Here is a 1,153,433-nt window from a genome sequence, read left to right on the forward strand (position 1 = left end):
TCTGTGAGGAAAGCTCAAGAACAAATTAACAGAGATGATGTGTTTTTCTTTGTGTTCCACGTGAAATTGGTTTTTCCTCTGTGATAATTGCAGAATGTCTTAATTGTAACTGGAGAGTACAGACTGGCCCAATGTATCTTGCTTTGTTGCTGATAATGTAAGTTTGAAGGACACTTAGAGAAGCTATGTTGTAAAGAATCCTGTAAAACTAATGAGATCAAGATTGTATCTTTTTACTTTAACCTCATTGAGGGGCATATTACCAAGCAATAGCGATAATTATCGCTATTGCTTGGTTAGAGACAAAAATTTACCGCTAAGCTGCGGCTATTTTTATCGGAAATATACCAAGGTTTATCGCAAATGCGATAAAAATCGGCCGCAATGCATGAATATCGCTGAAAAGTCAGCGATATTCATGCATTAACGAGCTAATGCTCTTAGCCATGTTATCCACCTCCCATTGGATAACATGGCTAAGAACTGCTCAGAGCAGGTGTTAGCTTTTGGAGATATTCATGCTTAGCGCAAATATCTCCAAAAGTTGGTAATAGGAGATAGCGATGTTAGCAACTGTTTCCAGTCGCTAACATCTTGGCACGCCCACTTTGCATGTCATTAGTGATAAATATCACTGACATGCAAAGTGGGGCCCAAGATGGTCGCTATCTCCTACTAGCTGTCGGTAACTGGTGTTAGCGACAGCTACGTAATAGGGAGATATTTTTATCTCCGCTTTTTTGGCTTTTAAAGCCAAAAAAGCGGAGATAAACCCCCTTGATAATATGCCCCTGAATTTTCTTATTGGGACTATCTATGTGTCTGTATAGTAAATGTTAGAATTGTGTCATTTAAGCTAGTGCCTTGCAAGGGAGGGCCCAGAACCTTTTCCAGACATGCTTTGTACACTTTCTAGCCAGCTTAGAGTAGAGAAGATGGGAGATCTGATATCACCCAAACTGTTCCTTTCAGGCACTTCTATGCTAGTTCGCTGTTAGAAATAGGGGTCTCTAGTTGACAGAGTTAGGTACCTTTGTCCAAGTAGGGGCCCTTCTTCCAAGTTAGGGTAAGGGGGATACAATTCTAAAATAATCCATGCACACCTCCTTGGTAGCTTGGCACGAGCAGACAGGCTTATCTCAGAGGCAGTATGTAAAGCATTTGAGAACACATATAGTAATACAGTGAAAACACTACAAATGAACACCACACCGGTTTAGAAAAATAAGTAATGTTTATCTGAACCAGACAAGACCAAAACTACAAGAATTCACAATACAGCTATCAATATACTCTTACAAATAGGTTATTCATTCAAATAAAGTTTGTAGCAACAAAAAACTCAAATTGGAGTTATTAAGATGTCGTGACAGATACAACCTCAGCTGGTTGTATGACGATCCGTCGATGTCAATGTCATCGCGGCACTTCAAATCGCGGGCATTACATCGCATAGGCCGTCTCACCGGCCATTATGTCATCGCAAGTAGTTGCGCCGCAAATGCAGCAATTTAATTGGATCGCGTGTCACATCGCCGATTTAGCATCGCGCGACATGACAACGAGACGTTTGAGGCCGCACAGTAAAAAACTGTATCAAGTGCGCTCATTGGTAATTCCATAATAAGAAGGGAAAAGGGGGACTTACATTTATTGTCCGATGTAAGTTATGTAGGAGCCTGTTAGCCGTTATCGGAGGAAATGTAATTCTCTGAAGCGTGGCAGCACTGGATCGTTAATTGGTCATGCTAAAAATGATGCAATGTTAAAACCCGATTTTGTAAAGGGAAACAGAGTGCCTCATGGTCTGCTGGGTTTCGTTTCAAAACAAACAGACTTACTTGAATCTGGAGATCATGGACGCTTGTGGCGGGGCTTTGTCTCGCTTCAACAAGACAGTTCACTTCCGAACTGAAAATGACACAATATTACATGCAGTTTTAATGAAGGGAAACAAAGGGCCCGTTAAATGGCAATGCCTAGTTAGATAACTAAACACCCTTACTTGAATCGGGTACTCGTGAACGAATGTGGCGGCCTTGTTCTCACTTCAATAACGCAGTTAAATTATGGGTATCAGGTGTTTAAGTACCGGTAACCCAACTTGTTGCATTCTGGGAGACAGAGTCCTCAAGGGAAGCAGCTTGTTGTGGATTAGGTCTGTGTTAGAAAAACATCTTACTTTCTCCCCGTTTCTGACATTTACTTTAACCTGTTGGTGACACTATTGAATCTTGCAAGCATGTAAGCTTTTGGGTGTTGTTTAATGACAGATAGACGGTCCATTTGAATTCTCGTTCATCATGCAGATCAGAATCGTTTATAAAAAAAAGATGTAAACAAAAGTAGCTGGATGCTCGGCCCATCAAGGATCGATAAGGGCCAGAATATGTTTCCCTTGTTTTCCGTGCACTTGTGCCCTATCTTTCACTTGTTTTTCGTGTCCCTCTGCCCTATGTTTCCCTCGTTTTTGTGTGCCCTTCTGCCCAATGTTTCCCTCGTTCTTCGTGCACTTTTGCCCTATGTTTCCCTCATTGTTAGTGCACTTTTTCCCTATGTTTCCCTCCTTTTTCGTGCCCCTCTGCCCTACGTTTCCCTCGGTTTTCGTTTCCCTCGTTCCCAATTATCTTTCTAAAAAGTCCCCAAGTGCACTCCGTATATGGGCAACCCAAATTAATAGTGTTCTTGTGTATGTGTCTTAATTTTTGCATGGGTCAAGGGTAATTTTCACAATCCATCCACCCATACACCATCCATCCCGGCATCCATACACCCATCCATCCGCCAGCACCCATTCATGCATACATCCATCCAACCGATACACCCATCCACTCCTCCCTGCATCTATACACCCATACATCTATCCACCCATCCATCCATCCGCCAGCACCCATTCATGCATACATCCATCCAACCCATACACCCATCCACCCCTCCCTGCATCCATACACCCATACATCCATCCACCCATCCGGGGGGGCGTGGCTTGGATGCCGAGGAGGTAGGCAGCGTGAGCTCGGAGCTCCGTGCCCGATCCCGGAAAATATCCTGAAAATCCATTCGAACCCCAAGATAAAGGACATAATCCGATACTGGACGGTACTGCGGAGGGTCCGGGACCCGCGGAAGACGACACCGAGCATTCCCGCAGCAGTATCGTCACTTCGAAAGCTGAACTCGGCCGAGAAGTCGCGGACCCCAAAATGGCGGCGATGGCATGAGATCGCTGGTGACGGAGACATCTGCCCGGAGACCCACTGAGGATCGCTCCCGGACACGCTAGAGGGGCTGGCGGCCGCGTCGCGCCTCTCCCCCGGCACTGGCAGAACTTTGGGCACGCCCTTGGGCGGTGGCTGAGGACCGTCTCCTGACTGGGGCGACAACGGAGCGACAGTGACTTGGAGACGAGAACCCCGGATCTCAGACGACACTGGCGCTGGCCGAGCCACGACCGCACGGTACTGCTTGCCTCTTGGTGACACTTCTGGCCCTGAGGACCCGGCCGGAGGAGGGTGCCCGGCGCCGCTTGGAGGGCGACCAGGAACATATTCTGAGGACCACCGCCCATCCCGGCCCAGATGGGGAAACCGAAGGGGAAGGGAGATGGCGCGACCGACACTGAGGCGGCGGAAGGAGCGGAGAGAGACCAGGCGGCGTTGCAACGGATGCAGGATCGCATCCTGGAAGCCATCGCCACCACAAAGGATGCCCTGCAGCAAGATATAGCTCAGGTGGCGACGGGCTTGGGCCTCCTGAAGGCCGACCACGACAAACTGAAGGACAGGGTGAAATCCGTGGAGACCACGGTTAAGGATTTAGCCCCGGCCCAGGCAACGATGAAGGCCCAGATGGCCGATGTGATGGACCGCCTGAAGGTACTGGAAAGGAGGGCCGAGGATGCAGAAAATAGGAACAGGCGCAACAACGTACGCCTAGTAGGCCTGCCGGAGAAAATTGAAGGCGACGACATGGTGGGCTACTTGGATAACTGGCTGCGGACGGAGGTGGCACCTGAAGGACTGTCCCCCTTCTTCTCCCTGGAGCGGGCGCATAGAGTTCCGGCGCGTCCGCCAGCCCTGGGCCTTCCTCCTCGCCCGGTGGTGTTCAAATTGCTCCATTACCGGGACAGAGACTGGCTTTTGCAAAGGGCGAGAGAGGCAGGGCCCTTTCAGGTGGAAAACAACAGAGTCACCATGTTCCCGGACTACACGTTTGAGACTCAGCGACTTCGGGCTAACTTCTTGTCCCTCAAGAGAGAGCTCCGCCAGGAAGGCATCAAATACTCCCTGTTGTTTCCTGCTAAACTACGAGTGGTGGTAGACGAAAAGTCTTTATTCTTCACGTCTTCCGCGGATGCATGGGACTGGTGGGACACTTATAAGGCAGGAACGGACGGTGCCAAGGTCAGGGAGGAAGAGGCCAAGGCGGATAGGCCGATCAGGCAGTCCCAACGGATCAGGAAGAATCGCAAGAGGACCGGGAAACCCTCGATGTCACAGACGGAGGCGGAGAGGCAGGCGGCCCTGCAGGCGGTGGTGGACTTATCTAGAGCCGCCAGGACTCAATCTGGAAAGGGCACGGATTCGGAGGCCCCGGGAACGGGCTCAGAGACAGGACAATCGGAGTTTGGAGGAGCCCGGGGCCCTATTGTGACGCCGCAGACCTCGGGAGAGATACTGGAGGCGTGCTGAACTGGTTTGGCGGAATGGACTCGCTGGTTGGACACCGGGGCGATGGACCCACAGCAGTGGAAAGACAATGATTGAGGTTTTGGGGAACTGTAATGTGGGGATTGTGGGGTGGAGCACGCGGGGCTGATTTGTTGGAGGTCTTATAGCATTGAGCCGCGCCTTACTGGCCCATAAGGTCATCGCAGTGGGGACTGCGAGTATTACCACCTTTCCTTGAGGGGTGGTCGGGAGTGTTGGTTTGGATGGGGGTACTTCCAGTTGCGGGGGGGCCTGTCCTGGGGGGGTGGGAGTTACGGGCCGTTGGGGTTGCTCGAGGGGTTGTAGCTGTTGGAGGGGTTTGGCTTCCTGTTTGGAGAGGGTGGGGGGGAGGGCCCGTGGTCGCGGGACTTAGGCGAACACTGTTCTTTGTTGTATGGTCAGGTTGTGTAGGGGGGAATGGCTAGTACTGGAGCATTGAAATGTGTTACCTGGAATGTGCGGGGCATGCAGTCCATGACGCGCAGACATAAGGTTCAGGCATACCTCAAGCGTAGGGGGGTACACATAGCGTTCCTGCAGGAGACGCACCTGAATAAGCAGGAAGGGGCGGCTCTACAAAGGCGCTGGAGGGGGCAGTTATTCTACACGACATTTTCAGCATTTGCGAGGGGGACATTGATTTGGATACGGGCGGGGGTCCCCTTCCAAGTCTCGAAGTCGTCGATAGACCCAGAGGGCAGATATGTGGCTGTGGAAGGAAGGCTGAGAGGCAGGATGATATCACTATGCAACGTGTATGCTCCTAATGTAGACCTGCCCGCTTTCTTATCTAACGTTTCGGGCAAACTGGCGGGTTACTTGGCAGGGCCGGTCCTCTTGGGGGGGGACTTCAACTCGGTTGAAGATGTACTGCTAGATAGGTCCCATCCCCCCCTTCGCGCATCCCCAGCACATAGGATCGCCAAGCGTAGATTAGACTGGCAGGAGAGCTGGGCCCTCACGGACGCATGGAGGGCGTTGCACCCCACCACTAGGGATTACTCCTTTCACTCCCGCCTGCATGATTTACATGTGAGGCTGGATGCGTTTCTTTGTTCGGAATGTGTGCTCCCTGCGGTGGGTGGGGCGGAATACTTGGCAAGGACGATATCGGACCACAACCCCTTGTTGATGTCTCTGGAATGGATGGTGACTGTTAACAGCGTACCAACATGGCGCCTGCAACCTGACACCCTGGACGACTTGTTGTTCAGGGAGGCCCTGAGTGACTGTATTGAGAGCTATTTTGAGAGGAACAGTGGCTCGGCTTCCACGAGGGCGGTTGAATGGGATGCTTTCAAGGTGGTGGTGCGGGGACACTGTATTGGGCACACGGCAGGGGCACGGAAGACTTTGTTGGATGACTTAGATAAGGCTGAGACACGGCTGAGGGATCTTGAGAAGAGGCGCCCAAATCACCCAGACTTGCAGGAGGGGCTTAGCGGGGCGCGGGAGGGGCTGGCGGTAGAGCTAGAGCGGCTGCGTAGTTTCGACCACAAGGCGTACGTGACGAGGGCGCATGCGGAAGGTGATAAGGCGGGGGCGATGTTGGCTTGGCTTGCTAACCCTATCCGGGGGGGAGGGCCGATCATGAGGATCCAGGTGCCAGGGGAGGAGCCTTGCCACTCCCAACCCGGGATCCTGAACAAGTTCCGAGCCTATTATGAAGGGCTCTATCTGAGTGGTGATACTGGAGGGACAGAGGAGCTTGAGGAGTTCTTGGATGGGCTGGAGTTGCCGCGAGTGGAGGACTCGGAGGCAGAGGAGTTAGGGCGGCCCATCTCCCTCGGTGAAATAGGTTGCGCAGTAAAACAGATGGCTAGAAACAAGACCCCGGGCCTTGACGGTCTACCGATCGAATTCTATGGCAAATACCTGGAGCATCTTGCTCCACGGCTGCGCGAGGTATACAATGAGGCGCAGGAGAAGGGCCGACTCCCGGGCTCCATGTGCGAGGCCCTAATGATCCCACTCTTGAAGCCGGGCAGGGAGGGTACGGCGCTGTCCTCGTACCGCCCGTTGTCTATGTTGACGACGGATTACAAAATCCTTAGTAAGATTCTAGCCAACAGATTGCTAGTGCATATGACGAGCCTGGTTCACGGTGACCAGTGCGGTTTCATACCGACACGCAACACCACTCATAATATCCGCAGACTCACGAGACTGTTGGGTGTGGACTGGCCAGGCACCATCTCCCCATTTGTCCTGTCCATCGACATTGAAAAGGCGTTTGACAGCCTCGAATGGGGTTACCTGTATGAGGTGATGCGTCGCTTTGGACTGGGAGACGGATATATACAGTGGACCAAGGTCCTCTATAATGAGGCGGTAGCTAGGGTCCGGGTAGGTGCGCTGATCTCGAAACAATACCCGATCAGGCGTGGCACTAGACAGGGTTGTTCCCTATCCCCGTTACTGTTTGCGTTAGCAATGGAACCCTTCGCTGCGGTAGCCAGACTGGGCCGCCACTACGCAGGTTTGCCTTTTAGGGGGAGACCACACCTCATCTCCCTTTATGCGGATGACTTGTTAATGTTTTTGGCTGATGCCGGCGCTGAACTCCAGGGGGCACGGAGGCTACTGGAGCAGTTCGGTAGATTATCGGGCCTGAAGGTCAACTGGCCAAAATCCTGTCTGTTCCCCCTGAGGCCGGGAGAGCCGTGCCCACTCACTGCTCAGGAACTCCGATGGGAGCCGCGCTGCCTACATTATCTAGGGGTTTATGTCTACCACACCCCATCCGACCTGCTAGATGGCAACGTAACTCGCTGTGTTAACGCCCTGCGTGGATCTATGGACTTCTGGGCGACTCTACCGCTCTCTCTGGCTGGTAGAATTTCCCTGCTGAAAATGATAGCCCTGCCCAGGCTTTTGTACTATTTCAGGACACTGCCGGTATGGATCCCGAGTACGCTTTTCAAACGCCTGAGGTCACTGATCATAATGTTCCTGTGGGGCACGGGCAGGAGACGCATAGCGCTCGACACGCTGTTGCGCCCCAAAGATGAGGGAGGTATGGCAGTGCCGGACTTCGAGGGATATTACCTCGCTGCCCAACTGCAGACTTTTACTCAGGAGGTGGCGAGAGTATATAGAGGTCCCGAGGAAGCGAGAGTCGAAGGCACCCCGCGACACGTTCTGGCGTATATCACGCTGCACCAGAAACTCCGAGTGGGAGACCTGACGGTTGAGGAGCAGACTTTCCGTCTGTGTTGGGACCGGGCCCGTAAGCGGGCGGGTGTCCGCCTTATGTACGCCCCCGAAATACCGTTGGGAATGATCACCGCCCTCCCACATGGAGGTGACTGGTCGCGCTTGCTCGGGTGGGAAGAGGCGGGAGTACACGTGCTGGGTGACCTCTACGAGGATGGGGTGTTGCTGCCGTTTCGGGACCTACGAGAGAGATTTGACTTACCGAGGGGTGACTATCTGCTGCACGCGGCAGTCACAGGCGCCATGCGAGCCCATTGGGGGGAAGGGCAGCAGGAACCAGGTACCTCAATGGCATGCCAGTACGCCATGATGGCGGCGGGAACCTTTAAGGCCGTCACGTGCTTGTACTCGAGAATGCAGCGGGAGGCCTTGCAACCTTTGGCAGCCCTGAAGGCCAAGTGGGAGTTGGACCTCCAGGTGGAGATACCAGACACGACCTGGGGCCAACTGCTGAGGAGGGCGCGGAAGAGCTCGAGGAATGCCAGGTTCCAATTGATCCACTTTTATATTGTCCACAGGGCATACCTCACGCCCGAGAAAATCCAACAATACTTCGGGGCGACCGACGCTGCTTGCCCCAGATGTAGTACAGCGGGGGCGGATCTATGTCATATGCTGTGGGATTGTCCCTCTCTGGGCGACTATTGGCAGGAAGTTGGGCGGGCCCTTAACGAGGCGACGGATAGGGACATTCAGTATACTAAGGCAGTTGGCATCCTTCACTGGTTCCCACATACGCCTAGAAATACGATGTCAAGTAAATTTATAGATTTGGGGCTTATCTTGGCCAAGCGGGAGATCACACGAAATTGGAAGTCCAGAGTGGGGCCCACGTATAAAAGATGGTATGGGGAGTGTCTGAGATGGGCTGCGTGTGATAGCACCCTGCGATACCAGATGGCCTGGAGGTCGAATGATGAGAAAGCACTGGAAAGGGCGACTGCATGGGAGATGATGGTGCAGGCGCTCAGAGATGTGGGCGGTGAGGAACAGGAAGGCGAGAGCGACCTAGCAGGAGCAGATCCCAACACTAAACAGGAGAACACACCTTAGCGATTGTTTGCTTCCTCCTGCATCACCGGGCACTGACACATGGCTACTCAAGCGCAGCGCGACCACGGGGGAGGGTGGGTAGGAAGCTGATTTGGAGGGATGTTGGGGCACCAAAATTTGGGGAGGGGGAGGGGCGTAAACTACAAAAGCATTCCAGGGTTATATGCACAAAGAAGCGGTCAGACAATGTAAGCAGTACGAGACCAAGACGGAAGATGAAGCTGCCCGCACCACAAGCGGGGAGAGCCCCCCGGAAGGAAGGCACAAATTCCTCAATTGAATTGGTTCATGTACATACTGATGTTGATGAATATATTGTCTGTACTTTTATATTGGTGATGCAATAAAAATGATGTTAAAAAAAAAAAAAAATCCATCCACCCATCCATCCATCCGCCAGCACCCATTCATGCATACATCCATCCAACCCATATACCCATCCACCCCTCCCTGCATCCATACACCATACACCCATACATCCATCCACCCATCCACCCATACATCCATCCGCCAGCACCCATCCATGCATACATCCACCTGCCAGCACCCATCCATGCATACATCCATCCTTAATATTGGCATTTTAACACAAGTATCCTGTCCTGTATTTTTCCTGTGAATCCATAAAAAAGTTTCCTTGATAGGAGACTCGAACCCTGCTTGACAGCACCAAAGTCGGCAGAGTTATATGCAATGCCACAATGCAAGATACAGCCCACATATCCGTAGTGGTTGAAACCCACATATCCGTTGGCTTTTCTCTATGCATTTAACGAGCTACAACACAACTGCATTTATGCATTTTACCTAACACAACTGTTTGTTAATTTGCATTTTGAATCCCACATATCCGTAATGTGTGAATCCCACAACGAACACATGCATTTATGCATTTTGCCGAGCTACATACAACTGTTTGTTGTTAATTTTTCGTGAATCCCACATATCCTTAAGATGCATTTTACCGAGGTACAACACAAGCATTTTATCCGTAATATGCATCCGTAATATGGATTTTCTCATCCTTGAAACAACACAACTTGCGAGCTACAACGCAACTGTTTGCATGCAGCATGCGATGAGAACGCACCTTAACATCGCATGCGTTGCAATTACATGCGATGTTAATGGCCTCGGGTCGTTGTCGCATGCGCACTAAAATCATGCGATGTAAACGCTCATGCGATGTCAAAGTCGCGGTGCGATAGCAACGCGATGTTTTGACACCGATGTGTTTGGTGTTTCCCGTATCAGCTCTGCATTTATGAAGCGACGGCGTCAGTGAAGTCGGGACTGCGATGCGAGTTGGGACAGTGCGTCGTGGGCTTCACAAGAGGTGTCCTCGGCTCCAGTGCAGGGAGCGGCCTCGGTGACTGGCTTCGGAGTCGATGCGGCATGACATCAGCAGGCGACGGGCCTACGGTGCAAGTTGGGCGGTGTATCGTGCTCTTCACAAGCAAGCCCAGGGCTTTGGTGCAGGTTGCGGCGTTGCTCGCCAGCGTCAGTGTTGCAATTGCCTTCTGTAGCAGCTGAAACGGCAGTTCCAGATGCAGAAAGACAGAAGAAATAAAGTATTTCTGTCCCTGACACTTCAGAACAGGAGGCAAGCTCTATTTCAATCCCTTGGAAATTTTCCTCAAGCAGGGGACACAGCAAACAGCAAAATCCTTCTACTTTCCTTGGCAGCAAGTAGCCACTGCAGGCCAACCCGACAGCAAAACAGCACAGGGACCGTGCTCCTCCACAGCTTCTCATGCTCTCCTCTATGGCAAAGGTTCCTCTTGATTCCCAGAAGTGATCTAAAGTTCTGGGGCCAGGGCCCCAATATTTTTACTACAAAATCCTTTGTTCTCTGGTGGCAGAGAAGCCCTGTGCTCAGTGAAAACCAGTTCTGTCTTCTCTGGTGCAGCGTCCTGACAGAAGGTGGAGACAGCGTCGTGGAAGGCAGACCAGGCCCATTCAGGTGAAAGGAAATCTCCTCCTCCTACTCTAAATTCAGCCCAGGTCAATTCAGCCCAGCCCAGCCCTGACTCATCACATTCTCTGGAGCCACTGCACCTCCCTAGCCCCCGATACTCCAAACCCAGACAGTCAATCCCAATCCCAGCAGAGGCACGCTGGATGGCTAAACAAGAAAATGCCTACCTTCCAAAAGTGGTATTTTCAAACACAGAATGTAAAAATCCCCCTCACTAAAATATGCATTTTAACTTTCTGAGTTCAGGCATACTAAACTTTATTTTCCTACATTATCCCCAGGGGGAGTTAGGCTTATAAAATGTTATAAGCAAATTCCCCATTCAATCCTATGGGAACAGGTAGCCTTGAAAAACGAAATTGGCAGTATTTCAGTACACATACACCAGGTCATGTACTAACTTTCACATATGCTGCACCGTGCCCACAGGGGTACCTTAAGCATACCTTAGAGGTGACTAACATGTAAGAAAAGGCAAGGTTATGGCCTGGCAAGTGGATGCACTTGCCAAGTTGACAAGGCAGTACTAGACTGCTCACAGATACTGCAGTGGCAGATCTGAGACACATTTACAGGCTGCTTATGTGGGTGGTACAATCAGTGCTGCAGGTCCACTAGTAGCATTTAATTTACAGGCCATTGGCACACACAGTGCACTGTACTAGAGACTGACTAGTAAATCAAATATGCCAATCATGGAAACACAAACCTATTACAATAATTTATAAAGGGAGCACTTGCACTTTGGAACTGAACAGAATTGGCAAAGTGCCCAAAGCATTTAGACCAGCAAAGCAGAGTTCAACACACATCAAAAGCACAGGAGGTTAAGGCACAAATGCAGGCAAAACCTACACCAATGATGCCAGGTCTAACATTCGCCCTCTTATATTTATACACCTTCAATTGCTTTGAGCTTTATATTAACAAATGCAGTCATATATTGATTATTGCTACACATTTGATTATGTTGTCTTTTGAAACCAATTAAGTTTTAATAAACCTTTATCCTTTGAACCCTTAACCTCTCTCATAGCAATCCCAGAGTCCAAAAACCAGCAGCATCAGTCCACAACTTTGGGGGTGATCAAAAGAGGCATTTCCTTACTCTCACCTAGTGTGATCAACAGAAAAAAGAGCTTTAAGTACTTCTACTAAGAGAGAGGAATAAGGTTCTGCCCAAATGCATACATGCCAACATTTTAGAACAAGAAAGTGGAAGATTTAGGAACATAATTGGGGGAATGTGTTTTCCCCATTGACTAACATTGAAGCAGATGGCATTTTAGGCAGCAACCAGCTAAAATAAAGTCACTTTTGGCTTAAAAAAATTGAATGTCCTGCCTAGATTGGGTGTGATGTCATGTATGCAAATGCTGATATTATTGAGTACAAACTTTTGCCGAGAATATTAAGTTGTGTGCTTGTGCTGAAAAAAAGTGCCATTATTACACTTTTTTTTACTCTGCAGTAAGGCTATGGGCCTTTCTTGTTTACTATAAAAAAGTTACTGATTAAAGGCCAAAGTTACTTATTTTGAGATGCTTTTATTAAAGCAAATCGGTATTAAAGGGTGTGTTATTACACTATGTTAAAGATTGTAGTGTGGTCAGTTATTAAATTGAATCTGAGTTACATAGTAAGCAAACGTTATGGTGAAGGTTAACTCCTCATATAACCACTGAACACAGAAAATATGCACTGTATTGGATAGATAGATTTGGCAATAATGATGTTTAATTTATTTGCAATTTTGCTGTTTGTTTGAGTGCTGCCTTGTGAGAAAGCTTATGCTCAATTTAGGATACCTGAGTTGAATATAATGACTAGCCAAAGATAGAGGTTATCGGCCTGGTAGACGACATAAGATTGATCTCATTATTATGAAAAGGTATGATAAAGTCAGTTGTCCTGACATATTTATAGTGAAAAGCATGTGTTAGTTAGTAGTCTTCTAAGGGTTGAGTATCATTGCACAAAGTTAATCACTGTGGACAGGTACTTTGTTACATGGAATTTCAAAGATTATTGAAGTGGCCATTGCTGTTTGTTACACCCTTTTATAAACCATGTGAACAGACTTGAGCTTTTATGATCCTTGTTACGTCCTTTTACAAGGTGTAAAATCTTGTTTTGCCAGGTGTAATTTTGTACATATCACAGAATAAAAATGATTGCTTTATTGTAAATCTTGTGCTCTATACAGTAGGCTTGAGTTTCTTATGGTGACAGTCCACTGGAAAGGCTATATACTGTAGTGCCTGGGCTGGTAGCCAGATCTTTAGCTTTCCATTATTCACTTTTTTAGGCCACATTTTATTATTTCTCTTCGTGTCCTTCTTTTTCTTTTATAGAGTCGCAGAGCCCTCAGACAGTCTTACCGGGATGCTCACTCATTTCCTTTTCAAGAGTGCTTCATTCTATTTTGTCCATAGTGTATCACTGTTCTACCATTCAAAGATATCCATTGTTAGAAATTGGGTTACTGGTTGACTGGGGTATGAGCCCTGGTCAAGCAGTAACCACAATCCTCGTCAGTGTGAGACACAAGCAAACCCCCAAATTAACCTATGATCAACCCCCTTGGCAGCTTGGCACAAAGTAGTCTTAGCTTGGAGGCAAAGTGTGAAGTATTTGTACACCACTTGAAACAGTAAAACAGTGAAAACACTATAGAAAAGATCCCACACCAGGTTAGAAATATAGAACTTAACTTAATTTAATAAATAAAACATGACTAAAACGACAAAAATTCAACTATGAGAACTGGAGATATTTACTTTCAAACGTTTATGTAAAAATAGCACCAAAAAGCACAAAGAGAAAACTGCTTATCTGGTTGCGTCAGACCGGGACAAGGTGACAAGTTCAGGCCAACTGCGATGGAGCGCGGGCCGCCAACAGAGACCCCAGTTTGGCCTGCTGAACAAAGTACTTTTTTTTTAAATGATGTTTATTGGTTTTAATAAGGTAACATCATTAACATCTACATGACGATTCAATCTGGAATTGACATTATAAAATAGAAGTAAATTTGAATGGCATAGGCGAGTTATAGGGAAACACTCATCTTGGAAACATTGAAGCCCACTTTGTTGGCTGGTCTTGCTGATTCACTCTGCGGCGCAGCACAGCTGTAAATAGTCAAATTAAAGCAGGAGTACCAAAGGAAGAACCAACCATTGTTCCTCTAAACCATTTCTCCATTGACTCACATAGATTTGCAAAATGTATTTAAATTGAACAAGAGGAACAAAGGAAACAAGCATTTACAATGCAATGGTCTCGGCAATATTAAAGGTAGAGCTATTGGCATTGCTCATTATTTTTTTTTAAATCATAAATAAATGGCATTGTTATTTACAAAGCCAATAGCTTAATCGTTAAATAAATGGCATTGTCATTTAAAATGCCAATAGCTTAATCGCTCGCAAATGCATGACCTATTGCATTTACACCCACACAGAGCCACTTATACAAAGCCACCCACACACACATAGAGCCACTCACACAGAACCACCTACACAGAGCCACCCTCACTCAGACAGAGCCACCTACACAGAGCCACCCTCACACATACAGAGCCACCTACACAGAGCCAACCTCACACAGACAGAGCCACCTATACAGAGCCACCCACACACAGACAGAGCCACCCACACATAGAGCCACCTACAAAAAAAGCTATCCACACAGAGCCACACACACACAGAGCCACACACACACAGAGCCACACACACACAGCGCCACACACACACACAGAGCGCCACACACACACAGAGCGCCACACACACACAGAGTGCCACACACACAGAGCGCCACACACACACACAGAGCGCCACATACACACACACAGAGCGCCACACACACACACAGAGCACCACACACACACACACAGAGCCACACACAGACAGAGCCACACACAGAGAGAGCCACTAATGATCCAAGCTTCTGCTAACTAAAGCCATAATGCCATCACTGATAGATATATGTAATGACCATATGGCTAGGCCCTCCTCATTAAGCCTCAAGTCTCACCCATCAAGTATGAAATCAAGGCAGTGTTCCTGAGTTAAAGTATAGCCCATCTCCCCCTTGGAAATACATACACATGGTAGCCGCTCAGGCAAGAGACATTATACCCGACACAATTCATCAAAGACTAGAAAATGCAGGCATCAAGTAAAACAAAGCAACATGTTCCCTAAGTAGGCTTACCGGTATAAGACTGCCAGCAGGTCTGCAAGAGCCAAGACATCACGGCAGGAAGGATGGGGGACGAATAGCTTCACCGGGCCAGTTTAAATACTCCCGGCTGATGACAGCCAGGGGGCAGGGGAGCAAGCACAGCCAGGGGGCAGGGGAGCAAGCATGGGCAGGGGGCAGGGGAGCAAGCACAGCCAGGGGGCAGGGAAGCAAGCACAGCCAGGGGGCAGGGGAGCAAGCACAGCCTGGGGGAAGGGGAGCAAGCACAGCCAGGGGGCAGTGGAGCAAGCACAGCCAGGGGGCAGGAGAGCAAGCACGTCCAGGGGGCAGGGGAGCAAGCACAGCCAGGGGGCAGGGGAGCAAGCACAGCCAGGGGGCAAGGGAGCAAGCTCAGCCAGGGGGCAGGAGAGCAAGCACAGCCAGGGGGCAGGGGAGCAAGCACAGCCAGGCAGGAGAGCAAGCACAGCCAGGGGGCAGGAGAGCAAGCACAGCCAGGGTGGTGCAAGCTCAGGGGAGCAAGCACAGCCAGGGGGCAGGGGAGCAAGCACAGCCAGGGTAAGGGGAGCAAGCACAGCCAGGGGGTAGGAGAGCAAGCACAGCCAGGGGGCAGGAGAGCAAGCACAGCCAGGGTGGTGCACGCTGTAGTGGCCTCCTGAGGAGAGCCCTAGCACTCATTATTTTACAAACTAAGCACTGCTCCCAGTTCCAGCTGCTTTTGGTCCAGTGCCAAGCTGAATTAAGAGTATGGCTTGACGTTTATTCAGGAGCTATGAAAGGTATTGTAGAACCAGGAAGAGTTCACGGCAGAGGACCTATTCACATAAACTGCATGGTACCCTAAGCCTTCGTCCGTGACCAGGTGAGTCGGCTGTGGTGTGAACAGTGTGTTTTACATTCTCACAGTCACTCCTAAACTCGACCGTGGTTCTTCATTGTTGGAAACCGGATCGGGAGTCAATGGAAAGTTAAGGAGAACATTAACTTTTCAAGGGAATAAAAGTAAAAATGTAGCTGCTGTGGGTGTAATTCCAACTTTTTCTCCCTACTGCGAGTTACTACTTTTGTAAAACTTGCATCAGGGCATATATTTACAAGAGGTGGAATTTATCACACTGTCACCTTGTCAAACGTTCAAATTGACGGTGGAAATTAATATTATGCCCAGAATTTGCAACTTTCAAACCCAGCCTGACTGCTGGAATTTGTGTTCACAATTTTCAATGCGGTCCAAATATTTGTCGAGTTGCGTGGCAAGCAGTGTCTCGCAGCGTGGAGGCACAGTTGTGTACTGCTAGCTATTTATTCTGGGATTTGGAAGAAAATAACAACCCCCGCCGAGACATAGAAACAGCGCTTGAACTACGACAAACAATGTGCTTTCTTTCACATCACTTATCAAAGTCCACAGAATCTGGTGTGATGTGCACCCAAAAGCTACAACACACCTCTGTTGGACAACACACAAAGTTGGCCCACTGGTTGGTCGGTGAGCCTGCATTTCGCTTTTCGCTTTTCCTGCCTTCCATGAACTTTAACCTGAACTTTGCCCAGTACTGCCCAAAGCTCCTTATCTTCCCATCAGTGGACCTCTCCCCCTCTATGAACATTTCAGAGTCAGTCACATAGCGCCGAGAAGAAACAGAGGAGCGCACATACAAAAGCTGGCCCATTCTGGACATACCAGAAATAAATAAACAAGCACTCCTTCTGTTGTGGGTGGGGGAGGGGGAGGGGGGGAGCAGCATCTCTCCACACAGAAAATGACGGACATTCCTTCATGGAGAGTGAGAGCGGGCAGTGTTCGGAGGGGGGGTCTCTCTGCTCCTCACCGACAGCGCGATGAGTCCACCCGGTCCATGCACAGACCCCTCACGCGGGGCCCGGCACCCACCGTGGTCTCCTGACAGGGGCAGATACCGCCTCAGAGAGGCACACACAGCTCCCCGCCTCCAAGACAGCTAACAGACCCGGCCCTCCCCGAGGAGTGGCACCCGGTACGTGAAGGGCACCGGACTGCCCCTCCAGGAGATCTCCCACACTGGACCCCCAGTGCCCCTGACTGAGGCAGGCTCCTCGGGCGGTGGGACGCCTGCGGCCCCCACCTCGAGGCAAACAACGCTTCAAAGAGAGCGAGTGCAGCCGCTCCCCCGCGAGGACACAAATACCCGTCAGACTAGGCAAGGGCCTGGGGCAGTTGCGTGGCACCAACCGCCCCTGAGAAATACAAACACCCGGGGGGAGGGGGGGCGGGCAGCTGGACTTCTCCGAGGAGCATGGCACCAAGAGACTCTCGACGGACGGACAGACTGACAACACTGACTGTCACCGAGAGCACACGCAGCTCCCTACACGAGAAGACCCCTCACAGACAGCAGGAGGATGAGGGAGGAGAGACAGTCCCTCGCTGAGAGGATAGTCTGAGGAGGGAGGGGGCAGAGTCAACTCCTCACCAGGGAAAGACAAACAACCCTTCAGAGCGCAGGACCTGGCCCTCTCCAGGCAAGGGGCGCACAGTGAGTCCCTCACCCAGTCCAAAGCGCCTCAGAGGCAGCATGGCACCAATGGCCCCTCAGCAGTCAGGGGTGTCCTTGACTGAGATACAGCACTCTCAAAGACAGGGGGAGGGGGGAAGCCCCCAGCAATTACCGGCAATGTTCAACCCTGAGAGCAAGAGTGGGCCCTCACTGAAGAGACAGCCTCGGATGCAGCAACAAACACATGCCGGCTCGCCGGGGATACCATGCATCCCTCCTCACACACACACACACATGCATCCCTTCCTACACACACGCACACACAACCCTTCACGTCACTCCCTGCAGCCTACGCTCCCCCGGTCAAGTGCCCTGGTCAACATCACTGACAGATGCCACCCCGTACCCCCCAACGAACTCTTACCTCAGGGCCGTGGGCAGCTCCAGGGCCGGAGACACCAGCAGGGGGAAAGCGAGACATTAGAGGGTGCGGAGTGAGAGGGACCGAAGCCCCTCAGGATAGAAGGAGAGTGGAACGAGAAGGGGTCTTAAGTAGAGATGACAGGGGTGGAAACGCTTGAAAGAAGAGGGGGCCCCGTTAGCAGTTAGTTTCCTCGAACATCAGCCGGGGAGGATGGGTGCAGGGGCTGATGGGCACCGCTCGTGTCTGATGAGGGGGCGCGCAGATGGGGGGTGCACAGAGCCCCTCATGAGCTCGGTCACCGGAGGAAGAGCGGGGGTGGGGCAGAGTGCAGATTGACGGTGCTCCTCAGGGTGAGTTGCAGAGTTTGGATGCACCACTCTTCCCGGTGTGGAGCTGACGGAGGTCTTCTGCGCAGCCCGGTCCGTCACGCGCCAGGTAAGCTGCAGGCGGGGACCCCGCTGGTGCTGATCTCTGGCCTGGTCCGCTCCTGAGACCGGAGCTGCGCAGCGCTGCCCGTGAGCTGGAGAACAGCTTCCTCCCGCCTGGGGGAAGCGGAAATGGAGCCCACGAGGCTCTTCTTTGTCCCAGCCGGCCCCACCCACCGTTAGGCACGGGCGCCGGCTCCTCTCTCCCTCTCTTCTTGCGCTGCAAGGCGGGGTGGCACGAGAATTGGCAAAAGTGCGGCGTGGGCAGCCGCGATGAACGGAAAGCACTCCTCAGCGCTTTGAGGCAATTAAAAGCGCTCCCAAGTACTAGTGAAGCCACCAGTAGAGCAAACAAGACGAGAACAAACAAGACCCTGACTATCCTCACCGGCAGACGAGAAATGACGATCCTCACTGGCAGACGAGAAAAAAAAAATGGCAGCCCAAAGCTCCGAAAAATTTCGGCTTCGGGGGCGTGTTTTGCTGTCCTGAGTGACGGACGACGTCACTGTCTAAAGAACAGCAAAACTTACGCCCCCGAATCCGAAAAAGACGGGGCTAAATTGGAGTGACGCATCTCTCCTCCAATGGCTGGCCTCCATTTAGGAAGCCAGCCAATGGAGGAGAGACGAAAAGAGAGGTGAGATAAAGCAGCCACTCTAAGTAACAATAATTCTCCGGACTTCCGGTCTTGGCCTACGGCCAAGCCTACAGTCCCTCGACCTAAAAAGGAAAAAAAGAGGATTGAAAAGAATAAAAGGAAAATATGAACCGATCTCTTTGTGAAATTGCCATTGTGAGTGTGTCTCCCAGTGTGATGCGTCAGTGGGTAGCATGTATGTAGTTGCAAGGGCTTGATGGGCCATGTACTAGTAGATGGGTCGGGGCTGGGGGTGTGTGTGGGGAGGGTAAAGAAAAGGAGAGCGACGCGATGAGAGACGGGAAGGATGCAAAAAGTGAGAGGCAGGGAACAGGAGGCCAGAGTATTCGGTAGGCGCGGGCATTTGTACTCGTATATCACCGTAGGTCTCAGGGATCCCAGGAGACCAAGGGTCCCACGCCAATGAGCGAATCTAAGAGGGAGGGGGTGCTGCGGACAGTTTAGTCTCGATCACGGACAAATATTCCTGCCATTGTGTAGGGGTCTGTTGCGGAGGCGCTGATGCTCGTGTTGCGGCCTCTTGATGATTTGTGCGCTCCGACATCAGTGCCCTACGGAGGTCGAGCAGCCATGCATTTACATTAGGGTCCAGTAATGCCTTCCACGCCATGGCAATCTTACGTTTGGCCAGGCCCAGGGCAAGGTCCAGGAATCTATTCAGTCCCTTATGGGACGAACTGTGTCTTGTGACACCCAGTAGAAAGTGAAGGGGTTCCGCCTCCACCTGCATGCCTGCCGGTTCTGCGAATGCAGTGGCCACCACGGTCCAGAATATTTGAATAACAGTGCAGTTCCACACCATGTCTGTGAGTGTAGCTCCCTGGTTTTAGTATCTAGGGCATATGTCCATGGTGGCGGTGTTCATGCGTGCTCAACCCGTGGGGAGTGAGATGATACGTATGGTGTAGATAATTAAATTGGGTGTACTTTATCCTAGCGTTAGTCAAGATAATTTTTGGATGATTAAGGCATTGCAGCCCTACTTGTCAGTAAGGGTAATGGACAGTTCGCCATCCCAATACTCACGCAATGCTGCCAGTGCGGGCGGGTCGTCCAGTCTGATGGAAGTATAAATGGCTGTTACGGCATGCTGGCCACGGCCGTGCATGAGCAGTGTGTGCAGCAGGTGTGATGTAGTGGGCTCGGCTCGGTCAGTGTCCCATGCATGCAGGGATTGGCGCATCAGCAAGGCATGTAATAGAAAGGAACCCTGTGGCACCCCGTATGTGTCTACCAAATCCTCAAATGTTTGCAGTTGCAAGTCTGCATACATGTCCCTCCACGTCTCTAACCCCCTCTCCCTCCACAGTCTGAACTCTGGGCATCCATGACAGGAGAACGTGCTAGGAAGGAGCTCCGGTGGTAAGCTAAGGGCGTAAGGCGCAGTTCGGTTCCTGGGTATCACATATTTGGACCAGCGCCGTCTGGCTGCTGCCATTAAAATGTTGCCTCACTGTTTCTGTACAGGGGTAGTCGTTCCCAACATCCATTCCAGTAATGTTCTGAGATCCCAGGGCAATGCTCCTGTAGCCATCTCAGTGAGGTTGCTTTTGGCGAACCATCACATTGGCCAATGCAGTTGAGTTCCTGCTTAGTATCGCTCATTGTTTGGGGCACCCAGGCTGCCATCTGCTAATGGCAGATATAGTTTATGGGGAGCCACCCTGGCTCTCGAGTTTACACATATGAGGGAGACCACTAGAGATACAGTTCCCTGAAGATTCTACGAGGTAGGTGGTAGGGGAGTGTATAGAAGAAATACAGGAGGCGGGGAAGAACTAGCATCTTTGAGATGTCTACCCAGCCCATGGAGACAAGGGGAGGCTCAGACAAAATGGGAGAGTTGATCGGGCCAAGTTATGGCCCGACTGAGGTTTCCATCCACAGTATCTGTCCCCGTATGATAGATCTGGACCCCCAAATATTTAAAACTGTTGAACGTCCATGTTAATGGGGTGACTGGCGCCATTCGTCTCTGAGCTGGTGTCATTGGCGTCACTGGGAACACCACTGACTTAGTCCAGTTGACTTGAAGCCGGGAGACACTCGCATGTGTATTTAAGAGGTCCAGAATTGACTGCAGTATCTCAGCCCTGCTGCGCAGGTATATAAACGGTTCGTCCACATACAGTGATACTATGTGCCACCATCGATCGACCTGTAGATCCCAATCATTGACCCTTTGCCGCAATCTGCACGCCAATGGCTCCATGGCCAAGGTGAAAAGAATCGGTGACAGAGGACAACTCTGACGTGTGCCCCTCGCTATTGAGAAAAGCGGAGAAAAGGTGCAACCCGTCTTCACTCTGGCCTGTGGTCTGAAGTACAGCAACCGTATTCATTGTATGAATTTGGGGCCAATGCCGAACCCTGCCAGTACCGCCTTAAGATAAGCCCAACTTAAAGTATCAAATGCCTTCTCAATATCTAAGGAGGTGACCTAAGCCTTCTTCACCACACCCTGCGTCCAGTCCAGCAGTGCAAACAGCTGGTGCAAATTCAAACCTGTGTTGCGGCCAGGTATAAAGCCATTTTGGTCTTTGTGGACCAACAGGGGAACAGCAGTAATTAACCTATTCGCTAGTACCTTTCTTAGGACCTTATAGTCGAAATTCAGCATCGACAGGGGGCGATAGGAGGCCATTTGGAGAGGGTCACGGCTAGTTTCGGCAGGACCACTAGGATTGCTTCCCTCAAGGTGGGCGGCAGCTCGCCTGTCTAGAAGGCCTCAGTGTACTCCCTGGCCAGCCTAGGCGCTAGTTGCACAGAGAAGGTGGAATAAAATTCCGAAGGCCACCCACCTGTCCCCGGTGTCTTGCCCGTTGCCAGCTTCCCAATTGCGTCTGTAATCTCATCAAGCGCAGTGGGGTCTTCTAGGGCATCATAGTGGGCTGGCGTAACCTGTGGGAGTTGTAGTCCCATGAGAAATTCCTGAATAGAGGTGGGATCCTGTGTGGCCGCGGCCGCATACAACGCTGTAAAGTATTCATAGAATGATTGGTTAATTGTGTCCTGCGTGTTAACTAGGGTCCTGCCAGATGTGTATATGGCAGTGATTGGTGGTTTTAGCGGTGTCGGATTGCAACAGCCATGCGAGTAGTCAACCCGCCTTGTCGCCCTCCCTGTGTCTGCGTGCCAGTTATGTTTTGTAATCTAACGTGCATAAGTAATCCATCGTGGTTTTATATGCCAAGCGAGCCTGGGCTAGCGAGAGGCCAATATGGGGGTCGGTAGGGATGCGCTGCTTACAGCTCTGTATCGCTAACTCGTGTGTGCAAAGCGCAGTGGTCAGCGTTTTCTGGCCGCCGTATGTAGTCTTGATGGCATGCCCTCAGAGAACAGACTTGAAGTTGTCCCACTCCACTTCTGTCGACGAGGCAGTTCCGTCATTCACTGTAAAATAGAATTCAGTGGAGTCTAGGATGGTGGCCCGGAAAGACAAGTCGGCGATGCAAGGTGCTTGGTAAGCGCCCAGTAGAAATCTCGGGCCTCAGGCCAAGTTCAATTGTAGCGGGTGTGATTGGGAAGCGCATGCAATTCGCTGTGGAGGGTGTTATCTGAACAGAATAGTGTGTCTATCCATGTATACAAGTCGTGTAGTGCTGAGTAGTATGAGTAAGTATGTATGCCTGGGGATGCAGCCTACGCCATACATCGTGGACCTGGATATTGGACACCCATTCCGACATGTGCTGTGCTAGTTTAATAGATTTGCCCCCAGAAGAGGGGGCAGGAACAATCTAGGTCGAGATCCTGCACACCATTAAAATCACCACCGCAGTACATGGGGGCCATAGGATCTGTAAGCAAGGATGGTGTGAGTGTTTGTAAGAAGATGGACTGACCCGAGTTCGGGCATAGAGAGAAACCTGTGCCAAGGGGGACCCATTCAGGAGGCCCTCCATGGTAACCAAGCGGCCCTGTGTGTTCACTCTGGAGTGTGTGATTTGCAGTGGGGTCCCCGGTGCAAACCATATAAGCGCTCCTCGGGATTTTCCGGAATACGCAGTACCCAGAATTGTACCCCTCCAGCATTTGTAGAGCAAAGCATGTATTTGTGTGGTGAGATGTGTCTCTTGTAGCAGCGCAAACATGATCCAGTGGCTGCGCAAGTATTGATATACTTTGTGTCACTTAGTGCATCCCGCCAACCCCCTCACATTCCAGGTCAAAAGAGAGTAATCCCCAGCGCCATCTACATAGTCGTAGGGTAAAGACGTTGTGTGTAGCAGGCTACTAACTGATAGTCTACACCCCACCCGTGTGCCGCCACCCCCACGTAATATGAACTAGGTGTAGCCAATCCTCAGACCCCATTGTTAGCAGACATACAAAGAGATCAACATAATAATCAAAGGTTCCCAACTTCCCAACCCAGGCCTGTTTGCCAGTGGGCATTGGGCCATTTGCACTAAAATGCAGATCAAATAAAACACCAAATATAACATAGATCAAATAAGAACAAATGGTTTACTATACCAGCCACTTTTTCATCATAGGGGAGGGTATTGCAGAGTTGGCGTACAGTGTCCTTGCCACCTCCCATGATTCAGCCTGGCACTCAGCAGGCATGTGCAGGCCGTCCGACCACTGCAGTTGAAAAAATCTCAGAATTCAGAAAAGTCAACCCAGTGCATTTGCAGTTTGTGAAGTGTAGGCCGGGCCGCCCCTTATAACGCCTCAAGCTGCGAGGCCGTGATGTGCAATGTCTGGTCCATAATCATATCAGAGTCCGTGTCCAATCTAGGAGAATAATTGGGGGATCCCATTTGTTCCGCCGTCTTAATGGCTTGTGCCCGTTTCTGGGCCGCTTGAGCTTTCATTGGGCGGCGCAGCCGACCTTAGCCTCAGACCCTGCGTGATTCGACTAATGTCCATGATTGAAGGGGATCCATCGATAGTACGGGGGGCCCATGTTTCAGGCCCTGTTGGTCGATCCAGGTCCATGCCTCTTCGGAGGTATTGCAGAAGACTGTGCCCTCCTTGTGACAGATGCGAAGATGCTCCGGGTATTGGAGGGAGTACTAAACATCGCGGTCCCTCGAGCATTTCTTATCCTCCAGGTATGAGGAGCAGTGGTGTTGCACAGCTAGAGTCTAGTGTGGGTAGATATGAACTGTGGCGTTGTAGATTTGCCAAGGGCCCTTTTTATGGGAGACTTGCAGTTCGTGATTCATGTCACGATAGTTGATAAATCTACCAACACCAGTCTAGGAAAAGTGCCCGGGCAGGGGGCCCCCGGTACGCTGTGGGCCTGCTCAATAGAGAAAAACTTCGACATCTTACCCAGCAGGATGTCTCGTGAGAACCAGTCTTTAAGGAAGAGCTCCATATTGGGGTCCTCCGCTCATTCAGGAAGATCCACGATGGGTACATTATTCCAGCGGGAGGGCCCTTCCTGGTCGTCCACTCTTGCCTTCAGGAAGTCCACCTCTTTTTTGAGGGACTGAAGTTGGGTGGTCCTCGCGTTTACCGTGGGTCACAGCGATGCCAGCGTAGACTCGGTTTCTTCCACTCGACCCTTTAGTTTCTTGTGATCTTCCTGCAGGTGCCTCATATCAATGCCGATGGAGTCAATCTTTGTTCCCAGAGTGGTTTTAATGTCAAGTATTGCCACCAGCAGCTCATCAAAGCGTTGCAAGTGGTCACTGAAGTCTCCCTCAGCAGGGGGCCTGAAAGGTCCGCACTCTTAGTTCCCGGGGATGCTGATTCCACTTCTAGAGGTTGTGTCTGGGGCTTCTCTGCTCTTGGTTTGCCCATTGAGCCGTCTGCAGGAGGCGACCGGCAGGGTGTTGGATTATGCGTCTCGCAATGGGTCGGGATTGCCAGGGGTCCAGGAGCGGTGCCCCAGTGGGGCGCAAAGATGGGCTGCAAGGATGAGCAGCCATGATGTTGCAGGTGGCTGGATTAAGGATATGTGCCTTATCGGATTTAGGGTGTCTCACAATGTGGACCGCCACATGGGCAACCATTGTATCAGAAGGACTTCTGAGGTACCCTTTACCCTCCAATGTCAGCGGTGGGCCCAGACTACAAAGTTTATGCACCTGGGAGCGTGCTGGCCATTCCCCCGGGCTTCCCTGTCTCACCTCCCTCGGCACGCGGTCCCAGCACAGGGTATCTTCTTGTTAGCACCCCGTGGTCCCAGGCACAATGTGGATGGCTAGTGGTATGCTGGGGGGCACGCGCTGCCCTCACATTTGCCCTCATGTGCAACGAGGTGTGCGGGGGGGCCCGATTCGCCTCTCTCGGTCCAAGTTCAAGGGGGGACTCAGGAGTACCCCCCTGTAGGCCCTCCCCTTCCAGGGGGTGGCCTACAGTAGGTCGAAAGGCTCTCGTTGGCCCTGGAGCTCCTGTTGTCTCGGGGCGGGCCGTCGCAGGCGCAGGGCACAAAATCAGGCGGACTGCGTCACTGCCACACACTCCAAATGGTGTCCCCGGCTTCACTGCCCACCTCGGGTCGGGGATCACAGGTGCCCCGACTTGGGCCCCGGTATCCTGGCGGTGGTAACAGGAAAAGCCAGGAGTCTGACCCTCCCCACAGTCAGCCAGCAGGGCCCGCGCACTGGCCAATCGAGCAGCAGCCCGTGCCGAGTAGCCCCGTCCACGCCCAGGATCTCGAGGCCTCAATGGCACCCCGCCTGCGCGATCAGGAATCATAGCCTACAGCGGACCCGTGCAGCTGCCGACAGCTCCGAAATCAGCGGAAAGCGGTGCAGGGAGCTTTCCGTTGCCGCTTCCGTGCAGGATATTGGGCCAGGCAAAAAGGAATCAGGATACTTCCGACTGGTGCAGAGCGGAGCTCAGAGTTCTGCAACCGCTCTGGTCGCCATCTTGGCCTTCCCCCAACAAAGAGATTTAAACTCTGGTCTGTGGACCATTGATGAGGATCCGCGTTGAAGATGCGCCACGCAGCAAAAGTGATGTGTCAGTTATGAAATGTGGCAAGGATGCAATACAAAGGCCTGAACCATTGTTGAGAATCCCTTCAATGGGGCTTGCGATGTGAAGTCTAGTGTCGAGGATGCGACACGCAGTCAGGGAGATGCGTTAGTTCTGTAGACCTGTGAGGCTGCAATGTGGATTCCAAAATTGTCATCAGGGCTGCCGGCGAGGGATGTGACGATCTGCGCCAAGGATGCATCGCACTGTGGTGGTTCTGAATGTGTTGCAGGACACCGCAACGGTGCAGGTCTTTGCGATGGATCAAATCCACACAACACCGGAGATGCGTTATTTCAGGTCGGGCTGTGCCCCACGCAAGAGTAGATGCAACCAGTCTGCTAGCTTCACAGAGCTTGGTGAAGCACCTTTAGCAGCCCACTTTCAAGGGACCAGGACTGGGATGGCACCACATGGCAGGGTACACTCGCAGATGGCAGAGTCCAGGTGCAGATACAGGGTTGTTGGAAGCCTGTTGTGTCCCTGAGGCTTCAGATTAGGAGGCAAGCCAACTAGCCCTTGCAGTCATTCTGGGTTCTGGGTTAAAGAGATTCAGGACCAGCCCTTCTGACCCAGGCAAGAGGGCAGCAGGTCAGCACATCATAGCAGGAGTCCATCAGCGTGCATTCCAGCACAGGGGCAGTCCTTCAGCAGCACAGCAGTAGTTCTTCCTGGCAGAGTATCCAGAGGTCCAGAAGTATACTGAGGTGGTGTTGTCTGAGGTCCAGTATTTAGACCCAGCTGAGCCTTTGGAGTGGAGAGAAGCTTTTAGAGGCATGCCTTTGAAGTGCACAGGTGTCATGCCGTCTGGCTTTGGCTTCCGTGACTAAATACAGGAGGTATGCAGCCCTTTGTTTGGAGACAGGACACAACCGATTCAGTTTAAGTGAGGCTGGACTCAGCTTCTCCCTCCCATCCTGCCAGTGATTGCCCATCAAGTGATACCTAAGCTTCCATCATGGTGGCTGCGCAGGAGGAATGCACAAGGTCCAGCTGCCAACTACACTCAGTTGCGTGACCAGAGACAGGCTGCAGGCACCAAATGACTAAGGGCCTTATTATGAGTCTGGCAGTCCATCGGCTGTCAGACTGATGGGGGCACAGCAGTGGCAGTCTTCCATCCGCCCTATTAAGACCTGGGCACTCGAGCCTCCGTGGGACCACTGCAACTCCTAAGGATTAGAGATCCCTGGTGGTGGCACAGTGGTCTTGAGGTCACAATATGCTTGGCTGGGCCGCTGTGACCCCGCCAAGCATATTCTGAGTTTAGTCACCACCACACTTTTCATGGCTGTGCGACTACCAATAAAAGCATAGTGGTAAGGAAACAAAGGGGGCCGCACAGGGCCCCATTTTGCCTCTGCACCATGGGGTACCATGCAGGGAGCCACATGTTGTACTACCATGTGTACATGCACCCCATTACATGCACGGATTGGACTGCAGCAGTCCAAGCCGTGGAGGTATTGATTTTGATGTTCCCATTGCGGAGCATATTTCATAGCCAACTCCGTGGGAACACCAAAGACCAGCCCGCCAGTCAGGAGAAAATTCCTAATTTGGTGGGATGCTCAAACATGGGTTTGGTGGTACGGGAGTAGGGCGGTCCCGCTCCTGCAACACTAAACTCATGAAAAACAAATGTAAGTGTTTTTCACTACCAGGACATATACAGGCCCTACTTTTTCAATACACTGAAATGTGCCCTCTAGCTTCTGCTGTGCCTATTTGAGGGATGTTTCATATTTATTAAAAAGAAAGGTTTGGGCCTAGCAAAAAGTTTATTTTGCCAGATCGACAAGGCAGGTTAAAATTTCACACACAGTCTTTGCAACAGCAGGCCTGAGCCATGGTTGATGGACTACTTAAGTGGATGGCACAATCAGGGCTGCAGGTCCACTAGTAGTATTTAATTTACAGGCCCTGGGCACAGGTAGTGCACATTACTAGGGACTTATAAAAGTAAATTACATTTTCTATTGGGGTATAAGCCAATGTTACCATGTTTTGAGCAGAGAGCATAAGCACTTTAGCACTGGTTAGCAGTGCTGAAGTGTGCAGAATCCTAAAGCCAACAAAGCAAATTCTGCAAAAAGTAGGAGGAGGAAGGCAAAAAGTTTGGGCGTGGCCCTGCAAAAAAGGCAAGGTCCAACATCCACCATGTTTAGAAGCATTATATTAGCCACGTGGCTCAGCACAGCAGTGATATACTATACACCTTCTCATTGATGGATGGCTGCCAGGTGCAATGTTTACTACACATCCTTTGAACTGTCTGTGCATAGATCATCATTGGTTTTCGCTCTAAAATGGTCAACATATTGCTTAGAAATGTGAAAGCTATCTTGGAACTTGAAAGAATGATGCAGTATGTACAATATCATTACAAGTAGGGTCCTGGCATGTTTAATTTTAATTTTGGTTTTACGCGTTCCCCTGCCAATTTTAGGTGGTGACTGGGGCATGGAGCCACATTTACGAGTGCAATTTACTACAGCCAAAAAGGAGCAGTAGGAATCACCACCACACATGGTAAACTACTGAAACTGCAAGATTCTCACATAGAAAAGAATGAACTCCCATAGCAAAATAGAACCCAATAGGAAATAATGTTATATTACAATGATTTATTGCCACTTAAAAATGTATATATATATATATATATATAAATTAACCTGAATGTCAAAATGAATACATAAAATTATATATATATATATATATATATATATATATATATATATATATATATATATATATATATATATATATATATATATATATATATATATATATATATATATATATATATATATATATATAGTAGTCTTTCATCCGTAACTCCACTCACCAGCAGGATAGATGAATGCAGACCAAAAGTTCTTCGTGCGAGGTATTTTCTTTATTTAATCCCTCAGCATCACTGCCACATCGCGTTTCAGCCCCACCTGGGCCTTGATCACATGACGCGTTGCGTATGCTTAACCAGATATTTAAAGTGCTAGTGCAAATGATAAATTACAAGCAGCTGTTTCCACAATAAATAGTGAAGAAGTACTTTCTGAACCACGAGCATGGTATACAACAAATTGTTATCAATACATCTGTATCTATATAAATAAGACAGTTTAAAATTCCTCTCATATCTTACTGCTTAAATGCAAGTAGGGGACACGTGTATATAAAATTCTGTACAAAAGGATAAAAAAATATTGTAAATGGCAATTAAAATCTATTAAAACATAAAAAATGTAAAAAAGCTAAAACTGCCAAAATGAATACCTTAATAGTATAAATATTTTACTTGATCCGAAATGTCAAAAAATTCTTATTGACTGAAGAAATGCTGTCAATATTGCTAGATATGCATATTATATCAGTCAAAAAAGAAATCAGTTGTGTATATGCATAACCATGCTCATAAAAAATACAGCCCAAGTGGGCATATGATTACTACCTGCCTGCGGTACACAGCTGAAAGTGTATATATATATATTCACTGAAAAAAACATAGGTTTTACAGTCGGTATAGTTAGGAATTAGCATTTAAAAAACCTTAGAAATTCACTGAAAAAAACATAGGTTTCAGGGACGTTATAGTTAGTTGGACATTTGACTCATACAAAACCAGTGAAATTCTTTGAGCTAATTATAACTCGCGCGCCCGCAATGCACTGCTGATGACGTCACATATTACATCACTCATGACAAAGTCAGCGACATCAGTGATGACATCTCAAATGACATCACTGATGACATCACTCATGACATCATCCAGTGAATGTGTGTTTCTGAAAAGGTTAAATATGTTTTATATATATATATGCCAAGGTGTATTAAAGAATGAATGCATGACTGACTGTAGAAGTGAGTGATTGAACGTGTCTTACTGAATACATGGGTTAGTGACTAAACTGTGTGAAAGTCTGTATCAGTCTTTCCGTTGGTGTGTAAGCAACTGCATGGGTTGCTCAACAGCTACATGAGTGTCTATATAGGTTTTTGATTTGTTGCATGAGTATCTGTATGGGTCCCTGAGTGTCTGTGTGGGTGGGTGCGTGGGGGGTGTATGAGTCCGTGCATAGATGTCAGAGTGGGTAATTCAGTGGTTGTATGGATTAAAAAGTACATCTGGGAAGGACTGTATGGGTGAGTTAGTGTGTGTATGGGTGTATTGGCGAGTGAATGAATGTCTCAGTGGTATATCTGTTACTAACTACATGTTTTAAAGCACTATATGTGAGTGTTGGAGTATATAAATGAGTATACGTGAGACTAAGTTATTCGAAGAGTGCATGTATGAATAAGTGTCTGCTTATATCAGTGATTGTATAAGACAATAAGTATGTGTTAGTTTCTGTATGAATAAGTGATGTGGTATGCCTAAAAATAACGAAGTTGGTGTGTATAACTGTATACATGAGTAAATGGGTATGTGATTGATTCTTTGCTTTACTGACTAGGTGTGTGAGTGACTCTATGGATGAGTGGCAGAGTGTGACTACATGTATAGATGTATGAGTGCATATTATAGTCCTCTGTTGATGAGTAACTACAAGTATAAGTGACTGGATGTGTGTGTAGACCTACGAAATAATGAGTGGTATGTAGTATATGACATTCTTGCCTGTATGGTTTCAGAAATAGTAGTCTGCATTTTAGAATGGGTGTATCAAAGTTTATATTAGAGCATCAGTATATGCATCAGATTATCATGTGGATGATGTCATGAGTGATGATATGAGTGATGTCGTTTGAGATGTCATGAGTGATGTCATCAGTGATGTCACTGACCATGTCATGAGTGATGTAATATGTGACGGCTGATGAGAGGTGTTACCTCGAAACCGGTCCGGTCCTCGGATGCTTGATTCCGGTCTGGGAAAGATATGGCTGTTGTAGTTCGGACTGGACTGTTCCCATGGGGCACAGGGTCAGAGCTGATTTGCATAAAGTCATTATCTGACCCAGGGTGGTGTGGAGTGCAAAAAACGATGGATTTAGGCCCAGATCCTTGTACTGGGGTGAATGTAAGACATTGATCTACATTCTGTCCATCAAATTATTTTTTGTAATTTTCTCCGTAATATGTGACGTCATCAGCAGTGCATTGGGGGCGCGTGAGTTATAGTTAGCTCACCTAACTATACCAGGCGAATTACTCTGGTTTTATATGAGTCAAATGCCCAACTAACTATAACGTCCCTGACACCTACGTTTTTTTCAGTGAATTTCTAAGGTTTTTTAAATGCTAACTCCTAACTATAACGTCGGTAAATCCTATGGCTTTTTCAGTGAATTTCAAAGGTTTTTCAAATGCTAATTGCAAATTATAATGTTCATTAAGCGTATCTTTTTTTTCTGTCTTTTTAAATTATCATCCCATTCTCCACCTGGTAAAAACTGCAAATATCACCACTCTTCCATTGATACCTTCCGCCAACAAAATTGCCACAAACCAGAGCCACAACTAACGCTAATGATATACAAACTAGGCGTTCCCGTGCAAAAAAAACACAAAACACCACTTCCCCATATTTTCAACAACCAGCCAAATCTGTAATGCTATCTAAAAACAGGCGATAGCCCCACTTACCAGTAACAAATTAACATCAACCTTTAACTGGTGTTAGAAGGTCGACTATCCACTGCATGAATTAGACCCAACTCACACCCACATCTAAAGACCAACACATGATAGAGTTACTAATCATATAGCTCTGACACCCAACAAAGCCACAACACCCAGCGCCACTACCACCAGAACCTCACCCCAGACTACTCTCCCCCTACTACTATCAAGGCAGCGCAAAACAGAACAACAGACCTTCCCAAAATACCATATCCCCTCAACCGCACAATAGCTGAATGTTAAGAGATGTGGCAACCAACTATGTGTGAAGGAGGCAACTCGCCCATCAACAATAATTCACACAATCTTAAGTGTACCGGTGATGTGCTGCAGAGAACTCACTATACAAACCACAAACCTCTCCATGTGGAGATATAGTATTGATACGTGTAGTTTACTGCACAGTGGATGCAACCATATTACCTCAGACACTGGGGAAGATCATGGTCATGTAGCTGTGTTGTCCCCCCTTTGAAGCGGAAGAGGAGTGGGCTGGTCCAATGTACGCAACTCCAGTTTAAGAGTATAAATACATAGGCCACGCCCCGGGCGTGGTTCTCTTGTGCGAAGACAAAAGAGTCTGCCAGAGTGGCGGCTTCATCCTGGCACGTGGCTGCCGCCATGACCGTGGGCCTCCTCCACACAAGCCCCCTGCAAACCCAGCGCCACAACACCGCAGACTTATATCTGTACCGACTGCTGCGTTCAATCTACACTGTGGACAGCAGGGTTCATAACTTGAATTCAGCCTTGATTTATTAATTGCACAGAGTGTCACTTCGACCATCCAACAGAGCCCAATACTGCAGAGGCGATGCTGATCCCTATGCCCTACCCTCGCCCTGGCAGAGTGCACTGATATAATATACAGGGCACTAACTACCAGAACGCTGGAAGAGGGAGGGGGGAAGAAAAAACAAGGGAGCCTTTGGACTCTCGGAGAGGCTGATCCCGTCAGACTGTTGAGCGCACCTGTAGCAGGGGACAAAAAAGAGAACAGCTCAATAGGGATACATCAAGGGGAGTATAACCCAACAAGTGATCAATCTATGGCCAAGTACAGTAATAGATACCCCTAGGCAAAAAGCCCCTCTTACCAAAGAACCGTCTCCGTATGCAGTACTGCAGTAGGTGTGGTTGGCTTCCCCACACGCCACAAGACCAAATCCAGGCAAACAATGTAGGACTTGAACAAAGGGGAAAAAGTCAACGGACATAAAAACCCCCTTGTGAAGTTCAGCAAATGTTCATGAAATAGACACGAAGTCCAGAAAAGTAGCCCCCCCCCACCGAGACTAACTAACTAAGGAGAAACGCTACTTCCGTGACCGGATTCCCAAAGTGTTCGTAAAAAGAACCAAAAAAAGGACAAAACGAAAGAAAGTGGCTGCAACAAACCCCGGAAGACGCTGCACAGTGGTCTGCACGCAGCCGCGTACAGAAACGAAATCCGGGTAGAAATGCTGAAGGAGTCCCAGGGGCTAGCAAAACCACAGAAGTCGGAGGAAAGTCACAGGTAACATTCGCTAGAGGAGCAAAAATAGAACGCGGGTTCCTGAAAAGGCGGGGACTAAAATACAGACCGGCAGCCGCCGGTCAGCGAGGCAAAGCTTCTCAATATCCCCACGGAAGGCAGAGCTTGATCCGAAGAGCCGATCAAATCCAAGCGGAGCTGGTCCAAAACGACAGGAACACAAAACCAAGCAATGAGACATGAGTAGGAAGTCCTTATATACAGAAGCCCCTCTCGCTCAGTGTCAGGTGATCTACCTGTACATGACCAAAGAAAGAGGACTGGATCCTAACAGTACCCCCCTCCCAAGGGTCTTCCTACTGGACAGGGCTTTGTAGGGTGTCGCACATGGAATTGGCGCACCAATCGAGGGGCATGAACGTTACTTGCCGATACCCAAGTTCTTTCCTCAGCTGTATACCCCTTCCAATCTACTAGATAATACCGCCTACCCCTTCTGCAACGTGCATCCAGAATAGACTGTACCGCAAACTCTTCATGGCCATGGATAACCACAGGTGGAGGAGGAGGTAGTGTTTGTGTAGTTGGCACATAGGGCTTAATAAGGGATGTGTGGAAAACAGGATGAACCCCATACTCGTCCGGTAGTTCTAGCTTCATAGCCACCGGATTGATCACTTTACAGATGGTAAAAGGGCCCACATAACGGGGCAACAGTTTCCGTGGTCCTCTAATGCGCAGAATTTTTGTAGCTAACCACACCTTATCCCCTACTGCATACAAGGGGGCTGGATTCCTGTGTTTGTCAGCCTGCTCTTTCATTGTCTCCTTAGCTTTATGTAAATGGATTTGTGCCTCCCCCCATATATGCCGCAAGGTTCGGCCCAGTTCGGTTACAGCAGGCACAGAACCGGAAGGCTGCATCGGCAATGTTCTGGGATGATATCCCATAGAACAAAAAAAGGGGGACATACCTGAGGCAGAATGCACACTGTTGTTATAAGCGAATTCCGCCAAAGGGATGGCCTCCACCCAATAACAGGACAAAGAAGACATCAAACATCGAAGGTATTGTTCCATAGTTTGATTAGTGCGTTCCGTCTGTCCATCCGTCTGTGGATGATATGCAGAGGACAGACGTATCTCCATGCGTAAAAGAGAACACACCTCTGTCCAGAAATGTGAAACAAACTGAGCCCCTCTCTCTGAGACTATGGCTGTTGGCAACCCATGAAGTCTCACTACAGTAGTCATAGAGGATTTAGCCATTTCCCTTGCTGTTGGTATCTTGGGCAAGGGGACAAAGTGTGCCATTTTAGTGAACAAGTCCACTACCACCATAATGGCAGTACACCCTGAAATTAAAGGGAGGTCTGTCACAAAGTCCATGCTGATGGTATGCCAAGGTGTAGGGGGTACTGGCAAAGGCAATAACTTTCCTGAGGGACTTGAATGCGAAGACTTGCTAATGGCACAAACAGGACAAGAAGCCACAAACACCTGCACGTCATGAGCCAATGTATCCCACCAAAACCACCGTGAACACAATTCCTTGGTATTAGGAACACCTGGATGGGCAACCAAGGCAGTGGAATGACACCAATGTAACACGGAGTCTCTCAGCTCAGGAGGGATAAACAATCGCTTCTCATGATACAGTAGCCCATCACACACCTTATACGATGATTGCGACAACCATGGAACAAGATCTACATGCTTCATCTTTTCTCTCACGGAATCCATAAAGTCCTCCACTGAGACGCTCCCTATGATTCTATCTTCAGCAATCATGGGTCTCACTTCTCTCTCTGGATCAGCGTTCCCTTGACCCACATGAATGCGAGACACGGCATCAAATTTTATTTGTTGGGCTGCAGGACGATATGTAATAACAAAGTCATATTCGTTGAAAAACAACACCCAACACATCTGTCGGGGTGTCAATGCCCTAGCGGATCTAGAAATCTCCAAATTCTTATGATCTGTGTATATAGTGACTGGATGACGTGCACCCCATAAGTAATGCCTCCATTCCTCAAATGACAGTTTTATGGCGAGTAATTCTCTCTCAGCCACTGTATAATTACGTTCTGCTGGCAACAGGGTTTTGGAAGAGAAGGCAATTGGATGCATACCTCCTGTATCAGGATCTCTTTGCGATAGCACACCACCAACCGCACATAAAGAGGCATCAGTCTCTACATAAAAGGGCAAAGAGAGATCAGGATGCACAAGCACCGGAGCAGACGTAAAGCTGTCAATCAACTTGCTAAAAGCAGCCTGTGTCTCCGAAGACCATGCAAACAACACCCTTTTTTCAATAAAGCCGTCAAGGGTTCTACCAAGTCAGAAAAATGCGATATAAAATGCCGATAGAAATTGGCGAACCCCAACAGTATTTGCACTTCCTTTACACAGGTTGGCCTAGGCCAGGTGACAATGGCCTCGATCTTTCGTGGATCCATATGAATACCATCCCCTGAGATAATAAATCCCAGGAATTCCACACTAGACCTATGAAACTGACACTTCTCCAGTTTTACGCACAGCTGATGCTCCATCAACTTCTGTAACACCTTGCTCACATGTCCCACGTGCTCAGTCATAGACGCAGAAAAAATCTAAATGTCATCGATATACACGAAAACACTCAAATCCAAATACTCTCTCAACACTTCATTAATGAAAAACTGAAAGTCTGCCGGAGCATTACATAAACCAAAAGGAATAACTAAATAGTCAAACAAACCAAACTTAGTCCTAAAAGCAGTTTTCCATTCGTCGCCCGGCCGGATGCGAATGAGGTGATAGGCTCCCCTTAAATCCAATTTAGTGAACACAACAGCATGTTTCAATTGGTCCAGCAGTACCGAAATAAAGGGGAGAGGATATTTATTCTTCACTGTAACCTTGTTCAGGGCTCTATAATCTACACAAGCGCGCATACTGCCTTCCTTCTTCGGGATGAAAAAGATGGCCGATGACGCCGGAGATGTGGACGGCCGTATAAAACCCTTTGCCAACATGTCATCAATGTATTCCTTAAGATGTTGTTCCTCAGGTTCAGACAGAGCATATATGCGGCTACACGGCAACACAGCCCCAGGTACCAGATCGATACAACGGTCAAAAGACCGATGAGGATGGAGACTGTCTGCCTGGCCTTTATCAAACAATTCCCGAAACTGATGATAAGGTGGTGGTATAGAAACAGTCTCCAGCACCTGACCCACAGTCGCACATACCAACGGTGATACCCTTTCAGTGGCCACTTGATAACAACTCCGCAAGCAGTGATCCGAATCCAAAGGTACTGTGCGTCTTACCCAATCTATCCGAGGGTTATGTAGTTGCAGCCATAGCACTCCATGAACCAAACCAAACGAAGGAGCGTCTATCAGATCAAAACAAACATACTCGGAGTGCCCATTGTCGCATATCAAACACAAAGGCTCGGTTTGTCGTGTGATAGATCCCGACGACAATGCAGTCCCGTCAATGGCCCTTACTGGCTCGGGTTGTTCCTTGTATACACATGGAACCCTTAACTTTTCTGCCAACCTTATATCCATAAATTTGCCAGTCGCTCCTGAATCAATTAAAACTGAAACCACTGCACGATTATCCTCTGCAACCACCAAACAAGCCGAAATGGTGAAGTGCCATGGTGCCCTCTGTACTGCTCCTGCTACCTCATATGACCTACTATACTCTTCCTACACTGCCACACATGCCACTGTCTTTTTAGGCGTTACAGTAGAATTTTTAATTGGGCATTCACGTGCATAATGACCAGCACGGCCGCAGTATAAGCACAAATTCAAATCTCGCCTTCTCTCTTTCTCATCAAAGGTGAGCGGGCCTCTGATACCCCCTATTTCCACAGGTTCAACCCCAGTCAAGTGGCGGTTTACTCTCGCTCTTCACCCCTACCGCACGGGATGACTGAAAACGACTCCGCTCCCCACGTCGTTCCAGCATTCTATGATTCAGCTTCACGACTAGATCAATAAAAGCTGCACATTCTAATGGAGGATCTACCACCTGGGACACAATGTCTTTCACATCTTCCGCCAGTCCCTGATAGAACAAAAAGGTTCTTTTCTCAGCTGGCCAATGGGTTTCAGACACCAACCGGTTGAATGTGGTGATGTAAGTCATTAAATCCTGTTTGCCTTGGCGTAACTTTATCAACTCCACATCGCTCGCCTGCATAAAGGCATGTTTAGCGAACAAGCTTCTTATTAGCTCCCTAAAGGCCAGATAATCATACAACACCTTGTCATCACTGTCTACCAAAGGTACAGCCCATTGAGCTGCTGTTCCAACCAAATATGAAACGAAAAAATGCCACCTTAGCAGAATTGTCCGGAAAGGCGTTAGGCCGACACATAAAATGCAGATGGCATTGGTTCATAAACGTGCTGTATTTGCTAGAGTCCTCTGAGAATCGTTCGGGAGCTGCTAACGGAACTGGTACGGGAGTAGTAACTGAAACAGCCAAGGGGGGCCCTCCCGCTGCTCCCAGCTCCGCACCCTTATCAAAATGGAAGGTTGCAGGTTGTAATACTGGATGTTGGCCCCTAGTTTGATCCCTGCTTCTTATTGCACCAAGTTCCTGTCGGAACCCCAGGTTATCTTGCCTTAAATCATGCATCTGAGACTGCAGGGTAGTAATTGCCCCCATAAGGTCCTGCAGAGTTATACCACCCTCTTCAGCCATCTCCCGACTGGTCCCATACAACATCGCCTGGGCAGTATTTCAATTCTTGGGCTTGGTTTTCTGTCACTTCGACCATCCAACAGAGCCCAATACTGCAGAGGCGATGCTGATCCCTATCCCCTACCCTCGCCCTAGCAGAGTGCACTGATATAATATACAGGGCACTAACTACCAGAACGCTGGAAGAGGGAGGGGGGAAGAAAAAACAAGGGAGCCTTTGGACTTTCGGAGAGGCTGATCCCGTCAGACTGATGAGCGCACCTGTAGCAGGGGACAAAAAAGAGCACAGCTAAATAGGGACACATCAAGGGGAGTATAACCCAACAAGTTATCAATCTATGGCCAAGTACAGTAATAGATACCCCTAGGCAAAAATCCCCTCTTACCAAAGAACCGTCTCTGGATGCAGTACAGCAGTAGGTATGGTTGGCTTCCCCACACGCCACAAGACCAAATCCAGGCAAACAATGTAGGACTTGAACAAAGGGGAAAAAGTCAACGGACATAAAAAACCCCTTGTGAAGTTCAGCAAATGTTCATGAAATAGACACGAAGTCTACAAAAGTAGCCCCCCCCCCACCTAGACTAACTAACTAAGGAGAAACTCTACTTCCGTGACCGGATTCCCAAAGTGTTCGTAAAAAAAAACAAAAAAAAGGACAAAACGAAGGAAAGTGGCTGCAACAAACCCCGGAAGACGCTGCACAATGGTCTGCACGCAGCCGCGTACAGAAACGAAATCCGGGCAGAAATGCTGAAGGAGTCCCAGGGGCTAGCGAAACCACAGAAGTCGGAGGAAAGTCACAGGTAATATTCGCTAGAGGAGCAAAAATAGAACGTGGGTTCCTGAAAGGGCGGGGACTAAAAACACAGACCGGCAGCCGCCGGTCAGCGAGCTAAAGCTTCTCAATATCCCCACAGAAGGCAGAGCTTGATCCGAAGAGCCGATCAAATCCAAGCAGAGCTGGTCCAAAACTACAGGAACACAAAACCAAGCAATGAGACATTAGTAGGAAGTCCTTACATACAGAAGCCCCTCCCGCTCAGTGTCAGGTGATCTACCTGTACATGGCCAAAGAAATAGGACTGGATCGTAACACAGAGAACTGTACTCTATGTCGTCGAATTTTGTGAAGAAGAAGTGACAAAAAGCATTCCTCGATGCGTATGCTAACTACTGCCTTCGATCTGCACTAAGGACAGCAGGGTTCACAACTTGAATTCAGCTTTGGATCTACACTACGAACAGCAGAGAGAATTGTACTCTATATCCTCAGATTTTGTCAAGAAGAAGTACCAAAAAGCATTGCTCGATGTCTATGCTAACTACTGCCCTCGATCTACATTATGGACAACAGGGCTCACAATTCAGACAGTGGCGATTGCTGATGACGCAGTCCAGTTCCCAAGACACATTGCTCCCAGTGCAGCCCGCCGGGACCACGCATCATTGGAGGATGCACACACGCTGTGTGCTTCAGCTGCTGCTAACTCACTGCACCATAAATCATCACCACGTGGCCTTATCAAGTCAAGACATTGCTCCCACTGTGGGCCACCGAGACCACATATCATCGCAGTGTGTGCACACGCAGAGTACTCCAGGTGCCACTAACTTGGCAGCTCAACTCAACACCACATGGCTGTGCGCCCATCCTGACCACTGCATGCGCCCTACACTGTGGTTACAGGGTTCACAATTCAAGAATAATAGCGACCTAAATGTGTAAGAGACTATAATGGGTTAAGAAGACCAAATGATCCCAATCTGTGCCTGGTTCACTTGTGGGTAGACCAACAACTCTGCCAGAGCGGCAGCCCTCACCCTGCCATGTGCCTGCCTCCATGACCGCGGGCCTCCTCGACACATGCCCACTGCAAATCCAGCGGCACAGCACCGCAGACTTATGTCTGTATCGACTACTGTCTTTGATCTACACTGCAAACAGCAGGGCTCACAATTCAGATGAAGTGGCGATTGCAGAGGACGCAGTCCAGTTCGCAAGACACGTTGCTCCCAGTGTGGCCAGCCCATACCACGCATCATCTCAGGGTGCGCACATGCTGTGTGCTTCAGGTGCTACTAACTCGCTGCACCATAAGTCATCGCCACGTGGCCTTATCAAGACAGAGTTCATTAGACAAAAGACGTTGCTCCCAGTGCGACCTGTCTGGACCACGCAACATAGCAGTCTGCACACACGCTGTGTGCTTCAGGTGCTAATAACTCACTGCACCATAAGTCATCACCACGTACCCTTATTAAGGCAGAATTCATTAGACAAAAGACATTGCTCCCACTGCGGCCCGCCGGGACCATGCATCAGCGCAGTGTGCGCACACATTGAGTGCTCCAGGTGTCACTAACTGTACAGCTCAGCTCAACGCCTCATGACTGTGCGCCCATCCTGACCGCTGCCTGCGCCCTACACTGGGGTTACATGGTTCACAATTCAAGATTAGTAGCAACGCAAATTGTGTAAGAGACTATAATGGGTTAAGAAGACCAAATGCTCCCAATCTGTGCAGCTCAAATCAGTATCACCTGCCGGTGGACCTTTGCTGACCGCTGCCTCTGGCTTGCATTGTGGAAGACCGGCGACACATGGTGCCAACTAACCCTGTTCAAAGCAAGCCGATCCCACATGTGTAACTGACCCCAACTTTGTGGCAGCGAACACAGCACCAGACTCCCTTCAATCAATAAAGGATATTTGCATGTGGAAGGCCAGCGACACGTTGTGCCACTGAACCTCTACAACACAGGATGGTGGGGCCACCGACGTATGCTCATGGCTATGACTCTTGCTCACCGCTACCTGTGACCTACACTGTGAAAGACCGTCAACACATGGTGCCACTAACCGTCTTCAACACAAGACGATCCCACGTGTGTAAAAAGGTGACAAGGCCGAGCCCAACAACTACCGATTAGTTGCGCTAATCGACAACGAAGGGAAGTATTTTGCAGGGATTATTTTAGAGGAGCTCAATCTCTGGGCATAGACGAATCATATGATACCACTGAATCAGACCGGTTTCCGTAAAGTGACCAGCACAGCTACAAATATCCTCGCAATTTCTATAATAATTGATGCAGCAAAAACTTCCAAATTACCATTATACCTATGTTATATTGATGTTAGTGCTGCTTTTGATAACATCGAGAGAGGCAGACTATGGGAGAAATTGGCACAATGGGGTATTCCCCAGTCTATTTTAAACATGCTGATGCTCCTACATACGGACACCTGGGTACAGGTGAAACTAGGCAGGGGGACTTATCTCTCCTAGAAAGTACCAACCACAAAAGGATTGAAGCAAGGTTGTGTGCTTCCCCCAACCCTGTTTAATTTATTTATGGCTGACCTTCCTAATCTGTTGGATGCCTGCAACTCCCATGCTCCCAGGTTGGGAGGGAAAACTATAACCAATCTCATGTATGCCGATGACGTAGTTCTGCTAAGTCATACCTATGTTGGCCTGCAACACCTACTTATTGAAATGCAAACCTACGCAAAAGAAAATAACTTAAAAATAAACTTGTCCAAAACAAAGACAATGTCAATCAACAGCAAAAAGAGCATACAGAAACATTGGTTCCTTGGCAGCATTAAAATCAACCATGCCAGGGAGTATACGTATCTAGGGGTTGTGTTTGATAAGGAAGGCTCCTTCTGGCGGCAAAAAGAGGAAATAAAAAGGAAAGGCATGTTAACTGCCTTAACAATGAAAAATCTTGCAAACAAACTGATGGGACCGACATTGATTCCCCTATTGAAGGTAGTTCAGGCTAAACTTTTCCCCTCGATAACTTATGGCAGCGAGGCAATGCGGGGAAGAGATGCTAAAGAGCTGGACAGGACGTTGGTGAAAGCCTACAGAACTATGTTTTGTCTTCCGTCTTACACGTCAGCAGCACAAATAAGGCTGGAGTTTGGCCTTCAACAACAAGTCTTGGCTAGATATGGTGCTTATATCATATGTTGGTATAAGATAAGTAAGGCCAATTCAGACACGCTTAACTATCTGTTGTGGCAAGACATACAACATAGGGAGTTTTCCCAAGCGAGAAACTACCTCAAACTAGCCTTAGATTCCACCAAATTGTCTGGACTATGGGAGGCGCAACTCGGCCAACTTAATTTTAAAAAACTGGTCTGGAAAAACATAAAACTATCCTCCCTATTGGCGGACAAGGCAGCCTTCTCGAAAAGATCACACACCTGGATGACCCTCAGCTCTTATAAATCGCTCACCCCACAACCATATTTCAATCAGGCCTACCCTAGGGTGATAAAAATGAATTTCCTAAGGTATAGACTGGGGATCCTCCCATGTACCCAACATCTACCACCATGGTTGAGGACCAAAGGCCAAGATGCTTGCTGGCTGTGTAACAACAAGAATGGTGATATTCTGCACTTAATTTGCCAATGTGAAGAACTGCACCAAGCACGGACACAACTTCTAAATGATTAATTTAAACAGAAAGGTATCCGCACCAGAAGGCAAGCAGTGCTGGCCTGCTTAAACCCGGCAAACATTCAATTAAACTGTAGACTGGGAAAATTTCTGTGGACGGTCGAACAAACAAATGCTGCTAAAGATTGCTCTCAAAGCCCAACTGTGTGAAACAGCTATTGGAAGTGGATAAGGAGCAGCGGCGGGAACTTAATTGTAACAAGCAGAGACAATCTCGCTAGGATATCCGAGCATGCATGGCCGCTGCTAAGATTTCCGAATCAAACAAAAGTCACAGTATCCTGTGATCCATTGACTGTTACAAATACCGTAATCCAATCGTGTTTTATTACAATGTATTTTCTATTTTAACTTTTAAAAACATTTTAACCATGTTATACGAATTTTGTAGTGCTATTTTTGAAGTGGTTTTAATTAACTATGCTAATAAACTTAAACTTAAACGTGTGTAACTGTGCCCTGAGTCCTAAATAGCAGTGACCCCAAACTCTGTGAGACAACTACAGCAGCAGACTCCCTTCAATTAGTGGGGCATATTGCCATATGGAAGGCTGGCAACACATGCTGCCACTAACTCTGTTCAACACACACCAATCCCACAGGTGTAACTGGTTCCTGAATCCTAAATGGCAGCAACTCCAACTTCGTGGCACCAACCACACCACCAAACTCCCTTCAATCAGTGAATGATATTTGCATATGGAAAGCCAGCGAAACGTGGTACCACTAAACCTCTACTACGCAGGCCGGAGGGGCCACCAACGTATGCACGTGGCTATGGGCCCTTCTTCACCGGCTACCTCTAACCTACACTGTGGAAGACCGTCGACACATAGACCACTAACCGTCTTCAACACAAGCATACATGTCCAACTGTGTCCTGAGTATTAAATAGCACTGACCACAATTCCGTAAGTCAACTACAGCACCAGACTCCCTTCAATCACTGAGACATATTGCCATATGGAAGGCTGGAGACACGTGCTGCCACTAACTCTATTCAACACAAGACGATCCCACATGTGTAACTGTGTCCTGTGTTCTGAATGACAACAACCACAACTTCTTTGCAGCGAGCACAGCACCAGACTCCCTTCAATCACAACCAAATTTCCATATGCAAGGCCGGCGATACTTAGTCCCACTAACCCTCTGTAACACCAGTCGATCCCACATGTGTAACTGAGTCCTAAATAGCAGCGACCCCAAACTTCGTCACAGCAACTTCCCTTTGATTAGTGAGGAGTATTTAAAGATTGAAATCTGCCGACAAGTGGTGCAACTGAATCTGCACTACGCAGGCCGGTGACCCCACTAATGTATGCACAAGGCTGTAGGCCCTTGCTCATTGCTACGTCTGACCTACACTACGGTCAGCAGTCCTCACAATTCAGATACAGTTCCGATTCCACATGACGTTGTACAGTACGCAGGATACATTGCTCCCAGTGTGACCCATCCACATCAAACATCATCACAGGCTCCTTCACTCTCAAAGCTTCTGGTACCACTAACCCTATTTAACACAAACAAATCCCACATGTCTAACTGTGTCCTGAGTCCTGAACAGCAGTGACTGTGTTACAGGGATTATGCTCAGACACAGAACTGTGCATGCAGACTTAGGACCTCAGTGAATTAGGGTGTGTCAAAACTCACCTTGGTACCCAAAATCCCCTACCAGACTACCAATCAGTGTCACATTAGCTATTCGTCCTATAGCAACAAAACCAATAATTTGACAACCTAGAACATGTGACTTAGGACCATCTCAGGAATGGTGGGAAGTGAGAACACTCTTTTGTTATACGTTCTTACCAGTCCACAACAGGAGTAAAATAGAGACACTGTAAGGTTAAAATGTTTATTTTAACGACGTGATCTCAAGCACAGTATTTTAATCAACATAGGCATACATATGATTAAGAATAATACAGTCAACATGGTTACAATTCCATAAAATACAAAAGGAGGAATCATATTACAATGATAATGCAAACAGGTGATAAAAGCGCCTATTTGAAGCACCCTCCCTATCGAGGAACTATGTATTATAAAACTAAGGAAGGCCTCTTGAACTTTCCTAGGGGGACCCCATTTACCTGTCCGCTCAGTAAGTGTAAATTACATCAGGATCAGTTAGTCTCTCTGCATGCCTGGAATCTTCCAAGTGTGTTCAGTTCTGGCAAGTGTACTATGATAAAGGCGCCAGAATCTTACTCGGCTTGCAGCTGCCAAATTGTTGTGTCTAGAATGTGTTACACGGACACGCCGATAAACAGGCTCGCACGTTATGATAACCTTGGCGGCTCAGCACTCACTGTACAGACTGGGGGCACGATGTATGTCTAGAGATGTCGAAAAACAAACCTTTTCTCATGTAGAGATCTTCGTGAAAGCTAACTCTGCAAAAACAGCTCAGCAGTGTCGTGTGCAAAAAAACAGCAAAAGGGAAAATGGCGTTTAAACTCCTAATAAGCCATGCTAACTTAACATGCACGCAGAAAGAGGCCCATAAACCACACTAAAACCCCATCTTCATGTCAGCGACCACAGAACCTCACTCCCTACGATTTGTGAGGAGTATTTACAGATTGAAGTCTGCCGACAAGTGGTGCCACTGAACACGCACAACGCAGGCCGGTGACCCCACTAATGTATGCACAAGGCTATAGGCCCTTCCACATTGCTACCTCTGACCTACACTACGGTCAGCAGTCCTCAAAATTCAGATACAGTCCTGATTCCACATAACACAGTACAGTACGCAAGACACATTGCTCCCAGTGCGACCAGTCCACATAAAACATCAATACAGGCTCCTACACTCTCACTGCTTCTGGTACCGCTAACCCTATTTAACACAAACAAATCCCACATGTCTAACTGTGTCCTGAATCCTGAACAGCAGTGACCCCAACTTCGTGTCAACGACCACAGCACCTCACTCCCTTCGATTAGTGAGGAGTATTTTCAGATTCAAGTCTGCCGACAAGTGGTGCCACTGAACCTGCACTATGCAGGCCGGTCAGTCCACCAACGTATGCACAAGGCTATAGATACTTCCTCATCGCAACCTCTGACCTACACTGAGGTCAGCAGTCCTCACAATTCAAATACAGTCCCGATTCCACATTACGCAGGTCAGTACGCAAGACACATTGCTCCCAGTGTGACCCATCCACATCATCACAAGCTCCTACTCTCTCAATGCTTCTGGTACCACTAACCCTATTTAACACAAACAAATCCCACATATCTAACTGTGTCCTGAGTCCTGAACAGCAGTGACTCTAACTTCGTGGAAGCGACCAAAGCATCAGACTCCCTTCAGTCTTATTTGTTCTTCTTTTCTTTAAATACATTTTTTTATATGCCAATCTATACATGACTAAGATTCTTCTTTGTTTAACCGCACAGGGATACTTCTGGGCCCAAGAAGGTTGTTGGGGGTATGTTGATAATGTGAAAAAAGGGTATGTTACCTCCTAATGTGGGAGAGGGAACGTCCAAAGGAGTATCACTCACAGAATGAACACCAATATGTTTTCACAAATGCCATGGACAGATGTCAGCTGACGGACTGAATCACAAAATAGTTTTTCAATACTTATGTAGTGTGAGCTATGATCAGTTCGGACCCAGGCTTGCACACCGACAGATGCGGCCCGTCCGCTTGACTCACAGACGCAGTAGTACTAATCGTCCGTGTCATTGTGTCTATCCCTGCCCTGTTCCATCGTAAGCCACGCCACGCCACTCCAATTACGTTCCGACGTTGGCCCACATAGCTACCTGTTGCATGTGTACTCGCTGTTGGTGTGCAGGTCAGTGGTCTAGTTCTCATCATCTCATGGCCACTCCCTGAGGACAGGTTTGCACACACACCACACTCATCCAGCACATGTAGCACAGGCCATGAGACCACGCAAATATAATAGATCGACAATGTCACATCCTTTATTGCCGGTGCTCACCAGCTGGCAAACAGTCCACGGTTCTCAACCATAAAGTTTCCACGAAAACTTGCACATAACGTTAGTCGCACCCTCAACTATATGGCCATCAGCAGCCTACCATCCCCTTGGCGCGGACTTCATATACTTAAAGTTACTGCCACCACAAACTCATGTGGCCATCAGGATCCTACCACCACATGCCACTAACATGAGTTCCACAAGCTAAGTGGCACCAAACCCTAAGATGCTCTCCGCCATTGACGACTCGCGACTCAGCGACATCTGTGAGATATGCCAGGCCACGCAGAAGTTTAAGTGGTCTCCACCATACACGACTCAACAACATCTATCAGATCCGCGAAGAAGCTAATGTGGTCTCCGCCATTCAAGACTCAACAACATCTTTAAGATGCCAGCACAATGTGATGTGGTGTCTGCCATTCAGAACTCAGGACTCTGCAACACATCTGAGATCGGCGTGGTTTTGACAGGCACGTGCGGTTCTCCCACTGCTGCACACTCCGATAGCACCAAATAATTATTTGCTAATCATTATCAAATATCCAATCAGATTTTCCACCTTGTCAACTGTTAGCATTCCTTTGGTTGACCTTCTTGTGCTAAGACTGGAATCTCCATTGACCCCTCTTACTTGTGTTCTAGCATACCGTCCCCCTCAGCCGATGCCTGATTTCCCAACGCTGTTTGCCGACATGCTCTCCCAATTAGTGATTAATCACTCCAAAATCCTAGTTTTGGGAGATTTTAATTACTGGCTCACTCACGAGAAGGAGAGCACTTGCTCTATTACATTCTCTGATCTTCTATCTGGAATGAACTGTAGTCAACATGTTAATGCAGCAACTCATATCAAAGGCCACTTCCTAGACCAGGTCAGGACCCTGAATTTAGATATCTCTGCCCCTCTTATCTATCCCTGTTTATGGTCTGACCATTCTATTATTTCTTTTTTCCTCACGGTCACTTCTTATCCCAGTAGGGTCTTAGAGGGCAACCTCTCGGCCCGAAACTGGAACAGAGTGGACATGAGTGAATTTGTCAACTTTTTTAGAACCTCGATTCCTTCTGCCTCGGGCTCTGACCTTATCGATACCCAAGCCTCCGCCCTCACGGGCTGGCTCGAATCAGCTAGCGATGTCGTGGCACCTCTTAAGCAGATTAAGCTTTAGCGTTTACACGATGCCCAAAGATGGTTCACTGAAGATCTTAAAGGCTTAAAGCTCGGTCTCAGGCAAGCAGAGCGCTGCTGGCGGCGAGGCTACGCTGCTGATACGAGACTACGTTTTACGTCTCTGCTTAAAGAGTATAAAGCGGCGATTTTACTTGCAAAGACCTCTTATTTCTCCAACAAGATTGTGGAGTCGGCGTCCAAAACTAAGGATATTTTTTCCATTGTGGAGGAGCTGTCACATCCGGATAGGGTCACCATTAAACCTTCCCCCTCTTGTGCGCTTTGTGACTCCCTCAATCAATTTTTTGTGGAGAAAATTGCCAACATTAAAAACAGCATTCCCCTCGCGGGCCCCCCTCCTTCTATGTTTAATTCCTTATCCATTCCTGATTCTCAGTTATTGACTCAGTTCCCTCCTATCCCAGAGGAGGAATTGCTAGCTCTTTTAAATAAGGTGTCTTCTGGGTCCCCCAAGGATTGCTGTCCTCCCTGAATCCTTCGCGAGGTCTTTACAGCCTGTCCGTCCCCCACTTTGGGGCTCCTGAATAAGTCTCTATCCTCTGGCTTAGTCCCCAGCCTATTTAAAGTTGCAGAGGCCGTGCCTATCCTAAAATAAACAACTGCAGACCCACAGGTCATGAGCAATTACCGCCCCATCTCCCTCCTCCCCTACCTGGGCAAGATTCTTGAGTCTTATGTGACCAGCTTCGTGAGCTCTTTCATTGAACACTCTCAATATCTTGACCCCCAACAGGCTGGTTTCAGACCCGCTCACTCTACAGAGTCTGTTAACCTGTCCGTCATGGAGGAACTGTGAAGAGGAGCGGACTCTAATATCAGCCAGGTCCTGGTGCTCCTGGACTTGTCGGCCGCCTTTGACACGGTCGACCATGATATTTTGGTCGATCGTGTCAGGGAGGCTGGCGTTCGGGGCACGGCCCTTGACTGGATCCGCTCCTTTTTGAGCAATCGCCACCAGGCGGTCCGACTCTCGCAGTTTACTGCAGATAAGGTCGAACTGACCTGTGGCGTTCCGCAGGGTTCCTCCCTATCCCCCCTTCTTTTTAATTTATATTTGGTTCCCCTTATTCGTTCCTTGCGAGGCAGTCATATTTCTGCGTTTAATAACGCGGATGACATCCAGCTGGTTTTTAATATCGACTCCTCGGCCCAGTCCATTGCCAACTTCCAGTCAACTTTATGTCACATCAATGACTGGATGGGCGCCAACCACCTCAAACTTAACCCCGACAAGACCGAGTTGGCTCTCGTCGGGGGCATTGCCAACCCATGGAAATCCACCTTTTGGCCTGCGAGGTTGGGTCCTCCTCCGAGTCCAGTCGACTCAGCCAAAAGTCTGGGGGTAATCATTAATAAAGATCTTACTCTAAAGCCCCAGATCAACGCTGTGGTCTCTTCTAGCTTTTTCCAGCTGCGGAAAATCCATTAGATTGCTAGTTTTTTGACCATTGAGGCTCTTACTATAGTTCTGTTAGCCTTAGTCATCTCAAGGTTGGATTACGCCAATTCTTTGTATGTTGGCATACTTAATGAAGAGGCTACAGCTTGTCCAGAACTAGGCTGCGCGCCTCATTTATCATTAACCCAGACAGCAAGACGTCCACCCTTTGTTAAAATCCCTTCACTGGCTCCCCGTGTCCGAGCGTTGCAAATTCAAACTGGGCTGCACTATTTTTAAGTCCCTTGCCGGCACGGGTCTGTCCTTCATCTCTTCACTAATACATCCCTACGTTCCCATGCAAAAAGACACGAGGTGCACCTTTGCGATTTATTCTAAATACTAAAATCCTATATTGAATTGAACTGAGGTAGTCCCTACACTTACAGTGTACACAGAAAATCAATGAAGAAATCTTATTGTATTTATATTGATTCCAAATAGTGCATCAGATGCTGTATCTTAATGGGATACACTACCCAGTCCGTATATTGTTCTGCACACGAACAAATGACATCACAACTTTCACAACTACAAGGCAAAATTAATTCCGGCGATAACCCACGTTACCACTAAGAATTTCACACATGCTTTATACTAGTGTTAAACAGGACGACTACCTGCAGCATGAAAAGTAACATAGCAAAGAGACACACCAGAACACCCACAGGTGCCATAGAGTCAATGAGCACAATACAGGGATACCCATGAGGGCCACAAGACTCATCGCAACAACCCCAGGAGAACCAACACCCACCAAACCTGCATCTGAGCAAGTGTGTCCGTGTGCTTATTGTGTTTGCATGATAAGCAAATGCCCTACAGCATCACAGTGTGCAGTCTTCAGCTTACGTTCCCATGTCACCTCACCGTTAGCAGTGACCCTGGACATGTAGCTACACACGCATCCTCCTGCAAGCACAACACACGTGTGCTGGTCTGGCCTACACAAGTCAGCGCAGGGGTGTGCCTATCCGGCAAGGGAAACGGGGTGTCTCCCACATGTCCGTGTGCAGGAAGTGCGGTAAGTGTGTCTCTGTGTTCTGATGTAGCCTGCCACAAGGGCCGCAGCTGGCAATGTTGTAAAGTGGCATGCACCACCTCCAAACGGCGGTGTCACGGTGTGGTTGGAATACTGCACGACATGCTGAAATACGCATTTCAATGCTGTGCTGTACGAGTGCACGGGATATAACAGCGCACCTTAAAAAAGTATGGAGGCTCAAAGGAAGGAGGAGCAGCTGTTTGGCAACATAACACACAATGAACCCGCCCATGTGCCACGTGCTAGACATCTCATCCATGATGACCACACTCACACACATCCAACAAAACCCACGACCAGCCTTTGTACACATCATAGATTCTATATCTATGCTAGTTCAGTGCGGTGATGTTGCTGAGTTCTGTGACTTGTGCTCCTTGTTGGTGTGTTTCATTCTGGCCATTATTTTTCTATACTTGTGCTGTACTTCACTGTACATGTATGCCATTTTGCATATTTCCCTCCGTCCCCGCACTCCCTGCTTCTTCCTCTTCCTGCTGCTCTTCGTTCTATAATTTTGCTCCTCCACACATAAATATACATAAAGAACAAATTAGAACAGTTCCTTGATTCTTTTAGGTTTCAAAACTTCTCTCTATTACGGTCTTTCTAATTTTCCATATGAACAGTTTTTTTAATGTTCAAGTACACATAGAACTCAGAAATGCAAAGTATTCTATCAACACACTTTCTATGACATTCTACAACACATGGAGGTTAAAAGTTCATCAATATTTTAAACCTAACAATATATTTTTGCAACATTTTCTAGAACATTTAACAGCACGTGCAGGTTAAAAGTCCTCGATTGTTCTAAGTTCGAACAGTGCCTTCCAAATGCAAGTAGCAGGTGTGGTTGAGTTGAGAAAATTTTATCCTATAATATGTACTCCACGTTCAAACTGCTTTTTCTTAACCAATCACAACGATGCTTTTCCACAAAATGAATGTGCACCCTACTTTTAAAAAACAATCCTTTTCATTTCCCAATCAAGTACCATTTTGTATGCGAAAAGAAACTAGTTCCCCATCTTTAAACATATCTCTTATTCTACGAAGGAACTGCATGACCTACAAACATCTTTCCATACCTTCCAGCCATACCTTCAAAATGCTAGTGTGCATTGTAGGAGATACCTATGTTTTCTGGTGCAAGAGGTATGCAGAACAGAGACGTATCGACTTAGACCTATATTTAAAAAATGTGAACATTAAATGGTTTGCACAGAGAGGATTGAAGTTGAACCAATTGTTGCCTTTCGTTAAAACCCGTTTGCATCTACAACACCCTGACCTCGTCATTGTGCACTGTGGTGGAAACGACCTAGGCACATTGACTGGGATAGGTTTGGAAATGCTTATAAAGGACACCTTTGGACAATTGATGTAACTTTTGCATCAAACCTTCTTTGTATATTCCATTAAATCCCAAAGACAAAAGTGGAAATGGTCCAAACAATTTTGTCCTCAGATTGAAAAATCTCGGAAGAAAGTGAACAAAGCTCTGTCTGCATACCTCAGAGACCACAAAACTGGGTCCATCTACAACAACAACATACGTTTTGATATGACTGATATCTACAGAAGTGATGGAGTACAGAGACCACAAAACGGGGTCCATCTACAACAACAACATACGTTTTGATATGACTGATATCTACAGAAGTGATGGAGTACACTTCACAGATCAGGGAAATCGAGTTTTCCTGAATAACTTGAAGCTGTGCATTCGCACTTATATGTAACTCCAACTAATGAACACAAGGTCTCTTTTTAGAGCCACCCTATAACTTACAACTAAGGCCCCTTATTTTAGGACCACATAACGGCAACTCCTGGACCCTCCCCAAATGTTTTTCTCCACACAGCTGTGGTGCAGCAGCCAGACCATCTCACTTTCCAGCTCAGAGCTCTCGCTTTGAACCCCGGCTCTACTCATCCATAGGGGTTTGTACTTTGCGCTTTACAAATATAGTATTGATTTACCTTCGCACTCCCTATACAACACCACCTAAGCACCATATTCAAGTTGGACAGGTGTGACACAGCTCCCAGAGCACATGACTTCCCAGTATAGCACACAGAGTTAGGCTCATGGTTTCATCTCCGACTCCAGCAGCAGCTCAATTGAACAGCATCACACTCTACGCAATACCTCACTTGATTTCCGTACCCCGCACTTTCAGACCAGTAGGGGTCAGTAGTTCAACAGCTTTACCCAGAGTCCATCAGCAACTCAGTTTACTCCCCCAGCACCATCAGACCCGTAGGAGTAAGTACTTAGCACTTCACAAATACCTAATTGATTTGATACACGCAAATTTACCTTCGCACTCCCTCTATAACACCCCCAAAACACCATACACAAGCTACAATATACGAAACAAAAGTTCCTCAGAGTAGCTATAACTACAGGCTGACACTTCTTGGACAGATGTGCACAGCGTCCAGAGCACATAACTTCACAGCATATGACACACAGTCTGGGCTCACGCTTTCATCCCCGAGTCCGGCAGCAGCTCAGCTTAGTACCATGAGACTCTACACAATACCTCACATATTTTCCGTACCCCAGGACTTTCAGACCAGTACGGGTCAGTTGTTCATCCTAGTAGGTATAAACACATGCTGACACTACCTCCATAGGTATAGTGCAGCAGCCACGGCACATGACTTCACAGCATAAGACACACAATTTGGGCTCACGATTTAATCCCCGAGACCCGCACCACCTCACCTTAGCAGCATCAGACTTTACACACTACCTCACTTAATTTCCGTAGCCCAGCACTTTCAGACCAGTAGATATGAGTAGTTTGCTTCACACCCCATGTATACCACACCCTAAACACCCCTCAGAGGTTACAGTGCTCCTACCCTCCTCTTTCCTAAGTATTTCTCCCTTTTGTCCCCTTACTCGCTTCAACAAAATCACAAAATATGCGGCCAACACTTCCTAGTTCTATGAGACTCTAGACAATACCTCACATATTTTCCGTACCAACAGTCTTTCACACCAGTACGGGTCAGTAGTTCATCCAACTAGGAATAAACACATGCTGACACTACTTCCACAACTGTACTGCAGCAGCCAGGGAACATTACTTCACAGCATAAGACACACAGTTTGGGCTCACACTTTAATCCCCGAGTCGCGCACCAGCTCACCTTAGCAACATCACACACTACCAATACCTCACTTAATTTCCGTAGCCCAGCACTTTCACACCGATAGGGGTGAATACTTCGCTTCGCACACCCTCTATAGCACACCCTAAACACCCCACAGAGGTTACAGTGCTCTTACCCTCCGCGTTTCCACTTTTTCCACTCTTTTTCCACTTACTCACTTCAACGGAATCACAAAATGGCGGCCAACACTTCCTGGTTGCAACCGCTCGCAGCGCTCTCAGCCAATCAGCAACAAGCTAATGCTCGTAACGCCTCAACCAATCAAATGTCAGAATTCCCAAATATCAATATCTGTAAATTTCGATATTTCTCAAAAACATCTGAACGGATTTACACCAAATAAACAAAAGCGTGCTTTCTAGACCAAGACCCTTCTCCCTGCCAAATTTGGTGTAATTCCGTTCACCCGTTCGACCTGTAGCCTTGTCTAAAGTTTCCTATGGAAATTAACATTGAAAAAACACGTTTTGGGACCCCCCTATTTTCTCAGATCCCTTGATGAATCACCCCCAAACTTTCAAAATAGAAGCTGATCCCAACAAATAATTAGTTTTGAAAATTTCGCAAAGATTCCTCAATCGGCTCCAAAGTTATTGGGAATAGAATGTTGCCATTTTCCTATGGTAACTAGGTCCTAACTATAACTACCGCCAGTAGGTAATATATATATATATTTGAAAATAAATATTATTTAATGATACAATATTTTAATAATCTTTTCAAAATTTATAAATAAATGTAACTTTTTTTTTAAAACAAAATGTCAATGAATTTTAATTAATTCTATGCATAACTTTTTTTAATGTTTAATACATAAGTAAATGTAAACATTTTACTTTAGGTGGGATTTTAAATATATATTTTAAAAAGTATTATATTAAAGTTAATTTAATAGTTAAGCAACTATTCATGTGTAGGTGGGTTCTCCACCACTAGGGAGATCACCATATGGAGGAGTATATGGTAAATTCAGCACCTCTGGAATTATGCGGCAGGAGAGGGACAAATTATGTATCAGGGTTGAGTAAATTATGCAGCAAGAAAAGCCAAATTATGTGGCATAATGCGGCACAAATTGTAAAAGTATTACTTCATTATTTCATCATTTTTATACTTGGAAACTCTGTCTGGGCATAAATGACACCTCATTAGTATCTGATAAATGCCCAACTATGGCAATAAGCAACAGAAAGGTGACCAGCCCAGCTTTGCAAAGAGCCTTCCATTGTGCTGCAACACGTGTCACTGCATTTTTACTGTTAGGAATTGAGCGCCTTCACTTCCTCTTTTCCGCTCAAGGACATGCATGTTTGAGCAATGCACGCGCACTTTGGATTTCGCGCATTTTTTGTTGTTGTATAACGCCGTCCTTCTTACCTTGTGAAGCCGCATGGTTTCACTTCCCGGTCCTGGTTACCAGGAAGCACTTGGCCTTTGGTTCCGGTTCCTTCCTTCCTGTGGGATTATCGTCTGGATTTCCCTTGTCTTCGTGCTGCACCTTGGACTCTGCCAGTTCGCCTGCAGGCTTGCAGGTGCTTCGTGTTCTACAAGGAAGTCTGTAATCCTGTGGGTTTTTCCCCAGCATTTCTCTTCTGTTCTTCGGTGGTCTAATTTTTTTGATCAATCAGGTACGCGGCTGCGTTCCTAATTGCTTTGGGACATTGCACTTCCTGGAACTTTTGTAGGCTGTCTCCATCATTGTTAGAATCCTGCTTGACACTGGGGTGTTTTTCATAAGGCATTCTGTTTAGTTCGTTAGTGGGGTTATTTTTTTGTTTGGTCTTAGAGCCACTATTTTGGAGGTTTTTTTTATACTTTTATAGTATTTTTATCCCTTTATTGTCCACATACACCAGCAATTGCCTCTGCTTGGATGGTTTTTGGAAATACGTGCATTTGGTGGAGACTGCTACACTACATGATTGAGTCCCCAACCTTGGTAAGTGGAATCATTATTGTGCATTGTTGCTCTGATTCATGCATGTTCAGGGGCTTTCTACTCGGGGAGGGTTTTTCTCACTTTCTTTGTTTTTTATGTTTTATTCACGGATCGGAAGCTAAGGCAGCAGACCCCCAAGAAGAACAAATAATGCAGGTCTAGATGTGGAGTCATCTTTTGTTTTCCCACCCTCTCCCTTTGTTTCTGGTGGCTGTTCGCTGTATATTTAAGTTAACAACAACAAGGGGACCCAAATTAGTCAGCAGGGACCTCAGGGAACATACTTTGTACATGCAACAATGGTCCCATGCATACAAGAAATATGAAAGGAATAAATATAGACAGAGTCAATCTATATTAAGAGTGACATGTCCAGCCGGACAGTGGTCTTCAAAGTTTACTCAATATACACTTCGTTATAACACAAGGAGTACCTTCCACAATTCAACCAGTGTGGAACACAAGCCTGTGCCCAGCACTAACAGAACGGGTACAGAAGGTGAATATAGAGAGCGAAGAAGGGCTTTTTAAAGCAAAGCACGTTTTCTGTCATTAATACAGTTGTACAGAATTTTTAAAACAAAGCATCATTACATCACATAGTAATCACGTTTAGTTTTAGGTGCTAAATAGGTCGACGGCGTTTCGGACCCCCTAGTAAATCACGGGGACCATCATCAGGAAATTTCAATGAAAGCCTTAACAATAATTAGCCTCTAATTGCCTAGAAAGGGAAAAGAAGGAAATATACAGATTTAGATACACAAACTAAAAAAGTTACCAAAGCAAGTGACTTGTAGTGACAAGTGAGGCACTCGACTCAAGGGCGGGTGGAATTCAAAGCAGTTGCAGTGACGGGGTAGCGCGAATGAGCATGCTAGTGTCTAATGCCCAGTTTATAGAACCGCCAGAGTACATGCACAGTCGGTAAAAGTTATGACTCAAGGCGCTACAATCCCGGTCGGGTGGATATATGACTAGTACATATGCGAGATGGCTTGAGCGGGCATGCTAATGAGAATTGCCGAGTTTCTAGAACCGCCAGATAAAATAAGCATACGGTAAGCGTTGTGGGTAACCGATGGGCGAGATTGTGCGGGTGTTGGTCGGGACACATGCACGGTCGTGGGCTCAGCAAGGGCCGGTGGTACGTGGTGGTATAGACTGGTCGAGTATGCATTTAATTATGTGCGCAGAGGGCAAAACACGAGTGGTTTTAGTGGCGAAAGCCGGAAGGATCCAGCTTACCGATGAGACCCAATCGGGAACGGCAGTTGGAAAGTCTCGGATGTGCGCACCCTAAACGGAGGAAAAATACGTTTAAGGGCGTGCTTGCGGGGGAATTAAACAGAACTAAGGAGCGAAGGCTCTGGTTCTTACCACAATCAAGCGCATAAGTCCGCGGAACAAAATGGTATCCGTCGGAGCCTAGGGAAACCTGAAAGGAAACCCAATGCGTCAGGGAATTACTGATGCCGTGAAAGGGGCCAGGAGATATAACAGTAACAAGGATTGCGATCTTACCGGGTGAGTCGGTGGGCAGTTGTGCTCCCTGGCGTGCTCGTAGAAGGAAAGTGAATGCTGAATATAGAGAGTGCTGATTGGGCAGAGAACATGTGATGATCAAGGGCATAAAAATAAAAGATGGACCAAGCTCGGCGGCCATCTTGGGAGAGTGGTTATAGTTGGAGTGGAGTGCCAAGGTGGGGTGCAAGTGACAATTTAAAAATAACCACAAAATTACATGTAAAGCAACAAAGAATTACAATAAGCAACAGAACTGACGCAGGGCCCAAACTAGATTAAAGCAGTCCATTTATCCTGCAGATTCAGTCCCGAATTCAGACTATCCGTTTCAATAGAAGAAACACAGTGGTGGGCTTCACCGACTCAAGTTTCAAGTTTATTTTATTATGATAAAGGAACTCTTTATGAGATCCACATAAAAACAAGGATATACATACAAAACAAGAAGCACATAGGATATCATTTAACAACAATGAAAGAGAACATCTTAATACAGGTCCAAGAAACATTTAAAAAAATTGTACAGTTTAAAACAAAACATTTCATTAGGTGGGTTAATCATGGCCGCCTTAAATGAAGAAGCTGATAAAATGTTGAGTTGTAGGCAAATTGGTCTTAACCATCTACGCCTGAAAGGCATCAGGGCAGGGCAAACAAAAATAACATGATCTAAGTCCTGGTCGTACAATTGACAAAGATCACAGAGTGCCGAATGGCCATACCATCTGGCACAAAGAACTTTCAACGGAAGCAAATTTTGTCTTATTAAGTACACTAAGCGTCTAACGCCATGAGAGATGTTCCAGTACATATAAGGCTGAGCTTTCCGCAAAATACAAGACTCAATAACTGGAGTACAACCTTTTTTCAACATTCGGGAATCTCTATCCTGACTAAACCCCAGTTCCCATGTGGCAGACTTCAAGATGGTTTTTAATTGATAAGAGGATAAAGAAAATAAAATTTCTTCATCCAATTTCAATTGTGCCACGGCAAATCTAAAATTTTTTACAATCAAGGAAAAGTCATTAAAGGTTCCCAGTAATTCATTTTTTATAAGATGTCTTAAGGAATTAGACTCACTTTTAGATAAACCTACTACCCAACGTATAATACTGGCCAAACCTTGAACCCAGCTACTGCGTATACCAAGTTCCTGTCTCAGGGAAGCAGTCGAATTTGCTGTACCAACCGACATTAAACTACGCAAAATTTTCCCTTCCGCTGAGTTTAAAAAACTCCACTTTTTTAGATCAATTAACTCTATTCCGTATAACAGGGAGGCAGGAACTTTCGCTCTAAAAACATCTAAAAGAATAGAAAAATGCCTTCTACCTGTGGCTTTATACAAGGAAACTAGGCTCTTTCCCTGCAGAATCATCTGATAGCTCTGATCCTGGGGAGGGTGCTAGCGGGCAGGCACGTAATCAAACCCATTTTTTAGGCAGAGGCAACTCCGAACCCCAAAAGAGAGGAAGGGTAAAACAACAGCAGAGATGGCACAATCCCCCGGGAGAACGGCAGACCAGACACAAATTCTACCAATGGTAAGCCTTGACTCTGCCTCTGACCCTATTCCAGTCTTCAATATTTCAGGGCATACTCTCTCAACTCATGAATCATCCCTTCTACGGAGAGGATTATCTTTTGTCCCGGCTACCTATCCTAATTTCTTGGACCTACAGTCTGAGTTAATGGCCTTTTTTCGTAAACTGAGATTACGCTCCTACTTCGAACTTAATCCTTCTGAGCCAAAAACTGTAGTTACACCCTTCAGACCACCTTCCACCTTTGCACCCACCGCTAACATGATCCCGAGGGAGATTATTACCTTTGAGAAGGTTATTCTTAGAGATATTTCGGCCCTTGATAAAACACATCTCTTCATACCATTTAATATTTCACTCGAAGAGAAAACTGCCATTACTACCCTGAAAAACAATAATGAGCTGATTATCGAGCCAGCTGATAAGGGAGGTGGCATTGTTCTACAGGACGTTTGTAACTATAAAGAGGAGTTGCAACGTCAAGTCTCTAACACGGATCATTATTGTAAACTTCCCTGTAACCCTACCAAAGAAATACAGACTCTGATCAGGCTACTTACAACCGAGGCCTTGTCTAATGGCATTATTAGCAAACAAGAATATAACTTCCTGAATATCACCAACCCCAGAACCCCGGTCATCTATACATTGCCCAAAATCCACAAAAGACTCGAAAACCCACCGGGTAGACCGATAGTGTCCGGTTGCGGGTCGGTGTTGGAACCACTGGGTCATTACGTCCATTATTTTCTGAAGGACTTTGTGCCAGTAACTCAATGCTACATTAGAGACAGCATGCATATGATCAATTTCATCGAAGACCATCCGTACGATCCCGATAATGAGACTCTATGTACACTAGACATGGAGTCTCTTTATACCAACATACCCCAGAGAGACTCCCTGTTTGTCATGGAAAGCATACTTAACACCCGGCCCAGCCCCCACAGGGTCCATACTCTGTTAATTGTACAACTTCTAGAGATTTGCGTCACCCAGAACTTTTTCATGTATGACTCGCAATACTATCAGCAGGTGCGGGGCACATCTATGGGAGCTATTTTTGCTCCAACCCTGGCGATCCTTTATATGGACTGGCTAGAGACCAATACCATCTTGTCCCCCAGCAACCCATTCCATCAAGGGTTGCATACCTGGAAGCGATACATAGACGATATTTTTCTTATCTGGGATGGCTCAATACATGAGCTTCATGGACTCCTGCATTGGGTCAACAATAATTGCAACAGCCTTACATTTACTCTATCCCACAATAGGCAGAATATTTCGTTTCTAGACCTAAATGTCCAACATCAAGATGGTACTTTATATACCTCACTGTTCTGTAAACCCACGGAAAGGAATACCCTACTGAGCTATGACAGCTGTCACTCCAGGGCCCTGAGGGATAGCTTGCCATATTCACAATTCCTCAGACTTAGGAGAAATTGCTTCAAAAAGGAGGATTACTTCTGTGAGGCTAACACTCTGTTTGAGAAACTTAGAGAGAGAGGCTATCCCAGGCGTCTGATCAAAAACTCCATGAAAAGAGCTTGGTACTGCCCCCGTGAAACACTCCTCGAGCCAAAACCAAAACAACCTTCTGACAAATTGGTATGTGTAACCACTTACTCACCCATCTCAAATCGTGTCAAGCAGTGTATAAAAAAGAACTGGCACATGCTGAACTCAGGCCCACTGAATTGGGATACTCCGCTCTTTGCGTTTAAGAAAAATTAAAACCTTAAAGATCAGCTAGAAAGGGCTGCATTGCCAATAGTAAGAAATACCACACTCCATGATCATTGGTAACTACCACCCCTCCGTGGCCATTCTAAATGTGGTACTTGTGTTGTATGCGATTATTCATTAGATGGTAAGGAATTTGTTTATAAAAATGTGAGAAATGTATTGAAAACGTTCACCAATTGCAATAGTTGCAATATCATTTATGCCATTTTTTGTCCATGCAACTTGATATATGTGGGCCAAACAAAGCAAAAAATCAAGCTGAGGATATCCCAACATCGGAGCCGTGTCCGCTGTAAAACGCCCAATGCTCCGCTGGTTGAACATTTTCTGGACAAGGGACACACGTAAAATGACATTCGCTGGACCGTGATTACTCAGGTCATCGTTCCACCCAGGGGTGGTGATCTAACTCGCCTATTGAACAGAGAAGAGCTCAAATGGATTTTGAAGAGTGATAGTCTGAATTCGGGACTGAATCTGCAGGATGAATGGACTGCTTTAATCTAGTTTGGGCCCTGAGTCAGTTCTGTTGCTTATTGTAATTCTTTGTTGCTTTACATGTAATTTTGTGGTTATTTTTAAATTGTCACTTGCACCCCACCTTGGCACTCCACTCCGACTATAACCACTCTCCCAAGATGGACGCCGAGCTTGGTCCATCTTTAATTTTTATGCCCTTGATCATCACATGTTCTCTGCCCAATCAGCACTCTCTATATTCAGCATTCACTTTCCTTCTACGAGCACGCCAGGGAGCACAACTGCCCACCGACTCACCCGGTAAGATCGCAATCCTTGTTACTGTTATATCTCATGGCCCTTTTCACGGCATCAGTAATTCCCTGACGCATTGGGTTTCCTTTCAGGTTTCCCTAGGCTCCGACGGATACCATTTTGTTCCGCGGACTTATGCACTCGATTGTGGTAAGAACCAGAGCCTTCGCTCCTTAGTTCTGTTTAATTCCCCCGCAAGCATGCCCTTAAACTTATTTTTCCTCCGTTTAGGGTGCGCACATCCGAGACCTTCCAACTGCCGTTCCCGATTGGGTCTCATCGGTAAGCTGGATCCTTCCGGCTTTCGCCACTAAAACCATTCGTGTTTTGCCCTCTGCGCACATAATTAAATGCATACTCGACCAGTCTATACCACCACGTACCACCGGCCCTTGCTGAGCCCACGACAGTGCATGTGTCACGACCAACACCCGCACAATCTCGCCCATCGGTTACCCACAACGCTTACCGTATGCTTATTTTATCTGGCGGTTCTAGAAACTCGGCAACTCACATTAGCATGCCCGCTCAAACCATCTCGCTTATGTACTAGTCATATATCCACCCGACCGGGATTGTAGCGCCTCGAGTCACAACTTTTACCGACTGTGCATGTACTCTGGCGGTTCTAAACACTGGGCATTAGACACTAGCATGCTCGTTCGCGACACCCCGACACTGTTTTGAATTCCACCCGCCCTTGAGTCGAGTGCCTCACTTGTCACTACAAGTCACTTGCTTTGGTAACTTTTTTAGTTTGTGTATCTAAATGTGTATATTTCCTTCTTTTCCCTTTCTAGGCAATTAGAGGCTAATTATTGTTAAGGCTTTCATTAAAATGTCTTGATGATGGTCCCCGTGATTTACTAGGGGGTCCGAAATGCGGTTGACCTATTTAGCACCTAAAACTAAACGTGATTACTATGTGATGTAATGGTGCTTTGTTTTAAAAATTTTGTACAACTGTATTAATGACAGAAAACGTGCTTTGCCTTAAAAAGCCCTTCTTCGCTCTCTATATTCACCTTCTGTACCCGTTCTGTTAGTGCTGGGCACAGGCTTGTGTTCCACACTGGTTGAATTGTGGAAGGTACTCCTTGTGTTATAACGAAGTGTATATTGAGTAAACTTTGAAGACCACTGTCCGGCTGGACATGTCACTCGTAATATAGATCGACTCTGTCCATATTTATTCCTTTCATATTTCTTGTATGCATGGGACCATTGTTGCATGTACAACGTTCGCTGTATATATCTCCTTTGGTGATAGCCGCCAGGGCAGAGATAGGGGACTGGGCTTCTCTTCACTCCTGCAGTGTGGGTTGATACTTGGTGGATTCAGGACAGACAACCAAGCCCACAAATTATCACACTGCCCGAGTGAGGATGGACGCAGATGGAAATAGAATAAAGGAATATGGGGTTCCTTCCCTGCAGGAATTATTGAGTGCCATAACGTCCTTGCAAACTGAAGTACAGGGTTTACGGCATGTAAGTCATGGGTTACGGCATGAATTAAATTCTCTTAAGGTTCGAGAGCAGACGTGGGGTGGGAGTAAGGCTTCCTCTTTAAAGGGTCCAATTGTCCAACCTGCCACATTCCAGTTTGATAGATCGTCAGGACAGGGGGCTAGTGGGGGGACTCCCATAGCAGTCACTGTCACTACTCCCACCCCTGTTCCTTTGGCTGTACCAGAACGATTTACTGGAGACTGTAATAAGCACAGTATTTTTATGAACCAGTGTCATTTACATTTCATGTGCCGTCCTACTGCTTTTCCTGATGATTCGGCTACGGTGGCATTCATTATTTTGTATTTGGCAGGAACAGCAGCATTATGGGCTGTCCCATTAGTGGATAATGACGATCCGGTTTTGTATAATTATATGGCATTTAAAGAACAAATGCGTTGTCTGTTTGCCAAGCATGCTTTTATTCAGGCTAGTGATGCCGAATTGTTGAAGTTAAGGCAGGGTAAGCAAGATTTACTGTCTTATGTCTCCTCTTTCAACCGGTTCGTGTCAGAGGACTCGGTGGCCTATGGCATAAATAACCTCTTTGTTCTATCAAGGTTTGAGTGAGGATTTAAAGGATGTGGTGTCCCAGGTGGTGGATCCTCCAGAGGAATGTGCAGCCTTCATTGACTTGGTTTTTAAATTGAACCATCGGTTAATGGAGAGGCGGGGGGAGAGGAATCAGTTTCAGGCTTCTCGTGTCATAAACATAAAGACCTAGAGTAGGGGGCCTGTAGAGGTAAAACAAGGACCTGAGCCTATGGAGATAGGAGGAGTTAGGGGTCCTTTGTCAAGTGAAGAAAAAGGGAGACGTCGAGCCCAGAATTTGTGTCTTTATTGTGGAAGGGGTGGTCATTTTGCACCTGAGTGTCCCGTGAAACCCTCCACTGTACCCGCAAGAAAGGATGTAGCTTGTGTAAGAAGACAAGAAAGTGTACCGTCCAAGAAGAGTGAAGTGCTTTATGGTGAGTCCGATGAGATACCTGGCTCTGTGCAGAGATGTCCCCGTCATTTCACTATCATGGTCTGTTTGGTGATATCTAACAGTGGGCGTTCTACTTTGTCTGTGCTATTAGATTCTGGTGCCACTGGGAACTTTATGGACATTGCACTTGGAGAAAAGTTATGTGTTCCTTGTGTGTATAAGGAGCAACTAGAGCCTGTCAGAGCTATTGATGGGACTGAATTGTAGTCGGGTTCCATCACACGTCAGACAGAGCCTTTGTGTCTTTTGTGTGATAACGGTCGTTCTGAAACTATATGATTTGATCTTATAGATGCTCCCTCTTTTGGTGTGGTACTTGGTGTGCCGTGGTTGCAGACACATAATCCCAAGATAGACTGGGTACGACGGACAGTGACTCTGGACTCAGCTCACTGTCTACAGTGTTGTTACCAGATGGCAATGGATTGGGTTATGCCACTGACGTGTAAAAGTTGGGGACAGTGGTATGGTGTGTGAGGTTCCAGCACGTATGTGGAGTTTAGTGGGGTGTTTGATGAAATCCAGGCACAGGTTCTTCCGCCTCACCGCTCATTTGCTTGTCGGATCGATCTGGTGCCAGGTGACACATTACCTTGTAGCCGCATTTATGCATTGTCAGAGCCTGAGGAGCGGCATCTTAGGGAGTATTTGGATAGGATGTTGGAATATGGTTATATACGTCCTTCTTCTTCTCCTGTTTCCTCAGCTATCTTTTTCATACCAAAGAAGGAGGGCAGTCTTCGCGCCTGTGTGGACTACAGGTCTCTAAACAAGGTTACAATTAAAAACAAATATTACTTGCCATTGATACCTGTGTTGCTTGACCAATTGAAGCATGTAACGGTTTTAACTAAGCTGGATTTGAGAGGCGAAATTTTGTACAACACAATTTGGACAGTGGACCACTCTTATACACTCAAAGCACCAACCCACATATCACCAATACGTATGTATGATTTCCATTAGAAGTGCGTGCAAATTTTCAAATACTCCCTGTCCTGAGAGTATATCCCAAAGCCTTGGGAAAAAGTCAATATTTATGTCAAGCTTGAAAAAGCACCGCTTAAGAGTTTTAAATCTCCACTGAACGTGGGTGACAAGATTCGCAGTCAAAGACTGTCCCAAATGAAAAAACGCTGAATCGTAATTGCAAAAAGAAGTTCAAAGTTCTTTTATTAGTCTGTTTAAGAGACCAGCCAACGCGTTTCGTTCCGTCAAGCGGAACTTCTTCAGGGCTGTAATTCATAAGGTAGAAGAAAAGACATACAAAAAACCAGTGTAAGTTACTTCAAAACAAAAAATGTGTACATAAATGAATAAATACATAAAAATACCAAAACAAACCCATATTAAAAACACGATACAATCTAAAAATTGCAGCATATCATCACATAAGTGCATTGTTGAACCATTTCTTTAAACATCATGCTGCATATTCAATCTTTTTAGGTCGCTTTATATATCTTAGGTACGAACTCCAAAGTGAAGTAGTGTTGTTGGATCAAGATTCAACTAATCGCATATTACTTAGAGGTGAATCTTCCTACATGTATAAGTTCAAAATGCATTTACAAAAAACAGCGTCATCATTGTTATTGACATCTGAGCATTTAGACTGTGGTAGTCTTTCCGCACCAAACATTTTCCATACCTAACGATTCATATCTCAACTGGTATATGGTCACAGGCACTTATTTAGCCAAAAAGTCAATATTATTACAGACAGTATTTACAAAAGATATATGTCTAAAAGAGGAGACTTGTGTTTAAACAAGTGGTCAATGTAATACGGCACCAATGATTATAAAAGCCAGTTCAAGATTTACCTTATACCACATTATGCAAGAAACACCCCATTGAGATAACTTGTTAGTTGTAGGCACTTGTATTCAAATCATTCTTTCTTTATTTACCACCGCCATCAGGAAAACCAGTTCGATATACATGAAAATATTGATTCTCTCTCTATTAGATTCTCTGACTATAAAATGGAGAAATATTGATAAAATGAAATTCACTCGAAAATATGTTAAATTCCTACCATAATAGGTGCCGTCACACGTGTATATGTAACCAGGCAGAACGTCCAGTTAAAGTATATCTGTTCCCTCTATGCAGGTGGTCATGGATAAGGTAGATCCAAGTAAGAGAGGATATTTTTCTAATGATATCTCTCATATATATTTTTTGGAAGATGTGAGAATATGGTAACCGCCTAAAAATGCAAAAAACGAGATATAAGGGAAATATTGGTCCCCAAGTCTTACATGTACTTATCATTGGGTGCCTATGTCAGTGATTCCCACGTTTGGTAAAGGTATAGCGATTGCGTACCTTGCTATTTAGACAAGCGTACTTCTCACAATTCGAATGGTCCTACTTCTTCTGCCTAGCTTCGTATTTGCTGTATAAGTCGCTTTGAGGTAGTAGCCTGAAATAATATATACAATGTAACCAATATGTTGCCAATTATAAATATAACTCACATTAGTGCCTTTATAAGTCGAGAGAAGGCGAGAATATAACAAAAACGCCATGTTATTTGGAGAGTACTTTAGTCATAATTGAAACAAATAGCGACCAATCCCCATATGTAATTTGCAACGAAAGTCCCATGTGTCCATACAGCGCATTTGGAACCGTGGAAGATACCAAGTAACCAAATATAAGGTGATATAGGTCTCCTATTCTACCCGAGTGTATGTTCTATTCTCACATTATATTAAAGCTATAGTATAACATACCCTAATAGTATGACGTGCAAATTTTGCACCGTTAAGTGGTCCTACTCCTAATTCTCCGGTAGATGCAAAATTTCAAGGTCACTCTGAGGTAGTCACCTAAAAACGATATATAAACGTACATGAACTGTATTGCGCATATTACAAAAATTAGGCAAAACGCTGTTAAGTCAAGACCTGCCGTTAAAGAAAAGCGTTGGACAGACTTACGAGAAACACACCCATGGTATAGGAAAATTATTATTTCATGTCGCACATACGTCAATATAAGAGGCATGACCGAACTAATAAGTTCGATAGTAAGTCACCACGCTATTCTTCCTTCAAACGGGATAGTTTCCTATGGATCGTACCTGTCAGGCTGGGTCCCGGTACCCCCAGTTGGCATCTTTGAGAGGCGTGTACCATCTCATTCGTGTCCGTGAAGGGGATGAATGGAAAACCGCCTTTCGTACTAATTTTGGTTTATTTGAATATTTAGTTATGCCCTTTGGTTTATGTAACGCCACCGCTGCCTTTCAGTTTTTCATCAATGAGGTGTTGAGTGAGTTTTTGGATGTGAGTGTGATCGTGTATATTGATGATATACTTATATTTTTGAAATCCTCTGTCGATCACGAAATGCATGTGGCACAGGTTTTGAGGAAACTGAAGGAATTCCATCTCTTTGTGAAGTTGGAGAAATGTAAATTTAACACCTCTTGTGTGGAATTCTTGGGGTTTGTCATTTCCGCCAATGGTATTAGAATGGATCCCCGGAAGATAGAGGCTATAGTCACCTTGACTCCCCTACTTGTGTGAAGGATGTGCAGGTCCTTCTGGGATTCGCCAATTTCTATTGGTGGTTTACTTCACACTTTTCAGACATTGTACACCCTATGACTGCGTTACTAAAGAAAGGAGTGTCCTTTGTTTGGTCTCCTAGTGAACAGATGGCTTTGGAGTCCTTGATTAGCCAGTTTACCTCAGCCCCTGTTCTTATCCATCCTGATCCTGCTCTGCCTTTTTATATACAGGCTAATGCCTCTTTATGTGCGGTGGGTGGGGTACTCTCACAGAGGGATGTGGAAACAGGTTTTATGTATCATATTGCGTTCTTTTCTAAGACTCTGTTACCAGCGGAATGCAATGACACAGTGGCAGAGAGAGAGTTGTTGGCCATCAAGATGTCATTTGAGGAATGGAGACATTATTTATGGGGGGCACGACACCCTATTATGATCTATACGGATCACAAGAATCTGGAATTCTTCCGTTCAGCAAGGACTCTTACTCCAAGACAGATGCGGTGGGTGCTTGTCTTTAACGAATATGATTGTATTATCACGTACAGGCCCGCTGCCCAACAGGTTAAGTCTGATGCATTGTCTCGTATACATGTGACCCAGATGGATGACATGCGGAATGGTTTGGAGGTAAAGGCAGTGATTGCAGGTGAAAGAATAGTAGGGTGTGTGTCCATAGAGGCCTTTATTGCCAAAGTAAAGAAACAGATGGTGAATGTAGACCTCACCCCATGGTTGACGAACGCTCTTTTCTCTATGGATGGAGGATTATTGTATCATGATGATAAACTATTTATCCCACCAGAGTTGAGGACGCAGGTGCTTACCTGGTCTCATTCTTCATCATTAGTTTGGCATCCAGGAATAAATAAGACCAAGGAGTTTTGTTTACGTTGGTTTTGGTGGGAAACAGTTGGGCATGAAGTCCAGGTGTTTGTGGCCTCGTGCCCTGTTTGCACCATTAGTTAACCTACGCACTCACGACCATCAGGGTTGTTGCATCCTTTACCTGTTCCTGCAGTCCCATGGCATACGATCAGCATGGATTTTGTCACCGACCTTCCTGTGGAATCTGGATATACAGCGATTCTGGTAGTTGTGAATTTGTTTACCAAGGTTGCACATTTCATTCCATTGCCCAAGGTGCCCACAGATCAGGAATTGGCACTAGTATTTGTGAACAATGTGGTGCGGTTGCATGGTTTACCTACCGCTATTGTGACAGATCGAGAAGCTTAATTCGTGTCGCATTTTTGGACGGAATTGTGTTCTCCCCTAAAAATGGAATTGCGTCTGTCATCCGCTTATCATCCTCAGACGGATGGGCAGACGGAACGAACAAATCAGACCATGGAACACTTTCTCCGTTGCTTGCTGGCCACTTTGACAGGTAGTTGGGTAAGGGCTCTCCCATTGGCGGAATTCGCCTATAACAACAGTGTTCACACCTCTTTGGGGATGACCCCCTCCTTTTGTTCTATGGGGTTTCATCCCAAAGCCATTCCAATTCAACCCACAGGGCGGGTGCCTGCATTGGATACCTTAAGTTCATCATTGGTTCAGATATGGGAGAAAGCACAAGAGCAGTTACTGGTTACCAAACTCAGCATGAAAAAACAGGCTGATAGGCATAGAGCCGTCGCTCCTTCTTATGCTGTGGGGGATCAGGTGTGGTTGGCAACTAAGAACTTGCGCTTGGGTGGCTCACGGAAATTACAACCATGATATGTGGGTCCCTTTCGCATCCTTAGTGTAGTGAATCCTGTTGCCATAAAGTTGGAGTTGCCAGGGGATTATCGTATTCACTTCACAAATGGGAGTCTAGAGGGAAAGACAAACAGAACTAGGACGCCCTCCACTCTGAAAGCTAATACACAAAACAGTCCTAATTCTCATGGCAATATTCATTTGTTAGACTGTAAAACATTCATGGTCAAAATTCGTTATCCATGGGATCCCTTTAGTCTAAAGAAAATCCTCAGATGTTCCAATCTATTGCCTCTCTTATCGTATTCAGCCTGTTTTTCATACATCCCTTTTCAAGCCTTATACCCAGACTACTCAGGACATGCCACCTCCTCCTCCACTGTTAGTGGATGGGTTTGAGGAGTTTGAGGTTCATGCTATTTTGGATTCTAGGCAGAGGAGAGGGAGGTTGTATTATCTTGTAGCTTGGAAGGGATACCACCCTGAGGATCGCACCTGGGAACCGGCGGGTGATGTTCATGCTCCTCGTCTGGTGCGACAGTTCCACATAAGACATCCTACCAAACCCCGTTCTGTAGGGAGGCCTTTGAGGGGGGATACTGTTAGGAATTGAGCGCCTTCACTTCCTCTTTTTCGCTCATGGACATGCATGATTGAGCAATGCACGCACGCTTTAGATTTCTTAGTATAAAACAAGCCGTCTTACATTATGAAGACGCTTGGCTTCACTTCCCGGTCCTGGTTACCCGGAAGCGCTTGGCCTTTGGTTCCGGTTCCTTCCTTCCTGTGGGATTATCACCCGGATTTCCCTTGTCTTCGTGCTGCTCATTGGACTCTGCCAGTTCGCCTGCAGGCTTGCAGGCACTTCATGTTCTTCAAGGAAGTCCGTTATCCTGTGGTTTTTCCCCGGCATTTCTCTTCTATTCTTCGGTGGTCTCATTTTTTGGAACATTCAGGTACGCGGCTGCATTCCAGATTGCTTTGGGACATTGCACTTCCTGGAACTTTTGTAAGCTGTCCCCATTGTTGTTAGAATCCTGCTTGACACTGGGGTGTTTTTCATAAGGCATTCTGTTTAGTTCGTTAGTGGGGTTATTTTTTTGTTTGGTCTTAGAGCCACTATTTTGGAGTTATTTTTTATACTTCTATAGTAGTTTTAGCCCTTTATTGTCCACATACACCAGCAATTGCCTCTGCTTGGATGGTTTTTGGAAATACGTGCAATTGGTGGAGACTGCTACACTACTTGAGTTCCCAACCTTGGTAAGAGGAATCATTATTGTGCATTGTTGCTCTGATTCATGCATGTTATGGGGCTTTCCACTCGGGGAGGGTTTTTCTCACTTTCTTTGTTTTTTATGTTTTATTCAGGGATCGGAAGCCCCGCTCAGGTAGCAGCCCCCAAGAAGAACAAGTAGCGCTGGTCTAGATGTGGAGTCATCTTCTGTTTTCCCACCCTCTTCCTTTGTTTCTGGTGGCTGTTCGCTGTATATATCTCCTTTGGTGATATCCGCCAGGGCAGAGATAGGGGATTGGGCTTCTCTTCACTCCTGCAGTGTGGGTTGATACTTGGTGGAATCAGGACAGAAAACCAAGCCCACGAATTATCACACTGCCCGAGTGAAGATGGACGAAGATGGAATTTGAATAGAGGAAGAGGGGGTTCCTTCCCTGCAGGAATTAATGGGTGCCATTACGTCCTTGCAAACTGAATTACAGGGTTTACGGCAAGAAAATCATGGGTTACGGCAGGAATTCAGTTTTCTTAAGGTTTGAGAGCAGACGTGGGGTGGGAGTAAGGCTTACTCTTCAAAGGGTCCAATAGTCCAACCTGCCACATTCCAGTTTGATAGATCGTCAGGACAGGGGGCTAGTGGGGGGGACTCCCATAGCAGTCACGGTCACTGCTCCCACCCCTGTTCCTTTGGCTGTACCAGAACAATTTACTGGAGACTGTAATAAGTACAGTATTTTTATGAACCAGTGTCCTTTACATTTCATGTGCCGTCCTACTTCTTTTCCTGAAGATTCAGCTAAGGTGGCATTCATTATTTTGTATTTGGCAGGAATAGCAGCATTATGGGCTATCCTATTAGTGGATAACGACGATCCAGTTTTATATGATTATATGGCATTTAAAGAACAAATGCGTTGTCTGTTTGCCAAGCCTGCATTTATGCAGGCTAGTGAAGCCGAATTGTTGAAGTTAAGGCAGGGTAAGCAAGATCTACTGTCTTATGTCTCCTCTTTTAACCGGTTAGTGCCAGAGACTCAGTGGCCTATGGCAAAAAGAATCTCTCCCTTTGTTTCTGGTGGCTGTTCGCTGTATATATCTCCTTTGGTGATAGTTGCCAGGGCAGAGATAGGGGACTGGGCTTCTCTTCACTCCTGCAGTGTGAGTTGATACTTGGTGGAATCAGGACATTTACCAACTTTTGAACAGTTTGGGCAGAAATAGTTTTTGGGGGTTGAAATCTGAGGATTATGTGGCAGATGATGGATTATGTGGCAAATGCGGCACATCTATAATTATATGAGAATTAAAATAGCTGCACAATCAAATAATTCCCGTGGTTTTGGGTATAGTATGAAGTTTATTACACTTTGAGAAAAATATGAAAATGTTTCTATTTAAAATATTAAAGTTAAATGCTGTTGTGTATTTACTTAATTACAGCATGACTAACTTCATTTAACTTTGAGACTTCATTATTTTGAATATATTAAATGAAATTAAAATTATTTTTCTAAAGTTTAAATGATAAAAACCCCCACCTAAAGTAAAAAAAAATACATGTTTTTATTTTGTATTGATTGTTAAAACTGGTGTATCAAGTTAACTAAAAGTAATAATATTGTTATAAAAAGTAACCTTCCGTTTATAATTTTTAAATTCATAAATATAAAAAAGGTTATTAAACATTTCCTAAAAAGGTCTTTTTATATAATTTTGTAACATTAAATAAAGTGTATTTACATTTTTAAAATATATTTTTTATTTTTTACTAGTTTAAATCATTTACTTCATTTAATGGGAGGATTTTGCAGTACCAGTGGCTGACCATGTCTAGTGCTGGACTTACTCCAGCATTTAGCTAGAGTACATTTATGACTGTTTTGGTTACTCATTTAGTGGGTGGGTGCACGTCCCTCCCTACACCCCTCTTTACTCCTTTGTTAACCCCTTTCCATTTTGTAGTAATTATTTCCTATTTTCCAGCTATTTCCACATTTACTACCACATCATATACCTATGTTTGCAAAGACGCATGAGTTCGGTGTTTTGGGATATATATATAACTTTGAAGCTAGGGCCTTTTTTTTGTCTGGGATGGAGGCCAACCCCCACAAGTTGGCTTCTTTGTTTATTGGGAGCAATGTGGGAATGCAGGAGGGCAGGACTTTTCTATTAGTTATTGCATGTCTCAATATTTTGGACTTCCTACTGTCAGTCACTTTTCACAAAAACACTTTTGAAAAAACTGCTTCATAATGCCCTAACATTGTGAAAAATCCCACATAGTCGTGCAGGTGACCCATATCACTTCAGTGCATTAAAAAAATGTATGTCTATCATTCATACTCAATTTTTATACATTAGAATTTTTCATTATCAAGTGATGAATCATTGTTAGCCACATCTTGGTGGTTGGCTTTATGTATCTGTGTTTTTTTAAAAATAAACTACAAGAACTATGGGTGTCTTTGTGACTGGAAAATGATTGCAGAGATTATTATCATTATTATTATTATTATTATTATTACTTCCGAAGAGTGTGATCACCAATAAATGGTGTCTGGTGCTAGGATGGCGTAAGTGGTAACATTATTGAAAATTAGTAAACTGAGTACAATGTATTTATGACTGCAAAGAAATGAGTATGCGTCTATTGGCTATATGAAAGGTCTTAAGCAGTTTCCTGAAAGTCATTTGATGATGATTTGTTGTCACCACAGAGATGGCTAGTGAACTTAGAGATTATACAGGAGAAGGAGCACCCACCTTGCCTGAGTTTATGAACTCTCCTTAGGCATGCGTAAGAAGAGCATAGCTTGTGGGTTAGTTCATTGCCTAGGATCATGTTCTTTATGAAACTAGAACAAAGCTCATATATGGCATTGTAACAAATGGTAAGTGCTTTGAATGTTATTGTCTTATGTACTGGACACCAATGAAGAGTATTAACTTGATGTGCCACTTAGGATGTTTTGCAGAAATTTATTATAACTCTTATTGCCATAATTTCAATCAGTTGCAGCTTGTTTAAAGCATATTATGGTAACATTAGATATCATGAGTTACACCACTCCAACCTTGAACCTACGATTGACTTGATCACTAGAAATGTGTATTAGAAGGCAAGGAAAATAATATATTCCTTCATTGATGTAGTCAGAAAAGGCATCTATTGGTGAGTTTGGTAATTTAGGACGAACAATGCCGATTAGAATCAAAAACAAACTCTAGGTTACTGACAGTGTTAGGAGATACCAGGTGGTCACCAAGAGAGGGAAGCTGCAGCACACAGGTGGGGAACTGACCTCTCCTCAGCACTACCAGGCTCTGACAAATTGTCTGGACCTGTTTCCCCTTAGTATTTACGTGTATTTCTATTACGTGGACCTAGCCAAAAGACAATGAAGTGCTGTACAGGGGCAAACAAAAGCATAAAGTCAACAAGTTATAGAGAGGTTGCTGATTCGTGTTCTGTTGATGCATTATGATGTAGGATTAGATGTATATATTTATTTTTTTATTCATTAGGAGCTTTATATAGCGCTGGCCAGACCCGAGGTATCGGAGCTCTTCACAACAGATTTAAAGCAGAAATCACATAAAAAAAAGGCAAAGGTAAACGTAAAAGTTCGATGGACTCATTGAGTTTTGCGTCCTTGAGGTAGGGAGGTCCTGAGATAGCATCGATGTGTGCACAATGTCCTGGGTTAAACCTCTTTCCAGTGGGAGGAAACAAGGAGGAGGTAGGGGAGCGGGATGAGGTACATAGAGGCGGAACAATGTCAAGGGGATGTAAAGTGCAGGAAGAGGTAGGTTGTGGTGGAACATCGTCAAGTGGCAGCGGACTTCAGGTTTGTGTGTTTCATTGGCGATTCTCGTTTCGGGAAAGCACGGTTGAGGTAGAGGTCTTTTAGGAGACTTTTGAATTTTATAAAGGAAGAGAATACCTGATATTGACTGGGATGGAGTTCCAGATTTTGGGTGCGTTTCCAGTTAAGGATCGTGCAGCAGATTTTTGTTTGCCTGTTTTCATCGGGATGAGTAAGAGGGGGTATTGCACCGTTACAACGCAACTTTTACAACGCACTACCATTACATCACAACTTTTACAACGCAAATACCATTACAATGCATGCCATTACAACGCATGTCATTACATAGCAGATACTATTACAACGCATGCCATTACATCGTAAGTATAGGTAAGTATATAATTTTTATTTTATTTTATTTTACACTATTTTATTAATTTAATTAATATTAAAAATAAAATAAAATATTAATATATTAATTTAAGTAATTTTTTTTTTTTTTTAGGTTTTAGGGCTGGGTTTGGTTTTTGGGGTACAGGGGTATTTTTAGGTTTTAGGGCTGGGTTTGGTTTTTGGGGTACAGGGGTATTTTTAGGTTTTAGGACTAGGTTTGGTTTTTGGGGTACAAGGGTATTTAGATCCGTAAGAGGGTGTTGGAGCTCCTGAGGTTTCTTGTCTGGCGATCTTTCTTGAGTTTGAAGGCTAGGTATTCCGGTTACCCCGTGTGAAGCGTTTTGTGCGTGAGGCAGGCAGTTCGGAAGCTGTGAACATGAGCTTCTATTGGAATTCTCAAGGGCATATTATCAAGCCCATTATCGCCGTTCTTGATAATATGCCCCCTAATTCCTAAAGAATCTAATTCCTAAAGCATCTTTAAGAATTTAACTTAGTTACAAAAGCAGGTCTGTTGGATGTTGATCAGAATCATATTTTACTTCAAAGAGGTTGAAAATATTGCACATTAATTGCTCTGCAAAGGCTGCAACTGTAAGTATCAATAAACAAAAGAAGAGAGGTTAATGTCTCTTATAAGCCACTTGGATGGAGCCACCAGATTTAAGATAATCGCACCCTATTTGGGTTTGAAGGAAAGCCCTCACACACCGACCTAGTCAGTGTCATGCTTCATCATCGGGCCCCACCGAAGAGACCTAGTGCCTCTTCGGTGTGCTGCGACGCCAGAAGACTGCGGAGCTGGTATTGTGTAAAGGGTGTGTTGTGCGTCGGGGTCCGGTAGAGGCAGTACTAGGTGTACAAGCGGGCTGAGAGTGCTGAGGGCGATGTGCCAGGGACACTCCAACCCCCCTCCTGAGACCCATGGTGCAGATAGCGCCAATCTTTAAAGTGCCGAGACACTCCAAATCTAGGAGTGATTTTTGGAATGAGCATTTGCTCTTCCTATTTTTATGCACTTTAAACACTTTTTATTTTTTCACTTTCACGTCCCCAGGTTAGGGTGGACGATTAGAGAGTCCATACCGCCGGGGTTTATCATTGTCCTGACGAATGCCTAGGTAAAATAAAACCAATACTAAGGCTGAAACATGTTGACATACTAATGATATATTAATTCTGAATTAAACCAACCATTACCTTGGCTTTACAATTCAGACACATAGAACTCTTGTATTCGTGTCCTAGGGATCACTAATAAAAAATTTTTAGATACCCTTTAGACACTTTTAAGTTTAAGTTTATTTATCCTCACAACACACCCTTTACACAATACCAGCTCCGCAGTCTTCTGGCGTCGCAGCACACCGAAGAGGCACTAGGTCTCTTCGGTGGGGCCCGATGATGAAGCATGACACTGACTAGGTCGGTGTGTGAGGGCTTTCCTTCAAACCCAAATAGGGTGCGATTATCTTAAATCTGGTGGCTCCATCCAAGTGGCTTATAAGAGACATTAACCTCTCTTCTTTTGTTTATTGATATATTACTGGGGATCAAGAGAGTGTTCCTGCACTTCCCTATCTCTCCCATTGTTTTTCAGTGCAACTGTAAGTACACATCTCTTCACAGTTTTTTCCGAATTAGGCTTTACTTCCGTCAAATTCTGGTGTTTCTTTGCCCCTCCAATTAAAGGGCAGGGCTCTGTCCTTAAATGTAGAATTGCAGCTGTTCTGGGACTATTCGCATTCGTGGGTTCTAATTTACAAAGGTTAACTTACACTTTTGTGTGAGTTTACAATTGTTTACTATTCATAAAGGTATTTAGCAAGTAGTATCTTTACAACTGTGGAGTCTCCACAAATAAAGCTAGGACAATCCTATCTTTTTATGTGCGAACACTCCAAATTGGTAAAGATACTACTCTTAAAACACTGTAGTGAATAGCAAATTGTTGCAAAGTTACACAAAAGTGTAAATATATCTTTGTGAATCAGGCCCCATAATTTAGCCTATCAGAAGTGCTTCTCATGGGGATCCCAATTTATACAAGCAAATCAGAGTTTTTGTGTGTAAGAAAATAATATTCTAACCCAACGTGGTAATAATCTGTGCTACTGCATCATTTCCATCTAAAGAATGAGTTTATATTTCTGTGAAAGCTGCTTTTTACTTTCACTTTATCCAGTAACTAAGCAAAGTTATTTCAAGGCATCTACAGTTTTTTACCACACTTTAGGCCTGATGGCTTCTTGCATGAATGTAGATCAGTCATTTCAGACGTCAACTATTCAATGTGTGGTGCTAACAACAACTATTTTTCATTTAGGATAGCACAGACTATTGGCAGAGTAATTAATAGGCTGTAATATTGCCTACTAATTGGCACTCACTTATTCAATCTCAGGATGAATAAAAAATGCAGCAGGATTCAGACATGTGACTTGACAGTCAAACATGCTCAAATCAGGTGTGTTAACCCACTTGGCTCAATATTGTGAGACGCCTATGAGCAGACTGAAAACCTACCTTCAGTCATTTTGCGAAAACTGGTTCTAAAGTGCTTCAAATCTTTAGAAGCTGCTTTTAGTTGCTAATTCATTAATTCTTCTTTTTAAGAGCATCCTTCTGTAGCATATAAACATTAAATCCACTAAAACATGTTTGTTGTGATTATGTCGTACTTCCCTGTATGATAAAAATGTACAATTCATCTCTCTATTTTCTTGTATTGGTTTTAAGGGTAGCTTCTACCCATTCTTTAATCTGTTCATGCCTAGTGCGCCTGATGTGATCGCCCTGGCTTATTATACACAAGCAATTATTTAAAACGGGAGCTACTATCTGGTACTAAGTACCTTCACTTCTTTAATTTGAAAGGGAGAGTGTCTGCACTTCTCTGCAATACATTTAAAGGGAGAGTACCGTCACTTCACAGGAGTATACATGTACTACTCTGAATAGTGATTACCAACAGACGTTTTAAGGCATGGTCAAAGTGGGATCTGGCCCAGGTCCCCAGCCTTTCGGGGGGTGGGGGGGTCTGATAGAAGCAGCTCTGTTCTGCAGAGTCTTTCTTGCCCTGAAGGCATTGATTAATTGTTTTAAATACGACTTTCCTTTGCTTTAATTTAATTGTGGGTGATATCAATCAATCAATCAATCAGACCACTTGTATAGCGCGCTACTCACCCGGAAGGGTCTCCAGGTGCTTGGGGGAGGGGGGCCGCTACTGCTCGAACAGCCAGGTCTTGAGTTGTCTCCTGAAGGCGAGGTGGTCCTGGCTCAGCCGAAAGTGGATGGGGAGGGAGTTCCATGTCTTGGCTGCCAGGTAGGAGAAGGATCTGCCTCCGGCGGTGGCTCTTCGGATGCGTGGTACGGCGGCGAGGGGGAGGCTAGCGGATCGTAGCTGGCGGGTGGGCGTGTGGAAGGTCAGGCGGTCGTTGAGGTACTTGGGGCCCAGGTCGGGGAGAGACTTGTGTGCGTGGGTGATGAGTCTGAACGTGATCCTCTTGTTGACGGGGAGCCAGTGCAGGTTCCTCAGGTGGCTGGAGATGTGGCTGCGTTGAGGGATGTCCAGGATGAGTCGGGCGGAGGCGTTCTAAATTCGTTGCAGTCTTTTCTGTAGCTTGGCTGTGGTTCCGGCGTAGAGGGTGTTTCCGTAGTCCAGCCGGCTGGTGACGAGGGCCTGGGTGACCATCTTCCTGGTTTCGATCGGGATCCATCGGAAGATCTTGCGGAGCATGCGGAGGCTGTGAAAGCATGAAGAGGAGACGGCGTTGACTTGTCTGGTCATCGAGAGGGAGGAGTCCAGGATGAAGCCCAGGTTGCGTGTGTGGTTTGTCGCCTTGGGGGCGATGCCCAGGGCTGGGGGCCACCAGGAGTCGGGATCACTGAAAAAATAACGAGGGACAAAATATCGACTTGCAAAAATATCGTGGACAAAATATCGACAGTCAAAATATCGAGTTTGTATCTACAAACAGGTAAGTACAAAAATATCGAGTACAAAATATCGTTTACAATAATATAGTTGTAAAAAATATCGACTTTATTAAAAACAGTGTTAAATTAAATTAATATTCAAATTTAATTACTAAAATATACTAAAAATACTTAAACTAACTTATAATAATTAAATATTAAATGAAATTAACAAAAATATTTTTTTACAATCTTATTTGTTAAAACATATATATATAGTAACATACTATAATTAAATAAGATACTATTATATTACCATAGAATACCAGAAGTGTAAAAAATACTATTCCCACTCCAAAGAGTGCAAGCGTAGGGAAAGCATTGGATAGCGTAGGGGTTAAAATTACTATTCCAACTCCAGTGAGTAAAACAGTAGGGAAAGCGTTGGATAGCGTAGGGGTTAAAATTATTATTCCCACTCCAGTGGGTGCAACAGTAGGGAAAGTGTTGGATAGCGTAGGGGTTAAAATTACTATTCCCACTCCAGAGGGTGCAACAGTAGGGAAAGCGTTGGATAGCGTAGGGGTTAAAATTACTATTCCAACTCCAGTGGGTGCTACAGTAGAGCGTTGGATAGCGTAGGGGTTAAAATTACTATTCCCACTCCATTGGGTGCAACAGTAGGGAAAGCGTTGGATAGCGTAGGGGTTAAAATTACTATTCCAACTCCAGTGGGTGCAACAGTAGGGAAAGCGTTGGATAGCGTAGGGGTTAAAATTACTATTCCCGCTCCAGTGGGTGCAACAGTAGGGAAAGTGTTGGATAGCGTAGGGGTTAAAATTACTATTCCAACTCCAGTGGGTGCAACAGTAGGGAAAGCGTTGGATAGCGCAGGGGTTAAAATTACTATTCCAACTCCAGTGGGTGCAACAGTAGGGAAAGCGTTGGATAGCGTCGGGGTTAAAATTACTATTCCCACTCCAGTGGGTGCAACAGTAGGGAAAGCGTTGGATAGCGTAGGGGTTAAAATTACTATTCCCACTCCAGTGGGTGCAACAGTAGGGACAGCGTTGGAAAGCATAGTTGTAATAATTACATTTGTAAAAATCACATATTAACTAATTAATCAATTAATATAAAATTCTTAACAATTACTATTTAATTAATTTACACATATAAATTTATTATCAATTATTTACTAATTACTATCAATAAATATATTAACATATTTAATTATTATTAATTAAATTACTTCCCACCCTATTCCCCTATAATCCAACAACCCGCTACTGCATTAAATTAGTAAATTTTACATATTTACCAATTAATCAATTATTATTAATTAATTTGCAATTACTATTAAATTAATTAACACATATAAATTAATTTACAATTAATTTTACATTAATATCAATTAATTAATTTACATATTTAATTAATTATAATTAAATTACTTCCCACCCTATTCCCCTATAAACCCACAACCCGCTACAGAATTACATTACGCAATTATTATTAAAACAAAATTATTTTAATAAAATTATTTATAACATTAATACACACTTTTCACACATATTATTACATAAAAATACACTATAAAATATTATATATTATTAAAAATTCGATATTTTTGCTATCTATATTTTACACAGTCGATATTACTTCACTTACCTTAAAAACAATATTTTTGTAGTCGATATTCTGTCCAGTCGATATTTTGTCCAGTCTATATTTAAAAGTCGATATTATGTCCAGTCGATATTTTGGAGTCGATATTTTGTCTGTGCACCCAGGAGTCGTCCTAGGCGGAGGGTGATGGTCCAAGGATGAGGACTTCCGTCTTGTCTGAGTTCAGTTCCAAGCGGCTGTTCTTCATCCACTCGGCGACGTCTTTCATCCCTTCGTGGAGGCTGGTTCTGGCGGTGTCGGGGTCTCTGGTGAGGGAGAGGAACAGCTGGGTGTCGTCGGCGTAGGAGATGATGTTGAGGTTGTGTTGACGTGCGATGGCTGCGAGAGGTCTCATGTAGACGTTGAAGAGGGTGGGGTTGAGTGATGATCCTTGCGGGACGCCGCAGATGACTTCGGTGGCTTTGGAACGAAACTGGGGCATGCTGGGTTCTCTGTGTTCTTCCAGCGAGGAACGAGATGATCCACTTCAATGCCTTCTCTTGGATGCCGGTGTTGATGAGGCGTTGGACTAGGGTGCGGTGGCAGACAGTGTCGAACGCGGCGGAAAGGTCCAGGAGGATGAGTGCCGCTGTTTCCCCGTTGTCGAGATGGGGTCGGATGTCGTCGGTGGCTGCGATGAGGGCGGTCTCGGTGCTGTGGTTGGCTCTGAAACCGGACTGCAAGGGGTCGAGGGATCCATTCGTCTCGAGGAAGGCGGCAAGCTGTCTGTTGGTGATCTTCTCGATTACTTTGGCAGGAAAAGGGAGGAGCGAGATGGGGCAGAAGTTTTTGAGGTTGGTGGGGTCCGCTGTTGGTTTCTTTAGTAGTGCGCTGAGCTCGGCATGCTTCCAGCTCTCCGGGAAGGTGGCGGTGTCGAAGGAGGTGTTGATGATGTCTCGGAGTTGGGGTGCGATGGTGGAGTCAGCCTTGTTGTAGACCTGGTGGGGGCAGGGGTCAGTCGGAGAACCAGAGTGGATGGTGTTCATCGTGCGGGCGGTGTCTTCGGTGGTCACTGCGGTCCAGGTGCAGAGGGTTGTAGTGGGGTGCATTGGTTCGACGGTTGGGTGCGAGGATGGTGTGCCGAAGCTGTTGTGGATGTCGGCAATTTTGCGGTGGAAGAACGTGGCGAGGGAGTCGCAGAGGTCTTGTGAGCGGGTGATGTCGTAGTTGCCCGTGCTGGGGTTGGAGAACTCCTTGACGATGCTGAAGAGTTCCTTGCTGTCGTGGGCGTTGTTGTCCAGTCGCTCCTTCAGTGATTTCTTCTTGGTGGTGCGGATGAGCTGGTGGTGCTTGCGGGTCGCGTGTTTGAGGGCGGTCATGTTGTCAGTGGTCCGGTCGAGCAGCCAGGCTTTCTCGAGGGTGCGGCAGGTCTTTTTGGAGTCCTTGAGTTCGTCGGTGAACCAGGGGGCCTTCTTGCCTCTGGGTTTGCTGGGAGGGGTTCTTCAGTGGTGCAAGGTCGTCGGCGCAGGTTGTCAATCAATGCGTGAAGTTGCGGGCAGCTTCGTTGGGGTCCGGTGTGCTGGCAGGTGGGTTCTGGCTGAGGGAGGTGGTGAGCTGGTCGGCGGTGATCTTGCTCCAGCTTCTTTGGGGTACCTGTTGTGGGTGGTGGTGGGTAGTGGTTTTCCTGAAGCTGAAGTGGACGCAGCTGTGGTCGGTCCAGTGAAGTCCGGTGGAGTGGTTGAAGGCGATATGCTTGCTGGATGAGAAGACGGTGTCAAGTGTGTGGCCGGCGTAGTGGGTGGGGGTGTTGACCAGTTGCTTGAGTCAGAGGTTGGCGAGGTTGGCCAGCAGGGCGACGGTGTTGCGGTCCTTGTTGTTCTCCAGGTGGAAGTTGAGGTCCCCTAGGAGGATGTAGTCGGCGGAGGGGAGGGCATGTGGGCTGATGAAGTCTGTGATGTCTTCCCTGAATTGTGTGCGTGGTCCCGGGGGTCTGTAGATGAGGGTGCCTCTGAGGGTCGTCTTTGGGTCGGTGTGGATCTGGAAGTGGAGGTGTTCGGCGACGGTGAAGGTGTCGTCGGCGTCGGTCGTGATGCGGATGGTGTTCTTGTGGACGATGGCGATGCCTCCTCCGGTCTGGTTGACGCGGTCCCTCCTGATGATCTTGTATCCATCCGCAGCGGCCGCCATTTATGGGGTAGCTGGGGGAGGAGGGGTCAGCTGGGAGGTGGGCGGCGGGCGGGTAGGCGGGGAGAGGGCCGATTTGCGGGCGAAAACGGCGGGAAGGGGGTGGCGGGAGTGGGGGAGCGGAGGGGGATCTGAGGGGGAGAGAAGAGAGTTTTGGAGAGTTTTTAGTGGATTGTGAGGATGGCAAACAACGAAGGGGAATCTGTGGAGGGAAAAACGGAGGCACAAAACGAGGTCAAGCTACGAAGGGGAATCTGTGGAGGGAAAAACAGAGGCACAAAAAGAGGTCAAGCAACAAAGGGGAATCTGTGGAGGGAAAACAGAGGCACAAAAAGAGGTCAAGCAACGAAGGGGAATCTGTGGAGGGAAAAACAGAGGCACAGAAAAGAGGTCACACAACGAAGGGGAATCTGTGGAGAGAATAAAAGAGAGAGAGACCGGCAGATGGCAGAGAGCACTGGTGGCGCTGCACGAGGCAGGGGGAGCGACCTACCCTTGGGTCAAGGGTCGATATGTGTGTCTATTACATTTTGTAGAAAAATGCTCTGTTTGTTTCATGCAACATCCATAAAATAGTTTCTTTTGGAACACATATGGACCTCACATGTGAGAAATGGGAGTGTGTCACATAGATTATTTGCAGTAATATTAGCGAGCAGCTGCTGTGTTACCATTTTGAAAACACATCCCTATCTCTGATTATTACATGTAAACACATGTAGAATTTGGACAAGTGTGTCTATGCATTGTCAGTGACCTGGCCAAAAGGGGCATGAAAGAGCGGAAATAGAATAATAAATTAAAAGCTCCTCCTTACGTGTGGCCCCCCAAAATATGCTTCGCTCAGGGCCTCCAAAATCGGTACGATGCCCCTGAGTACCAGCGCTTTTCTATGTCCATTTAAAGCACTGCATTGCAAAGCATTTGCACTACAGTCTCGCCTTTCTAATCGTGATTTCGGTCATTTCTTTTAAAACGCAGCGAGAGAGCAAACCCTGTTTGTTCTCCTCCTCTGCCGCGCGCCTCTTCACTGTTGTTCAGTGACGGGGATGCTCCAGCTGAGGCAGACGCTACCTGGACGGCAAATTAAATGAAGCATGTAATTATGCCTAACAGTTTTTTACAGCTGTAACTTCTTGCTCGGTCTGCCAGACGCTGAGCGCGTGCCAGGTTTCCAGCACGGTTGTTGCACCCTGCATGAAACGGGGATATTGTGCCTTCGCCCTGCGCGCGGCTCCTCGAAGGCTGGCGCGCAGTCAAAGAGGATTTGATGCTGAGAAGGTCCTGAAAGACAGGCTCGGAGGGGGGAAGGGGCGATGGGGCGGCTCGGGACGATTCCTGTTTGAGATGCTGCCATGCCACCTGCAGACTTTTATTTCCCCAGGGCTGGCAGAGTATATTTTGTTTCTGCAGCGTTTTGATGTAGAAGATATTGCACACCCGTGAATGTGTTTTGCCGATTACTTTTTCCATTTCCAGAAGCCCAGACTGACTTCCTTTGATCAACGGAGTGGGCAAAAAATAAGGTTACCAAAGGCCGTCAATAACCGATCATGTATAAAACATTGATAAATATGTTTTGCTCCTCCATGTAAAAAACAGGGTCTGCTGATGGTATGGCAGCAGGATGGGTTACTGCACCTGGAGTTCTCTTTCAGAAGTTAGTAAACAGTATATATGATTCCCTTTGCCTCGTGAGAGGAAATTATAAACATCAGATGCAGAATCGACTTATAGTATCAAACTGTGCAACTTTCCAAAGAAAAAAGTACTTGGCCTTTGGTCCTTTAATACTGAGTGCTGTGCTGTACCAAAAAGAAATTTTCTAGGTTTTCGAAAATGATTCAATTAAAAAAAAAAAAAAAAAAAAAAAAAAAAAAATATATATATATATATATATATATATAAGAAGAGAAGACATTCTTGGGAGTACAACAACGGAGGCATCTGATGAGGCTACCGCCGAAACGCGTCATGCCGTACACCAATAAAAGAATCCTGTGAAACCCTGCAGCGTCCCCTCATCTTTTTCTTACTGGGAAAGGAAGCCTTGGACATATATATATATATATATATATATATATACACATATATATATATATATATATATCTATATATATATATATATATATATATCTATATATATATATATATATATATATATAGATATATATATATATATATATATATATATATATATATATATATATATATATATCTAACTTCAGGCGTCCAAAGATGTTGATCCTACTGCAAACACTGCCGCTTGCTGTGGCTGCCAAATACCAGTCTTGATTCCACCTCATGCCTAATTTTAGTCCATCGTACAGATCCAGTCTCCTTTTCTCAGACTTCCAGGTTCTCTTCATCGCTGTTATTCCCCTTTGTGGTAACTTGAGATCCCCTACTCTGTATTTCTAAGCACCACTTTTGCCACAATTTTACTTTCTCTTCCTTATGCGTTCTCCTTTTTCTCTCCCTTGAGCTTGGTCAAAGTTTGATGATAAAAATAAGTCTTGGTCCTCAAAATTGAATGCCTCTGTCCGCCACCCTCAACCGCAGGTACAAATTAAGTACTCCACGCATATTTCGTATGAAGAATTATATGGCCCTGGAGCTCCCAATCTATGGCTTGTGACAAGGAATTACATACTTTCAATCAGGAATGAGGACTTTAAAGTCTTCGTGGACTTATGTGATATGATATGCTTGATATGGATGGTACCTGGCTTAGTCGTTTGGCACTTTAACAAAATCAGATACTAGTTCCAGCCCAGAACCTTCTTCCTCCCTCCAGAAGGCTATGGCATTCCTGCCCACTGCACGTTATGCTCCTGCATGGACAATAATCAAGCAAATATTAAGACCTTCATTTCAGGTGGCCCAGTCACATTGATAAATTCTGAAATCGAGTTGCGTTGAATTTATCAGATGCATTAATTATCACCTATCATGTGTGTTTGCCCAGGAAATTGGGCATAACATACAGATTACGGTGCTTATTGTACTGAAATTCACATTCTGGTAATTACCCATCATTTCCCCCTTTTCTAGTACCGCAGGGTTGAGCTGCCGAAATTCAACAAGAGATGCATAATTTAGGAAGGGATGCAGCGATTGTGATAAAAAAGGGAAACTCATTATTGCAGTTTATGCAGTATTATGAGTTACCATATATATGGGTAATTATCATTCCACTTTTATTGCTGGCCTAAGTTGAACTACAAATCACCCAAAAACATTTTGCCATTGTGCATGTCTGGCTACCAGCTTCCTTCCGTACTTTAAAAAAAGTCTCAGTACCGTCATACTTCCCTCCAAAATGTTACAATAAGGGAAGAGACACCTCTGGATCTGCTCACCCTGACTTTCAGGCATATCCTACACCTGACTTTTGCATTCTACGTATAACTACTGATGCACACTTGAATATCCTGGATTTTTTTATTTGCTACTTCTTCTGTTTAAACTCCCAATACTAGTGGCACAGTGCCTGACTTCCACATTGATCTCAGGACTGCTACTAGATATGCCTTAGACACTGTGACTCTGGGGCTCCCTCTTCAACTTCTACATAGCACTTATGTAGGGCTTGCCTCTCATTAGTATGGTAGCATTCGCTCTGATTAATCTAAAGTTACGCTATCTGAAGTAAATGAAAGAGAACACAGAAGGGTCAATGCAGGACAAAATAAATAAATAAATCAATATACACTTCCACACCATGGTAAGATTGCTGCATTCCACTTGCAAAGCCCTAAGTATTCTGGTATCTCAGCTGTATCTGATCTGTTGAATGTATTCATTTCAGTGTAGATTGCCAATCTGGATTTTGGTATTGTCCCGCGTTTTTCCTTTACTCCATGGGCCCAAATGAAGTTTATATGTCCAAGGCATGCAGCAGGAAGTAGCAGTAGGTCTGTCTTCAAGACGGCTTCGAAATCTCACTAGAACTGCAGAACCTTCCAACTAAAAACCATAGGCTCTTATGTGAAGAAGTAATCTACTCTTCAGATGAGCAGCTGCTAGCAATTCCAGTCATCACATGACCTTTCATCACATAATATGTCAATTGTCTGTGTATAGAAATCGTGCAAAATTTCATTATAGGGATGATGCATGAAGTTAACCTCATCATATCATCAATTATATAAACAGCTATAATATCTATGGTATCTGCTGGGTCAATTACATTTTTTGATATGCATGTCTATATTGACTACACAAATGTACTGGACCAAAATACCATCTTTAATTAGGTAAACATAAAAAATGTAAAACATGTAACATTTTATTAACTTTAAAAATTATATTAACTTTAAAAATATGAATTTTAAAATATGACATTAAAAAATATAAATTGGGGAGCATGGTTTTGGCGCCAACCAAAATGACGGCACCTCTCTGAGCTCCAAAGAATATGGGTGGTCCGGGCGGGCCACACTATTCGCAATGTCTGTTGCCTACTGGACTGCATTATCTGTAATCGCGACTCGATCTGAATTGTGAGCCCTGCTGTCCGCAATGTACATCGAAGGCAGTAGTCATCACAGACATCGAGGAATGCTTTTTGTCACTTCCTCTTGACAAAATCCGAGGACATAAAGTACAATTCCCTCTGCAATTAATAATTCAAGACTGCATTTGAATTGTGAGCCCTTCTGACCGCAGTGTAGGCGTATGGAACAAAAGATGAAATATGAATACATTGTTGAAATATGTAGGTTCCAGGAACGTTACAGTTAGTTGCCTACTGGACTCTGAAATTAATGAATCAAGACTGAATTTGAATTGTGAGCCCTGCTGACCGCAGTGTAGGCTGGAGGCAGGTGTCAGCAAGGGCCCACAGGCACGTGGCATTGAGTTTAGCTGCACTGTTAGTGGCACCTGAAGCACTCATCTTGTGCACAGCCAGCGATGATGCGTGGTCCGGCCGGGCCGCACTGGTAGCAATGTCTGTTGCCTACTGGACTCTGCAATGAATGAATCAAAACTCAATTTTAATCGTGAGCTCTGATGACCTCAGTGTAGGCCGGAGGCAGCAGTCAGGAAGGGGGCACAGCCACGTGGTGTTGACTTGAGATGCACAGAGTTAGTGGCACCTGAAGCACTCAGCGTGTGTGCAGCCAGCGATGATGCATCATCTGGGCAGGCCACGCTGAATGCAATGTCTGTTGCCTCCTGGACTGTGCAATAAATTAATCAAGACTGAATTTGAATTGTGAGCCCTGCTGAACGCAGTGTAGACCGGAAGCAGTGGTCAGCAAGGGCCCACAGCCATGTGGCATTGACTTGAGCTGCATAGATTGGGAGCATTTGGTCTTCTTAACAGATTATACTCTCTTACACAATTTGCATCAGCACTAATCTTGAATTGTAAGCACTGCTGACCACAGTGTAGACCAGAGGCAGCAGTCAGCAAGGGCCCACGGCCACGTGGCATTGACTTGAGCTGCACAGAGTTAGTGGTATCTGAAGCACTCATCGTGTGTGCAGCCAGCGATGATTTGTGGTCCGGGCAGGCCGGACTGGTAGCAATGTCCGTTGCCTACTGGACTACGTCATCTGTAATCGCAATACAATCTGAAATTTCAGCCCTGCTGACCACAGTGTAGACCAGAGGCAGCGGTCAGCAAGGGCCAACAGCCACGTGGCGTTCACTTGAGCTGCACTGAGCTAGTGGCACCTGAAACACTCAGCGTGTGCACAGCCAGCAATGATACGTTGTCCGTGAGGGCCGCACTGGTAGCAATGTCTGTTGCCTACTGGACTGCGTCATCTGCAATCGCGACTCAATCTGAATTTTGAGCCCTGCTGTCCGCAATATAGGCCGGAGACAGCTGTCAGCAAGGGCCCGCAGTCACGTGGCATTGAGTTGAGCTGCACACATAGCGGCACCAGAAGCATTCAGCGTGTGCACAGCCTGCGATTATGCGTGCTCCGGGCAGGCTGCACTGGTAGCAATGTCTGTTGCCTACTGGACTGCGTCATCTGCAATCACGACCCGATCTGAATTGTGAGACCTGCTGTCTGCAGTATACATCAAAGGCAGTAGTCTGTACTGACATAACTCTGCGGTGCTGTGCCGCTGGGTTCGCAGGGGCCCTGTGTCGAGGAGGCCAGCGGTCATGGCGCCAGCCTTATGGCAGGGTGAGGGCCGCCGCTCTGGCAGATGTGTTGGCCTTCCCAGGAAGTCAACCACGCCTAGAGCCCCAGCCTATTTATTCACACTCCTATGCTGGAGTGGCGTACGTTGGACCAGCTCACTCTGCTTCCGCTTCTGCTTACAGGAGGGGACGACACAGCTACATGACCAAGAACTTCCTCACTGCCTGAGGTAAAATGGTTGTGTCTACTGTCCACAACACTACAAGCACCAGCAGTATATGTCCACATGGAGAGGTCTGTGCTCTTCATAGTGTTGTCGGTCCAGCACATCACTGTAACACTTGGCATTGTGTGCATTGTTATTGATGGGTGACTTGCCTCCTTCTCACATACTTGGTTCCCACCTCCCCTAACATTCAGCTATTGTGTGGCTGAGGGGCCATGCCATTTTGGGATGGTCCGCTGTCCTGTTCTGGGCTGTCTCAGTGGTAGTAGGTGGGGTGGTCCAGGGGGCGGAGGTCCTGGGGTGGTGGCAGTGGCTGTTGTGGCCTTCTTGGGAGTTGGAGCTGCATCATCAGTAGCTCTATGACATGTGTTGGTCTACAGATGTGGCTCTGGGCTGGGCTCCCTTTCATACTGTAGGTAGCCGTCCTGTTTTACACCAGTAAAAGTCATATGTTAAATTCTTACTGCTAACGCAATTTATTGCCTGTTTTTGGATCGTATCGCAGATTTGGCTGGTTGTTTAAAATATCGGGAATTGTTGTTTTCGTGTTTTTTTTTGCACAGTAAAGCCTACTCTGCATGTCATTAGTGTTAGTTGTGGCTCTCATTTGTGGCGATATCTTTTGAGGAAGCTATAGCTGGAAAACTGGCGATATCGGCAGTTTGCACCAGGTTGAGAATGGGATGATAATTCATTCAGCACTTTTACTGCGCTAAAGTGCCGATAACTCGACGATAAGTCCTTGAGAATACGCCCTATTGGTTTTTTTATTTTTCTCGCCTGGATCCGCGCACCCAGCCACTTTAAAAAAAGAATAATTTTTGGGCCCTTGGGGTTTTTGTGAGATCCCCTGAGCAGGCCTAGGGGGTCAGGGTGTTTGTACCCCGCCTACTTTTCTTGTTTTTTCATTTTTTTCTTGTGATTCGCATGTGTCTACAACAAAGTCCTAATACACATATGGGCTCGTTTTAGAGTCACCGTATAACCCAACAATGGGGACTTATCACAGAGATATCGGCACTTTAGCACAGCAAAAGTGGCAAAAGAACTATCGCCCCATTCTCAAGTTGGTTCACACTGCCACATTGCCCACATGCTGACAGTACCAACACAGCGGACAATCAACATCCTTCCGCAGACAAAGCTGATGGCTGTGCTGCACCTGCTGGCCTCTGGTACCTTCCAACTAACAACTGCCAGAGTCGGAGGAGTCTCACAGCCAGCCCTACTAAACTTCCTTACATGTCTTGGATGCATGTCCCCAAAAGCAACGTAGGGCCCCTGTATCCGCGCCACCTGCTTGTCCCAATTTGTAGTATTCCTGCACAATCAACCCCAAACCCAGCCGTTGCTTGACGCCTTTGTGCTCCAGATCCAAGACTGTAGTCACTTAAATGGGGGTGCGCCAGGTCATGAAGTCTAGTAGTCAACAGTGGTGGAAAACAGTACTTTATTAGAAAAACATAAATTAACAACACATAAAACATCAAACAGCAAGGGACATTCCCAACGGGGAACATCATCAGGGCAATCGAAATTGTGGATCGAAATAACTGTAGATGGTCCTGGAAATCCCAATACTCTGTATTCGGAAACCTGTCGGATAAAGGAAGACAAGCGTTAGTATGGTCACAAACGTAATATGGTACAATGTATTGCACTTGGACAAACCGGAATGCTTACAGGTATGATCAATCCTGCACAAAATGGCAGTAACAGAAGTTTGTGTGGTCGTAACCTTCATAGGGAAGAAAAGGAACGTTACAACCACACAAACTTCTGTTACGGTCTCATTATGCAGGATTTATCATACCTGTAAGCATCACAGTTCGTTTCAGCTTGATACACCTGCATGTTCACTTCACCCACACTGCGCAGGAACAGCTGTAGACCAAGCAAGGTAACCACACCATAGCAGGCTTCCTGCACATGTTGGGGGCAATTGACTGCACACATGTACTACTTGTGTCCCCTGCCAACACTGCACACAATCACCGCAACAGAAACCACACGCATTCCAACAATGTGCATGCAAAACTGGACCACTTGGGCATGTACACTAATATCGTCGCAAACTTCTCAGGTAGTGTGCATGATTCCTACATCTTTCACAAGCATCCCAGCCCTGGTCCCCAGACCAGTCTGCCGCCCAGCGATGACTGCTCGACCCTGCGCACCCAGTACTCAATGTTTACCTGCCGCCACCGGCGTGTCTCCAAGAGGGCCCACCACGTGCCGGAGTAACCTCCTCAGCCGTTACTGGATTCCGCGGCACAGGCCCCCAGCGCATCCTGCTGCACCGCGCTGAGGAGTCATGTCTGTACAGCCAGCTGCCTTTGGCATACACGCGGTCCAGCAGAGCTCACAACTCAAATCGAGGCCTACGCATCATCGCAGGCTGTACACCCGCTCAGCTCTGGTGGCACTAACTCAGTGCAGCTTAAGTCATCGCCACGTGGTGGGAGGACTGTGTCGGCCAAAATGCCTTGGCTGCAACCAACTCTGTGCACATCAAGTCATCGCCATGTGGCAGGAGGCCAGTGTATGGCAAAGTGCTTTGACTGCCACCAACTCTGTGCACCTCAAGTCATCACCACGTTGCGGAAGGCCCGTGTCGGCTAAAGTGCCTCGGCTGCCACCAACTCTGTGCACCTCAAGTCATGGGGCCTTTATGATTGAATATCGTGGTGCGGACGTCATCATGTCACCTCCGGCATTGGGGAATGTGATGCGGTATGTCCCTACGCCCTCATGCATTCATGTTAACCACACAGACACACCCAGATAGAGAATGGAAATGTCCTCGAGCACGTGCGCGAGGCCCTTTTTATTGGCAGGGTCACATGTCCTGTGAGGCCTGTGCTGCATGGGTGTGGTGTGGATGTAAACCAGCCGTGAGGGAGTGGCTGTGGCATGCTGACAACTAGACCTGTGATCAGCTGATTACTACAGGGAAGATATGGGACATATAGCGTTGTAGTTCCCTCCCTGTAAGCGTAAGCGGAGTGGACTGGCTGAAACGCGCATCCTTCACAACTTTACCAATATGGCGGTTTGAATCCGCACACCCACCGAGATAGGTACACGATGGGTGCGCGACTCCACTTAAAAAAAAAAAAATTAAAAAATAAAAATAAATATATATATATATATATATATATATATATATGAACACACACTCGATTAGCGTAACTCTCGCCTCTTTCCTCAGCAGGCTCCCGGCGGGATCGCCACCTCCCAAAGTATTAAACGGACTCCTGGCAGTACAAACGCTCATAAATCAGCAAGACACCAGAGCCGGGGCCCAAATGTTCGTTCAAGGTGCAGATATTTTATTGGCACACAGAAAACCCAACGCGTTTCAAAGCTTTCGCCTCTTGCTCACGGGTAAAGTGCAACAGTGGCCATTCCATATTTAAAGTGATACAAACATTTAGAAATGTGCACGTGCTCTAAACAAATTTTGATCATGGAAATAAGCATATTATTATGTGCTGAAAAATTAATTGAACGTCTATTAAGAAAATATTTCACCGCTGCTATACCATCATGATGTCGAATTGATGTATATAAAGATGAAACATCTAACGTCATTAATATGCACCCTGACTTCCATGACACATCATTAAGTTTCCTTATAAAATCTGAAGAGTCCTGCACATAGGAGTTTAAAGTTTTTACATTGTCCTGCAAAAAGTAGTCTAAATAGGATGACATGTTTTCAGTTGAACTGTTTATTGCAGAAATTATTGGACGCCCTGGTGGATTTTCAATTTGTTTATGTATTTTAGGAAGTAAGTAAAACGTTGGAATAACCGGAAATTCTTTTTTCAAAAATCCAAATTCCTCTTTGGTAATCAAGTTAGAACTCCTCCATGTAGTCAATTTGGCATTTTGATCCTGCCATGCCAATTTTATTGCTCCCAAGTTGCTCTTTTTGTAACAGGATTGATCATTAAGTTGTGATTCAGCTTCCTCTATATACATTTGCCTCGGCCAGAGAACTACATTTCCGCCTTTATCCGCTTGGCGGACTAGAATGTTACTGTCTGATTCCAGTTTTTTTATTAACGTGTAGTAGCTCTGGTTCATTTTATTTATCACCATATGTTTTTTATTCGTGGTTGTATATAGTTTTTTTAGTTCTTTTGTGACCAAATCCTGATAGACATTTATGTTGTCATGAGTTGCTATGGGAAGAAATACTGATTTGGGTTTGAAGGGAGTCACACATGTCGCGATATATATTCTTGAAGTAACCAGAGGGATTTGTCTTGATGTCCCCACGTCCTCCTGTAGAGCCCATATTTCTTCGAAATCGGTACGATCATCAACATTAAGGAGGGTTGGACTATTTGGAACAATAGGATTTATCTTCCTTGCAGGTTTTTGTTGGAAGAATTTCTTAAGTTTCAACTTCCTAATAAATCTAAAAGCATCCATTCTAGTATCTGCATAATTGAAATTGCACGGAGGGCAATATGTTAAACCGAGGCCCAAGATCTTTTTATTGTTTTCGGAAAGTTCAAATGGGGTTAAGTTCACTACTGCGTTGGTACTGATCCCTGCTTCTTCGTGGTCTTTTTGTTCCAACGCTTTTTCTGTTGTTGTTGTGGCTGATTTTTGTTGTCGGATTTTCTAGGCCCTGTACTTGCGCCTTTCATTACGCTTCCTGTTGTTCCTTGTGCGTTTGGCCCGCCAGCTGGAAATCGGGGTCTCAAAGTTTCTCGACGATCCTGCCACATTACACTGACTTCTTGTGCCAGGGTCAGCTTGGTAAACCCCAAATCTGTGTTTCTCATTCCCTCATTTTCCGATTCACTGCCCAGTGAGCTCGCATCTGATGATGAGGATATATATATATATATATATATATATATATATATATATATATATATATATATATATATATATATATTAAGAAAACAGAAGACATATTATTTTAATAACAACCAAAAAAATTTCAAAAACTATTTTTAGGATATTAAAGTTACAAAATATCACCATTTTTGTTTCAAAATTACTGGCAAAACCATAGGTTAAATGAACATTATAATTCGAAATTAGCATTTAAAAAACCTTTGAAATTCACTGAAAAAAGCATAGGTTTCAGGCACGTTATAGTTAGAAATTAGCATTTAAAAAACCTTAGAATTTCACTGAAAAAACCATAGGTTTCAGGGACTTTATAGTTAGTTGGACATTTCTCTCGTACAAAACCATAGAAATTCCCCTGTTATAGTTAGTTCAGCTAACTATAACTCGCGCACCCGCAATGCACTGCTGATGATGTCACATATTACATCATTCATGACATGGTCAGTGACATCACTGATGACATCTCAAATGACATCACTGATGACATCACTGATGACATCATCCACGTGGAAATCTGATCCACCTCCTCACACTCTAATACAGAGGTCTTCAATCTGTGGGGCGCGACCCCCAGGGGGGTCGTGGAGTCCTGGGAAGGGGGTCCCACATTCTGTTAGAGCGTGCAGTTCCTTTGCCTTAGTGGCGTCGGGCTAATTGAGGGTGCTCACGCGGAGGCCTAATTCACACCGAGGTGTGAAAAAACATCCAAGCCTCATTAACAAGTAATGTGAAGTACTCAGGCGTGGGCTTTGGTGTGTCTCTGTTTCAGCCAGCCTCACATACACAAGGGGGAGGGGGGGGCGAGGTTGGATGGCTGGGGGAGTCACACAATTCGCATATTGGCCCCAGATAGACAGAATGATGCAGGGCGGCATCTTTGTTTTTCTTTTCAGCGCCGCCATATGCAGACTTTCTGTGCCGTCTGACCCGACCCTTAGAGTGTTGAAGGGGGGAGGGGGTCATGGTCGAGGGTGTTGGTATGCCTTCCTAAACCCCCACAGATTACATACCTCCGATTGCTGTAAAAAAAAAACGCTTCGCAGCTCTTGCCCTCGGATCCCATAAGTTTCAGGAACAGGGGCACAATGTCCATTCTACCGATCCCGGGCTTTTTACGGTCAGCAGAACGCATCTTGTGACGTTTACTGTGGAACCTGGGAGACGACCCAACCCTGCGACAGGATGTTACCAGCCAGCAGCAACAATTTGGTAGGGAGGAGTGATAAATGTGCAGCTGGCAGATCACAGCTAAGTTTTTCAGAGATCGAAAAACTCCTGTCATTAATTTAGGTAATGCATATTCATTGCAAAACTGAAATACCAAACTTGTGTAACATTTTTTTTTTACAACAAAATTCATTTCTAATTTACAGAACAAAAGGGTATATACAGGCTGACACTGAGATAAGACAGCTGTTTTTTGGTATAGATGACCATCTGAACTGTATTAAATATGAAAGGAGTGGATGGATGAAGGGTGGATGGATGAAGGATGGATGTATGGATGAAAGAGTGGACGGATGAAGGATGGATGGAAGGAAGGATGAAAGGGTGGATGGATGTATGGATGGATAAAAGGTTGCATGAATGATGCATGGATGGATTTGTGAAAAGGTGGGGAGATGCATGATAGGTGGGTGGATGGATGAGAGGGTGGGTGGATGAAGGGTGGATGTATGGATGAAAGGGTGGATGGATGCATGGATGGAAGGATGAAAGGGTAGATGGATGAAGGATGGATGTATGGATGGAAGGATGAAAGGGTGGGTGGATGAAGTATGGATGTATGGATGAAAGGGTGGATGGATGAAGTATGGATGGAAGGATGAAAGGGTAGATGGATGAAGGATAGATGGATGGATGTGTGAAAGTGTGGGTGGATGAATGATGATGGATGGATGTGATGGGGTCTAACAGGTGCATTTATGGTTGTCAAAAGTTGATGATGAGGAGTACCAGTTTCTAGAAACTTTTTTCGGAAAGGGGTCCATACGCCTATAAAGGTTTTACAAGGGGGTCTCTGCATCAAAAAGTTTGAAGACCTCTGCTCTAATATAACCTTTGATACACCCACTGTAAAATACAGACTACCGTTTTCGAAACCATCGACACACCAATATCAGTTACTACTTACACACTCACTGATTCCTAGGTCTACCCACACATCCACTCATTTACCCATACAATCACTCATACATGCAGTCACTCATCAATATAACACTATCATAAGCACTCATACACCTATACAGACACTCACATACCACTACTCATCCAGAGTTACTCACACACCTAGTCAGTCATGCAAAGAATCAATCACACTTCAGTTTACTGACCTATACAGTTATGCACACACCACATCACTTATTTAAACAGAAACAAATGCATACTTACTCTCTTATTTATTTATTTATTTATTTAATGACATTTATAGAGCGCATACAATTACCCCTGGGCGTCTCGGCTACAATCACTGATACAAGTACACACTCATCAATACAGCCACTCTCACAATCACTGACTCTCACGTATAGACATTTATATACTTCAACTTTCACATACACTGCCTTCTACATATGTAGTTACTTGGGCATGTACCATTGAGACATCCATTCACTCATCAACACACCGATACACCACTCACCCACCCACCCATACAGCTCTTTCCACATGCACTCTTGACATCTATGCACAGAGTCACACACCTCCCACTCACCCACACACACACTCAGGCACCCATTCGGAACTTCCCTACTCTCTTCACTCCCTCCCTTCCATCACACAGGCTAATATGAAACTTCTGGCTGTTAAAGTCAAGTCTGGGTCGCCGGAAGACCCCGTTAAACCTGAAATGTTCAAACTGTTCCAGGATTCCATCTTGGCAGAGGGTCGGGAGCTGATTAATAGATCTTTATAGTCTTCCACCGTCCCTAAATCATGGAAACACGCCAAGGTTGTCCCTTTACTAAAAAAGCCCACCTTGGATTCTTCCAGGCCTGAAAGTTTTAGACCGATTTCCCTGCTACCTTATTTGGCCAAGGTGGCAGAAACGCATGTTAATGACATCTTGACCAATTACTTGGAGAGGAATGGGATTCTAGATGACTCACAAAACGGATTCCGGCCTAACCACAGCACGGAATCCGCCCTGCTGGCCGTCACTGAACAACTAAGGGCAACACAAGATCTGGGTGGCACGTCGGCTCTAATCCTGCTGGATTTGAGTGCGGCGTTCGACACGGTCTCCCATGGGATTCTACTTAGAAGACTATGGGAGATCGGAGTCCGAGATGGTGCCCTGGACTGGTGTCTTTTCTATCTGACCGTTCCTTCCAGGTCCATGCTCCACCGTACTCATCCAGCAGGCTTCCGCTGAGTTGCGGTGTCCCGCAGGAGTCGGCGCTCAGCCCTACGTTGTTCAACGTGTACGTCCGCCCTCTGGCAGTGTTGGCCAGAGAACGTAAGATCCAATTAATATCATACGCGGACGACACGCAGCTTATCTTCTCCTTTTCGAAGGACACGGATACAGACCAAGCCAAATTTCAAGACGATATTCTGGCCATCTCTAGATGGATGACTAAGAATTGCCTGCAGTTAAATTCATCAAAAACTGAGGTACTCCTGATTGGCAAGGAAACAAACAAGTGGGATGATCACTGGTGGCCCTCTACGTTAGGTCCACCTCCCATCCCTAAGAAGGAAGTAAAAAACTTGGGCGTGCTTATGGACGACTCTCTTTCCCTGGAATCTCATGCAAAAAGAGTGGCGGGCATGTGTTTTGGTCGCCTACGGTCGCTCAAACCAATTTTGGGCTTCTTTGAACCACCTGTACGCCAGACAATTGTCCAAGCCCTTGTTTTATCGCATATAGACTATTGCAATGTCTTAATGCTGGGCTTTAATCGAACAGCCATCAACAGACTCCAAAGAGCCCAAAATGCAGCTGCCCGCATTTTGTTTGCCCTACCAAAATACTGTCACACGTCCCATATTCTACGGCGTCTACACTGGCTTCCAGTCACACAACGTATTCAATTTAAGTCCCTCTGCCTAATGCATAAAATCCTTCACGGCTCTGGCCCCCGAGTTTTAGAAGGTCTGTGTTCGTCCTATGTTCCCTCACGTGCCCTCCGCTCGGCGGACCTTCATCTTGCCTGTACCATCAAAATCCAAAGGAGCAGAGCTGGTGGGCGCTCCTTCAGGTATTTGGCTCCGAAACTGTGGAACTCGATCCCCGCGGAGGCACGTGCTACAAATAACTACCTGTCATTTAGAAAACTCATTAAAACCTGGTTGTTCCCTTCTATCTAGAGCTCCTAGTGACGTTACACGTCTCTCCCTGGTTCAAAGTCCGTCTTACTTTCAAGTTGTCTGCAAGCGCTGGGACGCCCCGTCACTGGGGTAGCCATGCGCTTTATAAGCATTTTTAAATAGCATAACATAATAATACTCAGGCAACCAATCGATAACCCATATAGACACTCATATAGCTACTGACCAACCCATGCAGCAGCTTATACAACAACAGACAGACTGATAAATACATTCATACAGTTTAGTCACTAACCCATGCATTCAGTAAGACATTTGTAATCACTCACATAAACAGTCAGTAAAGCACCTACTAAATCCTCCATTCAGACACTTATACACCCTCTCTTTCTTCAATACACCTTGGCATATATAGAATACATATTTAAACTGATACAAAAACAGAAAGTGGAAGGTGCACACAATTAGAGTCCAAAGGAAGAATAGTATATTGTATATCTTCTTCTTTATTTAGCAATTTTTGTCAAATACAGGCACAGCCAACGCGTTTCGTTCCATTAGCCTTGTGGAACTTCGTCAGGGCAAATTGGTTCAATTTAAAGTTGTCAACCTATTTGGTCCCACCGTGTGGATCGAACAGCAAATGGCAATAGCTCTTCAAAGGTATATAGCCTTCGTATATTAAGAAATGGTGTTCACATCAGATACGAATAAGTCAGCCCAGTGGATATCCCAGTGTTAAATTCAGCATGGAATGGAACGAAACGCGTTGGCTGTGCCTGTATTTGACAAAAATTGCTAAATAAAGAAGAAGATATACAATATACTATTCTTCCTTTGGACTCTAATTGTGTGCACCTTCCACTTTCTGTTTTTGTATCTCTGACTCATACACCTATTGGTAGCAGGTGTAGGAAGAAGTTTGCACCACCCAGAATTTAGAACGACAGAACTAGTAGTGCTTGACCTGGTCTGCTGCCTTGACCTTTTGGAACTTTGATACATATTTAAACTTTCAAGAAAAACACAGACACTGGATGATGTCATCAGTGATGTCATTTGAGATGTCATCAGTGATGTCACTGACCATGTCATGAATGATGCAATATGTGACGTCATCAGCAGTGCATTGAAGGTGCACTAGTTATAGTTAGCTAAACTAACTATAACAGGGGAATTTCTATGGTTTTGTACGAGAGAAATGTCCAACTAACTATAATGTCCCTGAAACCTATGTTTTTCCGTTTTTTCAGTATATATATATATATATATATATATATATATATATATATATATATATATATATATATATATATATATATATATATATATATATATATATATATATATATGTATTGCTGCAACACATTCGTATTTTTGCGAAAGTAGACGGGCCTCAAAGTTGGTTTTCCAAAGTGATTTATTGGCAGACCCCCTGCCCCCTCGACAAAAAAAAAAAAAAATATATATATATATATATATATATATATATATATATCCATCGTAGAAGGTTGCCCCCAGAGGAAACGCCACATCACAAGAGGTTAACACCATTTATTTGAGGCAAACACAGTTCGGTAAGCGTGCAAGCTCCCCCTCAGCAAATTCACAGCCCAGCGCGTTTCAAACACTACTGTTCAAAGGAGTTGATTTAAACATTTTGAGCCCCGCCCCATTGGGCGTGTGCATAGCAGCATGTTGGTACTCGTAGTTTCCTTGATGTCGCGTTTATTCAAAAATTATTTTAAAAAATTATTGAAAAAAAAGTATTTCCCAAGAGAGTTGTGCGGGAGTTGCAATTCATGCCAAGCTGTTTAATAATGGTCAATCAACTTGGCCCTCCTGTGCCTCGGTGTCAGCTTGTGTCAGACACCCGGTCCGCTTTAGTTGCAGCAGGGCGCCTCTGCGACCTAGGCATGGCCGCATTGTATCCATCGTAGAAGGTTGCCCCCAGAGGAAACGCCACATCACAGGAGGTTAACACAATTTATTTGAGGCAAACACAGTTCGGTAAGCGTGCAAGCTCCCCCTAAGCAAATTCACAGCCCAACGCGTTTCAAACACTCCTGAGTCCTTGGTCACGAGCAGAACAAGCGGCAGTTGAAAGGAGTTGATTTAAACATTTTGAGCCCCGCCCCAGTGGGCGTGTGCATAGCAGCATCTTGGTACTCGTAGTTTTCTTGATGTCGCATTTATTAAAAAATTATTTGTAAAAATAAGTATATATATATATATATATATATATTAGCCCTCCCATTGCACCAAATCTGAAATTACTCGTGAACGGGTGCTCTCGTGTGGCGGTGCGTTCCACAAAAAATTACTGCTCTCATTCCAAAAGGTCTTAGGAAAGTAAGCACTCACAGGCGACGTTTCACAGGATCTTTATTCAGACCAACAAATGCGTTTCGGTGTTCTGCCTTCTTCTGTGTTACCGGCACACCGGAAAGCCACCATCTTTTAATCATTGTATGCGTGTTTCACAACAAACAAGGGACTTAGTCATTATCGTCATTTCCAGCGCCATTTTGTAGTATGCAATGTCAACTTTAAATAACATGCTACACCTATTATATTGTGAAACGCCATCAGAGGAAACAATAATTTCATATTGAAATAGCAGTTGGAACTCATTACAGAGTGCTCTAAATTGCACAAGTTAAAAACGTGCGGTTTTCATATTACAATTCACTGTCCATTCCCGATGTATATCGTTTTTAAAACATTTTTTTAATTTGCAGAAAACCCGAATTTAACTTTATTTACTAAGCACACTCTTCGACCCCATACATGGGTTTCCAGCATTAGTTACATCATGATACATCGAAACTGACTAGTAACCTCTGAACTGATTCATCACGCCGTGGATCACCTATGGTCCCTATTCGTTACAGTGAATACACAATTAAAAATTTGCAAACATTCGTGACAAGAATTTTCAATTCTATTAAGGACACGGAGGCGAGGATTATGCTTTCTCCATTTCTTTACTACTAACAGCAGCCAATAGAAACACAGTAAAGAAACGAAAAACTACAACTCCCATGAACCCTTAGGCCAACCATAGAGAGTGCATGCTATATAAGGAACCATAGAGGACAACACTTCCTCTTTCTTTGTCCATGAACCATAAAAGTCTAAAGTCATTTGAAGAAAAGTACCGCCAACCATCCAGAAAGGAAAATCCGAAGGCTGAACTGTAAGAAATCCAACAGGAAAGACAGGCAACCAATCCACAAGCGCCGAAGGTGCATCAGGGAAACACAGCAACTCCAGGATCCAAGGCGTGGAAAACGGTGCCGGAAAGACCAAGATGACAAATCACTTCTGGTCCGAACCTGAAATCAAAAACAGAGTCGTAATATACATCCCCAAAACCTTTGAAGGTCGCATCACATAGGGTGGGGGAAAAAGATCAATGCAAAACAACGCATATCAGAGTAAAGCCAAAATGCACATGAACAATGCAGTAGAATACCAATGGGTGGGATAATCCTCGCCTCCGTGTCCTTAATAGAATTGAAAATTCTTGTCACGAATGTTTGCAAATTTTTAATTCTATGGCAGGACAGGAGGCTTCAGATTATGCTTGTTCAAAGCTGTTCCACCACAACAGATGCAATATCGACAATGGGTTTGAAATAAAAGGTTTTAAACACTGTATCAGAAGACCAATCAGCTGTTTTCACAATGTCATGTAAACTTACACCAACATGAAAAGCCTTGGAGGCCATGGCACCCCTCGCGGAATGAGCTCCAAAGATGGAGGTATCAATGCCTGCCTCAGACATAAGCCAGCGTACCCAACGAGCAAGAGTAGCTGACGCCACAGGCTTAAAAGGCTTTAACAAAGCAATCAATAACTGTCCAGACATATCTTGACGAAAAGGAGCAGTACTCACCTCATAATCCTTTATGCAACGAACCACACACAATTGTGGGTGATGAGGAAACGCAGGATAAGTGACAGTAGACAGATTAGTCGTGGTACGCCTGGAGACCGTAAAAGTAACCCCTTCCGGAGAAAAGGAACGACCAGCGAGGTCCAACGCCCGGACATCTGAAACACGCTTACAAGACACTAAGCACAAAAGCATTGTCAATTTTGCAGACAATTGCTTACGGGACAGAGAAGCGTTGGGAGGCCACGCCTCCAGAAAACGCAGCACAACAGAGACGTCCCAAAGAGCCACATATTTCGGACATGGCGGTTTAGCCATTCGCACACCACGCAACAATGCAGAGATGAGAGGATGTTCCCCAACAGGCTTACCGTCGACCAAAGCATGGCCCGCAGAGAGAGCGGAACGGAAAGAATTGACGGTCCTGTAAGCAGAACCAGCAGAAGCGATAGAAGCAAGAAAATTAACCACTAGAGAGATATCTGCAGAAGTGGGATCCAGGTTCCGTTCAGAACACCAATCACACCACCTACGCCAAGCTGACGCATAACGTTTGCGCGTGTTGGGGGCCCAAGCTTCACTGATAAATCTCTCAGCGTCTCCAGATAAGCCAGGGGCTTTCCAGCGTTCCCCGAGAGGCGCCACGCTACAAGACGGAGCTGGCCCGACAAGACTAGGGGATGCGGGTGGAGCAGAGGATCCAACAGCAAGTTCCACCTCGCTGGAAGCAGAAATGGCGTCGAGCAACTCATTTCCAGAAGGTCCGGAAACCAAGCTTGAGCTCTCCAAAGAGGAGTGATCAGAACAATCTCCGACAGAAACTGTTTCGTCCTGGCCAAGACTCGCGGAATCATTGCGAACGGGGGAAAGGCATAGCAAAGCTGTGGAGGCCAAACCTGGAGAAAGGCATCCGTGGCCATGGCCTCCGGATCCGGACGCCAGCTGTAAAACCTGGGTATCTGAGCATTGAGGCGAGAGGCGAAGAGATCGATCCAGGGATGGCCCCACAGGCGAGACAGGGAGTGAAAGACCCGAGGGTGAAGACGCCAGTCGCTGAAGTCCAGGAGATGGCGAGAATTCCAGTCGGCCACCTGATTTTGACGACCCGGAAGATACTCTGCAATAAGAGTGATCTTTCTCTGTAGGCAGAAATGCCAGAAGTCCTTCGCAATCTCCGCTAACAGCTTCGACCGAGTCCCCCCCAATTTGTTCACATATCGCACCGCTGAGATGTTGTCCATGCGAAGCAAAATGCAACAGCTGGTGGCTTGTGGAGCCAAACTGCGGATCGCAAATGACCCCGCCAGAAGCTCCAGGCAGTTGATATGAAGGGCTAGTTCGTCCTGAGACCAGCGGCCGCCCGTCGTCAAGTCTCCGCAACGGGCTCCCCAGCCCCAAAGACTCGCATCCGATTCCAAAACCAGATCCGGAGTCGAGCCGAAGAGAGCCTTCCCGTTCCAAGCCTCCATGTGTTGGAGCCACCACAACAGTTCCGACTTCGCATCCTGGGACAGAGGAACCAGGTCGGAATACCGAAGACCCTTCTGCAGATGTCTGATTTTGAGGCGCTGCAAGGCCCGATAATGCAGAGGACCCGGAAATATCGCCTGGATGGATGAAGCCAACAGCCCGACTATCCGAGCGATCGACCGCAACGATACGTTCGGTGCAGACAACAGTGACTTCAACTCCCTCTTGATAGACCTGATCTTCAGAGCAGGTAAAAGAAGTTGGCAAGAGACCGAATCCACAAGGAAACCCAGAAACTCTATCGATTGAGTGGGAAGTAAATGAGATTTCTGCGGATTCACTAGAAATCCGAGAGACTGAAGTAGATCGACTGTCCAAGACAAATGGGAGCGCAGTTGTAGAGGACACTGAGCCATCAAAAGAATGTCATCCAGATACACTATAAGTCTCACCCCCCGCGCACGCAGGAATTCCATGACCGGCCGCAGGAGCTTCGTGAAGCACCATGGGGCGGATGAGAGACCGAACGGGAGTACCCTGTATTCAAACCAGTTCCCCAGCCATTGGAACTGCAGAAAACGGCGATGAGGCGGATAGATGGGAATGGACAAGTAGGCGTCCTTCAAATCCAGGCGAACCATCCAGTCGCCTTTGCGTAGAAGATCCCTGAGAAGATGGATGCCCTCCATCTTGAAATGACGATAAATCACCCCGTTGTTGAATTCTTTGAGGTTGAGTACAAGGCGAGACCCGCCCCCCTTCTTCTCCACCAGAAACACATTGCTGACGAACCCCTGTGGATGGCGGTTCGTTCGCACTATGGCCCCTTTGAGAAGAAGGGAATCGATTTCTTTGGAGATCACCTCGCGATCTCGTTGGGAAAAAACAAGGGGAGAAGGGACGGGACCCTGAAGAGGAGAATGGTAAAACTCGATGTGGTACCCCTGCACTGTTTGCAATATCCATGCATCGCTGGAGATCGAGCGCCAATTCTCTAGAAAACACTGAATCCTGCCCCCCAAAACAACACTGTCGAACGGAATCAGGCTCACCTGCAGAGGAGTAATCCTGTCGTCCTCCCTGGTTACCTCCGTAGCCTCCCTTGTTGCCTTGGCCTCGACCTTTCCGGGAGGGATAGAAGGTGGACTTGGATCCGGAATAGGACTGCTGCTGCTGCTGGCGCTGTCCGCCTCCACCCTGTTGGGACTGCTGGCCACGTTGTTGACCAGAACCTCGGCCGAACGAACGTCCCCCTGAACGTCCGGCCTTGGCAAAAACCGGGCGAAATGCCCTACGCAAAGAAGATTGCGCCTTGTCCAGGCCACTAAAAGTCGCTACAAACTTAGTCAGTTCTTTCAAAAACGGCTGACCAAACAATAGACCCTGAGCCAGAGCACCGGATTCGGAAGTAGCCAGCTCTGACAAACGCGGATCCATCTTGATTAAGATGGAACGGCGACGTTCCGTTGAAAGGGCACAGTTTGCGTTCCCTAAAAGACAGATAGCCCTTTGGGCCCAGCCAAGGAGGACATCGGGATCAATGCCAGACGCCTCCCCTTGGGCCTGGTATGCCAGATCTAGGATTTTTGTCAAAGGACCAAGGACATCCAGTAACTTGTCCAGGCACAGTCGCCAAGAGCGGTCGATACCCTTCTTGGGATCCTTATTAAATTTCTTTAGATAGGTCAAGATCGTGGGATCGACCTCCGGAGTATCCGCTAATTTGTCCGCCAACTCCGGACGAGGGCACTCAGAACGCAACCGAGCACGCACCTCCTGATCAAAAGAGTCGCGGATATGTTCTTGAATATAGTCTGCGACTTCTGGGGCTGGGCACCAAACCTTGGAGTTAGGGTGGACGATATCAGAGGGCTCAAAGGTCAAAATTGGTGGATGCGGAGAAGCGTCCACAAAATGTTCCTTTCGGGATTTCTTCGCCGGAGAGGGACCAGAAGGACCAGAAGATGATGAGGAAGAGGTATCCTCGGTATCCGGAGCAGGAGCAGACAAGGACCTGGCCAAACGAACAAAATCAGACCTATGAGGATTACCAGGAGACGTAGAAGAATGCGCAGAGGCAGAGGATGGAATCCAACCCTGCTGCTGAGCATAATCAGCTAAATGACGCTTCAGAGGTCCAATGGCACGGACCAACGCAGTATTCACAGACTGCTGAACGCCCTGGTCAAGGGCCTCGACTAAATCAAATTCAAAGGAGTCCTCCTGTTCCTCCTCATAAAAATATTCCTCAGCATCAACATAGTCTGCCATGACGCTGGAATGCACTGATGAAAACCAGAAAATAACAAAAACTAGAAATACCAAGGTATAACTAGAGGCCCACAGCAAATGTAAGTACAATGCAAAAGGTCACAATCAAGTGACTCCGACAGGGGGGGTGACAGCCCCACGCAAGCTATACAGGCAGAGTCACAACTCGACCCAGGAAACAGAATAAAGCGTGGAGGGACCAGCTTGCGCAAAGAATGACACCCTAGGCACTGCCTCTAAAAATTATGCAGCCCAAAACCTTCTGAGAGGTAGAGGGCGTCAGAGGAGCTCTCCGGCAGGCAAAGTGGGCCGAGGCAAAGTTTAAACGCGCCGCCTCACAGCGTTCCGAAGCTCCTGTCAACGGAGCGTCACAAATGCCACCAATGCGCATGCGCGGTGACTCGCCTTGTTGCCGGAAGAGGAGCGGCGCGCGACACGCGCGCGCGACTCCCCGAGCCCCGGTCCCGCTCCACAAAGGCAGCAACGCGGGCACAATGCGCCCGCAAATACAAGAGAGGCGAACACGCGCTCTCAAAGGAACAAAAGCGGCGAAAGCCTAACCGATGAAAAAACCAGAAAATTAAACGGCGGTGGCAGCGTCACAACGCGACTGCGCAACAAACGCTAGAGCGAAACCGGCATGCAAGTAAACATCAATTAAACAATGCCATGCAATATACAATGTAACAATGAAAGTCAAAAACACTTAACTGGCTGCGAAGCAGCAAAGAAAGAGGAAGTGTTGTCCTCTATGGTTCCTTATATAGCATGCACTCTCTATGGTTGGCCTAAGGGTTCATGGGAGTTGTAGTTTTTCGTTTCTTTACTGTGTTTCTATTGGCTGCTGTTAGTAGTAAAGAAATGGAGAAAGCATAATCTGAAGCCTCCTGTCCTGCCATAGAATTTTACACTACGGCATGCTAAAATTTCGGACCCAATTCATTAGCTCCGATATTGTTAGAGACTCATGTCAGCTATACTTTTGCATAATTCAAAATAAAATCTAAATTGTAATAGAAAAATCATATGTAATGCATGTTAAAATTACAGTTCAATTCATTCTCTTTTTTCTGTAGCATGCATGTATCACAACAAACAAGGGACTTAGTCATTATTGTCATTTCCAGCGCCATTTTCTAGTATGCAATGTCAACATTAAATAACATGCTACAGCTATTATAATCTGAAAGGCCATCAGAGGAAACAATAATTTCATAATGAAATAACAGTTGGAACTCATTACAGCAATATCGCTGCGAGTACTACAGTGCTCTAAATTGCACAAGTTAAAAATGTACAAGTTTCACATTCCAATTCACTGTCTGTTCCCGCCGTGCATCACCACATTATTTGATTTTTAAAAAACCCGAATGTAACTTTATGTACTAAGCACACTCTAAGATCCCATGCATGGGTTTCCAACATCAGTTACATCATGATACATCGAGACTGACTAGTAACCTCTGAACCGATTCATCACGCCGTGGATCAGTTATGGCCCCTATTTGTTACAGTGAATACACATTTCTACACTATGGCATGCTCAAATATCGAACCCAATTAATTTAAATCCGATATTAAAATCCTATTCATCAAAGACTCATATCAGCTATACTTTCGCAAATTCAAAATAAAGTCAAAATTGCAAAAGAAAAATCCTATGTAATGCAAGTTAAAATTACAATTTGATTCATTCTCTTTTCTCTTTTTTCATTGATATTTGTTCATAATTAGCCTGTATTACAAATTCAATTGATACAGGACTACTCGAAGGTAACCTTACACTAGCAAATTTCGGATCAGATACCCAAATGTGATGCTAATGCCTCTCCACTATTAAGGCCCTTAGGTGCCTTGGTTTGTAAGTCCACAATGTAGCGTGACTCTAATCTGCACAATCTCTTCAGTCTATCTCCCTCGAATACAGACAATGGATTCCTATGGAAGGAAATACAAGTTACTGGTAAGTACGGTTAGAATTACTTTTCAGGGTCAGTGCTGGGCTAAAAGATGCAGCACTGGGTTCCCTCCTGATAACAGGTGAGTAAATGGGAATTCGCTGTTCGGATGATTTTAGGTAAATATTTTAAAGTTCCAAAACTCCACACTTAGAAGAATTTCCAAGTGAAACCAGTCAATGTTAGCCTAAGGAAGGAAATTCAAGTTACTAGTAAGTATGGTTAGAATTACTTTTCAGAATCTGTACTGGGCTCAAAGATGCAGCATTGAGGTCTCTCCTGATAACAGGTGAGTAAATAGAATTTGTAGTTTGGCTGATTTTAGTGGAATACATGTAAGTTCCAAAACTCCACACTTAGAAGAATTTCCAAGTGAAACCAGTCAATGTTAGCCTATGGAAGAAAATTCAAGTTACTGGTAAGTACGGTTAGAATTACTTTTCAGGATCAGTACTGGGCTCAAAGATGCAGCACTGAGGTCTCTCCTGATAACAGTTGTGTAAATCGGAATTCGTAGTTCAACTGATTTTTTTTTTTTTCAAAACCAATTTTATTGAGCAGAAGAGTATCAAAAATGTGGTATCTTCACATACCAAGATCCCCACAACAGTATCAATGCACAGTGATATACTCGTTAATCCATGAATCAAATGATGAAGCTCAGCTTTAAAGACGTCCTAACTACCCACCCCAACCCCAACTACTCCCCCACCCCTACCCAACACCCCCCCCCCACCACACATGTACAGAGGCAACATAAAGACGGTATACATAAAAGAATCAGGTATGATGCAACCAGGGCTTTGCCATTCGGGCCAGGAATGTCACTGCGATCAAATGTCCTCCTCCTGTTCCGCTGGGGGTTCCAAGGACAGGCCGCGGTAGTCGGCCCACCGCTTCCAAATTTTGAAATGTTTGCGCGGGCAACCTCGCGCCTCAAAGACTGGTTTCTCAAGGCCCATGAAGTAGTCCAGCCCAGCCTTCCATGCAGACAGGGGGGGAGCCCTTACAGATTTCCAAGCCCTAGCCAGGTCACGCTTGGCCACGACCAGGCCCAGGAGCAACAGGTGGCGCTTATAGACGTTACCCCCTACCCCTTCCATAACGTGCAGCAGGCCTAATCGGTGGGTACGAGGAAGATCCCATCCCAGGACCTCAGCCAGGCAACTCCATACTCCCCTCCAGAATCCAGCCAGGCGACCACACGACCACACTGTATGCAGCAAAGAGCCAGGCACCTCCCCACAACGCAGGCACTCCGAGGACGCAATCAAACCAGCCTTCCACAGGCGTTCACGCGTGTAATAGGCACGATGCAAGTATTTGAATTGTATCAGGCGGAGCCGAACCGCAACAGCGGTGCCACGTGGGGACTCCAGTGCCTCCCTCCAATCATCCTCGTCCAGGGCGCCCACATCCACCTCCCACGCCTCCCGAAGGGAGCTGAGAGTGGAGGAGCAGTGTGTAACGAGGGACTGATAGATCTTAGAAACCTTCTTGTCTCCCAAGTCACCCATAAACACTTTCGCCTCAATGGGGCTGAACTCGGGCAGGGAGTCGAGGCCGGCGATACTCGGGGCCAGGGCGTGCCTCAGCTGGAGGTAGCGGAAGAACTGGGAGTGAGACATCTGGAACTCCGCATGGAGGTCCTCAAAGGACTTGAGGGCGGTGCCCGACATGACCTGGCCCAGTTGTGTAATTCCAATAGCCTCCCAGCCCTCAAACCCGGCCAAAGCCGCCAATTCCGGGAGCATGCCATTGTGCCACAGCGGCGTTTCGGCTGTCAGTTTGCCCCACCAACCCATACGGCGCAGAGACTGCCGCCACACGGCAAAGACCACTTTAGTGACCGACGGCAACCCACGGCGTATACGAGCTGAATAGAGAATGGTGTGAAGCGTACGATCTCCCATTAGGTGTCTCTCTAGGGCATAGGCCGGATCACTCCTGTCACCATACCACCAGTCGTTGAGGACAAGGAGGTGTGACGCCTAATAGTAGGAGAGAAGGTCGGACGTGGCCAAGCCCCCACAGTACGTGGACAGAAAGCACGTTCTCAGGGCCACCCTGGCAGCTCCGCCATCCCACAGGAAGCGGCCCAGCACAGAGTTCACCTGACGGAACCACTCCATGCCAATAGGGTGTGGGAAGCTCTGGAGTTGGTACAGCAGCCTTGGCAGCGCCACCATCTTAAAGATGGCCGACCTCCCATAGATTGTAAGGGGCATCCTGGACCATGTTTTGACATCGGTTCGGACTCGGTCCCATACCGGTAAGACACTGCGTGTCCAGGCCACGGCCCGCGAGGTCGAGAGGAAGACACCCAGATATTTCAGGCCGTCCGTCGCCACGCGCAAGTCGGCGGCCCAAGGATCGGCAACCACTCCGCCACGCAGAACCCACAGGGTTGATTTAGACAAGTTAAGATGAAGCCCCGAGACCTCGCCAAACCCACGCATGATCTCCAAGACTCGGGGACCCGAGCGCCGCAAATCAGTAAGGAACAGGAGGACGTCGTCTGCATAGAGTGCAATCCTATCAGTTAGGTGGTCGTTCCAGACAAAGCCACGTAGATGGACATCCATTCGGACCCGCGCCGCCAGGGGCTCCATGGCCAGGGCAAACAAGTAGGGGGAAAGTGGACAACCCTGTCGGGTACCACGGCCGATCCGGAAGCGCCCAGAGACCGCACCGGCGACACGGACCGAGGCTGTGACATTGGTGTACAGGAGGCGAATGTAGGACAGGAAGACCGGCCCTAGATTGAGGCGGGCCAGCAAGGTGAACAAATATGTCCAACTCACCGAGTCGAAGGCCCGGTCCATGTCCGCAAGAAGGAGTGCAGCCTGTTCATCCCTGTCTCCCATAGCGTCGATCGCTGCCTGTGCCCGCCGGATATTATGCCGGGTAGCCCTGCGCGGCATGAACCCGGCCTGATCAGGGTGGACCAGGTCGGCAATGTGGGGCAGCAATCGGTTCGCAAGGGCTTTCGCCAGAACCTTGGCCTCAATGTTGAGGAGGGAGATCGGCCTGTAAGAGTCGTGCCGATCCGGCGCCCTGCCCGGCTTCAAAAAGACCACAATCTCGGCGTGGCGCCAGTCAGGTGGCAGCTCGCCCCGAGACCTCGCCGCCTCCAGAGCGTTGCGGAAATGGGGTCCCAGTTGAACGTGGAACTTCTTGTAGAATTCGGCAGGATAGCCGCTCGGGCCGGGCACCTTCCCCGTGTTCAGCTGGCCAAGGGCCTCTCCCAGTTCTTCGGAGGTGAGTGGGGCCTCCAGGGCCGTTCTAGTCTCATCCGGGACCGCCCGTGGGAGTAGGTCATCCAAATACGAGGCTATGTCGCTCTCCACCACTGGGTCTCGGGGAGCATATTGTGCCGCGTAATAGCGGGCAAAGCTCGCCGCTAGTAAACCCGGGTCGGACATGACCGACCCGTCATCCGCCGCAAGGCCGGGCAGTTCTAGGGGTTGGAAGGTCGCCTGGCAAAGCCTATGCAACATTGTGCAGGACTTGTCGCCCCACTGGTACACCCTGCTACGCGTGGCGAGCCACGCCTGTCGGGCCTCCTCGTAGAGAACCGAGGCATACATCTGTTGGGCCTGCAGGAGCCGTCGCACGACACCCTCGTCGCCCCCGAGTCGGCTACGCTGCTCCAGGTCCTCCACTCGGGCCGCGGCGGTCACAATGGCCTCCCGATGCTCCCGCCGAGCGGCCGCACACCAGGCTATATCGATGCCCCGTATCGTAGGCTTTAGCGCTTCCCACACAACAATGGCATCGACACCCCCCACCAGGTTCTCGCGCCAAAAATGATCGATCGCTTGGCGTATATGCGTCACGTATTCCGGCCGCTGTAGCTGCCAGGCGGACATGCGCCATCGAAATGGCTGCCGTTTAGAGGGGAGGGTCACGGTGGCCAGGACAGGGGAATGATCCGAGAGGCCCCTGGGGAGTATCGCTGCGACCCTGACACGGCTCAGGCAGGCACCCGGTACAAACAAATAGTCGAGCCTAGAGAAGGACCCATGCACCGCCGATACATACGTGTAGGCCCGCTCCGCGGGGTGGAAATGCCGCCACACATCGATCCAGCCCAGACTACGCACTGTCGTACACAACCGGGTGGGAGCAGCCGCGGGAGGGGGGTCAGGCACCACATGCACTCGTCGCCGGCGGTCCAGGCTCACATCCATGACTTCATTCCAGTCACCCCCCACCATGGTCAGGACCTCGGGGATTTCGTCCCACAGCGCAAACAACCGCTCAGACAATGCCCACTGCAGGGGGGGAGGGGCGTAAACACTTCCAAAAACCACCGGCTCGGAGCCCAGCAGGCCTTGAATAAAGACAAATCTACCCTGAGGATCAATCCACTGTTTCTCATGAACATAGGCCACCCTACGATGCACCAATATGGCCACCCCCCGTGAACCCCTCGCAAAGCCAGCATGGTAAACCTGTTGATAGCCGAACCTTTGGAGGCTGAGGGCCTTGGAGCCCAGCATATGAGTCTCCTGGAGCATGAGTACATCCACCATCTCCCTCTTCCCCCATCGCAGCACAGCCCCACGCTTGATCTTGTCCAGGATACCCCGCACATTCCATGTCACCACCCGCAGGGTTTTCGAAGGAGACATAAGCGCAGTATCAGCCATTGTCGATACACAGTCCAAAACCTGGCCCTCCCTCCCACCCTGGTGCAACCCACAAACCGACAAAAATCAAAGCCTCAGACATGTGTGGACCCCCCCCCCAACCCACAAACACAGCGCTCCCTTCCCGACCCCGAACCCCCCCAACAAGTACAACTCCAACACTCCCCCCCACGCCCCACACCCACCACCCCAATACCCCAGAAAACATTGAAGTATCTGTCACGGCATGGAGAGACCCGGGTCCCAAACAGAGGACCCAGGACCCACCATACCAATGGATCCCAACAACCCCGCAAAGACACACACACACCCCCCCCAACAACACTCACATCTGTGAGGGTCTGAGGCCCACAAGTGGTACCCCCCAAGCCCCACTGCATCCCCATGACAACAACTGAAGTCTTCACAAGGGAATTAACCGGCACATCAAGGACAGTATGAAACAGTCTCACCGGCCAAAGCAGGGCAGTTCAGGATGGAACCTACAAAGTGCGTGCAGATCCCGCAATGTTCAGCTGCCTGCGTCGGAGTGCTCCGAGTCCCGGGCATCACCCGGCCGCGTCGCGCTGGCAGAGGCTGATCTCTTCTTGGAGCGGGACCTCCGATGGCGGCCCTTCCTGTTCGGGCGATCCGTGCGCTCCGGCGACGAACCCTGGGACCTGCCTGGATCCAGCCCCGGCTGGGCATGGGGCCTGAGCCGCACCGATTCATCTGTCCAGCGGAACACCTCCTCCGGCGAATCGAAGAAATGGGTCCGAGACTGATATATGACTCGCAGGCGAGCTGGATACAGGAGCGAGTATTGAATCTTGAGGCCCCTAAGTTTAGCCTTAGCGTCCATGAAGGATTGCCGCTGTTGCTGAACCATCTTCGTGTAGTCCGGGAAAATCATGATGGTGTGATTCTCAAAGGCGAGGGAGCCCTTGTTCCTTGCCTCCCGGAGGATAACATCTCGGTCATGGTAGTTCAGCAGCCGAGCAATAACAGGCCGTGGGCGCTCGCCTTCCGGTGGTCGCTGGGTCAGAGCCCTGTGTGCCCTCTCGACCACGAAGCACGTAGACAGTGCCCCTTCGGGGAGCCAGCTCTCCAACCACCCGGTCAGGAACCGCTCCATGTTGTCCTTCTCGCATCGTTCAGGAAAACCAATGAAGCGGAGGTTGTTGCGCCGCGCACGCCCTTCTGCATCTTCCACACGGGCCGCCAACGTCTTTTGAACGCTCTCCACCTCCGCCAGTCGCTTCTTGAGGCCACTAATGTCCACTTCGGTCTCTGCTATACGGGTCTCAGCCCCAGCGATCCGCTCCACAGCGTTGCGGAGGTCTTGGCGCAGGAGCGTGACATCCGCCCCAACCGCCCCAATCTTGGCATCGAGCGTGTCTCGGGACTGGGTGATGGCCGCCAGTAGAGCTGCATTGTCCGGCCCAGGGCCACCGCTGCCACCGGCCGCCCCGGCGCCACCACTCGGCCCAGTGAATTTGTCGATAGGGCCATGTTTAGGCGGGCCACCTCCCCTGTCCCTGGTCATGGCACACGCCAGGCAGGGCGGACACCACCTCCGTGTCTTCGGTCACCGTCACAAGTCTCTAGCGGAACGGCCCAGACGAGGCCCCAGAGAGAAATGCGGGCCGGCCACAGTAATCGGGCATCTCGAAAATCGAGGTCCCGGCGTCACCCGGGCGGGACAGGCCGCTCGTCCCCACGGGCAGCTGTCCAAAGTACCTATTGAAGAAGCTGCGGGTCCGTGATCGGTGGACCGCCGCAGCAATGGGCCAGGCCAGGATGGGCAGATCCGATGCCACTGCCGTCTGCCGGGTCGTCACCGGCCTCCTCGGGGCCCAGGGACCTCTGCCTCCAGGCTGTCGCGGGGCCACGCCTCGCCGCCTCCGCTCGTCGGCCACACAGGGAAAGAACCGATGGGTAGGATCCGATGGCACCGTCTCGATCCTTCAGGCGAGTGCAGCCAATGAGACGAGCCAAGGCCGGCGCGGCGGATGCCACCCGCACACGCTAGATCGCTACCACCGCCAGGCGTCGCGAAACTCGAGGACCCCGGCCTCCGGCCGGCCACCAGGCCGCACTTCGTCGCCGCCTCCCTCCGATCACAGGAAGGGTAGAAATGCAGGATCGGCACTCCAAAGTAGGCAGGAGACCCCACCCGATCAAAAGCAAGCACTGGGTACCAGTAGCGGGCTCGGGGGTCAGGATAAATGATCGGATTAAGTCCGGGCCGGCGGGAGCTCTACAAGGCTGCGACCGCCATCTTCGCCCGCCAAGCCACGCCCCCCGTAGTTCAACTGATTTTACTTCAGTCCAGTATATATAGAGCCACTTTCCTACACCATCTCCTCCCTTCACCACTGTGCAAACATGCCCTGTGGCCATTTTAAGTTGGGGAAATAATTCCCCTTTAATCCTGAGGATCCCTAGAGTCCAACTAGCCCACTAGGTACATTCAGTAGGCGCCCCAGAGCTGCTTAGCAGAGAGATGTAAAAAGGGGCACGGCCTGCACCACCTCTCTGCAACGCAGCGCAGTGGCGCTTCCTGGAAGCACCTGGTGGGCTACTTGGCCCCCATGATCCCTCAGGATTGAAGGGGAATTTTTTCCCCAACTTAAAACGCACCACATGGCGTGTTTGTACACATCACCTCAGGCCCCGTCCCCTCTCTTCACCACGGTGTAAACGCACCCTGTGGCCCTTCTAAGTGGGGAGATTAAGTCCCCTTCAATCCTAACGGTCTCTAGGGTCAAACTAGCCCACTAGGTACCTCCAATAGGCGCCACAGAGCTGCGTTGCAGAGGGGTGTAAAAAGGGGCGTGGCGTCTGAAAACCTGTCTGGAACGCAGCTCCCTGGCGCATACTGGAGATACCTGTTGGGCTATTTGGCCCTCAGGGACCCTCAGTATTGAAAGAGAATTAATTCCCCAACTTAACACGTGCTCCGGGGCACCTTTGCACGGTGGTGAATGAAGGAGGCGTGGCCAGAGGTGACATGTCTGCAAACACGCCCTGTGGCGCGTTTTAAGTTAAATAATTAATTTCTCCTCAATCCTGTGGATCCCTGGGGGCCAAATAGCCCACCAGGTATCTCCAGTATGCGCTAGGGGGCTGCGTTGGAGAGAGGTGTTCAGAGGCCATGCCCCTTTTTACAACACTCTGCAACGCAGCTCCGTGGTGCTTACTGGAGGTACCTGGTGGGCTAGTTAGCCCCCAGGGATCCCCAGTATTCAAGGTGAATTTGTTCCCCCTCTGCAAACGTTTGCAGAGTGATGAAAGGAGGGGTGTGGCCTCCGGCACAATGCCGGTCTTTTTTTATTTTAAGAAGGGGGCCTGTGTAGCCCCCCTTCTTTTTCAATTTTTTGGGCCCTGGGAACCCCATCCCACACGGCCTGCCCCCTATTTTTTTTTATTATTATTTTTTAATTTGGAAGGGGGCAGTGTGGCCCTTCTCCCGAGGTCTTAATTGGCCCCGGGGATCCCACCCCCCGGGGCATGGCCTTTTTTATTAAACATTTTTTTTAAACTATTGGGGAGGGGGGCCACCTGGCCCCCCTCCCGGGCCACTTATGGCCCCAGGGACCCCAACTACCGGGGCCGGCCATTCTATCTTTTTTTTATTTATTTTTTTAACTTTTGGGGAGGGACCGCGTGGCTCCCCTCCCGGGCCACTTGTACCCCCGGGGACCCCTCTCTCTGTTGGGGACCATGGGGGGTCCCCAATCCCCGCACGGTCCTAGCCGGCTCTCCGTGTCCTGCGGGAGCCAGCATTGCTTTTCCACATGGGAAGCAGCTAACATGCTGCTCCCCATGTCGAAAAGCAATCTGCTTTGCTTCATTGAAGCAAGGGCAGGTTTCCCTGCTCTCGCTTCAATGAAGCAAAGCAGTTTGCAATGACAGGGTGGGAGCCGCGAGGCTCCTGCCCTGTCATTTCAAACTACAGTGTCCTGGGGGTAGGCAACCCGGGACACTGCAAGAGCAGGCCCTGGGGGGTGGCCGTCCCCAGGGCCCTCGAGGGCTCCAGGAGGGGGGCCGCGCAGCCCCCCTCCCCACAATTTACAAAGCCCCTGGGGTTGGTGGTCCCCGGGGCTGGGGGCTCTGTCATGGACCCCCCAATCTAAATATTTAGAGTCCCGGGAGGTGGCGGTCTCTGGGGCGTGTGGGGGGGCTTGAGCCCCTCACACAGGGTATTTTCTTTTAAAAAAAGCCCCAGGGTGGCTGTCCCCGGGGCTGCAGGGGCAGTGTGCCCCCCCATTTAAAAAAAGATCGAGTCCCGGGGGTTGGCGGTCCCCGGGGTGGGGGGGGTCCTTAGCTTAGCTAAAGAATGGTGATGGATTAAACCTAGATCAATTGACTGGGGGTTAATGTTTGATGTGCTAAAACGCTCCGTCTATCATCCTCTTTTGTAAGGCCTTAGAGCCCCCCCAACTAATGTAAAGAAGCCCCGGGGGCGGCGATCCCCGGGGCTGAGGGGCCTGAGAGCCCCCCACCTAATGTGGAGAAGCCCTGTGAGTGGCGATCCCCGGGGCTGGGGGGGGCCGAGAACTCCCCACCTAATGTAAAGAAGCCCCTGGGGTGGTGGTCCCGGGGGCTGGGGGGCCTGAGAGCCCCCCACCTAATGTAAATAAGCCCCGCGGGTGGCGGTCCCTGGGCTGGGGGGGCCTGAGAGCCCCCCCACCTAATTAAAAGAAGCCCCGGGGTGGCGGTCCCCGGGGCTGGGGGGGCCCTCTAGGCCCCCCCTTTACACAATAAGTACTGCCCCCGGGATTTGGCCCCCCCGGGGGCTAATTAACAACGAAGTGCCAGAGCCCATGCTTCATTTAAAAAAAAATGTGGCTGAAATTCATGCTGTGTGCGCGAATCTCGCCGATTTCTTTTTAAAGAAAATAAAGCTTTTTTTGGCCCTGGGGGTCCTTGTGGGACCACTTCGAGCAGGCCTAGGAGGCTAGGGTGTTTCTATCCTGTCCCCTTTTTGCGTTCTGCATGTTTGTTTTTCTGCTTTCTTGTGCCTCGGTTCTACGGAGGCACAAGATGGCTGCCAACATTTCCTGGTTTGGAGTGTTGGCAGCCAATTAGCATACAGCTTGTGTTCGGCAGGGTGCGTGGATCCTGCGCGGCCATAGATATATCTATGATTTTACTTTTAATTTTCTCAGGAACTACTGAACGGATTTACACCATTCTTGCTGTGAAGAACAGGTTGAGAATGTTGTCATTTAGACGATTGATATACTCCTCAGCCGAGGAGCGATCTCCTCGCCAAATGACAAAAAGATCGTTGATGTATCTTGCCCACAAAACTATCCTGTCCACCCATGGTTCGTTGTCACCCGCCCAGGCCACGTGCTTCTCCCACCAGCCAACGAATAAATTAGCAAAATACAAGTGATGCCAATGGTATCAATTTAGACATACTTATTTAGGGAGAACGATACCATCAATTATCTATCTCCACCATACACATTTATAAATGACTACATCAACTGTTCTATTTTGATGTTCATCTTATGGCTAATTATCTGAAAAAAACACAAAACACATAAGTGATATCTAGTACTCTTTTAGTAGTCTTTTCAAAATTTTGTAAACATCTGCAATATTGTAATCCTACACATCAAGGAATTACAAAATGTCTATTCTCTCGTGTCGAACAAATTTCAAAAAAACATATAATAGAAAAAACAAATGACAAATAAAGTTATACAAACGTTGACCCTTAATCCATGGGTTATGTCTGAAGCCCACTAGCTTGCACAAAAGGAAAATTGGTAATGTCTCTTATGACCTTAATTCCTTCTTCGAACACCACAATTGTATCTAGGAGTAGGTGAAGCACAACTCAATGTTTCTTATGGCTTTTCAAGTCAGTTCAACTCCTAGGGAATATATCCCGTACTGCTTCCAAATCAAACAAAGTGTGTCGAAATCAATAATAAACTGTCGACGCGTTTCGGCCTGCCAAGCAGTTTCAGGCCTCATCAGGACAATGGGCAAACAAAACAAGCAGTACTTTACCTAGGACAAAAATCAAAATATACAATAAATATTCATCTAAAATAATCTCATTATCATGACATTTACACTCACGGACACAGGTACCCTAGGGTGCCACTACCATTCTAGAGGGAAGAGTTCTTCTCTGAGGTTGGGGTCTCTTATTCAGTATCACACCGAAAAGAAATGTGATTGTAGTCCAAGAACCACCACCACCAAGTAAGTACATTCATGAGTACAAAAGACCAAATCTCTAATCTCACTTTTCCTTATAACCTAAAAACACCACCATATTGCCATACATGCACCACTATTCCAGAAATCTAACCAACACACCCTCCGTGGAACTTAATATATTAGCTACCACATTCAGAGCCGGTATATTATCCCAGCCTATTTTCCAGAATTGTATTCGCTATTGTATATCATTTGGCAATTCTCCATATCAGCGAAACACCTGAAATACCAATATTCACAAAAAGAAACTAAATCTAACTAAAACACAAGCACAAAACGAAATCACCCCTTGTTGGTCCCCTGTGGCCATTTAGTTAAGTATCTTGACAAAAGGTGTTCATATTTATATCCCCTTTAACGGGGTTCCGACATGTCCACGATGGCAGGGTCGTTTATTCAAATCAGGATGTAACCTGGTACATAGCTCATATTAGTAAGTTACTCTCCCTTAATACCAAAAATTAAAGAGCAGAATGAAACCCCATTAACTTGTGTGCTGACCTATGACCCGAGAGCTAACAAAGTTAAAAAGATAATTCAAAACAACTGGAAACTGCTAGGGGACATTGAAATACTTAAACCTCTTTTTGCCTTTAAAAAGGGCTCAAATGTGCGCAATCAATTGGTAAGAGCCAGAAGTAATCCCACGAAACCGGCATCTACTACGACTAGGGATTTACTCAAATTACCTCCGATAATTGGCCATTTCAGATGCCATAATTGCGTGGCGTGTGAGATGACTAAAGACTCTAAAGAGGTTAAGATTAATGGACACTCACACATTCAAAAACATTTTTCTAACTGCAATACAAAAAACCTGATTTATTGCATTATGTGTCCATGTAATCACTTTTACATTGGACAGACGACCCAAGCTGTTAAGGCGAGAGTCTTACAGCACAAATCCAGAATTAAATGTTTGACCCTAGGGGCTCCTCTGGTCAACCATTACCAGAGATTTAACCACTCATTGAATGACATATACTGGTCAGTACTATGTGTGGTTACAAACAGAAACAAATCAGAGACCGAAACTAAATTTAACCAACTGGAGGAAAGACTTATTGAGAAGTATCAAACTTCCAAAACTGGCTTGAACGACAGAGACGAAATGTGGTCCCTAATTAGTTGATAGTCTTTAAAGGGAAGTTACGTTGAAGTACAGCTATGTAGGTGGATAAGTACCGTGAGGTGTTATTGTGTACTTTCTGAATGAGACAATGAATTTTGATAACTATCATGCTAATCGAATGTATATATAGTATGTTATAGGTATGTATAATGAAATGTTACAGTGAATATCCAATGTTCCCACTATTGAGGCTACAGATTGTAAGAGGGGCACGGTCTCACACGGGTGATCATGCATAGAACTAATTCTGTGTGGCACAATTTGTATATATGGTTGAACTCACGGTTATTATAATTGGTTTATCATTCCTTTTTGTTTTTTTGCATGTCTTGATTTATTAATTAGGCAGAATGAAGCCCCACTTGTTGTCAAATTGATTGTCAGATAGTTTCTGTATGGTAGGATCTGTTCGCCTGATGTTCACTGTGTTGATGGCGAGAGTCTCGTGCTGGATGGTGGCCATCTTAGTTGGGGCTTGTGGGTTGGCTCGTTAGTCCCTCCTCGCTTTCGTCCCTTTTAATTTGGCGCGGTAATATGCGCTAGGCGGCCCAAGCGGTACGTCATTCCCTGAGAGACGATCGAGTGTATAGAAATTTTCTGGCGTGATTTGGAGATGCTGATGGTCGCCAGACGTTTTGTTTGGGATTGATATCGTCGTCCGGACCGGGAAACGCAATTAAGCCACCTAATGTGGATATAAGGTACAACTTACAGGTTGAGTTTAGTATGATTCTGTAGTTTTAATAGTTTCCACCTGGGTTGTTATGAGGCTACCTCACCACGCCAATAGTGGTGGCGAGGTCTTAGACACATTGATTTAGCAGAGGTTTATATAGAAACAATTGCAGATTAAGGGAGAGTAACTTACTAATATGAGCCATGTACCAGGTTACATCCTGATTTGAATGAACGACCGTGCCATCGTGGACATGTCGGAACCCCGTTAAAGGGGATATAAATATGAACACCTTTTGTCACGATACTTAACTAAATGGCCACAGGGGACCAACAAGGGGTGATTTCGTTTTGTGCTTGTGTTTTAGTTAGATTTAGTTTCTTTTTGTGAATATTGGTATTTCAGGTGTTTCGCTGATATGGAGAATTGCCAAATGATATACAATAGCGAATACAATTCTGGAAAATAGGCTGGGATTAAATACCGGCTCTGAATGTGGTAGGTAATATATTAAGTTCCACGGAGGGTGTTTTGGTTAGATTTCTGAAATAGTGGTGCATGTATGGCAATATGGTGGTGTTTTTAGGTTATAAGGAAAAGTGAGATTAGAGATTTGGTCTTTTGTACTCATGAATGTACTTACTTGGTGGTGGTTCTTGGACTACAATCACATTTCTTTTCGGTGTGATACTGAATAAAAGACCCCAACCTCAGAGAAGAACTCTTCCCTCTAGAATGGTAGTGGCACCCTAGGGTACCTGTGTCCGTGAGTGTAAATGTCATGTTAATGAGATTATTTTAGATGAATATTTATTGTATATTTTGATTTTTGTCCTAGGTAAAGTACTGCTTGTTTTGTTTGCCCATTGTCCTGATGAGGCCTGAAACTGCTTGACAGGCCGAAACGCGTCGACAGTTTATTATTGATTTCGACACACTTTGTTTGATTTGGAAGCAATACGGGATATATTCCCTAGGAGTTGAACTGACTTGAGAAGCCATAAGAAACATTGAGTTGTGCTTCACCTACTCCTAGATACAATTGTGGTGTTCGAAGAAGGAATTAAGGTCATAAGAGACATTACCAATTTTCCTTTTGTGCAAGCTAGTGGGCTTCAGACATAACCCATGGATTAAGGGTCAATGTTTGTATAACTTTATTTGTCATTTGTTTTTTCTGTTTATATGTCTTGTTGAAATTTGTTCGACACGAGAGAATAGACATTTTGTAATTCCTTGATGTGTAGGATTACAATATTGCAGATGTTTACAAATTTTTGAAAAGACTACTAAAAGAGTACTAGATATCACTTATGTGTTTTGTGTTTTTTTCAGATAATTAGCCATAAGATGAACATCAAAATAGAACAGTTGATTTAGTCATTTATAAATGTGTATGGTGGAGATAGATAATTGATGGTATCGTTCTCCGTAAATAAGTATGTCTAAATTGATACCATTGGCATCACTTGTATTTTGCTAGTTTATATTCACCCAGATGCCTAGTGGTTGATTGGGTATCCCCTGTTGTTATTATAATAAATTAGAGCGCAATATACTACTGTATTTCTCAGTTTATGACGTTTTTATTTGATATGCTCTTTCTAAGATGGCCGCCACGGATCTCTGTGTGTAATCACCTTTTTTATTTTCAGAACTTTGTGGCAATGCAAGGTCACATGCACCAATAACATGTATTTAAGTTTACTTTTAACTTTAGTTCCGCCTGTACTTACTCAGCGCTGGGACGCTCACGGGCAGCCATGCGCTCTAGAAATCTCTTAACGAGGGAGGAGCTTCGCGGGCAACCAAGATGGCTGTGTGAGCTCGGAGCTCCGAAGACCCTCCGATCCTCCGAATTAATCCTGTCGTTTATCCTGTCCCACGGAAGTGGGATCATGCTGTTGAACTGCTGCTGATGCGGGATTCATTTTCCGATTGAGGATCCGAGTTCCCTAGGTGGAGTTACACCGTGTTGAAGATTGGGGACGACAACGCCATCAGAGCCCGGATTTACATGGGCGACTGCAGCGCTGCTATACGGTGGCGGTCCTAGGAGTAAACAGCTGCCTCACCTCAAGGAATCAACCAGGCTACTCTGTGGACTGAAGTGCAGTACGAGCGGTGGGGGCGGATGCTATCGCCTGCCGACTTGGGGCCCTGACGAAGACCAGGGAGTCTTCCCGGTTGAGTGACCGTCTTGCCCAACATGGCTGGCAGAGGCGACCCAGATAAAGGGAAACCCCGGGTCAGTAGGAAAACGTCTTTGTCTCAGTCCACCATCCCCGATCGCTACGCCCTCCCTAAGGGATCGCCCGGAGCCACTGTGCGGACTAAGGACATGCAGCGGGAGGTGTCACCGGATGATTCGGCTCCAACTCTCCGGGACATAATGGGCGCCATTGCGGGCATCAAGGCGGAGATGCATAAGCAACATGAGGTGCTATCGCACAAGGTAGATGCGTTAGCCATCGAGATCAATTTGATCAGAGCCGATCTCGGCAAGACTAATGACCGAGTCAAGTCACTCGACATAAAATTGTCGAGTCTGACCTCGGACGTAACGGACCTACAGTCGGAGATCCGAGACCTAAAAGCTGCGAACACGATGTTTGCCCTCAGGCTTGATGATTTTGAAGGACGGGCCAGGCACCAGAACGTCAGCAAGTTCTTCTCGGTGGAGCGGGCTCATAGACTGCCTGGAGGCCGCCCGAAGCTGGGGGCCCCTCTGCGCCCTATCATTGCCAGGGTGTTCAACTTTAGGGACAGGGACGCTATCCTGCAGGCCTCGAGGAGAGGTGGGCCGCTAAGGTTCCAGAATGCTGACATTAATTTTTTCCCGGACTTCACCCAAGCGGTGCAGAAGCGAAGGCAAAGTTTCACGGGCGTGAAACGTAGACTGAGAGAGCTGGGGATGAAGTACTCTATGCTGTTCCCGGCAAAATTGCGCATCGAGAATGATGGCCGGGCATTGTTCTTTGACATGCCAGAAGCGGCTGGGGACTGGCTGGACACTCTGCCCCAGCGCCGGGGCGCGCCCGAGGAACAGTCGGAGGGGGCGTCGGGCGACCCCGATCTTCAGGAGTGAAAGGACCCTTTGGGCCATTTTCGGATGATGGGTCTGCTCATGCAGTCAGTCGCAAATTACTGTATTTTGCTGCTATTCTTTCTCAGTGAACGGGGGATACGGGGGGATAGGCTGCCTCCTTTCTCCTCTAGGGGCTTTTCATAGAGTAGTTTTTGGGGAGACAGGCACACTGCTAGTTGGGGGGGCTCTTTAGTCTAATGCAGGGGTGCAGGGTGGGGGGTGGTTGGGTTGATTGTTTCTTGTGTGTTCTCTTTCTCTTTTCTTTACCTATTTCATGGCAAGGTGACTATTCTGTTGTTGACTGTGCTGTAGCGGCTGTTCCCGGCGGGGGTGGCATGGGCCTTTACATTGACGATTGGGGGTAAGAAGTTACAAGTTCTGAGTTGGAATGTTAATGGGCTGGGTGATCGCATTAAGCGAGGGGTGGTGTTGCAAATGTTTAAAAGATGCATGCCTGATGTCATCCTGTTGCAAGAAACGCATCTCATTGGGAATACGTGCCACGCACTCAACAGAAAAGGCTTCAAAATGGTGGCACACTCTGGGTTCTCCTCGGGGTCCCGTGGGGTGGGGATAATGGTGCGCATGTCTCTCCCGTTTGAGGTGGAATCTAGCGTGATTGATGAGAGGGGACGCTACATTGCCGTCACGGGTAGGTGGGAGGGGCGTACCCTGGTATTGGTTTCGGTTTACGTCCCCCCTGGTTTGCAAACGACAACTTTCCAAGATCTTGGGGGCGCCATTTTGGGCCTGCCCGAAGGTCTGCTCATAGTTGGTGGGGACTTTAATGCAGTTGGGTCTGGGACCCTGGACCGTCACCCATCCAGAGATCTTCGAAATGCGCAGTCCTGGCTTCCCGATTTCCTGGACACTATGGGGCTTGTTGATTGCTGGAGACTACTTCACCCCGCTCAGCGGCAATACTCATTTCACTCGGGGGCGCACGGTAGCCTCTCCAGGATTGACTATGTTCTGGCACTGGCTGCCCACGCGTCGGCCATCTCCGAGGCCCGTTTGATGGCCAGAGGCATCTCGGACCATTCCCCGGTTTGGGTGTCCTTTGATTTTGACATTGTAGTGGCCTTGAGAGTGGTGCCGGTTAATCCGTGGTACTTTCGTAACCCTAAGACTCGTGACCTCCTGGCTAAGGCCATTGAGCTCTATTTTTCCGAAAACACGGGCTCGGTGACGTCGGCCATGTCCCTATGGGAGGTCTTTAAAACTGTCCTGAGAGGAGAAGCCTTCTCCTTAATAGCTGAGGCCCGCAGACGCAGAGATGAGGAAGTGGTGCGACTGGAATCAGAGATTGGGGATCTCGATTCTCAATTGGAGACTGGTCCAACGCCTGCTCTGCTACATGCTCTCTCACTCAAGCAGTCGGAGTACCGGGCTGCTGCTACTGACGCCGCCAAGGTAATGGGCAGAGAACAGCAAGGGAGGATCTACGATGTCGGGGACAAGGCAGGCAAGCTTATTGCGTGGCTTGATAAGAAAGAGATGGCTTCCCGGGTGGTTCCCGAGGTGTTGGGGGAGGACGGACTGGCTGTCACCGACCCCAGCGCTCTAGTTACAGTCTTCGCCGATTACTTTGAGTCCGTATACACCTCGGCTTCTGATATGACTGAGGCGGACTCTACCTCTCCCCTTGCAGGGATTGAACTTCCGTGTTTGTCGGATACTGAACGCGACGACATGGACAGAGGTATAACGGCGGACGAGGTGGCGCTTGCGATACGCTCTTTAAGGTCTGGCAAGGCTCCCGGTCCCAATGGCCTCCCAGTGGAGCTTTATAAAATAAAGGCTGACGCCATTGCTTTGCCCTTGCGGAACATGTTCCTTGAGGCGCGTGAGGTGGGTGAACTCCCTTCGGATCAACGATTGGCCACAAGGATGGTAAGCCCAGAGACCTTTGCCGGTCATATCGCCCAATCTCCTTGTTGAACGCCGAACCTAAGATCCTGGCTAAATTGTTGGCCAATCGGTTGGTGGGTGCGATTTCCGATTTGGTCCACCCAGACCAATCGGGCTTCATTCCTCATCGCAACACTGCCCTTAATCTTAGGAGACTCCATGCGGTCATGGCACGGGTCAGTACGCTCCGGGAGCCGTCCGTCTTGGCATCTCTGGACGCGACGATGGCTTTTGATTCCCTTGAATGGAATTACCTGTGGGCAGTGCTGACGAAGTTTGGGTTTGGCCCTGAATTTATCGGATGGGTCAGACTTCTTTACGCTAACCCATTGGCCAACGTCACGGTCAACGGCCGAGTGTCAGCATCTTTCGCCTTGCGAAGAGGTACTAGGCAGGGCTGCCCTCTGTCGCCTCTGCTATTTGCATTGGCGCTTGAGCCCCTTGCCGCTTGGTTACGGACCCACCCTGACATTAATGGGATGAAGTGGTCGCCAGGTTTTGAGGATCGCGTGTCTCTATACGCGGACAACATTTTGCTCTACCCCACCTCCCCTTGTAAATCCTTGATTGTGGCTTGTGATGTGCTGAATACCTTCAGTAGATACTCGGGCCTGGTTATTAACTGGTCCAAATCTCACCTTTATGTACTGAACGGCGAGACTCCGCGTCTTCCCAGGGGCTGCGCTATACAGATCGCGTGTCAGGGGTTCAAATACCTGGGCATTTATATTTCAACCGATGCCCGGACACGATACTCGAATAACTTGCTTCCCCCTCTTGTGCGCCTTTAGCACGACGTAGGGGGGTGGCGCAAGCTGCCGCTTTCCCTACTCGGACGTACTGTTCAAGATGATGTCTCTGCCCAGATTCTTATACTCGCTCCAGAATACACAGGACCCTGTCCCCTTTGGGTATTTTAGGGAGGTTGAAGGTTTGCAGCGGACCCTCCTCTGGGAGGGTAGGCCACGTATAGCTGTCACTAAATTGACGCTCCCGTGGTACGACGGCGGCATCGCTCTGCCGGATATCCGTCGGTATTACTGGGCCTCCCAGTTGGCCGCCCTTAACCACGGTTTCTACGGACCGGCTGATAGTCCAGGGTACGCCATGGATCGGTGGCTCCTCGACGATGGGAAGTACTACAGAGCGCTATATTCGAGATCTCTGGATGGGGGAATGACAGGTCCCACTAAGACAGCTGTACACATTTGGAGAGCCATCACGAAGGCGCAGGGGTGGCAGGGGAGGCTTACGTTGGCTACTCCGCTTTATGATTCAGATCTACTGGGCAAACTGTGGCACACAAAAGGGTTTGATCGGTGGGATCTTATTGGCATTTCTAAAGTGGATGATATGATGGCCAGGGGCGAGATAAAGTCTTTCGCCGCTCTACAAACGGAGTTTCAGTTGGGAGCGACGGAATTCTTTAAATATGCCCAACTGCGGCACGCTCTTATGGCGGTGTTGCCGGTGGGTGAGAAGATCCCTGAATCGTCCCCGTTGGAAGATAGGGTCCTGGATGGACATATGCCGGACAGTGCCATCTCACTGGTCTACAAAAAACTGATCAATGTCCACACGGACCTTCTGTTGAGTGTGAGGGACCAGTGGGTGCATGATGGAGTCGAATTAGACGATGAGGATTGGCAGTGTGCGGTATCTTCTCCCAAGGAAGTGGCAATCCCAGCTAGATTACGCCTGGTCCAACTGAAAATTCTCCATAGAGTGTATGTAACCGGCCCCCGGCTAATTCATATGGGATTCTTAGTGGATGGTGTTTGTAAGCGCGGATGTGGAGAACTGGCCACATTTATGCACATCATTTGGGAGTGCCATGCCATAGCCTCTTACTGGAGGCGTGTCCATGCGGTGATGCGTGAGGTGACTGGTGTGGATTTGCCGGCGGAGGCCCGGCGCTGTCTGCTGAATGTGTGGGGCCTCATGGATTACAATAACGCTCAAACCCAATGGGTCACCCTGGGGAACATGGTGGCGAAACGTGACATCGCCCAGAAGTGGGGGGCCTCGTCGCCCCCCTCTGTGGAACTGTGGAAGATCAATATGGATTGGTGTATGGTTCGCGAGAAGACGGTGTATGTGGCCAGGGGTAAGCCCAAGAGGTGGAGTACGGTCTGGGGAGCCTGGAATGAATATAGGGGTGATATCTGTTTACCTCCCGACACTGCCCCATTGGAAGTACGACTCTCCCCCTAGCCCTTATTTCCAACTTAATCATTATTTCGTTGCTATCCTGATTCTTCTCCCCCCGTTGTCGTCCAATTGGTACTGCTTAGTTGCACCTTGTGGGCGCCCGGCCCTGCCATCCCCTGACTTGGGTATTGTCACATTTACGTATTTTCCTTGCCTATTCACACCGGTTTTGGTGTTTCCTTAGTTTGTTATCTTATAGGTTCGATGTTACTATATCATAAAATTAAACCTGATTCGAATTATAACATGTACTGTGTACACTACATATCCTTTTTCCAAGAATGCTGCCTAGCCTCCGGGATATAAGGCTAAATAGCTGTGTGCCTTGATTTTTCAAATAAAGGTTTTCCCAAAAAAAAGAAATCTCTTAACATTTAACATTTAACATTTGAACTGACATTGAGAAAGGCGTTTTAGGCCGAACCGCGTCTGTCAGCACGAGGGGGGGAAACTTTGAAAATAAACATTGAATGAAAACGATCTACAAGTGAGCCTGTTTTGATGGTGTGATCGCGCCGCTGTGGGAAAATATATCCCGGCTCACCACCACGAGGCTTGCACCCAGGATGAGTGGTGCGGCGGCAGTGACTTTTGTGGCTCAAAAATGAACAAATATATATATATACATAACACGTCTCGAAAAAACAAACGTATGAGGTATATGGAAAAACAATATAACAAACTCATGAAGAAATTGAGGAGTGATTCCAATCTCATCATAAATAAAGCGGACAAAGGAGGCAATACTGTCATCTGGCCTCGGGTCCAGTATATGGCTGAAGCAGAAAGACATTTGAGCAATGAAACTTGCTACAGGAAAGGTAACTTTGTTGACATTTTGCGCCTCAAGGAGAAAGTACATAAAGATCTCAGTGAATGGAGGCGTGAAGGTCTGTTAAGTAAACAAGAACTAGCATTCCTGAAAAATGACTTTCCGATAACCCCTTTCTTTTACTTAATACCAAAGATTCACAAGCAAACAATTCCAGTGCCCGGCCGGCCCATCATCTCGGCCCAGGGCAGCTTGTTAGAATCTGTCTCACGTTATGTGGATCATTTCCTGCATGAGTTTGTGGAGTCATTACCCTCTTTCATCAAGGACACGGGGCATTTTCTATCCAAAATCAATGACATTGTATGGGACAATGAGTCAATTTTGATAGCGCTAGATATAGATTCTCTATATACTAGTATAGCACATCATGATGGACTTAATGCTGTCAAATACTTTCTGAACAAACGTGATATTGCTTTTAGTCAACATAGCAACATGCTTCTGAAAATGTTGGAGCTTTGTTAAACAACAATTATTTCCTATACAATAAGGAAGTTTACCAACAGTTAAGAGGAGTGGCCATGGGGGCATGTTTTTCCCCCACCTACGCATGTCTTCATGTTGGGTGGTGGGAGGAGCATGTCCTCATGGGGTCACTCGCTACTAGTGGGTAGATGCATCAAAATTGTCATTTGCGATTCCTTATTTGCGAAAAATAAGGAATCGCAAATAAGGAATCGCAAATGGCAATGCATCATTAATTTCGCAATTTTATTGAGATTCGGTAAAAATCGCAATTTTTACCGAATCCCAATAAAATTGCGAGTTTCAAATAGCGAATTCGCAATTCCCATTTATTCCTATGGGCTGAAATGCCCATACGAATGGGAATTGCGAATTCGCAATTTGAAATCGGAATGCAACAAAGCCTTTCAAGGGTGGAGAGGGGGTCCAAAGGACCCCCCCCTGCACCCATGAAATGCACTTTTACATGTGAGTTACATACACACATGTCCTAAGGACATGTGTGTCTGTAACGCAGACGTTTAAAAAATGCATTTTTATGCGTTTTTACACATTTTTGCAAATTACCACGAAGTTCAACTTCGTGGTAATTTGCATTTGCAATTTGTAAAATCGTAAATGTTGTGAGGATGATGCATTGCATTTAAGGAATCGCAAATTTGCGATTCCTTAAAAGCAATCGCATTTTTGGAACTCGCAAAAAATAGCGAATTTCCAAAAATGCTTGATGCATCCCAGAAACCAATTTAGGAAGTGCAAAAGGCCGATTTTTGCGAATCGCACCGTTTGCACTTCCTAAAAAGGTTGATGCATCTAGGCACAAATTCCCAAACAAAATAGCACACTTCTGGCGTTTTATAGATGATATCTGTATGGTTTGGAGAGGATCTGAGGAGTCAGCTACTGAATTTGTGAGAGCTATTAATGATAATCATCTTAATCTCAAATTCACGTCACAGATCAGTAAAGTGATGATCCAATTCTTGGACGTTGAGATCTATGTCCAGAATGGTAACTTCACACTAGACTTCATAGAAAGCCCACAGCGGGCAATTCTATATTGCACGCCGGAAGTGCGCACCCAGGTCACCTCGTGAAGAGTATCCCCTATGGGGAATTCCTACGTATCCGTAGGATATGCAGTTCGGAGGTCGACTTGGAGAAATGCCAAACGGAGGCGTTTAAGAGATTTGTTACTAGAGGCTACCACACCATTGCTCTCAGAGAGGCTTTGAATAAAGCAAATGAGTTGAACTGAGATGAATATCTAAACTCCACTAAAGCCATCAGGATAAGACAAGAATCTAAGTCTGAAGTCCCTGAGAGAATAAGCATGATCACTACCTTCAACAGTGAGGAGAGGAAAATGAGAGGCATTCTTAAAAAACACTGGCCCCTGTTAAAAACAGATATTAGTGTAGCCCCTTTACTACCTGAGGAACCGACTATAACTTTTAGAAGGGCACCCTCTATGCGGGATGCCCTGGTTAGATCTAGCCCTGAGGTTATTCCCAAAAAAGAGGGGTTATTTGAGAAGTCAGGTTTTTACAAGTGCATCTCGTGTAGAGCTTGTAAATTTGGTGTTTCCACCAAAGAGTACAAATCTGCATTTGATCCATCTCTAGTTGCGATAAAGGGGCATTACACTTGCCGGTCAGATTTTGTGGTTTATGTGCTCCAATGAACTTGTGGGCTCAAGTACGTTGGTAGCACTAAGCTACAAGCCTTTAATCGCATACTCCAGCACCTCAGGGCCATTGTCAATTCCGATGAAAAATACCCGGTCGCTCGCCATTTTGGCTTGGTCCATCAGAGGAATGTGAATCATTTAAGCTATTTCATCATTGACGGAGTCCCTAAAAGTATCAGAGGTGGCAATAGAGAAAAATCTCTCAGGCAGTTGGAGAGCAAGTATATCTTGCTACTAGATACGAGGATTCCTAATGGGTTAAATACGGGAGAGGACCTTCATTGTTTCTTATAATATCTATTCATTGAACCTGGCCAGACAACTCCATGGGCCAGCTTTCCAGCTGTATATTATGTATAAGCCTCCCTGAACCCAGCCACTAGTCTGGTATGACTCTTGTCGGACTATTTAGCAATTCTTAAATTAGATTGGTGGATTACTTTCCTTGTATCTATCTTGTGTGCAGTAACTACTTTGCACAACCGCTGTCTGTGATTCATTTCCCCTGTCTCAAGATGATCTGCAGTTTTACACTGTTGGATATATAATATTGTTAATAGAGGGTGAGATTGATCCGCTCGGGGTTGAATCTTTCAGTTTACATGCAGTATCCTTATGAGGTGATTATCAAGGCACTTTGTCCTAATATGGGTTCCCTCAAATACACTTTATGTGTAATATGATTTTAGGATACTTGTTTGTTAACCGTTGCAGTCACGTTGTTTATATAGGGTTATGGGTAGTCTTGAATATTAGTGCCATACATGTAAACCTCCTAAATGGTGTAACATGGTTAGGCCTGAGCTTTCGCTTACACTTTCCTGATTTTCTTCCTTTTAATATTTCGGCCAGCCGCATATGAGGTACTTAAGGGTCAGGGACCTGACTCTTACTCTGGCTGAAATTGCACTTGGCACTTTATATTTTGCACTAGGGTTTTTGCACTTTAGGGATCAAATCAATTAACACTAGCACTTTAGAGGGCAACATTGATGGTAAAAACTAATTTGCACTATCATCCTGTGGACCGGGGATTCTAATATCGAATCACAAATGTAAATATGCTGTATATAAATGGTTATGAATTTAGCAGATTTGCAGCCTGTAAAAATGGTACAAAATGGTTAATGAAAACATTGAGAAATTGTATATAATTTTGGTAATGTATTGCATTTATGCTTAGGCTATTTTCTAATTGTATATAATAACTTTTAACCGTTGTAAATATGGGTCTGTTTTCCACCTTGGATGAACTACATTTTAAGTGTTTTTTCAGTTTCCATTAATGTGCACACCCTGCTATTTTGTTAATTAGTCACCGTTTAAATGCACTTTCATTGGTTCTGTCTGGCATGTGATCAAGGTCACCGTGTAGTGACCGAAACGCGTCATGCTGTCGATTGCGTGTGAATAAACCGCTTTGAATTTACTTTCTGCGCTGTGGAGTGGTCTGTACCTGTGGGTTCCGTTGGTGCGGATTGGATTTCTGTCCATTTTCTGAAATAGCGGAGCAGGACTGTGAACCGTATATATATATATATATATATATATATATATATATATATATATATATATATATATATATATATATTGGCTATTGACGAATTTTCGTGCATTTGTGTTACCGTAGAGGCTTCCGCGGTACGAACAGAACCCCTCCTTGTTGGTTTGGGATAAGCGGCAGGAAGCATTCCCTCGGCTGGTAACCCGGAAGAGGATTTACGAACTCCGGGAGGAGTAAGCCGCGTTGCCCCCGGGCGCCTTGGATTACCGGACTGTTTGGAGCTGACACCTGAAGGAAGGGAGCGCCGGCCGGCGCTTGCAGCGGTAAGCCAGCGAGGACAGCCTTTTTAAGGATGATCCGGTAAGGAGTGTGCATGTGTGACGGTGCTTGCTCACTGGATTAGCACCGAACAGCGAATCGAGGTGGAGCGATTGAAGCTCCCAGCCCAAAGTGCCGTAATGTCCGCAAACAAGTTGCGTGAGCGGGAGGAGGCGGCGGAGACGATGTTCTTGGATTCCCCGGCTGGGGGGTCTGACCAAGTCCCACAGGCAGCGCAGGCAATCACAGGGAATCCCACCATTCGAGACTTATTCAAAAAACTGGAGAAGTTAATGAGATCAGAACAATCAAAATGGTGGGAGCACAGGTCTCTTTCAAGGTATTTGCAGGTTAACAGAGTACCGAGGGGGCTCAGAATAACATTAGCCCCCAGTTACGAGAATCCTGACCCGTTAATGCTTAAGGAATGGGCTGAAGCCAATTTAGAGTCATCTGCAAAATTGTTGAAAATTCTGGTGAAATATGCCTCAAGTGACCGTGAAAAGTTGCAGATTGAGATTGATAAATTGGAGGAGGAAATAACTGGATTGGGTACAAATGATCAGATTAAGAAATTGCGTGAGGAAATGATGGTCCGTTTAAACAAGGAAGAGGAAATCATCAAAAAGAGGAAGGCCTACAAGTTTGAAAGAGATCGCTTAGACTATGCAAATGGCCAAATCTTTACTTTTGCCAGACGGTACGATGGGGTGAAAGCCAGAGTCAAGGGGGCGCAGAGTAGAGTGCCTGCCACACGTGACAACTCCATTTCAAGTTCGGAATTAAGTTCCAACATTGAGAGTGAACCGGAAGGCAAGGGCAGAACGGACCAGGCGTTGGGGTTTACCAGGCTTACCATAGCGGAGGAAGTAGATTGCTTATGCCTGGATCGCAGGGACACGCTGCGATCGAGAACAAAACAAGCACCAGGCGCAACTACCGGCGGAACCAACGCCGCAAAAAATGCAGGAGCCGCAAAGGTAAAAGCAAAGGGACCCCCGAAGGGAAGATGGAACCGATCCCAGAAACGCAATCAAGCGCAATCGGAAACACCAACTCAGTGATCAATCTCACAAAAACGAAATTGACCAAGCAGGAGGAAGCAGTTCTTGCTTTGGGTTTGTCATATTGCCCGCCGAGCAATTTTAATTATGCAGATGCGCGAATGGATGCTTACAGATTTATCCGTAAGCTCAAATTGAGCAAATTTCACTGTCTCCAATCCAAGAAACTAAATCCTGTAGAAACTAACAGCCCCACTTTGTTGACTGTGGGAGACCAGGAGGATGTTAATGCGATATGGTCTCTCCAGAATGAATCTTCTGGAAATGAAGGGGGCAATTGTATCATGGAGCGAGTAAATGCAGCAGCAGGTTTGACATCCTTCAAACCTAAATCAACTTTTCAGCCCACCATGCTCCATGACAACATAGACGTTTACCATGATCTAGTGACCAAAGAGCTAAAACAATTATATGTTGCCACTAACAGTAAGCGCAATGTCATGAAAAACGCAATTAGAGCTACATGCAACTGGTGGACAAACTTACTGCGGACAATAACATTCTGGTGCGCCAAGCAGATAAGGGGGGTAACGTTGTTTTGTGGCCTCGGGACTTATACTTGCAGGAGGCGGAAAAACAGCTTAATGACTCTGCATGTTATAGAAAGAGTAATTGGCCCACATTGAAGGCAACATGGGGAGATCAAGCAGCCAAACTCCAGGCGTGGAGAAGTGGAGGCATTATCACGGAGGATGAGTTCCGCTTTATGAGAAAAGAACATCCAGTGGTTCCTTCGTTTTACTTAATCCCCAAAGTCCACAAGAACTGTACTACACCCCCAGGACGCCCAATAATTTCCGCAATAGACAGCTCCTTAGAAAATGTATCAAAGTACATAGACTTTTTTCTTCAGGATTGGGTGAAGGGTTTGGACTCATATGTGCAAGATTCAACGGATTTCATTCGTAAAACAGAGCATTTGGTTTGGGGCCCAGATCTTGTTCTAATGACTTTGGATGTATCCTCGCTATACACCTCAATTTCCCATCGAGATGGGCTCAAGGCAATAGAACATTTCCTCAACAAACGTCCCATATATTATGGGGTTCACAACAGGATGCTGTTATCCATGGTCCAAATGTGTTTGGAGCAGAATTTCTTTCTGTTCAATGATCAGATTTATCATCAAATCAGAGGTGTTGCCATGGGGGCCTGTTTCTCCCCTAGCTACGCATGTTTGCACATGGGGCTATGGGAGGAACAGGTCCTGGCGGGGGATCTGCGAGCCACCATGGAACAGCATGTGGTCACCTATCTACGTTACATCGATGACCTATTTTTTGTTTGGAGAGGGACGGAGGAGGCAGCAAGGCAATTTGTTGAAAGGCTGAGTGTAAATAGTTTAAACCTGCATTTTACATCTTGCATCGATGCTAAAAGGGTCTGTTTTCTGGATATGGAAATATATATCAGTGAAAACTGTATGCAAACTAGACTATACAGAAAGCCGACGGCAGGCAACACCATCCTGCATGCAGCCAGCCATCACCCTGGCCACTTGATACGCAGCATTCCGTATGGAGAAATGTTGCGTATCAAGCGTATTTGTAGCAGTGAGGAGGAATGCATCTTAGCTCAGGAAGCTTGTAAAAATAGATTCCTAGCAAGGGGATATTCTAGATCCTTGGTTGAGTCCGCGCAGAGGAGGACCCAACAGATACCCCGTGAATCTGCCCTGATCCCCAGAAACAGGGAGGCAGAAACAACCCCGGTGGGGGGGGTTAGCAGTCCTCGCATGATTGTTACATACAGCCGGCAGCACTCAGCCCTAAGAAAGATATTTTGTGATAACTGGAACCTCATATTGGGGGATCCGGTTATTGGCAACAAGGTATCGAAAAAACCACTCCTGACCTTTAGGAAATCTAAGTCTATGGCTAATGCCTTGATCCAAAATGCCCTGGAACCACAGATGTCATCAACGTGGAAGGCATTGGGAGGAGGATTTAAGAAATGCATACAATGTAAGGCATGCAAACATGGGACCAACAAATCTAGCTATGTTGTCCCATTCTCCAGTACCCCTAGGAGCATTACTAAACGCCTTACATGCAAGACAGATTACGCGGTCTATGTGCTGGAGTGCACATGTGGTCTCAGGTATGTGGGGAGCACCCGCCTGCCAGTCCACAAACGTGTGCTTCAGCACATTAGAGCTATCTCTAACAAAGACCAGGCCTATCCTGTTGCTAGGCATTTTGAACAGCAGCATAGTTCCAACCCCGTATATCTTTCTTATTTTGTCATCGACGCAGTATGGCCCATGAAAAGAGGGGGTGATCGGGAGGCAAAATTACATCTCCTTGAGACGAGATACATCCTAGAATTAGACAGCAAGCAGCCACAGGGTTTAAATGAGATGGAGGATTTATACACTTGTTTATAGTTTGATGGGAGCATTTGTATATTGATATTCCTTCGCCACAGTTTTTTCGGGATGAATTCATTAATTATTATGATTTGCATGTGCTGCCATATGGGTACTTGGTTTTTAAGTAGTAACAATGTTGTTGTTATATTGGACCATCTGACGCCTCCTCACAATCTGTGTTAAGAGCTTCGTTCAAATAGGAGGAGGATAAGCCCATGGTGTATGACCATGGGTTGAACACAACATGTTTTCTTGATCTACTATTGATTTCTTTTCTTTTAAGTTGTATTTTGAGCACTAAGCACGAGCACTTTAAGAAATCGTATTTACTTAACACTCAATTTTTGCCAATGTCAGAATGAAATGTGTAGTATTGTAGTGCAATTTGACAAGGTTCTGTGCCCACTGTGGGCTTTATTTCTTCTGCTCAGTGCCTTGTACATTTGGGGAGAGAGTAATTATGTGAACAACTTAACCCTGTGAATTTAAGAACAATTCTTGCTGGTTCACATTCACCTTTAAAATAACTTGTATTCATACAGTTATTCAAATTTTTGTGGTTTTTAATGTGTAAGTATATATTTATATATTTTATAAATTAAGCCACTTGTACTTTTAACATGGTATGTTTATAACTTTGCATACAAATGTTAGCACATGAGGAAGAAGTATTTTTTCTATGTTGTTGAATACTTTGTGAAAATTGCGCGCGCACTAGCACTTTAAATGTATGGCATTGGCTCTCAGCAACTGGCCATGTGATCAAGCTGTGAAAGGCGAAACGCGTTATGGCGGCGGCAGGCTTGCTGGAAATAAACCACCTCGATTAAAGCACCTAAAACTGGGTCTGTTCCTTCGTCAGTGTTGGAGTGTTGGGCTGAGGCGGCTGCTTTGGCTATTGACGAATTTTCGTGTATATATATATATATATATATATATATATATATATATATATATATATATATATGTATGTATATATATATATATATATATATATATATATATATATATATATATATATATATATATATATATATATATATATATCTATCAACAACACTCAGATTGCCTGATGTAGAAAAGGACTTCGCCACAGGTGAACTTCAGCCAAACATCGTTTATTCAAGTTAGGAGCAGCAAAGCAGCATTTCAGTCCACTGAATCTTTAGTCCGTCCCGACGCGTTTCGTTGCTCACTTCCTCAGGGGCAATGGACTAGGAAGAAACAACAGGCAGAAAATATTTGCAAGCTCGATGAACTCTGGGACTGGTAGTCCTTAATACAGATTTGAGCTGAAGCAATTTTCTTCAGGTGAGCCCGCCACCAATGGGAAGGAGGTGCTTAAATGGAGTTAATGTGAGAGGGTTTACACTTTCGAAGGACTGAGGCGTTTGACGAAGGCACAAGACGAAACCGGTTATGCCAAAGGTTCCTGATTAAACTTACTGCAAAGAGCCCCTGTTGTCCCTTGTAATTTTCCGTATGAAAGAAGGAGAGAACGAATTGACATTAAACGCGGCTCCAGGAACGCGTTCAAGGGACCCTTTGTCAGACTCCACGCTGCGGGATCCGGTTGATGCACATAAAACTCCACCTCCCGACCTCACCTACACACTGCTGTTCAAAACACAGTGTGTTCGAGGGATAGGGCGAGGGAAAATAAACAGAACAAGGAGGGGACGGAAGGGGACTGCAGGGAAGGGATAGCTGAAAGACAAGAAAATTGAATACACGGTTATAAATGAACACAGCTTAACCCTACACTCATTTCATTCTCGCTATACAGAACACATGATTCACCTTAATGAAGAAAGTGTGCTCCACCTCTTCCCTGATGATTTATGTATTGAATAACAGAATCTCTGGTCCCTAGAAAATACAAGAAGAGGTTAAACTCCTATACCATACAAGTCACCATACGAATTCCTTAGTTCAGCTGGTAACGTACCCCGCCTTGTGTTAGTTCATATCCAAGATATAAATGTGCTTCATTCCCACAACTCCAAGTGAATTCAATCCAAACAATAGGTGACGTGAAAACTGAAAGTTATTCCATAAAATGTACAAGAAAAAGGTTTCTTAATAGACACAGCAAGACGTAGCCTCCTACTACTGTCCTCCGCTCTATAATATATATCCACTGGATCCTCAATAAATCCTTGCTCCAAACACGGCAAGGTGTAGAACCCCACAACCTTCCGCTTTGGCACTTGAACCAAGAAACACTAGTGCTTTTCTTCGTAGCGGTAGTGAGTAGATAAAGACTCTCCACTACACTCCGCTCTCTCTCGGTATGCAAAATACCCAAGTACTGAACACCGCCGTGTCAGTTTCCAGATCAGCAGACTGTCTCTATATGAGATACAAGAATACGTTTCCTACGTACTGGTAGCGCATTAAACCTCGCACTGCCGGTTACTCACAGGACGAGGATCGTTGTCAGGGGTCCGCTCTCCCTCTAGATCTCTGCTCCGCAGTTCACAGTCTCCAGCGTCGTCCAAAGAGTTTAGACGCCAGACGCCTATTCACTTTCCCGCTACTCGGTAAACCCCCGAGACAGCAAGAACCAGTATACCAGCGGCTCCTCCGCTCGCCAGTAAACAAACTACGGAACATCAAGAGTTTCCCTCGCAGGAACCAGGGAAAGAGGCTTGCCAGCAAACAAACTACTGGAAAACTAAATCACTGTTTGTTACAAAATCACGAACAGTGTTGACTGGTCCCACCCAGCCTTATATAGGACCACGCCCACCTCCAAGACTTCTGGGAGATGTAGTTTTTACCTATTAGGCAGGTGCCTCGGCCATTCCTGACAGTATGTCCCCGTCCCTAGCGCCTCCTAGGGCCAGGCTTAGCAGGGAATCTCCTATGGAAAGATCGTACCGCACCAGGAGCATGTACATCAGAACAAAGCTCCCAAGAATCGTCTTCTGCGGTGTAGCCCTTCCAAGACACCAGGTACTTAAGAACACCCCTGCACCACTTGGAGTCACGGATGCTCTTCACCTCGTATTCCATTCCCCCATCACACAACACTGGCGGAGGGGCCGCCCTGCGAGGTGTAAGAGCGGGCTTCAGCAACTGCACATGAAACACCGGGTGTATCCGCAGCGAACCTGGCAGTCTCAGTTTGTATGTTACGGGGTTCACCTGTTTCACAATGGGGTAAGGGCCGATGTATCTTGGGTGGAACACACTGCGCAACTTAAACTTAATGTTCTTGGTTGACAGCCATACCTTATCGCCCACCACACACTGACGGCTCTCTATCCTGCGGCGATCCTCCCACTTCTTGTACACCTCCTTGGCCTTGTTCAAATGCACCTGCACCCCCTTGTGTACCTTCCTCAACAATAAGACCTTTTCCTTAACAGAAGGCTGATCGTGGAGATCAGCGGGTATGTCAATAGGCAATGTGTTTGCATCAAATCCGAAATTAGCTTTGAAGGGAGACGTCCCCGTAGAACTATGCCAAGCATTATTATAGGCCAGCTCCGCCATCCACAACAGATCTACCCATGACTCGTGAGCTTCTTTAGAGAAACATCTCAAGTACTTCTTCAAAGTCTGGTTCAGACGTTCCGTTTGCCCGTCTGTTTGAGGGTGGAAGCTGGTAGACAAATTGGACTCGATATTCAGGGCGCGACACCACATGCGCCAGAACCGGGCAATGAATTGAGGCCCCCTATCTGACACAATCACTCTTGGTATCCCATGCAGACGGACAACGTTGCTAGCTAACAGCTGTGCAGTTTGACTTGCAGTTGGAAGATTTTTACAAGGGATGAAGTGTCCCATTTTGGTGAGGCTATCTACTACTACCAAAACGGCTGAGAAACCCTGATCCAACGGAAGACCTGACACGAAATCCAGACTAATGTTCTGCCAAGGTTGATTGGGTGTAGGCATGGGAATGAGTTTCCCCGCTTTCTTTGTGGTTACTCCCTTGGCTTTGGCACAGATATCACAACGAGCCACCCACATAGTAACATCCTTGATCAGGGTAGCCCACCAGAAATGCCTTTGGATGGTATCGATGGTCTTACAAATACCAGGATGTCCCACTAGCTCTCCCTCATGACACCAGCTGAAAGCCTTTTTCTGCAAAGGAACAGAGGGCAAGAACAACTTATCCTGAAAGAAAGGCAGCCCGTCTCTCACCTTCCTATCCACTATGCCATGAGCCCATGACATCCAGCCTCCAGGATAATGATGACTTCTTACGTCATCCAAAAATGTCTCAGCTCTCACTACACATAAGACTTTCCCAGTAGGAATGATGGCCTGTTTCTCTTCCTCACTCTCTGCTGGCATTGTCTGTCGGGATAAGGCATCAGCCTTTCTGTTTTCAGACCCAGGGCGGAAAGTGACCACAAAATTGTATTCAGCAAAAAAGAGCATCCATCTCATTTGCCTTTGTGTTAAATGTCTGGCAGATGACATGTATTTCAAGTTTCTGTGGTCAGTGTATACTGTGATGGTATGAAGAGCCCCCCAAAGATATTGCCTCCACTCTTGAAAAGCCCTCTTTATAGACAACAATTCCTTTTCCGCTATTGTATAGTTGAGTTCAGCCGAACTCAACTTCTTTGACAGAAAGGCCACAGGGTGCAACTGCCCTGTACCTACATCCCTCTGAGACAACACCGCCCCTATGGCTTCATCCGAAGCATCAGCCTCTACCACAAAGGGATGTTCTAGATTGGGATGGGACAGTACCGGAGCGGTAGTGAACGAAGTCTTAAGGGTTTGGAAAGCCTCACCTGCCTCAGGGGTCCACTCAAAAGGTATACCCTTCCTCAAGAGCCTTGTAATGGGCACTGCCAGTAGCGAAAAATGCAAGATAAAGCGACGATAGTAATTCGTGAAGCCCAAAAAACTCTGGACCTCTCTCACATTCCTCGGACCTGGCCAGTCTCGCACTGCCTTCACCTTGCGCTCAGACATTTGCAAACCCAAAGGACTGATCATCACTCCCAGAAATTCCACACTGTGCACTCCAAACTCACATTTACTGAGTTTCACAAATAGGCTATGTTCTCTCAACTTTGCCAGTACCTTGCATACTTGCTCCACATGATTGTCTTCCTCCATAGAGTACACCAAGATGTCATCAATGTAGACAACTATGAACAAATCGATATATTCCTTCAGGACATCGTTGTTCAGGAACTGAAAAGCCGCAGGGGCATTACATAGCCCAAACGGCATGACCAGATATTCGTATAGGCCATACCGCGTCTTGAATGCCGTCTTCCACTCATCCCCCTCACGAACCCTGACCAAGTGATAGGTACCTTGCAAGTCCAAGCGAGTATAGATCACAGCCTCCCTCAATTGGTCAATTAATACAGTAATGAGGGGGAGAGGGTATCGGTTGCGAATGGTATTCTTATTCAAGACGCGGTAGTCTACACAGGCCCTCAAATCACCATTAGCTTTTGCAATAAAAAAAAGGGGAGAGGCTGCAGGGGAACATGAAGGTCTTATAAACCCTATGCTCTCATAATGATCGATGTACTCCTTTAAATGGGTGGTTTCAGGGACAGACAAGGCGTACACTCGACATGTAGGAATCACTGCCCCATCAATCAAATCAATCCGACAGTCATATGCCCTATGAGGTGGTAATATCTCAGCTCTGCTTTCACTAAACACATCCTGAAAAGCTTCATATTGTTTCGGAAGAACCACCTCCTTCTCTGCGGCTGTAGCCACCATAAACTGTAATGCTAGCACTGCTACAGGGGAAGACACATAAGGCACCAGATGTTCCTTACAAAACCCAGATGAGAAATGCGCTGTGCGTGTTTTCCAGTCAATAGAAGGGTTATGGAATGTGAACCAAGGCATCCCCAAAATGATCTTGTATTGAGGAGCATCGATTAGATTCAACTCCACCTTTTCCACATGTCTCCCTTCTGACACTTCTATAGACAATTCTACTTCTGCTGTTTTCTCAGTTATGAGACCTGATTTGATGGGCTGCCCATCGACTGCCAAAACCTCCTCTGGATTGTCTCTGGGTACCCTAGGTATCGACAAACGAGACACCAACCCATTGTCTATAAAATTACCCGTGGCACCTGAGTCCAGCATAACCATTACTTGATGGGTTTTCTGCTCACACTCCAAGGTCATAGCTAGCACCAGGTGTGACTCAGTTTCCCCTATCCCAGAGGAAGATAATGAGGTGAGTTTCCAGTCGGGGGTCCCTTCCGCCCTAGGCGAAGGTTCCAACACATCGTCAGACTCTCTAGCTGTAGTGGAAACAGCCACCCTTTTGTTTTTGTTCCAATTGGTGGGAGTCTTGGGTTTAGAAGGGCACTCTCGTACATAGTGTCCCTTCTTCCCACAATACATACAAAGGCCTTGGACTCTTCTACTTTCTCTTTCCGCTTTGGACAAAGGGAGTCTAATAGCTCCTATTTCCATTGGTTCTATACCAGCCTCAGCGGTACCCATAGCCCTAGGAGGGAAGCTCACAGTACGGGCATAACCCTTGTCCCATTTCCTCCTGTCCCCACTCCGCTCAGTTAGCCTACCATCCAACCTTAGTACCAAATTCACCATGTCTACACATGTAGTGGGCTGAGGGTCTATCTGCGCCTCCACATCCTTCAATTCATCCCTCAACCCTTGATAAAACAAACACATTCTCTTTCCTTCTGGCCATTCCGTTTCAGCCACCAAACGATTGAACGTGGTTAGATACGTTATCAAATCACTTCTGCCCTGACGCAAGGTTAACAACTCTTTATCCGCACTGAAATTAGTGGCCCTTCTGTCAAACACTTTCTCAAATTCTTCCCTGAAAGCCGTCCAGTTTGACAATATGGCATTGTCTCTCTTTATCAGGGGTACTGCCCAATTGGCCGTATCCCCCACCAAATAAGAGATAGCAAACGCAACCCTGGAGTGGTTTGTAGGAAAAGAGGCTGGTTTACATGAGAAGTGGAGCATTACCTGTGTCAAAAACACTTGCATTTTGCGTGGATCACCCCCATATCTTTCTGGGGTAGCTAAGGGAATAGGGGGAGGAACAGTAACCTGTATCTGGGAAGGGCTAGCGGAAAAAGGATTCTTAGATAACTGCTCAACCCTGTCCTTAGGAGCAACTGCCTCGGCCTTGGACGATGCCAATTCTTGTTGGACCAAAACCAAAGCCCGTAATACATCCTCCAAGGTGGCCATATGTACCTCAACCGGACCAGGCAGAATGAAATTCGTGGGTTCGTGATTCTGTCAGACTCCACGCTGCGGGATCTGGTTGATGCACATAAAACTCCACCTCCTGACCTCACCAACACACTGCTGTTCAAAACACAGTGTGTTCGAGGGATAGGGCGAGGGAAAATAAACAGAACAAGGAGGGGACGGAAGGGGACTGCAGGGAAGGGATAGCTGAAAGACAAGAAAATTGAATACACGGTTATAAATGAACACAGCTTAACCCTACACTCATTTCATTCTCGCTATACAGAACACATGATTCACCTTAATGAACAAAGTGTGCTCCACCTCTTCCCTGATGATTTATGCATTGAATAACAGAATCTCTGGTCCCTAGAAAATACAAGAAGAGGTTAAACTCCTATACCATACAAGTCACCATACGAATTCCTTAGTTCAGCTGATAACGTACCCCGCCTTGTGTTAGTTCATATCCAAGATATAAATGTGCTTCATTCCCACAACTCCAAGTGAATTCAATCCAAACAATAGGTGACGTGAAAACTGAAAGTTATTCCATAAAATGTACAAGAAAAAGGTTTCTTAATAGACACGGCAAGACGTAGCCTCCTACTACTGTCCTCCGCTCTATAATATATATCCACTGGATCCTCAATAAATCCTTGCTCCAAACACGGCAAGGTGTAGAACCCCACAACCTTCCGCTTTGGCACTTGAACCAAGAAACACTAGTGCTTTTCTTCGTAGCGGTAGTGAGTTGATAAAGACTCTCCACTTTACTCCGCTCTCTCTCGGTATGCAAAATACCCAAGTACTGAACACCGCCGTGTCAGTTTCCAGATCAGCAGACTGTCTCTATATGAGATACAAGAATACGTTTCCTACGTACTGGTAGCGCATTAAACCTCGCGCTGCTGGTTACTCACAGGACGAGGATCGTTGTCAGGGGTCCGCTCTCCCTCTAGATCTCTGCTCCGCAGTTCACAGTCTCCAGCGTCGTCCAAAGAGTTTAGACGCCAGACGCCTATTCACTTTCGGTAAACCCCCGAGACAGCAAGAATCAGTATACCAGCGGCTCCTCCGCTCGCCAGTAAACAAACTACGGAACATTAAGAGTTTCCCTCGCAGGAACCAGGGAAAGAGGCTTGCCAGTAAACAAACTACTGGGAAACTAAATCACTGTTTGTTACAAAATCACGAACAGTGTTGACTGGTCCCACCCAGCCTTATATAGGACCACGCCCACCTCCAGGACTTCTGGGAGATGTAGTTTTTACCTATTAGGCAGGCGCCTCGGCCATTCCTGACACCCTTTCAGCAAGTGGCCGTGCAACTATTGGAAATGGATTGAATTTTTGCCGAGGGATCGGAGGATTGCACGGCCCGCCATTGCCTCGGAGGAACAGCAAGCAGCTGAGAATATCGGGCGAATATAGTGCAGAGTGACGCTGACACTGAATTGAGCCGCCAGCCGTGATACCTCGGGGGAAATGGCAGAGAGTAATGGGACTTGAGCAGCCACAAGTAGCATGATTTTGGTGAAACTTGATCACCCTGAAAATAATTGCAAGCTCGATGAACTCTGGGACTGGTAGTCCGTAATACAGATTTGAGCTGAAGCAATTTTCTTCAGGTGAGCCCGCCACCACTGGGAAGGAGGTGCTTAAATGGAGTTAATGTGAGAGGGTTTACACTTTCGAAGGACTGAGGCGTTTGACGAAGGCACAAGCCGAAACCGGTTATGCCAAAGGTTCCTGATTAAACTTACTGCAAAGAGCCCCTGTTGCCCCTTGTAATCTTCTGTATGAAAGAAGGAGAGAACGAATTGATATATATATATATATATATATATATATATATATATATATATATATATATATATATATATATATATATATATATATATATATATATATATATATATATATATTACAAGCATATGTATGTATTTATGTAGTAATAAATATTAGTAGGATTTATTTATTTCACAAAATATTAAATATTTATTAAAATATTTAACTTTCACTACACTAAATTCTATTAATATTAGAAAATATATATTTTTGTCTATTTTGCACGATATTAAAGTAAACAATAGTTTTTCCCCAACATTTTTGTACTTAACATTATAATTTAGGAGCACGATATAGTGGTAAATTATATTTTTACATAATATTTTTGTCAATGATATTGTTAACCACGATATTGTGTCAGTGATCCATGCCCACGCTATCTCTCGAGTCTGTGGCTCTTGGCTGCGATGGTCTCAAATGATTGCGTAATGCAGCCCTGCCTGGACCGAGGACAGTCACAGGCCAAGGCAGGCCAGCGGTGATCATGGCAGTTGCAGTCCAAAATGGACCGGCGGTAACCCTGAACAGGCAATTTCAGTTCTATCACAAGAACTGGAGTGAGAGACTAGTGTGGGCCCTACTAATTTACTCTCAGGAAATCAGCTCTTTCTGAATGGCTCTCATCTGTCTGGCTGTAAGACATGCACCAGCCCTGATTGCACAGCAGCGCACACTGTGGAGAACTTCGAAAAACAGGTTGTGTAGGGAGGTCCCATTTTTGTACGCAAAGTTCGGGCTGGAGATGTAGATTCATAGTCTGAACTGTAGTACCATTTTAGGGTGGTTCTTCTATCAAGTGCCCTTTCCAGGCTGGTTGTGCCGAATGATATTTCTTACAGCAGGGTAATCTCCAACTAGTGGAGCACCCACAACAGAGACACAAAGAGATGTGAGATTTCTGTACCTGGATGTCAACAACTAAACTATCAATCAATCAATCAATCAAGGTTTCCTTTATTTGCTTTTTATAAAAAAAATTAAATTAAACCACAACATATGTATACAAATCAACAGATCCTTAAAATACTGAATATGGAAGTAAAAATAAAAAACAATGCCATTAGAATAAGACTACAGTACATGCTGGTTATACAACCTCATCCTCCAACAGAAACCTCAAAGGATCCGTTATGTTACAGAGTGTGATGATGTACCTTATGCAAATAGTCAATGATAAAACAATATAATAACAAATTTGCAAGGCTAAAAAGTGCTGCTTCCCCTTTAACCTAGGTTTAGGGGCCCCTCATTAATCATTGTCCAAAAGATCAGTATATAAAATCAACATCCAATATTGACACACTAATATAAAAAAAACTATTTCAAAATAGGTCACAAACAGAAGTGCACAATATCATGGAGCACATATAGAGCATAGACGTACCCCTCTGTATGAAAACTACAATCGAATAGCATAGTCTCAGAGTAGACAACTTCTGCAGAAAGCCCATAGCAGCCCTGCACTGCCTTAAATTTGCCTGCCTCAAAAGTGGTCAAATAAGGGCAGACCTCAGTGTGTAAAAAAATGTACAACAGAGAATAAAGTTCAAGGTGCTTTGTGCAGACAGTCCACCACAAAGACAGACAGGGAGGTTTGCAGAAAAAGGGGCTCATTTATGAGCCCTTGTGCCACTTTTGCGCCGCCGGTACATCACTTTTTGTGACGCACCAGCGGCGCAAAAGATGCACGATGTTGCGTCATATTTACAAAGTGACGCAGCTAGATAGATGCGTCACTTTGTAAACCCATCGCCACATTATACCTTCACCAGGTATAATGTATGCAGGGTGGGCGTTCTGACACAAGTAAGCCTCGTAGAAGTGACGTAGTGAAATCTATGAGATCTCACAGGGCCACTTTTCGGACGCAAATGCGTCAATATCTTACGCCTGCCTCACAGCAGGTGTAAGACTGACGCAGGCACATTGAAATGGGACTTGCCCTTGTTAAATGACCCATTGCTGAAGTTGCGTCAATTTTGTGACGCACTCCAGCATTGTGTCATTTTTGCGCCTATAGATACGTCAGAAATACTGACATATCTGTAACTCCTTGCGACATGATGCGTCATATTGTAAATATGATGCATCCAGCATGCGGCAAAGAGGGCAAAATGAATAGTGACGCATTGTTATTTTCACGCAGCGATGCGTCACTTTTAATAAATGAGGCCCAAAGTATCTTGACTCAAGTAAGCAACAAGGAAGTGAACGTTGTCCAGGAGTAGTCTTATAAGCATAAACCTATGGTGTAAATTGTTAACCCATAGAAGATATGGTTTAGGGCCAAGACACGGTTTGCTACAAGGGTATGCCCCAACTGCAGATATTCTAGAACTTTCTCTCATCCTTTCGCCTGTGCCTTTTTCTAAAAAAAGTTTCTTTTGAGTTTTATAAAGGGGATCTGAAACAGTTTGTTTCGGTCCAGCCAATTACAGGTTTTGAGTATGTCTGACGACCAGGATAATTTGGAGCTCCTATCTAATTTTAGACAGTCTGTAACAATTGGATGGTTTAGTCTGGTCTCCTCCTTCGTCCATATTCTCAGCAATAGCAGTAGGGGCTGAAGTTTCACAAGGTCACCTAAATTCCCCATTCCTGTCTCCGAATGACAAAGAAAATTACCGGTGGACTTTGGTACGGCAAGTACCTTTTTATAAACCAGTTTTCTAACTTTTCTAACCCTGGTTGGTCTCAGAGACCCCAAACACCGGCACCATGTATTGCACCTGAATGGCACTTGGCCTTGTAGATTTCTATCAGCTCTTTAATTGGTCTACTGCTTGATCTAGTTACAAAATATAGGATTGCTTCTGTACTTCTGTGTTTTGGACTCACCGACCAGCAGGTTCAGGCTAGACAAAAGTACAGAATCGGTCTACTAGTTTCTGCAGTCCATTGGCGGTCCTCACCATTAGGACAATATAATCGGCGTAAACCAGGGCCGGAACGCTACCTTGCCTACAATGGGGCAATAAGTTTTGTATTTCAGTAGGTACTTCTCTAAGTCATTGACATACAAGGAAAAAAGAAAGAGGGCCAATATGCACCCCTGGCGCACATAGTTCTCCAGTCTGAAGCTTTCAGTAGTTTCCCACCCGGGCCATATCTTACGCTGGTGTGACCTCCGAGTGGAGTTCCCTCAAAAAAACTATAATACTGGGCTCAATTTCCAGCTCAGCCACTATTGCCCAGAGCTTTGACCTACTGATTAAGTCGAATGCCGAGCTACATCCATGTAAGCAACGTAAATGTTGCCCTCCTTAGCCCCTATTCACTTACTTATTAACAAATACACGTTTAAGCATTGTACTACAGTCCCCAGGCCGGCAATCAAACTAAAGCAGTGATCAGGAAAAGAGAAAAGGCCAGACCAGATCTCAATTCAAAGTTTTCTAATCTTTAGTCTTTCCCTTCACCCGGACCAGCCACCTTGTGGCAGGGTTCAGAAAGACTAATCAGCCACTCATTGGCAAGCAAAAGGCCTAATAGAATAATTAAGAGTCCTGTCTTCACTCCTCTTCCATTAGTTTAGGTCTCCTTCCTCTAATTCTGGAATGGAACGCGAGCAAGACACTTCCACCGTCCGGAATCATAGCCTCAACTACATCTTGTGTAAATCCAGGACACGGGTATTCAAAATGGATCCCACTAGCCTCCAGTACTCAGGCTCACTTACACATTATGCACATATCATGCAGTATAAACACATCAACATGCAAAACACTGAGAAAGTAAATGTACCTATCTATATGACATAATGTAAATGTTTACTATGAAAATGCTAACACTTCTGTGTGCCTTAATGTGCACTTTTGCATTTGATTAATCATTTGCGATGCCGTTTTTATATCACCTTGAAGACTTCTAACATCTTAGTGTTGTTGAACATTCACACAAATTTTTAAACGTCCTTTAGCTCTGTGACTCCATGTTGTGCAATGCACATTTTAGAAAGGAGAACAGGCAGCTATTGTTAGTTTTACTTGTATTGCCCTCTCAAGGACTTCTTACATTCCTTCCCACCAGATGATCCTAGCACCTGTTCATTTGTTCTGAGGTTTAAGTTTCTATTTTATCACATTGTCTCACTCCTATTCACTTGCATTGAGAGAAAAAATGTATAAACATTTTGAAAATAGTATGATTTTTTCATTACATGCTCCAACTGTCAAGGGCGAACCTCTGGTCTATTGAAATGGGAATTGCCTTGCATTGTTTTTTATTTCTTGCTATTTTGCATTAAATGCATGTTGTACTTTATAGGCTATCCCGAGTGATGTTAGCACATGTAACTGGATAAGTGCGGAGAAGCAGTGCTTTAACAAAGTAGGGAAGTAGGTCTCCTCACCAGTGACTCAGTTAAAATTGGTCTCACCGCACTATAGATTAGAATTGCCACCAAAGCCGCTCTATATTTTAAACCCTAGAAAGTGACAGTAGTATATTGGCAGCATATGAGGACGTAATTGGTAGGACATGATCAGGCCTAAACCTCTGCTCACATGCAAAATTAGCATGATGCAGGGCCAAAACTCAAATGTCAGGACACTAGATACATGTAGTCAAGCATTCAGGGCTATTGAAGTCACTTATACACCGTACATGGGACATCCACGTCTTAACACAACCTTTGAGCCCGTCCAGATTTGGCAAAAGGAATTTCGGATGAACCACTTTTATTTATAAACCAGATATTCCAATTCTCCTAAAATAGAGGTTCTTCTGAGCTGTGGTGAAGGCGTCTGCAAAATCCTGGTCGAGATCAGTCGATTTGCTTTCCCTTTGGCATAAAGTGCAGGGACTACAAAATCTTGGAGTCCCAACATTTCAGCGGCGTTTCTGGCTTTCCAGCCTCATTTTCCAACGCTGTCCTTCCATTACAAATGCCCTAAAATAAATTCAGTACATTGTTACCCCTGAAGCCGCTGACGCTTACACCTACCTGGACTGCGGATCGAATTGCATCATTTAAGCACTGAAGTGAAGTGTTTAAGTGATCTATTACGTCCCATGATGTAACGCCATTGTGTGGTTAATTGTACACCCGAGAGTACACGTCTCGATTGATAAGTAATACAATATAATAACTGTAATTTAACATTGTAGCACGGACATTCCCTGGGCGCCACTGCCTTGGGGCCTTTTGGGATGCATCAGAGCCTGAGCATGTCCAGCTCTTGATTCAAAGGCGGACTGACATCTCCATGTGGTGAGACACGGGAGACTTCCCGGAAGAATGTCAGGAATGCCGTCCTCTCTGACACAGAGGCTTCCAGAGTCTGTCACTGAAGCCAGTGCACGCCCGCGGTCCTAGACGCTAATTGAGCCGAATCTAATTGTCAAAACAAGCCACACGTGCGGGCCCCGGGGCCTTGCTTGTGACATTCCGAAACCGCTAGCAAGAGGCCCGAATAGATGGGGCAGGCAGGGTTCGCCTCCTCGCTGGCACTGAAGCACACGGCGCGTGCTGTATGGTTTGAGGCACGTGCTACTGGTGAGTGATGGCGCCTGGCGCAAAGAAACCTGTCAGGATACAGGCCGTGGTCAAACAGCTCTCCCACTGACCCAGTTGAGAGTTGCAGAGCATGGTCAAAGTCGAAAACTGTTTATATAAGTTGATGCGCATCTTTTGAAGTAACGATATCCTCGGTTTTTAGTGCACACAGCAAGGTAAAACTCTTCTGGTATATAAAAGTAGTTAGTTGTTTCTTCCCGCATCATGCGATATTCGCATTTTCACACTTGGAAGGATGAATGGCTGATAAAGCAGCCCTTGGCATGGAACCTGTGACATACAGGTGAGACACGCATGTGCAGACGCACACTCTGTCTTTCTCTCCCTCTCTTTATCCGGCGAGAAGAGTAGCGCAGGAGAGAGACCGTTCTCAGAAGACTTGTTTTGAAACAGTGACCAGCATCTTTATATCAAAAACAAAAAGGGTGATCAATGGGATAAACTCCCTATACTCTCCAGAAACTGTTGCTAACCCTGAATACTCCAAAGTCCCCCAGCCATAGGGTGACCAGATTTTGAGAAGCAAAAACCGGGACAGGGTTGACCTAAAAGTGGGACTAAGCCTTTAGTCTTACTTCTATGTATGGCCTGGTCCACTTTTTGTATATTCTTATAAATATGTGCACATACATACAGAAGCACACGCACAAGCACTAGTCTTGTAAATGTATGTGTGTTTGTAAATGCGTTTATATATATATATATATATATATATATATATATATATATATATATATATATATATACATATGCACATACACACACACATGCGCGCCAGGCTTGTAACTGTGCGTGTGTATATATATATATATATATATATATTTATTTATTTCAAAACCATCCCCCTCAGGAGATAAACGAGCCGCACACGAACTTGACCTTTACATCTTTTTAATTGCATGCAGAGCGAGAAAACACGGCATTTTACACCAACATGTTTCGTTTCTACAGGAAACTTCTTCCGAGGTGTGCCTGCTCCCAATCAATAGTCAGTTTGCCACAGGTGGATTTACGATGATTTTAAAATACCTTCTTCTGAAGGCTCCGCCCAGTATGCAAACACTTCCTTTTCAAAAGCCTTCTGGAACCTGTGGTTCACTCGTTAAATGTTCCGGTGCTATCACGCTGTTTGAATGCTTTAAAAATGGCGCCATGCATCGCGTTCCCTTATGACACTGAGGAAGGGACGCTTCCCGAAGCGCGTTTGTCTTAAATAAAGAATGTTGAAAACTGCCAGAACCCGTGAGTGCTGCCGCTTTTCTTCTACCTGGATGAAATGTGAGGAGAGCTGTGGAGCAGAAATATACGTTGTCCAGGGATGAAATAGAATGTCTGCAATGGTCGGAATAGACAAGGCAAATTTATTTCAAAACTTGCCTGTGCGTCCGCTCAGAAGCCCGCGTTCGGTACTGCTGAAGGTGAGCGTGTGCTCTTGTGTTTGTTGTCCTTGCCGCAATATGCGAACATATGTGTCCGCTCCAGCCGGTGCCCTGATCGCCGCAAAATGCACGCACCCCCCAAACACGGCGTGGTACACTTAGATGCCCCACATCACGTCAACAGCAAAAGCCACAACTCCTTCTTCTGAATGCTTCCGGCGTCTCCGACGGCACACACCCACATCAATGCCGAAGGGCACGCCCACTCGTGTTAGAACGCTAGTCCCACACAGAACGCTTATCGCAAGCTGTATAATACAGCCGGCTTTTGCCAAATGCACACGCCCATCGCTATATGCACACGCCCCAGCACAACGCACACGCCCACGATGGACTTCTTTGCCCCTAATGTTCTTTCCCCTTCTAATGTATATGGTGGGCTGCTGTATAGCCTATGTCCATCTGCAGAATTTGTCCTTTCCAATGCTGTATTGGGTGGTCTGATTGGCGCTGTGGTTCCTGAGCTTACCCGCCTCAAAGGTTTGGGCTCTCTCTTTATTATATTACTAGCAGCCCGTCCCGACCTTGTCCGGGTATGAATTGCTGCCGGCCAGTAGTATATTGTTTTGTAGGATTTCGTTTTTATAGTATTTCTTACCTGTGACAGGCCTGTGAAACGCTCCGATTCACAGTGCACTGCTGATGCACTTAAGAGTGCGCGTTCAGTAGTGTGTGAACTCGAGTTTCCCTACTTTATTTTTCCTTGCAATATTATATAGCGCGAACTCGACAACATGGCATGAGCATAATTTACATTACAGAAGAACACATTCATTTGTGGTAGGCACGGGGAGACATAGCGATTTTCCTGCAATCACAAGATGTTGAGCTGATGCCGAGATTAGAACGTAGCTCCCCAGCTCTAAAGTTCACAATTCTAGAACTTGTGGCGGGAGGTGTGTCTAAAAGTGTATTTCGGTGCTGGCCAACAATGAGAGAGACCTGTGCAGTTTTGAAATCAGTGGTGAAAAAATTATCAGTATGTTGCTGGAGATGTGGGCCGCCGTGCCACCAATGTACTTACCGGGGGAGGGTAAACACGCATTACTCCGCAACTTTCTTTCCTCAGCGCCGAGACACCTTCGGGTATTTGTCGCGCTATAAAAGTTGCGTAAATAAAAATAAATAAAATACCATCACTCCGTATACTTTCATTACGAAAGTACCATGACTCCGCAATGCCATTATAACGCATGGCATTACATTTTAAATGCTTTTACCATGCATACATTTACAACGCAATTCGTTGTAAATGCATGAATGGTAAAAGCATGTTTTTTTATGTTTGGATAAGGTAAGTATGGGTATAGGGGTATATGTTTTGGGGTACTGGGGTATATGTTTTGGGGTGTTTGGGTATTTTAAGGGCTCAGATATAGTTTTGGGTTATGGGGTGCAGGGGTAGTTTTAGGGTTTAGGGATAGGTATGGGTTTTGGGGTACAGGGGTATTTTTAAGGTTCAGGGCTAGGTTTGGGTTTTGGGGTATAGGGGTATTTGTAGGGTTCAGGGGTAGGTTTGGGTTTTGGGGTACAGGGGTTTTGTAAGGGTTCAGGGCTAGGTTTGGGTTTTGGGGTACAGGGGTATTTTTAGGGTTCAGGGCTAGGTTTGGGTTTTGGGGCACAGGGGTATTTTATGGTTCAGGGGTAGGTTTGGGTTTTGGGGTACAGGGTTATTTTTTATAGTTCAGGTCTAGGTTTGGGTTTTGGGGTACAGTGGTATTTTAGGGTCCAGGGGTAGGTTTGGGTTTTGGGAGTACATGGTTATTTTTATGGTTCAGGGCTAGGTTTGGGGGTACAGGGGTATTTTTAGGGTGCAGGGGTAGGTTGAGGGGTACAGGGGTATTTTAAGGGTTCAGGGCTAGGTTTGGGTTTTGGGGTACAGGGGTATTTTAAGGTTCAGGGGTAGGTTTGGGTTTTGGGGTACAGGGGTATTTTTTGGGTTCAGGGCTAGGTTTAGGTTTTGGGGTACAGGGGTATTTTGTAGGGTTCAGGGGTAGGGTTGGGTTTTGAAGTGCAGGGGTATTTATAGGGTTCAGGGCTAGGTTTGGGTTTTGGGTACAGGGGTATTTTTGGGGTTTAGGGATAGGTTTGGGTTTTGGTGAACAGAGTATATTTATAGGGTTAAGATGGGTTAGTGTTTAAGGGTGTTGGGGTATTTTAAGGAGTAAGGGTGGGTTATGATTATGGGGTGCAGGGGTATTTAAAGGGAGCAGGGTGGACACACCCGAGCTGGAATGTACAGAACCTGGGACGAAAAAAACAATGAAATATTGAGCACAGCGCTCGCTTTTTTTCCGTAATCCCGCGCCCCGCACTCGCCCACGCCCCCAGCACACGCCCACAGCACACGATATGAGACATGGCATGAAGGGCGGAACGCACCACATGCCCCCAGCGTTTGTCACGCCTCCAGCACAATGCAGACACGCCCACAAGGAACCTACTTTGTTGGCACGGTTCTTTTACCTTTTAAATGTATATGGTCGGCGTCTGCATAGCCTATGTCCTTCTGCTGTAACTACCCTTTCCAACGCTGTATTGGGTGTTGTGATTGGTGCTGTGGTTCCTGAGATTATCCGCCTCAAAGGTTTGGCCTCTCTCTTTATTATATTAGAATAGATATTAGCAGCCCGTCCCGACGTTGTCCGGGTATGAATTGCTGCCGGCCAGTAGTATATTGTTTTGTAGGATTTCGTTTTGATAGCATTTCTTATCTGTGACAGGCCTGTGAAACGGTCCGATTCACAGTGCACTGCTGATGCACTTAAGAGTGTGCGTTCAGTAGTGTGTGAACTCGAGTTTCCCTACTTTATTTTTCCTTGCAATATTATATAGCGAGAATTCGACAACATGGCATGAGCACGATTTACATTACAGAAGAACACATTCATTTGTGGTAGGCATGGGGAGAAAAAGCGATTTGCCTGGAAGCACAGGATGTTGAGCTGATGCCAAGATTCGAACGTAGCTCCCCAGCTCAAAAGTTCGCAACTCTAGAACTTGTGGCGGGAGGTATGTCTAAAAGTGTATTTCGGTGCTGGCCATCAATGAGAGAGACCTGGGCATTTTTCAATTGGGTGGTGAAAAAAAATGAGTATGTTGCTGGAGATGTGGGCCTCCGTGCCACCAATGTACTTACTGGGGGAGGGTAAACACCCATTATTCCGCAACCTTCTTTCCGCATACCATCACTCCGTATACTTTCCTTACGAAAGTACCATGACTCCGCAATGCCATTATAACGCATGGCATTATATTTTATATGCTTTTACCCCACATACATTTACAACAAAATTCGTTGTAAATGCCTGAATGGTAAAAACATGTTTTTTTTATGTTTGGATAAGGTAAGTAGGGTATAGGGGTATATGTTTTGGGGTACTGAGGAATATATTTTGGGGTGTTTGGGTATTTTAAAGGTTCAAATATAGTTTTGGGTTATGGGGAAAAGGGGTAGTTTTACGGTTTAGGGATAGGTATGGGTTTTGGGGTACAGGGGTATTTTTAGGGTTCAGGGCTAGGTTAGGGTTTTTGGGGTAGAGGGGTATTTTTAGGGTTCAGGGGTAGGTTTGGGTTTTGGGGTACAGGGGTATTTTAAGGGTTCAGGGCTAGGTTTGGGTTATTGGGTACATGGGTATTTTTAGTGTTCAGGGCTAGGTTTAGGTTTTGGGGTACAGGGATATTTTAGGGTTCAGGGGTAGGTTTGGGTTTAAGGGTACAGGGTTATTTTTAGGGTTCAGGGCTAGGTTTGGGTTTTGGGGTACAGTGGTATTTTTAGGGTTCAGGGCTAGGTTTGAGTTTTGGGGTACAGGGGTATTTTTAGGGTTCAGGGGTAGGTTTGGGAATTGAGTTACAGGGGTATTTATAGGGTTCAGGGCTAGGTTTGGGTTTTGGGGTACAGGGGAATTTTTAGGGTTTAGGGATAGGTTTGGGATTTGGGGTACAGGGTATATTTATAGGGTTAAGATGGGTTAGTGTTTAAGGGTGTTGGGGTATTTTAAGGAGTAAGAGTGGGTTATGATTATGGGGTGCAGGGGTATTTAAAGGGAGCAGGGTGGGATTAGTGCACAATGTGAGACATGGCAAGAAGGGTGGAACGTACCACACGCCCCCAGCATTTGTCGCGCCCCAGCACACGCCCACGACACAACGCAGACATACCCACAAGGGACTACTTTGCTGGCACGGTTCTTTTACCTTTTAAATGTATATGGTGGGCGTCTGCATAGCCTGTGTCCTTCTGCTGTAGTGCGGTTCTGAAATTCTGGACCCTGCTGTAACATGGTACCGAGGCCCAACCCTCGTGTCACAAAATATCGTCGTACCATGACGAATTTGGTATCAGCAGACCGGTAATGATTAGGACATTATCCCTATGCATTTGCGTCTTGATTGAGTGATGCTATCACCCCTAAATAGTGGTTTCCGTCCTGAACCCTCGGACTCCATTTTGTGAACGGCATCCATCTTATGGCTTGCCCTCATATAGTCAATTGATTGAGGCCGAGCTTGATCTGAAAGGACACGTCCACCTTAGCTGACTTCCCCATGACCTGGCCAAACTGACTCCACTGCCTCCAGCCAAACCTGTTTGGGCAACTCCTCGCCCAGTGGCCGAGAAAGATAGCATCAAAGCACAACATGCCATACACCATTCACTACATACAGACCATGTTTTCTACACACATACACCTGTCCATGTTCCTTGTTTATGGCCAGTTTTACGACAAGGAGGTGCCCGGTTTTATTGGGGTTTCATCAATATCTGATGGTAGTTCTGGGCCGGGCTGGGCCATCTATCACAAACTGGACATCCAAAATATGGGTTGGCCGACATGACTGTGCTTTTTTGCTCTATTGTGGAAATATGTCTATGACCGTATTGTAAACTGAAGAATTCTTGCCTGCAGCTGTTATTTTTGTATAAAAGGAGAAGGCTGGTTCTGTAAAAACGAACAGTCTCCTGAGAACTTACGACCCGTGCTGTTGTAATTCTAGGACGCTTGTTACTTGGTTGCAGCCAATAAAACTCGATCTCTGACTTCACCTAGAAGACTATTGGTTTCTGTGGTCCGGAACAGGGAGAACTCAGAGGTCTTCGGGTGTTATCCCCTGGCACCACCGGGTTCCTAAAAACCCGGCACCTCAGTTGGCGTCCAACGTGGGGCGGTATCAAGCGGTGACGGTCCAAGCCAGATGTTCGTGAGGAGCTTCGTGTGAAAATTCCAGAGGACGGCCAGCCACTTCAGCGACCCCTGTATGTCGACGTGGTTCCGAAGGTCTTTGCTGCGAGGTTCCCCGCGTCCCGACGGCTACGAAGGACTGCTGCCCTGACTATCGCCCTGTTTTGGACCCAGTGATCCTTGGTAGAGCGAAACGATAGACGAGTCTTCTGGTGACGTCATCAATCTTCAATACTTTAGTTAAGTATAAGTGGAGCGTCTCCCAGTCCTTAGTTTTGTTTTTAGTTTTGGTATCCTTGAGATACACCTTGTTTGGAACTTGCAAGCGCCAAAACCGAGGGATTCGTTTATTCACGAGAATATCATAAGTAGATAATCCCTTGAAGTTTGAAGCTAGACTAGTGAGCAAAGATGCCTGGTCTTAGCAGACTTGGAAACTTGTTTTGTCTTGGTTGTAGTAAGGACTCCCGATTAGAGGGTTCGTGTCCGGTTCCTCCGATTGGAACTCCAACGTATGAACTTTATATAAAGCACGGAGTAGGCCCTATCACATATAATGAGGTATGGATAAAATACACCAGAAAAGATGGTGTTTTAAAATGGCCCCAATATGGTAGCTTTGACGCAGAAATTTTAGATAACCTCGAGGTCAAACTGTTTAAGAAAAAAGCCCGGCCGGCGATGTTTGACTCTTTTCGCTTATGGCGCAAAGAAGCCAAACAGAAAGAAATGAAATTAGCTAAGAAAAATAAAAGAGGTATGTCAATGGTGCAAGCTGCCATTGCATACAGGGATAATGAGGAAGAGCAGGAAAGTGAACAAATGCTCAGAAGCAAGAAGTTAGCAGTAGATAAATGCTACCCAATGTTGCCACATGAAGGACAAGATTCAAAGAGAACATCCGAGGAAGATCCATTAATGTCCCATTTACTGAATTCACCACCCCCATACACATCGAGTATTACTGGACCCCCGAAGCGTTTTGTTATACCGCGCCCCGGTGCGCGAAATGCAGCTCTTGCACAAGCGCCAGCTCCTCTTCAGCTAGTTCCTACTTCTCCGGCGCAGCCTTCTCAAGGGCCGCCGCCTTTGCTACATACTACCTCTACTGTTCCTACAACTCTGCCTACTGCTCAAACTGTTTTTCATGATGCTACTTCTGCCACTGCCTCGACTTCCTCTGCTGTTGCCTCGACTTCCTCTTTGCATCTGCCTGTCTTTTCTGGCGCATCTGCCTCTCCGCAAGCTTCTCCTTCTGTTCGACAGAGAGTGGCAAGTACTGTCACTGGTCTATTCTCACCTTTCTTTGGGTCGCCAAAAACGACCCCTAAAACAGGATGTAGACAGTTGCGTAGTCAACTGCCTGATTATGAGGAAAGAGAAGTGCTGAATGAGTTAGCACGCAAATGGGTTACTGACACTGTTAGATACGATGTTCAGTCTGTTATGGAAGTCTTCCGACAACGGGATGCACCCACTCAGAGATATGTATTTGAAGAGATGTGTGTATATCTTTGCGAAGAATTGGAGACAAATGATCCAAAACGCAAAATGAAGGAATTATTCCGTATGCGCTTTAAGTTCTATGAAGGCATGATTGTAGGTGCCGATGTTGAAAAAGCAATAGATTTGTTGTTATCTTATAGGATTAAGGGAAACGTCTCTAGATCATTGTATGAAGATGACGTGTCAGGTAGGAAAAAGCCGCGACAGTACCCCATGAGAGAGGTTCCTCCAGTTTGGAGGGAAGGTGATGCGAATGCAAATCCACCCGTTCTGCCGCATTTCCAGCGTGTATGGGTACATGTCCCCTGGAAAAGATCTGAAGTTTTAACACTCAAGCAGACATTACCTGATCCTCGTAAAAATCCTGCAGGGTATTATAAGGAGTTATCACAGACTGCCAGCTCATATATAATGAATTTAGCGGATGTAGACATGTTGTTTGGGAATGTTGTTCCACAGCCCTTGTGGAGTAAGATTCGTCATGCAGATCATGATCAAGAACTAGGTGACACGTGGCCTAATATTACCGCTGCAGATGCTAGACAAGTTGGTGGTTCTAAACCTGAGCCTTTAGTAGCTGAACTTCCTGGTAGAATTATCACGTACATGAAGACGTTAATGCCTGAACTGCATGTAAATTGGGACAAGTTGTCTGCGTGCAAGCAGAAGAAAGATGAGAATGTGTCTGACTTTTTCACGAGATTTGAAGAGACTTTCGTCGATCATAGTGGTCAGGATATGGCTACCGAGGGTGGCCAAAGATTGTTTGTAGACAAATTCGTACATAATCTGCTTCCTGAACTGTGTAATAAATTGAAAGATTCAGAGAGTGCTTGGGCTGTTTCCACGTCAGCGCAGATTTTAGCCACAGCCCAGTACTACGAAAATAGGCGCAAAGATGAGCTAGATAAGGCAGACAAAAAGACTAAAGATTTAAAAACTAAAGTTCTTCTCCAGCAAGCCTATCCGCCTCGCACTCCTAGTCAGCCCAATTATCAGCAACCACAGCAGTATTCGAGAAATCCGCAAGAAAACGTGTTTTCTCATCAGCGTTTACCGTATGGTCCGAATCAGTGTGCCTATTGCAAAGAAGAGGGTCATTTCAAGAATAATTGTCCAGCTCTGGCGCGACGTCTAAATGGTGTTTCCGGTGCAAGGGGTAGAGGTTTTCAACAGGCTCCTAGGGGTAGGGGCCGCGGAAATTTCCCCCAGAATACTACTTCTTTTCCGCCTCAGAATTCTATGAATAGTTTTGATCAACAGAATAATGCGTCTTCTAGGTCAGCTCAGTACTATGCTGATGACTACTACGCAGAGAACGAGAATGAGGGTAATAATTGCTAGGACAGCCATGGACAAAGAGAGGGAGTTGTTTCAGTTCCAGTAGATCAGAATGGACCTTATGTTGAGGTGATTACATCAGGAGTGTCAGAACCTTTTCTGCTGGATACTGGTGCTACAAAAAGTTCGATTATGCACTCAAACTTCCTGGCGCACCTTTGTCTGGTGAAATGAATGTTTCAGTAGGTTTTTCTGGCGCCCCGGTTAGAAACCCGATCTCTAGTCCTATGCCCCTTTCTGTTGGCCCATGCGGATTAGAAGCACCCCTCATTCTTACAACAAGTTGTGGCGAAAATGTGTTAGGTTTGGATTTGTTAAAGAGATTATATGCTACTTTGTACTGTTCTCCTTCGGGAGTACAACTTACCCTAGGTAAGAAAGTGATTTCCCCAATGTATTTGTCAAAGGAAAATATTCCAACTGAATTGTCATCTCTTCCAGATATACTTTGGGCTACTGGTTCTAATGATGTAGGTCTTTTGGAGATAGCACCGTATGTCATAACATTGAAAGCCAATGTTAGGTTGCCACGTATTCCCCAATACAAGATCTCTAGCGAATGTGAAAAGGCGTTGTTAGCGATCATTTACGATCTGATCGAGAAAGATGTCATTGAAGAGACAACAGGAAACATTTGTAACAGTCCTGTTTTGCCAGTCTTAAAGCGTACTGATCCTTCACAGCCCCCTGTGTACAGATTTGTGATTGATCTCAGAGAAGTGAATAAGATTGTTGTGCCGCAGTTTCCAGCTGTCCCTGACATTACTGCACTATTGACTATGGTTCCAGCTTCAGCCACTTGGTTCTCGGTGATTGACCTGAAGAACGCTTTCTTCAGCACCCCGATTGCTGAGGAGAGCAGGGATATTTTTGGCTTCAATTTAGGAGGACGAAGCTTCCGCTTCAAATGCGCTCCTCAGGGCTACTGTGAAAGTCCATCTATATTCAGTCAGGCTCTGAAAACACAACTTGACACGATTGTTCTACCTGATGGCGCGACTTTGATTCAGTATGTAGACGTTCTGCTGATCGCTGCAGTTACTGAAGAGATTTGCAAGCAAGCCACATTGTCGTTGTTGCGTCATTTATGTGACATGAAGCACAAAGTCTCTCTTTCAAAACTGCAATTTTGTCGACAAGAAGTGACCTACTTAGGCCACATCTTATCGAAGGAGGGAAGGAGACTGACCCCAGAAAGAATACAGGCAATTGCAAGATTGAGTGCCCCAAGGACACAAAGAGAAGTGCGTGCCTTCTTGGGCATTACATCATACTGTAGACAATGGATACCGAATTTTTCACTATTGGCTAAACCTTTGCTGGCACTAATCTGTAAAGACACACCCGATCCCATGCCTTGGTCTGAAGATTGTCAGACAAGTTTCCACGAGTTGCGTGATGCATTGTGTTCGGCTCCTGTGTTGGGCAACCCCGACTACAGTAAGCCTTTTACATTATATGTCCATGAGAAGGAAGGTTGCGCATTATCAGTCCTGACACAATACTTTGGGGACAAACAGCGCCCATGCGCGTATTTCTCAGCGACTCTAGATCCTGTAGCTAAGGCATTACCAAGTTGCTTGAGGGCCACTGCTGCAGCAGCTGTCTGTATTCGACAGTCTGCTGGGTTAGTGATGAACAACACACTGATCGTAATGGTCCCACATGCAGTAGACATTTTACTAAACAGAACGAAGACACAGCACTTAACTAGTGCTCGACTGTCCAGTTATGAGCTAACACTATTAGCAAGTCACATACACATAAAGAGGTGTGATACACTCAACCCCGCTACGTTATTGCCTATTCCGGCAGAGACAGGTGAGGTTGAAAGACATGATTGCTGCTTTAGGACAGAAGAAGAGACAAAAGGGAGAGTAGACTTGCAGGACACTCCCCTTCCTGAATGCAATGATACTTTATGGGTTGATGGTTCATGCTTCAAGTTGCCAAATGGTGATACGACTGCAGCATATGCTGTAACAACATTGCACACGATTGTAGAGGCCGCGCGCATTCCCCACAATTCTGCACAAGCGGCAGAGTTGATTGTACTTACAAGAGCGTGTGTGTTGGCAAAAGGAAAGCGAGTGAATGTGTATACTGATAGCCAATACGCCTTTGGCGTGGCTCACAGTTTTGGAAGATTGCGGCGTGAACGTGGGTTCCTGACGTCACATGGTGCAAGAATCCAACATGGTCAGCTAGTTAGCGAGCTTCTTGAGTCACTGACCTTGCCACTACAAGTTGCAATTGTAAAATGCAGTGCACACAGAAAGATTCAAGATGATGTTGGTCGTGGGAATGCATTTGCAGACGAAGTTGCGTGCCGATGTGGGTATGTGTGAGGACACTATTGAAAGTGTGAAGTCTATACAATCTGATGCCACTGAAAAAGAGGTGAATGAATGGAGAGAAAGCAAGGGTAGATTGGATGCGAATGGTTGTTGGATCGAATTGTCAGAGCATCAACGATGGCTGTTACCCGATGCATATGTGCTTGCAGTGGTGACAATGGCCCATGGAATGGCTCACATTAGTGCGAAAGGAATCTGTAAGTTGTTGGCCCCCGTATGGCAGAATAGTGGTATCCCGAAATGCGCAGAGAATTTGGTCAGGAACTGTATGGTGTGTTTGAAGTACAATCCCGGTAGGGGAACCCCAACTCCAGCTGGTTATTTTGCGCCTCCAACGTATCCGTTCGAGGTTTTGCAGCTCGATTTCATCCCCATGGAAAGATGCAACAATCTGAAATACGTGCTTGTCATTGTCTGCACCTTCTCCAGGTGGGTGGAAGCGTATCCCCTTAAAGACAACACTGCCTTGTCGACTGCCAAAGCCCTTGTCAAAGAATTCTTCCCTAGATTCGGTATGCCTAGAATGGTCTGGAGTGATAATGGAAGTGAATTCGTGGGACGAGTGATGAAGAGAGTGTGCGAATGTCTAGGCATACACCAGAAATTCCACGCTGCAAACCACCCCCAATCAGCGGGATTAGTAGAGTGCTACAACGGCACGTTAAAGTTGAAGTTGGCCAAGATCCAAGCAAGCACAGGTCTTAAATGGCCTGACGCCCTGCCTTTAGCACTCCTGTCTACCAGAATGACTGTCCACTCTAGACTGGGACTTAGCCCCCACGAAATCGTGTTCGGGCGCCCAGCAAACATATGGGGAGTGCCGAGGCCCAAGAAACTAAGCGAGATAGATCACCCTGTACTGCTTGACTATTTGTGTGAATTGACAACTAAATTGCGTGTTTTACACCAACAGGTACACGGTTCCTCTCCGCCAGCATCTGATGATCCAGGTCACGCAATTAAACCCGGCACCTGGGTATTGGTGAAAAACTTTCAGAGAACGACAAACGAACAGCCCAGGTGGGCCGGCCCGTACCTCGTCCTTCTTTCCACAAGATCAGCCATTCGGGTAGAAGGGAAGAAGAACTGGATCCACGGGATCCATTGTAAACGGATCCCTTTGCCTCTTCCATATGACCGGTGGGTCCAGGAGGGAATTGCTGACTCTGAGACCGAGTCCGTACCACGCTTTGCACTCTTCAGCGATGCACGATTGAAAGGAACTGGTACCGAAAAGGAGAGCGATCGTATTCTGCAAAGATTTGTGCCACCGTCAATGCAGTTGGACACTACGGAACCTGAAACGTTGTTTGAAGACCACACCGCACCTGGGAACCAACGGTATAATCTAAGGTCAAGAAACACAAACTAATAAAAGCAAGCTTATAAGGTTCCCCCCCCCCAAGAACTATTTTTGATTTTACAGCTCTCTCGCCCGGGGAGCTTGCTCATTTTTGATTTTCGAACCGCCATCCGGTTCTGCTGCTAGGGTCGTGGTTGATAGTCTGGGGAGTGCAGCTGGAGACGTTTAGGTCAACGGTTCTGGTTGGCCTGAGGGAATTACCCCGGACTGAACAGAAAGCACTCCTTGGCAGAATCAATCTCCCACCGCGGGCAGCAACTAGAGGATGGAGTTTCCAAGGGTAGAGAAACCTTCTAGACCCACGAACTTTAAAAAGAAAATACGCACTGTGATGGCCAGAAAAAGATTCTTGATAATATGTATTTTAATGTTGTGTAGCATAATGGTGTTCTTGATTGGCTATACTTTATTCACATTTCAAGTTACCTTTGTAAATAACACTTAGCCCACACCTCCTCCTACCGTTCCTCCACACTCCTTTCACCCTCTACCTGAACACGAGTCTGCCAGAAGACTAGAATTTGTAAATAACTCATTCATCCAGCTCCTACACCAGCACCAGTCTATAATGAACACCTCCAACTGTTGGATCTGTGGACTTATGCCACACACAACAGATAAGGGCATCCCTTACTTCGTCCTGCCATTCAGTTACTATGGTTCTCTGTGGGCTTTCCAGACAATGTTCCTGTTTGCTATAGAACCATATCCCCCACGTCCCACAGGGAGCAATTCCAGCAACAAGGCACTAGTGGCAGGAATAAGGAATATGAGCAGGGATATCGACACGTACCAAACGATTCCCAAAGATGAGTTTACCCCGTACAGTAGATAGAACATCACTCAGTATGGGATTTCCTTGAGTAAGAGCCAGAAAACAAAGAAATCCTCCCCGGTTTGGATAGTACCCCACCGAGGTCACCTATGTCTGCAAGGTATTGGCAGGGATCCCAAGGCACAGTTGGGGAAGAGCGTATGCACGGAAACGTATGTGTTTGCCTCCCGAACTTCCCCTCCATTCTTAGCGGCTAAGGGTACATTCTTCATCTGCCATGACAAAACATACACATGGTTGCCCCCTGACTTCTCGGGCACATGTTTTATCTCGTTTCTGCTGCCACCCACCTACACGGCCGAGGCAGATTACCATCGGACAAGGACAGTTAGGGGTGTCGTGAGTCAAGACGACACTGCGGGTCAAGAGTTTGGGGACTTCGCAAAAGGTTTTCTGCCGTTTTGGGGGCGAATGGTGAACAGCAGGAATATTCGCCAGTTAACGAGGGTAGTCGAATCCGCCGTGACTGAAACGGCCGGTGCCCTTAGTAACTTGACAGCTGAGCTCCAGTCGGACCGACTTATGACTCTTCAGAACCGGGTTGCCCTAGATGTCATACTTGCAGACCGTGGTGGTGTATGTAGGGTGATCCAATCCAGTTGCTGCATTTTCATCCCTGATAATGCTCCGACAGTGTACCATGCCATCTCCAAACTGCACAAAATCTCTGATTCCCTTCACGTGGATAAAGGGGATTGGTCCCTGCTAGGGTGGTTCTGGGAACTGATCTCTGCCTGGGGATGGAAAACTCTGATCTTCATTGGGATGATCTTAGCCATTCTGTTTACGTTCTGCCTGTTTGTGCAGTGCGCTCCTGCAATATGTGGCCTCTGTGATTCTTCATGGGTAAGGAAGCCTGTGTCAAGGGACGAATTGAGCAACAGAATGATGCTACAGCAGCATCTCCATGACTTCATGAATACAGATTTGGACTCAGACTAGCGTGAGTTATTGCCTAATATGAGGGCAAAAGGAGGATCTGCGGTTCTGAAATTCTGGACCCTGCTGTAACATGGTACCGAGGCCCAACCCTCGTGTCATAAAATATCGTCGTACCATGACGAATTTGGTATCGGCAGACCGGTAATGATTAGGATATTATCCCTATGCATTTGCGTCTTGATTGAGTGATGCTATCACCCCTAAATAGTGGTTTCCGTCCTGAACCCTCAGACTCCATTTTGTGAACGGCATCCATCTTATGGCTTGCCCTCATATAGTCAATTGATTGAGGCTGAGCTTGATCTGAAAGGACAAGTCCACCTTTGCTGACTTCCCCATGACCTGGCCAAACTGACTCCACTGCCTCCAGCCAAACCTGTTTGGGCAACTCCTCGCCCAGTGGCCGAGAAAGATAGCATCAAAGCACAACATGCCATAAACCATTCACTACATACAGACCATGTTTTCTACACACATACACCTGTCCATGTTCCTTGTTTATGGCCAGTTTTAAGACAAGGAGGTGCCCGGTTTTATTGGGGTTTCATCGATATCTGATGGTAGTTCTGGGCCATCTATCACAAACTGGACATCCAAAATATGGGTTGGCCGACATGACTGTGCTTTTTTGCTCTATTGTGGAAATATGTCTATGACCGTATTGTAAACTGAAGAATTCTTGCCTGCAGCTGTTATTTTTGTATAATGTTTGTTAACCGTGACCAGGGCCAGTATATGTCCGAAACGCGTAGGTGGGGAAAACCTACAGGAAATAAATAACTGAAGCTAATCATTGAAGTGGTGTGCGGCGTCTTCTTAACTGAAGGAATTTGCTCGAGTATATTTTGAGAGGCTGTCCCGAACCTCGCCGCCAGCACCAGCAAAAAGTTGCTCCCCCGCTTGGGACATTTGCTTGTGATATATGTATATTTGCCCATCCAGAGCTTAATAACTGTTTGTGCAAACTGCTAACGAAATGGTCATTACTAAATTGAATTGAAAATGCATTTATTTAAACTCATTACAAGTTGGCCACCGCAATGGAACTATGAATTAGTCCTTCCTTCTTGTTGATTACTAAGAGGAAGTCACATTGTTTTTGATTGTATGTGTAACTTTATTTAAGAATGTCACAGACATTAGAAACTTAACAGTTGACAAAGGCGCGAAGCCGAAACGTGTCCTGTTTCTTGATTTTTGATTTCTGAATCACGATAATAAAACATTGAATGAACTTTAAGCCTGGGAGTGCGATCCATTCTTTCACGGCTGTGAGAGAAAAACCGAGCGTTTATATATATATATATATATATAATTATATATATATATATACATATATATATATATATATGGATATATAGCAGCACCCCTCCACCATAAGCTCCCCCTGCCCTCCTCTCCACTCAGTCTCTGCTGGGAGCAGGCAGCCACCTCCCTCCTGTGATGCCTGACAGAAACAGAAAAATCACTTAAAACATTTCAGTCTTCAAAGGCGTCTGTGAATAGAGCTTATATCTGCTTTACAAAATTACCTGACCTTTGTCACAAAAATGAGGAAATTTATGTAAAATTAAGAAAAGTGTAGGGACAGTCCTCTTAAAACCGGGAAGGACTGGGAAAACCCGGGATGTCTGTTCACCCTACCCAGCCAATGGGACTTTGAGCTGCAGCAGCCTTAGTCTCTGAACCAGTCTTGAAAGGTTATATTGTTGCCCTAGCGTTCAGCCCATGTCTCACCATGGCTTGGACTGATTGGTTGGGGCTGCTTAGTGGGCTGAAGCTCTTGCTGCTACAGGGAAAGAGTCTAATTTAGCACTGACTGGGGTAGTTAACAAGCATTTACAATGCAACAAGTCTCGCATTTGCGAAATTTAAAGCTAATGGTATTGTAAATGGCAATGTCTTTTATGTATTTGTTTTTAAAACCAACACATACATAAAAGCTTTGGTATTTATAATGTCAGTGGCTGGAAGTTTGGCAAATATGAGACCTATTGCATTGAAAATTTGCAATGCAATAGGTGTTGAATTTATGAGAGTTGAAGCTATTGGTATTGTAAATGATAATACATTTAATGTATGTGTTTTAGAAAATATGTAATGTTATTGCTATGTTTTGCTTAATACATTTTGAAGCTGTAGTAGGGTCCTGTCTTAAATATTTGTTGCAGGGTGGGGTATGTTTTTTGTGTGGTTGGAGGGAGGAATGTATTGTTTTGGTTGTAGTTCTGGATTTCTATAGTGCCCCTGTTATTATAAGTAAGTAAGAGGCACTGAGGGAGTGGTGGTGGTGGTATTGGGTGTTGCTTTTTGTGGTGGTGGTACTGGTAGTAGTGGAGGTGGTATTGGTGGTAATGGTGGTGTTGGTACTGGTGGCAGTGGTACTATTGGTGGTGTTATTGGTGGAGTGGTATTGCTGGTGGTAGTATTGGTATTGGTGGTTGTACTAGTGTTATTGTTGGTGGTTTTGGTGTTATTGGTGGTGGTACTGCTGGTATTGGTTGTGGTAATGGTACTTGTTATTGGTGGGTGGTTGTGGTATGGGTGGTGGTGGTATGTGTGGTGGTAGTACTGGTAATGTTAGTGCTGGTGTTGGTAGTATTGGTGGTGGTGATGGTATTGGTAGTGGTGGTACTGGTATTGGTGGTGGTACTGATGTTAGTACTGGTGATAGTACTGGTGGTGGTAGTGGTGGTGTTTGTACTGGTGTTGGTGGTATTGGTGGGTGTTGTACTGGTGGTGGGACTGGTGGTGGTACTGTTGGGGCCTGCTTACCTGTTTCTCTGGCTCTACAACAGCTCTACTGATCTGGTTCTCTGGCTCTACAGTAGCTCTGCTGACCTGGTTCTCTGGCTCTACAGCAGCTCTGCTAATCTGGTTCACTGGCTCTACAGCAGCTCTGCTGACCTGGTTCTCTGGGTCTAGAGTGCATCCACTGACCTGGTTCTCTAGCTCTACAGCAGCTCTGCTGACCTGGTTCTCTGTGGTTCTCCTTCTCTAAAGCAGCTCTGCTGACCTGGTTCACTGGCTCTAAAGTAGCTCTGCTGACCTGGGTCTATGGCTCTAAAGCAGCTCTGCTGACCTGGTTCTCTGGCTCTAGAGCAGCTCTGCTGATCTGGTTCTTCGCCTCTAAAGCAGCTCTGCTGACCTGGTTTTGTGGCTCTAGAGTATATCTCCTGACCTGGTTCCATCCCTTTAAAGCAGCTCTGCTGACCTGGTTCTCTGCCTCTAGAGCAGCTCTGCTAACCTGGTTCTCTGCCTTTAGAGCAGCTCTACTGGCCTGGTTCTATGGCTCTAAAGCAGCCCTGCTGAACTGGATCACTGGCTCTACAGCAGCTCTACTGACCTGGTTTCTCTGGTTCTAGTGCAGCTCTGCGGACCTGGTTCTATGGCTCTAAAGCAGCTCTGCTGACCTGGTTCTCTGGCTCTAAAGCTGCTCTTCTGACCTGATAATTTGGCTCTAGTGCAGCTCTACTGACCTGGATCTCTGGCTCTAGAGCAGTTCTGCTGACCTGGTTCTCTGGCTCTACCACATATCTGCTGACCTGGTTTCTGGCTCTAAAGCAGCTCTGCTGACCTGGTTCCCTGGCTCTACAGCAGCTCTGCTGACCTTGTTCAGAGGCTCTACAGCAGCTCTGCTGACCTGGTTCTCTGTCTCTACAGCAGCTCTGGTGACCTAGTTCTCTCCCTCTAAAGCAGCTCTGCTGACCTGCTTCTTTGGTTCTAGAGCAGCACTGCTCACCTGGTTCTCTGGCTCTAGAAAAGCTCTGCTGAACTGGTTCTATGGCTCTAAAGCAGCTCTGCTGACCTGGTTCTATGGCTCTAGAGCAGCTCTGCTGACCTGGTTCTCTGCCTTTAGAGCAGCTCTACTGGCCTGGTTCTATGGCTCTAAAGCAGCCCTGCTGAACTGGATCTCTGGCTCTACAGCAGCTCTACTGACCTGGTTTCTCTGGTTCTAGTGCAGCTCTGCGGACCTGGTTCTATGGCTCTAAAGCAGCTCTGCTGACCTGGTTCTCTGGCTCTAAAGCTGCTCTTCTGACCTGATATTTTGGCTCTAGTGCAGCTCTACTGACCTGGATCTCTGGCTCTAGAGCAGCTCTACTGACCTGGTTCTCTGGCTCTACAAAATATCTGCTGACCTGATTTCTGGCTCTAAAGCAGCTCTGCTGACCTGGTTCCCTGGCTCTACAGCAGCTCTGCTGACCTTGTTCTTAGGCTCTACAGCAGCTCTGCTGACCTGGTTCTCTGTCTCTACAGCAGCTCTGGTGACCTAGTTCTCTCCCTCTAAAGCAGCTCTGCTGACCTGCTTCTTTGGTTCTAGAGCAGCACTGCTCACCTGGTTCTCTGGCTCTAGAAAAGCTCTGCTGACCTGGTTCTATTGCTCTAAAGCAGCTCTGCTGACCTGGTTCTATGACTCTAGAGCAGATCTGCTGACCTGGTTCTCTCCCTCTAAAGCAGCTCTGCTGACCTGGTTCTCTGGATCTAGAGCAGATCTGCTGATCTGGTACTCTCCCTCTAAAGCAGCTTTGCTGACCTGGTTCTCTGCCTCTAGAGCGGCTCCGCTGACATGGTTCTCTGCCTCTAGAGCAGCCCTACTGACCTGGTACTATGGCTCTAAAGCAGCTTCGCTGACCTTGCTCTTTGGCTTTAGAGCAGCTCTGCTGACCTGGTTCTCTGCATCTATAGCAGATCTGCTGACCTAGTTCTATGGCTCTAAAGCAGCTCTGCTGACCTGGTACTCTGGCTCTAAAGCAGCTCTGCTGACCTGGTTCTCTGGCTCTACAGCAGCTCTTCTGACCTGGTTTCTCTGGCTCTAGAGCAGCTCTGTCGACCTGGTTCTCTAGCTCTACAGCAGCTCTGCTGACCTGGTTCTCTGCCTCTAGAGCAGCTTTGTTTACCTGGTTCCCTGGCTCTTGAGCAGTTCTGCTGACCTGGTTCTCTGGCTCTACAGCAGCTCTGCTGACCTGGTTCTCTGGCTCTACAGCAGCTCTGCTGACCTGGTACTCTGGCTCTAAAGCAGCTCTGCTGACCTGGTTCTCTGGCTCCACAGCAGCTCTGCTGACCTGGGTCTTAGGCTCTACAGTAGCTCTGCTGACCTGGTTCTCTGTCTCTACAGCAACTCTGCTGACCTGGTTCTCTGGCTTTACAGCAGTTCTGCTGACCTGGTTCTTAGGCTCTACAGCATCTCTGCTGACCTGGTTCTCTCCCTCTAAAGCAGCTCTGCTGACCTGGTTCTCAGGCTCTAGAGAAGCTCTGTTGACCTGGTTCTCTGCCTCTAGAGCAGCTTTGTTTACCTGGTTCCCTGGCTCTTGAGCAGTTCTGCTGACCTGGTTCTCTGGCTCTACAGCAGCTCTGCTGACCTGGTTCTCTGGCTCTACAGCAGCTCTGCTGACCTGGTACTCTGGCTCTAAAGCAGCTCTGCTGACCTGGTTCTCTGGCTCCACAGCAGCTCTGCTGACCTGGGTCTTAGGCTCTACAGTAGCTCTGCTGACCTGGTTCTCTGTCTCTACAGCAACTCTGCTGACCTGGTTCTCTGGCTTTACAGCAGTTCTGCTGACCTGGTTCTTAGGCTCTACAGCATCTCTGCTGACCTGGTTCTCTCCCTCTAAAGCAGCTCTGCTGACCTGGTTCTCAGGCTCTAGAGAAGCTCTGTTGACCTGGTTCTATGGCTCTAAAGCAGATCTGCTGACCTGGTTCTCTGGCTCTAGAGGAGCTCTACTGACTTGGTTCTCTCCCTCTAAAGCAGCTCTGCTGACCTGGTTCTCTGCCTCTAGAGCAGCTTTGCTGACCGGGTTCTCTGGCTCTAGAGCAGCTCTGCTGACCTGGTTCTCTGGCTATGGAATGGCTCCGCTGACCTGGTTCTCGATGAATGCGAGTGTTTTAATCTTAATGCACTTCATGGGATTGCGTCTTCATCGCATCACTACTGCGGATGACGCCAGCCTTCTACGACTACGTCAGAACCGCTGCATGCCCCCGGTCGAATGGCTGTGCTGGTATTAAACAAATGATTGTTTTTCTGCCGTAACTTACACTGGATTACATACGTGAACAATCAGTTATCTAAAACTCCCAGAATGCCATAGGCGCTTAAATAAAAACCCTGGGGCACAGCGCTGTTGCTAGCATGGTGTTATTGCTAACAGGATGAAGAATTGTTAACTTTCTTTCATTAGGCGGACATGGAGCAGAATCGCCTCAAGGAGCTTGCCAGAATCAGTACGTGCTTTTTGGTGTTGAGGAAAGGATTGCCAACTGCTCACACTGCCCCCGGGGCCACATTCGTCACAGAGCACACAACAGGCAAAGAGATAAACTCCAGCACTCTGAAGGCCCATTCAAACCCTGGCCTCTCTGCAAATGCTGTCACCACTCATCATGGAGGTGGGGGAGGTGGCGGTCGGAAATTATAAGGACCTTGGTGACTATTAAAAGGTCTGCAGGAGAAAAGAGAATAGAACGGACGAACAGACGGACTCTACATGAAAAGGGGCGCATAGGAGCGAACAGCAATGGAAGAAGCCATGCAGGATGCCGGAGAGTGGGGTGGAGGTAGAGTAGTGAAGAGAGGGAGGGAATCCCCCGTTATCCCCGTGAACCCCTGCACCTGTGAGCTCCGTGCCTGTCCGGAGTAGTAAACAAAGTAATAAAACACGCCTCCACTTATAAGAAAGTTAGTTACGACAGCCGTAAATAGGGCCATATTGTCCGTAGGGGCTGTCTGTAAAGCGGACAGGGTGGTAACTAGAAACCCTGGCTAACAATCGGAAGCCAGGGTTTTACTTAATTTATGACGCTACCCAGTGAAAACCATGGGCGAGCCTTAAAGACCTTTTGAGAAATTTCATCTGTCCCAATATCTCTAGCAGGCGAGGAGCATATGCGAGCTCCAACGCCCACAAGACCTAACAAGAATTAGGAATGCATTAGGGGTCGGGTTTGTTTGAGTTAGAGATAATGGCTGTTGGACCCGGCCTCGTGGCGTGGCCCTCGCTGACCCCCATAACCCAAAACGACGGACAGAACTAATTTCCGTCCACCCAGAACTATACACGAGACTCCTACATCGGACCTGAAACGACCTCCAGACCGCGTGCCTGCACCCATGCACGTGACCGGCAGACTCCATGTTTGGCCACCCCAGCCAGCCGGCCGCCTACTTCCCTTTCGGCAGCCTCTGGCCGCTCCTGGCTGCAGCCAGGCATGCGCGTCCGGCGCGCCCCGACTCGCCCAGGGGGGTGAACGACTCACCAAGTACCCGAAACCAAGGCTTCAATCACACCTCCGGCCCCCTCCCGAGGAGCTGGTTGTCCTCACACCTCCGAGCCAACCCTGGGGGCTGGTTTCAATCGCACTTTTTGGCTTCCGAGTGAGCTGGCTCCAGGCCTTGATGGGCGTCTGGGATTCCCTGGACGCATGGTCCAAAAGCATCAAAGACACAGCCGCCCAGACAATCAGGCGCCCGGCCATCGGACCTCCGGCCTCCTGCCTCTGAGGGTCCGGACATCAAAGAGCTCCTGGACTATAAGACAGCCTGCCTTCCATCTAGCCGGCAGTTGTATTTTGGACAAGAAAGCCCTGCTGATCTGATCGCGGCTGACCTTGAGGAAGAACAGACTCTGACCCACCGAGCCCTGCTGACGTTGTCGCGGCTCATCCTCGAACCAACGGAACTGAACCACCGGAGCCCTGCTGACGCAGTCGCGGCTCCCTCTTGAGAATAAGATCTGAACCACCGGAGCCCTGCTGACCTCGCTGCGGCCCACTCTTGAGAGTAAGAGACACTTGTTACCATCCCGAGCCCTGCGGACTCTGTCGCAGCTCCACCTGCCTACGAGTACGACAAAGTACTCCTGACCAAGCCCTGCTGACCTCGTCGCGGCTTGAAGAACTCTCTGGTCCGGCTGGACCAGCAATGCTACCCTCATGACCACCTGAAACTGAAGTGAGTAGGACAGCAAGTCCCATCGCCAGTCCCCGTACCCCCCCAGTTCGAGGATTGAGAACTGTGCGCAGGGTATGTGGCGTGCCAGCTGGCCCTCTAAGACTGTCCCGCTTCCCCGTTCCCCTTGCTTCAAGACTTTCACGATCCCTTGATCGCTTTGTATTGCTCCTTACTTTTATCTTGATAAAGTTCATACTTGATAAAGAATCATGGTGTGGTGTTCGTTCGTAAGTGTGGTGTGTCGTCCGTGTGTACGATCAGTCCTCCCCGGCGGGGACTCCCCCTCGATAAGACTCGGCAGTAATTGTGGGAGAGGAGGTCCTGGGTGGTTAGGAGAGTCCTCTTGACCCCTGGGGTCACCGCCTTCCAACATTGGTAGCAGCGACGCGATACGAACCTACGTCTAAAGATCGTACCACTGACACACTACCTGAACCCACACGCAGCAAACGCACGGGAAAGAAAGAGCAATAATGACGACCACAGAATCTGGTGTGAAGACCACATTCGACAAAGACCTCTTGGAAGACTACACCCATAGAGAGCTAAAGCAGTTCTGCAGAGAACTGAGTATCCCGAGTACCGGACTAAGTACTAAGGAAGATTTCCAGAAAGAGCTAACCGCTTGGGTAGAGTCCGGGGCACCTCTCCCCCCGACCGAAGACGAGGGAGGGAGGCCACAGACTGAACACGGTACACCGGCCGGAGCCCAGCAACCAGGGGAGATCGGTCATCGGAAGAGATGGCCGACCGAGAACGTGACCGAAGCCATGAGCTCGAACTGGCACGCCTCAAATTGAAGGGCGAACTAAAACTTGCAGAGAAGAAGTTGGCGGTTGAGCAGTTGCGGCTCCAGGGAGAGCTAGAGGAGAAGAAGCTCCAGAGGGAGCATGAAGGTCGGAAACTTCAGCTCGAGCAGGAGCACGAGCGCAGCCTCAAAGAACTAGAGTTGAAAGCCAGATCAGAAGCAACCGGATCACCGGGACTTGGAGAGCAGGTGGTCCCCAAAGAAACGAAGGTGCACATCCCCAAAGACATCGTGAAGGAGTTTTACAAAGGGGACGACATCCAGCAGTGGTTCAATGCCTACAAGGTTGCTATGTCCGCCCACCGGGTCCCCGAGTAGGATTGGGGGGCCAGCCTGTGGAGCCGCTTCCTCAGCGAGGCAAGAGACACCCTGCTGGACCTACCGACCACACACATGAACGCCTATCCCCACATGAAAGACGCTCTCCTATTCCGCTACGGCCTAACGCCAGAAATGCATCGCCAGCGGTTTAGGAAGTGCAAGAAGATTCCTGGCACCACCTAGGTGGACTATGTGAACTACTACACCCGGGCCCTAGATGGGTGGATTAAGGGCAGCAATATGACCACCTTCGAAGGCCTAGTCGACCTAGTCGCTTACCAGCACCTGTCCGCCAATTGCTTTGTGGAACTAAGACAGCATCTCCTGGACAGCAAGCTCGCCAACCCCCGGAAACTGGCTGTCGAAGCCGATCGCTGGGTGGCCACCTGAGTCCAGAAGGGGCCCGGGGGAGACGCCCCACGGAACGACCAAGGATCTTCCCGCCAGCGAGGTGGGGGAGGTCGAGGCAAGCAGCAAGGATCCCAGTCCGGGCCCCAGCGTAGTCCCCCCAGAAACTAGGCTCCACGCTCTCCTCCCGCGACGAGAGCCGCCCCGAGTGCAGGACCCCGGGGCTCCACATGCTACAAGTGTCAGCAACCCGGACACTATGCCGGTGATCCCTGATGCCCCATGACCCCGAAATCCACTCCCACTGGCCCCTCCACCAGACAGATATCCTCAGTGGCCCTAGAAGAGGAAGAGATCGAAGAACAGGGGGAATGGGAGCCCGCAGCCATGGTCTTAGCCTCCCTGGGGAATAACGAGATGATCCTAGGAGATTACCTGCCCGACAACACAGAAAAGTATCGCCAGACAGTTAAGGTTAACGGGCGCAGCGTAGGGGCCCTTAGGGACACCGGAGCCAGCATCACGTCTGTTAGATACACGCTAGTCCCCGAGTCCATGATCATCCACCTCACCTCCTGTAGAGTGATAGCAGCTGATAATTCCGTCCGCACCTGCAGGATAGCACAGGTCCCGTTTGAGTGGGAGGGAGTCGTGGGCGATCTACGGGTAGCGGTCCGCACGGACATGCCTGTAGATTGCCTCCTGGGGAATGACTTAGAGAGTTCCCAGTGGAAAGAGGTAGAAAGAAGGACACATTTAGAAATGTTGGGTCTGCCCCAATGGGCCTGTGTGAGCACCCGAGCCATGACCGCCAGAACGTCCAACCCCGGGACCGAAGAGCCCGAGTTCCCCAGTGCAGTCCCTGATGTCCCCGAGGAAAGCGAGCACCCCACGGTCCTCGACCAGCCCTCCATCGAAGGAAGCGAATCAGACGAAGATCCCTTCGGACCCGCCGTCGAGCCAGTCCCCACCCTAGCAGATATCCCCGAGTGTGCCCAGTGGCGCCAAGAAGGAGGACCGTCCTGAGAGGAGTTCTGCCAGGAGCAGACCTCCTGCCCTGCCCTTGAGGGGCTCCGGCAACAGGCCACAGCCCAGGCCACTGGAGACCAGTCCGGCTCCCATTACCTTTACTGGGAGAACGGCCTACTTTATAGTGAACAGAAGGCCGCCGAACTAGGGTCAGCCCGCGTCCTGGTGGTGCCCCTATGTTTCCGCGGCCTCCTCCTCAACCTGGCCCACGATGTGCCCCTGGCGGGACACCTGGGCCAAGATAAAACCTTCCAATGGTTAGTAACACATTTCTACTGGCCCCGCATGCGGGCCGATGTGGAACACCACTGTAAGTCCTGCCCCACATGTCAGGCTAGCGGCAAAAGCGGAGGCAAGCGCAAGGCTCCCCTCCACCCCTTTCCAGTTGTCAGTACCCCCTTTGAGAGGGTGGGGATCGACATCGTCGGACCCCTGGACCCCCGGACCTCCTTAGGTCACCGGTTCATTTTGGTTCTGGTCGATCATGCCACCCGATACCCCGAAGCCATCCCCCTCCGGACCGTGATGGCCCCGGTCGTGGGCCGGGCCCTCATTGGGATCTTCTCCCGGGTGGGATTTCCACGGGAAGTGGTGAGCGACCGAGGCACCAACTTTATCTCCCGGTACATGAAATCCCTTTGGCAACAGTGTGGGGTGTCGTACAGGTTCACCACCCCATACCATCCCCAGGGTAACGGCTTAGTTGAGCGGTTCAACCGCACCCTGAAAGGAATTATCATGGGTCTCGAGGAGCCCTTGCGATGCAAGTGGGACGTCCTCCTGCCCTGCCTCCTGTTCGCATACCGAGAGGTTCCCCAGAAATCCTTGGGGTTCAGCCCTTTCGAGCTGCTCTATGGGCACCTCGTCCGGGGTCCCCTCAGCCTGGTCAAGGAAGGCTGGGAGACATCCCCCCCGAGCACACCCCCGATGTGTTCTCCTACGTCCTGGCCCTCCGGAACCAGACGCGGAAGTTTCGCGACCTGGCCGAGGCCAACCTGGAGGCCAGCCAAGAGGAGATGAAACGCTGGTATGACCAGAATGCCACTCTGGTCGAGTTTCAACCAGGTCAACAGGTTTGGGTCATGTCCCCAGTGGAACCTTGTGCCTTGCAGGACAAGTGGACTGGACCCTTTAAGGTGATAGAGCGCAAGAGCCAGGTCACCTACCTCGTTGATACCAAATCAGCCAGGAACGCCCTGAAAGTCTTACACGTGAACTTGCTCAAACCCCACTTTGTGCGTTCTGAGTTGGGATTACTCCTTGCCACCGACGACGGAGAGGAAGAGGAAACGGACCCTCTACCAGACCTCCTGTGTGCAAAGGAACAAGATGGCTCCGTAGAGGGAGTGAGCCTCTCCTCCTCCCTCACCCCCTTGCATTGTGAAGAATGTCGCCACTTGTTGGGACAATTCTCAGACCTCTTCTCCTTCACCCCCGGCGTCACCAGTTGGTGCGTCCACGATGTGGACACTGGGGACAGACCTCCGGTACGGCACAGAGCCTACCGAGTCCCTGACCGAGTTCGAGCCTGCATCAAGGCCGAAGTCAACAAAATGTTGGACCTAAGAGTGGTAGAAGCATCCGACAGCCCATGGGCCAGCCCTGTGGTCCTGGTTCCGAAGGCAGCCGCCCCCAGCACCGTTCCTGACCTGAGGTTCTGCCTAGACTACCGCGGACTTAACGCAGTCACCCGAACTGACGCTCACCCCACCCCCCGAGCCGATGAACTCATTGACCGCCTAGGGTCGGCTCAGTACCTCAGTACCTTCAATCTCACCAGTGGCTACTGGCAGATCGGCCTTACGGAGAGGGCCCAAGAAAGGTCTGCTTTCTCCAGTCCGGATGGCCATTTCCACTTCAGAGTGATGCCCTTCGGCATGAAAAACGCCCCGCCACCTTCCAGCGACTGGTCAATCAGGTCCTGGCCGGATTGGAAAGTTTCAGCGCAGCCTATCTCGACTATATTGCGGTGTTCAGTGCCCACTGGTCCGAGCACCTGCACCACCTCTGGGAGGTGTTGGACGCCCTGCGTCGAGCCGGGCTCCCCATTAAAGCTAGCAAGTGCCAAACAGGACAAAGCTCCGTGGTATACCTCGGGCACCAGGTCGGAAGCGGCCTCGTAGCCCCCCTCCAACCCAAGATAGACGCTATCAATGCCTGGGAGACCCCCATGACCCAGACCGAGGTGCGGGCCTTCCTGGGACTCACAGGGTACCACCGTAGATTCATCACGGGGTACGGGAGTATTGTAGGCCCCCTCACCGAGTTGACAGCCAAGGCCAACCCCAAGAAGGTTAGTTGGACCCCCGCCTGTCAGAAGGCATTTGAGGAATTGAAACAGGCCATGTGCACCGCTCCAGTACTACAGGCCCTGACTACTCCAGAGAGTTCGTGGTCCAGACTGACGCCTCCGAACATGGCATCGGAGCCGTGCTCTCCCGGGTGGACGACCGGGGGATTGATCATCCAGTAGCCTTTATCAGCCGGAGGCTACTACCCCGGGAGCAGAGATGGAGCACCATCGAGCGAGAGGCCTTCGCCGTAGTATGGGCCTTAAAGAAGCTGAGGCCCTACCTGTTCGGTACCCACTTCCGGGTCCAGACCGACCACCGTCCTCTCTGGTGGCTCATGCAGATGAGAGGAGAGAACCCTAAACTGCTACGCTGGTCCATCTCCCTCCAAGGGATGGATTTTACTGTGGAACACAGGCCTGGTGCCGACCACGCCAACGCCGATGGCCTGTCCCGCTTCTTCCGCCTCAGCGAAGAGAACCCCCAAGAAGATGGGTAGTTTTCCTCGTCTTTCAGCTGGAGGGGACACATGTTGGACCCGGCCTCGTGGCGTGGCCCTCGCTGACCCCCATAACTCAGAACGACGAACAGAACTAATTTCCATCCACCCAGAACTATACACGAGACTCCTACATCGGACCTGAAACGACCTCCAGACCGCGTGCCTGCACCCATGCACGTGACCGGCAGACTCCATGTTTGGCCACCCCGGCCAGCCGGCCGCCTTCTTCCCTTTCGGCAGCCTCTGGCCGCTCCCGGCTGCAGCCAGGCGTGTGCGTCCAGCGCGCCCCGACTCGCCCAGGGGGGTGAACGACTCACCAAGTACCCGAAACCAAGGCTTCCATCATACCTCCGGCCCCCTCCCGAGGAGCTGGTTGTCCTCACACCTCCGAGCCATCCCTGGGGGCTGGTTTCGATCGCACCTTTTGGCTTACTAGTGAGCAGGCTCCAGGCCTTGATGGGCGCTGGGATTCCCTGGACGCATGGTCCAAAAGCATCAAAGACACAGCCGCCCAGACAATCAGGCGCCTGGCCCTCGGACCTCCGGCCTCCTGCCTCTGAGCGTCTGGACATCAAAGAGCTCCTGGACTATAAGACAGCCTGCCTTCCATCTAGCTGGCAGTTGTATCTTGGACAAGAAAGCCCTGCTGATCTGATCGCGGCTGACCTTGAGGAAGAACAGACTCTGACCCACCGAGCCCTGCTGACGGCGTCGTGGCTCATCCTCGAACCAACAGAACGGAACCACCGGAGCCCTGCTGACGCTGTCGCGACTCCCTCTCGAGAATAAGATCTGAACCACCGGAGCCCTGCTGACCTCGTTGCGGCCCACTCTTGAGAGTAAGAGACACTTGTTACCATCCCGAGTCCTGCGGACGCTGTCGCGGCTCCACCTGCCTACGAGTACGACGAAGTACTCCTGACCAAGCCCTGCTGACCTCGTCGCGGCTTAAAGAACTCTCTGGTCCGGCTGGACCAGCAACGCTACCCTCACGACCACCTGAAACTGAAGTGAGTAGGACAGCAAGTCCCATCGCCAGTCCCCGTACGCCCCCAGTTCGAAGATTGAGAACTGTGCGCAGGGTACGTGGCTTTCCAGCTGGCCCTCTAAGACTGTCCCGCTTCCCCGTTCCCCTTGCTACAAGACTTTCGCAATCCCTAGATCGCTTTGTATTGCTCTTTACTTTTATCTTGATAAAGTTCATACTTGATAAAGAATCACGGTGTGGTGTTCGTTCGTAAGTGTAGTGTGTCGTCCGTGCGTACGATCAGTCCTCCCCGGCGGGGACTCCCCCTCGATAAGACTCGGCAGTAATTGTGGGAGAGGAGGTCCCGGGTGGTTAGGAGAGTCCTCTTGACCCCTGGGGTCACCGCCTTCCAACAATGGCATTGTAAATGGCAATGTGTTTTAGGCATGTGTTTTGGAGTGGAAACATGTGGTGTGTGTTGGAGATATGTGTGTTAGATTGGAATGTTATCAATGGTGGCATGCTGCACTTTAACGCAATATCTTTAGACGGTAAAGTGCAGCATAGTGCGATAGGTACAATATTATTTGGTGGATGCGTTATCAATTGGTCTGTGCATTGATGTGTGGTGGATGTGTGTGCCTGTAGGAATTGTGCAGTGATTGATGTTGGTGTGTGTGTTTGGTGGAAGCGTGTAGTGGTGGCTTGAGGTGTGTATGACTGGTGGTAGCGTGCAGTAAGAGCTGTTAGTGAGAGTGGCTGTTAAGCGTACAGAGCTGGATGGTAATGCATGTGGTTGGTGAAAGGGTGCACTGACAGCTGTTGATGATTGTGCCAATTAAAAGAGTGGCTGGTGCACTGTTAGCTGTTGGTGTGTGTGTGTGTTTAGTGAAAGTTTTGTTTGTTGTGTGCGTGAGTGTTTAACGGCACTGATGAATGGTTGTGTTTGTTTTTGGTGAAAGCGTACATTGATGGTTGTTGGTGTTTGTGCCTGGTGAAAGCATTCATTGACGGCTGGGGGTGTGTTGTTGTGTGTGTTGTTTTCTGTGTAGTGGTGAGTGTGTGGTGGTGAGTCTGTGGGGGTGAGCCTCGGGGGGTGAGTGTGTGGTGGTGAGTGTGTTGTGGTGGGTGGTGACGAGTGTGTGGTGTTGAGAGAGTGAGGTGTGTGGTTTGTGTGTATGTTATGTGTGTGTGGTGTATGTGTGTATGGTGTGTGTGTGTGGTATGTGTGTGTGGTGTATGTGGTGTTTTCTGCACACTCACACACTGCCCCTACACATTCACCTACTGCTCACCCGCACACTCCCAATGTCACCCTGCATAGTCACACACTGTTTATCCTGCACACTCATTCTGCACACTAACACAATGTGCACCCTGCACACTTACACACTGTCTCTGCAGTCACCCTGCACTCACTGTCACTTTACACTCACTCTGCACTTAGTCACTCTGAATCTGCACTCTGAATCTGTACCCTGCACTCTGAACTCTGCACTCACAATGTGCACTCAGAATCTGCACTCTGCACTCACAAATGCACTCTTCACTCACACTCTGCACTCTGAATCTGCACTCTGCACTCACAAATGCACTCTTCACTCACACTCTGCATTCTGAATCTGCACTCTGCACTCACACTCTGCACTCTGAATCTGCACTCTGCACTCACACTCCGCACACTGATTATGCACTCTGATTCTGCTCTCTGATTCTGCACTCTGATTCTGCACTCTCAATCTGCAATCTGCACTCTGCACTCTCAATCTGCACTTTGCACTCTCAATCTGCACTCTGCATCTGCACTCTGCACTCACAATCTGCACTCTGCACTCTCAATCTGCACTCACAATCCGCACACTGCACTCTGAATCTGCACTCTGAAACTGCACTCTGAATCTGCACTCTGAATCTGCACTCTGAAACTGCACTCTGAATCTGCACTCTGAATCTGCACTCTGAATCTGCACTCTGCACTCTCAATCTGCACTCTGCACTCGCAATCTTTACTCTGCACTCTCAATCTGCACTTTGCACTCTCAATCTGCACTCTGCACTCACAATCTGCACTCTGCTTTCTGATTCTGCACTCTGAAACTGCACTCTGATTCTGCGCTCTGAAACTGCACTCTGAATCTGCACTCTGAATCTGCACTCTGGATCTGCACTCTGAAACTGCACTCTGAATCTACACTCTGAATCTGCACTCTGAAACTGCACTCTGAATCTGCACTCTGAATCTGCAGTCTGCACTCTCAATCTGCACTCTGCTCTCTCAATCTGCACTCTGCACTCTCAATCTGCACTCTGCACTCTCAATCTGCACTCTGCACTCTCAATTAGCACTCTGCACTCACAATCTGCACTCTGCACTCACAATCTGCATCCAAAAAAGCATCCATTTTTACTTCAACACTGCATCCTCTTTGTATTTGTGATTTTTTTAAATAATCTCTGGCCTGACTCTGTATGCATTTTCCATGAAATCATGTAAGTAAATTCTTATATGCTGAAAAATAACTATAAACTTCTCACGATGTCCCTCCAAATCTAGTGTGTTCACGACCACAGAATGGGGAAGGAAGATTCGCACACGTAAGCAAACAAAAAAAGTTTGGGGATTGGTCCCTGAATTTCCAGTTTGATGTGTATGAAATTCTCTTTGAACGCATTCCAAAAATCCATGCTGTCCCCTTCAACTGAAATCAGCATATCTGCTGCATTAATAATATCTCTATCTCTATGGGGAGAATGGCGGCAGCAGTGGGGGTGTTCGTCAATTATACGCTGAGGAACCGAGGCTGTCTCCCCTTCTTTTGAACTTGGTATTGTGAGGCGAGCGATTCTTTACAAGTGACAGCGCCGACAAAGAGGAGACCATGGGAAAGCAGGTCGAAAGGAAGTAGCCTTATGACTTTTCAAAAAGAGCACTTTCTGAGCAAAATAATGGAGGAGCGGCGCACGTTTTTAACCCCAGTGAGACTGCGTGCAATGCACGGCAACTTGAGAACCCGAGTTGCTGTTTATGTACAAACATGTCCATTGTTCCCGCCCTTTTGCATAAAGTTCAGCCATAGCATATTTTCTATACTTGAGATGTCATCATGGCTGAAAAAAAACCTGTAACACAAAGCGGGCGCTGTGCATTACAAAGCGGCCAGACAATTCACTTGCCTGTGTATTAGCATCATGTAATATCATGTATCCGACGTGGAGAGAAAAAGACCGTGCACTTTATTGCATATCATGTTGCAGGAAAAGTTCAAAATGCTTTCACGCAATAGGTGACTGATTATTGGTTTGTGCTATTCCGAGACTGCATTAGAAAGCATGTGGGAACGGAGATGAGAGCAACTTCCTTGCAAACTAGTGTAATATAAAACATATGCAAATAGTCTGTGTGAAGATGCAGACGAACGCGCGCCCGACAAACGCACTGCAGAATGGTGAACGCGCCCAGGCCATCTGGATTCCATTACAGAGGCTCCCTGACAGCTCCTAATTGAAATTAATGGACTGCTGTGCGCATACCTGCACAGAAAATGCAGGAACTGGCGAACGAGAATTATATATGGCCTATTGCGTTAAGGCTACTAGAAAGACGGCACCGCGAGGACCAATTACCATGCAGATGACAAAAATAACTACAGACAATCTCGCTCACTGAAGAATTTTTGCTACACTATTCTGAGCCCCGTAACAATACGGCTCGAAGCTCCGCCCCACTTCTGACGAAGTGGTGACGTAGGCCGAGCCCAAAAAAGGTTGGGGGACTCTGGCTCTAAAGCAGCTCTGCTGACCTGGTTCTCTGGCTATGGAATGGCTCTGCTGCCCTGGTTCTCGATGAGTGCGAGTGTTTTAATCTCAATGCACTTTATGGGATTGCGTCTTCATCGCGTCACTACTGCGGATGACACCAGTTATCTACGACTACGTCAGCACCACTGCATGCCCCCGGTCGAAAGGCTGTGCTGTTATTAAACAAATGATTGGTTTTCTGCCGTAACTTACACTGGATTACACACGTGAACAATCAGTTATCTACAACTCCCAGAATGCCATAGGCGCCTAAATAAAAACAATGGGGCACAGCGCTGTTGCTAGTATGATGTTATTGCTAACAGGATAAATAATTGTTACTTTTCTTTAATTAGGCGGACATGGAGCAGAATCACCTCGAGGAGCTTGCCAGAATCAGTATGTGCTTTTTGGTGTTGGTAAAAGGATTGCCAACTACTCACACTGCCCCGGGCCATACTCGTCACAGAGCAAACAACAGGCAAAGAGATCAAATTCAGCACTCTGAAGGCCCATTCAAACCTTGGCCTCACGGAAAATGCTGTCACCACTCATCATGGGGGTTGGGGAGGTGGCGGTTGGAAATTATAAGGACCTTGGTGACTTTTAAAAGGTCTGCAGGAGAAAAGAGAATAGAACGGACATACAGACTGGCTCTGCATGAAAAGGGGCGCATAGGAGCGAACAGCAATGAAAGAAGCCATGCAGGATGCCGGAGAGTGGGGTGGAGGTAGAGTAGTGAGGGGAGGGAGGGAATCCCCTGTCCTCCCCGTGAACCCCTGCACCTGTGAGCTCAGTGCCTGGCCGGAGTAGTTAACAAAGTAATAAAACATGCCTCCACTGATAAGAAAGTTAGTTACGACAGCCGTAAACCAGGCCATATTGTCCGTAGGGGCTGTCTGAAAAGCGGACAGGGTGGTAACCAAAAACCCTGGCTAACAATCGGAAGTCAGGGTTTTACTTAATTTATGACGCTACCCAGTGAAAACCATTGGCGAGCCTTAAAGTCCTTTTGAGAAATTTCATCTATCCCAATATCTGTAGCAGGCGAGGAGCGCATGCGCTCTCCAACGCCCACAAGATTTAAAAAGGGTGGGGGACATGGACGTCAATTCACCGAAATGCCTGGGGTAGCAGAAGGGACATCATATGCCCTTTCAATTTCCCTTTCACTTTCACTCACACACACATATTCATACATACACATGCTCTGCTTTTTATTCACACACATTCACAAATACATGTACTCCCGCAAGAGTGCACACAACATACATCTAAAATCATTTTTTTGATCTTACCACATCTGTCAGGAAAAGTAATTTCCAAGCAATTTTTACCTAATTGTATACCCCTAATAGTGAATAATGTAACATTATTCACTTCTAGTATAAAAAGATTGACAGAAAATAAGGAGAGCTGGGCAGCAACCGATGTCATTAAGGGCAAGCTGCCAATGTGTTTCTGACACTGATTTCACCACCTCTGAAGCTAGGTGTTGCAAAGGCAGTGCCAGGGGTCACATGGGCAAGACAGCGGTTGCAGGAGTGACTCCTGTTGAACACTACATGATTTCCATAGGTCTTTCACAGTGCCCCACACATTTGTGAATGGAAATCGCGACTTGGTGACCCTGAGCTTTGATGAGCCTCCGTTGATGCATAGGGGCAACCAGTGACTGCCCACAGGCTTGTATTTCTTACTTGGTTGGTCACAGCTGCAATTATTTATTGCTCGGTTGATCTTGGTCTTAACAGTCCTATATCTGAACGCCTGCCAGTCACGGTTTAAACATTTCAGTGAGCTGGTAGTCTCTGAGTTGTTGTAGCTTAGTAAGAACTGGTGTAGCCCACCAGAAAGCTCAAAGTACAACATCCCATAGTCACTGTTGAACAATTCTTTCATCAGTGACACCTATGGGCTTATCCAGTAACCTTTTTTCTCAAAACAGCAATGCCCAAGGACAAAGAAAGAGAGAGTCACCTAATGAACCAAGACGTCTTGATATCTTTGTGAACAAGGGACCCTCAAGTTGTCTCTACAGACCTGCACAGCCACCTGGCCATGAAGCTGCAATGATACTGGATGTGTGAAGGGAAAAAGGCCTCAATTTAGGGCAAAGTTCTAAGTCTTGTTTGTTGGTGCAGTATATGGCAATCCCGTGATGCCAAATTAAGGGCAATTTCTATCACACCTGTGGTGGGTATTCCCTGTGCTGTTTTGTTGTGCTAGTGCCATCTCTAGCGATGGGCTGTTTATGGCTTACAGTCAGTCTTCTTGGCCAAAAAGGTACAACAATTCAATCGTCCTTCAGGATAACTTTGAAAGTTGATCCAAGCTTCTGTAGAAACAGTAGGTGAGCAACAACATTCTGGTCCTTGAATACATTTTTTTTCCGCTAGCTTGTTTAGTTTCTTCAGAGTGATTGAAAATGCTAGCATATCACTTCTCTCTTGAGAAGGAATTCAGAGAATGAATAGTAGGAGGAATATCATCCCACTTAATTGTAGGCAAATCCGTGATAGGAAATGTTTGTAAAAGTATCAAGGAGATGAACAAGGATCCCAGGGGCGTAGCTAGGCCAGTAAGATTGGGGGTGTGTGAGCTTCAGATTACCCAACAATCACGCTGGCACATAATGTTAAAATACATTAGACAACAAGCAGGGTGCATGGGAGAGGCTTAAGAGACAGGGGTGTAGCGTCCTCTCCTGCCTGGGTACCTGCCAATGACTACCACAAACACAGAGCTTAATATATATATATATTTTTTTGTCCTCATCTTGCGAATACTGTATGATTACGGAGTATCAGGTGTCTGCCTCTTTGCTCTTTTCCGACACTGCCCCTTGATCTCTCTTGGCTGGGGAGTTTTGACCTCTTGTTGGTTTGAGGAGTTTCCTTTACTCGTTACATATCAATGCTTCTGGCTTGGATAGAGGGGAGCTAGCCAACTTGGCTACTCAGCAAGTACCATGCTTGCCTGCCAGAAGATGTATCGCTTTAATCATAGGACTTAAGTTTGATACTTATTTGGGGTTTAAAAAGGTTTCAAAACTATCCCAAAACTTAAATCTTTTGCTTACATTTCTTAGCTTATCGAGTTTGTTGATTCTTATTGCCGAGTTCAGCCATTCTGCATGAGTTGGGCAAGAGGATCCTATCCATTTGATACAAATCTCTCTCCTTGCAAGAACTATTAACACAAAGAGGAGATTCTCCTGTTCCTTAGTAAGCCCCCCTTCATTACCTGAGTCTAATATCCCAAAAAGAATAAGAGTAATACTCACAGTTAGTTGTTTGGACAGGATAGTGCTCAGGGTCTTACCGACTTGATCCCAAAACTCTTTCAATAGAGGGCAGTTTTTAAACATGTGGATGTCATCTGATTTTTCCTCTCCACATTTGGGGCATTTCTTTATTCCAGCATTTTTAAATTTGGAGAGTTTTTTTGGTGTCCAGTATGCCCTATGGATTGTATACTAATGGTTTCTCTTCAGAGCCGCGGATTTCAGGTTGGACCAGCATTTATCTACTGATTTTTCCCAAATTAAGTCCAAATCCATGATTACAATGTCTTTCCCCCATATTTGGGTTTCCATATTGACGTTGATATAATTAGCCATTATCAGAGCCCAGTACCACTTTGCTATTTCTTTTGGTAATCGCGTTGTTTTGATCATGTCATCTTCCAGTTTTTCACTACCGTTTATACTGGGCAAAGTTCTAGACCAGCTTAACATTTGATAATATTTAAATTTAGATAGAGTATTGTTTGTCATTTCTTGCAGTTCTAACCATGTTTTTAAGTTTGGACCATTTAGTATTTGTCCCCAATATTTGATGTCGGCTCTTTTTAATGCCAGTGCGAGAGTGTCTTTTAAGCATTCCGGGGTTCCCGGAGATTCCCAGATAGGGGCCCATTTGCTATAGTACGATATTTTTAGAATGCCTCTAATTTGTGTCCACAACTTTGCTGCATCCCTTAATATCTTGAGCTTTATTTTTTTGAAGTATTTGGGGTGTCCGAACTTAAACAACGCATGATCTTCTGATTTTGTGATTACTTTAAAGTAGGCAGGGTAGTGTTCGTGGTTATTTAGTAATACTTTAATATTTTTAAATTGAAAAGCTCTGCAATACTCCACCAAGTCTGGACTGGCCAACCCACCATCTTTCTTGCTCCTCCTGATCTTTTTCCATGCAATCCTCGATCCTTTTGCTGCCCATATGAAGCTTGTTATGTTTCTCTGTGCTCGAGCTAATTCCGTCTTTCCAAATTCCATTGGTATTGCGTTAAATAAGAAGGTAAACTTCGGCAAGACGGTCATCTTGATTATATTCGATCTCCCAATCAAGCTCAATGGTAGAGAGGTCCATGTTTCAAGCAATTTTCTTACCTCTCCGGCAACTTTGTTTAGGTTTCTGTTTGCAATCTTTGCTATATCATGATTTATTAGAATTCCTAAGTACCTTATTTCGTTTTTTATGAAATTGCTTTGAAAGGTCGTATTCCATGTCATGACCTCCGTCTTCGTTTGATTCACTAGGTATCCTGAAATTTTTCCGAATGTCTTTAAAGTTTTCTCGATACTTGCCATGGCTTTTGGATAATCCTCAGTAAAGATCATTAAGTCGTACGCATAAAGAGCGATTTTTTTCTCCCATATGCCATATTTGAATGGAGTGATTTTATTGTTGTTTCTTAGCTTATTTGCCAGTGGTTCGATATATAAATTGAAAAGTAAAGGGGAGAGTGGACAACCCTGTCTCGTTCCTCTGGTTATCTTTATATTTTCTGTTAAGCTACCATTAATTAGGACCTTTGATCTTGGATCTTTATAGATCTGGTTTACCATACTGATAAAGTGAGGTCCGAAAATGTTCTTGACCATAACCTTCTCGAGAAAGGCCCAGTTGACCCTGTCAAAAGCCTTTGCGGCGTCAACAGCAAGTATGGTGAGTGGAATTTTCTCACTTGTTGCGATATCTATTGCGGTTAGGAGCTCTTGTGTTACTTCATGTAGATATCTTCCTTTAATGAAACCTTTTTGATCTTGATGTAGTAATTTTGATAATACTCTCCCTAGTCGAGCTGCCATTATTTTAGTAAATATTTTATAGTCCGTGTTTAATAGTGATATTGGACGGTAAGACTCGCATTTAAGGGGGTTCTTGCCGGGTTTCAAAATGATTGTGATTATGGCATTGTTCCAGGAGTCTGGTATGGTTTTCTGTTGTGTTAAAATTCGGTTAATTAGTTTGGTTATATGAGGGAGTATAGAGTTTTTCAGTTTCATGTATAATTCGTTTGGTAAGGCATCCGGCCCTGCGGCTTTTCCCTTTTTCAGACTTTTAATGGCATCTGCCACTTCTTCTTCTTGAACTTCTTTATCAAGAGCTTCTCTTTCATTCTCTTCAAGTTTTAGAAGTGCTGCATCTTGCAAGTAAGAATTAATCATTTGATCCGAGGGATTTATATCTTCCGTATATAAATCTTTGAAAAATTTCCAGAATTCATGCTTGATAGTATTTTCATCAGAGGTAGGACTTGTTTGATCATCCTGGATAATACTTTCCACTTTGTTTTTAGCTAGATCTGATTTTAGCTTCCATGCCAGCCATTTTCCGTAACCTTCACCAAACTCATGTTTCGCCAGTTTGCTTGAATCCCATTTTTTCTGTAGCCTCTCTTCCAAAATTTGATCAATTTTATCTTTTTGTGTCTGTCTTTTACTTAGAAGATCTTGTTTCTTTTCCTCCTCTTGTTCTGTGAGTATAGCGATGTCTAAAGAGCTGATCTCTGATTCCAAGTCTAAGATCTCTTGTTTTACTTGTTTGTTTTTATGAGCCCCTCAACTTAAGAGTTTTCCCCTTATGACAGCTTTATAAGTATCCCAGGTTATTTGTTCTGTGGTACCTGACGCATTTAACTCAAAAAAGATATTTGTCTCGGTTTCCAGCTCCTTTATAATTTCTTCGTCTTCCAGCAAAGCTCTTTCAACTGTGAATCTCCTTTCAGTTATGTTTTCTGTGATTTGTAATTCTAGTTGTACTGCTGAGTGGTCTGAGAGGTGAGCTGGTAGGTGAGATACTTTTTTCACTTTCTTTGATATTTCATTACTAAGCAGAAAGAAGTCGATCCTTGATTTGTGTCCCAGTTTTTTGTTGTGTAGAGTAAACGGGTATGATTTTTCTCCTTTGTTTTTCCAAATGTCTACCAGATTAAGATCCCTTTTATACGTCATAATCCATTGTCTCATTTTCTTTAAGTTGGTATGTCTACCCGGTGGCGATCTGTCTAGTTTTAGGTCCATTACTGGATTAAAATCACCTCCCAATATTATGGGAGAGGAAGCTAGTAGTAGTTGTGAGTACAATTTTCGCAGCGGATCAGGATCGTCCAAATTCGGACCATAGTACCCTGCGATGGTAATGGGGGAATTTCCTATTCTGACATTAGCTATGGCCCATCTTCCTTTACTATCTACTTCTGAACTGGTTATGGTAGCTTTTAAGGACTTTTTAAAGATTATGACTATTCCCTTAATATTACATAGTTGTGTTGTGCATATTAAGGTGTCTACCCACCATAGTTTCTTGATTATTTGATCCCATTCTTCTTTTAACAAGTGAGTTTCTTGTAATATTATTATCTCGCTTTTCCCAGTTCTGATATACTCTAAGATTTTATTCCTTCTGCTTTTTGTTCTCAGACCATTCACATTCCAGGATAGGATTTTACCTCCCTACATGCAATCCCCATTTATTCTGTTCAATTGTTGAGAATTATGTTTCACTCCTAGTTGTTTTAGTTTTCTGAATGTTCGCAGATGAGGAATTTTTTGTTTTTTTTTCCCTATTTAGCTCCCCACCCTTTTTCGTGTAGTTTTATACTTTCTAAATCGTGCTTTAAAGTTGCCCTCCCCGGGAAGCCTCCATCTTCTTCTCCTTCGGTTATCTTTATAACCCTTTTGGCTTCCCGATCCCATCCCCGTGATTTTGTCTATGTACAGTTTAAAGAATGAAATTAGTTGGTTGGTTTATAGCTCCTTCATATTTATTCTATGTTTTTGTCCTTAAGTGTAGTTAAGATCTATTTCTCCTTATACTCTTGTTATATATATATATATACTTTTTTCCTGTATTTCGGAAATTTATACAGGATTATATAGGTTACATGTTATCAAGTAGTCAATATGTTTTGTTTATGAACATTTAACTCAGAGGTTCTTCTGCGCGCATTTGATCTCTGATTAACTCTATCAGATTGTTCACCTCTTCAGGCTCTCTTAAATTACGCATTTTGTTTCTCCACATGATCCGTAGTGAAGGTGGAAATTTCATTTGCACCGTGGCACCTAGTTGTTGGAGTTCAGACATTAGATTTCCCAGTTCCCATTGCCTAGTCTGAGAGGCCTTTGACATATCTGATCTTATTTTAAAATTCCAACTGTCTTTGTTGTATGTCCCTTTTTTCAATGCCTCTCCCAAGATCCTATCCTTCAGCATATACGTTTTAAAATTGACTAGAATCTTTCTAGGGGTTTTCCTTTCTTTGCTTTTTCCATAAGGATCCCTGTGTACTCTCTGTATGTCCTCATCTAGAGTTTCTTTGTCTGCCCATGGGAAATGTTCCATCAAAAGTGCCACTACAAACGCTTTTACATCCTTACCTTCTTGATTCTCCGGCACATTTAGGATTCTTATGTTATTTTTCCTCGCTTGGTTTTCTAGGGATTCCAGTTTCTCATTCACGGTTTTATTTTCCAATCTCAAAGAGTTTATTTCCTTTCTGTTTTTCTCCACCCTTTTGTCCAAACTGGAGACTTCATTTTCTACTGCTGTTACTCTGTCACCTAGTGCGTTCAGCTTGCTGTCCAATTTCTCGCAAACCTCCTGTATTTTGTTTTGTTTTGATTCTGAGATAGAGAATTTCTCTTTCATTTCTACCCATATTTTTTCAAGAAGTTCATCTCTATGGGTTTTTGTTATGTCCTTGTTAAACTCTACAGACCTAGGGTCATCGTCTTCCTTGTCTTCAACGTCTTCAGTTGTGTTTGCAGTTATATTTGCTGCTGCTGCCGCAGAGAGGTCTGCGCCCCCCTCCGCCATATGAGTTGCCACTCTCCCTTCTGAACTGCCTTCTTTAATTTTCCATATTTCTTCCAAACTTATGTTCTCTACCAAGTTCTTTTTCTTAGATCTAGGTTTTCTCCCTTTCTTTACGCTACCTGTACTCGATTTTCCAGCTAGAATAGGAGCTGCTCGCTGTTTCTCTTTTCTTAAGGAGTGAGTATCCGGTAGTTTGATTGTAAGTTTGGTTGTTATATCCTCTTTCTCACTTTGCAAAACTTCCGATGTTCTTTGTGCTTCTAAGGAGCTAAAAGATTCCGAGCTCTGTTCTTGCTGCTGGATTTTAAAATAAGATCTAAGAGAGGGAGTAACTTTTATTTTTACTTTAGATTTCTGAATAGACTCCAAGTTGTTTTCTCCCTTCTCTGAATTATTCTTTAGGTAGCCCTTAAGTGAGGTTTTTTGTTTTTTTCTGCTCACTCTTGGGGTGATGCCTTTCGGAAACTGCTCCTGACTTAAGAACTTTCTATTCCGCAAACTGTAGAAGGATTTCGCTGTGTTAGGCTGAGTTTCTGGTTGCAGTGGTTGCAGTGGTTCTGCTTCAAATTTGGGTTTGGCTTGATTTTTTGAAAGATTTTTTGAATCTTGAGGCGTTTTCTCCTCTGTTTCCTCCTGTATTGATTCTGTTATTCTACTCATGTGCTGATTATTTGTTGAGTTTTTCTTTCTTATATTTATATTTATATTTGTAACTTGGCAGGGTTGTGAATGTTTATATGTCTGACAGAGCAGGAGATATTGGTAAAGCTGACTATTAACACCGCTAAAGTTATAGTTGTAGTCTGTATTGTAACATAAGTTTGTTTGTTTAATTTTGCAGTGAAGGTTTCCCAGTACCCAAACACTCTCTGTCTTGAAAAGGTTATTTGTTTCTTTTGCCTCGCATTTGCACTTTAAAGTTTCCAATCCTGCTTTTTTACAGTCTTTTGCAGGTCTTATCGTTTTCCTGTAGTCACTCTTTTGACCCGTCAATTCTCCCACTGTGACTTTTACTCCACCCGCTGTTGAGACAGTGGCAAAGCTTTCCTCGCGGCTTTCCTTGCAGCTTTCCTCAACCTGCCGCCTCTGCACTGCTTCTGCTCTCCGCCTCTGCTCTCTGACTCTGTCGCTCGTGCCCCGGAACTGAAACCTCAGTCTTCCGGAGGCACGGCGGCAGTGCAACTTCGCCCTCCTCGCAGCGCTCCACTGCTCCGTATCTGTCCCTGCTGTGAAGCGAGCTCCGAGATTCCTCACCGCCTTGCTCGCTCCGCCGTTCACTTTGAAGGTCCCGTCTGCTCTGGCGTCTGCTCTGGCAACAACTCCCACGGGAGCTGGGTACGGATACGGAACGAAATCATGAAGTATGTCTTCCGCCTCCGAAGCACCGCAAGTGGAACACCACGCTTCACCCTTCTCACCGCCGCTCAGAGGGAGAGGGAGAGGGGAGAGTCCAAAAAGTCCAAAGAGAATCACCATGCCACGCACAGTTTGCAGGTAGGAAGCACCGTTTTAAACTTGCTCGTTTGTTGTTTGCTATTGTCTCGTTTTAAGTAGATCTCAGTTAAGCACCGTGCATCTCATTTCATTGCTGCGTGCTTGAGCTTATTTTCCCCAACCACTGCTGTGGTAAATCACGGGTGCACCGGGAGCTCTCCGACCGAGCCTCCTACTCGGCCGCCATCTTCCCCCCTGGTAAATCACGGGTGCACCGGGAGCTCTCCGACCGAGCGAGTGACTGGAATATCGAGTCCTGAGAGGAGATACCAGACCTCCAACATTCTAATCCAGAGGCACAGTGCTGACTAAACCCTTAGAGAGAATTCTTGAAGCAAACCCTTGGCAAAACCAACTTAACTTAAACTGCTACTTACTTACTCCCTCCCACGTATTAGGCTTAGGTCAGGTACATTGGGGTAGGCGTAGTTAGAAGCACCAGTTGAGGAAGTTAGCCAAATGTATATATGAATGTATATATTTTATTCATTTTAACTATCGTATGGCTAAGAAACCATATCAATGCTTTTACAGTATTATTTCATAATACTCCTTTTACTGTACGCACTTTTTATAATAACAAGTCTTGCAATTGTGGCAATTCATTTCTCTTGCATGAGAAGGAAGACTGCTCAATAAATAATATCTTTTATTGAAAACTCCCGTCTCTCTATTCTCTGCATACTGGTGAAAGTAATTCTGCACAACTGACTGAGTGAAATAGCTGTCTATTGTTTCACACGACTCTAGAGATTGACTCTTATTCTGAGGAGCAATGTTGTCATGTTAATGCGGTTGTTGGAAAACTGAATCCCTTCTTGTCTGAGCCAGGGAAGCTGATCACTTCCTATTCGGTCAAGAAAGTTTCTAGTGACCTCTGAGCTAGCTGGTACAAACCCAATTAAGTCTAACATAGTCAGTAGAGACGTAGAAGACCGCAGTCCTACGTCTACACTGCTGTTTATGTTATTCCAATGCGCAGGGCCTAGAGGGAAAATGGGAACTAGACTACATGGCGCCCAACGTTTGGTAAGGCGATAAAACTAACGCAAGATGTTAGAGTAACTCAGTCGTGCTTTTTCACACAGACCCTTTCTCCCGTAAATACTCCAATAGACGTCTGGAGTGGGTGAAAGGTTAAAATCCGCCTGAACTTAGTAGGAAGAGATTCCTATGTAGAGCTTCTGGTTTATTCAACGTTGAAAGATACAGTGTTCCAAAATATTGTGCACCTAATCTTTGTTTCCTTGGAAACCTGCTCTGCAAACCTTCATTAATACAATGTCAGAAAATGGCGATAACAACGGAACCAATGAAGTCCCAGTAGACGCGAATCAACAGGGTCCCGATGTTACAGGGATTAATGAACCGGGTGCGATTATCATTCCGGTCAACATAAGAAAAACCATAACGTTAAAACTTATAGAAAACGGACTGACATCAGGAGGTGGTACAGTCGTTTTCGTGATAGAGGCACACGAATATCGGCAGACAGAGGTATTCTATTCTTGGATAAACTTTCCAGCGGCAAACGCTACAACACACAAATTCCACTATTACAAAATAGAGGATCCACAGGAAGAGTACGCTCCTTTTGAGGAGATTGAAATACCATTAAAATACCAAGAGCACCTGCTCTGGTTTAAAGGCGTACTAAAGCATAATGATCACATTACCAGGCTCGGTCCACTAGGTAGACCAGGAGCAACGTGGCCGGTTCTAGCCAGCTACACACCACATCCGGACATTGAAAAAATGTCTTGCGAAGAGCTGTTAGCACAGCTAAAATTACTGATTAAAATACATAAGACAATTAGTCCAATATGTAATGCGGACTGCAACAGTCCAAACAGCTGTTAATATTCCACAGCTGACCCCTCATCAGGGGAACACAAATAAAATTACACCACAGAACATACAATCATGTCTTGGTAAAACACCCATTAAACGGGAACAAATCCCTTTCTGGTTAGCACAGAAAATTACTCAAATAGAGGCAGTATTCCCGAATACTACCCCTATTGAGAAACACAGAATTCTGACCATCTGCCTTCCAATGGGGGTCACACCACACATGGAGGACTGTGACACTTGGGGTACAGTCTTTGCTTCCATTTACACAAAAACACATGGTGTTCCGTCCATGGTGGTAATACCAGATGTGCTAAAACAAATTCAGAATGAATACGGTCCAGAACCTGCTTTAACTCTTGGTATGAAATTACTGAAAGACTTCAAGCAGGTCTCGGCTATAATACTAGCCAACATAAAAGGAGAAGCAGCATCTGTGGCGATCCGCCAGAAATTGAAAGAAACAGATATAACAGATCAACCAATTGAGCTTGCCAGAATTATAGAAAAATGCTATGAAGAATTAGGAAGAGATAGTTTGGGTGGGAAACCAGTAAAACCCCAACTACTCGAAAATCCTGAATTTTTTTTATTAAACATAATCTAAATAGTCCTAAAAAGAGCTGGGATGGAAATAAACAATCCACTCCCAAAGAAAAAGTTTTCCAGTCCAGAGGAAGGTCTCCTCGACGGAGGGAAAGAACTCCGAGTCGATAACACCAGTCTCCCCAGAGGGAGCACTCTGAGAAAAGATATAACCTTAGAAATAGGGATAACTTGAAAAAGCCTGATAGATATCAAAGTATTGATACACGTCCCTCTTGATCTTTTTTGCAGAAATCAGAAGGAAGAGAATGGTCAGACACAGGAGAGCACACCAAGTCCAAAGACAAGGAACCTGCTCAAAGTAAAAAACTATAATTTCCAAGAAAGAAGGTAGCCAGTATTAGAGTAATCGAACATGCCGAGAACACTGAGAACACAGCTGAAAAACGGAGAGTAGGCACAGACAATGCTAGACAGTGCAGCAGAAATCACCATAGCTCGCAAGATCCTGATGAGTCATCTGGAGACAGTGGACACGAATGAATACATTCAAGTAGAAACTGCAGACAGCAGGGTTAGCGAACCCCATAAGATATACGAAATAACACAAGCGTATAGAGGGAGATAAGACTAGGAAAATAAGGGGTCTATTTTGGGATAACCTCTCAAAAGACTATGACATCCTGTTAGCTGAGAAAGATTGGCCCCAGAGTTTGTCAGGGAGTGCCCTCATGGCGAAGAAATGATTATGCCTGCCTTCTCAAATCACATTCCAATTCACACTAAATATATATATATATATATGCAAGGAAATGGCAGTAGCCCAGGCACCAGCATTATATAAGAATCATGTAGGATGGGATGAGGACTCTCCTCCTCACAAAATCCAGTAAAAAAGTCAACCGACTGCACAAAGGCAGTACCCAATTAAGCAAGAAGCTAAAAAACAGGTCAGGGAGATTTTAGATCAACTTGAATACCAAGGGGTGATTGAAACATGCACCTCCCAAATGAACAATCCTTTGTTTCCTGTCTCCAAACCGGACGATTCGTATCGTCTAGTCTTGGACTACAGACACCTTAACTCATGTTGCAAAACATTTGCAGTACAAAATTCGCATAGTGCTGCACTAATGAATAACATAGTTCGCAAAAAATACAAAACAACATTAGACATATCTAATGGTTTCTTTTGCCAAAATATTGCACTAGAAAGTAGGTACTTAACCGCTTTCTCAATAATGGGGTCACAGAAAAATTTCTGTAGGCTCCCACAGGGATTCAAGAACAGCCCAGGACTATTCTCAGCCAGAGTAACAGAGTTACTACAAATCTATGATGATGAGGCATTATCTTATGTCGATGACATCTATCTCACAGACGACGACTTTGATACTCACTTGAAAAGGGTGAACACCATAATACTTGGGTTCGCAGCAGGGGGTTACAAATTCAACTTTAAAAAGTCAAGAATTGCCCATCTGACAGTCTTATTTTTAGGATATGAATTATCAAGTGAAGGAAAAAGCCTAGCGGATAACTTCTTAGAGAAGTGCTCTGTACTCCAAGCACCGAAAACGCTGAAGAACTTACAATCGATTCTAGGCTTCCTGAATTTCGGAAGAACATACATATTAAACTATGCAGAAAGGATTAAACCTCTCAACGAATTAATTAAACCTGATTTTAAACCAATCAACTGGACTCAAAAACACACAGAAATTTTGAGATCACTGCAAACAGAGATGTTAGCAAAAACAAAATTAGAAACACGTGACAACACAGGAAACCTTGTAATCCGAGTCATCCCAGGAAGATGCGGATTCACGTACCTGACCTCTAATGAGGGAGAAACTGCACCAATAGCTTACAAATCTCATTTGGACACACAAGCAGAAAAAACATTCAGTCTCACAGAAAATACTGTGAAAGCAGTGCAAACTGCTATAGCGAAAGAACGAGAACTGAAACAAGGCAAAAGGATCACTGTTCTCACAGCAGAATCCACCTTCGAGGCACTATTCAGCCCAGTAAACCTGCCTACAGTGTCACTGGATCCGAAATGGATACAGTGGGAAAATTCTCTTGCTGCAGAAGACGTGAAATACTATTTCGCCCGCACATGAAAAAACGGAATGATTTAAATTATGAAAAAGAATATCCTCTGCCAATCAAAATTCTCCCTCTAGAACAGTACTCCTGTATAATCTATACAGACAGATTTGTACAGCATTACAATGTAGGAAATAAATCCTACGATGCAGCCTGCGCGATTGTTAAAGGTCGCTGGCTCTGCAGTAAATTCAGACCGAAAATAACAAAAACTGAATCACTGTGAAAATGTTCGGCTCAGCGAGCTGAAATCAGATCCTTAAAGATGGCGTTTGAAAATGCCGAACGTGAATTCCCGACACTAATCGTGCGCGATTCGCATTTTTGCGTCAATTCTTACAATGATGATTTGCAGAGCTGGGTTCAAAATGATTACAAAGATGACACAGGTGCCACAATCAAGCATAAAATGCTTTGGAAACAAGTAGTTCTTTTACAGAAGGAACTACAAAAGACTCACGTGTTACACACTCTGAGTCATCAACGTGATGGCGTTCATGTTGCAGGGAAATCATTGGCTTATACAGCCATAGCGGAAGCAACTAAACCGGCTTCAGTAGCCACAAAAAAGCGTTCAGAAAAATATATAGACAGTGAAACCATGCTGGCAGTAAAAACGTCTTCAAAAGGCAACTGTGCAGCACTACCCGTGAAATATCCACTCAATTATACATACGTAATTGATGCAAACTCCGTTCCTTTTGCTCGAATCCCTGGAGTGGGGGATAGGGTAATTCCAAACATGAACCGGAGAAAGTTATTAATAGCAGACGCACACATGGGTGAAGGTCCAAGGCACAAACAGATGAAGGAATCTCTGACTGAATTACAAGCAGTATACTGGTGGCCGGGGATGAGCGGGCAACATCAAATATTAGCAAAAAACTGCCAAGACTGCAGCAGAGATCGCAGTTGTGAACCGGTCCCGCCTGTAGCCCAGATACCCTTTATGGACAGGGTAATGCTATCTATACGCAAGAAAGCGTCCTATTAATTGTTTAAGACTACATTCACTATAAAAATGTGGCCCCAGCACTCGGCTGACGCGAAAACTGTTATAAAAGATCTGCGAGTATTTGACGACACATACGCAATTGCCATGCTTCATTCTGACCAGGGTCCTGCTTTTAGCTCTTGAGCTTATAAGGAGGCCATGACCAGTATGGGCATTGGATTGCGATTCTCTTGTCCATTTCATCCTGAGGGAAACAGTGTAGTGGAAAGAAAAAAACGAGACATAAAGCAATCTATAACAGCGAAGGTATTAGGTTCGGGTGATGGGTGGGTCAAACATTTAATAAGTGTCCAACGTAGTCTTAATAACTTACCAAGAAATTATCTAAAAGGTTTCAGCCCATACAAACTATTGTTCGGAACTAGAATGTATGTTCAGGACCTTGATAGTCAGGCTTCAGTGGTAAAAGATAAAAATAAAGACTTTGACATCAAAGATCGTTTGGCTGTTTTACAGGACTTGAATGAAACAAGAAAATCCTTAAGCAACATAAAAGTAAAGCAACAGCCATCTACCACTGAAGACATACCACCTGTCCCAGCAAGACCTGTCTGGATTCCAAAAATTGGGGATCTGGTCAGAGAGAAAATAGCGGTGAAGAAGGAATTTGGGCCTTCTTACAGAAAAGCAGTACCTGTCTTAGCAATCAACGGAAACAAGATCAGTAGTACTACCACCCCTTGCTGGTAAAAAGGAGAACCGAGTTGTATCCATAGACCTGGTGAAACCACAAGCATGTGGCCTATAATCAACAGTAGGCCAAGTGGACTCCGAAGAAATAACAGAATACCCAAATTTGCAACAATCCAAGAGGTTCAAACTGAAAGACTAATCACATTTGATAAACCTGCAGTGCACAGAGAAGGACTATGCAATAATGCCATGGAACTTGAGCCTCTTGAAATACAGATTGAAACAGTTCGTCATGAAACTCCAGTCTACAATGATGTGGCATCAGAATGTGCTAATGAAAGGCAAATTGAGAAAACAATTCCAGCAATCGACAGAACTGCCTCTGGCTACTTCATCAATTTCGATAACTTTTCTGAAGATCAAAGCGACCCTGAAGTGACGCCAGAAACAAAGACTTTTAAAGAAAAGGCAACAGAAATCTTTCATCAACTCAAGGAAACTTATCCTTTTTCTCCATGGTTAGAGTTTTGGTTTGGGCTAGGTGTGCTTTTCCTCCTGCTTTGGCTCATCATGGTACTTTGTTTGGGAAAATTCATTGAGGGAAAATACAGTTCAATGGACACAGCAAGTCAGAACATCAACTTAGTTCTGAAACCTCACAAATCATCTCACGTCAAGAAAAGAGAACTATCATCAGTAAATGTCACAGCCATTCCAATACCCGGTGGGCTAGTGTGGGACAAGACTGACTATGAAATATATGGCCCGGTCGAGATCTTGAAATATCCTCTCCAGTTCAAGGGTTCATTAAGTGACTTTGTAAAACCAAGTACATTCTCTGATGATTGGGATTTTGAAAGTATAAATAATATGATGTCGGATTTAGTGTTGTCAGCAAAATTTACAGAACATGATTATTTACAAGGTTCATCTAATTATGAACAGATGTACTGTTTTTCACATTACGCAGAAAACTATTTACATAAATCTGCTCAACCTAGAAATGTTTTTAAATATAACCAATGGAAACATTGTGCTACTCCACGTAAAAGTAGTTCAAAAACGTTTTTTGAGAAATTCCAATACTTCTCAGGGTTTAACACAAGTAATGCAGAAACATTTTATTATAAACTGTTGGATAAAACAGGGACGAAAACCATGTTGACAAATACTAAATTGATATATTCAGAAGCATTTTATGAAAAAATGATTACATTTGGTTTTGATTTCTGGAAAAACAACATTGAAACAAAAACAATCTGGGGTACAAAAGATTGGCAGGTACAAGGCCTAGAAGCATTATTTCGAGCCTGCATGATACCAGAACAAATATTGTTCTTAAATGACATAATTCAACAAACAACCTGTCTTGGCCTAGCTAAGATTAAAGACCTTAACAAACCGTCTATTCCAAAGCCAATACCTGATAATGCTACCACAGATATTGAAATATACGTATACCAAATTTTACATCAAAACAGAACACATCCTGATTGGAAAAAGTGCTTAATCTGGCAAGAAGACACTGATAACTTTCAAGATAGATCCCTGAACAAAACACAGGGGTTAAAAATGACCAGACCCTAGATACTCCCAGAGACAACATCTAGGGATAGTAACAACATACAGTGTAGGGAAACTGTGCCTTGAATGGCTAGAAACATCCACACTGGAAGAAATTAAGCAACACTTATCTTTACTTAATGATGGTGCTGATTTGCGCGATTTCATAATGGGACCACGCAAACAGCGTCAAAAACGTTTCATAGCGGCAAGTGTATATGCGGCAAACAACGAGGCATGGAAAGTAATGCAAATTGAAACAGCAGAAAAAATACGAGAAATTGGTCGTATTCATTTGGAAAAATCACTTACTGTTGTGGACAATGGGTTAATGACTCTGTCCTCCAGAATATATTCACTGGACAGTATTGTATCATCTGCCATTGATATAATAGATAAAGACTTGCTAATGTTACAAAATGGCCAGTCCCAATTACGTTCTATTGTACTGCGAGGCTGGACGTTGCAAAATCTTCGTTCAGGCTATGTGCCATGGCGTCTAATCAACACAACGTCATTGTTTTCTATCTTTAACCTCACTGATAAACAAATCAGTTTGGCACAGAAAGGAGCAGACTACACAATCCTGAGCATCGAAAAACTTGAGAGATTACCATTGACAATGTCAGAAAGACCTATCATTGAATGGATAATACACTGGATTATCACAATTCCGATAACAACTTTCAGATTTAAAAATTGCCTTGAGTATATACCGACAGGCCAGTATGAAAGGTTGGGTAAAGGGTACATTAAGTCATCATGATAATTACCATATACACACACATGCTACAGTGAATACGACAAAAATATATTTCTTAGTGGTGAAAATTGCAAACATTCACTAAGCGGTATACTTTTGTGCCAGGGTATTAATTTACATGGGGCCTGTGAAGGGACTTCAAACAACCTTTCATGCCACCAGCACGTCACACCTGCAACGTAGATAGAGCCTTTCTTTAGGCAACTTTCTAACGGGAGTTACATTCTATTAACGGACCACAGCTGTTGTGGCTTGGTGCCAGGGAAAGCATATCTCGTAAGCGTGACTTCCATGGTCACTTGCTGTATGCAAGCATTGTTTCCAAACGGCCCTGGAGATTCCGAAACTCCGATTTGGCCTCCTTTGAATATCTCTTCTATACAAATTGATACTTTAAGCAGAATGAAGTCTGTGCTTTTGCAGACAACAGTGCCCATCACGTCACCAAAAGAAACGTATGATCTACAAGTTGCAAGGACAACATCGGAGATACATGAACTTTTATCAACAAATTGCCCCGTGCATTTTACAGAAATGCTCAGCCAAATCCTAAATATGTCGGATGCCATTGGTATCTCAAACGTATTTAAGACAATTTTTTCGGTTCTGTTAACACCATTCAAAGCAGTTCTGGGCATTATTCCCAATTTTGTCCATTCAGTCTTTGGCGGCCTACCACTACTTTTGGGACTCGTAGCAGGCATTTTATTTTTGACCCTTCTGCTCCGATATGTCAAGCCAAAACACAGACATGACTCCGGCAAGGATGGAAGAAACAATCCTAGCAATGCGCTACCGAGACCACATAACTAAGGTCCTTGGATTGGCCCGGCTGAGAGATCTGAACATGACCTGGTTTCTTTCATTCAGACCTATATGGCAGACCTGCATCTTACCTGTGCTTCGATGTATGCTATGCGGAGAAGAATGCGTGTTAGACACCTGTCTTGCACTACCATCAGCAGTACCAATGGATATCGATACTTTGCTAAGTCCTGTAACGGCTCATGCGTCATGTTGTCCCCAGCGGCTACTAATCCTGATGATGGCATTCGTTGAAACTCCTGCGCTACGACTAGGTGGTGGAAGTGAAGCAAAAAGTGAAAGCAGCATCACCCAGGTACGACCTTCTGTGAGCATTGCTGATCCAGACATCGATGATAACAATCATTCGCACAACTGCCAGGTTGCTGCACTATCGAACCTGGTCGAACTGTCACCTGAATATGTAGACCTATTCTTTGAGAGCCTGTCTGAAATGATGTTCTCCCCTGAACAGAAACAATAACCGTTTGGAAAAACATTCCGGCGCACAGCGTTCCCATGAACTCTGAATTCGGCCTTCAGTTTTGATAAACAAAAGCTACTGAAAAGCGTTTGGAACTCTATTTCCACGTTCCCCATTGAAATATTTTTTTGAATCAGACATTTTTCAAAATATTTACCTTTTTTCTGGCACAAATACTTTTGCTTAAAGTAGAACTATTCATAAAGAACAGAGCTTCTATTTTTAGTAGATCTAGAGACAAAAACTTTACCTCGGCTTCTAGCACATTTTACAGCAATTGTATTTATATGTGATGAAATAGTCTCGCCCTTCTTTTCTGTATTAGGAGACATTTCATGTGTAATTTTTCGCAAAATCGTTCAACTGATTACATATGCAATAATTTTTGAATGATTACTATACTTAAAAATGTACAGTACCTATATTCTCATGTATTTCATATACGCAATTTCAAATGCAATATGTATTTTGGGGTGGGTAGGAATACACGCGCATCTTATTGCTTTAGATTTTAGTAATTTGATGGACATAAATTCGTGGAGTGGGTGTTGTGTTCTATCTAGGACCCCGATCAATATTGTGACCTTATGCCCCCATATGGCTATAATCAATACATATCCCTATAATGGCATAAACAATCAGAGCCATATTTCAGTAACTCGTCTCTGCAGCTCATTACAGTACATGACACAGCGGAAGCCACTTCCTTAGATTCCTAGATAACACACCGAGTTCTTTCGACAGCTCAAATCCCCAGCAACCTGGGAAAGCCCCGCTTGCTTTGTTTTGATTACTAATAGAACTCCTGCGAGCACTGTAAGAACAACCAGTTCTTAGTGACATCTTTATTGACGTCTTATGTCCAAAAACTAACGTCAAACTCGGCACCTTTCAGGTATAAATAATACCGACGTTGCCTTAAGCAAACACGACGGTGGTGGTAAATACTGGAGCAGAACAGCTGTCCCTTGCAGTGAGCCCAGCAGATGCGAGAAGCCCACTGACGCTGCCCCTCCTCCTTGACGCGCTGAGAAAGACGCTGTCTTTTCTCCTGCCCAGAAAACCCAGCTCCGGCGTTTCCAGCCTACCCTTGTGGGTGACTGGAATATCGAGTCCTGAGAGGAGATACCAGACCTCCAACATTCTAATCCAGAGGTACGGTGCTGACTAAACCCTTAGAGAGAATTCTTGAAGCAAACCCTTGGCAAAACCAACTTAACTTACACTGCTACTTACTTACTCCCTCCCACGTATTAGGCTTAGGTCAGGTACATTGGGGTCGGCGTAGTTAGAAGCACCAGTTGAGGACGTTAGCCAAATGTATATATGAATGTATATATTTTATTCATTTTAACTATCGTATGGCTAAGAAACCATATCAATGCTTTTACAGTATTATTTCATAACACTCCTTTTACTGTACGCACTTTTTATAATAACAAGTCTTGCAATTGTGGCAATTCATTTCTCTTGCATGAGAAGGAAGACTGCTCAATAAATAATATCTTTTATTGAAAACGCCCGTCTCTCTATTCTCTGCATACTGGTGAAAGTAATTCTGCACAACTGACTGAGTGAAATAGCTGTCTATTGTTTCACACGACTCTAGAGATTGACTCTTATTCTTAGGAGCAAAGTTGTCATGTTAATGCGGTTGTTGGAAAACTGAATCCCTTCTTGTCTGAGCCAGGGAAGCTGATCACTTCCTATTCAGTCAAGAAAGTTTCCAGTGACCTCTGAGCTAGCTGGTACAAACCCAATTAAGTCTAACATAGTCAGTAGAGACGTAGAAGACCGCAGTCCTACGTCTACACTGCTGTTTATGTTATTCCAATGCGCAGGGCCTATAGGGAAAATAGGAACTACACTACAAACGAAGAGCACAAAAAACACATTTTCCTTGGTGATTTCAACATGTACTGGAACAATTCCAATGGTCCTCTTGTGAACAGTATCACATCTTTCCTCCAGGACCCCAACCTTATCCAAGCCTGCAACAGCTCAATCTATAACAAAGGAGCCACCCTAGACTTAATCATTGCAAAAGACAAGACCATGCAAACAGAATCTATTCACCCCTGAGACTGGACTGACCACCACTGCATCACCTTCTTCCTAAAAAAAAATCCAATCACATCAAAGGGCCAACCAACGAAAGCCAAACTCTAGGTCCGAGACACCTGTAACATTCACTCACATACCATATCGACTCTTAGCATCAATATCCTGCTCCTGCCCTCCTCCATGAACAATATCCATGACCTCACTGATCACAACTTCAATTCCATGTCCAAAATATGGACACTCTGGACCTCAAACAACTTAAAAGAATCCTGTCTAAAAGGTCCAAACCCTGGTTCAACTCCACCCTTAACGAAGAACTTCAACACCTCAGACTTGAGAGCATGGAGACATACCCTCTCCCAGACCAACCTCAAACTGCTACATCAAAGACAAGGCACCCACAATAGGCACATTAGGTACTCAAAAGCTGCGTTCTTCCAAACTCCTAAATGAGTCCATTCACCTCCTACTCCCATTATGACTATGATAATTATTGATTTACTCACCCAAAGCTCCTTACCTGACTTCCTCAAAAGTGACCAAGTTACCCATATCCTAAAAAAAAAACAAAAAAAAAAACACTCCAACCAAGCTGACTCCAACAAATACTGTTCTATCTCAAACGTCCCTACTTTGGCCAAACTCTTAGAAAATGTGTGTATCTACAGCTTCACAGTCAACTTTGTCAATCTGGTTTCCGATCGGGGCATAGCACCACAACTGCCATGGTCCACATTATTGACAATGCCCTGCACTCACTCGACCAGAACGAATCGTGCCTCCTAATCCTTCTGGACTTGTCATCCATCTTTGACACTATCAACAATTTTATCCTTCTAAACCTTGTTGAACACAGGATGGGTGTATACTGCGCTGTGCTAAAATGGTTTTCCACCTATCTTATCTACATAACACATCTCAGCGCATCCTAATCAATCACACTCTTTCTAACCAATCCCCACTGTCGCTGGGTGTACCCAGGTTCTATTCTCACCCAAACATTGTTTAACCTACATATGGAGCTCCTCACTGAAATCCTCAAACTCTCCCACATCTCCTACCACATGTATGCTGACGACACCCAACTCAGCATGAAAATAACCTCTGCAAGGACATCTATTTCCTCAATAACTCTTTGACTAAAACAGAACATTGACTGACCCATAACCACCTCAAACTCAATTTCTTTAAAACTGAATTCTTACTGATCGCACCACCCTCAACCCCCCCTTATGTCAAAGATTGGCTCCCTTTTCTCACAGCCTTAAATTGTACTCCACACATCATTGACTTGGCCAAATACTTAGGTATAACCTTAAACAAGGACCTCTCCATGTAAAAACACATCAGCGCCATTACTAGAGGAGCTAACCATCAGATGCATGTTCGTAGGAAACTAAAATCTTTCCTCCCTATAGCAGACCTCACTACAGCAGAAGTTAGACCATGGCAGTACTACCTGGTGGGACTCCCAAAAACCTCACTCACACCGTTGAAGGCTACTCTGAATGCAGGAGCTAGGCTCATCACTGGATTAAAAAAGAGTGATCATATCACCCTGATCTTCAGTCACTGAAATGGTGACCATTCGAGGCAAGGATTCATTTAAAAATTGCTTTCGACACAATGCCCCTCCTACTTGACCACGAAACTGACCCTATTGGGTGGAAATAGATCTTCTAGAAGTACTAGCTCCTTACTTACTCAAGAAAAAGAAGACATACAACTGATTATTCTCTGGAATTGCCCCAAAATCTGGAACTCTCTCCATAACGAGAGCAGATACAACCCATCCACGTCCAGATTCAAATTCCTCTCACATTAACGTTCTCCTCCATCTCCCCTTGATCGATTCCTCACACATATCTGTTCGCTGCCTCTCAGTACGTCAGAATATGCTTGGGCCAGGTCTTTTGCCAGACTATGCACTCCACTCCAATCTCTCTCTTTATCATATGTGCAAGTGTACTTCTGTCCATTCTTATACACCTATTTTTGTATATAGTATGTGCTTATAGATTGCATTTATATTTCTTCCTGTTCTATCCCATATTTCTGTACTCTTCTGCAAAACACTCTGTCACCCAAAAGGGTCTTGTTTGCTCTATATAAAAGTTCAAATAAATAAATAAACATTCTAAAACACCTTTCATTGCATTTCACTCTGACACATATGTCACATATGTCCGTTAGAAGCCAAAAGGGTTCCATCAGAAATTTTGCAAGACACTACATCTCCCCATCTGTTAAATATATATAGTAGTTTTGGCTTCCGAAACGCGTAACAGCAAATAAAGCGACACTGTGTACCACTTTACCTCTGAGTGCGCGTCTAACTTGGAAGTTTATGGGAAATAATTGACTGGCGGGGCTCTGCCAGCCGTGAACGCGCCACCGGACTGTGGGAGGTTCCACCGCGAAAGAGCCGTGAGAAGTAAGCATATATATACAAATATATATATATATATATATACAAATATATAAATAGAGTGTTGGGATAACATTTGGGAAGTTTGCCAAGAGCTGCATTGGAGTAAAATGGGAAGTTGGTGTACCGACAAGAGGCATTGTGGGACTTGCAGTCCGATGATGAAATTAATCTGCTGAACGGCAGAAAGTTAAGGTGAACAATGTGACATTATCGAAACCTGTGTACTTAACGTGTTAAAAGAATTCTGAAAGTACTTTTAAACCTTAACTGAACACATTTACTTGCCGAAATATACAGAATAATGGACTGCCTCTTTAAAAATAACGGACGTTAGTCCTTCTTCAATGCCCAAGCCACGTTTAAAATAAGCTAATGAACCCACCATTGACTTGAAGCATATGATTAAGAGGGTCTGTACCTCGAAACGCGTCATGCTGTTTTTGCCAAGAATAAAGCCTTTGAAAAGTGCAATGGTGTGGCTGGTCTCACGTTGCTGGTAGCTGCGCGTGTATCCTGATATATATATATATATATATATTATATAATATATATATATATATATATATATATATATATATATATATATATATATATATATATAGTAAATTCGCCACATTAGCTGAAGCAGCCGCCTCAGCCCTCAAATCCAAATGACGAAAGAACAGACCCAAATTTCGTGCTTAATTGAGGTGTTTATTCTTGTCCAGCAAGCCTGCCGCCGCCATTACGTGTTTCGCCTCTTACAAAGCTTGATCACATGGCGAGTTGCTGAGAGCCAATGCCGAGATTTAAAGTGCAAATGCGCGCGCCATTTTTTCAAATTGGGTATCAACAACAAGGAAGAAATACTATGTTCACATGTGTTACATCAAGGTGCAAATTCGCAATACAAAGCTAATGCACATTCGACCAATTTATAAAATATATAAATAAATACGTATTTAAATATTCTTAAAAAATGCATTTTTTCTGAAATTATACTTGTAGGAATACAGTAGGACCACTGAGTGGGAATAATATATATAAATCTCCACTTAATTCATATATTCTTTTGGTCTCCTTGCTTATTTCACAATTACGAATGTACAATAAACATTGTATAAAATTAAGCCCAAGTGGGCTGAAACCCAACGAAAAATGCTGTCATTCTCGTTGTTTTCGTATTCTCGGCACACAAAACAATAAGTGCATAAATTCTTTTTTTCATTTTTACATTAGTGCTAGTGCAAGTGCTTGTCTAAAAACAATATCAATATCTCATAATAGAGCCGATGGTAAATCCCCCAGATAACCTTCCAGGGTTGCCCTCTTTGAATAGTGAAGCTCTCTAAATACACATGTTAAGAGAAAAGAACGGCGCAAAAATATTGATCAGTTAATTTATCCAATAAATATACCACAGTGAAAGTACAAAATAGCAAAAGAGAATCCCTATTCCCTGCTAACAGAAGTTTCTCATAGCTTACCGCTGAAAGGAATTCACTAGTGGATTATTACTGCCTGTATACATCAAGGTTATTAATATATCCTTGCAAAGTTGTAACTATTACAGAAAAATCCAACTAAGTTTCATCTTGAACGGGGACCAATGAATACTAAATTAACCAAAGCTATTACAAAGAGGTGTATAGATCCTCCGTTGCATTCAGCCCTTGAGGTTGCTTACTGTTTAATTCCAAGATGTATCTTGTTTCGAGAAGGCGAAGCCTCGCATCTCGATTACTCCCTCTTTTCATAGGCCAGACTGAATCTATTACATAATAGGATAAATGAACAGGATTGGAACCATGCTCATGCTCAAAATGCCTAGCCACAGGGTAGGTCTGATCTTTATTATTTATGGCTCTAATGTGCTGGAGCACACGTTTGTGGACCGGCAGGCAGGCAGGTACCCACATACCGGAGTCCACAAGTGCACTCCAGTACATAGACTGCATAATCTGTTTTGCAGTTTAGGCGTTTGGTGATTTCTCTAGGTGTTTCTGAGAATGGGACAGTGTATTTAGTCCTGTTTATCCCATGTTTGCACGCCTTACATTGCGAGCATTTCTTGAAACCCCTACCTAAGGCCTTCCAAGTATTTGACATTTGCGGTTCCAAAGTATTTGTGACCAGAGATCTGGCCATAGATACCGATTTCCTGAATGTGAGGAGTGGTTTATTCAACACTTTATTGCCAATAACTGGATCACCTAATATAAGGTTCCAATTCTGACTGAATATTTTTCTGATGGCAGAATGTTGTCGGCTATATGTTACAATCATGCGGGGTTTGATTACCTCCCCAGCCGGGGTTGTATCTACCTCCTTAACCTTAGGTATCAGCGCACTTTCTCGGGATATAAGTTGTGTTCTTCTCTGAGCAGCCTCAACTACGCTCCTAGAGTACCCCCTAGTCAGAAATCTACTTTTGCTTGCTTCTTGTGCCAACTCGCATTCTTCATCACTGCTGCAAATCCGCCTGATACGCAGCATCTCCCCATAAGGGATACTCCGTATCAGGTGGCGTGGATGATGGCTTGCTGCATGCAGGATGGTATTGCCCGCAGTGGGCTTTCTGAATAATTTTGTTTGCATGCGGTTGTTCTCAATATAGACTTCCATATCTAGAAAACGAACAGTTCTTGCGCTGATGCATGATGTAAATTGCAAATTTAAGTTGTTAACATTCAAGCTGTTGATAAACTGTATAGCTGCCTCCTCCGTCCCCCTCCAAACGAAAAATAAATCATCTATATATCTGAGGTAGGTGACCACATGCTGCTCCATGAATGTACGCAGATGCCCCGCCAGGACCTGTTCCTCCCACAGCCCCATGTGTAAACATGCGTAGCTGGGAGAGAAACAGGCCCCCATGGCGACACCCCTTACTTGTTGGTAGATTTGATAATTGAACAAGAAGAAATTCTGCTCTAAACACATTTGAATCATGGATAACAACATCCTGTTATGCACCCCATAATATATAGGACGTTTGTTTAGGAAATGTTTAATCGCCTTAAGACCATCTCGGTGTCCAATGGAGGTATATAATGACGATACACCGAGGGTCATTAGCAAAAAATCAGGGCCCCAATCCAACTTCTCTGTTTTACGAATGAAATCCGTTGAGTCTTTTACATAAGACCCCAGTCCTTTAACCCAGTCCTGTAGAAAGAAGTCTATATACTTAGAAACACTTTGAAGGGAACTGACAATAGCAGAAATTATGGGGCGACCAGGCGGTGTGTTACAGTCCTTGTGGACCTTGGGGATCAAATAAAAGGTTGGCACCACTGGATGTTCTTTTCTCATAAATCGAAATTCATCCTCCGTGATAATTCCCCCACTTCTCCAAGCCTGGAGTTTTGCTGTTTGATCTCCCCATGTTGCTCTTAAGGTGGGCCAATTGCTCTTTCTGTAACACGACATGTCATTCAATTATTTTTCTGCCTCTTCCAAATATAACTTACGGGGCCAGAGCACAACATTTCCCCCTTTATCCGCCTGTCGGACCAAAATATTGTCATCCGCGTTCAATTTTTTAACCAGTTGAATATAGATCCAATTCTGTTTTGTCATCTTATGACGTCGACTATTAGTTGCAATGTATAGTTGTTTCAATTCTTTTACAACCAAGTCATGATATACGTCAATATTATCATGGAGCATTATCGGTTGGAACGTGGACTTAGGTTTGAAAGGTGTTAAACCAGCAGCTGCATTGACGTTACTCAAATTGGAGTCCCCCTCCTGGCTGCCAATAGTTTCTTTTTGCAGGGACCATATTTCATTCATTTCTTCTTGGTCCCCCACAGTCAGCAAAGTGGGACTTCTACTTTCAACAGGATGTTGCTTTTTGGACTGTAGGCTGTGGAATTTGTTCAGTTTGAATTTTCGAACAAATCTATAGGTATCCATTCGTACGTCTGCATAATTAAAATCACATGGCGGGCAATACGACAAACCCAGGGACAGTACGGCTTCTTCCTGCTGAGTCAAAACCGTTTCTGTTCGATTTAAGACTGAGTTGGGGTTTCCGCTCGTGTTGTATTGCGCTTTTGAAACCGATTCCATTTCCCCCTTGGGGCTCCCCTTGTTTTGCCTCTGGCGGCTCCAGTGTCTTTTCCGGCGTTGACTCCGCCTGTAGTTGGACCTGGTGCTGGTTTTACTCGTGAGCGCAATGTGTCTCTCTGGTCCAGGCAGAGACAATCGACCTCCTCCGCCATGGAAAGTTTGGTAAACCCCAAGGTCGACTCCGTTGTATTTTCACCCTCTACTTCACTTTCGATGTTGGAGCTAAGGTCAGATCCTGAAATCGAGTTTTCACGTCTCCCAGAATTTTTATTTTGTGCACCCTTGACCCTTGCTTTCACACCATAGTATTTTCGAGCAAAGGTGAAAATTTGGCCGTTAAGGTAGTCAAGTCTATCTCTTTCAAATTTGTAAATCTTTCTTTTTTTGATTACCTCCTCCTCCTTGTTTAAACGGACCAACATATTATCACACAATTTTTTGATTTGTTCTTTCATACCCAACGCATTAATTTCTTCCTCCAGTTTGTCAATTTCGCCCTGTAACTTCATGCGGTCACTTGATGCATATTTTACCAAGATTTTAATCAATTTTGTAGACGACTCCAAGTTAGATTCTGCCCATTCCTTGAGCATAGCAGGGTCGGGATTCTCATAGCTTGGGGCTTGGGGCTAAAGTTATTCTGAGCCCTCTCGGTACTCTGTTGACTTCTAAGTACCGGGTAAGGGATCGATGCTCCCACCACTTTGATTGCTCGGAACGCATTAGCTTTTTAATTTTTTGAAAAGGTCCCGAGTGGTGGGATTCCCTGTTGCTGTTTGTGCAGTCTGTGGTATCGAACCAGACCCCCCCGCCGGGGAGTCTAGAAACATAGTTTCTGCCGCTTCCTCACGTATATATATTCAGTGAAAAAACCAGAGGTTTCACAATCGTTATAATTAGGAATTAGCATTTAAAAAACCATTGAAATTCACTGAAAAACCCATAGGTTTCACACCAGTTATAGTTAGCTGAACAGTTTACTCATACAAAACCATTTAAATTCCCACGTTATAGTTAGTTGGACTCAGTATAACTCGCGCGCCCGCAATCCACTGCTGATGATGTCACATATTACATCATTTATGACATGGTCGGTGACATCACTGATGACATCACTGATGACATAGAATTGAAGGGTTAGACACGCACCAACAAAAGTTGAAGATATTGCAAAGTTGTCGCGTGCTGCTGGGGCTTCGCTCTCTGAACCTTGGAGAGTGTGGGAGAAGTATCAAAATTGCAAATCCAGAGTTGGAATTGTCCCCCTACGCACAGCGTTCACAATACCCCACCAAGGGTATAATAAATTGAATCCAAATCAAAAGGTTAGTACATTATTTATTTAATCTCATTAATGGTTTCAAAAGTTAATTCATGGATAGTAGATTAAATGTAACAAAAAATGTCCAAAATGCTTGCATTGTAAATCCCTATGCATTTCGGGCTGTCCAGTGAGCCCTTCATCAGGGGGAATTTTCTTTTTTTGAAGGTCACAGTAGTTTTAAAAATCTGGACCTACGATGGAAATCTTGCTTACACTCCTGCCACCGGCAACTGATTGCGACAACTGATTTCTGGACCCAACTGATTGTGACAACTGATTTCTGGACCCAACTGATTGCGACAACCGATCTCTGGCCTGGGACCTCCCCCTTCAGTTATGATTAATTCCAAGTCAAGTCCGGGGGGAGTCGCCTTCGCATACTTGGAACGGCTCAATCGCCTATGAAAGGGGAGGCAAGTAAGTGCATTGCCTACATGGAAAGGAGCATACTCGGGGTAAGCGGTGCTGCCGCTTACAGTTTCTGTGAAGGGAAGTTGCTGAATAGCAGGGTTCATCCGGGTGATGACATCTCAAATGACATCACTGATGACATCACTGATGACATCATCCACTGCCTGTGTGTTTCTGTAAAGTTAAAATACAATTAAGTTAAAGTTAATAATTTACATATTGAAGAATGAGTGGATGTATGAGTGTCTGGATAAAGGATTTAGTAGGTGCGTGACTGACTGTATAAGTGAGTGATTAAATGTGTCTTACTGAATGCATTGGTTAGTGACTAAACTGTTTGAATATGTGCTTCAGTATGTCTGTTGCTGTGTAAGCTGCTGCATGTTTTGATCAGTAGCTATATGAGTGGCTATATGGGTTATTGATTTGTTGTTCAAGTGTTTGTATGTGAGGGTGAGTGTGTGTGGGGGTGGCTGGGAGGTGTGTGACTCTGTCCATATACTCAACTCCAGCAATGCATCCTTTCACATGGGGCCAGCCTCATGTGAAAGGGCTTGCGTCAGTCTTACGCCTGCTGTGAGGCAGGCGCAAGGAGTTACAGATACGTCAGTATTTCTGACATATCTGTAAGCGCAAAAGTGATGCATTGCTGGAGTGTGTCACAAAAGTGACGCAACTCCAGCAATGCATCCTTTCACATGGGGCTAGCCTTATGTGAAAGAGCTTGCATCAGTCTTGATAACTTAATTGTATTTTAACTTTACAGAAACACACAGACACTGGATGATGTCATCAGTGATGTCATTTGAGATGTCATCAGTGATGTCATCAGTGATGTCACTGACCATGTCATGAATGATGTAATATGTGACATCATCAGCAGTAGATTGCGGGTGCGCAAGTTATAGTGAGTCCAACTAACTATAACGTGGGAATTTCAATGGTTTTGTATGAGTAAACTGTTCAGCTAACTATAACTGGTGTGAAACCTATGGTTTTTTCAGTGAATTGCAATGGTTTTTTAAATGCTAATTCCTAAACTTAACGATTGTGAAACCTCTGTTTTTTTCACTGAATTTCAAAGGTTTTTTAAAAGCTAATTCCTTTCTATATCAAGTTTGTAACCTACGATTTTTTTTATTAGCTGTTTTGTCTAAGTAATAAATATTACTTTTTTTTTTAATAATAACATTTTTTAAATGTTTTTTTTTTAATCATTTTTTCCTGGGGCGCTCTGGGTGCTCGCACCGGTAAGCTCTTCGGAGAGCGCACCCAGAGCGCTACTTCTGCGTTTGTGTAAAAAAATATGAATGAAAAGTAAATAATAACGCAAGACATTTAGTACCATACATATAAAAGCAGTATTTTTGATTTACGAAATGAAAATAATTTAGCATTTCCGTGAAACTATCGAAACGTCACTTAGGCACACCGCGGAAGCGCCCCCGGAAGAGCCTACGTTTGCGCCGCATATGCGCCCCCGGAAGCGCCTACGTTCGCGCAGCGTAAGCGCCCAGGAAGCGCTTCGGTGCGCGCAGCGTAAGCGCGTCAAGTCATGTGACCTTAAAATAACACTTTTCATTGGTTGCTAACATTTTTTTTTACAAAGAATGAAATCCCCACCGATTTCCTTCACTTCTTCTTTCACTTTTGTGACTGCAAGACCTGCCTTTTTGCTCTCAGTTCTTTGTTGGATATCTTGGATTATCATGGCTGCCAGACCATCCAGCAGTGAAGATGACTCCAATGAATTCCTTGATGAAGCGCCTCCTCAGCCGAAGGTGAAAGAACATTTCATCTGGAAGTTTTTTTCAATTCCTGAGGACCAGAAGAAAGTAAATGCTCCAAAAGTGGAGTGCAGGATCTGTCACACAGTCCTGTCATGGGGCGACCCCACTAAAAAATATTCTTTTGGGAACTCCACAATGATTCGTCATGTGGAGAGGAGGCACCCCCAGAATTTTGCCCGGGAAAGTGTCAGGGCTCTGGCACAAGAGGTTCCCAGTGATGGGGCCTCTACATCAACCGGAGGACCAACAACATCGGTGAGGGGGAGATCGCAAGAGCTGATTCCGAACATTCAGCCTGCATTTAACAAAGGCGTCCTTAAATGCAGAGACTGTGGTCAGCTACTTTGCTATGAGGAGCAAAGTGTTCTGCTCATGGTTCGAGCATTGGAGAACCATCGCTGCCGTTCCCATTCCTAATTTTCTTTTGTTGTTGTTCCTGTTGAGCAGTTTCCATTCCCTGTTTTTGTTTTTGTTCTTTTCAGAACTATCTCCAATTCTCATCAAAGAGCTATATTCTTAAAAAAATGAAAAAGAGTAAGTGAAGTGGAGTGCATTGATAAAGGAGAGGAAAATGAGTAAGAAAGAACAGAAAGCTATGAGAGGAGAAAGGAAGTGAAGTAGGGGGACTGAAAGAAGGTGAGTGTGGGGAAGGAAAGTAAGGAGAAGGAGAGTGAACATGGGGAATGTGAATATTCAAAGAAAATGTACAAAAGGAACGGGGGTGTGGAAGGGTAAGAAAAGATGCATTGCTGGAGTTGTATCATTTTTGTGACATACTTTTGCGCTTACAGATACGTCTGAAATACTGATGTATCTGTAAGTACTTGCGACATAATGCGTCATATATTTAATATGATGCATGAGTAGAAGACTGAAGGCCTCATTTATGAGGCCATGCGTCACTTTTACGCCACCGGTACGTCACTTTTTGTGACGCACCAGTGCTGTTAAAAATGCACCTTATTGAGTCATATTTACAAAGTGACGCATCTAGGTAGATGCATCACTTTGTAAACCCCTGCCCCACATTATACCTACGTCAGGTGTAATGTATGCAAAAGGGATGTATTGACGCAAGAAAGGGTCGTAGAGGTGACGCAGTGAAATCTATGAGATATCACTGCGTCACTTTTATGACGCTGTTGCGTCCAAATCTTGCGCCTGTTTCACAGCAGGCGTAAGACTGATGCAGGCCCTTTCACATGGGCCTGGCCCCATGTGAAAGGATGCATTGCTGGAGTTGCATCATTTTTGTGACACACTCCAGCAATGCATCACTTTTGCGCTTACAGATACGTCTGAAATACTGACGTATCTGTAAGTACTTGCAACATAATACGTCATATATTTAATATGACTCATGAGTAGAAGACTGAAGGCCTAATTTATGAGGCCATGCGTCACTTTTACGCCACCGGTACGTCACTTTTTGTGACGCACCAGTGCTGTTAAAAATGCACCTTATTGAGTCATATTTACAAAGTGGCGCATCTAGGTAGATGCATCACTTTGTAAACCCCTGCGCCACATTACACCTACGTCAGGTGTAATGTATGCAAAAGGAACATATTGACACAAGAAAGGGTCGTAGAGGTGACGCAGTGAAATCTATGAGATATCACTGCGTCACTTTTATGACGCTGTTGCGTCCAAATCTTGCACCTGTTTCACAGCAGGCGTAAGACTGATGCAGGCCCTTTCACATGGGCCTGGCCCCATGTGAAAGGATGCATTGCTGGAGTTGCATCATTTTTGTGACACACTCCAGCAATGCATCACTTTTGCGCTTACAGATACGTCTGAAATACTGACGTATCTGTAAGTACTTGCGACATAATGCGTCATATATTTAATATGACGCATGAGTAGAAGACTGAAGGCCTCATTTATGAGGCCATGCATCACTTTTACGCCACCGGTACGTCACTTTTGTGACGCACCAGTGCTGTTAAAAATGCACCTTATTGAGTCATATTTACAAAGTGAAGCATCTAGGTAGATGCATCACTTTGTAAACCCCTGCGCCACATTACACCTATGTCAGGTGTAATGTATACAAAAGGAACATATTGACGCAAGAAAAGGTCGTAGAGGTGACGCAGTGAAATCTATGAGATATCACTGCGTCACTTTTATGACGCTGTTGCGCCACAATCTTGCGCCTGTTTCACAGCAGGCGTAAGACTGATGCAGGCCCTTTCACATGGGCCTGGCCCCATGTGAAAGGATGCATTGCTGGAGTTGCATCATTTTTGTGACACACTCCAGCAATGCATCACTTTTGCGCTCACAGATACGTCTGAAATACTGACGTATCTGTAAGTACTTGCGACATAATGCGTCATATATTTAATATGACGCATGAGTAGAAGACTGAAGGCCTCATTTATGAGGCCATGCGTAATTTTTACACCACCGGTACTTCACTTTTTGTGACGCACCAGTGCTGTTAAAAATGCACCTTATTGAGTCATATTTACAAAGTGACGCATCCAGGTCGATGCGTCACTTTGTAAACCCCTGCGCCACATTATACCTGCGTCAGGTGTAATGTATGCAAAGGGGGTGTAATGATGCAAGAAAGGGTCGTAGAGGTAACGCAGTGAAATCTAAGACATATCACTGCGTCACTTTTATGACGCTGTTGCGTCCAAATCTTGTGCCTGTTTCACAGCAGGCGTAAGACTGATGCAGGCCCTTTCACATAGGCCCGGCCCCATTTGAAAGGATTCATTGCTGGAGTTGCATCATTTTTTTGTCAGACTCCAGCAATGCATCACTTTCCTCTAAACACTCAACATTTTTTTTTCTCTATTTTTTTCACACTCTTTTTCCCCCTGGTACACTCAGGGTCCACGTACCGGGGAGCGCCGCCAGCGCTCACCCCGCGAAAATTAAAAAAAAAAAAAAGGTTTTTAGCCCTTCATGGTCCTTCTAGGCCCCCCTCAGAAAATCTAGGGGGTCAGGGGGTGTCTACTCTGCCCCCTTTTAATTATATCCCACTTTCTTTTTTCACCTCTTGTGTCTCGATTCTACCGAGACACAAGATGGCGGACTCTCCGGACTGTTTACAATGTTAACAGACACCCGACAGCCAATCCGCTTTCGTTCGCGCACACCCGTAGCGCGCCGGGTGCGCTCCCCGGTACGCGCACCGGAGAGCGCCGGCAGCGCGCCTATAGATATATATGTGTTTTTGAACTTAATTTTCATAAAAACCACTGGAGCAATTTTCACCAAACATAGCAAAGGCACATCTGTGTACCAGTCCCGACAATTTTGCCAAGTTTGGCGTAATTCTGTTCAGCGGTTCGGGCTGTAGACTTGTCAGACCGTCCTATGGAAATTAACATGGAGAAAACACGTTTTGGGACCCCCTTTTTTCTCAGCTCCCACTTCACGACTCCCCCCGAAACTTTCAGGGAAGGAGCGGAGCGCAGTGAGACCATTTTAAGGAAAATTACAGGCATATCCCTCAATCAGCGCCAAAGTTATTCCCAATAGAATGTTCGGAATTTCCTATGGTAGCCAATCCTAACTATAACTACCTACTATATATATATATATATATATATATATATTACCTACTGGCGGTCGCCAGTAGGTGTATATATAGTTAGGATTTTTTCTCTATGGGACTTTTGAAAATTCTATGTCTAATAACTTTGGCGTTTGTGGACGGAATCGGCTGAAATTTTCAGGAAAATGGCACATTTTGTTTCTGAGCAGCCCCTGAAAATTTGGGGGGGTTTCGTCAAGGGGGGGCCGAGAAAAAAGGGGGGTCCCAAAACGCGTTTTTAACATTGAGTTTTCCATAGGGCGTTTGGCCTCACTTTTAGCTCGAACGGCTGAATGGATTTGCACGAAACTTGGCAAAATTGTAGGGACTGTTAGCCCGATGTGCCTTTGCTGGGTCTCAATATATGTGCTCCAGTGGATTTTGAGAAATTAACATTTTAAAAAACAGATGTATCTGTGACAGCGTCCCGGGTAGCGCTCCGGTTCGCGAACTTGTCGCGTAACGGAGCTTTGTGAAGCGAAGCTGATTGGCTCTCCGGTGTCTGTCAACATTCTAAACAGTCCGGAGCGGCCGCCATCTTGTCTCTCGGTAGGATCGAGAGAAAAGAGGAGGAGAAAAACGAAGGGGGAATTTAATGAAAGGGGGCAAGGTAGACCCCTCTTGACCCACTAGGAATGCTGTTGGGGTTAATAAAGGGTCCCGTGGGAAAAAAAATAAAATGATTTTTCACGGTAGAAGCGCTTCCCGGTTCGCGAACAGGTAGCGAAACGGGAATTCGCCATTTTGTATTTCATTTTAATTAAATTACAGGGTATAAGGGGGTACGGGAGACGTATCCTGACCCTTTATGTTTTCTGAGGGTGGCTGAGGAGGCTCATATATGTTGATACATGTCTTCCAGCGGCTGCACGTAAGCGTTTTTTTTTTTTTTTGCTGCGTGACGTTTGTTAACGTTCGAATCGAAGGAAATCAGGAAGTGTTGACCGCCATTTTGACACTGCGAGTAAATATATTGTTAAAAATAATTGTTATAAATTAATCCGTATTGATAAACATTGTCTGCGCCATCTTGCTTTTTTTCCAACGCCATTTTAGATGCCTTGACCAGACCCACTCTCTGCACGCCGCCGATCCTCAGCATGGCTCCCCACCCTCGCAAGCATCTCCCCCACGCACTGGTCACCCCCGCTCTCTGTCTTATGCATGGGCCATAAACCTCCCCCCATCTGCGCTGCTCTTCCCTGAGAATCACACCCTGTGCCCGCCCGACACCACCCTTTCACCCTATTCACTACCGCACCCTCTGACATTCCTCTTCCTTTGTGTGTGATTGTCCAGGCCTGTCCCAGGCTATCACGTAGCCCTGCGGATGTAGTTTAAGGCCTCAACTGTAAAGAATCACCCCTCTTCAAAGGAGTAACAGTAGATCAAGGCCTCCACCCGATGAGATCCGTCACACCACATGCGTTCCTACTATCTGATAACCATCCTGTATTGTGATTGGGGAGGGGATTCTCACTGTGAGGGTGTGTGGGACCGAGCATGAAGCGGAAGATTCCAGGGATGCCTTTTTGTACATAAAAGTCTTCACAATTATGTGTCACATTAAAAATATATAGCACTCCAACAAAGTAGTAGGATTATAACACTTTAATAACTTATAAATATATACATCGCAAAAAAAACAGTAAACACCTTAAAACATTTTTTATTAAAACAGAAGCAACAATGGTCAGTAGCGGTCTGTTGTGCGAATAGTCCCAAGGCAGCACAACGTGCTGAGTTCTGGACGGCACCCAGGTGATGTCACCTGGGTGCCGCACTGGTTTTGGTACCCTACAATGCTGCTCCGAAAAACGGCGTGGGGCGCCCCGGGGCGGGGGTGGGGGGGGGGAGGCGGCGTGAACGGGCCTCCCCAGTTGGAGGCTCGTCTGTTGTAGTGGGGCGCCCCTTTAGCGTTTCACTTGCCATTCAGCGGTTTTCCGCCCGCTTTTGCTGCACTGTGCCTCGTCAGTAGCGGTCTGTTGTGCGAATAGTCCCAAGGCAGCAGAACGCGCTGAGATCTGGACGGCACCCAGGTGATGTCCAGTAAGTTGCCGCACTGGTTTTGGTATCCTACAATGCTGCTCCGAAAAATGGCGTGGGGTGCCCCGGGGAAGGGGGGGGGGAGGCGGCGTGAATGGGCCTCCCAGGTGGAGGCTCGTCTGTTGTAGTGGGGCGCCCCTTTACCGTTTTAGTTGCCATTCCGACCGCTTTTGCTACACTGTGCCTCATCCGCCATTCAGCTGTTTACCGCCCGCTCTTGCTGCTACAGCGTCTCGCTCACCATGTCTTGCGGTGCAGCGATAGGCGGCTGCCACAGGACTCTTAAAATGGCGGCCGGCTCTTCGGATTTGGGCCTGGTCCACTAAAATGGCCCTGGGACACCTTGGAACTCGGACGCTTGTCTGCTAGGGCTTGGACTCCATTCTCGAAAGCGTCCCCTCAGCTTTGAAGATTCTACAAAAGTCTTGGGGGCCCCCGACTCCCGCAGGCTTCCGGTGGGGAGCGGCTGCCATGATTGCTTGCGGAATGGCCACGACGGAGCTACGAGATGGTGGTGCTCTCATGCTGATGCCAGCTTCAGTCAAAACATCCAGAAACACTGTAGACTATCAATTCGATGAGTTCCGGTGGAGCCCCAACGTGACCCGGTAGGGAAGAACTTGCCCTCCCCTTTTTTGAGTGATGGTTCTTGTTGCCTGTCCCCTCTGTTGTCATCTAACGGAACCTTTTTTGATTGCCGAGTGAGAAAAAAAAAGGTGGGTCTTTCATCGTTTTGGAAAAAAAAATGTTTTAATCCAATGAAAAGTGTTATTTTTAGGTCATATGATCAAGCCTTCCATCATTAGGAAACCAAAAGTAAAATGAACCAATGAATAGTTTTATAAACAAGTCACATGACCTGTTATGCGGCTTTGGGTTATAAAAAGCATACAAAACCCGTTGGCCCATGAGGCGGCGTCAGTAGCAGACCGATGTGCGAATAGGCCGAAGGCAGCACAACGCGCCGAGATCCGGATGGCACCGAGGTGGTGTCCAGCAAGTTGCCGCACTGGTGTGGCCATCCTACAATGCTGCGTCGAAAGACGGTGTGGGGTGCCCGGGGGGAGGTGGCGCGAACGGCCTTCTTCCGCCTCCCCAGGTGGAGGCACCTCATGTGCAGTGCGGCGCCCCTTAGCGTTTCACTCGCCGTCCTGCCGAGTTGCGCCCGCACTTGCTGCTACAGTAGGCCGAAGGCAGCACAACGCGCCGAGATCCGGATGGCACCGAGGTGGTGTCCAGCAAGTTGCCGCACTGGTGTGGCCATCCTACAATGCTGCGCCGAAAGACGGCGTGTCCAGCTGAGTTGCGTTCACTCTTGCTGCTACAGTACGCCGAAGGCAGCACAACGCGACGAGATCCGGATGGCACCGAGGTGGTGTCCAGCAAGTTGCCGCACTGGTGTGGCCATCCTACAATGCTGCGCCGAAAGACGGCGTGTCCAGCTGAGTTTCTCCCACTCTTGCGGTACAGTGACTCGAACGCGACGAGATCCGGATGGCACCGAGGTGGTGTCCAGCAAGTTGCCGCACTGGTGTGGCCATCCTACAATGCTGCGCCGAAAGACGGCGTGTCCAGCTGAGTTTCTCCCACTCTTGCGGTACAGTGACTCGAACGCGCTGAGATCCGGATGGCACAGTGCACCGAGGTGGTGTCCAGCAAGTTTCACTGGTGTGGCCATCCTACAATGTTGCGCCGAAAGACGGCGTGTCCAGCTGAGTTTCTCCCACTCTTGCGGTACAGTGACTCGAACGCAGTGAGATCCGGATGGCACCGAGGTGGTGTCCAGCAAGTTTCACTGGTGTGGCCATCCTACAATGCTGCACCGAAAGACAGCATGGGGTGCCCGGGGGGGGGGAGGTGGCGTAAACGGACCTTTTTCCGCCTCTCCAGGTGAAGGCATCTCATCTGCAGTTTGATTTGGTGGATAATGCCCGACCTGCCAGTACATCCACCATTGAAGTGGCAGTGTCAGAATCAGAGGCAAGGGAAACGGTTCTAAATCTTCGGAAGAACTTTGGACAAATGAAAATGACATGTTTAACTTGCGGCAAATTAATTTCATGTGGAGAGAAGAGTGTTAATCTAATTAATAGAGCTTATGAACATCATCATAGTCGCTGGTTGGTGGAGACATTTTGACTATATCCTGGACCTGCCCGGCCTCGCCCAAAATGGCGCCGGTATAAATGAGACTCGTAACTCCTTGTTGTGTACTGGTTGCCCAACCTTGATATCACGAGATACGTATGCAGTTTTGAAGCACATGGCGGGCGGGGACGAGTACTGATTGAACATTTGGACATTCCTATTGATATTAAGTTCTGATGTGTTATTGATTACTGTACTATTGAAAGTTCGATTTAACGTCACCCATGATACTTGCCCGCAAATGTATATCTAGATAATTTTATTGTAACTGGCCCTGTCGTACTTTAATTATAAAATGTACGTCCACCGATTCCGCAAATGTTAGACACCTTAGTTCTTGCAACCTAATGGGTTGCCCGTTACGTTGTTCTACAGTGTAAATATCCCCATATCATATACGATTCCAGTTTGCTCCGTGGCCGGCCCACGTGCTTATAGGCCCGTATTTGTATACTGACATTTTCACAATAAAGGTTTTTAAAACAAAACATGGTAGTAGTACTTACATTGGAAAAGTTTGAATAATAGCCACTGTTTTTGAATCAGTAAAAGGCAAGTGAAATAAAGCAGTCCAATTACATGACGGTTAAAAGGTATAATACGCAGGAACGCAGTAAAGATAAATGGTCAAGGGCTGTTGTGTTGTCTACTCCTGCAACATAAAGTGATCGATAAGAATCTGATATTTAGGCCTATCGGCGACTAAGACAGCAGGCCGAGCCTCTTTTGCTCAACGGCTCCCTCATGGGACAAAGAAACGCCCTTTTTCTCGAAATAGGAATATTTTACTTGCAGGACAGTTGTAAATTTCCCGGGAAAATACATTAGCCTGGAACATTATAACATATATGTTTAAGAAAAAAAAATGTTCGAAAGCAATAAAAAGCGTTATTATGACCAAGCCTTTCATCATTAGAATAACAAAAGTAAAATGAACCAATGAAAAGTTTTATTAACAAGTAACATGACCTGTTATGCTTATGTTACGCGCTGCGCGCCGCGCTCTGGATCGCTTCCGGGAAGCTGCGCCTTGCGCACCGGAGTACTTCCGGGTGCGCTAACGCGGCGCGTCATATGACGCATTACGCGACAACGCAGGTCCAGAGTATAGTCAAAATGTCTCCACCAACCAGCGGTCGGAACACAACCCCTTTCAGTAGTCCAAAAAGTTCTGTTAAATGACAACAGAAGGGACAGGCTACAAGAACCTTCAGTCAAAGAGGGGAGGGCAAGTTCTTCTCTACCTGTTCACGTTGGGGCTCCATCGGAACTTATAGAATTTGGGCGGGGTGGGTGGCGGAGCCGAGCTGTCTTGCAGTCATCATGGCGTCGAGCTCAGTTCATCTCACTAGTTTCGTATTTCTCATGAGGGGTTGTTCCTAATGTTTCTATTTTAGCGAGGTCAAAAAGAGATCCCATTAGTGGCCTACTGATTTTGCTCGATTCCTTTTGTTTTTTAAAACGATTTTTCACTATCTGCAAAGACTAAACAGAGTATTGCGACTCTGTGCTTGTTTGTTATTAGAGAATGAAGCAAAAAGATCCAATTTTAAAACAGTAAATGCTTGCATAACAATCAATCAAATGGAGAGAAAAGCAGGCACGACGGGTTACAACGGGGGCAAAGGCTTACGTTACCTACCCTTCACTATCTGCAAAGTGAGAATACTCCTAAAAGAAAAGAGGAGGGGGGGGGCAGCGTTCAAAGCACATCAGCGTGCATAGACACGAAAATGTTTTTATCTACCACGTACTTGACATTTTAAAGCTTTTCATATTTGCTATTAAAAAACCATTGAAATTCACTGAAAAAACCATAGGTTATAGACCATATATAGTTAGGGATTAGCATTTACAAAACCTTAATTTACTCGCACAAAACCATAGAAATTCGCATATATAGTTAGTTGCAATAACTATATATCGCGCACCCGCAATCCACTGCTGATGATGTCACATATTACATCATTCATGACATGGTCAGTGACATCACTGATGACATCACTGATGACAACTCAAATGACATCACTGATGACATCACTGATGACATCTCAAATGACATCACTGATGACATCACTGATAATATCATTCATGTGATAATATGATGAACCTCTTCAGACTCTAATATAACCTTAGATACAATCAGTGTAAACAGACACTCACAGATTGTCACTCATCCATGGAGTTACTCACACATCTAGTCAGTCATGAGAAGAATCAATCACTCCTCCATTTCCTCAACTATACAGTTATACACACCTTACTAATTCAAACATATTCTAACACATATTTACTCTCTTATACAATCTCTGATACAAGTTCACAATGATTCATACAGCCACTCTCACATTCACTGGCTCTTATGCTCAGTTATTTATATATGTCAACTGTCACATGTACTGTGTTTTACATATGTACTTACTTTGACATGTAGCACTGAGATATCCATTCACTCACCAATACACTCATGCACACAGTCAACTGCCCATACAGCTGTTTCCACATGCACGTTTGAACCCATACATCTAGTGAATCAACTGCTCACACATCTATGCACAGAGTCATACACCTCCCAGCCACCCACACACATACTCAGTCTCCCATACAAATACTTGGGCAACCAATCAATAACACATATAGTTACTCATATAGCTACTGATTAACACATGCAGCAGTTTACAGAACAACAGACATAATGATGCACAAATTAAGACAGTTTAGTCACTAACCCATGCACTCAGTGAAACACATTTAATCACTCTCTCATACAGTCAGTCATGCACCTACTAAATCCTTCATCCAGACACTTATACATCCACTCATTCTTCAATATGTAAGACATATTTTAACTTTACAGAAACATACAAACACTGGATGATGTCATCAATGATGTCATCAGTGATGTCACTGACCATGTCATGAATGATGTAATATGTGACATCATCAGCAGTGGATTGTGGGTGCGCGATATATATAGTTATTGCAACTAACTATATATGCGAATTTCTATGGTTTTGTGCGAGTAAATTAAGGTTTTGTAAATGCTAATCCCTAACTATATATGGTCTATAACCTATGGTTTTTTCAGTGAATATATATATATTTATATATATTAATATATATAAGTTTCCAGGTTTACCGTAGTAAGTATCACACGCACTCAGAGTGGTACAGCTGGTGAAGGTTTATTTTCCAAAGTCACGCTACGCGTTTCAGCACCGAGGTGCCTTGTTCACACGTTTAACCAAACCAGAGTGAGAAGCAGTTTTAAAGTGCAAACAAACTGATCACATTGTGCCATAAACATAAAGAAAGTACATGATACAAGTGGAAATCATGGCGGCCATTATTAAGTGTACTCAAAATCAAGGTTCATTATAGACATGATGGCTCATAATCATGGAACGGAATCCCCATATGTACTCAAATTGTCCGAGCTATTACTTTTCATAAAACCATATTCACATTCATAAGGTTTTTTACGGTTTTTTTTTAAAAAAAGGAGGAGAGACGGGGTTGTAATTGACATATATTGCTGTCAAAATTGCCCACTATGGGCGCCATTTTGCACCGGGAAGATAATCACTGTTTTGAGGTCACCCGACCGTAAATTGTACTTGACCAGTTACCAAGTCTGTTACAATTCCATGTTCAAGTACTCACAAGAGAATTCTAGAGACACGAATTTGCCCTCGGTCTAGTGCCCGATTGAAACAATGTATGATAAACATTCACGATTATCGCGGTCTAGTGCCCATACGCATCGTGAACATTTTAAGGAAAACGATATTTAAACAAAACATTTGTATTATTAACACATTCATGATCCATTCACTGATATACTGTGGAGTCCATACGATATTTTTAAGAACACAGAAGTGGTCAGGCCAGTCTATTCAAAGGAACCCAGTCTATGCACTTGGTGAGAAGTCGTTAAACACTCTTTTTGTTCCCACACACTGGAACGAAGTGCAAAAGGGGAATAACACAACAAAGAAAAGTGAGGGGGAATGTCTTAGCTTTAACGTTTGTGAGGTGAGAGTCTTCCATTTCACGGATGCCATGTGGGATTCAGTGCAGTGCTAAAAAAGTGGTAGAGTTCCCCACATGCTCCTAGAAGAGAGAATTACACACACATGGTTAAAATTGGTTAAAATTCAAAGATTCAAAGACTTCATCATATATAGTTACATAAATACCAACATTGCTAATTTTCGGATACCATCTCTCATATTTAACAATTCAAGACAGATACAGTGTACATTTGAAAGGAACTTGAAACATTAGTCCATAAGGAGATGGGTTGCCAGCTCCTCGTCCTGGTTGTGCCCCCCAGGATATTTGGTTTCCAACTCCAATATCCATTTCGATTCTTTCTTTCTTAGGGCAAGTTCTCGATTGCCACCTCTTTTCGAAATGTTGACCTGTTCAATTGCAAAGTACCTGAGCAGATCATTGTTGGATTGATGCATTTCTTGGAAATGTCTGGCAATTGGGTATTTGGGGTCTTTGTTGGTGATTGCCCTCAGGTGTTCTTGTACCCTTTTCTTTGCCATGCACGAAGTGCTGCCCACATATCTTTTTTGACATGGACACTCTAGGATATAGAAATGTGGATAGCAAGGACCCCCTGGGTAGTAGCAATCTATAGACTCCTAGGGCAGGGTAGCAACATGTGTACAAAATTCTAGGACGTCTATACTAATAAGTGTACAGATACGACAAGGCAGTTATCAAGAAGGAACAATAGGGAAGAGTTAAAGTAGGTATTATAAAAAGTATATTTTTATTTTATATATTTAAAAAATCATATTAGAAGTGACAGAGGGTCAGACCAATATGACAGATCTAAAAATGACTTTTTCAAAATTACATACAATAATCGTAACACATTAACATAAAATTCATAAAGCATAAGATACAAAAAATATTGGTAAAAGCATACAGCTAATCACATCGATAATAAAACAAACATAAGAACTCGACGCGCGTTTCGGCGAGGGAACGCCTTCTTCAGGAGACACAATTTCTATTCCTGAAAAACAATTTAAAAAAATATTCATGTTATCTAAACATCTATGTATACAATTATTATTACGAAATACATTTGTTTTAAAACCTACATTCCTAACATGAAAGCTGACCTTGACTATTGTTATGTACACTTAAAGCCTTTGATGAGCACAATGTTATTACAATTGTACAGTATCTGACTCATTCGTGATTGTGAAGGGCTATCCCTTTTCTCCATAGAGCTAATCGTGGGTCTCTATCTGGGACATTAAAAATAGAATCACTTATAGGCTATTTCAAGGGGAATCTTTATGATTCATTACATATGATTAATTCAAGACATATCGTTCCAAATAGCTAATTTTTAAGAGGATACAGCAACATTACAAAACTGAATCAACAGTGCTCAATTCGTTGAGTGTACTCACAAAGGTAGATTTCTATCCATACAGCAAAAACACCCAGGTGGAGTCTTCATAAGACGTACGATGTATATATAAAAGATTTTTTGATGGGGGGATTCCTAATGATGAAAGTTGCATAGTTAAGGACTGGTTATATAACTTATGCTTCTTATTGGCCAAAACAGATAGCATAACACATTGCTCATGACATGTGGAAGGAACTACACAATTTATCTATTTCAAAAATGATGGAACAAGGTGTTTAGTTTGTTAATTTATATACCGACCACTCGGTGACTCTGTCTTAAAGTGCTAATTGTATTGCATGTATGAGATAATATCTTTGCTGGTTGCCATAAAATTACTGATACATTATATTATCTCCTCTGTAAGTTGGAGCGATTGCTGTATGGATAGAAATCTACCTTTGTGAGTACACTCAACGAATTGAGCACTGTTGATTCAGTTTTGTAATGTTGCTGTATCCTCTTAAAAATTAGCTATTTGGAACGATATGTCTTGAATTAATCATATGTAATGAATCATAAAGATTCCCCTTGAAATAGCCTATAAGTGATTCTATTTTTAATGTCCCAGATAGAGACCCACGATTAGCTCTATGGAGGAAAGGGATAGCCCTTCACAATCACGAATGAGTCAGATACTGTACAATTGTAATAACATTGTGCTCATCAAAGGCTTTAAGTGTACATAACAATAGTCAAGGTCAGCTTTCATGTTAGGAATGTAGGTTTTAAAACAAATGTATTTCGTAATAATAATTGTATACATAGATGTTTAGATAACATGAATATTTTTTTTAATTGTTTTTCAGGAATAGAAATTGTGTCTCCTGAAGAAGGCGTTCCCTCGCCGAAACGCGCGTCGAGTTCTTATGTTTGTTTTATTATCGATGTGATTAGCTGTATGCTTTTACCAATATTTTTTGTATCTTATGCTTTATGAATTTTATGTTAATGTGTTACGATTATTGTATGTAATTTTGAAAAAGTCATTTTTAGATCTGTCATATTGGTCTGACCCTCTGTCACTTCTAATATGATTTTTTAAATATATAAAATAAAAATATACTTTTTATAATACCTACTTTAACTCTTCCCTATTGTTCCTTCTTGATAACTGCCTTGTCGTATCTGTACACTTATTAGTATAGACGTCCTAGAATTTTGTACACATGTCACTCTAGGATATAGATCACATAGGTGGAGCTGCAGGTCAAGAATTGTTTGAGGGCAGTGAAATGGAAGCAGCTAACTTTATTGCCAAACTCAATCAGAACAGCTATAACATCCAACTCACATATAATATCAGCAGGAGTCGGATTGAATTTCTAGATACCAGCATTGAGGTCCATGAAGGTAAACTCATATCCAAACTGCACAGAAAAGATACCGCTGGCAACAGTCTACTCCATGCCTTAAGGGCCCATCCTGACCCCCTTAAATGGAGTATCCCTTATGGAGAACTCCTGAGGGCAAAAAGAAATTGTACAAGAGAAGAGGATTACATACAGGAAATGAACACCGTTCTAAAAAGGTTTAGAGAAAGAGGATACCCAGAATGGGTACTTACCAAAGCTGTAACCAAAACCTCTACAGTGCCCAGATCTGATACTCTAATCCCCAAACCTAGAACCCTTGAACCTTCAGAATCCCCTAGAATTATAACCACTTATAACAAAAAGTCCTATCAGGTCCAAAAAATCATGGCTGACAATTGGAAAATCCTTAAAGCTGACTCCATCATAGGCTCCAAACTTACTACAAGACCACTTATAACTTATAGACGAGGCTGCAATCTTAGAGACATGTTGGTCAAAAGTGACATAACGAACACCACTGGCCAACATATACAAGGACTAAAAGGCTTCTATCCTTGTGGTCACTGCCGGGCCTGCCGCAACAGTGTCATGGTTAAGGACTTTGATGTGCCAGGTACTCAAAACAAAAGACAAATCAAACAATTCTTGACCTGCAGCTCCACCTATGTGATCTATATCCTAGAGTGTCCATGTCAAAAAAGATATGTGGGCAGCACTTTGTGCATGGCAAAGAAAAGGGTACAAGAACACCTGAGGGCAATCACCAACAAAGACCCCAAATACCCAATTGCCAGACATTTCCAAGAAATGCATCAATCCAACAATGATCTGCTAAGGTACTTTGCAATTGAACAGGTCAACATTTCGAAAAGAGGTGGCAATCGAGAACTTGCCCTAAGAAAGAAAGAATCGAAATGGATATTGGAGTTGGAAACCAAATATCCTGGGGGGCACAACCAGGACGAGGAGCTGGCAACCCATCTCCTTATGGACTAATGTTTCAAGTTCCTTTCAAATGTACACTGTATCTGTCTTGAATTGTTAAATATGAGAGATGGTATCCGAAAATTAGCAATGTTGGTATTTCTGTAACTATATATGATGAAGTCTTTGAATCTTTGAATTTTAACCAATTTTAACCATGTGTGTGTAATTCTCTCTTCTAGGAGCATGTGGGGAACTCTACCACTTTTTTAGCACTGCACTGAATCCCACATGGCATCCGTGAAATGGAAGACTCTCACCTCACAAACGTTAAAGCTAAGATATTCACCCTCACTTTTCTTTGTTGTGTTATTCCCCTTTTGCACTTCGTTCCAGTGTGTGGGAACAAAAAGAGTGTTTAACGACTTCTCACCAAGTGCATAGACTGGGTTCCTTTGAATAGACTGGCCTGACCATTTCTGTGTTCTTAAAAATATCGTATGGACTCCACAGTATATCAGTGAATGGATCATGAATGTGTTAATAATACAAATGTTTTGTTTAAATATCGTTTTCCTTAAAATTTTCACGATGCGTATGGGCACTAGACCGCGAGTATCGTGAATGTTTATCATACATTGTTTCAATCGGGCACTAGACCGAGGGCAAATTCGTGTCTCTAGAATTCTCTTGTGAGTTCTTGAACATGGAATTGTAACGGACTTGGTAACTGGTCAAGTACAATTTACGGTCGGGTGACCTCAAAACAGTGATTATCTTCCCGGTGCAAAATGGCGCCCATAGTGGGCAATTTTGACAGCAATATATGTCAATTACAACCCCGTCTCTCCCCCTTTTTTTTAAAAAAACGTAAAAAACCTTATGAATGTGAATATGGTTTTATGAAAAGTAATAGCTCGGACAATTCGAGTACATATAGGGATTCGGTTCCATGATTATGAGCTATCATGTCTATAATGAACCTTGATTTTGAGTACACTTAATAATGGCCGCCATGATTTCCACTTGTATCATGTACTCTCTTTATGTTTATGGCACAATGTGATCAGTTTGTTTGCACTTTAAAACTGCTTCTCACTCTGGTTTGGTTAAACGTGTGAACAAGGCACCTCGGTGCTGAAACGCGTAGCGTGACTTTGGAAAATAAATCTTCACCAGCTGTACCACTCTGAGTGCGTGTGATACTTACTACGGTAAACCTGCAAACTTATTGAACTTTTCTCGGCGGTTGGGGGCCGCCGGGTTTTGACACGCCACCTGACAACGGGACCGGGATCCCAGAAACTAACCCTCGTGCAGTACTTGGATATATTCGTGACGTTGTCATGTGATCAAGGCTATCTCTAGCCGAAACGCGTCATGGCGGACTGGTGCTGGGCTAAAAACTAAAATAAAAATATTTGCACCAATATATGGGTCTTGCTGGTTCCTGTGTTTGCTGATCAGCTGAACTGCTGTGTTGGTTTATCTGCGGGAGCGCCACGTACCTCATATATATATATATATATATATTTCAGACCAAAGTTTTCCTGCGCGATTACGGCTCGCCTCAGCGTGCGCTAGAAACACAGTGCACGGACCAGGTTTTTGCGGTGCTCAATTTTCTTTATTCGCTTGTCGGCTTCATAACGTTTCGGCACTCAGGTGCCTTGCTCACATATATATATATTCTAACCACAACCAATTTCTCTTCCAAGAACCGGACACCGACACAGGAGCAGATTAGATCATCAGCCTTTATATATATATATATATTCAGAACTCCTGGTCCAGCCTTCATTCAAAAGAAACCAGCGTCGAGGCCACAATGTTGTACAGTGCTAGGGTTTATTGGCCCATAAGAAAAAACACCCTACGCGTTTTGAGGTCAGCATACCTCTTGCTTACGGGTGGAGTTTCAATACACGGCCATTCTTTTTAAAGTGAAAGTTGCATGTTGTGTAAATGTAAATGTATGTATACTTGTAATGCGCACTATCACCTGACAGGCATCTTGGCACTGTATACCTCTGTGGAACCCGTCCTGGCTTTCCCTGTAGATGCTCCCTACTGGGCACCCCCAAGGTAAAACCAGGCATCCCAACGCTTTAGGGCCGTTGTGGAGATTAAGCAAGCTATTGCCCAGAGTTGCAGAGTGGGGACCCATGATTAGAGTAGGCACCGAGGCGAGAATTATCGAGTCCGTGGACATTGAGCCCAAGACCCTGCCGTGTCGGGAATTGAACCCTGGTCCCGGCCAGACCTCTGCATCAGGGTCTGCCACTCTAACCATTGAGCCACACTTCTCCACATGTTCTGCAAAGACACGTGATCAGTAAACATAAACAAAATACTCCTCAGCGTTACATTGTTGCATGCAAAGACTTTCTGGGAACAATAAAGTTTACAATTTTGTAACTTTGTAAATCAAGCAAGACTGCCACTTGTGCAGAGTAAATACTTGAATAGTCAGATCCGGGTATAGTCCAGGTTTAAAGAAAAATTGTCAGTGTTGCCCCAGTGGGCAAATGTCCAATCTCTTGGCATAGAGACATATAATAGTATTGGCCCGGTTCTGCGATGATCCAATTCATGCATGCAACAATGTAACGCTGAGGAGTATTTTGTTTATGTTTACTGATGTAAATGTAAATTTAAATGGTTAGAGGAGGCAGACCTGGAAGCAGAGGTCAGCCCGGGACCAGGGTTCAATCCCCGGCTCGGCGGGGTTTGAGTCCTAAAATGTCCATGGACTCGACAATTCTCGCTCCGGTGCCTACTCGATTCACGGGTTCACACTCTGCGACTCTGGGCAATAGCTTGCTTAATCTCCACATCGGCCCCTCGCGGCGGGATGCCTGGCTTTCACCCTGCGGATACCCTGCTGGGGTTATCTCACAGGGGAATACCAGGACGGGTTCCCTAAGCAAGCGCTTAGAAACCGCTCGGTGATTTGCGCTATATAAATTCCTGTACATTTACATTTACATTTACATGCAACAATGTAACGCTGAGGAGTATTTTGTTTATGTTTACTGATCACGTGTCTTTGCAGAAAATGTAACTTTCACTTTAAAAAGAATGGCCGTGTATTGAAACTCCACCCGTGAGCAAGAGGTCAGCTGACCTCGAAACTCGTAGGGTGTTTTTTCTTATGAGCCAATAAACCCTAGCACTGTACAACATTGGGGCCTCGATGCTGGTTTCTTTTGAATAAAGGCTGGACCAGGAGTTCTGAATATTTAGGAGTTGGCGACCCCGTCGAGTGCCCGCCGTGACAAGAGGCAGAAGCACGCCGTCTTTGGTTGTGTTATATATATATATATATATATATATATATATATATATATATATATATATATATATATATATATATATATATATATATGAATTCAAGAAGGGGTTCTTCCGGGATCCACTTCCTAGTCAGGTGGTGCGTTTACCGACAAATGCCAAGTCGGTCAAAATGTCCATAAATGTAAATCCTTATGATATAACTCATACTCAGGCAACATAGATGCTCCCGTCACTAAGTTTTTTCTTTTATTATGTTTGTTCCTGTTGAGCAGTTTTTGGCTACCTGTTTATTTTTTTTCTTCAAAAAATCCCCCAAAAATATAAAAATTTTCAAAAAAGACATTTTTTTTTTAAAACAAGCATGACTGCCACTTGTGCAGAGTAAATACTTGAATCATCAGATCCGGGTATAGTCCAGGTTTAAAGAAAAATCGTCAGTGTTGCCCCAGTGGGCAAATGTCCAATGTCTTGGCATAGAGACATAGAATAGTATAGGCCCGGTTCTGCGATGATCCAATTCATGCATGCAACAATGTAACGCTGAGGAGTATTTTGTTTATGTTTACTGATCACGTGTCTTTGCAGAACATGTAACTTTCACTTTAAAAAGAATGGCCGTGTATTGAAACTCCACCCGTGAGCAAGAGGTCGGCTGACCTCGAAACGCCTAGGGTGTTTTTTCTTATGTGCCAATAAACCCTAGCACTGTACAACATTGGGACCTCGACGCTGGTTTCTTTTGAATGGAGGCTGGACCAGGAGTTCTGAATATTTAGGAGTTGGCGACCCTGTCGAGTGCCCGAGGCAGAAGCACGCCGTCTCAGGTTGTGTTTATATATGTGTATATATATATATATATATATATATATATATATATATATATATATATATATATATATATATATATATATGAATACAAGAAGGGGTTCTTCCGGGATCCGCTCCCTAGTCAGGTGGTGCGTTTACCGACAAAACCCAAGTCCTTCAAAATGTCCATAAATATAAATCCTTATGATGTAACTCACACTCAGAAGTCACGGGCTGCTGCAAAACAAGTTTATTTTCTTAGAACCGCTACGCGTTTCGAGACAAGCCTGTCTCTTGATCACACGATTTTGCCAGCTCCACAATGATGTGCTTAAATAACATAGACATAGAAGAGGTCCCATTAAGCAGCCCCGATCTCTGTTACACATAGCTGACATCTTAGAACGGTGTGTATTGCATATTCATACACATAAAAAGTATAATGCTACATCACAGAAACAATATTAATCATCATGATGCAAAATATAATAAATAGGAATGCAAATCGATTACAGTTCATCATTTCTATCATTTCCAAAATGTCCTGTATTTAGACACCTATGCGGGTCTTTAACCTGTTCCCCGGCAAAAAGTGAAAAGAACACGGTTATATGCTTGTGGTCTAGTGCGGCTACGCAAGCTCATACAAGTTTAAATATTAAATTGTGCTGTGTCCTAAAGCACGTAACGCATCATAATTTATCAATGCAAATGAAAGTTAAAACATAATTCATCATTTGTTGTCTTTCAAGAAAAAACTGAATGTCAGCTAAAAGACACCAAATTGGGAGTCTATGTCTATACAGGACAAAAGGGAAAAAATGGGATCAATACATACGGTCTAGTGCTGTTATCCAAATTCAAGAGTATACTACTACCTCATACATACCTACAGCGCTATCCTACACTAATGCATTCTGTCTAGCTCTCTAGGGTTATTAGCGTTGTAAAACCAAATTCCCGGAAGGACGAAAGTTCAGACTGTAAGTGACTAATTCAAGCCCAGTGACTTTGGAAGATCGGATCCTCTCTCCATGTTCCCTCCTATTAGTGCAAAGATCCACAAAACCATATTTAAGTGAAAAATTATAAGTTAAATAGTGTTTAAATATATCTAACAAGTCTCTTATCTCCAGTGTACGTGTAGAGCCCATCCATACGAAGAAAAGGGTAGGGACCTGGTGCCACGCTTATAAACACTCCTGCATGGTGTTCGCACGCATGCGCGAACGCTGCATGCATTCCGCGAAAATGTGTTCATTCCAAAAAGTCATTTCTGTAAATGTAATGTACATAATAATCCAAGACATTCTGTGACATAACTATAAAAATAGTATTTTTGACTTTTAAGAACCGTATATTAGCTTTAAAAGCATTTACGAAAATCTGGTAAAACGTCATTCATACGCGACTCGTACGCGCCCCGGTCGCGCTGCGTGCGATCTCCGTCTTCGCTCCGTGCGTGCGTAAAGTCATGTGACTTGAAAACAACACTTTTGATTGGTTCATAGTAGTTTTTTTTCCAAATCTTCAAACACCCCACCCACTTCCCTCACAAGCTGTTTCACTTTCCAGGGAGAAACATCTACAAGGAATTGTGTGTGCTTTTCACCTTCTGAAAATGGCAGAACAGCAGCAGCCGCAGCACTCTTCCTCTGATTCAGTTGTGGAGTTTGTTCCTGAACAGCCACCTACAAAGAAAACCAAGGAATCTTTCATTTGGAAGTTTTTCACATATCCAGAGGGGCAGAAGAAGGTTAATGCCTCTAAGATAACTTGCAAAAGATGTGATACCACCATGTTTAGAGGTGATGGAAGCAAACATTATTCCTTTGGAATAGCGAGCATGACTCACCACGTGCAAAAACTTCATCCTAATAATTATGCAAGAGCATCTACCCAACATATGAGGGACAACCCTGCAGCTGCTGTCTCCAGCACCTCTTCATCTGGATCAGGCGCAACACCATCATCAGTTGGCCCAGACATCCAGCCAGAATTTGGAGACCTGAAGATACATTGGTCTTCTAGGTGGTGTGGGCGGAGCCGAGACGGGACGGACATGGACCGTCTCGGCTCCCGGCCCGCGCGCTGCTCCGGCCTGGAGCCCAGCGTCCTTAGGAGGCCCCCCGCGACGCACACGCTTCCTAATTGTAGCGGAAGGTGTGGGGCACCTGCAGGGCTACCCCGATCGCTGCTGGTGCCTGTGGAGCGGCGATTGCTGAATGCTCCCGATCCCCGCCGAGGACCCAACATGGCGGCCGCCCGTTACCAGCTCGGGCTTTAGAACAACAAGGAAGAGGAGCGGAGACCGGGGGCGAGTCGGACAGGCGCTGTTCACCCGAGCCGTATGTAGGGCTCCTACCGCGTCCCCCGCTGCCACCTCGTTACTGGTGTCTGTGGAGCGGCGCTGGCTAACTGCTATCGATCCCTGCCGGGGACCCAACATGGCGGACGCCCGCTACCAGCCCGGGCTAAAGAACAACAAGGAAGAGGAGCGGAGACCGGGGGCAAGTCGGACAGGCGCTGATCACCTGAGCGGTATGTAGGGCTCCCACTGCGTCCCCCGCTGCCACCCGCTGTCACCCGCCGAGACTCTGAGGGCATTCCAGGGGCACACCAGTAAAGGGCCGGTGATTGACGGCGGCGCCCCTGCTGATGACGGCGCCGCCTTGAAACCTTCCCACCTACCTGCTCCGGGGGCCATACACCCCTCTCTCCGCCACAGACGGGCCTGGGCCCGAGGGCAGAGATGTGCCCCCCCCTTCCCCCTTGCTGACTACGCTGTTTAGCGCCAACGGTGCCTGACTTCAAGATGGCGCCCTTGGGGACACGCTTTCTATGACCAGCAGACACAGGCTCCGGGAACACGAACGCAGAGGATAGTGCTCTGGTGGACTCTGGAGGACTTTTTCGTTGGACTAGTCCCTCCCTCCATACCCTGCATCCTACCCACCCTTCCTCTATGCTGTGAATGCTGCTGTTTTTTTTGGACAGTTTTCGCTGGACTCTAGCCCTTCCCTCCAGACCTTTGCATCCCACCCACCCCTCCTCTATGCTGGTACTCGTGTAGTGTTTGCAGCGGTCCTTTGTACTCTCTACCACCCCTATATTACCCATAGAGTGTTTCCAGTCACATCCCTCCTGTCAAGATAGAAGTTAACTCTAACGACTAGTATCCTATTTGATTTTTAGATTGTATCCATGTGTATCCCCTCCCGGTGTTTAGAATTATAGCTTTAACGACTAATCGCCTGTGGAACTGTTGGAATATAGCCAGGTGTATCCCTTCCCCCGTGTGAAGAGATAACCCTATTCACTAGAGCAAAAAGAAATGTGTTCCTGAAATGTGTAACGTAACTGATTCTATGTAAAGTGCCTTGTAAAGGGGCAGCTGAAATTCCAGGAGCCTAGTCCCGACAGCTCGACGACTTCGGAGGGCTGGAAGAGGTCCCCCGCTACACGGCGGAGGAGGGCACTGGACATCGAATGCTGTCTTATGTAAAGCGCTCTGATAACCTAATCGGTTCAAGATCCTGAAATGTGCAACGTAACTGATTCTATGTAAACTGCTGTGATAACATGTAACGGAACTGGTGCTATGATGTAAAGCGCTCTGATAACCTAATCGGTTCAAGTTCGCGCTATAGAAAACTCTAAAAATAAATAAATAAATAAATTGTAAATATTGCAATGAACTATTGTGCTATGGGGAACAAACCATCGATTTGATTGTCAAAAAGCAGAGGCAACATAGATGCTCCCGTCACTAATTTTTTTCTTTTATTATGTTTGTTCCTGTTGAGCAGTGTTTGGCTACCTGTTTATATTTTTTCTTCAAAAAATCCCCCAAAAATATAAAATTGTTAAAAAAAGACAAAAAAAATTTAAAACAAAAAAAGACAAAAAAAACTGTTCTTGTAACTAACTTCACTTCTCCAAGAAGAGCTATATTTCTTAAATACTATGTCATACTTTATTTGAATGAATGTGTAGTGTATAAATGAATGACTGAAATGAGTGAGTGAAGGTGGAGGCAGGGACTGAGTGAAGGAGTGAGGAAAGGGGAGTATGGTGAGTGAGAGAAGGGGAGTCAAAGAATGACTGAAAGAAGGGGACTATGGGTAGGGGAGTGAGGTAAGGGGAGTGAAAGAGTAAGGTAAGGGCATTAAAGAAAATAGAGTGAGGGAGGGGGAGTGAGAGACGGGGAGAGGGGGAGGAAGACAGAGAAGGGAAGTTAGGGACGGAGAGGGAAGGGGTATGAGGATGAGAAAAAGGGGGTAAGGAAAAGTGAGGGACTGGGAGTCAATCAATCAATCAATCAATCAATCAATCAATCAATTAATCAATCAATCAATCAATCACGGCATTTGTAAAGCGCGCTACTCACCCGGGAGGGTCTCAAGGCGCTGGGGGAGAAGGGTATGTTACTGCTCGAACAGCCAGGTCTTGAGCTGCTTCCTGAAGGAGAGATGGTCTTGGGTTCGCCAAAAGTGGGTGGGGAGGGAGTTCCAAGTCTTGGCTGCCAGGTAGGAGAAGGATCTTCCTCCGGCGGTGGCTCTGCGGATGCGTGGTACGGTGGCGAGAGCGTGGCTGGTCGATCGTAGCTGGCGGGTGGGCGTGTAGAAGGTCAGGCGGTCATTGAGGTACTTGGGGCCCAAGTCGTCGAGAGCCTTGTGTGCGTGGGTGAGGAGTCTGAACGTGATTCTCTTGCTGACGGGGAGCCAGTGCAGGTCTCTCAGGTGTCCGGTGATGTGGCTGTGTCGGGGGATGTCCAGGATGAGTCGTGCAGAGGCGTTCTGGATGCGTTGGAGTCTTTTTTGAAGTTTGGCTGTGGTTCCGGCGTAGAGGGTGTTCCCGTAGTCCAGTCGGCTGGTGACGAGTGCCTGGGCGATGGTCTTCCTGGTTTCAGTGGGGATCCATCTGCAGATCTTGCCGAGCATGCGCAGGGTGTTGAAGCATGAAGATGAGACGGCGTTGACTTGTCTGGTCATCGACAGGGAGGAGTCCAGGATGAAGCCCAGGTTGCGTGCGTGGTCCGTTGGTTTGGGAGCGGTGCCCAGGGCCAGGGGCCACCAGGAGTCGTCCCAGGTGGAGGGTGATGATCCCAGGATGAGGACTTCCGTCTTGTCTGAGTTCAGTTTAAGGCGGCTGTTTCTCATCCAGTCGGCGATGTCTTTTATCCCTTCGTGTAGGTTGGCTCTGGCGGTGGTGGGGTCGTTGATGAGGGAGAGGATCAGCTGGGTGTCGTCGGCGTAGGAGATGATGTTGAGGTTGTGTTGGCGTGCGATGGCTGCGAGGGGGCTCATGTAGACGTTGAAGAGGGTTGGACTGAGTGAAGAGGGTTAGAGAAGGGGAGTGAGGGGAAGGAGGGAGTTAGGGAAGGGGAGTAAGTGATGGAGAGGGGGAGGTAGAGCAGGGTAAGGGGAGTGAAGGTAAGGGAAGTGGAGCGATGGTGAGGGTAGGGGTATGAGTATGAGAAAAAGGGAGTAAAGGAAAGTGAGGGAATGGAAGTGAGGGTGAGAGAAGGGGAGTGAGGGGAAGGAGGGAGTTCGGAAAAGGGAGTAAGGGAAGGGGAGTAAGGGATGGAGTGAGGAAAGGAGAGCGAGGGGTAGTGAGGGAAAGGGAGTGAGAAAGGGAAAGGGAGTGAGACACACACAGGAGGAAGTGGAGTGGGGAAAAAGGAGTGAGGATGAGTAAAGGGCAGTGACAGTTTGCGAAGGAGTATGAGGGTGAGGGAAAGGGAATGAGGGAGAAGGAAGAAAATTGAAAGAGAGGGAAGGTGAGTGAGGGAGAGAGGAGGAGTGGTAGAAAGAGAGAGGAAAAGAGATTAAGGGTAAGAGAGAGAGAGGGAGAGAGTGAAAGAGAGGAAGAGGGAGGGACTGAGAGAGAGTGAGCCAGTTAGAGTGAGACAGAGGGAGACAGGGAGAGAGAGGAAAGGGGACTAAGGGATGAAGGAGGGGTGATGGAAACAGAAAGGGAAAGACAAGAAGGGTGAGGGAGATAGAGGAAAAGACTGAGAGAGAAAAAGAGAGGGAGAGCGAGGAACTGAGAGGGAATGAGGTGGTTAGACTGAGTGAGACAGAGGGAGAGAGGGAGAGAGAAATGGAGTGAAAGGGAGTGAGGGAGTACAGGAAGGGGAGTAAGCAAAAGGGAGTGAGGAAAGGGGAGTGGGGGAAGGGGGCTGACGGATGGAGTGAGGGAAAGAGAGTGAGGGGCAGTAAGGGAATGGTAGCAGGAGAAAGGGAATGGAAGTGAGGCACAGAGAGGAGAACATGAAATGGGGGAAGAGGAGTGAGATTGAGTGAAGGGCAATGACAGTGAGCAAGGGATATGAGGGTGAGGGAAGGGGAGTGAGAAAAAGAAGCATATTAAGAGAGAGGAAAAAGGAGTGAGTGAGAGAGAAGGATTTATGGAAAGAGAGAGGAAAGAAAAGGAAGAGTGGTGGAGAGAGAGGGAGACAGTGAGAGAGAGAAAGAGAGGGAGAGTGAGGGACTGTGAGGGAGTGAGGCAATTATAGTGACTGAGACAGAGGAAGAGACTTAGAGACCGATGGTGGAAAGGGGAGTGAGGGAGGGAATAAAGGAAGGGGGGTGAGCAAAAGGGAGTGAGGGAGTGAGAGAAGAGGAGTGAGTGAAGGTGAGTGAGGGGTGGTGTAAAGGAAAGAGAGTGAGGGGGAGTGAGAAGAGAGTGAGGTATAGAGCAAGACAAGGGTAGTGATGGAGGAAGAAAGGAAAGATAAGTGAGGGACAGAGAGGGGAAAGAGGGAGCAGGAGAAGGTGAGTGAGGGTAAGGGAAGGGTACTGATGGTGAGAGAAGGAGTGTAAAGGTGAATGAAGGGGAGTAAGGAGAGTGAGGGAAGGGGAGTAAGATGAGTAAAGGAAGGGGAGTAAGGGAGAGAGTGTTCAAACATATGCTAACAACATTTACCCGAAATAGTAATTTTTTGTTTCAGATACTTTTCCTCATAGCCAAATAGTATGCGTGAAATCCTTAGTTTGGAAGTTACTTAATAGTACTCTTAAGCGTCCGTTTCCCAACCTTACGAATCAAAAGCACCAACATCTTTTGTACCATCTAACAATGGTTATACCTGCACCCGATGCTATTTATCATGTACATAGAACCTTAAACAACTAGCATGCTATCAGAATCTCAACATCATCTGGTATGCCGATGACACTCTGCTCAGCCTTTATCTTAGCAAGGAGCTGTATACCATTAAAAGAAACCTCTACAAGGGAATAAAAAATGTCTATTGTTCGTTTCGCCCTCTTTTAGACCTATTTTTATTGCTTTTAATATATATGTCATTTTTAAAAAAATGCTTTTTAAATATTGTATGTATTCTCATGTTCTTTAATGGTACCTTTTTAAGTACCGAATAAAGATATTTGATTTGATTTGAATAAAAAATGTCACCAACATCTACAACAACTACAACAAATCTAAAACACCTCTGCCTCACTGATGATCAACATCTACTGCGATAGCCACATCACCCACTATCTGATACACTTACACTACCTCTACGTCAACTACAAGAATTTTTTGAAGCTGATCACCCTCACTCACAAAGTACTTTTCAACACCAGACTACCCTTTCTTAACAGCAGTAATTTTCCCAGACCAATTATTTTCCCATAAATCTGGGTTGTAAACAACTAGGTAAGAATTTAGTAAGTCATAAGGCAAACGTTGTTTAAAAATCAATTGAGAATCATTACAATGTGTCAAGCCTTTTGTACATTTTAAATAAGCTGAGTAATGTCCTGATGTTGTAGAAGGACCATCATGGAAAATAATTGCTACAGTTACAAACGTTCTTCCTGATATTGATAGTTGAGAAGCCACAAAATATATTATGAAAGTTGTCAGTTTTCTTCCATCAGGTCTGCATCGTTGCAGCATTAAAATTACATACTGTCCATATCTTTGTATAAATAATGTTGATAACATTTGTGAGTTACATTGGGTACAGACCATGTTTTGATTTGCTTCTCTAACTAGATTATTAAAAGACACTGATTTGCAGTCAGGTAAGGTCAAATATATCAATCTTTTAGTGTCTATTTTAGTACTACTTGAAAACGAACAATTGTCACAGTCATGTTGCCATTTATAACAAAGGCCAAAAAGATTTTCAATATCTATACCTTCATCTTGCAATACAACAAGCATATACATTAGAAATTCCTGACAATCTTGCTGAATATTCTGGGAAAATTTATTTAAACCAGAACATATGTCTAAAACATTTTGAATATAAAAAAACACTTTCTATTTTAGTTTTATCACTACTACATTTCTCAAACACAGAATTTAACAAACAACAAAATCTTTTGTCCCGATTTTCAACAATTTGTTGTTGTAAAGTTTCAAGAAAAAAAACAACATTAACCACTACATTAGCATAGCAGTTGACACCAGAACTGTTTTCAAACTGAAAACCAACAACCTCTTCAATAGTATCCTTTTTCTTTTTGCTCACTATCACTGGTTCATCTAGTTTTTTTCTTTTCTCTACAACCTCGCTACAATTTTTCTCATATCTTCTTTTTCGACCTACCACACGCTTTTCAAATAAAGGATATTGAGGTAAATTGAGAGCATGTTCTCTTCTTAACCTATTATACTCTTTTACACAATTTACATCTACACTAATCTTTGTCTCATCAAAATCAATCAAGTACAATCCAGATACAGTTCTGACTCAAGATAAAGCAACATATGCCTTACCCTCTTTAAACACAGTACTTCCAATATTCACCAAAGCACTATCCTTACTTAAACCTTGACATTTATGAATAGTCACCGCATATGCCAAACAAACAGGAAACTGTTTTCGGCGGACTTATAAATCTTTTACAAGCAAAAATCGAGCTGAACAACGACTCAATTGTTGTACTTCTTCAATTTCATCAAATTTGATTTTCAAAAATTCAATGTCATCTCTATTTGGGTAATTAACAAAATCAACAACATTACCCATTGCTCCATTTACTAAACCTCTTTCCACATGTAAAATACGTCGTAAAATTATCCGACAATATATACATGCATATAGATTCTTTTCTAAACCAGTAGTTTTAGATATTGATTTCTCTAAAGAATTCAATTTTGACTTCAACTTTTCTGACAAAATAATAGTAGCTCCTTCATGCTCTATTCTATCAATAGCTTCCAGTTTTATAATTTCTTGATTTTCTAACTTCAAAAATTTTTCATTGAATATTGAACATTCTTGCAGAGTTGGCATCAAGCATATAACTGATTTCTTTTCTGCAATTTTTCTATATATATTCTCTGGAACAATATTTTCGTTTGGAAACAAATTTGAAAGTAATCGTGCCTGTAAAGCTTCTTTGCCATGTTCACTCACTTTTACAATTCTTATATCTTTAAGAATACTTTTATAATCAGCATCCTTTGCCTGTCGCATATTTGTAATGATTTCTGTATATTCGAAATATGACCAAATATTAACATTTCCAATGCTTCCCAGGCACTTTCTGGTGTCTTCATGTGTAACTGTTTTAAATACTGGTTGTCCTTTCACAGGAGGTAGTTGTAGTAGATCTCCAAAAACTATGGCGTGTTTGCCTCCAAATAACACATCATACTCTGTTTTAAGGATTTGTTGCATTCTTAAATGCACAAAGGCCAACATTAAATTTGATACCATGCTTACCTCATCAATAATGAGAAGTTTCATTTTTTTCAAGACTCTAGAAACTTCACAACAAGCTTCTCCAGACAGCTTGTGGTATTCTAATTTATTTTCATGCGCTACTGGCAGCATCAATAAACGATGTAAAGTAATCCCTTTAATGTTATGTGCTACCAACCCATTTGGAGCAGTTACAACACAAGAGAGTGACAACTCTTTTCTGTATATAAGTTGCAATTCCTTTAATTAGAAAACTTTTTCCAGTTCCTGCTTGTCCACTCAGGTACAGTCGGACAGGTTTAAATGACGTACATGAGCACTCTTTTTTCTCATGATATAAACCATGCTCAATCTGTTCTGTCACTTGATCATATATTTGTTTTTGCTCAACATTTAGTTGTTTTTCCAATTCTAAGTTTATTGCATCCTCTTGAGCTTGTTGCATTGCTCTTTCTACCTCATCCATGGCATTTGCTGCTTCATTTTAGATAATTGGTTCTCCTAGTGGATCCTGACTCAACAAAGCAGAACTTTGACTGTCTTGAGAACTGTCTCTAGCAATCTCTGCTGCAATTGTAGCTTCTTGCTGTATTTCGACGTTTAACATTTTCAGATAATTAGTCAAAACAGGACATTCTATAGTATTTTTAGTTGTGTTTTATGAATCTTCATAACTGTGAAAATCTCCAAGTAGTTCCAGTTCTGTACGCCATGACTTAAAGAGTTGCAAAAGAGCTAAATAGTAAAATTCCCTTTTGTCAGGAGTTTCGCAACTCAGTTTTCGGTGATTAATGAAATGCCATTTTCTTTGTTTCACTAAACATCCTTCAGATCCAATCACAGCATATACTCCTTTATTGATATCTTCTGTAATATTCCTCTTAAAAGTATAGCTTTGCAGTACTTCATAGAGACAATCGTTCTCAAGATGATTACTTCTATTTGGATAGTATGTATTCAACATATTTGTCTTCAAAATATCTGCACTGTCTGGTTCTTTCTCTGCTAAATACTAAATTTCTTGTACAGATTTCAAAACTTGGTTTTGTGTTCTTGAAAGACCTAAACTCACCCAAATGGTTGTTCTAGATTTGGAGTGTAGACTTGCAGATGATAAGCTATCTGAACATTCATATGCTCCGATTTCTCGATGAGACAACATCTTCAAACTGTAGCTGTACAATTTCTTACTTAGGCTCTTTTCATGAGAAATTTCTTCCCACATTCCCTTTAGTTCCGTCTTTTCAGATTTAGTAATGGAAGACGTTACATATCGAGCCACAGAAATGGAGTTGTTTGCAACATATTGAATATCCATGTTAGCAATCCACATGGACAAAATGACTGGGTTATAGTCATTTATGTATTTTGACTCTTCATTTCATCTTAAGTTGTAGGTATTTCTCGGTGATTTTCTTGTGACAGTATGTCGCAAAGATGACATAAAATTGTTCACTCTTCCTTTTGATATTAGCGGATGTGGAAATCCAAAACGACATTTTGTGTAGAACGTATCCTTAGATTTGTATTTTCGACAACAGTATTTTCCACAACGATGGGTTTGAAACCGTAAGACTTGATGTCTTAAATTCTTTTGTTCTGTACTTTTTGGTACAGCACATGTAGAATATTGTTCAATAAAACTCATCACTGCATCATCTGAATCTGTTCCAAATTTGGGGGCATCTTTGATCCATAGCAGCATATGTATGTGAGGAGCACCTCTTGCTTGATACTCCTTTCTCCAAAAGAAATCTAGAACCTCTCCATGAGGAGGATTTTTTTTGTTTGTGATAAAAGACATCATAGCTTCAAATCTATGATTGAAATACCTGCATACATTAACTGGATCAAAAGAGCACAGTTCTCCAGATGTCTTGTATTCTATATTTTCTATGTTTGCATTTGCCTCTCGAAGAAATTGAAGTAAATCTTCCCAAGCATACTCAGCACAGCTTAGAGTAAGGAACCATGTAGGAGTTCCTAAGTTTCTTAGCATACATTTCAATTCCCCATTACAACGGTACCAATACTCATTAGTACCACGCTGACATGCCATGAGATTCATTAGCTGAGTTCCAAAACAGTATATTTCTGTTGGACTTTATCCATAAAGTCCTTTGCCAAAACATTTTGCAGATGTACTCCACTTTTTAGTATATGGTTCACTGCATAAGAAAGTCCAAAAAGTCACTCTCAAACAGAAGATGAAACAAATATGGAATACATTGGCGAAAACTTGGATCTTCTGCATATAATCTTGATGTCCGGTATTCAGATGCAAGAATCTGCACAGGTCGTTCATCATATCGTCCACCTTTGCCTGTTGGAAATAACTGAGGGAAACAACGAGCTTCCAAGCTTTCTTCCCATACACTAATGGGACTTCCTTTCGCTTCTTTCATTTTGAATAATTCAATAGTATTCCCTATCACTTCTTTAGAGTGAAGTGGATGCACACTATAATGTTCATAAATTTCTTCAGTTCTAGACACATCCACTTTTTCAATTTGTCCAGTTGACAAATCACTGCCCTCTTCTACAGTTGTTTCCTCTTCTCCTACATATACATTTTTATAGTATTGATTATTTTTTACCAAATACAACGTTGCCTTTTTCACTTTCCTAACATCCACTAATTCTTGCCAGATTTTCTTACTCTTCGTAGGAACGCCATTAACTATAAGGGGGCGTGGCTTGGACGCCGATCGGGATGGCGGCGTGAGCTTGCAGCTCCGCGCAGGGTCCCGCTATTTCTCCTGAAAACCGCACCTGGGGCGACCCCTGGTCGGCGCAACTGGCCTACGAAGAGTTGGGGAACCACTGGAGAGCGGCGGAGAGCACTTTGGGGTTTGCTGGCCCCGCGGAGACCTAGTAAGACGACGGCCGAGGTGTTGCCCAGAGTGTGAAGAAAATGGCGACGGCACGGGTCGATGGCCTCTGAAACCGAAACTGAGTGGAATTGGCATCGGCTAGCGGGGTGGCCCGCCTATGCGAGATCGGAGAAGTAGGAACTGTAGGTGCGGACCTGAGGAGCGGGGAGTTTGGTGACCAACGTTGGATCGAGGTACTGGGGGCGAGCACTCGTCTCTACTTCTTCTCCCCCCCTCCCCCTCCCCCAGGATCTGGCGACAGTGGGGTGGACGGCGCTGGACCTTCTGATCCTTAGAGTTGCGGACATTGCGGAGGCACTCTGTCGCGATCATTGCTGATGCGTACGTCCCCCTGGGCGGAGGTTATCGGGACTTGGTGAGGTCCGGGTATGCCCGTGTAGAGGCAACGGAGACACCTAAGATGGCGGCTGCGGGTGGAGCGACCATAACGGAGCAGGGCCGGGAGAACCCGGCCGCACTATCCCAGGTTGGCGAGGCCTCCCCGCCGATGATGGACCAAGAGCAGAGACTGCATCGGCGCCTGGATGCTATTCTGGATGCCATCACCTCGACCTAGGAGGCATTGCAGCAGGACATTGCGCAGGTCGCTACGGGGCTGGGGCTCCTGAGAGCGGATCATGCCAAGTTGGCGGATAAGGTAAAGGACCATGAGCAGCTCTTATTGGACCTGAAACCGGCGGTGGTGACCGCGGAACATAAGATAACGGACATCCTGACCCGGCTGGACATGCTGGAGCGACGAGCGGAGGATGCTGAAAGCCGCAACAGACGGAACAACGTGCGGGTCGTAGGCCTGCCGGAACGAATTGAAGGGGAGGATGCGGTGGCCTACATGGAGGAATGGTTCTGGACTGTGGTGGCACCGGAGGGACTCACTTCCTTCTTTACATTGGAGCGAGCACACAGGGTGCCGGCTCGCCCACCAGCGCTTGGCCGCCCCCCCAGACCGATGGTGGTGAAGCTCCTTCATTATAAGGACCGGGACCTCCTAATCCAGAAAGCTCGGGCCTCGGGCCCATATGAGGTGGAAAACAGCAGAGTCACGATCTTCCCGGACTACACTCAGGCGGTCCAGAAGAATAGGGCATCCTTTCTGGCGGTGAAAAAGGAGCTGAGGGAGGAGGGCATCTAGTACTCCTTGCTCTTCCCGGCCAAGCTGCGGATAATCCTGGATGGGACCACGCACTTTTTTCAAACTCCGGATGAAGCATGGATGTGGTTGGAATCATATCGAGCTGGCATGGACAGGAATAGCAAAAGTCGGCGAGAGAAGCCTAAACCGCCTCAGGTCCGGAAGTCTCAAAGGATACGCTCCCGCACTAGGCTTCAGCGAGAGAAACGGGAGGCCCAAATAGCTGCAGACAAAAGAGAGGCGCTAGCAGCGACGGCGGCCATCACGAGATCGCAGCCGGAGAGTGAACTGGCGGCGAGGGACTCTGGCGAAGACGGTGGCAGGACTGTAGAGGAACTTTCGGAAGTGGAGAGCTTGAAGGGGCCGGTGGTCACCCCCCAGACGTCTGATGAGATTTTTCATGGCTGATTCTTCAATGGGACTTGGACACTGTTTTTGGTAGGGTGGTATCCTGTTGGCACTAGATGGGTCGCCAGGTAGGGTGCCGCATCGGCATTGCGGGATGGAAGGCGCGGGGCGCGGGCTCCACTTGCCGGGGTCGGCCATAACTCACCCCCCCAGGGCCCTTAAGGCCTTCTGTGGTGGCGACCACAGGTTAGTCGGATGTGTGTTTGGTTAAAGGTTTGGATCGGGGCTGACACCGGGTTTGTGGGCTCAGTCCTGGGGAGTGGGGTTTGGGGAGTTTCTTTTTCTATAGTTTGTTTCGGGGGGCAACTGCTATGGTGTGGGTATTAACTGGCTGCACTTGAACTGGATCGCTCTATGCTGGTATGGGGACGTTACCTAACTTGAAATGCCTAATGTGGAATGTCCGAGGACTGCGAACTATGGTCAAACGCCACAAAGTGCATGCTTATTTGGTGAGGCGGGGGGTTCAGGTTGCCATGTTGCAGGAGACTCATTTAACGAAACAGGAATGCACCGCACTACAGAAGAGATGGCGGGGTCAGGTCTTTGGCACCACTTACTCAGCGTTTGCTAGAGGGGTACTGATATGGGTGAGAGCAGGGATACCATTTCAGGTGTTGAATCAATTGGTGGATCCTGAGGGCAGATATGTGGCGGTAGATGGGAGGTTGGATGGTCGGGATGTGGTTCTCAGCTGTGTATATGCTCCGAATGTTGATCAGGCCCGCTTCTTTGATGGTTTATCCGGATCCTTGGCTTCTTTCCTAGCGGGTCCTGTGATACTGGGGGGGACTTCAATTCGATCACGGATGTGGCCTTAGACAGATCTCACCCTCCCCTCGTTGATTCCCCTGTACGTAAGCTAGCCATGCATAGGAAGGATTGGCAAGAAAGATGGGGGCTGTTGGATGTGTGGCGGAAACAACACAGGGATGGTAGGGACTACTCCTTTTTCTCAGCACTCCACGCTCTACATGTTAGAATTGACTCGGTACTGTGCAGCGGGTCCCTGGCCCCATTGGTCTCCCACACGGAGTATTTGGCCAGAACCATCTCGGATCATAATCCTCTGCTGGTGCAAGTCCAATGGCAGCGGGCACGTTCCGCGATTCCAACATGGCGGCTCCGGCCCGACACCCTGGAGGACTCGGTGTTCAGTGAAGCAGTCCAACGAGGCATTGATCAGTATTTTAGTGAGAATGAGGGTACAGCTACGTATAGGTCCACTGAATGGGATGCGATGCAAGTGGTGGTGAGAGGAGTATGCTTGGGTAGGTTTTTGAATGCTCGATTGTCGGTGTTGAATGCGCTTGCCAGTGCGGAGGAGAAACTGAGGGATCTGGAGCGGCGTAGGCCGGACCAACCGGAATTGCAGGCCCGGTTACTGGAGGCCAAGGAGGTGGTGGCCACCGAAACGGAACGGTTACGGAGCTATGATTACAGCCAATACGCCATTAGAGCGCATGCTGAAAGGGATAAGGTGGGTACGCTTCTGGCTAGGCTCGCTAATCCTGAACTCAGAGGCTGCCCGGTCTTGAGCATCAAAAATGAACTAGGGGAGATGGTATATTCCCAAACGGCGGTGCTGGAGTGCTTTCGGGCCTACTATGCGGAGTTGTACGAGAGTCAGTTAGGAGTGGAGGCGTGCGAAATCGCGGCATATCTGGAGTCAATGCAGCTTCCGGTACTTGATGATGACGATGCAAAAGACTTAGGTGGTCCTATCACGCTGGCCGAGATCAGGGCGGCCATTAAGCATATGGCGAGGAATAAAACGCCCGGGGTGGATGGCCTACCGATAGAATTCTACCAGAAGTACGTTGATAGTTTAGCACCCAGACTACTGGTGGTATATACGGAGGCACACAGGTTGGGGGGCCTGCCCGGATCAATGAGGGAAGCACTGATAGTGCCGTTGCTAAAACCCGGCAGGGAAGCGACTGATGTGAGGTCTTACAGGCCATTGTCCATGCTGACGGTGGACTACAAGATATTAAGCCAGATCTTGGCCACCAGGTTGGCCCCACATATGACCGGCCTGGTGCACAGGGACCAGGCGGGGTTTATCCCCATGAGGAGCACGGCGTTAAATATTCGTCGCCTGGTTGGGATACTGGATGGTGCAGTGGATACGGACGATACCCAGGCGGTGTTATCTGTAGACATTGAGAAAGCTTTTGATAGTTTGGAATGGGTCTATCTGGATGAAGTACTAGTGAGGTTCGGCATTGGTGAAGGGTTTCGCAGATGGACGAAGGTGCTGTATTCCTCGGCAACGGCGCGAGTACCTCTGGGCAACCTGGTGTCTGCGGCTTATCCAGTTGGTAGGGGGACGAGACAAGGGTGCTCCCTTTCCCCTCTTCTGTTCGCACTGGGGATGGAACCCTTGGCGGTGCGTGCCAGGTCGGGAGACATGTATGCAGGGATTGCAAGAGGAGGGCAGCTGCACTACATATCACTGTATGCGGACGATCTGCTACTGTATATGGAGGACACGGAACGGGCTCTGGAAGGGGCGATGGAAATGCTGTCTGAGTTTGGCCGGTTGTCGGGCCTCAGGGTTAACTGGGCGAAGACCTGTGTCTTTCCGCTTAGAGCGGACACGCCCTGCCCCGCCCATGATGTAGGGGTGGTCTGGGAGCCATCTTGCTTTACTTATCTGGGAGTCCATATCTACCACGAGGCCGCGGACCTATTAGAGGGCAATGTTGGACGGTGCGTACGGGCGCTGAGAGGTTGTATGTCTTTCTGGGCATCACTCCCCCTGATGGTGTTAGGTAGGATTGCTCTGCTGAAGATGGTGGCGCTTCCACGGCTCTTGTACTATTTTCGAACGCTGCCCATTTGGATTCCTCAGAGGATATTTAGGGACTTGCGGACGATGATTATTGACTTCCTTTGGGGGCACGGCCGCCGTAGAGTGGCACTGAGTACGTTGCTTCGCCCCAAGCTTGAGGGGGGGATGGCCGTCCCTGACTTTGAGTTGTATTATTTGGCAGCGCAACTTCAGGTTCTTACACAGCATGTGGCTAGGGTGTTCAGAGGGCCGGAGCGTGACCGAGAGCAGGGGATACAATGCCATGTCCTAGCCTATATCATTATGCTGCAGAAACTGGAGTTGCGAGGCCTCACCATGGAGGAGCGGACGCTCAGGTTATGCTGGCAGAGGAGTCTGAGGAGGGCGAAGGCGACCCGACCGTATGCCCCGGAGATACCGATAGGCATGCTGACGGTGCTGCCGCATGGGGGCGACTGGTCCCCATTATTAGAGTGGGAGGAGCTGGGACTGCAAGTGGTAGGGGACCTGTATATTGATGGCACCTTGGTGCCCTTCAGGGCGCTACAGGAACAGTTTGGGCTGCCGGAGGGGAGCTTCCTCTTGCATGCGGCCCTAGTGGCGGCCATTCAAAAGCATTGGAGAGGGGGGCTCATCGAACCGGAAACGACTATGGCTTGCCAGTATGTAGTGATGGCCGCCGGCACCTTTAAAGCGGTGACCTGCCTCCACAATAGGATGTTGCATGAGGGGCTGGAACCGCTGCTGGGTCTGAAAGCGAAATGGGAGGTGAGCATAGGCAGGCCCATTCTGGACACGGTGTGGGGCCATATCCTTAAGCGCACGTGGAAGGGCACGAGGAATGCGCGCTTCCAGCAGGTGCATTTTTTTGTGTTACATAGGGCCTACTTGACTCCAGAGAAGATCAAACGGTACTTCCAGGTACAGGAGGCACGGTGTCCGAGCTGCTTGGCGTTGGAGGCGAATATGGATCACCTGTTCTGGGGCTGCCCGAAACTAGAGGCTTACTGGGCGGAGGTGGGGGAACTCCTCAATGCAGTGACCGACAGGGAGGTGGAGTTTGATATGGCGGCGTGCTTGTTGCTCTGGTTCCCACACACAAAAAACTCTAAGGTGACAAGTACATTTATTGACCTAGGGCTGATACTGGTGCAGAGAGAGATTACCTGGCATTGGAAGTCCAGGGAGGGACCGTCTGTGAGGAGGTGGACGAATGACTTGCTGAGGTGGTCTGAATGCGAGAGTGTGCTAAGTATGAGGCAGGCTATCAAGCTTGACAACGAAAAGAGCCTGGAATCAGCGCGTGCATGGGAATTGATAGTACAGGCTTTGCGTGACTCCTTGGTGGACGATGAGGACTGAATGGATAGGACATGAGGACACTGCGAGGCTTACGAGTACGGAGGTATAAGCGGATCTGTAGCGGGACCCATACAAGAGTCAGGAACATGGCACACACCATTAGCGGTTGCTGGGGGGGAGGGATCAGGGGTTGTTCTAGGGCTGTTGAGGGGTGGGTTGGGAGCCGGGATATAGATCGGGAACAGGGATGTTTGACTATGATGGATGGTGTTGGGGACGGGTTAGGGGTTGGGGGGGTAAAATGCAGATACATAAAGAGATTTCGACCATTGTCCCTCAGGGACGCTCACCATGATGTCTTGCTAACAACTGGAACACTGTGCCGCCCGGCCTCCGGGATGCGGGCTGAATGGCTGTGTATGACCTAAGCTCCTCCGATTGATGCGGGGGGACACCATGAGTGTGCTGGTTGAGCTATTGTATGCAATGGTTTCTAATTCTGCAATAAAAAAAAAAAAAGAACGCCATTAACTAGAATAACTAGAGGTTCCTCTTCCACATTTTCTACACCAATTGTTTCAAAATTTTTCTTTAAATCTAGAGGCAAATATACAACTCTTCCCTTTAATCCTCTCTATAAATCTGAAGGAGGCAATTTCCCTGTCTTAGGCTCCATACGAACAATAGCCTGAAATGGATGCACACATTGATTATCCCAAGTGCCGCATCTCTGATACCCAAAGCAGAGCTGAAAATCAAATTCCTAGCTTTCAGAACAAGGAAGCGGGCATTAGCTAACGGATATATGTCCACTGTCATGTTTTACAGTTGATATAACATTACTGAAGGTTTCCCCTTTTATCTAGTTATGGTGACCAGGCCATCCCATAAGTTTGTACCAACCAGACTGAGATTTGGAGTAGTACATCATCTAGTGGCTCTACCGAATCTTAAAAGACATCCGACAGGGCCATGTTTGTGTGATGGCGTATCCAAACAGAGCACTTTGCACTTTTTACTATTTTGTAAACTGTACACAAATTTCCGTATTGCCTATCTGCAACCTATGTTTGTTAAATATGATATACATACAGTTAACCAGGCAATAAGTTTAATATTTATTCTGGAATCTACCGATATCTGTTTTTATACTGCTACGTTTTTAAAGTATGCTATTTTAAGAATCATGTCTGTACTTTTTATTTTATTTTATGGTTTTATCTTCATCTGAATTTTGTAAATATCTATTATTTAATGTGTTTTATCCTTTTGCTTTTATGGTCATTTTATAGTACCGAATAAAGCTTCATGAATTGAATTAAATTGAATTGTATGCACACATTGAATAAGAATAGACTCAGAAGTATTTAAATCCATCAGTTCAGAAGGAATATTTACCAACTCAAGATTGTTATGTACAGCTCTAGCAGGCATTTTGTTTTCATTTAATTTATTATAACAATATTTACAAATACGTTGATCAGAACCCAAATCAAAACAATTCTCTACCAATAAATAAGTTGCAAATTCCTTCCACTGATTATTATTCTCCTTTTCACTTTTTAAATATAGATCAACTAACCTGGTCTGATTTTTATAATGAATTCGTCTACAACAAATACAAGAAAAGTTTGGCCTTTCACCTGAAATGACCTAAAACCTTATAATGTCCTGCTCAAAATTTTCTGTACTAAAATTCTGTCCATTTTCTTCCACATTTCCTTATATTAATGTATCAGTTTCTGCACTGTCTTCTTCAGGACCAAAGTAACTAACCTCAATTACTTCACAAATGTTGATTACATCTAATACAGATCCATGCAAAAGAGCACTGTTTAACTTTTTTTTAACATTAGTGCTGGCCTTTTTGCATAAAACAACCTTCTCACTAATTTCCTCATTTCAGTATGATGTACTGCTAACATCCTGAAATGGTGAAAAACACTCTGACATACTTTTTTAGAAAGACAAGCCAGAGAATGACCTTGCAAACCCGTTTTTTCTGTCACTCTGCAAGGGTCTATTTCTTGCAACATCTCAATTTTTTGTTTAACACTATTCTTAGTATACTTACGTAAGAAATTGTGAAAAAAATCAATTGAATACTGTCGTACACTACAAATACTACTGCAATTCCAAGTGTACACTGGAGCCTTAGGACGTCTCCCTAAAACTTCATCAGCTAACACCTCTTCTGCCTTTCTAGGGACAATTTTCTCTTTTTCAATTGGACAACCATTCTTAACCTCATAAGCTCGACCACTGGTGTCAACTGCATGCAACAAATCATTACTCTGAAGGTAACTCTCTTCATTAAAAACGGCTCACAACTGTAACTATGTTTCCATTCTCCAGAAAAAACATTACAAACATTAGTTGTATTAATTAGTCTTTTCCACTTACTTTTGGCCTTCATAACATTGATTGGCTTATCTAGTGTTCAAATTCTATTGATTACTAAAATAAACAACTTCTTTTTTAATTCAAAAGCCTTCTCAACAATACTTTGAATATGTTTCTTTTTCTTATAAAAAGCTGTTTTTCTTTTACAATTCTTTATATTTTTTAATAAATTTAAAACAACTCTGTTATAAAACATTCGCTTGCGAATTTCAACAAACTGATTTTTTTCGTCTTTTACTATACACAATTTCTTTACCACATAGTTTTCCATCATTTTTCTTTTTTGTCTGGTTTACCTTTGTAGTTACAGATATTTTCGTTTTTTTCCAGATTCTCCACACTTTTTTTAGTTTGTGTTATTTTCCTTATAAAATCCTTTGTTGTCTTACCAGGAGCTTTCTTCTGTTTTTCCACACATTGTTTTTTAGATAAATCTTGTACTTGTTTTTTCTTGGAAAAGTAAGCCTGTTTATATGTTTTTCTTTTCTCACTCTTGAAGGCATGATGGTTTTTCTTTCTGTGGATAATTAAAATCTGCTTTGAAGAAAATAAACATGTTACAATTTTTTTTACAATTATAGACCACTACTAGCATACTACATAGCAATTAGAAGCAATATATGTTGTAAAGTGTGGTTCACTCCATGAGTAAGCTTAAGGCACAGCAGCAGTGGTTGGGCAGTGTAGGAGATCATGCAGGGAGTGCTGTTTCAGGGTTCAGTGCAGTGGTGTTTCAACATTATAGGGGCATTTGTAGATGATTGTGTTTCAGTGTTTAGAGCAGTGCAGTAGTGTTCAAGCAGTTTAGCAGGATTTGCTACAGATGGTATTTTAGAGTTTAGGACAGTGCAGAGGTGTTAGGGCAGTGTAGGGGGTCATGGTGGGACTGGTATTTCTGAGTTTAGAGCAGTGTAGTTATGTTTGGGCAGTGTATGGTATCATGCAGGGGCTAGGAATATAAAGCACTGCATGTCCTAAAGCCTAACTCACTCCATGAGTACATGTCTGCAAACACATGCACCGAGAAGTGATTCTGTCACAATATTCCCAAAACACACTGACTTGCGTTGTGATTCTAGACAAATAAAAATATCCCTTGCAATTCACTGAAATGATTACTACATCCTACAGAGAGAGTTCAGAGTCAGAGTCAAACACACTTTATTTGATTATTTTAAAATCATAAAAGTATGCTATACAGTCACATTAAATCATCAAAAACACAAGTTATTAAAAAGCAGTTTTAAAAATTATTAAAAACAAGGGTTCAATGTATACACATCTTCAGTGGTGATCAGGGTAACTATACATCCAATTAATCACAATTTACAGAATTTTAAGACCATAGAGAAATGTGCAAACCTTACAAAATATATAAATTGAGATTTACTACAGTTCTATTTACAAAATTTTTTTACAACCATAGAGAAATGTGCAAACCTTGCAAAATTCATAAATTGATATTAACTGCAGTTCAGTTGTTACAAAACTATTAACCTAAAATTATTTTGGTCATTCATCAGAGAGAGTTGCTATGGCATTTCTACAGCACACCCAGGATCTTTATTACACAGCATGGAGACTATTTGGGAATTATGAGGCCTGACACACATACTGCATAGGACTTTCTAGCACTACATGTCCTAAAGCCTGACTCACTTCATAAGTACATGTATTCCCATATTTTTAAACCTATCAACTAAGCAAATTATTCTGCCACAATTTTCTGAAATGAATACTGACTCACACTGTGAATTTAGACAAATGACAGTATCCCTTGCAATTCAGTAAAATGATTACTACAGTGAAAGAGGGTCTTGCTGAGAGTGCTGTTTCAGGGTTTTGAAAACTACAGTAGAATTCACCCAGTGCAGGGGGTATAGCAAGGGGTGTTTTTTCAGAGTTTAAGGCACAGCAGCAGTGTTCGGGAATTGTAGGAGATCATGCAGGGAGTACTGTTTCAGGGTTTAGAGCAGTGCAGTGGTTTTTCAACATTATAGGGGCATTCACTGAGAATGGTGTTTCAGGGTTTAGAGCAGTGCAGTAGTGTTGAAAGAGTTTAGCAGGTTTTGCTAGGGATGGTGTTTCTGGGTTTAGGATAGTGCATTGGTGTTCAGGCAGTGTAGGGGATCATGGTGGGATTGATATTTCTGAGTTTAGAGCAATACAGTTGTGTTTGGGCAGTGTACGGTATCATGCAAGGGCTAGGAGTATAAAGCACTGCATGTCCTAAAGCCTAACTCACTCCATGAGTACATGTATTCCCATGTCTGCAAACACATGCACCGAGCAAGTGATTCTGTCACAATATTCCCAGAAACACACTGACTCACATAGTGATTCTAGACAAATAAAAATATCCCTTGCAATTCACTGAAATGATTATTACATGCTACCGAGAGAGTTGCTACGGCATTTCTACAGCACACTCATGATCTTTACTACACAGCATGGAGACTATCTGGGAATTAAGAGGCTTGACAAACATACTGCATAGTAAGTATGAGCGAAGTTTGCGAATCCGCGGTTTACGAATTTGCGCAAAAGCGAATGCGATCCGCAAAATCCGCGAATTCGTACGAATTTGCGGATTTTTTCTTGCGTGTTCACAGGGTTTTTTGTGTTTTTGCGTACCGCTTGCAGCGCATCGACCGCAAAGTTACCCATGCGGTAATACATGGGCGGGGCCATCTTTTTCACGTTGCCTATTTCCATTTCCGGTCGCTATTTGCATGCTCGCGTTGTGCGCGGAGCGCAATTACATGTTCACACGCGTTTTTGCGTGCTTGCCGGGGAAATATTGCGCCAACTTACCCACGCGGTCCTCAATGGGCGCGGCCATCTTCATTGCTATGGTTCTGGGCATGCTTTTCCAATCCTCTGCTAATCTTTGCAATCCTTTCTTTCTTTTAACTTTTTTTTTTTATATTTTATTTTCATTGGTTCACAGCATAAATACACAGCATAAATACAACATCAATAATAAATGAGGTAATACCACAATACCAAGGAAGAGAAGAAAAAAATACAAAAAAAAGATAAATCAACTAATACATCTAGAGAATGGCTTAATTCATCCAAAACAACGAAACCATAAGCTCGGTTATACATGTGCACAAAAAAATTACAATAAATATAATTACAATTCAGATTTCATAGCATGCTCAATCTTCATAATAATCTTAGAAGGCCCCCCAGATTTTCAAACCCATTTTTTTTCTTTCTCCTAGACCCAGAAGCTGAAAAAAGACCTCCACTCCAATTTATATAAGCTATACATTCGTGCTCGCCATTGTTGAAATAACTATGGCTTTTCCTGTAGCCACTCTGTAGCAATGCACATCCGTGCAACAGTCATAGTAAAGAAAATAAAATGGCGAAAACCATATAATCTATCAGCAGGATTATCATTAGGAATTTTCCCCAACACCAACATCGAAGGGGTAATCGTCAGGCGAAAATTAAGTACTAAAGACATACATTTTTCAATATCTTCTATGAATCCGGCCAATCTAGGACAAGAAAAAAAAATGTGTATACTGTCTGCATGATCAGTTTTGCACCGGAAACATTTTCCATAAAAACTCTCCCCCCATTTGGACATACGTTCAGGTGTATAATATAAGTCAAACAGGGTTTTGAAGAATTGTGCTTTTAGATTAGCCTACATTAAAGCTTCTTTAGACAACAAGATAAGCTCTACCACAACTACTTCTGTGTCCCCTAGACTATGGACCCATTTTACCCTAAATTTCTCAAGATCGTCCACCTTCTCTTCTACAAGCATTCTATACAAAGTACCAATTTTCACCTGTCCACTAACCCCCCCGATAACTTGGTGCTTATGTAAAATTAAATTTTGTCTGTTGAAAAAATCCCGAATTTGTAAAAATTTAAAAAAATAGCTTCTGGGTAAATCAAACTGATCAGTTAATTCCACTAACGATTTACACTTGCCATCCATCATGCATATGTCACCCAACCTTTTTACCCCTTTTTTTGCCACTTTAAAGCCATTCCATCCAAAAATATGCTAGGCAGTAACCTTGATGCGCAGAAGGGAGTATAATACGAAAGCTTCCCAATTGCAATTGTTCGCATCAGCCATCTCCAAGTCTTATAAGCTCCCATTAATACCTTAAATTGGGTTAGCTTATAATAACTGCCATCAATTTCAATAAAGAAACTCTGCTTCCCCTAACCCTCCCCTTTCAGTTGGTAGCATCATATGTTTCATAGACCGTCTTGGTTTCCCGGGTCTCCAAATGAATTTCCCACATAGAGATTGCAAAGCCTGTATCTTAGATTTTGGGAATTCCAAAGGTATTGACCTAAACAGATATAACACTTTAGGTAAAACATTCATCTTTATAATGTTAGTGCGTACAATAATAGTCAAATAAAATCGTTCCCATCTAATCAAGTGAAATCTTAATTTTATCATATACAGTGTTCCAGTTAGAGTCAATCAGTTCTGTCATATTGGTCTTAATCAATATCCCGAGATAAGTAACCTCCTTCACCACTCTCTCGTCTTCCCAAATTAAGGCTTCCGAACATAGAATCTGGGTTTTTGATTCATTAAGCTTACAGCCTGTTATAATTCCAAAATCTATTGCAAGCCTCTCAATCTCTAAAATGGCAGTATCTGGATTGACAGTAACCACCGCAATATCATCCGCGTAAGCGAAGACAGATAAGCGAAATCAGATATTATAAAGGAGGGTATTAGAGGATTTTGGTTTAATTGTTCTACAAAATGATTAATATACAAAGCAAATAATAACGGGGAGCAGGGGCAACCTTGGCGAGTCCCTCTAGTGATGTTTAAAGACTTGGAGAGAGCTCCTAAAACAGAAATGTTGGCAGTTGGTTTAGAATATAAAGATTTGATTGCCTTAATATATTTCTGACCGAATCCCATTTTGGCCATTAATCTCAATAAATAATCCCAGCACACATGATCAAACGCTTTTTCTGCATCTAACAGAAAAAGCGCTAATTACTGATTATTTACTGCCGTGATGTCAAACAGCGTAATAACTTTATTTATGTGATCCACCGTTCCTCTTTTCGGTATAAAACCATGCTGTTATCGAGAAACTAAAGATGTTACAACCTTAGATAATAAATTGGCCAAAATCTTTGAATAAATCTTATTATCAACGTTCAATAAAGATATTGGTCGATAGGATCCCACATTATCCGCAGGTTTACCTTTTTTGCAAAAAAACGCAATAGTCGCATCAGACCACGTGCTAGGTGGGTTTCCCTGATGTGCTTCTAGCATTACATGCAGCAATTCATCCTTTAAAGTATTAAAAAATTGTTTGTACGACTTTGCCACTGGTCTGGGGGACCGGCTTGATGGGACTTTTTCAGCTGGCCATGATGATTCTCCAGTGTGGCATGTTAAGCCACATCTTCAGCCGGCTGTCGGTGGATCACCCGAGTTGAGGTATGTGGCAGTGACGGGGGGACGTGTCCCAGTGCCCGCTGCGGTACTCTTCGGTTCTGCCCTGGAGGAGTCTGACAATACTGCTCCCTTGGTGCGGCCGGAGCTCGTGCCTCAGTTGCCGTTTTGCCCATCTCCTTTGTCCTTTGGTGCCACGTTTTTGAGCGTCCTCCTGGACTTGCTTCCTGCACATCGGCCGGCCGCTACTTTGGAATTTGTGCATCGTCCTGCTCCCTGTTGCTCTAGCCGTGGCATGGCAGCGGCGCATTCCTTGGTCCCTTACTATCGAGCTTCACTCCAGTTTGACTTGTCTCTTACACCTCGACTTCTGCAACGGACTCCATGGTGGTCCATCCCGTCCAGGCTGGCTGTATTGCACTTGACTTCTGTTGGACTGTGGATTCGAAGGGGCCAAGGCTGAGGAAGGGGATTTTCTTGTTGCACATTGGAACGTATAAGGCTGGGACTGGGACTTGTGACTGTTGGAGGTACATGTAGCCTGGGTGTTAGGTTGGGGCCTGGGGTTGGGTGACCGCGGGTACCGATTTTGCTTGCTTTGACTAGATCCTTGGCCCTCCTCCGATCAACCGTGACACTCTATTTCTTTTTCTTCTCTTTTTCTTCTTCTACATTTCGGGCACTCTTCTGGGGCGACAGACACACTGCTAGGGGGGGGTAGGCCGTAGCCTCTGCATGCGTGTAGGGTGGGGGGTATATTTCCTTGTTGGTTTTTTTCATTTCTATGAGCCTCCTTTTTCTTTCTTTCTCATCTCTTTTTCTCTTCTCCCTTTCTACTCTTTACCTTTCTAGCTTGTTCCTTCCTTTCTTATTTCTTGGGTCTATGGGAGGAGTGGGTACTTTTGGGTAGTGCTTGGAGATCGTCATGTGATGTGTTTTTTTTTATCTATCCTGATTTCATTGAGTGCGATTGATTACCTTATGGATAATGCTTGCTGACCCTTCTTAAGATCGCTGCCCACTATAGTCCTAACTGCATTGCTCTGATTCGGATCCTTCCAGACCTGTTGCTATGGACTTATTTCAAAACTTTATAAAATTAAACCTCATCATCCTGGCGCTTGGCGGCAAAATTGTGTATAATGTAACCTGATCTATTCGTGATTGTACTGATATGCTGCCGAGTTGCAGAATTGCTTGCTGGTGTGCCCTTTATTGTCGAGGCCGGCCTGAGGGTTGTAGGCCCGTATTTGTCTGCACATACTGTTAAATAAAGGTTTTCCAAAAAAAAACAAAAAACAAAAAAAATATTTGTTTGTATACTTCCGCAGGTATTCTATCTGGGCCAGCGGCCTTACCAACTGCTAAGCTCTTCACTGCCATTTCTAGCTCTACCATCGTTATTGGTAGATCCAATTCATCTGCAATTAAAGGATTTAAAACTTTCAGCCCTATATCCAATCTAGCACTCCATTGAGTAGTTACATCTGAGCTTTCATCCTTCAAATAAAGTTCAGCATAAAAACTTTGAAATATATTAAGAATGTGTTCCGGCTCTGAGCGAGATACGCTCTGAGAATCTTTCATTGAATTGATGTTCCGAGTCGACTGCTTCATTCACAATCTTACCGCTAATCTTTTACCAATTTTTTCCCCAAATTCGTAACTTTGCATTTTAGAGGTTAAAAATCTCCTTGCAATTTCTGTATCCCAAAAGCCAAGAATATTAGCTCTAGCCTTTGCAACCCCGTTTTCAACCGCCCAAAGCTCCTTTCTACCTTGGACAACTTCCCTCGTTAAAAGGATCTCTGCGTTTGCCAACAGTTCATATAGTTTATCAAGTTCTTTTTTAAATTTCTTTTGCTGCCAAGATGAGAAACTAATGCACTCTCCCCGGAACCCCACTTTAAAAGTGTCCCACACTATACCAATATTAGCCGTACCCTGATTGTTAATAAAGAGAGATCGAATCCAACTTTTCACATGTGTATTAAATTCTTTATTCAATCCCAATTTCCGATCATAAGAGAAAATAGAGGGTGTTAACCTCTTCGCTCGCCTCGGTATTTCAATCATTATCGGAGAATGATCAGAAGTGATTCTGGGGTAAGTTCTGATTTTAGCACCTTCCAACAAGTTTTCTGGGGCGAAAAAATAATCTAATCTAACTAATTTTTTATGGGGATGTGAATAAAAAGTAAACCCATTATCCCCCCCACGGAGCTTTCCCCATACATCAACTAGGCCTTGATCTTGTAGTAAATTAGCAAGGGCTTTATACACTCTTGGTTTTCGACCTTTATAATTTCCATACACATCCTGTGTTGCATTATTCGACAAATTTATATTCATATCCCCACAAATCACTATCGGTTGTGAAAAATTAACTAGCTCCAAATTCATTTCATCCAAAGGAGCGGGGTCGTCCAAATTTGCTCCATAGACAGTAGCTAAAGTTAACAGCCTGCCCCCACTCCTACACTCTGCAATGGCCCAACGCCCATTTTTATCCACAACTTTCCGACCAATATTTGTAGTGTTATCTTTAATTAATATAGCTACCACCATTATCATACTGGTCTGTCCAAAGGCAGCAACTAATGTAAAACCCAGATCTTTTAACAGCCCTCTTTTTGACCATGGGTTGTTTGTTTCCTGTATACACACTATGTCAGGTTGGATATATTTCAATTCTGCGGCTATTTTTTGTCTTTTTATCGGATTATTCAGCCCAGACACATTCATTGAGCAAATTCTTAACCCTTTATTCGCCATTGTAATTGTAGTTATACTTGTAAACCCATAGCTACCACAATCTGTCTACCACCCTCCCATCCAAAATCACAAAAAAACCTATAATAAATGCTGCACAACCATTCTTTTCTTTTAAGCTTTTATCCACATATTCACCATGTATTTTGCTGTGAACTCATTCCCCCCCCCTGTGACCCCTTTCCCCACCCAACCCCCCTCTTCAGACTCACCCACCCTCTCCCACCCTGCCCTTCTCCCTTAGCAGAGGCTTTAGGACTTATGGTCCTGTGATGCGAGTTTGCCCCCAAACCCCCTGCCGTCCCCCCACAGAGTTTTACCTACTTAGTTCTCACCGCACTTAATCCCCCTGTTCTGATGAAACCTCCTGAGCAACCTTATAAATGTGCAAATACTATCAACTTCTTTGCTCTCTTTATGCAAATATCAAATAAGCTTACAACAAGTCATACTCAATATCTCTCTACATTTACAATGTCATCAAAAATTGTTTAGCTGCAATGTCAGTCATAAAAAATCTTGTGCGTTCCTTGTAAATGACCTTAAGCTTAGCAGGAAACATTAAATATGCCTGCGCTCCTTTTTCTTGAAATTTAGATATAAGCTGTCTTAACTGCCATTGCACTTCTACAGATTGTTTGCAGAGATCTGGTCTTACAAAAAATTCGCACCCGAGAGCCTTACATTTTTTATCAGGGCGAGCTCTCATAAATAATTCCTCGCGCACTTGGAAACTATTAAAGGCCACCAATATAGCTCTGGGTTTCTGATCCGTGAATTAACTCTAAAAGGAAATCTATGGGCCCTTTCCACCTCCCGGTCCCAATCCCATTTGTTAACCTCTGGCATTGCTTCTTTCAAGAGTGACACTATGAAGCCTCGATTATCAGACCCCTCTTTCCCCTCCGAAATCTGCAAAAATCTCAAATTATTTCTTCGGGATCGATTCTTAATGTCAACAAGTTTCCAATTAAAGTCTTCCTTAGTAGCCATATGTACTTCTATGGTCTTTCTTTGTTGAGCTACCTCATCCTCTAACGAGGAAATGCGTGATTCTGCCTCCGTAGCCCTGGTCAAAAATTCTGAATGCGGTTTCACCAACCGCCTCACAGAGTTCTGCAGCTTTTTGCAGGAATTCTGAACTCTCAAACTATCCTCACGCATCTCCTCCCTATGCTGCATCATGGTTTGATAGATCAACCCCAGGGAAATATCCTCCATTTCTGAATCTAAATCAGTCGCCACAGCTTCAGTGTTTAAAGTCTCTTCTGGCTTCTCTTTATCGCTTGTATCTAATCGCAGCCTCCGAACAGTTCCATGCTCTATCCCATCTTTCACAGTTAAATCATTCAAACAGCTGTGACCACTTTCTTCCTCTAAGCTTCCATCCTCCATGCTCATACAAGTGGCATAAAGTTGTGCTAGGTCCTCAGAGGATGACATAGATTACCGGAGGCAAGATGGCGTCCACGCTGGACGCGTGAGTGAGCCGCTCCTGCCGGACCTCTCAGAGCTATTGGGTGTATGGTGAAACAGACCTGAGCAAATTGAACGGTTATGCGAAGTATTCAAGGGAGCGATTAAACCTCACCTTTGGTGTACAGCTTTTGTATGATTGCGATACGGGCGGTGGTGGAGCTAGCTACTCGGAGGACGCACGCGGACCGCTGGGCGTCTCTCTGGCAGCACCTGACCCGGCTACTGATTCAGCGCACGTGGACCGCGCGGCGCCTGCGAGTGAAGCAAGGCGGGTTAGAGGTTGGAGGCAAGCCGGTTTGTCAGCAGACGGCGTTGGTTCCGAAGATGGGGCCAAAGGGAAGGAGAGCCCGGGGGCAGGGGGCTGCCACTGAAAATGCAGACGGAGCTGAGATAGCTCTGCCACCTGCACCATCGGTTTCGGCCACACTCTCCATACCTCCATACATCCTGCGCCTGCCGTGAGTAACAATACAGAGCATGCTGCGGTATCTGCCAAGGAGGGGGAGGCTGCTAGTTTACAAAAGAAAATACCGGAGATGTTTTCAGCAACTAAACCAAAGGATACAGGGACGCTAAAGTTTAAATAACAGGTCGAGGGGTCAGGAGCAGAGGGAGTACAGAAGACGGTGCCTGTTCAAGTGATTACAACTTTAACCCCTGCTCCCGCTCCTGACTCAGGATGGGCTGTGAATAAAGAGGCGATGATTACAGCTGAGAGTTCAAGCGCAGAGAGCTTGAGCAGCGCCCTCACCTCAGATGCTATAACACTGGCTTCACCTATATCTAGCAGCTGCACCCGGTCTGATACTAGTGTTCCGCCTACTTCTACCACGGAGAAGGGGGATGATGTGGTTACCCCTTTAGATATCAGGTCAGATCTCCAAAACAGTGATGAGTTAGCGATACCTATTGGGGGCGAGACTGATTCGGCGGATTTTTACTCCATGTCAGAACAATCTATGTTTTAACTTTTTTAAAATCTTTTTTACTCATTATCTATCCCTTTCTCTTTTTACATCTATATGTTGTGTTTTTTTCTACTTTTGGTTACTTTTAAAACTACTTTTTTTAACTCTTTTCTTTTCTTTAAATTTTCCCTTTTCTTTCCTATTTTTTTTTTTTTGCAGCTGTCCAGGACCATGGCAAAGGGGGCCGGGAAGAGTAAGGGGAAGGGTCCCGCACCCCATACCAGGCTTCCATGCGGGCACTTAAGGGGGGAAGCAGTTGTAGCCCGGGAGATTTTCAGCACGGTGGAGGTGGCCGCACTGATGTTCTTCGTTCAGCGCCACCTCCCCAAAACCGGTACAAAAGGTGGTGGTGATGGATGGAGCATCTGAATCAATCAAACACTCACACCCAGTCAAAAGATCTGGGTTTAATCCATCACCGTTCTTTAGCCCACTCTGCCACCCCAGTTCAGACATGGCTATATGCAAATCAGTTTGACCCTGTGCCTCATGGGAACAGTCCAGCCCGAACTGCCAAGCAATGTCTACCCTGGACCGGAAACAAGCTTCCGAGGACCGGTTTCTGGCATTCCAGCCGTCTTCAGCCCGGCTTGCTTGAATCCAGTGGCAAAGTGAGCAAGGGACTCACGTCTGAGCATACCCTGCCACACTTATGGCGACCAAAAGCGGTACAAAAGGGGGTGGTGATGGACGGAGCATCTTAATCAATCAAACACTCACACCCAGTCAAAAGATCTGGGTTTAATCCATCACCGTTCTTTAGCCCACTCTGCCACCCCAGTTCAGACATGGCTATATGCAAATCAGTCTGACCCTGTGCCTCATGGGAACAGTCCAGCCCGAACTGCCAAGCCATGTCTTCCCTGGACCGGAAACAAGCTTCCGAGGACCGGTTTCTGGCATTCCAGCCGTCTTCAGCCCGGCTTGCTTGAATCCAGTTGTAAAGTGAGCAGGGGACTCACGTCCGAGCATACCCTGCCACACTTATGGCGGCCAAAAGCGGTACAAAAGGGGGTGGTGATGGACGGAGCATCTGAATCAATCAAACACTCACACCCAGTCAAACGATCTGGGTTTAATCCATCACCGTTCTTTAGCCCACTCTGCCACCCCAGTTCAGACATGGCTATATGCAAATCAGTCTGACCCTGTGCCTCATGGGAACAGTCCAGCCCGAACTGCCAAGCCATGTCTTCCCTGGACCGGGAACAAGCTTCAGAGGACTGGTTTCTGGCATTCCAGCCGTCTTCAGCCTGGCTTGCTTGAATCCAGTGGCAAAGTGAGCAAGGGACTCACGTCAGAGCATACCCTGCCACACTTATGGCGGCCAAAAGCGGTACAAAAGGGGGTGGTGATGGACGGATCATCTGAATCAATCAAACACTCACACCCAGTCAAAAGATCAGCTATCCAGGCTGATGAAGGCTGATAGCCAGAAACCGGTCCTTGGATGCTTGATTCCGGTCTGGGAAAGACATGGCTTGGTAGTTCGGACTGGACTGTTCCCATGAGGCACAGGGTCAGAGCTGATTTGCATATAGCCAGTGTCTAACCCAGGGTGGTGTGGAGTGCAATAAAATGATGGATTTAGGCCCAGATCCTTGTACCGGGGTGAATGTATGACATTGTTCTACATTCTATCCATCAACTGTGTTTTTTGCAATTTTCACCCCGAGTGTGCTGGGTATACTCAGACGTGAGTCCCAGGCTCTCCACACCACTGGAGTCAAGCTATCCAGGCTGATGAAGGCTGATAGCCAGAAACCGGTCCTTGAATGCTTGATTCCGGTCTGGGAAAGACATGGCTTGGTAGTTCGGACTGGACTGTTCCCATGAGGCACAGAGTCAGAGCTGATTTGCATTTAGCCAGTGTCTAACCCAGGGTGGTGTGGAGTGCAAAAAGCGATGGATTTAGGCCCAGATCCTTGTACTGGGGTGAATGTATGACATTGTTCTACATTCTGTCCATCAACTGTGTTTTTTGCAATTTTCACCCCGAGTGTGCTGGGTATACTCAGACATGAGTCCCAGGCTCTCCACACCACTGGAGTCAAGCTATCCAGGCTGATTAAGGCTGATAGCCAGAAACCGGTCCTTGGATGCTTGATTCCGGTCTGGGAAAGACATGGCTTGGTAGTTCGGACTGGACTGTTCCCATGAGGCACAGGGTCAGAGCTGATTTGCATATAGCCAGTGTCTAACCCAGGGTGGTGTGGAGTGCAAAAAAACGATGGATTTAGGCCCATATCCTTGTACTGGGGTGAATGTATGACATTGTTCTACATTCTGTCCATCAACTGTGTTTTTTGCAATTTTCACCCCGAGTGTACTGGGTATACTCGGACGTGAGTCCCAGGCACTCCACACCACTGGAGTCAAGCTATCCAGGCTGGTGAAGGCTGATAGCCAGAAACTGGTCCTTGGATGCTTGATTCCAGTCTGGGAAAGACATGGCTTGGTAGTTCGGACTGGACTGTTCCCATGAGGCACAGGGTCAGAGCTGATTTGCATCTAGCCAGTGTCTAACCCAGGGTGGTGTGGAGTGCAAAAAAACGATGGATTTAGGCCCAGATCCTTGTACTGGGGTGAATGTATGACATTGTTCTACATTCTGTCCATCAACTGTGTTTTTTGGAATTTTCACCCTGAGTGTGCTGGGTATACTCAGACGTGAGTCCCAGTCTCTCCACACCACTGGAGTCAAGCTATCCAGGTTGATGAAGGCTGATAGCCAGAAACCGGTCCTTGGATGCTTGATTCCGGTCTGGGAAAGACATGGCTTGGTAGTTCGGACTGGACTGTTCCCATGAGGCACAGGGTCAGAGCTGATTTGCATATAGCCAGTGTCTCACCCAGGGTGGTGTGGAGTGCAAAAGAATTATGGATGTAGGCCCAGATCCTTGTACTGGGGTGAATGATGACATTGTTCTACATTCTGTCCATCAACTGTGTTTTTTGCAATTTTCACCTCCCCAAAACCGGCGCGACAGGCGGCAGGCTCGGTGCCGGGTACAGGCTCCGGAAGCATTGCCAGCTATGGGGGAAGGTGTGCCGGGCCATGTATCGTCAGTCTGGGGTCCGGCGCACCTACAGCCAGGCGACGTACAGGTGGTCTGACATCCTGGACCGGGAACAAGACCTGCTCGACATGCTAGGCGTCGAGATCCTTGGGCTTGGTGAGTAGTAGTAGCTATTTAATCACTACTCTGTTTTCTCCTGTTCTATGTTATCATATTGCAAATGTTTGTTTTTTCCGAAGAGCAATAATGCTGCTGATTACATTGCAGGTAAATTATGTTTCAAAAGCTTCTGTGATTGCAGGTGCTGGCCTGCTCACTGGCGGTGCTACTATGCTTACTTGTTTTCAATTTTGTGTTCATTTGGCCTCGGTGATGATTATGTATCAGTGTACTTTACAGAACTGCGTAATGCTAGACATTAGAGACTCAAGTCCAGTCCTTCCTTTGTACTCCTGCCATTAAGAAGAGATAGTGGTGGTGATCATGACAGACTGTGTCTGTCACTTCTCGTGCTGCGGAGTGCTGCCTGCCAGTCCTAGTAGAACCTTTTTGTAGTTGGTTTAGTGAGTAACATAACTTTCCAAGTAGACGGTCCGCGAATCCAGCAATATCCTATTAGACCACATCAAGGTCAATAAATTTAGTGCAATTGTTGTCCATTTCTCCGAAATAATTTGGTATTGTTTTTTTGAAATGTTTGATGAGGTTGACAACAATCATCCATGTTTGTGTCGTTCTTTCATGTTGTACATCAGCTTCCCCCAGGGGCAAGGGGACACAGTAGGAAGTAGCGGCGCTGGCGGAGGAGGGACAACAGCAGGAAGGCCAGGATCGGTCCGATGAGGGCTCCTATGCTGGCCCCAGTAAGTTTTCCTGTTAATATTAATAATTATACTTTTCTATCTTTTACAGCACCTGTATTTTTTCCAAATGTTTCTCATTCTTACTAAATCGTCTTTGATCTTCTTGTAGACTGTTTCTAAATTCTTATCCTGCCTCTAGTATGACTCCCTGTGGTACTACTAGATTATTATTTGTCTGTCTGTGTAGCTAGCTAAGCTTGCACAGTTGGCAAAAGGTGTTAAACAAAACTCCTATTCTATTCAGCAATAGCTCTATGCACTGAGTGCAGTCCTCTGGGTTGTCCTTACTGTCTATTGAAGTCTTCTAAATGTTTATGCTTTGACAATTCTAAACAAAAAAATGTCAATGGCCACCAAGAATAAGATACTAGTTTACTTTTTGATTGGATAGGAGGACAATCCATACTACTGCTGTTACAGGGACTATTCTGCACAAACAGAACTATGGACAAGAAATAGGGCATTGGTTATGAATTATAATAGGCGCAGTTAGACTTTCCACATACCTCAGTCATAAACAGAAGTTGAACCCCCAATCTCCTTACTGACTAGCTAGTGTGTCAGAGTCATTATTTTAGCTCCCGAATGCAGCGATGATTGATCCCCAATGATTACACAACCCAGGACATAAGACTACAGAGTCAGAGTCCTGACCTCTCTGAGCCACGGACTCATGCTTGCAAATTGCAAACCCTTTCACTCACTCACTCATGACCAAAAACCACAGAGTCTATGTAAGTTTTAAAGCGTTATTAAAAGTAAAAACATTTATTAAAATCAACTTCATCATATAAGATAAACGGTGAAGGATTCAAAACTGAAAAGTGGCTGATTTCACACATTAATTGTGGGAGAGCCCTCACCTGGTTGGAACTTCAAGTCTTCTTTGTGGGGATGAATCGTTGCTGACTCCAAGTGGTGATGATCTGATCTTGCTCTTGTTCTTAGAAAGGAAGCTTCTGTCTGTTATGAGAAAAATGGTGCATGTAAAAAAGCAAGCATTCATTAGTTGTGCCAAAAAGTGTAGCAAGACATGTTACGGCTAAGCATAAATAAAAAAAAAGCCTTCCCTGAAGAAAGGGAAATTTGAAGTTTCGAGACTAGAGAGCCACAAATTATTACATTTGTTTATGTGGTACTAGTAAAAAATGTTCATTCCTATAAAAAAATAGGGAGTGGTGTATATGGCATCTAAGAATATGAAATGTATTTTCTAGGCGGAACATCGGCGCAACCATCCACCATTGCCGGGGCCAGTGCAGAGGTGGGCACTCCTGGGGCGTAAGAGGTGGAACAGCCATCAGGAACTGCTGTGGGGGATGCCATGGTAGTGGCGGGCAGTAGTAAGCTATTATATTCCTTACTTATTGAGATCGCAGACTGCAGAGTGTGCTCTCTGCACGGGTGTATATGTTGTACAGTACAAGTACACTTTACTGTTAAGAAGACTTACACATTTAGAAGTATGTTTTTGTCAACCAGGTAGAAGACATTCACCCTTGAATTCGCATGAGCAATAGCATTAGGGGCAGGAGTTGACGAGTAACCAATGGCCTCCTCTAAATTTGACTTCAACTCAGCTGTGAAAGTTTTATCGAGGAGCCAAGTCAGATCAGAGATGAAGTTGATGGATGGGATGAACAAAAAGGGAAAGAAGGGTGTAAGGAAGGACGAGCGAGTTAAAAGTAATGACTGGCAAAGAATGATACGTGTTTTTGAATGCTGCCCGAGGTGGCTGGGAATATGATGCATGGCCGGTTGAAGGATGAAGCAAAGATGGTTGGAAGGAGAAAGGGAAGAAGACTGCCTGAGTGGGTGAAACAGAAACTGTATGTGTGCGCAATATATCCTTTGGTTCAAATTCAAATGCAAGTCAAGCACGGATGCATGGCTGGCAGTTTCCAAAATAAAATAAAAAGGTTGTTTTTCCCTGAGAAAAATGAAGGTTTGTCCAGTTGAGACATTAAGAAGAATGATTGACATTTACTTTGAATGGATGGATGCCTGGATCATGATACTATCTTACTCATAGATAGCATAGGTGTATGCAGACAGAGTAGACGGTCACTGGATGAAGTAAGTGTTACTTTGAAGAGCATTTAAAACCGCATCCGCACTTATGTTCCAGTCTAGCAAAGGCGAGGAAAAGAAGATGTAATTTATCAGAATACTACCATGACTAGTAACAGTAGTTTGCAAGCACAGCATATATCCTGCCATTACGGGGGCCACTCACTACCTCTGTTAATAACTTTTATTACAACTCTGTCATTCATGTGTGGCCTATCAGTGTTAACTCAATAAAAAACAAAGCATCCCATATGTAAGCAAATATCCTGTGAAGGGATAGATAATCATAATTTTTATGTTCTTCATTTTCCTTTTCTAGTAGTCATTGGCACAGCAGGGTGAAAGTTAAATTAATCAAGCGATGGGATGCCTCCGGGTAGCCATGCGCTATATAAATGCTTCTCACAATCACAATCACAGTAGCCCTTGTAACAGAGTATGGCCAGTGCCACCCGTAATAGAAAAGTAAGAACTTCACCACCTGCATGTACTAGAGTGGTACAGTAACACAAGTCTGTGTCATCATGCCTTGCGTCTGTTTTTCTCGGGTGCAAGTTAACTGCGCTGGCATTATGCCGGCTTCCGCAAGTTTACGTACCAATTTCGCTAAACGAGAGAAGAACAAGACTGGTATACTGTCTGAGTCTAATGTAGTGAGTACATATAGTGCTAGTAGAATTCCTGAAACTCCCACTAATGTTAGAGCAGAAGCCGACAAAGTGGGAGGTTAGATAGATACAGGCCACAAATGTTATGTACTGTGCTTGCAAGTTGTTAGTGCTACTGTGACACAACTTTCTGCTGAAATATTTTGTGTTAATCTTAAAGAGCATTGGTTACAGTATGTTTATCTTTCTTCATATAGATCCTCCTTCCAAACCAACACAGAAGGAGCTGGCTAGACGGGCCCGGCAAAGGAAGCTGGAGGTGATTATCGCCGAAAATCGGCGGCTGGTGGCCCAGGAGGAGGACACACAGTCGCAGTCCACAACAACATCCACCACGACAGCTGCATTCTCCTTCGCGCACCCTGGGTCAGCCAGTCAGTGCAAGCCTCCAGTGGTATGGAGCCGTGGTACCTCAGCCACCCGCCACCACCAAGCAGCCAAAAAATCAGCTGCCCCCCACAGCAGGTGCAAGGCACGCATCCCCCGCCTAACCCTCAGGGTGTCCAACATTGAGCAAGAGATGAAGATAGTGAAAATCCTGCTCAAGAAGAACCTCCGCAGGGAGCAACAGGACCACCTGGCCAAAGGACACTGCCGGCGCCAGTAGAGGAGGAGAGACTGTCCCTTGCCCCTTTTTTAAAGACTTTTGGGGGGGTGGGAATTGGGAGTTGGGTTTTTTGGACTTTGGGGACTTTTTAATTCACAGACATTCTTTGGGGTAAGGGAGGGTGGGGTGGGTTGGGTCTTGGGGGATAGTTTATTTTGGTTAGGGATAAAAATAATTATTACTTTCAACTTAAACATAGCATACGCGTTTTTACTGTTTTGCGGGGGAGGCGGGGGGGGGGGGTAACTGTATGTTTGTTTTCCTGAAACTTAACTGGCTACTTGATTCAAATTGTCTAAGTAATCGCCCAAATGTTTACAAAAGTAAGTGCCACTCACAGAGTTAGTGAATTAAATTGTCCTACTACTTCACTAGTACTACCGTCAGTCTCTCCTGTCTTCTCCTACTACATTATTCTTCCTCACCAAAACGCTTATCTTACCTGTGGTTCGTGTTTGAGAATAGGGCTAGGCAGAGGGCTGGCTGCATGGCAAATGACGATGAAGGTTGGCAATCCTGGGCGGATGAAATGGCATTGTTGTGGTGGTAGTAGTGTTGGTACACGGTGGCAGTAGAAGCATATGACAAAAAAGAAATTGAAACCTTGAGTGGCCTGAGCGGAGCATTAGAACAGTACAATAGATAGCACAGTACACAAGAACAGTGCCATAATTAAGCCTAACAAGTGCTAAAGAATTTAATTCAAAGTATAACTACTAGTTGCGTGGAGTTTGGCTTTGGCTACTACAAGAAATAGTACTGAAGGTGAAGGACACAGCAGCGTAATAATTCGCCACGTGTAGGAGGAGGATGTTCTTGATGATCAAGCCAGTTGATGGCGCACATGAAAATCAGATTTGATTTGCAAATAGTCATGGGTGTGTGTAAAGCTGAGTAAAAATATATCCTCGGATTCCTTCACCAGCCTTGAAGTTAATTTTCTGTTACTTTGACCTTATCCTCCCCAGCAAGTGTGTGGAATTATTGTTGTCATTTAGTCACACCTCAATGAAAACCACACAGCCTGGGGGAAGGGGGTTAGGGTTTGAAAATTGGATGGGAATGGGGTTTTTGGGGAAGGTTTTGTGGAGAGAGGAAAAAAAACACAGCATGGGCAAACAACAAATGAAGATAAACAAATCTTTGGATATGAAGATATCCATAAATCTTTTAAGGGACAAAAAGGAAGTGCATGCACTACTGCATGCATGAAGTTGATTGCTAAATGGATGGTTAGGTTACTTAAACTAAGTAGTACTTTCTACAACTTACTAACTATGAAGAAACAATGTGACAGTACAGGGCTGCAGTAATTACGCAATTTCACTTGCCTATCTGCCCCCAGAGAGAATAAACAACACTTAGTACATGAAAATAGTTTTAAAAATAGCAAAGAAAAACGTATACAATTGCTGGAGGGATGAATTTGAAGCAGAGAGCAAACAAATGCACAGAGTCACACTCATAGAAGTTCACAACAATAAGATTATTTAAAAGATAAGGAGAAGTGTAGAGGATACTATAACAGTATGTTGTAGTTGTCCTGTTGAATTTAGGAAGTTGCATGCATACAGCCATTCCTCTTATTCGCGGTACTCCTCCAATCCATCTGATGCTCCGTCGATCAATCTTGGTGACCAGACACACTGTCCACTGCCTGCCTGGCGGATGCGGAATTGCGGATCGCTAATGGTAAGCCTGAGTTCATCGACGTTTTTCCAATCGCACAGGGTAAAAGCCGGCCTGTAATTGTTAATGGAAAAACAGGAAGTGATATTAACACCACGGGGAAACAAATATAAGGTACGCTGTGTAGTTCAAAAATAACACTTTCAGTTTCAGAGTCGACAGTATTACATACAAGCTTCATTTCGAAAATGCGTACTCTGAGTCTTCTTTTCAAGGATAGTAATTAGTAAGTATGGGCGAATTGTGTGGATCTTTCCCCTCAAGCTAGGTGCAAACTGCTATTTTAGAACAAAATTAGACCTTCCCAGCAGTGCGCCCAGACCCCTCAACCCACCCCCCAACAATTAGAACCCCCCCAAGCTGCCCCCCAAAAACATGCCATACTGCTAGGCCTCAGTTTAAATTGTGCCAAAACGCTGTTTGCAACTAGGCCCAAACCCTCCTTTCCCACCATGGATTTTCTCCAAACCACTTGCATCCAATATTAGACCTTCCCAGCAGTGCCCCCAGACCCCTCAACCCACCCCCCAAAAAGTAGAACACCCCCAAACAGGCCAAAAGCAAAAAGGAAAAATGTCACACTTAGAAAATTTGAGGCCTACCTCAAAATCACTCCAAACGCGCTCTGCAGCTAGGCCCTAACTCCCCTTTTCCACCATGGATTTTCTTCAAACCACTTGCAATCAAAATTATACTTTCCGAGCAGTGCTCCCAGACCCTTCAACCCACCCCCAAAGACCTAGAACCCCCCCAAACAGCCCCCCAAAACCACACAAGTGAGCTAAAAAGGAAAAACTTTTTCAACATGGATTTTCTCCAAACCACTTGCATCCGATATTAGACCTTCCCAACAATGCCCCCAGACCCCTCAACCCACCCGCAAAAAAGTAGAACACTTCCAAACAGGCCAAAAGCAAAAATGGAAAATTTCACACTTAGAAAATTTGAGGCCTACCTTGAAATCACTCCAAACACGCTCTGCAGCTAGGCCCTAACTCCCCTTTTCCACCGTGGATTTTCTTCAAACCACTTTCAATCAAAATTAGACTTTCCCAGCAGTGCTCCCAGACACCCCAACACACCCCAAACACCTAAACCCCCCCCCCCCAAACAGCCCCCCAAAAACATGCAATACTGCTAGGCCTGTTTAAATTGTGCCAAAACGCTGTCTGCAGCTAGGCCCAAACCCCCCTTTTCCACCATGGATTTTCTTCAAACCATTTGCAATCAAAATAAGACTTTCCCAGCAGTGCCCCCAGACCCCCCAACCCACCCCAAAAATCTAGAACCCCCCAAACAGCCCCCAAAAACATGCAATACTGCTAGGCCTCAGTTTAAATTGTGCCAAAACGCTGTCTGCAACTAGGCCCAAACCCCCCTTTTCCACCATGGATTTTCTTGAAACCACTTGCAATCTAAATTAGACTTTCCCAGCAGTGCTCCAAGACCCCCCGACCCACCCCCACAAATCTAGAACACCCCCAAACAGCCCCCCAAAAACATGCAATACTGGTATATCCAAAACATGGCAAATTGCGCTGTTAAAGGGGGCTTGAAGAAGAACTTGTAGTAGTAGCCCTCCTTGACCTTTTTCTTGCTGGGGATCTGGAAGACAATGGATCATCATCAGGAGGAGTGGCTTCCTCGGATGATTCCTCCGCTTGAATATCAATTTCCTTATGTGCCCCTCCTTCTAGAGGAACAAGCGTTGTAGGCAGTTGTGGCGCTCCATGAACCTCTAGTTGCACCTCTCCATGCACCTCTCCATGCGCCTCTACTTGCGCCTCTACTTGCGCCTTTACTTGCGCCTCTCCTTGCGCCTCTCCTTGCGCCTCTCCTTGCGCCTCTCCTTGCCCATGTACTTGCGCTTGTACTAGTTGCACCTGTGGTTGTCGTTGGGGCTGTGGTTGTTGAACACTCATCAGCTGAGTTACACCCGGCGTTGATTGGATGGTACTTTCTTGTGATGAACCAACATCACTGGTCGATGGTGATTGAGAAACTAAAGTGGCTGCCTCAGCAGCACTCATGGTCTTGGACCTAACTTGGCATGGTGGCACTGATACCAATGTAGCGGAGGTGCTGCTCCAGCTTGGACTCCGGCGGACACCACTGCTGCTGTAGGCATAGTTTTTTATTTTACCAAAAAAGGTGTTGGTGGGCCCACCAGTATCCTTGGTAGGTGGTACCACTTGCTTCTTCTGCTCCTTCTTACTGGCAGTGGCACTGGCAACTTTTTTCGCTGAGGCACTACGGCCACCTTTCTTTAGGCCCATCTTCAGATGTCACAACAGCAGGCCGCAGTTGCACGAGTTGCAGAGTTGTCTTGTCTGTGGCCACACGTGACGTCACGTGACGTTGTGCTGCACACACCGCTGCAGGGCTTCTTCCTGGCACTGGTGGTTCTCTTGTGCACCTAAAAGCAATGGAAGCCAGAGGAACATCAGTTAAACACCCCAAAAAGTCCAAAAACGCACAGAAATCCCCAAAATTCAATGCCATCCATGTCCTCAATGATGTTTAAATTCAAGACACCCCACAGAAAGACTTGGTCCATGATCCACTCACTACCCCTGGGCCTAATTGATGAAAGCAAGGCAAACTGGGTGCAGGCCTGAGCACAATGCCTGGCTTCAAAATGGCCCTTGACCCCCAGCCACATGGCCAGGCCCTGCCTGGACCAGGCCTCAAAATGGCCCCCACCCACATGGCCAGGCCCCAACACCACCCCAAAAAGTCAAAAAACACACAAAAATCACCACTATCCAATGCCATCAATTCCCTCAATGATGTTTAAATTCAAGACACCCCACAGAAAGGCTTGGTCCATGCACCACTCACTAACCCTGAGCATAATGGAAGAAAGCAAGGCAAACTGGGTGCAGGTCTGAGCACACTGCCTGGCTTCAAAATGGGCCCTTGACCCCCAGCTACATGGCCAGGCCCTGCCTGGACCAGGCCTCAAAATGGCCCCACCCACATGGCCAGGCCCCGACACCACCCCAGAAAGTCAAAACACACACATAAATCACCACAATCCAATGCCATTGATGCCCTCAATGATGTTTAAATTCAAGACACCCCACAGAAAGTCTTGGTCCATGCACCACTCACTAACCCTGAGCATAATGGAAGAAAGCAAGGCAAACTGGGTGCAGGCCGTAGCACACTGCCTGGCTTCAAAATGGGCCCTTGACACCCAGCTACATGACCAGGCCCTGCCTGGACCAGGCCTCAAAATTGCCCCCACCCACATGGCCAGGCCCCAACACCACCCCAAAAAGTCATAAACCACACAAAAATCACCACAATCAAATGCCATCCATGCCCTCAATGATGGTTAAATTCAAGACACCCCACAAAAAGACTTGTCCATGCACCACTCACTACCCCTGGGCCTAATGGAAGAAAGCAAGGCAAACTGGGTGCAGGCCTGAGCACACTGCCTGGCTTCAAAATGGGCCATTGACCCCCAGCTACATGGCCAGGCCCTGCCTGGACCATGGCCTCAAAATGGCCCCCACCCACATGGCCAGGCCCCAACACCAACCCAAAAAGTAAAATAAATCTCACAAAAATCACCGCATTCCAATGCCATCTATGCCCTCAATGATGTTTAAATTCAAGACACCCCACAGAAAGACTTGGTCCATGCACCACTCTCTACCCCTGGGCCTAATGAAAGAAAGCAAGGCAAATTGGGTGGAGGCCTGAGCACACTGCCTGGCTTCAAAATGGGCCCTTGACCCCCAGCTACATGGCCAGGCCCTGCCTCAATATGGCCCCCACCCATATGGCCAGGCCCCAGAACCACCCCAAAAAGTCGAAAAACACACACACAAATCACCACAATCCAATGCCATCCATGCCCTCAATGATGTTTAAATTCAAGACACCCCACAGAAAGACTTGGTCCATGCACCACTCACTACCCGGGCCTACTGGCTAATGTGGCTTTACACGCACCCCAAAATTAAAAAAAAATCCACATATAACAGTGAGCTATTCAATTCCATGACATTAATGATATTTAAGTTTAACAAAACTCACATAAACAGTTGTATCATGCACCCATGACTAACCCTGGGCCTACTGCTTACTGTGGCTACCCACAATATATATTTTTTAAAGTTGTGAAAAAGTTTAACAATTGTAGTTGCAGCAACTGCAATGCCCCAAGCAAACAACACCAACTTACTTGGTCCAAACAAAAAGTCCTCAAATACAAATATCCAGCAGCAGCCACAAAAAGTAATCCTTCCAGCTCCAGATCCAAATGAAAAGTGACCAGGACATGGACAAAGCACTGGGAGGAGCCTGCTGGACAGGAACAGGAAGTTGGAGACTCTAGGGCACTTCCTTCCTCCCACCCCCCCCAAAAATGGACTCCTTGCACCAAAAAATGCTGCCAAATGTCAATATGAGGAGTTATTCTGATACAAAATCATCATTTTCAGAAGGTTTATGCTGCCTGCGGTGGATTTCTTGTGCAGAATTGCAATTTTTGCAATTTTGGGAAAGCAAGCTGCTCAAATCTCCCGCCAGAAGTCTGCTGCGAGCCGCATCTACGTGTTCGGCATTGTTTACTCCCACGATGCGTGATCGCAGGCCCTTATGACGTAAACTCTCGCTGTGCAAGATGGCGGGCCGTGATGACCTAATTGCAGTCGAAAAACTCTCACGCGATCTCGCAGCAAGATCAACAAGCATTTGCAATGCAATAGGGCTCGCATTAGTAAAGTTAGAGGTATTAGTATTGTAAATGACAAATTTTTTATTTATGTTTTTGTTTTGAAAATAGCTAAATTAACAACTTTGTCATTTACAATACCAATATTGTTAACTTTTGCAAACGTGACACCTATAGCATTTGTAATGCGCTATGTGTTGTATTTACATGACTTAGATGTATTAATATTAAAAATAACAATGGGTTGTATTTTTTTCAATATTTAATACTTAAATAAAAGTTATTGTAATTTATAATGGCAATAGCTTACACCTTTGCAAATAACTTTTTGGAAGATTATGTTTAGTTTATTTTATTGTGATGAAAATACAAGAACAGAAGTGAAATATTAAAAATTTTTTGTGACTTTTGTATTTAAGTTTGAAACATTGAGAGAACATATTTGAATCAGTTGTTGTTGAATGGTGCCCCTGAGTGATGCTGTGGTGATGCGATGGATAGTGAGGGCGATAGATAGATAGATAGATAGAGGGAGGGCAAAAGATAGATAGAGGGAGGGCGAAAGATAGATAGAGGGAGTGTGAAAGATAGATAGAGGGAGTGTGAAAGATAGATAGAGGGAGGGCGAAAGATAGATAGAGGGAGGGCGAAAGATAGATAGAGGGAGTGCGAAAGATAGATAGAGGGAGGGTGAAAGATAGATAGAGGGAGGGTGAAAGATAGATAGAGGGAGGGCGAGAGAGAGGCAGGGCAAGAGGGAAAGGGATGGAGTGTGGGCGAGGGATGGAGTGTGGGCGAGGGATGGAGTATGGGGTGGTGGAGGGATGGAGTGTGGGGTGGGGGAGGGATGGAGTGTGGGGCGGGGGAGGTAGGAAGTGTGGGGCAGGGGAGGGATGGAGTGTAGAGCGCGGATGGATGGATGGAGTGCGGGGATGGATGGATGGAGGGGGGATGGATGGATGGAGCGGTGGTGTGGAGTTGAGCGGTGGTGTGGAGTTGAGCGGTGGTGTGGAGTCGAGCGGTGGTGTGGAGTTGAGCGGTGGTGTGGATTTGAGCGGTGGTGAGGAGTTGAGCGGTGGTGTGGAGTTGAGCGGTGGTGTGGAGCCATAAAAGCACTTCTTCTATAGCAATAGGCGCAGGCTAACTATTATTGTGCGTGACGTGTTACGACGAAGGTAACAAATTTGAAATGTGGCTCAGCGTCAGGACTGGATTAGTATATCATTGTGTCATATTGGGTATACAAATAAGCAGTACGGCATTTATTTTCATAGTTTTATAATGCACTAGTAACGGCAAATGAACTGTGTGCACATTACACACGTGTTTTTTAATATGGTGTGATAACGGCAAATGAACTGCGTGCACATTACGCACATGTGTTTTTTAATATGGTGTGATAACGGCAAATGAACTGCGTGCATATTACGCACATGTGTTTTTTAATACCACACACATGCTGTGCTAGCAATTTAGCACAACATGCTCCTAACATATAGAGCAAAAGGGTTAAAGGCAACTTTATATACAAATGTTACTGAAGCGTTAGTAAAGGGAAATAAATCACCAATATGGCGCTAGCTGGATGCACCACATTGACTGTCTCGATGTGTTTAAAAAGAGCGAAAGCTGAAGGGTGATTTAGCATAAAATGCTTTTAACAACATATAAAGCAGAAGGCTTAAAGGCAACTTTATATGCAAAATGCCATTACCCATGCAGAGAAGAAGACGTTCTATAGAAGCACTTCTTTTGTAGCAATGGAAGCCAGCCTAACTCAATTACAGTGCGCTAGGTGTTACAAGGATAGAAACAAATGGGACATGTGGCGAGGCGCCAGGGTAACTTAACTGTGAGTGTTGAGGTGCTAGCAGGAAGGAAATAAATGACCAATATGGCGCTAGTTGTACGCGCCACATTGTCTGCCTTGATGTATTTCAAATAACTAAAGCTAAAGACTGCAAACGCGCTAGCAAAGCTGCATACATAGCTAGATCGTAAATTTAGTCAATGTATTTTAAACCTGTTAAAGCCGAAAAGTGCAAATACGGCAGCTAGCTTACATAGGTAAAACGCAACTTTAGCTAATGCAATTTTAATCATCGAAAATGTACAGCTGAAAAAGTGCGCGTTCACAGATTGATGTGTAACATTGTCTGCGTCCATATATTTTCAACCAAAATTTGTAAAAATGCTTAATAACGCATGTACGCCAAAGCACAAAGCCTGGCACAGAAGCAGTTTTTGTGTAACAATGGGCGTCAGGCTAACATAAGCATTCTGCATGAGTTGTTATCAAGAAGGGCAAATATTAGAAATGTGTCGGGCCATAGCAATTTAAGTGCTATGTTTTGAGGCGCTAAGAAAGAGAAACAAATCACCTATATGGCGCTAGCTGGAAGCACAACATTTACTGCCTTGATGTATTTTAAAACAGCTAAAGCTGAAGGGTGAGGTAACTTTAAGGGCAAAATGCTATTAACAATGAGAACCGTAAGCTAAATCGCAACTTTAGCTAATACAATTTTAAGCATCGAAAATGTACATCTGAAAACTTGTGCGTTTAATTTGAAATGTGGCTGAGCATCAGGACTGGATTAGTATATCATTGCGTCATATTGGTTATGCAAATAAGCAGTACGGCATTTTTGTAAATAGTTTTATAATGCACTGGTACGGCAAATGAACTGCGTGCACATTACTCACGTGTTTTTTAATATGCTGTGATAACGGCAAATTAACTGCGTGCACATTATGCACATGTGTTTTTTAAGACCACACGCATGCTGTGCTTGCAATTTAGCATAAAATGCTTTTAACAACATATAGAGCAGAAAGGTTAAAGGCAACTTTATATACAAAATGCCATTACGGATGCAGAGGAGAAGGCCTTCCTTAGAAGCACTTCTTTTGTAGCAATGGGCGCCAGCCTAACTCAATTATTGTGCGCGTGGTGTTACCAGAAAAAGAGCAATTGGACATTGGTGACGCGAACGACTGCAGCATAAAGCAAATAATCCAGGAGCCTGACCGAGCGAGGGGATAATTCTGAAAGGGGATTCCATCACCAACCCCTGGAGCCTGCCTGCAGTGTCCCCCTCCCGCCGCCGCATCTGACCAAGAGAAGCGGCCGCCGAGCGGAGGGGGGCACCCAAACTACAACCCCCAACAGCCTTTGCGGCGCCACACGCCGACTCCATCGCGCCAGGCGGCGCATAAAGGCAGCGTCACCCCCCCGTCGCGGGAGTGCGCTGGGCGAAGCCCGGGCACAGGGCGGGCCCTCTGTGGCCCTCAGGGGCCCGAGGAGGCCGGGACGGGCCACCCCCTTAACCTCTGCAGTGAAGACACCCTGTCACAAGGTATCAAACAAACTCAACACACGCTGTGAGGATATACAACCATTGCCTGAAGATGACGAAAGCACAGAAAACCCCAATGGCAACGAGATCCACAACGAGACTAAAATCTGTGAGTACACCATTACCAACTATAACTGCCATTGATATAATGCTGCAAAAAACTATCAGCGTAGTGGCGGACGCTATCCAGGACACAGAGAGACGTCTCTCCCTGACATCAGACATGTGCTTTCCAAACTTGTCTTTACATACCACTAACAATACACACATCATGGACGATACCTCTAACTCTCAAGAATCTCTATTAATGCAATCTTTTACAGACCTGCCAAGATCGCACATCAAGGATACAACATCAAAATCCCTGTTTACATGTCCTTCAGTGATTGCAAATGAGAGTAGTCCCTCGATTCTAACTAACTGTGGTAATAATACAAATTGTTTGCATATATCATCTCCAGACTCTGAGGTCCAGCTAATTGAGAGTCATATATCTGCCAATCAAATTGCACCGACGCCAACGCCTGATCAAATAAGTAATAATAAGTGTACTAAGAAAAAACGTAAGACCAAACATCTTATGAAAAAAAAACATCACCTTGTAGGCAAACCGAAACGCTCAATTAAAGAGATGTGGCAGAAACTTACACAGGGGAACCCCGACAATACTTTTAGAAGGCCCCTCCTCACTCCCTCTCATGACCCGGCTTTGTCTCGTAATCATAATATCAACATGGAGAGCATTCAGGTCAACGAGCAGACAGGGCACATAGTCCAGATATCCTCCATGAAAATGCCATCCCTGTCTGAAATTGAAACGCTGATCAAATCCCTTTTACAACCCATTAGTAATCGGATAGTCAGCATAGAGAAGGCCTTAGGAAAATTTGAAAGAGCACAAAATGAAGTCTCTTCTGGCATCCTCAAAATGCTTAAATTGCCTAATACAACCTCTACCTTTGTGCCAGCAAGCACAACTCTTAATGTAAACAACTTGAAAACTGTAAACAACAATATCAGTAATTCAGCGATTAGCATTGATAAACAGGACACAACACAGAAATAGGGTCCGCCAATCACAACTAACCCTCCTCCAACTCTACAAGTAGTATCTACCCCAGTCCAGACAGTAGTCAAACCTACAAATAATACGCAGATCGTACCCATTTCTGAGGAAGCTGACGACAGTGAATGGGCCGCGGAGGGTTACCCCTCGGACACAGCCATAGCCAATAATGAAACATCAAGGCATCCCATTATACCATCCACGAACATTTCCAATAAGGCACCAGGGGCAAATCAGCCTAGACCTAGGATGACAAGACCAGCCACCCATATAAATCTTCCACCCGAGTCTAATGCCTACACAATAGTTATGATCGGGGTTCCCAAGTTAACTGACAACAGGAGGGAAACCTATGTGGAACTAAAGAACAAGGTCATGCAATGGCTAACCACCCACAGACCACTTCCCTCCCACATAACAGGGACCATCTCTCACGTGAGGAGAGTAGATTGGGTGGGCACAAGATATAAATCAACAGAGGGAGACTGTATTGTGATCAGCTTCAAAGACAGAGGAGCTGCTAAATTTATCGCCAATTGGAGGAGTACCTCCACAAACAGTCTGATTCGCACAATGGGTTTAAGCTATTTCTATCCACGTAACTCTGATGGTCAAAGGCATAATCCCAAACGCCCTTATGGCTACGAGGGGCTCTTGGCGCCTCAACCTCATTCCCAAACATGGGTTCCCCCTTCAGCTTTATATCAGGGGTTGACTCTGGACTTAGAATCGCAACGGTATACCCATTCTTGGGAAGGTAGAACCTATAACTATCCATCTCACTCAATGTATGAGAAACTAGAACCTGTTCATTATCCATACAAACAAGATTTTACAAAATCCTACCTGGCCCATAACCAATACGAGATCCCAATTTCAAACAGATATGATGCCCTTTACACTTACGATTATCTGGATGACGTGGATTGACTGCCATCTGTCCCGCCCTCTAGATCCTTAACTGGCCAGTTAAACCCCGATGTACCTCTCAATTTAATAAATATTGATAAATCAGTGAGTATCCATGCTTCCCCTAGCGCAGCACTAGATATTTCTAAAATAGAGCTGACAACATTTAGCCCTGAAAGCTTCTCTTCACAACGTGCACCTACCCTCTTACCCTTGACCCACGCACTCCCTCCATTATTACACCTTCCAATTTTCCAGAAAGTAACAGAAACCATCTGACAGATACCAAAAGTCACTCTAACTTAAACCTGCACCCACCACCCTACACGACCTCAGAGTCAGCGAAAGATCATAATGACCCTAACTCTATCAAAATTCTATCGTGGAATATCGCAGGCTTGGCCGCAAAAGCTAACGACCAGATGTGGGTAGCCTTTGTCAGAAATTACACCATATTATGCTTCCAGGAAACTTGGCTCACTGATAATAATGTTTTTATTGAGGGGTTCCAAAGCTTCTTTGTCCCTGCATCTCCATCACCCAGTGGAATGGCTAAGGGGGGACTGGCAACATTCATCAGCCTCTCTCTGGTCTCACAGATAAATAACAAGAAATCGGACAACAGGAATATTCAGATCCTGGAGCTTAGGAAGGGCAAAAAAACACTAACCCTGGTCAATTTTTACAACTCCGTAACGCCACTATGTGAATGTAATATTACCAAACTTTATAACCACATACACGACAATCTGGCAAAACTACCACGGAATAAAATAATCGTTGGTGACTTTAATGCGCATATCTGTGGACATCCGACAAAGTCAACCTTGGACTCTCTAGGTTGTGGCAATAGGTCAGGCCCTCACTTTGCACACTGCCCACGAGGCTCTAACATGAACAATCTAATAGATGGCCTGGATTTGAGAATTGCAATGTCCTTGAAAGATGACTTCTTCATCTTTGAAATACCAACCTACAAAGGCTCAGAGCAAGGATCTTTTATAGACCATATACTCCTTTCTGTTGACATGGCAAACTCAGCTATAAATTTTAACATTCATGAAAGTATTTACAGCGATCATAATCCAATTTCAGTAGAAGTAGAAAACTGACTTTTTGAACTCCGCAAAAATCGCAAAGACCCGGGTGTCTTAAAATTAATCAATGGAAACCGCCGCTTAAAATGGACTTCGATTAATAGTGACGCTCTGCTCGAATCCATTAAAGTGAGCTGTGAACAAGAACTTATCCTCTGTGCCTCCAACACCACACCTTCTGATCTCATATTATCTGCTTTTGCTGTGTTAACTCGAAGAGTCGATCAATTACTCTCAGTACCATCGAAGGGACCAATTGACCAACAGCCAAGATGGTTTGACCACACCTGCTCAGTAGCCAGTCGACAACTGAAAACGGCTCTCAAGAACAAACCAAGGGATTCCGCATTAATTAAAATCCTGCGCTCCGAATACAAATCTGCCTTGGCATCCCGCAAAAAGGTCATAAAGGCGAACATCTGGGAGTCTTTGCTTGACCCATCAATCCTGGGCAATAGCTCCAAGTTTTGGAGCATAATCAACAAGCCGATGTTCGACGACCCTAATGCTGCTAGTCTCGGAACTGTCATACCTGAAAATGAGTGGATTTCCTATTTTGGCCTAATTTTTAAGAGTGACGATCCCCGGCCGATACAAGCTCCTAAACCTCCTGAAGAAGCTCCTCTGCTTTTCACAGTTAAGGACGTGGAAAGGGGGATCCGTTGTTTAACCAGTAATAAGGCCCCGGGTCCAGATGGCCTTCCCCCAGACTTATTCAAATCCAATGTCTCCTTCTGGGCCCCAATCCTTACGACGGTTGTCAACGCTGGAGCTGCCACAGGGGCCCCAAAGTCTTGGGGAGCCTCAACTATTGTACCCGTTTACAAGAAAGGAGACAGAAGCAATGCAGCATGCTATAGGCCAATCTCCTTGATAAACTCAGTCGCCAAGGTTGTTGGAGGGTTCATTTTAAACAGGCTGACCGTATGGGCCAAAAACAACAAAGTTATGTCACCCGTGCAATACGGTTTTAGACCAGGGCACTCAACAATAACTCAATGCCTGAATCTATATTTAATCAGTGGCAAATACACCCTGGCCAGAAATGGAACATTAAGCATGGACTTTATGGACCTATCATCGGCCTTCGATTGCGTTGACAGAAGTAAACTCTGGGATGTCTTGTTAAAAATGGGGGTTGAAAAAAATCTGATTAACTTTCTGGCCGACCTCCACAGCGATACAGGAGCAAATGTGCGGTACACCAAAGACTTAAAAGTAACCAGAGACTTCAAAATAAATCGGGGGGTTAGGCAGGGCTGTATTTTAGCACCATTTCTTTTTAATTTATACATAAACGGTTTAGAGGAGCACCTTTTAAAAACAAATACGGACTACCCATACATAGGGAAAAGGGGCGTCCCTGTTCTGCTCTACGCTGATGACGCCGTCCTTATTTCCAGAACTGCACTTGGTCTTCAGGTTTTATTAGACTCTTTTTTCCAATTCATGAACTCACGAGGCCTGTGTATCAACAATGCCAAGTCATTTGTTATGAAGGTAGGACCTGGATCTAAAAAGTCCCACCCATTCTCCGTTAATGGGGAAAAAATACCTACAACAACAACCTTCTCATATCTTGGTGTATTGTTTGATCATAAACTTACATGGGGACCCGCATTAAGGAAAAAGAGAGGAGATCTAACAAGGACCAATGCTGCAATAATTGACTTTGCTCGCAAAATGGGTAACACCCCAGTGGTTTAATTAATGAAACTATATCAAGCCAAAAGTATACCTGTTGCCTGTTATGGGAGCGATCTTGCCTACCGAAGAGCACGGCTAATTTCTCCACACATGAGGAACTGGGCATGCCACATTTAGAGGACAAAATTGCTGTAAACCCCCTGTTGTGCTGGCTAAATTGTTGGTTGAACAACGAAATACCTTTCACCCAAAACATTCTACTTGAAGCACTCAACTGGGAAGGTAAATTCAAGATACCTTGGATAAAATATATTCGAAACTGCCTTCAAGATCTGGGTAAGCTGGACCTCTTCCTAACGCCACAGCAAGTATCTAAGCGCGATGTAACATCTGTAAAGGACACTTTTTTGATGACCCAGCAGTTGGCCAGGGAAGAGTCCGAACTGAAGAAGGGTAGTGTGATGAGTCATGCTTTAACTAAATCATGTATACAAATTGAACCATACCTATCCTGGTCCATCCCCAGATATGAGCGCTTCTTATTGACTAGATTTCGCTTTGATTTATTTCACCTGATGCTAGCCGTGCCCAGTGGAGCTCATAGGGGACAAGTGCTGCCAGCTTGCGGCTGCAACAATAAGTCTCCGCAAGACCTGGCACACTTTTTATTTATATGCTCCTATTACACGTTACCGCGAAAAATGTTTTTAAAACTTCTTTTTAAAAAATTGAACTTTGTGCAAATAAGGCCTGCACTAATTTATCTTAAAATGTTGCACTGTGAAAGCACTTTATTTACATGCAATTTTCTAAAAACAGCCCTGAAATTCAGAAAAAGCATGGAAGGTTAACCTCTATCTGAATTGTACTATCTATGTATACAAGTCTCTGATAAACAGCACATTCACATTTGCTTGAGCTACCATAGGCTACCTCGTGACCCGCTGTTTTAAATTGAAATGATTTTTTTTTTAACCAATGAACTGTTTACATATGTATTTTATCTCTGTACTTTTATGACTGAATTTACTTACAGTCGAATAAAGAAATTTTGAATTGAATTGAATTGAGCAATTGGACAGGTGGCGAGGCACCAGGGTAACTTATGTGTTAGTGTTGAGGACAAAAGAAGACGTCTAAAGCATGTTGTTTATGTATTTATGAACAATGCAAGATTTCACAAACAAGAAAAAGTGAAGAACAAGCTCCTGGCATTGCTGTGGGGAGGGGGGGAAGAGAAATGCACGGCTGTGAAAGTGGCTCTCGGGGCGCATTCCTTTGAAGTATCGGGTCTGATGCAATTATGCGAGGCAGGCTGGTTAGGAAGCAAATGGCAAGGGAGGGAGGCTGAGGCTTTGATGTGGGGAGTCACAAGTGAAGTGAATAATTAGGGGAGGAGAACTGGCAGGCTGATAGGCAGAAGGCTCAGGCAAGCTTGTGCACGAGGCGGCGTGCACTTCCCAAAATCCTCTGAGAGCCCTTGGCCTTAAGAAATGGTTTGACTGCATTAGGGCTCGTTTCCTATTCCTGCGGAATAGGAAAGGACGAGCCCTAAAAATGGAACAGCACACGCAAACTGGGAGGAAAAACAACTCGGCGAACTCAGAATCACGGTAAGTCAACGCAGCACGCGCGATATATCGTATTTTTCAGATGCGACCAAGCAAAAAAATCCGCAGCTTGCGAATTTGTGGATTTTTGGGTGCAAATTTGCGCGATTCGCGGACTGCGAATTTGCCAAAAATCTGCAAATTTCACAAACGAAACGGATTTTACGCCCACGCTTACTGCATAGGACTTTATAGCACTACATGTCCTAAAGCCTGACTCACTTCATGAGTATATATGTTCCCATATTTTTAAACACATCAACTAAGCAAATTATTCTGCCACAATTTTCTGAAATGAATACTGACTAACACTGTGATTTTAGACAAATGACAGTATCCTTTGCAATTCAGTAAAATGATTACTACAGTGAAAGGGGGTCTTGCTGGGAGTGCTGTTTCAGGGTTTAGAAAACTACAGTAGTATTCACCCAGTATAGGGGGTATAGCAGGGGGTGTATTTTCAAAGTTTAAGGCACAGCAGCAGTGTTCGGGCAGTGTAGGAGAACATGCAGGGAGTGCTGTTTCAGGGTTTAGGGCAGTGCAGTGGTGTTTCAACATTAATGGGGCATTTGCTGAAGATGGTGTTTCTGGGTTTAGAGCAGTGCAGTAGTTTTCAAGCAGTTTAGCAGGATTTGCTACAGATGGTATTTTAGGGTTTAAGACAGTGCAGTGGTGTTAGGGCAATGTAGGGGGTCATGGTGGGACTGGTATTTCTGAGATTAGAGCAGTGTAGTTATGTTTGGGCAGTGTATGGTATCATGCAGGGGCTAGGAATATAAAGCACTGCATGTCCTGAAGCCTACCTCGCTCCATGAGTACATGTATTCCCATGTCTGCAAACACATGCACCGAGCAAGTGATTCTGTCACAATATTCCCAAAAACACACTGACTCACATTGTGATTCTAGACAAATAAAAATATCCCTTGCAATTCACTGAAATGATTACTACATGCTACAGAGATAGTTGTTATGGCATTTCTACAGCACACTCAGGATCTTTATTACACAGCATGGAGACTATTTGGGAATTAAGAGGCCTAACACACATACTGCATAGGACTTTCTAGCACTACATGTCCTAAAGCCTGACTCACTTCATGAGTACATGTATTCCCATATTTTTAAACGCATCAACTAAGCAAATTATTCTGGCACAATTTTCTGAAATGAATACTGACTCACACTGTGATTTTAGACAAATGACAGTATCCCTTGCAATTCAATAAAATGATTACTACAGTGAAAGGGGGTCTTGCTGGGAGTGCTGTTTCTGGGTTTAGAAAACTACAGTAGTATTCACCCAGTGTAGGGGGTATAGCAGGGGGTGTTTTTTCAGAGTGTAAGGCACAGCAGTAGTGTTCGGGCAGGGTAGGAGATCATGCAGGGAGTGCTGTTTCAGGGTTTAGGGCAGTGCAGTGGTGTTTCAACCTTATAGGGGCATTTGCTGAGGATGGTGTTTCTGGGTTTAGATCAGTGCAGTAGTGTTCAAGCAGCTTAGCAGGATTTGCTACAGATAGTATTTTTTGGGTTTAGGACAGTGCAGTGGTGTTAGGGCAGTGTAGGGGGTCATGGTGGGACTGGTATTTCTGAGTTTAGAGCAGTGTAGTTATGTTTGGGCAGTGTATGGTATCATGCAGGGGCTAGGAATATAAAGCACTGCATGTCCTGAAGCCTAACTCACTCCATGAGTACATGTATTCCCATGTCTGCAAACACCTGCACCGAGCAAGTGATTCTGTCACAATATTCCCCAAAACACACTGACTCACATTGTGATTCTAGACAAATAAAAATATCCCTTGCAATTCACTGAAATTATTACTACATGCTACAGAGAGAGTTGCTATGGCATTTCTACAGCACACCCTGGATCTTTATTACACAGCATGGAGACTATTTGGGAATTAAGAGGCCTGACACGCATACTGCATAAGACTTTCTAGCACTACATGTCCTAAAGCCTGACTCAAAAAAATGTTTTCTTTGGCCTTCGGGGTACTTCAGGGACCCCCTGAGAAGGCCTAGGGGGTCAGAGAGTCTCTACCCTGCCCCCTTTTCACGTTCTCCACTTTTGTTTTTGTCTCTCTTCTGCCTCGGAGACACAAAATGGCGGCCAACACTTCCTGGTTTTGACCGATTGGAATGTTGACAGACGTCTAAAAGCAAATCAGAATTCCGCTTGCGCACACCCGATACGCGCACCGTATGCGCTACATAGCAGTAAGCAATCTGAACGCCGTCCAGATTCGGTCTGTGGCGCGAGTCGAGCGTAGAGGTTTGTTTCCCGGGCGCCAACAACAATCTTAGTGGGAGAAAGGCTTAATTAGAAATTCAAATACATCATGCAGAAATCGCGATAACACATATTTGAGTGTGAGATTGTCCGGCATCGAGGTTGCAATAACAGGCTTATGGTTCTCCCGAGCTTTCTGGTCCTGATGAGAATTCCCCACTGCTTAAGAGTTCGAAACGCGTAGACCCGTTTTCTTTTGCTCATGCCATAAGAATCTTAAAAAAGAATAATTTTCTTGCATTTGTAAAAAGTTTGCAAATTTAGGTTTAAATCAATTTCCATGGCTTTGTTTATCTTTATATGAAATCAGAAATCAATTGTAAATATATGCGTTGCTGCTGTTGTGTGAGAGAAAGTGGGTTTTGAGTGGTTGAGTTGGTTGAATGATGATATGAATGTTATGCTGTATATTTTGTATATATTGTTTTTCATTACATGGATTTTTCCATTAGGAGTAGTGTGTTGTAATATAAAATGTAAAAAGTGTTGAATTGCAAAAACTAAACTTTTTTGAAAAAAATTAGAAGAAGTAAAATGATCAATTCAGACTAAATGGTGAGTCTAGAATTCATGTTGTGTTTAGTTCCAAGATGAAGATTTAGTTCATATATAGAAGAAACAGTGTTGGCATTTGTTCAGTTTATTACCTTCCATTTAACATCCTGCGGAACTCTGCATAAAACATGTAGCCTAAGGGATGTCGGTCTTCTGCAATCATTCTAATTTATTATTTTGAATCAAATTGTCATTCATAAAAATAGCGGGCTGATCTTGGTCTAGTGACCTGGGTAATGTAGAGCAAAAAATGGACCAAAGTAGGTTAGAAGGAAAGGGTGCTGGTTGAGAAAATTAAAAAATACATATTGTACCTGAGGGTTATGGCCAAATGACCCTCCTATACCTGGGCACAAAACATCACAGATGTGTAAAGAAGAAAATGGCATGGAGGGATTAATCACTTATTTATTTTCAGTCAAAGCACCATCAATTACCCTGACTTTTTCAATATATTTTTTCAAAAATCACTATGAACAATTCAGTAAGGTACACATACTATTCAGCCGGACAATGGGACAAAAAAACAATTATTCATAACAAACACAGGAAACATAATATACATACAACATAAACAAATACATAAATCATTATTATAGTCTCAATATAATACATATACACAATATTTACAATCCATACAAAACCCTAACTTAAACAACTACTAATGCACACTCCTTAATCTAAGTGATACACTATGAGGTTGTCCTCTTAGCGCCAGAGTTATCAAATCTCTCTCTTATTCCCTAATACGTGCCTATAATCTCATGCCAAAAATAAAAATCACTGGACTCCTCAAATATCTGTTGACGCGGTCGTGGTCTCGTTTTAGCCCACAATTTCTTTTGGCCTCTTCAGGACAAGGGAACAAAATATCTGTAATCTTCACTGAACTCTCACTCACAACAAGAGTTCAACTTCCCTAGGGTATAAATCCCCCTTCGTGGGGAGATCCAAAATCCCACTCTTCACCTTACGTGATTCAATCTGCTGTGCTTGAGAAAAAGTGGTCGCCCTCAGGTCACTGGCTTATCAATCGCCTAATCCTTTTATCCTGCCATATAGGTTCACTAGTGTCTCCAAACACTCCTTATAACTCCCACCGCCAATAAATTGAGCTGCTGCAACAGCTAAGAAGTGTGCGAGGAGTGGATCGGACCATGATTCTTGCCATATATAAAGTGGAGAATGGCTGAACATCCATACATCTATTCCTTGTATACTAAAGTGAAACATTAGAGACAATTATGAACTTAGTTTCGGGAGCACGTGATCAACAAATTGAGTCAGCTATTTCAGAAAATAAAACATGAGCTATGCCACAGTTTGGAGTTTCAGTGACAAACCATGGAGACAGGGCTGTCACCCGTGACGGCCTTGACAGGCATATCGTCATTGGCATACCGATGAACGTATGAGGGTCAATGTTGAGTTTTACTTCTCATCAGGGGTAGATGACAGTGCAACATCAAGCAAAGGATACAATAGAGCAGATGGAATCCTTACAGCCACACTATGATCCAGGTTCAATGTAGGTGGATCAGAGGTAAGATGGGATCATTAAGGGACAGAAATCAAAGACATCAGGACATGACCAGCTGTTGTCAGTTCACCAGTACCAGGCAGCAGTAACTGGGCTTTCAGAAGCCTTCAAGATGGTAGCAATTTAGAAGACTCACGAGCAGTAGCTCTCAGATGATGAAAGGCCACAGACTGATTAAAAAAGAACACTTGATACAAACTCCAGAGGGCCTACATAACCTAACCGCAGAGAAAAAGGTGAAATAATAATTTGATTTATCACAACATAGCGGACCTACCACTTGAATTCCCTTAGACAAATCTCCAAATGTTTTAGTGGAATTAAGTTCCAGTGGAGGGCCATATAAACTTGCTAGGGTAACCCCTGGCAGCCTTCTAGTTGACCTCGGCACAGAAATACTGCAACGGCCCTTCCTTTCAGGGATGGAGCCTGGATGTAATGACAGGTATTCCAAACCAGACCCAGTAGCATTGCACAACGTATCTGTTCCTCTGACTGTTGCAGCCATGGGACGTCACAATCTACAACTGCCCCAGTAATAATGAAGCCCAGCCTCAAGTAAATCTGGACAACCCATTTGTGTCCATCCTGAAGTGATAGATGATGAAGAATTCTTTAAATATTTATCAGCAGGAATCATGCTTGAGGAAGCAACCTAATGAACTCCAGCCGTTTGCTCCAGGTTCAGAAATCTATGATGACAAACACGCCTGCTTTCTGATGCCCTTTTGGAATTCTGAACAATTGCTTCTCTGATTGGGTGAGAACTCTGGTGGGGAGGAGAAGAATGAATTTAATTGCATCTTTTTTTAGGCATGGTCATGATAGGCTTTGTTTATTAAAAAAAAGAGCCTCAGAGAAGAAAGGACTCTTCCGCATGTACTGCTTGAAAGACAGCGGTAGATGTTTTCCATTGCAGTCTAAACTAAATGTTTAACTTGGTACAAGACATCCAAAATAAGCCACAGCTCCACCTGATTGGCCAAGATCACTTACCTAGCAGCTTAGCTGTTTCTGAAGCCCACTGTAAACCATATAGTACAGCGCAGGGTTTCTAGGAAGGTCATCTATGACAGATTGTCAAGAAGTAAATTTATCCCATATAGACATCCTGAGATTCTGGTATGAATTTGGCTCTCCTTTGACACGTTGCAGACCCCCTTTTCAGTAAACTGGTGCATCAAACCTTGCAATGACTGCATGCAACTTTTAAATCATATTATTTTACTTTCAGGGGTGAATAAGAGTTTCCTTTTTCAGGTCCTTACTAGGCTTTGAAATTTCTCTTATGTTAAGTCTGCACTCTAAGAATGATTTATTTTGAAGGAGATTGGCATCTGGTAAAAAAACAATAAGCACCTTCTGTTCTTCTGCAGCACTTTGAATTACTTATATAATATTCACAGATAAATCAAAATTTGAGGAAGAGTGTATTACTAATGATTTTATTTAGTAATGCAGGCTGGCATTTGGCAGCCAGCTCAATACATTTGCTTAATATTGCAGGTTGTTAATTGAGAACCAATTCAATGATTTCACTGATTATCTCAGGCGAACATTTTGGACCAAAATGAATGTTATGCTAAAGATTTCAAAGCAAATATATTCCGCCTTGGATGGGGATTTTCGATATGTAGGATGAATGGGAGAGGGTCAGGCATGTAAGTAGATAAAGGAACGGGATCTCAGTCATACAACACTAACTTTAAAGGGGACATCACGTATCAGCGACACAGTACTAAATGGAACACCTCGACTAATGGTAACTGAAAGGGGGGCTCAGACTTTCAAAGGGAAGCACCTTCATTAGGTCTTAGCTATGCACGGGGAGACAGCAAATGTGGCAAGAGATGGCAGATGAACTCACGAAGTATACCATTTTGTACAACCACTACCAATAATATGATAGAGTCATAAATACCACATTAGAATTGGTAACTTGCTCACTACATACATTAATATAGAGGATTAACTCGCCAATTGATGGGACACATGGCAAGCATAAATAAGGACCCATACAAATATGTATTTGCAGCACAAGGAAAAAATTATAATTTAGAGCATTGCTGTCTGTTAAAGGCAGGCGGGGAAACAGAGCAAACAAGATGACAAAACCTAAACATTTGTGTGTTTATACACACAGGCCAATATATGTATGAAAATATGTATTAGCAACCCTTAAAATACAGTATATTACTTTAAAGGAAACATCCTTTACATTAATTAAAAACTTCTTTTTTTAAATAAAATCCTTCAAATGAACGTGGACCTTTTTGCCGCTGAATCCGACTCCACGGCACATAGGTAATTATATACCCGCCAAATGATTCTAGTAGCAGCTTAGACTAATAAAGGCTTCACAAATATGTTTATTGGAGCCAAGGTAACTAGACATAAAAATACAATATGAGCCATCATCTCCGCGATTCCAGGTATACAAATACATTGCTCTGGAAAGCCAACTTTGAGTTCCCACCATTTTAATAACAGCCCCTTGTGGAATAACACAAGACACCTACATAATGTGGGGCTAGTTGTGCCCAAATAGATTATTACAAGCACCTAATTTTTGTAAGGCTCAAGTAAAGACCTTTCAATCTGAATAAAGTATGTCAGAAGCAAAATAAAGTTAAATTGATTTTTAGAGGTGGTCAGTAAATCTAGGTGGAAGAGCTGGTATGAATGAATGATGTTTGGTGAGATAAATGCACATACCCCGATTTTTACTCCACCCCACCTCACCAAAAATAAAAGTGGGCGGGGCTTGGGGCTGGTCTTGGACAGGGGATGAGACATTTGGTACGGTTGGGAAAAAGAGCTTTGTACAATAGGAATGCTCTCTGATTGCTATAATGAATATGCCACCACATCAAACTCCATGACTTGGATCCTTGTGGCATGGTCATCCAATATAACTGTATCCCTTGATAGAATTATAAAGGTACCGGTCCCTGCAAGGACTAACTCAAATCAACCCGGACGACACTTCGCTGGTTTGTCCAAGGCAATACACCTAAGAGAAAAGCTCTCCGTGTCTCCTGAAATAGATAGAGGAAATTGCCATCTAGCTCCAAACTTCCTACACTTTGTGCAGAAAGGAAATGTTGTAAGAATCTCTTCCAAAGGTCTTAGTCCTCAATGTGCGCCTTAAGGGCTTCTCAGCATTAAGGTTTTTAACGCCTTTGCAATCTTCTTGATCTCACTGAAACATTTGATACTATAGATCTCAGTATACATCTCCATGTCTCATGCAACAGAGATGGTATTCATAGTATTGTTTTAAAGTAGTTTGAACCCTACCAGAGTTCATGTCATGTTTTTTTTTAATCAAATGGTAATTTAATGTCGGAATCCTGTGCTGGTCTTTTTGGAGTACCTCAGAGATCATATATTGCGCCTCGCCTGTTCAGTTTACATATTGGACATCCGGCTGAACTAAATATCAATTCTCTTAGGGCCTGATTATGATGGCGGTGGGACCGCCACCGTCAGGCCGTCGACCGCCCACCACATCATGATGGCAGACGGGTGGAAAGACCGACCACTACCCGTCGGACTGTCAGAGGGACTGCAAAACCTACAATAGTTGTGGTGCCTGCTCAGCCACCTCCGTAGGGATTACAATGGTGTTTCCCCCAGATGTTTAATGGTGGCTAACCAGCCATGAAAAGGCAGGTGGAAAGTGATTTGGAGGCCTGTAGGGGGACCCCCTTACCCTCTGGCCCTCTGATATGTGCCCTGGGGGGTAGCATATCCCTGCACAATGTGGCAGGCACCGCATGGTGTCTGCCACATATGCAGTAATATGCTAAATGTGTTTTTTTGTATTACGGCGTGTGCTGCACATGCCACAATACAAAATATACACAGTGCGACCGCCTTGAAGACGGTCGCATCATAATACCTGTTGGAGACCGCCGACAGCTAGTCAGGCGGTCCCATTCCTGACAGGCCATCATAATCAGGCCCAAAGTTCTTCTCATGAGTATGCAAATGATACACATCTTTATTTAAAGGCTGATAGCAGTGAAAGGTTCAACATACTAGCCTCCTGTTTCAACGAAGTTGGCTCCTGGATGATCCAGATGAAACAAAAACATACCCCATGCAAGGAACCCCTTAACACTGGACTACTAAGTCCAAGGAACCCTACAAAAATATACTCCAAATAATGCCATTTGCTAAGTCCCTTCCTTCAGGAAATTAAATCCTCATATTTTGATCTTCAAATCAAAGTAGCCATTAGAAAGTGGCATGCCATCTTAAGCTACTAGATAATATAAAATCCAATGAGGTTATTTAAAAGGTCACTTAGGGGGTCCATGTGCAGGTCAAACAGGAGAGAAGCAAGGCTAGATCCTTGTGGGACAACGTGAGAAATGCTGCATTTGTCCGCGGAAACGTTAATTTTTTTGTCATTTTAGAGGCAAACTTTTTTAGCGCAGTACCTACTGCCTCCAGCCTTTTCTGTAGGGTATTCAATAGTGTTTGCAAACAACCACCTGGGCGCCATCCCACGCTATCTGTAATAAATATATATTGGACCTTTGTCTCAGCGCAGGTGCCCAGTTTGGTCAGAAAGTATTTAAAACATTTTTGGGTAGCACTCTTGATTCTGCAGCTGCCCGCCCAGGGATTTAAGTGTGTCTTTTGCGATTTGACAACTTTGTACAAAAAGAGTAATGGAGACTGGAATTTAACAATAAGTATATTTACTCACATTCTGGTACGTATTCCTTTAATTCTTCAGCATCTTCCATTGAGCTAACCCCCATCCTCTTTGCTCCCAGTTCACATATTTGATACCTCGGTGTTGCCTCACAGAAAAAGTAATTAATGCAGTCAGGACCAGTTAACATATGAACGGGAGGGGGTTGGTTGCCAGTGGGCTGGGCAGCAGCTGGGGCATTATTTTCTGCTGAGGAACCTGTCCTGGTCCCATCCTAAGAGTAGATGAGGACCTATTAATAGGAAGAATGGGATAACGAATGCTGAAAGATACCAAAGTTACTTTAGTAGGTAAATTGGTCCTCTGTTTTTTTCTCCATTTTTAATGTTTTTGAGTAGATTATACCTTTTCTAGTAATTTTAAGTCTGGGAAAGATTGTTTAAGACAGATAAGCTTACTGCTGCCAGCATGTACAAACCCCATGCAATAGAACAGTGTATGACGGGAAACAACACTTAGAACGCAACTTTTACAACAACTACCTTTACAACAAAACTTTTACAACGCAACATCCATTACAACGCATGCCATTACAACGCAACCATTACAACGCATGTGACTACAACGCATAGCACTACAACGTATGTCATTAAAACGCAGTCATTACAACGCATACCATTACAACGCATACCTACACTATCCAACACTTACCCTACTGTTGCACCCCCTGGAGTAAGAATAGTAATTTTTACACCTACACTATCCAACACTTACCCTACTGTTGCACCCCCTGGAGTTAGAATAGTAATTTTGACCCCTACACTATCCAATACTTACCATACATGCAATGTAATGGTATGCGTTGTAATGGTATGCGTTGTAAATGTAGTATGCGTTGTAGTGGAATGCGTTGTAAAGGTAGTTTCAAAGAATTTGTTGTAATGGCATGCGTTGTAATGGAATGCGTTGTAATGGATGTTGCGGTGTAAAAAATGTGTTGTAAAGGTATGCGTTGTAAAAGTATGCGTTGTAACGACATACATCTGTGTATGACGAGCACTTATGAATAGCATGACTTAAAAAATACCTGACTTAGTCTCAAATTTATAAATCATCATAAAAATGGCGAAGATGAAGATAGAAGGATCACAGACAAACAACTAAAAGGATACTTATATGTTTCTTAATGTTCTAATGGACTAACTTAATTTTTTCCCGTATCAAAACAGAGCTCCGTGTCCTTCCATATCTTCCGTTTAAATAGTTTTGTATCTTGTCAAGGTACATGTATTATCAGTTCCAACAAAAACATAAGCAAGCACTATGGTATACAAAACTTGGTTGGTATCAGGCAAGTCCAGAGCAACATCACTTAGTTGACGTCCACTTTGGCCCCAGATTATGAGTTGAGTGAAGCAAATTTACCATGTGGAATTCCTCTCCACTCAAACAGGAGTGGGCCATAATTCCACCACCTGGATGTACAGGGTGCGGTAACAAGGCATCTGGTTTTCCTGGCTTGAAATCCTGCTGGCAAAACCACCTTAGCAAAGGGATGCATTGCAGGCTGAACTAGTTTCCTGCCCCCCCCCGCCAAACCCACAGACGAGGCACAGGGGGAGCATGTAATGCTCACTCCTGCTAGCCATCCTTCTTCCCTTTCCTCACTCCCACTCTCACCTCCCTCCCTGACTCCATCCTGGCTTTCAGCAACTCCCCCCAGCCCCAATTATCACCTGTTCAGTGTGGGTGGTCAATGAATCAATCAATCAGGAGTTTGTATAGCGCGGCTACTTACCCATGAGGGCCTCAAGGCGCAATGGGGGAGGGGCTACTCATTTGTATAGGCGTGGGGGTTTAGTCGAAGTGCCAGGACTTGAGATCCTTCCTGAATTGGGTCAGTGACGGGGATTGCCAGAGGTGGGCAATGTGTGCATTATACCCAATGGAAAAGGGAATACATCCGGTAAATCTGAGTCAGCAGATTTAAAAAATATATCTTAAGTGGTTTTTCGTACATTTTGGTATAAACATTAGGAATACATGTGAAGCAACATAGATATTTTCATCAGTTAGTTTCGGATCAGCAGTACGATGTCAGTAACTAGTATAGGATATACATCTGCGATACTTATTAAATACGAGTGGATCAGGCCTCCTTTGCCAGCAATTGCTGGCACGTGAGATCAGGCAGTGTCTCCCAATACAGTTTTGTAAACCTAGTGTGCCCCAACCATCTAAAGATTAAGAACAAATAATTGTAACTTCAAACCTGATCCTTGTATCTTGCAACCAGAAGTGTGCCATTATGTCCATCTCCACACCATTTGGAGAAAATCTGCATCAGTGTGTGAAGGCATCTGGGTCAGCTTAGATCAACAGCTTGCAACATGTTATTGATTGTTGGGGTGGGGGTACATACAGTGCAGATAAATAAATTGTGTGCATTTGAATCAAGTTCCCTGAGTGAAGAAGTAGGTGCATTCAGAGTGCAAACGTGTTCCTAAACACAGAGTGGTTTGCCTATATTTGGCTTACATCCAGTCTTCAGAGTAGGCACATCATCTGTCCTCATGGTCAGCGTGAATTTATATGAACAGGAGAACAGGTGCCTACCCCCACCAAAAGTGAGTATGGTCTGTAAGAGGTCCTGCAAAGGCGACTCCGGCTCAAATGCTCCATACAGGTGGCTCACTGCCGACCTATTGCCCCATAAGTCAGGAACCGGGTTCCAGGCAAACCATCTTCAATAATGAATCCTCAAATGATAGGAAGGAGCCCTCTGAGTAACAGTCTCCCTCAGTTTCAACCTCAACTTCTGTCCGGGGCAACATTCACTGGGCAGTGAAATAGCCACCTTGGTTGGTCTACCAATCCACCAGCAGTGTCACTGGGGCCTAGAGGATGGTCAGCCTTGTCCGGCAACAAACTCCCCTCCAATGCCTAAGGGCGATATAGAGAATTCTGGGTTTATGAGTTGCTATGAGTTTAACCCCCATTAGTTGAGACAGTTGTGCCCCTTCTCTGTTCCGGCTTCGAATTCTCCCAGGTCTGCCTGGTCGAGTCCCACCAACCACTGAGAAATCCATTGCAACTGGGCAGCATGGTAATTAGGCCTGGACACTGAACTCCACTTCATTCGCAGAGCATGAGGAGTTCCGAAACATTTGCAGAGTTGAGGTTTTTCCTTGCTGGCAACGTTAAATTGGTGAGTGTGAGCGAGGAAAATGTAGCGCTAGACCATCTCCCAGTAGGATTTTTCAATGTGGGCGGTCGCAGATGGTCGTGACAGCTCACATTGAGAAACCATCCGTTCGCGTTGAGGAAGCTGCCGCTTGAGGAGAAAATCTACTCGAGGTGCAGAAAGAAGCAACACCCTCTTGTGCTGCACATGGTGCAGTGTGCGTTGATTTTTCAGCATGGACCAAATACATGATGCAAAAAATCAGCATAAACGGTGCAACCTAATGTACTCCGCTGCTTGCAGAACTCCGCATACAGTGGCAGAGTTTTTTGGTCACTTTGTGAACTCCACCCAGGCCTAATGGTAATATAACTTGTAGTCTGGGACCCGAGATCTTCACTGGTCGAGAGTCTCTGTAGTGTGTTTAGCAAACCCCGAGGGCGTCGGCCAAATAGGGAGATTTACAAAGTAGTAAAGGACTCTATTGTCACCATTTTGGTCAATGACATGCACGCCATGGTGGGGAGTTGTAGTATCTGCTAAACAGACACTTTATTCCACAGGCCACGCAGTACGTCCACTGAGGTTGCCCTCCCTTATGTCAGTATCAATTTGGTATAGTCATTAGAGGTTTAAGCATGGCACATAGGAGATGGGCTTGATTTACCCCTGCAAGCTTTAGTCATGCCCTCCAGCAGAGTCGCCCTCTCCTGGATAAGGATATTGATGTGGCATGCAGCTACTGGACAAGTGTATTACAGAAGCTCTGGATAGAGTGACCCAATCGACCTCCAGCTTTCTGACAGTCGAAATCTGCGCCATGGTTTAACGCAGAACTTAAAATAGCAAAAAAATCCTGTAAGCGTCTACAACGTTTATGGACCGCATATAAGTTAAATCTAAATTTTTACCTCTCCCTTATCAAAAAAACGCATGCTGCCCACTACAAGGAAAGAATAGAGCAAGCAGAGTGTTCTTCCAAAGAACTATTCACCATCTTTAAAGACATAGGCTCGCTGTAGAGAACTGTCAGCAAATTGCTGATTTCTTTGCTGAGAAGATAGCAAAAATATACACCACTTTTCCGGATGAGGCTCGCAATAGGATGTTCTGCCAATTGGAGAGGACCAATGTGAAGGAGGCTATCCGCCTCTCCAGATTTGATCCACCCTCCTTTGAAAACCTCAAAGGCATAGCCTTAAGTATTAAATCTGTTTCTTCCACAGACCCAACGGCTTCCAAAATTATAAGAAATGGTTTGGAGATTATGACACCCTACATAAGGCAGCTTCTTGAGCTTTCCTTCACTGATGGTGTGGTCCGAAAGCAGTGGAAGCAAGCAGTTGTCCTCCCCATAAAGTAAAAGCTGGGAGTCTGCCTGAATCAGCTGGAGAATCTCTGCCCTAGCTCATGCCTACCCTATTTTTCCAAAATAGCTGAAAAATGTCAATACTCAATTAAATGCTCACATTAATCAGCATAGTTTACTTCACCCCACACAATCAGGCTTTAGAGCCATGTACTCCACGGAGTCCGCACTGCTCCTTACAACTGAGACAATATGAGACAATATGCAGACGTGTGGATGAAGACCAGACGGTGGCTCTGGTCCTATTGGATCTCAGTGCGGCCTTTGATACAATATCCCACAAACTGCTCCTACAGCGCCTCAATACAGGTGGGTTGGACGAAGTCTAATAACTGCCTGAAATTAAATGGCAGCAAAGCAGAGTTTCCGGTGGTGTGAAAATCCCCCTCCATCTGGTAATCTGCTAAGTGGCCACAGACACCCTCGCCAAGAAAACAGGTCAAAAACCTGGGGGTGTGGTTAGACCTCACCCTCTCTTTTGACACACACACACCAGAAAGGTGGCGGGGTAGTGCTTTGGAATCTTGAGAATATTATGTAAAACGCTGGATGTTCTCCCCACCTCAGCCAGGAAAATCCTGTTCCAAGCTTTGGTTACATCTCAGCTGGACTACGAAATGCTGTCTACCTAGGAGCTACAAATAGATGCCTGCATAGGCTCCAATGCATTCAAAACGCGGCTGTTTAAATCGTTCTGAAGCTCCCCAGGAAAACTTCCACCAAGAAGGCTCTACCTGACCTACACTGGCTACCAGTTAAGGAAAGAATCCTTTTCAAAACCCTATGCATTACCCACCGTAGCTTGTAGAGGAATGGTCCAAGTTACCTGCTCAACCTACTCACTCCCTACCTTCCAACTCGCCTTCTAAGATCGACTGGAATCTATTTGGTCACGGTGCCTAAAGTTCAAAAAGCTAGAATGGGAGCCCGCTCGGTCAGGTATTTGGCAGCCAAGAACTGGAATGTATTACCTCTCCCTCTCTGTGCTGTACCGTCGGAATCTCTATTCCGGAAGAAATGTAAAACTTGGCTCTTCTGCGCATAGGTCCCCTCTCTTTCTTGTTTCTACTGACGAGTCTGTGCTGCAGCACGGGGACACACCAGCCGGTGTAACCAGGTGCTTTACAAGCTTGACTATTATTATTATTATTATAAAAACAGCTATAAAGGGGGGTGCGATGGTCATTCTAGATACACCTATCAAGAACAATGCCTTAGACAACTGGGTGATACCAAATACTACAAGACCCTACCAGAGTGATCCTATACCCATATTACAGAGAAGAAAGTGTTTTGGTAAGTAAGTGCTTTGATAGAAAGAGCTTAGGAAGCTGAATGGATTACAAAAGGTGAGGCAGAGTTTTTAATCAACGACCACCATAGGAGTCCCTATTTCTACGTATTACCTAGGATTCACAAATATACATGACCGCCCCCAGGAAGTCCCTTTGTTTCGGGTATGGGCTTACTTCTTGAGCCTCTTTCCCAATTTGTGGACTGGTTCCTCAGACCAATGGTGGCTGAGATACCATCTTATCTACAGGATACCAAGCATTGAATTTATTTCCTTAATGGTGTTCAGTTTGATCCTCATATACATTCCTTGGTGTCTTTTGACGTGGAATCGCTGTACATGAATATCCCACAAGAAGATTCTCTCCAGACAGTCAAAGGACTATTAGAACAAAGAGTACGAGATGATCTGACTCCACCATCATTCGTTATGGAATGTGCATTCATAGCCATGAAGGAGAATTTCTTCCTGTTCCAAGATCAACTTTATTGGCAGGCTACTGGTACCTCGATGGGCAGTACCTTTTGTTGTATCGGCCCTTCGAGTGTATCGTAAGACTGATGGCATGCAAGGCCTAGAAATAAAGGACACACACACGTAGTTTAGTTATTGGGGCTGCTACGTGACTGTCTGACATCACGCCCCGCCTTTATTTATAACCTTGGGGTCCATGTCACTCTGGGTGCAACCACTTCGGGTGGCCCACGGAGATGTCTGCCTGTACATCAACCACTCGAAGGGGTTTAGTGGAACACTACACCTTTGCCCCGTGCATGGCTAATCTCTACAGGCAAAGTTTGGAGACCATATGGTTGAAGGGATAGGCACAGGCGCACAGCCAAGGTTTGAGGACAAAGTTGAAAAAGTTTAGGGTGGAAGATTTGATCAAGTTGAAGGTGCTCTAACAGGTAACGCAACTGTCCAGGTGCGTTAAACTAACAGATCAAATTGAGTGCGCTACGTAGGTACGTGGGCGCATCCCTGTATCAAGGCACACTTATTGAAGTTCAGGATAACCTGACTCAGATATAAGTTCAAATGAAAAAAGTTCAAAACAAATGGATTCAGAGTTTCATCGTGGTTTGTATTTGATAGTTTCGTAAGGTTCTGTGATCAAGCGTTACATCACGCTGTATTCATCAAGAGTTAACAATGGTTTAGCGTTTGCTCCGATGCATTTCGGACTAACATAGTCCTTTATCAAGGAGCGCTGTGAAAGGATACAAACAATGCAATCAGATCAACGATGGTGAGAAAAAATTAAGTCAGGGTCATGCTGGTGATAAGAATAAAAACATGCTCTACGGGATCGTGCAGAGAGTGAAGGGGGGTGGTGGTGAAAAAACGGAAGTAAATATGCGTACTGGCGGATTTATGTGGGTTACAACGGGAGTTGGGGTGAACAAAACATGCGGGAAAATCGGGTGAATCTTGCGCTTCAAAATAGAGGTGAGTGAGCGTACTAGCGGGTTTGTATGAGCTAACGCGGGAGTGTAGATGGACGCTGCATGCAAAACAATCAAATGATTCTTACGCTTCAAGGACTTGAAGAGGTGCTCGCATCGGTACAGCAATATAAAGGAGTGAACAGCTGTAGGGTGTGTTTAGACGAAAAAAACGTCCGTAAAGATAAAAAAGCGCATGCAATCAGCGTACTTACTGGAGGTGGTGCTAAGGTGGGACCAAGTTTCACGAACTCCGCGGAGTTACTGCGGAGTTCCAAAGGAGTGAGATGGTGGTAAAAATAGGTGATGGACTGCGGAATTCCGGGGGGAGTGAGAGGGTGATGGAAATAGGTGAAGGACCCAAGGTGTATGACTGGATAGAGGCAGCCATATTGTAATGGGTATTGACTACCCAAAAGGAATGAAATGACAAGTGCGTTAGAAAAGCAGAACAAAGGAACATAGTGTCACAACAGATTATTTACAAAAAACAGCTTAATTCAGTACGATCATTAAGCCCGAAGGGCTTCAAAGATTGAAGTCTATAGATCCATGACGTCTCCCTTTGTAGGAGAATTTTGTTATTGTCTTTTCCTTCTTTACGGTTTACAACTTCAAGCACAAGGTATTTGAGTTGAGCCACACTGTGATGCTCTTCATTGAAGTGTGTCGCCACATTCGATTTGGGGTTCTTAGTTCGAATGTTGGATTTGTGCTCATTCAAGCGGGTTTTTATTTTTCGACTGGTTTTTCCCACGTAGATCTTCCCACATGGACATTTCAGTAGATAAATCAAATTGGTTGAGTCACATGTTGCATCCACTTGGAGGTTGATGGTGAATCCTCTCATGGGGTGATTGATCGTGTTACCACTGATTACATTGTTACAGTTACCACAATGATGACATGGGCGAGTTCCTGTGTGTGTTCTAGATGTGGAGGTGGGGTTAGTCAATATTTCCCTTATGTTCATCGGTCTGTTGTATGCAAAGATGGGGGGTTCTCTGAACAGATCTTCAAAGTCAGGTTCTGATGACAAGATTCGCCAATGTTTTAGAACAATCTTCTTGTAGATCTTGCTGGAAGTGGAGTATCTGGAAACCAGTGCCATTCTTTGGTTAGGGTCTTTTTGTTTGCTTTTTAAAGCTTCAATACGAGGAATGGTGTTGACTCTTTCTACTGCCTCCTTGATGATGGTTTGAGGGTACCCTCTGCTGGAGAATCGTTTTTCCATGCATTGCAATTGGGAGTTTCTTGTGTCGTTGTTAGAAACTATTCGGGTGACTCTCAGCATTTGACTGAAGGGAAGATGCCTTTTAAGTGATTCTTGATGGAAGCTACTGTACAGTAACGTGTTGTTGCGATCAGTCGGTTTTCGGTATAGATCGGTTTCAATGCCATCAGGGGTAACTTTCACAAGTACGTCCAAAAATGTTATGGCTTTGTCAGAGATGTTCCATGTGAATTCGATGCGATCGTCTCTAGAGTTCAAGGTGGTTAGTGCAGTTTCCAGGTGTTCACGTGAGTCTTTCCAAATGAAAAATAAGTCATCAATGTATCGTGTGTAGAGTTTGAGGTTGTCTGTCCAGTTTCTGTTGGTTAGGATGTGGTTGAACTCGAAGTTGCCCATGTAAATGTTGGCATACGTCGGCGCGGCGCAATTGCCCATTGCCATCCCGGACAGTTGCAAATACCACCGTTCTTCAAAGGAGAAATAGCTATGGTATAGCGTAAAAATCATAAGCTCCAAAATGAAGCGTTTCATAGGTTCAGTCAAGTCTGTTTTCAATAATGCTGATTCAATAGCCTCAATACCACCGGCATGTGGGATCCACATCTAGAACACACACAGGAACTCGCCCATGTCATCATTGTGGTAACTGTAACAATGTAATCAGTGGTAACACGATCAATCACCCCATGAGAGGATTCACCATCAACCTCCAAGTGGATGCAACATGTGACTCAACCAATTTGATTTATCTACTGAAATGTCCATGTGGGAAGATCTACGTGGGAAAAACCAGTCGAAAAATAAAAACCCGCTTGAATGAGCACAAATCCAACATTCGAACTAAGAACCCCAAATCGAATGTGGCGACACACTTCAATGAAGAGCATCACAGTGTGGCTCAACTCAAATACCTTGTGCTTGAAGTTGTAAACCGTAAAGAAGGAAAAGACAATAACAAAATTCTCCTACAAAGGGAGACGTCATGGATCTATAGACTTCAATCTTTGAAGCCCTTCGGGCTTAATGATCGTACTGAATTAAGCTGTTTTTTGTAAATAATCTGTTGTGACACTATGTTCCTTTGTTCTGCTTTTCTAACGCACTTGTCATTTCATTCCTTTTGGGTAGTCAATACCCATTACAATATGGCTGCCTCTATCCAGTCATACACCTTGGGTCCTTCACCTATTTCCATCACCCTCTCACTCCCCCCGGAATTCCGCAGTCCATCACCTATTTTTACCACCATCTCACTCCTTTGGAACTCCGCAGTAACTCCGCGGAGTTCGTGAAACTTGGTCCCACCTTAGCACCACATCCAGTAAGTACGCTGATTGCATGCGCTTTTTTATCTTTACGGACGTTTTTTTCGTCTAAACACACCCTACAGCTGTTCACTCCTTTATATTGCAGTACCGATGCGAGCACCTCTTCAAGTCCTTGAAGCGTAAGAATCATTTGATTGTTTTGCATGCAGCGTCCATCTACACTCCCGCGTTAGCTCATACAAACCCGCTAGTACGCTCACTCACCTCTGTTTTGAAGCGCAAGATTCACCCGATTTTCCCGCATGTTTTGTTCACCCCAACTCCCGTTGTAACCCACATAAATCCGCCAGTACGCATATTTACTTCCGTTTTTTCACCACCACCCCCCTTCACTCTCTGCACGATCCCGTAGAGCATGTTTTTATTCTTATCACCAGCATGACCCTGACTTAATTTTTTCTCACCATCGTTGATCTGATTGCATTGTTTGTATCCTTTCACAGCGCTCCTTGATAAAGGACTATGTTAGTCCGAAATGCATCGGAGCAAACGCTAAACCATTGTTAACTCTTGATGAATACAGCGTGATGTAACGCTTGATCACAGAACCTTACGAAACTATCAAATACAAACCACGATGAAACTCTGAATCCATTTGTTTTGAACTTTTTTCATTTGAACTTATATCTGAGTCAGGTTATCCTGAACTTCAATAAGTGTGCCTTGATACAGGGATGCGCCCACGTACCTACGTAGCGCACTCAATTTGATCTGTTAGTTTAACGCACCTGGACAGTTGCGTTACCTGTTAGAGCACCTTCAACTTGATCAAATCTTCCACCCTAAACTTTTTCAACTTTGTCCTCAAACCTTGGCTGTGCGCCTGTGCCTATCCCTTCAACCATATAGACGGAACCTCACTGCCCATTAGGCTGGCTGCACGCCTCCTGCACTATCAACCAAAAATGCAATATGATGAGATCTCCAAGTCTACCGAAGCTCATGCTGAAACTCTTGCTTTTGATCATGATGCAATGGAAAGGATCTATGCACTAATCAACGAAGAAACCACATCTACAACATCTAGCAAAACGAAAGAACAATGTGTCAAACAACTACTTTACCTTCTTAAATGCCGTGTCAATCAGAAACTTCACGCAAGCACGCTCATCAAATACCATAAGGCGCTTCGCATTCCCAGAGGCCTCCGGATTGCCCGTAAGCCCTCGCTATGCAAAAATTCCAAAGCATTTTTGGAAAGATGGTACGCCATTTTAAATAAATGCAGTCTCGACCTGATACTGTTAATTATTGAAGAATTGTCTGGCATCCTACAAGAACTCACTCTTGAAATAAACACTACTGAAAGTGAGCTTAAAGCTCTCATAACCACAGAAGAATTAAACTCAACCTTGGAAGAGATCAATAAACAAATAGACCGTCACACGAGTGAGATCAACGAACGCAAGTTACGTAAATTTCGGCGTGATACCTTAGATTATAAACTAGGGGAAGTGTACACCTGGGCGGAGGTTTACGCCCAACGCCGTAGGAATAAGCCATACACCCAAAACACCGACACCTCATCTTCGGACAGCGACACCACCAACCGCCGCCCTAAAGGTCCACCAACCACACGGACGACCTCCACAGACCGGGCCGAACAACCTTCAATTCCTTCCACATCTCACACCGACACCACCATCAGTGTGCCTTTTTTAGACCCACGCCCAGACGGAATCGACGACCCAGACGGGGCAAAAGGACAAACAAAAGACAACGAAAAATCTCAACAACCACCTCAGACCAAACCAAAACCCAAGAGGAATCGCTAGTTATCAACATTTCTGATACTACCCTTACCACACATGAAATCAAAACACTCCAGAAAGGAATGTCTTTCATACCCACCAATCACACCAACTTACTCGAACTTGAAGTCAGTACCTTCAAATTTACCAGGAAGTTACGTCTGAAATATTTCTTTGAGAAAGTCTTAGAACCTCCAGTGGAAACCAAACCTGACCTGTTACGTGGATTACGCCCACCCAGCAGTTACTTGCCTCCGAGTAGCCACAAAAGCATTGACACTTTTGAAACTTTAGTACGCCAAGATACCGCTAAGATCAATTTCAAAAAGAAATCCCGTAAAAACCTCACCAATAAAGATCAGGACACATTGAAAAACCTTGCCAACAACAAAGCAATCAAATGCCTCAAAGCTGACAAGGGAGGCGCTCTCGTCATCCTTAACACTGATCTCTATAACCGGAGAGCCAGGGAACATGTCTTTGACACTAACACTTACATGCCACTTGTAGGCAATCCCACTAACGAATACAGGATGATCTTAAGTAACATCCTCAATAAAGCCATGGATAATGACATCATCGATGAGCGCACTAAACGTTACCTCACCACGGAACATCCCAGGAGCCCCTCCATCACAATGCTCCCAAAAATTCACAAAGACCTCATGAATCCGCCCTTCCGCCCTATAGTCTCCACTAGAGGATCCATCCACGAACCGATTGGTAAATTTATTGACCGTTACCTACAACCCTCAGTCGTCAACCTTGAGAGCTACATCAAAGACACTACTGACTTCATTAACAAGCTGAACTCCGTCCAAATCAGTAGGGACGAACAAATCTTTTTGTGCACAGCCGACGTGAAGAGCTTGTACACCTCGATCCCACATGCCGGTGGTATTGAGGCTATTGAATCAGCATTATTGAAAACAGACTTGACTGAACCTATGAAACGCTTCATTTTGGAGCTTATGATTTTTACGCTATACCATAGCTATTTCTCCTTTGAAGAACGGTGGTATTTGCAACTGTCCGGGATGGCAATGGGCAATTGCGCCGCGCCGACGTATGCCAACATTTACATGGGCAACTTCGAGTTCAACCACATCCTAACCAACAGAAACTGGACAGACAACCTCAAACTCTACACACGATACATTGATGACTTATTTTTCATTTGGAAAGACTCACGTGAACACCTGGAAACTGCACTAACCACCTTGAACTCTAGAGACGATCGCATCGAATTCACATGGAACATCTCTGACAAAGCCATAACATTTTTGGACGTACTTGTGAAAGTTACCCCTGATGGCATTGAAACCGATCTATACCGAAAACCGACTGATCGCAACAACACGTTACTGTACAGTAGCTTCCATCAAGAATCACTTAAAAGGCATCTTCCCTTCAGCCAAATGCTGAGAGTCACCCGAATAGTTTCTAACAACGACACAAGAAACTCCCAATTGCAATGCATGGAAAAACGATTCTCCAGCAGAGGGTACCCTCAAACCATCATCAAGGAGGCAGTAGAAAGAGTCAACACCATTCCTCGTATTGAAGCTTTAAAAAGCAAACAAAAAGACCCTAACCAAAGAATGGCACTGGTTTCCAGATACTCCACTTCCAGCAAGATCTACAAGAAGATTGTTCTAAAACATTGGCGAATCTTGTCATCAGAACCTGACTTTGAAGATCTGTTCAGAGAACCCCCCATCTTTGCATACAACAGACCGATGAACATAAGGGAAATATTGACTAACCCCACCTCCACATCTAGAACACACACAGGAATTCGCCCATGTCATCATTGTGGTAACTGTAACAATGTAATCAGTGGTAACACGATCAATCACCCCATGAGAGGATTCACCATCAACCTCCAAGTGGATGCAACATGTGACTCAACCAATTTGATTTATCTACTGAAATGTCCATGTGGGAAGATCTACGTGGGAAAAACCAGTCGAAAAATAAAAACCCGCTTGAATGAGCACAAATCCAACATTCGAACTAAGAACCCCAAATCGAATGTGGCGACACACTTCAATGAAGAGCATCACAGTGTGGCTCAACTCAAATACCTTGTGCTTGAAGTTGTAAACCGTAAAGAAGGAAAAGACAATAACAAAATTCTCCTACAAAGGGAGACATCATGGATCTATAGACTTCAATCTCTGAAGCCCCTCGGGCTTAATGATCGTACTGAATTAAGCTGTTTTTTGTAAATAATCTGTTGTGACACTATGTTCCTTTGTTCTGCTTTTCTAACGCACTTGTCATTTCATTCCTTTTGGGTAGTCAATACCCATTACAATATGGCTGCCTCTATCCAGTCATACACCTTGGGTCCTTCACCTATTTCCATCACCCTCTCACTCCCCCCGGAATTCCGCAGTCCATCACCTATTTTTACCACCATCTCACTCCTTTGGAACTCCGCAGTAACTCCGCGGAGTTCGTGAAACTTGGTCCCACCTTAGCACCACCTCCAGTAAGTACGCTGATTGCATGCGCTTTTTTATCTTTACGGACGTTTTTTTCGTCTAAACACACCCTACAGCTGTTCACTCCTTTATATTGCAGTACCGATGCGAGCACCTCTTCAAGTCCTTGAAGCGTAAGAATCATTTGATTGTTTTGCATGCAGCGTCCATCTACACTCCCGCGTTAGCTCATACAAACCCGCTAGTACGCTCACTCACCTCTGTTTTGAAGCGCAAGATTCACCCGATTTTCCCGCATGTTTTGTTCACCCCAACTCCCGTTGTAACCCACATAAATCCGCCAGTACGCATATTTACTTCCGTTTTTTCACCACCACCCCCCTTCACTCTCTGCACGATCCCGTAGAGCATGTTTTTATTCTTATCACCAGCATGACCCTGACTTAATTTTTTCTCACCATCGTTGATCTGATTGCATTGTTTGTATCCTTTCACAGCGCTCCTTGATAAAGGACTATGTTAGTCCGAAATGCATCGGAGCAAACGCTAAACCATTGTTAACTCTTGATGAATACAGCGTGATGTAACGCTTGATCACAGAACCTTACGAAACTATCAAATACAAACCACGATGAAACTCTGAATCCATTTGTTTTGAACTTTTTTCATTTGAACTTATATCTGAGTCAGGTTATCCTGAACTTCAATAAGTGTGCCTTGATACAGGGATGCGCCCACGTACCTACGTAGCGCACTCAATTTGAAAGTTTGGAGACCACCCACATCTACCCAGATGATAACCCCTTCCAAATGAACATGAAATTAATGAAAAGATACGTAGATGATATCATGGTCATCTGGGAAGGTGATCTGAATATGTTAAAAGCTTTTTCAGTGGCTTAACATAGGAACATCAATCTCAAATTCACCTGTGAATACAGCAAGGACTTTCTCCCTTTTCTAGACCTGCTACTATACACTAAGGATGGTGGCATTTTTTCAGAACTGTACAACAAAAAATGGCTCGTAACTCGTTAGTGTCTTTATAACAGTTTCTACCCACAAGCACCCCATTATGGCCTCTGTATATTATGCATTCTCTATAAGATAGTGGTTGTTCCGTTGGGACTTCATTTCCCACAGGCTTGTGCATCATGAATACCATACAGCCCTGCCTGTAAGCCAGCGTTTGAAGCTTTAGAGCAAACATTACATTGACAGTACTGGTAAGATTACCCCCCACTCCATTAATCACTAGTGTGGTCATGGGTGGTGGTCACTGATTTTCCTCCTCTCACACAGAACTATACACTTTATCACTGCGGTAGATTTTCACTCTGTTGTCATTTGTATGAATGCTTTGAATCAATAACCGTTTTTGTTGTGCTTCCTTACTTAGTTCGAAGGGGGACCCCACGGTTGGCACACTGTGGCCATTTTCTGTACCATCTATCTTACTTGCAAGAAGCTGGTATGAAGGTTTTAATAATCGCTATTGCAGACTGACTTCACTAATTTGTGATCCTGACGAATGACCCTGAACCCTTTCTGGGGTCCTTGCAGGGCAGAATCGTGTTGACCATGACCTTATAGGGAGTGTTCTTTCCAAACTCCCTGCCATTCTTCTCTTTTAAATCCTGTCCACTGGGGACATCAGAATAAAATGTATTTTTTGTCCATCGGGAGACTGTTTAATCTACATTACTCCTTCCAATTTTTTCTTAAAATGAGACAGCACTCTACACCTCACTCTAACATCTCTGCTCATCAAAACCAAAACACCTCTGCTCTTCTCCGCTGGAGAATCATAGCCCACACTCGGCACCTAGAGGTGCAGGTGTAAGGAGGCAACTCTATGATGAAACATGCCATTCTAGGGTGAGTGAGGGTTCTTGTCCTTAAAGAAACATTCTCCAACGGACAATGATCGCTTGAGAGATTTTTCTCCTCTTGTCTGTACCATACTTCCTTTGGTGTGGTTTTACTGGAGCCGGTTGGCCAGGACCTTATTGAGAATTTTATAATCTAGGTTTCACATAGATAAGAGTCGGTAAGATGCCACATCCGTGGCATCACTCAAGGGCTGAAGGATGGACGCTATTAAGGCTTCCTTGGTCATGTCAGGGAGATAATCACAGTCCAAGGCACCCACATACATTGTGACCTGGCTTGGGACCAGTTATGAGGCGTAGGTTTATTAAAATTCAGCAGGGAGGCCATCCTTCCCGGGGCCTTGCTGCAGACCATGCATTTAATTCCTACTCTTATCTGCTGTTCAGATATAAGGATCCCTAATGCTTCTCAATCCTCCACAGGTAACCACGACAAGGTGGCTCTGTTCAGAAAGAGTTCTAAAACCTCTCCGGTAGAAGATCACCAGTTTTTCCAACACTACCAAGTGTTTTTCCTATGCCCCTCAGAGGGCGAGTTGGGTCACAGAGCGCCCCAGGGCCTCACTCTCTTTGTATCAGATATTATCCTCTATAGTAGACTGCTATACTTGGAGAGAGCAGTCTCCCCCATGGACTGGCTAAGGCAAATCAGTGATGACCACTTTAAAGGCGTCCCACTCGATGTTGGTGTGTGAAGCTATGTGGGCATTTGTTGCAAAGTAATTAACTGCAAAATCACCAAGGGGGTCCCAAAAAGTGGTTGAGAGTCTCCAAGTGGAAATGGGTACCATGCGTCTGCCCCAGTGGATCTCCAACTGCAACAGGTTATTATCCGACAAAGTGTGTCCAAGATATTCACTTTGGATGACCGCGGCCAGTAGGCCCTTTGAGTCCAGCATGTTATCGAATCTAACATGCAAGTCTTGTATCAGGAGTAAAAAGAGAATTCACTTCGATCTGGGTTCCTCTCCCGTAATATGTCACTGAGGGTCTAGTGGTTTAGCTGCTACACAAATATAGTCACCACCCAGTAGCATTGGAAGGTGGTGGTCGTGTGAGGGGATTTGGGAGAGGGCAGTCAGGAATGTAACGGGCTTTATATTTGAAGCATTAATGCTGGCAAGTAGTAATTGAAGCCTATTAAGCCTCCCACCAGAATAACATAAAGGCCTTCATCATCAATGTATGTATTTTCTTCCCCTAGAGGAACTGCTTGACATTCCAGCCTTTCTGTAGTTTGGACGTCTCTGCTCATGTCAAAGGGGTCTCCTGGAGGAGAGCTAGATCCATGCCCATGCGCTTTAGGTAAGCCAAGACTTTGTATTGTTTGCCAATGGAGCCCAGCACTTGGACAGTCCAGTTCAGATGAGAGTATCACATCAGACTCTCCATTCCAGGGGGTTTTCAATGCAAAAGACCACACCCACCGTGCCCCCATGTCCCTCCTCAACTTCCCTACTGCCCCCACCTGCCATCAGGATTCTACTGCAGAACAAACACATGCCAAGACTGGGTAAAAATAATGTAAACATCCCCAACTCCCTGTCCTCAGGTCAGAGTAGCAAACAAAGAATCAAACTAAACAGTTGGAACGAAACCCATAATACCATAGTGTCATATGTGGGCTTTCTCATGAGGGGGTGACTGCCCCAGCATCTATCATGAAGGCCGTACTGCACCAACTCTCTCAAAGTATGATAATGCAGAATCACTCTCTGTCAGAGCTTGAACGCCTTAGGATAGGAAAGTTTTCATCATGAGCAGGTCCACAGTACAGATGATCTACCCGGGGTGGAGGAGAATATTGCAGAGCTAGGACCTCCACCCTATCCTTCATTGAGGAGCATTGTCAAAAATTAGTGAAGGATCAGATCAAAGTTAGATTTAAGGTCAGGTTAGGAGTCAGCAGAGGTCCAGAAGCAAAGCCTCTGGTAGAGCCTCAGAGTCCACTCACACAGAGGTGGAGGTGGAGTGGTGGCGCTCAGGGTACCACCCGGGAAAGCTCAAAGATGAATGCTTCATCTACACCTGCTGCTCTTTCGCTCTCTGTTTGTTCCCTTGGTGGGTGTGTTCCGCCAGTGCTCTCTCTGCGTCCCCAGCAGCGGTGCCTCATTCTTGATGGCCCAGGGTCTCGATCCCGGTCTGTGCCAGGTTTTTAGGTTTCCAATCAGTCCCAGGCAGCCTGCGACCATGGCCTTTAAGGTTTGCAGGGAACAGGAGCATGGAAGAAATGACTGCACCTCTCAGTTCTTTCTTACCGGCGAAGAAAGATGCCCCCTGCTGCTGAACCACCAATGTATAGTCCAGGAAAAAAGCCACCTCTGCATTCTCAAGCTGAAATCTTTGGGCCTCTCGAACGTTTACAGAATTATCTATCTCTCTCTGTAGTGCAGCAGATGGGTGAACATCGGGTGGGTGGCCTTGCAGGAAACCCATAAGCCTGTTCCAAGGCAGAAACCTGTGACCACCGTGGCCAGGCATGTCTCAAAGAATGTAAAAATGTTGGGCCCTTATGTTTTCTCAGGTAGACCAATGATTCTGATATTATGGGGATGCCTACTCCCTTCCATATCATGAGGTTGTAGATCCAACAGGATCACACGACAGAGTAGAATAGCCACCGTTTCCTGAAGCCCTTGAACTTTGGGCTCCACTCCCTCAAGTACTTCGGACTTCTGTTTTATGATGTCAGCAAGTGAATGATGGTCATTTTGGGAACTGTCCCTTTTTGCAGGTTTATCCCCAAACTTTTTGATTCTTCCTCCCTTATTTTTCCTGACCCGTGGCTGTTGGCAATAGTACTCTGCGCACTTTACCACTGCTGATCAGCGCTAAAGTGCATATGCTCTCTGTGTAAATTGTTATTGCGATTGGATATACATGATTGGCACCCACAGGAGTAGCCCCAAAATGGTGTCTCAGGCCTGCCACCGCAGTGCCTGTGTGTAGTCTGTGAACTGCCATGCCCTCCAGGTCAGTGTCCCCATTGACCAGGCCTAACCCTTCCCTTTCTGTGGACATTGGTCACCCCTATGGAAGGCCCGAGGTACCCCCTTGGGCAGGGTGCAGTGTATGTGAAGGGTAGAGCATGTACTTGTGCAGGTGACATGCTCTGGTAGTGAATTACAGCCATTTTCGTTTTTCACTGCTGCAAGGCTATTTTGCTCCATAGGCTATCATGGGGGATGCTGGCTACAGTGGCTACCAGCAGATCTTCCCATAGGAACAAGATAGGACATAAAAGTCTGGTATCCCTGAACTTAGAATTTAATAACACATCTTTTAGGAAATGTTGTTTTTAAATCCTGTGTTTGAGAACAGCACTTTTAGAAAGTTGCTGTTCTCTTGTCTGACCTTTCTGTGTGACTTGGCCTGTTTGTGTATTGACTGTCTGGTTTAAGAGTGACAGGGGCTGGGGATTTCCCAGGAGGCTGGCTGAGTCTACCCTAGGCTGAATGACTGCATTTGCAACTTGAGTGGTGGGAGGAGATAGCACCTGGGCCTGAATAGGGCTGGGCCTGCCTTCCACAATGCTGGCTCCACCTCCTGCTGGGCGGCTTATGACCCTGCCCCTCACTCTGCAAGGAAAGGAGAAACCAGAAAAACAAAGTGCTCAAGGAACACCCAGAACTGGTTCAGACCGGGCTCAGGGCACACTTGCACAAAGAGAACAAAGACTTTTAGGGGTATAAGTACAGGACCCCTGACAACAGAAAATTAGATCATCCTGGAATCGAGAAGGAACCCCTGACAAGGAGAAAGCTGAAACTGAAGAAGGAAGATTGTCCAGCTGTTGCTCTGCTGGATTGCCCTGCTGTTGCTTTGCTGCCAAGGAGAGGGGAAGGACTTTGCTTTGTGCTGTGTCCCCTAGCTTGAAGGAATCTCCAAGGGGCTGAGAAGAGCTGGCTCCCTGTTTGGAAGTCCCAGGAACAAAAGGACTTCACCTCCAGCTTCCCCTGAGCTCTACTGAGAGAGTTCTGTCCTTCCTAGAGTGCGTGGCCCATGTGTGGTGCATCTGGAAGTTGTACCTGTGCTGGGAAGCTGGAAACCAAGATTTAAAGACTTTGCTACAGAAAAGTTATCGCATTGCTCGCTACGCAGTGCATCCCCGACAGTGCGAGGAGATTCCCGCCTCTACGAAGGCCGAGATCGTCTCAGCGCCTGTTGCCGCTACCAGAGCCGTCGCATGCTTCGTTTGTGGGACGCACCAGACCGGTGCGGGAAGACTAACATCGCTGCGAGTGTCGTCGCAGAGCCTGTCGTCGCTGGGTTAGAACGCCACACCGCTTGCTTGCGGACCGCATCACGTCGCTGCGAACTTCGTCGCAGATCATCGCATCGAGGAGGTGCGAGAGAGAGATCGCCTCTGGATCGCGCATCGTCGCCCCGGAGATTGTCCCAGCCCCTACGAGATTGTCGCATCATGCCTTTGCGAGAAGAAACTTCCTACAGAACATACGCATCTGAATCCGTACAAGTTGCCTTCCTCCCCATACAGCCGGGATTCGTCGCAACACGCCCGCTGCTGCAGCGGGGCTGTCGCAAACGCCTCCCCAAGATCCCAGCAGCAACGCATCGCTTGTTTTCCACCGCACCAGCTTCTGCTTTTGGAACTTTGTCGCACCTAAAGTTACTGTCGACTAAAGCGTGACGCAACTGTGAACTTTTCAAGCAACTGTGGATTATTTTTATCGCAACCTTAAGAACTCTTTTGCAACCATATTCTTGAACTGTGTATGTTGGAGTTTTGTCGTTTTGGTCTTGTGTAGTTTAGATTAAATACCTTTATTTTTCTAAACTGTTGTGGAGTCAGTTTGTGGTGTTTTCACTGTGTTACTGTGAGTGTTGGTACAAATACTTTACACATTGCCTTCTGATTAGCCTTGACTGCTCGTGCCAAGCAACCAGAGGGTGAGCAGGGGTTATCTCAGAGGGTTTCCTCCTTACCCTGACTAGAAGCAAGGATCGCTATTTGGACAGTGGTATCTAGCTCTGCCAACTAGAGACCCCCAGAACTAACAGTCATCATAAAGAATTCCTAGATTTACAGAAACTTTGATGATTTTGCATTCCAGCACTATGTGAGCGGCATTCACAGCATTCAAAATCAAGTCCAGTTTGTTAGGGAGTTTACATATGTCTCCCTCATTCATTGTCAGTCCCATGCGATCCCCCACCTACTGTACACTTTTTGTGCAGTCCATAATGTCCATATGGTCCCACACCTGCCGCAACTTCCAGCTCACCTCAGCTAGGGAAAGACATGTGCCAAAGGTCTGTGTAACATGCCAGAAGGATGAACAAATGAAGGTCCGACAGCTTTGCAGATTATAAATACGTGGTCCCATGCCCAGTAAGTCACTGTGCCCCACCAGATTTCGAGGCAGCAGGGCAAGTGTAATTCTGTGTATTATTCAGGCAACTCAGGGTCCTCACAACTCAACTGCCCCAGGTGATGGCTGCAGTATTCCAGGGGTGTGCGGCCCAATCGATCAGCACCCTACGCCATGTCTGCCTTCCCTGACAGGCCCCAGTGAGTTCTGCATCAAAGGGCCCAGGACTCCCAGCAAGGCCACCAGGCCTTCCTCCCACCAGTGCTACACCTGTCAGGGGTGGTCACAACCAAGCGGGGTAATGGTGTGTTCCCAACCCAAAACGGCCTCATTCCATGTTGAGCCTACTGCGTTCTCCTATTTGTCCCCCTCGCAGCACAGCAGGAGCCCACACTAGTGTTTCATGGTTATGGGAACCCAGGGCCGGCAGAGCTTTTAATTTTTTCCATCTGTGAAGGAAGACTCCAGCTCCAGGATACTCCAATTGTGAAACTATGTCGAAGGGCAGCAAGCCGTACTGGCACTCCATTCACATGAGCCAAGAACCCCAGCCAAGCAGCCCATCCCACCTAACCCCTCATCCCCAGTTCCCTGTAGAGTAAGCCTGTGGGGGAGTCACAAAAGCTGAGGGTCCAGCCCTGGAACCGGGATACAACCAGCCACTTCCACGAAGCCTACGCATTATCTCTATGCCCGGCCCTACCAGGCTACTCCGCCCAAGGGTTAGGCACTAACCCTGGACACCCGCTCTGCTTCAAGGAGTCACACGCATAGGCTCATCCCCAGCCTATCAGGATGGCTGAGATCCTCACCTTCTCCTGGGCTTACCGACTCTCTTCTTGTCTGTCGCGCTGCAGCAAAGTCCATGTGGCACCTGACAGCTTGCTGATAAGGACAACCCACTGCAGCCCCCTCCAGTTCTTCAGGCTTGGGTTCGTCTGAAAACTTGGGTCCGGTGGTCCTGGAGCTCTGGGAGTTAATGGTGGCCACCAAAGCTCCACTAGTGACCTTCCATCTTGGTGTGTCGCAAGCCTCGCCCCCCTATGCCAGCACAGTTATTCCCCATTCTGTATGGTGTCATTTTTATTTTTGAGAAAATATACATAGAAATACAGATCGAATCGTAATTCCAGATGGACCACAGTGTAAAGGGGGAGATTGCAGTCAAACCTAATTGTCAGATGACACTCTTACAACATTTCACAGGAGTTCTTTTGCTTTCTCCACCTAGGTGAAGAACTACTTCCCATACCTTTTTAGTACTCCACTTCAAGTTTCAGAGGACTCTGGACTGTGGTGTTTAGTCCACTTTCATCCAACTTATTTTTCACCGCATCAAGTTTTACTTTGTGTTTGATCATCTCGAGAGAACGAGATTCCTGGTGTGCGCAGAGCCTCTCCCACAGTTCCTCCAGCTGTTCTATATTTTGAAGTGAACGTATGCCGAGTATTTAAGCCTCGGGCTCAGTGTTTAATTTGAGAGGGTAGTTTCCGTGCTCGGCACTGGCACTTAATTGTCAACAACGGCACTTATGATAGTCTGCCACATGGTGGTGCTGTTTTTGTAATTTAGAGATAAGCACAGCATTTTCTTATTAACTCAAAATACATAAAAATTTACTAGTGCCTGCTGCCTATAGCTTTGAGGGCCTGGAATAGTCTGAGGTGCCACACTTGTAGGAGGAGTGTGGTGGTTAGTAGTTGTACAAACACCAAAACCCCGGCACTCTAAATATATCATAAACACGTTTTGGATAAATTTCTATAACACAGAAAGCACCCTAGGATCATGAGAGAGACATCATATCACAGAGATTCAGTGTACAGAACAAATTCACATTATTCAACAGTAATTTATTTTCAGAAATACATGAAATAGATATTCAAACAGTTTAAACAATAACACAACAAAAATCTCCTAATTAGAGTTCCAATTCCTTAATTGTGCCGCACAGAGACAGCCAACGCGCGTTTCGTCACCACTGTGACTTCCTCAAGGCTTGTGGTATAATGATGGAAAAAGCATGGAACAATTTTGCTGGGACAATTTTTCAATTTGTGCCTCTAAATTTTCGAGAAACCCGAGAGCCCTTTTCAAGACCAGTAGCAGAACATTTTTTTGCGTGTTGAGGGTACTGTGATAAGCCCCTTTCGTAACAACATCGGCGACCCCAGCAACCCGCGTCTGTCGGTTGTCAGTATCTAGATACTGACAATCGACAGACGCGGGCTGCTGGGGTCGCCGATGTTGTTACGAAAGGGGCTTATCACAGTACCCTCAACACGTGATCCCATCTTGCAACATGAATTAATTAATGCGGAGAACCTTTCCATTTGCTTAATAGTGATCGACTTTGGTCACTATATACTATTAAACTTCTAATACTGAATCAGCAACTATACCAGAGAAATCATTTCTACCGATTAACGAAGTGATCCATTTCCTGATTTTATATTAAAACAAAGGCCTGAAGTGGGAGAATCACGAGCAGCAATTTTTTTTTCTGCTACTAGTCTTGAAAAGGTCTCTCCGGTTTCTCAAAAATGTAGAGGCTCATATTGGAAAATTGTCCCAGCAAAATTGTTCCAGGCTTATTCCGTCATTATACCACAAGCCTTGAGGAAGTCACAGTGGTGACGAAACGCGCGCTGGCTGTCTCTGTGCGGCACAATTAAGGAATTGGAACTCTAATTAGGAGATGTTTGTTGTGTTATTGTTTAAACTGTTTGAATATCTATTTCATGTATTTCTGAAAATAAATTACTGTTGAATTATGTGAATTTGCTCTGTACACTGAATCTCTGTGATATGGTGTCTCTCTCATGATCCTAGGGTGCTTCCTGTGTTATAGAAATTTATCCAAAACGTGTTTATGATATATTTAGAGTGCTGGGGTTTTGGTGTTTGTATATTTTTGAATAAGCCTTCTGTGTCTTGTTCTAATTGATACGCTGGGTAGTGGGGTATCTTACCCTGAGTGGCACCTATTGGAATTGGTGATTTGTAAAAAAGTGCAATTTAAACGGTACCTTTTTCTGGCACCATTGTTTTTGAAGTGCGACATTATATCCACCACTACCGTGTGTGGTTCATGGTTAGTAGTTGTGCTTGTACTGCCATTGGCAAAGCTAGCAAGGGCAATGGGTGAAGCAAACTGCAATGATCTCCTGATGGGAGACCTTGCCACTTATTATACCTGGAATTCTGGTATTTTGAAGCTCATACTTCCATGGACGAATCTGAACAGAAAGGCCCCAAAGCTAAGAGTGATAGATTAAAAATACAAGAATAGAAAAGGTTGTCACCGGTTAAGAGGGACCCATGACAGCTACGTAGCCGACTGTGCCTGCCTCTACCTTCCTCTCACCACATACACACCAACATCCCAATGATACTCCGAGCAGTCAGAATCAATCAATCAATCAATAAATCAATCAGGGGTTTATGAAGCACGCTACTCACCCTGAGGGTCTCAAGGCGCTGTGGGCCATGGTGAATCTCCGTATCAGTCGAAGAGCCAGGTCTTGAGGCCCTTCCTGAAGGTGTCCAAAGTGGCGGTGCGTCTGATGTTGACTGGGAGCTCGTTCCAGGTCTTTGCTGAAACTTAGGAGTAGGCTCTTCTGCCTGCTCTGGTTCTGCGGATGCGTGGGGTCTCTGCCAAGGCGAGGTCGGCAGAGCGGAGGTTCCTTTGTGTACGTGGAAGGAGGCTCTTTCGTTGAGGTATTTGGGTCCAATGTTGTGTAGGGATTAGTAGGCATGTGTGAGTAGCTTGAATGCTACTCTCTTCTCGATGGGGAGCCAGTGGAGGTCTCGTAGGTGCAGGGTCATGTGCTTGTGTTGTGGGGTTCCGAGGACGAGTCTGGCTGCGGTGTTCTGGATGGTTTGGAGCATGTGTAGCAGGGTTTTATTGATTCCGGTGTAGAGGGCATTACCGTAGTCTAGTCTGCTGGTTAAGAGTGCATGGGTGACGATCTTTCTGCATTCGGGGGGATCCACTTGAAGGTCTTGCGGAAGATGCGCATGGAGTTGAAGTAAGTGGAGGCGACGGCGTTAATCTGCCGGATCATGGTGAGGGAGGAGTCTAGAATGATGCTGAGTTTTTGGGCGTAGTCTGATGGAGTGGGTGGGTTTCCAAGGGCGGAGGCCACCAGGTGTTGTCCCAGGTGGTGGAGGAGGGTCCAAGGACAAGGACCTCTATTTTCTCTGAGTTGAGTTTAAGGCAGCTGTAGTTCATCCAGGCTGCGACATCTTTAATTCCTTCCTGGAAGCTGAGTCTGGTGTCTTCTGGGTTCTTTGTGAGGGAGAGGATGAGCTAGGTATCGTTGGCGTAGGATGCTATGCTGAGCCCATGGTGTCTAACGATGGTGGCGAGTAGGGCCATGTAGATGTTGAAGAGCAAGGGGCTGAGCGAGGATCCTTGGGGTACTCCACGATCGATCTCTGTGGGTTCGGAGCGGAAAGGTTGGGAGTCCTGACGGTGAGGAAGGAGCGGATCCAGTCGAGGGCGGTTCCCCGCATGCCAGCATCATGGAGTCTGGTGGCAAGAGAGCATCAGCATAAAGCTTCACAACACATGTAATTGAATACACTGAGTGTAAAGCAGATGGTGCACTAGAGAAATGTCAATAAACATGGCATAATACCTCATTGCAGAACAGGACAAGATAACGTATGGTTTAACATACCATGTCATACCATCATGGAAAAGAACAAAATAACATCACACCACGTAACACAACAACGCAGAACAGCACACAACAATAATAGATCATGTTGCATAAGAAAGATAACGTCACAGAAGATACAAAAACACAACATATTATAAGTTGATATATAATGCCATCACAGTTTAAAAAAATACCAAAATATAGTATAACATATTAGATCACAGAAGAGAACAATATAACAAATCATATCATCAGATCACAAAACAGAAAAAACGATAATATAATAAAACACAACACAGTACAAACACAACAGAATACACCATCGCAAAACAAAATACCATCACACGGCAGAATAGAACAGGATAACAGAACAAGATCATATGGTATAACTTCATATCACATCGCGCAATATAATGTAACGACATCATGTGAGGCAATGAAACATCACAACGTAAGGTAATATGTTTTATTCTTTGTGTAAGTCGCTGAGGTGTGCAGGAAAACTGAACCATTCTGACTTGGGATCCGCACTATACGTTGCTTAAGCACTCCCTGTCTATATTACGCTATATAAATAATACAATATTTAATAAAATATTACAGCTAACAGGAAACGCTCGTACTTCTCCAGTTTCCCACCATTTAGCCAACAAGCCCATTAGCCCGTTTGTGAGGCCGTGCCAACTCTGCCTGGGGAGGCCTGGCGCTGGGCATCCCACGGCGGGAGCCGCGGGGACCCATGGGAGCGAGGCACCTGGGTGCACCCCGTTATTTACAGAGGGATGTACAGCGTGTGATCCCTTGGTCGCGGTAAATAGAAAAAAACACAGCTAATGCACACTCTGTCCCCGGAAAGTACAGGGCGTGAACCGACCGACATGGACAGGATACATCAACCGTCCCGTGGGCCAGGGAAGGTGCGCTTTAAGTGGCAGTCCTTCTTCTGTTTTATGGGCACTTCATCCGTCCATTTACCATATATCATACAGGAGGAGCACTGTCTGCACTGGTTAGCAAGTCTAGCTGAAAAGTTTTACCTCACCATTCCAAGAAGTTTTTTTGCTAACTATGTTCCCGGCTGAATTCGTAGTGAGAGTAGATAACCCATAAGGCATGGTTTTATTTCCAGGTGTACAACCAGACTTACGTTCGAATCCTGGTATACTCCTTTTGACACATGATGTGATTCTTTGCATACAATTAGACAAATAAAGGCCCGAATCCACACATTTTCAAAAGTTAGAAAACTTCCAACATTGAATACTATATTCAAAGCATTGTCAAAAGCAATAGGTGTGGCCCTGGCAACAATGCGGTGGGATTTAAAACAAATCTGTTTGCTAACATAGGCAATACGCACGAAAAGTTTAAAAGTAACAAAATATTAAAACGTCACTGTCCAATATGCTTGAAAAAAAAGTAAAAAATGACATCGCAAAAACAAATAAAACATGAAATAAAACAAGCAATGAAAGCATAGATTGGCCCATCAGCCTTGGCACCGAACTGGACTACCTTAATGCAGATTTGCACAAGCAAAATGTCGTCATAGTGAAAACCCACAATTGGGTGAAGCAGGTTGATCCATTTCCACATGTTGAATCCAGTGGTGTCAGAAGCGCAATGTGAACTAGACTTAAGTTGACCAGTGGATGAAGAGGGCTGACCATAACCCCCTGCTTGTACATATATGTGGTTTGTTTTCTAGAAAACATGAGCCTGGTGAGATAGCTAAAGCTGTCTCTTGATCAGACCCAAAAATAGGGACCCTGGTTTCACATTTTCAAAAGCCAGGAAACTCCCAGCATTGAACTTTATATACAAAACTAGAAATGTAAAGCTCAGTTCATAGCTCTGTCAAGTGTTACGCATCATGTGTGACAATGGCATCTTTAATGGCTTCTATACAAGGCTTGTGTCATGAATTGTGAGAAATATTTATTTATTTAAGGGGACCGTTTGTGGTATACAAGGACCTTGGGTTTCGATAATTTGTAAGAACAGTGGTCCTTGGTGAGATCTGGTATAAACAAAAAATCAATATAGACTAGAGTTAGTACTATAGTTAAGGATCTGGAGAAGAACAAATAAAGTGGGACACAGTTCTGCATCCTACACATTACAATAAACAGACAATAACCAAAACAAACATTCAGGCAATGTGAACAATTAAACAAGCAAAATGAAAACTTAACTGTTACACTTGAATATAAATTTAAATTGTGTATATGGTGTCAAGCAAGTCGACGACATTTCGATCCCTTTGCGATGATATTGGGATCATCGTCAGGACAAAATGAATGCGTGCCTGAAGAACATAAGGCCACAGGAGCTGTGGCAGAGATGCCTTAAGCAGCCGGATATCTCTTTGGGGGTGATGACAGGGAACAGTGGCCTCCGAACTTTCAATTAATGAGGTCAGGTGCTGGTAAAAGGCGGAATGCTGTTGGAGTGTGAAGCCGTGGGCAGGGTACGGGCGATTGAATGGCAGCAATGGTCAAGATCCTGGTAGAGTCCAAGACCGTCACCCGAAGAGGGCCGGTCTGGTATCCGTGTTCAGTTGATACCTGTGATTAGGTCGGACAATAGGAAAGGAACTCAATGGCTGCGGTACTGAACACGCAGCCATTGAGCTCCTTTCCACAATATTGCCTCGCAGGTATTCAAGCTTCACATTGGCCACTCCACTGCGGACCATTGGTCTATTGTCTGATCTAACCACCGTTATCAACTGAACACGGACACCAGACCGGCACTCTCCGGGTGACAGTCTCGGACCCTACCAGGATCCTGACCATTGCTGCCATTCAATCGCCCTTGCCCTGCCCACGGCTTCACACTCCAACAGCATTTCAACTTTTACCAGCACCGGACCACATTAATTGAACGTTCGGAGGCCACCGTTCCCCGTTGTCACCCCCAACGAGATATCCGGCTGGTTAAGGCCTCTCCGCCACAGCTCCTGTGGCCTTATGTTCTTCAGGCATTCATTAATTTTGTTCTGATGATGATCCCAATATTGTCGCTAAGGGCTCGAAACGTTGTTGACTTGCTTGACACTGTGTACACAATTTAAATTTATTTTGAAGTGTAACGGTTGTGTTTTCATTTTGCTTGTTTAATTGGTCACATTGCAAACAAGCCCTTCTTGCCCTGCCTGAATGTTTGTTTTCGTTATTGACTGTTTACTGTAATGTGTAGGACGCAGGACTGTGTCCCACTTTATTTGTTCTTCTCCAGATCCTTAACTTGATATTCATTCAATCTAACTGTCCAGCTGAACAGTAGGAATATAGTACTGACTCTAGTCTATAATGATTGTTTGTTTATACCAGATCCTCACCAAGGACGAATTGTGAGAAAGACAGTTTGTGTGACTCGACATGGGGGATCATGTTCAAGAAAGGATTTGTCGTGTCATGTGGAGTCTCTCTCATGCTCCCATTGACAATAAAATGTATATCTTTGCAGGCAAGTCACAAATCAGAATATTTTTGACCTGCTACTGATTCATTCAACAGTTCATTAAAATATATCCACCGGTAGAATCTTTCTTTCACGCAGTCCTTGTATAAATACATGTAAAATAAAAGCACTATCAAACACACAAGTGCTCAGTGTTTTCTACTTTCACCTACTCAAGACTGCATGAACTCCAGCAAGCTTCCTTCCCCTTATTCGACTCCTGCAAAAAACGGCACATACTCTGACTTACTTTTCTATATGAACTGCCCTTGTCTTGACCCATAGTCTATATGTTAAATGTCATATACTTGTAAAGCGCACAGCTGCCCCAGCAAAGGGGCGTTCCGGCGCTGTATACCGCTGGGGAACCCATCCTGGCTTTCCCTGTGAGATGGTCCCTCCTGGGCATCTCCAAGGTGAAGACAAGCATCCCCGGCTGATGGGGCCGTTAGTAGAGATTAAGCAAGCTATTGCCCAGAGTTGCTGAGCAGGACCCATGGTAGGAGTAGGCACAGAGGCGAGAATTATCGAGTCCACTGACCATGGCCCAAGACCCTGCCGCATCGGGAATTGAACCCTGGTCCCGGGCGGACCTCTGCTTCTAGGTCTGCCGCCTCTAACCAGTGAGCCACACCTCTATAACCCTTACTTCTCACAATCTGCCTCTGCTGCATTTGCTAGTCACCTGCTTAAAATGTATCAATCTCCTGAGATTCCTCTATCCTATTTATTCACCCTACCAATCATTCACACAGACTATTATACCCCACCCCTTCCTAGCAATGACATCTAACTCCCTTTGATTTCACCACAAATAAACTGTATACTATATGTAAGGGTCATTCATATGAACACAAGTCTAAACTAACTGACCAAAAGCCACGAAATGAATGGCTAAGCTTGGTTTCTGAGGCAGTGTGCTACTCTCCATAAAGAGGAGCCTCAGTGCCATATTTGGGGTAGTAAGTACTATATAAAATTAATTTACAAAACTGTTTACAAAGCCCTGCAGAGGCAACAAGGACAAGTGGTCAGTGATGAGCTGAAGCCTTCCACCTCTGTCAACGCCTGCACCAAAAATATGGAGGTACACCTGGAGTCAAGAGTAGTATGTGCCTTTTGCTCTTCCACAGTGGCCTGGCGAGGCGTGGAAGTTTGGACACATGCCGGAGCAGAGGCCTTCCAACATGTGTGGCCTCCAATCTGCCACCATGGGATTAAGAGGAAAATGAAATGTTTTAGGGTCTCAATTCAGTCCGAACAAGCATTGTCAAAACCTCACTACTGGGAGCCAGAGTACTCGTATATGAAGGAGTCTATTGCTTTGCACAATTGGATCTATTATCTAGTATACTTGATCACTCTTTGGCCCAGTACAGCATGTTTTCAAGAACATTTGGGTCCATCTAGCAAAATGATTGGCATCCCTTAGCAAGATTTTGGGGCACTAGTATGGCAGTTTTCGGAGTTTTCCCGTGTTTTGGAAATGTGTAAATATCAATGTTTATCCACGTTTGCACTTTTTTTTACTACATACAAATTCAAAGGAGTAGTGTTTTCCAGTGTGTGTAATGAAATGTGATTATATACCTTCTTTCCTTCTCCATTAATAATGTTAATGTTCCTCCCTTCATTCTTGCTCCGAAATCTTGTCTTTGTACCATTTCTAAGACGTTGCTTTTGCAAGTAACTTTTCATTATTTCATCTCACAGTCTAAGTTCTGATGGCTCAAGCCTCTCTTTCCAATAGTCCAGTCCCACCCCATGTCAAAGATGTGCCTAGATGGGAGATATGTTTGCACCTCATTAGGATTTGAGTGTCGTTGATAAAAGGCTATAGGTGAGCATTTAACACACATTCCTGCTTCCTCATTCTTTAGATAAATGGCAAGGATCAGCCAAAGGGGTATTTTCTACTTATAACATGATATATATAATTAGTGCTCTGTTATTGCAAGCCAGTGCTGCACTGCCTCATTTTTGTCTTGAGGTACCAAGAAAGAACCAGGCAAATAAACCTATTATTAAATTAATAGGGGTGGGCGGTAAACTCCACTCCTCTGGAAGAGTTTGCTGAGTTTTGCCCACTTCACGCTCCATTTGGAGCGCAGAATTTTGCAAAAACTCCCCCAACCACAGCGTGGCAGAGTTTTATCTCGTGCAAGGCTCGCCAACGGTAAATTAGAGAGAGCGACTGAGATAGTCAAGCATTTCAAGGTTTCAAGGAATTTTTATCAGAGATTTAGATCTGACAATGAGATCTACAATATATAAAATACATCAACTACATCAATTAATACAACTGTTAAAAGGAGCTTAAAAATTAAAAAATATTACACACATTAATTCATTGACAAGACAATACATCATCTCCATATCTGCTTTCATGGTTGTAATTCCTTATTTTTTATAAAATGGTTTTAAAAATCTGTTGGTAGATGTTAGAACTGGGGGTCTCTGGTTGGCAATGGTGTACACCTTTGACCAAATAGGGACCCTTGCTTCTAAGTCAGGGAAAGGGGATTACACTACTGGATAACCCCTGCTCACCCCCTTGGTCGCTTGGCACGAGCAGACAGGCTTATCTCAGAGGCAAGTGTGTTAAGCATTTATGAACACATACAGTAACACTACAGATGGACACCACACAGGTTTTTATAAAAATAAGTATTCTTTATATAGACTTAACACAAAACCAAAACGACAAAAATCCACAATACTGTACTTAAAATAGACTTAAAGATGGTAGAAGTTGCTTTATTCAAGTTGGTGATAAATGCGACAAAGTTCTCAACAAAGTATCTGGATGCGTAACGCAAAACAAACAAAAGGCTGGCAGAGGGGGAGATGCGTCTGTTCCGTGCTTCAGGGGAGACGATGAGTCACGCTTCAATGCTTGCGCGGAGTAGGGGATGCGTCTTGATTCTTACCGGAGCGGAGGGGATGCGTAGATTCTCGTCCTGCGGCCTGGTTGCGATGCGCAAGATGGCGCCTTGATGTGAAAATCGGGTGCGATGCAATAAGATGGCGCCCTTGATGCGATTATGTGAAGACGATGCGTGCACGCCCGGCGGCAGTGCAGCAAACTCTGTAGGTTTAGAGCTGCGACAGACCCTGCGACACGCTTCTCCGGCGATGCGATGGCGACCTTGTGGCGGCGACACGCTTCTCCTGTGATGCGTCAGGTAACAGATTTGATGAAAGCATGCTTCTCTGGTGATGCCGCCTCAACCTCGGCGGTGGCGACACGCTTCTCCACAATGCGATGGCAACAGCTGCGACTGCGACACCCTTCTCTCGATGTGTCGCGCTTCCAGCTCCGAGCGACATGCAGGCTTCTACAGACAGAATTCCCAGCAGGAGGCGAGCACAAGTTCAAGCCCTTGGAGTAATATTGTGCAAGATGATGAAAGTTCTGTAAAAATTCCTTCTCCTTTCCTTGGCAATAAAGAAACCACTGCAGGCCAATCCAGCAAACAGCACACTGGCAAAGGAGCAGGTCAAATTCCTGCAGCTTCCTTGGTTCTTCTCCTTGGCAAAAGGTTTGTCTTGTTCCCAGATGTGATCTAAAGTCTTGGGGTCTGGATCCCCATATTTATACTACTTTTCTCTTTGTTCTCTGAAGGCAGCGAGGCCTCTGCCTAGTCTAAACCAGTTCTGGTCAGTTCTGGAGCACTTTGTTGACAAGACTCCTTCTTTTCTTTCACAGTGTAGGCCAGGGACATCAGGCACACCACAAGGGGTGGAGTCAGCATTGTGGAGGGAAGGCATAGCCCTATTCAGGTTCCAGGTGTATCTCCTCCCTCCCATCTGCATGCCGACCTCTCTATTCAGCACTGTGCTGACTCACCCTCTCTCCTGGAATACCCCAGCCCCTGTCACTCAAACTCCAGACAAGGAAAATACAACCTAGCAGAGCCAGGCTTGGATAGTTAGGCAGGAAGAAGTGAAGAAGTGTGGCTCACTGGTTAGAGCAGGCAGACCCTGAAGCAGAGGTCAGACCCGGAACCAGGGTTCGATTCCCGACGCAGCAGGGTGTTGAGCTCAAATGTCCACGGACTCGATAATTCTCGCTTCGGTGCCTGACCTAATCATGGGTTCACACTCTGCAACTCTGGGCATTAAGCTTGCTTAATCTCCACAACGGCCCCCCGCGGCGGGATGCCTGGCTTTCACCTTGGGGATGTCCTGTAGGGGCTATCTCACAGGGAAAAACCAGGACGGGTTCCCAAGGCAAGCGCGGAGATACCCCTTTGGGGGTCGATTCTGGCGCTATATAAGAAATGTAATAATAATAATAATAATATGAAAATACCTAGTTTCTAAAAGAAGTATTTTCAAGCACAGAATGTTAAAACCAACTTTACTAAAAGATGTATTTTATCATTTTGAGTTCAGGCATACTAAATTCAAATTTCTACCATGTTCCCTGAGTCAGTTAGGATTATAAGAAGTAATAATCAAACTGCCCAGTCTGGGATATGGGGAGCAGGTAGCCTTGCAATAGTGAAAAACTAATATTGCTGTAATTCATAATTAGAACATGCTACACACACCAGGGCATGTCCTACCTTATCCTTACAATGAACCCTGCCCTTGGGCCTACAGTTGGGGTGTCTGATATGAAGGAAAGGGAAGGTTTAGGGACTGGCAAGTGGGTGCACTTGCCAAATCAACATGACAGTCACAGACTGCACACAGGCTCTGCAATGGCAGGCCTGAGACACACTTTACAAGCTGCTTCTCTGGGCTGCAAGCCCACCAGCAGAATCTTATTTACAAGCCCTGGGCACACTTGGTGCACTGTACTAGGGTCTGGCAAGTAAATCAGATAACCCAAACATGGAGTCACTAATCAATACATCAATTTAACTTAGAGAGCACTTGCACTGTGGCACTGAATAGCAGTGGCACAGTGCCCAAAGCATATAACCAGCAAAACATATAAAAAGACAGAGGAGGCAATCAGTAAAAAAATGGAAGGGAGGCTCATGCCAATGATGCCAGGTCTAACAGCAGGCCTTTAAAATGGGACAGACAAATATAACATGTTTGATAGTCTGAACACCATTATAAAATAAAGTGCAAAATCTTTCCTCCGAAATGACATTCTGCTATGCATCCATCACAGTTTTTAACGGTAAAGATTTCAACCTGCAAAGCATCAAAATCACATTCGCACCCTGTGTTCCAGTACAAATACGCTTGAGGAACTGCTGCCTGACATGATTGAGTGAGACACTGGAAGCGAGGTTTCACACTACATATAGCTACATCATTCCCCAATGATAATTTTGCCATAGCAAGCATTAAAATATTTTTGAGCTGGACCTAGCTCATATTCTGAATGTCTGAGCTAGTCAGGGAAAAGTGTTGAGGTGCAGATAAAATATTAGTTAAAAATGGAGGGGCCTTTATAGTAGGAGAGAGTCATTTAATGTCCATAAGACTCCTTAAGGACTTTGCATGCATAATGCATGCATACCATAGCAGAACGGCAGCTATTCCTCTTATGTAAGTGCTCACCAATCCTAATTATAGCCTTAACACTTCTATCAAGACAATTGAATTTAAAGTGCAAATAGTGGAAGAATCTTCCCCTTCACCTCGCCTCCACCCCGCCACTGTTTAATATTTATTGTCTCTATAGCATATAAAAGTATCAACGGAATCTTCATTTTGTATACTGTTAGGAGATGATTAAAATGCCTTTGACCTGTTGCTCCATAAAGTTATTTCAGTGCGTTTCCGTGGACATATGCCTCATTTGATATATGCCTTATTTAATATGTGTACTTTATATTCAGTATCTAACAAATTTGAAGACATCATTTTTCCAAGCTAAGGGTAAGACTTTACTACTTATATGGTAGCTTTGTTATTAAACCAATAATACTTTGTAGTGGCCTGACACCATTTTTGAGCAAAACCTCATGATCTTAGTTTTATTTATAGTGACCTTCAAGAACTGAGCTTCTGCTTAAGATGACAGGATATGAAGATGTTACTGGGCGCTTTTAAGAGTCCAGTCTAGCAGGACAATATTGCTCAAATAAAGGGGAGTCCCTTAAAGAGAGGGGCCTAATTTTGCACATCAGGCATGCTGACTATTAGAAGCGAAAAAGACAGGGACACCAATAGGGATCCCTGGTTCAAACCATTATTGGCTGGGGTTGTCAGAGTCATACCCCACCTGCCTCCTAACATACCACAACACCAGGTAGCTGTCTGAAGAGCAATAATGAGTTTTAGGTCACCCCCTGGTATTCTCAAGGTACTCAGCTTTTCCCAAAGGGTCCACCTGTCGATATGGTCAAAAGCAGTTGAAAAATCTATTAAGGCCGCAGAGACAGACATCCCTCTTTGTTTCACGTATTTTTCCAATACCACCTGGATTACCATTATGTTATCCAATGTTGAGTGACCAGCTCTAAACCCAAGTATTTTTGACTTAAACCATGAAGGAGAGAGACGTCCCTCGTACTGCTGAATAGTGATCGCTCTGCGGCACTCTACCAAGTAATTTTCTGATTCTGCGCCGGCTGGTGGATGAATCTCATGCATATATTGCATAAGATCCCTGTGAATTGAATGATCCTTCAGGAGTGGACATTGTCGGCTGATATTTCCCCCTGCCCTCGTCCTATAAATAGACAGAGGTCATTGATCCTTACAGGTTGTCCACCTGCAATTTTAGTCCTGATGAAGACCCGAACCGGTTGCGATAAAGCAAGCACCATAACATAGGGTCGAAACGTCGACGTAGCATTGTCCATCAGTCCGTACCAAGTTTTAACCACAACAAAAGAAAACTGAAATATGGTTGTAACTAATGTATTGTGAATTCTGGACTGATTCTTAATTGTTTTTATGTATGTTTATTTTTGAATCGCAGTTATTGTCACTTTTTCACTATTATTCACAAAATCACGTGTCCGTCATTTGTATGCTTTCGTTAAATCTTGTTTAGGACAACCCCTTTAGTATATGTACATTAGTGTCATTTATATGACTAATGGTCTATAAAATAATTAATATACAGGATTGAATCCAAAAAATTGTGTGTTTATTTGTTTATTTGGTTATTCCCTTCATTCAAATTTAGGAGGTATTTGTATTTCTAAAACAACACCCAAAATATGCTATGAGGTTTATCAGCCTTTAGGACAAACAAAGCAATTGTTTTTTCTTCCCAACAGAACCATTGTTGCATATACAAACTTAGAACCCAGGTTCTGAGGGTTACAGGGCCACCCCATTATAACTAACAGCTCTAAACCCTGTCTGCTCCAAATGGATAACATTATTTTCCTCCATCCATTCTAATAGATTAGATGAAAACACATTTGAAGAAAATCTTTCCTGTGGCATCCAACAGAGCGATCTGCCTATAATTACAAGGTAAATTGGAAGGGCCTTTTTTGTGCAACAGCAATATAATATCGCCCCTCCATGACCTAGGGACCCCCAACCCAGTAGAGTAACAATAGCAAAAGAGAGCATCTAAATAAGTGGCCCATAATTCCAGATCTAATTTTATGATAGCAATAGATAGTCAATCTGGGCCTCTCGAACTCGGTATTCCAAGCAGCTTAAAGATGGTGTAACACTTTGTGTCTGGTAGTGTGGAAATGGAGTGCAACTACCATCTAATCCCTCATTATATCAGTTGGCCTACCGGTGATACTGTTACTAGGAGTCTGTGTGTTCAAAGCTTAGAGAAAAATAATATACTCTTGCAATTCCCTGCTAGTGATATTATTTATCTTAGGTTTGGAGAAAGAGCTGCTGTTTTCACCTATAATTTTCCAAAAGGCTTTTTGATTTTTTACATTTTACGGCTTCCGTTATTTTTGGCCAGATATTATCAACATTGCATCTCTTTTGGATTCTTACCCACGTAGTTCTTCTTTTTAAATAGGAAATCCACTTATTTTGTCCCTTAGAATAAAAGGACAATTACCTACTTTGCATGTGATTAACGAGTTTGTTAAAAACAAACAGTTTATTAAAATTATTAGATTTCACTTTAGAGAGAGGTCTGTGCCTAATAGTCGTTAATAATGAATTCCAAATCAGATCTACTTTTCACACTATAATGTGCTATTTTTTTTTCAAAGTGCCAGTAGACAAAAAACAGCATACACGTATTTCGACCGAGGGGCCAGCTGGCTGAGTGCTTTTTCAAGGCTGACAATCATTGTGGGAGATAGTATTAGGTGAAATTGTTACTATGAACAGTTGAGAAAAGGTAACACCAATAGTGCATCATATCATTATTGCGTGAGTAAAAATAGTAGGGAAAATTAGAAATCCACGCACCCAAGTTGGGAGGGGGGGGTTGGAGGGATGAGAGGTAGGTGAAAATCTAATAGAAAATGGTGCAATTTGAGGGACTAGTAGGAAAGGGAGAAAAAGGGAACATGGAAGAAAAAACAAACAAAAGCAAATTAAAATACACTTTTGACAAATGGGGGTGCGCAGCACACATAGTCCAGTAAGCCAGAGTAGATGAAAAAAGTCACTTCTTTATTAATAAACAATTCACTTTTTTTTTTTTTTGGGAAAACCTTTATTTACCAAAACAAGTACACCGCTATTCAGCCGTACATCCTGGAGGCCAGGCAGCATCATATTGCAAATCGGAAACATGTACAAAAACAAGGCACAGGAGTGGTCAGGTTTAATTTTACAATAGAAAATACTAAAATAACAATAAATATGACCAAAGTCAACAGAGAGAAAGTAAAGAGAGAAAAAGAGGAAAGAACAGAAGAAGAGGATGAAAAAAAGAAAGGAAACAAGGCTGAGGACAAAGAGGATATTCTAGGCATATATCACGGGGAGGGGCGGGGTTCCCACATCCCATCAACAACAGGATACATGACAGTCAAATGGACGGGGAGCAGAGATTCAGGATACAAAGCTTGGAACCTTGGGAGGGGGGAACTACCGAGACAGGCGGATCTCAGGCTGTGTCATCTCCGGGGGTGCACAGATGTCTCCCCTGTATGAGTTCCATGCTCCCCATATCGACCACCACATCCTGGGTCTGCCCCGAGCCAAGTAAACAGTCTTTTCTCGGAGCATACACCAATCCATGTTGGTCTTCCACAGGTCAACTGTGGGGGGCGCGGACGCACCCCATTTCTGGGCAATGTCCCTTTTGGCTATCATATTACCCAGGGTGACCCATCGGGTCTGAGCTACATTGTAGTCGTTCGGGCCCCAAACGTTCAGAAGGCAGCGCCGAGCCTCAGCAGGCAGGGTCACGCCGGTAACAGCTCTCATCACTCCATGCACACGCCCCCAGTACGAGGCAATCACCGGACACTCCCAGATTACGTGCATAAAAGTTGCCACAACACCACATCCTCTCCTGCACAGCCCATCCTGAGAGAGTCCCATGTGTATCAACCTTGGGCCCGTGATATAGACCCTGTAGAGTATCTTCAACTGAACAATTCTCAGCCTGGCCGAGATCGCCACCTCCTTAGGGGAAGAAACTGCTGACTGCCACTCCTCCTCATCCATCTCAATTCCGTCATTCACCCAGAGGTCTTTCAGTTTCACCAGCAGGTCAGTCCGCACATTAATGAGTTTTTTATAGGTCAAGGAGATGGCGCTATCCGGCATATGGCCGTCTAATACCCTGTCTTCCAGCGGAGATGACTCAGGCACTTTCTCACCCACGGGTATAGAAGACATGAGAGCGTGCCGAAGCTGTGCATAACGGAAGTATTCCGTTGTACCCAATTGGAACTCGGCCTGTAGTGCTTCAAAAGATTTAACCTCCCCCCTAGCCATCATATCTACCACCTTTGAAATACCGATGAGATCCCATCTGTCGAACCCTTTGGAGTGCCACAGTTTCCCAAGCAGGTCGGAATCGTACAGGGGAGTAGCCATAGTGAGTTTGCCCTGCCAACCCAAAGTCTTGGTCACCGCCCTCCAGAGGTGCACCGCCGTTTTAGTAGGTCCAGTCAAGTTCCGATCCAGAGATCTAGAGTACAATGCCCTGTAGTAATTCCCATCATTCGTAAGCCAGCGATCCATGGCATATCCAGGGTTGACCGCCGGACCGTAAAAACCGTGGTTAACTGCCGCCAGCTGAGACGCCCAATAGTAGCGGCGCATGTCAGGCAAGGCGATGCCTCCATCATACCATGGAATAGTCAGCTTGGCAATAGAGATCCGCGGCCTGCCATCCCACAGCAGGGTACGCTGCAGGCTCTCAACCTCTCCAAAGTACTTGGCTGGCACTGGGTCTTGCGTATTCTGGAGTGCATAGAGGAACCGCGGCAGGGACATCATTTTAAACAATGCTGCCCGGCCCAGCAAAGATATCGGCAGTTTCTTCCAGCCCTCCACATCTCGCCGCAACCTCACCAAAGGAGGGAGCAAGTTCTTAGTGTAACGAGCATGGGCATCCTTTGAAATATAAATGCCCAGGTACTTGAAACCATGTTGCGAGATCTGTATAGAGCAGCCTCGAGGGAGGCGCGGAGTATCGCCACACAGCACGTAGAGGGAGGATTTGGACCAATTGATGACCAGGCCCGAGTAACCACCAAAAGTGCCAAGTAAATCAAACACCACAATCAAGGACCGGCAGGGAGAAGTAAGATATAAAAGGATGTCGTCTGCATAGAGCGATATTCGATCTTCAAAGCCAGGCGACCACGTGATACCTGCAAGGTCGGGATGCACCCGGATCCAGGTAGCCAACGGCTCAAGTGCTAGAGCAAACAGGAGCGGCGACAGCGGGCAGCCCTGTCTAGTGCCCCTGCGCAAGGCGAACGAGGCAGACAGTCGACCGTTCACCGTCACATTGGCAAGCGGGGAAGAGTAGAGGAGCCGGACCCAGCTGATGTATTCAGGGCCAAACCCAAGTTTAGTAAGCACAGCCCATAGGTAATTCCACTCGAGCGAGTCGAATGCCATTGTCGCGTCAAGCGAGGCAAGTACCGTCGGCTTCGTGATCAGGTGCGCCCGCGCCACCACCGCATGGAGCCTTCGAAGATTAAGAGCCATGTTACGGTGCGGGATGAAACCGGACTGGTCCGGGTGAACCAAGTCCGCGATCACTCCCACCAGCCGGTTAGCAAGAAGCTTCGCCAACATTTTCGGCTCGGCGTTCAGCAGGGAAATGGGGCGGTAGGAACGGCATAGGTCTCGAGGCTTCCCTTCCTTGTGAATGACCACAATAGTGGCCAGTCGTTGATCAAATGGGAGCTCACCAGCCTCACGGGCCGCCAGGAACATATCTCTCAGAGGTGCAGCAATGGTATCAGCCCTGAGCTTATATAGTTCCACCGGGATATCATTGGGCCCCGGTGCTTTACCGGAGCGCAGCGACCTGATCGCCAGTGCTACCTCGTCAGCCGTCATGCCCCGGTCCATATCCTCCCGCTCCGCGTCGGACAAGCAAGGGAGCTCGATCTCCTCCAGAAAGGAGGCCGAGTCAAGTTCGGACCGGTCGGAAACGGACGTATAGACCATCTCAAAGTAGTCCGCAAACGTCTCGGCAATAGCAGCTGGGTCAGTGACGACGAGTCCGTCGTCACCCAGGATCTCTGGTACCACTCGGGACGCCAGGTCCTTCTTATCCAACCATGCAAGAAGCTTACCCACCTTATCCCCAGCGTCATATATCCTGCCCTGCGGTTCCCTGCTCATCGCCTTAGCTGCGTCAGTAGCAGTGGCCCTCAGTTCCGACTGCTTCAGGGCAAGAGCATGGAGCAAATCCGGAGTCGGTCCCAGGGCCAGCTGGGAGTTAAGATCAGCAATATCCGACTCCAGCCGAACCAAGTCTTCATCCCGTCTTCTGCGCGCCTCGGCTATCAAGGAGAAGGCTTCCCCTCTGAGAACAGTTTTGAAGGCCTCCCAAAGGGAGACGGCCGAGTCGACAGAACCCGAGTTTTCAGCAAAGTACAGCTCAATAGACTTCGCCAGGAGATCGCGGGTCTTGGGGTTACGAAAATACCAGGGGTTAATAGGAGCCACTCTCGATGTCGCCACGATGTGGAAGTCGAAAGACACCCAAACCGGGGAGTGGTCAGAAATACCCCTGGCCATGAGACGAGCGTTGGAAACCGACTGTGCTTGGGCCGCTGGGGTCAGGACATAATCAATACGGGAAAGACTACCGTGGGCCCCGGAGTGGAAAGTGTATTGTCTCTGAGAGGGATGGAAAAGTCGCCAACAATCAACCAAGCCCATGGTGGCAATGAAGTCTGAGAGCCAGGACTGTGCACTACGTAGATCTCTGGATGGGAAACGATCCAAATCACCTGAAACCACAGAATTAAAGTCCCCCCCCAGAATCAGCAGTCCTTCCGAGAGTCCCAAAATGGCGCCACTCAGATCTTGAAAAGTGGATGTTTGCAGCCCCGGGGGGACGTAAACCGAAACTAAAACCAGAGTGCGCCCCTCCCACCTGCACACCACTGCAACGTATCGGCCCCTATCATCAACCAGGGTAGACTCCACCTCTAGGGGAAGGGACATGCGCACCATGATGCCCACCCCACGGGACCCCGTAGAGAAACCCGAATGGGCCACCATTTTAAACCCTCTCCTATTCAAGGCCCTACAGGTGTTACCAACAAGATGAGTTTCCTGCAAAAGAACGACGTCTGGGGCACAACGTTTAAGCATCTGCAGAACAACACCACGTTTAATGCGATCCCCCAACCCATTAACGTTCCAGCTCAACAAATTCAATGATTTACCCCCCATCATCAAAGCCGCCCCACCCCCTCAACCCCCCCCGGAATGCAGCCCATGAGCAAAGATCATCAGAACAATAAAACCCCAGCCATGACGAGTTAGGAAAGAATAGAACAAACAAGAAGAACACGTTCCAACTACCCCCCACCCTGCACCCCTGCATTAGACTAGAAGCCACCCCAACTAGCAGTGTGCCTGTCGCCCCTTAAACTAACCAACAAGAAGCCCCTAGAGGAGAAAAGAGACATCCTATCCCCCCCCGTCACCCTCCATATCAAAGTGCAGAAGTGACAAAAACAAAAAAGACAATAGTCAGAGTCGGTGCCAGCCGCAGCAACCCTCCCAGAAAAAGTCACAGGCAGATTGTTCATTCCCGGGAACCTGATCCTCCTGCAGCATCCTCCGTCTGGTCATCCGGCTCGGTCCGTTGTTGAGGCAAAGTGTCCAACCAGTCCCCTGCCGCATCTGGAAGGTCAAAAAACACTGTCCGGTTACCATGCTCGATGCGAAGTTTAGCAGGATAAAGCATGGAGTAGCGCATCCCCAACTCCCGAAGCCGCCTCTTTACACCAGTAAAACTTTGCCGGCGCTTCTGGACAGCCTGAGTAAAGTCAGGGAAAAAGTTGATGTCTGCATTCTGGAACCGCAGAGGGCCAGCGCTCCTCGATGCCTGCAAAATGGCGTCCCGGTCCCTATAATTAAAGAGTTTCGCAATGATGGGGCGAGGGGATGCACCCGACTTCGGCGGGCCACCCGGAATCCTGTGAGCCCTCTCGACTGAGAAAAACTTGCTCAGACCTCCCGGCGCCAAGTTCTTAACCACCAAGTCCTCCACAAAGAGTTCCACCGACCCTTCCTCGGCCCTCTCCGGCACTCCCGTAATGCGGACATTCTGGCGCCGTGCCCGTCCCTCGAATTCGTCAAGCCGGCGCGCAAGCATCCCATTAGCCGTCTTCAGGTCACGGACCTCAGTCTGTACGTCCGACATGTCGTCGATTAAGCTCGATGTTTTGAGGTCCAGGGACATTACCTTATCATTTGTCTTGCCAAGATCAGCTCTGATGATATTAAGTTCGATCTTTAGGGTATCCACTTTGCTGGACAGCGCCTCGTGTAGACTATGCATCTCAGCCTTCACACCAGCAATGGCACCCATCACGTCCCGGAGCGTAAATTCCGGATCCTCAGGGGACACGTCCCGCAACGAGTCTTTAGTTCGGCCCGTCATAACCGGTGACCCCTTGGATTGAGAGAAACGTTCTGGAATAGTAGATTGGGAATGGGTCGGCTTCCTGCTGACTCTTGGAGGCTTTCCTTTGTCCGAGTCCCCTCTGCCCGCCATATTGAAATGCTATGGCAGGATAGTCCGGGGGAGGGGCAGGTCACCAAACGCAACTTCAGTCGGTACCAGAGATACGGCAATGGGAGCCCCAGGAACCATCAAAGGGAGAGTGCAGCGAAGAGTGCCCGGGCCAGCTGGTCCAGGCAGTCCGATAGGCCCGAACAGGGAGTCCCGCGACAGGCCACCACTCGGTCCCAACGGTGTCAGCCAATGACACAGGCGGGGTCCGCCAACTTCACAACGGCATAACTCGGTCCGGGAAGATCGGATTTCCGATCTGAGAACTGGCGCCGTTTCAGCACCGGCTTAGCTGATGATTCCCACTGTAGTGGGACAGGATAGGCGACAGGATCATTGCGGAAGATCGGGAGGTCTTCGGAGCTCCGAGCTCACGCGGCCATCTTGGTTGCCCGCGAAGCTCCTCCTCCGAACAATTCACTTTTAAGAACATTCCATTTCATTCATCAGCCAACACTTTTCGCTCCCATACGGGGAGCTTCCTCAGGGCTGAAAACAGAAATATAAATTGTAAATATATGACTAGAAGGTACACAAATAGCACAAATGTAACAAAAGAACAAAAAAAAAGACAGAACAAGAACATCCCACACACAAATAAATATGAATTTTAACACAATCACAAAACACCAATATCACAAAAATACAAAATAATACAACATATATTTGCAATATGACAAGGTACCCATTTAAAAAAGGTGTGTTTGTTCCATGTTTTGTTTCAGCAATTCTGGTGCAAATGCTTCTATATAAAATTAAATTTAAATAAACTATATATACTGTTCTAGTTGATTGCCATTTCAGGTGGAGATGACAGGCCCAATTTGCTTTCAATCTATTATATGTGTAGGTCTTGTCGCTTTCGGTACATCATTACTTATGTGGTGTTTCATTGTTTGCAATATATGTTGTATTATTTTGTATTTTTGTGAAACGGTTCACGCAGTTCAAGGCTCCCCCGCATAGTGCATGGCACTTTGTCCTCAGTTTGCCTTTGTTTGGCTTTCTCCTCGGTGAACGTGCAGCGAGTATCGTCAAAAACAAATGCTAGACCACCTCCCAGTAAGATTTCTCAATGCGGGCAGTTGCTACCACTTGTGTTGAGAAAGCTGCTGCTCGAATAGAAAAGCTACTTGAGCAGCAGAAAGAAGCAGTGCAATCTGATGCACTGGTTGATGCAGTTCGTGCTTCCGGTCTAATTCTGCTCTGTCTGGTCATAGGAGAGAAGAGTGTTAAGGAATTAATATTCATACTTTTAGCTTTGGGACTTTCTTTTACCACTTTAGCCACTTCTTCATACAGCACCACAGTTTGATAACATCAAACTTTATAATCTGAGGAATACTTTGGGTCATTTGGCTATGCAGTTCACACTTTGAAGGTCGGTTTTTTACATTTATGAGATGGGTCTGTGGGATTTCGGGGCTTATTTATGAGAGTTCTGCGTTGCTTTTGCACCACATAAAGTGGTACATGCATGACACAGGGCTCTCTATCAGATTTACGAAACCACACTAAGCAACCCTGCGTGGTTTTGAGTAGCCTCATAAATGTTGAGTAAGGCAACGCAGTGCAAATCACTGCAGCACCTTACTCTGAGCTCAGGAAGCATTCCATGGGTATTGGCTGCTGACGATGCTCATTATTATATGGACCTTGATACTTCTGTATGAGAGGATGTTGCTTGTATAAGCATACTTTTTAGGCCATCACGAAGTAAACCTAGGATCAGGGTTGTTGCCTGCAGCGGTTTATGGCAACATTGATTCAGCTGGTATCTATATGCCAATTTATATTTTTTGCCACATTCCTGATATCAGACCTTTGATAAAGAAGGATGAAATCAAGGGGTGCCGGCTGCCCAGAAGTGAACCCTGCTTCGAGTTCAGTTGCAAACATGCTGGCCATTATACACAGCAACATGAAGTGAACAGTAAGCTGAAGCTGCGTAAGGTGAGCCAAAACTGGTGTGAAGTATATCCTGGGTGGGGGGGGGGGGGGGGGGCAATGTACCTTGTGGATGATCAGAAAGGCACATTAAGTGGCTTACCATGGTGGAGTGTATCATAGCGGGATAGTCCATCACCTTAACGAGCTTAGATGGAAGGCTGCACTTATGCTGTTTGACACCAGAGGGTGATAAGGTGGTGAAAGTGCAGATAAATCTTGCAGTTTTTCGGTTTCTACGAAAAACAAATATTCATCTGGTGGTTTTATATTGGCAGTAATACGTTTTAACCATGAGTAAGATACAATCAAACTGTTCTAAATAAAACACGTAGTTTTGTTATCATTCTATTTAATTAAATGTTTAGAGCCCATATCTTACTAAACAGATTGAATTGTTCCTCTGTTAGGGTCCCATGTATTCATCCAACCTGCCTCTTCTACTTATTCCTAAGGTACTCTATGACCCTTGTAGGCATTTCCCAAATCATGATCTAATCCCCATCATTTCCTAACCTGGTTCAGCCAACCTACTAATTATTATGTAATTCTCCATTCATTGTATTCTAGAAAAAGTGCTATACAATGTTTCCATGTGCTGATGATGACCTTGTATTAGCCCTAGAGGTTGAAACACTCTTAACAATAGACAATAGACAATACATAGACTTGTTGACCTTCATTGGGAAAATATCTTCAGGATTCAAGTCATGGGTGTTTTTATTTTTTACATGCTTGTCACTTACTCACTCACTTCTTCACCATGTGATCACTGTTCACAGCTCTTTAATATTACGTATTTTACTATTTGTGTAAATAATGTGATGAGTAATCTACTACATTGGTTTTTTTTTAAATTCTTATATTATTATAATTCATGTTGGCTGGATTATGCATCCCCATGCTCAGAAATATTACTGTTGAAATGAGTCTACAGCAAACCACTGTCTCTCATTATTAATATTGTCCTTAGATTTCTGCTTAGTATCTAGGGCCCACAGTTGTTTTTGTTTGCTCCTGTTGGGAAGTATACTTTAGTGTCGCCCTAAGTGGACTGGGTATGCCCATACGTGGGTCCTGTGCAAACCTGCTGCCGTTATAGAGCAGCATGAAGTGAACAGTAAGCTGATGCTACATAAGGTGAGCCAGACTTCCAAAACTGGAGTGAAGTAGATCCCAGGGTGTCAGTGGACCCTGAGGGTGATCAAAAGGGCTTGTTCAGTGGCTTACCATGGGTGGAGTGTGTCTTAGCGGGAGCGTCCATTACCTTAAAGAGCTTAGAGGTAAGGGCTGAACTTATGCTTTTTGACACCAGACGGTGCCAAGGTGGTAAAAGTGCAGCTAAATCGTGCAGATCTCCGGTTTCTACAGAAAAACAAATATTCATTTTAGTTGTGTTATATTGGTAGAAATAGGTTTGAACCCTAAGTAAGATACAATCAAACTGTACTCAATAAAACACAGTTGTGTTATCATTCTATCTGGTTCATTGTTTAGAGCTCATATCCTACTAACCAGATAGAAGTATTCCTGCTTTTTCTACTTATTCCTAAGGGACTCTATGGCACTTGCAGGTGTTTCCCACATCATGATCTAATCCCCATAATTTCCTAACCAGCTCCAGCCAACCTATTAATTTTTTTGTAGATATATACTTACATACATACCTTAAAAAACATGCCAAGTCAGATTTAAACATTTTAAGCAAATATGTAGGCTCATATTTTGCCTCAAACAATCACCGCTTTACAGTAAAAGGTAGTTGAACAAATGTAATGTATGTGGCTAGGTGCAGTATCCGTACTTTGATCTCACACCTCCCCGTACATTGAACAACCATGCTCGCTATGTTATGTTATAAGAATTTATAGAGCGCATGGCTGCCCCAGCAACAAGGAGACCCAGCACTGGTGAACCTCATTTGGGGGTCACTACTTTACAACTGCCCTTTATGGGCGGTCCCATCATTTTATCAGCAGTGCAATGTGTGCTCTCCCCCTTAGATTCTCTTCTAAGGATGCTACTGCTGGAGCTCTGGTTTGCTAAAGGGCCTATCCTTACGTGCTGGCGTCACCCTGCTGGCCAGGCCGTGCCGCTCCGACTGCTTCTCAAACATGAGTTCACTCCGGGACTTCACGTTGAAGTATTCATCCACCTTGACGATGTAGCCCACCAAGCTGCTTCGCCGCATCATGATTCCATTGCAGGGTTCCATCTCACTCTCCGCCGGCTGGGACATATACAGCATACGGGGTAAACTGTAGAGGAAGAGCTGGGACCACACACAGAAGTCAAGAAGGTACCCAGAGATGGAACCCTAGGCTCAACTCACACTGAATATCTCCCTGAAATGCCCAGTAAAATGAGCAGTAGTATTGACTACAGCAACATAACCCGGGCCCATAGGATTATGCGGCAGAGGAGAACCAAACTAGGCAGCAGTATTGACTAAATTATGCGGTAAGAAAACACAAATTATGCAGAATAATATGGCACATTTTATTATGATAGTTTTACTTTATTATTTTGTCATTTTTGACAAAGGCATTGTCTGTGCAAAGGGTTCACCTCTTTAGTACCAGTTTAACACCCAAACACAGCTATAAGCAACAGGAAGGTGATCATCCAAACTATGCGATGGGACCTCCACTTTGTGGCAACATGTGGAACCACATTTTTAGTAACTTTTCATCCATTTTAGCTAGAAACATTTTCTGGGGTTAAAATCTGCAGATTACGTAGCAGATGATGGATTACATGTCAACGTGGCAAACGTAAAATTCTGCAGAAATGCCCCACCCAGCCCGCAGGCAAAAAATCACATAATTCCAGTGGCCCTGAATATAACCAAGTCTTGATCTCTATTCTATAGCCAAAGTCTGGTTCCATCGCTGTCTAGCTGGGTGGACTATGTCCATCTACACTTTCCTCAGTGTATAAATGATATAATGTGCAGACCCAGCCTATGCTTCTGGAAGAAGCTATCATATCTTAAATCGGGGGGATGCTCGGTGGTTCATTAGGGACAGTGGAGAGGGTGGCACTTGCTGTGTGTCGTATTCTGTAGTATGCCATAGTGTGCATCGTGAAGTGGGGATGGAAGTACTCAATGGACTAAGTGTAATAAATTTCACATTTATAAAAAAGATCTCCCAGATGCAGCATGTGCTTGTTAACCAGGATATCTTTATAGGGGATTACCCCATAACTATACATTAGCAGCATAAAGTTGGGGTGGGCCTGCTTTTCTGCAGGATTCCCAAATTGCCCAGCGTGTAGAGTGAAATGTGTGAATTTAATGAGTAGGTCTTAGAATTGGAGTTGAAACAAGAGAGTGTAGTGAACCATCGATAGATGGTCTCTCTTGGCTACTACATGTGGAGCATGACAATTTGTCTGTAGCCAGTGTATAGTAGTCTTGGGTGGTGAGCTCCACTCCATTTGTGGAGTTTGCAGAGTTTTCGGTGCTCTACAGAGCACCCGGAGATCCGAAAAACTTGCGGAGCAGAGCTTTTTCCTCACTCGCCAACATTAAGTTAGCGAGCAAGGAAAATCCAACGCTAGACCACCTCCCAGTGAGATTTCTCAGCGTGAGCGGTCGAGGATGGTCGTGACCGCTCGCATTGAGAAACCATCCATTTGCGGTGAGAAAGCTGCCGCTCGAGTAGAAAATCTACCCGAGCGGTAGAAAGATGCAGCACCCTCTTACACTGTGTATGGTGCAGTTTGGGCTGACTTTTCAGCGTGGAACAAACACCTGGCGCTAAAAATCAGCACAAACTAACGTACTCCGCCACTTGCGGAACTCCAAATAGTATGATGGAGTATTTTGGTGACTTTTTGCGGAGTTCTGCGTAGCGAACGCCGCATACTCCGCCCAAGCCTAGTGTATAGCTAGGTAGGACTGAGCAGCATAGTAATAAATGTCCACCGGTGGGACCGCAAAACCCCCTTTCTTGATCAGGACAGTAATGCATTGATTCTGGAGAAAAGTGCGTTATTCAAGGTGACTGGGATAATGGTAAGTATTTAAAGTAAGTAAAGTGACTGACCATTTTAATAATAGCTATGCGTCCCGCCACCGACAGAGGGAGTCTTATCCATCAGTATGTCTGTAGCTCCAATTTTGAAATAGCTGTCTGTCACTATGTGTCACTGCCTCTGTGGGTTCGGATGCCAAGATATTTTACAGAGTCAGTGCACCACCATAGTGGTCCTTCAGTCTCTGTTAGCGGAGTCTTTACAGTGAGTGGGAAAAGCCCTCATTTAGCCCATTTTTGCTTGACAGATATGATACCAAATTTGATAAATTCTCTGATTACTGGATGAAGGATGAAGTCAATGAATTTCGATGAACAAAAGGAATATAGTTCGCATACAGGACACAAGCATTCTCCTTGTCGGCATCGAGATTTCTGTATTTGGATAGCATTCCTGTAAGATAGAGAACAGGGGTTCTATTGCTATGGTGAGAAGAAGGGGAGCAAGTAGACAGCCTTGTCTTGAGCCTTTGTTGTTTGTTGACTGAGAAAGGTTCAAATAGGTAATCCAGGATGCTAACTTTACCCGTTGGGTTGGTATGTAAGATAACGAGAAACCAGGTATCTGCCAATGCTCATTTGTTCCAGAGCTGACAAAAAGACCGGGCACTCAAACAACCTGAAAGCCTTCTAGTCCCCTAACAGTACTGCTGCTGCTCATGTGTTATGGCACATCTGGGGCATAAAAACAAGTAGGGTTCTAAGATTATGGGATGCAACTCTTCCCAGTATGGAGCCAGACTGGTCAGGAAGGACCAGTTTGTCCATCAAGGCTATTAGTCTGTTAGCTATTAGACTGTTGAAGTTTGTATTGTCAAGGTTAAGTACAGAGAGAAGACAGTAGGCTTGAGAGGGTTGCTCATCTTTACCGGGTTTCAGTACAATGCGGCAGTCAAATTCCCTGTACTCGTATTGTCACAACCCCTCTGAATCCCTTCGATAGATGTCTTACTGGGATCTTCTGTAAGACTTGTTTGTTAGAAACTCTGTTCTTGATGATTTGATTGTCTATCATAGTATTTCTTTTGTGAAATAATTCAGAGCCTGTAGTCAAAGTAGAGAACCATTTAGGTATAAGTTTAGATCTAGCCTCCCAGCCTCTAAGAGCTTTGAAAGTCGTAACACCAGTAGTAGAATGAGGTGTTGTTAAATAAGCCCAAATTTTCTCTTGTAAAAACACACTTATATCCACATTAGAAGCTATCGCAGTTTGCACTCCTTCTTTAATGAATCGATTGGCCCTTTCTACAAGTCCATTAGAAGAAGGACTATATAATGCAACTTGACAATGTTTAATTTCATGACTTTCTATCAAATTAGTGACTAGCTCTGACAGAAAAGGTTGGCCATTGTCAGTAATGATACAATTCGGGGTCCCCTCAACTTTTAACATACTTTGGAGGAATGAAATGACAGTGGATGAATTGGCTGTTTGTACAAAAGAATAATATATCCATTTGGAATAATAGACTATGGCAACTAGACAGTACCTTTTGTCTGCAGGCAATACGTTGAATGGTCCTGAAAAGTCTAAGGCAATTTTTTTCCCAAGGAGAGTTTGGAAATGGTACTGGAATTAAAGTTTTTTTGTTAATTTTCCAATGTTTATCAGAAACTACACAACTAGGACATTTTTCCACAAACATAGTAACCTGTTTATCTATTCCTGGCCACCAATACATTTCTTTTATTTTTTTATATGTTGCAGAAATACCCAGATGACCTTCGTGACTAATGTTAATGATCTTCTCTCTAAGTGAAGTAGGAGGCACATTTCTTACACAAACTCCATCTTCGAAAGACAATTCTTCTCTAATTTGAGCAAATTGTTTAACATCATTGCATAAATTCTTTGTATTAGGCCATTTGCTTTTAGTGAAAACTTCAACCTTTTTAAGAGTTTCATCTGTTTGTATAGCATAGCTGATAACCATTCCTCTTGAGATATGCTGCCATTAGACATGGAAATGACATCAACAAAGCCAACTACGGGAGGAGCTTCGCGGGCGACCAAGATGGCCGCGTAAGCTCGGAGCTCCGTGGACCGTCCGATCCACCGCAAATATCCTGCTTAAAATCCTGGTCCACGTTGGTGGCATTGTACGGCTGGCGGCCTGCTGAGGCGGGGGCTGCAATCGGATTCCAAATCGGAGGCTCCTGAGTGAAGTTACGCCGAGCTGAACTCCGCTCCGTGACGGTGCCATTGTCCGTCCGGACTTCGTCACTTCGCCACTTCGCTCGACCGCACGGAAGGGGCCTTGTCTGCCACCTCCTGGGTGCAGACGTTGCGATCTGGCCTTGCCCTGGTCGACCTGAGTGGGGTTCTTCCCGATCTGCTTGACTCCTGGCTGTGGACCCTGGCCTGAGACCTCCGGTCCTTTGTTCTCTGGGACCCAACATGGCGGGCAGAGGCGACTCGGATAGGACATCTAATAAAGGTAATCGTGGCAAACCACAGACGCAAAACAACCGCATGGAGCGGTATGTTAACCTCAAATCGCCACCTACGTCGGGTGCGGTCTCCAAGGGGACCCCAGCTACTGCCCTGCCGGACGGTTCGGAACCTACTCTGGTGGACATTATGGGTGCCATCACCAGTTTCCGTGCTGACGCACAACATCAGCACGAGACCATGTCTCACAAGGTGGATTCCATGGCCATTGATATTGCTCTGATCAGGACAGACTTGGGCAAGACGAATGACCGTGTGAGAGCGCTGGACATTAAGACCACGAGTCTGACCTCGGATGTCTCTGAACTGCAAACGGAGGTCCGGAACCTACGATCGGCTGCCGATCAGTTCTCGAAACGGCTGGAGGATTTTGAGGGGCGAGCCAGGCGGCAGAACGTCCGCATAGTGGGGGTCCCGGAAGGGGCCGAGGATCGAGCGGCAGACCTCTTTGTGGAAGAACTGGTCAAGGCCCATTTGGCGCCCTCTGGACTGAGCAACTTCTTTTCGGTGGAGCGGGCCCACCGTGTGCCGGGTGGTCCACCTAAAACGGGGGCGACGCCACGACCCATTGTGGCGCGCCTTCTTAACTTCAGGGATCGAGATGCGATCCTCCAGGCGTCCAGATCGCACGGGCCACTGCACTACCAGAACGCGGAGGTGCATTTTTACCCTGATTTCACCAGACAGGTGCAACGCCAAAGGCTGAGCTACGCAGGAGTCAAGAGACGCCTCAGAGACATGGGTCTCAAATACTCGATGCAATTTCCAGCGAAGCTCCGTGTGGAATACAAGGGCCGAGCATACTTTTTTGACTACCCGGACAATGTGAGCGAGTGGCTGGACACTGTAACACCGGAACGGGAAGAGCGAGAGGCAGATGTTGGAGGAGCCTCGGGCGGAGCAGATCGGCAGGAATGAACTGGGAGCCGGGGCTGCCCTTGCCTCGAATGACCGTCGGACTACTGTTTTGATGTGATTATTCTCTCCTTTACTCATATGGTGGGTGGCGGGACGATTCCACGGAGATTCCTTCCTCCTCTGGGTCTTTGGTAGAATAGTTAAATGGGGCGACAGGCACACTGCAGGTTGGGAGGGCTTTTTAGTCTAACGCAGGGGTGCAGGGTGGGGGGTTGGTTGGGCACAGTTTTGGTTTGTTGTGTGTTTCTTTTTTCTTATTTTTTGTGGCATACGGACAATGGTGATCCTGGACTTTTATTGATGCGGGTGTCTTGGGGAGATGGGTGGGGCGGGCGGCGGGGGGATGAGGGGTAGGGTGTTGAAGATTCTTAGTTGGAACGTTAACGGGTTGGGGGATCGTATCAAGAGAGGGGTGGTTATTCAACTGGTTAAACGGCATATGCCGGATGTGGTACTTCTCCAGGAGACGCACTTGGTGGGCAATGCATGTAAAGCCCTGAATCGTAGGGGTTATAAAATGGTGGCTCACTCGGGGTTCTCTTCCGGCTCCAGGGGGGCGGGGATTCTCGTGCGCTCATCCCTTCCCTTAGAGATAGGGACCACCTTGATAGACGATAGGGGGAGGTACGCCGCTGTGTCCGGGAGATGGGAAGGGCGTTCCCTCACGTTGTTGTCTGTGTACGTCCCCCCAGGGCTGCAGTCCAGTACTTTTAGGGACCTTGGTGGTGCCATTTTGTCTATGCCGGTTGGTCGTTTGATAGTGGGGGGCGACTTTAATTCGGTTTGCTCTGGTCACCTTGATCGCCAGCCGCCTCGCGACCTGCGTGGACCGCAGATGTGGCTGCCGTCCTTTCTAGACTCTACCGGGCTGGTGGATACGTGGCGGCTTTTGCACCCCACGCTTCGCCAATTCTCTTTCTTGTCGGGTGCGCACGGGAGTCTCTCGCGGATTGACTATGTTCTTACGCTGGCCTCGGACGCACTAGCTGTGTCGGAGGCCCGCTTCCTGGCCCGGGGCATTTCTGATCATTCCCCGTTATGGGTCTCATTTGACTTTGGCGTGACTCTGTCGGACCGCCCTGCGGCGGTCAATCCTTGGTATTTTCGCGATTTTAAGACCCGTACCCTTTTGGCCAAATCTATCGACCTTTACTTTGCCGAAAATGTGGACTCGGTGGAGTCGGCCGTCACATTGTGGGAGGCGTTTAAGACGGTGCTCCGTGGGGAAGCCCAGGCACTCATTGCGGCCACCCGCCGTGAGAGAGACTCGGCTCTGCTGGCTATCGAACGGGAGGTGTTACGCCTCGAGACCCAGCTGCGCTCTGACCCGGACCCTTTGGCCCTCCACAATCTCTCGTTGAAACAAGCGGAGTACCAAGCTTTGGCCACTGATGCCGCTCTTGTCCTTGCCAAGGAACAGCAAGGCCGCCTCTATGATGTGGGGGATAAAGCCGGGAAATTGTTGGCATGGCTCGATAAGAGAGAGATGGCCAGCCGAGTAGTTCCGGAGCTCCTTAGTGGGGACGGTACGATGCTGACGGACCCCAGCGCCATTGTGGACTCCTTCGCGGACTACTTCCGCGGAGTCTATGAGTCTGCCTCGGAGTTCTCGGAGGCGGAAACGACGGCCTTCCTTGCTGACACTGACCTCCCCAGTCTCTCCGAGGAGGAAAGGGAAGACCTGGACAGGGACATTACCGCGGACGAGATTGACCTTGCTATCCGCTCCCTTAATTCGGGCAAGGCTTCTGGGCCCAATGGACTTCCAGTAGAGCTGTACAAAATCCGGTCGGATGCGGTTTCCCCGCATCTCCGCAAGATGTTTCTTGCATCCTTTGAAAGGGGCTCCCTTCCCCTGGACCAACGACTGGCTACCATCGTGGTCATCCATAAGGACGGTAAACCACGGGACGTATGTCGCTCCTACCGTCCTATTTCCCTCCTTAATGTGGAACCCAAGGTCCTCGCCAAACTCCTGGCTAATCGGTTAATTGGCGTTATTAGCGACCTCGTGCACCCCGATCAATCTGGATTCATTCCCCACCGTAACACCGCCCTGAATTTGCGCCGCCTTCATGGGGTTATGGCCCGGGCCCACACTCTCAAAGATCCAGCGGTGTTGGCGCCCCTGGACGCCACCATGGCCTTCGATTCGCTAGAATGGCCTTACTTATGGGCGGTTCTGGCTAAATTCGGATTTGGACCGGTCTTCATCGGTTGGGTGAAACTCCTTTATGCGGACCCGATGGCCAATGTCACGGTCAATGGTCGCCTGTCGGCGCCTTTCCCTTTGCGCCGTGGCACGAGGCAGGGTTGTCCCTTGTCCCCCCTGTTGTTTGCTCTGGCTCTTGAACCCCTTGCGGCTCAGCTGCGTTCCCATCCCGACCTGAGAGGTATTGAATGGGCCCCCGGCTTTGAGGACAGGGTCTCTCTATATGCTGACGACATCCTGTTATACATGTCTTCACCGGGTAGATCCCTTATTGTGGCTTGCGATGTCATCCAACTGTTTGGGCGATACTCTGGCCTGGTTATCAACTGGGCCAAATCGTCCCTCTATGTCCTCAAAGGGGATACCCCGCGCCTCCCCGGGGGCTGCGGCATCCAGATTGCGACGCGCGGCTTTAAATATCTGGGCATATACATATCCAGCAACGCCAAGCTCCGGTATGACAATAATCTGCTCCCTCCTCTTCAGCGGCTGCGACGTGGTGTTGAGAGCTGGTGCCACCTGCCACTCTCTCTCCTGGGCCGTGCTGCCCTTTTTAAGATGATGGCACTTCCCAGATTTCTCTATGCACTGCAGAATGCGCAGGACCCTGTCCCGGCCCGATACTTCCGCGACATCGAAGGCCTTCTTCATAACCTCCTTTGGGAGGGCCGCCCCCGTGTGGCCCTCCACAAACTCACGCTCCCATGGTATGATGGGGGCATAGCCCTCCCGGATGTGCGCCGGTACTATTGGTCGTCGCAGCTCGCTGCCCTAAACCATGGTTTTTACGGCCCAGTGGAGAACCCTGGATATGCCATGGACAGATGGCTGATGGGCGGCGGGAACTATTATCGTGCCCTGTATTCCAGGTCCTTTGACCGCAAACTGACTGGCCCCACCCGCACGGCGGTTCGCATTTGGAAAACGGTTACCAAGGCGCAGGGATGGCAGGGCAGGCTCACGAAGTTCACTCCCCTCTTTGACTCCGACATCCTGGGTAGGCTGTGGCACACCAAAGGTTTCGACAAGTGGGACATCATTGGCATCAGCAGGGTTGAGGACATGGTTTCCAGGGGTTTGATCAAAACCTTCCCCCAGTTACAGACTGAGTACCAACTGGGCGCGACGGAGTTCTTCCGCTACGCACAGTTGAGACACGCGCTACTCTCGGCCTCCCCGCCGGATGGAGTCATTCCGGAAAGTTCCCCGCTGGAAGATAGGATCCTAGATGGGCATGTGCCAGACAGCGCGATTTCCCTTGCATACAAGAAGCTGATAAATGTACGTACAGACCTCCTTCTTGGCTTGAAGGATCAGTGGGTGGCGGATGGCCTTGAGCTGGACGATGAGGACTGGCAGAGTGCGGTTTCCTCTCCTAAGGAGGTTGCCATTTCTTCCCGTCTTCGCCTCGTGCAGTTTAAGATCCTCCACCGGGTATATGTGACTGGGCCCCGATTGATGCGCATGGGCTTCTCCCCAGATGGTCTTTGCCGCAGAGGGTGTGGGGCCCAGGCCACCTTCCTTCATATCCTCTGGGACTGCCCGGTGATCGCCTCCTATTGGAGGAGGATCCACCGCGTGATGTCGGAGGTTACTGGCGTGGCTTCCCAAGCGGAGGCCCGTCGGTGCCTCCTGAATGTTTGGGAACCGTCGGATCATAATGTCGCGCAGACTAGGTGGGTTACCCTGGGGAACATGGTGGCGAAGAGGGACATAGCACAGCGGTGGGGCGCTACCACGGCCCCCCTGCTGGTGCAGTGGAAGGCCAATATGGATTGGTGTATGTTTAGGGAAAAGACCGTCTATGTAGCCAGGGGGAGGCCACGGAATTGGATGAAGGTCTGGGGGGCGTGGAATGAATATAGGGGGGATGTGTGCCAACCACCTGAACCGATTGACCAACAGGAGGCAGCATTGCCCTGACCTGTGACACCAACTGAGCTTTGAGTTGTTTCTTTCTCCTGAAGCCCTCCCCCTTCTCCCTCTTTCCCATCCTGTGACTTTCCTTTTCCGATAGTGGTACTGCCTTACTCCCTACCCGTCCCCAGGCACCCAGCGTCACACACTTTTTGCTTACTGCCACTTTCGCGCCCACGGGCGCCAGTTGTTATCTCTTTCTTGTAAAAATTAACCTTTGATGATTATGTTCTGATGTTGCACTCTATTGACCTCCTTCGTATTTGGCTGCCCTGCCTCCGGGATGTTGGGCTAAATAGCTGTGTGCTGTGCTCTTGAATAAAGGTTTTCAAAAATTTAAAAAAAAAAAAAAAAACAAAGCCAACTACACAATTTTTGTGTAAATCATTTTCACCTTCGCTAAAGTCAGTTAGGGGTATGTGGGAAAGGCAATCCGCACGGATATTTTTCCCTCCTTGAATGTATTTTATAGTGAGCTTGTATTCCTGTAATTTGGACAGAAGTCTGACTAATCTTGCTGAAAACTTCCCCAACCCATAACCAGATAGTAAAGGTACAAGTGGTTTATGGTCAGTAAGTATGTCTCATTGATTTCCCCAAATATAAGTCTTAAATGTTTGGACTGCCCAAACAATAGCAAGGGCTTCCCGTTCGATCGTGCTGTAGTTGGTTTCAGTAGGTGTTAAGAGTACGTGATGCAAAAGCGATGGTATTTTCTTTGATATCAATCTACTGACCAGACACAGCTCCAAGACCTTTTTGACTTGCATCAAAAGATATAAATGATTTAGCATTAGATAAATATGATTGTAGAGCCCGAGCATTACTAACAAGCAATTTGATATTTTCAAAAACTTCATTTAGAGTATCGCTCCATTCAAATGTTATGCCTTTTTAAGCAAATTTCTTAACGGTTGTATAGATTGTGCATAACCTGGTACAAATCTGGCATAGTATTCACAGAGCCCCAAAAATGACTGTAAGGAATCTTTGTCATAAGGATGAGGAGCGTTTTGAATAGCTTCTATATTAGAAAAGTTAGGTTTAATGCCTTCATTAGATATGATGTGACCCAGATACTCAACCTCATTGACAAGTAATTTGCATGTGTTCTCTTTCACTGTCATACCTTTCTCTTGAAAAATTCACAGGACATTGTTCAGTATGTGTAGATTTTCCTCTTTCGTCTCTACGTGGATTAGTATGTCATCTTGAAAAGCTTGAACTTGTGTGAAATTACCAAAAAGATTGTCCATACGTTTTTGGAAAACGCTTGCAGCAGATGGAAGACCCAAAGGAAGTTTAAGATATTTAAACACACAAAAGGTTGTTACAAATGCGGTAAGAGCTTGACAGTCAGGCAAAAGGGGAATCTGATGGTAAGCAGAATGAAGATCTATGGTCGAAAAAAATTTAGATTTCCCAAATTTACCAAATTTAGCCAGCATTTCTTGTATGAGAGGTAAAGGATGGCAATCAACGAGGATACACTGGTTAAGAGATCTTAAATCTACACATGGCCTCAAATCCCTGTTACTTTTTTTCTGTAAAACCACTGGAGAAATCCATTGAGATGAATCAATTGGAGAAATAATACCTTGTTTTTGAAGGTTATTAAGTAATGACTTAAGATCATCTCTAATGCTAAGTGATACAGGTCTGACTTTGTGTAATATGGGGACAGCATTTTCTTTCAAGATGATATTGTGTTCATAAGCTTTAACCATGCTAACCATGTCTTTGAATACATCAGGAAAGGATTTTAATAAATTATCAACAATAGGATTGAGTTGATCAATGGCTAAAACACAAGATGGTAACTCACCTAAAACTATTGGAGGATCTTCTCCTGGACGTAGAATAATACCTAAAAGAGCAAGTTTTTTCCAACCAATAATGTCTCTACCTTTAATGGCTATGTAAATCTTAGTTTTGATGGATCTGCTTAAACATTCTAATATATCCTAAAAATAGCCAATAAGATCAATATCTTGTTCTCCAAATGCCTTTGGATTTATATCAGAAGCAATCAAAGTCATGGTTTTGAGCCAAAATGTGTAAAATGTCTTGTCAGCCAATATGGTTGCAGGAGCTCCTGAATCAGCCATAGCTAAAATGGTTATACCATTTATAGAAATATCAACTAAAGGCCCTTTAATGGGTTTATCAAAATATTCAGGGACTTCAGCAGTAACCACAACGTTTGAGAATTGAGAAGTACAATCTTGAGTATCTGAAGTATCTAATGCAATATTAGAAATATTGATTCTGTTGAATGGTGAAGGACTTATAGGACTTCTGCATAGGCCTTGAAAGTGTCCACATTTTTTACATTTGGAACACTTTTCCATACTACAGGACAGTTGGGATTGTTTCCTATGTGATTCTTTGAACCACATCTGAAACAAATCAGTTGAGTTCTCTGAGGTTAGTTCCTGTAGGATTTTCTGTTGAATGGCTGCCAAATATTAACATCACTAGACACTTGTTTATTGTTAATAGCACATATAGAATTGTCATCGGACACTAGACTTACATCGGCTTGAATAGAAGGTTGGTTAGAAGCAGAAGTATTTTGAATAGCATGAGTAGAAAGTACTTTAGAAGTTACAATTGATCTTTCGATACTTTTTGCGATATCTATGGTTTCAGCTAAAGTAGGATTAACAGAAGTTAGAAGACATTCTTGTATTTTCTTAGAATGACAGTAAAAAACAAATTGATCTCTTATATAACTTTCAACATTGGCACCAAAATCACATTTTTCCGCTAAATCTCTGAGAGATGCTATGTAATCTTCTACTGATTCATCCTGAATTTGCTTACACATAGCAAAATTCAATCTTTCTATTAATACACTTGTGGAATCAGAGTACTGTTTACCCATCAGTAATTTGGCTTCTATGAAAACATTCCATGTAGCATCTTCATCTATAGGAGGTCGATAATGTGGCAAATTCTCGAAGACTCTGCGGCCAGCTGTGCCAAGATGGTTTATCAATAATGCTTCTTTCCTTGAAGGTGAGTAACCATCAGCATCAATAGCAGTGAGATAGTTTTTGAAATCTCTTAACCATTCTGACCATTTTATCTCAGGTTTCCCAGATTTTTGCAAAAAGGGCGATGGTTGGATAGCTCCTTGACTAGAAGCCATAATATACAGTTGAATAAAAGTATAGCACAGTTCTTGTTGGAGAAATAAATAAATAAAGTTGTAAATCACAATTTTTCAGAGCATAGGTTCATGTAATGTAGTATATATATATATATTGTTAAAATACTATAAACAATTAATGCAGCATATTTTTAAACGCTTGTGAGAAAGGTCTTGAGATAAATCTTAGATGTATATGTATTTCTTTGGTAATACAGATGACAAGTTCTGGAACCAGTAAATACTAAAAATAAATGGTGTGCGAATCACCGATAAAGTATTCCGTACTGAGACAGTCAAAGAATGATGATAAATGCCTTTAAAACAGTCGTGTACAAATCACTGATGCTTATAAACAGTGGTGTGCGAATCACCAATGTTAGACTCCGCACTCCAATCTTAACGATATCAGCTGTTTAAAAACAGTGGTGTGGGAATCACCGATGCTTAAAACTTCGCACTCCAATCCTGACGATATCAGCTGTTTTAGAACAGTGTTGTGCGAATCACCGATGTAAACTCCGCACTCTGATCCAGACGATATTAGCTGTAAATGGCCAATCCAAGATGGCTGCTGTAATGCATGACTCACAACGTTTTCCCAGCAGACATCGGGGCAAACAAGCGGCTGCAAAGGACAAACGAGCGTCACAACCAGCAGCATTCCAGGATGACGAAGTTAAGAATAAATGAGCAGAAGGTAAGCGACATTTGAAAAGTTGCGCTCGAGCTCTACAACGGTGAAGAAATTATCTCTACAATAAAGCATAAGGCAAAAAATAGTTCGGAAAAAAATAGAAGACTTGACCGACCTTGAAGATATCTTCAGAGGGTAGTGGATTTGAAGTGTCAGTCCTGTGAGCTCCTTTTCTTTCCTTTGTTTCCTTTTCCAGTGGAAAATCAAATAGGCGATGTTTTACCCCACTTCTGGTACTAACATGTAGTACAGGGAACGCCAATCATGAAATGAAGACTCCAGGAATATAAATAACTTCCTATTTATTATAAGTTAAATTGTAGAAGGAGCCCACAGCAAGAACTGATAGATCGTAAGAAGTCAGACAGCAACTGCTCCATACAGTGTTCCAGTTACAATAGATTCTGGTGACATGTAAGCATTCTACAAGGTAAATTCTAATCCTTAAAGCACCATCTACATATTACAATGGATGGAGCACCTAAACTTTTCAGACACTCACCCCCAGTCACAGATATCGGTTGAACCATCATTCTTTAGCTCACTTCGCCACCGCAGTTCAGATCCAGCAGTATGCAAATCAGTCCCGACCCTGTGCCTCACGGGAACAGTCCAGCCCGATATGCCAAGCCAGGTCTTCCCTGGACCGGAAACAAACATCCTAGGACCAGTTTCTGGGTAACACCCCTGATCATCCAGGCTAGCTTAAATCCAGTAGCAAAGTGAGCAAGGGATAATTTAGCCTTGTGGGGACTGAACTCTGGAATATGCGTATCAGGTGGGATATTAGATGACAGGGCATGTCACAGCTGCAGAAACGTATAGAACTGAGACGGGAGAGCTGATACTTCTCCTGCAACTCCTGTAATTCCTGCCTGTGAATACCCGCCCAAACATCCCCAAGGTGAGTGATGCCTATCCTGTCCTATTGCAAAAAGCCCTCCATACCCCCAGTGTGGTGTAGCCACGTCCCCTCCCTCAGAGGGGCAGCCCAGTGAGCCAACAATTGCAATCCCTGAAAACGGAGCACCTCCCTCCAGCACAGCAACACCACCTGGGTATTCTCAGGAAGGGACTGGGGTATTGAGGCCACATAGAGCAGGCCTGTTAGTCGATCTAGGCCAATCAAGGCCAGCTCCACCCGGTAGTCCTGATCATACCCCCCACCCCCTGCAGGAAACCAGTCATTAATCATGACCAATTGCGAAGCCAAATAATAACAATATAGATCGGCCATACACATTCCTCCATCATAGGGGTATTGCAGACAATTAACAAAGGCCACAAGAGCGGCCATCGGCCCAAAGGAAAGTACAGATCATGCAAACAAGGGCCTGGTACTACTGTGTGGAAAGTTTTTAAAAAATACAAATATCGGGGCAGGGCAATGATTTTGAAAACAGCCACCGTCCCCAGGATGTGCAAAGGTAGATGGCCCGACCTCTGCAGGTTTCTTCTTATTCTAGTGATTAGGGTGGCAGATTAAGTTTGCATGCTACGTCTGGAAGACGCAAGATATTAACACCCAGGTATTTAAAAGACAGGTGGTGTAGAGGGACCATGGACCGCCGGGAGCAGTCACTGCCGTCAGGGGCAATGAGGACCATCAGGGATTTAGATTTGTTCACCTGGAGGCCTGATGCCTCCCCGTGTAGCTGCTGGATCTCTGGAGGTCTGGAGATTCGCTTGGAGCACCAAAATGTCATCACCGTACAGCGCAATACGCTCTTCCGGGCCTCAGCCTAAGAGCACCTCTGAATATGAGCATCACATTGAAGGAGGCACACCAGGTGATCTATCGCCAACGCAAATAAATGATGAGAGAGAGGACAGTCCTGCCGGGTGCCTCTAAGTATAAGGAAGGGAGGAGACAGGGCACCATTGACCATGACCCAGGCAGTAGGGCAGGCATAAAGAAGACCAACAAGGGTACGAAAGCGAAGTCCCAACTCTGCTCTGTCCAGCACAACACTCAGGAAGGACTAATCAATGATATCAAAGGTCTTTTCAAAATCCACCAAAAGCAGAGCTGAGGGACAGTGAAGGCCTGGGAGAGGGCCTCCTGGATCCTCCGATACAATGGCAAGTTCTGCGGGCCGGCTTGGAACCAAACTGATCTAGTGTATTGCGCAGATGGTTAGCAAAGACTTTGGTGAACACCTTAACTTCTGAATTAATAAGAGAGATAGGTCGATAGAAAGAACATCTATCCAGCGGCTGACTTTATTTAGGGATCACTTCAAATGTAGCATGTTCCAAACTGAGGCGGATACTCCCCCTGGTCCGCCAAATCGTTGTACATTGCTAGCAGGTGGGAAAGCAGAAGACTCCGGAATTTCCAGTAATAGTCAACCACAAGCCCGCGGGGGCCCGGCGTTTTTCTCTGGGACATATCCGAGAGTACCTCACTGATCTCTTCCACCATAAGCGGCTGATCAAGGTTATTAGCCAACGACAGAGGGCAGCAGAGTATCACACAGCACCGGGTAGTCAGTCTCAAGAGGGGGCCGGGGTCTACTCACATACAGTGAACTGTAGTAATCTGCAAAGAGCTGCTCAGTGTTCCATGATTGAGGGCTTGAGGCAGCCACCCTGGTGGTCAGTCAGTAAAGAAGCTCCCCCAACTCATCTCCATGTCATAGACCCTTTGTGTGGATGCCCTCCAACATTGTCTGGCCTCCTTCAGTGAGATCTGATGCCGGAGAGATCTCATCAGAGCCAAATAACGATCAAGTTCAAAAGAGGGTCGCCACTGCATCCGCCGCTGTAGGGAGAGAATCTGAGCCTTCAGAGTCATCGTGTGTGTCAACTACTGGTCCTCTCTACCCTGAACTTACCGCTTAACCAAACCCCTTAGGGCAGGTTTGCTGGCTGTCCACAATGTACCGGTCAGTTCTACCATACCCCATTCACCTTTCACCTTAAAGTAGGAGAAGATCTTCTTTTCAATAAAGTTGGAGCAATTTTGGTCAGTAAGGTGTCATGCGTTAATACGCCACAAGGGTCAAAGGACTGTAGTGGGAAGGCCAAGCTGGAGCAAAAGGGGGGCATGGTCCGAAATTCCCCAGAGGAGGGCCTCGATCTCTGAGAGCTGGAGGACATCCACCACAGAAAGCCAGATCAAGTCAATGCGCAACATGGTTTTGTGTGCCCTCGAAGTGTGAGTTTAGACGTGGTCATGGGGGTGCCACGTTGGCATGTGTCACAAAGCCCCATGGAATCCTCCAAGCCAAAAGTTGTTGTGAGTGTGTCTGACGCCCAGGCCATGGAGGGCCCTACGTGTCCATTCCATTCCTTTTTTAAATGATCAATGTTGTTTCTTATGATGCATGAATTTTGTCATAATATCACAGAACACATATATTTGTAAAGCGCACATTCACCAAAGGGTAACTTGGCGCTGAATAACAGATGTTTATTGTTACCCAACTCAATGGTACTCAGTTTATTGACCTTCACAAGAATGAAAGGCTAAGTGGACCCACCAGGATTTGAACCAGTGACCATGAGGTCAAACACAGGGTTTAACAATGAACGCATTAGTCCACTAAGCCGCCAGACCCATTTTATATAAATGCATTTATTTAATAAACGGCCTATGTATTTATTTAATAAACGGCCTTTGCGATTGATATGGGATGTTTTGACCCAGAGGGAGGATCTACTTGCTAGGACTCCCTTAGTGAATATGATGTTTATAAAGTAAATCCGACATAACTATTGTGTTGTATACTACCCTGCTCCAGCTGGACTACTGCTTTTACAAGCCATTTGCCAGTGCATGCTACAGGTTCCATAGGATTAGCGAGTACTGCCACAAGTGGATTGGATAAGCAAATATGCTCAATTAACAGTAGATTAAACAAACCCTCAAAAGTTGATAGCTAGTTGATGCAGCTTTATGTGGGGGACATTGATGGTTTCCTTTGCAACTTACTTCACCAACAAAAGAATAAATCGTCCATAATTTGTGAACTCAGAGGAAGAAATGCATACCGAGATAATCCAAGGTTGCTATTCTGTGAAACAGAGTTCCCAAATGCTAAGAGAACCCCATTTGACATTTAAAAGCATTATCATACTGGTGCAGTTACACAGACTGATAAACATATGTGTATCCCAAATGGATGTCAAAATGGAAACTAAGGAATGAGTCGCTGAAGATGCAGCTCACCCTGTGAAAGAGGTGCTTGCGGCTACTAATGATGCGACTTGTGTCCTCCTCCACCTCCCCAGCAAATACATCACTTTGCATTGTTTGGTGGGCTGTAGTGCTTGTTAGGGATCTGAGATGTGGTTGTGGAGTGATATACTTTTACAAACTGACTTATCTTCCCACAGGCCAAACGCTTTTTTCCCATAATTACCAGTCTGCATGGACATGGACAACTGATTAACACCCTAATCACAACTTACGTGTCAGAGATTTCATGGTGGCAAATCACCCCTGTAATTTGCAGATGCATTTGTTGCACATGTCACAGATAATAAGCATGCTGTCAAAGCATAGTTCCTTGTGACTAAACCAGGTAGTGCCACTTTCTTAATCTGTCGTGTTGCTGAAAGACTCAAGCAATATATTTTCGATTAGTGTCCATTCATGAAACCTGAAAGAAATGTTGTATACGGTAGGGCATTTTTAAATGAATTGGCTGTCTAAAAGGAAAAGAGTATTACACAGCCCATTAAAGAACCAGTGCAAAGTCATGGCACAGCTGAATCCCAATCTATTTACTCTGTAATTTTGAAGAAGAATATGTGAACTTGGTGCAAGCTGGCATCTTTGAGAAAACTGAAGGTCCTATGGCCTATTCCTCCCCGGCAATCATTTCTAGAAAGCTGATACAGCCTAGTGAGCTCCCCATTTTTATGTACATGCTCACTGTAGACAAGGAAATCTGAGGAAGGAACACACTACTCGCACAGTAGAAGACATTTAGACCAAAGTGAATGGTTGAAAGTGGTTTTCCAAGACTGAACTACAGGCTCCTTTAAGATGACTCATTATAATAAATCTTTCTTAAACAGGAATGTAATTATAAGGAGTATGCAGTTTCTTTTGAAAAAAAGAAAACAACCAATAGGTCGGCAAGGGACTCTGCAAGCAGGTCTGGGGGCATCGATTGCTCAGAAGCAAGAGCCCTCAAACACCCAAATGGGTGTCATACTTCATCATCAGGCAGCACCCTCTTGGCAGGAAAGCGAGCACGACAATCCAAATACGGGACCAATGCACCCCCACCAGGTCACCAGTGCGTCGACTATGGTAGTTCCTCTTCCTGTCGACCTCCCAACAGGCAATGGTGGAGTAGTATGCTGTTGTAAATAGATGGTGATAGATGACAGGATACTTCTAGTTGACTACATATAGATTTATTGTAGGACACAGCTGAGTACAAAACCTCGCAAGCTGACCAGACCATCAACTGACACAGATAGAACACTCTGGTACTGATAAGAACAGTCACAGGTATTCTGGGAAGCTAAGAAGGTGAAATCACTGAGGAAGGGCTAATGACTACTGTCAGCCATACTACAAGAAGAATCAATATACAACACATCTTCCTCCTTTACAGAAAAGAAATGAAACGAGGCGCTACAAATACTTGCGGCTGGTTTCTTCCTTTTTCACGGCGCTTCAAAGATTTTAAGGAACCTGTCTAAAGTGGCAACTAAAGTTGAACTAATCTACATCTCAAATAGCTGCAGTTAAAACCACGAACAGATGTAACTGACAATGCTGTGAAACTCTTATCAAAATTAAAAGGAACCAGTAACTCAGCTGATGACATAAACGTGATAAAGAAAAAGGGAGAAATATCAATCAATCGCAAGTACCTGTTTTTGCTGTTTCCTGGCGTTCTCTGTTGCTTATTGATAGTTTGACTGCCTGCCTTTTGCGAGGGAACCCCTGCATGTCTCCGTTTCGATCTGCCCTCTCCTGATGTTCCTTTCCTAACAATGATGTTGTGGAACCTTCAGGAGTGTTTGCGGAGTGACAGCGCGTCTATTTTGACTTCGTGAGCGTACAGCGTAGTGGCCTGGTTCTTACTGTCCAGCCAGGGAAGAGGTTTGGTGCGTCATTGCCCGACGTGAAACTTCATGACGTGAGGTAGCCATCTTGTGGTTGTGTCACCTTAGTTACGTGAATACAATGCTTTGAACTTTGAACAGTGGACCACAAAACGGTGGCAGCGCAGTCGGAAGACTTCTAAGGTTGAGTTTGTCTGTTCTCCGACGTGCTTGTTACTGTCTTTACCTCAACCCAATATTGAAAGTAAAGGTGAGCGAGTGCATCCAAATTTTATTACCTGCCAGCCAACATCGTTTTTACATTGGAAACATAACCTATGTGTGCTGAATACGTTATGTATATTTGTCCTGTATAGTTCCTGCAACAAAGGTGCACACATCGCAAAGGTCCTTTCTGTGTTGTCATCACCACTAATGCCAGTGTTTACATTAAGTCTAATAAAAAACTTTGACCTCAACTATTTTCAACACACTCACAGGTATTCTGGGAATCTGAGAAGGTGAAAACACTGAGGAAGGGCTAATGACTACTGATAGCCATATTACAAGAAGAATCAATATACAACATATGTCACTCTAAGACTGTCACCCACAGGGGTAATCTAATGTCTGGTGCAGAGCCCTGCCAAGGAGGCTGTTCACAAGTAGGCTGCCCAACACCATCCAGCGCCAGGCAGGTGGGTCACAGTAATATCACAGCCAGTGGTGCCCAGCCCCCCACTCCGCGCTGCAGTCCACTGGTCTACCAGCTCCGGCCCACAGCAAATGTCCCAAGTGCCAGATTAAATAAGCTACTGCAGGGGCGCCACACACCGTGGCTCCTACTCACTGTTACACATGGATCTGCTACAGTGGGTGCTGTCTGCAGTTAAATGTGCCCTCCCTCCTGCTGGGCCTTAGAGTTAATTTACGGAACCACCAGCAACCGCACTGCCTTCTGGCATTTGCCTGCTGTCTCCCACACTAAGGAGAGCACTACCAGTCCCGCAAGGCTCCCCCTCTGCCGCCGCCGAATGCACAGGAGGTTGCGACTCAATGTGCGTCACACAGGCCCCTAGTGTAGCACCCAGAGGTCTCCTGCCTCAACGTGAATGGGACAGAGGGGTTCTCTGCATGCTGTTACGCAGGCTCTCGAAGGACCGGAGTTTCTGTCCCATGCCGGTCCACACCTCCTGCACCGCCGGTCCCTCGCACTTCCCACCGGGTGCCGGCTCGGCCTTGGGGCAGTGCCTATGCAGTTGGCTCATCTCCTGGGCCTGTGCTGACCAGTGCCCAACTGCAGTTGCTGCCGAACGGTGTGTTACTCCACTGGAGAACATGGTGTGGCGCGGCAGGGTCACGTGGAACTAGGCCGCTGCTGTCCTTCAATAAAGATATGGCACCATTGCTTTTACTTTTGTGGCCGGCAGACCCTGAGCGGTCTTCCGCCGTTTATTTATCCCGTCGGGACGAGCCCACCCCGAGGGGTGTATAAATGTGTGTAAAGTGGTTACATTTTAGAGGAGAGCCTGGGTGGCTCTCTACATCCCTTCTTTCTTTTAGTAACAGACCATAGGGTCACACCAGTTCATGGAGACGTATATACAAAGTCTTTCAGTCTTTGACTTGGCGCAGGGTTCGCCCGGAGACCATACTTCTGGCTCCGGGAGCTGGAACTGACCACTGCGCTAGACGAACCATCCAGGGACGACTCAAACGCTTCTACAGAACAGGCTGCCCCAGCCACGAGAACGCTACCTTCGCTCACACCTCTGGATTCTCCTGGCGACTGACTCAATGTTCCTGGTGAGGCAGGTGGGGAGATCTTGGGGTTGTCTCCGGATGATCGAGTTCTTCGTGGTCAGACTCTTTCTCGCCCGTTTTCTTGAAGGTAGATTAATTTCTCGTGATGGAGTGCTGTCCTCTCTGAGCAGTGACCATGGTCCCTTGAATGCCCACAACGGTCCACACCTCCGGCTCGTAGGGCGTCTGGAACTTCCAACCGGGGTGTCGGTCTTTGATCACCACTCAGTCTCCCACTTTTAGCTGGGGCTCTTGTGCTCGACAGGACCCGCTGGCCTTGCGGTTCATCATCTCCCTTCTGGCCAGAACCGCTTAATAGTCTCGCTCCGAGGGGTCCCACATCGGGTCTGATGGGATGCTGTTTCACGGGGGCGCTTGAATGGCAGATGAGACAGGGCACATTTGGTGGTGCTGTGGGGCATCTGGTGATAGGTGCCAAGGAATTGGTCCAGAGCTGTCTCAGCATCTTTACCTTGGTCCACGGCGATGCGCAGCGCTCCGTTCAGTGTCCGCATCAGATGTTCCACCTCCCCATTGGCTTGAGGCCACAGCAGGGTGATCTTTCGATGACGAATTGCCTTGCTCTCAAGGTACTCCTGAAATTCCTGGCCCTGGAACGGCGGCACGTTGTCTGACTTGAACTCCTCGGGCAGCCCCAAAATTGCAAATGTTTTGTCTAGAACTCGCTTCACGTGAGTGAACGCGGTGGACGCCACCACCTCCACAATAGGGAATTTCGAAAACAAGTCAACCATGACCAGCATGTGACATCCATCGGAGAAACTCCTGAAGTCAAGGCTGAATTTTTCCCAGGGGTTCTCACTAGGTTCTTCAGTATTCACCAGCGCCAGATCTCCTCCTGTGATTGTGCAAGCATGACACTGTCTCACCATCTCTTCCACCATGGAGTCGATTGCAGGGAACCGGACCTCATTTCGCAGCCTTGCTTTTGTCTTGGCCATCCCCTGGTGGCCAACATTTGCCAGTGTGAGAATCCGCTTCTGTAGCCTTTCTGGAATTACAATCAGGTGTCCTCCCAGAAGAACTCCCTAGTGCCACACACTGAGTTTGTGGCGTACCTGCCAGAGCTGTTGTGGGGCGTGGCTGATCTCCGTTCGGAGAGGGCGGGTTCCATCCATAAAGCGTGCCAATCCGTTACTTTCCAGTGCGGCCTTCATCCGTGACAGTGTATCATCTTCTTTAGTGGCACAGCCGATCTCCTCGAGTGTCATGGCTGTGGGGCACGCACCTTGCGCACCATCTTCACGAATGCTTCAGCGTTACATGTGTTCGTTGAAGGGTCTGGCGGCGACGTGCACTCTAGGTGGCGTAATAAGTAGTCAGCTGGGTTGTGGGCCCCAGGAGAGAACACGACCTTGAAGTTGTAAGACTGCAGCTATACTGCCCATCGCTCGATTCTCTGGGGCGCCAGTCTGGACAAGCCAGCAAAGAGCAGGAGTAAAGGCCTGTGGTTGGTCACAACCTTGAATTCTTGGCTGCTTAGGCAGAGGTGAAAGTGTTGACACGCCTACTTTATGGCTAGGGCCTCCCTCTCAAATTGGGCGTATCTTGTCTCTGTGTCGGTGAGTGCATTGCTGGCGTAGGCTACTGCCCTCAAGACCTCAGGGCTGTGTTCCTGAAGGAGGACCACTCCCAGACCCACTGGGCTAGCGTCGACGATCAGTTCAGTGCGCCTCCCCGGATGGAAGTAGGCCATTACTCTATTACTCTCTTGTCAAGCAGTCCTGTCTTGATGTCATTGAATGCCTTGTGGGCGACCCCAGTCCACTCCCACTTGTGATCATTGCGTGTAAGGGACTGGAGCGGCTCCGACATGGCAGCAAGGATTGGAATGAAGCGCCCACAATAGCTGGCCATGCCGAGAAAGCTTCTAACTTTTGGGTTCTTCGGTGTACTGGCCGCTCGTATGGCTGAAGCCTTCTTGGGATTAGGCATGGGCGAATTTTGCGAATTCGCAATTCGTGAATTTTGCGAATTTGTGAATTTGCGATCCGCAAAATCCGCAAATTTGCGGATTTGCGGATTTTGCGGATTTAGTGGGTAATGGCCGGGTGGGAAAACGGTGCACATCGCTAGTGTGAGGGGCAGGGCCAAACGGGCGAGGCTTATATGCAAGTTCACATGCCTCTTGTGTGCATAAAAGGACAGGCACGGATCAGAGAAGCTCGTGGTCACAGGAACTGCACAGGGATTGAGCTTGTGAAAGTCAATTATGCAAAAGCCTCCATCAAGCATCAAAGTTAATTTTCGACGATAGATATGAGGAGAGCGCACACCTACCCAGCCTCGACAAAACACACATTTTTGGGGGTGCTGATTAACTTTGCCATCACACCAAAGAGCGCCGGGGTCCCTCGAGTGACCTGTCCATCAAGTGGGTAAAGGGCGCAAAGACGGTGCACACACCACTAGTGTGTGTTAGGACGGGGCTTATATGCGAGTTCACATGCCTCTTGTGTGTATAATAGGACAGGCACGGATCAGAGAAGCTCGTGGTCACAGGAACTGCACAGGGATTGAGCTCGTGAAAGTCAATATGCAAAGGCCTTCATCAAGCATCATAGCTATTTTTCGACGATAGATATGGGGAGAGCGCACACCTACCCAGCCTCGACAAAACACACATTTTTGGGGGTGCTGATTAACTTTGCCATCACACCAAAGAGCGCCGGGGTCCCTCGAGTGACCTGTCCATCAAGTGGGTAAAGGGCGCGAAGACGGTGCACACACCACTAGTGTGTGTGTTAGGACGGGGCTTATATGCAAGTTCACATGCCTCTTGTGTGTATAAAAGGACAGGCACGGATCAGAGAAGGTCGTGGTCACAGGAACTGCACAGGGATTGAGCTCGTGAAAGTCAATTATGCAAAGGCCTCCATCAAGCATCAAAGCTAATTTTCGACGATAGATATGGGGAGAACGCACACCTACCCAGCCATGACAAAACAGTAAACAGTCACACATCATCTTGCAACTATTTTAGGATGGCGCCGGCAAGCTGCCAGCGCCATCCTAAAATAGTTACTAAATTAGCTTTATCAGGGCACTAATAGATAAAATAAAGCAGGTGCTCGAGCACCTGCTTTATTTTATCTATTAGTGCTTCCTGTTGAAGCTAACTTAGCAAATATTTTAGGATGGCGCTGGCAGCTTGCCGGCGCCATCCTAAAATAGTTAAAAGTTCAACAGGCTTGAACTTTTGCCCCTCAAATCCGCCGGATTTTGAGTAAATTTGCGGAAGTTCGCGGATCGCGGATTTCCCGAAAATCCGCGAAATCCGCGAGCGGAACGGATTTTCCGCTCATCCCTACTTGGGATCTACTAGCAGTCCCTCTAGGGTGAAGGTATATCCAAAGAAATCGATGGACTCTTGGTAAAACGTGCACTTGGACTTGTGAATGGTCAATCCGCAGTCTTCTAGTCTCTTCAGGGTGGCCCGGAGATGATTGTGATGATCCTCTAATGTGTCTGAGAACACCAAGATGTCATCACTGAGGTTAATCACGGCTTGCAGCCCAGACAGTGTCTCTCTGATGGCATTTTGGAAGACTTCGGCTGCCGACGACACCCCAAAGCTGAGCCTCTTGTACCTTCGGAGGCCAACGTGCATTGAGAAGGTGGTGATATACCTGCTCTTGGGTTCATGTTCCTGCTGATGATTCCCGGCATTCAAATCCAGTTTGGAGAACCATTTTGCCCCGTTTAGGTCAGCCACTATGTCGTTCATGGTGGGGGTAATGTGGCATTCTTTTTTAACAGCCGTGTTTGGTAGCCTCATGTCCACACAGAGCCGGATGGCTCCGGGCTGCTTAGGTTTGAGAGCCATGACCAGCGGGGACACCCAGGGGGTGGGAACAGAGACATTTTCAAGCACGTCGAGATCTTCAAGTTTTCTCAGCTCTTCTTCCACCTGCAGGCGAAGATTGAATGGCACTCTCCGGTGCCTGAGGGCAACTGGTCTCACCGAGGGGTCAATGTGGAGTTTATATTTCTTGCCCTTGAGGTTCCCTAGTGCTGTGAATAGAGCCGGGAACTCCTTCAGAATGGCTTAGGTGTGTGAATCATGGACTTGGTTGGCACAAAAGACGAGTCCCAGGTCTTCTACTGTGTGGCAGCTGAGCAGGGTCCCTTTTTGTCCCTTGGTGATGTGGAATTTGGTGTCTGTGGAGTATTTTTCGCTGGCGACTTTGGCCTGGATGACTCCTCTGAGAGGAAGTGAATCAGTCCCTCCTTAGGTGTAGATCCGGGCCCTTGAGGGTGCAGGTGGTCGCCGTGGTGACTGGTGGTCATATTGCTATGAGTCCATCACGTTGACAGAGGTGCTGGTGTCAATGAGGGCCTGAACAGCCCAGCCTCCCACCGAGACGGAGCACATTGGAGGTGGTCTTTGGCGATGGTCCATCCTGCTGACGTATGACATCACAAACACCGCATCATCATCGTCTTCAAACACAGGATATCGTTCCTGCTACTGAGCCTCTGATGTCGATGGCGGATCTTCAAAGGAGATCTGTCAAACATACTGCGACATGCCCCTTGGCTTCGACGGAGTCTGTCTGAACTGTCCGCCGTGGCACACTTTGGCGTAGTGGTTGAGCCTGCCGCAGTGGGAGCATGTCTTCCCCTTCGCCCCACAGACGGCTGTTTCTGTGTGGTCTTCCCCACATATCCACACTGCCCTCCGGGTGGCAGTATCGGAGCTTAACGAGCTGTGTTGGGGCATCTTTGGATTGCCTCAACTCTCTCCTCTTTGACCGTCGGGTGTCTGGTTATATGTGATGCGGCAACTGGCGTGTGCAGGGCAGCCTCCATTTCCTCAGCACGGACGGCTGAGAGCTTGTGGGAGAGGGCCCGGACAAGGATCTCGTCCAGCTAGATCCCCTGTTGACAAAGGATCAACTTCCGCAGGAGTTTGGAGCGGCATCCCAGGATGATTTGGTCTCGTTTCTCCTCTCAGGGATCTGTGAAGGTGCACATGCTGGCCAGTCGGCGCAACCGTGCGTAAGAACATGTCAACACACTCCAAGTCCATCTGCGAAGCTCTCCGGAACTTGAACTTCTCGAAGTCAGGGTTGAGTTGGGGGTCAAAGTGCCTGTTGAGCGCAGCAACCGCAGTCTCGTAGTTGTTGTCGTTGCCCGTGTTGGGGAGCGTTTCGAAGAGGTCATACATTTCTGAGCCTCCGTAGTAGATGAGAACCGACCATTTCACGGTGCCGTCAGCCTCTCTCTTGTCCCCTTGAAGTGGTGGTTGAGGCATCCGACCCATGCCTTCCACCGTGGCGCAGCTGTGACACGATCCGAGGCCTCACTGAAGGGTGGTAGAGGTGCGACAACCGTGTAGTTGTGCCCTGGTGGAGGTGCATTGGCGCCCCTATCTGGATTGCTCCCCCAGCTTGTTGGCCGGCAGGGCCAGTCTCCGGTTGGTTACTCATCGTGGCTGAGCGTTTGAGTGCTGATGTTGAGGGTGTGGTTTAGGTGCTGGAAAAGAAAATCCATGGGTGTGCGTGCTACTGCTTAGCCATGTGCACCGGACAGTTCTTTAACCTGGATGGTTAGAGGAGGGGTCTTGCTCCTTGGCGCTGACTGGCGGGGGAGGGGGCTCGTGTGGGCACCAGACCCTTGTCTCTGATGAGCAGCTTTATCTCCTAGTGCGCCTTCCTCACCTCCTTTCTATGCTTCTGATGCCAGGGGGGTCTTCACCACGCTTCACCCCTCCCCTTGAGGTGTGACCAGGCAGCTGGCGGGACAGCACACTCTTGGGGGCCTCGCAGCCATTCAGGCCAGATCGGGAGACTGGGCCTCGCTGACAGGCCCAGGGGCTAGAATGCAGCGTGTAGAAGCACAGAGGCCTGTGCGGGCGAATCCTGAGCAGTAAGCAGAAGGGGCTCTCACGTGGCGAGCACTCACCCCAGGTAACGGCCACAGCAAGCGCCGCCGGCTGAACGTGCTCCCGCTGGACAGGGAGATGCGTGGGCGGGCGCAACACAACGGTACTCCTCTTAAAGGCAGGCAATGTGGGCCGCAGATGTCGTGCGGGCCCACGGAGACACCAGACAGCTTTTCAATGGCAGACAGAGCAGGGCGATGTGGGTGGGCTCCGTGAGCTCCCAGCAGGTTGCCGAGTGGGCAGCAAGACATGCGTGGGGTGCGACCGGCGTCGTTGCCAATGTAGCACGGCGGGCCACATGGAACTAGGCTGCTGCTGTGCTTCAATAAAGATACAATACCAGTGCTTTTACTTTTGTGGCCGGAAGACCCCACACAGTCTTCCGCCATTTATTTATCCCCTCGGGACAAGCCTGCTCAAGGGGTGTATGCATGCTTGAAAAGTGGTTACATTTTAGAAGGAGAGCCTGGTTGCTCTCTACACGCGGTTCAGGTGTGCCCCACTGCGCAGGCCGCTCATCCATCTCTGGCACCCCCCGTTAGAGTCACAGAGGCCGAGCTCTTCAATTGCATGCTATCATCATGCAGGAACAGGATACAGGTACCCCTCTGTTGTATTGGTGCCTTGGACGACCTCTTTTCATGCCTAAATATCAGGTTCGTGCAGGATTTTAGGGGATTATTGCAATGACTGGCCAGGAGCTATAGAAGCTAGGGATCACTTTCTGCCGGCCATGCTGCTTTGCCACTCCCCCCCCAACAACTTATTCAAAGGCTATGGCAGGCACTGCATGTATTTAGACAGGGCACAAGTCCTAAAAAATGAAGTGGGGGGACGCTCCAAGTTAGGTGGTGTCACCAGAAGTGACGTCACGTCAGGAAGTGACTTCACGAAATGTAGCCCCCTCTAATTAACAAAGGTTACAAGGAGATGGGGGCAGGTTCAAAGGACAAAGCAGAATGTTTACGTTGGAATTCATCACCGTATTGACACTCAAAGGAGCGGTGAAATTAAAGCTGCGCTTGTTCGGTGCGTATTTGTTGCCCACAGTAAATTTGCCGGTCTCCATCTGAAATGCGTGAAGACATACTAACCTTTTCTAATATACGGACACGAGCGCCCGTCTGTCATACTGAATGGCTCCATCAATGTGAAACAACTTAAAGAGCTCTGTTCGCCTCTGTCGACAAGAGGAGGTTAGGTTTGATGAGTGCTGAGCGTGCGCTCGCAGGTGCAGACTAGGGTGCTGGCTCTATCTTTTGGGCAGTGGGGACGGAGTCCACCCCGTAAAAACCAGGTAAAATAAGTGGGGGGACGCTGTCCACCCGCGTGGTACCCTGACTCGAACCCTGTATTTAGATCAAAATATGTAGCCATATACGATCTACCAGGCCTGTCACACACCTAGGCCAAGATTTACGAAGCCCTTGCATGGCAATTTATTTATTTATTTTTTAAATGTATAAAGCGCATCATATGCCCTTGGGTGTCTTGGCGCTAAGACTCACAGGTGCCTCAATATGCTCAATTTACAGTTTTAATCATGAAAAATAATAAAGGGGGGAGGTGGAACTTATTGGTCAAACAGCCATGTCTTCAACAATTTTCTAAATTGTAACAATGTAGGGGTGGATCTAATCACCAGTGGAAGTGTGTTCCAGAGTCTGGCTGCAACATTGGTGAAGCATCTGTCTCCCCAAGTGACTGTCTTAGTTCTTGGTACAATAAGATGAAATGAATTTATTGACTTTAAGTGCCGAGTGGGGCGATAAAACATGAGCTTCTGTTTAAGAAACTCCGGCCCTAGCTGATGGATGGCTTTAAAGGTGAGGCACAATGTTTTAAATGTAATCCTGTTTTTAACCGTCAGCCAGTGATAGCTCCTGATTACTTGTTTAATCGGTTTATATTTGGGGGTCCCAGATAGCAGTCTTGCTGCCGCATTCTGGACCAGTTGTAACTTGGCAACCGCCCGAGCTTGAGCATTCAGAAATAAACCGTTGCAGTAATCCAAGGCGGACAGTACCAGTGAGCTCACCACCGTTTCCCCTCCATTTTCTGAGATAAATGGAATTATTTTTCTTAGGAGTTTGAGTTTGTAAAATGCTGTGGAGGCTACTTGATTGGCATGATTAACGAAGTTTAGTTTCTCATCGAAGATAACTCGGGGATTTCGAACTTTCTGCACAGGAGACGGTAGTACTCTGAGTAACGGAGGCCACCAAATTGATGACCAGATGGGAAAAAGTTTACCAAAAATGATCACCTCCGTTTTCTCGGAATTCAGCCTTAAACAGTTGCAGGCCATCCACTCCTTAATTGCTAGCATGCCTTCCTGAAACCGAGCTGCCACCTCTTCTCCATCATTGTTGATGGCTAGCACCAGCTGCGTATCGTCAGCATAAGTGGTTAGGCTCATCCTGTAGATCTTGATAACCCTAGCTAAGTCCGACACATAAATGTTAAAAAGTGTCGGACTTAGGGACGAGCCTTGCGGCACTCCACAAGGTAGAGCTAGGTCAACCGATCTAAATGGCCCCAGAGTTACTGCCTGTGTTCTCCCTGCCAAAAAGGAAGCAAGCAAAGCTCCAGCCGTGGAATGGATACCCAGCTCTCCGACACGGTCAATCAGGATGGAATGATTGACCGTGTCGAAGGCCGCGGATAGATCTAACATAACCAGAACCGTCGTACCACCCTGGTCTCTAATGGTTCTGAAATCATCAGCGGCCTTGATGAGCGCAGTCTCGGTTCCATGCATTTTCCGAAAGCCAAACTGTGACTCATCGAGCAATCATTCTGTTCAATGTATTCTGAAAGCTGAACATTCATTACTTTCTCAACCACTTTGGCTAAGAAAGGCAAGCTAGCAATGGGCTTGTAGTTTTTTAGTAACTCTTTATCCAAGCCTGGCTTCTTCAGAAGAGGTTTTAATAGCGTGTTCTTTAACCTATCAGGAAAAACACCTGATATGAACATCGCATTGCAGATTTGCATTGTGAAATCACTTATTAAGTCGATTATAGGGGGAAAAATCTTGGGAGGACAAGGGTCAAGGGCAGAACCTGATTTAATTAGCCTGATGATGTCTGTAATTTGATCCTCCTTTGCCTCTTTAAATTGGGTGAATGAGGACTCAGTTTGTTTATTAGATAGGATAGGTGCCAAATTAGTTGGTTTATTAATCATAGAAAATTCGGCGTAAATGTCATTCACTTTTGAGAAGAAAAAATTTGCCAAGGCGTCGCAAAATGCCTGAGAGGGTGGGGGAGCCAGATCGGGCGATTTTCCAGCTAATGACTTCACCACCTCATACAGTTGTCTGCTGGAGTTTTTTGCGCTTTCAATTTGTTCCCCATAAAAATTCTTTTTGGCCTCAAAAATCATTTTTTTATAGACGGCCAATGTCTGTTTATATGTCGTTTTATTTTCACTATCATAGGCTTTTCGCCATATTCTCTCATGATTCCTGCAAATCTGTTTTTGCTTTCTCAATGTTTCCGTAAACCAAGGTGCTGAAGGCGTCTTCCTATTTTTAGAAATAGTTTTTAGTGCGACAGATATCTCTACCGCCGAACTTGACCAATTTGAGAATTGCTGCACCGCTACATTAGAATCTCCCGAAATGGTCGGCCAGGTGTCAATTAGAGATGTTCTTAAGATCACCTTGTCAATATCCTTCCAAACTCTAAAAGGTTATTGCGTTGGGGAGTTCTGGTTGGATTTATTGGCCTGGCTAATACTAATGCTACTCATGATAGCAAAATGATCAGACCAGGTAAGGGGCAGTATTTCCTTTACTGTTATCTCGTTTATGTTGGTGAAAATGCCGTCCAGTGTGTCACGAAAGATGGAGCAAGGCAGCGCAGGGGTTCCAGTGAGATTTGCTAAACTATGCATGGCTTAGCTTGGCTTAGTAAATTAGAGTAAAGCATAGCAGTGCAAGTCTCTGTCTTGTGTAACTCTGTGCTGGGAAGGTGTTCCATGGGTGGAGTGTGAGCGTTCCCACGCACCCACCCATGGAATTTGACTAATTCCTAGATTTAGTAAGAACAATAAACCCGGTAAAGCTTCAAAATGGGACACCTTCTGAATAGTGGCATAACAAGGAGAAATACTGTTTTTTCTCCTTATTTGTTCCGCTTTCCAAATAGCTGCAGCACACATAGAGGAAAATGCCTCTAAGGGTTGTTTTTGTGCAGGAAGGTGTCCCCTCCTGTACAAATACAAGCCTACCTATAACAAAGGCACCCTTGTACCACGGCAAGGGTGTCAGTGTTGGAGCTATGCTGCACTGTAAATGGCAGTGCAGGGAGAGAGCAAGAATGTGCATCTTAGTAGATATGGTGCATTCCTGTGCCCCATCAGACACAGTGCAGTGCAGCAAGTTCTCTTGCTGTGTGGTGTCAAATGTTAGTAAATCAGGACCCCCAGTCTGAAATTAGATCTCATGTGACACATCCATCCTCTTCTTAAACTCTGTGAGGCACATGAAATAGCACTCCAGATTCTTACAGCTGGTCCGTCAAAGTTTCAATTTGATCCCCCAGTGGGGTACACCAAACACCAATTCCCACCTGAATACATTCAAGTACAGATCATCTACACACTCACAAGAGTACAAATCACTCTGTACAGACATGTGCTAACAATAATCTGTACATACATAAATACATACATACAAATATTCTCTGTTGCAATAATAACTAAGCATCATCATAACAGAATTTCCTCTTGGTCAGTCAGGGATCTCACCAGCTCAAAAGGCTAAAGGTAAAACAAAGAAAAGTGAAAATATTTTCTAGTAGGGAAAAATATAACTTAGAGCATGGCACAGAGGCTACATGCTTTTTATGGGTTTTTGCGGTGAGGGTCCAACATAGACTCATCAGAGTCAGTGTGAAACAACCAAAAGTATAATACCCATTGACTCAAGATCAAATGGAAAAATTAAGTTGAGCAATCTGCCATGCAAGTGGAAAAGAAATAGGTCTTGGCTCTAGGTGGTTCCTAATCAATTGCAATTGAGGTCTACAGACAGTCACAGCTTTGCTCCTGACAGCTCTCTAGCCTGAAAATAAAAATCTGGCAGTCCCAGGGACCGTTTGGGGTATAGCTTTACAACAGTCCTGCTTCCAAGGAATTGGACTTCGAACTTGCATTCCACAACCACACGGTTCACGCCCTCCCCGTGAACTTGATATTTATAAATAGTTTTGTCCTGGTGCCAGACTCCATTTTGTATGCTGACACTCCTCCTCAGTTCATCTGGGCGGTCCAGCATTGTGACGCTTCTCTCTACCAGCTACTATTGCTTGATGCAGCTTCGCTGTGCTCTAGTATAGCATAACTTTGGTGTGAGGCAGCACTGTGTGCACTAGAGCAGAGAGAGAGCAGGAATGCGCCATATCTTAGTAGTGAAAAGTAAAGGTCTGCCACTCAAAGCTCTCAAGGCAGTGGCTCTGCTCGGCCTTGTCAAATACATTTGGGGACCCGGCGGATTCAGATTTTGCCCATGGCTCTCCCCATTCATCTACAATGCTTCACCACTCTTCTCAGGTGTGGCACGTTTTTGTCTTGTTTGGTAACAACCTCAATTTGGATGTGACAATAATGCAAATTGATCAGAGAACCAGTTGTCATACCGAGCATTTGTATGCACAATGATCATCGTGACTGCATGACATGGGTCCTGAGTTTCTATAGGACCCTGAAGTTTTGATGTTGTCCCCCCAATTACTATTATGGGTGCCAAAGCCCACCACAAAACCAGCCAAGAGCCACTATTGGTTAACTCAGAGGCTTGGATGGCCTTAGAACGGGAACTCAACATGTACCCGAGCTCCGTCTCAATCATTTGGCAGGCTCTGTCAGGTAAGGGGATGGGTGGCTGTTTCCAGGTTGGCCCTGACATGTCAGTACTCCAACTGCCCACCCTGTTTGTTGTGCAGATCTTGCAGCAGACACATACTCATCCGCCTCTTCTGGAGACATTAGACCAGCGGTAATGATAATCAGAAGCATAACAAAAGCCCCTGCAGGGGCTCCCCCCAACTCTCCAGGGGGTCCAATAAGCACAAGTCCATGAAAATATGTCAGATAAGAGAGACTCAGGGGCCCCTCATCACTTTTTGCAGGGTGTATGGGGGGCACGATTTTGCATTACTCCACTGATGACTCTGCTGAACTGGAGGGGCTTCCAGAAGGGAGTTTTTTACGGATCAGAGCTGCAGGCTGTGCTGCGTCGTGTACTGGAGACCTCTGGGGGAGGCCTGGTGTGGTACACCAAAGGTTCTGTGACATGCCTTCCTGTGATGTCATAAATATGCAAATTAGCTCTTACACCAAAGAAATTTCGAAACCATTTTTCCCTTGGTTAGTGGTTACACACACACAGCTCAAAGCAAGTCGGAGAAAGGTTTCACTTGGGCCTCGTACAGCCTCTCACTTCAGGGAGGTCCTTTCCACTCTACTGTACCTGTTCTGTGCTTTAACTCAGTAGGACTTATGCTTTTTAGGTCTCGCCTACGCAGCACGCATGCGCTAAATAGGAAAAAGACCTTCAGCCATCGCTACACTTTTGCAGGCAAAAGCGCGCACGCCTTGCATTGCTTTCAATGGCAAATCGTGCACGTTTGGCAATTTCCTTGCTGGAGCGAGCAGCGGTGCCATATGTTAGCAATTATAACGCTTTGCTGCTCGCTCCCGCAAGGGAAACCGGCGCAGGCCCCCTTCTCTCTCCCCTCCCCCTGCTGCCGCGCGAGGCGCACACGCGCTTGTGTTTCAAGGCATTTCACCCATTTTCTTCCTTTTCTAACCCAGAGCAGGCGATTGCAGAAACAAATCCATTCACAGTGGCCTGCAAAAAATGGAGTTGCCACCTCGTTTACATACCACTTCATACATTTTTCTTCCACCACCACTGATACAGAAATAATTCCGTATTTTCCTCCAAGACTAATAGCAAGAGTGTAGTTCCTTCTAACACAGCCACCTGGATCACAGCCACCCTCCTTCCCCTGCAGTGGATGGACAGTGATGTGAAAAGGCAGGCTGGTAAACATTTGAAGCCTGTGCTGACAGTAGAACAGTGAGGGGTGCGGGTACCGGCACTAGGAGCGGGGGCCCAAGTGCAGTTCTGCCTGGGCCAAGGTGCTGAAGGGCCGAGATTCCTACCTCAGCAAACAGCTCGAGAATAAACAACTGATTCATTCAACCCAGCAGACTTCACGGTGGACCGTTCCTTTCCCATCCTCTGCCTAGCAGCAGCTGCAGTACCGGTCCACCCTGCTCTAAGTCCAACGTATGCTTCACAACTGACCTAAATAAAATACACTATACATAAAAGTGTATTAGTTTTACCATTTTAGTCGCCTCCAAAATTATATTTAGGAATTTGTTTGTCAAAGTGACAAATATATTGGGGAGTTTTGAACATTCATTTAAATCCATTTGGAAGTGGTCTATGAAAGGAGTGTGTCCATAATATCCACAGGAAGCGACTTTGGTCTAGGGCCACTATAACCTGCATGCATTAGACTTCTCAAGCGCGCAGATAGACCGGGGAGGGCATGTAAAGGATACCAGGGAGGGGAAGGTAATTACGAACACTAGTGTTCCAGTCCAACTTTTTTTTAAACGAAGCACAAGTGTATAGTGACTGAAAACATGAGCGCTAGTGTTCCTGTAAAAAAACACATTAAACAAGCTTTGGCATAGCCAATAGGTCTCGCCTTTGGGACCTTATAAGTGTTTAGCCATACAACAGTTGATATTGTTGCACCAAGGATATTTTACTGCATAACTAAATACTTATAGGGTTCCAAACGTGAGACCTATTGGCTATGCCAATGCTTGTTTTTAAAGTTTTGGTTGATGTCTCTTTCCCGCTCAGTCTCTCATGTCCAAGCTTCATGTTAATGTATGTATGCACAGGAACTAGAATCGCTCATTCCTCTCTAGATTATAATGGAGTTCTGAGCAGGGGCCTTTGCCCTAGGGTAGGATTATTCGAGATTGTTTAAAACGAGGCACAGCATTTATGAGTGGTGAATCTAATAGTGTAGCGATGCAGTATTCTCTTAAAGAAAAATCTTTAATTTATTTCAACATTGCAGCAGTCATGATGCATTTCTGATGGTGATGGGGTTGTTGTTCCAGAATGTGCTGTAGTGTAGTGTAGTGCCTTTTCCTGCCATCAGGATCTGTGTTTGAACAGGGAAGTTATGATGTTATGAACTCTTTGCAAGATACCAGGTCTTCTTAGTGCCTTTACCAGCAATGCCACTGCAAGCGTCTTGCAGAACAACGTTCTATTTTTTTCAACCTCTGGCTCAACAGTTCCACATGTGCATTTGTGACTGGCATGGTCACAGCCACTTTTGAGAACTGAATGCATTATACAGTGTGTCCTCTTTCTCGCACTTCACTTAGTACCCCATATTGGAAATTGATTGTATTAAAGGTTTTCAATTTGTTGCCTGATTATATTACTGGAATACCTTGTCAGTAACACTAAGTGGACAGGTCTCTGAAGTGGCTGGAGGTGACATATTGCTCATCTGTACCTTGTGCTCTTCTCCGTCATATCATTAATGTTTTCTTTGTTTTTTCTGTTCATCAGGGCCATTCTGCACACACCCATCATTCGGTCGGAATTGATATTGTGTTGGTATGGGCTCCACATCTGCCATCATTATCAGTGGTGATGCTACCTCTAGCTCCTCAATCAGTTCTTCACGCTCTCTCATTGCCTCATGGGTGCTGCAATCTCTGTCTGACCCTCCCTCATGTGAGGCATGGAAATGGGGCTTCAGTGTCTGGCCCAGTCTATTCTGACCATGCAAGCTGTTGCTTCATTAAGGCCTCCTGTGTATTAAACGGCAAAGGTCTGGTGGCTTAATGGACTAATATGCCCACAGTGGGGGCTTGTGTTTGACCACATGGTCACAGGTTCAAATCCCGGCGGGTCCACTCATCCTTCTGAGGTTGATAAAATGAATACCATTGAGTTGGGTGACAATATACTGATATTCAGAGCCAGAATATCTTTCTGGCGGAATGTGCACTTTACAAATACACACTTCATGTTAAATAGTCTTGGTTACACCTCAAACATGCAAAGTCCAACATTAAATCCAGTCTAGTGTAATTGCCAGAGCCAGCAGCCACGAGGAAAGGAAGGTCCCAGAGCATAATTAAAACTGCAATACAGAAAACAAAAGATGGCTTTTCCTTCTTCTGCTCTGCCTGCTTTTCTAGCTGAACTAAAATGATATATTTATGGCAACATGTTTATTTACCACACTTAAGGTAATTATAGCAAAGATAGAATCTCTAAGTGCTTCTACACATTCATGTTTTAATCTTACTTGTAATAAACTGATTATATATCTTTTTTTGCAACAAATATCTAACTGCTTTATGGTGTGTTAAATTGTGCACCAGAGATTCTAATCTTATACTTGATGTTTACAATCATCCTACCTCTTTCATATAAAAGCGCACCAAAAAAAGGATTTAAGTGGTCTGTGGGATGGGTTGTTGTGTAACCATGTATTTATAAGGAATGAAGTACCGCCTACTGTACATTTGAATGCTATTGCAAGTCACCCCAGAGTTCCATGACCTTCGGCCTTGTTTCCCTATACGGTCACATAACTTCTCTGTGACTTACAAATATCCTTATAATGCATGACAGGTGGTATTTTATCCCTTTTATAATAGATGGAAGCCTGCAATCCTTGTATAAAAGCTACTCAGATGTAATAAGTTATTACAGTTAAATTCTGACATCACAATGTCTGCAGTCAGACCCAGCAGTCAACTTTATAGAATTATCCTACACCTACTTTTTGGGAAGGACAACATTGAGGGTTGGGGCACAACTTATTTCGCGCTGAGATGTGTAATTTCCCTTATTGTCTTTCTCCAATCCATCTATGTATACTGGTGATCTCTAGCTGGGAAGTGAAAATCATGTGCCATTGGCAATGACTGTGAGCCATTGTCGGTAAACAAGAACACCATTAGCTATCTACTTACATCACAGTGCCCAGAAACTCCCCACAGGGTTGGTGGTTCTAGTTGGTGACCAGTGGCAGATGGTGACATTGTAAAGTAGTGGGGCGTAAAAGTTCAGAGTGTCCTGTAGGGAGCAAGCGTAGCGAACAAACTCGACCATCATAAGGGGAATTTCAGAGGGGTCCTCCCTCAGAATATTTTGAAAAAACTGTGGGCAAATTGCGCATTTTCAAGCAAATTTATTTGAAAAAGCAAGAAGGTTAATAAAGTAATTGTGAACATGTAGATATGACATCAATAAAGAGATTTCATAAGATAATGATGTAGGTAGCTTTAGTTACATCATCTCTAGAGGGAACTGAGCAGTCAAAGCTGTCAAGAGTTGCAATGGGATCTGGTTTACATCAACATTTAAACATATAAAAAAATGACATAGATCATGCCACATCACCTGCATTTACTCGCAAAATATTTCCCATTATTAGCCCTTTTAATGTCACATAATTTAGTCAACCATGCCACAGATTTCCTCCCCTAAAGCCACTGATAGCCAGTACCTCAGTTGTAAAGATGATGATTAGTTCATGGGTCACAGAAAGTTGATTTTGACATAACTTTCGACAGATGTATGAAATAAAGGATGAGAATACGTAAGTGGGAGATCCTCTAAGAGTAACGTGGAGGATGGGGTCAGTGAGTGAGTGTATTTTTTTTATCAATCAATCAATCAATCAATCAAAGCATTTATATAGCGCACTACTCACCCAAAGGGTCTCAAGGCGCTGGGGAGGGGGGTCCGCTACTGCTCGAACAGCCCGGTCTTGAGTTGCTTCCTGAAGGCGAGGTGGTCCTGGGTCAGGCGTAGGTGGGTCGGGAGGGAGTTCCATGTCTTGGCGGCGAGGTAGGAGAAGGACCGTCCCCCTGTGGTGGCTCTTCGGATGCGGGGGACGGCAGCGAGGGCGTGGCCGGTCGATTGAAGCTGGCGTTTGGGAGCGTAGAAGTTGAGGCGGTTGTTGAGGTATCCTGGGCCTTGGTTGTGTAGGGCTTTGTGTGCGTGGGTGAGGAGTCGGAAGGTGATTCTCTTGTTGACCGGGAGCCAGTGCAGGTCTCTCAGGTGTCCGGAGATGTGGCTGCGACGGGGGATGTCCAGGATGAGTCGTGCTGAGGCGTTCTGGATCCGCTGGAGTCTCTTCTGGAGTTTGGCGGTGGTTCCGGCGTAGAGGGAGTTGCCGTAGTCCAGACAGCTGGTGACGAGGGCCTGTATGCATGCAGCTCTTTGATTACAATTCATAGCTCACTATGCTAGATTGTGATTGGAACGTATGAACAGCACAGTAACAAAAGGATCTCTGTGACAAAAGCAGTACCCACTGAGCATTTCAAATAAAAAACTGCTCTGTGATCTGCCTAGTACATAGTCTTTGCAGCAGGCATATTAACCCTCTGCGCTACCTTAGATGACTCCACACTGCCACCAGACAAAACTCCAATCTCTCTCCAGCAAGTATGTTAATTACCAGAGTTATCTTGGCACTTTTGTTGTTGCCTGAAAACTGTTGGATACAAGAAACTCTGCAGTGCTCTTACAACAGCTGCACTGCTACAAAACGGCCCCCCCACCACTTCTAGCCCACCTGGAAATGTCTGCTGCACAGTACAGCCAGGAAACCGTCCCCCAACCCTTCTAGCCCCCCAGGAAATTCCTGATGACAAGTACAGCCAGCCCGCCCTTGATGCAGGGGCTAATGCAGCGAGCATTATGATTCAAGTATAATTTTTAAAAATATGCTCAATCTCTTACGCTGGCCTGACTCAATTCATGCAAAACAGAATGACTAGTAACTGACAATGACAGATTTATTGATGATTTTAAACAAAAAGTGCCCTGTGTCGGTGCACACCTGCATTCTGTCCTGTCCTGTCTCATTACTTTTAATTAATGGCCTGACTCGGCACACACTCGTCTTCGGTTACAAATAACACTATTTTTTAATCATATGTATATCAAGTTGAAGCAGCAATCATTAAAAAAAAAATAATGTTGCATTTGAATCGTTTTTTGGTAACCAATGCCAGACGTGGAGAGGAAATACACCAGAACACAAGTGAGTGACATCGACATTATCTGTCGAAACATTGTCATAATACCGAGGGGAGGGAGTCACTGTTACTTGGCCTCTTTAATGTGGGCTTCATTTCCAGATGTCAGGAGCCCTTTGGTGCCTGAGGGGGTGAGCCGCAGGGGTCATCAGTGAAATTACCCTTCTCATGTGCCTAACAACACTCCCCGGTGGACCCTCATGAGGAGGGCCTGCTGCCGCCCTGCACGTGGGAGACCCTCTCCATATTAGTCAGCAAAGCCTGCCGTGTCAAAGGTGGGATTGGCACTTTCACAGGCTGTGGGAATGGCCCTGGGGCGGTGTGAGAGCCGGTACAAAGGGAGCCGAGCTGGAGCTGGAGCAGAGGATCTGGCCTCTCTCTTTTTACAGATACGCACGCAGAGGAAATGCGCACAAACAAACTTCACCAATCATACTACATATGGGTGCACCATCATTGGCATAAAGAACCACACTCATACACAACACATTTATATATCTAAAACATTCCGAGAGAAGAACGTCATTACTTCACTGGGTTTCGGGAGTTAAACCCACTTACCTGAACACGACGAACGAACCGCTGAAGCAGCTCTTTTCCGTCCGTGCTGCAGGAAGGAAAGACAGCCTGCTCCCACCCCCTACAAGATGCCGCCGGCCACGACTTAAAATGGGAGCCAATCACAACGCTGCTATACGCTGGAATAGCAGCATTGTGATTGGTAAGGCGCAGGGGAGAGCACCCTAGCCGCGCCAATTTCTCTGACATAGAGAAAAAGGGAGAATGGGTGGTCCTGGTCGCGGGCAGGGGGGAGTGGCTTACCCACTGTTGTGGGTACTGACTGTTGGTTCGGCCCCTGGAGATGAACAAACAGTCAGTACTAACAACAGTGGGCAAGCCACTCCCCCCCTGCCCGCGACCTGGACCGCCCACTCTCCCGCCTCCAACCAGGCACTTCTGCTTTCTCGCACTGCGAGAAGCAGAAACGTAAAATGGTTGTTTTTACCATTTTATGTATCTGCTTCTCGCAGTGCGAGAAAGCAGTGGAGCAACGCCCAAATGCCCCTATGAAGGAGCCTTTTAGAAAAGATACAGGATGCACACCTTTCTTTTTTCCTTTTCCTTTGTAATCCATTGTAATCAGTTTAGTTTCTGGATTGCGTGCAAAATTGCTAAGCGCCTGGCCTCTTGGCACTAGGGTACTATAACAAGGATATGGGGCGAACACTCCTCCCAAGCATATGCACAGCTCATAGCTTGCCGTCTTGGCAGCAATGTTTCCAATTACTTCCTCATTTTTCGACATCATGTTTGCGCCTTTGTAATCACACGTAATCTCACTTTCTCGTACTTTCATTCGAATCCACCCGCTCCGTGTATATGCTAATTTTCAGGTTTCTACTGTTCAAGCCGCGCCCGTCCGGACCTTTGTGCAAGAACATGACATGAAGCATAAATTCATTCCAGGCAGTATTTATTTGATGGATATAACCCAATGCATTTCGGGCTCAACGCCCTTCTTCGGGGGTCACTACAAATGATCAAAAAAAGCAGCATTAAAATCTACACGTTTAACTAAATAAATGTTTTACTTATGAACACCTAGTATTCGTTACTCGAAATTCATACAAGTTCATGAACCACATTGGTTATCACATTTTACTAAAGGCATTTACTATTACAATGAAATCTTCCAATTCACTCTCTTCCCTCCGTGACGCCTCTCGACTCTAAATGTGAAACTGAAATCTACCCAATTATTTCAGTAACTTCTCTAGTACATGTGTTGCCCACTGTCAGACATGATGTTATCCGTTCGTTTTTTCTCTCTCATATTAGTGCACTACCTGTCTCCCGAGTTTTGCCTTTCCCCATAGTCACTCGTACTCTCCCACTTATCCAACCTTCAGCTATTTCAGCTCGACAAAATCTTCTCCTTTCCACTGTGCAAACATCTTGCACCCATTCCCTTTAGAGACAGGTAGTGTACTAATAGTAAATGCCTTTAGTAAAATGTGATAACCAATGTGGTTCATGAACTTGTATGAATTTCGAGTAACGAATACTAGGTGTTCATAAGTAAAACATTTATTTAGTTAAACGTGTAGATTTTAATGCTGCTTTTTTTGATCATTTGTAGTGACCCCCGAAGAAGGGCGTTGAGCTCGAAATGCATTGGGTTATATCCATCAAATAAATACTGCCTGGAATGAATTTATGCGTCATGTCATGTTCTTGCACAAAGGTCCGGACGGGCGCGGCTTGAACAGTAGAAACCTGAAAATTAGCATATACACGGAGCGGGTGGATTCGAATGAAAGTACGAGAAAGTGAGATTACGTGTGATTACAAAGGCGCAAACATGATGTCAAAAAATGAGGAAGTAATTGGAAACATTGTTGCCAAGACGGCAAGCTATGAGCTGTGCATATGCTTGGGACGAGTGTTCGCCCCATATCCTTCCTATGAAGGAGCCGCCACTGTTGGTGACTGCATGCTGCCCACTTGCTACCCACCAATGAAGTGCAGGTCCACAACTACTATTCGTATTCTGTGCCTTCATGAGGGGGTGTCAAGACATTCTTCTAGAAATGAAGAGTCTCTGGGAATCGAGTCCTAGGGAGATCAACATCACCTGCCTGCCCATCCTGTCCTTTGGTCCAGCCTTTCCTACCAGGCTGTGCCTCTGGTTGCCAACCACATACATGCCAACCCCCCCCAATTCAGGCAGAAGACTACCGATTTCAAGGCTTGTCTCCGGTCTCCCGATTCCTGCATGCAAAAACACGATTCCTCAGGGGTCTTCAGATGGCAGGGGCTAGGCTTGTGTGGCTCGGATTATGCACTGCCATTAATTTGCTCGTGCAAGCAAGTGCACAACATTTTTGTCACGCTTTCTCTGCGCGCATTAGCGATTCTCTTTGCTCCTGACAGGTATAGATAAAAACGTATATTTGAATTTCTGATATCCGATCCTGGAGCAGCACACTTGCAAGTCCTACGCATGCCAATGGACCCGATGCAGGCCACCATAGAAGTCAATGGGGGAAATACAATTTCCCGATTATTTTTTTTAAATCACCCACTTTCCTCTTCCAAAATATTGGCATGTATGGTGACACCCAAGGAAGACAAGGGAGGGGGGAACTCACAGGCCGTGCCCACATTTGCCACTCCACTCTTCTCAGTGACAAGCTCGCGACTCCAACGGTCATCAGTCAACAACTAGTAAAAGCCTCAATTCAAGCACTCCCTGGAACAGGCGCCCAGCCAATCAGAAAACATTTTGCGTGCACGATCATATTTGAGTTTAATATTTAATGCAATATGCTTTTTTATTTATAACAACATTGACACAGCCTGTTTTTATGTAGGGGTTGCTACTATCATAATTGCTCTGTTTCATGCGCTGTGGAGAACTGACCACATTCATACCCTTCGTCGTCCTTTGATCGACCTTAGAGTCACCACATTCCAACACTTGTTTACTTTAAAATGTGCACTTAAATTTTATCGATTCCGCACTACCACCCTTTTTAACGTGCACACTTCACTGAATTGCACCCCCTTGCTTTCAAGACCCATTTCCATTTCAAATCGTTTCCTCGAAGAACAGCATGGCTCTGTGCGCCTCGGGTCTTACGTGCAAAAGAAAGCAGCCCCCGCCGGCAGTGGGGCCTTCCCTCTGGTTCATGGAAAGTTTGTTCAATAAACACAGACATTAAACGCTTGTTCATTGTGTGGCGCGGGTTGGAGTGAGCAGAGGTTAGCCACTTTCGCAGCCAAACCCCAAGTCGGTGAAAGCTGAAGGATTCAGACAGCAAAACCTGTCCGTGTTAATAATGGAGACGAGACTTCTGGGGTTGGAGGTTCTGACATCATTTGCCATCAGAATCTGGTTTTGTGTCAAATAGGTCAGGAAGGAGGAATCCGATGAGCTAGTGGCGGTGGCCAGGGTCGGACTGGGACAGAAAATAGGCCTGGGCACCAAAATAAAACTGCTCCTTGTTAGGAACTGTAAAGCAAAAAAAAGTGTCCTGTATTTGCAAATTGGGGCAGTTCTGAAAATGTAAAGACTAGGGGCCTTATTTATGAAGGCCTTGCGCTACCGGTGCGTGTCTTTTTCCCATTTTAAAAGTCACGTAAAAGTGGCGCAAGACCTTCATAAATAAGGCCCTAGCTGTCTAGGTGCTTTGCAAGGTATTCAAGACTTTAATGGATGTGAGCTTGCTGCAGGCAATGTTTGTTTTAATATACATCTACAGTAAAGACTGGTCCTGCAGATCAAAAACGCACACTAGCAAACAATCAAAAACCCCACACGGTGACCTTTCGGACACTGCCTGATTGCCCTATATGACTGTCCGACCCTAGTCCCTGGAAATATGTCAATATCGGGCTTGAGGCCCTAAAGAGACTCAATCAAAATGACAGATTTCAATAAATTTTCCATCCTGGAAGAGATTGATACTAAGCCTTTCATTCTGGCATGACCATTAAATGGCAAATTGGGCACTTGAGTTGAATTTGACACTCCAAGTTCTGCACGAATAATGAGTGGTTGGACGTATGACTCTTCTCAGCATAAGCTAAGCATACCCATATGACATTTTCTTTTACGCTCACGTTATTTGCGTAACTTGATGCAATTTTACATTGCACAAATTCCAAGAAATGGAGGAAATTCTCCTGAACGAGATTTTGCACACTTTTTGCTGCAAGAGAATGATTCAAGCTGTAAATGGCTTATGTACACTGCTTCATTTGTAAAAGAATAAAGAGCATATTTATGACCCCCTTGCGCCTCTTTAGCGCCACTTTTTGTGATGCTCCGGGAAGAAAACCTTGAATTCATATTATGAGGCTACGCAAAGCCAATTTGCGTGGTTTTGCATGGCCTCATAGATATAGAGCGAGGCAAGGCAGCCAAATCACTGCATTGCCTCACTCTGCCCTAAGGAGGCATTCCATGGGTGTTGCAGTGTGTGTTCCCACGCAACATCCATGGATTTTGACGTAACCTCAGATGTACCACACCATGTAAACCTGGGGATGAGCTAAAACTTTACCCCTCCTGAGGCGTAACGAGGAGAAATAACTTTATTTCTCCTTGTTTATTCCCCTTTCTATGTGTGCTGCATTCTGAAGCACACATAGAAAGAAGCACATCACTCAATGGCTTGTGCCTGTGCAGGAAGGTGCCCCATCTTGCACTTAAACAATCCTGTTGACAACACAGGCACCCTAGCACTATGGTACAAGGGTGCCTGCATTGGCGCCAGGCTGCCAAAACGGTGCCAGCGCAGGGAGAAAGGACAGCAGTGCACCATATTGCATACATACTGTGCATTCCTGCCCTTTCACTCTGACATAGGGCAGCACAGCAAGGTGACTTGCTGCACTGCCCTACACCAAATCCCCATAAATGAGGCCTTAAGTGCTACTGTCCAAAGCTCTGCTCAGAAGCCCACGGACGGCCCTATTAAAAGTCGGCGTGCTGAATACCAAGGCTGCGTAGTCTCAGGCCTCTTTAATCCACTACCAGACACTCCTTGCCCCTTTATCTCTCTCTCTTGCAGGTTCCTACTTTCAGTGGCGGCTCGTCTCCTAAAGGCAGAGGAGAATAGCCCCACTGCCCTCTCAGCAGTGAAAACATGAAAAATAAAGTGATAATAAAACAGATAATTATCATTTTATTTTTTCCTGCTGAGCCAATTCAAGGGTGGGGCGGGGCCATCCTCATAGTGGGCAGCTGCAGCAGAGAGGAGGAGTGGTGGGCACTGCTGCAAGTGCTCATGTTGGTTTGGCCGGCAGGCTTAGGGCGGCCAAACCAACATGCACACTTAGATCTCTTCACCCGAGCTGTGCTGCACAGCTCGGTAAAGAACTGACTGAGCTTCAGACCAGCCCACTCAGATCAATCCTGGTGCTTCTCTCATGCTCGGTATTACCAGCATGAGCGCAATGTCTGGATTTGCGTTGGGGAGTCGGGGAGCCTGCACATAGACTGGCGGAGGTCGTGAGGAGCAGAAGCGTACCGAGGTGGTGGCCAGCAGGTAAGTGCTATTTGTTCCTATTCTTGCCCGCACTGCCACCCACGCTGGCCCCTGCGGTGCCCCCAGTGCTGCCCCACCACTTTATTTCACAGCAGCTCCACTGCCTGCTTTCCTCCCTTTGTAATCGTTTTATTATCTTTCTCGTTCTTCTTCTTTACCCTGTGTTTGTTATTCCCTCTCTTACACCGGTCAATGTCTGATTAAGAAAAATAAGTGCATGTCCCCAAAAAGGAGTGACGGAGGCCCCCACTGGCAATCACTGGCTAAATTAAGCACTTCTAATGGGAGACAACTTTGAGCAAAAAATATGTCGCAAGAAACATTTTGTCCTTGACCTAGTCCAGCACTAGTATCTAAAAAAACGTTTGAACACAAGTCACGCACTCTTGTTCAATTTTCACTCCTGATATCCCAAAGTGCACTTTGCCTAACTTATTCTGAGGTTTGCGTAATTCTCACCACATTTCAGGTAACTTAGGGGAAAACAGTTATTCGATTTTGCACAGAGGCCAGTTTATGTGCTCTGCAGCCCAGAACGAGGAAAAACATGAAATACAGTCAAACAGAAACCACAAGTCATGCCTCATTCTGACTGCGGATCACGAATGACGCGAGAAGAAACCACAGGTTGACATATCCTTTTTCCCCCTGGTGGTTTTATTTACTTGTATTCCAGCGGAACATGGAAAGAAGGTCTTAGTTATAAAAGTGTAGGTGATAATGTGAGGGTAATACCACACTCCTCATGCAAATGATAGGAAATGTGTTGAGCACCTTTTTGTTGCTGGAATAGACTTTCGCTAACTTTGATTGAATGAGAATTGGCCGGGGGAGTGTTCCACTTTGATGTGGACCGTACTGAACCAGCACAACCTTTCTTGTGCTACCTCCTGGGTTTGGAAATGACTAAAAGAACATCTTACGTCTCTGGTAAAATCATAATTATTGATCTCCTACGGTTCTGGAGTAGTGCAAGATTTTGGCATACCCTAACAGGGTCTACGGAACAGGAGGTTGAAATATAACCAATTTAACTATGTCCACATGACATTCATGACACCCCATGGACTCCTAGTTGTTTATGGTTGAGAGCCAGGCAACTGCACTGGATGTAAGCACCTGGATGCTTACTTGGTCCACATGACCTGGAGCCGCCCCCAATTACGTACATTCTGGGGCACGGTGCCAGACACTGTGAAAACCACATTGGGATGCTCGCTAACCTATTTCTTGGTGATCTGCTTGTTATCAATGCAATCCCACACACAATAAAGGTGTGCTCTAGATTCCTACACTTGGCCTTGGTGTTGGCCAAGAGACGAATAGCAATGGCCTGGAAGTCTGCAGCAGGGCCGACGGTGGGATCCTGGGTGAAAGATGTCACTCTATGGGCCAGAGCTGAAGAGAGGGCCCTGCTTAGAGAGTATGCTTGTGGATGCAGAGACGCCACTTTGCGCGAATGTGGTCGGAGGTACTGGAGGCCTGGGAACACCTAGAAGGGGAGTACGAGGAAGATACGGAGGGACCGGATGAGCCGACTGAGAGGGATGGGGTTATCTCCCAGAGGGATTCTGCTGGGGAAGGAGGCACACGTTGAATACCTGCCACTCTGCCACCCCAGTTCAGACATGGCTATATGCAAATCAGTCCTACCCTGTGCCTCATGGGAACAGTCCAGCCCGAGCTGCCAAGCCATGTCTTCCCTGGACCGGAAACAAGCTTCCGAGGACTGGTTTCTGGCATTCCAGCCGTCTTCAGCCCGGCTTGCTTGAATCCAGTGGCAAAGTGAGCAAGGGACTAACGTTTGAGCATACCCTGCCACACTTATGGCGGCCAAAAGCGGTACAAAAGGGGGTGGTGATGGACGGAGCCTCTGAATCAATCAAACACTCACACCCAGTCGAAAGATCTGGGTTTAATCCATCACCGTTCTTTGGCAGTTCGGGCTGGACTGTTCCCATGAGGCACAGGGTCAGACTGATTTGCATATAGCCATGTCTGAACTGGGGTGGCAGAGTGGGCTAAAGAACGGTGATGGATTAAACCCAGATCTTTTGACTGGGTGTGATTGTTTGATTGGTTCAGATGCTCCGTCCATTACCGCCCCCTTTTGTACCGCTTTTGGCCGCCATATGTGTGGCAGGGTATGCTCAGACGTGAGTCCCTTGCTCACTTTGCCACTGGATTCAAGCAAGCCGGGCTGAAGACGGCTGGAATGCCGGAAACCGGTCCGCGGAAGCTTGTTTCCGGTCCAGGGAAGGCATGGCTTGGCAGTTCGGGCTGGACTGTTCCCATGAGGCATAGGGTCAGACTGATTTGCATATAGCCATGTCTGAACTGGGGTGGCAGAGTGGGCTAAAGAACGGTGATGGATTAAACCCAGATCTTTTGACTGGGTGTGTGTGTTTGATTGGTTCAGATGCTCTGTCCATTACCACCCCCTTTTGTACCGCTAATTTTATGTATGAGGCATTGTTTGGATGGGCATCTCTTGTATTCTTCTTGAATATTATAGAACTGTCATGCCTTATTTGATGATGCTTTTCTTTCGAACTGCCTTCCCCCTCGGGTGTTGTTTATTATAAATGCCAATAAACATATGTTTTATTTTAAAATGTTCCTTATTGAAGAAGGTTTGAAGCACTGTGCTAAGTGCTGGAAAGTGGATTTGTGTCTCTTTGAGAAGTTGTAGTAGGTAAGGAAGAGCACGGGTAATACTCCCTTAATGCCTCCGTGAGAGCAATAACCTGGGAGCAGCATTTTGTACTCTTTGTAGTCCGTACCACACACTTGTGGGGTAGTATCCTAAGTACACCTTATAGGTGTGGTGGGCCACAACCAGCTCTGGGTTACTGCCCTTAGGATGCATTACAGTGTGATTGGTCAGAAAACATAGGTTACAATGTCAGATTCACGTTAAAGATCTCTGTGAGAATTGACTTTCTTTGTGCTAAGAGAGCTGGTCATGCAATGTCAGGAGATGCGATCAGAGCCTGTGGATTATAAATAGGCTTTCCTGTTTTCAGTTTCTAGTTTTGGCAAATTCTGGTGGTGTTTTTTCAGTGTTTTCCAGTGATTTCAATACCTTTCAAAAACAGTGCTTTTCAGTGGTTACCCATTTTCGCGCCATAAAAAACAGCAGAAACAGTGTTTTACCGGTGTTTATGGAACGCTTTGCTTTTATTATTGCTTGCTTTCTTCACTGATGCATGGTATGTAGACAGTGTACGTACAGTGTATATGAGGCTCAAATATATTTTTATAAGTTGAACTTATTGTAGTACACTATGCAATACTTCTTCAGTCAATCTTTGGAAAACAGACGATTCACAATAACGAAAGACAAGAGCAAACTGAATTGAAAAATTTGATCATACAATTTCTGCCACAAGAAAGAGTCCAGAAGCTACTTGTTTTCCCATCAACAATAGCGATGAGGTGCATTTTACCTAACAAATGCAGGTCTAACAAAACCAGCACAGTAGTCCTACATGTATTAGCAGCCTGCTGCATTTGAAAACGCATGGGGATTGGGGTTGACACTAGAGCAGAAATGTTTAGAGTTAAAATATTTTATAAAATATCAAATATAATTTGGAATGTCTAACAATTTGGCGCTTCATTAAGGCAACTTCTGCATAACCAGAGTAAGGTTTAACAGTTGCTTTTTGCTGCATATTTTTTTTTGGGGTGTGTGCAACCTTTGATTTATTGCGGGAGAACTATCTACATTATCGTGGACCCTGACCTAACTGCTGGTGTCCTCGTACGTGTACCTCCAATGAACGGTGCCGCCAATAGGCCAAATTAGCCTCTTATGCAGCCCAACATTACACCCCCCACCATCCCAGTGTAGCACTGGCACCACCCAGACAATCTTCCTTGCTCCTTGTCTGTCAACAGAGGGGACACAATTAGCCATCTGTAATCTTTTCGCTGCTGCCATGCCAGACACTCAAATTATTGCACGCTCCGCCACCTGTGTGCCCACCAGCGTACCACCGGCTTTTCCTTCCATCTTCAGCATCATCCCCCTGCATCCTTACTGCCTCGTGCCATGAGACCCCCCCTTTCTTGAAGGTGATCACCCGCGCCCCCACCACCTGTGCAAACTACTTCCAGCCTCCCTTGCATTTCTCCCTGTAGTGCCCCCCTTCATCCCTCCCCAGACAAGACCCCTTGAGCGCCACCGTAGGCACTGTGGTTATTGGCAACGAGATGTAACTTATATAATTAGTCTCAGAAGGATGAAAGCTGGGGAATAAAGACTGGGCCCGAAACCGCTATCCAAGGAAACCAGTGGCTCCTTGAATCCACCCTGCATCCAAGTTGGAGCCAGCCCAGCATTCGATTCGAGGGCGGAGAACAGACAACCTTGCCCGATGTAGGTGGCCTTTGGCGATTAATTGAGAAATCTGCTCCTGTCAGGAGTGTGGTTAAAAATGTAATCTAATTCTTCTGGAACAAAAATAAATGCACCCTGAAAAGTATTTTTTACCTTTCCGAGTTTGAAAACGATGGGTGATATTTGATATTTTTGTAAAGTGAATTCCCATAAAATCTGGAGTAACAAAGAAAAAGGCTATGGGTCCATGCTCACCTTTACCTTCCTTAGCAGGTATGCAAGCACAGCTGTGGCCAGCGTGAGAGGATTGCGCAGCTCCTTCGAGATATATTCTGAATGGCCATGTCAGCACGACATGCCCTTTTTATTTGAAAACAGGAGCCTATCTTCTCTTCTCAGTGATAGCATTTTTTGGAAATGTGAGAAAAAACACCCAAGCACTCAATCTGCCCTACAAATCAGTTTTAACGCACAGTGAAGAGCAGTGTGGGATGTTTGCACTTCATTGCTTTCGACATGGCAATTTATGACCTCCCCATGACCTCCCCCTGCCCTGCAAGTAGATAGCACTGCCAGAGGGCTACATCCAGAGGGCACAGGCAAATCTTAAAGCAGGTGCTCTATTGGGCTCTCACCCTCATGGCGATTTTTTTTTGTCTGCAGCAGTGCCACTGCTCAAAGCATTTAATGTAACTTCAGTGTCTCATCAATTTAGCATGGAAGCATTTTCAATATTATATAAACAAAGCCGTGGTTGCTGCTTATTTATCTTTTGCTACTGACAACCATTTGACTAAGCCTATAGCCCAGGCTCATTGTACGTGTAATGTATCTGAACCAGCCAGACTCCATTCTTACCTTACAAAAACCTCCCCGTGGCAGCCTGGTTCCCTGCATGTAAGGTGCCCGGCCTCTGATAACTCTTCAGATCGTCTGGAAGTTGCCTACACTAGAAATGATACTAAATCTAAAAAAATGCTCCTGTTTGAGCTGTGACGCAGCCTGTGACGATTGTGGTGTGGAACAGGCCCCTTGAATAAGTGGCACACCACACTGCAGGGCTGGAGAATTCATATCGCACCGACGCCAAGACATATTGTTTGCTGACAAGGATAACACGTCTTTGTTTTTATTGTCCCTCGGACAAGTAAGCTCAACTTCCTGCAGCAGTAACCTTTCCCAGCACAGAACTCTCAAAGTCCTTCTTACCTGCTTCCAAATGCGTGCTGATTTTATAGGCATAACTTTCTAGGACTTAATAGTGTTGCAGAATATTTTTCACGATAAGCTAAGAGGCATGATGGACAGCAGGTACTTACATTCATGTTTATAGTGTGCATGTGTATATATCTTCTTCACTCTTTTCACTGCCTTGTCAGTCCTACGAGCATAAGGAGAGACAGCACTTCAAACAGTGTAAGTTTAAAACGGGCATTTGCAGTGCAATAGGTCTCGCATTGTTAGGGTTTGAGCTATTGACGTTGCTAAAATAATGCAACGCCAATAGCTCGGACTTTGATAGTGCGGGACCTGTTGCATTGCAATTGCTTGTTTATGGGTGGTTTTAGCTGCAAAGGCTTACCATGGTTAATACATGGATGGGCTTTTGTAAATAATCAATAGGTTGTAGGCTATGTTTTTGCAATAAACAGTACATATATGTCTGCTGAAATGTGTATCAGTTTCAAAAGAATGTGAGGAATGTCACACCATTGACACGTTTGAATACGGCATAAGCTACTGTTTTTTTGTTTTTTTCAAGTTGCTGTAAAACAATGAATGACACGGGAGAGGTGAACAAACATTGATGGCAGGTCTGCTTGAAATAGAAGGCAGCTATACTGATCTTTTTAAATCTAGATTCTCTCCCTGGTATGAGGTTGTAAATGATCTGTATATTTTCCCTTTGTTTCGCACTAGTATCAATAGTCTGCCATTCAGTGCTACGTGTTTCCTTATTTATACGTTTTGCTTCTTATGAAATGCATTTCTATGCATTCTCCATATTTCTCCACATTCACCACACTTCTCATGTTGCTCCTGAGCATAACCTTGAAGTTTCCATTGCTCCCTATTTTTAAACTCTACTACAGATGAACACCACACAGGTTTTATAAAAGAAGTATTCTTTATATAGACTTAACACAAGACCACAAACGAAAAAAATCCACAATACTGGACTTAAAGTTAACTAATAAATTGTAAAAGTGACACAGTTCTAACAAAAGCTATTGCACTCTATATCTTGATGTGTAAAGTACCACATAAGTTGGTGTGTAATGTCGAAGTTGTTGTATAAGTATAAGTGTGTCAATGTTCTGATATGTTACGTTTGCTTCAGATTGTAAAGCGCTCTGATATCCTTCGGGATCAAGTTCGCGCTATATAAAACTTTATAAATAAATAAATTAATTAATTAACTTAGTAATTAGACCCCTATCTGCCCTGTCTTAACCTGGTGAAACGAGAACCCCCTATGCCCCTCCCTTCTCTCCACCCCCACGTACACGCTTTGTCTCCCTCCAACCCGCCTCTGATATTGAAGTGTTTTGCTGCCCCTGTTGCGTCACCCCATTACAAATACATTCTTTGCAGTATTCTGGGACATATATCATCCCCCCAGGCTCACAGGATGTTGAGCTACAGGGAGATTCAAACTTAATTCACCTGCTCCTGAGTCAGCAGGTCCGAGCCCCTGCCCCCCTCGCACCCCTCATTTACAACTATTGCCTTGCGTAACAACCTTGTGCTCTTGCGCCCAATTACGATGTGCACAACTCCTTAAATGGGCCTCCTGCATCGCCTCTCGCTGCTCTCATTCGCACCCGCTCTGTCAGCCCATCAATCCGATACCGAAATTGTAACTCGACTCCACACTGAAGCTCTCCCCCCACCAGTCAGTGCTTGACCCCCAGGCCAAAGACCTCGTTTGTGATCGCCTGAGGACAGTAACCTATCTGCCCAGGATCACTATGTTGAGCCGCTCTGCGCATAGGGCCGCATCGCTTTTCCCCTTGGTCAACACGGAGACCAATAAATCTTATTTTACTTAAACTACCAGTCTCCTGATCTAACACTCTGCTATTGCCTGCTGTTGTCCAGCGGGCCCCATTGATCTGCACTAAGCCTCCAGCATCCCGAGAAATATTCGCCCTCACGAGCATTACACCTACCCCAAGCGTTTCTCGCCCCCCTGCCGTATTAAGTACCGACCATAACCCCCATATCCATATTAGTGCCTGGATGTCCCTACCCACCCCCGCCTAGCTATCCACGGGCATTTCACCACTTTTAATTATCCTTATCCTCTGCTATCCCTTTATATCTTACGTGTTGCAGCTTGTTAGGACCTAAGTACCCATCCCACACCTATGAATGGCACTTGAATCCCCGCTGTGCCCTTCCCACTTCTCTGCCCATTTATAACCCCCATCAAGCCAGCCCCAGACAACAGTTCGGCCCTACCATTATCACACGTCGTTACCTCCTCCCCTGCACATAACTCCACTGCTGCTGCCATGTGAACTTCAATCGGGGGGCCATTGTACTGCTTTGGCTCCACCAAGTGGCCAAAAGGTTCAACAAATTGTGCAACAAATAAGAAAATCAGTGACACTCGGTTTAAACCGGGTCAGCTGATTTTTAGCCAGTAGGGTATTTTCGAGTACATTCGGTTTTAACCGAATTCCGGACAGCCTAATTATAAACCTTGATATGTTGTTGTTTGTGTTACCCATGCCAGGCCTTACACAAAAGTACTTTCGGTTGCCCCAGATCTAAAGCCTGTACAAGCACCGCCTTATGAGCTCCACGGTGCCCTTCTTAAATGCAATTGTTAAGAGACTCCAATAGTACCTTGCAAGATTCATAACGCAGAACATTAAACTAATATTCTCTGACTGAAAAATCAGTTTAATTCTTGTCAAGATATGTAGGAAAAAATGAGAACCAAATTTGGATACGCAAGCTGTGTGTTTCTAAAGCATCCTTTAGCTTATCTCCTTCATGGTTATCTCCATTCAGCCTCAATTTGTATGTATGATTTGGTTTACTGGTCAAGCACCTTTGTAGATGTGTGTCAATATTATAGAAGTCAAAAGTGTAAGGCTGTGTTACGACCATTGCCTCTCAGTGATCTATCGTTCCAAAAGAGTGGAATGGATGTGCTAGAGCTCATAGAACCATCCTCAAGGGAAGTTGATATATGTTCCCCAAAGTACCTCCTGTCATCGGATAAGGCCAGCGCTCACTCACAGTGCCGTTTCCCACGGTAGAGCCAAACCGTTGTCCATTCACCACAAATCCCTCCTGCCAGGGAAGGGAAATGCGGGTCACACTCACGTCGGGGAAGATTTGCAATTTTTACTTTTATTTTTCTATAAGTTCATAGTTAGGGTAAAGGCAGGCAATCTACGTGTTTCGATCTTAGCATAAGACCTTGGTCTATATAGTGTGTGTGTGTGAGTGTGCATGGAAAAAAGTTAAGAGGGTATAAATAGATGTGGTGTTATATATTAGCTCCCTTAGGAAGTTTTGCTCTCATCAAAAGCCAAAACCGATGAAGGGATTTATATCAAAGTTGGAAGTAGAACTTTACTCAGAAAGTGCACTTTCAATAGTTTGATGTAAATCCGTTCAGTAGTTTTCAGATATAAGCAGGTAAAAAATGCTGTGGGTGTGGGTAAAAAGGGTTTTAATTTTTGTATATCTCTGCCATTTTTTATTAGTGAGTCACTGATTCACAAGTCTTGCCAATCACATTTGGGTTTTTGGCAAATGTGATTGGCTGGTTAAAGGCTCTGTATATTTGTTTCTGCCATCTTGGAAAGCACAAATCAGTTCTGAATTGTGACTTTACTGTTATGAAGAAAGAATTTCCACAGCAGTCGGGGGAGGGGTACCATGAGAGGTATTTAACCCCTGGGGATTGTTGAGGGAACGCAGAGGTATAGAAAACTGGAGTACCACACATAGAGAAAATAGTACAAGATTCACTAATCAAACCGCTGTCGAATTAGCTGCCTTTTTAAGCAGCGGATTTGTCTGCCATTTTGTGAAAAATCATATCTCATGACTTTTCACGCAGTGCTTCAAAAACAAAAGACAAAGTGGATGTGGGAGAGGGAGAGGGAAAGAAATGCAAAGAAATAATGACAGGGAATAGGGGCGGTAGCAAAGAAATAATGACAGGGAATGGGGGCGGTGTAGAGCCAAAGGCTGTGCACAGTGGTAGTTGGGCACCGTGCCGGGCCACAGGCAAGGTCATGCAGCCAAACTCCACTGTGCATGACCAAAGACTGTTTACAGTGGGGCTTGACTGACTGTGGTGTGTTGTGTGCAAGGCTTGGCCAAAAGTCATGCCCAGCGACTAATCCCCACTCTCATGGTCATAGGCCGTGTACAGAGGGGGTTGCCTACCCGCTCGCCAATGGTTGGGTGCACGGTCTGGCTGACGAGCACAGCTGGGTTTGTCTGCGTACAACAGGAATCTAGAGTCTGCCCACTGGTTTTCCACCCACAGTGGGCTATGGGAAACAACACTTACAATGCAACTTTTACAACGCACTACCTTTACAACGAAACTTTTACACCGCAACATCCATTACAACGCATGCCATTACAACGCAACCATTACAACGCATGTCACTACAACGCATACCACAACAACGCATACCTTTACAACGCAGTCATTACAACGCACACCATTACAAAGCATACCTACACGATCCAACACTTACCCTACTGTTGCACCCCCTGGAGTTAGAATAGTAATTTTAACCCCTAAACTATCCAACACTTACCCTACTGTTGCACCCCCTGGAGTTAGAATAGTAATTTTAACACCTACACTATCCAACACTTACCCTACTGTTGCATCTTCTGGAGTTAGAATAGTAATTTTTACCCCTACACTATCCAATACTTACCATATATGCAATGTAATGGTATGCGTTGTAATGGTATGCGTTGTAAATGTAGTATGCGTTGTAGTGGAATGCGTTGTAATGGTAGTTTCAAAGATTTCGTTGTAATGGCATGCGTTGTAATGGAATGCGTTGTAATGGATGTTGCGGTGTAAAAAATGCGTTGTAAAGGTATGCGGGGTAAAAGTATGCGTTGTAACGACATACATCCCTGGGCTATGCATCATGCCAAGCCAAAGGCAAGGTCATGCACCAAAACTCCACTGCTCATGGCCAGTGGGGGTTGGCTTCCATAGGCAGGTTGGGCACAGGGCCTGGTTTGGCTGTGCACAGCTGTGGTTGGTCGACTGTGGCACGTTAGGTGCTTGGCCTGCCTGTAGACCAGACACTTGCATCAACCCCCGCTGCGCATGGCCAATGGCCATGCACAGTGGGGTTGGAAATTAAGTACATCATAAAATGAGCATTGGCAAAGTCAGTTGGTCTTGCCTTTGCAGCCTATCTACTTTGCCAGTGTTTTTTGTCCATTCTTTGCAACATCAGCAAAAATAAAGCAATGATGTGTACATGCCACCGTGGTGGCCCAGCATGAAGATGTGCATGCATACATGCACCACAGTACATGTGCACACATACGACAAGACACAGCTGCCATTTATTTTTATGACATCTTTCTAAGATGGTAGACACCTCTTGGAGCAGGAAAAAAAGAAATAATTTAAGCATGTTAAAAAGCACGTTTCAGAAACTGATCAGCCTGGCACAAATTGGCAGTGGCAGGACCCTCCAAAAATTGTATCTATATAAAAAACAAAAAAGAGGACAGAGGGTGGTGAGCAGTGGGGGAGTGGGTGGACAGGAATGGGCAGAGGAGAAGTTGAAGGGGCAACAATGAATGGTTGGGGAAGCATAGGAGCCTCAAAACAACAAAAAGAGGGAGGAAAGAGGTTTCTAATGAATGGAATCTACCTCCTGTTAGACTTTGTATAAACAATGGGATTCTATCCTGTGTATCTTATTTTTGTATTATTTTATTTTAATTGCTTTTGTGATAGGTGAAAGGGGCTTGTCTCTGAAGATGTTAGAGAGAAGCACTATGTGTTTTTAAAATACCCCGCATACACTATGAATCCCATAGTGTCATGCTTCATCATAGGGGTCTTCTCGTCCCTCTACGGGGCGGGGCGTGCTACAACCTACGACTACGCGGGAGCTCTTTTTTGTGAAAGGACTATGTGTGTGGTGGATATTTTGAGAGTGATAGGGAAAGTGAGGATTGTAAAAGATTAAAAAAGATTAAACATTTCCTGGCTAGTGGAAGAAATACACTTTATTCAGGTTTTCCTCCAAGAACCTGCATGCTTAAAAGTTATTAAAGCTGGTCACACGTATTATCTCAACCAGGTTAAGGAGGTAGAAAAGGTGTTAGAAAAAATCACTAACGTATAAGCTACAAAATACTATATTCAGGAGTGTCAACTCCAGATGATTGTTATCTGAATGGGCCCGACTAATTTGACAAATCAATGATGAATTGATATTAGTTGAAGGGGGAATGATATACTTAATGAGGGAGGTGGGAGGTAGGCGGGTGGCTGCACCTTCAAGAGGCTGCCCTACCAAAGGCAGCAGGTTTAAAGGGGGGGTGTTTTCCTATTGCACGGGGAGGGGGAGTGTAGAATTGGGGAGAGGGGATGGGAGAAAGAGGGGGGAGAAAATTAAAATTGGCATGGCAAGTCAAAGTGAAGATATAATGTTATTAGCAAGAAAGAAAATTCTAAAGAGTGATAAGAAAGGGGAAGCGTTATTTGATTTGTTTTACACAAAATGATGCGCTGCAGTTGCCTTGCTTGGAATGTATCAGGCCTGAACAATAAGACTAAAAGAAATTTAGTTTTTCAAGAATTGAAAATGTATGATGCACAGTTGGTTATGCTAACGGAAACACATATTTGTTTTAAAGATAAAAAACCTTTGAATCAACTGGGATATGAACTGGTGGTTTGCACAACTTTAAATGCGCCAATAAGAGGGGTTGCAATTTTAAAGAAAAGATATTGGCAATGGGAAGTTATTAAAACTGCAGCAGATAAGGGAGGGTGGTGGGCAATAATGCAAATACGACTGGAAGATAGCATTTATGTTTTTTGTGCCATTTATGGTCCTAACAAAGACGAGCCACGGCTATTTGATTGGTTGAATATTGAATTACTATCATGGCCAGAGGAGCTTATTTTAATGGGAGATTTTAACTGTGTATTAAACTATCAACAGGATGCAACTAAGAAAGGGATAGGGCTACGCATGCGTAAAACTAGAGCAGCAATACTGGAACTAGCAAAAATACATAACATAAAAGACATATGGCGTAGCCTATACCCAGGCATACCTGGATATACATACTATTCATCTCCCCATAAACGTTGCTCCAGGATTGATATGGCTTGGGCCTCAGACGAATTACTGAGTAGGGGATATATGCAGGTTATGCCAAAAATCTCCTCAGATCATAATCCCATAATATTTACATTTGGTTTAGTTTCAAGGGCAAAAGAAGGGCGCTCTTTTACTTTTCCAAGATATTTATTATCGGATGAGGTTTTTGTAGCTTCCCTTAAAAAACACATAAAGGAATTTATCACACATAATAAAGACACAGCTAGTATTCTTTCAGTTTGGGATGCTTGCAAGGCCTTCATTAGAGGAATAGCTCAACAATATATCCTTAAACAAAACCAACAAAAAAAAAGAAACAAAGTTACTGACAGATAATATCTCACACATCAAAAAACAACTAGCTGACAGTCTTAGGGATGGGGTTAGGAAAAGGTCCGATATATTACTTCTGGAAAATAAATTCTTGACCTTACGTACAGATATCAAAAGTTCTTTCAGAGAAAAAAAACAGCTGTAAGATACTTAAATACAAAATTTCACAATATGAATGTGGAGATCGAGTAGGAAAGCTCCTGGCGTATAAGGTGGCCGAAGATCGAGCATCAACACTAGTTAAGTCCATAAAAGGCCCCAATGATATTTTGTATACGCAGCCTGTGCATATAATGGAGCAATTTGCCTCTTACTATGAAGAATTATGCACTCCAGAGACTAGGGCCAGCCCAGATCAGATCCAATCTTACTTAAATGATAAACTTCCCGTAAAACAATTTTTACATCAGGATACTCTAGACAACTTGGAACAGAACTATACAATAGAAGAATTACGCTTAGCCGTGTTTTGACTTCCATCCAATAAAGCGGCAGGGGAGGACACGATTCCTATTGAAATGTATAAAATATGTGCTGAAGAAATACTTCCCCTCTTGTGTCTAGTTGTGAATTCAATAGGTACAACAGGTAAGGCCCCGGAATCTTGGAAAACTGCGAAAATTATGTTTTTTTTTAAAAAACAGAAACCACCGACGGAATGTGAGTCATATCGGCCAATTTCTTTGATAAACACTGATGCTAAGGCCTATTCTAAGTTATTATCAATACGATTGGCACCCCTTATGCCGCATTTAGTTAACGAACAACAACATGGTTTCGTAGCTGGAAAGGATACCACAGCTCATGTCAATATGGCGATTATGGCATTTGATATAGCTGCTACTAATCTCACCCCACTCGGTATGATACTGCTGGATGCAGAAAAAGCGTTTGACCGAGTGGGGTGGGATTACCTGTGGAAAGTGTTAATGCAGTTTGGGTTTAAAGATCGTTTTCTTAGAAACATACAGGCCATATACAGGGATCCTAATGCTAAAATTAGCTATGCGGGGCTACTCTCACCAACTTTTGCAATATTAAGGGGGACTCGGCAGGGGTGCCCACCTTCACCCCTGCTGTTTGCTCTTTCCATGAAACCCTTCATTAATGCCCTGCAGAATCAAGAGAAGATAATGCCGGTAAAACACGAACATAAAACTCTTAAAATTACTGCATATGCAGACGATTTAGTCATATTCACTACAAATGTAACAGATGCTTTAACTGGAATTACAGATGAAGCGAAAAAATTTGGCGATATTTCAGGCTATAAATTAAACTTTAATAAAACTCAAACCATTATGAACTATCAAACTAACCAACCAGTCACTGGGCTATGTAATTCGGCTGTTTACTTAGGGGTGAAAATCTCATCCCAAACTAATGAAATAAACAAACTAAATTATGACCCCTTACTTAAACAAGTTACAACGGTGCTTAAAAAATGGCACAAAATTCCATTGACTATCTTGGGTCGAATCAACTTGATAAAAATGAATATTCTAGCCACATTTTTATATCTTTTTCGTTCTATCCCCCTCCGAGTTAATAATATATTTTTTAGGAAGCTAGAAGGAATTTGCAGCAGTTTTGTTTGGAGCTACAAAAAACCTAGGAGATCGATGGCGATACTAAAACTACCCCTAGAGAAAAGAGGACTGGATTTTCCGGACTTTAAGTCTTACTTTTTTGCATCCTTTCTAGGACGGCTTAGGAGCTTATTAAATAAGAACCAAACCTTTTTTTTTTAAATCAATTTATGTTAGGCAGAAATTCATCTCAATTTCTAGCAAGAGTACAAGACCCGAATTTTTTCAAACGAGTTACATTAAAGACAGCAAGGAACTCGGTAGTGATTTTTAACCTGATTATGAAATGTTGTGATACCTCTTTTTTCAAACAGATTTACCATTATGGCACAATCCAGGGCTACCCAGTATTTTTTATGATAAAGCCGGGAGAGATTGGGCCATTTTTGGGATTAAGATATTGGGAGACTTATATGGCCCTGATGGTTTTCTTCAGTTCTCGACTTTACAATTAATATATACTTTGCCAGGGGAAATGATACTTAAATATATGCAAGTCAGGGATTACTTAATACGGAAAATGAATCTGAAAAAAATTACAAGCTCAGATATCTGGGGATGTCTGTATAATACAAAAAAGAAATCGTTAATTAGTACGGGATATAAACATCTAAGCCAGCATAATACGGATGATTGCCCTAGATAGTCACAAAAATGGTCGCTAGAATTAGGAATCAATGTGACACCACAGAACATATCAAATTCTTTTGTCAATATCAATAAAATTGTTCACTCTTCGAGTTTAAAGCTTCAATTATATAGGACGGTCAGTCAACTTTACCATACTCCGCAGAAAATTTCTAAATGGTCACAAAATAGTGATCGTACCAAATGCCTTAAATGTGATCTGGTGGCAGCAGATCTCATTCATATGATTTATTCTTGCCCTGTGCTGGCATCGTTTTGGCAAGAAATAGAAAACACTCTATACCAAAAACAACTGATTTGCTCTCCACTCACTGCACCTATGGTCTTACTTTCTTTACATGAGAGGGGCAACAACAATTTAAGTTGGCTAAATATAGCGATATCCTGTGCTAGACTGGTGGTAGCTAGAACCTGGATCTCACCGAATCCACCTCATAGGACAGAATGGTTAACTTTATTACATGAAATATATACTATGGAAAAGGCTCTTGCTAAGAATAGAAGTCGAAAGTCAGTAGATAAAATGGAAAGGATTTGGGCTAACTTTGTATAAATTTTAAAGGATACAAGATGAACTTTTTTGTGATTCTGAAGCTTAAATCTGGAATGTTCTTTGTTTGCTTCTTTTTTTATTTTTTATATTTGTCTTTTTGTCAGGCTGAAGCTGTATTATTTGAAGAATATTGTGTTACTCTGTATACTTGATTTTCCCTGAAATCACTCTAAAATATGTTTTTGCTACAATGCTTTTTATTTTGTGACATGCTTGCCAAATAAAAATAAATAAATAAATAAATAAAAAGGATAGAATCCCATTGTTTATAGGAAGCATGGGAGCAGTCTGAGCAATATGGGCTTCCTTGGGAATCAAAGAAAGATATGGGGAAAGCAATGAATGAGGTGAGGAGATGAAGGAGCAACACAGAGGGCCTGATTCACAAAGGTAAATTAGCACTTTTGTATAAGTTTACTATTGTTTGCTATTCACAAAGAATGTTACTAGTAGTATCTGTATGACCTCGCAGACTACGCACATAAAAGATTGGACTGTCCAATTTTTTGTGAAAAGATTCCTCAGTCATAAATATACCACAAGTAAAATACCTTTGTGAATAGCAATCAATCGTAAAGTGACACATAATTGTAAGTTTACCTTTGTGACTCTGGTCTGGAGTGAGTAGAGGAAAGTGCTACAGAAGGAAGCAGCACACATGGAGAGAGGAAGAAAACACATGCACTCTGATAAAGTGCTGAAAGAAAATGAAAAATTAGTTCCCCAAATGTGAACAGTGAAAGGATGTAAGTCAGACATTCAAAAGGATAATAAAGAGTCTATGCTCCAGGAGAGAGGCAAGCGCAAGTAGAGGAAGCTGAGCTATTGAATAAGAAGCAAGCAACGAGTGGCAGTAAAGCCAACCAATGGTAAGCACTGGGCAACCTCTCAGCCCACTCTAAGTTTTTTGGTATGGGTCACATAAGGCTTTCACTTACAGATACCGAAAAGCAAATAACATTCACTGTGGGAGGCACAAGTTAAGGCATGTGTTGTGTACTTTGGTAAACATAACTGCCGAATGTGAGTGGTTTTGGTTCACTTGTTCCAGTGATTCCAATTATTCACAGACTTTTTAAAGTGAATTTCATTATTTTAATTATGTGTGTGTATGTGTATATATATATATATATATATATATATATATATATATATATATATATATATATATATATATATATATATATATATATATATATATATATATATATAAACGAGGTGTGGCCATGGGTTCCTGCTTCTCCCCAAGCTACACATGTTTACATGTAAGCTTGTGGGAGGAGCAGGTCCTGAAAGGGACTCATGGTGTAATCTTTAACACTAAAGTGACTCAATGGTAAAGATATATCAATGAATGTTTTTAATTTGGAAGGGTGATGTTACAAGTGCAAAAGAATTCATTTCACTGTTAAACAACAATGCCCTTAATTTAAGATTTACATCTAACATTAGTGCATCTAGTGTAGAATTTTTGGATACTACAGTATGCATTGAAGGTGGTATTATTCAAACTACACTTCATAGGAAAATAACAGCAGGCAACACAACACTGCATGCTACTTGTAGCCATCCCCAACATGTTATAAATAATATCCCTTATGGGGAACTCCTCAGGGTCAAAAGGATTTGCAGCACAACAGAAGAATATGACAAATGGTTGGCTGACCTGTTAAACAGATTCACTAAGAGAGGATATAGCCAAACAATACTTGAAGTGGCTGGCTGGAAGGCTAAAAATAAGTCCTGTGAGTCCCTTTTAGAAGGGAAAATAAGCTCGGATGATGTAGGTGTAATATCACCAAGTGCACCCATTGAACATACGGTCCCCAGACTAATCATGACATTTAGTAAACATCACAAACAAGTGAGGGGGATAATTAATACAAATTGGCCGATTCTACAAACTGATGGGGTTCTGGCACCTACTCTAGGGAGCAGGCCTACCATTACATTTAGAAAGGCAAAGTCAATGAAAATGGACCTTAGATATGACAGCAATTTGGAAACAAGTAAAAACACGTGGCTCAAACCTAAAAATGGATTTTTTAAAATGTTCGACTTGCAGGGGTTGTAAGTTTAGAATAAATAAAAATAAATACAAAGTTCCCTTTAGCCCCAACGAAAGACCCATCACAGTAGACTTCACGTGTCGTACAGATTTTGCAGTATATGTTTTATCATGTACATGTGGTCTAATGTATATTGGGAGCACAAAGTTACAAGCATATGCATGCATTCTTCAACATCTTAGGGCTATTGTCAATAATGATTCCAGCTATCCAGTAGCTCGGCACTTCAAAAAAGTGCATGCCAACAATTGTCTTAAATATTTTGTAATAGACTCGGTTCCCCCCTCTACAGAGAGGTGGGAATAGAGAAAAGCGTCTGAGACAGCTGGAATCACAATATATTCTGGAATTTGACAGTAAGTCCCCAAATGGTTTGAATAACATGGAAGACCTACATAATTTCTTGTAAGATGTACTCTGTTGTACTATCGTACATACTAGGATCCTAGTTGTAACATGAGAAGATGTCCAAATACAGAACTGTGGTTTCATTAATTTGCAAACTCACGTTTGGGCCCCAAGAAAACATATATACCTCTCATTGTGTACCCTGTTTTTGCTTTTAAGTATGTTGTTTACATGATTTGCAAGTTTCCCTTATTCTACTAGACATTTGCACATATATTTATGCAGATTATTCTCAATGTGACACAAGCAACTTTTTATCCTTTTTTAGATGAGATGCCCATCCATGTGATTCGTTTTCTCTGAAGCCCTCCAACTGCACTATAGAACAAGAAGTTGCACTGTAATTATGTTCCCTGTTTTATACAGCCCTCCAAGACCTCCCAGATTGCACAATATTATCTTTTCTACATACGAACTATTTTCACTTTACATTACATTTTTAAACATGGTTGCATTTTACGGTTTATTACATTTGGCCTGTATATTTATCCAGAATCGTTGAATATATATTAATCAATTGCTCCCAGTTGAATATTTATAACAGAGGATTGCGTATTTTCCACATCTACAAATGAAGTTTGCACTATATGTGGATAGCATGTATTTTGTACTGTAAGCCAGCATGCATTTTCTAAATAATAATGTTATGCTTATTCCGTCCTGCTTTCTACTTTGCGTATTTTGCACATTTGCTATTTTTTGCACAACTTGCATATTTGCACATATTATACTGTCCTGTGTGCATTTGTTCTACCAATTAACTTAAAATAGTAATAACCAGCTATTCACTTTATTTGCATTTTTTGCACTATTTTTGCCAAAATTTGCACATTTACTGGGAGCCTTAACAGCATTTCAACATAACTCAGTAGATTCAAAAGGATTATTACAACAAAAGGGTATTTTGTACCAGTTATACATGGACAATATATACACTAACTTGCCTGCGGCAGTATGCCTACAAATGTAAGGTAATTGCATTGTATAGAATGGTATGTGCAGACTAAGTATGTATACAAAGTATTTTTTCATATCTATGCATTTTAAAACCATGTGACACTTATTTGGTGTGTATTTTAAGTCAGATCTCGCGTTCATGGGGTTACATGTGATCAAGGCCAGCTTGGCTGGCTGAAACGTGTCATGACAGGTTGTGGGAGCACAGGATACAAGCAATAAAGAAATTGACATCACTACAATTGGAGTTTGTGTGTTTCTCCATCGCCGACCTCATAGACGAAACTGATATAGCCCCCATATTAGTGTCGGACCATGCAGGTATACATATGAAATTGGCAGGCTCACATTCACTTATTCCCTCCAGACGATGGCGTTTCAACAATGAGATACTGTCAGTGTCTGAGAACAAGAAAAACATATGAATAAAGAATTAAATTCCAAACTAGACTCTCTAGAGAAAACAATCATGAAGCTAGAAACACAACACTCCCATGATCTGAACAATAAAACTACCATCGACCGTTTGACTAATCTGAAATATAAATACAACGCCATCCTCAGTAAGAGGGCAGGAGTATGGATTAATAAATTCAAGGCCCTAAGGCTATGTGATGGTAACAAAGCAGGGAAACTCCTTGCTTCCTATCTTAAACACAAAAGGAAGCAATTCTATATAACATCTATTAGGGACCGATCCAATACCACCAAAACCAAACTGAAAGACATTCTCCACACATTCTAGTCCTTTTACGAGGATCTTTATAAAAACAACAACCAATTCAACATGGAAGAATGTAACAACTATCTAAACTCAATTCAACTCCCACGTTTATCCGACCCTGACAAAGCCAAACTTGGGGCGCCACTAAATATAGCAGAAATTTCTACCGGCCTTAAACACTGAAGAACAATAAAGCTCCGGGGCCTGACGGCTTCACTGCCAACTTTTATAAGACCTTTGAGGAACAACTGAACCCATGACTCCTCCATTTGTTCCAATCCTTTTCATTATCAAACAGAATCACCCCCACGATGAGTGAAGCAACAATAATAGTGATACCTAAAGATGGGAAGGATCCTTTACTTCCTAAAAATTATAGGCCGATATCCCTAATAAATTTGGACTGCAAGATTTACACGAAGGCTCTAGCATGCAGACTAAACGCCGCTCTACCCTCCTTAATAAATAACTCACAAGTGGGGTTCCTAAAACACCGCCTTTCTGACGACAACACGAGACTCCTATGCCATGTGCTGGAGAAGTCGAAAATCTCGAATGCCCTCGCAGTAGCAATCACCCTAGACGCGGAAAAGGCGTTTGATAGGGTGTCGTGCCTCTTTCTCCGTCAATGCATGCACATATTCAACATGGGTGATAGTTTTATTGATATGGTCATGTCATTATACGCCTCCCCTTCGGCTAGAATTTGCATTAACAGTTCGCTATCAGAACCATTCCTTCTTGAACACGAACTAGACAGGGCTGCCCCTTATCTCCCGCTCTATTCCTTCTGGCGATGGAACCTCTCCTCCGCGACATGCAACAGAATGTAGATATTAGTGGCATCACCTTTGGCGATAAAAGTATTAAAATTGCTGCTTGCGCAGACAATATCCTGATAGTCACTGAGAATCCTGATACCTCTATAGCCGTACTGATGAACTCTATAGATTCCTACTCTAAGCATTCAGGCTACAAACTGAATCGCGATAAATCGGAAGTGAAACCCCTCAACATCTTCACTAATAAGGAATCTTTAGGCACATCAGGATTAGTCTGGCAAAACAATCACATCAAATTTCTAGGTATAGAATTTGGAAGCTCCATCATAGAGACCTTACAGCACAATGAAAAACTCACGCATGAAAAAATTAAAACACACCTAGACGGATGGTCACCCCGCTTCATTACTTGGTGGGGCAGGCTAGAGACCATCAAGATGATGATTACACCGCTAGTAAATTACCTAATTACCATGCTCCCCTTGTTGCTGTCCCAAGATTTTCATAACAGATTAGATAAAATGATTAACAACTTCATCTGGAAAGGGAAAAAAGCACGCATCAGCCTACAAAAACTGAGATTAGATAAATCCATTGGTGGAGTTAATCTCCCAGACTTTAAGAGATATGAAATAGCCTTTTTAGCGAAACAAGGATCCTATTGGCTGTCCCCACCAGTGGACTATTCACCGGTGTGGCTAGACATCGAAAAGGCGCTCCTGGAAGGTATTCCTCCCATCTCGATCCTATCAATGAAAGCAAATCAGCTCCCATGTTCTAAGCCCATATTTACCAACACCAAAATAGCTTTGCTAAGAATAGATAAACTGCTAGACTCATCAATAAGAAAATCTAGTTGGGAAGTGATTTGGAAAAATCCCTCAATCACTTACAAAGGTAAACCACTATTCAACCCAACTTGGATCAAGAAGGGAATTGTTTTCCCCCAGCAATTCTACGATAATGGCTACCCTCTATCCTTTACAAAGATCCAATCAACCTTTGGGTTAGATAGTTCTGACTTTTACATATTCCTTAACATTAAAACAGCCCTTACTAAACCAGGATTGACATCCAAACGACCGGCTCTTCCATCACTCCACTCCTCCCTAAACAAAATTGGTCACCAGGTCTCGAGGCTATACAAATTGCTGAGCCCGCAATCATCCACATTAAATACCAAAACATCACAGTTCTGGTCATCAATTGCCTCCTTCTCCATATCAGAGCTGGAGTGGTCCACGGCATGGAGATCTTGCACGAGCCATAAAATAAGCCCTACCTTATCACAAGCCAAGTTCTGGCTCATGCATAAAGTCTTCTGGACACCGGCTCGCCTATACGCACACAAACTCAGCCCTGATGCATTTTGCTGGAACTGCAAGAGGGCGGAAGGAGATCTGGACCACCTCATCCTCCAATGTGACTGCGTCTCAACGTTTTGGGATAGGGTATTTGACTTCATCCACAAAGTATTTAATATCTCACCTGCCAAAGAACTTCCCTACCTGGTTTTCGGTTTTACAAAAGAAACCCAAATCCCAGAAACAGACAGGGCCCTCCTAGACCTCCTACTCACGGCGGCTGTGAAAGTCGTTCTAAACAACTGGAAAGATACTAAAAAAAGCAAGCTATGCCTGTTGGCTAAACTGGGTGATTAACCTACGAGGAGCAGATAACATTTCTCTACAAAACACACCAGGGCGACCCTCACAAAGGAAACGTTGGAACTCACTGGATATCTACTTCAAAACCCATAAACCCCCGTGATCACCCACAGCCTGAACTGCTATGCCGGATTGTGGTGTCCCATATATCATCTAACATATTACATATCACATCTCGCATCTTCTCTCTTACCTCTTACCTCTATCCTTTGCTCTTTCTTTCTACTCTTTTCTTCTTCCTCCTACCTACTTCGATCCTCTCCACCTCCTTGTGATATCTATCCTCTCAGGAGCCCATCCTAGGAAGGCTTCATGGCTGATTACCACATTACCTTCGTGACCGTCCCAAACAACATGAATACCATCATGGGACTTAATGTCTTTCTCTGCTAAATTCACGTCTTATCCTCTTTTGAATGATGTATAATCACATGTATTGGTTTTGGTACACAGACAAAATATCGAGTTTTAAATTTCGATATACAATTATATCGAAGTTTAAATATCGATGGGACAAAATATAGAAGGTAAGTAATATCGACAGTCTTAATATCGATATTAGTATGATATCAGTAATATCGAAGTTTTAAATATCGATGTCAATAATATCGAAATAAATAATTTCGATGTTACTAATATCAATTTGTAAATAAATTTAGTGTATATTATATTGTATTTATTATGTTTTATTATTTATTTTTAATGTAATTTAATTAAATATTGTATTGTAGTACTGTAGCGGGTTGTGGGTTTATAGGGGAACAGGGTGGGAAGTAATTTAATGATGTTAAATTAATTATTAATTAGTAGGAATTATTAATTAATTAATTGAGAATTAATTTTTAATTAATTTTAATTAATTGATTAATTGATAAATATGTTCTGTAGCGGGTTATGGGTTTATAGGGAAATAGGGTGGGAAGTGATTTAATAATAATTTTTTTTTTTTTTTTGGTGTTCAAATCTGCTTTATTGATAAAAGTACAATAGGATACACAGCTTGAGTCGCCCTCAACCCGGAGGCCGGCAGCAATAGAGGAGTAACATTACACAGCCTTGTAGCCGGCATCCCGGGGGCCCGGCGGCACATTACAGAGATAAATAGCGTCTCAGCAGCGTCCGGTGGAGCAGGCCAAGGAAGGATGCGCTGCAGTCGAACAGGTTTTTTGTGAGCGAGAGGAGAGTCCCACTCTTTTTTTTTGGGAACATGGAAAACAAGAACCATGAAAAGAAAAAAAAAAAAAACAAACATCCCAACGAGGTTACATTTAAGCGGTGGTGCATTACTGTGCGACAATAATGTATGGTAGTGGTGTAGTGTGGCGGCTCTGCCAGGTGCCATTGCGTGGGGTGGTGAATGTCCCAGGCCCAGATTTCTAGGGTAGCGGAAGTTCGTGAGGTGACAGTGCATAGTCTTCAGGGGTATGCAGGATAGTACTCCCCGGAGTGGGGGGGGGGGGGAGCCCTCGTCTACATGGCTGGGAGGGAACATATGCATAGGAAGGGGCGAGGGGGCGGCACCGTGGATACAGTGGCCACACGCTTTACGAGGAGACAGCAGGGGCACAGAGGTCCTTCAAGTGGAGGAAGGCAGCACGCTTCCTCCATAGCCAAGAATCAAAATGTAGTGAAAAGTATCATTGTGATTGGGAAATGGTGGGCTCATCGCCCGATTGCGCATCGTCGGCTGTGCGTTTAAGCAGGTAGTGTACCAGTAGATCCCAAATGTCCCTAGGTCTACTTGTGAGAGGCAATAATTCAGAAAAAGTGGTATGTTGTCCCTGGCAATATGTTAGGTCAGTTAGCCAATCTTTGAACTTGGGCGCTCTGCCTCTGCTCCAATGGCAAGCGACACGTCGCTTGGCCAGGAGAAATGCTATGTCGGCGAATTTTCTGCATCCCTTAGATAAGTGCTTTGTATACCCAAGGATGGCTACCAGAGGGTCCGCAGGAATCTCCTCATCCACCATCTGTGCAACAGCCTCAATGACCTGTCGCCAGTAGTCAGCAATCTGGGGGCAGGACCATGCCAAGTGGAGAAAGTCAGCATGCTCAGCTCGACATCGTTCACAGCGGTCACTATCGGCCAGCCCGAATCTGTATTTCCGGACTGGTGTGTAGTAAATCCTCTGCAAGTATTTATAATGTATAATTTTCAACCTGCAGCTGGCTGAAATGCGGGAAGTCAATGTACAGCAGTACTTCCATTGGTCGTCCGAGACCTCAGTGTCAAGTTCCGCTGACCAGTGCAATCGGGCGGCAGAGACCGGTAGAGCAGCAGCTCTGCGATATTGGCGGTAGAGCCCAGAGACCAAATGGGCCCCATCTTGTGACTCCAAAAGGTGGTGTAGCGGTGGTAAGGTCGCAGGTTCAGCAGGGTAATCGGGAAGGATGTCCCTCATCCCAGCGCGCAGACGAATATAGTAAAAGAGTTCAAGGGGCGTGTGTGCTTGCATTTTGAAAAAAAGATCCGCCGGTTTGAAAAGTCCGTTGTGAAACAGGTCTCCCCAGTAGATGATATGGAGTTTGTCACAGAGCTGCCGAAACCCCAGTTCCGATAACAAGGCAAGCTTTGGGTGATAGGCAAGAGGAAGTTTAGGGGAGTAGGGCAGCGTGCAGAGCAGCCGCCGAGCGATGCGTCGCCATGCATCTAGCGTGCAGGAGACCGAGGTATTCGAATTAGAGATGGAAGTCTCGGGGCAGTGTATCAGGCCGTTCAATGGAAGTGGGTGTGCTATCCAATCTTCCACTGCTATGTGTGGCATGAAGGGAGTAGGAGCCATCCAGTGGTAGGCAAAATGCGCTTGTGCGCACAGGTAGTATGCTTCGAAATCAGGGATGTCGAAGCCGCCTTGGTCATAGGGAAGGGTCAATGTGGACCATTGTAGTCGGGGAGATTTGCCACCCCAAAAGAGTCTGCGTAGTTCGGCGCGGAGTGTCTTGAAATAAAAAGCGCCAGGGTAGTAGGGGATATTGAGGAAAAAGTACAGGAAGCGGGGCAATATTACCATTTTTATGAGGGAGGCCCTGCCAGCCATGGAGAGTGGCAACGTGTTCCACCTGTCGACGGAGGCAGCCAGTTTGGTTATGGCTACTCCATAATTGGAGCGGAGTGTCTCATCTTTATCTCGTGCCACACGGATCCCTAAGTAGCGAAGATCATCTCGGCACCACACCAACGGGTAATCCAGTGGGAAGTCACGTACCGCATCCGTAAGGGGAAAAAATTGTGATTTAACCAGTTGATGTGAACACCTGACAGTCCTCCGAAAAGGACGAACTCACGAAGTAGGGGGTTAAGGTGTAGATCCGGGAACTTGACATATAGTGTGATGTCATCCGCATAGAGGGACACATCGATTTGCCGCTGCAAGCATTGTATCGCTCCCTCTCGGTGTAATTGGCGCAAGCGGCATGCCAGTGGTTCAACGGCAATAGCAAATAATAGAGGCGAGAGTGCGCATCCCTGTCGGGTGCCTCTCGTGAGGCTGATGGGTGACGACAGTTTCCCATTTATCAGTACTCTCGCCGTGGGATCCGTGTAGAGAAGGCGCACCCAGGCTAAGAACAGTTTAGGGAAACCCATGCGGGCCAGGACCGAGAAGAGGTAGGGCCATTCGACAGAGTCGAATGCCTTGGTAGTGTCCAGGAAAACAGCTGCCACTGGGACATCAGGATGGACCGATCGAAGCAGGGAGAAAAGGGTGCGGAGATTATGGGAAGTGGATCTACCCGCCACGAAGCCAGATTGGTCGGGCAGAACAATTCTAGTCATGAGCAGGGAGAGTCTCGTGGCGAGAACTTTGGCAAGGATCTTCACATCACAGTTTAGGAGGGAGAGTGGACAGTAAGAGTCACGGGAGGCAGGGTCCTTACCAGGTTTCAGGAGAGAGGTGATAACCACCTCGCGCATAGAGCGGGGTAACACCCCATCAGCTAACGATTCTGTGAAGACTTCGCTAAGCACGGGCGCCATGATATCAATATAAGTTTTGTAAAACTCGGCTGGAATGCCATCGAGCCCCGGGGCCTTCCCATTTTGGAGGGACATAATGGCCTCGCGAACCTCCTCGAGTTCGAAAGGCACCGCAAGGAACTCTCTATGGCCATCGCTGAGCCAGCATAGCGCTACGTCGTTCATATAGTCAGCGTATGGAGCATCCGCCTCTGCCTTGGAAGTGTATAGTGTTGAGTAGTGCGTCGTGAATGCAGCGAGTATCTCATCCGATTCTCTAGTGACAGCGCCAGTCTCATCAGTGATCTCTAACATGGTGTTGTGTTCTCGTGGTGTACGCGTGAGTGAGGCCAGTACTTTACCAGGCCTATCCCCTTCACAGTACTTCCGGGCCACCCAGTGTTTGCCCCGGTATTTCGCCTCTCTGGCAGCCTCCTCCTCATATTTGGATAGTGTGTCCCTAAAGGCTATCTGTAGGTGTGGGTCATCCCTTGCCGCCATTTGGAGCTCTAGCGTTCGCAGCTCTCCTTCTAGTGTGGTGATGGTACGTAGAATGTCTCGCAGGACCCCATGGCTTTTAGAAATGCAGAAACCCCTTATAGTGACCTTGAAAGCTTCCCATATGTGCTCCACTGACTCCACTGAGCCCTTGTTCCTAGGGAAGAAATCCCTAATTTCCTCACCCAATTCTGTGCAAAAAAGCTCATCAAGAAGCGTATCTGGGCTTAGCCTCCACTGTGGCCTCGGATTGTCCCACCCAGGTGTCCGGAACTGCAGTCTAACAGGGCTGTGATCTGAATAGGTTCTAGGCAAATGGTCAACTCCCAACAGTTCCTTAGTGATGTCCCGGTTTACCAAAAAGTAATCCAAGCGCGCCCATGTCCCAGTGTGAGGTGTAAAGTGTGTGCCTTCCCGTCCGTGGGGATGTAGCTGTCGCCAGGCATCAAACAGACCACCCTCCTCCACCACCCCCTCCAAAACCTCCCTAGCTCGGGGCTTGTAGGAACCAAAACCATCTGCCCTATCCAGGGAGGGCGCCAGCGCCAGATTAAAATCACCACCCCAGATGACATGTCGTGCTCCGATTGAAACAATTTTACCCCACAGTGTGGAAAAAAAGACAGGTGAGTCTATATTCGGTGCATACATTGAGACAAATAGATAGGTGTCATGTCCCACCCTCCCCCACAGCAAAACATACCGCCCCTCCCTGTCCGTTTCCTCCCCAATGCGGTGGAAAGGTACACCACGGGCAGCAAGGATCGCCACACCCCTTGCATAAGACGAATAGGAGGAAAATGCGCGGGTCCCTGCCCATTTCAGTCCAAACGGGGTGTTCCTGCGTACGGGCATGTGCGTCTCTTGCAGCATAGCTACTTGTATATGATGCCTATTTAAGTAGGCAATAACATTCCTGCATTTCCGAGCATCGTTCAACCCCCGAACATTCCAGGAAAGACATGTCAATCGCGCAGTCGAGTTCACAGCAGCCATGGGCATAGTGACAGTAAAGAAGAAGGAGCCCAATTGGGCCAAACCATGATTCCACACCCGCACCCGAAGAGCCAATTCCCACACCAGGCCAGTATATATATGTACAGTTCATGCAATGGCAACCTCACGAAGTCCAATCCCCCCCAACCCACCCCAGCATCCCAAACATGCCAGCAGCCATGAAATCCCCAAAAACGACCCCCCTCATTCCCCTCCCCCCCAACTTCAGAGTGGCAACCAGCCAAACAAACAATAAGTCAGCGGGGAATACCCGACAGGGGAACATCTGAAGGTGCGCGCTGCCACTATCCGGCCCGTAGCTCCAGTCTGTACCGCCCTCGGTGGAGGCTAGGGCCGAGAGAGCGGTCCTTGGTATACGTTACCACTGGGGTGCGATGTCCAGTAAGGTCGTCACTCGTGTACCTCTCCATCTCCCAAATGGTGAATCAGCGCCAACCAGCAGATAGGTACGCTGCTGTCGTAGGTCGAAGTTTGTAAAGGCCATTAGTCCCCTTGGCGTTCTGGAGGTAGTTCATCATTCTCTAGTTCGTCCTCAGGTGCCTGGTCGTCCCTGCGTGCTCTCCGGATTGACTTAAGGTAATCCTCGGCTTTCTGCGGGTTGGTGAAAAAGCGTTGCTTGCCCTGGTGAGTAACTCTCAGCTTCGCCGGGTACAAGAGTGCATAGTCTATTTGGGCCTCCCGCAGTTTCTTTTTTACTGGAAGGAATTTGCGCCGCTCATCCTGAACCATCGGCGTGAAGTTGGGATAGATGGAAAATGTGATGCCCTCAATCCTCAGCGATCTTTGTGTCCGGGCTGCTCGGAGGGCCGTGTCGCGATCACGATAATTCAGAAGACGAGCAATTATAGGCCTCGGTGGCAGGCCAGGTTGGGGCATAGGCGCCAGCGAGCGATGGGCCCTCTCAACTATGAACTGGGATGAGAAAGCTTCCTCTCCGATTGAGCCCTTGAGCAATTTCTCCACATAGAGCTCCATTCTGCCTGTGGCAGTGGATTCCGGCACGTTAGTGATGCGAATGTTGTTCCGGTGGCTTCGTGCTTCCAAGTCCTCATTCTTTGCCGCAATAATGCGGAGGAGGTTATCCATTCTCGCCAACTGTGTCGTGTGGGACGCGGTGGCGTCGGTGTTGTCGGAAATTCTTTGTTCCGCAGTTGTAAGACGTTCCTCATGGCTGTCTACTTTATGGACCAAGGCGTCCAGTCTGGTTGTGACGCCGTCCACCTTCTCCACCACAGTAGCAAACCCTTGCCGCATTTCCTGAAGCAGGTTGGTAATGTCCGCAGCAGGGGCAATAGGTGGGACAGGTTGCGGGGGTGGCTCGCTGGGCCCCGGGCACATCTGCGTCAATGTATTGCCCTTGCGAGAGTTATCGAAGCTCAGCTTAGGCTGACGAGTGTCAGGTCGTCCCATGGTAGTGCCTCGAGGCAGGTGAGGGTTCCGACAGAATAGGGAAGGTTGAAAGAGCCAAGCGGGCGAAAAGCAGCCAGCTGCACGTCAGGAGGGCCTCAGGTTCGGAGCTCTGCAGTGTCACACAGCATGCACAATGCCACCAGTAGCGCCACGTGTCCAATGAATGTACAATGGTAGCAGCCGCCCGTTTTGTCTTGGGCCCCCAGCAGTAGCCCCAGGTACCTGCCAGGTAACGTGAAAGTTGAGGCACCAGCCCCCTTGTCAAGTCGCAGGGCCAAATCCAGGGAAGCGCGCCCCACCAGGCACTATCAGGCGTAATGCTACTCACCGGGTGGTACCTTTGAGGTATGGCAGTCAGGCACCCCGATTGCAGCCGTCGGCGCTTCCAGCGCTCGAAGGTCTCGCAGCGCCGTGCAGGCACGCAGTGTGGGAAGTGACAAGGGGATCCTGCGTAGATGCGGCCGCCTCGTCCCCTGGTCGATGGAGCTGGCGGGCAGCGCCGCGCAAATCCGGGCCTGCAGCGTTGCGAGGGACAGGCACGGCGATCTGACAATGCCGTGACAGCAGGCGTCCCGGCAGGAGCAGTTCTCACGCTTTACCGGTGAGGCTTCGCCCGGGAGGAGACCAAACGCAGGATTGCAGTGTCCGCTCACCCGTTCAGCTTCCGCCGCACACCGGCCCAGAGGGGTGAAGCAGGCAAGGTCTCAGTGCGGCCTGGGCGCCTCGTGGCAGGCCCCGGGGTGGCGTAGCTGTAGCGGCCGAGTGCCCTCTTCATTTAGCTCCAGGGCAGGTGTCGGGCAGTTTTCGGGAGCCCGTATCTCCGGCCCTGAGGATCGCAGCCGCCTCAAACTTTGGACGAGTGTAGAGAGCACTCTCTGGAAGGAGGATCCGGACTTCTGGAGGCAACACGGCACCCTGTGGCGTAGGATCAATGCAGGATTAGTGTCCAAGGAGCGGGAGCTGCAGTTCTAGGCAGCCATTCCGCAAGCGCGCCCTCTAGCGCCCCCAAGTAATTTAATAATAATTAATTAATTAATATATGTTTGTAAATATTTTAATTAATAATTAATTGGTAATTAATTTATATTAATTAGTTAATTAATTAATATAATTTTGTACATATTTTTAATTATTAATTAGTTGGTAATTAATTAATATTAATTAGTTAATTACATTAATTAGAGTAATTTATTTTATATATAATTTTTTGTTATTCTTAATTAATTAATTGGGAAAAAATAATATTAATTATTAAATTAAAATAATTACAGCTAATGTGCTAATATATTTACTTTATTGTTATTGTTAATTAATAATTAATTGGTAATTAAATAATATTAATTAATTTTGGGTAAAGGAGTATTTTTAGGGTTCAGGGTCAGTTTTCAGTTCTTGGGTAAAGGGGTATTTTTAGGGTTCAGGGTCAGTTTTCAGTTTTTGGGTAAAGGGGTATTTTTAGGGTTCAGGGTCAGTTTTCAGTTCTTGGGTAAAGGGGTATTTTTAGGGTTCAGGATCAGTTTTCAGTTTTTGGGTAAAGGGGTATTTTTAGGGTTCAGGGTCAGTTTTCAGTTTTTGGATAAAGGGGTATTTTTAGGGTTCAGGGTCAGTTTTCAGTTCTTGGGTAAAGGGGTATTTTTTGGGTTCAGGGTCAGTTTTCAGTTCTTGGGAAAAGGGGTATTTTTTGGGTTCAGGGTCAGTTTTCAGTTTTTGGGTAAAGGGGTATTTGTAGGGTTCAGGGTCAGTTTTGGGTTTTTGGGGTACAGGGATATTTTTAGGGTTCAGGGTCAGTTTTGGGTTTTTGGGGTACAGGGATATTTTTAGGGTTCAGGGTCAGTTTTGGGTTTTTGGGGTACAGGCGTACAGGGTAAAAATAAAATAAATTTACATTAAATCAATTAAATGAAATTAAAAAAAATAAAATTACATTAAATTATTAAGTGTTTTATTTATTTTAAATGTATATGTATTAGTTTTAATTTTGTTTTAATATTTTTATTTAATATTTGTAAAATTATATGTATTTTAAAATTATTTTTACATTATTATTAATACATTTAAAAAAACGATATTTTAAGTTCGATATTTTTGTACTACGATATTAAATTTTCGATATTTTTGTACTTACCTTTATGAAGATATGACTCCGATATTTTTGATTTCGATATTTTTGTGCCGATATTTTTGTATTTCGATATTATGTCTGTCGATATTATGTCAGACATTCGGAAAAAAAAACTCAAAGGTTATAGGGAGGCTGTATTAGGCTCAGATTTCTCTTCTACAAACCATTGAAATTTAGGAGTTATAATTATCTGAGCTAACTATAACTTACGCCCCCGCAATACACTGCTTATGACCTCACATATGTTATCACTCATGACGTGGTCAGTGACATCACTGATGATATCATTCACAGAACCACTTACACCCCATACATCTCCTCATATGTCCCCTCACACAACCACTCACACACCCACTCACACCCCCATACAATCTCTCATACGTCGACTCACAGCCCGACAAAACACATACACATTCACAAACCCATTCAATGTCTCACAACCACCCACTTACTCATACAGTCACTAATACAGCCACATCACCCGCCCAAACTGCCACTTACATACCCACTCACTTGCCCATACTACCACTCAAACACCCACTCACTCACTCATACAGCCATTGACACTAGCATTCACTCACCCTAGAGCCACTCACAGAGCCACTCACTAATACAACCACTCATCCACATAGCCACTCACACCAGCACTCACTCACCCATACAGCTACTCACACATCCATTCACTAATCCAGTTAACCATTTGCATACCCATTAAAACACCCATACAAGCTGTCACACACCCACCCGCTCACTCATCTATACAGCCAGTCACACAGATACTTACTGTGCAAACTGCCACTCAAACACACTCACTTCCCCATACATCCATTCAAACAGCCACCACCTTACCCTTATAGCCACTAACACACCCACTCACCCACCCATAGAGCCACTCACATAATTGTACAGAACACAGTCATTAGCCTTTCCTTTGGGGAAGCTTTACCCAGCAGGGCATTGAACAAACTCCAAAAAATACAGCCTTGTTGAGACATTACATACATATGACCCAGAGAACAGGTCCATGGATTAGGTGAGTACCATCTCGATTCGTTTATCTCCTGCCAACACCTGGTGATTTACACTGGTGTCCTGGCTGCACAGACCAAGAGAAGAGCGAAAGGCAGGAAAGAGACAAGAGGAGAAAAGGAGCCCACTGACCTGTGTACCAGAAGAATGGATGGGCTGCAAGATGGCGCAGCGGGATTTCCCTGAAGAATATGATATTCCTTTCACATTCCTTTTTCGAATACCTCTTAGCATTGCGCCCCCTGGAAGACTGGTGGAGTGCACGACCTTGCAGACACATATTCCTCCTCGCTGCATCCTAAAGACAAGGCATGCTCAGCGTGGGCCACCAGAGATCAAAGATCTATCCCAGATTCCTTACCTTCTCCAGGCGTGTAGGCCAGACGGAGTAAAGGAAATCCATGGTGGTTAATAACTGCTCACCTCCTCCTCCCACATGCGCATCAAACACCATTACCGTACAATCTTCTCAGTTTTCATTATCCACCTCTTTGAGATGGCTCCGGTATCCGCGTTGTAATTCTGAGACACTTCACGTGTCTTCATTTCCGTTCCGTGCTATTCTGCTGATTTGTACATTTATATTTTTACACGCCTCGTGCACAGAAACACTAGTTCGACCTCGAATGCCCAGAGAATAGTGTGACATACTAATATTAGCCGCGTACTCACGCATACTTCTACACACGTCTAAATGTGGTGAGTTCTAGAATTAATTTAAAAAATGTCACACGTTTTCATCCGTCTTCTGGGCTCGGATTAACTGCCCGTTCATGCATGGGTTCTGTCTTTCTGCTGATGAACTTTTTGAAATGTTCAGAAAGGTTTCCTCATTGCTGCGTCACCGCGTTTCCTCGTCACTTACCTGCCAGGTGAACTTTCAGTGGGTGTGAAAAAGGATGCATATTTAATACCCACTTCTCAAACATTTTTATCTCTGCAAATATCCGCCGGACTGTGAAACCCGCTGTGGCTGCTTCCTATCTGTCGAAAACCAAACACAAGCTGCAAGCTGTTAAAACAGCGTGGGCGTTCAGACGGAAGCGCCTTGAAGAGCAACCAACCTCAGCACGTTTCTTCCTTGATGGGTCTGTATAGTATTGCATTTAAATAGCGCGTACCACCCCATACGAGGCACCGAAGGGTATTTTTGAACCGCACACCTACCCTTTACGAGCTTCATAGCGCAGAGTAGAATTTCAGTGTATAATGCACCCCTTTGAGGAACAATGAGTGGGGCGTGTTTTCGAAGCCGGATTTTATGGAGGCTAGAACATCAGGCCTGGTTTTACCAGACGGATTGATAACATTAAAACAAGCATTTACAATGCAATGGTCTCGGCATTATTAAAGGTAGAGCTATTGGCATTGCTCATGACTTTTTTTTTTTTTTTTAAATCATAAATAAATGGTATTGTCATTTACATTGCCAATAGCGTAATCGTTAAATAAATGGCATTGTCATTTACAATGGCAATAGCTTAATCGCTCGCAAATGCATGACCTATTGCATTTACACCCACACAGAGCCACACACACAAAGCCACCCACTGACACACATACAGAGCCACCCACACAGAGTCATTCACACAGAGTCACCCACACACACCAGGGCTCTAAGTGGAAGCGTTTTTAATAATATACAAGCCATAGTTGCTGCTTATTTACTTGGTGTATCATATATATGGATGCAATGACAGAAACAGCAAAATACAAGTTGGGTGGCACACTATGCTAAGCACAAAGCCAAGCGTTTTACAGAATATTTTACTCTTGAACTGACCGCCAGTAAAGAAAATATACACATTCAGACAGTGTTACAAAAGAGTACAGCTGCAATTAACATCCAAGTTTAGGTGACAGAAGATTGAACCTAGCTCCCAAAAATAAGTAATAATATTTGCAAACTGCACTGCCCCCCCAAAAAATAGACTCGGGCTCCAATGTTCCTACAGCACTCCTCCCAAGGTCTTAAAAAGATTTTGCACCCTGTGTTGGCAAATTCACATTCACGTGCAAAAGTATTGGAAAGTACCTACCAAAGCAACGTGGACAGTGAACTCCACTCCAATACCGAAGGATGTAATAAGGATGACGACAGGCACAGCACTCAGCTTTATCCCGATCAGCCCCATCATTCCAAAGAGCTCCACTGTCATCAGAGCAAGCACTATCACCTGAAAGGATGCAAAAAACACTGTAAACTCTTTGGTCAGACCACCAAGAACCAATGAATGGTCCAACAAGTTAAATAACGAAATAAGTAATCTCAGATGAGCACACAACATTTTGCTTGTGGCAGACATTGATAGCCCATGCTTACTGTGCCAGCTCCGTCTAGGAATTACTTCAAGATTTGCCATCAATACTTTAAGTACAATATAATGAGGAGCAAGAGAGCACCAATGTTTTATTTTAAGTAGATAACAGTGATCCGATGTTCTGCTCAAGTTAGCCTATGCATGCTACCAGAATAGCCAGCTAACAAGTGCAAGCATGAATTTAAACACTTTCTAATGTGACCAGTGCTTTGAATAAAAACGCTAAATTCGCACAAATGGAATGGTGACCGCACCCTTTATTGCGCGGAACAGATTATACAGCGGTGCTTTTCATTGCCTCCCCAAACAATGAAGTACAGTTTAACATGGACTTGGTATATAACAGTTAAAAAGAACAAAGTTGCTCTGAAAAAGTGACATCCTAACACAAGTTACTATCAGGAACAGGTGAGAGCGTGACAGAATGCAGGGCAGGCAGATTCTGCTCATTTAAACACTCTGCATGCCGAACAAACATTTTATGCTCAATTTATGCCTACTGCAAAAGACGTAAAATCCACAACACACACAGGTCACCCCTTGACCAAACCAGTTAAAAAAGGGTGCTGGGGTTTCTACTAATCTGACTGCTCAATATCACAAGCTGATTCCCCCGGAGCAGCTTAGCTATCCAGTCAAGGCCCAAAGTGAACATTAACGCTAGACTTATGGTGAATGAGTTGGTATGAAAACACATCTGTAATGCAATGAAAAAAAATCTTATTGCTAGAGAGATGCTGAGAAATAAGCAGCTGGACAACCCTGGCACCAAGCACAGATTCATTCATTTGATAGTTTGACATTTACCATTCTCTTTTATAAGCATATAGAACTATTAGGGATAGAAGACAATGTGAAAAGTTAATTTCCTTCCGCCATTCTGACATTTTATGACTACACATATATGATGTACATGCGGGATATAAATCCAATTTCTATTGGCACTGGTGATCAATCTCCGCAACAGGATAGGCATTTAATGATGGACAGGGTACAACTAACCAACAAATAAGCTTTTTTTCTTTCACTATCCTACGTGCATTACCGAGAACACAACAATTAAACTCCTCCCCATTTAGACACGTACACCTAGTGTTAAAAAAAACTGAGCTTCAAATCAATGTGGAGTTAACTATGCAAGCAACATCAAATAAAGTTGCCAAGAGGCTCCTTTTAGAAAAGTGCTGCTCATATGGCGCCCACGGGGACATTTCTCAGCAGGAGTACCCCGCTCAGGGCCCAGTTACTTCAGCGCTGAAGTTCACCCCATCTCTTTTCCTGGCCCCTCCCTGCCTCATCCAAGGTCAAAAAGACATTTCATGAATGATGTAAGAGCCAGGCGGGCAACTAGAGCCAAATTCCTGGGGGGTGGGGGTTATTCTACCAACCACAGACAGAGTGGCTGTAAGAAGGGGTGAAGACGCAACAAAAACCTAATTTACAATGAATGGTCTTTTAAAGACCGGTTAAGTACTCGGGTGCGGCTGCAATTAGATGCTCGCCAGCCTGCAAAGACATGTCAGACCGGGCTGACACACACGACGGGGGGGGGGGGGGGGGAGGGGGGGGAGCGAGGCTAAAGCCCTGTGAACCCAATGGGTGTTGCGCGCCTGGTAAGAGCCGCACTGCAGCAGAGGCCCAGACATAAACAAACTCTCGTGGACTATAGCGAGAGCTATGCTGAATGGAATTCGACTGCCACAGAAGCCATTATAAACTTACAATGATTCCAGCTGTCCAGGGGTACAGCATGAACAGGGCACACACCAGGAACGTGCATGCCAACACCACGCTGATGGACAGCAGGAACCAGTGCCTGAGGCCTATGTACTGCTCCCAGAAGAGGAAGGGGTAGTCGTTAGGGTAACTGGCCACCCCCAGCCTGGAGAAGTTGTTGCAGATTACCCGCACTTTCTCAATCGCTTCCACGAAGTCTGACGTTTCGCGCAGTCCGTTGAGGTAGAAGGGAAACTGGGCGTATTCAATGGGGGGCGATGCTGGAACTGAAGGAGAAAAAAGAAAAAACGTTTTGAAGACTGTCTTTTTCAGCTAATGTACAACATATTTAAGATACAAATTCACCAATCAGACGCGAGGGAGGGCAGACTGGAATGGATTATGGTGTGAGAAAAAAGCATAATTGCTCGGATGGCATGTTCCACTAGCGAACTACCGTACTTTTTATTTTCCTATTTTAACAACCCGGCTAAGTAAGCCCCTAAAATCATTGCGCCAAATGCCCCTTAAGAAGGTGGTTCCGCGTTCTGCGCACCAAGAATAGTTCATAATTACGTTGCTGCATCTGCTGGAGGGGGCCTTGGTAAATCGTCCGGTAATGTTTGGACAAAGAATGCAGGTGCAAGGCCTCCCCGTCACAGAAGATAAAGTAATTCCCATATGGTGAGCACCTTAATTGCTGATAAATGCCATCACCAGCGAACACGCTCATAAAAAATGCAGACAGGATGTTGGGCTTTGAGATACCGATGTCAAAGTCACAAAGGCATTGAATGAGAGAATGCGTGTTAAAATTAAGCATTCTATGCAGGCTGCTTGCGAGCTATGGAGGATAAAGGGGACATCCACGGTCCCTGCCGCAACCATCAGCAGACCTGGCCCCGATCTCGACACCCTCACGCCACAAGTCAACCCGGCCTGCTCCTCCCGGCGATGGCTCGGTCTCGTTCCAGCACTTGTTTCATATCCTAGGTATGCCTGTATCACCCGATTACTCACCCTCAAATTCCACAGACTTCTCGGCATGCATCAGCAACATTTTAAGGAGTGTCATTTCTTAACACACAAAAGATCCTAACGGCGAGAGGTGGGCAGGTCGACTCCGATGCAGGGAGGATTATTGACCGATTGATGCCCTTGGGAATTCCTAGGACTCTGGCTGATTTCTATTGAAATACTTGATCATGGTTTTGGACGGTACTCGTCACAGCTGAAACAATGAGCTCACATGAGTGCTGAATTGTTCAAACTCAGGCATACCCACCAAGAGAGCAGATTGAAGCCTGGTACTCCCGATTTTGAAAGCCAATAATGTCTTTATTTTGTCCGCCTCCCTGCCTGCAACTACCTCGGTTTCATTAGAAGTCAACTTGGCAAATACATTCTTCCGATTTTTTTTTATTTTTAATCTTTCACTTTGCTCTCCGAAAATATTGGCAGACATGTGTGCTTAGGTAGAACCAGAGACCTCCGATTTCAGAGACAGCGGCCAACTTAGTCGCCAGATTTGCAGAGTTCCTCGGTTTCTAGGACTGTGCCCGGCCTTTCCCTATCAGCAGCGAGGCTCGCGCTCTCTGAATCACTGCATGCCGGCCCTGTTTCCGTCTGTGTGCTGCCCCTGCTATCAGGTCAGGCCGCTGCCTCGTGCCGCCCTGTGTGGACAGGGCGGGCGGGAAGTGCTTTCACATTTGCTTTGGGCACTGAACGCCGCCGCGGGCAGAGGCTTTGTGCTGCTGGCGCACCAGATGACTTTAAGAGCCCAAACTCCGACAAAAGACACTGCGCTTCTGCAAAGGTCACCAGGCAAGCAATGCTCTGCATAAGCGGGAGGGGAGGGGGCTGGGAATGAAGCACTGGAGGACAGACGTTTTCAGGGAAGCTTGAGGGTAAATATTTTACCTGCATAAAACCAAAGACCGTATTCATAAAGTTATGTGTGCATGTACGTTTAGCAAGCGGAATAAAGGGGACATACGCGGGCCCTGCCGCAACCATCAGCAGGAGACCTGGCCCTGATCTCGAAACCCTCAAGCCACAAGGCAACCCGGCCTGCTCCTCCCGGCGAGTCACGCCAGGCACGGCATTGGCACGAAGGGGACAGGGTCCCGATCTAACTCGCGACTGGACCGCAATCAGTCCACCCGCCCGTCCCAGCTCCAACGGCCCGCAGCCAATCAGGCCGAGGTTATCTCTCTGTTTCGGGCTTCATAGGAAACGGGACTGACTGGGCTGCAATCCTGTTTCAGGTTAAGGCGCCATTCGGGCTCCGGTGTTATCTCTTCCAGTTCTCTGAGAGGCTGTCTTGTAGCGCGACGAGTGAGGTGCCATCCAACTGAGCCGTGAGTGGAAGCAGCCGGCGGTCTCTGCGGAGTGTTGTTTTTTGTGGAATTGATGTTTGCAGATCTCCAACAAGGGTTTACAACACAGGGCGGCGAAGCCAGTGTGGAGGCCCCTCTCCCCGTAGCTTCGCTCATCTCACCTCTCTCCGGGAGGCTCGGGGTGAAGTCCATGGCGGTGGCAGCTGTTGCGGTGCTCCAGCACAATGCCCGCTGCTGCTGCCGCCAGAATGAAGCTCCGGCTCCCAGTCCAGGTTCTAGCGCACAGCTTGCGATGGCAGAAGGGGCGGAAAAGACTGCAGCTGGGCTCCGAGGCGCTGGGCGGAAGCCCCATGCAGTTTGTGCCGGAGCATGTGCGCTGCATCACCGTACTCGGCGCCGGCTGGGCAACAATGGCTGCAACAAAGCTTGCGACATTTTCGGATTTGGGGGCGTGTTTTGCTGTGCTGAGTGACGGACGACGTCACTGTCTAAAGAACAGCAAAATTTATGCCCCCGAATCCGAAAAAGACGGGGCTTGTTTGGAGTGACTCACTTCTCTTCCAATGGCTGGCCTCTGTTTAGGAAGCCAGCCAATGGAAGCGAACTGAGCTGAGAGGAGGGTCTAAAGTGCCCTACTAAGAGTCATTAAATCTCCTGACCGGAAGCTGCTTCGCAGCTTCGTCCCGAGACCTAAAAAGGGCTGCAAAGCTGTCCAGCCCAGCCCGAGCCCCCGATTCTCCGCCAATGGAAAGGTGGTGGGGGGTATGATCCCTTAACCTAGACATCTTCAACTCCCTTGCCTACCTCCTCCATTTTCCACCCTCCACACTTCCCCCCACCAGAAGTAATAGTAATTCCTCTTGGATATATCACTTAGAGAATGTTAAAGTATAACGACTGGGGAGATAGAGGGAGCATGGACAAGGGGGACCAGGAAGGGCGCTAATTTGATTTCGCCCGGGGCATTATCATAGTAGTGAAGGCCGGCTCTGCCCACCAGCCTCCTCCCCACACACAAATAAACCACCAGCTTAAACCAGGTGGTAAACCTACAGAATTGAGAATTCCATGCAGAATCCAGCTTGGTAAATCTAGGTGCACAGGGTTACACCCCATAAATCAAATTTGTGCGGAAGTACCAGATGGTAATGGTTGTTCTGATCATTGGTATTTCCACACATAGTTCCTCATCAATCATAAATAATCGGGGCCACAATGTTGGTATTGAAAGGGATTACATTGATCGAGTGCAAAGATTACAGCCGCCCCATCCTCAAACAGTATTTTAAAGTTGACTCTCAGAGTTGCTGCAGTACAGTTCACCGGCAAAAGCCCCCTCCCCCCAAATGTCTCAGGAATCCTTTTTCTCAACCACAAGAAGCCCACCAAGGAACTTGCTACCAGGGACTGCTGTGTAAATTACAAACAGAAGCGGTACGTTTGCACTTTGGGCAAATCCTTCCAACTCCACCTGATGTATCTAGTCACAAGCATTAATCTAAGACAAGTGAAAGAAGCATGTAGGGTAGCGGGGTAATAATTAGGGAAAACAAAGAAAACCAGTGCCAGCCACAGCAAGGTTATACCTATGAGCCTAAACATTCTATGATGCATGGACACAAGACTGATAATATTGGGGACCACTGCACTTTGATGATTGTTCTTGATACAATACCTTGCTCTATGATTTCCTGCCTGACAGAGTATGAAACATGGATTGGCCAGAGCCAGGCCTCTTTGGAACAATACACATCTCACCAAGAAAAGTAATGACAACAACTTTCCTATTACATTGAACCCTGATACGTCATGCAATGGGGCAGACCTTTAAGCAGACACATGACCATAGAGACACCAGGACTTGAACCGCTGACCTTCAGATTGGAAATCCATCACCCAACCATAGGCCACAAGCAACTCTACTTGAGAGCATCACCCTGACACGTGTGTGTGTGCTCACGTTCTTTGTATCAGATACTTTTAACAGACCCAGTAGCCATTGTGGTCAGACTGCGAAAGTGTTGGGCCACTGCAAAGCCACTTTTTGTCACAGTCAAAAAAAGCTGGATTTTTCTGCAACACATTTTTTTTAATCAAGAGCTAACCACCCCCTTTCAAACCCTTACAGCAGCAAAATGCATCATGCACTATGCTGATTTTCTTTGCTTAAAGGGCATAATTATGCATGAAGTAAACCCCATTAAATAAACTATGTTAGACTAATGTTCTGATTTGTTACCTTTGCCTCACAGTTGTAAAGCGCTCTGATATCCTTCGGGATCAAGTTCGCGCTATATAAAACTTTATAAATAAAATAAATAAACTGAATTGCAGTGAAGAGCAATACACAGCAGGAGGAGCCATTCTTACCTAATTGATAATTGCACCAGTGGAGGCTGGTAGGGGACAGTGGAGAGGGGCGGGGAGGGGGTAAAAAATAAAAAAGAAGAACTTACCTGTGGGTCTCCAGCTGCCGCCTCTCCTCCATCCTCGCTGTATCTAGCCTCCCAGAAGCACCAAGGTTCCCAGACTCACCTAGCCATCACGCCGCCACCTTACAGCAGCGTTGTGATTGGTCTGAGCGCCACAGTTCGGCGCTCAGACATTGTGGGAGGCGGTGCATGTTCTCCACCAAGGGTGTGCAATACAGCTGGTGGAGAAGATGCAAAGTGCGCATGGAGTTTGGCCGGCCCGATGTTGCAGCAACCACTCCTCCTCCCTTTTACATCACGTTATCCCAGCCCCACCTTACTCTAACATAGAGCTTGCAGCCAGACTAAACTTCATACTGCTCTTAGAGCAGTGGGGCGACACTCCTCTGCCTTAGTGAAGGAGCCGCCGCTGGATCGCACAATCCTAGAAAACATTTTTTTGCAACTTTAACCTATTGATCACTCATACTTCTCAGTATTGGCCAAGCTTGTATCTGTCCTATTTGGAAGACAGTAAAGAGACAGCCCATCACACTAACTATACTGTAAGAGTGATGATTAACCCATTGACCCTAATTTGGATGGCCTATATCCTTTAGAAAAACACATCTTCAAAGAAATAGGCAAATGGAGTATTGAACCAGTGCTTGAAATGGAAAAACAGAAGTGCAGGCACTCTGTATCAGAATACCCGCTTGTTTCTGAGAAGTGCTGGTACTGTCCAATTAAAAGTATTACGTCTCTCTTGAGAAGTGCAGGTACACTTCCTCTCAAAATAAAAAACATGCCGGTAATCCGAACCGGACAGTACCAGCCCTTTTAAAGCACTGCGTTAAACTTAATCTGCATGAAGCTTCACTTCATTTGCAATTCAACAAGTGCATGCTAATCAAAGTATAGGAACTGTAAAGATGGGAAGGCCTTTGTTTCAGGCATGAAACCACCAGCCGCCCTGCAAGCGCCTGCTCACTCTATGCAAGTGGCCTGGAAAACAACCTTAGCACTTTATTATCACTACTGTATTTACCAACTTCACCAGGATGGAAGACTGAGTCTGCCTTGTTGGGCTTTTCAGCCTTTGAGCTACAAAAGTAGCAAGCAACAGACTAGTTCAGACTTCCTTTCAGTGCCTGTACAAATATCGACAGGAGCAAGCCAAAGAAATATAAACATGTGGTATCACTGACTTGCTCTCAACTAAAACTTAAGTGTTTGCGAGTGCTTTGTAATACATTCTGTCAACACAATACAACAAGATCTGTGCACGGTAATGGGTGACTGTTCATGTAAAGTAGCATAGACTCACAGTAAACCCTCTCATACAATATCAGCATGATCACACCCATGACTTCACCCTACATATACCATAAGCAGGACTTTACATGGGCCGGATCCTGCCGGTGCTCAGCACCAGCAGTTCTAAACAGTAGGTGCTGAGACGGGTCCTATTGAGCGCTCCATTTGGTGAAAATAAATCTTAACTCTGCAGCAGTGCCACCATTCACTGTCATTCATGTAACTTCAGAGAGGCTTGTTATAGTTCTTTCAAAGTCTCATCTCTCTCTCTCTCTCTCTCTCTCTCTCTCTCTCTCTCTCTCTCTCCCCCCCCCACCCTGCCCCCCCAGTACACCACCACTAAAACCACAATAATGCACTTAACAGCACAGCAAAATGGAAACAGTGAGAAAAGTTAAAAAGAAACTTTGAAAATGCTGCAAACACAAACAGAACAAGGCAACAATTACCTTTGCAAAAAACTTATGAAAGTTGAAGTGAATCTAGCCACCAAAAGCCACATGCAGACAAAGAACACTAAATTTGGGGTGTATGCAAGGTCATCCACAAGCCCCTTCTCGAAACAAAATAATATCTCTAGCACACATGCAGTGAGAATGTGAAAATATACATAAAAAACATCATTATTTCTCAATTTCAGCTCAGTCTTGTCCCATGACAACAACCTTTCTAATTGAGTTTAGCCAGTTTGGGCCCAATCCTATGTTCAGAAGTGTCAAGCTGCACCAGTTCTGACACAGCTATATGCAAATCAGTCTTGACCCAGTGCCTCATGCGAACAGTCTAGCCAGTCTGAACTGAGATGGCGAAGTGAGCTATAGAATGATGATGGATTCAACCCAGATCTGTGACTGGGGGTGAGTGTCTGAAAAGTTTCAGTGCTCCATCCATCATCTCCTTGTGTTTGCTTTGTTCGCCTTAAGTTGGCAGGGTATGCCCAGAAGTGGGTCACTTGCTCACTTTGCCACTGGATTCAAGCTAGCCTGACTGATGAAGGGTGTTACCCAGACACCCGTCCCAGGATCCTTGTTTCCGGTTCAGCAAAGACCTGGCTTGGCAGTTAGGGCTGGACTGTTCCCATGAGGCACAGGGTCAAGACGTATTTGAAAATAGTTGGGTCTGAACTGAGGTGGCGAAGTGAGCTAAAGAATGATGATGAATTCAACCCAGATCTGTGACTGGAGGTTAATGTCTGATAAGTTTCAGCGTTCCGCCCATCATCTCCTTGTGTTTGCTTTGTTCGTCCTAAGTTGGCAAGGTATGCCCAGACGTGGGTCTCTTGCTCATTTTGACTCAGGATTCAAGCTAGCCTGGCTGATGAAGGGTGTTACCCGGAAACCGGTCCCAGGATGCTTGTCTCCAGTTCAGGTAAGACCTGGCTTGGTAGTTCCGGCTGGACTGTTCTCATGAGGCACAGGTTCAAGACTTATTTGAAAATAGTTAGGTCTGAACTGAGGTGGTGAAGTGTGTTAAGGAATGATGATGAATTAAACCCAGATCCGTGTCTGGGGGGTGAATGTCTGAAAAGTTTCAGCGCTCTGCCCCTCATCTCCTTGTGTTTGCTTTGTTTGCCCTAAGTTGGCAGGGTATGCCCAGACGTGGGTCCCTTACTCAATTTGCCATGGGATTCAAGCTAGCCTGGCTGATGAAGGGTGTTACCCAGAAACCGGTCCCAGGATGCTTGTTTCTGGTTCAGGGAAGACCTGGCTTGGCAGTTCGGGCTGGACTGTTCCCATGAGGCACAGGGTCAAGACTGATTTGCATATAGCTGGGTCTGAACTATGGTGGCGAATTAAGCTAAAGAATGATGATGGGTTCAACCCAGATCTGGGACTGGGGGTGAGTATCTGAAAAGTTTCAGCGCTCAGTCCATCATCTCCTTGTGTTTGCTTTGTTCGCGCTAAGTTGGCAGGGTGTGCCCAGACGTGGGTCCCTTTCTCACTTTGCCACTGGATTCAAGCTAGCCTGGCTGATGAAGGGTGTTATCCAGAAACCGGTCCCAGGATGCTTGTTTCCGGTTCAGGGAAGACCTGGCTTGGCAGTTCGGGCTGGACTGTTCCCATGAGGCAGAGGTCAAGCCTGATTTGCATATAGCTGGGTCTGAACTGAGCTGGCAAAGTGAGCTAAAGAGTGATGATGGATTCAACCCAGATCTGTGACTGGTGGTGAGTGTCAGAAAAGTTTCAGTGCTCCGTCCATCATCTCCTTGTGTTTACAAAATGTAGCTAACAGCAAATGATCCAACAATGATTTCTGATCGTGGTTAGAACATTTTAAATATATTTCCAACTATTGGTTAACTCTTTCAGTTTGATCATCTGTCTAAGGATGTTATGCAATTGGTAGACTGGTTACCAGTTTCAAATTTGGATACAATTCTTTCCAAAATCTTGAGATGGACTGAGTATCACAATCAGAAACTGCTACTGTATGTAACCTATTAAAGTTTACTGCATATTGCAAAAACAGAAGTCTAACCTCTGATGCTGATGTCAACCCCTTAGTGGGTAAAAAATGTACCATCTTTGAGAAGGAATCAACAATTACAAGAATGGCTGTCAACCCCTTATTGGATGGAAGATGTACAATAAAATCCATGGTAATCATTTTCCAAGATTTCTGAGAGCTTCCAATAGTTTAACAGTCCCTTTGGCTTATTATGATCATTGTTATTTCTGGAGCAAATATCACAAGTGGAAACATGCTCTATTATGTCTGTGCTATGCAAATTAATGATGGACGGAATGCTGATAAAATCATACATTCACCCCCAGTCAAGAGATCTGGGATAAATCCATATATCTGTGATTATGTTTTCCCACCAATATTGTCTCTTCATTTATTCAATTGTTTTAGCTATACCTGAATGACGTACTGATGGAGAATCATGTATTTCCTTCAATGCCTGATTTCTAATCCCCATCGTAGGTATATATAGACATTGGTAACTGGTTTTCAGTTCTCCGCCTCTCATCCTTATTCGCCCAACTTATTATTTCCTCATCGGAGATAGATCTCTTATTATTCTCTGAAATAGATAACAAAATAATTTTCTTATTTGGAAATATTGGATAGATTATTTGTGCCTTCTCATAACTGCCATGATTTGTACAAGACAATGAGTCAGGTTTTTGATTTTGTTGTGCCGGTCTGAAAATTATCATAAAATTATACTCTGAGGAGAATAATGAACACCTAGTCTGTTTAGCTCTTAATGCTTTAGCTGATCTTAAGAACAGCAAGTTACAGTGATCAGTATAAATCATGACTGGAGCTTGTTTCACAAACAAATCATGTCTTCATTCTGTGAATGCTACTTTGATATCCAAATTTTCTCAGAAATAGTGTAATTCGATTAGGCATCAGTCGGTTTCTGGCTAAAAAAGTTACTTTGTGTAATGACCTGTAACTGAATGTATTTGGGTTAATACTGCCCCTAAAGCTACATCTAATGTCAGCTCCAACATTAAAATCATTGAAAGGTAGACCATTGTTAGGATGTCTAAGTATCAACCCTAAAGTAAACCTGAATTTTATATCTGAGTGGTCCTACCGCCTCCTGGTTCCACTTAAAAGGAACCCTTTCCTTTAGCAGTCTAGTGATGGTTGATCTGACCCGAGAAAAAGTCTTTATAAAATGTCTGTAAAAGCGTGCAAACCCTAAAAATCTCTTAATGTCTTGCACTGTCTTTTGAATAGGCAAGTCAGTGATCTCCTGAGTCTTCTTGTTATACCCCCTCTCACAAACTCTTAGAAAATGATAAGCACCTCAAATAGTGACCTTTGTAAAATCATAGCATCCTTGATCTTATCTAACATTAATGATATGAAAGGAAGAGGGCAATGATTTTCAAAGCTAACTTTGTTTAGAGCACAATAGTTAATACATACACAAAGATCTTTCTCTTTTTTAATCACAAAAAACAGAGGGGAGTATGCAGGAGATAGTGAATGTTAGTCAATTCATATATTCTGCTGCATGGCAATGTGGCCCAAGGCTCAAGATCACTCAGACAGTTGTACTTTCTAAGAGAAGGCTACTGTTCTGCTTTTTGTTTATTAAACCCATCTAATAAATTATTTTCCTAAGGAATCCTATTAAGTAAATCAGTCTCTTCTTCAGTGTTTTTCCAGAGACACATTGGCAGTCATTTGTAAATATGTACGATTGTTCTTTGACCCCAAATCTACATTTCGATAATATATATTTTTACAACTTGCTGACTGAAATTGTATTGTGCCTTGCTCTCTATTAATACTCGAGTTATGGTTAACTAACCATAGAATTCCTAAAATGATGTGGAAGTGAGGACTATCAATTATGTCAAAGATTATGTATTCCTTTTGATTATCCTACCAACAAGTAACGTAGCAGTGAGCTGGGTGAATAATCCAGATGACACCTCTGTACCATCTACTGCTCTCACTTGTCCTGGCCTGTTTATCATAACACTCTGTAATTTGAACTTCTTAACCAATTTCCAATCTATAAAATGCTCAGGAGTTCCTGAGTGAATGACTCATGTAAGATGTGAAAGAAATGATCATTTTCCTTCAATGACATGTTTAAACAAATGGTGGTGTATCTTACAGTAATATATTACAAGTTTTTTTGGAGGAGTCTAATAAAACATTGCTCAATAGATCCCCTCTCACTTCAATTGAGTATTCTAGTTTTCCTATAGACTTTTCACAGATTTCTTATTACTCTGTTTAACGTAATGTTGATAAGATTCGCAATATAAACACAACCCTTACTCCGTTCTTTTCTCCATTTCCTTCCTGGTTAAGGTTGGATTTATAATACCTAACCACACGGGCTCAGAAGGTGAAGGGGAAGTTCTTACTACCTCAGAACTTCTCTTGAACACTTTTGGTCTAAATTCAAATCTTTTCTGTTCAAATTGTATATCTGTTCTTATGGTTAAGTCAATCAGATCCTCTACGATTTTCGGCAGTACTGGGTTCTGAGATAGGATGTCTTGTAAAGCAGCATTCAGACCTCTATAGCAAATGATAGTTTTTAGGTCGAGCCTAGCAGCAGCTTGCATGCGCAGCTCGCTCTGCGAGGCATGCTTTAATAGAGTATGCAGTGGTAGCCCCACCCACACTCCTTCCATATTTGTCATTGGCTTGTGTCATTGTACTTCTTAAATGCTGGCTTCAGATTCATAACAAGGCTTGTTAGTCCCTAAATGGTACAGCAGTGTCTGCATTTGTTACCACCCACAATGACTGGACCTCTTACTTGGCTTGTAACACGGTCTACATTATAAGTGGGTGAGCACAATTTTATTTATTGACACTATGGACAATGGCGGCTGCTTTTTTTTGTATTTGCATGCTGAGCGTGGTGCCCGCTTTAGGGACACCGTGCTCAGTTGTTTAAAAGCATTTTTTGTTTCTTAACTTTAATACTGAGTGCAGCGCCCTCTTCAGGGACACCACGCTCGGTTTTATTAAAATTAAAAAAAACTTCAATACTGAGCACAGTGTCCCTAAAGCGGGCGCTGCACTCTGTCTTTTTTTTATACTTTCAGAATAAGTGGGGCGCCTGCTTCAGGGACATCGCTCTGAACCAGGAGCAGCTTCAGCCTCTTCACTGCCAACTCCCTCTCCTCAGTCAGTCCGTGCTCGCCTCCTCTTTTTGCACCATCCCTCCCTCACATGAGGGGGCGGGGCTTAGGGGCAATCTGAGCGAGTGAAAAGAAGCATTTACAATGCAATAGGTCTCGAGTTTAAGCTATGGCATTGTAATGCCTTTTATTTAGGTTTTGGTTTTTGAAGCATAATTAAAAGGTATTGTCATTTACAATGCCAATAGCTTAAACTCCCGTAAATGCGAGACCTATTGCATTGAAAATGCTTGCTTTTTCTTCAGCGGTACAAAAGGGGGTGGTGATGATTGATTCAGATGCTCCGTCCATCACCACCCCCTTGTGCACCGCTTTTGGCCGCCATAAGTGGAGTGGTGTGGCTCACTGGTTAGAGGCGGCAGACCCGAGAGCAGAGGACGGCACGGGACCAGGGTTCAATTCCCAACGCGGCAGGGTTGTGGACCAGGGTCAGCGGAGTCGATAATTCTCATCTCGTGCCTACTCTAACCAGGGATCACACTCGGCAACTCTGGGCATTAGCTTGCCTCATCTCCACAATGGCCCCCCACAATCACCGGGGATGCCTGGTTTCACCTTGGAGATACCCAGTAGGGACCATCTCACAGGGGAAGCCAGGACGGGTTCCCCAGCGGTCTACTGCGCAGAGATATTCCTTCGGGAGTCGATTCTAGCGCATTACAAACCCACAATTAATTAATAAGTGTGGCAGGGTATGCTCAGACGTGAGTCCCTTGCTCACTTTGCCACTGGATTCAAGCAAGCCGGACTGAAGACGGCTGGAATGCCAGAAACCGGTCCTCGGAAGCTTGTTTCCGGTCCAGGGAAGACGTGGCTTGGCAGTTCGGTCAGGACTGTTCCCATGAGGCACATTGTCAGACTGATTTGCATATAGCCATGTCTGAACTGGGGTGGCAGAGTGGGCTAAAGAACGGTGATGGATTAAACCCAGATCTTTTGACTGGGTGTGAGTGTTTGATTGATTCAGATGCTCCGTCCATCACCACCCCCTTTTGTACCACTTTTGGCCTCCATAAGTGTGGCAGGGTATGCTCAGACATGAGTCCCTTGCTCACTTTGCCACTGGATTCAAGCAAGCCGGGCTGAAGACGGCTGGAATGCCAGAAACCGGTCCTCGGAAGCTTGTTTCCGGTGCAGGGAAGATGTGGCTTGGCAGTTCGGGCTGGACTGTTCCCATGAGGCACAGGGTCAGACTGATTTGCATATAGCCATGTCTGAACTGGGGTGGCAGAGTGGGCTAAAGAACGGTGATGGATTAAACCCATATCTTTTGACTGAGCGTGAGTGTTTGATTGATTCAGATGCTCCGTCCATCACCACCCCCTTTTGTACCGCTTTAGGCCGTCATAGTGTGGCAGGCTATGCTCAGACGTGAGTCCCTTGCTCACTTTGCCACTGGATTTAAGCAAGCCGGGCAGAAGATGGCTGGAATGCCAGAAACCGGTCCTCGGAATGCTTGTTTCCTGTCCAGGGAAGACGTGGCTTGGCAGTTCGGGCCGGACTGTTCCCATGAGGCACAGGGTCAGACTGATTTGCATATAGCCATGTCTGAACTGGGGTGGCAGAGTGGGCTAAAGAACGGTGATGGATTAAATCCAGATCTTTTGACTGGGTGTGAGTGTTTGATTGATTCAGATGCTCCGTCCATCACCACCCCCTTTTGTACCGCTTTTGGCCGCCATAAGTGTGGCAGGGTATGCTCAGACGTGAGTCCCTTGCTCACTTTGCCACTGGATTCAAGCAAGCCGGGCTGAAGACAGCTGGATGCCAGAAACCGGTCCTCGGAAGCTTGTTTCCAGTCCAGGGAAGACGTGGCTTGGCAGTTCGGGCTGGACTGTTCCCATGAGGCACAGGGTCAGACTGATTTGCATATAGCCATGTCTGAACTGGGGTGGCAGAGTGGGCTAAAGAACGGTGATGGATTAAACTCAGATCTTTTGACTGGGTGTGAGTGTTTGATTGATTCAGATGCTCCGTCCATCACCACCCCCTTTTGTACCACTTTTGGCCGCCATAAGTGTGGCAGGGTATGCTCAGACATGAGTTCCTTGCTCACTCTGACACTGGATTCAAGCAAGCCGGGCTGAAGACAGCTGGAATGCCAGAAACCGGTCCTCGGAACCTTGTTTCCGGTCCAGGGAAGACGTGGCTTGGCAGTTCGGGCTGGACTGTTCCCATGAGGCACAGGGTCAGACTGATTTGCATATAGCCATGTCTGAAGTGGGGTGGCAGAGTGGGCTAAAGAACTGTGATGGATTAAACCCAGATCTTTTGACTGGGTGTGAGTGTTTGATTGATTCAGAGGCTCCGTCCATCACCACCCCCTTTTGTACCACTTTTGGCTGCCATAAGTGTGGCAGGGTATGCTCAGACGTGAGTCCCTTGCTCACTCTGACACTGGATTCAAGCAAGCCGGGCTGAAGACAGCTGGAATGCCAGAAACCGGTCCTCGGAACCTTGTTTCCGGTCCAGGGAAGACGTGGCTTGGCAGTTCGGGCTGGACTGTTCCCATGAGGCACAGGGTCAGACTGATTTGCATATAGCCATGTCTAAAGTGGGATGGCAGAGTGGGCTAAAGAACGGTGATGGATTAAACCTAGATCTTTTGACTGGGTGTGAGTGTTTGATTGATTCAGCTGCTCCGTCCATCACCACCCCCTTTTGTACCGCTTTTACTTCAGGCATGTTGGTTTAAATTATTAATTTCTGCAATTGTGTCACATACTGTAACACTTCTTCTTGTATCTTGCCATATATTTAATAGTTCATGATCAGCCCCTTGAGTCAAAGTCCGTCTGCCAAAATGTCTCTTTTTCAAAATCTTTAAGGTCATATAATAGCAGACTCTTCCTTTCTATCAATGTCATGGACCATGCTGCCACATCCCTTGACAAGTAGGATAACATGATTGCAATTTTTCACTCAGGGTTTGAAAAATGAACTGGTTTTACATACAAAATGTAACCCACATTGGCATCCTAGCTATTGTTAGTACGCACTGTACCTTTCTGGTGGAGCTAAGGGTGTATGTATTGTAACTATGATGCAAGCTTTCTGATCAACAGTACTCCCCGTAATAGTTCAATTTTCTACATTTTTACTTGATGCTGAAGGTCCACAACTACTTATTTGGTTAATCTGTTGTGACATACTAAATACTTCCAATAAATGAGATAAGCATTTAACAAACAACAGTTGGACTTGTATTTTCCTGTACATCTACAATTATTATGACCACTCTATTGATTAAACATGACAGTACCCCCCTCTTTAGGCACTTCCTTAGATTTTTCAGAGTTATCTTCTTGAAATTGTTTTCAGTTGCTTCCAGGATGCTGCTAGGAGCCCTTAGTATTCAGCAACGTTTTGATAGTACACATACTTGGGCGACCTAAATCTCCACTTTGATAGGCTAGACTCTCTGGCCATCAGTGGTTTTTTGGCCGATTTAGAGGCTTTGCAGTTGACCCAGCTTATTGCTCAACCTACACATGTGGCCGGCCACACCCTTGATCCGTTTTTTACCACTCTCTCTGATGTTCGGATTGTGGCGGTTGACCCTGTGATATGGTCTGACCACTATCTGGTGTCTGCTTGGCTTCCCCTCCCTGCTAATCCCACTATACCGCCTCCTCTGCGGATACCCCGGCGTCACTGGAACAAACTTAGGTTAGAGGACCTTCACCGCATTTTGGGTGCTGAGCCATTAGGTCCCCTGCTGAATGCCACTTCGGGCTATGACCGGTTCTGTAACTGGATTACCAGGGCGTTGGACGTCCTGGTACCCATCATCTCCAGCAAGTCCAGTCCCCGGCAGGCTAGCCCTTGGTATGACAGCGCGCTGCGGGCAATGAAGTCCTCTTGCAGACGGGCGGAAAGGGTGTGGCGCAAGTCGTACGATGCCGACAAGAAATCCATCTACCTGGCCTTAGTTAAGCTTTACCATCGAGCTATATGTAGGGCCCGGGCGGCGTTTTACGCAGCCGAATTTCGGAATAGCCTTAACCCGACTAAAACCATCTTTAAAACCATAAAAGACTTAATGGCAAAGAGAGTTCCCCCACAGCTGGACAGTTCCACTGCCCACTGTGAAGCCCTAGCCACCTTCTTTTTGGATAAAGTCAGGAAGATCTATCTGGCGTTTCCAAGCACACTGTCTCCTGTGATTCCCTGGAGCGGCTCTAGCAGCTGTCCATCGCTGCACTCCCTCCCTACCATCTCCAATGAGGAGTTCGCAAAGTGGGCCCTGCGAGTTAAGTCTGGATCGCCTGCAGACCCGGTAAGATCTGCTCTTTTCAGGGACGTTGCTTTTCAGGGCCGCACAGCAGTGTGCTCCCTGATTAACCTCTCCCTAACCTCTGGCCTGGTCCCTGCCAAATGGAAGCAAGCGGTGGTTTCCCCGATCCTAAAAAAACCATCTTTGGATCCATCGAGACCTGAAAACTACCGCCCTATATCTTTGCTCCCTTGGCCGGCCAAGGTTATGGAGGCCCATGTAAATCGGGCCCTCACGGAGCATATGACCCTTGTGAATGTCCTGGATCCCACGCAGAATGGGTTTCGTGCTGGCCACAGCACTGAGACGGCCCTTCTGGCAATGGTTGAGCATTTGCGAAGTGTGCTCGATGCAGGTCAAACGGCAGCGCTTATTTTACTAGACCTGAGCGCTGCCTTTGACACTGTCTCCCATCGCATCCTGCTACACCGCCTGCAGGACATTGGCATCTGTGGGTCAGCTCTGCAGTGGTTCCGCTCCTTCCTCAGTGATCGCTCCTTCTGCGTTGCCACCCCTCCTTTTCAGTCCAAGTACCATCCTTTGGACCTGGGGGTCCCTCAGGGCTCCTCGCTGAGTCCCACGCTTTTTAATCTGTACGTGCAGCCGCTGGCTGAGGTCGTCAGGCAATGGGGCCTTACCATGGTCTCCTATGCTGACGACACTCAGTTGGCGGTCACGATCAGCGGGGATGCCAAGCAGGATGCCCTCAGGTTCCGAAGTGGACTGAGAGAGGTGGCCAGCTGGATGAATAACAACTGTCTCCAGCTGAACGCGTCAAAAACAGAGGTGATGATAGTTGGAAGGGAAGCGGACCACTGGGGGGACGAATGGTGGCCTCCAGAGCTGGGATCAACGCCGGCCCCTGTCCTGGAACTCAGGAATCTCGGAGTATGGCTTGACCACACGCTAAGCTTTGTGACTCATACAAAGAGAGTGGCGGCCTGCTGTTTTGGAGTACTACGCGGGCTAAGACCCCTGCTGCGATTCTTCGATGCTCCTACTAGACAGCTGGTCGTTCAAGCAATGATCATCTCGCGGTTGGATTACGCCAGTTCTCTCCTTTTGGGAGCGAACCAAGCCGAGATTCTCCGTTTACAACGAGTCCAGAACGCGGCGGCTAGGGCGGTGGTTGGTCTGCCTCGAACCTGCCCTACCTCTAACACCCTGCGGTCCTTGCACTGGCTCCCGATATGCAAGCGTATCCAATTTAAGGCTCTCTGCCTGGTTTTTAAAATTCTGAGAGAGTTGGCACCCGGAATACTGAATACCCTGATCTCTCCCTATGTTCCTACCCGCTCACTACGTTCCCTTGGACAGTCCTTGGTGGTCGTCCCCCGCTTCAGACTAAGTCGGATGGGGGGTCGCTCCTTCCGCGTGAAAGCCGCAACCCTCTGGAATGCGCTCCCCTTGGAAATCCGCCTTTCGAATGACCTAATGTCTTTTCGTAGGGCCCTGAAAACCTTCCTGTTTTAATTGTTTCTAGTTTTACTGTTTGCTTTTGTTACCGGACCTAGTGTTGTGTTGTGTTTACCTTTCCCTGCGCCAGGACGCTCCTTCGCTGGAGCAGCTGTGCGCATTAAAATGTAACTAACATAACATAACATAGAAGAGCAAGAATGCCTACACACGGGTCTGGGTGGTAGAATAACTTACATTTAGGTCTTGAGAGTGTCCACCTTTTCTGTGACAACCTTTTTGCCCTTGACAAACCACAACTCTCTTCCCAATCTGGAACTTGATTTCCCTGATTGTGGGCTTTGCTGTTCTCAGTGGCACCCCTTTTTTGAGATGATGCACTTGAAGTGAAGTGAAGTGAACAACAAAGTTTATTTAGACAATAGTCTATAAACCATACATAGAACAATGGATCTCACATAGTGATAAAATATTTAAAACCACAATTCTTTTTACACATTTACAATACTTATAAAACCATAAAGCATAAAATTGGGATATTCTATAATTTTAAACTCTCCCACTCTCCTTTAGTGCCTCCATTACATATTCTCTTGTCGCTTTTAGAAATTTACCCAACGCAATTGTAATATCCAAAAATGACATTTCTGTAAGGAGGTCAATGGCATCAGAACGAGAGGTCACCTCATATTTTATAAAAATGGGACGTGAAAAAGTTTTCCGAATTGCTAAAATACAAGTACAATCAATCAATATATGTAAAATATCATTTCTTACTCCTAGACCACATTTACAAGTACCATCCGGATGGATCAGGGCCTCTCTAATTTTTCTTTCAATCTTCCATGGATTTAGGCCCACTCGGACCTTCAAAATCTCATGTCTTAGCCATCTGCTTGACAATAAATCCAGGTATGGGAACCGGACCTCCTTTTCCCATTCATTCTTTACCCAATTCACCGATTTTTTTAACCTCAGATAGTCCATGCCTTTTAATCTGGAGTATTCAAGCCCTTGGTCTCTAAGCATTTTTTTAGTGCAGACTATATTTAACAATGGTAGAGAGAGGCTCAATTTCAAGTGCGCAGCTACAGTCTGGAGGGTTTTCTTCACGTCTCGCGCCCAGCGTAAGCTGCTTGCTCGAATTTCCTCTCTGCACCAAATTGAGACCTTCTCCTCACCACCAGGCTCCTGTCAGTTCCAAAATCTTATTAAGGACAATTGAGTCTTTACTCCCCATGATGTTGATCCCACCTCCATTCTAATAGCTTGGATCATGGAGCTATTTGGTAAGGACAGCAACATTTTCAGGATTTTACCTTCTTCCCTGTCCCACCCTCTTTTACCACTCAGGAAAAGCACCTCTGCTCCATAAAGCACTTGTGGGGGGGATCATAGCTTCAAAAGCCTTTAAAAGCGGTCTGTGAGACATATCACCATAATCTTTATTAAATTTCTTCAGACCACAGACCGAAGAATAAGCCTTTGCTGTTTGTGCCTCCAAGTGGGTGTTCCACTTTAATGAGCTATTAAATCAGAGGCCTAAATATTTATATTCATTTACTATCTCTAATTTATCCTGTCCTAAAAACCAGTTAAAATTGTTTACCCTCTTTCCAAAACACAAGATCTTTGTTTTTTCCATATTTACAGTTAAGTGCTTGTTATCACAGTACTTATTGAACACATTTAGTTTCCTTTGGAGGCCCATTTCAGTTTGATCCAAGATCACAAGGTCATCAGCATATAAGAGACATGACACTTTATTGTTATTCATTCGTGGGCTCGCACTTTTTTCAACTTCCAAGGCCGCTGGAAGGTCTGCCAAGAAGATAGAAAAAAGCAAGGGTGCCAAGACGCACCCTTGTGTCAGACCATTCTTTACTGGAATTTTATGGGTTAATGAGCCCTTTATGTCTCTAATGACCTGGGCCCAATTGCCACTATGTAATTCTTTTAAAATGTTCAATATACCCCGTGGCATTCCATAGTTTTCCAGTACTTCCCACAGGCTATTTCGGTCTACTGTATCAAACGCCGCTCGGAAATCGACGAAACAGCAAAATAATTTGCCATTTTGTTCTATCAATGATGCACTTGATCACTTGATCATATCACTAAAGGCATCCAAAATATTCAGAAAATTAGTAATTTGCTTCTTGATGGTGGTAGGTGCTTTATTTATGGTATATTTACATGTTAAAGGTTACTGAGCTGTCCCCTGCCACTCCTCCCACAGTGAGCAATCCACCCAGGCTTCCACTAAAGACTTGCAAGGAAATGTACTGACAATTGCACCAATATTTTCAGTTAATCCTTCCCTGGCATTTACATGTAACCCCCATTGAAAACACCACCTGCACTGCCACTTGCATTGGCACCCACAAATAGCCTGTCACCAAAATTTGCTACTCCCACCTAGACATTGTACTATGTAAATTGGACCACAAAATATTGTATAAAAATATTATGTAAAAAAATTATTCGGGCTTATTCACAAAGGTACATTTTGCCGTAAATGTAAGTTTACAACTAAATGTACCCAAGTTATGCAAGGCCGGTATTGACAAAAGTATTCTGGGAGGTGTGTACGCCCTTTTATAGGTACAGAGATCTACATGACAAGTGCTTAGATCTCCGCAGCCGTATATACCACTCAAGCGGTGCAATTGTGGGCTTTCCCACATGTTGTGCAATGTACTTCAGGCATGTGCCCTCATAAATACCTTTTCAAGGGTGGGGGGGTAAAATGGGTCATCCCAAAATTTGGTGGCGTGTAGAGAAATAGTTTTCCCCATGAGGAAAAATATTTGTCCAGCAGAGAATAAAACAGGACAACATGCATTTGCTTGTTGGACTCCATTCCCGTGTGCAGACCTAATAACACAAGCATTTGCAATGCAATAGGTCTCGCATTAGTAAAGTTTGAGCTATTGGTATTGTAAATGACAAATTTTTTATTAATGTTTTGTTTTTGAAAATAGCAAAATTAATAGCTTTGTCATTTACAATGCCAATAGTTTTACTTTCGCAAATGTGACACCTATAGCATTTGTAGTGCAATATGTATTGTATTTACGTGACTTACATGTATTGATATTACAAATAACAATGGCTTTTAATTTTTTTAAATAATTAAAACTTAAATAAAAGTTATTGTAATTTATGAAATATTGTAAGAGTTTCATGGCAGCACTTCAATTCATCATTGGCAGTCGCCGCCAAAAAGCAGAAGAGATAATTATTAGTGAAAGGAAGTAGTGCTGTAGAAGACAGCACACGACCAATCATCTCGCCACCATCCAGTGGTCCTAATCTCTGCAAGCTTCACATCTGGAAGGGGAAGCAGGCGCCAACAGGAGCCAGAAGCACCTCGCCACCATACACTAAATAGCTTCCAGTGCATGCGTGCCATGCTGCGAATGTTAGAAAAGCAACAAATAGAAGAGGAAGGTGGCGGTCACCATGTTTGAAGGTATAGCCGAGGTAAAAGCTGCACAGCCGGCAATGATGTAAAGACGGCCGCCGCCTTTCTTTTCAATTTAATTGGGCCATTGTTAAAGTTAAAGTGTGGCTTTTTACCGATGTTGAAAAGAAAAACAAAGGATGAAAAAAAGAATTATTTAAAGTGAAAGTGCGACGTTTCAATGCTTTAAAAAAATGCATTTGTTAAGGCGCACGACGCTTGCTAAAAAAAGGTCGTTGCGGGATAGCATGTCCTGCGTGCAAAGGTAGGACATTTAAAGAAAATAAGCTGCACCCAGCCCTGGACGCCCGCATACCCAATAAACTACTCTAACTCCAATTAGAGACGTAATCATTTTGTACCAAAATGGAATTGGACCCACACAGTAAAGCTTGTGTCCCTATTTTGAAGGATCTTGGCTTATACCAGGGTAGGAGCGTGCCAATACAGGATTACTTTATTGGGTTTTATACATATAGTTTGGTCAGATTACTTAACATTAAGGTTCCTTGTCCCATAACAAATCGTGCTTTTAAAGGCAAGTAAGCCAGTCACTCACACAATCTGTAACTATCTCAAACGCTCTGTCACCATGAACATTCCCACAACCCTCCGTTAAATTTTTGTATAGACCCAAGCCTGTACAGAGGTCCCACGTACTACAGCCTTTCATTCCTGTAGAATCGCTGTTAATGATGTAATGCATTTACTTGCACCTTCCTCCTATGAAATCAAAGTTCCATACTTACGGTGGACCTTGGTAAACACTGAATCTAAAAACAAACAAAACAAGGCGGAAGAGACGCGAGACGCCAGCGGCCACTCGCGTGCACATTTCCTGTCCTCGTAGTGATTGGGAGGGTGCCGCCGTGCTGCCCGCGGCGACCCGGAAGCTCTTGGCCGCCCAGGCCAATCCGCTCGCGGCCGACCGGAAGTCCCGCCTCCTGAGGTCCGTGAGAAGGCCTGCCGGCGCATGGAGCGCCCTGCCGGTCCTGGGTAGCCCGGGTCCCCAGGAGGGGGCCGGGGAGAAGGAGGAGTGTGGCGCCTGTTGCGGGGCTCCTCTGACCTGAGGGAGCCCCGATTCAGAAGAGGAGACGCGCTGTGAGGAGCGGAGCGCGAGAGCAGCCCCGCCGGAAGAGCGCAGTCGGTGAGTGGGGCCCAGGGCTGATGTGAGGTCCGTGCGTGCCTGTGTGTATGCCTGTGGCTGTGGGGGAGGGGGGGAGTGTGTGCGCGTGTGCGATCGTGTGTGTGCGTGTGTGCACGAGGGAATGTGTGTGCGCATGCGTGACTGTGTGTGATTGAGAGAGAATGCGAGGCAGGGGGTAGTGTGCCGTGTGCCTGTATGTGTGCCGTGTGCCTGCGTGTGCATGCGCGCGCCTGTGTGTGTGTGTGCGTGCATGCAGAGGGGTGGGGGCTGCCTGTGTCTGTGTGTGAGCAAGGGCTGTGTGTTGCTCCGCGCAAGCGCAGCACAGACGCGCGCTCCCGAGGTGAAATCTGACATTGTCAAAGCGCGCGTCTGATAGCTGTCCACATTCCTAAATACGGGCCACAATAGGTCTGAAGCAGACACCTTCAATGCTCACGCATTGAGGGTAGGTCTGCTCGACCTAAAGAGAACGCAATACAGAGGGATTGCATTCCCAACAAGGAAGTTATGTGGTTTTGCAAGGAATCTGCATGGGAATCTGTACCAGGTGCCTGCAGGAGTGCATGAATTCCAAAAAGTCAGATGCAAATGCAAATCTGTGTGTAGATTTCCTACCTTTTTTATGTCAAGGCGCACATAGACTAACCAAATATTGACTTGTAATCATCTTTTCATGATTAAAAATACAGAAATATCTAGAACAAAAATTGTGATTAAAATATGAAAAATAACATTTGTAGTGACAATACAGACAACCAAAATATCGACGTGTATGCAACATAATGCAAACAAACAAAAACACAGAACATTAAAACATTGTGTTTTCTAATATCAATAACACATAAAAGCACAGCACTAATATAAAATATTTAAACAAAAAAATGATTATACATTAAACACAAAAGTGTTTACCCTAAAAGAATAAATAAAAAATAATTCAAAGTAGAACAGGAATGCCAATCCAATTCAAAAGTAAAACTGTAACAATTCGGAACACACTGTCAATTGCTAAATACTACAAATAAAAGAGATGCCAAGTATTCAATGTGGATGCACCCAGACCATAGAAGGCTGGAGTCGGTCATGCTTCCTGGGAAACAAAGTGCTCCAGCTTGAATAAAGTGGGCTCTAGTCACAAAAGTTATTTTGGAGTACATAATGCAGTACTATGTTACGTACTCTTAGATGCTATTCACAAACCACTTGCCAAAGATCTCTGCCTCCCTCTCTGCTATTTTGTCTGTGAGGCAATCTCTGCCAAAGGCGTCACGATGTCTGCACATAAAACTATATGGTTTTGCAGATGTGGGTGGGACAAGGGGGAGTGGTTGTAAGTGAAGAACATTGTAGGTAGGTATAAAATGCAGATCTACATCTACTACAGTATACTACAACTGAAAAACAAAATGTACTAAACCAATCCTTGGGGTAAGTCAAAAACCACACATTGATATTCACTGATACTACAACAACCTGTTATAGTAGTCAGTGCAGGCAAGGAATGTCATTAACGTATAGGGAACATTCGAAATGTTTTAATACAAATTAAAAAATAATTCTATCACACACACACACACATACCCCACACACACATATACACCTTTTAATTAACAATACAAATAAAAGTTAGCTACAAGTGAAAAAAAAAGGTGCAATTTGGTGAAATTCACATCCAGCATACCTGCAAATGCAAAGTGGAGAGAGTGAGCGGCCAGGACACCACATCTATTCACAACTGAATGCCATTGAAATATCCACCAATCACAAGCTTCCTAGCGATATAAGAAAGCAACCCACAGAATTTGTTGTTACTTACTCTTTGTCAGTAAATATCTTTGTTGTCTTTCCCCTTATTTTGCAGAACGATTACTCAAGAAGGAGAAAGGAATTACCAGCAAAGGATCAACATCTATGGGCTACCCAGGGAACAGTCATTGCCAGATACTGCTTCGCACCTGAGGTGATCCTTGACATTATTGCAGCCTTGAAGCAGGAGCTTGAATCACCTACAGCCTGCTCCAAGACCCTCCTTGCCCTTGTCAAAATGCTGGCTGCACTCTCTATTCTGGCTACTGGCTTTCCAGACTGACACGGAGACATTGTGGGCATTTCACAGGCAAGCCAACCTCCCTGCTTGGGACGGATACTGAGATGCATTACCAGCAGAGCAGTTTATTGCCATGCCACAGTCACTGGCACTGAGGCAACAAGTGGTAAGAGAGTTTACGCCATTGCACAGATCCCTCAGTATGTCCCATTGATTGCATCCACTTGGCGCTCTAGCCATCCCAACAAACAGAACATCATTTCTACAACAGACACCGCTGGCACTCCAACATTCAAGCAGTCTGCGATGCTAAGGACTGCTACTCTGATGTGTACCCTGCCTTTCCTGGGAGCACATACAACAGCTATATATTCCGACAGACACCTCTTGCATGTCAGTTGCATGCTGGAGATTTCAGTGACATGACTTCTAAGTAAGTAAAAGTAACTCACACTGTCAAGCATGTGTATCTGGGGGATGGCATCTCAAACATATCCCCATATTACTTTATGATATCACAATAGACTCACATACTACTAAGATTGAATGCATGCATGCAGGTATGTATAGGCAATGTATCACATTTTGAAGGTAATCACTTCTTAATTTCTTGCAGATGGCGCATGCAGCACTCTCTCGCCGCTGCTCTTCCTATGCATTGAATCACATTACTTTCTCCTGCCTCCCTCCTCCTCCTCTCGCCATTGTTCAACAGGACATATCAACTTGCTAGGGCACGCGGGCAATTCCAGATCCCCAACTGTCTGTCGGACATGTACAGCAGACAAAATGCGACTCTAACTTGTTACCGAAACGCATTTTGATTTTGTGATCCAGTATTAGGAAAGGGCTTGTTTAGGGCATTCCTTCCTAATATCAAATAGCACATGCATTTGCGAATGTTTTGCAACTGGGAATGCTGTCGCAAAAGCATTCACAGTTACCACCAAGTTCCTCTTTGTGAATGTGGGTGCCAATATTTTTGAAGAGCAGGCAGTGGTCCCACGGACCACTGTCTACTCATAATAAATGAAAAGGTAGCTTTTCATTTTTATTTTTGAAACAAACAAAACATTGCTTTATTTAAAAAGCAATCACAGACATGGTGTTCTGCTGGCTACAGAAGGCCCAGATCCCTGTGATTGAAGCACTTCACAAATGGGTCACAAATGCGACCTGCCTCATAAATATTGATGAGTCAGGTCCATTTGCGATCTACTGCGAATCACCAACAGTGTCAGACACACTGGTGTACATCGCTGTTTGCGATTTCCTAATAGTGAATAACTATAATTCTTTATTAGGAAATTGCAAACACGCAAATTCTTACATATAGCCCTATATCTCATATTCTGGTGACAAACAAAGTTAAGAGACTCCTGGCAACTGAATTGCTGTTCAGCTACCAAATTGTCAAGCCCACATGTCTCTACACCTTCGCAAAAAAATAGCTGACAAGCAAATAGACTGTGTAGGTTATTTATGCAAAATAACTCTTAATATATATACATCTTAAGGTAAGGCTTTTATGAAGTTTGGGTATGATTTTCCTAAGACAGCGTTGGTCATATAACCAAGGGAAAGCCAGGTATAAGTGCAAAATAAAGGAATATTTTTGCATGAAATTAACCAATGTTCCAAGAGCCTTCTCTATTGTAATTGCAGTCCCTGTAGTATTCGAAAATTCAAAGTAAAAAATTCAACTGATTCCATAGATTCTCTTCATTAAGGTCTTTTTTTCTGGGTTTCTGGGCTATATACCCAACGTTGTTTTTTCTTTGAGTGTCCTAGTTATTTTATCACTGAATGTTACCTTTTCAATTATGGTGCAAGGTATCTCTCAATCCATATGTTCTTTTTCAATGTAGTGTGCTGTCAGTCCAGTTGATGTCGTTTTACAACGGAGGGTACTTCAGTGTTCTCCCGATTCTTTTTAATTTAAGAATGTTTTATTAAAGAGAATCCAAAAGCCAATACATTAGATTAAATCCATTATAAACAATCCAATCAATATTAGGATATGAAAGATATAACAAACAATTTAAGACATACAAAACTATACTCATATGAACTTGAAACCCCAATGTTTGAATTAAAAGATAGATATTACAAAAGAAAAGAAAAGAAAATTCATGCATTTTATAAGAAGAAAAAGAGGAAAGAAAAGGCAAGAGTGAGAGAGAAGAAAGAGAAAAAGAATGCGTTTCCCGATTCTAATCTTGATTTTTCTTGTAGTCATTCCACGTATCGAAGCATGCAGGGGCACTCAATTTCAATTTCAAAGCTTTTATTCGATTTGTGAATACAAATCATACAAGCAAATTTGAAAAACAATTCATTACATTAAAATTATTATAAAATACAAAATCCATCTTGGAAGATACAAGAGAAATCCGGAATATTTATATGGGCAAGGAGCATATACTGGCAAACACTAGACATCAAATCATGAGTGGAAATGTAAGGGTAAACTAGAAAATGCGGGGATCATACACGTACAGACAGCGATAAATAAATTATCACATAGGATACTTATCCTGACGACTGTACATTTTAAAATAACAACTGTACAATTTAAAATTACCCAAAGCCGGAGGCATGGGACATTATGGATTCCAAAGTAAATTTGCGAAACAAGTAGGTACAGACAGGATGGTGTAAAAATATAACACACTAAACACTACCTGGCAGCTGTACCATTAAGAATGCTAAATCAGAGGAGCATACATGTACAGACAGGATTAAAAGACATTATCACACAATGTGCTTTTTCTGGCAGCTGTACTTTTTACGAAAAAACCAAAAATAAAGAGACATTTTGCATGGTTATTAGTCACATGCTATAGAAAAACAGTATGGACAGACAGGAATATATAAAATCATGGCAGTAAAATGCTTTTCCTGGCAGCTGTACATTTCAAAATATAGGTGGCAACAAAAAAACAAATGTCCACATTTTCTAGGGTTGATAGTAACACAAGGGCATTCTTAAAAGACCTTATATTATATTTGATGAAAATAGGTTTTAGGTACCTTAATCTTAAAAAGTGATAACATTTACAAAATAATAAAAAATGGCAGCAACTCTGGCGTGAAACGTTGTCACAGGGGCAGGGAGTTTCTGATTTAAGTTTCTGTACTGGAAACGCAACAAGGTGATGAACAATGCCCAGCCTGACACGAGTTAAAACAAATTGGTGAGAAGGACGGCTGACATTTAGAAGGTAGGCTTGGAACCCCGATGTTAAATTAAGTTCCTTATAGAACTTCACAGTGGCCAGCTTACCATGTATTTCATCTCGCCCTTTCTTTTTATACATTAAAAAAGTTTGTTTGATTTATTTTTTGGGGATTTCAACCGCCAGTTCAGGATTAAGTAGGACATCAATATCGAACAAAGTTTTGTACCAAAAGTGGACATATTTCAACCATAAGATGCGTACTGAATAGTCCAAACCTATACAATCAAGAATAATTTCTTGAGTGAATCGAGTCTCTGTCTTAGCCCAAATAGAGCGCCACAATAAGAGTGGACGAACGGCTGCTAAGTCAGAAATAAACTCGACCCCAACCTCGTCATGGATTAATTGAACTGAAGCGGAATGGGGGACACATAACACTCTTTTTAAAAACTTGTTTTCATCTTTTTGTAAGGGAGTGCCATCTATGTGACCCCACACACCCGCTCCGTACAATGCCGAGGGGACGCAGCGAATGTTATAGATGTGAATCATATCTCGGATGCTTCTCGAGCCAAGCTTGGAAGCAAATCGAAATACACTGCTAGTAGTTCGCATCATTTTCATCCTAATGTTATCAAACTCGGGTTTCCAGGACCCATCATTAGCATAGGTAATTCCTAGGTAACAGAATGTTTTGACTTGTTGCATTTTGTCACTATCTAAATAAAAACTGGACTTCAATTTATTGGCTGACTGACCACACGACATGACGTAGGTCTTAGATTTGTTTACACGTAGTCTCCTATTTTGTATGAACAGCATGAAGCAGTCAATGAGACGTTGTAGGCCTAACTGAGTGCGGGATAAAAGGACAGCGTCATCCGCATATAATAAAATTGTGACTGGTTTACCTCCAATCAACGGAGCATCAGCCGGTATAGAAGCTAAGGTGCGATCAACACAATTAATAAAAAGAGAAAATAAAAGGGGGGCTAATACGCACCCTTGGCGGATGCCCCTAGACACTTTAAAGAACGGTGTGCATTCACCTAGGGTACCGTATCGGACTTTACAAGAAAGTTTCTCGTAAAGCCTTGCTAAAAAGTGGACTATTTCTTTCGGTGCCCCTAGCTCCAGTAAAACCTGCCGAAGAATACCATGGTCAACTAAATCAAACGCGCTGCTCAGGTCAGCAAAACATAAAAATAAATTGCCCTTTTTAGCTACTGTATATTTGTTGATTAAAAGATCCAAGTTTACGCATTGCTCTAGAGTACCCATGCCTTTCCTAAAGCCATATTGTACTTTAGTTAGAATGTTCATGTCTTCAGCCCAGGTTTCTAATCTTTTGAGCAGGATTCTGCTCATAACCTTTACTGAGGCATCCAATAAAGATATTGGTCGGTAATTGGAGGCCTCAGATTTACTACCTTTTTTAAAGAGGGGGATGATAACCGATTGTCCCCAGGAGGGGGGTATATTACCTTCGGCTGCACAATTAAATGTCCTCACCAGAATGGGGGCCCATAGGTTAGGTTCAGCTTTTAATAAATCTATGGGCACCCCATCGGGTCCAGGGGCCTTCCCCCCTTTACTGTTTACAAGGCCCTCAAATCCCTCTTCCAGGGATATCCCCAGGGGTATAGGTGTCCAGATGGACCAATCAACAGGAGGTACGGTTAATAATAACCCTGCAGGGTTAAAAATATTGGTGAAGTGAGTGATCCACTCCTCACATGCGACATAAGAGGTGATTTCCGGAATACCTTCTGTATTTAAAAATGAGGTATTGACTGTTTCCCAGTAGAGTTTACTATTTTTAGTCTCAACTGCTTCATTCAGCTTATCCCATGCATCTCTCTGTAAGACCTTTTTCCTGTTGGAAATAGCCATTTTATAGTTAGCCCTTGTTTGTTTAATTCTATTGCCGTCTCGAAGTTTGGACCCTAAGGCAAGCTTCAACTCCCGTAGAGCTACTGTACAGGAATTATCAAACCAACCCAATTTTATGGTTTTATTAATTGTTGGTTTCTTGTGAAAAATACCCTCGATAGCTATATTGATGTTAATAAATTGTAATAACAAGAGTTCGGGGTTGATATCATCATTAAGGCAATAACTAATCTCAGTTTTACAACTGACTATGACCTCCCTTTGTTTGGCCTCGGAGTTGGCCCCTGTCCATTTAATCCTCGGGCCATTGGGTCTGGTTGAAACTATGTTAGTAGTACAGGTTTCTCCTGGTGCTAATGAAGCGCCCCTTCCGGGTAGGGTAACGCAGACGCTATTGTGGTCGCTAAGACTTTCTTCTCTCACATACAAGTTTAAATAGTCACCATTACTGGAGAACAGGATGTGATTGATAAATGTCCCAGCTTCCCTCCCTGTAAAAGTAGGGCAAATAGCATTCTGACTGTTCTTATTACAATTTAACAGGACAAGATCTAGTTTGGATAACAATTTATTTAAAATTGAGCCATAAAGGCAATGTGAAAAATGGGGAAATCCTCGCTACTACCCACTCCCCTGCTGAAATTATCCTGCTCCATTCCAAAACCACATGGGTTCCCCTTAGATAGCTGACATGGCTGCAGATTAAAGTCCCCAGCCCATAGGATGTCCATCTTCCTATTTGAAGTGCCCATTGCCTTAACGATTTCTTTTTCCAGAGGATACAAAATATTCCCTCTGTTGACATGAAAAATGTTATTATAAAAATTAACAAGGATCAAATCATTTCCCTTGCTATGTTCAATCCTTAATACCTGGCTATGAGCTCCCACGTTTGAACTACTTCTAACTTTATAGTTATTCAGTCTGTTGGAAATAAGTATCAGAAGACCCCCCTTCGCCCTGCCTGAGCTGGATTTAGTGGCATTAAGGCAGTAGGATGAATAACCTTCTACGTTTATATCCTCCTGGCACCAGGTCTCCTGGAGTAGGACTAGATCAAACCCTTCTCCGATAAACTTGAGCCAAAAAGGGGTGTTTAGTTTCCCTGCAATGCCAGCAATGTTCCAGGAAATCAAGTTAAGATCGGCCGACTTAGTTGCCTGGGCCGTTATCCTGGAAGGACCACTTGCTGGTCTCCTAAAGGGAGATTGGGTATAGGATGGATGAAGTCTGGGTGGAGGAAATTGGGTGGAAATACCTTCCTGTACAGAGACCCTCTGTGGAACCATAGGTCCATTAGGAGACACTGGGGCCGTAGTGGAGGTCATTTCCATACTAGCGGAGGCAGATTGCACACTTAAACCTGGCCTTGATTGCCTGTTGGCTGGCTGATTTGGTGGTAGTGGAACGTAATGTCAATCAACCATCTCCAGGCAATCGAATCTATTGGATGTCTGAATACCTTGCCACCCGCCGTTTGCGAAATCATTATTGTTAGGATACCTGGGGCGAGGTGCCCATTCCCTACCCCTGTTCTGTTGAGATTGCCATATGTCGCCGTAGTGCCATTGATGTTCTTGGGTCATGGCCCAATTTGGCGGTGGAATTGGGTGTGATAGTTGAATGTGGGGGGGTAGAAGAAAGAAAGCCGGTGAGTATCGATACCCCCTTTCTTCTCTAAATCTGGCCATGAACAGATATGGTTCACAGTAGAAGCGTCTTCGCATGTAATAATGACGCAATCCCCCTGAATACACTTGGGGGTCTTCCCCACCCATGGTACCCTACGTACTGATGATATTCTACAGATGGCTGGGGGCTTCAAGGGCCTGTTAATACAGAGCCACTGGAGGATTTTATTCCGGAGAGACCAATGGGGTTTGTCTGTTCCCGCTGTAAGTTCTGGTACTCCTGTTAGAATTACAGTAAATGGAGATGCCTCGGGAGCCAGATGGATTGGGCGTTTACGTCTGGGCCCCTTATTTCCTACCTGGGGCTCAGATTTAGTGGGGGCCGAGGGTTTACTGTTGGATTGCTGAACAGGCACATTAGTCATAGTGTGGTTAGCGGCAGTTAACATAACTTGAGGAGTCTGTGCCGCGGGAGTTTGCTGGCTAGATGTGGATGTCTGGGGTACAGATTTAGCTGTGGGTTTTGGTTTTGTACAATGAGTACAGGTGATGGAAGCAGGCACTGTGGGAACTACAGGGTCTTTAATTTTAGGATGTGCGATAGACACAACAGAGGGGCTATCTTTATTAGCCGGGGTGGCTCCCGGACAAAGTGATAAGGAAGCCTCCCCTTGTTTAATGGTCCCTGCCCTGGACTGGTTAGATGTTTTGTCAAGGAAATATGGTCCGGTCCGGTCCCTGAAAGGAGACACCATTGGCCGTTCCCCTCACGGCGTTAGCAAGGTGCCGAGTGCCGTTTCCCTCACGGCACTACTGCTGCCAGGTAACTGACTCCGTTGTCAGGTGGAGAAATGGAAGTTGCAATATCAAAGAGCGCGTCCCCACTCAATCACATATACAAACAAACTTTTCTAAGTTACAATTAGTGTGTGCCCCAGCTTGCTCACAGATGGACATGTCATTGGGTGTGGCTGGGTTGAGTCATAAGGACCCCAGCAGGGGTGGTGCCTTGAGATTCCCTGTCTGGTCTCACTATGAAACTTTGGTCGGTGTGGGCCTGGCTGGAGGGAGGACTGACCAGCTGGTGGACCAGACCTTCTCGGCCCACCCAAGGGTGGCCAATGGATGGAAAGTTAATTGAAGCGTGGCTGGGTCAGTCACAGGTGTCTGAGCAAGGATAGTGCCGCAGAGTACCCTGGCTGCATTCACATGTCAATAAATAATTCCGATATGGTGCATAATGATATACTGCTTAATTAATTCTACATGCATCAATGCAGACTTAAATGATAAATAAATACCAGTATTTGTTAAGCGCACATGGTGTTCTGGCGCTGAGGGCCCTCGGGAAGATTAAGCGAGCTATTGCCCAGAGTCACATGGTGCTGGGCTAGCCTGCCACCGGCGATCGAACCGTGAACCTTGTAGTCTGGAGTCAGGCACCCTGGCCGCTGCACCACACCTCTTCCACTTTTGTTGGTTGTCTGAGTCTGCCTAAGGGGATGTAAACATAAATCTAGCAGTGTATAACAATGTTATGTCGTAGAGAAGTCTGAAAAGAAAATGATGTGTACATTTTATTATGCTTGGTATTTGGATTTGAAGTAAGGAAAGCCATGACCTACTTTGAATGCTAACAGATTTGGGTTCTTCTTATGTACTGTATGTATTTGGGAATTGAAAGAATGATATTAACTGGGCACATAAGTGAACGCACTAAGAGATGAGAAATTAAATAGAAACTGGTCACGGGGAAAGGCCGAAGCCAGGGTTTCTATTGGTGAAACAGCATGGTAATTATAATCATCATCATCCCTCATCCTCATCATCATCCTCATCATCATCATCATCATCATCATTATCATTATGGTGTCCACAAGATGGGAGGATGCTGATACGTAGGCCCTCATTGCAGGGCCAGAATTTTTGATCTTGCTGTTTGCTGTGGTGGGGTGTGGACAATGCTTTGGGAGTGTGTCAGGAGCAGAGTCCAATGGAGAGGTGGAGTGCTTCATGATCATCCCAATGCTTTGGAAGAGGCTAGGTGAGAGTGGGGCTCTTCCTCGTAGCCCCGGTGGGTTTACTAAATGTTTTTTCCACACCTGGTAAAACTGTGCCCTGCATTTCTGCACTGAGTCCTTTTGGTTTGGGAACACCAGGCCACTCAAAACTAGCTGGGTTGGAGAGGTGGCCTAAAGGCCAGAGCTGCAGGCTTTGGAACTGGGGAACCGGGTTCGTGTCCGGGTGTGGGTTTTGGGCAAATCACTTATTCGCCATGCCTAAAGTAATTAAAAAATGAACCTGACCTTGTGTAATAGGATCTGGTACACACTTAAATATATGTACTTGAATAGTAAACAATTTACGTGGTAGCAGCATGTCCACAGTGTTGGACTGGAACATAAAATAAGCCCTGGTACCAAAATAAGAGCTGCCCTATTAGTGAACCAGATAGCTAAAAAAGTGTCCCACATCTGCAAATCAAGCCACTTTTGAACTTGCAAAGACACGCTGTATAGGTATTTTTCCAAGCTACCGGAGAGTATATGCCTTTGTGTTTGTTGCACAATGTTTGCTCTAATGTCATGGAAATCAACATTAAAAACCGGCCCACCTGCCCATAGACCAGCCCACAAACTGCTAAAAAATACAGCCCACACACTGATCTGTCAGACCAGCCCAACAGGCACTGCCTGATTGCCCTATAAGCTAGTCCGACCCTGCATGTCCACGTAGGCCCCTGGTCATCAAACATACATGGGTGGTGCAAACGGATTCGAAAGAACATAAAGAAACATCGCCAGTGGAGGGCAGTGTTACAGAGAAAAATGAGAAATCTAAATGTCACCAGACTCAGTTTACTAAGAAAGAAAGGAGCTATTTTTCTGGAGACGTGTTTTTTCAGGGGGAGTAAAAAATGTGCACAGACCTCTGATGTGAGAAAGTGACCTGGCATGGGCTGGCTTTGCACATCACAATCTTCCAGTGCTCTGTGGAATGGCTTCCGGGGGCAGTGGCACAATGATGACCTTTGCCTCATTTTCGATCTGTGCGCACCGGGCCTACGCTGCTCTTTCGACTCCTTGGATACAGTGAGCTGAGTGTGTCGAGAAGAGCCCAGTTTTGGAGGAGGAATGCACAGGGCCAGCAAATGAGACACTAGAAGGCAAGAGAGATGGTGAGTGGAGTAGCATGGTGCCACTGGCTGCAATAAAAGCCATGGAAATGGTCCAAACGCTTTAACCCCCGACTGGGTATTAAAAGACACACAAACTGGCCTGATATGGCCCTTAATGACCTGGGCCCAGGTGCTACTTCACCTGCTGCTCTAAAGGTAGCTAAGACCCAGAGGAGGTACCAAACTAAAAGTGCCAGTCTTTTCTGGGGCCAACCTTAGGTTTTGGCCCATAAGAATTACAAGTCCAAATGAGAATACTGAGACTCAGATATACAAAGAGTTTGCACGGGGTTTATGTTACTTTTCTAGCGATGACTGAAGCAAAGTCTTCTGCTGGGACTTACAAACCAACCCAAATCACGATTTGCATTGGTTTGTAGCCCAAAGTAGCTTTATGCAACGCAATGCTCTGTGTTTCTTTTGTTTGCATCAAGGGGGCGTTCCATGGGTGGTGCATGGGTGTGGTAGTGACCGGCTGGTCACGTTCTAGTGTTCTATAAGTAATTTACTTCCACCAGCCACTCCTAAAGGGCTGATTTCCACACTCACTCCACACCCATCCATCATGGATGTCACAAGTTATGTGACCCTGCTAATAAAAGGGGCCAGGCACACGTGCCCTGGACCAGTTCCAGAAAGTAAACCACTGTGTCTTGAGGTTCCGTGACAATAGTAAGTGGTGTTTTCGACTCGCACGAATATGGTCGAGTCTGGTATCTATGAACCGCAAATAACGAGTTTAGTAAGTGTGCGCAGTTTCGCTGTGCTAACTTAAACCGTTCGTTTGTCATGTGGGTTTTTCATCTGTACCCACGGGTTCCATCTTAGATACGGCATCCATTTTGTCTCTTGCCCTCAAGTAGCCAGCGAACGGACGCTGTCCGCTTCGCGACCCTGGGACTCCCAAGATATTTGCGGAAGACACATGTTCTTTGTAAGTGTCTTTATGACGAGGGGGTTGCTGCTGTAAGGCAGATGGCGCCGCTCGAGGCTCATCTTGCCGCACGGGCTTATTGTTTCAGCCGTGCATCTCATTAGGCACGTCCCTTTGATGCCTGTATCTCGTGTTTCCCGTTACCTCCCCTTTTACACCCTTTCCGATCTCCCCACTGTCTCTGTCTTCCTCTACACCTGTCTTCGTTCCTATTTCGATCTACTTTACTGCTGATTGGAATTTGCTAATGGTGGGAAGATGGGTTTTTACAGTTGGGAACCGCCAAATGTTTCCGCACTTATGTTCCGGACCTCATGTGTTTCAAAGTGACCAAAGCGACCCCTCTGGGGCTAATTGTGGGAACCGGGTTGTAAACTTTTGTGTTCAATGTTATCCTATGGGTAAAAACTGTATAAAAGGAGCGATCCACAGAACCAATTTGAAGCAGTCTCCCCGAACTACACTCGATGTACTTCCTGTGACTTCTGTGTTCCCTGCAGCAAATAAACCTTGAATCTTTGACGTCAGAGGAAGTGTCCCGTGTCTCTGTGACTTGTACGCCGGAGCAGGTTACCCACGAAGGTTTCAGGTGTTGTGCCCTGGCACCGCTGGGTCCAAAAGAACCCAGTCCTTCAGTTGGCGCCCAACGTGGGGCTGCATCAGTGGTACCGGTCCAAGCCCGACGTTCGTGAGGAACTTCGTGTGAAATCTCCGAGGGAAGGTGCACCCCGCTTCATCGATCCTGTTGTCGAAATAAGTGGCCCGAAGACTTTTCCCGCGAAGATTCCCGCCTCCTGACGGCTGCGACGGACTGCTGCCCTGACTGTAGACCTGTTTTGGCGCCTGGCGTAGACCTTGGTATAGCGAGACAACTGACGGGCCTTCCTGGTGACGCCATCGATCTTTGAGTTAAGTATTTGTGGGTCGCTCCCAGAGTTCTTGGTTGTTGACACTTTAGCGAGTGTCTTTGTTGTTCACGCTGTGTGAGTGTTTTTGTCGGTGACACTTTGCTAGCGTACTTTGTTGTTGTATTATTTGACGACTGCAGCCGCCAAAAACCGAGGGTTTTGTTCTTTGCTGGGACTTGGTAAATCCCGTAATCCTTGAAGTTTGTGAAACTCGGCTAGTGTGCAAGATGCCTGGTCGCAGTACTTTGTTTAGTTGTTTCAGACCTTGTGGTGCGGATTCCCTGCTGGAGGACTCGTGTCCGATACCTCCGGTTGGAACTCCTACTTATGACTTATATAGCAAACATGGGCTAGGCCCGATTACCTTTAACGATTATTGGATTAAATATACAAAGAAAGACGGCGACCTTCGTTGGCCACCTCACGGTAGCTTCGAGGCGTCGATCTTAGATAATCTAGAAATAAAGTTGTTCGAACGTAAATCAAGGCCGGCCATGTTTGATGCCTTTCGGTTGTGGCGCAAAGAAGCCCGACAGAAAGAAATCAGACAGAATAAACGTAGTCAGCGAGATAATGTTGCTACCATAGTGAAGAAAGCTGAGCAGTTCCAGCGTGATAAGGAGGATAAGGATAAGGAAGTGTTTGAGAGGCTACAGCGTATGTCCATAGATAAATGTTATCCGTCTTTGCCTACGGAGTCGGATAAGAAGGAAGAGGCAGTTGAGGATCCTTTAATGTCCTATCTTATGAAGTCGCCGCCTCCGTACGTACAGGGTACTGCAGCTCCTGTGGTCCCTGCCGTACCTGTTCTTCCACCTATTGTTCCTCCGCCTGTTCCTCAGCCTGCACCCGCTCTTCCGACTGTTCCTGCACCTTTGTCTGTTTCTATTCCTACTGCTCCTCCGCTTCCACATACTCCTGCTCCCGCTACTGCTCCTGTCTTGTTAACCCCTGTTGTTGCTACTGTTTCTACTCCTTCTCTTGTTAGTCCTGTGTCTTATTCTTCTCCCTCTACTCGTAGTCGTAATTCTCCTATTGCAGCTAGTTTCTTTCAGTCGCTCGGACCTGTTCATGGGTCTGCTGGTTCTGATGGTCCTCAGAGACGTAGCCAGCTTCCTGGTAACAGGGAACGCGTTGCGCTATACAATATGGCGATGGGTTGGATGGTCAATCCTCAGAGAAGTCCACCCCGCGTTGTCTTCGAAACGTTTAGTCAATTCAACATACCAACTCAGAGATATGTGTTTGACGAAATGTGTAAGTTCCTGCATGATCAGATAGCGGCCGATGCGCCTGACGAGGTGCTGACCGCCCTGTCTGAGCTTCGGCTTCAGTTCGCAACTGGTCTGATAGTAGATACTAATGTCCGACGTGCTATTGAGCGGTTGCTATCTTTCCGTCCCGCTCCCATTCCTCATGCACTATTTGTTGAGGATATTGAGAAACTAGACGAGTCTGGCCAATATCCTATGCGTGAAGTGCCGCCAGTTTGGATGCCAGGTAATCCTGGGGCAAACCCCCCGGTTCCACCATTCTTCCAGAGAGTATGGATACACCTCCCATGGAAAAGATCGGAAGTATTACAGGTGAAGCAATCTTTGCCTGACCCTCGCAAAAATCCTGCAGGGTATTACAAAGAATTATCGCAGCTCGTAGATGCTACGGTAATGAATCTTGCTGATATCGACATGTTGTTTGGTAATGTCGTACCGCAACCGGTATGGGCTAAGATTCGTCAGGAAAATCACGCAAACGAACTGGGTGGTGATTGGGCTGCCATTGTAGCGGCAGATGGGTTGCAAGTTGGTGGCGCTAAGCCTGAGCAGCTGATTACTGCTCTTCCTCAACGAATCATAACGTTAATGAAAACGCTCATGCCAGCTATGAGGGTCAATTGGGACAAGTTGTCAGCCTGTAAGCAGAAGAAAGATGAGAGTGTATCAGACTTCTTTACGAGGTTCGAGGAAGCATTCATTGATCATAGTGGACAGGATATGAGTACTGAGGGTGGACAAAGGTTGTTTGTGGATAAATTTGTGTCAAACTTATTGCCCGATTTGAGCAATAAATTGAAGAATTCGGAAAGTGCATGGGCCGTTTCTACCTCAGCTCAGATATTGGCTACGGCACAATATTATGAAAATAGGGAGAAAGAGGAGAATGACCGTGCTGATAAAAAGACGAAAGAACTAAAAACTAAAGTGTTGTTACAACAAGCGTATCCGCCGCGTTCTACTCAGAATGCGCCCCAACAGAATAGATCGCAGTCGCAATCGAATAGATCGCAGCCGCGTAATGATTCCTCCTTCCAAAGATCGTCGTTAGGGTATAATCAATGTGCTTATTGTAGACAGGAAGGGCACATTAAATTTGATTGTCCTGTTTTAAATGAACGTAATAGTGGTAATTCGTCTAAAGGAGGTCGTGGTGGCTCGCAGCAGGCATCACGTGGTAGAGGTCGTGGTGCTCAAAACGATCGCTCTGATAACTCATCTAACTCTAATAACTGTTTCGATCAACGTGGATCATCGCAAGGACGATCTGCACAGTACAATGTAGACGATTATTACGTCGATCAGGGAACTGACGACAGTAATTACTAGGACAGCCAAAGACAAGGAGAGGGAGTGGTATCAGTTCCGGTTGATCAGAGAGGGCCTTACGTCGCAGTTGCTACATCGGGCGTCGTTGAGCCTTTTCTGTTGGACACTGGTGCAGCGAAAAGTTCTATCATGCATTCGAAACTCCCTGGCGCACCTTTGTCTGGCTTAACAAATGTTTCCGTTGGATTCTCTGGCGCCCCCGTTAGCAATCCTGTTTCACGCCCTTTGCCCCTTCAAATTGGGCCACGTGAGCTAGAAGCTCCGTTGATTTTGACTACTGGTTGTGGTGAAAATCTTTTGGGCCTGGATTTGCTTAAACGTTTGTATGCAACTTTGTATTGTTCTCCCGCGGGTGTAAAGCTTACGTTAGGAGAGAGGGTAGTCTCTCCCATGTATTTGTCTCTCGATAAGCTTCCACCGGAATTGAGTTCTCTTCCTGCGTCTTTGTGGGCGACGGGTCCAAATGACGTGGGCCTACTTGATATCTCCCCTTATGTTGTTCAGTTGAAATCTAATGTGCGGTTGCCGCGTATTCCCCAATATCGTATCTCCCTTGATGGTGAACGAGCACTGTTAGCGATCATCTATGACCTGATCGAGAAAGATGTTATTGAGGAGACTCGGGGAAACGTGTGCAACAGCCCTGTACTGCCCATTCTAAAACGTACAGATCCTGCAAAACCGCCTGTTTATCGTTTTGTTATCGATTTACGGGAGGTAAATAAAATAGTGGTTCCTCAATTTCCTGTTGTGCCTGACATCACGGCGCTACTGACTCTGATTCCAGCTTCTGCATCATGGTTTTCGGTGATTGATTTGAAAAATGCGTTTTTCAGCATCCCGATTGCCGAAGAGAGTAGGGACCTTTTCGGTTTCTCTCTTGGTGGACATAGCTTCCGGTTCAAACGCGCTCCTCAGGGCTACTGTGAAAGTCCATCGATTTACAGTCAAGCCTTGAAGGGTCAACTGGATGCGTTTCGGTTGCCGGTTGGTGCGGCCTTGATCCAATACGTCGATGACTTATTGGTGGCTGCTGATACTCAGGACATTTGCAAAATTGCTACAGTGTCATTGCTGCAGCATCTCTGTGAGCTAAATCACAAGGTGTCACCTTCTAAACTCCAATATTGTTGTCAAGAAGTAACCTATCTAGGTCACTTATTGTCAAAGGAGGGAAGGAGATTGACCCCAGAGAGAATTGCAGCGATTGCGCGAATGGCTGTGCCAAACACCCAAAGAGATGTGCGTGCCTTTCTAGGTATCACGTCGTACTGCAGGCAATGGATTCCTAATTTTTCATTGCTAGCGAAACCATTGGTGGCTCTTACGTGCAAGGATGTTTCAACTCCTTTACCATGGACGGAAGAATGTCAGAAAAGTTTTTCTGAATTACGTGATTCATTGTGTTCGGCCCCTGTGTTAGGTACCCCTGATTACAGTAAGCCGTTTACGCTATATGTTCACGAGAGGGAAGGTTGTGCTTTGAGTGTCTTAACGCAACCTTTTGGTGGTAAACAGCGTCCATGTGCATATTTTTCCTCGACCTTAGACCCAGTAGCTAGAGCATTGCCGAGTTGTTTACGAGCAACAGCGGCAGCTGCGGTCTCCATCCGACAATCAGCAGGATTGGTCATGGATAATATGCTTACGGTGATGGTTCCGCATGCAGTCGATACTCTTCTGAATCGTACGAAAACTCAGCACCTGACGAGTGCGAGGTTGTCTGGGTACGAATTGACGCTCTTGGCAAGCCATATTCAGATAAAACGTTGTAATGTCCTGAATCCGGCAACTTTGTTACCAATTAGTACAGAGTCAGATGAAGTAGCAGAACATGACTGTTACTTGCGGACGGAAGAGGAAACGAAAGGTCGAGTGGACCTTAAAAACACTCCACTGGAAGATCCGGATGGCACCTTGTATGTGGATGGGTCATGTTTTAAGTTGCCGAATGGCGATGTGACTACTGCTTATGCTGTTGTAACGTTGAATACTGTTGTTGAGACTGCAAGATTGAATCAGAATTCTGCCCAGGCTGCAGAGCTGATCGCTCTCACTAGAGCATGTGTGTTAGCGAAAGGGAAACGTGTGAATGTGTACACCGATAGTCAATACGCGTTCGGTGTAGCACATAGTTTTGGACGTTTGTGGCGAGAGCGTGGTTTCTTGACGTCGCACGGTACGAAGATACAGCATGGCCAGCTTGTGAACGACCTTTTGGATGCATTGACTTTGCCTACACAAGTTGCGATTGTTAAGTGTAGTGCGCATCGTAAAGTGACGGATGATGTTGGTCGTGGTAATGCGTTTGCGGATGAGATTGCTAAGGAGACTGCCCGGAACCTTAGCACCCGAATGTATGTGACGAGTTCGGTTAGGTGGCCTACAGAATCAAGTATGTGTGAAGATACTGTTGAGAGCGTGAAAGCCATTCAGAATGAGGCCACCGACATTGAAAAGACGAAGTGGAAAGAAAGTACGGGAAAGTTGGATGCGAATGGTTGTTGGATTGATTTGTCGGATCAGAAAAGATGGTTGTTGCCTGATGCGTATGTGCTGGCTGTTGTGACAATGGCACACGGATTAGCACATATTAGCGTGAAAGGTATTTGTAAGTTGTTGTCGCCTGTGTGGAAGAATGATGGAATTACGAAATGTGCTGAACGTTTGGTGAAGAATTGTATGGTGTGCATAATGTACAATCCTGGCAAAGGAACCCCAACTCCCCCTGGCAGTTTTGCTCCTCCTTCGTATCCCTTTGAGGTGATTCAATTGGACTTCATCCATATGGAGAGATGCAATAACTTGAAATACGTTTTAGTTGTGGTTTGCGCATTCTCCCGATGGATCGAGGCCTATCCCCTCAAAGACAATACTGCTTTGTCTACTGCGAAAATCCTACTGAAGGAATACTTTCCTCGGTATGGAATGCCTAGAGTCGTGTGGTCAGATAACGGAAGTGAGTTTGTTGGAAGTGTGATGAAGAGTGTGTGTAAGGGCCTTGGAATAAATCAGAAATTCCACAGTGCCAATCATCCCCAGTCAGCTGGATTAGTTGAAGGGTACAATGGTACCCTTAAACTAAAACTAGCGAAGATTCAGGCTACGACTGGACTTTCGTGGCCTGACGCTTTGCCTCTAGCATTACTGTCAACAAGGGCGACTGTACACTCCCGAATAGGGCTTAGTCCCTATGAAATAGTGTTCGGCCGTCCTGCGAATGTGTGGGGGGTTCCTAGGCCAGGAATATTTTCTGATCTTGAGTATCCAATGTTGATTGACTATTTACATGACTTGACTGCTAAACTGAGGTTAATTCACCAACAGGTTTACGACGCATTGCCGACGCAGACGGAGGGTCCAGGCCACCAGCTCCAGCCCGGGGACTGGGTGGTTACACGCAACTTTTCACGAAAGAACAATCTGGACCCTAGATTTACCGGACCTTACCAGGTGCTCCTGGCCACGAGGACTGCCGTTCGTCTTGAGGGGCGGAAAAATTGGGTACATGCTACCCATTGTAAACGAGTCCCTATTCCTTTGCCGGCAGACCCGTGGGTAAGGAAAGGCATTGCATCAACGGAAACAGAAACATTGCCGGCGTTTGTGCCTTCCAGCGACGCACAGCTTGTTGGAGAATCCTCAGCGCAGCAGAAAGCCACTGTTGAACACTTGTCGGCAAAAGACTCAAGACCAGAACAATCAACTGATCAGCAGGACGTTGCCTCTTCAACGGATCCTTTGTTCGACGAGCAGACACGTCCCGGGAAACACAGATATTCTCTGCGATCTCACACTAAGGACAAATAAAATTTTCTTGCTCTGCTGAAATTGACAACTACAATATCCTCGTTTCCCGTGATCAGTTTTGAACATTCGTATCACTGTGATTTGTGTACATATATATACATATATTGAGTTTCCTTCCTTGTATCTTTTTACTTCCACAGCCTGAGAGACATTGTGCTTGTACATATATATTGTGCATTGAAGGCCGTAGGGCCGCGCGCGTACTTCCTTCTGGACAGTAGGTCTTGACGCTAGGTTAAAGGCCGTCGGTTCCTAGGAACTCCTGGGGATTGACTATTGCTGCACGGAACGAAGTGCGTCAAGAAACGTTGCGGACGGTCGTAGGGAATGGCATTCTCGAAGCTAAATGATTTGGAAGGGGCTCAAGACTATAGATTCAAGCTGCAGCAACTCAGTCGTACCAAATGCTTCATATTCCAATTGTTTGTACTATTTTTGACTGCTTCTGCATTATTGGCGGGTGGGGTGTATTATACGATGTCTTACTTCTTACCTGCTACCCCTACTCCTACTCCTTACCCTAATCTTACCACTACTGCTTCTCCCCATTCCTTTCACATGTTACCAGAACACGAGCAGGCTAGACGTGTAGAATTCCGCAACAATTCCTTTATTCAGCTTCTTCATCAGCATCAGTTAGTGGTTAACACTACTAATTGTTGGGTGTGTGGGTTGATGCCACATACTACGGATAAGGGAATCCCATATCTGGTGTTACCGTATAGTTCCCAAGGGTCAGCTCGAGCATTTCAAACAATGTTTCGAAGCGCACTGGGTTTCCACCCCATTCGAGAACCACATTCCCCCTACTCTGGTCCTACCTCGTATCAGAAACCTTTATCGATAGCAATAGAGGATATGGAAAGTGAGATCTATGACTATTCGCTTATCCCTGAAGAAGAGGTACAAGCCTATAAGGTCCTAAGTAGAGGTGAATATAGTGCGTTCACTAGTGAAAAGCAGCTTAAAAGCTCGCCTCCAATATGGGTCGTACCCCACACTGGTAATTTTTGTCTTATGGGTCGTGGCCGAAGATCGCAAGCCCGACTTGGAGCAAGTGCTTGCACTGAAAATTACATTCTGCCGATGTTCTCGTCCCCTGTGTTTCTGGCCGCCAAGGGTACCTACTTTATCTGTTATGATCGTGCATACACATGGTTGCCCGCAGACTTCATGGGCACATGTTTCATTGCAAATCTGTTGCCTCCGACGTTCACTGTAGATGCCGATTATCATAAGACTAGAGTTGTACGAGGCATAATTAGCGAAGAAGACACTGCCGGTCAAGAGGCAGGAGACTTTTTCAAGGGTTTCCTCCCGTTTTGGGGACCTATGGTTAATAGTAGGAACCTGAGACAGTTGACTCGAGTGGTAGAATCGACAGCTAATATTACTGCCAGTGCCCTTGGTAATATCACCACCGAACTTCAGGCGGAGAGACTTATGACGTTACAAAACCGTATGGTCTTAGATGTCATTTTAGCAGATCGTGGTGGGGTATGTAAGGTGATCCATTCGAGCTGCTGCATTTTCATTCCAGATAATGCTCCCACTGTCTATCAAGCCATCTCGAGGTTGCATAAGATCTCCAAATCCATACACGTGGATGTAGGGGATTGGACGCTACTTGGATGGTTTTGGGGCCTGATGTCGACTTGGGGTTGGAAAATTCTGATGATCATCGGAGTTGTGGTAGTGTTCCTGTTCACGTGTTGCCTTTGTGTGCAGTGTGGTCCTGCCTTATGTGGCCTCTGTGCTACAACGTGTATGAGACAACCATCTGTTACCAAGGGGACTCGGTTGGACAGAGCTATGCTACAACAACATCTTGATGGTCTGATGAATATCGAGTATGATTCCGACTAGTGCTTGCCTACATGAGGGCAAAAGGAGCGTCTGAGGTTCCGTGACAATAGTAAGTGGTGTTTTCGACTCGCACGAATATGGTCGAGTCTGGTATCTATGAACCGCAAATAACGAGTTTAGTAAGTGTGCGCAGTTTCGCTGTGCTAACTTAAACCGTTCGTTTGTCATGTGGGTTTTTCATCTGTACCCACGGGTTCCATCTTAGATACGGCATCCATTTTGTCTCTTGCCCTCAAGTAGCCAGCGAACGGACGCTGTCCGCTTCGCGACCCTGGGACTCCCAAGATATTTGCGGAAGACACATGTTCTTTGTAAGTGTCTTTATGACGAGGGGGTTGCTGCTGTAAGGCAGATGGCGCCGCTCGAGGCTCATCTTGCCGCACGGGCTTATTGTTTCAGCCGTGCATCTCATTAGGCACGTCCCTTTGATGCCTGTATCTCGTGTTTCCCGTTACCTCCCCTTTTACACCCTTTCCGATCTCCCCACTGTCTCTGTCTTCCTCTACACCTGTCTTCGTTCCTATTTCGATCTACTTTACTGCTGATTGGAATTTGCTAATGGTGGGAAGATGGGTTTTTACAGTTGGGAACCGCCAAATGTTTCCGCACTTATGTTCCGGACCTCATGTGTTTCAAAGTGACCAAAGCGACCCCTCTGGGGCTAATTGTGGGAACCGGGTTGTAAACTTTTGTGTTCAATGTTATCCTATGGGTAAAAACTGTATAAAAGGAGCGATCCACAGAACCAATTTGAAGCAGTCTCCCCGAACTACACTCGATGTACTTCCTGTGACTTCTGTGTTCCCTGCAGCAAATAAACCTTGAATCTTTGACGTCAGAGGAAGTGTCCCGTGTCTCTGTGACTTGTACGCCGGAGCAGGTTACCCACGAAGGTTTCAGGTGTTGTGCCCTGGCACCGCTGGGTCCAAAAGAACCCAGTCCTTCAGTCTGTGTGGTCATTTATGGTGCATTGTGATGAGCAGGACCTGCCCCACATGTGAGGTAGCAGCATCTCACAGTCCCTGGCCAGGGAGAGGTGTAGCCTGAGAACATTTAGCACCCCGCACCAGCTGCCAGTATTACGTCCGTGGGCAAGAGGGACAGTGTCCAGCCCCCACGAGTGGCTGCCGGGAAATAGACTTTACTACGCGCTTCAAGCACGCCTTCTATTTCACCGCAAACAGAACACTGCTTACCTTAACCACGCACATAGCTGAACCACGCATACGCGTGGTTAAGGTAGCCGGCGCTCTAGTTTCTGGCTGTCAGAGAGATGTACCGGAAAAGAGGCCCAGGGAGAAGAACGTGAACGCCAAGATGTAAGTTGGGCTGTGGCTGGAGGGGTAGGTTTTAAGGGAGGGGGCTGGTTTTAGGGCAAAGGGTGAGGGGGGCAAAGGGGGTCTAGGTTTTAAGTGAGGGGCCGATTATAGGGCAAAGGGCAAGGGCTGGGGTAGGGGGAGGTTTTAAGGTTTGGGGAGAGTTTTAGAGCTCAGGGTAGGGATGTGGAAGTGTCAGTTTCCAGGAAGGACAAGGGGACAGTTCTTACAGAAAGGGGGAGGTTTGGGGTATGTTTTAAGTAGGGGGGAGAGGTTTAGGGCTCAGGGCAGGGGCAGTTTTCAGGGCAAGAGGCAGTTTTTAGGGCAGGGGGTTCAGGTTAGTTTAAGTGGTGGGGTCGTTTTTAGGGCTGGGGGGATCAGATTATGGGGCAAAGTCCAGGATTTTAGTTCTCATGGTTGATGGAAAGGGGCGTGAACTTCACCACACATCCCCTTCACCAAACATGCCTTTACCACAAAATTACGGGTTGTGTGGTAAAGAAATGCTTTGTTGAGATGCATTCGTGATTTAGGCTGCGTGGTAGAGGCACGAGTGGTTCAACCATGCGTGCCTCTGTCATACAACTGTGGCTGCTGCGTGCCTGCTGTGCCCCTGGTACACAGTAATGGATCCTTGGTCATAACCTGAGCCCTACAACATGGAGAGAAGTCCACATAGGTGTCATGGCAGGCACCATGGTAGAGGCACCTGCACGCTGCCCACTGACACAGTAAATGAATGCCTGTCTGAAGGAGGGAGTGCAACATTAAGGAAAGTGTTGGATAGCGTAAAGGTAAATATTACTATTCCCTATCCAGAGAGTGCAACAGTAGGGAAAGTGTTGGATAGCGGAGTGGATAAAATTACTAATCCCACTCAAGCAAGTGCAACAGAAGGGAAAGTGTAAGCCGTAATTTTGTGGCAGAAGAGACTAGCCATTGACCCTTGACAATACAGCAGTGTCTGGCCAAGAGGACTGGCCAGCATTTTGAAAAGGGAAGTACCTGGACTTCCTGCAACCACAGCCACAGACTGGTTGCCCAGGAGAAAAAGGGTGCGATGAGTGCCCCCTGCGGTCGGATACCACCACCACTTCATGAGGAGAGTGCTCACTGCATCCCTGTGGCAAAAGGGTGCCACCGCAAGAGGAAAAACTGGGTACACAAGGCACCGACAGAAGGCAAACATAAAATGAAGGATGGAGGGGTCCGAGTCAGAAGCACACTGAAGACAGCACCAGAGAAGCTGACTGCACAGGCAGGAGACCGGATTGAAGAAGAACCCCACAAGAGGGAGAAGAAGCAAAGTTATCACACTGCGTGGTTGACACTGTGAGCCTGCCTGAGTGAAGGCAGTAGCAAGCACTACAACAGTGTAGCCTTGAGGCACAAGGAGTGCATCCTCAAGTGAAGTGGAGACCTGTGAGAGGTCCATGAAGAAGAGACCTGTGAGAGGTCCATGAAGAGCAGACCGATAAGAGGTCCATGAAGAGGAGAACAGAGATGTCCACAGAGGGAAGACCTGTGAAAGTTCCGCAAGGATAAGGCCTTTGAGAGGCCCACAAAGATAAGGCCGTGATAGGCCCAAGAAGAAGACATGTGAAGGGTAGTGAAAAAAAAGAAGGCCACGTTGAGAGGTCTGATCAGTAGATGAGGAGATGTTTCAGTTCTAGGTGTTGGACTTGCCCAGGGAGGCACACGTGAAGTGCAATTCACATGGAGAGGCCTGGTCAAAAGAAAGAAGGGTAAGGTATGATGGCACCAGACAAGGTCATGAGGAATAAGAAGATGAAAGAGTAGAAGTGGCACAAGGCCACCGTTTAAATCAGAGGAAGAGGAGAAGAAAAGTGTGGCACAAGGCCAAAGCACTAAAGCACGAAGAAAAAGAAGGAGAACTAAAGCATGAAGAAAAAGAAGAAGAAGAAGTAGAGAATGGTGTGTAGTATACACCTGGCACACCACAAAGTACAGAATAAGAACTGTGAGTGTTATAGCAATCTACTACATCCCTAGGAACATCTAAGGAGCCCTGGACATCTAAGGTGGAGCCCTGTGCCTGTGAAACACCACATACTCAACGAAGCATCTTTGGTGCCATAAGAGGCTGGCAGGAATCTTCAGTAAGTGGCATTCCAGGAACAAGGGATTGCTAGTGAGAGAGGAATCCCGAAACGAGAGATACATCTGCAGCAGCTCAACAGTAGGTACAAGGAAGCATGAAGGTCTCAGTCGGAGTATGGCTACCCCAAAGACTACAAATATCAAAAAAGGGGGGGAGACTGGACCTCTTGTAACTGTCTTACCAGGGTCAAAAGACAGTAGTTTCCTTTCATAAAACCCTCATACACGTACGTAGATGGAAAGGCGGTATATCTTGGTTTCCTGCCTAATCGAGTCGTGACAGCATTATCATAGGGTCTTTTTTCGATATGCTGACCTCCACCTGGACGTAAGACCACTGGTATTCCAGAAGTGCCCAAACACCAAAAAATGATGTTAAAGTGCACGAAGTGAAGTGAGGTTAAAATTCTTCCTACATCCTCGTTGTCTTAAATGTATTTATTTATTTTATATGGATGTGGGAGAAGTTAAAAACAGAGTGGGTGCGTATAGGGATCGTGTTACTAATCTCTTGCACTAGTGAAGTCCATAGGTGAGGTCGACATGTTTCAGCCCCATTATGCCCAGCCCGGTCTAGGGGGCTTTCTTCAAGACCAGTGAGTCCCACAAAGATAAGGCCTGTGATAGGCCCAAGAAGAAGACATGTGAAGGGTAGTGAAAAAAAAGAAGGCCACGTTGAGAGGTCTGATCAGTAGGCCTCTGTGGCAGTATGCAGTGGGTTATATTATATATATTATTACAATTTTAACCTCACTTCACTTCGAGCCCTTTACCCTAATTTTTTGGTCTCTGGGCACTACTGGAATACCAGTGCTCTAAACTCCAGGCGGAGGTCAGCATACCGGAAAAAGACCCTATGATAATACTCTCACGTTACGATTAGGCGGAGAACAAAGATATACTGCCTTTCCATCTACGTACGTGTATGAGGGTTTTATGAAAGGTACCTACTGTCTTTTGACCCTGGTAAGACAGTTACAAGTGGACCATTCTTCCCCCCTTTTTTTGATCTTTGTATCCTATCTGGAAGCTGAATGGACCTTCGATTCTCTCGCTCTCCCCCCTTGTGATTATATACCCCAAAGACTGTCCAACAGATGTCGGTGCACCAGAGTCAGGATGGCAGGGGTACACAGAGAGAGGGATCCTGGTGAGAGAAGGAAGCTGGGAGTTGCTCCACCATCAGCCAGCTGGAAGCACTGCAGCATCTTAGGAAGACTCGCAACAGTCGCTGGTACGTCACCCGTCTTTGGAGGCTTACTAGCCTTGGAGCCAGGATGCCTTTAAAGACGTATCAGCAACAGACTTCACTATTTCTCCAATGCACCCTCACAGCGAACATTGGAAATAGACTTCCATAAAGTGAGACCAGGTGGGACAGGACCCACAGTACCCAATTGGACTGTAACAACTTGGACTGGCGAGCAAGAAATCCAGACTTAATTTACACTGCCATTCGTTCGTGCCCAGAGTGGTGTGGGTGAAACTACGTAGTTGTGCCATGATGCCTGGTGCTCCAGGCTGCACCTGTCCACTTATCCTGTCCTGCCAGCAACCTGAAGGGACTCAGTGGAGTATTTGTTTTATTATTTTGGTTCTCTCCCACAGGTTAGACTTGCTGTTGCATTTTTAATAAAGGTTGGGAGGAATATAGAGACAAGCTGGTCATGTTCTAATGTTTTATAAGTAATGTGCTTCCATCAGCCACTTCAAGAGGGCTGGTTTCCTCACTCACCCACACCCATCACAGGTGTCACAGGCCATGTGACCCTGCTAATAAAAGGGGCAGTGTGCACATGCCCTGGCCAGTTCCAGATAGTATACTACTCGGTCTCTGTGGTCATTTCTACTACATGGGGGCCTATGGACCCGAACCTTACAGGTTTTACCATGCAACCACCCATTGGTTTTGATGAAAATCCCTATCTACAAAGTATTGTAGAGAGGGATTTGCACCAAAGTCCTGTGCCTCCTTGAGGCAGACGTAACGAAGAGATACTTTATATTTCTCCTCATTATTTCATCCTTGACATGTATGCTGCATTTGCAGCACACATACAAAGTGGAAAATGCCTTACAGCAATTTTTTTGTGCAGTAACGGACGCCTTCCTGCACAACACCATGCTAAGTGCAATGCACACAACCTTGCACTAAGGTGCAAGGGTACCTGGGATGGCACATGGCAGCCACTGAGCGCCAGCGCAGGAAGAGAGCAGAATTGTGTCACTTCTAAGTAGATATGGCAAAGTTTTGCTCTCTTCTGTTTACACATTGCAGTTCAGCTACTTCACTTGCTGTGATGCGTGAACTCTTCGTAAATATGCTTCTCAATGTTTAGGGTCATATTTACTAATGTTTCACGCAATGCAGGGCAGCAAGGAAAGTTGCTGTGCTGCATTCCATGAAATGAAGAGAGCAAATGCTCCATATTTACAAGGTATGGAGCATTCCTGCTCGCTCATTATGCTGGCACTCAGTGTGCTGCCTAGCACAATGCATGCACACTTGCACCATAGTGCAAGGGGTGACTGTGTTGCAGGCAGGATTGTCTTTGTGCAAGAAGGGATACCTTCCTGCACAAACGCAATCCAAAGAGTTGTTTTCCTCTTTCTATGCATGATATAGAAAGCATCAGGCATAGCAAGAGGAAATAATCGGCCAGATTCATCAAGCTTAATTGCGCTCGCAAAGGGCCAGATTCTGAGAATCTGGCCCTTTGCGAGTGCAATTTTTGCATTTGGGATTCATCATCCCAAATGCAAAATTCGCTAATAAAGAATTCGCACATTTGCGAGGAATTGCATTTAAGGAATCTCTATTTGAGATTCCTTAAATGCAATTCATGAACCATTTTAAAATTGCGAAATCGCAATTATGGGCCGCTATTTACTGCGAGGTCAAACCTCGTGGTAAATAGCGAAAACTTAGAAAAATGCATTTAAATGCATTTTTCTAAGTTGCATGTTACACACACACATGTCCTTCGGACATGTGTGTGTGCAACACCAATGTAGATTACATTTCAGGGGTGCTACAGGGTGCCCTTTGGACACCCCTAGCACCCTTAAAATCGCATCCTTATTTGCGATTAGCAAATTGCTAATCGCAAATAAGGAATAACTCCCCATTCATTCCTATGGGCCTTTTGAATGGGGAGTTATCCAAAGGACATGTGTGTGTGTAACATGCAACTTAGAAAAATGCATTTAAATGCATTTTTCTAAGTTTTCGCTATTTACCACGAGGTTTGACCTCGCAGTAAATAGCGGCCCAAAATTGCGATTTCGCAATTTTAAAATGGTTCATGAATTCCTTTAGTCCTTTAGGAATGAATGGGGAGTTATTCCTTATTTGCGATTAGCAATTTGCTAATCGCAAATAAGGAATGTGTAGGAACCGCAATTAATTTAGCGATTCCTACATGAATCCCGTTTTGCAAGCCCTTAATAGCAATTCCTTAATAATCGCTATTAAGGACTCGCAAAACGGGACTATGATGAATCTAGCTGAATGAGAGGAAAAAAAGATTTTTTGTTCTCTTATGCCATCTTCTAAGAGCCAACCCATTTGACACAATTCTAGCGTTACAAGCGTTTGTAAATCTGGAATTGTGTTTAATTCATTGGCGGCTGCACGAAACGCCAATGCCCCACCCAAGGAACACCTACCACCTCCAAATGTAACATAACGCAGCACAAGCCGCTGCGTTGTGTTGCGCTTCTTTACAAAGCCATGCAAGGCGGTGCAAATCGCAAAGGTTTATGAACCTGGGCCCTAGTGCAAACAGGTGAAACACACTTTTGAAATTCTAGCCAAAACCACCTCACAATAGGTGCAGAAGCATCGATTGCAGCATGTTTCTACCCAAAAATTGTAGCAAGAAGTAATTCCGCCTCAGTTACCGACGGGGATTACCAGGCAGTCTTTCCTGCCCAGTCACAATAGAGCCCTTACACCAATGGCCTCTAAGGGACATTCCAAGACGCCTACAATAAGGAAACGACAAACGTGACTAAGACGACTTCATGGAGAGAACAGGCCCGGGCAGAGCGCTAATGAGAAAGAAAGGCGACCCCTGCTGCACTGAAGTCCGCATTAAGAAGTCACTTTCCAGATGTGCTCAGAAATCTTCAGATTGCTCAGCGAGTGGGCAATACAGACTAACCAGCCACCCACATGCCCCGGCAATGGAAAGGAAGAAATACACTCACGAGGCAAGCATGCCGCCGCACAGAATTCCCCCAGTAAAGAAGGCATTTCGTTGTTTTTCGATTCGTGAGTTGCCTTGGGGATAGCGAGGGTAGCTGATCGCCCAGTGTTTGGGTGGAATGCTTTCCTCTGAATGCCATAAACAGCGAGGGAAGCTGAGCTGCTGTTGGAGATCATGGACAGGGCGCTTTACTCAGTCTCACAGGTACCAGGGCAGCGGGACTGCCTCGAGATTGCTGCAGGAAATCCCTGCTTGAACTCATGGGTTTCGGTGCGGGATTGGGCAGTGCCTGCTTACATTAATTGGTGGAATGCCCTACTCGGAGTCTGAGGGTTAGTGAGGGAAGAGTCAGCTGAAGTCGTGGATGGAGAATGCTTTTCTCTGAGTGAGGGTTAGGAAGAAAAGGGTGTGCGTGAAATCGTGAACAGAATTATTTTCTCCGAGTCAGGTTTTGCCGTGGGCAGCTCTTTAAACCCATGGGCAGAATGAATGCGCTACTCTGAGTCTGAAGGTATATTTAAACTCTGATCTAGAGTATTTTACTCAGAAGGTTAGCCAGGGCCAGCTCAGGGGTAGAATGCTTTACTCACAGGCTGAATGTTTCTTTAAATTCAAGGGTAGAGTGGTTTATTTAGAGGGTTAGATAGGGCCTGCTCTTGGGTAGAGTGCTTCATTCTGAGTCTGAAGGTCTCTTTACTCAGAGGGTTAGATAGGTTCGGCTCAGGGGTCGAATGCTCCACTCTGATGGTCAATTAAACTTAAGGGTAGAGTTTTTTATTCAGACGATTAGCTAGCGCCGGCTCAGGGGTAGAATCCTTCACTCTAAGTCAAGTCTAAGTCAATGGGTAGAGTGCTTCACTCTGAGTCTGAAGGTCTTTTTAAACTCAAGAGTAGAGTATTTTAGAGGGTTAGCTAGGGCCAGCTCATGGGCAGAATTCTTCACTCTGAGTCTGAATCTCTTCAAACTCTGGGGTAGAGTGTTTTACTCAGAGGGAATGCTAGGGGCTGTTCATGGGCAGACTGCTTTACTCTGAGTCTGAGGGTCTCTTTAACCCCTCCCATGCTCATGACGAGCTGACCTCGTCATGAGCCACGGTGGCCGTGTGCTCATGACGAGCTGAGCTCATCATAACGGCCAAAATGCTCGCACGTGGGGCTAATTCCCCCGCTGTGCTGAGCGTTCTAAAGAAATGGGTGTTGCTGTGACGAGCTGAACTCGTCATGAGCCACGGTGGCCGTGTGCTCTTGACGAGCTGAGCTCATCATAACGGCCAAAATGCTCGCACGTGGGGCTAATTCCCCCGCTGTGCTGAGCGTTCTAAAGAAACGGGTGTTGCTGTGACGAGCTCAGCTCGTCATGAGCACACGGCCACCGTGGCTCATGATGAGCTGAGCTCGTCATGAGCACCGGGGCGCTGTGCGCGCCCATCGCCCCCCCCCAGCACTGCAGGGGAATTAGCCCCGCAGGCAAGGGGGTTAAGCTCATCGAGGCACATTCATTTGACCCAGATAATGAGATCCTAGTGACTCTAGACATAGAGTTACTTTATACCAATATTCCCCAAGAAAAAGGTATCAACGTAATTAAGAAACACCTAGATAACCGCCCGGCTCCACACCAAGTCCCTACAGTATTCATAATTAAGCTTCTGGAAATAGCCCTGTCTAAGAACTACTTTCTATTCAAAGACACCTTTTATAGACAGTGTAAGGGCACGTCCATGGGAGCCATTTTTGCTCCCAATTTTGCGATTCTTTTCGTGGATGACTTAGAAACTAACATCATCCTTAACAACACAAACCCATTCCGCAATCAAATAAAATCCTGGCATCGATACATCGATGATGTCCTCATGATCTGGAGGGGTACAGAAGAGTCACTAAATGACTTCTGTAGTTGGCTAAATACTAACCAAACTGACCTCAAATTTACTTACTCATATAATAGACACCAAATTGACTATCTTGATGTAACCATTAAATGTGAGGAAAACCAACTGTACACCACCCTGTTCCGTAAACCTACGGAACGCAATACCCTCCTGCAATACCATAGTGCACACCCCAGGGCTCTGAGGGATGGTTTGCCCTATGGACAGTTCTTGAGAATCAGGAGAAACTGTAAATACAAAGGAGACTTCTTCACTGAAGCAGAAATCCTCTGTAAAAAATTAACTACAAGAGGTTACCCACGCAAATTGGTACGAAGAGCTATGAAAAGGGCCTGGTACACACATAGAGAATGTTTACTTGAACCGCAGCCAAAGAAAACTTTATGTAGGATCACGTGTGTCACCACCTTTAATACGGCCAGCAATAAACTTACCAAAATGATTAAAAAACATTGGAATGTACTAGATCCCCTAGAATTGAATACCGGTCTCCCACTGTTCTCATTTAAACGTGGTCGCAATCTAAAAGACCATCTGGTAAGAGCAGCCACTAACCCACCAGCTAGTAATACTATTGAAACTAGGTTGAATCTTCCACCAGTACTAGGACATTTCAAGTGTAGTAAATGCATGGCATGCGAATTCACCACCAACACAAAAGTGTTCGAGTATGGATGTATTAGGCACAATCTCAATTTTTTCACTAATTGCAATTCTAAGAATGTGATTTATCGTATTGAATGTCCATGCAAACTACTATACATCGGACAAACAACGCAACAGATAAAGACCAGAATATCGCAACACCGAAGCAGGATCCGATGTAAGGTAACAACAGCCCCCCTAGTGGAACACTATCTTGAACTAGGACACTCGGAAAACGAGATGAAATGGCAGGTGATTGATAAACTGATGCCCAATGCCAGAGGTGGCAATCAACAAACAATATTAAATCGCCTGGAATGCAAATGGATTTTCCTGTGTAAAACAATCGAGAAAGGACTGAACACCCTCGACGAATGGAATATGTGTACTTGACTCAACGGGCACTACCATGGAACATTGTCACGAGAACCCATTTAAAGTAATGTACACACATTAATGTATAATTACTTGCCAATGCCAAGTTTTGTCCCACAAAACAAATATTGTTCCTAATATTGTGTTAAATTGTGCATTAAGAATGTGTAATTTTTCTAATTACTCAATTTCACTTTTGTACAAATCGCTGTTTGCTTAAACTTCCTCTCAGTTAAATTGCCTAAAGTACTGCGTGATCGGGCATTCCACGCATGCACTCAGCCAAGACACTAACCAGGAACACATGCGTAGAGCAACTCCCACCGCGCATGCTCGGCCCGGACACGCTTCCTTGTCTGCGCGCGCACCGCCCCCGGCACGCTTGTAATGGAGTCCGGGACGCTCACTCAGTTGTGAGCTGCTAGGAAGAGGTACTCTGACCCCCCGCCTGCTGCACCGTCCTGATAAAATTAAGTAAGTGAATCACCCACCCCCTAGCTACTCGGTCATCGCGCTAACATTATTAGACTTGTATTCACCGCGCTTTAACCGGTAACGTTCTTTTAGTTTTCAGGCTTCTACAAAAGCGACGAATACGCTGTGTCAAAAAAACCCCGATTAATTACGTAAGTGTATCGCCGATACAGTGGCAGCCACCACCTGTATCTTTAACTAAACTTAACCATTTACTGAACAGCCTTGTCTTTTAGTTTCAGACAATTTTTCCTACCATAGCGACGAACGCGCCTTGGAAGCGATTTTGATTATGTATTAAAACCCAATTTTCAGTAAGTAATAAAAAATCCCCCTTCTACTCGAAAAATGACTATGAACACTCATAGAGCTCTAATAACTTTTATTCCTCTGGTTTTATTTTTCCATAAATCCAAGTAATTTCCACGCACTGGAAGAAACAGCTACCACCAGAATCCCCAAGTAGAGCTTGGAATCTAACTTAATTTAATGTGAGTCTTCGGTTTAAAAATAACTATGGCTATTCCTTAGCCTCTCCTCTAGCGATAATCTATTGAATATTCCCAGCTACTGAGCCCTAACCACGCTCATTACACTACCTACAGATTCCTTGAAAAGCTGCGACATGCGCCCAGCTGCTCTGCACAAGTGACCATCCTTGCCCTTTTCCTTGGCAAGGTACAGGAAGCATATTAATTTATAACATCCATTCGCTTTACATGCATGTGCGCATCACCTAAGCCTTAAAAAGCGCAGCGCACCTGGGTGAAATTAGATCATCAGCCCCCCAACTATTCCATCTCGCAAATGCATGCTTGTTAATTTGAACATGTGCATGCTTGAGAATTCATTGTTATGTTTAATTTTATTTTTAATTTTCTCTGGGAGCACCAAAAACAATGCTATACTTAAAATTGTAGGAAAACCAGTAAAATACATATAAGAAAGAGAGTATAATCGAAATTTCTGTAGTTTCAGGAGGCTCAACTGTCCTGATGAAGATCTAAAATAATATAGATCGAAACGCCGTCGACCTACCCAAGGAATTTCACGTGTATCATTGTAGATAATTGTTGTGTGTGTTTATCCTTGTTGAGTGTGACAGTTCGTTCACTTTGTTCACTTATGTCACGTCCTGCACCGTACTACTCACCTGAGCACCTGAAATACAGTGTATATATATTTTTTAATATTTTGTGTTTTGATATAAGAAAAGAGTAAAAATAAATAACTCATTTTTCCTACTACCAATGCTCCCTAGCGATTTATTAAATACTCGCTGTTACCCTGTTTTCCTTTAAGGACCACATAAGGCCTACTCCGAACCATTGTTCTATAAAATTATCTTTCCACCCCAGGTTCAACTGCATGGGGTTCCCTTGTATATAACAAACACTGAGCTCGTCATGAGCACCGGGGCGCTGTGCGCGCCCATCGCCCCCCCCCAGCACTGCGGGGGAATTAGCCCCGCAGGCAAGGGGGTTAAGCTCAATGGTAGAGTGCTTTAATCAGAGGATTAGCCATGGTTGGCTCAGTGGTAGAAGGCTTTACCCTGAGTCTAAAAGTCTCTTTAAACTCAAGGACAAAGTGTTTTATTTAGAGAGTTAGAAAGGGCCAACTCAGGGGTAGAATCATTCTCTCGGAGTCTGAAATTCTCTATAAATTCAAGGGTCGAGTGTTTTACTTGGATGGTCACCTAGGGGCTGCTCATAGGTAGGATGCTTCACTCTGAGTCTGAAGGTCTCTTTAAACCCAGGGGTAGAGTGCTTTACTAAGAGGGTTAGCTAGGGCCGGCTCATGGGTAGAATGCTTAACTCAGAGGGTCTCTTTAACCTCAAAGGTGGGTGCTTTACCCAGAGGGTTAGCTAGGGCCGGATCATGGGTAGAATGCTTAACTCAGAGGGTCTCTTTAAACTCAAAGGTGGGTGCTTAACCCAGAGGGTTAGCTAGGGCGGCTCATAGGTAGAAAGCTTTACTTTGAGGGTCTCCTCAGATTCAAGGGTAGAGTGTTTTACTTAGAGGTTTAGCTAGGGGCTGCTCATTGCAATAATGATTTACTCTTTGAGTGAAGGTTTGTAAGGGGAGAAATTCTCTGAACTCGTGGGCAGTGCTTTACCCAGTGCTTAATTTGTGAAAGAATAAGTGCTGCGACCCAAAGTTTTACTCAGATGTCCTCTGGTAGCACTATCAAATGTTGGTGGTGCTGAATGTCAAGGATGCGTAACCTAGATTCTACCTCACACCTTTAATCCACCACCAGACACTCCCAGCCACTTTATCTCACTCTTGCAGGCTCTTTTTCATCTCTGATTGATCCCTTTTCACTGTTTTCAGTCTTTTTCTTCCTCCTTCTTTGCCCCTTTTGCCTTTTTTCTCTCCCTTGCTCTGGAGGCAAGTCTAAGGAAGAAAACAGAGTTGGTTCCCAAAAATAAGTACCTGAGGCTCAACCTGCAGCCACCAGCTCAAATTAAACACTGGCTTCTTTACCTTTGCATCTAGGGGTATAGCTCAAAGCGGTTCTTAAACTCATGATTAGAGCTTGGCTGTCAGAATGTAGGATAGCTAGAGGAGAAGCTATTTGAGGTCATGGTTCGAGTCCTGGATCACAGTGGTGTAACAAGGGTGAAAGAGGCCCTAATGCAGGCAAGGAAAATGCCTCCCCATCAACTATTGTGGTAGAAATAATATTGCATAGTAAGGGTGCAGTGCATTCCACACACCCATTGGCCCCGATGCCACTGCACCTGCTGCATCATGGATTAGCACAGGTACACCTTTTTGGTAAGAACTCAGCAGCAGACCAAGGTCAAGCACCTTCACTCTTTTAGTTTCAAAGTTAGCAAACTGAGTGCAACAACTTCCGACAACTGCTGCAGAAAGATGCCTATTTACAATAGGAATTAAAGGCCAAAGGAAGGTGCACTACATAGAAGTCGGGACATGTAAAATCTTTCAAGGTTCTTCTTTTTATTGAATTATTTTGTGAACAAAAACGGCACACAGCCAACGCGTTTCGTTCCCCAGTGCCACGCGAACTTTGTCAGGGATATTAATATATGTAGAGGTTAAATAACCAGAGCGGTGATATGTCTCGTATCCGTTCGAGGGTGATAGGAAATGTTACACAGAAAGTAAGAGTGACCCTTGTAGAGCAACTGGCATCAAATCAACAAAAGATGCTTCCAAAATAGATAACCTGTACCTCATGCATCAGGGCCAATACAGTCTCTCACCAATAACTATATTTGGCCAATTTGCAGGCATCCCAAATTAGTATCGATAGCGGAAGTGTCCATAAAAGGATATCTCCACGATAAGCGTAATATCCTGTCCAATCAGTAAACTTGACCTTGTAATGCAAACATTTCAGACAGGACATATGCCTCAGTCAATGGTTATAATCGATGGAAATCTTGGAAAAGTACGTACAAGCAAGTCGCCATATCAGAAATGTAAGGTCCCATGCAGTAGCAAATTCCGCCTCTGTACTGATCAGAAATTCCGTGATAAGAAAACGAACAGCAAAGCGGCGTGTACCTCCATCAGTACCTTTTTGGCAACCGTAAGTTCTATTAATACCTAAATAAATAAACAAAAAACTAAGGGCCCTCATGAGAGCCATTCCTTTTGCTGTGGACAGATTTCTATATTTTCAGTATTCGATTAGAAAAGAGAGTCACCTCGTCTGCACAGTGAGGTTCTTTACTTTTAAATCAATTCTTTGCATCCAGAGACATCTGACGCCCCCCCCCCCCCCCCCTCAGAGGGCTCTAAGTGATGTACTTATTCCCCACTGTTAGGAAAGATAGGCCTTACATTCCTAGCAGTGATGTTGAGTGGGTAGGTGATAAGAGACAGGAGGGCCGTTGGTGTTAGGACATAAGGGCCGTAGAAGCCGGTTTAGAAGGGGTCACACACTAAGGCTTTGTGGTAAACAATTTCCCCACATTCACAGCCGATGGGTCCTTTACTAGGTCCGGTGTTAGCCAAAACCTTTTGGTGTTCATAATATTTTATGTAAAATATACTTACTTAAAGGGGTTTTCAGCCACCTCGCTTCATCCATTAGTCTATTGTTGTGTCATTCACAATTTGCTTCCGTTCACCACACCATACAGCATGGGGCAATGGGACTTCCTAAGTATGCCACAAGTTAACTTCACTTTGAGTGACTACATTTTTCTCTCTCACAATGAGCACATTCACATACAAGGTAGTTACATTCAATGCCAGTGGTTTTTTGTTTTACTTTAGTTTTGTGTTTGGAGCATTAGGTGAAAGCAGGATGCTTTATACCAGATGTGAACACAGGCCACATTCCATGCTTTATTATTTCTTGCCTCCTGCCAATACAGTTGTAAATTCCTTTTGGAGTGTTCTTTGTTTATCTGGCTACTGGTATTTCACAGTATCCATTTAAAACTGTTCTTTATTAAGTTGCCCTCTTTTTACTCTCCATGCAGTAAACAAACCAAAAGCTTTAATATTATACATTTGCATACATAAGCATGCAATTCTTCAGAACACATTTATTTTGGACTCAACTTTACCAATGATTCTTTGATAAGCTTTGACCAGGATGAAAAACAGCTTTCATCGTTTTTAATTTGCAGCATGTGTAAGACTTTTTCACATTTATTTCCTCCTTTCTTTCCATATTTTTTCTTTTTCCTTCTTTCCTTCTTTCGTGCTTTCTTTCTCTCTTGCTTTGTTTATTTCTGTCTTTCCATCCTTCTTTTCATTTTCCTTTCTTTCATTTGTTTCTTTTTTTATTTCCTTTCTTTCATTTGTTTCTTTCCTCCCTCTTCTTTTTTCTTCCCTTCCTTCGTTCTTTCCTTCTTTCGTGCTTTCTTTCCATTTTTCTTGTCTTGTCATCTTTCTTTCTTTTTATTTCTTTCCCTTTTCCTTATTACCCTCCTTCCTTCTTTGTTTCTTTCTTTCCTTCCTTCTGTCATTCTATCCTTCTTTCTTTCCATTCTTTCCTTCTTTCTTTCTTCTTTCTTTCTTGCTTTCTTTCTTCCCTTCTGTCTTTCATACCTTCTTTCTTTCTTTCTTTCTTTCTTTCTTTCTTTCTTTCTTTCTTTCTTTCTTTCTTTCTTTCTTTCTTTCTTTCTTTACTTCTTTCTTTCCTTGTTTCTGTACTTCTTTTTTCTTTATCTTTCTTTCTGCCTTTGATTTTACTGAAATTATGTATATGACATCGTTACTTGTAGGTATTTTCAGACGCATGTCATCCATTTGTCCATGGTCATCCACATTTTTGTCCAACCCACTCAAGAGTGCATCAAGGGGCAATGGGTTAGATCACTTGAGCCATATGCTGACTCCACTATGAGTGGAGTCAGCATATGGTGGTGCATGGTGGTGCAGTGAGCTAAAAAACGGTGATGGATCAAGCCCTGATCTTTGGACTGGGTAAGAGTGGTCTGCTTATTTCAGACACTCTGTTCATCACCACCCCCTTTTCTGAATCGTTTTGTCCACCATTAGCGTGGAAGGGTATGCTCAGACATGAGTCCCTTGCTCCCTGCACCATCAGGATTCAAGCAAGCCGGGCCGAAGACGGCTGTAATGCCAGAAACCGGTCCCCGGAAGCTTGTTTCCTTTCCAGTTAAAGAATTGGCTTGGTAGTTTGGTCTGCCCTGTTCCCATGATGCACTGGGCCAGGGACAGACTAATTTGCATGTAGCCAGGTTCTGAGCTGGGATGGTGCAGTGAGCTAAAAAACGATGATGGATCAAGCCCTGATCTTTGGACTGGGTAAGAGTGGTCTGCTTAATTCAGACACTCTGTTCATCACCACCCCCTTTCCTGAATCGTTTTGTCCACCATAAGCGTGGAAGGGTATGCTCAGACATGAGTCCCTTGCTCACTGCACCATCAGGATTCAAGCAAGCCGGGCCGAAGACGGCTGTAATGCCAGAAACCGGTCCCCGGAAGCTTGTTTCCTATCAAGTTAAAGAATTGGCTTGGTAGTTTGGTCTGCCCTGTTCCCATGATGCACTGGGCCAGGGACAGACTAATTTGCATGTAGTCAGGTTCTGAGCTGGGATGGTGCAGTGAGCTAAAAAACGGTGATGGATCAAGCCCTGATCTTTGGACTGGGTAAGAGGGGTCTGCTTAATTCAGACACTCTGTTCATCACCACCCCCTTTTCTGAATCGTTTTGTCCACCATAAGCGTGGAAGGGTATGCTCAGACATGAGTCCCTTGCTCACTGCACCATCAGGATTCAAGCAAGCCGGGCCGAAGACGGCTGTAATGCCAGAAACCGGTCCCCGGAAGCTTGTTTCCTTTCCAGTTAAAGAATTGGCTTGGTAGTTTGGTCTGCCCTGTTCCCATGATGCACTGGGCCAGGGACAGACTAATTTGCATGTAGCCAGGTTCTGAGCTGGGATGGTGCAGTGAGCTAAAAACGGTGATGGATCAAGCCCTGATCTTTGGACTGGGTAAGAGTGGTCTGCTTAATTCAGACACTCTGTTCATCACCACCCCCTTTTCTGAATCGTTTTGTCCACCATAAGCGTGGAAGGGTATACTCAGACATGAGTCCCTTGCTCACTGCACCATCAGGATTCAAGCAAGCCGGTCCGAAGACGGCTGTAATGCCAGAAACCGGTCCCCGGAAGCTTGTTTCCTTTCCAGTTAAAGAATTGGCTTGGTAGTTTGGTCTGCCCTGTTCCCATGATGCACTGGGCCAGGGACAGACTAATTTGCATGTAGCCAGGTTCTGAGCTGGGATGGTGCAGTGAGCTAAAAAACGGTGATGGATCAAGCCCTGATCTTTGGACTGGGTAAGAGTGGTCTGCTTAATTCAGACACTCTGTTCATCACCACCCCCTTTTCTGAATCGTTTTGTCCACCATAAGCGTGGAAGGGTATGCTCAGACATGAGTCCCTTGCTCACTGCACCATCAGGATTCAAGTAAGCCGGGCCGAAGACGGCTGTAATGCCAGAAACCGGTCCCCGGAAGCTTGTTTCCTTTCCAGTTAAAGAATTGGCTTGGTAGTTTGGTCTGCCCTGTACCCATGATGCACTGGGCCAGGGACAGACTAATTAGCATGAAGCCAGGTTCTGAGCTGGGATGGTGCAGTGAGCTAAAAAACGGTGATGGATCAAGCCCTGATCTTTGGACTGGGTAAGAGTGGTCTGCTTAATTCAGACACTCTGTTCATCACCACCCCCTTTTCTGAATCGTTTTGTCCACCATAAGTGTGGAAGGGTATGCTCAGACATGAGTCCCTTGCTCACTGCACCATCAGGATTCAAGCAAGCCGGGCCGAAGACTGCTGTAATGCCAGAAAACGGTCCCCGGAAGCTTGTTTCCTTTCCAGTTAAAGAATTGGCTTGGTAGTTTGGTCTGCCCTGTTCCCATGATGCACTGGGCCAGGGACAGACTAATTTTCATGTAGCCAGGTTCTGAGCTGGGATAGTGCAGTGAGCTAAAAAACGGTGATGGATCAAGCCCTGATCTTTGGACTGGGCAAGAGTGGTCTGCTTAATTCAGACACTCTGTTCATCACCACCCCCTTTTCTGAATCGTTTTGTCCACCATAAGCGTGGAAGGGTATGCTCAGACATGAGTCCCTTGCTCACTGCACCATCAGGATTCAAGCAAGCCGGGCCGAAGACGGCTGTAATGCCAGAAACCGGTCCCCGGAAGCTTGTTTCCTTTTCAGTTAAAGAATTGGCTTGGTAGTTTGGTCTGCCCTGTTCCCATGATGCACTGGGCCAGGGACAGACTAATTTGCATGTAGCCAGGTTCTGAGCTGGGATGGTGCAGTGAGCTAAAAAACGGTGATGGATCAAGCCCTGATCTTTGGACTGGGTAAGAGTGGTCTGCTTAATTCAGACACTCTGTTCATCACCACCCCCTTTTCTGAATCGTTTTGTCCACCATAAGCGTGGAAGGGTATGCTCAGACATGAGTCCCTTGCTCACTGCACCATCAGGATTCAAGCAAGCCGGGCCGAAGACGGCTGTAATGCCAGAAACCGGTCCCCGGAAGCTTGTTTCCTTTCCAGTTAAAGAATTGGCTTGGTAGTTTGGTCTGCCCTGTTCCCATGATGCACTGGGCCAGGGACAGACTAATTTGCATGTAGCCAGGTTCTGAGCTGGGATAGTGCAGTGAGCTAAAAAACGGTGATGGATCAAGCCCTGATCTTTGGACTGGGCAAGAGTGGTCTGCTTAATTCAGACACTCTGTTCATCACCACCCCCTTTCCTGAATCGTTTTGTCCACCATAAGCGTGGAAGGGTATGCTCAGACATGAGTCCCTTGCTCACTGCACCATCAGGATTCAAGCAAGCCGGGCCGAAGACGGCTGTAATGCCAGAAACCGGTCCCCGGAAGCTTGTTTCCTATCCAGTTAAAGAATTGGCTTGGTAGTTTGGTCTGCCCTGTTCCCATGATGCACTGGGCCAGGGACAGACTAATTTGCATGTAGTCAGGTTCTGAGCTGGGATGGTGCAGTGAGCTAAAAAACGGTGATGGATCAAGCCCTGATCTTTGGACTGGGTAAGAGGGGTCTGCTTAATTCAGACACTCTGTTCATCACCACCCCCTTTTCTGAATCGTTTTGTCCACCATAAGCGTGGAAGGGTATGCTCAGACATGAGTCCCTTGCTCACTGCACCATCAGGATTCAAGCAAGCCGGGCCGAAGACGGCTGTAATGCCAGAAACTGGTCCCCGGAAGCTTGTTTCCTTTCCAGTTAAAGAATTGGCTTGGTAGTTTGGTCTGCCCTGTTCCCATGATGCACTGGGCCAGGGACAGACTAATTTGCATGTAGCCAGGTTCTGAGCTGGGATGGTGCAGTGAGCTAAAAACGGTGATGGATCAAGCCCTGATCTTTGGACTGGGTAAGAGTGGTCTGCTTAATTCAGACACTCTGTTCATCACCACCCCCTTTTCTAAATCGTTTTGTCCACCATAAGCGTGGAAGGGTATACTCAGACATGAGTCCCTTGCTCACTGCACCATCAGGATTCAAGCAAGCCGGTCCGAAGACGGCTGTAATGCCAGAAACCGGTCCCCGGAAGCTTGTTTCCTTTCCAGTTAAAGAATTGGCTTGGTAGTTTGGTCTGCCCTGTTCCCATGATGCACTGGGCCAGGGACAGACTAATTTGCATGTAGCCAGGTTCTGAGCTGGGATGGTGCAGTGAGCTAAAAAACGGTGATGGATCAAGCCCTGATCTTTGGACTGGGTAAGAGTGGTCTGCTTAATTCAGACACTCTGTTCATCACCACCCCCTTTTCTGAATCGTTTTGTCCACCATAAGCGTGGAAGGGTATGCTCAGACATGAGTCCCTTGCTCACTGCACCATCAGGATTCAAGCAAGCCGGGCCGAAGACGGCTGTAATGCCAGAAACCGGTCCCCGGAAGCTTGTTTCCTTTCCAGTTAAAGAATTGGCTTGGTAGTTTGGTCTGCCCTGTACCCATGATGCACTGGGCCAGGGACAGACTAATTAGCATGAAGCCAGGTTCTGAGCTGGGATGGTGCAGTGAGCTAAAAAACGGTGATGGATCAAGCCCTGATCTTTGGACTGGGTAAGAGTGGTCTGCTTAATTCAGACACTCTGTTCATCACCACCCCCTTTTCTGAATCGTTTTGTCCACCATAAGTGTGGAAGGGTATGCTCAGACATGAGTCCCTTGCTCACTGCACCATCAGGATTCAAGCAAGCCGGGCCGAAGACTGCTGTAATGCCAGAAAACGGTCCCCGGAAGCTTGTTTCCTTTCCAGTTAAAGAATTGGCTTGGTAGTTTGGTCTGCCCTGTTCCCATGATGCACTGGGCCAGGGACAGACTAATTTGCATGTAGCCAGGTTCTGAGCTGGGATAGTGCAGTGAGCTAAAAAACGGTGATGGATCAAGCCCTGATCTTTGGACTGGGCAAGAGTGGTCTGCTTAATTCAGACACTCTGTTCATCACCACCCCCTTTTCTGAATCGTTTTGTCCACCATAAGCGTGGAAGGGTATGCTCAGACATGAGTCCCTTGCTCACTTCACCATCAGGATTCAAGCAAGCCGGGCCGAAGACGGCTGTAATGCCAGAAACCGGTCCCCGGAAGCTTGTTTCCTTTTCAGTTAAAGAATTGGCTTGGTAGTTTGGTCTGCCCTGTTCCCATGATGCACTGGGCCAGGGACAGACTAATTTGCATGTAGCCAGGTTCTGAGCTGGGATGGTGCAGTGAGCTAAAAAACGGTGATGGATCAAGCCCTGATCTTTGGACTGGGTAAGAGTGGTCTGCTTAATTCAGACACTCTGTTCATCACCACCCCCTTTTCTGAATCGTTTTGTCCACCATAAGCGTGGAAGGGTATGCTCAGACATGAGTCCCTTGCTCACTGCACCATCAGGATTCAAGCAAGCCGGGCCGAAGACGGCTGTAATGCCAGAAACCGGTCCCCGGAAGCTTGTTTCCTTTCCAGTTAAAGAATTGGCTTGGTAGTTTGGTCTGCCCTGTTCCCATGATGCACTGGGCCAGGGACAGACTAATTTGCATGTAGCCAGGTTCTGAGCTGGGATAGTGCAGTGAGCTAAAAAACGGTGATGGATCAAGCCCTGATCTTTGGACTGGGCAAGAGTGGTCTGCTTAATTCAGACACTCTGTTCATCACCACCCCCTTTCCTGAATCGTTTTGTCCACCATAAGCGTGGAAGGGTATGCTCAGACATGAGTCCCTTGCTCACTGCACCATCAGGATTCAAGCAAGCCGGGCCGAAGACGGCTGTAATGCCAGAAACCGGTCCCCGGAAGCTTGTTTCCTATCCAGTTAAAGAATTGGCTTGGTAGTTTGGTCTGCCCTGTTCCCATGATGCACTGGGCCAGGGACAGACTAATTTGCATGTAGTCAGGTTCTGAGCTGGGATGGTGCAGTGAGCTAAAAAACGGTGATGGATCAAGCCCTGATCTTTGGACTGGGTAAGAGGGGTCTGCTTAATTCAGACACTCTGTTCATCACCACCCCCTTTTCTGAATCGTTTTGTCCACCATAAGCGTGGAAGGGTATGCTCAGACATGAGTCCCTTGCTCACTGCACCATCAGGATTCAAGCAAGCCGGGCCGAAGACGGCTGTAATGCCAGAAACTGGTCCCCGGAAGCTTGTTTCCTTTCCAGTTAAAGAATTGGCTTGGTAGTTTGGTCTGCCCTGTTCCCATGATGCACTGGGCCAGGGACAGACTAATTTGCATGTAGCCAGGTTCTGAGCTGGGATGGTGCAGTGAGCTAAAAACGGTGATGGATCAAGCCCTGATCTTTGGACTGGGTAAGAGTGGTCTGCTTAATTCAGACACTCTGTTCATCACCACCCCCTTTTCTGAATCGTTTTGTCCACCATAAGCGTGGAAGGGTATACTCAGACATGAGTCCCTTGCTCACTGCACCATCAGGATTCAAGCAAGCCGGTCCGAAGACGGCTGTAATGCCAGAAATCGGTCCCCGGAAGCTTGTTTCCTTTCCAGTTAAAGAATTGGCTTGGTAGTTTGGTCTGCCCTGTTCCCATGATGCACTGGGCCAGGGACAGACTAATTTGCATGTAGCCAGGTTCTGAGCTGGGATGGTGCAGTGAGCTAAAAAACGGTGATGGATCAAGCCCTGATCTTTGGACTGGGTAAGAGTGGTCTGCTTAATTCAGACACTCTGTTCATCACCACCCCCTTTTCTGAATCGTTTTGTCCACCATAAGCGTGGAAGGGTATGCTCAGACATGAGTCCCTTGCTCACTGCACCATCAGGATTCAAGCAAGCCGGGCCGAAGACGGCTGTAATGCCAGAAACCGGTCCCCGGAAGCTTGTTTCCTTTCCAGTTAAAGAATTGGCTTGGTAGTTTGGTCTGCCCTGTACCCATGATGCACTGGGCCAGGGACAGACTAATTAGCATGAAGCCAGGTTCTGAGCTGGGATGGTGCAGTGAGCTAAAAAACGGTGATGGATCAAGCCCTGATCTTTGGACTGGGTAAGAGTGGTCTGCTTAATTCAGACACTCTGTTCATCACCACCCCCTTTTCTGAATCGTTTTGTCCACCATAAGTGTGGAAGGGTATGCTCAGACATGAGTCCCTTGCTCACTGCACCATCAGGATTCAAGCAAGCCGGGCCGAAGACTGCTGTAATGCCAGAAAACGGTCCCCGGAAGCTTGTTTCCTTTCCAGTTAAAGAATTGGCTTGGTAGTTTGGTCTGCCCTGTTCCCATGATGCACTGGGCCAGGGACAGACTAATTTGCATGTAGCCAGGTTCTGAGCTGGGATAGTGCAGTGAGCTAAAAAACGGTGATGGATCAAGCCCTGATATTTGGACTTTGGCAAGAGTGGTCTGCTTAATTCAGACACTCTGTTCATCACCACCCCCTTTTCTGAATCGTTTTGTCCACCATAAGCGTGGAAGGGTATGCTCAGACATGAGTCCCTTGCTCACTGCACCATCAGGATTCAAGCAAGCCGGGCCGAAGACGGCTGTAATGCCAGAAACCAGTCCCCGGAAGCTTGTTTCCTTTTCAGTTAAAGAATTGGCTTGGTAGTTTGGTCTGCCCTGTTCCCATGATGCACTGGGCCAGGGACAGACTAATTTGCATGTAGCCAGGTTCTGAGCTGGGATGGTGCAGTGAGCTAAAAAACGGTGATGGATCAAGCCCTGATCTTTGGACTGGGTAAGAGTGGTCTGCTTAATTCAGACACTCTGTTCATCACCACCCCCTTTTCTGAATCGTTTTGTCCACCATAAGCGTGGAAGGGTATGCTCAGACATGAGTCCCTTGCTCACTGCACCATCAGGATTCAAGCAAGCCGGGCCGAAGACGGCTGTAATGCCAGAAACCGGTCCCCGGAAGCTTGTTTCCTTTCCAGTTAAAGAATTGGCTTGGTAGTTTGGTCTGCCAGGGACAGACTAATTTGCATGTAGCCAGGTTTTGAGCTGGGATGGTGCAGTGAGCAAAAAAACGGTGATGGATCAAGCCCTGATCTTTGGACTGGGTAAGAGTGGTCTGCTTAATTCAGACACTCTGTTCATCACCACCCCCTTTTCTGAATCCACTATGAGTTACAACATGTTTACTTTTCACAAGAAGCATATCCACACACAAACTAGTTCCCTTCAGTGTTATGGAATACTATGGAAATGTGTCTTTTTTAAGTCACAAATCTTATTTTTGCCTTTGTCAGTGATTTTTTAGGTCTCGCTCGAGACCTATTGCTGCCGAGTTGTTTGTCAACGGACACAGACAGGGGCACGAGCAGCGATTCTGGTCCGTGAACACGCAGATTCTGGTCTGTGCACGCGCACCAGCCGCCACCACATGCACCAACCGCGCACACACGCACCAGCCGGCACCAGCCGCCCCCAGCCGCGCGCACATGCACCAGCTGCCCATACACGCACCAGCCGCCCCCAGCCATGCACACACGCACCAGCTGCCCCCAGCCCCCCACACACGCACCAGCTGCCCACACACGCACCAGCCGCCCCCAGCCCCGCAGTCGCCCGAGCCTGTGCACGAGCCCCCAAGGCACCAAGTCCCACTCACTGGGTTTCATCTCCTCCGCCTCCATTGACGTGGCTCACCACTTTTCTGCCGCCACCGCCGGGCTCCCCCTCCGGCATGGGAGCCCCGCGTCACCACTTCCATCTCGGCGATACACTTCGCGGGCACGGGCTTATGGCGGAAGTCCCGCCCCACAACAAGCATGACGCTGCCGGACTTCCGGATTTCGCGCCAGATCGGGCCGGTGGCTTGCCAGGAACTCAAGCGATTTCCAGGTACTTGTTTGTTCTGTAGCAAAATTAATCATGGCAATCTTTTCCTGTCTGTAATGTTTTGATGGCGTTATGATATTTATAAACTAGGAGAAGGGCAATTGAGTTACACTAATGTGCCTAACGGCCTACCACATGGACTCGTTTAGTTAGAAAACAGTATGTAGCTTTAAGAGCATGCAGTTTGCAAGCTCTCTGTGGAGACTTGAGTACACAGGGCCGTACTGTTGACACAGCCAATTCATATTTGATTCACTCGGGTTCAGTGAGTGAGTCCCTGGAGCACGGAATACCTTGTTTATATCAAAACACACAAACATATGGTTGTGCATGCATTAGTATTTAGTTGAAGAAGGTATGATCCTCACTGCTGGCGGTGTCTTGCGCACATAGGCAGACAGAGGTGTCTCAGGTCTCAGTGTACAACTGCTCTAAGTCCGTCGACCTGAAGAAGAGTGGATGATAAACAAAGTTGCTGCTCTGGGGGCCAGTCAGTCACTGCGTGGTCGCAGTGGCCAGGCGCCTTGCTGGAACACAGAAATCAGCAACGATCTGCACCCTGATCCAGCTTGGGGCACTGCTGGGTTCAAATTGTATAATGTTAATGATAATGAACTCGCTGTGCTGGCAAGAAACATGGTATGTTCAGAGCCGGACTTGGCTTGATTATGAGTGATGGTGATTCCGCATACGCCTAGCAGAGTTTATGATTGATGGTGTGTGAAGATATGGCAGTATGATCACTGTAGCTCCTTGTAGAGCACCTGCATGCCTCGTGGGGTTAGTCCAAGTGTGCTATAATATGCCTGACTAATGCATTTTAGTACAGTGATGCGGACAAAATCAGTCAAATGCATTAGTCTCACCCCTGATACTGTCCTGGCTGGTACCACTCACACAGATAGCGTAGTGTAGTAATTGTGTTGGGGGACGCAGTTCTTACAAGTGTGGTGCATGGAAAGCGTTGGGAGGGATAGATCCACGATTTACGTTTAAGATATGGTGGCAGAATTGGCTGTGCATGAACCTCTGTGGTACATATAGTTATTATAAAGGATATTCCAGCCTTGTTTCTGTATTGGTTGCAGCATTAAGGTGGACCACTTAAAACGTTATGAGGCTGTACAGGTGTGTTGGCAAGAAAAGAGTGTGTAAAAAATATGCCTAGATTTACTGTCAGACCATCATTCTTCCTTGTGATCAGCATGGTGGGGTGATAATTGAAGATCAAACTATATATGTTGTACTACCTGCAGTCTTGGTTTAAATTGGAGTCACCCATTGTCCTGCACGGTTTGTTAGATGTTTCTATAGCATGCCAATTTTAGTACTCTTCTCCTCCATTTTCTGTATGGTGGTAAGTTGAAGTGGATTGAGGTAGTACACTTGTCAACGCTCTATTCTGATGTCATTCAATCGTATATCTATTTATCTGTACTAAAAAAGGAGCAAGTGTTTGTCTTGTAGCTTTTTTGCATTATAGGCGGATCTGAGCCAATGATGGCCATTGAGAGCAATGTACTAAGGGAGGAAGGGATCTATGGAGAACACCATGATGGTGTCAACGCCTAGAGGACACCATCATGTTGGTTATTGGAGACCAAGGATTGGAGTGCATATTTAATTTGTATACAAGTGGCAATCCTACCAAAGCATCATTCCTGCCACTTAGGGAAAGAGTCAATCAGTGGGCCATGTCCAGGCTAAATAATGTATGTGGTGTAGCTCTGCATGTTACTGCTTTTACTGTTATGGTGCTGTCAGGGAGTGTGTTCCATGAATTATATGGGGCGATAGATGCGCAATGTAATTGGGTTTAGGCCTATTGTCAGTATTTATGAGAGCATAGTTCCCATTTATAAGGTATCATGTAGAAGAAGTCTGCCCATTGTTTTTTTTTCGGGAAATAGATGGTATGAGAGGATAATATTTTAAAGTACAGAAAGCATTTTGCTATGTCCTGTCCCAAGAATTGTTTGAGAAATTAGAGAGATTGGTAGAAAATGTAGCTTTTAATGTGCATTTAACAGGGACGTTGGTTAATACTGCAAAGAATTTCGGGAAATAGATGGTATGAGAGGATAATATTTTAAAGTACAGAAAGCATTTTGCTATGTCCTGTCCCAAGAATTGTTTGAGAAATTAGAGAGATTGGTAGAAAATGTAGCTTTTAATGTGCATTTAACAGGGACGTTGGTTAATACTGCAAAGAATTTCACACAGTGTTGCAGGGATTTCTATCTCTAGATTTCTGGGAAATGTATGGCAAATAGTCAATGTTAAAGCACACATGTGAAAAGTATTTGAGATTTACTAGACACTTCTATTCACAGTGTTTGTATGGGGCATTTGAACTTCCACTATCCGATTTTACTCAAGACACCAATTTACAGATGCAATGTTTGCATCCATCTTTCTAGCGAATGACACCCAGAGACAGTTTGATAACCCTCGTTTGCTAAGCCATTTGAGATAAAGATGTAAGACCAGTAAGATTGCCAGATATTTAAGCATGCTCTTCTAGGATGTATCCCTGATCTGAAGGTTGCATCATCTCCCTGGAAATGCTTATCCAGTCTTTTTCCTTGTCCGGTTGACAGAAAGAATGTTCATTTCATTTGGGTGATGAACATTGTGAATACAAATATCTTGTGTGAAGCACAACAGCACAGGGGCAGTCTTACTGATATGTGCATCATATTCCGTGGATGGGGGGACTTTTTTTCTTTATATTGTGGAAATGTTTACCTGTGCTGGTCTTTCCGTTTAGCTCCAAGATGAATGCGGTATACCTAAAACCAGTTTTTACTTGTCAGCCCTGTCTTCTTTCGGGCTGTTGAGAAGGTTGCACATACGTATTGGGTTAATCGGGTGCGCCAAATTTTCTCTGTCTTGCTGGTAATGTTAACGCATAACTCCATGTCACCAAGGAAGCAGTGCTACAATACTGGGTATCTGTTTAACATTTTAAAGCATTCGAGGAGGTTTAGTCCTTTTTCACTTCAGTTGATCCAATTGAATTAACACATTTGAAATCAATTGTTAAGTATAAGCCCAGTATTCTAGCATTGCTTGCTTGTTGATTTGGATCCATCAAATCCCCTACCTGCAATTAGCTTGGAGGCATACATCTTCCTGGGTTGAAGTAAAAGATTACAGAATAGGCACAATAGACAAGTGAGTTAAGCAATTTCTGTTGAGGGGTAGGTGGGTCAGGGCAGGTGCTAGAGACCCTCACTCTATCTATCTATCTTTTGCCCTCACTCTATCTATCTATCTTTCGCCCTCACTCTATCTATCTATCGCCCTCACTCTATCTATCTATCTTTCGCCCTCACTCTATCTATCTATCGCCCTCACTCTAGCTATCTTTCGCCCTCCCTCTAGCTATCTTTTGCCCTCTCTCTAGCTATCTATCGCCCTCCCTCTAGCTATCTTTCGCCCTCCCTCTAGCTATCTTTCGCCCTACCTCTAGCTATCTTTCGCCCTTCCTCTAGCTATCTTTCGCCCTCACTCTATCTATCTATCTTTCGCCCTCACTCTATCTATCTATCTTTCGCCCTCACTCTATCTATTGCCCTCCCTCTAGCTATCTTTCGCCCTCCCTCTAGCTATCTATCGCCCTCCCTCTAGCTATCTATCGCCCTCCCTCTAGCTATCTTTCGCCCTCCCTCTAGCTATCTTTCGCCCTCCCTCTAGCTATCTTTCGCCCTCCCTCTAGCTATCTTTCGCCCTCACTCTATCTATCTATCTTTCGTCCTCACTCTATCTATCTATCTTTCGCCCTCACTCTATCTGTCTTTCGCCCTCACTCTATCTATCTTTCGCCCTCACTCTATCTATCTTTTGCCCTCCCTCTATCTATCTATCTTTCGGCCTCACTCTATCTATCTGTCGCCCTCACTCTAGCTATCTTTTGCCCTCACTCTAGCTATCTATCGCCCTCACTCTAGCTATCTTTCGCCCTACCTCTAGCTATCTTTCGCCCTCCCTCTAGCTATCTTTCGCCCTTCCTCTAGCTACCTTTCGCCCTCACTCTATCTATCTATCTTTCGCCCTCACTCTATCTATCTATCTTTTGCCCTCACTCTATCTATTGCCCTCCCTCTAGCTATCTTTCGCCCTCCCTCTAGCTATCTATCGCCCTCCCTCTAGCTATCTATCGCCCTCCCTCTAGCTATCTTTCGCCCTCCCTCTAGCTATCTTTCGCCCTCCCTCTAGCTATCTTTCGCCCTCCCTCTAGCTATCTTTCGCCCTCACTCTATCTATCTATCTTTCGCCCTCACTATATCTATCTATCTTTCGTCCTCACTCTATCTATCTATCTTTCACCCTCACTCTAGGTATCTATCGCCCTCACTCTATCTATCTATCTATCTTTCGCCCTCACTCTATCTATCTTTCACCCTCACTCTATCTATCTTTGGCCCTCACTCTATCTATCTTTTGCCCTCACTCTATCTATCTATCTATCGCCCTCACTCTAGCTATCTTTCGCCCTACCTCCAGCTATCTTTCGCCCTCCCTCTAGCTATCTTTCACCCTCCCTCTAGCTATCTTTCGCCCTCACTCTATCTATCTATCTTTCGCCTCACTCTATCTATCTATCTTTCGCCCTCACTCTATCTATCTTTCGCCCTCCCTCTAGCTATCTTTCGCCCTTCCTCTAGCTATCTTTCGCCCTCACTCTATCTATCTATCTTTCGCCCTCACTCTATCTATCTATCTTTCGCCCTCACTCTATCTATTGCCCTCCCTCTAGCTATCTTTCGCCCTCTCTTGAGCTATCTATCGCCCTCCCTCTAGCTATCTTTCGCCCTCCTTCTAGCTATCTTTCGCCCTCCCTCTAGCTATCTTTCGCCCTCCCTCTAGCTATCTTTCGCCCTCACTCTATCTATCTATCTTTCGCCCTCACTCTATCTATCTATCTTTCGCCCTCACTCTATCTTTCTATCTTTCACCCTCACTCTATCTATCTTTCACCCTCACTCTATCTATCTTTCGACCTCACTCTATCTATATTTCGCCCTCACTCTATCTATCTTTTGCCCTCACTCTATCTATCTATCTTTCGCCCTCACTCTATCTATCTTTCGCCCTCACTCTAGCTATCTTTCGCCCTCACTCTAGCTATCTATCGCCCTCACTCTAGCTATCTTTCGCCCTCCCTCTAGCTATCTTTCGCCCTCCCTCTAGCTATCTTTCTCCCTTCCTCTAGCTATCTTTCGCCCTCACTCTATCTATCTATCTTTCACCCTCACTCTATCTATCTATCTTTCGCCCTCACTCTATCTATTGCCCTCCCTCTAGCTATCTTTCGCCCTCCCTCTAGCTATCTATCGCCCTCCCTCTAGCTATCTATCGCCCTCCCTCTAGCTATCTTTCGCCCTCCCTCTAGCTATCTTTCGCCCTCCCTCTAGCTATCTTTCGCCCTCCCTCTAGCTATCTTTCGCCCTCCCTCTAGCTATCTTTCGCCCTCACTCTATCTATCTATCTTTCGCCCTCACTCTATCTATCTATCTTTCGCCCTCACTCTATCTATCTATCTTTCGCCCTCACTCTAGCTATCTATCGCCCTCACTCTATCTATCTATCTTTCGCCCTCACTCTATCTATCTTTCGCCCTCACTCTATCTGTCTTTCGCCCTCACTCTATCTATCTTTCACCCTCACTCTATCTATCTTTTGCCCTCACTCTATCTATCTATCTTTCGCCCTCACTCTATCTATCTTTTGCCCTCACTCTAGCTATCTTTCGCCCTCACTCTAGCTATCTATCGCCCTCACTCTAGCTATCTTCCGCCCTACCTCTAGCTATCTTTCGCCCTCACTCTAGCTATCTTTCACCCTCCCTCTAGCTATCTTTCGCCCTCACTCTATCTATCTATCTTTCGCCCTCACTCTATCTATCTATCTTTCGCCCTCACTCTATCTACCTTTCGCCCTCACTCTATCTATCTATCACCCTCACTCTAGCTATCTTTCGCCCTCCCTCTAGCTATCTATCGCACCACCACAGCATCACTCAGGGGTACCACAGCATCACTCAGGGGCACCTCAGCATCACTCAGGGGCACCTCAGCATCACTCAGGGGCACCACAACATCACTATGCGCTACCGCAGCATCACTGAACGCCACAGCATCACTCGTTGCCACCACAACATCACTCAGCGCCACCACAGTATCAATCTGTGCAACCATTCAACAATAACTGGTTCAAATATTTTCTCTCAATGTTTCAAGCTTTATTACAAATGTCACAAAAAGATGTTAATATTTCACTTCTGTTCTTGGATTTTTATCACAATAAAATACACTGAACATAATCTTCACAAACGTTATTTACAAAAGTTTAAGCTATTGCCATTATAAATTACAATAACTTTTATTTAAGTATTAAAATTAAAAGCCATTGTTATTTGTAATATCAATACATCTAAGTCACGTAAATACAAAACATGTTGCATTACAAATGCTATAGGTGTCACATTTGCAAAAGATAAACGTATTGGCATTGTAAATGACAAAGCTAATAATTTCGCTATTTTCAAAACCAACACATAAATAAAAAAATTGTAATTTACAAGACCAATAGCTCAAACTTTCCTAATGCGAGACCTATTGCATTGCAAATGCTTGTTTAGATTGACGATCACCAGGAAGCTTCCTGAACAATAACTTTTTGCAAAAACCATGACAAAACAATGCAAGAATTAAAAATATTTCTAACTGTAATGTAGGAAAATGTTAATCCTATTAATGGCATGGAGGCGAAAATCATGCTTACAAAACTCTTTGCTTTTATTATAGCATCCATTTTTTAAACTAATTTTTAACCTTGGAAAAAGCGAAACAACTACCAGTCACAAGAGTCTCTGGGAGTGGTTTGAAATCACAAACGATCACATAACAGTGATAGTCTGTAACATTATTAAATCAGGTTCCTCCAGATTCTTTAATAGTCCTTTCTCCATTTTGAGCCTTCCTCTTATGTTGCGCGAGTCAAACCTCATCATCATCATCATCATCCTCATTGATGTTGTTTAGTCCCATCCAATACTATGAGCAAAGAAAGGAATCAGCATGGGTTTTTATCTTCGTGTACAGACACTGTACTTAACCTTATCCGAAGATCGTTGTCAACATTACTCCGATATATCAACCTCAAAAACATTTTACTTACTCCATAGGGTGGGTTCCTTGAAGAGAAGGCTCTTGCCGGGTGGGTTCCTCTCCTCCATGTCCTTAATGGAATTTAAACTTTCCTACATGATAGTTAGGAATACTTTGCATTTACTGTTAGGACCACAGGCGAGGATTATGCTGGTTCAAAGCTTGTTCCCCACCAAATGTGCCATTTCCAGCACCGGCTTGAAGTAAAACCTTTTGAAGGTAGAATCTGGGGACCAATCTGCCACATTCATAATCTCCTCCAGTCTTGCTCCTGGTGAAAAGGCCTTAGAAGCTGTGGCTCCTCTGGCGGAAAGCCCCCAAATCGATGCCTGCTTCTTGCACCAAAAGTCAAGTTAAAGTGTGTGGTGTCCCTAGTGAAAAGTAGAACCTAAATACAATGATGGAGGCTGAATACAATGTTTCGCTTAATAGGTGTGACACGCCTATTAAGATAACCATTGTATTCAGCCTTCGTCATTGTCACAGGAGACTGTGAATTATTATTGTAATATGATTAGATGGTCGCTTTTTGCTTTCTTGTATTTTTGAAACCTTCATGTATGTCACAACCTGTCACCTTTGTATATAGATTTTACTTTTCACTGGGGACACGCACAATTTTCCTGGACTTTTCTATATAAATTATAATGCATTTTACCTACTGGGCTTTCTGAGTGCTTTTTCTAAGCTTGTACAACTTCTCCAAGATTATTGCCACTGTGCTGAACGAATACCATGATTATGAATACTAGGGCTTTTTTCGTATTATTTCCACAGGCACCATTGTTTCAATACCATATGTACCCCGTTTCTGTGTGAGTAGGCTGTCCTTTGTCTCCTTTGAAGGCGATATAGAGCCGTTGCAGGGCTTGGTAATGCAGGGGATCCGGAAAGATGGCCTGAATCGAGGAGGACAAGAGCCCCACCTTACGGGTGTTCTGTTGTGATGAAGTCCGCAGTTTCGCTGGGTTTGACAAAGCTTGTGTCTGATTTTTGTGATCTTTTGAGACGGCAGTCTACAAGAAGTAGTGGAGTCTATTGTGAATCCCAAGAATATCACCTTTTGGAAATGAACCACCAGGGACTTTGACTCGTTGATCATGAATCCCAAACATTCCATTAGATATATCGCGCACTGCAATTGGACTAACAGCTAATGAGGTGCATTGATCAATGAGGAGCAAGTAATCCAGGTAAATAATAAAGCGTATTCCTTATGCCGAAAGGTGCTCTACCACCGGTCTGAGGTTCTTGGTGGAGGAGAGCCCAAAGGGAAGGCTTAAAAACTCAAACGCCTATTGACGCCAAAAGAACTAAAGGAACCTCCGGTGAGGTGGAAAAATAGGAACCAACAGGTAGTCATCCTTGAGATCCAGGGGAGCACATCTTGCAGGAGATGGATGCCCTCCATTTTGAAATTCCTGTACACTAACCATTTGTTGAACTCCCTGAGGTTGATCACTGGGCGTTGACCCTCAACGGAAAGAGGTGGTGGTAAACGGTCTTCAGCCAACAAAGTGTAGACCTCCTTGCCTATCAGAGTGGCTTCCTGTGAAGAGAATTGGTTCAGATGGGGCTCGTTGGCCTGAAAGGGGGTACCATACAACTATATATGGAAATCCTGTACCATTTACAGGACCCACACGTCCATTGTGATACTCCTCTGGCCATTGAGGAAAAAAGCCAATCTGTACCATAGAAGAAAGGTGAACACTCACCAGAATTTGTTGGATTGGGTTGTCCATTGAAGCTCTGCCTATGGACCGTTGGCCCCTGGTAGGGTAAAAGTTTGTGAACTGTGTTTGGTCTTGGTAGTAGCCTCGCCTGGAGCCTTGCCCTCTGGAAGAGGTTTGGTATGCAACCCTGCCAGCCAAGTGACCCCTACCAAGGCTGGCCCCTTGGAAAATCCGATGGAAACACTTGCTTTATAGATGTCTGGGCCTTGTCCAGGGAGGTGAATATATTTACAAATTTCCCCAATTCCTTTGTAAAGGACTCTCTGAAAAGTCCCCCTTGGGCCACCACACCTGCCTTTGAGGAGGCGAAGTCCCCAAGCTTCGGATCTACTTTGATCAGCAAGGAGCATCAGCCTTCCATAGAAAGCGCGCACTTGCCATTACCTTGGAAGACAACGGCACTCTGCACCCATCATGAAAGGGCTTCCGGGGAACTCTTGGAACCTGAAGACTTTACATCCTCTGCCACGTACAGGATCTTGCTCAAAGGGCAATAGTTTCTAGAAGCTTGTACTGGAGGCTCTCCAGGGCCATATATGCCTCTCCTGGGGTCTTTTATGAATTTGGCCAGGAAAGTGATCTTCTTGGGGTTTATGTCAGGTGTTAGGGCGACTTTCCCCTCCAAATTGGACCGTGGACACTCCACCTGCAGACAGCTAAGGGCTATTTTTCCAGAGGTCTGTGGCTGGGTTTGCTACATATGCCACCTTGTCACAGGGAATCCACTCAGATGACCCTGGGTGGATGATCTGATCGGAATCCAGCATGTCTGACACTGTCGTCGCAGTGGGAGCTTCGCTAGGGAGGAGGGGGATGGGTGCCATGGTCTCGAGGACCCTGCCTCCACATCAGATGTTGATTCATCATCCTATGGGTAGGGGGAGAGTGGGGGTGGAGGTTTTTGTGGTCCCTCCATGTCTGAAGGGTGCAAGGCAGGCAGACTCAGGGCAATGCAGAAAGTCAGCGGGCTGCTGGTTAAGGACTGAGGATGCAGACAAATGATTTGGCGTTGGCAGAGCCTCACATTATGGGTCCAGTACCTGGAAAACTCACACCTGGTGCTTACAATTAATGAGCTTAATAGCCTGGGAGTGTGTAACCTCAAAGTGACCCTTGTGGTCACAAACCTGAATACAGACCCCAAAGGGCATTGTTTGTCACACGATACCGACCCTGTTGAAAGGGCGTCAGCCTGAGATATCAGGCTAGTTGGTAATTCAGTACAGACCCCTCTGTTAACAGGGGCCTGACTCTCTAGACCACGGCTTCTGGCGTAAGGCTGGTACCCGGCATGCCATTTCAATCCTGTCAGTGCTGAAAATGACAGATCACGCATCGCAAGTGCTGAGTGCTTCAAGAGCTACAGTGCCACCTGGTTGGCGGAGGACCTCACTGCAGAACCACCCCTAATTAGAGCCCATGGAGGAGTGGGAAAGAGTTCCCGTGGCCGAGGTATACCTGTGCCTCGCACTGCACCAACTCCTGACACACTTTCGTGTGTCAGGAAGAAATCGGAAGACACGGACGGTATGAAACGGGCCATATTCTATATCAAGATTATAAGACAATTGAAGGAATAGGAGCGTTGGGTGAAAGCTTGTACTCCTGGACCAATTGGAACTATTGAACTCCTAGGTCTACATGAGGGAGACGTCCGAAAGATATTGAATGGTCATAACAAAACTCCGACTGAACAGTGGGGTGTACTGATTTTTAAACTTTGTGTCACACCTTGTCAGGTGGGAACGCCAGATATAATACTATGAGGTTATATATATATATATATATATATATATATTACCTACTGGCGTTCGCCAGTAGGTAGTTATAGTTAAAACCTAGTTTCCATAGAAAATCCGCAACATTCTATTTGGATTAACTTTGGCGCTGGTGGACGAATCTTCGCGATTTTCTAAAGAAAATGGCCTGCTCCGCTACGCTCCTTCCCTTAAAGTTTGGGGGTGATTCGTGAAGCGGGAGCCGAGAAAAAAGGGGGGTCCCAAAACGTGTTTTCCCCATGCAATTTCCCATAGGACCTTTAGCCAGGGCTACAGCCCGAACGGCTGAACGGAATTACACCAAATTTGGCAAAAAGGTAGAGTTCTGTTTGCAGATCACGCTTTCTGTTGAATGGTGTAAATCCGTTCAGTAGTTCCTGAGAAAATCATAAGTAAAATCATAGATATATATTGGAGGTGTTACGGTAAGCTTACTGTACTCTGTACCTTCCCGAGCACGAGCTGCATGCTGATTGGATGTCAACTGTCTGTCAACACTCCAAACCAGGAAGTTTTGGCAGCCATCTTGTGCCTCGGTAGAACCGAGGTACAAGAAAGCTGAAAACAAACGCGCAAAACACGCAAATGGGGCAGGGTAGACACACCCTGACCCCCTAGGCCTGCTCAGGGGGTCCCACAAGGACCGCCAAGGCCAATGTTTTTTTTGTTTAATCGTGGGGTACGCGTACGTACGTGTACCCCGTGAAACCCCTCCCCTGTTTTTTTTTTAATTACCCCCCGGGGGGACCAAATCCCGGGGGCATATTTAAAAAAAATGTGGGGGGGCCCAATCCCCCCCACACTGCCCCAGGGACCACCACCCCCAGGGCAAAGACAGTAATGATGGGGGGCCTCCAAGGCCCCCGAGCTCCGGGGATGCCACCCCCGGCGCTTTGTTCAAAAGTATGCGGGGTGCTCACGGCCCCCCGCAGCCCCGGGGACCGCCACCGCTGGGGCTTTATTTTTAATAAAAAAACCTGTGGGGGGGGCTCAAGCCCCCCCCACATGCCCCGGGGACCGCCACCTCCCCGGGGCACCAATATGCAAATTGGGGGTACATGACGGACTCCCCAGCCCCGGGGACCACCACCCCAAGTGGCTTTGTTGATGTTGGGAGGTGGGCCGTGCGGCCCCCCTCCTGGAGCCCTTGATGGCCCTGGGGACTGCCACCCCCCAGGGCCGGCTCCTGCAGTGTCCCGGGGTGCCTACCCCGGGACACTGCTGTTTGCTGTGGTAGGGCTGGAGCCTCGCGGCTCCCAACCTCCCACAGCAAACTGCTTTGATTTTTTGAAAGAGAGAGCAGGAAACCTGCTCTCTCTTTCAAAAATCAAAGCTGGTTGCTTTTCTGTACGGGGAGCAGCATGTTAGCTGGGGGGCTTGGGGACCCCCCCACGGCCCCCAACGAGGATGGCAAGGCCCCAGGGGATGGGGTCCCAGGGGCCAGAAGTGGCCCGGGAGGAGGGCAACGCGGCCCCCTTCCCTCCAAAAAAAAAAAAAAGTAAGGCCCCGGGGGATGGGGTCCCTGGGGCCTCAAGGGGGCATAGGAGGGGAGCTGCAGCCCCCCTCCAGTATAAAAATAAAATAATTAAAAATGAAGTTGGCCATGCCCCAGGGGATGGGGTCCCCGGGCTGGAATTGGCCACGGGAGGGGGGCCACGCGGCCCCGTTCCCGTCAAAATTTTAAAAAAAAAGATTTTGGGGAAGGTCCTGGGGGATGGGGTCCCCAGGGCCAAAAAAAAAGAAAAAGAAGGGGGGCTACATAGCCCCCCTTCTTAAAATAAAAACATAAAAAATAAAAACGGGATCGGGAGGCCACGCCCCCTCCCTGCACCTCTCTGCAAACGCGCCCCCTAGCATACTGGGGGTCCCTAGGGGCCAACTTGCCCACCAGGAACCTCCAGTATGGGCCAGGGGGCTCCCTTGCAGAGACGTGTAAAGAGGCCATGCCCCTTTTTATACCTCTCTGCAATGGAGCCCCCTGGCACATACTGGACGTTGCTGGTGGGCTAATTGGCCCCCAGGGTCCCCCAGTATGCGAGGGGAATTACTTCCCCCTCTGAAAAAGCACCAGGGGGTTACGTTGCAGAGAGGTGTAAAAAGGGGCGTGGCCTCTTTACACCTCTCTGCAACGTAGCCCCCTGGAGCACACTGGAGGTTCCTGGTGGGCTAGTTGGCCCCCAGGGACCCCCAGTATGCAAGGGGAATTAGTTCCCCCTCTGAAAAAGTGCCAGGGGGCTGCGTTGGAGAGAGGTGTAAAAAGGGGCATGGCCTCATTACACCTCTCTGCAGCGCAGCCCCCTGGCGCATACTGGAGTTTCCTGGTGGGCTAGTTGGCCCCCAGGGACCCCCAGTATGCAAGGGGAATTAGTTACCCTATGAAAAAGGACAACGGGGCTGCGTTGCAGAGAGGTGTAATGAGGTCACGCCCCTTTTTACACCTCACTGTAACACAGCCCCCTGGCGCATACTGGAGGTTTCTGGTGTGCTAGTTGGCCCCCAGGGACCCCCAGTATGCAAGGGAACTTAATACCCCAACTTAGAACGCGTTACAGGGCATGTTTGGACAGTGGTGAAGGTAAGTGATGGGGCTTGAGGTGACATATGTGCAAACACGCCCTGTGGCGCGTTTTAGCTTGGGGAATATATTCCTCTTCAATCCAGCGGTCACCTAGGGGCCAACTATTCCAACGGGTACCTCTAGTAAGTGCCACGGAGCAGCGTTGCAGAGTGTTGTAAAAACACCTCTCTGCAACGCAAGCCCCTGGCGCAAACTGGAGGTACATGATGGGCTAGTTGGCTCACAGATGACCTCAGGATTGAAGAGGAATATATTCCCCAACCTAAAACGTGCCACAGGGCATGTTTGCACACATGTCTCCTCAGGCCCCAACCCCTTCCTTCACTATTGAGCGAAATATTCCTCTAAAATCAGCCGAAGTACGAATTCCGATTTACTCACCTGTTATCACGAGAGACTTCAGTGCTGCATCTTTCAGCCCACTACTGATCCTGAAAAGTAATTGTAACCATACTTACAGTAACTTGAATTTCCTTCCATAGGCTAACATTGACTGGTTTCACTTGAAAAAATTTCTGTGTGGAGTTTTTGAACTTTAAAAAATTCATCAAAAATCAGCCGAACTACAAATTCCGATTTACTCACCTGTTATCAGTAGAGACCTCAGTGCTGCATCTTTCAGCTGACTACTGTCCTGAAAAGTAATTGTAACTATACTTACAGTAACTTGAATTTCCTTCCATAGTCAAGTCCAGTCAAGTCAAGAAATTTATATAGCGCCCTACATACCCATAGGGTCTCAAGGCGCTAGAGGGAGGGTGATCCTGAAAAGTAATTCTAATTGTAGTTACAGTAACTTTAATTTCCTTCATAGGCTAACATTGACATGTTTTACTTGGAAATTCTTCTGAGTGTGGAGTTTGGAACTTTAAAAAATTCCTCAAAAATCAGCCGAACTACGAATTCCGATTTACTCATCTGTTATTGAGAGAGACCTCAGTGCTGCATCTTTCAGCCCACTATTGATCCTGAAAAGTAATTCTAATCGTAGTTACAGTAACTTGAATTTCCTTCCATAGGATATCATTGCCTGCTATATAAAATATATATAAATTAAAAATATATAAAAATATATAAAAATATTACAATTTCAATTTTTTTAAACATTTATTTTTCAATTTATATAAACGGTATGTAATGTAATTTAAAAAATAAAATATCTACAAATAAATAATTTAAAATAATGTAGTAAATCAGTATAAAAAATATAACAATTAATACATTTAAAAATGATCATTTCCAAAACCTTTGAAATTTACTAAAAAAACCATAGGTTTCACACACGTTATAGTTAAAAATTAGCATTTAAAAAACCTTTGAAAATCACTAAAAGAACCATAGGTTTCACACACGTTATAGTTAAAAATTAGCATTTTAAAAACCTTTATAATTCACTGAAAATACCATAGGTTTCACACATGTTATAGTTAAAAATTAGCATTTAAACAACCTTTGAAATTCACTGAAAAACCATAGGTTTCACACATGTTATAGTTAGCTGGACATTTCACTCATACAAAACCATTGAAATTCCCCCGTTATAGTTAACTATAACTTGCGCACCCGCAATGCACTGCTGATGACGTCACATATTACATCACTCATGACATGGTCAGTGACATCACTCATTACATCACTGATATATATATATATATATATATGAGTTTCCGTTTTAGGACCGATCACAGCCGGAAACTGTTGGGATAATTACGATTTTGATCTCACCGTAAACATTTAGGGAACCTACTGAAATGTCTTGAAGAGCGAGATTAACAATTGTGTTGTCCTGAGGAAGTTGATTTGATCCTGACTTGCACCACGAAATGTGAAAACGCCTATAATTATGGTTAAATTTGAGAAACAATGTGTTGCATATAGATAAAGAAATAATGCAAGGATTTCAACTGCTTTCTTCAAATTAACCGTTTTTAATGACATAAGTATATGTCTGTTATTTTGTCTCTCTTGTATAATTGTGATAGTTTTAATTTTGTTGAAAAAGTGTTTTTTTATGTAATGTTTTTAATCATTTTATTGTGACTTTGTATACATATATGTTCAAAGGCTTTTGTGATACAATATTAAATATTACCAATTTTTAATTTAATTTCATGGTTTTAACTTTCCCTTTCAAGACTGTGGGGTGGACTTTTTGAATGCTGTGTGGTGTGTGAGTTGAACATTGGAATATAGGTTCTCCAAGAGTTATTGTTTTTCTAACACTTTTCTTAAAAACAGTTGAAATAACGCTAGCACCTTAGATACAATGAGAGAAGTAAAGTGAGAATGACTTATCTGTGGCTGCGAGCAGCAAAGAAAAAGGAAGGCCCAACATGGAGAATGGACTATTACAGACGCTGGAGGAGCCTGATTGGATAATGTTATGGACTACCACAGTTACGTGATTGGCTGTGACTTCGAAGCACTCCTAGAGACTCTTGGGACTGGTAGTTTTTTTGCTTTTTTCGTGGTTAAAAATGTGTGAAAAAATGGCTGCTGTAATAAAAGTAATTGTGTTGTAAGCATAATCCTTGTCTCCGGTTCTGACATAGAATTGCTAAAAGGCTGGCAGAAAATGCCAGACCTAGTGACTTCGCCAATAATTTTTGTTCCATGGCGTCCCCTTGGATGCTACCAACTTGCCGTACCTAGAAGGCTCGCCGTTGACGTAACCCACCGTGCAGCTCATCTTATTTGGCCCCAAAATACTACAGACCCTATCAAGAGTCATGAGTCTGGTGCTGTGCAGTAACTTCCAGCACGTCTCGATCCCTTCCTTCGAGGCTCAGTTTCCCCCCACCTCGTTACCTCTTTTTTTAATATCAAGAGCTGATATCTCCCATAGGGCCCATTTGGCGTGCTTTATCACTATGAGGTACAGGTTTCCTGTGGGTCTGACCAGCACTGCCTTGAAGTCATTCATAAAAGTAAGTGTGGTTGACTCACGCTGTGAGTGGCCCCATCGTCTCTCTCTTGGATGCAGTGGGGCTGTCAGTGTAGGGGGCTCTTTCTAGCAGTAACAACGTCATCACGTTAGTTCTTTCATTTATAACACCCCATACAAAGGCAGCAACTTGGCACGTGTCCAGCAGTGCGTGCTCCTGAGCCTGCTTCCAAAATAGTAAACATATGGGCCCGGGGATGGATGTAAGTCCCTCATTGCTGTCTCAGAGAATAATCACCCATAACTGCTCGCGCCGGCTCTCTCCTGCTGTACTAGTACTAAAGCTGCCGCCAATGACGAGTTTAGGAACATGTGTTAGTCACTCAAGAGAAACGAGCTGCTGCATCACTGGACCCCGCGACTCTACCGCTAGACATACCACATGCCTTTACCGGAAGCATGAAGGCGAAGGGGTCTTCGGCCGTCAGACACTATACCAGGAAACCCCAGTCCCTCATCATCATCTGGAGACGATGAGGAAACAGATGAAGGCAAAGAGACTGAGAAGGATGGATGAGAGTCATCGGGAGACTTTCCTCTGTGGAGTGAAGTTATATTCTGCTACCTGGTATATGGCTCCGACAGAGATGTCACCGTGGCCTGTAAAGTTCAGGTTGACAGTGAAGAAGAATTAACAGTTCAGTGAAGACCTTTTATATCATGCTCGTACCACTTCCTAGGTGAAGACAGTGTTTCTTATCTGCATGTTTACCCCTGCCTGATGCTCCATCACCATATAATCACCATAATAGAGGGGTAACCAAAAAACCCTTTCGAGAACTGACCCTTTTTTTAAGAGATGAGAGCCGTGTTGTCTAATTACCTTCAGATAACATATTGGCAAAAAATACTTATAAGAAAAATGTATGTAAAAAGAAAAAAAAACTCTTTTAATAATACTTGCTTTTCTTAATTTTGTATACTTTTCTTCTGGCAAATGAAGATGCTAACATGATAACGAATAAATACACTCAAAGAACAACCCCTGGGTCAGAAACGGCAACCAAGAGGCACACACTCAAGGAGTGCTCAAGCAAAAAGAAAAGAAAAAGAGTTACCAAAAAAGTGAGCAGTTTAAGGCCACGACTAATGAGGCTATGCGCCAGGGTGGGACATATACACGATAGACAATGCAAGTCATTGGATAAGAAGCAAGCAAATGAGAGTGACAATAAAGCCAACCAATGTTAAGCAATGTGTCAGTTCTCAGTAAGCTGACAACAGGTCTTTTTCAACCAGACAGTGTGTTGTCAGATAGGCTAGACCGAAAAAGCCAGTCAAATCGTATATCAGTGCTTCCACTCTGTTACATCTTTTAAGTGCTAGGAGGGATGCAGAGACAAAGAACCTTCTTACTCACTTGAACTGCTATCTACACCAGAAGTTGGGTTTGCAATATTTTATATATACTGGTAATCTATTTAAATTCATTAAAACTTGCGCAATCTCTTAACAGGTATTTACCTATTGGTGGACATCTAATCCAGCGATGCAGTCTGCCCTGCAATCTCTAGGAGTGGCAGTCAAGATGTTACCTTATAACATCTCAGTGATTGCTGACAGATGAATGCCTTCTTAACTCTGAGCACGTGACAAGTAACCACGTCTTGACTACTCAAGTATATTACAGTGAAGCTGTAGCACAAATGTACTTCTGGCAAGCATGGCGATCAGTGACATGGCTTGAGGGCGTGCACAAAGGGGACCTGCTCCCACCCTCCAGCCTGTCTTCCTTCCAGCAGGCCCAACCCACAGGAAACACATTCATCTGCCGGCTCACGTTTGGGGACTAGGGTAGCCTCCTCACTGGTATTTTACCGGCATCAGTAGTGATTAGGTACTGGCAGTACAACAACATTATTTTTTTTGCCTCATACTTGTCTAGTTTACTGTCACTATGAAGGCACTGCCTGTGTGCAATGATCATCACCGGGCTGTCATCCTTACCTTTTGCGGTAACAGCTGAGGATGGGCATGCGTGCATGATTGTAGGCTCGCCGCCGGCTTTTGAATATTCACTTCACACCATTGTTGTACCCCATGGCTTTACCCGTGACCAACTTGATCTTTTTCATTGAGTGGAATGCAACATTTTGCCGAGACGAGACTTCTGTCTTAGTGCTCATCTGCTTTTGCTATGAAGTGCTGAACTCCTTACATGAGGCCCATACATGCCAACATTTCAGAAGAGCAAAGTGGGAGAATTAAAAAAAAAATCGGGAGAATGGGGCATTGAATCGGGTAAACGGCATGTATGGGCTTTGGAAGTGGCTGCTGCAGGATCGGACATTTGAAACGCAAATGCACGTGTTTTTTTAAACTTTTCGATGCACGGAGCGCAATGGCAGGCAGAGAGGGTGATGCAAGTGTTGTGCACTGGCCTGTCAGGTTGCCGGCAGTGCATGCACTCCTCCTCCCCCTCCTGTGTGGCAGCCCGGGATGTAACAGCTTCCCCGCGCACACACAGCCGCCCTAGTACTTCACACGTCTTTAAAAGACCATTGCCTTGTTAATGACGCTTTGTTGGTTTTTCACCCCTTCTAGAGCCCCTGCATCGCCACTCTGTATATTGCTGGAAGAATTAGCACCTTACACAATACCAAACCCTGTCTGCTAAAACCTCTGAGGAATCGGGTTTTTGCTTGCAGGAATCGGGAGGCGGGAGACTAACCTTGAAATCGGTAGTCTCACGCCTGAATCGGGAGGGTTGGCATGTCTGATGAGGCCTGACTGCAAGCATGAATCCGTCATTCGAGTTAGCGGAACATTACCTCACCAGTGGTGACCAGGAGTCCCAGATCTGCTGGGACCGTGCCGGTTTTCCAGCATGTGTTCGGTTTTTAGAGCGGGTCAACCAAACAAAGAGGGAGGTAAGTTTTCATATGTACTAGTACCAGTGCATTTAATTATCCTTAGCGCCATTTTGTCCTTATTCTAGTAGGGTTAGTTAAACGATTCTGTTCTCTTCGGCCGATGTAAGATTGTAGTCCTACTTCTATGTTTGTGGACTGACTCAGGTTTGTTTTCCAGGAGCTACTTAACCTACTCGTTAGCGCTTATGAAAGGGACAGTCAAGAACTCATGCTGTCTGCTAGGTCCCTTTTTTGCTGTGTCTGGGGGCGATGGGGCCTACTCTAGTTGCAGGTGTCCCTTCACTTTCTGCAGCATATACATCTGTGTGCACCATCACTATAATGCAATATGTGTACTAGTCACTTAATTTACAAAGGAGAATTAGACTGGTTTAGTAGAGTATTTTTTCCAAAAGAAAGATGGCTACCCTAGGCAGGGCTTTAAGTGGGGAAACAAAACTGGGGGTGCTCTTAAAGGGGCGGGGCAAACCTATTAAGGGGGCGTGGCCTATCCCTGCAGGGGCGTGGTCTAAATCAAGTTAACGAGCATGTGTGCCTATGAAAACCCCTCCAATTACCCTACCTTTGGAAAACTTTTTCTTCAAAGGATTTCACTTCCTCCTACAAGGCAGCTCACCTAGCATGACGTCTCCACTCTGACCCATGATTTCACTGCCCTCCATCTGGAGCACAGTGTAGGGCACTCTTTCCAGCCAGGCAGAAGGACACAGTAGGGAAACTGAGCCCACAAACCCTGTGTGAGACACTTAAGGGGATAGAAGCCTGGAAGGAAATTAAAGGCTGTGAATCTCCTTTTTTGTGGCACTAACGATTCCTGCATGGAGGTCGCGCACAAGCATTTTCATGTACATTAATGAATATTTACACAAATTCTATTTGAGCATAAAAGGTCCCGGAGCCGCACTCTGCGGGCAGCGTGCGTGCGGCGGTGCTTGTGTCATTAACAGGGATAAAAGCCCCGTCGTCGAGGTGTGGCACAGCCGTGATTGATTGTATTGGGGGGTGGGCGGCACTGCTAAATGATGTGCGAAATACCGGGCCTTTGTAGAGCCAGAGCGTGAAGGAGACAGGGGTTGCTGTGCTGTTGGAGTCGGAGACACTGTGCATAGCAGACACCTTCTCCTGATTGCCCCCTCGAGAGCACTGACTACTGCACTAACATTCCCTGCACGTTTCTAGGCGCTATTCGATTTTCAGTAGTATAAAATTGATTTATCATTAAACATGCCATAACTATTCTATTTGCAGTCCTAAAATATATTTTTAAAAACGTATTCTGGCCCGAAAATAGAGCCCGATAGAGACCCGTTTCGAGGCTCTCTAAAAATAACTGCCGGTGCTCAGACCCGGACAGACCCGGCCCACTTAAAGCCCTGACCCTAGGAATCCCCTTGTGGCCACGTTGGTCAACAAGCCACGATTTCCGCACATGCCAAGTTTCAACCATGGGATCTCCTGTCTCTGGTGTAACATGTCTCTGCTAGGTGCTGCTTAACTTGCACAGTTAGCACCTCTCGTGAACTAGAGCTGGGAGCCTGCACTTGCAGTCAGAGCACACAGCAGTCACTGGGAAGGGAAGGGGTGACCAAGTTGCTGCCATTGGAACCAGGAGGCCTGAGTTCTCATCTTTATGTTCTGCTTGATAGGACTGTGACGGGCAGCAGTCATTCCTCGCCATGTGTTTCAGTTTCCTGTTCTGCCAACACTGGAAACACTGAGGTCCTCATTACACCTGATGGTCTAAGAGCCAGAAGTACAGAGCAGTTTTTCAATTGCAAAAGCTCTGATTTGGAGCTTGAAACTATAAAATCGCTTTTCAGCAATGTACTAACCCATTTTAAAAGTCCGTAACTTATTACCAACCCCTAAAATTTATTTAGAAAAGGATTAAAAAAATCTATATTTTAATTGGGCTTGTTGTAGGTGTCTTTCTTAAATAGAGATTCCTCTCCATATGTATCAGTGGTACAGGACCAAAATAGCAGCAGCCGCGGCCCATGCAGGTATGAGCGGTGAGGTGGTGGGGCCGGGTGAGGGGGGATTTCGACAGGCGATGGTGAGGGAAAATTAAATAAATAATTAATTTTTCATCGTCTGTTGAAATCCCCCCACCTGGCCCTACTACCCCACCTCTCCTACCTGCACATGCCGCAGCTGAATAGCAGTCATAAACTGTTGAAAAGTTACCACCCACCAAGTTGGGATGGTAAAATAAATGTTTTTAGTAGTCTGCAGTGGCCCATGAAACCACTGCTAGCCCTGCAAACAAACAAAAACAAAACTTAATTTTTAATACAGCCTGGTCTCCTTTAAGGAAAAGGGGCTGCATCTAAAAAGAAATTGACATTATTGAAATGCGATCACAGACATGGTGGTGTGTTGACTTCAGCAGGCCAACATCCCCATTGAGGCATCCGATTGTAATGAGCCATAATTTTTGACTGACCTCCCTAATATTCATGAGGTATGAGGGATTCCAACCTTCTACTATTCAGATTTTTAAGAACTAACCTATGAGTACATAGGTCGGTTCTGAAAAATATTTACTGGTTGCAAAAATAGTGGTCCCAGATTGCAACCAGTATTTTGCAATCAGATATTCGTACAACTGACCCTAAATTCCTATCCTTGTGCAGACAGAAGTTGTGCGACTTTCCCAGACACTTGCAAATATGCAACTGTCCTCCCATAGCCAACAAACCCCTCCTCTGACCCATAATTGCTTACCAACTACAGACCAATCTCCCTGCTACCATTTTTAGCCAAAGTCTTAAAGAAAACCATCAACATGCAGCTCACTGAGGTCCTCGGTGACCATCAAGTCATCAACACCACCCAGCCTGGTTTCAGACCCAACCATAGCAAGGAAACTGCCCTCATTATTGCCATGGATGACATTTGCATGACTCTGGACTGAGGAGACACAGCGGTCCTCATCCTCCTAGACTTTTCCAAAGCCTTTAACACGTTCTCCCAACCCACCCCATCTTCAGTTAATGCCTACATGACATCAGAATCCAGAGACATGCACTCTGGCGGATCTGCTCCTTACTAACTGCGATCCAGTCAGTTAGCTGGGCATGCTACACCTCGGGCACTTGCAGATTCCGCAAGGATCGTTCCTCAGGCTGACCCTCATCAACACATACATGATCCATCTAGTCAGCATCATCCAATCTCGCAACATCAACCTCCTCTCCTCTGCTATGAGACACAACTTCTTCTCTCCCTCACAAACAAGTTGTCCAGTACCCAGATCAAGTTTAATGCTTGCATGACTGAAACAGTCTACTGGATTAAGACCAACTGTCTGAAGATGAACACCGGCAAACCAAAATCATAATCTATAGGAAGAGCACTTCACTGTGGCACTCCACCTGGTGCCCAGCAGAGCTACAACAGAAACCCATCCCCACAGCCCGCCAAGAACCTCGGACAGCAAACTCAACATGACCACCCAAGTCAATGCCGTCACCGCCTTGTGCTTCCATATCCTGAAGTTGCGGAGGACGTTTTTCTAAGGGTTTTCATTCGGCACCCTGAAAACCTACACACACTTCCTTCTCGCTAACATTCTGGATCACAGGAACACCCTCTATGTCAGAATCAACATAAAACTGACCAGAAAGCTGCAGACTGCTCAGAACTTGACAGCCAGAATCACTCTCACCCTCCCACGCTGCACTCGCAGCAAACCACACCTGATGGTGTTTCCTGGGCCAGCTTTAGAGCTGCTGGCACACGGTGCGACAATCATTTTTGGTGCCCCCCCTCCTCAGATTCCCTCACAGCGACCAGGCAAAGTGCCTCTCATCTCTCCATAGCCCCTCTCTCACATACATTTAATTTGTTTTAAAGCACTTGTAAAGGATGACTTTCCCAATAATAATGTATGCCGTATCGTCCAGGGAGACCTGTTTGACTTTCGCCGAGGGAGTCTTGCCTGATTCTGCCGGGCTAGGAATGGACTCCAGGTACCAGGAGCCCCACGCCCACATCACCTGAGGCGCATCAGCCCCTCCCTGCAGCCACTACTTAACTCCTCGTGGCATCCGCTGCGCGGGTGCCGCATCGTCGAGGGAGACCTGTTTGACTTTCGCCGAGGGAGTCTTCCCTGATTCTGCCGGGCTAGGAACAGACTCCCGGTCCCAGGAGCCTCACGCCTACAGCACCTGAGGCGCATCAGCCCCTACCTGCAGCCACTACTTAACTCCTCGCTGCACCCGCTGCATGGGACGCGCGCAGGTGTGCGCCGGGCGAAGCCCGTGGCAAGGGCGGGCCCGTCTGAGCCCGTTAGAGACCGGAGGAGGTCGGGCCGGGCCCCCCCCTCCAACATCTCATCCTTCAAAGGTTGGCTTTTTGCTTTTTAAGTATTTGTCAAGCACCATTACTTTGCGACAATATAGAGCGTTATATTTTGCCAGCCATGTCTGGGCATGAATGGAAGAGGTAAAAAGCGGCAACGGGTGGGTATGTAGCCGGGACTCTTGATCAGTTTATCACAAGGGCTACCTCAGTGTTGGCGCATGAGACAGCAATTACAGAGCGCTGTCTCTCACAGGATCCGTTTTTTGCTAAACGTTCTTCACTGGGGGGTCTGATGAAAGCCCGCACACCGGGGCAGCATACAGACCTTGATCTTGGGACCTCGAGACAGAGTAATAGCCCAATACCCCAGGAAATAATTGGAGAGTCTTGCCATTCTATGTTACCTACACATAACCTACTGTCAAATTTTGATAGTGGCACAGCTGTATGCACTGGGTCAGCCCCTAAAGACCTGTATCAACAATTAGAGCACACACAGGGAGTGGCTCCTAAGAGGAAGTGAGGAGGAGCTCTCCAGAGGGGAAAAAACCAAAAGATGCCTAAACTGAATAAGACTGGTGATTTGGAGAACACAACGTCCATAAGTACTGAAGCACCACAGGTGATGTCTCCAGCATCAAACATTACGAACATGGCCGCCATTATGGATTCATTGCCCCAGTTGGAAGAGGGTTTTTGGTTAAAAGTAGGAGGCCTTATTACATCGTCTATCCAGCCACTATAAGAAAGGTTACTGACAATTGAGGATAGGCTGGCAAAATTTGAAGAGCTGACTACGATTAATTTGGAATGTATTAAGAACAAGCTGGTGAAGTGTGGCCAAGCCCAAGAACCTGTGAAGAATGGACCATGGGGTCCTTCTGTCGCCAATCCCCTATCGTCTCATATTTATGCTCCAAATTAAATGGATTCCACATCGTGTAGTAATGAAGGGATTTACGACGTTACAACGCGTACTTTTGCAACGCGTGCCGTTACTACGCAACTTTTACAACGCAAGTCGTTACAACGACTTGTGTTGGGGGGTGCTGGATAGTAAATATTTTAATTTACTATTCCAACTCCAGTCCCCGTGGATAGTAGGGAAGGAGTTGGATAGTAAATTAAACTATTTACTATCCTGGAGCGCCCCCCAGCGCAAGTCGGTGTAACGACTTGTGTTATAAAAGTTGCGTGGTAACAGTACCGCGTTGTAAAACCTTTGTTGTAAAGGTTGTTCCCCGTAATGAAGTAGCTGGTCCTAGTATCGCTGCCGGTGCAGAGGCACAGCGAAAATCGGACTGCTATCAGGGTGGAAGAGAAGTTCAACAATTGTCGGGAGGGGGTCAGTTGCAAAAACTACATGGAGTTTTTAAGGGAAAATATAATAGCAGTGAACCTAAAAACATACTCCCACACATTGATTTACCCCCTGACTGCTCACCTTATGTTGTTGTTCTGGCCGGGGTTCCCGAATTGGAAACAGGTAGAGCTGAATCCTAAAATTGAACTAAAGAATAAAATGATCAATTGGCTGAATAATAAGAGACCCCTTCCGCCAAATGTGCAAAGTCAAATTTTGTTTGCTCACAGGGTGAGCTGGGTAGGACGTAGACCGAAAGATATAGTGGGCGATTGCATAGTTATGAACTTTAGAGATAGACGAGTGGTGGAACATGTCTGTGAGGGTTTTTATAAAAATATGACTTTTGATCTAAGATATTTCTATACTCCCACAAATCATATGGTTAAACTCGGCTACCAAGGAAAGAACTGGGAAAGGCGTATCCAGCCTGCTATTGTTAGCAACAGAGAAGGGTTGGATAGAACAGTTTTTGCACCTAGCGTTCCACTTAGTAACAGATTCGGTGTACTAGATTTGGTGGACTGACTGACTGCTACTGATTTCTGCCCACTGACACTGACCAATCAGCTGTGCGATAACACTTTGGGTCTGGGGGCTAAGGTAACAAACCAACACCCTGTGCCAAGTGATGTGTCCGGGTCTATTGAAAATTATAAAACCTCTAGAGCTATTGTAGGTGAGGAGATGGGTAGACCTACAGTTGCTACAAAATCCAAGCCTGCAATTTGTGAGGTTGGATTTCACCCCCAAAAAATAGCTCATGCCATCAGTAGCTTTGAGTCCCCTGAAGCCACAGACAGCCGAGAATTGGAGGTAATTGTTGAGAGTGGGTTTGAAGTGTGATCAAATGGCCCTAGGATTTTGCCCTGGAATATTGCGGGCCTCGTGGCTAAATTAGATTTGCCCGACGGGTGATTTCATAGACTCTCATGAGATTTGCTTATTCCAAGAAACTTGGGCACTAAGCTCACCATAGAGTAGGCTTTGCGGCGTATTGTGAAGCAGCAGTGAAGGGTCCTAGGGGCAGACCCTTGGGGGGTCTATGTATATGGGTGGGAATCCACCTAGGATGCACGGTTAAGAGAAAAGAAACCCACTCACCGGATATCTTATGTATTCATCTGATCCATAGAAACCTCCCAAAAATGGCCATTATTAATGTTTATTCTCGGCCAGAACAGCATGGTGGAACATCCCGACATTAGACTGTTTGGCAAGCCTCCTTAATTCACTCTCGGGGAACGCGTATTTTTTAATTGGCTGGGATTTTAACTGCCATTTTGACCCTCTCAATGGGCTTATAAAACCCATCACTAGTGATGAGGACTCAATATGGTCAATCCCATTGCCTAATGCATATCCGATAAGGGGGTGGACTCCACTCGTTCTTCAACTGACCTCCCTTACCCTCACTTAATCAATCAATCAATCAATCAATCAATCAATCAATCAATCAATCAATCAATCATAACATTTGTATAGCGCGCTACTCACCCGGAGGGGTCTCAAGGCGCTGGGGGAGAGGGGTCCGTTACTGCTCGAAAAGCCAGGTCTTGAGTTGCTTCCTGAAGGAGAGATGGTCCTGGGTTAGCCGAAGGTGGATGGGGAGGGAGTTCCATGTCTTGGCTGCCAGGTAGGAGAAGGATCTTCCTCCGGTGGTGGCTCTGCGGATGCGTGGAACGGCGGCGAGGGCGAGGCTGGTCGATCGCAGCTGGCGGGTAGGAGTGTAGAAGGTCAGGCGGTTGTTGAGGTACTTGGGGCCCAGGTCGTGGAGAGCCTTGTGTGCGTGGGTGAGGAGTCTGAACGTGATCCTCTTGCTGACGGGGAGCCAGTGCAGGTCTCTCAGGTGGCCGGAGATGTGGCTGTGTCGGGGGATGTCCAGGACGAGTCGTGCGGCGGCGTTCTGGATGCGTTGGAGTCTTTTCTGAAGTTTGGCTGTGGTTCCGGCGTAGAGGGTGTTTCCGTAGTCCAGTCGGCTGGTGACGAGTGCCTGGGTGACCGTCTTCCTGGTTTCGGTGGGGATCCACCGGAAGATCTTACTCCCTGAGGGCTTGTAATGGTCGGTTTCCGAATGATAATCCAGAGCATTCCACCTTTGAGCGACCTGGCTAGGCATCAATAATTGATTACACTTTTAATCTGGCACAATGTTGCAAAGTTTAGCATCAACTCGTGTGAAGAAAGTGACCATAACCCTTTGGTCGCATTGCTAGACTTCCACTTAGCAGAAATAGAACAAGGTTTTGATAACCCCTAATTAGATAATCTAGTTGTTGCTGAAGAAGGGAGAAATATTCGCTGGGCCACATTAATTCAATCCCTGGAAATAATGTCAGACATGTATAACAGTATAATCCCCCTGTTAGAAAAGGCAAGCCTCTCATCTGGAAATTCTGCTAATCTAGAACCTGGTAATTACCTAGGGAAAATTCACCAGGATATGGTTACAATCCTGGGGGATTTCTTTAATAGCAGCAGGCCTGCTAAGTGTAATCATCGTAGTAATTAGAATCCCTGGTACAATAGGACGTGTAGGGATTACAAGAGAGCCCTGCTGTCATCTCTTAAGGCGGTGATAGCATAAACATAATGGGAAATGGATAGATGGCAGGCTATTAAAAATGCTTTGGATTTAAAAGATATCAGAGGCTTTTGGAATTTAGTCCACGCTGGAAGAACTGAGGGTAGGACTACTATTGAGCCTAACATTGGTTAGGAAGCCTGGCGTCTTTATTTTAAGGACTTATATCTAAGCCCACTTATTGGATCGAGTGTGAGTGAGACCACGGTGTGTTGCCTAACCCCTGATCCTCTATAGGATATACCCCCTTGCACTACGGCTGAGGTATTATATGACTTAGCCAAGTTATTACCTAATAAAGCACCGGGGTTAGATAGAATCCCCGGGAACCTGTATAGAAACGAGCGGGTAGTGTGGGCAGCATACCTTCAATCATTATTTAATGCAATTCTTTATGGCCTACCAGCCCCACCTACATGGGCTGGCGCAGAGATTGTCCATATTCAGCACCTCAGCAGCCATCTTGAGTGAGGGAAGGGTGGCGGTGCAGTGATTGGAAACCTCCCGCCCTTCTAGATTACTTAAGGGTGGGAGACTACCCTCCCAGGTAAAATCATTTGTCTCACACTCTCCCCTGAGGCGGAAAGCCGGGGGCGCCTTGCTTTACTCTTTGTTCTAAACTCTACGTGCTACTGACTAATATATATATTTTTTTTAATTCTTTATTGTCAGGAGTTTAGAAGAGATATTCATATCAACATTTTGTAGTTGCAGCGACATAACAGCATTATAAGCCCCCAGTGGGGAAGGGATTTAACACAATGTGCATCAGCAGCTATCAGGTCTAATTATGGCCTAGTAGTTGAATAGTGAATAGAACAGTCATACGTATTACATGGCCCAATTTCACCCCTCCTTCTTAACGCCCATCCCGTCCATACGATTTCGAGTCAGTAGGCTGACTTCACCCATACGTGGTATTAGCGGGAACATATAAGAAAAAAGAAAACAAGTCTAAAAACCCAACAACGGTCATCATTATACAAATAAGTGTGTATGTTCACATATAATATCCTACAGGCTCATACATTCAGCATTCCTTCTTCAGCAGCGGTGCATACCCTCCGCCTCCCGGTCCCTCCCCTGATTATGCTGGCATATCCATTGCCACTAGTCTTCGTCTTCCTCCGATTCCGAGTCCTCACCCTCTGGCAATGCCTCACATGGGTCACCCCTATATTTGTTCCATGGCATCCACACCCGATTCCATTTGCGGGGGCAGGCTCTTAGTACATATACTGCTCTCTCCTTTACCATGAGAAGGTCCATGTTTCTTATCCACCCTGCTACCGTCGGTAACTCCGGAGCGCCCCATCTCTGTGCAATGTCTCGTTTGGCCACTGTCACTGCTAGGGTGACCCACAGTTGTCCATACCTGTTTAAGTCTGTAGGGTCCCAAATGTTCAACAGGCATTTACGAGGTTCCGGCAGGACAGAGACATTGATGGCCTGAGAGACTGTGCGCATAATCTGTCGCCATAGTTCCCTGATTTGTGGACATTCCCATAATGTGTGTAGGAGAGTCCCTTCCTCCCCGCATCCCCTGAGGCAGTATGGGTGTGGTGTTCTCTGTATTTTGTGGAGTAGTGTGCGAGTGTAGTAGGTGCGGTGTAACACCTTGAGCTGAACCAGGCGGAATCTGGCTGATTTGCCCACTTCCCTCGGCGAGGCCAATGCCTCATTCCACTCCGCTTCATCCATGTCGCCCAATTCTTCCACCCATTTCTCTTTAAGTTTGTGTGTGGGATCTGGCAGGTTGTTAACAAATTTTTTGTACGTGAGTGAGGTCGCTTTTTGCTCCATGAATTCGGTGAGTAGCCTATCTTCGAGTGGCGATGATTCTGGGAGTGTGATGTCTGGTGGGATCGCTTGCAGTAGTGCATGCCAGATTTGTACATATCGGTACGTTTTAGTGGGCCCCAGGCCGTATTGTTGCTGGAGTTGCTGGAAGGGAATAACCGTGCCTTTGTCCCAGAGGTCCCCCACCACCGAGATCCCTATGTCGTCCCATCTCGCAAACCCCTTACAAGTCCGTAGGTTACCCAGTGTTTTAGTGTCCCATAGCGGTGTTAGCCTGGTGATTTTACCCTTCCACCCTAGTCGTGATTGTGCCGTATGCCAGATTGTCGCTGTGTGGAACGTTGGGCCAAGCAGGGTTTTCACTTGCGGGTAGTTGTACAGCACCGAGAGCATGCCCTCAGTCCCCAGTTGCGACCAGTCCGCCTTATATGCGGGGTCCTCCCGTGAGACGTGGATCCAATGATTAATAACCTTAAGCTGTGACGCCCAGTAATATAGTTGGAGATTGGGTAATGCAATACCCCCCTCGTACCAGCTCTTCACCAGTTTTGCCTGCGCTATCCGCGCCGGGCCATTACTCCACAACAAGCTGGAGACCAACGCTGCTACCCGTCTAAAGTACTGTGGGTTAACCACATAAGGGGAGTTTTCAAGCACATACAGAAATCTCGGGAGAGCCATCATTTTATAGAGCGCCGCGCGCCCTAGAAGGGTCAGTGGCAGTGCCGCCCAGTATTTGACATCAGCACGCAATCTTTGCAGAGGCGGCTGCAGGTTTTCGATATAGAACTGTTTAGAGTCATTCGTCACATAAATACCCAAGTACTTAAAGGAGGAGGTGGTTATTGTGAGAGGACAGTCAGCCGGTAGCACCGGAGCCGGGCCCTTAAGGACATAGAGTACAGATTTGGACCAGTTCAGGGTATATCCCGAGGCTCTGCCGTGTTCATCGCAAACTGCCAACAGGGCGGGGACCCCTTCAGTTGGGCCGGCCATGTATACTAACATGTCGTCGGCGTATAGGGAGACCTTGTCCTCCCACCCGTCGCTCCAAGTGATTCCCCGGAATAACGGCATTGATCTAAGCAGGATTGCCAGTGGTTCCAGCACTATTGCAAACAACAGGGGCGACAGCGGGCACCCTTGCCTAGTCCCCCTCCCCAGTGGAAAGGTCGAAGATATGCGACCATTTGCAACCACCTGCGCCATCGGTTGGGTGTAGAGCAGTCGCACCCATGCCAGATATTGGGGTCCGAAACCCATGCGGGTTAGGACAGCAAAAAGGTATTCCCACTCTACCAAATCAAACGCCATTTTAGCATCTAGGGAAAGTATCACAGCCTGCTCCGTAAGAAGATGCGCCTTCGCCAGTACCCCATGGACCCTCCGTAGATTCAGCGCTGTGCTTCTGTGTGGCATAAAGCCCGATTGGTCAGGGTGTATCAGGGTACTCAGATGCTTGGTTAGACGACTGGCCAGGAGTTTCGCCAGGACCTTTGCTTCTGTGTTGAGCAGGGAAATGGGTCAGTACGAGGCACTGTCTGTTGGTGGCTTGGTTGGTTTGGGGATGGCCACAATGGTGGCCGTGCGCTGGTCGAGCGGAAGCAGCGCCTTTTTTGCGCTGTCTTTATACATGTCTAAGAGGGGCTTGGCCAGCACAGAGTCCATCGTCTTATACCATTCCACAGGAATTCTGTTTGGGCCTAGGGCCTTGCCTGACTGCAGCGCCTGTATTGCCAACTGGACCCCTCCCTCTGTCAGGTCTGCATCAAGTTCCTGCTGTGCTTCAGGTGTGAGCACGGGGACGGGAATGTGACTAAGTGATTCTGTGGCCTCCCGTTCAGTGACTGGCCGTGTCGGTGTGTAGATCCCCTGGAAGTGGCGAGCTAGAGCCTGGATTATTTGTTCCGGGTGAGTTTGCAGCACGCCGGCCGCATCGTAGAGCCCGTGTATCCCCTTGTTACTGCCACCTCGTTTGTCCAGCCATGCCAGCATCTTCCCTGCCTTATCGCCCACATCATAGATTCGGTGCGCAGTGTTCGCGAGGTGCCCTTTGGTGATCATAGTGAGGTGTGCCTGGTGTTGCTGCTGACGGAGCTGTAGTTCATGGACTGTCTCAGGGGTGGGGTCTGCCATATGCGCAGTGTTCGCCGTGTGTAATGCTAATTCCAAATTAGCCAGTGTAGCTCTAGACTCCCTTTTATACCCAGTAATGGCTGATATGGACGCCCCTCAGAGGACCGTCTTGTAAGCTTCCCACAGAACTGAGGGCGAGGTGACCGATCCTGTGTTCTCATTGAAATAGTGTGTGGTGGTTAACTTGAGTTTTTTCCTAATTCTAGGTACCTGTAGATAATTGGGATAGATCGGGTACAGCCTAGCTCGTTTACATTCTTTAGTAGAAAGGTGAAGGGAGATCGGGGAGTGATCGGAAATGCCTCGTGGCAGGATATCAAGTCTATCCACGGAGCTCAGCCCAACCCCTAGAAAGAAGAAGTAGTCGATACGTGAGAGGCTATTGTGGGGCGCTGAGTAGTGTGTGTATTGCTGCGCTGTGGGGTTCAGGTGACGCCAGATGTCTGTGAGGCCCATAGCTGACAAGAATCCCGGAAGTGTGGCAGTCCCTCTCTGGCGATCCCGTATGGGAAAGGTGTCTAGCAGGGGGTCTGTGATAGCATTGAAGTCCCCCCCCAGGATCACGTCCCCTTCTGGGAGATCAATAAGGAATTGGCTAAGTGCTGGTAAGGCTGTAGCGTGAAGTGCTGGGGGGATGTATACAGATATCACATTCAGGGCCCTCCCCTCCCACTGGCCTGAGAGTGCTGCGAACCGCCCCTGATCATCTGTCTTGTGGCCAGTGACCAAGAAGGGGGAATTGTTTCTGAGGAGTATCCCGGTGCCCCTGGAACCTGAGGTAAACTCGGAGTGGACTGCCATGGTGTACCCACGCCTGTTCAGAGCCTTACAGGTGGTCCCTGCTAGATGTGTTTCCTGCAGCAGCACTAGGTCAGATCTATTACGTTTAATAGTTTGCAGCACCAGACCCCGTTTGATTTTGTCCCCCAACCCCCTGACATTCCACGTAAGGAGCTTCAGTGGGGGCACCTTTGTCGTTACAGGGGTACCCACAGCGGGTGTAGCTTGGTCTTGTCGTGTCATTTGAGTGTATGAACCATGCTCACTATGTGCAGCAGGATAAGGAAACCAGTGTGCGGAGGTGGTGCATGCCGCCCGCAGTTAGCAATGTTTCTGTGCCTTGTAAGATCGCAATGATGATGACCAAAAAACTTAACTTTAACTTGAACCTCGCAACTCCCATCCCTCCACCCCCTCCCTGCTCCCCTGCACCACGGACGAATTCCCGCCCGCATCCCCAACTTGGCAGAGTGCTTTTGTCCCCCCCCTATCTAGTCTTACTTGCTTGTGGGGTTGGTGAGTCCCCTACAGGCGCCGGCCATAACCCGCCCTACTCAGTTCCATCGGCCCAAGGTCCCAAGGGCTGTGTCCAGATCTTGTTGCTCCCATCTCAGTCATTCAGCCCCTACTAGGCTGACCAGAATCAAACGGGTCCCTCTCAAGATCAGATTCTAGGCCCCCGGCCGCGCCCTGTTCAGTGGCCGGGCTGGCCGCACGGTGGTCCGGCGTCCTCTCACTACGGCGGTCCTGGCGGTCTTTGTGCGGGCGTTGAGGCTTGCCCACCGGTCTCCAGCCATCCAGCCATTCTCGTGCCACCTCGGGGTTGTCGAAGAACCATGTCCTCCCCTCAGCCACAATCCGCAGTTTGGCGGGGAAGAGCATTGAATAGGGCATACCCCTGTCTCGTAGCGTCTTCTTGACTTCATTGAAGGATTTTCGGCGCCTGAGCCACCTCGGCTGTGTAGTCTGGGAAGAACGCCAGAGTGGAGTTTAGAATTTTCACCGGTGGCGCTACCCTGGCTGCCTGCAAAATGGCGTCCCTGTCCCTGAAGTTGAAGAGTCTGGCCAGCACCGGCCGTGGCGTGGCCCCTGGTTTGGGCGTACCTCCCGGGACACGATGTGCCCTCTCGATGGAGAAGAAGGCGGACAGGCCTTTAGGCTGCAGTTTGGTCTTAATGAGGTCCTCGATGTACAGGTCCATGGCCCCCTTCCCCTCTGATTCCGGAAGGCCTAGGATGCGGACGTTATTTCTTCTCGAGCGTCCTTCCTGGTCATCCAATTTTTCTTGTAGTTGTTTAGTGGTCTTTTCCAGTCGCTCCATCGCCACCTGAAGATCTGAGGTGTCGTCAATGAGGGATTTCGTGACCACCTCCACTTGCGACACCCTCTCCGACATTTTCTTAAAATCTGCTCGCAGCAGGTTCACCTCGGTGGAGATGGTGCCCACTGTCGCCTGGACCTCTGTGAGGGTTCTCATAATGGCTTCCAGTGTAACTTTCCCAGTTCCATTGGCGTCAGTGGAAGCTCCGGCGGAAGCACCGGCGGAGTGTCGTCCAGGCCCCTGTGAATGGCCGCTCTGGGCATAGGCAAATTTATCAAGCTTTGCTTGCGTCGTTGTCGTGCTCCTCGTGTTTTTGCCCGTCATTATGTTATGCTGGGGTCTACAGTGTCCGGTCTTTCAGTTGGTCCCTGCCTGGCCTCCTACCGTGCCAACCTTCCCCTCGGTGTTCGCCGTTGAAGCAGCCGGTAAAGGTTCGGATTGTGGCGTACCGCAGGGCTCAGGTCGTTCCCCGCCTGGAGTTTAGCCTTATGGTTGCTGCCGTTGGGGTCAGTAGAAGGGTTTTTGCTGTGTTGTTGGCGGCGTGTGCATTACTCGCCCTCCGTTGCGTTTCCCCGCTCCACGTGGGCCGTACCGCCGCCTTCTAGGGCTGTAACGGGCGGTTGGAGACTGGCGCCACCACGGTGTACTCGGCCCTTATTTATTTATTTATTTACAGGCTTGTATAGCGCTGGAATCGATTCCAACAGGAATATCTCTGCGCTTTTGGGCCAGTCAACAGTACTGAGACGAACATTAATAGGGATTAGATCTCATTTTTAAATAAAACGGTTTTGAGAAGTTTTCTGAACTGAATGTGAGAGGAGCAGGTCCTGAGATGTAGGGGGAGTCGATTCCATAAATTGGGTCCAGCTACGGACAGTGCTCTGCCCCCGTGTCTGGTCTTTTTGACACGAGGAACCACCAGTTGGTGGCTTGTGCTGGATCTGAGTGGCCTGGACGGGATATAGGGAATGAATTTCTGTCGCAGGTAGGTGGGGCCTTGTCCATTTATGTTTTTATGTATTATGCAGCAAATTTTAAATTTAACTCGCTGTCGTATGGAGAGCCAGTGGAGTTTTTGTAAAAGGGGTTTGGATGCTGTTCTTGGAGGGGCATTCAAGACTAGGCGCGCCGCTGTGTTCTGGACTACCTGAAGTCTGGCCAACACTCCCTCGTTGGCAGATAGGAGCAGGCCGTTGCAGTAGTCAATACGACTTAGAACCAGGGCTTGCACTAAAGTCTTCCTAAACGTGTCAGGCAGCAAAGGGAAGATTTTACGCAGCATGCTGATGACATGAAAACATGAGCCTACGACAGTGCTGGTGTGTTGCTTTAATGACAAATCCTGATCCAGGCGGATCCCCAGGTTTTTCACGACCTGTTTGGGTTCTGGGACCACACCAAGATCAGAAGGCCACCAGTCTGGAGCCCATAGAAGCTTGGCTTCGCCAAATAGCATGAGTTCTGTTTTGCTAACGTTGCACTGCAGATAATTGGAGGACATCCACTGTGCAACAGCCTTCATACCAGCCGAAAAGGAGTTTTTTATTTCAGTAGTGAGAGTTTCAAAAGGGAAGAGGAGCTGAGTGTCATCCGCGTAAGATACGGGGATGAACCCAAATCTTCGCATCACTCTTGCCAGGGGAGCCACATAAATGTTAAAAAGTGTTGGGCTCAAACAGGAGCCCTGTGGCACCCCTTTTGAAATCTCCACCTCTGCTGAGCGGTGAGCACCCATGATGACAGTCTGGGTGCGCTCAGTTAGAAAACTCCTTATCCAATCAAGGGCTCTGTTCTTAACTCCTACGTTCGACAACCGGTCAGTAAGGATGTTATGCCCAACGGTGTCCCGGAGTAATGTTCAGAGCTGCGGGGGGACTGCGCCGACCCAGGCGTCCTCCGCCCTACCTTGCCGCGTGTGGCGGGGCGTCCGCCCGGCAGCGCAGATCCAGGACGGCTCCAACGCTGTGCGGGGTCTCGCGCGTCCTTGATGGTGTCGAAGTCTTGGCTCAGGGGGACCGGAGGTCGTTCCCTGATGCAGCGTTATTTAGGCGCTGTGGTGAGACCTGGCGCCAGGCGGGGAGGTGCGGGCGCCGGCTGAGGTCGTCTTCTTCCGGCCGGGCAAGGTGAGCTTCCGGCCGGCCCGCTCCTGTACTTTAGGCCGGTGCTGCTGAGCTGTCGTAGGCCTCGCCTCACCACCGGCGGATGGAGCACTTCCCGGCGTCGGATTTGCGCCGGGGGCGGCTTGATGGGCGCCGCTTGGTTCCCGGAGCCGATTTCACCCCTTCGGGCAGGTCAGTAGACGGATGTGCATGCGGATTATTGCGCGGGCCGGTTTGCCTTGCGGAGCTCCCGAGTTAAGCTGCCGCCATGTTCGGCAGTTGGCCACGCCCTCCCGCTACTGACTAATATTAGCGTTTTTTTAAACTTTGTATATATTTTATTCAGCCCGTTTTTACCAGCACAGCCCTCACCTCGGTGCGAGGTCAGCGTCGCCCCGAGGCTGCAGACAGGCTTCATAGGTCTACAGCGCTTGGTCCCACGCGCTGACACATCACCCCACCCACCTCAGCAGCCATCTTGAGTGAAGGAAGGGTGGCGGTGCAGTGATTGGAAACCTCCCGCCCTTCTAGATTACTTAAGGGTCGGAGACTACCCTCCCAGGTAAAATCATTTGTCTCACACTCTCCCCTGAGGCGGAAAGCCGGGGGCGCCTTGCTTTACTCTTTGTTCTAAACTCTATGCGCTACTGACTAATATTAGCGTTTTTTTAAACTTTGTATATATTTTATTCAGCCCGTTTTTACCAGCACAGCCCTCACCTCGGTGCGAGATCAGCGTCGCCCCGAGGCTGCAGACAGGCTTCCTAGGTCTACAGCGCTTGGTCCCACGCGCTGACACATCACCCCACCCACCTCAGCAGCCATCTTGAGTGAGGGAAGGGTGGCGGTGCAGTGATTGGAAACCTCCCGCCCTCCTCTCTTTCCCTATGTATAAAAACATTAGACCTTCCCGTCCGCGCAGCGGGCGGGCGCAGCGGGTGCGCCGGCGGCGCGCCGAGGGCGCGCCAAAGGCGGGCCCATCTGCACCCGTCCGCGCCAGGACCGGGCCTAGGGCCACGACCCTTGGTCGCCCGTTTATACCCATCCCCAACCCGGTTACTCACGCTCGACTTTACTGCAATTTAGACCTGCACCTGACCCAAGCTGCCCCACACTAGATCCATCCTTGATCATACACGCCCTCAGTGCCTCATGCACCCATTGTCATCTCTCTATTCCTTTATGTTGCGCCCAGGCTCATACCAATCAGCCGACCTCCCCCAAAAACGACTCCTTTCTATTTGCACTTTTTAATGCTCGCTCAATATGTAAGCATAGCCAGGAAGTACCCGACCTAATCACCGATAATAAATTAGATATTCTTTTTGTCACTGAAACCTGGGCAGATGAGTCGTCAGAACCTGATATGGTCACGGCAGTACCCATAGGTTACAAGGCTTACCGACATGACAGAGCCAGGAAAAAAAAAGGAGGGGGCCTAGCCATTATAGCCAAAGATTGCTTTACGGTTAGAGCGACCCCTATCCCTTCCATATCCTGTGAAGCGATGGAATTCGGTATAAAGCTCTGCTCCGTCTTCAATTTCAAGGGCATATTGATATATCGCCCCCCTGGGACGAGGACTGGCTTCCTTGCTAATATCAATACAATGCTGAAAACCTTAGCCACAGAAACCACACTTACAGTTCTAGGTGATCTGAACTTTCACCTAGATCAAGCCGACCAAACTGATACATCCTCCCTTGTAACAGACATGGAAATATTAGGGTTAAAACAATTAGTCGCCTCTCCCACACATTTAGCTGGCCACACGCTTGACGCTATATTTTCAAATGTTGAGGGCCTTCAAATAATGGACACCCTACCTATGCCATGGACTGACCACTACGCGATTTTTGGCAAAATCAACATCCCCACCGAGACTCAACAACCTAAAATTCCTCGGATAAGGAATCAAAACGCTTTTAAAGACTGGAAGCACATAAATCACACAGAGTTAAAAACGCAGCTAGTTAAGACCTGTCCCACGGTGTCCAGTGACCCTAATACGGCTACATTACAATTCCAGACCTGGCTCGCCCACGCAACGGAGCGTTCAGTCCCCACTAAATCATTGTCCAGGAATAGATCCAAACCAACCGCTCCATGGTATTCTGATGAGCTAAGATTGCAAAAACAGACCAGCAGGAATCTGGAAAGGCGTTGGAGACTAACCTACGACATGGACAGCAAGAAAGTCTACAAAGACTCACTGGCCCTTTATAAATCCATGATCATAAAAGCAAAAAAAACATTTTACACAAATAAAATTGATCAAGCAAAAAACTCTAGTAAGCAACTGTTTGAAGTTACGAAAACATTGGCAGACAATGTTCCTGACCTCACTCCCTCCCCGTCTCAAGCTCTTTGTGACGCTCTGGCAGACTTTTTCTTCACCAAGGTGGACGAAATTTATCAGGCCTTCGCCTCTAATTCCACGACCACTAATAGGGATCCCCCTTGTGCACATTCGGCCAATGATTTTTCAAGCTTCATGCCACTCACAGATGAGCACATAAGAACTATTGTTTCCTCTATTAAAAGTGGCTCCGCCCTGGACCCTTGTCCTCTATCAGTTCTACCACCAGTAATGGAGTCCATCATACCTGTGCTGACACAAATTTGTAACACCATCCTGTCCTCAGCTAGCTACCCGAATTCTCTAAAAAACACCTTATTGAAACCTTTATTAAAAAAACCCTGCTTAGATAAAAACGAACTTAAAAATTACAGGCCTATTGCTAGCCTCCCATTCTTAGCCAAAGTGGTCGAAAAGGCTATGAACTCCCAACTATCTGACTTTTTAGAAAGACACCGACTGCTCGATGACTCCCAATTCGGCTTCCGGAGGTACCACGGGACCGAAACTGCCCTTATCAAGGCATCTGATGATGTCAGATCCATCCGGGACCAAGGAGGTACCGCTATTCTAGTACTATTGGATCTATCCGCAGCCTTCGACACAGTCGACCATAACATCCTGATCGACCGTGTCGGAAAGTTGGGCATCCACCATCATGCCGGAGACCTGCTTGCATCCTTTCTAGCAGAGAGATCTCAAGCAGTCACCCTTAGACCTTTCCAGTCTGCGCAACTCTCGCTGCCATGCGGGGTCCCCCAAGGCTCATCCCTTAGTCCGACACTATTTAACATATATGTGTCGGACCTTGCCAATGTCATCAGGGCATATGGGATGAGCCTAACGTCTTACGCAGACGATACACAGCTGGTCCTGGCCATCAAGGGTGACGGAGGACAAGTAGCACAAAACTTCAAAGACGGACTACTGGAAATAGGAGAGTGGATGACCACAAATTGCCTTAAGCTTAACTCAGAAAAAACTGAGGTAGTCATCTTTGGACCACTCTTCCCAGCATGGTCATCATGCTGGTGGCCAGCAGCTTTTGGCTCACCCCCCATTCCAACAGCTAAAGTCAGGAATCTGGGAGTCATCTTCGATGATGGGCTCACCTTTCTGGACCATGCAAACAAAGTTGCCACCACCGCCCATTATAAACTGAAAATGATCAGGAAGATTCGCCCCTTTCTACCTGAGGCAGCAATTAAAACACTGGTCAGTGCATTAGTCTTGTCATCATTAGACTATTGTAACGGGCTATTTCTTAATGCCCAGGCCAGGGTTACACAAAAGTTACAGTCCATTCAGAACGCGGCTGCACGATTGATTTCAGGAATTGCCAAGTTCAGTCCCATTTCAGATACGATCAGGCAGTACCACTGGCTACCGATCCACAATAGAATAAAGTTCAAGTCCTTGTGTATAGTTTACAAAACACTTAACAACCAAGGACCGCATGCTCTCAAAAACCAATTAACACCCTACATACCCTGCAGACAGTTACGCTCTTCCACCTTACACCAATTAGTAATTCCTCGAACAAAAACAGTGTCCTGGGGTGACCGCCGCTTTTCAGTGGCCGCACCCAAACTCTGGAATACCCTTCCTCAGTACATCAGGACGAGCCCGTCACTCCACCAATTCCGAAAACTCTTAAAGACATGGCTCTTCAATCAGTGAGGCGGTGACTACACATAGGAGACAGATGACTTTTTAGCGCCGAGACGCCTACGGGTATTTGCTGCGCTCTACAAATGTCAAAATAAATATTTACAAAAAAGGGTCCCCCATTGAACCCGCAAATTATAGGCTAATTAGCCTCATTGATGTAACAGAAAAATGTTTTGCTAAAGTGTTACTGGGAAGACTCCAAGAATGGATGGAAGACTTTGATGTCTTGACCCCTCTGTAAGCAGGCTTTAGAGCTAAAACTTCAACTATAGACCAGCTGTTTAGGATACAGCTGATCTATTAGAAGCATGTAGTGCTGGAGGGTGGGAGTCTGTACCTCACCTTCGTGGATCTTAAATCAGCGTTCGATATGGTGGACTGTGACCAGCTGTGGAGTATCATGCTGGATATGGGAGTTCCATCATATCGTTGTTACCAGCTCAAACGCCTCGGTGAGGGAACATTCGCTAGAGTAAAGTTTGGCAAGAATGGGCAACTAACGGCTCCTTTCACCGTCGGTAAGGGGGTAAGGCAGGGTTGTGTGCTTGCACCAACCCTCTTTTACCTCTTCCTTAACGGGTTAATTGAAGACTTACTTGCCGTTAAGAATATAGACTCTCCAAAACTAGCCCACCGCAAATTTCCTGCATTAATGTTTGCGGATGACACCCTCCTCTTCTCAAAATCACCAATGGGATGCAGCGTGTGTTAACGGAATTTTGCCAGTTTTGCAAGAAGAGGAATTTGGTGGTAAATATTAAGAAGACAAAACACATGGTCTTCAACGCTAACTCTATAAACTGCCCTCATCCAAGAATGGATGATAGACCATTGGAAAGGGCCCCTATCTTCGACTATTTGGGTCTCACTTTAAATGATAAAATGGGTTAGGGACCTCAAATCAATAAGGCTAATCTGAAGTTAACCTAGGCTATTGGGGGGGATTTTATAAGTCCATAAGAGTTGTGTTTTAAAGGTTATAAGCCCGCGGCTAGAAATCTATAAAGTCCAAGCTAGGGCAGTTACCTTATACGGGGCAGAACCGTGGGGGCATAGTCCATCCAATGCCCTTACTGTAACTGAAAACAACCTTATAACACAAATTCTGACCCTGACCATAAATACACCCCTAGTACCACTAAGGATGGATCTGGATATCCTCCCAATTGCGGACCTAATCCCTTCACGCCCATTGCTATATTGGCGACGGCTGTGGAGCACCCCAGAGTTAAGTCACTATAGGGAGGAATTCAAAGTGGTAATGTCAACTCTGGGGGCTGGTAGTATACCCTGGCTGTCCTTTGTTAGGGATTCTTTTCGTGCAATAGGAAGGGAGGATCTATGGACCGTACCTGAAGAATCTTGCCCAACTACCTCAAAAAAAATCTTTAGCTAGTGCAGTGAAAGAGTACAAATTGACAAGTATTTTACAGGCAGCAAACCCTTTTAGTTTAACTTATGGGTTTTTGGATTTTAAGTCCCAATATAAATTCGAGCTGGTGTTGGACCTAATACAATCGCCATTAGCTAAGAATTTGTTTTTGCAATTCAGATATGGGACGCTCCTGCTTCACGCCTTAACTAACAAGTGGGCGGGCGCAACCCCCTGCCTATGTCCTGAATGCCTAGTGTAGGAAGAAACAGTAATTCATGTAATGTTCTTCTGCGCGGCATATAAGCAGGCTAGGTCTAAGTGGTTATACAACTTTATAGAAACCTGGGTATTAGGAATTACCTAGAATCTTTTAGGATCCTAAAATCTGATATTAACCCAGTGTATGTTGTTGCAATCTCGAAATTTCTATTTGCTATGTGGTGTAAACGAAGGCACTTACAAAAAAATGTGATATGACAATAAGCAATACCGGCTCCTACTTGTCATCTGCTGTGATTATCTACTCTGTAATAACTAAGCCTTTAAGTGTAGGTATTGGTTGATTAATTTATGTGAGAGATAGAATCACCTGCAAACTGGCTGGAATTTCGATCCAGGGCTTTATACAAATATTGGATGTGAATCATTCTCTTTTATATATTTTTAGTTTAAATTATATTCTTAATGTATGTTTTAATTTTTCAAATTTCCCATAATGATGATTTTTTGCATTTCTTACTTCCCAATGGGGGTTCCTATATTCCCATATGCATAATCCAGTGTTCTTTATGATATTGTATTTTTTTCTTGACTCAGATTTTAATGTGTTGTAAATTTAAATGTGCTTTTATGGCTGTAATAGCCGAAATAAAGTTTCTTTGATCATAATGATGATGAATGTATATCCACCCAAACAAACAATTTTCAGCAACATTAGGAATAGATAATAAAAGACTGGGGGGCGGAGGGAAACAGAACATCCTAACCTATTTTATGCAGTTCGCATGCAGCTCTTTGATGACAGTTCGTAACAGTCACTGTTCTCACTGTTCTATATTAGGGTCTTATCTTATGAACTGCGGTAACAAATGGATCTCTGTGATAAAAGCAGTAATCCATTCAGCTAGCCACATAAAATACAGATATGTGATCTGCACTGTATGCGTTATTTGCAACAGGCATATTAACCCTCTACGCTACTTTATGGCGGGTCAAAACAGCCCCAAGACAAAACTGTGACCTCTTTCTCTTGCAGTAACATTAATCAAAAGAGTTACCTAGACATGTTTAACACTGCCTGAAAACTGTACGCACAAGGAACTCTGCTGAAGGTATTTTTCAATCCTAAATTTTTGCTAAACACAGTGCCCCCCACCCCCTAGCCCAAGGTATCAGATTCCCCTCTCCAGATCAGTGCCCAGTGCTGCTGCATTAGTTGCACTGCTGTAAAGCCGGCCCTGGGTGTTCCCCTTTCTCACTATACACAAACGAGCACAATTCAAACTCCTCACCCACAGTTACAAAGTACTACATAACACTAATCCAGTATACCTCAACCATATGATCTACTTTTAAAAACCTTCCAAACACTGCCACTCGTCCAGACTCCTACTTTCACACATCCCACGCGTACAGAATACCAGATATGGCAGTCGAGCTTTCTCCTACATCACTGTTAAAGTGTGGAACGACCTGCAGATATACATAAGAGTGTCCTCCTCGCTGCTTCAATTCTGCAAAAAGCTGAAGACCTGGTTTTTCGAGTTGTCCAAATAGGTTAGACTCACACCTGCTCAGTGCCAGGATACCTTCTCCTGTGATAATGTGCTCTACAAAGCTGCATAACATAATTGTCACATTCTCAAAGTTTTCCCCTGATAAATTCATCAAGAGAAAATGTGTGTAAAGACAGAAAACATGCGGAATGTAGTGTGTTATACATTAATTTTGTACTGACCTATATGTGGTAAATACCTTACCCTATTCCTTTGAACTTGTAATGAGGGCCTTTGAAACAATATGCAAAACACTAAGCAATTTGTATAAACTCAACCTAACTATGCGCATGCGCCCTACATGCTGTGTGTTACTTTCTGGGGGAAAGGAGGTTGTGCAAACAATGCCTCCCACATAGATGGATGAGGCTTTATTTGGTCGAGCATGGCGCATTACCTCCTCATCCGTTTTGCCTGACCCAGTCCTTACAGTGAGATGTATCTCCAAACTGCAGAACATATTCCCTAGCCAACCACAATAATTGCCCTAAGATGGCCACCATTTACCCAGTCATCCCAGAAAGGGTAAACAATAACATCTCTTCCTGTCAAATGCCAAGCAGAATAAAAAGCCAACAGAAAGCACAATATAAGCAATCCTACCTCCAGGCCATAGGGTGGGAACCAGGACGGTGTCAGGGAAAACCAGGACTCAAAGTAATGAAGATAATGTAACATAACACACATTGCTGTGCTTAGTGTAGCAACCTCTTGTAATTGATATAATGATGTATGTTTTATTAAATTAGGAAAATTAGGGGTCTCCTACTTAACAATTCGTATGGATATGTAATATGTAATATGTGTCTTTAGATTGCAACAGACGGGATGTTTAAAAATTGCACAATTTTTATACAGGAATAAGTCATATGAAATTGTTTGCAAATCAATATACATTTGATGAGGATTATTCTTGTTTTTAATGGACGCCCAGCTCTCAAAATAGGGGGATTTGTTAAAGGAGTTTACAAATGGAATTTGTAATAATATGTTTTATAGCATTGTGTGTACATTCTGATGTTTGAGTTTATTGTGTTTTTTTATTGTTTTTTTATTGCCCTTTAGTGGTTACATCTTGAATAAGAGACAACATATAGTTCCGTCTTGATAAAGGTGGAGCAATATTGAGCTACAAAACCGAAACGCGTCAACGCATATTTTCCACCATTACATCCGAGGAACTACTGAGGGTGTTATCAGTTGACATAAATGGCACCAAAAATGTGATTCTAATCGGATTAATACTCTATGATGGTTTTCAATTGGTTCACTTTGTTTTTTGTCTCTTATGTTTAATTGGTATATTGTGTATATCTTTGAGGATACTCTGGGCCTCATTTATGAGGCATGCCTCACTTTTACGCTGCCGGTGCATCACTTTTTGTGACGCACCAGCAGCGTAAGAAATTTGCCTTGTTGCACCATATTTACAAAGTGACGCATCTAGGTAGATTCGTCACTTTGTAAACCCCTGCGCTACATTACACCTGCGCCAGGTATAATGTATGCAGGGGGGGCGTTGTGACGCAAGAAAGGGTCATAGAAGTGACGTAGTGAAATCTATAAGATTTCACTGCGCCACTTCTAGGACACAAATGCATCAATTTCTTACGCCTGCCTCACAGCAGGCGTAAGACTGGTGCAGGCCTTTTCACATGGGGCTTGCCCCATGTGCAAGGACACATTGCTGGGTTTGCGTCACTTATGTGACACACTCCAGCAATGCGTCACTTTTGCACCATACAGATACGTCAGAAATACTGACATATATGTAACTCCTTCCGACATGATGCGTCATACTGTAAATATGACGAATCATTGGTGTCGCAAGGAGGGCACAGTGAAAAGTGACGCATCGCTGTTTTCACGCAGCGATGCGTCACTTTTTATAAATAAGGTCCCCTGTTTTTAACATTATGAATTAGTGATTTTATGTCTTCCCCCTTTTTAAATGTATGATGTTATAACTGTACAATAAATTCACAAACAAACTCAACTTCTGTTAATTTTTGCTATATTTACACAAGTTATGCCATGTTTGGTTTAGGTGGAGCAATATTGAGCTACAACACCGAAACGCGTCAACGCATATTTTCCACCATTAAATCCGAGGAACTACTGAGGGTGTTATCAGTTGATATAAATTGCACCAAAAATTTGATTCTAATCGGATTAATACTCTATGATGGTTTTCAATTGGTTCATTTTGTTTTTTGTCTCTTATGTATAATTTTTATATTGTATATATCTTTGAGGATACTCTGGGCTTCATTTATGAGGCCGTGCGTCACTTTTACGCTGCCGGTGCGTCACTTTTTGTGACGCATCAGCAGCGTAAAAAATGTGCCTTGTTGCACCATATTTACAAAGTGACGCATCTTGGTACATGCGTCACTTTGTAAACCCCTGCGCTACATTATACCTACGCCAGGTATAATGTATGCAGGGGGGGTGTTGAGACGCAAGAAAGGGTCATAGAAGTGACGTAGTGAAATCTATAAGATTTCACTGCGCCACTTCTAGGACACAAATGCATCAATTTCTTACACCTGCCTCACAGCAGGCGTAAGACTGGCGCAGGCCTTTTCACATGGGGCTTGCCCCATGTGAAAGGACACATTGCTGGGTTTACGTCAATTTTGTGACACACTCCAGCAATGCGTCACTTTTGCACCATACAGATACGTCAGAAATACTGACGTATCTGTAACTCCTTGCGACATGATGCGTCATACTGTAAATATGACGCATCATTGGTGTCGCAAGGAGGGCGCAGTGAAAAGTGACGCATCGCTGTTTTCACGCAGCGATGCGTCACTTTTCATAAATGAGGCCCTCTGTTTTTAACATTATGAATTAGTGATTTTATGTCTTCCCCCTTTTTAAATGTATGATGTTATAACTGCACAATAAATTCACAAACAAACTCAACTTCAGTTAATTTTTGCTATATTTACACAATTTATGCCATGTTTGGTTTAGGAACATTCTGATTTCTGACACTGGAGTGAATGAAGTGTGTTTGGATTTACATATTATTATTACGTAAGCTTTCTTGTTCAAGGGGCCCTTCCTTTGTTGATTGCAACCTCTTGTTTACAAGCCCCTTGCGCCGCTGGTGCGTCACTTTTAATAATAGGAAAAGTGACGTACTGGCTGCTCAAGGGGCTTGTAAATATACCCCCTGGTTTGTTGCCAAAGATTAGGCTCTTGGGTGACCTTACGGTGGAGTAAGGTGCCAAGGACAGATTATTCATGTGGAACTCGGCTGCCCGTCCTTCTTTCTGCGGTTTCCTTCCATGGAGTAGACTCATCTCTGTGTGAGGTGGATTGCTTGCTCTATTTCACCTGCAAACATTTCCTATCTATACCTTTCACATATATGTTGTTCTATAAATCTCATATCTACGTTCCTGGAGATTAAATGTGCGCTACACAACCCCTCCCAACCGAAATACATGAATATGCAAATAACCGTAATAAGACAACATAATAGACAGTGCAGTGCTCAGTCAAATGGCATCTGCGCCGCTCAGCCTGCTCTCAGAGGCCACCCTCCAAGGACAGCCTAGGATGGCGAAAACCAAACTTAAGAAGATAACGTAACAGCAGTGCTACGCCCTTCAACCTCTCGGTGACCAGCCGCCGAGATGACCTCAGAGTGGCGTAAAGCGCTGTACACATAATAACCCGGTGCAAGATAAGATAACCGTGCAGTACTCGAACACACCGAACTTTGTTTCACGGTGTCCATGTGTCCATTCACCCTGCCTCTCAGACACAATGGAGTAGTTTGTCAAACAACTTTACGATTTGTTTTCTGGTGACAATCAAAACAGTCTCAACGTCAAAAGGCCTCAAGCCCAGGATGTAACATAGGCCCCCACAGTACCAGGCTAACCCATACTGGAGGGGCCCCCGCCCTCAGCCCCTACTGATGTGAGTTAGGGGACCGTTTAGCATATCTCTCCTCACGTTTTTTTACGCCACTGCTTCAAGCCCTCCTTGATTGTGCGTGAGTAGTTATTTGTCGAGTACAGTGACGAAAATGAGGCATAACAAGAATTATTAGTGCTCACTTCACCAACATCTTCAGGTCCCAGCATTTACTAGGCCTTTTCCACCCGAAAAATGTCGGCAGGTTCGATATTTATAAATCTGGTGGCAAATCTGACAAACTCATAATTACTCGGGGTCTAGGAGACAGCTGCTCTCTCCACACAGGACTATCGAGAATACTGTTGCAATGTATGTTACTTATTTATAAACTACTTAATAAGCACGTTTAATACCGATAGGTACATTGGGGATGAGTACGCCGAAGCTAAGCTCTTTATGATTTTCACAGATATTCACAAAGCTGTGGCATAAAGCCTAACTTGCTGGAAGTTCCCTGGTTTAGAACTGCTTCATGAACAATACAGGTTAATTCCTGAGTTCAAGTGGAAGACTCTTCCACAGCTTTGCTGCAACTACAGAAAAGGCCCTGCCACCTAACCTCAGTTCAAAGGCTTCTCTCATCTTAACAAAAGCCTAGGGACATAAAATTAATTTCATTTAGGTAAAGAGCTAAGGGCTTGATTCAGACTTCAGCGGACAGGTTACTCCATCACAAACAGTACTGATATCCTACACGCCGTATTACAACTGCCATTGGAAATAATGCACTTATAATACATCGACGGATATCCGTCGCATTGGTAACAGAGTAACCTGTCCGCCGCACTGTAAATCAGGCCTGCTGTCCCTCTAATCATAGAGTGTTTTGTGCACTAGACATGGAGATTTGAATTGTATCCTCTGGCTCAATGGCAACCAGTGCAATTTCTCTAAAGGCCAACAAATCAGTCCATTAAAAAAAAATATTGAAAACGACTCTGTTACAATTTACATAATCTGCAATTTGTTCAATTATTTTGTTGGCAGGCATAAATGAGAATTACAATAATCCAGTCTTGCAGACACAAGCACATTCATAATTTGTATAGTTTGCTGAAGATTAAAAAGGTAAACATGGTTTAATGGAGACATCACCTCCTGCGAGTGCTGCCGATCACTCTCACCAAGCCACTTGCCCCTTTTTAGGTCTCGCCTGTCGATGCGCATGCGCATCGAGCAAGGCGAGACTATAGCGAGTTATCCACACTTTATCCACACTGCAAGGAATCGTGGCGATTCCTTGCAGTGCCCGTGACTTTTAAGGTCAATGCGCATGCGCATTAAGCTTATGCGCATGCGCATTGACCTTAAAAGTCACGGGCGCGTGCATGTCCCCTCTCCGCCCCCTCCCCCGTTCCGCCCCCTCCCCTGTTCCGCCCCTTCCCCTTCCCGCCGCTCGCCATATGTTCGCTCGTTCCCTCCCACTGGCAGCCTGCGGCCACTGCTGAGAAGCTTGTTGTTTCTTTTCTTGGTCATCACTGGCAGCTTGAGTGCATTATGATTTGCACGATTTCAAGGCAGGGCTGCCATTTGAAACGTAAGTGCCCTGTATTTTAAATTGATTTCGCTGAGGTTTAAACCCTCTTTTCGGACTACTCAGTCCCGTGCCTCCCCTACTCTCCTCCCCCCTCCTCCTCTCCTCCCCTGCCTGCCTGCCGCATTTCTCCTCCCCCCTCCCCTCTCTTCCCTCCAGCTTGTTGTTTGTATAATTTAACCCGCTCCGCCCCCTCCCCTTCGTGTCGCATTTCTCCTCCCCCCTCCCCTCCGTCCGTCCGTCTTGTTTTCCTTAATTTCCACTAGCTTAAGATAGGTAGTGTGAATGAAAACAAATTGGGATGCTAGCTTTTCGGGTCTTGGCAGAAGCAGAGTGACATTGCGTCTCTTAAAGGTCTACCATAGTTCGCTATCTACATTTCGAATGAAGGATGTTCAGTTGTAAAACACGTGGCATTTTATGGTGATTTGAAGCAGAGTCCACGGACTCACCACAGCCAGCCGGGTTGCTTTGTTTGTTCCCTGCGCAGAGGAGGCGCCCTTGGTTTCAGTTTTCTGGCTGTGGTTGCATCATAGCAGGGGTCAGCCCTTAACGCTGGTAAAGCTAGAATGTGCGCAGATGTTACGGCGTTCGTTTTCAGAATTACTCTTTCTTTGATTTTCTGATGGGCCAGTACTTTGAACATAATCCTTATTTGAGCCCTTGCATTAGTGATTCCATGTCATATTAACTTCGAGCTGTCCGATGCTGGCCTCCCAGGAGCAGGATGAACACAGCACTTTTCCCCTGTAATTTGATAGGCTGGCGACAGGCGTTGCTGCGCACTGTGTTTATCCAGCATCATCGACTTCAGTTACCGAAGCAGGCTGTGGCATCTCCCTTGCCGAAGGGCCTCGATATCCATAGGCTCGACAATGCAGCTTGTTTTAGAGGCTGTTCTCACTCCGATGCCTCGTGTAGTTGTTTTCATGATATTATTAAATTGGTCATGCCTTTGAGTAGTGCGGGGTAAATATCCTCATAGATGGCCTTTCTCGCAAATTACTCTATAATGCTGCATTATTTTTTAATACACTGCCTTTTCATTAGCCTTCCACCAACAAAACATAATTTAAAAGGTAATGTTTTGCCGCATTCTACCCGATTATGTATTGTCCTTTTTATTGTTTAGCTTAGTTTCTAGTGATTTTGCACTGTCGGATGTACATATAGTTTCATTTGTTGAAACCCTCACCATAGCTCGATTTCATAGGCCTGAATATATACGTATATTACAGATTGCACATGGACTTAGCAAGAGCGCATGTTACTACTTGGCTGCGTTTAAGGTGTTATTGAGGTCAGTGTACTTTAAAAATTTGAACAGTTTCTTTAGTATTATGTCACGCATTCTTAAGCAAGTAAAGAGGTGCCTCAACTTCTGTTCCAGTGATAGTCAATGTCTTTCTGTAACAGTCTCAGCGAATGATTCTGTATTTTAATGTCCATCCTAGCATTTTAGCAGACAAAGGACATCTAATACTTTGTACTGAATTTTAAAGTCGCCGAGCTGTAATCTAAGCCACTCGTAACCCATGGTGGATATTGAATTGTAAATCCTCATTGTTGACCGACGAGAATGTACTTAATATTTGGACTTAAGATTCACGCTCTTCCAGTCAACATTCAACTGCTTTTTTGCAAAACAACCCATTGCCTCCTACCTCCAGACCAAGATCTCACTCACCCTCACCCTCACTCACCCTCACCATCACTCACCCTCACTCATCCTCACCCTCACTCATCCTCACCCTCACTCACCCTCACTCATCCTCACTCACCCTCACCCACACTCACCCTCACCCTCAACCCCTCACCCTCCCTCACCCACCCTCACTCCCTCACCCACCCTCACTCACCCTCACCCACCCTCACTCACCCTCACTCACCCTCACTCACCCTCAACCCTTCACCTTCACTCACTCACCCTCACCCTCAACCCCTCACCCTCAACCCCTCACCCTCACTCACCCTCAACCCCTCACCCTCACTCACCCTCAACCCCTCACCCTCAACCCCTCACTCACCCTCAACCCCTCATCCTCAACCCCTCACCCTCACTCATCCTCAATCACTCACCCTCAACCCCTCACCCTCACTCACCCTCAATCCCTCACCCTCACTCACCCTCAACCCCTCACTCACCCTCAACCCCTCAGCATCACCCTCACTCACCCTCAACCCCTCACCCTCACTCACCCTCACTCACCCTCGAACTCTCACCCTCACTCATCCTCACACTTACTCACAATAACTCAGCCTCACCCTCACTCACCCTCGACACATCACCCTCACTCACCCTCACCCTCACTCACCCTCACCCTCACTCACCCTCACTCACCCTCACTCACCCTCACCCTCACTCACCCTCACTCACCCTCACCCTCACTCACCCTCAACGCCTCGCCTTCAACTCCTCACCTTCAACACCTCACCCTCAACACCTCACTCACACTCACTATCAATCATCCGCACTCACCTTCAACGCCTCCCCTTCAAATGCACACCCTCACTCATCCTCACTCATCCTCAACACCTCACCCTCACCCTCATCCACCCTCAACACCTCACCCTAACTCACAATAACACTCTCACCCTCACTCACTCTCACTAACACTCACCCTCAACACCTCACTCACCCTCAACACCTCACTCACCCTCAACACCTCACTCACACTCAACTCCTCACTCACCCCCACCCTCACTCACCCTCAACACCTCACCCTCACACAGTGCAATAGGTCTCGCAGGATTTTTACTTAAAGATTTTACATTTGCTTATTGCTTTTTTGATTTGTAAATCTTTTGCATTGCCTACAAAAAATAAAATGCAAAAGATTTAAAACAAAAAAGATATAAACAATTCTAAAAGCACTAACTCTAATGCTGCGAGACCTATTGCATTTCTAATGCTTGTTTAGGTTGCAGCCTAACAGACAGAGCAGCTGTCTGATTTGCTAACGACATTTTAGGGATATTCTGAAAGCTTCCCTGGGAATGCATTCTACCCATTGCTTACAATTGGCTTTGTGGTTTGTAACTCACATTTGCCTGCTTTCTATTTGTTTTAAGCTGTCCAGCTTGTGTTCGCCCCTTTCATTGCCCAAACCCTATTTACTGTATTCTTCCACCAGTACTGGATTTCTGTAAACAGGACTTTATATCTTGTTCTTCTCTTGTCACATATGCTGGGCATTTAAAGACAAAGGTCAAATGTCAGGCTCTGTCTTCCAGGGAGTTTGGTGTTTACTTTTTTTTCTCTGACTTCAAAGTGAGAGTATTTATTTGACCATCATGCTGGCTACTGGGAGTGTGTTTGAGGAAGGCTGTACGATGTAATTTTTTTCTAGCACAACAAAATTTAAATGATCTGTACAGATATTTCAGAATATATCGGAATTAGAAAAGCACAAATTAAAGACAGTTTTTGGTAATTCTGAAGTGTGGTGGAAACAAATATTTCAAAACTATCAAAACAAGTCAATACACTAGGTGATAACATTTTCGCACATTATTGTTTGTGAGCGGTATACTTTTATCAGTAAAACCGTATGTCTGTGCAAATGTAATGGTCATTTCAATTGAAGATATGTTGCCTGTAATGGAAATATGATGCAACACATGCACACTTCACTCCACTCCACTCTACTCTGCACCACTCCACACCAATGCAGTCTACTCTGCAGCAGTCCACACTATGCCACTCCACCCTCCATCACTGTACTCTACTCTGCACCACTCCACTCTATGCCACTACACTCTACGCCTTGGTACTCTACACAACTCTGCTCTTTGCCAATGCATTCTACCCCACACTGCTCTACAATGCACCACTGCACTCTTTGCCACTGTGCTCTACACCACTCCATTTTGCGCCACTCCACTCTATGCCACTCTACTCTGCAACACTTGACTCTATGCCAATTCACTGTACTCGGTACTACTCCACTCTACACCAGTGCACTCTATGCCAATCCAGTCTACTCCACCCTAATTTACTCTACATTTTAGGCCACTGTCCTCCAGCCACTGTACTCTACTATGCACCACTCCATTCTACTCTGAAACAATCTACTCTACTGCACTTGGCATCACTGCAGTCAGTGCCACTCCACTGTGCACCACTGCAGTCTACTCTGCACAACTGCACTCTACGCCACTATACACTACTCTTCAACACTCTGCGCTATATGCCACTGTAGTCTATGCCACTCTATTCTACTCTGCGCCACTGTACGCTATGCCACTGCTCTCTGCACCACAATATTCTCCTTTGCAACACTATACACCATGGCACTCTTCTATGCCACTAAATTCTACTCGGCCCCGTTGTACACTTCGCTACTGCTTTTTACGCCACTCTTCTCTGCCTCACTCTACGCCACTGCACTCCATGCCCGCGCACTCTATGCCACTCTAATATACACTACTGTTCACAATGACAGTCTACTCCGGATCACTGCACTCTGCGCCTCTACACCCTACTCTGCACTGCTCTACTCTACATCACTCTAAGCCAATGCACTCTACGCCACTACACTCAGTATCACTCCAGTCTTTGCCACTGCACTCTACCCTGCACCCCTATACTCTATGCCACTTCATTCTATGTCACTCTTCTCTGCACCACTGCACTCTACTCTGAACCACTCTACTTTACACCATTCTACTGCACTCTACACCATTGCACTGTACGCCACTACATTCTATGCTACTATGCATCGCTCCACTCCATGCAACTGCACTCTATGCCAATGCACCCTAAGCCACTCTAATCTACTCTGTACCACTGCACTCTATGACACTGCCCTCTGCTCTGAATCAATCTACTCTACTCCACTGCAGTTTACGCTACTCTATTCCACTCTGCGCCATTCCACTCGATGCACTCTATCATTGCAATCTACCCTGCGGTGTTACACTCCATGCCACTCTATTATATGATGCTGCCCTCTACACCACACCTTTTAACACTAATGAACTCTACACCACTTTACTCAAAACCAATACACTCTATGCCAATTTAATCTGGACCACTGCACTGTATACCACCACACTTTACTTTGCAACACTCTACTCTACGCCATTGCATTCTACAACACTCTTCTCTTCACCATTGCAATCTATGTCACTTTACTCAGCAGCACTATATGCCACTGTACGCTATACCAATGCACTCTACTTTACACCAGTGCACTCTACAACACTGCACTCTACAGCACGCAGCACCACTTAACTCTTCTATGCCACTCTACATTATTTTGCTCTATATCACTGCACTCTACACAATTTATTCTACTCTGCACCACTGTACTCTACACTGCTGCCCTCTGTACCACTCTACTCTGTACCACTAAACTCTGCACCCGTCTACTCTACTCTATTCCACTGCACTCAGCTCCACTGAACTTTATGCCACGGCACTCTATGGGAATGCACTCTACACCACTGCTCTCTACGCTACTACACTCTGCATCACCCCATGTCATTCTAACGTACTCTGCACCAATGCACTCCATGCAACTTCACTCTACATCACTCTACTCTATTCCACTGCACCACACTCCATTGTATGCTATTCCACTGAAAGCAATACTACTGTGCGCTACTAATCTCCACGCTATTCCACTTTATGCCGCTTCAGTCTACGCCACTCCACTGTACGCCACTCTACTGTACCCTATTCTAAAATACACCACTCCAGTCTATATCACTCTACTCTACACCACTCCTTTCTACACCATTATTAGACTGTATGCTGTTCCGCTCAGCGCCACTCCATTCTATGCCACTCCAATCTACGCCACTCCACTGTACTTCACTGCAATCAATGGTACTCCAATGTACGCAATTCCACTGTACGGGACTCCAATGTATGCCACTTCACTCAAAGTTATTACACTGTACGCCACTCCACTCCACTCTACACCACCCCACTCTACACTTGTCCAGTGTATCCTATTCCACTGTACACCATTCCACTCTACATCACTGCAGTGTATGCCACTACACTCTACGCTATTCCACTCTACACTACTACTTTTTATCTTACTTCTCTCTATGCCACTCCCCTCTATGTCAGTCCACTCTAATCTATGCTATTCCACTCCATGCCACTCTATGCTATTCCACTTTACTCCAGTGCACTATACCATACTCCATTCTACGCCGCTCAGCTCCGCTTAACTCCACTACACTCTATGCCACTGTACAACACTAGACTTTACCACACTATATTCTATTACACTATCCTCCACTATACGGTACCCTACTCCATTTAACAATACTTAGCTGAATGACACTCAATACTACAATTTGAAATTAATGTTTGTTCAAAATTTAAAACCATTTCAACTTCATGAAAAAAAATAAAGGTTAACGCTAAGTTATAGTTAGGAAACGTTCATTTATTCTTTCTATACAAACCCAACTTAAACTATACAAACCTTAGAATTTCTAAAACTATATTCATAACTTACATTTCTAATTCACTCAACACCACTGATAACTTACATTTATAATTCCCACAGCACCTTCATTTTGGTATACGTTGCGCACCTCTGCACACAGTCTTGTCGCATCACTTGCCACACTACATTATCATCCTTATAAGCAACACAGCAGCTGAGTACCACATTCATAATATATTAGATTTTGTCTTTTATATATAGTACTTCATATTGCACTTTTACCATTTCTAGGTACTGAAAATAGCAGATGTTATTATTATCCAGTTTATTGGTGCTCAATTTACTAACCTCAAAAGGATGGAACGCAGAGTCTACCTGTTAGACCTGTCAGCCTTAGTTTGGTCTTCCCCCAACTTTTTGCCTACTTACCTCCTGCTTTTACTGATTCTTTTTGTTGACATTAGGACTCTTAGCACTTTACCACGACTGACTAGTGCTCAAGTGCATGTGCCTCTCCCCTAAACGAATATGTGATGTTACAACGCGTGGTGTCACCACACGGTAGGTAACAACACCGTCGTACATCATCTGCGTTGTTACCACGCATGGCATAGTCATTTCAATGACTTGCGCTAGATGGCGCATTGGACTTAGGAATAGTATAATTTACTATTCCTACTCTAGTTAGCGCAACAGCAGGGAAGGTGTTGGATTTAAAATCCAACACATTCCCTGGTGCTGCATGCCACCTAGCGCAAGTCGTTGTAACGACTTGTGATGTAATGCCATGCGTGGTAAATATGCGGCGATTTACATGCGTGGTATTACCAGCATTGTAAATGCTGTCCCCTTCACCCCTAAACATGGGGAAATGGGTGTATACACAGTTGGCATATTTAATAAACTTGTAAAGTAGTATACCTTATACCCAGGGCCTTCAAATTAAATGACCTAGGTAGCCCATTGGGCACAGTGCTGTATAAGTAAAAGGTAGGATATGTACTATTAAGTTTTGCATGTCCTGGTAGTGAAAAATACCCAAATTCCTTTTCCATTACTGTGAGGCCTACTTCTCTCATAGCTTAGCATTGGGGGTTAACTTCTACTACTTGCATTTTTTGTCATTTTGGTCTTGAATTTTGTAAAAAAAAAAAACTAATAATATTTTTCTGAACCTGTGTGGAGTGTTTTTGTGGTGTTTTCATTGTGTTACTGTGTGGGTGTGTTGCACAAACTTTACACATTTCCTCTTTAGATAAGCCTAACTGCTCTGTACCAAGCTGCTAGAGGGTGAGCACAAGTTATCTTTTAGTCTGTATCTGACTTACCCTGACTAAGGCGGTGGTCTCTACTTGGACAGGGTGCATACCTCTGCCAACTAGAGACCCTGTAGCTAGCCTACCAGGATTCCAACTTCTGAATCTAAGATGACAGCAAATTTCAAAGAGGTGACTCATTAAGTTAAGTTAGGGAGATATTGACTGTCTTTGCATACGGATTTTCCATCAGCCATGCATGCACATTCTCTACTAACAACTTTTCTTCCAAGAAAATAAAATCTTCCTAACTATACCTCCAACAGAGAAAATAGAAAAAATCTTGCAATAGGGCAGAAGATCAGGAATTGTATACAGCATTTTCCAGGCTTGGTTAACATAGCAAATAGACATTTTCACCACAGACCTAAAAGTTATATATCCACGTTTCACATGGAGCCTACCAGATAGTCAAGAAGATTCATGAGAATGGGTCCAGAATTCCTCACTTGGGACAGGCAGATTATTAAATTCTTCATATAAGACTATCCTCCACACCATACCTGCTGCAAAGAAGAACAGAAAAGTGTTTCTTGGTAATCCAGTGCAGCTGAACCGAGCAGTGTGGCTCTTGAAATCTATATGGATGTTCATTGAGTAGCCTTGAAACCTACTAAGAGAACTTGTAGTGATGCCTTTTTAATGAATCATTTTGTATGGCTACCATTAGAAGTCTTTGGTGTGAATTGCCAGGATTCTAAATTTTGGTATTCACTGCTATGACATAGAAACAGTGGGCAACAAAAGCTGTTTACTAATGTTGCTACATACTAAATAATAAAATAATCCCACTGAGCTATCTACATAAAATACAGTTATGTAGTCTGCATGTTAGACATGCTCTGCAGCTGGCATATTAACCCAATGTTACTTTACGATTAGTCAAAACTGCCACTAAGCAAAACTCTATTATACAAAACAAGGGAAATCCAGAAGGTATGCCATAGGGACCTTGGGCATTAACATGTTTTAGAGAACAGTGGTCCGTATTTTGGAAGGAAAAATGGACAACCACAATAATCATACACTTAAATAGATCGTATATCTTTCGTCCAGCCGGACAAGAATTTATTTTTATACAAGTTCAGTTGATTGTGATTCAAAACATTAAATGACAAGTGGGCAAAGCCGTGACCCACAGAACACAAGACAAACCAACGACAAACAGAATGGCCAAAGGTAGGGTATAAGATGTGTCTGTTTGTTTGTAATAACTATAAAAGACTTAAATATCCATTTTCACACCGTTGATCATTACAATATTATAAAATCATATTGCATATGGTGCTTTTAGTGTCGACGACGTTTCGATGCTATTCACAACCATATAAAGCATCATCTTCAGGACAAGGGATAGTTCATTGTTGTCTTAAGCTTATTCACATACTTTGCCTATATCGCATTACTGTATCAACATTTACAAGGGAATAAAAGGGGGAGAAAAATACAAAAAATAGAGATAAGTAAAACTAAACTGCTAGGCATCTGATTGGTGACTTCTGTGAGGGTGAATTGATGTGTGACACAAAGAAGAGGACATCCGCTTCAGGACTAGAGTCTAGTTGCACAGTACACATGCGGCTTGTGCCCGAGATGTCAGTGAAGGTTGAAGGCGCAGTGGTTTAAGGTGTTAAAACGGCAAGGTCAGTGAAGGTTGAAGGCGCAGTGGTTTAAGGTGAAAAAAGGGCTATGGATGAAACTACAAAATTGGGGAGGAACCATTGGGATAAAGGCGTATCATAGTTGTTCATGGGATGTGTCAGGTTCCAAGCCGCCGAACGCTCATGGGCCGCCAAAAGGATCAGAAACTACAATTCCCGGCATGCCGCGCTGACGTCGCGTACCAAACGTGAGCTGCGCGCGCATGCCAGGAAATAAAGGTAATTTTCAAACGGCGGTGAGACGCCGATAATTCCGTTTTGCGGTGGCGTTTCCAGAGTCCTTGTTTGGAGGCGGTAAGAGGTGTCTGGTGATTCCTAGTCCTCCAGAATCGTGAGTAATCCGAATTCGTTGGGGTGTGTGGCGTTGGTAGTTTCGATCCCAACAACGCACCCACAACCTGGTCTGTTGTTTAGAGTGGCACTCGGAGCAGTGTTACTCGGAGGCTCTGTATCTTCGTGTGCAGTTACAGACTTTAGTGGCTGCACGTTTGTTCTCAGGGAAATAGACCTGTTAATTGAGCAGAACCAAACTAAACCTTCCATGGTATACAAAATAAGTATATAGTGTAAATACGTGTAAGCCTGCACTGTGGCGATAGGACTCACCTGGAGCTTTTTCTGAGCCTCGCCTTCTCAATGCCCTCACAGAGTGCTATCTAGCAGAACTTCCTAGGGCGCAGGCTATTGAAGACCCATTACAGAGTGAGCTTAACTCTGAGAACCACATGGGAAGTGGTTACCATACTGTTTCTTACGGAGGTGATTCTGAAGAGTGCAGTGTCCATTATTGTTTGCTTATCTCATTCTAACAGGAGACAGGAGGGGTATTGGAAAAGTCAAAAGGGAACTGTGAGGCCGCCCATTGATAGAGACTAACGCATTATTTGGGGTATGTGTAGTGATCTCTGTTTCGAACAACAACCGACAATCCAGTACTTGGAGCAGAGAGGGTTGAATCGTGTTTGTTTTGTTTTCACAGTTGGGCCCAGTTCTTCAAACCACAACAATCCCCTGTCTCCATCGGATTTGATCATTGTGTATTTTTCTTTACAGGTATTGACTGGTGAAACGTGGGGAGGTGTTGGGTTAAGAGATTATAGAGTACATTGTTGTAGTATAGGGAAATAGGGTGCTTTAATATCTTGTTCTTTGTTGTTGCAGATCTCCCTCCCCGCTGTCCCCTTCCTTTCCCGCGCCCTGCTGCACTCTCTTAGTTGTTCAGTGTTTAACTATTGGACTCTGAGGTCGTTCAGTAGGGCCGGGATCGGACTCTCATCACAGCCCCGAGGAAGTTGGAGCCGAGCCTGATAGAATTATCGGCCCAAGGATTTTGCCTCCTCTTGGCTTGGCTTGGCTCGGAGAGTTCGCCATGACCACCTTAGAGGACGTCATGGCTGCTTTGGCCTTAGTTCAGGTGGAGCTGACAGCTGCCAATAGGGAGGTAGCGGCTTCTAGGGCTGAGAACGCACAGTTGCGAGCCAGATTGGATAGAATGCCCACCCCTACTACAACAACCGGGGCATCCAGTAGCACTTCTCCTACCACTTCTGTGGTGGTGGAAATGCCGGCACAAATCCCACTAGCACCACCAGAACGATACTATGGAGACATAAAAAAGATTCAAGTATTCATGACACAGGTACAGATGCACTTTATGTGCAAACCCAAGATGTTTTCCACACACCAAGCGAGGGTAGCTTTCCTGATTTCATACTTAGGGGGGGAAGCTGCACAGTAGGCGGTTCCAATAGTCAAAAGGGATGACCCACTCCTATACCACTGGGACAATTTCAGGGAGGAGTTTGAAAAAACATTTGATAGGAGGGCAGAGACCCTCACGGCAGACAGAGAGTTGTTGAAATTGAAACAGGGGGAGGCTGATCTTGTCACTTATCTCAACAATTTCAGGAGACTCGTGGCCGAAACAGATTGGCCTGAAGCAAAAAGAACAGCCTTGTTCTATCAAGGCCTCAACGAAGACATGAAAGACGTCTTAGCCCAGATAGGCCCTCAGCCCCGTACTTGTTCTGCTTTAATAGACCTTACATTGCGCTTAGACCATCGCATGAAGGAAAGAAAAGGAGAGCATAAGAAGAAGGATAGAGCCGTGATGCCTTATGAACAAGCCGGTAACAGTGACAAACCGGCTCCTTCTCCTGAGGCAAAGGAGATAGGGGCGGTGCGAGCCTCCTTGACCGCCAGCGAAAGAGAACACAGACGCAAACAAGGATTGTGTCTCTATTGTGGGAAGAAAGGCCATTTCCTACTGGAGTGCCCAGTTAAGCCAAAAAGTAACCGGGTGCGGGGAGAACAGAGTGTAGCAGGAGCTTCCGCAAAGGAGTCGGAAAACTACACGGCTTGATGGTGAACGAAGGGAAACCCTCAAGCATGCACATCATCCCTTCACTCACCCCTAATTCCGTGGACGTGAGAAACCACCTCTTTGTGAACATGACCATAACCATCAACAACAAACAACATGAGGTGCAAGTGATGGTTGATTCTGGGGCTACAGGGTGTTTTATGGATTGTTCCATGGCTCGTCGATTGGGAGTGACTCTAGTCCCCAAAGAAAGACCCGAAACAGTCTACGCTGTTGATGGACATGAACTCCAAGCAGGTCCGATTACCTATCATACGAGGGAGTACGAAATCGTTTGTGCTGATTCCCACCATGAACTTCTGATCTTCAACATTATTGAAGCCCCGCAATATGGGATCATCCTGCGTCTCCCATGGCTACAAACACACGATCCAGATATACGGTGGACTACCAAAACGATTCAGTTCCTTTCCCCCTATTGCCGCGAACACTGTTTCCCCACGAATAGGAAGCCGGCACAAACCATAGAGCCTATGCATTCAATAGCCACAGCAGCGGAAAAAGACGTAACCCTGCCTTCATGTTACGCTGAGTTTGGAACAGTTTTCAGCGATAAAGAGGCCGAGGTGCTTCCACCTCACTGCACGTATGATTGCCGCATTGACCTCATCCCTGGCTCAGAGATCCCCAATGGAAGGATTTATGCTCTTACTCTCCCCGAAACAGAGAGGCTGCGAGAATATCTGGATAAATACCTGGCTTTAGGATATATCCGACCATCTAGATCTCCTGCAGCATCCCCCTTGTTCTTTATACCAAAGGCTAATGGCGAAAAAAGATGCTGCATAGACTATAGAGCTTTAAACGCCATCACCGTGAAGAATCAATACCCGCTACCTTTGATCCCGGTGCTGCTGGAACAGGTCCGGGCGGCACACATCTATACGAAACTGGATTTGCGTGGGGCCTATCACCTTGTTCGCATAAGACGGGGTGACGAGTGGAAAACGGCCTTTAAAACGCGGTACGGACTTTATGAGTATTTAGTGATGCCCTTTGGGCTCTGCAATGCCCCGGCCGCATTTCAATTTTTTCTAAACGAGGTCCTCCGCGAATACCTGGATCATTATGCGGTCGTTTATATAGACGATATTCTCATATATTCAAACTCAACAGAAGAACACATCGCACATTTAAAATCAGTGCTGCGAGCGCTCCAGAAACATCACCTCTTCTGCAAAATCACCAAGTGTGAATTCCACGTCACAACGGTGGAGTTTCTGGGTGTAATGCTTACTCCGTCAGGGCAAGTGATGGCCGAGAGAAAAGTCCAAGCGATTGTGGATTGGCCACGTCCCAACAACGTCAAAGACATCCAGAGCCTGTTGGGGTTCACCAACTTCTACAGGCGATTCATAGCTGGCTTCTCAGGAATGGTGTCACCCCTCACGCAGCTTACGAAGAAAAACATCCCGTTTGTGTGGACCGACAAAGCCCAACACGCATTTGATGAGCTCAAGGCAGCGTTCTCCTCAGCACCGGTGTTGACACATGCCAATCCGGACTTCCCGTTCATAGTCGAGGCAGATGCCTCAGAAATAGCCCTAGGGGCAGTGTTGTCTCAAAAAGAAGAATCAACGGGCACCCTTCACCCGATTGCCTACATGTCCAGAAAGCTCAGTTCCGCAGAAGTAAACTACACCATCGCCGAAAAGGAGCTGCTCGCTATACGAGATGCCTTTATGGAATAGCGACACTGGTTAATGGGGGCTCGTCACCAGATCACAGTCTATACAGATCATCGAAATCTACAGTTCCTACGGGCCGCGAGACACCTGTCCCCCAGGCAATTAAGGTGGATGATGTTCTTCGAAGAGTTCCGTTTTGTGGTTACTTTTAGGCCTGGTACCAACAACAGGAAGGCGGATGCGCTTACAAGGAGAGAGAATCTCTTAATACCAGCGGAGAAACCAGTTCGGTCAATCATTGAACCTGCAAAAGTCATAGGGGTAACTCATACCGATGACTTTTTGTCTCGTGTCAGGAGGGGAGTACAAACCTGTGTGTGGCGCACATGGCTCAGACATCATCCGGAATGGAAACCAAAACACGGCGTTCCAATGAGAGGAAAACAGGTCCTGGTGCCCACAGACGTTTTACGCAGAACAGTGTTCTCTTGGTGCCACGAGGTTCCGTGTGCTGGTCACATGGGTTTTGTCAAGACCTTGGAGAAAACCCAGAGGCAGTTCTGGTGGCCTTCCATCAGACCTGATGTGCGCCGTTGGGTGGCGGAGTGTGTCACATGCAGTCAAATGAAAACGAACAGACAAAGACCTCAAGGAGTGTTACTACCTCTGCCCACTCCGGAGAATCCGTGGGAGAGGTTCTCAGTCAACTTCATTGTGGGGCTTCCGAAAGACCAAGGCAAGACCGCCATAATTGTGGTAGTGGACTTTTTGACCAAAATGGGCCACTTCATTCCTTGTGCCCAAGTACCCACAGCAGGACAATTGGCTCAGCTACTCCTGGTGAACATAGTAAGACTGCATGGCCTTCCCCGTGACATCGTGTCCGATCGAGGGGCACAGTTCACTGCGAGAGTTTGGAAAACCTGGTGTAAGGCATTACACATCACTTCGTCTGTGTCCACCAGTTTCCATCCACAGACGGACGGACAGACGGAGAGAATGAACCAATCCTTAAAACAGTATCTACGATGCTTTGTGCAAGAAAGCAGCGATTCATGGGTTGATTGGTTGTGGGTGGCAGAAATAGCCTATAACAGCACTCAACATGCATCCACTCAACACACGCCTTTCTTTTGCTCCTATGGGCACCATCCCCGGTTCACACCTATGCTGTTGCCGTCTGATAATGTGAAGCTGCCAGAGGTGAGGGAAAGGTTGTTGAGGGTGCGCAAAACTCTTTTGAGTACACGCAAGAACCTTGAGAAGGCCAAAGCCAGTTATAAACGCCAAGCCGACAAGCACCGGAGACCCAATCCAGTGTATAGAAAGGGTGAGTTGGTAAGGTTGTCCACCAAGCACATTAAGTTCAAGAAGCACAGCGTGTTTAACCCTCGGTTCATAGGTCCTTACCGGGTGGTGGGGCATGTGAATCCGGTAGCTGTGCGTCTGCGTTTGCCTGCGCAGCTTCGCATACATCCTGTGTTCCACGTTTCCCTCTTGAAACCCTCCAGAAGTCCAATTCGTAAGTCCCCGTTGCCTATCTGGGCGATGCAGGATAAGGAATATGAGGTGAGGTGCATCCGGGACTCTAGATGGGTGAAGGGTCGCTTGCAATACCTACTCTCCTGGAAGGGGTTTGGGCCGGAGGAGGATTCCTGGGAACCGGCGAACGCTGTTCGAGCTCCCCGGTTGGTGGCCCGGTTTCACCGTTTGTTTCCTGGAAAACCGGGGGGTGGTGGGGCCCCTTTGTGAAGGGGGGTGTACTGTCAGGTTCCAAGCCGCCGAACGCTCATGGGCCACCAAAAGGATCAGAAATTACAATTCCCGGCATGCCGCGCTGACGTCGCGTACCAAACGTGAGCTGCGCACGCATGCCAGGAAATAAAGGTCATTTTCAAACGGCGGTGAGACGCCGATAATTCCGTTTTGCGGTGGCGTTTCCAGAGTCCTTGTTTGGAGGCGGTAAGAGGTGTCTGGTGATTCCTAGTCCTCCAGAATCGTGAGTAATCCGAATTCGTTGGGGTGTGTGGCGTTGGTAGTTTCGATCCCAACAACGCACCCACAACCTGGTCTGTTGTTTAGAGTGGCACTCGGAGCAGTGTTACTCGGAGGCTCTGTATCTTCGTGTGCAGTTACAGACTTTAGTGGCTGCACGTTTGTTCTCAGGGAAATAGACCTGTTAATTGAGCAGAACCAAACTGAGCCTTCCATGGTATACAAAATAAGTATATAGTGTAAATACGTGTAAGCCTGCACTGTGGCGATAGGACTCACCTGGAACTTTTATCTGAGCCTCGCCTTCTCAATGCCCTCACAGAGTGCTATCTAGCAGAACTTCCTAGGGCGCAGGCTATTGAAGACCCATTACAGAGTGAGCTTAACTCTGAGAACCACATGGGAAGTGGTTACCATACTGTTTCTTACGGAGGTGATTCTGAAGAGTGCAGTGTCCATTATTGTTTGCTTATCTCATTCTAACAGGAGACAGGAGGGGTATTGGAAAAGTCAAAAGGGAACTGTGAGGCCGCCCATTGATAGAGACTAACGCATTATTTGGGGTATGTGTAGTGATCTCTGTTTCGAACAACAACCGACAATCCAGTACTCGGAGCAGAGAGGGTTGAATCGTGTTTGTTTTGTTTTCACAGTTGGGCCCAGTTCTTCAAACCACAACAATCCCCTGTCTCCATTGGATTTGATCACTGTGTATTTTTCTTTACAGGTATTGACTGGTGAAACGTGGGGAGGTGTTGGGTTAAGAGATTATAGAGTACAGTGTTGTAGTATAGGGAAATAGGGTGCTTTAATATCTTGTTCTTTGTTGTTGCAGATCTCCCTCCCCGCTGTCCCCTTCCTTTCCCGCGCCCTGCTGCACTCTCTTAGTTGTTCAGTGTTTAACTATTGCACTCTGAGGTCGTTCGGTAGGGCCGGGATCGGACTCTCATCACAGCCCCGAGGAAGTTGGAGCCGAGCCTGATAGGATGTGAATCACAAGGGGTGGTGCCAAGACCTCTTGATGCATCTCTCCACAGCAGTCCTGTGGCATTGCTTCAGGTACATGTGACTGTCCTTCCCCGTACTTCGGCGCCACCACCTGACCCCATCACCAAAACCTTAATGGAAGTGAAGTAAAGGATTTTAAGTAATGAGAGTGCATCTCCATTAAATATAAAGATAAACACAGTCCCCTGCATCTGCCCTCTGCAGGACGGGAAAAGATGAATTACTAATTGTAACAACAAATTTTGCCTTTTTCTCTCCAGAACATTTCTCCCCATACCAAAAGCGCAGGAGGTATCCCCAATACCAAACGAGGCAGTAATGTGCCTCAAGTCGCATTACTCACATGCCTCGAGGTGAATAATTCTCCCATTGAAACAAACCTGACAGGGGCACACCAGAACCAAGTCACGCACTACAATTATCATCATTCATCCACTGTTGTTCATGCCACCAGTAGGCTGTGACCTATTAAAGTTCTCCATCATTCACCCGCTGCCAACCACACATTTACAGATGATAGCCACCATCAATACTGCTCACTTCAAGACACCCAATCCATGTATGACTCACTGACAACTTTCACATCCACTGACACTGTGGGACTCACATCACTACACACCCACCCACAACCTGAACTCTGCCCAACTCCATACACAGGTACAAACACCTTCAGCCATCATAAACATGTTTAAAACCATTTCCCTGATGGCCGGCATCATCTTTAGCAAACTATCACCCTCTAAAATAGTCATCTACTGCCAATTACACTATAATGATGTAGTCGCTTGAAATGCAGCACTCAAAGCCACAGCAATAGAAATAAGCAGTTGTGTTTCTGATGTCCATTAATCATGCACATGACTGATAAGGTGATTGCAACTTTCTGCAGCAGAAAACTAAAGGTGTGTTCAAGCATACTGTTCAGGCTCATTGCCATTTGAAATGTTGCTTGAGGACACAGAGTACTGTGAAAGTTCGACACTCAAAATAGTGTTTTTAAATATGCTTCAGCCCTCTTCACCTGCTTGTCTTCTTTGACACTACTAACACCAATCAGAAGAAGGGGTCTTCTCTCATATCACTCAGTAGAGTTGAGAAGTGTCTACCGCCCTTGCTCTCTTTATTGCTAGAGAATGGCCGGATTACAAGAATTAGCATCAACAACAGATGTGTCGAACATACTTCCTTCAGCCTCATATTCATCTATCATCTGCAGATACAGGGACGCTTTAGGAAATGTCATTTTTTTCGTCATTCCTAGTACATAAGCTCTAAGGATTACATTCATGTGCATCATGATGTACACTTAGCAGAGTGGCCCCTCGTTGCCTGTGTGCTTATTGTAAGTCAGCAAATGGGTTACAGCATGAGGTAGTTATGTTAACTAAGGAAATCTGTGGTAGGGACATAAAGGAAACAGGTAATAAATACTTCGACAGTGCAACCCTTGTGCACAGTTTTAAATCATGTTTAGTGAAAAGCAGTTCACTTCTGCAACAATTTAACTGGACACATCAAAAGAGCAAATAACTGACGTTAAATCTACAATCTCCTGGTATTAAGCTACAATGCATGTTTGTTTATCACCACTGAGAGGCTGAAGCACCCTTGCGGTGCGAGGCAGCCCTATGCTGTAGCCTGTACCGTAGTGCACCTGAACTCAATAAAGCCATGTGTAAAAGTGACTGGCTGTGAACTTACCAATTCTTGAGCCACCTGAGGGGCACAGCTGGGTCTGTCCAACCTCATCCCTGCATGGTGACAGGGGGTTATCCAGGCAGTCAAATGTGCTGGATGCGTTGCTGTGGGTGGTGCTTTTGGCAATAATAAGCTGCTGCAATGCTCACTGCACTGTGCGTGGAGGCCCCGGTGCTGCAGTGTGCAGCTGTCACATTTTCTGAAAAGACCTTGATGTGGTATTGAATGTTCAATTAAACAACCATGGTCACATCCTGTAGAGTCCTTGCACCCCCGTCTGCTGTGGAAGCGGCCGGGATGCTCGTGCCAGCTCTGGAGGACCGATCGGCCACATCCACTTGGCGCGTTCTAGTGACAAAACTCATCACTGTTTGGACCAGCCTCCCCCTGCTGCTTCAGCCATCGGTCGTGACAGTATCTGGTGGGCTTAGCTAGGTGGCAGGTGAGGCATCATCCAAGCTAGTTGCAGACTAGGCTAGATGCAAAGCAACACGCTGGCTGTGAAAGGGCCAAGGGGTGCTGACGGCTTCAGTGTGGCTTGTGGTCTGCAGGCTTAGAACATACAGCGATATAGCAGGGATATCCAGAAGAACACTTGGCCAGCACTGGTTATCGAACTCAGACATAAAAGGCTGATTCTGCAGGCCCTGCTGGCCGCACACAGCTCTCAGCAGCAAGGGGCCATCTCTCTAAAATCTCTTCAGGAGAGGCCTCCTTTGAAATGAGTTAAACACATAGTAGTTCCATCGGTACGCCTCTGCCCACAACCTCCCCAAAACCCCAAATGAAACACAGACAAGTATGTTGGGATGAAGAAGTTGCAGGTTTATTTGTAGTAGTTCCATCGGTATGCCTCTGACCACAACCTCTCCAAAACCCCAAATGAAACACAGACAAGTATGTTGGGATGAAGAAGTTGCAGGTTTATTTGTAGTACAAATAACAGGATGGGCTAACTGACAAGCGACCCCCTCCAACCCGCAACCCCTTGTTGTAGGGAGCCTGAAGTTGAGCCAAAGTAACAGACACCAGCGGCCATAGCCCGGTGTGGTACCTGGGAGGAAACTCCTCCCACCGGCGGACCTATCGTCCACCCACCCCACCCTCCGGACAAGGGAGAGTTAACTCACACCTTACCCATCCGGGCGGGGCGCTATCGGCAAGCCCCCGGTTGCTCAGGCTTACAGCCGCCCTAAGGACTAACGGGGCACCGTCGAAACCAAGTCCCCAAGAAGGGCCCCTTGGATTATGTATGACTCAGCACGGTGCGTTTCGCACTGGGGCTTCAGGTCCTGTTCCTGCGCCTGTCCTGTATGGGGATCGCCTTGTAACTCCTCCTGCAACAACAGAAAACATTAATACGTTATTACTGTCCCCCCTCCCCACTCCCCCCCTTTTCAGTGGGTGAGCGGCAGGGAGGGGAGCTGAAAAGCGCTGCCCTTGCGTCCGATGGGGAAGGGGAGGGGCGGGGCAACCTACGACCCTACGGCTGGCGAGGAGCAGCCAGAAGAGCGAACTAACTAGTGTGGGGGCAGCAGCAAAAGAGGGCGCGTGGTAGGAGGGGCTATCCTTATATCCTGCCCCGGGGCCGCCCCTCAACCCGCCCCCCTTATCGTCGACGGGACCGCGAGCATCCTGCATAGTAGTTCCATCGGTACGCCTCTGCCCACAACCTCCCCAAAACCCCAAATGAAACACAGACAAGTATGTTGGGATGAAGAAGTTGCAGGTTTATTTGTAGTACAAATAACAGGATGGGTTAACTGACAGGCGATCCCCTCCACCCCGCAACCCCTTGTTGCAGGGAGCCTGAAGTTGAGCCAAAGTAACAGACACCAGCGGCCATAGCCCGGTGTGGTACCTGGGAGGAAACTCCTCCCACCTGAAGGACTGGGTTCTTTAAGACCCAGCGGTGCCAGGGCACAACACCTGAAACCTTCGTGGGTAACCTGCTCCGGCGTACGAATCACAGAGACACGGGACACTTCCTTCGACGTCAAAGATTCAAGGTTTATTTGCTGCAGGGAACACAGAGATCACGGCAAGTACACAGCGTGCAACTTGGGGAGACTGCTTCAAATTGGTTCTGTGAATCGCTCCTTTTATACAGTTTTTACCCATAGGATTACATTGGACACAAAAGTTTACAACCCGGTTCCCACCATTATCCCCCAGAGGGGTCGCTTTGGTCACTTTGAAACACATCAGGTCCGGAACATAAGTGCGGAAACATTTGGCGGTTCCCAACTGTAAAAACCATCTTCCCACCATTAGCAAATTCCAATCAGCAGTAAAACAGATCGAAATAGGAACAAAGACAGGTGCAGAGGAAGACGGAGACAGTGGGGAGATCGGAAAGGGTGTAAAAGGGGAGGTATCGGGAAACACGAGATACAGGCATCAAAGGGACGTGCCTAATGAGATGCACGGCTGAGACAATAAGTCCGTGCGGCAAGATGAGCCTCGAGCGGCGCCATCTGCCTTACAGTAGCAACCCCCTCGTCATAAAGACACTTACAAAGAACATGTGTCTTCCGCAAATATCTTGGGAGTCCCAGGGTCGCGAAGCGGACAACGTCCGTTCGCTGGCTACTTGAGGGCAAGAGACAAAATGGATGCCGTATCTAAGATGGAACCCGTGGGTACAGATGAAAAACCCACATAACAAACGAACGGTTTAAGTTAGCACAGCGAAACTGCGCACACTTACTAAACTCGTCATTTGCGGTTCATAGATACCAGACTCGACTATATTCGTGCGAGTCGAAAACACCACTTACAATTGTCACGGAACCTCAGACGCTCCTTTTGCCCTCATGTAGGCAAGCACTAGTCGGAATCATATTCGATATTCATCAGACCATCGAGATGTTGCTGTAGCATAGCTCTGTCCAACCGAGTCCCCTTGGTAGCAGATGGTTGTCTCATACACGTTGTAGCACAGAGGCCACATAAGGCAGGACCACACTGCACACAAAGGCAACACGTGAACAGGAACACTACAACGACTCCGATGATCATCAGAATCTTCCAACCCCAAGTCGACATCAGGCCCCAAAACCATCCAAGTAGCGTCCAATCCCCTACATCCACGTGTATGGATTCGGAGATCTTATGCAACCTCGAGATGGCTTGATAGACAGTAGGAGCATTATCTGGAATGAAAATGCAGCAGCTCGAATGGATCACCTTACATACCCCACCTCGATCTGCTAAGATGACATCTAAAACCATACGGTTTTGTAACGTCATAAGTCTCTCCGCCTGAAGTTCTGTGGTGATATTACCAAGGGCACTGGCAGTAATATTAGCTGTCGATTCTACCACTCGAGTCAACTGTCTCAGGTTCCTACTATTGACCATAGGTCCCCAAAACGGGAGGAAACCCTTGAAAAAGTCTCCTGCCTCTTGACCGGCAGTATCCTCTTCATTAATTACGCCTCGCACAACTCTAGTCTTATGATAATCGGCATCTACAGTGAACGTTGGAGGCAACAGATTTGCAATAAAACATGAGCCCATGAAGTCAGCGGGCAACCATGTGTATGCACGATCATAACAGATAAAGTATGTACCCTTGGCAGCCAGAAACACAGGGGACGAGGACATCGGCAGAATGTAATTTTCAGTGCAAGCACTTGCTCCAAGTCGGGCTTGCGATCTTCGGCCACGACCCATAAGACAAAAATTACCAGTGTGGGGTACGACCCATATTGGAGGCGAGCTTTTAAGCTGCTTTTCACTAGTGAACACACTATATTCACCTCTACTTAGGACTCTATAGGCCTGTACCTCTTCTTCGGGAATAAGCGAAGGATCATAGATATCACTATCTAAATCCTCTATCGCTATCGACAAAGGTTTTTGATACGAGGTAGGACCAGAGTAGGGGGAACGTGGTTCTCGAATGGGGTGGAAACCCAGTGCGCTTCGAAACATTGTTTGAAATGCTCGAGCTGACCCTTGGGAACTATACGGTAACACCAGATATGGAATTCCCTTATCCGTAGTATGTGGCATCAACCCACACACCCAACAATTTGTAGTGTTAACCACTAACTGATGCTGATGGAGGAGCTGAATAAAGGAATTGTTGCGGAATTCTACACGTCTAGCCTGCTCGTGTTCCGGTAACATGTGAAAGGAATGGGGAGAAGCAGTAGAGGTAAGATTAGGGTAAGAAGTAGGAGTAGGTGTAGCAGGTAAGAAGTAAGACATCGTGTAATACATCCCACCCGCCAATAATGCAGAAGCAGTTAAAAACAATACAAACAATTGGAATATGAAGCATTTGGTACGACTGAGTTGCTGCAGCTTGAATCTGTGGACTTGAGCTCCCTCCAAATCATTCAGCTTCGAGAATGCCATTCCCTACGACCGTCCGCAACTTTTCTTGACGCACTTCGTTCTGTGCAGCAATAGTCAATCCCTAGGAGTTCCTAGGAACCGACGGCCTTTAACCTAGAGTCAAGACCTACTGTCCAGAAGGAAGTACGCGCGCGGCCCTACGGCCTTCAATGCACAATATGTACGTATGCAAAAACAAAGTCTCTCAACTGTAAAGGCAAAAAGTATAAGGAATGAAGCTCAATATATATACAGAAATAATTACAGTAATACGAAAAGTTCAAAACTGATCACGGAAAACGGGATAATGCAGTTGTCAATACAGCAAGGCAAGATCTTTTTATTTGTCCTTAGTGCGAGATCGCAAAAAGTATCGAGTTTTCCCAGGACGTGTCTGCTCGTCGAACAGAGGATCCGTTGAAGAGACAGCGTCCTGCTGATCAGTTGAGTGTTCTGGTCTTGAGTCTTTTAATGCCAATTGTTCAACAGTGTCTTTCTGCTGCGCTGAGGATTCTTCAACAAGCTGTGCGTCGCTAAAAGGCACAAACGCCGGCAATGTTTCTGTTTCAGATGACACAATGCCTCTCCTTACCCACGGGTCTGCCGGCAAAGGGATGGGGACTCGCTTGGTGTGCGTAGCATGCACCCAATTTTTGCGTCCCTCAAGACGAACGGCAGTCCTCGTGGCCAGGAGCACTTGATAGGGTCCGGTGAACCTCGGGTCCAGGTTATTTTTGCGTGAAAAGTTCCTTGTCACCACCCAGTCTCCGGGCTGGAGCTGGTGGCCTGGACCCTCTGTCGGCGTCGGCAATGCGTCGTAAACCTGTTGGTGAATTAACCTCAGTTTAGCAGTCAAGTCATGCAGATAATCGATCAACATTGGGTACTCAAGATCAGAAAACATTCCTGGCCTAGGAACCCCCCACACATTCGCAGGACGGCCGAACACTATTTCATAGGGACTAAGCCCTACTCGGGAGTGTACAGTCGCCCTAGTTGACAGTAATGCTAAAGGCAAAGCGTCAGGCCACGAAAGACCAGTCGTAGCCTGAATCTTCGCTAACTTTAGTTTAAGGGTGCCATTGTACCCTTCAACCAATCCAGCTGACTGGGGATGATTGGCGCTATGGAATTTCTGATTAATTCCAAGGCCCTTACACACACTCTTCATCACACTTCCAACAAACTCACTTCCGTTATCTGACCACACGACTCTAGGCATTCCATACCGAGGAAAGTATTCCTTCAGTAGGATTTTCGCAGTAGACAAAGCAGTATTGTCTTTGAGGGGATAGGCCTCGATCCATCGGGAAAATGCGCAAACCACAACTAAAACGTATTTCAGGTTATTGCATCGCTCCATATGGATGAAGTCCAATTGAATCACCTCAAAGGGATACGAAGGAGGAGCAAAACTGCCAGGAGGAGTTGGGGTTCCTTTGCCAGGGTTGTACATCATACACACCATACAATTCTTCACCAAACGTTCAGCACACTTCGTAATACCGTCATTCTTCCACACAGGAGCCAGCAACTTACAAATACCTTTTGCGCTAATATGTGCTAACCCATGTGCCATTGTCACAACGGCCAGCACATACGCATCAGGCAACATCCATCTTTTCTGATCCGACAAATCAATCCAACAACCATTCGCATCCAACTTTCCCGTACTTTCTTTCCACTTCGTCTTTTCAGTCTCAGTGGCCTCATTCTGAATTGCTTTCACACTCTCGATAGTGTCTTCACACATACTCGATTCTGTAGGCCACCTAACCGAACTTGTCACATACATTCGAGTGCTACGGTTCCGGGCAGTCTCCTTAGCAGTCTCGTCCGCAAACGCATTACCACGACCAACATCATCCGTCACCTTACGATGCGCACTATACTTAACAATCGCAACTTGCGTAGGCAAAGTCAATGCATCCAAAAGATCGTTCACAAGCTGGCCATGCTGTATCTTCGTACCGTGCGACGTCAAGAAACCTCTCTCTCTCCACAATCGTCCAAAGCTGTGAGCAACACCAAACGCGTATTGACTGTCGGTAAACACATTCACACGTTTCCCTTTCGCCAACACACACGCTCTAGTAAGAGCAATCAGCTCCGCAGCTTGGGCAGAATTCTGATTCAACCTTGCAGTCTCGACAACAGTATTCAATGTTACAACAGCATAAGCAGTAGTCACATCGCCATTCGGCAACTTAAAACATGACCCATCCACATACAACGTGCCATCCGGATCTTCCAATGGGGTGTTTTTAAGGTCCACTCGACCTTTCGTTTCCTCTTCAGTCCTCAAGTAGCAGTCATGTTCTGCTATTTCATCTGACTCTGTGCTAATTGGTAACAAAGTTGCCGGGTTCAGAACGTTACAACGTTTTATCTGAATGTGGCTTGCCAAGAGCGTCAATTCGTACCCAGACAACCTCGCACTCGTCAAGTGCTGAGTTTTCGTTCGATTCAAAAGAGTATCGACTGCATGCGGAACCATCACCGTAAGCATATTATCCATGACCAATCCTGCTGATTGTCGGATGGAGACCGCAGCTGCCGCTGTTGCTCGTAAACAACTCGGCAATGCTCTAGCTACTGGGTCCAAGGTCGAGGAAAAATATGCACATGGACGTTGCTTACCACCAAAAGGTTGCGTTAAGACACTCAAAGCACAACCTTCCCTCTCGTGAACATACAACGTGAACGGCTTACCGTAGTCAGGAGTACCTAACACAGGAGCCGAACACAATGAATCACGCAGTTCAGAAAAACTTTTCTGACATTCTTCCGTCCATGGTAAAGGAGTTGAAACATCTTTGCACGTAAGAGCCACCAATGGTTTCGCTAGCAATGAAAAATTAGGAATCCATTGCCTGCAGTACGACGTGATACCTAGAAAGGCACGCACATCTCTTTGGGTTTTTGGCACAGCCATTCGCGCAATCGCTGCAATTCTCTCTGGGGTCAATCTCCTTCCCTCCTTTGACAATAAGTGACCTAGATAGGTTACTTCTTGACAACAATATTGGAGTTTAGAAGGTGACACCTTGTGATTTAACTCACAGAGATGTTGCAGCAACGATACCGTAGCAATTTTGCAAATGTCCTGAGTATCAGCAGCCACCAATAAGTCGTCGACGTATTGAATCAAGGCCGCACCAACCGGCAACCTAAATGCATCCAGTTGACCCTTCAAGGCTTGACTGTAAATAGATGGACTTTCACAGTAGCCCTGAGGAGCGCGTTTGAACCGGAAACTGCGTCCACCGAGAGAGAAACCGAAAAGGTCCCTGCTCTCTTCGGCAATCGGGATGCTGAAAAACGCATTTTTCAAGTCAATCACCGAAAACCATGATGCAGAAGCTGGAATCAGAGTCAGTAGCGCCGTGATGTCAGGCACAACAGGAAATTGAGGAACCACAATTTTATTTACCTCCCGTAAATCGATAACAAAACGATAAACAGGCGGTTTTGAAGGATCAGTACGTTTAAGAATTGGCAGCACAGGGCTGTTGCACACGTTTCCCCGAGTCTCTTCAATAACATCTTTCTCGATCAAATCATAGATGATCGCCAATAGTGCTCGTTCACCATCAAGAGAGATACGATATTGGGGAATACGTGGCAGCCGCACATTAGATTTCAACTGGACAACATAAGGGGAGATATCAAGCAGGCCCACGTCATTTGGACCTGTTGCCCACAAAGACGCAGGAAGAGAACTCAATTCCGGTGGGAGCTTATCGAGGGACAAATACATGGGAGAGACAACCCTCTCTCCCAACGTAAGCTTTACACCCGCAGGAGAACAATACAAAGTTGCGTACAAACGTTTAAGCAAATCCAGGCCCAAAAGATTTTCGCCACAACCCGTGGTTAAAATCAACGGAGCTTCTAGCTCACGTGGCCCAATTTGAAGGGGCAAAGGGCGCGAAACTGGATTGCTAACAGGGGCGCCAGAGAATCCAACGGAAACATTTGTTAAGCCAGACAAAGGTGCGCCAGGGAGTTTCGAATACATAATAGAACTTTTCGCTGCACCAGTGTCCAACAGAAAAGGCTCAACGACGCCCGCTGTCGCAACTGCGACGTAAGGCCCTCTCTGATCAACCGGAACTGATACCACTCCCTCTCCTTGTCCTTGGCTGTCCTAGTAATTACTGTCGTCAGTTCCCTGATCGACGTAATAATCGTCTACATTATACTGCGCAGATCGTCCTTGCGATGATCCACGTTGATCGAAACAATTATTAGAATTGGATGAGTTATCTGAGCGATCGTTCTGAGCACCACGGCCTCTACCTCGTGACGTTTGCTGCGAACCACCACGACCTCCTCTAGTCGAGTTACCACTATTGCGTTCGTTTAAAACAGGGCAATTGAATTTAATGTGTCCCTCCTGTCTACAATAAGCACATTGATTGTACCCTAACGAGGATCTTTGGGAGGAGGAATCGTTACGGGTTTGGGATCTGTTTGATTGCGGCTGCGACCTATTCTGTTGCGAATTATTTTGATTTGACCGCGGAGGATACGCTTGTTGCAACAACACTTTAGTTTTTAGCTCTTTCGTCTTTTTATCAGCACGGTCAATCTCTTCTTTCTCTCTATTCTCATAGTATTGTGCCGTAGCCAATATCTGAGCCGAAGTAGAAACGGCCCATGCACTTTCCGAATTTCTCAATTTATTGCTCAAATCGGGCAACAAATTCGAAACAAATTTATCCACAAACAACCTTTGACCACCCTCCGTGCCCATATCCTGACCACTATGGTCGATGAATGCTTCCTCGAACCTCGTAAAGAAGTCGGAAACACTCTCATCTTTCTTCTGCTTACAGGCTGACAACTTGTCCCAATTCACCTTCATGGCTGGCATAAGAGTTTTCATTAATGTTATGATTCTTTGAGGGAGAGCAGCAATCAACTGTTCAGGCTTAGCGCCACCAACTTGCAACCCATCTGCCGCTACAATGGCCGCCCAATCACCACCTAGTTCGTTGGTGTGATCTTCCTGGCGAATCTTAGCCCATACCGGTTGCGGTACGACATTGCCAAACAACATGTCGATATCGGCAAGATTCATTATCGTAGCATCTACGAGCTGCGATAATTCTTTGTAATACCCTGCAGGATTTTTGCGAGGGTCAGGCAAAGATTGCTTCACCTGCAACACTTCCGATCTTTTCCATGGGAGATGTATCCATACTCTCTGGAAATGCGGCGGAATAATAGGAATAGCAGTAGCATCGCCTGGCATCCACACTGGTGGAACTTCCCGCATAGGGTATTGGCCAGACTCGTCTGGTTGTTTTTCAATATCCTCAACAAACAATGCATGAGGGATGGGAGCGGGACGAAGAGATAGCAATCGTTCAACAGCACGTCGAACGTTGGTATCCACTATCAGCCCATTTGCGAACTGAAGCTGGAGATCAGACAGAGCGGCGAGCACCTCGTCAGGCGCATCTGCCGCTATCTGATCATGAAGGAACTTACACATTTCGTTAAACACATATCTCTGGGTTGGCACATTGAATTGACAGAATGTTTCGAGGACAACACGGGGTGGACTTCTCTGCGGATTTACCATCCAACCCATCGCCATATTATATAGCGCAACGCGTTCTCTGTTTCCAGGAAGCTGACTTTGTCTCTGAGGACCATCGGAACCAGCGGACCCATGAACAGGTCCGAGCGAATGAAAGAAGCTAGCCGCAAGAGGAGAATTGCGACTACGAGTAGAGGGAGAAGAATAAGACACAGGGCTAACAAGAGAAGGAGTAGAAACAGTAGCAACAGCAGGGGTTAACAAAACAGGAGCAGTAGCAAGAGCAGTAGCGGGAACAGGAGTATATGGAAGCGGAGGAGCAGTAGGAATAGAAACAGACAAAGGAACAGGAACAGTCGGAAGAACGGGTGCAGGTTGAGGAACAGGCGGAGGAGGAATAGGTGCAAGAACAGGTACGGCAGGGACCACAGGAGCTGCGGTACCCTGTACGTACGGAGGTGGTGACTTCATAAGATAAGACATTAAGGGATCCTCAACTGGCTCTTCCTTCTTTTCCGACTCCGTCGGTAAAGCGGGGTAACACTTATCTACAGTCATATGCTGTAATCGGTCAAACACTTCCTTATCCTTAACCTCCTTATCTCGCTGAAATTGCTCTGCTTTCTTCACTATGGTAGCAACATTATCTCGCTGACTACGTTTATTCTGTCTGATTTCTTTCTGTCGGGCTTCTTTGCGCCACAACCGAAAAGCATCAAACATGGCCGGCCTTGACTTTCTTTCGAACAATTTAATCTCTAGATTATCTAAGATCGGGGCCTCGAAGCTACCATGAGGTGGCCAACGAAGGTCGCCGTCCTTTTTCGTGTATTTAATCCAGTAATCGTTAAAGGTAACTGGGCCTAGCCCATGCTTACTATAGAGCTCATACGTGGGAGTTCCAACCGGAGGTATCGGACATGAGTCCTCCAATCGGGAATCCGTACCACAAAGTCTGAAACAACTAAACAGAGTACTACGACCAGGCATCTTGCACACTAGCCGAGTTTCACAAACTTCAAGGGTTACGGGATTTACCAAGTCCCAGCAAAGAACAAAACCCTCGGTTTTTGGCGGCTGCAGTCGTCAAACAACACAACAAAGTACGCTAGCAAAGTGTCACCGACAAAAACACTCACACAGCGCTAACAACAAAAACACTCGCTAAAGTGTCAACAACCAAGAACTATGGGAGCGACCCACAAATACTTAACTCAAAGATCAATGGCGTCTCCAGGAAGGCCCGGCAATCGTCTCGCTATACCAAGGTCTACGCCAGGCGCCAAAACAGGTCTACAGTCAGGGCAGCAGTCCGTCGCAGCCGTCCGGAGGCGGGAATCTTCGCGGGAAAAGTCTTCGGGCCACTTATTTCGACAACAGGATCGATGAAGCGGAGTGCACCTTCCCTCGGAGATTTCACACGAAGTTCCTCACGATCGTCGGGCTTGGACCGGTACCACTGATGCAGCCCCACGTTGGGCGCCAACTGAAGGACTGGGTTCTTTAAGACCCAGCGGTGCCAGGGCACAACACCTGAAACCTTCGTGGGTAACCTGCTCCGGCGTACGAATCACAGAGACACGGGACACTTCCTTCGACGTCAAAGATTCAAGGTTTATTTGCTGCAGGGAACACAGAGATCACGGCAAGTACACAGCGTGCAACTTGGGGAGACTGCTTCAAATTGGTTCTGTGAATCGCTCCTTTTATACAGTTTTTACCCATAGGATTACATTGGACACAAAAGTTTACAACCCGGTTCCCACCATTATCCCCCAGAGGGGTCGCTTTGGTCACTTTGAAACACATCAGGTCCGGAACATAAGTGCGGAAACATTTGGCGGTTCCCAACTGTAAAAACCATCTTCCCACCATTAGCAAATTCCAATCAGCAGTAAAACAGATCGAAATAGGAACAAAGACAGGTGCAGAGGAAGACGGAGACAGTGGGGAGATCGGAAAGGGTGTAAAAGGGGAGGTATCGGGAAACACGAGATACAGGCATCAAAGGGACGTGCCTAATGAGATGCACGGCTGAGACAATAAGTCCGTGCGGCAAGATGAGCCTCGAGCGGCGCCATCTGCCTTACAGTAGCAACCCCCTCGTCATAAAGACACTTACAAAGAACATGTGTCTTCCGCAAATATCTTGGGAGTCCCAGGGTCGCGAAGCGGACAACGTCCATTCGCTGGCTACTTGAGGGCAAGAGACAAAATGGATGCCGTATCTAAGATGGAACCCGTGGGTACAGATGAAAAACCCACATAACAAACGAACGGTTTAAGTTAGCACAGCGAAACTGCGCACACTTACTAAACTCGTCATTTGCGGTTCATAGATACCAGACTCGACTATATTTGTGCGAGTCGAAAACACCACTTACAATTGTCACGGAACCTCACACCGGCGGACCTATCGTCCACCCACCCCACCCTCCGGACAAGGGAGAGTTAACTCACACCTTACCCATCCGGGCGGGGCGCTATCGGCAAGCCCCCGGTTGCTCAGGCTTACAACTGCCCTAAGGACTAACGGGGCGCCGTCGAAACCAAGTCCCCAAGAAGGGCCCTTTGGATTATGTATGACTCAGCACGGTGCGTTTTGCACTGGGGCTTCAGGTCCTGTTCCTGCGCCTGTCCTGTATGGGGATCGCCTTGTACCTCTTCCACAGCCCTGAGCGTGGCACCCGCTGCGCCCAGAGCCCCCACTCCCTAGCCCCCTATTCTCCTCTACTTGCATCCTGCTGTTTCCAGTGCTTCCCCTAAATCTAGTAGGAATATTGCCATGCCTACCTTGGACAAATGCACCCTGTCAGATTCCCAGCAACCAATGGATTTCGCGTGCAGTAAGCCGTGCCTGATGAAACCCACCCCTCGCATATCTGCAAATTTACGCATAGCTGCGTTTACACACCTGCAGGTAACTTCCAGCGCCTCCTGCGAGATCGGTCCGTGCCATATAGGTCTGGGAGTTATTTCCGACCACCATATGCTGCAGGGTCCCAGCTCACTGCTCAGGATGCTCAAGTCCTTCCTCATTGCATCTAATAGACGTCTCTTGCCTAATGCTACCAGGTCGTTCCCCCTTAGATGCACCACCAAGATGTTTGGCGGTCGTCTATTCTCCCTCAATGTCTTACGCAGCGTCGCTAAGAGTGCAGGCCAATGCATTCCGGGGAGGCCAAACCAGGATATACTAGTGTTGGTGATGCCATGCTTCCACGTGCTTGCATTCACCCATCTCGTAAGATGGGTGAAAGGACATAAGAGTGCCCCATCACCCACACCTCAGTGCCTGCAATAAAACACAATGTGTTGCAAGATTATAGTTTATTTGAACACTTCAAAGCACTGCAAAGTAAAACAACCACCAAAACGTGGCAACATTAGTCTATATTTCACATTTGCACCACAAACCAAAAAAAAAAAAAAAAAAGGCCACGTAACCGTGGCATACGTAAACATATTCTCTCTTTGCCTACACGTTCCCTACTTCACTTCTACTAAAAGGGGGTATTACACTGACTGGTCTCACATATCTTTTGTAGCAGTTGGAGTGCCACCGCCCTACCCTCTTAATTGCCTCGGCTGGCAGGCCTTCCTTGAAAGCTGTGGTGGCCGCCCCTATTCTAAAAGAGTGGGAGCTGAACTTGGCCCCTTTTGTTGTGTAGCCAGCCAAAAATAGGCACCCTTGCATCACATGATCCACCTGGTATTTAGTAACCGGGGACCCGTCTAAATGTACCAATAGTAGCCCTTCTGTACATGAGCGGCAAGACAAGAAGGCGGCTAGCAGGGCCACCGGGCAGTAGCTGTCGTTGTCCAGGCGATGTAATGAGATGCTCCTACCCCTGCCTGCTTGGTCTGTCTTTGAGAATTGTAAGTAAATCTCTACTGATTCAGCTGTAAGTCGCACGTCCTTCATCTGCAGGGCCCTAGAGTTCATCTCTTTCTTGGAGCTGGCCACCAACTCCCCTATTCTAAAGGCTTCAAAAAACGCTAAGATGAATGTCACTGCGAAGAGGGATGCCTCGTAGGCAGAGTGGGTGATCGTGGGAAGGGCGTCTATCATACTTTTTAATGTTTCGTAATCAATGGGGGCCCGTTGGTCTACTGATTTAGGCATCACTCTCGCCCAACCTTTGAGCACTGCCCTGGTCGTAAATAATTTGGTGGGGTCCCTCTGACCTAACAGCCTGGCATGATGCCCGATGGCCGACAGGTGGCCAGCCATCCATGAGTGGTTCTTCCCCTCATCTTTCGCCCAAATCATGAATGCCTGCACCTTGTCAATCTGTATGGAAGCCTCCTGCTCCCAAGGGCCCAGGATGTCGCAAAATGTTTTTACGCAAGTCTGATATCTTCTCATAGTCCGGGGTGCCAGGGACATCTCGCCTAGCTCTCTAATGCGCTGCGCCACCGCAGCAGGTGCCAGAGCTGAGCCGGGAAAGGTGTCATCTCCTCCCTCGCTCTCGGCCAAGCTTCTCGGAACCGCTGCCAATGAAAATGTGAAAGTGCGTCAGCAGCCGAGTTCTGGACTCCTGAAATGTGCCTAGCTCTACATTCCACGTTATTGTACAGACATACTTTGACTAATTCCCTAAGTAAGCATAAAACAAGCGCGCAAGAGGCAGACTGGGTGTTGATGGCTTGGACCACAGCCATGTTGTCGGACCACAGGACCACCCTTTTCGCAGTTAACAAGGCCGGCCAGAGGTGGAAAGCAACTATAATTGGGAAAAGTTCTAATACTGTTATGTTGGCAGTTATCTTTTTCTTCCTCCATGCGTTGGGCCACTTTGCTGCGCACCGCTCCCTGTCGAGGATTGCGCCAAAACCTTCCCTGCCTGACGCGTCAGTAAACAGCGTCAGCTCCTGGCTGCTGGACCAGGGATCCCTCCATATGACGGAGCCATTGAACTGCTCAAGGAAATCCCCCCACATCTTGAGGTCCTCTTTGACACCCAAGCTCAACCTCACCTGATGGTGTCTGCGTTTTATTTTTGCAGCTGTCCTGGCTAACCTGCACGCAAAGGCTCTACCCGCTGGAATCACCTTGGTGGCGAAGCTTAGTCTGCCATGCAAGCTTTGTATATCGTCCAGTGACACTTTATCTTGCCCCAGTAATGTCTGGATCTGAGCTGCCAGTTCAATGACTTTATCTGCTGGAAGCCTAGCCTCCCCTACATTGGTGTCGATTTCCACGCCTAGGAAAACTAGTACCTGCGCTGGCCCCACTGTCTTCCCCGGAGCCAATGGCACCCCCAGATGTTCTATCATTACCTGGAATTTTGCTAGTGCCTCAGTGCAGTCTTGTGTCTCTGCTCTACCTACAAACAGGAAGTCATCGAGATAATGAGTCACGCTCTCAACCCCTTCTATCTCTTGGAGTACCCACTGGAGGAAGGTGCTAAAGGCCTCAAAAAATGTGCATGAGAAGGAGCAGCCCATAGGCATCCACCTGTCGTAGTATATTAATATTAATATTCATCACCCAGTCTAAAACCCAGTAAGTGTTGGCTGCTGGGATGCACCGACAGGAGGCGGAAAGCCGGCTCATTGTCAGCTTTGGCCAGCCAGGCTCCTTTACCAGCCCTACGTACGAGGTCCACGGCCACATCGAATGAGCAGTATGAAACGGAGCACACCCCTTCCTCCAAGTTGTGGTTGGCCGACTCGCCTTCAGGGTAGGACAGGTGGTGTATCAATCTGAAAGCCCCAGGTTCTTTCTTGGGCACTATCCCCAGGGGAGAGACTACGAAGTTGTCAAGCGGTGGCTGTGAAAAGGGACCAGCAACCTTCCCCAGTTCCAGTTCTTTAAAAACTTTTGCTCTCACCACCTCAGGATTGTCCTTAGCTGATTTCAAGTTTTCTGCATCTCGTGCCAGAGGAGCCCCTATGTAAGGTATGACAAAACCTTCAGCAAAGCCTCCCAGGAACAGTCTCCCATCCAATCGGTTCGGGTATTTATTCAGCAGAGTGATCAGTCGATCCAATTTTATTGGTGAGGGCCCCTTCACTGCGCTGACTTTTGTAGCCAACTGGCTGCGGGGAGCAGTACTTGGGCAGTTCAGGGCTAGTGAAGGCTTGGATGGCAGCGGTTGAAGAGGTGGAGGGGGTTTTTAGGGGGGGCATCTGGCGCCCCTGTGCTACTTATTCTGCCAGGACCCACCCCTCCCCTCGTACTGACTACCTTGCTTCTGTCCCTTGGGTGTCCTGCATGTTCCTGCCTGATGTTGCCCTCCACAGTTGCTACATGTGTGTGGGAACTTGCAGGATTTCCCCCAGTGGCAATGCCCGCTGTTAATCAGTCTGCATGATCCTGCAGGGTACTTCCCACCTCACCTTTGTTGACCTCTCCCCCTTTGGCCACCCCGAAAGGGTGGAGTGCTTTGCTCTGCGTGAACCGTTGTGTTGCTCTTTTCAGGTGCTGCTACCTGCGTGTCCTGCCCTTTGCTGTTTGTCGCCACGCCTTGAAGCGCCCTGGACCCCATGTGGTCCATCCACAGCTGCACTTCGTTGTGATCCCAGCGCATGTTAGGCGACCTGGACATCTTCTTCCTGAACTCCCTGTCGTAATTCAGCCAACCTACACCCCCCCACTTTTTCGCCTCGTTATGGATTAATCTGCCGTACTCGACCAAGGCAGGTCCTTGATCTGCAAATTTCTCCATAATGACGGAAGACAATATAGCGAATGCTTCCAAAGATGTGTCAATAGACTTTTCTGGCCATGGCTGAAATCTAACTTTTTTGTCGTCTTCTTTTATCCCTGCTCTACGTACGTCTGTACCCTGCTGGCCTAACATGAGTAGTGAGAAAATATCAATGAACCCCCTTTTCCATATTAATTCTTTTGCCGCCAGCGGGACCTCCCAGGACAAGGAAGATCGCCCTAACAGCAAGGGCGCGTCCAGCACCACCTCCTCCTCAGTAAGCGGCAACGCGGGTGAGGATGCTGGGGTTGTCGTGGGAGGGATCGGTAGCGCCAGAGGAGTAGGCAACGTGATCAATGCGTTTGGCGCCGGCGGAGCTGGGAGAGCCGGCAGTTCCAGGGGTACAGGAGATGTAGCAGGTGATGGTGGTACTGCTGGTAAGGGCGCCTGCGGAGGGGAAGGCAGAGTGGTCGGTACAATACCCTCCTGGTCTAAATTGTCACCATGTAAAGGCGGCGGCCCCACTGGAACTAACGGTGCTAACCCTGAGCTGCTCCCTAGCGTCTGGCCGGCCTCTGCAGGTGTGCCAGGAACCGATTCACCATTTCCCCATACCTTCGTGGGGCCTGCACCTCTCCCACCGCTGTTTGACACACTTTCCCTCATCTCCTTCATAAACACTTCTAGGGTGGACATGATCTTACCCAGATCGCCTTTAGTGGCGTATTCCGCCGGCGGGTGCACACGATCGCGCATGCCTGATGGACCGGGCACCTCATGTACCACTGCGATTGTCGTATTCACTCCGCCCTTCTTTTTTGTTGGCGGTGGGAATTCTGTGCTCGTGGGAACCCGCAACCTTTTTGACGCTCTAGTGTGGCCTGCGCCACCTGTGTCATCATCGTCCAAAGCTATAATGTCATTGTGACCACGGGGGGGCCGGGGTGCTGGCATTAAGCAGGTCTGTAGCCCAAGCCAGGCCATTAGTCTTAACAAGTTGTAAGAAGATCGCCGCCTGCACCGCTTGTGCGTCCGAAACTGACCCTGATCCTACGGCCGTTGTTCTCTGTTCAGACATCCTGTGTGGCCTTGACGCTCCTGCAAAAAAAAGTAGGAGTGACCATCCATACTAATCATGCCGTGGACCGTGGCTCCCTACCCTCCATTCTAACTGTTGTCACTCTAGTGACCATTCCTACTTACTTGTTGCCTCAGGGCCTCTGGTATAACTGTGCGTCACTAGCTTTCGACCGTGGTGCGGCGATGTCGACTGTGCGTCTCGCTCCTGTATTGGTTGATATAAACATCATTTAACATTTTTTTTTTCTCAACTGTTTCCAGTACCCTAAAAGGACCCAGTGGGACCGGACCATGAACACCGATCCCCCCGGTCGCTGCCTGTGACCCCTTTTGGTACCGTGCTCTTGCTGCTCTGAATGGATTGCCTATCCCGCTCTTGCCTGCAATGGGGAACACTTACATTATACATGTACTTAGGGCACCGCAACATGACCACAACAACAGGCGTGACTCGCATGCAAATTACAAACTCCTTTCTAAGATGTTGTGCCCAGTCTGCTCCCAAACCTATGAGCCAACGATTGTGTCTGCCTGCTGGGGCCTCGCTTTGCTGCCAGTATACCTCATTTTATGTCAACAAATGTTTGAAAGCCATTCAACTTATAGCCACCTGTGGATGCCGCCCTTACAGCCCATGCGGGTGGACATATCTTGCCCCAGGGCAGACTGCCTTGGGCGCAGAAATTGAGGAGTGACCAGTTTGGATGGAACACGGACGAGACCCCATGTCTAAATTAACGGAAGAGGCTGTGCGGTGGGCCAGCCCCCTGTTGTTAGCTCGGCCTGCCCCCACACCAGGCCAGAGGACGCATGAGCACCGCCGTAGTTAGTGTGGTCGGGATGGGCTGCTGGGGCGGAAGGACCTTACACCATAACCCCGCTCCAGGCTCGTGAGGGACTGATTGACCCGGAAGTGCCCTGATAACAACCGGAAACGGACGGGAGCCCACCCCGCGCTCCGGTGAGAGGAAGAGATAGGCACCTGAGTTATCGCGGTCGGGCTAGGGCGGCTGGGGCGGAAGGACCTTCTCAATAAACCCCGCCCCGGGCTGTGTGAGGGACTGAATGACCCCGGAAGTGCTCTGATAACAACCGGAAGCGGACGGGAGCCCAGCCCGCGCTCCGGTGAGAGAAGATCGGTACCTGCGGGCGGCGGCCTCCACAGAGGCTCACCCGAGTGACGGAGAGTCCCGTTATGACCTGCTGTAAGGAGGTAGGCCGCCGCCGCATAGAGCCAAAGGAGTCGCGCTGAGCAGAGCCCCCGCCTCACCGGATGATTCAGTAGGGCGGGAGGGGGCTCTGCGTGTACCACGGTATAGCCAGTCCCAACCCGGCTACTGTTCAGAGCGGGCCCACTCGTGTGACGCTCGTGCCGAGGGCCACGCTATCAGCGTTCCCGTAGGGGACTCCGACGACTAGGAGCAGTGAAGCGGGAGCCTGACGCGCAAAGCAGCTCTATTAAGCATCGAAAGCCCAGCATGCGGTCGATAACCTGATATTAAATGCTAACGGCCTATAGCCGTCTCGGCCGCTCGAAATGCCGGCGGGGGCCACGCCTAGACGTTCAGCCGCATATTACCGCATCGGCCGCTGCAAATAAATTAACATACAAATTACAGCCCGTAATCTCGTTCAAAACTTCCTATACCGCAAAGCCAGCCGCATGGTCGGGAGTGCGATCCTCATCCAACAACTACACGGTCTACGGCCTAACACCTTGACCTCCGGTGCACCCACACGAGGCAAAACGCCTGGCTGAGCGCTCGGCCCATATTAACATTGCCCACGGTTGTTGCCCTCACACCAGGCTGCCGCTCGCACTTCGGTGCCCCGCACCCCTACAACAAGCCCCTGACCCGTAACTCGATCACGGATCTCCTGCCCCCCCCGTGGCATAACCACGGAGCCCTGTCGACTTGGGTTTTGCCCAAGGACGGGGTCCAGGGGGAGGCAGTGTACTCCGCTTACCTTATCAGAGCTGAAAAGCGCGTCCCTCGCGTCCGACGGGGAAGGGGAGGGGGCGGGGCAACCTACGACCCTACAGCTGGCGAGGAGCAGCCAGAGGAGCGAACTAACTAGTGTGGGGGCAGTAGCAAAAGAGGGCGCGTGGTAGGAGGGGCTATCCTTATATCCTGCCCCGGGGCCCGCCCCTCAACCTGCCCCCCCTTATCGTTGATGCCCCCCAACTCCCGCCCCCCACCCCCGGAATGGGCGGCCGGCTGCCCACGGACCTACTACGGGGTCTGCCCTCCTATGGGGTCCCCTGCAGGGACCGCGGGCATCCTGCAGTGTACCGTTTCTGCCACATAGCATAGGACTTGCGAGTTATTGACGCGTGAGCATCCTTCCTTGTTTCCGAGTTCTGCTCAGCCTTTCGTTCGTCTTTGGTTGATAAAATGTGTACCCTTAAGTAATGTTCGAGCGTCTCCAGTGTAAATGATGCTGAGACCGCGCAGCGCCGGAGCTCACTCGAGCTGGGGCCAAGACCATATCCCGGTAATCAGCCTCTCGTGTTTAACAGAGCACACCGAAAGGAAATTTGCTAAAGTAACCATTTTTGCATGTTGTCGTGTTGCAGTTCACAGGAAAGTTGCAAACACACCGCTCGGCCCTGCACCTAAGTGTGACATTTATGCACTGGAATTGTATAGTTGTCATTGCACACTGCAGGTATAGCTTCCATTACACACAACACAGCTGCTCACACATTTAGGTGAATTGCCCTGTGTGTTTGTCTGCCCAGGGATTGATTGCCCACTGCCCCCGCCCCCCCCTGGTGCCAAGTGATTGATTGCCCGCTGCCCCCTGGGGTGCCCAGCGATTGATTGCCTGCTGCCCCCTGTGGTCCGGCCGCGCACTGCCATGATGTGATTGCCTTGATTTCTGAATTCCGAGGAGTCGCCTACCTGCTGCGGCAGACTCTCCCTGCAGGACACGCTCCCTCGCCACACCTTGGTTGCCGGCCTCTATGCCGCCTCTGGAGCTGGGCTGGGCTGCGCTGCACTGTGCCTTTAATGAGCATCCGCAGTTGATGCTTGGTGCAGATAATATACAGGGTTGTTACACGGGACTCCTTCACCAACCCAGTGCCAAAGGTACAGCCCCAAATGGCCTGTGACACCAAGGTAGCACGGGACGAAGTTCTAATTAACAATAATTCAAGAACAGGACCTTCAGTGCTCTGATGTTGTAGCAGTGAACGACCACACGCGTGACCTGTGTCACCACCAAGAGAAGCCCTTTAACTAGGCCCTGAGCCTTGGCGCACCTGTGGCGGGATATATCCCCTGCTTTGAGCATCAAACTCCAAAGCCTTTCAATGGAAAGATTCATTTTAAACGTAGAGGGGGCTGTTGCTGGGGAGGGTGCCCCCCGGCGCTCCGCAGGCCATGGCACCGGGCGGGGGCCACAAAGAAAGGCACACCAATGCTTTTCAGGTGTATTTCACCAATATAAACTAATCCGCGTTTTTTCTATTATCTCCCCCTTTTTTTTTAAATAAAACTTCGCTGAAGCAGGGTTTTGTGGACAGACAATATGCAAATGTGGCCCACTTTTTTTCTAGCGCTCGGGCCGATTTTTAATCCCAATCCAACCCTGCTCTTGGTAGTAGAAGGTGGCTGTAGTGCGCATGTTCGGGCTGGTCATAAAAATGAGCAGCCCAAAATCGAGCTTGAGCACTATTGCAGCTGCGCTTTAGTAAGCGCTGGCTTCTGTCACTCAACCCTTCCTTGCTGCCGAACCAGCCCTGTCCCCACCGCCCTTCGACGCTGATTGCCTGTCCTGACTGTCTGCCACCAGCCGACTGCGAGCGGAGCGACGAGCCCGAGTGAGTAGTTTAGTATACTGTCTGCGTCTGTGTTATCATACTTATGACAACTTACTCGCTTGCGACCGTGAATGGGGCCATGTGGCTGGTGGGGCAATGCCCCAGCGCCCTAATGGATGCACCGCCGCAGCTTGCCACTTATTTGAGTGAGGTTCACTTTGCACTGACTCTTATCTTATCACTATCACTATCTTATATTCAGAATTTCCTGAAATTAGTAGAACCCGCTATTTGCTGTATACTTCCCCGTTCTGGGATTTACAGGAAAATTGTCCCAGATTTGCCTCATGTTGACCTGAGGTTTGTTGCTGGCATGGAAACTGAACCAACGCCAGTTTGGCTAATGTGACTGGATAAGTATCAGATGCGGGTTCTTCATACCTCAACACAGTCTGATACTCTTGAGATTAATTTTACCATATCATGTAAATTACCTGACAATCTGAGATACATTTACATACTTTTATCAACAAAGCTTTTGGTTGCATCCTTTGCTCAAAGAATGCAGTTTTTAGAGCAAAATAATTTTTAAAAACACGATAATAAAACATACTACATTAATATAGATACATTTCATATATATACAAAATTCCAAATCCCCATTGATAATGAGGTTACTGCTTCAGTCAAGCACACCCTAAAGCTCTTGATATTTCCCTACATATGCGCACAGCTAGAACTTTACACTTCCGACCTCCGAGTTGATCAGTTGTCCATGCTGAATAGGTGGTCTTTCAATGGCCTAGCAGTAGACTGGTTCTTCACCTGATTCTAGGGCCTATCAAGTGTACCTAATGTGGCACTATCCCTGTTAGAGTGACGGGCGCATCCTGTATTTTTAACATTGTGGCGGGCGGTGCTGAAAGCACCGCCCGCCGCAATGGTAAAAATACCTGTTGTGCATTTCAAAGCACAACGTGACAGGCACCGCGCGGTGCCTGCCACGTTGTTCTTTGAAATGCTGGGGGGTACCATAGGTACCTCCCATGTGCACCCCCGAGTCCCTGGGGCCCGCAACGGGCCCCCAAAGCAGACTCGGCATGCCTTTCCGTGGCAGCAATGTCGCCACGGAAAGGCATTGGAAAATGCCCATTGTGATATGGCTGGCGGTGTCTGATAGACACCGTCACCACAGAGAACCCTTTTACGCCCGGTCGCAAGGCAACCGGGGCGGAAAAGCGGCGGACTGTCTTTCCGTCCGCCGTGGACCCCCCAGCCCTACTAATATGGCGGGGGTCATTCCGGCACAGATGGCGGGCGCATCGCCCCACCAGGCCGGCGGTGGCTACCGCCGGCCTGGAGGGGGCGATCCTCCCGCCATCCTAATGGGGCCTATGTTCCAAAAACCCTGCATGAGCATATTGAGCTTGACCTGAGACTTCCATCCTTTGCAGACTTCCTCTCTATTATTACAGCCAATTCTAAATCATGTGCATGTTTGCCTTAATCTATAATTGTGTGTTTCTGCAAATTGTTCACATCTCATCTCAAAGATCACAACCTGTCTCTCTTTGAAAATAATTTCCTGCAACCTAGCAATACCTAATCTCCTCTGGCTCATCTACTAATCCTACCTACCATCTGGAAGAACTCACATATCCTACACTAATTATCACATCCAACTTCTACTCCTTTAATCCATCACAATGACACTGGATTAAATGCATAGAAAAGTATTCTCTAGAGCACAAGATTAGTTCCAATACCCAACAATAACCACTAACCTTGGGTTCCCGAACAGAGTGCTGCACACAGTAAAGCACTTCAGCGCCTTGTCAGGGGTAGTAAGCGCTATGTAAAAGTCGATCTTGCACAACTTACAGTTTTTGATTGTAATTGGTATCTTTTAGAACGTTTTTTAGGTGTCCTTGTTTTTAATTCATTTTAGAGGGACATTCACTGGTAGTTCTAGTGTTTCGGGGGGTAATTGCACGCTCTCCCTCGGAGGTCCACCATTTTGAGGACCGACCAGGGTAGCGTTATAGTCTTTTCCACTAGGATAGAATAAAATCCGAGCTGGCGCAAGCGCGCAGCCTTGAATACTCCTGAGGCTTGAGCCGGGTGAGGTGCTAGGGGACGCAGCAATTGAATTGTCATTTTTAAATGCCAATTTTGCACAAATCATTTTAAAAGTTGAACTGGCACAACTTACAGTTTTTGATTGTAATTGGTATCTTTTAGAACGTTTTTTAGGTGTCCTTGTTTTTAATTCATTTTAGAGGGACATTCACTGGTTGTTTTAGTGTTTCGGGGGGTAATTGCACGCTCTCCCTCGGAGGTACGCCATTTTGAGGACCGACCAGGGTAGCGGTCTAGTCTTTTCCACTAGGATAGAATAAAATCCGGCTGGTGCGGGCGCGCAGCGGGCGCCGTCAGCGTGATGACGGCGCGCCAATTGCAAGCCCGTCTGCGCCCGTCCGCGCTCGGTCTGCGCTCTGCGCCAGGACCCCTGGTTGCTTACTGACCGGTAAGGCCCCCACGTTTGCCTATGACAGGGATACCCTGATTGCTTTCAGGAAATCAGACCGGGAGGTAGATTGTGTCCGATTTTATCCGGATAGCTGGCCAATCACTATCACTGAGTCCTGCCCGGTCTGCAATAGAGTGATCCCCAAAATTTTAATGACTCCTATTCAGGACATAGGGAGGGTGAAGCAGGGGCCAAAAGGGGAGGTTGGGCTAACTTGTAAATGTTTATCCATAAATGCCAGGTCGCTGGTGAAACACAGCCTGGAATGCGCTGACCTATTAATGGAGAAAGAAATAAAAATCGTATTCATCACGAAAACATGGATGGATGCGGCCTCGGGTCCCGATATAGTTAAGGCTACTCCCGTAGACTATCTCTGCTAAAGGCAATATAGTCAAGGAAAAATAGGAGGCGGCTTGGCGGTTATATACCTAAACTCCCTAAAGGTTATATTCCAGCCCATCCAGATAGAGACCTGTGATGCCCTTTCTTTTAACTTTACTCTCTCCAATCACCATTCGTTTAAAGGATGCTTATTGTATAGACCTCCAGTGGTAAAAATGCTTTTTTAACCTCAGTGGGAACTATTTTAGAGGTAGGTCTGTGTGAGGAGACTTTACCATGGATAGGGGATTTTAATTTTAATTTGGAAAATGCTAGTGATCCCGAGACTATTGCTCTTTTAGACCTGATGGCGGGAGTTGACCTAAAACAACTGGTGGTGGGACCCACTCATAGCGCAGGACATTTGTTGGATGGTATATTCTCTAACCATCCATCAATAGCGTTCACTGGGACATGGCCAGTTGTTTGGTCTGACCACGCGGCTGTGAGGTTTGAAATAACACTTAAAAAACACCCTAATGTAGAGCATGGCTGCATAGGAGTAAAGGTTGGTAGAGCTTTGAATAAGTTGGTAGGGCAAGATTGGAGAAGCTCTTATTGGCTTCCATGGAGGAGCTCCCACTAGAGCTGGAAGAAGCTGCCTTGGCCTATACGGGATGGATAGAGCAAGGTGTGTTACGTTAGTGCCATTAAAAAGGGATCGTTCGGCCCCCTGGTACACGGATGACCTTAGAAGGTTGAAAATAGGCTGTAAAAGGTTAGAGAGGGATTGGCGTAAAGGCTTCAAGGAAACAGATAAGATTAATTTAAATCAGAGCCTCCTTGAATATAAGAAAATGATTGTTCGGGCAAAACAAGAGTACTTTACAAGCCGGATTAATTTGGCCAGTAACTCGTCATAGGAACTATTTAGAACAGTCTCCTGCCTTGCACCACCGAAATTGTTGGGACCCCAACCTAGTCAAGAGTTGTGCGAGGCCATGGCCAAGTTTTTCTTGGCCAAAGTAGACACTGTTTTTAAGGTCTTCTTGGACGCAGATAGGAGCGGTCCACTTAGGTTCAGCCAGAATGTCGAAGTGGGAGAGTTCCAGGGACCCAGGTTAGAGCAGTTTACACCGGTGAGCACGGAGGAGACAAAAAAATTGCTCCTTGCGGTGAAATCAGGTTCCCCCTAAGACCCATGTCTGGCAACGGTAGCCAAGATGGCATCTGTACCTATTAAACAAAAAGGAACCAGGTTAGATCCCTGTACAAGATGCACAGCCATGGATGCATTAAATGAATCAAAGTTTCCATTTTAATCCTCAGTTTTATCTTTTACGTTATTTACTCCATACTTTTCTCGACCATTTAATCCTTGTTTTCAATTCATTTTACACATTTATCTTCCCTTTAAAAAGATTCAAAGCAGTGAGACGCTTCCATCAGTCACAATAGTTTATTTAAAATCCAATGCATTTCGGGAGTATTCCCTTCGTCAGGGATATCGTGACTTCTTATAAGGAGCACTTTTAACATGGTTAGGAGCGCGGGTGAGAAGTTGGAACTAAGCTGAAATGGAGTACGGGGCAACTAGAAATAAGAAGTCACAATATCCCTGACGAAGGGAATACTCCCGAAATGCATTGGATTTTAAATAAACTATCGTGACTGATGGAAGCATCTCACTGCTTTGAATCTTTTTAAAGGGAAGATAAATGTGTAAAATGAATTGAAAACAAGGATTAAATGGTCGAGAAAAGTATGGAGTAAATAACGTAAAAGATAAAACTGAGGATTAAAATGGAAACTTTGATTCATTTAATGCATCCATGGCTGTGCGTCTTGTACAGGGATCTAACCTGGTTCCTTTTTGTTTGATGTATTTCACGCGCACTGGGCGAAGCGCTATCAAGGTTGCACGCTGTTACTGTGATGAAGAAAGTGAGCGTTTTGGAAAGAGGCAAATATTGAGCACAAAGGTGTGCATTCCACCACCCAAATGAACCTGTACCTATTGCCACAGCATTAACAGCGATTTTCAATAATATGTTTGCGACTGGACAATTTCCCTCTTGTTCGAAACAAGCATCTGTCCTTCCGCTGTTGAAAAAAGCAAATTTGGACATAACGGACGCCAATAACTTTTGTCCTATTTCTAGGCTCCCACTACCAGCCAAATGAATTGAAAAAATTATGAATCTTCAACTCAGTGCGTTTCTAGTGGCCGCTCGGGCCCTAGACCCCTCCCAACATGATTCAGAGCCGGCCACAGTACTGAGTCCGCTCTGATTAAAGCGACAGAGGAAATCAGAGGAGTGCTAGACCTCGGAGGCAGAGCGGCTCTGGTCCTATTGGACCTATCCGCTGCCTTCGATACGGTACATCATGGGATTTTGATGGACCGGTTGAAGGAATGTGGGGTACAAGGGAAAGCATGGGACATCTTGAAAGCTTTCTTAACCAACAGAGATCTGTGTGTGGCAATGGGTGACTACATACCATAACTAACGGTCCCAGCCCCAGGACGACAGTACACTTTCTAACCTAACCGCCGCTTAAAAAGACCCTGGCACACACTCTCTATCCCCACACTGCACGAAACATTAGGAGGATTCCACTGCGAAGCCAATCAGGATATAGATACGACCTATACCTCTTTCACCACCTGGATCACAGACGGGCTCTACACTCTCATCCCAGCTAAACTAACTAAGGGACGACTCACACCCTCTAACCCCTGGTACGATGAAACACTTAAAGCCATGCGTAAGGACTGTAAGAGAGCCGAGCGCCATTGGAGGAAAAACTTTGACGGTCAGGATAGGGCTAACTACCATTCAAAGCTCAAAACCTATCATAAAGCTATCAGCACTGCCCGTGCAGCTTTTTATGCTGAGAAAATCAGTTCCAACCCGAATCCATCTAAAGTGATCTTTAAACTTGTTAAAGAACTACAAAACCCTAGGTCACCCTCCCCCAAGATATCATCCAACGAACAATGCGAGCAGCTGGCCACATACTTTGTGGAGAAAGTTAAAAAAATCTACGCAACTTTTTTGCAGAACCCTCCTCACTCTGAGGAATGCAAGAATCCAGCCCCCACCCGCACCCCCCTTACCCAAATCCCTGCCATCACGGCTACTGAGCTGAGTATACTTTGCAAGAAAGTGAAATCCGGCTCCCCGGCGGACCCTATGAGCCCTTCTTACTTTCTGGACTCGATCGACTTCTTCCTACCCTCCATGATGAATATTCTCAATCTTTCCTTTACTTCTGCCTCTGTACCCATAGCTTGGAAGCAAGCGTGGGTATCCCCTATAATCAAAAAACCCACCCTGGACCCATCAAAGCCAGAAAATTTCCGACCATGGATATCTAAAATAGCAGAAGTCCATGTCAATGGCATTCTCTCTAAACATGTGGACCTAAATGGAATCCTGGACCCATCCCAAAATGGCTTTAGAGCGGGTCACAGTACCGAATCTGCCCTGTTGACCACGACTGAACATCTCCGGACGATTTTAGACTCCGGCCAAAGTGCTGCGCTTGTCCTTCTAGATCTCAGCGCAGCCTTTGACACGGTATCTCATGACATCCTTCTGAAACGTCTGGAGATGGCCGGTGTGTCTGGCCTTGCGCTCGCCTGGTTCCACTCCTTTCTTAAGGACAGATCCTTTAAGGTATCAGTTCCCCATTTCTTTCAAAATCCCATCCTATAGCACAAGGTGTCCCCCAGGGTTCAGCGTTGAGCCCCTCCCTCTTCAACCTGTATGTCCAGCCGCTTGCGGATGTGGCCAAAAAGTGGGGGCTCACGCTGGTGTTGTACGCCGACGACACCCAGCTGGTCGTCACCCTCACGGAAAGCCCGTCCATCGCGGCATCCAAGTTCAGAGAGGGCATGGCAGCAGTGGCACAATGGATGACGGATAACGGTGCACAGACAAAATATCGACTTCAAAATATCGACTGGACATAATATCGAGTTTTAAATATAGAGTGGACAAAATATCGACTGGACATAATATCGACTACAAAAATATCGTTTTTCAGGTAAGTGAAGTAATATCGACTGTATAAAATATAGATAGCAAAAATATCGAATTTTTTATAATATATAATATTTTATAGTGTATTTTTATGTAATAATATGTGTGAAAAGTGTGTATTAATGTTATAAAATATTTTATTAAATGAATTTTGTTTTTTTAATAATTGCGTAATGTAATTCTGTAGCGGGTTGTGGGTTTATAGGGGAATAGGGTGGGAAGTAATTTAATAATAATTAATTAATTAATATATGTTTGTAAATATTTATAATTAATAATTAATTGATAATTAATTAATAATAATTAGTTAATTAATTAATATAATTTTGTACATATTTTGTATTAGTAATTAATTGGTAATTAATTAATTGTAATTAGTTAATTACATTAATTAGAGTACATTTTAATATATATAATGTTGTGTTATTGTTAAGTTAATAATTGGGAAAAAATAATATTAATTATTAAAATAATTACAGCTAATGTGCTAATATATTTACTTTATTGTTATTGTTAATTAATAATTATTTGGTAATTAAATAATATTGATACATTTTGGGTAAAGGAGTATTTTTAGGGTTCAGGGTCAGTTTTCAGTTTTTGGGTAAAGGGGCATTTTTAGGGTTCAGGGTCAGTTTTTAGTTTTTGGGTAAAGGGGCATTTTTAGGGTTCAGGGTCAGTTTTCAGTTTTTGGGTAAAGGGGCATTTTTAGGGTTCAGGGTCAGTTTTTAGTTTTTGGGTAAAGGGGCATTTTTAGGGTTCAGGGTCAGTTTTCAGTTTTTGGGTAAAGGGGCATTTTTAGGGTTCAAGGTCAGTTTTCAGTTTTTGGGTAAAGGGGCATTTTTAGGGTTCAGGGTCAGTTTTCAGTTTTTGGGTAAAGGGGCATTTTTAGGGTTCAGGGTCAGTTTTTAGTTTTTGGGTAAAGGGGTATTTTTAGGGTTCAGGGTCAGTTTGGGGTTTTTGGGTAAAGGGGTATATTTTAGGGTTCAGGGTCAACAAATAAGATTGTAAAAAATTATATTTATTATTTTCATTTATTATTGAATTATTATAATTTAATTTAAGTATTTTAAAGTATATTTTAGTAATTAAAATTTAATATTAATTTAATTTAACACTGTTTTTAATAAAGTCGATATTTTTTATATCTATATTATTGTTAACGATATTTTGTACTCGATATTTTTGTACTTACCTGTTTGTAGATACAAACTCGATATTTTGACTGTCGATATTTTGTCCACGATATTTTGGCAAGTCGATATTTTGTCCCTCGATATTATTTCAGTGATCCACGGATAACTACCTCCAACTTAACGCCGGAAAAACCGAGGTGCTCCTCCTTGGCAGAAACACCAGCCTATGGAACGAGCACTGGTGGCCGTCATCCCTTGACACCACCCCACTCCCCAAAAACGGTGTAAAAAACTTGGGAGTCTGGATGGATGCCAACCTCAGCTTTCAATCACACACTAAAAAGGTGGCTGCCACCTGTATAGGTCTCCTAAGAAACCTCAGGCCTATACTCAGATTTTTTGATCCTAAGGCTAGACAGCTAATTGTCCAGGCAACCATCCTATCACGCCTTGACTATGCGAACGTCCTTCTTCTGGGAGCAAACAAGGCAGAAACGGCTAGGTTCCAACGAATACAGAATGTGGCAGCTAGAATACTAGTCGGTCTCCCACGCAGATGTTCAGCCAGAGCCACCATCCGCAAACTCCACTGGCTGCCTGTGGAACTCCGAGTCAAATTTAAAGCTCTCATTACGATCTTTAAAATTGCCAAACAGGGAAACCCCCCTCTGCTACGTAATCTGGCCTGCCCCTATGTCCCTGGCCGAGAACTACGTTCCTCCAACCAACTTCTTCTGAAAATACCCAGAACAAAGCGCTGCCGTACTGGAGGCCGTTCCTTTGGCGTTCTCGGTCCCAAACTTTGGAACGATCTTCCTCTCAGTATACGCTCCATAGATTCTCTCTCTGTCTTCCGTAAGGCAATCAAGACCCTTCTCTTCCCTGCCCCCTAGGTTTTCTCCCCACCCCGTCCAGGAAGGCTGTGTATTTGTCTCTCAGCGCCGGGACGCCCCATTGCTGGGGTAGCTGTTGCGCTTCACCAAACATAGAATAGAATATCAAAACCTTTTGTGTTGCCCTGCGGTGTTCGGCAGGGCTCTTTCCTAAGCGTCACGCTGTTAAATATATACGTTACCTCGTTGGCCCCAATTATCAGGTCATTTGGTTTCGATTTAACATCCTATGCAGATGACACACAAATTGTGGTGTCTCTGTTACCTGGTAAGGAAGAAGGAATAGCCATGCAATTTCAGGAATGTATGTTGGCAGTGGGTAGGTGGATGGCTGATAACTGCCTCAAACTAAATACAGCAAAAACAGAAGTCATTATATTTGGCAAAAAGGAGGACTTCTGTAGTCCCCGCTGGTGGCCGGAGGAGATGGGTACCCCAACCTCACCGGTTGCTAAGGTGAAGAACCTGGGTGTCTTAATTGATGATCAACTTACCTTCAGGCCCTAGGTCAATGCCGTAGCATCGTCAGCATATTTTAAACTTAAAATGATTCAGAAGATACTCCCTTTCCTCCCGGAGAGCAGTAAAAAACAGTTATTACTGCCTTAGTGCTGTCCCATCTATATTATTGCAACAGCCTGCTTCTGAATGCCCAACAGGGGCTTCTCAATAAAATGCAGGTGTTGCAAAACTCGGCAGCTAGCCTTCTGACGGGCATACGGAATTATGCCTCCATCTCGTCCGAAATCACAAAACTTCACTGGTTGCCAGTGTGGAAGCGGATTTCTTTTAAGACCTTGTGTTTGGTCTTTAAGGCCTTGCAAGGCCTGGGGCCTGCTTGCCTGAAGGAGTATTTTCAATGGTACATCCCTACCAGACATCTAAGGTCATCTGGACTGCGGTTGGTCAAAGTCCCTCGCATAAAGAAAGCTCAGTGGGGAGGCAGGAGTTTTGTGTTGGGGGTAACGAAGGCCTGTATTGCCCTGCCCCTTGCCTTGAGGAACATGACAGATTTGATGGCTTTCAGGAGAGGCATTAAAACCTGGCTGTTTACACAGTAATTCCTATTCTGGCCTGAACCTTTAGGAGTATTCATTTAGCGCCAGGACACCTTCGGGTAACAGTGCGCTGTATAAATGCTAAAATAAATAAATAAATACAGTTACAAAAAAGTACCAACGAACCGTGGTGTGGTGTGGCTCACTGGTTAGAGGCGGCAGACCCGGGAACAGAATTCGGCCGGGACCAGGGTTGAATTCCCGATGCGGCAGGGTCGTGGACTTGGGTCAGCGCACTCGATAATTCTCACTTCAGTGCCTACTCTAATCAGGGGTCCCACTCGGCAACTCTGGGCATTAGCTTGCCTAATCTCCACAATGGCCCCATCAATGCCGGGGATGCCTGGCTCCACCTTGGGGACTCCCAGCAGGGACCATCCCACAGGGAAAGCCAGGACGGGTTCCCCAGCGTTATACAGCGACAGGAAACCTACGGGTAGCAGTGCGCTTTACAAGCTCAAACATTAATCACAAGATATGTCTGAAAACATATGATATGAAGATGAGGTTATACTTACAGTGTGGAGCTGTGCAATCTGAATGCTAGAGGGCGCTGTAGCAAGTCATGGGAGGCTGTGGTGACACCTACATAATGGAGCTGTACACTTTGAATAATACAAGACATCCAGGACACTGCTGAGAATCATGAGGCAGTGGTGACACCCACAGAATAGATGGGTGTGCTCTCTGAATATTACAAGACTCTATTCCAGGAGATTTAACTCTAAGTTTATTATACCTATAGAATGGAGCTCTACACAGAATGTTACTGGACGCAGGAATTGAGTAATAAAAGGCTGTGGTTATACTAATACTGGATGGACCTGTATGCTTGCTGTAGCGAGTGATATGAGGAGGTGCAATACCTACAGGATGGAGCAATGCACTGTGTTACAGGCTATTGCTGTGAATGATATGAGGCTGTGGTTACATCCACAGAAACCTATAGACTAGAGCTGTGCTATAAATGTTACAGTATACTGCAGCCAGTGATATGAGGCTGTGGTTATACCTACAGAATAAAGCAGCACACTCTGATTGTTGCAAGAAGATTGACTGGTGCTATAAATAGCTCAACAGGATGAAGCTACACCCTTCTGAATATCGCAGGAAGCTCCATAGTGTGATGTAGAGTCTGGGATTATTCTTACAAAGTGGAGCTACACCGTCAGAATGTCACAGTACATTGCAGTGGGTGCTATGTAAGGAGTTACACCTTAAGGAGTGAGACATGCTGCTGGAATGTCTCAAAACATTAGGTACTATGTAATGGGCTAGAACTACTGGATGGAGCTACATGCTCCGAATGTTACAGGACGCTACTTTCAGTCTTATGGCATGGTGCCGAATGTACAGTAAGAAACTAATCAGTCTAAATGTTAGGGGACAATGTGCTGTCACTTTATGGTTGCTTGTCAGAGACGTCTTCAGGGCGGTGCAACCAGTGCAGCTGCACCTGCCGTTCAGGGTTGGGGAAAAAGGTAGGAAGGGGGCCCTGTGGTTAGAAATAAGTTATGAGTTTAAAAGCCCCTGTTGCCAAATTCCTTGTCTGTACAGATGTTCCAGGCAACAATGAAAATATCAAAATAACTCTAGTTATGAATGTTCCTGTTGGGGAGAGATCAGTTTTGCGTAGAAGCAGTTTAAAGTCATAATAAAGTAGTACCGAGGGTTAATATGGCTGCTGCAACCATGCAGATCACATAACTATATTTGATATGGATAGCTCAGTGGGTTACTGCTTTGTCACAGAGATCTTTTTGTTACTTGCAGTTCATAAGTTACAATCCTAATACAGCACAGTGAGATATGAACTGTAATCAAAGAACTCCATACAAACGGCATGGTGCAGGTTATAAAGTTATGTTTTTTCCTCCAGTATTTCATTATTATAATATTGCTAAAAAGTGTTTGTTTGGGTAGAAATACATTCTTATTAGTAAAATTAGCAAAGCTAACCACTGTGGTACATTTTAAACCCTGAGGTTGTGCTTCTCAAGGCCAAACCCTCTTAAAATATAGTGCCTACTAATATGGATGACACATTATTCTTACACTCTGTAATACTTATGGTATACACCCGTTACAACGCATCTTTTACTCCGCACTACCATTACAACGCGACTTTTACTCCGCATACCATTACAACGCATTGCGCTGGGGGGCGCTCTAGGATAGGGAATAAGTATAATTTACTATCCAACACCTTCCCTAGGGTCCACGGGGACTGGAGTTAGAATAGTAAATTATACTTACCACTATCCAGCACCCCAAAGCGCTATGCGTTGTAATGGTATGCGTTGTAAATACCGCGTTGTAACGGTATGCGGAGTAAAAGTATGCGGAGTAACATGGTACATCCAATACTTATTGTCTTATGTACCATTTCCCATAGACTAAAACACATATGATTCATTGTCTCTGTGTAATATGTGTGTGATGTAAAATGCTCTGAACCCCTAAACTGGCATGAGTAGTACTATAAAACAAATTAAATGCTTGAGAGAGATGGGATATAGAGAGATGAGGGGCACTGTTGGAGGGTGGTAGTGAGGGAATCTGTGAAGAAGGTTATGGGGGGCACCAATAAAGATTGTCGCACTGGACACGACCAGCCCTGTTAACTGTACAAAGATCATTCATATATTATTAAGGCCCGGATTATGTGCATGGTGGTCTTGGGACTGTCATACCATCGTTTGTGGTCCGACTGCCGTCCCCTCGGCGGTCCAACCACCTGATTATGAGGAGTGCGGTCTGATTGCGGAAAGATCGCTGCCACCACCAGGTTCTCAGATCCCACAGCGGTGGTGGGGAAAGCAGCAGTCTATAGAGGCGGTGCCAATGCTGCACCACGGTGGTGATCATGATCTGCATTTCCGCCGACCTTTAGGTAGACAGAAAAGGCAGGGATGGGGCCCCAAACATGGATCCAGGACATTTTTGCTCATTTGGATTTGTGGCTGGGGGGACATGTTGTGCCCCTCTATGCCACCACTGTTGCGTGTGCACTCTGTGCCATGCACGACATGGTGCATAGCACTGCACTTTGACGGCATGTGATTCAGGCTCTCTTTATGAGCTGAAGCATGCCCGTGTAGTGCCACCACAGCTGACCTACTGCCAGCCTGGCGATAGTGTCCTAATATGGCAGTTGGAATGTTGCTGACTTGGCGGTGTTCGCCCGACTGCTGCAGTGGAGATCTCGCAGTCAGACCGCCGACTCATAATCAGGGCCTATGTTTTTAAGTAAGAGTTCTGTAGACCGCCAAACATATCACATAGAGGTCACTTTGGAGTGCTTCTAATTCTAAAATCTGATAGATTTTTAAATTCTGGTATTGGATTCGTCCATAACACACAACAAAGGGGCAACTACCTAGGTCTTGTCCTCCATTGTGATTGCTAAGACAAAGCCAATTCTGATATCCTCCTATTGGAGAAGGTGTGATTGATGGTTTAAGAAACCATTAATGGACAGCCATGTGGAGGGGCGGGCTTCGTCTCTTATGGGAACCGCCTGCTTTGGCAAGGTTTGCTAGTGGTACAGGGTGTGCCTCAAGAGGAAATTTGCAGATCTTTCCACAACAAGAGAGTGATTTGGTTCTAACCTTGGGAACAGGTCAATATTGCTACAGAACTCATGGCCTCATAGCACTTTCTTCAAGTTTCTTAAGTTTTATCGAGGATGGTCAAATAATATAGTTGTGATGGGCTCTGAGGGTTCTTTTAGAGCTCTGCTGTTTATTTACAGGTTCTATACATTGTCACTAAATACTCCGGGAGTTAGTACATTAACAAAGAACAGTTTTGTGTGAGTAAAGATTTCTTAAGTGTGAAAAAGCTCTTGATATTTGAGGTTAATAAATAATCATGAGCTCTAGACATAACTCAAAACAGCCGAAATAGTTGCGCAGCTATGGAAATTTACAGAATCAATCCGGGCAGCCCTGTCACAGAAAACTGAGTCACAAAAAAGAAACCAGCTGGTCTTCAAGCAAGAGAGACTATGACAATACTCCCCACAAAGTTTTATGCACTTGCACTTTATTGCCAATTTGGATGAACTGTTTTTAATGTTTTACACTCTCCTACAGTTTGTAGCAAGTTGTGTGGGATCTTAAATTTTTTTCTTTTTCCGTTAGATTATTGTAATAATAGTATATTGTAACGATTTTAAGTAATTGAACAATAAAGCTTAACTAGTAACTAGACTCAAAGTCTAGACACAACAGAAAAATGCAGTGCAAAAATGACAAAAAAGGCTGAGTCTGTCTTGAGTAAGACATTGGAACCAGAAATAAACCTCGTGGATTCTGTTCGCCCCCAAAAAAATGAATACTATATTAAGTTTGTCACTAACAACTTGTTACCCCAGGGCAGCTGCTTCACGTTTTCACTGACAGATAAACACAGAAGAGAGTAAGCATTTCTATTGGATCACTGAGACAATATGGAAAACAACAATATCATGATACAAAAATGTTGTGCCAAAAATGGAGTTATTTTAATATATATATGGTTTATAATAGTAATTCTTAAATATTTTAATATACAACATTAATATAATGGTAATTGAATAAATGTAAATAACATTTATTACTATATATAACTATATACTTACATAAACACACGGACATATATGTGTTTATATATATGTATAGCAAGCTGTAATGGTGAAACGCGTCGTTTATGCACTTGCCTATTAAATTTATTGCAAGAAGCCTGGGTATCTGAGTGTTTCCTATGACCATAGGAACTTGTCACATTCATTCTGAGGAGATCCGGTATCCTGGGTATCCTGACCTGGACAGTCGTCAACAGCCCGGGATTTTCCTACCGGAATTCGTGGATCGAATATATATATATATATATATATATATATATATATTACCTACTGGCGGTCGCCAGTAGGTATATATAGTTAGGATTTTTTGTCTATGGGATTTCTGAAAATTCTATGTCTACTAACTTTGGCGTTTGTGGACCGAATCGGCTGAAATTTTCAGGAAAATGGCACATTTTGTTTCTGAGCAGCTCCTGGAAATTTGGGGGGGTTCCGTCAAGGGGGGGCCGAGAAAAAAGGGGGGTCCCAAAACGCATTTTTCCCATGTTAATTTCCATAGGGCGGTTGGACTCACTTTTAGCCCGAACGGCTGAATGGATTTCCACGAAACTTGGCAAAATTGTAGGGACTGTTAGCCCGATGTGCCTTTGCTAGGTCTCAATATATGTGCTTCAGTGGATTTTGAGAAATTAACGTTTAAATCAAGATATATATCTGTAACAGCGCTCCGGGCAGCGATCCGGTTAGCGAACTTTTCGTGTATCGGAACTTTGCGATGCGAAGCTGATTGGCCCTCCGGTGTCTTTCAACATTCTAAACAGTCCGGAGCGGCCGCCATCTTGTCTCTCGGTAGGATCGAGAGACAAGAGGAGGCCAAAACAAAGGGGGAAATTACCATAAGGGGGCATAGTAGATCCTCGTTGACCCCCTAGGTTTTATGTGGAGGTTTTTTTTTTTTGCGTGGTAAGCGCTAAGTTCGCGAACCGGAAAGCGTTCTGGGCAGCGTACTATAAGGATAAAAGAATGATAGACTTTTCTAATACTGTATGTTAATTATTTGTTGTTTTTGTTCGTTTTTTTAAATTTATTTATTTATTTTGATTTAAAAAAAATTTATTTATTATTTTCATAGTTCATTAAAACTTCCAGCATTACATCATCTGGAATCTCGTCAAATATGGATGTTTCTGTGTCTTGTAAGCTTTCAATAAATTGTTCATCAAAAGATTCATCCATAAAATCTTCATCTACATTTTCTTCAGTTAAAATGTCTTCTGTTGTAATATCGAAGGAAACATTAGTTTTTTCGTGCTCCCCTTCCATTTTTTTGCTGTAAATTGCATAAAAAAAATATTATATTAGAAGAGTTAGGGCACTGTTGGGTTTAAGTTCAGACATGTAGTTCTGTTTTTTTAACAGTGAAGTTAAAGTAAGTAAATTCATAATTATGGCAGAGAAGTGTAAGTCAATCAATAAATATGACAGAGGAGCTTATCTGTATCTATAACTATAGCAGGGGGACAGTAAATAATTATCAATAAACGTTTTTACAAATTAATTTAAAGTGCCACTTACAAATTATCAATTTACTTTACAGGGAGGTGAAAAGGCTCTTGAAATGTAGTTCAGGAAGTAGCAGTGAAAATGGCTGTGTTTCCTTCTCTTCCTTTATATATATTCAGGTATATAACCAATCAAATGTCAGGTAATAAAAATTGTAAATGAAAGTAAAGTTTTCATTGGTTGTCAATTCCAATATTTTAGATGTGTTTTGTGAAGTAATTTACCTCAGGGTATTTAGATAGGTCTACAGGCTAAATGGCTAAATGAAATTTCAATCAAATTTGTGAGAATGAAAGGGATTGTTATGTAGTATGAGCTAATCTATATTTGGTGAGAGTGTCTCTAGTCGTTTTTCTGTAAATTACTTTCCCACCTTTTTTTAGGACCGCTTTCTGGAAAGCGGCCCGGTTAGCGAACCTTAAGCGTCACAGGAGTCCACCATTTTGTGTTTCGGTCGCTTTAAGATACAAGATGGAGGGCAAATAATGTTCAGAATGGGTAGAAGGGGGCACGGTAGACTTATCTTGATCCCCTAGGTTTTCTGAGGGTGGCTGAGGAGGCTTATATGTGCGGAAAAAAAACATTTTTTAAAAGAATTCCGCGAGGTTAGCTTTCGGTTAGCGAACCGGGTAGCGCCTCGGGGAGCGTATTTTGTGGAAAATTTGTGAAAAAAGTTAGAAAAAAATAATAATTATGAGTGATTAGATGAAGGGTAGCTCTGAGAAGAGCTTTTGGGTTTATGGTACATTTAGGTACTTATAAGTAGGTACCAATGCACAGTCTTAAATTCAGAATGAAAATTCTGTTGCCCTCATCTGAGAAGTGAACTCCATCTCCTCTGTGGATATCTTGCATGTAGTAACGCAAGTTATTGTTGTACAGGGAGCCCATTCCATGGTCTCTCATGAAAGCTGAAACAGATTTGTTTACATGCTTCCTCGACTTCTCAATTTGTGGACAAAATTGGTTGGACCACCTCCATTTCTGTCTTTGGCATATATTGGAATATACCAAGGCAGTTTGAGGAAAAAGTGCCATTAATTGCTCAAAGGTGTCCTTTAAAAGCATTTCCAGACCTACCCCTGTTAAAGTGCCCAAATCATTACCTCCACAGTGCACTATTAACAGGTCAGGTTTTGGCAAATGCATAAAGGTTTTCACCAATGGTATCAATTGGTGACATTTTAATCCTCTTTGGCCCAACCACTTAATTTCCACATCTTGTAAATTGAGGTTGTGTAAATTTCTGTTCTCAGCATACCTTTGAGCCCAGTGGATGTAACTATGTCCAACAATCCAGACGTTAAACATGGTGGGAGAAGGTTGTGCTGCAGTCAGATGAAGTGTGGTAATGAAAGGGCAGTTAAAACAGTAGGAGTTTGTAAAGAAAAAAAACTGTGGATTTCCAATGCTAATGATTCATTAGCAGTGATTGGTGTATTTCCATTTCTGAAAACAGAAAGTTAGGGTGCATGGATGTGTTCTTTGAAAGATGTAATTTGTATGGTCAAGGAAGAAACTTTTAATGAAAGATTGCACTGGATACGCAGGTGCACTGAGAGTTCAGAGTTCAATTGAAACATTGTTGTGTGAATTTGCAAACATGAGAGGTCTTCCAGGAGGTCGTTGCTATGGAAAAAAGGCAGAGAGGGCAGAGGGGGGAGGGGTTTTGATTTGAAAAAAGTGAGGGAAGAGTTATGATTGGCTAATATGAGAGATATGTGAAATGAATATCTGTATTTCTGTGCTTTCAATAGCTGCAGACTCTGGAGTGCATCCTTTTTCATCTGCTGAAGACAATTTGGTGTATTTCTGAGACTGTTTTCAAAACTCAAAAAGTATTTGCTAAGGTGAGAAAAGATTTATTTATTTTAGATAGAGAATAGTATGAATTAAGGAGAAAATGATGAAGAAAGCTGTGTTTTTAAACTGTGGCTTTGTCTGTAGTGATATAGAAATAGATTTAGTTACTTTGAGAAATTGTAATTGCATATTCGGTGTAGCATTCTGGAATGCAGTTATACAAGTTATTGTTGTATATGAAGCCTATTCCATGGTCTCTTATGTAAGCTGAAACAGATATGTTGTTTTTAAAAACCATTTTTGAAATCAATTACATTTCTGGATATGTACTGCTAGAGCTTCATAGGTTGTTTTGGGTCATATTTATAAGGCATTTGAGTGTATTTGATGTTATTTTTTCCTTTTTAAATGGAAAGCATTCCTCATGGGGCAAGTGTCTTGTAAATACGCTCCCACCTGCGCTTGGCAAATTTAGATTTTGATTATGGGAGTTACATAGCCATGTTAATAATGTCCAAAAAATTGTGCTAGGGCATTCCAGAAAACGCTTTCATGTGTCTCAAGGACATTTTCAATCATTTCCTCTTGAATGCAGGTATACAATTGATTTATATGTTGTGTTTAAAAACGATTCTTTTCTATGATGTTATTTTTTCCTTTTTAAATGGAAAGCGTTCCTCATGGGGCCATGAGCAGTTCTTAGCCATGTTATCCAATGAGAGGTGGATAACATGGCTAAGAGCATTTGCTGGATAATGCATGAATATTGCTGACTTTTCAGCGAAATTCATGCATTGCGGCCGTTTTTTATCGCATTTGCGATAAACCTTGCTAATAGCAAGGTTTATCTGCGATAAAAATCGCCGATGTGCGGCGATAATTTTTGACTCTAAACAAGTTATCGCTAGTTGTTGGTAATATGCCCCCGGGTTTTTGTTTGCAGGAATCGGGAGGCGGGAGAGTAGCACTGAAATCAGTAGTCTGACGCCTGAATCGGGAGGGTTGGCATGTCTGGATTCTCTACAGCTGGGGCTAGGTGATAGCCTGGGACCGGCCTGGCATGTAAAATGGCTGCCGTGCACGACAAAATTGTGGCATTGTAAAAAAGACAAGATGGCGCAGACAATGTTTATCAATAAGGATTCATTTATAACGAAATATTTTATCGCACTGACAAATTGGTGGTCAACACTTCCTGATTTCCTTCGAATCGAACGTTAACAGACGTCACGCAGCAAAAAAATAAAAAAAAGCTCACGCACAGCCGCTGGAACACATGTATCAACATATATGAGCCTTCTCAGCCACCCTCAGAAAATATAAGGGATTAGGATACGTCTCCCGCACCCCCTTATACTTAGTAATTTAATTAAAACGAAGCACAAAATGGCGAATTTCTGTTTCGCCAGCAGTTTGCGGCCCAGTTTGGTGTTCGGAAAGCGCTTCTACCGTGAAAAATATATATTTTTTATTTTCCCCACGGGACCCTTTAAAAACCCCAACAACATTCCTAGGGGGTCAAGAGGGGTATACCTTGTCCCCTTTCATTAAATTCCCCCTTCGTTTTTCACCTCTTCTTCTCTCTCGATCCTACCGAGAGATAAGATGGCGGCCGCTCCGGACTGTTTAGAATGTTGACAGACACCGGGGAGGCAATCAGCTTCACATCGCAAAGTTCCGTTTTGCAGGTGGGAGCGTATTTACAAGAAACTTGCACAATGAAGAACGCTTTCCATTTAAAAAGGAAAAATAACATTATAGACACTCATATGCCTTATAAATATGACCCAAAGCAACCTATGAAGCTCTAGCAGTACATATCCAGAAATGTGATTGATTTCAAAAAATCGTTTTTAAACACAGCATATAAATCAATTGTATACCTGCATTCAAGAGGAAATGACTGAAAATGTCCTTGTGATGCAGTGCTGGTGCAAAAGATTTTCTATGTTAATTAATAAGTAGGGCGTTAAGTTTTTGATGACTGTTATTCATTTACTGTTTGGTAATAGTGGTTAATAACATTTTTTATTATATTTTTCAACAGATTCAACTGCAGATCTTTTTTTAATTTGAAAAATGCCAACGAAAAATCGTATTAGAAAGGCTAGGAAACGTCAAAGACAGCAGGATGATGTTTTATTGCAGCAGTCCTCTTCCCCAAATACTTATCAAAACACCAAGAAAGCTCCGGGTAAGAGCACAAAATCATTCTTAAAAAATATTTTTAGTAAAAAAAGTATTTTTCGCAAAAATGTTTCAGTTCAGAAAAAGAAGAGTAATTTAAATGGAAAGGAAAGACCCATGAAAAATGTTACTGGTAGAGGAAGAGATAACTCTGTGCATGATAGTAGAAGGAAACAACAGTTTAGGGACATTCGAAAACGAATGTTCCGTAACAGGATAATAGTTAATTTATTAAAAAATATTAAAAAAGGCCAACAGAAAGTGGCATTTTATAAGAAGAAGAAAAATGTAGAGAAAATTATTGATCATGCTTTTGAAATTAAGCGAAAGTTGTTTATTTTGGTAATCAATAGAATTAGGAAACTAAGCAAGGTAATTTCTGATTTCAAAACAAACAGTAGATGGAAGAGAGTAGTAAATCGTAGCAACTTTTGTGAAGTTTTTTCCGGAGAATGGATGCATAGTTCAAGTTCTGAGGCATTTTTTAATGAGGAGAGTTATTTTCAGGATAATGATTTGATGTTTGCAGTTGACACCAGTGGTCGAGCTTGTGAAGTGAAGGATGGTTGTCCAGTTGAAAAAGAAAAACTTGTGACAACAGAGACAGAAGAGGTGCTAAGTGATGAAGTTTTAGGAAGACGTCCGAAGGGTCCTGTGTACATTTGGAAGTGTAGTTCTATTTGCAGTGTGCGACAGGTTTCCATCAATTTGCTTTGTGATTTTATACGGACATTTAATAAGAAAAGTTTGAAGCAGAAAATGAAGTTGTTGCAAGATTTAGATCCTTGCAGAGTGAGACAAATGACAGGTTTGCGTGGTCATTCACTGGCTTGTCTTTCCAGGAGAGTATGCCAGAGTGTTTTTCATCATTTCAGGATGGTAGCAGTGCATCATAATAAAGTGAGAAAATTAGTGAGAATGTTGTATTATGCTAAGAGTCCAGCAATTATGCTTAAACAATTATGTGCTGCTCTTTTGCATGGTTCTGAAATAGATGTGAAGAATATTTGTGAAGAAATTGAGTTTTGTTACTTTAGTAGTAAAGATGAGAATGTTCAAATTGACCCTGAAGTAGAGGGTAATGTTGAAGATAATGTACAGGTTTCCAGTACAGATAATTTTCAGAAGGAAATTTCCACGTTTCAGATGAAATCAAGTGAGAGGCCTAATTTCACTTGTGTATGTTGTCGACGCACTTATTATAAGAATCAGACTAAGGTAGTGGATTTATATGCAAAAAGTGAAAGGGAAAATAATAGTGAATGGAAGGATTTTGCCACATACTTGATGGTAGAAAATTATTTTCATTTAGGATCGGATCAACGTGTGTGTACTTATTGTTGTAATAAATTAAACCAAAACCAGATGCCTGCTAGGGCGGTTCATAATAATCTGGAATTGGTTGAGATTCCTTCTGAATTGAAGGATTTAAATACTTATGAATCTATTTTGATTCAAAGTATCCATCCCTTTCAGGCTATTGTAAGATTGGAGCCAAAGACAGGGAAGTTGCCTCCAGCAGATTTACAGAGAGGATTAAAGGGAAGAGTTGTTTATTTGCCTCTAGATTTGAACAAAAACATTAACACAATTGGAATAGAAAAAGTGGAAGAGGAACCTCTGGTTATCTTGGTTAATGGGGTTCCGACAAAGAATAAGAAAATATGGCAAGATTTAGTGGATGTTAGGAAAGTCAAAAAGGCAACAGTGTATTTGAAGAAAAATAATAAGTACTATAAGAATGTATATGTTGCAGAAGAGGAAGTAAGTGATGAAGAGGATAGCGATTTGTGTGCTGGCCAAATTGAGAAAGTAGAGGCCTCTAAAAGTGAAGAAATATATGAACATTATAGTGTTCATCCTTTGCATTCCAAGGAAGTCATAGGGAATGCTATTGAGTTGTTTCAAATGAAACAAGCCAAAGGGAGTCCCATTAGTGTTTGGGAGGAAAGTTTGGAAGCTCGGTGTTTCCCACAGCTATTTCCCACAGGTCGAGGAGGAAGATATGATGAGCGACCTCATCAAATTCCTGCGTCTGAATACCGGACTTTACGATTGTATGCAGAAGATCCTAGGTTTCGTCAATGCATTCCCTATTTGTTTCATCTCCTGTTTGAAAGCGATCTGTCTGGACTGTCATATGCAGTGAACCACATCTTAAAAAGTGGTATACAGATGCGAAATATCTCGGCAAGGGACTTTATGCATAAAGTCAATGTCCAAGACAGTATTTTGGATTCTCACTTAATTAATCTCATGGCGTGTCAGCGTGGTACTAATGAGTACTGGTACCGTCGCCATGGTGATTTAAAATGTATGCTGAGGAACTTAGGAACTCCGACATGGTTCCTCACTCTGAGCTGTGCCGAGTATGGCTGGGAAGACTTACTTATTTGAATTTCTACGAGAGGCAAATGGAAATATTGAAAACATTGAATTCAAGACACCTGGAGAACTGTGTTCTTTGGATCCTGTGAATGTATGCAGGTACTTCAATCATAGATTTGAATCTATGATGTCTTTCAACACAAATAAGAAGAATCCACCTCTTGGAGAGGTGTTGGATTTCTTCTGGAGAAAGGAGTACCAAGCAAGAGGTGCTCCTCATATACATATGTTGTTGTGGATCAAGGATGCACCTAAATTTGGAACAGATCCGGATAACTTAGTGATGAATTTCATAGAACAGTATTCTACGTGTGCTGTTCCAAACGCAACGGAGAAGAAAAGCCTAAGAGAACAAGTTCTACGTTTCCAAAGCCATCGTTGTGGAAAGTACTGTCGTCGTAAATTCAGAAACAAGGACAAGTTCTACACCAAATGTCGTTTCAACTTTCCACGACCGGTGATTTCTAAAGGAAAAGTGAACAGTTTTATGTCTTCACTGCGACATAATGTGACGAGGAAATCACCCAAAAATACATACAATTTGAAAAGGAACGAAGAGTCCAAGTACATCAACGACTACAACCCAGTGATTTTGTCCATGTGGAATGCTAACATGGATATACAGTTTGTGGGTGACAACTGTATGGCTGTGGCTCGGTATGTGACATCTTACATCACCAAAAAAGAAAAGACAGAACTGAAGGATATGTGGGAGGACATTTCCCATGAAAAGAGCCTCAGCAAGAAGTTGTACAGTTTCAGTCTGAAGATGTTGTCGCATCGAGAAATCGGAGCTTACGAATGTTCAGATCGATTGTCTTCAGCAAGTCTCTATGCCAAATCCAGGAGTATTGTTTGGGCGAGTCTTGGTCTTGCTGCAACGCGAAATCGGGTTCTAAAACCTGTCCGGGAAATTGAATATTTGGCAGAAAAGGAACCAAACAGTACCGACATTTTGAAGACCAACATGTTGGATACATATTATCCAAATCGAAGCAGTCACCTTGAGAATGTTTGTCTATATGAGGTTCTACAAAATTATATATTCAAGAGGAACATCAAAGAAGATATTGAGAAAGGAGTGTATGCTGTAATTGGAAGTGAGGGATGCCTGGTCAAGCAAAGTAAATGCCAATTAGTAAACCATCGAAAATTGAGTGGCGAATCTTCAGAAAAAAAGGAGTTTTTCTATTTAGCACTTTTGCAACTTTTCAAGCCTTGGCGTGCAGAAGAGGAACTGCTTGGACATTTCCTCTGTTACGAAGACTCTTTCACTGCTGCTAAGGATAGCATAGAATGTCCTGCTTTTCCCAAATATCAAGAAATGCTAACTTTGGAAATTGAGCAGGAAGCAACGATTGCAGCCGAGATTGCCAGAGACAGTTCTCAGGACAGTCAGAGTTCTGTTTCATTGAGTCAAGATCCACTTGGAGGACCTATTATCGAAAATGAAGCTGCCACTGCTATGAATGAAGTGGAAAGAGCCATGGCACATGCTCAGGAGGATTCAGTTAACTTAGAAGACTTGGAAAAACAACTCAACGTTGAGCAGAGGAAAATATATGATGAAGTTACCAAGCAAATTGAGCATGGATTAAGTCATGAGAAGAAAGAGTGCTCATGTACATCGTTGAAGCCTGTCCTACTGTATGTGAGTGGAGAAGCGGGAACTGAAAAAAGTTTCCTCATTAAAGCAATTTCATGCTATCTGCAGGAAAGGACTGAGTCATCGCTGTCTTGTGTTGTCACCGCTCCTACTGGACTTGCAGCACATAACATTAAAGGTATTACTTTGCATCGTCTACTGATGCTGCCGGTGGAGCATAACAACAAATTACAATATCACAAGTTATCTGGGGATGCTTGCTGTGAAGTTTCAAGAGTCTTGAGGAAAATGAAACTACTTATCATTGACGAAGTAAGCATGGTTTCCAATGTCATGCTTGCCTTTGTGCATTTGAGAATGCAAGAAGTACTTAAAACTGAATATGATGTGTTATTTGGTGGCAAACACATCATTGTTTTCGGAGATCTTCTGCAGCTGACACCAGTAAAAGGAGAACCTGTGTTCAAAATACTCACGCATGAAGATACCAGGAAGTGCCTAGGGAGCATTGGCAATGTCAATATATGGTTAAACTTCAATTATGCTGAACTGCATGAAAATATGCGTCAGGCAAAAGATGAAGATTACAAGAATATTCTACAAGATATTAGAATTGGAAAAGTGACCGAGCATGGAAAAGAAGCTTTAAATGCACGATTACTTTCAAATTTATATCCCGAACAAGAGATTGTGGCTGAGAATATTTTTCAGAAAATTACTGAGAAGAAATCCGGAATATGTTTGATGCCAACTCTTGCAGAATGTGCCATCTTCAACAACAAAATGTTGAATTTAGAAAAGCAAGAGATTGTGAAACTTGAAGCTATTGACAAAATAGAGCACATGGGATCAACAATTATTTTGTCAGAAAATTTGAAATCAAAATTGGATTCATTAGAGAAGACTATATCTAAAACAGCGGGTTTTGAAAAGACTTTGAATGTGTGTTTAAATTGCCGAATCATTTTGAGAAGAAATTTACATGTTGAAAGAGGTCTGGTAAATGGATCAATGGGTAATGTTGTTGATTTTGAGAAGTACAGAAATAGAGATGGAATAGAATTTTTAAAAATTAAATTTGATGGTATTGAGGAAGTACAGCTAGTTGGTCGTTGTTCTGCTAGGTTTTTGCTTGTTAAAGACTTATATGTTCGCCGTAAACAGTTTCCTGTTTGCTTAGCATATGCGGTAACAATTCATAAATCGCAAGGTTTAAGTGTAGACAGTGCATTGGGGAATATTGGCAGTTCTGTGTTCAAGGAGGGTATGGCATATGTGGCATTGTCACTAGTTAGAACTTTATCAGGATTGTACTTGATTGACTGTGATGTCACAAACATTTGTGCGGATCTAGATTGTGTTAAGGAATACAATAGGTTAAGAAGAGAGTATGCGCCACATTTGCCTCAATATCCTTTGTTTGAGAAACGTGTGGTAGGCCGGAAATGTAGAAATATCAGTAATAGTAGGGAGGTTGTTGCAAAAAGACTAAAAGTCAATGAACCGAAAATTGTTAGCAGAAAGAAAGTGGATTCTGTTGAAGATGTTGTCGGTTTTCAATTTGAAAACAGTTCTGGTTTCAACTGCTATGCAAATGTAGTGGTTAATGTTCTCTTTTCACTAGAGAGTTTAAAAGAACAGATTCTGTTGAATTCAGAACAAATTTTATGCTGTTTGTTGAATTCTGTTTTCGAGAAATGTAGCACTGATCGAACAAAAGTAGAAAGTGTGTCTGAAGTTCGTTATCTGTTAGATGAATGTTCAGGTCAAACAGACTTCTCTGAAAATAATCAGCAAGATTGTCAGGAGTTTTTAATGTATATGCTTGATGTATTGCAAGATGAGGGTGTAGATGTAGATTACCTGTTTGGGCTTTCTTATCAATGGCAGCATGACTGCGAGAATTGTAGGGTATCAAGTACTACTAGTGTAGACTCAGAAAGATTTATATATTTAACTTTGCCAGACAGTAAATCAGTCTCCTTTAATAAGCTAGTAAATGCAGCGGATCACAACATGGAGTGTAGCCAATGTAAATCTGAAATGATGTCAACATTATTTATACGTAGATATGGACAGTATGTCATTTTAATGATCCAACGATGTGCGCCTGATAGATCAAAATTGTCAACTTTAATAAAAAATTTTGTGGCTTCTCAGATTTCAATATCAGGAAGGACTTTTGTAACTGTAGCAATTATCTATCACGATGGTCCTTCAACAACATCAGGACATTATACAGCTTATTTAAAGTCTCGAAACGGCTGGTCATTCTGCAATGATTCCATTGTAACTTTAAAAAAAAAATTGCCGATTGACCTTAAAAATTCTTACCTGGTGTTTTTAAAACCAAAATTTTAATGAAAGAATCTCGGGATTTCCTGTGAAGAATTGCAAAAGGTTCATGAAGTAGAGGGAATGTAAGTCTGCAATGCTGTCTAGATTATTGGTCCAAAACTTTTAATTATAATGTCAATTTAAAAATCCAACTATATAAACCTGATGCAAGTAAGTCTGCTTCATAGTAAGCAGTATCAGTGTCATAGGAAAAGGAGAACATGAGTGACAAAGAAGGGTAAGATATTAGTAGTCCAGGATTGTGAAAATAATCTTAAATGTATTCTTTTTGAAAGTTGCGAAAATAGAAAATGTCGGGATTTGATTGGAAGAATTACAAGAGTTGCGAATCGCGGCAACATGATTTGGCCTAGTGGAAACATGTGATAGAATGAGAGAAGTCTTTTTTTCTATGTAACATATTTTTCGTATCGATGGAGGTTTTCTTTCAGAAAGTGGCGGGCTGAAAATATTTATAGCACAACAGAGTGGATGCTGTTCATAGGAGATCCTTCGACGTCATTGAAAGTAAGTTAATTTTAAGGAGTTTTGAAATCAGATTTCTTAGGTTGTATGGGTTTTTTAAACACAGTCATTTTGATTGTGTTTTTTTTCCCCGCTGTTACATGATGAATACCTTCAAGTCACTGATTTAAGTGAAATTTGATACATTCTGAGAACAGCAAAAATAAACCATATAACATGTATAATTAATGTTCTTCTGTTTGTACTTATGATATACATTTAGAAATGTGAGGTAGATATGGAGAAACTGAGTCTTCTGTAAGTGTCAATTTTAATGCTTACAGTGCTGTACTTCTGGGTACTGTTTTTTTTAAAAAAAGGAATAGGCCTCACCTCAAAGAAAGCTCTTGAAAGCACACATCTTATTTGCATCTTGAAACTATCATTTAAAATATTAGACACAATTTTATGATGGCTTTACATCTTTTTTTGCGCTGCTATTGCATCACTATTGTGAGACATCAGCAGTGCAAAAGAAGTACCATGTTCCAAAATAGGTCTCAGTTCATCAGCATGAAGATACTGTTTGTTTAAAATATATATCTTTAGGATTGTGTAGGGGACGTAGAGAAGCAGAGGCTTCTGTAAATGTCAAAGTTGTTGAAAAAGTGTTTCTTCTTGAACCTTTTCCCTTTTCTTTTCTAATTTTTAAATACATGTTGTAATATTTTTGGAAATGTTTGTTCTCTCTTTTACAGATTGAAAGTATGAAAAAATATTTAAAAAAGGTAACAAGAATTATAAGGTAAATGTTTTCTACTCTTTTTACCCGCAATGCACTGCTGATGATGTCACTGACCATGTCATGAATGATGTAATAAGAGGACATGATTTACTTCATTGGTAGGCCTTCACATGCTTTATCTGCTCTGTATTCTTCAACAAGTGTAAAATTGATCTGTAACCCTGAGTAGGTCTCACCTCAAACAAACCTCAGGAGACATCACACCTTATCGTCATCCTGAATTAATAAATAGATCTATTAAACACTATCTCTGGTTTACTCCCTATAGCTGTCTTTCTTTTTACATTACTCTCTGTTTACTTCCCTTATACTAACTCTTCTTTTTTTTTAAAAAATATTTTTTTGGTTCGCTTAAAGTTCGCGAACCGGGCAGCGAACTGGAAAGCGAACCAAAAGAAATAGAGCTTGCCAGAATGCTGAACATTCTAGCAATTTTATTTGAAAGGGGAGGTAGTTCTGAAAAGAACTTTTTTTTAATGTTTTTGTTGTTTTATTTATTTATTTATTTTTTCTGAACATTTTTTGTTTTTTTTGTATTTTTAGAACAGTTTTATGTTTTTTTTGTGTTTTTCATGGAGGGGAAACAACAAAAAAACAGGCATTGAAAAGGGCTCAACAGGAGCAAAGAAAAAATTACTGCTTGGGTGGGTTAGGGCAGTTATGGTTATCAAACACCAAGTTGATTAAGTTTACGCTCATGTTGCCACATGAGAGCATAGCACCACAATGTATGCACGTAAACTTCATGTGCTTGAAGTTTGGCTGTATGTTTGGCACAGTTTCATGTGCCTCTCTTGCAGTCAAAGATATATTTGAAGTTGATCTGGCCACAGGAGTTGTCGGGGGATTATCTTGCAGGTCCCTTAACTCTGCCCGGCTGTAATTTAATGGATGCCACCTGACCATATGGCGATGCATAGTATAGTTACCCGTACTATACTTTTTCTCTGTGCCTCGAGATAATCTGTATTTGCAGATTAGGCAGGTGGCATATTTGGCATTAACCTTCTTCTCCCCTCGAGGAATTGAGAAAAACTGCCATATAAAACTTGTTTTCCTTTGGGAAACACGGGGCAACTCCTGAATAAATTCAGGTTCATCAGTGTCCTCTTCTAGGTCCTCCTCTTCCTCCTCTCTGTTGGAAACGAATTGTGATGGTGGTCCTCTCTTGTCATGAGGAGGTTGAGGTGGTGGTGGGGGTCCACCAGCTGAAGCAAGGATAGAAGCCATTGCAATCAAATTGGAAAATGGTCTTTCTCTCACCAAGATGAAAGTCAGAGTGAGGAAAGAAGGAGGGTTTTACATGATTTGGGAAAAGCAAAAGTTCTGAACCAATGAAAAGTGTTATTTTTAGGTCACATGACCTAGTCATACATCATTTGGAAACCAAAAGTGAAATGAACCAATGAAAAGTTTGATAAACAAGTCACATGACCTGTTCCGCTTACGTTACGCGGTGCGCGCCGCGTCCCGCATCGCTTCCGGTTCGCGGTCCAGAGCACTTTCGGGAGCGCTAACGCGGCGCGTCATAAGACGCATTACGCGAGAACATGATACGTCGCGCTTCCGCGACGCGTCACAGTTCCGCTAACGAAAAGTTTACCGGTTCACGTACTAGATCGCGGCATCAAGATGAGCTAACGGAAAGCTTCCCGGTTCGCTTACCGGAAGCGAAGGAAAAAAATATTTTAAAAAAAATTATCAATAAACATCTAAAATATATTTTGGGTTTTAAAGAAGAATACATTTTTCAGCTACAGATGTTAGCTTTTAAAAAACCAATGAAATTCACAGAAAAAACCATAGGTTATAGTCCATATATAGTTAGGGATTTGCATTTACAAAACCTTATTTTACTCGCATAAAACCATTGAAATTCCATATATAGTTAGATGCGCTAACTATATATCGCGCACCCGCAATCCACTGCTGATGATGTCACATATTACATCATTCATGACATGGTCAGTGACATCACTGATGACATCACTGATGACAACTCAAATGACATCACTGATGACATCTCATTTGACATCACTGATCACATCACTGATGACATCACTCATGTGATAATACAATGAACCTCTTCAGACTCTAATATAACCTTACATACACTCAGTATAAACAGACACTCACAGACTGTCACTCATCCATGGAGTTACTCACACACCTAGTCAGTCATGCAAAGAATCAATCACACCTCCATTTCCTCAACTATACAGTTATACACACCTTACTTATTCAAACATATTCTAACACATATTTACTCTCTTATACAATCCCTGATACAAGCTCACAGTGATCCATACAGCCACTCACACATTCACTGGCTCTTATCCACAGTTATTTATATATGTCAACTCTCACATGTATTGTGTTTTACATACGTACTTACTTGCACATGTAGCACTGAGATATCCATTCACTCACCAACACACCCATGCACAGTCAACCGCCCATATAGCTGTTTCCACATGCACTCTTGAACTCATACACCTAGTGAATCAACTGCTTACACATCTATGCACAGAGTCACACACCTCCCAGCCACCCACACACACACTCAGCCTCCCATTCAAAAACTTGGGCAACCAATCAATAACCCATATAGCCACTCTTATAGCTACTGATCAACACATGCAGCAGCTTACACAAAAACAGACATACTGATGCACAAATTAAGACAGTTTAGTCACTAACCCATGCACTCAGTGAGACACATTTAATCACTCTTTCATACAGTCAGTCATGCACCTACTAAATTCTTCATCCAGACACTTATACATCCACTCATTCTTCAATATGTAAGACATATTTAAACTTTACAGAAACATGCAGTCACTGGATGTTGTCATCAGTGATGTCATCAGTGATGTCACTGACCATGTCATGAATGATGTAATATGTGACATCATCAGCAGTGGATTGCGGGTGCGCGATATATAGTTAGCGCATCTAACTATATATGGAATTTCAATGGTTTTATGCGAGTAAAATAAGGTTTTGTAAATGCAAATCCCTAACTATATATGGACTATAACCTATGGTTTTTTCCTGTGAATATATATATATATATATATATGTATATATATATATATATATATATATATGTATATGCCGATATGAAGGTTGCTCACCTAGAGAGACACACACGAGTCCAGCAGCAAAAGGTTACCATCCTTTTTAATCAGTACAGGCTCAGTGGGAGCTTCATCGTTAGCAGCCAGCAAGTGCACTCTTAATCCGAGTAGGGACAAAAGGACACTACAACTCCCAGAATTCAATGCGTATAAATGTGCAATTTATCAGGAGTTGGGCGTCGCCTGAGCACGAACTTCCCACAAGCCTTTGAAAAAGGGGAAACTTGAAACGCGTCAGGCACTGTGGAAAGCTGCTTTAATCTGCCCACGAACTTTGCAAGCCTGTACTGATTAAAAAGGATGGTAACCTTTTGCTGTCGGACTTGTGTGTGTCTCTCTAGGTGAGCAACCTTCATATCGGCAAATATCAGGCGGACGGCTCTTCCGCCGAGATTGCACCACTCCAGAATCATCAGGAGGCCATGGGGAAAGATACACTGCCCTCGTATGTGGAGCAACAGCAGTGGATTGAAGGCATGCGGTTGGTGGGGGCTCAGTGGGAGCTTCATCGTTAGCAGCCAGCAAGTGCACTCTTAATCTGAGTAGGGACAAAAGGACACTTCAACTCCCAGAATTCAATGCGTAAAAATGTGCAATTAATCAGGAGTTGGGCGTCGCCCGAGCACAAACTTCCCACAAGCCTTTGAAAAAGGGGAAACTTGAAACGCGTCAGGCACTGTGGAAAGCTGCTTTAATCTGCCCACGAACTTTGCAAGCCTGTACTGATTAAAAAGGATGGTAACCTTTTGCTGTTGGACTCGTGTGTGTCTCTCTAGGTGAACAACCTTCATATTGGCAAATATCAGGCGGCGGCTCTTCCGCCGAGATTGCACCACTCCAGAATCATCAGGAGGCCATGGTGAAAGATACACTGCCCTCGTATGTGGAGCAACAGCAGTGGATTGAAGGCATGCGGTTGGTGGGGGCTCAGTGGGAGCTTCATCGTTAGCAGCCAGCAAGTGCACTCTTAATCTGAGTAGGGACAAAAGGACACTACAACTCCCAGAATTCAATGCGTAAAAATGTGCAATTAATCAGGAGTTGGGCGTCGCCCGAGCACGAACTTCCCACAAGCCTTTGAAAAAGGGGAAACTTGAAACGCGTCAGGCACTGTGGAAAGCTGCTTTAATCTGCCCACGAACTTTGCAAGCCTGCACTGATTAAAAAGGATGGTAACCTTTTGCTGTTGGACTCGTGTGTGTCTCTCTAGGTGAGCAACCTTCATATCGGTAAATATCAGGCGGACGGCTCTTCCGCCGAGATTGCACCACTCCAGAATCATCAGGAGGCCATGGGGAAAGATACACTGCCCTCGTATGTGGAGCAACAGCAGTGGATTGAAGGCATGCGGTTGGTGGGGGCTCAGTGGGAGCGTCATCGTTAGCAGCCAGCAAGTGCACTCTTAATCTGAGTAGGGACAAAAGGACACTACAACTCCCAGAATTCAATGCATAAAAATGTGCAATTAATCAGGAGTTGGGCGTCTCCCGAGCACGAACTTCCCACAAGCCTTTGAAAAAGGGGAAACTTGAAACGCGTCAGGCACTGTGGAAAGCTGCTTTAATCTGCCCACGAACTTTGCAAGCCTGTACTGATTAAAAAGGATGGTAACCTTTTGCTGTCGGACTTGTGTGTGTCTCTCTAGGTGGGCAACCTTCATATCGGCAAATATCAGGCGGACGGCTCTTCCGCCGAGATTGCACCACTCCAGAATCATCAGGAGGCCATGGGGAAAGATACACTGCCCTCGTATATGGAGCAACTGCAGTGGATTGAAGGCATGCGGTTGGTGGGGGCTCAGTGGGAGCTTCATCGTTAGCAGCCAGCAAGTGCACTCTTAATCTGAGTAGGGACAAAAGGACACTACAACTCCCAGAATTCAATGCGTAAAAGTGTGCAATTAATCAGGAGCCTCCTGATTAATTGCAAATTTTTACGCATTGAATTCTGGGAGTTGAAGTGTCCTTTTGTCCCTACTCAGATTAAGAGTGCACTTGCTGGCTGCTAACGATGAAGCTCCCACTGAGCCCCCACCAACCGCATGCCTTCAATCCACTGCTGTTGCTCCACATACGAGGGCAGTGTATCTTTCCCCATGGCCTCCTGATGATTCTGGAGTGGTGCAATCTCGGCGGAAGAGCCGTCCGCCTGATATTTGCCGATATGAAGGTTGCTCACCTAGAGAGACACACACGAGTCCGACAGCAAAAGGTTACCATCCTTTTTAATCAGTACAGGCTTGCAAAGTTCGTGGGCAGATTAAAGCAGCTTTCCACAGTGCCTGACGCGTTTCAAGTTTCCCCTTTTTCAAAGGCTTGTGGGAAGTTCGTGCTCAGGCGACGCCCAACTCCTGATAAATTGCACATTTTTACGCATTGAATTCTGGGAGTTGTAGTGTCCTTTTGTCCCTACTCAGATTAAGAGTGCACTTGCTGGCTGCTAACGATGAAGCTCCCACTGAGCCTGTACTGATTAAAAAGGATGGTAACCTTTTGCTGTTGGACTCGTGTGTGTCTCTCTAGGTGAGCAACCTTCATATCGGCATATATATATATATATATATATATATATATATATATATATATATATATATAGAAACAAGGTCCTGCAATGTGACTCCACACACATCCCTCAGGTACAGATCTCCACAACACCAAGATGTTAAATCAAAAGTGGCTTTATTTTTCCCTCGCCATCGGCATGACGCGTTTCGGCCGTCAAAAAACGGCCTTGATCACATGGCTTCAAATGACCAATGGGGGTGTTTATATACTGTGCTCAATAAAAAATTAATAACATCAGGTCACATGGGTAAGGGACATAGAAAAAATACTAGTATACAAATGTGCGCTAAGTACAAACTCATTAAAACAAATTAAGTATAAATTAATTATATACACGAGCTCATTCCAAACAATGTGTAAACATATTCTTGAAAACATTTCATCTTTGATAAACATTGTTAGTCCGATCGGTTTTGCATATCGGATAAGATAAAGTGCAAGTGCATGATTGAGCTCAATGTTGAACTATGGTTAAGGAGTATGTACAAGGGAGTGAAAAGATAGGCTCATTATTTATACCTCATAGGTTTTATACTAGTCATGAAATATGTGTGAAATACTGATACCATGTCCCTGAGTGATAAAACAAACCCATAGGATGTTATAGAGAAAACAGTGCTCAAGTGCTCTAAAGTGCATGAAATACTCGCAGTGTGTACAAATATGTATTGATTTCTTCCAAATCACAACGATAGATGTCATATTCCATAATGTACCTGCGCTAGTGCTAACAACCAAACACAGTTAAAAACATATGTAAGGCGTTGCCGCTGATGCTGTGGGTTCACTATAGCCATAGTGACTAAATAACAACAATAAATATGTCATTAGAGAAAATATTTCATCAACAAGACTCAGACAGAAAAAATATATAATGAACTGGAGCTTAATATGTGTTACATTTAGAAAAGGGAGAAACACTCCAAAAGAAAGATTTACACAGGTCAGGGGAAAGGGAGGCATTAAACAAAGTCCTACTCAGATAATTACATGACAGGATGATAGAATCAAGTTTACAAGAAAACTTGTAAATCTTCCCCCCTATTAAGCCCATTTGGTATTCTGGTGTTTAAGAGTACAATGTATTTGCTCTCAAGTTGTCTCAATGTTTTCTCACGATCCCCACCCCGGATATTCTTGGGGACGGAGTCAATGACAAAGTAAGTGAGGTGATTCAAGTTCTTAGCATGTACAAGTTCAAAGTGACGGGCAACAGGGTAATTTGCATCAGAGTTAACTATTGCCCTGAGGTGCTGTAATATGCGATTGAATACCTGTAACTTAGTACTGCCCACATAATTAAGCTTACACGAGCATTCTAATACATAAACAGCATGATCTGTACGACAGGTATATAGTTCTCTGATTGGTGTAGGCATGGGATTAAATGGAGACTGAAATTCCACCGTGTTAACCCCGAACTTGCATGCTCTGCATGAAATACATTTGTGAAAGCCTCTTTTATTGGAAACCCACACCTTACTCTCATTCACCTCTGGACTAGTTCTCACTAAACAATCTCCCATCGAGGGTCCTCTCCTGAAAATGATAGAGGGTTCTGTTGGTAATAATGGTGACAAATTAATGTCAGTGTGGAGTATGGGCCAATGTTTTTTAAGAATGCCCCTTATTTTTTTCTCCTCAGTGTTAAAGGTGGTAATTAAACTGACAGTATTGATGTCATGTTTAGGGGGACTTTCTGCCTCAACGCTCACATTAGCAATGGATTCTCCCAAGAATTCCTCTCTGCTGGTACTATTGGCCTTATCTTTAGCTACCAAAAGATCATCCATAAGATAGCCGCGCTTTAAAAATCTTTGAATGGCCTCATTCTGGCATATGTTGAGATCTGACTCGGAACTACATATTCTGCGCATCCGTATGAATTCCCCATAGGGGATACTTTTTATAAGATGTTTAGGGTGCGCACTGGAGGCGTGCAGGATAGAATTTCCAGCCGTGCTTTTTCTATGGAGTCTGGTGGCTAGGGCATTATCTTGGACATAAATATCAACGTCCAAGAATTGGATATTGGTTTTGCTGATCTGACTGGTGAACGAGAGGTTAAGGCTGTTGATATTTATGGTTTCAACAAAGTCTGTGGCAGAACTTTCATCTCCCTTCCAAATCATACAGATATCATCAATAAATCTCCAATAATGGACGATATTATTGGAGAAACCAGGGATATGCCTGAGGACATGCTCCTCCCACCACCCTACATCGAGACACGCATAGGTGGGAGAGAAACATGCCCCCATGGCAACCCCTCTTAACTGCTGGTAAACCTCCTTGTTAAATAAGAAGTAATTGTTCATCAAACATAACCTGATCATAGAAATTAGCATGTCATTGTGATTTTTATACATGAGGTTACGTTGATTCAAATAATACTTTACAGCGTTAAGACCATCCGTATGTTCAATACTGGTATACAGGGAGCAAAGGTCAAGGGCCACCAGAATGTACCCTTCTCTCCATTCCACCTCTCTTAGTTTAGACAAGAAATGCCCTGTGTCCTTAATGTAGGAAGGTAGACTCACAACAAAGTTCTGCAAAAAGAAATCGACATATTTCGACATGGGCTCCATAAGGCTCCCTTGGGCCGAAATAATAGGCCGGCCTGGAACAGGGGACACCTGTTTATGGATTTTGGGTATCAGGTACAAGGTAGGAGTCAGTGGATTGTCAATTTTCAAATACCCCAGTTCTTGCTTGGTTAGAAGACCTTCCCTCTTCCATTGGTGCAGTTCTTTGTGAATGCGGTCTTTAAGGTTACGGATTTCACAAAAATTGCCCTTCCTGTAACATGCAGTGTCAGAGAGATGGCGATTGGCTTCTTCCATATAAAGGTCTTTGGGCCACATGACGATATTACCTCCTTTATCGGCCTTGTTTATAATCAGATTGGAATTATTCCTAAGTTTTTTCATCAGGTTGAAGTATTGTTTCTCTAAGTACTTATGTCTTTTGTTCTTTCTAGAAGTTTTTATTTGCAATGCCTTAAGATCCTCCGTGATCATGTCATTGAAAGTGTCGATTGCATCTATTGGCATCAATGGCATGAATGTGGATTTTGGTTTGAATGGGGTTTCACTTGGTGCATTGATGCTCATCCCCATTCTGTCACATTTTGCTTGAGTGCAGATGCTGGCGAAGCTCTCCTCTAACGCCAATTCATGGGCTGTTTGCAATGCCCCCATATCTGCCACTTGTAACACAGAAGATGGTTGCAAGGAACTACTAATAGAAGTTGCTTTCTCTTGTACATTAACAAGTTTAAAATGTTTTTTTAACTTCAACTTACGAATAAACTTGAAGACGTCAATTCTAGTTTGCACATAGTTGTAACCATTTTTCGGACAGAAGGAAAGACCTAAAGACAACAGTTCAATTTCTGCTTTGGAGAGGTCTGCTTCAGATAGATTGATGACAGTGTTATCCATGTCAGTGGTGGAATTCATATTCGTGGTAACTGTGTTGTTGGATTCACGGTCAGTGGTCATGGTGGAGGTGTTGTCTGCTTCCAACATTTCTACCACTTCTTGCCCCTGCCTCTTTTTGCGAAACCTCTCCCTGCGGCATTTCCTCCTTTCGTGGCATTTGTGGTTTTTACGTTTGCGTTTTTGTTCCGCTGCTGTTGGGTTTTTGGTCGCAGAGTTTTCAACCTGTCCTCGATTAAAAAACCCAATTCCTCAGATGGCGCATAATGAGTTGGTACAACGGAAGAACCACCCGCTATTTGTTCATCATCCGAACCCAAACTGCTTGCATTAGAACTCAATTCTGGCTCCGATACGGTTGTTTCCCCACCTTCATTAGTCATAGGTGATGCAGCTTTAGGTGTCATTGCCTGCCTTTTCATTGTATCATATTTCCTTGCAAACGTAAAAATTCTCCCAGTTTCATAATCCTGCTTATCCCGGGCGAATTTATACTGTTTGCGCAGGCTGATGGTTTCTTGATGTTTTTCCAAGCGGGTGTTTATTTCATCACGGTATTTCTTGATGTATTCTGTTTCCTTATGAGTGTCCAATTCATTATTTAGTGCCTCAATTTCCTTTAGAATGTCGTTTCTGTCAATTTCTGCGTACTTTATTAGAATGCAGATCATATTTTTAGATGCATCCAAGTTGTTAGTGGCCCACTCTTTCAACATAAGGGGGTTAGGGTTCTCAAACGATGGAGCTATGAGTACCCTTAGACCCCTTGGGACTCTCCCCACTTCCAAGTATTTTTCTAGTGAGCGCTTTTCCCACCACTTAGTGATCTCAGTCTTAAGGAGTTTCTCCAATTTTTTAAGCTTCCCTTTGAGATCCATGTTAGGGTTGCTATTGTCCATCTTTTCTGCAGCTGGTCTTACTGTAGGTAAATTAACAAACAAGGGAATCTTGGGGGGCGCCAGAGGGCGCACTGCGGAATGGCCGCACTGTCGTGAGGCTCCCGCTGCCCGGAGCTATTATCCGCCTAGGGATCCTGATTACCATCGCTTCGCCCTGATCTGACCCCACGGATCTACTGGGATATCGACTGACTACCCACGGTCCAACTCCTGGCCCATTCGGAGGTTGCTGGCCGAAGTTACGAGGATCCTAAGTTTCCCCCGACTTGCGCTCTGGAAGTCTGATGCCCCCTGGCCCGGCGTCATCGTTTATGCCAGTCCGGGGCTCTGCACGTGGGGTGTAGGCCTTGCTCCGCCCCTCTCCACCGGGCCCGCTCGCTGGCCGGGCAAGCCGTTTGGCTCTTCCCTGCTGTCGGACTTATCTCTTGGCTCCTACATCTGCCTGCCCAGATACCATTGCTCACGGAGGCGCAACGGATCTTCTTCTTGTTTTCTGGGGGCTCACCCCTTTGAACTGGAAGCGGAGACGGCCATTTCTCGTCATTGGGAGTGGCGGGGCGCGCTGGCCTGCTCGTGCCCCCACGATTCGAGCTTTTTTTTGGCCGTACCCTTTGTCCGACCTATATCCTGACTCCTATTTGCTCTGGTCCCCCATTGCATCACTAGCGCACCATTATGGGGAAGCCGGACACTAAACAATCCAAATTGTCCTTTGACTCTGGAGGGGCTAGGCGGGGGACGCGTTTGCTCCAGGAAGCCGGGACTTCGCAGTCCCCCCCCCCGAATGTCGCTGATGGTGTCCCGCAACCACCACCACCGGACTTTACCCAAATGATGCAGGAGATGAGGCAGGGGTTTGCCACGATAGTGGACAAAGTGGACAAGATATCGTCGCGCATGGATGCGGTCGTCCAGAAGTTGGACGTGCATGAGGAGCGATTGACGGCGGCGGAACAGCGCATTTCGGACCATGATGACACGGCGGCCACCCATACCACCCAACTGGCGAGAATGGACAATATCTTGCGTGTCATTGCTGCTAAGAATGAGGAGTTGGAGGCGAGGAGTAGGCGCAAACACGTGCGCATTGTAGGTGTGCCGGAGTCCACGAATGTGGGCAAAATGGAGACTTATGTGGAGAGGCTACTGGTGGGCGCCATTGGGGCGGAAGTGTTCTCATCCCAGTTCATCGTTGAGAGAGCGCATCGGACACTGGGACCTCGGCCGGCCTCTGGGGCTGCACCGCGCCCCATCATTGCGCGCCTTTTGAACTATCACGACCGGGACGCCGCCCTCCAGGCTGCCCGCACTAATAGGGCCCTTTCCTTCGAAGGGGTGTCTTTCACCATGTACCCCGACTTCACGCCGATGGTGCAGGACCAGCGTCGTAAGTTCCTGGGGGTGAAAAAGAAGCTTCGGGATCTACAAGTGGACTACGCCTTGCTGTACCCTGCTAAACTTAGAGTGACGCACCAGGCTAAACAACATTTTTTCACCAACCCACAGCATGCTGAGGATTTTGCGAAGCGCCTCCAGCGCGAGCGAGCAGCTGCGAATCGGGGAGGCGATCGAGACCCTGAGGGTGAACATTCGGCGGCTGAGGAGGAGGTCGCCTGATTGTGGTGAATTTGGACTTTGTCTCTCTTTTTACTGTTTTTGGAGTATTCTGGACGTGTATCTTTTATATTGAGTTCTACTGCCTTCCTTCTCTGCATTTGCGGCCTAACTATTGCCCGCTTTTCCTCTTGCTGGTGCGGGGTTCATGTCTTTATTGAGATGAGTGAGTGCGTTTTATTTCTTGGGGTCGGTATGGCACCGCAGGATGGTGCTATCTGGCGTCGTGCTCTGGGCACCCACCCCCCGCGCTGCGCCTGGGGCCGTCTGACACTTGTTGGCGCGGACACTGGCGTGGCGTGAGGGAGTGGCATCGTGCACCTCTGGAAGGTTCCCCGGAGGGCGTGCCCCATGTGTACCTTTGGTTTGAATTCTAGTCCTTTGTTGTTTGACTGGATGTGTGTTGGGGAACGGGGGGGGGGGGTGGGAGTGCGTATGGCCTGATAGTTGGGGTGGTATCAGGTGGGTGGATGGGGCGGGAATGAAGCTGTCCATGTTTGTTTGCCCAGGACTCCTGGGTCGATATGAGAGGTGCTGCTGTTGTTTGTGTGTACAGGTGTGGTGTCGCGCCCGCTCTCTCGGTTGGTCCACTTCTCTAGCTTGCGGAACTGATCCTGGGGTCCGTGCTCCCGTCCATCTTGGGCCCGGGTGCACCGGCCGCCATCTTAGGCTGCCACGTGACGGGGAGCGCTATGCAAGAGAAACACGTGTGCGAGTTGTGGGTCGCGTGAGATGGATTGGCGGCGTGCGGCGTGCAGTATGTTCTGAGTGCTTGTTGCATGGATGGTTTGGTTGGGGGGGTTGTTGTGGTTTTGGTTGATTGGTTCGGAGATGGCTGGGGAATGTGTGGAGTGTATGTGGGGGGTTGTCCGCGCCCTAGGGTGTGGACCTGTCGCTGGCTGTTGCTGGTAGTTGGATGCCCTGTATTTGCTTATTGGGTCCCGTGGGGCCCTGAAACTGGGTAATGTCGACTGCTGTTATAGATCAGATATCGATTCTGTCCTGGAATGTACGGGGACTTAATGATGCCAGGAAATGTCGTAGTGTGATCCAGTACCTGGACAGGCATGCTATTCATGTTGCTCTCCTCCAGGAGACGCATCTGCGTCCCGCTCCTTCCCCCAACTTTGGCGGTAGGTGGGCTGCGGCCAGGAGGTTTGCTTCCTATTCTTCTTATGCTCGAGGGGTTGTCATCCTTGTTAAAAGATCGCTCGCATTTCAGGAACTGGGATTTGTGGGGGACCCTGAGGGGCGCTATGTGCTACTGTGGGGGCGGCTTGGGCAGAACACTGTACTGTTTGTTAATTGCTATGCTCCTAATGTCGATACGCCAATCTTTTTTGTCACTTTGTGGGGTCATGTTCTTGCTGTGGATGCCACTTACATTGTGTGGGGGGGTGATTTCAATTTTGCATTTCATGCCCAGTCGGACAGATCGGAGGGGAGCCCTCAGTATAATGTACAGGCTAGAGAAGTGTTGCGTGGGATTGTGGAGGAGGCTGGGTTGGTCGACAGCTGGAGGTACGCCCACCCTGCCACCAAGGAGGGCACTCATTACACCACACATGCTCGTTCATGGGCGAGACTGGATTATGTGTTTCTCTCTAGAGGGTTGGTAGCCGGCCTACGTGAGGCTACACATCTGGCTCGGACGTATTCTGATCACTGTCCGGTGAAGGTTGTTCTATCCGTCCCCGGGCTGCATAGGCCGCGCCCACCTTGGCATCTATTTCCGACTGCTTTGCTTGACCCGGTGTTCAGGGAGGAGCTTGGTGTGGAGGTGGAGGCGTTCTTCCCTAGAAACAAGGGCTCTGTGGACAGCGTCGAGGTCATTTGGGAGGCGTTCAAGGTTACGATCCGGGGTGTCACTATTTCTAAAAGTTGTGGAGTACTTCGACTGATTGTTCGGACCCTCGAGAGCTTGGAAGCTGACTTGCGAGACTTAGAACGCAGGATGCAGGTTGACTCTGATCCCGATCTTCTGGCGCAGTTCCGTACTAAACTCTCCGAGTACGAGGAGGAGGCTGCTAGAGAGGCTAAGCATAGGGGGAAATACTGGACGGCGAGGCGATACTGTGAAGGGGAGCGACCCGGTAAGGTCCTCGCTGCCCTTACTAGACATCCAAGGCATGGGTCGGACGTGTTGGAATTGGTGTCACCGGATGGCACTCGCTGTCGGGACACTTCGGAGATTCAGCGTACTTTTATTGACCATTATGCACACCTTTACACGACACAGCAGACGGGTGAGACTCGGTACGGCGGCTTTCTTGATGAGCTGGCGCTTTGTTGGTTATCGGATGGTCATCGGGAGTTCTTAGGCAGGCCCCTAGAGGTGGAGGAGGTCAGGAATGCCATCATGTCTCTGTCTAATGGGAAGGCCGCCGGTCTGGATGGCCTTCCTGCTGAATTTTATAAGTGTTATGTGGACACCATGGCCCCTGTTCTCCGTGAGGTTTTTGAGGAGTCCCTGGAGGAGGGACGTCTGCCGGGCTCCATGCGGGAGGTCGCCATTACGTCGCTGCTTAAGCCGGGTAAGGATCCGCTGGATGTGGGCTCCTATAGGCCCCTCTCATTGCTCAACTGCGATGTCAAAATTCTCGCGAAGGTCTTGGCAGTAAGACTAGCCGAGCTCATGCCCGTTATTGTATTGCCTGACCAGTCGGGATTTGTGCCCGGCCGTGCTACCTCCCACAATCTTCGCACCTTGTTTTCGCTTGTGTCGACCATTGCTCCCACTGTCCCGGTTGCCGCTATCTTTCTTGATGCCACTAAGGCGTTTGACTCTGTTGAGTGGGGCTATCTTATTGATGTTCTTTGTCGGATGGGTTTCCCCAGGATCTTCATCTCATGGGTTAAGCTCTTATATACTGATCCGATGGCGAGGGTAGTGGTGAATGGGGTGCTATCCCCCTCGTTCCCTCTTACGAGAGGGACCCGTCAGGGATGCCCCCTCTCGCCCCTCTTGTTTGCTATAGCCATTGAGCCGCTGGCCTGTAGGATTCGTCAGTTTCACCAGCAGAGCGCCTTTAATTGTCTTCAGCGGCAGGTCGGTATTTCTTTATACGCCGATGATGTTACACTCTATGTCAAGGACCCTGAGAACAACCTTAATTCGCTCTTACGAGAGCTGGTCGCTTTTGGGGGTGTCTCCGGTGTCCATGTCAACTGGCGGAAGTCTCCATTTTTCCCCCTCACTGCTGCTGTAGCTAGGTTTCCCCTTGACTACCCTCTGGAATGGTGTGATTCGGAGTTGCGATATCTCGGCATTGTCGTGTACCTGGACAGAGAAGAATCGGTTAGGCTTAATTATGGTGTGGCTATTACTAAACTTGCAGATGATGTCACCAGATGGATGTCCTTGCCTCTCTCCATGGCCGGTAGGGCGTCCCTTATCAAGATGGTAGTTTTGCCCCGCTTTCTTTATCTCTTTCAAAACCTTCCGTATCATCCTGGTGCTTATTTCTTTCGCAGACTTCGTTCCGAGCTCATGCGGTTGTTCTGGGGGGGCAAGCCGCCACGGGTGGCTTGGGCTACCCTTACGTTGCCCTATGCTGATGGCGGTTTCGACGTCCCTGACTTTGAGCTTTATTATCTCAGCGCTCAGGCGCATTACGCTTATCACTGGATGCGCCCCACGCCGTTTATGCCCCAAATTGCTGCTGAACATTGGGTTGCCCACCCGCTCCCACTGGAGGGGATGGTTTTGGGCAAGGTGTCAGATGTGGAAACGCCTCGCACGACGGTGACGTGCACGGTGGATGCTTGGAAACGGGTGGCTCAATTGCTGGGCGTTTCCTTTCTTTATTCGCCGGCCTTGCCTCTGTCTTATCATCCTGAATTGTCGCTGTTGTTGGAAACGGGGTTTCAACGAATGTGTAGGCGGCTAGGCATCCTCACGTGGGGCGACTTGTTTCATGAGGGTGCCTTCCGTACGCAGGCTCATTTCCTCGGAGCGGATGCCTGTTCCCCTCTGGAACTGTTCTACTTTATCCGCTTGCGGCAGGGCATGCGTGCTCTGCTACCAGATTTCCCTTCGGAGCCTGGGGTTGCCCTCCCCCTCCACGTGCTGTTGGTTTCAGATGGGCGACACCTGGTGTCGAAATTATACGGGGCTATTCGCAGACAGCGTTCGGTCCCGGCCAATCGGGTGCGCGAGCAGTGGGTTGCCGAGTTGGGTGCTCCTATTACCGACGAGCAATGGAAGTACTGCTGTGGGCTCACGGCCAGTGTTTCCTCTAGTTGTCGCCTTAAAATTATCCACTACAAGTTTGTTCAGAGGTACTATTATACCCCGGCGAGGAAACTACGGTTTCATTTAGCGGAGGATAACAGGTGTGCTAGGTGTCGGGCGGAAGGCGCTGACTTCCTGCACTTGGCTTGGAGTTGTGCGGGGGTGTTAGAATATTGGACTCAGGTTCATGAAGCCCTGCAGATTATGGCGGAGGATGGGGTGGCATTTGACCCCTTAGTGATGTTGCTGGGCTACTCTAAGGACGTGCCTGCCTCTCACCGTAGATTTGTTGACGTGGCCCTGCTGCTGGCTAAGCGTAGGGTTGCTTGTTGCTGGGGTCGTGGCAGGGTGCCGCGCTTTCAGGATTGGGTGACTGACCTCATATACTGTCAGGACCAATACAATATCTATTCTGACCTGATGCCTGTCAGATGCAGACCGAAGGACTTTTGGAGCCCGCTCCAGGTGTACCTCCTAACCAGAGCTGTGCAGGACTCTGATTCTGAACCTGGGGACCGTGAAGGGATTGGTTGATGGCAACATGGTGGGCTGGGATTTTACATTACACCTGCTGATCTTCCAGTATCGGGGGAGAGGCTGAGCTGTCTCCTTTACATGCGAGCTATTGGGGGCTGTGGTTCCCCTTACGACAAGTGTATGGTTGGGAATTGAGGTCGTATCCCTGTAAGGTACCTTTATTTTATGTGTCCCTTTTATCTGAGTCTCCTTTGTTTTATTTGCTATACGCTAACGGAATGTGTCCATACTGTATTGTCTTATTAGCTTGCCTGAACATGCTGGATCATTGCTCTCTAATTTGCACTGTGCATTTCGATGTTGCTCCTTGTATTGACTGGTATCCAGCCCTGTACTTGCTTGTATCTCACTTTTTGTTTCTGACGTACCATTGTAATGGCCATATGTGACTGTATGTATTGTGTATGCACTTCCCTTGACCCTGCTTGTCTCCAAATAAAGGTTTAAAAAAAAGAAAAATTAACAAACATGGCATCAGCCAATGCCTCCCGGTTCTTTAATGCCTCCGCCGACGATGTCATATTTGGAGGGGGAAATTATACTTTAGCCACAGCCCTTCACTCGGAACAAGGGCGTTAATTACTGGTGTTCAAATATCTCTCTACCCGTGCTATGCAACTATTCAATCAGTTCACAACGACGCGCCCTCACCAGTTTACCGCGCGCAACCTTGTAGTCCCTCGGGGGTCCTCCGACTCCAACGCGGTCCTACTTGGGAACACAGCGTTCTCACTGAAAGTGCTTGTCGCGTCTTCCTGGTTGCACGGGGAGTTGCTGACTCGATTACTCCTTCCGGGTCAATGAAAAGTCCGCATGCGCGGTATCGCCGTTTCAGCACAGCAGCTCGTTTTCAGAGAGAGGATCCGTCAAGACAGAAACAGCCGTATTCTGCCTGAATTGTATAGAAGCAAGGTCCTGCAATGTGACTCCACACACATCCCTCAGGTACAGATCTCCACAACACCAAGATGTTAAATAAAAACATACAAACACACATACATGTAACACTATTATTAAAAATATAAATGTTCCTTAAAATAATAAATTGGGGGGTTTTAAAATAACTACTATAAAAACACATATACATGCATATATATATATAAATATAAATAAATATATATGTATATATATATGAAGGACTAAAAATATATATTTTTAAACCTTTATTTTGTGTTTCTAAGAACAGTAAACATAACATTCAATGCATATCATCATTTGAAGTTGGTATGTTTCATATGTAACCACCCTAAAAACGATAAAAAGTACAGAACAGAGTGTTGTACATACACCAAGTGAACAAGCCAACCCAGCCTATGGATCAAGTTGGTGATCCATCAACTGGCATCAATGTAAACCCTGTAGATGTTTATGCATCCTGTTCACTCTGGGCAGAGTTAAAGTCTGAGGCCCCATACTCATTAAATTCATCCAATAATGCCTTCAGGCTGCCATCACCTCAAGTGCCCCCACTTCAGTGTGGGAGGGCATAGAATATTTTAACAAATATTCTTGAAAACATAAATTACCAAATTATTTAGATAAAAAAACTATAAAATCCCCCAAAAGACATTTACTGAAAATATTATAAAAAATGTACAAAAATATGAATATATATATGTAACCAAAAAAACGCCCAGAAGCTTGAGGCCGCACTGCAGGTGAGTAACAACTCTATTTAAACCAAGCAGGCAACTTAACATCCCATCCAACACCCCATATACTATTCCCACTCCAGATTATGCAACAATAGTGAAAGCGTAGGCTTTGAAAGGGGCTACATTCATTATTCCCACTCCAAACAGGTCATCAGTAGGGAAAGTATTAGATTTAGGAGGGGTAAGATTTACTATTCTATCTCCAGTCTGTGCAACAGTAGGGAAAGCGTTGGACTTCGGAGGGATAACATTTACTATTCCCACTCCAGCCTGTAGAACAGTAGTGAAAGTGTTGGTCTTTGAAGGGATTACATTTAATATTCTTATTCTCCCTCCTGTTTGTGCAACAGTAGGGAAAGCATTAGACTTCGGAGGGGTAAGTTTTACTATTCCCACTCCAGTCTGTGCAACATTAGGTTAAGCGTTGGACTTTGGAGGGGTTAAACGTAATAATCGCCCTCCAGTTTGAGCAAGAGTAGGGAAAACTTTTTGACTTCGGAGGGGTAGGATTTACTATTCTCACTCCAGTCTGTGAAACATAAGGGAAAGCGTTGGATTTCAGAGGGGTAAGATTTACTATTCCCACTACAGTCTATCCAGCAGTAGGGAAAGCGTTGGACTTCGGAGGGGTAATATTTATAATGACCACTCCAGGCTGTGCAGCTGTAGGGAAAGCATTGGACTTCAGAGAGATTAAATTTGCTATTCTTACTCCAGGCTAAGCACCAGTATGTAAAACATTGGACTTTGATGGGGTTAAATGTATTCTTCCCACTCCAGTCAGTGCAACAGTAGCCAAAGCGTTGGACTTTGGAGGGATAAGATTTATGATTCCCACTCCAGTCTGTTCAACAGTGGAGAAAGTGTTGAACTTTGGGGGAATTCAATTTATTATTTTCACTCCAGTTTGTGCAAGAGTAATGAAAGCGTTGGATTTCGGAGGGATTAAATTTACCATTCCCACTCCAGTCTGTGCAACAGTAGGGAAAGTGTTAGGCTTCAGAGGAGTTAAATTTACCATTCTGACTTTAGTCTAAGAAACAGTAGCGAAAGTACTTCACTTCAAACACAGTACATAGTTGAATAACCATATTTATTTAGAACAAATATAAAACTCTTAATACTGACATTATTAATTAACCAAAAATAAGTTATATACTAAAAAAAATAAACAATTTAAATGATTATTGATCAATGTACTAATTTATTATCAATTATTATTTTTATTATATTTATTACTTCATTAACTTCCCACACTATACCCCATAAACCTAGCAGCCTTCACTTAAAATACAATTAAAGTAAATAAGTATTACATCATTGAAATGATTGATAATCAATTAACTAATGAATTAACAAATAATAATGATTTGTTAATGAATTATTACTTAATTAACTTCCCACCCTACACCCCTACAAACCTAGCAACATGCAACTAAAACATAACGAAAATAAATAAATATTACATAATGTACATAATACATTATCAGTTAAACAATTAATAATTGATAATTAATTATTATTTAATTATTTTCCACCAAATATCTACAAACCCAACAGCACGCACCTAAAATATAACTAATGTATACAGTTATTACACAATTTACATAATTAACAATTAATTAAACTGTTAATGATACATTATTAAATAATTGTTAATTGAATATTACTTAAAGAACTTCCCACCCTATACCACTACAAACCTAGCAGCCCATTTGTAAAATATAACTAGAAATATATTTATAACACAATTTACATAATTAATCATCAATTAAGTAATGAATAATAAATGAATAATTCATTGTTAATTAATCATTACTTAATTAAGTTCCCGTCCTATACCCCTATAAATCTAGGAACCGGCTATTAAACTATAAATTACCGTTAGCAATTAAATTGAAAATTGTAAAACACCTAAAATCACAAACTTTAAAAAAAATATTATTAATAAATATACAAACAATAATACATCAACCCAAACACATTTAGATAATTAAAAAACAATATTTTTTACAACGATATTATTGAAAACGGTATTAACAACAATTATATTTTTAACAGCGATATTACTTACCTGAAAAACTGATATTCTTAACAGCAATATTTCTGCATCACGATTTTTTTGTATCACAGTAGGTTTTTTCCGATATTTCGGTTCCCCAATATTTACAATTCAATATTTTGTTCAAATACCTTTCTATTTTTTGCAGGTACGTGCAGAATAGAATGCAAATCCGATTCAAAGCTTGTGAACTCTGTTTCTGGCCTTGAGTATCCAATTGGAAGTGTTTTAACATCTAATTTAAGAACTTGAAAATCAAAAAAGATTACCTTCTCTAAACAGTTTGGACAAACATCACAAACTCGTGTTTACTTTTCCTTTTTTGCTTACAGGGGAAGTTACCTCATCCGTTTAGGTATTAGCTATTCCCAGGTTTCCCCGCATGTGAAAAGTCCTCTGTCCCTTTTTTCTTCACAACCTCACTGACTGTCATTCTGGCTCTCTTCAACACACTTTCCGTCAACCATAGTAATACCACATATTTTGCATAATTTTGTCATCTTAAACCAAACATTCAGGGCAGCCATTAGTGAACCACTTACAACTCTAGACCTTAGACATTTTTACATCATTTGTAATGCCTTTAAATCCTTACAAAATTGTGCAATAACAGTCTCATGTATACATTTGTTACATATAAATTCATAAATTCAATCTCAAAATGTTTTTTAAACAGGTGCACAAAACAGTAAAATCGAATCAACAATACATAGAAAATACAGTTACACTCTTAACTTCTGAAAACGCTGCTATTCAGATCTCTGCTACATAACTGTACATATTCCATATCAGCAGGGAGTCAAATACAGACTTCAACAACAATTATAGACCCTGTCTAGCACCGCCTCCTTTTCAACTGTTAGTTTTCAAAGGTTTCAGATCTATTTAGCATCAAAGTCGTTTCGACCTGTCACTTCATTCTTAAGGGCCTTCCTCAGGACAATACACATTAGCCTTGTAAATATTTGAATTTATTGTCTTTTTTCTGTTATGATTTTTTTGAAAATATGAAAAAGATATAAAATAATGGACACAAAGTAACGTTGTCTAGGGAAGCGACAATAAATCGGTTTCTTACCCTTTAAAAACATGTATTGAGTAATTGTGGTGTGGGCACTGTGTGTTGATTGCGATTTATATAGAGTCTAGCCCCCACCACGTGAAGGACCTAACCCCTGTTGTTCACAATATACACATCACAGCATTAATCAGAGGGGCACATATAGTGAATTGAAATTAGGCGTTTTTGAAGTCCTGTAGAAGGAGATTTAATGGGAGATTTCATTGAATCCTGTCAGAAGCTCCCAATGCCTAGCTACTGTCCCTCCAAAATGATGACTTTGCCAAATTCTCAGCAGACGTATTTGCATCAACTCCAATTAATGTATATCATCCATAGTTTCATTAGGTTAGCAGCGTACACTCCCAAACTCTACAATTATAGCTAACTGCCACTTTTGGGTGTTCCACCAAATGTACCTTTTAATTATACTCCTGGTCACATCTCCCTAATAACGCCTGTCTGTCCTTATGTCCTAGAATGGAGTGCAAGTACATTGCAACAATTAGAAAAATTAAAACATAACGCTGTGACAAAAAAGTTGCTATTTAAAGAACAACAACTGTCACTATATGCAGTCCAATAGTGATTTACAGGAATGTTATATCCACAACAATGCCTCTCACTACTTCGCCACAGTAAGTATATACTTACCTTTTTTTTACTCCACATGTACTTAGAAAACGTATTTTGTGATGCAGTAGTTGGGCTGGTGTAATAGAAGCAGTATATTGATAAAGTTATATATTGCATGCCACATAGAATGAACCAATACAACACTTCTGAGATTTCTATCAAAAACTGTGGTATGGGTGAATAGCCCATAACAAATACTTTGAAGCGATACTATTAATTGATTTATATATAGACATTGTATTTACATGGTCACATTATGTTTTTAATACCTTTCACCTCCCGAGCAGCGAAAAATATTGCAATACAGATTTCTTTTTTTAAATACTGCACTTAATAAAATGAATATATCCTTCCGTGACCCTCGCCGCCACTTTCAGTGCCTGGACCACAGCCCCCAGCAGCACACGCGGTGTGCACGCCGTCACCGCGTTTTCCAAGCACCAGGAGGCGCTTTTAAGGAGAACAGGGCTCCGGTGGAGCGGGAGCCCTGTTTTAAAAACTCACCTCAAGTCTGTGGGTCGGAGTCTTTCATGACCCTCGCCGCCCCTCTCAGTGCTTGGACCACAGCCCCCAGCAGCACATGTGGCGTGCATGCCGCCACCACATTTTTCAAGCGCCAGGAGGCGCTTTTAAGGAGAACAGGGCTCCCGCGTCGTGGGACGCGCACTGGCGGTGCCGGGTGAAGCCTGGGCTAAGGGTGGGCCCGTCTAAGGCCATCAGAGGCCGATGGAGGCTGGGCTGGGACACCCCTTTTGGCTTTGTGGACAAGGAAGGAACACAGAGGAGTGAGACAATGTGAGTACCCTGCCACCATTGATGCTATTGTGCTGCTCAGAGGTCTAAGTTACCATATCAGGGTCTACTAGCCTTCCCCGCACCATATTGAGTAAGCGGAGAGGGGTAGATGGAACTTTGGATGATTTTATTGTAAGGGCAGAGTCAGTACTCATGCACGAGATCCAGATGACAGAAAGAAGACTGTCTCTGGACCCTGCTGCATTACAATCACGTCTGTCGATGGGGGGTCAAGCCGATCCCGAAATACCGGACACTTCAAAAATATCTCCAGGGATAGCAGGCCCAAGTACTCTGAGCCCACCTTTGTCATCCTCACCATCCCTGGCCCCTCTTAACCCAAGTGCACCCTCTACCAACACCCGGGGGAACGCCGGAAAATCTGCCAGAGGCCACACATTAGCTGCCTCATCAGCCAAAGGGAAGAAAAACGCTGCTAAAACAACTTATACCAAGTCCAAACAGAAAGCTAAAAATGCCAACAAAGGGGCACTTAGTAGCAGTTTAGAAGTGGTTGAGACTGCGAACATAAACTCTGTTGCTATACAGACAGATGACAGCCCAGAGAATGGCCGCTACGCAGCAGACATGGGTACTGTAACCCTTGACATTATAATGGAAGGGCTCGAATCAAGACTGGACTGCATAAGGGATGAATTTGTCAAAAAATGTGATTTGCTTTGGGGAAAGTGTTGCACCTTAATTTATCTTTGGACAAGTTAAATGGGGGAAAGTCGAATGATGATGCCACTATTGCAACCAAATCCATACCAATTGCAGCGGTCAATCACAATAGTGAGATGCAACCATTGAGTACCATCGCCCCATGGTTATTCCACCAACTAATTTATGTGCATCTTGTGGGAAGCAAGGGGTTAGTTTCGCGTCCAATACTGATCTTACTGAGAGAGTCATCCAGGTGACATCAGGATTGCATATCTCAGGCAAACCGAATATGGCGATAGGAGGAGATCATTATAGTCAGCCCCAGCTGGGCACTGCCGTAGCTGACCCTCCCAAAGATATTAGAGTGTGCCCTCGTAACTTAAATATAAACCCCAATTCTGATGTTTTGAATTTGCCACCTGCTCTAAGCCCTTATGTGCTAGTCTTAACTGGTGTTCCATACCTTGTTGAGTGCCAGAGAGAGTCATGGTCAGATCTTCGTAATAAATCTGTAGACTGGCTTTGTAAACACAAAAACGTTGAACCCCCGTCTAATGGATGAAATAATCATGGTCAGGAGAGTATTGTGGGTTGGCCAATCAAACAAGAACATTGACGGCGATTGTATTGTTCTCAATTTTCTCAGACCACAAATGGTCCGCCGTTTATTAACTATTAGAGAACAGTCATTCGCTGCCACAACAGACATTAGTTCACTTCCCCTGGGCTACTTCTACAAACCTTTAGTAATACCAATAAGGTGCTCTGAAGCACATGTGTCAACAACTAATAGGTTCCATGCACTCTCCAACCTAGACACTCATGACTGACCAGCACCTTTGGCACTCAACACACAAGCCCCTGGAGGGCCAATGTCGAGTATAACCCATACATCCAACAAAACTTCAGACAGGACAGCTATACCTAGAGGTAGCAGTGGGGCTGACTTGAGTGTCCTAAATTGGAATGTGGCTGGACTACGTCCTAGGCTGGATAACCAAGATTGGCTGAGTATGATAAGGGAACATGACATTGTCATGTTCCAGGAAACCTGGGCCACAGAAGATTTGTACATCGAAGGGTTCCACTGTTTCAGTGTGACAGCATTAACACCTAAGATGGGTAGACCATCGGGAAGTCTATTTATGGGGATTAATGTGGCTGCTGGCGGGAGTTTCAAGGTCATTCCCACCACAGCCAAAATTATCAAGCTGTGCTTTTTAAAAGGCGAGTTTGTTTCCATCTGGTGAATTTTTATAATAATGATTTTCGCTCCGTCCTAAAGGAGAATTGTATTGGGCTTTTTGACTTTATTTCAAATTTGGATACACAGTGCAATATGGGGGACCCAATAGGGGTTATGCTGGGGGGTGATTTTAATGCCAAAATTAATAGTAAGGGGTTCGTTGGAGGGTCGGGCTATTTCGGGCAATCTGCTCGTAGGGGTGCTGGACTTGCTCTGTTCCTAAAATCACATAATCTGGTTAATGTTATGGATCTGGTGGGCGGGCCAAATGCAATTGACCATATGCAACCAACATTTGGGGGTAGGGGCTGCTGCTCCACGATGGACTTCGTTTTTATCTCCCCTTTACTGGAAGACCAACTAAAGACAGCAGAAGTTATTGCATCGGATCACGGGGATCACAACCCCATCAAAATATTGTTGAATTCCGCCCCAAGACCCGCATTCCAGATCGAATGTGAGGCGACGCCATCGACTGATAATTTAAGATTACACTGGAAGGGGGTTGATAGCGGTAAAGTGTTTAGGGAATTAATTAAGGGCAACATGCATTCCCCACATACAGAGATAATCCAGGATTTTACCAATTTATGCCAAGCCATAAAATCCCTTCTATCGAAACCCGTACTCCAAGAAGAAAGCAGCCCAAGGTGGTTTGACCATGATGTAAACTGGCTAATAGGAACCTACATAGGACCCTATCAGCCAACCCGAGGTGCACAACGGACGTTCAACTGGCCAGAAAGGAATATAATGTAGTGATTGTAAATAGAAAGAAGGCCCTCCTGACTGAACGTTGGGAAACTCTTTCTGAGGCGGCCAGTTGAAAAAAAGGCAACATTTTTTGGGCAGCAGTAAAGGATCTTCGATCAATGGGCCAGTTATCAACCCCGATCAGTTGTAATATTTCCAGCGATGCCTGGGTAAACCATTTCTCAGAAATGTATGCCACCCCATTATCGGGGGCAGAAAACTATGTGCCCGGCATTTTGGCCCTCATAGAGATAACTATTTTAGAAGTAGAAGAGGCCATTCAGCAGAGTTTAGGGAACAAAGCCCCGGGGCCAGACGGGCTTCCAATTGACTTAATCAAATGGAATCCCGATTTCTGGGCCCCATTGCTTCTGAATGTTTTTAATAGCATGACTGTTGCCAGCTTACCTGCTACATGGGCCAAGAGTATTATACTACCGATCTTTAAGAAAGGAGACAGGTCTCAGCCGTGTAATTACAGACCTATATCCCTCATAGATAATACTCTAAAAATATTGGGAAGAGTTCTGTATAACAAAATTTTAACCTGGACAGAGGAAAACGATATTTTAGAGCCATGCCAGTTAGGCTTCCGGAGCAAGGTGGGAACAGTCGAACAATGCCTTAACCTCAATTTGGTTATTGGGAAATACACCATTGCACAATCTATATGGCATTTATGGATTTGTCCCCAGCTTTTGAACTTGTTAACAGGGCAAAGCTGTGGACAATCCTTCTGGCAGGTGGGCTGGATGAGCCGTTGGTACACTTCTTAGCGTATCTCCATAAAGATCTCCAGGTACAGGTGAGGTTTCGAGGCAATTGATGTAGGAAGGGGGGTCAGACAGGGTTGTGTTCTGGCCCCCTTCTCTTCATTATTTACATTAATGGGTTGAATAGCTCTCTGAAAAAAGTCACCCAAGATGTCCCCAAAATTAATGGGATATCTATCCCTGTGCTTTTATACGCAGATGATGCGGTCCTTATAGGTCGCACTCCAAATTCTCTGCGTACTTTGGTCCAAAATTTTAATAAATAGGTGAATGGCTTAGACTTACGTGTCAATTTTAAGACATCTTTTTTAATGTGCAGTGGACCAGGGAAGCGAGAGATAGGCACTATCACAGTAGATAGTCAAAAATTGACATGCACACGCTCATTTGTTTACTTGGGGTTGGTCTTTGCGAGTTCTCAAAGGCCACCAATTCGATTCTGAGCCTTCCCCGTCCTAAGACCACTGGGGCCATCTTAGCAATTCAGAAAATGTACAAACTACAGTGCATCCCCATGGCTACATATGGTGCTGAGATTTGGGGCATAGTAAAAAGTTCATGTATCCAACAGGAAGAAAACAGGTTCTGTAGGAAACTGTTGGGTATCCCAATCTCGACACCACAATATATATGCCACAAGGAACTTAATATTAACTTTATATCTGATTTTGTTCGTGCCTGACTAGCTCTTTTTTGGCTCTCAGTGTGGACAGCCGCGGTCGGCAGTAGGAGTTCCTGCAGGGCGGTGACGTGGGGAGGGGGAGGGGCAGGGTGGAGGGTAGTAATGTATGGATTACGGAGTTTAACAGGTAAGTAAACATATTAATAAATCAAACAAATTTTGTTGCGCGCACTGCATTGCATTTGGTGATGCAATGCATGCAACAAAATTCGTTTTGTCTGCGCAGAATTAATAGAGAACATATCTTCCTAGATTCTAGCACAGCTGAATTAGTGCCCAAAAAGGAACTGCAAGATGCTTTTTACTCTCTATACAATAAAGAGAGAATTGATTCACTTTACCAATGAGTCGTTGGGAGAGGAGCTTATTATGTCATTTAAGAGCTGGAACAATCAGATTTGCACTTTGTTTTTCTCTTGGTTACCACCCCAACCTCAACTAAACATCATGTCCTTGTGATGGGAGGAGTAGTCAATCAATTATACATTTTGTCATTTTTCTGTAAGTATTATATTAAACACTCCAAGTGGGTTTTAAATCCCTATTTTAAAAAGTCTGGACGAGGGCGTGGCTTGGCGGGCGAAGATGGCGTTCGCAGCTTTGTAGAGCTCCCGTCGGCCCGGACTTAATCCGTTCATTTATCCTGGCCCCCGAGCCCGCTGTCGATACCCGGTGACTGGCATTGATCTGGTGAAGTCCCCTGCCTGCTCCGGTGTATCGATTCTGCATTTTTCTCTTTCCTGTGATCAAAGAGAGGCGACGGCGACGTGCGGCCTGGTGACCGGCTGGAGACCGGGGTCCTCGAGTTTCGAGACGCCCGGTGGCGGTCGCGGACTGGCGGGTAGTGGTGGCATCCACTGCGCCGCCCTTGGCTCAGCTCTACTGCTACGGCCGCCTACGGACCACAGCGACGCCACTCGTTCCTGCGCCTTGGGCGAACACTTTTCTCTTTTGTGATCAGAAAGAGGCGACGGCGACGTGAGGCCTCGTGACCGGCTGGAAACCGGGGTCCTCGAGTTTCGGGACGCCCGGTGGCGGTTGCGGGCTCGCGGGTGGTGGTGGCATCCGCTGCACCGCTCTTGGTTCAGCTCTACAGCTACGGTTGTCCACAGATCGCAGCGACGCAACTCATTCCTGCGCCTTGGACGGTCGCTCGTGGCGACGAGGCGTGGTGGAGGCCTGTCCCGCCTTGGTGAAGCCGGGACCTCGATTTTCGCGACCTCGGGCCTGTGCCGGCCTGCCCGCTTCCTTCTTGGGGACTCCAATATCGAAGTTTCATCCCGGGGCCTGGGGCCTCCAGCGCTCGTGGCAGTACCCAGGGGTTCCTGAACCTTGTCGGGAGTGGTGCCCGCCCTGCCCAGTGTGCGGTCCCGGTGAGCCCGCGATCGGCCATGACCAGGGCTGGAGGAGGCGGCCCGCCTAAACATGGCCCAATCGATAAATTCACAGGGCCTAGTGGTGGCTCTGGGGCGGCTGGTGGCAGCGGTGGCCCTGGGCCGGACAATGCAGCGATCCTGGCGGCCATCACCCAATCCCGGGACATGCTTGATGCAAAAATTGGGGCGGTAGGAGCGGATGTTACGCTGCTGCGCCAGGACCTCCGCAACGCGTTGGAGCGGATCACCGGGGCCGAATCCCGCATCGCGGTGACCGAAACAGACATTGGCGCCCTGAAGAAGAGGTTGGCGGAGGTGGAGGGTGTCCAGAAGACGCTGGCGGCCCGAGTGGAGGACGCCGAAGGGCGCGCACGGAGGAACAACCTCCGCTTCATTGGTTTTCCGGAGCGGTGCGAGAAGGACGACATGGAGCGGTTCTTGACCCAGTGGCTGGAGAGCTGGCTCCCCGAAGGGACACTGTCCACGTGCTTTGTTATTGAGAGGGCACATAGGGCCCTGACCCAGCGGCCACCGGAGGGTGAGCGTCCTAGGGCAGTCATCGCCCGGCTGCTAAACTATCATGACCGCGATGTCATCCTGCGGGAGGCGAGGAACAAAGGCTCGCTCACCTTTGAGAATCATACCATCATGATCTTCCTGACTACACGAAGATGGTGCAGCAGCAGAGACAATCCTTCGTGGCCGCCAAGGCCAAGCTGAGGGGCCTGAAGCTCCAATACTCTCTCCTGTATCCAGCCCGCCTGCGAGTGGTGTACCAGTCCCGAACACATTTCTTTGATTCACAAGAGGAGGTGTTCCGCTGGACCGATGAGGCGGTGCGACTCAGACCACATGCCCAGCCGGGGCTGGACCCAGGCAGGTCCCAGGGATCGTCGCCGGAGCGGACGAATCACCCGAACAGAAAGGGTCGCCACCGGAGGTCCCGCTCTAGGAAGAGGTCGGCCTCCGCCAGTGCATCGCAGACGGATGGTGTAGGAGAGTAGGGTCTGCAATCCTATGATCACCCGGATTTTTTGCTTTTGTTTCACTGGTTTACGACTTTCTCTGGCTGTGGGCCTGCCAATCAGACCCACAGCCTGGCTGTTCTCTTTCTAAATTACGAGATGTACCCTAGGTGCATTTACCAATTGGTACTGGGCCACCTTATCAGACCCTGTAACTCGGGGCATAGGTGTACCCAGGGCCGCCAGGGGCTGCAGCATGTATTATGCCACCCCTGGCTGGCCTCCTAAATTTGACACAACTGGCTGCATGACAGCTGGGGCGAAGTCGTGTAATCACCCTTTGCTTTAGATGTAGTAGCTCTATATCTAACCATACAATGGACACCCGAGTCCCTATCAGTCACTCCTATGGCAGGCCTTGACAATCCTGAAGGCCGAGTGCATGGGCTCGTGTGAACTAAGCTCTGGCCCGAGCCGAGCCCGGTTGCAGCTTGCGGAATCAAGACCCAATGGCTGTTCCATGATAACGCGTACCATATCGGTAACTTCGGTGTCGCGTTATCAAGACATGTCGAGTAAGGTGTCATACGAATCGGGATGCTGCCCTCTCACCAACTCTGGCGACGAGGTTAGCATTCCGCCCTTCTAGAGGGACACGACATGTACGTAACTGTGAACCCCGGTTAAAGTTAACGAAAGCCTCAGCTCCACAAAATGGATGCTGCCACCACAGACACAAGTCTGACCTCCTGCTGCTGGGAGTCCTTCCAGCGAGGAGCACTTGGACAAAGGGTTTCCTGTCGAGGGCGGTGTTCGCACCGTCCCAGACAGGGTTTGTGTATTCTGGGTAGGTAGGGCTTTTGCGAGAAGGTGACTGCGGAGTGGCACCCCGGTGCTCACTACGCATCTGCCGGTTAGAACCAGTTCCAGGGGCGACAGCCCTGGCCTGGGGAAAGTCCGGCAGGGGAGAGGGGTGTAACTACCCCCCTTCCTGGTCCCACCCTTAGGGCAGGACCTAGTCATGTACCCACCCCTTTCTTTAGGATAAAGGCCGGAGCGGGGACCCTTCCAAATTAGATCATCTTTGAATCAAGAATACTTTCTACGAAAGGACTTCAAGACTCTTCTTAAGATTTCTCCCTTGTGGCTAAGGAGTAGTCACCCTGCATCAGCGGGCACCATCTAAGAACTCTGCGGTTTGCTGTAAGTCCTTCCTCAAGGAATCCGACGGCCCAGCTCGACGAGAACCGGCTTCCCTGGCACCTCTGACCTCTACCCACGTCATCAGCTCAGCTGTGATCTGTGGGTGCGACGAGACCTCGAGGGACCGGCCATCATCAGAACCTGCACGCTCTTAAAAACCAGCACGACCATCGAGATAACTCTCTGGTGAGTGCTCTGGGGTCCGAGAAGCCCCGACCCTGAGCCGCTCTAGCACCGAAGTGCAGTCTCCCAGCATCTCCACGATCTGCGTGGGGCCCTTCTGCTCGCTGCTCAGCACGTTGTCTGGTCACTAGCCGCTGGCTTGTGCCCTTCTGTGACGACGACCAAGAATCAACACTGCCGGTCTGGTTGCGCCAGACTGGCCCTTGCTTCCACCTTTCCGAGAAGCACCCCGGACCCTCCTGGTCCACTCAAGACGCCGACAGCGACATCCGTCGTGGGACAGCTCGCACCTCCACCGTGGTCGCCGACAACGCCTCCTGGTCCGAGAGACTGCAGAGCCTAGCGTCGCCCACTCACCTGGTCGAGGTGACGGCCAACTGGTGCCTTCCTGGTACCCTCTGACTACTGGCTAGTAGTACGAACTTGGTCCCCTCTGCTTTCAGGTTTTCATCAATCTCCGATCCAGGCTTGGATCCCAACGAACTATTCAACACTGGTCGCCGGCCAGCAACTCCTTTTCTTCCGGCTCCTGGCTCGTCAGCGAAGACCCCGACGCCTGTAAGACTTGCAGCCGCAGCCCTCGTGGCTAGGTAACTCGGCATTTCGGTGCCTGTATAGCCTCCTTACTCTAGGGTCCCGAGACCCTCGCTTCCGACTTGCCTTAACCTTTCCGTGTCCCCGGACACTTGTTTTAAACTGTGCACTTGAAGTATTTACTAAAGAGATTTGGTTTGTGCTTAGTACCCTGCCCTCATAAAGAGTACAGGGCTGTTGTGATTCTTAATAAATATACTGTTTATTTTCATAACACTTGTGTGGTGTCCTTTCACTGGGTGTTCAAGGGGTACATGTGTGGTAAACAGCTGGCTTAACGCGCCCTCTCGAGTCTTTAGCCTTAGACTGCTCGTATCCACGCTACTAGGATAGCTGGTCTATAGGTTGACTTACAACCAAACACCATAAGGGTCGTTGGAACGATACATAGCGGTCGCTAGAATAGCGAACGTTGCATATCGGGCCAACTTCTCACATTGGTGAGCAGCGGTTGGGATTTGAGCTTGCTGTTGTTTTACCACACGTATCCTAAGAATATCTTGTTGAAAGATCGCACAAGTACTGTTAGTACATATAACTAAAGCTTAGAATACTCTGAGTTCTACTGAACCAGCTGTTGTAGCTCCTCAAGGCTTAGCACACCTTGGCTACAGCTCTTAGCAAGGGAAAAGTAGGTAACATATAGTGTAGGTAGGTGCATCACTTACACCACACTAGAAGCAGTATGTCGGTCACAGGAGGAAACATCGAGTCTCCCCTTGTGTCAGTTGACCCTCCACAGGTCATCCCTTCAGGATATACTGTACTGAGCTTCAAGGAGTTAAGACGATTGTGTCACTCCCGGAAGATTCAGCAGGGGTCTAACCCCACGACGTCCTTTCTGATTGGTCTCTTGGAGACTTATGATGCCAGGAGAGCTGAGAAACTTCGTAGCTCTTCTAATCCAGAAGGAGACATGCCTCCCCTCGAGGGAACCCGGGACGATCCTGACCTCATTCACCTCGCAACCGAGAACGAGGATGTGGAGGAGGATGAGGATGAGGATCTCTCTGGGGACGAGGCAGATAAGGGACAGGTAGAAGTCGGCAGACTAAGCAGGTCCAACTTAAGCAAACATGATGGCGGTACTGGGGGACCCCTGGGCCCACTATCAGGTCAGCTTAACGTGGGGAATGGACGAGCCAGATCTCTATCAAGAGGCTCTGGCAGATCCCTTCATACCAACGGCTCTCACAACTCTTCTCAAAGAGGGATGACGTCCCCTCAGAGGAGAGTGTACGAAGCGAAGGAAAGGGCAGCTAATCTGCGGATCGAAAGGGAAGAACTTGCCCTGGCCAAGGAAAAGCTCGCTTTCGCTAGAGAGCAACAGTTAAGTGGGGCAGTCCCCACTGGTGGCAGCAATGTACCTAGTAATAGGGAAAAGAGTTTCGATACGAAACACCTTGGGAAGATAGTGCCCCCCTTTAAACAAGGGGACGACATCCACAAATGGATTACTGCTTTGGAGAGGGCCTGCACTGTGCAAGGCGTTCCCCAGAGTCAGTGGGCAGCTATCTTGTGGCTCTCCTTTGAAGGTAAAGGAAGAGACAAGCTCCTCACCACAAGGGTAGAGGACGCTAACAATTACCAAGTCTTGAAGAATACACTCGTTGAAGGGTTCGGCCTAACCACTGAGCAGTACAGGGTGCTGTTCAGGGATACCCAGAAAACGCAGTCTCAAGATTGGTCTGATTTTGTCGATTGTGCCACTAAGGCTTTTGAGGGCTGGTTGCTGGGCAGTAAGGTTACTGATTACAAAGGATTGTATAATTTGATGATGAGAGAACAAATTTTAAACAATTGTCAGAACCAGTTGTTGCATCAGCATCTTGTCGACTCGGATCTGACCTCTCCTCAAGAATTGGGGCAGAAGGCAGACAAATGGGTTCGTACGAGAGTTAAACAGAACCAGGGCCAGAATCAAGGTGGTCAGAAGAAAGCAGACCAAAAGGGTAAAGATTCTAAGGGGGAACAAAATGACCAGAAGTCTTCGACAGGTCCCCAACAACCCAAAGAGGGTGGGGGTCAGGCTCCCCAAAAGAAGAAAGAAGGCCAATCCAAACGATGGTGCCAGTACTGTAAAAGTAAGTCTCACTGGTTTAGTGAGTGCACCAAGAAAGGAGGAGGGCAGACTCCTGCCACTGCAGCCCCTAAGGCACCTGTGCCCCCTAGTACAGTCAGCAGTGGTAGTGCGCCTCCCAAGGGTTTAGTAGGGTTAACCCTGGGTTCTGAGGGGCGTGACAACTTAGTTGGCACACTCACTCAGGCTGTCCTTGTCAGTACAGGGGACGTAGACGTGTCCCCTGACGTAAGCCCCAATACGTTGGGCAAATACAGACAAACGCCTTTTATCAATGGAAAGATGGCTCAGGCCTATAGGGACACTTGTGCCAGCGTCACCATGGTGACGCCTAACTTTGTGGACCCTGGACAGATCATGCCAGGTACAGAATTCCTGGTGACCAATGCAAGGAATGTCACTACCAATCACAGTATGGCAATTGTAGCTTTCTCCTGGGGAGGGGTAACTGGCCAAAAGAAGGTTGTAGTTAGTCCAGACCTCCCAGTGGATTGTTTGTTGGGCAATGATTTGGAGTCGTCACAATGGTCAGAAGTGGAGCACCGGACTCACATGGAAATGTTAGGTTTGCCAGCACATGTGTTCGCTGTGACTAGGTCACAGGTCAGGAAATGCCCCACTGAACAGGTGCTGGATCCTGGAACAACGGACCAGACACCTCCCAAGAAAAAGAGCAGTAGGGTAAAGGCTGCGCCTTCCCCCTTGCCCCAGGTCGAGGATCAAGTCTCAGAGGAGGCTGACCTACAGGAATTGAGGGAAACTGAGCCGAGAGAGTTCGAACTTGATCAAGTTGAATTCTTGGGCTCAGGGGGACCCTCAAGGGAAGACCTGGGGAAGGACCAGTTAGACTGCCCTTCTCTTGAACCCCTCAGACAGCAGGCTGCTGCTGAGGCTGCTGGGAACGCCACAGGTACCCACAAGGTATACTGGGAAGATGGACTCCTGTACACTGAGGCGAGAGACCCCAAGCCTGGCATGACCAGGAGGCTGGTCGTCCCCTTGTCTCAGCGTGGTTTCCTACTTACCTTGGCCCACGAGATTCCCTTAGCAGGTCACTTAGGCCAGACGAAAACATGGGACAGGCTTGTCTCACACTTTCACTGGCCTCACATGAACGAAGATACCAAGGAGTTTTGCCGCTCCTGTGTCACTTGCCAAGCCAGTGGTAAGTCAGGTGGCACGACAAAGGCCCCCCTTATACCAATGCCTGTGGTGGGGGTGCCCTTTGAACGGGTGGGGATCGACATCGTCGGTCCCATGGAACCACCGACAGCATCAGGGCACAAGTTTATACTGGTGGTAGTGGATCATGCCACCAGGTATCCTGAAGCTATTCCCCTTAGGACCACTACAGCACCTGTTGTGGCAAGAGCCCTAGTTGGAGTATTCTCCAGAGTGGGCTTCCCTAAGGAGGTCGTCTCCGACAGAGGTGCAAACTTTATGTCGAGCTACTTAACTGCTATGTGGAAGGAATGTGGTGTCAACTACAAGTTCACTACACCCTATCATCCACAATGCAATGGGCTTGTTGAGAGGTTCAACAGGACCCTAAAAGGGATGATTCATGGACTACCGGAAAAGCTTCGGCGTAGATGGGACGTCCTGATCCCCTGCCTCTTGTTCGCCTACAGAGAAGTCCCACAGAAGGGGGTTGGCTACAGCCCTTTTGAACTTTTGTACGGGCATCCTGTAAGAGGACCCCTGTGTTTGGTGAAGGAAGGATGGGAGAGACCTCTCAAAAAGCCTGCAGCCAACATAGTGGACTATGTGCTCGGCCTCCGCTCGCGGATGGCTGAATACATGGAGAAGGCATCCGAAAACCTTAAGGCCAGCCAAGAACTCCAAAAAGCTTGGCATGACCAAAAGGCTGTCTTGACTGTTTACCAGCCCGGACAGAAGGTGTGGGTGTTGGAGCCAGTGGCCCCAGCAGCACTCAAGGACAAATGGTCCGGGCCCCACACCATCCTGGAGAAAAAGGGAGAGGTCACCTACCTGGTCGACCTGGGAACTCCCCGGAGCCCCCACAGGGTGCTTCATGTCAACAGGCTAAAAGCATATGTCGACAGGAAGGACATGAGTTTGCTCATGGCCATAGATGAGGGACAGGAGGAGGAGAGTGACCCTCTCCCCGACCTGCTCTCTCAGAATCCTGACGATGGCTCGGTAGATGGTGTTGTCTTTTGCGGCAGCCTCTCCGACCATCAGCAGAGCGACTGTAAACAGGTTCTTCAGTCGTTCCGACATCTGTTTTCTCTGACACCCAGTCAGACTGATTGGTGCACCCATGAGGTCGACACTGGTGACAGTCTGCCCGTAAAGAGTAAAATCTACAGGCAGCCTGATCACGTCAGAGACTGCATCAAAAGTGAAGTGCAGAAAATGTTGGAGCTGGGAGTCATTGAACCCTCGGATAGCCCGTGGGCTAGTCCCGTAGTTCTAGTGCCGAAACCTCACACCCAGGGTGGTAAGAGAGAGATGAGGTTCTGCGTAGACTACAGGGGTCTCAATGCGGTCACTAAGACTGACGCCCACCCAATACCAAGGGCAGACGAGCTTATTGATAGGCTGGCTTCGGCCAACTACTTAAGTACGTTTGACCTGACAGCTGGGTATTGGCAAATCAGGTTAGCTGAGGACGCCAAGCCTAAAACAGCATTTTCAACCCCTGGTGGGCATTATCAGTTCGTGGTGATGCCCTTTGGTCTGAAAAATGCACCTGCCACCTTCCAACGGTTGGTGAATCATGTCCTTACTGGGCTGGATGACTTCTGTGCGGCGTATCTTGACGATATTGCTGTCTTTAGCTCCACCTGGGAGGATCACCTGGTCCACCTGCGGAAGACGTTAGAGGCACTGCAAGCAGCAGGTCTCACTATCAAGGCCACCAAGTGCCAGATAGGGCAGACACAGGTTGTATACCTGGGCCACCTTGTCGGTGGAGGTCAGGTTCAGCCACTGGAGAGCAAGATACAGTCAATCAGGGACTGGGCTCCTCCAACCACCCAGACTCAGGTTCGAGCTTTCTTGGGCCTGACTGGATACTACAGGAAGTTTGTCAGGAACTATGGTTCCATCGTGACACCATTAAATGAACTGACAAGTAAGAAAATGCCAAAAAAGGTTCAGTGGACAGCGAGCTGTCAAAAAGCATTCGATGACCTAAAGCAGGCCATGTGCACGGCGCCTATCCTCAAGAGTCCGGACTACTCCAAACCATTCATTGTCCAAACAGATGCTTCTGAGTTGGGTGTGGGAGCTGTTCTTTCTCAACTGAATTTTGATGGTCAAGACCAGCCCATTGCTTTTATAAGCAGACGGCTGACCCCTAGAGAGAAGAATTGGTCAGCTATTGAGAGGGAGGCCTTTGCTGTGGTTTGGGCCCTGAAGAAGCTGAGGCCATACTTGTTTGGCACTCACTTCAAGATTCAGACCGACCATAAGCCCCTCTTGTGGCTAAATCAGATGAAGGGTGAAAACCCCAAACTGCTTAGGTGGTCCATTTCCCTACAGGGGATGGACTTCACAGTGGAACATAGACCTGGTACTGATCATGGCAATGCCGATGGGCTCTCCAGATATTTCCACTTAGAACAAGAAGACTTACCTGGTCAAGGTTAGTTAGTTGTTCCGACGTTTGGGGGGGGGTCATGTAGGAGAGTAGGGTCTGCAATCCTATGATCACCCGGATTTTTTGCTTTTGTTTCACTGGTTTACGACTTTCTCTGGCTGTGGGCCTGCCAATCAGACCCACAGCCTGGCTGTTCTCTTTCTAAATTACGAGATGTACCCTAGGTGCATTTACCAATTGGTACTGGGCCACCTTATCAGACCCTGTAACTCGGGGCATAGGTGTACCCAGGGCCGCCAGGGGCTGCAGCATGTATTATGCCACCCCTGGCTGGCCTCCTAAATTTGACACAACTGGCTGCATGACAGCTGGGGCGAAGTCGTGTAATCACCCTTTGCTTTAGATGTAGTAGCTCTATATCTAACCATACAATGGACACCCGAGTCCCTATCAGTCACTCCTATGGCAGGCCTTGACAATCCTGAAGGCCGAGTGCATGGGCTCGTGTGAACTAAGCTCTGGCCCGAGCCGAGCCCGGTTGCAGCTTGCGGAATCAAGACCCAATGGCTGTTCCATGATAACGCGTACCATATCGGTAACTTCGGTGTCGCGTTATCAAGACATGTCGAGTAAGGTGTCATACGAATCGGGATGCTGCCCTCTCACCAACTCTGGCGACGAGGTTAGCATTCCGCCCTTCTAGAGGGACACGACATGTACGTAACTGTGAACCCCGGTTAAAGTTAACGAAAGCCTCAGCTCCACAAAATGGATGCTGCCACCACAGACACAAGTCTGACCTCCTGCTGCTGGGAGTCCTTCCAGCGAGGAGCACTTGGACAAAGGGTTTCCTGTCGAGGGCGGTGTTCGCACCGTCCCAGACAGGGTTTGTGTATTCTGGGTAGGTAGGGCTTTTGCGAGAAGGTGACTGCGGAGTGGCACCCCGGTGCTCACTACGCATCTGCCGGTTAGAACCAGTTCCAGGGGCGACAGCCCTGGCCTGGGGAAAGTCCGGCAGGGGAGAGGGGTGTAACTACCCCCCTTCCTGGTCCCACCCTTAGGGCAGGACCTAGTCATGTACCCACCCCTTTCTTTAGGATAAAGGCCGGAGCGGGGACCCTTCCAAATTAGATCATCTTTGAATCAAGAATACTTTCTACGAAAGGACTTCAAGACTCTTCTTAAGATTTCTCCCTTGTGGCTAAGGAGTAGTCACCCTGCATCAGCGGGCACCATCTAAGAACTCTGCGGTTTGCTGTAAGTCCTTCCTCAAGGAATCCGACGGCCCAGCTCGACGAGAACCGGCTTCCCTGGCACCTCTGACCTCTACCCACGTCATCAGCTCAGCTGTGATCTGTGGGTGCGACGAGACCTCGAGGGACCGGCCATCATCAGAACCTGCACGCTCTTAAAAACCAGCACGACCATCGAGATAACTCTCTGGTGAGTGCTCTGGGGTCCGAGAAGCCCCGACCCTGAGCCGCTCTAGCACCGAAGTGCAGTCTCCCAGCATCTCCACGATCTGCGTGGGGCCCTTCTGCTCGCTGCTCAGCACGTTGTCTGGTCACTAGCCGCTGGCTTGTGCCCTTCTGTGACGACGACCAAGAATCAACACTGCCGGTCTGGTTGCGCCAGACTGGCCCTTGCTTCCACCTTTCCGAGAAGCACCCCGGACCCTCCTGGTCCACTCAAGACGCCGACAGCGACATCCGTCGTGGGACAGCTCGCACCTCCACCGTGGTCGCCGACAACGCCTCCTGGTCCGAGAGACTGCAGAGCCTAGCGTCGCCCACTCACCTGGTCGAGGTGACGGCCAACTGGTGCCTTCCTGGTACCCTCTGACTACTGGCTAGTAGTACGAACTTGGTCCCCTCTGCTTTCAGGTTTTCATCAATCTCCGATCCAGGCTTGGATCCCAACGAACTATTCAACACTGGTCGCCGGCCAGCAACTCCTTTTCTTCCGGCTCCTGGCTCGTCAGCGAAGACCCCGACGCCTGTAAGACTTGCAGCCGCAGCCCTCGTGGCTAGGTAACTCGGCATTTCGGTGCCTGCATAGCCTCCTTACTCTAGGGTCCCGAGACCCTCGCTTCCGACTTGCCTTAACCTTTCCGTGTCCCCGGACACTTGTTTTAAACTGTGCACTTGAAGTATTTACTAAAGAGATTTGGTTTGTGCTTAGTACCCTGCCCTCATAAAGAGTACAGGGCTGTTGTGATTCTTAATAAATATACTGTTTATTTTCATAACACTTGTGTGGTGTCCTTTCACTGGGTGTTCAAGGGGTACATGTGTGGTAAACAGCTGGCTTAACGCGCCCTCTCGAGTCTTTAGCCTTAGACTGCTCGTATCCACGCTACTAGGATAGCTGGTCTATAGGTTGACTTACAACCAAACACCATAAGGGTCGTTGGAACGATACATAGCGGTCGCTAGAATAGCGAACGTTGCATATCGGGCCAACTTCTCACAGATGGTGCAAGGGACTCGGAGCACTCTGATACCGGCAGCTGAACATTGCTGGAACTGGACCTTATTTGCCGAGTACTGAGTTGCCCTACATTGGCTGGTGAGATTGTTCTATTATGACTTCCTTATGCCAGTCAGTTCCCATTTGAGGACTCCTGTTACTATTCACGGGAACGCAGTGGGGCTCGGGGGGTGCCTTTTGTGGGCCTCAGACCCTCACGGTTGTGAGTGTTGTGGGGGGGGTGGTGAGTGTGTCTTGGTTGGGATGTTGGGATCCATTGGTATGGCGGGCCCTGGGTTCTCTGTTCTGGACCCGGGTCTCTCCATGCCGCGACAGATACTTCAATGTTCTCTGAGGTATTGGGGTGGGGGGAGCGGGGGTGAGGGGGGAGGTTCTTCTGTTGCTGATGTTTGGGGGGGTCTGGGTCTGGGGGGGGGTTGCTGAGTGTTCGGGTTGGGAGGGTGGGACCACACGTGTATATGGCTCTTGATTTTGCTGCTTTGCGGGATGCGCCAGGGTGGGGCGGAGGGCTGGATACTGGACACTGTGTTGATAATGGCTGATAATATGACTATGTCTCCTCAGAAGACCCTGCGTGTTGTGACGTGGAATGTGAGGGGTATTCTGGATAAAATCAAGCGTGGGGCTGTGCTGCGTTGGGGGAAGAGAGAGATGGTAGATGTGCTGCTGCTTCAAGAGACCCACATGCTGGGTTCCAAGGCCCTTAGCCTCCAGAGGTTCGGATTTCAGCAAGTGTACCATGCGGGCTTCACGAGGGGCTCGTGGGGGGTGGCTATCTTGGTACACCGCAGGGTGGCTTATGTGCATGAGAAGCAATGGATTGATCCTCAGGGCCGGTATATTTTCATCAAGGGCCTGTTGGGTACCGAACAAGTGGTTTTTGGTAGCGTATACGCCCCCCCCCCCCCTCTGCAGTGGGCCTTGTCTGAGCGGCTGTTCGCGCTGTGGGATGAGATTCCAGAGGTTCTGACCATGGTGGGAGGCGATTGGAACGAGGTTATGGATGTGGGCTTGGATCGCCTGAGGCGGGTGCCTGTTGTATTGGATCCCCCCCCTGCTGCTGCTCCCACCAAACTGTGTGCGACTGTGAGTGGCCTGGGCTGTGTTGATGTGTGGCGACACTTTCATCCTGCTGCGCGTGAATTCACATATGTGTCGGCGGTGCATGGGTCCTTTTCGAGACTAGATTATCTGTTTGTGCCGGGTGCCTGTTTGAGTCGAGTCGGAGATGCTGCGATACTCCCCAGAGGCCTTTCTGATCATTCCCCTGTCCTAGCTACCATGACCCTCCCCTCCAAAAGGCAGCCGTTTCGATGGCGGATGTCATCTTGGCAGCTGCAGTGGCCTGAGTATGTGCATCACCTGCGTGAGGCGATTGATCATTTCTGGCGCGAGAATTTAGTGGGGGATGTGGACGCAATGGTGATGTGGGAGGCGCTGAAACCCACGCTTCGGGGCATTGATATAGCTTGGTGCGTGGCTGCTCGGCGAAAACATCGTGAGGCCATTGTGACCGCCGCGGCCCGCGTGGAGGAGCTGGAGCGGAGTGGTCGGCTCGGGGGCGACGTAGGCATTGTGAGGCAGCTCCTGCAGGACCAACAGTCGTACGCCTCCGTCCTTTACGAGGAAGCCCGGCAGGCGTGGCTCGCCACGCGCAGCAGGGTGTATCAGTGGGGCGACATGTCCTGTACTATGCTGCATAGGTTATGCCAGGCGACCTTCCAGCCCCTGGTGTTGCCGGATCTAGCGGTGGAAGACGGCTCGGTCATGACCGATCCAGATTTGCTGGCGGCTAGCTTTGCCCGCTATTACGAGGCGCAATACGCTCCTCGTGATCACTTGGAGACGGGCGAGGTATCCACATATCTAGACGACCTGCTACCGCAGGCCATCCCCGATGAGACCAGAACCGCCCTAGACGCACCGCTTACGGCTGAGGAACTCGGGGCAGCCCTTGGTCAACTAAATGCTGGTAAGGCGCCCGGCCCGAGTGGCTACCCATGCGAATTCTATAAAAAGTTTCACGTCCAGCTGGGGCCCCACTATCGCCGCGCCCTGGAGGCGGCACGGGCTCAAGGAGAGCTGCCACCAGACTGGCGTCATGCCGAAATTGTGGTCTTCTTGAAACCGGGCAGGGCGCCGGACAGGCACGACTCCTACAGGCCGATTTCCCTTCTCAACATCGAGGCCAAGATTCTGGCTAAGGCCTTGGCGAACCGCCTCTTGCCCCACATTGCTGACCTAGTCCACCCCGACCAGGCTGGATTCATGCCTCGCAGGGCCACCCGGCATAATATCCGACGGGCGCAGGCAGCGGTAGATGCCATGGGTGCTAGAGATGAGCAGGCGGCACTCCTCCTGGCGGACATGGACCGAGCCTTTGATTCGGTGAGTTGGGCATATCTGTTCACACTGTTAGCCCGCCTCAACCTGGGGCCGGTTTTCTTGTCATACGTTTGTCTCCTCTACACTAACGTAACGGCCTCGGTCCGTGTGGCCGGTGCTACCTCTGGGCGCTTCCGTATAGGTCGCAGTACTCGGCAGGGTTGCCCGCTGTCCCCGTACCTGTTTGCCCTCGCCATGGAACCCCTGGAGTCGCGGATACGAGCAGATGCCCGGTTGCGTGGCTTCGTCTGGAATGAGGACCTGGTGGATAGGATTGCACTGTATGCGGATGACGTCCTCCTCTTCCTCACTGATCTACGGCAATCGGGTCCCCGGGTTCTGGAGATCATGCGGGCGTTTGGCGAGGTCTCGGGTCTTCATCTTAACCTGAATAAATCGACCCTGTGGGTGCTGGGGGGCGGAGTGGTTGCCGACCCCTGGGCTGCCGAGTTGCGAGTGGCGACTGATGGCCTAAAATATCTGGGCGTTTTCCTCTCGGAGTCGCGGGCCGCGGCCTGGGCGCGTGGAGTCTTGCCGGTGTGGGAACGGGTCCAGGCTGATGTCAGGACTTGGTCCAGAATGCCGCTCACTATCTTTGGGAGGTCGGCCATCTTCAAGATGGTGGCGCTTCCGCGGCTCCTATACCAAATCCAGAATTTCCCATACCCCATTGGCCTGGAGTGGTTCCGTCAGGTTAATTCAGTGTTGGGCCGCTTCCTGTGGGATGGCGGTGCGGCCAGAGTGGCTTTGAAGACGTGCTTTCTGTCCACGTACTGTGGTGGCCTGGCCACCTCGGACCTCCTCTCCTACTACCAAGCTTCCCAACTACTTGTCCTTAATGAATGGTGGTATAGTGATAGGGGTGATCCGGCTTATGCCCTGGAACGGTTGCTCATGGGGGATCGCACGCTCCACACCATCCTTTATTCAGCTTGCCTACGCCGTGGGCTGCCATCGGTCACCAGAGTGGTCTTTGCGGTGTGGCGGCAGTCACTACACCGCATGGGATGGTGGGGCAAATTGACGGCTGAGACGCCGCTTTGGCATAATGGTCTGCTCCCGGAGCTGGCGGCCCTGACTGGGTTTGAGGGTTGGGAGGCCATTGGGGTTACACAACTGGGCCAGGTCATGTCCGGCACCACCCTCAAATCCTTCGAGGAGCTCCGCACAGAGTTCCAAATGCCTCAGTCCCAGTTCTTCCGCTACCTCCAGCTGCGGCATGCCCTCACCCCGAGCATCGCCGGCCTCGACTCCTTGCCGGAGTTTAGCCCGGTTGAGGCTAAAGTGTTCATGGGGGACCTGGGGGACAGGAAGGTCTCTAGGATTTATCAGACACTTGTTATCCATTGCTCCTCCACCCTACACTCCCTTCGGGAGACGTGGGAAGTGGACGTGGGCCCCCTTGATGAGGACGATTGGAGGGAGGCGCTGGAGTCCCCACGCGGAACCGCCATTGCAGTCCGGCTCCGGCTAATTCAATTTAAATACTTGCACCACGCTTATTATACGCGTGAACGATTGTGGAAGGCTGGTTTGATTGCATCCCCGGAATGCCTGCGCTGTGGGGCGGTGCCTGGCTCCTTAATGCACACGGTGTGGTCGTGTGGCCGGCTGACTGGGTTCTGGAGGGGTGTGTGGAGTTGCCTGGCTGAGGTCCTGGGCTGGGACCTTCCTCGTACCCACCGGCTGGGCCTACTGCACATAATGGAAGGGATTGGGGGCAACATATATAAGCGCCACTTGTTGCTATTGGGGCTGGTCGTGGCTAAGCGGGACCTGGCCCGGGCATGGAAGTCAGTGAGGGCCCCCCCCCTGTCTGCATGGAAGGCTGGGCTGGATTATTTTATGGGGCTGGAGAGGCCGATCTTTGAAGCGAGGGGCTGCCCGTGCAAACACTACAAAATCTGGAAGCATTGGGCCGACTACCGTGGTCTGTCCTTGGACCCCCCGGCAGAGCAGGAGGAGGACATTTGATCACAGTGACAATTTTGGCCTGAAGCGGCAACGCCCTGGGGGCATTACACCTGCTTATTCTTTTTTCTTTCTCTATTGCTTTCTATGCACGTGTGGTGGGGGAATTGGGGGGGGTGTTCAGAGTGGGGGGGGGTAGAGTTGTGGGTTAGGGTAGGTTGCCGGGGAGTTTCTATACTGAGCCTATTCTGAGTCTGCTCTATCATTTGCTGCCTATGTAATTGCTATATTGATATTGTGGTGGTGATCTCTGTGTGTGGAGATTCCACATTCTTGATGCTCATTTGCTCAATAAAATTGGTTGTGAAAAAAAAAAAAGTCTGGACGAGGCCTATCTGTGTATCCTGGCTGATGACGGCTGATAGCCAGAAACCGGTCCTAGGATGCTTAATTCCGGTCCAGGGAAGACATAGCTTGGCAGTTCGGGCTGGACTGTTCCCATGAGGCACAGGGTCAAGGCTGATTTGCATATGGCCATGTCTGAACTGGGGTGGTGTGGAGTGCAAAAAATTATGGATTTAGCACCAGATCTCTGTACTGGGGTGAATGTATGACATTGTTCTGCATTCTGTCCATCAACTGTTGTTTTGCATTTGTCACCCCGAGTGGGACGGGTATGCTCAGACGTGAGTCCCGTGCTCTCCACACCACTGGAGTCAAGCTATCCCGGCTGATGACGGCTGATAGCCCGAAACCGGTCCTAGGATGTTTGATTCCGGTCCAGGGAAGACAAGGCTTGGCTGTTCGGGCTGGACTGTTCCCATGAGGCACAGGGTCAAGGCTGATTTGCATGTGGCCATGTCTGAACTGGGGTGGTGTGAAGTGCAAAAAAACGATAGATTTAGGCCCAGATCTCTGTACTGGGGTGAATGTATGACATTGTTCTGCATTCTGTTCATCAACTGCTGTTTTTGCACGGTCCCTATAAAGCACAAAGCATGAGAGGAGCAAATTGATAAGGAAATTGCTTGGTTGTCAGCAGACATTCAAAATAGCAAAAGTCTTGCAGTTCGGAGCTTTCACATAAATGCCTACATACAGGCCCAGTGAAAAAGGATAGGAGGGCTTAACCTCACAAATTTCTCCTTTGGTACTCTTTTCACTATGTGTGCCATCTCGTACGGCCACAAATAATCCCCTGTAAACTATGCCAGTAAACTGGCATCATTAAATTGTATGTAAATACTTCGCTGAGTGCTATGGGGTTATGGATACCTGAAATGGATCTTGTTAAGATTTTGTCAAGGGCAGGTCCACTGAAATTATATGATTTTGTAGCATTTTCCGAATAATAATGGATTTGGCACATTTGCCACATAATCCATCATCTGCTGCATAAACAGCAGATTTTAACAAAAAAACTGTTTCTAGCTAAAACCGATAAAAACTTACTAAGACCACAGCACCTGTTGTTGTGAGGTGGAAGGCCCTTCTCAAAGGCTGATGGGCATCTTTCAGTTGTTTATTGCTGTTTCTGGTTCTGATGAGGCAAAAGCTTTTCCCAGCTTGTGTTAACATGTGTAAAAATGAAAAAATAATGAGGTAATACCATCACAAAATGTGTTTCAATATACCACATAATTTGCCTTTTCTTGTGCCTTAATTTAGTAAGCTCTAACACATAATTTGGACTTCCCCTGCCACATAATTTTAGTGGTCTGGGTTAAGGGTTAGCACAGTCATTCGGAAGCATGTGTCACAACGGCTCTTGACATTAGAGTATATGCCTCAATAAGTAAAGTTTGAGAAAAAGCTAAAGTTTTACGGGTTTGGCTAGGCATATTTAGGGACACATTTATCTAGAAATTATACAGCGCAGCAAGCCACCTTGCTGCACTGTGCTGTGTGACAGAGAAAGGGCAGGAATGTGCTGTATTTAACATCACTAGGCACATTCCTGTCTTTTCCTTGCTCTGGAGCACAATGTGCAGCCTAGAACCAACGCGGGCACCCTTGCACCATGGCGCAGGTGTGCCTGCATTGTAAGCTTGGTTGTTTTTGTGCAGGAAGGCGTCCCTTCCTGCACAAAAACAATCCTCTGAGGCATTGTCCACTTTCTATTGTGCTGCAGAATGCAGCACACATTGCAAGAGGACAAATCGAGGAGAAATTAAAGTATTTCTACTTGTTACGCCTCACTTTGGGAGGTGTAGCATTTTGATGCATTCCCACGTCTACTAATATTGATAAATCTGGAAATGTCCCAACATCCGATGGTGGATATGCGGGAGGGGGAACAGCGTTTACAACACAACTTTTACCACGCAGTACCTTTACCAAGCAACTTTTACAACGCAAGTCGCTACAACGACTTGCGCTGGGGGGGCGCTGTAAGATAGGGAATTGTTTAATTTACTATCCAAAACCTTCCCTACTATCCACGGGGACTGGAGTTGGAATAGTAAATTAAACTATTCACTATCCAGCGCCCCCCAACGGAAGTCGTTGTAACGACTTGCGTTGTAAAACCTGCGTGGTAAAGGCATGCGTTGTAAAAGCATGCGTGGTAACGAAATACATCCATGCGGGAGCATCCACGCTTCACCCATGGAATGTCTCGCTGGGGTAGAGTAACGCAGCGATTTGCACTGCGCTGTATTACTCTAGATTTATCAAGCCAAGCAGGGCCACGTAAGGTAGCCTTGCGTGAATTTGTAGTCGCCTCGCCCTCCCCTTTGCCCCATTGCGCGACGCAAGGATGACGCAACTGCATGATAAAAAAGCCCCTCAATGACCAGCTCCAAGAGACCTCTGGGGCGGTGGACATTGAAAAAACAGCCAATGTTTGTTCCAGTTCATTTTGACTAATCACATCTAACCATCTCATGCTGTCTGAGGAGCAGTAACCACCTGTCACTGAGTGCACACGCACGAGGACAGATAGGAAACATCACCCCAAACCGCGCTGACCCCGATAAGGATAGGAACGAAGGCCGCGGCCTCGTCTTCCCTTACTAAGCTCTCAAACCTCGCCTTCCCAGCGGCTCCCAGCCCTCAGCAAGCCGTTTTGTGCTCTTCGTTGCACAGGAAGGCGGGAATGCGTGCCAAGTAACCCGAGTCCTCAAACTCGCCCTTTCTCTCTGTGCCTCCTCGTTTGTTTTGGGGTTTTGTGTCGCGTTCTCGTCTCCCAAGGGTGTGGGGAGCAGAGGGGAGGTTACAAAGAAGACAGGATGCATTGAAAGGCGCAGGACAAGGGGAGAGGAAGCGTCAATGAAAGGCGACAGAGAGGGCCCAGAACCATCCTCCTGATAACAAGGCCTCGCGGTCCGTTTACTATTCCCCGAGGAGGGCCGCCTTTGTGCTCCAGTATCTGGTCTCCTCAGAGCCTTTCTCAGAGACGGGGACACAGGTACCTGTCAAGCGCAGAGAGTCCCTTTGTTAACCCTGTCTGGGTGGGCAATAGCAGCAGACAGGCTTTCTTTCATCAGACTAAGATGCAGGCCAAATTTCAATTCCTGTCTCCTCCGTCCTGTGAAAGGCCTTTCACCGGCACATCTTTATTTCTGGAAACACTTTCCCCGACTGTCATCACGTCGGCAGTTTCGGAGTTTATTTCTGTTTTTATTTGTGATCGTTGTTGCCGGTGCTCTGCCATGTTTATGTTTGCCTAGCCTTGACGGCGTGTTTCCATGTCTCCAGGTGACACCCACTGGACGGCGCTCAAATCCAGGTGTTTTCCGCGTCTCTGTGCAGAAGTGACAGGATACAGGTTTATATTTCCTAGAAACGGAGGCAATGGTTGCAACGAAAAGAGGTAATTTTGTGTAAATGCACGAATGGCACACATGTTTAGTAAACTGCGGCTAACTGCACATGAATGCATCCCTGCGCTTGCTCACGGACCCACCTGCTGTGATAAACTAACATTCTGTCGGAAAGCAGTGTGCAGTTAGGTGACTCATGCACATGAAGAAGCATGCGTCATATCCGGAAGGAGCTGCGCTGGGCCATCCTGAATGAATTGATCCATACCCTGAAAGAACAGCAGCATCCTTCGTCTGTCTTCCATTTGTGTGTATACATATATATGTGTACTGCATATATGTATATATGTATGTATGATTTTATATATATATATATATATATATATATATATATATATATATATATATATATATATATATATATATATATATATATATACACACATACATATATAAGCTGCCCACATTAGGGAGATCTATAGTAGCTATGCTTCGCGCCATAATACTGCAGGAATGTGTACACACCCTTATGGAGATCTGAAGTAGCTATGCTTCGTGCCAATAATACTGCAGGAACTCATACACATCCTGAAGCAACTTGTCACATATCATTAACCCCTTCGCTGCGGGGCGTATTCACCTGCTGTGCGGGGGGAGGGGGGCCGCGCTGCCGTGCTTGTGACAAGCTCGGCTCGTCACAGTGCACGGTGGCGCTGTGCTCATGACGAACGGAGCTCATCACGGCCAACACGTTTTGGAACGTTCAGCACAGCGGGGAAATTATCCCCAAGTGCGAACGTTCCAACGGCCGTGACGAGCTCAGCTCAACCGTGCCTCATGAGCACAGACAGTGTAAAGGAGCATTGTCAATGTCATGAAACATAGAGGCATATTTATTTACAAGCCCCTTGCGCCAATGGAGAATCACTTTTTTTGATGCTCCGGTGGCGGTGTGCTGGCTCATATTTGCATGGCCATGCAAAGCCATCCTTTTGGCGTTTCATGGCCTTGTAAATATGGTCTTCTTTCACACATTACTCTGCGTGAAAGGGGCGTTCCATGGGCAGTCGTGGCCGGCATGACTTGCAGGTGGGGGGCGGGTGGGGTGGTCATGCTGGTTTGCAGGGTGGGTGGCGGGAGGGGTGTTTAATAACTTTTTTTAAATCTTACCTTCCAGTGTTGTGTGTCGATTTAGGTACCGTATATAGGTTTCCCGATGTATGCCCTAATATAGACACGATCCGCATTGCCCATATTTAGGCATAGAAATCCTACCCTTATTTAGGCATTATCCATGCTAGCCAAATACAGGCATGGCCACCTACATCCGTCCATCCACGTCACAACAAGTTCTTGGAAAACCAAACTCTTAAGCCTTTAGGACTTCCCCTTGCTTGGATTATTTATTTCTCCAAGAACTCATTTATTTGCATGAACATCTATTCCTTAGAGGTTCATTCATGACGTTCCTCTCACCGACTTTTACATTAATACTGGCATTCCTAAACACTATGGTTCAGATGCATACTTGCACGACACTGCTTGCCATGGCAACTTTGGAAGGAAGTCGAGTCCTCTCCTGACGCATTGACCAGGCGCTGTCATCCTCCTCACAGAGAATCCAGCTCCAGTGTTTCTGACTCCCCTTGCAGGGTGTTAAAGATCGAGAACCGGAAAGAGATTCCAACCTCTCTTATTCTAAGGTATGGAGCTGACTAGAACCTAGAGGGACTTTTGGCAAATCTTGGCAACACCAATCTTAAACTATAGCTAAACAAGACTATAGACAAGCCTTGAAAATGCAATAGGGCTTGCATTAGGAAACTTTGAGCTATTGGTCTTATAAATGAATTTTTTTTATTTATGTGTTATTTTTTAAAATGGCTAAATTAATAGCTTTGTCATTTACAATGCCAATAGTTATAACTTTCACAAATGTGACACCTATAGCACTTGTAATGCAACATGTTTTGTATTTATGTGACTTAGATGTATTGATATTACAAATAACAATGGCTTTTAATTTTTTTAAATAATTAATACTTAAATAATTTATTTAATTTGTAATGGCAATAGCTTAAACATTTGTAAATAACTTTTGTGAAGATTATGTTCAGTGTTTTTTATTATGACGAAAATCCAAGAACAGAAGTAAAATATTAACATCTTTTTGTGATTTGTAATAAAGCGTGAAAGCTTGAAAACAGCTTGAAACATTGAAAGAACATATTTGAGCCAGTGATGCTGTGTTTGCGCTGAGTGATGCTGTGGTTGCGCTGAGTGATGCTGTGGTTGCGCTGAGTGATGCTGTGGTTGCGCTGAGTGATGCTGTGGTTGCGCTGAGTGGTGTGTGCATCAGTTGAGCTTAGTGGGTGCATTGGTGGAGCTGTGTGGTGGGTGCATTGGTGGAGCTTAGTTGGAGCATCGGTGGAGCTGTGTGGTGGGTGCATCGGCAGAGCTGTGTGGTGGGTGCATCGGTGGAGCTGTGTGGTGGGTGCATCGCTGGAGCTGTGTTGTGGGTGCATCGGTGGAGCTGTGTGGTGGGTGCATCGGTGGAGCTGTGTAGTGGGTCTATCAGTGAAGCTGTGTAGTGGGTCCATCGGTGGAGCTGTGTGGTGGGTGCATCGGTGGAGCTGTGTGGTGGGTGCATCGGTGGAGCTGTGTGGTGGGTGCATCGGTGGAGCTGTGTGGTGGGTGCATCGGTGGAGCTGTGTCGGTGAAGCTGTGTGGTGGCTGCATCGGTGGAGCTGTGTGGTGGGTGCATCGGTGGAGCTGTGTGGTGGGTGCATCGGTGGAGCTGTGTGGTGGGTGCATCGGTGGAGCTGTGTGGTGGGTGCATCGGTGGAGCTGTGTGGTGGGTGCATCGGTGGAGCTGTGTGGTGGGTGCCTCGGTGGAGCTGTGTGGTGGGTGCATCGGTGGAGCTTTGTGGTGGGTGCATCGGTGGAGCTGTGTGGTGGGTGCATCGGTGGAGCTGTGTGGTGGGTGCATCGGTGGAGCTGTGTCGGTGAAGCTGTGTGGTGGCTGCATCGGTGGAGCTGTGTGGTGGGTGCATCGGTGGAGCTGTGTGGTGGGTGCATCGGTGGAGCTGTGTGGTGGGTGCATCGGTGGAGCGGTGTGGTGGGTGCATCGGTGGAGCTGTGTGGTGGGTGCCTCGGTGGAGCTGTGTGGTGGGTGCATCGGTGGAGCTTTGTGGTGGGTGCATCGGTGGAGCTGTGTCGGTGGAGCTGTGTGGTGGGTGCATCGGTGGAGCTGTGTGGTGGGTGCATCGGTGGAGCTGTGTGGTGGGTGCCTCGGTGGAGCTGTGTGGTGGAGCTGTGTCGTGGCTGCATCGTTGGAGCTTTGTGGTGGTTGCTTCAACAGGTGCCAGATGTTCATACTTTGCATCTGATAATCAAGATTTGCTTAATGTGGTTGGCTTTACGTATGCAAACTCGAGCTACCAAAATGATACGGTAAATCATAATTTTCATAATTGCTCATGTTAATGAAAGTGGCCAAATGGTGCAGTCCTGAAAAGGACATTGGAGAGGATTTGGAAGTAGTGCGTGCCTCAGCTCCTGTGACTCACAAAGGTAAAGGTAAAGGTATACAACAAATCAGATTACTTACTGTTAAAAAGTTTGTAGCCTTTGCACTGCTGGCCAGGAAACAACATACTGCATAAAACAAACGAAATCATGAACTCTATTGCAGATGTGCTCAGTCGCAAAAGCCCTTTACTAAAAGCTCAGTGCTGTCCGACATGAATGTGGTTTTACTTCTAAATGATAGAACGGAAACCCTAGGGTAATAACGCTCAAGGCAAGGTCATGAGAAACTTAACGATAATGGTCCTGAGCCAAGGAAACAAAGGCATGACCGACCGCATGAAAGGAGAGAACGAGGTTTATAGTCTGTGCAACACACTGAAAAATGACAAATGTACTTTGAATAGGTGTAGTATACCCAGACGAGATTTTACAGATGCAACGTTGAAATCGTACAGAACATTAACTTGTAAAAAACTTGCTTCTTTGATGATAAAGCAACAAAAAAGAGACACGTATTTCCATATATTTCGTTGTGAGCCAAACACTTCCACTTGGTGAGATTATCTTTAATTAGACGGAAAAGCAATGGTACTGACAGAAAAATCCTTTAATGCGAGGCAGGCAGTCAGGTGGCTGGTGGCATTGTGCAGGTGCTTTTTAGGGCTTGCGCTTGCGTAATGACCTAAAAAGCGCACATGCACGGCATGGAATCGCCAGTTGTTCAAACTCTGTATAAGCCACTTTAGAGCTTCGCCAGCTATGCGCATGCGCATCAGCAGGCGAGCCCTAAAAAACAGCACCTACTTCTTACTCATACTACACTTAGTTTAGGTACACTGGGGTAGAACCAGCTAGAAGCACCAGATGAGTATTCCCATTTTAGCCTGTGCTATTTATGTATGTATTTTTATGAATATATGTCATAGCTACAAACCATGCTATTGCAGTATTATTTGATCTTACTGCTAACGCTGCACGTATTATACTTCACATTCTGTCTTACGATTGTAGCAGTTCATATCTCTTGTACGAGAAATAAGACTGTTCAATGAACCCTTTTTATTGAAACGCCCGTCTATCTTTTTCTGTGTAAACTCTGTAGAAGCGAAGCAGGCATGATTAACTGAGTGAAACTGTTATCTATTGTTTCCACGATTCTGAGACTGTTCCGATTCTAAGGGAAACAAAGTTGTCAGGTTTATGCTGTTGTCAGAAACTAATCCCTTCTTGGTCATTCGAGAAATTTCTAGTGACCTCTTAGTTAGCTGGCACACACAAGTAATTAAGTTTAATGTACTCGATAGAGACATACTGACTTCAGTCCTATGTCAAAACTATAGTATATATGATTCCAATGTGCAGAGCCTATAAGGGATATAGGAACTACACTACAGCAGGGTCCCGTGACTTTGCGGCTCCTTTCCGGGTCCCGTGTTCCTGTTCTCTGGCTGCTTAACAGGAAGCAGGCAGCCTCCCTCCCCTCCTCTAAGCCAATTACAATGCTGCAATGGTAGCGTTGTGATTGGTGAGGACGACGCCCAGCCGGGAGCCTACGGGGAGGCCATTTTCTCTATGTAGGCTGCATGCAGCCCACATAGAGAAAATCTAGAGTGTGCATGACTGGTTTGGTTGGCCCCAGAGGGCCGACCAAACAGTCAGGGCCCACAGCATTGGGCATGCCATTCCTCCCGACCCGCCCACCCTCCCGCCCCCACCCAGGAATACCCTTCTGCTTTCTCACAGTGCGAGAAGCAGAAACATAAAATGGTACTTAAAATACCATTTTATGTTTCTGCTTCTCGTGCTGTGAGAAAGCAGTGAGACTACGCTCCTCCGCCCTAATGGAGGAGCCGCCCCTGTCCATGGGTGTTGCTGTGGATGTTCCCACACAACACCCATGGAATCTGACACATTCCCAGATTTACAGGATTCCGTAAACCTGGGAATATTTCAGATTCTTATTCCTCCCTAGAGGAGACGAAAAAGTGGCGCAAAGAGGAGAAATTCCTTTATTTCTCCTCATTTTTCCTCTTTTCTATGTGTACTGTATTTTGCAGCACACCTAGAATGAGAAAAACACCATGTTTTATTTTTTCTGCAGGAAGGTTTCCCTTTCTGCACAAAAACAATCATCCCTGCAATGTAGGCTCCCTTGCAGTGTAGTGCAAGAGTGCTTGCGTTGGCGCTAGGCAGCCTATTGTGCACCAGTGTAGTGGAAAGCACAGGGATGTGTTGTATTGTTCTAAATGTGTCCTTGCACTTTCCTAATGATGCAGCTCAGCGCCCAAGATGGCTTGCAGCGCTGCACTACTTCATTATCTTGTAAATATATCCCGTAGTTTGCACAGTATGCTCCTTTGTACATCACTATGCTCTGACACTACTTACCCTAACTCCTCAGATTGGACATACGATCTGATACTTTATGTCATGAATTGGCATCCTGTACCTCCTCCTGTTGGCATACTGCTTACTTGAGCTCATCATATCCTAATCGACTCAGTCTCAACATTTCACAACATTGCCTACTCAAGCTCACCATATTCTGACCTATAGTGCTTGATTTCATCTTATGCCTGGGCAGGCGACTACAGTTCATAATTTCACCATATCCTGACAGTGCTTAATCCATCTCATATCCCGACACAGCTTATTTTATCACATCATAACTTTGATCTGCTTAATCTGTCATACCATGACAAAGCCTGCTCTGGCTATCTCACCATATCCGAGTCCAGCTGGATTTCTTCCCTCATAGCCTTATACATCTTTATCACTGTCACTGTATCCAATGTATCCTGCTAAAAATGTGTTCTAGTAAATAATCATATCATGACATAGCTTGGTCTGTCTCACTTGACTCAGCTTGTCTTATGACAAAAAAAACACTCTATGACATCATATCCTGATGCAGTATGCTTCATCTCCTGTTGAATCAAACTGATTATCATCTTGGCCTGTGGGGGCAGTATGGATTTGGCAGATGAAGCAGGGAATCAACATCACGAAAATTGGAGAGGGAGGGAGAAGCAGAGAGTCATTCTTCTTCCAGAGTTGACACGCTAGTAATCAATGGGAATGAATCACCTGTCGTTTTTCTAGAGTCTTTAAAAATTGTGATGGAGACCCTCAACCACACTAGCACATTGTTGGAGACCCTCAACCACACTAGCACATTGCACAGTATATCTTGACTCTCCGCTGGTGTGGTTAGGTGTAGATCATCATCATCGGGTCTTAACTTCTGAGTGTCCAGTTCTCCAGGTGCTTGCTGTCCTCCACCAAGAGACAGACTGTCTGGTTTGAGACAGTTGTGAGTGATGGAATGGTTGTTTTCATCATTCACAACAGTTGCAACAGTCTCCATCCTGGGATATACCGCACAATGTGCTAGTGTGATTCATTCCCCTTGATTACAAGCAGGGAATCATCAGACTAGTCCAGGTAACCACACCTGAGCCCCCCCCCCCCCCCAACGCCATCTCTCCGGGGTTGGAGAAAGAAGGGATAGAGGTAAGTGGTTATTGCAGACGTCAGAGGATAGCTCCTTCCACTCACTGAACTCTGATCTGAAAGGATGCACTAAGTGACAAGCTGGAGTTGCAAAGTATATCATTCTCTCTATTCAGATGAAACAATTGGAAGGAGCCATGATTGAAAAAATACCCATTGGAATGAAAAGGAACACACTTTCTTTCCATTGTGGTCATGATGCACTCAGACAAAGGAACAACCTTTTTCTGTGCAAGAAATCAAGGGTGTCCTTATTCACCAAAGCCCTTGTCAGCTGGCAGTGGAACTGTGGCACTGGTCTGTTAATTAGAACATGGTCCTCCTAGTTTCCAACATTGCTGTGGTGTCCAACAATAGGGTAGTCAATCTTAGCAGGCTTCTATCCTCACTCAACAAGCGGCAGACTTACATCTTCCATGGACTACCACCACAGAGGAGAGGCTGGAGAGCCAGCTATTACCTGTACTACTGTGTGACCTGCAGCATGGTGCACCTCAACCGCTCCCTCCTGGACTGAGAGAGAAGGGTCTTGGCCTGACGAAGTTGGCGCTGCTCATCGCCACATGCACTGCAAACACGTTTCAGAGAAGCTGTTTGCAGGGTGACTATTGCATGACTTCCATATCCCAGAGTGCTGCCGTCCCATTTCACGATTCTTCTGAAGCTTTGTGAGTCTTTGAACGGGGAATTAATGCATATGACGATTGCATTCTTCAATTGCCTATCGCATAGAGGCGTGTTTGTCATACTTACCCAGAATTTTTGCTCCGGTCTTTCTTGATACTTTGCATTTTAAACTTGGTGGGAGAAGACATTTTTTAGATTAAAATGTTTGTATCCTCCACGAGTAAACTGGGGATGCTTATGTGTTCTGCGTGTTCCAGAATCTGGATACAACTATGTGTAGAGTATGAAATGATTGTAACTAAATGTAGCGACTCCTTCATTTCACAGGTGGCCTGATGTCCATCTGGGCTACATTTGCAATATAGAAAATCTGAAAATAAACAAGGGACAGATTATGCACAACCCCACCAGTAAGATGTTTAGGTCTGGCCTCAGCCAAGGCCTTTTGATTTTACTACATTTATACGTATGACATAATTATAGGAGCTTTCGTCCACCCTTCTTCATCCATTGGTCTGTTTTGTCATTCACATTTTTCTTCTGCCAACTACAGCTTACAGTATGGTGGAGTGGGTCAGCTCACTTGTGCCATTTGTTAACTTTACTGTGAGTGACAGCGTTCTGTTCTTTCACAGGGAGCACTTTCGCCCTGTAAGTAGTTCTCTTCAGTGCTAGGGACAACTATGGCAATGCATTTTTTTGTACACCTTAATATATTTATGCTAATAGCCAATTTATTTTTTATATTGGCAAGGGCCATGAAGCTCCTCCAACAAAAATGTATTACAAAAACCAGGACAGAACAAGCATTAACAAACCCCCAAAAATGGTATCTAAAACCAGATCTGCTGGCCTTGCCAGTGCTTGTTTTTTATAGCTTAGAGATTAATGGCAGCACATCACTTCGCTGCCAGTGGACCAGCTCCTGGATTCTAGGTCTGGGAGGGTTATGGGAAACCTGTGCTGGCGATGAAGCTAAATGCACCAGCTCAGTGAAAACCATAAACTGCACATCTATCTCTTACACCTTGTGCTCTGCATCCCGGAGCATGATAATCACACCTCAGTAGACAGCACACACAACATGGAAACACTTTCCACATAGGATTATCAAAAATAGACAAACTTCCAACCACATACACTACATGGCGTAGCTATGCTGCCTTAGTAGGCAAGCACTTCAGTGATCCACATAGAGGGTGTAGGTGCTATATAAATGAGGTAATGTAATACAACCAAACAAATATGTGATCTAGATATGATGTAGAAATGCGAGAAAGGTGCACCTTGGGGTCACAGATCCCTAGGCTAAAGTCAAATGCTGGAAGGGTCATGGAGAATTGTTTATATCTCTTCCAGAGCCTCTGCGTCTGTCTCATGAATTGGTGTACTGGTGCAGACCAGGGCTCTGCACTTTTTTAAAGACATTTGGGGGCCGATTCTGATCCTGGATTTTTATTTTCCATACAAATCGGATCCGTATTTTTTTTCCATACAAATTGTATAAGTCCCTTCCAAACCGTGTAGTAAGATTCGTACTGGAAAAATACATACAGATCGGCCCGATCCTTACAAATCGGATCGGGAAAAGCTGTACGACACGGACTTGTAAAAAAAGACCATACAATTTGTAAAAAGGCTGTCTAACCCGTCAAGTACGATTCGTACCGGGTTGTCAGCATACGATTTGTATGGAAATGGCCTGTATACGGGGAATGACTCGTATCGGGCAACAAAGCGAACCCCTATACGCCTCGTACCCTGGTATGACTCATTCTGGGGGTACAACTCATATTGGGGTACGGGTCGTATAGGGGTATGAGGCGTACAGGGGTCCCCCCACATGCGAGGCGTGTGTATGGTGCGTACCCCAACATCGCGCATGTATGCACCGTGCATACGCGATTTTGGGGTACGGTGCGTACATACGTGATTTTGGGGTACGGTGCTTGTACGGTGCGTACACGACCAGTACCCCTTCATCGCGTATATACGCACCGTACCCCACTTTCTGTGTCATCTGTGCGCACCGTACATACGCACCGTACCCCTGTATTCATGGGGTGTACGATGCGTACATGGGGGGGTCTGTCTCGTACTGTTTTTGGGGCATACAAGGTTTTCCCGGCACTTTTTGGCTCCTGTAAAAAAAGAGCCGTACGGAGTGCCATTTGTACGAATCGTACCTGACGGGTTGTAAACCTCTGCCGGGAATACATGGGGACGTCGCGTACAGAGCAATCCGAATCGGAATCGCTTGTATATACGAGTTGTATGGTCTTTTTTACAATTTGTATGGAGTGCGTCTATTTGTACGGATCGTACTTCCAAGGTTGTAGGGGAATCCTTAGAAGTACGAGCTGTATGGGGAGAATGCTCCATACCACGATTTGTACATCGTTTTTCCAGGATCGGAATCAGCCCCTTGCTGTCTAAAGTGCATACACTTAACCCAGAAATTCCTAAAGTTGGGGCATGAGTTGCAAATACTTTAGTTCACAATTAGGGAGCAGTGGTGACTTTGCCATGTCCGTGCCTGAGGCATTATATATTCTTAACAGCCTTGGACTGATTTCACCCAGTCTGTTTCTCAGCCATCCAACACCTGTTCCTTAGGAGGACACCCCACTTCCACTCAGTTGAGACTGTCAATCTGGGTACGCTGGTAGAACTATTCATCCCTTGGTATGACCATTTGGGGCAAGCCACTGGTTCTTGATACTTTACCATTCAGCCTCCTAAGCCTTTCTTCAGATACGCTTGATGTCCTGGTGCCAGGAAGACCACCACAGGAAGTCAACACAGAAGCACAAGATTGAGATTTCGCCACTGAGCTTTGTCAAGGGACATGCATCTCCTGCCCTTCCTAGCAGAGTGAGCTGTGCATGTGGATATGTGTTTAGACCAACTAAACAGCCATAGAAACCTACAGAAATAGACTTTGGGAATCATTTCCCACAATTAGGACAAGAAACACCATCTTATTGGCCCATTAGAAAAGGTCACATGGGTAGCATTATGTTAAAATGGAAACCATCTCCCTCTGGAAATAATATTACAACACTCCTTTCACTGGTGGATAACCTTGGGAACATTCAAACTGAAACCATTAATGCTTTTCAATTTTTAAGACTCTAAATAACAGAGCTGATAACACTGAGGCTGCCCCCCCTTCATGTGCTCATCAGCATTTTACTCTATTTTAGGCAAAACGGCCAGATAGTCAAAGTATCCACAAAGATCAGTTCCTGCTTCTACCCACACCTTGTTCTGAATTGGCCCCAATCTACAATGAATAACGAAATTGTAATCCATTCAATATGGGTGTGACACCTCAGTGCACCCAAAGCACTTCTGACGTCATAGCCAGAACGTCTGTCATTCACTTTCAGACATAACATTGTCAATGACTTAACCTAATTATTGTATTATATATTTCGCCCTTTATTTAAAGGATCCAAAAGTGTGAATATTGCTAACATGATTTTTTCTAATTAATGTGTTTATCACATAATGCTTTTTCACTTTGTGTTTCATATATATATTGTTTCTTTACTTTTCTTTCAAGCCTTTCTGCTAGTCCCGACCCAATAAAATGGATACTTGCATAAATATAGATGTTTGCAGTGTTGGTTCACTATGTGTTGTCTATTGTCATTTTCTGTTCCTTAACTTCTCTTGGATTTGTTTTTTGAAACTTGCACTTAGCAATGCAAGCAAATAGTGCTCTTGATGCCTTGTTCAGAAAGGTGCTCAGCACATCCCATGTGTAGCACTGCCTGCAAGTAGTAAGCCATGTTCCCCTCTCAACTACCCTAAATAGTGGAAGGTCATATATACTCAGCTCATGAAACCTCATCCAACTGAAAAATTAAATGTACTTTTTTTAAGTGGTCAAAGAAGTCTCAGTAAAATTGGTAGATGTAAGGAAGTGTAGGTACCGAATCTACCCAGGCAAGACATTTTTTCACTGGCTAAATGTCAAGGCATTAGTAGCATACAAGACCCTCCCTCATCTGCACACACATCACGATTTCCTAAACGATCAGAACACAAACACATCACTATATATCCCTTAACACTCTCTGCATTTATTAAACTAAACATTTCCCTTGATTTTGTGAACACCTAGCAGCTTGAAAGGAGGCAGAAGCTTTGCAGTCCATGGCAAGGCTCTTGCTACATTAAGAGGGCAATTTAGAAGTGGGCAGTAACTAGGGGCAGCCAAACAAAAGTACTGGAAGCCTCACAGAATTTCTAATACCAGAACTGTGGCCAGTGTTGAGACGTTATTTAAAAATTAAAGGGTCATTTGGTGGGAATGGGACTATTTGAGACTCTCATAGACCCAGTCCGAGGTTATTAAAAAAACCTGCACATATCAATATTCTACAGCTAATACCTTTGTGGGCTTATTCAAAAATAGTATAGTTACCGAAAACAAAATAATTATTAACAAATCACAAGAATCAGCATAATTATAAGTATCTAAATAAATCAGCAAAATAGATTGACTTAGAGTCCAGCCTCAAAGAAAGCCCAAAACATCACTGACACTCCTCCACAAAAAACACATCTTTTGTAATGTTTTTGCGACATAAGGCACACACAATTTCACAGCATGACATTGCATAGAAGGGTGTGATTTAAAATGTTTGATAATAACAACTAATCAATCTATTAGTTGTTGCAACACCCCTAGAAACTGTTACTTCCTAAAGCATCCTATTGGTTAAATCTGTACATATTTAATTAAAGAGATGAAATCATACATTATGAAAGCGGGAATACAGTATCTTTTCAGCAACAGCAGAGCTTGGCTAAGTAACCTTGAACTAGTAACAGAAAAATATCCTTCCTTCCGGGGAGAAGAACACATTATTATAAATTTGTTTTAGGACAGACCATGGCTGAGACTGTAGTTTCAATAATTTTCTGAAATATTGAAAGACGCACACATGTGGAACCCTCGTACACCTAAAATCAACAAGCACTTTTGTGCAGCACTTCAGGAATGATTGCCAATGCAGCCTGGTACGTGCCGGCCTAGTTATACTAACTGAAGCATGCTTAAATAATGATTATTTTTTAGCGAAGTAAAAGTCGTTAACACTGGCCGACACCAGGAAAATCCGTTGGTGGTCAAACGTCAGCAGAGATGGCATCAGAAGACCCGCATATTGAAGGGGAGACGACCAGTTGCCATGTGTGTCTTGGTGGGGACTATCATGCCCAGCATAACAGTGCAGTACCATGCAGAAAAAATGATTAAATGTCTCTCACAGTATGAGAGACAACTGCCAGTGAGCCAAGGAGAATGATATTTATTTTCCATAGAACCCACCCACCTCTAATGACAGACCCTCGATTGTGTCTCCTGCATAGTAGTTTTGCTTTACGTTTTTGGCTTCTGTCTTGGGTGTGGGCTGTGCTTGAGTGGCAAAAACACACCGACCCTGCTGGAAACAAAATATGGCGAGCCATCCATGAGAAAAAGATGGTGAGCAAAAAAAAACAATGGATTTAGGTCCTGATCTCTGTACTGGGGGGAATGTATGACATTGTTATGCATTCTGTGCGTCAATTGTTTTTGCAATTGTCACCCCGAGTGGGACGGGTATGCCCAGACGTGGGTCCCGTGCTCTCCTTGCCACTGGAGGCAAGCTATCTTGGCTGATGAGGACTAAAAACCCGAATCCAGTACTAGGATGCTTGTTTCCAGTCCAGGGAGGACCTGGCCTGGCAGTTTGGGCTGGACTGCTCCCATTGGGTGAAGGGTCTAGACTGATTTGCATATGGCTGGGTCCAAACTGGAATGGCATGGTGAGCAAAAAAGCGATGGATTTAGGCCCAGATCTCTGTAGTGGGGTAAATGTATGGCATTCTGTCCATCAATTGTTGTTTTTGCAATCCACCAGAAGACCAGTAGAAGCCCCATCCTCAAGGGGGCCAGTCCACAAAAGAAGAAATGTGGAAATGGCTCCACACAGAGCACCTGCAGCACAGGACCACTATAAGAGGCAACAAATGGCTTCAAACATGGCAATAAACAGCAAAGTGGCATTTCCAAGGAAATCTTCAATTATGTGCAAAGGAGCTAGTTTAGGTTCTTTAGTTATCAGATGTACTCCCTGTGAAAAGCACTTTACATTCCGAAACAAGTCATCTTTTCTAAGTGCATCTTGCTGCCTTTCCTTCTGGCCAAGGTCTGCCTTGAAGCAATCCAGTAAAGAATGTTAGTAATGGAGTATTTTTCTGAGTAATAAAAGTGCACAATTATATTCCTTCAGTTGAGCAGCATTACCTGACTAGATGCACGAATTCCATATAAGGTAGCGTTGAAATGTACGAGCTAAACTCAATAGCATCAAGTGTCTTTGGGACAGGCGATTGCAGAGTATGACTCATGTACCAAAGAAAGGTATTAAACTTCAGCGGAAGAGGTGAACCACATTCCATGTTCTACCTCTCTGAGTGTGTGTCACGATAGACATTATTAGTAATCTTAAATGCGCTGTGAGCAAATGTTCAAATATGACAATTCCATTTGATACAGAGACCTGCTGGATTGTGTACTCAGTAACAAATCATAGAAGTGTGCAGAAAAATGTATGTCAGAGGCGTTATGGTTGATATATTAGAAGTATTAAATAGGCACTAAAAACGCAGAAATTATCACATTATGGTTATTTACAGCAATGTAGACATGGTGCACTCAAGTTCAAAGTTCAGCGAGAAGAACCTATGATTTGGGGTGCAGCTAGCCAAAGCTTCTCAGTTTTAAAGTTTGTCAATATCTACTCTTACCTTCAATTACAAGTTCCATGATTAAGTTCTTTCAGTCAATTTGAATGTACATCTCTCTCTCTATATATATGTATATATATATATATATAGAGAGAGAGATCTCTATCACTTACCAGTGACCAGCTTACCAGAGGAGAGAAGCAATAAGCGGAAGGGATACATTTGTATTGGCTCATTAAAGAGGAATCCAATTATTTCCACTAGCGGGAAATAGTTTTTGAAATTGAACACACTTTTTTTCTTATGGCAGGCACAACATAAATAAATCTATTTTGACAAAGCACTCTTCTCTGCCAGGCCCATCCTTTTCTTTCAAATAGACTTTAAGAACTCAAGGCATGATCTTCTAACTCAGTTTTCTAATGTATTTTACGCACACAGGTGCCCTCTTTTACATGTCCTTCTGCCTTAAAACACATGAATGGCTTCTTACCTTACATATATTATCTTTTGTCATTTGTATTTGTATAGGACACATTCTAACATTGGTATGACCTTATAGTGTTTGCAGTAAGTAGTCAGGAGACTTTCAATTCAGTTCCTTAATTAGTATGGCAGACCGTAGTCTGATTCAGATTTTGATGAGGTGTTATGGGTTTTGTGTCCTGGTCATATTATCAATTATGTGGATATGTTTTAGTTGGTAAGTAGCGCATGTACGATTTGGATGTTTTAGGGTTAAGATTTGAAGAGCTTGCTTAGGATAGAAAAATTGCTTAGGCTGCTTCAGGGATGATAGGCAAGCACTCTGCCTAGTGGACTGGGATGTGTGTGGTGCTTCTTGGAAGCAAATGATGTGGGATACTGTGATAAACTGACTATGTGGCACATTAGATGTATATAAGAGGTTCTGGCAAGTGTGTGCTAAGATTTTAGTGTATTATCAGTCATAGTCATGGCCACTGGAATTATGCAGGAGGGAGCACAAAATATGTGGCAATGTTTACTAAATTATGCAGCAAAGAAATGCAAATCATGCTGCATTTTGACAGTATTACTTCATCACGTTGTACATTTTTTACATGGTAATACATCCTGAGAAAAGATTTCACTTCATTAGTAACTTTTTAACTACTAAATACAGAAATAGATAACCGAAAGAAGAGCAGTCAGCCTTTGTAAAGGGCAAACCATTGCACGCTAACACGTCGCCACAATTTCAGCAACTTTTGATCCGTTTGTAGTAGAAACCAAATATTTTTTGTTTAATCTGTAGATGACACGACAGATGATGGATTATTTAGAAATGCAACAAATCCATAACTTTGTGAAAAAAGCTATTGCTGCAGAATGTGCAGTGGCTCTGGTCATATTGGGCAATCCTTCTGTGTGCATGTTGATAGCTAGTTCTATGGCATTTCTGCTCTATGTTGATCGCAAGCGAAGTTTTCTGTTTAAATTGTTCTGATGAAAATGTTTGCATGATTGTGGTCTTTTCTGCCAATGCATCTATTACTGGTTGGTGGTAGGTGTTTGAGTTTCTCACTTGCTCATAGGTATTGACTAAGTGTCAAACAAGGTAGGCAACGGAGGGCTGTGTGTGCTCACACTAATAGAGTAGAGGGCCAGATGTACAAACATTATGAACATCGATTTCCTAATTGCGATTATCACCAAAAACAGGCCTAGATGTATCATCGTTCCCATTTGCGATTTCTTAATAGCGATTTTTACCGAATCGCTATTAAGAAATCGCAAAATGGGATGTATGTTTAAAATCGCTTTTTTTGTGATTCCTTATTATTCCTAATTTGCGAATTCGCAAGTTGCGAATTCGCAAATAAGGAATAATTTCCCATTCATTCCTATGGGCCAGGAGGCCCATAGGAATGATTGTGAAATAATTCTCAAATTGCGAATTCGCAATTTGCTAATCGCAATTTGAGAATTATTGCAAGGGTGCAGGGGTGTCTCATGGACACGTGCGGATGAGGTAGCAAAGGCCCAGGGATTTCAAGGCTTTAGACAACACTTGAATAAGTGTAGTTAGTTAGTGGATGGAGACACACTCGAAGCTCTGGACCTCTTGGGCTTCAGGGTTAGGGAAACAGTTTTGAAAAGTTGTGAGTGTGATCTCCACATAAGATTGGTTAAATTTGCCAGGATTAATATCCGTTTTTTTCAGCTCGTGATATGAAGGACAAAAGCATCTCTGTTTGCAGCAAGATTTCTTTATTTTAATTCATACGATAAGGACAGCCGACACGTGTTTCGCCCCCTCTTGGCGAATTGCGCCGGGGCTTTCTCAAGGCTAAATGAGTTAATTCACGTCGAAAATTCCTGTTTCAAGATGTATACATTGTCCGTGGTAAAAAAATATAATTCTTCAATAATAAAAACATTTCTTTTTAGGCTAATGCCTACGATCCTAAAATCCTCCCGGCATGGCAATTCCTGGGTCAGGTCCTTCCGCCGGAAAATTTAACCAATCTTATGTGGAGATCACACTCACAACTTTTCAAAAGTGTCTCATGGACACCCTGGTGCACCCCTGAAACTTGCATGTGTGTGCATATGGCCCACATACATGCCCTATGGGCATGTGTGTGTGCCACATGCCACCTTCAAAATTGCTTAATTGTGAATTTTGAATGGAATTCGCAAATTAACACCAACCTGAAATTGGTGTTAATTTGCGATTTCTTAACCTGAATTCGCAAATTGAAATTGCTTCATACATGGCATTTAAGGAATCGCAAAATTGCGATTCCTTAAATGCTTAAGCAAAATAAGGAATCGCACTTTTTTGCGATTCCTTATTTTGCTAATTTCTCATACATCCCAAAAGATGCAAAATGTCCGTTTGCGATTCGTTAAGGCCGAAATTCTGCGAATTTTGGCCTTAACGAATCGCAAAAGGCTTGATACATCTAGGCCACAGTTAGGAAATCTCGATTCCTAGTGTATGTAACTTTTTTTTTAAATTAGCGATTTCTAGTGGGTCATGAATAATAATGCGATAGGTCACACTTTGAGAACCATTAGGAATGATAGCCTTCACATGCACTTGTCAATGAAGTAAAAACATTTATAATGAGGCTGTTTTCCTTAAAGGAAAACGGGACGCATTTGTTAAAAATAAATGACCCATTTAAGTTTTGTATTTTAAGAGAAGGGTAGGCAGTGGTCCTTGGGATCAATGTCTGCTCTTAACACGTTTTTTTTACATTCTGAAAGGGGAAGGGGTCCACTGGGTCTCCCTCCCTTTTATGAATGGGTTAACACCACTTTTGAATTAGTGGTAAAGTATTAATCTATTGCAACCAGAATTTGGTCGCAAAACATTAATACATACTACTGCCAGAGATGCACTAAACATGCCGCTTCCAAATAGCGAATCTCAAATGAAAATTGTAATTAAGGGGGTCATTATGATGGCGGTGAGAGCGGCACCGACAGGTGGTGGTCTCACCGCCATCTAAACCAGTTTTCCTGCCCGCCACAACAGGAGCCGATGCAGTGGAGGGCCTTGCAATCTCTGCATTGGCGGCGACGCCTACTAGGCACCGCAGTAGTGATTACAATGTCCCTCCCCGCCAGCCTTCCCATGGCAGTTAACCCGCCATGGAAAATCTGGCATAAAGGGACATTTGGGGCCAGTAGTGGGCCCCCCTTCCCCCTGGCCCTAGGCTGTGGTAACTGCGGGGCATCTTTGTGCCCCCCTACATGTCCCTGCACCATGTGGCAGGCACTGCATGGTGCCTACCACGTAATGGAGGGATATGTGTGGTGACTCCTTTTTCTCTTGTGGTGTATGCTGCAGCCAGCAGCACACGCCACAACACAGAGAATAGGTAATGCGACCGTCCCTTTGGCAGTCGCACTGTAATTCCTACTGTGGGACTGCCGCCTTGTAGGCGGGTGGTCTCAAATAGAATACGATGGCGGACGGACTGAAGTCCGTCCGCCATCGTAATGACCCCCTAAGTTACTGAATCGCGATTTGCCTTTTATACATTAAAATAAGCTTTTTTGCTGTCGCTAACAGCCCAATTCTGCGAATTGGACCATTTATTACCTCAAAAACCCTTTGTACGTCTGGCCCATAATCCCATAAGGCCCAATATTCTAGAAGGTAACATGAAAAGGCCCTAGGCAACCTTTCGAAGGCAGGGATTCTACCACAGGAGCGATACATTGGCAAATGATATATAGAATATTGATTCGAAATTTGGAAAAGACGCCTCAATCCAAGGCCAGAAAAAGAGACAACCATGGCCATAAAACCTGTTTCCACACTCAAAGATACAAAGCAAACACAGTAAGTCTGAATAATAAATAAAATGATTATTGACAAGTACACGCATCAGTAAACAGCTTACATTGGAACGCTCAAGGTTAGAGGAAAAAGTTGTTACCTTGAGGAGGTGAGCAAGGATTTGTGACTCAAGCTCTGAGCCACACTTTGGGTAATAATGTTTGTTTGTATGCAGGCGTACAATGCCCAAAGGGCTAAAAGGGCTACACCCCCTCCGTCATGTGTCTCAGCCCGGGCTGCTGCAGCTCCAGCTGATGTTGGATCGGCTGGGCAGTGTCTGGAGTCTTATATCCAGCACACCCACGTTTTTCACAGGTCTTTAAACACCATTTGCAAATTGACATACCTTTGTAAACTGGTTACCGAGGTGTAGTTTTTTTTCTGGTTCCAGTAGCCCCTGGGCCCCCACTCTGTCTATTCCGTACATTTGTATTTTACATTTACTGCCGTAGTGTGAGAATGCATTTCATGAAAAGAAATATAAAGTAGGGTTGCCAAAAAAAAATGCCAGCCATGTGTTGTTTCAAGAGCGTGTGAAGACCACATCTTGACACTAAGGGCCCACTTCCGATGTTCATAGGTTGGTAACTAGAACCGAACTACCTTCTGTCGTCGGTTCCAGCACAGGAAGTAGGATGCAACCGAACTCTGTGCGGTTGCAATCCTATTTTTTACAATGGGAAGATGGATTTCCAACGGAATGCGTGCTCCCATTGCAAAGAGCAGAGGTGCAGTTTATCCCTGCACCCTGTGGCAGGCACCTCATACTGGAAGTTTTTTTTGCAGGATTAGCACATTATTTATTTCCTCCACCCTCGATCCCTGATTAATGTCATAATAGCAATACTATAATTGATATCTGAAACCTAAGCCGCTGTCTGTCAATAACAAGCTGAGTTACTTCAAGTGTCTGGGAAGGCAGCATGCATTCAGACAACTCACTCCTCATTATCTCCCTTCACTCTCACGCTCACCATGCACTCACACCATTCACCCACTCACACCGCACTCACAGTGATCACTCTGCACTCACAATGCAACTTGTGCTGTTCACCCTGTACCTCACCCTGCAGTCACACGAGCAGACTACTCACCCTGCAGTCACACCTCTTACCCTACACACACACTGTCACATCTCTCACTGTGCACTCACAAGAGCACTCCTGTCACCAACACAGTGCAGAGGATTAATGTGCCTGCTACAAAGAACGTGTGCTATGCAGAACACAGAACTGAGTGAGAGTAAACTATGAGTAGTGCTATAAAAAATTGAAATGTTTGTCAGAATGGTGCTATAGAGAGATGAGGTGCATTGTTGGTGAGTGGTAGTCAGGGAATTCTTGGAGAAGGAGGAACTGGGGCGGGGGTGCCAAAAAAGCCTGTTGCACCGTGTGTGACCAGTGCTAGGGCCAACTCTGGCTGGGAGTGTTAGCCCCTCCCCCCGAAGTTCGGGTCTAGTTGCGCTCCTGTTTGTATGTGATGTGCCAGGTTCCAGTCCTCTGCGCCTATCTTTTTCCGTCTGGGGCACTCAGACTTTCCTTGACAAACGTCTCCTCTTCCTGGAGCAAAATAGCACAGTTAGGATTCTTAAATGACCACCATAGTTGATTAGCCAACTTGGGACAAGTAGTACACAGCCGGCATTCTCGTCTCTTTCTAGCCTTGCATTGCTCCAGGATGACGATGCAGTGGAGCCAATAATTTCAAAAGCGCTCAGGTCAATAAATAGTTTGCAATGCACCAGTGTGCCAGTTCCCATAAACAAATACGCTGCCTTTATTCATGCACTGACTAATTAGCCTTAAGGATGAACAGGACAAACACCATGTGCCCACATGGGACTCTTGACTCCTCCTGGCTGCCCACTACCCTTCTGTCATTGTGGTACACCACCATCAGCACGCCGAGTGACAGGCAGCGCACATCATACTCAACATTCATAGGCAGAAATGTCACTGGATTGTATGGGTGTGTATGTGCCTTTTTATTATCTGTGTGTTTGTAAAAACTCCTGGGGAAATCCTACAGAAACCTCACAATACCAGACTGAACGCCCCTGCACGCAACTATTTACCAGGAAATACATTTATTAGGGAGATTTAACACCTCAAACAATTCCCCTGAAGGTTGTTCCCCAAGGACAGAAGTCAGCATATCATAAACCTGCGCTCCCTTTTGTTCCCCAGGGCCGCCCTCCACGGCCTCGGGCTGCAGCTATAAAGACAGAGTACTTTCCTCCCTCCTCAATCCAAATTCTTGATCCCACTGCAAAATGCAGCAGATGGCTCGAGCTGAACTAAGAGGATGTGTGGCCGCGTCTTAGGGACGCTGCAACGAGACAAAGTCCAGGGCCGAAAGAAACGCCGGGCCCTTCATCCGCGCCCACTAATTCGCTTATCTTCTTTGGAGGATTGTCTGTCCTCCTACTCCTAAATCAATTGACGCAGCCCTCGCGGCTTCTGATACCGGAAGTGGATTAGGCAATGACACGAGGACGATCGCAAATCGCTGTGTACTGAGCGCCTTACGTGGCTCCGGCCTACCTACGCAGCGCACGTGTGCCCTTGGTTGCGTAAGAATCGCTCTCAAAAACTCTGAACTACTAAAAAAATGTAATGCGTTATATTCGTATTTGCTACGTTTGTTTTGTGAATTGACTGGTTGTAAGGTGTCTGGTATGCCTTTGTTTCCTGCCTCATGTGAGGTCATCACGCATTCCAGCCAATTGTCCAATCTGCCACTCTGGCGTTTCCCATTTAGGTAGCTGGTTAGGGCCGTTTTCAGAGCAAGACGTGCTGTGTGGCCTGACCCAACTGCGTCTCTACAACTCGATTTTTTGGCAGCCTCTGGGAATGTGAGTATGGCTGGTTCAGAGGCTTGGGGCCCGATGTAGGTAATTCCGATTTACCTACTCTTAAATACCGAATCATACCGAATCGGTATTTAAGAGTAGGTAAATTGGAAAGAGGCAGATGTAGGTAATTTTTATTTAACAATTACCGAATCTGTAAGATTCGGTATTTACCAATTCGGTAAATACCGAATCGGTATTTCCCATTGAATCCTATGGGCCTTGAAGCCCATAGGAATCAATGCGAAATACCGATTCGGTATTTACCGAATCGGTAAATACCGAATCCTGCAAGGGGGAACGGGGTGTCACTTTGACACCCTGTAGCACCCCAATTCCAGGCTTGTGTGCCATGTGGCACACATACATGCCCTAAGGGCATGTCTGTGTGTCACATGGCACAGGTGTACATGCACAGATGTGCATGTCCACCTGAATTTGGTATTTTACCACCCAATAGGATTGGGTGGAAAATACAGACTCCTAAAGGGCCTGTGGCACTCTTTGAAGTGCCAGCTACATCTGGATTTGCCGAATCGGTAAATATACTGATTCGGTATTATACCGAATCAGTTAATTTACAGATTCGGTAAATTTACTGAATCAGTAAAAAATTGGCCACCTACATTGAAAAAGCCATTTACCGGTCGGTAACGGACGAATTCGACCGTTACCGACCGGTAAATGCCTACCTACATCGGGCCCTAAGTGTCCCGCTGGTGCATCTGCCTGAGCTCCACAGGCTGCATAGCTGCCAAGGTTTCCGATTGCTTATGAGTGACATTTTCATAATTTCAGTGTAATTATGAGTGACATTCAACGACTATGAGTGACACTTTCTCGCATGCAAAATCATGCAATAAAGAAGAGGGGAAATATATAAATTCAAGAAATTAATCCAATTTGAGCAGCAAGAAAACCCTAATAAGAGCGCACAACTGTTGTAAAGCTCCAGAAATGTAAGGGCACTAAGCTAGTAAAAAGCAGGAACTCACAGCTAATCCTCATCAAAAACAGTTTTTCCAATATATGTGTGGTTCATGATCTTTCTCTCCTCCCCTTTAGTCTTCTTTATTTCCTTTTCCTTCCTTCCCACTGTCTCATTTCCCACCCTTGTACTCTTTTTATTCCTCCTTCCTCACCCACTCCCACCTTCCCCGTCTCAGCAATCTGGACCGAAAAGCACTATGAAGCAGTCAGCACTCTCCACTTTCTAGTGCTTTTTATCAAGTCATTCAGTTATCCAACCCTCTTTCCCCATTAGCTACCCCCACTTGGCTGCCTAAGTCAAAAGCTCTCCCAGGGGGGAGAGCTTTTGTCTTTGCCAATACTTGTTATATCTACTCTTTCTCTGCATACTATGAGCACACACTCCTGCCCAACAACTGCTCAGACAGTGCAGCATAATGTTGCGTCCCCATAAACTCAATTTTTACTAGACAAAATGATATGTGCGACGTCACCGTGCCCATGCACTCTGGGAGAAACACATGAAGTGCAGCTACAATTAACAAAAATTATGAAACTGTTTAACATTAGATTAAAAGCGGCATTCTAATCATTCAGTATAGAATGGTGTGAAAAGTAAAAAAAAAGTTTATGAAAAAGGAAATTATCCTGACGTACTATCCTATGACCAAAGTCCGTTCACATATACAAAGCGGTATTGTGAAGTGCCATATATGCTGCCTTGGCCCTGGGCCCGGCTCGCCCTGATGAAATAAAGAGCCTTGCAGGGTGTTTAAAAAAACGCACTCTGTGATGCGCTTTGCTATGTCCTGCAAGCTCCTCTTGCTGGACAATTAATTCATAAGGGGCTTTTTTTCATGGAAGACTGCCCCAGCACATCTCCCATCTACGTCCTAAACTGACCAAGATTGTGAGCCGTCTCTGGCGGTCACTACTGCCTTCCCCTCTCTTTCCTCCCTGTGGCGTCACCTTAAGAGCACATTATAAATGAAGAGCACTACTACACTTACTTGCACAAACAAAGAGCGTGTACTCGGTAGCAACCCCTAATCCGTTTGTCATTTTAAAAAACACAGACTCACAGCATATTTATGGTTCCAATCCTCCTCCACTAAGCAAGTTCGGTACTTCGGTCCGTCGGTCCCGGTATGAGTGCCGCACCGTCGTCTAGGCCTCTGATGCACCATGCTAATGACAGATACGTCCGTAATACAGACGTATCTGTCATGGTCAAAACTGATGCATTGCTGAAGTTGTGTCGGAATAGTGATGCAACTCCAGCAATGGGGAGGGCTATGATTATAGCACAGCGTCAGCCTTCCATGAGAAAGGCGTAAGGTTTTGACGCAATGACGTATTCGAAGTGGCACAATTAAATCTGATAGATTTCAATGCACCACTTCTACGAGGCTTCAATGAGGGGGAACTCCGACCTTGCATACATTATACCTGATGCAAGCAGCACAGGGGTGTACGAAGTGATACATCTGCTTAGATGCGTCACTCCGTAATTATAGCGCAACGTGGAGCTTTATTTATACCCCCACAGCGGCACAAAAAGTGACACAGCAGCGGCATAAATGTGACCAAGGGCTCATAAATAAGGCCCAGATTATTTATTTGTGATTAGCCTTAACAGGGGGCCACGTCTCTTCATTAAAGAAAACTACACATCATGACACTTTACATAGTTGATGGCGAAGAGTGTCCAGCACGCTGCAGCCTGTCTCTTCGGATGACAAAAATACCATGTCCACGCCAAGGAATGAAAGAATGTTTGAAACAAGCATTGAAAATGCAATAGGTCTCTCAATTGATTAAGTTAAAGCCATTTGCTTTGCTAATGGTACTTTATAGCAAAGCAAATGGCTTTAACTTAATGAAAGGCGAGACCTATTGCATTTTTAATTTTTAAAGATTTTATAGTTGTTAACTCTGTCTGGGCTATGATTTAACCTAAGTAGTGCCAGTTTAACACCTCAATATAGCAATAGGCAACCTCAAGAAGGCTGATCAACCTTTTTGAAAGACCTCGTGCTGCGTGGAAACATGTCTTCACATTTTCATTAACTTTTGATCAGGGCCCCCTCAACACTAAACTCTGGACAGAGAGCTCCTGATAGAGCCCAGAGGGGGGGCCCTCTTCACACCGTGCAGGGAGGCCCCCTCAATCTTCGTTACGCCAGTGATTTTGATCTGTTTTAGCTAGAAACAAATGTTTTCAAAATTTGCAGATTAGGTTTCAGTTGATACAATATGTGGCAAATACAAATAAACAGTGATGCAGTAAAAAGTCACTGTCACAGAATTGGATGCTTGCAGCAGCCCTACCTAAAGTAAGGAATTTGGAAGATATGCCAGGAGATCCACACCCCTGAAAGGCGGAGTAAACTCTACTCCAGCTCCGATGACCTTCTAGAGGAAACGTCCTTCCTGATCTAGGCTAACTGACTTCTCAAAAACCATGGACCAAGATTCAATAATTCAATCAGGCATTTGTAGAGCGCGCTACTCACCTGTAAATGTCTCAAGGCGCTGGAAGGGGTGCTGATACTGCTCGAAGAGCCAGGTCTTGAGTAGTCTCCTGAAGGTTAGTAGGTCTTCGGTCTGCCGTAGGAGGATGGGGAGGGTGTTCCAAGACTTGGCAGCGAGGTAGGAGAACGATCTGCCACTGGTGGTTCCTCTTTGGATGCGGGGGATGGTGGCGAGGGCAAGGTCGGCGGAGCGGAGTTGGCGGTTCGGTGTGTAGAAGGTGAGTCGTCTGTTGAAGTATGTTGGTCCTGTGTTGTGGAGTGCTTTGTGTGCATGGGTGAGGAGCTTGAAGGTGATCTTCTTGTTGACGGGGAGCCAGTGCAGGTCTCTCAGGTGGGGTGTGATGTAGTTGTGACGAGGGACGTCGAGGATCAGGCGTGCGGAGGCGTTCTGTATGCGTTGCAACCGTTTCAGTAGTATGGCCGGGGCTCCCACATAGAGGGCGTTTCCGTAGTCTAGCCAGCTGCTGACGAGGTCCTGGGTGACTGTTTTTCTTGTGTTGGTGGGGATCCACCTGTAGATCTCTCGGAGCATGCGGAGGATGTTGAAACAGGAGGATGAGATGGCGTGGATTTGCTTGGTCATGGAGAGTGTTGAGTCGAGGATGAATCCCAGGTTGCGTGCGTGGTCAGTGGGTGTCGGTGCTGCTCCCAGGGCAGTCGCCACCAGGAGTCATCCCAGGCTGAGGGGGTGGAGCCGAGGATGAGGACCTCCGTCTTGTCTGAGTTTAGTTTTAGACTGCTGTTCTTCATCAGTTCGACGACAGCTTTCATTTCTTCGTGGAGGTGGGTTTTGGCGGTGCGAGGATCCTTGATGAGGAAGAGGATCAGCTGTGTGGCATAGGAGATGATGTTGAGGTTGTGCAGTCTGGCTACGTGGGCGAGCGGGATCATGTAGATGTTGAACAGGGTTGGGCTGATGGATGATCCTTGGGGTACGCCGCAGATGATCTTGGAGGCTTCGGATCGGAAGCGGGAGAGGCAGACGCTCTGTGTTCTGTCGGAGAGAAAGGAGAATGTCCTGTCCAGTGCTTTGCCTCAGACTCCTGCGTCATGGAGGCGAGTGCGTAGGGTGCGGTGGCAGACCGTGTTGAAAGCGCCTGAGAGATCCAGAAGGATGAGGGCTGCGGTCTCGCCGTTGTCCAGCAGGGCCCTGATGTCATCGGTGGCGGTGATGAGGGCCGTTTCGGTGCTGTAGATGCTGCGGAACCCGGACTGGGATGGGTCCAGGATGTTGTTCTCTTCGAGGTAGTGGGTCAGCTGTTTGTTGACGGTGATTTCGATTATCTTTGCCAGGAAAGTGAGCAGGGAGATGGGCCGGAAGTTCTTGAAGTCCCTCAAGACTGTCTTGTTTTTTTTTAGCAAGGCGTTGATTTTGGCATGCTTCCAGCTTTTCAGGAAGGTCGCGTTCTCGAATGAGATGTTGATGGCCTTGCAGAGGTGGGGTGCGATGGTGGCGCTGACTTGTTGAAGATGTGGTAGGGGCAAGGGTCTGACATGTAGCCGGAGTGGATGGTGCTCATGATTTTGATGGTGTTGTCGTCGTCAATATTGGTCCAGGTGAGCAGGGGTTTGCTGTGGGAGGTGGCCGTGGGGTTCGAGGTGTCGTTGGCTGCAGTGGTGGTCTGGTTGTCGAAGCTGTCATGGATGTATGTGATCTTGCGGTGGAAGAAGGAGGCAAGAGAGTTGCACAGGTCTTGCGATGGTGGGGTGTCCTTGCTGTTGGAGCTGGGGTTGGAGAGTTCCTTCACAATGTTGAAGAGCTCTTTGCTGTTGTGTGCATTGTTGTTGAGGCGGTCCTTGAAGGAGATTTTTTTGGCGGATCTGATGAGGTGATGATGTTGACGCGGTGCATTCTTGTGGGCGGCATGGTTCTCCGGTGTCTGTTCATGGCGCCATTTCTTCTCTAATTTTCGGCAGTTTTGTTTGGAGGTCTGGATGTCCGCGGTGAACCAGCTGGCGTTCCTATTGGTGCGTCTGTTGTCCCTGTGCTTGCGACCAGCCATGCCCCCCACCCGTACGTACGACAGAACTGAACTTCAGCCGTTCCCACCCAGTGACCTGCCCTAAATGACCACGTGCCAGCACCATAGCAGTTTTCGGATCAGCATATTTGATCCATAATTACTGTATTTAGTTCTCGAGTTAGTCCCACGCTTCCTTGGGGTACATTTAACTCCGCCTTATTGTAATAGATGGCGGGCAATAATGGCCTACGTGTCTAATGCAGAATAAGTGGGAGCCCAGATTTATGGCCCAACACTTCAGTTTATGGGACGCTGGGCCCATTGTGCGGGATGGATGGCCGACTTTTGCCTGCGCGCAAAGCGCTGTGTAAGGCGGAGGGAAATGGATGGACTGTGCAATTCATAATGCGCCGGCCCATCAGCGGCGAGGGCTAATAGGAATGCGTGTCATTACACTTGAAAACGTATGTGCGGCGCATCCATCACCCGCCGCAGCAACATTTATCCTCCCAGGCCCTCATTAAAGCAGCGCCCTAATTGAATACGAGATGATGGATTCTTCCTTTCTGTCGCCTTAGGATTGACCACTTGTGCAGAGGACAAACTGCAGTGTCTGAAGTAGCTGCAGAGCTAGCTTGAGGGGTTAATGCGGGTGCGTCCTGTATGCCTTCTGAACATCACGGATGCAATTCCCAAGTGCTTACATTGCTTTTGCCTGAACCCATGGTCACTAAAACAAGTTATGTAGAAATGGGTCATAGTAAAGGTTTACATTTGTAGCATTACAAATCTATGATGTTCTGGTTGTAAGCGCTATGAAAGAAACTAAACTTTGTAGCGCTATTTATTTATTTATGTGGTTCGATAGCGCCTGACTCGATCCCCGGAGGGATATCTCTGCGCTTATGGTGGAAACAGGTACATTTGACCCATGCCTGATCATAAACAGAAATAGTGAATCATAAACTGATTAGTTGGAAGAAAAAAGGTGAGTCTTAAGGTTTTTGCGAAAGGATAAATGGTTGGTAATGAGTTTCAGTTGAATGGGAAGGGAGTTCCAAAGGACAGGTCCTGTATGTGCCAGAGCACGACCTCCCTGGCGAGATTTTTTTATTTTTGGGACCTGTAATAGATGAAGATTACGCGATCTAAGTGATCGGCCTGGTACATAGGGTAGAAAAGCTTTAGTCAAATATTTGGGTCCCTTTCCTATCAGACACCTATGAATGGTACACAGAATTTTAAACTTCGTGCGTTGCCGCACTGGCAACCAGTGAAGTTTGGCTAGTAGGGGGCGGGAGGGAGTTCTAGATGGTACATTGAGAACTAACCTCGCCGCCGTATTTTGGACTACTTGTAGTTTGTTTAATTGGCCTTCATTAGTTGACAAAAGAAGGCCATTACAGTAGTCCAATCTACTGATCACTAGTGCCTGGACTAAAGTTTTTCTGTGACCATCGGGTACATAGGGAAACACCCTTTTCAAAAGTCCGATGGCTCTAAAGCAGGTGCCCGCCACTTGGTTGACATGATGTTTAAAAGTCAGGGCTTGATCAAATAACACCCCCAAGTTTTTGACAGTCTGCTTTGGGACAGGAACTGGTCCTAATTCTGTGGGCCACCACTTCCCAGACCATAGTGTTGCTGCCTCCCCGAACAATAAAACCTCTGTTTTGCCCACATTGCATTGTAGGCAATTCTCAGCCATCCAACATGACACAGCCCTCATGCCTTCTGCAAAGGATTTTTGCAGGGCAGGTGAGAAAGTTTTGAAGGGGAACAGTAGCTGGGTGTCATCAGCGTAGGATATCGGGGTAAACCCAAATGGCCTCACTAAGTCGGCCAGGGGGGCCACGTACACATTAAATAATGTGGGGCTTAGGCATGAGCCCTGTGGCACACCCCTGGTGAGCTCCCTAGAGATGGATTTATGGGAGCCCAGCCTGACTTCTTGAGAGCGGCAGGAAAGGAAGCTTTCTACCCAAGACAGGGCCGTTCCTCCCATCCCTACACCTCTCAGACGGTCGAGAAGCACTTCATGAGACACCGTATCGAAAGCAGCAGACAAATCCAACAGCACCAGAATCATAGACCCCCCACCATCAAGTGTCAACCTGATGTTATTGGTCACTTCTAGTAGGGCCGACTCGGTGCTGTCGTTTGGCCTGAACCCAGATTGAGAAGGGTCCAGGCCTTCTGCTGCTTCAAGGTGATTCGATAGGTAGGTGTTAACGTGCTTCTCCGTCATCTTACCGATGTAGGGTAGGAGGGAAATGGGCCGAAGGTTGGACAAATCTGTCCAGGGGAAAGCCGCCTTCTTCCTAATAGGGTTTACCACCGCTATCTTCCATTCTCTCTATGAAGTTAGGAGGTTGCAAGCGCTATGTAACAAACTCATCACTATGTTCCTGTGTAGCTGAGTTTGTGCTATATATGTTACGTGAATGCGTTATTATCTGAAAAGTACTGTGGCGTAAAAGGAAAATTTAACTATAACAAGTTCATAAACATGAACACAGAGTGTCTTCAGAAAAGACATCACAATGCGACAGAGCCAGGGTTAAAGGAAGCCGGCGTGTTTAAAGTGAAAGCACGCTGGCATGCACGTGTGCATGCACATCTCTTGACTGAGCCAGAGTTGAAGGAAGCTGGCGTGTTTAAAAAGCAGCGTGATGAAGCTTCTGATAAGAAGCTTGGTTGCCATCATAATGGAAAGCTTGTCACAAGATGGCGTCGGACTGTCCACTGTCCGTACGTACACAGGCAAGTTCTTAGGTTTGGATGAATGGCGATGTTCATCTCTACGCGTGCATGTTAAGCTTTCAGAGAATCGATCGCAAAAGGCTCTCGCCTGGCGAGGGCAGCACATGCGCTGCAGTCGCCAGGCGAGACCTAAAAACAAATGGATGAGTGGTACAAGGAAGACAACAACTGACATGTAGATATGGAAGTCAAGTTTATTTCATAAAAGGTCACAGCATATGCAGGCAGCTGTTCACCGTCACCACAGGCTCCGTCTGACCTCAACCATCATCCGCTAGTTCCATCAGTGCTCCAACCCAATCTGCATCAACATTCCATCAGAACGCCAATGTGACAAGCAAACGTGTCACATATGTGTAACGAGCTGGCAAGATATAACACACTTCCATTTTTTCCAGCGCATAACAATGCAAAAACAATTGAGAAAAATGCAAATATATGAAAAAAGAAACAAAAAGAAAAAAAGAAGGAAAAAAATAGCAAAATATTATGAGAATGCTCTTTGAAAACAGTAAACAATGGCGAGAGCATATGGAAAGATAAACAGCACCTGCAATACAGATAATTAAGCAAAATTCACATGCAAATCTAGTGACATAAGGCACTCATATTCAAGTTAAAATAAAGTCTTTGAATCTTCCAGGGATCCTATTGATACATTTTCTTGTTGAAGCAGATTCGTTTTGTCCCCCACAGGCCCATTACGAGCACGTTCAGGCCTCTTCACTTTTACTAATGGTACACAATTTCACAATTACCCATTTAGTATTTTCACAGTGGATCCATCTCTGCCCACCCCTTCCACCTGACAGTTTAGACCAAATCTTACTTGTCCTTTAATACGTCTGGACTCTGGTAGTTTCACACGCACCCAATCGTCTTTCACATCATACCTCTTTTTGCTTTTTCTCTGACTTTCCCAAATTTTATTTCTAATCTCTCCAATGTTATGAGTAAACCCTCCGCTGGAATTGACCCTCAATAGATTATTCAACCACGCCGGCATCAAAAGATCTGATGTGATCCTACCCCTTAAAGTCATAAGCAAAGAAATTCCTGTCACACCGTGAGGCATGTTGTGATATTTCCACAGCATAGCATGAACTGCATCTTCAATTACTGCCACTCTGACACAGTCAGAGACCATCTGTTGTCTCTCTTAATTTGACCACTCTCAGGGGGATGATAGAGACTGCACCTTTTGTGCCTGATTCCTGCTCCATTTAAAAATTCCTCCATCTCACACAAAGCAAATTGCACACCATTGTCAAACAATAATTCAGAGGGAAAACCTTCCCTGGCAAAAATAGTAATGAGGAGCAAAAATATATTGCTTGTGTTCGGCTCTCGAATGAGTTTTAATTTACCTCAAGCCACTTTGACAAGTGATCAATTAGGACAAAGCAAAACATTGACCATAAGTAAAACATGAACCAGCCTTAGAAATCTATATCAATTACTCTTTCCCATACTCTCTGAGGACTCTCAGGAATAACCATAGGTGGGGGTCACCAGTGGTGACTTCTCTATGGTGGAGAATTCGGCGCCCCACTGCTTTCTCGCAGTGCGAGAAGCAAAAACATAAAATGGTAATAACTTTTAGTTATTACCATTTAATGTTTTATTTTGCCAGTGGGAGGGGCAGCTCTGGTTACGGAGCAGGGCAGGGGAGGAGTGGTTTGCCACTCTTGAGTGCGCGCTGACTGTTTGGTCGTCCCTCTCTGGCCGCTCAAACCAGTCATGTGCACTTTCAAGTCAAGTCAAGTCAAGTCAAGAGATTTATATAGCGCGCTACATACCCATGGGGTCTCAAGGCGCTAGAGGAAGGGTGGGGAATTACTTGTCGAATATCCAAGTTTTAAGTTGTTTTCTGAATGCTAGGTGGTTCTGAGTAAGGCGAACGTAAGTGGGAAGTGAGTTCCAGGTTTTAGCTGCCAGGTAGGAGAAAGATCTACCTCCCATGGTGGTTTTGTTGATGCGAGGTACAGTGGCAAGGGCTTGGTTGGAGGATCGTAGCTGATGGGAGGGGGTGTAGAAGGACAGTCGTGTGTTGAGGCATTCGGGTCCAAGTTCGTAAAGTGCTTTGTGTGCGTGGGTTAGGAGGCGGAAGGTAATCCTCTTATTTACGGGGAGCCAGTGGAGGTTTTTCAGGTGACCAGAGATGTGTTCTTTACGCGGGATGTCTAGTATGAGCCTGGCTGAAGCGTTCTGGATGCGTTGGAGTTTTTTCTGGAGTTTTGCGGTGGTACCGGGGTATAGTGTGTTTCCGTAGTCCAGTCGGCTTGTAACCAGTGCGTGGGTGACCGTTTTTCTAGTTTCGGTGGGGATCCAGCGAAATGTTTTTTTGAGCATGCGAAGAATGTTGAAGCAAGATGATGAAACGGCGTTGACTTGTCTGGTCATCAAGAGTGAGGAGTCCAAGATGACGCCCAGGTTCCGTGCGTGGTCCGTCGGGATGGGTGCTTTTCCAAGGGCTTCTGGCCACCAAGAGTCATCCCAGGCGGAAGGGGAGGTGCCTAGGATGAGGACTTCTGTTTTGTCTGAGTTCAGTTTCAGACGGCTGTGCTTCATCCACTCGGCTACTTCTTTCATTCCTTCGTGTAAGTTGGTTTTGGCGGTGTTAGGGTCTTTGGTGAGTGATAGGATCAGTTGAGTGTCATCCGCGTAGGAGATGATGTTGAGATGTTCTCCATGCAGGCTTCATTGCAGCCTGCATGGAGAACATGCCCACCTCTCCAGCACCCGGCTGAGCGCCTTGTCACGGCGCTCAGACCAATCACAATGCTGCATTGCAGCTTTGTGATTGGCTTAGAGGTGGGAGCCTGGCTGCCTGCTTCCTGTTCCGACCTGGAGTCAGACACAGGCGAGCAGGAGAATAGACTCAGGACCCGGCTGCGGCAAGGTAAGTGTTATTTATTATTGTTTTTTTATGCAGCCCACAGCAGTAAAACCCTCCCTCCCGCACGCCACCCTCGAACCATGCCGGCCGCCCGTGAGGGTCACACATTTCAGATCTTTGTCATTGCTCAAATAATCCACACACCTGCTAACCCAATCCTCCACATTCCTGTCCATTTCTGGCCACCAGAAAATTTCTCTCAATCTTTTCTTAGTCATAGTCATACCTAAATGACCCTCATGACTTATATTCAGAAGTGTGTCTCTAATTTTCTTAGTAGGAATCAACTTGTCCATCCTGAACAACAATCCATTTCCCATTGATAACTCCGATTGCACTTTACAATATGCCTCAAGTTCCACAAAACGATTACCTTCGCTTGGCCAACCTTTTCTAACATATTCCACAACTTTATTCAACACCAGATCATGGGTGAGGGCACACTTCCCCCTCACTGATTCACTTGATATCTAACCACAGATTAGCAACCAAACTTTCCAGATGTCGTTGGGCATCAACCTCCTCCTTATTGTCTTATCCTGAGATTGGTAATCTAGATTGACAATCTGCTTTCTTCTTCCTTCCACCTGGTATATACTCAACAGAAAAATCATATTCGAGCAATTTTACACTCAGTCTTACCAGTCTAGCATTAGCTTTGGTAGAATGAACATTGCTGCCACTCAAAATGGGTATTAACAGTTTATAGTCTGACTGCAAAATAAATCTTGTACCTAAAACATAAGCTTTAAAGCACTCCACCACGCAAACGTGATGGTGTGTTCATCACCCCCTCTGCCCTGGGACAGCACGGCTCACAGTCCCACACCACTCGCATCAACTGTCACCAATAGGCATTCACCAGGTGTGTATAGACTGGACAGATGTGCATTCACTTTCTTTAAAGGCAGACTCTTGTGTCCCACCCCACACAAACGTGAGTTTCTTTTTCAACAAGGCGAGGAACGGTCAGCTTTTGTTGCAAAATTTTCTGCAAATTTAGCGTAGAATTTTGCAAATTCCCAAAAGAGTCGTGAGTTTCTCCTTGTCCATTGGAACTGGCACATCCTCAATAGCATTCAATAACTCTGGACGTGGACCAATGCCCTTGCCAGAAACCACATGGGCCAGGTACTCTACCTCATGCACGCCAAAATGACACTTGCCTTTCCTGAGTTTCAATCCTTTCTCCTTCAAGGAAGCCAAAACACCATCCAACCTGGGCAAGTGCTCATCATGATCTTTACCAAAGACTAAAATATTGCCTTGGAAGACAAACACTCCCATCAGCCCTTTCACTACTTTATACCTTGAAACACCACAGCTGTGACATGCAACAAAATTGGTCAATTCCACGGTGCATGACAAAAGTGGTAAGATGTCTGGATTCCTCTGCCAACACCACTTGATGGAACGCAGATCGTAGATCAAGTTTGGGAAATACATTCACACCTGCTAGGGTACAAATCATCTCCTCTATACTTGACACTGAGGGTCCATACAGTCAGGTGGCTTGATTTAAAACTCCTGAGGTCTATACACATCCGCAGTTCATTGTTCTTTTTGTGAGCTACCATTAAGGGTCACAGCCACAAGGATGACTTTACAGGCTCGATAACTCCCTCCTTACATAGATTATTCAGCAATTCATCTAGCCCTTGTCTTACACTTAAGGGCACCCCCCTTAACCAATGCTTCACAGGAATACTCCTGTCCTTTAATTTAATAACATGTTTGAAACTTTTCAACTTGCTCAATTGTTCTCCAAAAACCTCTTTGTGTTTTTCCATCAGGACATGTAAAAGAGTAATTTCCATTTCAGAACTACTTCTGCAATAGCTAGAACTTGGCCTATGCGACCTGGCTTGAGAATGACTAAATAAGCCGGATGGTGCCGATCTAGAAAGTCAGACCCACAGAGTGAGACATAACCCTCCCCTTGCACCTCACAACCTCTAAAATAGATTATGGTTTAAAAAAACACCAAATAAATGCTGATATTATTATTTCCCTGGGGAGTGACATCAGGTGACAGCAACACTTCTTTGGTATTGTTGTTAAGGAAAGTGTCTTAGGAGATAATAGTGATTTTGGACCCAGAGTCTTTTAGTAAAGGTATGATCACCCCACCAATCTTGAATTCTTTCACTGGATCATCAAATTTGGGTATATCGTCTTCATGAATCCTGACACATAACATTGAGTTGTTCATGGCTTTGGATACTTCCTCACAATTAAATTCCTGCACTATATCTTTAGATATAGACACATCCTTCTCTTGTACTCTCATGCATGACAATAAACTATTCATGTTGTTTGTTAATTTCTGGTAACTTTGAGCTCACCAGATTCACACTACCTTTCTTAGCATTCATGTGACACGCCCTAGCAAACTGTCAGTGACCCTGCACTTGTTGCATTGTTTAGTAATCACAGGACACTGCAAGAAACTGTGTGAAACTTAGATTCACATCAATAGCATATGTTGCCAGAGTTGAAAGTTTTTCTCTTTTCTCCTGGTTTGTTCACATTTACCTTGTTTTCTTTAACCAGCAAAACTGCGTTATCCATCTTGTTAAGTTCTTTAGCAGATTCTTTTGAGTCCTGAATGCTGTTAGCTGTTTCATTAGCTTCATCTAATAGCAGGCTTTTACTGGAAAGCAGCCTTTCTTGTATTTTCCTATTGTGACACTGAGTTACTAATTGGTCTCCAATCAACTGATATGTGAAGTTTCCAAATTCACATTTGGCTGCAAATGCACACAATGAGGCTAACATACATGTCAATAGACTCTGATGCAGGTTGTTCTCTTGAAAAAGGATTATTCTCCTTACAACCAAATTTGGAGGCTTGGAAAAATGCTCTTCTAATCTTTTACATCCTACTCATACACACCCAGTTCATCATCTTCCTCCAGTGTGTATACAGGAATATGAGCAAACATTTCTTGACCCTATAGGTCCAAATAGTGTTCAAGTAATGATTTTTCCTGTCAGGCTTAAATTTAAAGCCATTAGTTGCATTAGTGGTGCAAAACGCTGCCGCGAGAGCAATTTTTGGTTTAAATAGACGGGCCAGTGCTCCAGCCCTGTTGAAAACCTTGCATTGGCTCCCAATACGGAAGCGGATCGCCTTTAAGGCTTTGACTCTGGCCTATAAGGCCCTTCACGGAGTGGGAGCTAAATATCTTCAAAAGAGACTGGCCTTCTATCATCCGACTCGCGCTTTGAGGTCGGAATCCCTGCTCTTGGCGGTTGTCCCGCGTGTGAAGAGAGCTCGCCTGGGAGGCCGCTCTTTTGGACTACTGGCGCCACAGTTGTGGAACTCTCTGCCACTCACTTTGCGGGGAGCTACTAGCCTACTTGCCTTTAGAAAAGGCCTTAAAACCTGGCTGTTTGCTCAGTAGCCCGTTTCTTGTGTATTTGCCCGGTTGACCTTCTGTCCTTTTTTCTGTTACAGTGTTATGTTATTGTGTTACAGCATTCCTTCTCCTAAAGCGCCGGGACACTCTTTTTGAGTAGCCGTGCGCTATACAAAAGAATAAATAACATAACATAACATAACATAACATAACAAAATGCCTTCCAGGCAATAGTTGGCTTTACCTGAGACTGTAAGAATGGTGGAGGAGGGTTGACAGCTTACATTTTTGGCTAAACAAGCAGAGTCACAGCATGGAATTCGAACAGAAATTCCCTTAAAAAAACAGTAGTGAAAGGCAATGTAGAAATTACCAGAAAATGTTTGACCATAAACATTGAAACATTAAGAATTACAAACAAATTAATAAATTGCCAGCACTGTAAAACTGTCCAACGTCCATGACATACACTAGTAAAAACGAATTGGTAGTAGAACAATGTTTTACTGTACTTATATGTGTGCCTGACCTTGTGTGGACTGCAGTGGCAAATAAAAGATGGCCGCTGTCAGCGTTTTACTGTGTAGCTGTGGAATGTAGCTCTGAACTACATCGCCTGATCTGGTTTGGGACAGGTCAGGAAAGATAAAATGGCTGCCGAATATTCATCTGCTAAGATAGCTGTTGGAAGTACTTCAATCGCCAAACAACCAAAATGGCAGCGGGACCTGCACACTAGACACAGATAACTCTAATGGTGGTAACGAGGTGGCGCACACTGCTTTGATTCTGACTGTCACACCAGTAGAAACAGCAACAACAGCACCCTGTAATGAAACAATAATTGGGACCTTAACTCCTTCGACGCTCATGACGAGCTCAGCTCGTCATGAGGACACCCCTCGTACACTCATGACGAGCTGAGCTCGTCATGATTGCATTGTTTTATGAGTTATTCAGCACAGCAAGGGAATTGCTGCAGCGCTGATGGTGTTAACAGCAGGAGTCGTCAGCCCAGACACGGCACCACAGCTTGACCAGTGAGGAATGCTCCGCAAAGGGTTCAGCATCTCCTCTTCTATGTCGCCAGTGTAACAAGGACAACAACCGGCATGTGGATGTGCAAGTCAAGTTTATTTCATAAATAGTCACAGCTTATGCAGGCAGCCATTCGGCAACACCAGAGCCTCCGTCCAACCTCAAACGTTGTGCGCTCGTTCCACCAGCGCTTTACATCAACATTCCATCAGAACGCCAATGTCACAAGTGAACGCTGCACAGATGTGTAACGAGCCAGCACAGCACAATATGGTAAGACATTACAATGAGTTGTTTATTGAATAAACAATAGAATTGTCTATTTGTATGCCTATTATCACGGACTCAGATATTATTGGTTTGCTCTGTTGCCAAGCAATGCACGAAGTCTTTCATATTATGCTATGCATATACTCATTGAATATTTCTCTCATTATAGTTTCTAAGATTCCTAGGAAAAGATTAGTGTTATAGAATCATCTGAAGACTGTCATTTTTCTGTCTAACTATCTGGTAAAGTCAGATCTCTCATAAATGTTAAATAATGGCGGGTGCGTTTCACCTCATTTGAGGCCTTCCATCGTGATGCTGTTAATAAGCTTTTAAAATGATGCTACTAATGGTATGGGCTACACAGCTAAGGCCTTGATTCTGGGCCATGTAGTGTACATTTGGAGTGTTATCTCTTTTGGTTTTCTCGCCATATTGTTGAGCCAGGGTGATTTCCATAACGATTGGGTCACCCATTCATGCTTCACCTACCAGAATGTCCCTTTAGTTTCATGATGTCTAGGTAAGACTTGAGATCTAGTTGACATTAATAACTGGATGGCTTCTTCAAAGTAATGCCTAGGACTCTGCTTACTGAGACTTCGGCTGTTAGAGGGAACATTGCTGTCAGCAGTTCATGGACAGCAGCAAGCTGGTGCAGCAGCAGCTCACAGAAACCTGTACATGTGTATTTATTAATCCTTCCCCAGCACAGCCTTCTGGAGCCTGGATTAGTGACTATATCGACACCTGTAGCTGTCAGAGGCAATTCCCTGATGCCTGGCAACACCCCGAAGCCAGACCACTACTTAAAAAGCACTCTGCTGACCCCAGTGAACTTTCCCAGCCAAGGTATTGGAAAAGTGCATAAACAGACAACTCACAAAACACATGGAGCAGAACCAGCTACTCAACACTTCCAAATCTGGTTTCTGCAGCAATCTCAGCACTGAGACCCCCCTGAATGCAGCCACCGATGACATCCGAACCCTTTTAGACCAGAGACAAACAACGACTCTGATCCTTTTTAACATCTAAGCAGCCGTTGACACCGTAACCCACCACACCCTGATTGGAAGACTCAAACACATCGGCATCCAAGGAGATGCACTCAGATGGATCACCACTTTCCTTACCCGAAGGACACAGAGGGTCTGTATCCCACTTTTCACCTCCAAACACAAGGATATCGTCTGTGGGGTTCCCCAGGACTCATCCTACCGCCCGACTCCATTCAATGCCTACATGACACACTGACCAACAATCATCATAGCACATGGTCTCAACAAAATATCCTATGCAGATGACACCCAATTCATCCTCTCCCTCACCGATGATCCTATCACCACCAGGACCAACTTCCACAGATGCATGACAAGCATCACCGACTGGATGAAGAACAACTCCCTGAAGCTTAAAACGGACAAGCTAGAAGTACTGATCTTCTGCAACAACAGCAACCCCTGGAATTACTCCAGGTGACCTCCAGATCTAGTACCTGCACCCACCCCCGCCGACCATGTCAGAAACCTCGGAACCATCATTGATAACAACCTCACTGTAGGAAAGTAGGATCTGTTTTTATGGTTACCCCCAGTTTTTGCCTGGTGCTGTGCTGTTTCTGACCAGTCTGACTGGGATCCTGCTAACTAGGACCCCAGTCTCTGTGCTTTCTCTCCTAAATTGGTATGGTAAGTACTTACGTACATCCCAGATTGGACACTGGTGTACCCTTATCAGTTCCTTCATTTATGGTACTGAGGTACCCAGGGAATAGGTACACCAGGGGTCCCCCATAGGCTGAAGCATGTATTATGCCACCCATGGGGGACAACTCAAACTGTAACTACAGGCCTGCCATTCCAGCCTGTTTCAGCTGGTGCTAGCACCACTTACGACAGATATAGGTTTTCCCATATCTGATGTCACTGCACTTAAAACCTATAAGTCACCCTAAATGCAGGCCTTTCAATCCTGAAGGCATGGTGCTCAGTTCCAAGTGTGAGGGTGCCCCTGCATGAGCAGGACCCCCAACAACCATCAGAGTTCATGCTCTCGGGATGTAAGTGCATCATCCATTACGATACATAGAGTGGCCATGCGTCATTAGGTGATGGTCATCTCCAAACTGGCTGTTTGGTATTAAGTATGTTAGAATTATACCCCCACACTGTAAATGCAGGAGGTATGATACCATGCACTATAAAGTTCTTCCGGGAGGTCCTAAGTGCTCCCGTTACCAGAGACACGATTCTGCCATCCTGCTGCTGAGCCAAGCTCGAGCAGGGGAAGGCAGAACAATAGATATCCTGTAACAGGGAGGTGTGGCCACCTCCCAGACAGGGTTTAGTGTATTGGGGCTGGGTGGGAGCGCTTTCCAGCACCACTCAGTCTGCTTGAGGGGCGCATCTGATGCCCTCCTTGCATAGTCCAGTTCAAACCAGCTCATGGAGCAGTTAGCTCCCACTCTTGCATTAAACTGGACAAAGGACATGGGAGTATCCTCCCCACTGTCCCTCCCCTCCCCTGGGAGGGAACACTGAATCGTCCCAACCCTTTCCTCTGGGTACTTAGGGCTTACCTGTAGGTGAATCCTTAGATTCGTCGTGGGACAAGATTAATTTCAAGACAGCACTTCTTCTTCGACCATCTGGGCACCCTGGACTTCGTTGGTCTTCACTCTGGGCATCAAGACTGCAACTGGGAAGACTCCTGCTGCTCCTTCTCTCGTCATCCTGCTCGTCTGCTGCAACGTCCATGCCTGTGCTCCATACAGGAACCTTCTAAGGCCCATGGACATCCAAGTCTCTGAAAGGAATCTCTCTTGAAGTGAAGGAGTCAATAACCTGCATCTGCATGCACCGCAACTAAGCTGACTGGTCTGCTGATCCTGACCTCTCACAAACTTCGAAAGGCTCCACAACACAAGCAGTGGTTCTTCACATCCCTTGAGGCCTGCCATGTCCTTTCACCAAGTTTGAGGCCAGTATCCCTAGTCAGAGCCGCAGTAACTGAACCCCTGTGCACCAGGTGGACTTGCTGTTGGAAAGGCTTATTGGCTTCCTTAGTCCAAGATCTTCAGGCTTCATTTAGCCTCCACCTCAAGCATCTCCTACGACCAAGATCTTTGTCCTCACCACATCACTTGCACCGTGGACCTGCATCTTTTGGTGAGCTGCTTGAGGTCCTCTCATGACTCCAGTGCCACCGGTCTGTGAGTCCTGTTGAGGCTCTTTTTTTATTTCCGCAGGCTCCCCTGTTTGATCAGGGCCTGCCCTGACTCCCCTGCTTCTGGTGAGTCACCTGGACCTTGCTGGCCCGACACTGCAACTTCTATGCTTTCCATGTTGTTTGCAGTTGCCAAGGCTGCTTGGTGCTGGCGACAGACACGACCCCTCAACTCTCGACATCCAACATGGGATAGCTAATGAACAGCTCCTGGTCTTCCACAGCGTCACCTGGTCCTAACAGCTGCAGCTCCAAGGTCACTATCTTCTCTCTTGCAACACCCGACATCGGTGGGAATTTGTCTTCTGTGCCTCCTGGTCCCTCCTGAGTGGCATAGACTCTGTCCCCTCAGGTTGCAGGTACCTCTCATCTCGAATCCACCTGTGGGCTCAACCGGACACCCTCTCCTTCTCCAGCAGTGGCTTCTTCCTGAAGTCTCCCATTGAGTTTGACGGCTGTTTCCGATGTCAATTTGCACCTATGCACCCAGCTTTCCTCTTGTAGGTATCCACGGGTATCCACTGGTGGGGTGGCTCTACAACCTTCTGTCTTCTACGGGGTTTCTTCAGGGTTCACTGAAAGGGTCCTTCTTCATTAAAATTGCAACTGCGACTTACCCGTTGACTTGTATTTAGACCGCTGTTAAGCTCCCACACTGTACACGACCTCCATGGGGGACCTAGATACTCACCTTCAGTGGTTCCTTGGGCCCCTGGCACTTCTTCGTCTTCTGGGTACAGTCTTGACATGCGTTTTGGTTCTCATACCACTATTTTAGTATATGGTTTGGTCTCCCCCTGTTGACCACTATGTATTTCGTGCTACATACCTGTTTCTATTGCAATGTATTGTGTGCATTGTGTATATCTCTGGTTAGGAGATATCTTTATGTGTTAGTGAGTGTCTTATAATTGATGCATATTTTTACAAATACACTGTGTGGTTCTTTTTCACTTGATCTGTACCAATACGATTATGTTCTGGTAAAACAAGCTGCTTTACACTCTTTCTGTTAAGCAATTGGGTAGTAGGGTTTCTTACTACGCAATGTCTTCTGAGAAGGTAAAGAGTAAATATCAAAAAATTTGCTTCTTAGGGTAACCAAAGTAGCCACTTCCCCGTGCTGCTAATTCACATATGCAAGCAATTGCTGAAAACAGAATTTTTAACGGTTTCCCTGAGCATTCACAGTACAAGAATTATCAGACATTAATAACGTTTTTAATCACTTATTCAAAGAGCAATGTCCGATAGAATCCAATTTCAATCTGTAATTTTTATTTTCTTATTCTTCAATTTTCCCACAGAGACTTGTTTATAGCACAGGTCCAAGTTTTGATATTTACTCTTTATCTTCTCATCAGACATTGCGCAGTAAGAAACCCTACTACCCAATTGCTTAAACAAATTTAATGAGAGGTTGCAGCAAGCTCATCAATCGACTACAACGCATCCAAAACGCCTCTGCACGACTGATCCTCGATGTACCACGACACGGCCACATCACCCCCCACCTGAGAAACCTACACTGGCTCCCCATCAACAAGAGTATATCCTTCAAGCTCCTCATTCGCGCACACAAGGCATTCCACAAGACCGGCCCAGCCTACCTCAACAGACGGCTCTCCTTCTACACCCCCAACCGCCAGCTATGCTCCGCCGCCCTCTCACTCGCCACCGTCCCGCGCATCCGAAGAACAACCACCGGTGGGAGATCCTTCTCCCACCTCGCCGCCAAGACTTGGAACACCCTCCCACTGAACCGACGACAGACCCAAGACCTGCAGACCTTCAGGAGGATACTAAAGACCTGGCTGTTCGATCAGTAGCGGCCCCCACCTCCTCCCCCTCAGTGCCTTGAGACCCTCAAGGGTATGTAGTGCTCTTAACAAATGACTGATTGATTGATTGAGTCTGGTGATCACTATTTGAGTGGGCAATATATATTATAATGTGTTCTAGAAATGAGAGGAGTAAGGTGGCAGAGGACTTGTTTAAAAACCTACATGCCGGTGTATCCATTAGTAAGGCAGTCACTTCAGGAAATAGACCTAATGAGGGTTTGAAAGTTAAATTCATAACATTGGAAAGAATACGGAAAGCTGAAATATCAAAGTGGTGGGATGGTGCCACCCTTAAGGAATACTTACGATTAGGGAGAATTCCCAGAGGTATGTGGGCACAAATATTTCCCACGTATGACGATCTGGAAGAAGATCTTCTCCTGCTTTGGGAGAAAGAACTGACGGGCAATTCAATGCGTTTGATGAACATCTTAATTGAGAACGCTGATAGGAAGGTGCTAAAGGCGGTTGAGGAGATTGATCAGTTAGAGAAGGAGATACAGGATTTGAAAACAGATGAAGTCACTAAAAAGAACTATGTCATCCTAGAGGAAGTACTAGGTGAATATGAGGAGGATATCAAGGAGAGAAAAGCCCACAAACTAAAGACAGATGAAAGGGATTACATTAGTGGCAGGGTGTTCACTTTTGCCAAACGTTTTGATAATTTGGTGAAACTGGATTTACAAAGGGTGGGCAGTGAGACATCACTTATGAGTGGACAAAGCATGGCATCCTCAAGTACTGTTTCTAGTCTTAGTGATGAGTTGACAACTGAAGGGGCAACTGGGGGGAGCCCTGGTAACTCTTTTTTACGGGAGATTCAACGAATCAAACATCAACAAATCAAACATAAAAGTATACCCAAAACTTACAATCTTACGAAAGGGAAACAGGTTGCTCTCAAAATGTTAAGTACAAATGACAATATTATTATAAAGGAGGCCTATAAGGGCGGTAATATTGTCATAATGGAGAAATCTATGTATGATACTGAGATATTGGGTCAACTAAGTGACAGTCAATGTTATGTGAAATTGGATAACAACCCTGTGTTTTAGATAACACTTATTGTTAATTCAGAACTAAGAAAATGGAATTCCAGAGTCTTACTGAACGATAATGAGTATACAAACCTAAAAATCCTGAAGCCACGTTATCCCTGTCTCTATTCCCTCCCGAAAATTCACAAAGATGCCTCTAGACCACCAGGGAGGCCTATTGTCTCTGGTATAGGGGGTCCGATGGAAAAAATGTGTGAGTATGTTGATATATTCCTACAACCATATGTATCAAATTTTAAGCATATACTCAATGTTTTGACAGATATGACTTGGGATCCAACTATGACATTGGTTACTTTAGATGTTGTAGCACTTTATACAAATATCAAACATGACCAGGGACTACAGCCACTAGAGTATTACCTGTATAAAAGACCAATTGAAATGCTAGAACATTCAGATATGCTGATTTTGATGTTGTGCCTGATTCTAGAGCACAATGTTTTTCTTTTAAACAATGTATGGAACAAACAAAAGTGTGGAGTGGCGATGGGCTCCAGATTTGCGCCGTGTCTGGCCTGCCTCTTTATGGGGAGGTTTGAGACGACGCATATCTGGGGCCCAGGTGGTGCAAAATGGCAGGAATATATTGTATATTATGGAAGATACATAGACGACTGTCTCATCATCTGGACAGGCGGTAAAGAAGAACTTAAGAACTTTTTTGAGTATATGAATACCAACCAATACAATGTGCCTTTTACTATGTCCTCCAGTCAAGAAAGCATTGTGTTCCTTGATACTGAACTATTTGTGAACGAGGGCAAAATTAACAGCCGTCTATATAGAAAGAGTACCACTTGTAACTCAACATTGTACACAACTAGTGCTCATCCTACAGCTCAGGTAAATCCGATACCCTATGGGGAGTTGTATAGAGCCTGAAGAAAGAACAGCAGAGATGATCTGTGTCAACGACATGGAGTTACGATTCATAAATAGAGGCTATGGAAAGGAGACTATTTCCAAAGCAAAACAGAGGTCCTTAAAGTTGCGTAGACAAGATACCCTAAAGCCTAAGGACGTAACAAAAAGAAACAAGCAAGGCCGTGTAAGGTTGGTAACTAGTTACCATCCTTGGTCTCATAAGATCTATAAGATTCTCAGTAAACATTGGCATCTATTGACATCAGATCCAACAATAGGTCGCTATGTTAACAACAAACCAGGCATTTCATATAGACGGGGGGTTACCCTTCGTAGTCTGATCAGTCCAAGCTATCCCAGGACTAAAAATAATGACTATACATGGTTACATAAACATAATGTTGGCTCATTTAAGTGTGGGCACTGTAGTATGTGCATGTATGCAGAGAATGGAATCAAAGAATTTCAATACAACGGTCCCACAAACTATAAAATCCATCAACATATTGTCTGTTCAACAAAATTTGTGGTTTATGCGCCAAAGGCAAGCCCGTCTGCGCCCGTTCGCGCCTCGACCGAGCCCAGGGCCTGTTCCCCTGGTCATTTAAAAATAATTCCAAGCAGAGCTCTGCTATCGTATTCTAGCTCTCAGCTATTCGATTTAAACAATATCAATAACAATCATGAGTGCCCCCCTTTCAAAGAGGACGCGCTATTTAACAAGCAATTCTCTACATGTCCCAAATGAAGGTTTAATATAGAACCAACTAAGGCCTCTCTTTTTCCTATCACACACATTCGCCTGACCAAACCAGATATTATTTATTTTGCCCTCATAAATGCACGTTCCCTACCCAAGCACAAGTTCGAAATACACGAATTTCTTATCAAACATAATCTGGATTTTCTATTTCTGACTGAGACCTGGGGTGATTCCTCCTCTGGGCCTGACTTCTGGGCAGCCGCCCAGGAAGGCTACTGTGTACTCAGACAGGACAAAATGCTAAAGAAAGGTGGTGGTTTAGCAATTATTCATCGGGACAAATATACAATCAAAACTTATACCTTCAACTTTTCAGTATGTGAAGCATTAACTTTTTCTGTTATGCTCTCATATACTCAATCCTTTAAAGGAACCCTACTGTATCGACCACCAGGTTCGGGATCTGATTTTCTCGCGGAACTCCATACTTTATTAGAATCCATAGCAGGAATACCAGTTTATACTATCCTGGGGGATTTCAATTTTTATTTAGAATGCCTCAATGATAAGCAGTCCTCCTCTCTTATTACCGATTTTCAATCACTAGGCCTACATCAATTAATCACTTTACCTACTCATAGGACAGGTCACACATTGGATGGTCTTTTCACTAATAATAGTAACATCTCTCTATTCTCGGTTACCCCCATGACCTGGACAGATCATTCTGCAATAACATGCACCATTCAGATCAATAAACTCAATTCCAGGGGTACGGGCCTTCATACATCTAAACAGACCCGGGCCTGGAATAAAATTGATGCTTGACTCCTGAAAGAATCTCTCTCCTCCTTCCATTATAGTTCTTCAGAAGATCCCGAAATAGCCTCTAATAACTACACTGGCTGGTTACACAACATCTTTTCTTCACTAGTACCATCTAAAAAGCTTTCCATTAATCGAAGGGTTCATTCTGCACCTTGTTTTTCAGAGGAATTGAGACTCGCGAGTCAACGCTGCAGGAACTTAGAGAGACACTGGTGTAAAGATTATGTTAACAACGCTAAAACATTATACAAGGAGGCAACGACAAAATATAAACATTTGATAATTTTAGAAAAAAGTAAATATTATTGTACGCAAATAGAATCGGCTCAAAATTCCCCGAAGGAACTCTTTCAAGTAGGGACTAAACTCTCTACACTCCCAACAGGTACTTCTAGTCAAGGTTCTCAAGATTTATGCAATTCTCTTGCGAATTGTTTGGAAGATAAGGTTAATCACATCTATTCATATTTCGCTGCATAGGCCAATTTAGACTCGCCTACTTTCAATAATGCATCCAATGCCTCCTTCACTACCACATTCTCAGAATTCACGCAGGTACGCGAGATTGTTCTTTCTACTAAATCCGGTTCCCCCTTGAATCCTTCTTCCCCTTCCATTCTCAAAATCATGCCAGATCCTATCGCCATTACCCTCTGTGATATTTGTAATTCCATGTTCAATAATGGTGTTTATCCATCAATTTGGAAAAAGGCTATTATTAAACCCTTACTCAAGAAATCTAACCTTGATCCGCTAGAACCAAAAAATTATAGACCTATATCGTGTCTCCCTTTCCCATCAAAAATCATTGAAAAGATAATGAACAGGCAATTAGCCCAATTTGTCGACAATAATAATCTGTTCGATGATACTCCGTTCGGGTTTAGGAAGGGACATGGGACAGAGACAGCCCTCATCAAGGCCTCGGACGAGATCAGGATGATCCTGGATAAAGGTGGAGCGGCTGTACTTATCCTATTGGATCTGTTCGCAGCCTTTGACACGGCCGATCATGCCATCCTGATCGACCGTGTCTCTGCCATAGGCATCAAGTAAAAGGCCAGGACTCTGCTAACCTAATTTCTTGCAAACCGCACACAGTCTGTTAAGTTGGGTCTATTTCACTCTCCGGTCTTCTCCCTCCCATGTGGTGTGCCCCAGGGATCCTCCCTAAGTCCGACCTTATTTAATATTTATGTGTCGGACCTGGCTAGGATCATCAAAACCCATGGGATGGGGTTAACTTCTTATGCCGATAACACCCAACTTGTACTGGCAGACCACAATGATGGAGTTGAAGTGGCAGCAAATTTTCAGGAGGGGATATGAGACATCATTCTCTGGATGTCACGCAACTGCCTGAAATTGAACTCCGATAAAACGGAGGTAATGACTTTCGGTAGTTTAGTCCCCAGCTGGTCCCCAACTTGGTGGCCAACTGAGATGGGACCCCCCCCGCTTCCTGTCACCATGGTCAGAAATCTGGTAGTGATGTTTGATGATAAACTTTCTCTTATACACCATGCAAATGCAGTGGTGTCTTCATCTTTCTTCACTCTCAAAATGATTAGGGAACTCCTTCCTTTCCTTCCTCTGAGTGCTGGAAAAACCCTTATGTGCACACTGGTCTTATCTAAGATCGACTATTGCAATGGCCTGTTTTTAAATGCTCTGGAAAACGTTTTGAATAAGTTGCAGCTAATTCAAAACTCAGCAGCCAGAAAACTGTCAGGTACGCCCAAGTTAAAATCTATTTCCTCAGTAATACGCCAGCTTCATTGGCTGCCGATCAGGAACCAAATCAAATTTAAGGCACTCTGTATGGCATACAAGGCAACCAATAACCTTGGACCTGAGTTCCTAAGAAGATATTTATGCTGCTATACTCCTAAGAGATGACTGCACTCCTCCTCAGCCCGCCTTTTAACTGTCCCACGCACAAAGAAATCATCATGGGGATACAGATGTTTTTCAGTTGCCATGTCAAAACTGTGGAACACCCTACCCCTTCATATCAGGACTAGTCCTTCTCTTTTTGCCTTTAGGAAGTCATTAAAAACGTGGCTTTTTAACCAGTAAACATCATCTCAACTGTTCTGCATTATTGTCCTTCAGTGCCGAGACACCTTCGGGTATTTGTGCGCTATATAAATTGCATAAATAAATAAATAAAATAAATGTGATTCAATGTAAATGCCAGAAAATCTATATAGGTAGTAAAATTAGATGCCTAAAAGATAGGATGGCAGAACATTTCAGAGCTCTTAAGAACTTGGATTTAAGGTATCTGTTAGCGAGTCATGCCAGTAATTGTATGAATCAGACTGGTACCCTATCGTTTACCTTCCACGGGATAGAAAATATACCAAGTGATAACCGCGGAGGTAATAGAGAATTAAGGGTTTGTCAGTGTGAGGCACGATGGATACTCAAATTACATGCGGTGGAGCAGGATATAAATGTTGATTCAGAACTACAGTACTTCTTAGGTTGCTAAATATATTGAAATGTTGTATCTGTTTATGTAATTGACATGTTCATCTGGATCCCTTGGTATACTCATGTAATGAGTCCGCTGAGATTATGATTTGTGAACAAAAGGGTAGTAACAAGTACATGGTTCATATATGTTATGAAATGTTTATTTCTGAATACATACATATAATGAAAACTGTCATGCTTTGCCATTACCTTTTATGTGTAGTAGATGTTCCTGATTATGTTTGATGATTTGGAGTCTTTGAGCATCCTTTATAAAGTGTGGATACATTTGATTTCAATAAGATCTATTCAGGACAGGTGTTATTTCTATATATAGCCTGACTGTAACCAGAATTTGGCTTTAAGTGTATGATTTACTATTACCTAATTTAGCAGAAGAGAATATGTACTATTGAGAGAAATTGTGCCTGTGTTGATATCGAGTCAAGACACTGTTGGGTGCTAATCCTTCTCCTCCCTATAGTGCTCTCTCTCTTTCTGAAATCTCTCTAAACCCCTTATAAACACTTTCCATATGTTCAAACCTATGGTTACTTTTCCAATTACAATGGAATTTCTAAAGACATGTGGCATATTTGTATTGATAGAATATGCTTAACCGATGGTTTTTCTTTTTACCCAGTGGTAATTAATCTTTTTAACATAAATGGTGTATTTGAACTGACAGTGTAAGTCGAAGTTTACCATTCTGGAATTTGTACCCATAAAGATGGGAGTACTCACGGGTATATTAGGGGCAGCGAAAATATGAATAACGGCCGGATGAAATCGTGTTGATATTGTTTTTAATTTAATATTTTTGATAGGTTCTAGTGTTTTTATGGGAAACACAATGTCTTTTGTTAGCTTTTTTAGTGTTTTAAGCCTGTTTCAAGATGGCGCCTATGATCGGACTCACTACGTACAGTCCGTCATCTGATCTGATGTATTTAGTTAGACGTGAAGATGGCGCCCGTGCCACACTCCACAAATCTGCCCAGAGAATACTTGCTGGGTTTTTGGCTATCAGGCAGCACAGGTAAGATTACAACAGATTGTTGTGGGGGCGATATACTGTTCAGTATTGTAGTTTTTAACTTAGAGACTGAAAAAAATAGTTTTCAGTGATCGGGTGAAATATGAGAAATGATTCGGAATAGGCCTGTGGATACTTTGTGTATATTGTAAAAACTGAGGAATAGCCTCTATGAATACTTGTAATAATAGTATGAGTACGTGATATGGTGGCTTTGTACTCATGATGAGGAATTGATTTTAATAGGGAACTGCAGCCAGGAGAGACTATGGGTCTCTTGGATTTTGAATTGGTCTTTTTACATTGATGTCAGGAATTGGAAACACGTATCTTATTGATAATAATTGATGTGGTGAGTAGTTGGACAATTTGCTTTTTTAAGTATTAACATAGTTTCACAGTATAATAATACAATTACTGACAGGTCTTGTTATGACCTTCTTGTTTACTTATGATAGAACTTAACAGGACTTGGAATATTGAGACGGTTAAAGCATTACACTTAATACTGTTCTGAGGTGAGCAGGACAGATTGACAGTATTGATCTAGTGCTTTCGGGTAACCTTATGTCTCACGCTGCGCTACACGGTTACTTAATTTACTTGGATTCTGATTATAATATTGATCAGATAAAAGTAATTAGCAATTTTGATAAAATACTTTATATATAAAGTTATATTGACTTTGATGTGATTGGTGGTTGGTTCCTATCATACACAACTGTGGTGTCTTTTGTATATACATTTTTACTTCTGTTTCCTCTTCTTTCCTTTCTTTTCTTTTCTCATGGTGGAGGTTAGGCTTAGCCTCGTAATGAGAAATGCGTAAGATTGGTAACTGATTATGTATATCCATCTGTTTACAGCCCTGATGAAGTCTTTTGGAAAGATACTCCGCTGATGAAACACGTGTGTTGGCTGTTTTTGATTGTGATATTGGCTCTATTTTGTGAACTTGGACCTGTGCTATAAACAAGTCTCCATGGGAAAATTGAAGAATAAGAAAATAAAAATTACAGTTTGAAATTGGATTCTATCGGACATTGCTCTTTGAATAAGTGATTTAAAACTGTACACTCCTTCTGGACTTAGCCTGAAGGCTGCTCTCCACAGCTACAATTTAGAGAGCTTTCTAAGGTTGTCTAAGACCACTAAAATCAACATAAGGGTTGTCTGGATTGGTGCAGGGTGCCCACTTACATCAGTGTCCATCATATGCCAAGCTGGCTTCTCACACTCCCCATGAAATTACAGAACAATGCTGTCTCCTCTGCCTGCTTCCCCATACTGCGCATGCTACGGACAATTTTCAAATAGATACCGCTGCACACGAGACACACCATGACACAGGCCCTCGTCATCAGCTGACTGGGCAATGCTCTCTGTGTAGGAATTGCCACACACCTCCTAAAGAGACTTCAATTCATACAGAACGCTGCAGTGAAACTCGTCCTCGAACTCCCAGAGCAAACCCACATCACACCTCACCTCAGGCAACTCTACTGGTGCCCAGTACAGACGATATGCCAATTCAAGCTGCTGACGCATGCACATAGAGCACTACACATCCAAGGACACTCCTAGTTAAACCACCGCCTCAACTTCCATCAACCGTTGATATTAAGTTCTGCTTCCCTATCACTTGCCTCACACACACATACATTTTGCGTGTGTGTCTATATCTATATATATAAAAACGAAAGTATGTCTGTCTGTCTGTCTGTCTGTTTGTCCTTTATGCATTACTACACCATTCATCTGATCGTCATGAAACTTTGAAAAGTTGTTGAGTACACTCCCGCAAAGGTTTCCGTCAAAATTGTTTTTTAAAAATCGGCCCCCCAGGGTCCTAATAATCTTTCAAATACTGAAATAGACAGCGAATTTGCGAGCAACGTCGACAGTTATGACCCCCAAATGGAAATCGATTGGTCAATCTACATCAGAAGCACGAAAGAAAAAGGCCTTACGAGATTCAGAAACAGACGAGCAACGGGAAGCAAGATTAGAAGCTGTTCGAATACAAACTGCTCAAACCCGTAATTCTCAAACGAACGAGCAAAGAGAATCAAGATTGGAAGCCGATTGAGTATGTACTGCTCAAGCCCGTTCTTCTCAAACAAACAAGCGACGAGAATAAAGATTGGAAACAGATCGATTACACACTGCTCAAGCCCGCTGAAATGAAACAGGAGAGCAACCAGAATCAAGATTGGAAAACGATCAATTACGCACTGCTCAAGCCCGCTCGAATGAAACAGGAGAGCAACCAGAATCAAGATTGGAAGCCAATTGAGGACGCACTGCTCAAGTCACACTTAGAAATGTTTTCAAAAATAAAATGAATACGTTTCAATAACAATGACACAATGTAAATTTAATGTCATCATAACGAGTTTCCTTAAATTTCCTTTCTTCTGAGATCGCAGCAACGCGCGACGGGTAGGCTAGTGTACATATATATATATATATATATATATATATATATATATATATATATATATATATATATATATATATATATATATATATTCGTTTCACAACAAAACTCCTTCCGGGTCCCTTGACCCATGAAAGGTGGCGTGGACGTCGGCGGAGTGAATCCGACACAGATATGCTCAATCACGTGATCAAGCCGTTTGTCGGCGAAAGGCGTTGTGGATTAAACAGCACTGGCTTTATTCTGGTGTCTCCGTGTTGTTTCCTGAGAGCGTGGGTCATGGACTTTGGTTATTGAGCATATATATATATATACATATTCAAAAGTCCGAAATTAACACAGCTCGCGCTGAAGACGGAAATTGAGTAAAGCCACAGACTCCGTGCTCTCGTTTTCAGTGCTCTTTATTCGTGAAGAATAACAGCCCACCAGTCGCCATGACGCGTTTCACCTCAGCCGAGGCTTGATCACATGTCATGTAAAGAAGAAAGGAAGTGACATAAATAGTATAAATGATCACATGATCAGTAGTGCATCCTGTTTGAATTAAAGCGATATTCACCAATTCATCATAAAGGGCACAGTGCCCTACTTACACAGTATTCAAATCCCGAGCTATTAGCTCTGATCATTTCATATCAACATTGTATGTATAAAATCAATGCCGTTGTTATGGTATTATGTGCAAAAAGAGGCAAGCATATATAAAATCTCAGAATAATTCATATATTTACAATAAATAAATAATTGGATGTTATTTATAATAAATAACATTAGTAAAAAACATTGAAGCAAGCCTCATGAATCCCAGAAAAAACTTTCGTACATTCACGTTTTTTTCGTAAGACTAGGATTCAATTATACATAACTCTTGATATGCTATTTTGGGAATTGAATATATGTGACGGTGTAATGAGAATCAAACCCCAGTGGGTAATGGTAATATCTACCATCAACAGACAGATCTATATCCTATATATTTATTACTTGTTACTTCCTTAAGGGTCGTTAATATAAACGTAAAGTAAAGTGACTGTGCAACAAAAATTAAATTGTTATTCATAAAATTTCATTAATATGCAGGCTGCTGAATGAATTCATATAGATCTTAAAACATTTCACCGAATACACATTTGCCAGCAAGGTGCATTGTAAATCTCCTCACAAAATCATAGACATGTGTAAAGGTCTTCACTGCTATTCAGTCCACCAGGCTGTTTGCTATTAAGTTCGAGGATATATCGGGTTTCCAGCAGACGCAGTTTGCCATCTCTGTCTCCCCCCTCCTCAATGGTAGAACAGAGTCCACCAAATAATATTGTAGCAAGTCTGGATTACTCTGATGGCATTTCTCGAAATGTCTCGCTACTGGATAGGACTGGTCCTTCCCTGAGATTGCTCGCAGATGCTGTAGGATGCGCTTGTGGGCAGGAAGACGAGTACTCCCAACATACTGTAAGCCACATGGGCACAGTAGTATATACACCACAAATTCAGTTTTGCACCCCAGCTTTTGTTTGATGGCAATCAGTTTATCATGAAAGGGACTTACATAATGGGTATTATTGATGGCGTGCTTACAGGCCTTACAAACTTGGCATTTCTTAAATCCTGTAATACGTTCCCACCATTTCTTGGGAACGTCCAAGGTGTTGCTGACAATCGCACTACCTAGCGAAGGTGACTTCCTGAAGGTGATCTCTGGTCTATTCTTTACTAGATCACCAATTACCGGATCCCCTTGTACAAGGTTCCAGTTTTTGGAAAAAATCCTACGAATCTCAGCATGTTGCTGACTATATGTGACAATAGCCCTACATTGCATTTTCTCATTTGTTGCAGCCATAGTTTCAACTGCAATAGTAGGGTTAGGACAACTTCCTAATATCTGTTCTCATGTCAGTTTCGTTGTTTTCCTTATGGCATCATCTATTATTTTATGGCTATATCCTCTCTCCAGGAAGCGTACTTTGCATAGATTCTGGGCCAGTTTACATTCATTTTCTGTACTGCAAATGCGCTTTATTCGCAACATCTCCCCATAGGGGATGCTGCGAATAAGATGGCGAGGGTGGTTGCTGGAGGCATGTAACAAAGTGTTACCGGCGGTTGCCTTTCTGTGTAATTTGGTCTCTATTTTGCTATTTTCAACATAAATTTCTACATCCAGAAAATTTACTGAAAGATTACTCATGGTCAAAGTAAACTGAAGGTTTAAATCATTCACATTCAATTTTGCAACAAAATCGCCAGCACTTTCTATTGAACCCCTCCAGATAAAAAACAAGTCGTCTATATACCTGAGGTACAGTATTACATGTTGTTCGACAGTTGTTCTGTGCTGTCCCATAAGGGTCTGCTCCTCCCACAGCCCCATGTGTAGACACGCGAAGCTGGGGGAGAAGCAAGACCCCATGGCCACCCCTCTAAGTTGTTGATAGGCCTGGCCCCCAAATGTGAAGAAATTCTGTTGTAGACATATTTTCAACATTGCCATAAGCATTTTGTTGTGCTGTGTGTTGTGTATGGGACGTTTATCCAGAAAAAACTGCACCGCCTTTAAGCCATCCGTGTGCCTGATAGACGTATACAGAGAACAAATGTCCAATGTCATCAATAAATAGTCTTCATTCCAACATAGCTGGGATAATTTACACAAAAAGTCAGTTGTGTCTTTTATATAGGAGTTCAATCCTTTAACCCATTCCTGTAAAAAGAAATCAATGTACCTTGATAAGTTCTCGGTCGCGCTGTCAATCGCCGATATTATTGGTCTCCCAGGTGGAACAAGTGAGTCTTTGTGGACCTTTGGCAAAAGGTAAAACGTGGGAATCACTGGGAATTCCTTTTTGAGAAATTTAAACTCATCCAAAGTGATCAGTCCACTGCTGCGCCAGCCCATGAGTTTGGCATTAAGATCATTCCAGGCCATTTTGATTGTAGTGATGTTCGTTTTGCGATAACAGGCAGTATCACTCAGTTGTTTTTCAGCTTCCGCCATGTATTTGTCACGTCCCCATAGGACAATGTTGCCCCCCTTATCCGCCTGCTTCACTACCAAATTGTCATCTGATCTTAGTTTCTTAATCAGGAGATTATAGCACTGGTTCTGTCTTGCAATGGCTTGGCTCCTTTTGTTGGTATTAATATACAATTTTTTAAGATCCTCCACCATCAGATCCTGGTAAATGTCCAGCTTGTCATGAGCAGAGATGGGGTTGAAGGTGGGTTTGTGCTTGAATGGTGTACATGCCGTGCTTGTCCCAGTAGTGGCATTGGTGGCATTGGGCAAAGCACCAGCATCTGTTCTACATTGTTCATTTTGTAGCTCCCAGATATCCTCGAAGGAAAGAGCGTCTCCAGCCGTTAATAGGGTAGGACTCAGTGGTGCTTTTTCAGTGTCCTATTTACTTGGCCGGAGTCGGTGAAATTTGGTTAGTTTAAGTTTCCTCACAAATCTGTACGCATCCATGCGTGTGCCTGCATAGTCAAAAGTTCGTGGCGGACAGAAGGAGAGTCCTAAACCAAGAATTTTCGTTTCTTTAGGACTTAAGGCAGTGTTAGTTAAGTTTATTATTGAGGGGTCCCTGTTGTTTGCCCCGCTTCTTGTTCGACCACTTTCGTTGGTTTTTCTTTGTTGCGCCATTTTTCTTTGTGGCGTTGTCGTCGCTCTGGCCGTTTGCGGTTTGCACTTTTCCTAATTGTGCAAAATTTACCCTTGGTCTCAGAGTCTCGCGTCTGGCCTCGCACAGGCGGCTCACTTCCTGTGCAGGTGTAAGTGCGGTAAATCCCAATGGCGTGTTGTGTTGTTCACCATCCGCTTCACTGCCTTCTGTGGAACTCAAACTGACGGACGAGGCTGAACTCATATTGCCCTTTGTTATGTTCCCACGACTACCAGCGCCCAGCTGGCTTTTAGATTTTTCAAATCTTCGTGCAAAGGTAAATATGTGAACGTTTAAATAGTCCAACCTGTCTCTCTCAAATTTAAAAGCCTAAAGCCGGGATAAAAAACGCAATATAACCTGCAGGTTTAAAAAAATATATATATGGGTAACCACAGGGTGAATAGAGGCAATCGGAATTCCGATCTACCTCCTCAACAATTATACGGCACCCGCTTTCCAAATGAGACTCAAGGTATTAGAAAACATTACATCGTGGCAAAACACACGCGAGATAATACAAACAACCAACATGAATAAAGCTCTCTATTGAAAGATAAGAAGAAAAACAACACACCTTGTTTTTTTTATAAATACAAGCAAAGGGGATAAAGGTAAATAGTATGCTGCTAATGAAGAGAATTATTATGGAGTCAAAAGGTGGCAATAAGATGGGTTTCTGTAACAAGCAACTGCTGTTTTTCGAATTTTCACAACATGTACACTTTTGACTGCGAATACCAGAATTCTCTGTGAGAGGTTGAGAGTGACATCAGAAGTTACATGTGCTGGGTTTTCACTTTTAATAGGGTGTTTTAAATGTGTAAATATGACCATGATCAAGTTATTTGATGATAACAAAACGCGTCAGAATTTCCTCTGTAAACTGATTGCTGCTGAATAATTAAAAGAACTTTGGGCAACATTGAATCCTGTTGAGTGCATCTTTGGTGAATATATATATATATATATATATATATATATATATATATATATATATATATATATATATATATATATATATATATATATTACCTACTGGCGGTCGCCAGTAGGTATATATAGTTAGGATTTTTTCCCTATGGGATTTTTGAAAATTCTATGTCTAATAACTTTGGCGTTTGTGGACGGAATCGGCTAAAATTTTCAGGAAAATGGCACATTTTGTTTCTGAGCAGCCTCTGAAAATTGGGGGGGGGTCGTCAAGGGGGGGCTGAGAAAAAAGGGGGGTCCCAAAACGCGTTTTTCCCATTCATTTTTCCATAGGGCGGTTGGCCTCACTTTTAGCTCGAACGGCTGAATGGATTTGCACGAAACTTGGCAAAATTGTAGGGACTGTTAGCTAGATGTGCCTTTGCTAGGTCTCAATATATGTGCTCCAGTGGATTTTGAGAAATGAACGTTCAAAAAAAGATATATATCTGTAACAGCGCTCCGGGTAGCGCTCCGATTCGCGTACTTTTCGCGTAACGGAACTTTGCGATGCGAAGCTGATTGGCTCTCCGGTGTCTGTCAACATTCTAAACAGTCCGTAGCGGCCGCCATCTTGTCTCTCGGTAGAATCGAGAGACAAGAGGAGGCCAAAACAAAGGGGTAAATTACCATAAGGGGGCATAGTAGATCCTCATTGACCCCCTAGGTTTTATGTGGAGGTTTTAAAAGGGCCCAGCAGGGCAAAAAAAAAATTTTTTTTTTATTTTGCGTGGGGAGCGGCCGGTTCGCGAACCGGAAAGCGTTCTGGGCAGCGTACTATAAGGAAAAAAGAATGATAGACTTTTGAAATACTGTATGTTAATTGTTTGTTGTTTTTGTTGATTATTTTTTAATTTCTTTATTTTTTAAACATTTTTTTATTGTGATTGTGTTTCATAATTTATTAAACTTTCTAACATTTCACTGTCATAAAATTTCATAATTCTCATTGAATATACTTTGTAGTCTCTGAGGGTGTAAAATGTCCTCATTTTTAAGGAGGTTATCTACTGCTTGCACACATTGCAGTAGTTCTTGGTCCCTACTTTCATCCATAAATTGATTTTCATTTTGATCAATGATTTCTTGGCTGCTCTCTTGCAGGACAATTTTAAATTCAACTTTCTGTTCGCCTTCCATTTTGCCTGAAATTTGGATAAAAAAAATATATATTAGTAGAGATAGGGCACTGTTGGGATTAATTTTAGATAGGCAGTTTTTATCAGTGAATTTATCTTTTGGCAGTGTATAGTATCAGAGTGGAAGTAGGACTATAAAAAAGTGTATGTGATTTTACGTAAGTAAATTCATAATTATACAAGAGAAGCCTAACTCCATCCATAACTATAACAGAGAAGTCTATCTAAATCTATAACTACTACAGAGGGATAGTATATAACTATCAGAAAAAGTTTACCATATTAATTTATAGTGTACAATATACTTCAGTTTTAAAAATAACAACTTACCTTCACAAACAAGTTGAAGTGTTTAGTGATAATTCAAATGCAATGTACAACAAGAAGTAGCAGTCAAAATGGCTGTGTTTCCTTCTCTTCCTTTATATATATTCAGGTATATAACCAATCAAATGTCAGGTAATAAAAGTAGAAAATGAAAGTAACATTTTCATTGGTTGTCAATTCCAACACTTCAGATGTGTTTTGTGAAGTAATTTACCTCACGGTATTTAGAGAGGTCTACAGGCTTAATGGCTAAATGGAATTTCAATCAAATTTGTGAAAATGAAAGGGATTGTTATGTAGTATGAGCTAATCTATATTTGGTGAGAGTGTCTCCAGTCGTTTTTCTGTGAATTACTTTCCCACCTTTTTTATTGGACCGCTTCCCGGTATGCGTCCCGGTTCGCGAACCAGCAGCATTACGGGAGTCCACCATTTTGTGTTTCGGTCGAATCAAGATACAAGATGGAGGGCAAATAATGTTCAGAATGGGTAGAAGGGGGCACGGTAGACGTATCTTGACCCGCTAGGTTTTCTGAGGGCGGCTGAGGAGGACCATATGTGCGGGAAAAAAACATTTTTTTTAGAAATTTTGCGCTGTCAGCTTTCGGTTCGCGTACCGGGTAGCACTCCGGGGAGCGTAGTTTGTTGAAAATTAGAGAAAAAAGTTAGAGAAAAATAATAATTGTGAGTGATCAGATGTAGGGTAGCTCTGAGAAGAGCTTTTGGGTTTATGGTACATTTAGGTACTTATAAGTAGGTACCAATGCACAGTCTTAAATTCAAAATGAAAATTCTGTTGCCCTCATCTGAGAAGTGAACTCCATCTCCTCTGTAGATATCTTGCATGCAGTAACGCAAATTATTGTTGTACATGGAGCCCATTCCATGGTCTCTCATGTAAGCTGAAACAGATTTGTTTACATGCTTCCTCAACTTCTCAATTTGTGGGCAAAATTGGTTGGACCACCTCCATTTCTGTCTTTGGCATATATTTGAATATACCAAGGCAGTTTGCGGAAAAAGTGCCATTAATTGCTCAAAGGTGTCCTTTAAAAGCATTTCCAGACCTACCCCAGTCAAAGTGCCCAAATCATTACCTCCACAGTGCACAATTAACAGGTCAGGTTTTGGCAAATGCATAAAGGTTTTCACCAATGGTATCAATTGGTGACATTTTAATCCTCTTTGGCCCAACCACTTAATTTCCACATCTTGTAAATTGAGGTTAGGTAAATTTCTGTTCTCAGCATACCTTTGAGCCCAGTAGATGTAACTATGTCCAACAATCCAGACATAAAACATGGTTAGAGAAGGTTGTGCTGCAGTCAGATGAAGTGTGGTAATGAAAGGGCAGTTGAAACAGTAGGAGTTTGTAAAGAAAAAAAACTGTGGATTTCCAGTGCTAATGATTCATTAGCAGTGATTGGTGCATTTCCATTTCTGAAAACAGAAAGTTAGGGTGCATGGATGTGTTCTTTGAAAGATGTAATTTGAATGGTCAAGGAAAAAACATTTAATGAAAGATTGCACTGGATACGCAGGTGCACTGAGAGTTCAGAGTTCAATTGAAACATTGTTGTGTGAACTTGCAAACATGAGAGGTCTTTCAGGAGGTGGTTGCTAAGCAAAATAGGCAGAGAGGGCATAGGGGGGAAGGGTTTTGATTTGAAAAAAGTGAGGGAAGAGTTTTGATTGGCTAATATGAGAGATATGTGTAATGAATATCAGCATTTCTGTGCTTTCTATAGCTGCAGCCTCTGGAGTGCATCCTCTTTGTTCTGCTGAAGACAATTTGGTGTATTTTTGAGACTGTTTTGAAACTCAAAAAGTATTTGCTAAGGTGAGAAAAGATTTATTTAATTAAGATAGAGAATAGTATGATTTAAGGAGAAAATGATGAAGAAAGCTGTGTTTTTAAAATGTTGCTTTGTCTCAAGTGATATACAAATAGATTTTGTTTCTTTGAGAAATTGTAATTGCATATTCTGTGTAGAAATCTGGCATGCAGTAACGCAAGTTATTGTTGTACATGGAGCCCATTCCATGGTCTCTCATGTAAGCTGAAACAGATATGTTGTGTTTAAAAACGATTTTTGAAAACAATTACATTTCTGGATATGTTCTGCTAGAGCTTCATAGGTTGTTTGGGCCATATTTATAAGGCATTTGAGATTCTCTGATGTTATTTTTCCCATTTTAATTGAAGAGCTTTCTCCATGGGGCAAGTTTCTTGAAAATATGCTACCACCTGTGCTTGGCAAATTTAGATTTTGATTATGGGAGTTACATAGCCATGTTAAAAATGACCCAAAAATGGTGCAAGGGCAATAAAAAAAAACGCTTTCATGTGTCTTAAGGTCATTTTTAGTCATTTCCTCTTGAATGTAGGTATACAATTGATTTATATGTTGTGTTTAAAAACGATTTTTTGAAAACAATTACATTTCTGGATATGTACTGGTAGAGCTTCATAGGTTGTTTGGGCCATATTTATAAGGCATTTGAGTGTCTATGATGTTATTTTTCCCATTTTAATTGGAAAGCGTTCTTCATGGGGCAAGTTTCTTGTAAATATGCTCCCACCTGTGCTTGGCAAATTTAGATTTTGATTATGGGGTTACATAGCCATGTTAAAAATGACCCAAAAATGGTGCAAGGGCAATCAAAAAAACGCTTTCATGTGTCTTAAGGACATTTTCAGTCATTTCCTCTTGAATGTAGGTATACAATTGATTTATAAGTTGTGTTTAAAAACGATTTTTTGAAAACAATTACATTTCTGGATATGTACTGGTAGAGCTTCTTAGGTTGTTTGGGCCATATTTATAAGGCATTTGAGTGTCTATGATGTTATTTTTCCCATTTTAATTGGAAAGCGTTCTTCATGGGGCAAGTTTCTTGTAAATATGCTCCCACCTGTGCTTGGCAAATTTAGATTTTGATTATGGGAGTTACATAGCCATGTTAAAAATGACCCAAAAATGGTGCAAGGGCAATCAAAAAAACGCTTTCATGTGTCTTAAGGACATTTTCAGTCATTACCTCTTGAATGTAGGTATACAATTGATTTATATGTTGTGTTCAAAAACGTTTTTTGAAATCAATTACATTTCTGGATATGTACTGCTAGAGCTTCATAGGTTGTTTGGAGCATATTTATAAGGCATTTGAGTGTCTATGATGTTATTTTTCCCATTTTAATTGAAGAGCTTTCTACATGGGGCAAGTTTCTTGTAAATACGCTCCCACCTGTGCTTGGCAAATTTAGTTTTTGATTATGGGAGTTACATAGCCATGTTAAAAATGACCCAAAAATGGTGCAAGGGGAATAAAAAAAAACGCTTTTATGTGTCTTAAGGACATTTTCAGTCATTTCCTCTTGAATGTAGGTATACAATTGATTTATATGTTGTGTTTAAAAACGATTTTTTGAAAACAATTACATTTCTGGATATGTACTGGTAGAGCTTCTTAGGTTGTTTGGGCCATATTTATAAGGCATTTGAGTGTCTATGATGTTATTTTTCCCATTTTAATTGAAGAGCTTTCTCCATGGGGCAACTTTCTTGTAAATACGCTCCCACCTGTGCTTGGCAAATTTTGATTTTGATTATGGGAGTTACATAGCCATTTAAAAAATGACCCAAAAATGGTGCAAGGGCAATCAAAAAACGCTTTCACGTGTCTTAAGGACATTTTAAGACAATGAGGAAACACAGGTGATGTAATTCTGAAAAAAGGAAAAAAACCACCACTTTTTTCAATTACATTAGTAGTGTTTCCTAAGTTTATGAATGACATTGTGCAGATGAAGTTTAGGTCTGACCACAGATTCAAAAGAGGTCTGCCCTTTGTTCAAGAGTGAAGTGGACATGACTTACTTCATTGGTAGGCCTTCACATGTATTATCTCCTTTGTATTCTTCAACAAGCGAAAAACTCTTCTGCAACCGTGAGTAGGCCTCACCTTAAACAAACCTCTGGAAAGGACACACCTTATCGTCATCCTGAATCAATCATTTAAAATGTTACGGAGAGATTTATGATAGGTGTATGCCTGTTTGTACCACTGTGCGTCATTTTTGTGATGCAGTGGTGGTGCAAAAGATTTGCTATGTTAAATAATAAGTAGGGTGTTAAGTTTTTGATGACTGTTATTCATTTACTGTTTGGTAATAGTGGTTAATAACATTTTTTATTATATTTTTCCACAGATTCAACTGCAGATCATTTCAAAATTTGAAAATGCCAACTAAGAATCGAATTAGAAAGGCTAGAAAACGTCAAAGACAGCAGGATCATCTATTACTGCAGCAGTCCTCTCCCAAAAAAACTTGTCAAATCACCAAGAAAGCTCCGGGTAAGACCACGAAATCATTCATAAGAAATATTTGTAGTAAAAAAAGTATTTCTACAGAAAATGTTTCAGTCCAGAAAAAGAGAAGCAATTTAAACGGAAAGAAAAGACCAATCAAAAATGTTACTGTTAGAGCAAGAGATAACTCTGTGTATGATAGTAGAAGGAAACAACAGTTTAGGGACATTCGAAAACGAATGTTCCGCAACAGGATAATAGTTAATTTATTAAAAAATATTAAGAAAGGCCAACAGAAAGTGGCATTTTATAAGAAAAAGAAAAATGTAGAGAAAATTATTGATCATGCTTTCGAAATTAAGCGAAAGTTATTTATTTTGGTAATCAATAGAATTAGGAAACTAAACAAGGTAATTTCTGATTTCAAATCAAACAGTAGATGGAAGAGAGTAGTTAATCGAAGTAATTTTTGTGAAGTTTTTTCCGGAGAATGGATGCATAGTTCAAGTTGTGAGGCATTTTTTAATGAGGAGAGTTATTTTCAGGATAATGATTTGGTGTTTGCAGTTGACACCAGTGGTCGAGCTTATGAAGTGAAGGATGGTTGTCCAGTTGAAAAAGAAAAACTTGTGACAACAGAGATAGAAGAGGTGTTAGGTAATGAGGTTTTAGAAAGACGTCCTAAAGGTCCTGTGTACATTTGGAAGTGTAGTTCTATTTGCAGTGTGCGACAGGATTCCATCAATTTGCTTTGTGATTTTGTACGGACATTTAATAGGAAAAGTTTGAAGCAGAAAATGAAGTTGTTGCAAGAATTAGATCCTTGCAGAGTGAGACAAGTGACAGGTTTGCGTGGTCATTCACTGGCTTGTCTTTCCAGGAGAGTATGCCAGAGTGTTTTTCATCATTTCAGGATGCTAGCAGTGCATCATAATAAAGTGAGGAAATTAGTCAGAATGTTGTATCATGCTAAGAGTCCAGCAATTATGCTTAAACAATTATGTGCTGCTCTTTTGCATGGTTCTGAAATAGATGTCAAGAATATTTGTGAAGAAATTGAGTTTTGTTACTTTGGAAGTAAAGATGAGAATGTTCAAATTGACCCAGAAGTAGAGGGTAATGTTAAAGATAATGTACAGGTTTCCAGTACAGATAATTTTCAGAAGGAAATTGCCACGTTTCAGGTGAAATCAAGTGAGAGGCCTAATTTCACTTGTGTGTGTTGTCGACGCACTTATTACAAGAATCAGATTAAGTTAGTGGATTTATATGCAAAAACTGAAAGGGAAAATAATAGTGAATGGAAGGATTTTGCCACATACTTGATGGTAGAAAATTGTTTTGATTTGGGATCGGATCAACGTGTGTGTACTTATTGTTGTAACAAATTAAACCAAAACCAGATGCCTGCTAGGGTGGTTCATAATAATCTGGAATTGGTTGAGATTCCTTCTGAATTGAAGGATTTAAATACTTATGAATCTATTTTGATTCAAAGTATCCATCCCTTTCAGGCTATTGTAAGAATGGAGCCAAAGACAGGGAAGTTGCCTCCATCAGATTTACAGAGAGGATTAAAGGGAAGAGTTGTTTATTTGCCTCTAGATTTGAACAAAAACATAAACACAATTGGAGTAGAAAAAGTGGAAGAGGAACCTCTGGTTATCTTAGTTAATGGGGTTCCGACAAAGAATAAGAAAATATGGCAAGATTTAGTGGATGTTAGGAAAGTCAAAAAGGCAACATTGTATTTGAAGAAAAATAATAAGTACTATAAGAATGTATATGTTGCAGAAGAGGAAGTAAGTGATGAAGAGGATAGCGATTTGTGTGCTGGCCAAATTGAGAAAGTAGAGGCCTCTAAAAGTGAAGAAATATATGAACATTATAGTGTTCATCCTTTGCATTCCAAGGAAGTCATGGGGAATGCTATTGAGTTGTTTCAAATGAAACAAGCCAAAGGGAGTGCCATTAGTGTTTGGGAGGAAAGTTTGGAAGCTCGGTGTTTCCCACAGCTATTTCCAACAGGTCAAGGAGGAAGATATGATGAGCGACCTCATCAAATTCCTGCGTCTGAATACCGGACTTTACGATTGTATGCAGAAGATTCTAGGTTTCGTCAATGTATTCCCTATTTGTTTCATTTCCTGTTTGAAAGTAATCTGTCTGGACTGTCATATGCAGTGAACCACATCTTAAAAAGTGGTATACAGATGCGAAACATCTCGGCAAGTAACTTTATGCATAAAGTCAATGTCCAAGACAGTATTTTGGATTCTCACCTAATTAATCTCATGGCGTGTCAGCGTGGTACTAATGAATACTGGTACCGTCGTCATGGTGATTTAAAATGTATGTTGAGGAACTTAGGAACTCCGACATGGTTCCTCACTCTGAGCTGTGCCGAGTATGGCTGGGAAGACTTACTTGAATTTCTACGAGAGGCAAATGGAAACATTGAAAACATTGAATTCAAGACACCCGGAGAACTGTGCTCTTTGGATCCAGTGAATGTATGCAGGTACTTCAATTATAGATTTGAAGCTATGATGTCTTTCATCACAAATAAGAAGAATCCACCTCTTGGAGAGGTGTTGGATTTCTTCTGGAGAAAGGAGTACCAAGCAAGAGGTGCTCCTCATATACATATGTTGCAGTGGATCAAGGATGCACCTAAATTTGGAACAGATCCGGATGACTTAGTGATGAATTTCATAGAACAGTATTCTACGTGTGCTGTTCCAAACGCAACGGAGAAGAAAAGTCTAAGAGAACAAGTTCTACGTTTCCAAAGCCATCGTTGTGGAAAGTACTGTCGTCGTAAATTCAGAAACAAGGACAAGTTCTACACCAAATGTCGTTTCAACTTTCCACGACCGGTGATTTCTAAAGGAAGAGTGAACAGTTTGATGTCTTCTCTGCGACATAATGTGACGAGGAAATCACCCAAAAATACATACAATTTGAAAAGGAACGAAGAGTCCAAGTACATCAACGACTACAACCCAGTGATTTTGTCCATGTGGAATGCTAACATGGATATACAGTTTGTGGCTGACAACTGTATGGCTGTGGCTCGGTATGTGACATCTTACATCACCAAAAAAGAAAAGACAGAATTGAAGGATATGTGGGAGGACATTTCCCATGAAAAGAGCCTCAGTAAGAAGTTGTACAGTTTCAGTCTGAAGATGTTGTCGCATCGAGAAATTGGAGCTTACGAATGTTCTGACCGGTTGTCTTCAGCAAGTCTTTATTCTAAATCCAGGAGTATCGTTTGGGCGAGTCTTGGTCTTGCTGCAACGCGTAATCGAGTTCTGAAACCTGTGTGGGAAATTGAGTATTTGGCGGAAAAGGAGCCAAACAGTACCGACATTTTGAAGACCAACATGTTGGATACATATTATCCAAATCGAAGCACTCACCTCGAGAATGTTTGTTTGTATGAGGTTCTACAAAATTACATATTCAAAAGTAACATCAAAGAAGATAGCGCCAGGATGCCCGTAGGGTTGCAGATGCGCTTTACAAATGATATAAAAAAAAATATTGAGAAAGGAGTGTATGCTGTAATTGGAAGTGAGGGATGTCTGGTGAAGCAAAGAAAATGCCACTTGGTAAATCATCAAAAATTGAGTGGCGAATCTCCAGAAAAAAAGGAATTTTTCTATTTAGCACTTTTGCAACTGTTCAAGCCTTGGCGTGCAGAAGAGGAACTGCTTGGAGATTTCCTCTGTTACGAAGACTCTTTCACTGCCACCAAGGAGACCATAGAATGTCCTGCTTTTCCCAAATATCAAGAAATGTTGACTTTGGAAATTGAGCAGGAAGCAACGATTGCAGCCGAGATTGCCAGAGACAGTTCTCAGGACAGTCAGAGTTCTGTTTCATTGAGTCAGGATCCACTAGGAGGACCTATTATCGAAAATGAAGCTGCCACTGCTATGAATGAAGTGGAAAGAGCCATGGCACATGCTCAGGAGGATGCGGTTAACTTAGAAGACTTGGAAAAACAACTCAACGTTGAGCAGAGGAAAATATATGATGAAGTTACCAAGCAAATTGATCATGGATTAAGTCATGAGAAGAAAGAGTGCTCATGTACGTCGTTGAAGCCTGTTCGACTGTACGTGAGTGGAGAAGCGGGAACTGGAAAAAGTTTCCTTATTAAAGCAATTTCTTGTTATTTGCAGGAAAGGACTGAGTCATCGCTGTCTTGTGTTGTTACCGCTCCTACTGGACTGGCAGCACATAACATTAAAGGTATTACTTTGCATCGTCTACTGATGCTGCCAGTGGAGCATGACAACAAATTACAATACCACAAGTTATCTGGGGATGCTTGTTGTGAAGTTTCAAGAGTCTTGAGGAAAATGAAACTTCTTATCATTGATGAAGTAAGCATGGTTTCCAATGTCATGCTTGCCTTTGTGCATTTGAGAATGCAAGAAGTTCTTAAAACTGAGTATGATGTGGTATTTGGTGGCAAACACATCATTGTTTTCGGAGATCTTCTACAGCTGACACCAGTAAAAGGGCAACCTGTGTTCAAAATACTCACGCATGAAGATACCAGGAAGTGCCTAGGGAGCATTGGCAACATCAATATATGGTTAAACTTCAATTATGCTGAACTGCATGAAAATATGCGTCAGGCAAAGGATGAAGATTACAAGAATATTCTACAAGATATTAGAATTGGAAAAGTGACCGAGCATGGAAAAAAAGCATTACATGCACGATCACTGTCAAATTTATATCCAGAACAAGACGTTGTGCCTGAGAATATTTTTCAGAAAATTACTGAGAAGAAATCCGGAATATGTTTGATGCCAACTCTTGCAGAATGTGCCATCTTCAACAACAAAATGTTGAATTTAGAAAAGCAAGAGATTGTGAAACTTGAAGCTATTGACAGAATAGAGCATATGGGATCAACAATTATTTTGTCTGAGAATTTGAAATCAAAATTGGATTCATTTTTGTGTGTTCGCAATTGTTTCTGCCAGTTCGCGAGGATTTGGTACTAGTTCGCAATTGCGAACTTACTTGTCGGCTCGCAACGGTCGCGACTATGTTGTTTCTACGTCTGGTTCATCATCACAGCCTCCCAGCACCCTCTGTTTTACCACTGGCACCCTCTCTTTGACCCATGCCACCCTCTGTTACATCAATGCCACCCTCTGGTTCATCATCACTGTAGAAGATGGGGGGGAAAAGCAAGCCCACCTGCCCTGCTTGAACTGACATGAATTAATTTGGGGTTAGTTTATTAACAACACCTGCCCTGCCCCAACTGACAATAATGAATTAGGGGCTAATTAATGTGTCACTGAAAGAATTTAAAGTTCCAGCCTGGCACCTGCTTGTCTGCTCCTTTAGCTGTAAATCAGGACCTTTGTGGCATACAGTTAAGGTCAGAGCAGGGTCACACAATAGTTGCAAGCAGGCAACCGAATTCTGGAGGGCCCCCTCAGGAAGCACTACAAAGAATCGTTACAAATCATGAGGTTGACCTTTTGCACCTGCTCATTGCTTTTGCTTTTGCTGAAATCGTTTTTCGTTTTTTTTTTGCGCTATTCGCGGGGCGCGGCGTCGTGCGAAACCGACTGCGGAAGCCGCCAATTCGTGCGAATGAGCATTTTATTTTTTTGCGGCTTGTTGTTTCGCAAGTTTTTTTGCAGTATTCGCGAGCCGCTTGCAGCGCAACACGCGAATTTACCCCAAGGTCGAGTACGGGCGCGGCCATTTTGTTTGCGTGACGTATTTCCATTTCCGCCCGCTATGTATAATCTCGCGCAGTAAGCGCATTGCGAGTAGAGGTACGCACGAGATCGCGCGGGAAATCTAGAGGTTCGCACGAGATCGCGAGGAAAATCTCGCGCGAACTTACTTTCGCGCTCGTGAACGGGCGCCGGCCATCTTGTTTTTCATTCATTTCCTGTGTCTGGGCATGGTGTTTAATCCTCTTGGTATCTTTGCCATCCTTTGCTTGTTTTCAGTTTTTTTTTACGATTTTGCTTCTTATCTATCCCTCTCTTTTCCTAGCTGTATATTTTTGTCTTTTCTGCTATTTTTCTTTACTTTTAAACTACTTTTTAAAACTCTTTTCTTTTCTTCTTCCCTATCCTATTCTTTCTTAATTTTCTACTTCTTCCTACCTTACCTGCCCAGACCATGGTCAAGCCAGGCGCCGTGAAGCTGCCCAGGCACTTGAGGGCCGCAGCGGCGGCGGGGAGTAGTGCTGGACCCAGTGGCAGGACAGCATGCGGAAGATTGAGGGGGGAGCAGGTGACGCGACGGGAGATATTCAGCCCGGAGGAAGTGGGCGCGCTGGTCTACTTCGTCCAGCGCCGCCTGCCCAGGACCATCGCGGGAGGCGGCAGGATCGCGGCCGGCGGCTACAACATGCGGGAGCGCCGGAAGCGGTGGGAGAAGGTGTGCTGGGCCATATCCCACCTCTACGGGGTCCAGCGCACCTACAGCCAGGTCACCCATCGCTGGACGGACCTCCTGGACCGCGAGCGCGACCTGCTGGACCAGCTCGGCTTGGAGATCCCCGGGCTTGGTGAGTAGTAGTAGCCATTTAATCACTCACTACTATGATGTTTTCTCCTGCTCTGTGTTGTTGTATTGCAAATATTTGTTTTTTACATGGAGCAAGCCAATAATGCCGCTGATGACGATTACATTGTAGTTAAATTATATTTCAAAATCTTCTGTGCATTTCAGGTGCACTGCTCTCCTTCTCAGTGGCGTTGCTACTATGCTTATTTGTTTTCTATTTCGTGGTCTCATTGGCCTGAGTAACTATTATGTATGAGTGTACTTTACAGAACTGCGTAATGCTAGACACTAGGGGGCAGATTACATTTACAAGCCCCTTGCGCCACGTTTACGTTGCCTTGCGTGACGCAACAGCGGCGTAAACGTGCCGCATCCCTGCGAGTCATTTACAGCATGACGAATCTAGGGAGATGCGTCACGTTATAAAGCCATGGGCCTGCACCACAATGGGTGCGTTCCTAGTACGCAGGGTGGGCGGTCCAGCGGCTGTGCGCCTCGCAAAATTGCCTGCGTGAAATCTACAAGATTTAACGCAGGCACTTCTGCGACGCTGCTACGTCAATTCAATTCCTTATGTCTGCTCGAAGCAGGCGAAAGGACTGACACAGCATGTTAAGTATTGGGTGGCCCTGAGCATTACTGGAGTTGCATTGCGTTGGCGACGTGACTCCAGCGATGCGCCGCTCTTATGTGACGAGATGCGTCACGCAAGTGCCTACCCTTGCGCCAGGGCGCGCCGCATTGTAAATGAGGCACATCTGCCGTGTCGCAAGGGTAGTTTTGCGTGACGCATTTGATCTGGCGCATCTCTGGAGATGCGCCAGAACGCGTAAGTAAGTATGCCCCTAAGGGGCAGAATTGCAATTACCGTCGCATCCCTGCAAAGTAGCAGGGATGCGCCATTAATTGTGCGGCCCGCTACCACCACCAAACATGGTGCGCCGTATTTGCAATGCGGCGCACCATGGGCCCAAAACGTCACCGAAGCTTTACTGCTGGAGTTGCGTCGCAACGATGGCGCAGCTCCATCAATGCTCTGGGGTACCCTATCTCCCCAATGCTGGGTCAAGCCGTACGTCTGCTTCAAGCAGGTGCAGGGTTTGTGTGACGCATCATTGTCCTAAAGGTGACTGATTGATATTTTGTAGATTTCCCTCAGCCACTATTAAGATGTGTTCCAGCGCAGGAATGCCCTCCCTTGCGCCGGAACGCCCCCTGATGGCGCAGGGCTTTATAACGGGATGCATCTCCCAAATGCGTCACGTTGTTATAATATTATACGCCGCACCATGGCGCCCTTTTTTGTTTAGCTGCTGCGTCACAAAAGTCACGCAAGAACGGCGCAAAAGAGCCGCAAGGGCTTAAATCTGCCCCTTCCTTTGTACCCCTGACAATAAGAAAAATAGTGGCGGTGGATTGATAGTTTGACTATTTAAATGACTGGTAATGTAGCAGGCAACTGTTAGTGTTGTCACTGATCTGACTGAAATCACAATGGAGTTTGTCTGTCACTTTGCGTCTTGCCTGCGGACTGCTGTCTGCCAGTCCTAGGTGAACGTTTCAGTACTTTGTTTAGTGAGTTACGTGACTTTCGAAGTCACAGGTCCGCAAATAAATGAAAACTAACCATAATCAATATAATTTCGCGGAAATATTTTGTTATTGTTCTTTTGAAATGTTTGATTTGGTTGACATTGACAAGCAACAATCATCCATGTTTTCTGTTCTTTCTTTCATGTTGTACGTCAGCTCCCCCCAGGGGCGAGAGGAGGACACAGGAGCAGCAGGCGGCGGATGCTGTTCAACAGGGCCAGGATCGGGCAGGCGAGGGCTCCTCTGCTGGCCCCAGTAAGTTTTCATTTTAGACTAGTACCTATTTTTCCTAGCGTTCCTCATTTGACTTTTTTCAAAATTGTCTTTGCTCTTCTTGTAGACTGTATCTAAATTCTTATCCTGCCTCTACTATGACTCCCTGTGGTATTACTAGATTATTCTTATTAGTCTGTCTGTGTAGCTAACTAAGATTGCACGGTTGGGGAAACTCCCATGATTCTAGTCAGCAATAGCTCTATCAACTTAGTGCAGTCCTCTGGGATTGTCCATAATGTCTTTTGAAGTGTTCTATCTGGACTCATGCTTGCAAAAATTGCAAAACCTTTCGCTCAGTCACTCTAGTCTGGACCAAAAAACACAGATTGTATTTAAGTTTAAAAGCTTTATTAAAAGTAAACACATTTATTAAAATGAAGTCATAATAAAACTAAACGTTTAACTGATAATGGAAAAGTGGTTAGTGCTGACGATTAATTGAAGACATTTCTTGTGGTCGAGTTGAGCTCTCACCTGGTTTCAACTTGATCTTGTTGTTAGAAGTCCATCTTCTGTCTGTGTGGAGAAAAATGGTGCGTGTTAAAAAAACAGCCTTCATCAGTTGTGCCAAAAAGTGCAGCAAGACAACCTTCCCTGGAAAAAGGGACATTTTTTTTAACTTTAACGTAGACAGTCACAAATTACATTGTTTTCACATGTCTTCATTCCTAGACCAAAGACTAGTGAGTGCTTTATTCTAACATTCTTAAATGTACTTTGTAGGTGGAACATCTGGTGGCGGGGCCAGTGTGGAGGTGGTGGTGCTCGACACGGAGGCGGAGGGCGATTCTTCAGGGGAGGAGGCGGCGGCTGTGAGAGTTGAGACGGTGGTGGTGGCGGCCAGAGGTAAGCTCTTATATATTCCTTACTTATTGAGATTGAAGACTAGCTGGGAAGGCAAGAATATGAGATGCATGGCTGGGTGAATGATGAAGCAATGATGGGTGGAAGGACAACAGCCTGGGTGGGTGACACAGAAACTGTATGTGTCCATATACCTGGATCATGCTACTATCTGACTCTTAGATAGCATATGTGTATCTAGAGCAGGGGTACTCATAGTACGGCCCGCGGGCCGGTGGTGGCCCGGCAAGCCTTCCTTGGCGGTGCGCAGACCTTGCAGACAATCACTGCTCCCCCGGCCCCCACAGAGCAGAGGCTTTTTTGTATTTCACCTGTTAGCGCCCCTGCATCTCCACTCTGACAATCACTGCTCCCCCGGCCCCCACAGAGCAGAGTGGAGATGCAAGGCCACAAAGAGGTGAAATAGAACAAAGCCTCTGCTCTGTGGGGCCGGGCAAGCAGTGATTGTCAGGGTGGAGAAGCAGGGGCGCTACAACAAGCAAAGCCTCAATAATATGTTAATGGTCTTTTAAAGACCTGTTAAGTACTTTGGTGTTGTTGTCTGTGTGTGCGCGTTGAGGAAGCGGTCTCAACCCGGGCTGAAGGCTGACACAGATAGACACACACACAGTGAGATGACAGAGGGGGAGGGAGAGGGAGGGCAGGAGGGAGAGAGAGATGGAGGGAGGGCAGGAGGGAGAGCAGGAGGGAGAGAGATGTATGTAAATGCTGGGTCTGGTGGCTCAGTGGATGAGGGCATCTGCTGCAGGGACCTGTGTGCAACCTCATGGTCACAAGTTATCGTTTTGCTTTAGCCCCGCCCCCTCTGACTCCGCCCCCACCAGTGCGGCCCTCGGCCCCAAACTACACTGTAAATGTAGCCCCTGAGAGAAAGTTTGTGAGTACCCATGATCTAGAGAGAGTAGACGGTCAGTGGATGAACTAAGTGTAACTTTGAAGAGCATGTAACACTGCACCTGCACGTCCGTTCCAATGTAGGAAAGGCAAGGAAAATAACTTTTAATTTTGTCCAAATACTACCATAAATAGTAGCAGTAGTTTGTATTGCAAGCACTGCATAGATCCGGTTATTACGGTGGCCACTCCCTACCTCTCTTAATAAGTTTAGTAGTACTCAGTCATTCATGTGTGGCTGTATCACTGGTCACTCAATAAAAAGCAAAGCACCTAAAGTCATCCCATATATAAGCAAAAACATCCCATGTGAAGTGATAGATAATCAGATTATTTATCTTCTTCAATTTTCCATTTCTAGTACTCATTTCCACTGTAGGGTGAAAGTTAAATTAATTAAGCAGTAGCCCTTGAGTTGTAACAGAGTATTCTCAGTCCCACCCGTAATAGAAAAGTAAGAGCTTCACCACCTGCATGTACTGGACGGGTACAGTAACGCAACGCAAGTCTAGGTCACTCCTCATGGCGTGCGTCTCTTTTTCTCGGGTGCAAGTTTACTGCGCTGGCATTATGCCGGCTTGCAGAAAATAACGTACCAATTTTCCAAAACAAGAGATAAGAAGAAGAATAAGACTGGTGTACTTTCATAGTCGACTCCAATGGAAGTCCACAGTGCTCGTAGAATTTGTTCCTTAAACTCCCACTAATGTTAGAGCAAGGATGAAGAAGTGTGAGGTTAGATAGATACTGGCCTCAATAGTTATGTAATGCGCTTGCAAGTTGCTAGTTGTACTGCAACACAAATTTCTGCTGAATGATTGAGTTAATCTTAAAGAGCATTGGTTACAGACTATGTCTTTCTTTCTTCATATAGATGCTCCTTCCAAACGAACAAGGAGAAAGGAGCTGGCTAGAGCGGCCCGGCAATGGAGGATCGAGGCCACTGTTGCGGAATATCGGCGGCTGGTGGCCCTGGAAGACGAGGAAAGTGTGCAGTCGACAACAACAACAACGCCGTCTGCATCGGCCTCCGTGGCCCCACGGGCTGCCACCCAGCACAGTGGTCCACCCAGACTGAGCCGGGCTGCCAAAGGCAAACGCCACCGCCGAGCAGCAAGGCCAACAGCTGCCTCTCACAGGCATTGCACCTGCAAGGCAGTGAAGGCACGCCTGCGCCGCACTACCCTGATGGTGTCCCGCCTTCAGCAGGAGCTCGCCTTGCTCCGCGAGGAGCATGATGCCCTGGCCCAAAAAGTTAACAGCATCCACCCATAGTGTCCCTTGCCCCTTTTTTAGAGACTTTTGGGGGGTGGGAATTGGGAGTTGGGTTTTTGGGGACTTTTGAAGGACAATCGTTGGGGTTAGGGAGGGTCTTGCGGGAGATTATTTTGTTAGGGATATAAATATACTTTTTCAAACTTTATCTGAGCATACCTGTTTTTTACTGCTTGCCTGGTGGGTGGGGGTTTAACGTTGACTGTTTTCCTGAAAGTTTAGTTCCATTTTCTTCCTTTAAGTGTAAATGCCCAAATGTTTTCAACACTAAGTGCCTCTCACAGACTAAGTGAAGTGAATCCAAGAGTCCTAGGACTTTAGTAGTACTACCTTCAGTCTCTCGTCTCTCGTACTAATACTCCATTATACCCCCAAACCACCAAACGCTTATCTTACCTGTAATTTGTGTTTGAAAGTAGGGCTAGACCCAGGGCTGGCTCCACGGGAAACACCGAATAAGGTTGGCAATCTTGGCCGGATAAAATTTCCTCATAGCGGTGGTACTAGTGGTGTGACACAGTGGCAGTTGCATGCCTATGAAAAAAAAGAAAATGAAATCTGGTTTGTCCTCCTGAGCAATTCAACGGTACAACTGAGAATATAGCAGGTGACAGAAGTACAGTAGAGGAGTGCCACATTGTAGCCTAACAAATGGTAAAGTATAACTACTAATTCGGTTGAAGTTCTTTCACATTAGCAATGGTTCTTTGTCAAGCAGAGTAAGAATATATCCTCGGATTTCTTCACCAGCCTGTTGCTATCACCTTATCCTCCCCAGCAAGTGTGTGGATTTATTGCTGTAATAATAATTTAGTCACACATCAATCAAAACCACACAGCCCGGGGGAAGAGGGTTAGGGTTTGAAAAATGGATGGGTACGGGGGTTTTTGGGAAAGGTTTTGGGAGACAAGAAAAAATAGCACAGCATAGACAAACAATTGTGAACATAAACAAATCTTTGGGTACAAACCTATCCATCAATCTTTGAAAGTGCATGCACTACTGCATGCATGTCAGTGAAAAGTAAGTAGTACATTCGACAACTGTGGAAAAAAAGAATGCGACAGTACAGGGCCTGTGTGGAATTATTGATAACGATATTCAACATAAGGTCTCTGTAGCCAGATACCCAAGAGCCTTGCTGGTCACTATAAATCCATTCACAACAACACTCAATGGGGTTGGTCTGGAAGGTGTCAGGTTTACTCCCCGTGATCCAGTCGATGCAAATATGGTTCCACCTCCAAATGTCACCAACACCCAGAAGTGTAAACACAGGGTGTTCGAGCCATTAGGCGGGGGAGAAAAATAACAAACTAAAATAAAAAATGTGGGATGGGTAAAGGTAGGGTCAGCAGGGAAAGGATACCTGTAACAGAAGACAAGACAGGCATCAGTGAAGTGCTGTCCTAACATACAAGGCTACTCTCATATAGTCTCACTAAATAACCAAGGAAGTAGACAAGTACCTGAGCACCAAGAAAACATGACCTTGGATAGGAAATACTATAGCCCTTCTGCCACAATCTGTGAGGAAGGCCTAAGAAACACATAAACATATAGTTAACGAACACACTCCTGTCGCACCAAACACACTCGCGTTATACTAAGACATCAAACCCACTACTCACAACATACCACAAACATGGTAGAGGACTCAATGTACAAAGGGGGTTCCAAATAGTCAAAGCAAAGATGTATGGTCCAACAAAAAGGAAGAGGGAAACGGTAGTGTGTAGGAAGCAAGAACTACAACACTGCGCTCTCTAAGTAATGACCCAGTAGAGAATCTTTGGTGAAGGTCAAACAGAAAAACGTAGTTGCGACCACCACTGAATTCTGCCAACAACACACCCCACGGTGCACTACACAAAGAGAACTGGGGTAGCCTGTAGTTACCTCACTACATGCCCAGTTATGGAGGTCCTTTGAAATACACAGTTATACAACGGAGACGCGTAGTTGTCCTTACTACCGCGCTCCGTTTTAATAGTACAAAAACGATCCCCGATGTGAACGGTAACACGTGGTATAGACCGCCACTGTGCTCCGCCACACACAATTCAACCAAACAGGAATTCAGCAAAGGTAGAATTCTGTTAGAAAACAGTCACAGAACCTCCCTTAACAATCCGTTCAGGCAGTAATCAGCTGACCGCACGGGCGGCCGAAGAGTTTAGAGCGGCTTTACCTGAAGACGCGTGAAGTCCTTCTACCGCCAAGGACAGAACACGGAAGCGCTCCCCACTGAGCCTCAGGGGGGGGGGGAAGGTGATAGTCCACAGGAGACACGATAGAAAAGCATGCAGAGCGTCCGCTCTCATGCCGGTGCAGAACAGAAACCAGAATAACGCGCAACAGGAAGCGCGTCTGTTCCCCAGATAAACTTCCTGCAAGTCTCCCGCCTACTCATGGGAAATGTAGTTTCATAGTACGGTAGGCGCTTAGGGGCTGCATAACCTGACAGAAGGTATAGTAGATAGAAAAGGAGAAATTGCTTTTTTTCTAGGTGTCCCCTCACTCACCAGGGTTGCCCCTTGGTGACATGCTTCATCATTGGGGCCATCCCAGTCCTCTACGGCCTGGGGCGTGCTGCGACTTGCGAATTACGTAGGAGCACTTACAAATGACTATGTGTGGTGCAGATGTGATAGTGGAGTGGACTAAGTGATGTGTTAAGGGATCAATTTAGAAGCCGAGAGAGAGCCAAGAAATGCAGTCACAGTCAGAGAAAAAGGCAAGGGATACTGTATCTATGTGGTTGTAGTGGTCCTGTTGGAAGTGGTAAGTAAGTTGCCTGCAGAAAAAAAATCCTCCTATTAGCGGCACTCCTCCATTGCAGCCGACGCTTCGTCCATCGATGTTGGTCACCAGAAGACACCCTGTAAAAAAAAGCACAGCATAGACAAACAATTGAACATAAACAATTCTTTGGGTACAAACCTATCCATCAATCTTTGAAAGTGCATGCACTACTGCATGCATGTCAGTGAAAAGTAAGTAGTACATTCGACAACTGTGGAAGAAAGAATGCAACAGTAAAGGGCCTATGTGTAAATTATTGATAACGATATTCAACATAAGGTCTCTGTAGCCAGATACCCGAGAGCCTTGCTGGTCACTATAAATCCATTCACAACAACACTCAGTGGGGTTGGTCTGGAAGGTATAGTAGATAGAAAAGGAGAAATTGCTTTTTTTCTAGGTGTCCCCTCACTCACCAGGGTTGCCCCTTGGTGACATGCTTCATCATTGGGGCCATCTCAGTCCTCTACGGCCTGGGGCGTGCTGTGACTTGCTAATTATGTAGGAGCACTTACAAATGACTATTTGTGGTGCAGATGTGATAGTGGAGTGGACTAAGTGATGTGTTAAGGGATCAATTTAGAAGCCGAGAGAGAGCCAAGAAATGCAGTCACAGTCAGAGAAAAAGGCAAGGGATACTGTATCTATGTGGTTGTAGTGGTCCTGTTGGAAGTGGTAAGTAAGTTGCCTGCAGAAAAAAAATCCTCCTATTAGCGGCACTCCTCCATTGCAGCCGACGCTTCGTCCATCGATGTTGGTCACCAGAAGACACCCTGTCCACTGCCTGCCTGATGCTGAATTGTGGCTCGCTACTGTGAAGCCTGACTCCATCCTTTTTTCCCCATTGCAGAGACTGAAATCCGGCCTGTAATTATTCAACGAAAAACAGGAAGTGATATAATATTACAACACCACTGATAAATAAATATAAGGTATGTAGGCTGTGGAGTGCAAAAAGTCACAATTTGATTTTCCTAGTAGACAGTACAATATTTTTGAAAGTGCGTACTCTGAGTCACCTTTTGAAGGATAAATAAGTATGGGCAAATTAATGTAGCGGATCTTGCCCCTCAAGCTAGGTGTACTGTAAACTGTGTTTTAGAACAAAATTAGATCTTCCTAGCAGTGCTCCCACCCAGACCCTTACTAAAGCCAGTCGCAAAAATGTAGAAGACCCCCAATCAAATCTCAAAAAACGAGGCCTAGCAGAAAACTGGTGACAAAACTTACTTTGAAAGTAAAAGTAGGCCGAAGTACCCTCTTCCTAATTACCCATTACCCACCGTGGATTGCATTCAAACCACTTGCAAGCAACCAAGCAAAAGTAGCCATAGCCAGCATCGCTCCAAGACTCGAAATCCCCCCCACTCAAACACATGCAATAGAAATACTGCTAACCCTAACGAACCCTAAGTTAAGAATAGTGGCAAAGGCTTTCTTTAACTATGCCAAATCCCCCCTTTCCCACCATGGATTTTCTTCAAATGACTTGCAACCAAAATTACACATTCTCACGAGTGCTCTAAGACCCCAGAACTCAGTTGGAAAAATCTAGAACACCCCGAAACACATGCAATCCTGCTGCCAGGGCTAACCCTAACGAACCCTAAGTTACAAAAAGTGCCAAAACTAAAGGCTTTTCCGCGCGGATTTTGTCCCAACCACTTCTACCCGGTATTAGACCTTCCCAGGAATGCCCCAAGACCCGGCAACCCACCCGCCAAGAAGCATAACACCCCCAAACAGGCCAAAAGCAAAATCTCATACTTGCAATATTTCTGGGCCTTCGGTCCAAACGCGCTGCGTAGCTAGGCCATAAGTCGGGGTTGGCACGACGGATTTCCTGAAAAGCAAATGCAATCAAGATTAGAGTGTCCCAGCAATGCTCCCAGACCACGAAACTCACCCACAAACAGACGGAACCCCCCTAAGAGCACCTCAAAGGCAAGCAAGTCATCAAAAACACAAAAAAAATTCCGCCTGGGATTTGGTCCAAAACACTTTTATCCGGTATTAGAGCTTCCCAGCAATGGCCCCAGAGCCGTCAACCCAGGAGAAAACGAGTAGAAGACCCCCAAACAGCCAAAGAGCAAAAGTACAAAAATGGGGACTTAGTCAATTTTACACAAATTTCCCAAATCACTTCGCGCGCGCTCTGCAGCTAGGCCCTAAGTCCCCTCTGCCACCATGGATTTGCTTCAAACCTCTTGCAAAGTAAAGTATATATAGCCAGCAGTGCTCCCAGACCACGAAACTCACCCACAAACACCAGGAAGCCCCCCAAACAGGCCCCCGAAAACGCTACATAGAGCAAAATGTCAGAAATAGCCAAAAAAAAAATCGGCCTGGATTTTGTCCCAACCACTTCTACCCGGTATTAGACCTTCCCAGGAATGCCCCAAGACCCGTCAACCCACCCGCCATGAAGCATAACACCCCCAAACAGGCCAAAAGCAAAATCTCATACTTGCAATATTTCTGGGCCTTCGGTCCAAACGCACTGCGTAGCTAGGCCATAAGTCGGGGTTGCCACGACGGATTTCCTGAAAAGCAAATGCAATCAAGATTAGAGTGTCCCAGCAGTGCTCCCAGACCACGAAACTCACCCACAAACACCAGGAAGCCCCCCAAACAGGACCCCGAAAACGCTACATAGAGCAAAATGTCAGAAATAGCCAAAAAAAAAAATCGGCCTGGATTTTGTCCCAACCACTTCTACCCGGTATTAGACCTTCCCAGGAATGCCCCAAGACCCGTCAACCCACCCGCCAAGAAGCATAACACCCCCAAACAGGCCAAAAGCAAAATCTCATACTTGCAATATTTCTGGGCCTTCGGTCCAAACGCGCTGCGTAGCTAGGCCATAAGTCGGGGTTGGCACGACGGATTTCCTGAAAAGCAAATGCAATCAAGATTAGAGTGTCCCAGCAATGCTCCCAGACCACGAAACTCACCCACAAACAGACGGAACCCCCCCTAAGAGCACCTCAAAGGCAAGCAAGTCATCAAAAACACAAAAAATGTTCCGCCTCGGATTTGGTCCAAACCACTTTTAGTGCTTCCCAGCAATGGCCCCAGACCCGTCAACTCACCTGCAAAGAGGTAGAACAACACCCCCACAAGTGCTGAGTCTTTCTTCATTGGGCGTAAACCAGCCCTCTGCTTTGATGGAAATAGGAGTCTGGAGGAGGAGGATAGAGGAGCATGTTCTTCTGAACTTGTGAACCTGAGGAATGCAGACTGCGGCACCTTCAAATCAATTAGCAAACAAGTGAAGACAGTTCTGCTGATGGGCTTGTTTTTGTGATTATCTGATTAAAGTTTGAATTATATTAACTGTGCACAACAAAGAAAGACAGACACACAGGAATAAAAGTGAATAAGGATGAAAAAGAAAGTTATTGATTCGTTGTCTCATTTTCAGGGCTCGAAGTCGGTATCACGGTCCAGGAATAAGAATAAGGCTTCGTCATCATACTCTGCGAATTCAGGCAGGGTGAGCTCAGTGTCACCTGACAGAGTAGAAATTCCCTCATCTATGTTGCTGGCCACCTCCTCTTCATCCGGCACGCTCTCTCGTACTCTGAAATCTGGTGGTATGAGGTGCTGATTCATCTTGATCATTGTTAACCTCTCCACATTTTTGGGCGAGAGGCGGCTCCGTTTGGGAGTTACAATCCCACCAGCCGCACTGAAAACCCGTTCAGAAGACACGCTTGCGAGTGGGCAAGACAAGTAGTTTAAAGCCAGGTTGGTGAGCTGTGGCCACAATTCTTTTTTCCCATGCCAATACGCCAATGGGTCAGAATTAACATAGACCTCTGTTGAGTCATTCAGATAGTCCTTCACCATCGACTCAAGGTCCTCATCCAAGGTTCCTCCACTTTGCTTAGCTCTTGCTGTGCCTCTGACCTTTTGAGAACCAAACCCACGCAGAGCTAGCCAATCCTCTTCAGCCTCCAATGTTTCTGTTGTCTTTCGTGCAGATGATTCGGTTGCCGGTGTCTTTAACGGCTGAGAGGTCACTTGTGCCACAGCCACAGGTGCAGAAGTGGATTGTTTTGACTGGGGATGGCCTGCTGATGTACTGCCATTTCCTTCAATTTCCAGCCGTTCTGTTTCAAACTTCTTGGCTGACAAGGCTAGCCAACGTTTGTACTTTGGAACATGTTCATCATCAAAAGGAAAGAATGCTTGGCCTGCCAGCGCCTTTTTGTAGCGTGGATCCAGAATAGTAGCACAAATGTAATGCTGTTCTGAGTGGATCTTTTTAAGACGTTCATCACCTTGTAGGAGCTCTAATAATTGCTCAGCCAGAAGCAAAGAGTCTTGGTTTTTGTCATCTTTTCCAAACACAGAACACACCTCCTTCAGTTGGTCCTCCAGCATGTACAACAATGGGATAGCTTTTCCCAAATTAGAGTCCTCCTTGCTGACTGCACGCGTGAAGAACTCAAAAGGACGAAGCATGCGTGTCAGGCTTTCAACTATGTTCCATTGCGGCCCACCCATCCTCAGCTCCTCTATACCCTCTTTAAAGAAATATTGATCGAGTTCCGTATACTGCTCATACAGACGCTCAAGCATGTAGAAGGTTGAGTTCCAACGTGTTACCACCTCCTGGATGAGTGCTTTCACTGGCATTTGACGTTGATATAGCAGGCTCCTCAGCTGCTTCCGGGCCTTAAAAGAATGCCTGAAATGCTTGCACATTTTTCGGCAGGTCTCCAATACACTGTACGCTGCACTGCCTTTATTACCCAAGAATTTTTGGACAACCAGGTTTATACAGTGCGCCAAACACGGCACTCTGAAATAGTAACCGTCCCTCATGGCCTTAACTATATTGGCGCCATTGTCCGTGGAAACATAACCAACCTTGCGTTTTAGTGGGGACAGCCAGTTAAGGACCTTTGTGTTAAAGACATCCAAAATGTTTTCTGCTGTGTGACGTTTCTCCAAACCAAACATGGCTAGTGTTGCATGTTTCCGAGCACCTTTAAAAACAATGTTAGTGTCAACACCTGAGTTTAGCTTTGCTTTAGCCCCTGAAAAAGAGACCCAGTGTGCAGTGATGCACATGTAATCAGCGCCTGCGCCACTGGTCCACATGTCTGTTGTCAGATGTATAGTGTGAACAGCACTCTTCTGCAAAGCTGCCCCAATCACCTTCAGAACATCTTCATGTAGTGCTGGAACCGCAACTCGGGCAAAATAGAACCGGCTAGGAACCTTCCATTTAGGGCAGAGCGCTGTCACTAATTCTAGAAAACCAACCCCTTCTACAAAAGAAAAAGGGAGAAGGTCCAGAGCTAGCATTTTAGCCAGCCTAGTGTTATACAGACGGGTCATTGGGTGGTTGCGTTCATATTGCGCTTCTGTAAACAACATCTTTTTAATGTTGCCCTGGACCAAGGATTTACGGGATGATGATGATCTCTTCGACCCAGTTACGCTCGCTGATGAACTTTTCTGCATTGATGTCTCACTCTCTCCCACACTCTTAGTGTGGCTCCCATGGGGTGTGCTGCTGACAGGGGAACTGGGTGTAAGTGAAGTGTTTGAATCGTCTTCTACCTCCTCGTCATCACCAGATGAAAAAACAACGTTTTCATTGCATGCAATTCCGGCTTCCTTGATCGTGTGTAGGTGCGCAAACCATTGGACATCGTGCGTTCTCCTAAGATGACCTCTCTGGCCTCCGGTACCATAGTTGGAACCCAACTTACCACGACTAACTCGAAGCTTACAAATGCTACAAATGGCTACGTTTTCATTTTTTGGGCAAACACTAAAGAAGTCCCAAACTGGAGACTTGAAATGTCTTCGGGGGCCGGAGGAGGCGGCGATACTGGTGGTGGTGGTCCTGCTTCTAATGCCAGATGAAGTGGAGGATGTGGATTGCCGAACTTCAGTACGTTTTGCACTTTCACCACCACGAATTGAGGTCGAGGACGAGGTGGGTACCTTCTTGCGAGGAAGAAATATGGAAGCGGTAGGTTTGGGTGTACTACTTAACTCCAAATCTAATGATTCCATTTCCATTGCCTCCTCGCCGACATCATCATCACGCTCAGCAGCTTCTCGGGATAGGGTCAAAATGTCTCTTTGCTGCATGCCCGGTGGGGCTGCAGTGACCTTTGTGATGACTGGCTCGTCGTCATCGTGAGAGGCTTCATCACCAGCAGTATCTGTCACTTCTTGTTGAGCCTCATCACACTCCATAGGTTTGAGTTTTTGGACGACCTTCCTTTTACGCTTAGGTACCGGTGTCAGATCATGGTGTGCCTCACTGTCAGACCGCAGTTGTGGTTCCCAAGACAGATCACTTGCATCAGAACGAGGTGGGCTTGAAGAAGATGTAGACACCCCCCTTGATCTTTTCCTTGCTAGGGATGTGGAAGACAATGAATGATCATCAGGAGGAGTGGCTTCCAATGATACCTCGGCTTCATTGTCGATTTCCAAATGTGCCCCTACTTCGGGAGGAACAACTATTGTGGGCACTTGTGAACCTCCATGCACCTTTGCTTGCGCATCTCCTTTTGCTGCCTCTCCTTCCACATGTACTTGGGCGTGTACTTGCACATGGTGTTGTTGTTGCGGCTGTGGTTGTTCAACACTTGTCAGATGAGTTACAACAACCTGTGTTGATTCAGGGACATTGCTGCTACTTTCTTGCGATGAGCCAACATCACTGGTCGATGGTGATTGGAGAAGTACACTGACTGCCTCTGAAGCACTCAAGGGCTTTGACTTAAGTTGGCGTGGTGGTGGAGGCACTGAACCCAATGGAGCAGGGGTGCTGCTCCCAGCTTGGTCCCCAGCAGATCCTGCTGCTGCAGGCGTACTTTTTTTTTGCTCCCAAAAAACGTGGCGGGTGGCACACCAGCCTCCTTGGTAACTTGCTTCTTCTGCTCCTTACTAACAACTTTCTTGCTAGAGGAGCTACGGAGAACTTTCTTTGGGGGCGGGGCCATCTTCTTCAGAGCAGGTCAGACAGCAGGCCGCAGTTGCACGAATTGTAGAGTTGTCTGAGGCCAGACGTGACGTCGCGTGACGTTATGCTGCACACACACACCGCTGCAGGACTTCTTCCTGGCACTGGTGGTTCTCTTGAGTCTTGTGCACCTAAAAAAAATAGAAGACAGAGGAACATCAGTTCATTTATAGAGCACAAAAAAATCGAAAAACAATGCAAAATCAGCACAATCCCAATCCATCCATGCCCTCCATAATGTTTAAATTCAAGACAACCCACAGAAAGACTAGGCCCATGCAAGACTCACTACCCCTGGGCATAAATAAAGGTTGAAAAGTAGGCAAAATGGTTGGAGGCCTAACAACAAAGCCTGCATTCAAAATGGCCACTTGCCTGCCAGCACATGGCCAGTGCCTGTAGCTGCACTCAAAATGGCCACCAGCCACATGGCATGTCCCTCCCCATGAACACCCCCAAAAATCGAAAAACACTGCAAAATCAGCACAATCCCATTCCATCCATGGCCTCCATGATGTTTAAATTCAAGACAACCCACAGAAAGACTAGGCCCATGCAAGACTCACTACCCCTGGGCATAAATAAAGGTTGAAAAGTAGGCAAAATGGTTGGAGGCCTAACAACAAAGCCTGCATTCAAAATGGCCACTTGCCTCCTAGCACATGGCCAGGGCCTGCCTGTACCAGCACTCAAAATGGCCCCCACCCACATGGCCTGTCCCCATGAACACCCCAAAAAATCAAAAAACACTGCAAAATCAGCACAATCCCATTCCATCCATGCCCTCCATGATGTTTAAATTCAAGACACCCCACAGAAAGACTAGGCCCATGCACCACTCACTACCCCTGGTCAAGGCCCCAACAACAGGTCAAAAATCGAAAAACACAGAAAAATCAGCACAATCCCATTCCATCCATGCCCTCCATGATGTTTAAGTTCAAGACAGCCCACAGAAAGACTAGGCCCATGCTAGACTCAAATACCCCTGGTGAAAAGGCCACAAGTACAGGCCCAAAAAACGAAAATCACTGAAAAATCTGCACAATCCCATTCCATCCATGGCCTCCATGATGTTTAAATTCAAGACAACCCACAGAAAGACTAGGCCCATGCAAGACTCACTACCCCTGGGCATAAATAAAGGTTGAAAAGTAGGCAAAATGGTTGGAGGCCTAACAACAAAGCCTGCATTCAAAATGGCCACTTGCCTGCCAGCACATGGCCAGTGCCTGTAGCTGCACTCAAAATGGCCACCAGCCACATGGCATGTCCCTCCCCATGAACACCCCCAAAAATCGAAAAACACTGCAAAATCAGCACAATCCCATTCTATCCATGGCCTCCATGATGTTTAAATTCAAGACAACCCACAGAAAGACTAGGCCCATGCAAGACTCACTACCCCTGGGCATAAATAAAGGTTGAAAAGTAGGCAAAATGGTTGGAGGCCTAACAACAAAGCCTGAATTCAAAATGGCCACTTGCCTGCCAGCACATGGCCAGTGCCTGTAGCTGCACTCAAAATGGCCACCAGCCACATGGCATGTCCCTCCCCATGAACACCCCCAAAAATCGAAAAACACTGCAAAATCAGCACAATCCCATTCCATCCATGGCCTCCATGATGTTTAAATTCAAGACAGCCCACAGAAAGACTAGGCCCATGCTAGACTCAAATACCCCTGGTGAAAAGGCCACAAGTACAGGCCCAAAAAACGAAAATCACTGAAAAATCTGCACAATCCCATTCCATCCATGGCCTCCATGATGTTTAAATTCAAGACAACCCACAGAAAGACTAGGCCCATGCAAGACTCACTACCCCTGGGCATAAATAAAGGTTGAAAAGTAGGCAAAATGGTTGGAGGCCTAACAACAAAGCCTGCATTCAAAATGGCCACTTGCCTGCCAGCACATGGCCAGTGCCTGTAGCTGCACTCAAAATGGCCACCAGCCACATGGCATGTCCCTCCCCATGAACACCCCCAAAAATCGAAAAACACTGCAAAATCAGCACAATCCCATTCCATCCGTGCCCTCCATGATGTTTAAATTCAAGACACCCCACAGAAAGACTAGGCCCATGCACCACTCACTACCCCTGGTCAAGGCCCCAACAACAGGTCAAAAATCGAAAAACACAGAAAAATCAGCACAATCCCATTCCATCAATGCCCTCCATGATGTTTAAGTTCAAGACAGCCCACAGAAAGACTAGGCCCATGCACCACTCACTACCCCTGGTCAAGGCCCCAACAACAGGTCAAAAATCGAAAAACACAGAAAAATCAGCACAATCCCAATTCATCCATGGCCTCCATGATGTTTAAGTTCAAGACAACCCACAGAAAGACTCAGTCCATCCACCACTGAGTACCCCTGGGCAAAAGGCCCCAAAACAGCCCAAAAATCGAAAATTCCAAAATTTTAATTGCAGCAACTGTAATGCCCCAAACAAACTTACTTGTAAAATTTCTAATCCAACAGTGATCCAAAGAAAGTCAAAAAGGCCTCAAATCCAAATATCCAGCAGCATCCACAAAAAGTAATCCTTCCAGCTCCAGACCCAAATGAAAAGTGACCAGGAGATGGACAAAGCACTGGGAGGAGCCTGCTGAACAGGAACAGGAAGTTGAAGACTGTGGGGCACTTCCTTCCTCCCACCCCCCTGCCCCCCTCCCCAAAAGGGACTCCTCGCTAAAAAAGTGCAGGCAAATGTCAAACTAAGGAGTTATTCACATAAAAATCATCATTTCTAGAAGGTTTATGCTGTTTGCTGGTGGATTTCTTGTGCAGAATTGCAAATTTATATTTTCGCTCGCCGCATCTCAAATCTCGCAATTGCGAAGTACCGCGAGACGTGATCTCGCCGTACTCGCGTTGACAAACTATCGCTGGCAAGCCGCGATGACGTAATCGCGCTCGCCAATTCCCGCGGGATCACACAGCAAGATCCAAAATGGCGCAGCACTCGCAAACTATCGAAAAAAACAACTCGGCAAACGATGATAAACGCCGCGCGCCGCAAAAATTGTATCACCAACGCCGCGCGCCGCCAAAAAAATCCGCTGCGTGCGATTTTGCGGATTTTGCGGGAAATTCGCAAATCTCGCGGATTGCGAATTTCCCAAAAATCCGCAAAATCCGCGAGCGTAACGGATTTTCCACCCACACCTAAGTTTAGGTCTGTCTATGGACACAGAAGAGGTCTGGCCGTTGTTCAAGAGTGAAGTGGACATGTTTTACTTCAATGGTAGGCCTTCACATGTATTATCTCCTCTGTATTCTTCAACAAGCATAAATTTGATATGCAACCCTGAGTAGGCCTCACCTTAAACAAACTTTTGGAGAGGCCTCACCTTATCGTCATCCTGAATCAATCATTTAATCTATCACATTTAACTTCTATTAGTTCTACTGCTTCATTTGTTTAATCCTTACTTTCCTGCGTTTGCTACTTCCCTCATTCCTTTCTCTATTACTTAATTATTCTACTCCTTCCACTATTTTTCTCAGTCCCTCTCTTCTCATACTTCTTCACTCTTGTTCACTCACTCTGTCTCTATTACTCTCTCACTCACTGTTTCTGATTGATCGCAAACATTTTTTAAAAAAAGAACAGTAAGTATAAGGGAAGGAAACAGACAGTTATGTTACAAGAAAGACAGCTATAGGGAGTAAAGAAAAGATACTGTTACTCGCAATCCACTGCTGATGATGTCATTGACCATGTCATGAATGATGTAATATGTGACATCATCAGCAGTGGATTGCGGGTAACAGTATCTTTTGTTTATACTTACTGTTCTTTTTAAAAAAAAAATATTTTTGATTCGCTCCCGGTTCGCGTACCGGAGTGCGAACCGGGAAGCGAACTAAAAGAAATAGAGGTTGGCAGAGTTCCAAATATTCTACCAATTTTTTTATAATGGGGAGGTAGTTCTGAAAAGAACTTTTTTTTTGTTTTTGTTTAAAAAAATTTTTATTATTTTTCTGAACATTTTTTTAATTTTTTTGTATTTTCTGAACATTTTCATATTTTTTTGGGTTTTTTGGGGGAGGGGGGAAACGAAAACGATTCATTGTAAAGGGCTCAACAGGAGCAACAAAAAAAAGAAGAATTTATTGTTTGGGGCGTTTTGGGCAAACATGATTATCAATAGCTTTGATAATTAGAGTGATGCTACTTTCTCTGTAGCAAATGAATTGATTGCAGCGCACGCACACTTGTTTCACTTCCCCAAACGTCATTTGTATATTTGGGACCATCTCCCTCGCCTCTGGTCCCGTCACTTCCTGTACAACCGATCTTCTGGCCATCGAAGGGGGATTTTCTTGCTCGTCTCGTAACTGGGCAGCACTATAGTTGTTAGGATGCCACCTACTCATATGCCGATGCATAGTGTAGTTGCCGTAACTGTATTTTTTATCAGTCCCCCTGGACAGTCTATCATTACATATACGGCGTGCATTTACTTTCTTTTGGCCCTCGGGAAATTAAAAAAATTGCCAAATATAATTCTCCTTCCGATGATACCTCCTGGGCTCCTCTGGCAAAAACAGTGTCTCTTCCTGCTCTTCCTCCTCTTCCTGTTCTTCCTCTTCTTCTTGAATAATAACTTCAGCAGGTTGTCCTCTCTTGCTTGGATGTGGTGGAGGTGGTGGGGAAGAACCAGCTGAAGCTACTAAAGAAGCCATTGCTCAATGTTAATAAAGGGTCTTTCTCTCACCAAGATGAAAGTCAGAGTGAGGAAAGAAGGAGGGGTTTTCATCATTTGGGAAAAGCAAAAGTTCTAAACCAATGAAAAGTGTTAATTTTAGATCACATGACCTAGTATTACATCATTAGGAAACCAAAAGTGAAATGAACCAATGAAAAGTGTTATTACCGAGTCACATGACCTGCTGTGTTTACGTTTCGCGCTTTGCGCCGCGTTCAAGTTCGCTTCCGGGTACGCTAACTTGGCGCGTCACATGACGTATTACGCGACAACGCAAAACGTCCTGCTAACGCAACAGTTACGCAAACGGAACATTTACCGGTTCGCGGACCGAGTCGCGGCTCCAAATTGAGCTAACAGGAAGCTAACCGGTTCGCGGACTGGGAGCGCAACAAAAAAAAAAAATTAAAAAAATTGTATCAAAAACATGTAAAATATATTTTAAGATTTAAAGAAGAATACATTTTACAGCTACAGATATTAGCTTTTAAAAAACCAATGAAATTCACTGAAAAAACATAGGTTATAGACCATATATAGTTAGGAATTAGCATTTACAAAACCTTGAAAATTCACTGAAAAAACCATGGGTTATAGAACATATATAGTTAGGGATTAGCATTTACAAAACCTTATTTTACTCACACAAAACCATTGAAATTTCATATATAGTTAGTTGCACTAACTATATATCGCGCACCCGCAATCCACTGCTGATCATGTCACATATTACATCATTCATGACATGGTCAGTGACATCACTGATGTCATCACTGATGACATCACTGATGACATCTCAAATGACATCACTGATGACATCACTGATGACGTCTCATTTGCCATTACTGATCACATCACTGATGACATCATTCATGTGATAATACGGTGAACCTCTTCAGACTTTTATATAATCTTACATACACTCAGAGTAAATAGACACACCTTACTAATTCAAACATATACTAACACATATTTACTCTCGTATACAATCCCTGATACAAGTTCACAATGATCCATACAGCCACTCACAAATGGTTTTTTCAGTGAATATATATATATAAATATATATATATATATATATATATATATATATATATATATATATATATATATATATATATATATATATATATATATATATATATATATATTACCTACTGACGATAGCCAGTAGGTATATATAGTTAGGATTTTTTCTCTATGGAACTTTTGAAAATTCTATGTCTAATAACTTTGGCGTTTGTGGACCGAATCGGGAAAATGGCACATTTTGTTTCTGAGCAGCCCCTGAAAATTTGGGGGGGTTCTGTCAAGGGGGGGCCGAGAAAAAAGGGGGGTCCCAAAACGCGTTTTTCCCATTCATTTCTCCATAGGGCCTTTGGCCTCACTTTTAGCTCGAACGGCTGAATGGATTTGCACGAAACTTGGCAAAATTGTAGGGACTGTTAGCCCGATGTGCCTTTGCTGGGTCTCAATATATGTGCTCCAGTGGATTTCGAGAAATTAACGTTTAAAAAAACAGATATATCGGTGAAGGCGTCCCGGGTAGCGCTCCAGATCGCGTACTTTTCGCGTAACGGAGCTTTGCAAAGCGAAGCTGATTGGCTCTCCGGTGTCTGTCAACATTCTAAACAGTCCGGTGCGGCCGCCATCTTGTCTCTCGGTAGGATCGAGAGACAAGAGGAGGAGAAAAACGAAGGGGGAATTTAATGAAAGGGGGCAAGGTAGACCCCTCTTGACCCCCTAGGAATGATGCTGGGGTTATTAAAGGGTCCCGTGGGGAAAATAAAAAAAAAATTATTTTTCGCGGTAGAAGTGCTTCCCGGTTCGCGAACCGGGTCGCAAACTGGTAGCGAAACGGGAATTCGCCATTTTGTGTTTCGATTTTATTAAATTACTAGATGGAGGAAAAACTATGTGATTATTGGGTATAAGGGGGTACGGGAGACGTATCCTGACCCCCTATGTTTTCTGAGGGTGGTTGAGGAGGCTCATATATGTTGATACTTGTCTTCCAGCTGTTGCGCGTGAGCGTTTTTTTTTTTTTTGCCGCTTGACTTCTGTTAACGTTCGATTCGAAGGAAATTAGGAAGTGTTGATCGCCATTTTGACACTGCGAGTAAATATATTGTTAAAAATAATTGTTATAAATTAATCCGTATTGATAAACATTGTCTGCGCCATCTTGCCTTTTTTGCAATGCCACACTTTTGTTGAGCACGGCAGCCATTTTAGATGCCTTGACCAGACCCACTCTCTGCACGCCGCCGATCCTCAGCATGGCTCCCCACCCTCGCAAGCATCTTCCCCACGCACTGGTCACCCCCGCTCTCTCTCTCATGCATGGGCCAGAAACCTCCTCCCATCTGCGCTGTTCTTCTCTGAGAATCACACCCTGTGCCTGCCCGACACCTCCCTTTCACCCTATTCACTACCGCACCCTCTGACACTCCTCTTCCTCTGTGTCCGATTGTCCAGGCCGGTCCCAGGCTATCACCTAGCCCTGCAGATGTAGTTTATGGCCCCAGCTGTAAAGAATCACCCCTCTTCAAAGGAGTTACAGTAGATCAAGGCCCCCACCCGATGAGATCCGTCACACCACACGCGTTCCTACTATCTGATAACCATCCTGTATTGTGCTTGGGGAGGGGATTCTCACTGTGAGGGTGTGTGTGTCCGAGCCTGAAGCGGAAGATTCCAGGGATGCCTCTTTGTACATCAAAGTTTTTAGAATTATGTGTAACATTAAAAATATATAGCACTCCAACAAAGTAGTAGGATTATAAAACTTTAATAACTTATAAATATATACAACGCAACAAAAACAGTAAATACATTTAAACATTTTTTTGAAAAAAGAAGCAACAATGGTCAGTAGCTGTGTTTTGTGCGAATAGTCCCAAGGCAGCACAACGTGCTGAGTTCTGGACGGCACCCAGGTGATGTTACCTGGGTGCCGCACTGGTTTTTGGTATCCTACAATGCAGCTCCGAAAAACGGCGTGGGGCGTCCCGGGGGGTGCGGGGGGAGGCCTCGTCAGTAGCGGTCTGTTGTGCGAATAGTCCCAAGGCAGCAGAACGCGCTGAGATGTGGATGGCACCCAGGTGATGTCCAGTAAGTTGCCGCACTGGTTTTGGTATCCTACAATGCTGCTCCGAAAAACGGCGTGGGGCGTCCCGACGGGGGGGGGGGGGGGGGGGGGTTGGTTGGCGGTGTGAACGGGCCTCCCCAGGTGGAGGCTTGTCTGCTGTAGTGGGGTGCCCCTTTACCGTTTCAGTTGCCATTCCGCCCGCTTTTGGTACACTGTGCCAAAATCCGCCATTCAGCTGAGTTGCGCCCACTCTTGCGGATCAGCGATAGGCGGCTGCTACAGGACTCTCAAAATGGCGGCAGGCTCTTTCCTTTTTGGGCCTGGTCCACTAAAATGGCCCTGGGACACCTTGGAACTCGGACGCTTGTCTGCTAGGTCTTGGACCCCATTCTCGAAAGCGTCCCCTGAGCCTTGAAGATTCTACAAAAGTCTTGGGGGCCCCCGACTCCTGCAGGCTTCCGGTGGGGAGCGGCTGCCATGATTGCTCGCGGAATGACCACGACGGAGCCACGAGATGGTGGTGCTTTCATGCTGACGCCAGCTTCAGTCTGAAACATCCAGAAACAAGGTGGGGCTTTCATCGTTTGGGAAAAAAAAATGTTTTAATCCAATGAAAAGTGTTATTTTTAGGTCATATGATCAAGCCTTCCATCATTAGGAAACCAAAAGTAAAATGAACCAATGAAAAGTTTTATAAACAAGACACATGACCTGTTATGCGGCATAGGGCTATAAAAAGCGTAGAAAATCCGTTGGCACGTGAGGCGGCGTCAGTAGCGGACCGATGTGCGAATACGCCGAAGGCAGCACAACGCGCCAAGATCCGGATGGCACCGAGGTGGTGTCCAGCAAGTTGCCGCACTGGTGTGGCCATCCTACAATGCTGCGCCGAAAGTCGGCGTGGGGCGCCCCGTTGGCCTGTGAGGTCGCGTCAGTCAGTGGGGGCTGTTTGAGGATCAGACTGCATTGGAAAGCAATGTGATGCAGTGCGTCGCCCCCAAGATGGAGGCTCCTCGGCTGCCGTGGGGCGCCCCTTGGTGTTTCACTCGCTATCCAGCTGAGTTGCATCCGCACTTGCGGCTACAGTAGACCAAAGGCAGCACAACGCGCTGAGATCTGGATGGCACCGAGGTAGTGTCCAGCAAGTTGCCGCACTGGTGTGGCCATCCTACAATGCTGCGCCGAAAGTCGGCGTGGGGTGCCCCGTTGGCCTGTGAGGTGGTGTCAGTAGCGGACCGATGTGTGAATAGGCCGGAACCAGCACAAGGCGCCAAGATCCGGATGGCACCGAGGTGGTGTCATAGTTGAGAGTTCTGAGCAGCGATTGTAACACTGTCTGAAGCTTATTTGCACCTGCTGCAGCTTCACTATTGCGCTGGTGTGGCCAAAGATCGCCCATGACATAGGCGGCCGGCTCCCGGGGTCCGGCGGAACTTTTTTCCTTTTCCTTTCTGCATCTTGTCCCACAATCCGTTTGACCTGAAGACACGACCAGGTCCCTGAATGTGTGCAGGGGGACGCTATTGATTGAATCAAAATGGCGACTTCACACAAAGCTGACTCAAGCGTTGCTGCTGATGCTATACAGACAAAAACTGGTTTTCAGTTTGTACATTCTTCAGGATTTTTCCATCCAAGGCTGGTTGAGAGTTTGTAGAACAATGGCTTCAGATTTTCAACATACTACTCTTCAACATTCTTCCTAAATGTAACAATGTGAGACTCACTAGGAGAACGGCTGTTTATCTTTCCTTTCAAAATGCTGCCAACAATATTTTCTGAATGGAAGACACCACAAGGCGCTGAGATCCGGTTGGCACCGAGGTGGTGTCCAGCAAGTTGCCGCACTGGTGTGGCCATCCTACAATGCTGCGCCGAAAGTCGGCGTGGGGTGCCCGAAGGGGGGGGGGGGCGGCGCAAATGAGCCAAAATATAGTTATTGTAATTATACCATGCATCGTCATATGGAGAGGTGGCACCGATTAATTATAGTGCTGCACAAATGAGAGATTTGGTGGACAACCCCCGACCTGCCAGTACATCCACCAATGAAGTGGCACTGACAGCATCAGAGGCAAGGGAAACAGTCTCAAATATTCAGAAGAACTTTGGAAAGATTAAAATGACATGTTTAGATTGTGGCAAATTAATTTCATGTGGACAGATGAGTGTTATTCTAATAAATAGAGCTTATGAACATCATCATAGTCGATGGTTGGTGGAGAGATTTTGACTATATCCTGGACCTGCCCGGCCTCGCCCAAAATGGCGCCGGTATAAATGGGACTCGTAACTCCTTGTTGTGTACTGGTTGCACAACCTTGATATCACGAGATACGTATGCAGTTTTGAAGCACATGGCGGGCGGGGACGAGAATTGATTGAATATTTCGACATCCCTATTGATATTAAGTTCTGATGTGTTATTGATTACTGTACTATTGAAAGTTCGAATTAACGTCACCCATGGTACTTGCCCGCAAATGTATATCTAGATAATTTCATTGTAAGTGGCCCTGTCGTATTTTAATTACAAAATGTACGTCCACCGATTCCGCAACTGTTAGACACCTTAGTTCTTGCAACCTAATGGCCCGCTCGTTACGTTCCTCTACAGTGTAAATGTCTCCTCATCATATACGATTCCAGTTTGCTCCGTGGCCGGCCCACGTGGTTATAGGCCCGTATTTGTATACTGACATTTTCACAATAAAGGTTTTTAAAACAAAACATGATAGTAGTATTTACATTGGTAAAGTTTTTAATTTTAGTCACTGTTTTCGAATCAGTAAAAGGCAAGTGAAATAAAGCAGTCCAATTACATGACGGATAAAAGGTATAATACGCAGGAACGCAGTAAAGATAAATGGTCAAGGGCTGTTGTGTTTTCTACTCCTGCAACATAAAGTGATCGATAAGAATCTGATATTCAGGCGTATCGGCGACTAAGACAGCAGGCCGAGCCTCTTTTGCTCAACGGCTCCGTCATGGGACGAAGAAACGCCCTTTTTCTCGAAAAAGGAATATATTTTACTTGCAGAACATTTGTAAATTTTCCGGGAAAGTACATTAGCCTGGAACATTATAACATATATGTTTAAGAAAAAATAATGTTCGAAAGCAATAAAAAGCGTAATTTTTAGGTCATATGACCAAGCCTTTCATCATTAGAATAACAAAAGTAAAATGAACCAATGAAAAGTTTTATTAACAAGTCACATGACCTGTTATGCTTACGTTACTAGCTGCGCGCCGCGCCCCGGATCGCTTCCGGGAAGCTGCGCTTCGCGCACCGGAGCACTTCCGGGTGCGCTAACGCGGCGTGTCATATAACGCATTACGCGACAACGTAGGTCCAGAATATAGTCAAAATGTCTCCACCAACCAGCGGTCGGAACACAACCCCTTTCAGCAGTCTAAAAAGTTCTGTTAAATGACAACAGAAGGGACAGGCAAAAAGAACCATCAGTCAAAGAGGGGAGGGCAAGTTCTTCTCTACCGGGTCACGTTGGGGCGCTACCGTCACTAATCGAATTGGTAGTCTACAGTGTTTCTGGATGTTTCAGACTGAAGCTGGCGTCAGCATGAGAGCACCACCATCTCGTAGCTCAGTCGCGGCCATTCCACGAGCAATCATGGCTGCCGCTCCCCACCAGAAGCCTGCGGGAGTCGGGGGCCCCCAAGACTTTTGTAGAATCTTCAAGGCTGAGGGGACGCTTTCGAGAATGGGGCCCAAGCCCTAGCAGACAAGCGTCCGAGTTCCGAGGTGTCCCAGGGCCATTTTAGTGGACCACGCCCAAATCTGAAGAGCCGGCCGCCATTTTGAGAGTCCTGTTGCAGCCACCTATCGCTGCATCGCAAAAGCGGGAGCAACTCAACTACATGGTGAGCGAGACGCTGTAGTCACAAGAGCGGGCGGTAAACAGCTGAATGGCGGAAGAGGCACAGTGTAGCAAAAGCGGGCGGAATGGCAACTGAAACGGTAAAGGGGCGCCCCACTACAGCGTGTCTTCAGGTCAAACGGATTGTGGGACAAGGTCCAGAATGGAAGAGTCATCAAAAGGCAAAAAGTTCCGCCGGACCCCGGGAGCCGGCCGCCTATGTCGGGGGCGATCCTAGGCCACACCAGGGCAACACGACTTGGGGAGGGGGCAGGAGCCAAGCACCCCCTCCCAGTCCGCGCCACCACACCGTATGTTGAAAATCTGAAGCCATCGTTCTACAAACTCTCAACCAGCCTTGGATGGAAAAATCTTGAAGAATGTACAAACTGAAAACCAGTTTTTGTCTGCATAGCATCAGAAGCAACGCTTGCTATCAGAGTGCATGAGTTTCATGCTCGATCGATTGAGCTAGCCGGATCAGGCAACAAAAAGTATAAAATAGTTATGTAAATAGTTATTTAATAAAATGTTTTACCCTGTTACTTTGCTGGTGTGTTGTATATATTTATAATATTTGCATAGAGTTTATCGTTATTTTGGGCGGGGTGGGTGGCGAAGCCGAGCTGTCTTGCAGCCATCATGGTGTGGAGCTCAGTTCATCTCACTAGTTTCGTATTTCTCATGAAGGGTTGTTCCTAATGTTTCTATTTTAACGAGGTCAAAAAGAGATCCCATTAGTGGCCTACTGATTTTGCTCGATTACTTTTGTTTTTTTACACGATTTTTCACTATCTGCAAAGACTAAACAGAGTATTGCGACTCTGTGCTTGTTTGTAAATAGAGAATGAACCAAAGAGAATCAATTCTAAAACAGTAAATACTTGGATAACAATCAATCAAATGGAGAGACAAGCAGACACGACGGATTACAACGGGGGCATAGGCCTGCGTTAACTACCCTTCACTATCTGGAAAGAGAGAGTACTACTAAGAGAAAAGGGGGGGGGGTAGCGTTCAAAGCACATCAGCGTGCATAAACACGAAAATGTTTTTACCTATCACCTATTTGCTATTAAAAAACCATTGAAAATCACTGAAAAAACCATAGGTTATAGACTATATATAGTTAGGAATTAGCATTTACAAAACCTTGAAAATTCAATGAAAAAACCATAGGTTATAGACCATATATAGTTAGGAATTAGCATTTACAAAACCTTATTTTACTCGCACAAAACCATAGAAATTCGCATATATAGTTAGTTGCAATAACTATATATCGCGCACCCGCAATCCACTGCTGATGATGTCACATATTACATCATTCATTACATGGTCAGTGACATCACTGATGACATCACTGATGACATCTCAAATGACATCACTGATATGGTCTATAACCTATGGTTTTTTCATTGAATTTTCAAGGTTTCGTAAATGCTAATTCCTAACTATATATGGTCTATAACCTATGGTTTTTTCAGTGAATATATATATATATATATATATATATATATATATATATATATATATATATATATATATATATATATATATATATATATATATATATATATATAAAACCTACTGGCGGTCGCCAGTAGGTAGTTATAGTTAGGATTTTTTTTCAATGTTAAATCTCAAAATTCTATTTGGAATAACTTTGGCGCCGGTTGACAAATCTGCCTGAAAATTTCCTCAAAATGGCCTTGCGGCGCCCCGGTCCTTCCCTGAAAGTTTGGGGAGGATTTGTCATGCGGGGGCTGAGATAAAAGGGGGGTCCCAAAACACGTTTTCCCCATGTTAATTTCCATAGGGCGGTCGACCTCACTTTTAGCCCGAACGGCTGAATGGATTTCCATCAAACTTGGCAAAATTGTAGGGACTGGTAGCCCAATGTGCCTTTGCTATGTCTCAAGATATGTGCTCCAGTGGATTTTGAGTAATTTAGGTTAAAAAAATATATATATCTATAGGCGCGCCCCGGTACTGGCACCGGGGAGCGCACCGGGCGCGCCACGCGACTTGCGCACAGAAAGCTGATTGGCTCACGGGTGTCTGTAAACATTCGAAACAGTCTGGTGCGGCCGCCATCTTGTGTCTCGGTAGGATCGAGACACAAGAGGTGGCATAAAAAAAGGGGGAAATGACTATAAGGGGGCAGAGTAGACCCTCCCTGACCCCCTAGGTTTGATGTGGGGGCTTTAAAAGGGCCCTGAGGGGCAAAAAAAAATTGTTTTTTTCCGATTTTTGCGGGGGAAGCGCCCGGTACGCGCACCGGGGAGCGGCCCGGGAAGCGTACTATGGGGAAAAAAGAATGACAGACTTTTAAAAATTGTATGTTTATTAATTGTTCTTTTTTTTATTTTATTTTTTATTTAAGTACCAACATGTAGGTATCAATGTAGAGTCTAAAATGTAATATACACCGTCTCCGTTGTAGATATCTTGCATGTTGTTACAGAAGTTATTGTTGTATATGGAATTCATACCATAGTCTGTCAGGAAAGCAGAAACAACATGGAGGCAAGAGATGATAAAGAGATGTTAAATACACATTGGAGATAATATAGTGGGAGAAAGGAAGTAACTATGAGCAAACTTACTATGTAACACCAAAAAGTTGTATAGTATATTTTAAGTCTCACTTTATATTATATCTATTTTGGTACTATTTCATATTTTACTTATAAAAAAGAATAATTTCTCAAACAATATTTAATTTTTGAATAAAAATTTATTGTTGTGATTTTTCAAAATCTAAAAGAATTTGCAACATTAATTCATCAGGTATGTCCTCCTTTCATTCCATGATTCAATTTCTTCTACACAATTAATTAAGTCTTGGTCCAGAGAGTTATCCATAAAGTCTATTTCATCTTTGTCTTCCTTAGGATTGTTTTCCATATTAATTTCAAATGAAATATTAATTTCATTTTGTTGTCCTTCCATTTTCTTGCTGTAAATTGCATAAAAAATAAATATATCAGTAGAGATAGGGCATTGTTCGGTTTAAGTTCAGACAGGTACTTCTGAGTTTTTAACAGTGAAGTAATTTTTGGGCAGTGTATGGTTTCAGGCAGGAAGTAGAACTATTAGAAAGTTCCTGTGATGAAGCCTAAGTAAATTCATAATTATACCAGAGAAGCCTAACTGAATCCATAATTATAATAGTCAAGCCTATCTCAATGTCTAACTCTTACAGAGGGACAGTATATAACTATCTGAAAACGTTTTTCCAAATTAACTTAAAGTGCATAACATAGTTCTCCTTTTAAATGAACAACTTACCTTTTTCAAATTAGTTGAAGTTTTCTGTCAAACTTTTTTCCAAATGTACCTTAGGTAGTGTTAGTCAAAATGGCTGTGTTTCCCTCTCATTTTTCATATATATTCATGTACTTAACCAATCAAATGTCAGCACATAAATGTACAAAATGTAAGTAACATTTTACTTGGTTGAAAATTCAAACAGTTTCATATGTGTTTTTGTCATGTAATTTACCTCAGGATATTTAGACAGGGCTACAGCCCAAATGGCTCAATGGAATACCACCAAATTTGGGTAAATGGTAGGGACTGCTATGTAGTAGGACCTATTCTATATTTGGTGTAAGTGTCTCCAGTGGTTTTTCTGTAAATTACTTTCCCACCTTTTTTTTGGGAGCGCTTACCGGTGCGTGCCCCGGTACGCACACCGGCAGCGTTACAGGAGTCCTCCATTTTGTGTTTCCTTTTTTTTCTGTTTCACTTAGTCCCTTTCTGACACTCCTTCCTTTACTCTCTCTGTTCTTTCTCTCTGTCACTCCCCATGTCTTACCCTTATTCACTTTTATCCACCCTCTATCACTCCTTTTTACTTACACTCACTGCTATTTTCTTTCCCTCCGTCACCACTGTTCCTTTTCTCTGGTTCCGTCACTACCTATCATTCCTCATCCTTTACTCTCCTTCCTTTTACTCTCATCACCCATTCACATTCTCCCAGAACATCTGATTTAGTCTTCTTCCTCTTTCTTCTCTTCTTTTGCTCCCTTATTCATTTTCCTTTTCTCAGTTACTTCCTCTTATTCCTTTTCTCTGTTTTACTATCTATTACACAGTTCCTCTGTGTTCCTCCTTCTAGCTCTCTTTCTCTTTACACCACTCTCTTTATCCCCATTCCTCATGCTGACTCCTTCATTCTTTTTTTTTCTTTTTTTTTTGTTGGTGCGCTGATGGGACGCGCCCTGGTACGCACCCCGGGGCGCTCACCGGTACGCGCACCGGGAGTGAAATATAAAAAAAAAAGAATATACTTTTATAAAACAAAATATTATATTAATATACAACATAGGATTCACTTTTAGAAAAACATACCTTTTTAAGCTATAGATTTTTGCGAAAAAATAACCTTAGAAATTCACTAAAAAACACATCGGTATGAGACCCTATAAAAAGTTAAGAATTAGCAGTTAAAAAACCTATGAAATTCACTGAAAAAACCATAGGTTTCATACCAGTTATAGTTAGGAATTAGCATTTAAAAAACCTATTAAATTCACTGAAAAAAACATAGGTTTCACACCAGCTATAGTTAGCTGGAAATTTTACTGACATAAAACCAATGAAATTCCCACGTTATAGTTAGTTGGACTCACTATAACTTGCGCGTGTAATGCACTGCTGATGACATCATATATTACATCACTCATGACATGGTCAGTGACATCACTCATGACATTACTGATGACACCATCCTTGTGACAGAGTGACTGACCTCCTTTCATTGTAAAGTAACCCTTGAAACACATATTCAAAAATAGAAACTAACATTTTCAAAAAAGTGGAGATACCTACACCAGTTACAACAACCAATTCAGTAATTCCACCATTTATATACACATCCACTCATTCACCAACAGTTCTATATAGTCATTCATACATATACTCACTCATCATATGTAGTGAGACACCTATACATTCGTTAACACACCGACAGTCTTCCAAAAGTTGCTCCCACACATACTCACACATGCAAATAAACTATTGAACATCCATTTTTTTGTATATACAGCAATACACACACTACCACCTTCTAAGGAAACTTACACATACTTACTCTCTTAAACAATCACTTATAGAAACACATACTTATTAAAACAAGAACTCTTTCAATCTCTCACTCTCACATATACTCACTTATATACATCAATACTCACATATACTAGATTAAAACATATGTAGTTACTGATAAAGACACTAGTAAGACAGTCATTCACTTACTAACCCATACATATACACACTCATTCACCCATACAGTGATGTCATGAGTGATGTCACTGACCATGTCATGAGTGATGTAATATGTGATGTCATCAGCAGTGCCTTACACGCGCAAGTTATAGCGAGTCCAACTAACTATAACGTGGGAATTTCATTGGTTTTATGTCAGTACAATTTCCAGCTAACTATAACTGGTGTGAAACCTATGGTTTTTTCAGTGAAAATATATATATATATTTATATATATATATATACATGAACAAAGTTTCTCCCAATCCGAAGAACAGCACAGGCTACTTTCTGCAGGTCGGGGTGGATCAACTATAGTCCTTTTTCCATGCACCTTGTTTGAACATGTAAATAGCACTTTGCATTGATCACATTCACCGTGACCAAGCCTTAGTGGCGAAACGCGTCGGTAGGGAGCTGCTGATTTCGTACCTCTAATAAAAACACTTTGAAGCATCCAGAAAGTAGCCTGTGCTGTTCTTCGGATTGGGAGAAACTTTGTTCATGTAAATTAAGGGTGTCCGGCACCCACACAGGCTCGCCGTGATATGAGACGAGGAACAGCCGGGAGAGGATGTTTGTTCATATATATATATATATATATATATATATATATATGTATATATTTATAATAACGGTACAGATATGTGGAGTTAAAAATTGTAAATCTATACTTACCTATAGTTACTTTCCTTCATTATAATCTGGTTGTTAATATTTTGGCCACTGTATGGCAATATATTTGTACTTGACATTTGATATTCAGGCCCATGTGCAGTGATTGAAGCCATCATATCAGGATTCCCCAAGTTTTTTTAACATTTTATGATACACCTCATCATTGTTAAAGCCTACTATATCTGAAACGTCAACTATCTGACAGGCAGAACACAACGTGTCCCATAATTGGAGAACAGAGACCGACTACCCTCTGAGATCAGTGAACTAGTTGTAGAAAACACACTTAAACGGTGTGCAGCCTGTATCTATGATAAACTAACACGAGAGACATAGAACAGACTAATTTCTCTGATTCTCATTGCATCATACTTTTTAATTTGGAGACCATCATACATATATTAAATCAAGAGTAGACCTCCAAAAATGACATAAATAGTCTTCTCACATTTATTATATGAAATGCTAAATATTGCAAGCTAGCTCAAACAATGCAGTGGAGCACAACAGCCTAATCTCCAACAAGTGTGGACAAAAAACAATACGCAGTAATGCTAATCAATATTGACAAAACATTATGTTCATTGTTAACTTTTTTTTCTCACATTAACATATTTAACATCTGTTAATATTGTAGCAGTGTCATGTTGCATGTTTTAAAAGACAGCACAATACATTGATGTCGCATCTGTCAGCCAACATCCTAATAAGCAGGCGACGCATGCATTCCCATCCTTAATATGGATGATTGGTCCCAACATCAATAAACATTAGAAAGAGGGTTCATAGTCATGGATCAGGAAGTCAATGAAATGCTGTTGTAATTCCATGGAACTTGCATCCAAAATATTTCCTGTAAAATTTCCTCAAACAACCTTAGCTGTTCATTGCTCATGCGTGATATGATCTGCGCCCCACAACTTTGAATTCAGGCCAGATTAGCCCATGTCACTCAGTGAGTGCATGCATGGGCATGCATATGTCATCATACATGCATGTGCTCCTGAATGACACGGGCACCAGAAACACCATGATGTGTGTATGCACATCGCATCATCATGTCTTTTTTTTGCTGATGATGTACACCACTGGAAAATGCATCGGAAAAGTCAAACTGTTACACAGTGGAAATCTATTGGCTTCACCAATGTTTTTTTTTTTTACCATTGGATGCACTATGTGGTCAGAACAAATGCAAGGTTTCTGACCACAATTTAGGACACATCTCTTAATGAGGTCTGTGTGCCATCATTGTGTTGGGACTGGAGAGAGTGGATACCCAGTTTGCAGTACTTAATTTGTAAAAAAAAAAAAAAATGTGTGTGTGTGTGTTTTTGAGAAAGAAAGAGGAAGAGAGAGATGGGTCTGAACGTTTCCCCTGGGAGCCTGTCATTTGCTCTGCCATATGCCAGGGTTGCAAAGTATCGAGGCTGCTTAGTCCTCATTCTACCTTATGCCCCTTCTTCCACCAAACTACACTTCCTGTCTCTTTTTCCCCCTCTTGGAGTTTTTGTCATTTCTGCTTTTCTCCTATGTGACTCTTTTTCTATCTTTCTCTTCCTCATTATATCTCTGTTTTTCCCCTTCCATCTCTCTTTAGCTCTGCTCAAAATCTGATGATGTATGATAAGTTCAAGCTCCTAAAAATAAGTGCAGGTGCTGGCCACCTGCAACCAGCCTCACAAGTTAAGCACCACCTCAGGGCCGGCTTTAGTGCTCGTGGTGGTGCAACAATCACTTTTGGCGCCCACACGTCCCATGACCATCTCTTCGAATTCCCTCCCTACCACCTGCAAAAGTGCCCCTCATCTCTCCTATCAAAAGATATTGCTAAACACAGCGCCCGCCTGAGGTCTCAGCGCCCCCCCCCCCCTCTACAGGTCAGCACCCAGTGCGGCCATATCAGTCTCACTGCCCTAAAGCCCGCCTTGCACCACCTGATTGCACTTATCCTGGCAAGTGAGTTTTGCTTGCTGATATATGTGCGTTGTTTCATGTTTTGAGGTTGATTTTGAAGTAGGGGCGCGTGTCTCGCCCCATGTGGTCTCGCGCAAGAAATCACTCTCCACACTTCTTCAAGGAGCAAGAAAAGCCACTTTAATTTAAGACAGGTGCATAATACATTTCTTGAACACATTCATTATTTATTTATTCCATGACATTCCAATCTACACAGTATGCCTAAACTCCCTACCTAACAGAACCCGAAACTAACTCTTGACTAACACCCCCAGGATTACCCAACGAGCTACCCTTCAGGATGGCCAACCCGCTCCAGGCTGCCCACCCCACTAGCAAAAACCGCCTCCTACAAGAACAGAGGCACCTGTACTAACAGTGGCAAAGCCGAAAAAACCAGAGCAGCGCCTAGAGCACCGCAAACTAAAACCTAACTAAAGGAATAAAGGGAGGGTGGGTGGGGCAAACAGAACCTTCCTTCCCTGCCTCCCGCTACGCACTTCCAAAACCGCCCGCCTGACTTCCCTTTATGCCCTCCCCCTAATCACCCCCACCTGCTTCCAGATCCCTCGCGCGAACGCACCCAGGGAAAGACCAGCTCGCGCCTGGCTCTCCCTGGGTCCCCCCTCGCGCAAGAAATCACTGTCCACACTTCTTCAAGGAGCAAGAAAGGCCACTTTAATTTAAGACAGGTGCATAATACATTTCTTGAACACATGCATTATTTATTTATTCCATGACATTCCAATCTACACAGTATGCCTAAACTCCCTACCTAACAGAACCCAAAACTAACTCTTGACTAACACCCCCAGGATTACTCAACGAGCTACCCTTCAGGATGGCCAACCCGCTCCAGGCTGCCCGCCCCACTAGCAAAAACCGCCACCCAGGAAAACCTTTAGCGTTTTCCTGCCCCACTCAAAGGAGGAAGGGAAGGAGCACACCATAATTGCACCTGAAGAACTTTAGCAATCAAATCTCTGAGCTCCAGAAGGTAAAAAGAAATGCCTAATGTAGAGAGATGGACACCGTCCTCACAGAATAAATGAGTCTCTGAAACTTTCAAATGATGATGAGCCAAACTGTATATACATAAATGGTTACAAAAAAGTCGCATTGTTCTATTCACTTTGCGTCTTGCCTTCTCCACGGCGGAATAGTTCCTCGCCCCATTCCAATGTAATCAAGGAACGAACTCAGTCCATATCACCATGGTGCTCACCCATGTGGTCTTGATGATTTCGAGATCTTGTTTCATTAACTTTAACAGAGTCAAACCTGATAGAGAAACTAAGTCGTTTTCCCCAAGATGCAGCACCAGTAAATCCGGAGGGCCCCCCCAACCCTTTGAAACCAGAGAAGCCAAGGCGGGAAAGAGACCGCCCCAGCGCATGCCCCCTGTGCCATGCCAGGAGACTTCGTGCGTCAGACTGCTTAAACCAAGAGATCGCCCACAAAGCTGACGTGCAGCGGCCCCAGCGGCCCGTTTAACAAAAGAGTGCCCCAGGATCCACACCCTCCTTTTGCATCCAGCGACTGAGGGCCAAGGACCTAGGAGAAAAAGAAATGTTAGGCAAAGCGAAGGCGAACTACTTTCTCACATACTTCTCACAACATCTAGAGCGCCAACGCCCAATGCGACGAATTTGGGACCAATCCCACCCCAACCTGGCGGCCTCTGTCGCCGCCCCAATTCTGAAGGAATGGGTGCCGAACTGAGAAGAATCCCTCCCCAGGCCCAACAAAACCTTGCGTAAAACAGCTAACAACTGAGAAACAAGGATGGGGCTGCCATCAGCATGACAGAAAATTGCCCCCGGAGTAAAATGAGGAGAAGACACAAAAACCTCCCATTCCCCCACAGGTCAGCATGCAGACACACCACTCCTACCCAGAAACACCCACTTACCCCTCCCCATCTGATCAGTTTTGGACATCCTCAGCCACAGACGCACCCTGTCATGCTCCACCACCACCTCGCTGCTGGTCATACCCACTCTACCCCTCAAACCCAGCAGTTCAGAGGCCCGGAATGCACCAAAGAATAACCACACAAAGCACAAACGAAATCTGTGGCACTCAAAAGCATCATAACAGCACACCTCCAGCTGCGATAAAAGCAACTGAAGCAAATCAAAGGTCACTGGCTGCCGTAACTTCTGACCACCAGCTTGGAGCCTACCCAACCCTTTCAGAACTTTACAAACCAAAACCCCCCCAACAGGATCCCTCCCCCACCAAAGCTGACCATAAAAAGACACCCCGGCCAACTTGCCCGAAATGGTCGTGTGAGAGAGGCCTTTGTCCGCTAAATGCAAAACAAACTGCAATAAAAATTGTTCATCAGATAACCCAGCCCTGACCGTAACCGCCATCTCCTCACCAAACTGCAAAAACTCATGCCAAGCCTTCAAATAGCTCCGCCGTGTAGAGGCAGCCACTGAATGTTCGACCAACTGGTGTACCCTCAATCCCCCAATTCCCATACGTACTGTGGGATCGCCGTTGGTTCCAGGTCCGCCCCGGGAGCCAATTTGCGGAATTCGGACCACTGAAAGCGAGATAAAGAATCAGCGATACAATTAGTGGCTCCAGGAACATGCCTAGCTTTAAAGACAATATTCAGTTGTAGACACCGCAACATGAAGGCGCGCAGGAGCCTCAAGACACGCAAATCATGGCCCCTCTGTCTATTAACCAGGTCAACTACTGCCATATTGTCCACGTGGAACAATACGGAGCGATTCTGAAATTCCTGTCCCCAGATACACAGCGCAACCAACAACGGGAAGAGTTCCAAAAACGCAATGCTGCGACCCTGGGCCTTCCAATGCTTTGGCCAGCCGGCCGCGCACCAACGACCTTCCCAAAAATGCCGAAGCCGTGAGCTCCCGATGCATCCGTGAAAAGTTGCACCTGCCACACAATGTCCTCATCCGCAAAAAACAAGGACACGCCATTGAAATCTTGCAGGAAACGCAACCAGATAGTCAAATCAGCATGGACAGCAGTTGTAATGCGCACCCGATGATGAGGAAGGCTGGCGCCAGACATCGAGAGGCCCAGACGTCGACAAAACGTCCTACCCGCCCGCACAACCCGACAAGCAAAATTGAGGTACCCCAAAAGCTTCTGGACTTTACGCAGTTCTACTTTGCGTTCACCCAACACCCATCGGAGGAAATCAGACATCTCATGCACTTTAGCAGCAGGCAAGCGCGCCATCATAGTCGCGGTGTCAATTTCAATCCCTAGGAAAGTCAGGGATGTACAAGGACCTTCGGTTTTATCCAGCGCCAAAGGAACGCCCAACTCCTGAGTCATAGCCTGAAAAATTGCCAAAGCCGACTGACACTGCCCAGACTGACCCTCACCAATGAAAAGAAAGTCATCAAGGTAATGGCAGACCAGGACGTGGCCGCTGACAAACGTGAAGCGCCACTGCAAAAATTTACTGAAGGTCTCAAAGAGGGAACATGACACCGAGCAGCCCATGGGTAACACTTTATCAACATAGAAACAGCCACCAAAATGCATACCCAAGAGACCAAAATCCCAAGGATGAATGGGCAGGAGCCGGAAAGCCGATTGAATGTCACTCTTTGCAAGCAAAGCCCCAACGCCCGACGTGCGAACGAGCCGCAAGGCGTCATCCACGGAAGCATATGTCACGGTGGAGTCAGCTGGGTCAATGAAATTGTTGATGGATGCACCCTCAGGCCAAGACAGATGATGTATAAGGCGAAATTCCCCAACTGCCTTTTTTGGTACCACACCCAGCGGAGAGACGATCAAATCAGGGAGGGGACAACTCAGAAAAGGACCAGCAATCCGACCCGCTGTAAGCTCAGCATCCAGCTTCTTCTGCACAACCTGAGGGCACTCCTTCCCAGACTTCAGATTGTCAGACCACCTGCCCACCCGGGGACCCGGTACCCAATGCGGAACCCAACTCTGAAGCCCCAGGACAAAGTCTTAGCAGCCTCAAAATCAGGGTAGTCCTCCAACCACAAATCCAGAACGTCCTGCCTAATAGGAGTAGGAGCCCTTATGTACAAATGGTGGAAGTTGTCCCCTGCCCCCTGAACCCCTCCCCTGGTCTCCAACACGCTGTCCGGGAAAACACTGTGTGAGAGCATGCCGCCCCCCGCATTGTGCACACTCATGTTTATACCTGCATGCTGGCCGGTTACACGAACCCCTGTTAAAATGCCAGCACGCTCCAGAGGAGGAGGACTGCCCTCTGCCCCAACCCCCCGCCCCAGGGAGAGCGGGGCGAAACTGAAAGGGCCGATAATGCACCGGCTGCCCGCTAGCCGTGTGGGTCGTAGCAGGCGGTTGAGCAGACGCCATCCACTGTAGCCACAACTCCGCATCGACCTCACCCCAGGAACGCTCTGGGAAAACACTCATCCGAGCCCGGAACTCCTCATCGTACGACAACCATGCAAAGCCCCCAAAATAACTATGTGCCTTACGTATGACGTCAGCATATTTGAACATGTCCACTGCCTTACTCGGATGACGCTGGCTATACACGCTGGCATAAATTAAAAATGCCGAAGTCCAGTTCTCAATAGACCTCGGGACTCTAGGCCTCCGAGCCAACTCCAACTCCTCCTCTTTCGACCCTTCCTTAGCTTGTACATCTCTATGGAGAAGCCGAAAAACATCCACAAATTCACCATTCCAGATGCGGGTTTTAGTTTTTTCAGACAAGTGAGACCCCAAAGGCATCCCCACTCCAGAATAAGGCAACTTCTTCGGCAGGATACTATCCTCCGTAACAGGCTTGGGAGCAGCCACTCCATCCCCAACCGTAGAAACTTCCCCTGTATTTCGCACCTCAGAAACATTCAGACTCACCGGCCGCTCAAGCCTCGGTGCCAGAGCGACTCGCTCACTAACAACCCCATCACCCGTACCGATTGATCTGGTACGCTTAGCCGGGAGACTCTCCCCTTGTTGCCACACAGCCCACCAACCATCCTTACCTCTTGGCAAGTGTGCCGAATTCTGCTGAAAATCAACATGAGCCCCTCGAGAAGGTCTACTCCTTGCTGTCTCACGTACCGCTGCGTGGCCCGCACATGACTCCTGTAAAATACGAGAAACAGGGAGTTGCCCCGTCCCACCCCTTTGGGCCCGTGCTGCCAAAAGCCCAACCTCCTTGTCACGTAATTCCCCTTCTTCCAAATCCTCATCTTGTACAGTCATATTGAAAACATCCCCAGAAAATGAAACTTCTGCACTGCCACTCGGCAGCGCCCCATCACCAATTCCCCATCATAAAACTGCCAGTCAATATCATGAAAGCTCCGCGCGTGCAACGCTGCAGAGGAGAGATCCGCTCCAGATGACTCCCCCGTAAACCCACTACTGGAAACAGCCGTAGGGACAGTTCCCAAGCCCGCAGAACCAAGCAACAGCCGCCCAGCTGGAGACGCAACCTGAAAACTGCGGCCGCTCAAGCCAGATTGTGAAGAACCTGCAAGAAGGCTGCCCCCCAGAGAGCCCAGGGAAACAGCCCCCAATGAACCAGCCACCGACGCAAACCCAGGGGCACCATCGAACCCGGGGGCCAAACTACCTTGAGGAACACCAGGCATCTCGCGAGAAGCCGGGTACAAAACCTGGCTGGGGGCAGTGGACGCCCCCAAAAGGTCCGAAACCGTCCCACCAGAAATCTGCGACTGTTGCGGGGCAGGGGGGGGGCAGCAAGACCGGGAGTCGAGGACCCAGGGGCCAGGGGGGTGGGGGGGAAAGCAAAGCACCGGACTGCACAGCACCAGAGGCCAAAGGAGCCCCCAAGGGTGGGGCACTGCCAGACAACGCAGCAAGGGGCGCCCCAACATCCGAGCAACCTAGAGCCCCAGCACCAGGCAAAGGGAGTTGAGCCAGCCCCAGCCCAGCAGGCGCAGGAGACAGCAAATAACATTGCCCATTTACCCATAAACATGGTGAGGCCCCATCAAGCAGCCCAGAACCCGGGGTAGGGGGGCCCCCGGACACCTTGGCAGGAGCATTGGCCCGTGGGAGGCTCCTAGGGTCGAGACTCCTCCCCCGTCTATTCCCAGGCCCCACTGAAGGCTTCTTAGCTTTCCCCGTGGGAGCCCCTCCCAAGCGCTGTGTTTGCCGGCCCACGGAGCGCCCCCGCCTCCCCCCGGGCGCCCCACGCAAGCCAGCACTCTGCAACGGTAAAAAACATACCTGCTGGTGGGCGCCCGGGTCAACCGGCGGGGGCTCCAATGTTGCAGGAACCAGGGCCGGCATGGGCAGCGCCGCCGGCATGGCAGCGTCTCTGTCTTCGTCCTCCTCCGGGCCGGGTGACATGCAAGCAGTCACCGCCCGCGACACGCCCGCAGACGCCTTACGAGGGGGGCGGGCCAACCCTACCCACGCCTCCGCCAGCACACCAGGCCGCAGAAGGTCTTCGCGTCCGGCCGCACACAGCGTCTGGACAGCCCTACGGACCTCCGCCGCCTCCTCCATGTCCCCACTTGATGAGGTAAACCACGCGAAGCCAGCAAACAGAACCTTTCTTCCCTGCCTCCCGCTACGCACTTCCAAAACCGCCCGCCTGACTTCCCTTTATGCCCTCCCCCTAATCACCCCCACCTGCTTCCAGATCCCTCGCGCGAACGCACCCAGGGAAAGACCAGCTCGCGCCTGGCTCTCCCTGGGTCCCCCCTCGCGCAAGAAATCACTGTCCACACTTCTTCAAGGAGCAAGAAAGGCCACTTTAATTTAAGACAGGTGCATAATACATTTCTTGAACACATGCATTATTTATTTATTCCATGACATTCCAATCTACACAGTATGCCTAAACTCCCTACCTAACAGAACCCAAAACTAACTCTTGACTAACACCCCCAGGATTACTCAACGAGCTACCCTTCAGGATGGCCAACCCGCTCCAGGCTGCCCGCCCCACTAGCAAAAACCGCCACCCAGGAAAACCTTTAGCGTTTTCCTGCCCCACTCAAAGGAGGAAGGGAAGGAGCACACCATAATTGCACCTGAAGAACTTTAGCAATCAAATCTCTGAGCTCCAGAAGGTAAAAAGAAATGCCTAAAGTAGAGAGATGGACACCGTCCTCACAGAATAAATGAGTCTCTGAAACTTTCAAATGATGATGAGCCAAACTGTATATACATAAATGGTTACAAAAAAGTCGCATTGTTCTATTCACTTTGCGTCTTGCCTTCTCCACGGCGGAATAGTTCCTCGCCCCATTCCAATGTAATCAAGGAACGAACTCAGTCCATATCACCATGGTGCTCACCCATGTGGTCTTGATGATTTCGAGATCTTGTTTCATTAACTTTAACAGAGTCAAACCTGATAGAGAAACTAAGTCGTTTTCCCCAAGATGCAGCACCAGTAAATCCGGAGGGCCCCCCCAACCCTTTGAAACCAGAGAAGCCAAGGCGGGAAAGAGACCGCCCCAGCGCATGCCCCCTGTGCCATGCCAGGAGACTTCGTGCGTCAGACTGCTTAAACCAAGAGATCGCCCACAAAGCTGACGTGCAGCGGCCCCAGCGGCCCGTTTAACAAAAGAGTGCCCCAGGATCCACACCCTCCTTTTGCATCCAGCGACTGAGGGCCAAGGACCTAGGAGAAAAAGAAATGTTAGGCAAAGCGAAGGCGAACTACTTTCTCACATACTTCTCACAACATCTAGAGCGCCAACGCCCAATGCGACGAATTTGGGACCAATCCCACCCCAACCTGGCGGCCTCTGTCGCCGCCCCAATCCTGAAGGAATGGGTGCCGAACTGAGAAGAATCCCTCCCCAGGCCCAACAAAACCTTGCGTAAAACAGCTAACAACTGAGAAACAAGGATGGGGCTGCCATCAGCATGACAGAAAATTGCCCCCGGAGTAAAATGAGGAGAAGACACAAAAACCTCCCATTCCCCCACAGGTCAGCATGCAGACACACCACTCCTACCCAGAAACACCCACTTACCCCTCCCCATCTGATCAGTTTTGGACATCCTCAGCCACAGACGCACCCAGTCATGCTCCACCACCACCTCGCTGCTGGTCATACCCACTCTACCCCTCAAACCCAGCAGTTCAGAGGCCCGGAATGCACCAAAGAATAACCACACAAAGCACAAACGAAATCTGTGGCACTCAAAAGCATCATAACAGCACACCTCCAGCTGCGATAAAAGCAACTGAAGCAAATCAAAGGTCACTGGCTGCCGTAACTTCTGACCACCAGCTTGGAGCCTACCCAACCCTTTCAGAACTTTACAAACCAAAACCCCCCCAACAGGATCCCTCCCCCACCAAAGCTGACCATAAAAAGACACCCCGGCCAACTTGCCCGAAATGGTCGTGTGAGAGAGGCCTTTGTCCGCTAAATGCAAAACAAACTGCAATAAAAATTGCTCATCAGATAACCCAGCCCTGACCGTAACCGCCATCTCCTCACCAAACTGCAAAAACTCATGCCAAGCCTTCAAATAGCTCCGCCGTGTAGAGGCAGCCACTGAATGTTCGACCAACTGGTGTACCCTCAATCCCCCAATTCCCATACGTACTGTGGGATCGCCGTTGGTTCCGGGTCCGCCCCGGGAGCCAATTTGCGGAATTCGGACCACTGAAAGCGAGATAAAGAATCAGCGATACAATTAGTGGCTCCAGGAACATGCCTAGCTTTAAAGACAATATTCAGTTGTAGACACCGCAACATGAAGGCGCGCAGGAGCCTCAAGACACGCAAATCATGGCCCCTCTGTCTATTAACCAGGTCAACTACTGCCATATTGTCCACGTGGAACAATACGGAGCGATTCTGAAATTCCTGTCCCCAGATACACAGCGCAACCAACAACGGGAAGAGTTCCAAAAACGCAATGCTGCGACCCTGGGCCTTCCAATGCTTCCGCCAGCCGGCCGCGCACCAACGACCTTCCCAAAAATGCCGAAGCCGTGAGCTCCCGATGCATCCGTGAAAAGTTGCACCTGCCACACAATGTCCTCATCCGCAAAAAACAAGGACACGCCATTGAAATCTTGCAGGAAACGCAACCAGATAGTCAAATCAGCATGGACAGCAGTTGTAATGCGCACCCGATGATGAGGAAGGCTGGCGCCAGACATCGAGAGGCCCAGACGTCGACAAAACGTCCTACCCGCCCGCACAACCCGACAAGCAAAATTGAGGTACCCCAAAAGCTTCTGGACTTTACGCAGTTCTACTTTGCGTTCACCCAACACCCATCGGAGGAAATCAGACATCTCATGCACTTTAGCAGCAGGCAAGCGCGCCATCATAGTCGCGGTGTCAATTTCAATCCCTAGGAAAGTCAGGGATGTACAAGGACCTTCGGTTTTATCCAGCGCCAAAGGAACGCCCAACTCCTGAGTCATAGCCTGAAAAATTGCCAAAGCCGACTGACACTGCCCAGACTGACCCTCACCAATGAAAAGAAAGTCATCAAGGTAATGGCAGACCAGGACGTGGCCGCTGACAAACGTGAAGCGCCACTGCAAAAATGTACTGAAGGTCTCAAAGAGGGAACATGACACAGAGCAACCCATGGGTAACACTTTATCAACATAGAAACAGCCACCAAAATGCATACCCAAGAGACCAAAATCCCAAGGATGAATGGGCAGGAGCCGGAAAGCCGATTGAATGTCACTCTTTGCAAGCAAAGCCCCAACGCCCGACGTGCGAACGAGCCGCAAGGCGTCATCCACGGAAGCATATGTCACGGTGGAGTCAGCTGGGTCAATGAAATTGTTGATGGATGCACCCTCAGGCCAAGACAGATGATGTATAAGGCGAAATTCCCCAACTGCCTTTTTTGGTACCACACCCAGCGGAGAGACGATCAAATCAGGGAGGGGACAACTCAGAAAAGGACCAGCAATCCGACCCGCTGCAAGCTCAGCATCCAGCTTCTTCTGCACAACCTGAGGGCACTCCTTCCCAGACTTCAGATTGTCAGACCACCTGCCCAGCCGGGGACCCTGGTACCCAATGCGGAACCCAACTCTGAAGCCCCAGGACAAAGTCTTAGCAGCCTCAAAATCAGGGTAGTCCTCCAACCACAAATCCAGAACGTCCTGCCTAATAGGAGTAGGAGCCCTTATGTACAAATGGTGGAAGTTGTCCCCTGCCCCCTGAACCCCTCCCCTGGTCTCCAACACGCTGTCCGGGAAAACACTGTGTGAGAGCATGCCGCCTCCCGCATTGTGCACACTCATGTTTATACCTGCATGCTGGCCGGTTACACGAACCCCTGTTAAAATGCCAGCACGCTCCAGAGGAGGAGGACTGCCCTCTGCCCCAACCCCCCGCCCCAGGGAGAGCGGGGCGAAACTGAAAGGGCCGATAATGCACCGGCTGCCCGCTAGCCGTGTGGGTCGTAGCAGGCGGTTGAGCAGACGCCATCCACTGTAGCCACAACTCCGCATCGACCTCACCCCAGGAACGCTCTGGGAAAACACTCATCCGAGCCCGGAACTCCTCGTCGTACGACAACCATGCAAAGCCCCCAAAATAACTATGTGCCTTACGTATGACGTCAGCATATTTGAACATGTCCACTGCCTTACTCGGATGACGCTGGCTATACACGCTGGCATAAATTAAAAATGCCAAAGTCCAGTTCTCAATAGACCTCGGGACTCTAGGCCTCCGAGCCAACTCCAACTCCTCCTCTTTCGACCCTTCCTTAGCTTGTACATCTCTATGGAGAAGCCGAAAAACATCCACAAATTCACCATTCCAGATGCGGGTTTTAGTTTTTTCAGACAAGTGAGACCCCAAAGGCATCCCCACTCCAGAATAAGGCAACTTCTTCGGCAGGATACTATCCTCCGTAACAGGCTTGGGAGCAGCCACTCCATCCTCAACCGTAGAAACTTCCCTTGTATTTCGCACCTCAGAAACATTCAGACTCACCGGCCGCTCAAGCCTCGGTGCCAGAGCGACTCGCTCACTAACAACCCCATCACCCGTACCGATTGATCTGGTACGCTTAGCCGGGAGACTCTCCCCTTGTTGCCACACAGCCCACCAACCATCCTTACCTCTTGGCAAGTGTGCCGAATTCTGCTGAAAATCAACATGAGCCCCTCGAGAAGGTCTACTCCTTGCTGTCTCACGTACCGCTGCGTGGCCCGCACATGACTCCTGTAAAATACGAGAAACAGGGAGTTGCCCCGTCCCACCCCTTTGGGCCCGTGCTGCCAAAAGCCCAACCTCCTTGTCACGTAATTCCCCTTCTTCCAAATCATCATCTTGTACAGTCATATTGAAAACATCCCCAGAAAATGAAACTTCTGCACTGCCACTCGGCAGCGCCCCATCACCAATTCCCCATCATAAAACTGCCAGTCAATATCATGAAAGCTCCGCGCGTTCAACGCTGCAGAGGAGAGATCCGCTCCAGATGACTCCCCCGTAAACCCACTACTGGAAACAGCCGTAGGGACAGTTCCCAAGCCCGCAGAACCAAGCAACAGCCGCCCAGCTGGAGACGCAACCTGAAAACTGCGGCCGCTCAAGCCAGATTGTGAAGAACCTGCAAGAAGGCTGCCCCCCAGAGAGCCCAGGGAAACAGCCCCCAATGAACCAGCCACCGACGCAAACCCAGGGGCACCATCGAACCCGGGGGCCAAACTACCTTGAGGAACACCAGGCATCTCGCGAGAAGCCGGGTACAAAACCTGGCTGGGGGCAGTGGACGCCCCCAAAAGGTCCGAAACCGTCCCACCAGAAATCTGCGACTGTTGCGGGGCAGGGGGGGGGCAGCAAGACCGGGAGTCGAGGACCCAGGGGCCAGGGGGGTGGGGGGGAAAGCAAAGCACCGGACTGCACAGCACCAGAGGCCAAAGGAGCCCCCAAGGGTGGGGCACTGCCAGACAACGCAGCAAGGGGCGCCCCAACATCCGAGCAACCTAGAGCCCCAGCACCAGGCAAAGGGAGTTGAGCCAGCCCCAGCCCAGCAGGCGCAGGAGACAGCAAATAACATTGCCCATTTACCCATAAACATGGTGAGGCCCCATCAAGCAGCCCAGAACCCGGGGTAGGGGGGCCCCCGGTCACCTTGGCAGGAGCATTGGCCCGTGGGAGGCTCCTAGGGTCGAGACTCCTCCCCCGTCTATTCCCAGGCCCCACTGAAGGCTTCTTAGCTTTCCCCGTGGGAGCCCCTCCCAAGCGCTGTATTTGCCGGCCCACGGAGCGCCCCCGCCTCCCCCCGGGCGCCCCACGCAAGCCAGCACTCTGCAACGGTAAAAAACATACCTGCTGGTGGGCGCCCGGGTCAACCGGCGGGGGCTCCAATGTTGCAGGAACCAGGGCCGGCATGGGCAGCGCCGCCGGCATGGCAGCGTCTCTGTCTTCGTCCTCCTCCGGGCCGGGTGACATGCAAGCAGTCACCGCCCGCGACACGCCCGCAGACGCCTTACGAGGGGGGCGGGCCAACCCTACCCACGCCTCCGCCGGCACACCAGGCCGCAGAAGGTCTTCGCGTCCGGCCGCACACAGCGTCTGGACAGCCCTACGGACCTCCGCCGCCTCCTCCATGTCCCCACTTGATGAGGTAAACCACGCGAAGCCAGCAAACAGAACCTTTCTTCCCTGCCTCCCGCTACGCACTTCCAAAACCGCCCGCCTGACTTCCCTTTATGCCCTCCCCCTAATCACCCCCACCTGCTTCCAGATCCCTCGCGCGAACGCACCCAGGGAAAGACCAGCTCGCGCCTGGCTCTCCCTGGGTCCCCCCTTCCACTCTTAGAATCCATGGAGGTGTGTGACGTAGTGGAGGTTATATGTGTGAGGTTCCAAGAGTTCCATGAGAGACTGTTCTAGAAGGGAGTCTAGAGGCCGAAGGCAACAGGTTTAGGATTGATTGCCCCCAGAGTCACAGGCTGGTGATGTCTATTTCATATTTACGCCCAGGGTGCCTGGAATAAATAATCTGTTGTCAGTCTACATTAAGCGGTGATTGTTATCCACTTTCAAGTGCTGTATATCTAAAGTAGCGAACAGTGGAGGGCGCGGCTCAGCCAAACAGAGTAACGGCTCAGGTGCAGTGGGTTCAAACCCCGCCGGTAACTGTGGTCAGTGACTGATTAACTCGGGATCTGCATTCCACAGGAGGACTTGGCAGCGATGCTAAATTCTTGACTAAAAGATAAGCATTCACACAGAAGTTGTGTCACTACTGCAGCCGCCTGCCCCCAGGTTGACACAAGGTGACTGGATGCGGAACTGTCTCGACCTTCCAACTCACGGAAAGGTACTGTGATAGGAAGGGTGTGGCTCTCACCACTGCGTCCGTTACTCTTTCGGCCTCACTGAATGATGCACCAAATTGTCTGGCATTGCTCATACCCAGAGGCCTGGTTCCTCCACCCCTTGCTGGTTTTTGAAGTCTTGATGCCACCTGGAGGTGCAGTAAGGTGAGGCTATCACCTCAGTGTGCCATGCAATACCCACCTCACCTTAACCTGTGGTGTAGCGAAGTGTTTGGCATTGCTATTACCCCCGAAGGCCCTACTGAAACACCAACAGCCACCCAAGGTGCATGCAGCTGTTATTCTAGTGGCTTTCCTAGCCATTACCCGCAGGTGGAATAATGTTTGTTGTTTTATTTATTGATGCGTTTTTATATAGCGTGGACATTACCCAAGGGTGTCAGAGCGCTTTACGTTTACTACAGTGCTTTCTCTCTCACACCACCCGCAGTTGCAGTACGATGTGAGTGTTCTTGTCTCTAGATCTGGGTGGGTTCCTTTGATGCCACCTTCATGGTCGTTGGGCTGGATTGTACAGGTTCCTAGAGGGCATGCTGGTGCCCATTACTTTCATTTTCGGAATGCTGCTAGGAATGGAAGCTGCCTACGGGCACCTGGCCGAACCCCCGATTAGACCCAGGCATTGGGTGATCGCATTGTGACAACACAGAGATTGGGTGGGCTCTTTCTGACACAAGCACAGCCACCATTGGTTGGAGGATTGCTTTCTCTCAGGGATTGGGTGGATCTCAGCTTGCTGTGCCTGTACTGTGGGATACCCGAGGAGAGACTTCCTCATCCTCAACCCGAAGGCCTTTTAATGCGTCTTCTCCCCAGCTAGGAAGACCACAGCAAGCCTGCCCCTCCAGTGCTTGACTCTATGGTGCCTAATGAGTTCATAATGTAGTGGGTCCTCAGCTTCTGATTTTGCTGCAGACCCAAGGACTTCCTGTGCTTTGGGCGACCCCGTGGGCTGTCAGGAAACATGCATTGGGAGACGAGTCCTGTTGGGTGCTGGCAATCTTTTCAAAGATGGAAACTCAGAAGGTCCTTTGCCATAAAGGCGCTTTTTTACTATGAATTGTTTGGACCTTTCAGTCCTGGTCACTGGGTCCCTCATCTCAGGAAGCTTTTTCTTTTAGAGTTGTTACTTCTGTAGGCAATACAAGCTGCCACTACTGCCTGAGATATGCAAACACCCTACCAAGATCCTGGCAGGCTAGGTGGACTGGGATCCCCAGAGACTGTGGTCTTGCAGCAGTAGGGCAGAGCCCATTCTCTTTTAGTCATCCAGACTCCAATTTCCCTGTTTGTGCTATACAACCCCCAGCTATCCTTCTTTTCTAATGCAGTACAACAATGTCATTGTTTTATTCCATGGAGGCGTCTTACAGGCTTCTGCATTCCAGGGCCTTTTCCTACCCTTTCTCTTACAATTATTTTATTTATTTATTTATTTATAAAGTTTTATATAGCGCAAACTTGATCCAGAAGGATATCAGAGCGCTTTACAATTTGAGGCAAAGGTAACAAATCAGAACATTGGTCTAACATGGGGAATCTAATGGGCATTGAATCAACTAGTACAAACAAAACAGCTCAATATAACCTGAGTGCACGAGTAGGAATGGGCTATGCGATGGAGCATAGAGAGATAAAGGGAGTACATACAATAATCATATACAGGAATAATAACCAGTACCCAAAACAATAATCGAAACAAGAGTCAAATGGGGAGTCTAAAAGGCATTGAATCAAATGTTGAACATCTAACAGATCATTTATACACCTGGGTGAACGAAGAATGTGCTAGACGATGGAGCATACTGACTTAAGGGGAGCAAAATTCAATAATCATGTACAGGAATAATAACCCAAGCAAAATAAGGATCATATACAAGAATAATTACCAATACTATAGTATGTCCGAGGTGCCTGGTAAAGAAGTACACTTTTTAGAATTTTAAAATAGTCTACAATTTATCTAATATGTTGACATATGGACGCCATATGCTTGTACAATTTTTGTCTTTGCTTTTCTCAATGTCTGTAATATTTTAGAGCACTAAAGGTCTGTTGACAAAAGTGCAATTAAAATATATTTGAACTATATTTGACTGGTTGTTACTGTTTTCAGCTGTGAAGTTATATCTTCCCTATCTGTCAGCTCTGGATAGTCGAGCACCAGTGTGGTTTCGTCCTAGAGGCATGCAGTTTTCCATCAGTTGTACCCGCCTCTACACCCCACCAGTCTTGTTGGTGCTGCATCTGCTGTAGACTTTAGGTACATGCACTACACGCCAGTCAACAGTCACACTAATGAGTCCCATGGTTCAGGGTACCTTGTCTAAAGTGAACTTGGAGGTGGCAGTGGTTGGGGTTTGGAAGATGTGGTCCAGCGCTTTGGGACCATTTTCAGGAATTCTACTTTATTTCCCATAGGATCTTAGGGCCATATGCACAAAAAGAAAGAATTGTGATTTCCTGATTGCGATTTTTACTAATTTGCAATTAGGAAATCGCAGTTCTAATGAGAGAACATGTACAAATAATAAATAGAGATTCCTGGTAGGTCGCCATTCGATATATTTCATGAATTGTAATGAGGTAGTTCACAGTTTGAAACCTATTAGGAATGGCCTTCATAGGGATGATGGCCTGCTAGTTTCAGCAGACCAACATGTCTGTGATTTGTTTTCAATAAAGCAATCTTTTTTTTTTAATACAACCTGTTTTTCTTAAAGGATGCATTTAAAAAAAGAAAAGAAAATGCTTAAGTTCATTTTTTTTTTACATTCTTAAAGGAGAAGGGGTCCTATGTGGACCCCTTCCCATTTGCGAATGGGTTACCATCTCCTTTGAGATACTGCAAAATATTAATGTTTTGCGACCAAAATTCAGTTGCAAAACATTAATACATCTCATTCAGATTCCATATTTGGACGGGTGCCCTAAACACGCCCCTTCCAAATATCGAATAGGTATGTATTCGCAATTCCAAATTGTGATTCAGTAACATGTTACCGATTTGCAAAATTGGGCTTCAGACATACCAAAATGCTATTTTATGTTCGCAAATGGGCCAATTCTGAGATTCGACCCGTTTGCGACCTCAAAACTGTTTTGTACATATGGCCCTAAATTACTGATGCACAGGCATGTCTGTTTTAACCACTGTCTACTCCTAAAACATATTTTGCTTAACATTCATAAAGGGGAATGGGGTCCTAAAAGGATACCTTCCCTTTTGCGAATGGTTTACCACTACTAGTATGTAGTCAATAAAATTTTAATGTTATGCGACTGGAATTTGGTCACAAAACATTAATACATACCATTCTGATTCAGTATTTGGAAGGGGCATCCCACCCAAATTCTGAATCAATATTTGGTAGCAAACACACATTGCGATTCGGTAACAAGTTTCCACATTGCACTTTGTTTTTTGTACATTGGAAAGAGTTTGTTTGTGGTCACAAGTGGTCCGATTCTGTAAACCAGTTTATTTGCAAATGCGAAAACACTGTGCATCTGGCCCTGTGTGTTCAGAATGGGTACATCTTGCCTTGTGTATATCTAATCTCATATGCCTTTGGTCTACCTAGGTGATATAATAAATGTTTATTGTTGTTTACACACTGTAGAGAGTGGAATTTCTGACAGGAAGCTTGGTCTGGCATGTGTTTTATTGTGCTATGGCCAGATCTGGTCATTGTTTTTGCTGGTCTCTGTAATGAGCAGCTGCTGCCCACTCGACCAATCCTCTCATTGTCAGACGTGCTTGTGTAAATACTAGGGTGGGGATTCCTAGTGGTCCAAAGTTCTTTGAAGGCATCTTGTTACACCTATACAGCTCCAGCAATTAACTTGAAGATACACCATACCCTGTCTGAAATAATTACAGGTGGCTACTGTTGTCTAAAAAGTCACTTTACAGAGTCAGCCTTCACATCATGCCACCCACGCTACACCTCTCTCACAGTCACCCTTCACCCAGAGTCCAGTTTGCTGTGAGTTCCTTTTATCACCCCACTGGCCCTATCCATCTAGGGGTGCAGGAAAGTCCAAGTTACTGTTTACACTCTGTTGGCAATGTTTTACCCTCACCCCAGGGTGCATAATGCTGGTAGCTCCTGCTATCAAATTATGATTCATAGAGAAGTTGATGACGACAGCTGAGTAGCTAAAGGCAGATCCTAACAGTACTAATGAATCACAGTTTTCCAACAGTTCCTCTCACTCGTGGCTTCCCCACCCCACCCTCTATTTCCCTCCAAGGCTTCCGGGTCGCGATCAAGATATAGTGATATGAGGGAGATGGCGTTAAAATAAGGATGGGTCATACATGGATGCTGTGCATTGTCTCATTTCCCACCTCTATTTACTTTAAGAAATACAAGGGCACTTGAGTCTTAGAGACATCATCATGCTATGTTGGTGCTCTACAATCCACACATAACTCACCAAATGTCCTACTCAGGGTATTATAGAAACAACAGCCAAAGATTAATAAAGTCATTCAATGTATACCTATGTTATAAATGGAATGGAGAATATTGAACGTTAAACAAGAGCTGAAATGACTCTGGCAATTGGCTGGGAGATCCTAGAATGTCATTCAGCATACTGTTTACTGTGACATCTATTCTATTACATTACATTCATCTTGCAGTACTACTCCCTCCTTAAAGATATACTACATCATAAATAATAGAAACCCAACACAGAATATAACAATAATGCTGAATGGATTATGTGTGCCACACAACCTCTCCAACATATCTATAATAGAAAATGGCCATTGTAAGTGCCATAAACTATAAATAAAATCAATTTAATCAAACATGATGAGCATAGCAAATATATATAGAGACGATCCACATACTATCTGTATATATATATATATATATATATATATATATATATATATATATATATATATATACACATGTATATATATATATACACATGTATATTTACTATAAGATCGACATAGTATAAAAAAATAATATATATATATATATGATATATATATACATATATATATATATATTTATATATATATATATATATATATATATATATATATATATATATACATATACATATATATATATATATATATATATATATATATATATATATATATATATATATATATATATATATATATATATATATATATATATATATATATATATATATATATATATATATATATTACCTACTGGATATCGCCAGTAGGTATATATAGTTAGGATTAATTCCCTATGGGATTTTTGAAAATTCTATGTCTAATAACTTTGGCGTTTGAGGACGGAATCGGCTGAAATTTTCAGGAAAATGGCACATTTTGTTTCTGAGCAGCCCCTGAAAATTTGGTGGGGTTTCGTCAAGGGAGGGCTGAGAAAAAAGGGGGGTCCCAAAACGCGTTTTTCCCATTCATTTTTCCATAGGGCGGTTGGACTCACTTTTAGCTCGAACGGCTGAATGGATTTGCACGAAACTTGGCAAAATTGTAGGGACTGTTAGCCCGATGTGCCTTTGCTAGGTCTCAATATATGTGCTCCAGTAGTTTTTGAGAAATTAACGTTCAAAACAAGATATATATCTGTAACAGCGCTCCGGGCAGCGATCCGGTCCGCTTACTTTTCGCGAAACGGAACTTTGCGCGCAGAAAGCTGATTGGCTCTCCGGTGTCTGTCAACATTCTAAACAGTCCGGAGCGGCCGCCATCTTATCTCGCGGTAGGATCGAGAGAGAAGAAGAGGTGAAAAACGAAGGGGGAATTTATTGAAAGGGGGCAAGGTATACCCCTCTTGACCCCCTAGGAATGTTGTTGGGGTTATTAAAGGGTCCCGTGGGGAAAATAAAAAAAAATGATTTTTCACGGTAGAAGCGCTTCACGGGCCGCGAACTGGGCCGCAAACTGGTAGCGAAACGGGAATTCGCCATTTTGTGCTTCGTTTTAATTGTTTAGAGACAAAAATTATCGCCGCACATCGGCCACAATGCATGAATATCGCTGAAAAGTCAGCGATATTCATGCATTATCCAGCAAATGCTCTTAGCCATGTTATCCACCTTCCATTGGATAACATGGCTAAAAACTGCTCTGTGCGTGAGCTTTTTTTTTTTTTTTTTACTGCGTGACGTTTGTTAACGTTCGATTCGATGGAAATCAGGAAGTGTTGACCACCATTTTGTCACTGCGAGTAAATATTTTGTTATAAATGAATCCTTATTGATAAACATTGTCTGCGCCATCTTGCGTTTTTGTCCAATGCCACAATTTTGTCGTGCACGGCAGCCATTTTAGATGCCTTGACCAGGGCCACTCTCTGCACGCCGCCGATCCTCAGCATGGCTCCCCACCCTCGCAAGCATCTCCCCCACGCACTGGTCACCCCCGCTCTCTCTCTCATGCATGGGACATATACTTCCCCCCATCTGCGCTGCTCTTCTCTGAGAATCACACCCTGTGCCCGCCCGACACCTCCCTTTCACCCTATTCACTACCGCACCCTCTGACACTCCTCTTCCTCTGTGTCCGATTGTCCAGGCCGGACCTAGGCTATCACCTAGCCCTGCGGATGTAGTTTATGGCCCCAGCTGTAGAGTATCCAGACATGCCAACCCTCCCGATTCAGGCGTGAGACTACTGATTTCAGTGCTAGTCTTTCGCTTCCCGATTCCTGCAAGGAAAAACCCGGGGGCATATTACCAACAACTAGCGGTAATTTTTGTCTCTAACTTGTTTAGAGACAAAAATTATCGCCGCACTTCGGCGAATTTTATCGCACATAAACCTTGCTATTAGCAAGGTTTATCGCAAATGCGATAAAAAACGGCCGCAATGCATGAATATCGTTGAAAAGTCAGCAATATTCATGCATTATCCAGCAAATGCTTTTAGCCATGTTATCCACTTCCTATTGGATAACATGGCTAAAACTGCTCAGGGCAGGTGTTAGGTTTTGGAGATATTCGCGCTTAGCGCGAATATCTCCAAAAGTTGGTAATAGGAGATAGCGATGGTTAGGGACTGTTTCCAGTCGCAAAAATCTTGGCACGCCCACTTTGCATGTCATTAGTGATAAATATCACTGATATGCAAAGCGGGGCCCAAGATGGTCGCTATCTCCTTTTAGCTGTCACTAACTGGTGTTAGCGACAGCTTAGTAATAGGGAGATAATTTTATCTCTTTTTTTTTTGGCTTTTAAAGCCAAAAAAGCGGAAATAAACCCCCTTGATAATATGCCCCATGATTTCTCGGGGGTTTCAGCTGACAGGGCTTGGTATTGTGTTACGTGCTAATTCTTCCAGGAAACGTCAGAGGGTCGATGCAGGGGTTCTAGAAGGGGTGATAAACCATTTAAGCCTCATGAACAAGCGCATGGTCTTTTAAAGATTTGTGAAGTACTCGGGGCGGCGGTGTGTGTGTGCCCTCTTTCAGGAGCGGCCGGGGGGCACTGCCAGCAATTTTCAGGCCAGGCAGTGTTCAACACGTGCATCACCCTTTCTCTGCCTGCTATTGCGCTCCATGCTTCGGAAAGGTAAGAAAAAGAACGTGCATTTGAGTTTGAAATGTCCGATCTTGTAGCAGTACACTTGCAAAGCCCACACATGACAATAACCCGATTCAAGGCCCCATTCACCCGATTTTTTAAACATATATAGCACTCCAACAAAGTTAGATCTTAAAACTTTATTAACATTTAAATATAACGAACGCAACAAAAACTGTAAATATATTTAACCATTTTTTGAAATTAACCAGAACTATAACGATAACAACAACAACAACAATAATATAACTTCTATGCCTAAATTACGCAAACATTTAGCTAATCTGCTAAAGGGGGGAGTCGCCATTTCTTTACAATAATCAATAATGAAAAATCCACATCAATAGGGTTGCCCGTTTTCTCGATGCAGCACTATAGTGCAACATACACAGCACCTGGGGTGTCAAGAGTGAACAGGTCTTTCTTTGTTCCTTAAGATGTTATCTGTGTCAACCTCTTCCGAGAATGCTGATGCGTTAGGATTTCCTTGTGTTTCTTAATAGCATTGGTGTCTGTACACTTCTTTGTCAATTCTGTCAAGATGATAACTGCTTCATAAACAGACGATATCTTTGTTTAGTCATTAGTGTTAAGTGTGTCTGAAACTACAGTGCCATTCTGTTTTTTTTCTTCAGGCTCTACAGAGTTTTGTGTGTTGTTCTTTTGAGCGACAATTATTCCAGAGGTTTCAGGTTCACTTGTTTTGTCCTGCAGTGAGTTAACAGCTTTAGAGAGTTCATGTTTATTTGCTATGTCCTGCTGTTCGTCAACTGCTTCAGAGACGTCAGCCTCATTTGTTATGTTTCAGTAGATCCTGGACCTGCCCGGCCGCGCCCAAAATGGCGCCGGTGTAAATGGGACTCGTAACTGCTTGTTGTGTACTGGTTGCCCAACCTTGATATCACGAGATACATATGCAGTTTTGAAGCACATGGCGGAGGCTTGCCTGCTGTAGTGGGGCGCCCCTTTATCGTTTCAGTCGCCATTCCACCCGCTTTTGCTACACTGTGCCTTTTCCGCCATTCAGCTGTTTAGCGCCCGCTCTTACGGCTACAGCGTCTCGCTCACCATGTAGTTGAGTTGCTCCCACTCTTGCGGTGCAGCGATAGGCGGCTTCCACAGGACTCTTAAAATGGCGGTCGGCTCTTCGGATTTGGGCCTGGTCCAGTAAAATGGCCCTGGGACACCTTGGAACTCGGACGCTTGTCTGCCAGGGCTTGGGTTCCATTCTCGAAAGCGTCCCCTCAGCCTTGAAGATTGTACAAAAGTCTTGGGGGCCGTCGACTCCCGCAGGCTTCCGGTGGGGAGCGGCTGCCATGATTGCTTGCGGAATGGCCACGACGGAGCTACGAGATGGTGGTGCTCTCATGGTGACGCCAGCTTCAGTCTGAAACATCCAGAAACAAGGTGGGGCTTTCATCGTTTGGGAAAAAAAATGTTTTAATCCAATGAAAAGTGTTATTTTTAGGTCACATGACCTAGTCTTACATAATTAGGAAAAGAAAAGTAAAATGAACCAATGAAAAGTTTTATTAACAAGTCACATGACCTGTTATGCTTACGTTACGCGCTGCGCGGCGCGCTCTGGATCGTTTCCGGGAAGCTGCGCCTTGCGCACCGGAGCACTTCCGGGTGCGCTAACGCGTCGCGTCATATGACGCATTACGCGACAATGCAGGTCCAGAATATAGTCAAAATGTCTCCACCAACCAGCGGTCGGAATACAACCGCTTTCAGCAGTCCAAAAAGTTCGGTTAAATCTTAAGAGCGGGAGCAACTCAACTACATGGTGAGCGAGACGTTGTAGTCGCAGGAGCGGGCGGTAAACAGCTGAATGGCGGAAGAGGCACAGAGTACCAAAAGCGGGCGGAATGGCAACTAAAACGGTAAAGGGGCGCCCCACGACAGCGTGTCTTCAGGTCAAACGGATTGTGGGACAAGGTCCAGAATGGAAGATTCTTCAAAAGGCAAAAAATTCTGCCGGACCCCGGGAGCCGGCCGCCTATGCCGGGGGCGATCTCAGGCCTCACCAGGGCAACACGACTTGGGGAGGGGGCAGGAGCCAAGCGCCCCCTCTCAGTCCGCGCCATCTCACCGCCCCTCGGGGGCCTCCGTCAAGCGGTTTAGGGAGGCACCGTATCACATTGTTTTCCAATGCAGTCAGTTCCACAAATGGACCCCACTTACTTTGAATAGTGAAGCTGCAGCAGGTGCAAATAAGGTTTAAACAGTGTTACAAGAGCTGCTTAGAACTCTGAAGTATGGCACTCAACAACCAGGACTTATGCCATTTATGTAAGGCAGTGACATGGAAGCAACTCAGGGACAAAAAGCATGAACGAACATTCACGTATGAAAATCTTATTTGGAGAAGGGGTAGAATCCAAACGCCCCCTGCCAGTTCGCGCCACTACACCGTATGTGGAAAATCTGAAGCCATCATTCTACAAACTCTCAACGCTTGTTATCAGTGCATGAGTTTCATGCTCGATCGATTGAGCTAGCCGGATCGGGCAATAAAAAGTATAAAATAGTTATGTAAATAGTTATTTAATAAAAGGTTTTACTCTGTTTCTTTGCTGGTGTGTTGTGTATATTTATAATATTTGCATAGGGTTTGTCGTTATTTTGGGCGGTGTGGGTGGCGGAGTCGAGCTGTTTTGCAGCCCTCATGGTGTGGAGCTCAGTTTATTTCACTATTTTCGTATTTCTCATGAAGGGTTATTCCTAATGTTTGTATTTTACCGAGGTCAAAAAGAGATCGAATTAGTGGTCTACTGATTTTGCTCGATTACTTTTATTTTTTTACACGATTTTTCACTATCTGCAAAGACTAAACAGAGTATTGCGACTTTGTGCTTGTTTGTAAATAGAGAATGATCCAAAGAGAACCAATTGTAAAACAGTAAATACTTGGATAATAATCAATCAAATGGAGAGACAAGCAGGAACGACGGATTACAACAGGGGTAAAGGTCTGCGTTAACTACCGTTCACTATCTGCAAAGAGAGAGTACTACTAAGAGAAAAGAGGGGAGTGGGGGGGGGCAGCGTTCAAAGCACATCAGCGTGCATAAACACGAAAACGTTTTTACCTATCACGTACTTGACATTTGACAGCTTTTGATATTTGCTATTAAAAAACCATTGAAATTCACAGAAAAAAACATAGGTTATAGTCCATATATAGTTAGGAATTTGCATTTACAAAACCTTGAAAATTCAATGAAAAAACCATTGGTTTTAGGCCATATATAGTTAGGGATTTGCATTTAGAAAACCTTATTTTACTCGCATAAAACCATTGAAATTCCATACATAGTTATAAGCGCTAACTATATATCGCGCACCCGCAATCCACTGCTGATGATGTCACATATTACATCATTCATGACATGGTTAGTGACATCACTGATGACATCACTGATGACATCTCAAATGACATCACTGATATGGACTATAACCTATGGTTTTTTCTGTGAATATATATATATATATATATATATATATATATATATATATATATATATATATATATATATATATATATATATATATATATATATATATATATATATATATATATATTACCTACTGGCGGTCGCCAGTAGGTATATATAGTTAGGATTTTTGCTCTATGGGATTTTTGAAAATTCTATGTCTAATAACTTTGCCGTTTGTGGACGAAATTGGCTGAAATTTTCAGGAAAATGGAACATTTTGTTCCTGAGCAGCCCCTGACAATTTGGGGGGGTTTCATCAAGGGGGGGCCGAGAAAAAAGGGGGGTCCCAAAACGCGTTTTTCCCATGTTAATTTCCATAGGGCGGTTGGCCTCACTTTTAGCTCGAACGGCTGAATGGATTTGCACAAAACTTGGCAAAATTGTAGGTACTGTTAGCCCGATGTGCCTTTGCTAGGTCTCAATATATGTGCTCCAGTGGATTTTGAGTAATTTTGGTTCAAAAAAAGATAAATATCTGGGCGGAGCCTAACCACACATCTGATCTGATTGGCTGTCAGCACTTCATCCAAGAAGTGTTGGCAGCCATCTTGGGACCAATATACATGATAGCACCTCATTAAAAAGCATTGTAGTTAATAGAGGGTTTTAGGACTTTAGTTACATTATAAATCATTTGTTGATGGTACCATACTCGTTTTAGGAATTGTGGTGGGTTCTAAGGTGATTTTACCATGTGAAAAAACCTTCTGCTGTGATATCATGAATATTGTTTGAAAGAAAACTAATATCTCATGATTTTCCCACAGTGGTTTGGAAGGGGATCTATAAGCTAAACTGAAAGCATATTTTCTGTAAATTCACATTATCTTTCTCAGTCATGTGAAAATGAAGTCTGACATTCTCAGTAAAACATGTACATCCAACAAGGACAGAGACTGTCAGTTGATTCCTTTGTGTTCTACTGCAGCCTCCTAGAGTGTTCTAAAGAACAACTAGAACACTAACAGTCCTACTTATTACAAAGGTATGGCACACCTGAAGCCATCTTGATTGGAATAAAGTGGTAACTCTTAAAACATTTAATTTAAAAAGAAACAACATGAGGGGGTATATTTTGCCATAGAAAGTATGATTAGTGCTGCAGAATGAAAAATTAGGGCACATTTTGAGTGACTTCTCAAATCCTTTTCTATTTCATTAAAACATTCTGACATGCAGTCTCCCAAAATGGCCACCAGAGACAAAAGAGCCCAAATGTAGCCCAAATATCACCCAGATGTAGCCCAAGTATAGCCCAATGACAGAATGTCCCAGAGTGTTCTAAAGAACAACTAGAGCGCTAACAGTCCTACTTATTACAAAGGTATAGCACATCTGGAGCCATCGTGATGGGAATAAAGTGGTACCTCTTAAAACATTTAATTTAAAAAGGAACAAAATGAGGGGGTATGTTATGCAATAGAAGGTATTATTAGTACTGCAGAAAGAAAAATTAGGGCACATTTTGAGTGACTTTTCAAATCCTCTTCTATTTCATTAAAAAATTCTATGTCAGGACGGAGGCGAGGATTATGCAGTCCTTTCTTCTCTTTATTATAATCAGCACTTCAAAGAAAAACCAATCAAAACATTTTTCTTGAACCACAACTCCCATGAGCACATGGGAAAACAGTGTCCATAGCAACCAGCAACCAATGATGGCTCCGTCCGCCGTATAACTAGCCATGACGTCCTCTTCTATTCCTCTTTCTTCTCTGCTCGTCAGATAAGTCAAACCTTTTATCTTCCTGACGTTTGGTGTCTTGTGTAGATTAAATTGTTTTGCTTGTGCAATAGCGCTTGCTTTGCGGTGCGCTTGATTTGTTTTAGCCCCTCGGCAGTTCGACGTGCGTCAGGCGCTGCTTGCGCCGTCTCTGCCGTTTCCCTCATCGCGGGCTCTGTGGAGAGCGTCTTCGCTTCCCCTTAGATCCGTTGGGCGCCGCTGTTCGGGTTAAGGCTGCGATTGCGGCGCTTGCCCCTCGGATCGGTGCGCTGAGGCAGGTTTTTCACCTGACTCACCAACCCTCGCCTGACACCGGGACGGTGTACCTGCGCGCCCTCGTGTGCGTCGCCCTCTAGTGGCGGTTGTCAGTCACCGCACCTTTAGTTGACAGCGGTACTGTCTGAGCACCGGCGAGGGGGCTACCTTCTGTAATTGAGTAAAGGTGTTAGTGCTCTCACCCTCACACGATGCAGACTGCTGATCAGTCGGCTCCCCTCACTCAGGGGACGGAGGAACCTGGCTGTTCCCAACCACTGCCGCCGGCGGTTGGCCGCGCGTTGTCACAGGCGCTGGATTCGGTGCTGGCTCCTTTGCGGGAGAGTGTGGAGGCCCTCACTCAGAGTATCCCCGGGGTGTTCAGTGGCGCAGTGCCTGCGACCCGCGGAACTAAAGGCGTGCAGGGGGGAGGAAAAAAGTCGGCGAAGCGTCACGCGGGGCACTTGGAGGAGTTCGACCGCCTGAGGGAATCCTTCCATAAAAGTGCGCGGACGCTTAAAAATCTACCCTGCCGGGAGGGATTCTTCCCCGGAGATGATGGCGACGAGGTCGCCCCGAATTCAGACCTAGATGATGGTTTCCCCTTGGAGGGAGAGGGTGTAACCGAGGACGAGTCCTCCTCGGACGATGAGGATGAGGGCTCAGGACGCCCTTGGCGTCCTGCGTCGCACTCCTCTGGGTCCCTGGCAGGGGATGACAAAGTCCCGGACATGTTCGACCCGGCGAGGATCTATCATCCACGCTCGTCGGAATGGACCCCGGATCCCAAGGTGGCGGCGTACGTAGCCAGTAAGGTGCGCCAGCCCCTGGAAAAAGAGGTTAGGACCCGCATGCGGGGTGAATGCCCTCGACCTAAACTGGAGGGCAGAGTGGCAGCCACTCCTGATATTGACGAGAAGCTGTACGCGTTCTTCGCCAAATTTATGAAAGACCCCAGGAAGGGTATCGATCGCTCCTGGCGCAGCTGCCAGGACAAACTCCTGGACGCCGTGGGCCCTGTCACCCAGATCATCCAGTTGGCCGAGAGGGCCAAGGAGTCGGGGTCTCCGATGTCCACGGAGGTCGTGGCAGGTTGGGCTCAGCGGGCCCTATGCTTCCTGGGGAACGCAAACTGTGCGTTGGCGGCAGAACGGAGGAGATCCCTCCTCATTAAAATAGATCCAAAGCTAGGGGATCTAGCCACGTCAGAGGCAGGCCCTGTTGCACAAGGCAGGCTTTTTGGTGAGCCGTTTATTAGGGAACTCAACAAGTTCGTAACAACTTTCTCTGCACTCGACAGAGCACAAACGTCCATAAAAAAGATTTTTCCAGGACGGGTTTTTGCTGGGGCCGGACGAGGACGGGGTCGCTCCTCCGGCCGTCAGCCCCAGCAAGGCCCTAACAACAAGGCCCAGCAGCGCCGTAATAATGGCTGGACTGATGGACGCCAGGGGAACTTCTACCCTAGCAGAGGCGCCGGCCGAGGGCGCGGCAGAGGTTACCACGGTGGTGCAAACGCACCAGGAGGCCCCTCCGGTGAGTGTTACCCTTTTTTCCCCAGTCGTTCTGGGAGGGAGGCTTCGGGATCATCTCCACAATTGGAGCAAGATCTCCTCGGACCCGTGGGTACTTCAGACAGTCAAGGGGTTCAGGATAGAGTTTTACGGCACTCCCCTACAGAGGGTTCGCCCTCGTCCCTTGGTTTTTTCCTCAGAGGACAGACTTCTTGTCGACACAGAAATTGCAGATCTCCTCAAAAAAGGCGCGATTCGCAGAACGCGCCTGCACCCTTCGGGCTTCCTCAGCAATATTTTCCTGGTCCAGAAAAAGGACAAAGGCTTTCGCCCAGTTATCAACTTGCGAGAATTCAACGAGTGGTTGGTCTACCGCCATTTCAAGATGGAGGGCATCCATCTTCTCCGAGACATTCTCCTTCAAGGGGATTGGATGGTCCGTCTGGACCTGAAAGACGCGTATCTCACGGTACCGATCTTTCCCCCTCACAGGCGCTTCCTTCAGTTCATGTGGAACGAGAACGTTTTCGAATTTCAAGCCCTTCCGTTCGGCCTCTCGTCGGCCCCATGGTGCTTTACGAAGCTCCTTCGGCCGGTGGTGGAAACACTACGCGAGAGGGGGGTTCGGATGATCATATACCTCGACGACATCCTGATCCTGGATCAATCGTCGGATCGGCTGCGGTCACACTTGACCATGACTATTGCCCTGCTCCAGGACCTGGGGTTTGTGGTGAATGCCCCGAAATCGGATCTCCTCCCGAAGAGACAAATCTCTTTCCTGGGCTTCCTCATAGATTCCGAAGCGGCGAGTCTCAGTCTCCCGCAGCAGAAGGTGAACAAGATCCGCAAGGAACTTTCACAGACCCTGAGGAAGGACAGGATCTCCCTTCGACATCTGGCCCGTGTTGTGGGCCTGCTCTCCTCCTCGATCCAGGCGATCTTTCCGGGCCCACTACACTACAGGGCTCTTCAACGCCTGAAGGCACAACACCTCCGGAAAGGCCTGACTTATTCCGAACTCATCTCCCTCACGGAGGAAACGAGGACGGAACTGCGATGGTGGATAGAACACATGAGTGCGTGGAACGGGAGAGCGATCTTCGGATCCAGCCCGGACCTGATCATAGAATCGGACGCCAGCAGGGAGGGCTGGGGAGCCCGTTGCGGAGAGATCACAATGGGAGGCCGTTGGTCGGAAGACGAACTCCGTCTCCACATCAACTGCCTGGAGCTTCTGGCGGGCTCCTTTGCGATCAAGTCCCTGACGCAGAACAAAGTATCGTGCTGTATTCTACTACGCATGGACAACATGTCAGCGGTTCAGTATATCAATCGCCTGGGTGGACCTCGGTCCAAGGCCTTAGCGAACATGGCGAAGGACTTCTGGCACTATTGCCTGGAGAAACAGATTTCTGTCTCGGCGGAATATCTCCCAGGCACGCAGAACTCGATAGCGGACTGGCACTCCAGAAACTTCCTGGACTTCAGCGATTGGAGGCTGCACACAGCGGTCTTTCAGGCCCTGCAGGGAGCGTGGGGTCCGTTCACGCTGGACCTGTTTGCCTCCAGGCTCAACCGTCAACTTCAGAGGTTCGTGAGCTGGAGGCCGGACCCGGAGGCGGTCGCGGTCGATGCCTTTTTACAGGACTGGGCGACGGAACAGGCGTACGCCTTCCCTCCTTTTCTCATGATTCCTCGAGTAGCGGCTCAAGTTCGCCGCCAGCGAGCTTCCCTGGTTCTAGTGACCCCCTTTTGGCGGGCTCAGGCATGGTTTCCCTCACTGCTGGAGCTGTCTTGGGACTGTCCAATTCAACTGCCCTCGTTTCCGTCGCTACTTTCGGGGCCTCTGGGAGAAGGGCACCCGCTAGTACTTCAAGGGACCCTGGTCCTCATGGCATGGAGGATTTCCGGGGTCGGTGGCAGGACGACCGCCTTTCGGCGGGAGCAGCAGAGCTCATCAGCAAGGCCTGGGCCCCTGGTACGATCAAAAGGTACCGATCGGCTTGGCAGCGGTGGCGTCGTTGGTGTCTGGGAAGACACGCCGATCCGGTGGGGGCCGACATTACCCTCGTTCTGAATTTCCTGGCTGAACTGTCCGACTCGGGTTTGGCGTATCGGTCCATTAATTCTTTCCGGTCCGCCATTTCGGCAGGACATGTTCACGTCGATGGACGCCCGGCGGGAGAACACCCTTGGGTTTGCAAACTTATGAAAGGCGCCAGGCTTTCGGTTCCTCCCGAGCCCAGGTACTCCAATCTCTGGGATGTCAATATCATTCTCAGGTTCCTTACCTCTTGGCGTGATAATAGCTACCTGTCTAGGAAAGAGCTGTCAGCGAAGCTGGCTATGTTGCTGTGTCTGATTTCGTGTAAACGAGTCTCTGACGTGCGGGCGCTAGACGTCTCGGCACGCGTATTTACTCCGGAAGGGGTAACGTTCACAGTGGCTAGGCGTACAAAGACTAGCATCAGGTCAGTATCGTACCCATCTTTCTCAGATCACCCTAAATTGTGTGTGGTGCGTTGCCTCAAGGCGTATGAAGACATGACCGAGGATTGTCGCCCACCGGGAGAGCGTCAACTCCTCATTGCTCTGAGGAAACCTTTTAAAGCGGTTTCATCCCCGTCTATTGCCCGATGGGTCCGTTGGCTTATGGCCGAGGCGGGCATAGATGTGACCACGTTCGGAGCTCACTCTGTTAGAGGTGCCATGGCTTCTAAAGCCATTCAGGTAGGTGGTAGGTTGGAGGACATTATGGCGGCAGCAGACTGGTCCTCGGAATCTACCTTCAAAAAGTTTTACTTCAAGCCTATCTATGGCGCAGCAGAGCTTGTTGTGGATAAGCTTTGAAACTGCATAATCCTCGCCTCCGTCCTGACATAGAATGCGAAATTTCCTAGCTAACGTAACGGAAAGTTTCAATTCTATTAAGGACTAGGAGGCGAGGATTATCCCACCCGAGCCGGGGCGGCCTCGTCCCCCCCGTGTACCATCGTATTTCAGTAAGTACTACTTTTGAAGTGTATTGCAACCGTGTTATACTATGCATTGTGAAGATCACTGTTTTTGACCATGTCAGTTAACTGATTTGCTAACTATACTGTTTATGCATGAGTCATGCTTCGTAGTTTTCTACATGCTATGTATTGATGTGCCTCGCTTCTGGTCAGAAGGACTGGATAACGTTTTCCTTATTTACCTTAGGACACGACCAGAAAGAATAAGGTGTTACGAAACTGTCTGCCTCACAGAGAAGACGAGGAATAGAAGAGGACGTCATGGCTAGTTATACGGCGGACGGAGCCATCATTGGTTGCTGGTTGCTATGGACACTGTTTTCCCATGTGCTCATGGGAGTTGTGTTTCAAGAAAAATGTTTTGATTGGTTTTTCTTTGAAGTGCTGATTATAATAAAGAGAAGAAAGGACTGCATAATCCTCGCCTCCTAGTCCTTAATAGAATTGAAACTTTCCGTTACGTTAGCTAGGAAATTTCGCATTCTGACATGCAGTCTCCCAAAATGGCCACCAGAGACAAAAGAGCCCAAATGTAGCCCAAATATCACCCAGATGTAGCCCAAGTATAGCCCAATGACAGAATGTCCCAGAGTGTTCTAAAGAACAACTAGAGCGCTAACAGTCCTACTTATTACAAAGGTATGGCACACCTGAAGCCATCTTGATTGGAATAAAGTGGTAACTCTTAAAACATTTAATTTAAAAAGGAACAAAATGAGGGGGTATATTTTGCCATATGAATTATGATTAGTGCTGCAGAAAGAAAAATTAGGGCACATTTTGAGTGACTTCTCAAACCCTCTTCAATTTCATTTAAAAATTCTGACATACAGTCTCCCAAGATGGCCACCAGAGACAAAAGAGCCTAAATGTAGCCCAAATATCACCCAGATGTACCCCAAGTATAGCCCAATGACAGAATGTCCCAGAGTGTTCTAAAGAACAAGTAGAGCGCTAACAGTCTTACTTATGACAAAAGTATGGCACACCAGAAGCCATTTTGATTGGAATGAAGTGGTAAGTCTGAAAACACTCAATTTAAAAAGGAACAACATGAGGGGGTTAATTTTGCCATAGAAAGTATGATTAGTGCTTTAGAAAGAAAAATTAGGGATCATTTTGAGTGACTTCTCAAATCCTCTTCTATTTCATTAAAAAAATTGTGGCATGCAGACTGAAACATGCACTTTGAATACCAGCAGCAGACGTCCATGGTGAGCAGTAGCTTTACTACAGTGATCTAATGTGCAACTAGAGTGCTAACATTCAGAATTTATGGCAAATGTGTGACACATCTGAATGCCTTCTTGATGGAACCAAAGTAAACAAGCATTGAAAATGCAATAGATCTCGCCCTCGTTTAAGTTAAAGCCATTCTGTTTGTAATGAGGTGGCTTTTTAGCTTTGCTTTTATTAGTGTTTTTTTCAACTTTCATGTAAATAACATGCATCTGTATGCATATAAGTATATGTATGCATGCATTTATGTTTGTATTTATATAGATATACAGATGATATTTGTTTATATATGTATGTATATATATATATATTCACTGAAAAAACCATAGGCTATAGACCATATATAGTTTGGAATTAGCATTTACAAAACCTTGAAAATTCACTGAAAAAACCATAGGTTATAGACCATATATAGTTAGGAATTAGCATTTACAAAACCTTGAAAATTCACTGAAAAAACCATAGGTTATAGACCATATATAGTTAGGAATTCGCATTTACAAAACCTTATTTTACTCACACAAAACCATTGAAACTCCATATATAGTTAGTTGCACTAACTATATATCGCGCACCCGCAATCCACTGCTGATGATGTCACATATTACATCATTCATGACATGGTCAGTGACATCACTGATGACATCACTGATGACATCTCAAATGACATCACTGATGACATCACTGATGACAACATCCAGTGACTGTATGTGTCTGTAAAGTTAAAATATGTCTTGCATATTGAAGAATGAGTGGATGTATAAGTGTCTGGATGAAGGATTTAGTAGGTGCATGACTGACTGTATGAGTGAGTGATTAAATGTGTCTCACTGAGTGCATGGGTTAGTGACTAAACTGCCTTAATTTGTGCATCATTATATCTGTTGTTCTGTAAACTGTTGCATGTGTTGATAAGTAGCTATATGAGTAACTATATGGGTTATTGATTGGTTGCCCAAGTATTTGTATGGGAGACTGAGTGTGTGTTTGGGTGGCTGGGAGGTGTATGACTCTGTGCATAGATGTGTGAGCAGTTGATTCACTAGATGTATGGTTTCAAAAGTGCATGTGTAAACAGCTGTATGGGCGGTTGACTGTGTGCATGAGTGTATTGGTGAGTGAATGGATATCTCAGTGCTACATGTCAAAGTAAGTACATATGTAAAACACAGTACATGTGAGAGTTGACATATATAAATAACTGTGCATAAGAGCAAGTGAATGTGTGAGTGGCTGTATGGATCATTGTGAACTTGTATCAGGGATTGTATAAGAGAGTAAATATGTGTTAGTATATGTTTGAATAAGTAAAGTTTGTATAACTGTATAGTTGAGGAAATGGAGGTGTGATTGATTATTTGCATGACTGACTAGGTGTGTGAGTAACTCCATGGATGAGTGACAGTCTGTGAGTGTCTGTTTACACTGATTGTATCTAAGGTTATATTAGAGTCTGAAGAGGTTCATCGTATTATCACATGAATGATATCATCAGTGATGTGATCAGTAATGTCAAATGAGATGTCATCAGTGATGTCATTTGAGATGTCATCAGTGATGTCATCAGTGATGTCACTGACCATGTCATGAATGATGTAATATGTGACATCATCAGCAGTGGATTGCGGGTGCGCGATATATAGTTAGTGCAACTAACTATATATGGAATTTCAATGGTTTTGTGTGAGTAAAATAAGGTTTTGTAAATGCGAATTCCTAACTGTATATGGTCTATAACCTATGGTTTTTTCAGTGAATTATATATATATATATATATATATATATATATATATATATATATATATATATATTCTCGCTTCAAGGTTGTCCACCATTGAGTAGCACACGAGCAGCAGCTTAATTTATGCGTAGGTGAGGACGGGAATCCGCTTGCAGATGCCGCTCCGTAATGGATCTGCCCGACGCGTTTCGAAGCTCCATATGCTTCTCTTCAGGGGCTTTAACGTAAGCGGCGTGCATGACCGCCAACCAACTTCTCCATTTTCCAAATGCCACACCCACCATTGGGAGGCTCAGATGAGACTGTGCGTTATGGGAAGTATGGTGTGGAAAGCACAAATCAAGTCCTGTATGGACCCCGCAAGAGTGCCCGTCCTCGATTCCATGTACGGCTGCTGCTTCACTGCCGTGACCCCCAAGGCTAACGGTGTGGTGCCTGCTCTGCGGCTGGACGGCCGCATGTATATTCTCGCTCCAAGGTTGTCCACCATTGAGTAGCACATGAGCAGCAGCTTAATTTATGCGTAGGTGAGGACGGGAATCCGCTTGCAGATGCCGCTCCGTAATGGATCTGCCCGACGCGTTTCGAAGCTCCATATGCTTCTCTTCAGGGGCTTTAACGTAAGCGGCGTGCATGACCGCCAACCAACTTCTCCATTTTCCATATGCCACACCCACCATTGGGAGGCTCAGATGAGACTGTGCGTTATGGGAAGTATGGTGTGGAAAGCACAAATCAAGTCCTGTATGGACCCCGCAAGAGTGCCCGTCCTCGATTCCATGTACGGCTGCTGCTTCACTGCCGTGACCCCCAAGGCTAGCGGGGTGTTGCCTGCTCTGCGGCTGGACGGCCGCATTTATATTCTCGCTCCAAGGTTGTCCACCATTGAGTAGCACACGAGCAGCAGCTTAATTTATGCGTAGGTGAGGACGGGAATCCCCTTGCAGATGCCGCTCCGTAATGGATCTGCCCGACGCGTTTCGAAGCTCCATATGCTTCTCTTCAGGGGCTTTAACGTAAGAGGCGTGCATTACCGCCAACCAACTTCTCCATTTTCCATATGCTACACCCACCATTGGGAGGCTCAGATGAGACTGTGCGTTATGGGAAGTATGGTGTGGAAAGTACAAATCAAGTCCTGTATGGACCCCGCAAGAGTGCCCGTCCTCGATTCAGTGTACGGCTGCTGCTTCACTGCCGTGACCCCCAAGGCTAGCGGGGTGTTGCCTGCTCTGCGGCTGGACGGCCGCATGTATATTCTCGCTCCAAGGTTGTCCACCATTGAGTAGCACACGAGCAGCAGCTTAATTTATGCGTAGGTGATGACGGGAATCCCCTTGCAGATGCCGCTCCGTAATGGATCTGCCCGACGCGTTTCGAAGCTCCATATGCTTCTCTTCAGGGGCTTTAACGTAAGTGGCGTACATGACCGCCAACCAACTTCTCCATTTTCCATATGCTACACCCACCATTGGGAGGCTCAGATGAGACTGTGCGTTATGGGAAGTATGGTGTGGAAAGTACAAATCAAGTCCTGTATGGACCCCGCAAGAGTGCCCGTCCTCGATTCCATGTACGGCTGCTGCTTCACTGCCGTGACCCCCAAGGCTAGCGGGGTGGTGCCTGCTCTGCGGCTGGACGGCCGCATGTATATTCTCGCTCCAAGGTTGTCCACCATTGAGTAGCACATGAGCAGCAGCTTAATTTATGCGTAGGTGAGGACGGGAATCGGCTGGCAGATGCCGCTCCGTAATGGATCTGCCCGACGCGTTTCGAAGCTCCATATGCTTCTCTTCAGGGGCTTTAACATAAGCGGCGTGCATGACCGCCAACCAACTTCTCCATTTTCCATATGCCACACCCACCATTGGGAGGATCAGATGAGACTGTGCGTTATGGGAAGTATGGTGTGGAAAGCACAAATCAAGTCCTGTATGGACCCCGCAAGAGTGCCCGTCCTCGAATCCATGTACGGCTGCTGCTTCACTGCCGTGAACCCCAAGGCTAGCAGGGTGGTGCCTTCTCTGCGGCTGGACGGCCGCATGTATATTCTCGCTCCAAGGTTGTCCACCATTGAGTAGCACATGAGCAGCAGCTTAATTTATGCGTAGGTGAGGACGGGAATCCGCTTGTAGATGCCGCTCCGTAATGGATCTGCCCGACGCGTTTCGAAGCTCCATATGCTTCTCTTCAGGGGTTTTAACGTAAGCGGCGTGCATGACCGCCAACCGACCTCTCCATTTTCCATATGCCACACCCACCATTGGGAGGCTCAGATGAGACTGTGCGTTATGGGAAGTATGGTGTGGAAAGCACAAATCAAGTCCTGTATGGACCCCGCAAGAGTGCCCATCCTCGATTCCATGTACGGCTGCTGCTTCACTGCCGTGACTCCCAAGGCTAGCGGGGTGGTGCCTGCTCTGCGGCTGGATGGCCACATGTATATTCTCGCTCCAAGGTTGTCCACCATTGAGTAGCACACGAGCAGCAGCTTAATTTATGCGTAGGTGAGGACGGGAATCCGCTTGCAGATGCCGCTCCGTAATGGATCTGCCCGACGCGTTTCGAAGCTCCATGTGCTTCTCTTCAGGGGCTTTAACGTAAGCGGCGTGCATGACCGCCAACCAACTTCTCCATTTTCTATATGCCACACCCACCATTGGGAGGTTCAGATGAGACTGTGCGTTATGGGAAGCATGGTGTGGAAAGCACAAATCAAGTCCTGTATGGACCCCGCAAGAGTGCCCGTCCTCGATTCCATGTACGGCTGCTGCTTCACTGCCGTGACGCCCAAGGCTAGCGGGGTGGTGCCTGCTCTGCGGCTGGACGGCCGCATGTATATTCTCGCTCCAAGGTTGCCCACCATTGAGTAGCACACGAGCAGCAGCTTAATTTATGCGTAGGTGAGGACGGGAACCCGCTTGCAGATGCCACTCCGTAATGGATCTGCCCGACGCGTTTCGAAGCTCCATATGCTTCTCTTCAGGGGCTTTAACGTATGCGGCGTGCATGACCGCCAACCAACTTCTCCATTTTCCATATACCACACCCACCATTGGGAGGCTCAGATGAGACTGTGCGTTATGGGAAGTATGGTGTGGAAAGTACAAATCAAGTCCTGTATAGACCCCGCAAGAGTGCCCGTCCTCGATTCCATGTACGGCTGCTGCTTCACTGCCGTGACCCCCAAGGCTAGCGGGGTGTTGCCTGCTCTGCGGCTGGACGGCCGCATGTATATTCTCGCTCCAAGGTTGTCCACCATTGAGTAGCACACGAGCAGCAGCTTAATTTATGCGTAGGTGAGGACGGGAATCCCCTTGCAGATGCCGCTCCGTAATGGATCTGCCCGACGCATTTCGAAGCTCCATATGCTTCTCTTCAGGGGCTTTAACGTAAGTGGCGTACATGACCGCCAACCAACTTCTCCATTTTCCATATGCTACACCCACCATTGGGAGGCTCAGATGAGACTGTGCGTTATGGGAAGTATGGTGTGGAAAGTACAAATCAAGTCCTGTATGGACCCCGCAAGAGTGCCCATCCTCGATTCCATGTACGGCTGCTGCTTCACTGCCGTGACCCCCAAGGCTAGCGGGGTGGTGCCTGCTCTGCGGCTGGACGGCCGCATGTATATTCTCGCTCCAAGGTTGTCCACCATTGAGTAGCACATGAGCAGCAGCTTAATTTATGCGTAGGTGAGGACGGGAATCGGCTGGCAGATGCCGCTCCGTAATGGATCTGCCCGACGCGTTTCGAAGCTCCATATGCTTCTCTTCAGGGGCTTTAACATAAGCGGCGTGCATGACCGCCAACCAACTTCTCCATTTTCCATATGCCACACCCACCATTGGGAGGCTCAGATGAGACTGTGCGTTATGGGAAGTATGGTGTGGAAAGCACAAATCAAGTCCTGTATGGACCCCGCAAGAGTGCCCGTCCTCGAATCCATGTACGGCTGCTGCTTCACTGCCGTGAACCCCAAGGCTAGCAGGGTGGTGCCTTCTCTGCGGCTGGACGGCCGCATGTATATTCTCGCTCCAAGGTTGTCCACCATTGAGTAGCACATGAGCAGCAGCTTAATTTATGCGTAGGTGAGGACGGGAATCCGCTTGTAGATGCCGCTCCGTAATGGATCTGCCCGACGCGTTTCGAAGCTCCATATGCTTCTCTTCAGGGGTTTTAACGTAAGCGGCGTGCATGACCGCCAACCGACCTCTCCATTTTCCATATGCCACACCCACCATTGGGAGGCTCAGATGAGACTGTGCGTTATGGGAAGTATGGTGTGGAAAGCACAAATCAAGTCCTGTATGGACCCCGCAAGAGTGCCCATCCTCGATTCCATGTACGGCTGCTGCTGCACTGCCGTGACTCCCAAGGCTAGCGGGGTGGTGCCTGCTCTGCGGCTGGATGGCCACATGTATATTCTCGCTCCAAGGTTGTCCACCATTGAGTAGCACATGAGCAGCAGCTTAATTTATGCGTAGGTGAGGACGGGAATCCGCTTGCAGATGCCGCTCCGTAATGGATCTGCCCGACGCGTTTCGAAGCTCCATATGCTTCTCTTCAGGGGCTTTAACGTAAGCGGCGTGCATGACCGCCAACCAACTTCTCCATTTTCTATATGCCACACCCACCATTGGGAGGTTCAGATGAGGCTGTGCGTTATGGGAAGCATGGTGTGGAAAGCACAAATCAAGTCCTGTATGGACCCCGCAAGAGTGCCCGTCCTCGATTCCATGTACGGCTGCTGCTTCACTGCCGTGACCCCCAAGGCTAGCGGGGTGGTGCCTGCTGTACGGCTGGACGGCCGCATGTATATTCTCGCTCCAAGGTTGTCCACCATTGAGTAGCACACGAGCAGCAGCTTAATTTATGCGTTAGTGAGGACGGGAATCCGCTTGCAGATGCCGCTCCGTAATGGATCTGCCCGACGCGTTTCGAAGCTCCATATGCTTCTCTTCAGGGGCTTTAACGTTAGCGGCGTGCATGACCGCCAACCAACTTCTCCATTTTCCATATGCCACACCCTCCATTGGGAGGCTCAGATGAGACTGTGCGTTATGGGAAGTATGGTGTGGAAAGCACAAATCAAGTCCTGTATGGACCCCGCAAGAGTGCCCGTCCTCGATTCCATGTACGGCTGCTGCTTCACTGCCGTGACGCCCAAGGCTAGCGGGGTGGTGCCTGCTCTGCGGCTGGACGGCCGCATGTATATTCTCGCTCCAAGGTTGCCCACCATTGAGTAGCACACGAGCAGCAGCTTAATTTATGCGTAGGTGAGGACGGGAATCCGCTTGCAGATGCCACTCCGTAATGGATCTGCCCGACGCGTTTCGAAGCTCCATATGCTTCTCTTCAGGGGCTTTAACGTATGCGGCGTGCATGACCGCCAACCAACTTCTCCATTTTCCATATACCACACCCACCATTGGGAGGCTCAGATGAGACTGTGCGTTATGGGAAGTATGGTGTGGAAAGCACAAATCAAGTCCTGTATGGACCCCGCAAGTGTGCCCGTCCTCGATTCCATGTACGGCTGCTGCTTCACTGCCGTGACCCCCAAGGCTAGCGGGGTGGTGCCTGCTCTGTGGCTGGACGGCCGCATGTATATTCTCGCTCCAAGGTTGTCCACCATTGAGTAGCACACGAGCAGCAGCTTAATTTATGCGTAGGTGAGGACGGGAATCCGCTTGCAGATGCCGCTCCGTAATGGATCTGCCCGACGCGTTTCGAAGCTCCATATGCTTAAATGTATGGACAGTTGACTGTGTGCATGAGTATATTGGTGAGTGAATGGATATCTCAGTTCTACATGTCAAAGTAAGTACATATGTAAAACACACTCCATGTGAGAGTTGACATATATAAATAACTGAACATAAGAGCCAGTGAATGTGAGAGTGGCTGTATGAATCATTGTGAACTTGTATCAAGGATTGTATAAGAGAGTAAATATGTGTTAGTATATGTTTGAATAAGTAAGGTGTGTATAACTGTATAGTTGAGGAAATGGAGGTGTGATTGATTCTTTGCATGACTGACTAGGTGTGTGAGTAACTCCATGGATGTGTGACAGTCTGTGAGTACCTGTTTACACTGAGTGTATCTAAGGTTATATTAGAGTCTGAAGATGTATTATCACATAAATGATATCATCAGTGATGTAATCAGTAATGTCAAATGAGATGTCAGTGATGTCATCAGTGATGTCATTTGAGATGTCATCAGTGATGTCATCAGTGATGTCATTTGAGATGTCATCAGTGATGTCATCAGTGATGTCACTGACCATGTCATGAATGATGTAATATGTGACATCATTAGCAGTGGATTGCGGGTCCGCGATATATAGTTAGTGCAACTAACTATATATGGAATTTCAATGGTTTTGTGCAAATAAAATAAGGTTTTTTAAATGCTAATCCCTAACTATATATGGTCTATAACCTATGGTTTTTTCAGTGAATATATATATATATATATATATATATATATATATATATATATATATATATATATATATATATATATATATTCACCAATCCTGTCGTTTACATTAGTAAACAGGCGCTTACTCCGTGGGGTCTTAATTCAGAAACAAGTTTATTTTCTTAAGTGCTCAGATTGACGCGTTTCGACGGATACAACCGTCTTGCTCACAACATATATATATATATTAAAAAAATATATATCCACAATATGCAAGCAAGTATACACGCACTCAGGAAGCCAGGCAGGTTCCGATACCATATATGATTTATTGCTTCATAAATCCATACGTGATCAAGGCAGCAGGATTGCCGAAATGCGTCACATATGGATTTATGAAGCAATAAATCATAAATGGTATCGGTACCTGCCTGTCTCCCTGATTGCGTGTATACTTGTTTGCCTATTGTGGATTGAATTGCTGGTTTCTCCGCCAGGGTTGCACGCCACCTCCCACGGGTCCTGGCTTCCCAGAAGGAGCACTTTATTTTCGGATATATATATATATATATATATATATCCACAACTCCAACCACCTCCAACCGCTCCACTTTTACTCCGGGTGCCTCCTCAACGCGCGGTGGGGCGCGTAATATATTACCAACACACAGTTCCCATCCGTGGAACCGCTACATAAATGAGGACACTCCAGCCCAGTTTTCGATCTCCGCTTTTAGATTTATTCCATGCGCACACACACAGCTAACAAGCAAACGCGTTTCGGCGTTGCCGCCTTCGTCGTTGCGCACTGACGAAGGCGGCAACGCCGAAACGCGTTTGCTTGTTAGCTGTGTGTGTGCGCATGGAATAAATCTAAAAGCGGAGATCGAAAACTGGGCTGGAGTGTCCTCATTTATGTAGCGGTTCCACGGATGGGAACTGTGTGTTGGTAATATATATATATATATATATATATATATATATATATATATATATGTGGTGAAGTGCGAAATAAATCACTGAGCACTATTACCTGGGTTTGCCTCGTCCTTTGATGCTGCGTGACTGCTGCATGACGTCCTTCTGCCGAAAATATTCTTCCGGATTGCTTCCCTGAATTTGGCAAAATCCTCCATGCTTGGGCTTTGAGGTGTGAAGCCACATTTCCAGTCTTGGAGTCTTCTTGTTCCACTCAGTGAGGAGTAACCGACTTGCCCCGGGAGAGTGGAAGTTCCGGCTTCAGAGTGGGGAAGTACGTCGTAGCAGTTCCGGTTCGAAGGTCGGCGTTCGTCTGGCGTTCGTTGTTCCCCGGACAGGAGTTGCATCGATAGTACCTGCCAAGAAGCCGGGCTCCACAGTAAGTCCCGTGTGGAGTGTGCTTGCTCCCTTTAGTGACATTGTGATTTAACGGGAGTATTGACTGTAACATCTTAAGCTCACAACATCACCATGTCTGCCGACACGTTACAGGGGCGGGTTGAGGCAGCTAGAACAATGTTCACTGATTCCCGGGCCGGGGACGGAACAGTACCAACTATTTTAGCCACCCCACAAGAACCGCACAGCAATATGAAGGATTTATTTAAAGTGCTGGAGAAAGCGAGCAAAGCTGAGCAATCCAAGTGGTGGGAACATTGTTCGCTGACTGGGTATTTAGAGGTTGGCCGCGTCCCGCGGGGATTGAGAATTCTGCTACCCCGTCCTACGAGAATCCTGACCCGTGTATGCTTGTCGATTGGGCAGAATGCAACCTTGAATATTCCAAGAAGCTCATGGCAATACTGGTTAAATACGCAGAAAATGATCGAGCTAAATTACTTGTGGAGATTGATAGATTAAATAAAGAAATCGACAAATTGCCCAGCACACTGCAGTTAGCAAAATATAGGGAAGATATGCTTGTACGGTTGAAAAGAGAGGAAGATGTGATAAAGCGTCGCAAGGCGTATAAGTTCCAAAGAGACCGACTTGACTATGAGCATGGTCAAATCTTTACATTTGCGAGAAAGTACGATCACATTAAAGCCTCACATACCACCAAACCAGCAAGCTCCCTAACATCTAATTCTACAGCAACAGCGGTAACAGCTGAGACCTCATCCATGTCGGGAGGCAGCTCTAACATCGACAGTGAATCCGACAACGAGCTGGCCAGATCACAGAGAATGGGGTTTCGCAAGCTCACCTTAGCACAAGAAATGGAGGTAGTGCAGCGGGACCGCAAGCAGACTCTCCATTCAGGTGTCAAGGGTGCAATCGCAAGCAAAGTGCTAACGCCAAACGGGCAGCAAGGAGGCGCTGCAACAGACAACGCAGGCACAACAAGCAAACCAATCAAAAAACAACGCAAACAGTGGAATTGCATATAAACCCTGCATCAAGTGAACCACTCACAGTTATCAACCTTACCGATCTGCCTCTCACAGACAAAGAAAACTCATTGCTTGCCTCAGGCCTCTCATATAGCCCCAAAAGCAACTTTGATTATGCAGGCACAAAAATTGATTTGTACAATTATGTGCGGAAACTCAAGCTGCGCAAATACCATTGCCTACACAAGAACTCACAACTTACCTCTATTGCTGTGCCATGTTCTCAATCTCCTACAATGTTTTCACCTGAATCTACTCTACTACTCAACCTGTTGGGAATGCAAAATGAATCGACAGTGCCAGCATCTACCCCGGGCTCGGGCATGATGCCAACAACGAATTTATCTACAGTCACTAACTTTAAACCTAAGTCCAAGTTTTGCCCTTTGATGATTAAAGATAACATTGACCAATTCCATGACAAAGTTTCCCTAGAACTAAGGAAACTCGTTCTCAAGCATGGCAAATTCTCGAAGAAACATCACTATCATGATTTTGAATACCACCAACTAATTAGAAAACTGAAAAGCAACACCAATATTATCGTGAGGGAATCCGATAAAGGAGGAAATGTGGTGCTCTGGCCTCGCCAGATGTACATGGATGAAGCACTTGGACAATTAAAGGACCGTGACTGCTACCGACGGACCGATGCCAAGGAGGTACAATTGGCCAAGAATAACATTTATTCCAAACTTATGGCATGGAGAAGTACCGGTGTTATAAGTATGGATGAGTTCAAATTCATGAAAAATGACAATCCTGTAACACCTGTAATCTACTTTATACCTAAGATCCACAAGAACTCGCAGTTACCACCAGGGCGTCCCATTATATCTACTTGTAATAGTATACTTGAGAATATCAGTAAATATGTGGACTTCTTCCTCCAAGATTTTGGCAGGGCATTACCCTCATTTGTGCTCGACATTGGTGACTTTATAAAAAGGTGTATGATGTGGAGTGGAAATCTAGCTATTTGTTAATATCCTTAGATGTGTCCGCATTATACACTAGCATCTATCACAAAGATGGGCTGAGAGCAGTCCATCACTTCTTGGCGTCTAGACCTATGGTGTTTAACGATTATACCCGCATGATAGTAGATATGATTGAGTTATGTCTTAAAAACAACTTTTTCATGTTCGGGAAGCAGTTATTCCAACAGATAAGAGGTGTGGCAATGGGGGCCTGCTTCTCTCCCAGTTATGCCTGTTTACACATGGGATACTGGGAGGAGCAGGTCCTCTTGCCTTACCTTGCGGACACTATGAATACCAAAATTGTAAAATGGTTAAGGTACATAGACAACCTTTTTATCATATGGGATGGCTTGGAAAATGAGGCAGTTGACTTTATTCACAAACTTAACACCAACACTCTTAATCTTCAGTTTACTATCCATATTAGTGACAAATCCGTTTGCTTTTTGGATGTGGAAATCTACATCAGAGAGGGGAATCTTGAAACCAAACTTTACCGAAAATCAACTGCCGGTAACAGTGTCCTCCACGCGGACAGTCACCATCCAGCGCATCTCATAAGGAGTATTCCTTATGGCGAAATGCTCCGCATCAAACGGATTTGTAGTTCAGAGGTTGACTGTAGAGAGGCTCAACTTTTATGTAAAAGTAGATTCAGGGAAAGGGGATACTCTAATGAGGTAATTGAGAAAGCTATGGCAAGAGCTAACTCACATGACAGAGTATCCCTATTGCCAAGCACTATCCACAATACAGGAACTCCACTTTCTGGTACAGGACAGAGCAAGAAAGGCACAGGTAGTACTGCCCGTAGTGAAACTAGGCTAGTCTTCACATTTAGCAATCAACATCGGACTATTAGAAATATACAGCCCGATTCATGAAGCTAAATTACGCTCGCAAAGGGCCAGATTCTGAGAATCTGGCCCTTTGCGAGTGCGATTTTTGCATTTGGGATTCATCATCCCAAATGCAAAAATCGCTATTAGCGAAATCGCATATTTGCGAGGAATTGGATTTAAGGAATCTCTATTAGAGATTCCTTAAATGCAATTCATTAACCAATTAGAAATTGCAAATTTGCAATATTTGGTCGCTTTTTACCACGAAGTCTGACTTCGTGCTAAATAGCGAAAAAATAGGAAAAAGCACTTTAGTGCATTTTTTCTGTTGCATGTTACACACACATGTCCTTTGGACATGTGTATGCGCAACACCTGTTTAAATTTGCATTTCAGGGGTGCTACAGTGTGTCCTTTGGACTTCCCTGGCACCCTTGAAATCGCTATCTTATTTGCGATTAGCTAATTGCTAATCGCAAATAAGGAATACTCCCCATTCTTTCCTATGGGCCTTTAGGCAAGTGACCCGGTTCTGAGTAATCAGGTCTCTAGTGTGCCCAGCATAGCCTACAAGCGAGCCAGAACTATGAGTAACTGCTTGGTGTCTAGCAGCCCTGAGATCAGGACCACAGGCGTGTGGTTAGACTCTAGCATGGGTTTTCTGAAATGCTCGTCTTGCAAAGCATGTAGAAATGGAGTTAGTCGGACAGAATACTCTACCCCTTTCAGTGTAACTCCAACCTCCATCAAACATAAACTGACGTGTCGCACCGAGTACGCAGTGTATGTGCTGGAGTGTCCCTGTGGTCTACGTTATGTGGGCAGCACAAGACCACAGGTACACAAACATATTCTCCAGCACCTCAGGGCCATTACCAACGGCGACACTGCATACCCGTTTGCAAGACACTTTGAGGAGGCACACAACAAAAATTCGGCTGACTTGCGGTACTTTGTAATCAACACAGTTCCTCCTCAAAGGAGGGGAGGTGACCGCTAACAGCTGCTAAGGAGATTGGACACCCGACATATAATTCTTTTAGACACCAAGACACCCAATGATCTAAATGCGGGGGAGGACTGTCATACGTATCTATAAGTATCATCAATGATAATGTTAACGGTCCACATGGGAGTATAGTAGCTGCCTCAACCTATGATAATGTTTACAGTCATTTTTAAATTCTCTTTATGAAACTCACATTTATATAGGGTAGCACTCACTTTTAACTTATGCCAATATTTAGCTTTTACTCTAGCGTTTTTTGCACATTTGTAAGGAGTAACAGCCAGATTCAGGAAAAACGAATTCTGCGAATTATAAATTGCGATTAATACCGAATCGCAATTTAGAATTCGCAGAATGGGATTCATCAAAATCTGCGATAAAATTAAGCGAATCGCAACCGGCCGCAAAAGGCGATAGCGATTGTCAAAAATCGCTAAATCCGTCCAATTCCGTGTAGGAATAGCGATCTCGCAATTTGCGAGATCGCAAATTGCGATCTCGCTAATTGCGAGATCGCAAAAACGGGAAGTCGCATTTCGAGCACAGTGATGACATCACAACCAGGAAGCAGGCAGTTCCCTCCCCCATTGAGAACACTGAGGCAGAGATCGAAGCAGCACCAGTCAGAGCTCCTCTCAAAACACCTCCAGACTTGCAAACTTTTTGAAATTGGAGACTGCAGCAATGGCAGAGGATGCAGCAGCAGAGCCCAGTGACACCGGGCGCAAGCTAAAATTCTCAGAGCAGGAGCTGGAGCAACTAATAGATGGAGTCTGCCAAGACCACACCAAACTTTTCAGGAAGGACTCCAGGAGGGTGCCTGAGGCCGAGAAACAGCGACTGTGGCTGCGGATCCGCGCCTGAGTCAACGCTGTGAGAGTGGCACAGAGGTCCATAGACGACCTCAAGAAGAGGTGGTATGACCTCTGAGATCGTGCCAAGGAGAGGGTGGCAGAGAGGCTGGGTGAGAGCCTAGCAACTGGAGGTGGAGATCCAACAGTCCCTTCCAACACCCCCCTGGAGGATTGTGTGGAGGACACACTGCAGCGTGAGGCATGTGTTGGGGTCATCCCTCTGGACTCATCCCGACCCACCCAAGACAGCCAAGGTAAGTGGCATGCGACTGCGTCCCTGTCCCCTAACAATGGCCATGACCCATAGCCATCCACAATCTACCCCAGTCATGCAACCCATGCACATCAGGACATGCCCAAATTTTTTTTTTTTTAATTATTATTTTTTTTGTTTAATTGTATACTTTATAACTTTATTCCTTTTTATCCTTTTTTTATCTTTAAAGAATCAGCTGACATTAGGTTGGCACACACAGTCCTCCCACTATGTTATTGATTATAACTGTAGTCCGATTTTTACTTCCATCGCTTCCTCGCTACCAATCCTCTAGGTCGCGCTGGATCTAAACAAGGTTGTCCTTCTAGCATGTCGATACTGCGTCCTTAGTCCGCCTCCTTCTTTATTATTCATGGGTGCAGTCCGTTTTTTCTTTTCCCCTTCCATTACCTACTGCCCAAGCCGCGTTATATCCAAACACGTTGTCCTTTTATTGTGTCGACACCGCACCGCAATCATTATTATATGATCGACACCTGTGAATCTGGGTATATATTCTGGCGCGATACCATTATCTAATTGATACTGCATCCTGCCGATCTACCGGAAACCCCTCCCTTCGCAATCGGACGCTGGCGAAAATCGTTTTAACTTTTATCCTGGTATGTGTTATTACTTTTCTGGATCGCTCTTGGCTAGTTAAATAGAACCTTATTCAGATGACTGACATTAATCCTACCATTCCGGTTTTTGTTTAATAGCAATCGAAAATTCTCCATATCAGGAGGTCTTTTCTGCAAAATTTAAAAGCATTCTTCATTTCTTAAATAAGGTACGTCAGAACTATTTGAAGCTCTTGTTTGTTTTTAATGAGAGAATCTATAAACCGACCTAGTTCTTTGACGAATCCCTATTTTGACGAATCCTTATGTTCCTTATTCTCTTTTTTATTCCACTATAGATTATTACGCCAGCGTTCCGAATTGCTATTGTGGCTGAACTGATAAATCATTCAGGTATCCACCATCGTAACCCTTACAAGTTATCAAAGGTTACATATTCTGTATTTGATGGTATCTTATTTGAATTTTCGCGTTTTTGTTTATAGAACTTGACCCACATAAAACACCTTAACGTACCAACGTAGTTGAATCCAACAGCCAAACAGGTATTTATGATCACAGTGCGATTAGATATTAGATCTAAGAAGAGGTATCAATCACCAAATGTATGCAATTCTTTTTATAGAAATTCATGTAATATCAAATATCTTGCTCCACATTAAACATCCATGATACATCAGGACTGCTGAATCCAAAAGCCAACCAGGTAGCTATGAATGTGGTGCAAGTAGATATTCGACCCAAGAAGGGGTATCTATTTTCTAAATGTACGTATTTCTCCTTATAGAAATTCACGCCATATTGAATATCCTCCTAGATCCAACTACCGTATTTGGGAAATTCTTCGATACAAAGGTAATTATAAGTAAAATAAGATAAACAAAAGACGGATCAGTTTTGGCCATCATTCGTAAACCTTGAAGTGCATGATTATACAGTCCTGTTATTATATGAATTTATCAGTTACTCCAATTTCTACATCTAATGTTGGTCTACTTCTAGTTTTAAAAATGATCCATTCTTAACTAGGAGTTTGAGGCCTGTATGTCAAAATAAAATTATCAGTCATTAGATTATCTCTACATCATGTTGAAATTGGTGAGTCTAATTAGGACATTGAAGATAAATATGCTTTGTATGTTTTAAGAAGTATCCTAACACAATGAACAGCACTAAATATCATGTAAAGCAACTGTGGTTTAATATTTAAAAAGATCATGAGATTAAAATGCTCACTCTGTTTCAAGCATCAAAACTTGTATGTTTTTACATATGAAATCCAACTTAGAGATAAGGTTGTTTCTCTCCCATTCATGTTACCAATATCAGTGTCTTTAAGAGGCCCCATCCTAATTGTTTATGCCCCATCCTCCTTTCAGGTCTTATTCTGCTATCCTAGTCCCCTGGAAACCCCCCCCCGCCTTTTTTGTTTATTCCAACTGGGTTGCCTCCCCAGGCATGAAATGTACAAGGAAATGGAAAACCCATCTTGGGTTTATTTTTGAAATGTGTAATTGTCAAACTTATGAACTTATGAGGTTATCAGGACGTTACAGGTTAAGGTTATATAAATATGTGTTTAAAATAACTTTCATGATTTTCGTTTGGTTGCTTAAATCCGCTTTTCTTACTTTTTAGAACATATTGTGGCTCCTCCAGAAGAAGGCGCTGGTCGCCGAAACGCGCGTCGAGATATTAGATTAATTTTGCCACTTTTTATTACTGTGATTTTTGTAAGATATTCTGAATTGTGATATTTATGCAAATGGTTGCCAATTGATTTTTTAAATTGTATTTCTATGTAATGTGATGTATTTATTTTAAGCTTCTATTCATATTATTTTTGCCCTATGTCTCTTTTCCTTTTTAAAATGTATATTATTAAACGCTAAAAACTGATCCCGTGTAGTCCCACCTCCTTTTTATTTTACTGTTTGACAAATTGCAATACCACTGTGCCTAGGTTGTTTTATCTCAATAATTTTTCCCTGACCTAGGACTGGTGTCCTTAATTCTTCAGGGGGTCCTTGTTAATTAATCACACAATTGCATTGTGGGACATTTAGTCTGCCCACAATGTACAAAAACTCCAATGCAGCCAGACATGTCCCAATGTACGCAATGCAACAGGCAGTCAGGGAATGTTAGCCAGCATGCATGTAGCAATTGCACATGTGATAGATACATGCAATTAATGTACGTCCACTTTCCATCACAGGTGGGGCAGACAACAACAGCAGCGACAGCGAGAGGCTGCTGATAGATGAAGCATCAGAGGAGCCTGAGGGTGAGGAGGAGCTAACTACCACATAACCAGCTCCATCAGGCAGTGCACCATTGCCCACTGCTAGACCACCAGCAGCAGCGCCAGCTCCATCAGGCAGTGCACCATTGCCCGCTGCTAGACCACCAGCAGCAGCGCCAGCTCCATCAGGCAGTGCACCATTGCCCGCTGCAAGACCACCACCAGCGGCACCATCAACATCCGGTGCAGCTAGACCTGCGACACAGCGCACACTCACTGTGGCCAGCCAGGACAGCAGGCATGTCAGGGAGCCACAGCACAGCACAGCACGCACCGGCAGGAGGGCAACGGCAGTGCGTGTGCCAGGGCTCAGTATTGAGCGCCGCATGCTGCGCATGCACCAGTTGCAGGCAGGACAGCAAGGTGCAATTCAACTTCAACTGCACAACATAGGCAGAAATGTAGCCAATGTGTCCAATCGAATAGACCGGATGACAACTGCCATGGAGGCGAACACTGCGGCCATCATCAGCCAGTGCAACATCGCCCGCCGCCGCCACCGCCAGCTACTCACGCGCCTCTCGGCCTACACACGTTCCAACTACGTGATAGGGAATGCCACCTCCCAGCTGTCACGTCGGTCTATGGCAATGCAGCTGCAGATGGTGCAATGCTGCGAGGACGTGGCGCGTGTCCTTGAGCAGATGACCAGTGCTGTACTGGCACTTCAACCAACTGTCCCAGCAAATGGTGGTGGGGATGACACCAGCGAGGGGACCTTGAGTGTCAGCAGCAGCGTTTCCTCTCCAAACACGGCTCGGAGAGGAAACGCTGCACGCCGCACTGAGGCACACTCAGACTCTGGCGTCCTCATGACTAAAACTGACGTTGTACCCGACTTCAGCCTGGGGGAATGAGAGAACAATACCCCTTAAGACCGCTACTTCCTACCAGTAATGCGTGTCATTGAGGAAATATAAATTTTTGGTCATGTTATGTTCCCTAGCGCGTACCCCACCGACTCCATGTACCAGCTTAAAGTGCATGTAACTTCCCTCCTGTGCCAGCTATGAAGACGCAAATACATTTGCGTCCAACGTTAACTTGTCCTCTTTCAGATCCACCATGAATGGATTATATAGTCCGTTCCTAAGTATGCTATGCCACCGTCTTTTTGTAGTACACTTTACATGTTTTCCTGCTCTGGCCGAGTAGGCCCTGAATTTCTGCCATCGAGCCTCTTTTTGGCTCCTGACTCTGACAGCCTCTGCCCAGGCTACCCCTGTACCCGTGAACTCTGACTTACTTTCAGCGCGGCCCCTCGCGCTCAGCTCAGCCTGCTTTCTGCCAAGACTGACTATAACCTTCGAGTTATCTGTTCCACTCCTCGACAATGCATTCCTGCCTACTAGCTCCAGTAAACATCCTCTCCAGCTGCAGAGCCAAAGGGCCGACCTGTCTCAATACAAGTAATTCATAGCCTCTGTTACCATGCTTCCATGGAAGGCTTCGTGCCCCCACGCTCCTCATGCAGACACTTAGGCGCTTATACACGCATCCACAGTTAGCATAAAATAGCTTCTGCCCTAGAGACCTTTCTGCCCAGATAGTATGGTTCCTAAACATCAGATATCAGATATGATAGAAGTACAAGTTGATCTGACATGCCAGACTTCTGTCTCTTTCCGTCAGTGTAAATGTCAAGTCCCCTGCACCCCTCCAATCACACGTCATGCAGCTGCGCGCGCATCCAAGCTTCTGATTTCTGCTGACATTGCAACAATTCTGTTAGCACCACCCCTTGGTGCCACCCACTTGCGTCACCTATCAGTGACGTTTCTAGCACACACCTCTGGTTCACGCCTAGTTCACGCCTCTCAATTACGTACTAGTACCACGTGTATACTGTTATCTTGTCTTCTCTCAGCTGTTACGCCTCTTACACTATTACTTATGATGTGAATTAAGTATATAAGCTATGTAATGTCAATAAAGTTTGCTCTATCCCTTCTGACACCCCTGTGGTGGTCAGAACATGATATCCTGGTCACGACCATTCCTTTTTAAGGAATAAAACCCCTAAGAAACTCTAACACCACGGACTCTGTCTTTTTTTCATTCCGATTGAGTTATTATTGATTAAGTACTTACCTGCATAGAAATTGAGAGAGTAAATTAATTATTTACGTCATTTTGGCGCCCGAACAGGGACCCCTCCCCCACCTCACGCGCCGGTTGGCGCATTGCAAGCTCTGTCCCCTGCCGTCAGTTAGACGGAACCTACGCGTACCGGCAGGATTTCCTGCATCTCCCTCTGACCCAAGGAGGTGACGAAGACTGCGATCAGTGCCCAGACGAGGCGGTGAGGAGTGCGGAGGATCCCGACCAGAGCCTAGTCGAAAGAAGCAAGGTCCGAGGTGTCAAGAGGCCCACCAGGTTTCCGAGGTTTTCCGAAGTTTTCCGAGGTTTCCCGAAGTACCGAGTCGAGTCCAGTCGAGTTTTCCGAGGCCTTCTGTTTCCGTGCTTCCCGGTGAGTACCATTGCTGGGTCGTATCTAGACGGGTTTGGGTACACAAGTCCGGTCTGCACTGTTTTTAGGCAGTGTATCTGTACTGTTTAGCAGTATATCTAGTATTCCGAATTTCTGCACTGTTACAACAGTGTATCTGTATTGTTGAGCAGTACATCCAGTATAGGGGGTAGTCATCTATGTCTTAAATGTTCTTATGTGATTAATGTCGTGGTATGAATGTGACTGTTTAAATGTGTATTATTGTGTTTCTCGTATAAACTAGCTGTCAAGAGTATTAAGGAATAAGGATTGAGCATTCAGTAATAAGTAAGCAAAATGCCGTTTTTCAACAAGTTAAAGCAGATAGGAACTAGGAAAGGGATACTGGAGGAAGAAATCCCTATTCCCCCTAGGGACACTCCAGGTAACTTTATGTACCACAAACATGGCATAGATGCCATATTATATCTAGATTTATGGGCCGATTACACCAAGCACCTAGACGAAAGACACAGATGGCCTGTTACCGGAACATGGGATGCCGAGTGCATCATGAAGGTAGAAGAAGCATTGTGGAAAAAGAAAGCTAGACAATCTCAGAAAGACGCCATAGAATTCTGGCGTAAGGAATCACATAAGCGTGCTGAGAAAGCACTCCGTAGAGAGGACAGACTTAAAGAATCAGAAAAGGCCCAAGAAAACGAATTAGTTATTGAAGGGATCCGAGTAAAAACAGAGCAAATAGACCGTGCCCGAAACAATCTTGTAAACGGAATGTATCTCGCGGCCGAGGGCACATCTGAAGGCCTATCAGAAATACCGAAAAACTTACCGCCACCATTAGTTCCAACTAAAGTAATGCATAAGACTACTAAAGACATATTCTTAAATTCTTATCTAGAGGATGTAGCACCAGCTTACACCAATCTGCCCGTTCGCGCCCTGCCTAATGACAGGGATAGGGGTGGCACTACGCCCCCAGATCATGTTCCGCCAGTACCACGACAGACCTCCCCTGTTCCGCCAGCTCCGCCACTTCCCGCACCCAAGATTGACCTACCGAAACAAGTTCTACCTGATCCTACTAAACGACAAATTCAAGTTCAGATCCAGACTCCGCAGGGAGATAATGCCCAAGCATCCGCTTCAGGAGGTGCGACGGCGGGTCCTCGGACCCCGCCATTGACACGCAGATTCAATTTTAGGGACACGCAGAGTCCTCTCACGTTCCAGTCCCCCCGCCTTGACGCATTAAAGGAAAATATGTCAGTTTGTAGATATGATCCAGTACCCGGAAAAAACGATCTAATGATATTGGCATCACTACGGTTAAGATCTGCCACTGATATCTTGCTATGCTATGTAGGAATGAAGGAGCGTCTCGATAGAATATATGAGTTTGTTCAGACAGGGAAAGATGGTGTAAATAAGAAGAGAGGGGCTCTTAATTACCCAGAGGGAAATGGAGCGCCAATGTACTGTTAAGTAAAACAAAAGGTTTTCCCACTGGGAAGTATTATAACCTGTTACTAGATCAGGATTCAAGCTCACAACCATAAATCACACCATTCATTTTGTGGAAAAACACTTACCAAAAAGGAACATATGCAAACAAATTATAAGAAAGGTACAATTTATTAAAAATATATCAGTTACAAAATTTGTCGACGAAATCATCAATTTAAAAACATATATAATACAAAGATACCACAAAATTGTACAAAATATAAAAACACAGTTAGAGCCACCTAACGTGGACGTGGAGAATTCTAAAAAAAGACACTACTATCTGTCTTTATCTTTTCATTTCGGACGTGTGGTTTGCCAACAAGGGAAGGAATGTTGTTCCTTTGAACCAGGATTATTGTTGACAACGCCGAATATGAATTTTAGATTATAGCGTCGACGCGTTTCGGAAGCTTCAACTTGATAACTGCTTCCTTCCTCAGGACCAAGTTATATTTTTGTTCTCCACAACGTGAAAGAGTTAATCCAGAATGGTTCTGTTGCTCACAGAAGGCTACCCAGGGTGTAGCTCCTTGTGGCTTGTGAAGTCATCAAGCTTTTGTACTTCAATCTTGGGTTAGTTATCAAAATGCTTTTGATTAGCGACTTCTCTGTTTGGAGAGTAATTCACAGACCGAACCGGCCCACACCATCTATCTCTTGTCGTCTGTGCTAACCAGCGTGCTTTACTTGATGGTTCCACTTCGTTTTGAATCGGTTTATACTAAAGGACAGGTCTTGACTCCAAGGGTGGGGTTCTGTTTTACAGCCCGGTGGTTTTACTCGAGGCTAACATACGGGCATTCGTCTCCGTAAAAGGGGGGGTCTGTTTTGCAGTCGGGTACTTTGACACGTGGCTGTTCAACGCACACGGCGAGTTTCCCCGGGTCTGCTGTTCGAGGGCGTCTGACTGATCACCGCTTGTGTTTTGAGAATATCCTTTGTGGTATCTTTGTATTATATATGTTTTTAAATTGATGATTTCGTCGACAAATTTTGTAACTGATATATTTTTAATAAATTGTACCTTTCTTATAATTTGTTTGCATATGTTCCTTTTTGGTAAGTGTTTTTCCACAAAATGAATGGTGTGATTTATGGTTGTGAGCTTGAATCCTGATCTAGTAACAGGTTATAATACTTCCCAGTGGGAAAACCTTTTGTTTTACTTAACAGACAGGGAAAGACCCTGACAGTATCAAGGATGCCATGGATAAACAGAAAGTTGACATTCAAGCACAGATATTACGATTTTTCATAAATTGTCTAATAAGAGAACGAGACTGGCCTGAAACAGATCAGAGTGAATTAGATGCACTAACAAAGTGGGGTCAAAATATAGCCGAAGGAAAACATGACAGGGGGGCTTGCATAGCCAGTATGTACCAGAAAATTAGAAGGGCAGTGATAACGGCACACCAGAAAGGGAATGACAAAGCTTCCTCCGAGGAGGAAGAAGAACTTGCAGAACAAGGAAGGACTACAGACACTATAGCGTATGTAGGTAAGGGAAACTACCTTAGGAAAGGCATCCGTCCGGAAAACAAGAGAGTATTTCTCTCTGCTTTAACAAACCCGAATTCTTCTGAACATCAGTTCCAGGAAACTGATAAAAGGCTTCGAGACCGAATGGGGTACCATGTACTAAATTCTATGGATGAACAGGAACTAGCCCGGTCAGCCGTATTATGGGCCGAAAACCCAGACATATATCATGATGATACGTTAGCACAGACATTCTTGAACCTTTCCCCAGACGAGCAGAAAATAGCAGGTGTATACATGATTCAGCACCTCCTCATCAAGTACAGAAACCACCATTCCGACCCAGGTCCCTTACACGAAACATTAGAAGCCCTACTCATGGATAGATGGAGAGGTTTCAGCACCAAGTTAATACAAATAATTCTAGAACAACGACATAAATATAACACCTTCATAAGCTCTGAATATGTTCCCCCCCCGCCTCCAGAAAGAAAAACGTACCACATGCAATGCGGTAGTGGCATTGAAAGTCAGAACCCCTTACGAGAAGTACACCCAGTTATGGGTGCGGATCAAGTCTTGAAGCGTGTATATGTTCACACACCACTGACTAAGTTAGAACTGTTAGAAATGAAGAAATTAGTCCCGTGTCACGATAAAGACCCTGCAGGTTTTCACAGAGAGCTCAAAGACATGTTACTCATGGGGGATTACACGTATGATGATATTATGAAAATGTTAAAAGTACTGTTGCCCACGGGCATTTACGAGAAATTAAAGGAAAAGGATTGGGAAGTGGGGGAGGCAAAGATAGCATGGGCAGAAATAGAAGACGAAGAAAACAAACGAATCCCAGGGTTAGGCCTTGGGGATAGGACTAAAGCATTACCCGGATTAATAGTACAGGTTTTGCCAAGATTATTGACAACTAGAAAGGAAGATTGGGACGCAATCTCGTCCTGTAAACAGAAACAAGATGAAGATACTAGTGACTTCTATTCCAGATTCGAGAAATGTTTCATTATAAATAGTGGCCTACAACCTAGCAGCGAATCATATCCACACCTTTTTGTATCAAAATTAGTCGAGAATTCCCTACCATTAGTTAAAAATAGAGTGTACAAAGTTGAAAGTACTTGGCAGGCAAATACGCCATCCCAGATGTTACAAATGTTACAATATCATCAGAACAGAATTAGAGAAGAACAAGATCAGGAACAGAAACGTATGAAAGACACGAAAATGAAAATGTTAGTAGCTCAGACGGTCCCAGCCGACGGTCAAAGAAAAGGTGGGGCCCAGACAAGTCACTCTACAGCTCCCGTTAAGGGGACATGTAATTACTGCAAGCAGCCAGGTCACTATGTACATGAATGCCCAGTCCTGAAACATAACATTTCGACAGGTAAAACTAAAGAAAGACCGCATCCGCCTAGACACGATCAGGTCCAGCAACAGACCTCACAAAATGTACAGCCAATGCAGAACACACAGCCGATGCATGCTCCATCCTACACAGCACAGACAGTAGCAGTACCGCAGCCACAGCCCATTGCCGCGACTCAGCAAGTTTCACAACAGATGTATCAGTATGCCCAATCTGCATATCCAGATTACCCCCGATATACATGAAACAGCCTAGAGAGGGAAGGTGGTTTGCCTCTTATTGAAATTCCTGTAGATCAAGAAGGTCCTTATGTACACAGTCACGTATTGGGAAAAGACAGAAAGTTTTTAATTGACACAGGGGCAAGTCGCACTACAATCAGTCATAATGAAGTCCCAGGGGCACCCCTCTCAGGCTCACAGAATGTTTCCCTTGGTTTTTCAGGACAGCCTATTGTAAATGAAGTATCGGAACCAGTACCATTAGCTGTGGGTCCATTATCCCGAGTTACAGATTTGTTACTTACGAAATCATGCCCAGAAAATCTGTTAGGAATTAAAACACTGAAGGCTTTAGGAGCCATAATATGCTGTTCCCCGGAGGGAGTTAGACTCTTTCTACGGGATTTCAAGGGTCATTATGTTTTACGTGAATTTGATGTCAGATTGAAAAATGTACCAGATCACCTATGGGCAAAAGGCCCAGCTGATGTAGGTTGTATGCATATCACTCCATATCGTGTTACACTCAAGACAGGAGTTGTTCTACCCAGAATCAGACAATACAAGTTACCACCCGATGCTGTAGTGGCTTTACTGAAAATCATTGACGAGCTAATTGCCCAGGGAGTGGTCGTAGAGACCGACTCCAATATCTGTAATTCACCTATCATTCCAATTCTTAAACGTACAGACCCCAATGCACCGCCAGTATATCGGCTGGTGATTGACCTTCGAGAACTGAACAAATGCATTGTACCGCAGTACCCTGTGGTCCCCGATATCTCCTCCCTATTGACTGCTATTGATTCAGAAGCAACGTTCTTTACTGTAATTGATCTCAAGAACGCTTTCTTCAGTGTACCTATTGATCCGGAGAGCCAATATCTCTTCGGATTCAGTTTAAATGGACGAAGTTTCAAATTTTCCCGCGCACCTCAAGGATTCACAGAAAGCCCCAGCATCTATGGCCAAGCACTGAAAAGACAACTAGATTGTATTCAAATGCCAGTTAACACCGCTTTACTGCAATACGTCGATGATCTACTGATCACCGCACGAAGTGAGCCCGAATGTGAACAAGCATCATTAACAGTTTTACATTTCCTGGCCGACAAGGGACACAAGGTGTCTCCTTCGAAGCTACAATTCTGTGTTCAGCAAGTTGTGTACTTGGGTCACTTGCTGTCCAAAGTGGGGAGACAGCTCACTCCCGATCGCATTCAGTTAATTGTAAATATGCCACGACCCCAGACACAAAAGGAAGTGCGGGCCTTCATAGGCCTCACCTCGTACTGCAGACAATGGATTCCTCAATATGCATTTCTAGCTAAACCACTCATCCAGTTAACGACGCAGGAGGCAGCAACTTCGATTGCCCTCCCTTGGACTCAGGAACATACACAAGCCTTTGAGGAATTAAAGAAAGCATTATGCCAAGCACCAGTTTTAGCGACACCATGTTACAGCAAACCGTTTACACTTTTTGTTACAGAACGTGATGGTACAGCATTGTCTGTCCTCACTCAAGATCAAGCAGGTTCACATAAGCCTTGCGCTTATTTTTCAAGTACATTGGATTCAGTAGCCCAGGCACTCCCTGCGTGCTTAAAGTCAGTAGCAGCAACAGCGCTAGCAATCAGACAGAGCGATTCAATTGTTTTAGGTCATCAGTTAACAGTACAAGTTCCACATTCTGTAGAGGTTCTGTTAAACAGAACCCAGACTCAACACTTGACTATAGCACGACTGACAGGTTACGAATTGACACTATTCCAGCCACACATAGAAATCAGACGTTGCAGTATCTTGAACCCAGCAACACTGTTACCTACAGTTATGACAGATCCAGTCCCGCATGATTGCATAGAGATCATTAATGCAGTAACAAAGCCTCGACGAGATTTAACAGATGTTCCATTGACAAATCCAGACCTGACACTTTATGTGGATGGTTCATGCATGAGAACAAGTACAGGAAAGTTAGTGGCCGCGTATGCCGTGACCACTGAAACTGAAGTTAAAGAAACGCATCGTATTGATACACTGTCTGCTCAAGCGGCAGAGCTCATCGCTCTGACCCGAGCCTGTATTCTAGCCAAGAACAGAAATGTCAACATATACACTGATTCCCGTTATGCGTTCGGAGTCGTACACGACTTCGGCATGCTATGGCAAGAACGAGGTTTTCTGACCTCTCATGGTGCCAAGATTCAACACGGTCCCCTCATTCAAGCACTGTTAGAAGCAATACATCTGCCTTCAGCCATATCCGTCATGAAGTGTAAAGCACATACTAAAATCACAGATTCTGTTTCCCAGGGTAACGACCTGGCAGATCAGACAGCAAAACATACAGCACTGACTCACACTCAGACAACTGATACGACAAAGACAACAGATCCGACAAACTGTATGACAGTCAGGGATCCCACACTAGATGTTATCGACATTCAGACACATGCCACTCCAGAAGAAATAAAGAAATGGATTGAACTAGGAGGGATCCAGACAGATCAAGGTTGGATGACGAAGGGAAAATCTACATGGTTTCTCCCTGACTCTATGGTTCAAGTCATGATAAATACAGCACATAGTCCTGCACATCTAGGAGAGAAAGCGATGTTAGACAGTTTACAAAATATCTGGAACAATAAACACTTACGAGCAGCCGCAAAACAGAAAGTGCGCACTTGCATGATCTGTTGTCAGTTCAATCCAGGAAAAAGCGTCCCTGTAGAGCAAGGTGGATTTCATCCTCCCGATCACCCTTTTGAAGTCCTCCAGATGGATTATATCCAGATGGACCGTTGTCGAGGATTTAAATATGTTCTCGTAGTTGTCTGTGCTCTGTCCCGCTGGACCGAAGCATACCCAGTCCCAGATTACACTGCTCCGACCACTGCCAAGCAGCTGGTTCGTGAATTCTTCCCACGATACGGCTTGCCTCGTGTCGTGTACTCAGATAACGGTCAGCCATTCTCATCTGCATTAATGAAAGAAGTTTCTTTATTACTGGGATACCAGTGGAAGTTCCATTGTGTCCGACATCCCGAGGCCGCAGGCCTTGTAGAAAGGCATAACCAGACACTAAAGATCCGCCTTGCCAAAATATGTCAGGAGAAAGGGGTCGACTGGATAGTCGCCCTGCCAGTGGCACTATTCTACATGAGAATGGTCGCCCATTCGAGATCAGGGCTATCCCCGTACGAGGTGGTCTTTGGCAGACCACCGAATATGTGGGGGACGCCCATTCCGAAAAAGATTACTGATGTTGGTTGTAATATGTTGACAGATTACCTTGCCTCCTTGATGTCTGCACTCCAATCATGTCGTTCACAGGTTGCCGCCGCCTTCCCTGACAACACTGATGTAAAGCCACATGACGTCCGTCCTGGCGACATTGTGCTCGTTCGCAACTTCGACAGAAAAAGTCCGCTGGAGCCCCGCTGGAAGTCCCCGAAGACCGTTCTTCTCACCACCAGGACGGCCGTGAAAATAGAAGGGAGAAAGGGGTGGGTTCACACGAGTCATATAAAAAAATTCTCTGGACTGAAACCTGATCGAGACTCGTCCACCCCCACCAAAGACTGTGTCGAACAAAAAGACTTTACAGAATCTGAACGAGAAAAAACTACTCAAGAAAGTTATCGCATGAAATTACGATCTAGCAAGTCAGACAGTTTAATTGTTTAAGTCCTCCCCTAGGTGAATCGGTTAAATAGTTTCTGACATGTATCCCCTAGATCGAGATAGAGAGAGAGAGAGAGAAGCAAAGAAACGTACATACTGTAAATCACTTCGTAGTCACTGTATAGTGACACTATTAATCATGTTTATCCTGAGTATTTTAATTATTGTTGTCAGCATCGTTTTGCCTATCTATTACCCTATTTTCAAGCGTGAACAATCTGCCTATAATGTCTCTGCTGAACACACTTTTAGTGAGTTACCTCCACACGAGCTTTCCTACAGACTTGCGCTGCGCAACAACACATTCATTAGTATGCTACATCATTCTCATCAAACTAACAATGCTACAAATTGCTGGATATGTGGCCGACTCCCTCCCTACCAGAATTACAAGGGAGCTCTGCCCCTCTTTCCGTACCCATTCACTCACAATGGCTCCTGCGGAGCATGGTTTAAAATAATTAACTCCTTAGATCCTGACATTGCTGTTTTCGATGGGGGCTGGGTTTGGGGAAATCTGAACTTAGTCCTGTTAGACGTCTGTTACCCAGATAAGGAGGGACTCCCCACTAGAATAGGAACTGATCTAGAAAATGAAGTGTATGGATTAGGTAATTATACAATTAGCCTCATGATTCTCACTGTTGAATCCGAAGACACGCCAGTTCTACCCATTATGTCAGTATTGCCAGTCACTGGTGAATTATGTATCAAGAAGAAAGGTTCAGTACACTTAGGTCATAGTAAATGCACTACTGTGGTCGAATTCAGTGATCATGGAAAATCGTCCTTTAAAGCTATTAGTCATTCTTACTTTGTTTGTGGTCCTACCGCATACATACGTCTACCTCCAGATTGGGATGGTACCTGTTACATTGCATTCCTTCTGCCACCTGTTTTCCTAGCTCCACCTGATTACCATAGAAACACCAATCTAGTAAAGAATAGACCCAGACGAGATATCCCACTTGTCGACTACACAGAAACGGCATGGGAACAGTACACCGACTTTAATAAAGGATTCTTTTTCTTTTTAGGACCTGTCCAGAATAGTAAATTAATACGTAGATTAACTAGAACACTTGAAGCAGTAGTGAATGAAACTGCCTCCGCCTTAGGTAACTTAACAGAAGAGCAGTCCGCCATGCGGGTTGTTGTCCTTCAGAATCGTCTTGTTATTGACGTCATCTTGGCAGATAGAGGTGGAGCCTGTAAGGTCATCGGATCAAGTTGCTGTGTTTTCATACCACAAAATGCACCATCTGTATATCAAGCTATCACTCGTCTCCATAAAATTACAAATCAGATACATCAGAATCCAGGCACCTGGACTTGGTCCGGTTGGTTCTGGACAACGTTAACAGCTTGGGGATGGAAGATCCTATCCTTCCTAGGCATTGGCCTAGTCCTAGTATTCAGTTGCTGCCTGTGCCTGCAGTGTGGGCCAGCGATTTGTGGACTGTGTGCCACCTCTTGTATTGAACACTCCAGTTTTCTCTCAAAACGTAAACGAAAGAAAGAAGAACAGATGATGTTACAAGAACAAACTGATCGATTCATGAGGATCGATATATCATGAAGGGTCCGTAGGGAACAAGGAGGGAATGAGGAAATATAAATTTTTGGTCATGTTATGTTCCCTAGCGCGTACCCCACCGACTCCATGTACCAGCTTAAAGTGCATGTAACTTCCCTCCTGTGCCAGCTATGAAGACGCAAATACATTTGCGTCCAACGTTAACTTGTCCTCTTTCAGATCCACCATGAATGGATTATATAGTCCGTTCCTAAGTATGCTATGCCACCGTCTTTTTGTAGTACACTTTACATGTTTTCCTGCTCTGGCCGAGTAGGCCCTGAATTTCTGCCATCGAGCACCTTTTTGGCTCCTGACTCTGACAGCCTCTGCCCAGGCTACCCCTGTACCCGTGAACTCTGACTTACTTTCAGCGCGGCCCCTCGCGCTCAGCTCAGCCTGCTTTCTGCCAAGACTGACTATAACCTTCGAGTTATCTGTTCCACTCCTCGACAATGCATTCCTGCCTACTAGCTCCAGTAAACATCCTCTCCAGCTGCAGAGCCAAAGGGCCGACCTGTCTCAATACAAGTAATTCATAGCCTCTGTTACCATGCTTCCATGGAAGGCTTCGTGCCCCCACGCTCCTCATGCAGACACTTAGGCGCTTATACACGCATCCACAGTTAGCATAAAATAGCTTCTGCCCTAGAGACCTTTCTGCCCAGATAGTATGGTTCCTAAACATCAGATATCAGATATGATAGAAGTACAAGTTGATCTGACATGCCAGACTTCTGTCTCTTTCCGTCAGTGTAAATGTCAAGTCCCCTGCACCCCTCCAATCACACGTCATGCAGCTGCGCGCGCATCCAAGCTTCTGATTTCTGCTGACATTGCAACAATTCTGTTAGCACCACCCCTTGGTGCCACCCACTTGCGTCACCTATCAGTGACGTTTCTAGCACACACCTCTGGTTCACGCCTAGTTCACGCCTCTCAATTACGTACTAGTACCACGTGTATACTGTTATCTTGTCTTCTCTCAGCTGTTACGCCTCTTACACTATTACTTATGATGTGAATTAAGTATATAAGCTATGTAATGTCAATAAAGTTTGCTCTATCCCTTCTGACACCCCTGTGGTGGTCAGAACATGATATCCTGGTCACGACCATTCCTTTTTAAGGAATAAAACCCCTAAGAAACTCTAACACCACGGACTCTGTCTTTTTTTCATTCCAATTGAGTTATTATTGATTAAGTACTTACCTGCATAGAAATTAAGAGAGTAAATTAATTATTTACGTCATCATCACCACTTTCCATTAGCCTACTCAGTCCATCGACGTGACATCTTACTCTGAATGATTGTGCACACAGCTTCCTCACACTGCTTGGAGACGAGTCGCCTGTTCTCATCTCTACCTGGATGGTCACTGGGTCGGAATTATCATCAGCTGCGCGACCTTCTGGTTAAGACACAGCCATTATAGCCCTGAGGATTCGCAATAGCGATGAAACATGTGTCGGCTGGCTGTTTAACGCAATAAAGGACTCCAATGGACTACTCTCCCTCTGGAGTTTCCGAGAATCTTTTGTTGCTTTGTTTTTTTGTACTTTACGTTTGAATGTTACTTAACATACTGTTCTACTGTTGTTCGAGTGCATAGAGTAACCACGTAATACTAGAATTAGTAGCTTAGTCTACTTAATTTGAGTGGTTCCAAGGGCTCTCCACTCACCCAAAATCATAGATATATTTGCGAAGTTGTACCGTACGCGTACCGTCCGAGGATTATAAGCGTACCCTCCCGAGCACGAGCTACATGCTAATTGGCTGTCAACACTCCAAACCAGGAAGTGTTGGCAGCCATCTTGTGCGAAAGAAACATGAAAAACACGCAAAGGAGGCAGGGTAGAAACACCCTGACCTCCTAGGCCGGCTCAGGGGGTCCCACAAGGACCCCCAAGGCCCCCAAAATGTATTTATTTTCTAAATCGCGGGATACGCCTATGTACGCGTATCCCACGAAAAAAAAGAAAAAACCCCGAATCCGCTTTTTTGCTAATTAGCCCACAGGCATTTTTGTTTATTTTAATGGCGGTTCCAGAGGGGCCCCCCAGCCCCGGGTACCGCCAACCCTGGGGACTTTCACGGTATATATGCGGGGGGGCCCCGCCCGGCCCCGGGACCGCCACCCCCCCCCGGGCTTCTTTTTTTAAAATAATAATGGGGGGCCCCCCAGCCCCGGGAACCACCACCCCTTGGGCTTTAATATTATGTATTCGGGGGGCTCATGGCTCCCCCGCAGCCCCGGGGACCACCACCCCCGGTGCTTCTTTTAAAAAAAATAAAAATTTAAAAAACCTGTGCCGGACCCCCCAGCTCCAAGGACCAACACCCCCAGGGGCTTTTAACTGGAGCCCTTGATGGCCAGGGGGACCGCCACCCCTAAGGGCCGGCTCCTGCAGTGTCCCAGGGTGCCTACCCCCGGACACTGCTGTTTGCTATGGTAGGGCAGGAGCTTCGCGGCTCCCTGCTCTCTCTTTCAAAAACCAAAGCCGATTGCTTTTCCGCATTGCGGCAGCATGTTAGCTGCTCCCCATGCAGAAAAGCAATGCCGGCTCCCGCAGGACCGTGCGGGGCTTGGGGACCCCCCACGGTCCCCAAAGGAGAGGGCAGACCCCGGGGCATGGGGTCCCAGGGGCCATAAGTTGCCCAGGAGGGGGGCCACGTGACCCCCCTCCACTATTAAAGAATTGAAAAAAAAAAAAAGATTGGCAGGCCCCGGAGGAGGGGTCCCTGGGGCCTTAAGTGGGCATAGGAGGGGGGCTATGCAGCCCCCCTCCACGAAAATAATACAAAGTTGGCAATGCCCCGGGGGATGGGGTGCCAGGGGCTGGAATTGGCCACAGGAAGGGGCCACGCGGCCCCCTTCCCATAAAAATTTAAAAAAATAAAAGTAAATTAAAAAGAAATGGGAACGGGAGGAGGCCATGCCCCCTCCCTGCATTTCTCTGCAAACGCGCCCCCTGGTGCATTTGCAGAGGGGGAACTAATTCCCCTTGCATACTGGGGGTCCCTTTGGGCCAACTAACCCACCAGGAGCCTACAGTATGGGCCAGGGGACTGTGTTGCAGAGAGTTGTAAAAAGGGGCGTGGCCTTTCATACTGTAGTGTAGTTCCTATATTGCCAATAGGCTCTGCGCATTGGAATAACATAAACAATAGTTTAGACGTAGGACTGAAGTCGACTAGGTCTCTATTGAATATGTTAGACTTAATTGTGAATGCCAGCTAGCTCAGAGGTCACTAGAAACATTCTCGAAAACACAAGAAGGGATTCGTTTTTGACAACCATCTCACATGACAACTTTGTTCCCCAAGAATAAGGAATATATCTCCAGAGTCGCGGAAACAATAGATGGCTATTTCACTCAGTCAATCGTGCATGATTCGTTTCACCTGAAGTGTGGAGAAATAGACAGACGGGCGTTTTCAATAAAAAGGTTATTTATTGAGCAGTCTTCTTTGTCCTGCACGAGAAGTGAATTGCTACAATTACATTACTTGCTATGAAGTAAAGTGCGTACAGTAAAAAGAGTATTATGAAATAATACTGTAAAAGCATTTATATCGTTTCTAAGCCATAAGATATATAAAATAGATAAAATACATACAATGATAAATAATGACTAAAAGTACTCAACTGGTGCATCTAAGATACGCCTACCCCGGTGTACCTAACCTAAGTCTAGTACAAGGGAAGAAGTAAGTGAGGTGTAGCTTGAGTTAAATAGTTTCTGCCAAGAATCTATCCAAGAATTCTCTAAGGGTCTAATCAGCTCCGTACCTTGGTTATAGAATGAAGGAGGTCTTGTATCTCTCTCTCAGGACTCGGTCTCCCAGTAACCCGCAAGGGTAGCAGGGAAACACTGGAGCTGGATTTCTCGGCAGGAGAAAAGACAGCGTCTCTCTCAGTGCGTCAGCAGGAGGGTTGGCTTCCTTCGGCACTCGCATACAGCAGGGCTTCGGGCAAGTAGTTAGTTGATTTGCTCCAAAACCACCATGTGTTTTGCTAGGGCAGATGTGGGCATATTTATACCTGGAAGGTGCCAAGTTTTACATAAGGGTGGACATAATAACGTCACTAAGAACTCGAAGTTCTTTACACTCTCCAGGAGTTCTGGGACAAATCAATACTGAAGCAGGGGGAATTCCCGTACTGCTGAAGGCTGGCTGTCTTCAAGAACTTGTTGTACTCTAGGAGCTTAGTGGAAGTAGCCATGCCGTATTTGGACTGCATTGGCTGTGCCTAAATATGGTTATGATTCTTATGCTTATATAAGGATATGATAAGTTATACCTATGTAAGGGCATGAATCGGGAAAATTACACTAGAGCCCTAGAAACGTTCAGCAATACTAGAGGTTCCTGGTGGGCTAGTTGGCCCCCAGGGACCCCCAGTATGCAAGTGGAATTAGTTCCCCCTCTGCAAACGTGCCAGGGGGCTGCGTTGCAGAGAGGTGTAAAAAGGGGAGTGGCCTCATTACACCTCTCTGCAACACAGCCCCCTGGTGCATAATGAAGGTTCCTGGTGGGCTAGTAGACCCCAGGGACCCCCAGTGTGCAAGGGGAATTAGTTCTTCCTCTGCAAATGCGCCAGGGGGCTGCGTTGCAGAGAGGTGTAAAAAGGGGCGTGGCCTCATTACACGTCTCTGCAACGCAGACCCCTGGCGCATACTGGAGGTTCCTGGTGGGCTAGTTGGCCCCCAGGTACCCCCAGTATGCAAGGAGACTTAATCCCCCAACTCAGAACATGCTACGGGGCGCGTTTGCACAGTGGTGAAGGTAGGAGGCGGGGCTTGAGGTGATATGAGTGCAAACATGCCCTGTGGCGCATTTTAAGTTGGGGAATTAATTCCTCTTCAATCCAGAGTTCCCCTAGGGGCCAACTAGTCCAACAGGTACCTCCAGTAAGCGCCACGGAGCTGCGTTGCAGAGTGTTGTAAAAAGGGGGCGTGCCCTCTGAACACCTCTCTGCAACACAGCTCCCTGGTGCATACTGGAGGTACCTGGTGGGCTAGTTGGCTCACATGGACCTCATGATTGAAGAGGAATTAATTCCCCAACCTAAACCGCTCCACAGTGCATGTTTGCACACATGTCACCTCAGGCCCCGCCCCTTCCTTCACTATTGAACAAAATATTCCTCTAAAATCAGCCGAGGGGGGGCGGAGCAAGATGGCGGCGAGAGCAGTTGAGTGACTCTGTAGCTCCCGCCGACGGCCGAATTCTAGCACCGGTTCCGACGTGCCGGGACCCGTGACACGGGGTCCCTGAGCTGTCGGACCCGCAGCAAGCACCAGTGATGCCAGGAAACCCGCTGGGGCGCAGTGACAGCGCGTGGGGACGGCGAATTGCTTCAGCAGCGGAGACCGCGAACCGTCCCTCCCCCTGCGGTGCTGCGGCTGCGGCTAGCCCGGATCGGGGACACGGACCCCTGGCAGCTCTGCGGCGGCGGGTGAGTCGACCTTGGCGGACCCACCCCGCATGCTCCCAGTGCACTAGCGAGTAGGGAGGGTCGTCTACACCCCAGAGGCCTTGTGGAGCCCAACCCCCGAGTCACCGTGGAGGCAGCTGGGCCTAAGCATGGGCGTAAAATCCGTTCCGCTCGCGGATTTTGCGGATTTTCGGTAAATTCAAAATCCGCGAGATTCGCGAATTTCCCGCAAAATCCGCAAAATCCGCAAATTCGCACGCAGCAGATTTTTTTTTTCTTGGTGATACAATTTTGCGGCGCGCGGCGTTTACTTCCCGTCATTCATCGTTTGCCGAGTTATTTTTCTTGATATTTTTGCGAGTGCTGCGCCATTTTGGGTCTTGCTGCGGGATCCCGCAGGAATTTGGCAAGCGCGATTACGTAATCGCGGCTTGCCAACTTTTACAGCGAGAGTTTGTCAACGCGAGTACGCCTTGATCACGTATCGCGGTACTTCGCAATTGCGAGCTTGGAGATGCGGCGAGCAGCAACCATCTCGCACTCGCGAAAATATAAAATTTGCAATTCTGCACAAGAAATCCACCAGCAAGCAGCATAAACCTTCTGGAAATGATGATTTTTATCTGAATAACTCCTCAGGTTGACATGTGACTGCACTTTTTTTGCGAGGAGTCCATTTTGGGGAGGGGGGGGGGAGAAAGGAAGTGCCCCACAGTCTTCAACTTCCTGTTCCTGTCCAGCAGGCTCCTCCCAGTGCTTTGTCCATCTCCTGGTCACTTTTCATTTGGATCTGGAGCTGGAAGGATTACTTTTTGTGGATGCTGCTGGATATTTGGATTTGAGGCCTTTTTGACTTTCTTTGGATCACTTTTGAATTAGAAATTTCACAAGTAAGTTTGTTTGGGGCATTATAGTTGCTGCAACTACAATTTAGGAATTTTCGATTTTTGGGCTGTTTTGGGGCCTTTTGCCCAGGGGTACTCAGTGGTGGGAGTCTTTCTGTGGGGTGTTTTGAATTTAAACATCATGGAGGAGCTGGATGGCTTGGGATTGTGCTGATTTTTCTGTGATTTTCGTTTTTTTGGCCTGTTGTGGCCTTTTCACCCGGGGTAGTGAGTGGTGCATGGGCCTAGTCTTTGTGTGGGTTGTCTTGAATTTAAACATCACGGAGGGGCTGGATGGCTTGGGATTGTGCTGATTTTTCTGTGATTTTCGATTTTTTGGCCTGTTGTGGACAGACCATGTAGTTGGGGGCCATTTTGAGTGCTGCTACAGGCCCTGGCCATGTGCTGTGAGGGAGGGGGCCATTTTAAATGCAGGCAGTGTTCTCAGGCCTGCACCCATTTTGCCTAGCTTTCATCCATTATGCCCAGGGGTAGTGAGTGGTGCATGTGCCTAGTCTTTCTGTGGGTTGTCTTGAATTTAAACATCATGAAGGGGCTGGATGGCTTGGGATTGTGCTGATTTTTCCTGTGATTTTCGTTTTTTTGGCCTGTTGTGGACAGGCCATGTGGTTGGGGGCCATTTTGAGTGCTGCTACAGGCCCTGGCCATGTGCTGTGAGGGAGGTGGCCATTTTGAATGCAGGCAGTGTTCTCAGGCCTGCACCCATTTTGCCTAGCTTTCATCCATTATGCCCAGGGGTAGTGAGTGGTGCATGTGGCTAGTCTTTCTGTGGGTTGTCTTGAATTTTAAACATCATGGAGGGGCTGGATCGCTTGGGATTGTGCTGATTTTTCTGCGATTTTCGTTTTTTTGGCCTGTTGTGGCCTTTTCACCAGGGGGTAGTGAGTGGTGCATGTGCCTAGTCTTTCTGTGGGTTGTCGTGAATTTAAACACCATGGAGGGGCTGGATGGCTTGGGATTGTGCTGATTTTTCTGTGATTTTTGTTTTTTTGGCCTGTTGTGGACAGGCCATGTGGTTGGGGGCCATTTTGAGTGCTGCTACAGGCCCTGGCCATGTGCTGTGAGGGAGGGGGCCATTTTGAATGCAGGCAGTGTTCTCAGGCCTGCACCCATTTTGCCTAGCTTTCATCCATTATGCCCAGGGGTAGTGAGTGGTGCATGGGCCTAGTCTTTCTGTGGGTTGTCTTGAATTTTAAACATCATGGAGGGGCTGGATGGCTTGGGATTGTGCTGATTTTTCTGCGATTTTCGTTTTTTTGGCGTGTTGTGGCCTTTTCACCAGGGGGTAGTGAGTGGTGCATGTGCCTAGTCTTTCTGTGGGTTGTCGTGAATTTAAACATCATGGAGGGGCTGGATGGCTTGGGATTGTGCTGATTTTTCTGTGATTTTCGTTTTTTTGGCCTGCTGTGGACAGGCCATGTGGTTGGGGGCCATTTTGAGTGCTGCTACAGGCCCTGGCCATGTGCTGTGAAGGAGGGGGCCATTTTGAATGCAGGCAGTGTTCTCAGGCCTGCACTCATTTTGCCTAGCTTTCATCCATCATGCCCAGGGGTAGTGAGTGGTGCATGTGCCTAGTCTTTCTGTGGGTTGTCTTGAATTTAAACATCATGGAGGGGCTGGATGGCCTGGGATTGTGCTGATTTTTGATGTGATTTTCGGTTTTTTGGCCTGTTGTGGACAGGCCATGTTGTTGGGGGCTATTTTGAGTGCTGCTACAGGCCCTGGCCATGTGCTGTGAGGGAGGGGGCCATTTTGAATGCAGGCAGTGTTCTCAGGCCTGCACCCATTTTGCCTAGCTTTCATCCATTATGCCCAGGGGTAGTGAGTGGTGCATGGGCCTAGTCTTTCTGTGGGTTGTCTTGAATTTAAACATCATGGAGGGGCTGGATGGCTTGGGATTGTGCTGATTTTTCTGTGATTTTCATTTTTTTGGCCTGCTGTGGACAGACCATGTGGTTGGGGGCCATTTTGAGTGCTGCTACAGGCCCTGGCAATGTGCTGTGAGGGAGGGGGCCATTTTGAATGCAGGCAGTGTTCTCAGGCCTGCACTCATTTTGCCTAGCTTTCATCCATCATGCCCAGGGGTAGTGAGTGGTGCATGTGCCTAGTCTTTCTGTGGGTTGTCTTGAATTTAAACATCATGGAGGGGCTGGATGGCCTGGGATTGTGCTGATTTTTTATGTGATTTTCGGTTTTTTGGCCTGTTGTGGACAGGCCATGTTGTTGGGGGCTATTTTGAGTGCTGCTACAGGCCCTGGCCATGTGCTGTGAGGGAGGGGGCCATTTTGAATGCAGGCAGTGTTCTCAGGCCTGCACCATTTTGCCTAGCTTTCATCCATTATGCCCAGGGGTAGTGAGTGGTGCATGTGCCTAGTCTTTCTGTGGGTTGTCTTGAATTAAAACATCATGGAGGGGCTGGATGGCTTGGGATTGTGCTGATTTTTCTGTGATTTTCGTTTTTTTGGCCTGTTGTGGCCTTTTCACCAGGGGGTGGTGAGTGGTGCATGGCATGGGCCTAGTCTTTCTGTGGGTTGTCTTGAATTTAAACATCATGGAGGGGCTGGATGGCTTGGGATTGTGCTGATTTTTCTGTGATTTTCGTTTTTTTGGCCTGTTGTTGTGGCCTTTTCACCAGGGGTAGTGACTAGTGAGTGTTGCATGTGCCTAGTCTTTCTGTGGGGTGTCTTGAATTTAAGCATCATGGAGGGCATGGGATTGTGCTGATTTTTCAGTTTTTTTTCGATTTTTTTGGGGTGTATAACTGAACTGATGTTCCTCTGTCTTCCATTGCTTTTAGTTGCACAAGACTCAAGAGAACCACCAGTGTCAGGAAGAAGTCCTGCAGCGGTGTGTGTGTGCAGCATAACGTCACACGACGTCACATCTGGCCTCAGACAACTCTGCAATTCGTGCAACTGCGGCCTGCTGTCTGGCCTGCTCTGAAGAAGATGGCCCCAAAAAAAGGTCTCCGTAGCTCCTCTAGCAAGAAAGTTGCTAGTAAGGAGCAGAAGAAGCAAGTTACCAAGGAGGCTGGTGTGCCAGCCGCCGTGTTTTTTGGGAGTAAAAAAAAAAAGTACGTCTGCAGCAGCAGCGGGATCCGCTGGGGACCAAGCTGGGAGCAGCACCCCCGCTCCATTGGGCTCAGTGCCTCCACCACCACGCCAACTTAAGTCAAAGCCCTTGAGTGCTTCAGAGGCAGTCAGTGTACTTCTTCAATCACCATCGACCTGTGATGTTGGCTCATCGCAAGAAAGTAGCAGCAATGTCCCTGAATCAACACAGGTTGTTGTAACTCATCTGACAAGTGTTGAACAACCACAGCCGCAACAACAACAACATGTGCAAGTACAAGCCCAATCACATGTGGAAGGAGAGGCAGCGCAAGGAGATGCGCAAGCAGAGGTGCATGGAGGGTCACAAGTGCCCACAATAGTTGTTCCTCCCGAAGTAGGGGCACATCAGGAAATTGACAAGCAAACCGCGGTATCATTTGAGGAAGCCACTCCTCCTGATGATCATTCATTGTCTTCCACATCCCTAGCAAGGAAAAGATCAAGGGGGGTGTCTACATCTTCTTCAAGCACACCTCCTCCTGATGATACCGGATCAAAATTGGGAACCAGCACCACTGCCGTCTGAGAGTGAGGCACACCATGATCTGACAAAGATACCTAAGCGTAAAAGGAAGGTCGTCGAAAAACTCATAGCTATGGAGTGTGATGAGGCTCAACAAGAAGTGACGGATACTGCTGCTGATGAAGCCCATCTAACGACGACGAGACAGTCATCATAAAGGTCACTGCAGCCCCAGCAGGCATGCAGCAAAGAGACATTTTGACCCTATCCCGAGAAGCTGCTGAGCGTGATGATGATGTCGACGAGGAGGCAATGGAAACACAACAATCATTGGATTTGGAGTTAACTAGTACACCAACACCTACCACTTCCATATTTCTTCCTCGCAAGAAGGGACCTCCATCCACCTCGACCTCAATTAGTGGTGGTAAAAGTGCAAAACGTACTGAAGTTCGGCAATCAACATCCTCCACTTCATCTGGCATTAGCAGCAGGACCACCACCACCAGTATCGCCGCCTCCTCCGGCCCCCAAAGACATTTCAAGTCTGCAGTTTGGGACTTCTTTAGTGTTTGCCCAAAAAAGGAAAACGTAGCCATTTGTAGCATTTGTAAGCTTCGAGTTAGTCGTGGTAAGTTTGGTACCAACTATGGTACCGGAGGCCAGAGAGGTCATCTTAGGAGACAGCACGCTGTCCAATGGTTTGCGCACCTAGAGGCGATCAAGGAAGCCCGAATTGCACGTAATGAAAATGTTGATGTTTCTGATGATGATGACGTGGAGGAAGAAGACGTGTCAAACACTTCACTTACACCCAGTACCCCTGTCAGCAGCACACCCCATGTGAGCCACACTAAGAGTGTGGGAGAGAGTGATACACCAATGCGAAAAAGTTCATCAGCGAGCGTAACTGGGTCGAAGATATCATCATCATCATCCCGTAAATCCTTGGTCCAGGGTAACATTAAAAAGATGTTGTTTACAGAAGCGCAATATGAACGCAACCACCCACTGACGCGTCTGTATAACACTAAGCTGGCTAAAATGCTAGCTCTGGACCTTCTCCCTTTTTCTTTTGTAGAAGGGGTTGGTTTTCTAGAATTAGTGGCAGCGCTCTGCCCTAAATGGAAGGTTCCTAGCCGGTTCTATTTTGCCCCAGTTGCGGTTCCAGCACTACATGAAGATGTTCTGGAGGGGATTGGGGCAGCTTTGCAGAAGAGTGCTGTTCACACTATACATCTGACAACAGACATGTGAACCAGTGGCGCAGGCGCTGATTACATGTGCATCACTGCACACTGGGTCTCTTTTTCAGGGGTTAAAGCAAAGCTAAACGCAGGTGTTGACCCGGACCAAGTTTTTAAAGCTGCTCGGAAACATGCAACACTAGCCATGTTTGGTTTGGAGAAACGTCACACAGCACAAAACATTTTGGATGTGTTTAACACAAAGGTCCTTGACTGGCTGTCCCCAAAAAAACGCCAGGTTGGTTATGTTTCCACGGATAATGGCGCCAATGTAGTTAAGGCCATGCAGCTGGGTGACTATTTCAGAGTGCCGTGTTTGGCGCACTGTATAAACCTGGTTGTCAAAAAATTCTTGAGTGATAAAGACAGTGCAGCGTACAGGGTAGTGGACACCTGCCGAAAAATGTGCAAACATTTCAGCCATTCTTTTAAGGCCCGGAAGCATCTGAGGAGCCTGCTATATGAACGTCAAATGCCAGTGAAAGCACTCATCCAGGAGGTGGCAACACGTTGGAACTCAACCTTCTACATGCTTGAGCGTCTGTATGAGCAGTATACGGTACTCGATCACTATTTCTTAACAGAGAGTACAGCTCAGAAGGAGGACCTGAGGATGGGTGCGGCGCAATGGGACATAGTTAAAAGCCTGACACGCATGCTTCGTCCTTTTGAGTTCTTCACGCGTGCAGTCAGCAAGGAGGACTGTAATTTGGGAAAAGCTATCCCATTGTTGTACATGCTGGAGCACCAACTGAAGGAGGTGTGTTCTGTGTTTCAAAAAGATGAAGAAAACCAAGACCCTTTTGTTCTGGCGGAGAAATTATTAGAGCACCTACAAGGTGATGAACGTCTTAAAATGATCCACTCAAACCAGCATTACATTTGTGCTACTATTCTGGATCCACGCTACAAAAAGGCGCTGGCAGGCCAAGCATTCTTTCCTTTTGCTGATGAAGATGTTACAAAGTACAAACAGTGGCTAGCCTCCTCAGCCAAGAGGTTTGAAAGAGAACTGCAGCAAACTGAAGGAAAAGGCAGTACATCAGCATCAGCAGGCCATCCCCAGTCACAACAATCCACTTCTGCACCTGTGGCTGTGGCACAAGTGACCTCTCAGCCGTTAAAGAGACCGGCAACCGGATCATCTGTACCACCAGACACAACAGTAACATTGGAGGCTGAAGAGGATTGGCTAGCTCGGCTTGGGTTTGGTTCTCAAAAGGTCACAGCAACAGCTAAGCAAAGTGGAGGAACCTTGGAGGAGAACCTTGAGTCGATGGTGAAGGACTATCTGAATGACTCAACAGAGGTCTATGTTAATGCTGACCCATTGGCGGAGCCGCCTCTCGTCCAAAAATGTGGAGAGGTTAACAATGATCAAGATGAATCAGCACCTCATACCACCAGATTACAGAGTACGAGAAAGCGCGCCGGATGAAGACGAGGTGGACAGCAACATAGATGAGGGAATTTCTTCTCTGTCAGGTGACACTGAGCTCACCCTGCCTGAATTCGCAGAGTATGATGACGAAGCCTTATTCTTATTCGTGGACCGTGAAAATGAGACAATGAATCAATAACTTTCTTTTTTTTCCTTATTCACTTTTATTCCTGTGTGACTGTCTTTCTTTGTTGTGCACAGTTAATATAATTCAAACTTTAATCACCTAATCACAAAAACAAGCCCATCAGCAGAACTGTCTTCACTTGTTTGCTTATTGATTTGAAGGTGCCGCAGTCTGCATTCCTCAGGTTCACAAGTTCAGAAGAACATGCTCCTCTATCCTCCTCCTCCTGACTCCTATTTCCATCAAAGCAGAGGGCAGGTTTACGCCCAATGAAGAAAGACTCAGCACTTGTGGGGGTGTTGTTCTACCTCTTTGCGGGTGAGTTGACGGCTCTGGGGCCATTGCTGGGAAGCTCTAATATCGGATAAAAGTGGTTTGGACCAAATCCGAGGCGGAAATTTTTTGGTGTTTTTGCTGACTTGCTTGCCTTTGAGGTGCTGTTTGGGGGGGTTCCGGCTGTTTGTGGGTGAGTTTCGGGGCCTGGGAGCACTGCTGGGACACTCTAATCTTAATTGCATTTGCTTTTCAGGAAATCCGTGGTGGTAAACCGGACTTATGGCCTAGCTACACAGCGCGTTTGGACCGAAGGCCGAGAAATATTGTAAGTATGAGATTTTGCTTTTGGCCTGTTTGGGGGTGTTATGCTTTTTGGCGGGTGGGTTGGCGGGTCTTGGGGCATTCCTGGGAAGGTCTAATACCGGGTAGAAGTGGTTGGGACAAAATCCACGCTGATTTATTTTTTGCTATTTCTGACATTTTGCTCAATGTAGCATTTTCGGGGGCCTGCTTGGGGGGCTTCCTGGTGTTTGTGGGTGGGTTTCGGGGTCTGGGAGCACTGCTGGGACACTCTAATCTTGATTGCATTTGCTTTTCAGGAAATCCGTGGTGGTAAACCGGATTTATGGCCTAGCTACACAGCGCGTTTGGACCGAAGGCCGAGAAATATTGTAAGTATGAGATTTTGCTTTTGGCCTGTTTGGGGGTGTTATGCTTTTTGGCGGGTGGGTTGGCGGGTCTTGAGGCATTCCTGGGAAGGTCTAATACCGGGTAGAAGTGGTTGGGACAAAATCCACGCGGAAAAGCCTTTTGGCACTTTTTGTAACTTAGGGTTCGTTAGGGTTAGCCCTAGCAGCAGGATTGCATGTGTTTCGGGGTGTTCTAGATTTTTGCAACTGAGTTCTGGGGTCTTAGAGCACTCATGAGAATGTGTAATTTTGGTTGCAAGTCATTTGAAGAAAATCCATGGTGGGAAAGGGGGGATTTGGCATAGTTAAAGAAAGCCTTTGCCACTATTCTTAACTTAGGGTTTGTTAGGGTTAGCAGAATTTCTATTGCATGTGTTTGGGTGGGGGGGTTTTCGAGTCTTGGAGCGATGCTGGCTATGGATACTTTTGCTTGGTTGCTTGCAAGTGGTTTGAATACAATCCACAGTGGGTAAGGGGGTATTTGGGCCTACTTTTACTTTCAAAGTACGTTTTGTCACCAGTTTTCTGCTAGGCCTCGTTTTTTGAGATTTGATTAGGGGTCTTCTACATTTTTGCGACTGGCTTTAGTAAGGATCTGGGTGGGAGCACTGCTGGGAAGATCTAATTTTGTTCTACAACACAGTTTACAGTACACCTAGCTTGAGGGGTAAGATCCGCTACATTAATTTGCCCATACTTATTTATCCTTCAAAAGGTGACTCAGACAGAGTACGCACTTTCAAAAATATTGTACTGTCTACTAGGAAAATCAAAGTGTGACTTTTTGCACTCCACAGCCTACATACCTTATATTTATTTATCAGTGGTGTTGTAATATTATATCACTTCCTGTTTTTCGTTGAAACATTACAGGCCGGGTTTCAGTCTGTGCAATGGGGAAAAAAGGATGGAGCCAGGCTTCACATTAGCGAGACGCAATTCAGCATCCGCCAGGCAGGCAGTGGACAGGGTGTCTTCTGGTCACCAACATTGATGGACGAAGCGTCAGCTGGAATGGAGGAGTGCCGCTAATAAGAGGAATTGTTTGCTTCATGCAACTTACTTACCAAGTTCAACAGGACAACTACAACAACATACAGATACAGTATCCATTGTTTTTTTCTATGACTGTGTCTGCATTTCTTGGATCTCTCTCTGCTTCTAAATTGATCCCTTAACACATCACTTAGTCCAATCCACTATCACATCTGCACCACACATAGTCATTTGTAAGTGCTCCTACGTAATTCGCAAGTCGCAGCACGCCCCAGCCCGTAGAGGACTGGGATGGCCCCAATGATGAAGCATGTCACCAAGGGGCAACCCTGGTGAGTGAGAGGACACCTAGAAAAAGAGCAATTTCTCCTTTTCTATCTACTATACCTTTCAGACCAACCCCATTGAGGGTTGTGAATGGATTTATAGTGACCAGCAAGGCTCTCAGGTATCAGGCAACAGAGACCTTATGTTGAATATAGTTATCAATAATTCCACACACGCCCTGTACTGTCGCATTCTTTCTTCCACAGATGTCGAAAGTACTACTTACTTTTCACAGACATGCATGTAGTAGTGCATGCACTTTAAAAGATTGATGGATAGGTTTGTACCCAAAGATTTGTTTATGTTCAATTGTTTGTCCATGCTGTGCTATTTTTTCTTGTCTCCCAAAACCTTTCCCAAAAATCCCCGTACCCATCCATTTTTCAAACCCTAACCCTCTTCCCCCGGGCTGTGTGGTTTTGATTGATGTGTGACTAAATTACAGCAATAAATCCACACACTTGCTGGGGAGGATAAGGTGATAGCAACAGGCTGGTGAAGAAATCCGAGGATATATTCTCACTCTGCTTGACAAAGACCCATGGCTAATGTCAAAGAACTTCAACCGAATTAGTAGTTATACTTTACCATTTGTTAGGCTACAATGTGGCACTGTTCTAGTGTACTGTCACCTGCTATATTCTCTATTGTACCGTTGTATTGCTCAGGAGGACAAACCAGATTTCATTTTCTTTTTTTTCATAGGCATGCAACTGCCACTGTGTCACACCACTAGTACCACCGCTATGAGGAAATTTCATCCGCCCAGGATTGCCAACCTTAATCGCCATTTCCCGAGGAGCCAGCCCTGTGCCTAGCCCTACTTTGAAACACAAATTACAGGTAAGATAAGCGTTTGGTGGGAGGGAGTATAATGGAGTATTAGGAGAGACGAGAGACTGACGGTAGTACTACTAAAGTCCTAGGACTCTTGTTTGGGCATTTACACTTAAAGGAAGAAAATGGAACAAAACTTTCAGGAAAACAAAGTTACTGTTAAACCCCCACCCACCAGGCAAGCAGTAAAAACAGGTATGGTCAGATAAAGTTTCAAAAAGTATATTTTTATAGCCCTAACAAAATAATCTCCCGCAAGACCCTCCCTAACCCCAACGGTTGTCCTTTAAAAGTCCCAAACCCAACTCCCGTTTCCCACCCCCGAAAAGTCTCTAAAAAAGGGGCAAGGGACACTATGGGTGGATGCTATATACTTTTTGGGCCAGGGCATCATACTCCTCGCGGAGCAAGGCGTGCTCTACGCGGAGCCCCTCCCACACGTTTGTAAAGTGCTGAAGGCGGGACACCCTCAGGGTACTGCGGCGCAGGTTAGCCTTGCAGTTGCAATGGCTGTGAGAGGCAGCTGTTGTCCTTGCTGCTCGGCGTCGGCGTTTGGCTTTGGCAGCCCGGCTCAGTCTGGCTGGAGCACTGTGCTGGGTGGCAGCCCGTGGGGGCACGGAGGCCGATGCAGACGACGTTGTTGTCGTGGTCGACTGCACACTTTCGTCGTCCTCCAGGGACACCAGCCGCGGATATTCTGCAACAGTGGCATCGATCCTCCGTTGCCGGGCCGCTCTAGCCAGCTCCTTCCTCCTTGTTGGTTTGGAAGGAGCATCTATATGAAGAAAGAAAGACATAGTCTGTACCCAATGCTCTTTAAGATTAACTCAATCATTCAGCAGAAATTTGTGTTGCAGTACAACTAGCAACTTGCAAGCGCATTACATAACTATTGAGGCCAGTATCTATCTAACCTCCCACTTCTTCATCCTTGCTCTAACATTAGTGGGAGTTTAAGGAACAAATTCTACGAGCACTATGGACTTCCATTGGAGTCGACTATGAAAGTACACCAGTCTTATTCTTCTTCTTGTCTCTTGTTTAGGAAAATTGGTACGTTATCTTCTGCAAGCCGGCATAATGCCAGCGCAGTGAACTTGCACCCGAGAAAAAGAGACGCACGCCATGATGAGTGACCTAGACTTGCGTTACTGCACCGGTCCAGTACATGCAGGTGGTGAAGCTCTTACTTTTCTATTACGGGTGGCACTGAGAATACTCTGTTACAAGGGCTACTGCTTAATTAATTTAACTTTCACCCTACAGTGCAAATGAGTACTAGAAATGGAAAATGAAGAAGATAAATAATCTGATTATCTATCACTTCACATGGGATGTTTTTGCTTACATATGGGATGACTTTAGGTGCTTTGCTTTTTATTGAGTGACCAGTGATACATCCACACATGAATGACTGAGTACTACTAAACTTATTAAGAGAGGTAGGGAGTGGCCACCGTAATAACCGGATCCATGCTGTGCTTGCAATACAAACTACTGCTACTATTGATGGTAGTATTTGGACAAAATTACAACTTCTTTTCCTTGCCTTTCCTACACTGGAACGGACGTGCGGGTGCAGTGTTACATGCTCTTCAAAGTTACACTTAGTTCATCCACTGACCGTCTACTCTCTCTAGATCATGGGTACTCACAAACTTTCTCTCAGGGGCTAAATTTACAGTGTAGTTTGTGGCCGAGGGCCGCACTGGTGGGGGCGGAGTCAGAGGGGGCGGGGCTAAAGCAAAACGAAAACTTGTGACCATGAGGTTGCCCACAGGTCCCTGCAGCAGATGCCTTTATCCACTGAGCCACCAGACCCAGCATTTACATACATCTCTCTCCCTCCTGCTCTCCCTCCTGCCCTCCCTCTCCATCTCTCTCTCCCTCCTGCCCTCCCTCTCCCTCCCCCTCTGTCATCTCACTGTGTGTGTGTCTGTCTGTGTCAGCCTTCAACCCGGGCTGCGACAGCTTCCTCAACGCGCACACACTTTCGCACACAACAGTACCAAAGTACTTAACAGGTCTTTAAAAGACCATTAACATATTATTGAGGCTTTGTTTGTTGTAGCGCCCCTGCATCTCCACCCTGACAATCACTGCTTGCCCGGCCCCACAGAGCAGAGGCTTTGTTCTATTTCACCTCTTTGTGGCCCTGCATCTCCACTCTGCTCTGTGGGGGCCGGGGGAGCAGTGATTGTCTGCAAGGTCTGCGCACCGCCAAGGAAGGCTTGCCGGGCCGCCACCGGCCCGCGGGCCGTACTATGAGTACCCCTGCTCTAGATACACATATGCTATCTAAGAGTCAGATAGTAGCATGGTCCAGGTATTTGGACACATACAGTTTCTGTGTCACCCACCCAGGCTGTTGTCCTTCCACCAATCATTGCTTCATCATTCACCCAGCCATGCATCTCATATTCTTTCCTTCCCAGCCACGACTTCAATCTCAATAAGTAAGGAATATATAAGAGCTTACCTCCGCCCGCCACCACCACCGTCTCAACTCTCACAGCCGGCACTGGAGCCGCCGCCTCCTCCCCTGAAGAATTGCCCTCCGCCTCCGTGTCGAGCACCACCACCTCTGCGTTGGCCCCGCCACCAGATGTTCCACCTACAAAGTACATTTAGGAATGTTAGAATAAACCACTCACTAGTATTTGGTCTAGGAATGAAGACATGTGAAAACAATGTAATTTGTGACTGTCTACTCTAAAGTAAAAAAAAATGTCCCTTTTTCCAGGGAAGGGTGTTGTCTTGCTGCACTTTTTGGCACAACAAATGAAGGCTGGCTTTTTAACACGCACCATTTTTCTCCACACAGACAGAAGATGGACTTCTAACAACAAGATCAAGTTGAAACAAGGTGAGAGCTCGGCTCGACCACAAGAAATGTCTTCAATTAATCGTCAGCACTAACCACTTTTCCATTCTCAGTTAAACGTTTTTTTATTATGACTTTATTTTAATAAATGTGTTTACTTTTAATAAAGCTTTTAAACTTAAATAGACTCTGTGTTTTTTAGTCCAGACTAGAGTGACTGAGCGAAAGGTTTTGCAATTTTTGCAAGCATGAGTCCGTGCCTCTGACACTTCTTGACTCTGACTCCGTACTCTTGAGCTACGTTGGATAATCATCATTGGGGATCAATCATCGATGAATTCGGGAGGTAAATGACTGTGCCTCACTATGTAGTCAGTCAGTAAGGACATTGGGGGTTCAAAGTCTGTTATCACAGAGGTATGTGGAAACTCTAACAGGTCCTATTATAATTGATAAGCAATGCACTATTTATTGTCCATAGTTCTGTTTCTGCAGAAGAATTGTCCCCGCAACAGTAGTGGTATGGATTGTCCTCCTATCCAAACCAAAAGGTAGTATCTTATTCTTTCTTGGTGGTCATTCACATTTTATAGTTGGGAATTTCCAAAGCAGATAGATCACTTCAAAAGACATTATGGACAATCCTAGAGGACTGCACTAAGTTGATAGAGCTATTGCTAACTAGAATGGGAGTTTCGCCAACCGTGCAATCTTAGTTAGCTACACAGACAGACTAATAGGAATAATCTAGTAATACCACAGGGAGTCATAGTAGAGGCAGGATAAGAATTTAGATACAGTCTACAAGAAGATCAAAGACGATTTTGAAAAAATCAAATGAGGAACGCTAGGAAAAATAGGTACTAGTCTAAAATGAAAACTTACTGGGGCCAGCAAAGGAGCCCTCGCCTGCCCGATCCTGGCCCTGTTCAACAGCATCCGCCGCCGCCTGCTGCTCCTGTGTCCCCTGGCCCCTGGGGGGAGCTGACGTACAACATCAAAGAAAAAACAGAAAACATGGATGATTGTTGCTTGTCAATGTCAACCAAATCAAACATTTCAAAACAACAATAACAAAATATTTCCGCGAAATTATATTGATTAGGGTTAGTTTTCATTGATTTGCGGACCTGCGACTTCGAAAGTCACGTAACTCACTAAACAAAGTACTGAAAGGTTCACCTAGGACTGGCAGGCAGCAGTCCGCAGGCAAGACGCAAAGTGACAGACAAACTCCATTGTGATTTCAGTCAGATCAGTGACAACACTAACAGTTGCCTGCTACATAACCAGTCATTTAAATAGTCAAACTATCAATCCACCGCCACTATTTTTCTTATTGTCAGGGGTACAAAGGAAGGGGCAGATTTAAGCCCCTTGCAGCTCTTTTGCTCCGTTCTTGCGTGACTTTTGTCACGCAGCAGCTAAACAAAAGAGGCGCCATGGTGCGGAGTATAATATTATAACAACGTGACGCATTTGGGAGATGCATCCCGTTATAAAGCCCTGCGCCATCAGGGGGCGTTCCGGCGAGAGGGAGGGCATTCCTGCGCTGGAACACATCCTAAAAGTGGCTGAGGGAAATCTACAAAATTTCAATCAGTCACCTTTAGGAAAATGATGCGTCACACAAACCCTGCACCTGCTTGAAGCAGACGTACGGCTTGACCCAGCATTGGGGAGATAGGGTACCCCAGAGCATTGCTGGAGCTGCGCCATCGTTGCGACGCAACTCCAGCAGTAAAGCTTCGGTGACGTTTTGGGCCCATGGTGCGCCGCATTGCAAATACGGCGCACCATGTTTGGCGGTGGTAGTGGTCCGCACAATTACTGGCGCATCCCTGCTACTTTGCAGTGATGCGACGGTAATTGCAATTCTGCCCCTTAGGGGCATACTTACTTACGCGTTCTCCAGAGATGTGCCAGATCAAATGCGTCACGCAAAACTACCCTTGCGACACGGCAGATGCACCTCATTTACAATGCGGCGCGCCCTGGCGCAAGGGTAGGCACTTGCGTGACGCATCTCATCACGTAAGAGCGGCGCATCGCTGGAGTCACGTCGCCAACGCAATGCAACTCCAGTAATGCTCAGGGCCACCCAATACTTAACATGCTGTGTCAGTCCTTACGCCTGCTTCAAGCAGGCATAAGGAATTGAATTGACGTAGCAGCGTCGCAGAAGTGCCTGCGTTAAATCTTGTAGATTTCACGCAGGCACTTTTGCGAGGCGCACAGCCGCCGGACCGCCCACCCTGCGTACTAGGAACGCACCCATTGTGGCGCAGGCCCATGGCTTTATAACGTGACGCATCTCCCTAGATGTGTCACGCTGTAAATGACTCGCAGGGATGCGCCACATTTACGCTGCTGTTGCGTCACGCAAGGCAACGTAAACGTGGCGCAAGGGGCTTTTAAATGTAATCTGCCCCCTAGTGTCTAGCATTACGCAGTTCTGTAAAGTACACTCATACATAATAGTTACTCAGGCCAATGAGACCACAAAATAGAAAACAAATAAGCATAGTAGCAATGCCACTGAGAAGGAGAGCAGTGCACCTGAAATGCACAGAAGATTTTGAAATATAATTTAACTACAATGTAGTCGTCAGCAGCATTATTGGCTTGCTCCATGTAAAAACAAATATTTGCAATACAACAACACAGAGCAGGAGAAAACTTAGTAGTGAGTGATGAAATAGCTACTACTACTCACCAAGCCCGGGGATCTCCAAGCCGAGCTGGTCCAGCAGGTTGCGCTCCCGGTCCAGGAGGTCAGTCCAGCGGTGGGTGGCCTGGCTGTAGGTGCGCTGGACCCCGGAGAGTTGGGACATGGCCCAGCACACCTTCTGCCACCGCTTCCAGCGCTCCCGGATGTTGTAGCCGCCGGCCGCGATCCTGCCGCCTCCCCGATGGTCCTGGGCAGGCGGCGCTGGACGAAGTAGACCAGCGCGCCCTCTTCCTCCGGGCTGAAGATCTCCCGTCGCGTCACCTGCTCCCCCTCAATCGCCCGCATGCTGTCCTAGCACGGGGTCCAGGACTCCTCCTCCCCGCCTCCGCTGCGGCCCTCAAGTGCCTGGGCAGCTTCACGGCGCCTGGCTTCACCATGGTCTGGGCAGGTAAGGTAGGAAGTAGAAAATTAAGAAAGAATAGGATAGGGAAGAAGAAAAGAAAAGAGTTTAAAAAAGTAGTTTAAAAGTAAACAAAAATATCAGAAAAGACAAAAATATACAGCTAGGAAAAGAGAGGTATAGATAAGAAGCAAAATCGTTAGAAAAAAACCTGAAAACAAGCAAAGGATGGCAAAGATAGCAAGAGGATAAACACCATGCCCAGACAGAGGAAATTAATGAAAAACAAGATGGCCGCCTGTTCACGAGCGCGAAAGTAAGTTTGCACAAGATTTTCCTCGCGATCTCGTGCGAACTTGTACTCGCAATGCGCTTACTTCGCGAGAATATACATAGCGGCCGGAAACGGAAATACATCACGCAAACAAAATGGCCGCGCCCATACTCGACCTTGGGGTAAATTTGCGTGTTGCGCTACAAGCGGCTCGCGAATACTGCAAAAAAACTCGCGAAATAACACGCCGCAAAAAAAATATAAAGCTCATTCGCAAAAGCAAAACAAATGAGCAGGTGCAAAAGGTCAATCTCATGATTTGTAACGATTCCCTGTTGTGCTTCCTGAGGGGGCCCTCCAGAATTCGGTTGCATGCTTGCAACTATTGTGTGACCCTGCTCTGACCTTAACTGTATGCCACAAAGGTCCTGATTTACAGCTAAGGGAGCAGACAAGCAGGTGCGAGGCTGGAACTTCAAATTCAGTGACACATTAATTAGCCCCTAATTCATTATTGTCAGTTGGGGCAGGGAAGGTGTTGTTAATAAACTAACCCCAAATTAATTCATGTCATTTGAAGCAGGGCAGGTGTACCTGCTTTTCCCCCCCATCTTCTACAGTGATGATGAACCAGAGGGTGGCATTGATGTAACAGAGGGTGGCATGGGTCAAAGAGAGGGTGGCAGTGGTGAAACAGAGGGTGCTGGGAGGCTGTGATGATGAACCAGACGTAGAAACAACATAGTCGCGACCGTTGCGAGCCGACAAGTAAGTTCGCAATTGTGAACTAGTACCAAATCCTCGCGAACTGGCAGAAACACTTGCGAACACACAAAAAAAAAATTCGCAGGAATTCGCGGATTTTGCGGATTGCGAGTTCGCAAATTCGCTACATTCGCGAACGCCAGATTCGCAAAATTCGCCCATGCTTAGCTGGGCATACATCGCAGCAGCAGCAGGTGGCAGTGTACTGCAGGCCCCAAGTTGCCGGCCTCTGACGTGGGCTGTGCCCCGACCCCACGGGACCCACAAATGCATGCGGGGGTGCCCTGTCCTGGCGCCCGGGAGAGGAGAAGACGAGCGGTGTGCCTGGCGGGGGAGGCCCGCAGTGCGCGGTGAGTGGTGCGCTTCGCCACCGACCGGTCGAGGGCATTGCAGTTACTGGGGCCTGGAAGGAGGTGGCACGGAGGGCACCCGAGATTAGTCTGGACTGGCAGTGGGGTGCAGGACACGCTTGGTGGGAGACCCCAGCACTGGCACTAGAGACGCAGCGCTAAGGACGGAGAGGAGGTCTTCCCGTGGCAGACTTCAGGGCTCACCCCCAGCAGGGACCTGCGGGGCCACGTGGCGTCTTGCCAGCGTGGGGCCGGACGAGTTGTGAGTTGGCCTTGGAGATCGGCGGAGAGTGGGGACTCCAGCGAAGGCCAGTGGACGCACAGAGGCTCCCATTCCCGGACGTCACCAACACGTGAAAGCAAGGTGCGGCGAGCTGGGGCTGAGAGGTGGTGGTGCACGGCTGGAGGTCGGATCGGACGCGTGGCGGAGTGCCTCTACATAGAACAGTGAGCTGCGGGGAGGCAGTCGTGCGCAGGCACAGGAGGGAGCGCCTACGCCCGGCGAGGTTCACGACCACCCAACAGAAGTAACGAAGGGTCAGATACGCCGGACCGCATATTCGGTCTTGGAGCACCGGCTGGTCCGACAAATAGGTGGGAGAGATGTCCGTGGGCAGACCGCCCAGGGGTAAGACTGTGAAAGAGATGTTCGCCAAGACACAATCCCCCCCACAGAAGGGCGCAACCACTCAGGCCCCGAAGATGATGGAGCAGGCCTCGGACGCTGGAACAGAGCCCATACCGAAGGCCTTTCTGGAGTCCCTCTTCGCTTCTCTGCGTGATGACATCCAGACCCTTAAGATGGAGTTCGCCAACAAACTCCGAGAAGTGCGGCGCGAGAAGGCATAGGGGAAAGAGTGGCGGACCTGGAGGCTAAAAGCGATGTGCGGGATACGGAATTTTCCACCCAACAATAGGAAATTATCCGGCTACACAATCAGCACGTAGACCTGCAACTTCACCTGGAAGATCTGGAAAATCGCTCCAGGCGCCATAACATTCGAATTCGTAATGTGGCCACGTCAGACGCTACTCAGGATGTGTTTCGCTACGCCAGGGAGCTCTTTAACCATGTCTTGGAGCGGCCATTGGACTCCCCTCTGCAGCTAGACAGGGCTCACAGGACCGGCCCGCCCAGCGCGGGCACGGCGCCCCCCCCCCAGAAATCTTGGTGTGCGCCCAGGACTACCGTACCAAGGAGGAGATACTGCAGAAAGCACGCCGGAATCACCCGATCTCGTTCCAGGGCACATCCCCGCTACTTTTTCAGGACTTGGCGGCGCTTACACTGCACAAGCGGAGGCTCTTCAAGCTGGTTACACAACATCTACAGCAACATAACATCCCATACAGCTGGGGCCACCCCTTCTGCCTCATCTTCAAAGTGGGAAACAAGCAGCACCAACTCCGCTCGGTCTCTGAGGCCTGCCCTTTGCTGGGTATAGAAGCACCTACGGACGTGGCTGAAGCCCAAGGATCTGCTCCGGAGACGGAGGGGCGAAGGCCGCAAGGGACTCAACAGCGCAGGAGGAGGCAAGTCAAGAAACCCCTGGCGACTGAAATCGAGGCAGGACAGCGCGCGGCAGTGGAAGCAGTAGCTACAGACAGCAGTGCAGGCCCCACGGGCTGAAAGTCCCAACAGCCCCGAGTGACTGAATGGTGCGCACTGGCCGCATGGCCGTTGGCGGGAGGATGCTCCCGGACAGACTAGTAAGACTACCTTACTTTCCCTTTTCTTTTTTCCTATTCATCCCTGGATGAGAGACAATGACAAGTTACAGTTGGGGGGGATGGGGGAGGGAAGTTTCAGTCGGGGTGAGTTTCTCAGTGTTGGGTGGGGGGAGGGGGATGGGGTGTCAATGTGGTTCATGGTCCGTTGGTCGTGTGGTTTGTCTTCCTCTCTGGGGAGGGGTTGGTGGAGGATGGATGAGGTGGGTTGATCCCCCGGATGGGACGCTGTGGACGCTACTTTGATGGCTACCTGTTGGACATTTATTCCCTTAATGGCCCCAGTTGACTTTGTGGTTCTTACCCTAAACGTGAGGGGGCTGAATAACCCGGTGAAACGCAAAGCAGTCCTCCTGCTCTTAGAGCAGTCCAAGGCAGACATTTTCCTCCTACAGGAGACACACCTTCTTGCGAGAGACTGTCACCGCCTCCAATCTAGCAAGTTTCCTTTGCAGTTCTTTTCCTCATGCACAGAGAAGAAGGCGGGGTGGCAATCCTGGTGGCTCGCGCATTTAAGGGAAAGATGCTGGGTAAGGTAGCGGATATTAAGGGTAGGCTGCTGGTTTATAGGTTTGCACTTGGAGACCTGACATACACGATCGGCTCGATATACGGGCCCAATGAAGGTCAGGAAAAGTTTCTGCACAAGGCGCTCGTGGAGGCCACTGACACCATGGACCGTCACCTTTTGCTGTGGGGGGGCCTGAACTTGGTTTTCGATAACCTACGGGATAGGTCCTGTCAGCGATCTAGTCAGGTGGGTGCTTTATCGGCAGCGGGCATGGCCCGACTGAAAGACCTGGGGCTAGTGGACACTTGGCACGAGCTTCATCCAGGGGAGACTGACTTCACGCACTTCTCAGCGGCACATAAAACTTATGCGCGACTAGACTACCTGCTTGCCTCCACAGCTGCGCAAATGCTCGTCACCAGTGCGGAAATCGGTACCGCGTCCCTCTCGGATCACGCCCCTGTTACGGTCTCTCTCACTGGGCCGACGGGCCCGAGGGTGAGCAGGGTGTGGCGACTAAGGGACTCATTGCTCTCCAACAAAGGGGCGGTCTCCAAGATTCAAGGAGCCGTAAAAGACTACTTGTCCCATAACAGTAACGAGGACACTAACCAGGATACTCAATGGGCGGCGCTCAAGGCTGTATTGCGGGGTGAATTTATCTTGATCTCCACTGCGGAGAATATAGAACGTCGGGTCAAGAGAGATGAGCTAACCCAGAAGACAAGGGAACTGGAACAAATGCATAGAAGGACAGGTGCCCCGAGGATTTGGCGCCAACTGAAGGCTGCTCGTCAGCAGCTGGCGGCGCTGGACATGGATAGGGCAGAGTATGCTGCCCTACGGTTGAAACATGCATTCTATACAGGTGGAGACAGGTGCGGGCGACTGCTGGCACATAAGCTGCGTACAGTCACCCAGAAACGGGAGGTCAAGGAACTGAAGGGGAGAGGTGGTACCCGTGTCACCGGAGACCGTGCGATAGCAGGTGCTTTTCGCGACTTCTATGCTTCCCTGTATGAGGCGGCTTCGCCCGACCCGGAGGCGGTAATGGCCTTCTTGGAGTTGATCCCATTACCGTCCCTCACTCCAGAGCAATCTGAGGGGCTGGAGCAGGATATTCATGTAGAAGAAGTTATCTCGGTGATTTCCCGCCTGAAACTCGGCAAGGCACCGGGACCTGACGGCTTCCCGGCGTTCTTCTATAAAACCTTTTGTGCCCAATTGGCGCAGCTGCTGGCCACCCTCTTTACTTCATTCGCGGAGGACGGGGGGATCCCTGGGGAACTACTCGAGGCATCCATCGCGGTCATACCCAAGCCAGGCAAGGACCCCACTGACTGCGGGGCTTACAGGCCCATTTCCCTCCTGAATGTGGACCTCAAGCTTTATACGGGGATCCTCGCCTCCAGACTGGGCCCTTGCATGGGGGGCCTCATCCAGCCAGATCAGTCGGGCTTCATACCGGAGCGTCAAACCTCCGATAACACTAAACGAGCCCTTCACCTCATTGAGAAAGCATCCCGCACGCAGGGCGAATACATGATGTTGGCCATCGATGCGGAGAAGGCCTTTGACAGGGTGCATTGGCCCTACCTTGAGCAGGTGTTAGTGAAGGCCGGACTAGGGCCCAAGTTCTGGACCAGAGTGATGAACTTCTACAAATTCCCCTCCGCAACGGTCAGGGTTAATGGCATATCTTCCCCCCGATTCCAGATCGAACGAGGCAGCAGGCAGGGGTGCCCGCTATCCCCTCTACTATTCGCCATTTATATGGAGCCGCTAGCACAGTTGCTGCGAACGGACCCGGAGGTCAAGGGGATCAAATTTGGAGCGGACGAGCATGTCGTAAGTCTCTACGCTGATGACGTCTTGCTGTCCTTTGCCGAACCCCGGAGCTCTCTCCCCGCCTGCATGGTTGACCTAGAGAGGTTTGGCAACGTATCGGGCTTTAAAATCAACATGACAAAGTCTGTGGCCCTAGATCTGTCTTTGTCCTCGAGCACGCGCTCGGAACTACAGGGTAAGTTCCCTTTGCAGTGGGCAACTGATGCAGTTCCGTATCTTGGCATCGAACTTTCTTCCTCCTTACAGACCACGGTGGAAGTCAACTACACTCACCTACGGCAGACGGTCAGAAGGGAGTTGGGACAGTGGAAACATCCCCCGCTGTCATGGCTGGGCAGGGTGGCAGCGATCAAAATGACTGTTCTCCCCCAGATACTCTACATCTTTCGCACTATCCCCATCGCTCCCCCCAAAGGCTGGATCAAACTGATGCAATCGGAGCTCTCACAATTCATTTGGAATGGTAGGAAGCCACGCCTGAAAGCCCAGATTGCGATGCTTGCCCCAGAGCAGGGAGGGATTGGGATCCCGAACCTGGCCGCATACTTTCAGGTGGCGCAGCTACGTTACATGGCGGATAGGGTCCAATGGGAGTCAGAGAAGCACTGGTTGTTCCAGGACCAAGCGGTCGCTGGAAGGACTCTGCAAGAGATCCCGTTCATGCACAAGGTTCATAGGCCCCACAACCTTTATGCGTCCTTCATCACTCGCGTCCCGCTAGAGATTTGGGACCGGGTTGGGGTTGCACTAGGCTTCACCACCTTGCCGTCACCACTTACCCCCATCCTTGATAACCCTGACTTTCAACCGGGGTTGGACGGGAAGGCCTTCGAACGCTGGAAACCGGCTGGTTGCCGCGCCCTTTGCCACGTGTATGGACCCGAAGGTATAGTTCCCTTTTCACAGCTCCGCCAGGAATTCGGCCTCCCAGAATCCGAGAGGCACCGCTACTTCCAGGTTAGGCACTGGGCTCTTAGCGCGGCGGTGAGACCGGAGGCAGACAGGCGGCTGACGGATTTCGAACGCTGGTTGATCACGCGCAAGTCTGACAAGCAACTGATCTCTGACCTGTACAAAATGCTCACACACCACCATAGGTATGCTTACAGCGGGAGCAGGGCACGCTGGGAGAGAGAGCTGGGGAGGTCCTTCATGCACAAGGAGTGGGAAGGGATCTATTATAGAGCGCGACATTCAGCTTACCATATGGGGCTCACGGACACTCTCACGAAGGTGGTGACTTATTGGTACTACACGCCGGAGCGGCTGTACGAGATGGACAGTAGCAAGGACCCTTTATGCTGGCGGGGATGCGGGCAACTGGATACCCTCACACACGTACTCTGGGAGTGTAGACTGGTGCAGGAATATTGGCGTCAAGTACTGGATGACGTCGACACGCACTTTGACACCGAAATCCCACGCTTCCCTTCATACGTCATTCTAGGGCTTCCCAACGCACTGACCTACCCCTTATGATCATGACGGGGACGTTTGATGGCCATAGCAATAGGCTCGGTGCTGCAGAATATCCTGGCACATTGGCGCTCGGCCACTACTCCCACGCACATGGCTGGCTCCACCGACTGTGGATGGTCTTGGGTATGGAGAGGCTTTCTCTGAATAGAGCGGGGGAAGGGGCGAAGTATGCTGAACTTTGGCAGCCGTTTCTGGCCCTTCTGTCCTCGGAGTTTGTGGAGGTAACATGCCCGAGATATCTTAGATTGTTGAGGCTGACAGAGACAGACCGGAGTGAAAGGACACCAAATCTGTCTGTTAGGTTGTTAGACGAGGCTGTAACACTAATTGGAACGAGACCATGCACCAAGGGGGAGGGTGAGGGAGGGTATGGGGGGGCCGGGAATGTTGGGGGGGTTCACGGGGCTTGGAGGAATCGGAGAGGGGGAGGGTTCGGTTTCTTGAGTTCTGGGAGGGGGTTGGGGTTTGTTGTTTAAGGAGTGTGTCGACCACCGGAGTTATACGGCTATTCGGGCGGGCTCCGAGCTGCTAAGGCGAAAGGGGTTTAGGTCTACTGAGGGAACAGCAGCGGTCACGACAAAGTACTGCAACGCTTGAAACGCGGCCGGCCCATGACGGGTTGTAGGCGGCTTGCTGTGTATAATTTCGCTTCTGAAAATGCAGTATCATCCTGGCCTCCCTTTACTGTACTTGAACCCTGGCTTTGTAACGAATTGCTTGGCAATCGCCCACGCTTGTCTGATGATCACTCTGTGTTGACATGCTCAATAAAAGATATTTAATACTAAAATCAGCCCAACTACGAATTCCGATTTACTCACCTGTTATCACAAGAGATGTCAGTGCTGCATCTTTGAGCCCAGTACAGACCCTGAAAAGTAAATCTAAGCGTTCTTACCAGTAACTTGTATTTCATTCCATAGGAATCTATTGTGTGGTTTTTACCAGAAAAGTTTCTGTGTCTATTTTGGAAACATACAAATATTCCTCTAAAATCAACCGAACTATGAATTCCGATTTACTCACCTGTTATCAGGAGAGACCTCAGTGCTGCATCTTTCAGCCTACTACTGATCCTGAAAAGTAATTCTAACCATACTTACAGTAACTTGAATTTCCTTCCATAGGCTAACATTGACTGGTTTCACTTGGAAATTCTTCTATGTGTGGAGATTTGGAACTTAAAAAAATTCCTCAAAAATCAGCCGAACTACGAATTCCGATTTACTCACCTGTTATCATGAGAGACTTCAGTGCTGCATCTTTCAGCCCACATTTGATCCTGAAAAGTAATTATAGTTGTAGTTACAGTAACTTGGATTTTCTTCCATGGGCTCACATTGACTGGTTTAACTTGGAAATTCTTCTAAGTGTGAAGTTTTGGAACTTTAAAAAATTCCTCTAAAATCAGCCGAACTAAGAATTCCGATTTACTCACCTGTTATCAGGAGAGACCTCAGTGCTGCATATTTCAGCCCACTACTGATCCTGAAAAGTAATTCTAACCATACTTACAGTAACTTGAATTTCCTTCCATAGGCTAACATTGACTGGTTTCACTTGGAAATTCTTCTAAGTGTGGATTTTTGGAACTTTAAAAAATTCCTCTAAAATCAGTCAAACTACGAATTCCGATTTACTCACCTGTTATCATCAGGAGAGAACTCAGTGCTGCATCTTTCAGCTCACTACTGTTTCTGAAAAGTAATTTTAACCGTACTTACCAGTAACTTGAATTTCCTCCCATAGGTTATCATTGCCCGCTACATAAAATATATATAAATTAAAAAAATATAAAACAAAATAAAAATATTACAATTTCAATATTTTTAAAAACATTTTTTTAATTTATATTAAAAATATATAATGTAATTTAAAAAATAAAATATCTAAAAATAAATACTTTAAAACAATGTAGTAAATCAGTATAAAAAAATATAACAATTAATACATTTAAAAATTATCATTTACAAAACCTTTGAAATTCACTGAAAAAAACATAGGTTTCAGCCACGTTATAGTTAGGAATTAGCATTTAAAAAACCTTAGAAATTCACTGAAAAAACCATAGGTTTCACACATGTAATAGTTAGCTGGACATTTCACTTATACAAAACCATTGAAATTCCCCCGTTATAGTTAGTTCAGCTAACTATAACTCGCGCGCCTGCAATGCACTGCTGATGACATCACATATTACATCACTCATGACATGGTCAGTTACATCACTCACACCACGTTACATCACTCATGGCATCACTGATGACATCTCAAATGACATCACTGATGACATCATCCTTGTGAAAGAGTGGCAGACCCCCTCTCACCCTAATATAACCTTTGATACACACATTCAAAAATAGAAACAAAATTTTTCAAAAAAATGGAGATGCCACTACCAGTTACAACAACCTATTCAGAAATTCCAACATCTACATACACATCCACTCATTAACCAACAGTTCTATATAGTCACTCATACATGTACTCACTCATCATATGTACTCATACACCTATACATCCTGTTACACACCGATACTCATCCATAGAGTTACTCACACACATACTCACACATGCAAATAAATGATCAAACATCCATTTACTTGCATATACAGCTATATACAAATCACTACACTTACGTCTACAGAAACGTACACATACTTACTATCTCAAACAATCACTTATAGAAATACATACTTATTTATACAGGAACTCTTCCAAACTCTCACTCTCACATATACTCACTTATATACACCAATACTCACATATACTAGTTTAAAACATATTTAGTTACTCATAAATACACTGAGACAGTCATTCACTCACTAACACACCCATACACACACTCATCCACCCATACAGTCCTGCACACATGCTGTCTTCAAAACACATACAAACAGTGAGTCACTCATTCATGCATCTATATGCTAAGTAATATCCCCCACCGAACCATACAGGCACTGATACTGATACTCAAAAAACAAACTAATAACTCATATACACACTCATGTAGCTACTCACCAACCCATGCAGCCACTTATACACAAAGTGAGACACTGATACAGATATTTAAATATTTAAACATTACTCTTTAATAAATGTATTCACTAAGATACACTTAATAAGTCAGTTATACAATCAATTTTACAAAAAAACATCCATTTAGACACTTATTTACCCATTTATTCTTCCATCGACCTTTAGATATACATATATAAAAAATATTTATTTTTCAGAAAGACACACATTCACTAGACTACTAATGATATCACATATTACATCATTCATGACATGGCCAGTGACATCACTGATGACATCTCAAATGACATCACTGATGACATCATCCAGTGACTGTGGTTTGCTTCGTTATTTAAATATGCATTATATATATAGCAATTTGCATTGAAGAATGAGTGGATATATAAAAATAAATATTTGGATGGAGGATTTAGTAGCAGTCTAATTGACTGTTTACTTGACCAATTTATAGTGTCTCACTAAATATAGTGGATAGTGACTAAACTGTGTTGATATCTGTATCACTTTGTCAGTTGTTGTGTAAACTGGTTCTCCAGTTGGTAACTAGCTATGTGAAAGTCTATATTAGTTATTGATTAGTTAACTGAGTATTTGTATGGGAGAGTGAATGTGTGTGTGGTTCGGTGGAGGGTGTGTGACTGCCCAAAGATGTGTGAATACTTGATTCACTAGATATATGAAGTTAAAACTACATGTTCTAACAGTTGTTTGGGTGAGTGAATATCTTTATGGGTGTGGTGATGAGCAAATATATTTCTCAATGGTACATGTCCAACAAACTAGAAAAATAAAAGGCAGTGTATGTGTCAGTAGTTGCATATAAATAAGTATACATAAGACTCAATGATTGTGTGAGTGACTGTATGGATAACTGTATACTTGTAATAATGATTTTATAATTCACTAAGTATGACTTACTATCTAAATGAATAGATGAAGTTTGGTTTGTATAAGTGTGTAGCTAAGTAAATATGTAAGTATGATCCATTGTTTGCATAAGTGAGTAGGATGACTTCATATGTGAATAGGATGTGTGCTGTGTGTAATGTCGATATAGGTGTGTAAGTATTTTTGATAGTATTCTATTGTTCATTGACAGCATGTATGAGTGAATCTACAGGTAAGTGATTAGATGTGTGTATACATCTATGAATCACTGAGTGGGTTTTTAGATACTTGTATTGCTGTGACAATGGATTCAAATATGATACTCTGTATTTGACAAAGAGTGATGAAAGATATTACTAGTGTATGAAAAGGTGTATGTGATTGTCACGTGGATGATGCCATCAGTGATGTCATCAGTGATGTCATTTGAGATGTCATCAGTGATGTCACTGACCATGTCATGAATGATGTAATATGTGACATCATCAGCAGTGGATTACGGGTGCGTGAAATATAGTTAGTACAACTAACTATATAGGAGCAATTTCAATGGTTTTGTATGAGTGAAATGTCCAGCTAACTATAACACCCCTAAAACTTATAGTTTTTTGAGTGAATTTTAAAGGTTTTTTCAAATGCTAATTCCTAGCTATATAAGGCCTGAAACCTATGGTTTTTTCAGTGAATTTCAAAGGTTTTTTAAATGCTAATTACTAACTTTATAAGGCCTGAAACCTATAGTTTTTTCAGTGAATTTCAAAGGTTTTTTTAATGTTAATTCCTAACTATATAAGACCTGAAAGCCCACCAGGAATCTCCAGTATGCGCCAGGGGACTGCATTGCAGAGAGGTGTAATGAAGCCACGCCCCTTTTTACACCTCTCTGCAACGCAGCCCCCGGGCGTGTTTGCAGAGGGGGAACTAAGCCCCCTTGCATACTGGGGGTCCCTGGGGGTCAACTAGCCCACCTTGAACCTACAGTATGCGCCAGGGGGCTGCATTGCAGAGAGGTGTAATGAGGCCACACCCTTTTTTTACACCTCTCTACAACGCAGCCCCCGTGCATGTTTGAAGAGGGGGAACTAATTCCCCTTGCATACTGGGGGCCCCTGGGGGCCAACTAGCCCACCTGGAACCTCCAGTATGCGCCAGGGGGCTGCATTGCACAAAGGTGAAATGAGGCTATGCCCCTTGTTACACCTCTCTGCAATGCATCCCCCTGGCGCGTTTTCAGAGGGGGAACTAATCCCCTTGCATATTGGGGGTCCCTGGGGGCCAACTAGCCCACCAGGAGCCTCCAGTATGCACCAGGGAGCTGCATTGAAGAGAGGTGTAATGAGGCCACACTCTTTTTTACACCTCTCTGCAACGCAGCCCCATGCATGTTTGAAGAGGGGGAATTAATTCCCCTTGCATACTGGGGGTCCCTGTGGTCAACTAGCCCACCAGGAGTCTCCAGTACGCGCCAGGGGGCTGTGTTGCTTTGCCCCGAAGGGCGGCGGTGCCCGGGGCCGTGTGGGGGGGATTGGGCACCCCCCACACTTCTTTATCACTATGCCCCCGCGATTTGGTCCCCCTGGGGGGTAATTTTTAAAAAAACATACTGGGTTTAAAAAAAAAAATTACAACTGCATGTGGAACATGCACAGTTACAGGATGTCCCATAATGATAGACTCACTATGTTCAAGACTCATGCAAGTTGCAGCTACTGCTTTCAGACATCCAGGTAATCCAGCAGCCACTGGATCCAAGGTAGAGGAAAAATACGCTACAGGTCGTCTGGTTAAACCATGACTTTGAGTCAGGACTGAAAGTGCACAATTGTCTTGGGTGTTACAAAACAATGCAAACTCTTTTGAGTAATCAGGCATTCCTAATGCAGGAGCGGTACACAGACAGTCTCGTAATTTCACAAACTCTGTCATGCTTTCTTCATCCCCTTCCACTGGATCTTTTGCTCCTTTCTTTGTCATTTTTATCAATGGTCTTGCTAGGACTGCAAATCCCGCAATCCACTGCCTACAGTATCCTACAACTCCAAGAAACATTCTGATTTCTTTCTGGGTATTTGGCAGATGCATGTTTTGAATTATCCTAATTCTTTCTGTAGTAACTTTCCTGATACCCTTCTTTATCTGGTGCCCCAGATATTTCCCTGAACTGTAGTTTGTCTGGTGACACTTTATGCCCCCCTTCACCTAAGTGGTTCAGTAAGGCAATGGTATCAATGACACAGTCTTTCCTGCTTTTAGACGCCACCAAGAGGTCGTCTATGTATTGCACCAGGACTGATTCTCTAGGCAATACCAAGGATTCAAGGCATTTTTTCAGAATTTGATTGAAAATCGAAGGACTTTTTATGTACCCCTGAGGGACACGATTCCAGACATAAACTTGACTGTCGAATTCAAATGAGAAAAGAAATTTGCTGTCTGGATGCAATGGAATTGAAAAGAATGCATGGCATAGGTCGATGACAGTAAACCATCCAGCATTCCATGGTATTTGGTACAAGATCACTGCCGGGTTTGGCACAATAGGACAGCAAGAAACGACAATTTTATTTACCTTGAGCAGGTCCTGCACTACCCTGTACTTACCACTCGGTTTCTTTATTCCAATTATGGGCGAATAACAAGGACTGCTCATTACCTCCTGTATGATGCCTGCTTCCAACAACCTTTTTATTTCAATAGCAACTCCTGCTTTCACTTCTGCACTCATTTTATACTGTTTAGTATTTTGGTAAACTGCATCTTCTTTTATTGACATTTTATTTTGGTCAACATTTGCCATTAGTCCTACATCTTTCCCAGTGAAATCCAACACCTCTGGTTTCACTGTCTGTTGGAGCTCTTCAGGTAAGTCTTGTATTGTCAGTCTTTTAATTTCTGAGTCAGGTCTTATCAACATTAATTTGTAAATTCCGTCTTCATCTGGGGTCTGAATTTCAACGCCTTTTGGTGTGCAAAAGATGGTGCAGTTCATTTTGCACAGCAAATCTCATCCTAGTAAGTTCACAGGACTTGAATCGCAAACAACGAATCTAAGCATTTCTTTGAAATTCCCTATTTTAATTTCCATGGGTTCTGTAACTGGGGTACTAATTAATTTATTAGAAACGCCCACTACTTGGATCGCTTCTCCCGAGAGGGGTAGGTTTGGAATGTCTGCTGTTCTCACAGTAGAACGGGTAGCACCAGTGTCCAACAGAAAGGTGACGTCATTTCCTTCAACCTTTCCTTCAATGTATGGCCCTGACTGGTCTACCGGCAAGGATGTGGTATTGGGTTTCCTCAGATCTACATACTCTGCAAAAACTCCATGACACCGTAACATAGAAGTTGGCACGGAAACTGAAAATGCAAAAGACAAGTTTATTAAGACCCCATGGGGTGGTGGTACAATCCTACAGCACCCTTCGGCAATGCAAGAAGTATCACACCGAGCATCGGTGCGCAACCTCTTTTATACAATTTTACAGTAATAAAAAGAGTAGGCGGAACACATTTGCACAGTTTAGGTACATATAAGGACATTTCTGGAACACAGCCAACTTATGGGAGGAGTTTTAGCACCACCGGTCAGTTTGGGGAACATTCCTAAGCGATGACCGTCCACTAATACAGAGGGTTTGACTACGCATGCGCAAGCTTGACCAGTACTAAAAATAGCCTGTTGCTGGGCAAGTTAGATGGTCATTGGTACAGAGGAAGGACAAAAGGGCATGCTGACCACGAGGCAGCATGTTCATGAAAATGGAAGCCAGCAATACAAAATGGCCTCCGCAAACGTGGTCAAGATAAGAAGAAGTTCGTGTAGCTGAACTAAACGCTAACCAGATTATTGTCAAATTATGACAAGGAGGCGCCAAGCACGCACTCCTCGTCCTCCCCCCTCAGGCACCGTCAGAAAGGCTCGTCACAGAGGAATGTATCATTCAACAAAAATTGCGAAGTTGCTGTATTTCTATCCTCCCTTCCTTCCCAAACCTCTGCTTCCTCACTCTGTTGTGCGTTGCTCCTATAGTTTGGCCTAGGTGCACGAGGCAACTGATTCTGTGTTACCTGTTGCTGTGTCTTCCGCGGTCCCTCATTCTGCGCCTGTGGATTTAAATCATTAATTTGTACATTATCATTCTGCACAGCCTTACACTTGTCCCTCCAGTGCCCCATCTTTCCGCACCCATGGCAGGGGAACTTTTTCCTGGCCTCTTCTCGACTCATTTTTACTCTTGGTTTTCCTCCACCCCCAGGGTTCTGATTCTGAGTATTTGCCATTTTGCTTAACTGCTGTTCTTGGTGCTCTGCTAATTTTACTTGTGCCCACATTATTGTGTTTTTATCTAGGAACCTGAATCAATATTGCTACTTTATGCCCTTGTACTGCTATAATCAATACTATCCCTATAATGGCATAAGAATCAGATCCATATTTAAGTAAATAGCCCTTGCAGTCCAAAGCACGGCAAAGCTACTTCCTCAGATTCCTAGAAAGCACAATGAGTTCTTTCGACACACCAAACCTCCAGCAACCTGGGAAATCCCCATTTGCTTTTGTTTTGATTTCGTCCTAGAACTCCTGTGAAGCACTGTAAGAACGGCCAGTTCTTAGTGACATCTTTATTGACGTCTTATGTCCAAACCTTACGTCAAACTCGGCACCTTTCAGGTATAAATATACCAATGTTGCCTTAAGCAAACACACAGCGGTGGTTTTGGAGCAGAGCAGCTATCTACTTGCCCGAGAGCCCAGCTGTTGCGAGAGCCCATGGACGCTGCCCCTCCTTTTGACGCACTGAGAGAGACGCTGTCTTTTTCTCCTGCCGAGAAAATCCAGCTCCGGTGTTCTCAGCCGCCTTCGCGGGCTGCTGGGATATTGAGTCCTGAAAGAGAGATACCAGACCTCCTGCATTCTATTACCCAGGTACGGAGCTGACTAAATCCTTGAAGAGAATTCTTGAATCAGATTCTTGGCAAAACCTACTTAACTTAAACTGCTACTTACTTACTCCTTCCCAGTATTAGGCTTAGGTCAGGTACACCGGGGTAGGCTTATTTTAGAAGCACCAGTTGAGTAGGTTAGTCAATGTATATATGTATGTATATATTTTATCCATTTTAAAGTATCTTATGTCTAGGAAACCATATCAATGCTTTTACAGTATTATTTCATAATACTACTTTTACTGTACGCACTTTACTTTATATTAAGTATTGCAATCATGGCAATTCATTTCTCTTGCATGAGAAAGAAGACTGTTCAATAAATAACACCTTTTTATTGAAAACGCCTGTCTCTCTTTTCTCTGCACTCTGGTGAATCTAAGTATGCACATCTGACTGAGTGAAATAGCTGTCTATTGTTTTCACACGACTCTAGAGATACACTCTTATTCTGAGGGAGCAAAGTTGTCATGTTATATGGTTGTTGTTAGCACTGGCTATTTCTGGTAGGCTAAGGCTGACGCCAAAGCCAGGCAGAAACCACCAATCTAGTCAGGGCAAGGAAGTCACACGCCAAGATAACCCCTGCTCACCCCCTTGGTAGCTTGGCACGAGCAGTCTAGGCTAAACTCGGAGGCAATGTGTAAAGCATTTGCGTCAGCGCACAATAGCAACAACATACCAGGTACACCACAAAAGAGACTCCACACAAGGTTATTATAAAAATACCTTTTGTATTGTAAAAGCACATCAGATAAAATCACACATATACATGGTGCCAATTGGCACGGGCAATATTCACATGGGATTATTCACAAGACAGGGCCACAAGGGCCACTGTCATATTCAACACTTTCCGAAATAGAAATACTTGTCAGAAATTAGAATAAGCATATAAAATCACTGTAGCACAAAGTAACAGTTATGAATCACATCCAGTAACTACTGGGAACAGGTAAGTACACACTACGCAACCCTAAACACCTTAGGAGCATGTCACGCAGGTACCCAGGACCTCACTAGGACCACCTGTACTAGAAAGAACAACCACCTAAGGATGAAATCCACTTAGGGGTATAACTCAGAACACACTACCCATGATGCATGAATATACATTCAGAGGAGTAGTAACGAAAGAAAACACATGATGTATAGACCTACACATTCAGCGGTGTTAAGGACAGAGCACATGATGTAATCACAATACATTCAGGGGTGCAGCGCGAGAAGACACATGATGACTAAACATTCAGAGGTGCAGCGCATGAAAAGAAAGACACATAATGCATAAGACATTCAGAGGTGTCAAGAGTAATACCATAGCGCAAATATCACATGAGGCCTAAAAACCTTCAGAGGTGCAGGAATAACACATGATGCAAAACATTCAGAGGTGCAATAACCATACAACTGCGCATAAACTCACATAAGCCACCACCTGTGGCAGTCCCTAGGCCAATGGCCTTGTTGGGGCTCAGACGCCCTGAGTCTCAATGTCAGGGTGCGCTGCCATGCAGCGCCAGTCTCGAAGTTCAAAAAGCCTAAACGTGGCAGGTGCCCACTAAGTGCTGGGCACCTGGAGAACAACAGAACTGCGCCACCTGAGCCACACAGGCTCTCAAAACACTGAGCCAAACGTTGGAGCCACACCGGCTCTTAAAGCAATGGTGCCCCCATGAGCCTCACCGGACTCTAGCCCTCACACTCAGGGACAGGAAGGGACGAGCACCGACAATATGCCCCGAAGTCCCCCCCCCTTTCGAATATGGCCCTCTCGGGAGCCAAACGGGCTTGTAAACATAATGCGGCCCCTCTGAGCCTCTCTAGGCTCATGCGCGTTGGGGCGACCCACTGCCAACTGGGGCCGCCCTTGAAGGCTTGGTCATGCGTTGGGGCGACCCACTGCCAACTGGGGCCGCCCTTGAAGCCCTCGTGGCTTCGTAATGCCAACCGGCGCGCTCGCAAGAGCCCCTCGCGGGCTCTGAAGTCACGGTGGGGCGACCCACTGCCATTCGGGGCCGCCCTTACTCGGCGCCTTGACCGGCACCGCACGGAGCTTTCCCCCCCGCAGCCCTTCACTCACCGGCTCTGCTGCGGGGAGGCTCCATCAGCGCGCCGCTCAGCTTCCTCACTCTGCCCAGCCCTCCGCCCAGACTCACCGGGTCTCCTGCGCGGCGGAGGCGGGGCTCGGCGGCAACGGAGGGGCTCCTGCTCCTCGTAGACTCTCCTCGCTTGGCCCGGTCCCCCGTCTCGGGACCGGGACGCAGAGTGGAGCCAGCCAGGCTTCCGGGCAGTCTCTTCTCTCGTTGCAGGGCTCCCTCGGCACACGGGAGCCCTGTTAACCGGCCGCCATGCGTCTCGGCGCCTTCTTCCTCCTCTCCTCGGCTCCTGATCGCCTTCAGGCCCCCGGGCCGCAGCGGTGACAACACGGGGCAATGCCGGGTGGGCACCGGCCTCCATTAAATGCAGCATAAAAGCGCTACTAAGCGCTTGGGCCAGATAAAGCGCTCCACAGCGCCAAACACGATCCACAGCGCTACGGAGCAGGAAAAGCGCTCCTAAGCGCTACAAAGTCCAGAGAAGGCGCTCTCAAGCGCTTGGGGGAAATAAAGCGCCCCAGAGCTCTAGACAGCAGGCAGAGCGCTCCCAGGCGCTTAGGGGGGAAGCACAGTGCCTCCAGGCGCTAGAACTCCACTCCAGCGCTCTCCATAGGAAAAGGCAGCCTCTCCATGCTGCCAAGGTCCCAGAGCTTCCCCCAGGGGCAAAGCCAAGTCCCCCCTTCAGCCCAGGCAGGGCAGAAGGGTCCCCCAGGAGTCCAGGAATCCAGGTACCCAGGGGCTGGGCAGCGCCCACCCCGGGTAGATCCAAGTCAGCCACAAGAGCCAGAACAAGAACAAGTTGGAGGGAGACACAGCTCCTTCTTATAGCCAGGAATGTCTTTGAAGTACTTCGTGCAAGGGACCCTGAGTGCTGGAATGTTTCTGGTTTACGTCTTTCCTGACAGCTTCAGGGCCAGAGGTGACAGGGGGCCGTCAGGATGGAGAGCTAGCAGGGTGGCCGACAGGCACGGCCCGGCACCACCAGACGCTCTTGCCTCCCATCCCTGACAGCAGAGGGGCCTTTCATCCACGGCTGACTCAGACCCCCTCCTCTGGGGCCTTGCAGACCCTGCAGACCCTGTCCTATTCAAACCGGACAGTCCATCCACCAGCAGGTCCAGGCACTCCTGGGCAGACTCACCAGCCAATCACATGCTAGCACCAACTTACACAAATATACCAACTTCCAAAAGTAGTACTTCCAGACTAGGCACAATCATGCTGCATACATCATCTTGCAGCATTCATTCTCACGAGTTCACACATATCAAACTCGACCCCTGCACTCCCCACACAACAGGAACTACCATGGGCATACATATTCCCCATTCATTCCTATGGGAGGGCAGGTCACTCACTCTTCATACAGAGAGCTCAAGCACTTTACACTGTACCACAGTGAAAGAAGTGCGCAGAGGCCTAGAATCACCAACACCAGGTTCCAGAAACAGGCTAGGAAAAAGAAAAAAGTCTAGGGGTAAACCTGCCCAAAGGGCCGGGTCCAACACAGCCCCCTTCCAGCCAAAACGCAGGGTAGACCAATCACTCCACTGATGGGCTTCACTGCTTTGGGCGACAAAAACCACGGACACGGACCTGCCCGGCAGGGACAACCCCCTGGTTTTTCGCCACTCTGAACCTACCTGGTTACCTCTAAACAATAACTCTCTGACACAACTAGGACACCCCACTGGGACTCCCTAGTCATCCACAGCCAAGACCATCCAAATCACAGGTCCTAACCAATCCACAGAGCGGGGGGCAATAACCCCTGGCACACAATAGCCGTTCTCCACTCTCTCTCTCAGGGTAGCTACAACTACCACTGATCCAACAACCTAGGGTCCACACCCCCAAGCTGACCAGAGGTCTCGGGCAAGAATGCCCCACCCTACCTCTACTTCTGGGTTTCCGCACCCTCACAGAGAAGCATTCACCAGAACACAAGTCTCCTACCAGATCAGGACCTCACTCCGTCACTGGTCTACCACCTGGAAACTATTCCACTTCTGAGGTACAAAGCACACAGCACAGTCCCTCTTCAAGCAGGTGGGGGGACACAGTCCACAGCAAAGCCCCCTTTCCTCTACCTTAGTGGAAACAACAAACTGCAGGCGGGCCCCAGAACACACAGCATGGGCAGCCCCCTCAGTCTCTTCAGCTAATCCACTTTGGCAGAGATTCCTCTTGACCTAGAAGTTTCCTAATCTCCCAACCTAAGATCTAAACCCTCAGGTTGCACCGGGGTCAGAAGTAAGGACACCGTCCCTCTGCACCCCCTTCCAGTTCCATGACTACAGGCCCAGTATGTCTCAGGCTAGACAGAGCACACGCCAGCGGCGTATCAGCGACACACTCTCCTCCAGTACTCCCTATCACAGGGTAATTCTCAGTATGTCCCAGGCTAGACAGAGCACACGCCAGCGGCGTATCAGTGACACACTTTCCTCCAGTACTCCCTACCACAGGGTAATTCTCAGTATGTCCCAGGCTAGACAGAGCACACGCCAGCGGCGTATCAGTGACACACTTTCCTTCAGTACTGCTTATCACAGGGTGATTCTCAGTATGTCCAAGGCTAGACAGAGCACACGCCAGCGGCGTATCAGTGACACACTTTCCTCCCGTACTCCTCCCAGGTCAGGCCACAACCCCAACCCGGCTTTCCCCCCTCCTCGGGGAACGACCTCCAGAGGCCCCACAAATGGTCAAGCACTCTAGACGGTCAAATGCTCAGCGAGCCAGGACTTCTGCACCCTCCACTTAGGAGCGGTACTGCCCAACACTAGGACCGCCGGAGTTCTGGTTACAGACACTCCCCGTCCTCTAGACACAGGAAGATCCTCCTCAAATGACCTGTATTTACAGCCTAGGCCCCTGACCTGGCGCTCCCTTAGGGAACCCTCCGGGCCCTGAGATAAGGTTTCAGGCCAACGTGGGACACACCGTCCCACACTCACTCCGCCTCCACTGAGACAGGACGTGAGCCCCTACACCCCTACCATCCTAATGGGATCTAGCTGGGCTACACATGAACCTCTTCACCTACACAGGATCATCAGATACACAAGCCACTGCTTTTAGAATCACTCCCTAATGCCTTTGCAAGACATCTAGCACACCGCCAGACATCCACCTTCTTGTCCAGTTCCTCTGCAGGACCTCCTGCACACCACCAGAGGTACACCTCACGTGCAAGCTCCTTTTTAAAAAAAAGAAAACTCACACCAACTCCTCCGGTTCAGCACATCACTCATGCGCACACTCCCCCCCCTCGGACTGGTAAGGCAGTTTTTACCACCCCTGATCACTCAACCTGACCACACGTGACACAGGTACCAAACTCTGGGAGCGGGGAATGGGATTTAACACACTGGACACATTAAAGCTGCCACCCCTGGATCCTATCACACTGGGGAATCCAGACACACACACTACACTCAGGGAACAACCACCCCCCTGAGCTAGTCTTTTCTCCTCACACTCCTCCTCTCTCCTATCCACCCACACACACACATGGGGATAGGATTTGGGATTGGACACTGGACCCAGCAAGGGATTCCTAATCTATGGGAACCTCCCCCTCTACTGGCGTCCTGCCCTGTCACTTTCTCTCATCTGCCGCTAAACATAAAGCGCAGAAACACATTTGAAAATGACACTCTTGAGGAAAAAAATCAAAAACAATAATCCCAAACATGTGACTATCTGAAAAAAACAATTGCAGAGTTTTGTAATGTAGCCAGTTGTCGCTATGGCACTGCGCAAACACATGTCCAAATCCCACCGCTGCCACCAATGTTAGCACTGGCTATTTCTGGTAGGCTAAGGCTGACGCCAAAGCCAGGCAGAAACCACCAATCTAGTCAGGGCAAGGAAGTCACACGCCAAGATAACCCCTGCTCACCCCCTTGGTAGCTTGGCACGAGCAGTCTAGGCTAAACTCGGAGGCAATGTGTAAAGCATTTGCGTCAGCGCACAATAGCAACAACATACCAGGTACACCACAAAAGAGACTCCACACAAGGTTATTATAAAAATACCTTTTGTATTGTAAAAGCACATCAGATAAAATCACACATATACATGGTGCCAATTGGCACGGGCAATATTCACATGGGATTATTCACAAGACAGGGCCACAAGGGCCACTGTCATATTCAACACTTTCCGAAATAGAAATACTTGTCAGAAATTAGAATAAGCATATAAAATCACTGTAGCACAAAGTAACAGTTATGAATCACATCCAGTAACTACTGGGAACAGGTAAGTACACACTACGCAACCCTAAACACCTTAGGAGCATGTCACGCAGGTACCCAGGACCTCACTAGGACCACCTGTACTAGAAAGAACAACCACCTAAGGATGGAATCCACTTAGGGGTATAACTCAGAACACACTACCCATGATGCATGAATATACATTCAGAGGAGTAGTAACGAAAGAAAACACATGATGTATAGACCTACACATTCAGCGGTGTTAAGGACAGAGCACATGATGTAATCACAATACATTCAGGGGTGCAGCGCGAGAAGACACATGATGACTAAACATTCAGAGGTGCAGCGCATGAAAAGAAAGACACATAATGCATAAGACATTCAGAGGTGTCAAGAGTAATACCATAGCGCAAATATCACATGAGGCCTAAAAACCTTCAGAGGTGCAGGAATAACACATGATGCAAAACATTCAGAGGTGCAATAACCATACAACTGCGCATAAACTCACATAAGCCACCACCTGTGGCAGTCCCTTGGCCAATGGCCTTGTTGGGGCTCAGACGCCCTGAGTCTCAATGTCAGGGTGCGCTGCCATGCAGCGCCAGTCTCGAAGTTCAAAAAGCCTAAACGTGGCAGGTGCCCACTAAGTGCTGGGCACCTGGAGAACAACAGAACTGCGCCACCTGAGCCACACAGGCTCTCAAAACACTGAGCCAAACGTTGGAGCCACACCGGCTCTTAAAGCAATGGTGCCCCCATGAGCCTCACCGGACTCTAGCCCTCACACTCAGGGACAGGAAGGGACGAGCACTGACAATATGCCCCGAAGTCCCCCCCCCTTTCGAATATGGCCCTCTCGGGAGCCAAACGGGCTTGTAAACATAATGCGGCCCCTCTGAGCCTCTCTAGGCTCATGCGCGTTGGGGCGACCCACTGCCAACTGGGGCCGCCCTTGAAGGCTTGGTCATGCGTTGGGGCGACCCACTGCCAACTGGGGCCGCCCTTGAAGCCCTCGTGGCTTCGTAATGCCAACCGGCGCGCTCGCAAGAGCCCCTCGCGGGCTCTGAAGTCACGGTGGGGCGACCCACTGCCATTCGGGGCCGCCCTTACTCGGCACCTTGACCGGCACCGCACGGAGCTTTCCCCCCCGCAGCCCTTCACTCACCGGCTCTGCTGCGGGGAGGCTCCATCAGCGCGCCGCTCAGCTTCCTCACTCTGCCCAGCCCTCCGCCCAGACTCACCGGGTCTCCTGCGCGGCGGAGGCGGGGCTCGGCGGCAACGGAGGGGCTCCTGCTCCTCGTAGACTCTCCTCGCTTGGCCCGGTCCCCCGTCTCGGGACCGGGACGCAGAGTGGAGCCAGCCAGGCTTCCGGGCAGTCTCTTCTCTCGTTGCAGGGCTCCCTCGGCACACGGGAGCCCTGTTAACCGGCCGCCATGCGTCTCGGCGCCTTCTTCCTCCTCTCCTCGGCTCCTGATCGCCTTCAGGCCCCCGGGCCGCAGCGGTGACAACACGGGGCAATGCCGGGTGGGCACCGGCCTCCATTAAATGCAGCATAAAAGCGCTACTAAGCGCTTGGGCCAGATAAAGCGCTCCACAGCGCCAAACACGATCCACAGCGCTACGGAGCAGGAAAAGCGCTCCTAAGCGCTACAAAGTCCAGAGAAGGCGCTCTCAAGCGCTTGGGGGAAATAAAGCGCCCCAGAGCTCTAGACAGCAGGCAGAGCGCTCCCAGGCGCTTAGGGGGGAAGCACAGTGCCTCCAGGCGCTAGAACTCCACTCCAGCGCTCTCCATAGGAAAAGGCAGCCTCTCCATGCTGCCAAGGTCCCAGAGCTTCCCCCAGGGGCAAAGCCAAGTCCCCCCTTCAGCCCAGGCAGGGCAGAAGGGTCCCCCAGGAGTCCAGGAATCCAGGTACCCAGGGGCTGGGCAGCGCCCACCCCGGGTAGATCCAAGTCAGCCACAAGAGCCAGAACAAGAACAAGTTGGAGGGAGACACAGCTCCTTCTTATAGCCAGGAATGTCTTTGAAGTACTTCGTGCAAGGGACCCTGAGTGCTGGAATGTTTCTGGTTTACGTCTTTCCTGACAGCTTCAGGGCCAGAGGTGACAGGGGGCCGTCAGGATGGAGAGCTAGCAGGGTGGCCGACAGGCACGGCCCGGCACCACCAGACGCTCTTGCCTCCCATCCCTGACAGCAGAGGGGCCTTTCATCCACGGCTGACTCAGACCCCCTCCTCTGGGGCCTTGCAGACCCTGCAGACCCTGTCCTATTCAAACCGGACAGTCCATCCACCAGCAGGTCCAGGCACTCCTGGGCAGACTCACCAGCCAATCACATGCTAGCACCAACTTACACAAATATACCAACTTCCAAAAGTAGTACTTCCAGACTAGGCACAATCATGCTGCATACATCATCTTGCAGCATTCATTCTCACGAGTTCACACATATCAAACTCGACCCCTGCACTCCCCACACAACAGGAACTACCATGGGCATACATATTCCCCATTCATTCCTATGGGAGGGCAGGTCACTCACTCTTCATACAGAGAGCTCAAGCACTTTACACTGTACCACAGTGAAAGAAGTGCGCAGAGGCCTAGAATCACCAACACCAGGTTCCAGAAACAGGCTAGGAAAAAGAAAAAAGTCTAGGGGTAAACCTGCCCAAAGGGCCGGGTCCAACAGTTGTCAGAAGTTAATCCCTTCTTGTCTATCCAGGGATGTTAAACTCCTCCTCGTTTATTCAAGAAAGTTTCTAGTGACCTCTGAGCTAGCTGGCAAACCCTAAGTCTAATATAGTCAGTAGAGACCTAGTCGACCTCAGTCCTACGTCTACACTGCTGAATATATTATTCCAATGTGCAGAGCCTATTGGAAATATAGGAACTACACTACATGGCGCCCAACATTTGGTAAGGCGATAAAACTAACGCAAGACGTTAGAGTAACTCAGTCGTGCTTTTTCACACAGACCCTTTTTCCCGTAAATACTCCAAAAGACGTCTGGAGTGGGTAAGAGGTTAAAATCCGCCAGAACTTAGTAGGAAGAGATTCCTATGTAGAGTTTTGGTTTAGTCAACGTTGAAGGATACAGTGTTCCAAAATATTGTGCACCTAATCTTTGTCTCCTTGAAACCAAATCTGCAACCGAAAAACTTTCAGTCAGTAAAATGTCAGAAAGTGATGAGGAAAGGGAGCGAGTAAAACTAGCAGCTCAACTCTTAGAGGAAGACACAAGTCTTCATGAAACCGAACCGAATGCAATACTCATTCCGGTCAATCTAAGAAGAACTATAACTCTAAAACTTATAGAAAATGGCCTGACACCGCGAGGTGGTACAGTCATATTGGTGATAGAGGCACACGAATATCGGCAGACAGAGGTATTCTATTCATGGATACAATTTCCAGCAGCACACACTACGACAAAAGATTTCCACTATTACAAAATAGAGGAACCTCCGGATGAATACACTCCTTTCAAGGAGATTGAGATCCCATTAAAATACCAAGAGCACCTGCTCTGGTTTAAAGGCGCCCTAAAACATAATAATCACATCACCAGGCTCGGTCCACTAGGTAGACCAGGAGCAACGTGGTCGGTTCTAGCCTGCTACACACCACATCCAGACATTGATAAAATGTCAAGCGAAGAACTCTTAGTTAAAATAAAAGAATTAACAAAGGCATATAGAGAGTTAGTTCAATTGGCAATGGAGGATATAACTTACCTCCAGAAATTGAAAGAAACAGATATAGCAGACCAACCAATTGAACTTGCCAGAATCATAGAAAAATCCTATGAAGAACTAGGAAGAGATAGTTTGGGGGGGAAACCGGTAAAAACCCCAACTAACTGAAAATCCTGAAAAGATATTTATTAAAAATAATCTAAACACTCCAAATAAGAGCTGGGATGGAAATAAACAATCCACTCCCAAAGAGAAAAGATTCCAGTCCAGAGGAAGGTCTCCTCGACGGAGAGAAAGATCTCCGGACCGAGAAGACAATCTCCCCAAAGTGAGCCCTCTGAAATAAGATACAACCTTAGAGATAGGGATAAAATAGGAACACCTGACAGATTTCAAGATACTGATACACGTCCCTCTAGATCCTTCTCACACAATCTTTCTCGATCTTCCTCACAGAAATCAGAAAGAAGAGGACGGTCAGAACAAAGAGAAGAGCACATCAAGTCCAAGGACAAGGAACCTGCTCATCAAAGTAAAAAATTACAAATTCCAAGAAAGAAGGTAGCCAGTATTAAAATAGTCAAACATGCCGAGGATACTGAGGACACACCTGAAAACGGAGAATGGGCCCAGACAATGCTAGACAGCGCAGCAGAAGTGACAATAGCTCGCAAGATCCTGATGAATCATATGGAGACAGTGGACACGAATGAATACATTCAGGTGGAAACTGCAGATACCAGAGTTAGCAAACCTCATAAAATATATGAAATAACATTACGTATAGAGGGAGATAAGACTAGGAAAGTAAGGGGCCTGTTTTGGGATAACCTCTCAAAAGGCCATGACATCCCACTAGCTGAGAAAGACTGGCCACCACAGTTTGTCAGTGAGTGCCCTCATGGCGAAGAAATGATTATGCCTGCTTTCTCAAATCATATTCCAATTCATAGAAAATACATATATGCAAGAAAATGGGCAGTAGCCCAAGCTCCTGCATTATATAAAAATCATGTAGGTTGGGATGAGGACTCCCCTCCTCACAAAATCCAGTTAAAATGTCAACCCACTGCACAAAGGCAGTACCCAATTAAGCAAGAAGCTAAAAAACAAGTCAATGAGATTTTAGATCAACTTGAATACAAGGGGTGATTGAAACATGCACCTCTCAAATGAACAATCCTTTGTTTCCTGTCTCCAAACCAGATGACTCGTATCGTCTAGTCTTGGACTACAGACACCTTAACTCACACAGTGCAGCACTAATGAATAACATCGTTCGCAAAAAATACGAAACAACGTAAGACATCTCTAATGGATTCTTTTGTCAAAACATTGCACCTGAAAGCAGGTATTTAACCGCTTTCTCAATAATGAGGTTACAGAAAAAAAATTCTGTTGACTCCCACAGGGATTTAAGAATAGCCCAGGATTATTCTCAGCAAGGGTAACAGAGTTACTACAAATATATGATGATGAGGCATTATCTTATGTCGACGACATCTATCTCAAAGATGATGACTTGGATACTCACTTGAAAAGAGTGAACACCATAATACTTGGGTTCGCAGCAGAGGGTTACAAATTCAACTTTAAAAAATCACGAATTGCCCATCTAACTGTCCTGTTTTTAGGATATGAATTATCAAGTGAAGGCAAAAGCCTAGCAGACAACTTCTTAGAGAAGTGTGCAGTACTCCAAGCACCAAAAGCGCTGAAGAACTTACAATCAATACTAGGTTTCCTGAATTTCGGAAGAACTAAATTATGCAGAGAGGGTTAAACCTCTCTATGAATTAATAAAACCTGATTTTAAACCAATGGTTTTTGTGATGCCATGCCTGGGTTGCGAGGAGGAACCGCTGCCCGTGTGTGGCCCTGGAGTGTCTGAAGGTTCGGGCACGTCATATAGGACTGGAAGCTTGCCTCAAAATGAGAGACTTTACTAGACAGCGCACTTGTGCCCGTTTCACCCACTGGGGTTTTATCATGAGGGAGAGATATGCAGCAACACCCACCAGGGATTTATGAAAGTTTGCATATACCAGAATGCCTTGCTGTCAATCCCATGGGGCATGAGTAGACGCCCACTGAGGCTTGATTAAGGCAATAAAGAGCAGGATACTTACATCAGTTGCTGCTTTTCTTATCGTTTGCATGGCTGGTGAACAAGGTGTAGTATCCGAAATGCGTAGAGTCAAAGCAAGACAAATACGAGCTGTAAGCTCAGTTTTTAAGAGGCTTACAGTATACAGAGTGGGCCTCCTCATAGGGTAGTTGTGATGCCATGCCTGGGTCGCGAGGAGGAACCGCCGCCCGTGTATGACCCTGAAGTGACTGAAGGTTCGGTCACGTCATACAGAACTGGAAGCTTATCTCAAGATGAGAGACTTTACTAGATAGCGAACTTGTGCCCGTTCACCCAATCAATCACTGAACTTTTAAAGAGCACTTCTCACCCGTGAGGGTCTAAAGACGCTGAGGGGGGGAGGGGGGGCTGCTGCTACTGCTACTACAGGTCTGAGGAACTTCCTGAAGGTGAGCAGGTCCTGGGTCTGCCGCAGGTGGTGGGGAGGGTGTTCCAGGTCTTGGCAGCGAGGAAGGAGAAGGATCTTCCTCCGGAGGTGGTACGTTGGATTCGTGGGACGGCAGCGAGGGTGAGGCTGGCAGAGTGGAGCTAGCGGGCGGGGATGTAGAAGTTGAGTGTGTTGTTCAGGTAGGCTGGTCCGGAGTTGTGGAGTGCTTTGTGTGCGTGGGGGAGGAGCTTGAAGGTGATTCTCTTGTTGATGGGGAGCCACTGGGGTCCTATCATTATGAAGAGATATGCAGCAACGCCCACCAGGGATTTATGAAAGACTGCATATACCAGAATGTCTTGGTGTCATGCCCACAGGGCATGAGGACACGCCCACTGAGGCTTGATTGCTGCAATGAGGAGCAGAATACTCACATCAGTCACTGATTTTCTTATCCTTTGAATGGCTTGTGAACAAGGTGTAGTATCCGAAACGCATAGAGCCAAAGCAAGACAGATACGAGCAATTGTGAACTGGCTGCAAACTACGTTTTAAGAGGCTTACAGTTTACAGAGTTGCAACAATTAGGTTAAGCATTAGCAAAAGACATCTTGTATTTAGAGACTATCCTGTCTATTTTGCGGAATCATTTTGTATTTCTGACAGCAATTTTGTTTGCCAAGTGCTCACCATGTGCTCTGTCCTACCTTCCAGCTAACTGCGATTGAAATCTGCCTAGAGACGAGATATATTTAGTCTCTTCTGCTCCACACATGCTCAGTTGAGCTTACAGCTGTCCTCAACTTGTAACTGTCAGGATGTGTCCACCAGAATTAGCTAACTATCAGCCCCTCCCACTTGTTGCCAGCATACTCTCTGTATGACCTTGTATGTATTTGAAACCAGCATTCTGTAATGGTAGCGCCTTCTTTTGAGCCCCTGTGTGGGTATAAAAGGACCAAGCTCCTTCCAGTCATTGTGCTTCTTCATGCATTACCGAATGGTGCTGTGTAAATGTAGTTCCACCTCATGAGGTTTAACGAACTCTGTCTTTTGTATTCTAGTTTCACTGTCAACTTCTTCCTATTGGTCTGAGGACTCTGTGCAGAGAATGGCGAATCCCTTGCACTCGTAGGCCTTGCTGATGCTCACCACCACAGAGTGGGCCTCCTCAGATCGGGCAAAAACTTTTGTGGGATGTTTTGCGGACATTCCTGGATCACGAGGAGGAACCGCCGCCCGTGTGTGGCTCTTGAGTGTCTGAAGGTTCGGGCATGTCATGCAGGACTGGAAGCTTGCCACAAAATGAGAGGATTTAATAGACAGGGCACTTGTGCCCGTTTCACCCACTGTGGTTTTATCATTAGGGTGATATATGCAGCGACCACCACCAGAGATTTATGAAAGACTGCATGTACCACAATGCCTTGGTGTCATGCCTACGGGGCATGAGGACACACCCACTGAGGCTTGAGTGCCGTCATAAAGAGGAGAATACTCACATCAGTCGCTGCTTTTCTTATCCATTGCATGGCTTGTGAACAAGGTGTAGTATCTGAAACACGAAGAGCCAAAGCAAGACAAATACGAGCAATTGTGAAGTGGCTGCAAACTCTGTTTTTAAGAGGCTTACAGCATCCAGAGTGGCCTCCTCGTATCAGGCAAAAACTGTTGTGGGATGTTGTGTGGCCATGCCAGGGTCACCAGGAGGATCCTCCACCCGTATGTGGTCTTGGAATGTCTGAAGGTTCGAGCACGTCATACAGGACTGGAAGCTTGCCTCAAAATGAGAGACTTTTCTAGACAGCGCACTTGTGCCTGTTTCACCCACTGTGGTTTTATCATTAGGGAGAGATATGCAGCGATGCCCACAAAGGATTAATGAAAGACTGCATATACCAGAATGCCTTGGTGTCAGGCCCATGGGGCATGAGGAAACGACCACTGAGGCTTGAATGCAGCAATAAAGAGCAGAATACTCACATCAGTCGCTGCTTTTCTTATCCATTGCATGGCTTGTGAACAAGGTATAGTATCCAAAAAACGCAGAGCCAAAGAAAGACAGATACAAGCAATTGTGATGTGGCTGCAAACTCTGTTTTTAAGAGGCTTACAGCATTGAGAGTGAGCCTCCTCATATCGGGCAAAAACTGCTGTGGGATGTTGTGCAGCCATGCCTGGGTCGCAAGGAGGAACTGCGGCCCGTGTGTGGCATGTCATATAGGACTGGAAGCTTGCCTCAAAATGAGAGAGTTTACTAGACAGCGTACTTGTGCTAGTTTCACCCACTGGGGTTAAATTATTAGGGAGAGATGCAGCAACGCCAACCGGGGATTTATGAAAGACTGCATATACCAGAATGCCTTGGTGTCACGCCCACAGGGCATGAGGAGACGCCCACTGAGGCTTGAATGCGGCAATGAAGAGCAGAATATTCACATCAGTCTCTGCTTTTCTTATCCTTTACATGGCTTGTGAACAAGGTGTAGTGTCCAAAACTCGTAGAGCCAAAGCAAGACAGACACGAGCGATTGTGAAGTAGCTGCAAACTTCGTTTTTAAGAAGCTTACAACATCCAGAGTGGGCCTCTTCATATCGGGCAAAAACTGTTGTGGGATGTTGTGCGGCCATGCCTGGGTCGCGAGGAGGAACCACCGCTCTTGTGTGGCCCTGGAGTGTCTGAAATTTCGGGCGTGTCATACAGGACTGGAAGCTTGCCTCAAAATGAGAGACTTTACTGGACAGCGCACTTGTGTCCGTTTCACCCACTGGGGTTTTATCATTAGGGAAAGATATGCAGCGACGCCCACAAAGGATTTATGAAAGACTGCCTATACCAGAATACCTTGGTGTCTGGCCCACGGGGCATGAGTACACACCCACTGAGGCTTGATTGCGGCATTTAAAGAGCAGAATACTCACATCAGTCGCTGCTTTTCTTATCCATTGCATGGCTTGGGAACAAGGTGTAGTATCCGAAACGCATAGAGCCAAAGCAAGACAGATACGAGCAATTGTGAAGTTGCTTCAAACTCTGTTTTTAGGAGGCTTATGGAATCTAGAGTGGGCCTCCTCATATCGGGCAAAAACTGTTTTGGGATGTTGTGCGGCCATGCCTGGGTCGAGAGGAGGAACCGCTGCCGGTGTGTGGCCCTGGAGTGTCTGAAATTTCAGGCGTGTCATACAGGACTAGAAGCTTGCCTCAAAATGAGAGACTTTACTAGACAGCGCACTTGTGCCCGTTTCACCCGCTGGGGTTTCATCATTAGGGAGAGATATGTATCAACGCCCACCAGGGATTCATGAAAGACTGCATATACCAGAATGCCTTGGTGTCACGCCCATGGTGCCTGAGGACACGCCCACTGAGGCTTGACTGCGGCAATAAAGAGCAGAATACTCACATCAGTTGCTGCTTTTCTTATCCTTTGCATGGCTTGTGAATAAGGTATAGTATCCGAAACAGTATACAGAGTGGGCCTCCTCATATCGGGCAAAAAACTGTTGTGGGATATACATACATATATGCACACCACATCTGATTCTTCACACAAAAGTCAGACTACAACACAGGGAGATTTCAGGAATACAAGGTTTATTCCTCCATTACGCTGGGGCATGCCACATTTTTAAATACATTTTTAAGGAGGGGGTCTGGGGGCTGCATAGCCCCCCTCCTCAGGCCACTTAAGGCCCCAGGGATCCCATCCCCCTGGGCAAGCCTGCCCCCTTTTTTTAAAAATATATTTTTTAAATTATTTGGGGAGGGGGGCCACGTGGCCCCACTCCCAGGCCACTACTGGCCCCGGGGACCCCATCCCCCGGGACCTGGCCCTCTCTGTCGGGGACCGTGGGGGGGGGACCCCAAGCCCCCCACACACCCTGTCAGCTCCACGCATCCTGCAAAAGCTGTCATGTTATTTTCTGCATGGGGAGGAGCTAACATGCTGCTCCCCATGCAGAAAAGCAATCGGCTTTAGTTTTTGAAAGAGAGAGCAGGTTTCCTCCTGCCCTAACATAGCAAACTACAGTGTCCCGGGGGTGGGCAACCCGGGACACTGCAGGAGCCGGCCCTGGGGGTGGCAGTCCCCGGGGCCACCACAAGGCTCCAGGAGGGGGGCCGCGCGGCCCCCCTCCCAACATTTAAAAGCCTAGGGTGTGTGGTGGGGCTTGAGCCCCCCACACAGGTTTTTTTTTTAAAAAGAAGCCCCGGGGGTGGCGGTCCCCGGGGCTCAGGGGCCTTAGTGGCCCCCCTCATTATACATTTAAGCCCCAGGGGTGGTGGTCCCCGGGGCTGCAGGGGGCCGTGTGCCCCTGCGATAGTACATACTTTGCCCCAGGGGGTGGTGGTCCCCCAGGCAGTGTGGGGGAGATTAAGCCCCCCCCACACTTAATTTTTATAAAGACCCCGGAATTTGGCCCCCCTGGGGGCTAATTAACATTAAAGAGTCGCTCTTCGTTTTTTTGGGGGGATCGGCAGGGTACGTGTACCCTCTACGCGCATCCCACGATTTTGAAAAAAAAATGGGGGGGGGCCTTTGGAGTCCTTGTGGGACCCCTCTTAAGCAGGCCTAGGGGGTCAGGGTTTTTCTACCCTGCCCCCTTTTCTGGTTTTTCGTGTTTCTTTTCCTGTTTTCTTGTGCCTTTGTTCTACCGAGGCACAAGATGGCTGCCAACACTTCCTGGTTTGGAGTGTTGACAGCCAGTTGACAGCCAATTAGCAAGCAGTTCGTGCTCATAAGGGTACGCGTATAATTCTCGGACTGTACTTCGTCTATTGATATATCTATGATTTTACTTTTTATTTTCTCAGGAACTACTGCACGGATTTACACAATTTAACAAAAAACGTAATCTGCAAATCAAACTCTACCTTTTTGCCAAATTTGGTGTAATTCCGTTCAGCACTTTGGGCTGTAGCCCGTCTTAAATGTCCTTATGGAAAATTGCATGGGGAAAAATATTTTGGGACCCCCTTTTTTCTCGGCCCCTGCTTCAAGAATCACCCCCAATCTTTCCGGGAAGGACCGGAGAAGAACAGGCCATCTTCTTGGAGAATTTCGCGAAGATTTGTCGATCAGGGCCTAAGTTATTCCAAATAGAATGTTGCGGATTTCCTATGGAAACTAGGTCCTAACTATAACTACCTACTGATGACCGCCAGTAGGTAATATATATAGAACCTAACTCTCCTCCTTCTGGGGACGCATTATATCTGTATAGATGTATTATTTACAAACAATATTGATTAGGACCAAAGAATAATGTAATATGCGTTTTTGCACAAATATTGCTAATTTTGCACAATTTGTTGGAACAAAGCACTTTAAAGCACGATTTGCACTTTGGAATGTAAGCACATAGCACTTTATATGGAGTGATCCATTAATCTGAGGTTCCTAAAGTCTCAAATCAAAATCGAAATCCTCATCTAAAAACATCGAGAGATGAGTGGAAGGAGATAAACATACCTGTAAATTAGGTTTCTTTAAGACGGATAAACCCCAGATAGACATATGTATTTTACAATGATTGTCAAATTGATCAACATTCTTAACTCATAATATATTGAACATTGACTCTGTGGGTTATATACATTACAGGGATTTTTTTATAAATGTATTTTACATCTATTTAGAAAACCACAGTATCTTTCATGTCTATTTATAAATTTGCACAGGTGATTTAATTTTACCACTTGCTTTCACTTTAAAAGGTGTACCTAACATAGCAAACGCTGTCATGTGATCAAGGCTCCATTGAGCCGAAACGTCGGTGACTCTTTCTGCTAAATAAAACCTTGTGAAGTACCTTAAGGTCCGTGTCCGGAGTCTGCTTGCTGGCTGTGCGAGCTGCGCGAGCTTGTGGTCGAACGGAGTTCAGGATATATAAATATATATATATATACTTATATATATATATATATATATATATATATACAGCATTTGTTCTCCTTTGGCAACAACCCAGAGCACACAGCGGCGATTCAGATAGTTCCTTTTATTCCTTAAAAACAAGCATGACGCGTTTCAGCAGAAGTGCTTTCCTCAGATGCATAGTTCCCAGGTTTTTTTCTCCCCTGTTTTAAATTGTGCTGCCTCTCTGTCATTGGATGAGGTGCATCAGGACTGCACTTCCCAGCATTAATCATGTTGGAAAAGAAAAGTTGAATCTTATATATATATTCACTGAAATGACCAAAGGTTACAGGGACATTATAGTTAGGCTCAGAATTCAATCATACAAAACCTGTGACATTCAGCAGTTATAGTTACCTGAGCTAACTAAAACATATAGCCCACAATGCACTGCCTATTACCTCACATATTACATCACTAGTGACATGGTCAGTGACATCAGTGATGACATCAGTGATGACATCCCAAATGACACCACTGATGAAATCATACACAGAACTACTCATTCACCTATTCACACCCCACACAACCTTTCATATGACCACTCATACACCCGCACAACTACTCACATACCCTTTCAAAGACCTATACCAGTACTCACACTCAGAGGACTTCATCCCCAACCAGCAGGAGATGACTTTGCAGAGTGCTGGAGAAAGAAGGCGTGGCAGCTGAACCCCTCTCAGCAATTGCATTGTGGGAGACTTACTGGAGGTAACAGAAGAGATTGTTAGCCCTCAAGGATGCTCTAGATCCAAGGGGACTTCACCCCTAACCAACAGTATGCCAGAAGGTATGTTTCAAAAGTGGTGGAGAAAGTGGGTGTTGCCTCCAAAGTCCTCTCAGCAATCTTGCTTTGTGGGACTCTGGAGGTAACAGTAGGCCTTGTTGGCCTCCAAAGACCCTAAGCATCCACGGGGACTTCATCCCCCAACCAGCAGTGTGCCAGGAGGTGCATTTGCAGAGTGGTGGAGAAAGGGGGCATGTCCTTCAAAGATCTCTCAGCAATCCCACTGTGGGGAATTTACTGAAGGTAACAGGGGGGATTCTTGCCCCCAAAGACCCTCTGGAGCCAAGGGGACTTCAACCCCAACCAGCAGTGCTCCCAGCAGGTGCGTTTGCAGAGTAGTGGAGAAAGAGGCTGTGGACTTCGAATTCCTCTCAGCAATACGTTTTTGGGCGATTTAAGGGGTAACAGGAGGGCTTGTTGGTCCCCAGGGACCCTCAGCATCGAAGGGAACTTCATCCCCCAAGCAGCGGTGTGCCTGGAAGCATGTTTGCAGAGTGGTGAAGAAGGGGGCACCTCCTTCCGTGACTTGCAACTCTTTTTTAAATATTATTTTTAAATCATTCAGGGAGGGGAACCACATGGCCTCTCTCCCCTGAGCCAAATAAGACCAAGTGGACCATAACCCCCATAGCCAGGCCTATTTTAAAAAGGGGGCTGCTTGGCCCCCATCCCTGAGCTTATTTTGGTCTAGGACTCAATCCCAGGGGACCCAGCCTTTTTTTGAAAATATTTTTTGTTAACTTCAAGGGAGGGGGGAACAGCGGCCGCCTCTCAGGCTAATTTTAGCCACGATGACCCCAGGGCCGGACTTTTAATTCTTTATAAGACATATAAAAGGAAGGGGTCCATGCAGCCCTGCTCCCAGGCCAATTTCAGCCCTGGAGACCCCATCCCCCTGGGACTGGCCTCAATTGTGGGTACCCTGGTCCCCCCCAGGGCACCCACTCCATTGGGGACCACTGGGAGAATCTCAAGGCCCCCACAGTCCCTGAAGAATCCTTGCCTCCTGCGGGAGCCGGCATTGCTTTGTCAGAGAGGGAACTTCTGAACATGCAGTTCCCTCTCTGTTGAAATCAATTGTGCTTCGCTTCTAGAAAGCGAGAGCATTTTTTTCTGCTTTCGCTTGCTAGAAGTGGAGCATAGTTTGCTATGGCTTGGCAGGAGCAGTAAAGCTCCAACCAAGCCATAGCAAACAGCTATGTCACGGTGCAGGCACACTGGGAAATAGCAGGAGCCATCCCTGGGAGTGTCTGTCCCCAGGGCATTTATGGCTCGAGGAGGGGGGAGTGTGGCCCCCCTCCTTTGTTTGATTTAGCCACAGGGAGGTTGTGGTCCTCAGGGCTGCTGGGAGCCACACGTCCCCCATTTAAATTCACAAAAGCCTCAGGAGGTGGCAGTCCCCCGGGGTGCTGGGATTAGTGCAGTTCCCAGCATTATTTAAAATTGATGGCCCAGAAGTTGGCAGCCCCCGTGCATCAGGGGTGGTCCATGCAGCCCTCTTGCATTGTCTATTCACAAAGCCTCAATGAGGTGGTGTTCCATAGAGTTGGGGGTGCCAGAGGCTCCCCATTTATAAAATAATAAGCCCCGGAAAGGTGGTGGTCCCTGTGGCAGTGGGGGAGGCGATGTGGGCTTCCCTGCATTTTTTTAAAAAGAAGCCCCGGAGAGGTGGTGGTCCCTGGGGCAATAGTAAGTGCCAGGGAGGGGGGGCGAGTGTGCCCCCTCCTATAATATCGAAATGCCCCCGTACCTGGCCCACCCGGGGGCCTATTAGAAATGAAGCATGGGAAGAACCCACTCTTCTTTTTTTTAAACATTTTCGGTGGGATTCACTGATCCAACGCGACTCCAAATAAAAAAATATTTTTGTTTAATGCTTTTTTTTTGCCCTGCAAGGTCCCTTTGTGATCCCCCCAAAGAGGCCTAGCTGTCAGGGTGCTTCTACCCTGCCCCTCTTTCTGTTTTTTTAAATTTTTTCTGTGACTCTGTTCAACCGAGTCAGAAGATGGATGCCAACACTTCCTGGTTAGAAGTGTTGGCAGCCAATCAGATCTCAGCACAATATCGGGAAGGGTAGCAGATCCTTCGCATTCCTAGATGCACAACTGGAAATTTCTTTATATACCTCCACAACTGCTGCATGGATTTACACCAATTTAGAAAAAGGTTACTTTTTAGACAAGCATCTACCTTGCAGCCAAATATGGCGTAATTATTTTCAGAAGTTCTGGCTGAAGCCATGTCTAAGGTTCCTTTGGAAATTAACATGGGGAAAACGTGTTCTTCTCCGCCCCGCTTTACTAATCACCCCGAAAGTTTCAAAGCAGCATCTGGAGTGTCTAGTTTTGGAAATTTCGCGAGGATTCATCACACGATGCCAAAGTCATTAGTGAATGAAAAAACACTCTTCCTATGGGAACTACATCCTAACTATAACTACCTACTGGTGAATACATATGTTCACTGAAAAACCAAAGGTTACAGGGACGTTATAGTTAAGCTCAGATTTCCCTCATACAAAACCATAGAAATTCAGCAGTTCAGCTCGTTGCTGACCTTTATTGTTCCTCTTTCTGTTAGTTTTTCACCTTTATTCTGCCTCCTGCTGCTCATTTCTGACCTCTATGTTGCCTCTTTCGGTTCATTTTTACCTTTCTTTTTGGCTCTTTCTACTCATTGCTGACCTTTAGTTTGTCTCTTTCTGCTCATTGCTGACCTTTATTCTGCCTCTTTCTGCTAGTTTCTGGCCTTTATTCTGCCTCTTTCTTCTTTTGCTTACTTTTAATTTCTCTCTTTCTACCCGTCCCCTGGGTCCACTGGGGGATCCTCAAGGCCCCCGCAGTCCCAGCCGACTCCTGCAGGAGTCGCCATTGCTCCCGCGAGCAGGGAGCTGCTTGAAATAGCAGCTCACTGCTTGCAGGAGCAATGTTTTCATCTGTTTCACTTGCACGCGTATCTGTGTGCAAGGAAACAAATGAAAACTCCGCTTTTTGCTCCGACTTACAGAAAGTTGTGTTATGTTTGTCTTTGCTTGGTGGGAGCTATCTATATATTGGCGGTCGCCGCTAGGTAGTTATAGTTAGGTGTGCTTCTCCATAGAAAGAGTGTTTTTGTTTGCTAATAACTTTGGTCCATTTGACAAGTCTTCACAAATCTCTCCAAAAAAAAAGTTCATCTACCTCAGATCCATTCTGGAACACTCCAGGGTGATCCATTAACAGTAGGGGCAGAGAAAAAACAGGGGTCCAAAAATGCATTTTCCCTACATTTCTTTTAGACAGGCTACAGCAAAAACAAAAGCTGAAAAGAATTATACCAAATTTGGCAGGAAGTCAGAAGTTGGTCCGCAGATTGTGCTTTTTATGATGTGTTTTAAATCCGTTCAGTAGTTTCTCAGAAATTTAGGGGAAAAAATAATTGCATATTTTTGCAGTTGGGTCCACACGAGAGCCTCTCGAGACTCTCGCAGGATTGCCGATTTAAAAATAGGTTGTTCTGATTGGCCCAAGGAGATTTATTTTTCTTGGGCCATCTCTCCCCAGCAGGAGTCAGATTCCTACAAGAGCAAGCGCTCTGATTAGCTGCCAGCAAAAGAAAAATGTTGCTGGCATCCATTATAAGATTCGAGGACTTAGGGCCTGATTTAAATCCCGGCGGGACTCCTGTTGTCCTCCCTTAGCGGAGTTTAGAAGTACTCCATCGAGTGGGCAGTGGTCCTACCGTATTTAAATGTGGGCTGGCTGATCTTCTGCCACGTTGGGGGAGTGTTTTTTTGTCATGTAAGATGCTCACTGCATACGACACAGCAGACTCCTCTGCTGGCTTACCTTACTCCATCGCGGTCAGCTTGGCAGAATTGCTCTCAGCCTATTTAGGTTTCACAGTTATGTTGGCATTGTCCTAGCAGCGTATTGCCGACGGAGGGATTCCGTCGAGGGATGCATTCAACATTGTACTATGCCAAGCGCGAGGCTCGACGAGCGCGCATTTAGGGCCCGGCCCCCCGGCCCACGCGACGCCATAGTTCAGGGTAGTGGGCCGGCGGCCCTATGGGAGGTCCGCCCATAGAAGTGCCTCCAGGGCGGGGTGACGCACGTCCGGGTTGGGCGGGGTCAGAGGCCGTGACCTATTTAGAGCAGGTACGCGGGGGTCTCGGCCTCTTTCCCTCGCCTGCACCAGACCTGCTCTCACCTCGCTGGAGCCCCTAATTTCCCTAGTAATTTAACTCGAACTTAGTCTACCATGAGAATCTCCCCCCTCTCCTCTTCAGGATCGGCGGAATCGAGTGGACGGCCCGGCGGCCGTGAGAGCAGAAAGGAACATCCGTGTTGAAAGGACCTTGCAGCAGCGATCCAGCGATCCAGCAGCGCCCAGCTCATCAGGTAAGGTGTCGGGGCTTTCTGGGTGGTAAGCGGGGTGGGTGCTCAGAGAGGAGCGTCATTTGATTGTCCGGCCACATTGGCGTCTCTGGAGCCCGTGCCCGACTGCAACGCCTGGATTGTGTGGCACGGGCCTCGGCATCTTTCCCGCTGACCGGGTGCAGGCTGCAGGGGTGGGATAAAGGGCGGGGTCTAGAGGGAGTTGAGCCTGAGGTATAGCCATCATGCCAGGGAAGGGTCAAAGCCATAAGCGCAAAGACAAAGACCCTGATGTTGCGCAGTTGTTGAGACTGGTACTTTCGAAACTCAGTAAAGATAAAGACAGCAGCGATGAGGAAGCCGGGGGTCAGCCATCGGAACCGGAAGACGAGCCACAGGTCATAGTGGACCAGCCCCGTAGGCAAGGGGTGCCCCCTAAGGCGGCCTTTCCGCCGCTAGTTAAGAAGCCTAAGGTTTGCAGCAGGCGAAGAAAAGCAAGAGTAGGAGGGAGACGGGCAGACCGGGTCAGGACAGGCAGCCCCCTACAGGTGTTCCTCTGGAACCAGTAGTCCATATAGTTCCACTCCCCGTGCCGCCCCAGGTGCCTGTGGTACCGCACAGCAGCACCCCTTCGACTCCGGGGGGGTCCGCTCCAAATGATGGGATAGGGGCTTTGCTGACAAATTGCGGGGGGCATTAGCTACAATGGTCCCTAGCCCGGCCCCCCTTGACATAAACGCAGGCAGCATTCCTGTAGTGATTAATCCTTCCCTCCCCGCTCCAGCAGCACAGCCGGTAGATGCTTGTCCAGGGGCGCAGTAGCGGAAATTTTGAGTGCCTTGAGGGCTTTGGCGCCGGGGCAGAAACCTCGTGAAATAGTCGGGGGTGCATTACCGGTAGTGGGGTCTCCCCCTCCCCCCTTGGAACCGTAGCGGCGGCGATAGCTTCGTGGGCGCCGGGAACCCCAGAAGGGGGGGCCCTCGGCAAAATTAGCAGGCAGCTAGCCGCCCTGGTTAAGGCACAGGGCAGCGATGCATCAGCAGCGCAAAGTGTGGTTCCTACCCTACAGAAGGCATCCGAATTGTCAGGAGGTAAGCCTGTGGATGCGGGCAGGGTGGCAGAAGGGATTACTAAAGTAGGGGGATGCCAGTGCTATGTGCTCTCCAAGCCGGCACATAGCCCTGATAGAATTGGGACTGGGACAGCCACACTAGCAGCAGAGGCAGGATTATCATCGAAAGTGGGACGTTGGTCGTCCGAATGCTTCAAACGATACGTGAGGCCTGAATTGCTATGACATGATGACTTGACTATGCCTGACTTTTCTATTTCTTCTCCGATTACTAGTATGCCGCGAAAGGTGGTGTGGGTCTTGGGACACTCGTTCGTGCGGCGCGCGGCGGTTCGGTTACAACATCGTCGAGTGCGGAAACCACCTGGCTTGGAGGGGACTGAATTCTTGTGGCATGGAGTGGGAGGAATGCGAATTCGGCATTTGAGACGCCTTGCAGAGGAGATTAAAGAACACGAGGGACAGAAGTCCCCGGATCTGATCATCATTCATCTGGGAGGCAACGACATGGTTGACCTGGCAGTTAAAGAGGCGCTGCTCACAGAATTCGCATGGCTGGGGAGGACCTTCCCGCAGGCCTGGATCGTATGGTCCTGCATGATCCCACGACAATCTTGGGGCGATGGAGTCCGGGCTAGGGCTCTGAATGTGTCTGTTAGACGGCTGAACGGGGAGTTGGCTAAGTTGTGCTCAGTGAAGGGTCGCTTGGTTCACCTCCCGCACAAAATGATTTCCAGAGCGGCAATGTTTCGCCAACATGGAGTGCACTTGTCGGACTTAGGCACAGACACATGGATCCGGGGAATTTGGTCCTTTGTGCAGAACTTGCTTGAAGGGGGGAAGGGCGACGGACCTGTGGGCCCTAGTCGCCCTTGTGGCGGTAATGAGACATTGGACCATTGACATACACTTACACAATGGACGGGAGTCCGCCTTGCGCACTCCCTAAGCCAGCACGAGGGGAGAGACGGTATGCTCTCCGCAGGGAAATGGAGGCCACCAGCTGGGGAGGCTAGGGCGACAGGTACGAGCCTCCTGGGATCCTGGGCAGCATGGTGGCCGAGGGGTGGGCCCTGGAAATGGCGGACAAGGACTCGAGGGTTGGGGCCCACCACTCAGAGGGCGCAGGTGGGTTGCACCTGGCGTGGGGAACTCAGCCTGGGGAGATGCGAGCCAGAGGGCCCCTTGGTGCTGGGGGAAAGAAGAATTTTTAATAATAAAAATGCAATTTTTGTTGAAGATTTATGCAATATTAATAATGTTTATGTTTACCTGATCTTATCTTTGTCATGTTTATGATTGTTGTTATTAAACATGGCCGTTTTACACCCACCCTTTTCTCAAAGAGTTCATTGCATGGTGGGTTTGGGCGGGCGTGGAGCATGCTGGGGGATCCGGGCCCTATGCCAAGCGCGAGGCTCGATGAGCGGGCATTTAGGGCCCGGCCCCCTGGCCCACACGACGCCATAGGTCAGGGTAGTGGGCCGCCGGCACTATGGGAGGTCGGCCCAGAGAAGTGCTTCCGGGGCGGGGGTGACGCACGTCCGGGTTGGGCGGGGTCAGAGGCCGTGACCTATTTAGGGCAGGTACGCGGGGGTCTCGGCCTCTTTCCCTCGCCTGCACCGGACCTGCTCTCACCTCGCTGGAGCCCCTAATTTCCCTAGTAATTTAACTCGAACTACCACCCACCCGTCCCTTAATGTAGTAGGTTGAGGGGGCGAGTTCCGGTAATGAGACATTGGACCATTGACATACACTTACACAATGGACGGGAGTCCGCCTTGCGCACTCCCTAAGCCAGCACCGAGGGGAGAGACGGTAAGCTCTCCGCAGGGAAATGGAGGCCACCAGCTGGGGAGGCTAGGGCGACAGGTACGAGCCTCCTGGGATCCTGGGCAGCATGGTGGCCGAGGGGCGGGCCCTGGAAATGGCGGACAAGGACTCGAGGGTTGGGGCCCACCACTCAGAGGGCGCAGGTGGGTTGCACCTGGCGTGGGGAACTCAGCCTGGGGAGATGCGAGCCAGAGGGCCCCTTGGTGCTGGGGGAAAGAAGAATTTTTAATAATAAAATGCAATTTTTGTTGAAGATTTATGCAATATTAATAATGTTTATGTTTACCTGATCTTATCTTTGTCATGTTTATGATTGTTGTTATTAAACATGGCCGTTTTACACCCACCCCTTTCTCAAAGAGTTCATTGCATGGTGGGTTTGGGCGGGCGTGGAGCATGCTGGGGGATCCGGGCCCTATTACTGTGGTTTTTGGATGGATGCTAGCATCACACACATGATGTGTTTTGGCTGCTTGTTTTCACCTGCATACAACAATATAAAACACACTCCATTTCTGACCATGATCTTTTGCCATTCCACTCCAGCAGAACATTTTTAAGGAGAACTTTTTTCAGTAAAGTCTGGTGTTTTTTTTTCTTTTTCAGTTTTTTGTATGGCTTTTCGTCTGTTAATTATATTCTTGTTGGTTATAAAAAATATTTCATAACATTTTTTGATACTGGCAGGGAGGTGAAATCCCCGTTTTACTGAGGGAGAATTGTCAGTCATGGTGGATGAAAATATTAGAGTAGACCCACAATTGGTTGGAGCCGAAGTACAAAATACAACTATATCTCAGAAAAGGCAAATGTGGGCCAGAGTAGTTGACAGAGTGAATGTGTAGCAAGCAACCTGCTTACACAGGAGAAAATTAGGAAGAGGTAGAATAACCTGTGGGGGAGAGTGTTTTCCCTGACCTCCATGCATCAACTGGAGGTCAAGAGGACTTGTGGTGTTTCTCAGGACTGGACTGGGAACACAAACCAGCCCTGGCAATGGAGCCAAGCCGGGCGTGGGGGGGGGGGGTTTGGGTGGGGGCTGTGCATGAAAAACACTGCATCTGCGTTTGTTCCAAGGGGCCGATATTGCATACCGATGGTAACAAAAAAGCACCACCTAGGTCCGTCCCACCCTGGCAGTCCACTAGAGGTGCTCCTGGTGTCCTCTACGGCCAGTTTGGCCCTGGTTGTTCTCCCAGCCCCCACCTTACAACCATTTCCCAGGGCGGCGAAGTGTTGCAGATCCTACATTCTGAAAACTTGACAGGAATCCCCTTTGAAGTGGAGACTGGTAAGTTATACTTTTGGATGTGTCACTAAACCTAGTTTTTGTTTTTGCTTATAATTTACCTGTTGCTAATGTGTTCTGCACCTTTTGTTATCATATAAACCAATATATAAACATTTAATTTGTTTTATATAGGAAATATTTAGCATTATTGCTGATTCTCTCGTTTTACTAATTCTTAAAATGGGTTGTCAATGTTTGTGTTTGTATGAATGTACTTAGTTGCATTTAAGATTACATGTGTCAATCTGCAATACATTTCACATGATGTTTAGGTGCTTGTAAGTGTTTTTTCACCCAATAACAAAAATTATATATGTGTTTTTATAGTGTAAATGTCTCTTCATTTTTACTGCATATTTTTACTAGGTATTTGTTGCTTGCAGTTTTGCAAGTGTTGTTAATCGTTAATTGAAATGACTACATCTACCATGACAGGGTATGCTCAGACGTGAGTCCCTTGCTCACTTGGCCACTGGATTCAAGATAGCCTGGCTGATGAGGATTATGAATCCGAAACCGGTCCCAGGATGCTTGTTTCCGGTCCAGGGAAGACATGGCTTGGCAGTTCGGGCTGGATTGTTCCCATGAGGCACAGGGTCAGACTGATTTGCATATGGCCACGTCTGAACTGGGGTGGCTGAGTGAGCTAAAGAATGGTGATGGATTACAGCCAGATCAGTTGACTGGGGGTGAGTGTTTGATTTGCTCAAACGCTCCATCCATCATCCTCCTTTTGTTTCGCTTTGTTCGCCCTAAGTTGGCAGGGTATCATCAGACGTGAGTCCCTTGCTCACTTGGCCACTGGATTCAAGATAGCCTGGCTGATGAGGATTATGAATCCGAAACTGGTCCCAGGATGCTTGTTTCCGGTCCAGGGAAGACCTGGCTTGGCAGTTCGGGCTGGACTGTTCCCATGAGGCCCAGAGTCAGACTGATTTGCATATGGCCATGTCTAAACTAGGGTGGCTGAGTGAGCTAAAGAATGGTGATGAATTAAACCCAGATCAGTTGACTGGGGGTGAGTGTTTTATTTGCTCAAACGCTCCGTCCATCATCCCCCTTTTGTTTCGCTTACATCTACCATGATGCCTTTCTTTTGTTAAAATAATATTGCAATGCTATTTTGGGTATTCTCTCTCTTCTTCCAGATTTCACATATTCTAAAGGCTTCTGTATTTATCAATCTCTATTTTATGCTTGTTTTAAAATGGTTTTGATTTTAATTTAGTTTGTTGTCATATTTTCATATTATTAAATCCAATGTTATTTGTTTCACAGCTCAAGGTTTGTTGACTTAAAACTTATCATGTATATAAAATGTGTTTGCTAAATATAAGTTGCCTTTAAAACAAATGCACTTTTCAATGTTTATATGATGACTAATGATACGTATCCCTCTAAGTTGCCTAATATCCAGATTTGTAGCCTGGTAGGCCTTGGAATGGCATCTTTCACATTTCTCCTCTCTATTGTGTTGTTCTGATTGGGTGGCATACATTATGTATACTTTATACATTTTTTCTTTCAGTTCTGGACATCATTTTACCTGCTTTTTTAAAAAGTAGTTTTATGTGTAAATTAAACTGTTTATATAACTTATTATAATGCTACTGAAATGTATAATTATCAAAATAGTTTTATTTTCCCTCTTAGGTTGCTACATCTTTTTGCTTCAGACTCATTTGGTGTATAATCCAGACTATTAAAATGTATATATTTGTTACATTTATTATAGGTCTAACACCCAGAGAACATGGACAACCATCTGACACTGCTACTGATAATACCTCCACTCCAGACCAGGAACAAAGCCTTCAGTGAGGAATCCATTTCCGCAAGTCCGGATGATGAGGAGCAGGCTGGTCCATCTGGTCTCTAATAAAAGAGAGAGGGACCCCAAAGCCAAAGGGATAGGGTACCAAAACTGACTTCAATCAATCAATCAATCAGAGCATTTATATAGCGCGCTACTCACCCGGAGGGTCTCAAGGCACTTGGGGAGGGGGGTCCGCTACTGCTCGAACAGCCAGGTCTTGAGCTGCTTCCTGAAGGCGAGGTGGTCCTGGGTCAGGCGGAGGTGGGCCGGGAGGGAGTTCCAGGTCTTGGCGGCGAGGTAGGAGAAGGACCTTCCCCCTGTGGTAGCTCTTCGTATGCGGGGGACGGCGGCGAGGGCGTGGCCGGTCGATCAGAGCTGGCGTTTGGGAGCGTAGAAGTTGAGGCGGCTGTTGAGGTATCCTGGTCCTTGGTTGTGCAGGGCTTTGTGTGCGTGGGTGAGGAGACGGAAGGTGATTCTCTTGTTGACCGGGAGCCAGTGCAGGTCTCGCAGGTGTCCGGAGATGTGGCTGCGACGGGGGATGTCCAGGATGAGTCTTGCTGAGGCATTCTGGATCCGCTGGAGTCTCTTCTGGAGTTTGGCGGTGATTCCGGCGTAGAGGGAGTTGCCGTAGTCCAGTCGGCTGGTGACGAGGGCCTGGGTGACCGTCTTCCTGGTCTCGGTGGGGATCCACCGGAAGATCTTGCGTATCATGCGTAGGATGTTGAAGCACGACGAGGAGACGGCGTTGACTTGTCTGGTCATGGAGAGGGAGGAGTCCAGGATGAAGCCCAGGTTGCGTGCGTGGTCTGTTGGTTTGGGTGCGCTGCCTAGGGCGGGTGGCCTTCCATCATAAAAGATTCCCTTTGGGCACCTTATTTCAGAGACATCAATTCTTTCAAACACATAGACAAATATTTATATAACACAGAGGCCTACCAATTGAATCAATGCAAAAAATAACAATAAAAGCTATAAAAACAAATAAATTCAGCCTGCACAGTTTATTCATATACATCAAAAAACAATTAAAATTGAAACATAATTAAAATTGGGAACACAGACAATATGAAAAAAGGAACAAATTACATACAGAAAATCATAAAACACTTCCTATTACTCAGAAAAGCAGAGGTACAAAACAAAGAGTTAATTCCGCAGCAGTCAGAATTATCCTTGATAAGTGTATATTGTACTTCACCCCTTGCTTCAACGCGTTTTATCTCTGCAAAACCACAGACATTGTTTAAACTAATACCTGGAACAAGTATTGAGCACTAAGACGTGTAAAATATATATGTCTGTGCTGTTTAATCAGAAACCTGTCGTTTCGTTGGACGCAAACTTATAGATCAAAGAAGGAGGCTTTATACCCCGAGTTGAAAGGCAGATTTGCTTTTAAGACGTTTTTGGGAAGACAGTTAATATATTACTGATGAAGGCGGCTATATCTTAAATGTCTGCCGAAACGCGTTGAAGCATTTATTTATTAGTTTTTATAGCTTCTATTGTTATTTTTTGCTTTGCTTCAATTGGTAGGCCTCTGTGTTATATAAATATTTGTCTATGTGTTTGAAAGAATTGATGTCTCTGAAATAAGGTGCCCAAAGGGAATCTTTTATGACAGATGGTCCATCTGGTCTGCCTGGGCAGACGGCTCCAGTGAGTCACACTCGGACCACACTTCTCAGCTGTTACCACCCCTCAGTCACTGGATACTTCCACTTCCTATGGCAAAGGAACATCACCTCAAGCTTGTGCCCCTCTTCCCGGCTGCTATTGATCCAACACCATCACCACCTCCAGTTCAACCAGGACCCAGTGGGATGAGATACTGGGGGTAGGGTACATGGGAGGGAATCTGTGGGCCAGAAAATTGATGCCACTGGGTTCATTGTCACCCAGGCCACCATGGACCAAGTCTTGGGATCCCCAATCAGTTCCAAGACATGATGGGCCAGGTCCTCACAGAGTGCTGGGAGAGCAATCAGTGTCAGAGTAAGCCCAATGTTCAAATGGAAAATCTCAACTCCATCTTGGACTCCCTGACTGGGGTGCTGCAGGATTGTTTTACTCATATGTGCAGGGCTTTCCCAGCACCATCTTACCCTTCCTCTGGTCCAACAACATTTGGGCCTAGTACATCTGCCCCAGCCACAGAATGGGAGGCCCTGCCACAATTGGAAATACCTGCACCCACCTAAGTCACTACAACTGTGGATCCATCAGTCCCCATCAAGATGAGATGTTTAGTTGGACCACAATGAGAGGATGGCAAGACCCCTGCCACCACCCGCAACAGACGTAGAACCTATTTTCCTCAAGTGTGTGACTAGCATTCCCTCTGAGGATTAATTTCTGGACACATTTACCTTTTTTATGCCAGTTGTATTTTGTACATTGGATTACAAACAATGTTGGCTCTTCAATACATGATTGAGATTTTTGTGATTTTATTTTAATTTTCATCTTGTAATTTTTTGTTGTTGGATTAAATAAAATATTACAAAATCAAAGGCTGTTTTAGTATTTATTTTCTCAAGTTTTTCAAGTTTGTTGTTGCATCATACAGTTTAAAAAGTTAAAATGAAAAATATTGTTCATACTTAAATAAATAACATGTAGGTAATGCTTTTTACATTTAAAAAAATGACAAAACAAACCACAACAACAGAGCAAAAAGTATCATTTTATTACAATGGAATAAAGATTTTCTTTTTCATTTTTTTCTAATAAATTAGAATCCATGAATAATCAAAATACTTCATGCTATATTAGCATTTATAGTTCCAGACCTTTCATACCATGGAAGAATGGGATATAATAAAAAAAATTCTGATTAATTAGTCAAACTGTTATTGATGTCATCAACTGTACCTAGATCTTTTGCCTGACAATAGGAATCCAACATCAATGACAATAGTGAAAATAATGGCAGTATTCCATTTTATGGGTATCAGATCATTCTGATACAGTGTTGTAGTATCTGTTGGAATGTCACAACCAACCTTCAGTGGTGTGCTACAAGAAGTTCTTTTTCCAGTGATGAGACACATCAACAGCTTCATAAAGTTACCACAAAATGAGGATTCTGCCTATCCGAAGGGAAATTTTCATTTGTTGGGTCTCCTTTCACATGTATTTGGAGCAATTGATGGCACATGTATTGCCTTGGCATCATTTAACAGAAAACAAATCTAATGCAATCTTAAAAAACTGAATTCAATAACTGTACAAGTTGTCTTCATACAAGATATGTGTGTGTGTGTGTGTGTCTTTCCCAGGATCAACCCATGTTCCCTTTGTACTTTGCAATAGCAGCATATAACGGCAACCGTCACAACTCTGAAATGTCAAAAGAAAGATAACATAGTGAAAGAACCTAACAACAGATAAAATCAAAATTATTTTTTTTAATTACATTACAAAACAGACATATTACAAATGGCTAATTTTGAGGACACATTTTCAGAAAACATTCAAAGAGAAACAATGTCGATAAACACAGTAGTTAATGTGTCAGAGCTTGGATCAACAAATATCTTTGGCCTGGATTTCCCTTAGCTTGCCCTTTCAGTCAGTCAGTCAAATCATCTTTATTCGGTTTCCATAATTCGTAGAAAGCCATAAAAGTACACATAAAACATATTTACAATAAAATGTCTTTAAAAAGTTACATGATTTGGTGTGAACTTAAATAATAGCAGCATTTAGTTAGAATTAAGATTGGAAAGGTGGTTGACACAGAATTTAAAAAAAACAAGCAATAGATTTAGCATATAATTCATTGTCCAACAATTGCAGTGCTAAAAAGGCGGGACGGCAAGTTCGGAGCCCCATTATTCTTAGTATTGAAATAATCCAACGTCTACGTGGGATTTCGTAGAACTTGCAGAACAGAAGTATGTGGGTTGAGGATTGCCGGGACTTACAATCACACGGACAACATGGTAGATTCCTAGACCAATCATTCTCCTGGGGGAACGAAATCAGCCGATAAAAAATATCTAATCTGAATCGAGTAAGCAAACATTTTTCAAACTGATTCAGGTTATATTTTAAGTTGGGTTGGATCGAAAGGGTGGTTTGAATGGCAAACAGGTGTTGCACCAAACTTTTCGCTTTTTCTTGAGTCAGTCGAAGCTCACCTAAATGAAGAAGACACCATTTTTTAACTCTTTTCTTGACACTTCAGAAATAGTAAGTGGGTGATCGCTTTTATGCGCTCTGGCGTCAATCTCCTCCCCACTTTCGAAAGGAGGTGACCCAGGTAGGTAACCTCCGTTCAACAATATTGAAATTTTGGAAGGGACACCTTATGCCCCCGTTTGGCCAAATGATGCAATAATTTAATCGTCGCATCTCGACAACCTTGCTCTTCGTCTGATGCTATCAGGATGTCATCCACGTACTGCAACATAACGTTGCCAGGTAGAAGTTCCAATTCATCCAATTGTGCCTTCAGTGCTTGACTATATATGCTCGGACTTTCCGTGTAACCTTGGGAATTCTCTTAAACCTAAAGCTTCGGCCAGCCAATGAGAATCTGAAGAGATAACGGCTGTCTTCATGTACTGGGATACTGAAGAAAGCATTCTTCAGATCCAGAACAGAAAAATATTTAGCAGATGGGGGAATCATTGTCAATATCGTAGTGATGTCCGAGACCACCGGGTATTGGGGCTCCACTACTCTATTCACATGGCGCAAATCAATCACAAATCTATATACATCAGGAGTATTATCTGCAGCATCAGGCGACCGTCTTTTAAGGATCGGCAGTATGGGGCTGTTACATATGTTCGAATCCGTCTCCTCCACTACACGTGACTGAATCAAATCTTGTATTATTTGCAACAGGGCTTTCTCTCCCTCCCTAGGAATTCTGTACTGTGGTACCCTGGGTAATTTCGCTCCCACCTTAACCTTTATTGTTACCGGGGCAATATCCATTTTACCCACATCTGTATCATTGGTAGCCCACAAACTGTCGGGTATTCCTTCGAATTCAGGTGGTAGTGGGTCATCTTTAGAGAAACATTGTAGTGGGAGAGCAACAGTCGGGCCTAGCGTGAGGTACACGCCGTCCAGAGAACAATAAATGGTGGCGTGCAACCTCTTCAATAAGTCTAAACCCAGTAAATTTTCTCCACAATTCGATGTCAATAAAAACGGTGAATCAACAGTGAAAGGACCAATCGTTAATGTAAGGGGTTTGGAAATGGGGCTAATCACCGGGGTACCTGAAAAACCCACAGAGATATTGTTCTTGCCAGACAGAGCCGCCCCGGGGACCCGAGAATGAGCCACTGAACTTTTCATTGCACCCGTATCCACTAGAAATTTTTGCTGTGACCCCAATAAGTCTGCCTCGACATAGGGTCCCCTCTGATCAACTTCCACAGGCACTGGTTCCTCGCTCTGTCCTACGCTGTCCTAGTTCTGGGAGAACCCTGTCAGATCGTCCACAGAGTAGTCATCATTATAATACTGACCACCGCCCCTTTGCAGCTGTTGCCTGTCTGCACCATTGTCGAAGTAATTTCCTCCTGGTCTCCCACCTCCATCTGACCGCGCATTCTGTCTCCCGGAGTCACCACTACCTCTTCCTCGTCCTCGCCCTGCACCGGCATTCGACTGAAACAGAGGGCAATCCCTCCACCAATGGCCCTCCTGCTTACACTTCGCGCACTGATTCGGTCCCAGTCTTTCTCTACTGTCACCCCTGCCATAGCCGCCACCTCCTCGTCCTGGTGCGGCGCCTCTCCCTCGACCCCTTGACACTTGCTGTAACAAAACCCTCGTCTTCAAGTCTTTAGCCTTCTTTTCCTGCTTGTCCTTACTCTCATTCTCTCTATGTTCATAATACTGAGCCATACTGAGGATACCAGAGGGAGAGGATGTCGTCCACGTACTCTCCGACGCTTGCAATCTTGCTGAGATCTCGGGCAATAAGTTCATGACAAACCTATTAACAAAGAGTCGCAACCCTCCATCCTGTGACACATCCTGCCCACTAAAGTCCATAAACGTCTCTTCAAACCTCGTAAAGAAGTCCGAGACTGCCTCATCCTTTTTCTGCTTACAAGCCGTCAACTTGTCCCAATCTACCTTCTTCGGGGGAATGAGAGTGTGCATATACTTTATTATGCGCCCCGGCAACGCCAAAATCTCAGCTTTCAGCTTTTCCCCTGGCTTACGTTCCTTATCCCAATCCTGTAACTCCTGCCACGTACCCCCCAATTCTTCCGAATGATCTGTTCCCTTCACCTGTCGCCATACATCGACTGGGACCAGAAGCCCAAAAAACAGTTCAACATCAGCTAAAGTCATTACAGTGGAAGACGCAGCTTCCGTCAACTCTTTGTAATACGCAGTCGGGTTCTTTCTAGAATCTGGCAACTGGGCCTTTAAGGCTAATACCTCACTTCTTTTCCATGGTGTATACACCCACTGCTCCTGAAAATGGGCATCTACCCTGTTCCTGGTGACAGCCCTCGTGACCGGATCTACCATCTCGGGTATCTCGGGATGGAAGATAGGGTGCACCTCACGCATTGGATGTATACCTGGAAAATGGGGCACACCTGCAGAGGGCAATTCATTCCTATACTGTAATAAAGCACATAGACTGCGCATCACCTCCTTCACCCCAGTATTCGTTCTGTAGGCTCCGCTCTGTATATCTCGCAAAGTCGCCGGAGCCACACCTCCATTCCCCTGCTCCCATAGCGGTATTAATACATTTGACATGTGCCATAAAGCGTGTTGTTGCATCAAAGGCTCAAAATCTTTCATTGTGGACCAAATGTCTTCAAACGAATAAATGTTGTTCCTAGCCCACTGGCACGCCTGGTTGGCCACTATACTTTTCTCATCTAAACCAACCGTAGAACGCGTAAGCAACTTCCGTACCTGTGAGAGCAGTCCGCTACCTGCGCCTCGACTCGGTGTTGACATCTCCTGACTAGGGGTGGTGCTAGCTGAAACAGCAGGGAGTGCTAGAGAAAATTGGGAGGGAGCGGGTGAAGCGGCCGGGAGCAAAGAAACGAGGGGTGTCGGGGCGGAGAGGCAGAAATCGCTGCGCCATGTTGGTGTGGGGCACTTGCCAATGGACCCGGAACCCCGCTAGTAGAGGCAGGAGCTGGCAGAGAGGGATACAATGACTGCGGGGCATAAGGAGGAGGGGGTCGAGTACTCAAAATGTCTTCCATCTCATCCTGGTCGTCCTCTCGTACTACATAACTTTTATTTTCTTTCAACCTGCAAAGCCTATCTGCGCGCTCCAAACGCTGCTCATTCTCATTCTTGGTGTGTTCTCTCGCCTTCTGCGCCATTGTCTGCGCGGATTTTTTAAAAGCCTCTTTTTCTTCTCTCAACTTACGTTTCCTGGCTTCCTTTTGCCACACTCTTAAAGAATCAAAAATGCTCTGACGGCTACGCCTAGCAAACAATTTGTCCTGCAAATAGTCCAATTTAGCTTCCTCGAATGAACCCGTCAAGGGCCATTGCAAATCCACATTGTCAGCGGTGTATCGGTGCCATAAAGTGCCAAACAAAATCGGGGGCAATCCATGCTTGATATACATATCAAAGCTTGGAGTACCCTCAGGGGGTGCAGGTTGGCTCTCAGCCAGTCTGGAATCTGAGACACGACAACAACATCCAAAACATCGTAACTTACTAAAACACTGCATCTCTACTTTGGTGTAAAATAAAGCACTTCTCCTCAAAATTCGTCACCTTGAATCGCTAGCTCGAGCTCATTCACACACATATAATATGCATTAGGAAATCACACATACACATATAAAATTCTTCCAAACACGTGTTACCAAATGGGACAAGGCCCGTCGACCAAGTCCTGGGGAACCTGGACCCTACCGCAGACCGAACAGTACACTAACTGTTCTGAGGATGGAGAACACATCCGCTCCCCGTGCGGCACTACGGATCGCTGCGCACTTTACCACGGGAGACCCAGGACTCACCTCCACTGAACCACCACTCTAGGAGTTCAGGGTAAGTTCCGGAGTCCACCCGTAATGAGCCACGCCTTCACCACAGTACCACCCGGTCGGATTACTACAAACGATATATCCAGATATTCTCCCAACCTCGTCAAGTCTGTCAGAGCGCCTGCTCGCACTCTGAGTTCCCCGGAGCACACTAGCCCCAGGAGCACACCAGCTCCTCAAACCACTGGAGACACCCTAGTCTCCTGGAACACTCCAGTTCCTTAAACAATCACAGGTGGACCACTCACCTTCCGTAGGCGGTACCGACCTCTACCGTTCTCCACCTCCGGCTGCCAGGACCAACACGGTCAGCTCCGAGTTCCGCCTTCTGGACCCCGGCGTAAGATCCGAACCGGGACCTCTCCCGATCAGCAGGGTGGGGCAGCGCTGCGAGAACCAAGCTCGGCATCAGATGGGTACCCGGGCCCACCGTGCCGACCAGCAGGTCCCCGGTCTTCTGCTACCCACTTACGGGTGAGAAAGATCTTTATCGCGGGGTCCCTATTCGGGCGCCATCTGATAAGCGTGGCTCAAATCCACCCGAGTGACTTACCGCACTCACCTATAGTAATTCTGTAAGAAGTCAGCCGAACAGTGGAGAAGAATAAACAAAGTATTTATTAGGCCACAAACTCCCATATGAGAGGGCCCTGTCCGACCATCACCCCAAAGAGTGCGTCGAGAGGACTGACTCTCTTCATCACAGCAGTACATTATAATGCAACACAGTTCATTAGGGTACGACCCTTCTGGAAAATTACTGAAACCCAGACAGGGGAACAATGTCCTCATACAGTAGGCATCTGCACCTGCAAGGGATACATCGCTATCTTTACTCAAGGCCGTGGAGCTAGGCTTCAGCGTCTCTGGGGCATGAGAACATTACTGATAAAGAGACTTGTTAGTTTCGGCCACAGTAAGCTGAGAAACGAAAACTGCTGTCTTAGTGAAATTCTCTATTCCTATGGGAGGGGAAAATGAGCGAGTGCGACTCGCAGACACAGAGAGATACACAAAATGGAGGCACACAGGCTAAGCTAAGGAACTAATATTGTCACACATATATTTGAATAATCAGGTAACAAGCAGGAATAATGCAAACAGGTGTATATATACGTACTTCATCAGTTAGTCATATGATGCTAACTCACATAAGAAAATAGGGATGATTGGGGCATCAAAAGTGAATTCTATCACGACAGTGCGCTAAACCTATTATAAATAGGAATTGCCTGTATTGGCCACTGAGGCTTATAGGGATTTCGCAAGAGCATGGGGCGGCAGTTCGTACTCTGTGGGGTATAAAAAAAGCCTAGTGGCAATATGTTGATCCGTGCCATGGTTGCAGTTTGATTTAGCCCGATGTTCAAAATTTCATTTACCAATCGTGGTGTTCCAAATGTCATAACTACGCAGTCCCCCATCAGATTCTTCTCTCTCGTCCCTACCCATTGAACTCGTCTGACCATCTTATAATCGTGAAATAATTGGCTGTGAAGCCCTGTCTTATTACTTAACCAATGTAACGACTTAGGGGAAGGACTACTTATTGAAATGCTGTTAGGGAATTGGTCACTAACTGCATTAACGATTGTCTCAAATTTACACATTATTGATGTAATACACTGGGAAACAAGTTTGAAATCAATTGTGCTGTTTAGTCCTCTCCCAATAAAGGTAGTAGAACAAGGGACCGGGGGACTGACTAGTTCATTTGCCAACTCCAAATCTGTGACAGCCATTATTTCATTCATATGATCGCCCACAGTCGTATGTGCAAAATGCATTGAAATATTCCCACCCTCGTCCTGAATACCGCAATTGTTAGTGCTTCTTCCTTTGCACAATGACAAGTTAAAATCACCACCCCAAATCAGTGCTACAGATTTGTTAATATACTTCATACGTAAAGCTTGCAATAAAAAGGAAACCTTGTTTAAAACATCTATTAAGTCAATTGGATTCAGATTATTATAAAAATGTATCATAATATAAAATGACGCCCTATTGCGAACAATCATAAGTACCTGATAGTTAGTTTCTAATCTCAGAACTTCAATTTTACCAACCGACAAAACATTGGATATATATATTATCAGGCCCCCCTTCGATCTTCCAGAGGGAGATGGGACAGCTTCTGAAAAATAGGTCTTATATCCCACCAGATGAGCAGGGGTACGAAGCCATGTTTCCTGTAAACCTATGATATTATGTTTTGTTAGTAGTGCCAGACAGTTATTATTTGTAATTTTACTCTGTAGACCAGCCACATTCCAGAAAACGATATCAAGCGTTGGGCCCTTGCTTCCTGTTTTAAAATGAACATTCGAATGTACTCTTTGGGGTATTAGAACTGGAGTGGGCCAGTAAACTACGCCCTTCCCACGAGTAGACACCAGATCTTCATATGATATTGCACTGTTTATATCTTGGGAACTGGAAAAAACCTGAAGTGAATTGACTTGGGTAACCCCAGTAGACGTTAAGTCCTGTTGAAAGGTTAAATTCACTGGGCTTACTAGTGGTGTGTCTGCCGGCACCGAGTCCAGTCATTCGATGTCGTCTAAACCCGACAGTGCGCTAACCCTATTATAAATAGGAATTGCCTGTATTGGCCACTGAGCCTTATAGGGATTTCGCAAGAGCGTGGGGCGGCAGTTCGTACTCTGTGGGGTATAAAAAAGCCTAGTGGCAATATGTTGATCCGTGCCATGGTTGCAGTTTGATTTTGCCCGAGGTTCAAAATTTCATTTACCAATCGTGGTGTTCCAAATGTCATACCTACGCAGTCCCCCATCAGATTCTTGTAAATGTATGTATGTATAGGCATTTATATAGCGCACTACTTACCCGGAGGGTCCCAAGGCGCTTCGACCGCTGCAAAACCCTTCCTGGCTTCCCTGAGAGATGGTCCCTTAATGGGTATCTTCAGGGTGAGACCAGGCATCCCCGGCGGTCTGGTGGGGCCGTTAGTGAAGATAAGGCAAGCTAATGCCCAGAGTTGCCGAGTGTGATCGCTGATCAGAGTGGGCACCGAGGCGAGAGAATTATCGAGTCCGCTGACCCTGGTCCAGAAACCTGCTGCGCCGGGAATCGAACCCTGGTCCCGGGCCGTCCTCTGCTCTCGGGTCTGCCGCCTCTAACCAGTGAGCCACACTACTTCATTCTTCTCTCTCGTCCCTACCCATTGAACTCGTCTGACCATCTTAAAATCGTGAAATAATTGTCTGTGAAGCCCTGTTTTATTACTTAACCAATGTAACAACTTATTTTTTAAAGCTGTCCAGGTTTCTTCTTTCGAGGGTTGATTAGGAGGGACATTTCCTAAAATGATAACATGGGGGGTGGCTTCTGGTGGGAGGTGTAGATGTGGATCTGCGGTCCTTTGATTCGCAAGAGGAGGGGCAGCAATATAACCTTGACTGGGATGCTTTGGACAGAGAGGACTTAGTGCTTGGATTGTTTTTGCCTGTAAGGGCGAGTTCAAGTGTATGTTAATATGCCTTGGTGACATGTGAGATGCCCCTTTTCCCAGTTGGTTTAAATGCACCTTCTCTGTCTGAACTGAGGGAGTGTCTACAGGAACTGGCCTTATCATTACTTGCCTCCCATTATCCAATGTGTTTATGTTCGCTGCCTGAGTGTTTAGAGTTGTATTTGCACTTGTATCTGGGATTCTAGATGGATTCAATAGGTTGGGTTTAGACAAGAGGATAGTTTCTACGCTGGCCACTCTAGTGGATAGCTGGTCTAACCTGAGTCTTACATACAATCTTTCCACTAAAGCTGTTAGTTTCTGAATGTCGGATTGTGGCTGGATGATTATATTACTTTGGCAGCAGACTCTTTGTTTGGATTGTTTTTTAGGTAGTTCTACTTGTTTCTTTTTGGATGGAGCACTTTTCTGATGTTTAAGGTCACTGGGGGGAGGATGGACTAAAACTGGGCCTGGATCTTTATGGGAATTTTGGGCACCAGGGGCTCCTGATCTTGGTTTTCTCTGCTTTTTTTGGGGGGGGGCTTGTGTAGGTGACTCATTGCCAATAGAGTGGATATCGTCAGCACATGGTTGAATACAACCGTTTACTGCGATTACATTTTCGCCCCCTGGGTTTGATTGGGTTGAGTCTTCACTCAAAGGTATTGCCTGGCTTGACCCGGAGGAGAAACCCACAATGGATTCTTCCACTGAGTGGATCTGCTTGTCCAGGACATCAACCGCCCCAGTTAAGTAACTCAGTAGAGTCTGCTGATTGTCAGAATTAGACCTATTTCCTCTAGGGCTCGCTAGGTCCTTTTACCCATTTTCCAGAAACACCACCTAAAGAGTCCTACCCGTAGAAATAGTGCTTTCAATAGTACACAAACAGGACAGCCCAAAAAGTATTGTTCACAGCAAGGGAGTAATAGAACACAAAACCAAGAGACTGGGCCCAGCCCGGCCTCTTCCGGCCGATGACTTGCCCGGGCGAGCCCGCGCGCGTCCTGCGATGCGGGAGGCCGCGGTCGGTTCTAAAGGTCCCGGGGGGGTGGGGTAATGCTAGGCGCCTCTCGCGAGACCGCGCTGCCCCCTGGATGATGTAGTCGGGGCAGCGGTCGGTGGGTCACACAGGGCGTCGAAAGCAAGCAGATTCCCCCCAGCTGTGACAGGCAGTCACTCCCTCTCGTGCGGCAAGGATGGGCAGTAGCCGAAGAGATTCAGGTACTGGTTCAAGTTCAAAAGTTTCCAAAAGCGTCCCGCGATGCGGGAAGCTGCGGTCGGTTTTAAAGGTCCCGGGGGGGGGCGGGGCATTGCTAGGCACCTCTCGCGAGACCATGCTGCCCCCTGGATGATGTAGTCTGGGCAGCGGTCCGTGGGTCACACAGGGCATCGAAAGCAGGCAGATTCCCCACCAGCTGTGGCAGGCAGTCACTCATGTGGGCTTTCCGACATGGAAAGCCTGTCGGAAAGTGACTTTAGGGACCCTAGCAGGGACCCCATTCCTTCATGGTCTCCCCCCTTGAGGTGCCTGCCACGTGGTGCAGGGATTAACAGAATCTCCCATTTCTCTATGGGAGCTTGTGCTACTGCCGGTTTACTGCTGCAGCACAATCTCCGTAGAGAAAGGGGATCATGCTACCACACCATGTGTGGTCTCATTATAATACTACGGTCTTGACCACCAACGCAAGGTTGTTTGGTCGATCCAAAATACGCAACGATGTTGGTCGGAGGCAACTTCAACTGACATCATAATCAGGGCCTTGATCAGGGTTTGTGGTCCATTACAAAGGGGGCAGGAATCAGTCCAATTCCTTATTGGCGAAGGATTTGGGATACCCCCAAGTTGCCTTCCTATCGAGCTGGCCTTATAGAAGTGTTAGGATTACTGGGATTGAGAAGGATCCCTTGGATTAAATATATGAAAGATGCTCTAATTAAGATAGGTTGCAAAGATCTGCTATACCTGTCAACAGAAAAACCCAGATAAAAGAAAGATAGGCTCAGTCTAAATTGGGTCAAACACTGTCAGCTACCTCCTATTGTACCCTGACTGATTGTTTAATTCAGGTTAAGGTAACTTATCATTTTGAACACTTTCTTGATGAAACTGAGCCTCCACTGGCCCGGAAAATGCATTTGCGGTTTAGGTACGGATCCTTGCCTATCGCTTCCTTTACTGGTAAATGGGCCTATACATTGGAATCAGCTGGGTGCTCTTTCCCTACCTGTGACCCAGAAAGGGAAATGGTAGAGCATGTGTTGTTCTTTTGCCCACCCAATCTTTCCAGCAGTAAAAAGTAGCTCATTTACTGCTAGTTTTCATGCCATGCCATGTACCTCCTTCCGTCTTTTAAGTCTTAATACCGATTCGCCACATTACTTCTGATGGATGAATAAAGACTTACTTCTGATGCCATTTAATATATAGTAATTACTCATGCTTGCTATAACTGGAATAGTGAGAATTCTTGTCTTTCAAACAGAAAGGGAGGTGTATCGCAATACTACATAGAGCACATGATTAATATTTGCGAATTTGAGAGAGTTCATTATACATACCGCATACTGAGGTCTAAGTTATGCCCTATGTGTTTGGATTTTTGCAATATAGGGGCCCTGACGAACTTCCATCTGGCAAAGAAACGGGAACGAAACGTGTTGGCTGTGTGCCAGTTTTTAAAGATTTATTGAATAAAAGCACTTAATTATGGAAGAACTGTTTACGTTGCCTTATTGACTTCAGCACGAGTGCACCTTCCAACTTTTTGTTTAAATTTGGCTTTCATTTGACACCCCTGGATGGCGGGTGCGGGAAGAGATTGCACCACCATACGAATTGGTAGTACATATGGACTGGAAGTACCTGGCCTTGATCTGCCGTTTGTTCTTTCTTCAATAGTTCAATCTGTCAGCAGGGCTGGCTCTAGGCTCATGGTGGCCCTGGGCAGGGAGCGTAGGTAGGGGGCCCAGAAGAGGGGGTCCGGTCGGGGCGGAGCGCGCAGGCCAGTAAAGAGGGGAGGGGGTCAGGGAGTTTAGAAGTGGAACAGAGCCAGAGGCCGCCAAATCCCTGCCAGGGGCCACCACACAAATATGTATCCATCCTCAGAGGATTAATATATTAAGGATATATATTGGCGTGGTGGCCCCTGGGGTTTGGTGGCCCTGTGCAGGTGCACAGCTTGCACATGCCTAGAGCCGGCCCTGCTGTCAGCTCCTGATTGTTAGAGAATGTATCAATGTCCTTCACATTTTAAGGTTGATGTAAGCCAACATATCGTTTTTGCTGTATCAAGTTACGTACTCTCAATTTGGAGGTTAAAGCAAGTGGCAAGCTTTTAATTGGCACCCCTGTCCCTTGTATTCCCTACATTTTAACCTAAATTATGTATTGCTAGTCTCATAAGGGCTCTACATCTTGGCTGCATTGTGAAATGGTTTTCCATGTTATCTCCTCTTTAGGTATTCTTAATATTTACCTTGACATCACAGTAAGTTGTATTCTGTTTTTAGACACATATGTTAATTCGGAAACTGCCATGGGCCCCACAAATTGTGTGTAATGGATTATTGCCCACTTACTATCTGAGTGATCCGTATTGGTTTCTTTTTGCACTCTATTGGTGTTTCCGATGTCTAAACCTACATCTGCGATTATACTGTATATATTTTTATATAATGTGTTTTAGATGTTTTTAACTTCTGACTCTGTCATTGCTATGAACTGAAATATCAATGCATATTTTTACCATCTGTAATTTGGGCTTTTTAACTCTGTGATCCTGTAATTTCCTAAGAACTGAAAAGTTAATGTATATGGCTTGTCTGCTCTTTTGTGCTCAAGCGACCGAAATAAAGTTTTGATGAATGAATTAATAATTAATTATTAATAAATTATTAGTTAATTAACTTCCCACCCTATACCAGTACAATCCCGATAACTTGAACCTAAAACATAACTTACAAAAATATAGCTACACAATTTACATAATTGATTATCAATTAAATAATTAATAATAAATCAATAATTAATTATGCATAAATTATCATTTAATTACCTTTGTCCCCTTTTGCCTACAAAGTCAACCACCTACACCTAAGATATAACCTAAACATTATAATAAATGCACAATTTAAATAATTGATTAGCAACTCCTTCATTGGTAATAAACCAATCATTAATAATTGATAATTTATTATTTAATTACCTTCCCACTCTATACCCCTATACAAACTCAACAACCCCCACCTAAAACATAACTTAAAAAAATATTAATTACACTATTTACTGAATTTTCTAATAAATAATTAATATTAATTTAAAAAAAATATGAATTAATTATACTTAATTAACTTCCCTCCTTGTAGCTCTGCAAACCTCACAACCCATTCCAATACTTTAAATTAAAATTTTGCAATTCAATTAAAAATATAAATAACTTAAAATTACAAATTATATTTAAAAACATAAGCAACAACTATACAAACATTATAACACATTTGACATTTAAATAATATTTAAAACAAAGAAATTAAAAAAACAACATATCTTACCCTAAAAAATCTATATTTTTGTTAACAATATTTCTACTCAGGTCTCTAGGGGTAACGGTGCAGATGCGGTTCCCTGCGTTCCTTCGCGTGATGTATAATAACAAGATGCATAACATCCGATCATCAGCGGAGGCAGATGACCTTTTGGAATCCATCAACATTAACTCTCAGGGAGGGGTTTAGTTTAGTTTAGAAATCCTGGCCCTAATTTCAGCCTCCACCTTGTTCTTATTTGCAAAATGATAGTCTAAGGAATAGAGCATTAAGCTAAGTAAGGTACAAGAATCTCCTTCTTAAACCTTTCTTTTTTCTTTTTCCTTCTTTCTTTTCATTTCTCTTCTCCCCTATTTTTGGGACTTGGACTATAAGGCAAATAAGACCGTGGAATAAAATTGTGGAAAGCAAGGGAGAGTGGGATAGGATCAATAAAATGAATTTAGCCCGCCTTTGTGTAAACAAATGTTTTCATCAAGGATCGAAATATGCCGTAAAAAAAAAATTTAAAAAAAATTGTGCACATAAAGGGGCGGGGGGGGGCTACCACGTGGTAGTAGGAAGAGGGATTAAAGGAAAAAAGAAAAATGATAATAAAAAGGATAATAAAAATAATATATAAACATTTTTTTCTCCACTAAAAACACGAGGGTAAAAGGGAGCTATCTCTGTTTTAAACACTGGTGTGGGATCAGGTAAAGTCTCCCGATAGCTAGTTTTACAATCAGCCGCTGGGTCCAGTAGGGTGAGGCGGTGTGGAGAGGGGGAGCTGTCAGTGGACGCAAATCCGGCTATACACCTAGTCGGAGTAAGTATTGGTGGGTTTTCCAGGGGTGGGGGGGTGGGCTGGGGTGAAGGAGAAAATGACAAAAAATCCTAATAAGGTTGCTCTCCTTAAGAATGGTTGGTATTTTTTTTGGGTAGCCACTCAATCTCAGCCCAGAAGATTAGTCAGGAGGGAGTATGGAGGTGGGGGGTGGAAACTCAAACGCTGATGTCAGTCCAGTTCCTGTCCTGGAATGTCAATGGTTTGCGCAGGAGGAGCAGAAGAGACCGAATTATGCAATATCTTAGGGACTCCCCCGCGCAGATCATTGTGTTACAGGAGATACATCTTTTGAAGGTAGAGGTTATTGGTCTATTGAAAAAGTATAGATGGATATACAGATTTCACTGCACAGATCACAACGCAAATATTAGAGGGATCTTCTTTATTTTAAAAAAATTTGCGAAAGTTAAGATTCTGGATTCTAAGGAGGACCAAAGCGGGATATGGCTACTGCTGAGAATCTCAGTGGATGGCTGGATCTGTACAGTGGTCGGTTATTATGGCCCTAATTCGGACGATACAACCTTCCTCGATATCATTAGTAATCATTTGACCACTTCTCAAGATCCTGTAGTATGGGTGGGAGATTTTAACATTGTGCTTAACCCCAAATTAGACAAAACACCTAGCTCTAGACCCAGTGCACCCTCCAATTCAAGGCAGACCCTCATTGCAGCTGTGATTCAACTCGGCTTGGCAGATTTGTGGGGGGAAAGGGCTGGCAATAAACTAGGGGTCTCCTTTCGTAACCTGAAATATAAGCACAAATCAAGAATTGATTATGCTTTATTTAGCTACAGTCTCAAGAACATCCTAACCACCGTAGAATATCTCCCGTCCCACTTGTCGGACCATTCAGCTCTAATGTTTGTTCTTAAACTAGAGTCTCAGACGAAACATCTTACCTGGTCGTTTGACCGCACTATACTGTTGGAAGAGGAGCAAGTTAATTTCCTAGTATCTGAAACTACATCTTTTTTGGATATCAATCTAGACTCTGCTCCAGTAGCAATAGTCTGGGAAACTTTAAAAGCTTTTCTCAGAGGATGTAGAGCCTCCTATAGGCGGAAAGTATATCGGGAAGTGATAAATAAGCTCGAGTTGGAGATGAGGCTCTTTGAGAATAAGCTGGGGGACTCCATTGGGTCCCTGGTGGAGAAAAAGCAATTAGGAACAATGAAAAGACAGCTGAAGAATATTCTTCAGAAAAGGGCGGTGAAGAGATGGGAGGCTAGTAAGATCTCGCACTTCGAATTTGGAGAAGCGGCTGGAAGGATCTTGGCTTGGAAAGTTAAAGCGGAACAAGCCAAGAATTATATCAGAGAGATAAAGGTGGAGGGAGAGTCCCTTTCAAGGACCTCTAAGCAGGAGATAGGGCGAGCATTCTTTGAATAATATGAGCAGATCTACAGGGAGGATACTCCGAATGATGTGGCCGAAAGGGATACATGGCTAGGTAACATCTCTTTGCCTACTCTCTCAATAGTACAGAGCAACTGTTTGGATATGTCCATATCGGTAGCTGAAGTGAGCAAGGCCATTGGGCAATTAAAGCAAGGGAAGGCTGCTGGCCCTGATGGCCTGCCGGGAGAGTTATATCGAGTCGTGGGTGGTGCCGTCGTTCCAACATTGATGACCCTATTTAATGGCATACTAAGGAAGAGGGAAGCCCCCCCAAAATCTTGGGGAGAGGCGACGATTGTCTTAATCCCCAAGCCAGGGAAGAATTTAACGGAATGTGGTTCTTATAGACCAATTTCGCTTTTAGATAGCGATTATAAGATCTTTGCGTCCATCATGTCTGCGAGATTGGGGGCTGCAATTGGAGAAATCCTACAGCAGGATCAGAAGGGGTTCATCAGAGGGAGGCAGCTTTCTGACCTAACATTTGACTTGGTAGGGTCAATAGACATCGCTACGACTTTTTCCCTCCCTTTGGCCACGCTCACCCTAGACGCGACAAAGGCCTTTGACAGGGTCAATTGGCTATACCTGGAGGCGGTTTTGAAGAGGTTTGGCCTTGGGGAGGGTTTTTGTCGTGCCATCTCTCTGATGTATATTTACAACAAGGGGTGGTGAGGGACAGAGTCTCTGAATTAAACAGAATACTCTCACCCAGTCAAGAGATCAGGGCTAGATCCAACACCGTTTTTTAGCTCACTGCACCATCCCAGTTTCAGAACCTGGCTGTATGCAAATTAGTCTGTTCCTGTCCCAGTGCATGATGGGAACAGGGCAAACCAAACTACAAAAGCCAATTCTTACACTGGGAAGGAAACACGCTACCGGGGACCGGTTTCTGGCATTTCAGCCTCTTCGGCCCGGCTTGCTTGAATCCTGATGGTGCAATGAGCAAGGGACTCACATCTGAGCATACCCTTCCACGCTTAGGGTGGACAAAAATATTTACAACAAGGGGTGGTGAGGGACAGAGTCTCTGAATTAAACAGAATACTCTCACCCAGTCAAGAGATCAGGGCTAGATCCAACACCGTTTTTTAGCTCACTGCACCATCCCAGTTTCAGAACCTGGCTGTATGCAAATTAGTCTGTTCCTGTCCCAGTGCATGATGGGAACAGGGCAAACCAAACTACAAAAGCCAATTCTTACACTGGGAAGGAAACAAGCTACCGGGGACCGGTTTCTGGCATTTCAGCCTCTTCGGCCCGGCTTGCTTGAATCCTGATGGTGCAATGAGCAAGGGACTCACATCTGAGCATACCCTTCCACGCTTAGGGTGGACAAAAATATTTACAACAAGGGGTGGTGAGGGACAGAGTCTCTGAATTAAACAGAATACTCTCACCCAGTCAAGAGATCAGGGCTAGATCCAACACCGTTTTTTAGCTCACTGCACCATCCCAGTTTCAGAACCTGGCTGTATGCAAATTAGTCTGTTCCTGTCCCAGTGCATGATGGGAACAGGGCAAACCAAACTACAAAAGCCAATTCTTACACTGGGAAGGAAACAAGCTACCGGGGACCGGTTTCTGGCATTTCAGCCTCTTCGGCCCGGCTTGCTTGAATCCTGATGGTGCATACTAAGGAAGAGGGAAGCCCCCCCAAAATCTTGGGGAGAGGCGACGATTGTCTTAATCCCCAAGCCAGGGAAGAATTTAGAATTTAACGGAATGTGGTTCTTATAGACCAATTTCGCTTTTAGATAGCGATTATAAGATCTTTGCGTCCATCATGTCTGCGAGATTGGGGGCTGCAATTGTAGAAATCCTACAGCAGGATCAGAAGGGGTTCATCAGAGGGAGGCAGCTTTCTGACCTAACATTTGACTTGGTAGGGTCAATAGACATCGCTACGACTTTTTCCCTCCCTTTGGCCACGCTCACCCTAGACGCGACAAAGGCCTTTGACAGGGTCAATTGGCTATACCTGGAGGCGGTTTTGAAGAGGTTTGGCCTTGGGGAGGGTTTTTGTCGTGCCATCTCTCTGATGTATAGCGCTCCATCGGCAAGGCTCTTGATAAATGGTGTCCTGACCGAACCTTTTAAAATCACAAGGGGAACGAGGCAGGGGTGCCCGCTCTCCCCCCTCCTTTTCGATTTGTACATCGAGCCATTTGCCCAGACTCTGCAGGAAGATGAAAACATTCCACTGTTTAAATTTGGAGAGTGGAAGAGGCGGGTCGCATTATATGCGGACGACATTCTCATCTTTACGTCAGACCCAGACAAAGCATTTCCTGCAGTAATTAAGAGGGCGGAGGAGTTCAGACATATATCAGGGTACGAGATTAATGCCACCAAAACAGAGATCATGGCATGGAACATCCCCAACTTACATCTTGGGTGACAACTTCTATGAGGTACCTTGGCATACGGGTGGTTCAAAACATAGGGGACATAGCTCAAGTTAATTTGAAGCGAACATACAACGAGTGCAAGAAGTTAATGAAAACATGGACTCATCTCCCATTAACAATCTTGGGCAGGGTCAACTTGATCAAAATGTCTATTCTGCCTAAATTCACCTTCATTTTTAATACCATCCCTCTGGCCTTTGACGTCAAACTACTGGATAAAAGTCAGCGAGAACTCAACTCCTTTGTATTAAATTATAAGTCCACCCGACTAGCATGGAAAAAGTTGAGGAGAAGGAGGGAGAAAGGTGGACTGGCCTTGCCAGACCTGCAGTGCTATGCATGGGCTTTTCAGCTGTCCCATACAAGAATGCTTTTAAAAACACCAGTGGGCACATCTTCTGGGAAAATGTTTAAAGCCATGCTGATAGGAGCGGACCTGCCAATTGACGGGTTCCTATTTAAATTTGGGAACCAGAAATTTTTTAAAAAGGTCAAACTAAAAATACTATCATCCTTGGGGACTGCCTGGTCTCAGATTAGGAAGAGAATTGGGCTGGCGTATTACTCCAACTATGCACCGATATGGGACTCTCCTGGGTTACCAATATGCTTACAAGATAGATTGTCCATCCCGGTGAGGGATGCTGGAGTTGTAAGATGGGTGGAGTTAGTGGCTGGGGGAGGTTGAGGGCCTGGGAGGACTTACGGGATCTGGTGGGCCTGAGCTTTTCCAGATTCAAATATTTACAGTTAGACAGTTGGGCCAGGGGGCTGAGTAGGAAAGGGGTCCCATTGGGAAAGACCTGTAGCTTGGAACAGCAGCTGGTAGAACGGTCAGAGGGGGCAAGGAGGTGTCCCTATGGTATTGGAGTCTGTTGGAGGAGGCTGATTGGGACCTTGTTCTCCCCGATGAAGTGTGGGGGGAGGAGGTTGGGCTCCCATGTGAGGAAATATGGATAAAATCTTTCACCCTCCTTTATAAAATCGTGAAACCAGCCTGGCTCAGGGGAAACCATCTGTTCACGGTTCATCTGGCCTACCTTTCGCCCTTAAGATTGTCTAAATTTCTCCCAGAAAAGAAATGTAATAAATGTAATTACAGCGAAGCATCCGATGTGCATATGTTCATGGACTGTCCCTACATCGCCAGTTTCTGGGATGAAGTAAAAAGGACTTTGGACTCTATCTTAAACATCTCACTGTCTCTCACGTTGCCATTATTCATCTTTGGCGTTGAGGCAGGCATAACCGGCCAGGCAAGTTCCTTTTTGTTTTATGCGATTTTGCTGGCCAGGAGGCAAATCTGTAAAGTTTGGGTGGAGAACACAGCCCCATCACACTCGGGATGGTTAACATCGTTAAATGAAACATCCAGGTGGATCTAGCTAGATCTGGTAACAAAAGAAAGTTGGCCTTCTGGGATTTATTGGTTCAGTGGAGATGATGGTTCCGGGGTTGTTTTTTTTTTTTTCCCCCGGGTCCAATGATTATGCCTAGTATACTCCACGGACCAAGGACAAGGGCCCCCTTCGAAAAATTGTCATTCCAGCAGGTTGAAAAATACCAAGATGGAGTTGGAGTCTGAGCGTGTTTGCACTCTATCCTCTTCCCCCCATACTTTTGAGATTCTCCTTCCGCCAGAAATATCAATTTGTGTCTTGATACGGGAGATGGCAAAGATCTGAAGTCTTCTGGTGGGCGACACGCAAGGTGGTTGGCGATTCTGGAAGGAGGGCAAGGCGAATGAGGACAAAAAAAGAAAACAAAAAATATATATATATATTTCTACTCACAATATTTCTGTATCACAATATTAAAAACTCCATATCTGTGTGTGTTGATATTTTTGACTCAATATTTTTTCCAAATTCCCTGGACAACTGTGAATGCACTAACGGGATGTTTGCAGTTTGATATTGACCATACATTGCACATATTTGACTGAATGGTGGCGTGCACAACTTAAAAGTGCCATTCATGTCTTATATTGTGTTAGGGTTAGTCAATTATTATGCATCGCATACATGATCATTGTTTTATCATTATTGAGGTTGTCAAGCAGTAAGACTGTCTATTTATGTGTGACTAGTAAGTTTTGGGTTATATCTATATCCTCATATTTATTAGGTGTTACTGGTGATTCCTTTGCTGTTCTACGTGTTCTGGTAAGTCATCTTTTTAGGTCGAGGCTAGCAAAGCGTGGATGCGCTGCTCTATGCAAGGCTTCTTGTGAGGGCTCAAAACTTCTCTGTGTGGGTCAGACTCCTCCCACACACCTGATTGGCCTTTGCATGTGTCTTTCAATAATGAAAGTACGCTAATGGCCAAAGGCGGGCGCATGTCCCAGCTCTTCTTTAAATGTTCACTCCCACAGCGTTTTGCTCTTGGGAGCGAGCATCGGCGCGCAGGCTGGAAGATGCATTCCTCCCTCGTCATGGATCAGGTTACTAATTAGCAGCCTGCCCTCCATGTTTGCACCCCTCCCACTCTTCTTTGTTTGTTCTTTGTAGGACGGTCTGGTTTCACTTTAGTGACCGTAGACCGCGCTTGCTGAAAGTGACAATATATTCTGATAGTGTGACCTTTAGTTTCAGTTCATAAATGGCACGAAGAGTAAAGACAGAAAAGCAACACCCCCATGCTAGTCCACTTTTCTACCCGTTGTAACCTCTACACTGTCTATAAACACCAATTTCATCACTTCTCTCATTTTAGGGTTAACAAGGCTTTCACATGTTTACGTCGTTTTCAACCCATCATGTGTTTTATTCATCTTTTGATGATTCCTCTTCTAGTTGTGAGCTCCCTTCTAGTTGTGTTTCTTTCATTGTACCTCCCACTGTAGATCCCTATTAAGGTTCTCTTGAAATATGGATGGATGTCTGGCAATAGGGCCGGTTGTTACTACTCTCTAACTTATCCTACTAGTTTGCATTCATACGTGCTTCATACGTGCTTCCTGAATATGCTCTGTATTCCTTATGGACTGCCCATGTCTAAATGTACCTTGGTTTTCCCACTGTATATGACAGCAGAACACTGCTTCCAAGGTGTAGTGGTATTTGTTTCTGCGCCGGTTCTTGAGCAATATTACTGGTTTGCCTGGTGCTAGTTAAAATGAGAGTCCAAGTCGTACGAAGATAATTAAGTTATACTCCATATATCTTGTTTGTGACGCTGTGATGTTCTGTGACACAGAGAGTCCAGCCCTGACTCTCTGACTCTCTCTCTCTCCCTGTCTGACTCTCTGACTCTCTCTCAGTGACTAACTCTCTCACTGACTGACTCTCTCACTCTCTCTCACTGACTGACTAACTGACTGGCTGACTGACTCTCTCATTGACTTACTGACTGACTGACTGACTCGCTCACTGACTGACTCTCTAACTCTCTCACTGACTGACTGACTGACTCCCTCACTGACTGACTGACTCTCTCATTCTTTCTCTCTCTCTGACTTACTGACTGACTATCTCACTGACTGCCTGACTGACTGACTGACTCTCTCACTGACTGACTGACTGACTCTCCCACTCTCTCTCACTGACTGACTGACTCTCTCACTCTCTCTCTCTCTCTCTCTCTCTCTCACTGACTGACTGAATGACTCTCTCATTGACTGACTCTCTGATTATCTCTCTCTCTCACTGACTGACTCTCTCTCACTGACTAACTCTCTCTCTCTCACTGACTGACTTTTTCACTCTCTCTCACTGAATGACTCTCTCATTGACTGCCTCTCTCACTCTGTCTCATGGACTGACTGACTCTCTCATTGACTGACTGATTCTCACTCTCTCTCGCCGACCAACTAACTGACTGACTCTCTCAATCTCTCTAACACTGACTGACTCTTTCACTCTCTCACTGACTGACTGACTCTCACTGACTCTCTGACTGACTGACTCTATCACCCTCTCTCTTACTGATTGATTGACTGCCTGACTGACTGACTCTCTCACTGACTGTCTGTCTTACTGACTGACTGACTCTCTCACTGACTGACTGACTCTCTCACTCTCTCTCTCACTGCCTGACTAACTGACTGACTGACTCTCTCTCTCTCACTAACTGACTGACTGGTTGACTCTCTCATTAACTGACTGACTGACAGACTGTCTCACTGACTGACTGACTAACCGACTGACTCTTTCTCACTGACTGACTGACTCTCTCACTGACTGACTATCTCACAGACTGGCTGACTCTCACTCGCTCACTAGCTGTCTGACTCACTGACTGACTGGCTGACTCTCTCACTGATTGACTGGCTGACTGACTCTCTCACTCTCTCACTGACTGACTGACTGACTCTCTCACTCTCTCACTGACTGACTGACTGACTCTCTCACTCTCTCACTGACTGACTGACACTCTCACTCTCTCGCCCACTGACTGACACTCTCACTGACTGACTCTCTCACTGACTGACCAACTCTCTCACTCACTCTCTCACTGACTGACTGACTGACTGACTGACTGACTCTCTCACTGACTGGCTGTCTTACTAACTGACTGACTCTCTCACTGACTGACTGACTCTCTCACTCTCTCTCCCACTGACTGACTCTCTCATTGGCTGACTGACTGACTCTCTCACTGACTGACCGACTCTCTCACTCACTCACTCTCTCACTGACTGACTGACTGACTGACTCTCTCACTGACTGACTGTCTTACTGACTGACTGACTCTCTCACTGACTGACTGACTCTATCACTCTCTCTCTCTCTCACTGCCTAACTAACTGATTGACTGACTCTCTCAATCTCTCTCTCACTGACTCACTCTTTCACTCTCTCTCTCACTGACTGACTGACTCTCACTGACTCTCTGACTGACTGACTCTCTCACCCTCTCTCTTACTGATTGACTGCCTGACTCTCTTGAAATATGGATGGATGTCTGGCAATAGGGCCGGTTGTTACTACTCTCTAACTTATCCTACTAGTTTGCATTCATACGTGCTTCATACGTGCTTCCTGAATATGCTCTGTATTCCTTATGGACTGCCCATGTCTAAATGTACCTTGGTTTTCCCACTGTATATGACAGCAGAACACTGCTTCCAAGGTGTAGTGGTATTTGTTTCTGCGCCGGTTCTTGAGCAATATTACTGGTTTGCCTGGTGCTAGTTAAAATGAGAGTCCAAGTCGTACGAAGATAATTAAGTTATACTCCATATATCTTGTTTGTGACGCTGTGATGTTCTGTGACACAGAGAGTCCAGCCCTGACTCTCTGACTCTCTCTCTCTCCCTGTCTGACTCTCTGACTCTCTCTCAGTGACTAACTCTCTCACTGACTGACTCTCTCACTCTCTCTCACTGACTGACTAACTGACTGGCTGACTGACTCTCTCATTGACTTACTGACTGACTGACTGACTCGCTCACTGACTGACTCTCTAACTCTCTCACTGACTGACTGACTGACTCCCTCACTGACTGACTGACTCTCTCATTCTTTCTCTCTCTCTGACTTACTGACTGACTATCTCACTGACTGCCTGACTGACTGACTGACTCTCTCACTGACTGACTGACTGACTCTCCCACTCTCTCTCACTGACTGACTGACTCTCTCACTCTCTCTCTCTCTCTCTCTCTCTCTCACTGACTGACTGAATGACTCTCTCATTGACTGACTCTCTGATTATCTCTCTCTCTCACTGACTGACTCTCTCTCACTGACTAACTCTCTCTCTCTCACTGACTGACTTTTTCACTCTCTCTCACTGAATGACTCTCTCATTGACTGCCTCTCTCACTCTGTCTCATGGACTGACTGACTCTCTCATTGACTGACTGATTCTCACTCTCTCTCGCCGACCAACTAACTGACTGACTCTCTCAATCTCTCTAACACTGACTGACTCTTTCACTCTCTCACTGACTGACTGACTCTCACTGACTCTCTGACTGACTGACTCTATCACCCTCTCTCTTACTGATTGATTGACTGCCTGACTGACTGACTCTCTCACTGGCTGACTAACTGACTGACTGACTGACTCTCTCACTGACTGTCTGTCTTACTGACTGACTGACTCTCTCACTGACTGACTGACTCTCTCACTCTCTCTCTCACTGCCTGACTAACTGACTGACTGAATCTCTCTCTCTCACTAACTGACTGACTGGTTGACTCTCTCATTAACTGACTGACTGACAGACTGTCTCACTGACTGACTGACTAACCGACTGACTCTTTCTCACTGACTGACTGACTCTCTCACTGACTGACTATCTCACAGACTGGCTGACTCTCACTCGCTCACTAGCTGTCTGACTCACTGACTGACTGGCTGACTCTCTCACTGATTGACTGGCTGACTGACTCTCTCACTCTCTCACTGACTGACTGACTGACTCTCTCACTCTCTCACTGACTGACTGACTGACTCTCTCACTCTCTCACTGACTGACTGACACTCTCACTCTCTCGCCCACTGACTGACACTCTCACTGACTGACTCTCTCACTGACTGACCAACTCTCTCACTCACTCTCTCACTGACTGACTGACTGACTGACTGACTGACTCTCTCACTGACTGGCTGTCTTACTAACTGACTGACTCTCTCACTGACTGACTGACTCTCTCACTCTCTCTCCCACTGACTGACTCTCTCATTGGCTGACTGACTGACTCTCTCACTGACTGACCGACTCTCTCACTCACTCACTCTCTCACTGACTGACTGACTGACTGACTCTCTCACTGACTGACTGTCTTACTGACTGACTGACTCTCTCACTGACTGACTGACTCTATCACTCTCTCTCTCTCTCACTGCCTAACTAACTGATTGACTGACTCTCTCAATCTCTCTCTCACTGACTCACTCTTTCACTCTCTCTCTCACTGACTGACTGACTCTCACTGACTCTCTGACTGACTGACTCTCTCACCCTCTCTCTTACTGATTGACTGCCTGACTGACTGACTCTCTCACTGACTGACTACCTGACTGACTGACTGACTCTCTCACTGACTGACTGTCTTACTGACTGTCTGACTCTCTCACTGACTGACTAACTGACTGACTGACTGACTCTCTCACTGACTGACTGTCTTACTGACTGACTGACTCTCTCACTGACTGACTGACTCTCTCACTCTCTCTCTCACTGCCTGACTAACTAACTGACTGACTCTCTCTCTCACTAACTGACAGACTGGCTGACTCTCTCATTAACTGACTGACTGATGGACTCTCTCACTGACTGACTGACTAACTGACCGACTCTTTCTTACTGACTGACTGACTCGCATTCTCACTGACTGTCTGACTCACTGACTGACTGGCTGACTCTCTCACTGATTGGCTGGCTGACTGACTCTCTCACTCTCTCACTGACTGACTGACTGATTCTCTCACTCTCTCACTGACTGACTGACTGACTCTCTCACTCTCTCACTGACTGACTGACTGGCTCTCCCACTGACTGACTGACTCTCTCAGTCTCTCTCCCACTGACTGACTCTCTCACTGACTATTTGACTGACTCGCTCACTGACTGGCCGACTCTCTCACTCACTCACTCTCTCACTGACTGACTGACTGACTGACTCTCTCACTGACTGACTGTGTTACTGACTGACTGACTCTCTCACTGACTGACTGACTCTATCACTCTCTCTCTCTCACTGCCTGACTAACTGATTGACTGACTCTCTCACTCTCTCTCTCACTAACTGACTTACTGACTGACTCTCTCACTAACTGACTGACTGACTGACTCTCTCACTCTCTCTTACTCTCTCACTGACTGACTGACACTCTCACTCTCTCTCACTGACTGACTGATCAACTAACTCTCTCACCCTATCTCACTTACTGACTGACTGACTAACTCTCTCAATCTCTCTCTCACTGACTGATTGACTGACTCTCTCACTATCTCTCTGATTGACTGACTGACGAACTCTCTCAATTTCTCTCTCTCTCACTGACTCACTGACTCTCACTGACTCTCTGACTGACTGACTCTCTAACTCTCTCTCTCACTGACTGACTCACTCTCTCACTGACTGACTGTCTTACTGACTGACTGACTCTCTCACTGACTGACTGACTCTCTCACTCTCTCTCTCACTGCCTGACTAACTGACTGACTGACTCTCTCTCTCACTAACTGACGGACTGGCTGACTCTCTCATTAACTGACTGACTGATGGACTCTCTCACTGACTGACTGACTAACTGACTGACTCTTTCTTACTGACTGACTGACTGACACTCTCACTGACTGACTGACTATCTCACTGACTGGCTGACTCTCACTCGCTCACTAACTGTCTGACTGACCAACTCTCTCACTCACTCTCTCACTGATTGGCTGGCTGACTGACTCTCTCACTCTCTCACTGACTGACTGACTGACTCTCTCACTCTCTTACTGACTGACTGACTCTCTCACTCTCTCACTGACTAACTGACTGGCTCTCCCACTGACTGACTGACTGACTGACTCTCTCACTCTCTCTCCCACTGACTGACTCTCTCACTGACTGACTGACTGACTCTCTCACTGACTGACCAACTCTCTCACTCACTCTCTCACTGACTGACTGGCTGACTGACTCTCTCACTGACTGATTGTCTTACTGACTGACTGACTCTCTCACTGACTGACTGACTCTATTACTCTCTCCCTCTCACTGCCTGAGTAACTGATTGACTGACTCTCTCGCTCTCTCTCTCCCTAACTGACTTACTGACTGACTCTCTCACTAACTGACTGACTGACTGACTCTCTCACTCTCTCTTACTCTCTCACTGACTGACTGACTCTCTCACTCTCTCTCACTGACTGACTGATCAACTAACTCTCTCACTCTCTCTCACCTACTCACTGACTGACTAACTCTCTCAATCTCTCTCTCACTGACTGATTGATTGACTCTCTCACTATCTCTCTGATTGACTGACTGACGGACTCTCTCATTTTCTCTCTCTCACTGACTCACTGACTCTCACTGACTCTCTGACTGACTGACTCTCTAACTCTCTCTCTCTCACTGACTGACTCACTCTCTCACTGATTGACTGACTGACTCTCTCACTGACTGACTGACTTACTGACTCTCTGACTGACTGACTAACTCTCTCACTCTCTCTCTTGCTGACTGACTAACTGACTGACTGACTCTCTCACTGACTGACTCACTGACTGACTGATTGACTGACTCTCTCACTGACTGACTCTCTCATTCTCTTTCTCACTAACTGACCGACTGACTCTCTCACTGCCTGACTGACTCTCTCACTGACTGACTGACTGACTCTCTCACTCTCCTACTTTCTTACTGACTCACTGACTGACTGGCTGACTCTCTCACTGACTGACTGACTTACTCTCTCACTGACTACCTGACTGACTCTCTCACTGACTGACTGACTGAGTGACTGACTCTCTCCCTCTCTCACTGACTGATTGACTGCCTTACTAACTCTCTCACTGACTCTCTGACTGACTGACTCTCTCACTCTCTCTCTCTCACTGTCAGACTGACTGACTGACTGCCCTTCTCCCCGACTGACTGACTGACTGACTCTCTCACTGACTGACTGACTCTCTCACTCACTCTCTCACTGACTGACTGAGTGACTCTCTCACTCTCTCAAAGACTGACTGACTGAATCTCTCACTGACTGACTGAATGACTGTCTCTTTCACTCTCTCTCCCACTGACTGACTCTCTTACTGACTGACTGACTGACTCTCTCACTGACTGACTGACTGACTGACTCTCTCACTCTCTCACTGACTGGTTGACTTGCCTTACTAACTCTCTCACTGACTCTCTGACTGACTGACTGACTCTCTCGCTCTCTCTCTCACTGACCAACTGACTGACTGTCTGACCCTCTCACTGACTGACTCACTGACTCTCTCATTGGCTGACTGACTCTCTCACTCTCTCTCTCACTTACTGACTGACTGACTGACTCTCACTAACTGACTGGCTGACTCTCTCACTCTCTTACTGACTGTCTGACACTCTCACTGACTCACTGACTCTCTCACTCTCTCTCACTGACTGACTGACTGACTCTCTCACTGACTGTCTGACTGACTCACTGAATGACTGACTGACTGACCTTCTCACTGACTGACTCTCTCACTCTCTCACTATTTGACTGACTGACTAACTGACTCTCTCACTGACTGAATGGCTGACTGACTCTCTCACTGACTGACTGACTACCTGACTCTCTCACTCTCTCTCTCACTGATTGACATTCTCAGTCTCTCACTGTATGACTCTCTTTCACTGACTGACTCTCTGACTCTCTCTCTCACTGACTGACTCTCTCTCGCTCACTGACTGACTCTCTCTCTGTCTCTCACTGACTGCCTCTCTCACTCTCTCTCATTGACTGACTCTCGCTGACTGACTCTTTCACTCTCTCTCTCTCACTGACTGAATGACTAACTGACTCTCACATTGACTGACTCTCCCACTCTCACTCTCACTGACTGACTGACTGACTCTCTCACTGACTGACTGACTGACTCTCTGACTGACTCTCTGACTGACTGACCAACTCTCTTGCTCTCCTGACTAACTAACTCTCACAGACTGACTGACTAACTGACTCTCTCACTGACTGTTATACAGGTACTATTTCCTAACCTTCAACCTCCTGTTATTTATTCCCCCCGCCCCCCAATAACGAAAAAACCCATATCCAGCAACCATTGGGACAGGCAGATAGAAGTTGCCAGCATTGAAAAGATAAAACAACTCAAGACATTATTTATTGTTAATACTTTTCTAATATGGTCTTTCAGTTGTACATAATGCTTTCTTGGTCATATGTAAGGTAACAAAAATGCTTCTGGCACTTCTTTGTGATAACTTTTCAGCATGCTGCAGACTTCTGTACAGCACAGCATAAAGACATAAGCAAAGTCAATATCTCTGGCTAAACACTTATAAGATCCCAAAGGCGAGGCTATTGGCTATGCCAATGCTTGTTTATGGTTAGCCTGATGCTTGTTCAGGAACATTGGGTTAGATATTTGTAAGTAGTGTTAGTGTTTGCTCTTTTGAGCTCGTACTGGCCTCTTCAGGTCATGTTAAATATCTCATCTAATCTACAGCCTGAATACTGAGGAATCCTACCTGTCTGAGCAGCGTCCGGGCTTGGCTCCGCCATTTCGTCTCTGCTACCGACCGGCCGGGCTTGGCTCCGCCGGTCGTACTCTACCTCCCAGCAGCCTCCAGGGGGAGGCGCCGACGACATCAAACAGCGCGCCAGGCGGCGCATAAAGCTCCGGCAGGTCCCTCGTCCCGCGAGGACGTGTGCGGGATGCGCCGGACGAATCCCCCCCGGGCAAAGGGCGGGCCCTCTACGGCCCTCATCGGCAGGAAGAGACAGGGACAGGGCCCGGAACGCTGCCCAAAGCATAATTTGTGAGTTATTATTACTAACATTTATTGCTGCAATTGTAGGAAGTCATCCTGTGCAATAGTATTGTATGGTATAACTCGGGGGCAACCACCGTCATAGCCTTTAATATGTCGAAGCCTAAATCGATCCAAGCTGTCAATACTATTGATAATTACATGGTCCAGGTGGTTGCAAAAATAAACAGTGACAGGAGATCCTCATTGGGGTTGAGCCTCTCCCCTGTATTGCCACCTGATAATACGCCTCTTGATACACCTGCTCTTGACATTAGTAATGAGGTATTTCAGCCACTTGAGAATAACCCATTAACCCAGCTATTAGTAGCATTAGCAGACTCAGCCTCTGAGAGTATACCTGATGAAGACATAGTATTGCTAGAAGAGGAGCCCCCAGCGCCGGTACCAGCCCCAAGAGCTACTAAGGGGGGGGAAGAGTCTCTCAAAACGGGGCGAACTTCGCTCAAACAAAAAACGCCCAGATGCATCCCCACCGAAAAGTACTGGAGAAGATGTAAGGGGAATTTCTGGGGGGAAGCTACTCTTGGACGAAGACCAATTTAAGAAACTGTTAAACGCCCTAGATAGTAAAATCAAGACCATAACTAAACCTCTCCTATGTAAAATAGATCACCTCACTGAAGAGGTGAATAGGCTGGGGGTCCTTTTGCAAAAAACACTAGCAGCAAAAATTGCTAAGCAGGAGACACTTAAAGTTGAGTCAAAAAATACACAGACAGCCTCCAGGCCAGAACCCTTGGAAAATATTCCCCTTATCCTCATACTGTCCAATGTTACAGGGGTAGGGGGTTCCCGGGGGACAAGGTATTAACATCGGTGATTCTGAACGGCCAAGTCAAAGGGACAGGCTGGTAGATTCCAACATAGAGAAAGGACCAGTAGAATTAATTGTAGAGGCATCCCCCTGGTACTGGTCTTGGCGAATGTTCCCCTCCTAGAACCTGGGCAAGTAGAAAACCCATCTTCCCTAATAAATAAATCATTGCACTGGCTACCAAGGAACATGGCTTTTTCCCCGGGGGTATGGACCAGCTGGCACAAGAAGTTGTGAAGGCTAGAAGAGTAGAATGGATCGGGGCTGGTAATAAAAAATTTAGAGGGGATTGTGTGGTGTTACACTTCTCTGATCCCGAAGTGCTGCCAAATATTCTAGCAAATATATATCCTCCCCAGCGCGGATCCACAGAGATAGTCCCTCTAACACTAGATTTTTTCTATGCAAAGAAAGGGAATATTCTAAATCCCACAGTGCTTAGAACAAAATGGAATTCTGTGGTAAGAAAAGGTAAACCCCTTGGCATAAGAAGTAACTGGGGCATACCGATGGAAAATAGATTCTCTGCCCTTTCTGATCTCAACGAGTGTGATTGACTGATTGGGCGGATGAGCACAGTCAAGGGTAATATAGCTGGGATCCAAGAGAGGGGAACTGGCATTGCTAAGAAGTTTATCAATACTAATCTTAGTAATGGTAGGATACCATGTTGTATTGGGGATCATTCTTGTACCATGGGGCACTTGGCTCCCACTCCCCGCACCATCGAATATAGTAGGGCAACTAGCCCCCCACCTATTTTGGCCCAACGCCTGCATGCCCAATATGTATCACCATTGAATAGTAGGGCCAGGCAGCCGAAGGAAGGTCTTAAATTTCTATCCTGGAATCTGGCGGGAATTCTCCATAAATTAGAGTCCCCAGAATGGTGCGAATTTGTTGACAGCCACAATATAATTATGTTCCTGGAAACCTGGGCAGTGATCCCTGTCCATCGCCAGGGTTTTTTAAATTTCTTTGTCCCTGCGAAAAAGAATCCAAAAGGGCGGCCCTCAGGGGGATTAATCACATGGGTACGCCAATCATTACAATGTACTATCAGAGCGAGGCCCGTTAATAATTGTGACTTATTCCCAATTGTGATAACCTGGACTGACGGCCAAGAAATGGCCCTCTACAACATATATGCCAGGGGAACAATAGGGGGTAAAACTGCAGAGGTGGTAGTGGCATTAGATAATGATCTGGAGAATCTTCCAACACATATTACAATCCTAGTGGGGGGAGACATGAATACCACATTCGAACCACTAGGTCAAGAGGATAATGAAATGTCCTAAGAGGAAGATATTAAATGGGGAGTTCCTCAATTGGATTTACCCGCGGTAAAGAAATGGTCTGAAGTGGCAATACAAGTAAAGAGTTTGTGCTTGGCTAAGGGGTTGAGGGCAGCAAATGGCCGCACCCCCTCAGACCTCCAGGGTGTTCATACCTTTGACAGCACAAGGGCAAGTAGTCGGATAGACTACATCCTTGTGGATGTCAGAGATTGGCATAAGATAATAGATATGAAAGTGACACCAAGATTGGAGAGCGACCACAACCCGTTGTGCTTGCTCTTCAAATCGGACCAGGGAGTAATTTTGCCTAATCCGGAAAGGGGCATCATGCCACTAGATATCATTTCAACTAACAACCTTCGCCACATTAAATGGGCAACTCTGTTGGATAAGCCAGGGGAAATGCAGGATTTATTGGAGGCTGTTGTAAAAGAGGTTAGTAGATTGCAGGATTATTGTCATGAACCGAATTTTAATAAATTAATCGAAGAGTCACACCCCAAGTTTTTTGCTAATATACAGGGGTTCTTCTTAAAAAAAGTTCATCAGGGAAAGGGTGCTTGTCCCCGGAGAAATAAAGGATGGTATGACTACTCTTCTAGAAAGGCACGGCAGAACCTCAGCCTAGCGCTGAGGAGTAAAGAAGGAGTGTTGAAGGCCAGGGACGACTATAGAAAAGTTCAAGCTAGGGCAAAAAGGTTGTGGGATGAAAATCAATGGCTAGATCTTAAAAAAGCCTGCGCAGCTAAACAGCAGAAAGAGTTTTGGGCTATCTTAAAATGGGGCAGGGGGGGAATTGCAGAGTGTCCAAAAAATCATGTGGCTAAGGAAGCATGGGTGGATTTCTTTAAACCGCAATATGCTGATAATTCGCTTTTGGCCTTCCACCCGCCCCCCAAAATGGTATTTTATAGTCATGAAGTATTCACACTGAGGGACGTAAATGTAGCATTGGATGGGGTGACTTGAGGTAGGGCTCCAGGAATTGATGGGATACCAGCAGAAGTATTTCTATTTGACCGGGCTAACTGGTGCCAATATTTTGTATGGCTTGCAAACTCCATTGCTCAAGGAGCCATGATACCAGCTTCATGGAAGGGCGCGGAGATCATTCCAGTTTTCAAAAAAGGGGACAAGGCTTTACCAAGTAATTATAGGCCCATCAGCCTTAACGACTCAGCACAAAAACTGATGGGTAGAATGATACAAAATAAAATACAAGCCTGGATAGATGATAAGGATATCCTCTCCCCGTACCAAGCTGGCTTCCGCCCCCTAACTAGCTCTGTTGACCAGGTATTCCATTTTTAATCCCTGTACTGGAAAAACGTGACCTTGACAAATGGTCCATTATATGCCGTTTTTGTCGACTTAAAGTCAGCATTTGACTTAGTACCTCAACAAAAATGATGGATTGTTCTTAGCGAGCTTGGAATTAGCCTTGAATTATTGACATTGCTAGTGCGTATGCACGAAAACAACTACGCCAGGATTAGGTGCGGTGCACAGGGGGACGTCACAGTTTCTTTCCCCGTGGAGCGTGGGGTGAGACAGGGATGCATCCTGGCCCCCACCCTATTCTCCCTTTATATCTGCGGCGTAGTAGATTTTCTAAAGAAATCACCAACTGATGCCCCTACGCTAGATGGGGAGCGGGTTCCAGTATTAATGTTTGCTGATGACACTCTACTGGTCTCGCGGACCCCTAGCGGATTACAAAAGACAATTGATGCATTTGGAGATTTCTGTCGGACTCGGGGCCTAGAATTAAACACTACAAAGACCAAGTTTATGAACTTGAATCCCGCTAAGCAATTCAAGGGAAAAATAAATTTTAATGGGTCTGTTTTGGAAGAGGTGGATGATTTCACTTACCTTGGTATTTCCTTGCAGGGCAGTATAAGTTGGAAATCTCACATTGATTCTGTGGTTTTAAAGTTCCATCAGCTGGCCGGGGCCATAGCACAAAAATATAGATCTTCATTAACAAAACCCATTCAGCCTATAATGGAGATTTATAGCATGAAAGTGCTGGGCGCCTGTCTTTATGGATCAGAGCTATGGGGCTTCACCAATCTGAGTGTCCTGGCTATTGCAGAGAACAAATTCCTTCGCCGGTTGGTTGGTGTCCCGCAGAGCACTCCATCGATCCCACTCGTATATGATCTTGGGAGGAAAAAGATCAAGGACATGGCTCGATTGCGCCAACTTTTATATTGGAGGCGCATAAAGACTACACTTGAATTGGGTCATTATGCATCTGCTCTCATGGACATTATTAGCTCTGATCGGTTTCATAAAATAACTTGGCTTAAAGAAATCAGGAACTTGCTACAAAAATTGCATTTAGACCACCTATGGTCTACTACTGACCCCTCCGCCTTTCCACCTAAGGCGTTGTTGAAAAGAATGTATTGGGACATGGTACACCAATCTGTTTTAATTTCCAATCAGCCCTCTATGTTGACATCCCAGTATCTGGAGTCTAAACTAACTCCAAATTGTGACCAGTACTGGGATCTGATTACGAAACCCTTGGACAGAAAGCTGTATTTCCAGTTCAGAGTTGGCTGCCTACCTCTAAATGCTTTTACCTTAAAATGGTCTTCAAGTAATGTTAATACATGTTGCTACTGCAAGGTTCACGTTGAGGACATTCCCCACTTTTTGTTTGTATGCCCCTTGTATGCTGCCCCAAGAAGTAGATGGCTAAAACCAGTTTGCAAGAATTTGGGTGTAAGAAAATACCTAGAAGCACTAAGAATATTAAGATCAAATTGTGCCCCCAATCTTGCAATTGCCCTAGCCAAATATTTGGGATGGGCCTGGATTATCCGCACTCGCACTTTAACTGCGATTCATCATGTATGATGAAAAGTATTTTGTTTTAAGACCAGACTTATTTTTTATGTACTAGGCACAGTGACCCTGATTTTTAAACTGTATAAATTCTTTTTAGTGGTAAGAATTCGCCAGCATTTTTGTATTTAATGTGTATCTTAAATTGATCTTAAATTTAGTATAGTATTTATAAATGTTTAGAATAGGGATAAAATGCTTTTATGACAATGCTGTCGAATAAAGTATTGAAGCTTGTTAAATATTTTTGACTTCTATTTTAGTAATATTAGGGGGATGGTTATGTTTTGCATACTTTTAACTATTTCATTTTTAATGGTAGCCCTACCACAGTATGTGTTTGAATACTATTTGGTGAATTTGCAGTGTGTTTTCTCACTGGTAGTGTTCTCCATAGCATGTCCTCTGCAATTTAATAGCAGCTACTATTTTGGGGGTATCAGAGTATAGAAAATAGAAAAAATATTTTTAAAAACCATATATGATATTGTATTTATTTTAAAAATGTTGCTTTGCAGGTGCATAGTTTGACTTATGCTCTAGATGTTGCCTTTACTTTAGCTGTAGAGTGATTTATTTGTAGATCTGTCTGATGTCGTTTTGGCACAGTTTTCTTTGTAGTCTAATTGTATCTGTTTATTTTCAATTTAAAATTTAGGGACTGATTTCTAGTTTGGTGGAGAAGGTATGATGTTGAAACTGTGAACGAGTTCTTTCTCCATCAAATCCTGGGCCACCCACCTAATTTACAGGTGTATGGATCCTAAGTATGTCAGCTACAAAGCCTACTTTGGCTTCATTGCTGACATACTTCCATGACTGCCCGGTGATGCCCAAGCCGTCAGAGGCTTACACATAACACCATCTGCACGGTTTAGAGTGAATAGTGTTAGATGTTTATTTGCTGTGCCTCACAACAATGATGCATGATGGACAGTAAAAAAATGCATACATATTCACACACACGCACATATACATAGCGTATAGTAGTTGTAGTTATAGTTATGATCTAATTACCATAGGAAATTGATTTTTTTTGGTTTGCCAATAACTTTGTCGCCGTTTGACAAATCTTCACAAAACTTTCTAAATAAAGGTTTATCCACATAAGCTTCTTCTTGGAAATTTGGGGGTGATCCGTCAAGTGGTGGCTAAAAAAAGGGGGGGGTCACAAAAATGCAAATTCCCCATTTAATTTACATAGGGTATTTTAGACACTGCATTACACCAAATTTGGGAGAAAGCTAGATATTTACCATAAAAGTGTGCTTTTTTTAATTTGGTGTAAATCCGTTTAATAGTTTTGGAGAAAGTGAAGTTAAGTAAATAGAGGAGTCCCATGTGTTCTGCTGAGCCAGTAATTTAAAAAATAAAGTGTTGTGATTAGACAAGCAGGCTCTTTTTCCCATTGGTCATTTAGATCGCCCAGGACCAGGTTTGGTCCCCTCAGGAGCGAGCTCTGTGATTGGTGGGCCATAGCATCAGACACCCTGGTCCCTTAAAAAGTGTACAAAAATATATAAAGAGCATGGTAGTGGTACCCTGACCATCTGCCCCTAGATAGATAGATAGATAGATAGATAGATAGATAGATAGATAGATAGATAGATAGATAGATAGATAGATAGATAGATAGATAGATAGATTCACCAGTTATAGTTATCACAAGTAACTATAACTAGTGCTCTAAAGTTACTATCCCTCATGCCCACAATGCACAGTGTTGTCATCAATAATATCATTTCAGATGTTGCAGTAAACATGTCATGAGTGTTAAACTATGGGAGGTAATTGACAGTGCATAGCAAGGGTGTGAGTTAGCGTTAGTTTTGGCAGTTATAATTATTTGCAAATACCATAACTTGTGATGTTCAGTAGTTTTGTTACTTTAAAATGGAATGTTTTAACTGGCATTTTCACCTATTTATAAGGTCCCTTTAGCCTTTGTTTTTTCAGTGACTTACTAAAGTGTTTCAAATGCAAAGTAACATTTTATTACAATTCCTAACTACAAAATCACTTTAACCTTTGGGTTTTTTTCAATGAATTTCTCTGTTTTTTTAAACATAAAGAAAACTGTTGATTGGTGTGTGAGGTGCAGGGTTTTGCTCAGGGCCTGCCCTATGGGCAAGCCCTCCAGCCATCTCTTGCTGGCATTCAACACCCTGCTAGCACCCTACCCTCCACAGCACACAGCTTTTAGATGTTTGCAGCGTGTGGTTGGGTGCAGGGCCTGGTCTGCATCCTGGCTCTGCACCCAACCCTTCACTGGCTCCCAAAACCCTGATAATGGTGTGAAGTATAGTGCAAGGCCTGGCCACAGGCCAGCTCCTGCACCCAACCCACTGAGAGCACCCTACCCCCCCCCATGTGTGTGCAACTGGCAGTAGGGCTGCGGCTAGGCCCTGCATTCAACTCCCACAAGCTGACTATGTGATGTTACTCTATTAAGGATGCTATTTTAAGAAGAGACTGGCTTTGTGCAAGAGACAGAAAACCAAAATATAAAAAGTCAGCCTATCAATCAATCAGGCAATTCTAAGCGCGCTACTCACCCGTGAGGGTCCAGGTGATGGGGAGGGTCAGCAGATATGTTTAGCCAAAGAGCCAGGTCTTGAGAGTCTTCCTGAAGGTGTTCAAGGAGGGGGTGCATCTAATGTCTGCCGGTAGCTCATTCTAGGTCTTGGCTGCAATGTGAGAGAAGGATCTTCTGCCTGCTCTGGCTCTGTGGATGTGCGGGGTTTCGGCCAGTGCAAGGTTGGAAGATTGGAGGTTTCTTTTGGGTATGTGGAAGTTGATTCTGTTGTTGAGGTATTTGGGCCCATTGTTGTATAAGCATTTGTAGGCGTGAGTGAGGATTTTGAAGTTGACTCTTTTCTCCACGGGGAGCCAGTGGACTCTTCGTAGGTGTTGGCTGATGTGTTTGTTCCCCGGCAATGCTGAGAATGAGTCTGGCTGTGGTGTTCTGTATTGTCTGGACTTTGCAGAGTAGGGACTTGTTGATGCCGGCGTAGAGTGCATTTCCATAGTCCAGTCTGTTGGTGATGAGTGCGAGGGTGACTGTCTTCCTTCAATCAATCAATCAATCATATAATTTGTAAAGTGCACTACTCACCCGTGAGGGTCTCAAGGCGCTGGGGTGGGGAATGCTGCTACTGCTCGAAAAGCCAGGTCTTGAGGAGTTTTCTGAAGGTCAGCAGGTCTTGGGTCTGCCGTAGGTGGATGAGGAGGATGTTCCAGGTCTTGGCAGCGAGGTCGGAGAAAGATCTGCCGCCGAAGGTCACTCTAAGGAAGCGGGGGACTGTGGCGAGGGCAAGGTCGGCGGAGCAGAGCTGGCGGGTGGGGGTGTAGAAGCTCAGTCGTCTGTTGAGGTACGTTGGTCTGGTGTTAAGGAGTGCCTTGTGTGCGTGTGTGAGGTGCTTGAAGGTTATCCTCTTGTTGACCGGGAGTCAATGCAGGTCTCTCAGGTGGGGTGTGATGTGGCTGCGGTGAGGGATGTCGAGGATCAGGCGTGCAGAGGCGTTCTGGATGCGTTGGAGCTGTCTCATGAGTTTGGCCGAGGCTCCTGCGTAGAGGGCGTTTCCCTAGTCCAACCTGCTGCTGACGAAGTCCTGGGTGACCGTACTTCTCATTTCAGTGGGGATCCACTTGTAGATCCTGCAGAGCACGCGGAGAGTATTGAAGCAGGAGAAGGAGACAGCGTTGACCTGTTTAGTCATGGAGAGGGTGGAGTCGAGGATGACCCCTAGATTGCGTGCGTGGTCGTGGGTGTTGGGGCTGTTCCCAGTGTGGGCGGCCACCAGTAGTTGTCCCAGGCTGAAGGGGTAGATCTGAGGATGAGGACCTCCGTCTTGTTAGAGTTCAACTTAAGTCGGCTGTTCCTCATCCATTCAGCGACGGCCGTCATTCCTTCGTGAAGGTTGGTTTTAGCAGTGTGGGGGTCCTTGGTGAGGGAGAGGATCAGCTGGGTGTCATCGGCGTAGCAGATGATGTTGAGGTCGTGCCGACGGGTGACGTGGGCGAGCGGTGCCATGTAGATGTTAAACAGAGTTGGGCTGAGGGATGAGCCCTGGGGTACGCCGCAGATGATCTCGGTGGCTTCGGAGCGGAAGGGGGGAAGGCGGACGCTCTGTGTTCTGCCAGAGAGGAAGGAGGTAGTCCAGTCCGGGGCCTTCTCTTGGATCCCGGAGTTGTGGAGGCGTGTTCGTAGTGTGTGCTGGCAGACCGTGTCGAAGGCGGCTTACAGGTCCAGGAGGATGAGGGCCACCGTTTCTCCATTGTCCAGCAGGGACTTGATGTCATTGGTGGCGGCGATGAGGGCAGTCTCGGTGCTGTGGTTGCTGCGGAACCCGGACTGGGAAGGGTCCAGGATGTTGTTCCCCTCGAGGTAGCGGTTCAGTTGTTTGTTGACGGTCTTCTCGATGACCTTTACCGGGAACGGGAGCAGGAAGATGGGTCGGAAGTTCTTGAGGTCCTTGGGGTCCGCCTTGGGTTTCTTGAGTAAGGCGTTGATCTCTGCGTGCTTCCAGCTCTCCGGGAAGGTTGCTGTCTCGAAGGAGGTGTTGATGACTATCCGGAGATGGGGTGCAATGGCTGTGCTGGCTTTGTTGAAGATGTCGTGTGGGCATGGGTCTGATGGAGATCCGGAGTGGATGGTGTTCATGATCTTGATGGTGATATGATATGATATGATATGATATGATAAATGGGACTTGTAAAGCGCACGTTCACCTACGGTTTCTTGGCGCTGGGGTGGGAGGGCTATCCAGTACAGATCGGGGGACCTAGGTGTAAGCTAACGAAAAAATCCAGGTTTTCAAAGATTTTCTAAAATGGACGTAGGATGGGAGGAGGCGGAAAGCGGGGGGAAGGGAGTTCCAAAAGGGAGGGGCCTGAATGGAGAATCGCAGGCCTCCATGGTCTCGTTGTTGATGTTAGTCCAGGAGAGCAGGCGGTTGGTGCGGATGGTGGTCATGGGTCATGGGGGCGGAGGTCTCAGTGGTTTTCGGGGCAGTCGTGGTGTTGAAACTGTTGTGGATATCAGCGATCTTGTGGTGGAAGAAGGTGGCCAGCGAGTCGCACAGGTCTTGCGAGGGTGGGACATCGTTGGTGTTGGAGCTGGGGTTGGAGAGTTCCTTCACGATGTTGAAGAGCTCTTTGCTGTTGTGCGTGTTGCTGTGTAGGTGGTCTTTGAAGGAGGCCCTTAAGGCAGATCTGATGAGGTGATGGTGTGTGCGGGTGGCGTTCTTGTGGGCTGACAGGTGTTCGTTCATGGAACCAGATCTTCTCCAGCTTTCGGCAGGTTTGCTTGGAGGCCCGGAGGTCTTCAGTGAACCAGCTGGCTTTCTTGTTGGTGTGACTGTTGGAGGTTTTCTTGATCGGGGCAAGGGTGCTGGTGCAGTCGTTGATCCACTGTCTGAGGTTGCGGGCGGCGGTGTCGGGGGGATCCTTTTGAAGGTCATGCGAAGGATGCAGAGGGTGTTGAAGCAGCTGGAGGTGACAGCGTTGACCTGTCAGTTCATGGTGAGTGATTAGTTGAGTACGATGCTGAGGTTTTTGGCATGGTGTGAGATGGTAGGTGGGCTTCCAAGGGCTGTCAGCCACCAGGTGTTGTCCCCATGCTGAAGGGGTGGCTCCAAGGTTGAGGACTTCTGTCTTCTCTGCGTTGAGCTTCAGGCAGCTGTTGGTCATCCAGACTGCTATGTCTTGCATTCCTTTCTGGAAGTTGAGTTTGGCGGTGGTGGGGTCTTTGGTGAGGGAGAAGATAAACTGGGTGTCATTGGCATAGGATACGAGGTTGAGGCCGTGTTGTCGGATGATGGCTGCGAGGGGGTTCATGTAGATGTTGAAGAGGATCGGGCTCAATGATGACCCCTGTGGGACTCCACAGGTGATGTTTGTGGGATCGAAGAAGAAAAGTGGTAGTCTGATTCTTTGACTTCTTCTGGTGAGGAATGATCGGATCCAGTCCAGGGCTGTTTCTTGTATGCCGGCGTCATGCAGTCTGGTGACTAGTGTGCGGTGAGAGGCGTTGTCGAAGGCTGGTGCTAGGTCGAGTAGGATGAGGGCTGAGAACTGGCCTTTGTCCAGGAGGGTGCAGATGTCATCTGTGGCGGAGAGTAGGGCGGTCTCGGTGATGTGGTTGCTTTGGAATCTGCATTGGGATGGGGTGAGGACAGCGTTCTCTTCGATGAATCGTGTCAGTTTCCTGATCACTGTTTTCTCTGCAAATTTGGCGGCGAAGGGGAGGAGTGAGATGGGCCGGTAGTTCTTGAGGTCGGTGGGTCAGCAGTGAGCTTCTTGAGCAGAGGTCTGACTTCTGTGCGCTTCCAGTCATCAGGGAAGGTGACTGTTTTGAAGGTGGTGTTGATGGTGTGTTGCAGTTCGGGTGTGATGGCGGCCACAGCTCTGCGGTAGATGTGAGGAGGGCATGGATCGGTGGCGGCCCGAGTGGATGCCTTTTATGTTTGAGGTGGTGTCTTCAGTCGTGATCGGTGCCCAGTTGGAGATCCTGGGCTGGCTGGTGTCTTTGGGGGGCCAGCTGTGGTGTCTGGTCGATGAAGTTGTCAAGAGGGTTTTGATCTTGAGGTGGAAGTAAGTTCCCAGCTTGTCGCAGAGGTCTTGGGAAGGGGTGATGTCTGTGGCTTCGCTGCGTGGGTTGGTGAATTCCTGAATTATGCTGAAGAGTTCCTTGTAGTTGGTGGAGTTAGCGAGTATTTTGTAGTGGATGAAGTTGCTCTTGGTGGTTCTGATTTGGTTGTGGTAGTCTGTCATGGCGTCCTTGTAGGTGGAGTAGTTTTCAGTTGTCTTGGTGCTTCTCCAGTTCTTCTCCAAGTGTCTGCTGGTGCGCCTGGCTTCTTGGAGATTGGTGGTGAACCAGGCAGCTTTCCTGGGGTGCTGTTTGTTGTGGTGGAGTGGCGGGCAAGCTCTCCTGCGCAGTTGGAGATCCAAGTGTGGAGTCCTCAAGCTGCAATTTTTGCGTTGGATGCCCAGGTGTGGTTGTCTCGGGTGAATGCTCGTCGGTAACCTTGCTCCAGTGGTAGGCGTGGGGCTGGTTTGGGGGCCTTGGGTTTGTTGACAAAGAAGTGTATACACAACATCTTTTGGGGGACTCTTTGGGTCGGGTATGAACTAGACGGTCACACAAATTGTGTGACCGCTTGAAAGCAAACAAAGGATATTCAATTTTGGCATTGCTACAATTCAATACCCTCCAATGTCGTCTGATTATTTTCTGAATATCATTGGACTTAGTAATGAATGTGCTAACAAACGTGAGGCGATCCAGAGGTGGTTTAAAAACTGGAGGCTCAAGCAATGCTTCACGACTATTATTGGTCGCTCTCATAAAGGATCGTCAAACCATTTTAGCCGGATAATGCCTGGCTGTCAATTGGCTAGAGAGATTAACTGCATGTTTGGCAAAGGTACCAGATGTATAACAGTTCCGCCGAACTCGGAGGAATTGTCCGAAGGGTAAATTGTCACATAATGACTTGGGGTGTTGACTCTCATAAAGGAGGAGTGAGTTCCTCGCCATGGGCTTCCGGTAGAGTTCACTTTCCAGACCTGTGGAAGTAGTGTAAATGGAAAGATCCAAGAAGGCAATCCGTTCTTTGCTAGTCTCAATGGTGGAACGTAAGAATCTATTTTGGGTGTTCAACCACTTGTGAAAGCAGAGAACAGAGTCCAGGTCGCCTCTCCACGCGACCAACATATCATCAATATAACGCTTCCACCATATGATGGAATCGAAAAAAGGGTTCATAGCTGTAAGTACAATCTTCTGTTCAAAATTATGAACATATAGATTGGCTCGGGATGGAGCAAAAATACTGCCCATGCTGGTCCCTGAAGTCTGGAGGTAGATGGCATCCTCATAGCGAAAGTAGTTGTCCTTCATGGCAATTTTTATTGTGGGTCGGAATCCCGGTTGGATAAAGGGTACGATCAAGGTCTCAATGATCTAGAGACATAAGACCCTTAAGGATAACCAAGTGATAATATTGATCATCTCGAGAATTTTTGATGGGAATCCTAAATGAAATTCCTCTACAATCACTGGTGATCTTTTGTTAGCATTTAATTTCCCATATGAATTAATTAGTCCTGACTTTATCTTGATTTATTATTATAAACATTAAGATGATTGGTCTAGAGGTTATCTAATACCCTCTTCTTTAGACCCCTAGGTGTGTATGTTGTATATTAAGTTTTCTGAAGGATTTACCAAGACTTGGTCTGTAAACATCCCTCTGGCCCTCCCAAAAGTGTTTGTTGTTAATAGACAAAGAAGTGTACACAGTGGTGGTCATTCCATGGTGGTTGTGTTGTGTGGCTGAAGTGAACACTGTTTCCTGCAGCGAAGATGGGGTCGAGGTTGTGTCTTGCTCTGTGGGTCTGTGTGGTGATGAGTTATTTAAGTTTGATGTTGGTGTGGTTGCCACGAAGGATGGTGGAGTTGGGGTCGCTGGGGTTGTCGAGGTGGAAGTTCAGGTCTCCAATGAGTATGTAGTTCATTGATGTGACTCGTGGGGAGTGATGAAGTTGGTGATGGTGGTGGCGAAGGATGTCCGGGGGCCAAGGGGGTCTGTAGACGAGGGTTCCTCGGAGTGTGGTGTTGGGACTGGTCTGGATCTGGTAGTGCAGGTGTTCAGTGGAGGGAAAGGTTTCGCTGGAGGTGGTGAGGTGAAGTGTGCTCTTGTGGACGATGGTGAGGCCTCCTCCGGGTGGTTCGGGCTGTCCTTCCTCTGGATCTTGTATCCATCCGGGATGGCAGTGTTGATGTCGGGGCAGAGGAGGCGTTGGCCCAGGTCTCCGTGAAGAAGACGATGTTGGGTGAGAGAGAGTCGAGTAAGTTCCAGATTTCCGTGGCGTGTTTGTGAACGGTGCGCACATAAAGGAGAATGCATCTCAGTGTGTCATCGGTGCTGGTGTTGGTGATGTTGGAGGCCGGGGTGGTGGTGAACATCTGGCAGCAGTGGCCGCAGGAGAACTGGCTGTGGGCAGTGTTCGGTGAGGCCTGTTGGCAGTCTCTGAGTCTTCTGAGGTTGAGTAAGAGGAGGGTAGCGGGGTCGTAGTCGTGGAAAGTTGTAGATCCAGGGTTCCTGGCCCTGGTCGGGTCACGGACGGGTGCAGACGGGCTTGCCTTAGGCGTGCCTATGGAGCGCCAGTGGTGCAACCACGCAGCGGCTGCCATTAAGTAGGGGAGGGGGAGGGAACATGCAGTTGGAAGGCGGGGATGGTGATGACGGCAAAGGTACACGGGCACAAAAAAAAAACAGATGGGCACAAAAACAACGGATGGGCACAGTTACTGAGGTAGAAATAACAATAATTGGGCAGAAGGCAAGAACAAATAGAACAAGCACAAGTGGGGAAAAAGCTACTGTGACGATAACCACAAGAGGGGACAAGCGCAATTGCAGGATGCCAGCGAGGTGGGCACTCAGAACAGAGCGGTCTCAACCCCTACCTGGGTTGGGCCAAGAGGATCTGCAGCAGAGCAGAGCACAGCAGAGCTGCTGGGGAGAAGAGCAGGCTTCAGACCCGGTTCAGAGGTATTGCTCTATTAGCTTTACCAAGAGTCAGCATATCAACATATACAAAGCAGGCTTACTGTTTTTGACAAAAAATCACCAATAATTGTAATCAAATGTATATTTAATTAATTCATACATCGCAATGTTTAATAAAAATGATTGTCACAAAAAATGTATAGTATTGTTTTATTTAAAAGAAAATCACGTCATTTTTTTTTCAGGCCACAAAATTAAGCCATAAAAGCAACCACAAGTGGGCTCTACACTCCAGCTGAAGAGCATAGAGCTCCAGCTTGGAGTGCTTCAAAAATTAAGTCAAGCTTTCCTGGGGTCGTGGGTATAAGGACCCAGAAAATTTACAGTTTTTTTAAATGTTGCTAGGGGGGCTGCTGCACTCAGTGTAGCCCTTGATATCATTAAGGTGCAACACCAGGTTGATTATGTAGCCGATACAAAGGACTACATAATCAACCTCCTAAAAACTGCCCTGCCTGAACTTTAAACATCCGAACTGGATCACGAAGTTCAACGTGCTCATCGCTTTCCTCTTACACTCCCCAAACATTCTCATAAAGGAAACCAGTACCCGAGAGCTGTTTTGGTCTGCTTCGGAAACTTTCTCTTACGAGAAGCGATCTATGACCTGGCTCGACCAACGAGTAAAAGAGAATTTCAAGGACACAGGTTTTTTGTTCGCCCGGATTTTGCCCACGCAACGGTGGAGCGCTGGAGGATGCGGCAACCCTTTGCCCCGTTTGAACAGATTGGAGCAACTGTCTATCTTCTTAATCCAGCAGGGTTAAGAGTAATTTATAAAGGAATATCTAAGAACTTTACAAGCGAGATCCAAGCGGAGACTTACCTACAGGAACTTTCAGAATCAAGAAAATCGGGGGATAAATCGAGGGGGAACAAATAAGATCAAATAATAACTGATACTCAAAGAGAAAACATATAAGTAACTAACATTATATATAAATAGGTTAATAGAAACAGTACACAATAAGGAAGGGGTCTAGCAGGGGATAAGTGAGACCCCTGTGGGAACAAGTGGCATACTAGCTGTGTACTTATAACAATATAATCAGATTATTGGAAATTACAAATGAAAATAATTCTAGAAGCTAGCCATCTGTTATAGCATCTGCTTACATTTTTTTTTTCTAATTCCAGCGACCCAGCGAGCGGTGATGCTCGGATCACTCGGACGCCCACACCTTGGTGCCTTATGACCCAGGAAGCCTCAAGAAATGGTGGGGGGTGGGTTTTTAGTGTCCGGGGGAGGGTGGATTTACAGGCAGGATTTTAGGGTAAAAGACTTAGTTACATTTTTTAATATAGCGGGTCCAGAAGACAAGACAGATCCAAAAGGTACTGATGGCTAAATTGAAAATCTTGTCCATTAATATATGTGGGTTGAATGATACAAACAAAAGACAGAGAATCGCAATAGGTTTAAAATCAATTGGTGCAGATATAGTCTGTTTGCAAGAAACTCACGTTGAGGGGTCCCAGACACATTTACTAAAAACACTAGGATATAGGGTTATTACGGCTACAACCCAACCCAATAAAACTAAAAGGGCAGCTATCCTGGCACGGGGGAGGGGGTGGAATACAGTTAGTAAGATCGATAGCAGATAAAGCTGGCCGATGGGCCATCGCTGAATGCTATTACGAAAAGGGGAATAAACTTACGGTTTGTTCTGTATATGGCTGTGTCACCGATAATCCAGAGCTATTGAACTTTTTATCTAATGAATTAGTGCATTGGCCTGTCCCGTTGATTGTTTGTGGTGACATCAATTTAAATCTCCCGTCTAAGTGGTCCTCCGTGCATAATTTCAGCTATCATGGGAGGAAACCTAAAACATTTAATGCCCTTAGTGACCTCTGTAGCACTCACGCGATCTCCGACTGTTGGGAGATGAAATACCCAGCCAATCCTGGGTATACTTTTTTCCCACCCCCATCTTAAATTTGCCAGACTGGATTATTTTTTTGTGTCAGATGTCATATTATCTCACTGTTCGGTAGCTCAACTACCAAGGGTTTTTTCTGACCATAATCCACTAATTATTACCATAGAAATGGGGGAGCAACCAAATGTCCGAAGTAACTGGACATTTGAAAGGGCTTTACTGACCAACGTTAAATACTGCAATATTATGGAAAATTGGATCCCAGATTTTCTAAATAATAACTTAGAGAGTGTCCCCCTAGAGGTTGTCTGCGATACATTAAAGGCCGGAGTAAGGGGTGAAACCCTTAGATTTTCGATCAAACACAATCATGAAGCTAAACAAGAACTAATTAAACTACAAAATAATCTTATTAGTAAAGAGGAAGATTTGATGATTGCTGTCCATGGTGATGCCGATATAGAAGGAGCAGTAAGAAATGTGGCAATTGCAAGAAACTTAATAACAGAAATACTTACCACCAAAGCTATAATAAAAGCTACCCTGAACAGAGAGAAAGTCTATGAGCTCAATGAGCAGGTAGGACATCAATTGGCCGCCCTCACAAGACAACAGATTAGCGATAACACAATTACTAAAATTAGAGATCCCATTAGGGGCAATACCAGCGAACCCAAAGATATTAGGGAAGCATTCCATAACTATTTCGAGGATTTATACACTGAGACTGGGAAGAATCAATCTAAAATAGATGCATATTTGGATCTTGGTATAGGGATTCAATTACCTAAAACCGACAAAGAAAAACTTGAGGAAACACCACACTGGATTGAAATTCTACTGTCTATTAATAGGCTATCAACCGGCAAAGCTACGGGCCTAGATGGAATTCCAACAGAATTTTATGCTAAACTTCATAAACAAATAAAAGAAATTCTAACTAAACTGGTAATCCAGGTATTTCAGGGTGGCCAAGCACCTGAATCATGGAATCAGGCCAAAATCATCATCTTTCCTAAAAGAATAAAGATCCGACAGAATTAAGGGCTTACCACCCCATTACCTTGATAAATAATGACGCAAAAATCTATTCTAAACTACTTGCTACCCGACATGCCCCGGTAATTTATAAAATCATCTTCGTCAGGCAGCATGGATTCGTTCCAGGTAGATCCACCACAGTTCATATCCAGAGGGTGATCACACTCTTTGACATAGCGGACGTAACAGGAGACCCTATTGCACTAATTCTTTTAGATGCCGAAAAAGCTTTTGATAGGGTCTCCTGGGAATACCTATGGACCACTATGTCAAGGAGTCAGATCGGGGAGGGATTTATTAATGTGGTTCGCATGATGTACGTTAACCCAAAAACCGTGGTCTCGATAAATGGGGAAAACTCCGCCTCAATTAAAGTAACAAGAGGAACAAGGCAGGGGTGTCCCTGCTCCCTGTTGCTATTCGCCATTTTTATTGATCTGTTCATCCGTAGACTGGAAAAAAATATATCTATATTTCCAATAAAGACTCTTAATGGTGAAACCTAGGCCTTAGCTTATGCTGATGACATCGCTATTGTCACAGCCGATCCGAACTAATCTATAGAGGAAATGGAAAAAGAAGGAAATAATTTTGGTGAAATATCGGGGTATAAGCTAAACCAAACTAAAACTCAAATTATAACTAATAGCAAATTTAACTTTATGGATGATAGAGTAACAGATAAGGCAATGTATTTGGGCATCAATTTTACTGCTAATTTAAATAACTTAGTAAAACTTAACATGGATCCCCTAATCAAACAAACCAAAAAAGGCCTAAAAAAATTACATAATTTACATCTTACAATCATAGGAAGATGTAATGTAATCAAAATGTTATATCTTTCTAAATTTTTATATTTTTTTCGTACCATTTGCTTGAACTTTGAACCTTTATTATTTAAGGAAATTGATAGAATTTTCCCTCACTTTATATGGAGTTATGGGAAAACCCGTAGAGCTAACAAATGTATTACTCTACCATTAGATAGAGGAGGCCTTGCACTTCCTAACCTAAAAACTTACTGGCGGGCAACGATTCTTAAATATAGTAGCCTTTTACTAAGGACTAACCATGAGGACACTATAGAGAGATCTGTTCCAACCCCTCAAGAACTTATTCTAGGTAAACTAGCGGGCGCACATTTGTGGCGATTGACCTATGACTGCCATTTTAAGAAAGTACGGTTCAAAACTTTAAAATGTATTTATGCTGCCTGGAACCAGGTTCGCAAACATTTAGGGTTAGGTTGGTTTTCATACTATACGACTTTTATATGTAATCAAAACCTCCCAGAGATTTTCTCGGATTTGTGTATGACACAGTGGATCAGACTTGGTATATTCGAAGTCGCTTGTTTTTATGAGTCAGCCGGTTTCATGTCATTTGAATCTTTAAAAAATAAATATGGCTTAGAACATAGGGACTTTTTTTAAATACCTACAGGTGAGTGACTATATCATGAAAAAGGAGGGGGGGAGTGTGGCTCTCCAGAAAAATTAGCTAATAGAATCTGTTGTACAGTATAGTAATGTTAAAATCGGGGTAATATATAATAATTTAACCATTGGCTTTCCTGATGATATGGATAAAAACATACTTAAAAGGCAGAACAAACTCGGAATATCAAGTTTAGCTATCCAGAATTTATTTTAAATGTCTCAATCGCTACTTATGTCCTCGAACCTATACGCCCAATTTTATAAAACCTTTTTCTCTTTATATCATACCCCCTATCAACTATCTAAATGGAGTTCTGGCAAAGAGACCTTTTGCCCCAGATGTATGATGCCAGAAGTAGACTTAATACATATGTTCGCTACATGTGGGGCATTATGCACTATTAGACGCGAGATAGCTACCTTTCTCTCTGAAATACTGGAGACACAAATAGAAATTACAACAGCAGAAATAATTCTGGTGCTAGACAGCGTGAACCATCCGGATAACATAAAGGGATTTCTCTTTGTTTCTATGGCAGTGTTTCGAATTTGTCTAGCCTCTGCGTGGCTAGACAATGTTCCCCCATCCTTTCAACAATGGCGGGCTCGACTACTCTCGACCTATAGCTTGGAGAATGCAATATATAGCAGGATGGGATAAAAAAAAAAGTAGGGTGTAGAAATTTGGCACCCACTAATGCATTGGATTGAAGGTCTAGGATAGACTGCTTTATTTACTTTACTTTTCTATTGTAATTATTAATTGTCTTGTTTTTCTGGATTTAATTATTTACTATGTTTAGTTTATCCGATGTTAGTCGATATGGATATTCATATTGTTTAATAAAGCCTGTAATTGGGAGTGGGTGGAGGGAGGGGGGGTTGTCTCAAAAAACAAAAAATATGAAATTTCCTGCAATTTCTGCAATAAAGAATTGTTTTTTTAAAAAAAGGTGCAACACCAGGATCCCCAAAAAATCACAATAAAAGCCCCCCATGTTGGGATCTGTGTGGCAGAAGATCATGGGCCCGACAGCCCCACTGGCTCCTCTTCCAACCTCTATCCCGGGCTAGACAAAAGTCAGGATTGTCCCCACCCGGTGGGAGCAGCATTTCACGCACTTCCCGCCAGGTGGTCACAATACTGTGCTTCCATGCTCACAAGCTTGTAAAGTTTACAGGAGCGTGACCCATATACCAATTCAGGACTGGGTAAGTAAGGTGCATTAAGAGACAATGTCCTGATAGGTAAGAATATGTAGGCAGTTAATTATGCATGCATACAGCATTACTCACAAAGAAAGAAGGAGAGTACTCATTGGTTTTGAAAAAAGATAGTTAATCATCTTATATTGTAACACAAGTTCATGGTCGGAAATTATACAGTTATAAGCAGCACTGCATAAAATGAATTAGTGACAACCATATAATACTGGGTGCTTAAAAAAGTGTCTGTGGTGAAAGTGACGACGCAAGTGAAGAAGTGAACAGCATGGACGGCGCACTGTGAACAAGGTGCAAGTAATTTACAGTGAGTGACTCAAAAAAGTGTGACAACTTGATATCACAGTTTATAAAAGTTCTTTCAATTTGATGTAGAGCCACAAAGGAGGAGTATGCCTGTTAATGAGCTGTTAGGTCGACGGCGTTTCGATCCATATTAGTTTGGATCGTCATCAGGACTTGGTTGTCTAGGTTAGGGCGTGCTGCAAGGAAAGGAAAAGAGTTTAAGGGGAGAATCCGGTGGTGACTGGGAAGGGGAGGGTGTGCAGGGAAAAGCCAAGGGATTACCTGAGGTCAATTCCGATGCGTGGACAAAATTGTATTATGCTGAAGCCTCTGTAATTAGATCAGGGGCAGCCTGAAGTACATTTCGGGAAGCATGGCAAAAAGTAATCTGGAACCTGCATAGGGACACTGTGAAAAAGTGGACAATTAAGGACCATGTGGATTGAATAGGCATGGTTAAATGAGCAAGGGAGAGAAAGCATATACTAACAGGTTTTGATTGTGCTGGTCGGCCGTCTGTGATCAGCCGTTGTACAAGCACGGTTCCTATGAAAAAGGCCAACAATTAGGGGGCGGTTACAATTAGCCTGTGACTAAGATCGGTATAACAGACTAAGTCGTCGTGCCCGGGGGCTACGAGACGTGGTAGGGACCTACCTGAGCAAATCGGCGTGCTGGGCGGCCGTCTGTGATTAGCCGTTTTTCAAGCACGGTTCCTATGGAGAAAGCCAACAATTCGGATGCTGATCCTATGGCCCATGACGAAGGTCGAGGAGTACTGGTCAAGCAGATACGGTCGTCGTATCTGGGAGCTTGGAAGCGACATACCTGATGGAATTGGCGTGTCGATGCGGAGATAAATCCAAGCGTAGGGAGCCGGGACGTGGCGCGGTAGAGTTGTTTTACTCCCCCGTGTGGGCGGGGTCGGAGCGAGGGAGGGGGGGCGTGAGCTTGGGCGTAACCAAACTGATGTCACCAGCAGCATGGGGAGGAATCAGAGAAGGGGTGTGAACTGGGCATGCATATGATGATGTCTCCAGTGGCAAGGGGAGGGTAAGGTATCGGGAAGGCGTAGGCACTGTGCAAAGTTGGAACCTCCGACATAAGAATTTAACAATTTTACCAAGTGGAACGTAATACAAACATATCTTTAAACAGTTCATATAGAAAAAAGGGGTTTAGTTACATGTATCTTTTTGGCATACCTTAGGCAGTATTATTATCACATGCAGACATATTGTGCTGTACAGTAAATTGGAGGCAGTATTTTATCAAGACCATGTAGGAGAGTAGGGTCTGCAATCCTATGATCACCCAGATTTTTTGCTTTTGTTTCACTGGTTTACGACTTTCTCTGGCTGTGGGCCTGCCAATCAGACCCACAGCCTGGCTGTTCTCTTTCTAAATTACAACATGTACCCTAGGTGCATTTACCAATTGGTACTGGGCCACCTTATCAGACCCTGTAACTCAGGGCATAGGTGTACCCAGGGCCGCCAGGGGCTGCAGCATGTATTATGCCACCCCTGGCTGGCCTCCTAAATTTGACACAACTGGCTGCATGACAGCTGGGGCGAAGTCGTGTAATCACCCTTTGCTTTAGATATAGTAGCTCTATATCTAACCATACAATGGACACCCGAGTCCCTATCAGTCACTCCTATGGCAGGCCTTGACAATCCTGAAGGCAGAGTGCATGGGCTCGCGTGAACTGTGTTCTGGCCCGAGCCGAGCCGGTTGCAGCTTGCGGAGAAAAGACCCAATGGCTGTTCCATGATAACGCGTGCCACATCGGTAACTTCGGTGTCGCGTTATCAAGACATGTCGAGTAAGGTGTCATACGAATCGGGATGCTGCCCACTCACCAACTCTGGCGACGAGGTTAGCATTCCGCCCTTCTAGAGGGACACGACATGTACGTAACTGTGAACCCCGGTTAAAGTTAACGAAAGCCTCAGCTCCACAAAATGGATGCTGCCACCACAGACACGAGTCTGACCTCCTGCTGCTGGGAGTCCTTCCAGCGAGGAGCACTTGGACAAAGGGTTTCCTGTCGAGGGCGGTGTTCGCACCGTCCCAGACAGGGTTTGTGTATTCTGGGTAGGTAGGGCTTTTGCGAGAAGGTGACTGCGGAGTGGCACCCCGGTGCTCACTACGCATCTGCCGGTTAGAACCAGTTCCAGGGGCGACAGCCCTGGCCTGGGGAAAGTCCGGCAGGGGAGAGGGGTGTAACTACCCCCCTTCCTGGTCCCACCCTTAGGGCAGGACCTAGTCATGTACCCACCCCTTTCTTTAGGATAAAGGCCGGAGCGGGGACCCTTCCAAATTAGATCATCTTTGAATCAAGAATACTTTCTACGAAAGGACTTCAAGACTCTTCTCAAGATTTCTCCCTTGTGGCTAAGGAGTAGTCACCCTGCATCAGCGGGCACCATCTAAGAACTCTGCGGTTTGCTGTAAGTCCTTCCTCAAGGAATCCGACGGCCCAGCTCGACGAGAACCGGCTTCCCTGGCACCTCTGACCTCTACCCACGTCATCAGCTCAGCTGTGATCTGTGGGTGCGACGAGACCTCGAGGGACCGGCCATCATCAGAACCTGCACGCTCTTAAAAACCAGCACGACCATCGAGGTAACTCTCTGGTGAGTGCTCTGGGGTCCGAGAAGCCCCGACCCTGAGCCGCTCCAGCACCGAAGTGCGGTCTCCCAGCATCGCCACGATCTGCGTGGGGCCCTTCTGCTCGCTGCTCAGCACGTTGTCTGGTCACTAGCCGCTGGCTTGTGTCCTTCTGTGACGACATCCGAGAATCATCACTGCCGGTCTGGTTGCTCCAGACTGGCCCTTGCTTCCATCTTTTCGAGAAGCACCCCGGACCCTCCTGGTCCACTCAAGACGCCGACAGCGACATCCGTCGTGGGACAGCTCGCACCTCCACCGTGGTCGCCGACAACGCCTCCTGGTCCGTGAGACTGCAGAGCCTAGCGTCGCCCACTCACCTGGTCGAGGTGACGGCCAACCGGTGCCTTCCTGGTACCCTCTGACTACTGGCTAGTAGTACGAACTTGGTCCCCTCTGCTTTCAGGTTTCATCAATTTCCGATCCAGGCTTGGATCTCTACGAACTATTCAGCACTGGTCGCCGGCCAGCAACTCCTTTTCTTCCGGCTCCTGGCTCGTCAGCGAAGACCCCGACGCCTGTAAGACTTGTGCAGCCGCAGCCCTCGTGGCTAGGTAACTCGGCATTTCAGTGCCTGCATAGCCTCCTTACTCTAGGGTCCCGAGTCCCTCGCTTCCGACTTGCCTTAACCTTTCCGTGTCCTCGGACACTTGTTTTAACTGTGCACTTAAAGTATTTGCTAAAGAGATTTGGTTTGTGCTAAGTACCCTGTCCTCATAAAGAGTACAGGGCTGTTGTGATTCTTAATAAATATACTGTTTATTTTCATAACACTTGTGTGGTGTCATTTCACTGGGTGTTCAAGGGGTACATGTGTGGTAAACAGCTGGCTTAACACGCCCTCTCGAGTCTTTAGCCTTAGACTGCTCGTATCCACGCTACTAGGATAGCTGGTCTATAGGTTGACTTACAACCAAACACCATAAGGGTCGTTGGAACGATACATAGCGGTCGCTAGAATAGCGAACGTTGCATATCGGGCCAACTTCTCACATTGGTGAGCAGCGGTTGGGATTTGAGCTTGCTGTTGTTTTACCACGCGTATCCTAAGAATATCTTGTTGAAAGATCGCGCAAGTACTGTTAGTACATATAACTAAAGCTTAGAATACTCTGAGTTCTACTGAACCAGCTGTTGTAGCTCCTCAAGGCTTAGCACACCTTGGCTACAACTCTTAGCAAGGGATCAGTAGGAAAACACATAGTGTAGGTAGGTGCATCACTTACACCACACTAGAAACAGTATGTCGGGCCAAGGAGGAAACTCTGAGTCTCCCCTTGTGTCAGTTGACCCTCCACAGGTCATCCCTTCAGGATATACTTTGCTGAGCTTCAAGGAGTTAAGACGATTGTGTCACTCCCGGAAGATTCAGCAGGGGTCTAACCCCACAACGTCCTTTCTGATTGGTCTCTTGGAGACTTATGATGCCAGGAGAGCTGAGAAACTTCGTAGCTCTTCTAATCCAGAAGGAGACATGCCTCCCCTCGAGGGAACCCGGGACGATCCTGACCTCATTCACCTCGCAACCGAGAACGAGGATGTGGAGGAGGATGAGGATGAGGATCTCTCTGGGGACGAGGCAGATAAGGGACAGGTAGAAGTCGTCAGACTAACACGGTCCAACTTAAGCAGACACGATAGTGGTACTGGGGGAACCCCGGCGCTACTGTCGGTTCCGCTTAACCTGGGGAATGGACGAGCCCGATCTCTGTCAAGAGACTCTGGCAGATCCCTTCATACCAACGGCTCTCACAACTCTTCTCAAAGAGGGATGACGTCCCCTCAGAGGAGAGTGTACGAAGCGAAAGAAAGGGCAGCTAATCTAAGGATCGAAAGGGAAGAACTTGCCCTGGCCAAGGAAAAGCTTGCTTTCGCTAGGGAGCAACAGTTAAGTGGGGCAATCCCCACTGGTGGCAGCAATGTACCTAGTAATAGGGAAAAGAGTTTCGATACGAAACACCTTGGGAAGATAGTGCCCCCCTTTAAACAAGGGGACGACATCCACAAATGGATTACTGCTTTGGAGAGGGCCTGCACTGTGCAAGGCGTTCCCCAGAGTCAGTGGGCAGCTATCTTGTGGCTCTCCTTTGAAGGAAAAGGAAGAGACAAACTCCTCACCACAAGGGCAGAGGACGCTAATAATTACCAAGTCTTGAAGAATACACTCGTTGAAGGGTTCGGCCTAACCACTGAGCAGTACAGGGTGCTGTTCAGGGATACCCAGAAAACGCAGGCTCAAGACTGGTCTGATTTTGTCGATTGTGCCACTAAGGCTTTTGAGGGCTGGTTGCTGGGCAGTAAGGTTACTGATTACAAAGGATTGTATAATTTGATGATGAGAGAACAAATTTTAAACAATTGTCAGAACCAGTTGTTGCATCAGCATCTTGTCGACTCGGATCTGACCTCTCCCCAAGAATTGGGACAGAAGGCAGACAAATGGGTTCGTACGAGAGTTAAACAGAACCAGGGCCAGAATCAAGGTGGTCAGAAGAAAGCAGACCAGAAGGGTAAAGATTCTAAGGGGGAACAAAATGACCAGAAGTCTTCGACAGGTCCCCAACAACCCAAAGAGGGTGGGGGTCAGGCTCCCCAAAAGAAGAAAGAAGGCCAATCCAAAAGATGGTGCCAGTACTGTAAAAGTAAATCTCACTGGTTTAGTGAGTGCACCAAGAAAGGAGGAGGGCAGACTCCTGCCACTGCAGCCCCTAAGGCACCTGTGCCCCCTAGTACAGTCAGCAGTGGTAGTGCGCCTCCCAAGGGTTTAGTAGGGTTAACCCTGGGTTCTGAGGGGCGTGACAACTTAGTTGGCACACTCACTCAGGCTGTCCTTGTCAGTACAGGGGACGCGGACGTGTCCCCTGACATAAGTCCCAATACGCTGGGCAAATACCGACAGACGCCTTTCATAAATGGAAAGATGGCTCAGGCCTATAGGGACACTTGTGCCAGCGTCACCATGGTGACGCCTAACTTTGTGGACCCTGGACAGATCATGCCAGGTACAGAATTCCTGGTGACCAATGCAAGCAATGTCACTACCAATCACAGTATGGCAATTGTAGCTTTCTCCTGGGGAGGGGTAACTGGCCAAAAGAAGGTTGTAGTTAGTCCAGACCTCCCAGTGGATTGTTTGTTGGGCAATGATTTGGAGTCGTCACAATGGTCAGAAGTGGAGCACCGGACTCACATGGAAATGTTAGGTTTGCCAGCACATGTGTTCGCTGTGACTAGGTCACAGGTCAGGAAATGCCCCACTGAACAGGTGCTGGATCCTGGAACGACGGACCAGACACCTCCCAAGAAAAAGAGCAGTAGGGTTAAGGCTGCGCCTTCCCCCTTGCCCCAGGTCGAGGATCAAGTCTCAGAGGAGGCTGACCTACAGGAATTGAGGGAAACTGAGCCTCGGGAGTTCGAACTTGATCAAGTTGAATTCTTGGGCTCAGGGGGACCCTCAAAGGAAGACCTGGGGAAGGACCAGTTAGACTGCCCTTCTCTTGAACCCCTCAGACAGCAGGCTGCTGCTGAGGCTGCTGGGAACGCCACAGGTACCCACAAGGTATACTGGGAAGATGGACTCCTGTACACTGAGTCAAGAGACCCCAAGCCTGGCATGACCAGGAGGCTGGTCGTCCCCTTGTCTCAGCGTGGTTTCCTACTTACCTTGGCCCACGAGATTCCCTTAGCAGGTCACTTAGGCCAGACGAAAACGTGGGACAGGCTTGTCTCGCACTTTCACTGGCCTCACATGAATGAAGATACCAAGGAGTTTTGCCGCTCCTGTGTCACTTGCCAAGCCAGTGGTAAGTCAGGTGGCACGACAAAGGCCCCCCTTATACCAATGCCTGTGGTGGGGGTGCCCTTTGAACGGGTGGGGATCGACATCGTCGGTCCCATGGAACCACCAACAGCATCAGGGCACAAGTTTATACTGGTGGTAGTGGATCATGCCACCAGGTACCCTGAAGCTATTCCCCTTAGGACCACTACAGCACCTGTTGTGGCAAGAGCCCTGGTTGGAGTATTCTCCAGAGTGGGCTTCCCTAAGGAGGTCGTCTCCGACAGAGGTGCAAACTTTATGTCGAGCTACTTAACTGCTATGTGGAAGGAATGTGGTGTCAACTACAAGTTCACTACACCCTATCATCCACAATGCAATGGGCTTGTTGAGAGATTCAACAGGACCCTAAAAGGGATGATTCATGGACTACCGGAAAAGCTTCGGCGTAGATGGGACGTCCTGATCCCCTGCCTCTTGTTCGCCTACAGAGAAGTCCCACAGAAGGGGGTTGGCTACAGCCCTTTTGAACTTTTGTACGGGCATCCTGTAAGAGGACCCCTGTGTTTGGTGAAGGAAGGATGGGAGAGACCTCTCAAAAAGCCGGCAACCAACATAGTGGACTATGTGCTCGGCCTCCGCTCGCGGATGGCTGAATACATGGAGAAGGCATCCGAAAACCTTAAGGCCAGCCAAGAACTCCAAAAAACTTGGCATGACCAAAAGGCTGTCTTGACTGTTTACCAGCCCGGACAGAAGGTGTGGGTGTTGGAGCCAGTGGCCCCAGCAGCACTCAAGGACAAATGGTCCGGGCCCCACACCATCCTGGAGAAGAAGGGAGAGGTCACCTACCTGGTCGACCTGGGAACTCCCCGGAGCCCCCACAGGGTGCTTCATGTCAACAGGCTAAAAGCATATGTCGACAGGAAGGACATGAGTTTGCTCATGGCCCTAGATGAGGGACAGGAAGAGGAGAGTGACCCTCTCCCCGACCTGCTCACTCAGAATCCTGACGATGGCTCGGTAGATGGTGTTGTCTTTTGTGGCAGCCTCTCCGAACATCAACAGAGCGACTGTAAACAGGTTCTTCAGTCGTTCCGACATCTGTTTTCTCTGACACCGAGTCAGACCGATTGGTGCACCCATGAGGTCGACACTGGTGACAGCTTGCCCGTAAAGAGTAAAATCTACAGGCAGCCTGATCACGTTAGAGACTGCATCAAAAGTGAAGTGCAGAAAATGTTGGAGCTGGGAGTCATTGAACCCTCGGATAGCCCTTGGGCTAGTCCCGTAGTTCTAGTGCCGAAACCTCACACCCAGGGTGGTAAGAGAGAGATGAGGTTCTGCGTAGACTACAGGGGTCTCAATGCTGTCACTAAGACTGACGCCCACCCAATACCAAGGGCAGACAAGCTTATTGATAGGCTGGCTTCGGCCAACTACTTAAGTACGTTTGACCTGACAGCTGGGTATTGGCAAATCAGGTTAGCTGAGGACGCCAAGCCTAAGACAGCATTTTCAACCCCTGGTGGGCATTATCAGTTCGTGGTGATGCCCTTTGGTCTGAAAAATGCACCTGCCACCTTCCAACGGTTGGTGAATCACGTCCTTACTGGGCTGGATGACTTCTGTGCGGCGTATCTTGACGATATTGCTGTCTTTAGCTCCACCTGGGAGGATCACCTGGTCCACCTGCGGAAGACATTGGAGGCGCTGCAAGCAGCAGGCCTCACTATCAAGGCCACCAAGTGCCAGATAGGGCAGACACAGGTTGTATACCTGGGCCACCTTGTAGGTGGAGGTCAGGTTCAGCCACTGGAGAGCAAGATACAGTCAATCAGGGACTGGGCTCCTCCAACAACCCAGACTCAGGTTCGAGCTTTCTTGGGCCTGACTGGTTACTATAGGAAGTTTGTCAAGAACTATGGTTCCATCGTGACACCATTAAATGAACTGACAAGTAAGAAAATGCCAAAAAAGGTTCAGTGGACAGCGAGCTGTCAAAAAGCATTCGATGACCTAAAGCAGGCCATGTGCACGGCGCCTATCCTCAAGAGTCCGGACTACTCCAAATCATTCATTGTCCAAACAGATGCTTCTGAGTTGGGTGTGGGAGCTGTTCTTTCTCAACTGAATTTTGATGGTCAAGACCAGCCCATTGCTTTTATAAGCAGAAGGCTGACCCCTAGAGAGAAGAATTGGTCAGCTATCGAGAGGGAGGCCTTTGCTGTGGTTTGGGCCCTGAAGAAGCTGAGGCCATACTTGTTTGGCACTCACTTCAAGATTCAGACCGACCATAAGCCCCTCTTGTGGCTAAATCAGATGAAGGGTGAAAACCCCAAACTGCTTAGGTGGTCCATTTCCCTACAGGGGATGGACTTCACAGTGGAACATAGACCTGGTACTGATCATGGCAATGCCGATGGGCTCTCCAGATATTTCCACTTAGAACAAGAAGACTTACCTGGTCAAGGTTAGCTAGTTGTTCCAACGTTTGGGGGGGGGTCATGTAGGAGAGTAGGGTCTGCAATCCTATGATCACCCAGATTTTTTGCTTTTGTTTCACTGGTTTACGACTTTCTCTGGCTGTGGGCCTGCCAATCAGACCCACAGCCTGGCTGTTCTCTTTCTAAATTACAACATGTACCCTAGGTGCATTTACCAATTGGTACTGGGCCACCTTATCAGACCCTGTAACTCAGGGCATAGGTGTACCCAGGGCCGCCAGGGGCTGCAGCATGTATTATGCCACCCCTGGCTGGCCTCCTAAATTTGACACAACTGGCTGCATGACAGCTGGGGCGAAGTCGTGTAATCACCCTTTGCTTTAGATATAGTAGCTCTATATCTAACCATACAATGGACACCCGAGTCCCTATCAGTCACTCCTATGGCAGGCCTTGACAATCCTGAAGGCAGAGTGCATGGGCTCGCGTGAACTGTGTTCTGGCCCGAGCCGAGCCGGTTGCAGCTTGCGGAGAAAAGACCCAATGGCTGTTCCATGATAACGCGTGCCACATCGGTAACTTCGGTGTCGCGTTATCAAGACATGTCGAGTAAGGTGTCATACGAATCGGGATGCTGCCCACTCACCAACTCTGGCGACGAGGTTAGCATTCCGCCCTTCTAGAGGGACACGACATGTACGTAACTGTGAACCCCGGTTAAAGTTAACGAAAGCCTCAGCTCCACAAAATGGATGCTGCCACCACAGACACGAGTCTGACCTCCTGCTGCTGGGAGTCCTTCCAGCGAGGAGCACTTGGACAAAGGGTTTCCTGTCGAGGGCGGTGTTCGCACCGTCCCAGACAGGGTTTGTGTATTCTGGGTAGGTAGGGCTTTTGCGAGAAGGTGACTGCGGAGTGGCACCCCGGTGCTCACTACGCATCTGCCGGTTAGAACCAGTTCCAGGGGCGACAGCCCTGGCCTGGGGAAAGTCCGGCAGGGGAGAGGGGTGTAACTACCCCCCTTCCTGGTCCCACCCTTAGGGCAGGACCTAGTCATGTACCGACCCCTTTCTTTAGGATAAAGGCCGGAGCGGGGACCCTTCCAAATTAGATCATCTTTGAATCAAGAATACTTTCTACGAAAGGACTTCAAGACTCTTCTCAAGATTTCTCCCTTGTGGCTAAGGAGTAGTCACCCTGCATCAGCGGGCACCATCTAAGAACTCTGCGGTTTGCTGTAAGTCCTTCCTCAAGGAATCCGACGGCCCAGCTCGACGAGAACCGGCTTCCCTGGCACCTCTGACCTCTACCCACGTCATCAGCTCAGCTGTGATCTGTGGGTGCGACGAGACCTCGAGGGACCGGCCATCATCAGAACCTGCACGCTCTTAAAAACCAGCACAACCATCGAGGTAACTCTCTGGTGAGTGCTCTGGGGTCCGAGAAGCCCCGACCCTGAGCCGCTCCAGCACCGAAGTGCGGTCTCCCAGCATCGCCACGATCTGCGTGGGGCCCTTCTGCTCGCTGCTCAGCACGTTGTCTGGTCACTAGCCGCTGGCTTGTGTCCTTCTGTGACGACATCCGAGAATCATCACTGCCGGTCTGGTTGCTCCAGACTGGCCCTTGCTTCCATCTTTTCGAGAAGCACCCCGGACCCTCCTGGTCCACTCAAGACGCCGACAGCGACATCCGTCGTGGGACAGCTCGCACCTCCACCGTGGTCGCCGACAACGCCTCCTGGTCCGTGAGACTGCAGAGCCTAGCGTCGCCCACTCACCTGGTCGAGGTGACGGCCAACCGGTGCCTTCCTGGTACCCTCTGACTACTGGCTAGTAGTACGAACTTGGTCCCCTCTGCTTTCAGGTTTCATCAATTTCCGATCCAGGCTTGGATCTCTACGAACTATTCAGCACTGGTCGCCGGCCAGCAACTCCTTTTCTTCCGGCTCCTGGCTCGTCAGCGAAGACCCCGACGCCTGTAAGACTTGTGCAGCCGCAGCCCTCGTGGCTAGGTAACTCGGCATTTCAGTGCCTGCATAGCCTCCTTACTCTAGGGTCCCGAGTCCCTCGCTTCCGACTTGCCTTAACCTTTCCGTGTCCTCGGACACTTGTTTTAACTGTGCACTTAAAGTATTTGCTAAAGAGATTTGGTTTGTGCTAAGTACCCTGTCCTCATAAAGAGTACAGGGCTGTTGTGATTCTTAATAAATATACTGTTTATTTTCATAACACTTGTGTGGTGTCCTTTCACTGGGTGTTCAAGGGGTACATGTGTGGTAAACAGCTGGCTTAACACGCCCTCTCGAGTCTTTAGCCTTAGACTGCTCGTATCCACGCTACTAGGATAGCTGGTCTATAGGTTGACTTACAACCAAACACCATAAGGGTCGTTGGAACGATACATAGCGGTCGCTAGAATAGCGAACGTTGCATATCGGGCCAACTTCTCACAGACCACTTATACATTAATTCAAGTCAAGTCAGAGAATTTATATAGCGCTCTACATACCCAGAGGGTCTCAAGGCGCTTGAGGAGGGGAGGGGAATTACTTGTCAAATATCCAAGTTTTAAGTTGCTTTCTGAATGCTAGGTGATTCTGGGTAAGGCGAAGGTGAGTGGGAAGGGAGTTACAGGTTTTAGCTGCCAGGTAGGAGAAGGATCTACCTCCCATGGTGGTTTTGTTGATGCGAGGTACAGTGGCAAGGGCTTGGTTGGATGATCGTAGCTGGCGGGAGGGGGAGTAGAAGGACAGTCGTGTGTTGCGGCATTCTAGTCCGATTTCGTAGAGTGCTTTGTGTGCGTGGGTTAGGAGCCGGAAGGTGATTCTCTTATTGACGGGAAGCCAGTGGAGATTTTTCAGGTGACCAGAGATATGTTCTTTACGTGGGATGTCTAATATGAGCCTGGCTGAGGCGTTTTGAATTCGTTGGAGTTTTTTCTGGAGTTTAGCGGTAGTACCGGCGTAGAGGGTGTTTCCGTAGTCCAGTCGGCTCGTGACCAGGGCGTAGGTGACCGTTTTCCTAGTTTCGGTGGGGATCCAACGAAATGTTTTTTTGAGCATGCGAAGAATGTTGAAGCAGGATGAAGAGACGGCGTTGACTTGTTTGTACATTGAAAGTGAGGAATCCAGGATGACGCCCAGGTTCCGTGCATGGTCTGTCGGGATGGGTGCTTTTCCAAGGGCTTCTGGCCACCAAGAATCGTCGCATGCGGAGGGGGAGGTATCTAAGATAAGGACTTCTGTTTTATCAGAGTTCAGTTTCAGACGGCTAAGTTTCATCCATTCGGCAACTTCTTCATTCATTCGTGTAGGTTAGTTTTGGCGGTGCGAGGGTCATTGGTGAGTGATAGGATCAGTTGCATGTCATCCGCGTAGGAGATGATGTTGAGGTTGTGTTGGCGTGCGATGGTCGCGAGGGGGCTCATGTATACGTTGAAAAGGGTGGGGCTGAGTGAAGATCCCTGTGGAACGCCGCAGATGACTTCAGTGGCCTCTGACTTGAATGGTGGAAGGCGGACTCTCTGGGTTCTTCCGGTGAGGAACGAGGTGATCCATTCTAGTGCTTTTCCTTGGATTCCAATGTTGCTGCGATGAGGGCGGTTTCATTGCTGTGTTTGGCTCAGAAGCCGGACTGTGAGGAGTCGAGGGAGTTGTTGGCTTCGAGGAAGGCGGCGAGCTGGTTGTTGACAGCTTTCTCGATGACTTTGGCCGGGAATGGAAGGAGCGAAATGGGACAGTAGTTTTTGAGTTCGGTGGGGTCCGCTGTGGGTTTTTTCAGAAGTGCGCTGAGTTCTGCGTGTTTCCAGCTTTCCGGGAAGGTGGCGGAGTTGAGGGAGCAGTTGATGACGTCTCTGAGGTGCGGTGCTATGATGGAGTTTGCTTTGTTGCAGATGTGGTGAGGGCATGGGTCAGTTGGGGATCCTGAGTGGATGGAGTTCATCAGGCGGATAGTGTCCTCAGTGGAGATTGGGTTCCTGTCATTAAGGATGTTCGAGGGTGGTGAAGGTCCAGCAGATGGTTGGGTGGGTTGGTCTCCGGGTTGGTTGTCGAAGCTGTTGTGGATGTCTGCAATTTTGTTGTGGAAGAATGAGGCTAGGGAGTCACAGAGGGTGAATTCCTTGACGATGTTGAAAAGTTCCTTGCTGTTGTGGGCGTTGCTATCTAGTCGGTCCTTGAAGGCTGTTTTCTTGGCTTTTCGGATCAGTTGGTGGTGTGTGAGAGTGGCGTTTTTGAAGGCTTCCTTGGTGCTGGTGGTTGGGTCTTTTTTCCAGGCCTTCTCCAGGGAGAGGCAGAGTTTCTTGGATTTCTTAAGATCATCGTTGAACCAGGAGGCTTTCTTGCTGCCAAGTTTGATTTGTCGTTTTTTCAGTGGTGCTAGGATGTCGGCGCTGTTGGATAACCATAGGGTGAGGTTGGTGGCGGCTTGGTCGGGGTTTGAGGAGTGGGCTGGGGGGTTTAGAAGAAGCGATGAGGAGATCTGGTCGATGGTGATTTTTTTCCAGTTTCTTTGCAGAGTTGGTTGGGGGTGGTTGTTGGGTTTGGGCTTGTTGTAGGTAAAGTGGACGCAGCTGTGGTCAGTCCAGAGGAGAGCCGTAGTGTGGCTGAAGGATACATGGTTGCTGGAAGTGAAGATAGGGTCGAGTGTGTGACCTGCGATATGGGTGGGGGAAGTGACCAGTTGTTTAAGTCCGAGGTTGGCGAGGTTGTCCAAAAGGGTGGTGGAGTTATGGTCGTTGCTCTTTTCAAGGTGAAAATTGAGGTCTCCCAGAAGGATGTAGTCTTTGGATGGGAGGGCGTGTGGAGTGATGAAATCCGTGATGTCCTCACTGAATTGTGCGCGGGGTCCTGGAGGTCTGTAAAGGAGGGTGCCTCTGAGCGTGGTTTTGGGGTCGGTGTGGATCTGGAAGTGAAGGTGTTCAGAGTTGGCGAGATTGACGTCAGAGCTGGTTGAGATGTGGATGGATTTCTTGTGGACGATAGCGATTCCTCCTCCTGTGTGGCCGGTACGGTCCTTGCGTATGATCTTATAGTCTTCTGGGATGGCAATGGTGATGTCTGGGGCGGAAGAGGCGTTCATCCATGTTTCTGTTAGGAAGGCGACGTCCGGAGAGATGGTGTCTAGAAGATTCCAGAGGTCGATGGCGTGCCTGTGGACTGAGCGGGTGTTGAGCAGGATGCATTTTAGGTGGTTGGGGTCGGATATCTGTTGTGTGTTCGTAGATGAGGAGTTGTTCTTGGTGCCATCGAACTTGCAGGAGTAGCAAGAGAAGGGTCCATGGGTGTGTCCGGGAGCGGCTTGGACGCAGTTGGGGGAGCGGCCGGGGTTAAGGGCTAGGAGGGTGGTGGCATCGTAGGTAATGCGGGAGGGCTGGGCAAAACTATAAGGTGGAGAACACCTACCCATACTTGAACGAGGAATTCTATAATACTCCATATAACCCCCTGAGAACACGCAACTGGGGTCGATACAGAAACAACCAGCGTATAACATTTTCAGATTCATCCAATACTTCAGTCGAAGACTCAGTTTCGGATAACTGCCCAGGTACCTCGTTGAACGCCAATAGACCGCCAGCCCTGCTCCCTGCCGGTTTTTTAGGACAAGGCCGCGGCCGCGGACAACCACCACCTCAAAACCGTCCCACCAGAAACTGTCAATATCAACCACAACTTCCGGGGGACCGACAAACACGCAACCGGTACTACCAATGGGGGCACCAACAATAAATGACACTGATCTGGCCCCAGGCACTGACCTACAAATACCAATATTCAATCCCTCTGATCATAACTTCAGCCATGATGAGATTAACCTTCTTTCCCGAGGCCTCATTTTCGTACCAACGGAACAAACAGATTTTTTGGACCTCCAGTCCAGCCTTTTGAAATTTTTCAGGCGGATAAGACTCAGACAGTACTTTGCGGATAAACCAGACTCTACACCCACAACATTGTATTGAATTGTATTGTATTGTATATTGGATTTATATAGCGCTTATCACCCAGGGGTCTCTAAGCGCTTGCCTTGGGAACCCGTCCTGGCTTTTTCCTGTGAGATAGCCCCTACAAGGCATCCCCACGGTGAAAGCCAGGCATCCCGCCGTGTGGGGCCGTTGTGGAGATTAAGCAAGCTTAATGCCCAGAGTTGCAGAGTGTGAATCCATGATTAGGTCAGGCACCGAAGCGAGAATTATCGAGTCCGTGGACATTTGAGCTCAAGACCCTGCCGCGTCGGGAATTGAACCCTGGTCCCGGGTCTGACCTCTGCTTCAGGGTCTGCCTGCTCTAACCAGTGAGCCACACTTCTCCACATTGTCACCCTTCCGCCCACCCTCCACCTTCAACCCCCCCTCACATACTATGCCACCGGAAATTCTGGCATTTGAACGTTTGGTACTTAAAGATGTAATGGACCTCAAGATTCAGTCACATTTCATCCCTTATAATCTCCCGATGGTAGAAAAACAAGCCCTGAAAACTTTGAAAAACAACAGTGACATTGTCATAAAACCGGCAGACAAGGGGGGAGGAATAGTTGTCATGAGTACGACCAAATATGATCTTGAAATTCAAAGACAACTCGCCAACCAGGAACACTATCGTCCCCTCCCCAAAGATCCCCTGGAGGATATCCAAACTAAAATTCTATCGGTCACTATGGAAGCTAAAGACAGAGACATCATCACTAAGAAAGAATTTGACTTTCTAAACAACGCCAGTCCTCGTACACCTGTACTGTACTTCCTGCCCAAGATTCATAAAGACAATCTCAATCCACCGGGCAGACCAATTGTCTCTGGTTGTGGATCCATCCTAGAACCTTTGGGGAAATACATAGACTCCATCATAAAACAATTTGTCCCGGAGACAGACACCTACATCCGTGATACGATGGATCTTATCAACACCATTGAGGATTCACCATTTGACACTGCCACGCAAGCCATGGCAGGCCTGGATATTGAATCCCTCTATACAAACATACCCCATGATGAAGGCCTACAAATCATTCATACCCTTCTTCTCTCCAGACCTCAACCCTCACGTATCCCAACAGACTTCATTATGAACCTCCTTCGAATAGCACTAAAGAATAACTATTTCCTCTACCGAGACACTTATTATCTACAAGTGAAAGGGGTTTCCATGGACACTTGTTTCGCCCCAGAATTTGCAATTCTGTTTGTCCGTAACTTGGAGAAGACCCTCATCTTAACACCCATTAATCCGTTCTTCCAAAACATCAACTTTTGGGGAAGGTATATAGACGATGTACTACTACTTTGGAACGGTACTGCTGAAACATTGGACTCCTTTATCCATTGGCTCAACCATTTGCAAGAACATCTAAAATTTACGAGCGATTGTAAACAGAATGATCTGCCGTTCCTGGACGTCACCATCCATGCAGAAGAGGGACAACTGGGTACTACTCTATACCGTAAACCGACCAAAAAGAACACCTTGCTCCTGAATTCCAGCTATCATCCGCGTGGGCTACGCGACGGATTACCGTATGGCCAATTCCTGCGGATTCGCCGTAACTGTAAATGGCGAAAAGACTATTTCAGAGAGGCAGAGACCCTTACAAAAAAGCTAATACACTGTGGCTATCCCAGACGGTTGGTAACTAGAGTCAAGAAAAGAGCGTGGTATTGTCACAGAGATTTGCTTCTCACTACCCAACCCAAGAAATCGATGATCAGGATCCCATTAGCCTCAAAATTCAGTCCCCACAGTAACAAAATAAACAAAATCATTAGAAAAAACTGGCAACTACTACGCTCACATGAACAATTCAAAGAAGCCCCACTATTCTCTTACCAACGTGGTAACAACTTGGCCAGCCACCTGGTACATGCCATCACATGGCCACAAACCACCCATGGAAGAAACACCATTACAGCCGCTTGGGGCCTTGATCCGATCGTGGGGCATTACAGATGCCAACACTGTAGTGTATGCAACCTGACCACGAACACAAAAGAATTTACAGTCAATGGTCGATCCCATAAACTGAACAAACATACAAACTGTAGATCACAAAATGTTATCTATGCGATTAAATGTCCATGCAATCTTATCTACATTGGACAGACAACACAAATGATCCAACAGCGTATCATTCAGCATAAAAGCAGGATTAATTGCAAAACATCGGTTACACACTACCTACAACTTCGACATCTGGACACTGACATTCTCTGGCAAGTGATAGAGAAACCCACATTGCCCACTCGAGGAGGTGACATCAAAATTCTCCTTAACAAGGCTGAATGTAAATGGATGACCATCTGCCACTCGGTCAATCATGGACTCAATACAATCGACGAATGGAACAGCACTGTCACCACCTGATACATCTAATTGTCCACTGTCATTCTGAACCTATCCTAATTACCTGCCCCTCTGTGCATATAAGTACCACATCACTCTAGCCACCATTCTGAATACTAGATTGCTAGCTCAATTAATGTATAAGTGGTCTTGATAAAATACTGCCTCCAATTTACTGTACAGCGCAATATGTCTACATGTGATAATAATACTGCCTAAGGTATGCCAAAAGATACATGTAACTAAACCCCTTTTTTCTATACGAACTGTTTAAAGATATGTTTGTATTACGTTCCACTTGGTAAAATTGTTAAATTGTTATGTCGGAGGTTCCGACTTTTCACAGTGCCTACGCCTTCCCAATACCTTACCCTCCCCTCGCCACTGGAGACTCATCATATGCACGCCCAGTTCACACCCCTTCTTTGATTCCTCCCCATGCTGCTGGGGACATCACTTTGGTTACGCTGAAGCTCACGCCCCCCTCCCTCGCTCCGACCCGACCCACACACGGAAGTAAAACAACTCTACCGCGCCAAGTCCCGGCTCCCTAAGCTTGGATTTATCTCTGCATCAACACGCCAATTCCATCAGGTATGTCGCTTCCAAGATCCCAGATACGACTACCGTATCTGCTTGACCTGTACTCCTCGACCTTAGTCACGGGCTATAGGGTCCGCATCCTAATTGTTGGCTTTTTCCAAAGGAACCGTGCTTGAAAAACGGCTAATCACAGACGGCCGCCCAGCACGCCGATTTGCTCAGGTAGGACCCTTCCACGTCTCGTAGCCCCCGGGCACGACGACTTAGTCTCGTATACCGATCTTAGTCAAAGGCTAATTGTAACCGCCTCCTAATTGTTGGCCTTTTTCATAGGAACCGTGCTTGTACAACGGCTTATCACAGACGGCCGCCCAGCACAATCAAAACCCGTTAGTATATGCTTTCTCTCCCTTTCTCATTTAACCATGCCTATTCAATACACATGGTCCTTAATTGTCCACTTTTTCACAGGGCCCCTATGCAGGTTCCAGATGACTTTTTGCTCTGCTTCCCGAAATGTACTTCAGGCTGCCCCTGATCTAATTACAGAGGCTTCAGCATAATACAATTTTGTCCACACATCGGAATTGACCTCAGGTAATCCCTTGGCTTTTCCCTGCACACCCTCCCCTTCCCAGTCACCACTGGATTCTCCCCTTAAACTCTTTTCCTTTCCTTGCAGCACGCCCTAACCTAGACAACCAAGTCCTGATGACGATCCAAACTAATATGGATCGAAACGCCGTCGACCTAACAGCTCATTAACAGGCGTACTCCTCCTTTGTGGCTCTACATCAAATTGAAAGAACTTTTATAAACTGTGATATCATGTTGTCACACTTTTTTGACCTATGTGGGTAAAAACCTAGGACATCAGCAAATATGAGTGACCAATTAACTTAAATCAGTAGGTGTGAAGGAAGGACGAAAAAATAAACTTGTATACAAATATATATTTAATAAGTATTAAATAAAAATCATATAGAGAGGCAAACTATATGATCAAGTAAAAATATAATTCATTAAAAACAAACACAGGTATCATAATACAATACAGTTCCTAAAAATCATACACATGGTAGAGAACAATACATTCATATACTAAAATGACATAAGAATACAATTGTGAGGTAACTCGACGCGTGTTTCGGCAGAAAACCGCCTTCTTCAGGAGTCTCTGCTGATAATCTAGAGAAGCATATATAAAGAAAAAAATATATGTCACATAAAACTTGGTTTTTTCATCTGACTGACACACTTATTTAACAATTTCTAAAGGAAAATTTACATAACTGAATTATACATAACAAATACATTTATGCATAGCATCTTCGTCAAACCTCACAACATACTAGATCTAAATGTTAGTAATTTGGTCATCTCATGTCGTGTGATTGACAGATATTCATAAACTCATTGTGCAGTACTTGACCATCTGGGACTCCTGTTGTTCTATACTTCAGAATAGATGTCTTAAAGTTCAACACTAGATGTATATAAACCTTTTCTTCAGGGGAATTTTTAACCCAACGGGTTCCTATTTATCAGGGACAGCATTAGTACCCATATCATAAGTATACACTTACATTGATGCATTATTCTAGCAGTTGTAGATATCTTCATATATACATAGAGTCAGAGCCACTTGATAAAGGCTGATACCTGATCAAAGATAATATGAATAGCTGGGGTTAAAAAAGGGACCATTTAACAATTAAAAAGTAAAGAAATCACTTTGAACACATGGTGCCATTGAGAACACAGGAAGAAAGCATGATATATATCTATTCCTAGTGTTATACGTCGCATATTTAGTATTTCTTAATTGATTGCTTTAACACGCTAGAGAGGGCCTAACTTGATAACACGCCTAGATATGTCTCTAAACAGACAAAGCAGATTACCTTCGTACGTATGGATCTCGTTTTATTTCCCATATGTGATGTTCAATGACAACCACAAAATGGACAGAGTTGAGGTTCAAGCGATGATTAATGAGTCATCTCAACAATATTAGTGCCATATTGATACCAAGCATGAGAAACTTGATGATAGGGTGTTAGCCTAGCTGCCTAAATAACATGTAAATGTTAAATAACTAAGAATTGATCACTATATAAACGAGGAAAAAATGGGTTACCTCTAAAATTCTAATGATGGGAATTCAAGTTTCTTGCCATGAATGCTGGTTTTGTCAAGTGAAGCAGCTGGTTTATAGCTGTGGGGTTGAAGAGAAAAACCGTAATCGGTATTTATAACTAAATAACAGATATGCAACGGTGTGAGATTTGAATACCAGTAGGGTGCGGTAGTTGTTACCTAGTGGTCTTCGCTACATGCAGAGAAGAGCGTACACATACCTTTCGCATTCACAAAAGATATTTGAAACGGGATTCTTAAACGTGGCTGATAAAATTCGACGATTTGATGATAACGTAACCAATAAGACTGTTGAAAGAAAGGAAAAATTACAGGAAAGTAAAAAAAACATAATTGGTATTAGAAACAGGCGAATTGCGGATACAGAGTGGTGAAAGTTTATCAGTATAAGCTGGGTGGGGTGGCTATTATCTAGTAGTATACGCTAGATATGAAGAGAGGCGTAAACATACCTTTTGTGTTTATATAGAATATATCATAGAGGATTCTTGATTGCGATAGAGGGGGCTTGGCGATGTGAAGATAGCTAAAAATAAAGCTGGAAAGATAAGAGTAATGTGTCAGGGTGGTATTACTCTACTAATGCAGCTTACTAACAAATGAAACGGGATCAGGGGATATTACTGGCAGAAGACGAGAGTCCTAAAAATATTCTCGCTAATCCTTACCTTTTTCGAGACACGGAACGTGCGGACAGCAAGATGGTGCTGCTCCAAACAGCTCGGACCGTCACATCAGATCCTCCACTCGTAGAGATGAGCTCAGTTCGAATGTGCTCGCATTTAAAGTCCCGATATTGGCGCGAACCGTGCAGGGAGGTGGTAGACAGTGATGATGGACTGTAGACCATCAGATATTGATAACGCAGACTGTTCCAACATGGCGCTACAAATCGCCGCCACCTTAACGAATTCAGAGACTGAAAAACGAATCATTATTCCAGTTAACTTTTTAAATAAAAGCCTAAAGTCAGATAATTAATTGCCCTACAATATGTATACACGGCAATGTTCAGGTATTGAAAAAGATGGTTAATATATATTCTATAGTGATCTCTTAACCATCGCTCGTTACAAGATGGCGCTACATGTAGCTGCCAGCATGTATACAGATGATTGCTGATTTATAAGACAAAAACGGAATAAAGTTACTGCAAGCTAGTGTATAGTCTAGTCAGTTACTATGTCGACACAAGGTATCCCTAGTAGACTATTAACTCGAGCCAAGTTTCTATCCATCCTAGATTAATATATGTTTCATGGCGAAAAGATCTATGGCATATAAAGAAATTTATAAATGATGAACATAGCTATAAGAGTTAGCGGTATGAACCAAGAAAAACTAATTTGAGATAATCCTTAGTCCATGGGACGGCATTTAGATGTGCCGTTATGTTTAGTACCCATATCATAAGTATACACTTACATTGATGGATTATTCTAGCAGTTGTAGATATCTTCATATATACATAGAGTCAGAGCCACTTGATAAAGGCTGATACCTGATCAAAGATAATATGAATAGCTGGGGTTAAAAAAGGGACCATTTAACAATTAAAAAGTAAAGAAATCACTTTGAACACATGGTGCCATTGAGAACACAGGAAGAAAGCATGATATATATCTATTCCTAGTGTTATACGTCGCATATTTAGTATTTCTTAACTGATTGCTTTAACACGCTAGAGAGGACTTGATCACACACCTAGATATGTCTCTAAACAGACAAAGCAGATTACCTTCGTACGTATGGATCTCGTTTTAACACAATGGCTGCCTTGTTAACGCCAAAGATATGTGGAACTGTAAAACAGCTAACTGCATATACTTCATCATGTGTCCTTGCCAGCTGGGCTATGTGGGTGAAACTTCAAGACCCATACAGACCAGACTCACTGAACATCGGTCTGCCATCCGTACAAATAAAATACTGGCACCCCTTGTTAAACACTTTGCAGAGAAACAACATGGACCTGAAGATTTTAAATGGCGCATTCTGGAAAAGATCAGACTCCCTGACAGCAAAGGTGGGGACAAAGTCAGACGAAAAAGAGAAGTCTTTTGGATTTTTGCTATGGGTACTTTTAAAAAAGGATTAAATGCTGAAATCCTGTGGGAGAACGCTATAATCTAATACTGACAACTGTTAATAGACAAATGACCGTCTTGATTACTAGCACCCTTAAACTTATATTACTGTCACTAACTTACATGCTCTTCTTCAGTGACTTATTCTTTGGAACTAACATCATTCCTCTAGACAATGGTACGTTTCTACTTGTATTGGTATAATTCCAACTGACCCTATACACCGTATTATCAGGCTCTTTCGGTGACACGAATCTTCGATATTTATTAATTATATATCTGCATGTATCAAATAACCATAAACATAACGGCACATCTAAATCCGGTCCCATGGACTAAGGATTATCTCAAATTAGTTTTTCTTGGTTCATACCGCTAACTCTTATAGCTATGTTCATCATTTATAAATTTCTTTATATGCCATAGATCTTTTCGCCATAAAACATATATTAATCTAGGATGGATAGAAACTTGGCTCGAGTTAATAGTCTACTAGGGATACCTTGTGTCGACATAGTAACTGACTAGACTATACACTAGCTTGCAGTAACTTTATTCCGTTTTTGTCTTATAAATCAGCAATCATCTGTATACATGCTGGCAGCTACATGTAGCGCCATCTTGTAACGAGCGATGGTTAAGAGATCACTATAGAATATATATTAACCATCTTTTTCAATACCTGAACATTGCCGTGTATACATATTGTAGGGCAATTAATTATCTGACTTTAGGCTTTTATTTAAAAAGTTAACTGGAATAATGATTCGTTTTTCAGTCTCTGAATTCGTTAAGGTGGCGGCGATTTGTAGCGCCATGTTGGAACAGTCTGCGTTATCGATATCTGATGGTCTACAGTCCATCATCACTGTCTACCACCTCCCCGCACGGTTCGCGCCAATATCGGGACTTTAAATGCGAGCCCATTCGAACTGAGCTCATCTCTACGAGTGGAGGATCTGATGTGACGGTCCACGCTGTTTGGAGCAGCACCATCTTGCTGTCCGCACGTTCCGTGTCTCGAAAAAGGTAAGGATTAGCGAGAATATTTTTAGGACTCTCGTCTTCTGCCAGTAATATCCCCTGATCCCGTTTCATTTGTTAGTAAGCTGCATTAGTAGAGTAATACCACCCTGACACATTACTCTTATCTTTCCAGCTTTATTTTTAGCTATCTTCACATCGCCAAGCCCCCTTTATCGCAATAAAGAATCCTCTATGATATATTCTATATAAACACAAAAGGTATGTTTACGCCTCTCTTCATATCTAGCGTATACTACTAGATAATAGCCACCCCACCCAGCTTATACTGATAAACTTTCACCACTCTGTATCCGCAATTCGCCTGTTTCTAATACCAATTATGTTTTTTTACTTTCCTGTAATTTTTCCTTTCTTTCAACAGTCTTATTGGTTACGTTATCATCAAATCGTCGAATTTTATCAGCCACGTTTAAGAATCCCGTTTCAAATATCTTTTGTGAATGCGAAAGGTATGTGTACGCTCTTCTCTGCATGTAGCGAAGACCACTAGGTAACAACTACCGCACCCTACTGGTATTCAAATCTCACACCGTTGCATATCTGTTATTTAGTTATAAATACCGATTACGGTTTTTCTCTTCAACCCCACAGCTATAAACCAGCTGCTTCACTTGACAATACCAGCATTCATGGCAAGAAACTTGAATTCCCATCATTAGAATTTTAGAGGTAACCCATTTTTTCCTCGTTTATATAGTGATCAATTCTTAGTTATTTAACATTTACATGTTATTTAGGCAGCTAGGCTAACACCCTATCATCAAGTTTCTCATGCTTGGTATCAATATGGCACTAATATTGTTGAGATGACTCATTAATCATCGCTTGAACCTCAACTCTGTCCATTTTGTGGTTGTCATTGAACATCACATATGGGAAATAAAACGAGATCCATACGTACGAAGGTAATTTGCTTTGTCTGTTTAGAGACATATCTAGGCGTGTTATCAAGTTAGGCCCTCTCTAGCGTATTAAAGCAATCAGTTAAGAAATACTAAATATGCGACGTATAACACTAGGAATAGATATATATCATGCTTTCTTCCTGTGTTCTCAATGGCACCATGTGTTCAAAGTGATTTCTTTACTTTTTAATTGTTAAATGGTCCCTTTTTTAACCCCAGCTATTCATATTATCTTTGATCAGGTATCAGCCTTTATCAAGTGGCTCTGACTCTATGTATATATGAAGATATCTACAACTGCTAGAATAATGCATCAATGTAAGTGTATACTTATGATATGGGTACTAATGCTGTCCCTGATAAATAGGAACCCGTTGGGTTAAAAATTCCCCTGAAGAAAAGGTTTATATACATCTAGTGTTGAACTTTAAGACATCTATTCTGAAGTATAGAACAACAGGAGTCCCAGATGGTCAAGTACTGCACAATGAGTTTATGAATATCTGTCAATCATACGACATGAGATGACCAAATTACTAACATTTAGATCTAGTATGTTGTGAGGTTTGACGAAGATGCTATGCATAAATGTATTTGTTATGTATAATTCAGTTATGTAAATTTTCCTTTAGAAATTGTTAAATAAGTGTGTCAGTCAGATGAAAAAACCAAGTTTTATGTGACATATATTTTTTTCTTTATATATGCTTCTCTAGATTATCAGCAGAGACTCCTGAAGAAGGCGGTTTTCTGCCGAAACGTGCGTCGAGTTGCCTCACAATTGTATTCTTATGTCATTTTAGTATATGAATGTATTGTTCTCTACCATGTGTATGATTTTTAGGAACTGTATTGTATTATGATACCTGTGTTTGTTTTTAATGAATTATATTTTTACTTGATCATATAGTTTGCCTCTCTATATGATTTTTATTTAATACTTATTAAATATATATTTGTATACAAGTTTATTTTTTCGTCCTTCCTTCACACCTACTGATTTAAGTTAATTGGTCACTCATATTTGCTGATGTCCTAGGTTTTTACCCACATAGGTGTTTATCCTGCCCTAGGAGTCTATATTGATACCCAGGGGGTCCTTGTTTTTCTCACTTATGTCACACTTTTTTGAGCCACTCACTGTAAATTACTTGCACCTTGTTCACAGTGTGCCGTCCATGCTGTTCACTTCTTCACTTGCGTCGCCACCTTCACCACAGACACTTTTGTAAGCACCAAGTATTATATGGTTGTCACTAATTCATTTTATGCAGTGCTGCTTCTAACTGTATAATTTTCGACCATGAACTTGTGTTACAATATAAGATGATTTATTATCTTTTTTTCAAAACCAATGAGTACTCTCCTTCTTTCTTTGTGAGTAATGCTGTATGCATGCATAATTAATTGCCTACATATTCTTACCTATCAGGACATTGTCTCTTAATGCTCCATGCTCACAAGAGTGCCGGTGGGGTGAAAAATGTGTGCCACCAACTTGGGGCACACCACTGGGTAGTTATAGATGGGACCACGTTTATACACTAAAAAGAATAAACTGAATCCAATGGCTCAAATTAGTCAATTTTGATCAGCGCAAAATTTCATAGGAGAGAACTGACACATTTTAGTCTTTCTCATGGTTAATTAGCAAAAGAATACAAAGTTCCCCAGGGAAAACTAAAGAGGTATGTGTGTGTACATATGGAAATAGAGCAGAAGAAGGGAACGGTGTGTTCCCTTGTTGGAACTAGAAGACCTCACACACCCAGGAACCTAGGTGTCATGCTTCATCATTGACTGGACATGTACACTGGACCCCATTAAACATTGTCCACATTTGGTTCCCAATTTTTGTACTGAATCTTTCTCATGGTTGCCAAGTTCATAATTTATTTTTATTAAATAGTACTACCAACCCTGCTGAATATGAAGTATTCTAGTTTATGCAGTGAAAACCTGAGTATATACCCCTGGAAAGTCTACCGTCCAGTCTATTATGAGGCATTCTGGGATATGTAGTTCATTGTAGTGTCAGTTGAACGTATATTTGGATGTTATTTTTGACATTCATAGCTTGCTTGAGTGATATTCTCTCAAAGTGTTTTTAACAAAATTATTATTTGTTTGATTTACTGGCATCCTTTTGATTATGATATTATTTAGCTTATCCATAGTTCAATGTGCTCAACGTGTATACATTATTGCAAATCTCTGTGGGCCTGATTTTGAGTCTGGTAGTCCACGGACGTAAAACCTACGGCGGCGCGGTGGTCTTCCGACCGCCCTATTACAACTAAGGTGGTCAGACTGCCATTGTACCACTCCAACCCCCAGGGATCAGAGATGGGAGTGGCATGGCGGTCTTGAGGCTGCAATATGATTGGCGGGACTGTGTTGTCCTGCCAAGCATATTACGGGTTTCTTCTCCGCCATGGTTTTCAAGGGGGTTCCTCCTCCATGAAAACCTCTGGGCCATATGGTACGTGCAGGGGGGCACATGTCGTGCCCCCCTGTGTGAATGCACCCCAGTACCTTACCTGCATGACATTGACTGGACCAGTCCATGCCGTGCAGGTACTTCTTTGATGTTACGATTGCAGTGCCTATTTCATTGGCACAGCCGTGGGAACGTCAAATAACTGCCAGCCAGTGGCTGAAAAATTAGATTATATCTTGTTGGGTGGAATCTTAATCTTGAATCAGAATGACGTGGTTGCATTTTCATGTGTATTTAATTCCTCTTATCATCTGGTCATCATTTGCTGGAAATAGAATCTCATTTGTTTTTTACTATGTTAGAGATGCAAATACACATCATCATTGTTTAAACCATATGGAATCCTTGCTCTTAGTATTATGATATATTTTGATTCCAATTGATGGAGTTGTCATAATCTGGGCCAGAGTGTACAACCATATTTTGTGATTGCAAACTGGTAATCGCCCTGTTTGCAACTGCAAAATTGGTCTGCCCCATGTGTAAACCCTACTTTGCTTGTCTGTAACCTATTACCGACTTGCAAAATAAGGTTTGTGACTCACCATTAGGAAGGGGCGTGCCAAGGGCGTCCCTTCCTAAAAGTGGGACTCACTTAAATGTTTGATTGTTTGCAACTGTAATTGCAGTCGCAAAACACTCACAGTTTACCACTTACTTCAAGTAGGTGGTAAGCCACTTGCAAACAGGAAGGGGTTCCCAGGGGACACCTTCCTCTTTGTGAGTGGGTGCAAAAATGTTTTTTTATAGCAGGCAGTGGTCCCACGGATCACTGCCTACTCTTATAAAGTTAAACCGAAATGTTTAATTTTTCTTTTTCAAATGCATCCCATTTTCCTTTGAGGAAGGTGGAGAAGTGTGGCTCACTGGTTAGAGGAGGCAGACCTGGAAGCAGAGGTCAGCCCGGGACCAGGGTTCAATTCCCAGTCGGCGGGTCTTGAGTGCGAAAATGTCCACGGACTTGACAATTCTCGCTCCGGTGCCTATTCGATTCATGGGTTCACACTCTGCGACTCTAGGCAATAGCTTGCTTAATCTCCACAACGGCCCCTCGCAGTGGGATGCCTGGCTTTCACCTTGTGGATACCCTGCCGGGGTTATCTCACAGGGGAATACCAGGACGGGTTCCCTAAGCAAGCGCTTATACCGTGTCGGTGATTTGCGCTATATAAATACATGTACATTTACATTTACAGGAAAAGGGCTGCATTTATTTAAAAAGCAGTCACAGACATTGTGGTCTGCTGACCCCAGCAGCCCACCATCCCTGGGAGTTCTAGCAATTCCTAATGGGGTCGCAAATTGCACCTGTCTCATGAATATTAATGAGGCAGGCAATTTGCGACCCCATTAGGAAACGTTAACAGCGTCTGAGACACTGTTGTAACTTACATTTTCGAGTCTCAAATTGCGAGTCGCAAAGCTACACAATTTGCGAGTCCCAAATTGTAAGGGTCATATATCTGGCTCTCTGTCTCCTATTTTTTTACTTTTGGTCCCATAAGAAACAGGCTCAAGACTGATTTGCATATAGCTGGAATTGAACTGCGGTGGCGAAGTGAGCTAAAGAACGATGATGGATTCAACCCAGATCTGTGACTGGGGGTGAGTGTCTGAAAGGTTTCAGCGCTTTGTCCATCATCTCCTTGTGTTTTTTTGGTTATAGTGTCTGTGCCACGGTAGGACATCATCTACCATTCTTCATGGTGTCTAATATTTTATTTGCATATTACATGTGATGCATCTTTGTTTTCCACAGCTCATGTTTGTTCAAGGATTCTCTGTTTTTAAAGCACGTGGTTCTGCCAGACACCACAGCTGGCCACCAAAGACACAAGCCAGCCCACCATCTCCAACTGGACAACGATCACGAATCCTAACTTTACTACTACTAAGGGCCAGATGTAGGTAATTCCGATTTACCTACTCTTAAATACCGAATCATACCAATTCGGTATTTAAGAGTAGGTAAATTGAAAGTAGGCAGATGTAGGTAATTTTACTTTTTCAATTACCGAATCTGTAAGATTTGGTATTTACCGAATCGTTAAATACCGAATTGGTATTTCCCATTGATTCCTATGGGCCTTGAAGCCCATAAGGAACTATGGGAAATACAGAATCAGTATTTACCGATTCAGTAAATACCGAATCCTGGCAGGGGGAACGGGGTGTCACTTTGACACCCTGTAGCACCCCAATTGCAGGCTTGTTTGCCATGTGGCACACATACATGCCCTAAGGGCATGTCTGTGTGTCACATGGCATAGGTGTACATGCACAGATGTGCATGTACACTGGAATTCGGTATTTTACCACGCAATAGGATTGGGTGGTAAATTATGAATTCTTAAGGGCCTGTGGCACTGCAAACTGTGCCACCTACATATGGATTTACAGAATCTGTATATTTACCGATTCGGAAAAATACCGAAGCGGTAAATTTACCGAATCGGTAAATATACCGATTCTGTAAATTCAGAGACACCTACATGTCAAATGCCAAATACCGGTCGGTAACGGACGAAAATCGGCCGTTACCGACCGGTATTGGGCGACCTACATCGGGCCCTAAATGCCTTTTTTGAATATCGAAAGTAGTAAAGGTAGGATTTTGTCTCATTAATTAATGTTAAAGTTAGGAATCCTAACTCTACTACTACTAAATGCCTTTTGTGACTATCGAAAGTCATAAAGTTAAGATTTTGTCTCAGATTACTTTTGTGAATTGGGCCCATGGCTATTAAAAGAGAACACATTAGACCTGATTCGCAGACTGCACTTTGCAGTAGGCTTTGTATAACTACAGTAGTACTACAAAACGTACTACAAAGTGTTCTTCACAAACTCCACTTTAGTAATAACGCAGGGCCTGATTTACGAAGGTAAAGTTACATTTTTTTGAAAGTTAACGATTGCTTGCTATTCACGAAGGTATTTTACTAGTAGTATATTTACGACTGCGGAGTCTCCGCTCACAAAAAGATAGGACAGTCCAATCTCTTTATGTGGGGAGACTCCACTGTCCTACAGATACTATTAGTAAAATTCCTTTGTGAATAGCAACCAATCATAAACTTACACAGAGGTGCACGTTTACCTTTGACAATCTGGCCCTTGAATTGTGGTCTGCCCCCATGTCCAGCTCACACCGGCAGTGGACAACACCTGGAAGAGGTTCACGTGCAAAACTCTGCATAATTACGTTCAGGATTCAAACTCCTTGGCTACAGGATTACAGTTTAGATCCGACCGCTGCATGTGTTTTTTTGTGGGTGTTTAGATGTCTCCTTGGCCGGCTCCATATTAGTATATTCTGCAGCAGTAATTGGAGCTCGCCTGAAGCAGTGCCAGCTCTTATTGATTCATTAACTTCAGTCGGAAGCCTGGCTTTGAAGTGAGCAAATAAAAATGTGTAGCAGTTCAAAGGGCCGGAACGCGCCTGCTGAGGCTGGGAGCTGGAGAGAGCTAGCATATTGTTTACAAGTGTGTCACGATGATCGTTTCCCTTTTCCAAACCTTTAATGAGACTTTTTTGATTTTTCCATATTTGCTCTCGCTTTTACCCCCCTCCAAACAGCTATGGGGCTTCTTTACTAAAAGGTAGAAGTCAGGTTATATGCCTACAACTTATGCGGTTTTCTACTTTTTTGGGGATACACGAAAAACACTACAGTGCATCAAGGAAACTTCTGACTTACGCCGGTTTTCTGGGTCACAGGTGTCTACTACCTCTCAACACCTGTGAGCAGAATCGTCCTAGGGATTTTGGGGGCTCCGAGTAAGAAATACTTTGTGGAACAACTTTGAATTTTATTACCCATTTTTGCTAATTCTAGCTCTATGTTGCCTAACAATATTGAATTAAAGATTAAAAGATAGAAAAACACACAGCAGTGAACTGGGGAAAAAGTACACGCTTTTAAGGGGCCCCTTGGAAGGTGTGGGCCCTGGGCAATTGCATTGACATATCATCTTTTTCCTATTCCTTCACACGAAAACATGTTTACATGTGTGGAAACATCCCTCCTATGTTCTCCAGAAAAATGGGGGCGCGTGGGGTATTCCCAGTGCTTACTGTGTATTGTAGTTGCAGGTGGTGTGCATTGTTTGGTGATAAGGACTCAATTTACATCATCTGACTTTGATGGCGAGCGAAAGGAAGACAAGTGAGAAAGAAGGAGGAAGGGAAAGATAACAAACAGTTACAAAAGGAGAAAGCAGGAATGAAAGAGCGCTGCTAGGAGTGAGTTAAAGAGACAGGAAGTAGAGGGTGGTGGAAAAATGAGTCATGAAGTAAATCAAGCCTAGATAGCCCTGGTATTCAGCAACCCCATATTTTGCAGCTCATGTGACGTGTAACTTAGAAAATCTTTGAGTCCCCATAGTGGCTGTTAGAAATGGGGGTCTCTAGTTGGCAATGGTTAGCACCTTTGTCCAAATAGGGACCCTGGCTTCTAGTCAGGATAAGGGGGATACACTCCTAGATAACCTCTGCTCACCCCCTTGGTAGCTTGGCACGAGCAGACAGGCTTATCTCAGAAGCAGTGTGTAAAGCATTTGTGAACACATACAGTAATACAGTGAAAACCCTACACATGGACACCACACTAGTTTAGAAAAATAAGTAATCTTTATTAGACTTAACACAAGACCAAACGACAAAAATCCACAATACTGTAATAAAAATATGACTTTAACATGGTAAAAATAGCTTAGTTCAATGTAAATGGTAAAACCGACACTTACCTATAAAAGTACCTTGGATACATCACGCAAAACAAACAAAATGGTTGCAGGGAAGGCTATGCGTCGGTTCCTTGCTTCGGGAGAGGTGATGCGTCGGTTCCTTACTACAGCGCAGGGGAGGTGATGCATTGGTTCCTTTGCCGGAGAGGAGGTGCTGCGTTGGTTTCTTACTGTGATCTAGTTCGATGCGACAAGATGGCGCCGCAATGCGACGATCCAATGCGATGCAGCAAAATGGCGTCTTTGATGCACTGCGACAACGTGGATGCGATGCGTGCATGCCTGACGGCAGTGCGGCCACATCGATGGTCTTTGGAACCAAACAGGCCCTGCAACATGCCTCTCCGGTGATGTGATGGCGACCTCTGCGGCGGCTGCACCCTTCTACAGTGATGCAACATGCTTTGGCGGCGACGCGGTGGCGAACAGCTGCAGCTGCGTCACGCTTTATTGGCGATGCGACAGCAACTTCTGCAGCGGTGACATGCTTCTCCTCATTGCGTCGCGCTTCCAGCTCCCAGCGACATGCAGTCTCTCAGAGGGCCCAAACAACAGCAGGCACCTCCCTGCAGGTAGAATTCCCAGCAAGGAGGTTCAGGGGGAGCTGGTGGTGAAGGCTTTGTGTCCCTGAGACTTCAGACAAGAGGCAAGCTCAGTTCAAACCCTTGGAGATCTTCCTCATGATGACAAATCAAACAGCAAAGTCTCTTTCTCCTTTCCTTGGCAACAAGTAACCACTGCAAGCCAACCCCAGACAGCAAACAGCACAGGGGCAGTAATCCTCCTTCAGCTTCTCCGTTTCTTCTCCTTGGCAAAGGTTCCTCATGATTTCTGAGAAGGGATCTAAAGTGCTGGGGTTTCAGCTCTCATATTTATACCCCAAAAGTATTTGTTCTCTATGTGTGAGGGCTCCTGGACCCAGTCCAAACCAGTTGTGGGTGCACAACTTCTTCCTATGTCAGTGTTGGCCATGGTCATAAGATGCACCACAGAAGGTGGAGCCAGCATTGTGGAAGGCAGGCACAGCCCTATTCAGGCCCAGGTGCTACTCCTCTCACCACTCCAAATGCAGATAGGTATATTCAGCCTAGTGCTGACTCACCCAGGCTCCAGGAGTCACCCTAGCCCCTGTCACTCACAAACCAGACATGGAATACACAAACCTAGCAGAGGCATGCCGGATGGTTAGGCAAGAAAATACCTACTTTCTAAAAGTGGTATTTTCAAACATAGAAAGTAACAAGCATTTTCAATGCAATAGGTCCCACATTTGAGAGTGTTTAAGGTATTAGCATTGTAAATGACAATGCCTTTCATTTATGTGTTTTTAAAAGGAACGCATATATAAAAGGGCATTGTTATTCTTAATGCCAATAGCTCAAAGTCTCGCAAATACGAGACCACTTTAATGGTGGCCACACCCCTGTTTTCAGATTCTGCTGGCATATTCGGGTTACAGTGAGCAGCGTCTAAACAAAGATGCGCCGCCAAAATTATGGCGCTTTTGAACAAAGTGAAAAATAGGAAATTCATTTTAAAAGGTTCTGTAGCTAAATTGAAAGTGGCCTGTGCTGATAATTAAATAACTAAAAGGCGCAGCCGCTAAAGTGAAAGCGGACCGTGCTGTATATTAAATAATTAAATAAGCGCAGCCACTGTATAGCGGACCGCGCTGTATTTTGAATAAATACATTACTATTAAAATAAAAGAAGACGGGTGCTGCGATGTTGTGGGTGGAATAGGGCAAGAGCATTAAAGAAAATAGTGCTCACCAACTTATAAAGCGGACCATGTAATAACCAAAGGAAAAGGGCTAGTCCTCATGGGAGGTTACAAATGAATATGCGTATCAAGAGAGAGAGTGAGAGGACTAGAAAGCTAGTCCGAGTCCCCGTAGTTTATATGTGTTATCAAGAAAGACTAGCTTAAATATGACCAATATTGTTAGAACTCTAGTTAGATTTGTCATGGGCACCTCGTTGGTGAGTTCATGAAACCCTCACCCACCAACCTAGTTGGTGGCATGCTTCATCATCGGGCCCACCCAGTGACAACCAATGTGTCCCGGGTGTGCTGCGACGCCTGATTACAGCGGAGCTGGTATATTACTGCGAGTGCAGTATGAGGTGAAAGGTGAAGTGTGAATTAAAACGGCTTGGCGAGGGTCCCAGAACCCGAGGGTAAATTACATTTTAATGACTGGGCCCCCGTCAGCGGTTAAAATAAGGCTAGGGATGTTTTTATGGAGGCGAGTTACTACCCCCTACATCGATCAGTTGGTCGACATGTTTCAGCCAATGCCTTAAATTAAATCTGGCTTTCCTCAAGACCTTTTTAAAACATAGTGTAGTGCAGGTTAAAAAGGAGTGTAATCCAGGCTATGTGTTACACTCACTAAGGTGTTTATCTAAGTTTGAGAGGGGATTCCCTTCTGATAGATGCGCATAAATTTTGCTGCCAGTGCTTCCAGGAGTGAAGCGGTAAGGGGTTGACCATCTTTTCTGGTCAGGGCCTGCCTTGTACCTGTTGCACCGTCCTCGTACTCCGGAAGTCAAGGCGGTACGAAGGAAGGACTAACAAGCCTATGTACGAATCAGAAGCCAGCATTTACGAAGGGCAATGACAGAAGCCAATGACAAATATGAGTGGAGAGTGGGTGCGGCTACAAGTGCATACTCCAATACAGCATGCATCAGAGCAGTACATGCGCTGCCCAGGCTCGACCTAAAAAGCGCCAATTAAAAGAAGTGGAAAATAAAACACATTGATTAAATCAACAAAATGAGCTCAGGTATCGCTACCTGGTTGTGTTAACTGCCTGCTGCTGTATATGCATTTGCTTCCTAAGTGTCAACACCACTTAACACAGAGTTCCTGACAATTTAGAAAAATAACGTGGTGACAGGGGTGAGGGACGGAAGCACAAAAAGGAGTGGGAGGGGCTGAAATGCCTCATGAAATCCATGCAGAACAGACCTGTAATGAACATTTAAAAGAGAAAGGCATCCAAAATGTATACAGACATCAAAACAAATTTTATATTCAAGTTAGCGGTCTGGGAGGATGTGGCATAACATACAAAGCTGCTGACTTTGGGACTGGGCCTGGGTTCCTTTCTCGGCATTGGCTCTCCCTGTGGTTTGAAAAACAAGCTACCGAGGACCGGTTTCTGGCATTTCAGCCGTCTTCAGCCCGGCTTGCTTGAATTCAGTGGCAGGGTAAGACTGATTTGCATATGGCCATGTCTGAACTGGGGTGGCAGAGTGGGCTAAAGAATGGCAATGGATTAAACCCAGATTAATTGACTGGGGGTGAGTGCTTGTATTGTCAACGCTCCGTCCATCATTTCCTTTGGTTTTTCTTTGTTCGCCATAAGTTGGCAGGGTATGCTCAGACGTGAGTCCCTTGCTCACTTTGCCACTGGATTCAAGCAAGCCGGGCTGAAGACGGCTGAAATGCCAGAAAATGGTCCTCGGTAGCTTGTTTCCAGTCCAGGGAAGGTATGGCTTGGCAGTTTGGGCTGGACTGTTCCCATGAGGCACAGGGTCAGACTGATTTGTTTATGGCAATGTCTGAACTGGGGTGGCAGAGTGGGCTAAAGAACGGTGATGGATTAAACCCAGATCAGTTGACTGGGGGAGAGTGCTTGTATTGTCAATGCTCCGTCCATCATTTCCATTGGTTTTTCTTTGTTCGCCATAAGTTGGCAGGGTATGCTCAGACGTGAGTCCCTTGCTCACTTTGCCACTGGATTCAAGCAAGCCGGGCTGAAGACGGCTGAAATGCCAGAAACTGGTCCTCGGTAGCTTGTTTCCAGTCCAGGGAAGGCATGGCTTGGCAGTTTGGGCTGGACTGTTCCCATGAGGCACAGGGTCAGACTGATTTGTTTATGGCAATGTCTGAACTGGGGTGGCAGAGTGGGCTAAAGAACGGTGATGGATTAAACCCAGATCAGTTGACTGGGGGAGAGTGCTTGTATTGTCAATGCTCCGTCCATCATTTCCATTGGTTTTTCTTTGTTCGCCATAAGTTGGCAGGGTATGCTCAGACGTGAGTCCCTTGCTCACTTTGCCACTGGATTCAAGCAAGCCGGACTGAAGACGGCTTAAATGCCAGAAACCGGTCCTCGGTAGCTTGTTTCCGGTCCAGGGAAAGCATGGCAGTTCGGGCTGGACTGTTCCCATGAGGCACAGGGTCAGACTGATTTGCATATGGCCATGTCTGAACTGGGGTGGCAGAGTGGGCTAAAGAACGGTGATGGATTAAACCCAGATCAGTTGACTGGGGGTGAGTGCTTGTATTGTCAACGCTCCGTCCATCATTTCCTTTGGTAAGATAAGATCAGTTACCATACTAGAAGAGGAGCTGACTAAAGCAATCGGCGCAAAACATGATATCACAAAGATAGCTCAGAATCTGGCTATAGTTAAGGCTGCGGTAGGGGAATAATTTGCCTCTAAGGCAGCTGGAAAATTTCTAGCCTGGAAGCACGATCAGTATGAGTATAGTGAGCAAGTCGGATGCATATTAGCGATCAGAACCTGGCTGGCCGCAACTAGGGGGGAAATAACAGAGCTGATATCTGAGGCAGGGGGTACAGCTACCACACCAAAGGATTATCGATATTTCAAGACTTTTATCAAAAACTATATAACCCCGATAGGGGGGTGGGTGGAGATGAAATAGAGCATTACCTAGAGTCTGCATCAATTGAGAGGTTAACAATGGAGGATAAAGGAGCAATGGAAATCAGCTTCACTTCTGAGGAAATACAGGGAGCAATCAACGATCTCCCCGCCGGAAAAGCGGTTGGACCCAATCTTATCCCACTCGAATTCTATAAGAAATGTCTTCCTATATTAAAAGAGGATATTAGTAAACTCATGTTCTTGACACAATGGGGAGCAGCACCTCCTCTTCTTGGGGGGAGGCTACAATGGTGGTATTTCTTAAAAAGAATAAATCCCCCACTGACCCTGGGTCTTATAGACCAATTAGTCTCATGAACAGTGAAACTAAAATATACTCAAAAATCCTAGCAAATCGTTTAAGCTTGATAATTGGCAAGATTATCTCCCCCAGACAGCACGGGTCCATCCCCGGGAGGGGCACTGCAGATCACATGAGGAGGGTATGTACACTATTCGACGGCACGGCAGCCTCACGAGACCCTATAGCTCTTATATTGTTGGATGCTGAGAAAGCGTTCAATAGCGTCTTGTGGGCCTTCCTACGGGCCGTATTAGAGAAGGCAAATATTGGAAAAGGCTGCATAGGGGCCATGCAAGCCCTGTACACAAACCCAAAGATCAGACTCAGAGTAATGGGTGAGCAGAGTGGGGCAATTAACATCGGACGGGGAACCCGACAAGGGTGTCCCTGCTCCCCGCTACTCTTTGCCTTTTATATCAAATCTTTTATAAGGAGAATAGATTCAAATAGGAACATTTTGCCAATTATATTGAATGGGCATGAAAAAAAAATACTAAGTTATGCAGATGACCTAGCAATTGCATCATCTGACCCTGTTTCAGCATTAGTGGAAATAGAAAATGAAGCAGATATCTATGGGGCACTATCCGGCTATAAATTAAATCAGGGTAAAACACAGATTGTAGTCAATCACAAGATCACAATGACAGATCAGAAAGTAACAGACTCAGCGGTTTATCTGGGAATAATAATAACATCAGACTTAACAAAGATCGTGGAAAAAAACCTGGGCCCTGTGATTAAAAAATCTAAAAAATATTTAGACAGAATGAACAACTTGCATTTAGCAATGATAGGCCGATGCAATATAATAAAAATGTTATTTTTACCCAAAGTTTTATATCTATTTCGGACAATTCCTCTAAAATTCAATAACAATTGGTTTAAGGAAATTGAGGGAGTTTCTAATCACTTTATATGGGTAAAAGGTAAAACTCGAAGGGCTATGAAATTTCTGTCTCTATCAAGAGACCGGGGGTGCTTGGCTGTACCAGACTTTAAGGCATATTATTGGGCGGCGGTCCTACAATACATCCGAGGACTATTGGGGGGGGCAACACGGAAGATAGATGGAGGGGTAATGAGAGCATCTCTGACATATATGAACTCATAACAACGGAATCCAATAAGTGGTTGCTAATGTTTAACGAAGCAAATTACTTTAAAAAAGTAAAATTTAAGACATTGGGGGCTGCAATGTCAGTCTGGACCCTGGTCGAGAAAAAAATGGAACTTGGGAGGATGCATTTCTATACTCCTTTATTTAAGAATCCCTCATTACCAGAGGTATTCCACAACAATGTAATGAAACGATGGGACATCCTACGGGTAAAAACCGTGGGAGATCTTACGGACCTTACAGGGTTAATTAGTTTTGATAAAGCACAACAGCTATATAACTTAGAGCGCAGAGACTTCTACAAATATCTGCAGATTAGGTCGGTCCTACTAAAAAAACAGGTGGGCAATGTGAATTTTAAAAGAGAGGAAGTTATGGAGTAACTGCGAGGTGAGGAGGGCTGTTCGATATCACAACTATATGATAAACTGAGTCAGTATAAGGAGGAGGATCGAGCGAAAGTCTTTGAAAAATGGAGAATGAAATTAAACATAGTAGGGAATGAAGCTGAAAGTTCGCTTAAACTTGCAAATACAGTATTAAGAGTAGCAAATCTCCAAGCACAATACTATAAGACTATGTTCGAGCTTTATTATACACTGCATAGAATAGCTTGTTGGGGCGGAACTACTGGAATACCATGCCCGAGATGTCAAAGTTCAGAAGCAGACACAATCCATATGTTCGCTTCATGCCCCAGCCTAGATCCATTTAAATGCTCACTAGAACAGTTTTTGGATAGAGCATTGGGGATATCTATTAGCCTAAATAACAAAGTGATGGTATTAGGTGTAATAAGAGAAAGGGTCGCAACAGCTCACCATGAATTCGTATTTCTGGCAATGACCTTAAGCCAGTTGTGCATAGCATCTCTATGGAAAGATCCAAACCCACCAACGTTCCAACAGTGGATGACACGGCTGCTAGCCACATATAATCTAGAGAAAGCATTATATGAGAAGAAAGGTTGGAAGGCAAAGCAATTGGGGAAACGGATATGGGCTCCAGTCTCAGAGTGGAAACAGAGGATGGAAGGACAATAGAGGGGACAAGTCAAATGCATTATATCCACAGGGCGGGATCCTCGGGGAAAAAAAGGATAGAAGCCCCTCCGTACATACGGTAGCTCTACGATTATACTTAGGATAGGGGTCATGTACTTTGATTTGCTTAAAGGAAAAATGTGCATGTCTTTTCTTTTTATGTATCTTTTTTTAGTATTCCAAGAGAGAAATATATGATGTATTGTATACATTCTGTGTAATAACGAAATGACGAAGTTTAAAAAACTGATGATGATTACAAAAATAAAAAAAATAAAGGAATTTTAGTATTTGTCTACTTGTCATTTATGAGGACAATTTTAAGTCGGTGTGTACACAATAGGGTCCGCAAGGCTGGAAGTTAGCGGAAGTTTCACATTTCATATTTGAGAAGAGTGCTTTATTTGTTGTGCATCACACCACCTTGTATGCAGGTGTAAGCCTGTGTTTTTATGCTTGTTGATTCTTCTGTGTGACAGTGAGAGCCTTGTTTCCTGTGATGGTTATCCTTTCTGGCCACTTTTTTAGTGCCTGAATGTAGTTGTCTTTATTGAGTAATAGGGCTCCATTACCAAGATAAGCCCAACCTACTACTTTTGTCAATGTTTGCTTGATAAGCTATGCTGATGTGTCACACTTAATTAGTTGTCTAGCATGAGGTGTGGCCAATAGCCGAGTTGGGGAGACTAGCTGCTTTAGATTGTGGGGACAACTGACAAAATCATACATTAAAACATAAATTGGAAAACTGAACATCAGCCTCTGCGAAGCAACTGACAGAGTGAAATGAATTCCTGCTTCCTTTGTAACAAATGAAAGGACAAACAACAAAGATGTAGTGAATGAGGTCAAGTAGGGAGAATGAGAACTATCAAGTGGGGTGTTGGGTGTTCACGTCGAGATACTCCTAGAAATTAGGGTAGAAATTGTTTCACACTACCTATATATGTGAATCAGAAATCTATCCATAGCTACAGAAACTGCTGTTATAATTGGATTGTGTCTTCTTGTGTTTCTTCGAGGTGATTTTCATATATGCTGCTCCTAATCTTGATATTTTTACTAATATCAATTTATCAACATTCAATATATCCCATTTCTTATTCTGGTTATGGCAGGAGGTTGGCTAATCTGTGGTGTCATTGATAAAGAGAAGGCAGCAGGTGTGGGGAAGAGTGAGTGGAAATCAGAGGTCTGCCTGGCTAGACTGGATTGCAGTTCTTCTTTAAGGAAGTACCAATATGAAACGTCAGTTAAGGAGATTTGCCAAGAAGTACTGCACCGCGGCCCATGCCAGTAAGAGCGGTGTGGCCGGGTGAGGGGGGATTTCAACAGACAATGACAAGGGAACATTAAATAAATCATTAATTTTCCCACTTCATCGTCCGTCGAAATCCTCCCTCACCTGGCCCGCCGCTCTTACCTGCATGGGCCATGACTGGTGTACCGTTAACATTCTTTTGATAGGACCAGCAGGGTGGACTGAGTCCCTAAATGACCAGCAGCAGTGTGCGGCTGACCTCTCCAGTCTTTGCCGACCTGCCTGTCTAGTTTTGAGTGCTTAATAAGGTGGGCTGGTACAGCCTGTGCCTTGGCACAAGGTTCCACGGGACCTTTCATACATTATATGCCTCTCCCGTTGATGAAAGATCAGGTAACCGTCTAATCCCGTGTCCAAGCATCAGGGTCGAGTTCCCAGAGCTTATCATCGAGTGACTCCTACTATGCTGGCTCAGGCGGCTCTGGATCACCCTTGTCCTCTCTCTGGTGATCTGGAGAAGGACTTGGAGTCGCTGCATGTTTGGCTAGTAGATAGGCTGAACGATCTGGCCCCGGTGCTGGCCCCCCGCTCAACACCTAAACGGGTATCGGCCCCCTGGTTCACGGCAGCACTATCGGCCGCGCGGCAGCAGTGTAAGGCAGCCGAAAGAGCCTGGCGATCCCAATATGATCCTGTGGCAAGGCTGACCTATAAGACAGCGATTCAGGCCTATCACCGGAACATACGCCTAGGAAAAAAAGCCTATCTTGCCGGGAGGATAGAAGCTGCTTCTAACTCCTGTAAGGAGATTTTCACCATAGTGAGAGAATTCACTGCTCCTCGCTCCAATACATCTCAAGATATGCCCTCTAAATCCTGGGCGTCTGATCTTGCGATGTTTTTCACCAGCAAGATTAGACTCATCCAGGACTCATTTCCACCGGCGGCGTCCAGGTGGCCGGTTAACTCTGAGGATGACCTGCGCCTCTCGGTTCCGATGGGCCCGGTGTTGGCCGTTTTTCCACCTATTTCAGCCCCTGCTTCCTTAGCGCTGATGGGCAATCTTAAATCTGGGTCGCCTTTGGACCCCTGCCCTGCCAAATTTTTGGCAACAATAGCGGAAGTGATAAATCCGCTGGTGAATCCACTCCTGAATCTCTCGCTGAGCCAGGGAGTGGTTCCGCAGGCCTGGAAGCAGGCAATGGTTATTCCATTGCTGAAGAAGCTTGGCCTTGATCCTAAGGCTCCGGCTAATTATAGGCCGATTTCTCTGTTACCTGCTCTCACGAAAATCCTGGAGAAGCACGTACATGTGGTGCTGTCCAACTTTCTGGAAGCGCATAATATTCTGCACGCCTCTCAATCTGGTTTCCGCCCGAACCTCAGTACAGAGACCGCGCTCTCAGAGGTCTCAGAAACCATCAAAGGGGTTCTGGACGCTGGGGGCAAAGCCATGCTGGTGATGTTGGACTTGTCGGCGGCCTTTGACACCGTCCCCCATGATGGCCTTCTCGCAAGACTCTATGAGATTGGCCTACGGGGGACGGTGCACAGCTGGTTTTCATCCTTTTTAGCTGACCGCCGGCAAACGGTCTGGGCCTCCCCAGACTCCGCCGTGATGCCGCCACTGGGAGTCGGGGTTCCACAGGGCTCTATATTGAGCCCGACCCTCTTTAACATCTTCTTGTCCCCTTTGGCGGCGCTTGTGGAGTCGTTTGGGGCCTGGATCGTATCCTACGCCGACGACACCAAGCTCCTCTTTTCTTTTGAGAGAGGAGGAGACTTCGATGGAGAGAGTATCCGGGATTGCCTTGGGGCTGTTTTTAAGTAGTTCCAGCTGAACAGCCTCAAGTGCAATTCCGATAAGTCAGAGGTACTCTTTTTTGGGTGCGTTGCGGAGCCAGACTGGCATGCTTGGTGGCCTATCAGCATGTTTCCCCCGCCTTGTTCATCCCAGGTAGCTAAGAACCTGGGGGTCAAGATGGACAAGGGCCTTACGCTGAGGTCCCAGATTCTTGGTGTGACGGGCACTTGCTTCGGCCTCCTTAAGATGCTGCGGAGGTTTTTGCCTCTGCTGTCTGAGGAACATAGGAAGCTGACTGTGCAGGCTCTGATAGGCTCCAGATTGGACTACTCTAACGTCCTCTATCTGGGCCTGCCAGAGTATCTGCTGCAGCGGCTCCAAGTTGTGCAGAACGCGGCCGCGAGGGCTATCTATGGCCTGAACAGGCGAGCCAGTGCCGCTGGCCTTTTGCAGTCCTTACATTGGCTGCCGATCCGTAAACGGATTGCGTTCAAGGCTTTAACCTTGGCTTACAAAGCTCTTCATGCTGTGGGAGCACAGTATCTCCAAAGGAGACTGGCCTTTTACCAACCGGCTCGCTCCCTCAGATCAGAATCTTTGTTTCTGGCGGCTGTCCCGCGTGTAAAAAGAGCTCGCACGGGAGGCCGCTCCTTTGGACTGCTGGCGTCGCAGCTGTGGAACACCTTGCCACTGGCACTCCGGGGAGCTACCAGTCTACTCGCATTCAGGAAGGGCCTAAAAACCTGGCTGTTTGCTCTCTAGGTTTTTTTTTTTTTCTTTTCTTCTCTCCCTTCTGTTCTATGCTCTCCAGTGTGTTTTTATTTCTGTGTTGTGTTATCTTGCGGTAGGTCTCACTATTAAAAGCGCCGGGACACTCTTTTTGAGTAGCCGTGCACTATATAAAAACAAGTATAACATAACATAACGTAATGAACTTGTATGTGGTGTGTTGTATATTATTCCTACCTTTGTTTCTATGCTTCCCCTTGTATTAGCCCTATGTCATGTATTCCAGAATGTAGGTGGCCCTGATTTATCCTAGGATTCTAGGATGAGACAGTTTGTGCCTGGCCAGCTAGCGTTGAAGATTCCTGCTGTTTTGCTCCAGCAATAAACCTGCTGTTATACACCAGAAGCCTCAGAGTGACTTACTAGTGTTATATAGTGACAAAGATAAGCTCAGAATAAGACTTGAAGGTCCGTCAGGAAGGCTAGCTGTACTTTCCTGCATCTTGTGGTTAGTGGTAAAGTAGTCAATCTTTGTGCTGGTGTCTGAATAAGGAGTTGGCCTGGCGTAGAGTTGTACCTGACTAGTTGATCTGTTAATTTGTAAAGCAATGAGTGCCAGTGCCAAATAAAATGTCAGTACGCTGAATAGCAAGCTTGCATGTTCTTCAATCCACCTCAGGCATTTTTAATCCAACACCAGACACCTTCTCCTCTATGTCACTCTTGCAGATTTTTCCTTTCCCCTTTGTGTGTTTCCCCTCTTTTAATCTGGAAAGGTCTAATCGGGGGGCGCGGGGGGGCGGTGGGAGCGCCGTCTCCAAAGATCAGTGCCGGTGGCCCCCACCGACTCAAATTAAGGTCTGGCTGTACCCAGTGATTGACTTCTAGAGCCTGGTGGGCTGGCTGTATACAGGAGTGATAACCACAATAGGCGTTCTGCAGCCAGGTGTGATAATCACTTAGAGCCCAGTAGATGGGTTGCAACCAGGGTTGATTATCCTGCACAGCCCAGTATCAGCAGTCCTCCTCTGTGGTTTACATATACATACAGGAGCGATCAGCCAGCCCTCTTCATCCATTTTTCTGTTCAAGTGTCCTTCACATTTCACTTCTACCCACCACAACATTCGCTGTGGGTCAGCTCACAAGAGATGGCATTTTGGTTGTGCAAATCGGTTGAAAAATGGGTTCACCTCGGTGCTAGTGGGTCAATTTCTGTTTTCATTTCATATTTTATTGTGGGTCATTATTTACTTTTTCTTTTTTTGTCAAATATGCACGCCACCTTTTGATGACGGTACATTTACTTTTAACTACCTTTGAACTTTTAATGACTATTTCATGTCTGTGTAAGTAAAACATTGCGGATTCACTGAGGTCTGACCGATGGGCTTTGGCAAACCAGGTTTTATTCTGTGTAGTCAGCCCTACTTTGTTGTCGAGATGGGAGAATCCCAGTGACACTATTTACGTGAATCTTGGGGGGGCGACAAGGAATATCATTAAGTAAACATCATTAAGTAAAAAGCCACCTTTATTCACTGCTATGATATTTTGGTCATGGTTAGCTTATTCTGCAGAGGCTTCTCGGGAGTTTTTCACACATGATTTAGATAAGAGAATAACACTGTGTCAAGGCAGCAAGAGTTCCATGAAACTAACTGCAATCTGGACAAAAGTATGAAACTTTTGCTTGGTGTGATCGAACATATTTTCAGCATGAAGACAACAAAAGAGATGACTGGGCTGTTCCTTAGGGAAGGAAAAAGGAAAGGGTCACTAGGGAAAAAGGGTTAGTGCTCAATGGAGGACAACCCCTGGGTATCCAATTTGTTGGATATAATGGCCTCACACACCCTTGCGAGTGTCATTCTTCATCATCGGCAATGCTCCTCGTTGGGCAGGCGGTGCAATGCCCAACGGGCTCACCTCAAAGAGGGGCTCTTTATCGGAGATCTTTTATCCAACTGCCTATGGGTGAAGTGGGGGTGAGGGGCCAGGACAGAGTAGAGAGTGTGGGTGAGGATAAAATGTGGCACAAGGTACCAGAAAGCAATTTTATTCTGGTGGTCCTCTGCCACAAGTAAAATCAAGGATAGCCGGTGCTCATGGGGACTATGGTTTCCCAGAGTGGACCAGGGCTAAAGTGCAAATGGTGTGGTAAACATGTTTCTCGCTTCTAGTACATTGACTGCGATTCTTCAGGACCTAGTAAAAAACTACAATCTACAAAACATGACCTAATGATTAGTATCAGTTTAAATACAGCACATAAGTTGTACTACCTGTTTGGTACTGCTCTTGCCTAGAGAGGGGAGATAAAGGAGAACATTACCACAGGTAAGTAACAACATGTGACCCTCTAGTGACCGTGAACACACTGTGAGGAAGTGACATCCTAGTGCAGATAGTGACTAGTATGTGATTAAAAACAAGTTAAAAACTGGTAGCAGCAGTATCCATTTGAACTACTTCACACACCCATGGAATCGGTAATACTCTTACTCACCTAAGGGTTAGAGTTATAGGGTGTCAACAGTATCCGGTGGGTCTGACATCAAGGGAGAAGCCATAAAGTTTGAAGCTGGGAAGGAAAGGACAAGAGTGGGATGGTATTGAGATAAGTGGTAAACTCAAATGCTGGGCGCATGTATATCCTGCTGCCTCGGCGCAGACGTTCCTTCTACGGGATAGAAAGCCATATGGTGGAAGATTGGCTACAAGATGTGCATTTGAGGCGCTACACGGCGCTATGTGGGAGTGATCTAAATACCTCTATCCCACCAGTAATGACCCGTGAATAGATGGTGGACTGGGCTGGGTGGGTGGACATATTCAGTAGCTAACAGTGAGGAGACGCTCCCGGTGGGGTTGTATTGTAAAAATAGACCCGAGTCATGGGACACTAGTGCGCCGCAAAGAGTACTAATCAAAACGGATATTAGATCCTGGTCGCTGTAAAAGCGTACATTTCAAAACTACTGTTTGTTCCTCCCAGGGCCAGATAGGCTGCTATAAGAAGAACAGGAAAATAGTTAGACAATAGGACCCTGCAGCGCGGCAAAAAAGTTTTAGTCATAATGGGTTGGAGATCCCTGCTGGTGTAAAAGGCGGTACACCTACTTTCTACTGCTCGTGTCAGGGCCAGTCAAGCCTACCCATCTCACTGGGTCCGGATAGTGGAGAGCCGGTCGTGTCCCTCCTCATTAAGTAGCAACCCGGGTGTGTTCCACAGGATCCCAAACAGGAAGTAGGACCCGCCCGTAGGTCATGTGGTTTCCCTCGCGAACTCGGGGGCCATGATGGAGTGGAGGGTAGTGTACGAAAAGTCAGTGAACTTATCCAGGGTTATGTCGCTAAATGGCGGTGTAGCTCAGTTATAAGTGGGAAGTGATTGGCCTTATTAAGTGTGGTTGGTTTCTTAATCTGGCATAGGTCTGTGAGGTCAGGCAAGTATTGCCAAAGGAACACATAGCTGGTGTCCACTCTCGTTTGTGGTTCCCATTTATGGTTTAAAGGAACATAATGTGGGGGTCTGTAAATTACAGCCAGTAGAGTGTTGGCCGATCTACTGAATTGTGGACCCAATGTTGAAAACCCACAGTTGCCGCTGGGTTCGGGCATACATAGGAGTAAATAGTAAGAGAATGTCATGGGAAACTGCCCGGGAGAGTGCACCCACCTAGCTGGTTAGTAGGGGACATTCCGTGTAAGCTACACTGACCAAAAATTAAGGTGGTAGGTACATAGGGTATAATAGGGATTACATTATGGTGTAGTGATCCTGTGGTATGCCAAGGCATGTGTATTGACCATGATAACTGGTGTAAGACCAAGCCAGCGGGTGTACACTGAACTTAGCATAGTTCGCTAGGCAGATTCGGGATGTTTTGACAGAGAGATGTTCTCAGAGCACTCCACGGTATATCCTCATTCAATCCCTGGCAAACGATGTATCCACCTCTGTTCCTTCAGAAAAAGACTGTGCTTGGATTTGTCTGGGGAGGATTCAAGAACTAACCAGGACAATGAGTCAGCCGTGTGGTTCTGTTCTAGGTAGTGCCTGCACATCTTGGTGTTTGTTTTCTTACAACGGAAGTTGCTTCTATGTTCAGAGATACAGATTTTCACAGGGCGGGAGGTCATGCCCATGTATTGCAGACTGCATGGGCATCTCAATAAGTAGATGCAGTTGGGAGTGTTACAGTTAGTATGGCCACGCAGTTCCCAGCGGAAGGTGTCCGTCAGGAGGATAGTTTTGTATGTGCTGGTGAAAGGGCACACACTGCAGGAGCCGCACTGATAGTGCCCACGTACAGGCGGTAAGTGCCACAGAGTGGTTTGTTTAGGTGGCTCAGCCTTCCTCGGTCTAGTATGCACCAGAATATCCTTAATATTCCTTGACCTTTTGAAGGCAAATCTGAGCGGTGTAAGATTGAGATTGCCCGTGTTCGGAATTTGCCAGTGTCGTTTGATTATCTTTTTGATTTCGTTTGAAGCTGGCGAAAAGGTGGTGACACAAGTAAGGAGATAAGACTCCTGTGTCGTCCGGGTCTTGTATTCAAGTAGGGCCCCCTATGGTTGTTTTGTGCACGTTTGCGTGCCCTGGAAATCTTTCTAGTGGGGTACCCTCTATCCCTCAGGTTTCTGGATAGTAAGGAAGACTCTGTTTTGTAATCTGAAAGGTGGGGGCAGTTGTGCCTGACCCGCAGAAATTATCCGAAAGGCAGATTCAGTCTCAAGGCCTTGGGGTGGTGACTGGTAATGTGGAGCAAGCTTTTGAGGTCTGTTGGTTTGCGATACATGGTTGTATCGATTTTGCCCCCCTCCAGTCTGACGGTGAGATCCAAGAAGGCAATTTTGGATGCAGACGCCGTTATGGTGAAGTGGAGGTATTCATTCAGCATGTTTAGCCAGCTGAAGAACTCCTTGTACAGATCTTCAGTGCCTGTCCAGAGTACCAGGATATCATCAATGAACCTCCTCCATAGTTTGATGTTCAGATGGTAGGGGTTCTCTGGTCCATTGATGTGTCTTTCTTCGAAGTCTGACATGTAGAGGCACGCTACCGAGGGGGCAAAAGTATTACCCATGGAAGTGCCCTGGGTCTGGTGGTAATATTGCCCTTTAAACTCAAAGTAGTTCTCTGTAAGGGCAAGGGTAGCACATTCCATAATAAAGGAAGGCGGCGTAGGGGAGCTCCATTCTTCAGCACTGAGGATTCTCTCAATCACCCCTAGTGTGGCCCTCTGGGGATGTTAGTATAGAGGGCCTCCACGTCTAGGGTGATGAGAAAATCGATCTGGATATCCTCCTGTAGATTATCCAAGAGGTGTAGGACATCAGTGGTGTCCTGAACATATGAAGGTATTTGTTTGACCAGCGGCTGTAGAAAGTGGTCACAGAACTGTGATAAAGGCTCTAGGACAGAGTCGATGCCTGATACAATCGAGCGTCCTGGTACATGGGGTGGTCCCCTTGTGTATTTTTGGGAGGATGTAAAAATCGGGGACCTTGGGTTCTTTTTGGAGATCCACTCATGACATTCAGCAGTCTCAACCAGCCCAGTGATAGCTGTTTTCAGACGCTCAGTGGGGTTGGAAGGGATGGGGGTGTAGTATCGTCTATCCCCTAGTTGTCTAAGACATTCAGTGTCATAGTCAGTGGTATCCATTAGGACTGTCACCCCGCCTTTGTCTGCCTGCTTAATGGTGATGGTCTGATCATTGGCTAAGGAATCTAGCATCTGTCTTTCAGAATTAGAGAGGTTGTGGTGTTTCTTGCTTGGTCTCATAGACCCAATGTCTTTGACACAGCCTGCTCATATGTTAGGATTTCATTGGGGACCATCCCACTATGTGGGGTGAAGTTCGAAGGGTTGTGGAGACCTGAGTCAGTTGGGGTCTCTTGTGGTCTCCCATCAAAGAAGGCTCTCAACCTGTTCTTACGGAAACATTTCTGGATTTCACAGCTCTGTTGGAAGTGGTCAATCTTAGGTGTGGGGACGAACCCGAGTCCCTTTTGAAGCACTTCTTCTTCGCCTGCAGTGAGTTGGCGTGAATAAAGTTTCAAAACTAAGCTTATTTTCGTGCTGTCTTGCTCCTGGTGTCCATCCCTTGACCTTGAGTGTCCTCCCATTGTACCCTCTTGTCTGGCACGTTTCCTCGCTTGCGCACGCGCCCTGAGCCCTAACCTCTGTCTAAAAAAGGCTGCTGGTTGGTGCCATGGGGGGCAAATTGAGGTGGATATTGGGGTGCATACGGTGGCATAGGGTGTGGAAAATGGGGGTATTGCCAAAACAGTGGGTCCTGAAGAAGAGGGTGTGAGTAAAATGATTGTCCACGTCTCCCTCCTCTCTTACCCCTCCAGGGTTGTGATTGCCAATCGTCACCGTTCGAGTAGCTGTCACTATTTGATCCTCTCCTGGAGGAATTGGCACTGGAGTCTGAAAGGTATCCCGTCCCAGGGGGGACGTAGTCGTCTTTGAGATACGGATATACCTTTTCTTTAGAGAAACGCTGGATATCTTTCTGTAACTTGGTTACCTTCTGTTTTATCAGAAATTCTTTATGTTCAGAAATTTCTTTGTTCAATTCAGCCAGCTTGGTTTCGAAGCCTGGATTCTGCCCGGCGCTCTTTAGTGCACTTTCTGCGGCCTGAATCTTGGTGAGCAGTTCATCCGCTAATCGTTTTGCTGTATTGACCAGTAAAATAAGGAGGTCATGTGTACACTTGCAAGAGATTAGTGACCATTCGATCTTAAATTGACATCCTCCCAGAATATCCTGGGGAAGTTTTTAACGATAAGGCCATTTGGTGCTATTTTTGCCTTAAAATACTCAGCCATGAGTGCTCCATGTAGGGTAATTCTAAACCACTCTCTCTTCATATCGGAGAGTGGTTTCCAATCCGCTGAGTTACTCCCAGTGGCTGTTTCTGTATCGATGACAAGAATGGATGGTAGTCTATGGATAGCTGCCGCATCATCGTCACCGAAACTCAGTCCTCGTCCATCCATCTTGTGGTGGTACAGGTATAGAGAGGTGAGATGAAGATGTAAATGCAAGAACAAGAGAATAGGGGAGCCCCGAAAAAAGTTAACCAGGCCCGTAGGTCACTCAGTTATTGGCTGAGGATACAAAAGTTGGGAGAATGAACTAATCTTACCCGCCAAGGAGTGAGTCCCCACGGTGGTTAGCCGTGCAGAGAATGTAACAATACGTAGGGGAAGACAAGGATCAATTGTGATCCAGTAGGGCATTGATTACCATTCACAAGAGAAGGGAATGGAAGGTCCGGCCACAGTCGTAGCCCCAGATATGAAGACAACAAAAGAGATGACTGGGCTGTTCCTTAGGGAAGGAAGAAGGAAAGGGTCACTAGGGATAAAGGGTTAGTGCTCAATGGAAGACAACCCCTGGGTATCCAATTTGTTGGATATAATGGCCTCACACACCCTTGCGAATGTCATGCTTCATCATCGGAAATGCTCCTCGTTGGGCAGGAGGTGCAATGCCCAACGGGCTCACCTCAAAGAGGGGCTCTTTATCGGAGATCTTTTATCCAACTGCCTATGGGTGAAGTGGGGGTGAGGGGCCAGGACAGAGTAGAGAGTGTGGGTGAGGATAAAATGTGGCACAAGGTACCGGAAAGCAATTTTATTCTGGTGGTCCTCTAGCACAAGTAAAATCAAGGATAGCCGGTGCTCATGGCGACTATGGTTTCCCAGAGTGGACCAGGGCTAAAGTGCAAATGGTGTGGTCAACATGTTTCTCGCTTCTAGTACATTGACTGCAATTCTTCAGGACCTAGTAAAAAACTACAATCTACAAAACATTACCTAATTATTAGTATCAGTTTAAATACATCACATAAGTTGTACTACCTGTATGGTACTGCTCTTGCCTAGAGAGGGGAGATAAGGGAGAACATTACCACAGTTAAGTAACAACATGTGACCCTGTAGTGACCGTGAACACACTGTGAGGAAGTGACATACTAGTGCAGATAGTGACTAGTATGTGATTAAAAACAAGTTAAAAACTGGTAGCAGCAGTATCCATTTGAACTACTTCACACACCCATGGAATGCTCACGTGTCGACAAAGTGAATAACCTGAATCTGTTGCAGTTAGTTGCCATAAATGCCTCTTCATTAGAGAGGTAACTCACAAATTTTTCCTTAGGATGTACTTGGAAATATATAAAAGTTGAAGCTACATTTGTGATCTATTGGGAATCTCTGTGAATTCCAAAAAGTCCAAAACTTGCACCCATTTGAGGTACGAAACAGGTGGCACACATCATACTTTTTCTGTGAATAGGATACTAAAAGCCCAAACTCTTTGCTATACTTTATTTTTTTAAAACCTTTATTGAGCACAAAGAAAACCATACAGTGGTGTACAGACATAGCGGGTACAAAAGTAAAAGGCACAATGCAGAGTAAAATATTAAAGGATAGTGTTCTTCACTCTGGGCGGTACACAGCACAATCGGGAAAATTGGTCAGTATACATGGCAGGCAGCATCGTACAGCAATGCTACGGATCTGAAAAAAGAAGGATTAGTATAGCCGATAGGGTTCCGGCCCAGTGCATCACACAATGTACATCATCAGTAGTGAACAACAAACATCCTCTGCCAGCAGACATCCCTGAAAGGCATATGACAGATGTGACATAGTACGCAGTAATAGTCCATTACATCTCTCGTTTTCAGCCAGCAGCGCTCATCACATAGCCAGTAAGGCAATACAAACTATACAAGGCGCATATTGACAGTGCATGCCAGTCACTCACAGCAATACAAATTTAGCAAGAAAGAATAGCCCTCACAACAGACCAGCAGAACCCTCACTATCCGAGTCTGCACGCTGCGCAGCTCTGGCCACCCAGTATGCCTGCAACGGGCTCCAGAAATCTTTAGGCCTGCACCGCACAGGCATCATGTCAGCATACACATTATATTGATCTTGACAATACATCATATCATCCAGCCAGTCCTTAAATTTCGGAGCCCTGCCTCTGCCCCACCTACAGGCTACTCTTCTTTTCGCCAGCAGTAAAGCCACATCTGCAAACCTGCGATAAGAGACCGGCACCTCCTTCGTGTATCCCAGCAGCATCACCATGGGATCAAACGTCACCGCCTCCTCAGTCATGGTTTGCAGGGCATCATGAACCTGAACCCAATAGTTCTGTATCGCACTGCACTCCCATGCCAAATGAAGAAAGCCAGCCCCCTCCGCCCGACAACGAGCACATCTATCATCTTCCGCCAGGCGGAATCTGAGTTTCCTACCTGGAGTGTAGTAAAACCTCTGTACAAATTTATAATGTATTATCTTCAGCCGGCAGCTAGATGATATATTAGCAGTAACGCCACAGCAATAGGCCCATTGCTCGTCAGGAATATCGACGCCTAGCTCAAGAGACCACTGTCTGCGTGCATGACTAGCTGGAACCTCTCGTTGCACCCTAATGGTTTGTACAACTTCGAGACCAAATGCCGACCATCAGACACCAGTAAAGCATGTAGCGATAAAGTCACCTCAGGTTCATCCGGAAACTGAGGCAGCAGAGCACGGAGCCCCTGTCGGAGCCTCACGTAATAGAAAACATCTAAGGGAGTGGGATTTTCCTCTCGAAAGAATTGATCCCTCGCACGAAAATGACCTTCAAGAAACAGATCCCCCCATGTAAGCACCTTGTTCCGTTTGCACATGTTCTGGAATCCCGTTTCCCGCCGCAGTGACAATGCAGGGTGGTATGCAAGCGGTAGTGCCGGTGAGTAAAGTAACGTTTGTCCCAGCAGCTTTGCAACACAAGTCCATGCATCTATCGTGCATGTGACTGTGGTGGGCTGCGTATCCACATCACCGACTCTTCCCAGTACCATACCATCAAGCGGTAGAGGATGAACAATCCATTCCTCAGCCGCTATCTGGGGCATGAACGGCGTGGGCCGCATCCAATGATAGGCATAGTGCGCCTGAGCACTCAAATAGTATACCTCAAAATCCGGGACATCGAACCCCCCTTTGTCATAAGGTAACGTTAAAGTGGACCATTTCAACCGCGGTTGCTTGCCTCCCCAGAACAACCAAAGAAGTTCCGACCTAAGGCGTTTAAAAAAATATGCGCTGGGGTGATATGAAATATTTTGAAACAGATACAAGAAGCGTGGGAGTACCACCATCTTCACCAACGAGGCTCTACCCGCCATAGAAAGTGGCAATGACATCCATCTCGCAACATTGTCCGCCAGTTTGGAAATAGCAACCCCGTAATTGAGCCTAATCGTGTCTTCCCTATCAATGGAAATCACAACACCTAAATAGCGTAGGTCAGTGTCGCACCACTCCAGGGGATAGTCCAGCGGAAACCTCTGAACAGCCGCAGTAAGTGGGAATAGTTGAGATTTCTTCCAGTTCATATGTATGCCAGAAATCCCACCAAAGACGATAAGCTCCCGCAATATCGGGTTTAGATTCGCCTGCGGTTCCTTCACATATACTGTGATGTCGTCCGCATATAATGACACCCCTATTTGGCGTTGAAAGCAATTAAACGCACTATGTTTATGCAATTGCCGGATGCAAAAGGCCAGCAGCTCTATGGCGATAGCAAATAAAAGCGGGGAAAAGGGACAGCCCTGTCTACCTCTCGTTATAGGCAACTGAGGGGAGAGAACCCCATTAACTATCACTCTGGCCAAGGGTAGGGTGTACAACAATTTTACCCACGAGATAAATATTTTGGGAAAGCCCATTCTACACAGTATATCGATGAGGTAATTCCACTCCACCGAGTCGAATGCTTTCGTAGCATCTAGAAAGACAGCGGCAACAGGGAGTTCAGGAGCTATGGTCGGAAGTAAAGAGAAGAGAGTACGAAGGTTATGGGAGGTCGCGCGCCCCGGTACGAAGCCGGACTGATCCGGCAACACTATAGTGGGCATAAGTAAAGACAGCCGCGCCGCCAGGACTTTTGCTAAAATCTTTGCGTCGCAATTGAGCAGCGACAGGGGGCGATAGGAATCTGTGTCCAGGGGGTCCTTGCCAGGCTTCAGCAGGGAGGTTATCGCCACCTCCCTCATGGATCCTGATAGAATCTCTACCTCCAAGGACTCCTCAAAGACCTCTTTAAGCACCGGGGCCATAATATCAACATAACATTTGTAGAACTCGGTAGGGAGTCCGTCCAACCTCGTTGCTTTTCCGTTACTCAGAGACATAATGGCGTCTCTGATTTCCTCCACTTCCAGGGGTCTACCAAGAAATGCCCTGTGGTCATCAGACAGCCAACACAATGCAAGATCATCAAGAAAGCCCCCATACCTGACTTCCCCAGTCTGTTGTGTAGCGTATAGTTGTTCAAAGTGGCGCATGAAGGCCTTCTGAATCCCCGTCCCATCCTGGCACTGGGTGCCGTCTTTTAGTACCAATTCAAGAATCCCAGTGCTAAAGCGTGGGTGTCTCGTGAGTGCAGCAAGTACCTTACCCGGCCTCTCGCCCTCGCAGTATTTTCTCGCAGTCCAGTACTTCCCTCTATATTTCACCTCCCTAGCAGCCTCCTCTTCAAAGTCCGAAAGTGTGCCCCTAAACTTTTGTGCGAGCTCTGGGTCCGAATCAGCAATCATTCTGTTCTCCAACTCTTTTAAGTCAGCCTCCAGTTTCGTAATAGTCTTAACAATATCTCTGAGTACCCCACAGGTCTTGGAGATGGTAATCCCCCTTATCGTCACCTTAAATGCCTCCCATATCATTTCCACACTGTCCACCGAACCCTTATTCCTGGGAAAGAACGCCTCTATTTCCTCCCCAAGTTCAGCCTTGAAGATGGGATCCAACAGCACCGAGAGAAACAACCTCCAGGGAGGGCGCGGCTTATTGAGACCTGGCATCGATACAGCAACCCTAACCGGGCAGTGATCTGAATAGGTCCTGAGGAGATGTTCCACCCTGTGTAGTCCCATGGCAAGCCCCCGTGACAGAAAAACATAATCCAACCGCGCCCAAGTGCGTGCATGGGCCGTGAAGTGTGTGCCCTCTCTGCCGCCAGGATGAGTAAACCTCCAACTGTCCACCAATCCTGCTTCCTCCACAATGCCCCACAACACATCCCTCGCCTGAATGTTATATTGATGGCTCCCATCAGACCTATCCTCCACAGCTCTCAGCGCTACGTTAAAATCACTGCCCCATATAACATGCGTGGCGTCCACGGCGAGGACGTGGCCCCAGAGCGTAAGAAAGAAATCAGGCGTGTCCACATTAGGTGCATAGCAGTTCACAAGCACAACAATATCCAAATCAATTCTTCCCCATAAAATCACATAACGCCCATCAGGATCCACTCTCACCCCTAACTCCTTAAAAGGGAGCGTTTTCTTGATTAACACAGCAGTCCCACGAGCATAGGACGAGTATGATGAAAACTTCCGAACGGTTGCCCAATGACTGGCAAACTTAGGGTCATGTTTTGGGCACAGATGCGTCTCCTGTAGGAGAGCGATCTGCACCTGATGTCTATCTAAATATGCCAGCACATTCCTACACTTTCTGGCGTCATTAAGCCCCCGCACATTCCATGACATAATCGATATTTTATCCAGCGCACCATCAGCCATAAGTCGCGCAAAAGATCATCCACTCAGACACACCCACACGCCAAAGTCGCCTCCCAGGTGAAAAACAGTGTAGTATATAAACATTATGCACTCGCCTCTGCACCCAGTCTGCACCACAAATACCCCTCCTACCCCCTCCCCCTTAACTCGACAATCCCCATCCAGCACAAACCAATTACACACTGCCATAGAACACCAGGCCTGAATCAGGAATACTGCTATCTCTGCAGAGTCCTCAGGACAAGTACTTACAGCAAGCCAAACACTAGGCACCCAACATCTCCCCACCCCCCCCACAGCAGCAGGGTCGGGTACGAAGACCAGGTACAGTGCTATCCCACAGTATATCATAACAATAAAGGCTTGGCACGACACTTGTGTGGTCACACCCCCGGCCCAATGCAGCAGTCACACCCACAGCAGTGCAGCAACCAATGAAACAACAAAAACCAGTCCCAAGAGTCCACCGCATGTCAGTACAAGTGCCTCCCCCCACCACCCACCTGAGCAACCCCAACCAGCCAGGACCCCATACCCCCCCCCACCCACATCAAGACCAACCCAACGAAATATCTGCATCAGAAAGACCAAGGTCATTGGGGAATACCCTTCAGGGTGTAATCTAGAGGCGCACCTATCCACCCCCCACACCTCGCCATCGGCCCTCATGTCACCAGCAAGCACGGTCCAGGTAGTGGGGAGGGGGGTTACCTGGAGTACATTACCACCGTAGTCCATCGCTCCTCCAGCGTCCTTCGTTCGTATTCATGGAAGACGTCTCACAGTTTTCTTCAGCGGGATCAGGCAACAAAAATGGGAAGGAGAAAAAGTAATTAAATTGCGGGCATTGCGTCGCAGCTCCAAATGTCTAAGTTACAAGCGTATCCCAGTCCATGGCCTGAATCACTCATCTTCATTGGCCGAGTGGAATCCATCCTGCCCCTCATCTCCGTGGCGCCGATCCGCAGCACGTTCCCTCCTGAGTCGCTTCACAAAGTCCTCAGCCTGTTGCGGATTCGTAAAGAAGTGTTGCTTCGCCTGATGCGTCACTCTCAATTTCGCAGGATACAATAGGGCATAGTCCACCTGCAGCTCCCTAAGCTTCTTCTTGACATCTAGGAACTTACGCCTTTGTTCCTGCACCACAGGCGTGAAATCCGGATAGATGGAAAAATTTACCCCGTCATAAGAGAGTGTACGGGAGGTGCGGGCCGCACGAAGAGCTGCGTCTCGGTCCCGATAGTTCAGGAGACGGGCGATTATCGGTCGCGGCGGGGTTCCAGTGGCAGGTCGTGGCCCAAGAGATCGGTGTGCCCTTCCACAATTAATTGCTTGGAGAAGGCCTCCGAGCCAATCGCACCAATCAGAATATTTTCCACATAGGTCTCCATCTTACCCACATTGGTCGTCTCCGGCACACCTACCACGCGTATATTATTGCGCCGACTTCTGGCCTCCAACTCCTCATTCTTTGCAACAATGATCCGAAGCACATTGTCCATTCGGGCCAGTTGAGTTGTGTGGGTAGCCGCCGTATCGTCATGATCAGAAATACGCTGTTCTGCCACCGTGATGCGCTCCTCGTGAACGTCCATTTTTTGCACCACAGCATCCATCCGCGACGACAGCTTATCCACCTTGTCAACAATGGTAGCAAACCCCAGCCTCATTTCTTGCATCATTTGCTGAAAATCAGGGGTAACATGTTGGGGGACAGCGTCAGTCACAGCAGGGGTGGAGCAGGAGCTGCCCGCGTCCTGCACAAGGCGCGAACCTCTCTTGGCCGCCATCGTTTCAAATGACAGTTTCGGCTGTTTGTTGTCCGGCTTAACCATATCAAATTGCCTGCAGTCGTCCACGGCAAGCACTGGGGTCTCGGGGATGCACAGAGCAGCCAGCAACCACATGGTAGCGCAATCCAAAAAGAGCTATCCAATACTCACTATGCGCAGGAGGTGTAAGGAAAGTCGCAACGCGCAGACACCACTACCCTCACAGACGGAGCGTCCAGTCCACAGCACAATTCAGGAGCATCGGAAGGATGGGGGCCACTAGTACCAGCAGCCGGCTTCCCCTCTCACACACCTCGAACAGCAGTAGGAGACAACCAACACCATGATCCAGGAGCCAAGTACCGGACACGCCAATGTTCCTTCGCAGTCTGCTTCACAAGTGCGAGAAAAAAAGAAAGCTCAGGGCCACAGGCCGTACATTCCAAGCACAAGCACTGTAATCAGCAGGGCCAACCAGCGAGGCAGCGCCCCGCAGTATTGTCACAGTGCCCCCATATGAGACGTGAGAACACAAATCACATCACAATGTATAGTTCTCCATACACCAGTCGCGTCTCCTGCTAGCGCCAATAGCCAAGGCCAGGTATAGCACCCTCCGCAGTGAGCGTCCCCAGGCTCATGCAAACCCCAAGCACAGGCCCTCCAATGTACAGGGGTCTCGCACCAGTAACAGACGGAAGGGTAGGTCCGCACAGAGCGCCAAGAAAGACAGGGCCGGCAATCTCCGGTCAGCCAGCGAACAGGAGGAACGGTGAAAGACACTGCAGACGGGGGCACGAGCAGGCCAGACACCCCGCCTCACCCGTCCGCACAATGGTATCCCTCTCGCAAGGCCGTCAGCTCCGAGGGCAGTATCGAGCTCCACAGGGCGATCCCTGAAAAGCGGCACAGCGGGGCATCAAGTGTGCAGCGGGGGTCACAGACCGCCGTCCCCCCTCTCCGGCGATGGTCACCGCAAGGCAGCACCGGACCAGTAGGCCCCCGCTGGGAGGCGCGCGCGAGGGCCCTCTCACCTCGTGGCGCGCCGCGGACTAAAGTGAAGCGGCAGTCCGGCCAGCAGCACCAGGAGTCTCCAGGGCACCACACGGGGAAATCTTCAGCCGGCCGTAACTTCGGCCAGGAACATCAGAATCGGCTGAAACTTAAATCGGAGCTGCAGTAGGTCAACCTCACCCAGGATTTGCGGACACAGGAAGAGCAGGCAATGGTTAAGAAGGATAAATAATGGATAATAACTCCAGGCTGCAGGAGCCTCACAGTAGTGCGGCCATGCTGCTAGTGGGCCCTCCAGCGCCCCCACTCTCTTTGCTATACTTAACTACCATAAAGGGCTACTGCTTTTCGTCTGGAAAAAGAGGAGAGCAAGGAGCAAAGACGATGGATGTCAGATATAAAATTCATCATCATCATCATCATCATTTTTATTGTTTGATTAGTAAAAATCTTTACAATATTCGAATAGGATAAAAAACAAAAGAAGAAAACAGAAAAGAAGGAAAAAGTAAAATGACCTGTTTTCAGGACTAAAAAGAGTCTAAAAGTTCTGTCCCAGGAAAGGACCACTCTGTACATGTTTCATTCATTAAAACACAATGTGTGTGTCCGTGGCGGAGTTTTCACAGCATGACCGGTCTACCACCGCGTTCTTCCTTCCCTTGACCACTGTGTATGCTAAGTGGTGGGTGTCTGTTCAGTTTCTTGTATCAGTTTTATTACCTTGGCCATGAATTTAACTCCCCAGCATGACAGAATAGGTGAGGCACCTCCTAGCCAGCTTATCACTGCTTGCATGCATGTGCAAATCTTTAATGTGATAAAAATTGCCCGTAGATGCCTTCTTCTTAAAGCCAGTAGGGCCGGACATGCACATAACAAGTGGATCAGTGTTTCCTTTTGATATCCGCATAGTCTACAGTTGGCACTTTCGAGTTGCGATTTCCACGAGGGCCGTAGATCTTTTGAGTGGTGCATCCCCATTCGGTACGCTATGAAAGCTTTTTTTAGGTGTTGGCTATAGTGCGAAGCTAAGTAACCTTGTGGTTTTTGGTTGATGGATGAGTTAACTACTTTCCAAGCATGTCGCCGTTTGGTTAAGATTGTTTTGTCTTTTAGCAAAGAAATCCTTTTTGCAAGTCCGTTTGCAACTTTACAAAATTGCGCATGGTCGATATTTATTTTTCCATACTTCATGTTGGGCCAGTGTAGTCAAACTTTCGCTAAGATATTTTCCCCATTGAGTGGTGTTGGGCCTGACTTCCTGGTAGTTTATTTCCTTCCAGCAGATGTTGTCCATTGACTCGCTTTGGGCAGAGCGGAGCTTATGACACAGTTTTGAAAACGTGGACATAGACCAGATTTCTTGGTTCTGCAAATCAAATTCTAAACAAACTTGGGTGGGCGCAGCTGAGAGTGGCAGAATAAACACTACCTTATATATTTTGTTTTGTAGCTTGTTTAGAATTGTTGATTCCCCTCCTAGCCAAGCAGTTAACCCGTATGATAAAGTGGGTATTATTTGTGCGGCCATTACTATGAGTAAGTGCGTGTAATTTGGGCCACCCACTGTTTTTTGCAGTTGGTTGCCTGTATGCGTAAATTAGAGATTGCGCCTTCCCTGTTAATACCAGAATGTGCCTTTTTTTGTGCTGCCCTGCTCGACGGTCATCCCCAGGTATTTGTATGAAACCTGCTCTTCAAGGGCTGAGTTGTTAATTAACCATCTGAAATTCAGTTTCTTCCCCTCCACAAGCCGGAGCACTTTTGTTTTTTCTTTATTGAGTTCCAATTTTTCTTGTGCAAGGTAGGACGATAACATATTTACTAGGCGTTGCAGAGCAATTGGGGTTTTACTTAGTAGTAGTATATCATCGGCGTACTGCATGATAGGGACCGGGGTGTTGCCGAGTTTCGGGGCCTGGCTCTCCAATACGTCTAGGTTATGTCTGATATCTGCTAGATATAGGTTAAAGAGGCTGGGGGCAAGGACACAGCCTTGTTTTAAGCCGTCCTGTGTCTCAATTTATTTTGTGCAAGCCGGATAAAGCATTTATTAGATTTTCTGGCATCCCCCAATTTCTTAGCTTACTCCAAAGCCTTGACCTGCTTACATTGTCAAAGGCTGATTTTATGTCTACGAAACATCCGTATAGTTGTTGATTTTTTTGGGGGGCATTTTCCATTAGCATGCCCAAGATGGTCAAATTTGTGGATGTCCCCATCCCTGATCTGAAACCAGTTTGGAACCTAGGAATTTTCTTGGTTGATTTTTCCCAGTCCTGCAGCTCTTCCAGTAGGCACGAAGCGTATAACTTGGCTTCGATGTCAATTAGGGAGATCAATCGATAATTCCCTGGATTTTTTCGATCTCCTTTCTTGTTGATTGGATGGATAATATTCTCTTTCCAAGTGGCCGGAAGGATTCCCTTTGTGAAAATGTGGTTGAATGGCACTGTTAAGTGATCAGCCCAAAAGTCTTCGTCTGTTTTGTAAACTGCTGTTGGAAGGCCATTTGGTCCGGGTTCCCCCTCTGGCTTTAATTTTTGAATTAGCGTTTTTATTTGGGCATGGGAGGTCAAAACGTCTTGGTAAGTGGAATTTATTTATAAGTTTGCGTTGTCATACAGCCTTGAACTAACGTGTGTATGTTTAAAACGGTCGTCTTCAATGTTGTTAGGTGAGCCTTGTTTATTTTTGTTTTTGTTGGGTTCCTTTTTTAAGTATAAATTCTTCACATGATTCCCCCATTCCTCGTCGCTGATCCCAGGGTCCTGTTGTAGTGTTGCTCCTGAGTTTAATTCATTAATGAGGGCCCAGAACACTCTGGAAGACGCTTTTTTGCTTGTAATCAGTAGTTTCTCCCAAGTCTGTGCTTAGTATTGTTCCTTCGCCGTCCATAATTTGTTTTGGTATTTTTTTCCCATGGCTCTAATGTCTATGTTGTTTGAGATGTGTCCCTTGGCGGTCGATCTTTGTGCCCTGGCTAATTTTCTTTTTTCTTGTTTAAGTTCCGCGTTGAACCATGGTGCTGCCATTCCTTTTCCGTCTCTAATCGCCTTTGACTTAACTGAGTGTTTTTCTTTAAGTTCCTCCATGAAGTTTTCCCAGTTATTTACAGGATCTCCGTTTTCAAGGCTCCCTAGTTTTGCCACAAAATTGCTAGCTGTTGTCATGATTTTCTTTGTTTCTCCTCCCCTCAATTTTATTTTGCGTAGGTTAAATTTTTCTGGATGTAACTGTAGTGAACATAATGTTTCTGCTCTTGGAACTGCGATGGTCATCCATAAAATTTGCGGGAAGTGGACACTTTCCAAACGCGGAACTATTGAGTATTCTACTATAGATTTTATCATGCTCGCGCTTACAATTGTGAAGTCAATGGTCGATTTGACCTTGCCGCTCATGTAAGTGGGGCATGGCAGGGAGTGACCTTTTTTCTTACTGTTTAAAATTGTTAGGCCCATTGAGATTAAATTGCCCTATTGTGCTTGGTAGGACCCTTGTACTGGCCTTTTTTCACTGTTTGGTCTACCCTTGTCGGGGCTGAGTAAGTTACAATTGAAATCTCCCGAGATGATCATAGAGCTGAGTTTGTTAGTTTTTTGAAGGGTTTTAATAAGTTGTATTAGTGTTCCCAATTTTTCCTTTTTTGCTTTTCGTTCTGGGTGTATATAAATATTTAATAGTAGCAATTTGTGCTGGGGCTTTATTGTAATTTTTATAGCTTGGACCCAGTTTAGCCCAGCGTCCAGTTCCTCTTGGTCCCACTTATATTTTTGTGAAATCAGGGTTGTCAGGCCTCCTCGTGGTTGCCCGTATTTTGAATGCCTCTCTGCGAGTATGTTATAATCTGTGTAGCCAGGAATTCCTAGATGGGACGAGTTCCAGGTCTCTTGTAAAAGTATTATGTCTTGTCCCTCAAAAAATAATTGGGTTTCCTGCTCCATGCTACTAAACCCGTGCACATTCCAAGAACATAGTTTAATTGTTTCCGGGTATGAATCTTCCATGTGCTGTCCTTTTGTTTGTTCTCTGACAGTGGTGTTTGTGTCTTTTCTAGGAACTCTTTTTACTTAGTGCTGACGGGATCCATGACCAGTCTTGATTGCTACAGTGAAGCCGGTATATATTTATACTTAACACCTTTATAGTCCTCATCTTTCAACTTTAACTGGGCGCTCTGAAATGACTGATTTGGGACATCTTGGCGCTATACAAAAGACAAATAAAATAGTTTTACTCCTGGCAGACTCACGAAGTTCCAGCAAAAAAAACATCAGGGGGTTTAACTACTGCCAATATCAGAGAAAAGAAAATGTCTCAAAAAGAGACACTAACGTCAGGTTGTGGGAGATGCACCCTCTTGAGAAGCCCCCGTTAAATCGGACATTCGTTGTAGACGTCTATTCCCCATCGAACATTCCATCGAAATGCACCGGATAACTTTTTTGGAGCGCCATACCGAGCAGTGTGCAGCGAGCCCTGCCGCCTGCCGGTGAGGGTGCAATGGATCCGTGAGTGCAGCAGGCCATGTGCGAAGACTGGGCGTGCCGGGCTTCGTTCTGCTGGGGGTGGGCGGTGGGTTTGGCCTCAGCGGGGAGCGTGTTTGAGTGTGATGCAGGAGTCTCAGCCAAAAGAGAAAACATTAAAATGAATATATATCAACTCCGCTGGGAAGATCACCTCCTGCTCAGACCTGAGCCCTAGGAAGAGGAAAGCGGCGTCTGTCCGTGACCGGTGAGTGCAGGAAGCGCAAAGGAGGGAAAGTTAAAACAAGTACGAAAAAAAACCCCACTGCATACAGACAACAAGGCGGAAGAGACTCGGGACGCCGTGGGCGTGAACATCGCCTGTCTGTGCACGTGCATATCTCCTGTCCCCCTTCCAAACAAAAATCGACAATAGATCTCGCCAAGGCGAGCAGTGCATGCACTGCATCGCTAGGCAAGACCTAAAAATCACCCTCACTAAAAGATGTATTTTAAACATTCTGGGTTCATGCATACTAAACTCGAACTTCTACCTAGTTCCCTGGGTCAGTTAGGATTATAAGATGTTATAATCAAATCTGCCCATTTTGGCCTATGAGAGCAGGCAGCCTTGCAATAGTGAAAAACGAAATTATGCTGTAATTCACTATCAGGACATGCTATATACATCAAGGCATGTCCTACCTTTTATATACAATGCACACTGCCCATGGGGGTACCTTGGGCCTACAGAATGGTTGATTAACATGTAGAAAAGGGAAGGTTTAGAGACTGGCAAGTGTGTGCACTTGTATACACAAAAAGAGGGGGGACAGGAAGCTTAAATTAAAAAAAATAAAGGAATTAATTGAAGTCCAGTGCCCTTGCTCCCAAAACTAATAATTAAACACACAAAAAGGGGCATCAGTTCCTCTAGGAGAGTGTACCATAATCTAGTTCTCTCTATAGTATAAATAAAAAGAAGGAATGTTCTGAGTAATTTTATCGTTTGCTCTGTAAGAAAACCAACAGGAAGGGCGGGAGATGTTGTGTGGATTGATTCTCCTCGGTGACCTAGTGCCCTCAGAAGACCGTACGGGCGCCCTGAGTCATCATTGGGCGTTGCTCCTCGTGTGGGTGGCGCTGCAGTCCCTCACGGGCCCCACAAGGGGGCTCTTTAGCGGAGTTCTTTTGATGGAGATGCCGCAGTTGTGCATGCGGGTCTGAGGGCCTGGTGTATCCAGCTGCGCGGTGTGGCACTTTGCATGGGGTAGGAGTGAATGACGCCTATGGAGGGAGACAATAAACTCTCTCGCTATTTGGGCAAGTGGCTGCCGAGGGGGCTCATATCTAGGACTACTGGGGTTGGGCTTAGGTACAGACTTTGAACATACCGGATAGCGCCAAGACGCTTTACACCTTGATGACAAAGGTACTGCAGGCTCACGGGCATTAGGCCTGGAACCTGCACCTTCAAACCCAACCTTTTGGTTTGAATAATATGATTTGGTCCTGAAGAAGCGCAGCTGGATCCATTAGGGACCACTCAATGCGTGAAACGGATATATGACGTTAGCATGCATACTTTTACCACGCATACCATTACCACATAATTGTTACAATGCAGGACCCTTTACAACAAATGCCTTTACAACGCATTACACTACAACGCAGATACTATTACAACGCATACCATTACAACGTAAGTATAGGTAAGTATATAATATTTTTAAATAATGTAATTAATAATTATTTAAATATTTTATTTAATTATATTAATTTTTATGTAAGAATTTGTAAATATATATGTTAAAAATACCCCTATACCCCAAAACCCAAACCTAGCCCTGAAACCTAAAAATACCCCTGTACCCCAAAACCCAAACCCAGCCCTGAACCCTAAATATACCCCTGTACCCCAAAACCCAAACCCAGCCCTGAACCCTAAAAATACCCCTGTACCCCAAAACCCAAACCCAGCCCTGAACCCTAAAAATACCCATGTACCCCAAAACCCAAACCCAGCCCTGAACCCTAAAAATACCCCTGTACCCCAAAACCCAAAACTAGCCCTGAACCCTAAAAATACCCCTGTACCCCAAAACCCAAACCCAGCCCTGAACCCTAAAAATACCCCTGTACCCCAAAACCCAAACCCAGCCCTGAACCCTAAAAATACCCCTGTACACCAAAACCCAAACCCAGCCCTGAACCCTAAAAATACCCCTGTACCCCAAAACCCAAACCTATCCCTGAACCCTAAAAATACCCCTGTACCCCAAAACCCAAACCCAGCCCTGAACCCTAAAAATACCCATGTACCCCAAAACCCAAACCCAGCCCTGAACCCTAAAAATACCCCTGTACCTCAAAACCCAAACCCAGCCCTAAACCCTATATATAAAATTACTATAATATTTTGATAATCAAAAAAAGGTTAAATTAAATGATATACTTACCTATACTTACGTTGTAATGGCATGCGTTGTAATAGTATCTGCGTTGTAATGTCTTGCGTTGTAAAGGAATGCGTTGCAAACGATCCTGCGTTGTAATGGTATGCGTTGTTACAGTATGCGTGGTAAAAAATGCGTGGTAACAGTTACATACCCGTGAAACATGTTGACCCAAAAATTATATTTATATATACATTTTTACTTTACTTATTTTCACACCCACACTTTTACCCTGAGATAAACGTCTAGTATTACAGACGCCCCCCCTATTATTTGGTTTATATAGGGACATTCCAGGGGCCACCTCTTTTAATTGGCTAGCCAGACCCCTGAATAAATTAATTGACGGGTACTGTATAGTCATTTTATTTTTTCACTCACGTTGTATATATCTCTTACACCAGGCCCTCAGACCCGCATGCACAACTGCGGCATCTCCATCAAAAGAACTCCGCTAAAGAGCCCCCTTGTGGGGCCCGTGAGGGACTGCAGCGCCACCCACACGAGGAGCAACGCCCAATGATGACTCAGGGCGCCCGTACGGTCTTCTGAGGGCACTAGGTCACCGAGGAGAATCAATCCACACAACATCTCCCGCCCTTCCTGTTGGTTTTCTTACAGAGCAAACGACAAAATTACTCAGAATATTCCTTCTTTTTATTTATACTATAGAGAGAACTAGATTATGGTACACTCTCCTAGAGGAACTGATCCCCCCTTTTGTGTGTTTAAGTGTGTGCACTTGCCAAGTCGACATGGCAGTCTTAGACTGCACACAGGCTCTGCAATGGCAGGCCTGAGCCACATTTTACAAGCTGCTTCTGTGGGTGGCACAACCAGTACTGCAAGCCCATCAGCAGCATTTGATTTACAGGCCCTGGGCACACATGGTGCACTGCACTAGGGTCTGACAAGTAAATCAAATAACCAATCATCGAATCACTAATTCATTACATCATTTTACAATAGGGAGCACTTGCACTGTGGCCCTGATCAGCTTTGGCAAAGTGCCCAAAACCTCTAGACCAACAAAAACAGATGCGGCAACAGCAAAAAGTGGAAGGGAGACTTAAGCCAATGGTGCCAAGTCTAACACGTGTCCCCACCAGCTGAAATGTGGAGAGAATTACCCGCCCCTTGGGAGTTCTCTTCACTAAGGTGGAAAAATCTGGACAGACCATCAGCATTGGCGTGTTCTGTACCAGGGTGGTGTTGCACTGTAAAGTCCATCCCCTGTAGGGAAATGGACAACCTCAACAACTTTGGATTCTCACCCCTCATCTGCATTAAGCATCTGAGGGGCCTGTGGTCTGTCTGAACCCGGAAGTGAGTTCCAAAGAAGTATGGTCTCAACTACTTCAGTGCCCAGACCACAGCAAAGGCCTCACGCTCAATTGCACTCCACCTCTGTTCCCGTGGAAGTTACCTCCTACTAATGAAGGCTACAGGTTGATCTAGGCCCTCCTTATGCATCTGTCAAAGCACAGCCCCCATACCATGCTCTGAATCATCTGTCTGCACAATGAGATCCTTTGAGAAGTTGGGTGCCTGAAGCAGGGCGCCATGCACATGGCAGATTTCAGGGCATCAAAGCTTCCTGGCAGGCATCAGTCCAGTTCACTTTCTTGGGCTGCTTCCTGGAAGTAAGCTCTGTCAAAGGTGCAACAATGTTGCAATACCCCTTGAGAAACCTCCTGTAATACCCTCTGAGTCCTAAAAAGGCTCTGACCTCTATCTGGGTCTTGGTGGATTTCCAAGCCAGAATGGTATCAATCTTGGGTTGTAGGGGTGCCACCTGGCCGCTCCCAACCTGGTGTCCCAAGTACACCAGGAACCCTGCCCGATCTGGCACTTACATTGATCGTAAGTCCTGCTCTCCGCAGCGCCATCAACACTTCCCAGAGGTGGTGCAGATGTTCTTCTCAACTGTTGTTAAACACTGCAATGTCATCCAGGTAGGCGGCACTGAAATCCTCCTGCCCAGGCAACAGCTGGTTGACCAACCTCTGAAAGGTGGTAGGGGCATTCTTCATCCAAAAGGGCATAACCTAGAAATGGTAGTGCCATTTGGTGTGGTGAATGCTGACCTCTCTTTTGCCCCATCAGTTAAGGTGATCTGCCAGTACCCAGACAGTAAATCAAACGTACTGAGGTACCAGGCAGAACCCAACCAATCAATGAGCTTATCAGCTCTGGGGATAGTGACTGAATTGAGTCCTTGGTAGTCCACACAGAACCGGAGTTCTGGTGTGGCACCCGGTGCTGCAGCCTTTGGGAACAAAGACCTCTGGACTGGCCCAAGAACTGTTTGAGGACTCAATCAACCCTAAGGCTAACATCTTGGAGGCCTCTTCCTTGATGCAAGCTCTCACCCTGTCAGTCACTTTGTAAGTTTTGAGCTTTACAGGAGGGCTGTCCCCAGATTTTATATCATGGACACAGCAATCAGTGATACTGGGAATCAGGGAGAACAGATCAGAAAACAGTCCCAACAACTGGCAACAGTCCTTCTGCTGCTCAGGGATCAGGGCTGTAGCGAGGTTTACTCCGTCCATGGACCCATCTTGCTCCTGGACAGACAGGAGGTCAGGAAGAGGCTCAGTCTCCTCTTCCATCCCAGCATCTGTTGCTAGGAGCATGCTCACTTCGGACCTCTCCAAGTAGGGCTTAAGGCGGTTGACATGCAGGACCCGCAAGGGGTTCCTGGGAGACCGCAAGTCCACCAAGTAGGTGACATCACGTTTGCGCTCCTCCACCTCAAATGGTCCAGTCCACTTATCCTGGAGCGCACAGGGCTCCATGGGGGCCATGACCCAAACTTTCTGACCAGGCTGAAGCTTAATCAGAGTGGCATTCTGATCATACCTTTTCTCAAAAAAAGAGAGTTTCCCAAGGACCAGAAAGGACTGGGTCAATAGGTAGTATCAAAGAAAAGATTCCTTTCTGGGTAATTATTTCACAAGGTGACCATGAGGCCTATCCATAGCAGTTAGCTGTATTTAACATTTGCAATTGACGAATTCAAGAAGTCAAAATTTAATCTCCACACTAGGTAATTATACTTTTTGCTCAAAGTTTATTTTATAAAAATTCATATTTCGGAATTCTTTTTAAATACACATTATAATTTTACACTGTGGTTCTCTGGTACAAGTATATATCTAATGGCTAACAATTCCGTGTTACGGTTCTCTATCGCAAAGTCACCACTTTATAGTATGCGTTCAATGTTTAAAATACAACAATGCAGTAAATTCATAAAAAAACATTTTTTCACAGTTTAAAATAGTCCAAAAAGTCGACGCGTTTTGGTGCGTTTATTATACTTGGTGCACCTTCATCAGGACAGAATAAGTTAAAAACAGGTATACTTCTTCTTTCTGAAAAAATGAATAGAATGCATATAGTTAGTGTGGAATTCCTAATTTGAGTTTTATCCTAGTAGTGGGCTTTATACTTCAAGATTACATCAAGATTTTCTTACTTTAATTTTAAGAAAAAGGCGTCCTTCAAGTGGTTTCTGGGACGTTTTGTTCTTAATTTGTCTGGTAGCACATGTGTTATCAATTCAGGGCCGTCAGTGATCTAGAATCATAATTTCCTTTTTAATAACTTTTTGCCATTATTTATACTTTCAAGTCTGGGGTTAGTTACAGTATGCTGTGCTGCACTTACTTGTATGGGTTATTAGTAGCATATAGTCAATGATGCAGAGTAGATGCTGTCATCTCCCAGTGGCGTGTTTTTTATAAAGTATATGCTCCTCTATGTAGTCACGTGACAATGCTCTTAAATGGAAGAAATATAATATATATTTTAGGAGCTGAGTCATGTTTAGGGGATATTGGAATCCAACATGCCAAATTTATACATACCAATCATGTGGATCGTGTCAATTTTCAAGGCTTTAGCTCATTGAATTGGTAATCTTGACGTTTCTTTGATTGGTTGTCACTAGTCTTTGCTTCTGATCATACCACCGCTTCATCTCTTCCTGGCTGGCTTCCAGATTCACCTGAGCGAGTTACCTGAAACGCCGGGGTTTGGTTTCTGAAGGACAGCATGTAACTATGTACATCCTGGGGAGGTTTCCTGAGAGCTTTCTTCCAGCCTTCCTTTACCAAACTTAGAGGTCCTCTTACAGGGTGACCGTATAGCAGTTCAAAGGGGCTGAACCCTAAGGACTTCTGTGGTACCTCTCTGTAAACAAAGAGAGGGCATGGCAAGAGGACGTCCCACTTATGCCTCATAAGTTCCTCAAGACCCATAATCATGCCTTTTAGGGTCCAGTTGAATCTCTCAACCAGCCCATTACCTTGGGGGTGGTAAGGAGTGGTGAACCTGTAAGTTACACCACACTCCTGCCCCACGGACTTCATATATTTAGATATGAAGTTGGTACCACGGTCTGACACCACCTCTCTGGGGAATCCCACAAGGGAGAAAATCCCCATCAACGCATGACCCAGGTGCCGCCACAGTCCGGAAAGGGATGGCTTCCGAGTACCGGGTGGCATGGTCCACCAAGACCAGGATGAACCTGTTGCCCATGGTTGTCTTAGGAGCCAGAGGCCCCACAATGCCAATACTAGCCCTCTCAAAGGGGGTGCTGGCCACAGGGAAATGTTGGAGAGGAGCCTTGTGGTTCCTCCCACTCTTACCACTTGCCTGGTAAGTCTGACAGGTCCTGCAATAAGTATCTGAACTCTTGCGCTTTTGGGGCCAGTGAAAGTGGGTGACAAGCCATTCAAAGGTCTTGTCTTTCCCCAAATGTCCTGCTAAAGGCACATCATGAGCCAGACCCAGTAGTAAGGCTCTGAAACTCTGGGGTACCACCAGCACATGGGCTGACCAAGACTCAGCAACCTTAGGTTCATTATGCAGGAGACCATTCTCCCAGTCGATCCAATGTGATCCAGACTGATCACCTGCTGCCTGGTTTGTGGCCTGTTGCTGGAAACCCACAAGAGATGGGCACGTCCTCTGCTCCACGCAGACCTCTTCCCTGGAGGGTATTCCTTCTTGCTGCCAAAGGGTCAGCTCAGGCAGGTCCCCCAGTTCAGCTACCTGTTTCCCTGTTGGTTCTAGGGCATCCCCCTCAAGGACTGCCTCCTCCTGGATCGTGGGCACTTTGGGGGCTGGTTTCCCGCACCCCTGCCTCTTCTCTTTAAGGCAAGCTTCTGGGCCATTACTTCAGGCTCCAGGTCCTCTTGAACACCCTTACCGGCTGCCATTGACCGAGTGGTCACACATGCCCACTCAGGCAGACCCAACATCTCCAAATGAGACCTCCGCTCCACCTTCGCCCAAGGGGAGCTCTTCAAATCATTGTCAACAGGCATGGCTGGCCTCACAGCTACTTGAAAGGTACCTGAGACCCCCCCACTCAAAGGGAACCAGAGCTACCTTGCAGTGGCTCTCTGTGTTGTCAGCTGCAACAACAGGGTAGAATGCACTGGGGACCACCTACTCTTAGGACAACCAGCCGACAGCTGACAGCTGTCACACTGACTCCGGTGTCTCTTAGAGCCTCCACCCTATGGCCATTGATGGTCACCCACTGTCTGCATTTCTTAGTGTTATCAAACAGTTGAGTCCTAGGGACCATCTCACTGTCTCATAAAGAGATTAGGGACATCTCTGCGGGAACCCACCTACCCTGGGCACCCAACTCCTCCCCCAGGGCTACACTAGCCACCTGCTGGGGTGGTGCACCAGTGGGTGCAGTGGTATCTGTTTAGGTACACTTAGGATCTCCCCTGAAGTGACCCTCCTGACCACAGCGAAAACAGATTTTGGGACCCTTCTGCAAAGTCTTACCTGGCGGGAACCATGGCCTTTTCTCAGTGGGAGGCTGGGAACCTTTCCCTTGGTTCCCTTTGGGATTACTTTGGTGCCCTTTCTGGAACTCCTTCTGTTTACCCTTGTCCCCCCACTCTTCTGCTGGGGACCCTGCCCACCCTTGGGGGAGTCTCCCCCATGACCCTTGTGGACCCTAGTACTGACCCAGCCGTCTGCCTCCTCAGCAAGCTTCCTGGGCTCAGTCAGCTTACTGTCAATCAAGTGTTGGCATAGCTCTGGAAAACAATTACTGGACAAGTGCTCCCATGCAATTAAATCACAGAGTGCCTTAAAATCATTTACTTTGCTACTCTTCACCCAACCATCCAGGGGTCTGCAAAAGAAAGTCACATACTCCACCCAGGTACTAGACTCAGGCTTCCTGTAGTTTCTAAATCTCTGCCTATAAAGCTCTGGGGTTAACCCATACCTTGTCATTAAAGCCTGATTCATGGGGGAATAGGACGTCTGGTTCTCCTTGGGAAGATCTAACAAGGTGTCCTTCCCTTCACTGACAAAGCGGCTCCACAACCCCACTCCCCAGTCTTTCTCAGGGACTCTATGGACCATCATGGTCACCTCATAAGCCTTAAACCACTGTCCAATGTCCTCATGCTTCATGAACTCCTTAATGACATCCTTTGGAATATATACTCTACTTTCTACAGGCACTGACGGTGTGACTGATCTCTAAATTTTTTGCTTTCAGATCCAACTCCCTAAACCCTCTTTCATGCTCTCAAAATCATCTTTTTCTCCTCTAGGGCTAATTTCTCTCTCTGAAATGCCAACTCCTTATCCTCCTTCCCCAGTGTGAGCTTTGTGAGCTTCAATTCATACATCCTGGTTCTCTCCCTGTCCTGCAGTGCTTCTGGAGACAGGCCCTTAGAAGAAACATTGCTTCTGGCCCTGGAAGGTGCTTTCCCTCAGGCCCAATGGCCCCTCCAGCTGCCCATCCACATTCTCTCCCTCCATTATAGGCTCTTTAGGGTGCTCACGGGCATCCCTCGATTCCAACCATGCCCTCAGCACATTTGGAAATTCTTCTTTCTCTGTAAGGCCTCTCCTGGTGTTTTTGAGTCTCCAAAAACAGCTTTAAGGTGTGGCACAGTGTAGGTATCAATTCTATCTTCTTCAAAGTCTAAATCCATAGATGCATTGGATGCTGGCCTACTCATGGTAAGTATTGGCAGTTCTCAAAAAATAGTCCCAGAAAAATTCTACCAAATGTATGTGGTCCCGTTATGGTCTGCACTCACTAGTAGTGTACACCAATCACTGTATATGAGTCACAAATGCAAGTCCAAATCCTCACCACTGACCACCAATGTTAGAAATGGGTGTCTCTAGTTGGCAATTTTTTGCACCTTTGTCCAAATAGGGACCTTTGGTTCTACTCAGGATAAGTGGGATATACTCCTAGATAACCCCTGCTCACCCCTTGGTAGCTTGGCACGCGCAGACAGGCTTATCTCAGAGGCAGTGTGTAAAGAATTTGTGAACACATACAGCAATACAGTGAAAACACTACAAATGGACACCACACCAGTTTAGAAAAATAAGTAATCTTTACTAGACTTAACACAAGACCAAACAACAGAAATCCACAATACTGTACTAAAAATATGACTTTAAAATGGTAGAAATAGCTTACTTCAATGTAGATGGTAAAAGAGACACTTTACTCTCAAAGTACCTTGGATGCGTCACGCAAAACGAACAAAAGGGTCGCAGAAAGTGATGCATCGGTTCCTTGCTTTGGGGGAGGTGATGCGTTGGTTCCTTACTGCAGCGCAGGGGAGGTAATGCGTTGGTTCCTTACCGGAGAGGAGGAGATGCGTCGGTTTCTTACTGTGATCTGGTGCGATGTGACAAGATGGTGCCACAATGCGATTCGATGATCTAGTGCGATGCGAAAAAATGGCATCTTTGATGCGATGCGACAATGTAGATGTGATGCGTGCATGCCCGATGGCCGTGCGGCAAAATCGATGATCTTTGGAGCCGTGACAGGCCCTGCGACACGCTTCTTCGGTGATGCGACGGCGAACTCTGTGGCGGGGGCACGCTTCTCCGGTGATGCGACATGCTTCATCGTCGATGCTACGGTGAACAGCTGCAGGGGCGGCACGCTTCTTTGGCGATGTGACAGCATCTGCTGCGGCAGCGACACGCTTCTCCTCGTTGCATTGTGCTTCCAGCTTCCAGCAACACGCAGTCTCTCAGAGGGCCCAAACAAAAGCAGGCACCTCACTGCAGGTAGAATTCCCAGCAAGGGAGTTCAAGGTGGAGATGGTGGTGAAGTCTTTGTGTGCCTGTGACTTCAGACAGGAGCAAAGCTCAGTTCAAGCCCTTGGAGATCTTCCTCAAGATGACAAAGCAAACAGCAAAGTCGCTTTCATCTTTTCTTGGCAACAAGAAACCACTGCAGGCCACCCCCAGACAGCAAACAGCACAGGGGCAGTAATCATCCTTCAGCTTCTCCGGTTTCTTCTCCCTGGCAAAAGTTCCTCTTGAGTTTCCAGAAGTGATCTAAAGTTCAGGGGTTTCAGCTCTCATATTTATACCCCAAAAGTCTTTGGGGCATATTACCAAGGGCATTATCGCCGCATTAGCGGGACTTTTTGCTGCTAATGCGGCGATAATTTTATCGCCCTTTTACCAAGCTGTCGCTAACACCAGTTAGCGACTGCTTGTAGGCGATAGCGGGCATTTAGGGGCCCACTTTGCATGTCAGCGATAATTATCGCTAATGGCATGCAAAGTGGGCGTGCCAAGATGTTAGCGACTGAAAACAGTCGCTAACATCTCTAACTCCTATTAACAACTTTTGGAAATATTCGCGCTAAGCGCGAATATCTCCAAAAGCTAACGCCTGCTAAAAGCAGTTCTTAGCCATGTTATCCAATGGAAGGTGGATAACATGGGTAAAAGCATTGCCACGATAATGCATGAATATCGTTGATTTTTTAGCGATATTCATGCATTTCGCAGGATTTTTACCGCTTTTGAGATAAACCTTGATAATATCAAGGTATCTCAGCGGTAAAAATCCTCGGTGCTCAGCGATATTTTTTTCCCGCTAACCAAGCAATAGCGATAATTATCGCTAGGTAATATGCCCCTTTGTTCTCTATGTGTGAGGGGTCCTGGACTCAGTCCAAACCAGTTCTGGGTGCACTCTGCCAGTGCACAACTTCTTCCTCTGCAGTGTGGGCCAGGGTCATCAGACGCACAACAGAAGGTGGCGCCAGCATTGTGGGAGGCAGGCACAGCCCTATTCAGGCCCAGGTGCTTCTCTTCCCACCACTCCAAATACTGATAGGTCTATTCAGCATAGTGCTGATTCACCCAGGCTCCTGGAGCCACCCCTGCCCTTGTCACTCACAAACCAGATATGGAATACACAGACCTAGCAGAGGCATGCTGGATGGTTAGGCAAGCAATTACCTGCTTTCTAAAAGTGGTATTTTCAAACATACAATGTAAAAATCACCCTCACTAGAAGATGTATTTTAACATTCTGAGTTCAGGCATTCTAAACTCGAATTTCTACCTAGTTCCCTGGGTCAGTTAGGGTTATAAGATGTTGTAATCAAACTGCCCATTCTGGCCTATGGGAGCAGGTAGCTTTGCAATAGTGAAAAACAAAATTGGCTTTAATTCACTATCATGTCCTACCGTTTACATTCAATGCACCCTGCCCATGAGGATACCTTCGGCCTACCTTAGGGGCGACTAGCATGTAGAAAAGGGAAGGTTTAGAGACTGGCAAGTGTGTGCACTTGCCAAGTCGACATGGCAGTCCCAGACTGCACACAGACTCTGCAATGGCAGGCCTGAGCCACATTTTACAAGCTGATTCTGTGGGTGGCACAACCAGTGCCGCAAGCCCACCAGAAGCATTTGATTTGCAGGCCCTGGGCACACATGGTGCACTGTAATAGTGTCTGACAAGTATATCAAATAACTGATCATGGAATCACTAATTCATTACATTATTTTACAATAGAGAATGGCACTTTGGCACTGATCAGCAGTGGTAAAGTGCCAAAACTATCTAAACCAATAAAAACAGATGAGGCAACAGCAAAAAGTGGAAGAGAGTCTCACGCCAATGATGCCAAGTTTAACAGTGGCTTTTTAAAAGAAATCAAATTAAACACTGGTATATGTGTGCATAATGTTTTTTTCACAAACTCAGTACTGGTATTTTTTGTTACAAATTGAATTCTGGTACTTTCATGAATTTTAATCAATTGTACCTTTCTATGGAAGTTGTAAGTTTAGAAGCACAGTGAGTGTTATACGTCATTGCTGTTGTTTGCAAATATCAGCTTTGTGATTGGTCGCCACATTTGCATATTGCCTCCCATAGGAAAACCCTTGTTCCTTTCCTAGGATACTACTTACCACTGTGGAAAATCAACACAGGTAGTTGATTTTCCACTGGCAAAATGTGCAATAAGCTCTCTATTAAAAGACAGATCCTGATTTTGTGAATGTAAGATCTGCTTCATCTGATGATATTTGGGACTTTTGGGTCTTCCAGATTTGACGTACATGTAAATTAGCCTTCTAACCCATGTATCCTTTTCTTGTTCCAGCTGTAAGGTTTCTTTCCCCTGTAAATAACACCTGCGGTCCCTTGAGGTGCTTTCCTTTCAAGGGAAGATTTTATACCCATACCTGCTCTATTGGCCCCCTCTCACTGCCTTTCATGTTACCAAGATCCCACATCCCATAACCATCTCAACTGATTAATATTTGGATGGGGTGCCATCTTTTCATTTCCTTTAATTAATTTTCAACTATTGCTAGTATCCTGCATGCAGCAATTCTGTGTCGACCATTTGTGGTTGATTAAAAGGCTGTTTTTTTTTCACTTCTCTGTAAGCTGAAGTGAATCTTGACACAAATCCACCTCTTAAAGAAGATATGCTTCTGTCTTCCAGGGAATGAAAAACTTGCGAATAGCAGGAGTTATCTCATGGGTGTCGATGGACACTTGCAAGATGACCATCAAGCCTCTTAGTTGTGGTCAGTTTGTTAATGGGCTTTTCTGATTGGCCTCCAACAACCAAACAAAATGGACCTTAATAAAGTAACCCTACTCTGATTGATTAAAATGGTGGGCAACCACATTGCTCAAAAAAGGCAATCTGATGGGTCAACCTTTGCACCAATTAAGTCTCTAAATTAGGACTATTTTGATTTCTGATAATGACCAATCAGAATAACTCTTTGCTGAGCTGCTATGCTGTAGGTAGCCTAAACTGTGGACCATAGTCTATGGTGCACAGAGTGAGGCAAGCCTGCACACAGATTTGTTTCATGCTTGGGTATTAAATCTGCTCATTTCCCTAGCTGACAGGCAGAGCAGAGTTTTATTTTTTTAACACATTTTTGCTCCACAGCCGTTAAAATGGACAGATTTTTTGGAGATTTGGCCACCCAACAAGCAGGCAGAAGCCTGACGGCCCAATTGCAATAGGACCACCATGCTGGCAGTCAAAAAGTTATTTTTTACACTGCTGCTCGTTCTGCGGTGTAAAAAATCACTTTCTGCGTATCCGTGCACTGTGTGCCAGGCATCATGCACCATGTTTGGGGGCACTACATGTGGACCCTCAGGATTCAAGGGGACTTAATCTCCCAACATAAAATGGCCACTGGGCGTGTTTACACAGTCGGGAAGGGAGGGGACGGGGCCTGAGGTGATGTGTGCAAACACGCCCTATGGCGTGTCTTAAGTTGGGGATATAATTCCCCTTCAATCCTGAGGGCCCCTGGGGGCTAACTAGCCCACCAGGTGCTTCCAGTAAGCGCCACTGTGCTGCGTTGCAGAGAAGTGGTCTAGGCTGTGCCCCTTTTTACATCTCTTTGCAACGCAGCTCTGTGGTGCTTACTGGAGGTACCTAGTGGGCTAGTTGGCCTACTGTATGTAGGTGTTTTCACTGTATTCTAAGTGTCTTTTAACAAAGCCCTGGTTCTAGGACTGGTTAGTCACAGTCAGTTACCACCAGTACCCGTCTGAAAAAGTTGAGGGTACAGGATGATTTTGCAACAAGGCTTCTTTCAGCTCTTCTAGTTGTTCTTTCTGCACATTTTCTTTCTTCTTACACTTTTCTTCCTCTTTGTTGACATCTCTTGCTTCTTCCTGCACTTTTCTTTGTCTTTCTGGACTTCTGTTGCCTCTTTCTGTATTTGTCTTGATTCTTTCTGCGCTTTTCTTCCTCTTTCTTCACATGTCCTACCTTTGTAGGCATAGTTAGAAATTAGCATTTAAAAAACATTGAAATTCACTGAAAAAACCATAGGTTTCAAACACGTTATAGCTAGAAATTAGCATTTAAAAAACCATTGAAATTCACTGAAAAAGCATAGGTTTCAGGCATGTTATAGTTAGAAATTAGCATTTAAAAAACCTTAGAAATTCACTGAAAAAACCATAGGTTTCAGGGGCGTTATAGTTAGCTGGACATTTCACTTGTACAAAACCATAGAAAATCCTCTGTTATAGTTAGTACAACTAACTATAACTCTCGCGCCCGCAATCCACTGCTGATGATGTCACATATTACATCATTGATGACATGGTCAGTGACATCACTGATGACATCACTGATGAAATCTCAAATGACATCACTGATGGCATCACTGTTGACATCATCCATGTGACAATCTGATACACTTCATCATACACTAGTATAACCTTTCATCACTCACTATAAAATACAGAGTACCATATTTGAAACCATTGACACACCAATACAAGTTTCTAAAAAACCACTCAGTGATTCCTAGATCTACACACACATCTAAACACTTACCTATAGATTCACTCATACATGCTGACAAAGATCAATAGAACACTATCAAATATACTTATACACCTATATCGACATTACACACCAGAACACATCCTATTCGCTTATGCAGTCATCCTACTCACTTATGCAAACAGTTGATCATACTTACATTTAATCAGCTACACGCTTATACAAACACCACTTCATTTATTCATGTAGATAATAACTCATACTTAGTGTCTTATAAAATCACTATTACAGGTATACAGTTACCCATACAGTCACTCATATAATCACTAACTCTTATGTATACTTATTTTAAGACAACAACTGTCACATACACTGCCTTTTACTTTTCTACTTTGTTGGACATGTATCATTTCGTCAGGCACTCAGCAAAAACGCCCCCTGGTGTGTTGTAAGTTGGGGAACTAATTCCCCTTGAATACTGAGGGTCCCTGGGGCCAACTAGCCCACCAGGCACCTCCAGTATGCGCCAGGGAGCTGCGTTGCAGAGAGGTGTTCAGAGGCCACGCTCCTTTTACACCTCTCTGCAACGCAGCTCTGTGGTGCTTACTGGAGTTACCTGGTGGGCTAGTTGGCCCTCAGGGACCCTCAGGACTCAAGGGGAATTAATCTCCCAATTTACAATGCACCAAGGGGCACTTTGCATAGTGGTGCAGGGAGGGGTTGGGGCCTGACATAGCAAGTGTTCAAACGAACACCCTGGCACATTGTAAATTGAGGGATTAAGGGCTAGATGTAGGTAACTTAGATTTACCGATTGATAAATACCGAATTTTACCGATTCGGTATTCATGAATCGGTAAATCTAATGCAGGTAATCATTTGGTATCAAATACCGAATCGGTAGGATTCGGTATTTACCGATTCGGTAATTACCGAATCGGTATTTGCCATTGATTCCTATGGGCCTTGAAGCCCATAGGAATCCATGGCAAATACCGATTCGGTAATTACCGAATTGGTAAAATACTGAATTGCCAAGGGGGACAGGGTGTCACTTTGACACCCTGTAGCACCCCTGTTTCTGGCTTGTGTGCCATGTGACACACATGCATGCCTTTAGGGCATGTATGTGTGCCACATGGCACAGGTGTACATGCACAGATGTGCATGTACACAGGAATTCGTTATTTACCACCCAATAGTATTGGATGGTAAATAATAAATTCTTAAGGGCCTGTGGCCCTGTTTACTGTGCCACCTACATCTGGATTTACAGAATCGGTAATTTACCGATTCGGTATTTTACCGATTCAGTAAATTTACCGATCCTGTAAATCTCAAGCCCCCTACATGTCAAACACCAAATACCGGTCGTTAACAGCCGAAATCGGCCGTTACTGACCGGTATTTGATCTCCTACATCTCCCTTAGTCCCCTTCAATCCTGAGGGTCCCTAGGGGCGAACTAGCCCACCAGGCACCTCCAGTATGCCCCAGGGAGCTGCGTTGCAGAGAGGTGTCCAGAATCCAAGCCCCTTTTTACACCTCTTTGCAAGGCAGCTCTGTGGCGCTTACTGTAGGTAGCTGGTGGGCTTATTGGCCCCCAACGACCCTCAGGACTGAAGGGGATTTAATCCCCCAATTTACAAACCTCCAAGGGGCGCGTTTGCACAGTGGTGCAGGGAGGGGGTGTGGCCTGATGTGACAAGTGTGCAAACGCGCCCTGTGGCACGTTTTAAGTTGGGGGATTAAGTCCCCTTGAATCCTGAGGGTCCCTGGGGGCCAACTACCCACCAGATAGCTCTGTGAAGCACCAGAGAGCTGCATTGCAGAGAGGTGGTCCAAGGCCATGCCCCCTATTTACACAACTCTGCAATGCAGCTGTGTGGTGCTAACTGGAGGCAGATGGTGGGCTAGTTGGCCTACAGGGACCCTCAGGACTCAAGGGGACTTAATCCCCTAATTTACAATGCACCAGGGGGTGTGTTTGCACAGTGGTGCAGGAAGGGGGCATAGCCTGATGTGACAAGTTTGCAAACGTACCCTGTGGCGCATTTTAAGTTGGTGAATCAAGTCCCCTGAATCCTGAGGGTCCCTGGGGCCAACTAGCCCACCTCGTACATCCAGCAAGCACCACAGAGTTGCGTTGCAGAAAGGTGTAAAAAGGGGCATGGCCTCGGACCACCTCTCTGCAATGCAGCTCTGTGGTACATACTGGAAGTACCTGGTGAGCTACTTGGCCCCTAGGGACCCCAAGGATTCAAGGGGAATTAATCCCTCAACTTAAAACCCGTCAGGGGGCGTATTTGCACAGCAGTGAAGGGAGGGGGCAGGGCTTGGTGTGGCATGTGTGTACTTATGCAATCACTCCACCAAAACCCAATAACTTATACATTCACCATGAACTCTCCTTGCAGCACTCTAATCATCCAGTCACTACCCATACACTCATGCAATGACCCATGCACTAACTCATGCACTGCTACAATACCTGAGCAGTACCCATGCAGTCTAGCCATCGCCCTGTCACTAGCCATGCACTCCTCCAATCACCGAGCCAGCACCATGTACTGATCCATTCACTCCACCAAAACCCAAGCACTTATACATTCACCATGCACTCTCCTTGCAGTACTCTAATCTTCCAGTCAGTTCCCATGTACTCATGGAATGACCCAGGCACGAGCACATGCCCTTCTACAATCCCATGTGCACTACCCAGGCATATTTCTAACCACCTACACAGTACTGATTCACTCCTCCAATTACCCAGGTTGTACCCATGCACTCCATAAATCCCTCTGCCGCTACCCATGAACTCCTCAAATCACCCATCCAGCATCATGTACTTATCCAATCACTCCGCCAAAACCCAAGCACTTATAAATTCACCATGCACTGTCCTTGCAGCACTCAAATCATCCAGTCACTACCCATGTACTCATGCAATGACCCAGGCACTAACACATGCACTGCTACAATCCCCTAAGCACTACTGATGCAGTCTAGCCATCTCCTTATCACTACCCATACACTCCTCCAATCATTCAGCCAGCACCATGTACTTACCCAATCACTCCGCCAAAACCCAAGCACATATAAATTCAACATGCACTCTCTTTGCAGTACTCTAATCATTCATTCAGTACCCTTGTACTCATGCAATGACCCAGACACTAACTCATGGCAAATACAGAGGAAGTCATGCTAATCACAGGGGTACCCCAACGCATTGTGTTCCCTAGTGTATGTAGGTGTTTCCACTGTATTCTAAGTGTCTTTTAGCATAGCACTGGCTCTGGTCCTGGTAAGTCAGTCAGTTACCACCAGTACCCGTCAGTAAAACGTTGGGGGCACAGGAGGACTTTCTGCTCCTCAGTTGGTTCTTTCTGAACATCTCTTGCTTCGTCCTGCACTTTTCTTCGTCTTTCTGGACTTCGGTTGCCTCTTTCTGTGTTTGTCTTGCTTCTTTCTGCGCTTTTCTTCCTCTTTCTTCACATGTCCTACCTTTGTAGGCATAGTTAGAAACTAGCATTTAAAAAACATTGAAATTCATTGAAAAAAACATTGGTTTCAGACACGTCATAGTTAGAAATTAGCATTTTAAAAACCATTGAAATTCATAGAAAAAAACATAGGTTTCAGGCATGTTATAGTCAGATATTAGCATTTTAAAAACCTTAGAAATTCACTGAAAAAACCATAGGAATTAGGAACGTTATAGTTACTTGGACATTTCACTCGTACAAAACCATAGAAATTACCCCGGTATAGCTAGTTCAGCTAACTATAACTCGCACCCCCGCAATGCACTGCTGATAACATCACATATTACATCATTCATGACATGGTCAGTGACATCACTGATGACATCATCCACGTCAGAGTCTGATGCACCTCCTCACACTCTAATATAACCTTTGATACACTCACTGTAAAATACAGACTACCATTTTCGAAACCATCGACACACCCATCCCAGTTACTACATACGCACTCACTGATTCCTAGGTCTACACACACATCTACTCATTCACCCATACAATCACTCATACATGCAGTCACTCATCAATACAACAATATCATATGCACTCATACACCTATACAGACACTCGCACACCGCCACTCATCCATGGAGTTACTCACAAACCTAGTCAATCAAGCAAAGAATCAATCACACTCCCATTTCCTCACCTAAACAGTTATACACACACCACCTTACTTCTTCAAACATATACTAACACATACTTACGCTCATATACAATCACTGGTAGAAGTACACACTCATCCATACAGCCCCTATCACAATCACTGACTCTCACGTATAGTCATTTATATACTCCAACTCTCACATACACTGCCTTTTACATATGTAGTTATTTGGACATGTACCACTGAGACATCCAATCAATCACCAACACACCCCTACACATGCTCACCCGCCCATACAGCTGTTTCCACATGCACTCTTGAACCTCCTCCCACCCACACACACTCAGTCTCCCATACAAATACTCAGGCAACCAATCAATAACCCATATAGACACTCATGTAGCTACTGACCAACACATGCAACAGTTTACACAATAACAGACATACTGATACACACATTCAGACAGTTTAGTCACTAACCCATGCATTCAGTAAGGCACATTTAATCACTCACTTATACAGTCAGTCACGCACCTACTAAATCCTTCATCCAGACACTTATACACCCACTCATTCTTCAATACGGCTTGGCATATATATATAAAACAAATTTAAACTTTACAGAAACAAACAGTCACTGGATGATGTAATCAGTGATGCCATCAGTTATGTCAATTGAGATGTCATCAGTGATGTCATCAGTGATGTCACTGACCATGTCATGAATGATGTAATATGTGATGTCAGCAGCAGTGCATTGTGGGAGCGTGAGTTATAGTTAGCTGAACTAACTATAACGGGGGAATTTCTATGGTTCTGTATGAGTGAAATGTCCAACTAACTATAACGTCCCTAAAACCTATGTTTTTTTAGTGATTTTTTTATTTTATATATATATATATATATATATATATATATATATATATATATATATATATATATATATATATATATATGTATATATATATACATATATATATATATATCCATACCAGTCTCTCTCCAACCAGCATACCGAAGAAAGTGTGAACAACTCCGGGGGAACAAAGTAGCTTTTAATGGTGTAAAAGCGCTGACAGGCAAGTTGACTTCTGAAACGCTAGGGGTGCTCCTTAAACATCCAGTGATGGTTCCACACTGTGGTGGACGGCGTCCCACTTTCCCACACAACAGCCAGTGCAGAAATTAAAAGTCTTTCCTTGCTACCCCTCAATCAGGCAGCGAAACACTGCCTCCATCTCTCCCCTCTTGTAGGTGTATCTCCAAGTGGTGTTTCCTTGTGCAGAGGGGGGGTGACACAGTAGCAGTTTCATGCATTCACCAAAAGAAGTAGCAGGTAAACCCGTGTCACACCAGACCGAGAGGGGTTCACAGTGCGCCAACACCTGCTAGTCGGCGCTATGTATCCATACCAGTCTCTCTCCAACCAGCATACCGAAGAAAGTGTGAACAACTCCGGGGGAACAAAGTAGCTTTTAATGGTGTAAAAGCACTGACAGACAAGTTGACTTCTGAAACGCTAGGCAGACGCGTTTCATCCTTCACATAGGAATCTTCAGTGCCCGTTTCAGTCCGTTAAAAAGCACAGGGGCCATTGCTTCGGTGATTTATTGAAGCTGACACCACTCCCATTCTGTGACCACACCCTGTACCTGCCTCACAGTTGGAAAGTTCTGAAAGTCACGCCTGCTCCCAATGCTGCATTATGGGTCTTGTGGTCCACCGCAGGGACCCATACAGTGAGGGGTGCTCCTTAAACATCCAGTGATGGTTCCACACTGTGGTGGACGGCGTCCCACTTTCCCACACAACAGCCAGTGCAGAAATGAAAAGTCTTTCCTTGCTCCCCCTCAATCAGGCAGCGAAACACTGCCTCCATCTCTCCCCTCTTGTAGGTGTATCTCCAAGTGGTGTTTCCTTGTGCAGAGGGGGGGTGACACAGTAGCAGTTTCATGCATTCACCAAAAGAAGTAGCAGGTAAACCCGTGTCACACCAGACCGAGAGGGGTTCACAGTGCGCCACCACCTGCTAGTCGGCGCTATGTATCCATACCAGTCTCTCTCCAACCAGCATACCGAAGAAAGTGTGAACAACTCCGGGGGAACAAAGTAGCTTTTAATGGTGTAAAAGCGCTGACAGACAAGTTGACTTCTGAAACGCTAGGCAGACGCGTTTCATCCTTCACATAGGAATCTTCAGTGCCCGTTTCAGTCCGTTAAAAAGCACAGGGGCCATTGCTTCGGTGATTTATTGAAGCTGACACCACTCCCATTCTGTGGCCACACCCTGTACCTGCCTCACAGGTGGAAAGTTCTGAAAGTCACGCCTGCTCCCAATGCTGCATTATTGGTCTTGTGGTCCACCGCAGGGACCCATACAGTGAGGGGTGCTCCTTAAACATCCAGTGATGGTTCCACACTGTGGTGGACGGCGTCCCACTTTCCCACACAACAGCCAGTGCAGAAATTAAAAGTCTTTCCTTGCTCCCCCTCAATCAGGCAGCGAAACACTGCCTCCACCTCTCCCCTCTTGTAGGTGTATCTCCAAGTGGTGTTTCCTTGTGCAGAGGGGGGGTGACACAGTAGCAGTTTCATGCATTCACCAAAAGAAGTAGCAGGTAAACCCGTGTCACACCAGACCGAGAGGGGTTCACAGTGCGCCAACACCTGCTAGTCGGCGCTATGCATCCATACCAGTCTCTCTCCAACCAGCATGCCGAAGAAAGTGTGAACAACTCCGGGGGAACAAAGTAGCTTTTAATGGTGTAAAAGCGCTGACAGACAAGTTGACTTCTGAAACGCTAGGCAGACGCGTTTCATCCTTCACATAGGAATCTTCAGTGCCCGTTTCAGTCCGTTAAAAAGCACAGGGGGCATTGCTTCGGTGATTTATTGAAGCTGACACCACTCCCATTCTGTGGCCACACCCTGTACCTGCCTCACAGGTGGAAAGTTCTGAAAGTCACGCCTGCTCCCAATGCTGCATTATGGGTCTTGTGGTCCACCGCAGGGACCCATACAGTGAGGGGTGCTCCTTAAACATCCAGTGATGGTTCCACACTGTGGTGGACGGCGTCCCACTTTCCCACACAACAGCCAGTGCAGAAATTAAAAGTCTTTCCTTGCTCCCACTCAATCAGGCAGCGAAACACTGCCTAATATATATATATATATGTATATTTTGATGGCTTTAGAACCCCGTGCAGGTAGTAAATTGCCTATGCTCTCAATTTTACCATAATTAAATTATTGTTATTCCTGATTAGCACATTTATCTTTCCTGTAAGTCCCTAGAACATGGTACAGGGTGTACATAGGACCTGGAAGTTAAATGTCATGATAGTACAGCAGCACCTATTGTGCCATCCACCAAAGTGGCAGTGTAAACATGGCTTTAAGCCTACCATTGCAGCCTGACTACTGCACTTTTAAACCTGCTACCGCTCCTGTAAGAATGACATTTATTTGGTTTGAGATAACATCCCTTTTAAATATTATTAAGCAACCCTATGTAAGACTTGTCACCCCCAAGGTAGGGTGCATGGTATTTAAAAGTGGGACATGTACAAAATTAAAATTACAATATCCCTACATTGACAAGACCCTAAAAGGTATTTTCAGTGTGGCAGCCTTATTTGTCTTCTGTAATAAACCATAGCATAGATTAACTTACTTATAATGTATAAATACTTGAACTTTTTTTAACAGTTATTGAAAACAGATTCAATGACGACGTTGGATTTTTAATAAATCTTAAGGAATAGTAACTTTTAGAAAGTTACCTTTTCTCTGCCTGAAGTTCCTAGATGCTAGCTTACATTGGCTATCCAGCGTCTCTTAGCCAGTGTTTAGCCTTTAATAGTAGGGAAAAGGGTGTGAAATGTCTCCCTGGAGCAAACAATAGGCTAACTTGAGTGGGCAGAGATGACCATTCTGAACTTCACCGAATATGCAGGGTCAAATCCTGCTTGAGTGTCACATTCTGCTTGACAGGTCTGCTGGGTTCACATTTAACACTTAGAGCGCACTTGAGAGGGAGAGTACAGGATGTCAAGACATTTCTTGTGTAACCACTGTCTAGTTGCTGAAGGACCCTACTTTTGTCTTACCAGACTTCTGTCTGTGGGTTTGTTGTGGGTACAGTTCCTGCTCTAAACTGGAGTTTAGTATTAGATGGGGGCTCTAGGATTCCGATAATAGACTCCCCACACACACACACAGCCCCCAGAGCCCAGCTTTAGTGTGTTCAAAGAAGTTTGCAATCTTGGATTTGCCCTGACACATTTTATTTTGGGCCTGTGTGCAATAAAGCACACAGCAATTGCTGAAAATGTTTGTAGGTCGAGCCTGGGATATTTTACCCCATTGGTCAGGGAACAGCCAGGAGCTACCCACCCACTAGCTAGTGTCTGGCATAAACGTGGCACCTCTAAGAACCCATTTCAAACCTCTTGATGGACCTCTGGAAAATCAGAAGAGGACTGGACATTGTGTCTGTGACCTGAGAGGAGACCTGGAGTACTAGACCATCTGACATGGGGCAATTGGGCCCTATGAGTGTCTAAATGCCTCCCATGAGGTGTTGGGAGAGTTTAGAAGTTTAATCCTATGTGGGATTGGGACTCAAACACTAAATTAGAAGGTAAAATGATTAGGGTGAACCTGGTTTGTGTAGCCAAACTCCTCTCCTCCGTGGCCAGCCTCAAATTGCATCTAGGTCCAGGGCTATTGTGACTATTGACTATCATTGGAGCTTTATATTTTTTGTCACTATCACTACTAAAAAGTTTTAACATTCATATCTCTGGTCCCCTTATTGGATTTTTGTTATTTTGGGGTGATTTTGTTTACTAAATTTTACTCTATTTTTTAATTTCCATTTAGGATTTTGTTTGTTTTTAATTTTTACTTTATTAATGTTTTAGAACTGCATACACACTTTACACATAGCCCTAAGTTTAGCATTTCTAATAGTTGCCATATCTATTAGGGAGGTGAGCTCAAGGTTAATTTAGTGATTTGGAGGGTTCAACTTGATAAGGGTTTTCGATTATTCCTTAAAGTCGGTAGTCACCTACACCAATTTATAATACAATTTCTTAAGTGAAGAACAGAATGATGAAAGGCAAAAAGTAGAAGATGAGGACTGGATCCAAATGGATATAAACCATAAGCTCAGTCAAAGTCGGAAGGAAAAATAACCAAGTAGACACTGCCTGGCCCAACCAGAGCACCTGGATAGTTGCAGCCTACTGTCCACTCTTTTCTTTTACAGTATAAATAACCCCATGCCCTCCATTTCCTTTGTAATTCTGACAATGGCCTTGATTACAAGTGTTGTGGTACTGTTGAGTTATTTATCACCCCGATAAATAGTGATTATAAATAGTGATTCCACTGCTGATCGTTATTTATTGATGTGATGAAGGCAAGTATGTGTTTTGCCTTGAAGATGTTGTTTAACATGCTAATTTTAGTGCTAACCGCACCAAAATGTGCATGCCTCGGTATTTACCATGCCTTTTCCCCCGAATAAATATCAGCAGGTTTGACCTGTCAAAATTTACTTGGGGAAAATTGTCGGGTGTAGCGCAGAATTCTTATATGTTCAATAACTGCACAGTACAATTCTGTGACACTTATAATCAAGGAATTTAAGTCCCCTACCATTCGAGTGCTCCAGAAACGTAACCGTCATTTGATAATGCAACCTGAAAGGTCAGTAAAATGGGAGGGCACTAACACCATTCCTCACGCTTCCAGTACTTGAACTCCACATGACATAAGAAGATGTCAACATCATAACTTGCATTTGCCTAGATATTGATGGATCTTTTTTTCATTTTTTGCACTGTGAGAACTTTAGCAAGGCAAATTTGATCCCAACAAAAGTACTACGGAACTGCTCAGTAGTGCTCAAAATTATATTCCATACAAGCATTGTCAAAGTGAATAGATTTGGCTTTTTCATAGTGCATGTACAAAATCAATGTTCTAATTAACTTATCGTCCACACGTAGTTGCATACGTGCAGACAGAGCAACAGACCAACATACAACCCTGCACACAGACCAAAAAACAGAAAGGGACCCGGGTACAGAGACCAACATACCTACAAGTGGCTTTGAACGTAGTTCAACAGACATTCAATCAACTGGACATAGCTGCTAAGGTCTCAGATTGTATGTGTGACATTTCTGTAATATCAGTATAATTATGAGTGACATTTCAACAACTAGGAGTGACACTTTCTCACGAGCAAAATCAAGTAATGAAGACGAGGGTAACATATTAATATCAGAAATTAAACCCATTTGAGCAACAAGAAACTCTAAGAAGATCTTAAAACTATGGCAAAGCACCAGAAATCAGGAGAGTCTCACACATTACAGCTAGCCAAGACGCTGTATTAGACTTCACTATAGGACTGCTTGTTCAACCCTAATAAAAGTGATTAGCAGCAGTGTTGAGTGGTGTTTTTCCCGGTCTGCGCACCAGTACCTGCTGCCCAGCCCCACAACACTAGATCACACCATCAGGCTGCGGCTGTCACAGAGCTACTATAAACACCAGGCTCTTGACTGAGTGACTCCGGCAGTGCTGAAAGTTGACCGTCTGGCACCAGTGTGGTCACCACGTGCTGGCACTGTAGAAGGTCTGCACTGACTATGCCTGTGTGGGGCTCTGAAGCTACCTCAGGCCAGTTCTCTATGAATCATATCCCCGTGGTCCCTGCATTTTGCCGGGCGGTGATAGCGGTGGGGCAGACAAACGCCCAAGAGTAGCCGTCAGCATGGGTGCTCCTGGGAGGAGGGTTACAAAGTCCTCGACCTCGGGCAGTTCTTGTCCAATCAACAGGCGTAACCATTTTTTTTTGTCTTGTTGGATGCATGAAAGAGAAGGCAACTTGTGTCACTGGAAGATGGATGTGAGTGTGGGTCTCGAAATGTAAGGAAGCCTTGCAGCTGAGGGAATGTCGTGATTGTAAGCAGCGCAAGAACAGACGCGCGCCACTAACCTTATGTGTATGGCCAGCAGGAACGATGGGATGAAAGTCCCCTCGACTTGTCTAAACACAACACCCAGTAGTGATATATTAGTCACTTTCTGAGCGTGTATTGTGAGAAGCCGGGAATTGAGAAGGTGTAGAAGAGTCGGGTTTAGCGGTACTGCCTTCTGGTCTGAGTTATCCACGAGATCTCTGTTGAGGGACGTACTGCAGCGTGGAGAGACAAAGAGTAGGATTGAGTACCTTGTCCAAATAATGTCAATCCCCCCTGGCCCCGAGTTACTACACTTACCAGATGTAACACTATATTGTCGTACAGCGTAATCTTGCAATTCCAAAATCCGAGATAACCAGACACTTTCGGAAAGGAAAGTTATCGTCACTTTCCTCAATAGAGTATATATATAGTCCAGAAAGACTCTTCTACACTCCGGTAAGAAAAAGTGCTTTTTGTTTGCGAGCGCTTTGCTCTCAATACTTCTTGGGAACAAACAAGATGTCGAATGATTCAAGAAAAGTATTTTCGTGAACCTCAGGTGTGTTAAAGAAACAAAGAACACGTAACACGCGGGATAGTATCAAAGAAAGTAAAACAGGAGTGGAAAGAAGAACAAGCCCGTTCTTCTTTTGTATACTTGTGACTGCAGCAGGAAAACTTATTCTCCTCTGACCTCGCAGGCTTTTCATCGGCGTTGGGCTGGACTCCTCTGACCTCGCAGGCTCTTAGTCTGCGCTGGCTTGAATCCTCTGACCTCGCAGGCTCTTCGTCTGCGCTGGCTTGAATCCTCTGACCTCGCAGGCTCTTCGTCTGCGCTGGTTTATTAGGTTATACATCCTGCGGGGACAACACCGTCCGCCATAACCAAGGCTACAAAAACAATTGTCAAGCAACTACCTGCTGCAGGGGAGGAGATTATATATGCTCAGCCTTTTTTCCTGACTTCCATATCCGCTTTGCCTTCTGGGACATGTAGTCCGTTTGGAGAGAGCGCGCTATTCTACATCTCTTTCTTCTCGCCGTGGCGGCGAGAGCGATTGCGACAGAACCCCCTCTCGAGGACAGCCGTCCCGGCGGTCGACCCGGCTTACCAGGGAATCGCTCGTGGAATTCAGCGACCAGATCCGGGCAATGCAAATGGTCCACAGGTTCCCATGTTCTATCCTCGGGTCCGTACCCTATCCAATCAACCAGATACTGGACCCTGCCACGTACCATACGAGAATCCAGAACTCGTTGCACCTCATATTCCTCTTGGCCTTCCACCTCCAGAGCTTGAGGACGCTCCGGCAACCGCATACTCAACGGACAGGGTCGGAGGAGGGACACATGGAACACCGGATGGATAGACGATGAAACAGGCAGGGACAGCTTCATTGCCACGGGATTCACTACTTCACAGATCCCATAAGGACCGATAAACTTAGGCTTAAGTTTATTAACCCCTTTCAGATGTATGTTACACGTGGAAAGCCACACCTTGTCCCCCACCTTATAAGCCGGCTCCTCGGACCTCTTCCTGTCAGCAAATAGTTTATGAGCAGCTTGTGCAGTCTCCAAACAGCTCCGAACATCGATCAGGATGGCCCTCAAATGAGCATGATGTTCATGTATGGTAGGAACCAAGGATTCCGCAGGCCAGTCGAACGGAAGCATGTTCGGATGGAAACCGTAGAGGCAGAAGAAGGGAGAACACCCCAAAGCGGTATGAACAGCATTGTTTTAGGCGAACTCCGCCAACCACAAAAGGGTGGTCCAATCCGTGGCATTCTGCATGGTAAAACAGCGGAGGTATTGTTCCAGTGTCTGATTCAGACGTTCGGTTTTACCATCTGTCTGGGGATGGTAGCTGGATGATAATCTTGCATCAATTTGTAAGATGGCACAGAGAGCCTTCCAAAAATGGGAAGTGAATTGCGTACTTCGATCAGTTATCAGCACACTCGGCAATCCATGCGCCCGCACAATGTGTTGGAGGAATACCTTAGCTAACTCCACTGACGTAGGTAGACCTGGCAAAGAAATAAAATGTCCCATCTTCATGAGATGGTCTTTTATCACCAAGATGACCGTCTGATTGACGCAGGGAGGCATCTCCACAATAAAATCCATGGATAATGTATGCCAAGGTTTGGGAGGAATGGGCAATGGATAGAGTAAGCCTGATGGTTTAGTGTGGACTGATTTTCCCTGGGCACAAATCGCACAGTTCTTTACATATTCCTTCACATCAGCTCGTACACTCTTCCACCAAAAGGAACGTTCCACGTTTGCTGTGGTTTTATATATGCCCATGTGTCCACCTAATACAGAATCATGCGCCCACATCAACACCTGTTGTTGCAACGCAACCTGGGGTATATACAACGCATGATAATGGTATGCTAGGTCGTTTCCCGTATGTCGGTGTTCTGGTGCCTCTTGTATCCAAGAGGGGATATCAATATCAGTTAGTGCCACTCTTACATCTTCCAAAAAGTCCTCAGACGTGACCAGGGCAATTGATGTCGTGGAATATTCAGCTTCTTGAAGGATATAAGGGGGTTCCTCAGGTTCCACTGTCTCTTCTTCTCCCAGACGGGATAAGGCGTCCGCTTTTCCATTGCGTGACCCAGGCCTGTATTTGATTACAAAATCAAAGTCGGAGAAAAACAAGGTCCATCTAAGCTGTCGTGGAGTCAAGGCTTTAGCCGTTTTGAGGAACAACAGGTTCCGATGATCCGTGATGATTTCAACAGTATGCAGAGCCCCTAGGAGATAGTGGCGCCACTCTTCACACGCTCTTTTAATGGCAAGAAGTTCTTTATCTGTGATGGTGTAATTTATTTCACAGGGTGTAAGTTTCCTTGAATAGTAGGCCACCGAGTGCAGCTGCCCTGTGGTGGGATGCCGTTGGGATAAGATCCCTCCGAGGGCGAATTGGGAGGCGTCGGTCTCTAGAATAAATGGCAGTTGAGGATCTGGATGTCTGACAATCGGGGCCTGAGTAAACCTGTCCTTCAGGAGTCGAAAGGATACTTCTGCTTCTGTTCCCTATACGAAGGGTACGTTCTTTCGTAAGAGGGCTGTGATGGGGTGGATGGTTTTAGAAAAGTCCTGAATAAAGCGCCGATAATAGTTGGCGAAGCCAAGAAAACTTTGCACCGCCTTAACATTCTGCGGAGTCTTCCAGTTAAGGATCGCCTCAACCTTGCTCATATCCATCCTGAACCCTTGGGCGTCTATAATATACCCCAAGAAGGCGACTTCCTGAACATGGAAAAGGCACTTTTCCAGCTTAGCGTACAACGAATTTTGTTGTAGCTTCCTCAACACAGTCTTCACATGGACGATATGATCCGACATAGTTGACGAATAAATCAAAATATCGTCGATGTAGACCACGCAGTAGGACTCCAAACACCCTCTTAGCACTTCGTCCGTGAAGAATTGAAAGGCGGCTGGGGCGTTGCAGAGACCAAAGGGCATTACCCGATATTCGAATAGACCGAATTTGGTCCTGAACGCCGTCTTCCACTCATCTCCTCTTTGTACTCGAACAAGGTGGTATGCTCTCCGAAGGTCGAGCTTCGTGAAATAGCGTGCTCCCTTCAATTGATCCATCAGGACCGGAATCAGGGGCAGGGGATAACGGTTTTTTATTGTCACCTTGTTAATGGCGTGGTAATCTATGCAGGGTCTTAGCTCATCACAGTCCTTCTTGGCAATGAAAAACATCGGCGAGGAAGCTGGGGAGGTTGAGTGTCTGATAAACCCGGTTGCCAAGTTGTCCTCAATATAGGTTTTCAAATATTGGGTTTCTTTTTCCGTCAGAGCATACACCCTACTGCAGGGGATATCCGCCCCCGGGACCAGGTCAACACGGCAGTCATAGACCCTATGGGGTGGTAAATGGGCAGCCTTTTGTTTGTCGAATAAGGCTTGGTACTCCTGGTATTCAGCGGGAAGCGCTGTGGCACAACAGAACTTCTCAAGGGTGCAGGCATTCGCCAAATAGGTGGCAGGTGAGGGTTCAGTGATTGAAGGAAGGAGTTCATAATTCATACAATGTGCCTTGCAATAGAGAGAGGTCATATTGACTGTACGGGATGACCAACTCACAAAAGGATCGTGTAGGGTAAGCCATGGCATACCCAGGATGAGGCGAAATTGCGGGGCGTCAATCAGGTCGAATTGTATATGTTCTTGATGGTCCACCCCGAACTCCATCAACAGTGAAAGGGTGTTATATACCACCGGACCTGAGGAAAGGACAGTACCGTTCACTGCCTTTACTGTTTCGGGTCGGAGCTTCTTTTCGCAAGGGATGCCCATCCGTAACGCAAAGTCTTGGTCGATGTAATTACCAGTGGCCCCAGAGTCAAGGAGGGCATCGATCTGTAGTTTGCCTCGAGAGGAAATCCAGAGAGACACACTCACGTTCATGTGGGCCACTGCAGGATGAAGGGTGTTAGCAAGAATGGGGGAGATCATGGAATGCTGGCATCTCAAGTCAGAGACCTCCGTCTGATTTGAGATCTTCAGTTTTCCGACTGTTCTTCGTTCTTCATCGTAGCATGGACTCGAGGAAGGGTAACGCGTCCTGGTTCCGGGCTCGGCATTCCTTGATGAAATGTCCTCCTTTCCCACAATAAAGACAAAGCTTAAGTCGTCTCCGTTTATCTTTTTCTTCTGTGGTAAGGGGGCCTCTAATCCCTCCAATCTGCATAGGTTCCGACTCCTCTGGTGCCTTAGTCTTTTCATCTCCTCCTGTTCTTGGTCGTGCCAGAGGATAGTAGACTCGATTTTCTCCTCTAGGTCTTTCACCTTTTCTTTCTAGCAAGCGGTGATCTAGCTGGACGGTCAGATCAATGAGTTCCGTTACCGTTGTCGGTAACTGTACCACTTGGGCTAACACGTCCTTCAATTCGCCTCTTAAACCCTGATAAAAGAGGGAAATCCGCTTTTCCACTGGCCATTCAGTTTCCACTAATAGGCGATGATTAAAAGTGGTAATGTACGACAAAAGATCTTGCGAACCCTGTCTCAATGTCATTATTTCACGGTCAAGGGTTAACATGTGAGACTTTCTGTCGAATAACTTTCTCAACTCGAGACAAAAATCGGGAAAGCTATGTAACACAGGGTCGTTACGTTCCAATAAGGGTATGGTCCAACTTGATGCATTTCCTCCCATGTATGACATCTTAAATGCCGTTTTTGCCGCTTCATCCTGAAAGACCGCTGGCTTACACAAGAAATGAAGTCGGCACTGATTTAGGAAGGTCTCAAATTTACGAGGATCCCCGTAAAACCTCTCCGGTGGAGCAAGAGGTATCCCAGTGTTCTGGATTATCTGAACAGTGGGTAAGGCATCAGTGGTTGTAGAGGGAGTAGACAGAGGCAAAAAATAACCCCCTGACCAAGATGAAGCAGGTGGGGGCAACGTGGCCGTTTGAGTATAGGTCTCACCCCTGGTTCCTTAAGTGCCAAGTCCGACAACTCCTTGCGCATCTGGGAAACCTTGTGGTATAAAGTTTGGTTCTCTGCACGATATGTAAGGACCTCCTGTCGTAGTTCCGAGAAACTTTCCAACAAGGTAGCAAGGGTAGCATCGACATCCATCGTCCGGGCTGGTTAGTAATCTTGGGCTTGACAATCTGTCGTGATTGTAAGCAGCGCAAGAACAGACGCGCGCCACTAACCTTATGTATATGGCCAGCAGGAACGATGGGATGAAAGTCCCCTCGACTTGTCTAAACACAACACCCAGTAGTGATATATTAGTCACTTTCTGAGCGTGTATTGTGAGAAGCCGGGAGGTGAGAAGGTGTAGAAGAGTCGGGGTTAGCGGTACTGCCTTCTGGTCTGAGTTATCCACGAGATCTCGGTTGAGGGACGTACTGCAGCGTGGAGAGACAAAGTGTAGGATTGAGTACCTTGTCCAAATAATGTCAATCCCCCCTGGCCCCGAGTTACTACACTTACCAGATGTAACACTATATTGTCGTACAGCGTAATCTTGCAATTCCGTAATCCGAGATAACCAGACACTTTCGGAAAGGAAAGTTATCGTCACTTTCCTCAATAGAGTATATATATAGTCCAGAGAGACTCTTCTACCCTCCGGTAAGAAAAAGTGCTTTTTGTTTGCGGGCGCTTTGCTCTAAATACTTCTTGGGAACAAACAAGATGTCGAATGATTCAAGAAAAGTATTTTCGTGAACCTCAGGTGTGTTAAAGAAACAAAGAACGCGTAACACGCGGGATAGTATCAAAGAAAGTAAAACAGGAGTGGAAAGAAGAACAAGCCCGTTCTTCTTTTGTATACTTGCGACTGCAGCAGGAAAACTTCTTCTCCTCTGACCTCGCAGGCTTTTCGTCGGCATTGGGCTGGACTCCTCTGACCTCGCAGGCTCTTCGTCTGCGCTGGCTTGAATCCTCTGACCTCGCAGGCTCTTCGTCTGCACTGGCTTGAATCCTCTGACCTCGCATGCTCTTCGTCTGCGCTGGTTTTCTAGGTTATACATCCGGCGGGGACAACACCGTCCGCCATAACCAAGGCTACAAAAACAATTGTCAAGCAACTACCTGCTGCAGGGGAGGAGCTTATATATGCTCAGCCTTTTTTCCTGACTTCCATATCCGCTTTGCCTTCTGGGACATGTAGTCCGTTTGGAGAGAGCGCGCTATTCTACATCTCTTTCTTCTCGCCGTGGCGGCGAGAGCGATCGCGACAGGGAACTTCTCACATTTCTTAGGTGGGTTAGGAGATTGTGGTAATCGGTTTTGTGCAATGGCAGGAGATTTTGGCCGAGGTGTGGCATGCCTCACTGCCTGCTGCCCTCCCCAGTCACGTCAGTTCCTGATGGCCGGTTGCACCTGTCACTGGGCTGCTGCCAGCCACACTGGGTGATGTACTGGTGGCGGTGTGGTTAATTCACACTGGCACTATGGTTGGGCAAATTTCAAGTGGAGCAGTCACTTTCTTGGTTGTGCTTTAGGCAGGAACGTCAATTTGTGCAGGCCACCTCTTGGCCAACACCGCCCCAACGACGGCTCCCGTGGCAAGCACCGGCCTGGCCACGATTCTGGGCCTGGCTCAGCAGTTGGACGGTGGTGTGGACAGAGCAGCCGTGCTGCAGAAGTCTGAAATGAAAAGGATCAGATCTTGCAGTGCTGTGCAGCAGAGCACACAGACTCCACCGTGATGTCCGGCGATGCCGGCATTGGGCAAACATATAATATAACTAACTTATCGGCGAGTGCCCTAATATGAACATGCGGCTGGACTGCATCATGATAAGCAGAACAATATTATACGCCATCACGCGTCTTCACGGTGTGAGTGTGACTACAACGTACTACTAGAGTGGCAGGCAGGCTGCCTGGCCTAGTACTTACTGTCTCTGTAGTGTGTCTGGTTCACTTCACAGTTCTGCAGTCCCCAGTGCACAGCTGTGTCAACTCTCCAGCCGAGCCAGCCTCTATCATGTGTCTGCCTCCACTTCCCGCTTCCTGAATCAGACCTCACTTCCTTTCAGGACTGGGATGTGAGGTCACACCCCCGCGGCTCCACAGCCAGTAATCACGCAACCAATAAGGGCAGGCCCCTCCTGGGTGTCTCGGTATTGGGCACAGCAGTAGGACCTCGGCCGGGTGAAGTCAGGCATGGCTGCAGTCATCAGCAGGGCACGAGTCCTAAAAAGAGAAGTAGGGGGGACGCTGTCCCCGGAAGTGACGTCATGAAAGGAAGTGACGTCACGAAAGGTGTGCTCCGATCTCGTCCCAGAGAGGCCAAAAAGTTAAATCCAGCTGTTTGGCAGGGGGGACTGCCTCCCCCCGGTAAAATAAGTGGGGGGACGCCGTCCACCCGCGTGGTACCCCGACTCGAGCCCTGGTCATCAGAGTGACTCAACTACGCAGCGGGCGGGAATTTCAATTCAACAGGCTATTAAGATACATTGTAGCAGCAGTGCACAACTTGATTAACTGTTTACTGAACCATGCTAGTTGTAGCGCCCTGGCCGGCAAGTCTGCGGTGAGCAGCAAAGCCGGCGCAGGTCTTACAGACGCACGTGCTTGCAGCCTGGCATGGCAAGTTACTCAGCCATGGTACAGGCAGAAGAGAGTCACTACTGTGGCATTAAAATGCATGACAATGCATTTCAGTGCTGTGATGCGGAACACCATCCTGAAATGCGTTAGAGTCACGCCTGATGCGTGATACTTGGCAGGCCTGACTGGACACTCATACCAATAGACAGATACGCAACCATGCACAAAAAAGACAACATACACAAGTGTACATACACATAAAAGGCCAATAAACAGAAAAGGCGCCATTTAACACAGACAAACACACAACGAGGGACTCGTGTAGACTTACCAATCGACATACGGCTTCTTGAGTACGCAGATTAACACATGCATACATTTAATACGGAGGGCACGCGCATAAACGAACAAAGGGAACACATACAGATTCACATACAGCCAGAGACAACACACATACAAGTAAACATGAATACAGAGACGGACAGTAGAACAGATGGATCGACAGAGATATTGCTCAACAGATAGCTGACAAACCAACAGGAGTATATCCATGCACAAAACAAAATGTCTATAGAGAACCACGCAAATTGACCAAAAAACATAGATGCAACTGTGGTCTTCCGCTAACAGATATATAGGCACACTTTTAAACAGACCAGCAGAGAGACAGCAACAAATGCACCAAAATTAACAAAAAAATACCCTTCACCACACTCCAACATACAGGAGCTCATGCTCAAAAACTAAGAGACACACATGCATCCATCCTCACTGGCTAAAAGACATGCAGGCATCCGAGCACATACATATAGTTATACATGGCTACAGACTAACTTGCATGTAGGTACCAGTGTAACTACAGACATGTCATGAACCTCACTTATTTATTTTTATTTGACATGTTTTATATAGCACTGGCTGGACCCGGGGGTATCAGAGCACTTTACATGAGTTTTCATTGCAGTATAGAAAATTTTCAATGAGGTAGTAATCAGAAACCAATACAGAATGGTAGAAAGCAGTTTAAATAATACACAAGAAAACAAACAAATTGCTAAAAAGGGTTAGAAATAATCACAAGAGATAAGGCTAGAGAGAGAGAGGGAGGGGATATCAAAGAGGGGGGATTTGGAATGAGGAGAGGCAGGGGAGGGGGAAAGTTAAGGCAATAAAAGACAGCTATATGTAGATAAATATATTACATGATACAGGATTACAATGAGGTAATATTCAGAGTAGCTCAAGGTTGATACCGTCACAGTCAGAGAGTGACAAGGAGAGTCACAAGTAAAGGATTTGAGAAGAGGGGGGAGGGATGTGTGAACATGGGTAGGCTAAGGGGGAGGAAGGATTCACACACACATAGATATACAGAGATAATCACATGTACATACATACATACAATCTCAGACACTGCATATACAGGTCTTGGAATGGCTGAAATAACAGATGGATGGATGAATTGAATTATGGGCGACTGTTTGAATGCCAGAAAGGTGTCTATTCTCTTTCGGTCCGGCAGTTTGTTCCGTGGAGTTTGGACGAATTACAGCATCCTGTCTGTTGCCAGTGTCCTTCCACTGGTCGCTTGCTTTTGGAGGTGCTTATTTTTTCATTTCTTGGCTGCACTCCATAAGAGTGCATGTGTTTCCTTCTTCCTACTGTCCATAGGCTGGCTTGCTATTGGACATAGCCCTTCTAAAGGGAATTACCCCAAAAAGTTGGCTTTTTCCTCCCAGCCTTTGGCAACTTTTTCCGCTTGACTTAGGAATCTGGGTACCTTTCTCCGTATTGCAGAGGGAAGGGGTGTGTACGCCTCACTCACACTAAGCTGGTGGAGACGTACACAAGTGTTGAGGTGCTATACCTAAGTGTGGCCAGTAAACAGGTACCCCACATACCGGGGCGTGTTCGGCACTGGCTAGTAGTCGGATGTAGCAATGAGGGTGCCACCCATCGAATAGCCTGTCAACCCTGTATCGGGCCTGCCATCGCAGACCTGTGGAGTGCCCTTGCATCTCTGCTTAGTTTTGCACCACTTACACCTCAGTCAACCCTGAATGGGTCATCCCATACCAATAGGGCAGCCATCAAAGGAAGCCCTGAAGTCCATCTTGGGGGTAGTAGGCTGAAGGACGGGCAGGTACATATGGATGTACCCTGCCCAGATAGTGAGGAACCTCCCAGGTGGGGCTTCTCCTGCCTTGGAGTGTGTCTCTGCCCACAGAATACTCCTGGGGTGTGGCTGGTTGCCTTGTGGGGCTTCAAATCCCTGCACACATTCCCACTGTCCAGGGTATGTGGGAGTGCAGGCGCTTTCCTACACCAGTTAGGAAGAGGTGGTAACTTGTTGTTCTGAAACATGGGCTGGTCTGCCAACACTGACCTGGGAGTGCGCACTTGCCCATGTGCTGTGTTAACTATGTGCCCAGCCTGCCATTACAGGCCGGGGAGTGTGCCCCGGCCATTATGCTATTTCGAATATGTGTCTAGCCTGCCGTTGCTGGCTTCTGGATGTGCCCCTGGCAGCTATGGCATTTTGGATAGGTGCCTAGCCTGCCATCACGGGCCGGTAAGCGCATACTTGCATCCCTCGGTTTCTAACACCTGGGTCTGGCCTACTGTTGCAGGCCATATGTCCGTGTGCTTGCAACCCTTGGTGCTAGTAGCAAGGTACCCGGTCTGCTGTCGCAGGCCAGGTATGCCCAATCGCACCAGTAAGGGGTCAACCCGTGTCTGTGTGGCCTGGGTAGGATTGTATGCGCGCACTCGCCCCGGAGGTGCTAGGGCCTGGGATACATCGTCCAGCCTGCCATCACAGGCTGGTGTGTGCACACTGGCATCTCTTGTAATTAAACTTATGAGCAGCTGCCATTGCATGCCGCTGTGTGTGCGCACAAGCAACTATGGTGCCTGTGATCACATGTGCAGCCTGCCTTTGCAGGCCCGTGCACACGCACTGACACCCATACTATGTAAACCTGTGTCCAGATTCCCAGAGCAGACTTTGGCAGGTGCACTTGCACCCTTGGTGCTAAGGACTATGTGTCAAACCTGCCATTGCAGATCTATGTGTGCAATAGCGCAAGTGAGCCTAGGTAGTGAGTGTGTTATTACTATCTATGAGGCTTTCTCTTCTCAGAGGTTAACTTGGGGAAGTGGTTGACATCACTTCAGGCTGCAATAGTGGATTGCAGTGGAGAAGCCTCATGATGTATCCTATCAGTGGAGTTGCCATGCCAAACCCTTTCCAGTGGTAAAGGTAGTTTGAGCATCACTCGCTTAGAAATGCTACTTAGAGAATTTGGAAATTTCTATGTTCTAAGAGTGTTTTGTGTCATGGTGCCTGGCTCCAGTGGACACCAGGGGTTGGGGGAGCACATCTGGGTTTTCCCTAGCACCAGCCATAAATAATGGGAATTCAATTGGAATGACAGCCCTCTGCCATTTGAGGGACAGATGGAATTGATAGGAGGGAGAGGTTTTTATACTTGGCCTCTCAGGCCGGATCATGGCCCCACTAAAGATTAAGATCTACAGGAGAGACATCTGTGATTCAAAAGGAAATCCCTCAAGCCACCCCTGACTTCAAAGAAACACAACAGTATAACTACTAGTGCCAGCCTTCAGCAAATCGAAAGACACATGCTTATGTGAGATACGCTTGTGGGGATGCGGAACCAGAGAACCCAGACTGTGTGGTGCACTTTGCCAGAGAATTCTGTTGTGCACATGGAGGATTACAGTCATTGATGGGGACTTCATGCCTTTTCTGAATAGTGGCTGGTTTGGGTTGAAGGACTGTTGAAGTGTGGCACCCTGAAGTTTGCTTTCCAAGAACCCGTCGGTGGGTCTCCTATTCTCTTAGAGATCTTAGGGACTTGAAAGAGCTCTTGTGTGGGAACCACACCAGCTACCTGACATCTGGAGAGCAGTACCTTTCAAGTGCCCACCTCGGCTACTGAACCTCATTGCGTAGTCCGGTGTGAGCTTGGAACTAAGGCTTGTGCCTGGAGACCGGATTGTCTAGTGCGGAGCCCCAGGAACCTTGCCTGTATCTAAGGTGATGTAATCGTACTGCAGGGACCTAACACTCATAAGCGTCTTGTGGCGGTGAGCGGATCCATCGCTTCATCGATTGTGCCACAACGCTCTTGTGCTTCATGCCGACTGCATGCTCTTTGGTGTCTGAATCACAGAGTGTAACCCTCATAGGTAGGGATGTACCCATGGTAGTGCCTCATTCTACCTTATGTGGCTCTGCTGAGCTTGTGCCTGTGTGTGTGACCGGACGGGTCTGGTCTGGTGCAACCCATATCAATGTGCACCGATCATTGTGCCTTATTTCCAGGAAAGTATGGAATTTTGCATCTCTTTGTGTTTGAAACCTGAAGTGTCTAATTCGACTCATACAAACTTGCACCAGGCGCTGTGTCCAGATGGCCTGAGCACAACCTTGATCATCATGCACCTGTCAGGGTGCCTCCTCCTACTGAGTCACCACTGTGTTGCTCCACGTTAATTGGTTGTTCCTTTTTTGACCCTCATTGTAGCAGACCAATGGCCCTCTCCTCACCTGGCCACTTCCAAAGACATCTTATCGCCAGGTAGTAGTGAGAGAGATTGACTGGGTTGAAGGAAGGGATCCAAGACAGCTCAGAAGCGGGTCAAGAGACTGCGTGACTCCATTGTGTTTTGAGATGTAAGGGTGAACTTCCCGAGTGGCTGCTACACTCTCCTTGTTTACATCTACCTCCTAAACTTGCTACATATTCTCACCTGCTTCCTGAGGACAGAGGCTAAGTGATTTCGGATGCGTGCAGCCTAGTGTCCGGGAGGAGTGGCTGGTTATCTTCCATTCAAGGGTATAAGACAATCGGGTGAACTAGATGGTGGAGGGATGCTGGGGCCATGGAATCTGCAGGGTGTTTACTATCCATTGACTGCTGGTTACCAGTGCCACGGCATTAGGGTTCTGAGTGCATATGTGTGCATGAGTGTTCCGTATAGAGTGTGCTAGATACCTACTGCACTGTAGAGCAATGCAGAGTGAGTGTGTGTGGGTGCGGTGATCACGTGCAGTCCACCTGTTATTCACGACGCTAGTGGGAGAACCACTTTATACATGGACTCGCAGCCCGTCCCGACGTTGTCCGGGTATGAATTGCTGCCGGTCAGTAGTATATTGTTTTGTAGGATTTTGTTTTGATAGCATTTCTTATCTGTGACAGACAGGCCTGTGAAACGCTCCGATTCACAGTGCACTGCTGATGCACTTAAGAGTGCGCGTTCAGTAGTGTGTGAACTCGAGTTTCCCTACTTTGTTTTTCCTTGCAATATTATATAGCGCGAACTCGACAACATGGCATGAGCACAATTTACATTACAGAAGAAAACATTCATTTGTGGTAGGCACGGGGAGACAAAGCGATTTGCTTGGAATCACAGGATGTTGAGCTGATGCCGAGATTCGAACGTAGCTCCCCAGCTCTAAAGTTCGCAATTCTAGATTTTGTGGCGGGAGGTGTGTCTAAAAGTGTATGTTGGTGCTGGCCATCAATGAGAGAGACCTGTGCATTTTTCAAATGGGTGGTGAAAAAATATGAGTATGTTGCTGGAGAAGTGGGCCGCCGTGCCACCAATGTACTTACCGGGGGAGGGTAAACACCCATTATTCCGCAACTTTCTTTCCACATACCATCACTCCGCGTACTTTCATTACGAAAGTACCATGACTCCGCAATGCCATTATAACACATGGCATTACATTTTATATGCTTTTACCATTCATACATTTACAACAAAATTCGTTGTAAATGCATGAATGGTAAAAGCATGTTTTTAAAAAAATGTTTGGATAAGGTAAGTATGGGTATAGGGGTATATGTTTTGGGGTACTGAGGTATATGTTTTGGGGTGTTTGGGTATTTTAAGGGTTCAGATATAATTCTGGGTTATGGGGTACAGGGGTCGTTTTAGGGTTTAGGGATAGTTATGGGTTTTGGGGTACAGGGCTATTTTTAGGGTTCAGGGCTAGGTTTGGGTTTTGGGGTATAGGGGTATTTTTAGGGTTCAGGGGTAGGTTTGGGTTTTGGGGTACAGGGGTATTTTAAGGGTTCAGGGCTAGGTTTGGGTTTTGGGGTACAGTGGTAGTTTGGGGTTCAGGGGTAGGTTTGGGTTTTGGGGTATATGGTTATTTTTAGGGTTCAGGGCTAGGTTTGGGTTTTGGGGTACAGGGGTATTTTTAGGGTTATGGGGTAGGTTTGGGTTTTGGGGTACATGGGTATTTTAGGGTTCAGGGGTAGGTATGGGTTTGGGGTACAGTGGTATTTTTAGGGTTCAGGACTAGGTTTGGGTTTTGGGGTACAGGGGTATTTTTAGGGTTCAGGGGTAGGTTTGGGTTTTGAGGTACAGGGGTATTTATAGGGTTCAGGGCTATGTTTGGGTTTTGGGTTACAGGGGTATTTTTAGGGTTTAGGGGTAGGTTTGGGTTTTGGGGTACAGGGTATATTTATAGGGTTAAGATGGGTTAGTGTTTAAGGGTGTTGGGGTATTTTAAGGAGTAAGGGTGGGTTATAATTTTGGGGTGCAGGGGTATTTAAAGGGAGCAGGGTGGGATTAGCACACGATATGAGACATGGCATGAAGGGCGGAAAGTACCACACACCCCCAGGGTTTGTCAAGCCCCCAGCACACGCCCACTGCACAACGCAGATACGCCCACAAGGGACTACTTTGCTGGCATGGTTCTTTTACCTTTTAAATGTATATGCTGGGCGTCTGAATAGCCTATGTCCTTCTGCTGCAACTGCCCTTTTCAACGCTGTATTGGGTGTTGTAATTGGTGCTGTGGTTCCTAAGATTACCCGCCTCAAAGCTTTCAGCTCTCTCTTTATTAAATTAGTACTAGCGGCCCGTCCCGATGTTGTCTGGGTAAAAAAAGGCTAGGCAGCAATGGTTTTAGTATCATTGTACATTCGTCCCACATGATAAGAGACACATTTTGAAGCAGTGTCCCCAAAGGTCTGTTTTTCCGAATAGAGCATATTGAATCTCTTTCAAGGGAAACTGTTAGAGGCAGTTCAAAGGTAGAATGTGCTGTTTTCCCAGCTGTTAGCAAAGTGTCAGCTATTCCAGATGAAGCAACAGCTAGAGCCAAATTCCCAGAAGATCGAACTTTGGCAAGTATGAGGTTGATTAGGTAAGTCTTTCCTGTGCCATCGGGGGCATCTATGAACAATAGTTTGCCTTTCTTCTTTTCAACACTATCAACTATGGTGTTGTAGGCGAGTTGTTGATCGGGAACTAAGTTAGGCAAGTGTTGAGCATGGTAGTTATTTAGCTCTGGAATGTTGTGTGCGGTAGCGATATTGTGGTATCCAGTTAGGTTAGTTCGGACCGCTGGCGGCAGGCTGAAATCTTGTAAGGAATTCTCGCTTAATAGATACAGTGAGTCTTCAATTTCTATAAGTCCTTGGTTTATGATTTCATTGTTGATAGCAGCCCGTGCTGACGTTGTCCGGGTATGAATTGCTGCCGGCCAGTAGTATATTGTTTTGTAGGATTTTGTTTTGATAGCATTTCTTATCTGTGACAGGCCTGTGAAACGCTCCGATTCACAGTGCACTGCTGATGCACTTAAGAGTGCGCGTTCAGTAGTGTGTGAACTTGAGTTTCCCTACTTTATATTTCTTTGCAATATTATATAGCGCAAACTCGACAACATGGCATGAGCACAATTTACATTACAGAAGAACACATTCATTTGTGGTAGGCACTGGGAGACAAAGCGATTTGCCTGGAATCACAGGATGTTGAGCTGATTCCGAGATTCGAACGTAGCTCCCCAGCTCTAAAGTTCGCAATTCTAGATTTTGTGGCGGGAGGTGTGTCTAAAAGTGTATGTTGGTGCTGGCCATCAATGAGAGAGACCTGTGCATTTTTCAAATGGGTGGTGAAAAAATATGAGTATGTTGCTGGAGATGTGGGCCGCCGTGCCACCAATGCACTTACCGGGGGAGGGTAAACACCGATTATTCTGCACCTTTCTTTCAGCATACCATCACTCCGCATACTTTTATTACGAAAGTACCATGACTCCGCAATGCCATTATAACGCATGGCATTATATTTTATATTCTTTTACTACGCATACATTTACAACAAAATTCGTTATAAATGCATGAATGGTAAAAGCATGTTTTTTTTTAATGTTTGGATAAGGTAAGTATGGGTATAGGGGGATATGTTTTGGGGTACTGAGGTATATGTTTTGGGGTGTTTGGGTATTTTAAGGGTTCAGATATAGTTTTGGGTTATGGGGTACAGGGGTAGTTGTAGGGATAGGTATTGTTTTTGGGGTACAGGGGTATTTTTAGGGTTCAGGGCTAGGTTTGGGTTTTGGGGTACAGGGGTATTTTAAGGGTTCAGGGCTAGGTTTGGGTTTTGGGGTAAAGGGGTATTTTTAGAGTTCAGGGCTAGGTTTGGGTTTTGGACTACAGAGGTATTTTAGGGTTCAGGGGTAGGTTTGGGTTTTGGGGTACAGGGGTATTTTTAGGGTTCAGGGCTAGGTTTGGTTTTGGGGTACAGGGGTATTTTTAGCGTTCAGGGCTAGGTTAGGGTTTTGGGGTACATGGTTTTTTTAGGGTTCAGGGCTAGGTTTGGGTTTTGGGGTACAGAGGTATTTTATCGTTCAGGGGTAGGTTTGGGTTTTGGGGTACAGGGGTATTTTTATCGTTCAGGGCTAGGTTTTGGTTTTGGGGTACAGGAGTATTTTTAGGGTTCAGGAGAAGGTTTGGGTTTTGGGGTACAGGGGTATTTTTAGGGTTCAGGGCTAGGTTTGGGTTTTGGGGTACAGGGGTATTTTTAGGGTTCAGGGTAGGTTTGGGTTTTGGGGTACAGGGGTATTTTAAGGGTTCAGGGCTAGGTTTGGGTTTTGGGGTACAGGGGTATTTTAGGGTTATGGGGTAGGTTTGGGTTTGGGGTACAGTGGTATTTTTAGGGTTCAGGGCTAGGTTTAGGTTTTGGGGTAAAGGGGTATTTTTAGGGTTCAGGGGTAGGTTTGGGTTTTGAGGTACAGGGGTATTTATAGGGTTCAGGGCTAGGTTTGGGTTTTGGGGTATAGGGGTATCTTTAGGGTTTAGGGATAGGTTTGGGTTTTGGGGTACAGGGTATATTTATAGGGTTAAGATTGGTTAGTGTTTAAGGGTGTTGAGGTATTTTAAGGAGTAAGGTTGGGTTATGATCATGGGGTGCAGGGGTATTTAAAGGGAGCAGGGTGGGATTAGCACACAATATGAGACATGGCATGAAGGGTGGAACGTACCACAAGCCCCCAGTGTTTGTCATGCCCCCAGCACACGCCCACAGCACAACGCAGACACGCCCATAAGGGACTACTTTGTTGGCACGGTTCTTTTACCATTTAAATGTATATGGTGGGCGTCTGTATAGCCTATGTCCTTCTGCTGCAACTGCCCTTTCCAACGCTGTATTGGGTGTTGTGATTGGTGCTGTGGTTCCTGAGATTACCCGCCTCAAAGGTTTGGGCTCTCTCTTTATATTATTAGTATGGATTTCATGCCAAAAGCAAAATACGTTTGACATTAGGTTTTACCATGTGGCTCTGACCCACGGTGCTGCTATTAGAGTGTGCTTGTTTCATGTATTTACATATTTTTGATAGTGTTGTAACCCGGGGTATACCCTATAACTATGAGGGACTGTATTATCAGGAATGCCAGGGTGGGTCTGGGGTGGACAGCGTGTTGCATCACGTAAGGGTGCTCCCTGTGTGTATACTATTGATATCATAACCATACGAGTAGCCCTAGTATTCCTAGTAATATTTCTGAATGTGTTTTATTCCAAAGGTATATGCTGTTCAGGTCATAATGATTAAACATGCGTGTTGAATATAAAGTTTTTACATACATCTTGTGTGAAGACTCTTTTGTGATGCTTAGTGTGTTTATCGTGAGTGACTGCTGTGCCTTTGCTTTACACATTGCCTCTAAATAAAGCCAGACTGCTCAGTGTTTAAAAGTATGCAACTCCTGCCACGTCCCACCCACCACTTTCCTCTTGTCATTGCTTGCTCCCTCCCTGCCCAATTGCTTTCCCCATCTGCTCCCGCCCTCTTCCCACTGTTTGTCGACTTGCTTTCAACTGAAGTGCTTTTCATGCTAAAGCATTCATCTTCTGCTTCAATGAAAGAGGAGGAACAAAGGTTTCAGGGAACTGAGTATGGTTGTTTTGTAATTCTTTTTTGGAACTGCACAGTGTTTTATTTATTAGCATCCCTTAGGGGCTGATTCCGATCCTGGAAAAACGCTGTACAAACCATGGTATGGAACGTTTTCTCCATACAACTCGTACTTGTAAGGAGGCCGCTGCAACCTAGGAAGTACGATCCGTACAAATAGACGCACTCCATACAAATTGTAAAAAAGACCATACAACTCGTATATACAAGCGATTCCGATTCGGATTGCTCTGTAGGTGACGTTCCCATGTATTCCCGGCAGCAGTTTACAACCCGGCAAGTACGATTCGTACAAATGGCATGCGGTACGGCTCTTTTTTTACAAGAGCCAAAAAGTGCGGGAAAAGCCTTGTACGCCCCTAAAACAGTACGAGACAGACCCCCCCATGTACGCGTCGTACACCCCATGAATACAGGGGTACGGTGCGTATGCACAGTGCGTACGGATGACACGGAAAGTGGGGTACGGGACGTACATACGCGATGAAGGGGTACTGGTCGTGTACGCACCGTACAAGCACCGTACCCCAAAATCACCTGTGTACGAACCGTACCCCAAAATCGCGTATTTACGCACCGTACCCCAAAATCGGCCGTGTACGCACCGTACCCCAAAATCGGGTATGTACGCACCGTACCCCAAAATCGGCCGTGTACGCACCGTACCCCAAAATCACGTATGTACGGTGTGTAAATGCCCGATGTTGGGGTACAGTGCGTACACAGGTGATTTTGGGGTACGGTGTGTATATACGCGATTTTTGGGGTATGATGCGTACACGGACGATTTTGGGGTACGGTGTGTACATACGTGATTTTGGGGTACGGTGCGTACATATGCAATTTTGGGGTACGGTGCGTACACGGCCGATTTTGGGGTACGGTGTGTACATACGTGATTTTGGGGTACAGTGCGTACATACGCGATTTTGGGGTACGGTGCGTACATGGGTGATTTTGGGGTACGGTGCGTACACGGGCGATTTTGGGGTACGGTGCGTACACAGGCGATTTTGGGGTACGGTGGTACATATGTGATTTTGGTATACGCACCATACACATGCCTCGCATGTGGGGGGACCCCTGTACGCCTCATACCTCTATACGACCCGTACCCCGGTATGAGTCGTACCCCCAGAACGAGTCATACCAGGGTATGAGGCGTATAGGGGTTCGCTTTGTTGCCTGGTACGAGTCATTCCCCGTATATAGGCCATTTTCCATACAAATCGTATGCTGACAAACTGGTACGAATCGTACTTGACAGGTTGGACAGCCTTTTTACAATTTGTATGGTCTTTTTTACAAGTCCGTGTCGTACAGCTTTTCCCGGTCCGATTTGTAAGGATTGGGCCGATCTGTATGTATTTTTCCCGTACGAATCGTACTACACGGTTTGGAAGGGACTTGTACAATTTGTATGGAAAAAAACTACAAATCCTGTTTGTATGGAAAAAAAAATCCAGGATCGGAATCAGGCCCCTAGTGTCACAACGCTGTACAGGGGAACAAGTGTGTGCTAAGCACCCGTTGTGAGCTCCATCCGCTTTAAGTGCATGGGCTTTGGAGCCTGCTGTAGGTGAGGGATTGAGGGCCTGGTAATAAAAGTACTCCTTGGCAAAGTGAGATCCCCACACTTTTTGCCAATGAGCTTTAAGCTTCACACACTCTCAATGCACTTAGTGCTTCACATCATCTGCTAGTGTTCTAAGCACTTTACATTGGCTGTCAATATTCTCGAAGCTCTCCATACTCGGCCTACGAGCCCCACGTTCTTTTGACATTGTCAATGGGCTCCTTACCCACTAATGAACATATCTTTCATTGCATTTAATTTTACATAGAGCTAACTACCCCAGACAAGGCACTGAAGCACTTTACAGTGAGTAGCTCGCTACTCAAGTACCAATGTGTCTAAAAATCTCCTAATTTTCCCTGACCACCACGCTTGAAGCATATGCATGTGCGCCAAGCTTTCCATACTTTTGGAGCTCCATCTTCGTCCCGCTGGCTGTCCATGTGTCTGAAGCTTCACACAGTCTGTGACCCCTATGCGCCTGGCAATCTGTCATGGGCACCTCCACAACTATGTTATCTATTTGTCTATGTACCTCAGGGTCCTTTGTGCCTGCAGTTGTATGTCCCTTCATGTGCCCTGCCCCAAGCTCTTAGCACTGTTGAGATGTCCACTCTTTTTCTATTCCCCAGGACCCTTACAATGCCTGTTCCCTATCTCCCCAGGTGATCAATGTGCGCGACCTACTCACGTCTACGTGCCCCACACTATTCCATGTGTTCTAAACAACTCACACTGTTTGGCCACATGCTCCTCACAATGTCTACAATGTGCGTTACGTTGCTCACACTATCAATGTGCCCAAAGGACTTCAGATTGCATATCTGCCTTTACCTACTTTAACACTCCCATATGCCACTGGAAAACATAATCTAAAAAACATTGACAAAACCAATAGACTTTGAGTGGTAAGCAGACATAATATCGAAAATAAAATATCGATGTGACATAATATTAAAGTAAAAATATCGATGTTAAAATATATCGGAAGTATAATTATCGACACCAAAAATATCGAATTACTATCAGTGTTTATCAGTGTTTAAATATCGTAAGTAAAAAGATCGAAGTCAAAATATCGATGTGTTTAAATATCGATAAAGTGTCAAAATATCGATGCTTTTATATTAGTAATAAGTGTAGTTTTTAGTTTTTTATTTATTATTTGTGTTCTAAATTTGCTATAGTAATGTGTATCTATAATAAATGTTCTTTATAATATTACAAAAAATCATATATAATTGTTGGGTTTATAGGGGATAAGGGTGGGGAGTGTTTTAAAAATGTATATATAATAAATTTAAAAAATGGAAAAAAATAAAAATTATTTTAAAAAAATGTAAATATTAAAATCTAAACTGTTTAATATTATTTAAAAAAAAAATATATAATTTTAGAAGTGGGATGTTGAGTTTATAGGGGATAAGGGTGGGGAGTGTAAAATTTTATATGTTATAATTTTAAAAATTTTGAAAAAAAAAATGTAATTATTTTCAAAAAATTAAAAATTTTAAATTAAAATTTTAAATTTGTTTAAAAAAATATTTATATAATTTTAGGAGTGTGAAATTAGTTTAATAGAGGAATAGGGTGGGGAGTTTTCTAAATATAATATTTAATTTAAAGTAAATAAAAAAATTATAAAATTATAATAAAAATATAAAATGTAAATTAATTTTTAATAATATTTTAAATTGCAAAATATTTTAGAAAAAATTGTAAATATTTTTATAATTTATAATACATTAGAATTTTTTTACATTTGTAAATAAAATGTTAAAATAGTCTAAAATTTATATTTTAGAAAAAAATATTTTAACACTGTAAAAGTTTAGAAATATTATTTCTAAACAGTATTTAATATTTCAATTAAAATATGATTGAGTTGCATTGTTTATAGAGTGTAAGGAGTGAGTTAGTTTGTAAACAATTTATAAATAAATTAATGTTATACATGTTATAAAATTTAAAAAGTAAATGTAATATATATGTTTTAGAAACAAATATTAGGATACAGTAGTATTGTGTACAGTGTTTAAGTTTTTTTTATAATAAAACATATTATAAGGACATACAGCTAATTAATGTGCATTGGAGTGGGAATAGTAAATTATATTTAATTAGTGTCCAGCACCTACTCCAAATTAATGTAGACTGGAGTAAGAATAGTTAATTATATTTAATTAGTGTCCAGCACCTACCCCAAAATAATGTAGACTGGAGTGGGAATAGTAAATTATCTTTAATTAGTGTCCAGCACCTACCCCAAAATAATGTAGACTGGAGTGGGAATAGTAAATTATCTTTAATTAGTGTCCAGCACCTACCCCAAATTAATGTAGACTGGAGTGGGAATAGTAAATTATATTTAATTACTGTCCAGCACCTGCCACAAATTAATGTAGACTGGAGTGGGAATAGTACATTCTTTTTCATTAGTGTCCAGCACCTACCTCAAATTAATGTTGATTGTAGTGGGAATAGTAAATTACCTTTAATTAGTGTCCTGCACCTACCACAAATTAATGTAGACTGGAGTGGGAATAGTAAATAATCATTAATTAGTGTCCAGCACATACCTCAAATAAATGTAGACTGGAGTGGGAATAGTAAATTATATCTAATTAGTGTCCAGAACCTACCCCAAATTAATGTTGATTGGAGTGGGAATAGTAAATAATTTTTAATTAGTGTCCAGCACCTACCCCAAATTAATGTGGATTGGAGTGGGAATAGTACATTATAATTTCTTAGTGATCAGCACCTACCTCAAAAAATGTAGACTGGAGTGGGAATAGTAAATTATATTTAATTAGTATCCACAACCTACCCCAAAATAATGTTGACTGGAGTGGGAATAGTAAATAATTTTTAAATTAAGTAAATTATCTTTAATTAGTGTCCTGCAACCACCCCAAATTAATGTAGAATGGAGTGGGAATAGTAAATTATATTTAATTAGTGTCCAGCACCTACCCCAAATTAATGTGGATTGGAGTGGGAATAGTAAATTATAATTTCTTAGTGTTCAGCACCTACCTCAAAATAATGTAGACTGGAGTGGGAATAGTAAATTATATTTAATTAGTGTCCAGCACCTACCCCAAAATAATGTAGACTGGAGTGGGAATAGTAAATTATATTTAATTAGTGTCCAGCACCTACCCCAAATTAATGTAGACTGGAGTGGGATAGTAAATTATCTTTAATTAGTGTCCTGCACCTACCCCAAATTAATGTAGAATGGAGTGGGAATAGTAAATTATATTTAATTAGTGTCCAGCACCTAGCCCAAAATAATGTAGACTGGAGTTGGAATAGTAAATTAAATTTAATTAGTGTCCAGCACATATCCCAAATTAATGTAGACTGGAGTGGGAATAGTAAATTTTATTTAATTAGTGTCCAGCATCTACCCCAAATTTATGTGGATTGGAGTGGGAATAGTAAATTATATGTAAATAGTGTCCAGCACATACTAATAATTAAGGTAGACTGGAGTGTGAATATTGTTTTATATGTAAATAGTGAACAGAACCTACCATAAATTAATATACATTGTAGTGGGAATAGTAAATGAGTGTAGAATGAAATGTGAATACAAAATTAATTATGTCAATTAAAACATTCAATATAGTTTGTGTGTTGTTGAAAAACTAAATGTTTTTGTTAACATCACAAAAATTAACATAAAATATTGGTATGACATTTTTATTTTAAGCAAACATATTTATTTATATATTTGTACAAATATGTAATTTTTTATTTTAAATTGTAAATAATTTTAGACAAAATTATTTTTTCAAAGAAAACATTTTAATTACACATAAGTATTGTTAGAATTAAATAAACGAAAATGTTAGAAAAATTATACAATGTATATATTGAAATGCATGTTGTATGTATATAAAACATTTGTATTAATATTAATATGAAAATATTAATATTAAATTTGTAAACAAACATTTGAAATGAAGAAAATATTATATTACAGCTTTATATATATTTTGAAACATTTTTTGGTAACATTTTTAAACTTAATTTCCAGTTTTATGAATTATAATAATAAATATTATGTATTTTATAATATTTATTTTTTATAATTTTACAAAATGTGTACATTTTGGTAAGTATTTTAATACAAATTATAAAAAACAATTTTTTTCATTGTATTCATTTTTTTATTTAATTAAGTAATTATTTGTTTACTTTAAATAATATGTTTGTGATTTCTATCATTTTCTTTAGGTTTGGGCCTTTTATTTTGTAACCGCTTTAGGTCGTTTTGTGTCATTTTGGAGAAGTTCAGTTTGTGGTTGGGAATCACTTCACGTCTCTGAAGGTAAGGTTTGTTTTATATGTTTTAAGTGTGTTTTAATTAATTTTGAGAGAAGTATGGTAGTATTTAGTGTTGTTAGAAGTAAGTTTGTTATATTAGCTATTATGATATGTTGTATTTGCGGATGTTGATTTTACGTAATTTTTAATGTTACATCCGCTTGTGTGTGGAGTTAGTGTTTCGATATTTAAATGTAATAATAGAAATATTGTGTTAGTATTACTTTTGGTAGGACTTCATGTGTTATTTTATGTGGGTGGGAATGTTTGTTTTATGTATTTCTCTTGCAGGAGTTCGTGATGTCGGAAAGAAGCGTTTTTTTTTTCAAGAAGTGTTTGTTAGTTTTATTAGCTAATGGTTTTTAGACACTTCTTCAAATTTTTCGGTTTTCTTGAAGCGTTTATTCTATATTTTTAAATTTTGGGGGTTTTGTATGGTATTTCGAACGACCTTCGTGGAATGAATTTATCTGTTTTGGGACAGTTGTATTTTTTCATTTTTTTTTGGGTACCTTTATTTTGAAACTGGATTGTTTCGGCGGAAATGGATTCTACAGCATTTGGAATATGTTTGGTAAGTCTTTTAAATGTTTACTTATTGTGGGTGGGTAATGTTATTATGATTATTGTTTTGTTTTATTTATTTCAAAGATTATTAATGTATGTATATATATTTTTGAATATAATATATATTGCATACATTAATTTATTTTTAAATAAAATGTATGATTGTTTTTGTATTGTAATTTTAGATATTTAAAAAGGAATTGGTTGTGGCTTAGGTTACTTTGCAGTAATGTTTTGGCTGTTATATTGAGGTATTCTATGCCTCTTGTGCTAGGGTACAGCTTTACTTGTTGCTCTAGGTATTTGTGTATTTGCTTTGTTTGTTTGGATGTTTTTGGAGTCAGTTCAGTAATGGATTGTTCTATTCTGAATTCCTGATAACGTTGTTCTTTCTGGAAGCATTTGATAAATTTTTTAAATGTTGGTTTAGTTCTGCCTGTTGATTGGAGGAAGGCAGTTTTAGATTCACCATTTAAGGTGCTTCTGTAAACGTTCCACCAGGGTAGTAAGAATTTTGGATTTCTCCTGTGCCCAGATCTATGGAGTCTACCTATCCAAGTATCCTCAAAGTAGTCTAGGAGAGGACTTAATTTTTCTTCATTTTGTTTGTAAAATGGGCTTTCTATCAAAAGGTTGTAGTGTTCGGCCACATCTGTTTCAGGAACGTAAGCTAGTGCTATCAGTTTTTTTATTTGATTTGCAAAAGATGAGCTTGTTGCATATTCTATGCTTAGGGTTGTTTTTTGTAAATGCCTCCAAAGACACTGATTAAAATGATAATAGCAGCCTTGAATACAGGTATGGGGGTGTATTTTTAATATACTTGAGAGCATTGCTTGTTCAAAATCCAGTATTATTTTTTCAGGGGAATAGTCATTTGTTTTTTGCTTGATAATGTTTTATAATTCCATATATGTGGAATTAGTTTTATTTGGAAGCAGTGCATATAGCAGAGGTATATTACAGTTTTGATGTAAGCCATGTATTTGGTAAAGTTGGTAGAAAGGTCTGGGACAGATGTTAAAAGTACCGTCCATCATCCTATATTGGCATTTTTGGAGTTTTATTAGGTTTATGGCTGTACCAAAGATTATTAGTCTTTTCTCGTTATTTTCATTGTCGTAAATAATAAAAGGTCTTTTGTTTAAAGTTATAGTTTGGTCAGAAGTCAAATTTATATCGCTATATGTTTTAGGAGGTGGATTGGTAGTGGTAGTTGTTTTTTTGGTACGTGATATTGTTCTTTTGAGAGAAATTATATTAGGCATTTGGGTAGTGGCTGTTTTAGGGATTTGGGGGATTTGTTCTTTTAAGATTAGGCTTGTTGGTTTTTGGGAACCTGTACTTGCTTCTTTTATGTTTTCTAATGCTGTTCTGACTTCTATCTCTGTAACATTTGGTGGGTGGTTGTGTTCCCTAGTGTAAAGGACAGTTGCTTCTCTAGTAGTTGCTCTTCCATAGCATTTGTTGGAGTAATATTTGCAACATTTCCAATTCACTTTCATCCCGAATTGTTTCTCTTGGGTATAAGTGCAACCCATATAGCAGAGTAATAGTTTCCCTTTTTGGCTGGTAACAAATTCTGCTCCTTCTGTCATTTTGTTCTTTTTTAATCTATAAGAAATATATGTTATAGTTAATTTTATTATAGTTATAAGTATTTAAAGTAGTAATTATAATCATTTATATTGTGCATGCTTACCTTTGGTAGAAGTTTAGTCTGTGATTTTGATGTTCTTTACTCTTGTAGTTGTGGTCTGTTTTTTCTGCTTTATCTTTATCTGGTGAGAAAAAAACATTTATTTGTGTTAATAGTTAAGTTATATTTTTTTGGGTTGCTTCTACAGGTTTATCTATAGGTTTTAGCTAATACTTATTTTATCTTTTAGAAAAGTCTTTGGATATACTTACTTTGTTGGTTGTATCTTTGTTTGTTGAAATCAGTTCTTTGGTGTTTGCTGGTAGAGTATGTTGTAGTGTTGCCTAAAAATATATATATATATATATATATGCATTAGTTATCAAATAATGTTCGCAATTTTTATGATTTTGGCCGTTAGTTTTAGTCACATTTTTTTATTGATGTACTTTTTATTAATTGCAGTTTATGTAGAGTTTTAATGATCTTGTAGGTGTAGTCGATTCTATCCAATTTTCAGTTCAGGCCTGTATTTTCTTTGTTTTTTTTCTCTGTAAAAAAAGATTTAGTTATGTTCAATGTTTTGAAAAATCTTTTAGGTTGCAGTCATGTTTTATGCTTTAGGTTTAAGGCTTAATTTATTTAATGTAGTTTGAGAAATATATGAACATGCTTACTTTGTTAGTTCTTTCTTAGTTTTCTTTGTGTATAATTTCTGTTCTGTAGTGGTGAAGTTTTCTGTAGTGGTTGGAGATAGAATATAATACATATGTATGAGTTATTTATCCTTGTTAGGTATTTATTTAATTTAGCAGTTACTTTACTAAAGTTCATTTTAGTTACTTACTTTTAATCCTCTGATTTGTAGGTTGAATCTTTGTTTTCTTGTAGGTTTGGTCGAATGTATCCAATGTATTTTCTTCTGTCTTTTCTTTTTGTCAGGTAGTTTGTTTGTTGGATTTAATTGTTTATATAGTGTTTTGGAGTTAGTAATTAGATTGCTATTGGTTAATTTATGTTAGTAGTGTTTTTATTGGTTGGTTTGTATTTTTGAAAAACAGTTAGTGTAATTATTTACCATATAAGGTTAATGCTAATTGATGTGTTGCTTACATATTTTTATATTATATGTGTACTAATAATTTAATACATTTATACATATTTTCATTTTTATTGTGAAATTATTTATATTTATTGTTTGTTTTGAAATGTTTATGTTAGTGTTTATAATATTATTTTAATGTAAAAAAGTGTTATGTAATATTAATAAATATGTTCGATATTTCCCAAAAAACGATATTATTGTTGGTGATAATTGTATTCTCGATATTTTTGACTTAGTGTTTATATGTTGTAGTATTCGATATTTAAAATTTGCGATATATATGTTGTCGATATTAGTGATATCGATGTTTCTGTAGTGCGATATTTAAAATCCAATATTTGTGTATGTTTTTAATTATGTATAGGATGTCGATAAAATTGATGTCGATATTTTTGTACTACGATTTTATGTCTTTCGATATTATGTCATAGATTCACTTTGAGTAGGTGAAATCCATTGGCTTTGCTAATGCTTGCTGTTTTTATGTAACAACACAATGTACTGTGCATGCCATTCTATTCTTGGTATCTTAAGCATAAGCAAGTGTGTAGCACTGCAATTCGAGTAATGGATTTTACTTGTGTCAATATGTCACACTGAGGGTTCACAGATCACACCAATTATGATAAACACCATGTATCCAGTTTTGATTATTGCACATGATGGTAAAAAGATCCAACTGCTTGAATTGAATAAAAACAAAACGGCAACTCCCTGAATGCACAGATTTTGCAATTGAAAGCCCAGAGGTTCACATTTGACGTTTTACTTATCTGAAATGGCTTGGAAGCCTCATACCTCAGTTTTTTTTATGCATTACCTTTACTTAGTTTCATTTTCCATGAGAAACATACATTTGGTGGCCTACCTAACGCACAGCACCTGACTGATACACATACTATAGCTTGAACAGAGAGATATTTTGCTGCATTGGCTGCCTCCGTCTTCTTACCCCTTTGACTCCTCAACATAGTGACTTGACCCTGGCAACCACATGATGCTCTTACTAGTGATGCTGCAACCTACCCGCTTCCATTGATATGCTTAAGGTTGAAGATGTAATGTATTTCCTTTCTAGCGATACCTGTTGGGCATCAGTAAATGTAAATGTAAATGTATTGTATTTATATAGCGCACTTCCACCAGGAGGCCTAATAGCGCTGTATTCATACCTCTGTGGAACCCTTCCTGGCTTTCTTGTGACTAACCTGTATCTGTTCTGAATCCTGTGTTGATGTTTATGGTTTTCAAATAAAAAATTAAATTATAAAATTGTATTAAACAAATGCTGTAGGTTGCAGATATAACCTATACGAATGGATTACTGCATTATGGTATGCTCTCACATCATTATGGTGAATACATGATAGTGCTTTGTAGACGAATACCTACAATGCATTTGAATTATTTTTTATGAAAAGCAAGATTCATTTAAAAAACATTAACAAAAATGTTATGTTTAATAAGCTTTATTGAGACAAAAGTCAATGCAATATAACGTAGGCCTAAAGCATAATAACATAAAGGATAACAGGTAAGCGAAATATAGTAGGCAACAAATCATCGTAGAAAACGTTTACATTTTAGGGATATTATGGGAAAAAGAAAAAGAGGGGTGGAGGGGAAGAAAGAGGGGAAAGAAGGGGTAGAAAATATATTTTACAAACCATAAATAAGAAGTAATATTATGCTCCATAAAAACTATAAAATATGGTCAACAAGTAAACTGTTGAAATAAAAATTGCCAGAATTAGAAAAAGAAGATAAGAGTAAAGAGGAAGAAATTCAAGGGGGTTGGAAGTTTTCAGAACGATGATGAGAAACAGCATTGATTGAAACCTTATTTAAATGAATAGTTAATGGCAACCAAAAACATCTCTATTAACCTGTGGATTACATTGGGATGCATGAACAACATCTAACCTATAATATTGGCATACAGTATTCCACCATGACTTAGTTGAAAGTTTTGACAAACATTTCCAGTTTAACGTAATTTGTTGAACTGCTAAAGCCAGCATGAGATCAAACAACCCTTTTTCACAAGATGGTAGAATGATGGATTCTAATAAGCTTCCCATAAAGAGAAGAAGATTGGACATAGGAGTATGGAACTTAAAAATGGTGGATAAACGAGTCCAAATTTGTGACCAAAAAGAGACTACAGTGGGGCATGAAAATAGGAGATGTGAGAGATCTGCTGATGGAAAATCACAAGACCAGCATTTCTTAATATCTGTGTGTGTAAAATTAGCTATAGACATGGGTGTGAAATATAATCTATGGTACAGAAAAAAACTAGATTGAGTAGTGGAGGCAGATCTCGAGATCCTCAACGATCAAGCCCATATCTTATTCCACATATCAGAGGTACACTGAAAATCTAAATCTGATTGCCAAGCAAGCTCCACCTTAGTCTTAATACAATCTGGAGACGTGGAGTAGAAGAATTTATAGATTACGGAAGCTTTAGGACATGCTGCCAACATTTTTAGTAGTGGAGCTTCTCATTGACTCCTTATGTAAACTTCTCTCTTCATTCCTTTATGGGTTATTATCGAACGCTGTTTATTAACTCCCTTTCGATCAATGAAGTTCTTTCCTTTACTGCCAAAAATGCCCTCACATCTATTCCACTTTTTAAACATAACTGCTCATTGCTAAAACCTTATTTTCAACCAAAACGTATTTCCAGAAATGATTTTATACAATCTCCTCTTTGGCATAATCATCTTATCACCTTTAATAATAGATCTTTATATTGGTCTTCTTGGAGGGCAAAGGGGGATTATTTGGGTCAAAGACTTGTTTGATGGTACTTCTCCTTCTTCATTTCCTATTTTTCAAGGAACATTCAAGTGTCCTAGTTCATTTTTATATGTTTTCCATTCTAATGGAATCAATTTTGAATATCTTCTATTCCCTCCCTAATGATGATTCTTCATCTACACTAGAAAAAACATAATTTTTTATGTTACCAATACCACTTACCTCTGTTTAATTCATGTCAAAGTAATTAAATGTGTTTCCTAAGTTGGAGAGCAGCCCAGATGAAAACAGCAAACCCTCAGTACCACATGAGCAGCCCTAGGCTTTCTTTTCCCAAATGTTTGTCATCAGCTATTTCAGTTTTCTTAGTTTGGCGAATGGGAACAAATGCTACAGCTGTCAGAATTCACTGCGTTGTTAGCTGCAAGTCTAGTACTGGAAAGATGGCGTCCACTTTACCTGGTTCTAACATCGTGCCAGGTGTGAAGAGGCTGGGCATTAGAGTTTGGCAGACATGGTACTCTGTCCAAAACATTTGCCAAACGTTCATTTTGCCCTATCAAACATGCATTATATCCAAATGGCGTTCTAACATGATGGCCAGCATCTCTGCTACCCTTTCACCCAGTACTGTGTCCAGCTAACTCAAGGCGCATAATATACAAAATGATTTTTCCACTACAAATCAGTAGTCAAAAACCTATCTGTATCAACTGAACACATCCAGATTGCACTGTTCATGGGAACTTAAAAGAAGAGCCATCTGACACACAAATATCCCTGTCATTACAACAAAAATCATCACACTAAACACATTCATAGTAATAAATTACTGAACTGCAAGACTTCCACGCAGGACTTAGTATCGAAGCAACAACATGACAATCGGTATACTGCAACAAAGAAACTGCAACTACAAACAACTACAGTAGTGGGCGGGTGACAGCAATGCACATCCTAGCCACTGGACCGGATGTGATGCTTATACATTAATGTAGTATTGCAAAAGATACACGAACTCGGAGTCACAGGCTAGGGGTTTGTGCACATGCAAACTCGTGCAACCAAACATGATGGCAGCAGACAATACATCCCAGACTTGGGATTCCTTTAGGCTAAGATTGCCTTGTTTCAGAACAGCACACACATTATCCCTAAAGTACCTTATGTAAAACCATGAGAAGGTGCATGGAGCAGTACATACTAGCAATGTACGCCTGCCAGAGGGGCGATCTAATCTAAGTGCACAGGGGAGCACACACAGATAAACTTCAACAGAAGTAGACCGCCACAGGGGGCAATTAACTCAGCGCCACGCCATGTGTTAAGGGCGAAGTTGGCACAATACTGGTATAAAACATTCAATAGATCTTCATAAAATGTGACAATTATAGCTCTCATATAAAGCCCCTGTCCACGAAAATAAACACACACACACGTGCACGAGTCACGACTGCCCCTTGCCCCGGCCTCCCCCCCCCCCCTTGTCTAGACAAAGTGAGCAACCATCTTATTCCTCCATCTACAATAACAAGGGGCTCCATTCGGGGGTGCTGGCTACGCTCGGTCTTTCCCCGCACGTGTGCACGAGCTGTACTTAGAATGCTAGCGATGGGTACAAAAGGGCGCGAGCCCTGCAGCCAGGAAATCCATTAAGTCTGGAGGAGAAGAAAACGGGACTAATAGGACAAGTTACGACGCTGGGTAACTTGTCTTGTACCCTAACTTATCTGTTGACGTGGAACAACTGGTAAGTGACACATTATTGGTTTAATCAAGAAAATCCATGCATATCACGGGGTGTGGATAAAACACATTTCAGAGCGGACTTTCTGTATTGATTTGATGGGATGTATTGATAGGATGGTGCCTTTAGGAGGCTGGAGGAAAGTCAGACATAGGCAAGCGGGTGGGGGCGGGGCTAGTGAGCTGTCAGTCGCACGTCATGCACCCCAAGTGGAATATGTACCACTGTATCCGAGGCACGAACAACACATTTCAGGCATACGCTTGTGTGGAAAACTACCGTTGTTCCTTCCCTTAGGCCCGCCCCCCTCCGCACGCACCCTCCGCACCTCGTCTCAAGGCGGAAGTTGGAAACAGATCCACGCAAGTCTGACATGCCGGGGCATGATTTGGGATTCATTGAAAAAAAAGTCCTGCTCCCTCTGACGGGAAGTGATGCAAACAGTACACTCTTGGCACATCTCCTATTACAATCTTTGTAATACTTTCACATCTTCCACCTATTAACGGAAATGAGATGTTGAAACATTCATGGGAAACGTTTTTGCTCAAGGTTCTAGAATGGGGACGATGGGAAACAACGGGGCTTTTTTTTCTTGTAGTGACTGAATCAATCTTTTACATACTCTTTATTTTCGTTTTATTCCTGTATGTGAGGATACCTTGAACTGACCGATCAAGAAATCGAAATTCTTTTAGTGTGAACGCCCAAGAAAACGCAGGTGGTGTGAAAACAACCCCTGCTCCTCCCCCCTCACCACCCGCTCGTCAGGAATGGCGCAACATACGACCGTCAGCAGCAGTGCAAGCTTCCTGCACAAAATAAGCCGTTTTATATAGCATATAGCATCTTCCTTTCGATGTAGTGCCTAATGCCGTATTTCTGCCGTTCCCAGGAGCTACAAATAAAATGTGTTTCTATTTCTCAATTTATGGCCCTCAGCATACTGACCTGGGGAAGAAGGGAAGGCGGAGTCCGCCATCGGGATGCACGCTACTGTCCTTCAGATGACCACTTTCGTTAGCGGCGATGATTCAAGTTAACTCACTGAGGCATCGTTCAACTCAATAAAACTATACCTCAAATATAAAGTTGGCAGCACAATCCTCGAGCAGAAAAGACAAGCCACTGTGCAAGCAATAGCAGTGCCAGCGTCCACGGCACGCACATGGTACAGTCCAGGCGACTTCAGTGCAATCTTAAGATGCATAGAGCAGGTGCATAATACATCTCTCCCGAAAAGAGGACATGCACAGAGTAGGAAGCCGCAGCGCAAGCTTCGTGCAATACAGAATGGGAACTGTACAGTGAGCTGACAGGTGCGCAATGTTCCCTCTCACACCAAACAGATACGCCACAGGTGACACCGAGCACGTTTCCCTCATACACAAGCACAGGCCTCAGCAGGCAAGCACCAGACCATTACACATCAACAGAACAGTCGTGGTACGGTGTTACGCTCGTCCTAGGCCAGAGATAATTGTGCCAAAGCTGAGACTGCTCGTGCCCTCTACTGCCTTGGTATAGGGTCAGCGTCACAGCTGCAAGTTTGGGCATCCAAAGCCTTATTGACTCTTTGGATACCTGTGTGTTCATCCTGCAAGGTCAAACTCGCCAGAGATGGTGGGAAAGGTTGACTCAGGCACAGATACAAAATTATGATGCTCAAACTATATTTGAATATACAGTCATGGTCCATACATGAAAACAAAGTCCATTTTAAAAGTCCCCGTCCAATTATAGTACAGTCAAATTAAGGAGGTTGGCGGTAGGCTTACGTCTCTAGCATAACCCTTCGAGAAATATTGCAAATTATAAGTTTAAGGAAGGACCCCTGTTATGCAGCTCACAGCCAGTTTGGGGGCTGTTCTGCAGTTTTCTTCGGGGAACATCTCTCTGAGAAAAATGTGTCAATGCTGGTCTATGAGCTTTCAGCACCATGGATAGCTCTGGAGCTGTGCCGGTAGTCTTCAGCATGGAAGTTTATGGAGGTGCCACTGGTATGTTGTGGAAAGAAGACAGACATTTCGAATTTACTCTTCGGGCACTCACAATTGAGAATCTCCCAAAAGTCTTAATTACGTATTGGGTTACTTTGAGAAATAAGCCAAAGACTAAATCAATCCAACTCAAAAATATTGAAAGTTGGGTAATTATCCTTGTATTCCAATTTCCACTGAATGTGGTAAGAATTTCTTTTGTCTCCGTGGTTACCAGGATCTTCTGGTATCTGGTACTTATTGTACACTGCCAAGATCGATAGCTTTGTATCTACTGGTTGTGCTAAAATACAGTCCACCTGAGCAACTAGGCTACTGGTCCAGCCTACTGAGAGGCCTGGCGAGCATTCTCCATCCATGCAATGACTGCACATTTGCTGCATGAAGTTAGAGCCAGTTAAAACATTGACCACAGATATACCTTTCTCCGCAGAACACCCTGATTCAATCAATTAGTTGATTTGTACAGAGCTTCTAATCACCCCAAGGGTATCCATGTGCTTCCAGTGCGTGGTAGGCTCAGTCAAGAAGCCAGGTCTCGAGTCCTTTCTGGAACTCCGGTAGAGATGGGGTGGTACAGAGCTGCAGGGGGAGGTCATTCAATTCGTTCACTGCTAGGTAAGAGATGCAGCGTCCTCCACTGGCGCTTCTGTAGATATGGGGAGTTAAGGCCGCCAATAGGGAGGCGGAGCAGATTTGTCTACAGGTTGGTGGAAATTCAGGCTGGTCCCTGGTTGTGGAGAGCTTTGTGTGCATGGGTCAGTATCTTGAATTGGCATCTCTTCTTCACTGTGAGCCAGTGTAGTTCCCTTAGATGGGGGGAAATGTGAGACTGAAATGGAAGGTCGAGAATGACTCTGGCTACCGATCTCTGGATGGCCTGCAGTCTGTTGAGGTGGTGTGTAGAGATACCATGGTAGAGGACGTTGCCGTAGTTGAGTCTGTTTGTGATGAGGGCTTGAGTGAGGGCACATCTGAAGTTGGTGGGGTCGGTTAGTTGGAGGTTGAAAGGTTTCATCCAGGACCAGCAGTTCCACAACTTTATCAATGTTCTGTTTTTTGGGCTAATCTAGTCCTGTCAGTAGGATAGACCAACTACAAACACAAGGGTGTAGGTCAGTGTAGCCCTCCGATTTGAATGTTTATCCTACTTTGGCAAACCACTGGCAGTCAGATTAAATGCAGAGTTCGAATATTTGGGGGAATCCGATTAGACTAGCTGTAGCGTTGTGTCCTTTTTTCCTGCTTTAGACCAGATGTGGTTTCGCATGCAGGTCAGCATCTTGAGGATGGTATTCTGTTGCTGTGGACAACAAGCCCTACTCTGTTCTCAGCATGTTGTTGGGCTGCCACAGGTATGTGTTGATGGGAAGGTGTAGCAGGCTTTATACAAGGAAGTTGTCTGGGCAGGAAGGTTTGAAGATTAACACAGACAGTGAGTAGAAGGATGAAAGAGGGCCAGGCTGATCCGCCATCACAGCAGTCACACAATCCTGATGGTTGAACACTCAGTCACCCAGTCAAGTCAAGTCATGGAATTTGTATAGCGCACTACATACCCAGAGGGTTTCAAGGCGCTTAGGAAGGGGAGGAGGGTTACTTGTCAAATATCCATGTTTTAAGTTGCTTTCTGAATGCTAGGTGGTTCTGGGTAAGGCGAAGGTACGCGGGGAGTGAGTTCCATGTTTTGGCAGCCAGGTATGAAAAGGATCTGCCTCCCATGGTGGTCTTGTTGATGCGAGGTACAGTGGCGAGGGCTTGGCTGGAGGAGCGAAGTTGGCGGGAGGGGGTGTAGAAGGACAGTCGTGAGTTGAGGCAATCTGGTCCGATGTCGTAGAGTGATTTGTGTGCGTGGGTAAGCAGACGGAAAGTGATCCTCTTATTGACGGGTAGCCAGTGGAGGTCTTTAAGGTGACCGGAGATGTGTTCGTTGCGTGGGATGTCTAGTATGAGCCTGGCTGAGGCGTTTTGGATTCGTTGGAGCTTCTTCTGGAGTTTTGCGGTAGTACCTGCGTAGAGGGTGTTTCCGTAGTCCAGTCGGCTCGTGACCAGAGCGTGGGTGACTGTTTTCCTCGTTTCGGAGGGGATCCAGCGAAATGTTTTCCTGAGCATGCGAAGAATGTTGAAGCAAGAAGAGGATACGGCGCTGACTTGTCTGTTCATTGAGAGTGAAGAATCCAGGATGACGCCTAGGTTTCGTGCGTGGTCTGTCGGGATGGGTGCTTTTCCGAGGGCTTCTGGCCACCAGGAGTCGTCCCAAGCAGAGGGGGATGTACCTAAGATGAGGACTTCTGTTTTGTCCGAGTTCAGTTTCAGACGGCTTTGTTTCATCCATTCGGCAACTTCTTTCATTCCTTCGTGTAGGCTAGCTTTGGCGGTGCTGGGGTCATTGGTGAGGGAGAGGATCAGTTGAGTGTCGTCCGCGTAAGAGATGATGTTGAGGTTGTGTTGGCGTGCGATGGCCGCGAGGGGGCTCATGTATACGTTGAAGAGGGTGGGACTGAGTGAGGATCCTTGTGGTACGCCGCAGATGACTTCAGAGGCCTCGGACTTGAATGGAGGAAGGCGGACTCTCTGGGTTCTTCCGGTGAGGAACGAGGTGATCCATTCAAGTGCTTTTCCTTGGATTCCGATGTTATTGAGGCGTTGTAAAAGGGTGCTGTGGCAGACTGTGTCGAAAGCTGCAGAGAGGTCAAGGAGGATGAGGGCGACTGTGTCTCCATTGTCGAGTAGAGTTCGAATGTCGTCTGTTGCTGCGATGAGGGCGGTCTCAGTGCTGTGTTTAGCTCGGAAGCCAGATTGTGAGGAGTCGAGGGATTTGTTGGCTTCGAGGAAGGCGGCGAGCTGGTTGTTGACAGCCTTTTCGATGACTTTGGCCGGGAATGGAAGAAGCGAGATGGGGCGGTAATTTTTGAGTTTGGTGGGGTCTGCTGTTGGTTTTTTCAGGAGGGCGGTGAGTTCAGCGTGTTTCCAGTCTTCCGGGAAGGTGGCGGAGTTGAGGGAGCAGTTGATGACGTCTCGGAGGTGTGGTGCTATCACGGAGTCTGCTTTGTTGAATATGTGGTGAGGACATGGGTCTGTGGGGGATCCTGAGTGGATGGAATTCATCAGCCGGATGGTGTCCTCAGTGGAGATTGGGTTCCAGTTGTTAAGGGTGTTCACGGGGGGAGGATGATCAGCAAATGGTAGGGTGGGTTGGTTTCCGGGTTGGTTGTCAAAGCTGTTGTGGATGTCTGCAATCTTGTTGTGGAAAAATGAGGCTAGGGAGTCGCAGAGGGCTTGAGATGGGGTGATGTCGTTGGAGTTGGCCGAGGGATTGGAAAATTCCTTGACGATGTTGAAAAGTTCCTTGCTGTTGTGGGCATTGTTGTCAAGTCGATCTTTGAATGCTGTTTTCTTGGCCTTTCGGATCAGTTGGTGGTGAGTGCGGGTGGCGCTTTTGAAGGCGTCCTTGGTGCTGGTGGTTGGGTCTTTTTTCCAAGCCTTTTCAAGGGAACGGCAGAGTTTCTTGGACTTCTTGAGATCATCGTTGAACCATGAGGCCTTCTTGCTGCCAGGTTTGCTTGGACGTTTTTTCATGGTGCTAAGGTGTCGGCGGTGTTGGATAACCATAGGGTGAGGTTGGCGGCGGCTTCGTTGGTGTCAGAAGATAGGGCTGGGGGGTTTCGAAGGAGCGATGCGGAGATTTGGTCCGTGGTGATTTTGTTCCAGTTTCTTTGCAGGGTAGGTCATGCATGTGAAGATGAAAAGGGGCCTTCTTTACTGGACGCTAGTGGATGTATACACAGAGAAGGCGTGGGCCCTTGCATACAGCCACACCCAACCTCAGATGCCTGCATGGAGCCCAGAGGGGAAGAAGAGACTGTGCAGACAGTGAGTTTGTCAATCTCAAGGTGCAGTGAGAGGGTAGGAACATTGGCCATTAGTATGTTGTGTGCGTGAGTTAGCGAGGGTGTGTGTGATTGACTGTGAAATGTTTTGACAACAGAGTGAAACTAAACTGATGGAAGTATTGTGAAGATAGTGAGATGGTAATGAGGACCGCACTATGGGTTGGAGAGAAACACTGAATAGACTGTGAGAGAGGGAAAAGCACTGTGCAGCCATTAAGTAAAAGTCCTTGGACTCCCGCATCTGGATGGTGGTAATGCTCTGCTCCCTCACCTCCCAGACTTCACACTGTGCCCTTTTAAGGGCATCCAACATGCTGCAGAGCATCATGTCTAGGCCTGAAGAAATATGATCACATCACCCTTATCCTGATGGATCTCCATTGCCTCCTATTGCTGAACCACATCATGTTCAACACCTGCGGCATCCTCTATAAAGTTTTCACAACCATCACCTTTGCTCACTTTAGAAACAAGTTCTCCATCCGGGTCACTAGGGGTCCTGGGGTCCCATCCATGCTGGGGCGCGCCCACCGTGTTATCATGTCACCATAACATGGTGGGCGCGCCCCAGCATGGATGGGACCCCAGGACCCCTAGTGACCCGGAAGTGATCGGATTACTTCCGGGTCACTATGGAACAAAGGTCAGGCCGGTTAGATCCGGCCTGGCGGATGAGGAGTTAAAAGGCCGGGGAGCGCGGGAGTCTGCCTCTTTGACTCGGCGCTCCACGGCCTGCCACTCCAGCCTCTAGGAGGCTGTAATTCTTTTTCCTCTGTTTTCTCCTACTCCATGTGTGCCTTGTTGTTGCAGGATCAGCTTCAGGTTGGAGAATCGACTTCTAGGGGCTGACGCGTCAGCAGGAGCAGTCCGACGAGGAACCCCTGTGGGAGAATCTCTGTTTTTTCTCTCCTCTGCAGGGCATTTGGCAGCGGGAGCCGTTAAGCAAGAGGGGCGCCGCGAACAACAAGGACCACCGACCACCTCGGAAGCCATCAGCTGCCGGGTGTTGCTGAGGCATTCGCCGCATTTTCTCATGGAGTCAGAGGTGTGCGGAGTGAGCCAAGCAGGGAAGTGTTATTTCTCCCAAAATTAATCTTAATTACGCGTGCCTGAGTAATAGTGCTATTCTTGGCAAGTGCCCATCAAAGAATAACACAGAATTGCTGCCAGACCTTATATTGATAAGGCTGTACACATTTTGATCAGTTTGTTTAATGGTGGCCAGTACTATTTTACATGAGACTGAACATCATATGGCCGGATCTTAAATGAAGTGACATTTGATACAAAATAACAATAGACTGGGGTGTGGCCGGTGTAATTATCAGTGGCTGAGATTAATTCAAGTCCAGCTCAGTACACAAACATAAATTGCCCACTCGGTTCTCCTTTTCGTTAGCCTCATTTACACAATTTTTGGGTGGTTTGTGACACACAGTCACACAGACACATATGTCACATTATGATTTGTGATAGAGAAGACACAGTCTAATTTGTTTAGTGAAACATGACTTGCCTTACTGTTTGCATCACATCTGGCGGGTGCACATTTGGGTGCCTTTGTTAGCAGCCAGACTGGATTCCGGTAGTATCACGCAGTATTGATGCATCTGTGTGGGGTCGCACAGTACTGGCACACCCCTGTGCGTGTTCAAGGGGGCATAATATGCCTAGGGTTTGTCATGCATGCCTACGTCAGACAGGTGCGGACAGTATCAACGCACCCTAAGTGGGCGGTGGGTGTGAAAAGAGGTGGGTACAGTCTCACGAAGTAGCGCTGACTTGCAATTTGTGATTGGTCATCTGAATACAAAAGGCACTAATCATTGATGTTTGTTTTTCACTATGAATGACTGGGTACATGCCTGCTGCCTGGACTGCTCCTCACGGCTAGGACTGCAAGATGGGACAACCAAAGGGACCAGAAGATCCGAAACGTGAGGGGAAAGCTACGGCATCACGTGTGATGGGCGTTCAATTCAAGGGCCCAGTCGGTACCAGCAGGAGACGGTGTGGCCCACACATTATTGTTGAAGTATATAAGAGTGTCAACCATTGGGGTTGCCAGTAGTGGTAAGTTAGCAATATGCCGCCTTATAGGTGTACACCTGGTGAGCTAGGACAGAACTCAGGTACTGCGGGCAGATGCGACACATCAACACCCTTGACGTGGAACGGTGATCTGCCATTACAAGCGCCTGTGCTCGCGGGCGCCTGTCATTGCAGCACTACAGTGTTAGGGATGCTACGGAGTGCTCCTGTCGGGGCAGCACTACAGTGTTAGGGATGCTATGGAGTAAGGGGATAGGCCAGCACTGAGCTTCTCACAGAAACATAATAGGGGCAGATAGTGCACGGAGTACAGGATACGCTTATGGGAGAGCTCAGGAGGTGCCAGCACTATATTGCTTGTGCATAGGTATGTTACCAATTGGTTGTGCCAGCCGTAGTACTATATCAGTATGCCGCTTCACAGGAGTGCGCCTTGCCAGCCTGGCCAAAACAATGAGTAATGGGCGTATGCAACACCTCAGCACCCCTGGTCAGGAAGCACTACTCTGCCTATACGGTGCCTATGCTCCCAGCTGCCGTTGTAGCAAATACTGCCTGGTGGGGATATTCCATAATAAGGAGGTAGGCATACACTGAGCATTTCCCAGAGGATAGTGGTCAGGGCAGGTTGTTCAAGGACGTTCATGATATGCTTGTAGGTGATCTTGGGGCCTGTGGTTCCCTGGGTAACCTTACAATTTCACCAACGAAGAGTGTTAGCATCTGGGGTGCCGTGGCTCATCGGGCACAGCGTGAATTAATCGATTGAGCCCATCTCATTCTTAGCAGGTAGTCGTGGCCGAGTGGTTAAGGCGATAATTGGGTAGCCTTACAATGGTACAGTCGCACCAGAGACGATTAGCATTGGTAGGGGAGGCGTGAATATCCGGTGCACCGTGATGCTAGTGATTGAAGCCGAGTTGTGGCTTCAAGACGGTGTGTCAAGTTCCTATAGTAGGCCAGCCCCTGCATTATGATCCTGCAACTTGAGCAGGACTGGGTAGAAGGGGGGTTGGTCAGGACCAATAATCACTGAAGTAGGGTTGCTTTCCATGTCTGAGGAATGACTGTGTGGAAGGTGTTGGTCAGGAAAACTAATTTCTGTAGTGGGTGGATTTTCCACGTCTAGCGCCGAGATATGCCCTGTCACAGCTACTCCAGAGATTCCAAAGGGAAGGGCATCTGTGGGAGCACTGGGCCACGCTGTTATGGACCACTAAAACAAATACCTAGTAACAAAATGCTGAGGCTAGCTAGGGCTTGACACTTACAGACTATAGCTCAGGGGTGCATCTGGGGGGAGTTGTGCTTCTTAAAAGACGGCATCCATTTTTCCACATCGGGGGATGAAACCGTCGCAGAGAATCTTCTTGCCTAGTTAGTGATGTTTAGGGACAAGGCATGACCTTGCAGTGAGTTGGCTAGTTTTGTGAATTTTTAAGGACAGGGTATGACCTTTTAGTCTAGGAGGGTGGGGGGGGGGGCAGATAGTCGGTCAACTACACTGGCCTGTGGCGGTAAGGTCATGATTGGTGAGCAGTAAATTTAAGGTCCTTAAGGGGCGGAGTCATTCTTTAATGGGGTCGCCCAAAGGGAGGGACAAGTGGTCTCTCCTAGAATTCCAGGGGCAGTTGGCTACATGGGTGCGGGGGAGGGGGGAGTCACGCTTTCTCTAGGCTGGTTGGCCGCCCCGCATGTGCACAATGACGGCAGTAAACGGGGGTAACCGAGGGGGCGGAAATAACCCCTCACGGTAAGCAGGCCGTCCGCGCATGCGCACTTCGATGGAAGGGCTTTGTTAAATAGGGTGTACGGGGGACACCGGGGGGCAGAAGTACCCTCACGGTAAGCGGGTCCTCGGCGCATGCGCACTTCAACAGAAGGGCATGGTTAATAGGGCGTACGGGGGTAAAGGGGGGCAGAAGTACCCTCACGGTAAACGGGCCCTCTGCTCATGCGCACTCCAACAGGAGGGCGTGGTTTAAGTGATAAGGATTGGACACCTGTTAGTGACCTTGCCGTGGGCCCAAATAGGATACGTAGAAAAGAAATCCATACTAATAATATAAAGAGAGAGCCAAAACCTTTGAGGCGGATAATCTCAGGAACCACAGCACCAATTACAACACCCAATACAGCGTTGGAAAGGGCAGTTGCAGCAGAAGGACATAGGCTACACAGACGCCCACCATATACATTTAAAAGGTAAAAGAACTGTGCCAGCAAAGTAGTCCCTTGTGGGCGTGTCTGCGTTGTGCTGTGGGCGTGTGCTGGGGGCATGTGCTGGGGGCGTGACAAACACTGGGGGCGTGTGGTACGTTCCACCCTTCATGCCATGTCTCATATTGTGTACTAATCCCACCCTGCTCCCTTTAAATACCCCTGCACCCCATGATCATAACCCACCCTTACTCCTTAAAATACCCCAACACCCTTAAACACTAACCCATCTTAACCCTATAAATATACCCTGTACCCCAAAACCCAAATCTATCCCTAAACCCTAAAAATACCCCTATACCCCTATACCCCTAAACTCAAACCTAGCCCTGAACCCTATAAATACCCCTGTACCTCAAAACCCAAACCTACCCCTGAACCCTAAAAATACCCCTGTACCCCAAAACCCAAACCTAACCCTGAACCCTAAAAATACCACTGTACCCCAAAACCCAAATCTACCCCTGAACCCTAAAACACCCCTGTACCCCAAAACACAAACCTAGCCCTGAACCCTTAAAATACCCCTGTACCCCAAAACCCAAACCTACCCCTGAACCCTAAAAATACCCCTGGACCCCAAAACCCAAACCTAGGCCTGAACCCTAAAAATACCCCTGGACCCCAAAACCCAAACCTACCCCTGAACCCTAAAAATACCCCTGTACCCCAAAACCCAAACCTACCCCTGAACCCTTAAAATACCCCTGTACCCCAAAAACCAAACCTGCCCCTGAACCTTAAAAATACCCCTATACCCCAAAACCCAAAACTATATCTGAACCCTTAAAATACCCCTTTACCCCAAAACCCAAACCTAGCCCTGAACCCTAAAAATACCCCTGTACCCCAAAACCCAAACCTAGCCCTGAACCCTAAAAATACCCCTGTACCCCAAAACCCAAACCTACCCCTGAACCCGAAAAATACCCCGGTACCCCAAAACCCAAACCTAGCCCTGAACCCTAAAATACCTCTGTACCCAAAACCCAAACCTAGCCCCTAACCCTAAAAATACCCCTGTACCCCCAAACCTAGCCCTGAACCCTTAAAATACCCATGTACCCCAAAACCCAAACCTACCCCTGAACCTCAAAAATACCCCATACCCCAAAACCCAAAACTATATCTGAACCCTTAAAATACCCCTGTACCCCAAAACCCAAACCTAGCCCTGAACCCTAAAAATACCCCTGTACCCCAAAACCCAAACCTACCCCTGGACCCTAAAAAACCCCTATACCCCAAAACCCAAAACTATATCTGAACCCTTAAAATACCCCTGTACCCCAAAACCCAAACCTAGCCCTGAACCCTAAAAATACCCCTGTACCCCAAAACCCAAACCTATCCCTGAACCCTTAAAATACCCCTGTACCCCAAAACCCAAACCTACCCCGGAACCCTAAAAATACCCCTATACCCCAAAACCCAAAACTATATCTGAACCCTTAAAATACCCCTGTACTCCAAAACCCAAACCTAGCCCTGAACCCTAAAAATACCCCTGTACCCCAAACCCAAACCTACCCCTGAACCCTTAAAATACCCCTGTACCCCAAAACCCAAACCTAGTTTTGTATAAAGTGATTGATATGTTAGATTCGGATAGGAAATACCTTGTACTAGAGTTATGTTAAGGTTAGTTTAATCAGAAAGGAGAATGGACACTTGTAGCTTCATAACCATTGGTTATAATGGAACACCCTCATAAACGCTCGGATATTATTTGCGGTGTATATCTGTTGTCCGCCCACTATCAGCAATATGGCATAGTCATCGGGTGCCCAATTTCGTGCTATATGCCAGCCTCATCCTGAGGCAACCTCTAGTCTGGGTAGCAGTGTCTAGTGCCTCCAAAGAAATGAAATCCCTCTCATGTCCTTTTAAAAATGTTAGTTAACGGAACGGGGGGGGGGTCCTCCGGCAGTCCCTGGCCATAAGGAAAGGCGGGTTGACAACGGCCCCGCCACAGGTATGGTGGGGCGAACCGGTCCCGGCCCCCACCCGCTACCAGCTCGGTGTTGATGCGCGCCCCCATCGTGTCACCATGAAAAGGCGGGCGCGCCTCAGCATGGATGGGACCCCGGGACCTCTAGTGACCCGGAAGTGATCGGATCACTTCCGGTCACTATGGAACAAAGGACAAGCCTGTTAGATCCGGCCTGGCGGAAGAGGGGTTAAAAGGCCGGGGAGCGCGGGAGTCTGCCTCTTTGACTCCGCGCTCCACGGCCTGCCCTTCCAGCCTCTAGGAGGCTGTAATTCTTTTTCCCCATCCACCCTCCCCTAAAGCAGATGATTGGTATTGTGTCATAAAGGTTTTCACAGGTGTGTTACAAATGTTTATAGATGACCGGAGTGTTCGACTAATACGTTTTGTTCCTTAGAACTTTATCCCGTTTACAGGTCATTAATCGTCGTATTTATTGCTATTCCTTGGTCAGGCGGTAAGGTCATGATTGGTGAGCAGTAAATTTATGGTCCTTAGGGTGCGGCGCCATTCTTTATTGGGGGTCGCCCAAAGGGAGGGACAAGTGGTCTGTCCTAGAACTCCAGGGGCAGTTATAGCCTGTTGGCTACATGGGTGCGGGGGAGGGGGAAGTCACGCTTTCTCTAGGCTGGTTGGCCACCCCGCCCGCACATGCACAATGACTCCAGTAAACGGCGCAGAGATGCAAGGGCCCCCTTTAATGGAGTTAATAGAGCATACGGGGGTAACCAGGGGGGGGCGAAGTACCCTCACGGTAAGCGGGCCCTCTGCGCATGTGCACTTCGACTGAAGGCCGTGGTTAAATAGGGCGTACAGGGGTAACTGGGGGGCGGCAGTACCCTCACTGTAAGTGGGCCCTCTGCGCATGTGCACTTCAATGGAAGGGCATGGTTAATAGGGCGTACGGGGGTAACCGGGGCGGTAGTACCCTCACGGTAAGCGGGCCCTCTGCGCATGTGCAATTCGACGGAAGACCGTGGTTAAATAGGGTGTACGGGGGTAACCGGGGGCGGAAGTACCCTCACGGTAAACGGGCCCTCCGTGCAATGCGCACTCCGACAGGAGGGCGTGGTTTAAGTGATAAGGATCTGACACCAGTTAGTGACCTTGCCGTAGGCCCAAATAGGATACGGAGAAAAGAAATATTGTGTAAAGTAATTGATACATTAGATTCGGATAGGAAATACCTTGTACTAGAGGTATGTTAAGGTTAACCATCTGATATCTGTATCTATCAATTGTAATCAAATGTTGTGTAACGTTTTCTGTGTAATTGTGTAAATATTGTTTATTTCAAATTTTGATTTATGTTTATGTTTTAATAAATACGGCCAGGGGGGTACGACCCCCTGCCTCCAAAGAAAAAAAATCCCTCTCATGTCCTTTTAGTAACATTTGTTAACGGAACTGGTGGGTCCTCCGGCAGCCCCTGGCCATATTCCTACTGGGGTAGTTCAGGTTTGCCTATTGCAGGAGGTTAATTCCCACTGGGGTAGTTTAACTCCAGGCCAATTGACCATAGCCAACTGGGTGGAGCAAATAGTGTAACAATTTACAAGAAGGAAAACCATAGTGATGCACCTTGGCTCAAGTAGCCCTTCCTTATCTCTTTCAAATTAATGTAGTCTCTGCTATAAAAAGTATTTATGTTATTTCATGCTAATGCATCTAGTATGTGCACAAATCAATTCAGATAACCAACAGGTCGAAATCATACAGAAATGTAGGTCCATTCACGTCTCACCTCTGGAGAGTCATTCAAATTTATGCGGTAACAGATTGGAGACTGCATTCAGAAAGTTGTGGTTTAAATTTTGGCAATTTCAGTATAGGATTTAAAACTGCAGCAAGGGCACGCAATGTTGGTTGAAAGGCAGTATCTGGAAGAAAGTGTCTTTATTGACATGGGGCATTTTCCAAGATGTACCTAGAAGTTGTCACCGTGAAGCTGGATAGGGAGCGATTAGGAGCAACGTTAGAATGTTTGTGTTCATTAAAATGTTGGAAATACAGGCAACAAGCAAACCTGCAGAGTGGCTGGTGCCGACACGTTCAAGGTGAATGAATTGAATAAAAATCCTGGAGAAATACAAGAGCACAACAAAGTTCAATAAATCTAGGTAAAACAAGAGAACAGTTGGAAGGCAATAAAAAGTCTGGTACTGTAGTCTTGTTTTTTTATTTACTCTTGTTACTTCCACTGGACATTGTAATGCAAACTTTGCAGGAGGAAACTCTGACTTATGTGACACCTCTGTCTAGTACTGAGATTTTTTTTTAACTCTTTATTGTTCAGTTCAAAAAACATGTTTGTACATACAAATCAATAATTAAATCATGATGCAGACATATTTCATAAAATCACAAAAAAGAAAAAACTGCATGATATCCCGGAGGTTAAATATTATTCACAGCGATTTATCCATGTGATGTAACATCGACCCCCCTATTTTGACCCCCAATACTTTTTTCCTCATAGATTTGATACTATAAAGCCTATATTCCAAATTAAATACATTATAAAATTTTGCACACCACATTTCGAACGAAGGTGCTTCTGGCTGGAGCCACATAGTAGCAATACATAAACGCGTAACTGCCACTGCCACAAATATAAAGTATCTAAATGGATAGCATACCTGTGGGGTTTGTATCTCTTCCCCTACTCCTGTCAACATCACTTCTCTAGAAATAATCACTTTTATCCCGATAATATACATCAAAAATTGTGAAATATCTTCTCTGAACAGATTTAGACCTATACAGTCGAAGAAAATGTGTACTATATCTGCATTATCAGACTGACACCGAAAGCATTTCCCATCATGAGACTCCCCCACTTTTGCATTTTAGCAGGGGTGTGATGTAAATTAAACAACGTTTTATAGTGTTGTGTACGGAGATTGGCTGTCAGTATAACTTTGGCAGCTTTATCAATAGATAGTTGCACATATGTTCTTGTAGTTCCAAATCTTTCACTCCACTTCGCGTCATGTCGCCCTATATCATCAGACTGAATCTCGATCAAGATATCATATATAGTCCCAATCCTGGCCCTTTTTTTACAGCCTCTAATAGTACATGCGATGTTACACCTAAATGCCTTTGATGCTTAATTAGATAGTCGCGAATTTGTAAATAATTTTAAAAATCAGATTTAGCTAAGTTACACTGTTTAGCCAATTCAGTAAATGACACCATTATATCATCTTTATACAAATCTCCTAGCTGTTGAACCCCCTGGACCCTCCACCTATCCATGCTTGCATCCCAGAAGATAGCAGGAAATAATTCTGTGGCGCTTAATAGTGTATAGTAATTTATACGGCCTAATGACATCAATTTACGAATCGTCTTCCAGGCTTTGTATGCTGCATTATATATTTTAAAACGTGTTCTCTTGAAATAGCTGGGTTCTATGAGTTTAAGTAAGACCTTACTAGCAGGAGTCTCCATTAAAATCTGTCATATATATTAGGAGCTTCCGCCTGTTGAATTTCTGCTCCTACCACTAAATATTGAATGCTATGAAGTAAACAAGTTAAGTAATACAATGAAAAATTCGGCACTGCCCATCCTCCTCGTTTTAATGGTAATGTCATATACCTAGAAGCCCGCCTAGGTTTCTTTTGACCCCATATAAACTTATCAGTTAAAGTCTGTAGCTGAGTAGTTGAGGGCATTTTAGCTCTAATGGAACGGTCCTAAAATAGTACCTTTCCTTAGGTAACATACACATTTTAAGTATGTTACACCTCCCTACCATTGACAAAGGTAGACACTCAGCCCGTTCCAGATGTTGCCCGGCTGCTAAAACTATATCCCCCCAATTAACATCCACTACCTCTTAAAGCGCAATCCTGAGCTTGATGCCCAAATACCGAGCTTCATGCATAACTCGCTGTTCTCCTAAGCACAGCCCTTCAGTACAGATAATCTGGGTTTTGGATACATTCAACTTATACCCAGCCACCTCACCATATTTCTGGGTAAGATTGTCAACTTCCCTTACTGACTGTTCTGGATCTGACGTCTCTATGGCAATGTCATCGGCGTAAGTGAGGACACATACTTGATATTGTCCAATAACCATTGACTGTATTCCATCAGTCATTTCCAACAAAGTTAATAACGGATTAATATAAATAGTAAAAAGGAGGGGAAAGCAAGGACACCCCTGCCGTGTTCCGCGAGTAATATTCACATAAGATGACTCGTTGCCCATAAGAACAGATTTTGGTCAGGGGTCTTTTATACATTGTCTTAATAGATGCTATGAAGATTGGTCCAAACCCCATCTTTTCCAAAAGAGCCCAGAGAAAATGCCATGAAACACAATCAAAAGCTTTTTCAGCTTCTAATAGGATTATACCCATTGGTTTTTGCTGTGTTCTTGCATAGTCTATAGTTGCTATCATCCACTGTATATGATTAACTGTACTGCGTCCTGGTATAAAACCATGTTGATTCTTAGATACTATCAGGGATAGTTGGGCCATTCTAGTTGCTAAAATTTTTGAGTACAGCTTGCCGTCTGCGTTTATTAATGATATGGGTCTGTATGACACAGGAAGCCGCGGTGGCTTGTCTTTTTTTTTTAAAGACCACGCTATTTGCATTATCTCAAGAGGGCGGAGGATCTCCTACTTGTGCCTCTAAAAAGGCAGCCAACATATCCTCTTTAATGATAGGAAACATAACATAACAGTATCCGATAAGTCTCCAACGGTAATTTGTCAGGCCCAGCAGCTTTTCCTGTGGCCAAGGACCCTAGCGTTCCGCTAATTCTAGCTCTGTTATTGGAATTTCCAGTGCTTCTCTCTCTTCTTGTGAGAGCACGGACACCTCCAATGTATGCACAAACTCTTCTATATTATCCTGCTGTACTGCGTCTTGCGTATAAAGTTCTTTATAAAAGGAATAAAACACCTGCAACCTTTGAGCTAAACAACGTCCAGTCTTCTCACCATATTCATATGTTTCCTCTTTATAGGTTTGATATTGGGCGGCTATATCCTGAGACCAAATCCCATTGATTTAAGCCTTACAACATGTCATCTTTGCTTGTGCAGCCTTGGGATCTGCCTGTTCCGTAACAATTTGTATACGTTCTTGCTCAGCTGCCCTTAACTCCGCTAACAGTCCCAGCATTTGTTCCTTCTGTAATTTTAGCTTCCTCCAACCATAACTAAGGGTCTCCCCCCTGAGTCTAGCTTTCAATGCGTCCCAAACCATTGGTTGTGTGGCTGAGCCTCTATCACTCTCTAGAAACATTTTTGCCCAGTTTTTAATATGAGTGATGTACTCGGGGTCACATAACAGCTTCTTGTTAAAAGTAAAAGATCTATTTTCTTTTGCAGGACTAAAGCTAGTAAGATCAGCTAACACTGGCCCATGGTCCGATGTCATACGTAGCCAAACTTGCATTTTAACATCGACCATCAATGACCGGGGGAGAAAAACATAGTCCAGCCATACAAACTTGTTGTGTGGATATTAGTAGAACGTATATCCTGGATCCCCATAGTTCACTGTAGCCCACCCATCTACTAAGCCATGATTCTGTAACAGCTGTTGTAAAAATTCAATGGTCTCTGCCTCGTCCATGTTCGAGCCAAGAACTGTACAAAACACTATCTTCATGTCTCCTATGAGACACTCCGCAATGGCCCACCTTCCCAGATTATCAGCCTTTTTTCTTACCTGTACCAGAGATGCCCCGTCGCACCAAGATCGCCACCCCCTATTCATAGTATTCTGTCCAGATGTTGAAATACCCACATATCCCAAGTCAGATAGAATCCTCCTATTAGACCAGGGAATATGGGTCTCCTGCAAGCATAAAATATCTGGGTTTATCAATTTTAACTCAGCCGCGACATGCTTCCTTTTAAGAACATTATTCAACCCACATACATTAATGTGCATATTCGCAGCTGTTTCACACCCCTCCTATCAAGCATTGATAACATTATAACATACTAACATAAACATGACAGAATGTATTGTATCATACCAATAAAACATTTTTTAACAGTAGTCCGGCCTAACAAAAAATTGTGCACCTTTGCCAGCTCTCTTCTTATCAGGTCTCGCAAGATTATATACCGCCTGCCTAGCCAAAAAGTTATTTAAAGAAATCAATATCGAATCGCACGCGTCTGTGGTGTTGCCTGGCCCTCTCTCTGCATCCACTGTCGAAAGGGGAATCTATGTGCCCGCTGTATTTCGAAAGACCAGTCCCATTCCTTTAGCTCAGGAAATGCTTCATTAAACATTGCAATAACAAATTGTCAGGCATCTTGCCCCTCAAAACCTTCTTGTACTCCCAATATACGCAAATTATTACAACACAAATGATTTTCATTGTCCACCAACTTATTATGTACATCCTCCTTATTAGCTGAATGTCTGCCACCAGGTCCTTTTGCACTACCATCTGGTTTTCTAATGCTTAATGCGGGTTTCGGCCACAGTGATACGCTCCATAAAGTCATTTTGGCGAGTCTCCTTAATGTGTTCTGAAGTTTCCTAAAGGCAGTGTGCGTCTTGGAGTACTCAGAGTTTCCTTCCTGTGATCAATTATGGACTTATAGATGGCTTCAAGGGATATCTGGCCCTGTATAGCTTCTGGCATACACCCCGTTGCTTCATTAAGAAGATCCAATTCCTCAGCAGTCTTATCTTCCATCGTGACGTCCCACTCTACTGCCGGTACTGATGTGCCAGAGGTATCCCCCCCTTGGCCGCCTTCCGCACCGTGGATATATTCTCTATGTCACTCATGGGTGACCGCTAGGGGAGCCATCAACTGATGTTAACATTTCATCATCTTCCATTTCAACTTCGGACATATCCAATGGGTCAGACAACGAAAACAATTCGCTCTCTTTGATGCTAAGAGCCTCGTTGCCTTCATTGCCATCATCAGACATAAGACCATCTCCCTTGGGTAAAGGAGGCTTGCTAGCAGCTGGTATATTTAGCCCGGCCTGCGAAGCAGGAACAGCAGCTGAGGGAGTTTCTCCAACGCTCTTAGTACCTAACTCTCTGCAAGTAACAGCTGCTTCCTCAACAACAGCTACCCAGACTGGGGGTGTAGTATTTAGCGCTGCCATACCCAGTCTCTTAGAGATAGCCCCCTGGAAGATCAATGGTACCTTGGATGGGCCCTGAACAGTGCCTTTCCCTTGTATTGTCAGCTCTGCCTGCATCTCCCCAATAAAGTCCTTAGGGCCTTTCCCAGGAAGTGCTGCCCGTGTACATACTTGTATGTCCATAGTGCCCCATGTCTTACCACCATGAGACGTCTTGGGGGGCATGTTGCAATTTTTTTTTATTTAAACACCCCAGGTAGTCAGTAATATTATTAAAAAAAAAAAAAAATGAAAAGATTCTGCGTACTCCTGCACTCACCGGCCAGGCTCCCCGGTCTGCCTTGCCAAGATTTGAAAAGAGCAATGCTGGAAACAAAGTATCCAGAAGTATCCCAGAAATGTCACAGAAAGATGTTTGCAGCGCTTTTCCAGCGAGCCTGTCTTCCCGCACAACACAGTGCCTCCCTGCTCACGGATGTACTCCAATCACTGAACCCGCGGTCCGAATTCAAATCCAAGTGTTTTCCAAGTGCTTTCGAAGTGCTCCGGGTTAGAGCCCCTCCCGCCGCTTGCCGCTCGCCGCCAGGACCAGACCTCCGCTATTCGCTGCTAAACGTCGGTCTCCCGCGTCGCGCTATCCTTCTGCTCGCGGGGGTCCGTTTATCACACAGAGTCCTCCAGTCTCCTCAACAGAAGTCAACAGTCCTTCGGCATGCCGCCAGTGCCACGAATCTCCGCCAATTCGCCACAAAGCGCTTGGAAGGGGTGAGCTTACTGGGAGCTCCTCACTCTCGCGTCCACACTGGGGACACCATCTTGCCTCCTGGGCATCTAGTACTGAGATTTTAACCGAAAGTAATTTGCCTGCTAGGATTTTCGAGCCCTTCTTGCATTGATTAAATGAAACCTAAAATCACAGAGTGCAGCGTGGTCATGGATAAAACACCAGGGCTGGCTGACCTTTTGCACGTGATATGGGGCCATTTGGCTTTTGTGCAGGTCCTCGGTATAGGTGCATATCATAATAGTGTAAATGTTTATTCATAATAATTGCCCTGAAAATGGCTGATGTTTTGAGTTGTTTGTATTGTGGCATGTCACACTGTGGTTTCAGTTTACATCTACCAGTGTTTTCTTCAGCTATGGTAGACGAGACTGCCAGTGTTATAAAGTAGCCGCTTGATATCTGTGTCACTCTTAACCTTCTAGGGTTTATAGTCAACACCAATTTGATGTCTGGGGCTTGTAGTGTTGTTTTACCATTGCAAATAGAGGCCTAATATACATGCATACAATTTGCTCTTTGGGAAAAACCTGAGACTGGCTGAAAGAGACATGTAACAAGTCAGTAATGGAATGTGCACCAAGGACAATATATTTTGATCTGAATTTCAAAGTAGAAATGTAGATGTGTGACAGGGGCACCAAGGAACGAAGAAAGGCAAGTATTGGCAATGCCAATAGGTCTGTCTTATGAATGCAATTTCAAGCCATACCTTAAACTCCATGTTTACTAATTAATGCACTCCTCCCATCTGTGCTGCTGCCTGAAAGAAAATATAAATTATCTAGTTATCTGAGAAACTAATAGCATTGCAATGGCATGTGTGTCCTTCTAAGAGTTCAACCCAGCAAGCTGCATAAATAAAACAAGCATTGGCAAAACCTATAGGTCTTGCCTATGGGAGATCTATTAGCTTTGTCAATGTGGTTTTAGCCATATTATGCAGCTGTACTGACTTTTGTGCAGCATGCAAGTAAGTAAAAAATAAAAGTGCTATGACACGGTCCATGCTGGCTGTGTCACACAGCTTTTTTCTATACATCCAGCCATGTTACGAAATGAGTAAGAAACATTGGCAAAGCCAATAGATCTCCACTAAGCGAGACCTATTGCCTTTGCCAATGTTTGTTTTAGATTGAAGAGGGAACAAACAAATGCAAGACCTAGACTTGTTGGGCACTTCTAGACCTATCCTTCTATTGTGAGCATACCAATTTTTTGCAATAATGTTGCAAGAAGCCACTCCCATATCATTAGTTGGTTGGGGTAGTAGGTATAGCTCTGGATGGTGCCTTATTTAACAATCGCCCGTTCCAAGAGAATCAGTTCAGTTGTGAGACGACATACACTTACACACTTTAGTGTCAACCAATACTACATAAATGACAAAAAACGTGAGTGAGAGCAAGAAAGCACCTCACGGGCGCACCACCAACGGGAGCCTGGCAGGTACTCACCAGGATTGCCCTGTTGTCATCATTGGTGCTTTCAAGCTCAGAAAAAAATAACAAATAGAGTAAATTGTCCAGAACACACAAAGAAATTGTGTCAAGAAATATGCAAGAATCAAACTGTGATCTACAACATGTAAAAACACATCACACAGCAACACAGATATATAACTTTATTCACTCTCTTGTGTTGGGTGTGGGAATCTAAAACTAGTAAGTGAGGTCACTAACTATCCAACCACCACTACTATACTTGCCGACATGTTTCATTGCCATACAAAGATTTTGGCAATTTCTTCAGGGCGTCATATACATTAAAGCCACTGCATATGGACAATTTAGTCTGCACAACCTCTCGCGGCCCTTTCCACTCATACCGGCCGTGGGATATATTTCTCATGAAGCTGTAACTGTAGCACTCATAAAATGACCTTCCCCATCAATTTGCGCATAGGTGAAAGGCCTCTGGCATGTACTCAGCTTCTTGCAACATTATTGCAAAAAATTGGTATGCTCACAATAGAAGGATAGGTCTAGAAGTGCCCAACAAGTCTAGGTCTTGCATTTGTTTGTTGTATCATGAGTGGAGGGCGACCTATGACTAGCTGTACCCTCTAAGCTCCTGTGTGTTTAAATTAGATTTAAGAGGGCCCTGCAACTTCCAGAGCAATAAAGTTTAGCAAAAATCTTGACAAAACAAAACAAGAATTGTCAAAAGGCTGACAGACAACAACAAATCTATTAGCTTTGCTAATGCTTGTTTCGAATTGGAAATATTTTAAGAATCTTTACAGAAACGAGTACTTGAGATTATGCTAAACCAGAATACATCAAAACAGTAGAAGAATACAACATACCTCACGAAACAAATCAGAACTGCACTAGTTTGTTGGTGTGTTATATTTTATTGGGATGTTGGTGTGATGATGTGCTGCTTTATTGTTGTGTTTGTGATGGGTGTTATATGCTTTATTAGTGTGTTGGTTTGGTGTTTCATTATGTTATTTCAGGGTGTGTTAATGTATGTATTTTGTTGTTCTATTTAATTGTGTGTTAAGTTATCTTGTTTTGATACTTTTTTATTGTATAATTGATGTGTTGGAATGTTATGTTGTAGTATTCCATTATGCAATGTGCTAAATTGATTTGTTATTTTATGTTACTGTTTTTGGACACTGGTGTACTTATATCATGCTATGTGCATGTACTATGTTATGTTGTGATGCGTTGTATTCTTTTCTTGTTGTGTTGTTTGCTTGTGATGTGTGGTGCTGAGTTTCCGTGTCTTATATCTGTTTTAAATACTGTAGTATGGTTTCCGTGCTGTGTTAGTTAGCCATTTGGGGTGGGGCTAAGTTGTCATTTGTAATTTGAATTTTGTTATCTTATGCAGAACTTCATTTTTGTTGTTGTGCTGTACAACAATTGTTTTGGTGTGCTGTTACTTTGTCTTGATATGTTTTGTTGTACTGAGATTTAGTTGTGTTGCTATTCTATAGTTTGATTGCTCTGTCAGTGTGTTGTGGGGAATGTTGAGTTGTGTCATTGTGTTTGGCCTTGGCCTTGCAGTGTAGATGTGCTGTATCATTGTGATGTGTCTTACAATATTTTTGTTGTGTGCTGGTGTATTGTTCTATGATTGTGTTGTTGTGTTTTGTACTTGTTACTTGCTGTGTTTTGTTGTTATACTGTGTTTGAATCGCAGCTGCAGTCAGTTTAATCAAGCATTAACACTCTTGTGTGACAATAATACTTTCACACACTCTCTCTTATGATATGGCGGTAAAAGGGGTTAACACCAAACACTGCACTGTTTGCCTCCAGGCACATGTAGTGGCGCTAGCTAATAATGCTTCCTGGTTTGGGTGGTAGTTTCTGAAGAAAGTTTCTGCTCTGGTTTAATTGTTTAACCTGCAAGTGATGTGTTTGAATCCATACTGGTTTTCACCTTATCTTCCGCTCTTTTAGGTTAATTATCACCCATTATCAAGCGTCAATAGCCCTCCCATTTGTTATCTGCACCACATAAACGCAACCGTGTACACCTTCTGGCACTAAAGCCTCAATAACCAGAACTAAAACACAGCACAGCAGACACAATTCTGTGAAATTTAGAGCAGCCAGTTTCGAATGTATTTCCAAAAGGACTCTAGGTAGTGGTTCAGAACACCTGTGTGCTTTACTTTGAGCAGACTGTGTCAGTCAGCACCTTGATATCCGAGCTGTCGGCACTGTATGAAGACTTGCAGCCTGTACAAGGATGTTTTCATCACAGTAATACCAAGAATGTGCTGCGTCTCATCCTAAACAGACATGTCTGCTGAATAAAAGGGTCAATCTTTCCGGCTGGTAAAACCACGTTCAGTAGCACTTTTACCATTCAGCTGATCAATACAAAGGTATTGTTGCAGACAGGCAGGGGCTCTTCTCTGAGCTTGAAATGCAAATCTGCATAAGAAAGGCAGTGGGAGATGGTTGAGGAAATCAAGTCTGTTTTCAAATGATTGCAACGAATGTTGAGCATTTTAGTACAAAGTCCCTGAATGTGCGGCAGGTTCCAAACATTCCAACACCAACTGGTGGTCGGAAATATGATGCCTTAGAGCTAAAATGGAACAGAGATTCGGAGTTCAACAAATGTAATTAATCAAATGTAACACGGCTGAACTAGAAGGCAGAATGAAAAGAAGAATGAGAAACTCCTGGCACTAAACGCAGTTTGTTTTTTAGATCTTTGTGATTGCGCATTAAAAAATCCTTTCACTTTGAAGTCAGAGAATAAAAAGCTAACAGACCCCTCGGAAAACAGCATCTGAGATTTGACCTCAGTCTTTGGATGCACGGGAAATGTGATTAGAACAGGGCTCAGAGCGAGTAAAAACACTAGTGCTCCTCTGAACTGCTAAGAAGCAAAGGAACAAGTAGTTCCTAAAGCAGTACCTACAATTGGGAGCAGTGAATGGATTGTAGTAATAGGTCCATGCTCTCGGGAAGGGCTAACCACAGGAAGAGGCATGACGGTATGCATGCCATGGACAAATGAGGAGAAAGAATATGAGAATGATGATGGACCAGCAAATGGGAAGCCTATGGGTGGGCTGAAGCTCACTAAGTATATACAACAAGATTGGAAGAGACAGCTCAAGCACTCGCTAGCTGAGACCTAAAAAATGACCGCAGATGCATGGAGGGAAAGCACCTTTTGGGAAAGCGCACAATATCTGCCCAATCAAAACATTAAAACATGTACTCCTGGCTCCCAACACGTAGGCAGAGTCAAAACCCAACGCCTGGTGATGCACAATTGTTTCACAACAGCCGCGATATCTAGTCAGACCATAAAAAAGTACTATAGACTGATGATATATGACAAGAACATCCTGAAAGCAGGATTTACCATACAGTAAATATGCCTGTGTTTATCTTGAGATTGAAACACTATTTAACACTAGCTTCTACAGTTATACAATATGTTAGTTTATACTTTTGTTACCTTTAAAACGACTCATTTCTTTTTGCAGCCTTTTTCTGGCACCTATCTCTTTAAGTATTTTTATAAACGTCTCAGTTATGCCTGCAGGATCATTTTACCACCAGATTTCACACACACAGCCCTGTTTCTCAGTTTCTTGACTCCTTTGTTGTGTCAAACCTAGACATAATTGTTTGCCATTGTTTGATTTAATACCATATATTTATTTGTTCTATACAAACACAGTATACATTTTGGTTAATAACACTATTGTTCTTTATTTTCCTTGTTACTGGTGGTTATCTGAGTGCAACATACTTGACTGTTTAGTAGAACTTAGTGAAATATTTGTTTTTCATATCATGGTGTTGCGACAGGAATGTCCATTGCATGGTAGACTAGCATGTACAACTGCACACTGAGTACTCAATTGCATATCAAACTGGTATCCTGACTTTTTGTTTGGCCCTATAGACATGATCATTTAGCATGGCAAAGTGGCCTAACCCTATCCATGGTAATGAAACATGTTCTGTGACCAGAAGAGGCACACCAAACATGCCCTCACAGCTGACGTAGGACTGCTTTTCATGCCCTGGTGAAGTCACATAAATGGTTGGTGACAGAATAATAATTTTTTTGCTACACTGGTTATAACAAAACCTTTTTTCTGTGTCAGCCTAGAGTGCTGTCTACTGACCCCTCTTGTGTAAAATGTCACTTTAGTGTAATCCTCAGACCCAAATGCTGACATTCTGTGGGCGTGTTGAGTACATGTATGTGCAGTGAATGTGTAACACATAGAGCCTGATTTGGATGTCGGACGGAAAGCCATCCAACAGACTATTGGAGACATTCCGCCTCATATCGAGGGTTTTCCTCCGACCGCCGTATTATGATGACAGCAGTCGGAGGGCAACCCACGGGGCGATTCCGCTTCTCTTCCAACGGGCTCACAGAGACCGTCAGAAGAGTAGTGGAATTGTAATCCCATGAAGGACGGCGCAGCCAGGCTTAGCTCCGTCATCAGGATTACAGTGTCAGTTTCCAACAGCCTTTTCATGTCTACCTTTCAGACATGGAAAGGCTGTTGGAAAGTTACTTTGGGAGCCCCTAGCAGGGCCCCCGTACTCCCTGACCCTCTGCTATACAGCAGAGATGCCCCCCTAAGCATCCTCCCATTGTGTGGCAGGCACTGTGAGGTGACGGTCACACTGTGCAGGGATATTTACAAACATCCATTTCCCAGTGGCAGCTTGCGCTGTGGGCCTTTCTGCCCACCACACAAGCTGTCATTGCAAAATGGATGTTTGTGTTTTAATAAACAATTTTTATTGAGTCAAACAACAAATATTTTGCAGAGCTGTGTGACCCAGAGGCAACCTTCCACAAATAAGAAACAATGATAGTGTTGATGTTTATAAATTACAAATTTGCAACCAACATAAATCGAAGATGTATATAGGACAAACACTCCCCTCCCCCCGTGACCTGTGAAAATAGCATCTACCAAAAGTGTCGTTGGTTACCGCTGTAATAGAAACTGAATACACAATGTGATAGGTCCGACGTTGCATGGGCATATTCTGTTAGTGACGTATCTCTGCCACTGCTGTATCAGTCTCCAGAGGGAGGCCTCTGTAGATGTCCCACTGTTTCCAGATCTTGGTGTGTTTCAATGGACACCCCGAGCCCTAAAAACTGGGAGTTCCAGACCCATGTTAAAGTCCAATCCGTTCTTCCAGGTCGTTAGCGAAGGTGGGGCTGTCGCTTTCCAGTTACGAGCACTGTCCAGTTTAGCAAGTATAAGTCCCAACAGCAGTAAGTGACATTTATATAGATTGCCCCAATAGTCTCCATAACTTGTAGTAATGCTAATTTGGGTGTATAGGGTAGATCCCACCCCAAGACCTCTGACAAGCATGCAAACACTCTGCGGCAAAATGGATGTTTGGCGGTCACATCCAAATTGTGAGGTTGGAACCACCGACCTATGGTCGGGCGGTTTCAGGCGGCTACAGTGTCTCTGCCCGACATCGTAATGAGGCGCATAGTTATTAGTAGGAATCTGAACAGTACAAAGAGAAACCGTAGATTACTCGGATCAAAGAATGGCCCAGTGCTTTGATATTTTTTTTTTTATCACAAAGAAACCTAGGGGTCTAGTACAGAGGGATATACGAAAAGCCTCAATCCAAATCACGTTGAATGGACATAGCAAACATTAGGAGTATGATAAGCAAAAATCTGAACATGAGGAAGTGTCAATGGTTGTGAATAGAACCCGCTCGGTTCTTAGGATACCCATCAAACTATTGTATGATCAATTTTATCATCTGGTCATCCTACAGTGGTAATACGTCTCTAGATCTTTGAGACCAAATCTTACCCTATTAGAGAGCGGGATCACTGCCCACAAGCATTTGGTGACCAGTGAAAATCCAAAATGGGTAAAAGTGCAGTGCAAAAAAAGGAAGTGGTGAGTATAAAATAGGATAGAGGACAGATCAATAATTTTATTAGGAATATGCCCTCTCCATAATTAAAAACAAAACAAACAGTGCAAGAATGCAGTATGGAACAAATCACTGCTTTAATGGCCAACATGTTTCAGCCTCAATGGGGAATACCCAAGGCTTTCATCAGGACCTCTGTTCAAAACATTGCTACTGCCAAGTGAAAATACAAAATAATTCAAATTTGTGATACAAATGAAAGAATACGGTGTATTAGTTACAGATCCTCCATGTAGATAGATCCTTTGCGTGATCTATAAAAACAAACACAAACCACCAATGTTCAAGAAAGAGGGGAGACAGAATGATCCATCACTCCTTGTTTCCAAAGTATAAAGGTGAATAACCCACTCACCCAGCTCTACCGGGGAGAAGACCTCACCTCGCCTGGACTCAAACTCAGGGAAAAATGAGGCCAGGCTCTAGGGGAAATAAGAAAAAACACACACTAGAAAGCCAGCTATTGAACTCCGTTTTCTAAAAATACTAGCATTCTATTAACAGTTAACATATGATCCTTAGTTCGGTTGTACTTCATAAACGTGCAACCCCAAACCCAGTCAACTCTACCTTAAAAAACAATCTTCTCTATAGACCCTTTGATATGGTCATATTACAATTAATGCGAGCGTGTATTAAAAACTAAGCCTCTCACACGGACTGGCCGAGTGGAGCTTTTCAGTCAATGGCAAACGTTTTAAACAAAAGAACATTGCATAGCTGTGAACATAAGCTAATTAATTCCTCCCACTCACCTCTCCGTCGTTGCCTCGAGCAGTACCCGAGAAAGGAGGAGGCAACGGCTTGAGAGGGTGAGGGATATTTATACTTCAAGCATAGACACACCCTTCAAGTGTAAACGTCACTATACTTGAATAGGTGTGTCTGGCTGAGTTCTTAAGTGCCTTAATGTAAAGATTACCTTACAAAGCGAATATGCCTCTACTAAGTAAGTAATAATCGATGTTGTATCACGGCTCGATTTTCTTCTCATGAGGTAATCTAACCATCAGGGAACGCGAACATTAACGTGCGTCAAACACGTAGTAGACGCGCTCGCTCAAAATCTCGCAATATCTATTAGAAACTCCAAAATGACGTCAATCCCGTTCTAGTTGTAGTACTTTACGGGTCATAGTGCACCCATCAAGCGTAGGGATCGCTATTCTATTCGTAAATTGTAGAGAAGATCTATAAATCCCAATTGGTAAGGGGAAATTAGGAAAATTATTGTTGCACCAAAAGGAAGCACATTAAATCAGAAAACCTCAGTGGCGCTTGCCTAATTCTTCATATATTGTGCTTACTCTGCTGTGTTAAAACAGAGGACTGTTCTATAGAACAAGGTGGAAAATAGTGCTAATAATGCCAATTCGAACCTCAATTCATGGCATCACCTTAGAAAAAGGGCAAAGGTTGTAACCCTTGCTCAGCCCTCTGTGTGTGCATGTTCATGCGTACAAGCGGTCATTTGAGCATTTTAGAAATATGAGGGTATTATATTCACAACACTGCATGAGTGAAAAGACACTCTCAATGCCTCAAAGAGTGGTCCAGGGTATCTCATCATTGAGTCCTTGGCTGTCCAGCCATAAACGGTAAATCCATTTCTGTTCTTTCTGGAAAAGGAACTTTGTCAAATCCCCAACATAGTCCGGAATATGTGGCTTTTCCAGCACGGACCAACTGAACTCAGTCTCCTTGTGATTCTGTTCTAGGAAGTGTTTTGTCAATTTGGACACGCTTTTTTTACATTTGAAAGAGCTCTTATGTTCTAACATGCGGGTCTGGACCTTGCGGGTAGTCATCCCGACGTACCTTTCGTTGCATGGGCAGGTCATTATGTATATAACATTCAAACTATTACAATTCGAGAAATGTTTAAGTATCCATGGGCGACCTGTCCCTATGTCTATTTGTGTAGTTTTACGAGTTAATGCACACATAGAGCATCCACCACCTGGGTAATGTCCCGGTACTTGAGGTAAATCCCATAAGGTCTCATTTGGCTCTTTGGGTCCCTCTTTCGGACGGGTGTGTATCAAACAGTCCTTCAAATTCCTAGAGCGCTTAAAGGCGAACAATGGTTGCTCTATTTTGTCATTAGTGCAATTGAGGATACGCCAATGGCGTCTTACAATTTTCTGAACTAAATTCGATTTCGTACTGAAAGTGCTAACAAAGGTCAATCTTGTCAATCGTGAACCTCAGGAACCTATTCCTGAGGTTCACGATTGAAATGAATAAGGAGAGAATAACCTTTTTGGACCTCTCTATATTTGTCACCCCTGATGGACTTCAAAGTGAACTTTTTCGAAAGCCCATGGCTAGAAACTCTCTCTTGTTATACGAGAGCCAACACCCTAAGTCACTCCGGGAGAATTTACCTTATGGGCAATTCCTTCGGGTTCGCAGAAATTGTTCAACTAAGAAACCTATACAAAACATGCTGAGAATCTCTCTAATCAATTAAAAGCCAGACATTACCCGAAATCTTTGATCAAACGTTCGCTGAAACGAGCTAGTAATAACAACTGGGATGCCCTCCTTGAGGCAGCTGTGGAGAAGCCACCCCTCACAAGATTGACCTTTGTTAGCACTTTCAGTACGAAATCGAATTTAGTTCAGAAAATTGTAAGACGCCATTGGCGTATCCTCAATTGCACTAATGACAAAATAGAGCAACCGCTGTTCGCCTTTAAGCGCTCTAGGAATTTGAAGGACTGTTTGATACACACCCGTCCGAAAGAGGGACGCAAAGAGCCAAATGAGACCTTATGGGATTTACCTCAAGTACAGGGACATTACCCATGTGGTGGATGTTCTATGTGTGCATTAACTCGTAAAACTACACAATTATACATAGGGACAGGTCGCCCATGGATACTTAAACATTTCTCAAATTGTAATAGTTCGAATGTTATATACATAATGACCTGCCCATGCAACGAAAGGTACGTCGGAATGACTACCCGCAAGGTCCGGACCCGCATGTTAGAACATAAGAGCTCTTTCAAATGTAAACAAAGCGTGTCCAAATTGACAAAACACTTTCTAGAACAGAATCACAATGAGACTGAGTTCAGTTGGTCCGTGCTGGAAAAGCCACATATTCCAGACTCTGTTGGTGATTCGACAAAGTTCCTTTTCCAGAAAGAACAGAAATGGATTTACCGTTTACGGCTGGACAGCCAAGGACTCAATGATGAGATACCCTGGACCACTCTTTGAGGCATTGAGAGTGTCTTTTCACTCATGCAGTGTTGTGAATATAAATACCCTCATATTTCTAAAATGCTCAAATGACCGCTTGTACGAATGAACATGCACACACAGAGGGCTGAGCAAGGGTTACAATCTTTGCCCTTTTTCTAAGGTGGTGCCATGAGTTGAGGTCGAATTGGCACTATTAGCACTATTTTCCTCATTGTTCTATAGAACAGTCCTCTGTTTTAACACAGCAGAGTAAGCACAATATATGAAGAATTAGGCAAGCGCCACTGAGGTTTTCTGATTTAATGTGCTTCCTTTTGGTGCAACAATAATTTTCCTAATTTCCCCTTACCAATTGGGATTTATAGATCTTCTCTACAATTCACGAGTAGAATAGCGATCCCTACGCTTGATGGGTGCACTATGACCCGTAAAGAACTACAACTAGAACGGGATTGACGTCATTTTGGAGTTTCTAATAGATATCGCGAGATTTTGAGAGAGCGCGTCTACTACGCATTTCACACACGTTAATGTTCGCGTTCCCTGATGGTTAGATGACCTCATGCGAAGAAAATCGAGCCGTGATACAACATCGATTATTACTTACTTAGTAGAGGCAAATTCGCTTCGTAAGGTAATCTTTACATTAAGGCACTTAAGACCTCAGCCAGACACACCTATTCAAGTTTAGTGATGTTTACACTTGAAGGGTGTGTCTATGCTTGAAGTATAAATATCCCTCACCCTCTTAAGCCATTGCCTCCCCCTTTCTCGGGTACTGCTCGAGGCAACGACGGAGAGATGAGTGGGAGGAATTAATTATCTTATGTTCACAGCTATGCAATGTTCTTTTGTTTAAAACGTTCGCCATTGACTGAAAAGCTCCACTCGGCCAGTCCGTGTGAGAGGCTTAGTTTTTAATACACGCTCGCATTAATTGTAATATGACCATATCAAAGGGTCTATAGAGAAGATTGTTTTTTAAGGTAGAGTTGACTGGGTTTGGGGTTGCACGTTTATGAAGTACAACCGAACTAAGGATCACATGTTAACTGTTAATAGAATGCTAGTATTTTTAGAAAACGGAGTTCAATAGCTGGCTTTCTAGTGTGTGTTTTTTCTTATTTCCCCTAGAGCCTGGCCTCATTTTTCCCTGAGTTTGAGTCCAGGCGAGGTGAGGTCTTCTCCCCGGTAGAGCTGGGTGAGTGGGTTATTCACCTTTATACTTTGGAAACAAGGAGTGATTGATCATTCTGTCCCCCCTCTTTCTTGAACATTGGTGGTTTGTGTTTGTTTTTATAGATCACGCACAGGATCTATCTACATGGAGGAGCTGTAACTAATACACCGTATCCTTTCATTTGTATTACAAATTTGAATTATTTTGTATTTTCACTTGGCAGTAGCAATGTTTTGAACAGAGGTCCTGATGAAAGCCTTGGATCTTCCCCATTGAGGCTGAAACATGTTGGCCATTAAAGCAGTGATTTGTTCCATACTGCATTCTTGCACTGTTCGTTTTGTTTTTAATTAGGGAGAGGGCATATTTCTAATAAAATTATTGATCTGTCCTCTATCCTATTTTATACTCACCACTTCCTTTTTTTGCACTGCACTTTTACCCATTTTGAATTTTCACAGGTCACCAAAAGCTTGTGGGCAGTGATCCCGCTCTCTAACAGGGTAATATTTGGTCTCAATGATCTAGAGACGTATTACCACTGTAGGATGACCAGATGATAAAATTGATCATACAATAGTTTGATGGGTATCCTAACAACCGAGCGGGTTCTATTCACAACCATTGACATTTCCTCATGTTCAGATTTTTGCTTATCTCACTCCTAATGTTTGCTATGTCCATTCAACATGATTTGGATTGAGGCTTTTCGTATATCCCTCTGTACTAGACCCCTAGGTTTCTTTGTGATAAAATGTATTGATTAGGGGGTATAACCTGGGCTAGGTCTTTAAACTCCCCGGTGACCCTTTCTTCACCTTATTGTTACCAGTGCTTTGATACTCAAGAAAGTCAGCAGTCCAACTGACTTATATCCTAATCAAACATTTCATTATTATCGCTTGAGGACATGTAAACAGAATCTCCAACACCAAATTATATATAGTAAGTTTAAAAACAAGCATTTGTAATGCAATAGGTCTCGCATTATGAAAGTTTGAGCTATTGGTCTTGTAAATGACAATTTTTTTATTTATGTGTTGGTTTTGAAAATAGCTAAATTAATAGCTTTGTCATTTACAATGCCAATAGTTATAACTTTCGCAAATGTGACACCTATAGCATTTGTAATGCAACATGTTTTGTATTTCGTGACTTAGATGAATTGATATTACAAATAAAAATGTCTTTTAATTGTTTTAAATAATTAATACTTGAATAAAAGTGATTGTAATTTATAATTGCAATGGCTTAAACTTTTGTAAATAACTTTTGTGAAGATTATGTTCAGTTGCATATCATGAGTGTCAATAGTAGGTGCTTTTGCCTATCACTAGTGTCAATGACGGGTGGTGTTGACCATCACGAGAGTCAGTGGCAGGTGCTGTTGCATATCAAGAGTTTAAATGGGAGGTGCTGTTGCCTATCATGAGTGACAGTGGGAGGTGCTGTTACCTATCATGAGTGGCAATGGTAGGTGCTGTTGCCTATCACTAGTGTCAATGACGGGTGCTGTTGACCATCACGAGTGTCAATGGTAGGTGCTGTTGCCTATCATGATTTTCAATGGCTGGTGCTGTTGCACATCATGAATTACAGCGGTGACCATGGATTGGTACCCAGTTGGTGGATGGGATCTATCGCCACTGGGTTGTCAATCGTACCAAGTTCACTGTGTGGAGATTATATGGACATCAGCGCTGGCCGGTGTGAAAGTGATTTTCGTGATGGCACTGAAATGGTCGTTTTTTCAGTGAAGATGAGGCCACTGAAAACATTGCTCTTGTGGCATGAATAATTATGTCGTTACAACTGATTATGGTGGCACTGGCATTTGTGCTTAGGTCAGTGAGATTGTGCATGAGCCTAACAGAGGTGTGGTCAATGTCACCAGCAGAGCAGTTGATGGCGACCTGGCATGAATGATGGAGAAGGCCTCAGTTCTGTCTAGATGCCAATGCTGCCAGTGCTGACGGTGGCAGTGACGTTGGTAGCCCTAGCCAATGATCGAGGTGTCCATGGTGGCTGAGTCACTGGGTGAAGAAAGCACTGCTCCAGCTAGCATAATGGTGGCAACGAGGCTTGCTGCTTGAGGCATCAGCAGCACTGGCAGAGATGCTGTGACATTTTATGCAGCAGTAATGGCAGTGGGCACAGAACTGGCAGTGAGACCCTTTTCAGTGAGGTGTCTACTTGATGCTTTCGGTATGCAGGAAGGCAGTGCAGGTGTTAACACTGATGGTAAAGACACATGAAGTGATGCTGGAGGGAGCGATGATAACACCGGAGGGTGGTGGCAGTTATGCCAGTGAGTGCTGGGAGCACTGGCTGTGATGCTGGTGGCAGCAATGCTGACGGCACCGGCGCTGCTGCTGGCGATGCTACCACGGATGCTTGCTCCAACACTGTTGATCCTGGTAGCACTGTTTATGGGATAGCTAGTACTGCTGGCAAAGATGCTAGGGTACTGGAGGTACGGATGGTGGCAGCACTGCTGGTGATATAGGCAGTAAGGCTGGCGGTAGGGGTGCTGGTGGCACTGACAACAATGCCGCTGATGGTAGATATAATAAGGACAGTGATGCTGTGGAATACATACAGATAATCCTGCTGAGAGGTATCTAATGGGCAGATGTACTAGCAGTGAGGCTTGCATGCTGGTGGCAGTGGTACCCATAATACTTCTAAGAGGTATCTGAAGGGCATCGGTACTAGCAGTGAGGCTGTGGAATAAATACTGATAATACTGCTGAGTGGTATCTGAAGGGCAGATGTACTGGCAGTGAGGCTTGCATGCCGGTGGCAGTGATACCCATAATGCTGCTGAGAGGTATCTGAAGGGCAGTGGTACTGGCAGTGAGGCTTGCATGCTGGTGGTTGTGGCACCGATAATACTGCTGAGAGGCGTCTGAAGAGCAGTGGTACTGGCAGCGAGGCTGTGGAATAAATACTGATAATACTGCAGAGACATATCTGGAGGGCAGTGCTACCGGCAGTGAGGCTTTCGGCTACAACAGTAACAGTGAGGATTCCAAGCTGGAGTCAGCGGCACAGAAAATACTCCCGAGAGGCAGTGGTACTGGACTGAATGCAAGCATGCTGGCTCCTCTGATAGTAGTGGTACCGGTAATGCTGCTGAGAGAGATGACCGGAGTAGTGTTACTGGCAGTGACGGAGTTGGCAGCAGTAGAAGAGAAGCGTGCACTGCCGGCAGTGGTACTTCTGAGAGAAAGCATTAGGGCAGTGGTAAAGGCAGTGACGTGTTTGGCAGTGGTAGTACCAGCAGAGGTGAGCGCATGCTGGTGCAGGTGGCAGTCGCACTGCTGAGGGAGATGGCAAGGGCAGCGGTGCTGCCAGTGAGGCGTGCATGCTGGGGGTAGTAGTTGTGGTACTGATAATACTTCTGTGAGTCATCGTAAATACAGTGGTACTCGAGGTGACGCTGTTGGTACCGATAGTGGTAGTACCGATGCGTGCATGGCAGTGGTACTACTAGTAAGGGCAGTGGTACGGGCAGTGATGCTTTTGGCATTGACAGTAGTAGCCGCGATGATGGCAGCAGTACTGCTGAGAGAGATCGTAAGTGCAGTGGGACGGGCAGTGACGCTTTTGGCAGCGTTATAGTAGTAGCGGTGGCAGCAGTACTGCTGAGAAAGATGGTACGGACAGCAGTATGGGCAGCGGCGCTTTTGGTAGCAAGAGTAGTGGGAGCGACGCTTGCAGCGCTGGCGGCGATGCTGCTGGCAGTGATGGGGATGACTCCTGTGCCAGTAATGACACTAACATCCAGGGAGACTGGCAAAGGGTGGGGGTGAGGCGGGGGGAGGTACTCACATGGGCTGCTGTGGGAAAATGAAGCCCTCGGCCCCCAGCGTGCACAGGGACAGCAGCAGGACCATGGCCGGCAGCGAATAAGTGCAGGAAGAGACGCGGCTCAGAGACCCCGGCAACGCCATCTTTCCAACAAGAGCAAAGAACAAAAAGTACAGCAAAAGTAGATGCATCAAACACAGCAATCCAGAGTATGCAAGCCATGAATACAAAAAGTGAAATTACGGCCGGCGCAAGCTATGAATAAAAAAAGTGAAATTACGGCCGGCGCAAACCATGAATAAAAAAAGTGAAATCACGGCCAGCGCAAGCCATGAATAAAATCCAATGGGAGCACTCACGAAGGGCTCTGATGTTAATACGAGTGAGGCAAGCACAGTATTTGTTTCATATAAACCTATGCTGCAAGCCATGAATAAAAAAAGTGAAATTACGGCCGGCGCAAGCCATGAATAAAGAAGTTAAACAAGCAAAGGAAAGTAAAATACATTCGTAATTGGGCAGCAGTGGACCCCTCACTACCCTAAGATCCGGTGCCACTGCACCTGCTGCTCTATTGACAGTACACAGCTGTGGGAACGACTTGAGCCCAGACCTATGTGATTGACCGAGCTTGTTAGCCTTTATAAGAGCCACGATGACACGCCGCTTTAGTCTTTACTTTCAGAGGACGTACCTAGTACCGCACCCTCAAGAAAGGATCGGAGCCTACCCACATTTTTTTTTACTCAAGACCATCCTAGTGCCAGAAACTGGGGTCTGAAATATAAATGTACAGACTCCTGCCTGCACGACGTGAGAGGTTCCAGTCCAAACACCAGTCTAGCACCGCGAAGGCGGAAAGATAGTAAGGAGCGCTATATGCACAATTGGACACTTTTAAGATAAACCCTTATTTAATAGTCAATGGGCAAATCCCTCTGTAAAGGTAATGCCCAGATACTAAAGCTCTATCTAATATAAAAAATAACGATAAAAACGGCCTTTGAAACTAAAAGTGTAACACTAGCTAGCACATTTTAATCATGAATCATATAGTCTGCCTTTAAGGGGGTAACAAAATAAACAAGGAGAGATAGATGGCAGACTGAGAGACGGGAGTAAACAAGGCACTGGAGTAGGGGATAGATAGAAGTAGAGGGAAAGAAAATGAGAGGCAGAGACAATGAAAGAAAGAAAGAGAGTGAGTAACCGAGAACGAGGAGGGAGAGGCCATGAGACAAGCTAGCGCTGGGAGGGGGGCTGGGCAGAAATGCGAGTCATGGCCTGGGGGCCGTGAAGTGTGAAGCAGTGGGCGGGGAGGCAGGAGCAAATGGTAAGGGGAGCCTTTAAAGAGCAAGGCAGGGGGATAGAAGCGCGTTCATGAGCACGTGCACTTCTACAAATCTGTCTCGTGAACTCAGCTTTCTGGTTTGACTGCAATAGGTCTCTCTGCAAGACCTAAAAAGGACTTTACATACCAAACATGCTATCAACATGTAATACTGGTGTGTTATTTTTACATACAAACTTTAAAACATATATTAATTCACAGTCTTTAATTCAGAAGCACTATGAGTCCATTAGATGTCTTTCTTAACATAGTTTGTTTCCGATATCATATGTCATTAAATTATATCCGATATGAAACCCACACTCTTTCTTGTTCGTTTTTATGGAAACAATTTAAGAAGCCAATGTAAGAAGCCACACATATGTTCTTCACACATAAGGTTTTACTGAGCACAAACAGCCTTCTGACAACAGTTAACATGTGTTTTGCATATATACCACTACTTCAGGCCTGTGCACAGACCAATACTAAGAGATGAAAACACTGATGACAGTCAGGTGTAGAGATCTCACTCTTCATTATGCCCTCGTTTTGGATACTCCTGCCTGGAGCCAGCATCATGCTACTTGCAGTGAGAGCCATCCCCTTTAACAAAGACTGTGTCTGAGAGATGGTCAGAAAATTATGTTTGGAAGAAAGCCCACCAATACTGTTTTTGAATCCTTGTACAGTATATCTGCATCTTCTCTTAGTAAAATGAGTGTAAACGTGGGACCCAAACCAACCCACTTTGTTCCAGTTCCATTTCTTCTTGACCACGAAGGGACTTCTTTGTAGAGGCCTCAAAGGATTGATGTGTCTCTAGGTCTAGTGTCTGAATGACAGCCAGTCTCCCAAAGGTGCAGAGATATCACCTGAAGTAGGCCCATCTTCTTTCAGGAACTGAGGGACTCCCTAGTACATACAAACCTGTCTGCCTGCAGCAAAGGGGAGGTTCTGAGCCCCTATGGAGGGTGGCCTGTCGTGGAGGAGAATTCCAGGGTTATCCCAGCATGGGGAATGCCCAAAGGAAGCTGACTGCCCATGGGAGCAAAGCCAGGAGCGATATGTGTTACGTAGGGTCTCCCACAAGCTTTTCACACACCGTGTACAACCAGCATTAAAAGGAACAGTGCAAGATTCCCTCATTAAGAAAATACACCATATTAGAAGCACTCTTTCTGCATGGAAACTGATCAGGTACCGTACAGACAGCAACCGTACATACACAGTAGCGGGTCCTTCGTTAGGGCAGAGGAGTGTCACTGCAATGACACAAATGTCCCCACGAAAAAAAGACCCAGAGATGAAAAATGAAAAGATAATAAAGTTAATTTATCACCATTTTATATTTCACTGACTTGTCCTGAACAGAATGTCAGGACGGGGTGGGGCCATTGCTGCTGAGCGGCAGCAGCAGGGAGGATTGGTGGGTTGTGCACTTAAGTTTAAAGTATGCATGTCCAGTGGCGGGTTTGCAACTACGGAAAGTGGTACGGTGGGCAAAGGGTTGGTGGGTGGGTGCATGTGAGGTGACTATATGCAAAAATAAATACAAATAAATTGTCACTTACCTTGGTTGCTGCACAACTCGTCCTCCTTGCTCTAGTTGGGTGTTCTTCTTTGTCTCCTCCAGGCTCCAGCCAACTCCCATAACCAATCCTAGTGCTGCTCTCATGCTGCTAACCAGCTTGAGAGAAGCACCAGGATTATTATCAATAGTATATTAATAGTATATTACCACATAAGAAGGGTCGTTGGGATGACCCGAGCAATTACAGAGCCGTCAGTGTTATCAATGGACTACAGAAGCTGCTAAGTCGCCAGGTCCTGGTAAACTGTTGGACTGGGCCCCCAAGAACCAAATCATCTCTGAGCACCAGGCAGGGTTTTAGGCCAAAAACCAGCACACTCCACCAACTGCTGCACTTCAGCATGATATACTGGAAAACTGCAGTACTAGGGAAGGGCTACCTTTGCAGGCCTTTGTGGATTTAAAATCTGCATTTGACCTGGTCCCACACCACAGACTTTGGGAGGTCCTTGGCAGCTTGGGAGTTCCGAAAAAACTCCTAGAGGTGATCAAAAGGCTCCACTCAGACAATACAGCGTGAGTCAGATATGGAAATAGAGGGGCGCTTACTGACTTTTTCAAGATTGAAAAAGGGTTCGCCAGGGATGTGTCTCGCCCCCAACATGTTTCCCTGTACATAAATTACTTGGCACACTGCCTAGACCAGGGGTCTCCAACCGGTCGATCGCGAGCTACCGGTAGCTCGCCGACCCTCTGGCAGTAGCTCGTGCCTCCTATCTAATTATTAAGACGTGGTTTTGCTTTTTATTTTGTACTCCATCATTCTCTTTTATGGCAATCGGCCCTTGTCCGCCCTCACCCAAACCAGCTTCTCAGATTGGCTAACGTGAGCTTTGCCGGGGCGGGGCGGACTGAAGAACGTGACGTTCTTCCTGCAGTCACAACTTCCTGAAGTCACGCGCCACCTCTGTTTTCCAGGCTGCATCGCGCTTAGTATTTCCTATTTGATCCTCCCGGAGTAATTTCAAGGTAAGATGGCTGGTGGCCGAACAGCAGCATAGTGATTTGTTAAAATTAACCCCATGCAAGCAAGGCCCTTTGGTTTGAACGTCGGCTCCCACCGCGCTTTAGATCTGCATTAAAAAATAAAGCGTGGTGGCAGGCGACGTTAAGATCAAAGGTCCTTGCAGGCACTGGGCTGCTACCGCCGTGGCAGCCGATGCTAAAATACAAGTTCCTTGTATGCACGGAGCCGATTTCACTGACTTCACCAAGCTTTCCTTTCTTTGCCTGCACGTTGTAGTCAGTGAAAGTGGCTCCGTGCCTGCAAGGAACTTTGATTTTAACATGGGCTGCCACAACTCTTTACGCCTGCCTTAACTAATAGAGCACAGTGGCAGCCCATATTCAAATTAGAAGTCCTTGCATGTACTGGCCAGCTACGCTTTACATTTGCCTGCCTTCATTAGTAAAGCAAGTGCGCAGACAGCAAAAAAATCCTTGCAAGCACTAAAACTGTTTCACTGTCTACTTCAGGCAAATATATAGCGTGGTGTAATATTCAGTGAAAGTTTTCACTGATTACTACACCGCGCTATATATTTGCCTGAGGTAGACAGAGAAAGCTGTTCAGAGCATGCAAGGAACGTTGACAGCCACCGCGCCTTACATCTTTCTTCAGTACTAAAGTGCGGTGGCAGCGGATGTTTCAATCAAAAGGCCTCATATTCCCTGAGCTTCATTTTTGTAATTTAACTGTGGGGCATTTGAAAATTAAGGTCAGACTGGGGCCAAGTATAACAATACATCGAAAATATGTACTTGTACTGGCAACACTCAACATTAATGAATGTATATTTTTTTGAAACATGAAGGCTCTGTGCCTCTTGCTTTGCATATTTCCCTTATGCTACACAACATGTATCAACAAGCAGAAACAGGGCATTGCCACCAGTCAAAGACGGAGTCCCTTGTTCTTGTCTGCTTTTTGAAGTCCAGACTGCAAAATTCATGCCACACAATGTGAGAAGGAAAAATAAATGTTTACTTTGCAATCTCCTACTTTTGCAGTAAGGCACAGGCTCCAGATGAGTAGGGACAGATCAGACATTGTGTTAGCAGTGCACACACCCAAAATTAACAGGCAGAGCAGAATGGTTTTTGAGATGAAAAAGTAGAATAAATTCAAATATGCACTGGTAGCCCTCAACATTTTGAGCAGGTGAAGCACCATGGCTGGGATTGTACACAGACACATTGATGCCCTCACATTCAAAACCTTTTTTGAAGAGGTTTACACCTGTGTGCCTGAGGGGTATGTGGCAATTGTGCGCAGAGGACAGCTGTACTGTTAGTGAATGGCTTTTGAGAAAATGGGGATGTGCTTAGTGTAGGATGCAGACAATGCTGGCATCTGAAATCTGTGAAGTGCAGGACTGTGTGAGAACATAATTGAGTTAGGGGTGAAAGCTAGACTGCAAAGTAAGCACTTGTAAAATAGACTGCAAATTATGATTTTGATTAAATAAAAGGCTGCCAAGAGATTGGAGTTGGATTTCTGGAAGTAGAAGACTGGGCAGAGAGTGCAAGGCTTAGCAGACAGTATGTTGCTGTGCTGAACAGAGTGAAGAACTATGGCAATGCATTTTCTGGACTTTGCACTGTTGAAGTATGTGTTATAGAACTGAGTGAAATCCTTTATAGTGAAACTAGGGTGGCTTCCAAATACCGGCCATTTGACCTCTGTTTTAATAGTTTGCAAAGGCACAAGCATAAAAAAAGTAATATGTATTCACTTGTAACATAACTTTTCTCTCTTTGTTTATTTTACTTTATTTGATAATGAAGTAAGGGGAGGCCTTCTGTTGCAGCATTCTATCTATTCTAGCGCTTACTAATCCAATGTGTGGCACTGAAGCACTTACTTCACTGAAGCACTTATCTACATTGTCAGCAAGCTATGGCATGTGTACCGTGAGTGGTTGGACATGTTTTCTTTGGTTTGTGATCCTATATGGGAAGTGTTACCTTGTCTTCCCTGAAGAACACCAATAATTCGGCTTAAAGTCAATGAAGCCAGGTGTGGGGGGGGGATGTCTCAGAAAAATGCGCGAGTTGCTCGGCATTTAGTAGCTCACGACGATTTTTACTGATCAGAAGTAGCTCTCACCACAGAAAAGGTTGGAGACCCCTGGCCTAGACTTCCCAGGAAAAAACGCTTCAAAACACAATTTCCACCCTGCTATTAATGGACTATACCCTCCTCATCTCAAAAACTCCGGTAGGCCTGAAGGCCATTTTAACCCCTTGCATGCTGGTGACGGCTCCCGTCCGTCATGGCACACAGTGGTCGTGTGCTGATGACGGCCGGGAGCCGTCACGACCACGCCCGCGATCTGAATGTGCCGCACAGGAGCGGAATTCCGACCGCAGGCAAGGGGTTAAACAGTTTTCTGGAGTTTTGCAATGACAGAAGGTTGGAACTAAACATTGGCAAAACTAAATTTATGACACTACACCCATATAGAGAGGTGAGCTCAGGCATAACAGTTCAGGGCACGCTACTAGAGCAGGTCCAAAACGTTGTCTACCTTGGAATGAATATGTCTCATAACTACAGCTGGAGGGTCCAGATATCTGAAAGTGATTTAAAACTACAGCAGGAAGTTGGGTCTGTCACAAAGATGTTAAAGAGAACTAGCTCTAGGAGTCTTTCCACTACACTCGACATTTATAAAGTTAAAACAATAGCGGCAGTGTTATATGGCGCTGAACCTTGGGGTTATGTATGAGCCAAAGAGCTCACTGTGGTGGAAAGCAAGTTCCTCAGATCCTTAGTAAACGTACCCCAAAGTACACCTCAGCTACCTCTCATGCTAGATCTGGGCCTTGATCCAATCTCCTACACTGTCCAACTAAGACCCCTATTGTTCTGGCACCATCTCTGGTTTACAGTGGAACCAGAGCCCTATAGATACCTGCTTAGGGAGCTTTTCAGCACCAGGGGCCACCTTAGAATTTCCTGGGTGGGTTATATCAAGAATCTATCTTATAATTTAAATCTTCACACTTTGTGACAGCCCAGAAAAGGGATTGACACCACAAAACAATTTATAAAGGACAGATCAGAGATTACTTTCGGGGCGGGGAACTCAAGCAATGCAAGGCGGGTAGCCTGAAGGACAGATTCCTCGACCACAAAGGAGGCCCAGCCTATGAGAACTCCTTTGATAAAATAGTGGGTCCCCTAATGAAGCAGCTGTATCTAAAGTTTACTTATTGCTCCTTACCCATTTACATTTACAGTTATACCACCACTTGGGGCTGCAATCAGGGCTTTTCTGCCATTTGCCCGTCGTGTAGGCTTGTCTCAGAGAATATATACAATTTTCTGTTTTCCAAGATGTACAAGCTCCCTCTCAAAAAGTGAGTATTGTCACTGTGTAGACTATTAGGGATTAAACAGTATGAAGTGGCGCAGAGAATCTTGCAGTCAGACATTAGGGAAGTAGCAGTTGTGGTTGCTAAATACCTACATGCTGCATGGCTGCTATGGAGAAGATATTTGGAGGTTCTTTAGGCAACCCTTGGACCATCACCAGGAACTAGCTGAAAGCCAGGAGGACTACCTCCAATGCATCTAAGTATGCTAGTCTCCTTCCTATATGATCCATACTCTAATGTAAATCCATGCACTTGATATGCACTTTATTTGAATGGTCAGCTTATATCTCCAAACTTTGCACTCAACTCCAACTTATGCCTATCTCCTTTGTTTAGGGGCAAACTAGACGATCTTCTTGTGGCCCTCTAACCAGCCACTGTGCCTTATAATGTGTGTGTTTTCCTCTCAGCCACACTTAAGATGCATCACTATATAGTATTAGAAATGCACTTTGAATGGGCAGCTGGCCTAAATAACTGCTTTAATGTAAACCATGTCTGGCTGCAACCTAAAAGGTTTAAACTGTGATTTTATATGTACTTGTTATGATTTATGTGCGTTCTAAGGACCAATTTCCTGAAATAACCATCTCAAACTATAACCATAATTACACTGTGCACTCTAAGCTCTCTTTCTCTAGTTAGTGCTACAAGATACCCTAATTTGAATTTCCTACACCCCCCAGATGACATAGCGGACCACCTTTTGAGCACATTTAATGTCTTTTTTCTAAGGTTTTTGTCGCTCGGTTTTAGGTCTAGTAGAAGGGCACCCTTGGTGCCAAAAACGTGTTTTAATTTTAAGCTTACTTTATACAAATTGTACTGTCCTGAATGTATACTACCTTCTTAATATGCTCTATGTGTTTTTAAAATTTGTACTGTGCACTTTTATGGTTCAAATGAACCGAAATAAAGTTATTTGATGATATAATCACATATAATAGTATGATGTAGTGTTGTTTTAAGTGCACATTTTCATATTTTGCAAACACGCAATGTAGAAGTACATATCAGATAATGTTTTGATCCTTACAAACCACCCTGTCTCATGGTTGATTATCATGTGACGAGAATCACGCATGGTAAATTTAGAAGTAGGGTTGTGCAAATGTAAACTTAGCCCACATATTGTTGCACCATACCTGTCCTATTTCCTGCAGGCGGAAGTTCTGCAGAACAGCCAGGAGCAGCGATAGGAATCCATGCGGCCTTTGGTGACTCAGGTATGGGACTTACCGCATCGCGGAAGGAGAGTTATGTGGACTTGCCATAACCAGTATGACAGGCTGGTACCATGATCATGGAATTGCGTGGAAACTGCAAGGCTCTCGTTGGCACCCATACCCCCTTTTGTTGACTTTGATCTATTTTGTAAAGGTTTACCAGTTTGCCATTTTGCAAAGCTGACACGGTTTAACATATGCAAAGCTCTACTGTGCAAACACTGAGCGAATACATATTTGACTTGACAACTTTTCTCAGTAATTGACATTCACATTATACAAAGTTTTTATCGGGAAGTAAAGGTACTTTAAGTGACGGCTAAAACACTTAATAATATATTTTAAAGGTGGTGAAATCCACTTCAGTGAATTCTTTCATGAAAAACCACATAATAGTGATACTCAGAATTCTTCAGTAACTTTGACTATTCACCAGTATTCCACTTCATACATCTTTGCATTTTTTAGGAAAAGGACTATTTTAAAATATATATTTTTCTATTAACTTTCAAAACATTATCCTTCTCCCAGATAGAAAAAGACCATATCCCCCTCTGTCGTTGCCAAGTAGAACCACGGCCTGCATGCACCAATCCATGTTGTCTTTCCATTTCTACCCCCCTGGCCCACCCATATGGCGTATTCTGTAACATAGATAACAAGCACTGGCAAAGGCAATAGATCTCTGCAATGTCTTTTTTAGCCATGTTGTGTACCAGTCTGCTATCTCCACAGGAAAATAAAGAGTTCCACCAAAACATGACCTGGTGTAAGATATGAGAGAGGCCTCAATGAAAGAGACGCCATCGGTTGTCCTGCTGCTGTCAACTACAGGACCCACAACCACAAAATAACATCCCTCAGTGTGAAGACACCCATATCAGTGGCATTCCAACAGGATGTGCCCCATAAACTTTTCTAATTTGTCTCCCTCTGAAGGGAATGTCTGGCTCATGGACTCAGGCTCTCCGCTAGATGTAAACTTCAATGCCTGTTGGCACCGGGGCTGTAAGCATCAGTAGGGAGCCTGCCTTTTGTAAGTAAACTAGGGCGTCGTTTGTTAACCATGTCCTACCTTACTTCAGGAGGCCATCGGTGAATGATGTCACAATACACCTCAAAGCCCAAGTAGGCATCATCAAACTAAGGAACATTCCAAAACTACGGTTGTTGGGGATTGTTAGGAATGCAGGACTGGGAAAAGAGAACTGTTGTTTCTCTACATTGGATGGCCCCTTTAATGGATGCAATATGTTCTATAGCGGTGGCAAGCATACCAAGGCCTGCAGCCCTATACGATAATGAAAGATTCCCATTATCTCCCAAACTTACCTTCAGTGATATGGTAACAGAATGTTGTTGTCAGAATGAAGCTGTACATAAATATTGTGCCCAATTCACTGAACTAATTTACGACAAAATCCTAAACCTAATAGTTTTGGTATTCACAGAAGGCATTTAGTAGTGGTAAGTTAGGATTTTGTCTTGAATTAGGATTTTGTCTTAAGTTAGGATTTTGTCCTAAATTAGGATTTTGTCTTAAATTAGGATTTTGTCCTAAATTAGGATTTTGCCTTAAATTAGAATGTTGTCCTAAATTAGGATATTGTCCTAAATTAGGATGTTGTCCTAAATTAGGGTTTTGTCTTAAGTTAGGATTTTGTCTTAAATTAGGATTTTGTCTTAAGTCAAACTTAAGTTTAATTTAAGTTTGTCTTAAATTTCATTTAAGACAAAATCCTAATTTAGGACAAAATCCTAATTTAAGACAAAATCCTAGTTTAGGCCAAACTCCTAATTTAGGCCAAAATCCTAACTTAAGCCAAAATACTAATTGAAGACAAAATTCTAATTTAGGACAAAATCCTAATTTAAGACAAAATCCTAATTTAAGACTACTAAATGCCTTCTGTGAACACCAAAATTAGTAAGTTTAGGATTTTGTCGTAACTTAGTTCTGGGAATCGGCCCCATTGTGTCTCCCTGCCCCCTGCCCTTTGAACTGTTGGTGAACTGATGTAGGTATCTAATCAGAGTGCAGCGGGGTCTAGTCGAGGTCTTCCTAACTTCCAGAGCCTAGAGCCTAGTGCTGCTGCCAGGATAAGGACAAAGGGCAGCGCCGGCTTTAGTGCTCATGGCACCCGGTGCGACAATAATTTTGAGCGCCCCAAACCCAATGACCGCCTCCTCGTATTATCTCATGGCAAAAGTACCCCATATCTCTCCAAACATAGCTTATTGCTAAACACTGCAACCCTCTGAGGTCAGTTCCCCCTCCACAGCCAGCGTCCAGTGCGGCTGCACCGGCAGAACTGCCCTAAAGCCGGCCCTGGTACAGTCTCCCCTTGCCAACAGCTAGCTCAGGAATAATATAGTTGATCTCACCAGCCGCTGGGTTCGGTGAGGTGCTTTAAGGCATGTCAATCCCCGAAGCATGGGTCACGTCCGAGCATATCTGAATTTGACAAAACCCTGTTTTAATCGCTCCCAGGTTTGGCAGATACAGAAACTGAAGCACGAAGTAAACTGGCAGATACGTTTGCTATACAACTCCACCAATCACGTGCTTTGCTCAGGAGCACACAATTCAGTTAAGGCGAGAAAGGATTTTGTTTCAACAGGATAATAATGACAACCAGAACAATACTATTATCAAATAATAATAATAATAATAATAATAATAATAATAATAATAATAATAATAATAATAGTAATAGTAATAGTAATAGTAGTAATAATAATGACAATAATGACGAAGCAGTTTCACGGTGCTGTACATAAAATGTATGACTAGTACTCAAATGAGCAACACTCATTTTATCAACTTAGAAATGATGAAAGGCTGAGACACCTTCGAATTTGTTGATTGTATATACGATCAGAAAAACATTAAAAGCTCGGCCCTGGGTTACTGCGAAAGAGGGAGCTTTCCTGAAATACAAACGGGGCCCTGAGACATGGCGCAGCCAGGGGTGCAGATACACTGGCACTGTCAAGGCGCTATCACAACCCATCAAAGGCACAGCCCATAAGAGGCAAAGCCCATCAGATACATTGGCCCGTCAGAGGAACCAACCTGTCACAAAGATTTTCCAACTCCATATAGCTGCTGGAGAAGAGGAAAAAAGGGAAAAGAGAAGAGAAATACAGAGAAAGAAAGATAAAGAGGAGAGGGAGCTATAGTGAGAAGGATGGGGAAGACATGTACAGAGTGAAACAGACCCAGACCCAGACACAAGAAAGAGACATATGAAGAAAGTAAAAGGGGAGGAAGAGTAAGAAAATAAGAGATAATAAAAAAAGCACTATAACGCGGCTAATACTGGATGCATCTTAGTGCTTTTTTGTCTGAGAGGAGGGCGGAGAAGTCATGGCTTATAACTAATCTTGAGCAGTTATTGTTTTGTAGTATTGTTAAGATTTTTCCCTTTAGTGCATTGGTGGATGCAAACAGTGGCTAATATGAGTATGGCAAAACAAACGTAAAAGGGGGAAACTAAAAAGTAGATTGTCAAGAGAAAAGCTGAAGAGGGGTAGAGAAGAAACTGACAGGTGCAAAGGGGTGAGAGGGAAAAGAAGCAACATGGGTGGCGGAGGGTGGAAAGGGCAAAGAAGCAACATGGTTAGGGGAAAGGAGCATAAAAAAACACAAGCAATCATATTGAGTGCTGTAATTCAGATAAAAAAGTAGCTCCAAACACAGGCACAGTGGATGGATACAAGTACTTGGTCCATGCTCCAGAGGAGGGCCAAACACAAGAAGTGGGCATGACCCATGCATGCCATGACGAATGGAAATGAAGGATACAACAGCAATGTTGAAGCGAACAAGTGGTAAGCTATGGGTGGGTTGTAAGCAGTGTTCCCAAGCGTGCCTGTCTGCCCGCGCACCTCAGTGCCCCGGAGCGCGCACTTCTGTGTCTGTGGCGCACACATACCCGAGAGCAATCATGCCGCCGCTGCAGTTAGCAAGTGCTCCCTCTTGCTAAATGGCTTTTGTTTTGTTGTGAGTGCGGCTGTTGGGGTCATTGTGTTAAATGCAGAGCCCGTCCGGAGCTGCGATTAAGCACAAATCTGCCCGCAGCCACACTCTAGAAAACAAAAGAAATGCAGCACCAAGCGCAGTGCGTGCTTTTAGAATCACTTAAAAGCACACGCTGTGTTTGTAAGTTTGCTGCATTTCTTCTCTAAATAGAACTGGGCTGCGGCGTGATAGTGTTCCTTTTTTAAAGTTTTCATGGTAATTGCAGCCCATGAAGGGCGCTGCCATTAACATGAAAACATTAACAGAGGCGCACAATCACCCCGCAGTTGTGCTCTATTATGAGAAGAAATGGAGCAAGCTTACAAACGCGGCACTTGCTTCCAGGTCACCCACGATTCTACAAGAAGGGCTCCAGCACTCTGCCCCCCTGCCCCATCCACCACAAGGACAGCTCTTGCATCCAACTCAAGGACCCCTACTCACATCCCCCTTCCACAAGAAGGGATACTACCCCAATCCAGTTTCTCCCCGGCCCCCTCCCTGAGTGCTCACTGACCGCCTCCACAAGGAATAGGGCCCTTTTCCAACTGGGCCCTCTGCAATGAGGGGTCGTCCGGTGTATCCACTCCCTACACAAGATGGGCCTTTGCACAACACCCACCCAGGCCTGTCCACAACAAGTTTCCCCCACCTTCCGATTCATACATGGGCCTGTGCCCCTGCACCCATCAGAAGTGCAGCTCCTGGCCCCACACTTTACTTCTAACACATGCGCTCTTTCAAGGACAGGCTGCGGACCTGGTTATATGTTTCTGACAGTCACATAAAACGAAGTTGGGGAGACACCAAGACAAGAGGCATATGTTTCCAGAGCCCAGACTGCGTCATGTTTCCTCTCGTAGGGAATGTGTGAAGAAGCGTTGGGATCGATTGGGAAGGCTAACTTCACCCACCTTAACTTATTGCAGTGTTTATATAGTGTTCTCAACAGTGTGCGTTGTGACAGGAACCAAGGAGTTGTGTCTTCCTGCATCACAACAATATGTCGAATATAAGAGACACGCAAGCCACACTGCCTCAAATAATTATGCAAGCACAGACAGACACATAACACACTCTGAGGCATACACACGGAGAAACATCACACATAAACGAAGATACAAATATGCATGCACATACGTAAACACTAAGCTACATAAACGGGAATATATCACACGCACACATACAAGCTAGCACCCACCTGTACTGACACAGGCACACATAAATAACCAAACATGGACGCACACCATATGCACGGAGAAATACATGGACTCACAAAGTAACATACACTCATAGAAACACAAATGTACACATGGACACAAACCCATACCAAGGCGCACACACTGGTGCAGCCACGTGTACATGGGCAAACACCAAATACAAAGAAACACACATAATAAGAGAGCCACACGTACATAGGCACACACTATACACAAAGACACTCTCCCACGCACATTCACCTACACGCGTGCACTCGTTCAATATCGGGCAGGCATTGTTCCTTCCACAGGAGTCTGCATTCGACACAGTTACGAATCGAACGCAGCTAGTCACGCGCAAGCAACGTTAATTTAAACAACTTTGTCAGCATAAAAACAAGGCAACAGTATAGTGTTGGACATGTGAATGTCTGTATTATATCAGTAAGAACTTCCTAAAATACAGTATTTCCAAACAAGTCCGTTCATCTGTGGAATTTGACTAAAAATCTCCCTTTTTCTCTGGTGTCCCATCATGCACCCTATCCACCCTGTCATCGACCAGGCAAGCCGATCCTCCTATGTCAAGCACAAACCCCGCTGTACCCCCTCTTGCCTGCTTTCTTTTTCATAAAGCTGACACATGCCAAGAATAATGTCCCGCTATCATGTAAACCTACGGGTTTCCGTCCCGTTCGATATTTTCCCTTAGACAAAAACGAAGTCAGTCAGATGGCTGACTCGGAAAACCCCCTTCCCTGACTCTGTCACCGAACGAGCAGCTCTCGCTCGTCAATGATTTCCTAGTCTGCGAGGACAGCCACGGGTTGGGTTAACAACCAAGGGAAAACCTAATCACACACACGAGACAGCCACAAAGAAGAATAGTTTACTACAGCCCATTCTCCATCTTCCCCTCTGCACACACATACCATTGTGAAACATCACTACCCTTGTGTACGAAGTAAAGAACGCACGATACCTCGTCCTCTTTGCCTTTCCGACAGCAATGACCCTGTAACAATGCCTCGATTCTCTGTCCTCAGATACCAGCAACTCTGTAACTTGCCACCACAATCGTCACGATGCAATATGTTTGTTTATATGCTATTCAGGTTATTCTTCAAACGAGAACAAGTATGCTATGTCTTTGATTGAATCAAGTCTGAGGGAAACTCCTTCTTTTCGATTGTACTCGTATTGTATAAAAATGCTGATCTGTTTCAAGTAAAGTAGACTACTCCTGAACCCGCTTGGTGAAGGAGCTCTCCCTTAACTCGAGTTCTGGAATAAAACCCTTTCAACTCGAAGACCACGGACTCTGCTCCTCATTTTATGCATTACCATTTTCTGCGGTAATTATAGAAATTCCGACAGGGCGTAAATAACTAGCTTTTTATTTACCATATTAATTGGCGCCTGACCAGGGACGCTCCCTCTTCCCTACGCGCCGGCGATGTAAGTCGGGTCCTTGTCCCTTCCATACTTTCGACGGACTTCAAGTGCACAACAGCGGGGTGTTCCCGCTAACTCCCTCGAGACGAGGAGGAGGCAGACTGCGACTGATCATCCACACGAGGCAGTGAAGAAGATAGCGGAGCGTCCCAACCCAGAGCCTGACCAGTGAGCGTGCCGAGTCCGAGGTCTTTGGAGCCCCGAATTCCTGCGCAAGCGTCAAGAGTCCGATGACCAGGTCTTCAAGTTTTGCTTCTTGGTGAGTACCACTGAGATAGTATAAAGACGGGTTCCATTTTTGGAAAACGGTAAAGACGTGTTTCATTCGTGAAACCGGTATGGTTGCACTATATTCTAGTGTGTAAAGTGTTTGTTTTTGTTTTTGTATATTCCAAACCTTCTAAATCGTAATTTGTTGAGTTTAAGAATGCCTCTGTTTTCCAAATTACGTACAATTGGCACCAAAAAGAATCTGTTAGAAAAGCCAGTTAAAGTCCCGCCTAGGGACACTCCTGGATATTTTATGTACAACAAGCATGGGTTGAGTGCCATATTGTTTTTAGACCTTTGGGTAGAATATACAGAGAAATTAGAGATGGCGTATAAGTGGCCTGTCACAGGTACATGGGATGTAGAATGCATTATGAGAGTGGAGGAAGAGTTATGGAAAAGAAAGGCGAGGCCCTCACAGACAGAAGCCATTGAGTTATGGCGTAAGGAAGCGCATAGGAGGGCCCAGAAAGAACTAGGGCAAGTCGAGAAAAGTAAGAGAATGTCGGAACAGGCTAAAGAAAAGCAATTACAGGTAGAAGGTGAGAAAGTCTTAGCTGAACAGGTAGAGAGAGAGAGAAACGCCAATGTTACTGGTATTTATCCCGTTCTTTCTGAAGAAATTGTGGAAGAACACCCCAAGTCCCCAGTGAAAGTAATTCCCACTGCTCCCGAAAATTTCCTTCCAGCCTATCTTTCCGAACCACCCCCGCTTATGTAAACATGCCTAGAACACGCCCGCCTGCACGTGCTCCTAAACTAGTAGCCGGTGGTTCTACCTCTGATTTAGGAGTGTCCGGGAACGGGGCTGAGGATAAAGACGATGCCCCGCCTCTTGAGTGTCCTTACAACCCCGAACCCGGTAGTGGCCCAATGGCCACGATATCAGAGAGATTAAGATTAGCCGTGGGTCAACTCCAGAAGGTCCCTGATATAACAAAACATTTGGATAGAGTTTACGAATTCATACGGACAGGTGAAGGTCCAAATACTCTGGCCCAGGTCATGAAGAACAGGAAAGTTCCCATCAGAGGACTGCTCCTGCGGTTCATCATAAATTGTCTGATCCGGGAGCTAGACCCGGGTAATGGAAGCGTAGACTCCGAGTTAATAGATCTTAGCGATCAGATACACCGAGGAGCACATGATCTGGGACATCAGATCGACAAAATAACTAAAAGACTGGTTAAGAAAATTGTCACTATTCACTCTGAGAAAGTCACACAAGAGGACGACTCAGAGGAAGATGATAGCCTGACACTAGATAAAATGAATTTCCTGGGTGTAGCGCGACATTGTCCTGGCTCCAAGTGGCGAACCCCACGAATGTCACTGAAAATTAAAAGATTAGATCCTTCTTCGGAAGATCTTTTTCAGTCCACGGAAAGAGCCCTAGACGAATGGATGGACAATGAGCCTCCCCTTACACAGCAAGAAAAAGAATTGGCTCGGTCTGCCACCCATTGGATATCACAGCACCGAGTGTATGGCTAAGATATAGTAGCACAAATGTTCTTGGCTCTCCCCCGAGCAGAACAACGACTAGCAGGTATTTATATGGTCCAACACCTGGCTACCTTATACGAGAATAACTCCCACCAACCAGACAAGCTATACAAATTGTTACAAGAAGTAGTGACAGAAAAATGGAGGTCTCGGGGACCGGAATTGATCAACATCATTCTGGACCTGCGCCTCCGTTTCCTGCAACTTACTTTAGCCTCATCAGATCATGAACCTTACGGTATAGGCCAATATCCTTTATGTGAAGTCCACCCCATACCCCAGCCAGATGGTACAATGCAAAGAGTACATGTGTATACTCCCCTAACCAAGTTAGAAATTATGGAAATGAAAAGATGGTGCCCTCTCACGAAAAAGATCCCGGAGGATTTCATAGGAAATTGAAAGATATCCTCCAAATGGGTAGTTTTACATATCCGAATATCATAATACTCCTTAAAGTAATTCTACCTACAGGCATATTCGACAAATTGAAGGAAAAAGATTGGGAAGTGGGTGGTAAAATGATCACGTGGACTGCCCTAGAACAAGAAGAGGCAGCCAGAAAACCAGGTGAAGGTTTAGGTGAGCGCATAAGAGAACTGCCTAGTCTCCTCATACAGGTCTTGCCTCTGTTGTTGACAACGAAAAAGGAAGATTGGGATGCCATTTCTGCCTGTAAACAAAAACCAGACGAGGATACAGGTGATTACTACACCAGATTAGAGAAATGTTTTTCTATAAATAGTGGTCTTGCACATAGCAGCGAGGCATATCCTCATCTCTTTGTGTCCAAATTGGTGGACAACGCCTTACCTTCCATCCGGAATAGAGTGTTGAAAGTTGAGAGCACCTGGCAAGCAAATAGTCCTTCACAAATGTTACAGATGTTACAGTACCACCACAACAGAATAAGGGAAGAACAGGAACAGGAAAAGAAGAGGGTAAAAGACACAAAAAATGAAGGTACTGGTTGCACAGACGGCACCAGTAAATACAGGCCCCAAAGGTAATGTAGGGGCCAATAAAGGTACTTGCAACTACTGCAAGCAGCAGGGCCATTTTGTGAAAGAATGTCCAGTTCTGAAACATAATATAGCGACAGGAAGGACAAAAGAACGCCCACATACTCCTAGACCAGGTAACACTCAGCAGCCTCAGACCATTACGCCGCCACAGGTTCAGAAACCCGCTACTGCTGCCACACAGATGTACCAGTACGCACAGTCAGATTATCCCGAGTTTGAACCGTGTGCATGAGACAGCCTTGAGAGAGAAAGTGACTTGCCCCTTATTCCAGTTCCAGTAGATCAGAAAGGTCCATATGTACAAGCTCACTTACTGGGACAAGACAGAAAATTCCTCATAGACACGGGGGCGAGTAAGACTACCATAAGTCCCAGAGGTTCCTCTCTCTGGCTCACATAATATATCTCTGGGCTTTTCAGGAAAACCAATCATAAACAAAGTATCTGAACAAGTCTCTTTAGGAGTGGGTCCTCTGACACGTACTACTGATTTGGTCCTTACGGAAACGTGCCCAGAGAATTTACTAGGTATCAAGACACTTAAAGAACTAGGAGCAGTAATATGCTGTTCACCGGAAGGAGTAAAATTGTTCCTACGAGACTTCAAAGGACATTACACAGTCAAAGAATTCGACCCCAGACTAAAAGACATCCCACAACATTTGTGGGCAAAAAGCTCGACTGATGTCGGATACATGGATATCACCCCACATCTAGTCACACTCAAGGAAGGTGTAGTCCTACCCCGTATACGACAATATAAGATTCCACCCGAGGCTGAACAAGCCTTACTAAAAATAATCCAAGAACTCATAGAGCATGGTGTGGTGATCGAGACTGATTCAAATGTTTGTAATTCTCCAGTTCTTCCAGTCCTCAAAAGGACTGATCCTCAGGCACCCCCCCGGTCTACCGACTGGTGGTTGATCTCCGAGAGCTGAACAAATGTGTGATCCCACAATATCCGGTGGTCCCAGATATTTCCTCACTATTGACTGCCATAGATCCCGAAGCTGCATTTTTCACAGTCATCGACTTGAAGAATGCGTTTTTCAGCATTCCAATACATCCCGACAGTCAATATCTGTTCGGATTCAGTTTGAAAGGACGAAGCTTCAGGTTCACTAGAGCTCCCCAAGGCTTTACAGAAATTCCAAGCATCTACAGCCAAGCACTAAAACGACAACTTGACAGTATCAATATGCCTGCCAATACAGCATTGATACAGTATGTCGACGACATCCTCGTCACAGCAAGGACAGAACCAGAATGTGAAAAAGCATCTCTCACAGTCCTACATTTCCTCACAGACAAATGTCACAAGATGTCTCCCTCAAAATTACAGTTCTGCGCACAGCAAGTAGCTTACTTAGGACATCTTCTGTCGAAAGAGGGTAGGCAACTAACACAAGAACGAATCCAACTGATTTCGACAATTTCACAGCCAAAGTCACAGAAAGAAGTCTGCGCATTCATTGGTCTCACTTCATATTGCAGACAATGGATCCCTCAGTATGCCCACATAGTCAAGCCACTCATACAGTTAACCACAGTGGAAGAAGCCACTCATACAACTCTCCCTTGGACATCAGAACACTCCCAAGCATTTGAAGCTCTAAAACTAGCTCTGTGTCAAGCTCCAGTTCTGGCCACCCCGAACTATAGCAAGCCTTTTACCCTGTTCGTGACAGAACGTGACGGAACAGCACTATCGGTCCTCACACAAGACCAAGCAGGAAGAAACAGACCCTGTGCTTATTTTTCTAGCACATTAGACCCCGTAGCACAAGCTTTACCTGCATGTCTGAAATCCGTTGCGGCTACAGCCCTGGCCATAAGACAAAGCGATTCAATAGTGTTAGGACATCCCCTGATAGTACAAGTACCACATGCTGTAGAAGTCCTTCTGAACAGAACACAGACCCAACACCTGACTGTAGCAAGACTGACAGGATACGAACTAACGCTCTTTCAGCCACACATAGAGATCAGACGATGCAACGTGTTGAATCCTGCTACCCTTTTGCCCTCAAGCTCAGATGACACGACACAACATGACTGTGTAGAAATGATCGACGTAGTGACAAAACCAAGACAGGACCTAACAGATGTTGCACTCCCAGATCCCGATGTAATACTCTATGGGGATGGGTCCTGCATGAGAACAAGTGCTGGAGAGTTAGTAGCAGCCTATGCAGTAACAACGGACTGTAAAGTTATAGAGACCCAAAGAATTGACATTCTGTCAGCTCAAGCGGCGGAGCTCATCGCTCTGACACAGGCCTGCATATTGGCAAAACAATTGAAAGTGAACATCTATACCGATTCCCAATATGCATTCGGCGTAGTTCACAATTTTGGAGTGTTGTGGCAGGAACGAGGTTTCCTTACCTCACATGGGGCCAAAATACAACATGGTCCCCTGATTCAAGCTCTACTAGATGCCATACACCTACCTACAGCCATAGCTATTCTGAAATGTAAAGCGCATACCAAAGCTACAGACACGATATCCAAAGGAAATGACTTAGCGGACCGAACTGCTAAACAGACAGCTCAGAATCCAGTAAACACGTCATACACTCAGGTACCAATACAGACGATCACTATGGTAGTGAGAGACCCCTTGAAAGATGTGCTAGACATATAGACTCATGCCACCTCAGACGAAATAAAGAAATGGGCTGAACAAGGAGGGGTCCAGACAGATCAAGGTTGGATGACCAAAGACCGAACAGTGTGGTTTCTCCCTGATTCCATGGTACAAGTCATAATTGACACAGCCCATAGCCCCGCCCACTTAGGCGAGAAAGGTATGCTGGACAGTTTACGGAATATCTGGTTTAACAAACATCTGAGAGCTGCAGCCAAACAGAAAGTAAAAACTTGCATGATATGTTGCCAATTTAATCCCGGTAAAGGTGTATCAGTAGAACAAGGTGGATTCCAGCCTCCTGATCATCCCTTCGAAGTCCTCCAAATGGATTATATCCAGATGGACAGATGTAGAGGGTACAAATATGTGCTAGGGGTAGTATGTACACTGACACGATGGACTGAAGCATATCCCGTCCCAGACTATGGTGCCCAGACAACAGCTAAACAATTAGTGAGAGAATTCTTCCCCAGATACGGGTTACCAAGGGTCATCTATTCAGACAATGGACAGCCTTTCTCCTCCAAATTGATGGAGGCTGTTTCTCTTTTATTGGGATATTCCTGGAGATTCCATTGTGTCCGACACCCTCAAGCAGCTGGCCTAGTCGAACGGCACAACCAGACCTTGAAAACGAAACTAGCCAAAGTATGTGCAGAAAAAGGAATAGACTGGGTCACTGCCCTCCCGGTCGCTCTCTTTTATATGCGAATGGTGGCACATTCCCGGACGGGACTGTCCCCTTTCGAAATAACATTCGGGCGACCTCCTAACATCTGGGGTGTCCCTTCTCCTAGAAAACTGACTGCCGTTGATTCTAATATGTTGACAGATTACCTGGCTTCCTTGATGTCTACACTCCAATCTTGTCGTTCACAGGTTACAGCAGCATTTCCAGACCTCACCACGCCTGGAGATTGGATCCTGATCCGAAATTTCGATCGTACCAGCCCCCTGGAGAAGAGATGGACAGCTCCTAAACTGGTCCTGCTGACTACGAGGACCGCCGTCAAAGTGGAAGGACGCAAAGGATGGCTCCACGCTAGCCACTGTCTGAAATTTTTTGGACCTACACCCACAGACACTGTGCCTTGTCCAACAGCTGCCAACGCCACGGATATAATTTCACCAATTCCAGAACTCACTCCTCAACAGGAATACCGATCGCGGCTGCGATCTCACCAAAAACAGACTAAAGACATTGCACCTGATCATAACGCACCGGTGGCTAATTAAGACCAGGAACAAGCTCTTGGTGAAGCGGCTGCTGGGGGACCTTTTGATCTCGTGTCCAGAGACATCTTGATATTAAATCCATAGACATGATGAGGAGAAATGACGCAGTGCGTCAATGGAAAAAGACTAATTATGTAAAATTACTGCATTGCAGGTTCTCGATTTTTCTGTTCATAATGTTACTTGTTTGCTGTGTAGCAGCCTGCCTGGGATGGATCTTATGTACAGTTTTTCCCTCCACATTCTTCCACGTTTGTAAAGAATACCACTATGCATTCCCATGTAGATCTTCCCCCACACCTCGAGGACAGAAGAAAGGAATTTATAAATAATACATTCATTTCCACCCTCCATAAACACCAGCTCATAGTCAACAAGACCAACTGTTGGGTTTGTGGCTTGATGCCACATTCCGTGCATAAGGGAATGCCCCTTTTCTCCCTCCCGTTCGGTTATTCAGGATCTGCCTATGCCTTAGCCATGATATTCTCTGCCTCCGTCAGAAACATTCCCCCGACCAAATTGAAAAACGAAAGTAATTGGAACAAGGTAAAGACCAAAATAGTAAAGGCTGTTTCTAAAATGGTGGATCTCACTGTCAGCCGGGGGAGGGCTGAAGATCACGAAAATATCAGTTACTCCCAGTTCCATGACATTGCTTCCTTCAGGGAAATGTTTTCCGTCAACCAAAGACGGACAGATCAAGGAGGTTGAGTAGTACCGCAAAACGGCCGGTTTTGCATAAGGGGGAAAGGAAAAGGGAAAGTAATGGGGAACAGCGAGTGTGATAGGACATACACACTGCCCGCTCCCGATTTTCCGACCATAGTAACTGCCCCAAACACCTATTTCATTTGTGGACCCCATGCTCGCACTTGGTTGCCCCAAAGCTGGTCTGGAAAGTGCTACATCGCATTCCTATTACCACCGACTTACACAGCCCCCGCCAATTACCACCTGATTGACCCTCTGACCCAAGTTAGAAGACAACGAAGGGGGGTCATAGATGCAGAAGATACTACGGGACAAGAAGTAGGAGACTTCTTTAAAGGTTTTCTCCCTTTCTGGGGGCCTATGGCAAATAGTCGCCACATCCGGCAACTAACCCGTGTAGTTCAGGCCGCCATAGACGAAACAACTGGCGCCTTAAATAACATTACAGCTGAGGTCGCTGCAGACCGGCTTATGACACTACAGCCGTGGTGTGTGTAAGGTAATAGGGTCCAGTTGTTGTGTATTTATTCCCGACAACGCCCCCTCAGTCTATTCTGCTATCTCCCGCCTCCATGTTCTATCCGACAAATTGGATATGGACACCGGCACATGGTCCCTGACCGGCTGGTTTTGGGACCTCCTGTCCACCTGGGGGTGGAAGGCACTAACAGTCCTGGGCCTCGTTTTGGCCACTATCTTCACCTGTTGCCTCTGTGTCCAGTGTGGACCCGCCCTTTGTGGACTGTGTGCCACTTCCTGTACTCCTCGTCCACGAAATAAAGGAAAGAAAAATGAAATGATCATGTTACAGGAGCAAGTATACGATCTGATGAATATAGAAATTGACTAATAATTTCTGTAATAGGGTTTCTATGGGACAAGGAGGGAATGTGGAATTTGACTAAAAAGCTCCCTTTTTCTCTGGTGTCCCATCATGCACCCTATCTACCCTGTCATCGACCAGGCAAGCCGATCCTCCTATGTCAAGCACAAACCCCGTTGTACCCCCTCTTGCCTGCTCTCTTTTTCATAAAGCAGACACATGCCAAGAATAATGTCCCGCTATCATGTAAACCTACGGGTTTCCGTCCCGTTCGATATTTTCCCTTAGACAAAAACGAAGTCAGTCAGATGGCTGACTCAGAAAACCCCCTTCCCTGACTCTGTCACCGAACGAGCAGCTCTCGCTCGTCAATGATTTCCTAGTCTGCGAGGACAGCCATGGGTTGGGTTAACAACCAAGGGAAAACCTAATCACACACACGAGACAGCCACGAAGAAGAATAGTTTACTACAGCCCATTCTCCTTCTTCCCCGCTGCACACACATACCATTGTGAAACATCACTACCCTTGTGTACGAAGTAAAGAACACACAATACCTCGTCCTCTTTGCCTTTCCGACAGCAATGACCCTGTAACAATGCCTCGATTCTCTGTCCTCAGATACCAGCAACTCTGTAACTTGCCACCACAATCGTCACGATGCAATATGTTTGTTTATATGCTATTCAGGTTATTCTTCAAACGAGAACAAGTATGCTATGTCTTTGATTGAATCAAGTCTGATTCTTTTCGATTGTACTCGTATTGTATAAAAATGCTGATCTGTTTCAAGTAAAGTAGACTACTCCTGAACCCGCTTGGTGAAGGAGCTCTCCCTTAACTCGAGTTCTGGAATAAAACCCTTTCAACTCGAAGACCACGGACTCTGTTCCTCATTTTATGCATTACCATTTTCTTGGGTAATTATAGAAATTCCGACACGGCGTAAAAGACTAGCTTTTTATTTACCACACATCTTGTGCTGTGATTAAGGAGGGCGTGGGCTGTCTTTCAGGCTCTTCTGCCATTTTTGATGAGCACAAGAGAGAGGTTTGGGCTTTTGTTCTCGTTCCATAGGAGCAATGCCAGACATGTTGGCAGTTATTAGAGTTAAACACATGACCCAGTAAATTGAAGCAGATTATGCTTTTTGATTAAATAAATTATGATGAAACAAAAAGTTTATGTTGGATAATGGTTGAACGGTAGGCCAATGGAAAATGAAGTGTACACCACCCCTTGTCTGTATCTAATGCCTAGTGGTCTTGAGTCATTGTGGACACAACAAAGGGACAGGTTATGGGTAGGATGATGATCCCACATACGAGTGTTAAATACGCTATTTGGAAGTGATGGTGTGGGTGCGCAATTAAAATGTGTGTGGCGTATTATTAGCTGAGCTCATTTGGTTCTGGAAATAGTGCTGAAAAAAGAGCCCTTGTAAATGCATGCAGGGTCATCTTTGCTGGGTATCCTGTGTACACAGCTTCTCTCCTTAAGAGAACAGATATTCTTCCTTACAAATGGGGGCCAGTGGTCGGTGGGCAGTGAAAGGAGCGGCCTTCCTTTAGAGTGAAGCCAGGATGGCTGCACTCGGTTGTGTAAGGCAACGAACTGTGTAAATTAGATGCGTGCATGGGACATGTTTAAAGGGTACCATTTGAAGAAGGGGGTTATCTCCTTAGGGGCAGACCCCCTTAGCAAATAGAGCCCAGTGGTCAGGCCTTTCTTCAGAGTTGGTACAGGGCTTGCTGCCCTCAGTTGTTGTGTAAAGCAGGGCTGAAGAAAGGAACTTTGTACATGTGTGCAAGGGATGTGTTTCCGGGCTACCCTCTGGACACGGATTCTCTCCTTAGGAACATGTCATTCTTTACCCAATAATATCTAGTTGTCAGTGGGCAGTGAAAGACGTGGCCTCCCTTTAGTGTGGGGCGCAGATGCTCGTGTAAAGCAATGCTGAAGAAAGTGTTTATGATGTCCCCTCTCTCCTTAAAGCAAATGTTTTTCGTTTTTTGGGGTACATTCACCTCCCAACAGACTTACACACATACAAATGCCTTGCAATACACCACACTCTTCACCGTGGGCATACTTCAACAAGTGCTACGAAGCGGCAGTCTGTCACAAGGTGGCTCTTTGCCAGTGCTTAATTTGTCACTAAAGAGGTGCCAGGGTTCTTATTAGTCAACAGAATTTTATAAAATGTTTGTTGTCTGCCTTCCTAATAAACAGCATAGTATGTGACTCACAACTCATACATACATCCGCTTCCAGACATGCCTTTTACGCACATCCATATGTACCCCCAATGGCCATATCTACTTTGTCAGCACTTACGTTTATTTTACTTTCAAAAGCAACTTCCCCCGCAATGCACATGTACCCAGCCAGCTGCAGTTCCTTATTGTTTGTGGGTTACCTACAGCCGATTTGCTACAGATTAATTTGTAAGAAAACAGGCGCCACAGCTTTTATCAAATGGCAAGCTTTACACAAAAATATTTTTCAGGAATAACTTGCACAAATTCGTACAAATAAGTTTTTTATTTATTTACCACACCTGTCCTCTGCACAATACTGCAACATCACGTTACGTTCGCATTTTAAAACGCTACAACTTGGACTATAGCCTAAAGTCCCTGCAAATTGTAAGGCGCCTTACTGAATAGCTCGCTTTTTATTTGTTACTTGTCCATGAGGCCACATTCTGCCTTTGTTCACTACTATATTTACCTTATACACTTCACTCTCTCATTATGGGGCCGATTATGATGGCGGACAGACCTGAGTCCGTCCGCCACCATAGAGTAGGAGGGAATCTCCGCATGTCCTGCGGAGTTCCCTCCTGTGCAATTAGGATGTGACCGCCACCCTGGCGGTCACATCCTCTATTTTTACCATTGCGGCGGGTGCGGCTTCAAGCTGCATCCGCCGCAATGGTAAAAATGCATACATTATATTTGTATGCAGAAAGCGGCAGGCACCGAGCGGTACCTGCCGATTTCTGCATACAAATGCAGGGGGGTACCAGAGGTACCCCCCATGTGCACCCCCCACCCCCCTTCACCCAGGGGGCCCGCAACGGGGCCCCGCATTGAAGTTACACATGCTTTTCCACGGCGGAAAACCCGCCGCGGAAAAGCATTTTAAACAGCCCACCCTAATATGGCTGACGGTGTCTGAGAGACACCGTCACCATATTAGAGCTTTTCCGCCTCGGTTGTAAGCCAACTGCGGCGGAAAAGCTGCGGACGGAAACCAGGACCCACCAGCCATCCTAATGTGGCGGTGGGTCTTTGGTGGGTCCGCTGCGGTTTTCCAGATCCTCTGGGCTGGCGGTGGCTTCCGCCGGCCCGGAGGATGCGGAAAAACCGCAATCGTAATAGGCCCCTATATGTGGAGTTTTATCTACCGCTAACTAGACCCGGAGGTATCACACACCTTTACATAAGCACCAGCTGCATTAAATACACACGCAATCATTTTTGTTAGGCACAGGGAGATTGACTGATTTGCCGAAAAACACACATTCTTGAGCATCCCTACGGAGACTCGAACACCGTTCCCCAGCTCCTACGTCTACCACCATAACCGTAAGGCCACATTCTGTCCACATTGTGCCTTTGTTCACTAAATCGGCTATTCATGTTTCCGGCGCGTTTTTAACCTTTTTATGTATTTATAAATATGCTAAATAAATGCATTAAGTGATACACAACTCGAATGCGCATTTGCAATATTAAAGGCTGAATGGCAATTAAGAGCCCAGCCACAGTCTGCACAGGGGAAAGGGCTTGAGGCAGCCGACGATGAATTGCACACTACGATCTGTTTTCTTCAGTTACGAGAGAGAAGTTATTTCTTAAGACCTTATTATTCAAGATAACTGAGGACTCATTGATTCTAGGCAGTCAATCACATGAAGCAACCCAGAGATGCTGGCCTGTATATTAAGCTGCACAGCTCCTTTACACTGATTCGCACCACACTTCTTTCTCCCTCATCGCTGCTAGAGCCCCTTATGTTGTTGACAACTCCTGCACAACAACCTACTCTCATGTTTCTGTCTCCTGGTGTTGCCACCTTGTCTTGCACAGCGCACCAAACACTCCTCTTTGCACAAATACCTTGCCCAGACTGAAATAATTGGATGTTTTCCATTATAGGTTTTAAAATGGCCAACATGAAATCTACCAAGTTTATTGACATAATCCATGATGGGTTTGCTGCCAGGAATTTGGATTCCTGCCTGTCCTGACATCACAACTTTGCCCTAACACTTTGGTGGATCCCTGCTGTTGGTTCTCCTGATCTAGTGGGTTGTTTTCCATCTTCTCTACAACTGGATATTAGGACTTCAGTGTTTCTGCCTTCAGCTTTCTTGTTATGAGTTTTTTTCTGGACACACTCTCACGTTGTTCCAAGACTTTTCCTCAAGGAGGATCCTACAAGGGAGTAGCCAGCAAGTGAAAGGTTTCCCACTTTGTACCATAATCTGCAACTTTTCTGCTAGCATGTCACCCCACCCAAAGCCAGCATACGGTTCGATTGCACCGCCCTAGAGCCACCTTGCTCAAGGGTCCTGTGACCTTAATGACAGAGTCACTGTCACTCTATGGTGTGCTGCTTCATAGGCCTGCCTGCAAGACTGGAGGTGAACTTCGGTATGGATTGTGGTTGACAGGCCTTTACAGTTAACACATTGTTGCCACTGTTAGGGTACGCATGATGGTGCAAAGACAACAGGGCTTCTAAGGTATAGCAAGGGAATGTGCTCCCTCAGGAGAGTGGTCTGCTGAACTGGTCATGAAGGCTGAACCTGGTTCCCCAGGTCCAAACTCGGCAGCTCTGACCATAGTGCCACATCCTCTCCTCCACTGAACACCATACTGCCCCATTGATAGAAACTTGCACTGTCTTCAGCTACAACCCAATTGTGGCCCGCTATAAACTCCTAGATGCGACACAATTCAAATTACGCATTAGACGAGAGTAATATGCTGCCTAAAAAAAGTTACAAAATGATGGAGTAATGCAGGTTTAAGTAAAGCATGTGAACTGTAAGTAGGAACAACATGGTTACCTTGACGCTTTTACAATAATTGTTCAGATATCAGTGAGTGCTTTTGCCAGTGGCAGAGCAGAAGTGGACACTCTCCTTGTCTTCTCTGGGCAAGAAGGCAGAGACAGAGTCCTTTTTCTTCTCTACCCGCCCTGCCCCGAACTGCCAAGAACGCCGAGCCTTATCTGTGGACCTTGGCTATTAATGCCATCCTGGGACACATGTTTAAAATAAAAAAGCAGGGCAATGGAATCTATCAAATTAAAGAAGTAGACTCACAGGAAGGCTGGTTGGGGAACGGCTAATTGACCTGTTAAATTCTGGCCTGCCTGCTCAGCGCTCTTCATGAATATTATATCTCTAATGCATAGCATTTTAAATTTGAAGGCACAGTTGCATGCTCTCAAATGTTAGACAATGTTAGCATGCTGGTGCTGCCTCATTGGCAGTGTGCTTCAATTGCAGTATTGTCAGAGGGGTGCTAGAATATGTGACTAATGCACTTTAATGCAGTGATGCAGACACTAGCATTAAAATGTGTTAGTCAAAAGCCTGACGCGGCCCTACCCTAACCCAGCCCTGAAACTGCGAAAAGTAAAATTATAATAACGTTATTATAATTTTATTTTTGCTGCTCAAAGAGAGCATTGGTTAAAGTTTTCATATTAATCACTGCGCCCATCATGAGCTGAAATCAACATGAAAACTTGAAAAAATGCACACAATCACCCTGCAGCCCAGCTCTATTAAGAAAAGAAATGCAGCAACATAGCTGCTAAGGTTTCAAATTGCTATGTGGGACGGTTTCAAACCTGCCTTAAAACCGTTCACATGGATCTGTATGTGAGGAAATGCACTGTCTTTTCACTTTTTTGAACAAAAGTTTGGAATGATATTTAGCGCTGCGCCCCCACGTGCGCGTGGTTACTGGAGCACACAGCCTTGGTTGCAGCGCACAGAGACCTTACGCTTTCGCACACAGAGGAAAAAAATTAGAGGGAACATTGGTTGTAAGCCCCTGATTGTAAACAACATGTCTCGAACAGACAGTGCATGTGCTGTCTAGCCGTGATCTAAAAATTGGGGTGGCTTAAAGGAATAGCAATACTGATTTTTTTTTTTTTTTTTTTTTAAAGAGAAAAACTTTTCCTAATATGTTTCAGAACTTTTGAGGCCTATTAGTTTTTTGTGTTTTGTAGTGTTTATTTATGTATTTCTTAATCTTTCATTTTTTTTATTTAACTTTAAGTTTCTCTGAAACTGCTGAACCCTATTCCCAAAGGTAAATACGGACATAAATATGACCACATGGACTTTTTCTTCCACCTGCCCGAAATTCACAAAGGGATTCCTTGCAGGTGTAAGACCAATTATGAGTGCAAGGATCTCCAACACAAATTTGGAGAAATCCACACCCATAAATCTCACTTCTGGGGTGTGATGTGGCCATTTTTACGGCCTGGTTTGCTTTGAAAGTTTTGGAACACACGTAAACGTATGTTTGTAGGCATTCACAATCTCCTGCCCCCTTTTTGTCCTAGATATGGTCTGAAATTTACTCCAGCAAGAGCCAGAGCAACTCCTCTTTCAGGGTGGGAAGGGGAACATATCACTACGAGATCTACTGGGAAAGATTTGCACCACAGGGAGCATGATTTCCAGGTGAAAAAATAGTGCGTGTTGCATATGGGGCTTCTTTACCCCGGTTGAGACTTCTTTAGAGAACTGTGCATAAGGGAAATCGTAGCCCATAGAAACTTCTCGGAAGTATGCCTGGTGCAGCTTTCCACGCCTACTTATGGACATTATTGCGTATCCCAGAAAGTAGTAAATCTACATCCGCATATAAATCTATGGGTGTATATTTGCTACTTTTTTGTGATTCGGGCACTTTGTTTCTCTTATTTAAAACGTTATAGGAACGTTTGTTTTATATAATTCTTAATATTGCATATTTTACTGTTTCCTAGCAATGTAAAGAGCAAGTGTTGCTATTAGTCAACCCAGTAACACCAATGTTATCAAACTCAACAGAATGAAGTATGGTGTTGCACGTGCTGGCATTGAAGCCCATGGACTGCAGGTCTCATATACTCTGCAGAAAGCACTAAGCTACTCTTAGGCATGCAGATCACGTGAATTAAGTAGAATCATCCTTGCGTACTTTACTTAATGCAATGTCAGGATGCAAATGTTCTGTTTTCTTTTTGTTGGATTTATTATTCATGTAGTGCTGCAAGGTAGAAATGGCCTCACCACAGGAATGAAATAAAATAAACCACTACTAATATCTATGTTAATATTTTACCCACATTTTATTTCCTTTTCTTTGGAAGCTAAAATAATTTTCAAATTGTTTGGTATTTGACTCTTAGGGGCTCATTACGATCGCGTCCGCGAGCCCTGAGTAGAAGGGAACATCCGCATGGGCTTCGGAGTTCCCTCCAGTGCAATTAGGATGTGACCGCCACCCTGGCGGTCACATCCTCTATTTGTAACATTGCGGCGGGTGCGGCTTCAAGCTGCGCCCGCCGCAATGTTACAAATGCATACATTGCATTTGTATGCAGAAAGCGGCACGCACCGCACGGTGCCTTCCGATTTCTGCATACAAATGCAGGGGGGTACCATGGGTACCCCCATGTGCACCCCCCACACCCCCTTCACCCAGGGGGCCCTCTACGGGCCCCCGAGTTGAAGATCCACATGCTTTTCCTTGGAGGAGAGGCCGCCGCGGAAAAGCATCTTTTCACAGCCATCCTAATATGTCTGGCGGTGTCTGAGAGACACCGCCACCATATTAGAGCTTTTCCGCCACGGCGGACTGAAACCAAGACCCCCCAGCCATCCTAATGTGGCGGTGGGTCTTTGGTGGGTCCGCAGCGGTTTTCCCGCATCCTCCAGGCCGGCGGTGGCTTCCGCCAGCCCGGAGGATGCGGGAAAACCGCGATCGTAATGAGCCCCTTAGTTCCCACCATTAGCCGTCTGATGGGAGCTTCTGTTCTTTGTCTTAGTTTTACTGAAAGAGTTGAAGGATACCCTGCGTACAGTAAAGTTTTATGGTGCCAGGGTAAACAAGCATTTGTGATGCAATAGGTCTCGCATTTGTGAGAGTTTAAGCGATTAGCATGGTAAATGACAATGCCTTTTATTTATGTTTTAAAAACCAAAACATGAATAACAGGTATTGTCATTTAGAGTGCAAATAGCTCAAACTCGCGTAAATGCGAGACCTATTGCTTTGCAAATGGTTGTTTCACTTGATTGCAGGTTTACGAGGCGACTCGATTGCTTTGACACTAGGTGAAACAGATGGGCTATTCATCCCATAATTTTCCACAATTTACTGTTCCTCGCCAGCACTAGTAGCAGCACCAGTGATCCAGCGGTTCACCAACAACAGATACTCCACTACCATATACTCACCTGGGCCCATAAACTCACAGTGGTTAAACCGATGGGGGGGTCAAGTTTTATAATTTTCACAAACTGTTTGGATTAGTTTATTAAATATCTGTGTCCATCTCCAACTAACCTTTCACAGATCAAAAAGTTCTTTCCTCTGATCTGGACCATTAGTTGAACTAGTTGATGGTGACGATTAACATAAAATTTTACTTTAATGAACTTCGAAGTAAAATGACCACAGACTCTGGAAAATGTTAAATCTTTATCAAAATTTCATGTGAACAATTTCAAGTACAGCGCAGTCACAACATTCATGGGAGAGGAAATTCAATTAATAACACAATGCATTTGCCTCGGATTCACGCAATAATCAATGCTTATCAAGAGACGGTAGAAAGACAAGATAAAGAACATTAGCAAATAACAGAAAAATTATAGTTAGCAAGGATGGTGTGGAAGAACAACCCCCTGGCCAAAGGGCTGGTATGGGTCCCCTGGGATAGGTCAGGAGACAAAGGCTTAAGGACAGGAATCGGGACAGGACAGTGGACCTCTCTAAGATACCGACGGTTGCAGCGCACCCCTCTCTGACACTCTCTTCCTCCTCGAGATTCTTCCGCAATCTTCAGATCTAACCCGATTAGATCAGAATAGAAATTTCTGTTTCAGATTCTGCAATCAGCTCTCTCCACCCCTGCTCTGCGCTTCTTCAGTCTCTCCAGCTCTCATTGTAGTGTAGTTCCTATATTCCCAATAGGCTCTGCGCAATGGAATAACATATACTATAGTTTAGACGTAGGACTGAGGTCGACTAGGTCACTATCAAATATATTAAACTTAATTGTGGGTGCCAGCTAGCTCAGAGGTCACTAGAAGCTTTCTCGAATTCACAAGAAGGGATTTGTTTCTGACAACCGCATAAACATGACAACTTTGTTTCCCAAGAATAAGAAATCAATCACTAGAGTCGCAGAAACAATAGATAGCTATTTTACTCAGTCAATCGTGCATGCTTCATTTCACCAGAGATGCTGAGAAAATAGACAGACGGGCATTTTCAATAAAAAGTATTTATTGAACAGTCTTCTTTCTCAAGCATAAAAAATGTACTGCTACAATCGTAATACTGGTTATAAAGTACAATGCGTACAGTATTCAGAGTATTATAAAGTAATACTGTAAAAGCATGGTATGGTTTCTAAGCCATATAAAATAATATATAATACATACATTAATAAATAATGACTAAAAGTACTCAACTGGTGCTTCTAAAATACACCTACCACGGTGTACCTAACCTAGGTCTAGTACAAGGGAAGAAGTAAGTAAGGGGTAGCTTAAGTTTAGTATTCTTTTGCCAGGAATCTATTCCAAGAATTCTCTAAGGGTCTAATCAGCTCCGTACCTTGGTTTAGAATGAAGGAGGTCTTGTATCTCTCTCTCAGAACTCGATTTCCCAGCAACCCGCAAGGGTAGCCTAGAAACACTGGAACTGGATTTCTCGGCAGGAGAAAAGACAGCGTCTCTCAGTGTGTCAGCTGGAGGGTCGGCTTCCTTCGGCACTTGCTGCTGCAGGGCGCTTCGGGCAAGTAGATAGTCGAACTGCTCCAAACCACTGTGTGTTTGTCTGGGCAAGTGTGGGCATATTTATACCTTGAAGGTGCCGAGTTTGACGTAAGGTTGGACATAATAACGTCCTCAAAGACTCAGTTCTTTGAAAACTCCACGAGTTCTTGGATAAATCAATATTTAAGCAGGGGGAAGTCCCTGACTGCTGAATGCATGTTTTTCCATGAAATCGTTGTGGATTCTCGGAACTAGTGGTAGTAGCCATGCCGTATTTGGACTGCATAGGCTAAGCCTAAATATGGTTATGAATTCTATGCCTATATAAGGATAGGGTGATTTATACCTATACATGGGCATGAATCTGGAAAATAACACTAGGGTCCTGAATTCCTACACAACACCCACTCCACTTTAATATGTTCAACATTACTAAATAAGATGCATCTAAACATATCTAAAGCATGTGTTTACAATCCCAACCAAAATACATGAACATTTATTTGAAATGGCTGTATATGAAAAAATGAGCATGTCTGTAGTACGCATTTAAAGGAAATTATGTCATTCTAAGCATAAAATATGATATCGGTAATGCAGACTGGATGAATCATGAAGGCCCACATGCATCAAGCATTTTTGGAGTCGCAAACGGTGCGATTCCTTAAAAGCGGCCGTTTGCGATTCCAAAAATGCTTTTTGAGATGCATCATTTGTTTCTGTTGAAAATCGCTAATTTTGCGATTTTCTAAAATGCGATTGCATTTAAGGAATCGCAATTTTGCGATTCCTTAAATGCAATGCATCATTCTTAAAAAATTTGCGATTTTAAAAATTGCAAGTGCAAATTACCACGAGGTTGAACCTTGTGGTAATTTGTGAAATTGCTTAAAAATGCACAAAAATGCATTTTTTAAACTGTTAAGTTACAGACACACATGTCCTTAGGACATGTGTGTATGTATCTTATAGGTAAAAGTGCATTTCATGGGTGCATGGGAGGGTCATTTGGACCCCCCTCTCCACCCTTGAAATGCTTTGTTGAATAGCGATTTCAAATTGCGAATTCGCAATTCCTGTGGGCATTTTAGCCCATAGGAATGAATGGGAATTGCGAATTCGCAATTTGAAAATCGCATTTTTTATGCGATTCGGTAAAAATATCGATTTTTACCGAATTGCATAAAAAATGCAAAAATATTCATGCATAGGCTTTTTGTGATTTCTAATTTGCGAATCACTATTTTTCGCAAATTAGAAATCGCAAAAGCCCATATTGATGCATGTGGGCCGAAATTACATTTATGAAAATGGCTCTTAAATACAGAAGAAAAGGTTGAGACCATTCCATAGCACAATATATAAATTGTTTCTGTTTTAGAGTACAAGGCCAAATATTGTCTCTAGGAAGTGTTCAAAAGAATTCTTGTTCTCTAAGAATAGTTCTACTTTAAGCAGATTACTCTGTGCCATAAAAAAGTTCTATTTTGGAAAAAGTTCAAATTTTAATCGTAGAAAAATAAAGTTCCTTAGTTAGAATGTTTGTTTTTGAAAAGTGAAGGCCGAATTCAGTGTTCATGGAACGCTGTATGCAGATTTCAAAAATTATTCTTGGTGTCAGGAGAAAACATCAAATTGTCTAGGCTGGCAAAGAAATCGTCTACCACAGTAGCTGAAAGTGGAACTACTTCATCAAGAAGATCAAAAGTGCACAAATGAGGATCATCGCCATCAGCGTTTGTTGCATTAGCAATGTTCGCAGTAGCTGGTACCTGTGTGCCTGAATTTTCATTTATCTCACCCTCAGTGAGACTTGCCGGTGAGAATTCAATGAATGCCGTCATCAGGATTGGTAGCCGTTGGGGGCAACATGATGCATGAGTCGTTACCGGACCTAGCAAGGCGTCAACATCCGATGGCAGGACTGAAGGAAGTGTAAGACAGATGTCCAACACGCAGTCTTCTCCGCAAAGCAGGAATCGTAGAACAGGTAGATTGCAATCTTGCCAGGTTGGTCTGAATAAAAGGAACCAAGTGGTATTTAGATCTCTTAAACGAGCCAAGCCAAGAATCTGTGTAATCCTTTCACGATACCGCATGGCTAGGAGGGCTTGCTCCATGGTAGTCTGGGCATCGCTGGTGACTGGACTTGCCATATCGGAGCAGAAGGAATAAGAATAGAATTCCTGCTACGAGTCCCAAAATGAGAGGCAGGCCACCGAACACAGAGTGTACGAAATTTGGAAAAATGCAGACGACTGCTTCAAATGGTGCTAACAGTCCCGAAAAAATCATCTTAAATACATGTGCGATGCCGCTGGTATCAAAAATGTTTAAGATTTAACCTAACATTTTTGCGAAATGTACTGGGCAGTTTGTTTATAATTATGCATGTATCTCTCCAGAAGTCCTTGCAACTTGCTGATCATATGTTTCTCTGGACGAGGTCAGTGGCACAGTCTTTTGCAAAAGAATGGCTTTCATTCTGCTTGAAGTATCAATTTGTATAGAAGAGATATTCAGTGAGGGCCATAACGCCGTCTCCCTGTTTGTCTTGCTTTTTGGATACAATACTTGCATACAACAAGTGACCCTGGCTGACACACTAACTAGATACGCTCTTCCTGGCAACATGCAACAACAGCTGTGATCATTGAGCATAACGTAGCTGCCATTGGAAATCTGCCTGAAAACTGGTCCTATCAAGGCTACTGGTGACCCATGCAGGTGGCAAGAAAGGTTATTTGAAGAACCCTCGCAGGCTTCGTGTAATTTAATACCTTGACATAGAAGAGTACCGCTCAGTGAGTTCTTACAACTTTTACCACTAAGAAATATCTCCTTTCCCCCACTCCAACATTTGTGTGTATACGGTAAATTCCAGGTTGACTTAATGTATTCTCTACCCAACCTTTTATACAGGCCTGCTGGTATGTGTCTTAAGCAATACTGAAACTGGAAAATCGTCACTGGTATTGTGAAGGTGCCATGTATTATCCATTCAATGACAGGCTTCTCAGAAACTGTCAATGGTAATCTTTCCAGTTTGTCAATGCTCAGCACCGTATAGTCTGCTCCTCTTTGTGCCAAAGAGATTTGTTTATCTGTAAGGTTAAATACAGCAAACAATGACGTGGTGTTGATTAGACACCATGGCACGTAGCCTAAACGGAGATTTTGTAACGTCCAGCCTAGCTGCATTATAGAACGTAATTGGGACTGGCCATGTTGTAACATTAGCAAGTCCTGCTCTATTATGTCAATGGCAGATGATACAAGCTGTCCAAAGAATAAATTCTGGAGGACAGAGTCGTTAACCCATTGTCCACTACAGAGAGAGCTTTCTCTAAATTAATACGATCAATTTCGCATATTTTTTCTGCAGTGTCCATTTGTGTGATTTTCCATGCTTAATTGTAAGCAGCGTATATACCGGCGTATATGAAACGTTTTTGTTGTTTGCGAGGTCCAAGTAAAAAGTCTCGCAAATGAACGCCTTCTTTAAGTAAAGATAAGTGTTGTTTAATTTCAGGAAGTGTGGATTTTCGTAGCCACTCAAGGCATAGCTTTCCTACACATGTTGTAACTATCCCTGGATGTTGTCTCCGGGAATATTTTGGATCTGGCGGCCTATTCACTGTGAGAACCCTTGTGTTTTGTTCAGGAATCTATCTTGACAGTTATTAGTGTCTGTGGGTCAGATTAACCATTTTCCAATCAGGATTTGTTCTGTTGTGATGTAAAATCAGTTTTAGTCTACCTGCTCATCTGCAGTGTTATTACTGTCAGGTGTAGGCTTTGGTATTGACGGTTTGTTTAACTCTTTTATGTTAGCTAAGCCAAGACAAGATGTTTTTTGAACAGTGTCATTTAAATACATTATTTGTTCCGGGATGATGCAGGCTCTGAATAAGGCTTCTAAACCCTGAACCTGCCAATCTTTTGTGCCCCAGACAGTTTTTGTCTCAATGTTGTCCTTCCAAAAGTTAAAACCTAATGTAGATAACTGAGCATAAAAGTTTGCAAAATAAATTTGTTTAGTATTGGTCAACATGTTTTTCAATCCTGTCTTATTCATATTTTTTAAATAAAAACGTTTCTGGATTTGTGATGTTAAACCCTGAGAAGTATGGAAACTTTTTGTAAAATGTTTTTGAGCTACCCTTTGGTGGCGTTGGACAATGTTCCCATTGATTATAAGTAAAACATTTCTAGGGTTTGCAGATTAATGCAAATAATGGTGACCTTAATGATTAAAACAATACATTTGTTAATAATCTGATGAACCTTTTAGGTATTCATGTTTTGTAAATATAGCTGACATTTCTAAATTTGTCATCATGTTATTAACAGTTTCAAAGTCCCAATCATCAGAAAATAAAGAAAACCTTAAACTGGTGTAGAAACTTCAACAGCTCCACCGGGCCATAAATGTCATAATCAGTTTTATCCCTTGATATACCACCTGGTATAGAAACGGCTGTGATGCTTACTGATGACAGGTCTCTTCTTTCACAATGAGATGATTTGTGAGGCTTCAGGAGCAAGTTGATGTTCTTACTTGCTGTGTCCATTGTACTGCATTTTCCATCTATCATCCTTCCTAAACTTATCACAAGTATGAACCAAAGCAGGAAGAAATGTACGCCTAAAACCATCCAAAATTCAACCCAAGGTAAAACCAGATATGTCTTTTCCAGTTGATGAAAGAGTTCTGTTATTTTTTCTTTGAAAGTTTTATTTTCTGGCATATTTTCAGGTTTACTGGTATCCTCAGAAAATGTATCAAAGTTTATGAAGTAGCCAGAGGCAGTTCTGTCAATTGCTGGAATTGCATCAGGATTGTTATGAATCTTTGGAGCTGCTTCTTCCTTTGTCATATTTGTATAGTCAGATGCTACATCATTGTAGATGGGTGTTTCTTGACGAACTGTTATTTGGGTATCCAGAGGCGCAAGTTCCATGGCTTTGTTGCATAGTCCTTCTTTTCTTACTGCAGGTTTATCAAACGTGATAAGTCTTTCAGTTTGAACCTCTTGGACTGTAGCTAGATATGTTTGTCTGCTACATCTTGGGAGTCCACTGGGCCTACTACTTATTATTGGCCACATGATGTGGTTCGACCAGGTCGATGAACACAACTCTGTTCTCCCTTTTACCAGCAAGGGGCGGTAGTAACACTGATCGTGTTCCGTGGATTGCTAAGACAGGTACTGCTTTTCTGTAAGAAGGCCCAAATTCCTTCTTTACCGCGATCTTTTCCCTGACTAGATCCCCAATCTTTGGAATCCAGACGGGTCTTGCTGGGACAGGTGGTTTCTCTTCAGTGGTTGTTGGCTTCTGTATTGTGTTACTCAGACTTCTTCTTGTTTCATTTAAGTCCCGTAAAACAGCCAAACGATCTTTGATATCAAAGGGTTTTTGATCCACCACTGAAGTTTGACAATCGAGGCCTTCGATTATCATTCTAGTACCAAACAGTAATTCATATGGAGTGATTCCACCCAGAGAATTTCAGACCCTCTCCCATATGTGCTTCTTGAACCAAAACACCTCTCTGGGTCTTGTTTGGAATTACCCTGTCCCCCACTCCAGGGATTCGAGCAAAAGGAACGGAGTTTGCATCAATTATGTATGTATATGTGAGTGGATAGTTTGGAGGTAATGCATTGAGGCTTTTACTGCTAGCAACGTTTCATCTTCTATTATTCTTTTTGAGCGAGTGATTGTAATTCCCTGCAACCTGAACGCCATCACGCTGATGACTCAGTGTATGAATCACGTCAGTCTTTTGTGGTTCTTTCTGTAATAGAACTACTTGTTCCCAAAGCTTTTTATGATTGATTGTGCCACCTTTTGTATTTTTGAAACCATTTTGAACCCAGGTCTGCAGATATTCAATATAATTCCTGACGCAATTATACGAATCGCACACTATGAGTGTGGGCAATTCGCGATCGGTATTTTCAAGCGCCATCTTGAAAGCCTGTAGGTCAGCTCGCTGAGCTGTACAGTCTCTGCGTGATTGAGTTTTAGTGACCAATGGTCTAAAATTACTTTCGTGCCAGCGACCTTTAACAATCGCGCACACAGCACTATAGGCTTGTTTACCCCCAATTGCGGGCTGTGCTGATCCGTCTGTATAGATTATACATCCGTAATCTTCTAGAGGCAAAATTTCGGTCAGCAGAGGACATTCGTGTCCGTATTGTAGGAATTCTTGTGTCTTTAAGTAGGGGTCAAAGACGTATTCAACGTCTAATTGAAAGAGAAACAGAGTATGATGTATAAGTCCATAAATTGTGCACAGTACGTCCAGAGTATGCCGTACCAATACTCTTCTGCAAAGCAGATCCAAAAGTTCATATATATAGAGACGGTGCACCAAACAAAGTGCTCGAAAGCTTCACGTAGTGTTCAAAATTTCTTTTATTTTTATTCAAATAATAACTTCAGCCAACGCGTTTCATTCAAATGAACTTCATCAGGGCTCATATGAAAAGTTAAACGTCCAGTTTTTTTATCCAAAGAATGTCAGTTGCTTGATTTTTCATATCAGATTTTCAAAAGTGCCAGAGAGATTGATTGACCAGGAAACGACCAATGTAGTAGTAGCCGATCTTAATAAACTTGGGGTATCGGTCTCTGCAGTACAAATAACATAAATGAGGTCCGACCAATGTAACGGTCGCCCGTTCTGATCACTCAAGTAGTAGTGAGTTCACCAACAGCGTATTCAACGTCTGTAGCAGCAAGAGAGTTAACCCATTGTATCCATCTCGGATGTAAAGCTTTAGCATTGGGAATGCTTGCTTTCGTTACTGCCTCTAAGGCAGGTACAGGTGTAACGATCATTATGCGTTTCTCTGCACGAGAGCTCTCTCCTTTGCTACTGCAGTTTGAACCGCTGTCAGAATTTTTTCTGTAGAAGTCAATTTTATTTCAGCTTGTGTGTACAAGTGTGATTTGTATGCTATTGGTACCTTTTCACCTTCATTAAAGGTCAGGTATGTAAATCCACATCTCCCTGGGATGATTCCGATCACAAGATTGCACGCATTTTCGCGTGTTTCTAACTGTGTTTTTGCTAACATGTCTGTTTGCACCGAACGCAAAATTTCTGTATGGTTTTGAGGCTAATTTGTTGGTTTGAAGTCAGGTTTGATTAGTTCGTAGAGAGGTTTAACCCTTTCTGCGTAATTTAGAACATAAGTTCTTCCAAAATTCAGGAAACCTAGAATTGACTATAAGTTTTTCTGCGTCTTTGGAGGTTGGAGCAGCGCACATTTCTCTAGAAAGTTGGCTGCCAGGCTTTTGCCTTCATTTGATAACTCTTAGCCGAAGAATAGGACATTGAGGTGGGCTATTCGTGATTTCTTAAAATTTAATTTGTACTTTTCAGAAGCAAACCCAAGTATTATAGTGTTCACTCTTTTCAAGTGCACGTCCAAATCATTGTCTATAAGAAAGATGTCATCGACATATATAATGCCTCATTGTCGTAATTTGTAGTAACTCCGTTACTCTGGCTGAAAATAACCCTTGACTATTCTTGAATCCCTGGGGGAGACGGCAAAATTGTCTCTTCGTCCCCATTAGTGAGAAAGCGGTCAGATGCCTGCTTTCAGGTGCAATGTTTTGACAGAAAAACCCATTTGAAATATCTAATGTGGTTTTATGTTTTTTCCACAAGATGTTATTCATCAATGCTACACTGTGTGCATTTTGGACTGCAAATATTTTGCAACAAGAGTTTAAGTGTCTGTAGTCCAAAACTAGACGATATGAAATGTCGGGTTAGGAGACAGGAAACAAAGGATTGTTCATTGATGAGGTGCATGTTTCAATCACCCCTTGGTATTCAAGTTGATTTAAAATCTCCCTGACATGTTTTTTAGCTTCCTGTTTTACAGGATATTGCCTTGCATTGTTGGTTGATTTTTTAACTGGATTTTGTGGTGAGGAGAATCCTCATCTCATCCTACGTGATTTTTATATAATGCTGGAGCCTGAGCTACTGCCCATTTCCTGGCGTATGTGTATTTTTTATTAATTGGAATGTGATTTGAGAAGGCTGGCATAATTATCTCTTCGCCATCTGGGCACTCCCTGACAAATTCAGGTGGCCAGTCTTGTTTAGCTAGAAGAATGTCATAACCCTTAGATAGCTTCTCCCAAAAGAGTGCTTTTATTTTTCTAGTTATGTCCCCCTCCATCCGGAGCGTTACTTCATATAACTTGTGAGGTACACTAACCCTGGCATCGGCAGTTTCAACCTGAATGCATTCATTCAAATCCACTGTCTCCAGATGATCCTTCAGGTTCTTGCGAGCTATGGTCACTCCTGCTGCGCTGTCTAGCATTGTCTGGGCCCATTCCCCTTTCCTGAGTTGTGTCCTCAAGATCCTCAGCATGTCTGATCTTTACGCCTGCTACCTTCTTCTTGGTAAATTGAGTTTTCCTATTTTTTGGAACGTGCTGTTCGTCTTTGGACTTACCGCGTTCTTCTTTTTGTTCTGACCATCCTCTTCTTTCGGATTTCTGCAAGGAAGTCTGAAAGGTACGAGAGGAACGTGTATCGGTATCTTGATATCTTTCAGGTTTTCTCATATTATTCCTATTTCTGAGATTATACCTCTTTTCAGAGGGCTCCCGTTGGGGAGATCTTCCTCCTCGTTGGGGAGAACGTTTCTCTTTAGGAAATGTTTGTTTAGTGTTTTCCCACTTCTTTTTAGGAGTAGTGAGATTATTTTTAATAAAAACTTTTTAAGGATTTTCAGTTAGTTGTGGTTTTAATGGATTCCCACCCAAACTATCTCTTCCTAGTTCTTCATATGATTTTTCAATAATTCTTGCAAGCTCATATGGTTGTTCTGCTATATCTGTTTCTTTTAGTGGATTGCCACTGATGCTGCTTCACCTTTAATGTTGGCTAATAATATAGCAGAGACCTTTTTGAAATCTTTTAGTAATTTCATACCAAGATTTAAGGCAGGTTGTGGTCCGTATTAATTTTGAATCTGTCATAGGACGTCTGGTATTACCGCCATAGACGGAGCACCATGTGTTTTTGTGTAGATTGAAGCAAAGACTGTACCCCAAGTGTCACAGTCCTCCACATGTGGTACTATCCCCATTGGTAAACAGATTGTCAGAATTCTGTGTTTCTCATGAGGTGTACTATCAGGAAATACTGCCTCTATCTGAGTAATTTTTTGGGTTAACCAAAACGGAAATTGTTCCCTTTTTGCAGGCAATTTACCAATGACTGATTGTATAGTCTGTGATGTGATTTTGTTTGTGTTACCCTGGTGCGGGGTGTGCTGTGGAATCCTTACAGTAGGTTGGACTGTTAAGGTCCGCATGACATATTGAACCAATTGTCTATGTATTTTAATTAACTGTTTTAGCTGTGCTAACCGTCCTGGACCTGTGATGTTTTCAGTGTCAGGATGTGGTGTATAGCTGGCTAGTACCGGCCATGTTGCTCCTGGTCAACCTAGTGGACCAAGCCTGGTTATGTGATTTTCATGTTGTAGGGCGCCTTTAAACCAGAGCTGATGCTCTTGGTAAGTTAATGGAATTTCAACGTCCTCGTAAGAAACGTATTCCGTTGGAGGTTCATCTATTTTTTAGTAGTAGAACTCGTGTGTTCCTTCATTTGCTGGAGGACACTGAATCCATTAATAGAATGCCTCTGTCTGCCAATATTCATGTGCCTCTATAACAAAGATTACTTTACCACCTCTCGATGATACTCCATTATTTATGAGTTTGTAAGTTATAGTTTTTCTTACATTTACCGGAATGATTATTACATCCGGGTCATTCTGTTGGAGATTTCTGTCGTCTAAAACTGCTTGAGCTGCTGCTGCAGCTAATTCTTTGTCACTATTCATTAGTTTGCTGACTGAAATGTTTGCAGAACAAGTTTTCAAGGAAACAAAGTTTAGGTGCACAATATTTTGGAACACTGTATCCTTCAACGTTCAACAAACCAAAAACTAATACATAGGATTTTTCAACCTACTCAGTTTTGGCGGATATTATCCTTTTACCCACTCCAGACGTCTATTGGAGTATTTTACGGGAAAAAGAGGACTGTGTGAAAAGCACGACTGAGTTACTCTAGTATCTAGCGTTAAATTATCGCCTTAAGAAACGTTGGGCACCATGTAGTGTAGTTCCTATATTCCCAATAGGCTCTGTGCATTGGAATAACATATACTATAGTTTAGAAGTAGGACTGAGGTCGACTAGGTCGCTATAGAATATATTAAACTTAATTGTGAGTGCCAGCTAGCTCAGAGGTCACTAGAAACTTTCTCGAATTCACAATAGGGGATTAGTTTCTGACAACCGCATAAACATGACAACTTTGTTTCCCAAGAATAAGAAATCAATCTCTAGAGTCGCGGAAACAATAGATAGCTATTTTACTCAGTCAATCGTGCATGCTTTGTTTCACCAGAGGTGCTGAGAAAATAGAGAGACGGGCAATGAAAAATGTACTGCTACAATAGTAATACTGGTTATAAAGTACAATGCGTACAGTATGAGGAGTATTATAAGTAATACTGTAAAAGCATGGTATTGTTTCTAAGCCATATAAAATAATATATAATACATACATTAATAAATAATGACTAAAAGTACTCAAATGGTGCTTCTAAAATGCGCCTACCCCGGTGTACCTAACCTAGGTCTAGTACAAGGGAAGAAGTAAGTGAGGTGTAGCTTACGTTTAGTATTCTTTTGCCAAGAATCTATTCCAAGAATTCTCTAAGGGTCTAATCAGCTCCGTACCTTGGTATAGAATGAAGGAGGTCTTGTATCTCTCTCAGGACTCGATTTCCCAGCAACCCGCAAGGGTTGCCTGAAAACACTGGAGCTGGATTTCTCGGCAGGAGAAAAGACAGCGTCTCTTAGTGCGTCAGCTGGAGGGTCGGCTTCCTTTGGCACTTGCTGCTGCAGGGTGCATTGGGCAAGTAGATAGTCGAACTGCTCCAAACCACTGTGTGAATTTCTGGGCAAGTGTGGGCATATTTATACATTGAAGGTGCCGAGTTTGACGTAAGGTTGGGCATAATAACGTCAACAAAGATTCAGTTCTTTGAAAACTCCAGGAGTTCTTGGATAAACCAATATTCAAGCAGGGGGAAGTCCCTGACTTCCGAAGGCGGGTTTTTCCAAGAAATCATTGTGGATTCTCGGAACTAGTGGAAGTAGCCATGCCGTATTTGGACTGCATAGGCTAAGTCTGAATATGGTTATGAATTCTATGCCTATATAAGTATAGGGGGATTTATACCTATATATGGGCATGAATTGGGAAAATTACACTAGGGTCCTGAATTTCTACACAACATCATCAGCAACTTCAGCATCTCCCAGCATCATTGTTTTCATCATCCGGCATCAGCTTCAGCTACCCCTAACTAAAACTATCTTAAATATACCTTTCGTTTCTCCATGTTCCACCCACTACAGTTTCAACATTGGGAAAATACGAGATTTGACTGGTCAGACAAGGGGAATCTTCATCACACCATGCTTACATGTCACACAAATCAATTCAGTTATTGTTCGTAAACCCATCCCATTACTTTTCACTCATAAATGTTATTCCCATGTACTAATTGTATCACTATCGCAACATTTAAACTTTATTCATGAATACAACTCTTCACAGTTAAACTCTACACCATCCTGTTCCCATGATATTTCTCTTGTTATTGGCTCCTATTCAAACTCACTGTCATTGTTTAATGGTTCTCCTCCAAAGGACATGCGCGGACATTACGTCACCCTGTTCAGTTCACTTATGCGAGAAAGGCCCAAATGCGCACTATTAATAAAAGTCAAATGACAATTTTCTCAAATGAAGTGTTTGCACTGTATACCACCCTCCTCTACTCTATCCCAATTTTATTTATTATTACTTTTCCCTTCAATAGCGTTAATAAAATAGCTAGCTTTTTTTTCAAATAAGCAGATGCCATGCACGTGAGTCTTCAAGACTCCATTTTAGAAGCAAGTATTTCCCTCCAAACGTTACCTCGTCATTCTACGTAGATGTAGTTGATGCATGCGCCAAAGTTTTCCTGTTTAAAGCAGTATTAGTCCTACTTCATTGTTATTCGCATTAGTACATGCATACACAAGCTTCACTAACCCACATTTTCATGTAATTGCATATTAGTTTTCAAAAAACTTTATCAATAACTTGTTAGTGAGTTAAACGAGTGGATTGCTTCCAAGCAAGTCTCTTTTCCCTGAGACCTTGCTCCATCACCAGCACCAAAGATGGAAACACTATCAGTACTTATTACTTCCCTAAGTACTTGCCCCTGGTTAAGGGGCAAATGATGTTCAGTCATAGCAATTTCCACGAGTTATGACCCTCCACCGCACTTTTCAGCAGCATGCTATCAGTCGTTGTGGCTTTGCAGGACACAGTAGCAGGACCACTCGCTTTACGTTTGCCGATAGCGAATTAAGGAGCACTTACCAAAAATAACCTGCTTCAAGAATAACTCCTTGTGCAAAAAAAAGTTACTGGAGTCTCAGCCGCTGATTAGGCAGTGAGCACTTGCTCCGTTTATAAATTTTACGCACCCAACATGGTGGCTGGGGGAAGGAGATACGAGGTTGCAATTGAGGATCAGGATCAGGTTTGACATAAAAACTACTGCCCCACCCTAGTTCGCTCCGAAAATGTTTTTGTGCATCAGCAGCAAATATAGATTTTAAAGCACATCTCGATAGTCACTGCTCAAAAGTTGAGAATATTTAATGAAATATTTACATTGGGTTAGGAGTTCTCAGAGGGGATTTTAAAGAACACGAATGAAAAAAGGAGAATTTTGAAGCAGTTTAGGCAAATAAGTCTGGGAGGGGCAAAGAGTGTTGGATAAACTGGTAAATGGTGCATTTTAATGTATCATAGGCTTACAACCCTGATAAAAACACATAATGATGTAAACACAAATGTATGCTTGAGTTGTAATTTCTCTTCAGAGATGACTTGAAAGACCAATGGTGATAATGCTTTTAAGACAGTGGGGTCTGCAGCAGTGATCAGAACAAGGGAGGGTTTTATGAAAAAGCCCCAAAGAAACTATTTTTAAAATGCTGTTTGAAACGGAAAGTTTGCATGACAATTTGGTGTCCATGAACGGTGGAAAGGCTGGGCTAGTCAGTCACATGCTGAGCGAGAATGCAATTGAGGTATTCACTGATATGTAATGGCACTGATCCTGCCCTTCAGAGATACTACCGGCAATGAAACCTCAAATGTAATTATCAATTGGGTGTGTGCAGAGTAAAGTCGCTACCCTTGGAATGCTCCATCGTGAGCAGACTAAAGAAGATTGGAATAAATTGTAGTCCAGGGCAAAAAAATGTTTTGACCCTCATCTGAAGAAGAGGCCCCATTCTCTTTGACGTGCTAACCAGGCAGGGCCCTAAGCAGGGCCCCTGTTTTTTATTATTAAGTATTTATTATTTTAACATTTCCAACTGTATTTGTCCGTATTTATGTTTTGACCATCCCATGGGTATTAATATCCATATTTATTTTGTGTTTTGAGAATAAATGGAATCGTAAAATGGTATATTTCCACATTTTTGGGACGGATTAACATGCACTCATTCATAGGTACCATTCTTGTTTTTGCAAACAAAGCATCCCAAAAAAACAAAACCATACAACCACAGATAAATATTAACATTATATAAAAAATATATGTTAACATATGCCTGTATTTAGGGAAATCATATCCAGTTTTTTAACTCCCCGTGCTGTCTATCTGCTCAACTGTTGGCCTGGAATTCTTGAGGGACACCATGGCGAGTTACTCAGTATTTTTCCACTTTTAAACATTATTGTAGACAGGAAACAGATTGTTTTCTGTGTCTATTTATCAGTAAATATCTGTAAAAACGGAAAACTATGAGCCTTATTCATAAGCCATGTTTTTCACTGTCTCCACAGCATAAAGGAAACGGCCTGAATTCCTGTGGAGTTGAATCCCATTCTAGTGGGGCACGTTGATGCATAGAGACCGAACTGCACCCCATCACAACAGTCCTGTCCTAACACTAAGAACCTGGATTTGAGTTTGGAGGGCAGGGTTACTCCATCACAAAAATGTGATGGATATCCCGTCCCCCAAATTACAGTTCCATTATATCCAATGGAATTCTAATTTGGCGGATGGGATATCCGTCACGTTGGTGACTAAACTCGTAATCATGCCGTTAGTAACCCACTGTATTACAGAAGAGAGCCCGCCTCTAGGCTCAGAGGCCCTTCAACTATGAATGAAGGCTCCCTTGGGGTTCCTGGCCCACCTGGTTTCCCCTCTAGTACTCAGACTGCTTCCTGCAGATTTTATGTGCAAATTCTGTCAATCTTGGGTACAGTCACCAGGTCCTGAGCTACCGTAGGCCAGGTTGGACAAGGTTACAGTGCCTCCGTGAGGGGCAGGAGGAACAGGGCTGGACTGGGAACCAAAACCGGCCCTTGCAAAGTTCTCGGATGGGGTGGTGGGGTTGCCGCCGAGCTCTTTGCCAGTGCCGGTTTTCGGCCGATTTTGTAACAGGGCCGATTCTGCAAAAACAGCCCTTTAACATAAACGGCCCCCAGGGGCCCAAAACCGGCCCCCACCCGTGCAGCACACCGTGGGATTGCCCGGTGCCTGCTACGGCCCTGAGGAGGAAGGTACCAAACAGCAGTTGGAAGCAGTAACTACAGGTTTTTTCAGGGGGCAGCTGCAAGGTTAGAAACATTTCAATTTGCCTGTGATACTAACAAGCATCAGTTTGTTCCTATTACCAGCTCAGGGAATTCATAAAAGGTGACCATGCATTTACAAGCTGAGCTATGTACAAGCTGTTTGGAAGAGTAATTCTATCTCAGGGTTCGAATCTATATATTGAAATTAAAGCCGATTTATGAGTGGAGTCTGTCTTCAGTTCTAGATATGCTCCTTTCCTCTCTTGGTGGGGTGGGTGACTTGGTAACTCTTACATATAACTAAGCTGGTGAAACATTTCTCTTACCTTACAAAATGAATGCATGAATGCATTGCTTGCCTTTAGACACAAATGGACCTTTTAGAGCCTTGATGGCAGGAAATCAGCCTTCCATTGTGGCAGAGTCCTCATCTCCATCGCCTGGCTGAGGAAAGACAACCATATTTAAGGATCCCTGCGGGTTTGGTGGAAATAGCTTTGCAAAGAACATGTAATAGCAACGGGTCAGAAAAAGGTGTAACTATCTATAGAAACCGTGTAGTCTCAACAGGGTACAATCACGAAATCCAGGCAGAAGTAAATTGTGCTGAAAAATTGTGTTCCCATCAGATACCCATCCTGTACCGCCCTACATCATTTGGGATCCTTCACCCGAAGGAAGTGGTAAAACATCTACTATGGATTAGGTAGATTGTAACCTAACCTATTCAAGGGTACACCAATGTGATGAAGAAATGATGGTATCAGGGGGTAATCCGACTAGCAGTGCAGAAATAAAGTGGAAGTGCTGTGTGCAAAATGCGTGGATCCGTTAAGATTGGGTTGTGGAAATGGAAGAGAAATTTTAATGAGATCCTATTCACACCCACGAATAAAAACAGTGCAAAGTAGTATATAACAAATGACTACTCAGATGGAATCGAGGTCGACATGTTTCTGCAGTTGATTGGGGTCAAAGGATGCCGTCCTGCTTCAACAGGACCTTAACAAAATGCTACTGCTGATATGTGAAAAGAAGTTTGACACAGAGACAGCCAAGACGGATGTCCGGAGTACCGACGGACAGAGCGGTGCTCCATTTTTACCTGAGCTGTAGCCGGGTGAGGTGGAGAGTGAATTCCCCATAAAGTGGGTGATATGATTCCTGATTATTTTTTCTCACTTCTTTTCACATATCAGCAGTAGCATTTTGTTAAGGTACTGATGAAGCAGGAGGGGATCCTTTGACCCCAATCAACTGCAGAAACATGTCGACCTCGATTCCATCTGAGTAGTCATTTGTTATATACTACTTTGCACTGTTTTTATTCTTGGGTGTGGATAGGATCTCATTAAAATTTTTCTTCCATTTCCACAACCCAATCTTAACAGATCCACGCATTTTGCACACAGCACTTCCACTTTATTTCTGCACTGCTAGTCGGATTACCCCCTGATACCATCATTTCTTCATCACATTTGTGTACCCTTCGAATAGGTTAGGTTACAATCTACCTAATCCATAGTGGATGTTTTACCACTTCCTTCGGGTGAAGGATCCCAAATGATGTAGGGCAGTACAGGATGGGTATCTGATGGGAACACAATTTTTCACCGCGATTTACTTCTGCCTGGATTTCGTGATTGTACCCTGTTGAGACTACACGGTTTCTATAGATAGTTACACCTTTTTCTGACCCGTTGCTATTACATGTTCTTTGCAAATGTACGTCAGGGATTGTAGCAATGCTATGTCAATAAATATTCCCTGTTAAACCCCCCCATTGTTAAAACGGAAATAGCTTTGCTTCTGACGCAGCGGACCACTTTCGTCAAGACTGAGAGCAAACATGCCAACATTTTGACACTAGAAAGGAGGAGATTTTGAAACAATAATCGGGGGACTTAATTTTTTCCATTGACCTAGATGGAAGCAGAGCAAATTTAGGTGGGCAACAGCTAGCATAAAGCCATTTTGGGCCTACAAAATCTGCAGTCTTCCGACTGAATCGGGTCTGGTGGCATGTATGATGAAAGACATGGTGGATGGCCATTTCTTTTTCTTTTGCAAAAACAAAACTGCAAAAAAGGCCATGATCTGCTTGAATTTCCCCTGTGCATGGGGCCATTGTTCATTTTTAGTGCCTGTCTAGGACACCTGCACATCAGAAGAACTGCCCTAAATTGGGCAGCCCTTCTATTGTACAGGACCAGGAGTTCAACAGCAACTATGGGATGTTGTACTTGGAGCTTTCTGGTTGGCTACACCAGTTCCTACTAAGCTACAACAACCCAGAGACTACCGCAAAAAGACAAATGATGGACAGAATGCAGAACAATGTCATACATTCACCCCAGTACAGAGATCTGGGCCTACATCCAGGAGTTCCTGTAAGGGATCAGCTGCCTGGTCATAGGTGTCTGACCCCGTGACCAGCTGGGCTTTGACATTGGAAACTTAGCGGTTCCTTCACCTTCTAATGATGCTTGGGACCATTAGATGGGTCGTGAGGCTTAGCATCCATTACTACAGCAGGTGCAGGGCAGCGGGACCCAGAAGCATGGAGGCCAACTGAACCTTGATTATTGCTGTGTTCCACAACTCAAACAGCAGCCCGAGGGCCTCTTCCGTGCTTGCACCAGGTCCCATGACACTGGCTGCGCCACGGTCAAATGTTCAAGGGGTTACGATGTCTTCCTTAATGGAATGGGTGAGGTAACCAAACATTGGAAATGGTCTTCAACTCTTCTTCACATTTGTGGATGTCTTTTGCAGGTCTATCAAGAAGTCAGAAGACACATTTAAAGATTGTTCTGTTGACTTTTAGGCTGACTTTGAGTTGGTAAATCGATCCTTTCTCTACCCAGACTACCAAACCTTGCTCTCACACCAGGATTGGTTGCTTGAACCGGTTGCAGATATAGGGCCATATGTATCAAGACTTTTGCGATTCGTTAATGCCAAAATTCGCAGGATTTCGGCATTAGCGAATCGCAAATGGCCTTTTTTCCGATTTTGAAATGTATGAAAAATTAGCAAAATAAGGAATCGCAAAAAATTGTGATTCCTTATTTTGATTAAGCATTTAAGGAATCACAATTTTGCGATTTCTTAAATGCTATGTATGAAGCTTTTCAAAATTGCGAATTCAGGTTTAGAAATCGCAAATTACCACAACTTGTAGTTGGTGGTAATTTGCGATTCCTTGTAAATATGCACAATTGTGCATTTGTGAGGGTGACATATGACGCACATACATGCCCATTGGGCATGTATGTGCTCCATATGCACACACATGTAATTTTCAGGGGTGCAGCAGGGTGTCCTTGAGACACCCCTGCACCCTTGAAATAATTCTCAATTTGCGATTAGCAAATTGCGAATTTTCAAATTGAGAATTATTTCAGTCATTTCTATGGGCCTCCTGGCCCATAGAAATGAATGGGAAATTATTCCTTATTTGCAAATTCGCAAATTGCGAATTCGCAAATAAGGAATAATTGGAAATCGCTAAAAAATAGCGATTTTTTACATACATACCTTTTTGCGATTACTAAATAGCGATTCCTTAAAAATCGCTATTTAGAAATCACAAATAGTGATGATGATACATATGGCCCTTAGGTTACAAATGAGATGGGATTTATGAGGACTGAAAAATCTTCATATAAATAACATGTTGCATCCAAACATGGAAAATAAGGGACCCTTTTATTTGACCTATTCCTAGTGGCCTCTCTGTTTAAAAACCTTCTGGTGGAGATTCTGATCATCATTGTAGACAAGGAGCACTATTCACATGCTCATTAATTTCTTTTTCACATTCAGGGTTCATTTCTTCTCCATTAGTAATTTGACATTGTTGTATTTATATGCAGACAATACAGCTTTCTTGAATTAGACCAGTGCTTAATTTCAGCTGGTGGTTTCCAGTGCCAAGCTCCGGAACTTAATTGTTAACACCAGCACTTATGACAGTCTACCATATGGTGGTGCTGTTAGTCTAATTAAGAGATGAGCACAACAAAGGTTTTTTATTAATTCATTATACATAAAAAATGACTAATACCTGCCTCCCAAGCCATTCTTCTGGCATTGGGACCCTGACATACTCTAATTCCTCACACTTGTATTAGTAGTGTCATTTGCGGTGCTGGCAGGGGCGATTGGTAGTGCAGGCTGCAGTGCCTCCTGACCGGGGCCATGTTACTTATGTTTTTTTACAAATCAAGCACTGAATTAGATCCATATAGATCTCAGCAGCAACAGCTCTCTGCACTTGACACTATGAGCAGAGACTTAATAATAGTCAGGCAGTCAGTCAGTCAAAAGGCTTTATTATCGGTTAAAAACCATAAAAGCACAGGTTTACAAACCTTAAAATAAAAACAAACCAATAAACATGATACAATGTTATGTTAAAATGTATTTATTATTAAGCGCTCGTACGCCCAAGGGCTTCATGGCTCTATCGAAGGGAACACAACAAAAAGTAAAACTCAGCAGTAAGCCTGATTGAACAGCCATGTTTTGAGAGAGTGTCTGAAACTAAGAAGATCTGCGCTCATTTTTAAGGAAAACGGGAACGAATTCCAGAAGGTGGCTGCAAGATGGTCAAAGCAGCAGCCGCCAAGGCGTTTTTTTTTAAAGGACGGGACAGCCAGTAAAGCTTTATGAGCATAACGAAGATTTAGTGACGGGTTGTATCTGGAAACATGGTTTTTTATAAACTTCAGGCCTGTATACTGTAAAGTTTTAAAAATAATACATCCAGTTTTGAACGCGATTCGCTGTGCCACAGGCAACCAGTGCAGTTGTTTCAAACCAGGTCTAATAGACTGCCACTTTGTTTGTCCAAGAATCAGCCTGGCAGCTTGATTCTGAACAAATTGGAGTCTTTTTTTCAAGCCCGCTGGAAGTCCCAAGTAAAGACTATTTGAGAAGTCCAGTCGGGACAACAATGTGCTCTAGACTCATATAAAAACAGACTATTAAAAATAGTTTTATATACAGCATTAAAAACTTGAACAAGACCTTCCAAATAAAAACTAAACATAAAAAAAGGGAAACAAACCGTAAAAGTATTCACAATACGGATTCCTTAAAGATTAGAGTGGTTACGGTAGCCCCCTTATAACAGTATGACATTTATTGATTTTAATTTTAGCGCTTCTCGTGCACCACATCGACAAAAGATATCTAGAGGTCGCAAACACAATCAGGGGGGAAATGTCATATTTCAACAATCTAAAAACTTCCATGTAATCCCTAAGGCCCATGGACTTACATAGTAAAATAATCCATTTTGCTCTAGCGTTAGAGTAGAAAGGGCAGAAGGGCAGAACGTGCAGATCAGTCTGTACGCTACTTTCACACCCTGGGCAAGAGCTGGGAATAAGTGGTGCGGTTGACCACTTGTTTGTCACTGCCCTCACTGGAAGTGTTCCATATCTAAACTGGATATATAATTTCTTTGCCAGTGGGTGCTGTATGTCGTCCAGGAATTTCTCAAATAGGTACTTATCCTTGACCACGAGAAATCTATCGGTCAACCCACCCAAAGATGAGCTTGCTAGTGTCGCCTCCTAGGAGTCAGCTTGACATGTTTTAGCCATGGGACTTTGCCCACACCCCTTATGGACAATAGGTCCCTTAAGTCCTCTCTATAGCTTAGCAGCTCTGGAGTAGACAAGAGTCTCCTCCAGTACAACAGGGGGCGGTTCGAAATTACTGCCTGTATAGGGGGCAGACCCAAATCTAGCCGTAACGGGGTCAGGGCAGTACTCTGGGGGAGTCTCAATAGGCGCCTAATGAAGCTGTTCTCAGTAGTGGACAGAGAGGTGGTGTTGGTGTGGCCCCATAGCTCTACACCAGAAAGCACCCCACCTTGCGGCTGAGCTCTATATATTTCCACTGGTGGGCCCAAGGTTTTATTGGAACACTAGTTATAGACCTTTAAAATACCACCAGTGGCTTGTGCCAGCTTCATATTTGCCTTGGCCGTGTGGGGCCCCCATTCCATCTTGTCGTTGAGTGTTACCCCTAGATATTCAAAAGTGGAGACTTTTTCCAACCGCGAACCGTCCAGCTGGGGGTGGGGGCAGTTGGGTGCTTTGGCATTCCAAACCATATATTTGGTTTTAGAGAGATTAATCTCCAGATTCCTGGTACCGCAGAAAGAGCAGAACGCCTCCAATGTTTGCTGAATACCCATGGAAGATTTTGATAACAATTGGATGTCATCAGCGAGCATCAGGGCTGGTATCTTGCGGGCTGCTAAACTAGGTGAATCTAAATCCCTCGCACCCAATAAATTGTCAATCAATCCATTAAGGAACAAAGAAAAAAGGGTAGGGGCTAGTAGGCACCCATGCCTCACACCCTTTTCCACCGAGAAGGGGGCCGAAAGCTCCCCATTCGTCCATACCTCACCCTCGCATATGTGCCTTGGTGAAAACGTTTAAACAGTTGGCACAGGTATACTGGGGCGCCCATTTCTAACAATATGACCCAGAGCTTGTCCCTTTGAACCAGATCAAATGCAGATTGAAGATCTACAAATATCAAGTAAAGACTACCAGCCCCCATTGTCACCGTCTTCCAGTAGACCAATTGCAGTCTAAAGAGTTGGTCGGTGGTAGAGACCTTGGCTCAAAAGCCCACTTGAAGGAAGG

Source organism: Lissotriton vulgaris, chromosome 11 (assembly GCF_964263255.1).
Source record: "Lissotriton vulgaris chromosome 11, aLisVul1.2, whole genome shotgun sequence".
NCBI classification, from domain to species: domain Eukaryota; kingdom Metazoa; phylum Chordata; class Amphibia; order Caudata; family Salamandridae; genus Lissotriton; species Lissotriton vulgaris.